This window comes from Schistocerca cancellata, chromosome 3, assembly GCF_023864275.1.
Source record: "Schistocerca cancellata isolate TAMUIC-IGC-003103 chromosome 3, iqSchCanc2.1, whole genome shotgun sequence".
In the NCBI taxonomy this organism is placed as follows: domain Eukaryota; kingdom Metazoa; phylum Arthropoda; class Insecta; order Orthoptera; family Acrididae; genus Schistocerca; species Schistocerca cancellata.
Window position 1 is genome coordinate 340,009,084 of NC_064628.1, and position 1,153,433 is coordinate 341,162,516.

The following is a 1,153,433-nucleotide window of genomic DNA, read 5'->3' on the forward strand; positions in this document are numbered from 1 at the left end:
CAGACAAGAGCGCTTGCGATGGTGTACTCAACGACGAACCTGGGTGCACGAATGGCAAAACGTCATTTTTTCGGATGAATCCAGGTTCTGTTTACAGCATCATGATGGTCGCATCCGTGTTTGGCGATATTGCGGTGTGCCCACATCGGAAGCGTGTGTAAGTTATCGCCATACTGGCGTATCACCCGGCGTGATGGTATGGGGTGCAATTGGTTTCACGTCTCGGTCACCTCTTATTCGCATTGACGCCACTTTGAACAGTGGAGCCGGCCGCTGTGGCCGAGCGGTTCTAGGCACTTCAGTGCGGAACCGCGCTGCTGCTACGGTCGCAGGTTCGAATCCTGCCTCGGGCATGGCTGTGTGTGATGTCCTTAGGTTAGTTAGGTTTAAGTAGTTCCAAGTCTAGGGGACTGATGACCTCAGATGTTAAGTCCCATAGTGCTTAGAGCCATTTTTTGAACAGTGGACGTTTCATTTCAGATGTATTACGACCCGTGGTTCTACCCTTCATTTGATCCCTGCGAAAACCTACATTTCAGCAGGACAATGCACGACTGCATGTTGCAGGTCCTGTACGGGCCTTTCTGGATACAGAAAATGTTCGACTGCTGCCCTGGCCAGCCCATTCTCCAGATCTCTCGCCAATTGAAAACGTCTGGGCAACGGTGGCCGAGCAACTGGCTCGTCACAATACGCCAGTCACTACTCTTGATGAACTGTGGTATCGTGTTGAAGCTGCATGGACAGCTGTACACGCCATCCACGCTCTGTTTAACTCAATGCCCAGGCGTATCAAGGCCGTTTTACGGCCAGAGGTGGTTGTTCTGGGTACTGATTTCTCAGGATCTATGCATCCAAATTGCATGAAAATGTAATCACATGTTAGTTCTAGTATAATAATTTTTTTTCCAATGGATACCCATTTATCATCTGCATTTCTTCTTGGTGTAGCAATTTTAATGGCCAGTAGTGTATGTTTAATCTAAAACTCATAGATTAAATATTTATTGCTAATGCTGTCTCTCCATCTGAGAACATTGTTTACTGTTGCTCATTTGTTTCCTGCCTGTTCTGATCATAACTAACGTTTATTGATTATGGACTTATTATTATGGAACAGCTGTATTCTCTATTCATGTAAAGAAATACAGAATTATTCAGAAAGAGAGAACAGTTTTCTATTGTTTACTACAGAGAAACTATGACAGATAGAGATACTTTGTGCATGTCAACGGATAGAGGAAGCTTCAAAGTTTTATGTTCGCACAGGTACTGTACCATGTATTCTACACGAGCACCGTACATTGCTTGAGAAGCTTCGGAACGTACTTCGATTCCACACACGAATCAGAGGGTCCCTGTTTACTGAATCTACAGCTTCTGTTACGGCCGCTGGGGCGCAATTGCTGCGGTAAGTGCAACTTGTAAGACTTCATATTGTGACGGTACAAACCCCCTTCACTAGATGAATATTTCTGGTATGCAAGGATTGCTTTGTGGAGAGAGAGCGCGCCAAATTGTTTTTTGGAGAGAGAGCGCGCCAAATGGTGCGCGATTCGCGGAAGCGCGCGGCGCGCCCGCGCGAGTTTGCAACGGTCGCCGGGCGGCCACGTGGCCTGCAGCTTGGGGCATTGTTTGGTTTTTCGCGCTTTATGCGAAAACTACGTAACTTACGGTGAAGAGCGATGCGGCAGTGGATTGTGGTAAGCAATATGCACCTTCTGAAGGGTCGATCTTTATTTCAAGTCACGAGACGCAAAAGTTATAGTAACCTCAAAATCTGTTAATATCACGAATACTGAAAGATTAATAAAAATAGTAAATAACAACTTACAAGGATGAGCGGGCACTCATTAAAAACGTTTCGTCATAGCGGATCGAGTGCCGTAGTCATATGTTAGGATTCATATATAATTAGGCCCGTAAAGTGCAATAAACAAAGTGTGAGGGAAAATTGTTTATAAAATTCAATACAAAATTCATGACGTAAAGAACGGCACTATATAATATTTTGGGTGGCATCACACGTATTTTAAACTAGTTAAGTTGTACTATATACTTAACTTGCAATAGTTTTCATAGTTTGCAAATTATTATTAACATTTATCGCCCATAATTAAATAATTATTATTGATATAAAGATTTTGAACAACGCAATGTGTAGATCGCTGTAGATTACGTCTAAAAACGGTGCTGTGTGCAGTTCTATGTTAAAACTTTGCAGCACGGATGTCAACAAACAAATTTGCGCTAAGTGGCGAAATTTTGCAGAAACTAAAACTTGATTTACGGGCGATAGAATAATCCTAGAAATTAATGTAACGTAGTAGATGAGATGTACTTCTTAGCGCGGTTCCGATGGTGTACCTATTTCTGTCGAGGGATGTATGTATCAAAATTTGTAACCTTAACTGGTGAGATTGGTACTTAAATAACCAGGGGGGTTGACGTCCGAGCCTATATAAGCGAGTGGCCATCTCAGCCAGGGGGCAGTCGTTGGTCAGTCGTTTTGGAGGTTGGGTGGCGAGCAAGCCCCACTCGAGGGTGGACCATGTGGTCGTTTGAGAATTCCCTTTCGCGCCGATTTATTTCGACAAAGAGTATTGTTTAATAGTGCAAGAGTGCAAGCATATATTTGGTGAACTGGAAGTGCTACGATTATTTGTGTGAGTACGATTTATGAGGTGTACATCGTCACAAGTGAACACGTGGCGAACTGTGATCTCGCGCCAAAACTGTTAGAACAAAGAGGACAGTGGGACTTGTGGTTCTGTTCGAATTGACTGAGTAATTTTCGTTTATAGCAGCCTACATTACTGCTATTGGGGGCTCGGAGCCAAATTATTATTAAAGAAAAACTGTAAACCGTCTCACCAGTGCTAATTTCATTGTGTGAAAGAAAAGGGTAACCCCAATAAATAGTGAATGAACTGTGTCGTGAAAACTGATTTTAGTATAATAATCGCCTAGTTCTTGTTCCCTAGCACAAACTGTACTTCTGTCTGAGTGAATAATTAATTCAAAAACTATAACAAATGCGCGAGTGTTTAAGTGTATTAATGCACCAAGTGTGGAAATCATCCCCTGAGACTTATGCGAGAACAAAAATTTGCAATAACATTTTTTAACAACATTTATATATGCACATTTCATGTGAACACTCTGCAACCGCACTTCTTCATTATTCAGCGCCCCGTCGCAATATGCAGGCGTAGTTTCTGAACACGCCACGTCTAGACACGCCAGAGTCGTGTCTAGACGTATCAGGGGTCCCATATCACTCCAACTGCACACGCCTCACACCATTACAGAGCCTCCACCAGCTCGAACAGTCCCCTGCTGACATCCAGGGTTGGCCGCGGGGGGTAGCCTCGCGATCTAGGGCGCCTTGTCACGGTCAAATGGTGCAAATGGCTCTGGGCAGTATGGGACTTAACATATGAGGTCATCAGTCCCCTAGAACTTAGAACTACTTAATCCTAACTAACCTAAGAACATCACACACATCCATGCCCGAGGCAGGATTCGAACATGCGACCGTAGCGGTGGCGCGGTTCCAGACTGAAGCGCCTAGAACCGCTTGGCCACTCCGGGCGACTGCCATGGTCAGCGCGGCTCTCCCCGTCGGAGGTTCGAATCCTCCCTCGGGCATGGGTGTGTGTGTTGTTGATAGAGTAAGTTAGTTTGAGTTAGATTAAGTAGTGCGTAAGCTTAGGGACCGGTGACCTCAGCAGTTTGGTCCCATAAGGATGTGGAAAACCACCTAAAAACACATCCAGGCTGGCCGGCATGCCGGCCCTCGTCGTCTTAATGCGCTGGGCAGATTCGACCCGGAGCCGGCGTGCCTACCTGAGTCCAGGAAGCACCGCAAAATGGCTCTGAACACTATGGGACTTAACATCTATGGTCATCAGTCCCCTAGAACTTAGAACTACTTAAACCTAACTAACCTAAGGACATCACACAACACCCAGTCATCACGAGGCAGAGAAAATCCTTGACCACGCCGGGAATCGAACCCAGGAACCCGGGCGTGGGAAGGGAGAACGCTACCGCACGACCACGAGCTGCGGACCGAACCGCATTAGCCCTCTCGGCTAACCTGGTGGGTGACTATAACACCACCTTCCAACTCACTTAAATTGTGATAACCTGCCATTGTAGCAGCAGTAACAGATCTAACAACTGCGCCAGACACTTTTTGTCTTACGTAGGTGTTGCCGACCGCAGCACCGTATGCTACATATCTCTATATTTGAATACGTATGCTTATGCCTTTTTCTTTAGCGTTTCAGTGTATTTTGAGTTCTTTTTTTAACAATATAATTGCATTTTGTGGTTGAACTGTAATTTTTGTTATGGCTTTGCATCTTACCACCCCCGTGTCCTTGCTTACTATGATTTTTCATTTCACTCATTACTTCTTCGATGTGCAGGTTTAACACTAGAGGCGAAGGAATACATCCCTGTCTTACAGCCTTCCTGATGCGAGCACATCGTTATCGTCTACGTCGACATTATTATTAGCAACGTGGGAAGACGCGTCTTCTGCTGTACTGCAACTTGCGGGATAGACGCGTTCAAAGGCGTGACGAGTCAGATCCGCGGTGAGCGACGGAGACGCCACCGGCAGCTGAATCCTCGCCTCGCGAGCAGCTGCCCGGGGGCGCTCTTCCTGTACAGACCTGTTGGCGAAGACGGCCAAGTTTGACAGCGCCGTCTCGCCGCGAGGCACACGGCGCGCGCCGCTCAAGGTGCGGGGGCGGGAACGTGAACGTGCCCACCCAGCTCCGGCAGCGGCGGCGGCGGGCTCGGGTGACCTGTTGTGTGGGCGGCGGCGGCGGCGGCGGCGGCGCTGGCGGTGACCGCCCGGTCGATACAGCGGCAGAAGCAGCGGCGAGGCGAGCGCGGGAGGCGGCGCCACCGCGCATGCGCGGCCGCGGGGGCGGCGGGAGCGTCGCCGCAGCCCTCAGTCAGTCCTGTCAGCGCGCGCGACCACGGCGACACGCGGCGCGCCGTCCGCGACTCTGTCACCCGGCGACGCCGAAGCGCGCGTCGCGACGCCAGTCCCAGCCGGCGACGCCGCAGCCCGCCCAACCAGTAAGCAGCGCGCGCTCTGCGTATGCACCGGCTGGCCTCTCGCCTCTCCTTGGCAGCGGACCGGACGTTTGTGGCCCGGTTATGTGCATCCACCTACTTGTGTCATTACAGGGTGTTCAAAAAGTGACGCATATGCGCGTCCGTTACATCGTGCCAATACACGGCGCTCAAAAAGTTACGCAACCTTACCGAGTCACAAATTTATTGACTATCCCATTAAATTTCGGGCGAACTACCGGATGTTAGTGACTTCCTGCCACGAAATTCCGGCCCAGAGTCTGCCAACCCTCTTCGGGAGTATCTAGCGCCGTTACTGAAAGTGTTTCGTAGTTGCGGTAGTGATGTTCCAGGGATTCGTGAGCACATGTAACTGTAACGAAGGAAGACACCCTCTGGACCACTTCATTTAGTGTATTACGACAACTGGCTTCGACCTGTGCTACAGGTCATCATCAGATACTCACACATTCCTCGAAGCGCTGGTCATCCGCAGGGCGAATATTAAGTTAAAACTTCTGAAGCTGTGATTTGCACAAATTCTGTGGTTTTAACTGAATCTACGTCCTCCGAGCTCCACTCCGCAGTAATTAGATGTATGAATCTGAAGAAAACCACTAGCAGAGATCGAAATGGCGTGATATGGGTATGCAACGCATGTTGTCTCTTTTGTTCTTAGGCCTCTTTTTCCGCAGTTGCTGATATATAAGTTGTCTAGGTTAATTACAGTTGCGAAAGACGGTAATTAACAAATACAGCTTGTATAATGCAACACGTTTCCACTCCGGTCTGAAGAAGGCCATTACGTCTGAAGAATGCCATTACCGACCGAAATTAATTACCTAATTATAAATAAACATTGTGACCTAAGACTGGAATTATAATACAGAAAAGGTCGGAATCAGCTATTACTGTAAAATATACGAAGTGACCTAGATGGTGTCTCTCTTCATTATTGTTGAAGGTAATCAAAGTTACTCTGTGTGATTCGCGTAACTGGATTCGGCATCCGCTGTTATTGTACACATGTCCTAACGATATAGCAATTAACGGGTCTACGGCGACATGTCAATACCCAAAGAACAGAATATTTCGGCAAACGAGCGCGTTGCCATCATCAGGTGTGCTGATGAACTCACCGCCTAGCAGCTGGCACGCAATTTTCGTGAGTCATTATGGCTACGCGGTCTTTTGCCGAAATTTTGTACCCACTGCACACCGAGATACGGCCGTATATTTGTGAATTATTTTGGCATCAGTAGTGCAAAACGTTTGTTGATGAATTGAGGCTACGCTTCGTCGAGTTTGTCTTTGCTGCTTGGGAGTGTGTGTGAGTGAATTTTGCAAGTGAAGTCCTTAACGTACCGAATAAGAAAAAAATCAAGTGGCTGTTGTCAGGAGTCTGAGTGGCCACAATCTCCTAGAAATTACGTTTCATGAAAGTACTGAAACAAAGAAAGCCAACGTGTAGTGGACCAATCACTCACTGCGATGTGCTGAAACAACGCTACTATAGGTGGATTTCACGCGAAGTGTTTACAGATAAGAATATGTGACAGCCAAGGTAGCTTGTTGTGATATTTTTGTTTTTGTTTTATTTCCTCTGTGACCGGCATCGACACAGTGTAACTGTCATCTTCGGAGCTTCTGTGCTTGAATCGCACAAACATAACAAGAGAACATTTCACTAGACGCCACATTGGCTTGTCAAACACACAACACAGTAAATAAAAAGCCCATAGCACCAACAGTGTGCCCCGGAGTGGAGACGGGTCCGTCAATGGAGTCGTCATAGCTACCGCATATCAGGAGAAGATCCAAAGATGACACTGACACTTAGTAAATAAAGTAAAAATAAAAATGTTACGACACGCAATCTTAGCTGCCTAACATTCTTATTTATTGAATATCAGATCGCTGCCAGCAACATGTACAACTTGTGTTTACAAATAGTGACGTTATTTGTACGTAGCGCCCCGTTGTTCACTATCTCACCAACGAATGTGTTGAAGTCTCGCAGAAGGAATACATGCAGCTGATGTGGATGTTCCGCAGACCAAATTGATGAATTCTGGGCACTCATGCATCTATGAAAATGCAACCGCGGCTCAGACCAAAATGTTATAACTGACAAGGACGGCTAGTAGAGAGCTATATGTTATCTGTCTTCAGATAGCGACTCACGAGCAAAATGAGTTCTGTACAGACACGTCTTTAAACACTTGCGCAGTGCCGTATGAAGACTACTAGACTACCAACTAGAAGGCCAGAGTGGTTAGATAAGTGTCGCACAGAATTCGTGCTCGTCGGGCAGCTTACATGTTGGTCATCTTTTCTCTGTTAGCTTTTTGGCTGCGTTTGTCACATTTGCCGTTTACTTAAGTTCGTCAGACAGCGACTTAATGGTGACTTTGTTTGGTGGATCTTTATCAGACTTTCCTAAGAGTTATTCTGAGCCTTGCCATACCTAGCACATCTAATACACGTGATGACAATGAATATTTCCGGCCGTAATGTTCCACCCATTTCATCCTAATTTAAATTAGAATGACACCTGCAAGATAAAAGGAGCAGTCTTCCATAAGGTTCATTTTTGAACGTCATGTGTTTTCTATGACGTGGCACTGATGGGCACTTAAATTATTCATTCGGGCGATTAGAGTTCAGTTGCATTCACGCGTGGAATTTCGAACTTCTCCACGCAGTTTCTCACTACTTACTTCTTAAATAAGTCGCAATGACAAATTCGCGTGCTCTCCACGACACCACCCGAACTGTTGATCAATACGGACCACGTTCCCTAAAATCTTGTGTTCTCTCGCGGTTTTCTTATTGTCCTTATACAGCCACTAGTCTGTTTTGGTTACCACCTACTCCATCTCGTCCGAGCAACGCACCGGCAGCCACAGTATGGCAGGGTTCCTCGGAATGAATGGCGGCTTACAGGTGGCAGTGGGACCGAGTTGTACGCACCAGCTCGTCAGTTCTGGGTCGCGCGAAGCCGTACAGGTCGCTTCTGTGTTAGCAGCAACTATACGTGTTATATTGTTCTGAATTCATTCCACCGGCGTCGAATACTCCAATTTCACCGGCAGTTCCAAGAACGTGTGCTTCTACTAAGTTGCAGTAGTTACCAGGTAGTTTCCCTGTCGTGGGTATAGCGAGCGCTGCATTACGGTTGATGCGGAATGTTTGGTAAACGTAAGTGACAGAAGCATTGATATGGAGGCGGCTGCGTGGGCAGTTTACCTGATAACCTATTCTTAATATTTATGGAAAAGTATTTAACATTCCTTCACAATATTGTATGTCTATTCCGTAGGTGCTTAGAGCTTTGCTCTCTGATACATACGTCTGACATGGTCAACGATAATATCTTGCCGGCTATTACTGCATAGTTCCTATAACCCGAACCTGTAGTTGTGATGCAATGTGAAGGCAAAATACAGCAGGAGATTCCTATAATTGTTAATTATTCTTTCTTTCTTGAATATGGCGGCTGTGTGTTCTGTGCCGAACGTTTAGTCTCAGTCACTGACATAGAACAACAGATGAATAACACTCGCCAATACGAGTTGTTGGTAATCATATAGTGGAAGACACATCTAATGTACAGAGTCACAATTATTGAACTATATGAAAAAAACGTAAAGTAGTTACAAACTACGGTGTGCACACACCTTTACTCAAAATGTAAACGTCGCCACAGATACTCGGATTTAGGTTATGACGTGTTCGATATGCCTGCCACCACTGGCGATGATGTGGCGCAGACGAATAGCGAAATTCTCCATGACCCGCTCTGAAGTGTGGGAACATCGATGCTGCTGGTGACCTGCTGAATGGCTGTTTTCAGCTCGGCAATGGTTTTCGTGTTATTTCTGTACACCTTGTCTTTAATACAGCACTCCACCTTCAGGCCACGAGTGGCCTACCGGGACCATCCGACCGCCGTGTCATCCTCATGGAGGTTGCGGATAGGAGGGGCGTGGGGTCAGCATACCGCTCTCCCGGTCGGTATGATGGTATTCTTGACCAAAGCTGCTACTATTCGGTCGAGTAGCACCTCAATTGGCATCACGAGCCTGAGTGCACCCCGAAAAATGGCAACAGCGCATGGCGGCCTGGATGGTCACCCATCCAAGTGCCGACCACACCCGACAGTGCTTAACTTCAGTGATCACGCGGGAACCGGTGTATCCACTGCGGCAAGGTAGTTGCCTTGTCCTTAATATAGCCCCGCAGAGAGGAATCACATGTGTTTAGGACCCATGCCAGTGGCCTCTGGGTACCCCAGAGCCAGAATGCGATCCCCAAAGTGCTCCTCCAGGACATGAAACACTCTCCTGCTTCGATGGAGTCGAGTTCCGTCGTGTATGGATCACACCTTGTCGAAATCAGAGTCACTTTGGAAATGGGGATGAATTCATCTACCAAAACCTTCGCGTACCGTCCAGTAGTCACCGTGCTATCAAGGAATATGGCATCGATTATTCCGTAACAGGTCATTGCACACCACATTGTCACCCGTTGAGGGTGAAGAGACATCTTGATCGCGAAATGCGGATTCTCAGTCCCTCAAATGCGCCAATTTTGCTTATTGACGAACCATTCCAAATGAAAGTGACCTTCGTTACGAAATGGAAAAACAATGGCACCTAATTCCCATCCTGCCCCGCGATCAGCCGTGCAGTTTGAACGTCCTACCGCAAACCGTTTAGAAGCTATGACGATTTTATTTCATGTAGTTCAATATTAGTGTCATCCTGTATATTTGTAGATTTTACGTCCATATTCTATGTCTGTGCGCCGTCTTGTTATTTTGGTGATTGCTTTGTTTGATGCTAACTCTGAAGGCACACTGAGATTCGAACATGGCAATTGTGTAGTGTCAGCAGCCGTGAAATAAAAATCTCTGTAGCACAAAGCGCAAGAGAAAAAGATAATAAAAAGCTAAATTGAACACGGAGGAATAATGGGTTTGTCGATTTGCTTGGCTGTGGATATAAAGTAATACAAAAAAAATTTTCGATCCGCTCTATTGAGGTGCGCTACGGACATCATGCGCCAAAGGAATAAGACTCATGGATCGATGGCGCTGTGCAAGATCTGTGAACGATGGCTGTATTCGTCGGCTTCTCTTTTGACTTCAAACAGCCTCGCCAAAAACCATTTCCAAGCGAAACTGCCGGGGCCACTGGCCTTAACGCCCCACCTTTTTCTCGTTTTGTTAAGTTGCAGCATGTGTGTTGTGAGTCTGCCATTCGTACAATACTGAGGCGATGTGTATGCGGTTGTCAGCAGTATCGCATAAGAGGAAATGTCGGGCGTACAAGTCAAGAGCGCCCTTGCGATAGTGCGATAGTTTGTCGGGGGGGGGGGGGGGTAGACATGGGGGTATGGAGTATGGAGTATTTTTAATATTTTGGAGGACGAATGACGACTTGTCAGTAGTCACAAAAAGAAAGTTCCGGTTCCGACACTGTCAGAAACCTGTGTAATACCGACTTTTAAATCATTTCCTTGAAAGAAAAACACTTCACTACACCATACATTTTCCTTTCCCTGAGATCTGGGATGGGGAAAAATTTGGAAATTTGTGTTAAGGTCTTATGGGACCAAACTTCTGAGGCCATCGGTCCCTAAGCTTACGCACTACTTAATCTAACTTAAACTAACTTACGCTAAGGAAAACACACACACCCATGCCCGAAGGAGGTCCCGAACCTCCGAGGAGGGAGCCGCACGGACTGTCTGTGATGGGGGGGGGGGGGGCGGGGGAAGGGGGGAGGAGGCAGGGGGGAGGCGTCCCCCTCGCTCTCGCTTATGGGCGCCCTTGGTACAGGTGCTGTGCATGCTAGATGGATCACTAGTGTGAAATGTAGGCTGGTTGCTGAAACAGGACACTAGAAAACATACCTCATTTAAGTGACAGATTCTTCAAGTTGGATCTGAGCAAACATCGACTAACATATCCGACCAGCTTCTAAATGCGCCCACCATTTTCGCCGCTTGTCGTTCACAACACATGTCATGTAAACATACTAAAATGGCAAATGTTTATGCAAAAAGTATCATAAATCTTGAATATTTCTTTGGTATTCAGCCGGGTGGCGTCTTCCAAAAGGCGCGATATTTCGACAAGCCGAGTTCTCTGCCATCTTCAGGCGTCCTTGTTGCGGGAGAGGGGGGGGGGGGGGGGTTAAAAGAGGACATAAAGTCGGCATCCATCAGAGATCAAGTAGACTACTAGATTCTATGAACGCCTGAAGATGGTAAGAAGTCTACAAAGCGAAGTATCGTCCTTGTTGGACGACGCCACCCGGTTGAATACCCGAGAAGTATTCAAGATTTTTGTACGCTTTAAAAACGTAAAATCACGTATTGTAAATGGTTTATAGATCACGCATCTTCATTTCTCTATTATCTTACTTTGTCGTTTTGTAATGAATGGTGGCCGAGCGGCTCTAGGCGCTTCAGTCTGGAACCGCGCGACCGCAACAGTCGCAGGTTCGAATCCTGCCTCGGGCATGGATGTTCGTGATGTAGGATACGTAGGTTTAAGTAGTTCTAAGTTCTAGGGGACTGATAACCTTAGATAAGTCCCATAGTGCTCAGAGCCATATGAACCATTTTGTAATGAATACACTTCCTATTATTTGTATACAAGGAGAATAATGAATGCAGAGTGATCTCAGTATTTTATTGGCAAAGAACTTGATATGACTATAGCTTTAAGAAATGATTCAAATGAAGCTACAGGCAGTACCAATGTTGTAAAGAAAATTTTCGGATGATATATCTAGTATGAGGTCACGTGCCACTCGTCAGATCGCAGTTTGCTTCTTCCGTATCGCCTCCGAGGCAAGAAATTCAGTGGCACCTTCAGTGCATATGTATACGGTAACCATGTGAACGAATATGCTGTGTGTGTACGTAACAAGTACATAACAAATATTTCATAAACGGTTAAACAGTTAAATGTGTCGAAATGCAGTTTTGAATACATGGTACTACGCGAAAAACAGAATATTTTGATCTATAGTTATTGCTTAAGACTATTTGAGTTTAGCCAGATATTTGAGGAAGTATAGTGTCCTAAACGGAGAAATGTACTTGTTTTCGATACTTCAGAGCTGTTTGAAATAGTGATATGATAACATAAAGATTTTAATATTTGTAGCGAAAACGTGTAAGTTAAGGGTAGTAGTGAGTAATAAGACTACAGTCACCGCGCACGCTTCCTTGCAGTTTAAACTTCGCATAATGGGCTTGAAAAGGTGTCGTGGCGATGACGTCTCTCTTCACACTCCTACGCATCCAGGCTACTCCTACGAGAAACTTCTCCGCTAATTTTAGCAAGCGTGTTGTTATTATTCTCCTCTTTTCAAGAATTTTAAAATACCTATTGCAAAAAGGTATTCAGTACAAAAATGAATTTACGTTGTGGATTCATTATCTCGGTTGATAGAGAAATATTAACCAAAGAAAATAGTCGCTGCTTTGCGCACATTTACTTGTCAACACCAGTAGCCTAGTAGCCACACATTTCTGTCTTTCAATTCGTAATTCATTTTCCACTTTATTACTGTGTCACATACTTACTTTCAATTATCAGTTGCAATCGCGGTTTTCGTTAGCATTGCCACTCTAGTTTCGGTTATTAAACTCATTAGAGGCCGACAGTAATAACAGGAATTAATCTCAGGCGAGAAGTGTAGCAATACATGAAATAAAAAATAGTTTTTTTTATAGAAAAAATAGATCTTTGGATACATCAGTAATGGACCACGAAAGCCTATCGTCTTTTGTTCATCATAGTTATGCCATCATTAGTTTAAAGGCGTCTTCTTCAAGTAAAACACAACGTAAACAAATAATTGCTCAAGCACCTAGAATAGAAAACAGAAAAAATTCGTAACCATCGCCAACTGTATTCATTACATTCTGCTGCACCACACGGGACATGTAATGGACATTGACTACTAGCAGCTGCACTCAGATCCTTGTCACGAAAGCTCAAAATATTCCGCCATTCGCCACTGTTCTCCTCGCTAAGAGAAACGTCAGACGCCTCTGGTTTCTATGATCTTCCAGTAATGTTGTACCTATGATTGATAATGTTTATTTTCTCGCCTTGCCGACAAATGTGGAAACTTACAGAAAAAAATGAATATAGGAGGTAACCGCTAGTACCGGAGCGTTCCTGTCTTCAACACATTATAATAATCAAATTAGTTTCGTGGGTGGGGAAAGCGTGGAGGAAAGAAAGTACAATTTCTTACAGAATAAAGGGCTTATTAACCACCAAACATCTCGTATTACCGCTTTAAGTCGTGAACTACTAACTGAGAGTCTGGCTTGTAAAAAGGAAAAAAGGAAGATGCGGGAGGGTTTAACGCTCCTGCGACATCTAGATCATTAGAGACGGAGCAAAAGCTCGCGTTGTTTCAAGGATGTGGAAGGAAGTCGGTTGTGGCCTTTTAAATGAACTAACCCGACATTTACCTGGATTGACTGAGGGAAATCGCAGAAAACCTAAATCTGGCTGGCTGGGCGCTGAATGAATCGTCCAAATGCTAATCCAGCGGGCTTGTAAGAGATCATAGTACACTACTGGCCATTAAAATAGCTACACCAAGAAGAAATGCAGATGATAAACGGATATTCATTGGACAAATATATTATACTAGAACTGACATGTGAATACATTTTCGGCAATTTGGCTGCATAGATCCCGAGAAATCAGTACTCAGAACAACCACCTCTGGCCGTAATAACGGCCTTGATACCCCTGGGCATTGAGGCAAACAGAGCTTGGATGGCGTGTACAAGTGCAGATGCCCATGTAGCTTCAACACAATACCACAGTTCATCAAGAGTACTGACTCGCGCATTCTGACGAGCCAGTTGCTCGGGTACCATTAACCAGACGTTTTCAATTGGTGAGAGATCTGGAGAATGTGCTGGCCAGGGCAGCAGTCAAATATTTTCTGTATCCAGAAAGGCCTGTACAGGACCTGCAACATGCGGTCGTACATTATCCTGCTGAAATGTAGGGTTTCGCGGGGATCGAATAAAGGGCAGAGCCATGGGTCGTAACGCATCTGAAATGTAACGTGCACTGTTAAAATGTGCCGTCAATGCGAACAAGAGGTGACCGAGACGTGTAACCAATGGCACCCCATACCATCACGCCGGGTGATACGCCAGTATGGCGAAGATGAATACGCGCTTCCAATGTGCATTCACCGCGATGTCACCAAACACGGATGCGACCATCATGATGCTGTAAATAGAACCTGGATTCATCCGAAAAAATGACGTTTTGCCATTCGTGCACCCAGGTTGGTCGTTGAGTACACCATCGCAGGCGCTCCTGTCTGTGAGTCGTCGAACTGTTCGTGCAGATGGTTGTTGTCTTGCAAACGTCCGCATCTGTTGACTCAGGGATCGAGAAGTGGCTGCACGATCCGTTACAGCCATGCGGATAAGATGCCTGTCATCTCGACTGCTAGTGATACGAGGCCGTCGGGATCCAGCGCGGCGTTCCGTATTACCCTTCTGAACACACCGATTTCATATTCTGCTAACACTCATTGGATCTCGACCAACGCGAGCAGCAATTTCGCGATACGATAAACCGCAATCGCGCTAGGCTACAATCCGACCTTTATCAAAATCGGAAACGTGACGGTAGGCATTCCTCCTCCTTACACGAGGCATAACAACAACATTTGACCAGGCAACACTGGTCAACTGCTGTTTATGTATGAGAAATCGGTTGGAAACTTTCCTCATGTCAGCACGTTGTAAGTGTCGCCATTAAAATTGTTACACCACGAAGATGACGTGCTAGTGACGAGAAATTTAACCGTCAGGAAGAAGATGTAGTGATATGCAAATTTACAAATCTTTAACATATTGCAGCGTGTCAGCAACTGTGTTTATTTGCTGATATGCAAATGATTAGCTTTTCAGAGACTTTACACAAGGTTGGCGCCGGTGGCGACACCTGCAACGTGCTGACGTAAGGGAAGTTTCCAACCGATTTCTCATTCACAAACAGCAGTTGACCGCCGTTGCCTGGTGAAACGTTGTTGTGATGCCTCGTGTAAGGAGGAGGAATGTGTACCATCACGTTTCCGACTTTGATAAAGGTCGGATTGTAGCCTAGCGCGTTTGCGATTTATCGTATCACGACATTGCTGCTCGCGTTGGTCGAGATCCAATGAATGTTAGCAGAATATGGAATCGGTGGTTTCAGGAGGGTAATACGGAACGCCGTGCTGGATCCCAACGGCCTCGTATCACTAGCAGTCGAGGTGACAGGTATCTTATCCGCATGGCTGTAATGGATCGTGCAGCCACATCTCGATCCCTGAGTCAACCGATGGGGACGTTTGGAAGGCAACAACCATCTGCACGAACAGTTTGACGACGTTTGCAGCAGCATGGACTATCAGCTCGGAGACCATGGCTGTGGCTACCATCATGACAGACAGGAGCCCCTGCGATGGTGTACTCAACGACGAACCTGGGTGCACGAATGGCAAAACGTCATTGTTTCGGATGAATACAGGTTCTGTTTACAGCATCTTGATGGTCGCATCCGTGTTTGGCGACATCGCGGTGAACGCACATTGGAAGCGTGTATTCATCATCGCCATACTGGCGTATCACCCGGCGTGATGGTTTGGGGTGCCATTGGTTACACGTCTCTGTCACCTCTTGTTCGCACTGACGGTACTTTGAACAGTGGACGTTACTTTTCAGATGTGTTACGACCTGTGGCTCTACCCTTCATTCGATCCCTGCGAAACCCTACATTTCAGCAGGATAATGCACGACCGCATGTTGCAGGTTCTGTGCGGGCCTTTCTGGATACAGGAAATGTTCGACTGCTGTCTTGGCCAGCATATTCTCCAAATCTCTCACCAACTGAAAACGTTTGGTCAATGGTGGCCGAGCTACTGGCTCGTCACAATACGCCAGTCAGTACTCTTGATGAACTGTGGTATCGTGTTGAAGTTGCATGGGCAGCTGTACCTGTACACACCATCCAAGCTCTGAGTCAATGCACAGGCGTATCAAGGACGTTATTACGGCCAGAGGTGGTTGTTCCGATTACTAATTTCTCAGGATCTATGCACTCAAATTGCGTGAAAATATAATCACATGTCAGTTCTAGTATAATATATTTGTCCAATGAATACCCGTTTACCATCTGCATTTGTTCTTGGTGTAGCAATTTTAATGGCCAGAAGTGTAATTAAAATTAACAATTGTCTGATTTTTGTCCTTTAGTTGCACCGTGAAACCTTATTTCTTGTCGAATTTCATGCTTCTGGGTCAACGGGAAGTACTCCAGATAAATTTTGATGAGTGAGTTTTTGAGTATCAAAATCTATGACATAAATGACCGTGGTTTTCGATTTCATTGGCTTAGAAGATTCAACATTTTATACGACCAGGGGACCATATATCTTAGTATGTGGCATAAAATTCAACTTGTTTCCTCTGGCCTTTCCTGAAAAAAAGTGTTTTTAACATTCGGACCAAGAGATAGGCGGACAGACAGATAGACAACAATCTATTAGGGTTTCATTTTTACTTATTAAGCATTCAATACGCACATCAAAGAGTTGTGGTATTGGTACTCTATCCATGAAAAGCATATGTATCAGGAACTTCATAACGTTTTATTTATCACCTGGAAGATACATCATGTGTAATTCAAAAATGGTTGAAACGGCTCTGAGCACTATGGGACTTAACTACTGAGGTCATCAGTCCTCTAGAACTTAGAACTACTTAAACCTAACTATCCTAAGGACATTACACACATCCATGCCCGAGTCAGGATTCGAACCTGCCACCGTAGCAGTCGCGCGGTTCCGGACTGAAGCCCTTAGAACTGCTCGACCACCGCTTCCGGCTCAACTTGTGTAATTAATTTTTTGTTTGATAGGAGGAACATGCCCACAATCCTGATACACATCAGAATTCCCACAGCACGGTATCGTAGCATTTCGCTAGGGAAGCTCAACAAAATATCCCGTTAATATTGTTTTTGCTCCTCTGGAGGCTTGCTACAGTTAACTGCGGCGCAGGGCTTTTAATGTGTGCCAGGACTGCAGTCGTTTACTTGCAAAGAAAGAAAATATTAATTACGTGGCTTTACGTATTCGGCGTGATAATTAAACCTTTATGCACGCCACTCGTAGCCTCCTTCGGCGGCGCCCCTCACTAGACACAGCGCGCTGCAGCGTTAGCCGCGAGGTGCGGCTCTGCCGGGCAGTGACTGGCGAACCACTGCGCAGCCGCGGCGCGCAGCCGGAGCTTCCCGCCTGCCGCGGGCCACGCAATTACGCACGAGTGGGCTTGCGTGCGGGGAGGCGCGTCGCCAGGGCGTGCGTGTGCCTGCGTGAATGACGGGCTGCGTGCGGCGCGCGCGCGCATCGGAACTCGTCACGCGTCTGCCGCTGCGCGGCGCTGCCGTCCATTTCCGACGTCATCGCGATGGCGTCACGGAAACTTCGCACGAGGCTTCGTGTGTAGCAGTTGACACTGAAAGGCTTCTTCTTGTCGAGTCTGGAAAATAACGTTGAGACGACCTCGTTTCTTTCTTTCATTCACATAAGGAAGTTTAAGTAAAACAAAAGCGTCAGAAGTACAATGACATACGCGGTGTTCTAGATGAAATAGTAAATATCTTAACTCTAACTAAATTTTTCGTCGGTGCTTCGCAGATCATGGTAATACACTACTGGCCATTAAAACTGCTACACCAAGAAGAAATGCAGATGATAAACGGGTATTCATTGGACAAATATATTATACTAGAACTGACATGTGATTACATTTTCACGCAATTTGCCTACATAGATCCTGAGAAATCAGTACCCAGAACAACCACCACTGGCCGTAATAGCAGCCTTGATACGCCTGGGCATTGAGGCAAACAGAGCTTGGATGGCCTGTAGAGATACAGCTGCCCATGCAGCTTCAACACGATACCACAGTTCATCAAGAGTACTGACCGGCGTATTCTGACGAGCCAGTAGCTCGGCGACCATTGACCAGACGTTTTCAGTTGGTGAGAGATCTGGAGAATGTGCTGGTCAGGGCAGCAGTCGAACATTTCTGTATCCAGGAAGGCCCGTACAGGACCTGAAACACGCGGTCGTGCATTATCTTGCTGAAATAGGGTTTCGCAGGGATCGAATGAAGATCAGAGCCACGGGTCGTAACACATCTGAAATGTCCACTGTTCAAAGTGCCGTCAATGCGAACAAGAGGTGACCGAGATGTGTAATCAATGGCACCCCATACCATCACGCCGGGTGATACTCCAGTATAGCGATGACGAATACGCGCTTCCAAAGTGCATTCACCGCGATGTCGCCAAACACGGTCTCCAGCCCCAAGGCTTTAAGATTTATACAAAAATGGCTCTGAGCACTATGGGACTTAGCATCTGAGGTCATCAGTCCGCTAGAACTTAGAACTACTGAAACCTAACCAACCTAACGACATCACACACATCCATGCCCGAGGCAGGATTCGAACCTGCGACCGTAGCAGTCGCGCGGTTCCGGACTGAAGCGCCTAGAACCGCTCGGCCACCACAGCCTTCAAGATTTATACAGGAATGTCTGAAATATTGCCACATACGGAATTTTGCACCAGGTTATGTAACTACTGAGTGGCTACGCTTGGTTTGCACTTCACTGATCATCTTGCAGCAGAAAATCATTCATATGATATAGAATGTGAAGGAAAGCAGAAAGATGACCCTACTGGAAATACTGGAAATTAACTAACGCTAGACACAGAATAACAGGCTAATATTAAAAGCTCAGACTCAGTTTCCATTTTCCCCATTCTTAACTTAAGTTCTCGTCACAAATACTAGATTCAATATGTAAATTTATCTTACTTCTCAACATTTGTTAAATGTATCTCCACACATAAACTTTCTTAACCACCCTTTTAATTAATGTGATTATTGTAGTGTTTTGATATGTAAAATTTTTATAATTTTTGCATCATCTTTAGAATTATATTTGTGTAAGTCGCACATCATGGTTATCTGTGTTTGCGAAGTCCAGTTGTCACCTGAAGATGGCCTGAGAAGACGAAAGCCGATTCGTGGGCAAATAAATACAATTTTTCAGAACATTAGTGTTTTCCTTTTTAATATTAGTAAACATTTTGGCTTAGGAGGCGGTATTACAGACTATATCGAATAAAACACTCCGTATAACGCGTGCCATATTTTCATTGCTTACAGAGATTTAGATTTCTGTATGTAACACAAACAAATACAGGATGTTTCAAGAAGAATATACGTATTTCGAATGCATGTATTTATTAAACTGTAAGACATACAACTATGAAACGTGAGGAATGTATTTCCGAATCTCTGAAGTTTAGATTACAGATGTGCAATACCACCAGCGACACGAAAAATACCACATCAATACCCATCTCTTCCCATATGCGAGTAAGCATGTCCATCGTCAGAGCAATACCGATCTGATTCTTCATCTCTTCTAGTTACTGTGCTAGTGTTGGTGCATTAAGGTTGTTCTTTAAGAAACCCGACAGGAAGAAGTCACAGAGCGTCAAATCTGGAGACTGTGAATGTCAGATGAGAAATTCAAAGACGCCGGCTGTTTGACGACCAATCCAACGGCTCGGTAGAGTCTAAAATGGTTCAAATGGCTATGAGCACTATGGGACTTAACTTCTAAGGTCATCAGTCCCTTAGAACTTAGAACTACTTAAACCTAACTAACCAGAGGACATCAAACACATCCGTGCCCGAGGCAGGATTTGAACCTGCGACCGTAGCGGTCGCGCGGTTCCAGACTGTAGCGCCCAGAACCGCTCGGCCACCCAAGCCGCCACGGTAGAGTCTCATTCAGTTATTCACTCACTTGGCGACTCCAGTGAGGGGGTGCCCCATCCAGTTGAAAAATAAAATTGTCACTGTTCAGTTTCGGAGACAACAAATTTTGTAACAGAGCAAAATACAGTTGACCGTTGACCGCGTTATGCATCAAAGAAGACTGGGCAGTAAACAAATGATTGTGATATCGCACAAAACACATTGACTTTGGATGAATTTCGTAAATGTTCCGGGTGTATATGTACACTACTGACCATTAAAATGGCTACACCAAGAAGAAATGCAGTTGATAAACGGGTATTCATTGGACAAATATATTATACTAGAAATGACATGTGATTACATTTTCACGCAATTTGGGTGCATAGATCCTGAGAAATCAGTAACCGGAACAACCACCTCTGGCCGTGATAACGGCCTTGATACGCCTAGGCATTGAGTCAAACAGAGCTTGGATGGCGTGTACAGGTACAGCTGCCCATGCAGCTTCAACACGATACCACAGTTCATCAAGAGTACTGACTGGCGTATTCTGACGAGCCAGTTGCTCGGCCACCATTGACAAGACGTTTTCAATTGGTGAGAGATCTGGAGAATGTGCTGGCCGGGGCAGCAGTTGAACATTTTCTGTATTCAGAAAGGCCCGTACAGGACCTGAAACACGCGGTCGTGCATTACCCTGCTGAAATGTAGGGTTTCGCAGGGATCGAATGAAGGGCAGAGCCACGGGTCGTAACACATCTGAAATGTCCACTGTTCAAAGTGCCGTCAATGCGAACAAGAGGTGACCGAGACGTGTAACCAATGGCACCCCATACCATCACGCCGGGTGATACTCCAGTATAGCGATGACGAATACACGCTTCCAATGTGCGTTCACTGTGATGTCGCCAAACACGGATGCGACCATCATGATGCTGTAAACAGAACCTGTATTCATCCGAAAAAAATGACGTTTTGCCATTTGTGCACGCAGGTTCGTCGTTGAGTACACAATGGCAAACAATTGTTTGTCATGCAGCGTCAAGGGTAACCGCAGCCATGGTCTCCGAGCTGATATTCCATAGTGCTGCAAACATCGTCGAACTGTTCGTGCAGATGGTTGTTGTCTTGCAAACGTCCCCATCTGTTGACTCAGGGATCGAGACGTGGCTGCACGATCCTTTTACAGCCATGCGGATAAGATGCCTGTCATCGAGACTGCTAGTGATACGTGGCCGTTGGGAACCAGCACAGCGTTCCGTATTACCTTCCTGAAGCCACCGTTTCCATATTCTGCTAACAGTCATTGGATCTCGACCAACGCGAGCATCAATTTCGCGATGCGATAAACCGCAGTCGCGCTAGGCTACAATCCGACCTTTATCAAAGTCGGAAACGCGATGGTACGCATTTCTCCTCCTTGCACGAGACATCACAACAACGTTTCACCAAGCAACGCCGGTCAACTGCTGTTTGTGTATGAGAAATCGGTTGGAAACTTTCCTCATGTCAGCACGTTGTAGGTGCCAACACCGGCGCCAACCTTGTGTGAATGCTCTGATAAGCTAATCATTTGCATATCACAGCATCTTCTGCCTGTCGGTTGAATTTCGCGTCTGTAGCTCATCGTCTTCGTGGTGTAGCAATTTTAATGGCCAGAAGTGTAATCTTAAAAAGGAAAACACTTCCTCATATCCTGCAAGACTATATTTATTTGGTGACGGACTGGTTTTCGGCTTCTCAGGCTATCTTCAGGTGACAGCTGAAAGTCGCAAACGCAGATAAACATGATGTGCTACTTATACAGATATTATTTATAGAGAATATACAAAAATAACAATTATATTAACAAAAAAGGGAGACACATTTACCAAATGATTAAAAGTAAGACGAATTTACAGCATGAATGTAGTATTTGTAACGAAAAATGATTTAAGAAAGGAGAAAATGGAAATCGAGTTTGACCATTTGACATTAGGCTGGCATTCTGTGCATATGTTTGTTGATTTCCAGTATTTCCAGTAGCGTCACCCTTCTACTTTCTTGACAGGACGTAAAACTTCACTTCTACATCACATGAATGGTTTTCTGCTAAATGGTGATAAGCAGTGGTTGAATTTATCTTATTTAATCACTAGCTTCTCTCAAGTGCATGTAGCCTAACTGCCGCAGTTCTGTTTAGATTACACATATGCAATATGTTCTCCACCAGCGACACGAAAAATACTACATCAATACTCAATCTCTTCCCATATTCGAGTAAGCATGTCCATCCTCAAAACAATTCGGATCTGGTTCTTCATCTCTTCTAGTTACTGTTCTAGTGTTGGTGCATTAAGGTTGTTCTTTAAGAAACCCGACAGGAAGAAGTCACAGAGCGTCTAATCTGGAGACTGTGAATGCCAGATGAGAAATTCAAAGTCGCCGGCTGTTTGAAGACCAATCCAACAGCTCGGTAGAGTCTCATTCAGTTATTCACTCACTTGGCGACTCCAGTGAGGGGGAGCCCCGTCCAGTTGAAAAATGAATTTGTTACTGTTCAGCTTCGGAGACAAGTTTTGTAACAGAGCAAACTACAGCCTACCGTTAACCGAGTTTTGCATCAAAGAAGACTGGGCAGTAAACAAATGAGTGTGATATCGCACAAAACGCATTGACTTTGGATGAAATTCGTAAATGTTCCGTGTATATATGTACTTTCTGTATGCCCCAAAATCGAACATTACGTTTGTTTACTTCGTCACTGATCACGATGCGTTGTGCGATAGTTGTATCATTGTTAATAGTAAAACGCGCTAAATTGTTGTTGTAGGCAGTTGCACGACGAGTTGACCTTGTATGACTAGTTTGGAAAGCGGTTGGAATTCATGCGACATTTACGTCGGAAACACGAGGGCGGCCAGGACTCTTCCCTTTACACATTCATCCTGTGTGTAGAAACTGCCGATAACATCTGTCCACGTCCCATCTATTGGCAGGATCAGTTTGGTACTTTAACCGGAATCGTCTGTGCACGGAATTACACTTCGTGAACTCGAGAATACAAAATGATTTTTGCAGCGGAGTTGTAGTTTTGTAACATGTAACGATAACCTAACAAACAGATGACAAAAAATGATTCAAATGGCTCTGAGCACTATGGGACTTAACAGCTGAGGTCATCAGTCCCCTAGAACTTAGAACTACTTAAACCTAACTAACCTAAGGACATCACACACACCCATGTCCGAGGCTGGATTAGAACCTGCGACCGTAGCGGTAGCGCGGTTCCAGACTGAAGCGCCTAGAGCTGCTCGGCCACTCCGGCCGGCAAACAGAAGACAACCAACATCTAGTAGCAACGAACATAAACTACACAATGTATTCGTTCCTCCTATCACTGAGCCATGGCGCATCAACCTATAGTTTTAGACAGAATACTACTTTGTAATGCGTATGTTTATTTTGAAACACCCTGTACTCTCAGATGGTGATAATCAAAGTCAAAGGTGATGCCCATATCTGATTAAAATTAACCTGAAGATGGCTGAATGTTAACTGCCGAAATGTCGTGGCAAGGTGTCGACGTCATCTGGCTGCAAGCCCTAAACCTCCTGGAATATCGATTTTCATGAATTGCAGCCTCGGTTCAAAGCACTTTCGTATTGTCTTGATGACACTGCGTTAGGTCTCCTGAGATCGTCTTGGCATTCTTGTACGACGGCAATACTATTCATCGTCCGAACGACCAATTCGTCTCTAAATTTTAATGTTTCTTTGTAGACATCACCAACCAGTCTGTCTCACGGGAACAAAGACATCGTTTTCATTGCATCAATAAAATATATGGAGTTTGCTGTACCTGAAGGTCTCCTGAGACGAGGTACTGGCAGAACGGAAGCTGTGAGGAGGCGTCGTGAGTCGTGCTTGCGTAGCTCAGCTGGTAGAGCCCTTGCCCTCGAAAGGCAAAGGTCCCGAGTTCGAGTCTCGGTCCAGTACACAGTTTTAATCTGTCAGGAAGTTTCGTTTGCTATACTTGCTCTGTAGATTTTGAAAGTAGTTGCAGTTGCTGTAGCTAGATTAGGTGGACGACCGAGCAGAACGTTCTGCTGACGATGCGGCGGTCCGCCCCTCTTTCTAAGAAATTTGACTAGACGTGAATATTAGTTGCCCAGCTTCGTTATTGACGTTTAAGTAGAAATAATTTACGTAGTACCTCATCGTTTTGATTCCAGAAGGGCTGCTAGACTGGGAATACAGTCACCCTCCAAACATTAGCCCCTTAAGTGATAAAATATTGACAGTGGCATTGTCGTCACCTGTGCAAGGCATTTGATTGTGTAGATCGTCTAACGTTATTAGAAAAGGTAGATTTTGTGGAACTGATGCCTTTACAAACAACTGATCTGAATCATATTTCACAAACAGATTGCAAAATGTTGTGATGAATAGTTCGAACAATGTTAAAATGAGTTAGAATTTTAGTGGCGAGGGAAAAACTACGAAGGAAGTAACAGAGGGTTCAATTTTGGGTCCATTCCTTTCCCTTAGACATGTGAATGACCTTTTGCTCTATCAAACACGTTACATTTTGTACGAGATCTTCTTCTTCTGCAGTGGTCAATCCAAGCATTGGTTTGCAACAGCTACAATGGCAGCTTGTATCCATTAGAACTTAGAACTAACTAAACCTAACTAAGGACATCACACACATCCATGCCCGAGGCAAGATTCGAACCTGCGACCGTAGCGGTCGCTCGGTTCCAGACTGTAGCGCCTAGAACCGCACGGTCACTCCGGCCGGCGCTCAGCTTTTCACTTCATTTCTTTATAGGTGTTACATCCCACATCTTTCACGATTTGATCCATGTACCTCAGCTGTGGTCTTCCTCTTGGTCTTTTTCCCTCGACATATCCCTCTATGATTGTGTTCAGGAGTCCTTTATGTCTTAATAGACGGCCTGTAAATTGCACTCTTTTTTTAACAATGAAACTCCAGAAGCTTCTCTTCTCATCTGCTCTTTCCAGAACCACTTCGTTTGTTACCTTGTCGATACATTTTATTTTGAGCATGCGTCTATAGCACCACATTTCAAAAGAATTTAGCTTCTGGCCTTCCTCTGTCTCGAGAGTCCATGTTTCACGCCCATAGCATGCCACACTCCACACATATGATTTTTCAGATACCTTTTCCTGATTTCAAGGCTGATGCTCTCAGATGTTAAGATGTTTTTCTTCTTGTTAAAAGCAACCTTTGCTTGAGCAATTCTACTTCTCACTTCTGCCATGCTCCTTCCATCCCTGGTAATATTACTGTCCAGATAAGTAAATTTATCAACTTGTTCAAGCAGTTCATTGCCTACATGAACTTGGACTTTCACTTGATCTTTTTTATCGCATGCCATTACTTTTGTATTTGCTTTATTAATTCTCATATTATATTCTTCCCGCAGAACTTTATCCATTCTATTCAGCAGGACTACAAATCTTCTTCACTTTCAGCTACACGAGGTACTAGTTATAATAAATCCCATTAGTGAGAAAACAGGAAAAGAAATTGTTAATGATGTTTTTCAAAGCATTATTTAGTGGTTCTATGAAAACTGACTGTCCCTTAATTTTACAAAACGCACCATATTTAGTTTTGTATAGCAGATAGTGACACTAATAAATGATGTAAGCCATGAACAGAGGTCAGCAAACGAGGGAGAATTTTCCAAATTTTTGGATGTACCTATTGATGAAAACTTGCAGATAGATACTGCTGAGCCGGCCGGAGTGGCCGTGCGGTTCTAGGCGCTACAGTCTGGAACCGAGCGACCGCTACGGTCGCTGGTTCGAATCCTGCCTCGGGCATGGATATGTCTGATGTCCTTAGGTTAGTTAGGTTTAAGTAGTTCTAATTTCTAGGCGACTGATGACCTCAGATATTACGTCGCATAGTCGCAGAGCCATTTGAACCATTTTTCATGCTACTGAGATGCTCAAAAAATTCATTTCAGGTACTTTTCCTCCTCGTATAATCGTCAGGTGCATTTTCTCTGGTGTTTCGGCTGATATTTGCAGTGTCGTTTTTGCGATGTGTAGCTGGTTTTAGTCCAAACAACTAACGTTAATTACGTTTCTCTTGTGACGACCAGCATCGACAGAAAGCGACCGTTTGTTTCCCGTTGCAAGCCAACTGATTTTTACTTTACCGACATACATTAACAAGGACAGTTGAAAAATATCCAGCAGCGAATGAGCAGCGGTGCTGTATGTCGGTGGTAGTCAACGCGGGAAAGGGAGGTGCTATCGCTGCTGGAATGCTGTTATTCTCCTTCTTTTAGTGTCCTTGTTAACAAATATCGATAAAACAAATCTCGCACTAGACGGATTTTGGACCACTCTATCGTATGCGCACTTAAAATTCCGCTTTTAAATATCAATTGGTTCATAAGGCGAAACAAATCGACGCTTTCCATTGACACTGGGCGTCTCACAAAAGACGTGATGAGCAGTACTTGTTTGGGCTGACACCAGCTACACATCGCAGAAACGTAATTTCAGATAATTTCCTTCACATCAGAGACAATGTACCTTCTGATTCTTTGGAGAAATCTTGTGTTAGAAATCTATTCCATATTTTAAGAGGTGGTAGTATGGAACAAAAAAAGACGAAAACATCATGCGAACCTGGGCTGTGAAAAGCATACCTTAAGAGAGCACTTGTTCAGTGGAAGGGACTTGTCTCGCAGAAGCAAAGAAGAATAAGTTCTCATGGCTATTAACGTACGCATTTTAGAGTCTATGTATACTGGACATTTTCTTCTTGTTTTGGTTCATAAATAACGCCTCTCAAAAAATCAAATACATTTTTTTAACACTCCATATATATTACGTGTCCGCCCCGATAGCTGAGTGGTCAGCGCGGCGGTCTGTCACGCCAAGGTTCAAAAATGGTTCAAATGGCTCTGAGCTGAGCACTATATGACTCAACATCTGAGGTCATCAGTCCCCTAGAACTTAGAACTACTTAAAACTAAATAACCTAAGGACATCAGACACATCCATGCCCGAGGCAGGATTCGAACCCGCGACCGTAGCAGTCGCGCGGTTCCGGACTGAAGCGCCTAGAACCGCTCGGCCACCGAGGTCGGCTGTCACGCCAAGGGTCCTGGGTTCGATTCCCGGCTGGGTCTAAGACTTCCTCCGCTCAGGGACTGGGTGTTGTGTTGTCCTCAGTATCATTTCACATCATCAGTGGAAGGCAACGGAAAACCACCACTGGAATGACTTCCCTAGACGCTCATGCGGTGGACCTCTCTGACGAATCTTCCCACATGGCAAGACCTGCCGTAAGGCAGAACACAATGTATTATATACTGGGTGATCAAAAAGTCAGTATAAATTTGAAAACTTAATAAACCATGGAATAATGTAGATAGCTAAAAATTGACACACATGCTTGGAATGATATGGGGTTTTATTAGAACAAAAAAAAGTATTGCTAGACCCGTGAAAGATCTCTTGCGCGCGTCGTTTGGTGATGATCGTGTGCTCAGCCGCCACTTTCGTCATGCTTGGCCTCCCAGGTCCCCAGACCTCAGTCCGTGCGATTATTGGCTTTGGAGTTACCTGAAGTCGCAAGTGTATCGTGATCGACCGACATCTCTAGGGATGCTGAAAGACAACATCCGACGCCAATGCCTCACCATAACTCCGGACATGCTTTACAGTGCTGTTCACAACATTATTCCTCGACTACAGCTATTGTTGAGGAATGATGGTGGACATATTGAGCATTTCCTGTAAAGAACATCATCTTTGCTTTGTCTTACTTTGTTACGCTAATTATTGCTATTCTGATCAGATGAAGCGCCATCTGTCGGACATTTTTTGAATGTTTGTATTTTTTGGTTCTAATAGTACCCCATGCCATTCCAAGCATGTGTGTCAATTTGTACCTCTCTATCTACATTATTCCGTGATTTATTCAGTTTTCAAATTTATACTGACTTTTTGATCACCCGGTATAATACGTTATGAAACTGATCATAAATAGTCTGTCCTACCTTAGGAAGAATATCAACGATACTAGAAGAAAAATGACCTTCGTTACGCACTGCAAAGTCTTCAGCGGTTCCAGAAGGAGCTCAACATGCATTTACAAATATTTTTTATCATTTTCCCAGTAAAATAAAATGTATGAGAGGTAGAAAAGCAACCTAAAACCATATATTCTGGAGAACTCCTTTTATTCTACAGGCGTATTTTAATTTAAAAATTGGTAACCTGTGGAAAAAAAACTCTAGTTATACGTGTAGCTGCATGAGTAGGACTGTAAAATAATGTGTTCTATAACGTTAAATTTAGGCGAGTTTAGCATTTAGCAACATTTAAACAGCCTGCTAGCAACAATCCTCTGAAACTAATCGTGTATACCTAATGTGTAAACACTTTTTTTTAAAAATTCTTTATTAACAAAACCGTTATAATTATACAAAATTAACAGACTTCCTTATTTCATTAGTGGGTCATAATACTTATACATCTAATACTTAATTTGCAGCTAGTTACAGTTTTTGAGTGGGCTGCAGTTAGTTTTTCATGCAATGGGCATTTAATTTCTAATATCTACAGCTTATATCTAATTGTTATAACTAATTCGTATCGCCTGCAGCGTCACATGTGTGCCAGTGAAAGGTAGCCTTGCTCTTCGAGCTAATCCCGGAGCGCGTGCCCCTGGCACTGGGCTGGCCACGATGTTAATTCGCTGCAGTTCGCTAGCATAGTTTTCCTAAAACTAAGTCCTACAAACTAACTTATCCTACGTCATTTCCGGTGCATGTCCTTATCGGTAGCATTGAGCCCCACTCCCCGTAATCCTGCGTGTGGCGGATTCCAACTATGATGAAAAGTCGGCCAGTCCACGCACAGGCGGTATGGGAATAGGGCTCTGGACGCAATCGGTGATGGTTGTCTTGGTTATTTAGTTTATGTCCTTCAAGTATTCTGTTAAAACTTTCCGTGATACCTCGTTGGCCAATGTGTTTAAGGTCTGGAAAGTGTCCTCCCGTCTAAGTACTTGATATGTGTCATGGTTTGGAAGTCTGTCTCGAAGTGTGTTCGCAACATCATTGATGAGGGGGCATTCGTAAACTGCATGGTCGGGCGTACCCTCCGAATCGCCACAGTCACACGCTGTTGTAGCCCTCTTCCCAAATCGACATAAGTATGTCGGGTAGGGACCATGGCCAGTGGGAAAATGGATCAGTCCTCGCGTGGGTTCAAAGTATTTCATTTCCAAGCGTTGCCTCACATCAGGTATGAACTGGAAAGTTCTACGTCCAGCCTCTACTACCTTCCAAGACTCCTGCCAAAGTTCCTCCCTCTTTTCCTTATTTCCCTTTTATTCCCCACCCTTACACCCATGATGTCTGCAATCTTCTCATGATTTCCCTTTTTGGCCCAATACCAAGCCGCTTGTTCCCTTAATTTGATGTCCAGAGGACAGAGCCCCATTATGACTAACAGGGCTCCGACCTGGGGATGTTCTGTAGGCCCCCACAGATCTCAGTATCATGATTCTTTGGACCCGTCTCACTGTCATGGCGGGCACAACTCTCGTGAGCCTGTGCGCCCAAAATCCCGAGCCGTAACGTGTAAACTTACTCGTTCCACAGAATTTCGAGAAAAAGTATTGTTAAATTATCTACGGAACACGTTATTAACTGAATAACCAACTACGCAGTCGCGGACGCCAGCCACCGGACCAGGCTTTGGGGAGGGGGGGGGGGGGGGGGCATGAGAGCGGGCGGGCGTGAAATCGGCACGTCCTGCAGGCGGCCTTGTGCATTGTGCCGAAACCGCTGCATCACCTCGCCGCGCTGGCCGCGCGCACTTCGGAAACGCTGTTACCGGACGCTATTCAGCTGCTCGCATTGATTGTCGGCGTCTGACGCACGCCGAGACCGTGTCGAGAGCCGGGAACGCCCGTTTCAAGGACTGTCTGCTTCTGCGCGCCAGACATCCCAACACAGAAGCTGGAGGAAGCTAAGTTGTTAATATTTCTAGCCATTCATCCTCAGTGGTTGCTTCAGTGCAGATTATTTTGTAAACAAGAACAACTTCTTGCTTTCGTCTCTGTACCCTAACCTGACTACTCACTTATCACTCTCTGTTGGCCGCTAATAAGCGCAGTCCAGTTGCAGTTAAAACTTGCACGGTGCCTGGTCAGAATATCTGCTAAAAACAGAATTGTAGTGAAAGTACAAATTTTTGTTGTGGTTTTCAGTCCGAAGAGTGGTTTGCTGCAGCTCTGCATGCTAATCTATCCTGTGCAAGCCTCTTAGCAATAATTTTTGTAACTGTGTGTCCGGTTACGGAGTCTCGTAACCGGTTGGCCCTGAGTAGTATTAGTACACAATCTGACTGCATAAAATAACAATAAAGGAAGACAAGAAATTTCCGTTAACACAATTGATTAATTAAGTCCCCTGCAGCTATAAAAGCTACGAAACAACAAAGCACATGTGTAACTGTTCTGTGTGTGGTAGTGTGATCCAACGTTCATGTATCTGGCACGGTTCTTCCTCAATACGACAAGATATTTTAAACACAATTTACAATGAACTAATTGAAAAACCAGAAATACTATAATTGCACATAGAAATCAGAATTACAAGTCTAATATATGAACATGAGCCAGATGCTTTGTTGACTGAACCTGTGACCAAGAGGCATTGTCGTTAAAGAAATGTGAAATAATTATTTTTTTTTACCTGAGTATATATTGACGAAAAATACACTGTGATCATTGCAACATCTTCCATCTATACATTACACCAACCGAACAGCATCTACTCTCTCGCCCAACAGAACAACAACTGCACTCGACATCCTCTGAACTACTACTGCTCTCGACATTCTCTCAACAAGTACTGCGCCAGTGGAGGCGGCGGAATTATAATCTTTGGCGCAATCTCTGGCGCTGTGACTCAGTGCAGCCACCTTTCAATTTCTTTTCTCTCCAATTCTATTCAGTGCCTCCTCATTAGTTACACGATGTACCCATCAAATTTTCACACTCCTTCTGTAGCATCACATTTCAAAAGATTTTATTCTCTTCTTATCTAAACTATTTATCGTCCAAATTTCACTTCCATACATGGCTACACTCCATACAAATACTTCCAGAAAAGACTTCCTGAAACTTAAATCAGTGTTCGATGTTAACAAATTTATCCTCCAGAAAAGCTTTTCTTGCCATTGCCAGTCTACATTTTATGTTCCCTCTACTTCGCTCATCATCAGTCATTCTGCTGCCCAAACAGCTAAACTCATCTACTACTTTAAGCGTCTTGTTTACTAATAACAAATTTATCCTCTTCAGAAAAGCTTTTCTTGCCATTGCCAGTCTACATTTTATATTCTCTCTACTTCGGCCATCATCAGTTATTCCGCTACCCTAACAGCTAAACTCATCCACTACTTAAAGCGTTTTGTTTACTTGTCTAATTCCCTCAGCATCATCTGATTTAATTAGGCTACATTCCATTCTCCTCGTTTTGTTTTTGATGATGTTCATCTTATATTCTCCCTTCAAGACACTATTCATTCCGTTCACCTGCTCCCTAAACCTCCTTGCCGTCTGTGACAGAATTACAATGTCGTTGGCAAACCTCGAAGTTTTTATTCCTTCTCCACGGACTTTAATTCCTATTCCTAATTTTTTTTCCCTACTGCTTGCTCAATACATAGATTGAGGAACATCGGGGACAGGCTACAACACTGCCTCATTCCCTTTCCAACCACTGTCTCCCCTTCATTCCCCTCGACTCTTATAACTACCGTCTGGTTTCTGTACAAATTGTAAGTAGCCCTTCGCTTCGCTATCCTTGCTATCTTCATAATTTCAAAGAGAGTATTCCAGTCAATATTGTCGAAAGCTTTCTCTAAGTCTACAAGTGTTATAAATGTAGGTTGGCCTTTGCTTAACCTATCTTCTAAGGTAAGTGGTAGGGTCAGACTCGCCTCACATGTTCCTACATTTCTCCGAAATCCAAACTGATCTTCCCCGAGATCGGCTACTACCAGTTTTGACACTCTTCTATAAATAGTTTATAAGGTACATATTAGAGAAAATGTGCTTCATTAAGACACGCTCGCCCTCGGTAGCTGAGTGGTGTTCGGTCAGAGGGTTAGCTGCCCTCTGTAATAAAAAAAGAAACTGAGTTAATCGATCAGCGACGATCTTAAAAGGGTGTCTGACGAAGTCCGCCACGAACAGGTGCAACGAACAAAAGCGAACATAATGAGATTAAAAAAAAAGTGGTCAGTGCGATAGAATGTCAATCCTAAGGGCCCGGGTTAGATTCCGGGCTGGGTCGCAGATTTTCTCCGCTCACGGACTGGGTGCTGTGCTGTCCCACTCACCATCATTTCACCCTCATCGACGCGCAAGTCGCGGAAGTGGCGTCAAATCTAAAGACTTGCACCCGGAGAACGGTCTACCCGACGGGAGGCCCTAGTCACACGACATTTACATTTTTTATTAAGAAACAAGTTTATGTACCAGAGAAAAGAACTTAACACAGAGTGTATTGTCATGTGATATCTGTTGTAACAGTTGTGCTCAGCTGATAGTGCACTGCTGTTACAAAACTAGCTATGGTAACGTGCCACCAGATGGGAACTTGCACTGAGGCTCCGCTCCACAGTCATCATATAAAACAAGCGATTTCTATGATTTTTTGAAAAACACTTATGAAGTAATCTTCCTGCACATTATTTATTGATTGTTGAACAACGTTTTCTCATTCTTTAAAATAATCTCTGTCAGTATTACCCGCCCCCCCCCTCCCCGTTCGAGAAGTTGCTCTATCCAAAACGAGGTTGTCTACGATGGAAGTCCTGCAGTCTGCAAATCTTATCTGAAATATTTAAGCAAACAATTGTGTTAATCTACAGGATACTGCACACGGAGTGATAGTACAGTTTTTAGAAATTTGGCAAAATAATAAAATATCGAACATTTGAAACAAAGATGTAGTTCTGTCGAGTGTTTCTGGTCACGTTTTTTATTCAATTACTGATTAATAAATTAAAATAAAAAGTTAGCTTATTAGTACTTGCGGGCATGCCCGAGGGATAATTCTGCCAAATTTCAGAAGTATATCTTCATTAGTGTGGTCCCAGTTCATTCTGTCAGTTTGAGATACGGTGTATTTCAAGTGGTCGACGGACGATTAAAATCAGTACCACATACAAGGGTCCAAACATACAATAGCAGCTACCCCTTTTAGGAAGATTAAGAATCACACCTAAGAAAGTGCGCACTCAAAATTACTTCATTATTAATACATTAATACGAGCAACGGGTTGACGGCAAAAGAAGGAAGAGACTACAGAAGAGGAGACACAATGGGACGGGCACTAAAAAGTCAAATGCAAATGAGAGCTGGCGACTTACAACGTTGTCAAACCTACAGCTTAAGTACAGAGAAGGCACCCACTATGTTAGGTATTGCACAACAACATATACAAGATGAAAGTGAAATAACTGTAAGAATAGGAAGCGGCACGAGTGAACATGCTGCCGATTGGTGTGGGGAAGGGCAGACGCATTTGCCTTCTTTGCTAATGTGATAATAGCATTTGTCTGGAAACCTAATGGTAATCCACCCGTTTTATAGACTCAAATAATCTAGCATCTATACCTCCCGCAGATATCAGGAACTCCTTCTGACTCGTCCATTAAATTTCGGGCATGCAGCGGCTCAAATAAAATTCCCTCCACTGATATTTCGACCGCGTGATCACTGCTGTGATTTACCACCAGAAGGTGGCTCCTGCTCCTACAGCATTTTGGTCTGAAGATGACCACAGGCGTGGTCGAAACCAGTTACCAGAATAAATAAATTTGTGATCAAGACTGATTTTAATAGTAACTATTACTATCTGATGCCTTTCCTGTACCCTGTGACGTCGTTCCATACACCATTACCGTCTATCATGTTTCTGCGTATTTATCAAAGGTAGGCGGAGAAGTGGACGACGCGCACGTAACCCATGCCGTAATAAACGGCGACGGACTGTCACCCCTGATAGTCTACGATGTGTTCCACTGTTGCCCCAGAGCCGAGGAGGACGCAGATGTGTCTCACAATGCCATTCGGATGAGGTGTCGATCTTCTCGAGGGGTGGTGTGGTTGGTGCGACCTGACCCATTTCGTTATGTTCTACGGCCTACCGTGAACCATTCGGCACACACCCGTTGCGCTGCTGAACCTCTTCGTCCCGGACTAGCAGGAATTTCTCGAAAGGGTGCATCATTTTCTCTCGTGCCAATAATGCGCCCTCCTTCAAACCCACTGATTTCACGGTACCGTTCGTACATACCTCCGCGGCATCATGCACGTCTGCTCAAGTCACACTGATGCATTGCCTTCGGTTTACCGCGACAACGAGAACCGCAGGCACATTTTACCGGTAGGCGGTGCTGCGCCGCAATGTCGATGTTGACCTTGAACCCGCGGGCCGACATTGTTCCAATGCTAATCACTTCTGCAGAACACACAAATGTTCATGTTCTGTGAATACGCAACGCCCTATCTAATCGTTCGAGGTGTTCTGTTTTCTTTTCTGAACAAGTGTACTAACGATGTTCTTAGGTCTACAGTGGAGCTCGTTGGAGTCGTCTGACGAGAAGTTCTGCACTAAAAAATGTGCGATGGACGCTGTGTTCCGAAATACTTGTACTTAGAGCGGTATTGTATTCTGTTGTCAGACATGCCACACATCGCCATCCGTGACGCAAGCCTGCGAGGTCCACGTTGTCACCTACTCGTGATTCAACAGTCCTGTCCGCAGATCCAGCCTACAGTAGCACGAGAACTGCCGAGCTTCTTCAATGTTTCCGAGATGTTCTCTCCCAGCCACCGGGCCATAGGTTTTCTCATTTGCGGCACTTATGGTCGCCAGAATGTTTCCCCATTCGTCTCTCCTCTGCTTCCATTCTTTACTCATGCTTTCAAGTGCCCGCAAAGCAACCAAGTATGGTACTTATTATAATGTGATTTAAAATGGAATGATCATATAAAGTTAATCGTCGGTAAAGCAGATGCCAGACTGAGATTCATTGGAAGAATCCTAAGGAAATGCAATCCGAAAACAAAGGAAGTAGGTTACAGTACGCTTGTTCGCCCACTGCTTGAATACTGCTCGGCAGTGTGGGATCCGTACCAGATAGGGTTGATAGAAGAGTTCAAATGGCTCTGAGCACTATGGGACTTACTGTGGTCATCAGTCCCCTAGAACTTAGAACTACTTAAACCTAACTAACCTAAGGACATCACACACATCCATGCCCGAGGCAGGATTGCGCGCCTAGAACCGCTAGACCACCGCGGCCGGCGGGTTGATAGAAGAGATAGAGAAGATCCAACGGAGAGCAGCGCGCTTCGTTGCAGGATCATTTAGTAATCGCGAAAGCGTTACGGAGATGACAGATAAACTCCAGTGGAAGACTCTGCAGGAGAGACGCTCAGTAGCTCGGTACGGGCTTTTGTTAAAGTTTCGAGAACATACCTTCACCGAAGAGTCAAGCAGTATATTGCTCCCTCCTACGTATATCTCGCGAAGAGACCATGAGGATAAAATCAGAGAGATTAGAGCCCACACAGAAGCATACCGACAGTCCTTCTATCCACGAACAATATGAGACTGGAATAGAAGGGAGAACCGATAGAGGTACTCAAGGTATCCTCCGCCACACACCGTGAGGTGGCTTGCGGAGTATGGATGTAGATGTAGATGTAGAATGATTTGCTTCGTCAGCGTATTTCACTCATATAAACTTCGTCCTCCTCTTCGTGACAGGGCATTTCCTTTCCCCCGTCTACTTTTTCTGCTGAATAGAACTTTTCTCTTTTCACCTCATAAGGTTAAAACATTTAAACTTTACATCTCCGAAGTTTAATCTTCCCGTAGACCATGCTGACGTTTCCTTTTATTACATTTTTCCTACTACCATTATATGTTACTGTTGTCTATCCTGATTGGATATCAACAATACGGATATCAACAATACGCAAAGTATTTTACCAGTTTCTGTAATAGCCAAGTCTGAAGTTCGGAATTTTTCACTGTACTGGATGTATCGCAGGTGCAAAAGTGTTCCTTGTTGCTACTCTGACGAAATAGAGTGCTCATACGTGCAGTAGTATTTGGACAATAGTTGAGACAGTGATTTAGAGGTCCTGCACTTCCTGCGATCTCATTACGAAACATTTTTTTCACAGATTGCGGCTATGTCATAGAGAAAACTAATGCTTTAGGAAGATACAGACAACAAACCGCGCGTTATATCCTATAGCTAGAAGAGCCTGGTTGGTGTATAAGTTCGTAACGTTTTTCTGTAATTTAATACAATAGATACTATAGTTAAATTCTTTTATCTTGGCGGCTCGCGCATGCCCGCCCAGACGCGGGAGATTGCTGCGTTGCCAGTTGCATGCGCCGAGAGAAGCAGCGCCATGGTATATAGTATAGTTCGCAAACTTACGTTTAGGGGGGAGCGCGCAGTTTATGAAGTAAAGTCACCACGCCCGCATTAACCCTTTCGCTGCTTCAGAGACGTACTCCCTGCATTCCGCGCCGTGCGCGATTTTGTCATCACTGCACTGCTCGCCTGTGCAGACACATGGTGTTCCGACTGCTTTGACACACTTAGCATTCGATTTCACAAAAACTATTTGGCCCAAAAATTGGATTTTTACACATCTTCTTGACTGATACCTTCCACCCATAAATGACTTAATTTTGTTTCGATGTTCAACGCAAAAAATGGTTCAAATGGCACTGAGCGCTGTGGGACTTAACATCTAAGGTCATCAGTCCCCTAGAACTCAGAACTACTTAAACCCAACTAACCTAAGGACATCACACACATCCATGCCCGAGGCAGGATTCGAACATGCGACCGTAGCGGTCACGCGGTTCCAGACTGGAGCGCCTAGAACCGCTCGGCCACACCGGCCGACTGTTCAAGGCAGTTATTGTACATCATTAAATGTAGTAAACCATTGCACGAAATTTTGAAGAGTTTGCAGAGGTAAAAGTCCACAGCGTATACTTTCCGTATGGTCGATTTTAGTTGTCACTAGAAATTTCAAAACAATTACAGTGAAACGAATAAAATTCATGAAGTAAGACACTTCGATATTATTTTTAAATAAATAAAGTATTGAGCACCGAACAAGATTTGAACACAGAACCTTTTGCATAGCAGCCACATACCTTAACCATTACGCTATCGCAACTCGTCGTTCAGTGGATTTCCTGGGTACTTTAAAGAATGACGCAAAATACCAACAAACACTGTTGGTATGACTGTGAATTACTCACGTTTCGTCGAAGTACAATAGGAAATAAAGAATTACCGCTGTTCTCTATTGCGAAAAAGCGGTTAGTGAGAATGAATTTCCTTGCTATCGCCTGAATTAGGAGGCTTATTGCTTGTTAGGTTTAATTAATTAATAGAATATGAAGCAGCTGGTATGAAGAATGCTTTTTCGAAACTTTCTTTCATAGAAAGTCTGCTATCAAGACATTGCTTTTGTTCAATTACTTTATTTATGACTGAACGTTTCTAAAACTGAAGACACTCGTCCGTGCTCTGCACTGCAGTCGAGCTCTGGCAACGTCGTTCTCTGTTCATTGACTCACTGTGTTTTGTGACGTCAGATGCGCAGAACGAACCTAAACTCGACCGCCGTCGTAAGTGACGAGCACTTTAGTAACAGAAACTTTAGCGATCAATAATATATTCTCCTTCACTATTTGCAAAAGTCTGTCAACGCTGGGGTAACTTTTCGATTCCGCTACTGTAGAAATCACGTGGTTTTGAGGTGAAGAACTCGTCGAGCCACGTTCGGAGCTTCAAGGACGTTCCTTTAATGTTATTCGATAGAGCGGAAAAGGTGAAAATCCGAGGGCACAAGCTCAAGTGAGTGTGGAATGATCTCCCAACCCAACTTCTACATAGAAGTCTAACAGAATGCGGGTGGGCGTTATTATGGAGTAGCATCACTTCACGCAGTCTTCCTGGTCGTTGTTTTCGTACTGCGTCTGCAAGGCGTCTCAGTTGTTGACAATAAATGTTCACAGCGATGGTTACACCCCGGGGAAGCAATTCGTAGTACACCACACCGGCGCTATTCCAGCTGATGCGTAACATTATCTTTCGTGAAAGCAGGTTTTTGTATGGCGGACTGCTGGTTTGTTTCGGTTCAACCATTCCTTTTACACTCCTGGAAATTGAAATAAGAACACCGTGAATTCATTGTCCCAGGAAGGGGAAACTTTATTGACACATTCCTGGGGTCAGATACATCACATGATCACACTGACAGAACCACAGGCACATAGACACAGGCAACAGAGCATGCACAATGTCGGCACTAGTACAGTGTATATCCACCTTTCGCAGCAATGCAGGCTGCTATTCTCCCATGGAGACGATCGTAGAGATGCTGGATGTAGTCCTGTGGAACGGCTTGCCATGCCATTTCCACCTGGCGCCTCAGTTGGACCAGCGTTCGTGCTGGACGTGCAGACCGCGTGAGACGACGCTTCATCCAGTCCCAAACATGCTCAATGGGGGACAGATCCGGAGATCTTGCTGGCCAGGGTAGTTGACTTACACCTTCTAGAGCACGTTGCGTGGTACGGGGTACATGCGGACGTGCATTGTTCTGTTGGAACAGCAAGTTCCCTTGCCGGTCTAGGAATGGTAGAACGATGGGTTCGATGACGGTTTGGATGTACCGTGCACTATTCAGTGTCCCCTCGACGATCACCAGTGGTGTACGGCCAGTGTAGGAGATCGCTCCCCACACCATGATGCCGGGTGTTGGCCCTGTGTGCCTCGGTCGTATGCAGTCCTGATTGTGGCGCTCACCTGCACTTCGCCAAACACGCATACGACCATGATTGGCACCAAGGCAGAAGCGACTCTCATCGCTGAAGACGACACGTCTCCATTCGTCCCTCCATTCACGCCTGTCGCGACACCACTGGAGGCGGGCTGCACGATGTTGGGGCGTGAGCGGAAGACGGCCTAACGGTGTGCGGGACCGTAGCCCAGCTTCATGGAGACGGTTGCGAATGGTCCTTGCCGATACCCCAGGAGCAACAGTGTCCCTAATTTGCTGGGAAGTGGCGGTGCGGTCCCCTACGGCACTGCGTAGGATCCTACGGTCTTGGCGTGCATCCGTGCGTCGCTGCGGTCCGGTCCCAGGTCGACGGGCACGTGCACCTTCCGCCGACCACTGGCGACAACATCGATGTACTGTGGAGACCTCACGCCCCACGTGTTGAGCAATTCGGCGGTACGTCCACCCGGCCTCCCGCATGCCCACTATACGCCCTCGCTCAAAGTCCGTCAACTGCACATACGGTTCACGTCTTCGCTGTCGCGGCATGCTACCAGTGTTAAAGACTGCGATGGAGCTCCGTATGCCACGGCAAACTGGCTGACACTGACGGCGGCGGTGCACAAATGCTGCGCAGCTAGCGCCATTCGACGGCCAACACCGCGGTTCCTGGTGTGTCCGCTGTGCCGTGCGTGTGATCATTGCTTGTACAGCCCTCTCGCAGTGTCCAGAGCAAGTATGGTGGGTCTGACACACCGGTGTCAATGTGTTCTTTTTTCCATTTCCAGGAGTGTACTTTCTTATATTGGCATAAAGACACTATTTCCCGTCACCAATAATGATACAGAGTAGGAATGATCGAAGATATTCAAAAGTCAATTGATGACGAACAAGCAGAGATGCACATATAGCCACCCGCCGATTTTTGTGGTTTTAGAGTATGCAGTACCCGTACACCCGATTTTTTAATCTTCCTCATTGCATGCAAATGTCGAAAGATGTACAGTGACGTGGATGGTTGTGGATTAATGGATTTATAAGATCTTCATCAAACCACAGAGGTTTTCCGGAACGTGGTTAGTCACTAATGTCAACACGATCCTCCTTAAAATGAGGAAACCATATTCTTGCGTGCTCTGTCCAGTGACATTATCCCCATACACAGTGTAAACGTATCTGGCTGGCTCCATTGCTGTCACCCCGCTACTGAACTCAAATGGAAGAATATATCGGAAGCATTCGGATTTCACTACTCTTGTTTTTTAGCGTCCACAGCTCGACTTACCCACTTAAAACAATAAAATGACAATATGTGAACTCAAATAGCAACACTGAACTACAAATAAAAAAGAAACCGATAAATAAACCTATAGCAACCGGAAAACCAAAATGAAAAACAAAAATGCTACGAACTTATGGACCAGCGCAATAACAGCGAGGTAGGGATGGTGGTTATCGCTGAAACAATCTGTTTTCTGTTATATTGTTTTCTTCCGCGCCAGTTTGACCTGACTATTAAAACTGCTCAAAATAACCAATTTCCAAAATAACTGATTTCCGGTTTTTTATTCCTTTTGTTTCCTGTAATAAACGTAGAAATCGGACAAAGATTGAAACATTTTGACTCCCTCAGTTTCAAGATACATAGAATCAAAACATTAAATGATAAAAGCAAGTAAAAGGAAAGTGTTACTTTCCTGTGTTCGCTGCTTTTCTCGAAGAGTTATTAATGGTCAGCCGCGCGGGATTAGCCGAGCGGTCTGGGGCGCTGCAGTCATGGACTGTGCGGCTGGTCCCGGCGGAGGTTCGAGTCCTCCCTCGGGCATGGGTGTGTGTGTTTGTTCTTAGGATGATGTAGGTTAAGTAGTGTGTAAGCTTAGGGACTGATGACCTTAGCAGTTAAGTCCCATAAGATTTCACCCACATTTGAACATTTGTTAATGGTTAAATTTTACAAAAAACAGCACTATTCTCCTTTTGATTTAAATTTTTGAAACTCTACTAAAAAATTATGTTATGATCGGAGATCATACCACTATTTGACCATTACGAAAAGTCAGTGCTAAAGGGTGAAAATGAAGTTGGAGAACACTCTCTTTCGTGTTAGTTTGTCCATTTTCAGTGGCTACGAGGAGATAAAGGTATATTATGTAGACACATGCAGCCGATAAACTACTTTCTATTTCTATTATGAACTACGAATGAATTTTGAAGCAGCTAAATAACAACGAAAAGATGACGATACGAGTGAATTGTTGTTCAGCATTATTGGTACCGTAATTTCTTTCATCTTTTATTACTTCCTAGAAATGGTAGACGAATGTTTACTCTTTTAATGCAAATGAAGCATTGCGAACCGATGCTACGTCACTTCGTAAAATAGTTCCAGACTAGGGTTGGTGCCATGCTGGTATACAACGAAAGTCTGTTGACGACAATGAGAAACTTTCATATAGACCATAAGTGGCAACTTGCGGTCACTGCATGTACACGCGTGCTATCTAATAGGCTATGCCAAATCGTAACAAGTACGTTATTGTCTCAGCCATTCTGTACAGATTCTTTTGCGATGTGTTTGTTGTTCGCTCCTGTTGGCTTTTCCCATTTCCTATAAAAATGCAGTAGTTCAAAGCAATGTAAATTTATGAATAAAAGTTATCATTTAAACAAAAATGCTGCGATGGGAAATTGTTATATTTTTTTACCCGGTTATTAGCAAAGTATAAAAAAACAACTTCTATAACCGAGACCAAATAAACTGGAAAATACCGGTTATTCAGAACTAAAAAACCGGTATCGGTTTCAACCGATCGATTTTTCCTACCCGTACAACGAGGTATATTTCAGAACTGCAGCTTGTAGTTGTCAACGACGCCCTTCAAGTACTAACATGCTTTTTTTCCAAATTCAATGCAGCCTTGGATTTTACAGCGAACAATGTTATCCGCACTTATAGCTCGATGTCAAACGAATGTAAGCCGTCCCTAACACCATCTTGTTGCAGAAACGTACCACACGTTTACTATTTCATTTCCAAATTGTAATTTTTTCGTAGTATTACTTACCCCCGATCTTAAAAAAAATTACTCTCCATTTCCAATAGAGAAACATTGTTATAATAAATTACAATGAAATACAATTAGAAAGTAAGATCACCAAAAAAATTGAGTAAATTGTAACTCTATTAAAATACTGACGTAAAATGGATGGAATGACGCTTGTAACATTTAATGATATAATTAAAGGGCGAGGTCATACGCTCGGATTTAATGGGCTTTGAAACACAAGTACTGAAACTTGACGATAAAGCTACGTTTTAATTTTGTTTCTGCAACGAATGCAATGGCAACATGAGAAATATTTAATAAGGGGCCGGCCGGAGTGTCCGAGCGGTTAAAGGCGCTACAGTCTGGAACCGCACGACCGCTACAGTCGCATGTTCGAATCCTGCCTCGGGCATGGATGTGTGTGATGTCCTTAGGTTAGTTAGGTTTAAGTAGTTCTAAGTTCTAGGGGACTTATGACCACTGCAGTTGAGTCCCATAGTGCTCAGAGCCATTTAATAAGGAAAATCACCAAACAGCCGTGCGATTTGAGAAATTATTTTATTTTATTTTCACAACCAGCTTCGGCAATTCAATATGTCATCTTCCGGCCACATATGCACCTCATGTATAGACGTTCAAACGTGTCGATATTGGCATACTGGAGGCAACAATATCTGAATGTCCTGAATTCGCATTCCAAGTGGTTCCTCCGAAGACTTCTCAAATCTCAAAGCTGTTTTGCGATTTTCGCTGTTAAATATTTCGCTAGGCGCTGTACTACGTCCACAATGGATCAATAAAGACGTGGGAAATATGCTGAAACAACGTGAAGTGATGATAGTGAACGTAATGCAAGGGAAGCTGAGAATCAAGGAAGGTAACAAGAGTATTTCTGAAAAATGAACGTTTTGTGTCTCCCCAGGTTTCTGTCATGGATGTCAATACCGTACAGTTGCCACCATTCGTATAACCAACATCTCACATCGTCTGTAGCGTCGATTTAGAAATAAAACTTTCCGAAAAGCTTGATAATGGCCAGCCCTGTGCGTTGCTATCAGAATTGCTATCTGAGAGGCTGAAGATCTTGACACAATCCCACATAAATGCGACAGTGACGAATAACTAAATAAATAATAAAATAAATTAAAAACCGTAATATCTGAATGGCTAAAGAGGGTCGATCGTTGAAGACGGACTGAACCACAACAGCAGTTTTGTTTTCGATTGTCGTTAAGTACGAATAAGCCCAGATAAACAAACTGTCACTAAGTCAGGTTAGGGGCATTCATCGCCACCTGTGCTGCGTAGTAACAAGGGAATGTGCAGAAGAATGGGGAAAGACGGTTTCGTTTCGTTGCGTGACAATTTCTTGCATCACCGCGTATTATCATTTAAAAATGTTCTGAGTAAAAGCAACGTTACTGCACTGGAAGCATGACTGGATGCAGTCGAGTACTTTGTCTTTGTTAAAGGCATCATCTTACATTTAAGAGCTACCGTCTGTTACACCAGCTGGAAATTTTGTCCAAATCCGTTTACATTTACATAATCTCTTCAAACGAAGGTATTTTCCTGTAGACAACGATATCACCAAGAAGAATGTTGTAGTGCTGCTAACCCTATATGAGAAATAATATATGTATAGAATGATGCCGTGACAATGTTACAAACATTCAGGGATTGTGGAGCACGGTAAAGTACCAATTTGACATAAGGAACCCTGCTCCAGAAACAACCAAATCGAAAGTGATAATTAAAAATTTTTCAGATATCTTAGACAGTCGAATACAGGTACCGGTACTGTTGTCCCTAAGATTTTAGGAGAGGCAGCTTTCAGAGGTGATCGTCAGGACCAAAATAAGGAAAAAATATCTAGTCGCCATGGCGTCCAAAATGTGTACTGTAAAAGCCATGAGCAGTTTTCCATCTTCGATACTGCGAAACACAGCTCTTCTACTGCAACCTCATTGGTTTCTATATTTTTGGAGGAGGCAGCATGGACAAGAAAGTGAAACAAATGTCCAGTAGATATGGGTTCTAAAATGCATACCATAAGAAGACACGTGTTTCACAGTAGTGAAGAAGAACAAATGTTCGTAGTTCTTAAGATATGTATCTTACGGCCCATATTCACTGGACAAGTTATTTCTTATTTTGGTCCACACTATCTCCTCCAAAAATATGGAAACCAAAGAGCTTGCAGTAGAAGAGATGCGTTTCACAGCACCGAAGATGACCAAGTGCTCAAGTTCTTAAGGTATGCATGTTAGAGACCAGGGAATAGAAGCAGTTGAATGTGGTGCTAGAGACGAATGTTGAAGATTATGTGAACTGATACTTGCTTACTAGGAGTGAATGCATGCAAAGAACATATGATGATGGCGCGAAACAGTGCTGAATTTTACGTAATAATTTGGTAATCATTCTCTCTCTCTCTCACACACACTCATTTACTCACATTGCTTTGTCTTCTGCTGCAGGTTATCAGATAATTCGTATGTTCAAATCGTAGAACAGTCTAGGTATTATTGATTTAAAGAAGTGCACCAGATGATGGACACGTGTTGGGGTAAGTTAGTAAAAGTTACTGCGCTCGCTTATTCGTGACTTCAGATTGATTGTCATATTATTACTGCTTACTCGAAAGTGTTCATATTTAAAATCCATTAACAAATCAGATATGCATTCGGAAATTCAGAGATAGGGAACTATAGGAAACATTTAGGTTTCTGTCAAGAATTCGTGTGAGTAGAATTGTAGAATCGCTCGCCTTGGACACGAAACTTTAAAAATTTTAAAATCTGCACGATTACACAATCGAAGATTTCGATGATGACGGTTATCAGGACCCGTACAAATTCCCAACCTTTTCTCACTCCAATCTAGCCACATTCATGAATGATGATGAAATGATGAGGACAACACAAACACCCAGTCATCTCGAGGCAGGTGGAAACGAAGATTTTGCTTCGTCCAAATGGAAGCCGGTTGTTAGTAACTACTCTCCAAAACCATTAGTTAAAGACTTTTCGTTGCACTGTTGGCTTTACGGAAAACGTTTTCGATATCGATTGCTCGTAAATTACACAGAAGTACGAGGTTAGCAGTCAGAGAATGTATTCTGGGTTATGTACTGTCGCTGAACACGAGAGGGTCGTAAACTCGAGCACGTATATTTTGACTCAGGAGCGGGCGGTATCGCTTGCTGCAGTGGCACTGATGCCAGCAGACGATAAAGTCTCCGAAAATGAGACGTTAACAGACTGGCAGCTGTTATGATAGGTAGAGTGGCGCAGTGGACTCTTACTTGCGGCAACATATCTCAAGTTTGGAATGTACCATTTTGCCAGCGGCCTGCTGCATTTTCCCATACTGTTCGAGAATAAGGTAACTAAATAATGAACAGAGACGGGTATGGATCATTGTTTCCTCTATTATTAAGGATTACTAAAATAAATAGCTAACTAGACGGTGTTCCTTCATTCATCATAACAACTGATATCACGGTTCCAGAGAAATGGTGTCAGTTATGAGGATCATAACTACTGACGTCGATTGCTGCCTGAAACCTACAGGGGAAAAGGTGTCTTTATGAAAGCAGCGCTTCATCAGTTGGAAGGAAATGTTCACACTGACAGTCATTTTTACTCTTGCATGTTCTTTGGATCACATTTGTATCAAATCAGTTCAACAAGGATCTTGTCAGTTGATTCATATATAAATTTCTCAAGACAAGTTCTGCCCCCCTTGCATACCTTCGACTTGTCTAGGCTTAGACTGAAAGGGAGCAGGGAATGAAAGAATAAGTATTATAAAACTAAATAAGAACTATAATGTTAAATGTCCGACCCCCGGTAGCTGAGTCGTCCTAAGGCCCCGGATTCGATTCCCGACTGGGTCGGAGATCTTCTCCGTTCGGGGACTGGGTGTTGTGTGATCCTAATCATCATCATTTCATCCCCATCGACGAGCAAGTCGCCGAAGTGGCGTCAAATCGAAAGACTTGCACACGGCGAACGGTCTACCTGATGGGAGGCCATAGTTCAAAAAAATGGTTCAAGTGGCTCTGAGCACTATGGGACTTAACTTCTGAGGTCATCAGTCCCCTAGGACTTAGAACTACTTAAACCTAACTAACCTAAGGACATCACACACATCCATGCCCGAGGCAGGAATCGAACCTGCGACCGTATCGGTCGCGCGGTTCGAGACTGTAGCGCCTAGAACCGCTCGGCCATCCCGGCCGGCGGAGGCCATAGTCACATGACATTTACATTTATCTTTTACTGTTAAATAAAAATAAAACAATTAACAAAATGTGGACAGTCTGTTCGAAACTGCGCATCTGTAAAATCAAAAACTGCTGCAGGGTAACATTTGATACCATGTCGCAGCACCTGGTACACGCTCTAGGCATGTTATCCTCTAGATGATCTCGACATTACTTCTTAACTAAGGATAAACTGGGAGTAGTAGGGTTAAGTGGTATTGTGTACAGTGGGATGCTAGTGAAGCTGGTGAAGGATGGAGACATGTAGTATGGGAGAGTGTTTGGTAATTAGATCTGGGATAGTTGTGATAAGGACTGAGTCCTGATAAATCATTTTTTGGAGAAAGGAAATGAACTGACTGGAAAAGGAGCAGGAAGCTCTGATAAATAAATGTAAATGTCGTATGACTAGGGCCTCCCGTCGGGTAGACCGTTCGCCGGTGCACGTCTTTCGATTTGACGCCACTTCGGCGACTTGCGCGTCGATGGTGATGAAACGATGATGATTAAGACAACACAACACCCAGTCCCTGAGCGGAGAAAATCTCCGACCCAGCCGGGAATCCAACCCGGCCCCTTAGGATTGACATTCTGTCGCGCTGACCACTCAGCTACCGGGGGCGGAGGAAGCTCTGATACGAGAAATGGATCTGCCTGTGAACTTCATGCAGGGTCGCCTGAATTTCCGTTCCACCAAAATTCTTAAAAACATTTTATTCCGACTCGTCTTCCATATCTGTCAACCACACCCCATAAGAAATTTGTATGAACTTATTAATTTTCCCCATTGTTCTCCTACCTTCACTGAAAATCTTCGGATTACTTCTGTACAACACAAAGAACAACACCATTTTTAACTATCGTTGAGTCCGATTGGTCGCCATAGACAAATCTGCTTCCTCTTATTTGACATGAGGTACTCTACATGCTCGTTGTGAGGTTATCTAGGCTTGGGGTCGATAAAAGTTAAGTCTGAGCCCCCACTCAATGTAGCATGCGACAAACCCAGCTTTAGGTCTTCATCAGTGCCATGTTGCAAATTTTTGGCTGTAGTCAATTACAGGTCTCTGGTCGTGAAGTTCGCTTGTGCTGCTGAATAGATCTTACATTTTAGAACAGTATTTTAATCAGTTTGAATCTGGCGCAATATCTTTTGCTTATATGTGACACAATTTTGGAATTAGAGGTTATATGAGTTTGTTATCCATGGAACCTGTTTTCGTGTTATGGCCTTTAGTTATTCTCGATCCTGAATTCATGCTAGCAAAAGATTATGATGATGATGATGTTTGGTTTGTGGGGCGCTCAACTGCGCGGTTATCAGCGCCCGTACAAATTCTCAACCTTTGCTCAATCCAATCCCGCCTCTTTCATGAATGATGATGGAATGATGAGGACAACACAAATGCCCAGTTATCTCGAGGCAGGTGAAAATCCCTGACACCGCGGGGAATCGAACCCGGGGCCCCGTGCTCGGGAAGCGATAACGCGACCGCGAGACCACGAGCTGCGGACTAGTAAAATATGAGGTAATGTATTAAAGTGGTTTCGACGTTCTTACAAGGACCCTAAATTACAGTTTCAAAAGGACTGTTTGCTATCTTTGCAATCAGGCAGCAATGTATAATGTTGTGCTGTTGTCATAAATAAGTATTATGTACAAAAAAACTGGAATTCACTTGGTACAAATTTTGGTTGGCGTCCAATAGTTTGTTGTTAGATGTTGCGATCGACATTTCTACAATAATTGATGATCGACTATAAAATAATATCAAAAAATGCTCGGAAAAGCGTTTTTAAATCATGTTGTCCGTTAGACACAGGTTCATTCATAAAATTTTTAAACGTATCTTTTACTACAAGTTAGAAGGATTCAGTGCGAGAAGTGGCATTTTAGTTCATTTCAAGCCGTGAAGATTCACGGTTGGCACCTGCGGCGGATCTGCAGCGAATTTGTACGGTCGCCTACAGAAGCTGTTCAGTGTGTTCTACCTGATCTGGGAGCGTCACTGTTACTGTACTAGGGGCGGCGTCCCGGGAAGACGCAGAGTGGGGGCAGTGGGAAATGAAACAGCACCGGTGAGGCGTAGAGAGGGCGGTGGGGAAACGAAACAGCGCCGGTAAGGGGTGTACAGGGCGGTGGGAAACGAAATAGCACCCAAGGGGCTGAGACGTCAGGAGGGGCCGGCATGCAAACGGCGAAGCTGGGAGGTCGCCGATCGATGCTCGGTCGTCTTCCGGCCCTGGCACAGCTGGCGAGGCTGCTGTCTCGACTTAGACGCCACTGAGGTTCGTGTACAACTGGCTGCAATAGGAACAGCAGCTGACGTTACAGAATAGTGGAGGGTCCAAAATAAAATCTTTGAAGCAACAGTTCAACGTGAATGAAATCTTACCGCATCAGGCAGTGCTTTTATTGGGAACAATTCACGGACAATTTGCTGATTTTTTCCTGCACGCCAAGAAATTCTGCCTTCCGAAAGTTAGTGGAATTCTGAAAACTGTTTTATTTACTCAAGTAGGCCTCTGATATGAATAATCTGAGTTTCCGCTGGTTTCTGAGTGGAGCTTCAGCCATGGGGTTAAAAGTTGCAGAGCGAGACCAAGATATGGATACAGTAAGAAGATTCAGAAGGATATAGGCTGCAGTAGTTATTAGGAGATGAAGAGGCTTGCACAGTATAGAGTAGCATGGTGAGATGCCTCAAACCAGTCTTCGGACTGAAGACCACAACAACAACAAAAACTACTATTGCTACTACAAAGTGTGAAGATGACATCAAGTATGGACATGGCAGGAAGGTCACGATTGTGTTTGGTGGATACCCTGGTGTGACAACCGACAGGAGTACGAAAGCAGCTGAGCGGTTCGGCACAACCATCAAAAATCTGCACCAACTGTCATATTTAATGAAACAAAGTTAGTAACCAAGACAAAAGATTTGTTTCTGTCAAGAGAGCAAAATAAACAGCGCCTCATTTCTTTACTGACTGCACAACTTGAAGGTGAGCACTTCAATATTAAGGAAGCTACTGAGGACGCTGATTATCTACCTGTAGCTGCTGCTATTGATATTGCTCAGCACCCTGACTGTGTTATTCTCGTTAAGTAGAACGCTGACCTTCTTGTGATTCTGACTTCTTCAGCTCCTTTGTCCCGCAATATCTTTCCACTGCAGCTTGGCAAAGGCAGACAAGGTGACGTACTCTACAGCCCCCTAAAGTTCAAGTTGCCTCAAATATCGAAGTTTCCATATCCCTTTACTGACCGCAACACGACTTGGTCGTTTTTCAGCAAAGGAAAACTAAAGCTCCTTATGACACTGGAGACAGTAGAAAGCAGCAGATGTATTCAGCAATTCCAATGCTACTACTGATGCAACTGACGGGGCTGGACGGAAGTTTATTAAATCAATGTACGGGAAAGATGAAGTAAAAAAAATGGCTCTGAGCACTATGGGACTCAACTTCTAAGGTCATTAGTCCCCTAGAACTTAGAACTAGTTGAACCTAACTAACCTAAGGACATCACACACATCCATGCACGAGGTAGGATTCGAACCTACGACCGTAGCGTTCTCGCGGTTCCAGACTGCAGCGCCTGGAACCGCACGGCTACCCCGGCCGGCAAAGATGAACTAAAACCATTAAATGTGCCTCGCTATCAGCTCATGAAAAAAGTGTATATCAGGCATATCATCCAACCTCTCTTCTTAGCCTCGTTCAAAAGCAGCTGCTCGACAGCATTTCCTGAGGGCGTATTTTCTGGTGGTGGTGCAGGTGCTAGATCCACTAGAATGGGGCCGGAATGCTTCTGAGTCTGGCCTTCACCAGTCCCCGCTACTAAAGAAGAAGCACTTATGGAAATATTAAAAAAATTATTTAAGGGTACTACACATGCGGCACAGGCTACAATGAAAGTTGTTCCAACAGGAAAAACGACAGAAATGTACCACCGTTTCCAAACTATGCAAGGGCCAATCCTGTACCAATGTTCCAACTGGCTCATATATTATTGACAATGATACACATAATGACATTTTTTAAGAAGGAAGAACGGATTCCAAGAGGATATGAACAGGAAGTAAATTAATGATAAAATATTGTTAGGACCTTCATTCTCCAAGTGTATAAAGAACTATTACTGCAAAATTAAGAAAAAACAAATTGTTCATGGCTCTGTCACAGCACAAGCCTACATTGATGGTTTAAGCACCTTATTTTCCTACTGCTGAAAAGCAATTTGGGGATGGCGACAGCATCTTTCAACAGGATCGGGCACCTGTTCATAAAGCACGAGCTGTGGCAGAGTGATTACACGACAATAACATCCCTATGGCCCGCACAAAGTCCTGACCTGAATCCTCTTGAACACCTTTGGGATGTTTTAGAACGCCGACTTCGTGGCAGGTCTCACCGACCGACATCGATACCTCTCCTCAGTGCAGCACTCCGTGAAGAATGGGCTGCCATTCCCCAAGAAACCTTCCAGCACTTGACTGAACGTATGCCTGCGAGAGTGGAAGCTGTAATTAGGGCTAAGGGTGGACCAACACCATATTGAATTCCAGCATTACCGAACTTTTAAGTCATTTTCAGCCAGGTTTCCGGATACTTTTGATCACATAGTGTAGTGTATCTATCCCTTCTGCCTTATTTGATCCTAAGTCCTCCAAAGCTCTTTTAAATTCTGATTCTAATACTGGATTCCCTATCTCTTCTAAATCGAGACCTGTTTGTTCTTCTGTCACACATATTTCCCCCTTCATAGATCCTTTCAATGTTTTCTTTCCACCTATTCGCTCTCTCCTCTGCATTTGACAGTGGTATTCCCGTTGTACTCTTAATGTTACCACCTTTGCTTTTTATGTCACCGAAGGTTGTTTTGGCTTTCCTGTGTACTGAGTCTGCCCTTCCAACAGTAATTTATTTTTCAATTTCTTCACATTTTTCATGTAGCCATTTCGTCTTAGTTTGCCTGCACTATTCCCGGCGGGGTCAGGGATTTTCTCTGCCTCCTGATGACTGGGTGTTGGGTGATGTCCTTAGGTTAATTAGGTGTAAGTAGTTCTAAGTTCTAGGGGACTGATGACCATAGATGTTAAGTCCCATAGTGCTCAGAGCCATTTTGCACCATTTTTTTGCCTGCACGTCCTATTTATTTCGTTCCTTAGCGACTCGTATTTCTGTATTCCTGAGTTTCCCGGAACATTTTTGTACTTCCTCCTTCCATCGATCAGCTGAAATATTTCTTCTGGTACCCATGGTTTCTTCGCAGTTACCTTCTTTGTATCTATGTTTTTCTTTCTAATTTCTGTGATGGCCCTTTTTAGCGATGTCCATTCCTCTCCAACTGTATTGCCTACTGAGCTATTCCTTATATTCCTTATTGATGTGCCTGTAGCTCGTCATTCCTTAGTAATTCCGTAGCCTACTTCTTTGAGTATTCATTCTTCCTGACTAATGTCTTAAACTTCAGCCTACTATTATATTGTGATCTGAGTCTATATCTATTACGCCTTACAATCCAGTATCTAATTTCTGAATCTCTTTCTGACCATGATGTAATCTGAAATCTTCCCGTATCACCCGGCCTTTTCCAAGTATACAAGTAGGTACAAATTTCAAAAGATGGAGTATTAAAACTAGAGACTAAGAGATGAAAACTCTTTTTATATTATACTTAGCCACTGTCCAGTAAGATTAAACAAAACATCTTGTAACCGTCCATTTGCCTGACGCATGCCATGATTCACATTGCACAGCGTAACAGTGTACCATATTCCCATTGAATGCAATAGTGTCAAACATTCACCGAGCGGTTCTAGGCACTTAAATCTGAAACCGCGTGACCGCTACGGTCGCAGGTTCGAATCCTGCCTCAGCATGGATGTGTGTGATGTCCTTAGGTTAGTTAGGTTTAAGTAGTTCTAAGTTCTAGGGGACTGATGACCTCAGCAGTTACGTCCCATAGTGCTCAGAGCCATTTGAACCATTTTGTCAAACATTCACAGGTATCTGCTTTAATGCAACCCCCATTCATGTCTATTCATCGTATCTGCCATCACATTTATTTTTATTTTTTAGTCCTCAGTCCTCTCACTGGTTCTATGCAGCCCGCCACGAATTTTTCTCCTGTGCCAAACTCTACATCTCATCGCAGCACTAGCAATCTACTTCCTCGATATTTGCTGAATGTATTACGATCTCTGTCTTCCTCTGCAGTTTTCACCATCTAAAGTTCGCTATAGCACCATGGATGTTATTCCGTGATGTGTTAAAAGATATCCTCCAATCTTGTCCCTTCTCCTTGTCAGTGTTTTCCATGTATTCCTTCCTTCGCTGATTCTCCGGAAAACCACCTCGTTCATTACCTTATCAGCCCATCTAATTTTCAACACTCTTCTGTAGCACCACATCTCAAATGCTTCGTGCTTCGACTCTCTTCTTCTTCAGTTTCTCCTACAGTCCATTTTTCACTACCATATAATGCTGTGCTCCAAAGGTACAGTCTCAGAAATTTCTTACTCAAATTAATACCTATGATTGCTAGTAGCGAACTTATCTTAGCCAGAAATGTCCTTTATGTCATTGCTAGTCTACTTCTTATATCCCCATTGCTCCACCCATCATGGGTTATTTTCCTGCCTACATAGCAGAATTCCTTGTCTTCATCTACTTCGTGATGACCAATACTGACGTCAAGTTTCTCGCTGTTCTCACTTCTGCCACCTCTCATTACTTTCGTCTTGCTTCAGTTTACTCAGAATCCATATTATGTAATCATTACACTGTTCATTAAATTCAGGAGATCCTGTCCTCAATGAAAGTGGAGAGGTTCACTTTCACTGAGGACAGCAATGTCATCAGCGAATATTATCATTGGTATCTTTTCACTTTGAATTTTAATTCTACTCATGAACCTTTCTTTTATTTTCATCATTGTTTCTTCAGTTGTACAGTAGGGGCGAAAGACCACAAACATGTCTTACATCCTTGTTAAACCAATTACTTCGATGGTGGCCCTCCACTCTCCTTGTTACCTCTTGATTCTTCTACATATTGTATACTATCCGTCTTTCCCTATAGCTTACCCCCATTTTTCTCAAATTTTCAAACATCTTACACCATCTGACACGGTCGAATATTTTTTTACAGGTTGACAAGTCCTATGGACGTGTCTTGCTTCTATGATCAACCGCAACCTCAGAATTGCCTCTCTTGTGCCTTCATAATACACTCCTGGAAATTGAAATAAGAACACCGTGAATTCATTGTCCCAGGAAGGGGAAACTTTATTGACACATTCCTGGGGTCAGATACATCACATGATCACACTGACAGAACCACAGGCACATAGACACAGGCAACAGAGCATGCACAATGTCGGCACTAGTACAGTGTATATCCACCTTTCGCAGCAATGCAGGCTGCTATTCTCCCATGGAGACGATCGTAGAGATGCTGGATGTAGTCCTGTGGAACGGCTTGCCATGCCATTTCCACCTGGCGCCTCAGTTGGACCAGCGTTCGTGCTGGACGTGCAGACCGCGTGAGACGACGCTTCATCCAGTCCCAAACATGCACAATGGGGGACAGATCCGGAGATCTTGCTGGCCAGGGTAGTTGACTTACACCTTCTAGAGCACGTTGGGTGGCACGGGATACATGCGGACGTGCATTGTCCTGTTGGAACAGCAAGTTCCCTTGCCGGTCTAGGAATGGTAGAACGATGGGTTCGATGACGGTTTGGATGTACCGTGCACTATTCAGTGTCCCCTCGACGATCACCAGTGGTGTACGGCCAGTGTAGGAGATCGCTCCCCACACCATGATGCCGGGTGTTGGCCCTGTGTGCCTCGGTTGTATGCAGTCCTGATGTGGCGCTCACCTGCACGGCGCCAAACACGCATACGACCATCATTGGCACCAAGGCAGAAGAGACTCTCATCGCTGAAGACGACACGTCTCCATTCGTCCCTCCATTCACGCCTGTCGCGACACCACTGGAGGCGGGCTGCACGATGTTGGGGCGTGAGCGGAAGACGGCCTAACGGTGTGCGGGACCGTAGCCCAGCTTCATGGAGACGGTTGCGAATGTTCCTCGCCGATACCCCAGGAGCAACGGTGTCCCTAATTTGCTGGGAAGTGGCGGTGCGGTCCCCTACGGCACTGCGTAGGATCCTACGGTCTTGGCGTGCATCCGTGCGTCGCTGCGGTCCGGTCCCAGGTCGACGGGCACGTGCACCTTCCGCCGACCACTGGCGACAACATCGATGTACTGTGGAGACCTCACGCCCCACGTGTTGAGCAATTCGGCGGTACGTCCACCCGGCCTCCCGCATGCCCACTATACGCCCTCGCTCAAAGTCCGTCAACTGCACGTACGGTTCACGTCCACGCTGTCGCGGCATGCTACCAGTGTTAAAGACTGCGATGGAGCTCCGTATACCACGGCAAACTGGCTGACACTGACGGCGGCGGTGCACAAATGTTGCGCAGCTAGCGCCATTCGACGGCCAACACCGCGGTTCCTGGTGTGTCCGCTGTGCCGTGCGTGTGAGCATTGCTTGTACAGCCCTCTCGCAGTGTCCGGAGCAAGTATGGTGGGTCTGACACACCGGTGTCAATGTGTTCTTTTTTCCATTTCCAGGAGTGTATATTACACTGAAACACACCAGTGTATGTCTTGACATAATAACGTACATGGCGCGGTCAGCGTATTAAACTGAACCAATTATCGATGAAATAAAGTGTTTTTTACAAATGAGAATGATAACTTACAAAGAAAATACGATAAACTGTAAAATACCCGTATCTCTATGCATGCATGTGTATGTGAGGGCGCTTGTGTGTGTGTGTCTGTGTGTATCACCCATACATCAGACCGAGCGAGGTGGCGCAATAATTCTACATCTACATCTACACTTATGCTCCGCAAGCCACCCAACGGTGTGTGGCGGAGGGTACTTTACGTGCCACTATCATTACCTCCCTTTTCTGTTCCACTCGCGTATGGTTCGCGGTAAGAACGACTGCCGGAAAGCCTCCATGCGCGCTCAAATCTCTCTAATTTAGCACACTGGACTCGCGTTCGGGAGGACGATGGTTCAAACCCGTGTATGGCCACCCTGATTTAGGTTTTCCGTGATTTCCCTAAATCGCTTAACCGCGGGACTGCTACGGTCGCAGGTTCGAATCCTGCCTCGGGCATGTGTGTGTGTGATGTCCTTAGGTTAGTTAGGTTTAAGTAGTTCTAAGTTCTATGGGACTTATGACCTAAGATGTTGAGTCCCATAGTGCTCAGAGGCATTTGAACCATTTGAACCTAAATCGCTTCAGGCAAACGGCGGGATGATTCCTTTAAAACGGCATGGCCGACTTCTTTCCCCATCCTTTCCTAATCCGATGGGACCGATGACTCGCTGTTTGGTGCCCTCCTCCGAATCAAAATGGCTCTGAGCACTATGCGACTTAACTTCTGAGGTCATCAGTCACCTAGAACTTAGAACTAATTAAAACTAACTAACCTAAGGACATTACACACAACTATGCCCGAGGCTGGATTCGAACCTGCGACTGTAGCGGTCGCTTGGCTCCAGACTGTAGCGCCTAGAACCGCACGGCCACTCCGGCCGACTCCTCCGAATCAACCAACCAACCAACCACAATATCAGTTAATCATTTTAAAGGTAACAATTTCTCAAGCTTCCATCTGCGTCGCTACAATTTCTACGAGCATTCCGTCACTGTCAATTAGTAACTTGGCCTCGTCCATATATATGGTGACTTTTAAATACGCACGAAAAATCAAGTAGTGCACAGATAATGCAAAATTTTGCGCCCTTTTTCATAGAATTCCGCTTCTACGGAACTATTGCTACATTTCTTTAACCCAGAAACGAAAAATCAGGAGAACACAAAATTATTTCGTTTGTGCAACGATAACGTTTGAAAGATTTCAGGGAGCTGCTTAATCTAAAGAACGCGCGTTTGAAGTGAAACGGGTGAAAGATAGTCATAGTTCGTGAAACATGTGCTTGCATGTCAGCGCTACTTGGCGAATGACTTCGAGCGAGCAGGTTTTCGTTTCTTCGTGCGTACCAATTGGATACTGGCAACACGAATGAGGATGTCTCTTGTGCAGCTACTTACTCCATCAAGTCCTAGATTCGCGAATGCCTATTCTGCCCGCAGGGACTTTCTGAAAATGGCTACTACAAGCAAAAAACTTTGACGTTAGTAAGCGACTAAACCGTTGGCTTGTCGTCTACAGATTATCAATATTTCAGGTGACATTGCTGCACACATTAGTCGCTGCACACATTAGTCTTCCTGCACAACCAAGTTACTGGCTATGGCGTCGCAGGAGCTAATTACATCGTCACATGGGACAAAGTTTTCGCCCCAGAGAGGTCAAGGCCGATAGCTCACCTAAAGAACGGCGAGGACATTAATCACAGTAAGTGGCGCAGGCCGTTGGCAGAGTAGCCGGACGTTAGCTCGCGCAAAGTTAACCACTCGACACGGTGGAAGCTCAGGAAGATTGTATCGATTCACTTTATCCAATATGGATGTTCCAGAACACGAGACTGTGTGCTAATTGAATATAAGCATAGAAAACCGAGACCAGTCACTTTTGCAATATTTATTGCCACAAACTATGTTTCGAGCCTTTCCGGCACATCTTCAGTCGAGACGTATGGAAGCTAGCATCCCCCAACGTAAATAAGACTTAACTTCTGTGCTCTCCATGTGAAGATGAGCCTGAAAAGACTTGAAAACTAGCTTAGTAGAATTAAAAAAAATAGAAGAATACAGGAAATGTATTTTCAGTTGAGACTGTGAACCACCAGTGGATGTATATTGGAATGACCACAATGAAAATATCTATCGGACGTGGACTCGAACCTGGATTTCCTTCTTCAGACGAGCGGTGTCCTTAACAGCTTCGGCTACCCGTGCATGAATCATGGCCAGACCCAAACTCCTGTATGTTGTCGTCTATGTGTCGTAACCTCCACTCGTACGGTACGTATATTCCCGTCCATGAAGGACGTATTTATTGAAAGGTGAGAGCCTGGTACTGGCGAGTAAGTGCAAAATAGCGGGGCCTATGTTATTAAGAAGTACGATGCGTTGTTCCTTCGGACATGCAGTCAGGTTTGAGTCCCGGTCTAGGATAAATTCTAACTGTCGTCATTCCAATATGCGGCCGACGGTGGTTCATATTCGCAATTACAAACACGCTTCCTGTATTTCTTGAAGAGTGTGGTCGCTGCTATGCCTGTTCCTTCGGACACGCATGTATTTCTTGTATTTCCATAGGAACATTTCATCGTACTTCTTCATAAAACACACACTGCTATTTCTTATTGGCACAAATAAATATCTAGAAGCTGACTGGTCGCAGTTTCCTATTTTTAGTTTATATTCAAGCTCGTAGATTTGCTTTGCGTTGAGACTCTGGAGTCGTACAGTTTAACCACAGATTTATAATTTAGTGAGCACAATTTACGTAAGGACTTCAGAAAGTGACTTACATACGTCGTCTCACGCGAAGACGATTGCGCAAGAGTGGCGTATTGTCAGAAGAGAGTACATCTTCAGTATTTCCTACACTGTTCTGTTGTAGTCCGGATAACAGTTGCATCGCATGTGGGAATGAAATGGCGCAGCAACTGCAAACATATTCCACGTTTGTAGTACATAGGGCAATATGATTATTGCAGGAAAAACGTCGAAATTGCTCACAGATTCACTACGAAAGTCGGGCGGCATATGGAACAAATGCAGAGTCGCTTTCAGTCACTTTGAAATGGTGCCATCAATTTGACCAAGGAAACAAAGGCGTGGGTGATTGCTGATCGGGAAAGGAAAGCTTTAGACAGGCGATTTAAGAAGTATGGGGTGGTGGGAGAGGGGGAGGGGGGACTGATTTTCTAACGATGGGGTCATCTATGCCAGTCTGAGGTCTAGTGTTGCATTCAATAAAAGTTACTTGGTCTGCCACAGTAACGTGTAGTTTACTTTTTTGAAGTCTCCTTGTACACTCCTGGAAATGGAAAAAAGAACACATTGACACCGGTGTGTCAGACCAACCATACTTGCTCCGGACACTGCGAGAGGGCTGTACAAGCAATGATCACACGCACGGCACAGCGGACACACCAGGAACCGCGGTGTTGGCCGTCGAATGGCGCTAGCTGCGCAGCATTTGTGCACCGCCGCCGTCAGTGTCAGCCAGTTTGCCGTGGCATACGGAGCTCCATTGCAGTCTTTAACACTGGTAGCATGCCGCTACAGCGTGGACGTGAACCGTATGTGCAGTTGACGGACTTTGAGCGAGGGCGTATAGTGGGCATGCGGGAGGCCGGGTGGACATACCGCCGAATTGCTCAACACGTGGGGCGTGAGGTCTCCACAGTACATCGATGTTGTCGCCAGTGGTCGGCGGAAGGTACACATGCCCGTCGACCTGGGACCGGACCGCAGTGACGCACGGATGCACGCCAAGACCGTAGGATCCTACGCAGTGCCGTAGGGGACCGCACCGCCACTTCCCAGCAAATTAGGGACACTGTTGCTCCTGGGGTATCGGCGAGGACCATTCGCAACCGTCTCCATGAAGCTGGGCTACGGTCCCGCACACCGTTAGGCCGTCTTCCGCTCACGCCCCAACATCGTGCAGCCCGCCTCCAGTGGTGTCGCGACAGGCGTGAATGGAGGGACGAATGGAGACGTGTCGTCTTCAGCGATGAGAGTCGCTTCTGCCTTGGTGCCAATGATGGTCGTATGCGTGTTTGGCGCCGTGCAGGTGAGCACCACAATCAGGACTGCATACGACCGAGGCACACAGGGCCAACACCCGGCATCATGGTGTGGGGAGCGATCTCCTACACTGGCCGTACACCACTGGTGATCGTCGAGGGGACACTGAATAGTGCACGGTACATCCAAACCGTCATCGAACCCATCGTTCTACCATTCCTAGACCGGCAAGGGAACTTGCTGTTCCAACAGGACAATGCACGTCCGCATGTATCCCGTGCCACCCAACGTGCTCTAGAAGGTGTAAGTCAACTACCCTGGCCAGCAAGATCTCCGGATCTGTCCCCCATTGAGCATGTTTGGGACTGGATGAAGCGTCGTCTCACGAAGTCTGCACGTCCAGCACGAATGCTGGTCCAACTGAGGCGCCAGGTGGAAATGGCATGGCAAGCCGTTCCACAGGACTACATCCAGCATCTCTACGATCGTCTCCATGGGAGAATAGCAGCCTGCATTGCTGCGAAAGGTGGATATACATTGTACTAGTGCCGACATTGTGCATGCTCTGTTGCCTGTGTCTATGTGCCTGTGGTTCTGTCAGTGTGATCATGTGATGTATCTGACCCCAGGAATGTGTCAATAAAGTTTCCCCTTCCTGGGACAATGAATTCACGGTGTTCTTATTTCAATTTCCTGGAGTGTATTACGTCAGTTTATACCTGTTTATTTACTTGAGTCAGACTTCCCGGTTTCAAGCGATAACGATCTCCTACAGAGTTTTCAGCTTTGTTACAGTCTGCCGTATAAACTTCATGGCTGTGTATTGCTGCCTCAGAGTTAAAATACGTAAAGCAGTAGTTCAATTTTGAGGCAGTAAGAAGGTGAAGCTTAAGAACTTTAACGGACTGAAAAATATGTTGATGGTTGTTATCGATCAACGGAAGATGAAAATAACTGTGTAAGAAAATACTACGGAAACGGTACGCATCTAACGTGAGTTACAGCAGGATCCTCTAGCGCAGCAGGTTGACATCCGTTCGAGGCCATTTCTACCGACCGCAAGTGTTTTCTGAAATCCCTTCCAATGATAAAAAAATTTTGATATTAACCAGTGACTGAACCGTTGGCCGAACATGGAAATGGAAGAGCAAATTACGCATATGTGACACGTTCGCGTACCGACGCACACATTTGTGTGTGTGTGCGCGCGCGCTCGCTTGTGTGTGTGTGTGTGTGTGTGTGTGTGTGTGTGTGTGTGTGTCAATGCCAGTCCAATATCACAACTTGAATTACCGAATGGTCCGTATTTTGACGTAATAAAAATAAATTGATAAATTGGTTCCGGTGTAACGTAACACTTCGAGCTCCAACATAAAATTGCTCGTAATTATACGTCTCTTTGCGTGTCTGTCTTTTTATTTATATTTCACCGTCTCTCATCGTATAATTGAAGTTTTAACATCCGGAGTTTTCATATACGGTTTACATTTCAGAAATTACCCCCAGTGTTACAAACAATTTTTGATAAAAATCACCTGTCATACGCAGTGACATAGTCGCTTTTGTGGGAGTTAGCTGATCCCAATAAGGCTAATACGAAAACATCGCTCTAAATATTTTTTTGTTTATTTGTTGGAGGAGATTTTGGGATTGCAGCCGGACTTTGTAACCTCCACTCCACGATATTGCGGCTGAACACCCGCCAGTCATTTTCAGATGAACCGTCGAAGACGAAGACGTTCTCCGCTTCGCATTATACAGGATGTTACAAAAAGGTACGGCCACGCTTTCAGGAAACATTCCTCACACACAAATAAAGAAAAGATGTTATGTGGACATGTGCCCGGAAACGCTTAATTTCCATGTTAGAGCTCATTTTAGTTTCGTCAGTTGTTGTTGTTGTTGTGGTCTTCAGTCCTGAGACTGGTTTGATGCAGCTCTCCATGCTACTCTATCCTGTGCAAGCTTCTTCATCTCCCAGTACCTACTCCAACCTACATCCTTCTGAATCTGCTTAATGTATTCATCTCTTGGTCTCCCCCTACGATTTTTACCCTCCACGCTGCTCTCCAATACGAAATTGGTGATCCCTTGATGCCTCAGAACATGTCCTAGCAACCGGTCCCTTCTTCTTGTCAAGTTGTGCCACAAACTCCTCTTCTCCCCGATTCTATTCAATACCCCCGCATTAGTTATGTGATCTACCCATCTAATCTTCAGCATTCTTCTGTAGCACCACATTTCGAAAGCTTCCATTCTCTTCTTGTCCAAACTATTTACCGTCCATGGTTCTAATGGTTCAAATGGCTCTGAGCACTATGGGACTTAACATCTATGGTCATCAGTCCCCTAGAACTTAGAACTACTTAAACCTAACTAACCTAAGGACATCACACAACACCCCGCCATCACGAGGCAGAGAAAATCCCTGACCCCGCTGGGAATTGAACCCGGGAACCCGGGCGTGGGAAGCGAGAACGCTACCGCACGACCACGAGATGTGGGGTACCGTCCATGTTTCACTTCCATACATGGCTACACTCCATACAAATACTTTCAGAAATGACTTCCTGACACTTAAATCAATACTCGATGTTAACAAATTTCTCTTCTTCAGAAACGCTTTCCTTGCCATTGCCAGTCTACATTTTATATCCTCTCTACTTCGACCATCATCAGTTATTTTGCCCCCCAAATAGCAAAACTCCTTTACTACTTTAAGTGTCTCATTTCCTAATCTAATACCCTCAACATCACCCGACTTAATTCGACTACATTCCATTATCCTCGTTTTGCTTTTGTAGATGTTCATCTTATATCCTCCCTTCAAGACACCATCCATTCCGTTCAACTGCTCTTGCAAGTCCTTTGCTGTCTCTGACAGAATTACAATGTCATCGGCGAACCTCAAAGTTTTTATTTCTTCTCCATGGATTTTAATACCTATTCCGAATTTTTCTTTTGTTTCCTTTACTGCTTGCTCAATATACTGATTGAATAACATCGGGGAGAGGCTACAACCCTGTCTTACTCCCTTCTCAACCACTGCTTCCCTTTCATGTCCCTCGACTCTTATAATTGCCATCTGGTTTCTGTACAAATTGTAAATAGCCTTTCGCTCCCTGTATTTTACCCCTGCCACCTTTAGAATTTGAAAGAGAGTATTCCAGTCAACATTGTCAAAAGCTTTCTCTAAATCTACAAATGCTAGAAACGTAGGTTTGCCTTTCCTTAATCTCTCTTCTAAGATAAGTCGTAAGGTCAGTATTGCCTCACGTGTTCCAGTATTTCTACGGAATCCAAACTGATCTTCCCCGAGGTCGGCTTCTACTAGTTTTTCCATTCGTCAGTATGGAGCACGTTATCATGATTTCATACGGGATATTCTACCTGTGCTGCTAGAACATTTGCCTTTACAAGTACGACACAACATGTGGTTCTTGCCGATGGAGCTCCTGCACATTTCAGTCGAAGTGTTCGTATGCTTCTCATCAACAGATTCGGTGACCGATGGATTGGTAGAGGCCGACCAATTCCATGGCCTCCACCCTCTTGACTTTCATTTATGGGGGCATTTGGAAGCTCTTGTCTGCGCAACCCCGGTACCAAATGTAGAGACTCTTCGTGCTCGTATTGTGGACGGCTGTGATACAATACGCCATTCTCCAGGGCTGCATCAGCATCAGGGATTCCATGCGCCTGAGGGCGGATGCATGTATCCTCGCTAACGGAGGACATTTTGAACATTTCGTGTAACAAAGTGTTTGAAGTCTCACTGGTACGTTCTGTTGCTGTGTGTTTCCATTCCATGATTAATGTGATTTGAAGAGAAGTAATAAAATGAACTCTAACATGGAAAGTAAGCGTTTCCGGACACATGTCCACATAACATATTTTCTTTCTTTGTGTGTGAGGAATGTTTCCTGAAAGTTTGGCTGTACCTTTTTGTAACACCCTGTATAGCGCGATGAGAGTGTTTCCGCGCATTCGTCCGAGTCACGGTGGCAAAAGGGCCACTCCGTCCGGCGTCAGTGCTCTCGCTAGTGGAACTGCGAAGATCAGCTGTCTTCAGCATTGCCACTCGCCACGGTCATCGGAGTATTCTGGCGTCTTTGACTGGAGCAAATCTCGTAGATGACGGGATTCCAAGCATTATCCAGTTGGTAGCCGCTGTCACAGTTCATTAGATTTTCCGCAGTGCGTATTTCAACGAATTCTTTTATAATGTAGTCCCAAAAAAGATGTTGCTATGGCTAAAATTAATGCTTTGTCGTAATTCATTGAATGTCCGTTGGAGATTTAATGTTCCACAATTGAAGACTTTCTGGATTGCAGAAGTCGAATGCAATGTTTATGTTCCGTGCAGCGTTCTTCCACTGTGCCCGTTGTTTGTCTATATAGGACGTACCACACTGGCAAGGTATTTTGTAAATTCCCGCCTACTGAAATAGCAAATTATCCATCACTTAGACAGTGGTCTTAGTGGGCGGAAAATCACTTTCACCTGAAAATTCCTAAGGATTCTTGCTATTTTGAAGGAAATATTTCCAACGAATGGAAGAAAAGCTAGGGACTTTGCTGGCCCGTTCTCCTCTTTATCCACTTCCCGGTTCTTGGTTTTAGCTGAGAAGACCCCATTAATTTGCCAGGTAGAGTACCAATTGTCACTGTATACTGTCTTTAAATGTGCAAGCTCTTTAGGCAAACTATCTGCGTTCTGCGTCCGACACTATATGGGCTCTGTGTACAAGGAGTTTGAGCACAGTCATGGTTTGCGATGCTGATGGCAACTTGAAGAGTGCAATTACAAATCAGTGTGAGTGGGCTTATGATAAACAAAATCTTTCAGAGATCCGTCACTCTTCCGTCCAACAAAAACATCCAGGAATGGGAGACAACCATCTTTCTCTAATTCCGTAGTAAATCGGATGTTCTCATGAATGAAGGTAAGATGATGTAACAACTCCGTTAACTTATCTTCCCCGTGCCGCCACACTATGAAAGTATCATCCATATATCTCCAAAAAACTGTTGGTCTAAGAACCGCTGGTTCAAATGCTCTTTACTCAAAATCATCAAAAAAAAAAAAAAAAAGAAAAGAAAACAAGAGAAGACAAGGGGCTGTCCTTGCCAACGCCGTCAGTGTGTTCAAAATAGCCTGGGTTAAGCATAAAATGGGTTGAGGAAAGAGCGTGCGGAAAAAAAGCAGTGATACCCGCCTGTAACTGTTTACTAATTAGTGCCAAGGAATCAGCAAGAGGTACTTTTGTAAAAAGAGATACCACATCGAAACTCACTAAAACATCCGAACTATTGAAGTGGACAGCCTCCATCTGTTGATAAAATCGGCTTAGATTCGTATATGACGTGGACATTTGCCTACCAAATAGTCTCAGCGAGAAAGCTACTTTATTTAAAAAAAACATTTTGATGCAATTGAGATAACTCGGTAGAAGTAAGACGTCAAAATACTTCTATGCAAGTGGTTAGTTTCACCTACAATATAATATTTTCATCACTGCTAATTAATAAAAACATCGAAAAAACGCACCGGTAACTTTCCAGATACTTTACCTTGATAAAAACACACTTCCAGCTCTGTAATCTGTTAATACAATGCATTATTTAGATATACGTATTAATCACCCTCTGTTTTTGGAATTTTTGTAGTGATTTTTGTTTTGGCATATTTTTAATTCTTCTAACCTCATTTCCAGCATTATCAATCAATATATTACAAATATTTCATGGGAACTGAACCATTTGGCCGTGTAATTTAACACTATTATTTGGATAATAACCAGTAACTGAAACAAGAACCTTATACTTAGTAATTTATCAACTTACAAAAGAAAGATAGAATCTCAGTAAACTCAAACTCAAAATCATAGTAACTAGCAAAATCATTATAATTAAAATTAGCAAATTGGAACCAACGATCTCAAAGAATACTTCGTGTGAGTACTCTTTGAGACTCGTGAGCAATGGCTAAGGAAAATTTGATCCATTGTCACTACGTTACGAGAGTTAGCCGAAGCTGGTCAGACTTGTTTGAATACTCGTATATGTATGCGCGGTTAGATTGTTTTTCGAGGATTGATAATTGCGATGTACTACGGCGCAGTGAATCGAAGCATTGACTTCAACTATAACATCGTTTAGAATTCAGATGGAGGACTACCTTATATTAGACTGAAGTGAACTTTTTAATTAGGTAACTCGAACTCAACTCTAGTTAGGCACTGAACAGTGACAGGCAATTAACTTCATTCATAACTGCAAATGGACTCTGGAACTTAACGATAGTCTTAAAGCAGACAATTTATGAATCCCACCACCACGTGGGAAAGCTTCTTCCTCACAGCCTTGTTAGGAAGTTATGGTTATTGTGAAATAAACCACCCTTTCGTGCCAATTTACACATTTGTGGTTCCAAATTACAAAATTGTTTAGAGACATAACTGTGACATTTTGCGTGCTGCGATAATGTTTGACTGAAGCGCTTGGCGCATATATAGAAACTCTTTGACGTTAGGAAGCAATCGCAATATTACGACTTATTAGAGATTTGAAGTTACAACCAAACTATGGGGAGGTTGGTGTCGGTGGAACTAAATTGAACTTATCATTAATATTTTTATAGCAACTGTTAAATCATCGAATATAAACGAGTTAATTACGACGAGTAGCGTAATATTTGTCACAACTGGTGAAGTAACTATCACGCACACGTCGAGAGTTCAGTTCAGCACTGTTTTTTGTAACGTCGTCTTTACCTACATTACTGGCCATTAAAACTGCTACACCAAGAAGAAATGCAGATGATAAACGAGTATTAATTGGACAAATATATTATACTAGAACTGACATGTGATTACATTTTCACGCAATTTAGGTGCATAGATCCTGAGAAATCAGTACCCAGAACAACCACGTCTGGCCGTAATAACGGTCATGATACTCCTGGGCATTGAGTCGAACAGAGCTTGGATGGCGTGTACAGGTACAGCTGCCCATGCAGTTTCAACACGATACCACAGTTCATTAAGAGTAGTGACTGGCGTATTGTGACGAGCCAGTTGCTCGGCGACCATTGACCTGACGTTTTCAATTGGTGAGAGATCTGGAGAATGTGCTGGCCAGGGCAACAGTCGAACATTTTCTGTATCCAGAAAGACCCGTACAGGACCTGCAACATGCGGTCGTACATTATCTTGCTGAAATGTAGGGTTTCGCAGGGATCGAATGAAGGGTAGAGCAATGGGTCGTAATACATCTGCAATGTAACGACCTCTGTTCAAAGTGCCGTCAATGCGAACAAGAGGTGAACGAGACGTGTAACCAATGGCACCACATATCATCACGCCGGGTGATACGCCAGTATGGCGATGACGAATACACGCTTCCAATGTGCGTTCACCGCGATGTCGCCAAACACGGATGCGACCATCATGATGCTGTAAACAGAACCTGGATTCATCCGAGAAAATGACGTTTTGCCATTCGTGTACCCAGGTTCGTCGTTGAGTACACCATCACAGGCGCTCCTGTCTGTGATGCAGCGTCAAGGGTAACAGCAGCCATGGTCTCCGAACTGATAGTCCATGCTGCCGCAAACGTCGTCGAACTGTTCGTGCAGATGGTTGTTGTCCTGCAAACGTTCCCATCTGTTGACTCAGTGATCGAGACGTGGCTGCAATATCCATTACAGCTATGCGGATAAGATGCCTGTCATCTCGACTGCTAGTGATACGAGGCCGTTGGGATCCAGCACGGCGTTCCGTATTACCCTCCTGAACCCAACGATTCCATATTATGCTAAGAGTCGTTGGACCTCAACCAACGTGAGCAGCAATGTCGCGATACGATAAACTGCAATCGCGATAGGCTACAATCCGACCTTTATCAAAGTCGGGAACGTGATGGTACACATTTATCCTCCTTACACGAGGCATCACAACAATGTTTCACCAGGCAACGCCGGTCAACTGCTGTTTGTGTACGAGAAATCGGTTGGAAACGTTCCTCACGTCAGCACGTTGTAGTTGTCGCCACCTTGTGTGAATGCTCTGAAATGCTAATCAGTTGCATATCACAGCATCTTCTTCCTGTCGGTTAAATTTCGCGTCTGTAGCACGTCATCTTCCTGGTGTAGCAATTTTAATGGCCAGTAGTGTAATAACAGTAATACCGATTTCGCCGAGTTTTAGCCAGGGCCGATCAATACTAATCTATCAACTACCAACTACTAAAACCGGTGACATTACAGCCGCGAGTGTAACCAAATTATATCTTGACCCACCGATCTTGCTTAAAAGTGACTTTTAGAGTCGTTTGAAACTGTATAAATGATGATTTGATTTAGAAGGCATTCTGTAATTCTGGTGTATTGCTTGGTTGACACCATATGAATATATTTGTTTCATGAATAAAATAAGCAGTTGCGTATGTGTTTATTTCTGACATTTTGAGTACTTTTGCTGCGCTTGTCTTTGCTCACTCTTTATTCCCTGGTAGCGAAATTTCGTGACTCGGAGCCGTCTGTCAGATGCCCTGAGCGGAGAGAGCGTGATTTTCGCGGCAAATTTGTGTCTCGTGTTTCGCGGCGCTGCCGTCGTCGCCGCTGCTCTCAGCAACTGCGGGACGCCCTGGAAGGCGCAATTTGTCCCCCGCTGCTTCGTCCCGCTCCGCCCAGCTATTCAGACCCAGGCGACGCGTCGGCTAACAGTTGCCTCTCTTCCCGGTGGGATCTCGCCGGCGCTGCGGCGTCGTGAGAACTGTTCGAGTGTTCCCGCTGGAGACGAAGCCGTATCGTCGCCTCGGCGAGGTGTTGTTATTACGGTTACGAAGTCTTTCGCGATACAGTCCTTGGATAAAAACTTCTCGGATGAAATCACAAGCTTTGGATGGTTGCCACTCTCAAGGTCGTCAGCGAGCAGGTCTGACTATCGTGAAACTGGAGCGGTCCCCACTTTCATGCCCAGAGGACGCCGTCTGATTGGCTAGATGGCGCATGCCACGTCCATGGATTATACTGAGGCTTCCTGTCCAGCGATGATTGCAGTGGTAACACTTACATCAGGCGATAAACTATGAAAAATCTTCCTCTGTGCTCTCTCCTTATCAAGTTCACGCCTTCATGCGTTGCTAGGTGCATAGTCGGCGTTTGTATTAAAGTTGTTGTCACACAGTCGAATTCCCACTGCTTCCGTAAAGATGCAGTTCCACTAGTTCAATGTGTTGGCTAGAATTTTTGTATATTAAAAATAATATCGTGTCTATTTAACAAGGTGTTTCAATAAGTAGCGTAATATTACGTTAGAAAAAAGATAATTTGGATTAGTACTTTTTTCGTCTTACCATCTTGTTGCATCACAGCTCAGCAGCGCCAATTTATCACGGTTTATTCGCACACAGGCAGGCAAAATCAGCACAACGTCGGATGATATTTATGATTATTAACTTATACAGTCAGATGGCACCACAGTTTTCGTTTCGAAATTCAGCACTGGAAACGTAATGTTCGAGGGTCGTCCAATAAGTAGTGCCCCTCATTAAAAAAAAAAAAAGTCCTGTCACAGCCACCGCTCCAGACATGCTGCATCGTGCGGATGCCATTATTCGTGCCAATGTGCGCATCACAACTCGACATTTGGCTCTACAGTTGTCGGTCAGCATTGGAAGAGGGTCTGCAGTGATTGGCACTCTGGGATATACAAAGAGGTTCGGTTGGACATCATTCCCTCATCCACCCTACAGTCCAAATCTAAACCTTCGGCCTTCGATCTCTTTGGGCCACTTAAAGATTCTCTACGGCGAACACACTTCGAAGATGACGACAGTGTTAGTCATGCAGTGAAAACATGGCTACACCTACAGGACAAGAGCTTTTACCAGCAGGGAAACATGCTATCCACAACTAGTACAGCCATAAAATGTGATGGAGACTAAATAGAAAAACAGGCCAGGGACAAGACATGTTGATGTATATTGTCACCAAATTCTGACTCTGAACAATAAATAAGTTCTGAGAAAAAAATATGGGGAATTACTTATTGAACGACCCTCTTATTAATTAAGAAAGTCTTTCACAGTTACTAATATGCATAATTTTAGGTGTAACGTGAATGTTTAGCGTTTATCTTGTCTGTACACAGGGTGATTTAGCTACGCCTACCTTACGGGTTTTATGCAATTCGCAACACCTTCAAACACACATGCAGTATTTACATATTCTATTACTCGCTATGCACAAACTATTAGTCTTGCAGAAAAAAATGAAGATTTAATGTAGTTAATTTTGACAGTGGGTTACGTTTTCGCTAGAGGTTGTAGTTTTCGAATTGTTCATGAGAAACGTACAAAAATGACCTTCAAACACGTTTTTCTTGAATAGCTCTAAAACCGTGTCTCCAGCGAAAATGTATCCCAGTAAAAAATTTAACTACATTAAATTTCCTACAAAAACACTCCGTTCATTTTTTCGGTACTAGTATCTGTGCGAAGCGAGTAAGAGGGTATGAAAATTTTGCAAATAGTTTCTGAAGGTGTTGTGGGCTGCTTAAAACCTATGAGTAGGGGCAGTAAATCACCCTGCATGTACACCGCCAGTGATTGTGAAATGCTTGGAAGAGGGTGCATTTCATTTTTCCATGTATAACAGTTTGCTCCCGTTGCATTCAGGGATCGTGCGTGGCAAGAATCACGGCTTGTATGAGCCTGTGGAACTTATTGATGGATTCTGCAGTGTCTGTTTGGTAGAGAAATTTCGTCTTTGTGATCTATTTCACAGCTATGGATGTAGTACAAGGTTTTTAAGCAGATAGGCAGCTTTCAAGACAAATAAAAATAGTGGAACATCATAATTTGGGCATTCTTTGATAATTATTTTTGTTTTCATGGCCCTCATGGGAGCGCTGTTTAAGAGATTTAGGAACATTAAGAGGGTTCTACTGGAATACGATTGTTTAAATCTGCTGAAAATGCCATCGTGATTTGTGCCTTACCTCAGGTTATGCCATTTCAGATTTCTATTCATTTATGTGCTACCTGCTAAACAAGCCGCTCTTCATAACTTACTTGCGTATCCTCTTTGTCCATGTTAGTGCGACCTGAGATTGAATCCATGTACTTTTGCAGACAGTAACAGAGTTTTGAACACTTTGAAAGTATTCTAATACTTTTTTGAATCACACCAGTATTCAATCTTATTTTTCAGTAGAACATTGGACTGAACAACAACATAAACTTTTCATCCATAAAACCTCAGCTCAGGACTGAAGGGGCTATACAAAATGACCTATTCGTAACTCCATACGGGATGACATACTCGTAACTCTTTAATCGTTTGGACAATGGTATCGTCTCTCGTATGATGGATACTTTTGTACATCAACACCCAGTCGCCAATTTTTACATTGGCTCATCTTCGTAGATGGTCGTGGAAGGCGCTGAATTACTGAGCTGGGGTCCATTTTCTATCCTCGGCATACTAAGGCAGGTTCGTAACTGTTTGTGTAGATGACTACAACAAGTGCTCGACGAAGGCGAAAATGGGTCCTTTTGGAGTAGAGGCGAAATTCTCTCTAATTCTGCAGTACACCCACATTTTGCTGATGTATAATCCTCGAAATGAGCACATTAACATTATCACTTGTTGTTGTTGTGGTCTTCAGTCCTGAGACTGGTTTGATGCAGCTCTCCATGCTACCCTATCCTGTGCACGCTTCTTCATCTCCCAGTACTTACTGCAATCTACATCCTTCTGAATCTGCTTAGTGTATTCATCTCTTGGTCTCCCTCTACGATTTTTACCCTCCACGCTGCCCTCCAATACTAAATTGGTGATCCCTTGATGCCTCAGAACATGTCCTACCAACTGGTCCCTTCTTCTTGTCAAGTTGTGCCACAAACTCCTCTTCTCCCCGATTACATTCAATACCCCCGCATTAGTTATGTGATCTACCCATCTAATCTTCAGCATTCTTCTGAAGCACCACATTTCGAAAGCTTCTATTCTCTTCTTGTCCAGATTATTTATCGTCCATGTTTCACTTCCATACATGGCTACACTCCATACAAATACTTTCAGAAACGACTTCCTGACATTTAAATCTATACTCGATGTTAACATTGCCAGTCTAGATTTTATATCCTCTCTATTTCGACCATCATCAGTTATTTTGCTCCCCAAATAGCAAAACTCCTTTACTACTTTAAGCGTCTCATATCCTAATCTAATTCCCTCAGCATCACCCGACTTAATTCGATTACATTCCATTATCCTCGTTTTGCTTATGTTGATGTTCATCTTATATCCTCCTTTCAAGACACTGTCCATTCCGTTCAACTGCTGTTGCAAGTCCTTTGCTGTCTCTAGCAGAATTACAATGTCATCGGCGAACCTCAAAGTTTTTATTTCTTCTCCATGGATTTTAATACCTACTCCGAATTTTTCTTTTGGTTTCCTTTACTGCTTGCTCAATATACAGATTGGATAATATCGGGGATAGGCTACAACCCTGTCTTACTCCCTCCCAACCACTGCTTCCCTTTCATGCCCCTCGACTCTTATAACTGCCATCTGTACAAATTGTAAATAGTCTTTTGCTCCCTGTATTTTACCCTTGCCACCTTTAGAATTTGAAAGAGAGTATTCCAGTCAACACTGTCAAAAGCTTTCTCTAAGTCTACAAATGCTAGAAACGTAGGTTTGCCTTTCCTTAATCTCTCTTCTAAGACTTAATCTCTCTTCTAAGATAAGTCGTAAGGTCAGTATTGCCTCACGTGTTCCAATATTTCTACGGAATCCAAACTGATCTTCCCCGAGGTCGGCTTCTACCAGGTTTTCCATTCGTCTGTAAAGAATTCGCGTTAGTATTTTGCAGCTGTGACTTATTAAACTGATAGTTCGGTAATTTTCACATCTGTCAACACCTGCTTTCTTTGGGATTGGAATTATTATATTCTTCTTGAAGTCGGAGGGTATTTCGCCTGTCTCATACATCTTGCTCACGAGATGGTAGAGTTTTGTCTGGACTGGCTCGCCCCAGGCCGTCAGTAGTTCTAATGGAATGTTGTCTACTCCCGGGGCCTTGTTTCGACTCAGGTCTTTCAATGCTTAGTGTACTAATTATTACTCATGGGGATGACGAGTAAACGTTGGAAATAACAGTCAAGTCTGGTTGCCTAGGAGCAGGGTGTCTCTTGGTGACTACGTTGGGGAAAATGTATAAAACAGACAGAAATTAGTTGCTACATCAATTAATCATAAATAACAACGTGCAAATTTTGTGTTGCGCCCATTACAAGCTGAGCAGTGCCTCCTTAAAATCCCTGAGAGATGCTGGAAAAGAGAAAGGGAATGGAGCAGAGGGGTGGAACTGGAAGGGAGGGGAAAGATTAGAGGACGCCTGCTCTGCGAGGAGCACACGCTTAATTAGCTCACGACAGCCCGGCAGAGCGAAAGAATGGACGCAGGGCAGGGATGAAACGTCTGCGGCGCTGGAGGGGGAGAGAGACGGAATCGGAGGGACGGAAACAGGAGCAAGGCGGAAAAATCCCGTCTTACTGGGAAAGACATCAAGTAAGGGACAAAGGGACGCGCGATCAAAGGCGCGGGCAGATGTGCGGAGAGCACGTGCGGCGAGGAGCAACGGCGAGGGAGCTCGCAGCGTCTTAATGTCCAGCCACAGGCAGGCAGGTGCACGCGGAATCGCGAGGAACGAGTATGGCAACTATAATGATGCAACGAAAATAAAACCGAAATATCCTTTGAACATGTTTCGGTACGTGTGGTAGTAGTTGTTTTTCTCGCATAAAAATATCAAATGGCACCAGTTTCATGACGTTGGTAGCACGTCGTAACTGACGCAGTCTCATAGAGTGTGTGTGTGGTTTGGGAACTTACGGGCGCCCAACGGCGAGGTTATCAGCGCCCTGACATCGATGAAAGTCGGCCGGTGTGGCCCTGCGGTTCTAGGCGCTTCAGTCTGGAACTGCGTGACCGCTACGGTCGCAGGTTCGAATCCTGTCATTAGGTTAGTTAGGTTTAAGTAGTTCTAAGTTCTAGGGGACTGATGACCACAGATGTTAAGTCCCATAATGCTCATAGCCATTTGAACCATTTTTGAACATCGATGAAAACAAACGAATGCGGATAAGAACGAAAACTGTTGTCCACGCATGCACACGAAACGACCACACAATGACTATCGCACAGGCACTCTCCTATGCATTATAACCAATGTGGAGGCAAGATAGTTAATCAAGAAATTAAAACAGAGGGAAAACAAAACAGAAAAGGGCAAAGAGAACAGTACAGGGAAATGAGACTGGCTGACCACTTACAAAAACATTTGGGTGAGCCAGCCACCCCGTTCACACATTAAAAATATCTCCCCAAAATCTTGTTAAAATGTGGGACACTTCACACAACTTTAAAACCCAAACCACATTCGTTTCAGCATTGCATAAAATAGACTGCAGATCCGCTGCAGTCCGCTGGTCGGCAAATAAAATGCAGTCCAATAAAATGTGGTGCACCGTGATATGCACGCCACAAGCACCACACATCGGAGGGTCCTGTCGCCGGAATAAAAATCCATGTGTCATAGGGCTGTGGCCGATGCGAAGACGAGTAAGGATGATCTCGTCCCGTCGACGTGGCTGGAAAGAAGTACGCCACGGCCGAGTTGTGGGCTTAGATTCTGAACAATTAACGATAGTAAAATTTAGTACGTACTGAGCTGCAGTCACAGGTAAGCTAAAATATGGTAACAAAACTCGCACTCTTAATTTGTGCTTGTGTAATCTAAATATTGTAGCCAGCTATGAATACTTTAACTGAACTTTGAAATTAAAGCAGTGAAATGGAATGATATTACTTTAATGCTGACGTTTGAATTTCAACGACACTCGGATTCATTCCGGAAAAGGAAGGGACCCTGCTTGGTAATGCAATTGGGACAATGAGCAACAAAGGTTCATGCTATCGTGTTGAGGCTGCATGGGCAGCTGTACCTGTACACGCCATCAAAGCTTTGTTTTACTCAATGCCTCGACGTATCAAGGCCGTTATTACGGCCAGATGTGGTTGTTCTTGGTACTGATTTCTCAGGATCTATGCACCCAAACTGCGTGAAAATGTAATCACATGTCAGTTCTAGTATAATATATTTGTCCACTGAATACCCGTTTATCATCTGCATTTGTACTTGGTGTAGCAATTTTAATGGCCAGTAGTCTATATTCCCTTAAGGAGGAGACGTTTTAATTTAAAGTTGCATGCCCAGTGTCAGCCAATAACTACGATACTGCAGTGGCTGTATTATTCAGAAGTACGAAGCAACTTCCCTTCGGGCATGCATGTAGCTACCGCAGTGGCTGTTCCTGTGGGTATGCACACATGCATTGTACTTCTGAACAACACAGGCATTGCAACATCGTATCTTCAGACTTTCACGTTCTGAATTTCTTCGTGAATTCCAACACCTTGCCACCTAATAGTGATTCTCCGTCCTTGGACCAATGTATTCACTACATTAGCACCCAAACAATTTATGTTGAAATGAATCAGATCCACTATGGAGGCCGAGACCAAATGAGGATTACCTTTTCTTGACGTCATGCTGAAGTGAAAAGCTCATGGCTCCCTCGTCTACGGTGCGTAACGGACAAAAACGCACGCTGACCTGTTGTTGCACGCAGGCAGCTTTCCATCACCCTAGGCCAGTGGGTCCCAACAGGTGGTCCGCGGACCCCCAGGGGTCAGCGAGCTATGCCAGAGGGGTCCGCAAGATGCTATTAGAATAAAAACTAGTTAAAATATTTTTCGTATGATAACAGATTTTTTGTTTTGTTTTGGCTGCTTCCTGCATGAGCACAGCTTTAGCGAACGCTAACTTCCGCGTCTAGCGTCTTCCTAGAGTCAACTGACACTAACACACTCTAGTTCAAAACTAGAATTAGGTAGAGGCAAATAGTTTTGCTGTATGCCGTTAGACTGCACGCGCTGCCTCTTTGCAGCTGATTTTTCAATAATGAATATGTCAATGTTTTTTCTAAATACCAAAAATAGAAAACGTATAAAAAGACTCTTAATTCTGCTTTTTTAGGTACTTGATACTGTGATATGACAAGGTACCAATCATGCTCGATGAGGGGCTCCTCGAGAAAATTTTGTTGCGAACCCCTGCTCTAGGCAGATGAATGGGTTACTAGCAACCCTATTAGACAAAGCGCGCATCATCTCAGATACAGAGAGTCTGCCCCAGAAACTGGAACACCTCAGAAATATGTTCCGAAAAAAAAAAAATGGTTACTCGGTATGGCAGATTAGGCGCGCTCTCCGACCCACCACTACAGCAGAATATCTGAAGACAGAAGAAGTTTCGGAGGAAGAGGTGGCCACCCCCTTTATACGGTACATCGGCGAGCTATCAGGAAAAGTCGGACGCGTACTGAAAATCTTTTGCCCACCCAATAAAACGTGGGCAAGACATGTTCGACAAACTGTGCGCAACGTCGAAGATCGATACCGAGAACACCAGCGGCATCCTTGATTAATGTATACCAACGAGTCGGCGGTCGCAGAGCACTGCTTGTCCCAAACTCATGCAATGGAATACGACCGTGCCGGGGTTTTAGCACGAACTTCGAAACAACTAACAAATATTGGGACTGCGTTGTTAGAGAAGCATTCGAAATACGCACCAGTGAGAATCTCATTAGCCGAGGCTGCGGCTACAATCTCAACAAAGCTTGGGCTTCAGAACTGGGTCTAATTAACAAGACACTAATTAAACAAGACGATCTGGCGGCCAGAGCGGACAGAGAAGCTACACCTACGCTACCACAGACGCCAACGTCATCGCCTACGCGGCCGCCGACGCGCGCAGTCAGGCGCGGACCGCTTAGAGAACGGCTCGAGTGGGGAGGGTATATATCCCGGCCGTCGCCGCCAGGCGGTCAGTTCATCAACGTGCGTAACGATGGAGATTTGTCTGATCGACGAAATGTTGTGCCCATGTGACACCATGAATTGGTAGTACACCAGGGAACTATTCTCAACAAGTTTTACTTGACACGATATAACACGAAAATGTTTTGTTGCAAAGTGGCAGCTCATGCATGAGCTTAGAGGTTCGATCGTCGGTATATATCTGTAAATATCGATTTTCAGTACTAATATAAGCCGGCCGCAGTGACTGAGCGGTTCTAGGCGCTTCAGTCCGCAACCGCGCTGCTGCTACAGTTGCAAGTTCGAATCCTGCTTCGGGTATGGATGTATATAATGTCCTTACGATACTTTAAGTAGTTCTAAGTCTAGGGGACTGATGACCTCAGATGTTAAGTCCCATAGTGCTTAGACCCATTTTAACCATTTACTAATAGAATCATCTAATATTCTTATGGGGGAAAAATAAAACTGCTTCAGAAAATGTTTCTCGCACCTTAAGAGAGGCAACCCAGCATATATCAAGGTACAATAATGTTGGCTTGCCTTTCCACATCTACATCTACATACATACTCCGCAATCCGCCATACGGTGCGTGGCTGAGGGTACCTCGTACCACAACTAGCATCTTCTCTCCCTGTTCCACTCCCAAACAGAACGAGGGAAAACTGACTGCCTATATGCCTCTGTACGAGCCCTAATCTCTCTTATCTTATCTTTGTGGTCTTTCCGCGAAATATAAGTTGGCAGCAGTAAAATTGTACTGCAGTCAGCCTCAAATGCTGGTTCTCTAAATTTCCTCAGTAGCGATTCACGAAAAGCACGTCTCCTTTCCTTTAGAGACTCCCACCCGTGTTCCTGAAGCATTTCCGTAACACTCGCGTGATGATCAAACCTACCAGTAACAAATCTAGCAGCCCGCCTCTGAATTGTTTCTATGTCCTCCCTCAATGCGACCTGATAGGGATCCCAAACGCTCGAGCAGTACTCAAGAATAGGTCGTATTAGTGTTTTACAAATGAACCACATCTTCCAAAAATTCTACCAATGAACCAAAGACGACTATCCGCCTACCCCGCAACTGACATACATGCTTGTCCCACTTCATAACGCTCTGCAATGTTACGCCCAAATATTTAATCGACGTGACTGTGTCAAGCGCTACACTACTAATGGAGTATTCAAACATTACGGGATTCTTTCTTACGCTACCTGCAATCTACTGCCTGAAAATAAGGGAAGCACCCAGAAGACATGGTCGGATTTCAATGTAACTTCGTACACAAGCAAACTATTGGCATGTATGTAAGTTACAATTCTCTGTGACCGGTAGAACAACAGCCAGAGTGCACTGGTGTTGTTCATGTTTTATGTTACGATACCTGACAGAGCACTCCAGGGTCGTGAATAACGTCAGATGTCCAGTGATCACTGTGGAGAACATGCCGATGCCTTGTATTCGTATGAGACAGTATTATCAGCATCTGACAAAGTTTGAAAGGGGCAGCATTGCGAGCCTCCTTTTGGCTGGCTGATCGAATGGTGCAATATCCAGATTTGTGAGGCTACATATGTGACAATGGATCGATGTTGGACTGAATGAGAACATGAGGACAGGCATACTCGCCATCAAGGTTACGGTCGACAATGTCTCACCATGACATCGTAGGATCGTCGTACTGTGCACCAACGCATGGTAAGCTCTTCACATCTGCGCCTGCCATCCAAGCACAAGTAATCGACACTCTGCAACAAACTGTGTCATCCCGCACCATTGGTCGGAGACAGGCAGCAACTGGACTAAGTAATTACCGTCCCATGCGTAGCTCGCTGTAAAAGGCACAACAAAAACAGCGATGACTCGCTATTCAGCACAACCATGAATCACCATCGTCGTTGAGTAGGTGGATACCTGGTGAGAGATCTCATTCTTTTAACGGTTTGGAGAGGAACAGCGGTGATGCTCGTGGCCTCGAGGTGTTGGGAGCGGTCGTGTACGGCTTCAGATCATGGATCGTAGTGTTTGAGAGAATCCTGGCGGCAAAACGGTATGTCACCAACATCTTGTGACATCATGGGTTTGCTTTCATTCGACACTTTAGTGGTGGCGTTTTCAGCAGGACAATGCTCTTTCACGCACGGCACGTGTTTATGAACTGCCTGCTACGCGTTGCGGTACTCTCGTGGTCAGCCAAGATATCAAGGACCAGTTAAACGCAGTCGCGGGCGACCTTGTCTCGGGAGAGAATGCAACGACTTCATGGCAAGCTTCTCAATCGAATCGCTGGATAAATGCGGGCCATATGGGACGCAACGTCATACTGGTAAGTGAGCCCATTCTGCCAACTTCTTTGTAAATTTCAGTCGGTTTTGTAATTATTGAAATAAGATCACAACCTGAAACTTCCTGGCAGATTAAAACTGTGTGCCGGAGCGAGACTCGAACTCGGGACCTTTGCCTTTCGCGGGCAAGTGCTCTACCAACTGAGCTACCCAAGCACACCTCAGCCAGTAAATTTTCTTCCAGTTTCTTCCACCCCCCCTTCCCCCCCTTCTGAATGCGCACGTTGTTTGTCAGATAGTGTATTTTCCGGTTTCAAAAATGGTTCAAATGGCTCTAAGCACTATGGGACTTAACATCTGCGGTCATCAGTCCCTTAACTAACCTAAGGACATCACACACATCCATGCCGGAGGCGGGATTTGAACCTGCGACCGTAGCAGCAGCGCGATTCCGGACTGAAGCGCCTAGAACCGCTCGGTCACAGCGGCCGGCGTATTTTCCGGGACTCTTTTCTTTTTACCATCCTGTGAAAGGATTTCTAGTTTCCAACAAATGTCCTTTCAGTAACAAGTAAGTATTTTTGTTTACAGAAATCATCAGTTTTTTGCGTTCACACGATTGCTAAACGATGCTTAGAGCTGCGTTGTGCTTTTGGACTGTCTGAGCTATAGATTTTACACTCCTGGAAATGGAAAAAAGAACACATTGACACCGGTGTGTCAGACCCACCATACTTGCTCCGGACACTGCGAGAGGGCTGTACAAGCAATGATCACACGCACGGCACAGCGGACACACCAGGAACCGCGGTGTTGGCCGTCGAATGGCGCTAGCTGCGCAGCATTTGTGCACCGCCGCCGTCAGTGTCAGCCAGTTTGCCGTGGCATACGGAGCTCCATCGCAGTCTTTAACACTGGTAGCATGCCGCGACAGCGTGGACGTGAACCGTATGTGCAGTTGACGGACTTTGAGCGAGGGCGTATAGTGGGCATGCGGGAGGCCGGGTGGACGTACCGCCGAATTGCTCAACACGTGGGGCGTGAGGTCTCCACAGTACATTGATGTTGTCGCCAGTGGTCGGCGGAAGGTGCACGTGCCCGTCGACCTGGGACCGGACCGCAGCGACGCACGGATGCACGCCAAGACCGTAGGATCCTACGCAGTGCCGTAGGGGACCGCACCGCCACTTCCCAGCAAATTAGGGACACTGTTGCTCCTCGGGTATCGGCGAGGACCATTCGCAACCGTCTCCATGAAGCTGGGCTACGGTCCCGCACACAGTTACGCCGTCTTCCGCTCACGCCCCAACATCGTGCAGCCTGCCTCCAGTGGTGTCGCGACAGGCGTGAATGGAGGGACGAATGGAGACGTGTCGTCTTCAGCGATGAGAGTCGCTTCTGCCTTGGTGCCAATGATGGTCGTATGCGTGTTGGCGCCGTGCAGGTGAGCGCCACAATCAGGACTGCATACGACCGAGGCACACAGGGCCAACACCCGGCATCATGGTGTGGGGAGCGATCTCCTACACTGGCCATACACCACTGGTGATCGTCGAGGGGACACTGAATAGTGCACGGTACATCCAAACCGTCATCGAACCCATCGTTCTACCATTCCTAGACCGGCAAGGGAACTTGCTGTTCCAACAGGACAATGCACGTCTGCATGTATCCCGTGCCACCCAACGTGCTCTAGAAGGTGTAAGTCAACTACCCTGGCCAGCAAGATCTCCGGATCTGTCCCCCATTGAGCATGTTCGGGACTGGATGAAGCGTCGTCTCACGCGGTCTGTACGTCCAGCACGAACGCTGGTCCAACTGAGGCGCCAGGTGGAAATGGCATGGCAAGCCGTTCCACAGGACTACATCCAGCATCTCTACGATCGTCTCCATGGGAGAATAGCAGCCTGCATTGCTGCGAAAGGTGGATATACACTGTACTAGTGCCGATATTGTGCATGCTCTGTTGCCTGTGTCTATGTGCCTGTGGTTCTGTCAGTGTGATCATGTGATGTATCTGACCCCAGGAATGTGTCAATAAAGTTTCCCCTTCCTGGGACAATGAATTCACGGTGTTCTTATTTCAATTTACAGGAGTGTATTTTAATTACTTTGAGATATCGTCCGCGTATACAACAACATTAGCGATCATTGCACACTATTTCCGATAATGGTTCGGTGCCTATATCAGTGTGAACACTGGGTCATATAAAGACTCCTTGGGCTAATATTTGGATATCTCTTTTGAAGTTGTCTTTTGAAGAGACAATTAAACGCGAGGTAATAAACGGATGCATTCGACGGACCTTCTTGTGTGCTGAATGTACTGTATATACTGCACTTCATAAATATTATACGGGTGAGTGTATGCAGGAAAATTAACATTGATCGAAATTATAACCGATTGCGAATTTCCGAGCTTATGCCTCTCGTTGCTGACAAAGCTCCGCGGGAAATGACATTTTTCCACACGCTTACCGACACCACGAACGGAGCGAGGCGGAAATCTCATTAAACGCGCACCGACGAGCACATTCCAATTTCATGTGTATGCGTTTTTGTTTTTTTTTTGTTTTTTGAAGGCTACCGATTTACAGTTTTATTTCATACCCTCGCTAGTGTTGTCAGACGCCATATTTTATTTTAACGAATAGCGTTTAAAGAGACTTTTCAGTTACGAACATTGCAGTCGGATGTTTCTTCCCTTCTTTGGTGTGTTCAGTTTTCGATATGGTTTCCATTTTCTAACAGTATTCAGGCTGAATGTCGAAGTGGGACGTAAAGAAATAAAAGAATGGAGTGAAAAGAGAGAGAGGGAGAGAGAGAGAGAGAGAGAGAGAGAGAGAGTATGTGTGTGTGTGTGTGTGTGTGTGTGTGTGTTGAAAGGTCCTCTTAGACAAATTAATGAATGACTGTGCTGGTAAGCCCCTAGGTTATTTGATTTTAAAACAGCTGAGCAGAACTGATTTTCATACAGAGCGCTACGTGGCGTTACCAATAAAAAAAAACTAAACAGCCTATTTACAGTGTGTGTGGGTGTGTGCGAGAGAGTGCGAGAAAGAGAGAGAGAGAGAGACAGAGAGAGAGAGAGAGAAAGAGAGAGAGAGGGCGGGCTGGAGGAAACTGCATTTTTTACAGATAAGCGGATAGGGCCCTTTTATCAAATGGGCAGGACCTGAAATTCCACTTTTGATACTTAAAATGCGCGTGAACAGCCAGAGGGTAAAACTCTCCATATGTCAACACGAATTTCGGCCGTGGACAATTCATCTCGGTTAAGCTGGGAGTGAAATACGTCTCGAGTACAACGGGCTGTCCTTTTTTCCATTAGATTCGTGTTCCAGGGCCAGATCTATGCGCTTTTTGCCTTTTCACGCTTCAAAAAATGTCCGTAAAGATGTTTCAACGTGAATGAATAGTTAGAAGCCTCTAGTAAGGTAATACTGCACACATAAAACACCTACGTAAATACATTAATTTTATTTTTTTTACGTAGACTTATGTTTGATTTTCGAGTTCATCGTAATGTCCTTGACGTGACAAAAACTGTAACATGATAAACTCGCAGGGCTGAGAAGAAATCTCAGAATAAATATGTATTTAATTTTTTTTTCACAAATGACACATTATCAAATTTATCGAAATTCATTTCCAGAAAATTTCTCACAAAACATTTTCATTGACGAGAACCTAAATCATTTATATAATTGCATATTACGGTTTCGGTACATAATTTAAAAACCGCAAGAATAACAGAAAAATCCCCACCTTAAATTCAGTTCTGATCCGTAAATTCTATCAGATGTACCAATATCAATATTCCTTTGAATTCGTCTCCTACAGAATATTTATGATGATGCCAGGAAATGGTGTAGTATTTCAAAAAGCAAGAGTAAAGTTACGTTGTGCTTAACGAATACTATATTTGTTCCTAGTATTGCTTTATGAATGCTGCTACTATTTTAAAATTCTGATTGTTCACAGTAAATTTTTCAAGAGTGTAAATGTACAGCAGAGCCGTTGCTAGTTTGATTATTTTTTTTTAAAACAATGACCTGCCTCTAGACACCAGATATTATCCTTACTGTACGATGAATATTCTGCGTGTAGAATAGATCCAGAGGCGGCCGTTGTGGCCGAGCCGTTCTAGGCGCTTCAGTCCGGAACCGCGCTGCTGCTACGGTCGCAGGTTCGAATCCTGTCTCGGGCATGGATGTGTGTGATGTCCTTAGGTTTGTTAGGTTTAAGTAGTTCTAACTCTAGGGGACTGATGATCTCAGTTGTTAAGTCCCATAGTGCTTAGAGGCATTTGAACCGAATAGATCCAGAAAACTACTGCAGAAACAACTAAGAAGGGAATGGTCAGACTTGTCATGTCAAAACCTGTGTTGCTTTTTCTACCACTGTGAGTTAACATAGCAAGAAGTCTTTATGCAGAATTTTAGCTGCTGACATGACCTGGAAGTCTGTAAACAATTTTATGAAGTAAGACATTATTGTCGCATGGTTTCCGTACTGGTTCTTGTACAACCCTGACCTCTCTCGCTACGTTACACCAACGCCATCTAGGGACAAGGTGGCGTCAGATACGCGCCGCTCTCTTGCCACAGCAGTGAGAGAGTTGATTCCCCCAGTGAAAGCGATCGGATGATAAACATTCGCTGGCAAAAATGGCTGATATGTTATCTACAACATTCTTTCCAAATAGCTATGAAATAGACACAAATAAATATACTGTTTAGAACACGTCCAAATTTTATTTCTTGTAATTACCGCAAAAATGCGAAATATTGACACATTGTTCGAAACATAGGTTTATTGTGCACCAAGAACATACAAGCTAAGACGACATATGACAGCCCTGCGAATCACAGACGGTGTTAGATGTCCGTAGACAAACCTGGGCTGGTGTTAGGAATGAATCAGGCCTAGTATCACTATATTTCGAGGAGTGCCACGCGTATTTAATCAAATTCTGAAACCGTGGTGAGGAAAATGATAATGTACTACTGATTGCAGCTTGAGAATGTTGTCACGGTGATAGACAGGAAATTGCAGTGATCTGCACACAATAATTTTCTCTGTTAGTTTTCTGTAAAATGCCTTCCACTGACGGAAAAATTCCCTGTCTAAAGGTCGAATTACGTTCGTCGTGCCGGGTGGAATCTGAAGTATCTCTACTTCTTTGTCAGGGTGGGCTCGAAATACAGCTTTTAATGAATCAAACCTTTTATGACCTGCGCACGAATCTAGAAGGAGACGAGATTTGTTCCCGCAGAACGGAAGGAAAGCATGACGCATGAAAAGTGTAACGTTTTCATTTCCCATTTTTCCAGACTTCGATGCCTCTACCACAAGATTGTTTGCGTAGAACATTGTTCTTTTGACACGTGGTCCAAAACGTCCAGTTGGTTCTTGAAGACACACATATAGTTTAGGCAGCAATGAACTATCCAGACTAATTATGGGCATTATAGTGTATGAAAGGGTGAGTGCAGTCGTGGACTGCGCAATCGCCTCAATATGTTTTTCCCCTCTGAATGAAAATGTTCTTTTCGCATGCATTTCTTTTTGAAAACCTGACTGATCTGCATTGTACACGTACGATTCATTAAAACTAGCGATCTTATTTTGTGCATTCGTAAGAAAAGCTTCTAACATTTCGATTTGTGTCACTTCACTTTCCGACCTGTTTCTCGATACAAATTTTGTTATTTTTCTTGCCACAATTTTATGTGATCTTTTGAAGCGACTAATCCAACTTTGAGAAGCTGTAAATGCTTTAGCGCCTATCACGTTGTCAATCTCTAACGCCCAATCACGCAAAGTTGTATCGCTGACGCTAAATGACTGTTGCCTGGCATCGGTAAATAGCTCAAAAAGTCGCGCATTTATCTCCGTTGCGATTTCCAGTCGACTCTTACTTCGTCCAGCGACTTCCTTTTTCCATCTATACAATTCACGTTCAGAACGGACAAAGCGATGCTTATTTTGAACAGTACTGACACGTAGGCGTTTCTTACCACTTTCGTTCAACCAATAAGTCACCGCTTTTTATTTGTCTGATAAGATAATTGTAGTTGCTGGTGTTACTTTCGGAGATAATTTATGATGGTACGTGGCGCTATCACTCGAAGAGTCTTCATGAGTACAACTTTCGTCGGTGTCTTCGCCGTCTGTAGATTCACAGTCTGCAATATCGAGTGTTTCAGTTGTTTCTAGCCACATGTCTGCGCCATTTACATGCTCGTCTAGAGGTTTAACAACCATGTCGCACAACACATAGTCTTCACGCGTGCTTTCTGTTGATTGCTTCGCCGGCCGTTGTGGCCGAGCGGTTCTAGGCGCTACAGTCTGGAACCGCGCGACCGCTACGGTCGCAGGTTCGAATCCTGCCTCGGGCATGGATGTGTGTGATGTCCTTAGATTAGTTAGGTTTAAGTAGTTATATGTTCTAGGGGACTGATGACCTCAGATGTTAAGTCCCATAGTGCTCAGAGGCATTTTTTTGTTGATTGCTTCATTTGGCGTCTGTGGTATATCTCCATGGCAAGCAGCAAAACGTTTACAGGTTTCTCCATCAGCTGTGAGGGGAGATTGAATGTTCACCGTAAAGTGGCTTGCAGGGTATAGATGAACATGTACAGAAGATCTTTCACGTCTCTAACCAGTTTCAGGAAGGTATGTTTGGAAATACGTACCAGAAATTAAAAGGACGTGCATGCCACAGAAACGAATATTCGCTTCCCCTTTCCACCAAAACCGTGCAGCGATATTCATCTTTAGTGAACGCCGCGACAAGACGGCCGCACTTCCCGAGCATGCGCACAACGCTCGCGACTCGCCATTTCCAGGGGTGGCCAGCCGTCACCGCAAGCGCCAAGCAGGAAACACGGCCATGTTCATGATTTTTTTTAGGTGACTTCCAGTTCATGTCAGCAGCTACAATTTTGCATACGGACCTTTTGCACAGTTAAATAACAGTGCTAAAATAAGCAATACATGTTTCGGCATGACAAGTCTGACCATTTCCTTGTAAGTATTGCATACTGGTAAAACGTTGCTGGATTCTGGCATTCAAAAAGATGTGTAATATATGATTTTCTAACATCTACACCTAAACGTATTGCCCGCTGTGATCCTGGAAGTTGCACTTTTCTGGAAATGTTTAATGAACAAGTACAGTGGAAGTGTCCAGTGCAGCAGCTGAAAGCTGTAAGAAATCTTCCATTGACTGAATAGTCGGAAACAGAGCAGAGGTTGAATGAATGTTTCGTCAAGACTATGCAGGTCAATTTATACGCTTTCTAACTTTATTGCTATTTAGTAAATGGTGATCAGTTCCGGAAGAAGTATGAACATCTTATTACCACCGGGGATATTACTGAAAGCGCTGTAACCAAGGGATGAATGGATGAGCAAGGAATCGGCTTCACATCATTTGAAATGAATTGCAGAACAGTTCCTCATAAAGTGATGTAAAGGATCTGCGAAGAATCTAAAACGCAATCCTCTATTGAAGATTCACGATCTACGCTTCTCGAATATGCTTCCGTTAATTCAGCCATGCATAAGACTGGTGATAAATCATCAAACCATCAGACTTTCGAAAAAAGCGTGATCCACACAATTCCCAACAATGCAAGAGCCGACAAATTCGAGAAATATCGCACAGTCAGTTGCTGCAAGAATAAAACACAAAATAATGAAAAGTGGAATTGAGGATATGCTAGATGACAATCAGTTTGGCTTTAGGAAAGGTAAAGCCACCGTAGAGGCAGTGCTGACATTGTGGTTGATAATGAAAGCAACACTGAAGAAAAATAAAGAGACGTTCATAGGATTTATCGATTTGCAAAAACCATTCGATGATGTAAAGCAGAGTGAGATGTTCCAAATCCAGAGAAAATTACTGCTAAACTAGAGTGACAGGCGTATAATATACAATATGTACAAGAACCAAGAGGGGCCAGTAAGAATGGAAGACCAAGAACGAGGTGCACGGATTAAAAAGAATTTAAGACAGGAACGTAGTCTTTCACCTCAGCTGTTCAATCTATGCGTCGGACAAGAAATGACGGAAATAAAAGAAAGCTGCAAAAGTGGGATTAAAATTCTAGGTGAAAGGAATCAATGTTAAGATCCGCTGATGTCATTTCTATCCTCAGTGAAAGTGAAGGAGAATTATAGTATCTATCGAATGGAATGAACGGTCAAATGAGTACAGAATATGGACTGAGAGTAACAGAAATGATAACAGTGAGAAACTCAACATCGGGATTGATGATAAAGAAGTACACTACTGGCCATTAATATTGCTACACCACGAAGATGACGTTCTACAGACGCGAAATTTAACCGGCAGGAAGAAGATGCTGTGATATGCAAATGATTAGCTTTTCAGAGCATTCACACAAGGTTGGCGCCGGTGGTGACACCTACGACGTGCTGACATGAGGAAAGTTTCCAACCGACTTCTCATACACAAACAGCAGTTGAACGGCGTTGCCTGGTGAAACGTCGTTGTGATGCCTCGTGTACCATCACGTTTCCGACTTTGATAAAGGTCGGATTGTAGCCTATCGCGATTGCGGTTTATCGTATCGCGACATTGCTGCTCGCGTTGGTCGAGATCCAATGACTGTTAGCAGAATATGGAATCGGCGGGTTCAGGAGGGTAATAGGGAACGCCGTGCTGGATCCCAACGGCCTCGTATCACTAGCAGTCGAGATGACAGGCATCTTATCCGCATGGCTGTAACGGATCGTGCAGCCACGTCTCGATCCCTGAGTCAACAGATGGGCACGTTTGCAAGGTTCAAATGGCTCTGAGCACTATGCGACTTAACTTCTGAGGTCATTAGTCGCCTAGAACTTAGAACTAATTAAACCTAGCTAACCTAAGGACATCAAAGACATCCATGCCCGAGGCAGGATTCGAACCTGCGACCGTAGCAGTCGCTCGGTTCCAGACTGTAGCGCTTAGAACCGCACGGCCACTCCGGCCGGCCATTTGCAAGGCAACAACCATTTGCACGAACAGTTCGACGAAGTTTGCAGGAGCATGGACTGTCAGCTCGGAGACCATGGCTGCGGTTACCCTTGAGGCTGCATCACAGACAGGAGCGCCTGCGATGGTGTACTCAACGACGAACCTGGCTGCACGAATGGCAAAACGTCATTTTTTCGGATGAATCCAGGTTCTGTTTACAGCATCATGATGGTCGCATCCGTGTTTGGCAACATCGCGGTGAACGCACATTGGAAGCGTGTATTCGTCATCGCTATACTGCCGCATCACCCGGCGTGATGGTATGGGGTGCCACTGGTTACACGTCTCGATCACCTCTTGTTCGCATTGGCGGCACTTTGAACAGTGGACGTTACATTTCAGATGTGTTACGACCCGTGGCTCGATCCCTGCGAGAACCTACATTTCAGCGGGATAATGCACGACCGCATGTTGTAGGTCCTGTGCGGGCCTTTCTGGATACAGAAAATGTTCGACTGCTGCCCTGGCCAACACATTCCCCAGATCTCTCACCAATTGAAAACGTCTGGTCAATGGTAGCCGAACAACTGGCTCGTCACAATACGCCGGTCACTACTGTTGATGAACTGTGGTATCGTGTTGAAGCTGCATGGACAGCTGTACCTGTACACGCCATCCAAGCTCTGTTTGACTCAATTCCCAGGCGTAACAAGGCCGTTATTACGGCCAGAGTTGGTTGTTCTGGGTACTGATTTCTCAGAATCTATGGACCCGAATTGCGTTAAAATGTAATCACATGTCAGTTCTAGTATAATATATTTGTCCAATGAATACCCGTTTATTATCTGCATTTCTTCTTGGTGTAGCAATTTTAATGGCCAGTAGTGTATGTTTGAGGGTATTATTAAGGAAATGGGCGTAGTTCCCTCACAAATCGTTGGCTATACAATAGACATCTTATCAAACGCGGTGAAAAAGAAGAAAAAGAGGCGACGCGAGGGGAGCTGAGTGCCTTGCGCAGTGCAAGTGGCCGGTCTAGCGAGACAGGGGCGGCGCCAGCATAGCCGCGTAGGGCCGCCGTGCAGGTTCATTAGGGCGCCACGCGGGCGCTTCGACCCCGGCGCCTGCGCCTGCTGGAGGGCGCGACCCGCTAATTCCCGTTCGGGCTCACCTCGCCTCGCCCTGCCTCTGAGTTCCGAGGGGTAATTCAATCGGAACGAGGGCCCTCGCACCTGCCAGTCTCTATTCCCCGCCCTGGCCTGGCCCGCTCTGCGATAAACGCTAATGCCTGCCCTGTGCCGAAGAGCGCTCTGCGAGCATTAGGCTTTCTCTTGTGCAAATGCTTACCGTTTTCTCGATACATTAAAGGCAGTGCGTCTGATACCGAGTAACCTTTTCTTCGTTTTTGGGTCATCAGTCTTTTGACTAGCTCGATTCGGCGCGATACGAATACCTCTCGTTGTTTTCATCTCAAAAGTTGCTCTTTGCAATGAACCTAGTCTCCTCGGTGCATTCGCATGTCAACCCAAATTAGCGATTCCATATAGGGCCAGGCTTAGATTAATTATATATATATATACGAGCTGCATGGTCACCGATGGTATCTGTTCTTTCAGACATGTCCGAAAGAACAGATACCATCTTGGTATATATATATATATATATATATATATATATATATATATATATATATATATATATATCTGAAAGAAGAGATACCATCGGTGACCATGCAGCTCGTTAGAATGAAAATTAAATGAAATGAACACCCTTAGCTGCTTACAGGCACTGACATACGTCAACGGGGAGAGATGAAAATGTGTGCCCTGACCGGGACTCGAACCCGGGATCTCCTACTTACATGGCAGACGCTCTATCCATCCGAGTCACTGAGGACACAGAGGACAGCGCGGCTACAGGGATTTATCTCTGGCACCGGCCACTTGACCATCTTCTTCTTCTTCTGTGCGAATGCACAAACAGTGCCCGAACTCTTACGGGAATCGGCAACGCGCCGCGAGTAATGAGTATAATGGGCGGGGGCACTACGAATGTAGTGCGGGACAATACGTTGAGAATGTGGGTTTCGCGGGAGGCGTACCAGAGATAAATTCCTGCAGTCGCGCTATCCTCTGTGTCCCCGGTGGCTCAAAAGAAAAAAAAAAAAAAGAAAAATGGATAGAGCGTCTGCCATGTAAGCAGGAGATCCCGGGTTCGAGCCCCGGTCAGGGCACACATTTTCATCTGTCCCCGTTGACATATGTCAACGCCTGTAAGCTGCTAAGGGTGTTCATTTCACTGTAATTTACTTTTTTTGAATTTAATTACATATTTCTCTCCTGTAGATATTTCCGAAAGCCTCTAGCCGGCCGCGGTGGCCGTGCGGTTCTAGGCGCTTCAGTCCGGAACCACGTGACTGCTACGGTCGCAGGTTCGAATCCTGCCTCGGGCATGGATGTGTGTGATGACCTTAGGTTAGTTAGATTTAAGTAGTTCTAAGTTCTAGGGGACTGATGACCTAAGATGTTAAGTCCCATAGTGCTCAAAGCCATTGGAACCACTTTTGAAGCCTCTGATTGTCAAAAACCTGTTCTCCTGTCGGTATACACAGATGACCCAAAAGATTATGTCTACCTGCTTAATAGCTTGTTTGTTCGTCTTTGGAACTAAATATATCACTGATTCTTCGTATCTCAGTGATCCGGCAGTTTGTTGGAAGGTTTTTGGAGGTTGCATTAGATGTCTACGTACAGGTCGTGTAATTCACGCTGTGAGTAGGCTGTTTAGGTTTTTTATGTTAATAACGCCACGTAGCGCCCTGTATGAAAATCACTGGCTGTGCTGTGTGCAGTCTGTGGCTGGTTTGCATTGTTGGAATATTTGCTATTGTAGTGTTGGGCAGTTGGATGTGAACAGCGCGTAGTGTTGCGCAGTTGGAGGTGAGCCGCCAGCATTGGTGGATGTGGGGAGAGAGATGGCAGAATTTTTAGAGCGGACGATCTGGACGTGTGTCCATCAGAAAGAGTAAATCTGTAATACTGGATATCGTGAACTGATATATATATATATATATATATATATATATATATATATATATATATATATATATATATATATATATATATAATGACTTTTGAACATTATTAAGGTAAATACATTGTTTGTTCTTTATCAAAATCTTTCATTTGCTAACTATGCCTATTAGTAGTATTGGCGCTCACTGTATTGCAGTAGTCCGAGTAACGATGATTTTTGTGAGGTAAGTGATTCATGAATGGTATAGGTTATTGTTAGTGAGGACCATTCTTTTGTAGGGATTATTGAAAGTCAGATTGCGTTGCGCCAAAAAACAAAAAACAAAAAAAAGAGAAAGTGTGTTAGTTTAGTGATGATCAGGACAAGTAAAGAGAGAAATGTCTGAGTACGTTCAGTTTTGCTCAGCTGTTTGAAAACCAAATAACGTAAGAGGTTTTCCAGCACTGTCATTTTTAATTTTTCTAAGGGGAAGTTTCAACGTAAATAAAAGGCCGCTGATTTGCGTACGCGGGGATGGCGCCCGATAATGACCCAGATAGATACCATAGGATTTACATCAGGCGAATTTTGTCACCGAGACATCAACGTGAGTTCACTATAATGATCCTCAAACCACTTTAGCACGGTTCTGGCTCCGGGACATGGACAATTATACTGCTGAAAGATGGCGTCGCCGTCGGGGGAGACATCAAGCATGAAGGGATGGAGGTGTTTCGTAACTGTCAGCATGTCTTAGATTACTCCCATAGGTCCCATGCAGAAGCAGGAGAATGTCATCTACAGCATAATACTGTTCCCACCAGCCCGCGGCCGTCGTGCGCTGCACGTTTCGAGCCGCCGTTCACCTCAATGACGGCGTTAGATGAGACGACCAGCGTCCTAGTGTAGCAGAAAGGTGAGTCGCCTGAAGAGCAAATCAATTTATCTAGTGTCGAATTCCGATGGTCCTGTGCCCTCTGCAGTCGTACCTGACGATGTCGTTGGGTCAACATGTGGACGCGTAAGGGTGGTCTGCAGCGCAGCTCTATATTCAGTAATGGTCAAAGAACGGTGTGCTCCGAAACATTTGTGCGTGGAGCAGCAGTGTGCTCTTTCGACAGAGATGCCACAGGACATCATTTATCCTACGTTATGGAACAGACAAGCCTTCGAACACTACGTTGTGTGGGAAGTCGTGGACGCCCAACCATTTAGCGTCTAGTGGTAGTTTCACTATCTTACCTCTCTCCGTAGACGCTGACGACAGTGGCACTTGGACATTCGATTAGGCGTCGCCGTTTCCGAGATAGTAGTTCACAGGCTCTGAGTTATAATAATCTTCCCTTTGTCAAAGTCGCTTACCTTAATGGATTTCCCCATTTGCAGCCCATATCTTTGCTGGAGTGATCGCCCTTCCGTGTCTGCTTCACTTACATACTTTTTTTTACAGCGTCCTGTGTCTGCAACGACATCAAGCGGAATCCAAGGTCGCGGTGGGCAGTGGTCATAAATGTTTTGGCCTATCAGCGTATTTCTAGTATTAATACAGACATATTTCATACTATCGTTCCTGTGTCATGAAAATTAGTAATCGCCAGTTCTCAACTTAAATGATCTAGAAACAAATTTACAGCAAGTATTATGCTTCAGTTTTAAAGTAAAGAAAATTTTTGTCTTCATTCATCATTTTCCTATTTTTGCTATCGATAATGAAACAGATTTAATAAAATAACAGGAAGCTTCTGTTTTTCACATTGTCAAAATTTGCAACTTTTGTTATTAATTGTTAAGCCTATAAATCTCCGCTTAAATAATTACGTCGGGAATCAGTATGTGAACTAAAACTGATAAACCATTTCAATCAAGAAGAGTCATGTTAATACAGATAGCTACAGGGCAGGATTAGCATTTGTAGACTTTGGTACATGTTACTCTCAGACCACTTGTATTCTTCGTACGGCGCAAGCAAATTGCACAGAGTACTTTTGAAGAAGTGGTATTTATGTAATTATAAAATGTGTTTCAAGAACATATAAATAAAATAAGAAAATGATTAACAGCAGCATAGCGTTCCAGTGATTTGTCATTTAAAAGAACAGTTGACAAAATCAGTTCAATAGGTTACTCAGGAACAAAGAAAGCAGCCGTGACATTGAGACCATCTTTGCAGAATAAGTACTGCAAATATAATGCACTTTTTCTAACACACTAATCAAAACGTTGTCTAAACTATGAAATAGTTCGTACAACGCAAGAATAAATACTCTAATTCTTCGTAATATATGGACATTTAAGTAAGAATTGCATTCTAACTTGCACCTAACGTCGTAAGTTATTTGTTGAATATATTCTGTCTTGCCCTTGCGGTTCTTAACCTCTACAGCTCCATCGAGTGCCATGGAAGTAATTTCCACAAACCTGTTCGTTCTTCTTCTCACTGTTTTCCACTTGTTTCTCTTCTCGTCGAGTCTGTGGAGATCCCCTTCATTTCTTATCAGTCTCACTAATTTTCAAGATCCGTCTAGACCGCTACATATCGAACGCTTCGAATCTCTTCTTTTACGATTCTCTCACAGTTCTTGACTCACTTGTATGCAGTGCTGCGCTCCAGACGTACGTTCTCAGAAATTTATTCGTCAGTTTAATGCTAATGTTCGATGCTATTAGGTTTATAAATTTGTTTCCGCCGTTTACCAATAGATGGCCGTTGCAGCAAGTGGTGGTGATATAATAAATTTAGCTATTTCTTAACCTAACACTATCAGAGTATTATCCGATTTGTGACTGCGTCATAAAGTTATTCCCAATTGAATATGCCAATTCACAAGCCCAGTTCTTCGTTTGCGAGAAGTTTTAGTTTTCTGCTTTAACACGAAGAAACCTGCGGCTGAGGCTCATAAAATGATGGGTAAGACCTATTGTGATGCACCTATTAGTCAAAGAAGGTGCAGAGAATGGTTTCAAAGTTTCAAGAACGGTGATTTTGACGTCGAAGGCCGGCTTGGAGATGGAAGGGAGAAGGGTTTCGAAGCTACTGAAACCAACGGGAGCAATCGTAAGATATCTTTATCGAAAGCAATTGATGTGTTTTAGCAGACCACTGAAAGAGAAACGGCCACAATACAGCTATAGACATGAAAAGATGATTTTGCAGCATGTCCGTGCTCCACCACATGTCGCAAAATCCACCAAAATATACTTGAAAACGCTGAAATGGTAAGTTATACCCCACCCGCCGTATCCTCCAGACATTGCTTCCTCTAACTACCACTTTTTGATCAATTGCAGACTGCGTGGTTGACTAGCACTTCTGGTCATATGAACAAGAGCAAAATTAGATCGATTCATGGGTCTCCTCAAAAGAGTCCCAGTTCTTCAACCACTAGATTCGCATGCTGCCCGAAAGTTGGGAGAATGTAGTGGCCAGTGACGGCCAATACTTTGAATCGAGAATTTTTTGTAAGTTTTTCGTAATAAAGCCTCGAACTTCGAAAAAAATTATAGTTTAACAGCGGAAGCAAAGTTGTAGGCCTAATAGTAGATTTCTTTTGATCAGAAATGCCCTCTTCGCATGTGCTAGTCAACTTTTTACATCCAGCGGAATACAAGGGATGTCAGGTGCAGTACTCGATTCTTAATGTAAAGCTCGTATGCTGTACAGTGGGTTTCTAAATGTAGCACTTACCACAAAAACAAGAGTTACCAGGTACAAGATATATGGCAGATTCTGAATGTAACACCCGTGCCCGCTTCGCCTAGCACAACTGGAGGCAATTTGCTTACCTTTGTGAAGACGAATCGTTGTCTTTGTTCGGACTGGTGTATTCTCTGCCGGCCGCATGCAATAAACGGTGCACGATAGAATGGAAAATGGGAAAGTCTCAACGTCACTAAAATGAGAATTGTGAAATAATAGGTTGGCACTTTCTTTTTATTCGTAAAATTAAAAAAATCAGGAAAACGTTTTTTAGAGCCAGTCTAACATTAATGTTCACAGCAAAGTTTCACAATACTAACCATCATTTCTGCAGCATCACAAAATGTCAAAGAAAATACTTCACGCGATCGTAAAATCAAAATGGGATCGCACGTTTGCGCTTTATGAGGTAACTCTTAATAAACTGTTCCCTTTTTAAGCGAAATCACATAGACTCACTTGTTGTCCTCACGTGTTGTACCTTCGTAAATGATCTCAGGCTCTAGCTTAACTGTTTGGTGCCTGCCTTCTCAGTGTGATTGCTTGATTCTGTCTACCAACAACTGCCAACATGAACTGAAGTTTGAAGTTAGTTTCTGTGTAGGAATTGGAAATTAACGTTAGTAAATTGTCAGTCTGTGTAACGCCAGCGACACAGTTGGAGGTTTGTATCAGCATTTAAACAGTACATTTAGTTATGGAAATATGCCTCTTGGCGACACGCCTATAGGTGAATCCATGCTGTCTCTATAGGTTCCAGCACGATACGTCTCACGCTCTGAGACCACCTGTCACTTAGTGGGATGGGTATGTCTACTTATCCTAATTTTATGCTAGCTTACAGCGACGTGAATAGTTCTATTTTGTACGTTAAATCGTAACAACAAAATGTAATAAAATGTAGGCAGAAATGTGGTGAAACTTCCATGCTATTCTGCGTACCATGCGTACATTCTCAGAAATTTCTTCGTCAAGTTAATGTCAATTTTTGATACAAATAGATTTATTTTGATCAAAAATGCTCTTTTCGCACGTGCTAGTGTGCTTTTTATGTCCTCCTTGCTTCGTCCGTAACACGTTCTTTTGCTTCTAAGGAAGCATATTAATTGGAGAGATGCTGGATATAAAGAATAGTGGGGTCCAGCCGAGATATAAGTAGTGAAGGCAAATCGTTGATTATGTATTGTGCGGCTGTAAGGATAAACTGAAAATGATACCCATAAAACGATAATAAGGGAAAACTGCAAAAAACCAAGCTTTCGGGTCGATGACCTAAACAACAACTCCCGATTACGATATCAATGGTGAACTTCTGAAACGCGTCACATCATTTAATTACCAAGCGGCAATAAAATGAGCCGATCTGATGTATGAACAACACTTGACATGGCTATTATGGAAGACGAACGAAAAGCTGCGTTCACAGCTGTGGAGAACGTTTTGGAGAACAAAATTTTCGACTTGACTGCAGTTTAATTTCAACTATCATGATTTGAAAGTCACACTTTATGGTCATTTTCAAGTGTAATGGTTCGTGTCTACGTACAGGTGGATAACTTTTAAATAACTTATACGACTTATAAATGTTTAATGCCATGTCCACCGGCCGCTGTGCCCGATCGGTTCTAGGCGCTTCAGTCCAGAACCGCGCTGCTGCTACGGTCGCAGGTTCGAATCCTGCCTCGGGCATCGATGTGTGTGCTGTTCTTATGTTAGTTAGGTTTAAGTAGTTCTACGTTCTAGGAGACTGATGACCTCAGATGTTAAGTCCTATAGTGCTTAGAGACATTTGAACCATTTTTGAATGCCATGTCCGGTTAAAGCAATGGAATACAATAAATTTCACCTGAGGTTTGTAAAGGTGGTGCGAAAATATCGTCGGGTTCCATAGCTTCAAATGTGTTTCACTAAGCCATGGTGCTTTTCACTGTACAGGTGCGTAGGTACTAAATCTTCTATTAGGAAGTGACCACAAGATCGGAATTACAACGGTGGTGACTGAAATGCAACTGGCAGTCAAAGATAAAAATATTGTCCTTCAACAACGGGAACATAGATGCGGGAGAATTTTACGAAACATTAAGGATGTAAGTCACAAGGTCATTGTCTGACTCACTCTAGAGCAGGGTGGGTCCTCATCTAGTACGTCTGACGACAGAAACTGAAATGGGAATTGGAAGAAAGGTGGCGCCTGTTAGGTTAGCTAAAAAAAACGGGTATTTGACGTCAGTTATGCAAATATTATTCTGCCTTCTTTCGCAGGGTTGATTAGGTGTACTTCAGTATTTTGCCGTGGCTCCAAACGCAAGGGAAACAGAATTGACAGTGGCTAATACTGGTAAAAGCGTCTGCTGCCCATTGTAAACTGGCTTTGCTAAGTGTATAGGTCGTTGTATTTAGTTAAATGATGGTACACCTATTAGTGATGTGTATACTGAATATTTCTCTACGTTGATTAACACCCAGATGTTATTTAGTCAAGTTTCGACTAGTATTCGTATCTATTAATACGCCCTCTTGGATAATATTTCATTTGTCGAAGGTCTGAAACTCCAACTAACATTTTCCAAAAAGTCATCAACAAATAACAAAATAACATGAAAAACGGCGGACTCGTCTCACTTACACGACAAGAATTCAAAAATATTGGTGTGTGTGTGTGTGTGTGTGTGTGTGTAGGATAACGCACTGCGTTCTTTCCAGAGAGAAGTCTTCAGTGCAGTTCAGAATGTTTCCTTTAGTCGGCTTTCGAGGAGTCCTAAATTAAAATTGTAACTTTGAAGAGACACCAACGCCTGCTGCTATTTGCTACATCCTAGACACACCACGCTCAGCAAAGTTGCTGTGTTCCCGAGATTACTGCCTTAATAAACGTGAAACTCATTTATGCAGCTGTGTCTTTCACGGAAATAGGATCCACAGCCTCAACTTATGGTCGAGAAAACGTATCGCGTAATTATCTCGTATCAGGATTACGCTGTAATTACGTGCACCTGGGTGCAGGCCAATTTAGTTACCGTCTTATTAGCTGCACCTTTCATGGATTTACGGAAGCAGCGAAGCGTCCAACTTGCAACACATTCTTTTTCTTTCTAATTAACTAGAACGCGTTCGTCTCCGACCCGATGAAAACCTAACGTAGCAGTTACGGTTGTTTTTTCATTAAGAGGTTTATTTTTCTCTCAAGAAGGGAAGTAAGCTGCTGGCGGAAAGGAGGTCGCGTAATCTTAGGGGCACAGCGGGATGTCACAGAGTCCTCCTCTGAGTGGTAAACTTGCCACACAAACGATGTTCCAGTCGTTTAGCGAAATATGAACTATCGAGCGGCCTTCGAAGTTTCTGAAACTTAACCAAAACATCTCTCAATCTAAAAATTTGTGCTCGCAAATGTCCAGCACCGGTTTATTGTTCAAAGTTGCTGTAAAGTTTTGCATAGAGCTTCTAGGTGACTTTGAGTCAATTAGAACTACAAGCATGTTAAGAAGACTATATCGTCAGACTTCACAACTCGACACTAAGACAACAGGGTTCTAAACGGGAACTACGCTCTCATTCGCTGATTGCGCCGTCCTTTGCGCCTACAAAAGGCCAATTATGAATTAGCAATTATTCTACAACATTCCCACCTCAGAGGTATTTTCGTAGTCCAAGATGAAAGTAATTGTTGAGGTTACGAAGAGAAATAAGCTACACGAAAGTCCACTGCACAATTACTATACAACGATAGTAACAGTGTACATAAAACTTTTACACCAGTAACTATTACTTGAATTTCCAAGTTTTACTAATATGTCTATAGTTCCCCACACAGCAACAGTTGTGGAAAAATATGTTAGCCAGCCATCCAGCCAGATCTCCCGCAATAAAAGAGTTCTAATACGTGTACTGGTACAGCTTCTATAACTGTTCCACACAGGTGAAAATTAGTGTGATAAATACAACAAAACTGCAGCTGGTTACTGTAAGACTCTTCATCCTATAGAGTTGAAACTCCTGTCTTTAATTCTCCAAGTTCTAGACAAAATTGCCCATGACTTACGTTGGGTTTGTTTAATTGTAAGCTGTTACAAAAAGATTTATCTGATATCACTACATCCTCCGCGTGAATGGAGGTAGGAACTTGCGGTGAACTGAGGTGGAAATTCCACCAAATCATACTAACATTTAATGCGCGCCCCACAACATTCAAAACTATATCACATTATTTTTAAGCGTCTCCATCCCTACTTAAAATTGAAAATGTGTCGATTATTTATGTATTAGATTGGCGATGATATATTAATGTAATCTAATATTTTGTGACAAGCTATTGATTTTAGATACATACTTTTGACACACTATGTGATCAACAGTATCCGGACACTCCCAAAAACATACGTTTTTCATTTTAGGTGCATTGTGCTACCACCTACTGCCAGGTACTCCATATCAGCGACGTCAGTAGTCATTAGACATCGTGAGAGAGCAGACTGGGACGCTCCGCGGAACTCACGGACTTCGAATGAGGTCAGGTGATTGCGTGTCACTTGTGTCATACATCTGTACGCGAGATTATCACACTCATAAACATCCCTATGTCCACTGTTTCCGATGTGATAGTGAAGTGGAAACGTGAAGGGACACATAGAGCACAAAAGTGTACAGGCTGACCTCGTCTGTTGACTGACGGAGACCGCCGACGGTTGAAGAGGGTCGTAATGTGTCAATCCAGACCATCAGACAGGAATTCCAAACTGCATCATTATCCACTGCAAGTACTATGACAGTTAGGTGGGAGGTGAGAGAACTTGGATTTACTAGTCATAAGCCACACATCACGACGGTAAATGCCCAATGACGCCTCGCTTGGTTTAAGAAGCGTAAACGTTGGACGATTGAACAGTGGAAAAACGTTGTGTCGAGCGACGAATCACGGTACACAATGTGGCGATCCGATGGCAGGATGTGTGTATGGCGAATGCCCGGTGAACGTCTTCTGCCAGCGTGTGTAGCGCCAACAGTAAAATTCGGAGGTGGTGGTGTTACGGTGTATTCGTGTTTTTCATGGAGGGGCTTGCACCCCTTGTTGTTTTGCGTGGCACTATCACAGCACAGGTCTACTTTGATGTTTTAAGTAGTTTCTTGCTTCTCACTGTTCAAGAGCAATTCGGGGATGGCGATTGCTTCCTTCAAGACGATCGAGCACCTGTTCATAATGCGCGGCCTGTGGCGGAGGGTGGTTACACGACAATAATATTCCTATAAGGACTGGCCTGCACAGAGTCCTGCCCTTAATCCTACAGAATACCTTTGGGATGTTTTGCAGCGCCGACTTCATGCCATGCCTCACCTATCGACATTGATAACTCTTCTCAGTGCAGCACTCCGTGAAGAAATAGCTGCCATTCCCCAAGACACCTTCCAGCACCTGATTGGACGTATGCCTGAAAGAGGTGAAGCTGTCATCAAGGCTAAGGGTGGGCCAACACCGTATGGAATTCCAGCATTACCGATGGAGGGTGCCACGAAATTGTAAGTCATTTTCAACCATGTGTCCGGATACGTTTGATCACATAGTGTATCATTTTGATTCGCATTTTACCGCAGTTTATTACGAAACCCTTTTTTTTATTAATGTTGCTGGTTGGTCCAAAAATTGTATGAAATTGTAATGTAATGAACATCAGTGGAACGGAGTAGCAAAGGGAGGAGAGGGAGGGTAACTTTTTTTGAGACTCTAAAGTGTCAGGAGCTCTTTCTACAGAATGCGACTTAGTGAAGCGTGTTTGATTTTGATCGCTAGGTGTCAAGTGGTCACTTAGTGCCAGTTGTGGGACTGTGATCATTTTGCGAGTCCAGCTCACGTCATGATTTCCCTAAGTCAAACCGTAGAGAAACTTAGCGTTCGTAAAGAAGTGTGTTGATACACACTGTGAAATTGTTTGATTAGCTAGTGGTGAATTGCAAGGGACGCTTGCGTCCGTTTTTATTGGATTTGGCTGCCTGCTGGTATTCCAAACACTGTGTAATCCCACAGTTTTTACTCTCTACAGTTCCCTTTAGTACATGGAGTCTATTCCTGTCCTTTCTTCTTCAGTCTTCTCCACATGGTCCTTTCTTTTACGATTCTGCGGAAAACCTTCTTACCTTATCAGTCCACCTAATTTTTAACATTCTTTTGTAGTATCACGTCTCAAATGCTTCGATTTCTTCTGTTCCGGTTTTTCCACAGAGCACGATTCACTACCATACAATTCTATGCTCCAAATCTACATTCTCAGAAATTTCTTCCTCGAATTAGGCCTATGCTCTCATCAGATTCTCTCGGCACGGAATTCCCCCTCTGCCTCTGCTAGTCTGCTTTTTATGTCCTTCCTTCGTCCGTCATAAGTAATTTTACTTGCAAGGTCGAATTCCTTGACTTCGTCTACTCTATGATTACCAATTCTCATTTCTGCTACTTCTCATTACTTTCGTATTTGTTCCATATTCTGTGCTCTTTAAGCTGCTTATTTTATTCAACAAATCCTGCAATTCTACTTCGCTTTCACTGGTGATAGTGTCATTAGTGAATCTTGTCGATGATATTTATTTGTTTATTGATTTATTGCAAATTTAAAGACCTGTTCACTGGTATTTTAAAACAGGTCGTAGGTACTACAGATTTCATTTGTTGGATTTTTTGTAGTTTTTTGTTTTGTTTTTATCTGAGCTATTGAAATTCTTTTTTTTAATAACAATAATTTGAGGTTGAAATATAAATGAAGTTTTGTTTTAAGAAGAATGTAAAAAGATGAAAGGATAGAAGAGAAATTTGTTAGCGCCCTTACCAATTTTGACTAACGGTGAATATCTCGGAATGGTTTCTTCGAGCTTCTGTCCGCCACTCACAGCAAAACAGTTTATAGTTAGTAGTAGAGAAATGGTATTGCTAACGCTATGCATTGTCGTTGGTATGTTTTCACCCTGAATTTTAATTCCACTCCTGAACCTTTCTTTTATTCCCGTCATTGCTTCTTCGATACATAAGTCAACAGTAGGGCCCAAGAGTGCATGCCTGGTTTACATCTTTTTTAATTCGAGCACTTTGTTCTTCGTCTTCTTGTCTTATTGTTCCCTCTTGGTTCTTATACGTATTGTATATTACCCACTTTATGCTACAGCTTACTCCAAATTTTTCTCAGAATTTCGATCGTCTTGCACTAGTTTAGATTGTCGAACCGGCCGGTATCGCACCGTTCACCAAACTTAAATCTGGGAAAATATTTTACGCAGGAGTAAATAAAATTGACGTTCCCTTCACAGTGCGAGATTTATCTGTGGACGTTAATGTGCAGAATGTTGAAGAAATAACTATGTCGAGCGTTTCTCGAGCTGAAGGGGAACAGGGCAGTGCAGTTGGCGCTTGATAAACGCAGTGCGGCAGCCCCTGCAGAACTTGCAGTATGCAACCCGCTGCGCGCAGTCGTCACTGCAGCGACGCAGAGAGCACGAAACACGCATCTCTTTGCGCTTGTCAAGGCCTTCTGTTATGTTCGCCTTCAGTTTGGATGTCATATAGTTACTTGTTTCTTGTAAAAGAGCGGAAGATTATAACTCAACAACATTTTTATGCACGTAACACCGAAGGCAACAGGATTAAAAGTGTATCAACTATGTGTCATTCCTACTTTTGTCTCCATCTTGTGCTCTCAATAAGGATATAATTCATTTGCTTTAACTGCAAATTGATACAAGCGTGATCAGTTTCGAATGATTAGTGAATAACCTTCAGATCAGTAAAAGCCTCGTTACAGTAACTCTCAAATGCAGTTGTCTTTCCCAATAGTTTTCTGAGTGGTTTGATATGTGGCATTTTTCATCTCAGGGTACCACTTGCACCCTCCATCCTCAGTTATTTGTTTGATGTATTTCGATCTCTGACTTCGTCTAGAGTTTTTACCCACTACAGCTCCACCGATTACCATGGGTGTTATTCCCTGATAACTTAATACATGTCCTGATAATTTAATACATGTCATGCCAAACTGTTCCTTTTTATTGTAAATGTTTTTCACATAATCATTCTTCGACGGTCCTGCGGTGGACCTCTTCATTCCTTAACTTAACAATCCCCCTAATTCTCAACATCTTTCTGTGTTCCCACATCTCACATGCCTCGATTCTCTTCTTTTCCGATTTCCACACAGTCCATGATTAATTTTGTACAGTGCTGTGCACAGAACGTACATTCTCCAAAATTTCTTCTTCAAATTAAGGCCTACATTTGATACTCCTCTTTTAGCCAGGAATGCTCTCTTTCCCTATGCTAGTCAACGTTTTATGTCTTCCTTGCTTAGTTCAAAAAAAAAAAAAATGGTTCAAATGGCTCTGAGCACTATGGGACTCAACATCTTAGGTCATAAGTCCCCTAGAACTTAGAACTACTTAAACCTAACTAACCTAAGGACATCACACACACCCATGCCCGAGGCAGGATTCGAACCTGCGACCGTAGCAGTCCCGCGGTTCCGGACTGCAGCGCCAGAACCGCTAGACCACCGCGGCCGGCCCTTGCTTAGTTCATGATGTGTTATTTTACGTCTAAGGTAGAAGCACTCTTTAACTCCACCTACTATGTGGTCACCAATTTTTCCGTTAAACCTCTCACAAATCACGTTTCTGCTACTTCAAATGGCACCAAGGGGCACAGAGTAAACTACTAGGAAAGACAGGACCGGGTTTCGGGTAAACATAATTTACCATTTGTAAAACATTTATTACAAAAGATCAGCAGTGCAAATTTCCAGTTTCACATTAAGCATATTGACTACGAGGTGCAGATTTTCATTTTCACAGTAAGCAAACTTTCAGGAAATAGAAATAAATTTAAAACAGAGTGAATCCAAAAAAATTCTTTGAAAATTTAAAAGATAAGCCCACAAGGCCCTTAAATAAAACTGGAACAAGAAATAACAGAATTTAGTCTAATTTTGAATTTTACACATTCGGGAAAAAGAAAAAAACTGTCAATGCCAACATGAGGAATATTTATTCTGATAAAGACAACAGCTGAGTTATAGAATCTTACGCCACAATTCAAATCTATAAACGGTATCCCGACTAATATAAAACCAGTGACATGATGGGTAATTAAGATAATTACTTATAAATGCATATACAACCTATACATCTAAAAGCTCTTTTAACTAAAATCTTGTCCAGTGTCAGATAACAAACATTAAGGAAAAACTTTACAAACTAAGAAACGGCCTTTCACGGCTCTTCAAAATTTAAACCTAGCTAGCACCAAATGACAAAACGTAAAGTTAACGATCTGTGCAACGACCGTTCACGGCCCTCCAAAACATTCACCCAACAGAGTGAAACTCTTTAAACTCACATCAGTTAAAACACGAGATAGGTCGATTTCTTTTTTTTAAAAAAAAAAGGAGAATAAAACGAACTTTTACAATTATTGTGGTAGAAGCCAGTGACAAAGTTACGTAACTAAGTTTCCTTGCGGCGTGAGGTGATGCAGTAGGTGGCAGGCTCGGCGAAGACGATGTCGACAGTCGATGCACATTGGCAGCGCGTCCACAAAATGCTTTGGGGCCATCAGGTTCAATGTCCTCTGCGTGTGTCACAACAGCCGTAAGACTGGAACAGACTAATGGAGCCCCTAAGTTGCGTCACCACTAGTTCCTTTCACAATATCTTGATTCAGGTGTCCATTCAGGAAATTTTTCCCTCATTTATACAACTTTAAATACTTCTACTCTGTCGGATTTGCTGCTGAGCATACGGTTACTAGAACCCCATCTCAGTGATTCCAGCACCTTGATTCTGGTTAGCACGGGGAGACAAGATGCCAGGACAGTAAACTAAACAAACGCGCGGCGCAGAGGGGCGCTGAACTGCACGGAATGGTGCACAATATTCGCAGGTGCGCAGCAAAGTTCCTGTGTCCACGTGCACACTTGCTTGAAGACCAATGGAAACAGATGGTTCAAATGGCTCTGAGCACTATGGGACTTAACATCTGAGGTCATCAGTCCCCTAGAACTGAGAACTACTTAAACCTAACTAACCTAAGGACATTACACACATCGATGCCTGAGGCAGGATTCGAACCTGCGACCGCAGTGGTCACGCGCCTAGAACCGCTCGGCCACAACGGCCGGCATGGAAACAGAGAAGCACCGTCCGAACAGCCGCGCACGAACGAATCATTTGTTGCGCAGAGCGGCGCGGTTTGACTTCCACACTGCCGTGCTGCTCCGAACCTCTTTTCTTGGATTTGCGTGGCGCGGCCTGTCTGGTTGCCAAACTGCATCGCCGTACCCTTAAGAAGGACACTTGATTAAATTTTTCATTTGGCAGTATACAAGGTGAACACTAATTAAACCGACAAAGTGCAGGGCAAATTCGTGACTGGAAATGAAGGAAAAAATATTCTACGAACATGTGTTCGGAAATGCCATGGTAAATGGCGCTGATGAATGAAAGTTCATATGAGTACGTGCCGTTTCTGTAGCCCACAGATGACTGTTGTGTAGACTAATGATACCAGTTCTGGTAAAGGCTGCTTCGTCGGTAAAGAGGGCTTGCGGCGGAGCGGTGTCAAAAAGTTCGCTAGCACTGAGTGAAGCAAGCTGCAAATTAATGTAAACTTACCTCAGTACAGCGTTCCTTCACCAGCCGTTGCTCTGCATTCGTAGGTATTATGTAGACGGTGTTAAAAGTAGCGTTGAAGAAAACCATCGTCCATACTTACGATTGCATAGTCAACGTAACTCAGGTAACAAAATAAACCTGTAAATCTCTAGTAATAACGGGCAAAAGTGGATGCTTCCATTCTTCATTGAAAATTTTCTTTTCCCAATACTAATGTTGTTTATTGTCTTTTAGTTATGGTGTCAATAAGCCCACATTTACGTCGATAGCATATCTACTACTAGTTCATGCAGCTTATATCACATGCAAGACAGCCAGAAATGTACTAAGTCCAACCCGAAATATTACGAGATTTAATACAGTCAATACTCTGCTACGAAATGAGTTCCACACTCGGTCCGTATCAGTGGATTCTTCAATGGAAGATGGTCGCAAAAAAATGTTCTGTAAACGCATACTGAACACGCCACGCAGAATTCTTCACAAAGGCCGATAGTTTCACACGCGTTTTCTCTACAACAAACAGTCCAAAATCTCCCAAAATTCACAGAATTGTCCGAAAATGCATCTGCTTGCACGGCGATATAAACCGAACACGAAATAACAGTCACTTCTTCATTTTACATGTAACCCTTCCGGACACGTCTAACATGACCTTCTCGTCCGGCAGCTAGTCCACGACTGTCTGAATGCCGTTGCTCTCAGGGCATATAACTCATTCCAGTTCGCAGGAAAGACTTTACTCTGATTGGTTGATCAAATCGAACAGGCAAGCAGATCAAACTTTCAAGTTCATATTCGTGCTTAATCTGCTTTTACTCCAATCAACATTCGCAGATGCATTCACGTAATTTCATGCTGCAAATACTAACGAAATGTTCCACCAAACCAAACAAAACGAAAAGTACGAGAAAACTATGCTTGAAATATACTTTAGAACTGATTATCCTCTTATTACCTTTCTGGCTGCCTTATTACAAAAGCAAACACTCGTAGACATACGTCATCCGCCATTTAGGGTGATTTACAGTCTTCATGACACCCTGGTGGAGTAACACTTGCTAGTAACGTAAGGTGTAATACAATATAGAATTGAAATTTGACGTATGTCCCACATACACACTCACATTCACTCTCATTTACTCTCACCCTAACACAAAATATAAATATTAACTTTTAAACTGTTATTTTCATCACGAAAGAAAACTTACCGAAAGTTTAGAATTTAAATTCTTTATAAAATAAACCAGGACAACGAGATTGCTATTACTGTTTGCAAATTAAAAAAGAACTATAAACTGTTATTGTTAGTATCTGAATTTACTTTCTTGAGTGTCGGTTAGGTACTTCTTAATGGGTTTTTTATATCTCCGAAACCATTATAGGTAGCGGTATCAAATTTTGACACAAAGTTCGTCTGAATAACAAAAGGTCATATACCTAATTTGGAATAAAACAGATAATATTTAACATAGTTACTTAGTTTCTTAGGTGAAGTGAATAAGTTATTTTAGTACTGCCACAGTGAGCATTCTCACGGTCCGCTTTAGCGACAGGCGTGGCTATGACGCATACGGCAGGCCACAAGACGGCCGCCACCGAATGCTACTATACTGCAGGCTTCCAAACAACTTGCCATAACGTAACAAAACTTACCGCAAAAATCTGCAGTCGCGTAATAGCTGCGACGCTACAGGCTGATGACAGAAATGCCAGAAATGCGATGATCTGGTGCAGAAACCATAGACAAGATGCATCCTGTGGAGGGAAATCCGATGCTGACAATCCTTGCACTTATTGCCGGTGTCATGCAGGATACACATCGTACATTGGCTTCCACCATGTTGGCGGGCCATTTGCCCAGAGCTTGCGCTAGGGTTATTCTCAATATCCTGTAGAACCCGATCCGCAAAATGTGGTGTGCGCACAGTCCGCCGCCCACCTACACGTTCAGCCCAAAAAGAGCTTGAAATGTTGTGTTTTATGGTTGGTGTCCGTGAGGGTACCTGTTTTGGTGTAGCCGCGCTGCCTCTCTACCGTTTCCATCTATTTGGCCGTATACAAACACCATCTCGGCTTATTTCCGACATGAATACCGGACCATTCTGCTGTTTATAGTACGCTGCTTCAATCACACAGCCCGCAGCACACAAGGAACACATGGCACGTGGTCAAAGAAACATTCATTCGTCAGCACCATCCATCGTGGCAACGATGCATTTCAGAACACAAGTTCATCGGACCTATTTTCCTCCATTACCAGTCAAGAATCCGTCCGTCCAGTTTGTCGGTTTTGTTATTGTTCACCCTGTACATGGTGCGAGAGTTAGTATTTATAACTGCCTCCGCCGGCAGCAACAGTGGTCTAACCAAGCTGGATATCGAGTGGAAATGAGCTTACATGGTAGACATAGGTACGTTGTTCCAAGCTACGTCTACTTTATGTGAAAGAGCACGGAGGAGTAGCGGCTGGCGAGTCGTTTCGTGTCAGTCACTCGGCAAGCCATGACTACAAGCTTTTAGTCGGTTAAAAGTCTGAAAAACATATTGACCAGATGTGACGTCCCCTCTCCGCCGCGTGCTGGTGTTGTCGGTGGAGTCGAGACGCGATGCGCGATGATGGATGTCTCCGTCGGTTAACGAGAGACAAGATCTGAAAAAGCTCTTAACAAATCGTTCCTCGCGTAATGATTAAAGTTTGATTGCAAGTCCGCATAGATTCCTTATTAATGGGAGCTGCGCACTCTGATTGTCTCTTATGGTTTGAAGTTGAATTATTATGTGCCCGGTTAACACTTTAGTGCAGTAATTGATGAATATTCCCTCATGCGCATCGTCCACATCACCAAAAGCGAGGAAGAAGTTCAATTGCTGATCGTATTGGTCGTTGTTTGTTCGTTGCTAAGTAAAATTGTCCGCACTATATGACGCGAGATCCACAGCTGCTCTTTAACAATGTCTTAATTATTTTGCGTCGTAATATTATGTATGTCCAAACCTTCCTTGTCACAACTAAAAGTCCATAAATTTACTTCCAAGTTAAATAGTCACTGTTCATTGACTTTTGATGAGGAATTACCAAATACTCAAAGAATGATGGAGGCGACACGTTGAATTTCCACTTTTGATCAACAGTTTTATTGTTCCTTTTCGCTAAGTACTTTATAAACATCTCGCCACACGCACACACGGTTAATTAGCGCTGGCAGTTCTGTTAGTTTCAAGTATCGTGACAATTACGACAACTTTAACCCTCGGCGTAATTGTATCTTCTTCATGTAATCGTGTCAATGTCTCCTGCTCGAGACTAAACGTGTATTATAGTCTTTTGAAACTTTGTCCATTCCTTTCTATAAGTTCACTTATATGAATGTTGAGTCCAATATTGCTTACATCCGTTAATAAAGTCGAACAACTCGGTATACACAGTCAGCATACTATCTCGGTTCAAGTCTCTAGTCTGAATATCAGTTCACAAAATCCGTGCGTCTACGTCACGCAACAACGACTCTTGAAAGTAAAACAATCTCGTCGCGCTCCGTTCGCTCAACTATGGCAAGAGCTGCTCTCGTATGATTTGATAGCACGATAGCTAGCAAGCGACTTACTTTTTCCGTGAATGACTATTGTAGACGCAATGAATTTCTTCGTTGCGTTTACAACTCTTTTCCACGTAAAAGTTATCTCTGACCGACATTTCTTTGGACTTAACTTTCATGGTATTGATTAGCAATTATTATTTAGATGTTTGGCAAATAACTAAGGATGACCTTTCTTTCTTCTTCCTTTCTACGAAAACACACTCTGTAATGCTTAATCTTGGTGTTTATCAAGATGTTCTAATGTTATATCTTTGGCAAAGTTGTCGTACCTGTCAGGATAACTTTTCCCTACTTTACATCATGATGGTCTTTCCTAATAGGGTTTTGCGGTTCATTAGGGTGTTACACAGAGCAACAGTCAAACACCCTCTGTTCCGTGTTAGGTGAGGACGGCACAGATAGCTTGCAGTCTTGCCTTATTTTGTTGAAAACTAAAGACACGAAGGTCTTCATTATGGTAAAGCCATCGACCATAGTACATCAGATACGAAACGTTTGCTGTCTGTATTACAGGGTACACGCAACAAAGGTGATCGCGTTATGCACCCAATGGCAAGTCATAACATGCAAGGTAATGAGCCCGTAGTACCACGATGAATGCGATCTTTTAACGTCCGTTCACCTCGGAGCCTCCTCATAGTGATGCCTCCATCGGATACTGCACCCAAAAACCGGCCGGTGTGGCCGGGCGGTTCTAGGCGCTTCAGTGTGGAACCGCGCGACCGCTACGGTCGCAGGTTCGAATCCTGCCTCGGGCATGGATATGTGTGATGTCCTTAGGTTAGTTAGGTTTAAGTAGTTGTAAGTTCTAGGGGACTGATGACCTCCGATTTTAAGTCCCATAGTGCTCAGAGTCATTTGAACCATTTTTTTGTACCCAAAACTGCAACTCATCTGGCACCCCTGGTTCCACCATTGCTGGGCGCACCAATGTCGAAAGGCCACTCCATGCTACCAAAGCAGTGATCGCTGGGCTAACAGTCTGGTGGCCCTACAGGTGTCGTCGTGCCTCATAGTTACTACAAACAAACTCATTTCAAGGCTCAAGGTATTTGACGTTCCAGTGCGATTCTGCACGGCCGAGCGAATTCGTCCGTTCTACTGAGCGCAAGTTGCGCTGGGCAACCGAGATGCAGCATAGTGGCCCACATCCACACTACAGATATGGTGTCTCGCGGAAGGCTAATCGAGTCTCGATACTCTACGACCCTGCCGCTGTCGAATTCGCCTTGTCACATGAGGCATAACACGATTTTCTCACACCCAGATAACATTTAAATGCAATTTATAATTCAGAAACTCGCTATATAATGTTTGCTTGCATGTTTGTATACATAAATTCAAGTCGCGTCTTGGTATCCATCTGCATGTACAGGCTACTCTCAGAAAAAAGGATTTGATCCACTTTTCACTGTTAGATACACTGATTCACAAAGAAGGTTTTAGCAAGTAGTTTATAAATATTTCGTACAAATGGTCTAAATTATGATGAATTAAAGTTAAGATATGAAATCAATCACACTGCCTCCTAGAGAACAGCTGCTGTAACTCGAGAGGGCAGCAGTGTCTTGAGGCAGCAGAAAGCGTGACCAAATTCGTATCTGGCGTGACGGTTCAGTGCAACTCGCCTGGGTGGCTAAGCGTGTTAGCACGCCGCTTCCAGGATTTGGGCAGGTTCGCTGGCCACAGATTGAATACACCCAGTGGATTAACTACGAGGGCCGGTGTACCAGCCATCCCGGAGGTGGCTTTTGCCAGCACAGTAACTCAACGTGTTCGGTCATAGGGCTGGCTGGCCTCTGTAATACAAAGGTATTGAGCGAAGTATTCAACGATGAACTTAAAGGGGAATCATTTTACGTTCACCCACACCAAATGACGCCAACAATGACGAACAAAAGTAAGAAAGAAGTGGTAGAGTGTATGGCCAGAAACCAAAAGTATGTAGGATCGAATCGCCGTGGTGTTATTTTTTTCTCTCTGTCTTTCAAAAAATGGTTCAAATGGCTCTGAGCACTATGGGACTCAACACTTAGGTCATAAGTCCCCTAGAACTTAGAACTACTTAAACCTAACTAACCTAAGGGCATCACACACACCCATGCCCGAGGCAGGATTCGAACCTGCGACCGTAGCAGTTCCGCGGTTCCGGACTGCAGCGCCAGAACCGCTATACCACCGCGGCCGGCACTCTGTCTTTTAACCTAGCGTTCACCTCTCAATGATGTAGAGATTAATCATAAAAGAAACTTGACTCGGATTCCTCGAGTCAATGTAGCTCCCCTTTTACCGATTAGGGACATCCAACCGATCAACAACAACTGTATAGCGTAAAAACTTGTGAAACCAAAATCTGTGATTATCAGTTATTTATGCACAAAGCAAAACGAAGCATGGGATGGAGCTTTGCTTCTTTTACATAAAAGAAGTTTTGAAGCAGTGAAGCATATGAGTTAGCTTGCAGCTTTCTGCATTCCTTGAGTCAAAAATAGTTGCGAACACGATTTTCTGCGAGGTGTAGTGAGATATATTATTTATTTGAACACTTTCAAATTATACAGAAGACTGGTAAACCAATAACCACTCGTGAGATAGAGATTTAGATCTCTTAAAGATGAGAAAAACAAGGACACGAACTTCTCGAATGGGATTCCAGAATTTCCTGCGTACTTATACGAAAAATTTCGAAATATTTCTATACGTGGGTGAGATACAAACTTCGCAATATGATGACAATTTCAGACTGGTAATTTCTGCTTCCCTCGGATTACCAGTCGTGATTCACTGCAAATCCTTCGAATAATGGGTAGTGAGTTACTTTACTTTGACGTACTGTAATAAATATGACCAGTAACGAAAAGATCGGCATCTCATCGTCAGCCTGTGACGTGAGAATTACAGTTTGAAATAATTAAATATTTTTAACCAGTAGTTTCCCTGAAATTGTTTTAGGATTGTGATGACTTTTCTCTTTATAGAAAACCCATTTGATAGCGTCTGTAGAAGAAAGGTGTGGAAAGCACTAAAAAAGAAGGGAGTGCAAAAAGTGAGGACAAACAGAGTGGAGGAGATGCACTGTTGAAGTCGGAATTGTGTTCAAGTGAGAAATGAAACGACGGGTTAGTTCCTGCAAACAATTGGTGTGAAACAGGGCAGTGCGTTGTCGTCTCTCCTCTTCATTGTGGTCTTGGATTAGATCGACTAAAGCGGAGGAAAAGACTGCGGAAGATTAAAGAAATGGCGTTTGCAAATGACTTGATGATATGGGGAAACAGGGAAGAGGAGATCCAGGAACAGCTAGATTCTTGGGAAGAAACGGAGAGACATTATCAAATGAAATTTAATGTAAATAAATGTTAGATTCTGGTTGCAACTAGAAATAAAGCTAGCCCAACTAGTGGAATAAGGACTGGAGGTGAACAACTGAAGAAGATGAGACGTGTCAATTACCTGGAAAATTTGATAGAGGAAAATGGAAGAAATGAGAAAGAGATCAGTGAACGTGGCAAGCAGGCAGACGCATTCCTCCGAAGTGTTAGGGGCCTGGTTTAGAAAAAAGACGTCCCGCAGAAAAACAAAGAAGTAATATATATAGATATTAGAACACCCCAATACTGACCTCAGCATCTTAAACATGGATAATGAAGAAAAACAGGGTACAGACACGAGAAGAAAAAGGAAAAAGAGAAAAAGCTCATGCAGCATAGAATTTCTCTCATACTTTAACTTATTTGCAATAAACTTTTTTCTATTTTTCTCCCATTTAATTACGACTTCAACGTTCTTGCAAGCTTTCTAGTGATGGTAACTTCAAGTAGCATATGGAATCTTCTTTCGCTTGCGCCAGTGTTCCGTAGTTTCCGCAGGGTCGGAGTGGCTACAACGGATTTGGCATGGTCAGTTTAAAGGGGTGGCCAGATGCCCTTCCTGCCACCACCATCCCCCCCCCCTCCCGGGGCGGAATCAGTGTACGCCAGCTGCCTGTGTTTAGTGTAAGCCATGAAAGAGTGCGAACGTGTTGAAGATGTCTGTGAGTTGTGTAACAGAGGCGGAATGTGGGGACCAGCCTAGTGAGATGTGGAAAACCGCCTGAAAACCACATCCAGGCTGGCCGGCACACCAAGCAACATATGGAATAACGTCAGCTAACACTTGCAGTGTTATTTACATCGACACAAGGTGACTTCATCGTAGTCGTTCCGCCGTTTTCTACATGCGTCTACAGCGGCCGAAGACTATTGCAACTACATCATCACCATGGGAAAAGCGTCTGATAAATACATCTTTAACCATTAACGGCAGCCTGAACGACGTATTCATGGTAGCAGCATCCTCCACATACATCTCTGGTCGCCTGTGGCCTTTATGCTGCATATCCATGGAAATGGTGTCATACAGCGTATCTTTGATTACCAATATTTCCGTGGAAACGGCGGCTAAGTATCAAGAAGCATCATCAGCTGGCATTCAACGATCCTGCATGTGTTTCTCTTGGCATTTCTATTTTAAAGTCTTTCGTAAATTTGTAGTAGGATTATTAAAGAATTATGTTATTTGTTTGAACAGTTACATTTGTATAATGCTATACATACAATTGTGCTATTACTTTTACATTTTATTTACAAGTTATAATTTAATTTTTTATTTAATTTTTATTTTACGAAGTTCCCATTGGCTGCAGTTGAAAAATGCAGCAAATGCGGGCGTTTTCGTACGCTACAGAACCTGTGAAAAAACAGCCACTAGTAGCAGTTACCCGCAGCTGTTCACTACGCTACCAGTTTCAGCCAGAAGAGTGAACACCACACTATAGTATTTCTGATCCTTTGTACAGGTTACGTTGAGCTGCAGCCGAATATCGTGCTACAGTATTTCTGATCTTTGTATATGTTACGTAAAGGCTGACTTCCCTAATTAACAGGTACATTCATATCTTTACAGTGCTCCTAATCTGAAGATGGCCATTCAAACGCGCCGAAACAGGTAATTTTAGTAAATGATTCTGCAGTCTTGACTGTTTATTCTAACTGATGTGAAATGAAGTTTCTTGGAGGTAGGATAAGAGTAAAAAGGGGAGATAAGGTAAGGAATAAAGGGTAAGGGAAACAGTGAAAGAAGATCCCTTGCAGAGCAGGATAGAAACAACAAAGTTAAATTGGTATGGGCACTTAAAGAGAATGGAAAACAAGAGGATTCACAAGAAGATACATAAAACGGAGATGCGAAGGAAATGATCAAGAGGACGACAAAGGGGTAGATGGTTGAAAGGTGAAGAGGATTGTGTTGAAACAGAAGGCGAGGACTGGATCAGAATAAACACACAAAGATGGGAAAACAGGACTAGATGGCGAGGTTTACGTTGCAAACAGACCCTGTTTGGGGCTGGAAACTCTTCAAGATGATGGTGGTGGTGTAGAGGTGAAAGATTCGGAGGAGTTACTTTCCAGCACGCCCTCGTACATACCGCCTTCTCGTTGTAGCAATTGTAATGGCCAGCAGCGTAAAAACCGTTTAAGGGGGGTAGGACGTCAAACGGGCCGACTTCGAGCAGGAGAGGCACTACAGGACATTTTAATTTCCACTGTCTATACTTTTACAAGTAAATTCATAAAACTTTGTCAGAATGACCAGGAAGGATTCAGGATTCACACTCGTAGCAGCGAAAGTTCAAAAACATAACAAAATATATTTTTTTACATGTGAAATTTCATCATTTTTTCACTTACTATTGGGTGCATTTGTTGCTATAGGTACACTTTTCTTCATAAGTAAGAGAGACTGTTGGATGACTTTTGCACAGCATACAAACCATACTTAAAGGTGTCTGAAGCTCTAGAATCTATTTAATTTATGGAAAAATGAATGAGTTGTTACGTTTTAAACTTTATGTTTAGAAAAAAATCAAATTTTGCAGTTAATTATCTCAATTTTTACTACAGTTTTTAATAGATTTAGAAAATTCTAGAGTTTCATACACCTGTTAGTATGGTTTGTATGCTGTGCAAAATTCATCAAAGAATCTCTCTTACTTGTGAAGAAAAATGTACCTATAGCAACAAATGTAGCCAATAATCGTAAAAATGATGAAATTTCACATGTAAAAAATTTTATTGTGTTATGTTTTTGAACTTCCACTGCTATGAGTGTGAATCCAGAATCCTTCCTGGTCATGCTAACAAAGTTTAATGAATATACTTGTAAAAGTATTGACAGTGGAAATTGAAATGTCCTGTGCTGCCTCTCCCGCTCCAAGTCGGCCCGTTTGAGGCCCTACCCCCACTTAAACGACACTATTCAGCAGATAAAACCGAATCTTTATGTCGTATGTTACTCAACTGTTGCCAAAAGCAAAACAAAGAAATAATTACTTTGAATGCCACCTCTGCGGCAGGCCGGTAGCTTGTTACGTTGCCGTGGTATTTACAGAGCAGCGGGCTGTCGTTTCACGACGACAGAACCTCCGTTTCACTCGCTGAGGTGACGGCCGCTTTGTGCCTGGTCGCGCCCTGTTTGACGTGTCGCCGGGTAGTGACGTAACTGGCGCAGCGGTGACGTCGCGTGCGAGGTGCAAGGCGCGCGGCCGCCGTCCGGCTGCACGGACACCTCGGCCGCCCGGCCCGGCCGGGGCGCGGCGTGCAGTCACTGCCATATTGATCCAGCGGCGGCGGCGGCGGCGGCGGCGGCGGCGGTGGGCCTCGCCTCGGCTCCGCTGGCCGGGGGCACGCGCTGACGCCGCCGCCGGAGGGACCGCCCCCACCTCCGCCCCCGCCTCCGCCCCCTCCCCTGGGCGTGCGAGCTCGCAGGTGTGGGCACCCTCGCCCAGACACGTAGCAACGACACGAGGTACTGTCCATTCGGCATGGTCACAGGGGGTACGGACAGCCACTAGCTTCCTAGCCTGTAGAAGACGTGTCACATCGCAAGTACTTCCACAAATATCACAATAATATCAGGTACCACAAATACGAAAGAAGATTCTGACAAATATGAAAATTGTCGGACGATTGGTCACGCTCATAAACTGCCTACCCGAATTTTTTTTTTTTCCAAACTCTGCGTGTATATCGTCAGTCTCTTACATTCTACAACCCAATGGGAAATGGAGACAAACTGCAAGACACGATCACTGAGAGCATAAGGAGCAAATACATAGGTCAGAGAACACGACTACGCTCCAGAAATCCCCCTTTAAGACTGGTCCAACTACTGTCAGCTGCCAACTTCAGCATGGATACTAAATGGCACGAGAGCTGGAGTCATAGTGCCTCCCCTGACAACCGTGAAGTTATCTGTCCATCAGAGAAACCTAAGGGCTTTGAGCTACCACGACAGCTATTGGAAAAGCCTAAACAGAATCCGAACAGGACATGGACTATGTGCACACAATCTACACAAGTGAGGAAAGCTTCCCAGCCCCAGCTGTGACGGTGGGGCACCTAATTAATCAATACAGCACATCGCCCAGGACTGTGAATTAAGAGCCTACCAGGGTAGTCGGGCTGACTTCTTCAACGCCACAGCACCCTGCCTCGAATGGATCGCCAATTTGGACGTCCTAATTTGAAGACTTGCGTAACGCAAAATATCTGCTTTGATGTTACTTTTTATTCTGTTTATGTATTATATTTTATCTGAATATGTATCCTTCACTTATGTATTTTACACTGTATTTTATCATATAATTTCATAATGTAATAAGTGTAAACCATGTGTGTAGCGCCATACGCTAAATAAATATAAATAAATAACATAGGTCATATGGACATATGCCCGAAAATACATTCAAAGGGAGGTAAGTCCACTTCATAATGGAGATAGAGGGCCTTTGACAATGAAGGTTTCAGTGGGTAACTGACACCAGACGCTTCCTCTCGGACCGTGGCTTCATTAACTGCGTGCCGGCCCGCATAAACGCCCTTCCATCCAAGGCCTGTTGCAGTCGTGACTGGGAAGAGGAGCAGAGATTCAGTGATGGCTGCAGCGCCATCAAAACCGCCAATCACGTTGTCCGGAATTGCAGGAGGACCGACGGCATCAGTAGGTACGACGCAGTCGTCAAATATATCGCGCTGGGCCTGGCACGGAAGGTGTTTAACACCTTTGCTGAGACTCGTCTACGAACGCCGAGAGGATATTAGAAGCAGACATCGTGGTGATGAAACATGGCTTTGACCACGTCGTCGACGCCTACGTTGTGGGCAACCAACTGCGCCTCGACTGGTCTCATAGAAAGAAGAGTAGCAAGTACGACACAGAGGACGCCCGGAGTGCTGTCCGCGACCTTCAAAAAATGACGATTACATGGGCATCGTTGAACTGGAAGGGAACTTGTGTGCCACAATCTGCCAGAACTCTCCTCAACCTTGGCCTGGTGAAACGCGATTTCATTGTTCTAAGTACATGAATGCTAATCGGTGTAAACTGCTCTGTCCGAATCTTTTAGAACTTGGCTACCCGTGGTGCGACGAATAGAATCGCCATGGGATAAAATTTTAACAATATTGCATCTTCAAACACTTGTAAAAATAAGACTAATTAGGAAACAGAAATGCTTAAAATTAACAATCTATGCAGAAAGAAGATAGGAAAACGGGAAGGTAGGAAAGAGTTTAGACTTATAGAGTACCATTGCCGACTGAGTCGCTGAGACCGAAGTCTGTGGCTCCTGTGCAGCCACAGCCCGATCTACTGATAAATGAGCCTACATCGAGATCAGGTATCTTACCTACTCGTACATGTAGGATCCTCTTCCACAGGAAGAGCATATATGCCTTGCCTGTGAGGCGTTGTACAAGGAAGACTGGTCCCAACCACCAAAAAGCTCAGCCCACACACTGAGGTTGAACCGTTGCTAATGTTTCGTTACTGCCTCACCACGGGGATTCTCCGTAGCCGACAGGTGGGCATTGTGAAGTCTGGTGTTACCGACCTTCGTAAAGGTAGCATCATTTGTGAATAGGATGGAGCCGGCCGCGGTGGTCTAGCGGTTCTAGGCGCTCAGTCCGGAACCGCGCGACTGCTACGGTCGCAGGTTCGAATCCTGCCTCGGGCATGGATGTGTGTGATGTCCTTAGGTTAGTTAGGTTTAAGTAGTTCTAAGTTCTAGGGGACTGATGACCACAGATGTTAAGTCCCATAGTGCTCAGAGCCATTTGAACCATTTGAATAGGATGGGCGACGGAAAAACCAGCTCCAGCGACAAAACCGCCGCCGCGATGGCAAGTCCGTAGGTAAGTGATTAGTGCCAGTGGCAGAGAACGTTCCACACGGCTGTCACCTGGATTTCCCCATGCTGGCTGGGCATCTGCCTGTTGGTAATACAGAGGTCATGTACCTATCTTGTCTGTAGGACCTTTCCTCTCTCTTATCGTCTCCAGGATCGTTTCATATAATTTGTCCCCATTTAGTAAAATCACTCTCTCTACAGAAGAGAGAAAAATAGAAGATGCACTAGAACAAAATCATTTGGTTGTAATTTATTATTTACGGCCACTCCCAAAGATTGTTGTCTCGGCTTTTAGGGACACGGCATCGGTTCAATGGCGCCTTTCAGAAATGATAGGTTAGATGAAACCTCATCCCAAAAGAAACACCACAGCGATTTGTATATTCGAACTGTCTGAGTAGCGTTGTCTAGACATCAGCATCAACAAATCAATACTAAAAATTAAAATTAGTTACATACTACATAAAAGAATTACATTGGCCGACAAAGTAGAGAAAATAGACTATAAGTGAGTGTATCTGTTTATCTAAAAATTCGTCACTGCAACTGCTGCGCGGCGTCAACTAAAGTATTAGTGATACAGTATCTGGATGATTATATGAATGTGGTCATGTCGCAAGGATGTACTCGCATCGTGGAAAAGTGAATGAGATGTTACTGTTTTGTCCTGGGAGCAATTATTAAAACATGGAGAAATAAGACAAATGACATTTAAAATGTTTAAAGTTTGCATGTAAGTAAAACTAGTTACAACTCTTGGACTTCGGCCGATATGCAGTGTTCACTACAATCTTAGCATCGTTAGAAGCCTAATTACAGGGAAGCATCCAAAGTGATATAGAAAATAAAAGAAATAAGGAGAAAGGGGAGAAAACAAAACAGTAAGTAAATATATGACATATTATGGGAGACAGTATGACAGTTATGTTTTTAAGAGCTCTATCTTAAGTGCAGAGGATAATGATTCTCCTAGTGCTAATCCGCCTAAAATGGTCTGATACTACTACACTGACATGAGAGTTAGTTACTTTCTCAAAATAGGTTGTATTTTACAACTTCTTCTGCTTCTTCTTCGTCTTATCTACGTCTAGCACCACTTCTCCACTCACGGTCGCCATCTTTTTCTGGTTTGAGTTTCCCCAATGTTCATACTCTTTGCTTCCATTGGGTTCTCCACATCATCTTACCAGTTGCGTCGGAGCGACCCCTTATCTTATGAAATGTCATCCATGGTAGTATCCAGTTTGGTGTCCTATCCTCATTCATCCTATTCGCATGGCCAAAATACAGAGCTGTTTCTGTTGGATGTCGTCACAGTCCACAGATATCCCTATTCATTTTCATCGTTTGTAGTATGACGTCATTTTATTATCCTATCCATTCTAGTATGGTTTGAGCTTCGCCTTAATTAATCCATCTCAGTGGAACACACTTTTTTCTTATTCCTTTTTTGTTAACGACCTAGATCCCGTACAAAACTACACTCTGGGCTGCAGTCTTATATATTGTTCTTCATTGTTCTTCTCATCTTTTCGTTCCACAGAACAAAGTTCATCCCCCTTGTTACACACCGTCCTTTATTAATCCTACTAGTGATTTCATTATTAGTTGTGCCCTGTTTTTTAAACAATACCCCCAAGGTATTTTGCCTTTTCCACGCCTACAATTACTTCTTCATCTACCTCCAAACTGTTTGCTTTTCCCATTTCAACGGTCAAGTATTCACATTTTTCAGATCCATCATCAGACCAGCCTCATCGTATTCTTCTTTAAGCTCTTTTATCGTACAGCTCAAATCATCTTCACCTTATGCTAATACACTCTGTTTATCTGCAAAATACGGACTAAATTGCAGTGCCTCCCTTGATCTGGCATTTTTAATGCCAATTCTGCAGGACTGCTCCTAGAAACCGCTTAAAAAGGGCCAGTGACGAACTACCTCCCTGCTGCAGACCCTTATTCACCTCGAATTCTCTGCAGCTGTTCCCAATCCTTACTTTCGCTTTGTTACTTCCATATACACTCCTGGAAATTGAAATAAGAACACCGTGAATTAATTGTCCCAGGAAGGGGAAACTTTATTGACACATTCCTGGGGTCAGATACATCACATGATCACACTGACAGAACCACAGGCACATAGACACAGGCAACAGAGCATGCACAATGTCGGCACTAGTACAGTGTATATCCACCTTTCGCAGCAATGCAGGATGCTATTCTCCCATGGAGACGATCGTAGAGATGCTGGATGTAGTACTGTGGAACGGCTTGCCATGCCATTTCCACCTGGCGCCTCAGTTGGACCAGCGTTCGTGCTGGACGTGCAGACCGCGTGAGACGACGCTTCATCCAGTCCCAAACATGCTCAATGGGGGACAGATCCGGAGATCTTGCTGGCCAGGGTAGTTGACTTACACCTTCTAGAGCACGTTGGGTGGCACGGGATACATGATGACGTGCATTGTCCTGTTGGAACAGCACGTTCCCTTGCCGGTCTAGGAATGGTAGAACGATGGGTTCGATGACGGTTTGGATGTACCGTGCACTATTCAGTGTCCCCTCGACGATCACCAGTGGTGTACGGCCAGTGTAGGAGATCGCTCCCCACACCATGATGCCGGGTGTTGACCCTGTGTGCCTCGGTCGTATGCAGTCCTGATTGTGGCGCTCACCTGCACGGCGCCAAACACGCATACGACCATCATTGGCACCAAGGCAGAAGCGACTCTCATCGCTGAAGACGACACGTCTCCATTCGTCTCTCCATTCACGCCTGTCGCGACACCACTGGAGGCGGGCTGCACGAAGTTGGGGCGTGAGCGGAAGACGGCCTAACGGTGTGCGGGACCGTAGCCCAGCTTCATGGAGACGGTTGCGAATGGTCCTCGCCGATACCCCAGGAGCAACAATGTCCCTAATTTGCTGGGAAGTGGCGGTGCGGTCCCCTGCGGCACTGCGTAGGATCCTACGGTCTTGGCGTGCATCCGCGCGTCGCTGCGGTCCGGTCCCAGGTCGACGGGCACGTGCACCTTCCGCCGACCACTGGCGACAACATCGATGTACTGTGGAGACCTCACGCCCCACGTGTTGAGCAATTCGGCGGTACGTCCACCCGGCCTCCCGCATGCCCACTATACGCCCTCGCTCAAAGTCCGTCAACTGCACATACGGTTCACGTCCACGCTGTCGCGGCATGCTACCAGTGTTAAAGACTGCGATGGAGCTCCGTATGCCACGGCAAACTGGCTGACACTGACGGCGGCGGTGCACAAATGCTGCGCAGCTAGCGCCATTCGACGGCCAACACCGCGGTTCCTGGTGTGTCCGCTGTGCCGTGCGTGTGATCATTGCTTGTACAGCCCTCTCGCAGTGTCCGGAGCAAGTATGGTGGGTCTGACACACCGGTGTCAATGTGTTCTTTTTTCCATTTCCAGGAGTGTAATTTTATGACAGCCCTTATCAGTCTTTAATCGAATTGTGTCTTTCAGCTTTTTCCACAGTTTGTTGTTGGGTACATTATAACACGCCTTTCCTAGGTCAATGATACTTTCCAACACCTGCAGAAAGTCCTGGAACGAAGATGCCGTTTCTAGAGGAATGCTGTTGGCGGCAGCAGGAAATAGCCAATGAGAACGGTACTACTTTCTCCGGAAAAGGAGGACTGATAAGACAATATTTGGGACGCTGGTAACAGGAGGGACCGAGGAGTAGTATAGTAGCCCCCCCCCCCCTCCCCCAATTGTTCCAGTGATATCATATCTTTTATAAAGCACAAAGTAGCCACACAGTGGCTCCCCTATTTTCAGTCTTGCAATACTGAACTGGAGCTTCGTCTGTATAACCTCGATGTCAAAAAGGCGTTAGATACTAATCATCGTACTCACTTTCTTTCCTCGTGTTGCGGCAACGGCATCAGGCGAGACTTCGCAAGTAGCTGAGGCGAGTGCAGACCCCGCCACCTACGAAAACCAGCATCTGTCTGCTGAAATTATTCTGGCGTAATATTCTGAAACGAAATGGTCTACCTTAGTGGTGGGCTGTGTTACCACATACAAGTGCTGTGATACAGGGCTATGCTTCTGCAGCCACCTACATGAGGACAAGCGTGGTCCTTCCACAAGACATCCGGCCAGAACGAGTGTAAATGCTTCCCAGAGAGCCGTTAGAAGCACTTCTTTGCGAAGCCACTAGTCTCCAACAGGCACCACCAATGGGAGGCCAGCACGGTGCAGCCGCGCGGTCTCAGGCACCTTGTCACGGTCTGTGTGGCTCCCCCGCCGGAGGTTCGAGTCCTCCCTCGGGCATCGGTGTGTGTTTTGTCCATAGCGTAAGTTAGTTTAGATTAAGCAGTGTGTAGACATAGGGACCGATGACCTGAGCAGTTTGGTCCCATAAGACCCTACCACAAATTTCCAAGGGGAGGCCACCCTCTGGGTGTCATCGCCTGGCACGCCAGGGAAAGGGCCCTGGAGAGGCATCTTCATGCCATTGCCGACAGCCTGGAGCGTCTCGCTGTACTGTAAGCTTGAAGGCTGCCAAACTGACTTCAGTCTTGCATCAGCAAGACTGAACACAGGACGAGTTGGATGACTTTGATGTGGCGCTCTAAGAGTTTTGTGTCACCACTTCTTCGTACTTCGCGTTGAGGAGTCATTTCGTCATACGAAACACAAAATAAGTTCTGCGACGTGTCACTTAAATTAGAACCAATAGGAAGCAACACCGCTCCCCACGTCACTGGCAGAAAGCTTGAAGCATGCAGAAAGCATGAAGTCATATTGTATTTGTCGTGTTCAGTAGAAGCTCATATTCGGTGGGTTCTTAGTTATACTTTGTACCCTATGAATACATGCTGTTCCGTGGGCACTAGCACGTTGACTGTCTCGAGAACGAATCGTTATTGGTACGATTTGCTGTAGTAAAACGGTGGGATACGTCATATTGGTGGTTAAAGAATTTTCGTATTTAGTTATTATCGCCTTACAACTCGCGTGTTACAGTATAAGTAATTTTAAGGTAACGGCGCATTGAAGTGTCATGAAAATCTTAAATTCTTGTTAGGATTTGTTATAATTACATGTAGCATTTCCAGGAATAATGCCCGTAAAGACTATAATATTAAATTCAATGTCAGTTATAACTAAGCTGCCGCGTAGTATAGTAGATAGTAGTGCACTTTATAGAGCAGAAACTGTGTCCGCGGTGGTTTTCAGATGTGCTGCACCTCAACGCAATTTCTAAAAGGTTGTGTGATTTTCTTACGAAATTAATAGAAACAATTTCTGTAATACTTGGTGCTATAATATAAATATAAGTATATCCTCTATCAGCAATGGGTTTGTATTGTTTGATGAACTTTTATAAGCTGATGTCCTTACTGGCTGGACATGTATCTTCCCTTTCTGTCTTATTACATGTTAAAGGATATTGAAGTTCTTATTTATGTCTACTACAGGCAGAATAGCACAGGTATCATCTGGACAAGGAAGAAAATACACGTTTTAGTAGAAATAACGTAGGAATTACTTACGAGGCAAAGAAAGCCGACATCTGCCACTGGAGAGAGCAGAGAGCGCGAAATCATGTTAACTATCTCGTCCCGCGTGCCGACGGCGTTGTGTTTCTCGTGGCGTTGGATATCCCATTTGCGTGCACGTCAACATTAGCTGCCTTGTCAGGTGTGCCGACGGCTTTAGGCAATAAGACACTGCTTCGACATCCAAAGTCGTCATCTGACACTGGGAGCAGTCACCAACTTCCTGCATGGAAGCAGCGCTTAATGATTCTGCTCTCACCATGATAATGGTAGATCCCGTCCTATAAATACTGTACTAGCCATTGTGGGGCAGAAGAGGCCGTCCTGCAAGTAGTGATGTCAATGTTGGCTCGAGAGCCATGGTAACAAATGGCTCTGAGCACTATGGGACTTAACTGCTGAGGTCATCAGTCTCCTAGAACTTAGAACTACTTAAACCTAACTAACCTAAGGACACCATACACATCAATGCCCGAGGCAGGATTCGAACCTGCGACTGTAGCGGTCGCGCGGCTCCAGACTGAAGCACCTAGAACCACTCGGCCACTCCGGCCGGCCCCCGGTAACACTTGTATGATCTTTCTCATCTGCTAAAATGACTAGAGCTATTTAAATCGTGGTGGTAGAGCTCTGTCAAAATTAGTTGAATAGTGATATGAAGAGGTATCGGAAGCAATGTAAGAGCCGAAGAGCCTAGGAATTTCGGACACATCGTAAGGCATTATAGTTCATTGAAAAATTTGACTTTAAGGAGAAAGAAGGAAGGGGAAAATCGAGAAATAAGATCACCGAATAGCTTGAACTTGCTAAAAGGTACCAATAACCTCGCAAATTCACAGTAAAAATCTACGTACACTACTGGCCATTAAAATTGCTACACCACGAAGATGACGTACTACAGACGGGAAATGTAATCGACAGGAAGAAGATGCTGTGATATGCAAATGATTAGCTTTTCAGGCCATTCACACAAGGTTGGCGCCGGTGGCGACACCTACAACGTGCTGACATGAGGAAAGTTTCTAACCGATTTCTCATACACAAACAGCAGTTGACCGGCGTTGCCTGGTGATACATTGTTGTGATGCCTCGTGTAAGGAGGAGAAAGGCGTACCATCACGTTTCCGACTCTGATTAAGGTTGGACTGTAGCCTATCGCGATTGCGGTTTGTCGTATCGCGATATTGCTGCTGGCGCTAGTCGAGATCCAGTGATTGTTAGCAGAATATGGAATCGGTGAGTTCAGGAGGGAAATATGGAACGTCGTGCTGGATCCCAACGGCCTCGTATCACTAGCAGTCGAGATGACAGGCATCTTATCCGAATGGCTGTAACGGATCGTGCAGCCACTTCTGGATCCATGAGTCAACAGATGGCGACGTTTGCGAGACAACAACCATCTGCACGAACAGTTCGACGACCTTTGCAGCAGCATGGACCATCAGCTCGCAGACCATGGCTGCGGTTACCCTTGTCGCTGCATTACAGACAGGAGCACCTGCGGTGGTGTACTCACCGCGAACCTGGGAGCACGAATGGCAAAACGTCATTTTTTCGGATGAATCCGGGTTCTGTTTACAGCATCATGATTGTCGCATCCGTGTTTGGTGACATCACGCTGAACGCACATTGGAAGCGTGTATTCGTGATCGCCATACTGGCGTATCACCCGGCGTGATGATATGGGGTGCCGTTGGTTACAAGTCTCGGTTACCTCTTGTTCGTACTGACGGCACTTTGAACAGTGGACGTTACATTTCAGATGTGTTACGACCCGTGGCTCTACCCTTCATTCGATCCCTGCGAAACCCTACATTTGAGCAGGATATTGCACGACCGCATGTTGCAGGTCCTATACGGGCCTTTCTGGATACAGAAAATGTTCGACTGCTGCCCTGGCCAGCACATTCTCCAGATCTATCACCAATGGAAAACGTCTGGTCAATGGTGGCCGAGCGACTGGCTCGTCACAATATGCCAGTCATTACTCTTGATCAACTGTGGTATCGTGTTGAGGCTGCATGGGCAACTGTACCTGTACACGCCATCAAAGCTTTGTTTGACTCAATGCCTCGACGTATCAAGGCCGTTATCATGGCCAGAGGTAGTTGTTGTGGGTACTGATTTCTCAGGATCTATGCACCCAAATTGCGTGAAAATGTAATCACACGTCAGTTCTAGTATAACATATTTGTCCAATGAATACCCGTTTATCATTTGCATTTCTTCTTGGTGTAGCAGTTTTAATGGCCAGTAGTGTATGATGATGATTGTGACGATATTCGCATTCTCGGTTTACACACAGTGCGTGTTACTTACCCCGTCATCATTTTTAATTTAGAAACACACCGGCCGTCTTCAAAAGCATTTTGCTGCTGGCGCATCTCGACGGCGGAGTGAAGCGGCGCTGCAAGACGAGGAAAATGGGGGCGGAAAGTGCCCTCTCGGAAGAAGAGGAGGAGTGGACGGGGCAGCCGCAAGACCCGGAGGGTGGCGAAAGGGCAGCGGCTGCGGCCCAGGCAAGAGCCAGAGGTTATATTAAAGAGGGCGCGAGAGGGCCGCGCAGACGGCCTAAGAGGCCAGGGGGCCCGCGAGGGCGCGCGCCCTCACCCTCAAAGGCGGCTGCGGGCCGCCGCGGATCTTATTCCTGCTCGCCTAATGTTATCACCGATAGGAGACAGGTAGTCAGGGTTCGGCGTTTTACAGAGATATTCGCCTCTTTGCTCATTACCAGCTTCCAGCACACTTCGGCATATTACCCCCTCTACCATATTAAGCAGAGTGATTCTCCCTCCTCTGGAAAAGCTCCTCAGGCCTGAAATTATATTTTATGAATGAAAACTTCGTATTGCAAGTCAGGCATCGTTCTGTGACAAAATAAAAAAAAACTAAATTTACGAAATTGGAGAGATTCACCAAAAATGTAGGACAAGTCCGAAGTGAATATTATTTATGTTAGAAAATAACTGAAATATATGCAGCACTCAGAAAACATTGTATTAAGCACCTGATAATTGTGAAAACAATGACACAGGATGGGAAAGTATATTTCATTGTCAAATGTAGACCGAGTGCTAGATGGAAAAAAATAGCGCTGTTTTGTTGTGATGAAATTAACAATAATTTATTAGATAGTGTTTGGAATGATTTCTAGAACTGTGATCCGCAGATCACTGGTGTTACTCAGGAAGTGAAGAAGTGCTCCGCAAAACTATTAATGGCACGGTGTTTTCCTCATTTTGACGATACCAACTGCTTTTGTAAAACCAACTGCTTTTTAAAAAAATTTATGGTTATTTCTGTGTTATTAGTTATTATTTAAAACTGAAGTACTCGTTAAATTAAAGAAATCATTCTCATTTCTTAAAAATTATACTAACTTTTAAAACAAATGATGTGTTCCATCAGAGTGCCAGGATTCGCAAAGTGTTGCATCAGGGGAAAAGTTTGGGAACCCCTGATTCAAGGTATATTAGCATATTACAGCTTGTTCTAAACACATTCTAGTTCGAAATTACTTAAAATCAAACAGATATTGTCTTTATTTCTCGATGAAATACTGACACCATGGCAACAGCTTTGTTCAAGCAGAATATACTGGGAACACGCACAAAGGAAATCAAGTTATATACTGAAAGTGCGTGGTATGACAGGCACAGATCTAGATGGAAAAAAAAAATAAGTTGAATGTAGCGTATATGCTACGCAACTACTAAGAAAATTTATCTCCCCAACATTGCCCCCTTCTTGGTGAGGGCATTTCTGCGGCTTTCTCACTCTCGTATTCTCATGTATTACATATGTTTTCTATCGTTTCCCATACTTTGAGAAGTGTAAGAACAAATCTGCAGCATTGGAATTCACCACCTGCTATCTCAGTTGGTTTACAGGGCCTTAATATTAGCATCTTATTTTATTTCACGCGTCAGTCTTGCGCACACTTCCTGGCAATGATTACACACACCACTAAATTGGCGTGATAAGACCTGAAAGATAAATCAGTTACCAATGGTCCCACACGTGCATACAAATAATGGGCCAGACCAAAGCAAGCATGAACAGTTAAAACAAACAGATGACCATTCACGAAACAGTGGAACTAATGGCGGCCCACGAGAATAACTCAATTACAGTTTCACAAGATGAACAACTAAATTACAAAGAAATGAATAGCCCTAGTTGCATACAGGCGTGGATATAAGTCAGCGGGGACAGTTGAAAATGCGTGCACCGACCGGGATTCGAACCCGGGATCTCCTGGCTTTTTTAATCTCATTTTGTTCGTTTTCGTTCGTTGTATCTGCTCTAGGCGGACGTTGAAAGACACCCGTTTCAGTTCGTTGTTGATCCATTAACTCAGTTTTTTTATTACAGAGGGCAGATGGCCCTCTGACCGAACACGCTGAGCAACCGTACCGGCTCCATCTGAGCCACCGAGGACACAGAGGGGAATGCGACTGCAGGGACTTATCTCTGGCCGTCCGGCGTGGCCGAGCGGTTCTAGGCGCTACAGTCTGGAACCACGCGACCGCTACGGTCGCTGGTTCGAATCCTGCCTCGGGGATGGATGTGTGTGATGTCCTTAGGTTAGTTAGGATTAAGTAGTTCTAAGTTCTAGGGGACTGATGACCTCAGATGCTCAGAGCCATTTTGAACTTATCTCTGGCACGCCTCCTGTGAGACCCACAATCCCAACTTATTGTACTGCACTATATTCATAGTGCCCCTGGCCATTATACTCATTACTCGCGGCTTTCTTGACGATTCCCGTAAGAGTTAGGGCACTGTTTGTGCATCCGCACAGAAGAAGATGGTCAAATGGCCGGTGAGCCTTAACTATATATACATATATATACAGATTGTATCTGTTCTTTCGGACGTTGGTGACCATGCAAGTCGTTAGAATGAAATTACAATGAAAGATCGGACATGTCCGAAAGAACAGATACCATCTTCATATATATATATATAAACAACTAAAACACACAGATGGGAAAGTACTCAATAATAAGGTTTCTCAGCTTGGCGTGGAGTTATCAGTACTCTTGTGTCAGTGCAACCAAGTCGCAGCGAAAGTATGGTTACGGCTGTATGGACCTTCAACCATTGCTTTAACACCGATCTTCTTCGGGCAACATTATTGTGCATGCAACAGGGGAGCTTCTTTCCAAATTACAGCTTCCCAAACAACGGCTCTGAGCTACAACTAGGCCGCGCTATCACTTCAGGTGCGGCCGAGTCGTTTTCCAGCACATACAATTACATGGACTGCTCCCAGCGGAGGGTCCTGCTCGTCACCTTCCTCGTGCTGCTGCCAACTCAAGGCTTCTGCACTGCCCGAGCCACTCCGCCTCGCCGACCACATTCGCACCACAAGCCTCTGTGGCAAAGAGATTCTACACAACCAGCATTACACCAGAGAGGCACGAAGTCGAAAAATACCACACTCTGCGGAAGGTTTCGACACAATGCACACATACAAAAAAATATTTTAGCCTATTTGAATATTCCATAGATAGCCACAAAATCTTCCAGAAGTAGCAAATAAATAATTGCAGGAGACAAGAACTGATACGTGACCCACACCTCGCCAGCCGCTAAGCCACGCAAAACGTGGCCGTATTTGAGGAATGTTTCAACATCTAAACAATCTTATCATCAAAATAATATGAAGATGGGAAAATATTTGCTCTCGTGGTTAAACACCAAAAGTATTTTAACGACCTATATATTGTAGTTGAAGAAACTTCTGGGCAGTGTATTTTTCTCAGCGGTGTCAGAAATGCTGAAGCAACTTCTGAATTGTGTGTTTTTCTCAGTCGTATCAAAAATGGAAGTATGGCGTTACGAGGGTTAGTTACAAACTTTAATTCTCACCTCTAAAAAATAAAGTTACATTTACTTGTAGGTACCTGTCTGCAGACCTGGAACACAATGAAATCTGCGCGCTAAGCGAAACGGTGGCAGCCCAATGATAAAGTGGGCAGAGCATCGTTATTTTCCTTTAGCTCCTCTAGGAGCATGCTACGGCTCTACAAAGCGGTGTTTTAATTTGCAATAGCTCTGCAGATATGTGCCTGCAAATAAACAATCGATTAATTACGTATTTTTGCCTTTTTTTGAAGTATTAATTAAAATTTTATGACTACTCTTCGTACATAGGTTGCGTATTGAAGCCGATTACATTCGTCACATTGCAGTTTTATATCCGATGTGGTATATTTATGTTGAAAGTAGTGTGAAACTACGATGTATGAAGGTAAATGTTTCTAAGCATATGGAAAGGGAGGAGAAAGCCAGAAGGTACTACGCAATAACGGGACTCCGCAAAGAGAACACAGCAAGGCATCTGGGACCATATTCTGGCGTGGCGCCTTAATGCCGAAATATTGCTTGTTCTCTGCGGGCTGCAGATTATCCGCAGCTGTGTCTTCCGCAGCCGCAGCGGAATTGCTTCCGAAACCAGTTCCTCTTTCCGTTCGTGCTCTCTCCTGGGTTGGAGGCCGGATTTGGGAGGTGTACGGATAATAGGAGCAGGCGAAGTGTAGCAGAAAGAGAAGCAGAGGGAATTTGGACGCAAGAGGGGCATTACAATAACGGTTTGTCTACATTTTACTGCTTGCTGGAGGAACAAAGTTCCTAGATCAGTGGTTCACAACCATTCTGCGATCATTACCCCTGAGTGCAGTCAGTCATAAGCTAGTACCCCCCTCCCTAGTACCCCCTTCCCCTCCGAGCCTATCATCAACATTAGCGATAACGAAACATTAGAAAGAAAAAGAATTTTCTTTGAACTCTTTTATATTCAAAATGATGAAAGATATTTGATTTTCAGTTTTTGTAGCTCTTTTATTAAACTATGTACCAATGACTCCCCGACACAATTGGTATTGCTTCCTTCTCTTATTTCTAGCAAACTTTTTGTATATAATGATGTAGCATGATATGTACAATTCCTTCTGAGAAAATAAAGCTATCTACATTCAGGACAGACACTTGTTACCAACATACTTTCTCTGTACCATTCCTCTTCCTAGTGATATCTGCTTCGCTCACCCTGCACCCCCATTTAGAATCAGACATGTTAAAATCTGTGTACTACACTTACCGTTTGTAAATCCCTTGATTGCTGGACTCCTTACTTCTGCACTGGCAATGCTTCGTGTCTGACCAGATGCCACGGACAACAACAATAATAATAACAATAATAATAATAGTAATAATAATACTGTGTACACCCTACAGTAATGTACGAGACCTATTCCGAAAGTAAGGTGCGAAATGGAAACCACGGTGAAAATCTTACGGAACTTTCCACAGATGTGTTGGGCAGTGTCTTTAATGTCCTTTTCGATCGCTTTACACCGCTCTTTTCAGTTCCGAGCGCAAAGTGATCACGTAGAAATGCCTAAAACAGCAGTGTCTTCAGCAAAGTATGTGCATCTGGCGAGAGATTTCGCCTGAAGCTATGCAGCCCACATAACATAAATGTCATGCCTTTCTTTCTTCAAGACAAGTTTCAGCCGCATTCTGTAGGGGAAATGAAGACGCTTACGTAGCTTTTTTCTGTGGGACGTGTTTCACCACCCGCAATGCAGCCCTTAATTGGCTCCCTCCGTTGTTCATCTCTGCTCACATGAACCGCCTGCTACGAAGACAACATTTTGGCACAAACAACGAAAGTCAGACCAGCGTAGAGAACTGACGGAAAGCACAGGCGGCTGCTTTCTGTGACGAGGGTACTGAAAAGTTTGTACAGCGCCACGACGGATGTCCAAGTCGGAGAGGCGACTATTTAGAGAGGTAACTAGAAGGTGTTTCTAACTGTTGCGAGTAAAAAGTTTTTTTATTTTCGCTGTGATTTTCATTTCGCGAACGATCGGAACTTACTTTCCGAACAGCCCTCGTAATAGCCGTTACATAGTTAGCATCGAGTTGAATTGTCAATTATTTAATTTATTGTTGTGTAGTGAATAATGAAATTTCTGGTCTATTGCGTTAATTTTCATGAGATATTTAACCATATCTGATGCACTAGTTTCAATTTTGCTATCATACACTCCTGGAAATTGAAATAAGAACACCATGAATTCATTGTTCCAGGAAGGGGAAACTTTATTGACACATTCCTGGGGTCAGATACATCACATGATCACACTGACAGAACCACAGGCACATAGACACAGGCAACAGAGCATGCACAATGTCGGCACTAGTACAGTGTATATCCACCTTTCGCAGCAATGCAGGCTGCTATTCTCCCATGGAGACGATCGTACAGATGCTGGATGTAGTCCTGTGGAACGGCTTGCCATGCCATTTCCACCTGGTGCCTCAGTTGGACCAGCGTTCGTGCTGGACGTGCAGACCGCGTGAGACGACGCTTCATCCAGTCCCAAACATGCTCAATGGGGGACAGATCCGGAGATCTTGCTGGCCAGGGTAGTTGACTTACACCTTCTAGAGCACGTTGGGTGGCACGGGATACATGCGGACGTGCATTGTCCTGTTGGAACAGCAAGTTCCCTTGCCGGTCTAGGAATGGTAGAACGATGGGTTCGATGACGGTTTGGATGTACCGTGCACTATTCAGTGTCCCCTCGACGATCACCAGTGGTGTACGGCCAGTGTAGGAGATCGCTCCCCACACCATGATGCCGGGTGTTGGCCCTGTGTGCCTCGGTCGTATGCAGTCCTGATTGTGGTGCTCACCTGCACGGCGCCAAACACGCATACGACCATCATTGGCACCAAGGCAGAAGCGACTCTCATCGCTGAAGACGACACGTCTCCATTCGTCCCTCCATTCACGCCTGTCGCGACACCACTGGAGGCGGGCTGCACGATGTTGGGGCGTGAGCGGAAGACGGCCTAACGGTGTGCGGGACCGTAGCCCAGCTTCATGGAGACGGTTGCGAATGGTCCTCGCCGATACCCGAGGAGCAACAGTGTCCCTAATTTGCTGGGAAGTGGCGGTGCGGTCCCCTACGGCACTGCATAGGATCCTACGGTCTTGGCGTGCATCCGTGCGTCGCTGCGGTCCGGTCCCAGGTCGACGGGCACGTGCACCTTCCGCCGACCACTGGCGACAACATCGATGTACTGTGGAGACCTCACGCCCCACGTGTTGAGCAATTCGGCGGTACGTCCACCCTGCCTCCCGCATGCCCACTATACGCCCTCGCTCAAAGTCCGTCAACTGCACATACGGTTCACGTCCACGCTGTCGCGGCATGCTACCGGCGATGGAGCTCCGTATGCCACGGCAAACTGGCTGACACTGACGGCGGCGGTGCACAAATGCTGCGCAGCTAGCGCCATTCGACGGCCAACACCGCGGTTCCTGGTGTGTCCGCTGTGCCGTGCGTGTGATCATTGCTTGCACAGCCCTCTCGCAGTGTCCGGAGCAAGTATGGTGGGTCTGACACACCGGTGTCAATGTGTTCTTTTTTCCATTTCCAGGAGTGTAGATGCATGGTACAAAGTACGAAGTATGTGTATAGTAGGTGGACTACGGGAGGAAGACAGTGTTAATACTTTTGTTTCACAACCAACCTCCACGACACTGAGTCACATGTTAATGGCATAATGGCAGTATTTGAAAAAAAAAAATGTTAGTGGTAACATGTACTCAGTATTACAATCTTACAAAACATTGAAAATAGTAATGATCTTTTAAAAATATTTTAGTTTCGTGACCGAAACACAACTGAACACAGTATTTTTGTACCATCATAAAACTTAATTTTACCTCTCAGGGGGTAATTAACACCAAGTTGCGAACCACTGGCCAAGATTTAGCCATTTCTCATAAAATCTTGTACGTCGTGCACGAAGCAACTGCCACGCTGAGCGATCCAGTAATGATACAAAGAGACTCAAGCACGGCTACAAATCTCTTTCTCTCATTTTTTAGGTCATCAACCTTCTGAGTGGGCTGATGCGACTCGCTACCTGTTCCTCTCCTGCGTCAACCTCTTCTCCTCAGAGCAGCAGCTGCACCCCACGTCCTCAAATATTTGTTGCAGAGGTTCTGATCTCTGTCTTCCTCTGCAGTTTTTACTCTCCGTGTCTCTCTCAAGTACCATGAAATTTATGCCTTGTTGCCGTAAAACATGTCCTATCATCCTGTCCCTTCTTCTTGTCAATGTTTTCCACATGTGTTTTCCCCGACAATCCTTCGAAGAAACTGCTCATTTCTTATCATTCCAAGTAATTTTCAACATGCGCGGCGGCACTGCACTGTGACATCACGACATGAGAGATAGCTCTACCTGCTTTTGGATTCATAGACTTTTTGTCGAGTTCCATGTGAGCTACTCACAGCTGCCAGTAATAACAAACTAATACAAGTTTCAAGTGTAATTTGAACTAATTATTCTCAGCTACCACCATAAAAGTTTTGACCCTTAATATTACTTGTTTCCACAACATTACTCTGAGCATTATCGTTCATAAATATTTCACTTAGTCTGGATGTAGCATATCTTGTGGGGCCAGGAGTCAGTTTTATAACGTTCACAGTGGATGCTCTTCCAGTTTGTGTTGGTTGAACCACCGGCAGCGCTTGCACGTTACCAAGTGAGGGATCAGTGAAATGGCTTCTGACTCAGATTTAGGATTAATGTTGACGGCACTAAAGTGAGTTTCTTCACTGTCATATGTATTTTCTTATGATTCCAATTGCTCATTAGAAAGAAATATTTTCGTTATGATAGTCACACACTAATTACTACATTAGATACATGAACTGCACCAGAACATACCGTTGATGAAACTTTAATGGTACCGATAATGTTTTCATAATTTGAATATAATTAGTGATCTATCTCGGGTAATTTCACACATTTCAATTATAAGAAACCAAAGACCTGCGTTGTTATTAAAAAAAAGTACAGCAACCCATAACAACCAGTAAGCATGTATCTTAGTACCGTAGAAATAAAATTCTGCTACCGACATTTGTATATGTTTTAATTTTTAAACACTCAAGTTCATATAGACCTAAGGGACACAGACGTACCACATTAAACTATAATAAGAGGGGTAAAACGTATCTTTTTTATTCAAAATGTGTAGAATGTATAGAATAACAAAGCAATTAAATTTTGAGCGCTAGCGATCTAATATAAAACTGTTATTGAGGAACAAACATCTTTCTTAGCCATTTTGACCGAAAAATAATATGCAATATAGAAGTAAAAGTTACAGTAGCCAAGATCGCTAATTATGGTTTATTTTTGATGACGAATTTCGGCAACTCTAAGTTGCATCATCGGATCTATGAAACATATCGATCGCAAATTTAAGGCACAGTCACGTCAGATATATTAAGGTGGCACCTATTTTCACAGAATGAATATATACAACATATATTAAGCAAATACATGTCATTACAGTATATCGTGTGAAGTCGTGACTCGTCATTCCAGGAACATGAAGAAAGTGATACATCGGCATGTAAAGAATAAAACAAGATTTACATAAAATACCATACATATTGCACTGCCTCCACAACGTCATATTCACACAACGGTTAAAGGGAGACTGAGGATCATAGGTCAAAGAAAAGGTGTTACGGACTACCAGCAGATGGCACTGTAGTAATAAACGTATGAGACATAAGGTAAAAGTTACATTCAAGGCATCGACAAAACAGTACCATATTTGCATGTTTGTATGTAGTTAAACCAAAGCCTTTCCATAATTTTTTATTTTGAAATTTTTTAAAAAGTTTTAAAATTGAGACTCTTATAAATTATAAAAGAACTTATTGTATATCAGTTGTATACCTACCAAAATACTTATAAGGAAAGTACAGTGTGGGAACGTATCTCCACTGAATAAGTTTACAGAAGAGCACTCAAAGAATAAGTGATAAGAATACAGAAAAATGCATGAAGTACATTGTGCCATGTACTTCATACATTGTTTTGTGTTCTTATCACCTAATGGTAGCAACAACAGGACTGTTTAAATGTCTTTTATTACTGTGTAATTTCGTACTATTGTTTACAATGATGCAAGTATTGAACATTTTCAGGTCATAGAAGAGGCACAACAAACTGTCATTTGCGTGTGCGGTAAATAAAATCCATGACTTTCCAAATTAAACATCGGAATTAAATTGTGTAGCATTATGGAAATTTAAATTAACGACTCGATACTGAATGCGATAATAATCAACACACTTCTCAGAAAGAGGAATGGGCCGGCTTACGAGGAAGAGAATGGCAGTCGCCACATGGTTGGCGATATTCTGGAACATTCCATTTCAATTGCAGACGAGCCTGAAATGACATTTCATTAGCAAACTGGGCTGCTTACAGCGCATGCATGTGACCTGTCCTGTGGCGTGTGTGGGGTAGACGGAGAAGTATAAGACAAAGGGTATTGTACAGTTTATGGTATCGAATCTTATCGTATCGTACACAAGCGGGAAGGACACCGCGATTGACAGTTACGTTTTCGTCATATTTTCAAGTTAAGAGGAAAGTTAAATGGTTTACATTCACAGTTTAATTCTAAGAGCCGAATATTTACAGTGAGATACTGAAAACGTTTTGTGTGCAGTTAGCCGTTACTCGAATGGCGCTGAGTACAATTAATACGGTTAGCTGAAGACGACTACGGAGTGTATTTTTGTTTCTTCCAACACTCTGGTGGAGATTAAAGTGTATAAAACATTCAGCAGTAATAGCATCACAGAAAATTATGAGACTGACTGAATTCTTTCACATAGCCGCAACTGAAAGTCACGGGACAGACGCATCGAAGTTACTGATACAAGTTTAAACAAAGCGTGATGATAGGGACTCCATTAGAGACATTCATGATGTATTCAGCTGCTGATGCCCATCTAGAAGGAATGTGAGAGCTTCACTGCGACAGTTTATTTACTTGCTATCAGACGACCCTGAGTTTCTCGTTTAGGATTATTTGTGTACATCTCCCTTTTCCTATCCCCACTCTAACCCAAATACAGAAATATCACCTAGCCTGTCAGGTGCATCCTACTGACTACAATAATTAGACAGTAATATCCTTCTCCAATTAGTAGTCATACGTCTACCAAGTTTATTACAAATGACTCCATCCGTTCGGGAGTTTTGTCATGCACTGCAGCGCTTCCACACCCCCACTCCACATCTTTAGAGTGGCGAGGACGTCTTAACGCAAGAATATTTTATTAAATAAATATGTTTTTGTGTAAGAAAAAGTTTAATGAGTAGACCGTAACTTTCAGTATACAATTAAAGTACGATGACTAGTTTCGACTATTTTCTACCACCGTATTCAGATCGTTCAAATCGTAAAAAAGCGGTGAACATGAGTTTAAACATCATCATTAGCTATAGTTATGCAGTAACATGCATTTACATTATAGACCAACAAGACTATGACGATATCTAGTTACGAACTTCATGGTGAGCGACTCAGGTTGTAAACTATACTCGCAAGATGACGGCAATAGGGAAGGAAAATGGCCAGTTGCATTACTAAAAATTTCATCGCAAGCCCATGATTTGCAATTTTACAGTGGGTATTGGAGTGAGAACAGTATATGCAGCGGTAAAAAAAAAAGAAAAAAAAACTCGTCTGGTCCATAACCTGACTTACAACAGAGTGATCCAGAATGGCGAATAAAATAGTCATCTTTATAAAATGTGCATAAGTTGAAGATTAATGTCTTGCAAAGAGGTTGGACTTGTGGCATTTTACTTATGATCTTCAACTTGTGCACAATTTATAAAGATGACTGCTTTGCACGCTATGATGTATTAGTCCTTTGTAAGCCAGTCTATGGAATATCAGCCAATGTTTACTGCCATTGCATACACCGTTCTCACAATAAAAGCTGCTGTACAGCTGCAAATCATGGACATGTGAAAATTTTTTTACTAAAGCAACTGGCCGTTTTTCTTCTTTATTTCTGTCATCTTGTGAGATTATAGGTTACAACCTGGCTCGCTCACGACCGAGCTTTTAACTGAAGAACTAATACATGTCATTGTATCACAACTACTACTGATAATGTTTCAATATATGTTCACCACTTCTTTACAATTTGAACAATTTGAAGAAGGTGGCAGAAAGTAACCGAAACTTCTCATCGTGGTTAAACTGTATACTGAAAATTACGGTATAGGCACTGAAAGTTCTGTACATTAAGAAATTTTAATAAATTCTGTTATGAGTGCCGTCTTCTCCCTGACAATGTCAGACTTCAGCAATAGTATTTTTTTCACATCGTAAGTCATTTATGTATTATATTTTGTTGAAACTATTTCAGGAATTCCACATCCATATTTACATGACATCGCTTTCAAACCTTTGCGAACGATGTTACCATTACAATCGTAACACACAGAGGGTAGTAAGTAAAATTCTTATTACTATGCGTGTACAATATTTTACGAAGATACGAGGGTTGTCCAGAAAGTAAGTTCCGATCGGTCGCTAAATAGAAACCACAGTGCAAATCAGAACCATTTTATTTGCAAGAGTTAGCTACAGTTTCCAGATACTTTTTTACATAGTCGCCGCTCCCACTTAGATATTTGTCGGAGCGTTATAACAAATTTCCGACACCATCGTCATAGAAGGCAGCCACCTTTGCTTTCCCATAACCCTCTACGCTGGTCTATAGCGCGTACCCTGCGCCCAAGTGTTGTCTTCGTATCCAGCGTTTCATGTGAACAGAGATGATACTCAGAACGAGTCAATTACGCCTGTGTTGTGGGTGATCGAACACTTCCCATCTGCAGGAGCGTCTACACTGCCCCTGCGGCTGAGAATTGCCATGAAGAAGGAAGTGCGGGGCAGTTATGTTAGAGGGGCTGCATTCATTAAGGCGAAGCCTCTCAGCTATCCCTCCTATTTGGTGGGAGACATCGTTATTCTAGGCACCTTTACTCGTTCACAGTGCGCTCACAACTGGAAAGTGTCTTTATGCTATCGACGGTGTACTAGAGACACTACCCAACACATGTATACAAAGTTTCGTCGGGTTTTCACTGTGGTGTCCATTTCATGACCGATCGGAACTTACTTTCTGGACAACCCTCGTACATGACTAAATTCGTGATGTGGCAGATGACTGGGTGCGAAATATAGTGTCCAGAACTGCCACGTATGACAAACACGGTGGCTCTAGCCCAGGTGGATATCAAATCAGAGCTACTGTGACCAATACGGATCCATCATTCTGCGCTGTTTCAGTTCTGTGACACACTTCATCAGTCGTAGGAGCTGGCGCCTGGTAGCCATTGTAAAAAGACAATCAGTTAGCGACCACTGCATGAAAGTTTGTCCTGTAAGCGAACATGTTTGGATGTGATTACCAGCGCGGTTCTCTCCCTATTAAGTTCCTGTAGTCATTTGTTCGACCACCTCAACTTCGTAGCGATGTTAAGGGCAGCAGTTTAGAGCATTTGCTATTAAAGACCTTGTGATTTGGGAAAAGGGTTTAAAATTTAATTTATATTTCCCTTTCAAACACTCACTGATCTACTGTACTTATTAGGACCAAAGTATGGGTTTTCTCACTGTACATAGGCAACAATTGAAGCACGAACCTTTAGATTTCACTATTAATTATATTGCATCTTACTGCAGAGCAGTATGGATTATTATTACCTAAGCAAATTTATGGCATTACGATACTGTAAGTGTCGTTGAGTTAAGCTATATTCAGTTAAAATCACAGAAAATTTGCGTCTAACACAACCAGCTATGAATAGGAATTTAAATTTTGCCTCGCTTTGACTGGGTCCACTGAGACCATTAGCTTAATGTAGTTTCGTTAGAAACTGCTCTCTTTAGCGTAACTGGTATGGTCTGGGGCAAGACTGCACACACTTCCGTTGGCTCGTCAGTGATACGTTGGTGTTTCACGGCTGTAGCTGCCCAAAGATACGTTTCCCAACTACCATTAATTTGGAAAATTTTTCACGATCGCCTATCCTGCTCTTACCTTACAGTCATGTTATTTTTCTCCACCCTGTGTAGATACGTGTTTCGCACAAAGTTGGTCCTGAGCACGATTCAAAGTCACGGACGATAACGTTGGACATTTAGCATTCGCTATTCTTTCATAGCCGGGGTTTATCGTTGATTCGAGAAATTCGCGAACAAAGGCAAAGTCTATGTGGTGGTCCTGTAGCACGCATGATAAATGACACCCACCACAGAGGAATGATCCGAATTGGAAGAAAATTCGTAGATGTGGAGTACATGTACTGACAAACTGGATGATTTATTCAAGAGAAGGAGAGTCACAAATTGAGCAAGTGAATTGGTCCATCTCAGGCAGTTATTCGGCTTGGCTTTGATTAATAGAGTTGTTGGATGATGTGAGGGATATAGTGCCAAGTTATGTCTAATTGGTACGTGAAATTGCCAAAATCCCGAGATGGTTGGATGGTCCTGCACATAATTCTCCTAACGTTCTCAGCTAGGTAGAGACCCGGGGACTTTGCTCGGAAATGTAGGATTTGGCAAGCACAAAGAAAAGCTGTAGAAACTCTCGCCATGTGCGGGAGGGCATTATCTTGCTGAAATGTAAGCCCAGGTGGCTGACAAAACAGGGCATAGGACGTCGTGGGCGTACTGCTGTGCTGTTTGGGTGCCGTTGATGACAACCAGAGGAGTCGTGCTATGAAAAGTAATGGCACGCTAGACCATTGCTTCTGGGCCATATGGGGGGGGGGCTACAGTCAGTCTGGTATTCCACCACTGTACAGGCGCCTCCAGCAATGTCTTCGGTCTGGAATCTCATTGACTGGAGCAGAATTGTTTTCAGTGACGAGTCCCTCTTCGAACTGAGCCCAGATAACCACTAAGACATCTCTGGAGACGCCCCAGACGTTGGTGGGATATCACCAACATGATTGTCGCCACCATACGGCCCTACAACCAGGAGCCCTGGTCTGAGGTGCCGCTTCATTTCAAAGCAGGACCCCATTGGTTGTCCACCGTGGCACCCTTACAGCACAGGGCGGTGGGGAGGGGGGGGGGGTGAGGGTTGTCGACCATGTCATACGCAAACACGCAACTGTTTCTTACCCTCCTTGGAAAGCTATCCTGCCGCGCGGGGTAGCCGCGCGGTTTAGGGCACGTTGCCACGGTCCGCGCGGCTCCCCCCGTCGGAGGTTCGAGTCCTCCCTCGGGCATGGGTGTGTGTGTGTTGTCCTTAGCCTAAGTTGATTTAAGTTAGATCAAGTAGTGTGTAAGCTTAGGGACCGATGACCCCAGCAGTTTGGTCCCATAGGAACTTACCACAAATTTCCAATTTCCATCGCTCCAACGCCATACTGGGCTTACATTTCATCAATACCCGTCCGCACATGAGTAGAGTTTCTACTGCTTGTTTCCGCGCTTGCCAAACCGTTCCTTGGCCAGCCAGGTCCCATGATCTCTCCCCATCTGCGAATGTTTGGCGCATTGGGGGCAGGACCTACCAACCTTCTCGGGATTTTGACGATCTAATTCGCCAATTGGAAAGAATCTGGCACGATATCGTTATTCACTTGCTCAATTTATGAAGCTCCTTCCTTTGAATAAATCACCCAGTTTTCCTGAAACTATAATCATTTGTTTTTCTGTACATGTACATCACACGTACCGATTTCCATCCCATTCGGTAATTCCTTCGCGGTGTGCCTTTTTTATTATAATTTTTATTTATTTTCTTTTACTTAGAGTTTGTGTTCAACAGCTTCCGTTAGATAGCATCGTAATAGTGGGAAACTCAGAGTCGTTTGATGAATTAGTGAAAGACCACTGCGGGCAGTTCTTTTTCTGGAATACATTCACATATCTGAAGGAACGTCTTTAGAATCACTGCCTGCCTTGACGCGATGTGTAATGTTGTTGAAAGTGGAAAATCTGTTCGAATAAAAGGCTGTACTGTACTTGTCAGCAGGGTGCATAAAATGTTCTGTCGCGTCACTTAAAATAACCGCCCATTCACTCAAGCCTAACTGAATTTACTAAATATAACAAGTTCTAGGCTAAAATTTCTGTGCTGTATTTTCATTTTTGAAATACACATCCTGCTGACAAGTCCGTCCTAACACAGTTTGCGACCTAATCACAAATATTGGATCATAGTTTGTTCTGTTCCAGTCATCACATATCACAGTCTCACACAAGTAGCCTGCACAACTATAGACCTCAAGATCTAGTATCCAAAGGACAGAAACTTTTACTAATCTATAAACGCGACGTTTATCAGTTTAGTATGATCGCACAATATTATGCCGTTCACAATACTGAGTTATCCTGAGTTTCTGAAATACCGTTGTATGGCATGCAATGAGGAATTTTTTAACCTGTTGGTTGAAAATTATAAAGTTGTACAATTGTATGTCGCAAAAAATGATACGACAGATAGAGCGAGCACTAGCCTGCGACTGTTTGCAGATGACGCTCTTCTGTACGAGAAGATGTCGTCGTTGTGTGCATGTAGGAGAGTAAAGGATGACTTATAATGAATTACCGTTTGGAATGATGAATGGCAGAAAGCTCTAAATGTAGAAAATCGGAGTTAACCCAAATGACTAGGAAGAACAATTGTGTGATGTTGGAATAGGCTGTCGGCACAGCGTTGCTTAACACTATCACGACGATTAAATACGTAAGACAAACTGCCTATTGGGTTCTGTCTCGGGTTCTTTGGCCGAAGTTCATCTAATGATTTTTCTGACGTTTCGCCAGCACGAGTGGCTGGCATTGTCAAAGCTTCACCCTCCATTGCCGGTGGTGAACTGGAGCCGAGATCGCGGATCCTGGCTTCCCGTACTGCAGCGAACGACCGTCGCAGGTAGCAAGAGGAGAACCGCACCGGAAATGACCGCGGAGAAGCCCTCGGACGTTGGCGCGCCAGGTACATATAGTCTGCGGCCGCGATCTCGGCTCCAGTTCACCACCGGCAATGGAGGGTGAAGCTTTGACAATGCCAGCCACTCGTGCTGGCGAAACGTCAGAAAAATCATTAGATGAACGTCGGCGGAAGAACCCGAGACAGAAGCCAATAGGCAGTTTGTCAACAAGTGGCCACGAACGCCTTAACAATCTTGTAAATACGCAAGCTTAAAATTGCAAAGCGACGTGAACTGGAGCGGGCACGTAGATCAGCTGTATGGAAAGCGAATAGTTGACTTCGGTTGATTGGGAGAATTCTAGCGAATTGTATCTCACCTATACAGGACATTTGTGTGGCCCATTGTAGCGTACTGGTCGAATGTTTGTAACGCCGCCAGTAGGGATTGAAGGAAGATACTGAAGCAATTCGGAGGTATGGTGCTATATTTATTACCGGGAGGTTCGAACAACTGGTGACTAATCAGGGATGCTTTGCGGACTCAAATACGCTGACGGAGAAACCGCAGCACCGAGAAGGAGCTGAATGACATAAAGGAAAGGTGGCAGGCGTATTTGTACATCTGAAACAAGATATCTATTCAGATTTCGCGCCCGTTGCATAATAGTGGTGCTTGTTGCCGCCCTATTACGACGCAAATTAGGTTTGCTTTAAACACATGCTGTAATGGTTATAAGCGTTAGTTACTTGGTGAGTTGATGTTAGTCAAGAATACCTTTGAGACGACAAAGACGCCATTATCAACACCTCACGGAGTCTGGACGATGTCGTGTGAAAGGGCTACGAGAAGCTGAATGTTTCTTCTGCGATACTGCAGAAAGGCTTTGCAGGAATGTAGTCACTGTGAATGGTTGCTGGCAGCGGTCACAAGAAGACCGGGCTCCGGACGGCCACGTGGCCCTGCCGAGTGGGAAGACCGTCGTGTTAGATGTATGTATCTGGCGCATCGTACTGCATTTGCAACAGAAATTTGAGCAGCAGTTAGCACCACAGTGACACAATGACTAGTTACAAATCAGTTCCTTCAAGACAGATCAGAACCAGACGCCGTGTAGCGTGCAGTCCGCTGACCCCAAACCATCGCCATTTGGGACTTCAGTGGTGTCAAGCGAAAGCTCATTGGTGGGCAGGGTGAAGGTCTTGTGTTTTCTGAAAGCTGGTTTTGCCTGGGTGCTAGTGATGGTTTTGTGTTGGGTAGAAGGGCGTCAGTGGAGGGCCTGCAATAAACCTGTCTGCGTGCTAACACCCTAGACCTACACCTGAAGTTGATGTCTGGGGTGCGATTACGTATGAGAGCAGAGCATTCTCGTGGTTATCCCGTGCCACGCACCCTGACTGAAAAGTTGTACGTCAGTCTGGTTATTCCGACAGCTGAGCTGCCATTCATGAACAGCATTCCAGGGGAGTGTTTTCCAACAGGATAACGTTCGTCCACATACCACTGTTGCAACCCAGCGTGGTCTACAGAGTGTCGACATGTTGCCCTGACCGGGTCGATAACCAGATCTGTCTCCTGTCGAGCGCATTTGGGACAGCAGCGGCCGACAACTCCACCGACATCCACAACTATCTGACCAAGTGCAACAAAAATGGAACTGCAGCCCACGAATTGACATCTGGCACCTGTATAACACAATGAATTCACGTTTGAATGCACGCGCTCAACATCTGCCGGTTACGCCGTTGATTAATGTACCAGGATTTCACATTTGCAATGCCTTATCTCGCGCTTACATTGACGCGTGATCTTGCAATGTTAGTCACTTAAACCTGTTACCTAAACAAATGTATTCGTGATCTTGCAATGTTAGTTACTTAAACCTGTTACCTAAACAAACGTATTCCCAAAACTCCACTACTCTACATTAATTATTTTTTGGGGTTGCGATTTTTTTTCCGCCAGTGCAGGAATCCCTGGAGAGAAGATGACGGTCTTTTTAGGAAAGACTGTACTGGAAATTTAGAGAACCGGCGTTTTCGGCTGACTGCAGAACGATTCTGCTGCCGTCAACGTATATTTCCCGTAAGAACCGCAAAGCAAGATAAGAAAAATAAGGGCTCGAACGGAGACATTTAGACAGTCGTTTTTCCGTTGCTCCTTTGCGAATGAAATAGGAAATGGAATGACTAGTAGTGATACAAAGTACCCTCCACCATGCACCTTATGGTGGTATGGCGCCTTGCGGAGTACTTATGTAGATGTAGTTATTCCATATATCTCACAGCTCCCACCATTAGTAATGGTTCTAGTTGATCTGTTTTGTGTTACATTGATTTTTATTTATTTATTTCTCAAGTAAAGACTTACTGCCTGTTGTTATATAGCTGGCCGTCTATTTTGTTGTTTTATGTGTCACATCATACAAATCCAGTTTTATTAATACAATTTTTTTGAGAATTTTCCCAAAGAATGAAAATAAAAATAGAAAGATAAATAAAATGTACAAATGTATACATACAATTTTGTATAAATTTTTTGCTAACTTAGATAATGATGAGAAATAAGATACATGATAGGTTGTGGATGTATTTTACGTTAAAATTAAAATTGTATTTAATGGAAGAAATAAAAGATGACAATAAATGTGACTTAGATATGATGTGACAGTTGTTCCCTTTATACCTTCTCTGTATTTGATATACATCTGTTACATATGTTGACTGTAGTAATAATTAATAATGTACTGATTAATTAGGTTACAATGTGTTTCCGAGCATAACGTAATGGTGGAGATTGGGAGCTGATTTAATAGTCAGATGCATCAACGGAGAGGGATCGGTAAAATTTCGAACCAATCACACCTGCTGCAGCGGGAAAAGAAGAAATGTCACACTTTCAAACAGTATCACACGTTATGAAATGGTATAAAAACCAATTGCATAGAGAGTTACATTTTCAGATTGATTCGATTTAGTGTTGGAAAAACCTTAGCTTACTTTTACTGTGTTTGTATGTGTATCTCGTCTTCACTTTCTGGGTCTGTTAGTATCTGAGTCGTTTACTATGTACTGTTGATCTTTCGAATGTGGAGACTGTCTTATTCTAGCATGTAGTCTCTCCTCTTTGTATGCCCGCGTAGTGCTCTCGATACCTCGGGGATGACGTTGTTTATAGAATTTCAATCATCCTGTCTAGGCATTAACTGTCATATGTGTTGGTTCCCTAACATGTAATAGAACTGTATGTACCTTTCTGTGTGCAAGCGTCCAGCCTAAGCAGGAAACACTCTGCAGGCGGCTGGCGGCGTAACGTTTCTGGTCTGCGGTTGCGTCGCCTTGGTGGCCGCGTCTCTGTTCGCAGGTCTCCGGTGTCCGCCGGGAGCCCCGATAACAACGCGGAGGTCGCCTCAGCGAAAGTGACAGTGTCGCGTTTCCCACCTGTCTCTGCCAGACGGTAATTGGGTGCTCCAGTTCGTGTTACTGCCGTGCACACTAGAGTAGCTTAAGTTCTTCGTTTGTGTCGGTATAGAGAACAGGAATGGATGACTGGAGGTTATGATTCAGCATCCTGTTACGATTCACTGTCCCATTATGATTCAGTGTCTCGTACACAGTTTTGACTTAAACTACTTACGGCAAAAACATAAAACCTAGATCACAGCTGCAGGGCAGGTCTGAACACCCGTCACGCTTCAGTCTGGAACCGCGCGACCGCTACGGTCGCAAGTTCGACTCCTGCCTTGGGCATGGATGTGTGTGATGTCCGTAGGTTACCAGAATGAAATTTTCACTCTGCAGCAGAGTGTGCGCTGATATGAAACTTCCTGGCAAATTAAAACTGTGTGCCGGTCCGTGAGTGGTCCGCAGGAGAGCTTATGTAAGTTTGGAAGGTAGGAGACGAGGTACTGGCAGAAGTAAAGCTGTGAGGACGGCGCGTGAGTCGTGCTTGGGTAACTCAGTTGGTAGAGCACTTTCCCGCGAACGGCAAAGGTCCCGAGTTCGAGTCTCGGTCCGGCACACAGTTTTGATCTGCCAGGAAGGTCCTTAGGTTAGTTAGGTTTAAGCAGTTCTAAGTTCTAGGGGACTGATAACCTCATAAGTTAAGTCCCATAGTTCTCAGAGCAATTTGATCCATTTTTTGAACAGCCGTCACCTCTTGACGTGTCCAGTGTATTGCCACAGCTCCACTTTCTTCCGTCTTCTCACATTACATTAAATGGGTAAAGAAGATACTCATGATAAAATACTGGGAAAAGAGGTTATCTACAACTTGTACAGAAGACAGTCAGCATCTGGGCAAGGAGTGAGACGTATTTCTAACATGTCCTTCAGATTACTCAATCTATACAATGATAAGACAGCAAAGGGTTCTAACGAAAAGCTTTGAGAGGGAACTGAAGTCCAGGAAGGAGATGTAAAAAAAATTATGATTTGTCAAGAAACTGTAATTCTGCTGAGGATATGAGGGGACAGGGTAGATCACTTGAACGAAATGCCTAGTGTCTCGAAAAGAAGCTCTGAGGTGAATATCAATAAAAGTGCAGTAAGCGCAATTGATTCTAGGCGAATTAAGACAGGTGTTTTGGGAAAACTAGGCTACGACATCAGCTGGAAAAGTGTTAGGTGAACGGTTGTGTTTGGACAGCAATATATTCGTAACTATGGTTGTTAGAATTACAGAGGACGTAAAGTGCAGACTGGTGACAGAGAGAAAAACATTTACGAATAATAGAAATATGTCAACGTCTAATACAAATCTGAACGTTAGGAACTCGTCTCAGGTGGTATTCGCCTGGAGTTCAAAAATGGCTCTGAGCACTATGGGACTTAATTTCTGAGGTCATCAGTCCCCTAGAACTTAGAACTACTTAAACCTAATTAACCTAAGGATATCACACACATCCATGCTCGAGGCAGGATTCGAACCTGCGACCGTAGCGGCTCGCCCACCCCGGCCGGCTCGCCTGGAGTGTAGCCTTATGTGGAAGAGGAAAACGGACGATAAACAATTCAGACAAGATATGGTGCTAGAGGAGAATGCTGTAGTTTAGAATGATAGGTAGCATAATTCACGAGGAAGTACTGAATCGAATTTGGTGGAAAAGATCTAGGTCGTACAATTTGGAATAATTGGTAGAACAAATCCTGAAGCAATTGGTAGAACAAATCCTGAAGCACGGAAGTTTAATTAGTTTGGTGTTGGAGTTAAATATGAGAGTTAAAAATGGTAGTAGGAGTTCAAGGCTTGAGTATAGCAAGCAGGTGTAAATGGATATTGCCTGCTCTGCCTATGCAGATATGTAGAAACTGTACAGGATAGACTAGTGCGAACAGCTGCCTCAAACCAGTATTGAGAATCAAGATCACAACAATAACACGTGTGTAAAATGATAAAATGCAGAGTTTGTTGTGGGACATCGTGGAAAATTTCCGCATCATCCTCAATAATTTCATGAAGTTACTACAGGTGGCGGCACTATATGTAGCCACCAAGGTGACGACTGTAACAGAAGTGCGTTTAAGGCAGAGAACTGCCACTGAGTTTCTTCTGGTAGAAAACCAGAGCGTCACAGATATTCATAGGAGGTTGCAGGGTGCCTACTAAGACATGGTACTGAACAAAAGCACGGTGAGTTGTTGGGCGAGGCGTCTGCCACCATCGCAACAAGGTAGTGCAAACGTGCTCTCAGGAAACTGAAGACACGACTTCAGCGTGTTAGTCACCACAAAAATACAAACGAACTCCTGCTTCTCCATGACAACGCAAGACCTCACACAAGTCTGCGCACCCGAGAGGAGCTCACAAGACTTCACTGGGCCGTTCTTCCTCAACCACACTACGGCACGTATCTCGCACCTTCCGACACCTGTTCGGCCCAATGAAGGATGCACTCAGCGGGGAGCAGAGTTTACTGTAACACTCGCACCCTCACATTGACGATGCAACACACAAATTTCGTCGCGATTGAATATTACAGGTTCCATTCGAACTTCTGTCCGAGCGACTAACGCAGCTATGGTCACCGTATGGAACTTCCCCTGGAGTCATGTAGCTCTTTTCCGATGCACCACTGCCAGTTTACTGTACCGCTCGCACCCTCACATGACGATGTAACACACAAATTGCGTCACGATCGAATACTACATGCTCCAGGTCGAATTCTATCCAAGCGACTAAAGCAGCTAAGGTCACTGAACTTCCCTGGGAGTGAAGTAAGCTGATTCCGAATCACCACAGCCAGTTTACTGTGAACCTCGCACCCTCACATTGACGATGCAACAGAATAATTGCGTTGCGACTGAATACGACAGGCTCCAATCCAGTTTCTCTCCAAGCGACTAACGCGGCTTCGGTCACCGTATGAAACTTCTCCTGGGAGTCTAGTAGACTGTTTCCGATGCAGCACTGCCAGTTTACTGTAACCATCGCACCCGCCCATTGAGATGCAACACACAAATTACGTCGCGATTGAATACTACTGCGTCAATGAGGACTTCTCTTCAAGCGACTAACGCGGCTACAGTCACCGTACGGAATTTTCCTGGGGATCAAGTAACTCGTTACCGATGCACCACTGCCAGTTTACTGTAACCCGCGTACGCTCCATTGACGATGCAACACACAAATTGCGTCGCGATTGAATATTACAGGCTTCGTGCCGACTTCTCTCCAAGCTACTAACGCGGGCACGGCCACCGTATGGAACTTCACCTGGGAGTCAAGTAGCCTGTTTCCGGTGTGCAACTGCCAATTTATGCAACTGATGCAGCAAGACGTTGGCTCCGACAGCGACCAATACAGGGGTTCCTCGCAGGCATACAGGCCGTCCTATTAAGGTGGCGTAAGGCCGTCGAATTCAGCGGAGATCATGTTAAAACATAGGATTTTGTAGCTAAAAGAGTGGGAAATAATATGGTGTATTAAAATTCCGAATGAAACGAACCTGCTTTCAGAAAAACGTCTTGCATTAATTATTGAACGCCAATTGTAAATTTGTCTTTACTGCGAAAGCATGGTACAGGTTGTCGTTAATTCTTCCAGGAAGGCAAATATCATTAAATTTGTCATACGTTCTTGACTGGGTTGAGATTTGGCGTATTTCAGAGCTCCTGAGGTATGCTGGTGAATTGCAGCCATAAGATGCACTGCTCTGGAACATTATGTGGAAGGGGAACGAGGATTCTGGTTAATTATATTTTCTTGAGATGTGTTCATAGTCATGTAGAATTTTTGAAGAACAACATTTTCGCTTTCGATTGTAAATTTTTCTTCGCTACGAGAGCAGTTGCGACCTTAAGGTCATTCTCAAGTGTACGACTTCGTGGGTAAGTATATGGCAATACATTCAACCTTTACTGGCATGGATAAGCATTTCATGATTGTGTTGATCAACTTAAAAGGTGTTGCTAATTACATGAAGGACACGTCCACATGCCGCTAGCTAAAGTTTTATTACAGTCAAGAAGAGACCTAAACTTGGGGTGAAACATCGTCCTTTGGTAGTGTGAAATACTGTATATTTATGTCTCGTAGGATGTCAAGTCCATACTGTATTACACAGATTCCACACGTTAAATAAGTCGTCTGTTACTCTGACGTCGTCGGTTTCCAAGTTCCGGCAACTAGTTTGCGCCAGCATATAGTTATGTTTACTTTAACAAGTACGACTGCAGTTTGCTTTTCATTGCCTGAAGCAGCAACGGTCGTCAAACAGTGTAAAAATGTGGAAAAGGAAAGCAGTGAGTGATGCCGTAAGAGGAGGAAAGCAGACGAGAGCAGTGTTTGCAACTAATATTTCACTTCGCTCTGTTGACTCTGCTAAGATTCGGATTTCTCTCTACTGTGCCTGCTTTTCTTTGTAGGTTCATCTGGCGTTTAATGGGACACCTGTTGATCGAGAGTTTCCGAGGATGAATCCAAATTAGCTCCTCAACTTAGCGCCTCCTTTCTTGTCTTTTTCTCAGTCTTTAGCTGCAGTGGAGGCCCTTTTAGCTGCAGGAACGTTCTTTACTCATTTTTGCTCTTTACTCACTTCGTTTAATATCGCCGTCTGTGCGTGTATCTAACAGCTGTGGGCACAGAAAAATTGAAAACACTGTAATTGAAGAAGTGAGGTAAAAATTTTGGACCAGATAAAACATGCAGCTGCAGTATTTTGAGTAACGAAAAACTGTACGCGTATGAACTTAATGTATGACAGGAGAGAACTCACTATGTGGTAGTAAATGCAGGAACGCCTATTGGATATTCAACGAATTCAAGATGAATTGCGTGTGTAGTGGAGATACTATATTTGCTTGAAACATTCTTCTTGCAATTTCTTCTCCAAACTCAATGAACCATGTACCAACTTAAATACATTCCACGGCAAATAAAATTTTGAAGAAATACGGGAAAAAAGACTGATTAGTAATTTCTCTTTCGACTCCCCGTAGGAGATTACTCGTTTGCTAAAATATAGAAAGCACCTAAGTAAACGGTCTGTGTTTTCTTTTTTCTTTTTTTTACCCTGGAATATAAAATAATATTTGTCAGAAAACGTATTTCTGTAATCTAATCATTTATTTCTTGTTAGGAGACGTAGTTGGGGTTACACTATGTACAATACTGGGTCACTCTGACAGAGATAGTACTATGTTTCTGAGAATCGTAAGATTCACCCATAATCCTAGCAACAACGATAAATGTCGTCCGAAGTCATACTTTTCATTATCTGATCAGACTATACTCGTTATTAACACTGAAAAAACTTGAGAATGTAACTGAGACAGAACCGGCTATGTGAATGAAACCACAACGTAATTGGCAAGTGGGGAGTTTGATTTAAATAAATTTGCAAATAACAGTTTGGAAGAGCTTTTATGGTTCGGAGAGTTGCTACAGGACTACTCTCTCATAAGTAAGATTGCATAATCTGAACAGCATCCATGAAGTTTCATTTTATCGCCAGTTCATTATACACAACACAGGATGTGAAACATTTTCCATGTCACCACAAATGTAAAGACATTTCTGCTAAAATCTATTCTACAAAAGGACATGTAGACACAAAATCTAACATGTTTAACAACAAAAACAAAGGCACAATTTCAGCATCATACAAATTAAAAAAAAAATACTCTAACAGAAAACTTCACACAATATTTCTCTAAGAAGCGCATTTAAGCATCCTTCAGTGTATTAAGATAATACTTAAGAATAATCACGAATTTCGATGCTAAGCCTGCTAAGTTTGCTACAGGCAGACTGCTTATACTCGTAAATAGCTGTTATCCTCTTTCATGGTTATAAACTTTATTTCACTGAAAAGCATTTGTTTATTAGATATAAGAACGTTTAGAAATATGGGCTGCTATATACAGCCGGCCGGAGTGGCCGTGCGGTTCTAGGCGCTACAGTCTAGAACCGAGCGTCCGCTACGGTCGCAGGTTCGAATCCTGCCTCGGGAATGGATGTGTGAGATGTCCTTAGGTTAGTTAGGTTTAATTAGTTCTAAGTTCTAGGCGACTTATGACCTCAGAAGTTAAGTCTCATAGTGCTCAGAGCCATTTGAACCATTTTTTGCTTGTTTGATTATTTTTTGTTGGATATGACCCTAATCTAGTGGTTTTACCGGTAATGAACCCTTACATGAACCCAGTGTTGTTCAATGACGTACGGTTTTGTCACAACGCGACGTTGCAACAATATGGAAAATTAACAAAATACTTGTGATTGGAATGAAAAGTAATTTTTGCGAAAGGTAGATTTTGCGATACTGCAAGAGGTTTTACTGAAATAAAATAATGAAAAGATATTGCACAGGAACTTTGTGATCAATGGCATTCATTTCTTTTGTCTCTTCTCCTTGATGCATGTAATACAGCTTTCTTGCTTTGAACTGCATATTGTATGTCTTGGTGTATTGAGCAAATGTACTCTTCCATCACACCATTGCTCCAGCTGCCCTGATAACGTCTTTCACTCTGGCTAACTTTGTTTCTTATCGACATCACTCAAATTTTCAGCGAAAAATTCTAGGTGACTGTTCAAAAAGTAAATTTAAGGCTCTTCACACTGTTTAACTTTATGAGATTTCCCAGCACGGCAGCTACATCAGAAATGTAGGGTGGATCTTAGTAACTGCCTTCTTGAACGAAATCCGAGACTCCGTTTCACACACAATCGTTTTTGATTCAAAGTTGGAATCGAACTTCATGTTTCCTTTGTCAGATCCGAAGACGCCCTCTTGTTTCAATTTCCCTTCGAATAGATAATGAAACTACTCACAGAGATACTTAAAACAATCCTCAACTTTGGTTAAGGCTCTCACGGGGTGCTTCATTATATGGAGCTTAACGTGTTGAAGTGGTCACAGAATTTTTTACGGATCCACGAAGTTCTTACGCCGGAAGAATAATAGGAAATGAGCTTGTAGCAGTAGGAGCGATATGTACTAAGCAGTACAACCACTGCCATCAGAATTTCAACTCCAAATCACTATTAAGTGAAGTAGTACATGTAATATCATTTAAATTTCTAAAAATTAATATTTTAAAATATTAGCGTTAATCGTAAAAATAATGACAGGTGATAAGTCTTTTTTGTTCTCATACACGATCGAAAATGGAACACCATAAAGCACCAGACCGATGTTTATCAAATTTGTGCAGAGGTTCATCGCATGATAGGTATTAAATGATTAAATTTTTGTACTATTTAGAAGTGATGTCTGTCATCATCCAAATATGAAATTTGATCGCTACAGGCTGGAATTCTCTCTTATGTTTGTTGTGTCATCGAAGCAAACAGTTTCTGAACGTCATCTTGAGTAATTTCGTGCCGTGCCTGAAACACATGGTTTGTCAGTTCATGAACATTGCTGGCTAGAGGCATCCCAAACATACTCTGTAGGTGACAAATTGCGACACCAGGCAGGCCATTCAAGACTGTGTAAGTTCCTCAAGACATCTGCAGTGTGAACTGCAATGTGCTGTGTTGCATTATCCTACTGGAATGTGCCGTTTGACACCCTGGTCTTGAAGGGTTTGAAAACAGTGTTCAGCATTCTTGCCACATGCTGGCGAGTGTTAAGTCTCCAACCGTTAGGAAATCAGTCTTCTCATAATATTAAATAATTCCCCACACTTTATAGGTCTCGAGAGACGCTGTTTCCCGTTACCTTTCACTAGGTTGTCTAGGGACACGCTGAAGTTGACATGACGGCCAAAAACGAGAACGAGACTCGTCGCTGACGACCACAGGATGCCACTCACTGTCCTACTTGACTCTGGGTGTACACTATGCAGCTCCACATTGAGGTAACGAAAGTCATGGAATACTTCGGGCCTCATTTGCCCAGAGCAGTGCAGCAAATCAACTTTGCATGGGCTGACCAAGGCCGGCCGCTGTGGAGGTTCTAGGTGTTTCAGTTCGCGCTGCTGCTACGGTCGCAGGTTCGAATCCTGCCTCGGGCATGGATGTGTGTGATGTCCTTAGGTTAGTTAGATTTAAGTAGTTCTAAGTCTAGGGGACTGATGACCTCAGATGTTAAGTCCAAGAGTGCTTAGAGTCATTTTTTGACTGAACAAGTCATTGGAGGCCCCTGCAGAAATATTGAGCCATGCTACGTCTATAGCCGTCAATAACTGTGAAAGTGTTGCCAGCGCAGGATTATGTGCACGAACTGTCCTCTCGATTACGTCCCATACAAATTAGATGGGACTCATGTCCGGCGATCTGGGTGCTCAATTATTCGTTTCATTTATCCAGAATGTTTTTCAAACCAGTCGCGAACAATTGTGGCCTGGGATGTGGTGGATTGTCCATTGTTGTTTGGGAACATGAATTCCATGAATGGCTACAAATGGTTTCCAAGTAGCCGAACATAACCATTTGCAGTCAATAATTGATTTAGTTGGTCCAGAGGACCCAGTCCGTACCATGTAAACACAGCCCACACCGTTACGGAGCCACCACCAGCTTGTACAGTGCCTTCTTGACAACTTGGGGCAACGGCTTCGTGGGGTCTGCTCCACACTCGAACACCTCCATCAACTCTTATCTCCAAATCGGGACTGGTCCGGCCATGGATTTGAAATTGTCCGGCCCGCAGCTCGTGGTCGTGCGGCAGCGTTCTCGCTTCCCACGCCCGGGTTCCCGGGTTCGATTCCCGGCGGGTCAGGGATTTTCTCTGCCTCGTGATGGCTGGGTGTTGTGTGCTGTTCTTAGGTTAGTTAGGTTTAAATAGTTCTAAGTTCTAGGGGACTGATGACCATAGCTGTTAAGTTCCATAGTGCTCAGAGCCATTTGAACCATTTGAAATTGTCTATGGTCCAACCGATATGGTCACGAGCTCAGCTGATGTGCTGCAGCCGATATCGTGCTTTCAATAAAAGCACTTGCGTCGGTCGTCTGCTGCCAAATTTTGCCGCACTGTCCTAATGGATGCATTCGTCCTGCATCCCACATTGATTTATGCAATTATTTCACACAGTGTTGCTTGTCTGTAATAACTGACAACTCTACGCAAACGCCACTGCTCTCGGTCGTTAAGTGAAGGCAGTAGGCCACTACGTTGTCCATGGTGAGAGGTAATGCCCGAAAATTTGGAATTCTAGGAACAGTCTTGACACAGAGGATCTCGCAATATTGAATTCCCTACCGACATCCGAAATGGAATGCCCCTTGCGTCTAGCTCCGACCACCATTTTGCGTTCAGAGTCTGTCAGTTCCCGTCGTTGCCACACTCACGTCGGAAACCTCACATGAATCACCTGAATACAAGCGACAGTTGGGCCAGTGCACTGTCCTTTTATATCTTTTGTACGCGATACTTCCTTACCTGTACAGGATGAAAAGTATTTAAACCGACAAACTCTGGGAGGTTGTAGGGGACATCAAAACAAATATTTTTTCCTAATGTCATTTTTTCCTATGAAGATTATTTAAACCGGTGGAGGCCGTATTACGCTCGTCAGTTGTTAGAGGCCGTATGACGATCATCAGTTGTTAGAGGGCGTATTACGCTCTTCAGTTATAGGCAGCTGCTGTCACCAGTGTAGTAGTACATTGTCTCTGTTTACTAATCGAGCGATACACCTGGAGAGAGTACACTGATATGGTTGGTGCGTACTACGTAGCGCACCACAACGGACGAGCTGCCCAGCGGGTTTATCAAGGCACCCCATACCATCACGCTGGATGGTACGCCAGTATGGCGATGACGAGTACACACTTCCAATGTGCGTTCACCGCGATGTCGCCAAACACGGATGCGACCATCATGATGCTGTAAACAGAACCTGGATTCATCCGAAAAAATGACGTTTTGCCATTCGTGCACCCAGGTTCGTCGTTCAGTACACCATCGCAGGCCTCCTGTCTGTGATGCAGCGTCAAGGGTAACCGCAGCCATGATCTCCGAGCTGATAGTCCATGCTGTTGCAAACGTCGTCGAACTGTTCGTGCAGATGGTTGTTGTCTTGCAAACGTCCCCATCTGTTGACTCGGGGATCGAGACGTGGCAGCACGATCCGTTACAGCCATGTGGATAAGATGCCTTTCATCTCGACTGCTGTCACTGGATATCGACAAACGCGAGTAGCAATGTCGCGATACGACAAACCGCAATCGCGAAAGGCTACAATCCGACCTTTATCAGAGTTGGAAACGTGATGGTACGCCTTTCTCCTCCTTACACGAGGCATCACAACAACGTTTCACCAGGCAACGCCGGTGAGCTGCTGTTTGAGAAATCAGTTGGAAAATTTCCTCATGTCAGCACGTTGTAGGTGTCGCCACCGGCGCCAACCTTGTGTGAATGCTCTGAAAAGCTAATCATTTGCATATCACAGCATCTTCTTCCAGTCGGTTAAATTACGCGTCTGTAGTACGTCATCTTCGTGGTGTAGCGATTTTAATGGCCAGTAGTGTTGTATATATATTTTCTTGGGTCACTGGGAAAAATTTTTAGTGAAGTGACTGTGATGCAGCTCATGAGGAAGGAACTGGAAAATCATGAGATCAAGGTCAAAGGCTTAATTTGACACTGAATCAGCACTTTATTTCTACTTTCTTGCTTGTTCCACATTGTATCTCTATAGGAGGTGTTTGTCTTTGGCGCACCCAATACCACGTTTCAGTGGGTAACCTGTAAGGACTGGCGATTAGTGTGCAAGAGAGGTTGGCACGATTGGAATAGAGAGCGTCTAGGAGCGATTATGATGTGTGCTAGATGATGGGCAAGATAATGGAAAGGGCTGTCGGTACATACCCTAGTCCCATATTCACACTGCAGGCTCAACATATCCTGGGAAAATGGGCAGCGTGCATAGACACCGGCAGCTGTATGTAATGGTGAACGTAGGAAGTTCACTCTGCTGACGCCGTGGGCGCCCTTGTTGCACGCCTCTGGTGGGAGAGCGTCTGCGGAGCGCGGAGTGCCCGTCTGCTGCAGCCACCTGCTCCCACCCGCAGCGCCGCCCCAGCTTTTAATATTGGATGGCCGTCTGCCTCCCACCCCCACCGCCTGCCGGCTTCTCGCGGGCCAAGGTCGCTCGCCGACAATCTGCTACAAGCATCGCGCCACCATCCATGGTCATCTTCTTCGTCCTTTACATATGGGGTGACAGTTATTGAACTATGGGGAATAAAATCGCCATAACTTCTGAACGATTTGCGAGAGGACGTCCAAACAGCACGCAGGGCATGATGGGAATTGGTATAAGCTGAATGGATTGGTTTAGTGACGAAAGCCATTTTCATTTAATGGGTTCTTCAATAAGCAAAATTGACCCATTTGGAGGACTGAGAAATCGCATTTCGTCATCGAGAAGTCTCTCCACCCTCAACGAGTGACTGTGTGATGCGCATTGCCCAGTCGCGTAATAATCGGTGCGATATTCCTTTGAGGGCACACTGACTACCGAATGGTATGCGAAGCTTTTTTTGAAGATGATTTCATCTACATTATCCAAAGTAAACCTGATTTCGACGACATGCGGTTCATGCAAGATGGAGCTAGACACCATCGAAGCATACGAGTATTTTATGTCCTGAAGGGACACATTTTGGCTCTGGGATAACCAGAGGCCACTGGCATGAGCCTCATTTGGCCCCCATGTTATCAGGATCTGAACACATGTGACTTCTTTTTGTGGTGATGTACTAAAGACAAGGTATACAGTAGTAACCCCCAAACCATTGCTGACCTAAAAAGAACCATTCAGGAGGTCATCGACAGCATCGATATTCCAACACTTCAGCGGGTCATGCGCCACATCATTGTCAATGATGCCAGGCATACCGAACATGTCATAACATAAATCCGAATATCTATAGTGACGTTTGCATGTTGAATAACGTGTGTGAACGCCATAGTTTGTGACTGACTTAGGTTCTTTTCATGTTGTTGTTGTTGTTGTGGTCTTCTGTCCTGAGGTTGGCTTGGCTCTGAGCACTATGGGACTTAACATCTATGGTCATCAGTCACCTAGAACTTAGAACTACTTAAACCTAACTAACCTAAGGACATCACACAACACCCAGTCATCACGAGGCAGAGAAAATCTCTCCTGAGATTGGTTTGATGCAGCTCTCCAGTAAAACTGAATGCCCTCGGGAAAAATTACGACTGTAGTTTCCCCTTGCTTTCAGCCGTTCGCAGTACCAGCACAGCAAGGCCATTTTGGTTAATGTTACAAGGCCAGATCAGTCAATCACCCAGACTGTTTCCTCTGCAACTACTGAAAAGGCTGCTGCCCCTCTTCAGGAACCACAAGTTTGTCTGGCCTCTCAACAGATACCCCTCCGTTGTGGTTGCACCTACGGTACGGCCATCTGTAACGTTGAGGCACGCAAGCCTCCCCACCAACGGCAAGGTCCATGGTTCATAGTTTTTTTTTTCATATTGTTCAGTAATTGTCACTCTATATGTTTGACACTGTTAACTTATTGGGCGATCTAGGTTACTACTCCTTTACATGCATCACCCGATCGGACACCGATCCATGCCTTGTGTCTGTGAGATAAACATTCAGTTAACTGAAAAAGGTTAATGTTTCGGATTTCCCAGGTGAAAAAGTACGCATAAAACGTCTAATTAAGAATGTTATGTATTAAATAAATTATGTATAAACTTTTTGTATAAACTGGTTCATAGAAATTCAATCGTCCGCAGCTCGTGGTCGTGCGGTAGCGTTCTCGCTTCCCACGCCCGGGTTCCCGGGTTCGATTCCCGGCGGGGTCAGGGATTTTCTCTGCCTCGTGATCACTGGGTGTTGTGTGATGTCCTTAGGTTAGTTCTAAGTTCTAGGGGACTGATGACCATAGATGTTAAGTCCCATAGTGCTCAGAGCCATTTGAACCATTTTGAAATTCAATTAAAAGAGTTAAACCTGACTATTACTACTAGGACTAGCAAAAAATACACAAAAAATGAACCCAACAACCCCTACAACCCCTACTCTTACAAAATGTAACTCTGAATGACTTTGATCGTTGTCATGATCGATTTTACAACCACTAACACCAAATAGTCGCAGTGTCGCAGCGATAAATATTGATCGCATTTTCACATGTATGTTTTGTGAGTCTTGTCATTTTATTTTCATCGTCCCTGTAAGCAGGGTTGGCAGTGCTTTCATTTACGGGCTTCAGTATCAGTTGCTACAGAGCTGCTTGAAGTTTGTGGTGTTTGATCTTCACGAAGAAGTTTTCTATGACGTAAGGGCAGTGCGTGGCATGTATGGGAGCGTCATCGCCTAATCCAGTGATAATTTATGAACTCTTTTCCCAGCTCACGAAGGAAAACTTGGAGAGATGACACGTTTTGTCCGTTCCCCAGGCAAATGACTTGGCTGTTGACTCCAACACACATTTAGAATGGTGGAAAACACTACCATTGCCCACATTTTCATGCCTCTTTGGACACTTTAAGGAAAACACGTTTCTTCATGTCCACACCAAGTTTGTATTTACTATAATACGTAATCATTTCTGGTTTCCTTTTCCCCAGCTTCCTTTGTCAACTGCTCCTTCCGAATGCATGCTGGAAATCAAGAGCACATTCTTTTTATTCTTATTGTTGTGCGGCACTTATGAAACCATAGTGACTTGTTTATTGAACGCAAAAACGCTGGAAAATGCCTTTCTGTTTCTCAAATCTTTCATTTCTTTTGTAGTTTGCCTTTTGTTCTGTACAGACCGTATTTTGTTGACAAGATGTGAAGGGGAGTAACATCACTGAACCAGTTGTCAGCTGTTGTATGACTACCTGATTTACTAAGGCGGGTAACCAGGCGTTGAACGATAGCCACAGATTTATTACTAACCTGGAAAGAGCCATCACGTTGCTTTCCTGCGTAAATTTCCATGTTGTGTCTATAACAAACGCTTGAATCGACGGCAGCAAACATCTTAGCTCCATATTTAGCTGGCTTGGAAGGTATATATTGAGTAAAGTTTACCTACCGCTAAAAAGGCTCCAATTTCTCGTCGACGGTGACGTCTTCTCCTACTTAATAGCTTCACAGTTACTCACAAAATTTTCAGAAATGTCCGTGATAGACGTAAGACGATCGTGCGCTTTTCGCTCTTCACTGGTTTGCCTGTCATCGAGTCTTAAGAGTATGAAGTAAGAAACGAAACCTATTGATGCCCATGGTGAGATGGAATATCTCAATGACGAATCCATCACCAGCCTATAGATCTGAAAGGTTCAGTTTCTGTGCTTTATAAGTTCCAGCAGTATAGAGAAGACCAATTAATGCTTTTATCTCGGTTTTGTTGGTCTTTTTAGAGTCTCTGTCACTCGAATAAGTACGCTGGATGTCATACTCGTTAGGTAATTACGTACGAGTAGCTTGGACAGAATAGTTACTCCAAACATTTGGAGTATTCAGACTAACACAAATACACTTGTTGTGTCAGAGAGATACATGAGTACGTATCAGGCACACAAATCCATTTTCACAAAACTAATTATAATCACGCGGTATCACATCATATACTGAAAAGACAATTGAAGGGTAAAATCAAAAATGAAATATTTAAAAATACTTACTCAAAAACATACGATGTATCTGTCAGATACAAAAGTAAATTAATAGCCTCCCGTACTTGGGATGCGCTACAATGCTCGAATAACCCGTTGAGGAACCCGTGCTTGAGGAACAGGAGAGAGGAAGGCAACGTCGCCGTCGCGCGGTTAAACCTGTCGTCAAACACGCGTAGGAGGACAATGTAGTGGGCAAAAAAATCCTCCTAAAGCCCTGGATCGAATTCAGCCAAATACGGTACAAATATTACTATCGGTAAAGAAATATTGTGGGGTAAGAACCGAAAACCTCATATTGTCATGGGGATAATTACGTGCAGAGAGAGAATGGGGGAGGGTTGGACAGACAGATAGGAGGAAAGTGGAAGTGGACAGAGATATAGTGGAGGAGGAGATGGACAGAGAGAGTGGGAGAAAATAGGCAGGAAGAGTGGTAGAGGGACAAAGGGAGATGGGAGGAAGAGATAGATGGGGTGAGAAGGAGACAACAGGAGACAACAGGAGATGGGCTCTGAGGGTGGAGGAGATAGACAGAGGGGGAAGCAGCAGAGGGACAGAGACGATGGGGAAGAAATGATGGACAGAAAGAAGGGGGAGTATCAGATGGACAGAGAGAAGGTTAGGAGGAGAAGGAAATAGAGTGGGAGGTGGAGGAGGTGGACAGAGAGACGGGGAGGTATGTGATGGACAGAGAGGAGGGCGGAGCAGATGGACAGAGAGTTGAAATATAAGATGGAGTAATAGAACTGAAAAAAAACCAAATACTCAGTAAAGCTGGGTACCCAGCTAGTAAATATGTAAGTAAAATAAATTTTGGTTTCACGTTATAGAAACATTTTATCTGTTGTGAAGTTATAGTACAAATATATCATGATATCAGTATGGAGATGATACTACACTAGTTGCCAAATGTGTGGTTTCTTTTTTTAATACGACACAATAATCGCACTGTCATAGTCAAAAAGAAGATAAGGTATTGCGGAAAAACGTTGTGTTTTTCAAATTAAATAAATCAGTCATTTGGACGATTGGTGTCTCACGCTCTCTCTACTGACAAAAACATTTTATTTCCTACCGAGCGTCTCTGCTAATCAACGAGTGTATATTAAAATTAATAGGATTGTTGTGCAATTCGTCTACTAGGCTGGCCACACTGTGTATTCATGCTGAGCACCGTTGCCGATATCAGAACATCCCGAGCGACGCCACCTCGCTGTCAACTTCAAAGCCCGCCCTCCGGTGTGAGCCAAACCCCGTGCGGTTACAGCCGCCTCTCTTTGCGCACGCTGCTCCCCTGCAGTAAACAAAGCTCGCACATCCCCTCTATTTACCCTGGGAGCGCGCGCAGGCCATCTCTCCCGTTTCCTCATAAATTATACTGCCCGGAGTGAATAATTAGCAGCAGACAGCTCCGCGGGACGAGCGCGCCCAGCTGACGACGCGGTCAGCTCGATCCGACTTGCGACAAGCGCTTCGCGATCGGCGCGTATTTGCTGATGTTTTATGGCGGACCACCAAACGGCTGAGTGAGCAATAATGCACCGCTCGACACGCCCCGACCGTATCCAACCAAAGCTGGACAGGTTGTTCAGAACATTATTCACCGAGTCCGTGCCAAGCAATGGAAGAATGAGTACCTCACTGATCAATGTCCTTGATGAAGGGAGGTAATACAAGGGGCGTTTGTAAAGTCCGTATAAAAATAAAAACTAGTTGCGTGTTTGGGGCAAACCTTTTATATTTTTCGACATAGTCTCCTTTTAAACTTAAACACTTCGTCCAACGCTTCTCTGATTGTTGATCCTTTCCGAATAATAGGAATTGTCCAAGTCTGCAAAATAGCTATTAGTTGCTGCAATCATTTCCTCGTTTGAATAAAATCTTTGTCCCGGTAGCCATTTCTTCAAATTGGGGAACAAATAGTAGTCCGAGGGAGCCAAGTCTGGAGAACAGGGGGGATGTGAAACGAGTTGGAATCCTATTTCCAATAATTTTGCGACCACAACTGCTGAGATTTGTGCTGGTGCATTGTAGTGATGGAAAATGACTTTTTTGCAGTCCAATCGCCGGCGTTTTTCTTGCAGCTCGGTTTTTAAACGGTGAAATAACTATGAATATTATGCACCTGTAATAGTTTTACCATTTTCCAGATAGTCGATCAGGATTATCCCTTGCGAATCCCGAAAGAATGTCGCCATAACCTTTCCGGCCGAAAGAATGGTCTTCGCCTTTTTTGGTGCAGATTCTCCCTTGGTAACCCTTTGTTTAGATCGTTGTTTGGTCTCAGGAGTATAGTAATGTATCCATGTTTCATCCACAGTGACGAAACGACGCTTAAAGTCCTGCGGATTCTTCCTGAATAGCTGCAAACCATCCTTGCAACACTTCACAGGATTCCGTTTTTGGTCAAGCGTAAGTAATCGCGGAACCCATCTTGCGGATAACTTTCTCATGTCCAAATGTTTATGCAAAATATTATGTACCCCTTCATTCGAGATGCCCACAGCACTAGCAATCTCACGCACCTTAACTCTTCTGTCATCCATCACCATATCGTGGATTTTATCAATGATTTCTGGAGTTGTACCTCCACAGTGCGTCCAGAAAGTTCAGCATCACTTGCGCCCATATGGCCACTCTGAAAATTTTGAAACCACTTATAAACTGTTCTAATCGAAGGTGCAGAGTCACCGTAATATTTATGAAGCTTCTCTTTAGACTCCTGAAGCGTTTTCCCTTTTATAAAGTAATATTTAATCACCACACGAAATTCTTTTTCGTCCATTTTTTGACAATCACTCGACTTCCTTGATTCACACGAATGCCAAACACAAAGAAATAGACCAATATGGCTGAAACTTGGTGTGCGTTCTTTCCAGAGATGCTACCAACTAAACATGAACTCGACACGCGCCGGTGGTGCCATCTTTCGGACTTTGCACGGACTTTCAAACGCCCCTCGTAGCTACATCCACATGTAGACTCCACAAGCTACTCTAGAGTGCATGCTGGAGGGTACTTAAGACAAGTATTAGCTACTTCCTGCCCTCTCGTCTGTGTATCAATATAACAACTGCCTTTATGTAGATTTTTTTGAATCCAGTCCATAGCGGCGTGATACAGCAACCAGTGGTAACAATATGAAGGAAAAAACAGTACTGGTTGCAAAACTAGATTTTTTTATTTTTTCGCCTTAGAAAAGGCATCTTATGAGTGGCTGGCAAAATAGGGTGTTAAGCACGTAAGATGCCGCACATACAAATATTTCAACAGGAAACCACCGTCGTCAGTATTTAAAAAAATCATTGTGCGCTATCTAATACAGAAGCTGTTAAACACTCGGGAAATCGCGGCGTCCTATAAAGCACATCACCTCATGGATAGCCAAGAAGTACTCAAAAGCAAATGACCGGCTTTGTCTCGCAAAAAGTACATATGCTTTTTTTTTTGTTTAATTCTGACCACTGTTTCCTGCTGGGACATTTATATGCGTGGTATCCTACGTACTTAACACTATATTGTGCCAACCAATCTGAAGATCCCTAGTATACAGTGAAACGCGTCATTGGAGGATAAATAAAATAAAAAATCCAGTTTTCCAACCAAGACTCTTTATTCTTTCATACTGTCTACATGTCTCCGTATGTGCCCTAATATTTCTTATTTTACCTAAATTACTAGCATCTTGGATCATTCACAAAAAGGTTTTTAGTTAAATGTAAATACGTAAAACTGCAACCAGTCACTTTTTTGAATAGCTATTTATTATTCCATGGACCAGTTTTAGAACTTTTTCAGTTTCATCTTCGGATGGTTTTCTGGAAGTTGCGTCGCTATTTCTAGCATAATTCTGGGGGCTGGCTTGCGACAGTATGGGCGGCCTTTTTCGTCAGTGTACAGCTGTTTGCTTCCATTTTGATGGCCAGCTGGTATATCACTTCACACTCTTTTACACAATCTGTATTCATTTACACAGTAACAGCGAAGCTTTGCCAGCATCCAGCATGTGCTATACAACTGTCGCTTGTAATAAATATCTTGGAGATCTAGAAACAACGATGTAACTTCCAGAAAACTATCTGAATATGGTTCATGGAATAATAAAAAGCTATTCAAAAAAGTGACCAGTTGCAGTTTTATGTATTTAGAGTCAATTAAAAGTCACGGGTTGTAAAGTATCCGTAACAGATAAGCTTAATCAATATTTAGTTATTTTACGTGTTGATCTTTCCAAGAACAGTTTTAATTTTTTCTAGAAACGTGGTTTATTTTTCTACAAAGACGAGTTTTTAGTGTTTTCTAAAGGTCAGTTTAATTTTTTTCGAAGAAGCATCCAGGGTTTTTTGTAACAAGAGTTTAGTTCATTTCCAAACTAGCTGTAGGTTTTTGGAAGAAAAGATTTAATTTTTTGACGAAGAGTTGTAATATCTTCGAAGAAATGTTTCAATAAATCGAAGATGAGTTTTAATAATTCGAAGAAAGTTCATTAGTTTCTAGCAGGTGAGTCATCAGTTTCTAGGAGACATTCCTCTCCGTTTCGAAAAATAGTTTTTCTCTACTTCGAAGAAGAATTTTTAAGCGGTAAGAGAGTAGACGGATTGAAAACGCAGGCCTGTCGACGCCGATTGTTTCAGAGGTAGACAGTTTGAATCCTAGTGGCGGAAAAAAATTACATTGCTAATTTTTATCCGTCAAGGAGAGGAGATGTAGTGTACAGTTCTTGATCACCAGACTTTGGCCCAATGGACTGAGTTAAGTTAAAAATTTGCACTCAGTGACTCACGCACGCCGTTGGTGATCCGTCGGGAAGATGGGAACGTTTAAACTCGGTGGGCCTCTTGGAGCAACACAGGAACACGTAATGTGCTGGCGCTGCGTTCCGCCCTCTCTCGCATCCTCAGTCGCAGCAACACAGCAGTGTACAGGCGCTCACCACGGTCATCTACACGACACAGACACAAGCCTGACACTTCATAACAGACCGGAAGAAGTCAACGGCAAAACCACCACCGTTAGTGTATTCGCAAGGAAGGCAATTGGGATTCTTGCGTCTCTACCCAACTCTTATTTCCTGAATATGGTACTATCACTATGCGCAGTATACAACGGAGATATTAGAATTTTCGTCTATATCTAGATACATAGTCCAGAAGCCACTGTACGGTGCATCGTGGACGGTACCATGTACAACTGCAATCACTCTCTGTCCTGTTCCACTCGAAAATGGAGCGTGAAAAATACGACTTACCCGAGATGTATGTTAGTGGCAGTAGAATCGTTCTGCAGTTTGTCGCAAATTCCGATTCTCTAAACTTTCTCAGTAGTGTTTCGCGAAATGAACGTCTTCTTCCCTCCAGGGAATCTCTTTTGAGTTCACGGAGGGTTACCGCAATACCGAGGTACTGATCGGACCTACCCACAACAAACCCAGCAGTACGCGTCTGAATTGCGTCAGTGTCTTCCCTCAATCCGACCTGGTAGGATTCCCAAACACTCGAGCAGTTCTCAAGAATGGGTCGCATTAGTGTTCCATGCGCAGTCTCCTTTACAAATGAAGTACACGTTCCTAGAATTCTCGTGCATACTCGAATTCGCCTTCCGTGTTATCGTTCTTACGTACTAGTTCCATTTAATAGCGCCTTGCAACTTTAAGCCAACATATTTAACCAGCGTGACGTGACTGTGTCAAGCATCACACCATTAACACAGTTTTTGAACGTTAGAGGATTGTTTATTCTACTCTTTTGCATTAACTTACGTCTTTCTACATTTAGAGCAAGCTGCCATTCAAGATACCAAATATAAATTATGTCTAAGTCATCTTGCATCTTACTACAGTCATCAACGACGACACATGCCCGCACACTAAGTCGTGATCAGCAAACACGCAGATTGCTGCTCGTATAATCTGTCAGATCGTTTATGTACACAGTGCGGTCAGAAACAGTCTCAAAAACTTGTAAAAGCTTGTAAGTGTGTTGTAGGGTAGACTGCGCTGAGAAATAACTGTTGAGAAAGATATTCGTCTCGTTGTACCGTTTCCGAGTTAATCAGCATTTACTTATCAGGCCGTTGGGCACGCATATTCAGGTGGCCCGCCAGATATACAGGGTGTAAATTTTAAGTTGACAAACCAGAATAACTCGAAAAATAAACTTCACACGAAGAAATGTGTAGAGTCCAAAGTTGATTATTTTCGAGAGGGACATCTGCTGGTGCTAAAATTAGCCAGCCACCCCAACCCCTGGGGGTGGGGCAGAAGACAACTTTAAAATTTCAAATGGGAACCCCCATTTTTTATTGCAAAATCAGATTCTACATAAAAAGCTATGTACATTTAATCTTAAACATTTGTTTTGATTCTTGGTAGTTGTTGCTGTAATTCAAGAAACTCCATGTTCTGAGTTTTGCGTGGAAAATGGTTACGGATAAATAAAAAATACTTATTTACTTCGTAAATTTTGATTCGCTGAAACTAAAACTATCCCTCTCTCCCCATAGGGTGGGGTCTGAGAGGGAGGAATTAGAATTTTACAGATATTGACCCAAATATTAACTTTTTTCCGCAGATTTGGATAAGTTTTGTTTGTTTCGTGGTCAACATTTGTAAAACTCTAATTCCTCTCTCTTAGACCCCACCCTATGGGGGGAGAGGGAAAGGGAGATCTGTAAATAGGCAGAATACGGCGCTGCGGTCGGCAATGCCTATATAAGACAACAAGTGTTTGGCGCAATTGTTAGATCGGTTACTGCTGCTACAATGGCAGGTTATCAAGATTTAAGTGAATCTGAACGTGATGTTATAGTCGGCGTACAAGCGATAGGACAGAGCATATCCGAGGTAGCGACGAAGTGGGACTTTCCTGTACGACCATTTCACGAGTGTACCGTGAATATCAGGTATCCGGCTAAACAACAAATCTACGACATCGCTGCGGCCGGAAAAAGATTCTGCAAGAACGGGACCAACGGCGACTGAAGAGAATCGTTTGACGTGACAGAAGGGCAACCCTTTCGCAGATCGCTGCAGAGTTCAATGCTCGGCCACCAACAAGTGTCATCCAGAGAATCATTTAATGAAACATCATCGATATTGGCTTTCGGAGCCGAAGGCCCACTCGTGTACCGTTGATGACTGCATGACACAAAGCTTTTCGACTCGCCTAGGCCCGCCAACACCGACATTGTACTCTTGATGACTGGTAACATGTTGCCTGGTGGGACGGGTGTTGCTTAAAATTACACTCCTGGAAATTGAAATAAGAACACCGTGAATTCATTGTCCCAGGAAGGGGAAACTTTATTGACACATTCCTGGGGTTAGATACATCACATGATCACACTGACAGAACCACAGGCACATAGACACAGGCAACAGAGCATGCACAATGTCGGCACTAGTACAGTGTATATCCACCTTTCGCAGCAATGCAGGCTGCTATTCTCCCATAGAGACGATCGTAGAGATGCTGGATGTCGTCCTGTGGAACGGCTTGCCATGCCATTTCCACCTGGCGCCTCAGTTGGACCAGCGTTCGTGCTGGACGTGCAGACCGCGTGAGACGACGCTTCATCCAGTCCCAAACATGCTCAATGGGGGACAGATCCGGAGATCTTGCTGGCCAGGGTAGTTGACTTACACCTTCTAGAGCACGTTGGGTGGCACGGGATACATGCGGACGTGCATTGTCCTGTTGGAACAGCAAGTTCTCTAGGAATGGTAGAACGATGGGTTCGATGACGGTTTGGATGTGCCGTGCACTATTCAGTGTCCCCTCGACGATCACCAGTGGTGTACGGCCAGTGTAGGAGATCGCTCCCCACACCATGATGCCGGGTGTTGGCCCTGTGTGCCTCGGTCGTATGCAGTCCTGATTGTGGCGCTCACCTTCACGGCGCCAAACACGCATACGACCATCATTGGCACCAAGGCAGAAGCGACTCTCATCGCTCAAGACGACACGTCTCCATTCGTCCCTCCATTCACGCCTGTCGCGACACCACTGGAGGCGGGCTGCACGATGTTGGGGCGTGAGTGGAAGACGGCCTAACGGTGTGCGGCACCGTAGCCCAGCTTCATGGAGACGGTTGCGAATGGTCCTCGCCGATACCCCAGGAGCAACAGTGTCCCTAATTTGCTGAGAAGTGGCGGTGCGGTCCCCTACGGCACTGCGTAGGATCCTACGGTCTTGGCGTGCATCCGTGCGTCGCTGCGGTCCGGTCCCAGGTCGACGGGCACGTGCACCTTCCGCCGACCACTGGCGACAACATCGATGTACTGTGGAGACCTCACGCCCCACGTGTTGAGCAATTCGGCGGTACGTCCACCCGGCCTCACGCATGCCCACTATACGCCCTCGCTCAAAGTCCGTCAGCTGCACATACGGTTCACGTCCACGCTGTCGCGGCATGCTACCAGTGTTAAAGACTGCGATGGAGCTCCGTATGCCACGGCAAACTGGCTGACACTGACGGCGGCGGTGCACAAATGCTGCGCAGCTAGCTCCATTCGACGGCCAACACCGCGGTTCCTGGTGTGTCCGCTGTGCCGTGCGTGTGATCATTGCTTGTACAGCCCTCTCGCAGTGTCCGGAGCAAGTATGGTGGGTCTGACACACCGGTGTCAATGTGTTCTTTTTTCCATTTCCAGGAGTGTATATCGAGTGGATGGACGTGTATGGGTATGGAGACAACGTCATGTATCCGTGGAACATACATACATACATGTCAGCAGGGGACTGTTCAAGATGGTGTAGGCTCTGTAAAGGTGTGGTGCGTGTGCAGTTGGAGTGATATGGGACCCCTGATACGTGTAGATACGACTGACAAATGACACGTACGTAAGTATCCCGTCTGATTCATGCCGATTGCGTATTCCGAGGTCTTGGGCAGTTTCAGCAGGATAATGCGACAGCCCACATATCCAGAATTGCTACAGGGTGGCTCCAGGAACACTCTTTTGAGCTGAATCACTTCACCAAGCTACCCAGGCATAAACATTATTGAGCATATCTGTGGTGCTTTGCAACGTGCTGTTCATGAGATCTCCGCCCCCTCGTACTCTTACAGATATAGGGACAGCCCTGCAAGTTTCATGGTGTCATTTCCCTCCAGCACTACTTCAGACATTAGTCGAGTCCATGCCATGTCGTGTTGCGGCACTTCTGCCGTCTCGCGTGGGCCCTACGCGACTTTAGGCAGGTGTACCAGTTTCGTAACAGTTGTTCTCATAGCGTAGACGTTAGCGCACGGAACTACTCAGCCTTTGGCTCAGGTTTGATCATTACTACCATCTCATGTCCAATTTTTTTTATCCCTGTCTCGTTCGGTTGTAGAAAAACAAACAAAGAACTCGTCTGGCGACACCGTCTCTGGCTAGCCGCTTTGAATTTGCGATCGTGAGGAGCTGACTGGCTGACTTAAATGCTAATTAACTCGGAAACAGCGCACCCTATCGAAATTTTCCCTAAAAAATTATTTCTCAGCAAAACTTAACGTGCAACACTCTTACAAGCTTTTCAGACTTTTGGACGGTTTCTGACCAACTTGTATGGACATCAAGAACAGGTCCATCACATTTTCTTGAGGTTATTCTGACGATGTCCTTATTTCTGACGAACACTCGCCGGACGGAACGACGTACTTGGTATTGTTTCTTAGGAGGTCTTCGAGTCACTCACATATCACCGAAACTATTTTCAGAACATCATTAACAATGTGCAGCATTTCACTGCTCAAACGCTTTCCGGAAACATAGGACCATGCAATCTACCTGCTCTCCTTCGTCCATGAAAAGCAAAATATCCTGCGAGAAAATGGCAAGCTCAGTTTGACACTAGCGATGCTTTCTAAATGCGTGCTGATTTGTGGATAAAAGCATTTCCGTCCCAAGGAAATTTATTATGCTCGAAGTTACAACATGTGCTATAATTCTGCAGCAAACCGACGTTAAGGATATTAGTATACCGTTTTACGGTGCCCCAAGAATTTAAAATGTTAGAAACAATGATCATTTGATCACCTTCTAGCAGTAAAATATCGTTATTACAAGATTTTCGTGTCTGAAAATGCATGAACAATGTCTTTCAGTAGCTAAGCGTCAAGAGCTAATGTCTTGCACATTCCTGCATGGTTTTCGTGACTAGGGAGAATCGCCTTGATTCCAACAAATCCCATTTAGATTACCTCTTCTGCTTTCGTATTGGCTGTATCGACTTATTGCACTCCTATCACACCGACTCGGTATTCATTGGACGTTTGCTTATTGACCTTCTTCAGAGGGACTCCAGGCGTGGAACATTACTCTGCAATCGAAAGCGCTGGAGGTACTGTGCGCTTTCTCCCCCATTTTCGCTGCCATCCATTCATCTTTCCTAGTACTGCTGACTCGATAACACTGAGTATTCTCTAGACGTCTAGTACGAAAGCTGTAATCGGATACTGTAGTATTTTTCTTGTGTAGTTAACTAACACAATTACGTGAATTTAGCACAATCTAGATGTAAATTATCAAACTGTTTTGCTGTTTATGAACATTATAGAAAGAGACCATCCAGTTAATGACTGCTGCACGTACGTTTTGACCCTTTTTATCAAAGTCATTTAGTAAAGGAATCTTGAAGGACAGCACTGAAGAACATAACACCGACGCTAGGTAGGATGCATTACAAACTCGATTATTGTTTGCGGTAGGCTGTATTCCGTGCTTTTTGCTTCGGTCACCACTGTTAACACCTTCCTCTTTATGCGGACCTATTCTTCTCAGGCTAGCAAGTATACATAAAAACTCTCCATCCGAACAAACCTCGGAAGGTTCAACCGTACCGAGCGACCGCTGTCATCTTCAGCCGACAGGCGTCACTGGACGCGAGTATGGAGAATCACGTGGTCAGAACACCGCTCTCCCGGCCGTTGTCAGCCGCTACTTCTCAATCAGGTAGCTCCTCAGTGTGCCTCACAAGGGCTGAGTGCACTCCGCTTGCCAACAGCACTCGGCAAACCCAGGCGGTCATCCATCCAAGAGATAGCCAAGACCGACACCGCTTAAATTCGGGGATCTGATGGGAACCGGCGTTACCACTGCGGCAAGGCAACCCTAGCTATTGAATTATCTCTTGCGCATACTCGTGTTCCAACCTCTGTCTTCCCCGGCAGTTTTTATCCTCTACTGCTGTTTCTAGCGTTTTGGAAGTTACTCCATTACCACCTTGTCCACTCCTCTGTTTAATTATTCCTTATATTCCTTCCCTCGGGAACTCTGCCGAGGGCCTACTTAGTGCTATCTTCTTGTAACACCGCATCACAGCAGCTCCGATTCACTTCTGTTCCGATTTTCCTGTAGATCATGATCCCTTTTCAGGCCATAGTATGCTCCAGACATTTATTCACATACATTTACTTCTAAAATTGAGGCTTGCGTCAGATACTAGTACGTTTACCTCGGTGAGCAATGCTCTGTTTATGTGTCATTATCTGCTTCTTATGATAGTTAGTTATATGTTCCACAGATCATTTGAACGATTACTTTCTCGAAATGATGTGGAACGAGTAAGTTTGCAGGATATGTATACAAGACTAGTGTTAACATTAATGAACACGTTATTTTTAGTTCTAAACACGGCAACTACACCCAAAGGTTTTTTCCTTTTTTTACTGGCTACCAGTTTTTAAATAGAAATTCTTCAGTGGAATAGAAGGAGTTGTCCAGGATAAATTATTTTAAAGTAGATTTAAAATTTGCTTCCCTACTTGTCAGACATTTTATTTTATTGGGCAGATGATTAAAAACTTTTGTTGCTGCATATTGAACTCCTTTTGAGATACAGACAGCTTTATGAGTGGGTAATAAAGGTGATTTCCTCTAGTATTGTAAGTATGGACATCACCGTCAACTTGTGATGGATTATTTATGACCTATTTCATTATCGAATGCATACATTGTGGTGGAGCAGTTAAAGTGCCTAGCTTCTTGAAGAGGTAGCTACATGATGCCGCTGCGTTGACACCATAGTTTACCCTTTCTGCTCGCTTTTGTACTATCAATACATTCTAAGTGATGACTTGCCCCAGATAATTATTCCGTGAGGCAATAGTGACTGGAAAGAGGAAAAATTGCCAGGAGGTTGATACTTTGTTTTCAAGACTAGCAATTATAGACAGAGTAAAATTAGCTGAATTTAATTGCTTGAGAAACTCAGTAGTATGCTTCTTCCAGTTCAGGTTTTCATCAATACGAGCACACAAAAATCTGAAGTATTGTACGCTATTTACTGACTCCTGCTCATGTGCTGCATCAAGTGCTGATATGAATGACTATTTGTTTTACCAAACAGAATGTATGTGTTTTTTTTTTCAAAATTTAGGGAGACTCAATTTCAGACAGCCACTTAATAATTGTTTGCCTCAGCCATCATGCGTTATTGCGCTTCCAAGGCAATGTGATTTACGAGTCGGTATTCGCAACAACAGGGTCTATAACGATACCCTACCTTCAATATGATACTGATCCTGAAGACTGAATACAAACTCAGACTAATACAAATCCAGAGTAACACTCACGATCTTTCTGTTCAGTGCTACTCTTTACTGCACCAATGACAGTTAAATTTCGAAATATTTCTCTCGTTATTCGCACGCACGCTCTGAGTAGAAACTCTCGCTACTTACTTTAAGACAAAAGCATGCATCTGAAGATTCTCACACCCACGGCACATATCCAGGAGGGCAGTATTGTGACACTGAGATGGGGAATACAGAGAAGTCAAAAAGACAAAGAAGTCTGTCTCACTGTGTGTCAGAGACCGCCTATAAATAAGTAGCATGTTCTACACCTACTTGTTAAAGTAACTAAAATAATAAGAAAATCTAAATGAACTGTAAGCTGGCAGATGAAATGAAGATCAGTTTCGCACCTTACATGAGAGTTTTTATACATCGTAACGGGAAGATAAATATGTCACCTGACATACTTTGGCTACGAGAGAGACAAGACCGAAAATTTCAGGGACTCTACTCTGAACTAGTGTCAAGTGCAGAACAGGGGGTGTAACGCTCTGTACGACGCAGAGGATGAATTTTGTGTGAACACTGTGTTCACTGCAGCTGACATACAGCTAGATATTAGCTGTAGAATCGTTGAGCTCCAACAGCGGAGAAACGAACCAGCCACATAGTTAATTGTTCTTGCGAGAACTGAGAGGGCACTGTAATAAGCACGCTGCTCCAGCCATTCGCGTGCATATCGCTATATTTTAAGACTAGGGATGAGTGCTTGTTTTCTCGCCTAACAAGAAACACAGGAGAGTTCCTGCTGATAATATAAGCAAATTTTTTGATTAGCTTTTATAGGAATTTCAGAGGACGAGAGCAGACATGCAGCCGAGAGCTCATCGCAGTTAATGTAAATACCACGTGCAGAGGTGTAAACTTGTTGGTTCACCAGCTTGCGTCCACTTGAACTCGAACAACCTTGAGTAACCTTTTGCTCAGCTTGTCACAAAAAAACTAATCATCTTCCGTGGACTTGATTGTCATCCTAAATAGTATCGAACATAGAACCAGATTTGGATTATTTGTCGTAATATTGGCCAACTTCATGACGTAGTAGTAAGAATAATTTTGTAAAGAAACTTCTGGCAAGGAATGTGATATTGTTGTGTTCAGTGTTATTTCGAGTACTCAGGACGAAATGCGTTATCTTAACAACTGTCCTAACGTTGGCGCATTACAACCTATGAAAATTCGTGTATTTTCTCGACAATAACTCAGCATTAAAACCAATTTGTGTACAGCTTAAACACCGTTGTGCTCTGTTATAGAATAAGGGTCGACTCCTTACCCCAGTAATTTATTGTATAGACGCTTACGCACTCACAGGCGTTTCTGCTGATGTCTGACGAAAGAGAAAAAGATCGCTTCAGGCAAATGCCCGGATGGTTCCCGTGACATGGCATGGCCGGCATCCTCCCTACCCTTCCCCAATCCTATGAGACAGATGACGTCGGTGTTTTGTACCCTCTCCAAAATGAGCCAACCAACCAACATAAAGACGAGACACATATTCACGGACATACACACAGATTACGAAAACCTTGGTTTTCGGCTGCATTTTTCCACACATTAGTTCAGCGGCGTTGATGTGCCCTGCATATTGCACGATGCAACCCATATGTTATGAGTAGCCTTTTGTTATTGGAGTTTGTGGCATGCAGAGCTGCCGACAGAAATTTTAATCAGTCCCCTGTTATGCGGTTTAATATTCATGCCGAATGAAACGTGTTATTTTTTTTTTTAACTGTGTCTGTGGAAAATAAAAGGTCAATTTTCAGAAGGTTGCAGCTGTGCCGTTTTCCAAACAATTTGTAACGTTTGCAACTGGCCGTTGTGGTAACATATTCGATTAAGCAACCTTCCCTTAATGCTTCAACAATTATTTGCTATGGAACTATCGCTGACTTCTCTATCGGAATTGCTCTTTCTTCTGAAATCTACAGCTAACTGAGGAGTTTCCGTTCCAACGTTCCACATCTAAATACCTCGTGACACACAATGAAAAGTTTATACCTACCTTTGACGATAAATTCTAAAGAAAACGAACTGTTTCCTCACCTTTTCATTCGTTTCACGCTCTCTTTGACTTTCTGTAAAACATTCGCCACTGTTTTAGTTTTTTCTATGTAGTGTTGGGTTGGAATGGGTTTGAACGACATTTGTATTCTTGTGGTTGTATTTTGAACCGTTCTCTGTGTGATTTATAAGTCGGATAAAATTGGAGCCATCGTTTTTTTTTCATGTGTATGGCTTTATGTTTAATAGCGGTTGCTCCATTTCATTCTGTGCGGTACGCCCGAATATTCATGCGTGCAGTTTCATAAACGTTGGAGTAAGTGAGGATCTTTCACTCTCCAGTTTCACACGTAACTGACTGTGTGTGAGTGTATGTGTGTGTGTGTGTGTGTGTGTGTGTGTGTGTGTGTGTGTGTGTGTGCCGAAATGAACTTTTTACTTCCGTAATTTTTTATGTAGGTATTTTACTTATTATTATTGTACTTCAGTAGTGACGTGGACCTAGTCCTACATGGCTCGGTGAGTTCGGTACCCACTCAATCCCGTGTTCTATTCTTTGTTACTTACCACTTCTTTCGCTTCTGCTAGTGTTTGTTAATGTGAAAAATGCCAAACTGCACCGTGGTTCGGTCTCCATATGAAACTATAACTTGCTGGGTAAGTGAGCGGATGAAAGTAAGTGCATATAACTTCCAATACGATCTTGTTTAGCAATGCACTGTGACGTTCAAATGATCCTTCGAGATGATGACAACTGTATCTTATTTTAGTCATAATTTACTTTCAGACCTACTTTCAGACTTAACTCTATTAAATTATTCTATAAGTTGGTGAATATATAATTTCACTATAGGGTAGCAGTACTGTACAATGTCATCAGGGAAATTATGATGGTTTACATGTATTTTATTAACATGTATTTCCTCCTATGGTTCAGAAAGTGAACACTTGCTGTAGGACGGCCATGAATAATTTTGTGACAGGGAATTTTTATTACCTATAAAATGCAATTTATGTTTTGTAATCGTCGTTCGGACGTCAAAATGGCAGATATTGAGATAACCGATAGCGGAATTGAAAAGCAGCTACAATCGCTTAGTTGTTGAAACGTGTCAGGACCAGATGAGATACCTATAAGATTATATAAAGATTATGCGAAACAACTTTCCCCAATTCCAGCAGTAACGTATCGCATATCGCTTGAGCAACGAAAGGTACCTAACAACTGGAAAAAAGCGCAGGTCATTCCCGTTTTTAAGAAAGGCCGTAAGACAGATCCACACAATTACAGACCTATATTATTGACGTCAATCTGTTGTAGAATTACGGAACATGTATTATGCTCAGGAATTATTAAGTTTTAGGAAAATGAGAATCTCCTCTATAAATATCAACATGGATTCCGCAAACAGAGATCCTGCGAAACTCAGCTCGCTCTGTTCCTCTATGAGATCCACAGCGCAGTGGAAGATGGCGCTCAGGTTGATGCCGTGTTCCTTGATTTCAGTAAGCCATTTGACACCTTACCGCATTGCCGTTCAATGAAAAAAATACGAGTGTACGGAGTATCGCAGCAGACTTGCGATTGGATTCAAGACTTTCTTGCAGATAAAACTCAACACGTCGCTCTTATCGACAGATGTAAAGGTAATATCCGGAGTACCACAGGGAAGTGTGATAGGACCGTTGCTGTTCACAGTATATATAAATGAGCTAGTAGAAAGCGTCGGATGCTCTTTAAAGCTATTCGCAGATGATACAGTTGTTTATACCAAAGTAGCAACGCCAGAAGATAGTCAGAATTTGAAGAACGACCTGCAGGGAATTGATGAATGGTGCAGACTCTGGCAGTTGACCCTGAACGTAAATAAATGTAACATACGTAGGAAAAGAAATCCACTACTGTACAGCTACAGTATTGATGACAAACAGCGCTAGACAGCGTCTTTCGTAAAATATCTAGGTGTAACTGTCCAGAGAAACCTTAAGTTGAATGATCACATAAAACAGATAGCGGGAAAAGCAGACACAAGACTCAGATTTGTCGGAAGAATCTTATGGAAATGTAACTAATGCACGAAAGAAGTGGCTTATCAGGCGTTTGTTCGCCCGATTCTTGAGTATTGTTCATCTATCTGGTATCCCTGTCAGGTCGGACTGATAGAAGAGATAGAGAAGATCCAACGAAGAGCGGCGCGTTTCTTCACGGTATCGTTTAGCTGGTGAGACGGCGTTACGGAGACGCTAAACGAACTCCATTGGCAGACGCTACAAGAGAGGCGTTGTGCATCACAGAGAGATTTGCTATTGAAATTTCGGTACAGCACTTTTCAGGAGGAGTCGGACAACATATTATTTCTCCCTCCCCCCCCCCTCTACCCCACATACATCTCGCGTATTGACCACTGAGGCTTACTGACAATCATTCTTCACACGCGCTATTCACGAGTGGAACAGGGTTGGAGAGATCAGATAGTGGTACCGAAAGTATCCTCCACCACACACTACAAGGTGTTTTGCGGAGTATGATAGATGTAGATGTAGTTCAGTCGCCATATAGATGGCGAACGTAACAGGCACCTAAACATGCTCCAGCCACAACCTTTACAAAAAGTATAATTCGTCCGCCAGTCGCTATTCTGTCACCACAGAGGTTGCTGACGCAAGGGAGCACGTAGTTCATCCGCCAAATATATCGCACTTGAGGATTCTTCCACCGTTCGTGAGTAAATGCTGACGCACAGCTTCACTGGGCCGCAGCCGGGTGGAACAGTTGTCGCAGATCATATGTTGTCATCGGTTATCAGTTTCCGACCAGTTTCAGTTGCCGAACATCTGATATCTTCAGTTGCCGCAGGTATAGACCAGCAGCTATCAACGAGTGATTACCGGACAGTCCACACCGAATATTAGAGTGTTACCTTCATCAGAGCCTAAAATGTAAAGTAACCGTAGTCCAGACTGAACAACTATCGGATTAGATACCCTACGTTCATTTAGTAGGTTAGACTAGTGCTCTGAACTGTTGCTGCAGTGTCACGCCTTATCATCAAGCTAAAGATGAGCACTTGTCCGCATTACTTTAATAAATGGTTGTTATTTGTTATTTTCTGTGGAGCCATACACTATTTGTATTTATTACCGCCCTCCGACGAGTCTAGTTGCAAGTGTACAAGCGTGCCATATAAATACAGCAGTTATTTTTCTGTGGTAAGAGCTTTGCATCCTGCTACTGAAATTAAAAAAGGCACACACTAGGAAGACAATAGACTTACAGTAACAAGGTGAATTTATTTTGACCGAATAATAAGAAGACTAAAGCTAATAGTTCTGCGTGCTTTTTAAGGGTCATACTAAATAATGATAATAAATAAATGAATAAACTTAGGAAACAGGGTAAAATATTCGTCATCAATAAACTTAAAATTAAAATTAGGATAAATAAATAACTATAGGGAAGAGGCGAAAATATATTCCGTGGAGAAAGGCTCTTGTTTAAACAGATATGTAAACGAAGGCAATAGAAATGGGAGGCCAAATTGAAGAAGATGAGAGGCAGGTTGCACGCGGGAAAGATTGTCAGCGCAGTTCTGGTAACTGACGAAAGGAAGTTGTAATTTTATCTGCGGGTATCTTTTTCTTACTGTGACGAAATTAATTTTCCACTGATACTTTCCAACAGAAATTTCGTTTTATCATTCTTTTGCCACTGTAAGCTTATCGTAATGGTTTCAGTCGTACTTTTCGCATCCCGCTTTGGTTCGTGAGAGCCACTTATTTCTTTGATACTATTTTCTGTCAAGCCACATTTAAGACCTTATTTGTAAGCGACTCGTGCAGTGTAATCTCATGCGATGCTAAGGCACTTTTGCATGCACATTGCTGTAAAAGACAGGAAATAACAGCATGTGTAAAAATTATTGTTGAGTGATTGTACAATCTTGCATTAATCTCAACCAAAATTGACGATTAGTAAGAAAAGACGGCTCTTCCCCACTAGATCACGTGACTCCTAGAAATAGATTCTTTTTGTAAGGAATATGGAGGAATCTGGGGATACTGCACTCATAGCTTTCCAAGACATCAGATCCATAAGCAGGCTCTGACAACTTGGTAGCACTTCATATACAAATTTAAAGACTGTACGTCTGTGACACTGAAATTTAACATCGTTAATATACCGTAACACATCCACCATCATAAAAATACACTCTAATAAAAAAGAACAATGCGCCACGAAGGAATTATCCGAATGGGGTGGAAATCGTTAGATGTGACGCACATGTACAGACAAACAAATGCTAACAATTTCAGAAAAATAGGATTTTTTATTCAGTGTAATCAGCCTCACCTATTGAGCAAGTCACTAATGCGTTAGTTCACATCCAGCCCTTTTGCAATGAGTTATTCGGCTTGTCATGGCATGGATTGACAGAGTTTTTGTGTGTTCACCTGAAGGATATCATTTCAAATCTTACCTTGGTCAGCAAGTTCGCCGGATCTCACGCCAATTGAGAACGTTTCGAACATTACGGGCAGGGCCCTCCAATCACCTCGGAATTTTGACGGGCTAACGCGCCAGTTGGGCAGAAAATGGCGCGATATCCCACAGGAGGACATCCAAACACTCTGTCAATCAATATCAAGCCGAATAACTGTTTGCATAAGGGCCAGAGATGGATCACCGCGTTATTGACATGCTCAATTTGTGAAGCACTTTCTTTTGAATAAATCATTCAATTTTCCTGAAACTGTAATCTTTGTCTGTCTGAATATGTACATCACTTCAATCGATTTCCATCCCATTTGAATTATTCCTACGTGGTGCGTGGTTTTTATTGTCTTAGAATGCAATCAAGGTTTTACGGGAAGAAGTAATTCTTCCTTTAAAATGGACGTAAACAGTCTCGACCGCAAAAAACCATTATTTTTTATGGTTACCGGTTTTGGTCAGTTTCTGACCATCTGACCGTGTTCAGAAATCATATGATGGTGGTAGGCGGAGACGGTGAACTGAGCAGTCTTACGAACTCCCCCAACGTCAACGTCTTGGAGTTTGTAACGCCAGCTCCGTTCACCGCCAACGCCTACCACCATGGTATGTCTGAACATGGCCAGAAACTAACCGAAACCGTTAACGACAAAAATAAATATTTCTTGTGGTAGAGACTTTTTATGTTCATTTTAAAGTAATGAGAAAAACACCTGTTCCTTACGAGAAATATTTTTAGAAATGTTTTCAGAAATTACTGATTCTTTTTTTTTTTTTTTTTTTTTTTGTTCTTAAACATTGTGAGTGGTCTCTAGAGATAGATTTGTTCTTCGTAGAAAGAATTTAACGATTTCGTCACTAAGTCACGCAAGTATGCTTATGAAGCCAGCGTGTGGAAGATAGTATCATTCGTGACTTATATTTTCTCATCTTCACGCCAGTACTTAGACCTAAAGCAAACCCTCGAAGGACTGTATGAAAAGACAATAAACAAATCTAATATCTCCTGAATATGGTTATCTTCCGTGTAAATGACCGCAAAGCCTAGGCAGCAATTCCTCGAAAACAGTTTAAGACCAACAAACATACATATATATATACTATGTGAACAAAAGTATCCGGACACCCCCAAAAACATACGTTTTTCATAAGGTGCATTGTGCAGCCACCTACTACCAGGTACTCCATATCAGCGACCTCAGTAGTCATTAGACATCGTGAGAGAAAGGAATGGGGCGGTCCACTGTTTCCGATGTGATAGTGAAGTGGAAACGTGAAGGGACACGTGCAGCACAAAAGCGTACAGGCCAACCTCGTCTGTTGACTAACAGAGATCGCCGACAGATGAAGGTGGTCGTAACGTGTAATAGGCAGACATCTATCCATACCATCACACAGAAATTCCACACTGCATCAGTATCCACTGCAAGTACTATGACATGCGAGAGGTGAGAAAACTTGGATTTCACGATCGATCTGCTGCTCATAAGCCACACATCACGCCAGTAAATGCCAAACGACGCCTCGCTTGGTGTGAGGAGCGTCAACATTGGAAGACTGAAGAGTGGAAAAACGTTGTGTGGAGTGACGAATTACGGTACACAACGTGGCGATCAGTTGGCAGGGTGTGGGTAGGTGAAGCCTGGTAACGTCATCTTTCAGCGTGTGTAGTGGCAACAGTAAAAAAAAATGGTTCAAATGGCTCTGAGCACTATGGGACTCAACATCTTAGGTATTAAGCCCCCTAGAACTTAGAACTACTTAAACCTAACTAACCTAAGGACATCACACACACCAATGCCCGAGGCAGGATTCGAACCTGCGACCGTAGCAATCCCGCGGTTCCGGACTGCAGCGCCAGAACCGCTAGACTACCGCGGCCGGCTGGCAACAGTAAAATTCGGAGGTGGTGGTGTTATGGTGAGATCGTGTTTTTCATGGAGGGGGCTTGCGCCCTTTGTTGTTTTTCGTGGCACTATCACAGCACAGGCCTACACTGATGTTTTAAGTGCCTTCTTGCTTCCTACTTTTGAAGAGCAATTCGGGGATGGCGATTGCATCTTTCAACACGATCGAGCACCTGTTCATAATGCACGGCCTGTGGCGACGTGTTTACACGACAATAACATCCCTGTAATGGACTGGCCTGCACATAGTTCTGACCTGAATCCTATAGAACACCTTTGGGATGTTTTGGAACGGAACGCCGACTTCGTGCCAGGCCTCACCGACCGACATCGATACCTCTCCTCAGTGAAGAACTCCGGAAATAATGGGCTACCATTCCCCAAGAAACATTCGAGCACCTGATTGAACGTATGCCTGCGAGAGTGTAAGCTGTCATCAAGGCTAAGTGTGGGCCAAAACCATATTGAATTCCATCGTTACCAGTGGAGGACACCACGAACTTGCAAGACATTTTCAGCCACGTATCCGGATACTTTTGGTCATATAGTGTAAATTTTTGAAGAAAAGTGTGACTAGGTTGGTGGTTTTAGAATGTTTAAGTGAAACTGTAGGGGGATGATGATGTCATCCAGATAATTTTGCATCAGAAAATTCAAATATTTAGTTAGTTATTCTGTCCTGTGCAGCAATTTTTACGTGTGGAGTTCGCACAACTCATTATATATCATTCTCAATTGCTCATTTTTTTAGGTGGCTTCTAATGTAGTTCCTCTTTCGTGCAGTCAATTACGCAACTGCTGTCATCCTGCAGATTAACTCTAATTAAAATATTTTCTCTTTATATTGCAGTATGAGAATAACACTGAATTTAACAAATACTTATGAAAAAGGCTTGATGTTTGTTAGGGACAGGACGAGGTTGCGTTTTTTAGCTGCGGAATGAAACACTAACTTTAGCTAACATATCCTTGAATTCTCTCAATGTCTGAAGATATCTTCATAAACTTTATAAACACTGGTTAAATATTTTATACTCCTTTTGTTTAGTTATTGTGCAAATGGTAAGCAGACAACTCCTCATATACTGACTCTCTACTACACCATCGGACTTACTTGATCTGGAAACAGCCCTTATCTGCAGGCCATAGTCCATGATTACGAATTCATTAACTTCTGTTAAGTTATAATGAAAAATTACATATTCATAAAAACGTGTGTATGAGACAGAGTTATACAATAATCAAGAAACTTGCTTTTGAATGGTCGCTTTGAAATAGAAAGCAAATTTCTAATAAAGTGCATAATTGTTTGAATCAGAAACATTTACAGAGATTTCAAAGCCAAAGCTATATTACTTGATATAGAACAGTTTAGAATATACACAAACGCTCACGACATTTTGCGATATTCTAGAACAAATTTCTGAGCATTTCATACAAAAACTGTGATATATGAGCAAATTATTATTATCCATTTTCGTAACCTTGTAAAGGAAATATTACAACCAACTTCGTTATATACAGGACATTCAGTTATTTCAAATTGCGTCAGGGAGTGAATAATAAACGTGAAAGAAATAAACACAATCTCAGGTATATGACATTATAATAGCAGATTAAATCTAATTAGTAACTTACTGATGATTGTGTATCCTATACGAAGTCTTAGGCTGTTAAATGGTAACGTTGGTGGTTACAATGTAAGTGTTTATACAGTGTCTGTATCTTAATATACCAAATGCATACTTGTCTGAAGTGACAGATACTGTTCTGACGATTACAACTGAGTTAAATACTAATACAATAGTTTGCATTTTGCGAATCCTAAATGGCATCAGCTGTTTGTGACAAATGAAAATTTGTCCAGGTCCGGGACTCGAAACAGTATTTACCATTGATCAGTGATGCTTCCCTGCCTCGATGGGCTAAAAGGACTGTACAATTTAGCCCTCACTGTGCGGGAATCACGAAATGTGTGAGAGTAATAGTTGTGGACTCCGTGGCATACGGAAGTTTGGGTCTCCCTGGAGACGCGCTCGGAGAGCCGAAGTGGTTAAGGCGCCAGCTCGCGATGGACAGGAAATCCGAGTGCGAGTCCCGGTCCGTCTCGTTTTGCGAAATGTGAATCAGTTTCGTAGCGTTAAATTGCAAGCTGCAGCGTGGGAGTAATGGGAGCCTATATACGTCTCTACACTATATGATCAACTTAGTCGACATAAAAGTTTTCTGGGTTTGGTACCGCGTCATAATGTAAAAACTACTGCCGCTATAGAAAAACCAACGTTTCGGCCACGATTGCAGCGGCCTTCTTCAGGGTCTAATGGTGCGTTCTAGCTATGCAGTGTCCTTTACATTTTGTTGTTAATGTTCACTGTGCATGCCATTACGTCATAATTTTGAAAGGTAGATAGTTTCATTGGTCACTTAAGGAAGAAGGAGAGGGAACTTTATTTTTAATAGGTTATTGCGGTGGAGGGAAAACGTGACCTCTGTTGTCCATTGGCTCTTGTGTTACGTACCGTGATTGGTGGCCACCGTCGAATGAGAAGTTTGCTGCTGTTTACCAACTGCTGGACGTCGGCCGCGCGGCGGCAGTTACTCGCCGGTAGTGCTCGTGCCTCGTGTTGATAGTCCGGTCTGTTGGGCTCTGATTGCTGGCAGCCAAGATGGGCAAGCCTGAGTCCATCCTCCCTGTTCATGTATTACGCACTGCAGGCGTTTACAAGGTGGAATGCGAATGTGGGGAGGCATACATCGGCGAGACTGGTAGGCCAATAGCAACGCGCATTCGGAAGCACGAGCGTTATATTCCTCTAGGGCAACACAACAAATCTGCAGTGGCAGAACATCACCATGACTGCGGAAAAGAAATAAAATTCAGCGAAGCCTGTGTGTTGGCCAAGCAGCCAATTATAACGAAACGCAAAATCAGAGAGGCCATCGAAATACTTACACCCTAACACCATTAGACCCTGAAGAAGGCCGCTGCAATCGTGGCCGAAACGTTGGTTTTTCTATAGCAGCAGTAGTTTTTACATTATAACGCGGTACCAAACCCAGAAAACTTTTATGTCGACTGACTCTGGCCATGGAAGCCTACGCAATTATTTGATCAACTTAATTTAAACTTCCCAACTCGTAAAAGATACCAGACCTTAAAAGTCTTGTAAACTCCGAGAAGTGACTTTTGTGCTTGAACCTTGAGCAAGCGTACCCTTAACCACAAAGGCCGACAGTCTGCTGTGAATAAGAGTTTAGTAGTATCAGTTGGCAACAGTGCGGCCAACATGGCACAGTTAAAATTGGGTACCTGTTTGCACAAGGCTGAAGGAGTGCCACAAATGCTGGAAGTTGCTGAAAAGAGCAGTATTGCTTAAGAACGAACCGTGAAAGTACCATTGGTGTCAAGACACTGCGTTTAGGCCAGAGAAAACAATACACTGGCAGTGCCTGAAACATAATAAATTGAAGAACATCAGATCAGCAACACTAATCGACCAAACCAATTTTTCTTTCTCAGCACTTCTAGCTATCGCCAGATTATCCAAAGCAAAGCTTGCTAGATCTCTTCTCTTTCTCGCCCAAGTCCGCCATCAAGAAAAAATGAGAAAATTACTGAAACAACGTTGACTTCTGTTGTGTAATAAATAATATCCTATTTTAAAGATAATTTAGTGAGATACTATATATTTAAACTGTTACATACTGAAACCCATCTTCACTATTGTGAGAAACTCTGTCTTAAGCCTGTAGCTTATTATACATTGCACTATGAACGTCTTATATCATCATTTCATTAATTTTTTGTGTTGTTAGATGTGGATGTATTTTACCACAAAATGTATTTGCTGGTTGTAACTTATTTGTTTCACAGCAATCTAGAAAACATGGAAAACATATTATTTGACTCCGTAACAGCAGAAAACGTTCTTCTAACCTGAAACCTTGTTTAAGGAAAATATAATTAAAAAATACAAAATATTCATAAATGTGTGAATTCCTTTTAATAATTACAATGTGTAGCGAAGAATCCACAGTGAAATCAGTTAAGATAATAAATTAAACGTTAGTGTTACTACCCGAGTACTCAAATTTATCCACAGATTTAAAACGTTCTGCTCCAACTTCAACCTTGTCTGATGCACGGGTTTTCTGTTTGGGTTCCAGTGTCAGACGACGTGAAGAATGCTGGTTATGTTGATATCTTTCCGTGGTCTGTTGTCGCAGGCTGTCCAACACATTTCGTTACGTTGTATCAACTCTGACCACCGGATTGTGCAAGTTCTCTATTGTATTTATCAGTAGGCCATATCTTTAGATGTATGCAAATAACGGCCCGTTTTTGCTTCCACGAAGATATGCGTAACCGTCGACATTGTAAAGTGACGCTTGGAAGATACTGAGAAGGGAAGAGTGTTTGCTGATGAGAGTGAGCAAAAAGAATGTCTTCCCCTATGCAGTGATGTAAATCCTAGCGAATATGAAGTTGGCAGCGAATAGGAGATAGTGATGATTGTGAAATCTCTCGCAAGTAAACGGAAAGTTAATAGTGATGATTCCCCAGTATATCTGGTATGGTAGGAGCTGTGACGGAGTAGTAAGATGCCGGGCTAACATGAATTAAGACATCCTTTAAAACAAATTTATTAATAACAATCCCTACTCAAACGTTATTAGAAAACATTATCTTTGAGCCCAAAGCAATTATAACATCAAAAATTTCAACTCAAGCTCGATAACTACTTGCGATAAAAAGTTTAAAATGCCCCAGACTATTTCAAAATCCCTGTAGTAACCTTTAAACTAATTTACAGTAACAAACTGACAGAAATTCAAACCCACTCGTAAAAACGGTATTCAGATAAACCCAATTTAACCAAAGCACTCGAAGTACACATCAAATTACAGCAGAACCTCATTATAGCAAATTTTGTACACGCCTTTTTGTGCTGCAGTTTAAAATTTTCTGATTTGGTGTACAGAGTACCGAGCAATTTTAAGCAAGTTTAGGGGCAAACGTCTTCAGATGGACGCCAAATTAAGAGGTTCAAAATGGCTCTGAGTACTAAGGGACTTAACATCTGTGGTCATCAGTCCCCTAGAACTTAGAACTATTTAAGCCTAACTAACCTAAGGACAACACACACATCCATGACCGAGGCAGGATTCGAACCTGCGACCGTAGCAGTCGCACGGTTCCGGACTGAAGCGCCTAGGACCGCTTGGCCACCGCGGACGGCGCCAAATTAAGAGGTGTGAATTATTCAATTAGAAAGGTAATTAATTAACTTCATCCGCTGCTACCTAAGTGGGTTTACTGAGCCGTAATGTTGCCATCTTATTTCATTGCACACGTCAGTCTCGCGCATGCTTCCTGGCACTACACTACAAACTTCGTTAAATTGGCGTGATAAGACATGAAATATAAATCAGTTACTACTGGTCCCACACATGCTTACAATAATGGGCCCTAGCAGGGCAAAGTCAATGACAACCTCGTAACATGAACGTTTAAAACGAATGACCAGTCACGAAGTATTGGAATTAACGTCGGCCCACAAGAGTAGACTCAATTACAATTTTGCAACATGAACAACTAAAACACACAGATGGGTAAATACGCAGTAAGGTTACTCAGCTTCGCATGGAGTTATTAGTACTCGTGTGTCAATGCAACCAGGGCGCAGCAAAAGTATAGTGACGGCTGTATTGCGCATGCAGAAGGGAAGCTCCTTTCCAAATTACAGCTTCCCAAACAACGGCTCCCAGCGACAACTAGGACGCACTATCACCGCAGGGGCGGCCGAGGCGTTTTCCGGCACATACATGGACTGCTCCCAGCACAGGGGCCCGCTCGCCACCTTCCTCGTGCCGCTGCTAACTCAAGACTCCTGTACTGCCCATCACACGCCGTGTCGCGGACCATAATCGCACCATAAGCCTCGCTGGCATAGAGATTCTACACAACCAGCGACTCCACCAGAGAGGCCAAAGTCGAAAAATACGAAACTTCGCGGAAGATTTCGATCCACGGCACAATATCAAACAGCAAGGTATCTGGCTATTCATTTACAACCATATATTGGCAGAATTGGCTCTTATGTAAAAGACTCACGTCATTTTATCGAGAAAATTTGAAAGGATAATTCTGACTCCTGATGGTACTCTTTTAAGTTTAGGCATTTTTGACATAGTGTCTGTAGTCACTTGATTCCAGTTAACGAAGCTATGATTTATGTAACGAAGCTTTGACAGCTCTTTCTAGACACTGCATTACTTCTTGTCAATTCCAGTGTTCTAATCAGTTCCAATGGGACGGTGATTATTGTAAGTCGATGGTGTCGCATTGTGTAAAATATTATGTCCTGCGATCGTTGTTTCTATATGGGAAAATTCTGAAAGTCATCTCAAGAAATAACCAACCTTGTGGACAATACATTCGTGGTTTGGTCCTATGGTAAAAAACTTTAGGAGAATTCTTTTGTTACGTAAATTATATACACTCCTGGAAATGGAAAAAAGAACACATTGACACCGGTGTGTCAGACCCACCATACTTGCTCCGGACACTGCGAGAGGGCTGTACAAGCAATGATCACACGCACGGCACAGCGGACACACCAGGAACCGCGGTGTTGGCCGTCGAATGGCGCTAGCTGCGCAGCATTTGTGCACCGCCGCCGTCAGTGTCAGCCAGTTTGCCGTGGCACACGGAGCTCCATCGCAGTCTTTAACACTGGTAGCATGCCGCGACAGCGTGGACGTGAACCGTATGTGCAGTTGACGGACTTTGAGCGAGGGCGTATAGTGGGCATGCGGGAGGCCGGGTGGACGTACCGCCGAATTGCTCAACACGTGGGGCGTGAGGTCTCCACAGTACATCGATGTTGTCGCCAGTGGTCGGCGGAAGGTGCACGTGCCCGTCGACCTGGGACCGGACCGCAGCGACGCACGGATGCACGCCAAGACCGTAGGATCCTACGCAGTGCCGTAGGGGACCGCACCGCCACTTCCCAGCAAATTAGGGACATTTTGCTCCTGGGGTATCGGCGAGGACCATTCGCAACCGTCTCCATGAAGCTGGGCTACGGTCCCGCACACCGTTAGGCCGTCTTCCGCTCACGCCCCAACATCGTGCAGCCCGCCTCCAGTGGTGTCGCGACAGGCGTGAATGGAGGGACGAATGGAGACGTGTCGTCTTCAGCGATGAGAGTCGCTTCTGGCTTGGTACCAATGATGGTCGTATGCGTGTTTGGCGCCGTGCGGGTGAGCGCCACAATCAGGACTGCATACGACCGAGGCACACAGGGCCAACACCCGGCATCATGGTGTGGGGAGTGATCTCCTACACTGGTCGTACACCACTGGTGATCGTCGAGGGGACACTGAATAGCGCACGGTACATCCAAACCGTCATCGAACCCATCGTTCTACCATTCCTAGACCGGCAAGGGAACTTGCTGTTCCAACAGGACAATGCACGTCCGCATGTATCCCGTGCCACCCAACGTGCTCTAGAAGGTGTAAGTCAACTACCCTGGCCAGCAAGATCTCCGGATCTGTCCCCCATTGAGCATGTTTGGGACTGGATGAAGCGTCGTCTCACGCGGTCTGCACGTCCAGCACGAACGCTGGTCCAACTGAGGCGCCAGGTGGAAATGGCATGGCAAGCCGTTCCACAGGACTACATCCAGCATCTCTACGATCGTCTCCATGGGAGAATAGCAGCCTGCATTGCTGCGAAAGGTGGATATACACTGTACTAGTGCCGACATTGTGCATGCTCTGTTGCCTGTGTCTATGTGCCTGTGGTTCTGTCAGTGTGATCATGTGATGTATCTGACCCCAGGAATGTGTCAATAAAGTTTCCCCTTCCTGGGACAATGAATTCACGGTGTTCTTATTTCAATTTCCAGGAGTGTAAATCTAAAAATCCAGTTTACTATTAAAATGGAAAATGACAACGGAATATCGTTCTTTTATGTTTTAGTTATGAGATAGGCTGATGGAGGTTTGAAATGTAAGGACTTCCAGAAAAAAATGAAAGGAAATGAAAGTGTGGGTGGCTTCGTATGCCGGGAGGCCCCATTCAGGGAATTTCGGCCATCGGTTGCAAGACTTATTTCAGTCGACGCCACGGTGGGCAAATAGGGTGTCGGGATGACAATGAATGGCTGATAAGGGCAACACAACACCGAGTCCACGAGCGGGGAAAATCTCCAACGCCGTCGGGGATCGAACACGGGCCCGCTGCATGGTACACAAACACCTTACCACTCAGCTAAGTATGCGGACAGGCCTTTCAGGGACTGCCGGCCGGGGTGGCCGAGCGGATCTAGGCGCTACAGTCTGCAACCGCGTCACCGCTACGGTCGCAGGTTCGAATCCTGCCTCGGGCATGGATGCGTTTGATGTCCTTAGGTTAGTTAGGTTTAAGTAGTTCTAAGTTGTAGGGGACTGATGACCTCAGTAATTGAGTCCCATAGTGCTCAGAGCCATTTTTTTTTCAGGGACTGATGCACCCAAACAAATATTTGCATTTCAAATACAACCATCATAAACAACAAAAGACAACTGTCATTAAAGTCTTGCTGATAGAGCCAAAAGAATTTGTATGCCGGAACGCCTGAACGCCGACTTAAAACATCTGAACGAGGCTTCCGAGAAAAATGGCTGTTCAGCCAAAGAAGTAATAGGGACAACGATAAAGCACAGCAACCGAAGAACACGGTTTCTCTCTCCTTTGTCAAAAAAGTAGTTGAGAAGATCGATAAGACTTTACAGAAACATGATATCAAGACTGGCTTTTATAGAAACTAAGAAAATATGTCACCCACTCCAATTTGTAAAGGATAGGCGCGCTCCTTTGTCGGCGTGTGCTTGTGGAAAGATCTAGGATGGAACTACCAAGAGAAACGTGACTTCAAGACTGAAAGTAGATAAAAGGCTTTGCCAACTAGGAAAATCAGAAAAATCAGCTGTAGCAGAACATTCTCTTCCGTCAGGAAATCACGAAATATTTTGAAACCAAAATTTTATCTACAATGAACCAACTATTATCCATCATCGAAATAATGAGCATGGAGACAATTTTAACAGAAAAGAAGAAGTTATGAAACTTGTATACGGACAGTGGCTATTCAGAATCGAAAGCTTGACAGGTGACAATCAATAATTACGTTTTATCTCTGACAAGGATTATAGAATACTCGCCACGTGTAAACTCGACAACAGCCAGTTTAGACAGTATTTACGTCGCTCTCTGACGTCCGACTGGTCAGTCGGCAAGACTCGGCGCCGCCAGGAGCACCTCCGGAAATGTCCAGCCCAGCTTAGGACGAAAAGTTTCTTGGACCACGGTTGTACAACCCGGAAGACTCACCAGCAAAAGTCAAGCTTCCTCTAGAGTGCCTGGTCAACAATGAAACGCTAATAATGCCAATATTTTTAGGGGAAACATGTTCGCGAAATTGTGTCAGCTTTAATTGTCAACGCGGCAGCGAAACTGCGGAAGATGACTGCAGCAATATCGCTCATAGAACGATAGTTCATCGGAGGTAATGAAGGCACTTCTTGGCGTACTGCCGAACCTTGAATTCGAAAGAGGACTGAAGTGACTATTTAACGGAAGATTAACTGCTCGGAATAATTTACAATTTGTACAGAAACCAGATGGCAGTTATAAGAGTCGAGGGACATGAAAGGGAAGCAGTGGTTGGGAAGGGAGTAAGACAGGGTTGTAGCCTCTCCCCGATGTTATTCAATCTGTATATTGAGCAAGCAGTAAAGGAAACAAAAGAAAAATTTGGAGTAGGTATTAAAATCCATGGAGAAGAAATAAAAATTTTGAGGTTCGCCGATGACATTGTAATTCTGTCAGAGACAGCAAAGGACTTGGAAGAGCAGTTGAACGGAATGGACAGTGTCTTGAAAGGAGGATATAAGATGAACATCAACAAAAGCAAAACGAGAATAATGGAATGTAGTCGAATTAAGTCGGGTGATGCTGAGGGAATTAGATTAGGAAATGAGACACTTAAAGTAGTAAAGGAGTTTTGCTATTTGGGGAGCAAAATAACTGAGGATGGTCGAAGTAGAGAGGATATCAAATGCAGACTGGCAATGGCAAGGAAAGCGTTTCTGAAGAAGAGAAATTTGTTAACATCGAGTATAGATTTAAGTGTCAGGAAGTCATTTCTGAAAGTATTTGTATGGAGTGTAGCCATGTATGGAAGTGAAACATGGACGATAAATAGTTTGGACAAGAAGAGAATAGAAGCTTTCGAAATGTGGTGCTACAGAAGAATGCTGAAGATTAGATGGGTAGATCACATAACTAATGAGGATGTATTGAATAGGATTGGGGAGAAGACATGTTTGTGGCACAACTTGACCAGAAGAAGGGATCGGTTGGTAGGACATTTTCTGAGGCATCAAGGGATCACCAATTTAGTATTGGAGGGCAGCGTGGAGGGTAAAAATCGTAGAGGGAGACAAAGAGATGAATACACTAAGCAGATTCAGAAGGATATAGGGTGCAGTAGGTACTGGGAGATGAAGAAGCTTGCACAGGATAGAGTAGCATGGAGAGCTGCATCAAACCAGTCTCAGGACTGAAGACCACAACAACACAACAACTGCTCGGAACCCTATTTGGCACGGAAGTTTTCTCTCTCATTTCCGATTTTTCCGTGTATGTACTAACAGTAGTTGAGGAGGTCAAGGCTGGCAAAAAATAGGAAAAAAGGAGAAAGAGTTGAGATTCTCAATGTCAGTGTTGAGATGATACTAGAACGCTGTGTTACAGGAAACTTGTAATTAAAACACCCCTTGTACGGTGAACATTGCAGGCAGTACCATAAATGACAGTCTTGTAGTGCAACGGGAATCTCTTGGTCACGATGAAGAAATATAAGCCGCAGGCGCAGAAATATGTTCCATAATCTAGAAATATCGAAGAGGTGGGCAGAGAAACGGCTTTGGGGACACTGCGGCGTAGTGTAGCAGGACCAGCAAAGGTCACGTGAGGCTGCAGTCGCCCCTGCCTCCGCCGCCACCGCCGCCGCTGCGAATGAGGAAACCGCAAATTGCGGCCACGCAGCACGTCATCAGGAGTCAAGACCAGAGGTCGCCGCTGCCGTGGACAAGCTTGTGTTGGTAAGATACGCTCCTGTACTGCCTGTGTAGGATGAGAAAGGCTGCCACGCATTACGGTTATTTATTAATGTAGCGAGCATGTCAGGTGCCATTCTACTTGGTGTAGCTAAAAAAAAAAGGAAAAAGAAAAAAAAATCGGTATGGTAAGCAACAGAGCCTGGGCTGCAGTAAGTTACAAATCATCCTCATCTCACACTGAAAACAGACATTTCCATGTACCGTTTTCTCTTATATACGTTTTTACTGTTTTAAGCCTACTGTATTTCACTTTTATTGTCATTAGTTGTGGTTCTGCATTTTGATACTTACATATTAAAGATAGTGTTTGTTTATGAAAGTGTTATAAATTTCACTTACGGCGCTTGTTATTCGTTTCACAGCGTTTTCGCTCGTTGTTGACAGAGTTCGTAGTTGAAAGAGCTTGGTTGCAATTGCAGTTTTGTCATATGATGACATGGTTGGAGACCGTGGCTGTTATTTGACGACAAATGTTGATGCTGTTGAGACAGCAACCAGCCACAAATTTATTTTCGGTTCCTTTATTCAAAGGGTACAGTTACCGGTTTCGAATCGTTATGATTCATCTTCAGACGGTTCATATTTTCGTTACAACGTTTTTTTGTTACAGATTAATTGTCCTAAAATATAAATAATACATAATTATAAGCACGTCACGCGGTTGACTGCGTTATACATTTTCATTGGATGTGACTTACGTGAAATGTCGGTTTGGAGTGTTTGTTATTACATTCGTCCAACAGATGTGAAAAGTGCTTACAAACACTTTGTATTGTATCAAAACATGTGGTATGTGCTAGAAATCTTTTCTGTGACAAATCTAAAGTGTTCAGTAAGAAAAATTTACGTGTGCAACTATAAGGATGGAGCTGAAATGTATTCACATCTGTTGGACGAATGCCGGCCATAGTGGCCGAGCGGTTCTAGGCGCTACAGTTTGGAACCGCGCGACCGCTACGGTCGTAGGTTCAAATCCTGCCTCGGGCATGGATGTGTGTGATGTCCTTAGGTCAGTTAGGTTTAAGTAGTTCTAAGTTCTAGGGAACTGATGACCTGAGAAGTTAAGTCCCATAGTGCTCAGAGCCATTTGTTTGTTGGACGAATGTAATGTAAATAAACACTCCATTTCACGTAAGTCACATCCAATGAAACTCTATAACGCAACCAACTATGTGGCGTGCTTATAATTATGTATTGTTTATATTTTAGGACAATTATCTGTGAAAAAACGTTGTAATGAAAGCATGAACCGTCTGAAGAAGAATCATAACCATTCGAAACTGGTAACGGTACCCTTTGAATAAAGGAACTGAAAATAAATTTGTGGCTGCTTGCAGTCTCAAAACCATCAACACTGGTTGCAAATTTCTGTCCGTTTTTCCTTCAGACGCATTTTTATTCTTTGCACTTTATTCCATTTTTCTGATAATTCGCACAAGTTCTCTTCGCAGAAATTTTCGGTTGTATGTGTGTGTGTGTGTGTGTGTGTGTGTGTGTGTGTGTGGCAGTATCACCTACTACCCTTGAAGAGGGATTCCCTAAGATGGAAACATGGACACAAAACTTTTTAACTATAAGAGTGGGAGTGGATGGAGAGGGCTGAGGGGGCAAAGAGCGAGGGAGAGTAGTGGCTACAGACAGTCCAAAAGCTTAGAATAATAGTACCATCCAAAATAAAACCATTAACGTTTGTGTAACATTCAGTTGTTTGATCACGTCGTTCGTCGTATTCAATTAGGATAGGTGATCCACAAGCTAGTCACAAGCTCTGTTTTCTTCGTCTTTCCTTAGTCTCTGGTATCCCCAACAACTCTCCATACATATCACATGGCTATCAACATTCAACCAGAGTTACAATACATGATCGTTACGTACGGTATCTTGGCTGTACCCATTTATAACATCAAATCTTTTTGCATCTTCTACTCTATTTCAGCTGTACGACTCTGCAACAAAACACTCGGCAAATTTTAGTCAGCAAATTTTTCCAAAACCACTCTTCCTTGCAAAGGAGTTTAAAACTTTAACTGATGTCTTCAGTGTACCTCCACTGTCGGCACTTTCCATCTGTCGTCTTTCTGACGCAGCGGGGGTAGCCGCGCGGTCTTGGGCGCCTTGTCACGGTTCGCGCGGCTCTCCCCGTCGGAGGTTCGAGTCCTCCGTCAGGCATGGGTGTGTGTTTTGTCCTTAGCGTAAGTTAAAATTAGGCTAAGTAGTGTGTAAGTCTAGGGACCGATGACCTCTGCAGTTTCGTCCCATATAAGCTTACCACAAATTTCCAAATTATCTTCTTTCTGTCCAACTGCCGAACAATGTTTGAAGACCATGATTTCCTTAATCATATATATTTCTGTTTTCGTCCTGTTTCTTTTCTTTCCTCCATCTCATCTGCTAATCTTACACTGTTATTTCTCGCTTTTCGCGGGATCATTCAACTTTTTATCTGCTTATGTTTCCCTCTGCACCGTTGCCACACATTTCTCTTAGATATCACTAAGTATACTCGACGGAAAAATCATCAGTATTAATACACTGATACATATGCAATAACATTCAACCATTACTGCCTCTATTACTATTATTGTTATTATGATTTACTGATGATGCACTATATATATTTATAATTATTATTAGAAGGTACTGAGTGTCACTGATATGATACGCGAGTTGGGGTGGCACTCACTGAAACAAAGGCGGTTTTCTTTGCGGCGATATCTATTTACGAAATTTCAATCACCAACTTTGTCTTCCGAATGCGTAAATATGTTGTTGACACCCACCTACGTAGGAGAAATGATCATCATAATAAAATAAGAGAAATCAGAGCTCGATCGGGAAGATTTAGGTGTTCCTTTTTCCCACGCGCCATTTGAGAGTGGAATGGTAGAGAAGTAGTATGAAAATGGTTCCATGATCAGTGATATCTAATAAATAAGGAAATTTTACGTGAAGATACCACGGAAGCACGTAGTGATAAATCGGAGAGACACACAGTAACAAGGTACATATGCTCAATCAGTCAGAACACAGCACAGTTAGTTGAATACTCTAAAAATAAAACCAAAGCAGGGAAAAACACTATATTAATTGAGACGCACTAAGTGCTGAAAACATTACTCAGACAACGAAAAGCGTCGTATCACAAACCTGGATATTCAGAAAATGACTTGTAACAAGTATCCTTGAGTAACAGAGAGAGAGAAAGAAAGAAAGGGAAGTGCCACATAGATCATCCAAAGAAGGAATAAACCTGAGGCAGAAAAAAGTTTAGGCGAATGGTCTGAACTACAGAAGGCAAATAATCGTAATAAGAATATAAGCGGGTCGTTAGTCGCACAGGATATACACTCCTGGAAATTGAAATAAGAACACCGTGAATTCATTGTCCCAGGAAGGGGAAACTTTATTGACACATTCCTGGGGTCAGATACATCACATGATCACACTGACAGAACCACAGGCACATAGACACAGGCAACAGAGCATGCACAATGTCGGCACTAGTACAGTGTATATCCACCTTTCGCAGCAATGCAGGCTGCTATTCTCCCATGGAGACGATCGTAGAGATGCTGGATGTAGTCCTGTGGAACGGCTTTCCATGCCATTTCCACCTGGCGCCTCAGTTGGACCAGCGTTCGTGCTGGACGTGCAGACCGCGTGAGACGACGCTTCATCCAGTCCCAAACATGCTCAATGGGGGACAGATCCGGAGATCTTGCTGGCCAGGGTAGTTGACTTACACCTTCTAGAGCACGTTGGGTGGCACGGGATACATGCGGACGTGCATTGTCCTGTTGGAACAGCAAGTTCCCTTGCCGGTCTAGGAATGGTAGAACGATGGGTTCGATGACGGTTTGGATGTACCGTGCACTATTCAGTGTCCCCTCGACGATCACCAGTGGTGTACGGCCAGTGTAGGAGATCGCTCCCCACACCATGATGCCAGGTGTTGGCCCTGTGTGCCTCGGTCGTATGCAGTCCTGATTGTGGCGCTCACCCGCACGGCGCCAAACACGCATACGACCATCATTGGCACCAAGGCAGAAGCGACTCTCATCGCTGAAGACGACACGTCTCCATTCGTCCCTCCACTGGAGGCGGGCTGCACGATGTTGGGGCGTGAGCGGAAGACGGCCTAACGGTGTGCGGGACCGTAGCCCAGCTTCATGGAGACGGTTGCGAATGGTCCTCGCTGATACCCCAGGAGCAATAGTGTCCCTAATTTGCTGGAAAGTGGCGGTGCAGTCCCCTACAGCACTGCGTAGGATCCTACGGTCTTGGCGTGCATCCGTGCGTCGCTGCGGTCCGGTCCCAGGTCGACGTGCACGTGCACCTTCCGCCGACCACTGGCGACAACATCGATGTACTGTGGAGACCTCACGCCCCACGTGTTGAGTAATTCGGCGGTACGTCCACCCGGCCTCCCGCATGCCCACTATACGCCCTCGCTCAAAGTCCGTCAACTGCACATACGGTTCACGTCCACGCTGTCGCGGCATGCTACCAGTGTTAAAGACTGCGATGGAGCTCCGTATGCCACGGCAAACTGGCTGACACTGACGGCGGCGGTGCACAAATGCTGCGCAGCTCGCGCCATTCGACGGCCAACACCGCGGTTCCTGGTGTGTCCGCTGTGCCGTGCGTGTGATCATTGCTTGCACAGCCCTCTCGCAGTGTCCGGAGCAAGTATGGTGGGTCTGACACACCGGTGTCAATGTGTTCTTTTTTCCATTTCCAGGAGTGTAGAAGAACAACTGGCAGTGTCACAAAGTGGGGAAGATAAAACCGTATGCGTGAACGACACAGAGTACGGCATGAACACAGAAACACAAATGTAATTCAAAATTAAGGTAAGATTTGGAGGATGATGTAATGGTCATATATAGTAAAATTTTAGTTCCGTTTTCTGTACTGTCCTGTTGTTGTTGTGGTTTTCAGTCCAGAGACTGGTGTGATGCTGCCCTATACAGTGCAAGCTACTACAACCTACATCCTTCCAAATCTACTTAGCGTATTCATCTCTTGGTCTCCCTCTACGATTATTACCCACCAATATTCCTTCCAGTAATAAATTGGTGATCTCTTGCTGCCTCAGAACGTGTTCTACCAACTGGTCCTTTCTTTTAGTTAGGTTGTGCCACAAATTCCTCTTCTCTCCAATTCTTTTCAGTACCTGTTCGTTAGTTACGTGATCTACCCATCTAATCTTCAGCATTCTTCTGTAGTACCACATTTCTAAAGCTTCTGTTCTCTTCCTGTTCTGATTCAAATAAAACGAGTATTGTAGTGAGAAGTTCGTTTAGCTGCAATGTTGTCCGTGAATGAATACAGGTCGTCCATAGTAATGTTGGCAGAGTACACAGCAATCTCGGTACCTTCGATTACTACCAAAGGTCACAGAGAAACCCAGATGAGATTCTCCTACCCCCACCTGCCTGCATACGCGGGGCGGTGCATGTTCCTCTGGGTGGGCAAAGAACGTCGACCTGGTGTAACAAGAAATGTGATTCATCCGACCAGGCGGCACGTTTCCACTGATAGACGCTGTAATGTCGATGATCCCGTCCCCACCGCAATCGTAACAGACGCTGTCATAGTTCCACGTTCAACAATGTACGCGGCACCGTGTGCTCTGAAACACCTGTGCCTGCAGCATCACCGTACTCTGTCGTCAGATCTACCACGGATCGCCACCTGTCCCTGTTTACAGAGCGAGCAGGCCTTCGGATTACACGTTTTGCGACGACATACTCGTGGATTCACCGTCCTTCAACCCCTTCCCGTAGATTCTCAATACAGTAGCACGCGAACTGCCGAAAAGCTTCGCCGAGACGCTCGCCACATTGTACAGGGGCCTGTCAGCCGTTTGGCAAAGTCATCTATTTCCCTAGATGTCCACACTCTCAGTCCACATCGTCCCAGTAACGGTTCCGCACTCATCTCTGCTCCACTCATAAAGGATGATTCAGCTGCTGCTATCCATGGGTTTTAGGCAACCCACAAAGCCTCCAAATACCACAAGCAAGATTTTAATATTCTCTATCTCTCTGTGTACAAAATGTTATCCCTTAAAAATTATGAACAGGACCTTTTTGTAGGAACTTTAATGTAGTTGAATTTACTTCTGGGATATATTTCTGCAGGAGGCAATAGCTTTCAAATTATTCAAGAAAAACGTACAAAAGTGTCAAAAACGATTCAAAAGGTAAGGTCGCATAAAAAAATTTCTTTATTTATAATGACTGGTTTCCACAGTCACTGCTGTCATCTTCGGGTCTTTAACATCATTTTGTTGTGAAACATGTTCATTTTACACTGAACGTCACGCGCACTTGTCATCTTGTGCATGAGGTTCAGCAGAAAATGAACGTATTTTATAACAAAAGAATGTTAAAGACCTGAAGATGACAGCAGTGACTGTTGAAACCAACAATTTTTAATAAAGAAATTTTTTATGCGATCTTGGCTTTTGAATGGTTTTTAAAAATTGTAACAGATCGCGCTTCAGTACTCTGAAAATGAGGAAAGTCATACAAAAGTGCCCTTCAAACGCATTTACCTTGAATAATTTGAAAACCAAGACCTCCAGCGAAAATGTATCCCAGTACAAAATTTGACTACATTAAACTTCCTAGAAGAACGTACTATTCCTGAATGAGATTTTCTCTCTGCAGCGGAGTGTGCACTGATATGAAACTTCCTGGCAGATTAAAACTGTGTGCCAGACCGAGACTCGAAATCGGAACCTTTGCCTTTCGCGGGCAAGTGCTCTGCCAACTGAGCTACCCAAACACGACTCACGCTCCGTCCTCACAGCTTTACTTCTGCCAGTATCTCGTCTCGAAAGGCAAAGGTCCCGAGTTCTAGTCTCGGTCTGGCACACAGTTTTAATCTGCCAGGAAGTTTCAGATACTATTCCTTTTTTCTGTGGGACTAATAATTTGTGTGTTGTGAACGAGGAAATATGAAAATCTGTTGCATGGGTTTTCTTAAGTAATAGAATACAGTACGTTGTCCTCGATGGTGAGTGTTCATCGGAGGTGAGGGTATCATCTCGAGTGCCCCAGGGACATGTGGTAGGTCCGCTGTTGTTTTCTATCCACATAAATGATCTTTTGGATAGGGTGGATAGCAATGTGGGGCTGTTTGCTGATGATGCTGTGGTGTACGGGAAGGTGTCGTCGTTGAGTGACTGTAGAAGGATACAAGATGATTTGGACAGGATTTGTGATTGGTGTAAAGAATGGCAGCTAACTCTAAATATAGATAAATGAAAATTGATGCAGATGAATAGGAAAAAGAATCCCGTAATGTTTGAGTACTCCATTACTAGTGTAGCACTTGACACAGTCACGTCGATTAAATATTTGGGAGTAACATTGCAGAGCGATATGAAGTGGGACAAGCATGTAATAGCAGTTGTGGGGAAGGCGGATAGTCGTCTTCGGTTCATTGGTAGAATTTTGGGAAGATGTGGTTCATCTGTTAAGGAGACCGCTTATAAAACACTAATACGACCTATTCTTGAGTACTGCTCGAGCGTTTGGGATCCCTATCAGGTCGGATTGAGGGAGGACATAGAAGTAATTCAGAGGCGGGCTGTTAGATTTGTTACTGGTAGGTTTGATCATCATGCGAGTGTTACGGAAATGCTTCAGGAACTCGGATGGGACTCTCTGGAGGAAAGGAGGCGTTCTTTCCGCGAATCGCTACTGAGGAAATTTAGTGAACTAGCATTTGAGGCTGACTGCAGTACAATTTTATTGCCGCCAACTTATATTTTGCGGAAAGACCACAAAGATAAGATAAGAGAGATTAGGGCTCGTACTGAGGCATATAGGCAGTCATTTTTCCCTCGTTCTGTTTGGGAGTGGAACAGGGAGGGAAGATGCTAGTTGAGGTACGAGGTACGCTCAGTCACGCACCGTATGGTGGATTGCGGAGTATGTATGTAGATGTAGATAGATGTTGTGGGTTACTTAAAACTTATCGGTAGGGGCAGCTGAATCTCCCTTACCGCCTCGAATGCCCGCAACGGTGCTACGAGACATTCAGTCCCGCGACGAGTAGTGGTTATAACGTTCTGGCCCGGCAGTGTAACTGCAACTGTGACTGCTGCATCTCATTCTGCGATCATGCAATATATTTCCAACTGAGATGCGGTCTGACGAGGAGTGCCTGCGAATCTGGTTTACTGTGAGAAGACAGGGGCAGGAAAAGTACACGGTAGTAAGGGCAGCAGAAGGACGTTACTCGCTAGCTTAGAGAGAGATACCCGCCGACGCCGGCGGCGAAAGTGAAAGACGGCGGAGGGGCCGCGGCGGACAGAGATCGGCGACCCGCGCCGCGGCGGAGAAGCGTCTCTAATTAGCGCGGCCCGCGACGCCCACCGCCAGTAATAGACCGGCACTCCTAACTGGCGACGCCACGCGCTGTCCCACGGTGGCGAGGCGACCTGTCGACAGTCGCCAGTTGCCAGTCGCCAGGTGCCAGTCGCCAGTCGCTTGCACTTCCGCTTCTGTCTGGAAAGCGTGGCTCTCTGTGCCAATTCTCTGTGCCAGTTCTCTAAGCTCGACGGTTATTACTGAAACGTTCCTTCGACTTAGTCCTTCTAGTTGCTGTGACGCCACCTGTTGCCTTATGCGAGGCTACGGTCAGAAAACATGTGCACCTAGAGATGCATAGCACGCCAAACAAATTTTGTGGCGTGTTGCACCACTGAAAAAATGGTTCAAATGGCTCTGAGCACTATGGGACTTAACATCTGTGGTCATCAGTCCCCTAGAACTTAGAACTACTTAAACCTAACTTAAACCGGACTGAGCGCCTAGAACCGCTAGACCACCGCGGCCGGCAAGCACCACTGATTATAAAAAGGAAAGTTTATGAGGTGACGTGAATAAATTGTTAGAATTACGCAATGGTTAAATAGTCTTAATAAGCTTAGTCCGCCTCTCTTTACTCCCGAGACAAGGTTGAATTGTCACTGCTTGAACACTAATCCATTAACGACAAATGCCCATAGCACTCAGTCTAGTTGTAATCAGAAAAATATACAGAAGAATAGAAAAATGTGAAGTTTTACTGGACAATACCGCTTTGTCTCTAGAAAAGGATAATGTGTCAAACAAGCAATTTTTACTTTACCCTCGTTACTGGAAACAATAATAAATAAAAAGGTAAATTCTTGTGCAGGCTATTGGTGTGATGTCATAAATATTAAGACATGTGGAAAGGAAGGTACGGCGTGAAATTCGCTAGGGGTACGTGTGAAATATGAATACAAATACGTGTAAAATATGTTAAATACATATATGCAAATATATGTGACACATGGATAAATCTACGGGCAAAAAGCATGCCTAAACACCTGGATCGATTTCAACTGACTTGGTGCACATATTACTCACTATTTGGAAAGAAATGCTATGTGGGTTGAGAAAACGAAGCAGGAGGACGAGGTGGACAGACAGAGGGGAGGAAGGAGGACACAGCTTGGGGGGAGAATGAGATGGACAGAGAGAGGGATAGCAGGAAATGAACACAGAAGAGGAAGAGGGGGACAGAGAGACTGATGCGGAGGAGGTGGACAGAGAAAGGATGGAGGAGGAGATGGAGAGGTGGGAAGAGGAGACGGACAGAGAGGAAGGGGAGAGGAGGAGATGTAATGGTGGGGGGGGGGGAGAATATCGAGGGGAGGAGGAGATGTATCTAGGTCTGAGAAGCAGATGGACAGAAGGGGAGGAGCAGATGGACAGAGGGGAAGAAGCACATGGAGAGAGAGGAAGGAGCAGATGGAGAGAGGACAAGAAGCAGACGGACAGAGGGGTAAGGAGCTGATAGACAGAGTGGAATTAGAAGGTAGAGAGAGGGGGACAAGGAGACGATGGACTAATACAAGATTGGAATAAAGAGACACCCAGGCACCACCGGGTACTCAGCTAGTAATAAATAAGAATAACAATTTCCACAGAATTTTCACAGACCCGAGAAAAATGGAAAGTGCAGTGAAAGACGAGTTATGTGCCATTCTTGCGAAACCCATCTGGCAGTAATAAAAGTGAAAGATAGAGAATGGTACCTTTGTCTTAAGGAAGGGAAGGTTACTGTTTACTGCCGGCATTGATGCTGGTACACAGAAGCAACGTACGCAAGCAATATTTGTTCGACACATTTTTCTGTTTTGTTTTGCTTCTGGACAAAAAGTTGTTACGGATGGTTAAGATAAATGTGACGCCCCATATAGAATCCTATAGGTATCCCTGCTGCTTTTTCTCTGCCGAATGGCTGTAGTAGATTTTTTTCTCCTTCGAATGAAATATAGATCGAATAATTACACTACTGGCCACTAAAATTGCTGCACCACGAAGATGACGTCCTACAGACGCGAAATTTAACCGACAGGAAGAAGATGCTGTGATATGCAAATGATTAGCTTTTCAGAGCATTCACACAAGGTTGACGCCGGTGGCGGCTCCTACAAACTGCTGACATGAGGAAAGTTTCCAACCGATTTCTCATACACAAACAGCAGTTGACCGGCGTTGCCTGGTGAAACGTTGTTGTGATGCCTCATGTAAGGAGGAGAAATGCGTACCATCACGTTTCCGACTTTGATAAATGTCAGATTGTAGCCTATCCCGAATGCGGTTTATGTATCGTGACATTGCTGCTCGCGGTGGTCGAGATCCAATGACTGTTAGCAGAATATGGGATCGGTGGGTTCAGGAGGTTAATATGGAACGCCGTGCTGCATCCCAACGGCCTCGTATCACTAGCAGTCGAGATGACAGGCATCTTATCCGCATGGCTGTAACGGATCGTGCAGCCACTTCTCGATCCCTGAGTCAACAGATGGGGACATTTGCTAGACAACAACCATCTGCACGAACAGTTCGACGACGTTTGCAGCAGCATGGACTATCAGCTCGAAGACCATGGCTGCGGTTACTCTTGACGCTGCGTCACAGGCAGGAGCGCCTGCGATGTTGTACTCAACGACGAACCTGGCTGCACGAATGGCAAAACGTTATTTTTTCGGATAATCCAGGTTCTGTTTACAGCATCATGACGGTCGCATTCGTGTTTGGTGACATCGCAGTGAACGCACATTGGAAGCGTGTATTCGTCATCGCCATACTGGCGTATCACCCGGCGCGATGGTATGGGGTGCCATTGGTTTCACGTCTCGGTCACCTCTTGTTCGCATTGACGTCACTTTGAACAGTGGACGTTACATTTCAGATGTGTTACGACCCGTGGCTCTACCCTTCATTCTATCCCTGCGGAACCCTACATTTCAGGAGGATAATGCACGACCTCATGTTGCAGGTCCTGTACGGGCCTTTCTGGATACAGAAAATGTTCGACTGCTTTGAAAACGTCTGGTCAATGGTGGCCGAGCAACTGGCTCGTCACAATACCCCAGTCACTACTCTTGATGAACTGTGGTATCGTGTTGAAGCTGCATGGGCAGCTGTACCTGTACACGCCATCCAAGCTCTGTTTGACTCAATGCCCAGGCGTATCAAGGCCGTTATTACGGCCAGAGGTGGTTGTTGTGGGTACTGATTTCTCAGGATCTTTGCACCCAAATTGCGTAAAAATGTAATTTTTTAAAAAAGTGTGTGAAATATTATGGGCTTTAACTGCTAAGGTCATCAGTCCCTATGAAAATGTAATTACATGTCAGTTCTAGTATAATATATTTGTCCAATGAATACCCACTTATCATCTGCATTTCTTCTTGGCGTAGTAATTTTAATGGCCAGTAGTGTAACTACAACGGATGTTTCGTATTCAGGCTCGGAAGAAATGATTTTACAACTCTTCAAAGTGAACACATGATATTTCACACTGTAGCTAATGATCAAATGCGTAGTGAGGAAACCTTCATTGATGCTTCATTCAATTAAGGCTCTGTCGGAAGCAGACAATTGGAACGCGTGCCTGTGAGCTGTCTGCAAGTTGTGCAGTGGTAGCCACCTGTCACGGGAAGACTGTTACACACACCTGACGTGTGACTGGCATCGCACGGTACGCGCGGTGGATACCAGCTGCCCGTCGCGCCCACATCACTCTGCGCTGACAAGGCAATTAGCAGTATTTCGCAGTCCTCGCTGCACCGAGACGGGCGATTCCCTGCGCCACTTAGTGGCCACTCGAGAAACTGCGTCTAGAGCCGCGGTGGAACGCAAGAGCAACTTCACTTTCAGTTCGTTAGGTTCATGATAGTCGAGACGGCGTAAGTAGATCCCTGACGGCTGGCAGCACTGTTGTGAAGCGCTAACGATCGCAGGCGATATAAGAACAGTAGCCGTCGCCACATAGCGACGTTTATAAAATCTCATTACATGATTGGTTAAGGTAGGCTGGCAACGCCCAGCTCACTGCAACTCTCAGGGATCAGCTTACGCCGACGGAACTATAGCTAGTCTCACAGCGTCCGGTACGCCTTATTAATAGCGGTTACCGCTGAAACAACCAGTTATCGGTTATATCGCGTTTTTATGCCCTAGTTTAACCTGAATGTCAAAACCCTTTTCTGAAATGACAGATTTTGGTTCTTTATCCTTCATCCTTCCTGTAATAACGTAGAAATAGAACAAAGATCGAAAAACTCTCTCAGTTTCAAGATACATAGAATCAGGATATAAAATTAAATAGACAAATAAAACAGTCTGCGGCGGCGCAGTTACTTTCGTCCATTACCAACACCTACCTGTGAACTCGTTGCAGCAGATCGCCGGCAGGAAAGCCGAGCAGAAACCTACCGCACTGCAACTCGCACCAGGCTGCATAAAACGTAACTCTTCTAAGAATCGGAAAAAGGTCTTAATTTTGAATGAAAGGTGGAAATACTGGCAAAACTTCGGTATACTCTATACCTTGATAACTTACAAGTTCACTGCCAACCCCATGCTAATCTTAACACAGTTACGCACAAACCCTTTGATTCACATTAGCAAGTTTATGGTAACATATTTCCTGAAATCTGAATAGCTACTAAGCTTGGATTGAAAATGATCGCCACACTATTAAGTTTATCAGAGTATAATGCACTCAAGTTTTTAGTCACCGATCTGCTCAATATGCCACGCGGATTACTGTGTTTTCTCATACACAAAATTTCTTAAAAATCCGTACTTTCTAAAAAAAAACACACCGCAATAAATATGCCTTCACATTAAAATACTTTTGAAACAAGTAGCACAACTAAAACCGGCAAACTGTAACTTCCATCGGAGTCATACTACATACGACAGTACTATTGAAAGGCTGGGCTCCGTCTCCTTCAGACTGCTGTCAGCGTTCTATATCTCCAAGAGAATAGACGCGTGAAGAATACTCCGTTCTGACTGGTCAGTTTTAAAGCCAATAGGAGAACATTATTCTCCCGCTTTAGTCCATGCTTTTCGTGACTAACCAATCAACAAATAGCACACTTTCGAACTATACTTTTTGCCGAAATAAATGTTTAACATTTTGATATTTCTTTTGTATTTTACGTTATTAAATATTCATTTCCAGTCGAATTATCTTTCCTTTTACCATAAACTTACTTAACATATTATGATACAAAATTCTCCGTCGTCTGCATTCACACGGTTTTAAAACTTTCTCACACTAGCTCATACAGCGCTCATCAGTAGAACAATGATCTACATATTTACTTTAGACCACATTCACGCATCATTCACACTACTAAAAGCATATACAAAACTGTAAAAACGTAAATAAACAAAAAAGACTTCACGAAATAAACAGAATAATTCAGAAAAACATTCTCTTGACCTGTTTCTTGAATGTCTCTGTGCACTACTGGACTCTGGTGGTCAAAATTCTTAACTACATTATAGTTCTTTCTGTTTAGTCCCGCCCGCTACTGTCATATAGCAGATGAAAATTAGAACTATGTACTAGACAACGCGCTTCATACCATCTGTCACTGTGCGTGCATGAGTCATTCTCCCGATACACAGGCTCCAGAAAGGAGCGATACAAGGCGCCACGTCTCACATCCGTTCGCCGTTCGCTGCTTTTCTGTGGTCAGTGGTTGAATGCTACAAAAAAATCACCAATTGGTTCAAACGGCTCTGAGCACTATGCGACTTAACTTCTAGAACTAATGAAACCTAACTAACCTGAGGACATCACACACATCCATGCCCGAGGCAGGATTCGAACCTGCGACCGTAGCGGTCGCCCGGTTCCAGACTGTAGCGCCTAGAACCGCACGGCCAGTCCGGCCGGCAATCACCAATTCAGCAATATTGTTCTAATGACTCTAATTTTTTGAAACTGGGCTCAAAAATCATGTTGCAATCAGGAATCATGCCGCTATTTGAGCACTACGAATAGTTAGCCGCGCGGGATTAGCCGAGCGGTCTCGGGCGCTGCAGCCATGGACTGTGCGGCTGGTCCCGGCGGAGGTTCGAATCCTCCCTCGGGCATGGGTGTGTGTGTTTGTCCTTAGGATAATGTAGGTTTTAGGGACTGATGACCTTAGCAGTTAAGTCCCATAAGATTTCACACACATTTGAACATTTTGAATAGTTAGCGCTAAAAGTTGAAAACTGACATTGAACTCTGTTTTTTGTCATAATTTGTCCATTTTTAACGGCTACAAGCAGATAAAGGCATACTATGTAACACAGGTATTTTCGTTGTATACTATGAATGGATTGTTAAGTTTGTATATATTACTGTTACCGGTACCATAATTTCCTTCCTCTTATTATTTCATAGAAACGGCAGGCAAATCCTTAATCTTTTAAAGCATTGTACTTCATTGCTATGTCACTTCATAATCTAGACTAGAGTTAAAAATATTTCCAGACTAAGTTTGGTGCCACTCTGCAATACGACGGATGTCTGGCGACACAGCGAGAACCTATTGTACAGACGAGAAGGAGGCAAGCTTAAGCCACAACAGGCGACAACAGGAACATTATTGTGTCAGAAATGCTGTACCATTTCTTATGCCATGTGTTTGTTGCTCGTTTCTATCGGCATTGTTATTGAAATAGCACTGATCGCTTTCCCCATTCTCTATAATAACGCAATTATTATTTAGCATATGGCTAATACAGACATATTATGAAATTAAATTACATATACATATGTACATATTGACACACAAGAAACTTAAGTTTGTCTTTACAACAGAATATCCAGTCCTTCAATCCAGCGCACTGCATCTGGAGTTGCTAGCAGGAAGTCCTCTTTGGCGCCGTGATAGGCTCGAATTCTGCATTCACTGACTATGTGGTGAAGAGGCTGGTATGGATCCCTGCAGTCACAGGCTGGATCAGGCAGCTTCTTCCACTTAAAGAGAGCATCCCTGCATCGACCATGGCCGGTACGGATTCTGCTGAGAGTAGTACAGGTCTTGCGTGGTAGGTCGAATCCACTTGGAAGTTTAGCACCTGAGAAGATGTTATGCAGGTGCACATCGGTCACTGCTTCCCACCGACCTTTCCATTCTTCAAGATGTTTGAAATCCTTAGCAACCATCTCAGCAGTATCGCACAGAGTTGGATGGCGTGATTTCAGTCTCTTACGATTTAAAAGTGGCAGGTCGATATGCACGGGTAGGTTAGAATTCCTGGAGATCTTGTGGAATTCTCTCATAAGGGCAGTATATCTGTGTAGATCAGGAGGCATTATACCGGTTAACAGTGGAAGCCAATAAACTGGAGTAGATCTGATTGCGCCAGATATTATGCGCATTGTCGTATTCAGCTGGGTATTAACAAGCGTTGTATGATGACTGTTCGTCCAAACAGGTGCACAATACTCAGCACTTGAGTACACCAAGCCCAGAGCTGAAGATCGCAGGGTGGTTGCTGAAGATCCCCATGTAGTTCCGCATAGCTTATGGAGGATGTTGTTTCGAGTCCTCAACTTTTGAGCTAAGTTGAGAAGGTGTTGTTTGAAGCATACTGTACGATCCAGGATGACGCCAAGGTATTTTGGGTTCCAACTATGACGAAGAATTCTGACTCTGAAACTTACTTCCAGTTTTACGTTTGTCAACCTGTTATTTAGATGGAAGCAACACACTTCTCTTTTACTCACACTGGGTTGGAGTCTCCAGATTTTGAAGTAATTATCCAATGCAGACAGGTCATTGGCTAGAATCTCTTCTGTTGCCTTCATTTCCTGGTGTTTTGCGGCTAGAGCCAGATCATCGGCATAGCAGTATTTTCTGGACGAAGTGTCACGTAGATCAGATAGATGTAGGTTGAACAGTAAGGGCGAGAGAACTGATCCTTGAGGAAATCCGTTGTTCAGCTTCCTCTCCTTACTTATGTTGCTTCCAGTGATTACCTGTAACTTCCGATCACTTAGCATGCTGTTAATCATTCTAGCCATTGTTCTGCAGGGTATGATGCGGAGAAATTTGCAAATAAGGCCTTCCCTCCACACAGTGGCGAAGGCGGCAGTTAGATCAACAAATGCCACAGATGTTTTCTGCTTCATTTGGTATCCTCATGCAATATTTTAAAGCAACGCAAATTTTATGAATATAAGTTACTCTTTTTCAAAAAAGTTGTACTTAAAAACGAAAAATTTTAGCACTGCTGCCATGGCTAATTGATATTTCGATGTTTTTACTTGGTTATTAGTAAAAAAAGAAAACACCTGTTATAACTGAGACCAAAAAACACAGGAAAATACAGGTTATTCATAAGTAAAATACCAGTCGGTTTTTCCCATCCCTAGTACACATGAGCCCATACTGTACGAAGTATGAAAATTAACGTCCCATCACCAATGACTTCTGGATCGTGGTCTGTGTCTGTCTCTCGGTGTTGTCAATATGTTAGACTAAATCAATGAACCTCTCAGGCACTTATTTGAGATATCTGTTGTGGCAGCGGAGGGGGTGGAGAAGGAGATTAGTTGGGTTGGGTTGTTTGTGGGAAGAGACCAAACAGCGAGGTCATCGGTCTCATCGGATTAGGGAAGGATGGAGAAGGAAGTCGGCCATGCCCTTTGAAAGGAACCATCCCAGCATTTGCCTGGAGCGATTGAGGGAAATCACGGAAAACCTAAATCAGGATGGCCGGACGCGGGATTGAACCGTCGTCCTCCCGAATGCGAGTCCAGTGTGCTACAGGAGATTAGTGTTTAACGTCCTGTCGACGACTAGGTCATTAGAGATGGAGCACAAGCTCGGATTATGGAATGAACGGGAAGGGAACCGGCAGTACCCTTGCAAAGAAATCATCCCGGCATTTGCCTGAAGCGATTTAGGGAAATCATGAAAAACCTAAATCGGGATGGCTGGACATTTGTTTGAACTGTCGTCCTCCCGAATGCGAGAGAAATGTATTAACCACTGTGCCAGCTTGCTCCGTCTGTTATAGCACCGGGAGTCCTTAGAAAATACTGTGTAGCCGGCCGCGGTGGCCGAGCGGTTCTAGGCACTTCAGTCCGGAACCGCGCGACTGCTACGGTCGCAGGTTCGAATCCTGCCTCGGGCATGGATGTGTGTAATGTCCTTAGGTTAGTTGAGTTTAAGTAGTTCTAAATTCTAGGGGACTGATGACCACAGTAGTTAAGTCCCATAGTGCTCAGAGCCATTTGAACCATTTTTGAAGCTACTACTTTCGGGATTTCATTATGCCAACTTCGGGCCCCATATGCTTCTACCCAAATAAGCGACCTTGTCGTATAGCACCGTAAAACACTCGATATCGTGAATTCAATAGTAATACAATTACTTCATTCAAAGACGGGAGGTGCTGTAATGTCTTCGAATGAAGCCATTGTGTAACGTTTTAGTTTACGATATACAGTGATTTGTGGCGCTATATGACAAGTTCGTTTACTTGGGTCCTTAAGATGGCTTAATGAAATGCCGAAACTGCTAGCCTTCAGAATGAAATAAAATGATATCTTGAAGTACATGGCTGTTGGTGAATTTTAGTGACACTGAAAATTACTTAATCAGTCGATGTCCCCTGACAGTGATGGACGAACAGAGATCAACAAGTTGTTGTTGTCTTTATGACTCGAAGTCGTGTGTGTCTAGTACAGCGCGCTGTTAGTTTCGGCATATGTCAGGGGTGGCCAGGAATTTGGCTCACGGGCCGTGACGTGGCACGACTGCCACACCGCCCTGCCTGCTGGTTCATTTCCCTCACCGCCACACCGTGCTGTCTCAACATGAGTAGGGGAAAACCAGGCCAATGCAGTCACGCTGCTGGAGACTTGGTTTTATACTACATATTTCTCAATAGCATAGATGGAAAACATATTTTCAGTATTTAGAATGAAATTTACACTCTGCAGCGGAGTGTGCGCTGATTTTGAAACTTCCTGGCAGATTAAAACTGTGTACCGGACTCAGTTGGAAGAGCACTTGACCGCGAAAGGCAAAGGTTCCGAGTTCGAGTCTCGGTCCGGCACACAGTTTCAATCTGCATCTGCTAGGAAGTTTCAAAATTTCACTTTTTTTTCTTTTTTTTGCGTGCTGAAGACATCATCCTTATCTGATACAAACTATCAGCATGCGGAGAGACGCAGACAATTTCGAAAATTTTCACATTCAGGTTGCCATCTAATAGTTACTTATTTAGTTTCATAATCGAGAAAACGTCTTTTACACACGTATGTTGATTGAAACACTGTACCAGTTTTGCAACCTCATTATAGAGACATGGAAACTCTAGTTGAGAAAAGCAATGTAGACACCCCGACAGCGGTAACGTTAAAGGGTTTTGTCTTTAAAATGGGAATTATCTTCCAGACAGTCAGTTACATCTGCAGGAACACAGAAGCGCTTTCATCTGAAACGTCAGACAGTCTGGAAAACAGCTCAGAAACAGATATAAGACTGACAGTGTCCTCAAAACATGTAGGGAACTAAGTTTGTAGTTCTTTCAAGGCCACACTGAATTCTTCAAACCTCACGTTTTCTTTAATGCCAGTGAGCTTAGGGAACTGGACTGTTTTGTTCATAATGTATTCACAACGTGATTTTCTCTTCAAATGCATGCCCAACAAATCAAAAATAACTTGTTTCTCTCCTTGCAAAATGTTCTACTATAGGCAGTCTGCAGTCAAGTCTGCTTAAAATGCGAGGTCTGCAATCAATTCCGGATGGTCTAATTTTCGTTCGTGCACACATTTTCCCTTCACAAATTCAACAAAAGCGAGTTTCAAATTGGAAAATCGTTCCAGGTTTGCACCATGACTTAAACAACTTATTTTGCAGTAATATATAAAGTCTATATACTCTTCATTCATTTTCATCGAAAACTGTTGCAACTGACAGCGGGATAACGCGTGCGACGCCAGATACTTTGCTGTTTTACCACCAATTTCTTCATGCGCTCTCTCTGCCTGCAAATTTAGCACAAAGTGTTTCTCAATGCAGAGAACAGTGAATTATGTCTGTAGATCGTTGTAATTTCTGGTTCTTTCATTGCCAACTAAATCTTTAAATTCTTTCTGCGTGGTATTGTAATTTTGTTTCATAGCAAATTCAGCAATTCAGCTTCTATTCGAAAATTTTTGATAAAAACGTAAATATAAAAAATGCGAAACAAAAATATACCAAAAATAGTTTCAACACGTTGCTGAGCTTATATGAAATAGGTTTCTTCTAGTGATAAACTTGCTGAGCTTATATAAAATAGGTTTCTTATAGTGATAAACAACTTTCGCACTAGTAATTAATAGCAGGAAACTCTTGCCTTTGGTAATGGTAAAGAACGTTCTATTGAGTACAAAGTAACAGTAATAATTATGCAGATTCTTCTATGTTTGTGTATGTAAACTGTACTTGCATCAAAAGTAACTGCTTTGGTTACATAAAAGCGCAGAAGTTACGCGATCAACAAATTTTTATTACTTATAAAATGCAATTTATATTTTGTAAGGATATTAAATCACACTGAACTAACAATGAACGATATGCGCTTCTAATTATATGCAAAACAAACAATCAAACAAAGAAGAAACAAAGAGAAGTCGTCGGTTCCCAGTTTCTCCTTCACACATTCATTTGTCTTTCTTTCCTTAGCAATATTACCAATACTACCGGTAATCGTACCATTTCTTACGTCATTTATGTAATGCACCAAAACTTTCGAACCGTAACTTTGGTAGAGCGTAAATATTTTTGTGTGTAAGCATTGATTTAAAATTAAAATAAGGAAACACCTCATGTCGGATGAAGAGAAAACGGGATTTTGCACACAATAAATGCAGTTTAGGACACTGTCTGCCCAGTATTTTGAATTTGTAACTGTTCTCGCTTCGTTGCATTAAACAGTAGCTACCCATCAGTCATTCAGACAGATCTATAGTGGACACGGTTTCCTTAATATATTTTAAAGCATATTCCAGGATGTTTCCTCTGGAAAGAATACGGCTGATATCCTTCTCTACCCTTCTCCAATGCAAGCAAGTGCCCCATCTCTGATGACCTGTCGTCATCGTGACGATAAACCGGAACTTTTGTGTCCCTTTTTCTTATAAATATGTTCCGACAGGACTATTACTGGATTTAGTATTTCCCAATCACGATTTCAGTATGTGTGCCATTCTCGAGTGTTAACTCGTAGTGTGGCAGTACATATTCTTTACTGTTACGAACATATCGTTCTCATGTCCAGTTAAAGTGGCATACTTCACTTTATTCGAATAACAATAAAAAAGATTTATTCTCTTTTTTATGGTAGGAAGAATTAGTAGTTGATCTGATGAAATTACAACACGGGGAATAATAACACAACACTGAAATTTTGTTGTGCGTGTACAGTATAGTTGAATGACTACATGATTAAATTTCCAGATGGCTGCGCGAAACTTAATAGATCTCCCTCCTCGTGTAGCAAGAGATGCTGTAGTCTTGCTGGGCACCGAATTGGACTGATCTTGGTTTGAAAGATGCAAATACGTCATTCCATGCTCCTTCAACTCAGTACGTGAGAGTACATCGATCATAACGGCTGGCACGACGTGTCAGTGTGTTGGCAACACATGAGTAAATTATGACCATGGTTGAGAGACCTGTTGAACGTGCTGTCCATGGCGTTGAACAACCCTGTGTCTACGTAGGTAAGGGCAGCAGCGGCCACGTGCGACCTTCCGTTGTCCTGTTAAAAGACAACGTCAAAGTCCTTTCGAAGAAAGGACACAGCCACCGGCCTTAATAAGTCAGAATGTAACGGCTACTGTTTGCATTAAACTACCCAGAGGCATCCAGTAGCAGCACCCCAGAAGTGTGCTGTATGACGATGACGAATGCTATTTAGCAACGTTCGTTTTTTTTTCTCGAAACCCCCGGAAACGGAAATCGGTAGAGAGGTGGTGTGTGGTGTAGGTGGTGTAGGACATTGGGCCAGAATAAGTCTCTTAAATTTTGAAGCAAACCACTTTATTTAAACGTGCAAAATAATTTTTTTGCACGAGACAAACGGACCACTAAAATCAGCTCACCAGCCACACTAGTTTCATAGCTTAACCCCGTTAGCACGCTTCCAGGTAGCATAAAACTTTTTCCGTTGCAGGAGGACAGTCTGATTCAGTTGAGGCGTTATTTATATTATGCTGGCCATGGTTCCGGGGCCCATGAATACACAACATAAACAGACAGAAACACGAAAAACAGATGAACAATCTTAAGAATTACTAAAATGTACGTACGTGGAGCAACATGAAGTTAAAAGAACTTATCGTACTCTCAAGGTAAGATAAGCGACCTTAAATAAAATTTAGCTACCACACTAGTAATGTTTACAATGTTGAACGGGCTCCTAAGGCAACATGACAGGACGTTGCCAAGCGGCTCCACTGATACCGCAAGATCAGTTATAAACAGTCGCTAGGAGACCATTTAATAAACAACCTGACGTAAGTAGTTCGGTAATGTTACTGTGCTTCTGTCAAAATTCGGTAACCAGGACAGCAAGCAACACAGAAGACAAGATCACATAACAACATAACAACCGTTAAAACGAAGAATACACGCTCAGCGTAATTTTGGGGTATCGGTATACAAATCAACAACAGCCCAAATAACAAAGACTGCAAGCAAGCGGGAGTTTCCACAGTTTAACTGTCGTTCAGTACGTATATCACAGGCAGCCCTTGTGCTCAATGATCAGAACTGACTGACAGGTAGCAGATCCGCCACCACTGCTGACCCAGGTTTCATCTAGATTAATGCCAAGCACGAGTAAATGTCCAGCATCCCCGTCGGAATAAGTTTTCCACAGGGTGATCTTCACTGGCCAAACTATGACAACGGGCGTCTCAGACCAGCACTGACTATAGTTTCAAAAGTACCTGCCGCACAAGCATACCACCGAAAACTTGTCACCCCCATGCTCCACGCAATCACTTAACAGAAACAGTCTGAATGCTCCCGTAACTGAGTCACTGAGCCACTGAGCCACTGAGCCACTGAGCCACTGCCGACGTGATGGCGCTTAACTCGCCCGGACAATGTTTGCTCTCCTCCGACGGCATAAAAACACCGCTGTACACCCACCACCAGGGATGTTGCAAGCCAGATGCGCCTATGGATACAGCCACAAGGTCCATCACAGAACCTGGATGTGTACGATGAGAGCGTTGCCTGTCCGCTAGTGGCAGTAGCGGTGTTATAGATATGTAGTAACTGTGTCCCTATCTTTGGGGTCATGTAGTTGTTCTTCCGGGTCGTGTGAGGGAGTAGTTCACTTGGGGGCTCCGGAGTAGCCAAGAGGGCTGTCGTCGCGGGGGTACACGACCTAGTCGTCAACCGGATCGAACAAGCTTTGAGTGGTTTTTAATCCTAGCAGTGAAACGTCCACCATTGTGAGATCTCGCGATTCTCCAGTGACCTGGGTTCGTGTTGCTGCTCGCAGTGTCGCGGAGACGAAGAGCAGCGAGTGGACTGCTTAGGGAAGGCGGATCTAATTAGCTTTCCTCGACTTCTTGTTACTAATTGCTGCATTCTATGTGTTACTATTTGTTAAATTCAACCAGCAGTATCTTTCCTGCCTGGTGGCCACTAACGCCCCAGTGACCTGACCTGGAGGACGGTTGGTGTTTCTTCTACTCTGGTAGTAGTGGTTACTTTCTCCCTTTGGACGCTCTAAACACAGCAATCTGAGGACGTAGTACTGACCGCCGGTTCCGGCTTTAGCGTGGTGTTCCATTGTGGCTTTGGTTATCGGACGTTAGGTACCTTCAGCAGATTATCATTAGTCATTCGTAAGACTGCCATTAGTTGAGTTACCATTTGTGAAGCGAATGCAACTCTTGGCTGCCTTTCTCATCGCTCGCGAAAGTGTTTTTGGCCTGACCTATTCAGAGGTCGATTCCTGGAGCACCGTCTGTGACTAGCCCTTGTGTTTTATTATTGTGTTATTATTTTATTATTGTGTTACCAAGTTACCATCATTTGTCTCACCTGTTTGGTGATCAGTTGCTTGTTCTTTTGAATTAACCTTGTTATTATATTTGCTATTTTATTGTATGTTTCTAAATTTTTTTAATATAATTGCCATTCTTGACGATACAGCAAGTTTAAACAGTTATTCTACCTAGTTTACTATCATTTTGTCTCACCTGTTTGGTGACTAGTAACCAGTCTTTTAAATTAACTTTTGCTGTTGCCTTGCTGTTGACAGTATGTTTGTTAAATTTTTTAATAATTGCTATTCTTGGCGTTGAAGGCCGTCAGCCGTGACTGTCGTTACTTGTTTAAAATTCTAATGTGGCAATTGTATTTTAGCAGTTAACCTTTAAGACCTTGGTGATTTGTTTTCAATGTTTTGATAACTGTAGTTTGTAAGTTGCAACAAGTTAAACAATTCCTAATTTATTGCCATTAAGGCCTTCAGACTTGAAACATTCTTAATTTTTTGCCATTAAGGCCTTCAGCTGTAAGTGTCGTTACAATTATTTGGCAATTGTATTTTTGCAGCGAGCTTTAAGACCTTGGTCACTTGCCTTTTATATTTTAATAACTGCAATTATAAGTTGCAGCAAGTTCAATCAGTTCTTAATTTATTGCCATAAAGGCCTTCAGCCATGAAGCAAATCTGAAATTATTGCCATTATTTTAGTTTGTTGTTGATTTTAAATAATTTGTGTGTGATTAAAAGAAAAGGCAACCAATAGTAACTGATTACAGTCCCGTCCACAACCGTCACCGAATCCTGCCTTCCTTGACCAGCAGGTCTCAATGGCTTAACAACTGTTTCATTCCAACCTACGATAGACGTCGGGCTAAGTCTGACACCTCAACCACACTTTTGGTTTTCACGTTCGTTGATTTCTCCAGCTCACAGTCAAAGTATCTAATTCCAGTCTAACCTAGAGCTCTTATGAAGGCAGACCAGCCTAACATAGACCTCTCCTGAAGACAGACAAACCAGCCTGGGACTGGTAACTGCAAAGTACGAGGGTTGTCCAGAAAGTAAGATCCGATCGGTCGTGAAATGGACACCACAGTGAAAACCTGAAGAAGTTTTGCATAGATGTGTTGGGTAGTGTCTGTAGTACGACCGTCGATCGCATCAAGAAGCCCTTTTCAGTTGTGAGTGCACTGTGAGCGAGTAAAGGTGCCCAGGGCAACGATGTCTCCCGCCAAGTATGAGGGCCCGCTGAGAGGATTCGCCTTAATGAATGCAGCCCACCTAACACAACTGCCACGCACTTCCTTCTTCATGGCAATTCTCAGCCGCACTCTGCAGGGGCAGTGAAGATGCTCCTGCTGCCTTTTCTATGGGAAGTGTTCGATCACCCACAACACAGCCCTAATTGGTTCGTCCTGAGTATCATCTGTGTTCACATGAAACGCTGGATATGAAGACAACACTTGGGCGCAGGCTACGTGCTATAGAGCAGTGTAGAGAATTATTGGAAAGCACAGGCGGCTGCCTTCTGTGACGATGGTGTTGGAAATTTGGTATAACTCTCCGACAAATGCCTAAGTCGGAGCGACGATTATGTAGAGAATTTTCTGGAAAGTGTAGCTAACTCTTGCAAATAAAATGTTTCTGATTTTCACTGTGGTTTCCATTTAGTGAGTGATGGAACTTACTTTCTGGACAATCCTCGTATATTATAATAAAAAAGTGACTGGTCGCAATTTTTTCAACCTTTGAATATGTATGAAAACTAATACCTAGTAACTCATCTCGTAGATTACAGGACGCTGTGCTTTACTGCTAGACAGGGAACAAATTCTTAGTTTGCCTGTAAGCGATGTGCGAGAAGCCGTTTATTCTAGCAAGAGCCCCAGCCTCCTCGGAAAGGTCTCTGCTCAGAAGTGTACCTTAGCACAAGTGATCCAAGTCAAGTGACGTGCTCCTGAACCCATCGATTCCATATTCCATGAAAGTCGTGGGATCCTGACAAATGCGAGCAGGAACTTCTCAGGAAGATGAACAGTCTCGACAGGTCACAATCCTGCCTCTGTCGGTGGATGTTTTGGTTCCTTACGTGCAGCACAACTAGAGTTCCGCTCTACCAAAATGGTTCAAATGGCTCTGAGCACTATGGGACTTCACTTCTGAGGTCATCAGTCCCCTATAACGTAGAATTACTTAAACCTAACTAACCTGACATCACACAGGCAGGATTCGAACCTGTGACCGTAACGGTCGCGCGGTTCCAGACTGTAGCGCCTAGAACCGCTCCGCCACACCGGCCGATGCGCTCTACCAAAACTGCGGTTCGGTAAATTTGGTACTCTACATAAATAACGAAAAAAATGGTAGGATTACCAGTAGTATTGCTAGTATTACTACGGAAAGAAACATAAATGAATGTATAAGAGAGAAACTGGCAGCCGACAATTTCCTTTTTCTTTTTCTGTTTTTGTTTGGTTGTTTGTTTCGCATATAATTAGAACCTCACATCATTCAGTGTTGGTCCACTGTGTATCTTACATGCTTACAGATTATGAACTCCATTTTATAAGCAATAAAAATTAGTTGACCGCGCAGCTGTAGCCAAAACAATTACTTTTGACGCAAGTACAGTTTATATGCTCAAACATAAATATTATATACATTATTATTGTTATTTTGTACTGAATCGAACGTTCTTCATCATGACAAAAGCAAGAGTTTCCTGTTATTATTGACAAATGTCAAAGTTGTTTATCAATAACTGAAACATGTTTTGTATAAATTCGACGAAGTACTGAAGCGATGTTTGATATACTCGTAGCTTTGTTTCGTGTTTTCCTTGATTATTTTACGTTTTTCTTGAAGAAATTGCGTATTCTAGCGCTATGTGATAGATTTATATCGTTTTCTTTATTTTTACTATATCATCCCTCTGTGTCACATTACAAATCAACAATTCTGTATAAAACCTGAAATAAACATTGACAGTTTCAATTTTAATAGAAATACTGTTTACTTTTAACTAATAGACAGGAAGATAACGATGTAGAACAAAAATTTTTTGTAATGTACTCAGTCCTTCACATATTCTGCTCAGTTTCTAAACGGTTCATCTTCTTGCTTTTAGGGGAATCTTGTAAGAAGCCGAACGCACACGTAAAGAAAGCGGTCGTTATAACTCCCGTTTGGTATGAAACACACCTAATGTACAGGTAATGTGGGTACGACATTAACTGACCAAGGCTACTAGGGAAACTACCGTAGTAGTAAGCCTACGATAGCCTACGGCAGTTATACAACTCTAAGCACAACACGCTCTTCTGATAACCAAATATTATAGGCGAATTCTGAACAAGAAGACGACGGAGCGTATTGAAACATGAAGTCACTTCATGCCCTATGATGTATTTACCATGCTGCGTTTATGATGTTTGAATTTTAATGGCTAGAAATGTAATAATTCCTTTTTTTTTTCTTTTTCAAGCAGATGAAGTGAAATATGTGGGAAATGTGTGGATTCCAATACTTACTTTACTTTTTCGTGTCCGGAAACAACAATTTGTTTGCCCAGTATTGGACAATGTCCAATGCTTCTTCTTTAGCCAGCCATAGATCGTCGAGGGTGCATCTGTGGGGGCAGGCAGGGCATTGTACGAGGTGCATTCAAGTTCTAAGGCCACCGATTTTTTTTCTCCGGACTGGAAAGAGATAGAAACATGCGCATTGTTTTAAAATGAGGCCGCGTTCACTGTCAATACGTCCCAGAGATGGCAGCACTGTACGGCAGATGGAATTTTACCGCCAGCGGCGAGAATGAGAACTGTTTTAAATACTTAAAATGGCGACGTTTTCCTTACTTGAACAGCGCGCAATCATTCGTTTTCTGAATTTGTGTGTTGTAAAACCTATTGTAATTCATCGATAGTTGAAGGAGACATGTGGTGATGGAGTTATGGATGTGTCGAAAGTGCGTTCGTGGGTGCGACAGTTTAATGAAGGCAGAACATCGTGTGACAACAAACCGAAACAACCTTGGGCTCGCACAAGCTGGTCTGACAACACAATCGAGAAAGTGGAGAGAATTGTTTTGGGGGATCGCCGAATGACTGTTGAGCAGATCGCCTCCAGAGTTGGCATTTCTGTGGATTCTGTGCACACAATCCTGCATGACGACCTGAAAATGCGAAAAGTGTCATCCAGGTGGGTACCACGAATGCTGACGGACGACCACACGGCTGCCCGTGTGGCATGTTGCCGAGCAATGTTGACGCGCAACGACAGCACGAATGGGACTTTCTTTTCGTCGGTTGTGACAATGGATGAGATGTGGATGCCATTTCTCAATCCAGAAACAAAGCGCCAGTCAGCTCAATGGAAGCACACAGATTCACCGCCACCGAAAAAATTTCGGGTAACCGCCAGTGCTGAAAAAATGATGGTGTCCATGTTCTGGGACAGCGAGGGCATAATCCTTACCCATTGCGTTCCAAAGGGCACTACGGTAACAGGTGCATCCTACGAAAATGTTTTGAAGAACAAATTCCTTCCTGCACTGCAACAAAAACGTCCGGGAAGGGCTGTGCGTGTGCTGTTTCACCAAGACAATGCATCCGCACATCGAGCTAACCTCACGCAATAGTCTCTTCGTGATAACAACTTTGAAGTGATTCCTCATGCTCCCTACTCACCTGACCTGGCTCCTAGTGACTTTTGGCTTTTTCCAACAATGAAAGACACTCTCCGTGGCCGCACGTTCACCAGCCGTGCTGCTATTGCCTCAGCGATTTTCCAGTGTTCAAAACAGACTCCTAAAGAAGCCTTCGCCGCTGCCATGGAATCATGGCGTCAGCGTTGTGAAAAATGTGTACGTCTGCAGGGCGATTACGTCGAGAAGTAACGCCAGTTTCATCGATTTCGGGTGAGTAGTTAATTAGAAAAAAAATCGGAGGCCTTAGAACTTGAATGCACCTCGTAGAAGATGTGCCATGTCCTGTCGAATGCCGCAGTCGCATTTATCGTCATTTTAGTCCAACAAACCCCATTTGATCAGATTAGATTTCACAGGAGCCACCCCAGTTCTGATGCGGTTAAGCATTCTCCAGGTTTTCCAATCACCAGAAACGCCGCTTGGTGGGTCCTCTCTTAGTGGATAGTAGATGGGGGGCTCATCTAAGGTGCAACTTAGGAAACGGCGTCTGGATTTGAGTCTGCTGGGGCCAGACTCTAGGCCAAATATTGAGTGACGGGCATCAAAGGTTTGTTTTAGCTTCTCGGTATGTTCATGGGCTTTCCTACGTGAGTCAGGGTTTGTGAAACCTGCGGCCCTGTGAAGATTTTCTGTAGGGGTTGGTTTCATGCAGCCTGTCACTATCCTGCATGTTTCATTCAAGCTAATATCTACCTTTTTTGCGTGGGCGGATCTGCACCATACCGGGCAGGCATATTCGGCAGTTGAGAAGCACAAAGCTTGGACTGAAGTTCTGACCACGGTAGGTTTGGCACCCCATTTGCTATTGGACAGCTTTCTTATTAGGGAATTTCGTGCTTCTACTTTTTTGCGTGTTTTTTCGCAAAGATATTTGTATGTCAATGTTCTGTCCAGCAAGACGCCAAGGTAGGTGGGAGTATCTGTGTGTTCTGGTAGTGTCCCATCGCAGGTAACATTGAGCCTGTACTTTGCCTGCCTCGAGTTCAGATGGAATGCACTCACTTGAGTTTTGGAGGGATTGGGTTTTAGAGAATTCATTTTGTAGTAGGTTGACATTGTAGAAAGGGTGGTTTCTAGTTTCTCCTCGATGGCTTCAAATCTGATGCCTTGAACTGTTATTGCCAGGTCGTCTGCATATGCAAAAGTTTTGGTTTTGTCTGGAGTTGGTTGGTCATTTGTGTACATGTTGAATGGGATTGGGGCCAACACGCTCCCTTGGGCGAGCCCATTTTTCTGATTCCGCCATCGACTCTTTTTCCCCTCAAGCATTACGAAGAACTGTCTATTTTGGAGCAGGGAATCGATTATCTTGACTAGGTGGTAGTCTTTCAGGGTCTCGTAGGTTTTAAGCAGTAGTGTCCGGTGATCTACTGTATCATAGGTGGAACATAGGTCGACTAGTGCCAGCCCGGTGATTAGTTTATTCTCAAACCCATCCTCGATATGTTCCGTAAATGCCAGAATTTGACTGGTACAGGACTTTCCGGGTCTAAAACCTGCTTGGTGTGGAATTAGCTTCGAGTCAACGATTTTCTCTATTCTGTTGGGGATCATAGAGCTCAAACAGGGGGCATAGAAGGGTTATGGGTCGATAACTCTTCGGAGACTATGGGTCCTTCCCGGGTTTAAGGAGAGCCTCCACTTTTGACTTCCTCCACAGTTTCGGGATTTGAAAGGTTTCATGATACACGTTAAAATGTCCAAGTATCCAGTCCCTGGCGCCAAGGACGAAATTATTAATCTGTTCCACGCAAATATCAAACCCAGCGGCTTTCCCATTCTTCATGGTATTTATGCCATTGTTCAACTCTCTCATGGTAAATGGTTTCGGGAAGTTGGTGTTTTCCGTTGGCAGTAGGTGTGTGATTTTCGTTTTCTGACGTTTGGAGTTGAACTTGCCGTTTAGAAGGAGTTGGTTGGCCACCTGGTTTGGAGTTACGTTGGCCGGGGCCTTGCTTAGCCTTGGGTCACCATCCAGTTTCTTAATCAGGTTCCAGGCTATTTTGCTACTGTGGGACATATCAATTCTTCTTCTCACGTGCCTCGCTGAGGGCTGACATTAAACCTGTTCCGCAGGTGATGGTTTCGTCGCTGAATGGGTCTTCCGCGAACAATACTTGATACTTCTCCAGGATGTCCTTTGAGGCATTTGAGAGCCCTGGGATATAGTGTTGTCTGCAGCCCCTAGGAATATAGCGTCTAGATACCTTTCGCAAAGTCTTAACAAAGATAAGATAATTATTTGGTGTTGGGGTCAGACTGGCTAATTCCTCATCCAGCGCTTGGGAATATTCTGACCACCTAGCCTTTTTAAAGTTGAATCTCCTACGGAAACGTATTTTGGTTGTTTTGATTGTTGAGTAGAATTGGATTCCAATAGGTCGATGTTGTGTCTTTCGGATTGCATCATATACTCTTTTGCAGCAGGTGTCGTAGATGCTCCGGCTGACGAAGCGAATATCGGGATTGTTACCTCGCTTCCAAATTTTGCTGTTGAAGAAGCAGGGGAGCTTGGGGTCGTGGAGAAGTGAGAGGTTATTTGCCTCAGCCCATTGTTCTAGCAGCTGACCATTGACGTCTGTCTCGTCGAAGCCCCAGGCTGTGCTGTGGCTGTTAAAGTCGCCCACAACGAAGTGTGTCCTTTGGTTGTTGAAGCTTTCTGGCGTTGAAATGTGTAAGTTCTGGCCGGGGTGGGGGGGGGGGGGGTTATATACGGAGCGTATTGTAAATGATCCACTCTCTATGGCTACACTTCAATGTTGTTGGTGGTTGTCTTGCTCGTGGAAGAGAGCAGCATCTCGGGTCTGGTAAATATTGCGCTCCCATACCTTCTGTGAGGTGCTTCTACTGGCAAGCGCATTCCTTTGATATTGGGTCTGTTTGCTGTTTCATCTGTATGCGTTTCCTGCAGGCACAGTACGTCCCACTTTCCTGATTGGCATAGTTGCGATATTACATCCTCTTTATTCTTGGTGATTCCCTCGACGTTCAGGCTGACGATCGTCAGGGTTGGCCCTGAAGAGGACCTGTTTTTGTTTTTGGCTTTTGATGGCATTGGTTTCCGGTGGTGGAAGGTTTGGCCGTTGTCCGATTGGGCAACGTTACCGGGGAGCGCCGGCATTTTACTTTCTTCTATGTAGCATGTAAGTAAAATGCACACGTGGAGGAACCTTCCTTGCTCCCCGTGGATTCCAATAAGACGTCCTTACAAAAAATAATATGTATTGACGCACTTCATTGGGAGCTGTCACTTGAAAAGGGCACACGTGCCGAAATCACTATTGTGAAGTAAATAAATTGAGTAGCTGCCCAAGTGGAACGTTCTGCTATTCACGGAATACGGTAGGATCCCGCAAGCAATAATTTTTCTTTTTCCGCTCATGGAAACACAGGTTGGGGGGGGGGGGGGGGGCAGCGATGGAAGAATTCAATGCGTAATGAAAATTGAATTACAAAAGTCTGACTGACGGCTATTGGAATAAGTGTGGACTGACCCCTGGTGGTCATTTGATCGCCTACAGCCTATCCGGATTATTCGGGGCAGCACCTCAGCACCTGGGGGGTCTCTCCCCTCCCTTTCCTCGCGTTTACGGGCGGCGGGCTCGGTGCGGCGCGGCTGTTTGCCCTGCACGCAACTTCCGCCTCCCTCGTTCCCAGCCCACCAGCGCCAGAAGTAAACAAACACGCCGCCGCCCCAGCAGAAGCCGAGCACATGCACACGCATGCAGAGCACCGCTTGCTTGCCCGCTGAGCGTGCTGCGTCGCCAACAGTACGGGAGCACTGCGTGGTCGCTATGCGTGCTGCGTGGGTGGTTATGCAAAATTTTTGTCCCAACACAACTACTTGTACTTGGCTTCAGGAAGAGAAGTGGTGCTGAGAGAAGCAATTCTAAGATTGCGTTTCGTGCTAGAAGGAAGGTAGATTAGGGTTCAACATCCCGTTGATATCGAGGTCATTCCAGACAGCTTCATGCTAGAATAGACTTCCACAGTATAAGAAGGGAACAGCTATCAATACTCTGTGTACAATATTAACACTAAAGGAGAGAGACAGACAACTAATCTGTAACATCTACCAACCAAAGTGGGAGTAATAAAGTGGAAGTTAGAGAAAGACAAGTTCTCCTTATGAGTGGTGTAATCCGGAATTGCAGATATTCGTCTCAAATTCTCAGCATATATGGGATAAGCGTTGTAGGAAGAGAGGGAGTATTTTTCGAGAGGAATAAAAATTCTAATTTTGCAAACTAGATAGACCCTCCCAGCGTGATATAAGATAGCCACATGACATAGTGGAAGGATATCTTTAAAAGTGAAATTTTCAGCAAGTTAAATTTGCGCCCAGAACAGGTCGAGCAAATACGATGTTGAGGTGCTTGTGTTGTTAAGAAGTATGATACAATACTCCTTCGGAATATTGTAGAGACAGACGAATAACCATTACCACTAAGCTATCCAACCCTGTGTCTGATCAATGTACGAGTGCAGGTGGTGGACACATGATTGACGATACATATGGAAGATTGAGTCTGGCCGTCGAGGCCATTAAAGTTGCTACACCACGAATATAACGTGCTACAGACGCGAAATTTAACCGACAGGAAGAAGATACTGTGATATGCAAATGATTAGCTTTTCAGAGCATTCACACAAGGTTGACGCCGGTGGCGGCTCCTACAACGTGCTGACATGAGGAAAGTTTCCAACCGATTTCTCATACACAAACAGCAATTGACCTGCGTTGCCTGGTGAAACGTTGTTGTGATGCCTCGTGTAAGGAGGAGAAATGCGTACCATCACGTTTCCGACTTTGATAAAGGTCGGATTGTAGCCTATCGCGGTTGCAGTTTATCGTATCGCGAAATTGCTTCTCGCGTTGGTCGAGATCCAATGACTGTTAGCAGAATATGGAATCGGTAGGTTCAGGAGGGTAATACGGAACCACCGAGCGAGGTGGCGCAGTGGTTAACACACTGGACTCGCATTCGGGAGGACGACGGTTCAATCCCGCGTCCGGCCATCCTGATTTAGGTTTTCCGTGATTTCCCTAAATCGCTATAGGCAAATGCCGGGATGGTTCCTTTGAAAGGGCACGGCCGACTTCCTTCCGCGTCCTTCCCTAATCCGATGAGACCGATGACCTCGCTGTTTGGTCTCTTCTCCCAAACAACAATCCTAATACGGAACGCCGTGCAGGATCCCACCGGCCTCGTATCACTAGCAGTCGAGATGACAGGCATCTTATCCGCGTGGCTGTAAAGGATCGTGCAACCACGTCCCGATCCCTGAGTCAACAGATGGGTACGTTTTCAAGACAACAACCATCTGCACGAACAGTTCGACGACGTTTGCAGCAGCATGGACTATCAGCTCGGAGACCATGGCTGCGGTTACCCTTGACGCTGCATCACAGACAGGAGTGCCTGCGATGTTGTACTCAACGACGAACATGGCTGCACGAATGGCAAAACGTCATTTTCTCGGATGAATCCAGGTTCTGTTTACAGCATCATGATGGTCGTATCCGTGTTTGGCGACATCGCGGTGAACGCACATTGGAAGCGTGTATTCGTCATCGCCATACTGGCGTATCACCCAGCGTAATGGTATGAGGGGCCATTGGTTACACGTCTCGGTCACCTCCTGTTCGCATTGACGGCACATTGAACAGTGGACGTTGCATTTCAGATGTGTTACGACCCCTGGCTCTACCCTTCATTCGATCTCTGCGAAACCCTCCATTTCAGCAGGATAATGCACGACCGCGTGTTGCAGGTATTGTACGGGCCTTTCTGGATCCAGAAAACGTTCGACTGCTGCCTTGGTCAGCACATTCTCCAGATCTCTCACCAATTGAAAACGTCTGGTCAATGGTGGCCGAGCAACTGGGTCGTCACAATACGCCAGTCACTACTCTTGATGAACTGTGGTATCGTGTTGAAGCTGCATGGGCAGCTGTACCTGTACACGCCATACAAGCTCTGATTGACTCAATGCGCAGTCGTATCATGGCCGTTATTACGGCCAGAGGTGGTTGTTCTGGGTACTGATTTCTCAGGATCTATGCAACCAAATTGCGTGAAAATGTAAACACATGTCAGTTCTAGTATAATATATTTGTCCAATGAATACCAGTTTATCATTGGCATTTCTTCTTGGTGTAGCAATTTTAATGGCCAGTAGTGTAGTAAGGCGAACGCTCGCGATAATCGGCAAATCCGCCTCATTGTCATCATTCCAATACATGGCTGGCGGTTATCGGTATTGGCAACTGCGAGTACATTCCATGTAGGTCGATCATAGGTCCACTAATCGCCCTGTTCGTGCTGCACAACTCACCTGGCAGGTGAAAGAGTGAGAGGGCTTTCACGTATAAAGACGAACTGGAGATGCGGGAATAAGAACTGTAGTACTAATATTTTTAGAATCGAAAGTAATCGAACATCGAATATCTGCACTGAAATAGAGAGATAGACGCATAATATTTATCACCTAGCAAAGCCAGTTTGGAGTAATGAAAACGGAAGATCGAGAGAAACAACTTCATGAATAGTTCATACATTTAATACTGTCGCAAGACTGTATTTATGAAATGAAAAGTTTCAAATTTTACGCAATTGTCTGGTCCATGGAAATGCATTTCACTTCATCACGCGTTCAATATGCGCTCCACTGCAGCGGACAACTTCGTGAAGGTGAGTACATATATTCCTTACAACTTTGCGACACTAGTCTTCATTTGTCTCGTTGGACAATTGCACTATCCGGGCACATATTTCCATAATATTCTTTGGTGTCAAAGGAGATTGTTTTGCTTTCAATATCCTCCCCCAGCCCCCAAAAAAATCACATGGGTTTCAATTTGGAATCGAAGTAGACTAAAAGAATAACCTGGCGCTCTGTGTGGGACATCACACAATTGCCGAATATTTTCTGTAGAAAATCGAGACAGCAATAGTCGTAGAATATGTTGCACCATCAGGCACAAACCCCTGTTTGTTCATTGGAATACTGGTGGCAATAAGATGCGGCACAAAGTCATTTACCGACATTGCCTTGCAAGGGTCAGTGTTGACTTTCATTGAGAAACAGTGGTCCAATTAGGGCATGACTCGATAGAGGTACCCACAGTGTCACTTTTTCCCTAAGCCTCTCTTTTTCAATGAACATAAGCACTTTGCGATTTGTCTCTGTCCCAATATCGAACATCTTGTTTGTTTACTGCTACAGTGAGGTAGAAATACGCTTCGTCTGAGAACCACATTTTGAACATTATTTCAGCTTTTCCTGCTACCCGTAATGAATATGCCAGCCTTATTTGTTTGTTCTTAGCAGTCAACTTCTGCAACACAGTAATGTTACGAAGGAGAGCTTTGGACTTTGTTGAATGGCGACCCGCAGCGCGGCGAACAGTCAGTGCTTGCTGTCGTTACCCAGCCGACAAACTGCCTTCTTCTTTACATTTTCTAGGTGCTTCAGTCCGGAACCGCGCGGCTGCTACGGTCGCAGGTTCGAATCCTTCATCGGGCATGGATGTGTGTGGTGTCCTTAGGTTACTTAGGTCTAAGTAGTTCTAAGTACTAGGGGACTGATGATCTCAGATGTTAAGTCCCATAGTGCTTAGAGCCATTTGAACCATTTTTTTTACATTTTCTCATTACTCTGAGAATTGTGTGGAATATTGTCTTAAATTTTCTTTGCGTTGCTGTGACTTTTCAAATCAACATGAAGGAGAGCTGCCTTAACAGGCTGAACAGATAAACGTCCGTGCTCGGCCATGGAAAAGCTCTAACTGGCGATATTGCAGCAACACTACTTCTACCGACATTTAAACAACAAAAAAAAAAAACATGTTGGAGTGAAATATGAATGAAATATAACTGTAGGTACAATTTTTAGTCACTGTTAAAGGTGTCAACTATCCGTGCGATACCCTGCAAACAGTGTAAATAATGCAAGGCAGGGTTGCAGACTATCATCTCAAATGTACCCATACCCGTGGATCAGCTTGTGATATAGAACTCTAAAATGAAGAAAGATCACCTTCACGCAAGTGACTGTGGAATGCATACTTGCACGGGACACTACTAGAGCGCAGTTAACGCGACGATCAAACCCACGACGCTGTGGACAAACCAGGAACCGCGTTTATCAGCTGCGAAATGTAGCAAGATTGGCGGCAGTTGTTCACCTTCAGGGCCAGTGGTAGCCAGTTTTCTGTGGCGTGTGCTCCGTCTGTGTATGCAATATTTTTAGCATCCCACGGCAGAGTGGACGTGAACCATTTGTGTAACTGATGGAGTTTGAGGGAAGACGTGGGTCTGGGAAAGGCTAGATGGTCACACCGCATAATTGCGCTACAAGTGGAGCGAGAGGTCGCCACGGTGCATCGATTTTATCGCCAGTGGTCAGCAGAAGGTACACATGCCTGTCATCCAGAGCCCAGACAACGGCGACGTACAGATGCACGCCAAGACCGTTGCATTTTACGAAGTTGCGTGTCGGACCACACAGCGAGTTCACAACAAATTAGGGACAGTGTTGCTCCGGGGGTATGAACTAGGACCTTCGCAATCGTCTCCGTGGAGCAGGACTACGACCCTGCGTGACTCCAATATCGTGCAGTCAGCTATAGTGGTGTCACGAGAGACGCTCGTGGAAGGACGAACTGAGACTTGTCTTCAGTGGTGAGAGTCGCTTCAGCCCTAGTGCCAATGACGGTAGTACGTGTGTGTGTGTGACGTCGTGCAGGTCATACCAATGTCTGGAGTGTGCACGTCAGAGGTACCAGGGGCACAGAGGTCCAACACCCAGCATCATGGAGCGTGGAGCGCCGTCTTACAAAGGCCCATCTCCTTTTATGAGCATAGACAGAACACTGAACAGTCCATGGTACATCCAAAATATCATTCAGCCTGTCGCACTACCATTCGTGCATCAATAAGGCCGTATGCTTTTCTAACAAGGCAACGCACGTCCACAAGTCTCCCGTGCACCCAGTGTGCTCTCCAAGGTATACGAGGTGTACATCAACTACCTTGGCCAGCACCATCCCCAGATCTGTCACACGTTGAGTACGTTTGGTACTGGATGAAACGTCATCTTGCACTGTCTACAAGACCGGCAGGAGAGCTGGCCGAATTGAGGCACTGGGTGCAAACTACATGGCAGGCCATTCTGAAACGCTATCTTAGTCATCTCTACGATCATCTCCATGGGAGAATCCTGCGTAGCTGAAAAAGGAGAGTATACAGGGTACTAGCACAGATGCTACTCCAGGCGGGTGTAAAACTGAATGTGCGCAATGGAAAATACTGAACGCGAATATGAAGATTTGGCCCTGTCTGAAGCAGATCTTAGGGTCTCTTAATGGTGATATTATTTCTTCCTTGTTGCTCTTTAAAATACAAATTACAATAATGAATGATTACGGGAACTAGTAACTACAAAATGATACATGTTGTTTCTGCTTATGCATTTATTGTATATTAAAACCCCTTTTATATATTACAAATGTTTAAAGATCAATATCCAATGGACGTAAAGAGACACAAATGAATTTCCTATCTAATATTACTGATCAATTGCCCAAATCTGCCCCTTTGTATGGCTACGCGATGTAATATAAATAACGCGAGATGATTGACATCATCTACGTACCAAACACTAGAAGACACTACTTTCAAACATGATCTACAGTGGTGCGCACACTCAGTGGAAATAAAATTTACGTTATCATAGCTGTTTAGCTTTATAGCTCTAATAAGCCGAAGCAATTAGCAATATACGGTATGTACTGCGTCGGAGCGATGGTTGTCGTACATGTCTGCGATGATGGAAGAACTCCAGCCACAAAATAAAAAATTATTTCCAACAATGGGACGCCAGATGGCAGTCCTCTGACTAGTATGATCTAATGCTGTCTTCTCCTCTCTGTGTTCTACAGACGAGAAACGCGAGCTAACAGCCACAAGGACGGAATTCAGATAAAGTCTCTACATGAGTATAGACAGGGGAAGTGCTCTCTATCACTGATCGCTGCATACTCAACGACGACTCCCTAACCAGAGGCGAAGTCCATAATCGTACAAGTTCACAACAGTACAGTGCCTGACCGTTCTAACTATAAAAATCTCCTGGGAGCAAAGAAAGGAAGTCCATCTGTACCAACAAAAGCTGATACTAACCGACAGTTAAACACGGGCGCTCAAAACGGAAGACCACTTTCTCTCCACCGCTGGCTTCCCAGCAAAGCTCGGCTCCCCTACCTCGTAACTGCAGAAAGCGAATCATATTCTCGAAACCACGGAGTATCCTCCCTCTCTACAGATCCTTCCAAACGCCGACCAATCATATTTTAGTCTTTTGTCCTCCAACGAGGAAAGTTTGCGAGAAAATACCTATCCCCGTTAATTAGGAATACAACACAATGGTACGCTTCTCAGAGCAAATACCCTCGCAAATAACCCAGCCTACCTGATCTCCGAGGTAACGTTTCCTCGTTCCTTTTTGCTGCGTCCAAGATTTTCAGAGTTTCCGATGTATTATCCGGTTATCCTTCTGGCTCCGCTACAAACACCTGCCGGCCGATGCTGTATTGCGCTTCAGCGCTTCAGACCGTGAATCTTGGCTACTTTCTCTGTTAAGCAGGACCAACACACCTGTGTGGGCTTTTCCACCCACGGCATAAGTTACGCCTTTCGTTTCATTTCCACTGGCGTTCCAACCTCTACTTGTATAGCCCATCATTCATTACGCCGTTTTGATAATACAGACACTCCGTCACGTTTCATGCAATAAGAATTAACAACTATTTACAAGGTGTACGTGAAAATGTCAGTCTTCTTTAAATATTCATATATACGATGTACAACCTATCAAATGATACCTATTTCCAGTTGTAGAGCACGGCAAAATATGTAGATGAGTGCTTGTAAGGTGCGATATTATACCCACCTTACAATTTCACATTCTGTGTCGACTGTAGTCAGAAGCCTATGGCTATGTTAGTGTGATCGTTTGTTACACACGTCCTCAAGAGTGGTGGGTTGACGAATTCTTGACGTTTTTTTTTTCGTTTTCCAGTTGTGTATTTGTAAAACGCGTTGTCATGCTAACAGAAAGGACAGGAGTGCGTACGTGTGGTTATACACATGACATAATGTGAACATAGTGTGACTCTAAAACATGAAAATAATTTTCTCTATAAAATCGTGTATTAATAACAAATACATTAAAAAACCAGAGTATGAGTCGTAAGGTAATCTACATAATAACAAACAATAAAATTTTAAAGTGACAATACGTAACATAGTTTACCATTTAATCCATAGTACGTAAGTAAAAGTAGGGAAAACAAAATGTGACAGGGCATCAGGTAGAACGTTATGTCGACCATTAGCGACGCGCTGTTCTTGAGGCAGCAGAACGTTTACGTTGCTGGTCATTTGTATGACGTCGACACGACTCCGACTGGACGGTGCAGCACCTACAGCAGGCTCCAGCAGAGAGTCGTACCAAGGCTAATTCTCCATGCAGTCGGTCTCTGGGATGGACGAAGACTTTGGAAGTTTGGTAGACCGAGAGTAACAGGATGAATTTCCCATGGACGAAGATCGTCCAGGTAGGTCGTGAGCAGGTAGTTTCGGGGAATTTTGGGCGCAAATTTCACAGAGTTTTAATTATGCAAATTTTTTGTGGGTGCAGATTTCACTGGGCTAAATTTTTACATATCCTTGGAAAAAAATGCACAGCACACTAAGCGTAGAATATTACTTAAGGAAGAAATGGATTTTTTTTTCCAAACGAGTTCCACAGTTGTAATACATTTCAAGAAATTCAACTAGCCAGCACCAGCAACTTTTAGTGATTTTTGGTGAGTAATGCGTTATTGGCAACTAGTTTCGGTAGAAAGTACGATTTTCAAGTTGACTTAAAAATACATAATAATAAAAACATCTTGGTAGGGTACGTTAACACATGAAAAGTAAACAGTTGCTTTAATCAAGAATATTGCATCAAAACCATCTGTACTGTTGCGATGTCGAGTACATATTTTAGTAACAAAAAATGGCTCTGAGCACTATGGGACTGAGGTCATCAGTCCCCTAGAACTTAGAACTACTTAAACCTAACTATCCTAAGGACATCACACACATCCACGCCCGAGGCAGTTTCGAACCTACGACCTTAGCGGTCGCGCGGTTACAAACTGAAGCGCCTAGAACCACTCGGCCACGCCAGCCGAGTGTTAGTAGCACAGAAGGATTTGATGCAGATTTTCTCGATGAACACAAATGTTAACTTGGTGGTGACATTTTTATGTGTTAACTTGTCCTGCCAAATGTTTTTATTATTATTATTTTTAAGTTGACTTAAAAATAGTACTTACCACCGAAACTACTCGTCAATGAAGCATTATTTAGTAAAAGCAGCTGCCAAATGTTTTTATTAATATTATTTTTAAATCGACTTAAAAATAGTACTTCCCACCGAAACTACTCGTCAATGAAGCATTATTTAGTAAAAGCAGCATATAGTGATAACATGAATTTCCTCACTTACGTACTAACAGAGCACAGATGAAGATGTTGAAGAGTAATAGAAAGGAGGATAATTAACACAGGCAAAAATAGGAGCTGTGCTGACGCCGGATACTTGTATGGAAATGATGAAGAATTGGCTGAATGGTGTGTCTGGAAGGCAGCATTTTACTCAAGTGAAATGTGGACCATTGAATACCCGTAGGAGAAGACAGAGGAAAGATTTAAAGCTTGGTGCTATAGGAAAAAAAGTGGCCAGATAAAGTACGAACTGAAAAGACAGGCGCGATAAGAAGTGTACCGGAGACCCTTGCCAGAACAGGAACCGGTTAATGGGCATTCCTGAATAGTTAAACTGCCACTGAAAGACATAAAAAAGCTACAAGCTTAAGATGCACATGTAACGGGACATTTGAATTTTGGTGAGTGTGTGTGCGAGTATATCGAGTGCAGCGCAGATATAAAAAAGATAAAGTGGTAATGGAAACCGAACGAAGCGCAGTTACTCCTTAACGGAGACCACGGGTCTGCCACATCGACATAAATTTTGTTGGTAGAAATCAGGATTATCTCGCAGAGTGAGGTAGTTTAGTGAAGAAACAACTTGTTATCTCAGGTTTTCCTCGGCGTGATTGATTAACGGTGCGCTCCCGTGCGAAGTTCGGGCGGCGAGTAAACATGTCAGCACAGTTCGCAGCACCTAAAAAAGACGACTGGATTCATCGTCGAAATATTTTGCATTTTTTTACGAAACCTTGGCTGGACTCCAGTAAGCTCACCGTTAATGAAAATATTTGCACAAGACAGTAAGAAATGAACAGCATAGGATCAGTCGAAAGTCTGGTGGCTTACAGAAGGGGTGAACAGGTATTTTCTGGCTTATTGGATCTAGCAGCGCACCCGGAGAGATCCGGTGTATTGTCCATTGAGCGTGCTGCCCGGGATCCGCCTGCTGGTGTTAAGCCGTGTATCTACGAGGGCTATTTTTACTCGGCGACGCGGACACGGCGGGCTGCGCCCATTCCGGACAGTAAAGGACCTTCCTGTCCTTTAAAAACGGCCCGGCAGCCGGAATAGACCAGAACGCAGCCTGGCGTGGCGTCTGGGCGCGGTCAACTGCAGCGGCAGCGGGCTGCACGCTACATATCCACTCGCCCGTTTCTCACTGCCTATTCCATCGTAAAAGTCTCTCTCTCTCTGGTCTATGTTGTGTGTGTGTGTGTGTGTGTGTGTGTGTGCGTTTGTGTGTGTGTGTGAGATATATATATATATATATATATATATATATATATATATATATATATATATATATATATAAAATGGGAGAGAGACAGGGAGTGAATAGTCCTGATGCAGAATGATGGCCGGTGGAAAAAATGTAACTTAGCTAACTCATTCCTTGTGCCTGGTTAACAAACAAAACAAAGAGAGAGAGAGAGAGAGAGAGTGAATAGCAATCATACAGAATGATAGCCGGTGGAAAACAATGTAACTTAGCTAACTCATTTATTTGTGCTATGGTTCACGTTAGTTTCTTATTTTCCTCGAATGTGTTTTGGCACTTCGTGCATTTCTTCGACACAGACTTTACTGAGTATTCGTCCTGAGCTTGATTTAGAAAGTTCTGAAAGCAGCGCACTTCGTTACAGGATCATTTAGTAATCGCAAAAGCGTTACAGAGATGATAGATAAACTCCAGTGGAAGACTCTGCAGGAGAGACGCTCAGTAGCTCGGTACGGGCTTTTGTTGAAGTTTCGAGGAGTCAAGCAGTATATTGCTCCCTCCTACGTATATCTCGAGAAGAGGCCATGAGGATAAAGTCAGAGAGATTAGAGTCCACACAGAGGCATACCGACAATCCTTCTTTCCACGAACAATACGAGACCGGAATAGAAGGGAGAACCGATAGAGGTACTCAAGGTACACTCCGCCACATACTGTCAGGTGGCTTGCGGAGTATGTATGTAGATGTAGATGTAGAAGTAGATGTAGATGTATGTTCATGAGTTTCAGGGCTTTTAACTGGCAATTCGTAACGCACTGGCGGAAAAAGATCGCAATACCAAAAATAATTTAATGAAATTTCGGGAATACGTTTAGGTAACAAAAAAAATGGTTCAAATGGCTCTAAGCACTATGGGACTTAACATCTGAGGTCATCAGTCCCCTAGAACTTAGAACTACTTATACCTAACTAACCTAAGACAGCACACACATCCAAGTCCGAGGCAGGATTCGAACCTGCGACCGTAGCGGTCGCGTGGATTCAGACTGCAGCGCCTAGAACCGCTCGGCCACTTCGGCCGGCGTTTAGGTAACATATTTAAGTGATTAACACTGCAGGTTAGTGTAAGCAAATGTGAAATGCTGGTACATTAATAACCGGTATAACCGCCAGAATGTTGAATGCGAGTTCGCAAACGAGCATGTATTGTGTTGTACAGGTACCGGATGTCAGTTTGTGGGATGGAGTTCCATGCCTGTTGCACTTGGTCGGTTAATACAGGGTCGTTAATGCTGTTTGTGGATGATGCTGGAGTTGTCGTTCGATGATGTCCCATATTGTGTGCTCGACTGTAGAAGGATCTGACGATCGAGCAGGCCAAGGTAACATGTCGACAATCTGTAGAACATGTTGGGTTACAATACCCGTATGTGAGCAAGAATTATCCTGTTGGAAGACAGCCCCTTAACACTCTCCATGGCCGGTCGTTGTGACCAAGCTGTTCTAGACACTTCAGTCTGGAACCGCGTGACCGCTACGGTCGCAGGTTCGAATCCTGCCTTGGGCATGGATGTGTGTGATGTCCTTATGTTAGTTAGGTTTAAGTAGTTCTGAGTTCTAGGGGACTGATGACCTTAGATGTTAAGTCCCATAGTGCTCAGAGCCATTTGAACCAACACTCTGCATGAATGGCAGCACAGCAGGTCGAATCGCCAGACTGACGTACAGATTTGCAGTCAGAGTGTATAGGTTAACCGAGAGTGTGCTTTTACTGTCATGCGAAATCACACCCCAGACCACAACTCCAGGTCTAGGTGCAGTGTATCTAGCCTGCCGTCATATCAGTTTCAGGCCCTCAATCTGTCTAATTATCAACAATGTGCTCTCGCTTGACACCACTGAAGTCGCAAATGGTGGTTTGGAGTCACAGGAGTGCACGCGACAGGGCTTCTGGATTGGAGCTGTCCTTGAAGTAACCGATTTGTGACAGTTCGTTGTGTCACTGTGGTGCCAACTGCCGTTCAGGTTGCTGCTGAAGATGCAGTACGGTGCACCAGAGCCATACGCCGAACACGGTGGTCTTCTGTCTCTGTAACGCCATGGGATAGTCTGGTCTGCTTGCGACCATACATTCTCGTAGTCACGAGGATAAAGTACAGTGGCTACATGCCTGCCAATTCCTTCGGCAATATCGCAGCTGAAACATCTAGCTTTTCGCAGACCTATTACACGACCTGTTTGAAACTCAGGGAGGTGCTGATAATGCCATGTTTGTCGCCTTAAAGGCATTCTTGGCTAACATCAGCTCACCACGTCCGATCTCGAAGGTAACTAACCTCACGATCGTTACAGTCTGTATTTAAAACAAACCTGATTTGCATCCTTATAGTGGCGACACTAGCGCCTCTCTTCTGCGATTGGCATGAACTCTCAGTAGATATCGTCTTTCATATGTACAAATACACTTACGAACTTCAGTTTACGTCGCACAACTCCGACTGGTGTTGTGACTTTCTTTGTATCAGTGTATTTCTCATTTATGTTACTTTCGTTCTTACCTGATAGATTTGATTGAAACAACAGTGGAAACAAAGTGATCCTGTGACATTACGAGTAGTCGACTCGTAGAGCGAGCGCTAGTGGACGGGGCGTTAACTGTCAGTGTGGTGAATGGGGAAAGCTTTCGGATTATAAAACTGCTGGCACAGTCGTACACTGTATGGCGTTGTCTGTAAACATAGATACCTACATGTCGCGTAGTTGTAAGGCTGTTGCGTTTTTCTCTACTTGGCAGCATTTCTGCATCTTGTTTGTCATGTGTGTTAAGCGTCACTGTTTAGAGTTTAAGTTTTTCTGGTAATTCTGTCGCAGTCAAATAGAGCTTTATACTCATATCTTTAACACCAGCAGTATACAATTTTCCTTTATTTTTGTTATTGCTAGGGAACTCACATGTTATGACAACGAGACTATTGATTTATGTGCAGTGTGCATAAGTTTTGTCCAACGAAGCAAATAAATTTATATATCTAACCTTTGAGAAGAGAATTATGTGTTGGCTGTGAAGCAGTGTGCACTGTTTTAACTTTCAACTATCGGTGAAACTAAGTGCCAGCGGGTAGCATACTCCTCCATAATAACACCAAGAAGGGAGAGTTATCCATTTCATGGTTGGTAATATTGCTGGACCTCAGTTAGTGAGACCAGCAATTTAACTCACGACACTGACGGGCATATTAAGATCTACATCTACATAATTACTCTGCAATTCGTACCTAAAAGTTTGGCAGGGGATTCAGAGAACGAATTTCAGACTGTTTCTCGGCCATTCCATTCTCAACAGTACTTGGGAAAAATAAACAGACAAATCTTACCATGCGAGCTCTGATTTCTTTTATTTTATCACTTTGATCATTTCTCCTTATGTAGACGGGACTCAGTTAACTGCTTTGGCATTGTGAAGAGGAAATTTGCTATTGTTATCTCATGAAGAGATCACTTTGGAACGAAAAATGCATTTCTTTTAAGACCATCTATTTTACTGTCATTGCTGGCCAATTACAAGAGAAGTTTTGGTTCATATTAATGAGAAAAATACCATAGCTTCAGTCGGGAAACGTATCACGTAAAACAGGGCGTGAACATTAATTGGTAACCGTATGATATTTAAGGTTATCGAAGGATCTTACGAAAGTTAAAAAAACAGTAAGTTCCGGGATCGCGCCCAGGTCGGACACGCACTTTTAATCTGCCAGGAAATTTCAAAACATTGCGCATTTAGGTGCAGAGTGAAACAACTGTTTTTCTCAACAGGATTTCAGCTGGCTACAGCAGAATCGTTCTCTACCGAACATGCGGGCTTAGTATTTCGGCTGTGCAGCTAGGCCAGTTGGGGTAAGGTAAGACGTCCTGTCTGAATACCGGTCCGGATTAATTATTCTGTCACGTGGATCAACAGAGCGAACACTCCTCTCAAGTGACCAAGTGCCATACCAGAAAGAAAGGATAGTATCAGAAGGATAAATGGCCGTCTGAAGTTCGAGTAGAAAAAAAAAAAAGAGTTTCTCGGATCTTCTTTCAGACTTGCTCTACTAATCTGTTCTGTCGTCGAAGTTCATATGCGTTAGGAACAAACAGTGTACTGGCATCAGCAAAGCTAAGGTGTTTCAGATATGACCCATTAATAGTATTCCTTCCTCTTTTAACAATTTTAAGAATTTTGAAACTCTAATTGTATTGAAAATAGTTTGTTGATGTGGAATTTTCTTGTTAAAAAAAAATGGTTCAAATGGCTCTGAGCACTATGGGACATAACTTCTGAGGTCATCAGTCCCCTAGAACTTAAAACAAACTTAACTAACCTAAGGACATCACACACATCCATGCCCGAGGCAGGATTCGAACCTGCGACCGTAGCGGTCGCGCGGTTCTAGATTGTAGCGCCTAGAACCGCTCGGCCACACCGGCCGGCCTTCTTGTTTGACTCATCGTCCATTTATCAATAAAGAACAAAAGCAACCACACCGTTTCTTAATAAGTTATTTTCCGGTAACTAGTTTCGGACCTAGGCACTTCATCACCGAGGATTTCTTGACCTAATTTCTATATTTTTATATCTATTCTTTTGCATCGACTTTTCTTTATGTACTACAACATAAGTATGAATAAAAATGTTTTCTGCGTCAGTCACTTGTTTATTGCACCATTACCCATTTCAATGGTTCACAGTATCATCCTCATGTGGAGAATTTCGTGGTTACACTTTCGGTGAAACTGCAGAAAACAGGTGCCTGTTAATAACAACAGGCCGGCCTGTGTGGCCGAGCGGTTCTAGGCGCTTCAGTCTGGAACCGCGCGACAGCTACGGTCGCAGGTTCGAATCCTGCCTCGGGCATGGATGTGTGTGATGTCCTTAGGTTAGTTAGGTTTAAGTAGTTGTAAGTTCTAGGGGACTGATGATCTCAGATGTTAAGTCACATAGTGCTCAGAGCCATTTGAACCAACCAGTAACAACAGGTTTTCTGTGAAATAATTTATGTTCCGTCTTCTGGCATAAAGTAGGATGAGAAAGATGACGCTTACTGGTATTTCTTGTTTATGCTCTTCACTGTACGTTTAACAGCGTAGTGGGTCAAGCCATACTTCATAACTAATTTTAAGCAACCTAGCCGTCCTTATGATCTAATTTATTGCGTAGCTACCAGTTTCGGCGTTTCAATGCGCCATCTTCAGGTCTTAGATGATGCTGAAGGGGTTAACACGATCCATATATACGATGCATCAGTGGCCATCATAAGTGGTTTACACAGACTATCTTTGACTGTGATTTCGTCTCTCCAACTGTCAACTGAAGATGGTGCATTGAAGCGCTGAAACTGGTAACTACGCATAAGATTCGATCATAAGGACGGCTGTAGGCGTTTCGTTTTCTTACAATAGTAGAACTCCAGAACTCTAATCAAAAGGATGGACATACAAAAACAAAAATTTTCTGTCTGGTTCCAATCTTCCTCCTTAGTGATATTTCCGAAAACAGCGGCGGTGTTACTGAGCCAACATAATACCATCTTTCTTTTGTGAATTTCCTGCTATAGTATTGTCGTTGAATGGCAGCTACGTTCACTTGTGTTAACGTGCCACAGCAATGCCTCTGCGACGTGGTTGCCGCCGTCGCTGGCTGCGCAGTGTACCTGTGTATCGCAGTTTGAAGGCGATTGATATTGATTTGGCTGGACAGTTTAATAAACAGCAATTGATTGGAGGTCCAAATGTTTTTCGTGGACTCCATCTGAACTTTACCTGTGATGTACAAGCAGCGTTTGGAGGTAGTACCTGGTTGACACTTGCTGTTGTATGGGGCAATCAGGCAGATTATGGTGGCCTTGAAGCATTTCCAGATGCTAACTTTTTGGCTTGAAAGACATGGAGTATTGCTGAGACTACAGGACTGTTGGCTAAACAGCCCTATGGTACTCTTGTTCCAAGCATGCCATTTGTATTGCCTGCTATACGTGCAGTGTGCTACATCCACTTCCAATGGCAGCTTGATCTTTTTCTTGATAAAATTCCAATATAATATACTATCTACGCGACTGATAATTCTTATAGAGAATATTTAGCTCCTTGCATAGCGGTTGATGATAGGCCTGCAATGTTTTTTTCCCTCGTATCTCTCCTTTCAGGTAGAAATAGAAATTAAAGGCTTGTTCCAGTTTGGGGACTTTTTATCTTTCGAGAACATTTGGTTTAAAATCTTTTTCCTTCATCTTTAATTGTTTCTAGTGAAATGCATACATCTCCCGGTGGCTTTAAATTCCGCATGCCTCATGTGTCTTCACAAAATACAACTGTAATCCCTTTCTGAATGTTATTAGTTTAATTAGTAACTGCCTTTGTAATAGATCGCCCCATAACGGTCTTCAGTTATACAGAGAGTACCGGAATTTCACCTATTAAATTTCAAAAATTGTTGAGACATGTTTTTTTTTAATTTTTTGGTGTAAATGACCCATGGTCTTCGGTCACTCGTTGTAGAGTAATTGTATTTGATTTCATTTCCTACCCACGTTTATCTTTATTTACCGCATTAAAGTATCTGCACAACAGTATAAATTTCGACGGGATGCACTGTTTATTTTTTCTGGTAACAAACTCTTTCCACTAACCCACGTTACTTGCTGTTGACAACAGTAACGCTCACTTCACTCTTCCCTTACAAATTTGCATCTGTGCTGCTCAGCAACGTCTCGGGTTCGTTTTCCCGGCAATATCAGTTGTACGTTAACAGTCGCTGTACACACTACTGTGCTCATGGTCGTCGATATTTTTGAACAATACCTGTAAGGGAACAGTTCTGCTTTCGTTACATACTATACTACATACGCAGTATGGAAAAAGTTTTCATTTCCCACTGAAGGAAGTAACTGTAACAACAAATGGTATAAATCGTAATTACATTACTACTTTGTAGAGGGCCACCATGGATCTCTTATACCGGAATAGCCCTGAACTACCTCCGAAATTTGATGGTGGAGCTCGAGCTTACACAAAACGTTCAAAGAAATTATAGATTTCTTGCCCAATTAGCTCTCTGTCGTTAGAGCCATTTTAATTGACTGCGATCTCCACCAGAAATAAGTTTCTGTTTGCGCATCCCTTGACAACAAGTGTTTGGCACTTCACTGCAGTGAAGGCCAGCTATTTGATCGCCCACGACGGCAGGTGGTCGTAGATGGTCTAGAGCCAGCTAGACGATTACGCTACGCGCGCATATCACCGTGCTTGAAGAGGCAGGTCTGGAGGCGGAGTGCTGGAGCGCTGGAGCGCTGGAGCGCTGGAGGAAGCTTGTGGGCAGGGTGCCAGGCGCTGTGGCGACCACGTGCCCGGCCACGGGTATGCAGCCGCACGTGGGCCTCTCTACAGCCTTTGTCCTAGGCCAACCACTTCTCACGGCTCTGCTTCCAGGTTCCATGCTATGAATCACTGTAAGGAATTTAGTGCGCCTAGAGGGGTTTTAAGTGGCATTGACAAAATACTGAAACGATACAGGAGCAGTTTCCTGTAGTGATGTAATTGTAAAATGTTCCTTACGTCCCTTACTGGGAGTAGTCTTGCTGTCATGCGAAGTCCCACTCGGCGCAGCGCCCAATATCTACACACTCGTAAGGGCTCTTCACACCTCCAGCTTAACTACATAGCTTATCACACAGGACGTTATGTCTGAGTGATACCATGCGCAGACAACTTTACAGTTCAAGCAGATCTTTCTTCTGCGCGATAAGTATCAATCTCCTTGTTCCTCTTCTTCTTCTGTTCAAAATGGTTCAAATGGCTCTGAGCACTATAAGACGTAACATCTGAGGTCATCAGTCCCCTAGAACTTAGAACCACTTAAACCTAACTAACCTAAGGACATCACACACATCCATTCGCAAGGCAGGATTAGAAACCTGCTACCGTAGCGGTCGCGCGGTTCCAGGCTGAAGCGCCTAGAACCGCTCGGGCATTCCTCTTCTTCTGTTTTCTTTGAAAAATGCTCCTCTCGTAGCACGAAAAGGGCGAATATGTCCTGGGCAGAGTTACGCCAGTAAAAGAAGTGAACTAGATTTTCAACTTTTCTGGCAGTTCCAAAAACATGGGGAGGGGGGGGGGTAGGGGGTGGAGGAAGGAGGGGGGGGGCGGTTAGTTCGGTCGAAAATTCTATGGCAGAAACTGGCGGACTCCGTCGGGCCCTGCAGCTTTAAAGTGCTTTAGATATTTGAGCTGTCAACAACTCTAGTACTCTAGTACTGATTTCAAGGTCACTCATCCTTGTATCAGTACAGTTACTGAATGGCGTCAATATTTCTTGATCTTCCATTGTAAGGGAATACTTGAAGACGCAATTTTAACATTTCTGCTTCAGTTTAGCTATTTTCTACTTCCATTCCTGTGTTAACAACGAGTGTTATAATACTTCCAGAATGAGATTTTTATTCTGCAGCGGAGTGTGCGCTGGTATGAAACTTCCTGGCAGATTAAAACTGCGTGCCGGACCGAGGCTCGAACTCGCGGCCTTTGCCTTTCGCGGGCAAGTGCTCTACCATCTGAGGTACCCATGCACGATTCACGAGCCTTCCTCACAGCTTGAATTCCCGAGTTCGAGTCTCGCTGCGGCACATAGTTTTAATCTGCCAGGAAGTTTCGTTATAACACTTGTTTTTTGGCAGTGGCTGTCTTAACGTAAGACTAAAATTTCATGTGGTTTTGGGAAAGCTCTTGTGGTAATGTTTTGCTTCGATAGTAATTGTCTTTATGATTGCCATCCATGTTCCGATCAGCATTTGCCTATCTTCAGGTTGTGCTTTGACTTGTGCATGTTGCAGAGAATATGCTGTTTCTTAAGAAGTTTCCTAATGTTGTTTGTATACCATGGTGGTTCTCTACCATCTAGTTCTTTGAAAAAAAATATTCAGAGTATATTCTTTCGTGGATAATACTTCGGTCCTTACAGTGGATACCAATTTGCTTTGAAGTACGTTATATTTCGTGAAATAAGGCAAATATACGCCGAATTTATTTGCTAGAGTAAATACTTTTATTTATTTTCACTGAAGAACTAACACAGCGATTTATAAACGAATTCTGTGACGCCACCTATAGATTTCTGCTGCTGAGTTGTTCTCTGAACGGCACCCCACGCGAAGGAAACAAATTGTGACTTTATCTGATGTTGTTCGCACTTTAGATTTTTGGGCTGTGCACGGCTCTGTTTAAAAAAGAATAGCTCAATGTAGTCATAAGATCGAGCCAAGCAAGTCTGCTTTCATGCCCAGCAGCTAACTCGCGGCAAATAATCATCTGTAGCTACGCTCCTAGTATGCAAATAGTCTATGCATTGGCTAGATAAAATATACGGAAATATAAAATAAAAGATAAATGAATAACTTAACAAAAAGGATTCTATTTTAGAGTCAGTAACAGATGTAGAAGACAGAGAATTACGACGAATAATGTTTATTCAATAAAGGACATCTCAAATAAACAGAAAGTGGTCCTACAATATACAGTTAAAATACGAGGTGCATTCAAGTTCTAAGGCCTCCGATTTTTTTTCTAATTAACTACTCACCCGAAATCGATGAAACTGGCGTTACTTCTCGACGTAATCGCCCTGCAGACGTACACATTTTTCACAACGCTGACGCCATGATTCCATGGCAGCGGCGAAGGCCTCTTTAGGAGTCTGTTTTGACCACTGGAAAATCGCTGAGGCAATAGCAGCACGGCTGGTGAATGTGCGGCCACGGAGAGTGTCTTTTATTGTTGGAAAAAGCCAAAAGTCACTAGGAGCCAGGTCAGGTGAGTAGGGAGCATGAGGAATCACTTCAAAGTTGTTATCGCGAAGAAACTGTTGCGTAACGTTACCTCGATGTGCGGGTGCGTTGTCTTGGTGAAACAGCACACGAGCAGCCCTTCCCAGACGTTTTTGTTGCAGTGCAGGAAGGAATTTGTTCTTCAAAACATTTTCGTAGGATGAACCTGTTACCATAGTGCCCTTTGGAACGCAATGGGTAAGGATTACGCCCTCGCTGTCCCAGAACATGGACACCATCATTTTTTCAGCACTGGCGGTTACCCGAAATTTTTTTGGTGGCGGTGAATCCGTGTGCTTCCATTGAGCTGACTGGCACTTTGTTTCTGGATTGAAAAATGGCATCCACATCTCATCCATTGTCACAACCGACGAAAAGAAAGTCCCATTCATGCTGTCATTGCGCGTCAACATTGCTTGGCAACATGCCACACGGGCAGCCATGTGGTCGTCCATCAGCATTCGTGGCACCCACCTGGATGACACTTTTCGCATTTTCAGGTCGTCATGCAGGATTGTGTGCACAGAATCCACAGAAATGCCAACTCTGGAGGCGATCTGTTCAACAGTCATTCGGCGATCCCCCAAAACAATTCTCTCCGCTTTCTCGATTAAGTCGTCAGACCGGCTTATGCGAGCCCGAGGTTGTTTCGGTTTGTTGTCACACGATGTTCTGCATTCATTAAACCGTCGCACCCACGAACGCACTGTCGACACATCCATAACTCCATCACCACATGTCTCCTTCAACTGGCGATGAATTTCAATTGGTTTCACTCCACGCAAATTCAGAAAACGAATGATTGCACGCTGTTCAAGTAAGGAAAACGTCGCCTTTTAAGTATTTAAAACAGTTCTCATTTTCGCCGCTGGCGGTAGAATTCCATCTGCCGTACGGTGCTGCCATCTCTGGGACGTATTGACAATGAACGCGGCCTCATTTTAAAACAATGCGCATGTTTCTATCTCTTTCCAGTCCGGAGAAAAAAAAATCGGAGGCCTTAGAACTTGAATGCACCTCGTACAGACAGAAAATCCCCTTACCAAATACAGTAAAGTTACGTTGAGAGGGTTACGAGAATGGTAGCAAAATCATCAAGCTATATAGTCATCAAACACTTGCGAAAACTAAATCCGTTTCATGATCTCGAGCATGAAATGTCCACCATTTCAAAACAGTACCGTGTTCAAAATGATGGTTTACAAATTATCACATACGAGATGACGAGTAGAAACTCATACTCTGTACTTTCTCTGTTCCATAACGGAATCAGAGAAAGTTAGTGACCATTCACTGCCCAGAATTTATCACCTACTCAAATAAAAAACGCCTTACTCGTATATCCCTGGCAGGTATGCCTTCTTCATGATCTGAACGAGAAGTACCTTCTTCCTCTATATGTATATGTAAACTAGCCAGAATCGCTTGCTTGAGGTCTTCACTCGAAAAGTATTTCTCTCCATTTGTCAACGACATGATTTGACTCAAATTGATCACTTCCAACACTAAACTACTACAACAATATTTAAATAAAGAAATGTTTTAAACATTTAGTCACACTCAGATCATTCATAATAATTACAAATAACGGTTCTTTTCATCAGTAAATAAGCTTGTATTTTTTCATAAGTGCACTCACATTAAATACAACGAATTGTTGTTAAATAGTGTTTCAACAATTATTTACGTCTGCTTGACATAAGTGTCTTTTGACACTCTTTTTAATAGTGGTGTCAACTAATGAGAAACAACTGGTCACTTTTTAAATTACTGTCATTTTCTATTAGCAACTGTAACTGATAAACAATAAAATATTCATTAAGTAAATATTATACATAAGTAAGCCTAGGTATGAGGTATTCATCTTGCCTTCATCTGCTATATTACTGTGGAGAATACAATTGTCTAACAGACATTTGTGCAGTAAGTTACTAAATAAAATACATAGATTGGTTTTCAGGAGCAATAGCTATCCTACACTGCTATCATCTGAGATATCGTTTGTCGAAATCGCATGAAGCGTTTGAAAGTTGTTAATTCGGAGATTAATTGTGTAAATGTTTAGTCACTATAAAATATTAATTTCTGTAATATTGAAGATATCGATAATATTGTTGCGTCATTGAATGAATCTCAGTTATCTGAGATCGCAGCTGTGTTCCGGTTTGCTTTAATACACTACTGGCCATTAAAATTGCTACACCACGAAGATGACGTGCTACAGGCGCGAAATTTAACCGACTGGAAGAAGATGCTGTGATATGCAAATGATTAGATTTTCAGAGCATTCACAAAAGGTTGGCGCCGGTGGCGACACCTCCAACGTGCTGACATGAGGAAAGTTTTCAACCGATTTCTCATACACAAACAGCAGTTGACCGGCGTTTCCTGGTGAAACGTTGTTGTGATGCCTCGTGTAAGGAGGAGAAATGCATACCATCACGTTCCCGACTTTGATAAAGGTCGGATTGTAGCCTATCGCGACTGCGGTTTATCGTATCGCGACATTGCTACTCGCGTTGGTCGAGATCCAATGACTGTTAGCAGAATATGGAATCGATGGGTTCAGGAGGGTAATACGGAAAGCCGTGCTGCATCCCAACGGCCTCGTATCATTAGCAGTCGAGATGACAGGCATCTTATCCGCATGGCTGTAACGGATCGTGCACCTACGTCTCGATACCTGAGTCAACAGATGGGGACGTTTGCAAGACAACAACAATCAGCACGAACAGTTCGACGACGTTTGCAGCAGCATGGACTATCAGCTCGGAGACCATGGCTGCGGTTATCCTTGACACTGCATCACAGATAGGAGCGCCTGCGATGGTGTACTCAACGACGAACCTGGGTGCACGAATAGTAAAACGTCAGGTTTTCGGATGAATCCAGGTTCTGTTTACAGAATCATGATGGTCGCATCCGTGTTTGGCGACATCGCGGTGAACGCACATTGGAAGCTTGTATTCGTCATCGCCGTACTGGCGTATCACCCGGCGTGATGGTATGGGGTGCCATTGGTTACACGTCTCGGTCACCTCTTGTTCACATTGGCAGCACTTTGAACAGTGGACGTTACATTTCAGATGTGTTACGACGCGTGGCTTTACCCTTCATTCGATCCCTGCGAAACACTACATTTCAGCAGGATAATGCACGACCGCAAGTTGCAGGTCCTGTGCGGGCCTTTCTGGTTGCAGAAAATGTTCGACTGCTGCTCTGACCAGCACATTCTCCATATCTCTCACCAATTGAAAACGTCTGGTCAATGTTGGCCGAGGAACTGGCTCGTCACAGTACGCCAGTCACTACTCTTGATGAACTGTGGTTGGATCTGAGCACTATGGGACTTAACATCTATGATCATCAGTCCCGATGAACTGTGGTATCGTGTTGAAGCTGCATGGGCAGCTCTTCCTGTACACGCCATCCAAGCTCTGTCTGACTCAATGCCCAGGCGTATCAAGGCCGTTATTGCGGCCAGAGGTGGTTGATATGGGTACTGATTTCTCAGGATCTATGCACCCAAATTGCGTGAAAATGTAAACACATGTCAGTTCTAGTACAATATATTTGTCCAACGAATACCCGTTTATCATCTGCGTTTCTTCTTGGTGGAGCAATTTTAATGGCCAGTAGTGTATTTGATTGTGATTTACTGTCGAATTTCAAAGAACTATATGAAGCCTTCTTTCAGCTTGTTTGATACTTCGTCATTGCTGGAGCATAGCGTGCCCTTTTAAGCAATCGACGCGTCGTCCACATTCCCTGTACTGGGAGTCACCCACATCCGGACACACTGGAGCAGCTGCTGCAGCCTGCCTGGCGGCGGCGATTTGGCCAAGATGGCCATGCTGCGCCCTGAGCCCTCGAGTCGCACAAGCAAATTCACCTTACCTGCTGCCATGTCTAGTTGGCCAAATTCGCTCACCTACATAGGAGTGACATTACAAATCACAGTGAACACGCAGTTAACTAGTGTGTCACAGAATAAGTCCAGAGTACAAGATGTAATAAAATGCTTGTCCCAACTCATTGTGCATGTGTCTGTACGTCCATCTACTAATACCAGTATTGCTGGCCCCTGTTTTGATCACACCCGATGTGGATTCTTCCTACACGTCGGTCAGGGGCCTGAAGATGGCGTAGTAAAACGCTGAAACGTGTTGCCAAATAAAATATGGTTGATAATTGACTGCTGAAAGGTGTTTAATTTGACATCCTCAGTGTACATGATTTTATGCAGAATTTAGTGCCCTGCATGCCTGGCAACTTTGAAATCTTTGAATTTCAGGAGTAACTGAGGAAAACTACAAAATGTCGGAAATTCCCATAGCTTTCATCACGACTGAAGTTGCAGTCAGAAATAGAAATAAACGGAGATTATTCATATCACAGACCTACTTGAATGACTGAAACAGTTAGCAGAACTCCACTATGCACTAATTTTTGGTAGAACTAATTCTCTTGGCCCACGAACTGTTGCCCGCCGTTTCACGAGTGTGGTCATTTGTATTGTCGATAAACTTCGTTCAGTAGCCGGTCATGGCCAACCTTAGGGATCTAACAATGTTAAAACAAACTTTTTTTGATTTCCTTAATTCAGAGATCGATTGTGTAAATTTTTAGTCACTATAAAATATTAATTTCTGTAATATTGGAGATATCGAAAATATTGTTGTGTCATTGGATGAATCTCATTTCATTGGATGGATCGCATTTATCTGAGATCGCAAATGCTTTCTGATTTGCTTTAGTATTTCCTATTACTATTAACAAGTACCACATTAGAACATATATGTTACAATTCTGTACTTTCACGAAATCTTATATTTTTCATGTGGCATTTCTACTAAAGCACTAAGCTGGGTGGCGTAGTACCTAACGCTCCACCGAGCGAGGTGGCGCAGTGGTTAGACACTGGACTCGCATTCGGGAGGACGACGGTTCAATCCCGCGTCCGGCCATCCTGATTTAGGTTTTCCGTGATTTCCCTAAATCACTCCAGGCAAATGCCGGGATTGTTCCTCTGAAAGGGCACGGCCGACTTCCTTCCCCATCCTTCCCTAATCCGATGAGACCGCTGACCACGCTGTCTGGTCTCCTTCCCCAAACAACCAACCAACCTAACGCTCCAGACTCGCAGCCATCGAGCTCGCAGAGGCGACTGGGTCAGTGGACGTGGGCAGTGTGTTTGTTGGGAACACTGTCTACGTCCACTGATCCCGCCGCTTCTGCGTCAAGGCAGCGGCCATCACGTCGTCGGAGAAGAGGTAAGCAATGAGAATACTGTTCTGCTGCAATGGAGATAGCCTCAACAAGAGTTTTTGTGACTGATTTCCACTTGATGAAGAATGTTATAATTTATTAGCTAAATGACTCTCAGTAACTTACATTTTATGTATAAGTATTCAAGCGTGGTATCGTTTTTTGTTCTATTACTACTCCATTTTATAATGATGTCCATCTGTTGAAAACCCCTCCCGAAGTCAAATCCTCCTACGCCTGTCGAGAGTACTTTCTCTTTCCCTTAAAGGATTTGCTTTAAAAAGCTGCTGTAACGAAGAAATTCCTACTTTCAAGTAAGTCACCTGAAAGGAACCGATAGTTGAAAGTCTTATGGGGGGACAGATTAACCAGTAATTTTTAGGTGTCATCTCCAGCTTATGTGTTGCCACCACAGCGTGCGTAGTGTGAGTGATTTTGTAGTTTTAAAAGTAATGAGCTGACTAGTTACATATGGAACCAAGAGCATCACTAGGCTAGAGAATCGAACATAAGATATTTCGTGATAAACAATGTCCTGAAAAAGGCCGGCCAGTCTGCGACTTCGTTTCTTGCATGCTCCACCACGCAGTAGTAGAAAAACTGAGAGTCATCTTGGATTTTCCTTCACTTCCTTCTATGATTCCTTGACATACTCGGTGAGCTGCAGCTTTTCTTTGCACCCTTTTTATCACAGACATGTCTTGTCTTTCTTCATATTGCATTTTTATGACTCCTACTTGGGTTTTACAGATGTCATTGATTATCCGGCACCATAGCGTTACACAGAAGCATCTTTCACTAGAGGAAAAACAGATACCACCAATAGGAAAATTAAAGAGGCATTTGGAGAAAATAGAAGCAGTTGTATGAACATCAAGGGCTCATATGGAGATCCAGTCATGACTAAGGAAGCTGAAAGGTGGAGGGAATGTATAGAGGGTCTATACAGGGTGTTACAAAAAGGTACGGCCAAACTTTCAGGAAACATTCCTCACACACAAAGAAAGAAAATATGTTATGTGGACATGCGCCCAGAAACGCTTACTTTCCATGTTAGAGCTCATTTTATTACTTCTCTTCAAATCACATTAATCATGGAATGGAAACACACAGCAACAAAACGTACCAGCGTGACTTCAAACACTTTGTTACAGGAAATGTTAAAATGTCCTCCGTTAGCGAGGATACATGCATCCACCCTCCGTCGCATGGAATCACTGATGCGCTGATGCAGCCCTGGAGAATAGCGTATTGTATCACAGCCGTCCACAATACGAGCACGGAGAGTCTCTACATTTGGTACTTGGGTTGCGTAGACAAGAGCTTTCAAATGACCCCACAAATGACAGTCAAGAGAGTTGAGGTCAGGAGAGCGTGGAAGCCTTGGAATTGGTCCACCTCTACCAATCCATCGGTCACCGAATCTGTTGTTGAGAAGCGTACGAACACTTCGACTGAAATGTGCAGGAGCTTCATCGTTCATGAACCACATGCTGTGTCGTACTTGTAAAGGCACATGTTCTACCAGCACAGGTAGAGTATCCCGTATGAAATCATGATAACGTGCTCCATTGAGCGTAGGTGGAAGAACATGGGGCCCAATTAAGACATCACCAACAACGCCTGCCGAAACGTTCACAGAAAATCTGTGTTGATGACGTGATTGCACAATTGCGTGCGTATTCTCGTCAGCCCACACATTTACAATTTGATCACGTTGGAATGAAGCCTCATCCGTAAAGAGAACATTTGCACTGAAATGAGGATTGACACATTGTTGGATGAACCATTCGCAGAAGTGTACCCGTGGAGGCAAATGAGCTGCTGATAGTGCCTGCACGCGCTGTACATGGTACGGAAACAACTGATTCTCCCGTAGCACTCTCCATACAGTGACGTGGTCAACGTTACTTTGTACAGCAGCAACTTCTCTGACGATGGCATTAGGGTTATTGTCAACTGCACGAAGAATTGCCTCGTCCATTGCAGGTGTCCTCGTCGTTCTAGGTCTTCCCCATTCGCGAGCCATAGGCTGGAATGTTCCGTTCTCCCTAAGACGCCGATGAATTGCTTCGAACGTCTTCCTGTCGGGACACCTTCGTTCTGGAAATCTGTCTCGATACAAACGTACCGCGCCACGGCTATTGCCCCGTGCTAATCCATACATCAAATGGGCATCTGCCAACTCCGCATTTGTAAACATTGCACTGACTGCAAAACCACGTTCGTGGTGAACACTAACCTGTTGATACTACGTACTGATGTGCTTGATGCTAGTAGTGTAGAGCAATGAGTCGCATGTCAACACAAGCACTGAAGTCAACATTACCTTCCTTCAATTAGGCCAACTGGCGGTGAATCGAGGAAGTACAGTACATACTGACGAAACTAAAATGAGCTCTAACATGGAAATTAAGCGTTTCCGGACACATGTCCACGTAACATCTTTTCTTTATTTGTGTGTGAGGAATGTTTCCTGAAAGTTTGGCCGTACATTTTTGTAACACCCTGTATAAGGGAGATTAACTTGAAGACAATATTATAGAAAGAGAAGTGGACGTAGATGGATAGAAGATGGGAGATATGATACTGAGAGAACAATGTGACAGAGCTCTAAAATATTAAGTCGAAACAAGGCCACAGGGGTGGTGATATTCTGTGAGAATTAATGATAGCCTTGGAAGCCAGCCATGACAAAAATCTTCCATCTGGTATGCAAGAAGTATGAAACATTCGAAACACCCTCATACTTATCAACTGATGGCATAAAGTCTGAAAATGAGTCCGTCATCATATTTTAGCACTTCATCTTACAGATCAGTCTTGACCACACAAACTTTTGTAATGTAGTTATTCCAATTTGAAAGAAATTAGTTGCTCACAGATGTGAATATTTCTGAACGATCAGTTTAATATGCCATGATGGTTGCAAAATACTAACATGAATCCTTTACAGGAGAATGGAGAAACTGGTAGAAACCGACCTCAGAAAGATCAGGTTGGATTCCAGAGTAATTTAGAAACACTCGAGGCAGTACTCACCCTACGACATATCTTAGAAGATAGGTTCTAGGAAAGACAAACCAGCGTTTGTAGCATTCATAGACTTAGAGAAAGCTTGTGGCAATGTTGATTAGAATACTCTTTCAAATTCGGAAGGTAGCAGGGGTAAAATACGGGCAGTGAAAAGTTATTTTCGACTTGTGTAGAAACCAGATGGCTCGTTGATCAAACAGTAAGGAAAACCAAAGAATTATTTGAAGTAGAAATTAAAGCTCAGGGAGAAGAAATAAAAACTTTGGGGTTTGCCGATGACATTGTAATTCTCTCAGAGACAGCAATAAACCTGGAGGAGCGATTGAACGGAATGGAGATAGGATACATGGAGATACATGGATACATGAATGGAGGATACAAGGTGAATATCGAAAACAGCAAAAGAGGATATTGGAATGCAGTCGAATTAAATCAGGTTATGGTGAGGGGATTAGACTGGGAGACGAGGCACTTAAAGTAGTAGATGGGATTTGCTATTTGGGCAGCAGAATAAGTGATGATAACTGAAACAGAGAGTACGTAAAACATAGCCTGGCAATGGCAAGAAAATCATTTCTGAAGGAGAGACATTTGTTAACATCGAATATAATTTAAGTGTCTTAAGTGATTTAAGTCTTCTCTGAAAGTGTATGTATGGGATGTAGTCATCTATGGAATTGAAGTATGGACGGTGAACAGTTTAGACGAGAGGAGAACAGAAGCTTATGAAAAAGGGTCTACTGAATAATGCAGAATATTCGTATTAAATGGCTAGATCATATAACTAATAAGGAGTTACTGAATAGAATTGGGGAGAAAAGAAATACGATGTGGCACAGCTTGACTATAAGAGAGGTTTGGTTGATAAGATACCTTCTGAGACATGAAGGGGTCACCAATTTAGTATTGGAGGTGTGTGTGTGTGTGTATGGGTGGGGGGCGGTAAAAATCGTAGAGGGAGACGAAGAGACGAATACAGTAAGCAGATTTAGAAATATATAAGCTGCAGTAGTTATTCGTAGACTAAGAAGCTTGCACGGGATAGAGTAGCATGGAGAGCCGAATCAAATCAGTCTTCGGACTGCAGACGACAACAAAAACAACACACTGCTGTTTAAGGCGGGAAGGAAGGTACTTCACTTGTCTGTTAATCGTGTGAATTCTAATCTGTGCAGTTCATCTTTTAACTGTTCCAGATGCGTAATTTTGAACCAGCCAGACATTTTCAGAGACTAAGAAGACCTGTACGTCATGCAGTCGTTAAACTGCCGCGAAAGTTCAGTGTGTATCCGTCTCACATATTCGTCTCGAAATTGAGTTACGCTATACGAACAGGTAACGTTTTCTCGGTATCGAAGACACACTTCCCGCTGAGGTGCAAGACCCGCTGCTGCATACCGGTCGCAGGCGCGAGCGACGATCGAGCAGGAACCTACGTCGGCATCTTGATAGCTCCGGCAGGATGGAGCGGCGACCGGGACGCAATTTTCTGCAGACGATAACTTGGCGCGGAATCCCGGCGCCATAATTTCGAGGCGTCCGCAGGGCGATATGGCCGTGGCACGCGGACGCAGAGCTGTGCCGGATAGCGGATACCCAGCAGGCGAGGATTTACTGCCGCGCGTTTCCGCCTTCCCGGCTACCTGCACCGGGGCCAACAACTTGGGCTGTCAAAACAAGTTCCCATCCCAACCTTTCGCGGGAGAATCTCTAAAAATTTTCTCGGTGTTCTAGTCGCATCAGTTGAGAGTTTTTTCATGATCCCGTTCCTCCTGTTCCTCCTTCCAATTTTACCACACTTTTATTGGGTCGCTTTCTCGTCCACCTGTCAGTTTGGTACAAATAAAATACCTTCCTGATGAGCTAGAGACTTGAAATTTTAAACGTGGCTCAGAACTGGATGGTGAGTCAATATTAACTGGCTTTCCTGTCTGTTGAGTTGTGAATGGTACTTTGTATACCACTCTGATATCCTGATGAGCTATAGACTTGCAATTTTCAACAAAGTTCAGAAGTGGATGATGTAACTAATTCAGTATCTTGTCTAGTGTGTGATGGAGGTTGTTTATTGTACTAGTGTCATTTCCCCCTTTTCCTGTCTCCTGTTCCAGTTGGGAAGCATTCACAGGAAGAACGACTGCTGGTAAGCATCCATGTGAGCTCAAATCTCTCTAATTTTAACGTTCATGGTCTTTTCGCAAGATGTACGTAGGAGGAAGCAATACACTGGCTGAGTCAGATGAAGAAATCTGAAGTAATCCCGAAATACACTACATAATTCTGTTCTCATGTCAGTGAAATATTTTAAAATAACTGAAAAATTTTACACATAAAAGACTAAAACATAAAAAAAGATTTAATATTCCACTTCTTAAACTGGGTTAAATAGTATAAATTCCTCCTAGCTCCATATAGATTCATAATGCTACACAGGTAGTCTTGAAAAAGTGCTCTCTCTCTCTCTTCACTCATTTCCTGCCAGAATACGTTACATAAGATTACTTTTGATGTTGAGTTAACGACTCTATCACGCCACATGTTGACTTCCACTTACCTTTTATTCAATGACCAGTACGAGGAGCGGATAGTGTTGCGATGGGAAGCTATTGTCACATACCATTGAAAATTTGTCTATGGAACACTTCGAGGAATGTGCGTTGGAGTCAGTGGCTTTGAAACCTGCGAGTTTGTTTTTCTTTCTTTTTTTTTCATATGTGTAGATGATACATTTGTTGTCTGGCCTCGTGGCAGTGAGAATGTTAAAGACTTTTTAGAGCACTTGAGTTCAATCCACACGAATACTTGTTTAACGGTGAAGGTGGAAAAGGATGGTTGCCTTCCCTTCCTTGACTTGTTGGTCGGGAGGAAGATTGTTGGTACGTTGGGAATGCCTACAGGAAGCTTAAAAGCACTGACTCGTATCTACAGGCTGATAGCTGTCACCATTGGACTCAGCATGAAGATATAAAATGGTTCAAATGGCTCTGAGCACTATGGGACTTAACTACTGAGGTCATCAGTCCCCTAGAACTTAGAACTACTTAAACCTAACTAACCTAAGGACATCACACACATCCATGCCCGAGGCAGGATTCGAACCTGCGACCGTAGCGGTCACGCGGTTCCAAAGTGAGGTGCTTAGAACCACACGGCCACACCGGCCGGCCATGAAGATATAATTGTTACCTTAGTTTACAGGGCCCACGTCATCGAGGACCTTGAGAGCTTCTCAGCTGAGTTAGCCCATCTGGATGTCACCTTCCGCCAAAATGGTTATAGTGACAGACAGATCAGACGTGCGTTGCCTCCTCGATCAACGTTCCACCGGTTGGGCCCTATATAGGGAGCATTTCCAAAAGGATTTGTCAAATTTTGCGGAAATAGGATGTGAAAGATATTTTTCGACCACTCACTAAGATCAGCGTCCTTCACGGTTTCGTAAAGGATGATCTTGTTTTGCCTACGTCGTAAGTCCTTTCAGTCGTGGAATGTCATATATTGGTCAGACTATAAGGACAATGGAAGGTTGGTGTACTAAGTATAAGCGTCAAACAAGTTTACAACATAAATTTTGACGACATTGTCTACGGAGAGCTGCGACCTGATGCTACATTTACGTTAAAATGTTCTGTCGAGATGACATTAATATTTATTTATTGACCGGTTTCGGCTTATATACAAGCCATCTTCAGAATTTCTTGGCGCCTTATGGCTGGTGCTGACGGCCCCTCGGATTTCTCGTGGTACCACGAGTTTGTGATGGCGCTAGTCTTTACAGTACGTGTGAGTGCTATCTTTCCTGAATTTGTTTGCAAACGTCGGTTTTAAATTCCCTAGCACATCGCTTACTTTCTGCAGTTTTGCCTGGAAAATGACAGCGTGTGCAACTTTCGAAACATCAGCGGTTGTCGATGACGTCACCCGACTGCATCCTCGTAAGTTATTTGAACGATGACAAAAGAGATTAGCTAAGTAATCAAGATCTGAAGATATCTCGTAATGACTGAAACCAGCAATAATTGCATATCCTCTCCCAGATGCGAATTGAATCAATAAGCATGTATAAATATCAACGTCGGCTATCGTTGATCAGAAGGAAGTCTACGCATCTCGTGCAGGGTACCATCCATTTTTCACATACAGGGGTCTCAGGATAAATGGTCAATATTCATGGATATTACAGGAACGGAACAGAAAAGTTGAGTGAATATGGGCTATAAAATGCGTACCTTAAGAGCTATGAGCACTCCTTCATCTTTTCAAATTTTGAGAAGTGTTAGTATGGACGTAAACAAGGGAAACATGTCCAATAAATACGGAATGTAAAGTGCATGCATCAGCTGTGATTGTAATGATAAACAGTTTCTGAATTTAATATTTACAAAATATCATCTTTTGTTTGACTGACTATAAAACAATGCAGGTTCTTCTGACGGGCCTTCGTCATCATTTTTGTCTTTTCTACACACTCTTTTGAGTTATTTGCACTATTATTTTCCTTTAGAATGATTACCGTTTTGACCATCTACTTCGTTTACAGGGGAGACTGATCTCTGGAGACGTAAACGTTAGCATACCTTTCCTTTGTCGTTCGTGGCGGTAATTTATTTTCCGTTATCTATACAAACAGAAAAACGATTCTTACCCAAGAGCCGCACACCCTATACCACCGCAATAATTCCCCTTACGTTTGTATTCCCGAGCGAACGGAAAGAAAAAAGGTAAAAAAATCGCCACTCAGAGGCAATTTGAATAAACGAGCGCTACAGAGAGCCTACGTTGCACTGCGTTTTAATTGAAAATGATAAAATCACAGAATGCAAATTGAGCTGAAAGTGGAACAGGAGTCCCGTGGGAACGTATCTGGTGGCTTCAGCAGTCGAACCACAGATGTACTTTGAATGGCCACCGAATTATACCGCCAAAATCCGATATTATTGGCCAGATAAAAGCTTCGGTTGACAAAATAGCTCTATATTAATCACACAGGGCCTGTTTCACCGACATTGCTTTGCTAAACGTGATAAGGGATCGTGGGACAGAATGCGATGTAGTACACTGTTAGGTGTGGACTCTCTAAAGAGGGATCATTAATGGCATGTAGAACGAAGAGGGGTACAGCTTTGTCGAAATTTAATGAAATTTTCCTGTTACTGTTTAACCACACTGTACTTGCCATAGCGTTTGGCAGAGCGGCTCGGTTGCCTGCAGGGAGACAACACGTAACTACAACTGACAGCAAATGCTAACTCGGTTATTCCACAACAGTTACATCGTCTGTTTATGCGCCCGATACACTGAAAGCTAACTAAAAGAGTTGGGCGGAGGGTACTTCGGGTACCATAATTATTTCACCCACATGGTGTGTTGTGAACACGATGTGTGTGCTATTAACACGTCTCCTCACATCCGGTGCTCCTTGGGTATGCAGATTAGATTGATGCTGAGTCTATTGTCCCAGGTCATAATTATAAAATGATAGATAATCCCCATGAAGCTAACAGGCTTCCTGAATAATCAACTGTCGCGCACACTGGAAACGATATTTGGTAAGTTCCTGAACTCGTTAGGGGCCTCACCTATTGCTTATTGTTGGACGACCTGGGAATTTCAGTCGAATAATTTACTTTATTTGTTGTTGAATGATGGAATTTGGTCTGACGTGGAAATTACTCAGGACGCAGAACCATACTACTTGAGAAGGAGTTTACGTAATTGAAAAAAGAGCAGTGATAAGAAAACGACTGATTATTAGTGTCGGCACCGGCATAATGCTGGTCAGTTTCCATTGAGACTGTGCTTAGACACGTAGAGGACAAGAATTACACTTTCAACATTGGAAACAAAACTATAAAATTTCCGAGGAAAAGGTATGAATTCGAACAGAGCACATAACAGATCAATGAATAAAGAAAAAAATCAGAAAGTATCATCACCAGGCAGGTAAGCTCCAATCAGTTTAACTCGATAACGAAACAAAAATATGAGTGATTATGAAAAGATATCCTTTGAAGCAAGAATTAAAAGCAAAAATGCATACTAGTGCGAGAGGCCCGTAGATCAAATTATGAATGAAGACTAAAAATAGCAACCAGGAATGAATGACTCTCCCTTCACTATATCGAGATTTCCGAAATCACGAGTGCACTTTGCAAATGCGGTCCTACCAGGACTGCAATCAAGATTGCGGTGAACAATTCATGGTGCACCGAACTGAAGTCGCTGCTAACAGTTATTGCGATGAGCCGATATGATGTGATTGCGAATCGCGGATCTCACCATGCTTCTAATTGCTGGTCACGGATGCGACTAAGTCGCAAAGCGAAACTTCAAAGACTTGTCGGAAGACCTAAATGAGGAAAATCCTTATGAGCGTGGAGTTCAGAGTACGAGTAGAATCACCAACAAGGAACTCTAATCAGAATCAGAACGCGTTTTCCATTTTGATAGCCTCGGAAAGGCTCCATCTATTCAAGCCAGTCTCAGAAAGGGCGTAATTGCTCTTACAATCAGGAATCTGGAAGCTCGATCACTACCCAAGACCATAAAGTTGAAGATGTATCCGCCAATGAGATACATGTACATGGAAACTGGAAACGAGTGTCGCCCCGTTACCAAGTCCGAACTTGTTTGTCGAAAATTCTGGAAACTTTGTTGGGCTTCGCACAGTGTTTTCATGGGGAGGGCAAAATTCGGAAATTTGCAGATACACGAGTGGCTATTTATTTTGTTTATTTTGCTAGAGAAAACGTCTCTAGAGACGGCACACAGCAAGATAGCGGCAAATGGACAGCTGAGGACTCTACCCAAACTTTACTAACAAGCACTCACCCTTTCCGTTCTACTACAAGAGGACATTAGTCCTACGCTTCGCCGCTCGTTGTATGCGGAAGCTGAGCGAGGAAGATAATCCCTGGAAGGCTTGCCTGACTGTCCGTGCGGTCTGCTAGCGTGAGATGATCAGAGCCAGATAAGGAAAAACAACAAAAAGAATGAACTGTTACATTAGGTGCAGAGGGATGGGTTTCCTACATTGCTACAGGCTACGCCATAAAAACTTTTGTATTCAGTGCACAATAGAGGTGGAAAGTCGATAAGTGAAAGCCATACGGAAAAGTAAGAGATGCAAAAGAGTCTCGTATGCAAATTCAGTACGAAAACAGGATAAAATGCTAGGAGAAAAGCCTGAAACTGCCCGCCGCCTCACACCACTTTCACTTGTGGATGGTGCACCGGAAAAACGACTATCATAGTAGTGTAATACATTTCTATTACTCATGTATGTGTGTGTGTGTGTGTGTGTGGTGTGTGTGTGTGTGTGTGTGTGTGTGTGTGTGTGTGTGCGTGTGTGCGTGATTGAATTGTTTTCACATGAATAAGTTTAGGTTTGTGTTTCACTTTTTTATTGCAGTGCAATTTTAACCCCTTCAGCTATTTTAACGACACACGTCTTGTCGCACTTCTGTATGGACGTTTAAGACCTTGATGTTGTGCACCCAAACAATTCTAGTATCATTATCACAATCTAAATCATGCCGGCTGGTGTGGCCGAGCGGTTCTAGGAGCTACAGTCTGGAAGAGCGCCACCGCTAAGTTCGCAGGTTCGAATCTTGCCTCGGGCATGGATGTGTGTGCTGTCATTAGGTTAGTTAGGTTTAAGAAGTTCTAAGTTCTACGGGACTGATGACTTCAGAAGTTAAGTCCCATAGTGCTCAGAGCTATTTGAACCATCTGAACCAATCTAAACCGACTGTCTTCCTCGTCAAAGGATAAATTTTAGTGTCCGATTCCACTGGTCGGCTTGACGTCATACCTAAGGCAAAGACGCTACATATAGGTAACCTACGAAAGTAACAGTTCACACTCGTAAAAAAATGAATGTAGCATACGAAAAAATTACAATCACATTCACGCAGTTATTTACTTAGTCATGAATTATATCCAAACTAACTGAAGATAACGAAAATAATCCAGAAAAAGAATTAAAAACAAATTTCCATGTCTGATAAGAAGTATTCTCGTAATTTATGCGAGCAGAAAAGCAGAGAGAACTTTTAAATTGCATTACTGTAAATGGCATGGTGAAGTCATACTGTTATAAAATAGCATTAATTTTACTATTAGTTATTGAATCTAACGGGAGAAGCGCAGGAAAGTTGGGGTTTTGGGCGGGAGAAAACAAATGTAACAGAAAAACGGGAAAATGGCTCTGAGCACTATGGGACTCAACTGCTGAGGTCATTAGTCCCCTAGAACTTAGAACTAGTTAAACCTAACTAACCTAAGGACATCACAAACATCCATGCCCGAGGCAGGATTCGAACCTGCGACCGTACGGGAAAATGAAATGAATGACAAATACGAAACAGTAGTATGAAGTATGGAGAAACCGACACACTACATTCTAAAAGAAAAGCCAGTACATGAGTAACGAATATCTAAAAAAAAAAAAATGAAAAATATTGGGATAGATAGCTGGAATTAACCTATGTAGGTAAATTTCAGTCACCGATTCCAACCGCTCCATAATTCACATGTAAATTATTTTTGCAGTTGTATGCACAGAAACGTAATAGCATTTCTACATTTGTAATTGCTCTCTAAAACTGCTGTGGTGTATAACAAAAATTGGAATCGCTAACTAGAACTGACCTTCTATATAGGTCAATTCTAGTTACCGATTCCAAAATTAGTGACTATTTTGCAGTTCAAAATGGTTCAAATGGCTCTGAACACTATGGGACTTAACTTCTGAGGTCATCAGTCCCCTAGAACTTAGAACTACTTAAACCTAACTAACCTAACGACAGCACACACATCCATGCCCGAGGCAGGATTCGAACCTGCGACCGCAACGGTCGCGCGGTTCCAGACTGAAACGCCTAGGGCCGCTCGGCCACACCGGCCGGCTATTTTGCAGTTGTTCAGAGAAAAAATAGAAGTGCAGAAATCATATTAGCCTACTGTGCTGAAAAAATTATAATTAATGAATGATCGAATGGCTGGAATCGGAAACTAGAACTGACCTAGGTAGGAGGTCAATTCTAGTTACTGATTGCAACTATTCAATCGTTCATAATTTTGGACATACTTGCAGTAAATATGTGGACTTCGTTTTTGTAGGATTTCTAGATTTCTTATTGATCTCAGAACAAGTACGAGAAACTAATAAATGTTGTTGGTACAGCTTCCAAATTTGCGTTTGTAAATATTACGAATTCTGCATATTTAAGTGACCTGTAATATACTAAAGCTATTTGGAGTTTATTATTAATTCTTCAGACACAGAGTTTTATGGAGAGAAAAATTCTGTATATTTTTAAAACTAGTTATGTAATATCTGGACAGTTAAGAAACACGTCGTCGGTCGTGCGCAGTCTTGTACCTTGAAAGGTTTTTTACCATGGAACTCATGCTATTTGCACATGGACTGTGTTTGTGTAGTGTCTTAACAATATCCCCTGTCTTGAAAATGAACATTTGCTTCACTTTCTGATATCTGGTATTTGAATATCTTTTTAGCCTGTAACTGGTTCTTGGTAATACTTCTTCTCAGTTTGATTTTACTTATTGATTATTGATGTGTTGTAGAGTAACAGTTTTGTGCACAACTTTGTACATAACGGTAAGGAGAGGCGGTAAACAGGGTGGTGTACAACTCGTCAGAGGAAAGCTGGACAGGAACAGAAATTATTAGCGAACAAGTTAACAAAAGAATCAGAACATTTACATAGCTTGTATCTGTCCAAGCGTATGAATGCAACAGGAAAGAGAGTGCAGTAATGTAAGTGTCAACATGGGTGAAGCACAAATTAGGGTGTCATAGTGTAGTGGCTCCAAGTACAAGTGGGCTGAACAACTGCTGCCCACCGTCCTATACTTCAATGGCAGAGGGAGCTCGTGGTATGCAGTTGCTGGAGTGTGGCTCAACTGGCGTGCTGCATTCGGTTCACTAGATCCCACACCACCACTATCAGCGTGTAATGGAAACTTGCTATACCTATACCCACCTCGCGATACCCATGCGGTGATACCACAAATGGTGTAACACACAGACTGTTAAATACAGCACTTACAAGATTTTCTCGACTGCAACATTTTTATAGTTAAACAGAATATTTGTTCCTAGGTCATCATGTTGTACCTTCGAACAGTTTTTCACGTTTAGAAAAACCTTACACATGTGGAGTAATTTTTGTAATTTCGGAAAAAGGTGTCAGCAGACATAAAGTGAATGCTATCGTTTCAAAATGGAATAAGAAAAATATTATAAGCTTCTATTACACAGCTGGCTAGATGAAGGTTGTAAAGTGTACCAATGTATAACGCTCTCAACGCCTCACTTTGTCTACTAAGGGTACAAAGATTTTCAAACAGTTCTTTATAGTGATGTAGAGTACTACTCACTTATGTTATTCTGCAATTAAAAAACTGTATCCATGTTTTGTGCCTTCGATCATCAGATCTTAACGTCGACGTCGTGCGCCCGAAAGATCCTATCCTTATCATAATCATCATAAAGAAGCAAAGGATCAGGGTAATGCTGTGCTTTGTGCCAACTTAAAATGAGCAGTAAGTGCTAGAAACGTGCCGTACGTGCCGTCGACCCCGGCAAGTTAACGAGACGACACTGCCACACGACACGACGTCGAGCAATTTGCGGACGTCAATAAAACGCCGGCCGGCGGACTGCGGACGGAGAGAAATAGGGAGTTGGCGTGCCGTATGCCGGAAGGGGACGGGTGGAAAGAGCCCAGCGGGATACTGTCTGCGGGGTGGCGCGCCGGTGCGGTGGCATTTATTCGCCGGGCGGAACGGACGGTGACATTTAGGAGCGGGCGTGGGGTGCGAACGGAGAGGCGCCTAGTCGCTGACAGAGCCAGGCGATAGGACCCAGGAGCACACACCTTGCTGTCGTCACAGGCTGCGCACAGCAGGGTGCTGCAAGTATGGTCCAAGCGTAATGTGAAATTTGCAAAAATCGTCATCTGAAAAAACAAAAATGTCAATTTATTGGAAATTAAATTTTAAGTAGTGTTTCTTTCTTATAAAATTTAATCCAAGATGCCGAAAAAATCCACGAAGTTGCAAAAAACGGTTTTCTTAAATAAGTAAAAAACTATGGACAAAATGATAAACACTAAATAAGAAAGTTTCAGGGCTCAAAAAATCTATCGATTGCCTTCTTATAAGTACCGATTGATTTCTTAGGTTTCAAGACATGCCGAAAAAAACCGTTAAAATGAAGTTCTCTACAACTTGTCAACATTCACGCTTCCTTATTTACTTTTACTGAACATACAGCCCGCTGTAAGTCAAAAAAGCTCTTTTGTAAAATTAAAAAGTATTAATTACTTTACGAGATATACAGGGTGGTCTGTTGATAGTGACCGGGCCAAATATCTCACGAAATAAGCATCAAACGAAAAGACTACAAAGAACGAAAGTCGTCTAGCTTGAAGGGGGAAACCAGATGGCGCTGTGGTTGGCCCGGTAGATGGCGCTGCCATAGCTCAAACATGATATCATCTGCGTTTTTTTAAATAGGAGCCCCCATTTTTTATTACATATTCGTGTAATACATAAGGAAATATGAATGTTTTAGTTGGACCACTTTTTTCGCTTTGTGATAGATGGCGCTATAATAGTCACAAACGTATAAGTACGTCGCCGGCCAGTGTGGCCACGCGGTTAAAGGCGCTTCAGTCTGGAACCGCGCGACCGCTACGGTCGCAGGTTCGAATCCTGCCTCGGGCATGGATGTGTGTGATGTCCTTAGGTTAGTTAGGTTTAAGTAGCTCTAAGTTCTAGGGGACTCATGACCTCAGATGTTAAGTCCCATAGTGCTCAGAGCCATTTGAACCATTTTATAAGTACGTCGTATCACGTAACATTCCGCCAATGCAGACGATATTTGCTACGTGATACATTACCCGTGTTAAAATGGACCGTTTACCAATTGCGGATAAGGTCGATATCGTGTTGATGTATGGCTATTGTGATCAAAATGCCCAACGGGCGTGTGCTATGTATGCTTCTCGGTATCCTGGACGACATCATCCAAGTGTCCGGACCGTTCGCCGGATAGTTACGTTATTTACGGAAATGTTCAGCCACATGTGAAACGTCAACGAAGACCTGCAACAAATGATGATGCCCAAGTAGGTGTTTTACCTGCTGTTGCGGCTAATCCGCACATCAGTAGCATACAAACTACGCGAGAATCGGGAATCTCAAAAACGTCGGTGTTGAGAATGCTACATCAACATCGATAGCACCCGTACCATATTTCTATGCACCAGGAATTGCATGGCGACGACTCTGAATGTCGTGTACAGTTCTGCCATTGGGCACAAGAGAAATTACAGGACGATGACACATTTTTTGCACGCGTTCTATTTAGCGACGAAGCGTCATTCACCAACAGCGGTAACGTAAACCGGCATAATATGCACTACTGGGCAACGGAAAATCCACGACGACGGCGACAACTGGAACATCAGCGACCTGGGCGGGTTAATGTATGGTGCGGCATTATGGGAGGAAGGATAAGCGGCCCCCATTCTATCGGTGGCAATCTAAATGGTGCAGTGTATGATGATTTCCTTCGTAATGTTCTACCGATGTTACTACAAGATGTTTCACTGCATGACAGAATGGCGATGTACTTCCAACATGATGAACATCCGGCACACAGCTCGCGTGCGGTTGAAGCGATATTGAATAGCATATTTCATGACAGGTGGATTGGTCGTCGAAGCACTATACCATGGCCCGCACGTTCACAGGATATGACGTCCCCGGATTTCTTTTTGTGGGGAAAGTTGAAGCATATTTGCCATCGTGATCCACCGCCAACGCCTGACAACATGCGTCAGAGTATTGTCAGTGCATGTGCGAACGTTACGGAAGGCGGACTACTCGCTGTTGAGAGGGATGTCGTATTACCAAATGCATTGAGGTTGACGGGCATCACTCTGAGCATTTATTGCATTAATGTGGTATTTACAGGTGATCCGGCTGTACCAGCATGCGTTCTCAGAAATGATAAGTTTACAAAGGTACATGTATCACATTGGAACAACCGAAATAAAATGTTCAAACGTACCTACGTTCTGTATTTTACTTTAAAAAACCTATCTGTTACCAACCGTTCGTCTAAAATTGTGAGCCATATGTTTGTGACTATTACAGCGCCATCTATCACAAAGCGAAAAAAGTCGTCCAACTAAAACATTCATATTTGTTTACGTACTACACGAATATGTAATAAAAAATTTGAGTTCCTATTTAAAAAAACGCAGTTGATATCTGTTTGACCTATGGTAGCGCCATCTGGTTCCCCCCTCCAAGCTAGACAAGTTTCGTTCTTTGTAGTTTTTTCGTTTGACGCTTATTTCGTGAGATATTTGGCTCGGTCACGATCAATGGACCACCCTGTATAGATCTTCTCAGAGGATTGCCCTACAGTAGTAGACAGTGGTATTCTAACATTGTCCTGTGGACCTCCTCCTGGGTAAAGTTATGGCTCCGTCTAGTTTCTTCCTCCTGAGCAAGTTTGTTGATACCTTGAAAATATTTGATATTAAATGTTTACTTTTATCTCTATTGTCCATTCGGTCCCAACGTGGGCTATTAACTAAGCTGCGCTCCGAACGTTCCTCTTCCGTATCACTCATAAATATTTGTAAAGCAGCACGAGTTCATAGAACAAAGCGAAACCAGACAGACGGAAGTGACGGACTATGAAGCCTGAAAAGTCGGTACCGTAACGTGGCTATATCCTATGAACAGAGGGCGAAGCGCAGTGGGGCAGAAGGGTCTGACAACTGGCGTCTGATTTGGTGACGGCGATTGCAGTTCTCTAAACCACTGATTCAGTGCTGTACTCCATATTATATGGTTACTTAACTCTTAACTCGCTATTTGGTGTCTTAGTTTTGGTAAATATTTCATTTTCCTGATACGTTTATTTTATCACTAGAATATATTTTTCAGTTTTCTTCGGTGTACTTTACAACTGTTTTGTCAGTGGAAACAGAACCGAGCCAAGTAGCATTATGTCAAGAGTTTTTACCTATAAATCTATGTCACAAGCGAAGAAGATCTTTCTGAGAGGTCATCATTGGCTCCAGCTATGGATCACCGTTATCGGTTATATCGATTTTTTCATCGGCAGTTTAACCTGAGTATTATAACCGCTCAGAATAACTGGTTTCTGAAATAATCTATCTTCGGTTTTTATTTCTATTATTTCCTGCAATAAACGTAGAAACTGAACAGAGACTGAAATATTTTGACTCCATCAGTTTCAAGACACAGAGCCTCGAAATATTAAAGTAAAAAGGCAAATAAAAAATGTCCCTCAACCGTTCGCTGCTTTTCTCAAAAAGTGATAGTGGTTAAATATCAAAAAAATCACCAGTATTCTCCTATTGATTCTAATTTTTGGAAAATCGTGTTCTTATAGAAGATTATAGCATTATTTGGGCATTAGAAATAGTCAGTGCCGAAGAGTGAAAACTGAGGTTGAAGGACTCAATTTTTCATGTTCATTTGTACGTTTTCAAAAACTACAAGCAGATAAATGTGTATTAATTACACACAGGTAATAAATCAGCTACTTTCGGTTTTTCCTTGAAATTATAGGCCGGCCGAAGTGGCCGTGCGGTTAAAGGCGCTGCAGTCTGGAACCGCAAGACCGCTACGGTCGCAGGTTCGAATCCTGCCTCGGGCATGGATGTTTGTGTTGTTCTTAGGTTAGTTAGGTTTAACTAGTTCTAAGTTCTAGGGGACTAATGACCTCAGCAGTTGAGTCCCATAGTGCTCAGAGCCATTTTTTTTTTTTGAAATTATAAATGCATTGTTAAGTTTCTACTAACGTAGTGACATGTTTGTTGTGGCCGCTCCTATTCTTAGTCCTTTAAAGCAAATAGGGCGTTGTATTTCATTGACAATGTACTTCGTAAAATACAAGTACTTCCAGAGGATAGTGGCATTCTGTAACACAACTGATGTCCAACGGCAACAGCGAGAAACTACCACATAGACCAGATGAAGTACGCCTCGCTCACTGCATATACACTTTCACTATCCAGTAGGCCACGCCACATGGTAACACGTACATTATTATCTCAGCAGTGCTGTTGCAGTTCGTATGCCATGTGTTTGTTTCTCGTTTCTATCAGCATTTATATTAAAATAGTAGTGATCGCTTCTCCAATTTTCTATAACATCGCAATATTTCAAAGCAATGGAAATTTTACGAATAAAATTACTCGTTTAAAAGAAAAGTTATTTGCAACCAAAAATTTTAGCACTGCTACTATCACTGATTGATATTTCAGGTTTTTTAAGCGGTTATTAGTAAAAAAAAAAAAAAGACAGCTCTTCCAACCGAGACCAAAGATATACCGAAAAATACCGGTTATCCAGAACTAAAATACCGGTGTTAGTTTCAAATGGTCAGTTTTTTCATCCCTGGCTGCAGTCGACGAACCGTTGCTTCTGCCAAAGAAAAGAGAAAAAAAAATCTGTGGGTAAAATACTGAACTTCTGCAACTCGAAACCGACAAAATAAAGGCGTTGCTAATTGCTTCCTGATGTGTCTCATGTCCTGAATGTTCTGCGACACGTACTGAAATGTATTATGATTTATTATGTAATACGAATACTATTTTTCAGGAACATTTTTACTCTTATATGTAAAGTAAAAAACTCTTCTAAATGCCTGTAGCTCTAGATTGGATGAGTCAATAACCCCTTATTTCTTCCGTGCTTAAGACTCTACGAGTCACTGCGCTGTTCTATGCGATAGGACAGAATGGAGAATATATATGAAGATAGTAACTGTTCTCGAAAGAACAGATACCATTGATGACCGTGCAGCTTCTCTAGAATAAATGATAATTAATTGAAACCCTCAGCTGCCGACAGGTGTTGTTGATATACCTCAATGGGAACAGCTGAAAATGTGTGCCCCATCGGGACTCGGACCCGGGATCTCCTGCTTACATGGCTGACGCTATGTCCATCTGAGCCTCCGAGGACACAGATGAATAGCGCGACTGCAGGGACTTATTCCTTGCACGCTTCCCGTGAGACGCACATTCCCAACTGTCCACAATCTACATACGTAATGTACCTAATAGATATTTCCCCATCCACTCATTACTAGCGCACACTAAGGTGACGATTCCCGTAGGAGTTCGGGCAACCTATGCGCATTCGCACAGACGGAGGCCAATAGCTTGGATGCCGGCGCGGTAGCTCAGCGTGTTCGGTCAGAGGGCTGATTGTCCTCTGTAATAAAAAAACTGAGTAAAAGAATCGACGATCAACTTGAACGGATGTCATGTGAGGTCCGCCCAGGCCAAACGAACCTAACAATACCGAGAAAAATTAAAAAAAAAGATGGATAGAGCGTCTGCCACGTAAGTAGGAGATGCCGGGTTCGAGTCCCGGTCGGGGCAAACATTTTCAGCTGTCCCCATCGTGGCATATCAACAACACCTGTCCGCAGCTGAGGATTTCAATAAATTATCATTTACAATGGAGAATGGCTGGCAATGAAAAACTAGTGGCTGCAAATGTTCTGATGTCAGATATGTGTGAATTCCTAACGGACCAAACTGCTGAGGTCATCGATCCCTAGACTTACGCCCTACTTAAACTAACTTGCCAAAGGGAGCACTCGAACCTCCAGCGGGAGCGGCCGCGCAGTCCGTGACATGGCGCTTCTAACCGCGCAGCCAGGTGCCTACACCTATGTTATCTACGTCCTTGTATGTCAGGTAAAGAAGAGAGGGAATTCACTTGCGTGTGCTGCCTTGCACGGCAAGGACAAGAAAGGAAAAAAAAAGCATCAATGACGCGCACACCTGCATCGATCCACAGTAATTAGTTTACCTGCCTTTCAGCGTTGAGGGTAAGCTGAGCCTGCCTATTATTTTTTGTGTTAAGCTTCTCTAATGACCTAGATATCGACAGGACATTAAATCCTAAACGTCCTTCGTTCTTTCAGTTAAAACAGGAAACTCCCAACTGAAACTCGTTAGGGACAGAAATGAGACGTAACTGTTTACAACTTGTGGTATTACGTTCTCACAGAAACACGGAAGTGAAAATTTCAAATCGAAAAATGTTGTGCCTTAGCCATCTTAGACGTAGAAACAACTATAAAAGTAATAATCAGTTTTCTGGAAGTGACCTTGCACACGCGCGAACTCCGTAGGCTTCCAATCGCGGTATTGACGCTACTGAGTAACTCGCATTTCTTCTTTACAGAAACAGAAATCAGTGTCATTTTGAAGTTTTAGCTACATTTCACATATATGACAGCAAGCTACCTGCTATAAGAACTTTTTCAATACAATATTTGTAAATAAAGTTCTCGTGTTTGACGACAGCTTCATTTCACAATGACTTTTACGAACCATGAAAAGACAAATGGCTTTTTAATTCTCATTTATTGTTCTGTCTCAGTTGCATGTTTTTAAATTACATGTCAGAGTGACATGTGGTTCTGAGTAGACAAGACTGGTTGCTAACGCCACTACTTCTGAAGATGACCCTGAGCGACTGAAAATATGTTGCTGAGACGGACCACTAAATGAGAATTAAATATCTAGATAGTTGCTTAATCTCTCAAAACTGTTATGAAGATGGCATCTACTCTTTCGGACGAACAAATTCAACGAAAAATATAGAACAAAATGAGATCAACAACAAAAAAAGGATGGATAGAGCGTCTGTCATCTAAGCAGGAGATGCCGGGTTCCAGTCCCGGACAGGGCACACATTTTCAACTGTCCCGTTGATGTATATCAACGCCCGTCAGCAGCTAATGGTATTGATTTAAATGTAATTTCAAAACCGTTATTTCGACTACAGGCAAATGGTTCATTAAGAAGCTACAACGTGTATAAATTTCAGATTTTTTAACCAAGTAATACTTCAAAATGGATTGAGAAACATTACGGAGCTAAGAAACCAAGCGAAACGAAAAGCAGACATTTTATTTATTCACGGGGGAAATAAAGGTTTTAAGGAAAAAAAGGGATTCATATAACGATTTGGCGTCGTCTTATTTGATGCCAAAAGTTTTTACAACATGACAATCGGAGAAGTGGATTTTCGCCTTTTCGTCCTCGCAGAGCGGCGCGTAATGTAAACACTCAGACAGTGGCTGGTGCCGCCTAGGCGCGCAATATGAACGCATCCTAAGGGTTCCGTTTTTACCCACTGAGCTACGGAACCATAAAAATTCAACACATTATTAAAAAGCTACTGCTCAGATTTTGTGGCTGAATTCAATAAGAGTTTTACGAACTTTCTTTAATGAAATTCAGGTAAAATGGACATAGTACATTGTGTAGAATTCTGAGTTATTGCTACAGTGATTGCTAATAAAGTGACATACGCTAGTTTTCGTTACCAAGCCCGCTATTATAATCAACCGAGAGTTGGTAATGTGAACGTGTATGCACTCTGCTTTTGTTGAAATAACCGTGCTCGGATTTGGAACAGGCACTTTTGATTTAACAGCACTTTTTTGTGCGTTGTTTTGTCTACGTGGAAAAACGCTGAAACAACCTTGTATAATACGGGGTGCTCCCCTTCAGTAAATACGAGGTGTTCCCCTTCAGTACATAAACTGTCAAATTATTTTGCTAAGAAGCCAGAAATCTTCGTGTGATGAAACGTTGTTATCTGAGTATTCTTTGCATTCTTTAAATACACTGCCTGACGAAAACCGTTCAAAACTCAAGATCGCATAATTTTTTTGAAATCCAAGATGTCCGGTTTCAACAGTCACTGCTGTCACTTCATGTCTTTAACATCTCTTTCTTGTAAAATATGTTCATTTTACCCCTAACCTCACGCACAAGAAGTCAACTGGATAAAACTCAGCACATTATATACTTCTTTTTAAGCGATGACAAACGTTTATAATTCGCTAAGTTTTGTCCACTTGACATCTTGTGCGTGAGGTTAAACATGAAATGAATATGTTTTACAAAAGAAAAAAGATATTAAAGAAGTGAAGACGAAAGCAATTTTAAAAAATTATGCGATCTTGCTCTTCAGTACTCTGAAAATGAAAAAAATTCATCTGCCTGGCACAAAAAGGGTGCAGCGCACATAAAGGGAGGAGGAAACTAAACGACTCTTAAAGCGTTGAGAGAGTATGCGATGTTCTTTCAGTGATAACAAAATCGAGTCGGATTAACAAAGAGGGTTGAGTCCACTTCTCAGCATGGTGTTGAACCCCATATGGGTTGGAAGAATGCACTGATTCAGTTGGGAAGATTGTCACAAAGCAGTTGTATCCTTTCATAAGGCAAGCCGACTCACAAATATCGTAAATGGTTCTTGATATGTTCGATAATTACAATGGGACGGAGATGACGTCCGGGGCGGTCCCACACACGTTCTGTCGAGGACAGATCTGGGGATCCCGCTGGGCACTCGAGTACCTCAACATCACGCAGACATTTCATAGAAAAACGAGCCACTTTTGGACGAGCATTGTCTTGTTGAAAAATGGGATTACAATACTGTCGCACGAAGATAGCAAATGATGAGGCAGGATGTCCGTGAAGTACCGCTGAGCCTTTAAGAGTTTTCCTCAATCATTACCAGCCTCGACCTGACGTCGTCCCCAACGGCTCCGTACACCATGACAACAGGAGTAGCACCGCTGTGCCTCTCCGAAGAAGTATGGTATCTCCTCCCTGATGGCCGCCATACTCGACGATGAAAATCATCCGGTGCAGAGCAGAACCGGGGTCCATTGCTGAATACAATGCGAATGTCTGGCGGTCACGGCACCACTCCAAAAGCAGCTGTTTGTGCTGTTAAAGGCAGCCTGTGCATGGGGCAATAATTCCCTTGTCCGCTTGCTGATAGTCTCTGGCCAACGATGCTCGATGACACAGAATGTTGCAGAGAGCCCATTATTTTTGTCGGATGACAAGCGCAAATGTGAAGGGGTTACGATGTGCTTGGTCCACAATACGGCAGTCCTCCCTCGTGGTTGTCACACGTGGTCGCCCGGAACCTTGATGATGAGTATGTCCTCGTCTTCCCATGTCCTCCAACATCGGGCCACTGTCACAACCGAGTGCCCCATAAATCTGGCTACTTCACGATTTGACCATCCGGCCAAATGGACACAACGAGACCCTTTTCAGAGTCTGGTAGGCGCTGATAATGCTGTCTCACACGAGTATGTGTCATCTCCATATCCTTCACAGTGATTACCGAACCTATGACGCTGTTCATGCCCTTCGTACGTCCTACATTCGCCTTTCAGGTCTGGTGTCCGCCCCGATAACTGAGTCGTCAGCGTGACGGATTGCCGTCCTATGGGTTCGGGTTCGATTCCCGGCTGGGTCGGGGATTTTCTCCTCTCAGGGAATAGGTGTTGTGTAGTCTTCATCATAATTGCATCCCCATCCGGCGTGCAGGTCGCCCAATGTGGCGTCGAATGTAGTAAGACCGGCAGCAAAGCGGCCGGACCTGCCCTGTGAGGGGCCTCCCGGCCAGTGACGCCAAACGCTGCTTTCCATCAGGCCTGGTAACAACATTAAACACGAACAACACAAACGCAGTCTAGTAGTGCCCGTCCTACCGTGTCAGACAGAACTGCTCCTCTAATAATACAAATACCACCCTCAGGCCCCCCTCCCCGATGGTTTGTACGTGCGCGAAGTTTCATTGACAACCATGTCTTCTGTATCCATCACCTTTTGTCAAGCAGTGTATTAAAAGCTGTCACCATTGCATTAACTCCGTAGTAAATAAAATCTGTTGATTTCCGTTTTTCTTACACGTCTTGTGATCATGAACTTTCTGTATGTATCCTTTTTCGAAATTTTCTGTCGATATGTTTCCGCCTACTGAGAGTTAATTCTTCGAAGTACGTTTGTGTTTTGGGAAAGTGTACTCGTAATTTATGTACCATTACATTCATTACTTCGGAATACGAATAACATTGTGTCTGTTGGGAGAGCGAAGTGCTGACCCGTATCCTGCCATATCATATCCAAATGACTGTTTGGCAGAGGATAACATCGAATCCAGTCAGTATAGCGTAGTCCTGTAGCCTTTATCGCAAGGTTGCTTTGTTTTAGTCAATAATACGAGGCAGATTTACGGACAACATGTTTTGCCATCGCTGATTTGGAGAAAATTTTCAGTAATGTGGAGTTTGGGTAAAAAGTCCATTCTCTATTCTTGTAGCTATAAACTACAGAGATGAAAGGTTACTTCACCCTTGTTACGCGTGATAGATTAGAGCAAGGAGCGCATAGAAAAACAAAGAGAGATAAATAAGTTTCTAATCATCACCAGTAATATTTAATGTGTTTATTGAAGCGGAGTTTAGGAATAAAAAGGCCTATCTTTCAATATCGGAAAGGGTTTCAGTAACAGAAAGCATAGAACGTTTTGCTGACGGTATACGTAGCAGTAATCAGTGAAAGTAAATGGGAATTGTCTGAAGTGCTCAATGAAATGGAACTCGTGCTACACTCATGCTCATAAATTAAGGATAATGTTGATACATGGTGAAATAACGCTCTAGTGGGCGGTTTGCAGGTTTAAATCAGCTCGGGGTATGACCATGCGGTGCATTTGACCTGCAGTCTTCGCACGGTGGCGCTGGCAGCAGTCCACATACGCAGAGGTGTGTTGATGCATGTCAGAGTCCGGTGCAGCGAGTAAGTTTGCAGACGTTTTCAGGCGTGCTAATGGTGACTGTGTGTTGAAAATCGCTCAAAGAACACATATTGATGACGTTATGATGGTTAGAATACTAGAGCGACTGGAGGCTGGTAAAACACAGCAGGTCGTAGCACGGGCCCTCCGTGCACCACAAAGTGTGAGCTCAAGATTATGGTAACGATTCCAGCAGCCAGGAAACGTGTCCAGAAGCTACAGTACGGGACGTCCACAGTGTACAACACCTTAAGAAGATCGATATCTCACCATCAGTGCTCGCAGACGGGCACGGAGTACTGCAGATAGCCTTGCTCGTGACCTTACCGCAGCCACTGGAACAGTTGTCTCCAGACACACATTCTACAGACGACTGAACAGACATGTTTTATTCGCCCGGAGATCTGCAAGGTGCAGTCCACTGACACCTGGTCACAGGAGAGTCCGTAAAGCCTGGTGTCAAGAACCCAATACGTGGGCATTGGAACAATGGTCCCAGGTTACGTTCACAGACGAGTCCAGGTATAGTCGTATCAGTGAGTCTCGCCGGGTTTTCATCTGGGACCAGATACCAACCCCTTAATGTCCTTGAAAGAGACCTGTATGGAGGTCGTGATTTGATGGTGTGAGGTGGGATTATGATTGGTCCACGTACACCCCTGCATATCTTTGACAGAGGAACTGTAACAGGTCAGGTATATCAGGACGTCATTTTGCACCAGTATGTCCGCCTTTATAGGGGTGCAGTGGGTCCCACCTTCCTCCTGATGGGTGATAACGCACGGCCCCACCGAGCTGCCATCATGGAGGAGTACCTTGAAACAGAAGATATCAGGCGAATGGGGTGGCTTGCCTGTTCTCCACTACTAAATCCCATCGAGCACGTCTGGGATGCTCTCGGTCGACGTATCGCTGCACGTCTTCAAACCCCTACGACACTTCAGGAGATCCGACAGACGCTGGTGCAAGTATCGGAGGCTATTTCCCAGCAGCTGATCGACCACCAGATCCAGAGCATGCCAACCCTTTGTGCGGCCTGTGTACGTGTGAATGGTGATCACATCCCATATTGATGAGCTTGAGTGTAGATGATAAGTATAATACGCACATAAAAAGAAGGAATCTAATGTAATGATAAGGCGGAAACGGGCAGGTGGCATCAAGTTACATTTGTAGGACGGAACCCCCGTGGCTGAACACAGTGCGATGTCTTTCATCACCAGTCCATGTTTCCCTATCTCTGCAGCACTCCCAGGGTTGCCGTTTGTGTTGTGTGTTCGCGGCAGCCTACGCAAAGTACAGCAATTCCCTAGTCTGGCTGCTGCTATTCTCCGACCAGCAACTACTCTCCTGGAAATGGAAAAAAGAACACATTGACACCGGTGTGTCAGACCCACCATACTTGCTCCGGACACTGCGAGAGGGCTGTACAAGCAATGATCACACGCACGGCACAGCGGACTCACCAGGAACCGCGGTGTTGGCCGTCGAATGGCGCAAGCTGCGCAGCATTTGTGCACCGCCGCCGTCAGTGTCAGCCAGTTTGCCGTGGCATAAGGAGCTCCATCGCAGTCTTTAACACTGGTAGCATGCCGCGACACATGAACCGTATGTGCAGTTGACGGACTTTGAGCGAGAGCGTATAGTGGGCATGCGGGAGCCCGGGTGGACGTACCGCCGAATTGCTCAACACGTGGGGCGTGAGGTCTCCACAGTACATCGATGTTGTCGCCAGTGGTCGGCGGAAGGTCCACGTGCCCGTCGACCTGGGACCGGACCGCAGCGACGCACGGATGCACGCCAAGACCGTAGGATCCTACGCAGTGCCGTAGGGGACCGCACCGCCACTTCCCAGCAAATTAGGGACACTGTTGCTCCTGGGGTATCGGCGAGGACCATTCGCAACCGTCTCCATGAAGCTGGGCTACGGTCCCGCACACCGTTAGGCCGTCTTCCGCTCACGCCCCAATATCGTGCAGCCCGCCTCCAGTGGTGTCGCGACAGGCGTGAATGGAGGGACGAATGGAGACGTGTCGTCTTCAGCGATGAGAGTCGCTTCTGCCTTGGTGCCAATGATGGTCGTATGCGCGTTTGGCGCCGTGCAGGTGAGCGCCACAATCAGGACTGCATACGACCGAGGCACACAGGGCCAACACCCGGCATCATGGTGTGGGGAGCGATCTCCTACACTGCCCGTACACCACTGGTGATCGTCGAGGGGACACTGAATAGTGCACGGTACATCCAAACCGTCATCGAACCCATCGTTCTACCATTCCTAGACCGGCAAGGGAACTTGCTGTTCCAACAGGACAATGCACGTCCGCATGTATCCCGTGCCACCCAACGTGCTCTAGAAGGTGTAAGTCAACTATCCTGGCCAGCAAGATCTCCGGATCTGTCCCCCATTGAGCATGTTTGGGACTGGATGAAGCGTCGTCTCACGCGGTCTGCACGTCCAGCACGAACGCTGGTCCAACTGAGGCGCCAGGTGGAAATGGCATGGCAAGCCGTTCCACAGGACTACATCCAGCATCTCTACGATCGTCTCCATGGGAGAATAGCAGCCTGCATTGCTGCGAAAGGTGGATATGCACTGTACTAGTGCCGACATTGTGCATGCTCTGTTGCCTGTGTCTATGTGCCTGTGGTTCTGTCAGTGTGATCATGTGATGTATCTGACCCCAGGAATGTGTCAATAAAGTTTCCCCTTCCTGGGACAATGAATTCACGGTGTTCTTATTTAAATTTCCAGGAGTGTATATACAAATATTTCGCCTGTTGGGCGTAGCCTGTGCCGTAGAAAGCAGCCTTGCATCCAACTGATACTCATTTCGTAGCACTTTGCTGCCGTCCGCTATGACTTCATGCGTTTTTCACTCACTTATATTTCACAATGTGATATTCGTCGTTGTGAAGTCACAAAATTCGTTCCCCTATACGTCCTTCTTCGCTTCCACGTCTCTTACCAGAAGGGATTAGAGCTATGTTCTAACTTTGCTCCCACGTGTCTCTCTTTGACTAGGAAAAAAGGCGGAACGCTGTGAAAAATGGAAACTACCAAATTTTAGTGCAATGACACACGAAGTGCATAAAGCCACTGGAGATATGAAAGGCCACTAGAGGCAATAGTTCAATAAAAATCGTTAGGGCTGAAGGGCTTGTAACGCAACAGTGTCATTTTGTAGTTTTAACTACATTTCACTCGCAATAATGTATGGTCTAAAACATTCTGCAGACAAAGACAATTCCTTAATAGTACTGTACTTACAAGTGCTGTACTTGTTATTTCGTAAGAAAGGATCCCCACTTTACACTATCTATAAGACAGCCAGTAAAATTTCCAACCGTGTATAAAGAAAAGAAATGCATTTGATTTTAATCATCCAAAGAGAACAGATGACCCTAGAATAACATGTAGCACTATACCCCTCTACCAAATTGTGAAGAAGTGTATAGAAAGGAGCAGTGAGTATAGCTTACCAAGTTGTTTGGGATTCTCATATCTGAGGAAAACGTTTGACTCAGCTTCAACGGAATTCATGGTGACAACCCTAGATGTGATTTCGACGACGATGTCAATAGCACAGTGGTCACGTCGTACTGAGCGCTACGCTGACATACGTGTTGCAGTTTGGCCACTTCTACCTGCTACGTAGTGTATGCAGAGTGCTGTGGGGTGCGATCTCCAGTACTATGAAGAGCGTGCAGTCAAGAATGCTTACCTGACAGCAACATTCTTTATTAATCCGTGTTTCCATACAGGGGGACGATGAGTGCTCCCAGGACTCACGGCGAGTGAGTACGCTGAGATGTTGCAACGGCGTGACACAATAACAGCGGCCGGCGACGATGGCGGACTTGACCCAAGCCGGGTGTCCGATCCACAGCAAGCGAGGTTAGGGGCCTGGGCCAGCGTACACACACTGCTCGCAGCGCAAGGTGGCTGGCAAGGTCGTGCAGACGCCCTGAGTCGAACTGACTGGCTGGAGTGTCTGGTGATGGCACCTAATGCCAGCCTCGCCTCGGTGGATGCAGTTCGAAGCCTGCAACCTCCAGGGATGACTGACGGCTCGTAGACCAGCGGGTACGCCTTTATACCTCGTCCTACGTGAGCGGTCTCTCCCGAAGTCGAACAGGCGAGCAATCCATCGCGAAGTGGTCCGACGTGGTTACTCTGTCCTACGTGCGCAGTCCAGCAGCACTGCGATTGACACTAGTACATCATAAAAACAAGTTATCGTATGTTCTTTCTGTAGAAAATACTGTATGCTAATGAAGCAAAGGTACATCGACTTCTGGAGTTCTTTTTTGGTAGAGATTGTCTTCGGCAGAGATTTTCCTTTAAAAAATTAAAAACCAATTCTTTCAGTTTTGCGCGTTTTCTTGGCTATATGATACTTGTCATTCGATTCTGAGGAAACTAAATGACACAAAAAATTTATTTTTGCGTTTCTTATAGGTTCACTTCACAGCTTGACAGTGAACTATCAATTTTTTCGGTATCGCTCATACTTACAGTGATGCCTAAATTCTAAGTAACCTAGAACAGAGTTGTTCTAGGCGCTTCAGTCCGGAACCACGCGGCTTCTACGGTCGCAGGTTCGAATCCAGCCTCGGGCATGGATGTGTGTGATGTCCTTAGGTTAGGTTTAAGTAGTTCTAAGTCTAGGGGACTGATGACCTCAGATGTTAAGTCCCATAGTACTTAGAGCCATTTGAACCATTTAACCTGTTGCATAAAATCTGAAAGGTTTACAGTGAAAAATGTGGTCGCTGGCTACTTTACATTTGGTTCATTTTAGATGATGCACTGTTGACTACTAAATTTGGGAAACATATCGAGATTCTTTTTACAGCTGAAATGAAAACCACATCTCTCTACAGAATAGAGATAATAGAAGCTGAAACATTTTATTTGACATGCTACGATCAAGTTCTCTTCAGCTAGCCGTCAGTCGTGAAGAGTTCGTGGAAGAAAAATGCCTTATTCTAGCATCAGCACTCAAGCCCAGTACATTTATTACGGACAGAGGAAAGACATTTTTAGTGGAAAAATCACGTGTTAAGTATAATTTATTGAAGAAACATTGTATACGACAGAGGGGTGAAGTGTCCGCCGCTCGTGGTCTCGCGGTAGCGTTCTCGCTTCCCGAGCACGGGGTCCCGGGTTCGATTCCCGGCGGGGTCAGGGATTTTCACCTGCCTCGAGATGACTGGGTGTTTGTGTTGTCCTCATCATTTCATCATCATCCAGGACAGTGGCGAAATTGGACTGAGCAAAGATTGGGTAATTGTACGGGCGCTGATAACCACGCAGTTGAGCGCCCCACAAACCAAACATCATCATCAGAGGGGTGAAGTTAATAATATGTATCTGGAAAGACATATAATTATAGAATGTCACAATTCTTATGAAGAAATGAAATATCAGCCTTTGCTATTCAATGAGTATGCTCGACCGTTACCTCCAACGTTACATTATATCTGTTCCGTAATTGAATTCATTAATACAGTTCTGCCAACTCGCTTTTTCTTCCAGGATTTCAAAACGGCTATTTTCACAATCACAGAAGTTTGTAAAGGTAAAGGGACATCATCGTTAACATAGAACGTGCCTGAGCCAACAGAAGGTGTCTTTTAAATAAATAGCACCATGCTTTCGAAACAGATAGCAGCTCCCCAACCGGAAGTACTTACGAGAAATACATTCACCTTTAAAAATTCAGCAAACTTTGTTCCATGTATTATTGCTACACATAATTCCTTCGGGTTCGCCGGCCGAAGTGGCCGTGCGGTTAAGGGCGCTGCAGTCTGGAGCCGCAAGACCGCTACGGTCGCAGGTTCGAATCCTGCCTCGGGCATGGATGTTTGTGATGTCCTTAGGTTAGTTAGGCTTAACTAGTTCTAGGTTCTAGGGGATTAATGACCTCAGCAGTTGAGTCCCATAGTGCTCAGAGCCATTTTTGAAATTTCGGGTTGATTTATTAACTGCCAATGATGGAAATATTAGATATGTTAATGGTGAATGCAGGCTTCTACGGCAAAGAGAAAGACGCAGGTGTTTTTGATGATTGCTCCATCCGAAATGCAACAGAAATGGAATACCAAGAAATAATTTCTGCAAAGATACATCAAGCGTCTCTATGTTTTCCTAGGGGATGCAGCATTTACTCTAAAAGAATATTTAATGAAGCCATTTCGAGAAGGGTCAAGGTCTGCAGGTGAAGCTAAAAATAGATACTATAGACACAACTTTCGGTTATCTTGGGGAAGAATGGTGATAGAATTTCTATTGGTTCAAGGACGCCTAAATTTAGAATTTTGCATAAACCTATCGAAACAAGTGTAGAAAATGCGGTACATAAAGTGAAACGTATAACTAAATTACATAACATCTTCCATGATCTCGAATCAATAAACGAGTCGGAGGTTGCATTTTTCCGGCATATTTATCGAAATATACCGAAAAAAGATATAATACTTCATCGCGAGCAACCGTGCAAATGAGAGAAAAGTTTAGATTGTATTTTGAACAGAATTCTATACAAATAACGTTAAGTACACTGCTTAATAAATGTGTTGTATGCATTTATTTCTAGTACCAGTTATTGCGGCACACTTCTCCCGTTCGCGGTACGATGTTAACCAGTTATTATAATTTATATTTCCTCTCGATCCACAATACACAATGTTCTTGAACGGCACTGGTCACAATTTCAAACGCTTTCAGTTGAAACACAAACCGCAAAACGCAACCTCTTCGCGTGAAAGTATCACACCAACTAATTGCGTCCGCTTCGCCCAATCGCGATCGCTCGTTGCCCGCGCGTGTGTCGTCACGTAGAACAGTTCAACCGGCGGCCACCGATACTTCGCGCTGCACGCTGCGCCGCTTTCGCAACAGCTCGCTCACATCGGATGCAATCATAGTCTGTTCAGAATTCCCTTAGGGTTATCAGTTCGGCGGGAGCACATGGAGGTGCCGAGCAATGTCGCCACGTCCTGCACTGAGCACACACGTAATCTTCCGTTTCAATCAGCTCTTTAAACTCGCAGACTACTCACTTTATAATTATTGAACTTGCGTCAATATGTTCTGGAAAAGCTACACTTTGTGTTAATTTTACTTTTACTTGCTGCAACAAATTTTTGAGACTATATACGGATAGTTAACGAATATGCATTTCCTGCAGACGTTACAGAATTTCCGACCTGCGGAAAACTTTTTTGTAATTGAAGTTAGGTGAACACATTAAGCGAATGACGTCTTACGAATACATCAAATTTTCATCTACTCTAAACCGGAACTCTGTCAGAGTTTTCTATAGCGAAATAATGTCAATTAAATGCGACGCACAATGGTCCGTTCGCGCGGCATGTACTAAGTGGTCACCCATATAATTTCAACATGAGAAACAGATCACTAGGATTCTAAATAACCTTTAAGGGAGGTAGGACGTCAAACGGGCCGACTTGGAGTAGGAGAGGCACCACAGGACATTTTAATTTCCACTGTCTATACTTTTACAAATAAATTCATAAAACTTTAACAGCATGACCAGAAAGGATTCAGGATTCATACTCATAGCCGTGGAAGCTCAAAAACGTAACAAAACACATTTTTTACATGTTAAATTTCATTATTTTTTCACTTACTATTGGCTGCATTTGTTGCTATAGGTGCACTTTTCTCCCTAAGTAAAAGAGATTCTACGATGAATTTTTCATAGCATAAAAACAGTAGTTACAGGTGTATGGAACTCTAGAATTTTCCAAATCTATTAAAAAATTGTGGAAAAAATTGAGATAATTAACTATAAAACTTGCGTTTTTTTCTAAACATGAAGTTTAAAATGTAACTTCATTCATTTTTTCATAAATTAAATAACTTCTAGAGTTTCATACACATATAACTATGGTTTGTATGCTGTGCTAAAGTCATCTCTTACTGAGGAAGAAAAGTGTACCTATAGCAACAAATGCAGCCAGTAGTAAGTGAAATGGTTCAAATGGCTCTGAGCACTATGGGACTCAACTGCTGTGGTCATAAGTCCCCTAGAACTCAGAACTACTTAAACCTAACTAACCTAAGGACATCACACACATCCATGCCCGAGGCAGGATTCGAACCTGCGACCGTAGCGGTCGTGCTGTTCCAGACTGTAGCGCCTTTAACCGCTCGGTCACTCCGATCGGCTAGTAAGTGAAAAAAAATGATGAAATTCCACATCTAAAAAAATGTGTTTTCAACTTCCACTGCGATGAGTGTGAGTCCTCAATCCGTCCTGGTCATGGTGACAAATTTTTATGAATTTATTTGTAAAAGTATAGACAGTAGAAATTAAAATGTCCTGTGGTGACTCTCCTGCTCCAAGTCGGCCAGTTTGACGTCCTACCCCCTTAATTAAGTGTTTTGCTCCACCTACTTATTTGTAACATAGCAAAATATAATATTTATGTCTGTTTGTCACGGTACAGCCATATTTCTGTGTTGCAGCAATTACAAACAGTAGGCCTAATATTTATTTTGCGTCATATGGATTGCATTCCTGAGAATAGCTTCATTTAGACATAGTTGGTGATGAGGCGTTCTTATTAAAATATCAAAACTTACGAAGATATAATTCTGTTAAATATGTATTTGCAGTTGTAGATTGCACGCTTCGGACTTGCACTTGAATCCTCCTGTACTTCATTTCTGTGGTGGTAATGCAAAAACTCCAGCTGACATCATTGTCGTCACTATGACAGGTGCTTCAAACGTCACTGTCACTATTGCTGTTTAATCAAATGAAAAAACTGAGTGCGACTAACTCGCAGAAAACATGACTCTTGAACAATGAACTGTACCATGCAGGGTCTCGGATTTTCCTTTCTGCGATAGTAATAATAAACATGACGACGAATGGTATCCTCAGGAATTGAATCTACACTGTGGCTCTTATTGATGTGTAAAAACCCCCGAAGCGGCGGAGATGACACTGCGACAAATCATTTAATATACTGAAGAGCCAAAGAAACTGGTACATCTGCCTAATATCGTGTAGGGCCACCGCGAGCGCCAGAAGTGCCGCAACACGACGTGGCATGGACTCCACTAATGTCTGAATGAGTTGACACCATAAATCGTGCAGGGCTGTCCAAAAATCCGTAAGAGTAGGAGGGGGTGGAGAACTCTTCTGAGCAGCACGTTGCAAGGCCTCCCAGATATACTCAATAATGTTTATGTCTGGGGACTTTGGTGGTCAGCGGAAGTGTTTACACTCAGAAGAGTGTTCCTGAATCCACTCTATGCACTTCTGGACGTGTGTGGTGTCGCATTGTTCTGTTGGAATTGCCTAAGTCTGTCGGAATGCACAATGGACGTGAATGGGTGCAGGTGATCAGACATGATGCTTACGTACGTGTCACATGTCAGAGTCGTATCTAGACGTATTAGGGGTACCATATCACTCCAACTTCTCACGCCCCACACCAGAACCTCCACCAGCTGGAACTGTCAGCTGCTGATATGCTGGATCCATGGATTTACGAGGTTGTTCCCATACTCGTAAACATCCATTCGCTTCATACAATTTGAAACGAGACTCCTCCTCCTAGCCGGCCGGTGTGGCCAAACGGTTCTAGGCTCATCAGTCTGGAACCGCGAGACCGCTACGGTCGCAGGTTCGAATCCTGCCTCGGGCATGGATGTGTGCGATGTCCTTAGGTTAGTTAGGTTTAAGTAGTTCTAAGTTCTAGGGGACTGATGACCTCAGATGCTAAGTCCCATAGTGCTCAGAGCCATTTGAACCATTTTGAACTCCTCCTACCAGGCAACATGCTTCCAGCCATCAACAGTGCAATGTCGGTGTAGACGGCCCCAGGCGAGGCGTAAAGCTATGTGTCGTGCAGTCATCAAGGGTACACGAATGAGCCTTGGACTCCGGAAGCCCACATCGATGACGCTTTGTCGAATGGTTCGCACACTGATAGTTGGTGATGGGCCAGCATTGAAATCTGCAGCAATTTGCGAAAGGATTGCACTTCTGTCACGTTGAACGGTTCTCTTCATTCGTCGTTGATCCCGTTCTCGTAGGATCTTTTTCCGGCCGCAGCGATGTCGGAGATATGATGTTTTATCGAATGCGCGATATTCATGGCACACTCTTGAAATGGCCGTACGGGAAAATCCCCACATCACCGCTGCCTCTGAGATGCTGTGTCCCGTCTCTCGTGCGCGGACTATAACACCACGCTCAAACTGACTTAAATCTTGCTAACCTGCCATTGTAGCAACAGTAACCGACCTAACAACTGCGCCAGACACGTATTGTATTGTATAAGCGTTGCCGACCGCAGCGCCGCATTCTGACTGTTTACATATCTCTGTATTTGAATAAGCATGCCTATACCAACTTCTTTGGCGCTTCAGTTTGTAAGACGCATGGAGTCGAAAATGTGGGGAAATACCTCAAAAATGAATGAGAAATGTTGAACATGTGACGTCACCATATGACGTAACTCACCGGACATGTAGTGGATGGGCTTGGGCGTGAAGGGATGACTGAGCGGCGCAGTACACGTATTCGAGCAAACGGTGCTAATTTCGAACGCCTTTCGCAAATATGATGTGTTGTAAACGTAGAAGTTACAAAATTATTGGCCTCTCTGTAACAAAGTAAAATCTGTTTTTATTTTGCGCTTCTTTCCTATTGTCTCTCTTCTTTTTTTGGTTACATACGTTATTTAGTAAAGAAAACTTAGATCACTGATAACGACGCAATTCAGAGGGTTGCACTGATTTACCTGTGATGAAATACGGTAGGTTTTTGTTGTACCGCACTTCTCAATGAACCAGCGGAGACTGTGAGACCGGTAAATAAAATAATAAATTTTACCTCAGCGTAAACACATAATTGTCTAAAGAAATGAAAAAAATATCGCCTGCTAGACACAGGATTCGAACCCTGAGCTGCACACACTTAAGATGCGCACGTCAACTCAGAGTCACAAGGACGGGAATACTTGGTTTGGGATGTGTATCGGTAATCGGCTTATCCATATGACATTTTTCACCAAGAGTACAAGCTTCGATGTTATTGCAACTTCATTTTATTTATCGAATAGTTCCTGGCCAATCTTCACAGCTGTGTTTTGTTCACGTTTCAGAGCTGCGGCGCCAACCGTTGTGGCCGAGCCGTTCTAGGCCCCTAAGTCCGGAACAGCGCTGCTGCTACGGTCGCAGGTTCGAATCCTGCCTCGGGCACGGATGTATGTAATGTCCTTAGGTTAGTTAGGTTTAACTTGTTCGAAGTTCTAGGGGAATGATGACCTCAGATGTTAAGTCCCATAGTGTTCAGAGCCATTAGAACCATTAGAACCATAGAGTACTCTTTGTAAAACCGAACTGGTATTCCACCTGGTCACTTATTTGCTTTCAAATCTTTCAACTACTTCTCCACGTCAGGGATGCTTGTTACTTTGTCGTCCATACGAAAGTCTGTGCGGTACTCAAATGATGGTATGTCTGTACGATTCTCCTGCGTGATCGATTTCTTGAAAGCGTTTTGCTGTCTTAAATTGCCACATCAGACTGGATAACAACAGATTTGATGGACGCCTTAGACCCCCTTAGCAATTTTACGTAGGACCAGTGAGCCGTGGTAATAATTGCTGATTTGAAGAGCTCGCCGCAGCGCGTAGTGTGAAGCAGTCGCCCTCCGTTTCTGGCGGTGGCGCCGCTGTGGCAGTCGCAGCTTTAGTGTCTGCCTCTGGTGGGAAGGGGGAAAGGTTGACTGTTCACATGCATTTAAGGGGCGCTCTGAGCTCGCCAGTGGTCAGTCTGGGTCAGTCTCTCATCCCCAGCTTGCTAGTCTGTCTCTTGTCCAAATTTGTGAGGCAGTTAGTGTCTGTCTGTCGTCCGGAGTGCTAGTATGTCTTTCGTTCGGATCAATCTTTAAAACCTGATAAATGAGAGTCTTTCCACTCCACCAGTAAGAGAACTCAGCGAGTGGTCGTCCGGTCGAGGCTTAGTTCCTGCATCTGTGTTTGCGCGTTAGGCCGCCAGTCTGCTCGAGTTTGCTCAGGCAATGGTCATTGGCGGTTGGATCGATCGGTTGGTCAGTCGCGCACTGAGACACGAGATGACTTGTCCGCCTTGAGCATAGGCGCATGTGACGTCGCCACGTGAGTCCGGCGGGCTGCGCCGTGTAGCGAGGGGTAGTGGCTTCACGGTCGACACAAGAGCAACAGGAGTCAACCCACGACATCGGTCTGGCCGGTGCGAGCTGCGACGCCGTGAGAAGGGAGATCGGCGCGCCTTCCTGTGTCCGTTGAAGCGGCTGGCAGCGGACGGTTCTGGAGAGCGATTTGGGGGTGCTGCGCCAGGTCTTCTCCAGAAATCGCAGTTTATTAGAAGTTAAGTGATTAGTGATATGTTGTTTCATTTACTTGTTAAATTCTACTTGTTCTCTTGCTGAGGTCACCAGCCGCTTTGTTTTGGGGTCGTCCCACCATTCTTCTCCGTTTGCCCACCTGCTGTAAGGTGGTTGTTTATAAATTAGGTGTTCCGTTTTTCCTTTGTGGAGTAGAGGCGGGTTAGAGCAACCTGCGGTTCGGGTTGTTCGGTAATCTCCCTATCAATCTGCCATACGTTAATAGCTGCCTCTGCCATGTTTGTCGGATTCGGTGTGATAACGAATTTATTGCTTGGAGTGTAACGGCCTAATTCCTGAAATATGTTTTGATCTTGCCTATCATCTTGAGAGGCGGTATCTGTGTACTGTAGAACATGTTAACTTGTTTGGCCAACCTTGCATAATTTTATATAAGATTGCATTTCATGGGCTTTTATTTAAATGGTCATTTTGGTATATAAAGTTGCAACCCTTCCACCGTAAGACTTTTCTTAGAAGTTAAAATCAACTTGCACCTTCGGTGGCAAAGTTAATATTTTAATTTTAGTGTTTTGTATATTTCCATCCCTCCTACAGGGTGCATAGTTTGTGTGCTTTCAGTTTAAAGTAATCTGGTGTGTTGCAGATTTGCACCAGTGTAGTCTTTCAGAGGCTGTTGTGAGCGGTCGTAACTACGGCCGTGTCAAAAGGGAGCGGCAAAGTTCTCAGCCCGAAAGCTCGTACAGTCAAAAATTTGTTTGTTTATGCCTCTGAATAAATTGTAACTTGATATTTAGAGGGTGCTTACTGATTATAATTTTAAATCCGTTTCTTTTAAAAAATGCCTTAGGCATCATTAAAGTGAATAAATTACCATTTGTTAAAAAGGAATTTGCTTATTATTTCATCAGTTACTCCCTGGCAACTACTTCCACCCTCACATAGTGTCATTAAATGTGTTAATGTTCTTGATGAATCGCTAGTAAGTAGAATAAATCCTCAAGAAAAATCTTTGATAATAAATCACGGTTCAACCAGAATTTTCTCGGGTGCTTTGCCAGATCTTTTGCTAAGGTATGACGGTGGTAGTTGTTACATGCTTCGCGCATATATCTTTCCACAGACTCACAACTCTGTACTAACCACTGCTTTTCGTCATTTGCGCTTTCTCTTTGGAACTGAGAGTGCAACAGCCACTGCTTCCTCAGCATCTTCCTAATTTCGTTATTAAACCATGCTTGTCTTTTGCATCTTGAATCCACTTACTAGGCACATAACTCTCCAGAGCACGATTGTGTCTGCTTAAACTTAGCCCAAAGTTCCTCTACTTCCGTCTTAATGGAACTACGTAATGTCTGTTCACTGTCTAACTGAGATGCTAGCTACTGCTCGTCTGCTCTTTCTAGCAGAAACACTCTCCATAGCAATGCTGTTCACTCTCGTTATGGCTTGTCAAATGACAGCGTGGGTGTCATACCCTCATACAAACAGTGTACAGGGCCAAATTTGCACCTGGTGGATACAACTGGAACAAATGTATTTCCCAGTGTTAAGCGGTTTCGCATTAGCGCATTAGCTTATCCACCAAGTTTTTTTGCTTTACGATAATTACGGCCCACACTGGACCTCGGTGAACAGCTACAATTTCATAAAACCACCCGGTATTATTTGTGTTACAGAATATATGTACACATGGAGCCACTCATAAAATAAAAACTTGTTCCGGATGAATACTATATTCCGCTATCCCTTTCGCTTTCTTATTTTCTCGGCGAAAGCACGGTATATAGATTCTTTCTGGAGTATTCATTGGAGGCATAGGTATTGCAGGCTTTCAAAATAACTATGCACCCTCAGACTCAACGTTGTAATATTTAAAGTTTTAGCTGGTTTCGTTGTCTAGGGGCTGGGATACGTAGTTGCCGCATTACAGGCCAAATACTGCTGAGTCTACAGTATACAATAACAATACACACATGAATCGAATGGTCGAAGGTTTCTATCATTCGGCAATTGCGAATTATGAACGTAACATATAAATTTATAAGTGAAAGATTGCAATTAAATAAAATCTGCAGGTACTATCTTAACGACTTTAAATGATGAGTACGATTGTAGAAGTACTTTTGAGAATGCGGTATTTTTCTGCAAAACGCTTATGGTGTCGGTGGTCCAGCAATTAAATAAAATACAAGTTGAATAACAGGGAAACAATAGATTCCTACTTCACGTAATTATTTATGAACAACAACATAGCTCGCGAAATGTTCACTTCTGAACGCATACTACGACTTCACTGCAGAAGCCACAGAAATCACACAAGAGCACAGGTCGGCACTCCGAAATATTTCTATTCTCCGCGACAACGCGCAAACTGCTCCACTATCCAAGTCTTTCCACCGACTGTGCGTCCCTCGCACCGTCGCGTCCAGCACTTTCCGTGTCGTGTGCCATACCGTCCTGCCCAGAACTACCTCGTGTCCTCTCCGGAAACCATGCTTTCCTCCCCCTTCCATCCAGTCGCCCCGTTCACGAGAGCTGTGATTGGCTAGAGCGCTCCCGCCATATCTTCAAGCGAACACACCCACACAACCATAATGAAATACATTCGAAGTACTGGATTTACATTTAAATAACTTGAAATTATATAAATATTCCTACGGCTGGACCATTAACAAACTCTAACACACATTATTAAATACATAAACAAATTAAATGAACATATATCAAAGGAGTAGCTACAAAAGGTAGACCAGTAGCCTAATGTGCCTGTGCTTTCTAAAACACAGCAAATATTTAACCATTTTCTTCAAGAATAGTATAAACAAAGACATAAGTAAATAAATATTTTTATAAGCATGCTGCTACCGTTTTTTCGTGTAACTGTGGAGTACTTATGGCCTGACGAGATCGATGGTAATCCACCAATTCGACCTCCAATAACTCATGTACTATTCAAGTTACATGCCTGTAATTTACACCAATTTAGGTTTACACTAACAGCTTTCTAAAGACCCGTCGATCGACGAAATCGGAAGAACCGTTTAGATTTTGGAAATTCGTTGCTGGGTCTTACTTGTATAATTTACCGTCAGATATTAAACTTTAAAGTAATAAAGATATTCAAAATCTGGTTACACCATCAGAATCGTCGTACAAATAATGGTGATGTACATGTTTCTTTTTGAGGTATCATGATTCATCTCGCTACTATTAATTTCTATACGAACTGTGAAATGTCTGCCATGAGGGTTTCACGAAGTCCGTTGTCTTTGGCACTCTCAGCATACAGGTCTCTTTCATTGACACAAAGCACAGTCCTCTCACAGTGTCAACATGGAATTCCCAAGCAAGCGCTCGGGCTGGACCCCTCTTGCCTCCGCCAACGTCCGGCAGCATGCGGTCGCCGAGCGGCTCGTACCCGCGCCACGCCAACTCCGAACTTAACAGTATATCCAGGGTGCCACAATTCGCCCGTTACCTCACAGTATGGTGATGCCTTTATAGTGATATTCCGCTGTTAGACCGCTGAAAAAAGATCATGTCTAAAGCTCTAGGCAGTACGTTTGTCAGTTTTATGCCACCTGTCAACAACAACCAGATTAAATCCAAACTTGACAGTGTCAAAAGCTTCTTCATTCTCTCCGGGCCCTTTGCTTACGATATTGCTTAATATAAAATACAGAAACATGTGGTCAGCAAATTTGGTATTCAAATTAAATGTTTTTGCGTGATGTGTTACATTTACTTACTTTTAGGGTTAATTGCCAGTGTCGACATAAAGAGACGAGCAGTAAGGAGCAGTGTCCTTATTAGACGACCTACTGAATGAAATGGTTTCTTTAGCACAGGGTGTGTAGTGGAAGCAAAGGAAAGGAAGAAAAAGTAATAAGGAATAGCAGAAACGATATTAGCGATAAATATACACTAAAGCCGGGAATACCGAAGTAGACAATGTGAAGAAATTCTCAAGACACAGAGGAATTAATGACATTATATGCCAGTGGGCACTGATTTCAGTTAATCGGGAAAACATTTTCAGTTGAAACTTCCGGGCTGAAAGGCCGTGGTCCATGTATGAAATTTCCACCTGACATTTCGTCTCCATCTGCGGGAGACATCTTCTGAGATCGTCAGTAGCCGGACGACCTCAGAAGATGTCTGCCGCAAATGGAGACGAAATGTCAGGTGGAAATTTCATACATGGACCACGGCCTTTCAGCCCAGAAGTTTCAACTGAAGACAACACGGACCGTGAAAGCCTACATTGTACGATTGAAAACGTTTGTCAAACCAAGATTCAAAACCGGGTCTCCTACTTGATAGGCAGACGTACTGACCACTGAGCCATCTGGTCACATTGGTCACCACACCTGCACGGACTACCGTAGCACGTTCCCTGTCAGACCCAAATTCTCAACTTATGCACACACTACAAACATAGTGCTCCTTGCTCATAATCCACGTCCGAAAGAACAGACGCTACATATATATGAAGAAATTCTGTTACCCCGGATGCGAACCAATGCATAGGGCAGGATGCAAGGTGGTTATAATCAGCAGAATAACACAGACAATGACTCCCTAAAAGAAATGTACTAATATCAAAGTTAGGCCTTCATTTGGGAATGATATTAGCGAGGAGGAACATTTGGCCCACAGCATTGCGTCGAAGTGAATAAAATGGCTCTGAGCACTATGGGAGTTAACATCTGTGGTCATCAGTCCCCTAGAACTTAGAACTACGTAAACCTAACCAACCTAAGGACATCACACACATCCATGCCCGAGGCAGGATTCGAACCTGCGACCGTAACAGTCGCGCGGCTCCGGACTGAGCGCCTAGAACCGCTAGACCACCGCGGCCGGCCGAAGTGAATAATTGGAAAACTCCCATTAAGGCAGGTCAGATGAGCCGGCCGCTGTGGCCGAGCGGTTCTAGGCGCTTCAGTCCGGAACCGCTCGACTGCTACGGTCGCAGGTTCGACTCCTGCCTCGGGCATGGACGTGTGTGTTGTCCTTAGGTTAGTTAGGTTTAAGTAGCTCTAAGTTCTAGGGGACTGATGACCTCAGATGTTAAGTCCCATAGTGCTCAGAGCCAGGGCAGACGTTTTAAGTGTGGTGATACAGACGGGTGCTGAAAACTGAGTGGACTGATAAGGAATGAGGATGTTGTTGTTGTTGTTGTGGTCTTCAGTCCTGAGACTGGTTTGATGCAGCTCTCCATGCTACTCTATCCTGTGCAAGCTTCTTCATCTCCCAGTACCTACTGCAACCTACATCCTTCTGAATCTGCTTAGTGTATTGATCTCTTGGTCTGATGAGGATATCCACCGCAAAATCGGCGAGGAAAGGAATTTGGGGAAAACATTAGCAAGAAGAAAGAAGACATCAAGGAATATCTTCAAATGGTTCAAATGGCTCTGAAAACTATGGGACTTAACATCTGAGGTCATCGGTCCTCTAGAACAGGACTATTTAAACCTAACTAACCTAAGGACACTACACACAGCCATGCCCGAGGCAGGAGTCGAACCTGCGACCGTAGCGGTCGCGCGGTTCCGGACTGAAGCGCCTAGAACCGATCGGCCACACCGGCCGGCGGAATATCTTCCACGGTGCTATAGGGAGCCTTACGAACTAAAATTGTAAGGGAAAATAAAGAATGGAAAACATCTGAGTGTTTGAGCACGTCGGGTGCAAGTGCTGTGCTACAGAGGGAAAGGGGCTGACACAGAAAACACGGCGAGCTGCATAAAGTCAGTCAAGAGGACTAAGAATACCGCCATGTAGGGGCTCTCCAGACGTCTGATGGTTTCGCCTTCCTCTGTTATTCATATCTCAGGTGGAAAAGGACGCAGTCACATCTTCTGCTTCTTGTGGTTGTCACCCTTCTGTCTGGCGAATTAAAACGTGACAGGGGGCCCGCTCGTTCCACAGTCTTTTGCTCGAGATCGGTTGAAACCGCCCCCGCCGGACGCCCCGGTCTGAGCGCCGTAAATCGGCGTCCGCGTCGTAAAATCGCTGCATTCCAACGGCGCTCCCCCCGCGGGCCACTTAATGATCCGAGCGGCGAGTATAAAAACATTTGCGCTCGCTGCCGGACGGAATTACGGCGCGCCTGGCTAACAGGCCCTCCTGCACCCGAGCCGTTACGGATTTTGTTTACGGGTCGTCCTAAGCACTGGGCGGAGCTCCGAGGGAAGAGAAACGGGAAAATTGGTGGTATTCCAGGAGCAGTGCCAAGTCACTAACCGTGATTACCACCATCAATTTAAATTGGATTGCCCCCTGTGACAGTGTAATATTGAGGACTGTCATAAAACGACCAGAGAGAGAGTGAAATAAATTACACTGGTGGCCGCTAAAATTGTGACAACAGAACTGATCTTGAGGATAGTACGTACTATGCAGTATAGTAGGAAGAATACGTGATTGAACTTTTAGGTGATCTGCCAGAGTCTAGGGTAGGAAACACAGTACACAGAACTGTAACGGCAAGGCGTCAACTGTTCATGGATGAAGATAGTGTGTTAGGACCACTGTTATTTTCTGTATACCGGGTGATCAAAAAGTCAGTATAAATTTGAAAACTGAATAAATCACGGAATAATGTAGATAGAAAGGTACAAATTGACACACATGCTTGGAATGACATGGGATTTTATGAGAACCACAAAAATACAAACGTTCAAAAAATGTCCGACAACTGGCGCTTCATCTGATCAGAATAGCAATAATTAGCATAACAAAGTAAGACAAGGCAAAGATGATTTTCTTTACAGCACTGTAAAGCATCGCCGGAGTTTTGGTGAGGCATTGGCGTCGGATGCTGTCTTTCAGCATCCCTAGAGATGTCGGTCGATCACGACACACTTGCGACTTCAGGTAACCCCAAAGCCAATAATAGCACGGACTGAGGTCTGGGGACCTGGGTGGCAAAGCATGACGAAAGTGGCGGCTGAGCACACGATCATCACCAAATGGTGCGCGCAAGAGATCTTTCATGCGTCTAGCAACATGGGGTGACCGAGCGAGGTGGCGCAGTGGCTAGCACACTGGACTCGCATTCGGGAGGACGACGGTACAATCCCGCGTCCGGCCATCCTGATTTAGGTTTTCCGTGATTTCTCTAAATCACTCCAGGCAAATGCCGGGATGGTTCCTTTGAAAGGGCACGGCCGGTTTCCTTCCCCATCCTTCCCTAATCCGATGAGACCGATGACCTCGCAGTTTGGTCTCTTCCCCCAAACAACCAACCAACCAATATGGGGTGATTTTTTTGTTCTAATAGAACCCCATGTAATTCCAAGCATGTGTGTCAATTTTTACCTCTTTATCTACATTATTCCGTGGTTTATTAAGTTTTCAAATTTATACTGACTTTTTGATCACCCGGTACATAAATGGTCTGGCGGACAGGGTAAGCAGCAGTTTGCTGCTCTTTTCTGATGATGTGGTGTACGGGAAGGTGTCATTGCTGAGTGGTTATAAGAGGAGAGCACGTAGACAATATTTCTTGTTTTGTGTGCTGAATAGGAGCTAGCTCTAAATGCAGAAAACTGTAGCCACGGTTCAGTTTCTTACTATAGGAATTTATTCGTACAGATCACACAAAAATACACAATGATTACTAGCTTCAGACCTGCCGCTGTGGCCGAGTGCTTCGAGGCTCCCCAGTCCGCAGCCTCGCTGCTGCTGCGGTCGCAGGTTCGAATCCTGCCTCGGGCATGGATGTGTGTTAGGTTTAAGTAGTTCTAAGTCTAGGGGACTGATCACCTCAGATGTAAAGTCCCATTCTGCTTAGAGCCATTTGAACCATTTGAACTAGCTTCAGCGAAATCAAATCGCCATCTTCATATCATTTGTACAGAAGAAGTTTTTACAGAGCCAACCCATTTCGTTAACTGTGTGGAATTAATGTGAACTGTCGAGGAAAGTGATCTGAAGATGGCTATTTAATTTCGCTGAAACTAGTAATCACTGTGTATTTTTGTGCGATGTGGACAAATTAACTTCTGTAATAAGAAGAACATCCGTGTTTAGATTCTGAGATCGCCTCCAATACAGCTGACGATGTGAGCAGATCGTCATAAGAAAAATGTAACTTAATGCAGGTAAGTAGAAGAAAACCATAATATTCGAGTACAGCATTGTTAGTGTGCTGTGTGAAAATTCACGTCTATTAAATATCCAAGGGCAATGTTGCAGAGCAATATGGAGTGGAATGACAGTGTAAGGAATGTAGCAGTGAATGCGAGTGGTCGACTTTGGTTTACTGAGAGAATTTTAGGGAAGTGTGGTTCATCTGTAAAAGAGACCCTATATAGGACGCTAGTGCGATACGTCGTTGAGTACTGTTTGGGATCCAAGGAAGACAACAAGGCAATTCAGAGAAGGGCTGCTAAATTTGTTGCAGGTAGGTTCGAACTCTGATATGAGGCCGCACGGAAGTTGAATACCCGCCGGAACAAATGGAACTGGATGGCCGATAGAGGTGTTGCAGTGTCGCTGCAACGCTGCACTCGCATGGTGAGTGCGCCACCGTCTCGCCACGTGAATACACTGGCCAATACCGTCTCTCGGGGCCACGTCTCGACTACTCAGCCAGTCGCGTACTTCGTCCAGTAGGGTTCGCTTTCGATTTTCACTACAGTACAGACTACTCGCCGACGATTTCGCTTTCATTTTGGTTTTTCTCGCTGGTCTCGTTTTGGGTTGTGTTTCCACTTGATCTGCTGACAGCGTTGCGCCTAAGGGTCGTTGCACTTCATTGTAGTCTAGGTTGCCTTGCCTTGCTCTTGTTGAGTTGGGTCCGCCTTTCGTCTACGATGTTGCTCGACTCCGGTGTGGGTTTGAGTCCCGTCCGCAGGTAGTCTACCAGCCTTGCGGTGTTATCGTTCCCGCATCTTCGCTAAGTGTGCACCGGTATCCGGCGACTCACAGATATAGCACGAACAATACACAGGTATTACGGAGATGCCTCGGGAACTCAAATGGGAATTCCTGGATGTAAGGCGAAGTTCTCTTCGCTATTGAGAAAAGTTAGAGAGCCAGCATTTGAGGCTGACTGCAGAATGATTCTTTTGTCGTCAGCATATGTTACTGCGAAAATAACATTAGAGAGAGACTAGGGCTCTTAAGAAGGCTTGCTCGCTCTATTTGAGAGTGGAACAGGGAAGGCAGTGACTAGTATTGGTACAGGGTACCCTCAGCCAAGCATCATATTGTTGCCTGTGGAGGATTTGTGTAGATGTAGATAACTTTATGTGGGTTCAGTTTTCTCAGTGTTCTCCACCTATTGTGGCTGGCGAGTGGATATCATGTGACCAGATGTTTTAGTGGAAGACAGTTGTGGAGAAGCGCTGGTCTCGGCAGCAGCCGCAAACCCCCTGTATTGAGGCAGGTCAAAATGTTTCCAAGGCCTCGAGACTTCAGTATAAGGTACATCAGTTGGTCCAAAAGAATGAAATTCCAATTGACAAAAAATGGTTCAAATGGCTCTAAGCACAATGGGACTTAACATCTCAGGTCATCAGTCCCCTAGACTTAGAACTACTTAAACCTAACTAACCTAAGAACATCACACACATCCATGCCTGAGGCAGGATTCGAACCTGCGACCTTAGCAGCAGCGCGGTTCCGGACTGAAGCGCCTAGAACCTCTCGGCCACAGCGGCTGACTGAGGCAGGTCAGGAGATACTGTTACGAAGATATCGAAGACACGAAACCAGCATTAATAGGTCAAAAACGTAATGCTTACTGCCCAAAATAACAGTTACGTGAACCAGAGTTGTCATGTTGCGTACCCAATGACACGCTATACCATCAAGACAAATAGTGCACCCTTAATGATACTGGCTATTGCCATATGGCAACGTTAGTTTTCCTCGTTATAGGCAAAGAAAGCAGATGGAGGTTATAAGAGTCGAGGGGCATGGAAGGGAAGCAGTGGTTGGGAAGGGAGGGAGACAGGGTTGTAGCCTATCCACGATGTTGTTCAGTTTGTATATTGAGCAACCAGTAAAGGAAACAAAAGAAAAATTTGGAGCACGAATTCAAATCCATGGAGAAGAAATAAAAACTTTGAGGTTCGCCGATGACATTGTAATTCTTTCAGAGACAGCAAAGGACCTGGAAGAGCAGTTTAATGGAATGGACAGTGGCTTGAAAGAAGGATATAAGATGAACATCAACAAAAGCAAAACGAGGATAGCCAGCCGCTGTGGCTGAGTGCTTCTAGGCTCTCCAGTCCGGAGCCGCGCTGCTGCTGCGGTCGCAGGTTCGAATCCTGCCTTGGGCATGGATGTGTGTAAAGTCCTTAGGTTAGTTAGGTGTAAGTAGTTCTAGGGGACTGATGACCTCAGATACATCCATGCCCGAGGCAGGATTCGAACCTGCGACCGTAGCGGTCGCGCGGTTCCAGACTGTAGCGCCTAGAACCGCTCGGCCACTCCGGTCGGGGAGGATAATGGAATTTATTCGTATTAAGTCGGGTGATGCTGAGGGAATTAGGTTAGGAAATGAGACACTTAAAGTAGTAAAGGAGTTTTGCTATTTGGGGAGCAAAATAACTGATGATGGTCAAAGTAGAGAGGATATAAAATGTAGACTGGCAATGGCAAGGAAAGCGTTTCTAAAGAAGAGAAATTTGTTAACATCGAGTATAGATTTAAGTGTCAGGAAGCCGTTTGTGAAAGTATTTGTGTGGAGTGTAGCCATGTATGAAAGTGAAACATGGACAATAAATAGTTTGGACAAGAAGAGATTAGAAGCTTTCGAAATGTGGTGCTACAGAAGAATGTTGAAGATTAGATGGGTAGATCATGTAAATAACGAGGAGGTACTAAATATAGAATTGGGGAGAAGAGGAGTTTGTGGCACAACTTGACTAGAAGAAGGGATCGGTTGGTAGGACACGTTCTGAAGCATCAAGGCATCACCACTTTAGTACTGGAGGGCAGCGTGGAGGGTAAAGATCGTAGAGGGACACCAAGAGATGAATACACCACGTAGATTCAGAAGGATGTAGGTTGCAGTAGGTACTAGGAGATGAAGTTTGCACAGGATATTGGAGTATGGAGAGCTGCATCAAACCAGTCTCTGGACTGAAGACCACAACAACAGGCACACTCTGATGCTTCCACCTTGATACTGCACGCAGAACGAGGATGCGTTTGAAGTGATGACTTGATGCTACTCCTTTGCTCAGAGTTATCGTTGGTCGCACCACTCGTAATGGCGCTCTATTTTTTCAAGGTTTTGTACCTCAATCGGTAAAAACGGAACCTTTATAGAATAGCTCTGTTGTCCATCTGTCTATCTGCTGAAGACGCCTTTTTCTCAGGAACGGGCAAACGTATCAAATCGAAATTACAAAATATTTGATTAAGTCAAATTCCGCAACTGAGTAAGATATTTATAGAATAAAAATCCGTTTCCTTTGTCAGTGACGAAGGTCAGTGGTTCCTAAGTGGAGTAAAAAATTTACGCTTCTTTCAACTAAACCAAAAGATCTGATGATGGAAACATAGTTTGCAGAAATCGGTCATCACAATAAAAGCTGTACAGCAGCGATATTGGCAGTTTAAGTTGTTCTTCTATTTCTGAAAAAATAAAATGTTTAGTTCTGAGGGATGGTCCTGAACAGTACAGGTTTTCGTTTCGCGTTGTTTGATCCTATCTCTATACACTGTTGTTGGGGTAGGTTAACATTCAGCAATATTCATTAAGTTAAAAGCTACACTCGAATAACATACATCCACAAAGATGAAAAAATTACGCTTCTAACAGGTAAATAAAAGAGTCGTTCTGCATTACTTTCAAAAGGAAAGGCTTCACGTCAAAATTTTTGGCACCAATCAGATTTCTCAACACTACGTTCACCTGAGAGCGCTCTTAACACCAAGTGTTCTGAACTGATAATGTTGTCTATCGTACTTGTATTTGGTGGGTGCAGCAGCCGATCGAACATTGATTTGCTCTACGACCTCTGCGTGTAGTGCAGGCGGCGCAACAGCGACTGGGCGCTAAAGCGCTGCATTGTTCGATAAACGCATTGTGCTCCCTGGAGTGCCTATTGTGCTGTAGTGATGAATTATCGGATAAGATAATTACAACGCACACACACTTTGGAGAGCCTTTTTAGGGTAACCTGTCGAATCTAGTGACGAAACAAAGTTTCTGGAAAGCACTTGACTATCGAGAACCGATTTTCGGGCACATTTCAAAAGGTGGCAGTTGTAAAGGAAAAACAGCACACGTTTCAGAAATTATAGGTAGTTAAGTGGTAAATATATTTTTTGCAAGGTATTACGGGGGTAATCGTTAAGTACGCTGCTTTTTGAGCGTTTAGCGTTAACCATTCAATTATTAGGGGTGCTTTTTATTTTCTGATCCACTCGTTGTTGTTGCAAAGGTAATGGTGAATTTATATTTTCTAGGATGCAATCTCTAGAAATAAAAATGAATGATTGTTTGTACTTTTGTTCTGTATGTATTCCTAAACTATTTCAAACCTATACCTAATTTGTTTCCCGCTAACACGCCACACAAAATGATGAAAGGAAAAAAAAATATGGCTTACTAAATTTTCCCATTACATGTTGTAAAACTGCCGCATCAAGGTTGTTTCAGTACGTTGTATTGTATTGTATATTAACCTGGGACCTAGAAACGACGGAGAGGCTCCGTCCCCGCCGAAGCCGCAGTGGTCCACAACCCCACGACGACTACCGCCGTCCCACACCGAACCCAGGCTTATTGTGCGGTTCAGCCCCCGGTGGCCCCCCCCCCCCACCAGGGAACGATTCACACCAGACGAGTGTAACCCCTATGTTTGCGTGGTAGAGTAATGGTTGTGTACGCGTACGTGGAGAACTTGTTTGCGCAGCAATCGCCGACATAGTGTAACTGAGGCCGAATAAGGAGAACCAGTCCGCATTCGTCGAGGTAGATGGAAAACCGCCTAAAAACCATCCAAAGACTGGCCGGTTCACCGGACCTCGACACAAATCCGCCTGGCGGATTCGTGCCGGGGACCAGCCGCTCCTTCCCGCCCGGAAAGCCGTGCGTTAGATCACACACACGGCCAACCGAGCAGGCTTAAATATGTTACTTCGTTACTGACTCTGTTCGCAACATATTTTACATACAGTATTTATATAATACACTAAATGGCCGGCAAATGTATATCAGTGCACGACACAGTGTAGAAGATATGAAATCATAAATGTTGAGAAGTGTGTGAAACTGCTGCGTCAGGTATAACGTTTCGTTTTATTACTACCTTACCACTAAGCCTGTTCATTACACATTTCGCAAACGTATTAAAAAAGTGTATAAAATCGCGGGCGTATTCCAATGCAACGTTGTGTCAAAATTTTAAATGAACCAGTCAAGAAATTTCCGAGATTTGCGATTAGGAATGTCTTCATTTTCTGGTTATTTGTTCTTAATAGCAAACCTCGGCCGATTTACTTGATATTGTGACAAAAGGTTGCATTCAAATACGCGGCCCAGTGAACGTGTTACATTATCAGCTAAAAACAGCCATGTCAAAGTGTCAATTACAGCATTCAAAACAAAATACCTGCCGAGACGCCAGCTTATAATTAGAAGTATACATTAATACCTACAGCTGCTGACGGACATTGATATACAGGATGATTCAAAAAGAATACCACAACTTTAGGAATTTAAAACTCTGGAACGACAAAAGTCAGAGCTAAGCACTATCTGTCACCGAATTAAGGGAGCTATAAAGTTTCATTTAGTTGTACATTTGTTCGCTTGAGGCGCTGTTGACTAGGCGTCAGCGTCAGCGTCAGTTGATGCTAAGATGGCGACCGCTCAACAGAAAGCTTTTTGTGTTATTGAGTACGGCAGAAGTGAATCGACGACAGTTGTACAGCGTACATTTCGAACGAAGTATGGTGTTAAACCTCCTGATAGGTGGTGTATTAAACGTTGGTATAAACAGTTTACAGAGAATGGGTGTTTGTGCAAAGGGAAAAGTTCTGGACAGCCGAGAACGAGTGATGAAAATGTAGCACGCATCCAGCAAGCATTTGTTCGCAGCCCAGGAAAATCGACTCGCAGAGCAGCAGGATGGAGCGCCACCACATTGGCACTTATCTGTCCGTAACTACCTGAACGTCAACTACCCGAGGCGATGGATCGGCCGCTAGGCAGCCCGTGACAGAGCACTTCATCACTGGCCTCCAAGAAGCCCTGATCTTACTCCCTGCGATTTTTTCTTATGGGGGTATGTTAAGGATATGGTGTTTCGGCCACCTCTCCCAGCCACCATTGATGATTTGAAACGAGAAATAACAGCAGCTATCCAAACTGTTACGCCTGATATGCTACAGAGAGTGTGGAACGAGTTGGAGTATCGGGTTGATATTGGTTGAGTGTCTGGAGGGGGCCATATTGAACATCTCTGAACTTGTTTTTGAGTGAAAAAGAAACTTTTTAAATACTCTTTGTAATGATGTATAACAGAAGGTTATATTATGTTTCTTTCATTAAATACACATTTTTAAAGTTGTGGTATTCTTTTTGAATCACCCTGTATATCAACGGGGACAGGTGAAAATGTGTGCCCCGACCGGGACTCGAAACCGGGATCTCCTGCTTACATGGGAGACGCTCTATCCATCGTTTTTTTCTGATACAGTTCTTTGCGTTTGGTCTGGGCGGACGCCACAAGACATCCGTTCAAGTTGATCGTTCTTTCCTTTACTCAGTTTTTTTTTTATTACAGAGGGCAAGCAGCCCTCTGGCCGAACACGCTGAGCTACCGTGCCGGAATCCAGCTGAGCCACCGAGGGCACAGAGCACAGTGCGACTGTAGGGACTATCTCGCGCACGCCTCTCGTAAGACCCACATTCTCACCTTGTTATGTCCACACACTACATTCGTAGCGTCCCTACCGAACACACTTATTACTCGTGGAAGATATTCATAACAAGGCCCGTAATACGTGTGCATCCGCACAGAAGAAGAAGGTCAAGGCCGGTATTGCTTCTATGGATATGGTGTCTGTTCTTTTGGAAATGTCCGTAAGAACAGACACCATATTCATATAAGTAGACACCGAGCGAGGTGGCGCAGTGGTTAGCACACTGGACTCGCATTCGGGAGGACGACGGTTCAATCCCGCGTCCGGCCATCCTGATTTAGGTTTTCCATGATTTCCCTAAATCGCTTCAGGCAAATGCCTGGATGGTTCCTTGGAAAGGGTACGGCCGACTTCCTTCCCCATTGTTCCTTAATCCGATGGGACCGACACCTCGCTGTTTGGTCCCTTCCCCCTAATCAACAACAAACTATAAGTAGACAGCTTATAAGTCCATCGATACTAAAATGAATGAAAATTATCCGATTGAAGTCTAGAATTCACTTGATTTGCCGCGAATGCCGCCTCTCGTGTTGATATTAAAATTGGCATGCCTCTCATTCTTCTCAGAAATACCAATTCACGAGGAGTTTGCAACGCTACCAGACTTCCAGTGAAAAAAGCGATGAACAATATCATCCAAGCTACAGTATGAAAAGGAACCGTTATCATGCGTCCCAACGATTCCTACAGATATGCTGTTAGAGTTCAAACGCTTCCATTTTCCGGCGCGACTCGCTTTTGCAAAGACCATCAATAAGACGCAGGGAAAAACGCAATAAGTGCGCGGACTAAATTTGGGAAATCCATGCTTCTCAAATGGACAACTGTATACGACATTCTCACATCTCGGGAAACCACCTGACTTATTCGTGTACGCACCAGACGAGAAATCCAAACTTGTTGTGCATCAAAAAGCACTTGAATAAACAGATTAAAAAACCAAACACTTCCTTCTCGGCACTGCAACGCGTGCTGGGTACGGCTAGTAGTGCTTAAAACAGACGTAGCAAAGCAACAGCTACATCTACATCTATATCTACATCTACATGGTTACTCTGCAATTCACACTTAAGTGCCTGGCAGAGGGTTTATCGATCCATTTTCTTACTACTTCTCTACCATTCCAATCTCGAATGGTGCGTGGGAAAAAGGAACACCTACATCTTTCTGTTCGAGCTCTTATTTTATTATGATGATCATTTCTCCCTGCGTAGGTGGGTGTCAACAAAATATTTTCGCATTCGGAAGAGGAAGTTGGTGATTGAAATTTCGTAAGTAGATCTCGCCGCAAAGAAAACTGCCTTTGTTTCAGTGACTGCCACCCAACTCGCGTATCATATCAGTGACACTCTCACCCCTATTGCGCGATAACACGAAATGGGCTGCCCTTCTTTGCACTTTTTCGATGTCCTCCGTCAATCATCCTTGGTAAGGATCCCACACCGTGCAGCAATATTCCAGCTGAGGATGGACAAGTGTAATGTAGACTGTCTCTTTAGTGGGTTTGTCGCATCTTCTAAGTGTTCTGCCAACAAAGCGCAGTCTTTGTTTCGCCTTCCCCACAATATTATCTATGTGGCCTTTCCAATTTAAGTTGCTCGTAATTATAATTCCTAGGTATTTAGTCGAATTGACAGCCCTTAGATTTGTGAGATTTATTGTAGACCCAAAATTTACCGGATTTCTTTTAGTACCCATGTGCATGACCTCGCACTTTTCTTTGTTTAGTGCCAGTTGCCACTTTTCGCACTATACAGAAATTCTCTCTAGATCATTTTGTAATTGGAATTGATCGTCTGGTGATTTTACTAGACGGTAAATTACAGCATCATCTGCAAACAATCTAACGTTCAAATGGCTCTGAGCACTATGTGACTTAACTTTTGAGGTCTTCAGTCCCATAGAACTTAGAAATACTTAAACTTAACCAACCTAAGGACATCACACACATCCATGCCCGAGGCAGGATTCGAACCTGCGACCGTAGCGGTCGCGCGGTTCCAGACTGCAGCGCCTAGAACCGCTCGGCCACTCTGGCCGGCAAACAATTTAAAGGGGCTGCTCAAATTATCACCTGTATCATTTATGTAAATCAGAAACAGCAGAGGGCCTATGACATTTCCTTGCGGAACGATAATTTACCGTCTATCACTACGAACTGTGAGCTCTCTGAGAGGAAATCACGAATCCAGTCACACAACTGAGACGATACTCCATATGCAAGCAATTTGATTAATAGGAGCTTGTGAGGAACGGTATCAAAAGCCTTCTGGAAATCTAGGAATATGGAATCGATCTGAGATCGCTTGTCGACAGCACTCACTATGTCATGGGAATAAAGAGCTAGCTGTGTTGCACAAGAACGATATTTTCTGAATCCTGTGTTGGTTATGTATTAATAAGTCATTTCCTTCAAGGTGATTCATAATGTTCGTTAATGTATATGCTCCAAAATCCTACTGCAAATTGAGGTCAGTGATATGGGACTGTAATTCAATGGGTTACTTCCTATTTCCTTTCTTCAATATTGGTGTGACCTGTGCCACTTTCTAGTCTTTAGGAACAGACCTTTCGTCAAGTGAGCGGTTGTATATGATTGCTAAGAAAGAGGCTATTGCGTCTGCATACTCTCAAAGGAACCTTACTGGCATACCATCTGAACCGGGAGACTTGCTTTTCTTAAATGATTTGTTTCGCAACACCTAAGATATCTACTTTTATGTCACTCATGTTAACAGCTATTCTGGTTTAGAATTCTGGAATATTTATTTCATCTTCTTTCGTGAAGGAGTTACGGAAAACTGTATTTAGTAACCCCGCTTTAGTGTCACCATCATCGGTAACATTTCCATCGCTATGGCGCAGTAACGGTATTGACTGTTTCTTGCCACTGGTGTACTTTACATTTGACCAGAATCTCTTTGGGTTTTCTACCATATTTTGAGACAATGTTTCATTGTGGAAACTATTAAAAGCATCTCACATTGACGTCCGCACTAAATTTAGAGCTTCCGTGAAACTTAGCCAGTCTTGGGGATTTTGCGTTCTTCTGAATTTGGCATGCTTTTTTTCGTTGCTTCTGCAGCAGTGTTCTGACGTGTTTTGTGTACCATGGTGGATCAGTCCCACCTCTTATTAACTTATGCAGTATGAATCTATCCATTGCTGTCGATACTGTATCTTTGAATTTGAGCCATATCTGGTCTACACTTACATAATTAGCTTGGAAGGAATGGAGACTCTTTCTTAGGAAGGCATCAAGGGAATTTTTATCTGCTGTTTTAAATAGATATATTTTGCGTTTATTTTTTGTTGTTTTGGTTGATACGGTTTTGAGCCTCGCTACAATGACCTTGTGTTCACTAATCCCTGTATCCGTCATGACAATCTCTATTGGATCGAGATTCTTTGTGGCTAAGAGGTCAAGTGTGTTTTAGCAACCATTTAGAATTCGTGTGAGCTCATGAACTAATTGTTCAAAGCAATTCTCACAGAAAGCATTTAGTACAATTTCGGAAGATGTTTTCTGTCTGCTACCGGCTTCGAACATGTATTTTTGACAACAAATCGCGGGTAGATTGAAGTCTCCACCAATTATATTATGAGTGGGGTACTTATTTGTAATGAGATTCAAGTTTTCTTTGAAACGTTCAGCTATTATATCATCTGAGTCGGGGGTCGATAGAAGTAGCCAATTATTATTTTGGTACGGCTATTGAGTATAACCTCTACCCATAGTAGTTCGCAGGAACTATCAACTTCACTACAAGATGAACTACTACCAACAGACACAAACACACCACTACCTACTTTATTTAATCTATACTTTCTGAACACGGTTTGCGCCTCTAAAAATTTCGGCAGAATTTATCTCCGGCTTTGGCTCGGAGCACTATACGACTTAACTTCTGAGGTCATCAGTCGCCTAGAACTTAAAACTAATTAAACCTAACTTATCTAATGACATCACACACATCCATGCCCGAGGCAGGATTCGAACCTGCGACTGTAGCGGTCGCCCGGTTCCAGACTGTAGCTCCTAGAACCGCACGGCCACTCCGGCCGGCTATCTCCGGCTTTAGCCAGCTTTCTGTTCCTATAATGATTTCAGCGTTAGTGTAAATAATCATCGCAGAAGAAAAAAGAAAACCCAAAAATCTAAATCCTCCAGTAAAATAATCTAAAAAATGCAGTACTGCTTGGAAACAAACCTCAAGTAGTCCATATATGCCCAAATATTGCATATTACGCTGAAGTTTTCAAATACTGAAAATTTAAGAATATCAGAAAACCCAACCAGGTCTTTTACGGGACGCCCAGACTGCTTTTTATCTTTCTTACCCCTTCTGAGTACCGCCATAAGAAGCACAACAGAACCTGAAAGGTCTCTCCCAGTTCCTCATCTATGCCATGTTGCTCCATTATTTGTTTAAAACTCGATCCTTAAATGCTGGAAACCTTACTGAAACAGTCTTGAAGCCAATTTTATACTAAATAATACTCTATTAAACACAACCATTAACTTCTTTGTTCTACACTCCTGGAAATGGAAAAAAGAACACATTGACACCGGTGTGTCAGACCCACCATACTTGCTCCGGACACTGCGAGAGGGCTGTACAAGCAATGATCACACGCACGGCACAGCGGACACACCAGGAACCGCGGTGTTGGCCGTCGAATGGCGCTAGCTGCGCAGCATTTGTGCACCGCCGCCGTCAGTGTCAGCCAGTTTGCCGTGGCATACGGAGCTCCATCGCAGTCTTTAACACTGGTAGCACAGCGCGACAGCGTGGACGTGAACCGTATGTGCAGTTGACGGACTTTGAGCGAGGGCGTATAGTGGGCATGCGGGAGGCCGGGTGGACGTACCGCCGAATTGCTCAACACGTGGGGCGTGAGGTCTCCACAGTACATCGATGTTGTCGCCAGTGGTCGGCGGAAGGTGCACGTGCCCGTCGACCTGGGACCGGACCGCAGCGACGCACGGATGCACGCCAAGACCGTAGGATCCTACGCAGTGCCGTAGAGGACCGCACCGCCACTTCCCAGCAAATTAGGGACACTGTTGCTCCTGGGGTATCGGCGAGGACCATTCGCAACCGTCTCCATGAAGCTGGGCTACGGTCCCGCACACCGTTAGGCCGTCTTCCGCTCACGCCCCAACATCGTGCAGCCCGCCTCCAGTGGTGTCGCGACAGGCGTGAATGGAGGGACGAATGGAGACGTGTCGTCTTCAGCGATGAGAGTCGCTTCTGCCTTGGTGCCAATGATGGTCGTATGCGTGTTTGGCGCCGTGCAGGTGAGCGCCACAATCAGGACTGCATACGACCGAGGCACACAGGGCCAACACCCGGCATCATGGTGTGGGGAGCGATCTCCTACACTGGCCGTACACCACTGGTGATCATCGAGGGGACACTGAATAGTGCACGGTACATCCAAACCGTCATCGAACCCATCGTTCTACCATTCCTAGACCAGCAAGGGAAGTCTGTACGTCCAGCACGAACGCTGGTCCAACTGAGCCGCCAGGTGGAAATGGCATGGCAAGCCGTTCCACAGGACTACATCCAGCATCTCTACGATCGTCTCCATGGGAAAATAGCAGCCTGCATTGCTGCGAAAGGTGGATATACACTGTACTAGTGCCGACATTGTGCATGCTCTGTTGCCTGTGTCTATGTGCCTGTGGTTCTGTCAGTGTGATCATGTGATGTATCTGACCCCAGGAATGTGTCAATAAAGTTTCCCCTTCCTGGGACAATGAATTCACGGTGTTCTTATTTCAATTTCCAGGAGTGTATTTTGCAAGATCTTAGTGAGTTTTAAAAATTAGATAATTTCTTCGGAGGTTGTAGTTATACAGCACTCCAGAACACATAATTAACACATCTGAAAAATATCCCTAGTAACGATTTCGTAACTTTAACTTCACATCGTGTGAAACAAAAAAGAGTAAAACATTGGTTTTGGGTTTTGCTAAATCACTTCCCGCAGATAGCTGCTTCAAAGTATCTGTTCAAGATAGATTTTCAGAAAGCTTTAGATGGAACTCATCGAAATAAATGACTGGCAATAATGAGTGACAATAGCTACCCACAACATTACATACGGCCAAGCAAAACTTGTTACAGTGGAACACAAAATAGTAATACACACAGGGCTGGTAGCTGAGGTGAAATTCTTCACGGTGTGCAACACTGGTGTTCACTCTCAACCACACTTCTTAACATTTAAACTGACAATGCACTCGAAAATTAGAAAGCAGAGAATTAACTAGGAACTGAATTACATAAACACACCGATCTAAGAGCACTACTATTTGCATGTGACAAAGTAATAAAACGAGAAATTGAAGATGACCTGTAATCAGCATGCTAAACCAAATTTGTATACTGTATGATATTAAAATCTCACTACAAAAGATCGAAACTAACGCTGAAGATAGTAATTGATAAGGGAATGATTGAGCAAGTGTCACATTTTAAAAATCTAGGCTACGGAACGAATTATGATTACGCTAAAGTTTTACTTGAAAAGCTGCACCAATTTTAAGCGATATGTGGAGCAATAAACAGAAAACTAGAAACCGATAAAAATCAAAAAATCAAAATTTATAAAACTATGTCTGTACCATTGCGGTACGGTATATGGAATGAAAGAAGCGTGACGTAAAAACACAAGCAACAAGAATGAGATTCTTGAGGAGAGTGAAACGCTGCAAAAGAAGAGAGTTAATTAAAAATAAAAATGATGCATAATAAATTTTTGGAGACGTTTTGGTTGCAGTCAGATCATAGCATGTTCTATTTAAGACTTTTTAAGTTGTATTTTATTGTCAAAGATTTCTGAAGATGACGTATCGTAACGCGTCACAATAAATAGATCTGTCTGCGACCAAGACGTCTCCAAGAATTTATTACATGCCAAGTCTGAGTAGTCGTGTACGTAAACATGGATGAATTCATCATTCAAATGAAAAGCAAATGTGAAAATTTCGTAATAAATTGAACGTAAATGCTGTCAATGAGAAAAAAAGGTGAACACAGAAATAGTTGGAGAACGAGAAAGAGAAAAGTGACGTAAGTCGACCAAGGAAACGATGGAAAAATGTTTTTTAAGTATGGAACAAATACTTTCCCAACCTAACCTAACCTAACCATGTAAAATGATAAGGGATAGTGAGAAACTGAAGTTTTATGGAATCAGAGGACCGTTAATAACGTAAAGTAGTACAAGAATCACGACAAGTCAAAGGACCTTCTCTCCTCGAAAGATAATGCTTACTCGAAAGCGTCATTCTTGTTGCTGATACCTTTGTTTTAGTGTGTTCAGCTTTTTATTGATTTCGGCGTCAGTAACATACAGAGTTCAAGTTCCTACACTTTGTTGCGTGTATGCACGCGCATAATATGTTTTTGGATAGACTCAGTGGACCACTACGGTTTCATGTACGACAGCACTGCCGGAAAAATTACAGCATTTCTCTGCGAATACTGAGTCCTGTAACTACATTACGGAAAATCTGGTGTAACCAGTCTTTCAAAGTAATTACTCATCAAACGTTTCATGAGGCTGTACACAAATGCTCAACGCGTAAAACACTGTTTGGTAATCAGCGGTTTCCGGAAAACGTGCCTTTTCAAGCCGATCGGATGAAATGAGATATTAAATTAATGCTTTAAAAGCGAACTAGTGACACTCATGAATGGATCGGCCAGCGGAGCATTTCAATACTGTATTCGCCAGCAATAAACAGAATTTTACCAGCCACTCGTAGAGCACCAGTATGTAGCGTTTGAAATTACATAGCCTGCTCATTCCGGCGGTACAACATATTACTCTGACATTTCACAGCCGTCACGTCTGGAATGTCAAACGCACTGTTCCCAGAGTGCTCTTACCCTGATAGCGGTGGGCTATTGACGAGCAAAACAAAAGGGATTTAGTGGAAGGGGGAGGGGGGGATTAATTGCACCCACAGATCTGGAGCCAAATGAATGCAGAAATCACTCCACGGTGTGTAGGCTTAATTGACCCTTGTGGTTTCTTTGGAAAAAAGTAAAAATAATAAAAGCCACTTGCGCCAGCTTAGCCATGCCAACAAAAGTTTTGTAATCGTGCGATTCGAAAACCATATGTGTCAAGTACAACCCGTAAAGAACTTGGCAGACAGGAAATGTTTTTAAACTTGATATTGCTTCCGCAAAACAATTTTGTATTTTTAGACAAAAAATTAATTTTTTCTTTCATAACAAATTTTCATGTATGGTTTCTTTTATCTGAAGTATCAAAACAATGTCAACTATCCAGAAATAATTTTTGAACAACATGAATCCAAAGTACAGGTTCTGCCTCACATACATATGTTTTTGTGCTTGGAGGTGAATAGTATTTAATTACAATTCTTTACCTTCCACTGGAATCAATATTCGTGGGCGTCCAACTTGTTATTCTAAGCTTCTCTGTTACGAATATCTCAGAACCCGTGACTGTTACTTGAATGCAGGTACATAAATCTGCAAGCAGTCACTTTTTTGAATAGTTATTTATTATTCTATGATAATGCTGAGTGCTGGCTCTGTGAGAAGAACATGGAACATGCTTTAACGTATAGCCGTGAGTACTGTTTATCTGTCGAAAAGGATGCAAATTTTTTTTAAAAATTTTGTACTTACGGCGGCAGTATGGACGTCTTTTTTCTATTGGTGCCCAGAAGTAGACAGACTCTGACAGAACTCATGGGTGTACAAAGCATGTTCCATTTTCTTGTCACAGAGCCAGCACCCAGCATTATGCTATAAATAGTGATGTAACTTCCAGAAAACCATCTGAAGATGAACCTGAAAAGGTTCGAAAACCGGTTCATGGAATAATAAATAACTATTCAAAAAAGTGACTGATTGCAGATTTATGTTACTATAATTTGTTGTTTTTTTTTCAAACGCAGGAATTTCCATTTAAATATACGTAAGTTTAACATTATTAATAAAATGCAGTTAGGTTGCTAAATACAAATAAGAATTCCAGGAAAAAAAAATTTTACACATTTTTTCCCGTTTGCGTGATAAGCACATATAACAGAACCTTTGCTCCTAGGGTTTGTCCATATAACATAATATAGTCTACATATAATGGAGAATCATAAAAGAAGGTTGTATACATGGAAGAATCCTGGAGATACTAGAAGGTATCGGATAGATTATATAATGGTAAGACAGAGAATTAGGAACCAGGTTTTAAATTGTTAGACATTTCCAGGGGCAGATGTGGACTCTGACCACAATCTGTTGGTTATGAACTGTAGATTAAAAGCTGAAGAAACTGCAAAAAGGTGGGAATTTAAGGAGATGAGACTTGGATAAATTGAATAAAGCAGAGGTTGTACAAAGTTTCAGGGAGAGCATAAGGGAACAATTGACAGGAATGGGGAAAAGAAATACAGTAGAAGGAGAAAGGGTAGCTCTGAGGGATTAAGTAGTGAAGGCAGCAGAGGATCAAGTAGGTAAAAAGACGAGGGCTAGTAGAAATCCTTGGGTAACAGAAGAAATATTGAATTTAATTGATGAAAGGAAAAAATATAAAAACGCAGTAAATGAATCAGGCAAAAAGGAATACAAACATCGCAAAAATGAGATCGACAGGAAGTGCAAAATGGCTAAGCAGGGATGGCTAGAGGACAAATGTAAGGATGTAGAGGCTTATCTCACTAAGGGTAAGATAGATACGGCCAACAGGAAAACTAAAGAGACCTTTGGAGAAAAGAGAGCCATTTCTATGACTATCAAGAGTTCAGATGGAAACCCAGTTCTAAGCAAAGAAGGGAAAGCATAAAGGTGGAAGGAGTATATAGAGGGTCTATACAAGGGCGATGTACTTGAGGACAATATTTTGGAAATGGAAGAGGATGTAGATGAAAATGAAAATGAAGTGGGAGATACGATACTACGTGAAGAGTTTGACAGAGAACTGAAAGACCTGCGTCGAAACAAGGCAGATAGTGTTGAGGATCAGTGGACAAAGTTCAAAACCATCGTACAATATGCGTTAGATGAGTATGTGCCAAGCAAGATCATAAGAGATGGAAAAGAGACACCGTGGTACAAAAACCGAGTTTGGAAACTGCTGTGGAAGCAAAGGGAACTTCACAGCAAACAGGAACATAGCTAAAGCCTTGCAGACAAACAAAAATTACGCGAAGCGAAATGTAGAGTGAGGAGGGCTATGCGAGAGGCGTTCATTGAATTCGAAAGTAAAGTTCTATCTACTGACTTGGCAGAAAATCCTAAGAAATTTTGGTCTTATGTCAAAGTGGTAGGTGGATTAAAACAAAATGTCCAGACACTCTGTGATCAAAATGGTACTGAAACAGAGGATGACAGACTAAAGGCCGAAATACTAAATGTCTTTTTCCAAAGCTGTTTCACAGAGGAAGACTACACTGTAGTTCCTTCTCTAGATTGCCTCACAGATGACAAAATCGTAGATATCGAAATAGAGGACAGAGGGATAGAGAAACAATTAAAATCTCTCAAAAGAGGAAAGGACGCTGGACCTGATGGGATACCAGTTCGATTTTACACGGAGTACTCGAAGGAACTTGCCCCCCTTCTTGCAGCGGTGTACCGTAGGTCTCTAGAAGAGCGTAGTGTTCCAAAGGATTGGAAAAGGCCACAGGTCATCCTCGTTTTCAAGAAGGGACGTCGAACAGATGTGCATAACTATAGACCTATATCTCTAACGTCGATCAGTCGTAGAATTTTGGAACACGTATTATGTTAGAGTATAATGACTTTTCTGGAGACTAGAAATCTACTCTGTAGGCATCAGCATGGGTTTCGAAAAAGACGATCATGTGGAACCCAGCTCGCACTATTCGTCCACGAGACTCAGAGGGCCATAGACACGGGTTCCCAGGTAGATCCCGTGTTTCTTGACTTCCGCAAGGCGTTCGATACAGTTCCCCACAGTCGTTTAATGAACAAAATAAGAGCATATGGACTATCAGACCAATTGTGTGATTGGATTGAAGAGTTCCTAGATACCAGAACGCAGCACGTCATTCTCAATGGAGAGAAGTCTTCCGAAGTAAGAGTGATTTCAGGTATGCCGCAGGGGAGTGTAGTAGGACCGTTGCTATTCACAGTATACATAAATGACCTTGTGGATGACATCGGAAGTTCACTGAGGCTTTTTGTGGATGATGTTGTGGTATATCGAGAGGTTGTAGCAATGGAAAATTGTACTGAAATGCAGGAGGATCTGCAGCGAATTGACGCATGGTGCAGGGAATGGCAATTGAATCTCAATGTAGACAAGTGTAATGTGCTGCGAATACACAGAAAGAAAGATCCCTTATCATTTAGCTACAATATAGCAGGTCAGCAACTGGAAGCAGTTAATTCCATAAATTATCTGGGAGTACGTATTAGGAGTGATTTAAAATGGAATGATCCTATAAAGCTGATCGTCGGTAAAGCAGATGCCAGACTGGGATTCATTGGAAGAATCCTAAGGAAATGCAATCCGAAAACAAAAGGAAGTAGGTTACAGTACGCTTGTTCGCCCACTGCTTCAATACTGCTCAGCAGTGTGGGATCGCTACCAGATAGGGTTGATAGAAGAGATAGAGAAGATCCAACGGAGAGCAGCGCGCTTCGTTACAGGATCATTTAGTAATAGCGAAAGTGTTACGGAAATGATAGATAAACTCCAGTGGAAGACTCTGCAGGAGAGACGCTCAGTAGCTCGGTACGGGGTTTTGTTGAAGTTTCGAGAACATACCTTCACCGAGGTGTCAAGCAGTATATTGCTCCCTCCTACGTATATCTCGCGAAGAGACCATGAGGATAAAACCAGCGAGATTAGAGTCCACACAGAGGCATACCGACAATCCTTCTTTCCACGAACAATACGAGACTGGAATAGAAGGGAGAACAGATAGAGGTACTCAAGGTACCCTCCGCCACACACCGTAAGGTGGCTTGTGGCGTATGGATGTAGATGTAGATGTAGATGTAGATGTATTGTTTTCGTATCCAAAAATGTGTAATTTTACTATGAAAACATGCTAGTGAAACATTACAAAAATAAAAGATTTTGGTTTCTGGAGATTTCTCGGCAGGTATGCACCTAAAAATACGACGCAGATTATAGACCCTCACATTAATACCATTTTAAGAATACACATTTTAGGATAAGCTATTGTACGAGTAATTTCATTGGCACATGAGATTCCTATTACTTGTATTTCCTACATTTTGCGTTTCTGCTGAAAATATAGTTTCTTTGTATACCGATATTTTGTGAAAACCTTCATAGATCAACCTTTAAACAGTCACAGTGCCACGAAGAGTCTCAGTAAGACACAGTCATTCTCTGCTTAACTCACAATTTCAAATGTTGTGTAAAATCAGTCTCTGTTCCACCTGCAATGAGTTAGTTTGCACGGCGTCCAGCAATGTTAGTTTTTGTGTGCTTTTCAAGAATAATTATTATGTTAAGTTTATGTATGAGAATACCACATCTAATAAAAAAGAAATATGAATGGAACGCAAACTAGACTAATTCGTTTGATTATGAATATGTGCACACATGATTAGAGAACTCGGACCTTGTAAAGAACAACATAAACTGGGACACTCAGAACGAAAAATGTGCATCAAGAGAACTAAAAAATAAGTACAACTGGTACACTGTAATTGTGTTACTGTGCCTCTCAAATAAATCGTCAGCCTACTTAGCTGGGTGGTTACGTGCTTGCCTCCCATGCAGCGGGCTCAAGTTCGAACCCCGCTGGGTTCGGGATTTTCTCCGCTCGTGGAGTGGGTGTTATATTGTCCTCGTCATCATTTCATCCTCATCACCGTCACACAAGTCGCCGTGTGGCGTCGACTGGAATAAAATGGTTCAAATGGCTCTGAGCAGTATGGGACGTAACTTCTAAGGTCATCAGTCCACTAGAACTTAGAACTACTTAAACCTAACTAACCTGAGGACATCACACCCAGCCATGCCCGAGGCAGGATTCGAACCCGTGACCGAAGCGGTCGCGTGGTTCCAGACTGTAGCGCCTAGAACCGCTCGGCCACTCCGGCCGGCTACTGGAATAAGATTTGCACTCGGTGGTCCAACTTCCCCAGGTGGGGCCTACCAGCCAACAGTGCCATACGCTCATTTCCATTTTCCCAATAAGGCGACAAGAAGTAAACGTCTACAGCCTATTTTTCTTGAGTACTTGGTGTAGTAGATAGAAATTTAGTTACTGCTGTCATTACCTATAGCGGATGAGCAACAAATATGGGCACAACAAAATCACAACATAATACCCTATCTAATGTGTATAGGAAATCCGGTGGGGTTGAAAACACCTTCCATTACATTTGGAATGGGTAAATACAGGCCCTGTATGCTTTTCAAGTGAACCTTATAGCATTCTTCCTTCGAAATAGTGGTTGTTGTTGTTGTGGTCCTCAGCCCTGAGACTGGTTTGATGCAGCTCTCCATGCTACTCTATCCTGTGCAAGCTTCTTCATCTGCCAGTACTTACTGCAACCTACATCCTTCTGAATCTGCTTAGTGTATTCATCTCTTGGTCTCCCTCTACGATTTTTACCCTCCACGCTGCCCTCCAATGCTAAATTTGTGATCCCTTGATACCTCAGAATGTGTCCAACCAACCGATCTCTTCTTCTAGTCAAGTTGAGCCACAAACTCCTCCCCAATTCTGTTTGGTACCTCCTCATTAGTTACATGATTTACAGTCTACATTTTATATCCTCTCTACTTCGACCATCTTCAGTTATTTTGCTCCCCAAATAGCAAACCTCCTTTACTACTTTAAGTGTCTCATTTCCTAATCTGATTCCCTCAGAATCATCCGACTTAATTCGACTACATTCCATTATCCTCGTTTTGCTTTTGTTGATGTTCATCTTATATCCTCCTTCCAAGACACTGTCCATTCCGTTCAACTGCTCTTCCAAGTCCTTTGCTGTCTCTGACAGAATTACAATGTCATCGGCGAACCACAAAGTTTTTATTTCTTCTCCATGGATTTTAAAACCTACTCCGAATTTTTCTTTTGTTTCCTTTACTGCTTGCTCAATATACAGATTGAATAACATCGGGTATAGGCTACAACCCTGTCTCACTTCCTTCCTAACCACTGCTTCCCTTTCATGCCCCTCGACTCTTATAACTGCCATCTGGTTTCTGTACAAATTGTAAATAGCCTTTCGCTCCCTGTATTTTACCACTGCCACCTTCAGAATTTGAAAGATAGTATTCCAATCACCATTGTCAAAAGCTTTCTCTTAGTCTACATATGCTAGAAACGTAGGTTTGCCTTTCCTTAATCTTTCTTCTAAGATAAGGCGTAAGGTCAGTATTGCCTCACATGTTCCAACATTTCTACGGAATCCAAACTGATCTTCCCCGAGGTCGACTTCTACCAGTTTTTCCGTTCGTCTGTAAAGAATTCGCGTTAGTATTTTGCAGCTGTGACTTATTAAACTGATAGTTCGGTAATTTTCACATCTGTCAACACCTGCTTTGTTTGGGATTGGAATTATTATATTCTTCTTGAAGTCTGAGGGTACTTCGCCTGTCTCATACATCTTGCTCACCAGATGGTAGAGTTTTGTCGGGACTGGCTCTCCCAAGGCCGTCAGTAGTTCTAATGGAACGTTATCTACTCTCGGGGCCTTGTTTTCGACTCAGGTCTTTCAGTGCGCTGTCAAACTCTTCACGCAGTATCGTATCTCCCATTTCATCTTCATCTACATCCTCTTCCATTCCCATAGTATTGTCCTCAATTACATCGCCCTTGTAGAGACCCTTGTATAGTGGCAAGTTTAGGTAATGATGATGGAGTGAAATAGCTTTTCATAACTGGGATTCACAGTCATGTGAAATTTCTTGAAAGTTATCATGTTTACGCCAGTGACTGTTAAACTGTTTATTTCCGCTATTGGAATTTCAGCCTTAGGCCATTATCGAGTGAAGATGTTTTGGCTTTAAGCCATGTCTACTTTATGCAAGCTGGCACATTTATACGTCATTGTCATTACTTAGCAGCGTTATGTATATAACAGCAAATGACAACGACATATAAATGTGTCAGCTTGTATAAAGCAGACATGGCTTAAAGCCAAAACATCTGCACTTGCTAATGACCTAAGGCCGAAATTGCAATAGTGGAAGAAAACGGATTAATAGTCACTGGCGTAAACATGATGTCTTTCAAGAGTGGAGTAGTGATCATGCACTCTTCTCTCCAAAGTAGGCCAGGCCACAAAGGCTCGATAATAATGAGAACTGGCGATCGTGGTGGTGAGGGGAGATGCGACCGTTGATCCTCGTGCTGATAAGAGGGCTGTTCAGAAAGTAAGGCCCGATCGGTCGCGAAATGGATACCACAGTGAAAATCAAAATCTTTTTATTCGCAACAGTTAGCCACACCTTCCAGCTACCTCTCTAAATAGCCGCCGCTCCGACTTAGACATTTGTCGTAGCGTTGTACAAACTTTCTAGTATACTGGTCACAGAATCCAGTCGCCTGTGCTTTCCCGCAATTCTCTTCGCTGGTCTGCCTTTCGTTGTTTGTGCCAAAATGTTGTCTTCGTAGCCATCGGTTCATGTGAGCAGAGGTGAATATTGAAGGAGCCAATTAAGGGCTGTATTGTGGGTGATCAAACACTTCCTATCGAAAACGTTCTAGGAGCGTCTTCATTGCCCCTGCAGGATTCTGCTGAAACTTGTCTTGAAGAAAGAAACGCGTGGCATTTAATGTTATGTGTTCTGCATATCTTCAGGTGAAATCTCTCTCACCAGATCCACATACTTGGCGGGAGACACTGTTTTAGGAATTTCTAATTGATCACTTTGAGCTCTGGCCTGAAAAGAGCGACGTGAAGCGATCGACAGGCACACTAAAGAAACTGCCGAACATATTTGTGCAAAGTTCTATCGGATTTTCACAGTGGTTTCCATTTCGCGCCAAACTGGACATTGCTTTTGCATACGTCTTGTAAAACCAGTCCTGGACGGTCGAGCTGTGTGAACAGCGGTCTTGGAACACAGCATCACCATTGAGGGACGAACATTGTATCATGGGATGGACCTCATCAGTCACAATGGTCACATTATCCTCGGCAGTAATGTGACGTTGCAGAGTAACTATGGGGCCCATCGAATGCCACAATATGGCTGCCAGAATCATCACAGAGGCCACGCCACGTTTCACTCTTGGGACATAAAGTTGACCAGATGTTGGAAACAGGGTGAACAAGACATCCAACAAAATTACTTTCTTCCATTACTGCATAGCGCAGGTTTTATTGCTTCGGCACTGGGTTCTCCTGTTACGGGCATTTGCAGCACTGATGAGTGGTTTTTGGAATACAGCTCACCCTGCAATTCCCTACTTATGGAACTCCCTTCGTGTTATTTTGGTGCTAACCGGATTCGCGAGTGCGACATTCAGATCTGCAATGGCTTTTGCAGTCACTTCCTCAAACTTTTCGTCTCAGTCCTCTTCAATGCTCGTCTGTCAGGATCACTGAATGCACGCATTCGTGTTCGTTATGACTTACGGGATGATGCTTTTCTGCTTTACCTGTAAGTGGTATACATCTTCGATACGGCGCCTCCAGAAGCACCAAACACTTCGGCTACCTCGGTTACGGAGGCACCCGCCATACGAGCTCCATGTACACTCCTGGAAATTGAAATAAGAACACCGTGAATTCATTTTCCCAGGAAGGGGAAACTTTATTGACACATTCCTGGGGTCAGATACATCACATGATCACACTGACAGAACCACAGGCACATGGACACAGGCAACAGAGCATGCACAATGTCGGCACTAGTACAGTGTATATCCACCTTTCGCAGCAATGCAGGCTGCTATTCTCCCATGGAGACGATCGTAGAGATGCTGGATGTAGTCCTGTGGAACGGCTTGCCATGCCATTTCCACCTGGCGCCTCAGTTGGACCAGCGTTCGTGCTGGACGTGCAGACCGCGTGAGACGACGCTTCATCCAGTCCCAAACATGCTCAATGGGGGACAGATCCGGAGATCTTGCTGGCCAGGGTAGTTGACTTACACCTTCTAGAGCACGTTGGGTGGCACGGGATACATGCGGACGTGCATTGTCCTGTTGGAACAGCAAGTTCCCTTGCCGGTCTAGGAATGGTAGAACGATGGGTTCGATGACGGTTTGGATGTACCGTGCACTATTAAGTGTCCCCTCGACGATCACCAGTTGTGTACGGCCAGTGTAGGAGATCGCTCCCCAGACCATGATGCCGGGTGTTGGCCCTGTGTGCCTCGGTCGTATGCAGTCCTGATTGTGACGCTTATCTGCACGGCGCCAAACACGCATACGACCATCATTGGCACCAAGGCAGAAGCGACTCTCATCGCTGAAGACGACACGTCTCCATTCGTCCCTCCATTCACGCCTGTCGCGACACCACTGGAGGCGGGCTGCACGATGTTGGGGCGTGAGCGGAAGACGGCCTAACGGTGTGCGGGACCGTAGCCCAGCTTCATGGAGACGGTTGCGAATGGTCCTCGCCGATACCCCAGGAGCAACAGTGTCCCTAATTTGCTGGGAAGTGGCGGTGCGGTCCCCTACGGCACTGCGTAGGATCCTACGGTCTTGGCGTGCATCCGTGCGTCGCTGCGGTCCGGTCCCAGGTCGACGGGCACGTGCACCTTCCGCCGACCACTGGCGACAACATCGATGTACTGTGGAGACCTCACGCCCCACGTGTTGAGCAATTCGGCGGTACGTCCACCCGGCCTCCCGCATGCCCACTATACGCCCTCGCTCAAAGTCCGTCAACTGCACATACGGTTCACGTCCACGCTGTCGCGGCATGCTACCAGTGTTAAAGACTGCGATGGAGCTCCGTATGCCACGGCAAACTGGCTGACACTGACGGCGGCGGTGCACAAATGCTGCGCAGCTAGCGCCATTCGACGGCCAACACCGCGGTTCCTGGTGTGTCCGCTGTGCCGTGCGTGTGATCGATCATTGCTTGTACAGCCCTCTCGCAGTGTCCGGAGCAAGTATGGTGGGTCTGACACACCGGTGTCAATGTGTTCTTTTTTCCATTTCCAGGAGTGTATTTGCCCACGTTCGGGGTCACTTAACTGATACATGATGCACTCTAAACTACACAGAACACTCTTCTGACCACGATTGACACTTGAAACGTATTGAGGATATTACACTGGTAGCTTTGATAGTCAAATACAACAGCGCAACCTTCAGGCTTCGCTACCATCTTCATTTATGTTCAACTAAGCATTTCTCGTGGTGTTTCCATATTTTTATGGGACTCCTGCGCATTACGCGTGGACTGGAAACATGCTGCTGTGCCTTTGCTGGGTGGAATCGTGACCTAGGGGACTTCACAATGGTTCCTCGCTCTCTGGTATACTGTTCATTTGAGCAGCGGGTTAAATTCACTTCATGTAATTCTGCAGTCTTTCGTGGCCGTTGTCACAGAAGTTAAAATCTTCTGGGTTATTAGGCCTCGTCATATTTCTACTAAAATGATCAACATTTCAACCCCTCTACTGGGATTTTCCTCAGGATCTTATAGTGTCCGCTACTGTTCTAGCAGTAGTGGACACCATAAGATTCTGAGGAAGATCCCAGCAGAGCGGTCGGAACGTCACTCATTTTAGTAGAAATATGACGCGGCCTAATAACCCAGAAAATTTTAACTTCAGTTAAATTCACTTCCTCTTCTGTTTTCCCTCTGCATGCAGAAAATCCGTCCTTTGATGCCATGACTCTGAAATATGTAAGTTACAAGGGATACTCTTCATCGCCACACCCCCTCAGGTATAGTAGTAAGATGGCCCAGTGGAGCAAAATCGAAACAGTGAACGGCCCAACCTCAAGATGTGCAACATAGCGTGAAACTGAACATCCAGGGCGTCGTGGTTCAGTGGGCATGGTGTTGAACTCCGAAGGGAGAGACCCGTGTTTAAATCTTTGTGCCTCTACACTTTTTTATCACAAATTCTGAACTGTCCGTCCAGTCATTGACGTGTCTGTTCGCTGTGCTGAAATTTGTGTCTGCGTCGCGGTGTAAGGTCCGTTTGCAACAACGAGGTACAAGGAAGGGACCTCCAGACGTAGATACATCCTATTTGTTCCACACAGGTACTACATGTTATGACTCTTGCATTCCGTTTTGGAAGTTTTGACTGTCGAGTTCCTTCGTTGTAACAGTTCACGCCCATTTATTTGCTGTTTTCATTTTTGTGAGAAGTTTATGCGGCATTTCTCCTGCTCTCAGTACGGTTATATATTCTTACCACAAAACTCATATTCTATTATTAATGTACAGTATGACAACTAATGTACAGTATGACAACTGCCAAGACTACAGAAAGAACAGAAACGTCAGTGACTGGCCGGAATGTTCATCATATCGTGAAAAAAATTGGGGCGCGAGGGAAATTTGAACAAGGATATCCAGCGTTGCAGTCCACCACCGTGACCATACAACCACAACGGCGTAGTCTTTGCAGGTCTCTCGATGTTACACATCTTGTGCTTTGACCGTTCACTGTGTCTATTTTGATTCCTTTCCACAGTTCAGTACACTGTCTTCCTGTTTTCATCCTTGACCTGTGTTCAGTATTTGACGGGCTATCCACTGCCCATTTTACCACTAAATCTGAGAGGGGGGGAGGGGGAGCGATCGGGAGTTTCCCTTGTTAGTATTACGTGGCAGCATGCAGCTTATGCTAATTAGAAGCTGGTATACCAGAAAATCGTGTTTACTAATTTGAGGAAAATAAAACCTGATTATTCGTGTGCGTTGTTAACATTAATGTTGAATTCTAAAAAAAGTCATTAAATATTTACAGGGCTACTTACTCGAACTGCATCTAGATGTCGACTGAAACCCTGCAAAGCTGCTGAGCTTATAAGAACTCTCTCGTCTCGCTGGTAGCAATTCGGTTGTCAGTTCGACTACAGCATCTTCACTATCTATCAGCTTCCAGGAGATACAAAAATTTGGTTTTCAATATTTCTTGTAATTACTGAACAAATTTAAAAGTTTAAAATCCTATCATAATCTTCTAATTAAGAGGTGTAATCTTACGTTAAAAGTTTGACACAACAACACGCGTATTACAAGTAGAAACTGTTGCGTTTATCTTAAGGTAGCGTAATTGACGGCGAGCATTTATCCAGAATTAAATCTTCCATTATCTGGGAATGAATGAACTTGGCGATTTCTACTAAACTTTACTTGTAATTAGAAGCATTTACTAAACTTTTTTTGCTGACACCTGCTACAAATGGATCAAAGGAAAAAAAAATTATCGCTTACTACATTTTCGCTCTTCATGCAGTGAAACCTAAGTATCAGGTATGAAGTTTTAACTGATTACTTCTCTACTACCGACACTATTCGCAACACAGTTTGCAGAGAGCATCCGCATACACCACTGAATGTATCTGCAAAATTATATCACTATGCGACACATGAACATTGAAATGCATGAAAAACTAGCTTTTGCTTAAAATGGCGTGCATAAAGCTTCATCGTCAAAGCCGGAATTTTAATTTATTACTTCTAGATGAGTAAAAAATAGCTTTTCCTTACGTTGGCCTCTCTAGAACTTAATATTATCCATGACATTGTAATTTTATTATTTCTTTTCTAATAACCCAATTAACTTTGCAGACAGTATCTACATACATCACTAAATGTACCTCAAAAATATGTCATTGTAGGACACATAGCTCAGGAAATATGACTTAAATATGGAGATGTTTGAGAACCTAGCTTTTGCTTGAAATTGAGCGCAAATTACTGAGACCACAATCATCCAGGGTTTCATAATGACAGAACGTAGCGACTTCCAAAATACTTTTCCTCGCTTACATGCTTAAAGTCAAATATTTAACGCATTAAATCATTTATATTGTGACGCTTGAATCTGTTTTGTACATGGGAACTCGATTCTTTAAAAACTCGGGGTTTTACTGGTATTCTCCTAATTCACGTGATAATTCACCACATGTTATAGATACGCCACATGTAAGATCCTTAGTCTGGGAATGTTTGCAAAGCACATTAATTTTCTATCTCCTATACAAGAAAGCAAAAATAACTTAGAACGAATGATATCCCCGTTTAATGAAAGATTGATTGCGATGAAGATACTTCACAACGTGTGTCATTGTATTTTCTTACATTTATTCACATCACAGACCATGAAATTCGTACTGAATGGAAAAATGTGAAAGACAAATTGAAAAAAAGAAAGAGAAAACTAATTGCTCCGACAGCTTCATTCCTCATGGTTGCCAGTGTAGTAGCGAAAGATTTCCGTTACAATGGTGCTCATTGTTCTGCTAGAATTTCCCTGAAAACTGAGCGAAGTTTTCCTTTTAAGTAAAAGCTCATTTTATGCGAGAGCACTCTCAAAAATGGAACTTGAGTCGGCACAACTCCGGTGGGGCAGCTCTGCAAATTTTTAGAAGCACCTGGATTCTGAGTGGCCTTGGATATTTGCCCTGAGTGTTTAGAAAGACAAAGGGCTACTTCTTGAGGGGAACAATGACATTCTCAAGCCCCCTTTGAAGCGTTTGAAAGGATTTCACCCTAACTACTCTCCTTCAAAATGCGGACCGCATCTGGCACGTCACTGATGTAATCTGGTGATGAATAATACCGTGAATTTCCCTGTAATGTAGCCATTAGTAACGTGTCAGTTGCTTTCTGAACGTGAATCTTGTCAAATACGTGGGGATATGCTGATGATCCCTTACGTTGTGGTTATCCCGCTTCTGTAATCGCGTTATAGCTCCCTACGAGCCTTTTATTGCTGCTCAACTGGGAAACTCTCTGACGTTGAATGAAAAACTCTTCCATTTATGTGCTTCGACGTTTGCTGTTGCTGATGAGTGTTAGACAAGCGTTTGGATCTTTTCTGGAAGAAGAATTCAAATGGCTCTGAGCTCTATGGGACTTAACATCTGAGGTCGTCAGTCCCCTAGATATAGAACTACTTAAACCTAACTAACCTAAGAACATCACACACAACCATGCCCGAGGCAGGATTCGAACCTGCGACCATAGCAGTAGCGCGGTTCCGGACTGAAGCGCCTAGAATGGCTCGGCCACAACGGCCGAAGATTTGTATGCTTTCACTAGTAGCGAGGGTAAACCTCCATTGCAAGTGGATGTCTATTACATTAACTGATTGTGTTGATGTACAAAGTGAAGTTCGCAACACTCCTTTACAGTTTTTCATATGTATTTTGGAGCTAAGCTAATTTGGGAAACTAAAGGTAAAATTAAATCGTCTTGGGAATGTTGTCACTATTCTTAAAGATTTTTCACAGAAAACACGTTTGAATTTTCGAAGCAACTGGACTTATTTTTTTAAAAAATAGAATCGTGAGCAACTACAAAAAAACTTCAGATGAGGACGAGTCTGTAATGTTTAAGCGGAGGTCCACAAAATATTGTGGCTAGTAAAATTATGGTCGCCAGGCTAAGATGGACAATCACTATTTTGAACAGTATGGCTACTGTATAAATTCACACATTAAATAAAGTGCTTATTTTTTCATTTCTAATAAATATTCACAGTGAATTTTGAATTTTAATCACCTTGGTAGACTCGTAACGTAAACTACTGGCCATTAAAATTGCTGCACCACGAAGATGAAATACTACAGACGCGAAATTTAACCGACAGGAAGAAGATGTTGTGATATGCAAATGATGAGCTTTTCAGAGCATTCACATAAGGTTGGCGAGATCCAATGACTGTTTGTAGAATATGGAATCGGTGGGTTCAGGAGGGTAATACGGAACGCCGTGCTGGATACCTACGGCCTCGTATCACTAGCAGCCGAGATGACAGGCATCTTATCCGCATGGCTGTAACGGATCGTGCAGCCACATCTCGATCCCTGAGTCAACAGATCCGGACGTTTGCAAGACAACAACCATCTGCACGAACAGTTCGACGACGTTTGCAGCAGCAGGGACTATCAGCTCGGAGACCATGGCTGCGGTTACACTTGACGCTTCATCACAGACAGGAGCGCCTGCGATGGTGTACTCAACGACGAACCTGGGTGCACGAATGGCAAAACGTCAATATTTCGGATGAATCCAGGTTCTGTTTACAGATCATAATGGTCGCATCCGTGTTTGGCGACATCGCGGTGAACGCACATTGGAAGCGTGTACTCGTCATACTGGCGTAACACCCGGCGTGATGGTATGGGGGGCCATTGGTTACACCTGTCGGTCACCATTTGCTCGCAATGACGGCACTTTGATCAGTGGACGTTACATTTCAGATGTGTTACCCTTCATTCGATCCCTGCGATACCTTACATTTCAGCAGGATAATGCACGACCGCAAGTTGCAGGTCCTGTACGGGCCTTTCGGGATACAGAAAATGTTCGACTGCCACCCTGGCCAGCACATTTCCAGATCTCTCACCAATTGAAAACGTCTGGTCAATGGTGGCCGAGCAACTGGGTCATCACAATACGCCAGTCACTACTCTTGATGAACTGTGGTATTGTGTTGAAGCTGCATGGGCAGCTGTACCTGTACACGCCATCAAAGCTCTATTTGACTCCATGCCCAGGCGTATCAAGGCCGTTATTACGGCCGTAGGTGGTTGTTCTGGGTACTGATTTCTCAGGAGCTATGCACCCAAACTGCGTGAAAGTGGAATCACATATCAGTCCTAGTATAATATATTTGTCCAATGAATACCCGTTTATCATCTGCATTTCTCCTTGGTGTAGCAATTTTAATGGCCAGTAATCTACGTCCTTCCACAACCACCTTGATTAGCTAATGGTTTAGCATTCCCACTCAGTCGCGGCTAATTTTATCCCGTATTCAAAAACAGAAGAAACGAAGTGCTGAAATATGTGATCCCCTTTAAAGCTGAGAAACGAGACGTGTACCGATTCCTGATAAACGTGGAACATTGCATACAGCATATACATAGGGAATCGTCACAGAATTTCACTCCAGAACACTGCCGAGCGAATTAGCGACACGCCGTAGCCACCTCTGGTGGGACGTACTGCAGGATCAGAAAGACGACGCGCCGCGTCGGCTCAGGAAAACAGACGTGTCTCCCCGGGAGGTCGGGTGTCGGGCCGCGGCTCGTAGCCCCTGGCACGGCCGCTGAATATTCATGAAGCCGGTACCGCACCGCAAGGCGGCGCGAATGCGGCAGAGACGTGTTAACCAGGCCAGATGTCGCCGAGAGGGGCCGCCGGCGACCCGGAGAATCGAGGGCGGCCGCCGCGGAATGCGGGGAAGCCGGCTGGGATGTGCTGGGCACACTCCCACAGAATACGTGTGAACCTCGTCTGGCCGAATCCTACTGGTCGGACGTCCACATTTGGCAGGGGCGTTCAACAAGTAATGCAGCACGGATTTTTTCTGAAAGAAGGTTGGTTTTATTCAGGATTCCCATATTCCATGTTATTTCCCATTATTTTGTATGCAAAACCCTATTACCTCTATGCAAATCGTGTCTGTTTTATGTTTACAATTACATTGCTACTTACGTCTAGTTGGAAATGACGACCATATTGCACCTACAGTAAATTTTTTTCTGCCATGTCTTTGTAAGAACTGAAATGCCTGGGCTAGCAGGACAGAGCGGATTAGGTTGTGGAAAGGGGCCAAAATGAGTTGCTGTCAGTTGCACTCAACATACAAACTTTATTCATCAACACACAATATTTCAACAAGGATGCAAAACACTCAATACTTTAATCGACCTCATTTGATAAACTTTAGATCGGCTGAAGGCCACACTCAAAATCCAAGACACAGGGCCTAAGCAAGAAATTGAAATACAACGTTCTTCTGGAGGTTTCACCTAAAAATATTTTCTAAATCTTCAATCTAAACAGGCTGAAGGCCTTAGCAATTTAGTTTTAACGGAACTTGGCTAGAGGCCGCATATTAAGCAATAAGAAGACTTACAATCAGAAGGTAGACGGCCTTATTTAATACCTTTCATATAAAATTCGGCTGAAGACCCCTGTAAAGAATAACAATCTCATGCCTTAAGGGCAAGACAAGAACATTAATTTAAGAGATACTAATACTCGGCTGAAGGCCACATATCAACAAAATATGATTAACAGCTTAGGGCCTAGAAAAAGAGTCTCCATTTAAGAGGCAGAAGGCCTTATCTTAAAATATCTCTTGTAAAATTCCGCTTGAAGGCCCCATATAAAAGAATAACAATCTCATGCCTTAAGAGCAAGACACAAACATTAATTTAAGAGATATTCATAATCAGCTGAAGGCCACACATCAACCAAATAAATAAAACACAAACAGGGAAATTACTATGTAACACACAAGGAACCGCGCTCAGAAGTTTCCAAGGGTCGGCCTGAGATTATAACACTAACGCCCATTTAGGTGAGAAAGGCAGCCTGTCCAACGACTTATTAATCTGAAGGCAACCCAACCGACAGACAGCCGACCCACCAATCAACAAAATCAGTTCCGTTCCACGCAACCAGCAAAACGACCACAAGATTTCAATACAACTAGGCACAGAATATTGGCGCCCACAACGACCAACACCTCAGCTGTCGAACTGTACGCCATGCTGGACAGCAACAACACGACGAGGAAAATACACTGTCGAACATTACGTCAACGACCGAGGCAGGTAATCGGAACGTCAACGGCCACAAGGCAGAAGATACCGCTGGTTAACTTCAATAATAGAGAATAAATTAAGTTAAACCCCACACGAAGACGGCTGGAATCTTAGCCTACTTGAATACACACATGTTGTTGCTCGTGGGAATGTACCAGAAGCGACAACAAGGATCAAACGAAGAAATGCGAACAGTTGAGGCTCGATAGCAGGTTAAGTGTGGACTCAACTTGCATGTCCAAGATCGGTGGACGACGAACTTCGTAGCACTCGCTAGCAGCACCTCACACTCCAATCCCACGTGCACACCGCCTGCGGCCCCGGCCAGAGTATGCGCGACGGAGACTTCCTTGATGCTCCACGCCAACCGACCGACTGCCCAGGCCCGGAAACGGTGAAAGGACCAAGTATACGTCGACCGATGAGACGACCAACCGAACGACCAACCAACGGTCGTCCCGCTCCACTCTCCTCCGTCGGACAGTTCATGTGTATCTCCAGCTGTCGGCGAGCACTGGCTGTCCGCGCCTCACCGGCGCTCCGTCCCCGACTTCACTGCTGCTGCGTTCCGACTGCACTGCTGGTCCGTACAGAACTGACTGCCAGACACACGACGACCCGGAAATACTATCGGTTGCTACAGAAATGGTACGACAGTGCTCTTATCGATACACGCTGCTGCTGCCACTCACGGGCAAGTAAGGCTGGAAGTGACGCCAGTAAACGGAATAAGAAAACGAGGTGGTAGTACCGTAATAAAAGATAACAAACAACAAATGGCATGAACACGGGCCGTGCACGGCTCAAGAATATTACTTTTGTAGTTACGAAACGTAAAAATACGTTTTTGACAGTTCCTTACTACGCTGCTGTATGTTTACGACGTATGTAAAGCTTTCAGAGATAATGTTACATTTCGTTTTTCTTATTTTCCTTTAAATTTTATCTATAGCCAGTGTAAATTTTGTTTACCATAAGACTATTTCTTTTCGTATTCTATTAAGTCAGTAAGGTTTTCAAGATAGTACGATAAGTTGAAAAAGAGAGAGAGTGAGAGGGGGAGATTGGGTGATATATACGTGCGTGTGATAAATCCTTTCCATCGATAACTATTTCTCTCCTTCATACCTCCTCTGTATTATCACAGATGACGTGTCACTGATCTCTTTTGTGCTAAGACTACAGTACACGCGAGGTGCCTATTTGCTTCCAGTGACCTGAGTGGAAAGCATAAGTTCTAACATGTGTTCACGAACCTGCCGTCTTCTAAAGTTTTTGTCCCCTGCGCAGAAAACAGCACGTAGGTCGTGAAACCGTAATCTTGAGGCTGTAAGAAACTCTTTGCGAGGAACTTTCATTTCAGAAATGATTAAATTTCTAATCAGTTTGGACATACGAGGCAGCACACGAGAAACTGTGCAATTACTTTCCTTTTTAGAGTCGCAAATGATTTATATTCTTCAACAAATTAATGAACTGCATGCTTCCGTAATTAGTATCACACTGTGCTCAACTATATGTCCAAATAGTCATACATTGCTAATAAAGTCTTAACTAACCCTGACCGTGGCAAGCAACATGTTTGTCCTCTGACACTGCCGAACCAGCTCTGATCTTACAGCCGAGCCAATTCGCCCGCCATCCAAGTTAGGTGCTATCCGAAGATCACCAAGTGCTTCGTCTGCCTTTTTGTTTAGCAGTTTTTTATTATTCTGCTGGTTATTAATACTTGTGAAATAATGGAATGACAGCATGCTATTGAGAAATGCTTTTAATATGAAAAGCAAGTAAATAATCTGTTTGTCTAATACTAATAACAGAAGATTGTCATTTTGGCGCACAACTACCGAACGCAGCAGCCAATCGCGGAGAAGGACCACAATTTAGGTGGTCTTTCTCACGACACCCGTAGCGAACAAACCATCTGTCGACGGTACCTCTCACCACATTACGTCGCCTTGCCACTTCCGCCTTGTGAACTGCTCTAAGAAGAGCTTCTTGAACTTGAATGTGATGGCTGCAAACTATTATTTATGTTTAAAAACTGTGTCTTCATTTAGAATTTCGCATGGATATTTCCTTATATGAACATAAATTTTCAGTTCTTTGAGAATGTTCATACTAAGTCCTTTCGGTATTTTGTGTAATATTTCTAACGTGCTTTCGATTTTCTCGGCCTTGTGGTATTGAGTTTTCAGATGTAAATAGAATATTGAAAGATTATTATTACTGTTTCTAGTGTGTTCTTCAAATGTATGAAATCTTCACGGGTTATCAGCCGAGTGGCGTCGTCTTTTAGTCGCAACGTTTCGATGGATTGCGTATCCATCATCTTCAAGCCTGAAGATGCAACTAGAAGACGACGCCACTCGGCTGATAACCCATGAATATTTCATAACTGAAATACGCCGAGAAAGCCTTAAATCGCATATTCTTTAAATCTGGTGCTAAAATTTCATCCGGTTTGGCTTTCTGGAAGTCACAAAACACTGCTGCATTAAACGAGAGTATTACACTGGTGCCCTAAGACAGCTGCATTGCTTTATAAATATCTTGTAACCGTTACTTGGAACCCCCTCCGACATACACGATGAGTAGCGAACTGCACGTCATCTCTTACAAACCACCCAGAAGAAAACTCAGTATAAAATAAAGCTTCTACTGTCTGGAATTCGCAGAAGCGTCCAAATTTCAGGAAAACATGCTCTTCTTCTAGCTTTGTTTACGTGACTACCATCTCACTAACCTACCCTTTAACAATTCATTAAGGACACCCACGATCTCAAAGAATCCAGAAAAATGTAATCGTGTTCTATATTTCCTGTGAATTCTAGTCTCAAGACCTTATTTTGTCTGCCACCCTGTCCTGCTGCCGCGCCTCCGTCGACACGCCACACCTTGTATCTATATCTGGTCTCCCCTGCTTCCTTTCCCAGCCTAAGATCTGGCCCACTCCCAGACCATAAAATCATATTCACGTTCTGCCATTCTGGTCGTAACACACACCCTGGCCCTGATGTAAAATATGGGACTGAGCCCTCTCTTTCCTACTCCTAGCATTAATCCTTTCGCCTCACCCTCCCATATACTCGTTCAGATTCAACATACTTGTAATTCCCATAGTTGTATTTCACGTAGACTACCACCACAAGTCCCCCATCATCTCTGCAGAACATAAAGAGCTCACATCAGTATCCTAACATGATTTCATTGAAGTTTAATGGTAATAACATATTAATTTCATTTTTGTTTAGCAAAACTGGAAATTACTAGCCCCTCACCTGAAGGGGATAAAGTTGCGAATAATAATAATAATAATAATAATAATAATAATAATAATAATAAACCCCGTGGAGGCCCGGGAGAAGAATAGGCCTCCGGTATGTTCTGCCAGTCGTAAAAGGCGACGAAAAGAACAAACCACTAATAGGGCTAACCCCCCTTTTAGTGTGATTACTTGGTTCAGGACAGAACTAAAGAAGCCTCGGACAAGCGCCGTTATGGTCGGGGACGACGCTTGAACCCTATGCCCGCCCACAATGGTAACGACACTGCTAGCCAACTGGAAAAGGATTTAAATCCGAATAGAGGTGTTTTGCAGGATATGCTTCCTGCAACCACCCTAGAAGGAAAACAAAGACAGAGGATGAGATGGTCAGATGAAGTCAATCGACACCTCATGTTCTGTTATTACCAAGCAACAAACCTAGGAACCAACACAACTGGATACAGATCACAAGTATACACAACATTTATTACCAGATACCCGGAATTAAAATTTTTAACAGAACAACGACTAGCTGATCAGATCCGTGTAATAATAAAAAATAACAGGATACCCCAGTCAGAATTAGAAAACATCAAACAACAAGTACAACAAATACTGGAACAAAATAATGTGCAATCAGAAGATGAAGAAAACACAGTAATGGACTCAAACATCCCAGAGCAAACAAACAAAGACCAACACGCATCAATTAAACAATCAGAGGAAAACGAAATCTTAAGACAGCCACCAGAACAAGCACAAATAGAACACGAAGAGACACATGTGTTAGACATAGAAGAGAAATTTCAGCTGGCATATATAGAATACAAAGACACAAATACAGGCATTAGACCATTCCTGCATAGACCGCCAAATAACCCACAAGTCGAAACAACAATAAAAACTATCAACACAATCATACACAACAAAATAAATGAAAACACAACTATGGAAGAGTTACAACTACTGGTTTATATAGGAGCACTCACTACACTAAATATACACACTAGGCAGAGATCAGAACAAACCAACACACAGAAGAAACCCACAAAACCAGCATGGCAACACAGGCTACAGATCAGAATAGAAAAACTTAGAAAAGACATCGGACAGCTAACACAATTTATAAGAAATGAAATATCAGGCAAAAAACGAAAAAGGTTAGGTAAAATATCACAACAAGAAGCAATAGAGCAATTAGATGAAAAGAAGCAGAAATTACAAGCATTGGCCAAACGACTCAGAAGATACAAAAAAAGTGAAAATAGAAGGAAACAAAACCAAACATTCAACACAAACCAAAAGAGATTTTACCAAACAATAGATAACACACACATTAAAATAGACAATCCACCGAACATAACAGACATGGAACACTTCTGGAGCAGCTTATGGTCAAACCCGGTACAACATAACAGGCATGCACGGTGGATACAAGCAGAAACAGACACATACAAGATGATACCACAAATGCCTGAAGTGATAATTTTGCAACATGAAGTCACCCGAGCAATTAATTCTACACACAATTGGAAAGCCCCTGGAAATGATAAAATAGCAAATTACTGGCTAAAGAAGTTCACCTCAACACATTCACATCTAACTAAATTATTTAACAGTTACATTGCAGACCCATACACATTCCCTGATACACTTGCACATGGAATAACCTATCTGAAACCTAAAGATCAAGCAGACACAGCAAACCCAGCTAAATATCGCCCCATAACATGCCTACCAACAATATACAAAATATTAACTTCAGTCATCACACAGAAATTAATGACACATACAACACAGAACAAAATTATAAATGAAGAACAAAAAGGCTGCTGCAAAGGAGCACGAGGATGTAAAGAGCAACTGATAATAGATACAGAGGTGACATATCAAGCGAAAACTAAACAAAGGTCCCTACACTACGCATACATTGATTACAAAAAAGCATTTGATAGTGTACCCCACTCATGGTTACTACAGATATTGGAAATGTACAAAGTAGATCCTAAATTGATACAGTTTCTAAACACAGTAATGAAAAACTGGAAAACCACACTTAATATCCAAACAAATTCAGATAACATCACATCACAGCCAATACAGATTAAGCGTGGAATATACCAAGGAGACTCATTAAGTCCTTTCTGGTTCTGTCTTGCTCTGAACCCACTATCCAACATGCTAAATAATACAAATTATGGATACAATATTACTGGAACATACCCACACAAAATCACACATTTGCTATACATGGATGATCTAAAACTACTGGCAGCAACAAATCAACAACTCAACCAATTACTAAAGATAACAGAAGTATTCAGCAATGATATAAATATGGCTTTTGGAACAGACAAATGTAAGAAAAATAGCATAGTCAAGGGCAAACACACTAAACAAGAAGATTACATATTGGATAACCACAGCGACTGCATAGAAGCGATGGAAAAAACAGATGCCTATAAATACCTAGGATACAGACAAAAAATAGGAATAGATAATACAAATGTTAAAGAAGAACTAAAAGAAAAATATAGACAAAGACTAACAAAAATACTGAAAACAGAATTGACAGCAAGAAACAAGACAAAAGCTATAAATACTTATGCTATACCAGTATTGACCTACTCATTTGGAGTAGTGAAATGGAGTGACACAGACCTAGAGGCACTCAATACACTTACACGATCACAATGCCACAAATATAGAATACATCACATACATTCAGCAACAGAAAGATTCACATTAAGCAGAAAGGAAGGTGGAAGGGGATTTATAGACATAAAAAACCTACATTATGGACAGGTAGACAATTTAAGAAAATTCTTTCTAGAACGAGCAGAAACTAGCAAAATACACAAAGCAATCACTCATATAAATACATCAGCTACACCATTGCAATTTCATAACCACTTCTACAACCCTTTAGATCACATAACATCAACAGATACAAAGAAAGTAAATTGGAAAAAGAAAACACTACACGGCAAGCACCCATATCATCTAACACAGCCACACATAGATCAAGACGCATCCAACACATGGCTAAGAAACGGCAATATATACAGTGAGACGGAAGGATTCATGATCGCAATACAGGATCAAACAATAAACACCAGATATTACAGCAAGCATATTATTAAAGATCCCAATACCACAACAGATAAATGCAGACTTTGCAAACAACAAATAGAAACAGTAGATCACATCACAAGCGGATGTACAATACTAGCAAATACAGAATACCCCAGAAGACATGACAATGTAGCAAAAATAATACATCAACAACTTGCCATAAAACATAAACTAATAAAACAACACGTTCCCACATACAAGTACACACCACAAAATGTACTGGAGAATGATGAATACAAATTATACTGGAACAGAACGATTATAACAGATAAAACAACACCACATAACAAGCCTGACATCATACTCACCAATAAAAAGAAGAAATTAACACAACTAATTGAAATATCCATACCCAACACAACAAATATACAGAAGAAAACAGGAGAAAAAATTGAAAAATACATCCAACTGGCTGAGGAAGTCAAGGACATGTGGCATCAGGATAAAGTCGACATTATCCCAATTATACTATCAACTACAGGAGTCATACCTCACAATATCCACCAGTACATCAATGCAATACAGCTACATCCAAACATATATATACAACTACAAAAATCTGTAATTATTGATACATGTTCAATTACCCGAAAGTTCCTAAATGCAATATAACATACCATACAGTTACAAGGAAGTCACGCTTGACCGAGGTCCGCGTCACGTTCCATTTTTTAACCAGACTTAAGTCTGAGAAAGAAGCATCAAAGATAATAATAATAATAATAAAAAGATAAATAAATATTGATCACATTTTTTGTTCCTTCCACACTTTGTAAGACAGTTACAAGTCTCTGAACGTTATACTCTCCGCCTATCAACCCGCATCCGCCTACCTTCCACTAGACGCTTCCACCCTCAGAGAATTGAGTTGCCGCCCCACCTCTAACGTCTAGAACTAGTGCAGAAATCATATACGTCCTGTAAACTTGATCAGCGAACTCCCACTGTATCCGCAATTACCAACTAACCTGTGATTATAGCACTACGTACCTCCTCCTCTTCAACTTTACACGATCAGTATCCTGTCCTCATTCATCACCGTAATTCCAGTCAACTCTCTGATCTAATCCTATAATATTACTATTATAGGATAATCTTAACAATCATAATAAAAATCCTTAATAATAATAATAATCCTTATATACTAACAAATCTGTCCTTCCTGTCAGTTACAGTCCGAGGTTTCCTCTCCGCTTCATAAAGTAAGTCTGTGTTATGTACCCCTCTCTTTACCGTTTCACATCTAACATTCACATCGACTCGCATTCAGACCCTACCGTAAAAGCCATACCTGTCTTATACTACTCGTATTATTCCACTTCCTATGTACTCACTCATCCACTCATTTTCAGTTGCCAGGAGAGTTACTCACTCACTTGCATTGCACAACCATCAAATCATGAACATCACCATATTCGTCAATATGTTTCATATTTACTTAATTGTTCATCTTTAACCTCATTAAATATTTTAAATTAATCCTTCAAGTTTCATGTACCCTGAGGATCATCACTGAGATTGTTCGCACTCCAACCCGACCACCCGTACTGGAGAGATGAAAATAACAATAAAAAACGGAACTCTTCATTCATTATATTTACAGAGGCAGGCTACACGTATTCAGAATGTAGGTTTGAATTTATCAGTTAAGCGTTACTTGAAACTGAAGCAGAGTAGAGCAATCACGAAAGTGAAACGATGATTTGGACACCGTTTTACTAGCCTTGCATTGTTAAATGGGTTACCTTCCTCGGATATGAGAGGCCGAACCATGGTAGGGTTATTTTCACGTGAAAGTCACGTCAAGCAATCGCAAAATTTAAAATATCGAATTAGGGTCAGTCGCCTGACCTTTCGATTCGTAGTGTGACACTAGAATTTTGAACCACCAAACAACACGAAGCTATGTCGTTGATTAGGCAATCTATGTTGCATGTAGACCACGCGCACTTTCGGAAACGGCATGTTATGAACTATCTCTACGTACTGTTCTAGATAACTAATACTGTACTAAAACACAGTACAGCACGCAATGAGCTAACGAAGCATGAAACTCGTTTCTTGTTCCAGCACTCCGTGAAAATTGTGCATACCACTTCGTTCGAATTCGTTCTCGAACGCAACACTAAATGGCAACACTAAACTGCAGCTCTTTCATTGAAACCCTTTGCATCACTGTGTCATAACATAGCAATTTCTGTTCCCGAAAATAAAAAAGAATTCTGGTGAACCTCAAATATAACTTTTTTATATTTCTCCTGCGCTGATATTGACTTGGGTTTTCACGGACATTCAGAGGGATGCCAGAGTCTGCCTGGGACGCTATTTCGTCCACGTACAGCACCTCGTTGTTCTCATCAGGTGGCCCCAGTGAACTCAGCTGTTAAGGGAGCCGGTCGCCCTTTACGCCTGACCTCTGGTCCCCTCCCTTGGCAGACATAAATGGACAGCAGCTCTCTCAAGGGAGCTCAGCCCATCACGATCACCTAGTGATGCCGACGAGGTACGACACGAAAATATCCCGTCAGGCACTAGCATCTCCACTTGAGTGCCCGTGAAGATTTCCGTACATATGAAACCGTAAATAAAAAGAAACCAAATCTTGGTATTTATATCTGTTTACCATTCATTAACCGTTTTCTAATAAGTCAGACTCATACGTATCCGGTTACACCATCTTCAGGGTTGGTGTTTTCTTGACGATTGCCTTTTCCTATTAGAAATCAAGACACAAAAGGCAGCAATTACTTGGGGATTGTTATGCAATTACCAGTGTGTTCATCATTTACCTTCGTCTTTGAGATATAAAAGGTGAACATTGTGACCGAAATATGTTTTACGAGGTGCATTCTAGTTCTAAGGCCTCCGATTTTTTTTCTGATTAACTACACACCCGAAATCGATGAAACTGGCGTTACTTCTCGACGTAATCGCCCTGCAGACGTACACATTTTTCACAACGCTGACGCCGTGATTCCATGGCAGCGGTGAAGGCTTCTTTAGGAGTCTGTTTTGACCACTGGAAAATCGCTGAGGCAATAGCAGCACGACTGGTGAACGTGCGGCCACAGAGAGTGTCTTTCATTGTTGGAAAAAGCCAAAAGTCACTAGGAGACAGGCCAGGTGAGTAGGGAGCATGAGGAATCACTTCAAAGTTGTTATCACGAAGAAACTGTTGCGTAATGTTAGCTCGATGTGCGGGTGAGTTGTCTTGGTGAAACAGCACCCGCACAGCCCTTCCCGGACGTTTTTGTTGCAGTGCAGGAAGGAATTTGTTCTTCAGATCATTTTCGTAGGATGCATCTGTTACCGTAGTGCCCTTTGGAACGCAATGGGTAAGGATTATGCCCTCGCTGTCCCAGAACATGGACACCATCATTTTTTCAGCACTGGCGGTTACCCGAATTTTTTTCGGTGGCGGTGAATCTGTGTGCTTCCATTGACCTGACTGGCGCTTTGTTTCTGGATTGAAAAATGGCATCCATTGTCACAACCGACGAAAAGAAAGTCCCATTCATGCTGTCGTTGCGCGTCAACATTGCTTGGCAACATGCCACACGGGCAGCCATGTGGTCGTCCGTCAGCATTCGTGGCACCCACCTGGATAACACTTTTCGCATTTTCAGGTCGTCATGCAGGATTGTGTGCACAGAACCCACAGAAATGCCAACTCTGGAGGCGATCTGTTCAACAGTCATTCGGCGATCCCCCAAAACAATTCTCTCCACTTTCTCGATCATGTCGTCAGACCGGCTTGTGCGAGCCCGAGGTTGTTTCGGTTTGTTGTCACACGATGTTCTGCCTTCATTAAACTGTCGCACCCACGAATGCACTTTCGACACATCCATAACTCCATCACCACATGTCTCCTTCAACTCTCGATGAATTTCAATTGGTTTCACACCACGCAAATTCAGAAAACGAATGATTGCACGCTGTTCAAGTAAGGAAAACGTAGCCATTTTAAGTATTTAACACAGTTCTCATTCTCGCCGCTGGCGGTAAAATTCCATCTGCCATACGGTGCTGCCATCTCTGGGACGTATTGACAATGAACGCGGCCTAATTTTAAAACAATGCGCATGTTTCTATCTCTTTCCAGTCCGGAGAAAAAAAGTCGGAGGCCTTAGAACTTGAATGCATCTCGTAATACGACTTGTTACATGGATAAACGAACTGTAATCATACACCACTATAACAGTTCGCTTTTTCTGCTTAATGCATAAAAATCTGTGAGTGGCAGAACAGAAACGTCAGGTTCTGGGGTTCAATCCTCAGGAGCATCAAAGGATTTTTCTCTGTTATCTACGAGGGTTGTCTATGAAGGAAGTACCGATCGGTCACTGAATGGAAACCACAGTGAAAATCAGAAACATTTTATTTGCAAGAGTTAGGTACACCTTCCAGATGTTTCTCTACATAGTCGCCACACCGACATATACATTTATCGGAGCGTTATACCAAATTTCCAACAGTTTCGTCATAGAAGGCAGCCGCCTGTGCTTTCCGATAATTCTCTACGTTGGTCTATAGCGCTTAGCCTGCGCCCAAGTGTTATCTTTGTATCCAGCGTTTGATGTGAACATAGATGATACTCAGGACGAGCCAATTAGGGCTATATTGTGGGTGATCGAACACTTCCCATCAAAAAGGCAGCAGGAACGTCATCACTGCCCCTGCAGAGTGCGGCTGAGAATTGCCATGAAGAAGGAAGTGCGTGGCAGTTGTGTTAGGTGGGCTGCATTCATTAAGGCGAAGCCCCTCAGCGGGCCCTCCTACTTGGCGGGAGACATCGTTGTTCTAGGCACCTTTACTCGCTCACAGTGTGCTCACAACTGAAAAGAGCGTCTTGATACTAGAGACACTACCCAGCACATATGTGCAAAGCTTCATCGGGTTTTCACTGTGGTGTCCATTTAGCGACCGATCGGAACTTATTTTCTGGACAACCCTCGTATATCTCGTTTCACCACCGACACTGACTTTTTTAATGTGAAAGATGCCGAGTTGCACATTAAACTGCTATATGATTTAACTTAAAGCATGCCACCTCCAATAGAACAATTTTGTTCTCAAAACAACCTGTGTGTTGAGGATGAAAGGTTAATAGGACCCACCTGAAGATGAGCAAGACTGGCTTCAGACCAATTACTAGTCGATAAGTAAATACAAAAATAAAAGGGGAATGATGCAGTTATATATGCATATGTCAGTTTGAAAGCAGCTGTCGAGAATTCTCAACATGAAACAAATAAATAAATAAATAAATTCCAATAAACGTTGCCGGCCGAAGTGGCCGTGCGGTTAAAGGCGCTGCAGTCTGGAACCCCAAGACCGCTACGGTCGCAGGTTCGAATCCTGCCTCGGGCATGGATGTTTGTGATGTCCTTAGGTTAGTTAGGTTTAACTAGTTCTAAGTTCTCGGGGACTAATGACCTCAGCAGTTGAGTCCCATAGTGCTCAGAGCCATTTGAGCCATCCAATAAACGTTATTATTGCTCTCAAACATTTTTATACAGATTGTAACTAGTATAATGCAGATATTTATATTGGTGACTCAGGGTAGTGTACTAAACAATATCATTTGTAGACTAGTAATTATAGCTATTACATGTCCGATGGTTTTAGGCTGGGTAGTACCTCAAAGAATGTGTGGCAAGAGCAAGCCGTTAATCTTTATTTTCCCCTGTGTAGCAGGGAAGGTGTTAAAGGCAGATGTGTGGATGCAAAATGGTAAGTGTATACTGTCAGGCGCAGTCCGCTTAGTGGTGCTAGTACGACCGTGCAGAAAGTATCAGGTCGTAAAGTTTGTGATGTTTTTGTGGAAAGACTGTTTGACGCAGAGAAAAAACAACTGACACGCTGATGTTTGCACATATCAAGGTACCACCTATAAAAATATCTGCACTTATACCCGATGTGTTCTTCATGTCTAAAGTGCTATTTTTGTAGTGTATTTAATATTTTATTTACTATTAATGTTGCAGATTACGCGCTCCTCCACAGCGTTAGTGGGAAAATCAGCCGACGGTGCAAGTGAATAACTCCACTAAGGCGACCACCCCAGAGAAGGCTACACAAGACTCACAAGGTAAATTTCGTTCCCCCAGCTACTTGTCACGGATATGAATGGAGCGAATTCCTTAGATAACTGACGGTTCTGAACAAGTGTTTACACATTGCCTGAGGATCTTTGATTCAAATTTCGATTAAGCTATAGTCCTTTGGTGACCCTTCTCCCATCGCCTATCAGTTCTCTACAGCTTATATACCGCTGTTGATACTGTGTCCATTTCGATCGTCAACGTCATTTGTGAAATATGGAGGGCACGCAGATATCAATAAATCTTTTAAATGAACGTGCAACAAGTCGTGGAGCCTCAAGAAAACAGTGCCGCTCTAATGGAGACAATGCGGCGTGACAGGCCTAATTGAGCTGGATTAATTTGCACAGCTACTTGAGAAACAGCTTTGAATTTAAGTCCGTACTTACTAAGATTCTTTGTTGCGTTACAGTGACCAAAGATACAATATATGGGTTGGCATGAATGTTCCTGCTGCGAGAGATGATTTGTCACTAGTCTCTCGAGTAGCGAATGTTCTACACGATCGAAAGCTAGACCGTCACTACAAAAACGGAATATTAAACTGGTAATGAGTATTGTGAAGTTACAGGTGGGATATTCGCGTGAGAGTGGAAGAAGGGTGGGGGGTGGGGGGAGGGGCCTTGGGAGCCGTGGCATATGTTAAATGAGACCGCAGCAATACCCACCACACGGTAAGCTCGTCCCGAACAGCGACGTGACCCAACGTTACCTATGTTCGAATGACGTGGGCAGCCGACCTTTTGTGATGTATAATAGTATTAGGTAACCATAGAAGATACAGAGGAACGTTATATCCCGTTTTAAGAAGCGAAAAGCGTGCTGAACAATTTATTCCTAGTTTATATATGTATGGAGTTAGTTACATCTTCCATAGAACATTTGAACGATTCTTTTATGAAGTTATGTGGAACAAATTAGATTACAGAATATGTATAAATGATTGATATTAATATTAAACAACACATTTTTTAGTCCTAATCATGTAAATGTAGCTACACATTTTTAGTAAATTACGGCAGTGATTTAGCTGAAAGTCAAAGAGTCATGGACAAATAAAACATAATAAAATTGCAATGAAATACGTATAAATACGACACGTTAGATTAAATAGCTCGATCTTGAAAAGCGAATATTGTAAAGTCGTTTATAGACTGTTCAGCTAATAAAACAAAACGGACGCACCTATTGTCAGTGCTGCATGTACTAGAATATACACACTCACTTCGTGCCGGTTCTAGAGTATGTGATTTCTATGTTTTAATTACTTTTTATACCCAACTGTCCTTATGCAATTACAACTGCACGTAATTAAAATTATATGAAACTTCCAAAAGAACTGTTTGCTCCAGCGAAATGGGGCGGTAACACTTCATAAGAATCATGACGTGGTTTGAAATTAATGTTTGCTTCTGACTATTCACAATTTTATAAGGAATTTGTGTCATACTTATTTTTACTTTTAATTCATTCGCAAACTGTTCGACTTACAGCTTACTAGAAAACCTCAGATGAATCAACATAAAGCTAAGCACTTTTCTATGCCTTTAGATTTATACTAACGTTACGGATATGCAAATTGTAATGCTGAACTGATTTATATCGTGATGCTAACTATGCGAAATATTTGAAAATTTGAATTGGTATGAAATGGCCAGCTCAGATCTTGAAGAAACAGTCTAGGCTGGACATTAGTTGCAGTAGTAACTGCAAAATACTCACAGGTTTATTTCGTGAATTTTAAAGATTTAAATGATTTAATGAGAGCATTAACTAGGGACTTGTACGGAGTAAAAATAGAAAAAATGTGTGTTAGCCTTACTTATATTTACTACGAGCACCTGTTCTTAAATATTAAATTTTAGGACTGTTAGTTGAGTTTAAACCGAGCACATACTCCTTTACATGCAAACAGTTATGCACCAGCTAATAATCTGTGATAAACAGTAAGTTGAATTGTAATTTTTTCTCCCAATTAGTGTGATTTCGGCTGCAGTTCGATTATTGTGGATGGTATCCCTCGCCGTCAACTGAAATTCAAAGCCAATTCCACAAATATGCTGCAAGTGTGTTATAAGTAATGTTAGGATGAGGATTTCTGTATGAGATTGTGCACATATCTATAAGTGGACAGGTTATAAAGAACCATGATACAATCCGAAATCAAAGAAGCAAATAATAAAGAACAACTGCGAAGAATAGTTTATACAGGACTGAGAGAATTGAAGACAGTTTGAAAATAATGAAAAACCGAAAATCACCAGGAGTACGTCGAATAAATACCACACTGTTAAACACAATGGAATTAAAATCATGACCAGTTTCATGCCTATTCAGGCGTACCCTCATGTAATCTATACAGATAAGAAAGTAAGTATTTTGCAACTTTTCCTTTTTACAATGGCTTACTGAATATTGTCATATGGAGTAGAACAGACCTGTCCATTTGGACAACCTATACAGGGAAGCTATGTGAAATACTCCTAGGTGCCTGCAGGTAGCCAACTGGCCTCAGAGCTGTGTCAAGTGGTTGCCTATATGTGGGCGACTCTCGCTTCACAGGTTTTCTCTGTTAAGGTACATTTCAAAAATGCTAAATAAAAGTGGGCGGAACTGAGGGGTCTAAGAGGGACTCTTTTCACATATGTGTCAATGTCGCACCCATCAACGATCACGCTACATGAGGATGCAAAACGAGAGGGCTGGAAAAGCATAATGATCCTTTGCTGCTTCGGATCATGTTCAGATTTCGTCGAATGGTTTTGACCGGTACCTAGTGGTTCCAACCAGTAGAAGAGATCAAAAATTGCAGTTATCAAAAGATTGTGATTATCAAGAGGATGAGCATCATACTGCGAACTCGTTTTCGACTGCAGAGTGTGTGGGAATCAACGGCCCGGGGGAAGGTGTGGTCTCATTCAGAATCTTTTCGCCATCCACTAAGGCCTTTTCTTGTCGATTATAGGTGGCAGTCTGGCTGAAAAGTTTCCCTCGGTCACCCATAGTAAAACTGCCTCGCGGATCTGAACTCCATCGCAGAGGCATCAAGTTAAATGTGCGTAAGATGGGGTATGACGACCTTCCCATTGTGTGACACGTCCAATGTGGCATTGGGCAGTAGTGTGGTGAAAGTTGGTGCCAATGTGACATCATTAATCCACCTTACATCTTACATGAAACTTCTGAGCTCTCACCTTTTTTATCGTATATGTTGAAACCTAGCAGTTTGAAATGCCATCGAGCCTGAGGGTAAGGTCCCAGGGCGCCATGCTTTCGCACGATTACAAAGGAAGGTTGTAGGCACTTTCCATCCAGATTTCGAACTTATTCGTCGCAGTGGAAGACAGTTATAAGGATCCGAAAAAATGACCCTGTAATTGTGTAGCGCAGTTTATTTTTCCGTCACATTAATATTTCTAAAGTTGGCACACCTTTAATTTCTTTATTAATGGCTATCGTGAAATACTCGAGTGCCTCTTAAGAATCTCGCACTATTTTTTGAAACGCAGATGTATTTCTGGAGAGAGCATTTGTATGGCTGTTGGACTGTCGAGGTGACACATTGGCTGCCACCGGAGCGACAATAGAACGCCGTGCACGACGGAGTCGCGTATTGTGCCGCGTGAAGGCCGGAGACGCAAACAGAAGCCGACGGCAGCTGCCGCCGCTTCCCACGCCGCCTCCGCAACCTGTTTGAATAATGGCGGTGGCGGCGTCGGTGGTGGCGAAATGCAGACACAATAATGTTACCGGCGGCGCGAAGAGCACGTTTCCGGGCCAATCAGAGGGCGCCGGTCACAGTCGCTGTTATTACCAGCCGTGACAGCGCCCTCAGCTTGCATTTCACGACGGACTGGGTGTTTTACGGCTGTGTTTCGCGGCCACTCTAATCTCGGCCCCGTCTCAGCAACGAACCCTAGTGAACGTTAGGAATTTCTATAACTAATTCAGCAATCAAGAACAAGATCTTAATCGCTGCTTCCTTAGACATGACACGTCTTAATAATCGTCTTAAAATATTGTCGAACGAACAAAGTACGCAGAACTGCCAAGTATTTCACCTAACGTGAAATCAGCAATAAATGAATACATAACACAACAATGTAATTGCAGTCACTAAACGGAACAATTATAGAAATCCGATCAACTCGAAAATTAACGAAAGTACGTGGGCAGTGTGAGACAACGAGTATGGTCTGTTATGAAAGCAAAAAGAAGACAACATGTCCCCAGCTAGCAGAAGCTTAAAGCACAAATATGTTGCAATCACTGCTTGTGCGTAAGCGTTGTTGTTAAAAAATTATGCTCGATGGATGGCTTAATTATATATATATAGGAACAGCAGGTCAAATAAGCTTGCAGTCAGAACAAGCATCAAAGAGAAAATTGCATTATGAACAGAAATACAGATTAGCGAATTTTATTTATTTATTTATTTAGTCATCAGTCTTCTGACTGGTTTGATACAGCCCGCCACGAATTCGACCCCTGCGCCAACCTCTTCATCTGGGAGTAGCGCATGCAAGCTACATTCTCAGCTACTTTCTGGACGTATCCCAACCTCTGTCTTCCTCTACAGTTTTTAACTTCTACAGCCTCCTCTATTACCATGCAAACTATTCCGTGAAATCTCAATAGATGTCTTACCACCCTGTCTCTTCTACTAGTCAGTATCCATATATATCTTTCCTTTCCGACTCCAATGAGTACCTCCTCATGCGTAACTTATCAGTCCACTCAATTGTCAACATTCGTCTGTAGTACCACATCTCGAATACTTAGATTCTGTTCTGCTCCTGTTTTCCCAAAGTCCGTGTTTCATTACCACACAGTGCTCAAAGCGTACATTTTCAGAAATTTCTTCCTCAAATTAAGGCCTATGATATTAGTAGACTTCTTCTGGACAGGAACGCCCTTTCTGTCAGTGCTAGTCTGCCTTATATGTCCTTCTTGCTCCACCGCCATGGGTTATTTTGCTGTCTAGGTAGCAGGATTACTTAATTTCACCTACTCCATGATTAACAGTCCTGATGTTACCTGATGTTAAGTTTCTCGCTTTTCTCATTTTTGCTACTTCTCATCACTTTCGTCTATCTTCAAGCTACTTTCAATCCGTATTCTATAGACTGTTCATTCCATTAAGCAGACCCTGAAAGTCTTATTCACTCACACTGAGGGTAGAGATAACAAGACATTACGTAACTTATCTGAGATATAAAACACAGTACAATTAAAGGCACTGTCATGAGTATATACACAGAATGAGCATTTTTGACGAACCTTCCCTTTATCGAATAAAATTTTCAGATGTACGCCAAATACAAGAGTGAAGATATGACTGCATTATGTAGAATTTTGAGTAAAATGGCAAGTATGGGTTGTGGTAAATTTACCATAGAATTTAGAGTAAAGAGACGAAACAGCTTTACAGGCAGTATCTCAACTAAAAATACGAAACATGCATAATTTTACAAAACTTGACGGTGAGGACTGATACAATTATAACGTACTTCAATCAAATATGAACTGCCAGAAGTAGCCAATGAAATGGAATTACCAGGATAACCGAAAAAGCAAAATTAAATTTTATAAATAAGAAACATCGAAATAGACATATCGAAATAGACGTATCGAAATTTACACATTAATGCATTCAGAATAAAGGAACACAACGACTGGCTGTTTGGTGTGCTTTCTTTATGCCAAACACGAAGGTTATTGGAATACATCATGTTTAAAGAATTTTTAAGAAACCCGAGATTAAGACTTTCCTACTGAGAAAACGTTGGATCAGGGAACGTTGGATCCTGTATTATTGTGAGGTGTCGATGGAGTTGTTTGCCATATTCCTAAGATGCTACAGATTCGATCGCTGATGAGCTGATGGAAGGGAAGCTCCTCACGAGATCCTGCAAATTTAAGAGAAACGATGTTAAGCAATGGATGACGTCTTGTTAAATGAAAATTGCCAGAAATGGCCCAATGAAGCGTGAAAGTATGGGTGGTACACCTCGCACGGATACATTAAGGAAGAGAACCATCAAACTACAGAAGGATACTGTCAGTCACTATAGCAAATTGGTTTACTATTGTAAGCCAACGACCTTGCCGTCAGATCACCGATGCTAAGCTTGGCAGTATTTGGATGGATCACCGTCTGGGTGTGCCGAGTGCTGTTGGCAAGAGGGGTGCACTTAGCCCTTGTGAGCCAAACTGAAGAGCTACTTGACTGAGAAGTAGCGGCACCGGTCACGAGGACTGACAACGGCCCATAGGGCGGTGTGCTGATGACTGCCCCTCCGTATCCGCATCCGGTGATGCCTAAAGGCTGAGCATGACACGGCAGCCGGTCGGTACCGTTGGCCCTTCAAGGTCTGTTCGGACGGTGTTTTTTTGTTTTGTCATAATATATAAAAAAAATAATCTGCCCACTGTAACAAGTAAGTAAACGTTCAATACATGGACAAGAAATTGCAAATACGAGCTATAGCCTTGGTACATGTGGGTGGACATGTGAAAGCACAATATGAAACTATATTGTGGATGCAGCCAATGAATGCAGAAAGATTAGTGATTTGAAAATGATCCCTAGAAAAGCAAGAATGAACACCAACGATTTCGCCAGAGTCCATCATGTGTGCAGCTATGAATACTAAATACGTGCACGAAAACCTGATGCAAATTAACAGCTTCGCGTTCCCCTCCTGTTGGTGGCTGCATCAACGGTGCATGCTTACCACTCTTTAAAGTGTGCGAATCTCGAAGGCAGCTGCTGTAGCGGCTGCAGGTTGTGAGTCCAGCACGGCCTCTTTACTTTTCGCAAGCTCGGACACATCTTTCACTATGGATATCTCCGGTAGCTGTGTAAACCGAAGTGCGTTCTCAACGGCGGCGTTCCTAAAACAAGTGTTCTCTTGGATCTCCCTGACCCAAGGGTGTTCTGACTTTACGAAACTTAGCTGGTTCTGCTAGTGTCCGAATTAAGCCACCCATCTGAAGCAGACCTTTTGAGATGCGACAAAAATAATTTTATAAACAAGTCTGAGAATTTCCTACTCTCACAGACTTTGTCACGGTTATGATATGGTGTGGGAAAAAGGCATAAAATCTCTCCCACTACTTGGTAGATTTCCAACCACGTCCAGACAAAAGTTTTGCACATGTACATGCGTGGGAACTCGCTCCTCGTACTGAAATAATTATTGGGAGGCAATTACAGAACCTCATACTAGGGTTTGAACAAATATTCCCTCGGGGCACGACAGCAGTCAATGTCTGTTCCCACACTCCCAAACTCTGTGTTTTCAGCTGACCAAGAGCTGTAGCTGAAAAGGATTCCCTGATCGATTCAGATTATATGGTATGCAAGCCAACCTTTTCGGCGCTCCTGCTGTGCGGACATCGCAGACGTGAATTTATCTCCTATACTTGCCCAGAGATGGCTTTTAGCAGCAAACGATTTTAGAAACAGTCCTGTTTTCCTAAGCTAACTTCCTGGTCACGAGACAGCTAAAAAATCCTCAAGGCTGCTGTAATAACAAGTCTCCTTCATCGAACTAAGAAATGGCTCTGAGCACTATGGGACTTAAACTCTGAGCTCATCAGTCCCCTAGAACTTAGAACTACTTAAACCTAACTAACCTAAGGACATCACACACATCCATGCTCGAGGCAGGATTCGAACCTGCGACGGTAGCGGTCACGCGGTTCCAGACTGTAGCGCCTGGAACCACTCGGCCACTCCGGCCGGCTCGAATTAAGAGGAAAAGGAGATAAAGAAGCAGTAAGCTGTGCATTCGTTGGCAACGGCAAATATCCTTCCAGTTCCTACACTCCAAGCTTTCACTGAAGCTTGTTGCACTTGTTCATTCTGAACATATCAGTATCTCTGGACTCACTCCTGAAACTACGCTGCGAATTAATCTGAAGTATGACGTACATGGCTGATCTGATTATTTATTGCAGTCAAAGTTGCAATACAATTCTACAGAACTGGTCAAGTGTAAGCACTCACGTGCCGTTTTAAGTGGCTGAAACTTGTAATGTTAGTCACAATAAACTAGCAACTGAGGCTGAAATGAATAACTCTGTATGGAATCAACTCTGTATGTCACGTTCCAGACGAATTCAAATTTGAACATCCCCGAGGCAATTTTAACTTTGCCTAGCCTCTGACGGGTTAAAGGTTGATAACAGAGACTCCATACTGGCTTGACACCGGGTTATTGGTAGCAATTCATTTTTAGATTTTCAGTTTGGAAGTTAGGATGGAGAGCTGAGATGATAACGTCGCTCTGACGTTTACGTAGTGGGCAGTGCGTTCTTAATACAGGTGTAATCTTTTCATTACGACTGTGACGAATTGTAGTGGCTCACATTGCTCCATGACAATTCATTACTGTGGCATACCTGAAACATAATAAATCAGTAAGTGGTTTTAGAGTATCCTTGATACCCATCACAGTCACGACGGACCTAATTGACAGATCTACGATCCTACTAGATCTTCTGCGAGACCGTTCGAGGTGGACGACGCGTTCAGTCCAGCGTCCGGCCATCCTGATTTACGTTTTCCGTGATTTCCCTACATCGCTTCAGGCAAATGCCGGAATTGTTCATTTGAAAGGGCAAGGCCGACTGCCTTCCCCATACTTCCAGAATCCGATGAGACCGATGATTTCGCAGTTTGGTCTCCTCCCCTCTTCTACGAGAGGGAGATAGTAATTATAAGACGCAAGGTTAGTGGACAGACCGTTCGCGACGTGTGTCTGAAAAATAGGCGTCCAGCTGCAAAGCCCATATAAACTCCCAGGCTGTAACAACCATTCCATGTCGTCACGTTTTCGGAAGTAATTCGAATGAATATTTTGAGATAGCTCAGAAAATATCGGGTGCCGTTTCAGCTAAATGCTGCGACACAAAAATATTTCGCCGTAGATTGTGCGATAGAAAAAAAAAAATCAGCGATATTGAGGCAGTAAGTACGTCTCAAAAATGAGATCGACAGGAAGTGCAAAATGGCTAAGCAGGGATGGCTAGAGGACAAATGTAAGGATGTAGAGGCTTATCTCAGTAGGGGTAAGATAGATATTGCCTACAGGAAAATTAAAGAGACCTTTGAAGAAAAGAGAACCACTTGTATGAATATCAAGAGCTCAGATGGAAACCCAGTTCTAAGCAAAGAAGGGAAAGCAGAAAGGTGGAAGGAGTATATAGAGTGTCTATACAAGGGCGATGTACTTGAGGACAATATTATGGAAATGGGAGAGGATGTAGATGAAGATGAAATGGGAGATACGATACTGCGTGAAGAGTTTGACAGCGCACTGAAAGACCTAAGTCGAAACAAGGCCCCGGAGTAGACAACATTCCATTAGAACTACTGACGGCCTTGGGAGAGCCAGTCCCGACAAAACTCTACCATCTGTTGAGCAAGATGTATGAGACAGGCGAAATACCCTCAGACTTCAAGAAGAATATAATAATTCCAATCCCAAAGAAAACAGGTGTTGACAGATGTGAAAATTACCGAACTATCACTTTAATAAGTCACAGCTGCAAAATACTAACGCGTATTATTTACAGACGAATGGAAAGACTGGTAGAAGCTGACCTCGGGGAAGATCAGTTTGGATTCCGTAGAAATGTTGTAACACGTGAGGCAGTACTGACCTAACGACTTATGTTAGAAGAAAGATTAAGGAAAGGCAAACCTACGTTTCTAGCATTTGTAGACTTAGAGAAAGCTTTTGACAATGTTGACTGGAATACTCTCTTTCAAATTCTAAAGGTGGCAGGGGTAAAATACAGGGAGCGAAAGGCTATTTACAATTTGTACAGAAACCAGATGGCAGTTATAAGAGTCGAGGGGCATGAAGGGGAAACAGTGGTTGGGAAGGGAGTGAGACAGGGTTGTAGCCTCTCCCCGATGTTATTCAATCTGTATATTGAGCAAGCAGTAAAGGAAACAAAAGAAAAATTCGGAGTAGGTATTAAAGTCCATGGAGAAGAAATAAAAGCGTTGAGGTTCGCCGATGACATTGTAATTCTATCTGAGGCAGCAAAGGGCTTGGAAGAACAGTTGAACGGAATGGACAGTGTCTTGAAAGGAGGATATAAGATGAACATCAACAAAAGCAAAACGAGGATAATGGAATGTGGTCGAATTAAGTCAGGTGATGCTGAGGGAATTAAATTAGGAAATGAGACAGTTAAAGTAGTAAAGGAGTTTTGCTATTTGGGGAGCAAAATAATTGATGATGGTCGAAGTAGAGAGGATATAAAATGTAGACTGGCAATGGCAAGGAAAGCGTTTCTGAAGAAGAGAAATTTGTTAACATCGAGTATAGCTGCAGTAGGTACTGGGAAATGATGAAGCTTGCACAGGATAGGGTAGTATGGAGAGCTGCATCAAACAAGTCTGAGGACTGAAGACCACAACAACAACAACAACGTTTGAGTCGTTGGCCGGAAACTCTGTTTGTATGAAGTGGTGTGAAGAGATAGCAGAGTCTTACACAGGTATCTAGCATCGTCTGCAGCCTGAGTGGATCATCAGCACATATTACTATTAGATAGGTCTCCAATGGTGTGAAATCTAGTGAAAATACGGCTGTGAAACTAGAAACTGGAGTATGCTTCTACTGATTCAGTTAATCCCAGCAGTCATTCCGAAACCTTATAAACTGCCTCTAGTGTGCGTTAAAGCTATTCAGTAGCTCTCTGTACTCTCTCTCTCTCTCTCTCTCTCTCTCTCACTCTCTCTCTCTCTCTGTCTCTCTCCCTCCCTCCCTCCCTCTCTCTCTCTCTCTCTCTCTCTCTCTCTGTCTCTCTCTCTCTCTCACACACACACACCTCGATTACCTGCGAAGCTGAGCGACCCCCGATTTCGAATGGATGTGATCCGCTTAGGGCAGCCTGGAGGAGAACGCGGATATTCATTGGCATTCGCTGTGTAGAACATTCAAAACTAGTCCTTATCATTTCAAATTGCGTTTACTTATGGAAGTGGAAATCTGTTTTGAGACGTCCGCTGCTGACTCATTGCCACTATGCAGTTATACCTTGCTCCTGGTAGCCTGCAGAATTTCGCTTTACGCCAACGTAACACAAAATTGGGTGATTAAGACAGATACTGCTCTACTGTGCAGCTATCAAAACTCCCATAGTTCTCGTGTTAAAGGTTATCACTGATTGCCAGATGGTAAGTGATCACATCACACGGTACACATATAAGACAGCAATAAATGGCAAAACAATGAATGGTTTCTACATTTTTATTCGGAGAATTTTCGTAAGTGAAGAGCTTCTTTCACATGTGACCATATGTAGGGAAACACGGAAATCGTCAGGGCACCTAAAAATGAGCGCACGTGTCTTTTTAGTTAATTAAAAATTAGAATGTGAGCAGTTTTAAATCTATGACTCATATATTTAAAAAGAAAATTGCGTGCTGTCCGAGAATATCTATTAAAGAAGCCTTTCAAGTGAAGTACGAAATGGACCTGGAAAGGTGAATACCAGTATTATCGCTCAGAAATGGCATTTGCTTTGTAATTGCATTCACTGACAAAAAAATAAATTTCCAAAAAGGGATGGATAAAAGGAAATAAAACTTCACAGGCCGAGTGCGTATATGATGTTTTTTCAGTGATTACGAAATTGAGAAGTTTACAAAGTACTTGGTAGTATGAGCCTGAATCAGGACCTATCCGTGAAGGCTGACGAATTTTACATAAAATGTTTAGTTAGATGTTTATTGTCTTTCGCCTTAGTTCTGAAATCATTCGCAAGTTCCAGTAAAACGTAAGCAGTGAAAATGCTGATTCCAGTGAATAATGTAGTGGCTGCAATATGGCTGCACTCAGTGCGATGCCTGGCATATTGTAGAGCTCGACGACTTTTGTACGATGTCTGTGAGATTAATTAACGGCAGACTCGGTCGCAGCCGATTCAAACTCCCAATTTCTCCATGTTAGAATAACTTCCTGAAATCCTAAACGAAGTGCTAAGAAATAATGAAGAGGCATATAGAGCCTAGTTAAGCCTCACTGCTTATTCGGAGAGACGTTTATTAAACACTATGTTGTCATGAAATTCAGTAACTTGTAAAGCTAAATTCAATTACACTTCCATCTCCAGTGGAGCTCCAGAACAAAAGATAATGACAAGACATGCTTCTCCGCGGTAAAGAAGAGAAGCTACGGAACGTAGCATGGAGATTACACTCACGGAGTGCAACCGGCTCTTACCATATAAACAGTGTCACTCCGCTCAATAAACTGGCATACTGCCGATACACATATTTGATTTTCATATCTAACTGAAACATAGTAAAAGATATACACTACTGGCCATTAAAATTGCTACACCAGGAAGGTGACGTGCTAAATACGCGAAATTTAACCGACAAGAAGAAGATGCTGTGATCTGCAAATGATTAGCTTTTCAGAGCATTCACACAAGGCTGGCGCCGGTGGCGACACCTACAACGTGCTCACATGAGTACAGTTTCCAACCGATTTCTCATACACAACCAGCAGTTAACCGGCGTTGCCTGATGAAACGTTGTTGTGATGCCTCGTGTAAGGAGGAGAAATGCATACCATCAGGTTTCCGACGTTGATAAAGTATATCGTATCGCGACATTGCTGCTCGCTTTGTTCGAGATCCAATGACTGTTAGCAGAATATGGAATCGGTGGGTTCAGGAGGCTAATACGGAACGCCGTGCTGGATCCCATCGGCCCCGTATCACTAGCAGTCGAGATGAAGGTATCTTATCCACATGGCTGTAACGGATCGGTGCAGCCACGTCTCGATCAATGAGTCAACAGATGGGGACGTTTGCAAGAGAACAACCATCTGCACGAAGAGTTCGACGACGTTTCCAGCAGCATGGACTATCAACTCGGACACCATGGCTGCGGTTACCCTTGACGCTGCGTCACAGACTGGAGCGCCTGCGATGGTGTACTCAACGACGAACCTGGGTGCACGAATGGCAAAACGTCATTTTTTCGGACTAATCCAGGTTTCTGTTTACAGCATCATGATGATCGCATCCGTGTTTGGCGACATCGCGGTGAACGCAAATTGTAAGCGTGTACTCGTCATCGCCATACTGGCGTATCAGCCGACGTGATGGTATGGGCTGCCATTAGTTACATGTTTCGGTCACCTCTTGTTCGGCACTTTGACAGTGGACGTTACACTTCAGATGTGTTACGACCTGTGGCTCTACCCTTCATTCGATCTCTGCGAAACCCTACATTTCAGCAGGATAATGCACGACCGCATGTTGCAGGTCCTGTACGGGCCTTTCTGGATACAAAAATGTTAGACTGCTGCCCTGGCCAGCACATTCTTCAGATCTCTCAGCAATTGAAAACGTCTGGTCAATGGTGGCCGAGCAACTGGTTCGTCACAATACGCCAGTCACTACTCTTGATGAACTGTGGTATCGTGTTGATGTTGCATGGGCAGTTGTACCTGTACACGCCATCCAAGCTCTGTTTGACTCAATGCCCAGGCGTATCAAGGCCGTTATTACGGCGAGAGGTGGTTGTTCTGGGTACTGATTTCTCAGAATCGATGCACCCAAATTGCGTGAAAATGTAATCAGTTATAGTATAGTATATTTATCCAATGAATACCCGTTTATCATCTCCATTTCTTCTTGGTGTAGCAATTTTAATGACCAATAGTGTATTATGAGCCTACTTATCAGTATGACGTTGCACCCATTCTGTCTTAGATGGATGCATTTATTCAGCCGAAGCCGTTGTATTTCCCTGAGGCAAGCTGTTGTAGTTGGTCCTTGATATCCTGTGTATTGACAAGGTACGGAGTTGACATGTGAGCCGGTCTCACGTATGTTCTATCGGAGACAGATCTGGGGTCTTGCTAGCCACGGAATACCTCATCGCTAAGGGAGTTCGTAGAAGCACATGATAAGTGTAGACGAGCAACGTCCTGTTGAAATTTAATGTCGCCATGATACTGCCGCATGAGAGGTAACACGTGAGGGCGCAGGATGTCCGTGACGTAGCATTGTACCGTCAGATTTCTCGCAGTCATTACCAAGCGCGACCTAAATTCATTCCCGACGGTTCCCCATAATATGAGGCCAGGAGTAACATCACTACATCTCTCCAAAACACTGGAAGAATAGGTCCTTTTACAAGGTCGCTGCCATACTCACCGACAGTGGTCATCCGGGATGGTATATAACCGCAGTGACCCGAACACAGTGAGGCGCCGTTCATCAGCGGTCCATACTTACCGGCCACGGCACCATTCCAAACTCAGTTGTTTGTGTTGTGACGTCATGGCAGACGTCATGGCAGACTAAACATGGGACGGCAATCCCCTAGTCCGGTTGCTGTTAATCACCAACCAATGGTGCTAAATGACACAGAACATTGCAGGAAGCTCATTACATGTTATTGGATGGCAGATACAGATTTGAAAGGGTTACGATGCGCTTGGTGCACAATACGTGATCGTCCATTGCAGTGTTCAGACGCGGTCGACCGGAACATTGGCGACGAGTATACCTGCCCTCATGTCCAAACGCAGTCCATTGGGCCACTGTCTCATCCGAATGCCCCAATGAATCTGGTTACACACGCACAATATGTCAGACTCAGTCAGGTGCTGAAAACACTGTCTCGGATGAGTACATAGCACTTCCGTCTCCTTCTCTCAATCTCTGACGTTGTTCACGCTCCCTATATATGCCTTACTAGGCATGGTAATATCGCTAAACACAAACTACAGTTGAGCCTTGCTGTGGCTCGCGTTGGTGCTGTGGTAGGTTTCCGCCAGACCATATTGTTTAGTTGGAATGGTTGCGTTGTTTGTCTTCTTCTCGTGCTCACTGGCGCCACTCGTTTTCGTAAGCGTTGCATGTCCGCTAGTGGCAGCAGTGGCGCTTATCGATATGTAGTTCTGTTGCCCTATCTTTGGGGCGACCTCGAGATTCTTCCATCTGGTGTGAGTGTGGAGTTCGGTTGGGGACGAGGAGCAGAGTGACAACGTGCCGGGCAGCTGGCGGCGTGTATGGACTGCCGGATCAAAAGCCTGTGGTCACGGGGGTGCACGACCTCGTCGAAACCGGATCCAGCACGTTTAGGTTGAGTGCACTGCAATTCGCATAGAGAAACCTCCAATATTGTGAAATACCGCGATTCTCCAATGACTTGGGTTCGTGTTGCTGCTCGTAGTGTCGCCGAGGCGAAAAGCAGCGAGTGGAGTACCTGGGGAAGGCGGATCTGATTAGCCTTCCTGAGCTTCTAATTACTACTTACTATTTTCAAATTCTTACATTGTTAAGTTCAACCAGCGGTATTTTTATGTCTTGTGGCCGCTAACGCCCCAGTTACCTGCCCTGGGGGTTAGTGTACGTAAACGGCAGTGCACATTACCTACCTTTCTGCCGCTGTCCGGTGAGGCGTGTAAGTTTGACGGCTTCTTTATTGTAGGTTGGGTGGCGTTCTTCTACCTTAATGTTAGTCGTTCCTTCTTGTTTCGGGCGCTCTAAGCACAGTATTCTGCGGGCGGAGCCCAAACCGCTGGTTCCGGCTTTGGCGTAATTTTACATCTTGCATTTGTTTTGTTGGATGCCAGGTAGCCTCACGAAGAATATCATAGTCGCTCGTTAGACTGCCACTAGTCCGAGTTACCAGCTTGTGATCTGGATGCAACTCTTGTCTGCCATTCTCTTCGTCCGCGAAAGTGTTTTTGGTGGCGACCGGCTCAGAGGTCGATTTCTGGGGCACCGTCTGTCACTTGCCCTTGTGTTTTGTTTTATTTTATTATTGTATTATTAAGTTACGATCATTTATCTCACCTGTTTGGTGATCTGTTTTTTTTTAAATTAACGTTTACTATGTCATTCGCCATTTGACAGTATATTTCTTAATTTTTTTTATAATTGTCATTTTGGCGTTAAAGGCCTTCAGCCGTGATTGTGGTAACTTGTTTTAAAATTCTGATTGCGACCAAATTTGCTTGTTTTCCAAAATTATTTGCTGTCTGTATTTTACGTATTTGTTAAATTTTAAATAATTGCTATTTTTCGCGTTAAAGGACTTCAGCTGTGATTATGGTTACATGCCTTAAAAGTCTGATTGCGACCTCATTGGCTTGTTTTCAAAAATTATTTATTAAAATAAATGAGTGAAATTTCAAAGCAAACCAATAGTAATCGTAACTCAATCCTCCCTTCCTTAATTACCAGGTTTCAACAGTAATTCACTATTGTGGCCGTTACACTTATCACAAACAACTACAACTTTAATCATTTACATACCCACCGACGACGCGCACAGGTGCTAACTTACACTGACTTTCGACCATATCTTTGTTTTCTTGACCTTGTTTGTCAGACAGTGATGTTTTTCCACAAAATTTTTCTGACTTGTAGACCACGTCATTCTGAAAATGTGCTAGTTTCTCGACCATTGTTACAAGGGACATTCATCAGAGTATGTAATACCACTACAGCAAAGCAAATATTGTTGTTGTTGTTTTTCTGGTTTTCAGTTCGAAGACTGGTTTGATCCAGCTCTCCATGTGCAAGCCTCTTCATCCCAGAGTAACTGCTGCAACCTACATCCTTCCGAATCTGCTTACTGTATTCATCTCTTGGTCTCCCTCCACGATTTTTATCGCCCGCACTTCCCTCCAGTACTAAATTGGTGAGCCCTTGATGTCTCACAATGTGTCCTATCAACCGTCCCCTTCCTTTAGTCAAGTTGTGCCACAGATTTCTTCTCCCTCCAATTCTGTTCGGTACCTCCTCATTAGTTACTTAATCTACCCATCTAATCTTCAGCATTCTCCTGTAGCACTACTTCTGTTCTCTTTTTATCTAAACCGTTTGTCGTCCATGCTTAACTTCCATGCATGGCTGCACTCCATACAAATACTTCCGGAAAAGACTTCCTGACGCTTAAGTCTATACTCGATGTTAACAAATTTCTCTTCTTCAGAACGACTTTTCTGGCCATTGCCAGTCTACATTTTATATCCTATCTACTTCGACCATCATCAGTTATTTTGGTACCCAAAATAGCAAAAGTCATCTGCTACCTTAAGCGTATTGTTTCCTAACCTGATTGCTTAGCGTCACCTCATTTAATTCGACTACATTCCATTATCCTTGTTTTGCTTTTGTTGATGTTCTTCTTATATCCTCATTTCAAGACACTGTTCATTCCGTTCAACTGCTCTTCCAACTGTGTTACTGTCTCTGACAGAATTACAATGTCATCGGTAAACCTCACGGTTTATGTCACTTCTCCATGAACTTTTTTCCTTAATCCAAATTTTTCTTTGCTTTCGCTTACTGTATGCTCAGCGTACAGATCGAATAACATCAGCGGTAGGCTGCAACCCTGTCTCACTCCCTTCTCAAGCACTGCTTCCCCTCGACTCTTATAACTGCTGTCTCTTGTCTGTAGAAGTTGTAAATAGACTTTCTCACCCTGTATTTTACCCCTGCTGCCTTCAGAGTTTCAAACGGAGCGTTCCAATCAGCATTGCCAAAAGCTTCCTCTATGTCTACAAATGCTATAAATGTAGGTTTGTCTTTCCTTCTATCTTCTAAGATAAGTTGTATGGTCAGTCTTGCCTAACGTGTTCTTACATTTCTACGGAATCCAAACTGATCCTCTCCGATGTCGGTTTCTATAAATTCGTGTTAGTATTTTAGAAACGTGACTTATTAAACTGATAGTTGGGTAATATGCATATTTGTGAGCAATCAATTTCTTTGGAACTGGAATTCCTACATTTCAAAAGTTTGTGTTATTAAGACGGACCTGGGACCGATGACCTCTGCAGTTTGGTCCCTTTAATCCTCAAACCAACCAACCAACCAACCAACTAAGACGGACCTGTAAAAGAAAATGCCAAAATATGATCACGTTCTGATTTTCAGACTTCTGAAGTCTGATGTATTTCGCACGTTTCATACTTCTTGCACATCAGATGGAAGAGTTTTGTCATGGCTCTCCCAATGCTCTCATTAATTCTGTTGGAACATCATCTACCCCTGAAGCCTTGTTTCAACATAATATTTTACAGCTCTGTCAAATTCTTCTCCCTGTACCATATCTCCCATCTCATCTCTATCTACGTCCACTTCTCTTTCTATAATATTATCTTCAAGTTCATCTCTCTTGTATAGACCCTCTACACACTCCTTCCACTTTCCATCTTATTTATCCAGGAGTGGTTTTCCATATGGGCCTTTGATATTCATACAACTGCTTCTGTTTTCTCCAAACGTCTCTTTGATTTTGCTGTAGATGGTATCGATCTTTCCTATAGTGAAATATGCTTCTATGTAACGCTAAGGTGCCGGATAATCAATGACATCTGAAAAACCAAGTAGGTGTAATAAAAATGCCATATCAAGAAAGACATGTTTGTGGTACAAAGAGTAAAAGTTGCAGGTTGACCGAGTATGTCAAGGAGTCATAGAAGAAAGTCGTAGAAAGTCCAAGACGACTCTCAGTTTTTCCACTACTGTGCGGGGGAGGAGGCAAGCAAGGAAGTCGCAGACTGGCTGATCTTTTCTGGGAAATTGTTAATCACGAAAAAGCTTATGTTCAATTCTCCAGGCTGTCTATAACTAGTCAGCTCACAACTTTTAAGGCTACGAAATCACTCATGCTTCACACCCACATTAAATGGATAGTTCCGTAATTTTCTCACCTGTCAGCAACTGTTTGCTTTGGAATTGGAATTAGTAAATTCTTCAAATATTATCTCTCATAAACTCTCTTTACTACTGCCCCTGTAGGTTAGTTGCGTGAAAGGAGCGTACACTCTTTATACGAATGGATGTAGCAAGGAAAGGGGAAAGGGAAAGATGTTCTTTATTCATACTAATTTATGATGGAATTCTACTGGCGCACGTTGGCAAACTGGGAGGAAGTGCACATTACGACGCTGTGCTGGTCCCGTGGAGTCCGGTAGCGGTTATGACGGGCCAGTTCGTTGTGTGTTCACGGCTGCGCTCGATGATAAAGGTCGTGAGTACACCACAGTCAGGACAGCATAAGAACTTTCCTGACAGCCCTTAGCGCTTTTGCCAGCTTTAAACTGCGAAGCGCTAACGGCTGCAGGCGGCGACAGTAGCCTCTACAGAGCTGTGACAGCAGTGAGAAGCTGCAATAGAGATGTATACAAAATTACGTTACGTTGTTGGATGAGGTAGGCCCACAAAGCTGCCATGTACGACAAGAAAGGAAGAATGAATTGATCGTTGGTGATAATAACGATCATCCTCCTTTACCTCCTCTGCATTACTGCAGATGACGTGTCACTGAGCACATTTGTTCTGTGCATGCAGTACAGGTGAGGCGCCTAGTTGTTTCCACTGCACTGTGTGGAATACGAAGGTTCTGTTATAGTTCACTAACCTGCTGTCTTCAAGTTGATGTCCCCAGTGCAGAAAACAGCACGCAGGTCGTAGGTTCTGTATCTGGAGGCTGAAACTGACTTTTAGCGAGGTTCTGTTCTGAAATAATGTATCACTTCTTTGGGATGCCACTCGCGTTTTTTAATATAGCCACACGAGAAGACTACATGATCTTAATACAACACCTTATGATACAGCAAAATACATGATGAAACATAATGTTTACAAAATGTATCTTTACACTATTTGTGGCATGTGTCTGTGCCTCATGACTACCGGAGTGAATCTTTTAATAGTGAATAGTGGCAAACACATTCCTGCCACAGACAACATGACTGTACATCTAGACTGCCTAATCCAGAGTGACGAACAGGAACTTAAATAATAATTGGAAACACATCCTACGACAGACAACATGTCTGTTCTTCTCGACTGCCTAATCCAGAGTGACGAACAGTCCGAAACACTTCGCGCGCCATACCAGAAAAGGCGTGCTTCAATGTGCTTCGTCTGCAATTTCGTCAGTCTTTTGTGTTTGATTTAAATTGTTTTTAATAATTCTAAAATGTCTGACTGATAGTCAGCTGTTGAGAGGTATTTATATTAAAAAGTTGAAACGTCCCCTTAGAACAATTTATACAAGACTGTGCTTAACCTGACACACAATAATTTAAGCGCACCGCAATCTGACTATTAAAAATCCCTGCAAAAGAATGGCCCTGAGTAACATTAAACTATACTTTTCAGAAATCACTTACCTCACAAAAATCTTCGTTACTCGAACTGCTGCAATACAGCGAGCGCCACTACTGCCAGCTAAATAAAAGATTCAAACTACTGAAGGCACTAACTACTGATAGGGATAGTTAGCAAATGAAAGATATTAATAGAGAACAAACAATGTATTTACCTTAATATTCATAATTGACATCCAGTATTACAAATTATCAAAACTCCGCCATCTCTCTCCCCACATCCACCACTGCTGGCGGCTCACCTCCAACTGCGCAACGCTACGCGCTGTTAACATCCAGCTGCCTCTCTACAATGGCAGACAACAATGCAAACTAGCCACAGACAGCACACAGCACAGCCAGTGATTTTCATACAGAGAGCGCTACGTGGCGGTGGCGTTACCAATATAAGAACCTAAACAGCCTACTTACATAAAGAAAACATAAACAGCCTACTTACATAGCCCCCATGCTCCCCACAAAAAATTTTTACAAATGGTGTTGGGCACTGGCCAATACAGATTTGAAAAAAATTTTTCACAATTACAGTAACAAAGATATCAAATGCACACACTGATTAATACAATGTTGGTCAAAAGCTAAAATTTTCTCACAGTCCATAAAGACAGTCCAGATTGTTCATCACAATAGTAATTACAGTTTTTTTTCACAAAGTCTCATTAGTAAAAAAAATTGCACACAGAAGTAGTGGATTTCCATGCAGTCTTGAAGAAGTGGTGTTCTCCTTCCAACAGAAAGACAGTGCTGACTCTTGACATGCAGACAGGTAATGGGCCACAACAGAGCAAACCCACCGCAGAGTCAGTCGAAGTTGATGAATATTGGTAGGTAGGTCATCACAGAGCAGACACACTATAGTCCTTGTAGAGATGGCCAGCAGCCATCTGCTGCGACTGTGCAGGTGCACAATCACCATCGAAGAGTCTTGCAGAGAAGATAACAAGTCCATAAACCACCACTTGTGCACGCACAAAGTTTTTGGAATTGTCCTTAGAACCAGCAATGCTGTTATCCAGTCCCTTGCTGAATTAGTAACACACGTGCGAACGCTAACAGTCCCTACTTATCACATATTGTCCATATACTATGACCAACTGTGTGCAGTGAAATGTAACGTACAAGTTACTTAATTAGATGAACTGGTGTCAATTACAATATTATAACATAAAAATACAATAACAAAGGTACAAAATACAACATTAAAGAACATAACAATACAGATAACATTTGTAGTACAGGCTTTACAACAGAATAGAAATAAACATATACATCAGTGTTACAAGAATTATGACATAAGTAAATACATAAAAGATCAGAATAACTTGCGAAACATCAACTTCACACATGAGCATTAAAACAAAACAGAATAAATAATGTCTAAGCATCTTTACAAAGTAAATAACAGAGTATTAGAAAAATTCTACAACATAGCTCTCATCAGCTAAACACATAAAGACAGGAAAAACACAAATACACAAGGGTACACAAACATATAGAGGGATGACACAAAAGGAAAGGACAGGGTTTGTTTTACTGCAGTATTTTGCATGGAGATCTCCCTTTGTTCATCATTATTCCCAAAAGTACTATCTAAGCCTGCTTTCTGTATTCTGTTCACATCCTCTTTCAAAATAGTTTTTCTCCACTGTACACTACCTTTTTTTTTTTTTTTTTTTTTGGCCAAACCATTATCTTATAGCTTCTTAATGCATTTCGTCCAATTCATCATAGTTAGTTTCTTATATAGTCTACCCCCTCTTAAGCTAACTTAAATATACTGAGCTCAGATGCTAAACTAAGGGACGAGGCAATGCAGCATCACATAAAACAATTAATACAAACATCAGTGACAAAAAATAGGAATGGCAAAGCAAGCAGCATAAATTACAACTAATATAAGGCACTGTGCAGGAAACAAGAAAAACTAGCTTAGAAGAGTAACACAAAGTCAAATTCAGTAACACTATGCCTGGCAAACAGCAGCAGCAAATATAAAAAATATAAAAATATAAAACTTATATCTATACATGACAAAGCTCAAGCAGAAAAAATATTACAGTAAAAACAACAATGCAGACAAGGGACATGTCTATTCACATCTTAATGTCTATGTAATTAAAGTGGTCATCTTAATGTCTATGTAATTAAAGTGGTCATCTTAATGTCTATGTAATTAAAGTGGTGCACCACAACAACTTATTGTAAAAAAAATATGACCATGTACTTGAAAAGAAAATTATGTGTTACTGTTACTAGTTCCTTCTTATTGTTCTTTCCTTTCCAAGTGCTCCTTTTTTAAAGAATGTGGATCATAAAATAATTATTTAATAGATCTGTTGACAGAAAGTGTTCACATTAGCAAATGCATTTTATTTTATAAAAGCAATGCTGCAACACAGCTGGAAACCAGATATCAAATGAAATAAGCAATTACACAAACCAAAGCATAAAAATATCATTCAATAGTCATGTGGCATTTCGTAAGTCAGTAGCTCTCAACTCTCGTAGAAAGACACTTGTCATAATCAGGTGTGCAGATGTACGAATATTTCCCATCAATTCATAAGCATTTCAGTAATTAGCACAAAGTACGAGTAATCATATGTTTTCAGGTAATGAGCATGTAATAATTGCGATGCTTTCTACAAAGGAATGTCAATAGCAAGGTTAATGGAAGTAATGAGGGTGTCGCATTTGCAATATTTTCTCTAAAGGAATGTCAATGGCGAGGATAAAGGCCTGCCTTTTTTCTTTTTTTTCTATTTGTGCTTCCGGAAAGGCACACCCTAATGGCTTGTTCTCCAGGTGTTTGACACAGCTGTTTGCCCACGACGCACGTGCAGGTGGTCACTTAACTTTCTTACGGAAATATTTACGACAGCAGCTTCCGCTACAGTGACAGTCTCATATAAAAATATTTCACAGGTCAAGAATTTGCATTGCAAATGTGTAGAAACAAAATCCTATGAATATAACATTGTCCAAAAAATTTTCGCCTTAATTGTGATACATTCACGCATTTACACACATTTCATAACTCTTAAAGTACGACTCTCAGCTTATTGATCATAAACATACCTCAACAGCATAATACACATAGTCATCGTAATAATAACATCATAACACCTCAGTCAACTCTCAAAATCGTCGTAGTTTCCTCCAATAATTAAAAAAATTCTCTGCTCATGTCAAAAGTGTCATCTACCTCAAACGTTCTTTAAAAATCATGATCCCATACCAAATACATCATTCAAAGCTCTCATAGTATCACAATGGTTCCAAAAAAATATGAACAGTGCAAAAAGTACAGACAGAATACAATTTCATAAGTGTGAAGTAATCCAACTCTGTAATTGCGTAAACATGTGTCACTGACGTAGTAAAAAGATGTTTGTTTCTCTGGTAAATGATCAGATAGCTGTGTAATTTGTGTGTTAGAGGAATATGGTACCGATGTGTAAAGTTGTATAAGCAAATACCATATTAGCTAGGGCTCCTTGTGCTTGCCAAACACATGATACACAAAGCAGGCTTGTACCCCCCTGAGGATTATTGTAATTATACCCTCAGGTGTTACAGATTATAGCAATGGAATGAAATGTATCCTTCTTTATAATTCAAAAATCTTTAAAAATAAATGTTTTAAGTACAAATTTAATCACTCAAATACGTGTCCTGTAGCGCTAAATGTGCGTCTTGCTGTAAGATAATCTCTGGGAAGTGTCATAGTTATTGTCCTCCGAAAGCTAAGTTCTGCAGAAGTCAATGTACTTACCTCATGATACACAAAAGTGAAATGCTTTGCGTATAGATTTCTTAGTTATTACGCTTATTGTTGTGATGAAGAAATTACTGTGCTGTAACATATTGTTGTGCTACGGAAAATGCTGTCTCATTGTAGCTGTACCACAAAAGTTACTATTAAACATGTTTTACTTTCCAGAAGAAGTCAGAAAAACTCTGCAAATATAAAACAGATACACCACAAAAGCAACAATGTAAATTATGGCACACATTAGTAGTGTCGTAATATAACTGTGTAGCTGTCAAAGAAACCAAATACTAAGTCATCTTTAATCTCACAGAAAGTACTTTAATTACAGAATGTATTTTCAAGTAAACCAAAATGTTGCATTAAAATCTCATTAGCAGTAATGGTAAATGTTCTAAGTATGTGAGCCTTATAGTCATTATGTAATCGTGCAACTAACAAGCAAGAATGTACACACACAATAACACTGTGTCGCCTGTTCACAATAACAATGCATTCGTAATTTCTGTTTGAATAAGTTCTCTTGGTTCTTGACTGGATATTTAACTTCAAACATTGTTGCATATTAACAGTTTTTCTGTGTGACAAATTGTACAAGTAGCGTGAAGTGAAAATTGCAAATACTAAGTTAAAAAGCAGATTATCTGTCAATAAATGGTTTTACATGTGAAATGTGGTGTAGCCCTTTGCTCTTCAAAGTACTCAGAGTTTCAGCTTGAACGCAATTATCATGCAGTATATGTCCGTAAAGAATACTGGAATTTTGCACAAGGTTAGCGTCAATGTTATTTTTCCCTGAGCCAGCGGGCGGAAGTGGCTGCCTGCGGTGCGAGTCATTGTCTGTTTCTTTGTTGGCGCGCGTCGTTATTGGGATTTGGAGACCTAACTTCCACAAATTCATCGTGACAAGAGTGCTCTGCTCTGTTTAAATCTCGCCAGTTCTGATGCAATTCAGGTCTGTCGTTACGATCATATCGTCTGTCATCATGTCAGTAGATTCGATAGTATCTTTCTTGTCGGTCACGTGGTGGAGAATTTCTCCCTGAATCGTAACTGCGCGCTGGACCGTTGCGTCTAAAGTTATTCTGTCTCCCTTGATAATAATTATTTTGGTTCCCATATTGTCTGTTTCTCTGATTGTCTCTGTGATAGTCATTACTGCGGAGAGGTGATCTTTCCCTGTAATTATTACTACTCTGCCAACGGTTGTCATACGGGTGGTGTCTATTTTGGTCACGATTTGTGTGGTGAGAATAGCCTTTTCGCGTCCAGTTATCGTTTCTGTCGTCACGGAATTGTGGCGGATGTGACCTGTAGTGATTGTTCTCCTGTTTTCGCATCCCGCGACTGTCTGTGTCAATTTCTAATTCTTGTAACAGTCCCTGAAAAGCTTCAATGTCGTCTTTGCAACGTCCTGCTAAAATAATATGCCGTAAATGTTCAGGTAACTTGATTAAACAAATGCGGATGAGTTCTGAGGGGCTGTATGGGTTAGACAGGTACTGATTCTTGTGCAACATGTCTTCAAAATATTTGACAAGACTGGAAAATTCAGATTGTTCAAAGTGTTTCATCATTATGATGCTATGTTTTACTCGGTCTTGTGTAGCTTGAGACCAATATGCTGAGAGAAAGGCATGATAAAAATCTCCTTCACTGTGACAATCGTGAATGACCGATTGCATTCTTACACCTGGTTCATTCTCTAAGTAGCCACACATAAATTCTAACCTGTGCTCCAATGACCAGTTGGGAGGGAAACAATGAGAGAATTGATGGAGCCACACTTGTGGATGAATGTCGTTGGCAGAATTCATAAACATTTTGAATTTACGTGTAGTAATGAACAGCTTATAGTCAAAATCATCATGTCGGCGAGTAGCATATCGGTCATTGTTACGTCGTGTCGGCGGTTCCATCTCAAAATTCGGTGTACCTTGCCAATTTCTTTCATAATTACCGAAATGCCCTGTGTTATTATTTTGTGGATTTTGCGTATTTCTAAGTTCCTCTTCCCGTGTTGGAGCGCGAGTGTCCTCTAAAATACGTAATTCTTGTATTACCTGTGTCAGCTGATCTTGTACTTCCCGGATTTCTCTTTGGTGTTGCGTATTAATTTGATTCTGATTTTGTTTGAATTTCCTAATTTGTTCGCACTCTTCTGTGTCATTAAAGACTACTGGTTTTGTGTCATTCAGATTATCATCTACCTTCGTAGATAAATTACTTAGCTGATCCGAAAGTTCAACTACTTTCTCTGATAATGAACTAATTTCCCCCATGTGTCTTTCTACTGTGTCCTTTAAGTTTTCCTGAGTTTTTGCAAGTTGTGTAACCGAATCGGTAGATGCAACTGAGTCCATTTTAGCTTGCAAGGTCTCATGATTTTCATGAACAGTAGTCTGCAGTTCTTTTATGGCTGCTTCGTGATTCTGTAACGCATTCTCATGACGCGAAAAAATAAGTTGGAAATGCTCACAAATTTGTGTTTTTACGTCATTACAGACCTTTTGACATTTAGATTCGATGTTATGTAACTAAGTAGTTAAATCTTCACGTGTTTGTTCAAGTGTGGTGTCTAACTTTTGAAGATTTTGTTCCATTGTGTCTAACTTCTGAAGCTTTTGCTGTGTTTGTCTCTGATTTTGTTCCATTGTGTCTAACTTTTGAAGATTTTGTCCCATTTGTTTCTGATTTTGTTCAAGCGTTGTGTCTAACTTTTGTAGCCTTTGTCCCATTTGCTGCATTAACTGTAATAACAATGCACTGGTGTCTGAAACATGTTCCTCAGTGCTTTTCGGCAGTGAATTTGCACCGGCAACATTCACATTTTGACAAGCGGAAAATGTGTCTTGACTCATTCGAGAAAACGGTGAGGACGCAAAACCTGAATCTACAGTATTTGCAAAATTGTGTCCTATCATTTCGGATTCCTGAGGCGAGCTGTTGCCGACCGATCGATCGATAATGCTTCCCTGTTCACTACCTGTTTCACTGCCTACGCCATTGTTTGACGCCCGCTCCATTTCCCTATGCACAGTTACCAAATTACTACTTTGAATATTAGTTAATTCATTACATGGTGGGGCCAACACACTGCTTTCGTCTTCACTGTCATTTCTCAGTTTACTTTGGAGCCGAGTGTTACGTTTTTCACACGCCATTATTGTCACAATATTTCACACGATAACACAGAAAAGCACAATTTGAATAGCAAAAATAAGAGAACACATTAACATAGCACTGAAAATAATATGTAGTTAATTACAAGCGCAGCTGCGAAATACTTGGTGCAAATCTACATGCATGCCACAACTGTTTTACAGTACAACAATGATAGACCACAACTACCAAGGAAATTCTCTCTATAATTACGCGCTAGCAATAAACAAAAGCTACACTAAATACACAAACTACAAGAAAAAATCAGAAGATTCCAGTGAGGTATCCTCGGCTAAGGGTCGATATATGAAACGTCTCCTTAGAACAATTTATACAAGACTGTGCTTAACCTGACACACAATAATTTTAGCGCAACGCAATCCGACTATCAAAAATCCCTGCAAAAGAATGGCCCTGAGTAACATTAAACTATACTTTTCAGAAATCACTTACCTCACAAAAATCTTCGTTACTCGAACTGCTGCAATACAGCGAGCGCCACTACTGCCAGCTAAATAAAAGATTCAAACTACTGAAGGCACTAACTACTGATAGGGATAGTTAGCAAATGAAAGATATTAATAGAGAACAAACAATGTATTTACCTTAATATTCATAATTGACATCCAGTATTACAAATTATCAAAACTCCGCCATCTCTCTCCCCACATCCACCACTGCTGGCGGCTCACCTCCAACTGCGCAACGCTACGCGCTGTTAACATCCAGCTGCCTCTCTACAATGGCAGACAACAATGCAAACTAGCCACAGACTGCACACAGCACAGCCAGTGATTTTCATACAGAGAGCGCTACGTGGCGGCGGCGTTACCAATATAAGAACCTAAACAGCCTACTTACATAAAGAAAACATAAACAGCCTACTTACAAAGTGAAGCCATTCCATTGAGTAGTTTAACTAATAATTATAACTAAACTTTAACGTTTTGGCGCCCTTGCTCCGAACACAGCAGCCAATCACAGAGCAGTAGCATTATGCAGGCCGTCTTTCTCACGGGAATGGTACCGAATCTAACATCTGTCACAGGTACCTCAAACCACATTTCGTCATCTATACTTCTTGCATCTCTACTGCTCTGGGAAAGGCTTCTTGGAGCCTAATATGATGACTGACTAAGCCAGAAATATTACAATGTTTACAAAATAACGTCACGATGTTGGATGAGGTAGGCCCACAAAGCTGCCATGTGCAGCCCACTACATCTATCAGGGTGCGACGGGACTATGTCGGTCGTCTGCGTTCTCTCTTTCACTTATCGAAAGTCCACCTACCTTGATATGCGTCCTTCCGACGTTCCTTCACTCTGTAGTAGCATATACGTGCTAGGCAGTGCAAAGCAGCGTTGATGAAACCACTACCTATTACATACTACGCAGAGGCTTGTAAGGGATCCGTGATCCCATGAACATAGAAGCTAGTATCAGACACCCAGGTCGATAGTAGACAGGAGTCGATTGTCGAGCGCTGCAGGAGGCAGTGAGACGGGTGTCGAGTGAAGAGTAGTATGGGAGAGTGACGAGTGAGCGGTGATGCGGGAAAGACGGGCAAGAATGGTGGTCGAGTAAAATTCACCGGAGTATGACGAGTGAGCACGTCCCCCTAATCGTCGTGGGGTAGACCCTCACTAATACCGATTCGCAAGTGATTTGAAACAGAAAGTGACAAGTGCCGAATTACGTGTTTCGCGTCAACCCCGTCTGCCAGCAACAACCATGGATTGCAGTGAGGATTGTTGTGGATGTTAGCCATAATCATTGCGTGTGACGAAATACCTAAAATCAGCAACCAATAAGAGATATAACCGTAATTAGACGTGTAAGGCGAAGATAGCAACTGCCTCAGAATTTGTGTTTTCGTAGGAAATACAATACAGTTTGTACATCGCAACCTTTGTGGTCCTTAATAATAGTCAAACCTTCAATCATTCCACTATTCAGTCTCAGAACCGCCGCACTCTGTTGAAATACCCCTGAAACCACAGCAGAAAAACCGATAGTCTTTCATCCATTAAGCACACGGTCATATAATCATAATAATTAACTGTTTGGCGGCTACGATAATTTACACAAAACCCAGTAAAGGAATTAATCGGGGGTGTTTCAGGCTGTGTAACTCGAGCTGAAAGTCAGTTCCTGAAAGTTCATATTTAAAAATTCTGGCGTTCTGAGGATTCAGTCTAATTGCGGAATGCGTTCAAACTTAGACTGACTCTGCTTTTTATTCATATTGAAACGCATGAAATGGCTATCAAGGCCGCATTTAATATGGTAATGCTCTGTCATTCAAAGTTCACTGTCTGTACAACATAGTTTCACTCGAAAAGCAGCCAGAATTTTTGCAAGCCCGAGCCGACTAATTTTCACGATCTACCAGTCACAGACCCACAACTATTCGCGAGGTAAACATTCGGCGGTTTCCGTGGTCTTCGTAGAAAGAAGTGCTCGCGAAAGTATTCCGTACCGAACACGAAACATGCCACGCGGAATTGTTACTGCGACCAGAAAGTTCACACGCTCATAACTCTCAAAGTATTTAATTTAGAAACACCAGACTTTCATTAAAATGATCGTAACTCCAGTAGCCGGTTAGCAAGCGACTCTCAAACTATTCTAAGTACTGCCCACTCCACTATATTCAAGCTGGAACAGCTTAATTCTGATTGGCTGTTGATCTAAACGACCAATCATAATTTCCTTCCAGATCATTCTCGCGGCAAAACTTGCCTTATCCAGTCAATAATCTGATAGTAATTAACGTCATTAAAACTTCAATTTCTAGTATATTGTCTATTCAAAATAAGCGAAGTACGAATTATTCTCCAAACTGATAAAAAACTTATTCCGTCTCTAACTTTCATTCCGGCTGCTTTTATACAAAAGCAAGCTCACACCACCATACGTCTTTTGAATCATGGTTGCACCATAACTTTCCCACGGTCTACTTGTACAAGGTTTTATGAAACATGACATATTAAGTTTTTACGTATATCCCACATACACTCTCTCAATCATTCTGACGCACTCACACAACAAAATATAATCAAATAATAATTTTGACCGATTTTCTTATTACGTAATGCACAGTGACTAAAGTGTTAAAAAAGAAAATTATAATTAATTGATTTTTTTTCAGCCGTAACTTTGAAATGCCTTCAAATGATAATGCAAGTCAATCTGTGTTTGTTCGTAACATGTTTTTAAAAAACAAGCATTGGTTTTAGAACTTTTAGGTAATTTTCCTTATCTCCGGCACTATAATAAATAAAAATCTGAAATTTTGACAGCATCATTCCATTAATAACAAAAGGCTGTGTACCAAATTTGAACAAAATCGGATAATAACAAATATGGATTATTTAGGTTCGTAGAGGGTATGAATCTTCGTATTGACTGACTCTTACGCTATGCAGTTGTCAGAACATAGCCATCCTGCAGTCACCGCACCAAATTGCTGCGTGCCTTACTGCAACGAAAGTCATCTGCTAAAAAACTTGCTACGTTACAAGGGATAAACTTACACCGATTCTGTTCTGTATGTGCTTATGGCGTCTACTGTTGGTAGCTAAGACAGTGGAAGCCTGTATACACCAGTGCAGTTCATATCGGTGGACCGATGGACTGACTGAGTCGCCTACCTTCCGTTTAAAGTCACGTGGCTACCAAACAAGCACGCAGATCTCGTCGAACTGTGTATGTTTGCCGGCAGCGGTGGTCTCGTGGTTCTAGGCGCTCAGTCCGGGGCCGCGAGACTGCTACGGTCGCAGGTTCGAATCCTCCCTCGGGCATGGATGTATGTGATGTCCTTAGGTTAGTTAGGTTTAAGTAGTTCTAAGTTCTAGGGGACTGATGTCTTTGGTGTGATGTCATACGCGAGTGACTGCGTGTGAGATCGCTCTCTAAGTTTTCATATATTTTTAGGTTTCAGATACATATTTTAACGGTTTTTGTGATAATATTTACTATATAACTGACGTATTAGTGGTTTCTTCATTCACCTCTGCCTTTCTTGTGTTGTGACCTGATATTTGTGAGTGTTTCGTATCGAGCAACTTAACCTCTTGCCTGTGTTTACATTCCGCGCTGACCAGTTGCAGCTGTAGCGGCGCATCGAAAGCTAAGTACTAATTAATTGTTTGTGTATAGTGGTTTATTTAGGAACTTCAGTAGTCTTCAACCGGTGTTCTTGGTGTTTTCTGGTGAAATAATTTCAGAAGAACCTTTTGGGAACTGTTTTCAGCTTCGTTACTGTGTCATTAGACGATTGATTCTCTTTCTGTATTAGTCTTTTGTTATATTCACATTTGTTGTTTATTAATACTGTTAATAATAGTCGTTACTTCCTTTGTAGAGTAAGTTTGTGATTATTGTAGTCAGGTTTTTAACATCTTCTTATTGTAGTAGCGGAACTCAGAAAAAGTAAAATTTTACCATGAGTGAGAAGTGTGGGCTTTGCCGTAGGTACGTGAGTAGTGGATTGCTGTGTGAGACTTGTTCGAAGCATTTTCACTGGGGGGAATGCAGTGGGGAAGCCAGTGGGCATTCTGGTGAGATCCTCTCCTGGAACTGCAGGTTATGTAGCAAGAGTAAGTTGATAGAGGAGCAGGAGCGTAAGATCTGTGCCCTTCAGGTGCAGTTGAAAAACGCACAGGAGGAGCTAGATGGGATGAGGAGGGAGAAGGGGGTTGGGGAATGGGAGCTGGCTGTTGGCAAGAGATCTGCTAGGAGAAGAAGATTTTCAGATAGTTTTACTATTGGTGTTTACAATAGATATGACCAACTGTCAGAGTCTAGAGGAGAGGAATCTCTAGTAGCTGTAGATGTAGGAAGTATGCAGCAGACCTCAGTAGTTACTGTGCCTAGAACAGTTGCAAAGTCGAAGAGGAAGAAGAAGGTTCTGCTGTTAGGTAGTTCTCATGGCAGAGGTGTAGGCCAGCAGTGCTGGGTAGTGAGTACCAGGTCACCAGCATTGTGAACCCTAATGCAGGGTTGGCTCAGGTGACTGTTAACATAGGGGGGTTATGTAGGGATTTTACTAAAGAGGATCAGGTAGTGATTGTGGGTGGGGCTGGTAATAGTATTGGTAGGGATGGGGAGTATAACATAGATGGTGACCTGGAAAAGATAGCCACTCAGACTGGCAACACGAATGTGCATTTCGTGGAACTGTTTCAGCGTCACGATCTGCCTCATCTTAATACAGCGTAATAACATGAGCCTTGGGGGTGCGCTGATGACAGAAAGCATGGGTCACATTTCAATGGTGTCGGTGGAGTCTATCAGCAGGACGGGTTTCACTAGACATGGCCTGCATCTCAACAGGTATGGGAAGGGGAGGTTGGCAAAGCTTATAGGTGACAGCATAGGTGGGGTTGGTGGGGTCACTCATGGGAAAATTCCTGCAGTAGTGGGTGTTAGAGCTGCACCTTTTTTAGATTGAAGTCAGCTGATAGGTATTCCTGCTTAAGGGAAGTCTCTCTAACAAGGGAATCACTTTTGACAAAGCTTAGGTATCCGAGTAATGAGGGAATTAGTAAATTTCATCAAAATATACAAGGTATTAGAGATAAAGTTAATGAACTGCTTATAGATGTTGACTCTGAAATTATTGGTATATTTGAACACTTCTTAAGTAAGGAGATAATTCAGAGGCTTCCTTTACCAGGATACAGGTTGGCTGGCAGCTTTTCGAGGAGCTCTTTGCGGTGTGGGGGAGTAGCCATGTATGTGAAAAACGGCATCCCATTTGAGTCAATGATGTTTCAAAGTACTGTACTGAAAAGGTGTTTGAATGTTGTGCAGGTGTGGTTAAATTTAACGGAGCTAAACTTCTAACTGTTGTTATTTATAGATCCCCAGACTCCGATTTCACAACATTTTTGTTAAAGCTAGAGGAGGTACTTGGTTCACTTGATAGGAAATACAAAAAAAATTTAGTTATATGTGGTGACTTCAATATTAATTGTATAAGTGATTGTGCAAGGAAGAGGATGCTGGTAGACCTCTTTAATTCATATAATCTTATGCAAACCGTATTCTTTCCAACGAGAGTGCAAGGGAACAGTAGAACAACCATAGACAACATTTATGTTCATTCCTCATTACTAGAAGGGCATTCTGTTAGCAAAAAGGTGAATGGCCTTTCAGATCATGATGCATAAATTTTAACTTTAAAAGATTTTTGTGCTGCAACACGTGTTAAATATAGTCATCAGCTGTTCAGGAAAGCTGATCCAGTTGCTGTAGAGATCTTTGTAACCCTTATAAAGGAACAAGAGTGGCAAGATGTTTATAGCGCTGATATGGTAGACGATAAATATAATGCTTTTCTCAAGACTTTTCTCATGAGCTTTGAAAGTTGCTTTCCGTTAGAACGTTTAAAACAGGGTACTAGCACAAACAGGCAGTCTGGGTGGCTGAGTAGAGGGATAAGAATATCTTGTAAAACAAAATGGCAATTATATCAAAACGTTAGAAACAGTCAAATTCTAAATGCAGCAGCCCATTACAAACAGTGTTGTAAGGTGCTTAAAAATGTTATTAGGAAGGCAAAAAGTATGTGGTATGCAGATAGAATAGCTAAGTCTCAGGATAAAATTAAAACCATATGGCCAGTCGTAAAGGAAGTTGCTGGTCTGCAGAGACAGGTCGAGGATATAGAATCAGTGCGTAGTGGGAATGTCCGTGTTACTGATAAGTCGCATATATGTGCAGTATTTAATAATCACTTTCTGAATATAGCAGGTGAACTAAATAGAAACCTAGTCCCAACAGGGAATCACATAGCGCTCTTAGAAAAAAGTGTTCCGAGACTGTTACCTGAAATGCTCCTCCATGATACTGACAAGAGGGAGATTGAGTTAATAATTAAATCACTAAAGACCAAGAACTCTCATGGATATGACGGGGTATCTAGCAGAATACTGAAGTATTGTTCTATGTATGTTAGCCCAGTTCTCAGACATATCTGTAACTTTTCCTTTAGGAGTGGTCAGTTCCCTGACCGATTAAAGTACTCGGTAGTGAAGCCACTTTATAAAAAGGGAGACATTGATAATGTTGACAATTTTAGACCTATTTCTATGCCATCGGTGTTTGCTAAAGTTATCGAGAAGGTTGTATATACAAGGTTACTGGAGCATTTAAATTCACACAATTTGCTGTCAAATGTTCAGTTTGGTTTTAGAAATGGCTTAACAACTGAAAGTGCTATATTCTCTTTTCTCTGTGAGGTTTTGGACGGATTAAATAAAAGGTTTTCTTTGATTTAACGAAGGCTTTTGACTGTGTTGACCACAAAATATTACTGCGGAAGTTGGACCATTATGGAGTAAGGGGAGTAGCTTACAATTGGTTCGCCTCTTACTTTAAGAACAGAAAGCAGAGGGTAATTCTCCGCAATATTGAGAGTGGTAGTGATGTTCAGTCCCAATGGGGCACTGTTAAGTGGGGCGTTCCCCAAGGATCAGTGCTGGGGCCACTGCTGTTTCTTATTTATATAAATGATATGACATCTAGTATTACAGGTGATTCAAAAATAATTCTGTTTGCTGATGACACCAGCTTGATAGTGAAGGATCTTGTGTGTAATATTGAAACAGTAACAAATGATGTAGTTCATGAAATAAGTTCGTGGCTTGTGGAAAATAATTTGATGCTAAATCACAGTAAGACTCAGTTTTTACAGTTTCTAACTCACAATGCAACAAGAACCGATATTTTGATCAGACAGAATAGGCATATTATAAGCGAGACGGAACAGTTCAAGTTCCAAGGCGTTCGGATAGATAGTAAGCTGTTGTGGAAAGCCCATGTCCAGGATCTTGTTCAGAAGCTAAATGCTGCTTTATTTACCATTAGAACAGTATCTGAAATAAGTGACACTTCAACACGAAAAGTAGTCTACTTCGCATATTTTCATACGCTTATGTCGTATGGTATTATTTTTTGGGGTAATTCTTCTGATTCAAAAAGGGTATTTTTGGCTCAAAAATGGGCTGTTCGAGCTATATGTGGTGTAAGTTCGAGAACGTCTTGTCGACCCCTATTCAAAAATCTGGGAATTCTGACATTGCCCTCACAGTATATATTTTCTTTAATGTCGTTTGTTGTTAGCAATATTAGCCTATTCCCAAGAGTTAGCAGCTTTCACTTAGTTAATACTAGGCAGAAATCAAATCTGCATGTACAATGCACTTCCTTGACTCTTGTGCAGAAAGGAGTGCAGTATTCTGCTGCATCCATTTTCAATAAGCTACCACAAGAACTCAAAAATCTTAGCAGTAGCCCAAACTCTTTTAAGTGTAAACTGAAGAGTTTCCTCATGGCTCACTCCTTCTATTCTGTCGAGGAGCTAAAAAATTAAGCAAATTCCAGTGTTACATTGTTGATTTTCTTCATTTAAACTTACGACTTGTCACCTGAATGTTTTTTTATATTTCATTTCATCTGTTTCTAATATCGTGTTATAATTTCATGTATTGACTCGTTCCATGACCATGGAGACTTCTCCTTAATTTGGTCCCACGGAACAATAAATAAATAAATAAATAAGCAGTTAAGTCCCATAGTGCTCCGAGCCATTTGAACCATTTTTTTGTGTATGTTTCCTACATTCAAGTTGGTGTTTTGACACTGCGTATCATCATCTGACACTGTCCTAGTCTTATTTGACGTACGTGCTGTTTAAGATATGTTCTTATAAGTTATCCTATCTTTCCAGCTTACATGCAGCAAACTTGAGATACAGTTCTAGTTTAAATTTTACTAAAGAATGAGTTCACACGTTAAGTTTATCCGACAGTTATTGTGTGAAATGCTTATACATAAAAGAGAAAGCCAGACTTGATAGCACAACACAACAGCCTTCCTGTGTCAAAGATTTTGTTGCAACGATACAAGCAGCGAGAGTGTGACAGCGGTACCCCTGAATTCTTTGTTGTGGCAAAAAACAGACGTGTAGCGTAGCCAGAAGTCTCAGTTAGCTTGGAAGGTGATAATTTGGTTGTGGGATGGCGGAGCCAACGGATGGGAACAAGAAAATTTGAGATAACGCATCAGTCTGTAGTGTAGCCTGATGTCTATATTCGTGCCATGTTTAACGCACTTTCACACATTGAACACGCTTTTTGTTATAAAACCTAAAACTGCAAGATATATTCAGAATACGTATATCATATAATGGGCAGATCTCTGAAAAAAGTATTTGGTGTATTTTACATACATAGCCACAAAAAAAACTTTTATCACGGTTTGCGTAACACTGTAAAGTAGAAATCTCGAATGCTTGGTGCTCGGCAGCTTTAAAATGTTTATTAAATGATATCTTCTAAGCATTATGAGCTGCACTTGAAATAATATTTGTCAAATCGGTATTCGGGGGTACAACGTATTATGTATCACTGTAGCACTAACATGGGTGTCACTGAATACAATAGGACATGAAACATATCCTCTCGTCTATGTTATTGTTGTCAAACCTTAGGCAATGACAATTCTTGGTCACATCTGACATAACTGTCATTGATATGGCCCCTGCAGGTGTTAGCTGCGATAGATAACTGGGGAAAACATCAGAGAACGCCCGAAGGCTAATACTTAGAATACGTGGAAGTTGTGGGGGGTACGGGCAGGCACCGTTCCTCTAATAAGAGCCCTTTTTTTTAACTTTAAAATTTTACAACTTTATTAACTTATTTTTAAAATAGTGAGTGAACATTCGTTTTCGCGAACAACCAGATTCTCAATATAGTTTGTTAATGAAAGTATTTTAACAGATCAAAGAACAGCTCTCAATCAATTTACAACGCTTAAAACTAAAAAACCTTTTTTAACCAAAGGAAAAAATAAAAATTGCATAACTCAAGGTTAAATAAAAGATTCTAAAACGACATGGCAATATCAAAATTTCCGTAGACCTGTGATCTCTAAAGGCAAGAAAATATTGATCACAAAGTTTTTAATTAAAACGATTTAAAGGCAATAAAATCTGATTACTATCAACATACATTCAAAACCCGTAGCCTTTACGATGCGTACCGTATCACAAAATACTTTCCTTCCTTTTAAACACTTTACACCATAAACATCCTTACATGTGATGCATACTACCGGCAACGAATTATGTCAAATAATTAAGTATAAATGTTATAATTAACCAGGTATGTGCCGGCCGGAGTCGCCGAGTGGTTCTAGACGCTACAGTCTGGAACCGCGCGACCGTTACGGTCGCAGGTTCGAATCCTGCCTCGGGCATGGATGTGTGTAATGTCCTTAGGTTAGTTAGGTTTGTTCTAAGTTCTAGGGGATTGATGACCTCAGAAGTTAAGTCCCATAGCCATTTGAACCATTTTTTTGAACCAGGTATGTAAAACTTTTCCTTTCAAAATCAAAAACCACAAATCAACAAAAAATTGGTTCAAATGGCTCTGAGCACTATGGGACTTAACATCTATGGTCATCAGTCCCCTAGAACTTAGAACTGCTTATACCTAACTAACCTAAGGACAGCACACAACACCCAGTCATCACGAGGCAGAGAAAATCCCTGACCCCGCCGGGAAGCGAACCCGGGAACCCGGGCATGGGAAGCGAGAACGCTACCGCACGACCACGAGCTGCGGACCACAAATCAACACTTAAGCTCAGTAGTTACATCCGTCAAAAAAAAAAAAAACTTATCTTTTGACTTCGTTGTGGTCATGTGCTGATGTGCACCGTGCTGTCCTTCAGCATCACATGCGGCACGGGAAAGATTTTCCATGATGGATAAAATGTTAACAACTTACACAACTTGCATACTAGGATTATACGTCGATGTGAATGCGGCTCGCAAATCTTAAAACGGGCCGCGCGGAGTGGCCGCACAGTTTGAGGCGCCATGTCACGGATTGCGTGGCCTCTCCCGCCGGAGGTTCGAGTCCTCCCTCAGGCATGGGTGTGTGTGTTGTTCTTAGCATAAGTTAAAGATAGTTTAAGTAGTGTTTAAGTCTAGGGATAATGACCTCAGCAGTTTGGTCCCTTAGGAATTCACACACATTTGAACATTTTCTTAAAACGGGCGAAGGAGTCGATGTGGTACTACTAAACACCCCGACTATACTGCACAGCACCAAACAGCAGTATGGTGGGGTAGACAAGAGACAAATGAACAACTGTTGCAAGGCAACCTCAGCAAGGCAGTAACAAAATATTTGGGACTTAAAGCTCTTGGGAGTGCCATGCCAAACCATAGAATGACGTCCCAAGCTAAATTATGAAAATACTATCGGCGATTTCGCCACGACAAGTGGAACCGTAAAATACCATGTAACGGAACTGAAATGATGGTGGGCTGACAGTAATTTGGAGCCCGCGCGTCTGAAACGGGCGCGCTTGTGTGAGACTGCCAGGGAGTGCACCCTGATGCCATCTATTGGCGAAACTGGGAATTAGCGCGGCCTGTCAGACAATGCACTAAGCTCTCAGAGTCAAATGTATTCTTTTTCTTGGTAATTATAAGTTATTACTGTATAATTTAATGTTGTAAAACGCTAGTAGTAAATTATTATGACTGGTATGGACTCCAGGGTAGTAAATATAAATATTCTTAAATACTAAATGATTTCGGTAAAAAGGTGGTAGGGGAACGCCCCCACTCTTGGTGATACGAGCGTAGCTAGGGGTAGCTGGAGACACAGGGACTGAACAATGAAATGGCCTGGGGAGTGTTGACGTGATTGGACGTGCGTAACTGTGCTCACGCAAAAGTGATTGTGCAACAGCGAAGAGGCGAATATCGTCGCCGTTTGTGGAGTAGAACGCGACGAATGGTTGCTGAAGCCGCCTCTATGCCACTGGGGCTGATTGTAAGAGTTCCTGCGCCCAGAATTTATGGCGGACGTGTGCTACAGCTCGTAGTTCCAGCCGCCATTAAGGGCATGAGGCGTGAAGAGCTGCGTTAGCCACGTGCATCTCACCACCAGCACCGACACGTCTACCCAAGGCAAGACTGCTTGCAATTGTTAAGTCGAACTTTGTATACATGTAAAAGGAGAATACCAGTTTTCTTTTATGCAAGTGCAGAGGACAGAATATAGTAATGAGTAAAATTACGACGCATGTTGTTCATTGTAAAGTGTAGTAACCTCAAACATAGTATAGTGAAATCAGACTGAGGCCACCATCGCCTCTTTCATTTACAATTCTTTTGGTTGTAGAATACTTTAGCGTATAAGAATGTTGAAAAGAGCAATGGTCACACCAGAATGAGTCGCCTATTTACAGTTACTTAAATTTTTCTGAGCAACCTTTCAAGTAAAGTCACTTAACTGATTCTGTATCAATGGTCCAAAGAGTAATATCCAAAATCATTAAATAAGTTGAAGGATAGAATTTTGTTAACCAAAGTTGCATAACCTGTCTTGGTAGTAATTACCAAGCCACCTCACAGAAATTGAGAGAGTATTTGCTTTGTAGAATCATCTAGAATGATCAGAAATAGTAATATTCAGAATTAAGTTTAAATTCTACTCAAGCCATTTCACTTTGAAACGAGCCCAAAAATTGATTTATTCTTTTGCTCCTTCAGAGCTGGCGACCGTAGTTATAAGTATTTTCAGGAGGATTGGACGGTAAGTCTGCTGCTCTCGTCGTGCTGATAGGATTATCCACTGCTGCTAGCAGTGGTGATTGGATACATAAGCTCACTACCAAGTTAAGTGGGTCAGGTAGGCAGTGTTACCGTGTGAACTGTAGGGCACTGTAGGCCGTGGATCGAACCCGTTCAATCATCACAGCTCTTAGGGAAATAGTCCGGTTAGGAGTGTACTATTCATTAGGTAAATACTGGCGAGTAACGGTCAAAAATGTATACGCAAGTGAATTTAGCAAGGTCCACGTAGCACCTAGTTAATGTGGTGCAATGGCGAGGGTAGGAGTGGAGTAAAAGTGAGCTGAGCTTGTGGCAGCTGTGCTGGATTCAAATATTAACTACGTGAATTCACTACTGCCTCTTACCATTGGGACTGAGCTATTTACAGTTAAAATACGTAGCAGTAAGCGCAAAGGCGTGACAGCTACAAGTCCGTATTGGTTTTATACATACGGAATTGGGAAGTGGGTCATTCCGTCAGTGGAGGGGGTTAAAACAACCGAGTCAGTGGAGAACATACCCCATTTACTGATGGAAAGATTCAGCGGTTCGGTCGCAACCATAAGAAGTGAACTGCAATTAACACAAGTCATAAGCGTCCGACTGAAAAGCTCCACAGTCAATCTTTCCCTTACTACAAATACAGTACCTCCAAAGTTCACTCGTATACACTACCAGAGGGTCAATTACTCGTTATAACTGCAGATAACATGTTTAATACACTGCGAGCCGACTTGGGTTTTTTAATGATACAAGCAATGGTTCGGTCCTTCACTTGGATCCACTTTCGATCCAAAACAGTCATTTACCTTAAAGCAACTAAATAGATGACAATGCCGATATCAACGCTCTAACTGGAGACTGCAGTACCAAACTTGCTGTAATTCTTCGTCGGAATCCAAGGGCAGAACCAATAAATCACTTCTCAGCCGTTGAATGACCACACGATGATCGGCATCGGGGCAACATCGGCCCTCCACACACCGGGATATTCGAGCCCACGGCGTTCCGCAGCAACCGACTGCTTCCGCGGGGCCCACCGACCGAGCTGCCTTCTTCAAAAAACAGAAAAAAATAAATAGGGAGCCGTACCCGCTCAGTCATATACGGTAGATTGTCACTGCCTTAGATTTGATAGCAATAGCACACACGGCAACACGTGCACCATGTGGTAGGTTAGATTTCATATCCTGTCGTATTCACCGACACTCATACGATATTCCATGTTAACGCTATATGACAGTTATGTCAGATATGGTTGAGAATTGTCACTGCCTAACATCTGACAGCAATAACATGCACGACAACCTGTGTACAACGTGACAGGACAAATTTTATATCCTGTCGTATGGAATGATACACATGTCGTTGCTATAGAGATACTTAATATGCCCCTGAAGATGAATTATACATCCGAATTCTGTTATGACAACTAAACACATCAAGTACACCTTATGGTGTTTTGAAGTTGTCTTTTAATAAATAACTGAAGAGTAGCCTACAACAATCACACTATAAAAGAAACAAAATATCGTAATTTTTCATTCTCAGTGAGGATCTTGGTTCGGTCTTCCTCTCATTCATTTCAGTTAGTGACTTCTTGGTGACTTATCACGACCAGTGTCTACTAGAAATAGCTCAAATTCTCACTGTCTGTTTTCTAGTCCAATTATGTTGCATTCAAGTGCATCTGTATTTCGTCATCTTCGTTTACATCGCACTACGTCTGTTTCTGAAAAGAACATACTTACAATGATAATCATACAAGTCAATCCTTAACAGGTGCAATGAGAACTGATAGCCACTTACCTGTTGCTGAGTCTCTACTATCAATCAAAATAGCAGAAAAATCGTTTCGCTACTTTGGTGAGCAGAATGTGGTTTCGATTAGTGGAACAATAAACTAGAGCACTTCTCACTAATGACAGATTTACGTCATTTGTCCATTTGGAGCGTCTTGTCAGGATTCGCTGATTAATGTTCCGGCATTCTGCAGCTTTCTTCTTGCTTCCTGAAATACTTCGTCATGAAATCCAACTGTGCTGATTATTTATCATAACTGCAGGAATAAATGTGCATCCATACTTTGGTGTTCGGATTATACCATAACGAATACAAAATTTTCGTCCTCTCGTCATAAGAGGTTACATAATGGGCTTCGGAACACTGCCGAACGTGATCGTTTTGGTGGTCCAGATATTATGATATGATGTGGTGATGCATAACGTTGCGTGGGAATACTGACCTCCAAACCTTTGAAAACGGTACACTCACTGGTCAACGCTATTATGACAATGTTCGTATTTTCAGCAATAAGAGCTTGAAAAACGCTGAAAAGAGGCGTTAGTACTTCTGTCAGTCTATGTACACAAGTAATCACGTCTGAAATTTATCACATTATTCAGTGTTTCGAAACCCCAATTTCATTACGTCCTCTAGACTGAATCTTTTCACAGTGTTTCGTTCAGATAAATACCTCCTATTTGATTCCTGAAATACTAAAGTCTACACACCACGTTATACCAGGTTACGAATCTAATCCCGTTTTTGAGAGAATGAACGCCATGTCATTGTTATATTTTTGTTACTGTAATCTTTGATTAGAGCAAAGAGCATTTGTAACCTTTTAGGTATTCACACTTTGTATTTGTTTCAAATGATCTCTTTGACGAGCACGTAATAATTGTACCTCTGAAGATTACAGCGTGTCAGTTATTAATTGTGAACGTCTCACCAAGTATACATTACTGCAATTGCGCTGATGTGCAGCATGTTTATATGGATTACATTCAGACAGTCTCTTATGACAGCTACATATGTTCTATGTTTGGTTGTGTCGTACTTTACCAAAATGTATTGATCCATTGATGAATAAAGTGCAACTGCTACTGTTTTAAAAACTTCTTTAAATTTCCCCCATTCTCTACGTTGCCTATACAGAGTGAGTTTTTCCACTTTAGGCATTGATCGATGAGAGGATACGGAACAAACAAGGTCTAATGAACCTATGTCTGTAAATGTATCGTTTCCGTGGTAGAGACCATCAATTTGTTCAATCATACATTGTTACGGAGACTGCGGTCTAATACGCGCTGTACCATGCCGCCACAGATGCAGTATGTGTTTTGAGTGGTTTCCATGTGCGTCACCGCATGCATGTACGCGACTTAGCATGTTCTGTCTCATACGCTCACATCGGCCTGGCTGCTTCCAAACAATGTCAAAGGCAGCATGAATACGCTGCTCCAGTGTCTCCACATCTGGAATGGGCTCTGCACGCACAATACTTTTGAGATGGCCCCGTAACCAGAAATAGCACGGGTTGAGATCCAGTGAACGAGCACGCATTGCAACTGGACCCTTCTCGTCCGATCCATCGACCAGAGAAGACACGACTGAGATGCGTCCGAACGTTAACGGCGAAGTGGGCTGGAGCACCATAACATAGCAGCCACATAACTCTTTGAATCATCAACGACACTTCTTCCAAAAGGTCACCCGCAAGAAACGCCGATAGTTCCGCCCTGTTGGACGATGTGGAGGTAAGAAAATATGATCGCCAATTATCCCGGCCCACATATCCGGTTGCACCGATGCTGATGATTTGCTGTCACCATACCATGGAGGCTCTGCATACTATAGATGATTGTTATGAAAGTTTAAGATACCACTCCGCGTAAAGGTGGCCTCATCCGTGAATAGGATGGATGACACAAATCCCGGATTCGTGGTTGCCTAGTGAAGAAACCATTGACCAAATTGCTCCCGATATTGAAAGTCTATAGCTAGTACGCCCTGCACATGCACACGCCATAAGTGGAAACAGTTGTCACGGAGAATGTTCTACACATTTGTCTGGCTTGCCCTGTAATGGCAGGCCAACTGCCGCTACCGAATTGGCGGTCGCCTTTCTCAGTTTTAAACACAAAATGTGTATGTGAATTCCCAAGGGACCAGACTGCTGAGGTCATCGGTCCCTATGTGGGGAAGCAGCATACTCACGCCATATAAAATTCATATGCTTTCCATTGTGTGCCAGCCCAGTCCGCTGTAAGTAGTTACGACGTTCCAAATATTATGCAATACCTTAAAAATAAAGTAAATAAACTGAAAAGTTGATAGAATGTCAGGAATGATGCTAAAATGATAATGTGCTAAGTTTCAGTTCAGTAACTTCAACAGTTTTCGAAATTTGGACGTTTTACGTAAAAATCATCGGCGCAACAGGAAGGAGCTAGAAACTTCAAAATTTATATTCGGATTCCTTTTTTTATTTTAATTTAATGGAAACAGCATGCTGGATCTCACAAAGTAAAGTTTTGGTTGAAATTCATGATTTTCTGGTTTTGTATCCTAAAAGTTCGGAATCAGATTATGCAAGTGATTAGATAAAGCTAGGATGTTTAGATATAGGTAGAACAGAGATACGCTATAATAACCAAGATGTGAGAAGTTTCAAAAAGTAACTATAAAACTATAGCTGTGGCGTCTCTCCAAAGGGCAATTTCAGAGCTCATCTATTGCGTGCAATACAACTAAAATAATTCTCCCGCCAAAAGTATTTAACCTAGCCACATTAGAATTTTATTATAGATACTTACCTGTGTGCTGATTTTACAATTACATCGAGAGCTTCATTGGCCTTCAGCGAATGAAGCAATTAATTATTTTGTAACTTGAAGTGGTGTTCTGCTAGCCCAGCGGCTAATCAGTAAGGCAAATATTGTCGGCTGCGTCTTCGGCGGTCCGCTCCGCGGCTATATAAATAAGATGGTGCGAGCTAGAGTAAGGCCCCAGTTCTCTTCTAGATTGGTATCAGCGCGCACTCCGTGTCGGAAGCCGCGTCGCGTTTGTGCAGTTGCAAGGAACACCCTTGGATGCCGTATTATGTAACTCGGTATGCACTTAACAATGAGTTCGCATTGGGGTAAAGAGTTAATAATGGAACGACTTCAGTGATTTATTCTCAGTTTGGGTATGTCGTATTTTCACGTGTCGCCACAGGACAGACTTTCTACCATTACTAGCGTAGCGTTTGATGAGTATTAACATCAAATTTTGGCGAGAATTCACTTTGAACATTTACATCGGTAACAATTATTGAACAGTTTCGTTATCTAGGGATAATAGGATCCACGCAATAGACTCTGAACAGCTCTGATAGTACAATAGCTGATATGTGTAATCATTGTCTGGAATTTTACGCTTTATCGTTTTCAGAATATAGTGAAAATTGTTACAGTAAACTGCATTTTCTATGAATCCCAGACATCTTGCTAAATCCTCAGAGTAATGAACTTCAATAAACAATGACTTAAATTCTGCATCAGAGTGGGCACAGTGAACTCTAATTGCAGGTATCACGTTTTTGCTAATCACTTTCTGGTTGCCAACATTGTAGTTAGAGAGCCTGTGTAGAGAATGGCAACAAACAAACAAAATGAATAACATTATTTTCCACCCGCCGCCACACATCTAGACTTACACAGTACTTAAACTAACTTATGCTATGAACAATACAAACACCCATACCCGAAGGAGGACTCGAATCTCCGGTGGGAGGGTCCGCGCAATCCGTGACATGGCGCCTGTAACCACGTGGCCACTCCGTGTGGCCCTTAATCACATTTTCCCTCGAGTCTGGTGTCCGAAGATATCGGGTACATCTTTCATAATTTCCTGCTTCCCGAAGCAACACTGTCACAGACAAACGGCGAAACATTGTTGCCAACATTGAATCCTGGGGTCGTCGGCGGGATGGTCTCCTGATACAACCGTGCCGCCCACGGTCCGTTTCCATTTGCCTTTCCTAAGTAAATACCATGTCGGCAAGATCGCGACTCGAATACGGAACGATTGTGTACAAGGCTGTGTCACATCCACTACAAGATGAGTCAGCGAGAGAAGCGAAAATGGTTCTGAGCACTATGGGACTCAACTGCTGAGGTCATTAGTCCCCTAGAACTTAGAACTAGTTAAACCTAACTAACCTAGTGACATCACAAACATCCATGCCCGAGGCAGGATTCGAACCTGCGACCGTAGCGGTCTTGCGGTTCCAGGCTGCAGCGCCTTTAACCGCACGGCCACTTCGGCCGGCAAGAGAAGCGAATCGGACACAACATTACCAATTACTATGGCAGGAGAGGGCGCTAGGGCATGACGTATAAGGAACAGTACCACCCTCTAGAAGAAAACCATGCATGCTGTAACTGTGGCTGCACGGCACAGCCCGTATTAGACCGCAGTCTCTGTCACAAAGTATGACTGAATAAATGGTCTCTAGCATGGAAACCTTGTATTTCCGAACATAAGCTCATTAGATCTTTTTTGTTCCATTTACACTCATCGATCAGTCCCTAGAATTTGTACACGGTGGAAAATATCACCCTTAAACGTTTTATATTCCTCTCTTTTTGCATACAGTTTTCTCCTCTGCATATGGTTGTTGTAATTGAAACCGTTAAAGAATAAATATAGAATTGTACTGCTGATGACCGAAATATGTTTTTTTTATCAAAATCCGTCACAAACGTTAACAGTCCCCTACGAAAAGTTTTATGTGTGAAGTGATCAAGAAAGAAAGAATAATGAGAAACACGAGAAACACCAACTATTACTAGAAGGACCAGGACTGGGAAAAATGCTTAGCAATAAGGGCAACTCAGCAGTGCACGAAAAAGAGATCTGGAAAACTGTAACTTAGCATATGTGGAGAACGCCGCGAAAAGTACCATTCTTAGTAAATTTTCAGTCGATAAGCTTGAGTGAACTTGCCAGCGTCGCTAACTTGCGGTTTCAAAGACAGTTATTCGTAAAATCTTTTTACTGGCAATCATCAATTCGGATAAATAATCGTGTAACAGCTAGAAGTTTGCGAGGCCTTTACGCTTAGCAGAAATGCTATGATTTCATTGGACAACAAATTAAATTTTTTTTTCTTTTCTCTTCGGAGCTTTACGCTACGACACAACTGAACAAAATCCTCTCATTTCTCAGTGCCGATTCGAATAAAATCCTTGAAGATTCTTGAATCGTGCAACAGAACGGAAAAGATGGTTATTTTTAAAATGCTGCTGTCGTGGTGATCGCGGACGAGACCAACATACGTGACTCTATGGAAAAAATGTTTCTGTTGCAGAAAAAGTGCTTTCCGACTTCTTGGTCACACAAAGTAACTGCTCTGTAACTTTTCGCTCGTGAGCCCACTCGCGCACCTGTATGAATAATAAATTGTAATTAAGGATAAAGTCACTGTTTACAGAGCTTCCGAATGCATGGTTGGATTCCTAAGAGTTGGCTACGGTGCAATCTAGGGTCCAACAGAGATAACTGGCGCATTAATCCCGAAAAAGCACCAGTCACAAGGTTAAAAAAATGCAGATAGTTACTGGAGGTGAAATACTAATGTTCACTACCCACAGTGTTCCTACGAATTAACAAAACCAAGTTTAACACTTAACCACAGTTCAATAATTGTTTATGATTAAATTAACGAACATTTCAGCAAGTGCTTAAACGAAACAAGAGCAGTATCTCACGTCATGTGTCGCGTAAACTTCTGGAAATAAGCTCGGAAAATAAATCAAAGTTAGTTTACTGCAAGTTTACAGTTAAAGTTCCACAACTGGAAACTAACTAAATTACGAGTACAGATCAGTTGTAATTATCTGCAGTAAAGTTTTAGAGTTCTACCTAGTTCGTATAACGTGAAATATTCTACTCAGAATTGAAAGTATTTCAGGGTTTCACTAGAGACGCACAGGAGCAATACGAGTCTGCGACTCAACACTTCGAGCAATTTCGACATACTAGGAGCACGACCTAATGCCCAGACCTCAATCCCGACTGCTCCATCTGCTCCGAACCAAGTGTCAACTAACAAACGGATGTGTTACGCAAGATGCTCCCTCCATTTAAGCCATCACTTTGACATGAGTCAAGCGCACACACTTCTCACTACAAACTTAATGTTACATAAGTATATCATACATCAGTTTGTATGTAAATCTCCGCAGCGTCCAATTGCTGTCATTGAATTTATTCATAAATAATGATTTTTTCAAGGTAGACATTACTCTACCCTGTTTCGTCACTAATAAACGTAAGGAATTAAAACTAAGGACGTCCATACGACCCTATCCATGTCTACTTAGTAATACTGTCACTACTTTCAATGTTTTATTTATTATTTAGGTAAAAGTTCAGGTCTTTATACGCGGGATGCACATTCTGGCCTGTTATTTAAAATACGAAATGTTTAGAAAAAATCTAGTATGCTCGTCTGATAGTGCTCAGTGGGACCACAGACACTTCCTTTGTGATAGTCGCTAAAGGAACTGTCGAGATATGAAGTTCATTTTTGACAGAACTCGCTTAATATGAAATAGTTTAAAACCTACTCTTCGGATCGTGGGTGTGTTTCCATCCAAGCACGAATCTTATTTTTGTCTTTGTAACCATATTACAGGATTCTCTGTAACTAGTACGCTTCAGTTTTTATTGGATTTAGTATTATTCAATATTTATTCTGCCCACTCAACTCAGACAAGGCGCTTATCCTTTCCCGTTTCCTCGCCAATGTCCCAGCGCCCAAGTTTTTCGGACAAGGCGGTCATAGCACGCGTTTACCTGCTAGCCGTTCTACGGACTTCGTAATTCTAATACTCTCGACGAGAACATGCATATGCCACACCTCTATTTTCCATAAACGTCGCTCAGCGGAAGAGGGGTCAAAATACAGGAACACATTTCACGGCTTATCTATACATACTCGACCGTTTCTGAGAAAACGACGATAATAGATTTCGAGGCACTTCATTTGCTTTTTAGAGAGTGAACAGCTGAGCCGAAGATGTGGCACAATGGCAGCTTTTCGGCTTCACGCTTTTGCGCCCCGTGTTCGAAACCCTATTAGTACTTTTATTTTTGTTTTCATTTATCCACTCCTGAACGTAGAAGATTACTACACGAATGTCTTTCAGTGTATAGTGAAATAATTTTGTCCTTATTCGTCTGCTATTTGTACTTCTGGTAAATGAATTCGTAAGAAAGGTAAAAACGAATGAAAAAAATGATTTGAAATTGTTTCCGGTCAAGTTCCTATAGAGCATCTTGGTTCAAAATCAATTGCAAGTTCCATTTTTTGGTAAAGTAATTTGTTATACGTCATTTATAGTGAAACCAGTTTTCGGTAAAATAATCTGTTATGAGTCGTTTGCCGTGAAATTATTGTCAACGCGTGAAATCTTCAGCAATGTAAAGACGTTTCTTTCCCGAGTGAGATTCATAGGGAGAAATGTCATTGTGGCAAACCTGCCTTCGAGCGATGCTTGTGGTGTTTGGAATTACTATGTTTCGAATGTTTCTACGATCGGTATCATCCAAGGGAATGCACCATATCTTCCAGAAGAATAACAGTAGGAATAAAACGTAATTATAATTGACATAAGAATGAAATATAAGAATATGAGAATTTAAGAAGTTTGTAACCCCTGAAAAACCACAAACATATATACACCGACGGAAAAAAATATCAACACCTAGAAGGAGTCGTGTGACGTAAACAAAAGTTGGTAGGCGTGTATCTAGATTTGAAAGATGACATCTATTCAAATTTCGCGCCAGTCTCATAAGAGTGGCGCCACTATGAGGATTCAAAACGGGTTTGCTTTAAATAAACGCTGTAACGGTTGGGAGCGTTGGTTACCTTTGAGACAGGTCATGGTAAGTTGATGTTAGTCAAGAATGCCGTTGAGGCGACGAAGAAGCCATTATCAGCCCCTCACTGAGTTTGAACAAGGTCGTTTAATAAGGCTACGAGAAGTTGGCTGTTCTTTCTGCGTATTGCGCAGACTTGGCAGAAATGTTGCCACTGTATATGATTTCTAGCATCGGTGGTCAGGAGGATATACAGCCGCAAGAAGACCGGGCCACGTGGCATTGACGTGCAGAAGACCATCCTGTTCGGCTTCGTACTGCATCTGCAGCAGCAAATTGAGCAACAGATGGTACCACAGTGGCACAAAGAACTGTTACAAATCGGCTATTCACTGACAGCTCCATGCAGACGCTCTGTACCCTGCATTCCATTGACCCGGGACCACCGCCATTTACGACTTCAGGACTTCAGTGGTTTTAAGCAAGTGCTCATTGGAGGGCAGGGCGTTCTCTAATGAAATCCGCTTCTGCCTCGGAGTCAATAATGACTGTGTGTTGGTTAGAAGGAGGACAGTTGAGGGCAGCAGCCAACCTGTCCGCATGCTAGACACACTGGACCTACACTTGTAGTTATGGTCGTGGGTGCGATTTCGTATGACAGCGGAAACACTCTGGTGGTTATCCCACGCACCCTGACTGCACACTTGTACTTTAGTCTGGTGATTCGACCTGTTGTGCTCCCCTTCATGAACAGCATTACAGCGGGTGTTTTCCAACAGCATAACGCTCGTCCACATACCGCTGTTGTAATCCAACATGCTCTACACAGTATCGGCATGTTGTCTTGGCCTGCTTGGTCACGAGATCTGCGTCCAATCTGGCACATATGGTTCAAAATGGTTCAAATGGCTCTAAGCACTATGGGACTTAATATCTGAGGTCATCAGTCCCCTAGACTTAGAACTAATTAAACCTATTTAACCTAAGGACATCACACACATCCATGCCCAAGGCATGATTCGTACCTGCCACCGTAGCAGCAGCACGGTTCCAGACTGAAGCGCCTAGAACCGCTCGACCACAGTGGCCGGCGGCACATATGGGATATCATAGAACAGAAACTCCAGTGTCATCCACAAACGACATTAACCGTCCTTGTAATGACCGACCAGGTGCAACAGCATGGAAGTCCATCTCACAAACTGACATCCGGCAACTGCACAACACAATGCATGCACATTTTTATGCTTGTATTCAAAATTCTGGAGATCCTACCGGTTATTAATGTACCAACATTTCGCATTTGCAGTGGCTTATCTCGTGATTACATTAACTTGTGGTCTTTCAAAGTTGGTCACTTACATGTTACCTAGAAAAATGTATTCCCGAAATTTCATCACTCTACATTAATTATTTTTTGGTGTTGCTATTTTTTCCCGTCAGTGTATTATATGATAAATGTATGACACCTATTGTGAAACACAGTTGTAATTTTACAACTAATGTAATGCCCTTGTTTTCCGTAACTCGATGAGAAACATTCGTGTAGTAATATTCAAAGAACATGAATAGGCAAATGAAAAAATGAACGAATAAAATAAAAACAATATTCGTGTTTCGAACACGAGGCGCAAAAGTGAGAGACCACAATGCTAGCCACTTGCCACTATTTCTGCTGAGACCGCCGCCCAATTAGAGGCATCTTAAGTGCGTCGGAAACTCTGACCATCGTATTCTCAGAAACAGTAGATTATCTACGGATAAGTCGCGAGAAGTGTTACCTTATTTTGACTCCTCTTCCACCTGAACGAAGTTTCTGGGATATCAGGCCATGTCACCTGCCGTGTTCTCCTCGTCAGAGTGTCCACCAATCAAAGTGCGCCGCCTTCTACGAGGTGCATTCAAGTTCTAAGGCCTCCGATTTTTTTTCCCCAGTCTGGAAAGAGATAAAAACATGCGCATTGATTCAAAATGAGGCCGCGTTCATTGTCAATACGTCCGAGAGATGGCAGTACCGTACGGCAGATGGAATTTTACCGCCAGCGGTGAGAATGAGAACTGTTTTAAATACTTAAAATGGCGACGTTTTCCTTACTTGAACAGCGTGCAATCATTCGTTTTCTGAATTTGCCTGGTGTGAAACCAATTGAGATTCATCGACAGTTGAAGGAGACATGTGGTGATGGAGTTACAGATCTGCCGAAAGTGCGTTCGTGGGTGCGACAGTTTAATGAAGGCAGAACATCGTGTGACAACAAACCGAAACAACCTCGGGCTCGCACAAGCCGGTCTGAAGACATGATCGAGAAAGTGGAGAGAATTGTTTTGGGGGATTGCCGAAGGACTGTTGAACAGATCGCCTCCAGAGTTGGCATTTCTGTGGGTTCTGTGCACACAATCCTGCATGATGACCTGAAAATGCGAAAAGTGTCATCCAGGTGGGTGCCACGAATGCTGACGGACGACCACATGGCTGCCCGTGTGGCATGTTGCCAAGCAATGTTGACGCGCAACGACAGCACGAATGGGACTTTCTTTTTGTCGGTTGTGACAATGGATGAGACATGGATGCCATTTTTCAATCCAGAAACTAAGTGCCAGTCATCTCAATGGAAGCACACAGATTCACCGCCACCAAAAAAATTTCGGGTAACCGCCAGTGCTGAAAAAATGATGTTGTCCATGTTCTGGGACAGCGAGGGCGTAATCCTTACCCATTGCGTTCCAAAGGGCACTACGGTAACAGGTGCATCCAACGAAAATGTTTTGAAGAACAAATTCCTTCCTGCACTGCAACAAAAACGTCCGGGAAGGGCTGCGCGTGTGCTGTTTCACCAAGACAACGCGCCCGCACATCGAGCTAACATTACGCAACAGTTTCTTCGTGATAACAACTTTGAAGTGATTCCTCATGCTCCCTACTCACCTGACCTGGCTCCTAGTGACTTTTGGCTTTTTCCAACAATGAAAGACACTCTCTGTGGCCGCACATTCACCCGCCGTCCAGCTATTGCCTCAGCGATTTTCCAGTGGTCAAAACAGACTCCTAAAGAAGCCTTCGCCGCTGCCATGGATTCATGGCGTCAACCTGAATGCACCTCGTATTGCTGACAGCGCGAGACTCGCGCGACTCTCTTGAGTTCCACCCCAGCTCGGCCGACCCGCCCTACTGGCTGTCAAAAGACGCGCCGACCAAGCTTAGCCTCTCTCTCACGTTACAGAAAGGACGTGCGTGCATGGCCGCGTCTGTCTTTCAAGTTCCCAGTCATACTCTCAGCGATGTACTTTTTGAACTGTGTCACCATCATCAGGAGTAATAACAATGACGATTTTTACTTCTAATGTCGGTGGTGATAGCTGACAAGGGCTTTTTCGATTTCGTACAACTTGAAAATTGAGATGATTTTATTGAAATGTTACTTTTTTAAACAAAAGAAGATAAAGTCTCAGTTACTTTACTTGTATAACCAGTACAGACTAAGTTATAAAAACAATGTGTCTACAGCTTACGTATGTTTCGGTATAGTGGAGAAATCGCCAGTTCACAATTCGCTATGTCATTTATTTTAATTGTGTGCTTGTATGCTTTTGTCATCACAGGCGGCAGTAACTCTTAAGGAAGAATGTCAAGTGGACTAATCACACTAAAAATGTGTCCTGTGCGTGTTCATATTTTAACAGTTGTGTGGAAAGGAGCCTAAACACCACACACTGGCTTCTGAAACCATCGAAATTTTAGTGAGAGTTTTGAGGGTACGCTTTATCATTTCTGTGTTTCTCAGCTCATTGCGCTTTGCGTTAAAGGCTTACTGATAGATTTTGTAAACTGAACATACGTCAGTGGCAAACTATTTGCAACACTAAATTACATTATATTGTGTCCAATTCAACATAATAGTGTAAAGAGAAATAAAGTAATAAATATGAATAAGAGAAAACATTTCTACATACTTTCACTGGACTTCGAGGCCTCGAGACTTCAGTATATGGTACATCAGTTGGCCCAAAAGAATGAAATTCCCATTGACATGGTAAGACGTGCAGCAATATTTACCGGATGTCAATTGTAGCGTTGTTACTTTTTGTTAATGCAATAGACCATAATGCTGTTACGTGTGTAGGTCCATGTTCAGTTACATGTAGATCCTGTTATCTTTCTCAGTACTTACATTTCCATCATAATGCTCCTGTCGTCATTCTCCCAGTCAAGTGACTCTTGAGAATGTATAATGCATAAATAATTACTATAGGAATGATCATTTTCATTGTTTCAGTTTCAGACTTCATTCCATTATCAAGATGACGAACAAAATGGCTCGTATTGAAAGACGCAATAGCAAAAATTCCAGTCACAAAGTAATTGGTAATTTGGTAGTTAGGTAAGGTGAGGTAAATTTTCCGTGCTTGTTACAGCGCGGTAACTTCTCATCCTCTTCACCTGAAGACCATTTAATTGTCCCTACGTATGTCAATCTAAGGCTGCCTAATTGGAAACTCACTTGTTGTGTACACAATGCGTTGGCTGCCAGATAACGGCCACGTTAATTATGCAACCCCGCATCACACATCGCACTGCAAACAGTTGTTCCAGCTGTCAATGGACAGTGCGAGTTATAACCAAATACCTCGACCAGTTATAATCAACAACCATTGATTGAACGTCGACACATAACATTTCTAAATTTATGGTGTCTATAATTATCTTAGAGTAAAACCCTTGTTCTAAGAAAAGGAAAGTATATTAAAAAAAACATGCGAAACGAAAAAGTGTCGATACGGGAAACAATCTGGATGTCTTGTGTATGTTTTATTGTATTTCAAGATTTTGTTCCAAGTGAAGAAGTGATTACTTAAGTTCGCAGTTATGTTAGAGAGTCACATCACTCTCTATTTGCAGTGTCGTTCCGTAGGTTCCAATTTTACGTGGTGCTTCATACTTAGCAAATAATATCACTACACCAATAAATGCAAAATCTTGCGAAGTGATAGTTACTCAAATGAGAAACAGCCGATAGTAGGAGGTGTGTAACACGAACATGGGGGTCGGCAGAAATTTATCCAAGAGGAGGCAAGATTCCAAATTCCTTCCTTGTTATAATCGATTCCTTGCGATACATTTTTTTAAGCATTAAATTTTTGCGGTTTGGGGACCTTCGTGGTTTGGCTCCTTAGGATGCAGTGTACGCAGCCTGTAGTGAAAATGTAGCCCTGTATATTTTCAAGCTAGCCTTCACCCAGCGTTATGAAATGACGCAGTGTGTGTTTCAGGACTGGGAAGATATTCCTCAAACTTACATTGTGAGGTTGTGTGAATCCAAACCGCAAAGAAAACACGTGTTTATTCGTGCCCCTGGAAACCATTCCGCCTACTGATGTTATTCAGTGTTTAGTACAGCGTGGGATGTGTTGTAGTAAACTGAAATAATTCTACAGTGCCAGTGGTTTGCGACGCATACTGAATTACTAATTTCTGCTCTGTTTTGGTAAATCACGGTCTGTCCCAACTCTAAAGTAGTCCATCAAGATTAATTAAATAGATATTGTTAATGTGACTATGATTACTGTATTGTCAGCCTGCATACTGTGTGAATGCATGTGTGTACACATGGGAAGATGCGAAATACATTGTAAGCATTGTCATAATTCATCTCCAGATTCTGATTATTGTCTGTTTGATGGTGACGGTCTGGTATCTCTTGTCGTTCTATCAGCGCCTATATTGGCCTAGACCATGCTTTTCAGAAATTACAGGGCCAAGTTTCGATTTTTTTTTTGTTTCTTCAATTTGCTACCATACTCGTAACATGTGCAAAGTCTATACTAGTGGAAACCACATAACATTATTAACAGTCCTAGTGCCTTTTACTGTAGCGAAAAGATCCACAATTGGGCGGGATTTATCTTGAAGCAAAAGACAGATTTTATAACCAAAACTACTTTTACTACCCTGCTTGTTTGTTGTTAGCTCGGGGCCGTGACTGCGGTCGAATTGAGTAATTAAAAAGAGTAGTTTAGCGTTATAATTGGTTTCCGTGCCAGATATAGCTGATTTGACATTCAGTATCCGAGGGCGTTTCAAGAAGCGCCGAATAAAATGTTTGTTCCAGCCTCCGGCATGACTACCAGTTTTTTGAGTTCGATAAAAGACAACCTTGGCCTAAGAAGACCAAGAATATGCAATATTCCTTGACGTGAGAGAACTGGCCAGACATGTTGCACTGTAACAGGCAGCATGAACATAGACGTCACGTCCCAGTAGGCCAGCCTGAAAAATCTACTTTTATTTATCCTGGGTCGTACATGACAAATTCTCTGAACGAATACAATAGTATTAAATGCAAATTCAGATACGTCAGGTGCCTAAAAGGAAGATAAACTATACGGCTGGTAGTTGACCTACAAATGACGAAGTGAGAACAGCAAATCGAGACATTTTCATGGTCACATTTTCTTTTAGACTAAAGGGCCAAAGAAACTACAGGTATGCGTAGTCAAATACAGAGATATGTAAACAGGCAGAATACGGCGCTGCCGTCGGCAACGCCAATATAAAACAACAAGTGTCTGTCGCAGTTGTTAGATCGGTCACTGCTGCTAAAACGGTAGGTTATTAAGATTTAAGTGAGTTTGAAAGTGGCGTTATAGTCGGCGCAAGAGCGATGGTACACAGCATCTCCAAGGTAGCGATGAAGTGGAGATTTTCCCGTACGATCATTTCACGAGTGTACCGTGAATATCAGGAATCAGAGATTAAACAGTTACAATGGCCACCAAACTCTAGACACACGAACGTTATTCAGCATATCTGGGATGCCTTGGGACGTGCTGTTCAGAAGAGATCTCCACCTCCTCGTAGTCTTACGGACTTATGGACAGCCCTGCAGGATTCATAGTGTCAGTTCCCTCCAGCACCACTTCAGATATTAGTTGACTCTATGCCAAGTCGTGTTGAGGCACTTCTTCGCGCTTGCGGGGGCCCTACATTATATTAGGCAGGTGCACCAATTTTTTTTGGCTCTCCGGTGTATTTGCTCTGATAAATGGTTTCGTCTTTACAGCCATAATAAAATCGACTACGAGGAATAAAAATTTATCTTCTAATTTGTGAGACATGAACATGAACCTTCCCTCACAGCAATAGGAAATGTTGCACAATGAACGCTACCAGACTAGTACTCCTGATATCCCATGTCGCTGAGATCCCTATGCAAGACAATTTTCAGTGCAGAAACATGTCATTCCTATAAATGGAGGATGATGTGATAACACGATGGCTGATAGGTTCCTAACGTTATTGGAACTATTCAAATACAGATCACAACGCAGCATGTTCAGACCACGTGCGCGTGCAGTCTATCGCCATCATTCCAACTTTTGGGAAGGTCGAATCGTTGACACGACGGGCATGCGAGGTTTATATCGACAAATCGCGTAGACAATTTATTGTTGTGCGAAACATTTGCTGGCGAGAAGAGCTGATACGGTTCCCTTCGAAAGGACTACAGCACGAGACGGTCATTGGATCGAACTACTGGGTCGAATAGATGGATGGATGACAACAGTTAAAATTCTAATAGAGATTACAAGCAGAGGGCCCCACGATCCGTCCGGAGCAGACTACTGGAAGCTGGGTGGAGATGTCGAGCTGCCATGAACCGTTCGCCGCTGATATAATACCAGTGAAAGCAGAGACGTGAGCTGTGTAGAGCAATCCCAAATGGGACAGTGAGTGTCAATGTGTGGTGTTTAGCGACGAATCACGCTTCTATTTGTGGCGGTCAGGTGAACGCCTACGTGTCCATAGACGACTCTATACTGTAAGCAGCACGTCTCGAGAGCCATACCTCTACAACACCGGAAATCATGTTGTAGGGAACTTTGTGGTTACAACAGCAGGTCAGTTCTTTGTTGTGAAGTGGAGACTGAACGCTCGCCAGTGTGCGGCGGGATTGGCAAATCCTATTGTCATAACTTAAAAGATCTGACTTCCAAATATAGTCCAGCAGGATAACGTAAGGCCTCACACTGTAGTTTACACCTCAAACGCTTTGAGCAACATGCAGAGCCTTGATTGGCCTACTCGGCCTTTGCATTTATCACCCTTAGAGCATGTCTGCGATGGTAGGTGGAAGTCATATACATCCACATCCGCCTCCATCCAGCAATTTTCACGAACTGATACAGTGTTGTTTTACGCGTTACATGAAACTAGTAGAGATTTTGAGGCTGTTTTCTTCCATGCCCCTGGTGGTCACCTCTCGTAGTGATGCTGATGAAGAAAATAATTTCCAAATAGAATGAAAGTTTGATCATTTAATACCCGTTACGTGATGAACGTCTCCACAAAGTTGGAGAAAGATCAGATTCTTGCTTCGTGGTGTAACACTTTTCATTTCTGTTGGTATATTAATGAGAAACGGAAAAACTTAATAACTCGCAAGGTGTGGCAAAGAGCCTAGTATTGGTATAGTCCAAATGGTGTATGACATGAATATTACAGACTGCATCAATAGGAAACTAGAAGTATGCCGAGAAAGGTCGATTTCGAGTACCAATATCCACCTTCAAGACGAGAAAATAATTCTTCTGGCTATAGCAATAGATAGGCATCTATTACAGCTTGCTCATTGACACACGACTCTCACATACTGCAAGTAAGGGGCCATCACGTGTCGATGAACTAAATCCTTTCCTTTCAGGGGGCTGAACCTGCTTCCTCAGTCTCCCAGTCTAAAATGCCATGAGAATCTTCCTTTTTTTCCGAGACATACAATTTCTCTTTTCTTTCGAACTGATAACTCTTCTATAACAATGCAGCACTTCATTGCCTTTCCCTCGGAGTACGTTTCACTTTCTTACAGTTACAGGCTCAAAGTGTCCATTTTCAGAAAACCCTAACGAAATTTCATTTCATAGTTTGATACGAATATCTCTCTTTGTTGAAAAAAATATCAACATTAACCTGCTTCTGATGCTTCCTTCGTTCACATTGCATAGCTTCGCCTTTTTGTGTATGGCATACATGTATGACGTACAGTAGTCACACTTTCCTCAATCTACTGTTCTTCATAACATCTACTCTTTACCCCTTTTCCAAATTAATTTTTAAGTATTTGATCAGTTTCTTAAAATCAAAGTGATTTTCGTAGCAAATTATTATTTGAAGCATTTTCTGATCTTTTACGGGTTTCTTCCTGATTTTCTTCCATTTTTCTCCTCTGAAGTTGTTTATTCTGCCAATCCACATATGTTTAGTAGTAGTTTAACTTCACTGCTGTTTCATACTGGCTGTTGGGCGTACACTTGCGACCGCCAGCGACGAGTTTGACACTCGCAGATTGCGGATGTGAATGGGCGCCGTCAACCCCTCTTCTTGCGAATGTCTAACGCTGTTAGTTTTATTGGTGAACCAGAAAAATTCTTGCAATACAATTGATACAATGGGGTGAATAAAGTCATGAGATATTTCTTAATATCGGGTCGGACCATCTTCTACCCGGCATATGGCAGGTTCTCGACGTGGCGTGGACTCAAGCTGTTGGCAGTCCCCTGGAAAAATACTGAGCGATGCTGCCTGTATAGCCGTCCATAATTGCAAAAGTGCTGCTTTGCAGGCTGTTGTGCCCGAAATGACCTCTCGATTGTGTCGAATAAATAATCAATGGGGTTAATGTCGGGCGGCCTGTATGGCGAAATAATTCACTCCAACTCTGCAGAATATTCTTCAATGCAATCGCGAACAATTGTGACCCGGTAACACAACAGCGTTGTTTGGGAACAGAAAGTTCATGAATGGCTGCAAATGGTCTCCAAGTAGCCGAAAATAGCCATGTTCGGTGCAGTTGGACCAGAGGACCCAGTTCATTCCATGTAAAGATGGTCCACACCATTATGGAGCCACTACCAGTTTTCACAGCGCCTTCTTGATGACTTGGGTCCATGTCTTCGTAGTGTTTGCGGCATACTCGAACCTTACTATCAGCTCTTTCCTGTCGTCCAGGGTCCAACCGATATGGTCACAATCCCAGGAGAGGCATGAAGGCGATGTTCTGTTAACAAAGGAACTCGCCTCGGTCGTCTGCTGCCATAGCCCACTAACGCCAAATTTGGCCGCACTGAGCTAACCGCTACATTCGTCGTTCGTCCCATATAGATTTCTGCGGTTATTTCGCGCAATGTTGCTTGTCTGTTACCACTGACAACTTCACGCAAACGCCGCTGCTTTTGGTCGGTAAGTGAAGGGCGTCGGTCACTGCTTTGTCCGTGGTGAGAGGCAATGCCTTAAGCTTAAATTCGGTATTCTCAGTATCCTCTCGACCCAGTGAATCATGTATATTGAATTCCCTACCGATTTATAAAACTGAATATCCCATGTGTCTAGCTACAGCTACCATTCCCGTTTCCATGTCTGTTAATTCACGTCGTGCGGCCATAATCACGTCGGAAACCTCTTCACATGGATCACCTGAGTACAAATGACAGCTCCGCCAATGCACTGCTCTTCCATACCTTGTGTGCGTGATACTGCCGCCATTTGTATAGGTGCACAATGCTATTCCATGACTTCTCGCGTCAGTGTGTTGTTAATGTTTTCAGTCTTATATTTAGATTAAGAGTTGCAAATGTATACTATTTTGCAGTGAACTGTAGTCTTCAATTCCAGTCAGATATTTACATTGTAAATGTCTCCCATGGACTATCCAGCTATACGTTTACTGAACTTCTATTCACATCCTTCTAACGAGCTACCATGTAAGGTATTCATGTGTTACATTTATGTAGAATGTCATACTTCGTAGCCATACGCTCAGGATAAAAGGGGTTCCATTTAAGCCACGACTGGACATTTATACTTTCCCAAGAGCCACAATGCAGCTAGGAGTGACCGTCCAAAGCGACGTAAAGTGGAAACCAGTTACAGCATAAGCAGAAGCCGGGATGAGATTCATTGGAAGAATCTTAGGGAAATGTAATTCATCTTCGAAAGAACTACTCTATAATACAATCGTACGTTCGATCCTGCAGTATAGCTCGTAAATCTGGGCCCTTATGACGTCGGGTTAACAGAAGAAATACAATATTCAACGAAGAGCGACGCGTTTCATCGTGGGATTATCTAGTAAACGCGAGGGAGTTATGAAAATGCTCAACAAAAGTTAAGCAGATGCTCCAAGAGAGGCGTTGCACGCCATGGACAAGTTTACTGTTGAAATTCCGAGAGCGTATGTTCTAAGCATAATTGGGAAACGTATAACTTCTACCTGCATACGTCTCACGAAATAATCTGGAGAAATGTCAAGGACATTAGATCTTATGCGGGGACTTACCGACCGAAGTTTCTCACACACAGCCTTCCCAGTTAATATAAGAAAGAAGGGGCTATGATAGTGGTACTAGAAGCGTCCTCTCTGAATACTGATGTAGATGAAGATTATGCCGATTACTGACAAAACACGAGCACGTTAGGAAAAAACTGTACAAAATATGAAATCAATTTTATTTGCAATTCGATTGCACCTGCGATAATACACGGCCATATCTCGTTCTGAATTTTCACTCGCGTGCTGCAGATAATTTACCCAAATCGACTATTCAGCAACACAGGTATAGTAAAATTCAACTTGTTTGCAGTGAGCAGCCGAAGTTGAGAATCACTACGCTCTTCTCACCATCGTTATACGGTTCAGAGCGTAAGTGAACGAGTGCCTTGTGTCTCCACCTTGCCTCTGTTGGTGCAACGACGCGTTTAGACTAACACGTTTGTCGTCTGCGTGCCTCTGCGCTTGTCGAGGTGTATTTACAGCCCGATCGTCCGGCGTTTCGATAACACTTCGGGCATCGGCAGCAAGTAAATAAAACAAGTTTGTGTACCTAAAGGGGAACGAAGAGCGGCACAAACTGGGAAGTTCCTCTACTCCGTCGAGTCTGCCAACGAAGGAAGAGTAGGCCGAAATAAGAGATCTTAGCACCGTTTAAATCCCCTTCCTTGAACCAGGAAAACTGTTGACAGGCGTAGAATGGATCACTTTCACTAAACTGAAACTGAATATGAATCATTTTGACGTTTTCGATCCATTAAGCCGCCAAAGGTGAAGACGATTCACCAGAATACAACATTTCGTTCTCCAGAGACCATATATTTACAACGTGGTTTTCCTTCTCAGAAATAATGTTTACACATCCAAAAATTAGTAAAATTCCAGTATTTGAATGTTTCAGTAATGGAGATACGAATTTACTTATCATTCAGGAATAAGGGTCAAGCATTTCCGTCTATAACATATCCCATGGTTATGAAATCAATCTACATCGTGTGACTCGTGCAACACAGCCCTGTTGCCTCCGTATGAAGAACGTGTACAATTATCCTTTACTAGAAAAAGTTGTAAGTAGTAATGAGGCACTTAGCCGTTAATCCGGAAACCAATGTAAGCACCTCGACTGCAGCTAGTCTGACCTGTTTCACATGCCTTCTCAGCATGCAGATGCACTAATCCATTCGGCATTAGTTTGTGTAAGTAAGTTAATTAACAGATTCATTTTTAGTGCTCACACGGAGTTCATTAAGAGGAATACAGGCACACAGATTAATGTTAATTAACTTTGTAGGGTGATTTGTGGAAGGAAGAATAAATTACTGATAGTGCTGCTTCCTTAGCATACAGATGCTAAATCCGTTTGGTATTAGTTTGTATAAGCTTGTTAATTGACAGTTTCCTTTTTATGGTTGGTATGCAATTCATTAAGAGGAATACAGGCAAACATAAATGTTGATCATTTTGGCGATTGATTCTTGAAAGGAAGAATAAAAGAGAAATTACAAACTACATTCCCAGTTTCGAATAAATGTTATTGATGCCTCATTTCTCCACTTCATAGTTTCTCACCCTCAGTACGATGTGGCAGTATATTTCAAACTTTGATGTCAGGGCGTACAAAAATTTACTGAGAAATCACTTCTCATCTTATAGGTGATTGTAACGTTTATATGTGCTGTCGAGAAGTAAATTCTCTCACAAATTTCTCATTTTATTATAATTTAGCATTAGAAGCTCTTGGATAATTACAGGTAAATATACAGTTCAGATACAGCGTATGCACACTATGAGATACATCCAGGAAACCTATGAAGAGCTTCCGGCGTCCCATTGCGTCTTTCGCGAAGACGGTTCAACTGCAAAAATATCTTCGGCAGAGACATTATGTGGAATTTAAAGACTTTATTGCATTAAAAGTGTTCCTGGGTCGACAAGATTTAATTTAGTGAGGAATACTCTAATTTTGGACCATTCGAAGCCACGTTTCTGTCCAGGTATGCGCGCCGTCGTTCAAAATAAATTAACAATTATGTGGTCCTCCTCCGATTCTGTTTCCACTCACATAAAATGTAATTTCTACTTATTTATTCATCATTATGCTACCATTTTCGACTGTAAGTTTAATTGTAGTTTTTAGTCAAAATTTTCATCTACACGTATAGGGTGTTTCGACGTCTCTGGAACAAACGCCTAGGGGTGATGGGCCAGATCGCTTGCCAAAAATTTTTCTAGAGACAAAATGTTCCTTGAGGCGTCCCACCAACACTCGGTGTATTTTCATCGAATTCGCTGGCCCTGAACCTTAAGAATGAGTGTCTCTAAACGGATAAAGGTATTGGGGAAGCGAAGCTCTCTGCCTGCTAAACTCGGCTTATGTAAAGCAGATGACTGGCTTGTAGGCAACACCCATTGCATATGCACGCTGCACGGTGTCTACGACCTGTCACCTATCAGGGACGTAGCTAACATTTTGTCTCTAACAAAAGTTGTTTCACAGAACGTGATCTATCACTCCCAGATGTTTGATATAGAGACTTTAAAACTACCTGTACATACTCCGAAAGACAGTGTAACTTGTTACAGAGGTACGAAGTATTCTTTTCTGTCCTTTTCAATTCCGGTATCGGCCGCACCCTAATCTTTCCTGTCTTATTTTCGTGATCGCTACCGAAAGTTCGATAGTGGCAGCAGGATGGTCTCACAGTATTCTTGGAAGAGGTTCTTTAAATTTACACAACAGGACTTTACGAGATCTATGTCGTCTTTCAAAACCTCCCACTTCTCACGAACATCTCTTTTGCACCTTCGTATGGGCTATACAGACCTGTTTCGATCCTAGCAACGCATATATTAATCGGTTCTATAACTATTCTTATACTCACTTGATTGAAGACGCTGGAATAATACTCTAGAATTGGTGGCACTAACGTCTTTGAGCCGTGGAAAAAATTGCTGTTCTGAAGAGCGCGCCGCAGCGCATTGTGTGAAGCAGTCGCCCTCCGTTTCTGGCGGTGGCGCCGCCGTGGCAATCGCAGATTTGGTGTCTCCCTCTGGTGGGAAAGGGGAAAGGTTGCCTGTTCACGTGCATTTAAGGGGCGTTATTAGCTCGCCAGAGTCAGCTGGTCAGCCGGGCCAGTGTGGGGCAGTCAGTGTCTGTCTGTCGTCCGGAGTGCTAGTATGTGTTAGGCCGCCAGTCTGCTCGAGTTGCTCAGGCAACGGTCACTGGCGGTTGGATCGATCGGTTGGTCGGTCGCGCACTGAGACACAAGATGACTTGTCCGTCTTGAGCGTCGGCGCATGTGAGGTCGCCACGTCAGTCCAGTGGGCCGCGCCGTATAGCGAGGGGTAGTGGCTTCGCGGCCGACACAAGAGCAACAGGAGTCAACCAACGACATCGGTCTGGCCGGTGCGAGCTGCGACGCCGTGAGACGGGAGATCGGAACGCCTTCCTGCGTCCGTTGAAGCGGCTGGCAGCGGACGGTTCGGGAGAGCGTTTTGTGGGTGCTGCGCCAGGTCTTCGCCAGACATCGCAGTTTATTAGAAGTTAAGTGATTGCTGATATGTTGTTTCATTTACTTGTTAATTCTACTTGTTTACTTGGTCAGTCTCTCGTCCCCAGCTTTCTCGTCTGTCTCTCGTCCGCATTTGTTAGGCAGTTAGTGTCTGTCTGTCTGTCGGTCTGCCGTACGTCAATAGCTCCTCTGTCAGGTTTGTCGGATTCGGTGTTACGAATTTATTGCTTGAAGTGTAGCGGCCGAATTCCTGAAATACGTTTTTATCTTGCCTATCATCTTGAGAGGCGGTATGTGTGTATTGTAGAGGATGTTTGGCCAACCTTGTATATTTTATGTAAGACTGCATTTCATGGGTTTTATTTAAATGGTCATTTTAGTATATAAAGTTGCCACCCTTCCACCGTAAGAGTTTTTTTTAAATCCAGCTGCACCTTCGGTGGCAAGTTAATATTTTAATGCTAGTGTTTTGTACCATTTCCATCCCTCCTACGGGGTGCATAGTCTACGTGCTTGTGTGAGTTGTTACAATTTTTTTGTTTAAATTAATCTGGTGTGTTGCACATTTGCACCAGTGTAGTCTTTCACAGGCTGTTGTGAGCGGTCGTGACTACGGTCGTGTCGAAAAGGAGCGGCAAAGTTCTCAGCCCGAAAGCTCATACAGTCAAGAACTGAATAAATTGTAACTTGGGTGCTTTCTGATTATAGTTTTAAATCTGTTTCACAAAAGGGGGCTTTTAAGAATAAAATATCCATTTGTTGAAAGAAATTTGATTTGTTTTCATCAGCTATCCACTGGCAACTACTTCCACGCTCACATACCGTAATTAAATGTGTTAATGTTCTTGATGAATCGCTAGTAAATAAAGTAAATTCTTAAGAAAAGGTTTTGAAAGTAAATTCACGGTTCAGTCTTGTGTGAGATTTACTTCTCGGATGCACTGCACTTTCGCGTAGCTCCCCCATGAAATTAAAGTTTTGCGTTCGCCTTCCCTAAAAATGACTGTCCATGGTCGTCCCGTGTTACATCTCTTCTTAGAATTATACGGCGTGCTCAATATTTTATCACGAATTATGTAATATGATACTATTCCGTTTCTTCTCTTGGTTATAGGCAATATACTACGTATATCCACGTATCAAGAGAGCTGATAATCGCTACACCAAATGGAAATTTTTGTCCATTTTACAGCATTTACTGTCCAGCGACGGTAATTTTCTGTAGACAACAGCATCGTCAGGGAACAATATTACAATGTTTTTCACCCTGTCTGATAAATCATTTATGCACGTTGAGATCATAAGAGCTCCTACTACGCTGTCTTGGAGCACACCTGAGGTCTCTTTCGTTTCAGTTAAACATTTGCCGTCCAGTATAATTAACATACTGTTTTCTTTTAGTACATTAAGCTGTTCATATATCTGTGAATGTAGTCCACATAGTACTGCAATGTTTATTAGATAGCAACACTGTGCACTATCTATCGCATTTAGGAAATCTAGGAAGACGGAGTATACCAATTCACCGGCATCTACCGTTCGTAATTTATATTCTAAGGGAAAAATACTGAAGCGCAACGAAAGTGTTACCTAAACTGATCACAAATTGATATTAATACACGTATCGACGGAAACCAAGGAATTGTAAACTTTTGTTGCCGATGGATAAATGTATGACGCAATTTCACCGCACAGCTGATAACTATAGTAAACAGGGAACATGTCAATACCACGGCATAAGGTCTTCGAATTTTATTCCGAGTCCTGAACTGGACAGTTACTGTGCTTCGCAGACAGGGGAGTGATCAATATAATCAGATGTTACAATTTGAGAGAGGAAGTGTAGTTGGGCTCAAAGTAGCTGAGACCTGGGAGTCAAGGAATGCAGGATTCGGCTACGATTGTGGACGGGGTCCGAATTGCTTTTGCAGTTTAACACATTTATTTTAAGACGATAATTCCAGACTCAGCAATAAATAAAAAACTATCGCTTATTAATAATAGGGAAGAAATATCTGTGTAGTTAATAGTACTTTCAGTACGTTACAATTTAACATGAAATAGAGACACAGCAAATAATGTTTTGAAAACAAGCCAATGTGGTCGCAGTTAGAATTTTAAGGCAAGTAACCATAGTCACGGCTGAAGGCCTTTAACGCCAATAAAGGCAATTATTAAAAAAAATATTTAACAACATACTGTTAAACAGCAATGCAATAGTCAGAGTTAATCTAAAAGACAGGTAACTGATCACGAAACATGTGAGACAAAATGATAGTAAGCTTGGTAGCACAACGGTTTAAACTTGCTGTAACTCCAAGAATGTCAATAATATTAAAAAATTTAAAAACATACTATAAAACGGCAAATGTAATAACGAAGGTTAATTCAAAATGCCAAGCAACTGATCACCAGATAGGCGAGACAAATGATGGTAACTTGGTAATACAATAATAAAATAATAACACAACAAAAAAACACAAGGGCTAGTCACAGACGGTGCTCCAGGAATCGACCTCTGAGCAGGTCAGGCCAAAAACACTTTCGCCAGCGATGAGAAAGGCAGCCAAGAGCTGCATTCACATCACATGATGGTAACTTAGACTAGTGGCAGTCTAACGAGTGGCTAATGATAATCTTGGTGAGGCTACCGGACGTCCAATAAACCAGATACAAACATGTAAAAATACGCCAAAGCCGGAACCGGCGGTTGGACTCCACCCGCAGAATACTGTTCTTAAAGCGCCCGGAACAAAAAGGCATCACTACAACGAAGGTAGAAGAATCGCCAACCAACGTACAATCAAGAAAGCTGTCAAACTTACACGCCTCACCCAATAGCGGTGGCAAGGCGAGGAAACGGAAACTGCCGTTACATACACTACCCCCCCCCCCCCCCCCCCCCCGCGGGCCGGATACTGTGGCGTTAGCAGCCATCAGGCAGGAACATACCGCTAGTTGAACTTAACAATTGTAACCAGCTGAAGGTAGCGAATAGTAATTATAAGCCCAGGAAAGCTAAGCAGATACGACTTCCCCAAGCAATCCATTCGCCTCGGCGGCACCACGAACAGGAAGACGACCCCAAGTCGCGAGATTTCACAATGGTGGAGGTTCCTCTACTCGAATTGAAATGCACTCAACTTAAAACTTGCAGGATCCTGTTTCGACGAGGTCGTGCACCCTCGTGACCACAGCCCTTCGATCCGGCAGTCCATACACGCCGGGCATCGGTCCTGGCGTGTTCTCGCTCTGCGCGGACCTCGCTCCTCCAGCGTCCCCAACCGAACTGCTCACTCACACGACACGGAAGAACAGCGACATCACACCAAAGATAGAGCCACAGTTATTACATATCGATAACGCCGCTGCTGCCACTAGTGGACAGGAAACGCTTGCAAAAGCAAGTGGTGCCAGTCAACCCACGAAGAAGACAAACAACCGCAACCATGTCAACTAAACGATACGGTCTGGCTTCCAACAGAGAACCATACAACAGCACCAACGCGAGCCGCAGCTCGGCTCAGAAGCCAGTTGGAGTAATCACTCTGCATTTGTATAGGAGCGACGCCACTATTCGAACTTGTTGACAGGAATGGGCGGACCATGGCCGAACACAGCGTCAAGAAGGAAATGGTCGGCCTACAGAGACAGCAGAATGAAAGGACAGAGCAGTCGTCAAAGGGGCACTCAGAGCCCTGGGTTCATCATTATCGTCGATCTGACGTGCAACTGGTGCTTCAATAAGCACAAGTACCATTAACAGGCGGCTCACAGAAAGGAGGGTTAGATCATGGCGCCCCTTGCGCCGATTACCATTAACCTCGTAAATCAACAAGCCCGCTTGCAATGGTGTGGGAACATTCGGAGTAGAACTTCATTGATTGAAGTAGAATTGTCTTCAGCGATGAGTCCTGCTTCGAAATGAGACACGATGGGCAGCAAAGATGTGTCTGTAGATGCCCCTCACAGCAGTGGAATACCAACCTGACTGTCGCTTGCCATGCCGCCCGACAACCGGGACTGATGTCTGGGTTGACATTTCATTTCATAGCACCACCTGCGGCACCCTTGCAGCACAGCGGTACCTAGACCATGTTCTACACCCCGTTCTGTTGCTCTACGTGACAAGCCATCCTGAGCTCACATTTCAGCAAGATAATGCCCGCTCGCACACGGCGAGAGTGTTTACCTCTTGTCTTCGTGCTTGCCTAATCATGCTTGGCCGGCAAGGTCGCCGGATCTCTCCCGTGTTGAGAACGTCTGGAGCATTGTGGGCAAGGTCCTCCAACCAGCTCGGGATGTTGATGATCTAACGTGCCAGTTGGAAAGAATTTGGCAGGATATCCCTCAGGAAGACATCCAAGATCTCTGTAAATCAATGGGGAGCCAAATAACTGCTTGCAAAGGAAAACAGGTGGACCAACGCGATATTGACTTGCTCAGTTTGTGAAGCTCTTTCTCTTGAATACATCATGCAGTTTTTCTGAAATGTAATCAGTTCATCTCTGCATGTATATCTACCGATTACCGTCCCGTTCCGGTAATTCCTTCGTGGTGCGTCGTTTTCTTTTTGTTTCAGAGTGAATGTTGTACGAATAACAGAAGCTGTTTTTTAAAGGTTCGTTTATCCTTTAGTCGTGCTTATTTGTTCAGAGTAGCTTCTTTTCCCCAGGAACGTCACAAAGATTGAGCCTGGAATATACGATCTTGGACTGTAATTTCGTGAATTCGATGTTTTATCGTTTTTATAAACAGAAGGGACTTGCGCTCTTGTCGACGTTCGTGCCATTATTCGCTGTGTCTGATATTCTCGATAAATAATGATCCAGGAAGGTGTTTTATTTCGCAGAGTATCAAATATAAAATGTAACTCGAATTCCGTCGGGTACTCGTGCAATGTTCGCTTTTAGTAGTCTCTTTTAGCATTACCCTGTGCTCTTGTATAAAAAAATGCGGATTTCTATACTTCCGTTTTTTGACCACTATCTTCAGTTTGTAAAACGGACTTACACGTGGGAGTTGAAAGGAGTGATTTGTTTCAGTTCACTGACTTTACATATGACGATAACTGGTCAGGATTTTATGAAACGTCCTTCGAAAGGATTTGAATGTGGAAATTATTGGAGTCCTGACGGACGGACGTGTTACTGTTATGTTCCCTTCACCTATTTTCCTGCTGCCACTTTTGTAACGACAGTTTGCTCTTTTGTAGCAACTGTTTGTGTTTGATGCCATTAAACTAAGATGGACTTCTGTCGCCCCCTGTTACGTTACTTGGTACATACTTTTCTAGACCGTCGTTTATAGCTCAAATGGTTCAAATGGCTCTAAGCACTATGGGACTTAACATTTGAGGTCATCAGTCCCCTAGACTTAGAACTACTTCAACCTAACTAACCTAAGGACATCACACACATCTATGCCCGAGGCAGGATTCGAACCTGCGACCGTAGCAGCAACGCGCTTCCGGACTGAAGCGCCTAGAACCGCTCGGCCACAGCAACCGGCTCGTTTATAGCGTTCTTCACCCATATATATAGTATTTCTTTGGGTGTATTTTGACTAAAGGTTCGTCTTAAGTAGTTCGTTAATGACTGTATCACCTCGGCCAGCACAAATGCTTTCCTAGTTTCTTAATAATCTTTTTGCTCTATCGACCATCATTCCTATATCAGCAACATGGTCGCTAATCGCTCTTACAGCCGTGCAATACAGCCTGCGACAGGCTGGTTTGAAGGTGTCCTGCATCTTTTCCTAACATGGTGTCATTTTTATCTCCACTTAACGATTAAGAGTAGGCCAGATATTGTACACAGTCTGTATTCTATCTTCTAGTTTTCATCTGTCTCTGCTACACTTCACCTCCACAACTCCTTCCAGCATCATGTTAACTACGAGGGCTATTCGGAAAGTAAGGAACGATTGGTCGCGAAATGAAAAGCACAGAGGATATCTGATGAAGCTTTGCACAGAGGTATCGGGAAGTGTCTCTAGTACGCCAGTGGATAGCATCACGTCGATCTTCTCAGTTCCGAGGGCACAGTGAGCCCGTAAATATGCCTAGAAAATAGCGTCTCTCGCCAAGTATGGGTGCCTGGTTTCATGAAACCCCAGATAACGTGTCTGTCATGAATTTTCTTCTTGACGACAGTTCTCGGCCGCACACTGCACTGGCAATAAGAACGCTCCCGCAGCGTTTTGTATGGAATGTGTTTCGTCACCCACCGTACAGCACGGACTTGGCTCCTCCTGATGTTCATCCCTGCTCACATGGACCGTTGGCTATGGACAGAACATTCTGACGCAGACAGTCCAGCGTAGAAAATTGTCGGAAATCACAGTAAGCTACCTTCTGTGATGAGGGTATTGGAAAGTTAGTGCAACGCTACGATAGATGTTTAACTCGGAGCGGCGACTATGTAGGGAAGTAGTTGCAAGATGTATCTAACTGTTGCTAATATAACAGTTTTGATTTTCACTGTGGCTCCTATTTCGCTACTGGTCGTTCCTTATTTTCCTTATAGCCCTCGTATTTCTGGATGCCGTGGCAGATGCCCTGCTATTATATTTGTCCTGGTAAGGCTCTTCCGTATTCCTTCCTGGACTATTAATTCTGTTAAATATTATACTTCATCTGATTGATTAATTTGGCACATTCTTCTATAATGCCACATTTACACAACTTTCCGTTTTCACTACCCAGGATTTTCGATAGCCCACGTTTTCAGTTCTACGCAGTTCTGTGATCCGGGCATATACTTCCAGTAAATTTTTCATTCCCAGCGTAGGTTTTCTATTTAAGAAAGGTTTCTTCGCCTGAGGCAATCTTCTTTTCATATCATTCTTGCTTCGAGCAAGGTTAGACAGAATTATCCCACTCCTTCCACTACTGATTCGTTCCAAATATTGGTTCAGCAAGTCGTTATTCTCCATTCTAGTACTGTTACTTCTGATAAGTACGTATTTCAACAAGCCTCCCTAATCTTACTTACCTCTCGAGAGAAGGCCTGTTTCTTCAGCGATCCTTCTATCCTACCCTCTGCACTTTCATTCTTCTTATTAATTTTCTTTAACTTCGTTTATTGCTCTGGTGCGATAACCTGCAAACACATGTTACAGCCTTCTCAGCACGACCCATCATGAATTTACACTACTTACATTTTTAACCCTAAGACGGGTCTTGTAGTGAGACATTTGCCTTCTCCTTTTACTCTTTTAGCACCACCCAGGAGACTTTTGTGAATTAAGAAGTGTCCGTGGACACAAGTGACATTGCCTCCAAAGCGAAAGGAAACGCGTGGAAAACATACAAGAATATTGGGAGATATTCAGGAACAAACCGAAGAAGGAAGCAGTAGACAAATGTCGACTAACTAAAGGACATTTTTGCAGAGCCGCACATCTACAAAACATTTTTGTAGTCCCGAACATCTAAAAAGGATAGGAGCGTTATCCAAATATGAAAGACCACTCTGCAAAACCAGTGTCAGCATTCAGATCCCGAGTTCGAGTCTCGGTCGGGCACACAGTTGTAATCTGCCAGGAAGTTTCAGCATTCAGATCATTTAGTAATACGCTGAGATTTGGACGCGAAGCGAATTGTACTGGGACACTAGAAATGTTAAGTTCCGTCATTTTGAAACTTTTGATTCATTATTACATTTACTTCTGTAAGTTATTGTGTACATAAAGTCAGTAAAAAAGAGTCTAGATCGCAATGGTTATTTTATTAAAATGACCGGTTTCGACCTAGTCTTAGGCCATGTTCAGAACAGCACTGAAATGCCCAGCCTGACCCACAGGACAGGACAGGTAGTTTAAATTGTGGAAAGGGGCCAAAATAAGTGGTTGTCAGTTACACTCGAACATACAACATCCAACATTACAAGAGGCCCCCCCCCCAAAAAAAAAAAAAAAATTTTTTTAACACACAGCTTTAATCTTTCGGATTTAATTACCGGCTGAAAGCCACTTTAATTTAAAAATGGCTGAAGGCCAATAACTTAAAACGCAAGCATAGTCAGAAATTTAAAAGGCAAGCCTTATCTTACAACAGTTCTTTATTTAGGCTGAAGGCCCAAAGAACCTGAGATTTTCAGAGCAAACAATTTGAATTCAAATTCGGCTGAAAATCCAACACTTAAGCCTGAACAACATTAATTAAAAAAAAAAACAAAGACTGTACGTAAAACAGTTCTCAATTAGGCAAAACTCAACCAAAACAGAAATTTAAAAGGCAAAACCTTATCTTAAAACAGTTCTTTAGTTAGGCTGAAGGCCCAAAGAATCAGACACTTCAATAGCAAACAAGTTAAATTCAAATCGGCTGAAGGCCCAACAATTAAAATTCAACAACATTAACATTTTTAAAATGCCAAAGGCCTTACGTGAAACAGTTCTTTGAACTAGGCTGAAGGCCTAAAGAATATTACGCGTTAAGGGCAAAACAACGTTAATTAAAAAAAAAATCGGCTAGAAGCCATACAAATAAAAAAAAGACAGTACACCCAAGGGCGCTCAGATGTTCGAGGGTCGGCCTGGAATTCAAACACTAAAGCTCGCTTAGGTGAGACAGGCAGTCGGGCTAACCATTCACGATCCGACGACAACCCAACCGACCGACAGTCAACGGACCCACCGACAAGATAAATTTCACTTCATCTGACCAGGGCACAACAGGGAGTTCAATTGAACAACGTAGAATATATTGGGGCCCACAACCAATCATACATGGAGCTGTCAAACTACACATCGTGCCGGACAGCAACAACACGATGAGGAAACTACACTGACTGAAATTTACGTCAACAGCCAGGGCAGGTAACCGGAACGTTAACGGCCACAAGGCAGAAGATTCCGCTGGTGTACTTCAATTCAAATAACCAAATACAGTGAAACTCCAAAACTCCACCGGAGGGTGGCTAGAATTTTCCAACTTGAAAACCACGTTGTTGCTCGCAGGAATATCCCAACAGACGACAACGAACTCCCAGCGACACAGTGTGAACAGTCTTGACTTCCTGGTAGATTAAATCTACACTCAACTTTCGTGCCCAGGGTCGGTGAGCCATCGACCTCGTAGCAATGGAAACAGCCCCACACACTCCGACACGGCGTACAGACCGCCAGCGGCGCCGACCAAACTGCGTCCCGCGGAGAATTCCCCGCTGCTCCACGCCAACCGACCGACTGATCGCGCACCGGCCACCCGGAAACTATAAGCGCCGGGTCAAAGATAGTCCAAGGTGCGAATATCGATACACAACGCCGCTGCGACCCGCGGAAGGAGAGGATAACAGCATAATCGCGATAACCGCGGGGGACTGTACACAGGATCGCAACGAAGGTTTAATCCAGCGCATAGCATGAGCCAGCCGCGGCTCAGGCACCATCACCTGAAGTTGATGATGTCTAGAACAGTCAGTAGACGTCAGTCGCTGAAACCTGCCCTGGCCTAAGACTCGGCCGACACCGGTCATTTTGATAAAATAAACATCGCGATCTAGACAGTTTTTTCACTAATTTTATATAGCTTCCAAGATCGCTGTTTCCCGAAAATGTTGCCATTAACTTGTTATGTACATCTCCAAATTCCATTGTGAAGACTGGGAGATAACTTTTCTGTAACTTATTATTTAGTACTATTATTATTTTAAAGTAATTATGTATGAAGTCCAATAAAGCCACATGTAACAACTGATACACAACAGTCTATTGTGAGACTGGCATGCCAGATACGCTAATCATAATTCAATTGAAAATCAGTACTACCTGAATTTAATTCCCACCTTTTACTAAAGTAATTAACAGTTCTAGTCAATAACGTCAGTATGAAACCATTTAACTCTACATTAATTACTTTTCTTTTGATTAGTCTTGCATAAATTGTTCTACAGCAGTTGAGTGAATGAGCTAGACAGGCAGGCCACTGACCCAATGTTAGAATGACGCCATAACGGCTGGAGGCTGCCTTTTCAAAGGACCCTGTAAGCCACGGCGATCTTGAGGAAGCAGTTTCCGATAGTCGGGCATCGGTATTGGCAGGGGCTGGCGACAACAAGGCACCTTCCTGCCGGTTTTGCACAATGCTTTGCGTTCTGCCTGATGTGGGTTCACGTTTGCAGCCATAGAAATACTTATAGAGCATGACAGACAAATGCATTCGTTAGACAGTCGCGAGTTTTACAAACAAGGGCACTCTGGCCAAACAAACTTCAAAGGAACTTTGTTTTTCGCCGAGGACCTACTTTCCAGGAATGCCAGGCGAAGAGAAGTCAGACGTAGATAAACATCTTGCTATGCCGGCATAGCGGAACTCGATAGAGTGAAGACTTCAGTTTTCGTAGAAGAACAAAGCGGCTGGTCTGCTCTGTGGACAGAAATTCTATTCTCCTTTGGCCGCCTCTCTGTAGCCACCTTAGGCGAGGTGAATGACCCCGGTCTAAAATGTTGTAAGAGGCCACATCAGTGGCTAACCTAAACAAATTACAGAATGGGAGAAATCAAGACGACAATTTTGTAGAAGTGAGCGCTTGAGGGAAACCGTATTGGCTGTAACATTAAACAGGCTGTAGAGTGGGCTTATAAGCTCAGAACTGTTAAAGAGCTCCATGCTCGTGTGTGTGACATCTGGTTAATGTAATAAAAGTTCAGCATGCTGGAAGAATTGTTGACTTGATTACAAATACGCGACTGACCAGTACTTTTCAAAGTCGTTACCTTTGTCACTCTAGAATTGTACGGACTTGCCGAATAGGAAACGAACTCAGCTATCGAACAGAGAGGACACTTGAAATCGCCACTCTGTAGAGGACAGACTTCTGTGCTATCCTAGGCAGAGAGCACATGACATGTCATCGCGGTTCTCGATAAAGACTTCACTTCTATTTTCGGAGGAGAACACTTAATTTGGAGGGACCAGTTGATGTGTCACAGTCTGCATCAAACAGAGCACGCCAGCCACTTCGCTGCAGACATAGGAAAGCCAAGTATTTACCGCACTGAGGGGTCGCAGCTCTGGGGAGCGCCACCCTGTTACGGCCAGGCAAATAGCAGAACCCAATACTTTCGTGAGTGTCTGTAAGCTCATCACGAATCAGACTGAACTGTTAGTTGCACATGCAGTTCTTCACTTTCTTTTCGTGGGCACAGGCCAGCACTGCAAGATAACTGTAGATTTAACTGTCGATAAATCGTGTGTAGATTCCTCCTTTGTCCCATCCATGTGAATTACCCAGTCCTTGGTGAAGTGTTCACGCGTTAGATTGTCAGTGACCCACGTTAACAGTTAACTTATTCTTTACATTTCATGTGCTCGAACTCATCCAATGATAATTCGTTATTAATGTATGTCAGTAAGAACATTGTGACGTACTGGGATAAATGTAGACTACTGCTTCATTCTGTAATGAGACGAACACTCAGTTCGTTATCGTATTTGGGTACTGGCACTCACGTCCCATATTTTGTAGGGTCACTCTAGTTTTATTAATTACCCATTAGTCGACGTCTTTATCATTAAACACATGTGACTCCACGGGGAGCGTTCTCTCTATAGCGAGATCAGCTGATGCGGATCATTCTGACATCAGCAGGGGTATATCAAAGGGATCCGAGAATATTGCAGTCTAGGGGAATTGTCGACTTGCTAACAAATACGTGATTGGCCGGTAATATTCAAAGCCGTTGCTGTTGGCACTCTAGATCTGTGCTGACTTACAAAGTAGAGAACGAACTCAGATATCGATAGAGAACAGAGGAGACACACACTCTGTAGAGGACAGACTTCTGAGCATGAGGGGTAATACATGAGGACGTAGGACATACGTGACATATAATTATGCTGTCAGACTCCCATAAATTACTACCAACCTTGATCTGAAGTCATAGCCAAAGACTTTCCTCGTTCTGACACAACTGTACTTCTCCACAACATTGAAAGTTTGGGAGGTCTCTCCAAGTCGTCGATAATGGTCATTCAGGGTTGTGCACAACAACGAATTATAACTGAACACGATGCGACGCCAGTGATCAACATTGCATCCTGCCCTGTAGTGGCACCACTCCAGAAACTGCCGTTTGAGTTGCGTTCTAAAGGTAACCTAAGCAATGGGCAGCAATTCTCTAGTGTGGGTACTGCTGGTCTCCTCCGACCAATGGTGCGAGATGCCATAGAATGTTATAGGCCGCTGCGAAGAGTTTACGATGTGCTCAGTGAGCAGTACTGTGATCATTTCCGGTGGTCAGACGCGGTAATTTCCAAGAATGTTTGCCTATCGAAACCGCGGGCTCTAAACGATAGATATCGAACGTGCGATTGTAAATCGATCACGCGACTGTGGTGGCGGACTTTATGAGCATGTTTATAGTGGTCTCTACAGCAACGACAAAAGAAGAGCGTTAGTAAAATACTTGTAATTACAAACGAAACGACTTACTTCACTCGTCGTCGATTTTGTCATCATGATAAAGTCGGTCCGCCGCTCGTGGTCTCGCGGTAGCGTTCTCGCTTCCCGAGCACGGGGTCCCGGGTCCGATTCCCGGCGGGGTCAGGGATTTTCACCTGCCTCGAGATGACTGGGTGTTTGTGTTGTCCTCATCATTTCATCATCATCCAGGAAAGTGGCGAAATTGGACTGAGCAAAGACTGGGTAATTGTACGGGCGCTGATAACCACGCAGTTGAGCGCCCCACAAACCAAACAACATCATCATCATCATGAGAAAGTCCATTTGATGTGCATGCTACGGGAAGCATTCCATTTTTACCGTAACCTAGGTAAACTCTGCCAATGTCACACAAAAATATGGGTAGAGTGTCACATGCGTTAACTTTTCATTGTAAACGTAAGTTATGGAAACAGAGGTAGAGTTCGTCTCTTTCTCCTGGACGCCCTTCACTTTTAATGGAAGATTTCACAGATTTCCACAGCCGCTCGATGTTCTGTGTGTGTACGCTGGGGTCACCTGAAGACGTGAAATCTACAGAGTGCTCAACGAATCGTGTTTGAATCCTCCTGTTTTCAGTGTCTTGTAGAACTGAAAGCCGTCTGAAATGACTTTACTACCGGGCAGTATAAAGAGCTCTATCAAACCGACTAAAGTTACTTTGGCCGGCCGGGTGGCCTAGCGGCTCGAGGCCCTACAGTCTGGAACCGCGCGACCGCTACGGTCGCAGGTTCGAATCCTGCCTCGGGCATGGATGTGTGTGATGTCCTTAGGTTAGTAGGGGACTGATGACCTCAGAAGTTAAGTCCCATAGTGCTCAGAGCTATTTGAACCAAAGTTACCTTGTCTCTGGACAACACTCTCACTACAAAACACTTCTGTGACTCTCGCTCAATACCACCGAATACCCAAATATGTTTGATTTAGTTCTTTGAAGGTCGTCCTCTCTGGTTTTTCCTTCTTGCTACGTGCGATTTGTCCACTTCAACAACTTTACTTGGTCCACCGATCGGTACACTGTCGTTCGTCACTATTATATTACACACTTATCTGCAAAACCCGAGATAGTCGCACACGGTATTAGTAGATAAGTCAGTTTCCGATGCTGTTGGTTGCAGGGTGTAGTTCCAAATCCAGCAACATAAGAGAATTGCGCTGGTCTGGATGGATAATATGGAATAGTCAAACCATGTATTCTTCCTGATAGTCGTTCGTTTTCCAGACTTTCCGCAATGAAATTGTAACGGTATTTCAGTATCAGAACTCTTCTTAGGAAGTTTTATACACTTCGCCCCATCGCAGTCTACACAGTCCCTTCTTTCGTCATCCGGTATTAGTCCTTATTTGCGACGAAATGCCAAACAATTTTCTGCATTGCATAAACGTGGAATTAGATTCTTTCACGTGAGGCAAACGGGCGAAGAAAACGTCAACAACACCAGACGTCCCACTCACTACCAACATAAATCTCACAAATAATAGATCATAACGCCCGCCACCAAAGTCGCGTGATCGATTTACAATCGCACGTCCGATATCTATCGTTTGGAGCCTCCGGCTTCGATAGGCAAACATTCTGGAAATTACCAGACGTGGTCGACTGTAACCTTGCGACGAGTATGGCTGCCCTGTCGTTCCCATGCTGTCCAGCATCGGATCACTGTCACATTTGAAAAACCCACAAATCTCGATATTGCACATTTCGACCAACCAACTAAATGGGGCCGCATAATGAGGTCACTTTCACACTCTGACAGGTGCTGATAACTCTGTCTCACTCTCTCACATGAGTATGCAACATGTTCGTGTCCTTCAAAGCGATCACACATCATCTGACGGCGTTCACGCCCCTTATGTACACTACTAGGCCTTGAAACAAAACACGAACAACACTAATGCACTCTGATGGCCGTTCTAACTGTCACAGAGAACTGGACCTCTAATCATTTACGTATCTGCCAGTGGTAAATACATGTACGAAGTTATGTTGACATCTGACCATGTCTTCTGGATGCTTCATTCTAGCCGGCCGGAGTTGGTGAGCGGTTCTAGGCGCTACAGTCTGGAACCGCGCAACCACTACGGTCGCAGTTTCGAACCCTGCCTCGGGCATGGATGTTTGTGATGTCCTTAGGTTAGTTAGGTTTACTTAGTTCTAAGTTCTAGGCGACTGATGACCTCAGCAGTTAAGTCCATAGTGCTCAGAGCCATTTGTACCACTTTGATTGCTTCATTCTTACTATCAAGCTGTATAGTTTCATGTGGCGCACACACACACAATGAAAGATATATATCGCTCGAATAAAAGAGCGTCGAATTTCTGTATTTTGATTTTTTAGATTTTTATTTCCTATCCGTATTTCGGAGCGATAGTTCCACCATGAAGGTTAATAAGATTCATTGGAGGCTTTTCACCAAGTCCTGGTGACGAAGTCGTACCTGAGTGATGTTGTGTTATACAAACGAAAGAGTGAAACACGTGAGCGCTAGTAAAAAGTCCAGCTATCACGCTAGAAAAAAATCTATACCTGCGAAAATCCGCATCACCAGGGGCCAACGGCGAATTCTCTGTAAGATGTCTTGTCTTATTAGCTACAAAGAGGAACTGGGTTACACAGCTAATGTTTAATCAGTGATATGCTGAAAAAATATAACGCATTACAATAATGTTTTACCTACCACTTCGTCGACTTTGGACTATTATGTAATGGAATCCGAAAGGGGTACTGAGGCGTGAGCTTCAGTAAACTCTTGCCTAGCGCTGCTTATTGACCGCTTTCTTGGCGCCCCGAGTAGTGGCGCCTTGGGCGTGTCCGCAAGGGATTTCAGCATACACGCAGCTCATTCAAGGTCGGTTGGGGTCTGGGGCTTTCGAGGAACTTCGCGTAGTACACCGTGTGTTACCTCGAAGCCGCAGTGGTCTGAACAGATGATGTTCACTTCGCGGACAAAGCCTTCACCTACTGGGCAGTTGCAAGATTACTCCGCCTGCAACCGTGGCTGGGTGGCTTGGTCAGACACACTGTCCTTGATCTACTTCGACATGATGCGGGAACGACGGTAAACAAAATTGTTTTTAGAGTGTCAGCTGGAATTTGCGACACAACACTGTCTCACTGGGCAGTCACATTTGGCAAGGTAAGTTCACGATATGCTGTTGTGCAAATTATAGTCGTATATAGCACACTTGATAGACCAACGAAATATACACACCCCATAAAAATTGTAGCTGCTATGGACTATTAGAAAAGGAGATAGTATCCGTCGAAGTCACGATGAGAATACTGTAAGTGTGAATAATTTATGACACAAATGGATTATTTTAGACATACAGGGTGATGATGCAGGCTTTTTTTACTTTCTTTGTCCATAAAATGGATCCTTTCTATTGTACTTACATTGTCCCGTGACAGAACCTGCTATGAACCATCGACAGATCCATTCATTACTCAGTGCTATTTAGAGAGGTACAGTACAATTTCCTGATCGCTGGATTGGAAACAGAGGTCCTATTCCATGGCGTGCGAGGTCCCCTGACCTTAAACCCTTAGTTAATGGCTATGGGGATACCTAAAGACACTTGAGTATGAGGTCCCAGTGGATACGGAGATGGAATTAGTTGCCAGAATTGTATCTGCCTGCGATGTGGTTCGAAACACACCATGGATATTAGTCAGGGTGCGTCAGAATCTTGTTTGCGATGTCATGCTTGCACTGAGGTCGATGGCCGTCAATTTAAGCACATTTTATAAGATACAGTACAGATGATACATTCATTGTGTCGATAGTAGTTTTTTCAGTTAACTAATGTAAATAAAAAAGTACACAGTAACGTAACTTTATTCCTGTTATCTCCTTCATCTGGCTTCTCCGACCCCGGATTCCCTACCTCAAAATGTTCGGTGGAGCATCCTCTAGATGGTGCGTCTTGTTAAATTTTTGCACGCTCTTACGGAAACACTCAATGTAGTCAGCAATATGACACGAAAAACTCCATAACAAAGCTTACTAACTTGACTACACTAACAGAGGCAAAAAATTTGCAAGTCAGCAATAACAGAGCGGTCAATAGATACACAGTACTGGCAAAGTGCACATTTGATGACGGCAGGTTGGTTACAGTTCTCATGGAAACGCTGTTCTGTTAATTCTTCCTCGAAGCGGTATTCCATGGGTGTTTGAAATACATCAGGAAAGACTCTGGTGTAGCAGCGTTGAACTGGTGCGAATTTAGTTAAGTGGAGGATCGTGCCACCGAAAACTGCAAATTGAAGGCGTTAGAAGTTGCCTCGACGCCATACGTTAATATCATTGTCAGAAGGTACCATAATTTAATCTTTGATAAATATGACAAAGCTTTGGTACCGACGGAAGAGGAAATAGTCGGCAAGTCGCACAATGCCTGTACGCTTTGCTGGAATCAGCTTCTTGACAATTTAAAGCCCTCAGGAACTGTAGAGTTGCATAGTTGGTCATCTCTACTGGCTGTCCAGAAGTCGACCAAAAGAAGGGATTCAGTTTTTTGCTGCATATCTTGCCACATAAAAAATGGGAAGACTCTTTAGAGTTCTTTTCGTCACATTAGCAGATTTCCTAGAAAACAATTCATGTCTGGCAAATTCATATTCACTTTTTCAGGTAAATGGGCGGTGGGCTCCTAGACAAGGACGTACGAATGGGGTAGCAGCGCACCATCAAAGCCCCAAGCGTTATCGTGTGGTTGTCGCTGTGGGTCCAACCGCACCAAAGAAATGCTTATTTCCATTCACTGCGAGAGACCTTCCAGATCGTAATTTTTTATCAGATCTTGACTGGTCGACAGTAATTACTTGACCTGGTGACAGACGTTTTTCCTCAATGAAAGGCCTGATTTTCTCTCACGAATTGATAAGCTTTTTGTTGAATATCGGCACCCCTTCAACAAACCGCTTGCTAACTTTGTGGATTTTTCCTCAGATAGTCTTATTCTTACATTTGAATTTGTTTTCCTGTGAGTTGGAGGTTTTTGTGCTGTCGTGAACCTCTTTATTTTCAGTGTCCGAAATCTCAATGTGGGGTCATGTATTATTGCGTTTTGCTGTCTATTTGCTATAGAATGATCATGTAATTCACGATTTATTATATCCTGCAAAATTTTTGGATTTAAAGAATGACATTGTTTTAGCCTGTTTTCAAAGTTTTTTAACACAGTCTTGCTATTTATTTTCCTTTTCTGTGCCAACACTGTTGTAATTTTCAGGCATGGTGTCCTATCAGTTGCTAATCCAGGATGACACAGACGAGAGAATCAACATTCCCTTTTTTCCTTGGTTGTTTCGTTCATTTCTAGTCACATCAGCAAGACATCCTTCTTGAAACCTCGTTCGTTTTCTTGAAGGTTATGGCTGATAAGATGAACCGCTGCTTCCCTGGAAATCCGCCACTGGTGACACTGCTTCGCCTCTCACTGCCATAGCACTACAATTTTCTTCATCTGATGCCTCTACATGTAATAAGAGCGTAGTAACCGCCGCTATTATAGAATACTCTTCTGTAAACAATTGCTTTATCTGTTTATAAATAACACGCTCTTCTCCTGTAGGTACATCTGCCATACAAAAGTAGGACCTACCCCACCAATTGTTTCACAAATACTGCCTGTCTCATTGTCCAAGATAACGCTGTAGAAACACTTCCACGCCTCAAAGAGAGTCTGATCTACTCTAACAGCAAACACGAATCCGTCTGACGTAAGGTGATCACTGCGCTGCTTGTAGAGAGATATATAAATGGAGGGCTTCATTAGTGAGAGGATACCTATTACCATCCGAACTGTTCCTCCCCCTCCTGTCAGTACCGTTGCAGTATAACAGCTACAGCTTTCTAAAGAGTTTTTCTCTCTAGTCAGTAACAAGAGTAGTATTGTTGTGTTCTACGCCACAACTACCGTGACTATCCCATGTGAATGCCCTTGTTATTTTGGCATTGAACTGCTTCGACTCTTTTTAATCGTCATGTTTGGCCGATGCCTTTGTGTGGATCAGCATCCTGGCAACAATAATCTGTGTAAGACAAACAATTGTTAAACATAAGAAGGTGTCACTTTCACCAGGAATGTGCGTTGTTTCCTGCTTTTGAATGCTCTTAATATTCGTCTTCTTTTGATACTAGTGGGCCACATGAACTCTGATGAATTCTGTTGTATGCCGTCATGATTCTGTTTATTTCATTTCTGTATAAATTCAATCTGCACTTCCTGTGTAAGTTTTAGAATGTCTGGGATGTCGGCCGAAGTCAAGCCGTTACTGTGTACCACAAGCTCCCGACTCTGTGTTTCTGTATGAAATTTAACCCCAAATTTACCTCCCACTCTATAAAAAGTCTACATATTAGTAAAACTACAAACTGTTATCCTACTTAAACTCGTATGCTGGCCTTTGGCTAAATAGAGCCTAATTTGAATTGAACTGTAACTGGTCTGAATACAACCTGTCTTTATATTAAACGAGCATCTGAAGTAAAACAATTACCTGCCCCTCATCATAGTTTCCACTTATCTCATATCTTGAAAACATTGTTGCAGATTTCTCGACGGCAAAACAGCAAACAGCAGGCAGAAAGCGGCTAAGCTTGATTTCTATTTTTTAAATAAAATTTTCAAACAATATCCGAAGTGTTGCATACCACATGGTGCGTAGTGGGATGGGGAGAGTAACTATTCCTATGAAATGATATTCCAAGATAATGATTTTAGAAAGAAATATGTATTCAAAAAAACAGAGTGAAACTTCGCGCGATCTTCGCACGTAACATTGGTCTGAACAATACTATGCTTAACATTGCGAACAATTGCAACGTTAACAGAGGATTTCAGCTTAACCAGTCAATATGTTAATGCATGACTGAAGGAAGTAGGGTGGTCATTTTCTCAGCTCTGAGCAAGTGAGCACTACTGAATACGTCCTTCACACTACCACACCTCAGCTAAGAATGTGTGAGACTGCACAAAAACTAAGAGCGTGCCACAACAAGACCAAAGATTGTTTAGAAGTAATACAACTGGCTGTCTCTCTGACTTGCGCATCGATAACTTACAAAAACTGAAATACTATGTCCACCTTACAACTGTCTTTGCCTAATTTGCATGCATCAGGCCCTTTGATTTTCTGAAATTTCGTTGGTCACAAAAATGCTTGGTAAACGCCTCAGTCTGCCTCACAGACGTGTATATTTTAAATTTTCTGCTTTCTATGACTGTACATGTCAGTGAAGCAGAGTGATTCACAGTCGTATGTGTATAAAGTTAAAAAGAAAGTCTGCTTCACAGACGTACACATTTTGAATTAACTGTCGACTATGATGTTAATGAAACAGACGTTTTCTTTTGGCCGTTTCACAAGTCTGTACGTTAGGTCTTAATTATGTTTTGGTCTGTAGGAACCTTTTAAATTCTGATTTTCAATTAACTGATGTTTATAGGTGCAAAACAGAAATTGCTTTTGGCTGCTTCACTGCCATGTAAGCGAAGTTTGAAAATTTTAATACTGGCTTTCTTATTTGTAAATCGATTTTTTTGGGTGCAAAAGTTTGATTCAGGGACGTATATGTTAACTCAGAATTCTGCTTTCCCGTCAAAATTAGTGAGATACAAATATATTTAAGCTTGATTTTACAGTTGTGTAAACAACTTTTTTTTTAAGAAATTGTATTTTCTACTTATAATGTCTGTTCTGTATCTTGTCTGCTTCATAGGCTATATTATGAGTGATTTTCGGAACCTTACGATTTGCTTTCAAAATTGGCCTCTGTGACGAACAAATATCATTTGCTTTTGTAATTACAGAAATTGACCTCTGGTATAAATAATTCAGCTTGTTATATTATTTATTTTCGCTCAGCACCTTTCTACTTCCAGATCCCAGCTCACTATCAGTTCATATACTTAAAATTTAAACTGTAATGCATACCTCAAGAAAGTAATGCAAATGTCTTACCACCTGCAGGGTAAAAGTAGGTTTATAGTGGAAAAAATTGCGCATTATCATTAAAATAAGTAAAAAAAATATGCCGTTCATATCTCCCTCTTTACTTCAATTTATGCATGCAATTGCTTACCATATTTTATTTCTTAGCATCCAATATTACAACAAAAAATTTTATTTAATATGCAAGTCCTAGGCTCAAGAACAAGACAGTGAAAAACACAAAATCCTGAGAAAATATTACAATCAGAGTACTCATATAAATTTCCCAGAACCTAACAAACAATAGTTAGTCTTCGTTTAGTGGATGTTGTTTCATGATATCTGGACGCGAAATCTTTTATATTTGCGTTTTTTTTTTGTCTGATTAGAGTAATGTAGTATCTCTTTGGCTTGTTTCTTGTTATCTTAACTGCGACTTAAGTTGCTTTTTGAATGGAGCCGCAACACTATTTCTGCCTACCTTTGTACTATCTTAAATTCTTCTTGGGAATGAAGTTATTTCTTTCGGGTCAACGAAAACATCTTGATGCTGGCTGTGGTTAGTTTTTGTATGCTTGTGAACTTCCACTCCGAAGAAATTCAGCTTCAGTTGCAAATTTACTTACTGGCCGGTTTTACCTCACTTGCAATACGTAAACTAGTGCCGCGATCTCAGCTTTTATCTGCACATGGGAACGCTTTATAGGAATCTAGACATATTAATATATCACAAGAACGACAATACGTTGTAGTGGAATAGGATATGAAATTAAATTTCCTGATTCATTATTGCCTGAGCTATATTGTATTCGAAAATAACGTAGTCTCCTCTACACTGTCGCTGTGGCCAAACCAACTGGCAGTCTACCTCCAATAGTATTCTGGTTAGGCCGATTCTTGCCCTCTACGCTACACTCTAGAAATCCCAACGAGCCCTACAAATCCACCTAAATCAGTTTACCCGCTAGTTTAACCAATGGCTCTTCAAGATCAATCCTTCCAAAACCCAGAGAATAATTGTAGGACCAGCCACCCACAGCCTCCGCCACAATGACTTCTACCTCAGGACCTACAGCCGTCCTATCAAATTAACTAATACTTGAGCGCTAGTAACATGCAAATCCCGTCTACTAACCATTCTGCAGAAAGTCCACAATAGTCTAAAACATAGTAACTGACCGAACTTTTGGATTACACTCTACTAATATCCTCCACATCCACGAAACTTTGATCCACCCGTCATCTCCCATGCTCATGTTCCATGGATATCCTCCCACCAAACTTCTAACAGTCCCTTCAAATCCTTGAACTTCGTGCACTCTGTCTTGCTTCGCGCATCCGTTTACCATCCCCTAAATGTATCCTCTATGACCTCATCAGATTTACACCCCTCCTCACGCACATCGAACGCCTCTGCACATTCTGCGGTATCCACAAACTTGACTCCAATAACTCAATTTTCTCCCCTCTGATCAGCAATCCCGGTTTGCTGCTGCGCCGTTACCTGTCACCATCTCTACACATAGACACCCTCCAAATCCTATCCCGGCGCAACTTCCAACGACTGACTTTTACACACATTGAAATCCGCTCCTATTTATCTACCCTACCAGCTATGACTCTTTCCCAACTACTACACTCCACACCGGAGTTCCACCAACAGTTTCTAAGTTTATACCCATAACCATCGCCCCTACGTATCATTTAACGCTCAACCCTCTCACAGTCTTTTTTCCACTGCGCAGAACCTTCAGATTTTCAGGGAAAGAGCAGTGCTCCTTTTTAATGAAAGTTCTCACCCTTTTTAATATCTTTAAATGTATATTTTGTCGTTTTATTTATGCCTGTCAGAATTTTTAATACTTTTTTAAATCTGAAACTAAGAAAATATTATATATGTTTTTTTCATCATTTATTAATATCTTCATTAGTTTTTAAAAAAAAAATTAAATTTTGCATCGTTTTGTGAAAGCCCCGGCCCTCCTGTTTGTACGGAGCGAGAGGGTTGTAACAATAAAAAAACGAAAAAATACTTTTCCTGAATATCAGGAGCGGTAATTGAAATTACAATCGAATGATTGCAAAATAAAATAATTGACTGGGGTAAGCAGAAACGAACGTATTTAATAAATTTAACTATATACACACATCAAAACAAGTTCTGCATCACCCTGCTTCCCAGAACTTCTGAAGACGGACGTTGACTGTGGATATTGTATCAAAGACACAGTCCCTTTGACTGTTCAGAGATGTCACTAAATCCATCCAAAGATGTAAACAACCATGCACGAGCAGCGCCTATTTGATGGAGGGTATCCGACAGCCGATCAGGTCCAGTCATTCCACCAGGAAGGAGGTACACGCCTCGTCTGTAGTTCATTCATGCCTAGACGGTCAATACCGCTGTTCGATCGCGTCCGCATTGTTTCTTTCTGCCAGGAAGGACTCTTAACAAGGGAAGTGTCCAGGCATCTCGGAGTAAACCAAAGCGATGTTGTTCGGACATGAAGGAGATAACAGAGAGAAAGGAACTGTCGATGATATGCCTCGCTCAGGCCGCCCAAGGGCTACTACTGCATTGGTTGATCGCTACCTACGGATTATGGCTCGGAGGAAATCTGACGGCAACACCACCATGTTGAATAATGCTTTTTGTGCAGCCACAGGACGTCTCGTTACGACTCAAACTGTGTGCAACAGGCTGCATGATGAGCAACTTCACTCCCGACGTCCATGGCGAGTTCCATCTTTGCAACCACAAGACCATGCCGCGCAGTACAGATGGGCCCAACAACATGCCGAATGGACCGCTCAGAATTGGCATCACGTTCTCTTCACCGATGGGTGTCACATATGCCTTCAACCAGACAATCGTCGGAGACGTGTTTGGAGGCAACCCGGTCAAGCTGAACGCCTTAGACACACTGTCCAGCGAGTGCAGGAAGGTGGAGGTTCGCTGCTGTTTTGCGGTGGCATTATGTGGGGCCGACATACGCCACTGGTGGTCATGGAAGGCAACGTAACGGCTGTGCGATACGTGAATGCCATCCTCCGGCCGACAGTGCAACCATATCGGCAGCATATCGTCTTTATAGACGACAATTTCCGCCCCCATCGTGCATATCTTATGAATGACTTCCTTCAGGATAACGACATCGCTCGACTAGAGTGGTCAGCATGTTCTCCACACATAAAGCCTATCGAACGTGCCTGGGATAGATTGAAAAGGGCTGTTTATGAACGACGTGACCCACCAACCATTCTGTAGGATCTACTCCGAATCGCCACTGAGGAGTGGGACAATCTGCACCAACAGTGCCTTGATGAACTTGTGGATAGTATGCCACGACGAATACAGGCATGGTTCAATGCAACAGGACGTGCTACTGGGTACCTGTATGTACAGCAGTCTGGACCACCACCTCTGAAGGTCTCGCTGTATGGTGGTTCAATATGCAATGTGTGGTTTTCATGAGCAATAAATAGTGCGGAAATGATGTTTGTGTTGATCCCTATTCCAATTCTCGGTAAAGGTTCCGCAACTATCGGAACCGAGGTGATGAAAGACTTTTTTGATTTGTGTATTAATTATATGAGCTAGGCTAACTATCAAACAACGATTGTGAGTAGGAATCGGGCGCCGTTCTAGGGAAACGCGTTTCGGGCGGCCAATGGGAAGGTCTGAAAGTGACTGCAGGCGAGCAGAGCGCGAAGCTTTTGCGGGTTTCCTCGATGCACCTCTGGGCCGATCACAAAAGGGGAAGGGTAGAGAGAGAGAGAGAGAGAGAGAGAGAGAGAGAGAGACAGACAGAACAGAGAGGGGGGGGGGGAGAAGGGTTCGGTGGAGAGACTAAAAGTCAGCACAAAGGGCAACTGGCGTCGCGTAGCGCGTGGAGTGTAAATCCGTTCTCTGCGGCGGGCAAAGCAAGAAGTGCGTCAGTGCCAGGGCGGTGGGGGCGTTTCAGCCGGCAAAGCGAGCGGCGACTTCAGGCAGCGAGAGGAGGCGCTAGCAAGCGCGGCTGGTGCGCTGCTGGCTGCCACACACGCTAATCCAAGCCTCCTCGTTCGCACTCACCATCGCCCCCCACAGCCCGGCTTTGTTCTGCGGCCGTTGGTGCTCTGCACTGGATGAGACGGCAGGGGACACGCTTCCGTACTCACGAAGTCGATCTCCCAGTGTGACTCCTTATACTACAGACACAACAGGGGAATGGCGGCTTACAAGGAACGGCATTCGGTTATTGTCTCACACTTGAAACGTAGCCCTTCTAGCCGGATATGAGGAACTCAAAGTTCCCGAACAATGTAGCAACAGGCGAAGTAAAAGTAATCATACTGCGAAAAAAATTTATACACTACTGGCCATTAAAATTACTACACCAAGAAGAAATGCAGATGATAAACGGGTATCCAGATATATTGTACTAGAACTGACACGTAATTACATTTCACGCAATTTGGGTGCATAGATCCTGAGAAATCAGTACCCAGAACAACCACCTCTGGCCGTAATAACAGCCTTGATACGCCTGTGCATTGAGTCAAACAGAGCTTGGATGGCGCGTACAGGTACAGCTGCCCATGCAGCTTCAACACGATAACACAGTTCATCAAGAGAAGTGACTAGCGTACTGTGACGAGGCAATTGCTCGGTCACCATTGGCCAGGCGTTTTTAGTTGGTGAGAGATCTGGAGAATGTGCTGGCCAGGGCAGCAGTCGAACATTTTCTGTATCCAGAAAGGCCCGTACAGGACCTGCAACACGCGGTCGTACATTATCCTGCTCAATGTAGGGTTTCGCAGGGATCGAATCAAGGGTAAAGCCACGGATCGTAACACATCTGAAATGTAACGTCCACTGTTCAAAGTGCCGTCAATGTGAACAAGAGGTAACCGAGACGTGTAACCAATGGCACCCCATACCATCACGCCGGGTGATACGCCAGTATGGCGATGACGAATACACGCTTCCAATGTGCGTTCACCGCCATGTCGCAAATCACGGATGCGAAGAACCTGGATTCATCCGAAAAAATGACGTTTCGCCATTCATGCACCCAGGTTCGTTGTTGAGTACACCATCGCAGGCGCCCCTGTCTGTGATGCAGCGAGAAGGGTAACCGCAGCCATGGTCTCCGAGCTGATAGTCCATGCAGCTGCAAACGTCGTCGAAGTGTTCGTGCAGATGGTTGTTGTCTTGCAAACGTCCCCATCTGTTGACTCAGGGATCAAGACGTGGCTGCACAATCCGTTTCAGCCATGCGAGTAAGATGCCTGTCATCTCGACTGCTAGTGATACGAGGCCGTTGGGATCCAGCACGGCGTTCCTTATTACCCTCCTGAACCCACCGATTTCATATTCTGCTAACAATCATTGGATCTTGACCAACGTGAGCAGCAATGTCGCGATACGATAAAAAGCAATCGCTATAGGCTACAATCCGACCTTTAACGAAGTCGGAAACGTGATGGTACGCATTTCTCCTCCTTACACGAGGCATCACAACAACGTTTCATCAGGCAACGCCGGTCAACTGCTGTTTGTGTATGGGAGATCGGTTGGAAACTTTTCTCATGTCAGCACGTTGTAGGTGTCGCCACCGGAGCCAACCTTGTGTGAATGCTCTGAAAAGCTAATCATTTGCATATCATAGCATCTTCTTCCTGTCGGTTAAATTTCGCGTCTATAGCACGTCATCTTCGTGGTGAAGCAATTTTAATGGCCAGTAGTGTAATATGTATGGTAATGACAGACCAACTGTGCAGCACAAGTGCAATCTTGGTTGCTGCATTTTACGTTTCGTTTATGAAGTACTAGCGATCCACGCGGGCTTCGCACACAAACCATCCTCATGAACCAGTTTGTTAGTGGAAACCGTATAAAGATCCTTACAGTAGATCCTGAGATTAGCCTTCACCTACAGACAGAAAATCCGAAGCTGTGTCTTGGTGAGAATTGATTTACAGAGTGTCGAAGTAAACATGTTGTTAGGAAGATTGTTCTCAGGGGACTTTGCTTTTATAATATATGTAGATGTTTCAGACATCAACTCCAGGTTTTTGTCTTTTAAATAATAAACATTCTGTGGAGACTATAGAATTTATAAATCTTGTAAACACCTCCTAGAAGTTTCGTACTGGGGATCCTGCAAGAAATAGACGTTTACATACAATCTAGAAATAAATGTTAATATTTTTACGTAAAAAAATCAACACTCATTGGTCTCTCTAATTTATTGCAATACACAGTTAACATTTACAATTAGTGATTACTCTTTTGCCTGAAATTTATAAAACTTCAGTTGGCGTATAAGTTAGTCTCTTTTTCATTATTACGTTCTCCTTCACACATTTGCCAATAACCTCCAGTGTGTTGTTGTAGTGCCAAACAGACCTCTGTAATACAAGCATGGAGAAATAATTATGGGGTTGTAACGTAGAACTGCACGTTCCGATATTCTGCATCGTCAACCACGTTGCACTAAAAGTTTCGATCGACATGTGATTAAGTATTATTTATATATTCATCCTTGAAACCTTGTGTTGTACTCTGTAACAGTGAAACAGGGAACTACGATATTGTCAGAAACTGCAGTACATCACTATAAGACGCCCACGTAACAGGAATAATCACTTCCTGAACATAAGCTACGAATTTTACAACACATCTTGCAGTTTTGTTATTGAAAATATGTATTCCGTGCAATTTGTGTCGGCAGGTCTGAGAAACGGATGTAAACATTTTTTTTTTTAATTTTACGAATAACAGATACTTCATAGTTTGGCTGATACGGGGCTAATTTATCGCTTTCTGCTGCACTTCATGGTGTACTTTAGGACTGCAATGGAATATTTGGGTGAATCATAAGTATTAAAGCAGAATCAGTTTCCAAGTCAGTCTGTGATTGTCCAGATAACATTAGATTTTTCCAAAGATGCAACTCATGGGCACCGTTTTCACATTATTTTATAAACAGATCACCTTGTTGTCCTTGATAAATTTGGGACATCCGAAGTAATGGTTTAATATGGGTACAGAATCGGTAAATATTTCTTTCGCATTCTAGTGAGACTTTGTGACCACAATGTTCTGAGAAAGAAGGTAGAAAGATACGGTTTAACGTCCCGTCGACAAGGATGTCATTATAGACGGCGCATTAGCTCGCAATTTTTTTCAACGTCGGGGAAAGAAATCGAACGATGTCTTTTGAAAGGAATCATTCCAGCATTTTCATGGAACGATTTAGGGAAATCACGGGAAACCTAAATTTGAATAGCCAGACGCCGATTTGAACCGGCGTCCTCCAGAATGCTTGTCCACTGTGCTGACCAATACACCATCTCGCTGCTACCAAGTTGTAGTCAGGCGATGGAAGAAGATCTTTGGCCGGAAAACTGAGACAGCTGCAGTTCGACATCTACAGTAGTTAAGGTAGAGGTCACTGCAGAGATGGTTCCAGCCACTATCGATTGTCGTCACCATAGTGACCAAAAAACAACAAATATCAGACGTTTTTGCTTACGACATGTAAATAAAGGTGTAGGTAACACATCTTCGTAATAAGTTTCCTGTGAGGCTCTTCTACAATTACTGGTTTGTTAACTTTATTATAATATTTTATAATAATAATCGGTTTCAATTAACTATTTTTCTTTTTTTCTTGTTTTGGATAGGCATCCTTTGATGTACGCTGATGGAAACGAAAGTGTACAACCATGAAATTCAGCTGAGGTATTTATGATAGTTTGTGAAGATGTTCATAATGTTAATGGATACTAAATGATTCTATTCGGAACGGACTTCTGTCAACATCCGTACGAAGTGTGACCCTCATGGTCACAGAAACACACCTGTCTTCTTTGCAGAGTAGAACAGTCGCCGAATGTCATCTTGAGGCATACCTTGCCATGCCAGGAGCATATGCTGTATCATTTTATGAAGATTGTTGGTTGGGAACTCGTACAAAAGCACACGCCTTGTCGTGGTATCTCAGAGGCGTGCTGTCGATGACAAATCAGGTCCCTGGACAGGCCAGTCAAGGATCTGATGCATTTGAACTCAAACCTTCTGGGACGTCAGTCAGCTCCATCCTCAAGGCTGTCTTCTGACGCTCCTGTGCAAACTATCCCATGTGATTGAAACTAAAACGTTGTGCTCAATAATAAAGCTTCCGAACTGGGATACTTAGTGCTTACAGAATGTTTCGTGACTGCTACACAAAAACATGCGATAGAATAACTCGCTACTGCCGAAGATTTTGGGACTTACTCACTCCTTATGAATCACAGTCCAAAGGTCCCGGGTTCAATCTCCGGCCAGTCACACTATTCTTGTGTCAGTTTACACTTCTTTCGTCTCTGGAAACGCTTACGTGAAAAATTCAGATAAGTACTCTGGTTAGGAGTTCGCATTAAACTGTAGGACTCCCTATAACTGCGACGGTAAGTCAGTTAAGAACTAAAGGACGCAAGGCATACCAAGTTTAATAGCAGCATGCATTGTTAAGCACTGTGGTGTTGAAACCAACCTCAGGATTGATGACTGCTTTACTTAAAGAAAGCTACAGTGATAAACTGGCTGGCAGTTTCAGCTCCATCGCTCCGTTTTAATTGTTTTTGAGGTGGATGATGAGGGTACGGTGTAGGGAAAGGGTATAACATAGCTTCTCCATTGCCATGACACTTGTTTTCTTATGCAAATCATGACAGCTCCTTCATGGTATGTCAATGCCGACAACTAATGGTAACACAATTACTGTATACATGGAGGCATTCAAAACAGCATTAGCGGTTTCAACAAGTACAGGGTTATTACAAATGATTGAAGCGATTTCACAGCTCTACAATAACTTTATTATTTGAGATACTTTCACAATGCTTTGCACACACATACAAAAACACAAAAAGTTTTTTTAGGCATTCACAAATGTTCGATATGTGCCCCTTTACTGATTCGGCAGACATCAAGCCGATAATCAAATTCCTCCCACACTCGGCGCAGCATGTCCCCATCAATGAGTTCGAAAGCATCGTTGATGCGAGCTCGTAGTTCTGGCACGTTTCTTGGTAGAGGAGGTTTAAACACTGAATCTTTCACATAACCCCACAGAAAGATACCGCATGTGGTTAAGTCGGGAGAGCGTGGAGGCCGTGACATGAATTGCTGATCATGATCTCCACCACGACCGATCCATCGGTTTTCCAATCTCCTGTTTAAGAAATGCCGAACATCATGATGGAAGTGCGGTGGAGCACCATCCTGTTGAAAGATGAAGTCGGCGCTGTCGGTCTCCAGTTGTGGCATGAGCCAATTTTCTGCGGGCTACACGTGAAACTTGCCCGCACGCGTTCAACCGTTTCTTCGCTCACTGCAGGCCGACCCGTTGATTTCCCCTTACAGAGGCATCCAGAAGCTTTAAACTGCGCATACCATCGCCGAATGGAGTTAGCAGTTGGTGGATCTTTGTTGAACTTCGTCCTGAAGTGTCGTTGCACTGTTATGACTGACTGATGTGAGTGCATTTCAAACACAACATACGCTTTCTCGGCTCCTGTCGCCATTTTGTCTCACTGCGCTGTCGAGCGCTCTGGCGGCAGAAACCTGAAGTGCGGCTTCAGCCGAACAAAACTTTATGAGTTTTTCTACGTATCTGTAGTGTGTCGTGACCATATGTCAATGAATGGAGCTACAGTGAATTTATGAAATCGCTTCAATCATTTGTAATAGCCCTGTACTGATGAAAACGACGGAGGTAATAATCGTTGACTTCTCATAACATCCGAAACATTGTTACTTGCCGAAGATGTAGGAGGTTATTGGCTTTGTTAGTTAACGTCAGTACTGTAATTCCTTCGTTATTCCTTTGAGGTTAAGATAACACTTTGATAGTGGATGTAATATGCCCTTTCTCCTTACTATGGAAACATAAATATTTTATTGGACATAAATCGTTCTTAGTCATCGACTCCAAACAGTAATAAATTAGTTTCACAGTATCACATCAGCATACGACGCATTTGATGTTTCTAGTAAAATAGCATAACCAGTAACAGACCAATAGTTAAAAGAAAACAGTAATTCCTTCGACCTTCGTCATATTAGATGGGGAACGATCACAGGCACCCGGACAAATTTTTATATATGGCTGGCACTGGATGTTCAGCAATTATGATGGTTAGCAGCACTATGTAAGTAGATGGCTTAATTATTCCGTTTCATCGCTTGCAGGCTGTGACTTGTCTGTAAGGGGGCAATCCCGGCGACATACAGCCGCAGACCTTTCGCTTGTTTCGCCTGCAGCGTCCGTGAAAATTCACAACGAAGGAGCAAATACCAAAGAGTTTGAGCTTCCAGTAGATGTCACAAAACTAGACGTTACTATGGATAAACTGTTTTTAAAACAAACTTCTTTCCAAATATATGTGTTTCGTTTAGCTTTTCAAATGGGTATTAAATAATAACGAAAAAGACTAACAAATATTTCCATTGGCGGGTCTAACAATCTTTGATAATGTAAATTATCATACACTGTGAAATTTGCAGAATACAACGTAAATGGGAAGCAGTGATATTCCTAACGTGGAACATACGCTACTACACCTAGGCTCGTCGTAGGACACCTCAACATCTGCTAGGAGACTTCCAGCGTAAACAATGACTTGGCAGTCAGTCGTCGACAAAGGCCTGTCTCAATACGGCCGCCATCCTCATATGGACCCCGTTTAGATTTGCAGTCGCCGACACTTGCCTACAGCCACTTGATACTAACTCGTCGGCTGTTCGCTACCTGTTAACGACATGCGCTTAACAGCACCCAAGGGGAACTGCCAGTGTTCCAATTGTCTCGGAGGAAAGTGATCCTGGGATAATTATGAATAGAACTGGACAGAAACAAAATAGCTGCATCATTCCTGCTGCAGCCGAAAACGACTTATCGTGCAATACTCCATGTCATTAAACCAAGCAACCACGTAATCAAAGCGCTGTACCACTTATTTTTAGCCTTGCTAGTGGAGTGCAGTGATACTGTGGAGTGGAGAGTTCAGTATGTACCAAGAGAGCAGATACGCACCTGCAAACAAAAGATTTTCATTTTTAAAAACTTTGTCCAAACGTCAAAAAGGTAACTACTTAAAAGTCGTGAGGTGACAATAAGGACAATTTTATAATAAAGAAAATACACTAGAACATTTTTTAGTAAACTTCGTATTTGCTGATCGATGTGGTGAGACTTTCAGAAATATTTTTTTGATGAGAGGCCGTCTAAATTTCCAGTTAGCTGTCTTACATTTAAAGCATTCATACTATATTATCAGTCTGGGCATTAACAGTTCCACTCCTGATGTCCATATAGTTGGTTTTGTTGTGTCTAGACAAGACAGCCTAGACACAATGAGAGGAAGCCGAAAGGCACGCGCTTAAACTCACGCAGGCTGGCGTGAGGTCTGAAACAGGATACGTAATGAATGTTATAAAGAAAAGTACGTAGCTTCTGTAATACTTAACTTTAATCCACATTTGTAGAACATCGCTCTTGATGATACATTAATAGAATCACAATATCAATTGAATACGGCGCCTTGCTAGGTCGTAGCAAATGTAGCTGAAGGCTATGCTAACTATCGTCTCGGCAAATGAGAGCGTAATTCTCAGTGAACCATGGCTAGCAACGTCGGCTGTACAACTGGGGCGAGTGCTTGTACGTCTCACTAGACTTGCCGTCTGGTGGTGCTCGGTCTGCAATTACTGACAGTGGCGACACGCGGGTCTGTCGTATACTAGCGGACCGCGGCCGATTTAAAAGCTACCACCTAGCAAGTGTGGTGTCTGGCGGTGACACCACAGGTTTCATTAACAGAAATCTGCATGCTGTATCACACAAATCAAAATGGCATACACAGGTTACAAAATTGGAATAATCTCTGAAGGTATCATACGCAGACCAGTGTGTATACTATTATCTGTACCTCTGATATTTGGTTTCCATTTACCTCATGTGCTTAAATATGAAGCGGATGCTGTTGCACCTTGGTACACGTGTTAGACTTTCGCTTCTAATACAAGTTTAATACATTTTGTTACTATATTTTTAAATAATGACAATTTCTTCTTATGAGCTGCAGCGCTTTTCTGGAATTACAAAAAGTATCACGAAAACTTAAGGCGTTTCCAAGAGTGTAAACGTGTTCCAACGTACACTATAGTCATGTGCCTAGGAACAAATATTCGACTGAAATTTGAAAGCGTTGAAATGGAGAAATTTTTTGCAGTACTATGTTAATAGTCTTTTACATCAATACTCCACAACACACTGTAACCAGTAAGTGAAATAAAACTAAGCACAAGAATTATCAAACACCAGTTACAAGTTCCACACATTTTGAAATAGAAACTATTGAAAAGTAGCACAAATTTTCATTCTCAAGACAGATGAAATTGGTAATGCATTAAAGAAACTTCGGTCATTTGCTAGTGCCGCACGTTTCATGGTACAAGACCTCCTTCTAGTTCAAGGTACAACATAGAGCACGATCCACGAAGTATGGTTTAACTGTCCAAATGTTACATAAAGAACACCAAAAGTATGTAATATTTATTACAGTAATATTCTGTAATGGGAAGTTAACAATGTATTCAGATAACACTTCCGTGTGTAGAACGCGAAATATTTACAAATGCTGCACAAAACAGCCTCATGTCTAACAACAACAAAAACTGGAGAAAATGCTGGAAATTGCTTATGGCGGTTTTGTTAGTGCTCATTATTTCATGTGAATCTAAAATCAGGCACTAGATTCATATATCCACCGAAAACTTTCAGTGTTCCTAGGTGCAGTAACCTCTACGCACGACACTGTTCCCTACAAATATATATCTTTGTGGAAAACTTTTAACTAACTTGTGTATATTTTTTACTTTCTCCATATCATCATGTACTTTCTGTGAAAGGATTCGTTTTTACGTACGTATTATCTATTTTAGTTTCTTCTGAAATATAGACACTGTACATATGACAACACTAGGGGCCTACAGAACAAGCAGTGTATCTGTTCCATTATAATCTAACTGACAACATAGAGATATGTGCATGGGGACAGAATTAAGCTGAACATCACTGTTTTAAACAGACTAGAACAGCATGCCGCCCTAATCTGGTTGAGAAACATTTCTTACTAAGAAGGCCATATATTGTCTTTGAGGTAGTCCTGTTCGTTCAGACCCATTACTGTTGTTGCTGTTGTGGTCTTCAGTCCTGAGACTGGTTTGATGCAGCTCTCCATGCTACTCTATCCTGTGCAAGCTGCTTCATCTCCCAGTACCTACTGCAGCCTACATCCTTCTGAATCTGCTTAGTGTATTCATCTCTACGTCTCCCTCTACGATTTTTACCCTTCACGCTGCCCTCCAATACTAAATTGGTGATCCTTCGATGTCTCAGAACATGTCCTGCCAACCGATCCCTTCTCCTAGTCAAGTTATGCCACAAGCTCCTCTTCTCCCCAATTCTATTCAATACCTCCTCATTAGTTATGTGATCTACCCATCTAACCTTCAGCATTCTTCTGTAGCACCACATTTCGAAAGCTTCTCTTCTCTTCTTGTCTAAACTATTTATCGTCCACGTTTCACTTCCATACATGGCTACACTCCATACAAATACTTTCAGAAATGACTTCCTGACACTTAAATCAATACTCGATGTTAAAAAATTTTTCTTCTCCAGAAACGCTTTCCTTGCCATTGCCAGTCTACATTTTATATCCTCTCTACTTCGACCATCATCAGTTATTTTGCTCCCCAAATAGCAAAACTCCTTTACTACTTCAAGTGTCTCATTTCCTAATCTAATACCCTCAGCATCACCCGACTTAATTCGACTACATTCCATTGTCCTCGTTTTGCTTTTGTTGATGTTCATCTTATACCCTCCTTTCAAGACACTATCCATTCCGTTCAACTCCTCTTCCAAGTCCTTTGCTGTCTGTGACAGAATTACAATGTCATCGGCGAACCTCAAAGTTTTTATTTCTTCTCCATGGATTTTAATACCTACTCCGAACTTTTCTTTTGTTTCCTTTATTGCTTGCTCAATATACAGATTGAATAACATCGGTGATAGGCTACAACCCTGTCTCACTCCCTTCCCAACCACTGCTTCCCTTTCATACCCATCGACTCTTATAACTGCCATCTGGTTTCTGTACAAATGTAAATAGCCTTTCGCTCCCTGCACTTTACCCCTGCCACCTTCAGAATTTCAAAGACGGTATTCCAATAAACATTGTCAAAACCTTACTCTAAGTCTACAAATGCTAGAAACGTAGGTTTGCCTTTCCTTAATCTTTCTTCTAAGATAAGTCGTAAGATCAGTATTGCCTCTCGTGTTCCAACATTTCTACGGAATCCAAACTGATCTTCCCCGAGGTCAGCTTCTATCAGTTTTTCCATTCGTCTGTAAAGATTTCGCGTTAGTATTTTGCAGCTGTGACTTATTAAACTGATAGTTCGGTAATTTTCACATCTGTAAATACCTGCATTCTTTGGGATTGGAATTATTATATTCTTCTTGAAGTCTGAGGGTATTTCGCCTGTCTCATACATCTTGCTCACCAGATGGTAGAGTTTTGTCAGGACTGGCTCTCCCAAGGTTGTCAGTAGTTCTAATGAAATGTTGTCTACTCCGGGGGCCTTGTTTCGACTCAGGTCTTTCAGTGCTCTGTCAAACTCTTCACGCAGTATCGTATCTTCCATTTCATCTTCATCTACATCCTCTTCCATTTCCATAATATTGTCCTCAAGTACATCGCCCTTGTGTAGATCCTCTATATACTCCTTCCATTTTCCTGCTTTCCCTTCTTTGCTTAGAACTGGGTTTCCATCAAAGCTCTTGATATTCATACAAGTGGTTCCCTTTTCTCCAAAGGTCTCTTTAATTTTCCTGTAGGCAGTATCTAACTTACCCCTAGTGAGATAAGCCTCTACATCCTTACTTTTGTCCTCTAGCCATCCCTGCTTAGCCATTTTGCACTTCCTGTCGATCTCATTTTTGAGGCGTTTGTATTCCTTTTTGCCTGCTTCATTTACTGCATTTTTATATTTCATCCTTTCATCAGTTAAATTTAATGTTTCTTCTGTTACCCAAGGGTTTCTACTAGGCCTCGTCTTTTTACCAATTTGATCCTCTGCTGCCTTCACTATTTCATCCCTCAAAGATACCCATTCTTCTTCTACTGTATTTCTTTTCCCCATTCCTGTCAATTGTTCTCTTATGCTCTCCCTGAAACTCTGTACAACCTCTGGTTCTTTCAGGTTATCCAGGTCCTATCTCCTTAAATTCCCACCTTTTTGCAGTCATTACTAGTCAGGTTATAAACACAATTGCCCTGATGGCCATTGCAACTGCAACACTATGAAGACGGCATGCAACAAACGTCAGACTGGCATGAAAAGTAGGTCAGGGTTGGCCAAGTGTGGCTTTCGAGTAACGCCACTCCAGCGAGTGCTTCTCCCTACAACACTAGTTATGTGCCGCCACGGCCTGTCAATATCTATTCCATGTACATAATGAAAAAAGACAAACACTAGTAAAATACAGAGTTTTATCTACTTATTTGTCTGAAACTCTTTATATACATTAATGAGAGATTTAAATATTTAGATTATATTTATTTAACTTGGTCTTTGCAATTTCTAGAATTCTATTTCTATTGCTTTGTAGCGAAATGAAGTTGATGCAGCAACGAGTGATTAGACACTGCATTACGTTGAGCAGATTTAATGTACTTCATTAAATAATATTTTCTCCGTTCAGGGATTGGTTCTGTGTTGCCGTTAGCATCATAGATACGCAAATAACACAGCGTGGCTTCAACTGAAAAGACTTGCAAGTCGGTGGCCTAACTTAGTCAAGTGGGGACTCCTGACCATCAATTCAATACGATCATTTCATTTTTGTAGGATTATTAATCAAAACGATATCTGGTTCTTTACATCTGAGATCTTTAAAACCACTGTGGAATACATTGGAGACTTCACGGAGACTTCACTAATAATGGCAGTAAATTCCGGAAACTTTAGTTCCATGTATTCTTGTTTCAATTCACAGCAACTCAGGAAGTAACACAAATCTTCCTTCTTTGAGTGTAATTTCAACAATGCAGTTTACATCGGAATCCATTAATATCCGTTAAGATGTCACAAAATCCTTTTTTATTCCTATTGCAGATTTTTTTGACGAGTAAGCTGTCTCAGACGCATTTCTAAAATGGTTCATATGGCTCTGAGCACTATGGGACTGAACACCTAAGGTCATCAGTCCCCTAGACTTTTTTTTTTTGGTCATCAGTCAGCTGACTGGTGTGATGCGGCCCGCCACGAATTCCTTTCCTGTACTAACCTCTTCATCTCATAGTAGCACTTGCAACCTACGTCCTCAATTATTTGCTTGACGTATTCCAATCTCTGTCTTCCTCTACAGTTTTTGCCCTCTACAGCTCCCTCTAGTACCATGGAAGTCATTCCCTCATGTCTTAGCAGATGTCCTATCATCCTGTCCCTTCTCCTTATCAGTGTTTTCCACATATTCCTTTCCTCTCCGATTCTGCGTAGAACCTCCTCATTCCTTACCTTATCAGTCCACCTAATTTTCAACATTCGTCTATAGCACCACATCTCAAATGCTTCGATTCTCTTCTGTTCCGGTTTTCCCACAGTCCATGTTTCACTACCATACAATGCTGTACTCCAGACGTACATCCTCAGAAATTTCTTCCTCAAATTAAGGCCGGTATTTGATATTAGTAGACTTCTCTTGGCCAGAAATGCCTTTTTTGCCATAGCGAGTCTGCTTTTGATGTCCTCCTTGCTCCGTCCGTCATTGGTTATTTTACTGCCTAGGTAGCAGAATTCCTTAACTTCATTGACTTCGTGACCATCAATCCTGATGTTAAGTTTCTCGCTGTTCTCATTTCAACTACTTCTCATTACCTTGGTCACTCTCCGATTTACTCTCAAACCATACTGTGTACTCATTAGACTGTTCATTCCGTTCAGCAGATCATTTAATTCTTCTTCACTTTCATTCAGGATAGCAATGTCATCAGCGAATCGTAGCATTGATATCCTTTCACCTTGTATTTTAATTCCACTCCTGAACATTTCTTTTATTTCCATCATTGCTTCCTCGATGGACAGATTGAAGAGTAGGGGTGAAAGGCTACAGCCTTGTCTTACACCCTTCTTAATAGGAGCACTTCGTTTTTGATCGTCCACTCTTATTATTCCCTCTTGGTTGTTGTACATATTGTATATGACCCGTCTCTCCCTATAGCTTACCCCTACTTTTTTCAGAATCTCGAACAGCTTGCACCATTTTATATTGTCGAACGCTTTTTCCAGGTCGACAAATCCTATGAAAGCGTCTTGATTTTTCTTTAGCCTTGCTTCCATTATTAGCCGTAACGTCAGAATTGCCTCTCTCGTCCCTTTCCTTTTCCTAAAGCCAAACTGATCGTCACCTAGCGCATTCTCAATTTTCTTTTCCATTCTTCTGTATATTATTCTTGTAAGCAGCTTCGATGCACGAGCTGTTAAGCTGATTGTGCGATAATTCTCGCACTTGTCAGCTCTTGCCGTCTTCGGAATTGTGTGGACGATGCTTTTCGAAAGTCAGATGGTATATCGCCAGACTCATATATTCTACACACCAACGTGAATAGTCGTTTTGTTGCCACTTCCCCCAATGATTTTAGAAATTCTGATGGAATGTTATCTATCCCTTCAGCCTTATTTGACCGTTAAGTCCTCCAAAGTTCCTTTAAATTCCGACTCTAATACTGGATCCCCTATCTCTTCTAAATCGACTCCTGTTTCTTCTTCTATCACATGAGACAAATCTTCACCCTCATAGAGGCTTTCAATGTATTCTTTCCACCTATCTGCTCTCTCCTCTGCATTTAACAGTGGAATTCCCGTTGCACTCTTAATGTTACCACCGTTGCTTTTAATGTCACCAAAGGTTGTTTTGACTTTCTTGTATGCTGAGTCTGTCCTTCCGACAATCATATCTTTTTCGATGTCTTCACATTTTTCCTGCAGCCATTTCGTCTTAGCTTCCCTGCACTTCCTATTTATTTCATTCCTCAGCGACTTGTATTTCTGTATTCCTGATTTTCCCAGAACATGTTTGTACTTCCTCCTTTCATCAATCAACTGAAGTATTTCTTCTGTTACCCATGGTTTCTTCGCAGCTACCTTCTTTGTACCTATGTTTTCCTTTCCAACTTCTGTGATGGCCCTTTTTAGAGATGTACATTCCTCTTCAACTGTACTGCCTACTGCCCTATTCCTTATTGCTATATCTATAGCGTTAGAGAACTTCAAACGTATCTCGTCATTCCTTAGTACTTCCGTATCCCACTTCTTTGCGTATTGATTCTTCCTGACTAATGTCTTGAACTTCAGCCTACTATTCATCACTATTATATTGTGATCAGAGTCTATACCTGCTCCTGGGTACGCCTTACAATCCAGTATCTGATTTCGGAATCTCTGTGTGACCATGATGTAATCTAATTGAAATCTTCCCGTATCTCCCGGCCTTTTCCAATTATACCTCCTCCTCTTGTGATTCTTGAACAGGGTATTCGCTATTACTAGCTGAAACTTGTTACAGAACTCAATTAGTCTTTCTCCTCTTTCATTCCTTGTCCCAACCCCATATTCTCCTGTAACCTTTTCTTCTACTCCTTCCCCTACAACTGCATTCCAGTCGCCCATGACTATTAGATTTTCGTCCCCCTTTACATACTGCATTACCCTTTCAATATCCTCATACACTTTCTCTATCTGTTCATCTTCAGCTTGCGACGTCGGCATGTATACCTGAACTATCGTTGTCGGTGTTGGTCTGCTGTCGATTCTGATTAGAACAACCCGGTCACTGAACTGTTCACAGTAACACACCCTGTGCCCTACCTTCCTATTCATAACGAATCCTACACCTGTTATACCACTTTCTGCTGCTGTTGATATTACCCGATACTCATCTGACCAGAAATCCTTGCCTTCCTTCCACTTCACTTCACTGACCCCTACTATATCTAGATTGAGCCTTTGCATTTCCCTTTTCAGATTTTCTAGTTTCCCTACCACGTTCAAGCTTCTGACATTCCACGCCCCGACTCGTAGAACGTTACCCTTTCGTTGATTATTCAATCTTTTTCTCATGGTAACCTCCCCCTTGGCAGTCCCCTCCCAGAGATCCGAATGGGGGACTATTGCGGAATCTTTTGCCAATGGACACTTCTTCAATTACAGGCCACATGTCCTGTGGATACACGTTACGTATCTTTAATGCAGTGGTTTCCATTGCCTTCTGCATCCTGATGTCGTTGATCATTGCTGATTCTTCCGCCTTTAGGAACAATTTCCCACCCCTAGGACAATAGAGTGCCCTGAACCTCTATCCTCTCCTCCGCCCTCTTTGACAAGGCCGTTGGCAGAATGAGGCTGACTTCTTATGCCGGAAGTCTTCGGCCGCCAATGCTGATTATTTATCAAAATTTAGGCAGTGGTGGGGATCGAACCCGGGACCGAAGACGTTTTGATTATGAATCAAAGACGCTACCCCTAGACCACGGGTTTGTCCCCTAGACTTAGAACTACTTAAACCCAACTAACCTAAGGATACCACACACATCCATGCCCGAGGCAGGATTCGAACCTACAACCGTAGCAGCAGCGCGGTTCCAGACTGAAGCGCCTAGAACCGCTCGGCCACAGCGGCCGGCAAGCATTTCTAAGCTTTTGCTAATTTTAAGCAACCGACATGCGTTGAGTTAAACTCTTTTCTTTAAGATTTGATGATTCATGCAGCTTTTGTCCCTCATGTTATTAAGGGCGCCCTTGACCATCAGAGTATCGCCTATGAGAAATGTGAAGCAAGATTATTAGTTTTGTTTAGACTCAAGCATTTTTTAATCCTGAAAGACTGAAGTTTTTCATCGGAATTGTCTACAAAAAGTACTTACTCACCCACTCCTATTGAAAAAGACAGTTTACGGTATTCTTTATTTTCAACATTTTTAAGAACCATAATAGAAAGAAGCCACAGTAATAACCAGAATCAAAACCAGAAAGATAGACACAGCAATAAATAAAATGACGAACGGAACGGTAGCGCATTACTGAGAATAATAAATTTGAACACAACGCCGATAGCAAGCGGACTAGCTAAACAGCGATGACCCTTCGATTTCGAAGAGACGCTGCCCCACTCGACTGCTGATAAACTAACCGAGGGCTCCGGCCAGACCTTACGACACAGACCGAGCACAGAGTTGGAGAGGGAAGCGCTCACTATGCACGCGATTGGCATTTCAGCACAACCGCACGATGTGAATAGGAACAGCCCACTCTACATTCTGCTTATAACGAAAGGTTATGCAATGGGCTTCTTATTTAGAGAGCACATTTGAATGTTTTATGTTCGTGAGAAGATCGGGTTACGCCTCGTGTTAGAAACGCTTACCAGCAAGTATTTGACAACGACAGGATGTTAGCCTATCAAGAACGTCGTTTACCGCTCCGCGATGTTGCTGCTCTCGTTGGTGGATCCCAGATTCAAGTGAATATGGATGCAATGCGTTCACGATGACATTATTCAAACCTTGCAAATCTAAGCTGTCCTAAATGAATAGCGCCCAAAAGGGCTGAAATATCGTCCGCAGGGCCGTCGTTTACATTAAGGGCCTCTTTCCGGCAAGACGTTCACAGGCACAGCCGGCGACAACCAGCGCAGCGTGAACACCAGCTGACCAACGATTGTTGTGGCTTCCCTGGAGACGGCAGCTTAGAGAGAGGTACTCCGACACTGGTGTACCAGACGTGAAAATACTGGACACAGGAGGCGCACCACTTCGTCTTTACCGACGAGTGCCTGTCGTACATATACCATCACTATCGACGCATCCACATTTGAAAACAATGAGTCGGTTTGTGTGGCCGAGCGGTTCTAGGCGCTTCAGTCTGGAACCGCGTGACCGCTACGGTCGCAGGTTCGAATCCTGCCTCGGGCATGGATGTGTGTGATGTCCTTAGGTTAGTTAGGCTTAAGTAGTTCTAAGTTCTAGGGGACTGAAGACCTCATACACTCCTGGAAATGGAAAAAAGAACACATTGACACCGGTGTGTCAGACCCACCATACTTGCTCCGGACACTGCGAGAGGGCTGTACAAGAAATGATCACACGCACGGCACAGCAGACACACCAGGAACCGCGGTGTTGGCCGTCGAATGGCGCTAGCTGCGCAGCATTTGTGCACCGCCGCCGTCAACGTCAGCCAGTTTGCCGTGGCATACGGAGCTCCATCGCAGACTTTAACACTGGTAGCATGCCGCGACAGCGTGGACGTGAACCGTATGTGCAGTTGACGGACTTTGAGCGAGGGCGTATAGTGGGCATGCGGGAGGCCGGGTGGACGTACCGCCGAATTGCTCAACACGTGGGGCGTGAGGTCTCCACAGTACATCGATGTTGTCGCCAGTGGTCGGCGGAAGGTGCACGTGCCCGTCGACCTGGGACCGGACTGCAGCGACGCACGGATGCACGCCAAGACCGTAGGATCCTACGCAGTGCCGTAGGGGACCGCACCGCCACTTCCCAGCAAATTAGGGACACTGTTGCTCCTGGGGTATCGGCGAGGATCATTCGCAACCGTCTCCATGAAGCTGGGCTACGGTCCCGCACACCGTTAGGCCATCTTCCGCTCACGCCCCAACATCGTGCAGCCCGCCTCCAGTGGTGTCGCGACAGGCGTGAATGGAGGGACGAATGGAGACGTGTCGTCTTCAGCGATGAGAGTCGCTTCTGCCATGGTGCCAATGATGGTCGTATGCGTGTTTGGCGCCGTGCAGGTGAGCGCCACAATAAGGACTGCATACGACCGAGGCACACAGGGCCAACACCCGTCATCATGGTGTGGGGAGCGATCTCCTACACTGGCCGTACACCACTGGTGATCGTCGAGGGGACACTGAATAGTGCACGGTACATCCAAACCGTAATCGAACCCATCGTTCTACCATTCCTAGACCGGCAACTTGCTGTTCCAACAGGACAATGCACGTCCGCATGTATCCCGTGCCACCCAACGTGCTCTAGAAGGTGTAAGTCAACTACCCTGGCCAGCAAGATCTCCGGATCTGTCCCCCATTGAGCATGTTTGGGACTGGATGAAGCGTCGTCTCACGCGGTCTGCACGTCCAGCACGAACGCTGGTCCAACTGAGGCGCCAGGTGGAAATGGCATGGCAAGCCGTTCCACAGGACTACATCCAGCATCTCTACGATCGTCTCCATGGGAGAATAGCAGCCTGCATTGCTGCGAAAGGTGGATATACACTGTACTAGTGCCGACATTGTGCATGCTCTGTTGCCTGTGTCTATGTGCCTGTGGTTCTGTCAGTGTGATCATGTGATGTACCTGACCCCAGGAACGTGGCAATAAAGTTTCCCCTTCCTGGGACAATGAATTCACGGTGTTCTTATTTCAATTTCCAGGAGTGTATGTTAAGTCCCATAGTGCTGAGAGCCATTTGAACCATTTTGAAAACAATGAAAATCATATGGTTCCAGCAGCTAGTGCAGTGTTATGGAGTGCAATTAAGTAATCAACCTGATCACTTCTGGTTCGCATTGCTGTAGTTCTGTCGTGTTAAGACGGATGACTGTACCGTACCTTCACGTTATCCTTAACGTTACCCTTCAGTGGGATAACACAAGAAAAATACTGTTTACACTGTACTGATATAACCCTGTGCAGCGGGTGTCAGTCTGTTACTCTCATCATCACGTTCTCCAGACCTGTCACCCACTGAAGACATCTGGCCAAGATTTGTCACAGAGTGGCACACCAGCCCAAACCACCCACTACAACTGAAGAGCTCCGGCATACAGCAGAGTTGAAAGCTGTATGGAATGTCGAGGTTCCACATTTGACAATTATGTTGTCTAACCTTCGTACACTGTATACCCCAAAATAAACTCCAATTTTAATCTTCCATTCTTACTATTATACCATATGTTCACAGTAAGTACAGATTCTTTATTTCCTGTTATTTGCTACCTTTCCTCGTACTGAAATTTTAGTGGCTAGCCAGCATATACACAGTTGAGTCACATTAATGTGAGCACTACCTGTGTTCGATGTCAACGTGTAATAACCACTCACAGCCGGCTGTTGACTACACCAGCAGAAGAAGGTTACACTGAACACCCAGAACATTGTGGTCACTGCTCACGCTTACGTTGGATGCCACCTGGAGGCGTTTCGGGCACATGAAGGGGTAACAAATGTTTGTAAGTGGAGCAGACACAGAGGGGGGATCACCCTAACGAAGTTATGGGCTGCACATAGGAAAAATCAACTGAGATAAATGACTTTTGCGAAGGGCAGATTATTATTACATAGAGCCTGTTAACGAGTATCCCGAAAGAGGCGAAACTGGTCGAATGTTCCAGTGCTACTGTCGTGAGCATCTACGGAAAGAGGTAGAAGGACAGTGAAAGAACCAGGTGCTAAATGGTTGGACGCCCACAACTCTACACAGAATGTAGGTTCGGAGGCTTGTCTTCTCTTTAAAGTATGACATATGATTATTTGTGGCATCCGTGCCGAAAGAGCATAATACTGGTGCAAGCACAAGTGTTTCACAGGAGACTGCTCTTCATACATTGCTGCACATGGAGGTCTGCAGCAGACTACCCCTATGTGTTCACATGTCTACGCAACGACAGTTACGACTGCAAAGGGCAGGGGACGGTAGGGATTTGACTACCTATCAATGCAGACATGTCGGCTCTTCAGGTGAATGACATTTTTGCTACACTTGGTCGCAGTTCGTTTCAACAAACGCCGTTATGAAGGTGAACGGCGGCTTGAAACATGAAGCCCACCATGGATGCAGGTTCATGGGAACAGCAAAATGCCATGGAAGACGATCTCCTTCGTTTCCATAGGACGTGTGGTAGTAGTCAAATATACACTGACAGCTTCGAACCACCTAATCACTTCATGCTTGATGTCTTCCCCGATGGCGATGTCTAATCTATCAGCAGTATAACTGTCCATGTCTCTGAGCCAGAATAGTGCTACAATTGTTTGTGAAGCATTATAGTGAAATCATATTGATGTCTCAGCGACGAAATTCGCCTGATTTAAATCCTATAGAACCCAGCAGGTTCGCTACGGGGCGCCATTATCTGGTACGCAAATCAGCGTCTCGTTTGTAAAGTGTCGAACAAATAACACACCTTACACTGAATTCCTGAAACAATTCCGGCTAACTTGATAGGTCACATGACGTAGTTACACGAAATTGAACAAATTTTATTAATATGCGGATGTAATAAATAAGCCAGCATTTCGTGAATATAAACCATTAACACTCACACAATAAATTGCATGCACTCAACCTACGAGAAGCAGATCTGAGGCACAGCAGAATTTTACGATGGCACGCCGTCCCCTGCAGCTAAAAAAGTCTCGTCACAGGATGCCTAGTGGACACAATCAGACGTCACTAGCACTGCGTAGGCCGCCAGCAAAAGCAGCCCTTGTACCTGCTTTAATGACAACCTTTCAGAAATCCTTTCTACAAGAACATTGCGGCAGATCCCAGATAAAACATCTGGAGAAACCCAACTCAAAACATTGGTGACTCATTGTAGCCACTAGCATTAAAACTCGCTTGAAAGAAAAAGCCGTTTTTCTCAATATTACGTAGCAGAAGCTTGCCCTACGAAAGAAACGAGTCCTGTCATAGGCTACAAAAAACTCTAGTGGATGGAGTCATAACAAGTACGAACGCCCTGATCGGCCAGAAAGAAAACATGTGGCCAACAGTTTTGATATAGGCTAATTGCAGGCAGAGTAATTGGCTTTTCTGTTGCAGAAAATCGCCGAGTGCTTTAGCAAGGCGACTCGCACTGCACTGAAATGACTGTGAGACTCATTATGTAAACACTTGTCCACAGGTTCATTTTTGCTCGTAATGAGTTAAACTGAAAGGTCTCATAGTACGGAGAATCGCACCGAGCACTGACAATGCTTGCAAGGAATTTGAGTGCAATGGCGTACATGCTATTCCAGCCAAATAGCGTGTACCATGCCCATTAATTTAGCTAGGAATTAACTAGGAGTCTCAGTTTCACCGAAGACATAGGAAATGTATTCGACTGGTATTTACCAGTCGAGAGAGATTTTGAATAGATTCTCAGGTTCACAGCTCTCGCTGACAGCCGCCGACACAAGCTACACACATTCGCGCTCGCGCCACGCCAGCAAGTGATATTTAAGTGACACTCAGAACTGTTGTCGTCTCTGTCTCTCCCATTTTTTTGTACATTCAACCATGACCTGTAGTTAAACATATTCACGATTGTCGGCCCTAATTGAAGCAGAAACGCGAGATTTCTGATCTAACAAAAAGGACTGATTAGCCACTGTAGAGTTGTGAATAGTTTTAATTGTGTACTTCTTTTTGATTGCTCTTTACTGACCCCCATTCAACCTTGGGTATTTTAACCGTACATTTTAGCGTAATTGATGTCTCTGACTCCAAATGTATTCAATTTTCTTTGTATTTTTTATCGACCACCAACATGGTCATCAACCATCTTACCATTAAAGAATCTTATATTAGTTAGGAATTTCGCTTCACAGTTTTGAAAACCCAGTATCAATATTTTACCATCCTATACGTGATTTTGCTAACATTCTTATGGCATGAAGTCATACTTAGAGAAAAAATATACCTTAATAACGAAAATCTAAGATTTTCATTTTTTGCTAACATATGCAGGGTGGCGCACGAAATGTGTTACCATTTTGTTTTTGAATATAAACGTTATTCTCAATGTAGTCTGAAAGTAACATATACTACAATGAAGAGCCGTCCATGGAGATTTGTTCTAACTCAGCACATGCTCAATATGTCCACCATTTGGTTTCCTAACTTCCTTCAAACGAACACTGAAGTTAGTGATTACCCTACGGCACGTGTCTTCCGTAATTTCACTGCAAGATTGAAGAATAAGTCTTCTGAGCTCCATTAAATCACGTGGACGTTTCGGGAACGTTTTTTCCTTTAGGTACCCCCAAAGAAAAAAGTAACATGGATTGAGGTCTGGACTACTGGGGGGCCAATTTTGTCCGTCATTGAAGCGACCTGGAAACCTGAGTGAAATGATCCGCATGTCGAAATGCTCGTCTAAAAACTCCAACACAGTGCTTGCAGTATGTGGCTTTGCTCCATCTTGGATAAACCACTGCGTGTTGAAGGGCAAGGCAGTAGCAAGAAGCTGTGGAATGAAGCTATTGCTCAAATAACGCTCGCTCTTCACAGTTTCTTCAAAGAAAAAGGGTCCAATAAGTCCGTGACTGGAAATTGCTGCCCACACTGTAGTCCTCGGAGCATAATGTTGTCGTTCATGAAGCACTTGTGGGTTTTCAGTGGCCCAAAAGCGTACATTTTGTTTGTTAACCACACCGTCTAAATGAAAATGCACCTCGTCTGAAAACCAAACGTTGTTGAGAGCTTCTTCCCTGTACTCCGCCCGCTGAGCAAACAGTAGACTCTGCTGCTTGTGTTCTTCAGTGAGCTTCTGTGCACAGGTCATCTTGTATGGGTACATATGTAGGTCACTTTTAAGAATGTTGAACGGAGCGTCTGGATATTCCCAGTTGCACTGCTGCCTTTCTACACGATTTCCCGGGACTTCTCTGTACAGCAACTCGTACCGCTTCAATATTCTCCGGTGAACAAACAGGTTTAGGCTGAGGTCGCTTCGCTTCCAATACTGCTCCTTCCTGTACAAATTTATCGTACAACCTGTGGATAATCTTCTAGCAAGGGACCCATCGTGTGTTAAACTGTTGTCGAAAACGCCTCTGAGTCACAACAAGGCTTTTCGTTTCATGAAAAAGTAACACAATTGCCTATTATTGCCTAGTATTCCATTGTCAGCCATTGCTGCTTACTAGTCTCCCAGCGGCAGTATCGTGAATTACAAGTCATTTCGTAACTCAATTTTTTTTCCAAGCTCTGCTGGTACTGCTGTAGAGATCCCAGCGGGATATCTAATGTGCGTCGTAAATTGTGAAAGAAACAATTGGTAACACATTTCGTGCGCCACCCTGTAGTTACGCCTGAACCCATACACTAATTTCTGTTAACGATAATGTTTCCTTTTATTGACTGTAGTGAAACCGACACTGAGATCATTGTCTGATTACATCACTGTCTGTACTGCTGCACTCTTCTGAACTCTACATGTGTGAGATGGTGCCCTCCTACCTTGCAGGCCATAGGGTCAGCACCAAATTCCTGCAACACTCACAGAGTGTCGTTGCGTTGCTGTGGTAGGGTAATAGATCAGAAACAGTCACACACGTGTTAGACGTTATTTACGCGAACTGCATGACCTGTGCGTAGACACCTAATGCAAAGCACCCGCACAAAGCTATCAACAAACTGTCGGATCTCTGGCATGCAGAATCAGTGATGTACTTCGTTTCAAAGATGGACAAATAAGATGTTAAGCAGGTGGTCATAATATATAAAACATTCCCGGTATTCTTGCCGCGTCAGTTCTGGATAAAATCTCGAGCTTTCGACGATTACCTCCATCGTCATCGTCAGGAGCTGACTATCTTCACTGCTGCTGTAGTAGCCTCTATATAGCCCGAAGACGGCTTCTGAATGGTCGGCTTACGATTGGTCGGCGATTACGTACTGCTGTCGCAGACGGTGTCACTGTGTGCGCCGGTGGCGCCACCGCTTCCGTTGGAACGTAAACCTTGGAAGGAACGCCTCTGCTGCTTCTCTGCATCAAGCGCTCGTTTCCATGCACAGCTCAGATGGTATCCGCTATCGCGGTTAAAGTTATTTTGGCTCATTCTTATTTCAACAGCTTCCTTAATAACAGAATCCCAGTATGTGGAGGCATGGGACAGAATTTTAGTTTCATCGAACAGTATTTTATATTTGTTCGTGAGGCTGTGCTCCGCAATTGCCGATTTCTCCAGTTCTCTATTTTTAATATGGCGTTGGTATTCTGCGCAGCGGTCGGGAACGGTACGAATCGTCTCACCTATATAATTACTTCCCCACTCACAGGGTATATTGTAAACTCCAGGGACCCTCAGGCCGAAATTGTCCGTAACAGGGCGCATCATCTGCTTAATTTTCTTAGAAGGACGAAAAATCGATCTTATACCTCGTCTACTCAGGAATCTTCTTATTTTGCTGGAAATCGCGCCACAAAAAGGAGGAATCGTAGTCGGTGTTTTATCCTGTGAGGTTGCAGCATTTTCACGTTTCCTTCTTTTGGAGAACGCTGCCTTTGTATCACGCGCACCATAGCCATTATTTCGGAACACGTTCTTCAGTTGGTTAATCTCGGACCTTAAGTGGTCCTCGTCAGAAACAGTTTTGGCTCTGTATACCAACATGTTCAAAACGGCTCTCTTCTGAGCAGGATGATGGAAACTCTGTGCATTCAGGTATAAATCGGTATACGTCGGCTTACGTTATACAGAGTGGCCAAGACGCCCGTCCGCCTGTCGTTGTACTAAAACGTCTAAGAAAGGCAGTCTACCTTCTTTCTCCATCTCTACAGTGAACTGGATGTTCGAATGTATGCTGTTCATGTGTTCCATGAATTGTTCGAGAGCTTCTGCGCCGTGTGGCCAGGTCATAAATGTATCGCCAACGTAACGATAAAATAAGGATGGACGGAGGGGAGCCGAATTTAATGCACGTTCTTCAAAATTCTCCATAAAAAAAATAGCCAGTGATGCAGACAATGGAGAGCCCATCGCCATACCGTCTGTCATTTCATTAAATTTGTTACCATTCAAGAATTAGGTGGTCGTCATCACGTGCCGGAACAACTTTATAGTTTCAGGAGGAAAAAGATACGCCAGCATTTTCAAAGTGTCCTCCACAGGAACTTTTGTGAACAGGGATACCACATTCAGGCTGACTAAAATGTCATTTGGACCAACTCTGATCTCTTTGATTTTCTCAATGAACATCTCGGAGTTTTTGATGTGATGTTCACGCCGGCCGACTATAGGAGTCATCGACTTTGTTAGGTATTTGGCCAGCTTATAAGTAGGAGAATCAATTGCACTGACAATAGGTCTCATGAGAACGCTCTGTATACCGTAAGCCGACGCATACCGATTTATACCTGAATGCACAGAGTTTCCATCATCCTGCTCAGAAGAGAGGCGTTTTGAACACGAGGCTACTACAGCAGCAGTGAAGACAGTCAGCTCCTGACGATGACGATGGAGGTAATCGTCGAAAGCTCGAGATTTTATCCAGAACTGACGCGGCAAGAATACCGAGAATGTTTTATCTACATCTACATCCATACTCCGCAAGCCACCTGACGGTGTGTGGCGGAGGGTACCTTGAGTACCTCTATCGGTTCTCCCTTCTATTCCAGTCTCGTATTGTTCGCGGAAAGAAGGGTTGTCGGTATGCTTCTGTGGGGGCCCTAATCTCTCTGATTTTATCCTCATGGTCTCTTCGCGAGATATACGTAGGAGGGAGCAATATACTGCTTGACTCTTCGGTGAAGGTATGTTCTCGAAACTTTAACAAAAGCCCGTACCGAGCTACTGAGCGTCTCTCCTGCAGAGTCTTCCACTAGAGTTTATCTATCATCTCCGTAACACTTTCGCGATTACTAAATGATCCTGTAACGAAGCGCGCTGCTCTCCGTTGGATCTTCTCTATCTCTTCTATCAACCCTATCTGGTACGGATCCCACACTGCTGAGCAGTATTCAAGCAGTGGGCGAACAAGCGTACTGTAACCTACTTCCTTTGTTTTCGGATTGCATTTCCTTAGGATTCTTCCAACGAATCTCAGTCTGGCATCTGCTTTACCGACGATCAACTTTATATGATCATTCCATTTTAAATCACTCCTAATGCCTACTCCCAGATAATTTATGGAATTAACTGCTTCCAGTTGCTGACCTGCTATTTTGTAGCTAAGTGATAAGGGATCTATCTTTCTATGTATTCGCAGCACATTACACTTGTCTACATTGAGATTAAATTGCCATTCCCTGCACCATGCGTCAATTCGCTGCAGATCCTCCGGCATTTCAGTACAATTTTCCATTGTGACTACCTCTCGATACACCACAGCATCATCTGGAAAAAGCCTCAGTGTACTTCTGATGTCATCCACCAGGTCATTTATGTATATTGTGAATAGCAACGGTCCTACGGCACTCCCCTGCGGCACACCTGAAATCACTCTTACTTCGGAAGACTTCTCTCCATTGAGAATGACATGCTGCGTTCTCTTATCTAGGAACTCCTCAATCCAATCAAACAATTGGTCTGATAGTCCATATGCTCTTACTTTGTTCATTAAACGACTGTGGGGAACTGTATCGAACGCCTTGCGGAAGTCAAGAAACACGGCATCTACCTGTGAACCCGTGTATATGGCCCTCTGAGTCTCGTGGACGAATAGCGCGGGCTGGGTTTCACATGACCGTCTTTTTCGAAACCCATGCTGATTCCTACAGAGTAGATTTCTAGTCTCCAGAAAAGTCATTATACTCGAACATAATACGTGTTCCAAAATTCTACAACTGATCGACGTTAGAGATATAGGTCTATAGTTCTGCACATCTGTTCGACGTTCCTTCTTGAAAACGGGGATGACCTGTGCCCTTTTCCAATACTTTGGAACGCTACGCTCTTCTAGAGACCTACGGTACACCGCTCTAAGAAGGGGGGCCGTCGCGAAAAACTTCGTTCCCATGTGGTCATAATGTTTTGGCTCATCAGTGCGTTTAGCTTCTCGGGGGGACGTGGAAAACAGTGCAGTCGTTCTTGTAATGCAGTAACAGAGCGATTTACGTGTCCAAAACGACATGATCGGTGGCTTTCAGGCCAAGGGTGAAAGCATTTCCAAAATGACTAAGTTTGTACACTGTTTACGTGCCGCCATGGTTAAGGTATATCGTGCGTGGCAAAATGACGCTGTCCAACACCGGCGCCGACGAAACTTTGGTGCACCACGGGCCATGCATGATAGGTGTCAACGACTGCTGTGGACTTGCGTACGGGCGAATAGACGCGAAATTGTTGAGCAAACTACTTGGAGATCAACCAAGCGGTTACCAATAGTATGCTCTCAACATTGCTGCGTATGGTCTCTGCAGCAGGCGCTTGTGTCATGCACCCACGCTTACTGCAGTTCATCGGCGACTAAGGTTGGACTTGGCACGCCAACAGCGCAACCAAACGTCCACTGCTTGGCAACAGGTGGCCTCTTCAGATGAGTCACGTTTTATTCTCCATCTAATAGAAAGGAAGCAACTGTAACAATCGTCGGAAGGGCTCAGACCTGAGAAAGAAGCTTTATAATCTCATGGAATTTTTCTCCTCGGCGCCATGATGTCTACCTGTAGGACATTACAACATGAAACACAGCTCGCAGTGTACGTGCGTTGTTCGAAGAGCACCAGGATGACTTTACCGTTCTCCCTTGGCCACCAACTCTCCAGATTTAAACCAATCGGAAATCTGTGGGTCCACCTTGATCGGCCTGTTCACTCCATGCATCCTCAACCGAGAAACTTATCGCAGCTGGCCACGATAACGGAGTCACTATGGCTCCACATCCCCGTCGTTACCTTGTAGAACATCACTGACTTTCTTTTTGTACATCTCGCACTGGTATGCACTGCAAAAGGTAGTTATTGAGGATCGCAGTAGGTGACCAAGTAAATGTGACTGGAGGATGTGTATACAGGGTGTCTGTCAGACATTTCGAAGAAATAAATATCTCGAAAAAATTCGCATCGTATGAAAATAATGTACCAGATATTACTCGTATTTTCGAAGGGATATCTGTCTGTTCTAAACGTGGCCATCCCATAACCCCCCCGATGAGGGTCAACTTTTTTATTACCGAGGTGGAACCCTCTTTTTTATTGTAGATTCTGTTTCTGCGCCAAAAGTATTTGGAGTTCATGTGAAACCTGTTTTTCTATTACTGATAGAAGGCGCTGTAGTAGGTGCGAGAGTACACACTGAAACCAGTCATCCTATTGTTGAGATTTGAGGGGGGACAGTGAAATCAAGCATCTTGATGGTGTAGCGGCTCACCGAAATCCCGAGGATTTTGCAAATGTGAATGTACACTAGGACTTTTAAGTTTAGACCATTAAAAAATCTGGCAAATAAGCTACATGTAACGCAACGTAGTTTTAACGTAACGTAAGTTTTTGTTCATTTCTGATTTGATTTCGGTGAGTCCCCAAGCATCAGCATATTTGATTTTGTTCAGCTCTCTCGAATCTCACCATCAGGGAGGTTGATTTTGGTGTGTTGCATGGGGGCTAAATTAAAATTAAATATGAACGCAAATATTTTTAGTAGCTGTATGTCCGATTACGCAAGTCTCGTAAACGGCTGGCCCTGACAACTAATTGTTACGCTATCTGACTGCTAGAATGACAACAAAGAATGTAAGAAAATTTCTGTTAACACAATTAACTAATTAAGTCCCCAGCAACTATAAAATCTACGAATCCAACAAAGCACAAGTGTAGCTGTTCTGTATGTGGTAGTATGACTCAATGCACATCTGGCACGGTTCTTCTTCAACAAGACAAGAATTTTTTAAATATCATTTATACTGACGTGATAAAAGAAAATTAGAAATACTATAATTGTGCAAGAAACCCAGAATTACACTCTAATACAAGAACACAAGCCAGATGCTTTGTTGACTGAACCTGTAATGACACATTATTCAGGACACACAAATAAATAGACAACATAATATTTATTACCTTCATATATATTGACGAAAAGCACTCTGACCATTACAATATCTCCATTGGAATAACATCTGCTATCTCTCCCATCACATAGCTGCATAAAACATCGAACAAACACTCACTACTACCCCATCTCATTCCAACTTCAGCTACAAGAAGTGCCCACCACAACTTCTCGGCAAGAACTGCCTGTCGCTGCGTCTCAATAATCACTGCCAGTGGAGGCGGCGGAACAATACTCTCTGGCACGATTTTTGGCGCTGTGGCTCAGTGTAGCCACCTTTCATATGCCCTTCCTCCACGGGCTAGAATTTGATGGTATTTTTGCCAGCATTGGTGGTGAAAATACCACCAAATTCGTCAAAAAAAATACAGACAAAAATAAAAGATAATATTAATACGTAAATATCATATAACTAGATAAAATTTTGGCTTTGCACTGACCTTTCAATAGCCTAATATACAAAATACACTAAGCAATACAAATTCTTTCATACATGTGACTTTACATAATAGTTTACACAAGTATTATGTGGTTAAACAGTTCAATCAATAGCGTCAGCAATGACGAATATGTACAGGTAAGAGTCTCATAACTTTTCACAAACAGTAATACACAAAAAATCAGTTTATACAAATATTCACATAAAATGTTTACACAACAAGTGGTTGACAGTTCCAGCAGTAGCACCCAGCAATGTTGAGTAGGTGCAGACTCCAACAGGTGACATCATTTCAGTAGAAGCAGTCCATCAGTGGCACCCAGCATTGTGGAATAGGTGCAGACTCCAACAGGTGACATCATTTCAGTAGAAGCAGTCCCTCAGTGGCACCCAGCATTGTGGAACAGGTGCAGACTCCAACAGGTGACATCATTTCAGTAGAAGCAGTCCATCAGTGGCACCCAGCAATGTTGAAGAGGTACAGACAGCAAGAAGTAACATCATTTCAGTAGAAGCAGTTCCATTTGTGGTACCCAGCAATGTTGAAGAGGTACACACAGCAACAAGTCACATTTCTCAGTAGAAGCAGTTCATCATTGGCACCCAGCATTGTTGAGTAGGTGCAGACAGCAAGAAGTAACATCATTTCAGTAGAAGCAGTTCCATTTTTGGTACCCAGCAATGTTGAAGAGGTACACACAGCAACAAGTCACATTTCTCAGTAGAAGCAGTTCATTAATGGCACCCAGCAATGTTGAGTAGGTGCAAACAGCAACAGGTGACATCATCTCAGTAGAATCAGTCCATCAGTGGCACCCAGCAATGTTGAGTAGGTGCAGACAGCAAGAAGTAACATCATTTCAGTAGAAGCAGTTCCATCTGTGGTACCCAGCAATGTTGAAGAGGTACAGACAGCAAGAAGTAACATCATTTCAGTAGAAGCAGTCCATCAGTGGCACCCAGCAATGTTGAACAGGTGCTACAGCAACAAGTGACACCATTTCAGTAGAAGCAGTTCCATCAGTGGCACCCGGCAATGTTGAACAGGTGCAGACACCAACAAGTGACATTATTTCAATAGATGCAGTCCATCAGTGGCACCCAGTAATGTTGAACGGGTGCAGACACCAACAAGTGACATCATCTCAGTAGAAACAGTCCATCAGTGGCACCCAACAATGTTGAACAGGTGCTACAGCAACAAGTGACACCATTTCAGTAGAAGCAGTTCCATCAGTGGCACCCAGCAATGTTGAACAGGTGCAGACACCAACAAGTGACATTATTTCAATAGATGCAGTCCATCAGTGGCACCCAGTAATGTTGAACAGGTGCAGACACCAACAAGTGATATCATCTCAGTAGAAACAGTCCATCAGTGGCACCCAACAATGTTGAACAGGTGCTACAGCAACAAGTGACATTATTTCAATAGATGCAGTCATCAGTGGCACCCAGCAATGTTGAGCAGGTGCAGACATCAGTCCATAATATTCACTATCACTAATCACACTGTTGATCAGAGTTTATCAGCAGAAATGAAACATGTCCTAGTGGCACCAATCACGTAGAAAAAGTGCAAGTAACAGTCCATAATATTCACTATCACTAATTAGACAGTTCATCAGCAGTAATTAAACATTTCCAGGTGGCACCCATTATGTTGAACAAGTGCAGGTAACAGTCCATAATATTCACTATCACTAATCAGACAGTTCATCAGCAGTAATTAAACATTTCCAGGTGGCACCCATTATGTTGAACAAGTGCAGGTAACAGTCCATAATATTCACTATCACTAATCAGACAGTTCATCAGCAGAAATTAAACATTTCTAAGTGTCAGACATCAATTTGAACAGGTGCAGGTGTGAACAACAGTTTGAATGCACACACAATTGCTTTTACAAAATTATTATCAATGCTCTTACACTAAACATACAAATCATAACAAACACACAAATGATGTCAGATAATTGTCATATTAACTATTACAAGTACACAAACATCAGTAACCTATAATATTTATGGGTGTCAGTGCAAGCCACTACAAACAAATAAAATAATATTTAGAAGATAGGTGGGTAGGATTAGGAAAGGAAAACACACAAAACACACTCACTCATCTTTCATCCACATTAAGTACTACTGTGTAATTGAATAGTGTTAACTGTTTAAATGCACTTCTGTCAAAATTTCATGTTCATCATGTGTATCAAGTAGTAGTGGCAGCAATGTATAACAGTCAATAATAGTTAAGTCAACGTCATAGTCATCATGTCAAGACCAATGTTTGCCAAGCCAAATAAAAATGTACGGTTGCTGAACAACTGTCAGTGTGCCAAGATATGCAACTTCCTCTCTCCAAAAAAAAAGTACATACTGCTTAGTGATTTAACAAAGTGTGTGTAGACAATCTTCCTTCCATTTTAGTGTTCTAGTCCGCTATCTTCATCCTCATTGTTCCATATAGACCAACAAAAAAAAAAAAATATGCACCTCACTTACTTTACCTCTTATACACCAAAACTCCAATCAACTTCATATAATCTCAATACCTCAATAATACCTCTTCAATACGTCGATACATATAAACCTTATTGCCAGTATCATTTCACTTCCATAACAACTCTTTCCTCTAGTCAGTCTCCTCGAATAAGTACAGATAAAATCCTAATGCAAACCTCCTTATCCCATACAATCCGAAGACACACTGTCAACACACAACCTCTGTGTAATCCATCTGACCAAAATCTTCTACTCATTATGAATTATAAACAAAGAATGCATACATGACCTCTAACAGACTTAGTTCGAATAACTCTCAGTAATTAAGTGCGATTACGGAGTGTGAATGATCCTAATTTTTCACAGTGTGGACACCACTTCAAGAATTATGGCAAACAGAAGCAAACATGTGGAGTATTTCTTGTGTCAAGTGTCACTTCCTATTTCAATTGCTCACGAAAAATGCAGTGTAATAACTGTGTTGGTATGTCATGTCGTTAGCTTCCTTCCTATTGGCATACATTTATACAGCTTTCATAAAACCTCCAGCTCATGTGACTTCTATGAAGTTTCTTGTTCTAATATCGTTCGTCGAATTATAGCAGTTCATTTTCTTATCTTAAAAATATAAGGCACTGAGCGTAAGCAAGGCAAGCAATAGCGAGTAAATATACCAGTAGTGAACAGAATGTCAACAAGTGGATGCAGCACAATTCTTACAACGAGGCTCTGCCAAGCGAACAATCTGTAACTAGTACCATAGTGTAACCTAAACTCTATGTTTGTACACTGTACATCAGCATTGCTATATACCAAATTAAAGTATAGTTATGACAACAAGCAGAAATGTGTAAATGTGCAATCCATACGCATAGCAGTAAACATATATCTTACGTACTAAACAGGTCATTAGCATCGTATCGTAATAAATAAACATGAAGGCGCAAGCAGATAAATCACAAAGTATAACTTACATACCTAACCACATCAGCACAATTAATCAGGTGACAATTATAATTTAAATAAATAGGCACAGCAGGCACATAATTAAAAATATGACATCAGTGAAAAAGCAGTGCAGCCAAGCGATGCATAATATACACAAGTAACAATCCAGTTCATTAATAATCATTGTCAAAATCAGTTAACGTACGCAAGCACGTCGCTTCACAAGTAATTTCATTGAACATGTAATTAGCACAAAGTATGAATCACGTAATCGCGAGCAGCAAATTACGTCTAGAGTACGTACCTAACTGGAAATATGTTACCTGAAAAATAAACTCAATTAATAATTACCTTTTTAGTTTATTACTTTCTTCTTCGAAATGACATTTTTCCTGAAATTTTCTCGATAGCAAGTCGTCTTAACGTCGGACACGCACAGAATTTACCTGAAGTTCTTAAATATTTTATAGAACCGTATCCTGAAAAATACTGAATGTTAATAACAGAATTCATCAAGTCACTATAGCTTTATACTGAATTTAGTCGGAGAAATTAGACTGTGTATTTATTTACGGCTGTCAGTGCATTCGCACTGAGCGCTCGATCAGCTGTAGGCGCGTGACGTAGGAAGTGATTGTTTGCGGTCAACGACTGCCTTGTGCGGCGCGCAGACTTGACTGTTGCTTTGAGTATATGCCGCCGCCAAAACACAGCGCGGTATCCTTGTACTCTCCGTGTGTTTACATACAACTGTTAGTTTCTCAAAAGTATGTCATTCTACAAAAATTTTTCAAAAGTATATCATTCCACAAAAATTTTTAACGTTAGATACATGATGTATTCCCTTAGAGCGTCGTGATTTAAGAGTTTCTACTTCGACAGTGTTATCATGAATAATTTTGCGAATTCTATATGGACCGTTATAAAGCAGAAAAAATTTCCGACACAAGCCTTTTCCTTTGTGAGACAAACGATGAGCCTTAATTAACACCTTCTGACCAACTGACAAGATTTTTAAACGACCAGGACGCTTAGCTGATTTCTCTCTTCTAGCAGCCGCAGATGCAATATTTTGTAGAGCCAGGTTGACAACTTCAGAATGCCGCAGTTTCCGTGTAGGCAGAAAAGGAACGATTTCAGAAATGCGATTTGTCGGTGCTTTGTTTTTTAATATCAGTATAGGTGGTAAAGAAGTTGAGTCGTTAGGAAGTTCATTCAGAATGTTTTGAAAAATATGAAGATACTGATCCCAAGTTCTGTGATTCTGATGACAATAAAGACGACACAATTTATTGATTTCCTTCATCCATCTCTCTGAAGCGTTAGATTGAGGGTGAAAAAGTGAAATGAAAATTGGTTTAATTTTACGACGCCGTAGAGTACGAAGCCAAATTTTAGAACGAAACTGTGATTCATTATCTGATATAACCTTATCAACATGACCCACTTCTTTAAGAAAATGTTTGATGAAAGCGTTAGATACTGAACGAGCTGTTGCTTTGCGTAACGGTGTAAAACACACATATTTTGATGTCAACTCCACTGCTACGAAAATGTACGCAAAACCATTAGTAGATCGAACCACTGGACCGAACAAATCGACTGCAGCCATGTTCTTTAATTTTGCTGGAATGATAGGAAACAACGGTGCTCTGTGAGAAACTGTCGGCGGCTTAGCCTTTTGACATAATTTGCATTTGGCAAGAACAAATCGAATACGTTTTTCCATATTATTGAAGTAGCAATTTTCTCGTAATTTATGAAAGCATTTTCTGGGACCAAAGTGTGCATAACTGAAATGCGTATACCAAATCAGCTTATTAACCCACTCATCAGGAATACAAACTAACCAAACAGAGTTGTCGACCGATTTTCGTTTAAAAAGAATGTCATTGCGAACTAAATAATGCTGTCTAATCGCTACGCTTTCCTTTCTCTTCCACTTCTCCTTAATGTCCTTCCAGATTGGATCCTTATTTTGCTCCTTAGCAATGTCCTGGAGCGAAGACGAAATAAAATTCTCAAACGCAACACCTTGAATATACATCAAACAATAATTGTTTTCCTTGCAGTCCTCTTCAGCACTTTGTTTCAAACCCATAGGTGCACGTGATAAAGCATCAGCAACAATATTTGAAGAACCCTGTATGTAAACAATACTAAAGTCAAATTCCTGTAAGTACAACGCCCATCGTGACAATCTGCCATGAGTTAATTTTGTCGACATAAGAAACTCAAGAGCTCGATGATCGGTGTAAATCTTAGTATGTCTGCCAAACAAAAATGTGCGAAATTTTGTAAAAGCCCAAACAACAGCCAAAGCTTCAAGTTCCGTAATCGAATAATTCTTTTCTGATTTAGAGAGAACACGACTTCCAAATGCAATAGTCTTTTGTACTACAACGCCGTTTTCTTCTATCTCTTGAAATAAATGTGCACCTAGTCCTTTGTATGATGAGTCCGTCGCCAAACAAAAATCTTTAGATAAATCCGGGTGTGAAAGAAGTGGAGCACCAACTAAAGCATCACGGAGTTGTTCAAATTCTGACTGAGCTTCCTCATCCCAACACCAATTAGATTTCTTTCCAGATAATTCACATAAACGAGGTGTGGCCAAATCGTCCAATCTAACAAAGCGTCTAAGAAAATTACAGACACCAAGAAAACTACGAACATCACGTTTTGTGGTAGGAACAGCATAGTTACGAATAGCGTCTAATTTCTCTGGATCAGGAAGAATACCTTCTGTAGAAATAATGTGACCGAGAAATTTCACCTGTGAACGACCAAATTCAGATTTCTCCAAGTTCACAGTAATGCCAACTCTTGCAAAGATACGTAACAATGAATCCAAAATTTTGTTGTGCTCACTCCAAGAATGTTTAGCAATAAGAATGTCGTCAACATATGAAGTAATATTGTCACGAAGATAAACAGGTAAAATTTCGTTTAAACTACGAATGAATGCTGCTGAAGATACCGTAAGTCCAAACGGTAATTTCCGAAACTGGTAACAGTTACCAAAGGCTAAAAAGGCAGTATATTTTCTACAGTCAGGGTGGAGTTCTATTTGCCAAAAACTTGCGCGCATATCAATCGTGGATAAGACTTTAATTCCATGGAAATGTTGAAGAAGTTCATCTAAATTTTGTGGACGGTCAGTTTCAGGAATGATGATATTATTTATCTGTCTGGAATCCAGAACCAAACGAATTGATCCATCCTTTTTAAGAACAACGTGTAATGGGCTAGTATAAGGACTGACTGCAGGCTCAATAATGCCCTGATCTAACATGTACTGAAGTTCATTCTTAACCTTGTCTCTGTAAGCCAAAGGAATAGCGTACGTTTTCCCGCGAAATGGTGTGTGTTCTTTTACTTTAAATAAATATTGTAAGCCTTGTATAGTTCCTGTGTGATGACTAAATACTGTAGCATGTGAAGTCAAAATGTGGTGCAGCTCTTCTCTTGCAACGTCATCTGGCACTTCAGCTTTCTTAACCTTTTCATTAATTAATTCTTCGCTATTAATTATATCATCCATCGCGTCTCTGTATCTATTGTCATTGTCATGAATAAACACATTGTCGTCATAATGCTCAACGAAAACATCAGAAGTAAGAAACCTTAAACGTTTTGTATCTGACTCAGATCTTGTTAAACACTCGAAAAATTTCAAACTTTTCGGCATTCCGGCAATAGTCAAATTCACACTTCCTTCTTTAAAGTTCAAAATTGCCTTATGTGCGTTAAGAAACTCCATACCTAATATAATTTGTGTACTGAGTAATGGAACAATAATAAAATTAGCAGAAAATTCGTATCCTTGACAATTGAAATTTAGGTTGGTCTGTTGTTTAACTTCTACACCTTTTCCAGAAATCGCTCCTCGAATTGTAGTTTTAGAAATAGGTAACACAGGACAGGCAATAGTCCTTTCACATATACGAAAAACTGATTCACTAATGACGTTCAATGGGCTCCCAGAATCTAAAACTGCAGTGAACTTATTCTTTCCCACACATACTTCAATAACAGGATGTAAAAATGCGTCTACATTATTTTCCTTTTCGTCTAACAAAATGTCTCTCATGTCTTCCAGGCGTACGTAGTGTAAAGCCGTAGTGTCATTACTTTCTGAACCGTCTATATTGCTGCCAGAAGCCGAAGCTGCTAGTCATTGTCGATTGTTTGCGTCACGTCTTTGATTATTCGCGTCATTTCGCGGATCCATTTCTACGATTTGCACTTGTCTCTCTGAAGTTCTGTCACGTGGAGGATGCCAATTAGGTCCCTCCTGTCTGTTAGATACAAATTCTTGGTTGTGTCTGTTATTAAAATTTCTGTTTTCCTGTCTGTCTGCATAACTACTTCTTGTGTAATTTCGACTGTCACTTCTGAAATTATTGTGGTATCTACTACCCTGATTATTTCTGTAGTAAGAATTTCTATTACTGTTTGAACAATTTCTGTCTTGATAATACCGATTACTGTTTCCGTATGATTGATCATTCCGGTACGAATTACCGTTATTATAATTGTCTGTGTAATTTCTGTTAGAACGTCTGTTATTGTCATAAGGCTGGTATCTATTGTCCTGTCTGTTACGTCTGTCATTGTCAAAATTACCCATATAACGCCCGTTCCGATCACTATCCCTTTTCTCTGAAAATCTATTGTAATTACTGTTACTGAAAAAGTTACAAGAAGTCCCGTCGTCGTTGTCATACTCAAGTTCTTGCAACAAAGTCTTAAAAGTCTCGATGTCGTCTTTACATCTTCCAGCTAAAGCAATTTGTCTTATGGATTGTGGCAGCTTAGTTAAACAAATGCGAATTAATTCAGTCGGGCTATAAGGGTTGGAAAGGAACTGATTCTTTCGAATCATGTCTTCAAAATATTCTGCTGGCGTGCGGAACTCAGACTGTTTGAAATTACGCTGCATAATAAGACTGTGTTTGACTCTGTCTTGCGTGTTTTTGGACCAATATGCCGATAGAAATGCATGATAAAAATCATTTAGGCTATTACAATCTCTAATGAGTGCGCGCATCCGCGTCGCCGGTTCGTTTTCTAAATATCCACACATAAATTCCAGTTTGTGACTTAGTGGCCAATGTGGTGGGAGTGCGTACATAAATTGATCTAACCATGAACACGGATGTATGTCATTCTTAGAATTGCGGAAGATCTTAAATTTCCGAACAGTCAAAAAGTGTTTATAGTCAAAGTTTTCGCCTCGTGGCGACAAAGACCTACCGCGTCCGTTCCAGTCCGAATGTCGATTATTGTCTAGTTCGCGCGCCTGGCGCTCTCTTGTTGCATCCCGTAAATGAAATAAATTACTTTCTTCAAAGCCCTCTGCTACCTGTGATTCTAAATTTCTTCTGCTATATTTTCCTACGATTTCGCCTTCAATTTGCTTGACTTGCTTTCGTAATGCCTCAACTTCCCTTTTAACGCGTTCATTAAATTTTCCCTGATTTTCAACATGCTTATTTATGTTCTGGTACTCTTCGGTTTCTGAAAATGGCAATGGAGCTGTGTCATCTGAACCTCTGTCCCCATTTAAACTAAGATTTGTCAATTTATCTGAAATCTCCTCCACTCGGCCCGCATCTCGTGGTCGTGCGGTAGCGTTCTCGCTTCCCACGCCCGGGTTCCCGGGTTCGATTCCCGGCGGGGTCAGGGATTTTCTCTGCCTCGTGATGGCTGGGTGTTGTGTGCTGTCCTTAGGTTAGTTAGGTTTAAGTAGTTCTAAGTTCTAGGGGACTGATGACCATAGCTGTTAAGTCCCATAGTGCTCAGAGCCATTTGAATCCTCCACTCTTTCCGATAAGTCACCAATTTGTTCTTTCTGTTTATTTACGTCTTCCGTAAGTGTCGCGACTCGCGTTTCAGTATTAACGCATTTAGTAGTTAACTGTTCAAACTGTTGTGTTAGGTTATTTAGTCTGTCATTTGGTACGGATTCCTCGATTCTCTCAAATATTTCTTCCTTATCTTTTGCACGTTGTAAATTTAACTCTGAAAATTTCTGTACTATCACGCAATCTCTTTCTTCCTGTTCTCTATCCTGTTCCCTTTGTCTAATCTCTACTGCAACTAATCTATTAATGTGAGCATTCAAAATCGGTTGTACTTCTTCTCGAATTTCTTTCTTTAATTCATCTTTCATGTTTTTGAAACATGTCCCTATTCGTGAGTCTAACCGTGTTTCCAAAGTTCCAATCTCTGTTTTAAATTCAGATCCTAACTGTGATCCCAATGAGTCTAACCGTGTTTCCATTGTTTCCCTATCTGTTTTTAATTCAGATCGTAACTGTGATCCCATTGTTCCCATCTCAGTTTTAATTGTTACTATTTGTGAGTCTAACCGTGTTGCCACTGTTTTTAATTCAGATCCCAAATTTAATATTGCACTCATCAACTGCTCCGTGTTAAGTTGTTCGAAATTCTTTTCGCCCCTAACATTTCCCACAAAACTAACTTCCTTCTGCATAGCCATAAAGCTATCTGTATTCGATACTATTCCAGAATCTTCTGTCGTTAATCTCGGGTTCTGTGAATTTTCTGATTGAGAAAAATTTTGAAATGGTTCCGGACTATTTTCCCGACTTATTACATTGTTTTCCACTTCATTATCCATCATATTGTTTTCCTCTGTTGGCGAGTTCGCCATGTTAACAATTTCGTCATTCTCACTATTCATCATTTTTGCCTTTTTCATCGATCGCGTAATCATTTACAAAACATACAAAACTCGTCACTATATGAAAATTACACACAATGACACTTTATCACCAACAATATCAATCACACGAAATGCTTCCTTCAAACACGATTAACGAACAATAGAAGAATGACAATTACCAATCTACACATGCAAAATAGACTACAATTACTAAACTACAAATTACTACTACAATACTACTGTCTACTATTTTTACAATCAGAAGATTCCAAGGAACGATCCGAAGCAGCAGTCGCCACGTGCATGGGGGCTAAATTAAAATTAAATATGAATGCAAATATTTTTAGTAGCTGTATGTCCGATTACGCAAGTCTCGTAAACGGCTGGCCCTGACAACTAATTGTTACGCTATCTGACTGCATAGAATGACAACAAAGAATGTAAGAAAATTTCTGTTAACACAATTAACTAATTAAGTCCCCAGCAACTATAAAATCTACGAATCCAACAAAGCACAAGTGTAGCTGTTCTGTATGTGGTAGTATGACTCAACGCACATCTGGCACGGTTCTTCTTCAACAAGACAAGAATTTTTTAAATATCATTTATACTGACGTGATAAAAGAAAATTAGAAATACTATAATTGTGCAAGAAACCCAGAATTACACTCTAATACAAGAACACAAGCCAGATGCTTTGTTGACTGAACCTGTAATGACACATTATTCAGGACACACAAATAAATAGACAACATAATATTTATTACCTTCATATATATTGACGAAAAGCACTCTGACCATTACAATATCTCCATTGGAATAACATCTGCTATCTCTCCCATCACATAGCTGCATAAAACATCGAACAAACACTCACTACTACCCCATCTCATTCCAACTTCAGCTACAAGCAGTGCCCACCACAACTTCTCGGCAAGAACTGCCTGTCGCTGCGTCTCAATAATCACTGCCAGTGGAGGCGGCGGAACAATACTCTCTGGCACGATTTTTGGCGCTGTGGTTCAGTGTAGCCACCTTTCAGTGTTCGTCCAGCCGGCCGGAGTGGCCAAGCGGTTATAGGCGCTACGGTCGCCGGTTCGAATCCTGCCTCGGGCATGGATGTGTGTGATATTCTTAGGTTAGTTAGGTTTAAGTAGTTGTAAGTTCTAGGGGACTGATGACCTTAGAAGTCAAGTCCCATAGTGCTCAGAGCCATTTGAACCATTTTTGAACCATTTTTTGTGTTCGTTCGTCCAACCCCTGTAATTTTCGCGCCGATTGTGGCGCCGTCTGCCACGAATGAAAAATATTGTGTCTAATAAACCCTAGATATTTTTTGGCGTAAAATCCGAATCTTCAATAAAAAAGCTTGGTTTCTACTTGAAAATAAGAAGTTGATCCCCTCCCCCATGGCGGATTTGGAGAGGTTAGAGGTAGCCAATTTTAGCATCGATGGCTGTCCTCTTTTAAAATATTATTTTTCATCTTCAACATTTGTTTCATACAATAGGTATTTTTCGAGGCATTTTGTTGTTCCAAGTAAACCAAACACGCCGAAATATGGGGTATCCCAGAAACATTCCGAAAAACTTCAATGTGTTGCAAAGGGTGTGTTGAGAAACAAACCGAACAGAGAAACCTATGTCTGGAAAACGTTATCCAACGACGTTACGGGGCGTGGAAGTTATAGGCGCTGCTGCCTACCGCTAGGCCACCTCTTGGGCAACAAACGTGACTTTGTACACTGACGGACAAAGCTTGTAAGAATGTTGCAGGATAGGTTGTGCTGATAAATTATTGTTAAGAAAAAAGTTTGATACGTACGTGGTTTCGGATTCAATCAGGATTGACGTTAGTCAACCAGACCATCGTGTGCACAGATTCAAGCACTTACTCGCGATAAAACGTGGCAATGCACGGATATCTGTGGGTCCGTGAGATACGATTTGTTCAAAAGCTCATTACCGGTTAAAATGCGCCCTTACGGAAGTGATAAATTTAAGATAAGTGAGTAAAAGCTTCGTTTGTTCGGTTTGAGGATATCAATCGAAGAACACTGTCTCAAATAGGGTGGTTGAATTTGCACCTTCAGCGGTCTGGTTGACTAACTTCAGGAAATTGCGCAAAATACCGTAATTTTTTACCAGCAATTATTTTTTGGCAAAACCTGCCCAGCTTTTCCGACTGCTTCTGACCATCTTCACACACGCACACACACACACACACACACACACACACACACACACACACACTCACAGATACATATATGGGGGGGGGGGGGGGAATAGTTGGTGACTCACCCTGTGTATCATTCCATGAAGCCATTTCACTACACAACTGATGTGCTTTTCGTTCATAAAGGCCATTTTATTTGGTGGCCGTTTCGAAAAGGTGGGTATATGCATTCTATGATTAAATTCGCAGAGAAAAAGAGATGAGTACGTTTTTAGCACAAATTAGCACGGGAGCTGCAGTATTTGTTGGGAGGATTCACTATCCCCGGCGCGTCAGACACGCGGTGCCCACTTTGTCATCCGCGCGCCGCGTCCGCCGCAGGCGCGCCGAGTGCGGCGGCGCTTCTTTGCTCCTTTTGTAATTTATCTGCGCCCGGCGGTTAATAAATCTCCCCTCCGCTGGTAACGCGGAGCCGCGACACTGGAGCAGTCGGCGCGCCTGCCTAGCTGCCATTCGGCCCGGGCGGCGTAATTTGGACTGAGAAGCGCATGCGCGGCGGCGCCGTCTCCCGGGCACTGAAATACGGCCGCCGTAAATTGCGAATCGCGGGGGCGGCGCCCGCTCCACAACTGTACCGGCGGGGAGCCACAAGCGGCCGCGTCTCCTTCGCCAGCAATCGATATCGATATCGACCCGGCTCCCGTCCATCAGTTATGCTGCGACGAACGACCGACGCCTGTCGGACAAAAGGCTTTGCCTTTTACTGGTCGCGACATGTGTCGAGCGTCTGCAGGAGAGAGCTCATGAGAGAGAGAGAGAAACAAAGAAATAAAAGAAGCTGCTACCTAGTGGAGGCAGGATGAAGTGGGCTGAAACCCCCGTCTCCGTTATGCGGGTTGCCTGCTTTACTGGGGTCACAGAAAAGCGTCTGGTTTCATCATATATTGTTTAACCCAATCATCTAGATCTACATCTGTACTCTGAAAGCCACTGGAACTGCATGGCAGAGGGTACGTCCCATTATACGACCTATCACGGTGTTCCCCCCCCCCCCCCCCACCGCATCACACCATCGTGTGTGCATCGTGGGAAGAGTGATTGCTTAAATGCCTCTATGAGTGACGTAATTAGTCCAGTCTCGTCTTCGGGATCCCTATAGCAGCGATTAGGAGGTTGTTGTACATTCCCAGATTTGTCACTTATAGTTGTTTCTAGGAAATTTCTAAGTAGGTGTTGAGTGGATACTTTGCATCTGTCTTCCAGTGTCTCCCATTTCAGTTCTTTCAGTGTTTTTGTGGCACTCTCCGTGAGATAAGACAGCCAACACTTATACCCCTTCGCCTGCCGGAGTGGACGTGCGGTTCTAGACGCTACACTCTGGAGCAGAGCGACCCCTACGGTCGCAGGTTCGAATCCTGCGTGGGGCATGGATGTGTGTGATGTCCTTAGGTTAGCTAGGTTTAAGTAGTTCTAAGTTCTAGGCGACTGATGACCTCAGAAGTTAAGTCGCATAGTGCTCAGAGCCATTTGAACCAGCCACTTATGCCGCTTGACAAGGGACTGGGACCGGTTGGTAGGACATGTTCTGAGGCATCAGGGGATCAGCATTGGAGGGCAGTGTGGAGGATAAAAATTGTAGAGGGAGACCAAGAGATGAATACACTAAGCAGATTCAGAAGGATGTAGGTTGCAGTAAGTAATGGGAGATGAAGAAGCTTGCACAGGATAGAGTAGCATGGAGAGCTGCATCAAACCAGTCTCAGGACTGATGACCACAACAACATATATATATATATATATATATATATATATATAGTCACCTAACGTTACCGCTGGATATATTTCATAAACCACATCAAATACTGACGAACCGATTCCACAGACCGAACGTGAGGAGAGGGGCTAGTGTAATTCAGGAGTTTCATACACCTGTAAGTATGGTTTGTAAGCTGTGCAAAATTCAACGAAGAACCTCTCTTACTTATGAAGAAAAGTGTACCTGCAGCAACAAATGCAGCTAATACCAAGTGAAAAATGATGAAATTTCACATGTAAAAAGAATTGTTTTGTTATGTTTTTGAACTTCCTCTCCTATGAGTGTGAATCCTGAATCCTTCCTGGTCATGCTAACAAAGTTTTAAGAATTTACTTGTAAAAGTATAGACAGTGTAAATTAAAATGTCCTGTGGTGCCTCTCCTGCTCCAAGTCGTCCAGTTTCACGTTCTATCCCCCTTAAGGTGAACGCGTACATTGGGACAGTGTTTGCTCAGCAATCACCGACATAGTGTAAGTGAAGCAGAATAAGGGGAACCAGCCCGCTTTCGCCGAGGCAGATGGAAAACCGCATTAAAAACCATCCACAGGCTGGCCGTCACACCGGATCTGGACACTAATCCACCAGGTGGATTCGTGCCGGAGACCGGCGCGCCTTCCCGCTTTGGAATCATCGCGGCTAGCCGGGTGGGCGAGTATCGCCTTGGTCAATTACCTATATGCTTTCTGTGTCTGTACAGCTGCACTATAGAAATGGAAAGAATATATATATATACAGGGTGAGTCACCTAACATTACCGCTGGATATATTTCGTAAACCACATCAAAGACTGACGAATCGATTCCACAGACCGAACGTGAGGAGAGGGGCTAGTGTAATTGTTTAATACAAACCACACAAAAATGCACGAAAGTATGTTTTTTAACACAAACCTACGTTCTTTTAAATGGAACCCAGTTAGTTTTGTTAGCACATCTGAACATATAAACAAATACGTCATCAGTGCCGTTTGTTCCACTGTAAAATGTTAATTACATCCGGAGATATTGTAACCTAAAGTTGACGCTTGAAACCTCCGACGTTCAGATGCGTGTTCTAACAAACACGGGCCACGGTCGGCGAGCAACATATGCTGGGACGTGTTTACGATGACGACCGTGTTTAAGAGTGTGGCTGTAGTGCACTGTTGTGGTTTGGTCTGGCTGTCGCAGTGTCCGCATGTAGCGCTTGCTGCTATTGTTATTCTGCATTCGTCTTCGCACGCAGACCAACTGTAGTACACCGTGTTACCAGACGTCTGTGATAGTGTAGTGTTGTAGGAACTGTGACCATGGTGTATTCGAACTCTGAAAAGGCGGAGATGATACTCATCTATGGCGAGTGTCGACGAAATGCAGCTGAAGCCTGCAGGGTGTATGCAGAACGATACCCGGACAGAGAGCATCCAGCGTGCCACACATTGCAAAACATCTACCGCCAACTGTATGCAACAGGTATGGTCGTAGCACACAAACGGGTCCGTAACAGGCCCGTCACAGGAGAAGCGGGTGCAGTTGGTGTGTTAGCTGCTGTTGCCATGAACCCACACATGAGTACATGGGGCATTGCGAGAGCCGGTGGACTGAGTCCAAGTAGTGACATGCGCAAACTGCATCGTCACCACTTTCACCCGTTACATGTGTCGCTACATCAGCAATAACTTGGTGATGACTTTAATCATCGAGTGCAATTCTGTCAATGGGCATTAACAGAGAATGCGTTGCAGTTCTACCTGTTTACCGATGAAGCGGGATTCACAAACCACAGGGCAGTGGTTCTACGGAACATGCATTACTGGTCCGTGGACAATCCTCGACGGCTCAGACAGGTAGAGCGAGTATGGTGCGGAATCATTGGCGACCACCTCACTGGTCCTCACTTCATTGTAAAACGTCCCCTGAGAAAAATTACTGACACACAATATTTTGGCGCAATGCAATCTGACTTTCAAAAATCCCTACAAAAGAATGGCCCTGACTAACATTAACCTATACGTTTCACAAATCACTTACCTCACAAAAATCTTGGTTACTCGAACTACTGCAATACAGCGAGCGCCACTACTGCCAGCTACATAAAAGATTCAAACTACCGAAGGCACTAACTACTGATAGGCATATTTAGCAAATGAAAGATTTTAATAGAGAACAAACAATGTATTTACCTTAATAGTCATTAAAAGTCATAATATATATAGCATTTCATAACATCCAGTCTTACAAATTTCAAAATTCCGCCATTTCTCTCCCCACATCCACCACTGCTGGCGGCTCACCTCCAACTGCGCCACGCTACGCGCTGTTAACATCCAGCTGCCCAACACTACAATGGCAGACAACAATGCAAACTAACCACAGACTGCACACAGCATAGCCAGTGATTTTCATACAGAGCGCTACGTAACGTTGCCAATAAGAAAACATAAACAGCGTATTTTCATAGCCCCCATGCTCCCTACAAAAAATTTTACAAATTGTTTTGGGCAGTGGCCAATAATGATTTGATAAAATTTTTCATAATTACAATAACAAAGATTTTCAAATGCACACACTTATTAATAGAATGTTGGTCAAAAGCTAAAATTTTCTCACAGTTCATAAAGACAGTCCTGATCATTCATCACAGTAAAATTGCAGTGTTTTTCTCAAAGTCTGAGCAGTAAAAGAAAATGCACACGGAAGTAGAGGATTTCCATGTAGTCTTGAAGAAGTAGTGTTGTCCTTCCAACGGAAAGACAGTGCTGACTCTTGACATGCTGACAGGTAATGGGCCACAACAGAGCAAACCCACAGCAGAGTCATTCGACGTTTTGAAGAATATTGGTAGGTAGGTCATCACAGAACAGACCCACTGTAGTCCTGGTAGAGATTACGGTATTGGCGGGCCACCAGAGGTGCAGACCAACTGCAGTCCTTGTAGAAATAATGGTATCGGTGGGTCATCAAAGATGCAGACCCACTGTAGCCCTTGTAGAGACGGCCAGCAGCCATCTGTTGCGACTGTGCAGGTGCACCATCACCATCGAAGAGTCTTGCGGAGAATATAGCAAGTCCAAAAACCACCACTTGTGCACTCACAAAGTTTTTGGAATTGTCCTTAAAACCAGCAATGCTGTTAACCAGTCCCTTGCTGAATTATTAACACACGTGCAAACACTATCAGTCCCTACTTCTCACATATTGACCATATACTATGACCAACAGAAACGTGTGCAGTGAAATGTAACTTACAAGTTACTTAATCTGATGAACTGGTGTCCATTACAATTTTATAACATAAGAATACAATTACAAAGATACAGAATACATCATTAAAGAACATAACAATACAGATAACATTTGTAGTAATAGGGGCTTTACAAACGAATAGAAATAAACATATACATCAGTGTTACAGGAATTGTGACATGAGTACATACATAAAAGATCAGAATAACTTTCGAAACATCAACTTCACACATGAGCATTAAAACAAAACAGAACAAATAATGTTTAAACATCTTTGCAAAGTAAATAACATAGTATTAGAAAAATTCTACAACATAACAACATCAGCTAAACACATAAAGACAGGAAGAACACAAATACACAAGGGAACACAAATACATAGTGGGATAACACAAGGAAAGGACAGGGTTTCTTTTACTGCAGTATTTTGCAAACAAAACTTTCTTTACTTCTCGGAGATCTCCCTTCGTTCTTCATTATTTCCAAAAAGTCCTATCTATACCTGCTTTCTGTACTTTCTTCGTATGACTTCTCAATGCATTTCTTCCAATTCATCGCAACTCATTCTCTTATATAGTCTACCCCCTCTTAAGATAAATCTACTGAGCTCAGATGCTAAACTAAGGGACGAGGCAATGCAGCAGCACAGAACAATTAACACAAACAGCAATGACAAAAAAAAAATGGAAATTGGCAAAACAAGCAGCAGCAAATGGAATAACTTCTATCTAAACATGACAAAGCTCAAGCAGAAAAAATATTACAGTAAAAATGGCCATGTTTAATACCTATGTCACATCTTAACACTAGAGTGATGCATCACGAGAACTTACACTAGCAGATAAGTTACCAAATAGTAAAGAAATTATTTGTGCAATTCCTGTGAAGGGAAATGTCTATTTATGTGCCCTCGTTTTCTTGGAAGTAGATCATAAATTTCTTATTGATCATAAACATACCTCAACAGCATAGTACACATCGTCGTCGTAATAATATCATAACATCTCAGTCAATTCTCAAAATCGTCATAGCTTCCTCCAATAATTTCAAAACCTAAAAAAAAATTCTCTGCTCATTTCAATAGTGTCATCTACCTCAAACGTACTTTAAAATCATGATCCCATACCAAATACATCATTTAGAGCTCTCATAGTATCAGAATGGTTCCGAAAAATATGAAGGGTTCACACAGTACAGACAAAATACAATTTCATGAGTGTGAAGTTATCCAACTGTGTAATTGGGTAAATATCTGTCACTGACGTAGTAAAAAAAATGTTTGTTTCTCTGTTAAATAATCAGATAGCTGTGTAATTCTGTGTTAGAGAAATATGGTACCGATGTGTAAAGTTGTATAAGCAAATACCATATTGGCTAGGGCTCCTTGTGCTTGTCAAACACATGGTACACAAAGTAAGCGTGTACCCCCCTGAGGATTAATGTTATTATACCCTCAGGTGTTACAGATTACAGCAATGGAATGAAATGAATCACGGAAAAATTTCTTTGTAATTCAAAAATCTTTAAAAATAAATGTTTAAGTACAAAATTAATCACTCAAATGCGTGTCCTGTAGCGCTAAATGTGCGTCTTGTTGTAAGATAATTCTGTGGAAGTGTCGTAGTTATCGTCCTCTGTAAGCAAAGTTCTGCTGAAGTCAATGTACTTACCTCATCATAAACGGAAGTAAAATGCTTTGCGTATATATATCGTAGTTATTACGTACCTTACCGTGATCAAGAAAGTACTATAATGTGACGTATTGTTGTGCTACGAAAAAGGCTGTCTCATTGTAGCTATACCACAAAGGTTACTACTAAAACATGTTTTACTTTCCAGAATAATACAGAAAAACAGTGCAGAAATAAAACAGATACACCACAAAAGCAACAATGTAAATTGTGTCACACATTAATAGCGTCGTGCTATAATGGTGTAGCTATCAAAGAAACCAAATGCTAAGTCATCTTTAATCTCACCGAATGGACTTCAAATGAAGAGTATCTTTTCAAGTAAACCAAAATGTTGCCTTAATATCTCATTAGCAGTATAATTTCTAAGTATGTAAGCCTGATAGTCGTTACGTAATCGTGCAACTTGTTGCAAGAATGTATAACACTGTGTCGTCTGTTCACTATAACAATGCATTCGTAATTACTGTCTAAATAAATTGCCCAGGTTCTTGACTGGATATTTAACTTCAAACATTGTTGCATGGTAACAGTTTCTTAAGTCTGACAAAGCATACTAGAAATGTGAAGTGAAAAGTTTTACGGCAAAGACAAAGTTAAAAAGCAGATTATCTTTCAACAAACGGTTTTAAATGTGAAATGTAGTGTAAACCTTTACTCTTCCTAGTACGCAGAGTTTCAACTTCAACGCAATTATCATGTGGTATACGTCGGATTCTGTAAGGTCCATTGTAAACTAGAAAGAATTTGTGACTCAAGTGTTTCTTCTTATGTGACAATGAATGAGCATTAATGAGAACTTTCTGACCAATATATAATTTCTTTGCATTTGCTTTACCGTGTAGTTTTCTCGTTTTGTCTGCTGCAGCTTTTATATTTTTAATAGCCAAATCAACTATGTCTTTGTGTCGAAGTTTACGTGTATTCGGGAAAGGTACAAGCTCTCTGATTCTGTTCGGTGGTTCTTCATTCTTCAGTACAAGAGTAGGTGGTAAAGCAGTGGAGTCATGAGGCATTTCATTCAGCACATTTTGAAATAAGTGTAAATATCTGTCCCAATGCTGATGCTTTCTGTGACAATAAAGTCTGCAAAGCTTATTGATTTCTTTCATAATCCGTTCAGATGGGTTACAATGTGGTGAGTACAATGAAATAAAAACAGGTTTGATTTTATGGTTTCGAAGCATGCGTGACCAAACAGCAGATCTGAATTGCGGTCCGTTATCTGAAATGACTTTAGCAACGTGGCCAACTTCACGTAAGAAATTTTTAACAAAGGCGTTGGATACAGACCGTCCAGTGGCTTTACGTAACAAATTTTGAAGTAAGTTCAACAGCGACTAGAACGTACGAAAATCCATTCGATGTTCTGATAAGGGGTCCCAAGAGATCAACAGCAGCAAATTCTTTTAATTTAGAAGGAATGATAGGAAACAACGGAGCACGATGTGAGATAGTAGATGGTTTCGCCTTTTGACAAAGTTTACAAATAGACAAGACTCTTCGAATTCCCTTTTCCATATTGTTAAAATAACAAGTCGTCCGAAGAATATGATAACAATTTCGTGGACCAAAATGTGCGTAGCTGAAATGAATGTACCAAATGAGCTTATTAACAAAATCATCTGGAATGCAAAGTACCCATAGCTTGTCATCAACAGTGCATTGTTTGAACAGTATGTTGTTTCTAACTAGATAATAATGCCGAATCTGTGTGTGTGTCTTTTCATGCCATTTACTTTTGATGTCTTCCAAATCGGATCTTTATCTTGTTCATGAGCAATGTCCTTTAAAGATGTGGTGATGAAGTTTTCAAAGGCGACTTTCTGAATGTAAAGAATACTAAAATTTTTCTCGAGGTTGCCTTCTGTGTTACTTTTCTCGAGCCCAGCCGGTGCGCGTGACAGTGCGTCCGCAACAATGTTCTCCTTGCCAGGAATGTAGACTATTGTGAAGTGGAATTCTTGCAGAAGCAATGGCCAACGTTTTAACCTGTCATGATTTAATTTTGAAGACATTACCAGTTGTAATGCACGATGATCACTGTATACTTTTACGTGCTTACCAGAAAGAAAGAAACGGAATTTGTTAAATTCCCAAACGATAGCTAAAGCTTCTAATTCAGTAACGGAATAATTTTTTTCAGATTTTGTTAGCACTCGGCTAGCAAAAGCAATGGTTTTCTGAACAGTAGTGTCATTTTCTATGGCTTCTTGAAATAAATGGGCACCAAGACCGACTGTAGAAGAATCCGTGCTAAGGCAGAAATCTTGTGACAGATCTAGATGAGCTAGTATTGGCGCATTAAGTAATGCTTCTTTCAAAGAATTGAATTCCAACTGTGCTTGTTCGTCCCAGTTCCAAATAGTATTTTTTCCAGTGAGAGAACAAAGTTTTGGTGTAACTAGAATTTGCATATTCAGAAAACGACGGTAAAAATTTACGAGACCTAGAAAACTGCGGACTTGTTTTTTTGCAGATGGAACTGGAATGGCTCTGATTGCTTCTAACTTTTCAGGATCCGGCTGAATGCCTTCAGAAGAAATAATATGTCCCAAAAACTTCACCTTTGTCCTATCAAATTCACACTTTTCCAAGTTAACTGTAATTCCAGATTCTGCAAAAATATGTAACAAACTGTTGAGGATGCGGTTATGTTGTTCCCATGAAGCTTCTGCTATTAGAATATCGTCCACATATAAGTGTGACCTTTTAAGAACTCAGGTAATATGGAATTTAGGCCACGAATGAATGCTGCCGAAGAAATGTTCAAACCAAAAGGAAGTTTCCGAAACTGATAACAAACGCCGAAACAAAGTAAAAGCTGTGTATTTTCTACATTCTGGATGAAGTCAGATGTGATAAAAGCTGGATCTGAGATCAATAAAAGACAACACTTTTACACCATTAAAATTCTGAAGAAGTTCTTCCAACGTTTGCGGCTTGTCTGTTTCAGGAATGAAGATAGTATTGATTTGTCTCGAATCTAAGACAAGCCTGATCGATCCACTTTTCTTCTCAACAACATGTAATGGATTGTTGTATGAGCTTACTGCAGGCTCAATAATGCCCTCGTCAAGCATAGATTGTATTTCTGTTCTAACACGGTCCCTATAATGTGCCGGAATTACGTATGGTCTAACACAAAATTTAGTATCCTCACGAACACAAAATTTGTATTGAAATCCCTTGATTGTTCTTGTTTTGTGAGTAAAAACTGTGGAATGTGCTTGTAAAATCTCAAAAAGGTCTTGAATATCAGTGTCATTACAATTCTCAATTGTTTGAATTTTATTCTGAATTAACTCATTAGTATCAAATGCGCCATCGATATCATCCCTGTCAGTACTTGCAGAGTGATTGTTAGTGTCAAGTTCCGTCGAAAATTCCAAACTTTTGTCTAACAGGAGGTAAAGCCAATTAATTTCTCCGTCATGGTTTGAGAGCCAATCTTCGAATTTCAAACCTATTGACTTACCTTCTTTCTCTAAACTTATTTCAGCATCGTGAAAGTTTAAGATTGCTTTGTATTCATTCAAAAAGTCTACTCGCAATATTAATTTCCGTCGACAATAATGGAACAATAAGAAAGTTCATAGAGAAGCTGTGGCTTTGGCAAGAGAATTCTAAGTTGGTTTGTTTGCGTACATCTACACTTTTTCCAAAGATTGCACCTTGTAATTTAATCTTATGTAACGGAAGTGTGGGGCAATCGTTTGATTTGTTGCATTTGCTAAAGGCTGTTTCACTAATTACTGAAATGGGACTGCCAGAGCCAAGTAGTGCCATAAATTTTACGTCATTTACTGTAATATGAATCACAGGATATGCAATGTTGTTATGTTTTACGTCGTGTTCGTGGAGTAAGATGTCCCTAATGTCTTCCATTTTTACGTAATTACTAGCTATGGCAGCTGCGTCGTCAGTTTCAGAAGTACGTTTTGTGGCTGCCAGCGGGATGAGTCATTGCCTATTGTCTCTTTGATGGCGCGTGTCATTATTGGGATTTGGAGACGTAACTTCTATAAATTCACCTTGTCGAGAGGGCCCTGCTCTGTTTGAATCCCGCCAGTTCTGATGCAATTCAGGTCTGTCATTACGATCATATCGTCTGTCGTCATGTTGGTAGATTCCATAGTTTCTTTCTTGTCGGTCACATGGTGGAGAATTTCTCCCTGAATCGTAACTGCTCGCTGGACCGTTGCGTCTATTCTGTCTCCCTTGATAAGATTTGTTTTGGTTCCTATATTGTCTGTTTCTCTTATTGTCTCTGTGATAATCATTACCGCGGAGAGGTGATCTTTCCCTGTAATTATTACTACTGTGCCAACGGTTGTCATACGGGTGGTGTCTGTTTTGGTCACGATTTGTGTTGTGAGAAAAGCCTTGTCGTGTCCAGTTATTATTTCTTTGATCGCGGAATTGCGACGGATGTGACCTGTAATTGTTGTGTACCTGTTTTCGCGTTCCGCGATTGTCAGTGTCAATTTCTAATTCTTGTAGGAGTCTCTGAAAAGCTTCAATATCGTCTTTGCAACGTCCTGCCAAAATAATATGTCGTAAACGTTCAGGTAATTTGATTAAGCAAATGCGGATGAGTTCTTTGGGGCTGCATGGGTTTGACAGGTACTGATTCTAGCGGAACACGTCTTCAAAATATTTCACAAGACTGGAAAATTCAGATTGTTCGAAATGTTTCATCCTTATGATGCTATGTTTTACTCGGTCTTGTGTAGCTTGAGACCAATATGCCGAGAGGAAGGCATGATAAAATTCTCCTTCACTGTGGCAATCGTGAATAACCGATTGCATTCTTACAGCTGGTTCATTCTCTAAATAGCCACACATAAATTCTAATCTGTGCTGCAATGACCAGTTGGGAGGAAAACAATGAGAAAATTGCTGGAGCCATGCTTGTGAATGAATGTCGTTGGCAGAATTCTAAAATGTTTTGAATTTACGTGTAGTAATGAACAGCTTATAGTCAAAATCACCATGTTGACAAGTCGCATGTCGGTCATTGTTACGTCATTTCGGCGGTTCCATCTCAAAATTCGGTGTACCTTGCCAATTTCTTTCATAATTTCCCAAGTGCCCTGAGTTATTATTTTGTGGCTGTTCCGTATTTCTATGTCCCTCTTCCCGTATTGGAGCGCGAGTGGCCTCTAAAATATGTAATTCCTGTATTACCTGTGTCAACTTATCTTGTACTTCCCAGATTTTTCTTTGGTGTTGCGTATTAATTTGATTCTGATTTTGTTTGAATTTCCTAATTTCTTCGCACTCTTCTGTGTCATTAAAGACTACCAGTTTTGAGTTATTCAGATTATCATCTACCTTCGTAGATAAATTATTTAGCTGATCCGAAAGTTCAACTACTTTCTCTGATAACGAACTAATTTCCTCCATGTGTCTTTGTGAACCAATTTTCAGAGTATCTACTGTGTCCTTTAAGTTTTCCTGAGTTTTTGAAAGTTGCGTAACCGAATCGGTAGATGCAACTGAGTCAATTTTAGCTTGCAAGGTGTCGTGATTTTCATGAACTATAGTTTGCAGTTCCTTTATGGCTGCTTCGTCATTCTGTAATGCATTTTCATGACGCGAAAAAATAGGTTGTAAATGCTCACAAATTTGTGTTTTTACATCATTACAGACTTTTTGACATTTCGATTCGATTTTATGTAACTCAGTAGTTAAATCTACACGTGTTTGTTCAAGTGTGGTGTCTAACTTTTGAAGATTGTGTTCCATTGGGTCTAACTTTTGAAGACTTTGTTCCATTGTGTCTAACTTTTGTAGCCTTTGTCCCATTTGTTGCATTAACTGTAATAACAATGCACTGGTGTCTGAAACATGTTCCTCAGTGCTTTCCGGCAGTGAAGTTGCACCGGCAACATTCACATTTTGACAAGCAGAAAATGTGTCTTGACTTATTTAAGAAAAGGGTGAGGACCCAAAATCTGAATCTGCAGTATTTGCAAAATTGTGTCCTGTCATTCCCGATTCCTGAGGCGGGCTGTTGCCGACCGATCTATCGATAATGCTTCCCTGTTCACTAATTGTTTCACTGTCTACACTATTGTTTGCCGCCCGCTCCATTTCCCTATCCACAATTACCAAATTACTACTTTGAACATTAGTTAATTCATTACACGGTGGCGCTAACACACTGCTTCCGTCTTCAATGTCATTTCTCAGTTTACTTTGGAGCCTAGTATTACGTTTTTCACACGCCATTATTGTCACAATATTTCACATGACAACGCAGAAAAGCACAATTTGAAGAGCAAAATAAGAAAACACATTAACATAGCATTGAATATGATATCTCGTTAATTTGCAAGCGCAGCTGCGAAATACTTGGTCCAAAACTACATGCATGCCACAACTGTTTTGCTGTACAAGAATGAAAAACTACAACTACAAAGGAAATTCTCTCTACAATTACGCGCTAGCAATAAACAAAAGCTACACTAATTACACAAACTACAAGAAAAAAATCAGAAGATTCCACTGAGGTATCCTCCGCCAAGGATCACCATATAAAACGTCCCCTGAGAAAAATTACTGACACACAATATTTTGGCGCAACGCAATCTGACTTTAAAATATCCCTACAAAAGAATGGCCCTGACTAACATTAACCTATACGTTTCACAAATCACTTACCTCACAAAAATCTTGGTTACTCGAACTACTGCAATACAGCGAGCGCCACTACTGCCAACTACATAAAAGATTCAAACTACCGAAGGCACTAACTACTGATAGGCATAGTTAGCAAATGAAAGATTTTAATAGAGAACAAACAATGTATTTACCTTAATAGTCATCAAAAGTCATAATCTATATAGCAGTTCATGACATCCAGTCTTACAAATTTCAAAATTCCGCCATTTCTCTCCCCACATCCACCACTGCTGGCGGCTCACCACCAAATGCGCCACGCTACGCGCTGTTAACATCCAGCTGCCCAACACTACAATGGCAGACAACAATGAAAACTAGCCACAGAATGCACACAGCACAGCCAGTGATTTTCATACAGAGCGCTACATAACGTTGCCAATAAGAAAACATAAACAGCGTACTTACAATTGCAGGGGCCCAAACAGCTGCAACATACATCGCGTTTCTACAGAATGATCTGCCAACGGTGCTCGCAAATGTCCCACTGGAAACACGTCGACGTATGTGGTATCAGCATGATGGTGCTCCTGCACATTCCGCAATTAACACGAGGCTGACCCTTGACAGGATGTTCGACGGGCGTTTCATAGGACGTGGAGGACGCATAAATTGGCCAGCCCGTTCTCCTGATCTTACACCTCTGGACTTCTTTCTGTGGGGCACGTTAAAGGAGAATGTGTACCGTGATGTGCCTACAACCCCAGAGGATATGAAACAACGTATTGTGGCAGCCTGACGCGATATTACACCAGATGTACTGCGGCGTGTACGACATTCATTACGCTAGAGATTGCAATTGTGTGCAGCAAATGATGGCCACCACATTGAACATCTGTTGGCCTGACATGTCGGGACACACTCTATTCCACTCCGTAATTGAAAACGGAAACCACGTGTGTACGTGTACCTCACCCCACATGGTAATGTACATGTGCGTCAGTGAAAAAGACCAATAAAAAGGTGTTAGCATGTGGACGTAATGTGCTGTTCTAGTCTCTTCTGTACCTAAGGTCCATCACCGTTCCCTTTTGATCCCTACGTAATTCGGTGCTCTCCGATACACACGATCGAACAGCGGAGGAGTGGTACTCAAGCGTCAACTTTAGCTTACAATATCTCCAGATGTAATTAACATTTTACAATGCATCTAACGGCACTGATTACGTATTTGTTTATATGTTCAGATGTGCTAACAAAACTAACGGAATTCCATTTAAAAAAACGTAGGTTTGTGTTAAAAAACATACTTCCGTGCATTTTTGTATGGTTTGTATTAACCAATTACACTAGCTCCTCTCCTCACGTTCGGTCTGTGGAATCGATTCGTCAGTATTTGATGTGGTGTTTACGAAATATATCCAGCGGTAATGTTAGGTGACTCACCCTGTATATATATATATATATATATATATATATATATATATATATAGTGTCCAGATCCGGTGTGACGGCCAGCATGTGGATGGTTTTTAATGCGGTTTTCCATCTGCCTCGGCGAAAGCGGGCTGGTTCCCCTTATTCTGCTTCACTTACACTATGTCGGTGATTGCTGAGCAAACACTGTCCCCATGTACGCGTACACCTTAAGGGGGATAGGACGTGAAACGGGCCGACTTGGAGCAGGAGAGGCACCACAGGACATTTTAATTTACACTGTCTATACTTTTACAAGTAAATTGATAAAACTTTGTTAGCATGACCAGGAAGGATTCAGGATTCACACTCATAGGAGAGGAAGTTCAAAAACATAACAAAACAATTCATTTTACATGTGAAATTTCATCATTTTTTCACTTGGTATTAGCTGCATTTGTTGCTGTAGGTACACTTTTCTTCATAAGTGAGAGAGGTTCTTCGTTGAATTTTGCACAGCTTACAGACCATACTTAAGGTGTATGAAACACTAGAATTTCCTAATTCTGTTAAAAACTGTGGTAAAAATTGAGATAATTAACTATAAAATTCGAGTTTTCTCTAAACACGAAGTTTAAAATGTAACAGCCCATTCATTTTTCCATAGATTAAATAAATTCTAAAGTTTCATACACCTCTAAGTATGGTTTGTAAGCTGTGCAAAATTCAACGAAGAATCTCTCTTACTTATGAAGAAAAGTGTACCTATAGCAACAAATGCAGCGAACAGTAAGTGAAAAAAATCATGAAATTTCATATTTAAAAAATATTATTTTTTCGTGTTTTTGAACTTCCACTGCTATGAGTGTGAATTCTGAATCCTTCCTGGTCATGCTGACAAAGTTTTATGAATTTATTTGTAAAAGTACTGACAGTGCAAATTAAAATGTCCTGTGGTGCCTCTCCTTCTCGAAGACGGCCCGTTTGACGTCCTACCCCCGTTAATTACTCTGCCACACAAACATTTGGGGTCAGACTCGTCTGGTATGATACGTTCCTGGGGGAACGGGAGAAGGAGCAGGAGGAGTGGTGGTCCACTGGGGGTCGAACCGCACAATAACATTGGGTTCGGTGTGGGGCGGCGGTGGGATGGGTGGACTGCTGTGGGGTTGTGAACCGCTGGGGGCGGGACGAAGCCTCACCATCGTTTCTAAGTCCGCGGTTCAATACACAAGGCCACACTAATAAATGGTACTTGAATTTATGTCTTAACCAGAAATTTTAATACAGGAAACAGTTCAAGTGGCTTTACAGTTCAATTAGTGTGCCATAAATATTATTTCTCTCTCTCACACTAAAGTAAGCTTATTAAATTTCTTAAGTTGACATACAATATCAATACCAAGACCCACGAACAGTTTCACCATACTGGTACCTTCTGAGCATGGACCAGTTACTTACTAATATGAGCTGTGTAATGGAGAGCTGAATCCATTAGACTGTAAGTGGGCTGTTGATGTTTTCTTATTGGTAACGTCACGTAGCGCTCTGCATGAAAATCACTCGCTGTGCTGTGTGCAGTCTGTGGCTAAAGTTTGCATTGTTGTCTGCCATTGTAGTGTTGGCTGTTGGCTGTTAACAGCGCGTAGCGTTGCGCAGTTGTAGGTGAGCCGCCAGTAGTGGTGGATGTGGGGAAGTGAGATGGCGGAATTTTGAGAGCGGATGATCTGGACGTGTGTCCATCAGAGACAGTAAATTTGTAAGACTGGATGTCATGAACTGCTATATATTATGACCTTTGAACACTATTAAGGTAAATACATTGTTTGTTCTCTATCAAAATCTTTCTTTTGCTAACTATGCCTATCAGTAGTTAGTGCCTTCAGTAGTTTGAATCTTTTATTTAGCTGGCAGTAGTGGCGCTCGCTGTATTGCAGTAGTTCGAGTAACCAAGATTTTTGTGAGGTAAGTGATTTGTGAAAGGTATAGGTTAATGTTAGTCAGGGCCATTCTTTTGTAGGGATTATTGAAAGTCAGATGGCATTGCGCTAAAAATATTGTGTGTTAGTTTAAGCACAGTCATGCTTTATTTTTCAAAGGGGACGTTTCAAGACTAATTTGCCAGCTGTGATTAAGTATATTCCACTAAACATCATACGACAAAGTAGTATCTGAAATACACAGTCTTACAGTAACTTCCGTATTTAAAAAAAATCTTTCTGCCGGCCGCGGTGGACGTGCGGTTCTGGCGCTGCAGTCCGGAACCGCGGGACTGCTCCGGTCGCAGGTTCGAATCCTGCCTCGGGCATGGGTGTGTGTGATGTCCTTAGGTTAGTTAGGTTTAAGTAGTTCTAAGTTCTAGGGGACTTATGACCTAAGATGTTGAGTCCCATAGTGCTCAGAGCCATTTGAACCATTTTTTGAAAATCTTTCTTTCAATAAATAAATACAAACAATCTGCTCTTGCAGAGCCGCAACTGAATGCCAGCGAAAGTGACTAGTCTTGCAGATATTCTACCAATAATAATAATAATAATAATAATAATATACCGTACAATATTGGCGCTTACCACCTGTATAGAACGTGGGCGGAATGAGACAGAACCGGCGTTCAGCGCTCACTACTTAACAGACAACCTTTACAAAACTTCAAGCCAACAAAAGCAGAACAGAGAAAGTTGATCCAACAAACTGTTAATCATTATAGTCCGTTATTCTTCAAGGAAGTCGTTCCAGTATCAGCTTTCTGTGAAGCTCTGCCCAGCACCGTATTACAGTATAGGGACCACAGGGCAGGACGGGCGGATGACAACACACGCTGCCCCTTAAGTCACGGCCATGGGATAGGCCAGCTGCCGATATCAACAAGTAGCGGACAGCCAAACTCTGCACACCACACTCGCGCTTCCTCGTCCATAGGAATCTCCACTGTACTGCCCGTGCCGTTTCTTAAATACCCGTTTCTCAGCGGGAACCGCCGCCTAGGGACCCGTAAGTTTGTCCAGCAGAAGCGGCCAAATAGCATCAGCCAAAAAGAATCGATACTAGAGGACAAGTCGCAAGGATTGCTGGCGCATGGCATAATTTGTGAGAGTTGACCGACTCCAACCGTGACTCATTGATATTATAGTCACTGTATACCACGAGTTTCTGTTTTGTGAAGTGCACAGTTTTACATTTCTGAACGTTTAAAGCAAGTTGCCACTCTTAGCAGCAGTTACAAATCTCATCAAAATCTGTCAGAGTATTTGCATAGCTTCATTTTAGGTACATGCATCGTCTGCGAAAAGTCTGAGGTTACTACTAGTAATGTCTGTGCCACCATTAGTATGCAACATGAACAGTGAGGGTCTCAACACACTTCCCTGAGGCACACCTGACTGTCGCTGAGTGTCCATCCAGTAAAACGTACTGCGTACTCCGTACCAGATCAATCCTCAGTGCAGCCAAAAAATTTCAGTACGTCACGTGACAAACTTTGGGTTTCGTATGATCTGTGTTGTCGGAATCCATGCTGGTTGGAATGGAGGAGTTCATCCTGCTCAAGACACTTCATTACGTTTGAGCCCTGAATATCTGTTTAAGATTCTACAAAAAGTGGATACCAGCATCAAATTACGACCTTTGTCGCATGAAGTTGACATGGCATTTAAATCGTATGACGATCTCCCATCGAAAATGCGCATTTCGCTGTATGAATCCATGGAGTTCAATTTCTACCTGTCAGACAGCTCGTAAATATATTCTGAAACTAATCAAAGGTCTTGTGTGTCACGTGACAGCCGTTCTTACAAAAGAAGCAACATGGCGAATAGAGATGATCATGAGGAGGGTTTACAGAAGTTTCTTGATAGTGTTTCCAAACTTGCCAGCGAAGTAAGAGACTGGTATTTCAGTGTTTTAGATTCTGAGGAACCAGAAGCAGTAACTCAAAACCAATCTAGTTCTAAAAATGGTGATGAAACTGAAGATAATGATGACTCTGCACTCGCCCACTTAAAATGTTTTTGCTACGTGCGAGGACTGAATGATGTGAATAGGAATGGAAAAAAATTGATAATGGCAATTTTATCATTCCAATGTTTACAGTAGGGTACGTGAAGAGATAGTCGTCTAACAGTGTAGTGATTGTAAAGGATAACAAAGACGTCTGTTTTCCGTCGAGCAAACATGAGTCTGTTGACATGCCAGGAAAAGGCAAATTGAACAGAAATAAAAACCAGACATCGAGACAGGAGGTGATAAAACCTACATGCGACGTTGAATATTGGTGGAAATGGGTGGCTTAGACCTTCAAGGCTAGATGACTCCTTTCTTTCCTGTCATACGACGCACAGTAAAATTCAAATGGCTCCAAGCACTATGGGACTTAACATCTGAGGTCCTCAGTCCCCTAGACTTAGAACTACTTAAACCTAACTAACCTAAGGACATCACACACATCCACGGCCGAGGCAGGATTCGAACCTGCGACCGTAGGAGCAGCCCGGGACGCACAGTAAATGGGTACAGAAAGATATTCTTTTGTCCACTTGATATTTGTGTTTTCAACTCCTTAACTATGTTTCGCGTGATCTGTGGAAAGAAAAAACCTGCTACACTCACTACAGGACCAAGGTTGCACAGCATATGTTAGAATGTGCACGGTTACCTGTTCGTGGGCGACCATCAGCGAATAAGATTTCTACGAGACTTTAGGCGAAGACATGGCTCATTTCCCGGTGAACACGCCCCCCATCTGAGAAGAAAGAAATGTGAAAATGCTCTGTAATGTAAAAAGTGAGGTGTTGCTTTACATTTAGAAGACTGTTTTGAGGTCTACCATGCACGAAAACCATACTATCTGATACATGAAACATACTAATAATGATATGCATTTCATTTCACAGCAACCAGTAGAGTATTTAAATACGATCTCATTCGGCTAAGTAAGCGCTACGGACGGGGGGAAAGAGTGGAGGGAGCGGATTAAATTAGATGTACTTTTCGTTCCAGTAGATCCATAGCAAGTAGACCTTCCAGGATTTAGAACTTGCTATGGAACAAGAACATACTATAAATATTTGCAGAGGAATAAGCTAATGCACCCTCCACAGATCCCAAGTGAAATGTTTTCCGCAAAACGTGTAAATATTCAGTATGCTGAGGTGCATATGATAATGATTAGCCGGTCGGGGTGGTCGAGCGGTTCTAGGCGCTACAGTCTGGAACCGCGCGACCGCTGCGGTCGCAGGTTCGAATCCTGCCTCGGGCATGGATGTGTGTGAAGTCCTTATGTTAGTTAGGTTTAAGTTGTTCTAAGTTCTAGAGGACTGATGACCTCAGAAGTTTTGTCCCATAGTTCTCAGAGCCATTTGAACCATTTTGATAATGATTAGGCTATTGTCGCCATTTATCAGCATATAGAAAAATCGTTTTAAAAGAGTTATATACAATGAACACATGTCTGCACCGAATTTTTACGAAAGTCACATTCAACTAATACTCGCATTATTTGATATCAAACAGTAACATCAGCGGGTTCTACTTAGAAATCCGTTAAGGTAGTAGAAGGAGTTGGCCATTAGTAAGTCCTTTCGGCTCCTCTTAGACTGAACTTTACTGGTGGCTAAACTTTTGTTGTTGGTAGCAAGCTGTTGAAAATGTGTGTTTCTCAAAAATGAGCACCTTTCTGGGCCAAAGTAAGTGGTTTTAGATACTTATTTTAAGATATGAATGGTCAAAGCTGTATTTCTTGCATTCAACAAACCTTTTACGCGGTAGAAAGTTAGTAGGTAACATCATGAGGCTGTTCCCGGGTGATAATGCTGTATATACGAAAATGACAACGCAAGAAAACTGAAGTACTTCAGACGATCGACTTCTGACGTGAAGATTGGTAACGGAAATAAACCATCCGTTGCTTTTCGATTACACTATTGAGGATAAATCACTGGAAGCGGTAGCAACGGCGAAAAAGTCTCAGGAAACCAGTTGTATCAAAAGCGGATGCGAGACTAATGTTCAGTGGAGCAATCTTAAAAAATTTTAACCACCTACGCAATTTTAAAACAAGAATAAAATCGTACCCACGAGAATATTCCAAACAGTGACGTAACGTTCTCATTGTTAACGTAAATAAAGGCTACAGTAGTTGGACATCAACCATTTATCTGTTGCTAGTACGATGTTGAAGACCACTGGCTGATCGAAACTGGTAACGAAATTTGAAATGACTTTATGATTGTGACTTAAAAAAAAAAAAGAACATGTAATTAAATAGTTAATCTGCATGGGCAGTACATAATTTTTTCCAAAGGAAAGTATAGTTATAGTTAAAAAATAATGTTCGTGTTGTTTTACAGATGAAAAAATATTGATCGTGAAAGGTGCCAGCTGTGTTTTTATGCATGGCAGCATGGAGTGATCTGTTGGTAAACTAGTGATCCTGACCATTGGGCAAAAATGGGACTCGAATATATTTCACTGCTAATCCCTATTTTTCATCCACTGAAGAACGTGTCGTGCCCCAGGGCAGTGACCAGACTGTGGTTAATTAAAGTAGGAGGAATTTCTGCTCTGAAAACAAGTAAAACAACTTCTTTACACTGACGCAGCGGAAACAAGTAGCACAGTATGGCCTTATACAGATGAACCCAATGTTAGTCCGTACCTCATACATATTACCTGACGCATCTGAAAATGGCCTGGGAGTCTTGGAATAAAAGACTGAATGTAAACTTTTGGATTTATTATAGTTACCTTTTAAGTGGAGATAGTTTAATTGCGTAACAAATAATGTTTTCAAATACAACTGTCCCTTACGAAATTCGAACTTGACAATAACCCCACAGACGAGGTGATCAGCACGGGCGATGCCTCTAAGGAGTTCGTAAAGAGTTTGGTACAAAGAATTGGGAATACTAACCACATCTGATCTTGAATCAACTGGCGATATTCTAACAAACAGCTGCATTATGTCTCAGCGACATTGCCTCGTGGAACAGCTGCAATGTGTGTTCGCACCGGTCGACAGTATCTCCAACGCGTCCAGCCTGTAACTAATACCGTCGTCAACTGCCACGTTCGCACTCCAATACCCACGACAGGACGCACTTTTTGGCGCATCTTCCAGCTAATCACAATTGTGGTTTCTCGGCACAACACGACGGCTCAGTCAGCTCGCGTCGAAAGCGCGCGCTGTGGATTCCTTATTCGCCAGTTTTAGTTGACAAGTTCTCTCGAAGGGTCTCGAAACTTCTACCGCAAACTTCCAGAAACCAATGGAAACACACACCCATAAATTTAACGGGAAATATCGTACCACCTACACGTCCCAAGTCACGTGCACCAAGACGCAAAGGGCTGGTGTCCTCTACCACTATCTCTTTCCTTATTCTTCGATCACACTGTAGGGAAGCAGCCTACTCACGCCATATAGAATTCATTTGCTTTCCATTGTGTGCCCGCATAGTCCGCTGTAACTAGCTATGACGTCACGAATGTTGCGTAATACTTTAAAAATAAAATAAATAATCTGAAAAGTTAATAGCATGTCAGGAGGGATGTTAAAATAATAATGTGTTAAGTTTCAGTTTGGTAACTTAAACAATTTTCGAAATTTGGACGTTTTACGTAAAAATCATCGGTGCAATAGGAATGAGCTAGAAACTTCAAAATTTATATTTGGATTCCTTCTTCACTGTCATTTAATGGAAACAGCATGCTGGATCTCACAAAGTGATATTTTGGTTGAAATTCATGATTTTCTGTTTTTGTGTCTTAAAAGTTCGGAAGCAAGATAGATTAAGTAAGTGATTAGATAAAGCTAGAATGTTTAGATTTAGATAGAATGGAGATACGCTATAATAACAAAGATGTGAGAAGTTTCAAAAAGGTAGCTATGAAACTATAGCTGTAGCGTCTCTCCAAAGGGCAAGTTCAGAGCTCATCTATTGCGTGCAGTACAACTAAAATAGTTCTCTCGCCAAAAGTATTTAACTTAGCCACATTAGAATTTTATTGTAGATACTTACCTGTGTACTGATGGCACAATTAAATCGAGAGCTTCATTGGCCTGCAGCGAATGAAGCAATTACTTATTTAGTAACTTGAAGTGGTATTTTGCTAGCCCAGCGGCTAGTCGGTAAGGCAAAAGTTGTCGGCTGCGCCTTCGGCGGTCCCTCCTCGGCTATACAAATAAGAGCGCTCCGCGCTAGAGTAAGGCCCCAATTCTCTTCTAGATTCGTATCAGTGCGCACTCCGTGTCGGAAGCCGCGTCGCGTTTGTGCAGTTGCCAGGAACAGCCTTGGATGCGGTGTTATGTAACTCGATATGCACTTAACAATGAGTTCGCATTGGGGTAAAGTGTTAATTACGGAAGGACTCCAGTGATTTATTCTCAGTTTGCGTATGTCGTATTTTCACGTGTCGCCGCAGGACAGACTTTCTACCATTACTAGCGTGGCGTTTGACGAGTATTTACATCAAATTTTGGCGAGCATTCACTTCGAACATTTACATAGATAACGATTATTGAACAGTTTCGTTATCTAGGGATAATAGGATCCACGCAATAGACTCTGAACAGCTCAGATAGTACAATAGCTGATATGGGCAATCATTTGTCTGGAATTTTACTCTTTATCGTTTTCGGAATATAGTGAAAATTGTTATGGTAAACTCCTTTTTCTATAAATCCCAGACTTCATGCTAAATCCTCAGAGTAGTGAACTTCAATAATCAATGACTTGAAATTCTCCATCAGAGTGGCCACAGTGAACTCTCATTACAGGCATCACGTTTTTGCTAATCACTTTCTGGTTGCCAACATTGTAGTTAGAGAGCCTGTGCAGAGAACGGCAAACAATATATACACTACTGGCCATTAAAATAGCTACAACACGAAGAAGATGTGCTACAGACGCGAAATTTAACCGACAGGAAGAAGATGCTGTGATATGCAAATGATTAACTTTCCAGAGCATTCACACAAGGTTGGCGCCGGTGGCGACACCTACAACGTGCTGACACGAGGAAAGTTTCCAACCGATATCTCATACACAAACAGCAGTTGACCGCTGTTGCCTGGTGAAACGTTGTTGTGATGCCTCGTGTAAGGAGGAGAAATGCGTACCATCACGTTTCCGACTTTGATAAAGGTCGGATTGTAGCCCATTGCGATTGCGGTTTGTCGTATCGCGACATTGCTGCTCGCGTTGGTCGAGATCCAATGACTGTTAGCAGAATATGGAATCGGTGGGTTCAGGAGGGTAATACGGAACGCCGTGCTGGATCCCAACGGCCTCCTATCACTAGCAGTAGAGATGACGAGTATCTTATCCGCATGGCTGTATTGGATCCTGCAGCCACGTCTCGATCCCTGAGTCAACAACAGATGGGGACGTTTGCAAGACAACAACCATCTGCAAGAACAGTTCGACGACGTTTGCAGCAGCCTGGACTATCAGCTCGGAGACAATGGCTGCGGTTACCCTTGACGCTGCATCACGGACAGGAGCGCCTGCAATGGTGTACTCAACGACGAACCTGGGTGCACGAATGGCAAAACGTCATTTTTTCGGATGAATCCAGGTTCTGTTTACAGCATCATGATGGTCGCATCCGTGTTTGGAGACATCGCAGTGAACGCACATTGGAAGCGTGTATTCGTCATCGCCATACTGGCGTATCACCTGGCGTGATGGTATGGGGTGCCATTGGTTACACATCTCGGTCACATCGGTCACATCGCATTGGCGGCACTTTGAACAGTGGGCGTTACATTTCAGATGTGTTACGACCCGTGGCTCTACCCATTATTCGATCCCTGTGAAACCCTACATTTCAGCAGGATAATGCACGACCACATGTTGCAGGTCCTGTACAGGCCTTTCTGGATACAGAAAATGTTCGACTGCTGCCCTGGCCAGCACATTCTCCAGATCTCTCACCAATTGAAAGCGTCTGGTCAAAGGTGGCCGAGCAACTGGCTCGTCACAATACGCCAGTCACTACTCTTGATCAACTGTGGTATCGTTTTGAAGCTGCATGGGCAGCTGTACTTGTACACGGCATCCAAGCTCTGTTTGACTCAATGCCCAGGCGTATCAAGGCCGTTATTACGGCCAGATGTGGTTGTTCTGGGTACTGATTTCTCAGGATCTGTGCACCAAAATGCGTGAAAATGTAATTACATGTCAGTTCTAATATATTTGTGCAATGAATAATCGTTCATCATCTGCATTTCTTCTTGGTGTAACAATTTTAATGGCCAGTAGTGTAAATATATAATACACTCCTGGAAATTGAAATAAGAACACCGTGAATTCATTGTCCCAGGAAGGGGAAACTTTATTGACACATTCCTGGGGTCAGATACATCACATGATCACACTGACAGAACCACAGGCACATAGAGACAGGCAACAGAGCATGCACAATGTCGGCACTAGTACAGTGTATATCCACCTTTCGCAGCAATGCAGGCTGCTATTCTCCCATGGAGACGATCGTAGAGATGCTGGATGTAGACCTGTGGAACGGCTTGCCATGCCATTTCCACCTGGCGCCTCAGCTGGACCAGCGTTCGTGCTGGACGTGCAGACCGCGTGAGACGACGCTTCATGCAGTCCCAAACATGCTCAATGGGGGACAGATCCGGAGATCTTGCTGGCCAGGGTAGTTGACTTACACCTTCTAGAGCACGTTGGGTGGCACGGGATACATGCGGACGTGCATTGTCCTGTTGGAACAGCAAGTTCCCTTGCCGGTCTAGGAATGGTAGAACGATGGGTTCGATGACGGTTTGGATGTACCGTGCACTATTCAGTGTCCCCTCGACGATCACCAGTGGTGTACGGCCAGTGTAGGAGATCGCTCCCCACACCATGATGCCGGGTGTTGGCCCTGTGTGCCTCGGTCGTATGCAGTCCTGATTGTGGCGCTCACCTGCACGGCGCCAAACACGCATACGACCATCATTGGCACCAAGGCAGAAGCGACTCTCATCGCTGAAGACGACACGTCTCCATTCGTCCCTCCATTCACGCCTGTCGCGACACCACTGGAGGCGGGCTGCACGATGTTGGGGCGTGAGCGGAAGACGGCCTAACGGTGTGCGGGACCGTAGCCCAGCTTCATGGAGACGGTTGCGAATGGTCCTCGCCGATACCCCAGGAGCAACAGTGTCCCTAATTTGCTGGGAAGTGGCGGTGCGGTCCCCTACGGCACTGCGTAGGATCCTACGGTCTTGGCGTGCATCCGTGCGTCGCTGCGGTCCGGTACCAGGTCGACGGGCACGTGCACCTTCCGCCGACCACTGGCGACAACATCGATGTACTGTGGAGACCTCACGGCCCACGTGTTGAGCAATTCGGCGGTACGTCCGTCCACCCGGCCTCCCGCATGCCCACTATACGCCCTCGCTCAAAGTCCGTCAACTGCACATACGGTTCACGTCCACGCTGTCGCGGCATGCTACCAGTGTTAAAGACTGCGATGGAGCTCCGTATGCCACGGCAAACTGGCTGACACTGACGGCGGCGGTGCACAAATGCTGCGCAGCTAGCGCCATTCGACGGCCAACACCGCGGTTCCTGGTGTGTCCGCTGTGCCGTGCGTGTGATCATTGCTTGTACAGCCCTCTCGCAGTGTCCGGAGCAAGTATGGTGGGTCTGACACACCGGTGTCAATGTGTTCTTTTTTCCATTTCCAGGAGTGTATAATTCTCCCGCCGCCCCACAACAGCCCCCCCCCCCCCCCTGCTATTCTCCTCGGTTCAGCCGTCCGTTTCTAAACAGGGAGAGAGTAGAAATTCGCCTTAGCCCGCAGCCAAACCAACAGAATGGATTTCATGCAAGTAAGGAATTGTTCATGGAATAGAGGCTTCTGATCGCAAAGGGAAAGTCAGGATTCAAATAAAATACCCCACATATCATTTCTCGTAGACACGGGTCCGAGTACAGAATGGTAACGATGATATATAAAAATTATAAAATACCAATTCTGTTTGATAGTCTACACTCTAATGAAAGATGTACTCACAAAAACGGACGTCTCTGAAAGAATTTTTTTTTTATTTGTGTGTGTCTGCTGCTATTGCTCGTGAATTTCTCCACGCTGTTGCTCTCGGGAGCAATGCGAGCGGCGAGCATCCGGCCAGAGGAAGGCAGCTTGTAAGTTTCTCGTTGTGTTTGCTCGCCACGTGTTCGCCTAAAGCCGTGTCACTTAAAATTCATGCAAATCCAGCCATCTGCCTTGCATAAAGGAGCGCTTCGTTTTAATTTCCGTGCCGTAAGTCAGACGGACGGATCGCGTGAGATACTGGCGTGCCGCGTATCGCATCCATCAGACGCCAGGCCAGCACGGTGATGCCACGGTGGACGCCGGGGGCGGCGTCGGGGGGGGGGGGGGGGGGGGACTGCGCCAGCGGCACTTCGCCACGTGCGCACAGTCCGTTGAGCCATCTCACCACTGGCGTCGCTTCACGAGTAATGGCAAGTCAGTGCCTTCTTGGTTAAACCAGAAAAAAAACGGATCTACGTTTATAACATTTACAGACTTAGAATTTGAAAAAAATTGATTGGAAACTTTTATTTTTATGTTTACGCTCCGCATTCAGTAAAAACTGACTAACATCACTTTGTTGAAACTTCCTGGCAGATTAAAACTGTGTGCCGGACCGAGACTCGAATTCGGGACCTTTGCCTTTCGCAGGCATGTGCTCTACCAACTTAGCTACCCAAGCACGACACACGCTCCGTCCTCACAGCTTTACTTCTGCCAGTACCTCGTCTCCTACCTCCCAAACTTTACAGAAGCTCTCCTGCAGACCTTGCAGAACTAGCACTCCTGAAAGAAAGCTGAAAAGCTGTGAGGACGGGGAGTGAGTCGTGCTTGGGTAGCTCAGTTGGTAGAGCACTTGCCCGCGAAGGGCAAAGGTCCCGAGATGGAGTCTCGGTCCGGCACACAGTTTTAATCTGCCTGGAAGTTTCATATCAGCGCACACCCCGCTGCAGAGTGAAAATCTCATTCTGGAAACATCCCCCAGGCTGTGGCTAAGCCATGTCTCCGCAATATCCTTTCTTCCACAAGTGCTAGTTCTGCAAGGTCTGCAGGAGAGCTTCTGTAAAGTTTGGAAGGTAGGAGACGAGGTACTGGCAGAAGTAAAGCTGTGAGGAAGGGGCGTGAATCACTTTGTTGTCTGTCTGTCTATTTGTCCGACTATTCAAAGCCCTTTATCTCAGGAACCGAGAGTTGCATCAAGTTCAAATTCATGTCACATACATAGGTTTACGGTCCCTTGGTGATGTATAGAATTGAACCTTCTAAGTCAATGAAACGAAAAGATTCAGCCATTTATCACATATCGCAGACTAGTCTTCGAATTCTGCGAATATTTGTTCCACTCACAACATGAAATATCATATCTATGTGCAGCAGTCGCTCCTGAAAATCTGATGATGGATAATTTCTGAAACGCGTCATATGAGCGATAAAATCGTTTCTTACCGATGTTTGACTTGAGACCCAGTTAGCCTCAACACATAACCACTGATTACTATAATAATAGTCACCTGCCTCCTGCATAACATTGTCACATTTGTAATTGAAATATAATTCAAAATCTTGGAATTCCAAGGTCCGACATCTTGCCAGTATCAATGTCGGTAACAGGGAAAAATGGACGAGATTCTCTATTTCCGGAATGGATGAACTTTCTATATACATAATGAAGATCGTTCGGAACCCTCAGTGTTCTTATCCTGCTCGCACCTGGCCAATTTTTAATTTGCGATTAGGCATTTGGTACAGGAAACGAAACGTTTTCCACAGCTTGCACAAGAATTAGACCTCCCTTCGTCAGACAACGCGAAAATGAAGCAGTAATTGAGCTGTGCTGCAGCTCGCCTCGGTGCTGTTGGTAGGTTTCCGCCCTTTGTTGGAGGCCAGACCAAATCCTTTAGTTGGCATGGTAGTGGTTGTTTGTCTTCTTCTCGTCTTGACTGGCTCCACTCGTTTAGCAAGCGCTGCCTGTTCGCTAGTGGCAGCAGCGTCGGTTATCGATATGTAGCAACTGTTGCCCTATCTTTGGGGCAATGTTGTTGTTTTTCCGTGTCGTGTGAGTGGGCCAGTTCGGTTGGGGACTCAGAGGAGCCAGGTCCCCGCAGTGCCAGAACACGCCAGCACTGCTGGCGGCGCGCATGGACTGCCGGATGGGAGGCCTGTGGTCACGAGGGTGCACGACCTCGTCGCAAACCCGGTCCCGCAGGCTTTAAGATTGTGACATCTCGCGATTCTCCAGTGACTTGGATTCGTGTTGCTACTCGTAGTGTCGCCGAGGCGTAGAGCAGCAAGTGGAGAGCTTGGGGAAGGTGGATCTGATTAGATTTACTCCACTTCTTATTATTATTTACTGCGTTCAGCTTGTTACAATTTGTTAAACTCAACCAGAGGTATTTTCCCTGCCTGTTGGCGCTAACGCCCCAGTTATCTGCCCTGGGGGTCAGTGTATGTAACGGCTGTGTACGTTTCCTCGCCTTGCCGCTACTGTCCGGTAAGGGGTGTAGTTTTGACAGTTTTCTCTATTGTAGGCCGTTTGTGATTCTTCTACTCTGGTGATTCCTTTCTTGTTCAAAGCGCTTTAACCACAGTATTCTGGGGGCGTAGTGCAGTCCGTCAGTTCCGGCTTTGCCATGTTGTTCCATTCTTGCATTTGGTTTATTGGACGTCAGGTAGCTTCAGCAAGATTATCAATAGTCATTCGTTGGACTGCCACTAGTCTGAGTTACCATCTTGTGAAGTGAATGCAACCCTTGGTTGCCTATCTCATCACTCGCGAAAGTGTTTGTTACCAGACCTTCTCAGAGGTCGATTCCTTGAGCACCATCTGTGACTGGTCCTTGTGTTTTATTATTGTATTATTTATTACCATACCTTGTTATGCCTACATTAAAGGTTATGTATGTCTAGTTAATAGTTCCGGTCGCCTTCTGGAATAAATCTAGCAGTGTAAGGGCTGTGTTACAAGGTTACCATCATGTTATTTCACACGTTTGGTGGTCAGTTGCTTCTTTCTTTTAATTAACCTTTGCTTGTATTTGCTATTTACAGCAGGTATCTAAATTTTTTATATAATTGCCGTTCATGCCGTATAAGGCCTTCAGTCGTGATCACAGTGGCTTGTTTTTTTAAACATTATCTGTATCTGTATTTTATGGTGATTTGCTAAATTGTAACGCACTGAAAACACTATTATTTACACAGTTGTTTATTCCTTCATTAATAACGTGTGGTATTCTTTATTATTGTTGAGTGTGGAATTACTGTTTTAAAAATCAATGTGTGTAACTGTAAGAGACAACCAATTAACTGATTACGGCCCCGTCCACAATCGTAACCGAATCCTGCCTTCCCTTGACTACCAGATCTCAGTAATGCAGAAAGCAGTGACGCAGGATTGTCGGCTTTCTCACATATTATTCAGTCCATATACCGAGTAATCAGTAAATGAAACAAAGGAAATATTTGGAAAAGGGATCAGAGTTCAGAGAGGAGAAATGAAAACCCTTAAGATTACGGGTGACTAAGTAGTTCCGTCAGAAGATGAACTGAAAAAGAATTCTGCTTCAAGTAAGCAATGTTCTTCTTTTTCTACCCATACAAGTTGTACTGAAATTTCTCCATCACCTTCAGGCTTCCTCCGTTTTTTTCCTTAATAGCACATATTGTTGTTCACGTAGCTGTCTCCTGTAGTACTGCTGATGCTTTGGTACAGATTGTTGTCTGCAATTTTTGTGGTTTTCACCATCTCATGACCCTACGAAACGATACTCACAAATATACAGTATCACTCATTTTTACAGTTGTAATAATGCCATAGTCACAAAACTGTAGGAGAGAAACTGTACCAAAATATCAGCAGCACTGCAGAAGACAGACAGCTGCATCAACAACACTATCTGCTCTAGAGAAAATAAACGAAACCCATTAATGATGGCGAAAATTCACTGACCCATGTCGTCTCGAAGCAGAATCGGCGATGGCAAGGGACATGGAATTTCGGTGGATAGTGCCTTGAAAAGAGGTTAAAAGATGGACACCTACAATTTTTTTTAATTAATGAAGTGTTGTTCAGTTAAGTCAGAACACGAAACCACAGGACGACAGCTCAGCGCTGATGTCTTTAGTCTTCTCTTATTCCTCCATCAGAATTTCTAAAATGATTGGTGGAAGCGGCGACATAGCGATTGTTCACGTTGGAGTGTAGAATCTATAAGAAAGGCGGTATCCATCAGACTTTCGGAAAAGCATCATCCCACAGTTCCCAAGACAGCGACAGCCGACAAGTACGACAATTACAGCACAATCAGCTTAACAGCTTATGCATCCAAAATGTGACGAGAGTAATATACAGAAGAACGGAAACTCATTGAGAATGTTTTAGATGACGATCAGTCTCTCAACATTCTGGGTATGGTACCACGTCATAATGTACAAAACTACTGCTGCTGCTGGAGAAAAGCCAACGTTTCGGCCACGGTTACAGCGGCCTTCTTCTGGGTCTACTGGTGCGTTCTAGCTATTCAGTATCCCCTATATTTCGTTTGTGTTGTCCTTATCATTTCATCATCATTCATGCAAGTGGCGAGATTGGACTGAACAATGTGCGAGGGCTGATAGCCGCGCAGATGAGCGCCATACAAACCAAGCATCGTCATCGTCATCATCATCATCATCCCTTATATTTTGTTTTTGCTGTTCACTGCGCATGCCATTACGTCATAATTTTTAAAAGTTAGTTCGTTTCATTGGTCACTTAAGGAAGAAGGAGAGGGAACTTTATTTTAATAGGTTGTTGCGGTGGAGGGAGAGCGTAACCTCTGTTGTCTATTGCCTCTTGTGTTATGTGCCATGATCGTTGGTCACCGTCGAATGAGAAGTTGGCTGCTGTTTACCAACTGCTGGACGTCGGCAGCGCGGCGGCAATTACTCGCCGGTAGTCCTGGTGCCTCATGTTTACAATGCGGTCTGTTGGGCTCTGATTTCTGACAGCCAAGATGGGGCAAGCCTGAGTCCATCCTCCTTATTCATGTTATTAGGATGTTTAAGTATTTCGAGGGACTCTGTGATTTTGCATTTCGTCATAACCGGTTGATTGGCCAACACACAGGTTTCGCTGAATTTTACTTCTTTTTCGCAGTCTTGCTGATGTTCTGCCACTGCAGATTTGTTGTGTTGCCCTAGACAAATATAGCGCTCGTGTTCCCGAATGCGCGTTGCCTATGTTTGCCTCGCCACATTCGCATTCCACCCTGTACACACCTGCAGTGTGTAACGCATCCACCTTGTTCTTAGTGGGCCTAGTACGGCCTGAATCCTGCAGCCACTGTAGAAAACAGGCTGCACCCCAACCCGGCGAAGGTGGTTGCCTATTCGGTCAGTAACATTTTTCACTTAAGGTAAGCGCACTGTAGGCTGGATTTTGTCTATTTCTTGCTTATCTTACTTATTTGGCTTTGTGGATCGACTTATGGATGAGGCCATTGCCTGGAAACGTTGTGCGTAGCCTTTTAATCTCAGGTGTTATGTTTTGAGCATCACTTAGGCGCTGCGCTTGGATTTCCAAAGAACGGATGACCGAGTTCTTCTGCGATGCGTGGTGATAGAATTGGGCTCGCAGATACCCGTCTGTATGTGTAGGCTTGCGATGTACTCTGTGCCCCAGTGTGGCTTCCGTTGTCCTGTATACTTCGACGTCTAGAAATGGAAATGCACCATTCTTCTCTACTTCGAGCGTGAACTGTATCTTCCCGTGCATGTTGTTCAAATATTCGTGAAACTTGTGTAGCTCAGTGTCGTCCACGAATCTAAACCAGCAACGTGGGCGTAAAGGAGCTGAACCAAGGACCGTTGCTTCAAAGGCTTCCGTGAATATGTCGTCTGCCAGCGGAGATAGGGGAGACCCCATTGCTACACAGTCTGTCTGCTCGTAGTAGGCCGGCCGGTGTGACCGAGCGGTTCTAGGCGCTTCAGTATGGAACCGCGCGACCGCTACGGTCGCAGGTTCGAATCCTGCCTCGGGCATGGATGTGTGTGATGATCTTAGGTTAGTTAGGTTTAAGTAGTTCTAAGTTCTAGGGGACTGATGACCTCAGATATTAGGTCCCATAGCGCTCAAAGCCATTCGAACCAGTATTGCTCGTAGCATTTTCCTTGCCATTTGAAGTACGTTGAAGTGAGGCACAACTGAAGTAGGTCGCATATGTTTGACGGGACATGCTCCTGAAGGATGCGGATAGTTTCAACTACTGGCACTTTCGTAAATAGTCACTTAACGTCAAAGCTGACCATTATGTCCGTAGGTAAAATTGTTTCTTCCTTTAGGCGTTCTATAAAGTGCACCGAGTTCTTCATGTAAGAGTCCGTCTCGTCAACTAGACGTCTTAATTTGCAGGCTAGATACTTGGCCAAATTGTAAGTAAGCGAATTGATCTCATTCACTATTGGCCTTGAAGGATAACTTTCCTTGTGTATCTTTGAGACACCGTAAATTCTAGGAGAGATTGGTACTCTGCGAATAAGACCCTTGGCTGTGTCAGTATTAATTCTCGTGTTCTTAATAGAGGCCTGCGTCTTTCGAATTATCTTCGACGTAGGATGTGCCTTTAGTTCTTTATAGATGGGATCATTCAATAATTCTTTCATCTTGTCTTTGCACAGTGTCTAAGATGACAGGAGCATTGTCTTTGTCTGCTGTTGATATTATAATTCCGTCGTTGTTCTTCAGTTCCTTGATAGCTGCCCTTTCCTCTCTGCTAAGGTTGTGTTTCGGTGGCTTGGCACGTAGTAGAACTCGACCGGACCCCTGCCTAATTTTCTCAGCTTCTAACGCAGATGTGCGCCGGAGTGCTGTTTTCAAGGATTCGATAATTTATTACGTGGGAATCCGCTCAAGTGTGACGGCAAAGTTTAGTCCTTTAGCTAGTGCTTCTTTGGCTGCGTTGCGTATGGGGTAAGATGAAAGGTTCACCACTGTTCGAGATGTATCCAGTCAAGGCATAGTGTTCCGTGTCGTCTTTGCTAGCTGCTCAAATTTCTTCTTCTGGCAAATGGCGGCGGTTTAACTAGTTGCATACGCATGCAGGTGAGTGATTCTGTCAACGTTATTCCAGTCGGTAGGCGATAACGTAGATGATAGCAGAAGATGTATTTGCAGCAACTGTTTGTTGTTGAAGTCAAGTTCTCTTCGCACCTGCTGAATACGCTCCTTCAGAAGACGTTTACTGGCTCGCCTGAAGATGCTTCTTGCTTTGTGAATATCGATGTAAAATTTAGACTGAAGAAATGTAGGTACAATGTCATGATCCCGACACCTCTTCAAGTAGATAAGATCGTTGAGAAGTTTCCCTTTCTTCTTCCTGGACGTTTCCAGTTTACGGATGTTGCTGTGTGTTTCCTGCCCACACAGGTTGCTAATATAGTTGCGTAGGCTTCCGCAGCATGAGTCAGTCAACATAAAAGTTTTCTGGGTACGGTACCGCGTCATAATGTGTAAAACTATTATGCTGGAGAAAAACCAACGTTTCGGCCACGGTTGCAGCGGCCCCTTCTTCTGGGTCTACTGGTGCGTTCTAGCTAAGCAGTGTAACTTACATTTTGTTGTTACTGCTCGCTGCGCATGCCATTACGCCATAATTTTAAAAAGGTAGTTCATTTCATTGATCACTTGCGCAGAGAACAGTAACAACAAAATATAAGGGAGACTGCAAAGCTAGAACGCACTAGTAGACCCAGAGGAAGGCCGCTGCAAGCGTGGTCGAAACGTTGGCTTTTCTCCAGCAGCAGTAGTTTTATACATTATGACGCGGTACCATACCCAGGAAGCTTTTGTGTTGACTGACTCTGGCCGCGGAGGCCTAAGCAATTATACGATCAGTTTGGTTCTACACAAGGTAAAAGCACTAGAGAGGCAGTTCTGACGTTGTGGTTGGTAATGAAAGCAAGACTGAAGAAAAATCAAGATGTGTTCATAGGATTTGTCGACCTGGAAAAAGCCTTCGATAATGTCAAATGTCAATCTCAAATGATGGTCGAAATTCTGAGAAAAATAGGGGTAAGCTATAGGGAAAGAAGAATAATTTACAATTTTTACAAGAACCAAGAGGGAACAATAAGAGTGGAAAACCAAGAATGAAGTGCTCCAATTCAAAAGGTGTAAGACAAGGATGTAGTCTTTCACATCTGTTTTTCAATCTGTACATCGAGTAAGCAGTCGTGGATATAAAAGAAAAGTTCAAGAGTGGGATTAGAATTCAAGATGAAAGGATATCAGTGATAAGACTCGATGATGACATTGCTATCGTCAGTGAAAGTGAAGAAGAATTACAGGACCTGTTGAATGGAATGTGCAGTATAATGAGTTCAGAATATGGACTGAGAGTAAATCGAAGAAAGACGAAAGTAACGAGAAGTAACTGAAATGACAGCAGCGAGAAACTTGATATCATAATTGGTGATCACGAAGTAGATGAAGTTAAGGAATTCTGCTACCTAGGAAGCAAAATAACCCATAACACACGGACGAAGGAAGACGTAAAAACCATAGTAACATTGTCAAAAAGGGCATTCGTGGCTAAGAGAAGTCTACTAGGAACGAACATCTGTCTTCATTTCATGAAGAAATTTCTGAAAATTTATGTTCGGAGCACAGAATTGTATGGTAGTGAGACATGGACTGTGTGGAATCCGTGCAGAATCATTTGAGATGTGATGCTACAGAAGAATGTTGAAAACTAAGTGGATGATAAGGTAAGAAATAGTGAGGTTTCGCAGATTCTGGGAGGAAAGAAATATATGTGAAACACTGACAAGGAGAAGGGACGGTATGGTAGTACATCTGTTAAGACAAAAAATAACTTCCATAGTATTAAAACTAGATTTAAGGGGTAAAAACTCCATGAGGAAGACACAGATTGGAATATATCCAGCAAATAACTGAGGACGTAGGTTGTAAGTGCTGCTCTGAGATGAAGAGGTCGCCACAGGAGAGAATTTTGTGGCGAGCCCCATCACACTATTCAGAGAACTGATGATTCTCGGTGTCAGCAGCTAAGTTAGATAATGTGTTGTTGCCTTCAAGAAAAACAAAAGTTACCGCTTTCGGGGGCAGGAGACAATTTCCAGCAAAATAATAATAAACGATCAAAAAGTAGAAAGGGTGTACTCGTTCAGCTGCTTAGGAAATACTTTCCCAATCGTAACGGAAATGGGCATACAAAAGAAAGGAGAAAGAGTTAATTGCATTAATGGAACAGTCCAAGCAACCGTCAGAACTAAATTATGAAAGGAAACTCTACTTTAGTTCTACAAAACGATGTAAGTTCCAAGCACGGCAGTGGAAGTGAGTCGTCGACTGCAACAAAACGGAATAACAAAGAATGAAAGCATCTGAGATGAGATTCCTAAAAACAGTAGCTGGCTACGCACTATCCGACAGGAGGATGAATGATGACGTCAGAGAAGGACTGGGAATGAAAAGCTTAAATGAGCATATTAAGGGATACAGGAACAACTGGAAGGACCACCGCACAAGAATGGAAGACAGAACACCAAAATTAATGATGAATTATTACCCAGTGGGCAGAAGATATTAAAGAAGACCGAGAAAAAAGTGGAAGATCAATAATTTCAATCAGGAGGGCGTAGCAGGCGAATGCCTGACACATACAGAAGGAAGAAGGAGAAGATAAGCTGTGTGATCATGGGCACTTCCAATTACAGTGGATCGTTCTGCCATGTTATTACATTGATACATCTTACTATGCTGATTCCATACAAGGGGCACATAGACACCACTTCATTGCTATGAGTTAGTCAGCAGTGGATGGTCACATGACCGCTTGGTATCAGTTCTTCACAACCTGCAGCCATCCATGGCGACAGCCGAGCCTCTTTAAGGAAATTAATATTTTGTGCAGTTTTATTTGAGGCCAAGGAACTTCCCTTTACCAGTAACTTGAAGAAGGTTGCTTGTGGTTTCGCAACGTTGTTCCCTGTCCACTAAGCTTAACAGTTCGCATTATTTACAAATAACAAGCAACTGTGTTAGAGCAAAATTTCATTACGCGATGTGAATGAGAGGTAATAGGTCCAATTTTATCTGAAGCCGTCTAGCCGTGTGCGGCTCATGTTTGTGCCGTTGTTGCTTGACATCTTGTTTTGGCGGTATTGCCGTCTCGTTTCTTATTCGATTTACTGGCGTCACTGAGTTGCTGGCTTGCCTGCCCGTGAGTGGTAGCAGCAGCACTTATCGGTAAGAGCACTGTCATGTTATCTTTGGAGCGACCGCTGGTATTTTTGGGTCGTCGTGTGTCGGGAGTTCAGTGAGGACGGAGCATCAGTGAGGTCCGGACAGCCATTACTCGGCCGACCGTTGCCATCACATATAACTTCAATCGGGACGACCTTGGTTGGTCGTTCGGTCGGTCGTCTCATCAGATGACGTGTATTTGGTCGCCGACCGCTTCCAGGTTCTCTGTGTGTGTTGACTTGTGATTCCTCCTAGACATCCGTCTGTCATTTCAATTTGTTTAATGTAGACGATCGAGGATGTAATGACGTGTTGTGTAATTAATATGCGGAAGGTAAAGGTATCATGTGGTAACATATTCAATCCTCAATTATTGCTCAATGGAGTATGGTTGACACCCAAAGTCATGTTACATTCCCCTAATTCTTTTGAGCAGTGTATATTGTACGCGTAGCTGCCAATGGAAAAATTCCGAAAATTCTTTTCTCTCGACCCTCCGTGTTTTTGGGGGAAATACAGATAGAAGCTGTATCGCCCATTTCCTATCGACGAGCTGGTACAGTCAGCAATTGGTGAACACGTCCTGCTGTGGATTTGCGGAATAAAATAGAAGACCGCACCTTATTTTGAGGAAACCTCCTACATACATGTGTTCCGGAAATAATCATATTTCATTGTCACAGTTTTATTCATTTGATGTTGAATTAATTAACGAGATCCGCATTTTAATTTCATTACCACTAATTATTTATCACCCTTCTTAAAACCTACATCAACATCGCCTGCAGTATGTACAGATCTTTTGCGGATAAAAATTCCCATCTATATTTTTGTTTCACCAACTGCTTAGTTAATAATTAGCATCAAATACATTTTTGAAACCAAAATCACTATTAAAATCAAAGTTTCGACCGTCTCTATAGAGACTCTCATCAGCTCGATTCAACTGCTTGTCGCTGGGGGTGGTCTTTCCTCTACGCCGTCATAGTTCGACAGCTTATGTCATTCTTCTGAACGCCATAGCACAGTTCAAAATCAAGACGCCTGCGAGTTGGGGTGGGGGCTTTACAGAAAGTATTTGCTGTGCTGTTCTTGCAGATAAAAAAAAATGGTTCAAATGGCTCTGAGCACTATGAGACTTAACTTCTGAGGTCATCAGTCCCCTAGAACTTAGAACTACTTAAACCTAACTAACCTAAGGACATCACACAAATCCATGCCCGAGGCAGGATTCGAACTTGCGCCCGTAGTGGTCGCGCGGTTGCAGACTGTAGCGCCTAGAACCGCTCGGCCACTCAGGCCGGCTCTTGCAGATAATTCACAGGCAACAGCTGATAGGCATCTTGAATCAGAGGGCAGCGTTTTTTCGCAGTGAAAGCTGATGCCGCACCACAGTTCTTTTGTGATCGCTCGTGTATGTTGTATGCAGGTCTTGAGTAGCTGCCTTCTGGCGAGCACACTGAGAGACGGCTATCCCCTCCGTTCATGCTGTCCTGGCGTTTAGTTAGTTGGGGCGTTCAAATTTTTTTGTGTTCACAGGAACCATTTACTCAACAAACGAATACAGATTATATTACAGGTAACCCCCGTGAAAGTCCATGCACTTTTGCCTTCCTTCTGGCAGTTTCCATATCGGCGTAGTAAGCCGTTCTTTGGCGTACCTGGTAGACAAATGTATGAAGTTCGTCATTGGTGGTGAACTTCTTACCCCACATGACCTCTTTCATTGGGTCGAATAGGGCGTAGTCGCTAAGAGCCAGATACGGCGAATATGGAGGATGTGGCAGCACAGTAAATCCTGGTTCACACACAGCGGGAATGCTCTGGCGAGTGGCGAGTGGTTGTGCATTGTCGTGTTCGTGTGGAACACCACGGCTGCATTATCCACGGCGGCGTTGAGAATGCGCATTGCAGCACTGAGTTCTGTTGAGGGTATTGGGAGCGAGCCGGTCCACCAGCAGTATCCGCTCGTGATCCCAGAACATAATCGCCATTTATTTATGCACGAATAGCCCGGCCGCGACTTCCTCGGACGAGAGTTTCCAATATGTTTCCACCCCATAGACAGGTATTTCTTTCTGGAGTCTCGTGGAAGAACCGTGACCCGCCGACTGTGATCAGATGCCGCAATAGCTCCGCTGGATCTGTACAGTAGTTTTGCACCCAGTTTTCGCATATCTTCAACCACTGTGCACACGCCTTCTTCGTTTTCAAATCTTCATGGAGGATGGGGGGAGGGCTCCCCTTGGCCCTCTCTAGTTCATCAAATGTGATTCACCTGTGTCCCATTATCAAGTCATTGACACGCTAGGAATTCATTGGTTACCATTCAGTTGCTGGACGCCCAGTAATTTTGAATTTTTCAGCGCAGTCGCTGCCCTCTCTGAACTCTGATATGCAACGAAACACGGACCCGTGCTGTTTCTCCACACATGGCTACTAAGCTCTTGTGGATGTCTAAAGCAGTCACTCCTTCCCTCCTGATAAATCTCACTTTCTACAGTTCCTCATGCTTGTCTACTTCCACGTTGTCTTATCGAAGTCCACCACTGTAGTCGCTAGCCAAAACAAGTGCTGCTGGAATTGCGCCACGTTTGGGAAGCAGCAATAGCTTCTGGTGGAGGTAGCAGTACCACAGCCTATCATCATGCGTGCATCGACATGTTTGAAAATGGTTCAAATGCCTCTGAGCACTATGAGACTTAACTTCTATGGTCATCAGTCCCCTAGAACTTAAAACTACTTAAAACTAACTAACCTTGGGACATCACACGCATCCATGCCCTTGGCAGGATTCAAACCTGCGAACCTGCGACTTAGCGGTCACGCGGTTCCAAACTGAAGCGCCCAGAACCGCTTGACCACAGCGGTCGGCGACATATGTTTCAGACTGCTACTTTGTAGGAGTTATAGGGGGAGTGGCAATCAACATTGAACGTACAAAATGTTTCGATAGCCTTTCTTACCTTTCACTGCTGCATCCGACGCTGCTGGGCCAGCTCACGGACCTCTCGGAAACTGATGAATTGGCCAGAGTTTACTTGGTTTCCAGTTACAGCTAAATCGGAGTGTTTCTCCGACAAAAGAATGCTAATCAGTCTCCTGGTTTCGTCTACATAAATGTCACCGCAGTCGTATTGGAGTTCTAAAAAACCTGCGGCTTGGTGAGCATCTACAGAATGATTTGTAGGTTTCCATAGGCCTCTGATCTACCGCTCTGGAATATTGACATAATTCCTACGAATTGCAGTATTCTGCCTACGCTCTCACGTAAAATAAGGGACCAACAGTTAGTTGTACTCTATTTGATTTGTCTTCGCTGTACCTTATAGCTGGTACACAGTGTCATGCCGTGATGATGTTACAAAATTTCAGGGATGATGAAGAAGAGTATATGTAAAAGTAAGTGACCCTGGTTGGGAAACGACAGACTCGAAAATTATAAGCGAAAATCTTTCTGAAACTTCTGACAGTGGACCTCTTATAATGAATGCTCTTTTTTTCCATACTTTGAGAGGAGGTAATGTGAGCCAAAATAAGAAAAAATATGTCTAGTAAGCTTGAGCTCTAAAACGCATACCTTAAGAACTATGAACAATAGAACAGATGTGTTTCACTACAGCAAAAAGGAAATAATTTTGGTAGCTCTTAATGTAGGCATTTTCCGGCTCACATTTATAAGACATTTTTTCCTTGATTTGATCTCCTCCACAATATGGAAAACTAAATGATTGCATTAGAAGAGATCCATTGTAAGAGGTATCGGAACGATTTTCGCTTATAACTTTCTAATCGTCGTTTCCGGACCAGGGTCCCTTACCTCAAATTGATACATTTACTCATCTCCATTATCCCTGAAAGTCTGTAACATCATCACGAAATCACACTTTATAGGCTGGGTGATTCTTATTAACGTTTACAAACCCACGAAACGACGCAACTGACTTTGAGACAATTAATTTAAGACACATGGGACCGCAAATGTCGGGACACACCCCAAAAATGGATGAGAAATGTTGAAAATGTAACGTCACCAGATGACGGACCTCGCCACACTAGAAGCGGATGGACTCGAGAGTGAAGGGATGATTGAGCGATGCAATACTTGCATCCGAGCAAATGGTGCAAATTTCGAAGGCCTTTCGTAAATGTGATCTTTTGTAAACTTAGAAGTTACGCAAATATTGTCCTCGATGTAACCAAGTACAGGCTGTTCTTATTTTGTGTTTCTTTCGTTTTGTGCCTTCTTTTGTATAGAGACACTAACTTAGGTTATTTACTGGAAATAACGCAATTCGGAAGCATATACTCATTTAACTGTGACGGAGTACGGTAGGTTTTTGCTGTACTGTACTTTGTAGTAAACCGGCGGAGACTGAGAGACCGTTAAATAAAATAAATTTTGTCTCAGTGTAAACACAGTTGTGTAACGCAAAAAAAGGCTCGAGCCCTCAGCCCAACGCGCCAGAGCCACGCACTTAGGTCCAGAGTAACACCGACTGTAATAATTGACTTGGCTTGGCACGATCAGGTGCGACAGAGCAACAGGCTCAACCGCTGCACGAGCGACGTGGTGCATTATCTAGTAACGTCATGTGTTCAACATCTGTCATCCACTTTTGGAATAGTTACCGACATTTGCGACACCGTGTGTCTTACGTTAAATTACTTGTTTCAGCTGGTTCAAATGGTTCAAATGGTTCAAATGGCTCTGAGCACTATGCGACTTAACTGCTGAGGTCATCAGTCGCCTAGAACTTAGAACTAATTAAACCTAACTAAGGACATCACACACATCCATGCTCGAGGCAGGATTCGCACCTGCGACCGTAGCGGTCGCTCGGTTCCAGACTGTAGCGCCTAGAACCGCACGGCCACCTCGGCCGGCTAAACATTAATAATAATCACTCTATACATAATACAAAACGTAACAGAGTTCAGCGATCTTATACAGGGTGTTACAAAAAGGTACGGTCAAACTTTCAGGAAACATTCCTCAAACACAAAGAAAGAAAATATGTTATGTGGACATGTGTCCGGAAACGCTTACTTTCCATGTTAGAGCTCATTTTATTACTTCTCTTCAAATCATGGAATGGAAACACACAGACATCAACAGAACGTACCAGCGTGACTTCAAACACTTTGTTACAGGAAATGTTCAAAATGTCCTCCGTTAGCGAGGATACATCCATCCACCCTCCGTCGCATGTAATCCCTGATGCGCTGATGCAGCCCTGGAGAATGGCGTATTGTATCACAGCCGTCCACAATAAAAGCACGAAGAGTCTCTACATTTGGTACCGGAGTTGCGTATACAAGAGCTTTCAAATGCCCCCATAAATTAAAGTCGAGGGGTTGAAGTCAGGAGAGTGTGGAGGCATTGGAATTGATCCGACTCTACCAATCCATCGGTCACCGAATCTGTTGTTGAGAAGCGTACCAACACTTCGACTGAAATGTGCAGGAGCTCCATCGTGCATGAACCACATGTTGTGTCGTACTTGTAAAGGCACATGTTCTAGGAGTACAGGTAGAGTCTCCCGTATGAAAACATGGCGGTGAATCGAGGAAGTACGAGGTGCATTCAAGTTCTAAGGCCTCCGATTTTTTTTCTTCGGACTGGAAAGAGATAGAAACATGCGCATTGTTTTAAAAATAAGGCCGCGTTCATTGTCAATACGTCCCAGAGATAGCAGCACCGTACGGCAGATGGAATTTTACCGCCATCGGCGAGAATGAGAACTGTTTTAAATACTTAAAATGGCGACTTTTCCTTACTTGAACAGCGTGCAGTCATTCGTTTTCTGAATTTGCGTGGCGTGAAACCAATTGAAATTCATCGACTGTTGAAGGAGACATGTGGTGATGGAGTTATGGATGTGTCGAAAGTGCGTTCGTAGGTGCGACAGTTTAATGAAGGCAGAACATGGTGTGACAACAAACCGAAACAACCACGGGCTCGCACAAGCCGGTCTGACGACATGATCGAGAAAGTGGAGAGAATTGTTTTGGGGGATCGCCGAATGACTGTTGAACAGATCGCCTCCAGAGTTGGCATTTCTGTGGGTTCTGTGCACACAATCCTGCATGACGACCTGAAAATGCGAAAAGTGTCATCCAGGTGGGTGCCACGAATGCTGACGGACGACCACACGGCTGCCCGAGTGGCATGTTGCCAAGCAATGTTGACGCGCAACGACAGCATGAATGGGACTTTCTTTTCGTCGGTTGTGACAATGGATGAGACGTGGATGCCATTTTTCAATCCAGAAACAAAGCGCCAGTCAGCTCAATGGAAGCACACAGATTCACCGCCACCAAACAAATTTTGGGTAACCGCCAGTGCTGAGAAAACGCTGTCCATGTTCTGGGACAGCGAGGGCGTAATCCTTACCCATTGCGTTCCAAAGGGCACTACGGTAACAGGTGCATCCTACGAAAATGTTTTGAAGAACAAATTCCTTCCTTCCTGCACTGCAACAAAAACGTCCGGGAAGGGCTGCGCGTGTGCTGTTTCACCAAAGCAACGCACCCGCACATCGAGCTAACGTTACGCAACAGTTTCTTCGTGATAACAACTTTGAAGTGATTCCTCATACTCCCTACCCACCTGACCTGGCTCCTAGTGACTTTTGGCTTTTTCCAACAATGAAAGACACACTCTGTGGCCGCACGTTCACCAGCCGTGCTGCTATTGCCTCAGCAATTTTCCAGTGGTCAAAACAGATTCCTAAAGAAGTCTTCGCTGCTGCCATGGAATCATGGCGTCAGCGTTGTGAAAAATGTGTACGTCTGCAGGACGATTACGTCGAGAAGTAGAGACAGTTTAATCGATTTCGGGTGTGTAGTTAATTAGAAAAAAAATCGGAGGCCTTAGAACTTGAATGCACCTCTTACAGTACATACTAACGAAACTAAAATGAGCTCTAACATAGAAAGTAAGCGTTTCCGGACACATGTCCACATAACATATTTTCTTTATTTGTGTGAGAGGAATGTTTCCTGAAAGTTTGGCTGTACTTTTTTGTAACACCCTGTATACGTATTGTATACATCGCATGTTTGTGTGAAGTGTTCCCAGGCTCACGTCTATATAACGCATAAAACCTTACGGAGTTCAGCGATCGCGTATGGGTGCGTATGTGAAAGAACTCTACAGTTTCTTCTCTGCCTCGTGATGACTGGGTGTTGTGTGATGTCCTTAGGTTAGTTAGGTTTAAGTAGTTCTAATTTCTAGGGGACTGATGACCGTAGATGTTGTCCCATAGTGCTCAGAGCCATTTGAACCATTTCTACAGTTTCTCTAGCTGCCAGGCAGGGCAGTCAGCAAAGGCCGTTGGTGCCAGGAGACGGAGGAGTACGTCAGTACTGACTGCGCGTGTTGTCTTCGCGTGTTCGGTCACGTGGTTGCGTGCGACCGCGATCCGGTGGGCGTGGCTGCAGCTCCGACCTAGACAAAGGAAAAATGGCGTAACGCTAGCGCTGCGCTACTCCCATTGTCGAGGCTCACTGCTGACATCAGCGAAGTTGCATACATAGTGACATGTCCCTGGAACAACTGTTTTGCGTTTTTGCTAGTAGTTCTACTAATTCATTAACCTTTTAATCAATAATATGTTACTGATTAATAAAGAAGATATTTTTTTTAAAAGTGCGATAACCAAGGGTACTTTTCGAAAAATGTAATTCTGAAAGAGTGCAAAGACGGTCTCTTACGAGTTACTGTTGAAATTATTCCAATGTTTTGTTATGTTGTTGAAAAACTGACACCGGCCGGAGTGGCCTACCGGTTCTAGGCGCTTCAGTCTGGAACCGGGCGACCGCTACGGTCGCAGGTTCGAATCCAGCCTCGGGCATGGATGTGTGTGATGTTCTTAGGTTAGTTAGGTTTAAGTAGTTCTAAGTTCTAGGGGACTGATGACCACAGATGTAAAGTCCCGTAGTGCTCAGAGCCATTTGAACCATCACCGTGACTAGCTGCTTCCGCAGCTTAGTGCTTTATTGAGTATTTATGTATCTAGGTGGACACTTTCCTACCAGTTATTTTAATGGGAAGTGTTATGATGAAATCAAAAATCTCGTGTCCAATAGCCGGTTTGATCACGACCACTGTATACCCTAGAAGCTGTAACTGAAAAAAGTAAATGGGTAACCAGCCATATCTCGAAGACAAAACGTCTACCATCATTCAACTTCAATTATTTGGTCACTTTCTCCGGAAGAAGGTTGATTCGTTGGTAAGTGTATTCCCTACCTCCAGCTTCCTCTAGTCACGAAGAAGCAACAGAAGGTTTGGTATACGTAAAACATTGATTTTTGACTTGACAGAATGTTTATTACCTTATGTATGTATGTAATATTTATCCCGACAAGATAAGATTCATAGTGCCATCTGTTATATCTAACCAGGCATTCATCATATTTTTGAAAGGTTTTCGCTGACTGCGAATTCTTTAATGTCAGTTGTATTAGGTGTAGACATAGGTTTTCGCTAATTGCGAATTCTTTGATGTCAGTTATATTAGTTATAGACATACTATCTATTAGTGACAACTGACAATTTGTGCCGAACCCGGATTTCTCGCTTTATTCGAGCGGTCTCTTTTACCACTCTGGCAATCCGCTCACGTTCACTGGACCGAGCCAAACCTCCGTATGCCACACTTTCTACGTCCTCTAATGATTGCAATATTACTTCGATTCTCGCAATAGGGAGAACGAGACGACAAGCAATATCGTCATTTTGGCCGTATAAGCTTGTAATATTTATTTTATAATCTCCGTTGCTTGTAACATGACAATCTAGTGTAAGGAGGAGAGACACTTCATTCAATCACAAACACGCGACCGCGCATGCACAGGCGGTGGTTAAGATAGGGTCATGTTTGTGTTGACGGCTGAAATCAGTTTGACAGGAGCACGTGAAGCGCCAGGTTGGTACTATGCTCCACAGGTGGGGTTGTCTCTGGACTTTCACCGGTCGCTAAGGCGACCGCTTCACAGGTAAAATCCGTCCGTTGGGTAGCACAGTGGCTGCTCAGTCCTCATGGCCGCTTTCTGCATCCAGCGTATAATTAAAGCTTAACTCAAAAATAATAAATATTGAACCACTTGTGTCACTGAAGAGCCAGTAAGCTCATATGAAGCGGAAAAGATGGACGATCACACGTGTGAAGACGTACCTTCGACATCTGCAGTAGTTAATAAGTAGTTGTAAGATAAATGTCATTAATAATTCCTGAACTGTGGAAGTATATATCTCAGCAACGCTTTATGCAACTGCAACAAGCAAGGTGTCTACGGACACATATCATAGAACTGTATCCGACTGTGCTCATGATAATGTTTGGTTTTTGTTGGGCGCTCAACTGCGGGGTCATCAGCGTCCATTCAAAGTCCCAATTTTTCAAACAGTCTAAATTCTTTACTCAGTCCAATTTAGCCACTATCAACGAATGAAGATGATGAAATGATTAGGACTACACAAACATCCAGTTCCCAGGCAGAGAAAATCCCCAACCCGGCCGGGAATCGAACCTGGGACCCCGTGATCCAGAGGCAGCAACGCTAACCACTAGACCACGAGCTGCGTTCGTATCGGTCTGTGATAGCAGATTTACTGAAATTATTCACGTATTTAAATCAAAGGCCGAAAAGGGGATTTCGTTCAATTGAAAACAGCTTTTCTCACTAAATAAATAGAGTACGAGCAGTACTGTGAACTTAAGATATATATAAAATTATTCAATGTGTAATTTAAACTGTTTGTTAATATTTACATTTAAAAATGCGAAAACCATACATATCATTGTTTACAAATTAACTACGGCAGATAAAAGAAAACTGATAACATCATAATATTTCTATTAAGATTTCCGTATGATTTGATGTATCATATGTGTATAATAGGTTAAAATTAAGAGTTTTAGCAATTTTCATGTTCATGACTACAATCTATTGATTGTGAACTGTAGATTAAAACTGAAGAAACTGCAATAAGGTGGGAATTTAAGGAGATGGGACCTGCATAAACAGACTAAACCAGAGCTTGTACAGAGTTTCAGGGAGAGCATAAGGGACCAATTGACAGGAATTTAGGACAGAAATACAGTAGAAGAAGAATGGGTAGCTTTGAGAGATGAAATAGTGAAGGCAGCAGAGGATCAACTAGGTAAAAAGATGAGGGCTAGTAGAATACCTTGTGTAGCAGAAGAAATATTGAATTTAATTGATGAAAGGAGAAAATATAAAAATGCAGTAAATAAAGCAGGCAAAAACGAATACAAACGTCTCAAAAATGAGTTCGACAGGAAGTGCAAAATGGCTAAGCAGGGATGGCTAGAGGACAAATGTAAGAATGTAGAGGCTTATCTCACTAGGGGTAAGATAGATACTGCCTACAGGAAAATTAAAGAGACCTTTGGAGAAAAGAGAACCACTTTTATGAATATCAAGAGCTCAGATGGAAACCCAGTCCTAAGCAAAGAAGGGAAAGCAGAAAGGTGGAAGGAGTATACAGAGGGTCTGTACAAGGACGATGTACTTGAGGACAATGTTATGGAAATGGAAGAGAATGTAGATGAAGATGAAATGGGAGATAGGATACTGCATGAAGAATTTGACAGAGCATTGAAAGACCCGAGTTGAAACGAGTATCCGGGAGTAGACAACATTCCATTAGAACTACTGACGGCCTTGGGAGAGCCAGTACTGACAAAAATCTACCATCTGGTGAGCAAGATGTATGGGACAGGCGAAATACCCTCAGACTTCAAGAAGAATATAATAATTCGACTCGCAAAGAAAGCAGATGTTGACAGATGAGAAAATTACCGAACTATCAGTTTGATAAGTCACAGCTGAAAAATACTAACACGAATTCTTTAGAGACGAATGGAAAAAAAAACTGGTAGAAGCCGACCTCGGGGAGGATCAGTTTGGATTCTGTAGAAATACTGGAAAACGTAAGGCAATACTGACCTTACGACTTGTCTTAGAAGAAAGGAAAGGCAATCCTACGTTTCTAGCATTTGTAGACTAGAGAAAGCTTTTGACAATGTTGACTGGAATACTCTCTTTCAAATGCTAAAGGTGGCTGGGGTAAAATACAGGGAGCGAAAGGCTATTTACAATTTGTACAGAAAGCAGATGGCAGTTATAAGAGTCGAGGAGCATGAAAGGGAAGCAGTGGTTGGGAAGGGAGTGAGACAGCGTTGTAGCATATCCCCGATGTTATTTAATCTGTATATTGAGTAAGCAGTAAAGGAAACAAAAGAAAAATTCGGAGTCGGTATTAAAATCCATGGAGAAGAAATAAAAACTTTGAGGTTCGCCGATGACATTGTAATTCTGTCAGAGACAGCGAAGGACTTGGAAGAGCAGTTTAACGGAATGGACAGTGTCTTGAAAGGAGATTATAAGATGAACATCAACAAAAGCAAAACGAGGATAATGGAATGTAGTCGAATTAAGTCGGGCGATGCTGAGGGTATTAGATTAGGAAATGAGACACTTAAAGTAGTAAAAGTGTTTTGCTATTTGGGGAGCAAAATAACTGATGATGGTCGAAGTAGAGAAGATATAAAATGTAGACTGGCAATGGTAAGGAATGCGTTTCTGAAGAAGAAAAATTTGTTAACATCGAGTATAGATTTAAGTCTCAGGAAGTCGTTTCTGATAGTATTTGTATGGAGTGTAGCCATGTATGGTAGTGAAACATGGACGAAAAATAGTTTGGACAAGAAGAGAATAGAAGCTTTCGAAATGTGGTGCTACAGAAGAATGCTGAAGATTAGATGGCTATATCACATAACTAATGAATGGGTACTGAATAGCATTGGGGAGGAGTTTGTGGCACAACTTGACAAGAAGAAGGGATCGGTTGGTAGGATATGTTCTGAGCCATCAAGGGATCTCAAATTTAGCACTGGAGGGCAGCGTGGAGGGTAAAAATCGTAGAGGGAGACCAAGAGATTAATACACTAAGCAGATTCAGAAGGATGTAGGTTGCAGTAAGTACTGGGAGATGAAGACGCTTGCACAGGATAGGGTAGCATAGAGAGCTGCATCAGACCAGTCTCAGGACCAACACATGTTCAGCAGTTTAAAGCCTGATCTATACGTAAAGTTTTGTCGCCAGTCTTGCATGATATTGCCAGATTTGTCAAATCAAATGTTCTTCGTGGACAGAGTTTGATGGTCTTGTGAGAACTGAATTAAGTTTGACAAGTCGCAAAGGACTGTTGGACTGGAGCTTTGTCCACATGCAAGACTGCTGACAAGTGTGTGCATGTAGATACATATCAGTTGTAACTTCCCCCTCACTTATCGACCTTAATGACAGTGAAAAATTAAACCGCGTGTACCTAATGGAAATTTGGGAAAAGCAATCGTCACCGAAGTTAATTTGTCGGTAAAGAGGGAGGAAAGCGTTACATCTAAATGAAAGGAAAAATGCTAATGGGACTGGTGGAAATTAATTTTGTAAAGGGGTAAAGTTAATAAAGAAAGTAAATGTGCGGCCGTTACGTTAACAATTAACTAGCGGTAATTAGATATTTGAGACTTGGGGGAATTACGGTCGCCAGTCCTAAGGACAATTACTATAGTAACTGAAAAAGAAAGGTTATTACACATATAATTAGCACTAGAAGCGTGGCAACTGAAGGTTGACACGTGAAGTGTGAAAACTGAATGTTTGTCAGAAGTAATAAATTTAGCTACACTGAGTTAATTTAGCAAAAGAATTAATAAAACCGGAAAATTGAAAGTTAATTTCGTGACTGAAATTAATAGTAAACTTTGTTTCTGAAGCACTAAGAAATTCAATAAAATAAGGTTAGTCTTGGGTTACCTCAACAATCATTTCAAAAGCTACTTGAATCTACGCAATTTAGAAATAAGAGATTTAACTTTGAACTTGAATTAAATGATTCTGAACAATTAACAATAGTAAAATTTAGTACTTACCAAGCTGAGCTGCAGTCACAGGTAAGCTAAAATATGGTAACAAAACTCGCACTCTTAATTTGTGCTTATGTAATCTAAATATTGTAGCCAGCTATGAATACCTTAACTGAACTTTGAAATTAAAGCGGTGAAATCGAATGATATTACTTTAATGCTAGCGTTTGAATTTCAACGACACTCGAGTTCATTCCAGAAAAGGATGGGACCCTGCTTGGTAATGCAATTGGGACAATGAGCAACAAAGGTTCATGCTAAGTTGCTGTATTTTAGTAATACTAATGGAATAGTTTGAAAAGCTGAGGTCTGCCATACAGTTCTAAAACTTTATGTGCTTCCAGTCTTCCTTGTTGGTTGATTGAAGGTTTGAAGCCGTCGATCGAGGAGGTGGCAACAGTCACTCATTGTCGGCCGTCGCTGTTGCAGAAGCTGGATGTTGGCGCGCCTTCTTCTCGACACGGTCACCAGACGAAACGGGCTCTTGATGTGCGCCAGCTAATGCTTCCCGTCCGCGACACCATGTCAGAAACTATCATGGCAAGTCGAGCGCAATTACATGCTGCCAAACCCCGAAAGCGCGGCAACTCGCGGGAGCTTCACACAACACACCTGCTCCACTGCACCACCCCAGCCAGACTCTCCTCTCTGCCCGCGCTCCACGCGACAGAGTTAACCCTACCAAAGATCCTAAACACTTTAGTTCTCCACACGACCTATCGATGTATTCGTTTGATAGCATAGTTTTCCCTAGGCCAGACCCAGCGTATAAATACAAATAATATTCACAAAACAAACCAACATAAATGCATAAATACATATATATACAAACAGTAAAACAATTACAATATATAAAGAGACAGAAATGTCAGATCTTCAGGTGACAAAATAAGGAAAAAAATTTGCAGTGCAATAGATGGAAATAGGAGGATATGCATTTCCGGCGTTACACAGACTCATCGCTCAAACTTAGCACTGAGAGCAGTGTACTCTCGGTGGCGCTAGAGGTTCCAGCTATCATTTTAGTGCGTGAAGTGGCGGAAGAAAATGGTAGACTTGTGACACAGGACTCACGAATTTTTCACGGAGATCACAGTGCTGCACCAAAGTTTTCCTTGCCTCTGGCAAATAAAATCAAGTTATTACAGCAAGGAAAAAATGTACATTTCACCTTGGTTAATAATTACAAGGAAAAAGATCGTGAAATAACAAATGGGTTCGTCATCAAAAGGCCAATTCATCTCGAACAGTTTGCAGCGAAGAGAGTGCGAAAATAAATGCGTCGTCCATGGAATAGCTGGAACGGGAGAAATTTATACAGCTGCTTTGTGGTACTTTGATTTACTTTTCTTGAATGTCGAAGATCACGGTAAGAAACAGAAGATTCTGAAAAGAAGGGAAGCAACAAAAATCACTTAATTTTCGTGGCCAATAACCATTATTTATTGCACCCTCGCACAAAATTAGGGAGTTCAAGGTCCTTGTAGCTCCAGCCAGTCGCTATAAGCCTAAACGTCGCGTTGAGTGACCGGTGGGAGCTGACAGCGGCACTCATTACACTATTTCTTTTTTCAGTTTATGGGGTTACGAGCGTTAACAATATACAGTACGTTTCTAGGTCCGCGCTGATCTTATGGTTCCTACTGTAGTTCTCGGAAAAACTAAACGTTGGACAATGTCCCTCTTCCAATAACTAGTCCTGGGAGCGTCGTGAACGATATGTAGACTGTTTTATTCTTCAGTTTAAGAACACATAGCGCAACCTTCGTCGCTAGCAGTTGTTCATCGATGACTATTTTGGAACGACTGAACGAAAGACTGAGCGAAAGTTTCAATAGTGGAGCTGCGCGATTTGTGTCAGTCTTGTTGTCAGTCTTGCATGATCATACAAGACTGACGACAAAACGTTCCGTAGACGGAGCTTAACTGACTTCAGAATTTCAAAATGGTTCAAATGGCTCTGAGCACTATGGGACTTAACAGCTGTGGTCATCAGTCCCCTAGAACTTAGAACTACTTAAACCTAACTAACCTAAGGACATCACACACATCCATGCCCGAGGCAGGATTCGAACCTGCGACCGTAGCAGTCGCGCGGTTCCCGACTGCGCGCCTAGAACCGCGAGACCACCGCGGCCGGCTGACTTCAGAAGTGTCTGACCGAGATTCCCTCGGTGAACAACCGACATTTCGGTCTGGAGTCTATGTTCGGGCATCGTTGGAGGCGATCTGGCTGTGTTAGTCTGTGTTTCGAGAAAGTTTTATCTGATGAGTGATAAAACAGTCACTAGTTCATGTGCGTAAATTGTTCAGAGGTCCTACTTTCGAACGTAGAAATTTTTCGGCATCTCAGGGACTCGTTATATTTCGTGTTGCGTGTGGTACAATCCGCACTTAGAAGGTTTCAGTGTGTAGCCACTGTGGAATTTACAGTTTGAGATACTGAGGAACTGTAACGGTTATCTAAAGATAACTCACGCAATTAATCGTGGTTTATTCAACCTTCTCCAAGATCTTAAAAGAACTGTCAGTCTCAGAAACCAATTTATTGTGAAGTGTGTCTTCCAACTTTTCCGTGTCCTTATTGGAAATAAACTCGAATTTGTGAAACTTTAAAAAATACGCGAGTGCGTACTTGAATTTTGCATAGCAAAGCCTGCCTGCATTTGTATCAAATACTTTTGTGGAACATTTGGGTACATTGCGACGAAAGTGAGTTGACTCTCCATAGACGAAAAGTAGCCAAACTTCCAAGTCCAACCAAATTTACTGGGACAGTTGAAATATTTGTGGGTAAATCTTTTCGTGCAGTAACACTTGGGGGCTCCGAGCTGATACAGAATTTGTGAACAGTTTAGAACTTTGATGAGTGATGAGAGAGATAGTATTTTATTTCGTCACCCACACCATCTGCACATTCCCATACAACCAGTACGGTTACATCCTTCAGACACGGATGCATATCTGAAGGAACAGAGATTGTAAAATAAATGTATTTTCCTTAAATTTGGTCATGAGGTCCGCTCTACGGCACAGACAGTAATTACAGAAAGACTAAAAGCAATAGTAGCTGCAACGGAAATATCAAGAGTTACATTTGATAGTGAAAAACAGAGTAATAAAGGTAAATGGCAGTTCACGATGTTTAGATTCTGGGCCAAGATAGCCGTGAATATCAGGGAAGAATTGGCACTAGGAAAGACAGAACACGTTGGGAAGTTCTGGAATTCAAATAACGAAAACGGGAAGGAACAAGATGCCAGAAGATGGCAAGTGACTCAAAAATGAAAACAAATAATAAATTTAGCTGAAAGAATATACAAGCCCTTTATTGTGATCTCTCGATTTCCTCGGCGTGATTGATTAATAGTGTGCCTACGGGTGTTTGCCGAGTTCTTGTTTCCATTTTCTGTACGACATTTCTGCTACTGATCCAACCGCTTTCTTCACGTGCTGCGGCGTGAGTCTGGTTGGACTCCAGGCAGCGAGTACACATAACACCAAAACTCGCGGCACCTGAAGAAGATGGCTGGGTGTGCCGTCGAAATACTGCCCAGGAAACGGAGACAAAGTCTCGGCAGAACACTCGAAAGTAAATCATCAATCCAATTTTGTCATATGATGACATGGTTGGAGACCGTGGCTCTTATTTGAGGACAAATGTTGATAGTGTTGAGACAGCAACCAGCCAGGTTGCTATCTCAGCACCATCCAGACTTGTCTTCATATTAATAATCATTTACTTCATTGTTGGACGAAAATCAATTACCATTGCTTTAAGTTCTAAGAGACAGCTAGCGAGTATGACTCAAATTAAGTACTTCAGCCTTCTATTAAACACGATAGCTTATTGAATTGTGCTTAGAAAGGAGGCTCCCTACTTTTTAAGGAGTCTGAGTGTAGCGATCAAGAAATAATTTAACAACAGCGTTTTGTTATATAAGGTGGTCAGAAGCAGTCTAAAAAAACTTGTAAGGGTGTTGCAATGTAGGTTCTGCTGAAAAATAATCGTTAAGAAAAAATTCGATACGTTGCACCGTTTCCTAGTTAATTGACATTGAAATTAGCCAATCAGGCCGTTGCGTGCGTAAATTCAAGCGGCCCACCGGAGACAGTTGCTCTTACAGTGTAGATGGTAGCGCATGGGTCTGCTCGGCCTTTAGCTCGTGTTCGATCCTGGCTACCGTCTCATGCCCAATTTCTGTAACGCTCTCTTGCTGGGTTTTAGGACATCAAACGAAGACGACGTTAGGAGACACCGTCACTTCAGTGCCACTTAAAGTGAAAACTGCGCAACGTATGGAATTTTCTTCTTAACAATTCTTTCTTAGCTCAACCCTACCTTATAACGACCTTACAAGCCTTTGTGACGACTCCAAGAACTACATAGATCCGCTCTTGCGTGTTGTGAAATGATAAAACGGATGGATGTTGCTATCGAGGATATAAATCCATTCATACTTGCTGTTGGTCGCCTGGAGTCTAAGGTTCCTACCTTGCGACAAACACTTTGTAAACTAAGATTGAAAAATCGTCTCCTGCCATTCACATTTCCTCTGCTCTTTAGAGAAATTTCTATGCACATTTTGCTGCCGGGTAAGTCCATCAGATTGCATGGGTGGCCTCTTTCATAATATCACTTTAATTGAAAGTTTTCCTTCATACATTGAAGAAAAATCTCTGGTAAACTCAGATCTTCAAATGGATATGCTTAAATTCTTCGCCGAATCTATTTGCTTCAATGTCGAAAACTTGGCTAGTTAGCTTTACATGTAGAACAAGTTAACGACTTGATTCTGTCTCCCACACTTCAAGATACATAACGTACACTACAGTCTCACATTTTTGCTTGAGATAATAATAACACAGGAGCAAGAGTAGTTCCAATACCTCTGCTCCGATTGAAGTTTTTTGGAGGTTTTCTCTTAGTCTGGGGCAAAAGCGGGAACTGGAGATCCGCTTCCAAACATTCTCAATTATAAACATCTCTGCCTCATTTCCAAATCATGCCATTAGGCTGAATAGAGAATTAGCCCTGTAGTGGGTCGAATCTCGAAATTACAAAAAAGATCTCTGTTTACATCTGATTGCAATTTATAAAAATACTTCTTTACCATTTTAATGCTTTCATTGCAATTATACAGACGCGCCAGCCGCTGTGGCCGAGCGGTTCTAGGCGCTTCAGTCCGGAACCGCGCTGCTGCTACAGTCGCAGGTTCGAATCTTGTCTCGGGCATGGATGTGTGTGATGTTCTTAGGTTGTTTAGGTTTGAATAGTTCTAAGTCTAGGGGACTGATGACCTCAGATGTTAAGTTCCATAGTGCTTAGAGCCATTTGGACCATATACAGACACCTGATTAGGAGGAAAACAAATGTCGTAAGGTTACTTATAAGTACGAGAGTCAGTCATTCAATTTCAACGATTATCTCAGAAAAAAACCAAAGAACGACCTTGAAAATTTAGTGACGGTGTTAATCCTCCTCTATACGTTCAACCATCGGTACGACACACTTTTTTTTCTTTTTTGGCAATCCAAGAAACGTTCCATCTCTAAATCACTTAGTCGCCATTCCGGAAACGCCACAGCCGCACAATGGCTTCTTCACTTCAGGAAAGAGAACGAAATCACTGGTTGAATAAGGGATTTAGGCTCTATTTGATAGCCCAAAGAAGCAGCATGCTGTGTTGCAGAATGTTTCGTAGAGCAAAAGCATACACGTTACACAGCTTCTCGCTATGTTTCGTCTTTACAGCCTACCAAACATTGTCAAGAGAAACTGGTAGAATGTTACTGTGGCGTTGTGCCGGTTACCTTCATAACCAGTTAGCACAATGGCACTTCAGTCCCCAGAAACATTCATCACCTTTCCTCACGGTGGTTGAGTCTTCACCTAGTCCAAGTATAGGTATTTCCACTGCTTGCTTCACTCATTTGTCATAGCGATACGAGCAGCACTCGGTCCAAAGTGGTTAAGCGGCTGAAGTAATGTGTTATATTAAAACACATTCACCATTTCTGCTGGCTCACAGACGTAACTTCGATTATATTACGTTTTGCGTACGTATGCCGCGGCGTGACATTGTGACTGCGGACTGCAACCGTACCCGTACGTCAAGTGCGAGGTTGTTGATAATAAGTTTGTGTAAAGGGAAGTATCAAAGAATGTCGGGCCGAAATAGGCGCAAGAGTTGCCGAAACGGCGTGCCCAGCGGGTCTGCTAGAAACTATCGCCGCAAACCGCCTTCGAAACCAGCGCACTGGTGTTAACCTAATATGTGTCAGTACGGGAGTTGAAGAGGCGCATTCGCAAAATGGTTCAAATGGCTCTGAGCACTATGGGACTTAACTTCTGAGATCATCAGTCCCCTAGAACTTAGAACTACTTAAACCTAACTAACCTAAGGACATCACACACATCCATGCCCGAGGCAGGATTCGAACCTGCGACCGTAGCGGTCGCGCGGTTCCAGACTGTAGCGCCTAGAACCGCTCGGCCACTCCGGACGGCCTTGAGCGTAATTGTTCATATGCTAATTATTAATAGATACCACCTTAGCTGTCTCATGACACATTTATTGTGCTCTAGACGATTTTGTTCTCTGAACACCTTCAGGTTTCCTGCTGTTGAACAAAACAGGAAACTGGGTTAAAGCTGCTGCACCTTAACGACTAAAATAGCCTTATACTAAAACCTTACAGAGTTGTGATAAATACGTAAATAGACTGCTTTTCATATGTATTGTTAAAGACCGAATTCAAAAACGTTGATCATAGACATGGAGAGCAGACACGACCTGCTGTGTACAGTAAAGTGCTCACAGAAAGCCACTGTGAGGTGAACAAGTAAACACAATATCAAAACTGTGCGATCATAATCGTTACACACAATGACAAAAACTTAAGTGCAGAAGTGATACTATAGAGTACACAACTAATCCGTCTGCGGCACGTGGTCTTGCGGTAGCGTTCTCACTTACCGCACATGGAGTTCCGGGTTCGATTCCCGGCAGGGTCAGGATTTTCTCTGCCTCGAGATGACTGGGTGTTGTGTGTCTTTCATCATCATCTCATCCTCATTCACTTGCAAGTCGCCGTAGTGGCGTTAAAGAACTTGTGGAGCGGCGGCCGAATTGCCCCGTGAGGGGTCTCCCGGCAACCACTGCCATAAGCTCATTGTTATTACAACTAATCCAAACTGTTGAGATATAGAAACGAATAGAAGTCAACAATACAATTGAGCATAATAAGAAGGAAACATGTGGACAGCTCTTACACCAAACTACATCGTCATTTGACAGCTATGACAGCAAGTGAATAATTATCAAGAACAACTGCAAAATCTGAGATCTCACACAATAATCATAACGCATTAATAACGTAGTTACAGGAGATCGATTGCCTTTGTATTATCATTCCTGATGTATCTTACATAATTTTGCAACTGTACCTCAGAATTCTTAACTGATTTTCATAGGTGTCAAATGACGATGTAGTTTGGTATAAGCACTGTCTCCTTTCTCCTTGTTATTGTGAATTATTGTAGCCTGGAAATGGGAAACGCCCAGATGGTGCCAGGAATTATATTGTCGGAAAACAGGATGAAACCATGAGATACAAATTACAAAAAAATTTATGCAAAGAAATGAGAATTATTATAGTTTCAAGTCATTTGTAATGTCTTACATAAATAAGTGTAGCAAAAGTGTAATAAGTTTCGAATTTACAACATAAAAATGAAACGTTTGGTAATGTAAGCGCCACGCTTCAGGTCCAAGAAATCGCCGAATGTGCACAGCAGCACCTCACTTATTACGGAATAGAAACGAAGAATACAGTATCGACATCCCTGACACAATGGGAAATAAAATTCCCTGTATTTCACCTTAAGAAAATTGACCACGACTAACAGGTCCTTGTTTCTTTCCCACGTTTACTATTTAGGGCAATGAAATGCGTGGAATATTACCTACACTCATGCTCATAAATTAAGGATAATGCTGATACAAGGTGAAACAACGCTCTGGCTGGCGGTTTGCGGATTTAAATCACCTCGGGGTATGACCATTCGGTGCATTTGACCTGCGGTCGTCGCACGGTGGCGCTGGCAACAGTCCACATACGCAGAGGTGTGTTGGTGCATGTCAGAGTACGGTGCAGCGAGTAAGTGTGCAGACGTTTTCAGACGTGCTAATGGTGACTGTGTGTTTAAAACGGCTCAAAGAACACATATTGATGACGTTATGAGGGGTAGAACACTAGGGCGACTGGAGGCTGGTCAAACACAGCAGGTCGTAGCACGGGCCCTCCGTGTGCCACAAAGTGTGATCTCAAGATTATGGCAACGATCCCAATAGACAAGAAACGTGTCCAGGCGCTACATTACAGGACGTCCACAGTGTACAACACCACAATAAGACCGATATCTCACCATCAGTGCCCGCAGACGGCCAAGGAGTACTGTAGGTACCCTTGCTCGGGATCTTACCACAGCCACTGGAACCGTTATCTCCAGACACACGGTCTACAGACGACTGAACAGACTTGGTTTATTCGCCAGGAGACCTGCAAGGTGCATTCCACGGACCCCTGGTCACAGGAGAGCCCGTAAAGCCTGGTGTCAAGAACACAGTATATGGTCATTGGAACAGTGGTCCCAGGTTATGTTCACGGACGAGTCCAGGTATAGTCTGAACAATGATTCTTACCGGGTTTTCATCTGACGTGAACCAGGGACCAGATACCAACCCCTCAATGTTCTTGAAAGAGACCTGTGTGGAGGTCGTGGTTTGATGGTGTGGTGTGTCGTCGTAACTGCCGTCTGCTTCACGTCTGCTGTGCAGCGAGCTACCTTAATTTAAGTATTAACTGTATTTTTCTTACTTGTCACTTCTTCTTCCGTGTGTATTTGCTTTTAGGAAGCTTTAATTTTCGAGTGCTCTTAATAATCTTCCATAGATTTCGTGTTTGTTTTGAATACAGTAAGAGAGAGTCCCTGTAGTCAACCATAGTGCCAGTAGTGCTAGAGTTTGTTTTCAATACAGTCCAGAGACAGGTAGTGCTATTTTCATTGTTTTCTACAAGAAGTGGCTAGCAACCACAGTTTAGTGAATAAGCAGCCGCCTTTAGTGAATTAGCAGTCTAGTTAAAGGTTCATTAGCTCTCTTCAGTAAATTGTTTCCTTAGGATGGATAGGATGTGTGACTGCTGTGTACGGACGCAGGAGGAGCTGGCCATTGTTCGCGAACAGCTGAGCGTGTTGATGGCCGCGGTCAGCCGTCTTCAGGCTGCTGCCTCTGAGTGTAGCGGCAGTGGGGAGTCTGGTGCGTCGCAAGGTACACCCCAGGTGTTACATGCTTCACCCACTGTCCCTGCTGTCGAGACATCTTCGCGGGTACCGGGCGCGGTTGGGCCACCCTCTCCCCAAGGGGAGTGGCGGGTTCAGCGGCGTTCGCGGCGCACGAGGCGGAAGGTCAATGTGGAGGCTGGCCGTGTGGCATCGCCCACTCTGCCTGTGAGGGGACATGTGGCTGCTCCTTCAGCAAGGTCCGAGCAGGCACACGGGGGGAGGGGTTTATTAGTTATTGGGAGCTCCAACGTTAGGCGGGTGATGGAGCCCCTTAGGGAAATAGCGAGAAGGTCGGGGAAGAAGGCCAGTGTTCACTCTGTCTGCTTGCCGGTGGGTCTCATCCGAGATGTGGAGGAGGCCCTACCGGCGGCGATAGAGAGCACTGGGTGCACCCGACTGCAAATTGTTGCTCATGTCGGCACCAATGACTCCTGCCGTCTGGGTTCAGAGGTCATCCTCAGTTCGTACAGGCGGTTGGCAGAATTGGTGAAGGCGGAAAGCCTCGCTCGCGGGGTGGAATCAGAGCTAACTATTTGTAGTATCGTTCCCAGAACCGATCGCGGTCCTCTGGTTTGGAGCCGAGTGGAAGGCTTAAACCAGAGGCTCAGACGATTCTGCGGAGATCTGGGGTGCAAATTTCTCGACCTCCGCTATCGGGTGGAGAAATGTAGGGTCCCCCTGAATAGGTCAGGCGTGCACTACACGCCGGAAGCGGCTACAAGGGTAGCGGAGTACGTGTGGAGTGCACATGGGGGTTTTTTAGGTTAGAGAATCCCCTCCCTAGGCCCGACAAGACGCCTCCTGAGACGCGGCAAGATAGGAGTAGGCAAAATGCAACAGGGAATAGCAATATTAATGTGCTAATAGTAAACTGCAGGAGCGTCTATAGAAAGGTCCCAGAACTGCTCTCATTAATAAACGATCACAACGCCCATATAGTACTAGGGACAGAAAGTTGGCTGAAACCAGACGTAAACAGTAACGAGGTCCTAAACTCGGATTGGAATGTATACCGCAGAGACAGGCTGAACAGTGAAGGGGGAGGCGTGTTTATAGCGGTAAGAAGTGCAATAGTATCGAAGGAAATTGACGGAGATCCGAAATGTGAAATGATTTGGGTGAAGGTCGCGGTTAAAGCAGGCTCAGACATGGTAATTGGATGTCTCTATAGGCCCCCTGGCTCAGCAGCTGTTGTGGCTGAGCACCTGAAGGATAATTTGGAAAATATTTCGAGTAGATTTCCCCACCATGTTATAGTTCTGGGTGGAGATTTTAATTTGCCGGATATAGACTGGGAGACTCAGACGTTCATAACGGGTGGCAGGGACAAAGAATCCAGTGAAATTTTTTTAAGTGCTTTATCTGAAAACTACCTTGAGCAGTTAAACAGAGAACCGACTCGTGGCGATAACATATTAGACCTTCTGGTGACAAACAGACCCGAACTATTTGAAAAAGTTAACGCAGAACAGGGAATCAGTGATCATAAAGCGGTTACGGTATCGATGATTTCAGCCGTAAATAGGAATATTAAAAAGGGTAGGAAGATTTTTCTGTTCAGAAAAAGTGACAAAAAGCAGATTTCAGAGTACCTGTTGGCTCAACACAAAAGTTTTGTCTCACGTACTGATACTGTTGAGAATCAGTGGACAAAGTTCAAAACCATCGTACAATATGCGTTAGATGAGTATGTGCCAAGCAAGATCGTAAGAGATGGAAAAGAGCCACCGTGGTTCAACAACCGAGTTAGAAAACTGCTGCGGAAGCAAAGGGAACTTCACAGCAAACATAAACATAGCCAAAGCCTTGCAGACAAACAAAAATTACGCGAAGCGAAATGTAGTGTGAAGAGAGCTATGCGAGAGGCGTTCAATGAATTCGAAAGTAAAGTTCTATGTACTGACTTGGCAGAAAATCCTAAGAAATTTTGGTCTTATGTCAAAGCGGTAGGTGGATCAAAACAAAATGTCCAGACACTCTGTGACCAAAATGGTACTGAAACAGAGGATGACAGACTAAAGGCCGAAATACTAAATGTCTTTTTCCAAAGTTGTTTCACAGAGGAAGATTGCACTGTAGTTCCTTCTCTAGATTGTCGCACAGATGACAAAATGGTAGATATCGAAATAGACGACAGAGGGATAGAGAAACAATTAAAATCGCTCAACAGAGGAAAGGCCTCTGGACCTGATGGGATACCAGTTCAATTTTACACAGAGTACGCGAAGGAACTTGCCCCTCTTCTTGCAGCGGTGTACCGTAGGTCTCTAGAAGAGCGTAGCGTTCCAAAGGATTGGAAAAGGGCACAGGTCATCCCCGTTTTCAAGAAGGGACGTCGAACAGATGTGCAGAACTATAGACCTATATCTCTAACGTCGATCAGTTGTAGAATTTTGGAACACGTATTGTGTTCGAGTATAATGACTTTTCTGGAGACTAGAAATCTACTCTGTAGGAATCAGCATGGGTTTCGAAAAAGACGGTCATGTGAAACCCAGCTCGCGCTATTCGTCCACGAGACTCAGAGGGCCATAGACACGAGTTCACAGGTAGACGCCGTGTTTCTTGACTTCCGCAAGGCGTTCGATACAGTTCCCCACAGTCGTTTATTGAACAAAGTAAGAGCATATGGACTATCAGACCAATTGTGTGATAGGATTGAGGAGTTCCTAGATAACAGGACGCAGCATGTTATTCTCAATGGAGAGAAGTCTTCCGAAGTAAAAGTAATTTCAGGTGTGCCGCAGGGGAGTGTCATAGGACCGTTGCTATTCACAATATACATAAATGACCTGGTGGATGACATCGGAAGTTCACTGAGGCTTTTTGCAGATGATGCTGTGGTGTATCGAGAGGTTGTAACAATGGAAAATTGTACTGAAATGCAGGAGGATCTGCAGCGAATTGACGCATGGTGCAGGGAATGGCAACTGAATCTCAATGTAGACAAGTGTAATGTGCTGCGAATACACAGAAAGACAGATCCTTTATCATTTAGCTACAAAATAGCAGGTCAGCAACTGGAAGCAGTTAATACCATAAATTATCTGGGAGTACGCATTAGGAGTGATTTAAAATGGAATGATCATATAAATTTGATCATCGGTAAAGCAGATGCCAGACTGAGATTCATTGGAAGAATCCTAAGGAAATGCAATCCGAAAACAAAGGAAGTAGGTTATAGTACGCTTGTTCGCCCACTGCTTGAATACTGCTCAGCAGTGTGGGATCCGTACCAGATAGGGTTGATACAAGACATAGAGAAGATCCAACGGAGAGCAGCGCGCTTCGTTACAGGATCATTTAGTAATCGCGAAAGCGTTACGGAGATGATAGATAAACTCCAGTGGAAGACTCTGCAGGAGAGACGCTCAGTAGCTCGGTACGGGCTTTTGTCAAAGTTTCGAGAACATACCTTCACCGAAGAGTCAAGCAGTATATTGCTCTCTCCTACGAATATCTCGCGAAGAGACCATGAGGATAAAATCAGAGAGATTAGAGCCCACACAGAGGCATACCGACAATCCTTCTTTCCACGAACAATACGAGACTGGAATAGAAGGGAGAACCGATAGAGGTACTGAAGGTACCCTCCGCCACACACCGTCAGGCGGCTTGCGGAGTATAGATGTAGATGTAGATATAGATTATGATTGGTGCACGTTCACCCCTGAATGTCTTTGACAGAGGAACTGTAACAGTTCAGGTGTATCGGGACGTCATTTTGCATCAGTATGTCAGCTTTTGCAGTGTGTCTCACCTTCCTCGTGATGGATGAAACGCACGTCTCCACCGAGCTGCCATCGTGGAGGAGTTCTTTGAAACAGAGGATACCAGGTGAATGGAGTGGCCTGCCTGTTCTCCAGACAACCCCATCGAGCACGTCTAGGATGCTCTCGGTCGACGTATCGCTGCACGTCTTCAAAGCCCCAGGACACTTCAGAAGCTCCGACGGGCACTGGTGCAAGAATGGGAGGCTATACCCCTGAAGCTGATCGAGAACTTGATCCAGATTATGCCAACCCGTTGTGCGGCCTGTGTACGTGTGCATGGTGATCACATCCCATATTGATGTCGGGGTACATGTGCAGGAAACAATGGCGTTTTGTAGCACATGTGTTTCTAGACCGTTTTGTCAACTTATCACCAATAGCGTGGACTTACACATCTGTGTCATGTGTGTTCCCTATGTACCTGGGCTATTAGCGCCAGTTTTGTGTAGCGCCACGTTGTGTGGCAGCACATCCTGCAATTATCATTAATTTATGATCATGAGTGTAGTATTGGAAGTTCATGCAGTTTGAACCTCAAAATGACGTCATATTTTATTTTATTTCATCATGCTACACAACATGCAGGTAAATTCCAACGCTTTACGACTTACATCAGGTTGCGGTGGTTCTTTCTGAACAACAGCAGCCCCTATGTTTATTGCGTATAACTTTCCTTGAATTCTGTATTCTTTATGTTTCTACTCTAGCGTTTCCTTTTCTTATAAAGCAGTGGGCACAAAAGATTCACATTTTAAACAATTGAAATGAAGTAATGTGCAATAAAGCTGGTTGTTTGTAGGAAACCGAGTGAGAAGCGTGTTGTAACAGTCATCACCGCGGTCAGACTCGCGTTTATCATGTCACGTACAAAGGAAGTTACACACTAGCAAACCTAGTAGAGGTGTTCTGAACTACAAGGTGACTTCTCTGGTGCCCCCAACTTTTTTCAAATTATTAGTGGCACATTCAGTGGTAGAAATAAAAAATATACAATCCAGCAGCGATTCCCTTTTTCACTTTTTAACTGTGTCATCAACTTTTGTTTTGTTCATTATTTGGATTAATTGTGCACTATTTAATATCAGTTGCACATTTAAGGTTTAGTCATGACTACGATCGCACCGTCGACAGAGGGTAAATACTATCTTTACAAGGTTACCTCTGTCGTGGAGTGGCCTGGCTAGCAGTTTACTGTACGCAGCAAGCCGTGTCTACTCGCCATACTTCCGTCAGTCGGTCGGCAGAATATGTACGATTATTACTTGCAATCGGTCTGTAACATTACATACGACAACCAAACTATTTATGATATGACTTACGCACAACTCAGTGAGGATTTAGTATAAGGTTATTGTCAGTGTGAGTTGTCTGTTTTATTCTTTAATACGAGAGAAGTAATGCCCCACTTTTTTTTTTCAGAACATATTTATTGTTAAGAATCAGAATTTGGTGACAATATACATCAACATGCCTTATCCACATCTTATTTTTCTACGTAGTCTCCATCACGTTCTATAGCCTTACGCCAACGTTGTGGAAGAGCACGTATTCACCGCTGGTGAAAGCTCTTTTCCGTAGGCGTAGCCATGTTATCACTCTGACTGACACTCTCGTCATCTACCACGTATAACAGAATGGCCTCTTCGTTAGTCTCAAAACGCTCCAACAATTCAGATGAAATGGCCTGTCCTTGAATCTTGTGGTCCACTGTGAGCATTCATGGAGCCCATCGTGAGCACCTCTGAATATCTGAGAGTCTCTATCATTGCAGACGTACTTCCAATGCTGCCCGACAACTTTAGATCCAATTGTCCAGTTGTGATGCGCCGGTCGGCACGAATAATGGCAACCGTACGATCCAGCGTGTATGGGCAGTGGCTGCGACAGGACGACCAAAGCTTGTCTGATCATGGAGCTCTGTTTCTGCATTTTCTGAGGCTACAACTTTCTTTACCCATCGCGCAAATGTACTATCAACTGCAGCATCGCCATACACTACACACAAAGTTTGCGGGTGTTCACCACGGTTTCTTTTTCTGCACACAAGAATTCAATAACAGCACGCTGCATGTAACGTGAGTCGATCGTAGACGCCATTTTGACGCTGTACAACGGCTCTGCCATCTGCCAGAACGGTTCGAAACTTCACCGGCGCACAAAACAAACATCTAATGTGAAGCACAAACTATGACGTTCGTCGATGTATATTAATAGATTTTTAAAATAATATGGGGCATTACTTATTGAACGACCCTCTTATGTCGTAGCTTTAGCCTAGTTTCCTGTTTCGGTTAACTGCAGGCAACCAGAAAATATTCAGAGAACGAAACCGGTCGTAACAAATATTTCAAATGGCTCCAAGCACTACGGGACATAACATCTGAGGTCATCAGTCCCCTAGACTTAGAACTACTTCAACCCAACTAACGTAAGGTCATCACCCACATCCATGCCCGAGGTAGGATCCGAAACAGCGACCGTAGAAGCAGCGCGGTTCCGGATTGAAGCGCCTACAACCGCGGGGCCACAACGGCCGGCCCGGTCGTAACACAATAAATACAGGGTGTTACAAAAAGGTACGGCCAAACTTTCAGGAAACATTCCTCACACACAAATAAAGAAAAGATGTTATGCGGACATGTGTCCGGAAACGCTTAATTGCCATGTTAGAGCTCATTTTAGTTTCGTCAGTATGTACTGTACTTCCTCGATTCGCCGCCAGTTGGCCCATTTGAAGGAAGGTAATGTTGACTTCGGTGCTTGTGTTGACATGCGACTCATTACTCTACAGTACTAGTATCAAGCACATCAGTACGTAGCATCAACAGGTTAGTGTTCATCACGAACGTGGTTTTGCAATCAGTGCAATGTTTACAAATGCGGAGTTGGCAGATGCCCATTTGATGTATGGATTAGCACGGGGAAATAGCCGTGGTGCGGTACGTTTGTATCGAGACAGATTTCCAGAACGAAGGTGTTCCGACAGGAAGACGTTCGAAGCAATTGATCGGCGTCTTAGGGAGCACGGAACATTCCAGCCCATGACTCGCGACTGGGGAAGACCTAGAACGACGAGGACACCTGCATTGGACGAGGCAATTCTTCGTGCAGTTGACGATAGCCGTAATGTCAGCGTCAGAGAAGTTGCTGCTGTACAAGGTAACGTTGACCACGTGACTGTATGGAGAGTGCTATGGGAGAACCAGTTGTTTCCGTACCATGTACAGCGTGGGCAGGCACTATCAGCAGCTGATTGGCCTCCACGGGTACACTTCTGCGAATGGTTCATCCAACAATGTGTCAATCCTCATTTCAGTGCAAATATTCTCTATACGGACGAGGCTTCATTCCAACGTGATCAAATTGTAAATTTTTACAATCAACATGTGTGGGCTGACGAGAATCCGCACGCCATTGTGCAATCACGTCATCAACACAATTTTCTGTGAACGTTTGGGCAGGCATTGTTGGTGATGTCTTGATTGGGCCCCATGTTCTTCCACCTACGCTCAATCAAGCACGTTATGTTTTCATACGGGATACTCTACCTAGGTCTAGGGGTAGCGTCTTCGATTCATAATCAAATCGTCTTCGGTCCCGGTTTCGATCCCCGCCACTGCCTAAATTTTGATAAATAATCAGCATTGGCGGCAGAAGGCTTCCGGCATAAGAAGTCAGCCTCATTCTGCCAACGGTCTTGTCAAAGAGGGCGGAGGAGCGGATAGAGGTTCAGGGCACTCTCTTGTCCTAGGGGTGGGAAATTGCGCCTAAAGGCGGAAGAATCAGCAATGATCAACGACATCAGGATGCAGAAGGCAATGGAAACCACTGCATTAAAGACACGTAACGTGTATCCACAGGACATGTGGCCTGTCACTGAAGAAGTGTCATGATGATCTCTCCATTGGCGAAAGAATCCAGAATAGTCCCCCATTCGGATCTACGGGAGAGGACTGCCAAGGGGGAGGTTACCATGAGAAAAAAATTGGATAATCTACGAAAGGATAACGTTCTACGAGTCGGGGCGTGGAATGTCAGAAGCTTGAACGTGGTAGGGAAACTAGAAAATCTGAAAAGGGAGATGCAAAGGCACAATCTAGATATAGTAGGAGTCAGTGAAGTGAAGTGGAAGGAAGACAAGGATTTCTGGTCAGATGAGGATCGGGTAATATCAACAGCAGCAGAAAATGGTATAACAGGTGTAGGATTCGTTATGAATAGGAAGGCAGGGCACAGGGTGTATTACTGTGAACAGTTCAGTGACAGGGTTATTCTAATCAGAATCGACAGCAGACCAACACTGACAACGATAGTTCTGGTATACATGCCGACGTCCCAAGCTGAAGATGAACAGATAGAGAAAGTGTATGAGGATATTGATGGGGTAATGCAGTATGTAAAGGGGGGACGAAAATCTAATAGTCATGGGCGACTGGAATGCAGTTGTAGAGGAAGGAGCAGAAGAAAAGGTTACAGGAGAATATGGGCTTGGGACAAGGAATGAAAGAGGAGAAAGACTAATTGAGTTCTGTAACAAGTTTCAGCTAGTAATCGCGAATACCCTGTTCAAGAATCACAAGAGGAGGAGGTATACTTGGAAAAGGCCGGGAGATACGCGAAGATTTCAATTAGATTACATCATGGTCACACAGAGATTCGAAATCAGATACTGGATTGTAAGACGTACTCAGGAGCAGATATAGACTCAGATCACAATATAGTAGTGATGAAGAGTAGGCCGAAATTCAAGACATTAGTCAGGAAGAATCAATACGCAAAGAAGTGGGATACGGAAGTATTAAGTAATAACGAGATACGTTTGAAGTTCTCTAACGCTATAGATACAGCAATAAGGAATAGCGCAGTAGGCAGTACAGTTGAAGAGGAATGGACATCTGTAAAAAGGGCCATCACAGAAGTTGGAAAGGAAAACATAGGTACAAAGAAGGTAGCTGCGAAGAAACCATGGGTAACAGAAGAAATACTTCAGTTCATTGATGAAAGGAGGAAGTACAAACATGTTCCGGGAAAATCAGGAATACAGAAATACAAGTCGCTGAGGAATGAAATAAATAGGAAGTGCAGGGAAGCTAAGACGAAATGGCTGCAGGAAAAATGTGAAGACATCGAAAAAGATATGATTGTCGGAAGGACAGACTCAGCATACAGGAAAGGCAAAACAACCTTTGGTGACATTAAAAGCAACGGTGGTAACATTAAGAGTGCAACGGGAATTCCACTGTTAAATGCAGAGGAGAGAGCAGATAGGTGGAAAGAATACATTGAAAGCCTCTATGAGGGTGAAGATTTGTCTGATGTGATAGAAGGAGAAACAGGAGTCGATTTAGAAGAGATACGGGAACCAGTATTAGAATCGGAATTTAAAAGAGCTTTGGAGGACTTACGATCAAATGAGGCAGAAGGGATAGATAACATTCCATCAGAATTTCTAAAATCATTGGGGGAAAACGACTATTCACGTTGGTGTGTAGAATATATGAGTCTGGCGATATACCATTTGACTTTCGGAAAACCATCATCCACACAATTCCGAAGACGGCAAGAGCTGACAAGTGCGAGAATTATCGCACGATCAGCTTAACAGCTCATGCATCGAAGCTGCTTAAAGAATAATGTACAAAAGAATGGAAAAAAAATTGAGAATGCGCTAGGTGGTGATCAGTTTGGCTTTAGGAAAAGTAAAGGGATGAGAGAGGCAATTCTGACGTTACGGCTAATAATGGAAGCAAGGCTAAAGAAAAATCAAGACACTTTCATTGGATTTGTCGACCTGGAAAAAGCGTTCGACAATATAAAATGGTTCAAGTTGTTCGATATTCTGAAAAAAGTAGGGGTAAGCTAGAGGGAGTGACGGATCATATACAATATGTACAACAACCAAGAGGGAATAATAAGAGTGGACGATCAAGAACGATGTGCTCGTATTAAGAAGGGTGTAAGACAAGGCTGTAGCCTTTCGCCCCTACTCTTCAATCTGTACATTGAGGACGCAATGATGGAAATAAAAGAAAGGTTCAGGAGTGGAATTAAAATACAAGGTGAAAGGATATCAATGATACGATTCGCTGATGACATTGCTATCCTGAGTGAAAGTGAAGAAGAATTAAATGATCTGCTGAACGGAATGAACAGTCTAATGAGTACACAGTATGGTTTGAGAGTAAATCGGAGAAAGACGAAGGTAATGAGAAGTAGTAGAAATGAGAACAGCGAGAAACTTAACATCAGGATTGATGGTCACGAAGTCAATGGAGTTAAGGAATTCTGCTACCTAGGCAGTAAAATAACCAATGCGGACGGAGCAAGGAGGACATCAAAAGCAGTCTCGCTATGGCAAAAAAGGCATTTCTGGTCAAGGGAAGTCTACTAATATCAAATACCGGCCTTAATTTGAGGAAGAAATTTCTGAGGATGGACGTGTGGAGTACAGCATTGTACGGTAGTGAAACATGGACTGTCGGAAAACCGGAACAGAAGAGAATCGAAGCATTTGAGATGTGGTGCTATAGACGAATGTTGAAAATTAGGTGGACTGATAAGGTAAGGAATGAGAAGGTTCTACGCAGGATCGGAGAGGAAAGGAATATGTGGAAAACACTGATAAGGAGAAGGGACAGGATGATAGGACATCTAAGACATGAGGGAATGACTTCCATGGTACTAGAGGGAGTTGTAGAGGGCAAAAACTGTAGAGGAAGACAGAGATTGGAATACGTCAAGCAAATAATTGAGGACGTAGGTTGCAAGTGCTACTCTGAGATGAAGAGCTTAGCACGGGAAAGGAATTCATGGCGGGCCGCATCAAACCAGTCAGTAGACTAATGACAAAAAAAAAAAAAAAAAAAAACTCTACCTGTGCTGCTAGAAGATGTGCCTTTACAAGTACGACACAACATGTGGTTCATGCACTATGGAGCTCCTGCACATTTCAGTCGAAGTGTTCGTACGCTTCTCAACAGATTCGGTGATCGATGGATATGTGGAGGCGGACCAATTCCATGGCCTCCACGCTCTCCTTACCTCAACCCTCTTCACTTTCATTTGTGGAGGCATTTGAAAGCTCTTGTCTACGCATCCCCGGTACCAAATGTAGAGACTCTTCGTGCTCGTATTGTGGACGGCTGTGATAAAATACGCCATTCTCCAGGGCTGCATCAGCGCATCAGGGATTCCATGCGAGGGAGGGTGGATGCATGTATCCTCGCTAACGGAGGACATTTTGAACATTTCCTGTAACAAAGTGTTTGAGGTCACGCTGGTACACATGTCCACATAACATATTTTCTTTCTTTGTGTGTGAGGAGTGTTTCCTGAAAGTCTGGCCGTACATTCGAGCATCTTCAGATATTAAGTGGCGGCCACACGTCAAACACATATATGTATTTCTACGCGCGCGCGCACACACACACACACACACACACACACACACACACACACACACACACACACACACACACAGAGAGAGAGAGAGAGAGAGAGAGAGAACATTAGCTTTTTTGGAATATTTAGTTTTAATGTTTTCTGACATATTCCCTTCATATTTTATCACATATAGTCTCTGACGATGATAGTCATTGTGACAATGGTATGATAGTCATTTTGTGACAATGGTCTTGTAACTTGAAAAATGGGCAACTGTCATTGTAGAATGTTCATAATTTGGGTTTTACATTTATAAAAGTGAAGTTGTTCTACCCAGTAACGTCGGAAGAATCAGGTAACACTATTTGAAGTTTGTTGGCAATTGTTGTCAAACATGCTATCTATCACGCCATATCGTTGACATTCGTGGACCCCGATGTCAGGAACCGAGCGAGGTGGCGCAGTGGTTAGACACTGGACTCGCATTCGGGAGGACGACGGTTCAATCCCGCGTCCGGCCATCCTGATTTAGGTTTTCCGTGATTTCCCTAAATCACTCCAGGCCAATGCCGGGATGGTTCCTCTGAAAGGGCACGGCCGACTTCCTTCCCCATCCGTCCCTAATCCGATGAGACCGATGACCACGCTGTCTGGTCTCCTTCCCCAAACCAACCAACCAACCAACCGATGTCAGAACGACAATTCCCAGCATCACGACCCAGGCTTCAACCAACGCTCCTTCTTTCCAATATCTGCGGGCGTTGATGACACGTCACAGAGTGAGAGGAATGGAATTTTTAATTTCATTTGCATACGAATCTCGGCTGCATATTAATGTGCCGTACTGTGCAGAATGGAACAATAATGAGAGCTGCATTCAGATCCGCCCACGCCCATTGCCCGAACAAACGTCGAACGCTTGGCTGCCAACTGTAATCAGACGGAACATCTGCGTCCCAGGTCACAGATGTACGGACGATTGCACTGAGGGAAACAGCGCTGATTTCATATTCACCACATGCATAGCGTATCATCCGGCGCCATCATATTTTGCAGTTTTGAATTTATCCTGTCGGTTGGTCGTTATCTGCTAGATGCCACAGGGAACGGGCTTGGTAACATACGGGTTGGAAGATAATTCCAACCATTACCGTACTCTCTTCGCCCTATAACAGTTACTCTCTCTCTACTCTGTAGAGACCCTACATTCAAACAACATATCTTTTATCGTTATAAATATTCTAACATACAACCATTAATATTAAGAATAGAATCCACAGTAACGCGTTTCGAGAATCAAGTTTCCATCATCTTGCTGTCAACTTAAAAAACAATCAAGATAAAAATATAAAAACAAATGAAATTACTCCCGCGGGGTAACCGTGAGGTCTGAGGCGTTCTGTCACCGTTCGCGCGACTCCCCCCGTCGGAGATTCAAGTCCTCCCTCGGGCATGTGTGTGTGTGTGTGTGTGTGTGTGTGTGTGTGTGTGTGTGTGTGTGTGTGTGTGTGTATTTTCCTTAGAGTAAGTTAGTTTAAGGTAGATTAAGTAGTGTGTAAGTCTAGGGACCGATGCCCTCAGCAGTTTGGTTCCATAGAAGCTTACCACAAATTCAAAATTCACCACAAACAAAATTATTCAGGCATGAACTGTTCGTCTTCCTTTATGAAAGCAAGTACAGTTCATCAGACTCTCCTAATGTCCTGTATCAGTTCATCATATGAAAAATACTCAATTTGCCGCGCTGCATTTAACACGAATGGCACTGCAGAAAACGGCCAGTAAGCAGTTCGCATTACTACACTCTTCTGTTACATTACCGTTCAGAAATTAAAACCATATAATAGACACAACGAGCAGTTAACTGACTTATCACATCCGTGGTTGAGCGCAAAGCGACATGGAGACTATTTCGACGAACGGACGCGACTCCTTTATTCGCACTCCACAGGGGCAGATTTCGTTCGCAGTGTTTGCCAGTTAAGGGAACACGGTTCTCAAGAGTGAGTGCCCACTGCTGCGTCTAGTAACCGTACAAATTATGAGTATTAAAATTTATCACAGGTTTATCCATTTGGGAGTTTTTTATTGTATGGTGATTATTTCATGAGTAAAGCCTAATAAAAGGTATGACACTATCTTGCAAAATAAAGCTTGCAGCCTCTGAAAGGATCAACCTATTGTCGTTCGTGAATGAAGTATTTGGGGCTGCCATAAACCACGCCATATCATTATTTTCTAGTGATAAATAAGAATTTTTGCAGGCAAGATCGCGTGTGTTGATATTTTTATTTTCTCAATCACCAGTTTCGTATTTTCAAATAACTTCCGGGAATTCAGCCAGGTAACACTTTCAGCGACTGCCGATATTACGGCGGGGTGTTCTCCCGCCGAAATATCGTTAGTCGCTGAAAGTGTTATCTGGCTGAATTCCCGGAAGTTATTTGAAATTTGTGTACGCCAGGAGAAACTCAGGTCTCACCAGTTCGTAGGTCGAGCTGTCATCTTCGGATCTACGATATATTAGGAGAAAAACATTACTATGAGAGTTGCATAACTGTACAACCATTATACAAGTTGAACAACAACATAATGACCAGATGACAATATTTTACATACCTTCTGGAAATAATACACACATGTTCAGGAAAAACAGAACACCTTGAACGGCTCGAGATACGATGTTCATATCCTGCCAATTTGACTTCGCGATTGGTCATCAGGTGGTGTATGTGAGCCACTACGTCGATTATCAAGTATACTTTGAAATACAACGTTCTACGTCTTCGAAACACTGACATTAAAATGGTTACCATGCTACAGAAAAATTATGTCGGTCTAAGCAACGAAGACCTTCCGAAAGCGGTCACTGAGAAAGAAAAAATATTTCAGGGCGCGTTCTTGTCTCAAAAAAATCTTAAAAATCTTATTTATCACTAAAGATCGGATCGCGACCAGCAGTGTGTGTAATTAATATTACTTTCTAAATTCTACATTATGTTGCAATCTCAAAAGTGTAGGTTTTAGTAGCATCCAAGAGGATTTTAATCTATACCGATTCCACAAAATACTAGATATTGTTTTTGCTGAAATTTGCGAACTGTAAAGAGAATAGAATATATCTAATGAAAGTGTTTTGTACGTCACATTTCAGATCTCTGCCAAATTTCTGCTTTCTACTCTTATTTGCTGACGCTCATAAAAATCGTCTAAAACCATATAAAAACTCTAAAAGCAGTTATTTTACCTTCTTCAAATGCCACTGGGTGCGGCCATTACGAGGGTAAATTTGCTTCCCATTCGGCGGCGTGGACCGAATGCAGAACACATTACTACTATTAGAGAGTTGGAAGGGGAAGGCCACAATTTCCACACCGCAACATGGTGAATAACCGAAGAAATTCATTTAGTGGATTTGCTGCATCTTCTAAGTGCTCTACCAGTAATCAATGTTCGGTTCGTCTTCGCTACTACATTTTGTATCAGATCTTCTAATACAAGTTTAAATTCGCACATTTTAGGTTAGGCTTGACCTTGGCCGCTAAGTCCCGAAATCTATGTATGGTCTTATTTCTTTCCATGTGGCACTGAGAAGTGATTCTATTGCACTATTACGCGACACATATGTACACGCACCACCACATAATTTGGGCTTCACTACTCAAATATACTTTTTGTCTTTAAGCCCCTCTACATGCTTCTACGAAAGACTCAGGGATTTGTTACTCTATTTCGGGGAACCCGAACATACCCTCTTTTTGAGACAACTGCCACCGTTCGACCACCAAAGAGACAAATGTGACTCTTAAAGGCAGACTATCGATACATGAAAAGATCTGCAGCTTACAGCGTGTTGCTGAAAGTTAGTTCAAATGGTTCAAATGGATCTAAGCACGATGGTCGTAATATAAACCTTCATTTCGAATGCCAACATTGTTCCAGCCGGGCCACTTACAAGATGTTTCCACAAGAGAGTAAAAATGCTGACAGAAAACTGAAAGAAAACAAAAGCGAAAATGATGCGCTTTCGTAGTTTTTATACCAAGGCGAAATATTCAATGAAACTGCAAACTGAAATACTTTTCTTTTCTTCACAGGTGCGTTACGCTTTCCTCATAAGCCGCTGGTGGATTTTCCCGCTGCAAAGCTAACAAACGCATGTGCAGCGCGAAGGAATAGTTAAAAAGGTAAGCCACAGCGCTGACTTTACTGTAAGAAAGCACTCTTACTCGAATATGCTCCATTATTCAGTGTTGCACCTCGTGCACCTCCCCTTTTACCTACGATCAAAATAACACCTGAGTTTTGAACAGAACTGTTTTCAGACACCTCTGTAGGGAAGCAGCCTACTCACGCAGTATAAAATTCACTTCAGTCTTTCCATTGTGTGCCAGCCAGTCCGCTGTAACTAGCTCTGACGTCATAAATGGTTCGCAATACTTTAAAAATCAAGTAAATAACCTGAAACGTTTCTAGCATGTCAGGAGTAATACTAAATCAATATGTGTTGAATATCAGTTCAATAACTTTAACCATTTTCGAAATTTGGATGTTTTTCTGTAAAAATCATTGGCGCAACAGAAAAGAGCTAGAAACTTAAAAATGTATATTTAGATTCCTTTTTCATAATAATTTAGTAGAAACAGTATTCTGGATCTCACAAATTAAAATTTTAGTTGAAATTCATGATTTTCTGGTTTTTGTCTTAAAAATTAAGGAAGCAAGATAGATTAAGTAGGCGAATAAATAAAGCTAGCATCTTTAAATTTAAGTAGAAGGGAGATCCGCTATAATCATAAAAATGTGAGAAGTTTCAACTGAATAACTATAAAACTATAGTGATAGCGTATCTCCAAAGGGCAAGTTCAGAGCTCGTCTACTGCGTGTAGTGTAATTAAATTAATTCTCTCGCCCAAAATATTTGACTTAGCCACGTCATACTTTTATTATGATTACTTACCTGTGTGCTGATTGCACATTTAAATTGAGAGCTTCATCGGCCATCAGCAAAGGAAGTAATGATTTATTCGACAACAAAGTGGTGCATTACTAGCCCACGCGGCTAGTCGGGAGAGCCGATTTGATCAGGCGTTACCTTAGTCGTCCGCACCGCGGTTTTATATATAAGAACGCTGCGCGAGAGAAAAAGGCTCCAGTTCTCTCCAGACGCTGAGTAGCGCACCATCTGTACCGGGAGTCGCGTCGCATCGGTATCATTGCTATAAACAGCCTCAGATGCTGTTATAAGTTATTCGGGATACGCGTAACCATTAATCGTTTTCGAGTGATGTGTTAATTCTGGGATGACTTTAATGATCTATCTACAATTTGCGTATGTCGTATTTTCACGTGCCGCCACGGGACAGACATTCTACCATTATTTAGCGTGGCGTTTGATGAACATTAACATCAAATTATGGCGAGCATTCACTTAAACCTTTAATGTGAACAGTTACAGTTGCATCAGCGCATTAGACTCTGATCTGCTCTGGTAGTTGGATTTTGTGGAATCTTTTTTTGGTCTGTGACTTTCAGAATATAGTGAACATTTTAGAGAGAATCGTTTCTGATTATGAATCCCAGACAATCTCCTAATTCCTCAGAGCTATAAGCTGTAGATATAAGTATATTTCTCAGATGAAGTGGGCACTAGGAATTCTAATTACAGGCTTCACATTTTGCTAATCACTTTCTGGTTGCCAATGTTGTAGTTAGAGAGCCAGTGTTGAGAACGGCAAACAACAGCATTAAATATATACAAAACATTTAATAACAAATATATCCACCCGCCGCCCCACATATGGTGCATCGGCCGGGAAATGCATCTTTTCTACATTACATTCTACATTTTATATAACAATTACTCCACCCGCCGCCCCACACGTCGTCTAAATTACACCTTCTGGTTGCATTAGTTGTTGAGCTTCACTAGCGCTTATACAAGTCATTCGAATGTCTTATGATTTCTCTCAGGTTCATTCTTCACTAACATGCTTTTTTGGGCCCTTCATCACGAATGCAAACATACAGGTCCCCAGAGCCATAACTTTTGTCGATACCATACTTATCTTTTAAAATGTTTCGCCTCATGGTCACTTCTAGGGATGCAGGTCCATGGCTCCTCGACATGTTTCGAGGTCGTTTCTGTTAGTATCTCCAACTTTGTGTAAAAACAATGAAGGTGAATTGTGTAGCACCTTTGTTTATAATAGTTGAACAAAACATAGACATTGTCTCAATGATCCAGACTCGCCAAAATTATGTTGCTAACCGAAAATGAAAACCGTCACACGAACAGACAAGCCGCAAGAGAAGAAAATCGTACAGCACACTTAGAGGGTTTACCTTTGACTACTACACGTTGCCAGGTGAGACAGCTTTTTTAACCTGTGGCCGATGACTGCATTGCTGGAGCCTCTTAGTTATACGTCAGAATGATGACATGATTTAAACCATTTTAAACTGTTGTGTTGCTAATTTAGTCTGAAAGATGAATTTGTTTTTCATTCAGAAATTCGTAATATTAGTTTGCAAGTCATGTTTATAAGAAATGAACTGTACCAAACTGGATTCAATGTAGCGATAGAAGAACAAACATTACCATAATATTACCGAAATGAAAATATGATAGCTTGTTATTGCCATAAATATCAAACGAAAGCATTTGATCTAGGGCATATGAACCTGAAACCAACTTTTGCACAGACAACGATCCTGTTTTAATTAACTAATATTAATTAAAATTTTCTCGTTTCACTCTGTGAGTCACAGCTGAAGGGTTTAGACCTTATGTTACGACTGATACAGTCGACTTTCTTTCAAACAGCTGTCTGCCACGGTTGTTATTTCACGTTAGACTTGAGACTATTCTATGAGCAACACTTATCAACTGCTTCACTTCCTACCAAACAGTTCATGAGGGCTTCCTTCTAACACGAATATGGTTTTATTTGTAGTTCAAATGCACATCAGAAGGTCCTGGTTCGCTTTCTCGTCAACTACTTCGAAGGAAAAACGAAACAATTCTCCCAATGGCATCCAGCAGATTTGTTTTCCACATACTCTTATGTCTCTAACGATTTCGAATTAGTGAAGAAATTTTAATCTTATTTTGTAATTATCGTGTTAGGAGGTATTGTCTAATTTCAGATTTAGGGAGATGTTAAATACCAGGGCTCCTGTAGTGGAGACTCAAGAGTTTAACGTGAAATTCAAGACTCAGCGCGACTTTGCAATTTACATACACATTATTCCTCCTCCTCCTCCTCCTCCTCTTCTTCCTCCTCCTCCTCTTCCTCCTCCTCCTCTTATTCTTCTTCTTCCCCCCTCCTCCTCCTCCTCCTCCTCCTCCTCCTCCTCCTCCTCCTCCTCCTCCTCCTCCTCCTCTTCTTCCGGAAATAAACCTGAGGGGGAATTCTAAAACAATTGTGCCAGAGGTAAAGGCAAAATTACCAAAGACGAAGGAAAATCATTGGCAAATATTGTAGATAGAATGTGTTAAGATCGAGTACAGAAATTTCGAATTCAAAGTTACGTATTAAATAAAATCTGTCACTGCATTTCACTCAACGAGGGGAGTCTATATTTATTGTGAGAATGGGTAAAAAATAAAATAGTTCTGGAGGCGCCGGGTATCGATCCCGGTACCTCTCACATGCTAAGCGAGCGCTCTACCATCTGAGCTACGCCCCCAGTGCAAGATAGCTCTGTCCGCCACAAGTTGTAGCATTAGTAGGGCGAGGGCAATCCACTTTCTCTCGGCCCTCGCTGGCCGCCTTCCAGCACGCCGCGCCCGACCGCGGGACTGGATCAAGCCGCACGCGGCAGAGGCTACTCGGCGGTCGCTGTAACCGCAGCACACGTCACAACGAGGTGACCACAGACAGGCGTCTTTCAGCATATGTATGATCAGCGACGTGGCGGCACAGGGGTACAGTGAAGAAGAAAATGTTCCATATTTATACAAGTAACATCTGAATTATATTTTTGTAATGTCGGAAGAACAGATCAAGAAAAGAGATGGAAGAAGGGCACAGCAGCAAGGATTGATCAAGCCAAGAGGACTTTCTGTAGAGCGGATCGGTTTATACCATCTAAAATTACAGGCTGTCTCAAAAAGATTCACCCAGTTTGTAAACTCCCCCTTACTTATCGACCTTAATGACAGTAAAAATTAAACCACGTGTACCTAATGGAAATCTGGGAGAAGCAATCGTCACCGAAGTTAATCTGTCAGTAAAGAGGGAGGAAAGCGTTACATCTAAATGAAAGGAAAAATTTAAATGAAACTGGTGAAAAATAATTTGGAAAATGGGTAAAGTAAATAAAGAAAGCAAATGTGCGGTCGTTACAATTAACTGGCGTTAATTAGATATTTGCGATTTGGGGAAATTCACAGTCACCAGTCCTATGGACAACTACTATAATAACTGAAAAAGAAAGGTTATTTCACATATAATTAGCACTAAAAGCGTGGCAACTAAAGGTTGACAACTGTTGTGTGAAAACTGAATGTTTGTCAGAAGTAATAAATTTAGCTACACTCTGAGTTAATTTAGCAAAAGAATTAATAAAACCGGAAAATTGAAAGTTAATTTCGTGACTGAAATTAATAGTAAACTTTGTTTCTGAAGCACTAAGAAATTCAATAAAATAAGGTTAGTCTTGGGTTACCTCAACAATCATTTCAAAAGCTACTTGAATCTACGCAATTTAGAAATAAGAGATTTAACTTTGAACTTGAATTAAATGATTCTGAACAATTAACAATAGTAAAATTTAGTACTTACCAAGCTGAGCTGCAGTCACAGGTAAGCTAAAATATGGTAACAAAACTCGCACTCTTAATTTGTGCTTATGTAATCTAAATATTGTAGCCAGCTATGAATACCTTAACTGAACTTTGAAATTAAAGCGGTGAAATCGAATGATATTACTTTAATGCTAGCGTTTGAATTTCAACGACACTCGAGTTCATTCCAGAAAAGGATGGGACCCTGCTTGGTAATGCAATTGGGACAATGAGCAACAAAGGTTCATGCTAAGTTGCTGTATTTTAGTAATACTAATGGAATAGTTTGAAAAGCTGAGGTCTGCCATACAGTTCTAAAACTTTACGTGCTTTCAGTCTTCTTTTTTGGTTGATTGAAGGTTTGAAGCCGTCGGTCGAGGAGGTGGTGACAATCACTTATTTCGACCGTTGCTGTTGTAGAAGCTGGATGTTGACACGCCTTCTTCTCGACACAGTCACCAGGCGAAATGGGCTCTTGATGTGTGCCAGCTAATGTTGCCCGTCCGCGACACCGTGCCAGAAACTATCATAGCAAGTCGAGCGCAGTTACATGCTGCCAAACGTCGGAAGCGCGGCAACTCGCGGGAGCGTCACTCGACACGCCTGCTCCACCGCCCTACTCCCGCCAGACTCCGCTCTGCCCGCGCTCCACATGGCAGAGTTAACACTACTAAACATGCTAAACACTTTGGTTCTCCACAAAACCTATCGATGTAATCGTTCGATAGCATAGATTTCCCTAGGCAAGACCCAGCGTAAAAATAGAAATAGTATTTACAAAACAATCAATTATACATCGACATAAATGCATAAATATATGTATATAAATAGTAAAACAATTACAATATATATAGATACAGAAATGTCATATCATCAGGTAACAAAACAAGGAAAAAAAATTATAGTACAATAGATGGAAATAGGATATGCATTTCCGGCGTTACGAGTTTCTCAATACTAAAAAAAGAACTGAAATCTTGTGACACTGTTCACTGGGAGAACTCGAAGGACAGGTTTAGTCGTCTAATTAGAAAAGTTTTCCTGCCCTTTGCTCAAAATGCCACCTTTACTTCGTGAAGTAAGATAATTGTATATCAGGTAAGTGTAGGTGTAGGTGTCTATAATGGGCGGGTGTCCAGTGTGCTATCATGTTTGTGCCGGAAAAAGACGAAAGGAGGGAGAAGGTGGAACCTGATGCCCACACGTATCTTACACCAGTCTAAAGCCACCAACGGGGACGCCGAACTTACAGTCTACATTCGACTGATGAATCCACCAACAGTCTCATATGCCCTTACATCACGAGACAATGCGGAGAGGTTTGGAATTTAATCGAGGACATAGGCGCAGAGCCTAATGAAGAGGAACTCGATGCCACCAACTCTCATTCTGTTTGATGCAAAAGCAAATATAAAGCAGCACGTGATATACTCAAACCGTTTCCCATCCAAGAACTGGCCACGTCCGACGTCGCTTAATTTCTGCAATCTGACGAGAGCCAGTGTATTCAACGTGGCCAGACCGCTCCACGAGGCCATATCTTGCAGATGAATGCACGAGGATTGTCCGGAAAGTAAATTCCGACCGGTCGTGAAATTGAAACCGCAGTGAAAATCAAATGTTTTATTTGCAGCCTTTCAGTTACAACTGCCAGCTATTTCTCTAGGTAGCCCCCGCTCCGACTTAAACATTTCCGTAGCGTTGTATCAACTTTTCATTAACCTATCATAATACGCATACTCGTTAGGCCAACGAAGGCGAACGAACGACACCCAACCACTTCGTTGAACGAGATTTGCTTAATGTGTACACGAGGCAAATCTTAGCCAAAGCAGCGGTTGACTTTGGTTGCAGTTCGGTCTGCTGACGGTTATATTGAAGCGTTGACGGATGGTGGACGTCGGGTCGAATGTTAGTTGGTTCAGTAGCGATTTGTTGTGTCTCTAGAAGGGTTGTGTATTTCAATTTTTCAGAGTTGCTACAAGTCACACTTAGTATGTTTAATTGAAAGGTTTCGCTGTTTAATTTAATAAGAGCATCATCAGAAACTCTGGAACTTACATTTTAAAGTACAGTAGTTGGCGGTTAAAGAGCGAAGCCAGTCAATAAAACTTGCTAAGTGCGACTTGTGGCTGTCCTGAAAAACTTAATTTCAACAGTCGCTCTTTCGCCTGTAGGCAATGCCTGCTCTCGTTAAGGGTGTGTGTTTATTGGTTTAAAAATAATTGAGTATAGGGTGGAATATGGAGACAGCATTAAATCTGATAGAGCTTTATCGTGAACGGGAATGTTTATGGGCTTCTACGAACTGCGATTGTAAAAGACTAGACTCTTGGAGGGCAGCAACTCAGTTGTTAGAAAGTGACGTCTTTTCGCCGTGAACTACCAAGAGAAACAAAACAAAACTCGGAGAAACTATTAACTTCCTGCAGCATATCAGATCTCCTAAAAGAGGCGTTGTCTTCGAAAATTTCAAGAACTACACAATTCAATAGCCATTCTAAATCTGTAGTTTTCATTCGAAAAAAAGTGAAATAGGCCATACTCGAATGCAGCGTTAAGTTAGACATAAATATCGTCTTACCACACTGTTCCCTACGTTTTAAAAGAGGGGTCGTCCACTAGCATTATTTCTTCTTCTTCGTTCCCTGATGATCGGCTTCTTGCAGTAAAATAACAGCTGGACATGCGACGGCTGCTTAATCATCTTCTTCCCTTATAATATCGGCCGGTGAAATTGTAATTAAAACACTACATTATAACAATAACAGAACAGGAACAACGTCGACAATTTATCAGCGCCAATTGCGATTCCACGTGCCCTAATCCCTTGGTCCCAAGCCCTTCGTTTGGTGTGGATGAGAAGCAGAACGCTAATGCACTGGTGACTAACGTTCGGCCGAATCCGGTCGTTTGTTGGCCGTCACTGGTCTACGGCCTAAGAGCCTATAGAAGGCAGCCGCCTGCGCTTTCCACAGTTCTCTATGCTGGTCTGAATCTCTTTGTCTGTGCCAAAATTTTATCTACATCGTCAGTGGTTCATTTTGGCAGGGACGAAAATCAGAGGGATCACGTCCGGGCTGTGACCAAACACTTCCCAGCGAAAACGCAGCAGGAGCGTCCTCCTAGCACCTGCAGTCTGCGGCCGAAAATTCTCATGAAAAAAGACGTACATGACTTTACGTTATGTAGGGTTGAATGAAAACAGGCGAAATCTCTCGGCAGGCAGCCGTACTTGGCGGAAGACTCTACTCTCTAGACATCTCGAAGTGCTCACTGTGCGTTCAGAACTGCAAAGTGCCACATGACACGGTCGACGGGTATAATGTAGACACTACCCAACACAACTCTGCAAACCTTCATCGGATTTTCACCTCAGTTTTCAATTCGCGACCAATTGCAACTTACTTTCTAGAAATCCCTGTTCCATGTGGTCGGCACCACAGTTGTCCGTGATGCAGCTAGATCATTCGTTCGCTCGCTCTTTCATTAGCCAGTGTGCGTAAGGTCGAGACAACACCTTCTAAAAAAGAAAAGAAACTCTTAGCACTGCTCTGTGACGTCATCGCACGTAGTCCGAGGCAGGCGCGCCGGCGTCAGTGTAGTCTATTCCGTAAACGGACGCGGAGGTAAGAAATCCGTGAAGAAATCGAGTTGAACTCACCGATGATTTATACAACGGCAATATTTCTTCCTTGAAATGACATTACTGTTGTATTTGTAACTTATTGCTGAGTAGTTTTGAATGGTTTCTAAACAAAATAATAAGATTATGGGTATGTTTATTTTCAAACAATGTAATTGTGTACTTATGAAAGAAGTGTAGGGCACTTACATGTATCTGAAATTCAGACCCAGGAATTAAGACAATTTGCAGAAAAACTGATAAGTTATAGATGTAACCTTTTGCACATGTGTTCACATGTTTTTTATTTTGTCGTCTGGCGGACTATAAACTCAAGAAAATAACAAAACATCTGTCTACATTTGCTATATACACCTACTGAAGCTTTTTTCGTTTTGTGGAGCTCTATTGATATTTTTAAAGAAGATAATTGTTTCTGCATTGTAAGAGCGGAAGTATTTGTCACTCCTTGCATTAAGAACATGGATTTGGAACATATGTTTGATTCAAATAGCTTTATTTATTGGAAATGTGCCAATACGATAGCTACGGTACTCTTAACTGCGTTTTCGTTTTTATATACTGTGTAGACCTATACGAAATTTCGACAGGTGGTTTACTGAAAGTTTTTGCAGCATAAAAGAGAACTGAACACTACAACCAGTCCATGTTGAAGTTACTTATATTCTATGTATACTACACTTCATCATAAACCGATTTGTATTACTAGCAACAAACACTGAAGAGGATATTTAGTGGCATGTGAATGTAAGGAGTTAATGATCTTGAAGAAAGCTTCGCAGGACGTTAAAGTGTCAGATTTATACAAATTTCTACTACTTGCTCCCACGGAATAGCGAATTTACGTAACGTAAACAAGCTAATATGAGAGGGGTCGTCAGGTCAACAAAACGAATCACGATGAACTGTTCTCTTCGTCACTAAATCAATTTCTTTTAGAAACTTCAAAAAACAAAAACAAAAAAATCACTCTTGAAATTGAAGAAAGAATGAAGTTATTCCTATGAATCATTTCTAGGCCCCCGGTTAACATAAAATACAATACAATATTCCTATGAATTCTTGATAACTATTTCTTCCTCATTGCTTCAGTGTCCAGAAATTTAAATAAATCAATTTTTGGACCTGTTTCGTAATTTCTTCTATAGTTCGGCATAAAGCAACGAAACGGCAGAGGAAGAACCTCACAGGTTGACCGAGCACACAAAGTGATCAAAAACAATTCATGTTCAATCACGTAGTAATTACACTAACGAACAAGCTCAAGTACGATAAACAGCATGCAGTGCTAATGTTTATAAGCTTCTGTTGACTACGTACGACCCCGTGTTGTGATGTCACGCACTACGTGATCAGACTTTCGTTTCTTAGAAGGTGCTGATCAAGATGGCTACAACACATCAACAAAAGCTGCTTTGCGTTGTCCATTTTAATAGGAGCATGTCATCTAAAGCTGTAATGTGTGATTTTCGTAGGGAACACGGCAAAGTATCCCTTTCGTGTCTAGGTATTCAACGATGGTACCAGCAGTGCCATTGCGCTAATGGCCTCCAGAGTCGCTTCATATCACGATATGTGACTATCTTCTGGGCTGTGTGAAAGAATTGGTTTATGTGCGGTCCCTTTCAACAACTCTGGGTGAATTGCTAGGATACATGGAAAAGCCTCGAATGCAAAAGATCCAGACAAGCTCGCAAAAGTATCAGGAGAGTTTTACTATCGTCTGTATGCTTGTCGTTCGTCTGGTGGAGGTCACATTGAAAATTCTTGAAAAATAAACGAGTAGTTTTAAACGTAATTGTAAAATGTAAAACTATGCCGAAAGTTAAAATATACCAATCTTCATTCTTCTAGCAAATATAGTCTTGTGAAATAAAACGAATCCTCTGGAAGTGCCTTGTATAATCTTTGAGACCATAAAAATGTGTATGAGAAGCTATTTTTGGAGGACAGCTCTGGGTGGGTGTGAAGCATGGTCATTGAGAATGGCAGAAATGAAATGGACAGAAGGTTTTGCAATGTGGTGTTACAATTGGATTGAATAAGGAAAGAGGTCGTCCTGCAACAAGTCAACGATAATAAAGGCCTAATTAACAACATAATGGTCACATATTAAGAAGCAAGTCGTTGATGGGACTATGTTGAAAAACAATCACGGTACAGCCATAGGTATGAGTATACAATCATCGATTATGTGGATTGCACCAGTTACACTGAAATGATGAGGATATCTGGCGAGCGGCAGGACTGGACAGGTGCGTAAGTGCAAGTGTAGGGTTGATGCCCGAAATAGCTGTTCCCAGATGATAGTGTGTGTGTGTGTGTGTGTGTGTGTGTGTGTGTGTGTGTGTGTGTGTGTGTGTGTCCATGGACTAGTGACTGCTGCTGAGAAATGAATGAACACTGTGGAGCTGAGGAATTGGCGTTAGCAGCAACATACGCTGTCGAATCGGAAGTGGCTGGTGCTTGCAAAGTCGTAATGATAATTTAGCAGCGATACCATTTATTTACGCTACTATAATCACTAAGCTATTAATTAAAATTCTCCTAAAACACTTATTTTAAAGGAGCACGAAATTATAAGCAAAATTACACTGGTCCAAAATTAATAATGATAATTCCAAAACCAATACTGCATAATTGTTCAGCGAGGAAAAAAGCATTATCAGTTGTTCACTACCAGTGGAATTAAATCACTCGGTATTGTTGTTACAAGTCTCTTAATTCGAAAGGAGTTGTAACTGAATAATAGTCGAAACGCTCAGACAATAAATAGCAAGTTAGCATTAAGACACTAACATAAGAGGCATAAAACAATACTGCAGTCACAACTTGAATTATGTAGAACAAATACAACTTAATCAACCAGGTACATCGTCTTGCTGCCTTAAGCCAAAATGTTACATCAACTGGAAAGCTTTCTTGCAAACATACATACCATGCCCCCCAATGAACCATGGACCTTGCCGTTGGTGGGGAGGCTTGCGTGCCTCAGTGATACAGATGGCCGTACCGTAGGTGCAACCACAACGGAGGGGTACCTGTTGAGGGGCCAGACAAACGTGTGGTTCCTGAAGAGGGGCAGCAGCCTTTTCAGTAGTTGCGGGGGCAACAGTCTGGATGATTGACTGATCTGGCCTTGTAACAATAACCAAAACAGCCTTGCTGTGCTGGTACTGCGAACGGCTGAAAGCAAGGGGAAATTACAGCCGTAATTTTTCCCGAGGGCATGCAGCTTTACTGTATGGTTAAATGATGATGGCGTCCTCTTGGGTAAAATATTCCGGAGGTAAAATAGTCCCCCATTCGGATCTCCCGGCGGGGACTACTCAAGAGGACGTTGTTATCAGGAGAAAGAAAACTGGCGTTCTACGGAGCGGAGCGTGGAATGTCAGATCCCTTAATAGGGCAGGTAGGTTAGAAAATTTAAAAAGGGAAATGGATAGGTTAAAATTAGATATAGTGGGAATTAGTGAAGTTCGGTGGCAGGAGGAACAAGACTTTTGGTCAGGTGATTACAGGGTTATAAACACAAAATCAAATAGGGGTAATGCAGCAGTAGGTTTAATAATGAATAAAAAAATAGGCGTGCGGGTAAGCTACTACAAACAGCATAGTGAACGCATTATTGTGGTCAAGATAGACACGAAGCCCACGCCTACTACAGTAGTACAAGTTTATATGCCAACTAGCTCTGCAGAGGATGAAGATATTGATGAAATGTATGATGAGATAAAAGAAATTGTTCAGATAGTGAAGGGAGACGAAAATTTAATAGTCATGGGTGACTGGAATTCGAGTGTAGGAAAAGGGAGAGAAGGAAACATAGTAGGTGAATATGGATTGGGGGTAAGAAATGAAAGAGGAATCCGACTGGTTGAAATTTTGCACAGAGCATAACTTAATCATAGCTAACACTTGGTTCAAAAATCATAAAACAATGTTGTATACATGGAAGAATCCCGGAGATACTAAAAGGTATCAGATAGATTATATAATGGTAAGACAGATTTAGGAACCAGGTTTTAAATTGTAAGACATTTCCAGGGGCAGATGTGGACTCTGACCACAATCCATTGGTTATGAACTGCAGATTAAAATTGAAGAAACTGCAAAAAGGTGGGAATTTAAGGAGATGGGACCTGGATAAACTGAAGGAACCAGAGGTTGTACAGAGTTTCAGGGAGAGCATAAGGGAACAATTGACAGCAGTGGGGGAAAGAAATACAGTAGAAGAAGAATGGGTAACTCTGAGGGATGAAGTAGTGAAAGCAGCAGAAGATCAAGTAGGTAAAAAGACGAGGGCTAGTAGAAATCCTTGGGTAACAGAAGAAATATTGAATTTAATTGATGAAAGGAGAAAATATAAAAATGCAGTAAATGAAGCAGGCAAAAAGGAATACAAACGTCTCAAAAATGAGATCGACAGGAACTGCAAAATGGCTAAGCAGGCATGGCTAGAGGACAAATGTAAGGATGTAGAGGCTTATCTCATTAGGGGTAAGATAGATACTGCCTACAGGAAAATTAAAGAGACCTTTGGAGAAAAGAGAACCACTTGTATGAATATCAAGAGCTCGGATGGAAACCCAGTTCTAACCAAAGAAGGGAAAGCAGAAAGATGGAAGGAGGATATAGAGGGTCTATACAATGGCGACGGTCTTGAGGACAATATTATAGAAATGGAAGAGAACGTAGACGAAGAGGAAATGGGAGATACGATACTGCGTGAAGAGTTTGACAGAGCACTGAAAGACTTGAGTCGAAACAAGGCCCCGGGAGTAGACAACATTCCATTAGAACTACTGACGGCCTCGGGAGAGCCAGTCCTGACAAAACTCTACCATCTGGTGAGCAAGATGTATGAGTCAGGCGAAGAACCCTCAGACTTCAAGAAGAATATAATAATTCCAATCCCAAAGAAAGCAGGTGTTGACAGATGTGAAAATTACCGAACTATCAGTTTAATAAGTCACAGCTGCAAAATACTAACACGAATTCTTTACAGACGAATGGAAAAACTGGTAGAAGCCGAAATCGGGGAAGATCAGTTTGGATTCCGTAGAAATATCGGAACACGTGAGGCAATACTGACCTTACGACTTATCTTAGAAGAAAGATTAAGGAAAGGCAAACCTACGTTTCTAGCATTTGTAGACTTAGAGAAAGCTTTTGACAATGTTGACTGGAACACTCTCTTTCAAATTCTAAAGGTGGCAGGGGTAAAATATAGGAAGCGAAAGGCTATTTACAATTTGTACAGAAACCAGATGGCAGTTATAAGAGTCGAGGGGCATGAAAGGGAAGCAGTGGTTGGGAAGGGAGTGAGACAGGGTTGTAGCCTATGCCCGATGTTATTCAATCTGTATATTTGAGCAAGCAGTAAAGGAAACAAAAGAAAAATTCGGAGTAGGTATTAGAATCCATGGAGAAGAAATAAAAACTTTGAGGTTCGCCGATGACATTGTAATACTGTCAGAGACAGCAAAGGACTTGGAAAAGCAGTTGAACGGAATGGACACTGTCTTGAAAGGAGGATATAAGATGAACATCAACAAAAGCAAAACAAGGATAATGGAATGTAGTCGATTTAAGTCAGGTGATGCTGAGGGTATTAGATTAGGAAATGAGACACTTAAAATAGTAAAGGAGTTTTGCTATTTGGGGAGCAAAATAACTGATGATGGTCGAAGTAGAGAAGATATAAAATGTAGACTGGCAATGGCAAGGAAAGCGTTTCTGAAGAAGAGAAATTTGTTAACATCGAGTATAGATTTAAGTGTCAGGAAGTCGTTTCTGAAAGTATGTGTATGGAGTGTGGTCATGTATGGGAGTGAAACATGGACGATAAATAGTTTGGACAGGAAGAGAATAGAAGCTTTCGAAATGTGGTGCTACAGAAGAATGCTGAAGATTAGATGGGTAGACCACATAACTAATGAGGAAGTATTGAATAGAATTGGGGAGAAGAGAAGTCTGTGGCACAACTTGACGATAAGAAGAGACCGGTTGGTAGGACATGTTCTGAGGTATCAAGGGATCACAAATTTAGCATTGGAGGGTAGCGTGGAGGGTAAAAATCGTAGAGGGAGACCAAGAGATGAATACACTAAGTAGATTCAGAAGGATGTAGGTTGCAGTAGGTACTGGGAGATGAAGAAACTTGCACAGGATAGGGTAGCATGGAGAGCTGCATCAAACCAGTCTCAGAACTGAAGACCACAACAATAACAACATCAAAAAATATGAATAACATCAGATCGCAAGAGTATGACAAGCCTTTACATATCTAAAGCTCAATTCTGAAAGATATTGTGGTACCAAATTCAACTTGAGAAAATAAAAATAATATTTTATCAGTAAAAACACGAATGTGCCCTAACGTTTTCCCACAGGAAAACCCGTGAGACTGAACAGGGTACGTTAGGTCACTGCTATGACTATGCTGTATCTGCCGTGGCATGTAGCAGACAGTGGGAAAAAAGCCGTACTGTTCCAAAAGACAACAAGCACACAAATAAACCAATCCACCGTAGTAAGCCAGGAAATCGAGGGCGAGTATCAAAGATGGCCGATTGCAAAGAGAAATTTTGTCAACTTCCTGTGACTGGGCATACAGTCAGGTCCGCGCTCTTACAATCAACTATCAGTTTTGCGTCCCATTCGATGATCTAGACTCACAGGAGAACGATCATAAGGTGCCCGAGGCAGCAATAGACCCATGGAGACAAGTCGGCTGGAGGACGATGTATTGAATCGGGACGCAATTTGAGTGTTCCATCGTCATTAGGAGGCCCTGAACGTTACAATGGTCACTGTCTTCTCGGGTACCAGCAGAACGTTGACCGGCACACACTTCTTGAGTTCCGCTCCGCTCTCTGTGTCGACAGCCGTCAACCGACACTCATCTCCACCGGCGTGTGTTTCTAGACAAGGTTGCACCGCTGCTCCCTAGCAGGCATACTTTCCGTCACTCCGGCGTCGGGCGCGTTGATTTTGGGTGGCAGTGACGTATTCTCCGCTCTCGATGACAGAGCCCTCTCGACAATACGGGGAAACTGTTGCCCCCTTGGCACTACCTGCTGAGTCAGGAAGGAACTTTCTCTGTGCTGCAAAACCACGACGCGCGCGCGCGCACACACACACACACACACACACACACACACACACACACACACCTCGAATATCTCTGGAACAACAATAGATATTCAAACACAGTTTTCACCACCATGAACGTACGGTAGGGGCTTAGGAAAGCAAATACTATGCGAACTTTTAAAACGTAAACAAATACTATTTTCAACCCAAACTTGCGTATTTTTAAATAGACACCCCCTATTATTTTGTATGCTGTCAATAGCATAAAACATTACAAAATAATGACGGTGGTTGCATCGCAATACGTCAATTACATCCCGAGATATTGGGAAGCGATGTTGACGCTTGAAATAAATGAAGCGTACAGCTAGCGCACGCACTGAGATTCAAGCGTGCACCTCACGCTGTCTATGTCAGGGGCTCACACAATGGAGAGATATACATAATCCACAAAAAGAAGCAAGTAACACGTCCAACGCAAAGTTACGTTTTTCAAATTGTAAATGTATGTTTGTTCTAGCGAAATTACTGCTAGATCTACAATTAGAGATAACACACTTGAATTCACTTTGCTAAACACATTTACCAGTGCCCTGTCACCCACAGAAACTGTATTGTTGTGCATTATATCCAGCATAGAAAATACCTCCACATCTTGACCAATGAAACTGTCACGTCAAGCCGGCCGAAGTGGCCAAGCGGTTCTAGGCGCTACAGTCTGGAACCGCGCGACCGCTGCGGTCGCAGGTTCGAATCGTGCCTCGGGCATGGATGTGTATGATGTCCATAGGTTAGTTAGGTCTAAGTAGTTCTAAGTTCTAGGGGTCTGATGACCTCAGAAGTTAAGTCCCATAGTGCTCAGAGGCATTTGAACCATTTTTTGTCACGTCAACGTATGTTCGACATGCCCTCCGTTTGCATCAATACACGTTTGCAGACTTTTAACGAGAGAGTGTTGTACAGATTGTAGAGTTTCTACAGATATTGCCGTACGTGACGCAGTAATACGATGTTGCATATCCTCTATTGTTGTTGGGGTTCCAGAGAAAGAAGCCTAATGGCGTCAATTCGGGGGACCACGCTAGCCATCGCACAGAAGCTCCCCGCCCCATCCACCTATTTGGAAATGCCGCATCTAGAACGTCTCTGGCAACATTTGCATTGTGTGCAGGACATCCATCATGTTGAAACCACATTTATAGAAGAGTTTCCAATCCTAGATCTTCCATGAGGAGCGTTAGTGTCTGTTGAAGAAATGAAGCATATCGCTGTTCATTGAATATTTCACGGTAAAAATAGGGACCTACAATACAGTTAGCAATGATACCGCAGCAAACATTGACACTCCACTGACGTTAATGAGCAAGTTGGCTAATCCAGTGGGTATTTTGCACTGACCAGTAATGCATGTTCCGCAGATTCACATTACCGTGATTTGTAAATGAAGCCTCGTCCTAAACAACATATTGCTTAGGAATACTGGATTACCTTGCAACTGCTGAAGTGCAAAACGACAGAATGCAATGCGGGATTCAAAGTCATTCCCGTACAGTTCTTGGTGCAGTGAGATATGGAACGGACGAAACCAATGCCTATGCAAGTTTCAGCACACACTACTGCGGCTTATTCACACACCTCGTGCAAGTTCTCGTACACTCACCTGAGGATTGTGCGCTACAGCAGCCAGAACAGCAATTTCGTTTCCATTGCCAGTCGCTGGCGTTGTCCGTCGACGTTTTGTGGGAGCCCAGTTTCCTGTGCCCGTGAGTGTCTCGCAGATGTTGCCAAAGGTTTGACATGACAGACACCGCAAATCTGGGTAGCGTTCCGCATACAATGTCACAGATGCGGTTGCATTTGTGTGACATTCGCCATAAATTAAAATAAAATATAGTTTTTCTTCATTACTGAAGGCCGGCATATCGACTAGATGACTGCAACTGTAACAAGCCACAAGTAAACAGGTTTTAATGTGGCAATGTACGTGATTTATGTTACAGTATGAGAGCAGTTCAGCACACCAGATTAGGAGACACTTGTACACTGAAAGTAGAGCGTGCCATTGTGATATTGGTATGTTCACGGCAGAATACAGGCGCCAGTGCAGGCAACCCCTGCTCTGAGCACAGTACTTCATGCGATGCATAACGTCAGAAACTGTGGCGCCATTTCTGTCCTTTAGAAGCCACACATTTCAGAACTTATGAGATTTAGAAACATGAAACCAAGTGTGTTACCACTAACTGTACCTCTAGTTGTCATTTCGGAGCAATAAACATTATGAGCAGGACATCCATCATTCTGATACCGCGTTATTTGACATATTATAAGATGTGGACCAGTTCAAGTAAGGTACAGCTCAAGAAGGGGCTAAACTATACGCGTTTGGGAGTGCCACCAATGAAATATGGGCCAATGATGTGTTGTCATACAATAATACACCTTACATTAACAGTCCACTGACTTAGTACGTCAATCACATCACAATTACCGGTAGCGTGAGGTGCACGCTTGGGTCTCAGGGCTTGCGCTAGCTATGCGCTTCATTTATTTCAAGCGTCAACTTCGCTTCGCAATTTCTCGGGATGTAATTGACATATTGCGATGCAACCAACGCCATTATTTTTGTGATTTTTCATGCTATTGATTGCATAAGAAATAACGGGAGTTGTACATTTAAAAATACACAAGTTTATGTTGAAATTAGTATTTGTTTACGTTTTAAAATTTCGGATAGTATTTGGTTTACTAAGCCCCTGCCGTAAGTTCATGGTGGTGAAAACCGTGTTTGAATATCTATTGTTTTTCCAGAGATATTTGAGGTGGCAGAGTTAGGTGAGACACCCTATATATACTGTTTCAGATAGAATAGCACCTATTGACATTAACGAACTAAAGATAGAGTACATTACAGTGTCAGTGGCGTTTGTTGCAGCATTCTAGTGCAAGTCATTTAGAAGATATCGTATTTTGAAAAGTTCCCACACCGACACTTGTACAATATCTGTGGTAGAACACTAAAGAACAACATAAGCGCATACACTTCTTACGTGAATTCTGACAAGTAACGAGACAACTGATCGTCACAGTGTGTGTTTAAAATGACGACCGACAGCGCCAATACACTCTTCCAGTCCGATGTGGAACGGCTGGTGCAAACGTGCTAGCATTTCAGCGAGGATGTCGGAAACAGACTGCAGCAGTATGACATTGCATTTCATCGAGTGCAGTTGGTACGTCCTTGTAGACGCCGTTTTTCAGTTTTCTACACAGAAAAAAATTCGACAGGCGTCAAATCTGGCGAACGGGATGGCCAAGGTAACAGGCCCTCTGTGTCCATTCCAACGATGTCGTAAAACATTCGTGAAGGAGTGTTGCGGTACTTCGTGCACTGTGGCCTGGACAGCCATCATGTTGGTACCACAGGTTCCCCTAGTCTGCACAGGAATTCTAGCATCCATGCTGTTAGGAGGCTGCAATACTTGTGCGCGTTCAGTGTTCCGTCTATGAGAAACGGACCTCTGAGCTAACGATTCACTGTCCCACACCGCACGTTTACACTCCATGGACGTGAACTTTCCACTTGACCATTCCAACTGGGATTGACAACAGGTCAATAGTGAATGTCTCGGCGGTTTACCTGGCCGAGAGTGGTAAATGTGGCTCCATTATTGAACAAGAGACATAATGCATCTCGAGTATTTTGTCTTAATGTGCGTGTACAGAAGTTAACACGATTCTCGTAATCGTTTCCACGCGGCTCTTGACAGAGAGAGATTTGAGAGGGATGGAACCTTTGTCGATGAATAATGCGTAGGACCCTTGCCTGACTCTTACCACTTCCTCGCTGGAACAGCAGAAAAAATATTAATTTTCCCCCTCTTCTGTCGTCACTTGCTTCCCTCTGTTACAGTACTAATTTCACGTATCTGGTTGAAGAGCTTGATAATTGCCAAGATGGTTGACGTCTATTGAGATATTTTGCAACATACGCCGTACAAGAACGAACTGCATTTTTCCTACACTCTCCATACACCATGAAGACGTCGGCTTTTTCTGCATTGGTGAAACCCATCGTCCACTCACGATCTACTGCTTGGACTGTCACACCCTGTCAAGTCTCAATACACTCAAGGAACACACAAGCACACTGTTAGCAGACATAACATCGTACCTAGCTGGTTGAATGGCACAAACAAGTGTCGGTGTGGGAATCTTTCAAAATACGATATCTCGCAAACAAATGGCACTAGAATCCTGCAGAAAACACCACCGACATTCAGATTTATTCTACTTAGTCTGTTACTGTCAATAGGTGTTGGTTCAGCTGAAAAAGTATGTTTGCTGAAAAAATACGCTTTATAAATATTACACTCCTGGAAATGGAAAAAAGAACACATTGACACCGGTGTGTCAGACCCACCATACTTGCTCCTGACACTGCGAGAGGGCTGTACAAGCAATGATCACACGCACGGCACAGCGGACACACCAGGAACCGCGGTGTTGGCCGTCGAATGGCGCTAGCTGCGCAGCATTTGTGCACCGCCGCCGTCAGTGTCAGCCAGTTTGCCGTGGCATACGGAGCTCCATCGCAGTCTTTAACACTGGTAGCATGCCGCGACAGTGAACCGTATGTGCAGTTGACGGACTTTGAGCGAGGGCGTATAGTGGGCATGCGGGAGGCCGGGTGGACGGACGTACCGCCGAATTGCTCAACACGTGGGCCGTGAGGTCTCCACAGTACATCGATGTTGTCGCCAGTGGTCGGCGGAAGGTGCACGTGCCCGTCGACCTGGTACCGGACCGCAGCGACGCACGGATGCACGCCAAGACCGTAGGATCCTACGCAGTGCCGTAGGGGACCGCACCGCCACTTCCCAGCAAATTAGGGACACTGTTGCTCCTGGGGTATCGGCGAGGACCATTCGCAACCGTCTCCATGAAGCTGGGCTACGGTCCCGCACACCGTTAGGCCGTCTTCCGCTCACGCCCCAACATCGTGCAGCCCGCCTCCAGTGGTGTCGCGACAGGCGTGAATGGAGGGACGAATGGAGACGTGTCGTCTTCAGCGATGAGAGTCGCTTCTGCCTTGGTGCCAATGATGGTCGTATGCGTGTTTGGCGCCGTGCAGGTGAGCGCCACAATCAGGACTGCATACGACCGAGGCACACAGGGCCAACACCCGGCATCATGGTGTGGGGAGCGATCTCCTACACTGGCCGTACACCACTGGTGATCGTCGAGGGGACACTGAATAGTGCACGGTACATCCAAACCGTCATCGAACCCATCGTTCTACCATTCCTAGACCGGCAAGGGAACTTGCTGTTCCAACAGGACAAAGCACGTCCGCATGTATCCCGTGCCACCCAAAGTGCTCTAGAAGGTGTGTCAACTACCCTGGCCAGCAAGATCTCCGGATCTGTCCCCCATTGAGCATGTTTGGGACTGGATGAAGCGTCGTCTCACGCGGTCTGCACGTCCAGCACGAACGCTGGTCCAACTGAGGCGCCAGGTGGAAATGGCATATCAAGCCGTTCCACAGGACTACATCCAGCATCTCTACGATCGTCTCCATGGGAGACTAGCAGCCTGCATTGCTGCGAAAGGTGGATATACACTGTACTAGTGCCGACATTGTGCATGCTCTGTTGCCTGTGTCTATGTGCCTGTGGTTCTGTCACTGTGATCATGTGATGTATCTGACCCCAGGAATGTGTCCATAAAGTTTCCCCTTCCTGGGACAATGAATTCACGGTGTTCTTATTTCAATTTCCAGGAGTGTATTACAGTCTGTTTATTGGCTTCCAGAATGAGATTTTTCACTCAGCAGCGGAGTCTGCGCTGATATGAAGCTTCCTGGCAGATTAAAACTGTGCCGGGCCGAGACTCGAACTCGGGACCTTTGCCTTTCGCGGGCAAGTGCTCTACCAATTGAGCTACCCAAGCACGACTCACGCGCTGTCCTCACAGCTGTACTTCAGCCAGTACCTCGTTTCCTACCTTCCAAACTTTACAGAAGCTCTCCTGTTTATTGGCTTAAAGTACGAGCCCCTGAGTAACAATCCAGTCTGTGAAAACCGCACGTCAATTGCATAAATGCATAAACAAGACAGTACCGCACACTAGGGATAGAAATCAGAAATGAGTTCCGTATATTCGCTTTAAACTAACCAGGGAGTCTCGTGACGTAATCTCCATAGTCACAGTCTTCGTGTGCCGGCAGATTCGACTCGTTAGTCCTTGGCGCAGCCCACTCGTCACCTGAGTCTGTTGTTGGGTACAAGGTGGAAAATGAGAACGAGAACACGTGTTCACAAGCATGACAGCGGACTCGTAGCATTGCCCCCACGTACACTGACGTTTTTAAAAAAATTTCCGCCATTAAACTGTAAGTTACCATTAATCTATTTCACACAATCATGATTTCGTCTTTCTAACCATTCTCAAGTGCAAGTTGAAATGTCCGACTTCCCTAAATGACAGAAGCAACCGTTGGGCATAACGATTATTATATACCAGTATAATAACTGACTGTTAGCAAGGCATATTTCTCCGCTTCTACTTCAACATTCATACAGATGAAGCGTTTTCGAAAGACTGGTGTAAATTTATTTCAATATTTAATATCTGTCCAGGATATGTCTAAAAATTACGTTGACGGATACTCAATTTCCAGGCGTTACCAACTTTGTAACGACAGTACCAGAAAATATGAGACGTGGAAGAAGTGCTGTCACTAAATGGAGATTGCTTATTAAAGTAAATTGCATAAATGAACAATTAGCTATAACGCTCGCTATTAGCCCATAGACGCCAGTTGCCACGTTCAAATGAATACTGAAATAGCGCACATTTCTGTCGCGTAGATATTACAGTGACATAGCTCTGTGACAAGTTTTCGTTTGATGCAGCACATGTGTTTCCTCGCGGTGAAGGTGGAATAAACAGTAAAACAACCACTTCGTTATACTGAACAAAATTTGCATATTTTCACCCGAAGCGTGAACTACAACGTGAAACTTACTCCAGATATCACTCTTCCGTCAATGAAACGTATTTGAAATTGTATACCTTGTATCAATTAATTTTATCGCAACAATCAGTCATTTCGCCTTGTCAGTGCTACTTTACAGCAGCAAGATCGTCCAGTCATATTCCATACTCACAGTAAGTCACGACTTATCTTGCACTCCTCCATGCTTTCAGTGAGAGAGAACGAACCGACCAGTATGAAGCGACCGCAGTGCCACAGTTCTCAGATTCGACATACTTGTAGAACCACGGCGGGAAGGGAGTGAGTCCGTTAACAGATGGAACATCGCCGCCTTGAAATGTTAAGTACGTAACCTGCGACATTATGTAGACTCGAACTCGCTCCGTTTCTGATCTCTAACAAGGAACAATCGAATGATGTTCTGCTGTTTTAAACAGACTGACCATGCACACACACCAACAAGTTTTGCACCACCCCTTTATTTGGAAATTCATAGCATAGAATAAAAAAACTGTCTCTGAGACAGGAATATATTTTCATGTGCAATGTGTACAGATCACCAAATAAAAAAATTTAATAAAACATGTGTGACGACAAAATCGTCTGTTTGTTTCTCACAACACTTCTGAGCAGCAACAATATGTAGTGGAACGCCCACTTGCTCAGGACCAAGCTTGAATCTGTGGTCGCATTCCACCAATGAGATAATCAAGCCAGCCCTGGACCAAATTATCCATCCCTTCCATGGCAGCTCTGCGTAAGTCGCGCGGAGTACACTGTCAACGTCCAGAAACAACTAGATCAATCGATGTCCATTTTGGGTCATTTAAGGAAACCGGTGGGCTACTCCTTTCTGGTGATCAAAACATGCTGAACGAACGTTTTGCGAGGATATCCCGATGAACACGCGAGTTACCATCCACCAAGATGACATTATCACCAAAATGGTGGCGATAGTGTCCCACTGTTGGTTGCAGTATCTCCTCCATGCCCCACAGAGTAGTGAGACTGCCCGCAAAAACCACTAGAGGTGTACAGTGCCCCATGTAATGTCATACCATAACAACACTCCACCATCACCTTGTTGCACATGTGGGTCACAGTGTTGGATTCCCTCTAGACACATTGTCTGTGGTTATTAGGGTGCAAACAGATCCGAGTTTCGTCTGCAAACAACAGTCGAAAGCAATCCTAACGTATCCATTCCGCCCGGTTTCTTGCCCATCTTCGACGCAGTCCATGGTGCAGTAGTGGTTGACGTAGTCGTTGGGAGTGAAGATCCGCATCGCGCAATCGTTTCGTCACGTTGGTGCGATACATGACATCCTGTAGCCTCTTCGAACGCCGAATTCAGTTCCGAAGCACTCAACCCATGATTCCTTTTATCAAAAACTCGAAGATATCTATTATCCTGTGGACTTGTCGAACATGAACGGCCGGCCTATCCGGAGCAAGTTCTCGAGATTACCCGTCAGTTCTAACCGATTTCATGCCAGCACCGCATAACTCGGACTGGTGCACACATCGTGTAACTTCCTTGGTTGACAATCGTTCTGTGTGAAACTGGTGATGCGGACCCGATCTTTGCTAACGATTATCCTACGTGACACGATGGATGTTCACTCTGTTTCACAGACCTCAGAAATGCGTCCTTTTTTATGCTTCCGTTTCAACTGAAACGCTGCCATCCATTTGAGTACGACCTATAGGTAGCCCCCTCATGGTGACTGTGTGCCTTTAAAAACAACGTTAGGGGTGACCTTCGGATCGGTACAGAAGTAGACAATTGCAACACACCTGCACGGCATATCGGGGTGACGCAGAATTTTTGTTGTGTGTATTTCGGATGATGTAGATGATATAAAAAGAACATTAGTAGAGATAACAGGTTTGTTTGACCTATGAGACAGCATCATAGAAATGCAAAAATACCTACACTTGGAGACACTGTGTATCCCATAGACGTTTCGTGGGCAGATGTAGTACGCCGCGTAGTCACAAAGACTGCTTCCTCTAATACCAGAAACAAAGAGAAAGAGTGTTACAAAATTAATTTTAATAAACTGATTACTGATTCATATTGCTGGCAAGATAACGAGTCGACTCATACCGATCATGGACCGTCAGATGATTAATTTAAAAGTTCATTAATTAAATACTGATTTTTCTTCATCCTTGCTTTCATTTTCAACCACAACATCAGAACTGCCTCTCTGGTGCCTTTACCTTCCCCATAGACAAACTGATCGTCATCTAACAGATCTTCAATTTTCTTTTCCATTCTTCTATATATTATTCTTGTCAGTAACTTGGATGTATGACCTGTTAAGGTGATTATGTGATACTCTCGCGCATCTTGCAAGCCTCTGAATTGTGTGGATGATATTTCTCCGAAAGCCTAATGGTACGTCACCAGTGTCAGATTCTACCCACCAACGTCAATAGTCATTTTGTTACCACTTCCCCAACGATTTTGCCGGCCCCTGGTGGCCGAGCGGCTCTAGGCGTTTCAGTCTGGAACCGCGTGACCGCTACGGTCGCAGGTTCGAATCCTGCCTCGGGCATGGATGTGTGTGACGTCCTTAGGTTATTTAGGTTTAAGTAGTTCTAAGTTCTAGGGGACTGATGACCACAGTAGTTAAGTCCCATAGTGCTCAGAGCCATTTGAACCATTTTGAACCCAACGATTTTAGAAATTCCGGTGAAACGTTATCTATCCTTCTGTCTTATTTGATCATAAGTCGTCCAAAGCCCTTGTACATTGTGATTCTAATTCTGGATCCCCAGTTTCTTGTTCTATCACATCAGACAAGATCTCCCTTCATACAGGCCTTCAATGTGTTCGTTTCACAATTAACAGTTAACAGTGGAATTCCCATTGTAATCTTAATGCTACAACACTTGCCTTTAAGTTCACGGAAGGTTGTTTTCACTTTTATATGTGCTGAATCATTCTTCTCGTCAATCATTTCTTTCTCGCTTTCTTCATATTTTTCATGCGGACATTTCGCCTTTGCCTCCCTGCACTCGCTGTTTATTTCATTCCTAACAGACTTGTACTTTTGTATTCCTGAATTTCCCAGAACATTTTTGTACTTCCTTCTTTCATCGACCAACAAAAGTTTGTCTTCTGTTACCCACAGAAAATGTGCACATACAAATCACAACAGGTGAAATTATAATTTTAAATTTGTAATAATAATGAAACTGGGGTAAATGTAATTTATTTATAGCAATCAAACAGCACAGTAAAAAGGTGAACTCTCTCCCTTTCTCTCGAAAATTATCGGCAAAGATATTAATCCTTCTGGGGAAAGTCTGATTTTAGGCAAATTAACAGTAAAAGCTATCGGTAGTTCTGTTTTCAAATAACGAATTAGTGTCTGTTATAGCCAGGTTCACCTTTCTTATATCTTACTCATTAACAACATCAAATATTGTGAAACCTGTTTTTAGTTAGAAAAAGTTTTAAGTCTTCGGCGTAGTAAATACGATCTTATGAAAGACATATTTTGTATACTAATATCTTTCCATAGAAACGTTACACGGATTGTCACGTCCTTGTCTTATATTAATATGACAAGGACGTCATGCTGAGACCAAGGGGAAATCCGTTGTTTTTCAGAAGAACTTACAGCTCTAATGAACCATGTTAGATGGTCGATTATTTTTGGTTACATCCGAGGCATTTGTATGTTGCTCCTAAGGGTATTATCGCTTTGTGAAGAGTCGAATGGAGAGAGATGACAGTCGATATTGGTTGGAGAATGGTCTCTGGTAAGCGACGGCGAGTCCCGCTGCGCGCGCATCGAGACTTGGAATGGGCCTATAGGCGAAGCGGACAAAAACAGTAGACTATGCGGGTGTTATAGCAGGTCCGTGGTGAGCTAAGGAAGGCACACGTAGTGAATCTCGCCATCGCAGATGAAGTCGGGAAGTATTTTTCGACTACGGCTGTCATATGTACTGTATGGTATGTCGACTTCTGGAACGTTTGAGGTTCTGTGACAGCTCTGACACATGTTTAAAAGCGAGGTAGAACTACGTAGCTAACGTGTTTCCGGTAGAAGCGTGATGGGAATGCCGTTGACCGAAGATTTCTGGGAAGGTGTGTCAAGGAACTATTGCGCTCTTTTACTGAAAATTCCAATCTAATGGCACTTCAAGGCACGGCTAGCTGACTTGTACATTGCGATGTAACGCTGTTGGTACCTTGTTGACAATGAGGCCAGACACGGGTGGCATGAGTAGTTTGGGATGCTGGCCGGGCAAAAGGTGGGAAATTGTTAAGCAATTATATGTTTGTGCCCGGTAGAACATGATAAAAGTTGTTGGGCTTGGAAAAGAGGAAGGTGAAATGCTTTTTATGTTGCTGTAAATTGATTCACTTTGTATGAGTCTTACGACAGCGAAGTTTTCTAAAATTGTTACCGATACTTCTTGCAAAGATCGGTTTTTGGCACAAAAGCAGCAGAGGTGGTATTGTATGTAGGAAAAAAAGTGTAACGATTTTAAACAGCTACTGCTGTATGTTTTTGATGAAAGCTATTGTATTTAATTATTTTTCGTCAGATTATGATCTGTAAGTTTTTTTTAAGACTTTAAAAAGGGGAAAATATTCAGCAGCTAGGGTGGTAACAGACAGTAAGAGTAAGCATTTTTCACGAAAATCCTCTAATTGATCGTGGTAGGTTTCATATTTGCATCTGTTGAAAATTTTTAATGTCCTTAGCTTAAATTAATGTTCGACAGTCAAAAAAGCCAAATATTGAGTATCTTTTACTGTGGTCTAGGGGTAGCCGGCACGGAAGCTCAGCGTGTTCGGTCAGAGGGTTAGCAGCCCTCTGTAACAAAAAAACTGAGTTAATCGATCAACAACGAACTTAAACGGGTGTCCTCAGACGTCCGCCACGAGCAGATGCAACGAACGAAAGCGAACAAAAAAAAAAAAAAGGTAGCGTCTTTGATTCATAATCAAAACGTCTCCGGTCCCGGGTTCGATCCCCGCCACTGCCTAAATTTTGATAAATAATCAGCATTGGCGGCCGAAGACTTCCGGCATAAGAAGTCAGCCTCTTTCTGCCAACGGCCTTGTCAAAAATGGCGGAGGAGCGGAGGTTCAGGGCACTCTCTTGTCCTAGGGGTGGGAGATTGCCCCTAAAGGCGGAAGAATCAGCAATGATCAACGACATGAGGATGCAGAAGGCAATGGAAACCACTGCATTAAAGACACGTAACGTGTATCCACAGGACATGTGGCCTGTCATTGAAGAAGTGTCATGATGATCTCTCCATTGGCAAAAGATTCCAGAATAGTCCCCCATTCGGATCTCCGGGAGGGGACTGCCAAGGGGGAGGTTACCACGAGAAAAAAATTGAATAATCAACGAAAGGGTAACGTTCTACGAGTCGGGGCGTGGAATGTCAGAAGCTTGAACGTGGTAGGGAAACTAGATATAGTAGGGGTCAGTGAAGTGAAGTGGAACGAAGACAAGGATTTCTGGTCAGATGAGTATCGGGTAATATCAACAGCAGCAGAAAGTGGTATAACAGGTGTAGGATTTGTTATGAATAGGAAGGTAGGGCACAGGGTGTGTTACTGTGAACAGTTCAGTGACCGGGTTGTTCTAATCAGAATCGACAACAGACCGACACCGACAACGGTAGTTCAGGTATACATGCCGACGTCCCAAGCTGAAGATGAACAGATAGAGAAAGTGTATGAGGATATTGAAAGGGTAATGCAGTATGTAAAGGGGGACGAAAATCTAATAGTCATGGGCGACTGGAATGCAGTTGTAGGGGAAGGAGTAGAAGAAAAGGTTACAGGAGGATATGGGCTTGGGACAAGGAATAAAAGAGGAGAAAGACTAATTGAGTTCTGTAACAAGTTTCAGCAACTAATCGCGAATACCCTGTTCAAGGATCACAAGAGGAGGAGGTATACTTGGAAAAGGCCGGGAGACACGGGAAGATTTCAATTAGATTACATCATGGTCACAAAGAGATTCCGAAATCAGATACTGGATTGTAACGCGTACCCAGGAGCAGATATAGACTCAGATCACAATATAGTAGTGATGAAGAGTAGGCCGAAATTCAAGACAGTCAGGAAGAATCAATACGCAAAGAAGTGGGATACGGAAGTACTAAGGAATGACGAGATACGTTTGAAGTTCTCTAACGCTATAGATACAGCAATAAGGAATAGCGCAGTAGGCAGTACAGTTGAAGAGGAATGGACATCTCTAAAAAGAGCCATCACAAAAGTTGGGAAGGGAAACATAGGTACAAAGAAGATAGCTGCGAAGAAACCATGGGTAACAGAAGAAATACTTCAGTTCATTGACGAAAGCAGGAAGTACAAACATGTTCCGGGAAAATCAGGAATACAGAAATACAAGTCGCTGAGGAGTGAAATAAATAGGAAGTGCAGGGAAGCTAAGACGAAATGGCTGCAGGAAAAATGTGAAGACATCGAAAAAGATATGATTGTCGGAAGGACAGACTCAGCATACAGGAAAGTCAAAACAACCTTTGGTGACATTAAAAGCAACGGTGGTAACATTAAGAGTGCAACGGGAATTCCACTGTTAAATGCAGAGGAGAGAGCAGATAGGTGGAAAGAATACATTGAAAGCCTCTATGAGGGTGAAGATTTGTCTGGTGTGATAGAAGAAGAAACAGGAGTCGATTTAGAAGAGATACGGGATCCAGTATTAGAATCGGAATTTAAAAGAGCTTTGGAGGACTTACGGTCAAATAAGGCAGAAGGGATAGATAACATTCCATCAGAATTTCTAAAATCATTGGGGGAAGTGGCAACAAAACTACTATTCACGTTGGTGTGTAGAATATATGAGTCTGGCGATATACCATCTGACTTTCGGAAAAGCATCATCCACACAATTCCGAAGACGGCAAGAGCTGACAAGTGCGAGAATTATCGCACAATCAGCTTAACTGCTCATGCATCGAAGCTGCTTACAAGAATAATATACAGAAGAATGGAAAAGAGAATTGAGAATGCGCTAGGTGACTATCAGTTTGGCTTTAGGAAAAGTAAAGGGACGAGAGAGGCAATTCTGACGTTACGGCTAATAATGGAAGCAAGGCTAAAGAAAAATCAAGACACTTTCATAGGATTTGTCGACCTGGAAAAAGCGTTCGACAATATAAAATGGTGCAAGCTGTTCGACATTCTGAAAAAAGTAGGGGTAAGCTATAGGGAGAGACGGATCATATACAATATGTACAACAACCAAGAGGGAATAATAAGAATGGACGATCAAGAACGAAGTGCTCGTATTAAGAAGGGTGTAAGACAAGGCTGTAGCCTTTCGCCCCTACGCTTCAATCTGTACATTGAGGAAGCAATGATGGAAATAAAAGAAAGGTTCAGGAGTGGAATTAAAATACAAGGTGAAAGGATATCAATGATACGATTCGCTGATGACATTGCTATCCTGAGTGAAAGTGAAGAAGAATTAAATGATCTGCTGAACGGAATGAACAGTCTAATGAGTACACAGTATGGTTTGAGAGTAAATCGGAGAAAGACGAAGGTAATGAGAAGTAGTAGAAATGACAACAGCGAGAAACTTATCAGGATTGATGGTCACGAAGTAAATGAAGTTAAGGAATTCTGCTACCTAGGGCCGGCCGCGGTGGTCTCGCGGTTCTAGGCGCTCAGTCCGGAACCGCGCGACTGCTACGGTCGCAGGTTCGAATCCTGCCTCGGGCATGGATGTGTGTGATGTCCTTAGCTTAGTTAGGTTTTAGTTGTTCTAAGTTCTAGGGGACTGATGACCACAGATGTTAAGTCCCATAGTGCTCAGATCCATTTGAACCATTTTTTTTGCTACCTAGGCAGTAAAATAACCGCCGTAATAACGGCCTTGATACGCCTCGGCATTGAGTCAAACAGAGCTTGGATGGCGTGTACAGGTACAGCTGCCCATGCAGCTTCAACACGATACCACAGTTCATCAAGAGTAGCGACTGGCGTATAGTGACGAGCCAGTTGCACGGCTACCATTGACCAGACGTTTTCAATTAGTGAGAGATCTGGAGAATGTGCTGACCAGGGCAGCAGTCGAACATTTTCCGTATCCAGGAAGGCCCGTACAGGACCTGCAACATGCGGTCGTGCATTATCCTGCTGAAATGTAGGGTTTCGCAGGGGTAGTAACACATCTGAAATGTAACGTCCACTGTTCAAAGTGCCGTCAATGCGAACAAGAGGTGACCGAGACTTGTAACCAATGGCACACCATACCATCACGCCGGGTGATACGCCAGTATGGCGATGACGAATAGACGCTTCCAATGTGCGTTCACCGGGATGTCGCCAAACACGGATGCGATCATCATGATGCTGTAAACAGAACCTGGATTCATCCGAAAAAATTGCGTTTTACCATTCGTTCACCCTGCTTCGTCGTTGAGTACACCATCGCAGGCGCTCCTGTCTGTGATGCAGCGTCAAGGGTAACCGCAGCCATGGTCTCCGAGCTGATAGTCCATGCTGCTGCAAACGTCGTCGAACTGTTCGTGCAGATGGTTGTTGTCTTGCAAACGTCTCCATCTGTTGACTCAGGGTTCGAGACGTGGCTGCACGATCCGTTAGAGCAATGCGGATAAGATGCCTGTCACCTCGACTGCAAGTGATTCGAGGTCGTTGGGATCCAGCACGGCGTTACGTGTTACCCTCCTGAACCCACCGATTCCATATTCTGCTAACAGTCATTGGATCTCGACCAACGCGAGCAGTAATGTCGCGATACGACAAACCGCAATCGCGATAGGCTACAATCCGACCTTTATCAAAGTTGGAAACGTGATGGTACGCATTTCTCCTCCTTACACGAGGCATCACAACAACGTTTCACCAGGCAACGCCGGTCAACTGCTGTTTGTGTATGAGAAATCGATTGGAAGCTTTTCTCATGCCAGCACGTTGTGTCGCCACCGGCGCCAACCTCTGAAAAGCTAATCATTTGCCTATCACAGCATCTTTCTTCTGTCGGTTAAATTTCGCGTCTGTAGCACGTCATCTTCGTGGTGTAGCAACTTTAATGGCCAGTAGTGTACTATTACTACTAACTACGAGTTACTACAGCTAGGTCAAACTTTTTACAGTACCTGCAAAGTTTCTGCAGCTGCGGGCTATGACGCTGCGAGTCAGACAGGCGACTGCTGTGGGCGCTCCTCCAGGACCGCTTCCCGCACGTATGCCCCCTTTAGTGAGAGCTGCTGTTGGCAGAGCCCTCGGCCACAGCGATAAGTCCACAGCCGGATCCCGCAGCGGCCAGCACAAAGCCGACCGCAGCCGCCGCTATCTGCAAAGCGTGCCAGCCATCCAGGAGCCCAGGAGGAGGAGGCCTGTCCTGTCCCCTGCCGGCTGCTCAGCTGCTCGCCACACCCCTGATAACACACTCTGCTGGAGCCCTCAGCGTCACCTAGACACCCACACTTGCCCTTTACGCTGTAAGGGTAAAGCGTTTTCACGATGGCTTTCGACAGTAGCCTCTGGGCCTTCTCGTTTGAATCAACTAATTTCACGAGTCAAATAAGCAACACTGTTACAGTAATGATAGACTGAGCTGGTGTTTGACATTGTAGGACTTAGGTCAGTCATGAAGCCGATGAGTGAATTTTCTCATGTTCAGAAATCAGAAAAGCCATCTGTTTTACTTGGTAGAAAATTCCTAAAGCCGAGCTCGTTTAAGTATTTTTTCATTCACAACGATCGCTTTCGACAGATTTTGTGTCATTTTGTGGTCTTCAAAAAATTTTGTAATAAAACTTGTTCACTTTGAGTTAGAACCTCACCCAAAGTTTTCATGTTAGAGGATAAAACTTAAGACATACATAGGTTTATCGTAAATAAAACATTTAAAAGAAACAGTACCTATGAACATGGCCATGTCCATATATGTTGCGCTCTCAGATGGTTGTTGCACTATAAAAAAGATGGTACACAATAAAATGCACAGGAACACATCTGTTTACGTTAGCTGGACATAATCTAAACATTGTCAGCGCGACAGAATGTCATTCCTAAGGGCCTTGCCGGCACGGTAGCTCAGCGTGTTCGGTCAGAGCTGGTTGGCCTCTGTAATATAAAACTGAGTGGACGGATCGACAAATCAACTTTAACGCATGTCATATGACGTCCGCAACGACCAAACAACGATCAACAACGAAAAAAAGGGCCCGGGTTCGATTCCCGGCTGGGTGTCGTGTTGTCCTAATCATCATCATTTTACCCTCAGCGACGCGCAAGTCGCCGAAGTGGCGTCAAATCGGAAGACTTGCACCCGGCGAATGGTCTACCAGACGGGAAACCCTAGTCACACGTGTTGTGGGTTGGCAGGAGAGCCAACACCGTGTTATTAGAGGAAGCCGAAAGGTACGTGTTTTAGCTCACGGAGGCTGGCGTGAGGTCTGGAACAGGCCGAGGAAATTAGACTTTAGAAAAAACGGAAGTAGCTGGTGGAATACTTAACTTTAATCCATAAATGGTGAACGTCGCTCTTGACGGTACATTATTCATAATATCAATACTAACTGAACATGGCGCCTTGCTAGGTCGTAGCAAATGACGTAGCTGAAGGCTATGCTAACTATCGTCTCGGCAAATGAGAGCGTATTTTGTCAGTCAACCATCGCTAGCAAAGTCGGTTGTACCACTGGGGCGAGTGCTAGAAAGTCTAGTCCTGCCGTGTGGCGGCGCTCGGTCTGCAATCACTGATAGTGGCGACACGCGGGTCAGACGTATACTAACGGACCGCGGCCGATTTAAAGGCTACCACCTAGGAAGTGTGGTGTCTGGCGGTGACACCACAACACGACATTTACATTTTATCTTATCATTGAAGATCCACCTTAGATGGTGTATAAAGTACAAATATTTTTGCAATACTACCTTTCCGTTGCACGTTATGCCCCGCCTAAGGTGGTCCTCAGTAACATGATACAGTCATTGAAGATCCACCGTCGAAGACGGCGTGTAAAGCCTACGACGTACAACTGCTTTTGCAGTACTAATTTCCAGTTGCAACTTATAAGCCGCCGAGGATGGATGTCCAGCTAACGTAAACAGTACTGTGTATTATTTTGTTACTGTGTTTTTTATTGTGTAACAAACCTCTATGAGCGCTACATGTATGGACATGGCCAGGTGCACTGAGTGTTTTTTTGATTTTAAGTGTTTTATTTATGACAAACTTTTGAGTCCATTAATATGAAAACTTTACGTCACGCTCCAGTGTAAAACGAACACATTTTATAACAAAAATTGACCCGTGTTGCGGCTCGCGTTGGTGCTGTTTGTACGTTTCCGTCCTCTATTGGAGGCCAGACCTTATCAATTAGTTGACATGGTTGCGGTTGTTTGTCTTCATCTCGTGTTGACTGGCGCCACTTGGTTTCGCAAGCGTTGCCTGTCCGCTAGTGGCAGCAGCGGCGGTTGTCGATATGTAGTAACTGTGGCCCTATCTTTGGGGCGAATTTGTTGTTCTTCCGGGTCGTGTTAGTGTGCAGTTCGGCAGGGGGACGCAGGAGGAGCCAGGTCCGCGAGGTGCCAGGACACACGCTGGGACCGCTGGCAGTGCGCATGAACTGCCGGATCGAAGGCCTGTGGTCACGAGGGTGCACGACCTCGTCGTAAACCGGATCCTGCAAGCTTTGAGTACATTTGGATTCAAGTAGAGAAACCACCATTGTGAGATCTTGCGATTCTCCAGTGACTACGTTCGTGTTGCTGCTCGTAGTGTTGCCGATGCGAAGAGCAGCGAGTGGAGTGCTTGGGGAAGGCGGATCTGATTAGCTTTCCTGGACTTCTAATTACTATTTATTGCATTCGGTTTGTTAAGTTCAACCAGCGGTATTTTTCCTGCCTCGTGTCCGCTAACGCCCCAGTTACATGTCCTGGGGGTTAGTGTATGTAATGGCAGTGTACGTTTCCTCGCCTTGTCGCTGCTGTCCGGTGAGGAGTGTAGTTTTGACAGCTTTCTTGATTGTAGGTTGGTTGGCGATTCTTCTACTCTGGCGGTAGTGATTCTTTCTCGTCTGGACGCTCTAAGCACAGTATTCTGCGGGCGGAGCCCAGACCTCCGGTTCAGGCTTTGGTGTATTTTTACATCTTTGCATTTGGTTATTGGACGTCAGGTAGCCTCAGCAAGATAATCATTAGTCATTCATTAGACTGCCACTAGTCTGAGTTACCATCTTGTGAAGTGAATGCAACTCTTGGCTGCCTATCTCATCGCTCGCGAAAGTGTTTTTTGCTGTGCCTATTCAGAGGTAGATTCCTGGTGCACCATCTGTGACTGGCACTTTTGTTTCGTTATTGTATTTGATATTTTATTGTATGTTTCTAAATTTTTATATAATTGCCTTTCTTGGCGTTACAGCAGGTTTAAATGATTGTGCTACCAAGTTTACCATCATTTTCTCTCACCCATTTGGTGATCAGTTGCCTGTCTTTTTAAATTAACTTTGCTACTGCATTGCTGTTTTGTAGCATGTTAATTTCTTTATAATTGCCGTTCTTGGCGTTAAAGGACTTCAGCTGTGACTGGTTACTTGCATTAAAATTCTAATTGGGATCACATTGAATTGTTTATATATTATTTGTTGTGCCTGTATTTTATGCTCATTTGGTAAATTGTAACACACTGAAAGCACTATAAATTACACAGTTGTTTATTCCCTCATTAATAACGTGTTATATGTTTATTTATTGCTGAGTCTGCAATTACCGTTTTAAAATAAATGTGTGTAATTGCAAAAGGGAACCAATAGTAACTGATCACAGACCCTTCCACAATCGTAACCGAATCCTGCCTTCCTTGACTACCAGGTTTCAAAAATTTTCGATGACCTGAAGATGACAGCAATGTCTGTGGCAACCGGTTGTTGTAAATAAAGAAACATTTTTCTGATTTTGGCTTTAGGCAGCTCTTGATCCGAAGAACCTTTCACATTTTATTGGTTATTAATCTCATTGGTGTGCAAACTTCAGAACGAGAGTAACTTTCGCATAATGTCACCGCCAAGCAATATACTCAATGGAACTTCGACCGTTCTTAGAAAGATCTGCTACAGTGTAGTACAGCAGAGTACAGAAGGTAACTGAAAGAAATAAGTTCCTTGGACACTACAAAATGCGGAACCTGGTACTTAAAAAGGTGCGTGATCAACACTGAAGATAGTGCATGCTCTGCAATGTGCTCCCACGCTGACCACAAGGTCGGTAAGGAGTACTTACGGTAGGGCGTTCCGTTCCTGCGCCTAGTTGGAATACATGGGAATGTTCAGCATTGTCTAACATGGCAGTGGGGTGGCAATCATTAAAATAAAGGCACTTTCGTTGCAGCATGATCTTTCCATGAAATTTCGATCGCCAACTTTCTGCTCCGAACAAATATTTTGTTTGCGACCATCTACATGGGGAGGAGTAACCATTGCAAGTAAAATAAGAGAAATCAGAGGTCACACAGAAATATTTAAGTGTTTGTTCTTTCCGTACGCGTTTCCAGAATGGAACGGTAGAGAAATAGCTTGAAGATGCTTCGTTGAACCCTGCCAGACATTTATTTGTGAATTGCAGAGTGGTCTTGTAGATGAAGATGTGGATGATCGTTTTGGTGGTCCGGGAGTTAAGCTGTGGGGAGGCATAATGTGGTATGTCTGCATCGACGTCCATATTTTTGAACCGGTCTACCCACTGATCAACGTTGTTGTTGCAGTGTACTTCTTCCTCATATGCGTCTTATCTCTGGTGCATTCGGCCATGACTTCATTTTTGTGGGTGACCATACGCGACCGCTTCGAACAACTCAAGTGGACTACCTCTTGGAACTGGAGGATATATGGCGAATGGACTGGCCTCCCCATTGCCCCGAATTCAGTCCCACCGATCGCATGAGGTATGCGTTGGGGATACGTATTGCACCACGTCCATGTGCACCAAAGACGCTCCAGCAATTGTCAACCGTGCTGGTGGAGAAACAGGACGCCCTTCCATAAGAATCTCTTAAAACCTTATGTTCATCGTGGGAGCACTTTGCACTTTGCACAGCATGCACTGCCGAACGTGCTGATCACACATCCTATTAAGAAATATGCCCCGCCTTTTGTAATGTCCAGGGGACCACCATAAATTTTGAATTAAAATTTCACTCTGCAGCGGAGTGTGCGCTGATATGAAACTTCCTGGCAGATTAAAACTGTGTGCTGGACCGAGACTCGAACTCGGGACCTTTGCCTTCCGCTGGCTAGTGGTCTACCAACTGAGCTACCCAAGCACCACTCACGCCCCGTCCTCACAGCTTTACTTCGTCTCCTACCTTCCAAACTTCACTGAAGCTCTCCTGCGAAATTTGCAGAATCAGAACTCCTGGAAGAAAAGATAATGCGGAGACGTGGCTTTGCCACAGCCTGAGGGATGTTTTCAGAATGAGATTTTCACTCTGTAGTGGAGAGCGTTTGGAAGGTAGGAGACGAGGTACTGGCGGAAGTATATCTGTGAGTGCTTGGGTATCTCAGTTAGTAGAACACTAGCCCTCGAAAGGCTAAGGTCTCGCATTCTAGTCTCGGTCCGGCACACAATTGCCAGGAAGTACCACGAATCTTGTTGATTTCAGTATCATTATTGTGTTTGAGTAAAAGTATCATTTCTGTTCGTCTCATTGCGTATTTGTTTTAGTTACCTCCTGTACTGTACTGTACTGTACTGTGATCTATGCTGCAGCAGCAGTTCTTTCTAAATATATGGTCCAAGTTTTATCAAGTTTTATGTTCTCCTTATCGAGTTTTATATTCCTTTGCAGTGGCACACAACCCGAAAGTTACTTTCACCCTTACTTTTTACACACTATTGTATTAGCCAGCTTCTTAACAGAACGCACTTGTCCCTCTGGAGGGTTGAGTGGAGCTGGCACCAACCGATCAAATGACCCTATTACTTGACGTTGTGGCCGTGGAGAGGTTGTGGGGGCTCATTTAGTGAGGCTCCAATCTGATGGTATCGGTGAGATCAGAGCCGGTCTTTCGTAGGATGAAGGGAGAAACTAGTAGATCTGCTACCTCGGCCGCAAGGGAGTATCTACCAGGACAATGGCCTCCGTCGAAAGAGTGAGAACGGTGTATATCGTCCGACGTCAATTGGAACCCGGAAAACAGGTTTATTTACCGCCCACACGTACAGCTGTACGGGTAACGCTGAACACAGCAAAGTTGATTCTTTGACTGCAATGTTACGGTACGATATCTATGGAAGCAAATAGGCTCCATGAACTCAGATGGTATCTGGAAACACCGAAAGGATGCGGATTGCCGGCTGCAAAATGTTACTTAGCTGTTAAAGGCAGTATTTTTGGTTTTCGGACGATCATCCTGCAAAAATAAATGCTCGTCGGATGAGGAAGCAAGGGGGTCGAGTCGAAGGGAGTGAGTGGCCAATGTGAGCACGTGTCTGTGCGTGTTTGTGAAACTAATCAAAATAGGGAAGAGGCCAAGAACTCGTATTTGGTACGGGAAATGGAAGGGAACTGGGACAGTGAGTGAAACTTCCTGGCAGATTAAAACTGTGTACCGGACCGAGACTCGAACTCGGGACCTTTGCCTTTCGCCGGCAAGTGCTCTACCATCTGAGCTCCCAAGCACGACTCACGCCCCGTCCTCACAGCTTTCCTTCTGCCAGTACCTCGTCTCCTACCTTCCAAACTTTACAGAAGATCTCCTGCGAACCATGCAGAACTAGCACTCCTGAAAGAAAGGATATTGCGGAGACATGGCTTAGCCACAGCCTGGGGGATGTTTCCAGAATGAAATTTTCACTCTGCAGCGGAGTGTGCGCTGATATGAAACTTTCTGGCAGATTAAAACTGTGTGTCGGACCGAGTTCGAGTCTCGGTCCAGCACACAGTTTCAATCTGCCAGGAAATTTCATTTCAGCGCCCACTCCGCTGCAGAGTGAAAATCTCATTCTGGGACAGTGAGTGTTTGGCTTGTGTTGGCCGCCCAAGGGTGGACTGGCGGGTGTGGAAGGTGACGGGAGATGTTACGGCAGCAATGGGTACACTACAGGAAGGACGAGCATCGAACCACATTGCAAGAAATTAATTCCCGTATTTAGTTTGTTGCTCGGAGGAAGCAACAGGGAACACCTGTTGTGTGTGAACGATGAAGGTTGCCAAAGAAGAATGTTATTGTCTTCTGTTTTGTCATTCATGAGCATGAGAAATGCTATTTTATTGTTCAACACGATTGATATGTGACTTGTACTGGCCAATTATTCGGACCAGACGACGGTAGTTGATTGAAACTGACAGTAAACAAATTGTTGTAATGCAGCCTAGTTTCACGACTTTCCTGAAACACTTCTGCCGGTTAGTGTTCTTCCTGTTTAAATTTTTCAAATTCGTAGATCGCCAGGTGGTTGGAGGAATATACTCCTCTGTCGTAGCTATAGCAGTCGGCAGATATGCCACACGGCTAGTACATTTCCTTGGTTGAGGGCACGTCATTAAAGAAATAACAGAGCACAACGCTACCCATAATTTGTAAAGCGTATTTCAGATTTCGTTGACATTTTCTGACACAATCGTTCACAGTTGCTATACGCTGGAATTTGCAACTCATTTAATATTCGTAATAATTAGGAAGTACCATGCGGTATTGAAATCAGATTGGTGGGTAATCAGAGAGCGCACAAGATAAGGTTATGATTGTGGATGGGGCCGTAAACAGTTACTGTGAGTTTCACAATCAAACATACAACTATTTTTCTAAGAGCCACTCATTTACACATTGCTTTAAAAGATCACAATTGAACAATACGGCTGAAGGACTAGTTAAAGAACTTGAGATGCTTTCTGGGCAGAAGGCCCAAAACCAGACAAAAACAAGAATGTCTGGAGGTCTGGCTTAGAAATCAAAAGCAATGAAAAATAGAAGATAATTTTTTTCCTTTTTTACAAAAAAAACATGCAATTGAAAACAATTAGCGGCTGAAGGCCTACACTACATGTCTGAAGGACAACTAGAATTAAAACACATTAATAAACATTTTTTACAATCAAGAAATTTCTTTTTAAACTTATAACAGAACGGCCGAAGGTCTAATTAAAGAAATATTAACTTATTGCACAGCTGAAGGCCACAAACAAATTTGAAACAACGGCTGAAGGCCTGAGCAACAAGTCAGACAAACAATTTAAAATAAACCCCCTCCATCTTATAAAAGATTTTCCTTTAAAGAATACACACGGCTGAAGGCCTTATTAAAAGGGGTTCACATAAATCCTATGATGAAGGCCACGCATAACACATCGAACAACTAAAGGCGTAGGGCCTGGATTACAATCAATTTCAGATAGAACCAGTTTTAAGGAAAAAATTTCTTTTAAAAATAAAATCAATCTTCAAAATTTTAATTTAATGCGTCTAAAAGCCTTTATGTAAAATTTAAAAAGAACTGAATTGATACACAGCCGAATGCCTCACACAATACTTCAAACTAAAATGAAAATCACAATCTAAAACAAACAGAACAAGTGGTGCTTAGAAGTGTTCCAAGGGTCGGCCTGAGAAGGTAGCTGAAACTTAAGGTGAGGTGAGACAGGCACCCAAGAACTGAAGTTAAATAATCGGATGGCAACCCAAACTAGGGATGGCCCAAGGACCAACCAACAATTTTACCAATTCCTTTCCGACCGACCAACGGCACAACGATGGAAAATATCGGCCGAGGATGAGAATACGAACAGCACTACATCTTCAGAAATTGGCGTTTAAAAACAGCCAAGGGAACAATAACCACTCTAAGCAAATACGAACCCAACATCTTAGAAGACTGTCGAACTATACGCCGTGCCGGACATCCTCAACACGACGAGGAAAGGTACACCGCCGGAAAAGCACGCTAACGACCAGGGCAGGTAACTGGAGCGTTAACGGCCACAGGGCAGAAAATATCGCTGGTGCACTTCACTGGTAGGTAACAGTCAATTTAATATCACAATGTAGGAAGACGGCTGCAAGATTTTGCCGACTCCAACACATCATACGTTGCTGCTAGCCCGAATGGCCCAGGGAGCAACAGCCCGCAAATGAAAGAAGAGATGTCACTATAGTTGAGGCTTCATAACAGGTTCCATGTTCGGTGTGCAACGAACTTTGTCGCAGCTAGCGCCTCACGATCCGACAGCGTGTGCACGCTGCCAGCAGTCCCGGCCTGGCCTTTCGACGCGGAGAGTTCCTCGCTGCTCCATCCCAACCTACTGACTACCACACACCCCACCACCACTCGGAAATACTAGTTGTCACACCAAAGATAATACGACAGTACTAGTATCGATAAGTGCTGCTGCTGCCGCCACTCAAGGAGGCAAGCTACAACTTTGTTACGCCAGTAAGTATGGAAGAAACAAGACGCCACTCGATGTGACAAAATGCCAAAGAACAAACGGCATGAACGCGAGCCGCACACGGCTCAGTTACCGCTAAGTGTTATCAATGGAGATAAATCTGAATTAATTTTCTTTGTGATTTCTTAGTATTCGAATGCTAACAGCATCTCTCTCTATGCAGGTACCAGTGTTTCAGGGTAATATGGAATCCAAATAATGCTTTCAGCAATTCAGAAATAAAATACACTCCTGGAAATGGAAAAAAGAACACATTGACACCGGTGTGTCAGACCCACCATACTTGCTTCGGACACTGCGAGAGGGCTGTACAAGCAATGATCACACGCACGGCACAGCGGACACACCAGGAATCGCGGTGTTGGCCGTCGAATGGCGCTAGCTGCGCAGCATTTGTGCACCGCCGCCGTCAGTGTCAGCCAGTTTGCCGTGGCATATGGAGCTCCATCGCAGTCTTTAACACTGGTAGCATGCCGCGACAGTGTGGACGTGAACCGTATGTGCAGTTGACGGACTTTGACCGAGGGCGTATAGTGGGCATGCGGGAGGCCGGGTGGACGTACCGCCGAATTGCTCAACACGTGGGGCGTGAGGTCTCCACAGTACATCGATGTTGTCGCCAGTGGTCGGCGGAAGGTGCACGTGCCCGTCGACCTGGGACCGGACCGCAGCGACGCACGGATGCACGCCAAGACCGTAGGATCCTACGCAGTGCCGTACGGGACCGCACCGCCACTTCCCAGCAAATTAGGGACACTGTTGCTCCTGGGGTATCGGCGAGGACCATTCGTAACCGTCTCCATGAAGCTGGGCTACGGTCCCGCACACCGTTAGGCCGTCTTCCGCTCACGCCCCAACATCGTGCAGCCCGCCTCCAGTGGTGTCGCGACAGGCGTGAATGGAGGGACGAATGGAGACGTGTCGTCTTCAGCGATGAGAGTCGCTTCTGCCTTGATGCCAATGATGGTCGAATGCGTGTTTGGCGCCGTGCAGGTGAGCGCCACAATCATGACTGCATACGACCGAGGCACACAGGGCCAACACCCAGCATCATGGTGTGGGGAGCGATCTCCTACACTGGCCGTACACCACTGGTGATCGTCGAGGGGACACTGAATAGTGCACGGTACATCCAAACGTCATCGAACCCATCGTTCTACCATTCCTAGACCGGCAAGGGAACTTGCTGTTCCAACAGTACAATGCACGTCCGCATGTATCCCGTGCCACCCAACGTGCTCTAGAAGGTGTAAGTCAACTACCCTGGCCAGCAAGATCTCCGGATCTGTCCCCCATTGAGCATGTTTGGGACTGGATGAAGCGTCGTCTCACGCGGTCTGCACGTCCAGCACGAACGCTGGTCCAACTGAGGCGCCAGGTGGAAATGGCATGGCAAGCCGTTCCACAGGACTACATCCAGCATCTCTACGATCGTCTCCATGGGAGAATAGCAGCCTGCATTGCTGCGAAAGGTGGATATACACTGTACTAGTGCCGACATTGTGCATGCTCTGTTGCCTATGGCTATGTGCCTGTGGTTCTGTCAGTGTGATCATGTGATGTATCTGACCCCAGGAATGTGTCAATAACGTTTCCCCTTCCTGGGACAATGAATTCACGGTGTTCTTATTTCAATTTCCAGGAGTGTATGAAGAACGTGGTATCTACTTCTGATGAAAGCTTACATATGTGTTGTTTACTAGTTAATTTCTTGAACATTCATTCGAACGATGACATTTCGCTAGAAATTCAGGAAACATGAAAGTGAGGAAACACTAAAGCAACGAGGAAATAATTCTTACGATTCCGTGAATTGTGATTCAAACGATGACTGTAGGCGACTTAAAGCCCAGAAAAAAAAAATAGAGTACCTTCCAAGCACAAAGAAATCATGTACAGTAATACCTATCAGACAAAGAAAAGATTTCTCATTTTTTAACACTACGCGAAGAAAACGGTACATAAGCAGTGCGCAAAACCGGTTTCGTTATAGAAGAAAGATTTACACGAAGTACGAAATATGCGCCACAATGAAACTCGCAACAGTGTAAAAGAAAACCTGCTCTAAAGACTTATAATTATTCGTGAGAACAATGCACTGTTACCGAAGAAGATATCTTGACTTGGTTTTCTGAATTGCAAGTGAGATTATCATTACCGATTTCCAGGCTTCTTCAACCTGATTAAACAGATTCTGGGAACTATACGGAAAAGCAAGGAGCAAAATTACGAGGTTTACTTCAAATATACGTGTAGAGGAGGTGTCATTAAAAGGTAATACTATAAGTAAATTCGCGGATGATATGAAGCTTCTTGTTATCCCCTGAAATGCTGCATATAAAGGCAAGCAGTCAGGTTTCGTGCTAACAGCTCTTCATCATTTCGAGCGAAAAAATACAGTCTCTCGTGCTCTTGTGCGGTCCACAAATGATGTAACACGTTCGTTAACAACAATGGCATTGATAAGTATCAGTGGATTACGTTTCCACAGCTTTATATCTGTCTTTATGAACATTAAGGCAAAGTAGGACAAAAATTTTAAAAAATATACTATTTTTCAGCAAAAATGTTGGAACTGACGTGGAAAAATCTGGAAGAGAATTTTCGTTGTCATATCCGAATCGTTTTCTTACGATTTCAAGACAACAATTCATTGCTTTTGTCCAACGCTTGACCTGGACATAACGACACCTCTGTCTTTAGGAGGACGACGAAAAAGTTTAGTACTATTCGGATTCCACATGGAACTAACAGCGAATAAGGTTCTCGATTTTTTTTAACTGTCTAAATTTATCTCTTTGTCATTTCAGGTATATCAGCGGAACAGTAATTTTAAACTTCAGTCGCTCGTGGACTGTCAATCCGCATCAACACGATTTACGAATTTGATCAAGTACGGCTTGTATGCAGCACAATGTGCAGAACTACGACCACGAACAATTCTTACTTCATTCCAGTTCCATCCAAATGAAAGTAGTAATTACTTTGAAGTGTCTGAATGCATTAATTTTTCTTTTGTCAAGTGCACCTGGTGCAAGGAAAATGTTTCTTTTCGTGATCCAATAGACGCTTCGCATTTATGTGACGACTACAGGGAATAAACAAGGAAATTGTGCATTCTTAGCAAAATACACATTCTCAAATTATTACAAGAAATGTGCTACAGAAATTGTTATAAAATATTTAATGTCAACAAACTAAAGCACGATTGAGATTTTCACTCTGCAGCGGAGTGTGCGCTGATATGAAACTTCCTGGCAGATTAAAACTGTGTGCCGGACCGAGACTCGAACTCGGGACCATTGAATTTCGCGGGCGAGTGCTCATTCTGGACACATCCCCGAGGCTGTTGCTAAGCCATGTCTCCGATATATCCTTTCTTTCAGGAGTGGTAGTTCTGCAGGGTCCGCAGGAGAGCTTCTGTAAAGTTTGGAAGGTAGGAGACGAAATACTGGCAGAAGTAAAGCTGTGAGGACGGGGCGTGAGTCGTGCTTGGGTAGCTCAGCTTGGTAGAGCACTTGCCCGCGAAAGGCAAAGGTCCCGAGTTCGAGTCTCGGTCCGGCACACAGTTTTAATCTGCCAGGAAGTTTTAAAGCCCAATTGGTGGATGCCGTATGTAATCCAAGAGCAGGCACTGCCTTGATTTCCTTTCCTCTGATAGGCTCTTGTGTAACAATTACACCTGCAACAGTTTAGCTGTCTATATTAATGCAAGTTCTTCAAAGGAATAATGATTTGAGACTTTTTGGTGCCCTTAGGTGCTTGAAATTCCCGTGTGTGCACTTTAGACTTCATGCTACGCGGCGCTACGTCCTGTTTTCACTGCTACTTCTGCCCATTCGCCGATTCCACGCTAGGCAGGAAGGGCTATACAAGCCGCTATTATGACTGGTCCTTCATGTGGCAAAATGAGTAACTTCAACTTTTTTTTAATTACTTGCAGCACCCTTTAGCAGCTAAAATTTTGGCAGTGCATTTATTTCAGTGTATTCTTCAAATGGCTGGCTCTGAGCACTATGGGACTTAACATCGATAGTCATCAGTTCCCTAGAACTTAGAACTACTTAAACCTAACTAACCTAAGGACATCACACAACACCCAGTCATCACGAGGCAGAGAAAATCCCTGACCCGCCGGGAATCGAACCCGGGAACCCGGGCGTGGTCAGTGTATTCTTCCTGTGTGAAAAATTTCAGGAAAGAAATTACGATAAAATGAACACCCTTAGCTGCTTACAGGCGTTGGCATACGTCAACGGGGACAGATGAAAATGTGTGCCCCGACCGGGCCTCGAAACTGGGACCGCCTGCTTACATGGCAGACGCTCTATCCATCTGAGACACCGAGGACACAGAGCATAGCGCGACTGCAGGGATTTATCTCTGGCACGCCACCCGCGAAACCCACATTCTCAATGTGTATTGTCCCGCACTGCGTTCGTAGTGCCCCCGCCCATTATACTCATTACTCGCTGCGCGTTGCCGATTCCCGTAAGAGTTCGGGCACTGTTTGTGCATTGACACAGAAGAAGAAGATGGTCAAGCGGCCGGTGAGCCTTAACTATAAAAAAAAATGGTTCAAATGGCTCTGAGCACTATGGGACTCAACATCTTAGGTCATAAGTCCCCTAGAACTTAGAACTACTTAAACCTAACTAACCGAAGGACACCACACACAACCATGCCCGAGGCAGGATTCGAACCTGCGACCGTAGCAGTCCCGCGGTTCCGGACTGCAGCGCCAGAACCGCTAGACCACCGCGGCCGGCCCTTAACTATATATGTATACTAAGATGGTATCTGTTCTTTCGGACATGTCCGAAAGAACAGATACCATCTTAGTATACATATTTCAGGAAAGGTTTCGAGATGTCGGATTAGACCATTCCGTCGTAAGTCGAACAGCGGCCTCTGTGTTTCTCTGCGTAGTGAATAGGTAAGTCAAGTAGGCCTGCCCTGCCTGACTCATACGCATTACAGCAATCATTTATCACAGCGAACGTACACTCCTTCGTCGTGCCTGAAAACACGCCGCAGCAGCCAGCAGTGTACCCCTGGCTGCGCTGCATTCTGTGGATTTGCGAAGCCCAGCACCGTCCTCCGCCCCATGCTGACAGCAAACGCCTTTCATCTTCGGCCGTCCGTCCGCCAGGCTGCCTCGTTGCTCCGCCACACGTTTCCTCTTTAGTTTCTCCAGGACGTGGTCTTCGCGCTCCAGGCTACTATTAGTCTGCCGACCGCTGGCCAGCTCCCATCCGCCCCCGCTCTACCTCCGCTTCCTGTCGCTAGCGTGTCGGCACACCGAGAACTTGCCACGCTCTCACTGCGACCACTCGAGTCTTCCGCCACTGAATCAATTTGAACACCAGCTGCCACTGGCGGGAAAGACGAATTTACCACAATTTACAGCACAGCGCTATGGCTATCCGAGGGCAGGTGAAGGCGAAAGCCCGAAGAACGTTACCTGCCAAAATGTGTAGTGCCAACTGAAGCGCATGTGTGGTGGTATTACGGTATGGTGATGTTTCTCGTGGTTAGTGTGTGGTCCGCTTATTGCGCTTAATGTGGGACCCATTTTACAGCATTATGTGCTGATTACACTAAAAGAACAGTCCGGAGACTGTGATTATATCAGCATGACAAAGCAAGCTGCGTAATGGAGCCTGTGCGAGGCAAACATTCGTGCACAATAACATTCCTGAAGTGGCTTGCCGAAAAACCATACCTGAATCCAAGGGATCACGTTTGACATGATCTAGAACGTCCCAGGATCAAACATCATTACTCTGGTTTCAGCTCTTGAGGAAGTATGGATTTCCATTCGTTCAAAGATATTTCATCGAAAGTGTCTCCAGCAGAATTGAATCCGTCAAAGAAGGTGAAGGGTGCACACACACCACATATTAACTCTTTGAAGGGCAGGCAAAACTGTAACTAATCACATACGTAGACGGTTTCAATGGGCGGTGGTCACTGTGGCTAACCACATAATATTTTCTCCCTTTACCGCTCAGGGGCCAGTAGTCTCTCTGCTAACCACCTAATTGTTACCTAAAATGCCGCTAGATGGCAGTGCAGGTCTTCTGTGCGAATTTTTGCCACGTATTCAGAACAATAGTTGATACTTCTTCATTGTTAACACTTCTCGGAAGCGGCGTGCAGTATTGTCTGTAGCTCTTCTTTATACGACTATTTTTGGTAAGTAATTGCTTATATTTATGTGTTGAACACACAAGTCTACGTGTAATGTAACTTTAAATTGAAATAGAATTTTCCATGTTTTACAGACAAATTTCTGTGTGGTTAGTGCTGCTAACCACCGCCCTTCTGCTCCACCCAGTATATTTTCTTCGTCTCCATCGAATATGTCTAGCTGAAAAGGAATAACTGAGGACGAATGTTACCGAATTTTATTTGAAGAAATATCTTCTAGTGACAGCAGTGTTGACAGTGATGGCAGTGATGGAAATGACCCCACATTCACGACAAGCTGTGCAAGTTCTAGTCTTGTGTGCAGTCGTGTGGTTCTAAATTTAACCAGTTGTCTTTATGGAAAGAATCATATTATTTTCATGGACAATTATTTTACATCATATGATCTAGTCAAGGACCTAAAATCCAATGGTGTGTACTCTTGTGGAACAATAAATCCCAGAAGGAAAAACATACCAAAACTCAAGGAGGAAAAGGAACTGGAAAGAGGGGAATTCGATTACAAAATAAGCAATGATGGCATAGTAATCTATATATGGAAAGATAACAGGGAAGTAGACTTGATTTCAACATGTCATTCTCTATCAGATGTGTCCACAGTAACTCGAAAAATGATAGATGGAACAATTACCAATATCACTTGTCCAATTGTATTGAAAGACTACAATTCCAGTATGAACTATGTGGATAATTTTATCGACTTAAGTCAGACTATGCTATTGACAGAAAAAGCGTGTAGTGGTGGATGAGATTGTGTCTTCACTTTTTAGACTGCAGTGTGAAACGCGTTCATTATGCACAAAGAAATCGAAATGGAGCAGTTCTCCAATAAAGACGTCCGTCGAGAGGTGTACAAAATCTTGTTGGCTCCAAAAATAGTTTCAGTGGCAGATAATTTTGCTTCTGTATCCCGATGTAGTATAGCAACCCAGACCAAATAACACAAACCATACGTAGACGAAAGTATTTGCCACGAAAGCAGTAAACAACAACCTATTCACTCATCATCTAGAAGATGTGCAGTTTGCAGTTCAAAGAAAAATCCAGTGCGAATAGTGTGGATGTGTTCAGTGTGCAAAGTACCTTTGTGTCTGAGAGCAGGCAAGAACTGAAATAACTAATTTTTAATTTTCTTGGTATCTCTTGAATCAAAGTTCAACCACCAAATATCGAATTTGTATACTGTACTGGGGTGGTGGTTACCTGTAGTGACCACATTTAATGTTAATATTTTGTTGTTGTTTAAGTGAATTTTTACAAACTAAATGTATAAAACATTTGAAGACAATAAAACAAATGTTTTACTAGTAAAACAAATTTGAAATTTGCAAATAATTTTTCTTGCCCCACTAGGGTAAATTTTTGTAGTGTTTACTTGCCCCTCAAAGAGTTTTCAACTATTACACCCATCCAAGTTGATGAGAAGAATAATATGCAGAAAAATGGAAAAAAATGAGGATGTGCCTGCTGAAGATCAGTTTGGGTATAGGAAAGGTGAAGCCACCAGAGAGGCAGTTACGACGTCTCAATTGATAATGGAAGTAAGACTGAAGAAAAATTCTCTTTTATGGGATTTATCGATCTACAGAAGAAGTTCGTCAACGTCAAATGGCGGAAAGCGTTCGAAATTCTGAGAGAAATAGGGGTAAGCTATAGTAAAAGACGGGTAATCAATATACACTCCTGGAAATGGAAAAAAGAACACATTGACACCGGTGTGTCAGACCCACCATACTTGCTCCGGACACTGCGAGAGGGCTGTACAAGCAATGATCACACGCACGGCACAGCGGACACACCAGGAACCGCGGTGTTGGCCGTCGAATGGCGCTAGCTGCGCAGCATTTGTGCACCGCCGCCGTCAGTGTCAGCCAGTTTGCCGTGGCATACGGAGCTCCATCGCAGTCTTTAACACTGGTAGCATGCCGCGACAGCGTGGACGTGAACCAAGACCGTAGGATCATACGCAGTGCCGTAGGGGACCGCACCGCCACTTCCCAGCAAATTAGGGACACTGTTGCTCCTGGGGTATCGGCGAGGACCATTCGCAACCGTCTCCATGAAGCTGGGCTACGGTCCCGCACACCGTTAGGCCGTCTTCCGCTCACGCCCCAACAACGTGCAGCCCGCCTCCAGTCGTGTCGCGACAGGCGTGAATGAAGGGACGAATGGAGACGTGTCGTCTTCAGCGATGAGAGTCGCTTCTGCCTTGGTGCCAATGATGGTCGTATGCGTGTTTGGCGCCGTGCAGGTGAGCGCCACAATCAGGACTGCATACGACCGAGGCACACAGGGCCAACACCCGGCATCATGGTGTGGGGAGCGATCTCTTACACTGGCCGTACACCACTGGTGATCGTCGAGGGGACACTGAATAGTGCACGGTACATCCAAACCGTCATCGAACCCATCGTTCTACCATTCCTAGACCGGCAAGGGAACTTGCTGTTCCAACAGGACAATGCACGTCCGCATGTATCCCGTGCCACCCAACGTGCTCTAGAAGGTGTAAGTCAACTACCCTGGCCAGCAAGATCTCCGGATATGTCCCCCATTGAGCATGTTTGGGACTGGATGAAGCGTCGTCTCACGCGGTCTGCACGTCCAGCACGAACGCTGGTCCAACTGAGGCGCCAGGTGGAAATGGCATGGCAAGCCGTTCCACAGGACTACATCCAGCATCTCTACGATCGTCTCCATGGGAGAATAGCAGCCTGCATTGCTGCGAAAGGTGGATATACACTGTACTAGTGCCGACATTGTGCATGCTCTGTTGCCTGTGTCTATGTGCCTGTGGTTCTGTCAGTGTGATCATGTGATGTATCTGACCCCAGGAATGTGTCAATAAAGTTTCCTCTTCCTGGGACAATGAATTCACGGTGTTCTTATTTCAATTTCCAGGAGTGTATTTTATAAAAGCAAGTGTACAATATGCGTGCCGCTAAAACTCAGAAACGAGTCCCGGCACGGTCAAGGAACTTATATGGTGCGGTAGCCCTCTATCCCCCATCCACGAAGAAGTTATCCGTTTTTGCCTGAAGGGCGTGCTTTTCAAGATTTAGTGGTTGGGAAGTTCCATCCTCCAGAAATTTCTAGAACATTCCAGAACATTTGAGAGTATTTGAGAATATTCCAGAACATTTGAAAGCATTCGAGAATATTCCAGAACATTAGAGAGTGTTTAAGAGCATTCCACAACATTTAAGGATGTTCGGGAATGTTCCGTAATGGTCCTGGATGTTCTCGAATGTTCGAGAATAGTCTGGAACATTCGGTAAGATTTCAGAAAGTTCGGGAACATCCTGGAACATCCCCGATCATTGTGGAACATTCCAGAATACTCTAGAATGTTATGGAACATTGTGGACCATTCGAAGCCTTTTTGTTACGTTCTGGAATTCGCCACTGGTGGGACTGTCAGTTGGTAGAGGCATACAAACCAAGACTCGTCATCGGTTCGAACGTCAGTTTCTTATCAGTGACGAAGGGAAGAACCGAAAACTTAGTGCAGTGAGTGAATAAGAGCAAACAGTGAAGAGCGAGTAGTCAAAGTGGTACAATGACTGAATATAAGTCGAAAATAAAGTATTAAAAGTGTGTAAGGTGTTCTTAGTGTATTTGTAAAGCAGTAAAAGTATCGCATGAGCTTTACCGCTCAGTGTATTCATGACAAATTTTGTAGCCAGAATGTACATACACCACTGAATATAACTGCAACATTACATCATTGTACGACACAATTTCGGAGACAAGACGTTATAAACAATGAGATGCGTAAAAAACTGCCGCATCATGTATGAAGTTAAAATTAATTACTTCTTCGCTACTAATTCTGTTTGCAATAAATTTCCCAGAGAGTATCCACATATGTCTCGGAATGTACCTATAATATATCTACATCTACATACATACTCCGCAATCCACCATACGGTGCGTGGCGGAGAGTACCTCGCACCAGAACTAGCGTCTCTCCCTGTTCCACTCCCAAACAGAACGAGGGAAAAATGACTGCCTATATGCCTCTGTACGAGCCCTAATCTCTCTTCTCTTATCTTTGTGGTCATTCCGCGAAATGTAAGTTGGCGGCAGTAAAATTGTACTGCAGTCAGCCTCAAAAGCTGGTTCTCTAAATTTCCTCAGTAGAGATTCACGAAAAGAACGCCTCCTTTCCTCTAGAGACTCCCACCTGAGTTCCTGAAGCATTTCCGTAACACTCGCGTGATGATCAAACCTACCAGTAACAAATCTAGCAGCCCGCCTCTGAATTGCTTCAATGTCCTCCCTCAATCCCAAACGCTCGAACAGTACTCAAGAATAGGTCGTACTAGTGTTTTATAAGCTGTCTCCTTCACAGATGAACCACATTTTCCCAAAATTCTACCAATGAACCGAAGACGACTATCCGCCTTCCCCACAACTGACATTACATGCTTGTCCCACTTCATATCGCTCTGCAATGTTACGCCCAAATATTTAATCGACGTGACTGTGTCAAGCGCTATACTACTAATGAGGTATCCAAACATTACAGGATTCTTTTTTCTATTCATCTGCATTGATTTATATTTATCTATATTTAGAGTTAGCTGCCATTCTTTACACCAATCACAAATCCTGTCCAAGTCATCTTGTATCATCCTACAGTCACTCAACGACACCTTCCCGCACACCACAGCATCATCAGCAAACAGCCGCGCATTGCTATCCACCATATCCAAGAGATCATTTATGTAGATAGAAAACAACAGCGGACCTACCACACTTCCCTGGGGCACTCCAGATGATACCCTCACCTCCGATGAACACTCGGCATCGAGGACAACGTACTGTGTTCTATTATTTAAGAAGTCAACTACGTTTATATATATTATTGCACAACACATATTTCAGGACATATGGCGACATAAACAACGAGAGGCATGGAAACCTTCCGCATCATTCCTGATGTTTAGCTTTATTACTTCATTGTTATTAACTCCAGTCTCAACACATTGTGCAGACAATATTCACATATGCCGCTGAATATACCTACAAAATTATATCGCTGTACGACACACAGTTCAGACGCTGAGTGGTATGCACTGCTGTAAGTTAATACCTGGGCAACGCCGTGTTTCTCTGTTAGATACAATATGTTCAAAAACCAAAAGCGAACATTAAGATTGGAACACCATAAACGAAGTACCTTGTCTAAAAAGGGTGTAAGAGGGGGATGTAGTCTTTCCTTCCTACTATTAAAGCCATACATCGAAGAAGCAATGACAGAATAACAGAGACGGTCAAGAATGGAATTAAAATTCATTGTGAAGGGATGTCAGTGATAAGATTCGGTGATGATATTCCTATCTTCAATTGAAAGCGATGAAAAATTACAGGATTTGTTGAATGAAATGAACTGTCTATTAAGTACAGAATATGGATGGAGAGTAAGTCGAAGAAAGACGAAAGTAATGACAAGTAATAGAAATGAGAACAGTGAGAAGCTTAACGTCACAATTCGGGATTCTGGAGTAGACGTAGTTAAGGAAGTCTATTACCTAGGCAGCAAAGTAGGACATGAAAAGCAGACTAACACTGGCAAAAATTGTCTTCGTGGCCAAGAGAAATCTAGTCGTATAGAACATAGACCCTAATGTGAGGAAGAAATTACGTTTGGAGCACAACATTGTAGGGCAGTGAAACATAGTCCGTGGAAAAAGAGAAAAAGAAGAGACTCGGTGTTATAGACCAATCTTGAAATTAGGTGGTTTGATAAGGTAAGAAATGAGGATGTTCTCCACAGAATCGGCAAGGAAAGGAATATGTAGAAAACACTGATAAGAAGGAAGGACTGGATGTTAGGACATCTGTTATGACATGGATGGTAGGACATCTGTTATGACATGGAATAGCTTCCATGGTACCAGAGGAAGCTGTAGAGGGTAAAAACTGTAGAGGAAAACAGAAACTGCAATAGATCCAGCAAGTAAGAGGAGTATTCTGAAAGTAAGGTCCGGTCGGTCACGAAATGGAAACCACAGTGAAAATCAGATTAAGCTTTGCATACGCGTATTGTACAGAGACTCTAGTATGCCCGCTGATCGCGTCACGCCTGTCTTTTCAGTTCTGAGCACGCAGTGAACACGTAAATGTGACTAGAAAACAGTGCCTCCCGCCAAGTGTGAGTACCTGTGAGATTTCGCCTGATTTGGTGTAGTCCACATGACATAGCTGTAATGCATTTCCTTGTTCAAGACAGTTCTCAGCCACACTAGTGAGGACGCCCCTGCAGCGTTTTCGATGGGAAGTGTTTGATCGCCCTCCATAAAGCCCGGAATTTGTTCCCTCTGATTTTCATCTCTGTTGACATGAACCGCTGGCTATGACGTCTGGCACAGACAACGAACAGAAGATCAGCGCAGAGAATCGGCGAAAAGTGCTGGCGGCTGCCTTCTATGATGAGGGTATTGGAAAGCTAGTACAACGCTACTACAGATGTCTCAGACTGAGCGGCGACCGTGTAGAGAGTGCTGGAAGGTGTGGCTAACTATTACAAATAACGCTCTTTTGATTTTCACTGTGGTTTCTATTTCGTGATCGATCAGACCTTACTTTCGGAAAACGCCTCGCAATTGAAGCCTGAAGGGCTGTGAGATGAAGAGGTTGGCACAGGAAAGGGCTGCAAAAAATTCTGTGCATCCAACATCACTACCTTCTACGGTTTCGACTCTTCAGGAAGGATTGGTTTCCATTTCTCCACAGACATTCGGAAATTTTAATTAATGAAGACGCCGGCCGTGAAAGGTTACATGTTACGATTCAGACACATAATTGAAAATGTCGGCAGGAGATTTCAAGCCATCACAAAGGCGGAAAGGTTTACAGGCACCACAAAAAGTCCAGTAGTAGTTGTGCAGATACTTTTGGTAATATAGTATGTACAGTCGTGGACAAAACGAGCGAGACCCCTCGCCTTTTCCTTATGCTGATCCGCACATCTTTAAAGTCTGCTACACAGCACAACAGGCAAGGCGATGAAGTGCTACCAACATACTATGCACAGGCATGAAATTGAAAAACTATCCGTACTTTAGCAGATTATTTTCAGTTATGTATAAGACTATATTAATGCTGATTAGTGTGTTAAACACAATATAAATGAAAGAAGAAACGCACTAATAAAAATGAATTTCAGCTTATCGAGATAACATAACTGTTTTAGTAAGACAAAGTATCCCAGATCGCTAGTAATTAGCAAAATATTATGCGCATTCGGCCGCGAAACGGTCTGTGTCAACGTTCAGACCAGTCATACTGGATTACCGTTGCTGACCTACCATGAAAGTGTGCGAATTTAGCAATGCGTGAAGATTCATAACGAAACTCAGTTAAACATCATTCAGTGCCGCACTTAAGTCAATTCAGTTATTGACAGAAGCGGAAAAAGTAGGCAGTAACAAGTATGAAATTCTATAAGAATTTCATATTGACATCTGCAAGGCGCCGGTGCAGAATAAAGGCAGCAATAAAACGGATTGGGGGCTCGAGAATTTCTTAAAATTGCTTTACTGATAGTCTATCTGCCTCCATCGAGATTAGAACCGAAAACAAACCAGATCTCCCTTGCAGTAGCAAACACCTTCCACTACACTAGCAGACAACCTAGGCAAACAGCCCTGTATTATTACCCCAGACATGAATAAGCCGACAATTTCGCAATGAAAATGGCAAAATGATATGCATATAGCTTTTTGGACTCAAAAACATGAATTTTCTACCTTTGTGTCACCGCTTATATGACAACCATTCGGGATATTTATCGAAGTAACAAAATACCGTTATTAGCGTGTAAATGTAGGATAATTCTGCACCACCCCAGGAAATAAATGGCGACCTAGCTGCCAAACGTATTCTACAATGTATCGAATTCTCCATTAGACTCGCCACAGCCAGAAAACGTTCATTAGGCGAAGTGTTTCTTAAGCTAGCTAGCAATGGGAATGCTCGCACTTTTAAGACGCGGTGGCATTAATACTGGGATCTGAATTAGCACATGTATAGACAATTTTATTTGCATTCCTGTAAACGTGATTTGGATCGTAAGCCTAGCTACGATTAATATGCTGATGTATCGACTGCAACTAGAACATTTCGAATAATGAGTAGGGGGAATTATTTATGCGAATCTCATCTTCAGTAACTGTCGTAGCTATTTTCGTTGTTAGGATTTCGTCATCTAAATCGGTAAAAATGGAATCCTACTAGTCTCACTTTCTTGACCATCTATCTCTCTACCCAACCTTTAAAACCCGTGGCCGGCCGAAGTGGCCGAGCGGTTAAAGGCGCTACAGTCTGGAACCGCACGACCGCTACGGTCGCAGGTTCGAATCCTGCCTCGGGCATGGATGTGTGTGATGTCCTTAGGTTAGTTAGGTTTAAGTAGTTCTAAGTTCTAGGGGACTCATGACCACAGAAGTTGAGTCCCATGGTGCTCAGAGCCATTTGAACAATTTTTTTTTAAAACCCGTTTACCTCGAGTTCGGGCAGACATAATAAGTGGAAATGTATCGCACTTCCTACGTTATATGGTCCCTTGTTGGTGTAAAGAACTGAGATTCTATGTCAACGCAATGTAAACATACGGCCGTTTATATAGAAAATTTACGCGAAAGCTCAAAAGATGGCTCTAAGAACTTTGCGACCAAACTGCTTAGGTCATCAGTCCCCTACACCTAGAACTACTTAAACCTACAAAACCTAAGGACAACCCACACATCCATGCCCGATGTAAGATTCCAACCTGTGACTGAATTAGGTTTTTATGTTGCATTATTAAAGTTAATGCAGCAATAATAATAATAATTAAGTTCGCAGTAATAAAGTTTTTGGTTTGAAAGCTCGTTCTGAACAAATGTTTGAGATAATAAGTAAATACGATTTTTGGCAATCTATGTCTTTTCAAATGGAGAAGCACCGCTTGTTCTACTGAGCCAAAATGACCCACAACCCACTTTTTTTTTCAAAGAAACCAAACTAGCAGGTAATGCAAATTGGAAACAACCAAACTTCAAAATAATTAGAGCCTTCCTAAATGTGATGTTTTTTATATGAAAGATACACGAAAATCGTTTTATATGAATTTTCTTACACTAAAAATTAAGCACAGTATTGAAAGTAGCTGCTAAATCAAGTCGATGAAATCAAAAAATATATGAATAACAAAAAAACTTGCCTTGTTCTACTGTTCATCGATATAATGAAGTGAGTTGATATGCCCTTTTGTTACCTGAAAAGACGTAGCTATTACATACAATGTAATGTTTATGTAATTTACGTAACTATAAAATACTTTTTGATTACCGGTCGTGAACGCTGAATAGCCAGAACCAAGTGCAAGAACAGTTTGGAAAACATGTAAAATAGACGCGCGCAGTCAACGAAACGAACAACTCGATTCTGAACTAACTAGGAGCAGTCGGCAGTGGAACTGAGACAGGTGGTCATGCGAAGAACGACGAGTGCGGCGGAGGGAGACGGACGAGCACGCGACCGAGGCTGGAACGAGAAATGCCGAAGTGACCGCCGCGACCGAAGTGAACTATGATCCGATCGTTCCTCGTTCCCGGGAACTATAAGTAGACCGCCGCGACCGAAGTGAACTATGAACCGATCGTTCCTTGGAATTCCTTCCTCGGTCCTTTCGTTCATCTTGGTGAACCGTTCCGTTGCACCCGTTCGTTCGCGAACTACCCATCTCTGTTTTGCAGTAATCATGTAGAGATGAAGCAGTTTGCGTAGGGCGGAGTGGCATGGAGAGCGGCTGTAGGCTGTAGGCTGAAGACCATAGAACAAAGCCGAATCTGTTTTGCACACTTCCGTGAAACAATCCAGCGGGTGACGCCTCGCCCTGGGGATCACGTCGAGCACGTAGCGCCCGACGCTCCGGCGGGGGATCGACGGGTCGATGCAGACTTCCTGTATCGACTCGACTAGATGGCGGCAGGCGCCTGGAGAGGCGGTGGCAGGGCGCGGCCTGGCCGAGATGCTGATAAAACACTCAGCCGCGCGCCGCGCTCGCACCTGCTCCTCGCACCGCCCCGCGGTCGATACTCTGCCGCTGTGACTACGACCGACGGCGTCTGGGCCGGATCCCCAGCACAATACGCTGGGACCAGCCCTACCTCGCTTTATTCTGGTCCGACCATTCTCTGGAAGGGTCTGAGTTCACGGCGCCACGCCGCCGCAGCACGTTTAGTCGACAGGGTCTCAGAATATGTGGTAGCAGGTGCCGAGCAATACGCTACAATGACTGGTCCAAGAGGAGAGGAAGTATTGCACTTGTGGCGATATATATATATATATATATATATATATATATATATATACAGGGTGTTACAAAAAGGTACGGCCAAATTTTCAGGAAACATTCCTCACACACAAAGAAAGAAAATATGTTATGTGCACATGTGTCTAGAAACGCTTACTGTCCATGTTAGAGCTCATTTTATTACTTCTCTTCAAATCACATTAATCATGGAATCGAAACACACAGCAACAGAACGTACCAGCGTGACAGCAAACATTTTGTTACAGGAAATGTTCAAAATGTCCTCCGTTGGCGAGGATACATGCATCCACCCTCCGTCGCATGGAATCCATGATGCGCTGATGCAGCCCTGGAGAATGGCGTATTGTATCACAGCCGTCCACAATACGAGCACGAAGAGTCTCTACATTTGGTACCGGGGTTGCGTAGACAAGAGCTTTCAAATGCCCCCATAAATGAAAGTCAAAAGGGTTGAGGTCAGGAGAGCGTGGAGGCCATGGAATTGGTCCGCCTCTACCAATCCATGGGTCACCGAACCTGTTGTTGAGAAGCGTTCGAACACTGAAATGTGCAGGAGCTCCATCGTGCATGAACCACATGTTGTGTCGTAAAGGCACATGTTCTAGCAGCACAGGTAGAGTATCCCGTATGAAATCATGATAACGTGTTCCATTGAGCGTAGGTGGAAGAACATGGGGCCCAATCAAGGTATCACCAACAATGCCTGCCCAAACGTTCACAGAAAATCTGTCTTGATGACGTGATTGCACAATTGCGTGCGGATTCTCGTCAGCCCACACATGTTGATTGTGAAAATTTACAATTTGATCACGTTGGAATGAAGCCTCATCCGTAAAGAGAACATTTGCACTAAAATGAGGATTGACACATTGTTGGATGAACCATTCGCAGAAGTGTGTACCCGTGGAGGTCAATCAGCTGCCGATAGTGCCTGCACACGCTGTACATGGTACGGAAACAACTGGTTCTCCCGTAGCACTCTCCATACAGTGACGTGGTCAACGTTACCTTGTACAGCAGCAACTTCTCTGACGCTGACATTACGGCTATCGTCAACTGCACGAAGAATTGCCTCGTCCAATGCAGGTGTCCTCGTCGTTCTAGGTCTTCCCCAGTCGCGAGTCATAGGCTGGAATGTTCCGTGCTCCCTAAGACGCCGATCAATTGCTTCGAACGTCTTCCTGTCGGGACACCTTCGTTCTGGAAATCTGTCTCGATACAAACGTACCGCACCACGGCTATTGCCCCGTACTAATCCATACATCAAATGGGCATCTGCCAACTTCGCATTTGTAAACATTGCACTGACTGCAAAACCACTAACCTGTTGATGCTACGTACTGATGTGCTTGATACTAGTACTGTAGAGCAATGAGTCGCATGTCAACACAAGCACCGAAGTCAACATTACCTTCCTTCAATTGGGCCAACTGGCGGTGAATCGAGGAAGTACAGTACATACTGACGAAACTAAAATGAGCTCTAACATGGCAATTAAGCGTTTCCGGACACATGTCCACATAACATATTTTCTTTATATTTGTGTGAGGAATGTTTCCTGAAAATTTGGCCGTACCTTTTTTTAACACCGAGTGAGGTGGCGCAGTAGTTAGCACACTGGACTCGCATTCGGGAGGACGACGGTTCATTCCCGTCTCCGGCAATCCTGATTTAGGTTTTCCGTGATTTCCCTAAATCGCTTCAGGCAAATGCCGGGATGGTACCTTTGCAAGGGCACGGCCGATTTCCTTCCCGATCCTTCCCTCACCCGAGCTTGCGCTCCGTCTCTAATGACCTCGTTGTCGACGGGACGTTAAACACTAATCTGCTCCTCCTCCTCACCTAACATTACCGCTGGATGTATTTCGTAAACCACATCAAATACTGACGAACCGATTCCACAGACCGAACGTGAGGAGAGGGGCTAGTGTAATTGGTTATTACAAACCATTAAAAATGCACGGAAGAATGTTTTTTAACACAAACCTACGTTTTTTTAAATGGAACCCCGTTAGTTTTGTTAGCACATCTGAACATATAAACAAATACGTAATCAGTGCCGTTTGTTGCATTGTAAAATGTTAATTACAGCCGGAAATATTGTAACCTAAAGTTGACGCTTGAGTACCACTCCTCAGCTGTTCGATCGTATGTATTGGAGAGCACCGAATTACGTAGGGATCCAAAGGGAACGGTGATGGACCTTAGGTACAGAAGAGATTGGAACAGCACATTACGTCCACATGCTAACACCTTTTTATTGGTCTTTTTCACTGACGCACATGTAGATTACCATGAGGGGTGTGGTACACGTACACACGTGGTTTCCGTTTTCAATTACGGTGTGGAATAGAGTGTGTCCCGACATATCAGGCCAATAGATGTTCAATGTGGTGGCCATCATTTGCTGCACACAATTGCAATCTCTGGCGTAATGAATGTCGTACACGCCGCAGTACATCTGGTGTAATGTCGCGGCAGGCTGCCACAATACGTTGTTTCATATCCTCTGGGATTGTAGGCACATCACGGTACACATTCTCCCTTAACGTACCCCACAGAAAGAAGTCCAGAGGTGTAAGATCAGGAGAAAGGGCCGGCCAATTTATGCGTCCTCCACGTCCTGTGAAACGCCCGTCGAACATCCGGTCAAGGGTCAGCCTAGTGTTAATTGCGGAATGTGCAGGTGCACCATCATGCTGATACCACATACGTCAACGCGTTTCCAGTGGGACATTTTCGAGCAACGTTGGCAGATCATTCTGTAGAAACGCGATGTATGTTGCAGCTGTTTGGGCCCCTGCAATGAAGTGAGGACCAATGAGGTGGTCGCCAATGATTCCGCACCATACATTTACAGTCCACGGTCGCTGTCGCTCTACCTGTCTGAGCCAGCGAGGATTGTCCACGGACCAGTAATGCATGTTCCGTAGATTCACTGCCCCGTTGTTTGTGAAACCCGCTTCATCGGTAAACAGGTAGAACTGCAACGCATTCTCTGTTAATTCCCATTGACACAATTGCACTCTATGATTTAAAGTCATCACCATGTAACTGCTGAAGTAGCGACACATGAAACGGGTGAAAGCGGTGACGATGCAGTATGCGCATGACACTACTTTGACTCAGTCCACCGGCTCTCACAATGTCCCGTGTACTCATGTGTGGGTTCATGACAACAGCAGCTAACACACCAACTGCACCAGCTTCTCCTGTGACGGGCCTGTTACGGGCCCGTTTGCGTGCTACGACCATACCTGTTGCAAACAGTTGGCGGTAGATGTTTTGCAATGTGCGGCACGTTGGATGCTCTCTGTCCGGGTACCGTTCTGCATACACCCTGCATGCTTCAGCTTCATTTCGTCGACACTCACCATAGATGAGTATCATCTCCGCCTTTTCAGAGTTCGAATACACCATGGTCACAGTTCCTACAACACTACACTATCACAGACGTCTGGTAACACGGTGTACTACAGTTGGTCTGCGTGCGGAGACGAAAGCAGAATAACAATAGCAGCAAGCGCTACATGCGGACACTGCGACAGCTAGACCAAACCACAACAGTGCACTACAGCCACACTCTTAAACACGGTCGTCATCGTAAACATGTCGCTGCAGATGCTGCTCGCCGACCGTGGTCCGTGTTTGTTACAACACGCAACTGAACGTCGGAGGTTTCAAGCGTCAACTTTAGGTTACAATATCTCCGGATGTAATTAACATTTTACAGTGCAACAAACGGCACTGATTACGTATTTGTTTATATGTTCAGATGTGCTAACAAAACTAACGGGGTTCCATTTAAAAGAACGTAGGTTTGTGTTAAAAAACATACTTCCGTGCATTTTGTATGGTTTGTATTAACCAATTACACTATCCCCTCTCCTCACGTTCGGTCTGTGGAATCGGTTCGTCAGTATTTGATGTGGTTTACGAAATATATCCAGCGGTAACTTTAGGTGACTCACCCTGTATATTGCTGGCATAACTTCTGACCTGCTGTCTTGCGTATACTTCCAATTCCTTCCCACCTCCATATATTTCAATAGTAGATACTAGCGGTCTCAAGTTTAATTGAAGGCACTGGGAAAATACTTAGGTCGGTCAAAGGGAGTGGGAGTGATAAGGGGAGGGAGGGGCAACCTCACATACTGGCATAATTAAAAGACGTGACTGATTTTCATGTGTCCGGTTCTATGTCCCTGTTCCGATTTAAATACAGGACTCCGCCCTTCTGGCCTCAGACAGGCAAATCGGGACGGACCGACCGACCTTCGTCTCATCCTTAGCCACTGGCGTCATTAACAAGCAGTATGGAGGGTTCTAGGGTTAGTACACCGCACTACAAGCCGCTGCGGTTTTGGAATCTCTACTTCTTATTCAAGCAGGCCTTCAACTGCCATAAAGTAGCTAAGTTCCAGTTCCTCTCCTCAAGGAGATGTTCGTAGTAGTACCGGGAACTGAAGCCGACTCCTTCGCAGTGCAATCAGGTACTCTTACCACTCAGCTACGGAGGCGAAACAGTTTCAATAAAACTTGAGTGATATTCATTTCAATGCAAATGCGCATAGTTTATATTCAACAGATAAAGTAACAAAATTGTAATTATAGCTGTTGTGACTTGGCAAGACAGCTAAGCCACTATGAGGAAGCCGAAAGGCACGCGTTTAAGCTCACGCAGACTGACGTGAGGTCTGGAACAGTTAAAGGGATTGAGACTAGCAAATAAAGTACGTAGCTGATGGAATACTTAACTTTAATCCATAATTGGTGAACATCGGTCTGACGGTACATGCATCACAAGATAAATAGCAAGTGATAATGGCACCTTGCAAGGTCGTAGGAAATGACGTATCTGAAGGCTATGCTAACTATCGTCTCGGCAAATGAGAGCGTAATTTGTCAGTGAACCTTCGCTAGCAAAGTCGGTTGTACAACTGGGGGAGTGCTATGAAGTCTCTAGACCTGCCGTGTGGCGGCGTTCGGTCTGCAATCACTGACAGTGGCGACACGCGGGTCCTGCGTACACTAACGGACCCCGGCCGATTTAAAGGCTACCACCTAGCAAGTGTGGTGTCTGGCGGTGACACCACAATAGCCACTGTGCGTTAGAGAAGCATTTGAACCCTGGTAGTGTGCTGAAGCACCATTTCTCAGTATTAGGCTTTACAATGTCCCCACACCCGATATTTCAACACTTTATTTTATAAATAAATGATTTTATACTCAAAGGCAAGGACTTAACTTGCTTGTGAATCTGAGCAATGAAAAGTTATCTAGTACAAGAGCTATTCAGAAAGTAACTTACGTTTTATAATTAAAAACATGATAGAAAACATTTTTATTACTAGGTCTACAACTTCGCTCCCGCCGATTTTTCTGGAAGTTCGGGGCTTTATTGTGAAAAACTTAGAAGAAAATTATGATTCATAGTATTACACATCGCTGGCCACTACATTCTCCCATCTTTCGGATATCATACGTATCCCGTGGCGGAAGAACTGGGCGTCTTTTGTGGGGAGCCATGAATCGATTCAATTTTGCACTTGTTCATATGATCGGAAGTGCTGGTCAGCCAGACTGTACGCCACTGATCGGAAAAGCTGGTAGTCAGAGAGAACAACGTATGGAGAATACGGCGGGAGGGATAGGAGTTCTCATTTCAACGTATTTTGACGGGTTTTGCGACATGGGGTCGAGCAGTGACGTCCTTCAAAATTACCTTTACGTGTCTATCGCTGTATTTTGGACGTTTGTATTTCAGTGCTGCTCTCGAACGCATCAATTGCTTTCGATAATGAAGTCCTGTGACTGTCTTCGTCTGTTTCAGTAGCTACGAAAACTTCCTGTCTTCCACAACCATGCCGGTTTTCGACAACAAAATCATCGTTCATAAGGCGTTGAAAACATTCTCTGCACGTTCTTCCACTAATAGTTCCCTCACCATTGGTCTTACCCAGCATTTTAAGAGCCACTGCCGCAGATTTCTTCATGTTAAAGCAGAAAATTTAAACTTCCCGCAAATGGCGAGAAATGGGTACGTAAGTTGACGTATCGAGAATAACCTTATGATGCAATCACCAATCGACTAATATTTTTAAGGCATTATGTTTACAGATTTGGAGAGGATATGGAGGCCAACAGGAACGGGAAACAACTCTTGGATTTCTGTGCCAGTATGGGCTTAGTAATCACAAACTCCTTTTTTAAACATAAGGACATTCACCGGTATACTTGGGAAGGCAGGGGAACCAGATCTGTCATTGACTATATAATAACAGATCAGGAATTCAGGAAGGCTGTGAGGGACACAAGTGTATTCAGGGGATTCTTTGATGACACTTATTATTTAATCTGCAGTGAAATTGGGATTGTGAGGCCGAAAGTGCAGGAGGTCAGGTCCATATGTAGGAGGATAAGAGTGGAGAAACTTCAGGATAAGGAAATCAGGCACAAGTACATAACAGCGATCTCAGAAAGGTACCAGTTAGTTGAATGTAGTCAATTACAGTCATTGGAAAAGGAATGGACAAGGTACAGGGACACAGTGCTAGTAGTGGCTAAAGAATGTCTTTGAACAGTAGTGTGTAAAAGTAGGATGAAGCAAACAGCTTGGTGGGATGACACAGTCAAGGAAGCCTGTAAAATGAAAAAAGGCGTATCAAAAATGGCTACATACTAGAACTCAGGTAGACAGAGAAAGTTATGTTGAAGAAAGAAACAAAGCGAAACATAATTGCAGCATCCAAGAAGAAATCTTGGGAAGACTTTGGGAACAGGTTGGAAACTATGGGTCAAGCTGCTGGAAAACCATTCTGGAGTGTAATTAGCAGTGTTTGAAAGGGAGGTAAGAAGGAAATGACAAGTATTTAGGCAGGTCAGGAAAACTGCTGGTGAATCCTGTGGATGCCTTGGGCAGATGGAGGGAATATTTTGAAGAGTTGCTCAATGTAGGTGAAAATACGATCAGTAATGTTTCAGATTTTGAGGTAGAATGGAAAAGGAATGATGATGGAAGTAGGATCGCATTTGAGGAAGTGGAGGAAATGGTCAACAGATTGCAGCGCAATAAAGCAGCTGGGGTGGATGAAATTAAGTCGGAACTCATCAAATACAGTGGAATTTCAGGTCTTAAATGGCTACACAGGATAATTGAAATGGCCTGGGAGTCGGGACAGGTTCCATCAGACTGGACAAAAGCAGTAATCACACCAATCTTTAAACATGGAAACAGAAAAGATTGTAACTACAGAGGTATCTCTTTAATCAGCTTTGTGGGTAAAATCTTCTCAGGTATTGTTGAAAGGAAAGTGCGAGTATTAATTGAGAACGAATTGGATGAAAATCAGTGTGGGTTTAGGCCTCTTAGAGGTTGTCAGGACCAGATCTTTAGCTAACGGCAAATAATGGAGAAGTGTTATGAGTGGGTTCCTAGGAGGAAGTTATTGTTTGTTCTACGAGATTATGGAATAGGAGGTATGTTGAAAACAATAGACTGACTGGGTGAGATTAAGATATGTGAACACAAAATAAGCAGTCTTGCATATGCGGATGACTTAGTTGTGATGGCAGATTCGATTGAAAGTTTGCAAAGTAATATTTCAGAGCTAGATCAGAAATGTAAGGACTATGGTATGAAGATTAGCATCTCCAAAACGAAAGTAATGGCAGTGGGAAAGAGATATAAACGGATTGAGTGCCAAATAGGAGGAATAAAGTTAGAACAGGTGGACAGTTTCAAGTACTTAGGATGCATATGCTCGCAGGATGGCAACATAGTGAAAGAACTGGAAGCGAGGTGTAGCAAAGCTAATGCAGTGAGTGCTCAGCTACGATCTACTCTCTTCCGCAAGAAGGAAGTCAGTACCAAGACTAAGTTATCTGTGCACCGTTCAATCTTTCGACCAAATTTGTTATATGGGAGCGAAAGCTGGGTGGACTCAGGTTACCTTATCAACAAGGTTGAGATTACGGATATGGAAGTAGCTAGGATGGTTGCAGGTACTAGTAGATGGGAACAATGGCAGGAGGGTGTCCACAGTGAGGAAATCAAAGAAAAACTGGGAATGAAGTCTATAGGTGTAGCAGTCAGGGCGAACAGGCTTAGATGGTGGGGTCATGTTACACGCATGGGAGAAGCCAGGTTACCCAAGAGACTCATGGGTTCAGCAGTAGAGGGTAGGAGGAGTCGGGGCAGCCAAGGAGAAGGTACCTGGATTCGGCTAAGAATGATTTTGAAGTAATAGGTTTAACATCAGAAGAGGCACCAATGTTAGCACTGAATAGGGGATCATGGAGGAATTTTGTAAGGGGGCTATGCTCCAGACTGAATTCTGAAAGGCATAATCAGTCTTAGATGGTGGTGATATGTTGACAGATATTGTATTACATCTATGACCAACCACCTGAACCCCACTTGCCACTACTGACGTCTATTGTTAAACAGCAGAAGGTAAGTTGTAAACCTAATACTTACATTTGAAAGGCACATTGTTAAGATATTTTGCAATGTAATCACCGTATGAATTAAGACACGGTACGCCAGGTAGTTAATTCCATCGTACAGAATGACGCCTAAGACCTCAACCATGCGCGGACGCCTCCATGCAGTTCCTCTTCATCATCGAAGCACCATGTTGCGAGCCAAGCATATAATGAGGTGACAAGCCATGGTATACCTCCTAATATCGTGTTGCATCTCCTTTTGCCCGGCGTAGTCCAGTAATTCGACGTGGCGTGGACTCAAAACGTCTGGAAATCCGCTGCTGAAATATTGAGCCATGCTGCCTCTATAGCCGTTAACAAATGCGAAGGTGTTGCGGTGCAGGATTTTGTGCACGAACTGACTTGACAATTTTGAGCCATAAATGTTCGATGGGATTAATGACGGGCGATCTCGGTAGCCAAATCATTCACTCGAACTGTCCAGAATGCCCTTCGATCTAACTGCAAAAATCTGTGAGCCGCTTGCATAGTCATCCATAAATATTCCATTGTTGTTTGGGAATATGAAGTCCATGAATGCCTGAAATGGTCTCCAAGTAGCCGAACATGACCAGGATCCAGTCCATTCCATGCAAACACGGCCCACATCGTTATGGAGCCACCACCAGCTTGCACAGTTTCTTGTTGACAACATGGAGCCATGGATTAATGGAGTCTACGCCACACTCGAATCCTCAGCGCTTTCCAATGGAAATCTGGACTCATCAGACCAGATCGCAGTTTCCCAGTCGTCTAGAGTCTAACCAGTATGGTCACGAGCCAAGTAGAGGCACGGCAGGTGATGTGCTGTTAGCACAGGCACGCGCGTCGGTCGTCTGCTGCCACAGCCCATGAACGCCAAATTTCGGCACATTGTCCTAACGTATACGTTCGTCCTACGTCCCACATTGATTTTTGCGATAATTTCACATAGTGTTGCTCGCCTGTTAACACTGACAACTGTACACAAACGCCGCTGCTCTTGGTTGTTAAATGAAGGCCGTCAACCACTGCGTTATCCGTGGTGGATTGTAATGCCTGAAATTTGGTATGCCTGAGGATCTCGGAATATTGAATACGATTTCCGAAACGGAATCTCCCATGCATCTAGCTCCAACTAACACTGCGCGTTTAACGTTTGTTAATTCCCGTCGTGCGGTCATAATCACGTCTGAAACCTTTCCACGTGAATAACCAGAGTAGAAATGACAGCACCACCGCGTACACTGTCCCTTTGTACCTTGTGTATGCGATGCTGCCGCTATCTATGCGTGTGCAAATCGCTATCCCATGACTTTTCTTACCTCAGTGTACATGCGTGGAAACAAAACGTACGGTGGATGACCAATATTCTACCATCCGGAACCACCCAAGATCCGTCCACTTCGAAAGGCTGTGTGGGGTTGTGGATTATCATGAATGAAATAAACCTTGGAACGCAACCCTCCTCGAGCCTTGTTTTGTTTCGCCCTTCATAATTTCTTTGATGTTTCACAATATATCTCACTATTTAGTGTGTAACCACGTACGAGGAAATCTACTAGAAGCACATCCTCTCTGTCGCAAGGAACGGTAGCGATGAACATGCTTGATGGAAATGTTAGCAAACATTTCCGCGGTTTGCTGGAAGAACTCACGCGACTCAACGTCGTTTCCATGCAGCAATGTTCTCGACGGGTATCAATTGGTCTCTGTTTTTTAGCGAAGGAAACCTAATCAGTTATCACATTTCACAATTCATGTGAGCCAGCCGGTGGGGCCGAGCGGTTCTTGGCGCTTCAGTCTGGAACCGCGTGACCGCTACGGTCGCAGGTTCGAATCCTTTCTCGGGCACGGATGTGTGTGATGTCCTTAGCTTAGTTAGGTTTAAGTAGTTCTAAGTTCTAGGCGACTGATTACCTCAGATGTAAGTCCCATAGTGCTCAGAGCCATTTGAAAAAATCTTGTGATTTTTCTTTTACAACATACATTTTCAACATTCACAGTGAACAAAACAGTGGAAACACGTACAGAAAACGATCATAACCCGGGGCGTAATGATCCAGTAGAAGCTTCGACATCATGATGGCGACCCTAACCCGATCTCTCGTCGCTGCGCGGGGAAATTTTGGTTTCCGAATAGCCCTAGTAGTTATTAATACTCACTCTCTCCACTACATTTACGGTACTATTGCACCCTTCTTGTCTTTCTGGTGAATTTCTCTCCCTTAGGCGCAGTGTCGGCATGCTTATAAACGGATATGGCATGGTTAGCTTTAGAGGCGGCCAGATGCCCTACCTGTCGCCACACCGTTACCTCCCTTGACGGAATATGTGTACCCCGAACTTCTGCGTGTCGTGTTATTCATGTGAAAGTGAGCGAATGTTTGTGAATCGTCTAAATGAGGTGAGACTTAGGTACTAACTCGGGGACTGACCTAATGGGATGTGGGAAACCGCCTAGAAACCACACCCAGGATAGCCGGCACAACGACCCGTGTCGCTAATCCGCCGTGCGACTCGATCCGTGCTGGCCGCTGGTGGCCGAGCGGTTCTAGGCCCTTCAATCTGGAACCGTGCGACCGCTCCGGTCGCAGGTTCGAATCCTGCCACGGGCATGGATGTGCGTGATGTCCTCAGGTTAGTTAGGTTTAAGTGGTTGTAAGTTCTAGGGGACTTATGACCTCAGCAGTTGAGTCCCATAGTGTTCAGAGCCATTTGAACCATTTGACTCGATCCGTGGCCGGTGCAACTTCCCTGTCCCGGAAGCGGCGCTTTAACGCGCACTAGTACCCGGGCGGGTCAGTACTATTTTTTCCCTGATTAGTCTCATTCTGGAATATTCCCTACCAAAAATCATTGCTGAATCATCGTGTAAGACAATTACAGTTCATAATCATTTACATGCAATTGTTAACCTTGCTCACCTGCGCCCATCTAAACTGGTATAGTACTTCATCCTGCGTATTTGAAATGAATATTTACCCTCCTTACCTATCACCTAAATTAATTTCAAGTTTTGTATTCACTATTATTCAAAGGAAATCGTTGCTGGAAACCATGACTGCTGCACTAGACTGCAAGAGACCCACTGACTGCTTAAAAAATCACGTGTGCTCGAATCTAGAACTTTACAGTGTCATCACTACCAAGCCCAACATATTTAATTATTTATTGACTTATTAAATCCGGCAATATTAGACTCATCAGATCCTCTCTAATCAGACATTCCACATGCTTTACATTACATGTACGAGGGTTGTCCACAATGTAAGTTCCGATCGGTGGCTCAATGGAAACCACAGTGAAAATCAGGAAGATTTTATTTGCAAGAGTTAGCTACACTTCCCAGATGCTTCTCTACATAGTCGCCGCTCCGACTTAGACATTTGTCGCAGCGTTATACCAAATTTCCAACACCATCGTCATAGAAGGCAACCACCTGTGCTTTCGGATAATTCTCTAAGCTGGTCTATAGCGCGTAGCCTGCGCCCAAGTGTTGTCTTCGTATCCAGCGCTTCACGTGAACAGAGATGATACTCAGGACGAGCCAATTAGGGCTGTGTTGTGGGTGATCGAATATTTCCCATCGAAAAGGCTGCAGCAGCGTCTTCACTGCCCCTGCAGGGTGCGGCTAAGAATTGCCATGAAGAAGGATGTGCGTGGCAGTTGTGTTGCATTCATTAAGGCGAAGCTTCTCAGTGAGCCCTCCAACATCGTTTTTCTAGACACATTTACTATCTCACAGTGCGCTCACAACTGAAAAGAGCGTCTTGATGCGATCTACGGTCATACTAGAGACACTACCCAACACATCTGTGCAAAGCTTCGTCGGGTTTTCACTGTGGTGTCCATTTCGCGACCGATCGGAACTTACGTTCTGGAAAACCCCCGTATTACAATAAGCATGTTATATTACATTTACAAATTTAGAAACTGCTATAGTGCAGATTAGAAGAAGCCACAGAGTTTATATTCTTTCATGAGGAGTGCAATATATAATGGAAATAACGGCACGGTAGGTTTTCAATTACGAGCAGCTGCAGCAACGAGCATAAGAGAATGGGAAAGATGAGGGAAAGAGAGAGGAACATGACAACACACCATCGGTGAATATAAGGAAAAAAATGGCGTGACATACAGAAAGGGAAAAGGAAAGAACTATTCGACAGAGGAAAAATCAGCAACGTATGTTAACTTTTGTGAAAGCGTTATGGGAGTAAACAACGGAAATACTGGAAAGAGTGCAGGGCAACTTATGCCAGAGGGGTACAGCAGCAACAGCACGATACAATCCAGTTATATTACGTTAATGTCCTTGCAAACTATGTTTCTTATGGTAATATTTTAGTATGTTGGTATATTATAATAAGTTAAACATGTACGAGTATTACAAATTGTGCCCGTGGTAACACAATTTAACTGTATACATAGATATACCTTAATGTGACCACTTACCTGAAGTCTGAATAACCACCTTTTGCAGCACGGATATGCAGGAAGAGAGTCAGTGGGTTTTTGGAAGGTACCTGCAGGGATGTGGAATCATGTCGACTCCAGTGCAATGGCCAGCTGCGATAGGTTCCTCAGTTGAGGATCCATGGTGCGAACAACCCGATCGATTGAAGACCGCAGCAGCGACATTGTTATCTATATCTATTTATTCTTGGGGTGAATCGCTACGCCAACGTAGGCGGCGATTCACGGAGCATATAAATGGCGCTTTCAAAGATAACTCGCGAAGTTATGGTGATCGCCGTCTGATCTTGAAGACACGCCTCGTCACTTGGGCTGGTTTTCCGAATGAAAATAAAAATAAATCAGTACAGTAGTTGAACTCTCCTGCGTAACGCTTTTCCGTGACTATCATTAGACGTTTAAGTGATTTGGGGAAATCCAAATCTGGTTGGTCGAGTGGGATTTGAACCGACGTCCTCCCGAATGACAGCCGAGTATCTTACGACTGTCCCACCTCACGGGGTATGAGAATTCGAAGCAAGCAAGAAGAGCTCATAACTAGATTGTTATCGGCGAAAGAAGCTTTTTTCAGTAAAGTACTGGTATCTCATCTCCGTGTCGCATGACTTGGAAACGAAGAAATATTTTAAATTTTTGATGCCAATGGTTTGCAGATATTTATCGTAAAATCAGATTGTACCACTATCAGGCGCCAGTTTCAGTTGTTAGTAAGCTTCATCAGCCACAAGTTATTCAGCCACAGTATCTGTGCGCATGAGTACATGACGTTTCATCCCACACTACAACGATAATCTGCCAATTCGTGGTTCAGTTCGTGTTTTTCCAGTGATATACGGCAGCAAGGAAAGGTACGAATTCACAGAGATATTTTGATTGAAAAACTTTTCGTATCTGATGATTAGTAGTACACTACTAGCCATTAAAATTGTTACACCACGAAGATGACGTGTTACAGACATGAAATTTAACTGACAGGAAGAAGATGCTGTGATATGCAAATGATTAGCTGTGGCGACACCTACAACGTGCTGACATGAGGAAAGTTTCCAACCGATTTCTAATACACGAACAGCAGTTGACCGGCGTTGGGTGCACGAATGGCAAAACATCATTTTTTTCGGATGAATCCAGGTTCTGTTTACAGCATCATGATGGTCGCATCCGTGTTTGGCGACATTGCGGTGAACGCACATTGGAAGCGTGTATTCGTCATCGCCATACTGGCGTATCACCCGACGTGATGTTATGGAGTGCCATTTTTTACACGTCTCGGTCACCACTTGTTCGCATTGACGGCACTTTGAACAGTGGACGTTACATTTCAGATGTGTTACGACCCGTGGCTCTACCCTTCATTCGATCCCTGCGAACCCCTACATTTCAGCAGGATAATGCACGACCGCATGTTACAGGTCCTGCACGGGCCTTTCTGGATACAGAAAATGTTCGACTGCTGCCCTGGCCAGCACATTCTCCAGATCTTTCACCAATTGAAAGCGTCTGGTCAAAGGTGGCCGAGCAACTGGCTCGTCACAATACGCCAGTCACTACTCTTGATGAACTGCGGCATCGTGTTGAAGCTGCATGGGCATCCAAGCTCTTTTTTGTGGTTTTAGGGCGCACAACTTAGTCATTAGCGCCCAGACTACGTTAGGAATGCACCGCGATGCACAAGTTTAAAACAGCAACTAAAAGGGAAAACACGATAAAAGACAGACTGACAGGCATAGGATTAAAAAAAAAAAACAGCATAATCAAATGTCCTTAGAGATGTTTGTCAAGAAGAACGCGAGCAGCTGCTCGTGGGTCATCCGCTAAAATGGCACCTAGAGTACATGGCAGGCCAAGATCAAGACGCAGTGTGTTAAAATCCGGACAGGACGTTAAAATGTGGCGGACCGTCAGCAATTGCCCACATGGGCAGAATGGCGCCGGCGCAGCCGTCAGCAGATGGCGATGGCTCAACCGGCAGTGTCCAATTCGTAACCGGGCCAAAACGACCTCCTCCCGCCGAGAAGGGCGTGAGGAGGACGTCCAAGCCGCGGGAAGAGGTTTCAAGGCCCGAAGCTTGTCCGTAAGTGCAGCCCAATCGGCATGCCACAGCGACAAAATGCGCCGACAAATGACCCTGCTACAGTCTGATGAAGTGACACAACAAGAAGCTGTCCGAGGCTGGAGGACCGCAGCCTTGGCCGCGGCATCTGCAGCTTCGTTCAAAGGGATACCGACATGGCCAGGAACCCACATAAAGCTAACCGGAGAACCGTCGTCCACCAGCTGCTGAAGAGAGCGTTGGATACGGTGCACGAAAGGGTGAACCGGATACGGATCACTGAGGCTCTGGAGTGCGCTCAGGGAATCGGAGCAGATGACATAAGCAGAATGTGGGTGGCGGCAGATGTAAAGAACAGCCTGGTAGAGGGCAAAGAGCTCAGCTGTGAAGACCGAACAATGGCCATGGAGCCGGTATTTGAAACTTTGTGCCCCGACAATAAAAGAACACTCGACCCCGACATTGGTCTTAGAGCCATCTGTATAAATGAAGGTCATATTAATGAACTTCGAACGAAGTTCGACAAAACGGGAGTGGTATACCGAACCGGGGGTAACCTCCTTTGGGAGCGAGCTGAGGTCAAGGTGAACACGAACCTGAGCCTGGAGCCAAGGTGGCGTGTGGCTCTCGCCCACTCTAAAGGTTGCAGGGAGTGAAAAATCAAGGTGTTGAAGGAGGCGACGAAAGCGAACTCCAGGGGGTAGCAGGGCAGAGACATACAACCTGTATTGACGATCGAGAGAGAGAGTCGTCAAAAAAGGAACGATAAGACGGGTGGTCGGGCATTGACAGTAGCCGACAGGCATACCGACAAAACAGTATATCGCGCCGGTAGGTCAGTGGCAATTCACCGGCTTCAGCATGAAGACTCGACGGGACTAGTATAAAATGCTCCGATCGCAAGACGTAAACCCCGATGTTGTATGGAGTTGAGGCAGCGTAAGATGGACGGCCGTGCAGAGGAGTATACGAAGCTCCCATAATCCAGCTTTGAGCGGACGATCGACCGATATAGGCGAAGTAGGACGGTTCGATCCGCTCCCCACGACATACCACTGAGAACACGGAGGACATTTAGAGAACGGGTACAACGGACAGCCAAATAAGACACATGTGGAGACCAGCTAAGCTTCCTGTCAAATGTAAGGCATAAAAATTTTGTTGTCTCCACGAATGGGAGAGCAACGGGACCGAGTCTTAAGGACGGTGGGAGAAACTCTTTGTAGCGCCATAAGTTAATACAGACCGTCTTCTAAAACGGAAGCCATTGGCGACATTCCAGGAGTAAAGATGGTCAAGAGAACGCTGAAGACAGCGCTCCAGGGAACATGTACGCTGCGCGCTGCAATAGATGGTAAAATCGTCCACGAAAAGGGAGCCTGATACATCATCTGGGAGGCAATCCATTATTGGATTGAGCGCTATGGCGAAGAGTGCGACGCTCAAAACTGAGCCCTATGGCACCCCATTCTCCTGGCGAAAGGTGTCTGACAGGACAGAACCCACACTTACCCTGAACTGTCGATCCATTAAAAAGGAACGAATAAAAAGAGGGAGGCGACCGGGAAGGCCCCATGTATGCATGATGCGGAGAATGCCCGCCCTCCAAGAGGTGTCGAAAGCCTTCTCCAAATCAAAGAACACAACTCCGGTCGGGCGCTTCCGTAAGAAGTTATTCATAATGAAGGTCGACAAGGTAACCAGATGGTCAACAGCAGAGCGGCGCCTACGAAATCCACATTGTACATTGGTAAGTAGGCTTCGAGATTCGAGCAGCCAAACCAAACGAGAGTTAACCATTCGCTCCATCACCATACAGACACAGCCGATAAGCGAGATGGGTCGATAACTGGAAGGCAAGTGCTTGTCCTTCCCCGGCTTAGGAATCGGTACAACAATAGACTCGCGCCAGCATGCGGGAACATGTCCCTCAATCCAGATGCGATTATAAGTACGAAGAAGGATGCCTTTACCCACAGCAGAAAGGTTCTTCAGCATCTGAATATGAATAGAATCAGGCCCTGGAGCGGAGGACCGTGATCGGCCAAGTGCGTTTTCGAGTTCCCGCATGGTGAAAGGGGCATGATAACTTTCACGATTCGAGGAGCGGTAGTTAGGTGGCCTAGCCTCCTCTGCCTCTTTTCGGGGGAGGAAGGCAGGGTGGTAATGAGCAGAGCTCGAAACCTCTGCGAAAAAGCGGCCTAAGGCATTGGAGACATCCTCAGGGGCCACAAGGACGCCATTCGCGACTGTCAAGCCAGCAACTGGTGAGTGGACCTTAGTGACAGATAGCCGGCGCAGGCTACACCAGACAACAGAAGAAGGAGTAAAACTGTTGAACGTGCTTGTGAAAGCAGCCCAGCTGGCTTTCTTGATTTCTTTAATAATACAACGGCACTGCGCACGTAATCGTTTATAAGTGATACAATTCGCCACTGCAGGGTGGCGTTTAAAGGTGCGTAAAGCACGTCGACGAGCACGTAAAGCATCTCTAGATGCTGCGGTCCACTAGGGGCAGGTACGCGACGTGGAGAAGAGGTAGTGTGAGGGATGGAATATTCAGCAGCAGTGAGAATGACTTCCGTGAGGCGTGCGACCTGACTATCGCAGCTTGTGAAGGTTTGATCCTGAAAGGTCGCCCTGGAAGAGAAGAGCCCCTAGTCTGCTTTGGAGATGTTCCAACTAGATGAGCACGGAGAGGGGGTATGCTGCAGGAGATGGATAACACACGGGAAGTGGTCGCTTGAATATGTATCAGAAAGTGCATACCACTCAAACCGGCGTGCAAGTTGGGTAGTACATATAGAGACGTCTAAATGGGAATAGGTGTGAGATGTGTCCGAAAGAAAAGTACGGGCGCCTGTATTGAGGCAGACAAGATTGAGCTGGTTGAAAAGGTCTGCTAACAGGAAGCCCCTCGGGCAGGATGCTGGAGAGCCCCAAAGGGGATGGTGGGCATTGAAGTCTCCAGTTAACAAAAATGGTGCAGGTAGCTGAGCAATAATTTGCATCATGTCTGCCCTGGTAACGGCAGACGACGATGGAGTGTAAACGGTACAAATGGAAAATGTAAAATTGGGGAGAGTAATTCGGATGGCAACTGCCTGCAGGCCGGTGTGCAATGTGATGGGATCGTAGTAAATACCATCCCGGACCAGCAACATAACCCCTCCATGAACCGGAATACCTACCACAGGGGGTAGGTCAAAACGCACAGAGGTGTAGTGTGCCAAGGCAATGTGATCGCATGGGCGTAGCTACGCTTCCTGGAGGGCTACGACGAGCGGACGGTACAAGCGGAGCAGCAACTTCAAGTCCTCTCGGTTGGAGAAAATGCTGCGAATATTCCAGTGAATAAGTGCCATCGTGATAGAAAAAGGAAGATGAAAGAAGGGGTCACCTCGAAGGCCGCTGAGGGACAGCCTTCGAGCGAGCACTGCCGCCGCTATCACTAGGCGGACAGTCATCGTCCATTGGTTCTATAGGTTCATCGGCCATCTCGTTAAGATGGCCGGGAGGAGGAGCTTCCTCCGCCTGTGGACGGCCAGATGTTCGGCTACCAGCGGCGCGGCCAGGCGAAACGAATGACGGCCTGGGGCGGCAACCGCTGGGTGGCGCAGGAGAAGAAATGCGCCGCGGCGGAGAAGGAGAACTGTGCTTCCTATGAACCTTCTTGGAAGGTCGGTTAGTGGAAGTACTGGTCGACGGCTGGGTGTTCGAGGTACGTAGGAAGTCTGCACGGGACGGTTCCTTCTTGAAGGCCCGTGCATCGGACTTCTGGGTCTTCGTCTTAGCAGAAGCTGATGAAGGTGCTTGTGTCTGAGGGTGACGGGAGGAAGAGGAGACGTCGACCGCGCGATCTTAGCACTGGCCGAACGGACGACCGTGGTGCTGAAGGTCAGATTGCATGTCTGTGTCGCCACCTCCCTGGTAGTCCGAGGAGAGGCGCGGACAGTACTGTATTTTCCCGCTGGGAGCAGCGTGAGCTTTATACTAGCAAATAGCTTGCGAGCAGCCGAGGTGGACACTTTCTCTTTGACCCGAATTTCTTGGATACAGCGTTCTTCCTTGTAGAGGGGACAGTCGCGGGAGGACGCTGCATGGTCACCCTGACAGTTCACACAACGAGGAGACGGAGGTGGACAGTCACCCTCATGGGCATCCCTGCCACAAGTGACATTTAGCCGCATTGGAACAAGACTGGCGAGTGTGATTAAAACGCTGACACTGGTAGCAGCGCGTAGGTGTCGGGACATAGGGGCGAACAGAAATAACCTCGTAGCCCACTTTGATACGCGACGGCAGCTGAACACTATCAAAGGTCAAGAAAAGGGTCCGGGTCGGTACAAGGTCATTGTTGACCTTTTTCATGACCCTATGGACAGTCGTCACGCCCTGCTCAGCGAGGAAAGACTGAATCTCCTCGTCAGTCAATCCATCGAGTGATCTAGTATAGACCACACCACGAGGCGAATTCAAACTGCAATGAGCCTCCACCCGGACAGGGAACGTGTACAGGAGTGTGGCCCGAAGCAGTTTTTGTGCCTGAAAGGCGCTCTCAGTTTATAGTAACAAGGTACCATTACGCAACTTGGTACACGACTTGACAGATCCATCTATGGCATCTACGCCCTTCTGGATAACGAAAGGGTTGACAGAGGAAAAATCCTTGCCGTCCTCAGATCGAGAAACTACGAGGAACTGTGGGGCAAGCGGTAGTACTTTTGTCACTGGTGGCTGGTCAAGTTTCCGTGTAGGGGCAGAAGTCGGGAGAGAAGAAGAAGAGAAATCCATTGCGGAGGAATCCCCCTTGATTGCCAACGTCTCCGATGGCGCGCTCCTTCCTTGTGGGGACCCTCTCAGAGGGCACTCCCACCTTAGGTGAATGTTTACACCTCAGGTCACACCTCCCGAGAAACAGACGGAGGGACCAATCGGCATGGTCAGAAGGTATCAGCTCAGGCAATCACCCCTCCCTGGGCCTGGCCTTTACCAGGGGGTACGTGCGTGCCTTACTTGTCTACCCAGGGCGGGGAATTACGCGTTACCCCGTCAACGGCTACGCGTGCGAACGCGTGGGTCGGCCTTCAGGCACCCACAGGGACGAAGGAAGAAGAGGAAAAAGAAGAGAGAGAGGACAGACTGTCCCAAACGCCGAGGCGGAGACCAGAGAAGGCAAGGAGAAGAAGGTTGGTTGGTTGGTTTGGGGGGGATTAAAGGGACCAGACTGCGACGGTCATCGGTCCCTTTTTCCAAAAAAAAGTAAAACCACCCAAAGAGAATAAAAAATGAACAGGAAAGACGTCAGACGACACAGGACAAGAAATACTCCTACAGAGATCAGACGAAACAAATTAAAATCACACAGAGTGTGACAGTGGTTGGCCGACCATAGAGATAAAAAGGAAAAGCCAACCACCGAGAACACATTAAAAACTCAGCGTAAAATCGTAGGCCAATGGCCAGAATCAACACAAAAGAACAGAACAAACACTCAGAGTAAATAATAAAAACCCCCTGCCTGAATAAAACGGAAAACTAAGTCAGCCATACCAGGGTCATCACATAAGAGGGCAGGGAGCGTATCAGGCAGCGCAAATGTCTGCCTGACCACAGCTAAAAGGGGGCAGGCCAACAAAATGTGGGCCACTGTCAAAGCCGCCCCGCAGCGACATACAGGAGGGTCCTCCCGGCGCAGTAAATAACTGTGTGTCAGGTGGGAGTGGCCAATGCGGAGCCGACAAAGGACGACAGAGTCCCTGCGGTTGGCTCGCAGGGATGACCGCCACACAGTCGTCGTCTCCTTGATGGCACGGAGTTTATTGGGCATGATCCGATTGCGCCATTCAGCGTCCCAAAGCGCAAAAACTTTTCGGCGGAGGACTGCCCGCAAATCAGTCTCTGGGAGGCCAACGTCCAGAGACTGTTTACTCGTGGCCTCTTTCGCCAGGCGGTCAACATGTTCATTGCCCGGGATACCGACATGACCGGGGGTCCACACAAAGACCACAGAGCGGCCGCAACGCGCAAGAGTATGCAGGGACTCATGGATAGCCATCACCAGACGAGAACGAGGAAAACACTGGTCGAGAGCTCGTAAACCGCTCAGGGAATCGCTACAGATAACGAAGGACTCACCTGAGCAGGAGCGGATATACTCTAGGGCACGAAAGATGGCGACTAGCTCAGCAGTGTAAACACTGCAGCCAGCCGCCAAGGACCGTTGTTCAGAATGGTCCCCTAGAGTTAGCGCATACCCGACACGACCAGCAACCATCGAACCGTCGGTGTAAACAATTCCAGAGCTCTGATACGTGGCCAGGATGGAATAAAAGCGGCGGCGGAAGGCCTCTGGAGGGACCGAGTCCTTCGAGCCCTGTGCCAAGTCGAGCCGAAGGCAAGGGCGAGGAACACACCACGGGGGTGTACGCAGAGGCGCCCGGAAAGGTGGAACTGGGAAAAACCCAAGCCCGCAGAGAAGCTCCTTGATGCGTACAGCGATCGGACAACCCGACCGGGGCCGACGGTCTGGCAGATGGACGACCGACTGCGGGAACAGGACACGATAATTTGGATGCCCGGGCAAGCTAAAAACATGGGCAGCATAAGCGGCCAGCAAACGTTGGCGTCGGAACCGCAGTGGAGGTACACCTGCCTCCACTAGGACGCTGTCCACAGGGCTGGTGCGGAAAGCACCAGTGGCAAGGCGTATCCCGCTGTGGAGAATTGTGTCCAGCACCCGCAACGCAGATGGGGATGCTGAGCCATAAGCTAGGCACCCATAATCCAGGCGAGACTGGATTAACGCCTGGTAGAGCCGCAACAGGGTAGATCGGTCGGCGCCCCAGCTGGTGTGGCTCAAACAAAGCAGGGCGTTGAGATGCCGCCAACACGCTTGTTTAAGCTGCCGGATATGAGGCAGCCAAGTCAACCGGGCATCAAAAAGGACACCCAAAAACCTGTGGGTCTCCACCACAGCAAGAAGTTCGTCGGCAAGATAAAGCCGCGGCTCAGGATGAACCGTTCGGCGCCGGCAGAAATGCATAACGCGGGTCTTGGCAGCCGAAAACTGAAAACCACGCGCTACAGCCCAAGACTGCGCCTTGCGGATTGCGCCCTGTAGCTGACGTTCAGCTGCTGCAATGCTAATAGAACTATAGTAAAGACAGAAGTCGTCAGCATACAGGGAAGCGGAGACAGAATTTCCTACTGCCGCAGCGAGACCGTTTATTGCAATTAAAAACAGGCAGACACTGAGGACAGAGCCCTGGGGTACCCCGTTCTCCTGGACGAGGGAGGAACTATACGAGGCCGCGACTTGCACGCGAAAGGTACGATACGACAGAAAATTTCTGATAAAGATCGGCAGAGGGCCCCGAAGACCCCATCCATGAAGCGTAGAAAGGATGTGATGACGCCATGTCGTATCGTACGCCTTCCGCATGTCGAAAAAGACAGCGACCAGGTGCTGACGGCGGGCAAAGGCTGTACGGATGGCCGACTCAAGGCTCACCAGATTGTCGGTGGCGGAGCGGCCTTTACGGAACCCACCCTGAGACGGAGCCAGAAGGCCCCGAGACTCCAGCACCCAATTTAAGCGTCGGCTCACCATCCGTTCAAGCAACTTGCAAAGAACGTTGGTGAGACTAATGGGACGGTAGCTGTCCACCTCCAGAGGGTTCGTTCCAGGTTTCAAAATGGGGATGACAATACTTTCCCGCCATTGCGACGGAAACTCACCCTCGACCCAGAGACGGTTGTAAAGGTCGAGGAGGCGTCGCTTGCAGTCCACTGAAAGGTGTTTCAGCATCTGACAGTGGATGCGATCTGGCCCGGGAGCGGTATCAGGGCAAGCGGCAAGGGCACTCTGAAATTCCCACTCACTGAATGGAGCGTTGTAGGGTTCAGAAGCGTTGGTGCGAAAAGAAAGGCTCCGACGTTCCATCCGCTCTTTAATGGAGCGGAAGGCCTGGGGGTAATTCGCAGAAGCGGAACTCATAGCAAAATGCTCTGCTAAGCGGTTTGCAATGACGTCGGAGTCAGTACAAACTGCTCCATTCAGTGAGAGCGCAGGGACGCTGGCAGGGGTCCGATAGCCGAAGACCCGTCGAATCTTGGCCCAGACCTGCGATGGAGTGACATGGAGTCCAATGGTGGACACATACCGCTCCCAGCACTCCTTCTTGCCTTGGCGGATAAGGAGGCGGGCCCGCGCACGCAGCCGTTTGAAGGCGATAAGGTGGTCCATGGAGGGATGTCGCTTGTGACGCTGGAGCGCCCGCCGGCGATCTTTAATCGCTTCAGCGATCTCAGGCGACCACCAAGGCACAGCCCTCCGCCGAGGGGACCCAGAAGAACGGGGAATGGCAGACTCTGCGGCAGTGACTATGCCGGCGGTGACCGATGTAACCACCGCATCAATGGCATCAGTTGAGAGAGGCTCAATAGCGGCAGTGGAGGAGAACAAGTCCCAGTCAGCCTTATTCATAGCCCATCTGCTAGGGCGCACAGAAGAGTGACGCTGTGGTAGTGACAGAAAAATCGGAAAGTGGTCACTACCACACAGGTCGTCATGCACACTCCAGTGGACAGATGGTAAGAGGCTAGGGCTACAGATTGAAAGGTCAATGGCGGAGTAGGTGCCATGCGCCACACTGAAGTGTGTGGAGGCACCATCATTCAAAATCGAGAGATCGAGCTGCGACAATACATGCTCAACGGTGGCGCCTCGACCTGTTGCCACTGACCCACCCCACAGAGGGTTATGGGCGTTAAAGTCGCCCAGTAATAAGAAAGGTGGCGGCAATTGGGCTATCAGCGCAGCCAGGACATGCTGCGCGACATCACCCTCCGGTGGAAGGTAAAGACTGCAGACGGTAAGAGCCTGCGGCGTCCACACCCTAACAGCGACAGCCTCTAAAGCTGTTTGTAGAGGGACAGACTCGCTGTGAAGAGAGTTAAGGACATAGATGCAGACGCCACCAGACACTCTTTCATAAGCTGCTCGGTTCTTATAATAACCCCGATAGCCACGGAGGGCGGGGGTGCGCATTGCTGGAAACCAAGTTTCCTGCAGAGCAATGCAGAGGAAAGGGTGAAGGCTGATAAGTTGGCGGAGCTCAGCTAGATGGTGGAAGAAACCGCTGCAGTTCCACTGGAGGATGGTTTTGTCCATGGCTGAGAAAGGCGTGCCGGGACTGGGACGGCAGATTACGCCGCTGGGTCACCTGCTGCCTCCGATTGAGCACCCGTGCTAGTGCTATTGCTATTCACGGCGTCTGAGGGACCGGCGAGATCGAGGTCCTCAGCGGACGCCAGAATCTCCACCTCGTCCCCAGACGCAGAGCTAGAAGGTTGCGATGGGGTGGCTACCACCGCGCGTTCCTTGGGCTTAGAGCTGCTCTTCTTTGATTTCTCACGCTGCTCCTTGGGTTTAACTGGCTGGGAGGGCTTCACCGATTCAGTCTCCGGGACTGAGGAGGATCGGGAAGCCCTTCGACCTGCAGATTGTGGGCACTTACGCCACTGGCTATCGTCAGCCTTCCCGCCGGTGGAAACCTGGGAAGGGAGGGACCCAAGGGACCTCTTGCGAGCGTGAGAAGCCGAAGAAGTTGGACACTTCTCCGGCTTAGAAGCGGGGACCGACGTCCCCGATGGGGGGGATGGTGTTGCTCCTGAGGTAGGTGGCACAGGAGCAACCCGGTGGGTAGAGCCCCCCACTGGCAAGGGGGCAGGAGGAGTTGTACCACTCGTCGATCCAGCCGGAAGGCGCGAAACTGATGGGGCTAGCACAGGTGTTGTAGCAGCGGCGTAGGAAGTTGTCATTCGCACTGGATGTAATCGGTCGTACTTCCGTTTGGCCTCAGTATAAGTCAGTCTGTCCAGGGTCTTATATTCCATGATTTTGCGCTCTTTCTGGAAGATTCTGCAGTCTGGCGAGCAAGGTGAATGGTGCTCCCCGCAGTTGACGCAGATGGGAGGCGGGGCACATGGAGTATCGGGATGAGACGGGCGTCCGCAATCTCGACATGTGAGGCTGGAAGTGCAGCGGGAAGACATATGGCCGAACTTCCAGCACTTGAAGCACCGCATCGGGGGAGGGATATAGGGCTTGACGTCACATCGGTAGACCATCACCTTGACCTTTTCCGGTAACGTATCACCCTCGAAGGCCAAGATGAAGGCACCGGTAGCAACCTGATTGTCCCTCGGACCCCGATGAACGCGCCGGACGAAATGAACACCTCTACGTTCTAAGTTGGCGCGCAGCTCGTCATCAGACTGCAAAAGGAGGTCCCTATGGAAAATAACACCCTGGACCATATTTAAACTCTTATGTGGGGTAATAGTAACGTTAACATCCCCCAACTTGTCACAAGCAAGTAACCTGCGTGACTGGGCGGAGGATGCTGTTTGTATCAGTACTGAGCCAGAGCGCATTTTAGACAAGCCCTCCACCTCCCCAAACTTGTCCTCTAAATGCTCGACGAAGAACTGAGGCTTTGTGGAGAGAAAAGACTCCCCATCAGCTCTCGTGCAAACTAAGAATCGGGGCGAATAACTGTTACCTCCATCCTGGGACTTACGCTCTTCCCACGACGTGGCCAGGGAGGGGAACGTTTTCGGATCGTATTTCTGAGCATTAAATTGAGCCCGAGAACGCTTAGAGACTGCTGGCGGCTGGCCGCCAGCGAGAGATGATGTACCACGCTTCATTGCGGGTCATCCGCCCTGATGCCACCTACTCCGACCAAGGGCCCTCCCCACGGGCGCCACCCAGCCACAGCAAAGGCCACCTGGCAGGATGGCCGTTGCCGGGAGTCCTGATACCCCAGGAGGATAGGCATCTACTCCTTGGCATACGTGGGGAGTTAACGGCGCAGGCATCAGTAGAGCGATCCCTGTGTTGTCAGGGGGCTACAACCAAGAGGGTACATGGCGGCCCCACCACAACGGACTGGCTACCGTGCTGGAACTTAGGTGCAAAACTGTCCAAGGTCGTCGTCGCAGTTAAAAGAAACACTGCAGAGGGCAGCGTGGTAATCGCACCCAGGGACGTATCCCCGCCCTAAAGATCGAAAACGAGCGGGACACCATTGCAACGACGTGAAAGCCGGCTAAAGGTCTAATTGCACGACGGATACAGTGCACCATGTAAGGCGCCCTTCCCCAATTGGCTCGCTCTTCGGAATAATTTAGAAAGATGGAGGTCAAACCCGAGAGGGGACCATCACATAAGGCCGAAACAAGTGAGACTCCTTTTAGTCGCCTCTTACGACAGGCAGGAATACCGCGGGCCTATTCTAACCCCCGAACCCGCAGGGGGAGGAGAAGAAGGCAAGGAGAAGAAGGCAGGGAGAAGAAGGCAGGGAGAAGAAGGCAGGGAGAAGAAGGCAGGGAGAAGAAGGCAGGGAGAAGAAGGCAGGGAGAAGAAGGCAGGGAGAAGAAGGCAGGGAGAAGAAGGCAGGGAGAAGAAGGCAGGGAGAAGAAGGCAGGGAGAAGAAGGCAGGGAGAAGAAGGCAGGGAGAAGAAGGCAGGGAGAAGAAGGCAGGGAGAAGAAGGCAGGGAGAAGAAGGCAGGGAGAAGAAGGCAGGGAGAAGAAGGCAGGGAGAAGAAGGCAGGGAGAAGAAGGCAGGGAGAAGAAGGCAGGGAGAAGAAGGCAGGGAGAAGAAGGCAGGGAGAAGAAGGCAGGGAGAAGAAGGCAGGGAGAAGAAGGCAGGGAGAAGAAGGCAGGGAGAAGAAGGCAGGGAGAAGAAGGCAGGGAGAAGAAGGCAGGGAGAAGAAGGCAGGGAGAAGAAGGCAGGGAGAAGAAGGCAGGGAGAAGAAGGCAGGGAGAAGAAGGCAGGGAGAAGAAGGCAGGGAGAAGAAGGCAGGGAGAAGAAGGCAGGGAGAAGAAGGCAGGGAGAAGAAGGCAGGGAGAAGAAGGCAGGGAGAAGAAGGCAGGGAGAAGAAGGCAGGGAGAAGAAGGCAGGGAGAAGAAGGCAGGGAGAAGAAGGCAGGGAGAAGAAGGCAGGGAGAAGAAGGCAGGGAGAAGAAGGCAGGGAGAAGAAGGCAGGGAGAAGAAGGCAGGGAGAAGAAGGCAGGGAGAAGAAGGCAGGGAGAAGAAGGCAAGGGAAAGAGTAAGGAAGACAGTGAGACGGAGACGAACAAAGAAAGGAACCAACCAAAGGAAGGAAGAAACGAGAAGAAGTGAAAAACCAAAATGACCGCAAATATAGGTCGTGGAACCGTCCGTCTCCGGACGCAGGCGCTAACTACCCCCTTGAGGGGGAAGGACTCCTTTTAGTCGCCTCTTACGACAGGCAGAAATACCTTGGGCCTATTCTAACCGCCGAACCCGCAGGGGGGATCCAAGCTCTGTTCGACTCAATGCCCAGGCGTATCAAGGCCGTTATTACGGCCAGAGGTGGTTGTTCTGGGTACTGATTTCTCAGAATCTATGCACACAAATTGCGTGAAAATGTAATCACATGTCAGTTCTAGTGTAACATATTTGTCCAATGAATACCCGTTTATCATCTGCTTTTCTTCTTGGTGTAGCAATTTTAATGGCCAGTAGTGTAGTAATCGAAACTGGTGACCACAATCTAGGTACTACACGTGACGATTGATGGTACTACCTTGAGCCATTTGTTTCAAATGTTTTTATTCAGTGCGACAGGTTTCACTGATACGGTGCACCGCCATCAGTTCCTCAATGACTGTGCACTGTATCACCGAAACCGGTCGCATTGAATAAAGGAATGTGCCATCAATCTTCATGTACTGACCAGCTGTCGTCCTGCTTCACATAAAAGATGGGTATACGAGGATGCTACATGATTCCCGGGTAATGAAGGAGTTCTTCAAAATGTGAATCTGGAAAAGTATCGGAGTGAAACGAAGACTGCCGGAGGAAACTGGAAGAAATGGAAGTGGGATGTATGAAAGAATCTTTTTCCTTTTCTTGTACATTTGTCCTGCATCGGCGCAGTGTCATCATGATTATTAACGGATTTGGCGTGGATAGTGCAAGGAGTGACAGATGCCATTCTTGTCGCCCCCCTTCTTCCTCACCAGGGTGGAATATGTGTACCTTGACTCCAGTGTAATTCACGTAGAAGTTTTTCTGAATGTCTGCGAATCGTGTTGCTGGTGCGAGACTTGGGTACCAGCACAGTATTCACTTCCAGGCTTTCCAACACACTGACCCTCGTCGTTAATCCACCGGGTAGGCCGGCCGGAGTGGCCGAGCGGTTCTAGGCACTACAGTCTGGAACCGCGCGACCGCTACGGTCGCAGGTTCGAATCCTGCCTCGGGCATGGATGTGTGTGATGTCCTTAGGTTAGTTAGGTTTAAGTAGTTCTAAGTTCTAGGGGACTAATGACCTCAGAAGTTAAGTCTCATAGTGCTCAGAGCCATTTGAACTAAAAATAGAAAACGTATAAAAAGACTCTTAATTTGGCTTTTTTAGGTACTTGATACTGTGATATGACAAGGTACCAATCATGCTCGATGAGGGGGGTCCTAGAGGAAATTTTGTTGGGAACCCCTGGTATAAGATATTCATTAGAATTATGGATTGCAGAGGATATTAGGTTCAGCAGGCAAGTAGAGATGAAAGACTAAGGAAAGGATCGATGACATCATCAGACCATTATACTGATTATTGGCTTAACATGTGAATAATTGGAAGCGTGTAAGCTCGGAATCAAAATTGCCCACTGAAATGCAATAAGCATTCAGAAAAAGTAACAGTATCGTTTTCATTTTTGCCTTTTCCCTGCGAAATCCGCAAGTGTGTCTACTATCCAGAGGGGGAGTACCATGGAATCCACTGCAGTGAGACATACCGGAATGAGATTATTTTCCGCGTGCAGGACTGTGATGAAGACGGCACTGGGCACGGTGCACCGAAGCGCACGCGGCTGTGACAGCCCTATACCCCTGGCGCCGTATCGTATCGCTGCCCCGGTCGCCAAATTGGCTGACAGGCCGTCCCTCCTCCCTCGCCCCCTTCGCGAGCGCGGTGCTCGACACCCCTCTCCTGAGCCTCGCTTTCCAATTTCCGGCGTCTGCTCGCAGCGCTGCGCTGTTGTGCCGGCGTATCCTCTCAATGCGAGTGTATACAGCACTCACCACCTGTCCAGTAGCCTCCGGTTTAACTGCCGTACGGTCGCTACGCAAATACCCTCCACCACTGCATCAGAAATCAGCGGCAGCTGCAATTCAGTGTGCCGACACCTTCCTCTCGAGCCCGTACCTTCATTCTCTGCATGTTTTGGGAAGCCGAAAATGCCCTCATCGGTGACAGGAGATAGGCAGTGTGTATCTCGTAACCCTGCTTTGCGGCTACTTATCTTACCGATTGATAAGGCTGGGCGAGGGAGAGAAGTGGACTGGAAACTACCATGCATACATTTATCTGCCAGGAATATCACACAAGATTTTATCGATAATTGCTCAGCACACAGCTACAAAAATTTTAGTCGAAATGTCAGCAGATAATCTGTTTAAAATTACCGCAGATAATTCAAAAATGATAACAGGAAACGCTAAGGCGTTTTAACAGACAGTTCAAAAAAATTAATCAAAAGACCTTTTCAAAATTGTGGAAGAAAATTCAAAAACAGGATAACAAGTCGCAGAAGAGAATTACGAACCAGAAGGCACTGCAATTTATATACAACCTCTATTTATCAAGACAGCGCAGACGGTGACTCAATGTATTTACAGAATTGAGGCGTAGCGCCGTATACCGATCCTGGCTTGGAGACGGTTAAGTGGGAGATGTGTCTCAGAGCTGGATGGTGACAGATGGTGACGCGAGACTGGACGCGCACGTAGTTTATGTATCAGCCGATAGAGAACAGTATTGGCTAGGGGACTGATTTAGTTTCGATTGTCCCCACTAGAGTGCACTAAAGTAATAGAATATTTTTCGGGAACTGTTCTAGTATTTTCATAAAGTGGTATTTTGTCTTTTTGTGTATGTAAAATGTTGTTAGTGTGTTTTAGCAGTAGGAATGATGCGTGAGTGTGGTTTGAGGTTGATATGAAGATAATTGTTTAACGAGTTATGTATTGGGATTTAGTGTGGGAACATTTCGAAGAAGTATGGATGTGGACAAAGGGGATTTTTGTAGAATAGATTTGTAAAGAAAGTTTATGGTAAAGGGAAAGTTAATTCAGGTATAAATAACAATAGTAAATAACTATGCATAAACAAAACTTCAGCATATTAGATAATTACGTCGGTAAAAAGTGCAGTCGTTAGGGTTATTATTTTGCGATTGGTTATTGATGAAAAGCGCGGATTGACGCGGGAGCGCTCCTTTCTCTGCTGGTAGAGAAGACTGAGTATTCTAGGGAAGGTTCGGACCCTAGCCATGAAACAGTTCGGACGTGTGTAGTAGTAGTAGTAGTTCCGATGGAAATAATAAGTTGCCGGATCTAGCAGTGTTTCATACATAAAAAATGTGGTAAAGTGATGGCATAATTATTCCAATGGGTGTGTAGAAATTTCGGAATTTTGAAGTGAATTTTGTGACTAGAAAAGACATATATTCCGCGTGGCGTATTGAGCAGGTCGGTGGCTAAAATCTGTGACTGCATTAGGTAGCGACAGACCTAATATTTGGCGAGCATTCTCAATAAAAACAATCCATATTTTTTGTAGCTATTACGTTTTCGGGAAGTGCAACACCATAAACTTGCTCACGTGAGTGAAAGGGATTGTAAGTGACTGTGTTAAGACTAGCACGGGCTTGGCAGTGATAATTGTTCACCTAAGTTTCAGAATAAATTAAGGACAAAATTTCCAATCTCTCATTTCGTGTGAAAACTTTCTCCCGAAACGTAGATTAGTGACTAATTGCAGCCTGGTTCACGTCGAAGTACAGTAGGTTTCTCTCAGCTTCCCTACTGATGATCTGCTGAGACAATGTTCACAGGCAGGTGCAGGTACGTCGTAAAGGGACGGAAAGAACCGCGCCGCCGCAGAACAATACACATATAAAGGTTGTAGTCAAAGTGCTCCCATAATAACAAACAATTTATCAAACACACAAGCAAATTGAAAGGAAACAAGGACTGATCTTAAATGGAAGGTACCGATACTCAATTACAAATGTGCAAAGAGTACTATATTAAAGGAAATATACATACACTGAAATGCTAGATTTCTCGAAATTTGCATAAGCCAACATACAGAGATAATAAATCACGTATTGGACCTAAGGAATAAAACTGAAATACCGAAGCTGGAGAAATGCTAAGTTTCAGCGATATTAATGTTAAATGCCTTACATAAACAAGAGCAAACAGTAAAATTAACTGTTTCAACTGCAGAGACGTTCGAAATCCAGTCACCATAGATCGTTTCCGCGTACTGGTAACCATTTAAAATTTTTAGTGAATTACCTGGCTCGCAGCCATTAGCCTTTTATAAGGTTATTTGCTCTACTCGCATGTAGCTTTTAGTTAAATTGTCGACGAGCCAAACCCTCAAAACAACAGCAATTGCAGGCCAGACAACGTTGACCAGTACTACAACAGATAAAATACGATTAAATTCAGGCTTAAAGAACTCTATTAAATTGTATAGAATGAAGACAACAAATCCGGGGAACGACATATATCCTGTAAGTACACAAGTCCTGTTAACTCGCCCGAGCAGAAAATAGTACTATGACGGTAGCCGAACGGCAGTATTATTTTGCTTTGGCAACTTACCACTCATTGCAGAGTTCATTGTTGGCAACCGGAATAAAATAATAATAGGATCCTTTTACCGACCTCCCACTTCAGATAATACAGTTGCTGATAGGTTCAAAGAAAATTTGAATTTAATTTCAAACACGTACCTGACTCATACGATAATAGTTGGTGGTGACTGATTTACCCTCGATATGTTGGCGAAAATATGTGTAATTCCGGAGGTACGCATAAAATATCATCCGAAATTGTGCTAAACGCATTCTCTGAAAATTATTTCAAGCAGTTAATTCATGAACCCACGCGAATAGTAAACGGTTGTGAAAACACACTTTACCTCTTAACAACAAATAATCCTGAAATAATAACGAGCATCAAAACCGATTCAGTGATTAGTGAACACAGGGTTTTCGTAGCGAGATTGAATATTGTAACTTCCAAATCCTCTAAAAATAAGCGAAAAATATTCCTATTCAAAAAAACAGATAAAAATTCTCTTGACACCTTCCTGACAGACAATCTCCACTCATTCCAAATTATTAATATAAGTGTAGACCAGATGTGGCTTAAATAGTATAGGCAGCAATTGAGAAATTTATACCCAATAAATTAACAGACGACAGAGCTGATCCTCCTTGGTACGCAAAACGGGTTATAACACTGTTAGAGAAACAATTAAACAAACATGCCAAATTTAAACAGACGCAAAACTGCCGAGATTGGCGATCTTTTACAGAAGCTCTAAATTTAGCGCGGACTTCAATGCGAGACGCCTATAACAGTTTCCACAACGAAACTTTTTCTCGAAACCTGGCAGAAAATCCTTAGAGATTCTGGTCGTATGTGAAGTATGTTAGCGGCAAGAAACAATCAATGCCTTCTCTGCGCGACAGCAATGGAGATACTATCTAAGACAGTGCTGCCAAAGCAGAGTTACTAAACACAGCCTTCCGAAATGCCTTCACAAAAGAAGACGAAGTAAATATTGCAGAATTCGAATCGAGAACAGCTGCCAACATGAGTAACAGAAGTAAATATCCTCGGAGTAGTGAAGCAACTTAAGTCACTTAATAAAAGCAAGTCTTCTGGTCCAGACTGTATACCAATTAGATTCCTTTCCGAGTATGCTGATGCATTAGCATATACAACCGTTCGCTCGATGAAAGATCCTTACCCAAAGACTTAAAGTTGCACAGGTCACACCAATATTCAAGAAAGGTAGTAAGAGTAATCCACTAAATTACAGGCCCATATCGTTAACGTCGATATGCAGCAGGATTTTGGAAAAAAAATGGTTCAAATGGCTCTGAGCACTATGAGACTCAACTGCTGTGGTCATAAGTCCCCTACAACTTAGAACTACTTAAACCTAACCAACCTAAGGACATCACACACATCCATGCCCGAGGCAGGATTCGAACCTGCGACCGTAGGATTTTAGAACATATATTGTGTTCGAACATTATGAATTACCTCGAAGAAAACGGTCTATTGACACACAGTCACCATGGGTTTAGAAAACATCGTTCCTGTGAAACACAACTAGCTCTATATTCACTTGAAGTGTTGAGTACTATTGACAAGGGATTTCAGATCCATTCCGTATTTATGGATTTCCGGAAGGGTTTTGACACTAACACAAGCGGCTCGTAGTGAAATTGCGTACTTATGGAATATCGTCTAAGTTATGTGACTTGATTTTGATTTCATGTCAGAGAGGTCACAGTTCGTTGTAACTGACGGAAAGTCATCGTTTAAAACAGAAGTGATTTCTGGCCTTCCTCAAAGTAGTGTTATACTCCCTTTGCTGTTCCTTAACTATATAACCGATTTGGGAGACAATCTGAGCAGCCGTCTTTGGTTTTTTGCAGATGACGCTGTCGTTTATCGATTAATAAAGCCATGAGATTGCAAAACGATTTAGAAGAAATATCGGAATGGTGCGAAAAGCGGCAGTTGACCCTAAATAACGAAAAGGGTGAGGTCATCGACATGAGTGCTAAAAGGAACTCAAACTTCGGTTACACGATAAATCAGTCTAATCTAAAAGCCGTAAATTAAACTAAATGCCTAGGTATTACAATTACGAACAACTTAAATTGGAAGGAACACATAGAAAATGTTGTGGGGAAGGCTAACCAAAGCCTGAGTTTAATTGGCAGGACACTCAGAAAATGTAACAGACCTACTAAGGAGACCGCCTACACTACTTTTGTCTGTCCTCTTTTAGAATACTGCTGCGCGGTGTGGGATCCTTACCAGGAAGGGCTGTCGGAGTACATCGAAAAAGTTCAAAGAAAGGCAGCACGTTTTGTACTATCGCGAAATATGGGAGTGTGTGTCACAGAAATGATAGACGATTTGGGCTGGAAATCATTAAAAGAAAGGAGTTTTTCGTTGCGACGGAATCTTCAAGAAATTCCAATCACCTACTTTCTCCTCCGAATGCGAAAATATTTTGTTGACACCGACTTACATAGGGAGGAACGATCACAAAGATAAAATAAGGGACATCAGAACTCGTACGGAAAGATATAGGTGTTCATTCTTTACGCGCTCTATACGAGATTGTAGTATTGGAGAATTGTGAAGGTGGTTCGATGAACCCTCTGCCAGGCACTTAAATTTGATTTGCAGAGTATCCATGTAGATGTAGATGTACATTATTGAAAGTGAATCAACTATTATGCCCGTCGTGATGACTGGGTGTTGTGTGATGTTCTTAGGTTAGTTAGGTTTAAGTAGTTCTAAGTTCTAGGGGACTGATGACCATTGATGTTTAGTCCTATAGTGCTCAGAGCCGTTTGAACCATTTTTTATATTATGCCCGTGATACCAACTAAAAATGTCTGACGTGCCGAACGATATATATCAGCCTCGTTAACCACCTGCGGCAGCACAGGAAGTACAAGGTTCACACATTGCTCGCCATGCAGTCTTTTCTCGGCGACGAACAGTCAACATTCGCTACAGCAGTTGACCAACGTTAATAAGTCCAGGCTGCCTTAATTTCTGAGAGACACTTCCATACAACGAATACCACCTCAAAATCAACACGAACCTAGATCCAAGTCCGCCGAGTGGCCTCACACCGAGTCACCAGCCAAGCCGACTCCCAGTGTTGTGACCAGCCAGGAAAACTGACCATAGTGACTGCAGTCTGCAACTTCCTTCTCCTAGCCGGAGGAGCCCCTTTGTGCCCTCTCTCGGCCGGCGAGAGTAATAACTATCGATATCTGTACTCGCACCACGTGTGTTTATAGACTTTCAAGTATGACACATCTGATATTGTTGTTCAGTGAATTATTCCCTGGGACCGTATTTGCCCTAAATGAAGATCGTAACGATAAATTCCGTTTTTTCGGTAAGGATAGGAAGTGAAGTAATGAATTACAATTTGTGCCACGACTGGGACATGAACACTGGTATCTCGCTTAGTAGGCAGATGTACTAAACACTACACATATTCCGTATTGTGTTGTCGCAGCTTTTGATACCTCATGGTGTTACAGAATTCTGTTGAACCCGCCGCATTTTTAATAAATCTGTGAGCAATCGATGCATTCCATATCAGATGAAAACTACTTTGTTAGTCATAGCCTAAAGGTAATGAAAGTGATGTATTTTTCGGCCACAACACAAAATTGTTTGAAATTGTCTGTCGCTTTCCATACTGATCTTCTTACTTATCTCATCAGCTTTTTTCATATGGTTCTAATTTTGATATTTGATTTTTTTATTCTTCCGTAGTTTTAACAACATGTATTGGAAGTCAGAACCACTTGTTATTTGCACTGAGTACTAGGCTTTGTGGGGTATAAGTACGTAGATAATCCTTCAAAGTGTGATATGAGAAGAATGTTCATCTTAATTTAGAAATTTATTTAGGGAACTCTATTAAAGCGATTGATTTATTTCAATCGAAGAACGAGGTAAAAATACCTCGTTTCCGGTAACTGAAAGACGATATTTTAATTACTATTTGTTGCATTCACCAAATACCTTTGGCATCAGGAAGGAAACCCTAGCACCTGAGGTGGCTTGCTTGCACGCAGCGTTACGCAATCTCGTCATAGAGCCAAATAGGTTTCACCAACAGCTAAATAAAAGTTTAGCCCTTGGCGACGATGGTGGGGCAACTACCGATAGCTTGAGTTTTATCAGAATTAGATGCAGCTTGTAAACCATGAACTATTTATCCGGACTCCATCACTAAAGACATGGAAATCAGCTAAACAAAAAGGCATGCAACACAAATTAGCAATGATTGACAATAATTTAGTAAGAAAAAGTATACATTATGTAACTTGAGCGTGAAGAGGACGGGTAGTTCAAAGTTCACTTGCAATGGCCTATTTGTGAACACTGTTCTGGTCCTCAATCCAGTGAAAGATGGCTAAAATAACTCGTAGAATGTCCAGATGGGCTCTCTGGGCTGTGACAGTAGCTACGTCCTGATGCTGCTTTGAGACCGTAGAACTAATTGTCGATACACTTTGAGAGGAGCCGTTCTCGCGCTTATACCCACGTTTGGCTGATGAATGTCCACCTCGTAACTATTTGCATGATTTAAGGCCGACGTATAACACAGACTGCGTTGACGGGCACCACATGCCGCCAGCTCCATTGGAGGCTGGCCTTTCCGTTTGATACCCTCGCCATATATGGCTCTCTCCTATCATTTGGAGGACACATGACTAGTAATTGCAAACATCGATAACGATACATTGATAACTGTCGCCAATACTTTTCCTAGGCAAAATCCAATTTCAATTCATTTCTCTGACCAAACAGACCGTTTGGGATCTACCAAAATAAAATTTTGTTTGATTTTATCTTGAAATTTTTCTGGTCATTTTTTCTATGTTTTTAGTCGCCTCTACCCTATGCAGACCACGTTTAATCAGAATGCTATGAACACAATTTTGATGCGATCACAACCATCAGTTTATGAGGGACTCTTAATGTCATTTTAGGCACTTAATTATATATGTAATTACTCATAAAAATACCTCAAAAGTATACGAAACTTCATTTCAGTTATGAGACACGTCGTAATTTTGAGATAATGCTTGTTACATGCCACTGAAATTAAAGCAACGGCATCAGTTGAAGGGAGGAAACCACAGCCGTAGTGACGCGATACCGACCAGTGTAACTAGCGGACACTTTGCCTTCCAAAGATGTGCGTTTCTTTCTAAGATGCAGTGTGCTGTTTTTCCCTAGGGTGGAAACGGAAATAAACTAAGATAACGAGATATTTCAGTGCAATGATGTCGTTTAACTCTTTTTGTTCAGAATAATAGTAAGCAAACGCTTCAATGGATACACAATCCCGTCGACCCGCATCCCTGGACATCAAACTACCTCAAGTATACTGGCGGTCAAATGAAAATCACAGGTTAGTTAAATTCTATTACTTCAAAAGTAATCGCCATAACTGTTAATATATGTATCCTAGTGTGAGACAAGACGAACAATGTCTTCATGGCAAATTTTTGCAGTTGCCTACAAATCCATGATTGTACCCATTCGTGCACGTCTACTTCCGAAGCAAACCGACGGCCACAAATGTTTTTCATCGAGGCACCAAAAATATAGAAATTGCATGCGGAGGGATCGGTATTGTATGCGGGCTGTGTAAGGGTTCCCAGCGAGACTTCTTCAACGTAATCTAAACAACTTGGCAACAAAGCTTCACTGGGAAATCTTAACATATCCTCGAATCCTCGATGCAGTCCCGATCTCTTCCCCTGCGATTTCAATATTTTTGGAGTTCTGAAAAAAGTCATTCATGGCCGTTCAGTTCCATTGGATGAAGAAGTGCACGTCAGGGTACAATCATGGTTCCATGAAGGCATTCAACATCTTATCACATAGTGGGACAAATGTATTAATGGTTGTTGTTAAGCCCTGTGGTAGTTGAGTGGCAATGAGAACACAGCCCAGGTAAACAATGTGTAACATAATGAGATTTTCACTCTGCAGCGGAGTGTGCGCTGATATGAAACTTCCTGGCAGATTAAAACTGTGTGCCCAACCGAGACTCGAACTCGGGACCTTTGCCCTTCGCGGGCAAGTGCTTACCAGAAAACTTGTAGTTAACCTACTGAACTTTATACCCACACTATTACAGTCATTTCATGTGAAAATAATGCTTATGGATAGTAGAACTGAACAGCGCCACAATTATCAGCTCTGCTTATGCCTGACCTAGAAAGTCTCCCATCTGATCTGGGAGGAATATCACGTATAGCCTTATTCTGGACTTTGGTGCACCCCCGTCGTTGTTGATGATGCCAGACATGAGAGAGGTCTATTGTGAGAGAGTGTTGACATCCTTCGATAAAAGTTTCTCCGGCTTACTACCATATCAAGGTTTAATATTCAAGTATTCAGCCACTTCCTATGCCGCCATCGTCAGGAGTTGACTTTGGTGCTAATAGGCCGTGTGGTACTTGTATGTTTAGTTGGCCGAATTCTATCCTGGAGACGTCACAAAGTCACGCAACAGCTACCAGTGATTCAGTTTATGTAATTACGGAGGAACATTAGTAGTGATGGTGATTCCAAAACGGATTCGCATTTTGCGAATCCAGATTGAAGCCAGCTATTTGTGCCAGAGGAAAATTTGTGTCGGACCGGGACTCGAACGCAGATTTCCTGCGTATCGCAAGCGGACGCTTTGCCATTAGGCTATCCGAGCAAATTGCAAGACCAGACCCAGACTTCCATGTGTCTTGAACCAAGTGTCTACAACCTGCAGAGTTACATCCATCATGTAGATTACCGTGAAGGGAAGATATTTTAACTCAAAGTCGCTTGCTTCATGTCGGCAGATAAATACAATATTACAACGTCTGCGTTGTTCAGAAGTACGACGGAATACCATATATACACTGATGAGACAAAAAATTATGATCATTGCCTACCGTTACGTTGGATGCCGCCTTGTGGCGTTGCGGGCACGTGACGCGATAACAGAAATATGTAAGCGGAGCAGACAAAGACGGGGGATCACCGTAGCGAAGGTAAGGGCTGATAATGGGGAAATCCACTGAGATAAGCGACTTTGACACAGGGAAGATTATTATTACGCAGAGCCTGTGAACGAGTGTCTCGACTATGACGAAGATAGCCGAATAATCACGTGCTATTGTCGTACGGAAAGGTGTCGGCTCTTCGGGCGAATCACATTTTTCCTACACTAAGTCGATGGTAGTATCCACAAGCACTGTCATCGAGGTGAACGGCGGCTCGAAACGTGTAGCATGCCCCGGATGCAGGTTGATGGCAGCGGTATTATGGTATGGGAGATATTTTCCTGCGCTTGCATCGGACCTGTGGTAGTAATTGAAGATACGGTGACAGCTGGGAAGCACCTGCGTCCCTTCGCGGTTGATATCTTAAAAAAAAAAAAAAGTTTAATATGTGTGAAATCTTATGGGACTTAACTGCTAAGGTCATCAGTCCCTAAGCTTACCTCAATTATCCTAAGGACAAACACACACACCCATGCCCGAGGGAGGACTCGAACCTCCGCCAGGATCAGCCGCTCAGTCCATGACTGCGGTTGATGTCTTCCCCGACAGCCATGTCATATTTCAGCAGTATGATTGTTCTTGTTTCGGAGCCAGAAGCGTGGTTTGGGGAACTTTATAGTGAACTCGCGTTGATTTCTCGGCGAGCAAATCGCATGGAACCCTTATGAGTCGCTATCGGGTGCGATCACCCCTTACGCAAATCAGCCGCCCGTTATTTACGCGAATTACATGACCTGTGCTTTGACATCTAATACCACATACCTTTAAAAACCTACCAACAAACTGTCGGATTCGTGATATGCAGAGCCAGTGATGTATTTCATTCCAAAGACGGACGAAGAAACTGGTAAGCAGGTGGTCATAATGTTTTGGCGCGTCAGTGTATAATATCAGAATATAGGTTTTCGTGTTCTCAAACTTAATAATATGTTTGCGTATGAGATTGTATTCTGAACAGCAGATTTGACAAAATTGCAGTATTAAATGTGGGTCGGTGCATTCTGAAGTATTCTGAAACGATACTTGTGGACCAACTGATGTAAATGCTACCATATTCAAAAGCGGTTTCACAAACTCCAGCAGTGATCCTGATAAATGAACATCGCTGTAGGAAGTAAACGATGACCAAATTGAAAAACATTGTGGAAAACCTTGCGAAGTCTCTGTTATACAAGGGGCCACAACAATTTATTTCCGTAGCTGACCTGTTTCTCGAGCATATCGCACTCGAGGAACATAGGCTGCTCTTCAAGACGTGGCGCTATTAACTGCGAGTTGACACACGTCCAAACTACAAAACAATAAACCAATAAGTTTTGTTCTCATTTATATAACTACTCTAAGGGACTAGGACTGCAGACTGAAATTTTTGTTCACGGGGATAAACTCTGAGAGGGGCTGGATGCTGAACAACTATGTAAAGGAAGCTGTAAGTCCAGAATGTGTTGGATTATTTAATACACACTCTCGTAAATCTCACACCAGCAGTAAGGATTCTGCAAGTTATTAATGTCTCAAAGAGACATCTAAATATCAACTTCTTGAAGAAACATAAGAAATGAACATGGTACATTGGTGGTTGGGAAAACTAGCAGAATGGAGTGAAAGAACTCATTGGAAATGAACTGGGTCAAAAAGTACACAGTGTGATGGGACAAAAAAATTGCTTTGATCATTGAACGTCTTTTACAACATTGTTCATGGGAAACAACGATAAAAAATAGAACAAATATTTTTAAACAAAAACAGCCTAGGAACGCAAGTAAGTTGTTAAAGATTAAAATTTATTGATCAGATGACCAGTTTCGATCGTAATAAGTTCGTCATCAGACCATCAAAACTCCATGAGGACGGCTGGAGAGAGTGGCGAAGCGTTTTAATAGTGTAATGATGATCGTACGACGATGGAAACCGGTCAGCTGATTAAAAATCTTTAAATTTCAGCTCACATGCGTTCTAAGACTCTTTTTTGTTTACAAATTATTATGCTTTGATCATATTGTACTATCGGAGGGTTAGTTGACCATGGAGGAGGAGACTTACACCTAATCGACAATGGGTAAAAACTCACAAATCTGACATCCACTTATGAGTTAAAGAGAAGCTGCTGATGTAAAGGAATCAAGCTAAGTGAAACCCGCCATTCGATTACGTTCCGTGAAGACTGACAAACTCAGCTTGGACCTAGCACACTGTGTAGCCTCCCCGAGAGAGTCGGATTCTATGCTACTCAGGACTGATTGCCAGAACTGAAGTACGTCAACGCCAGTTTCTAGAGCACTGTTCCTCTCGGAGCCCGCTACGTGAATTTATTTCTGCTCCACTTGTAGCCAGGCACCAGAATCCTTACTTCTTCTCCATTCGGTGCTTATCACCAGAGTGTCTTTCCTGTTCGCTTCTGAGTTTCTCTTAGCCTCTCCTAAGAAAAAGCGTAGCTTGCCTCACCCAATAAAACTCGATCACCAACCGATCTGCCATTAAGGCGAGAAAAACGCAAAGTTGTCTCGTTCCACGTGAAGTTTAGTGAGTAGCCAATCAGATTTTACCACTCATAATTGAAAGTTGTTTACCGAACCATGTGGCATCATACGGTCACGACAATAACTTACTTAGCGGAGATCGGAATCTGACCACAAGCCTCGTTCCGCCACATAGCCTTTTCATAGTTACGTGTGCTGTAGACTGGGTGGTGCTAGAAACACACACGAAGACAGAGTTAGGGAAGAAGAGGACCTGAGCAAAGGAGCATTTCTACAGAAGTCAAAACGCCATGCGAGTGACTACTGCATCGACGGTAGCCTATCGGGACGCTAATTTGCGCAAAGATTCAAAAAATGGTTCAAATGGCTCTGAGCACTATGGGACTTAACATCTGAGGTCAGCAGTCCCCTAGAACTTAGAACTACTTAAACCTAACTAGCCTAAGGATATCACACACACCCATGCCCGAGGCAAGATTCGAACCTGTGACTGTATCAGTCGCGCGGTTCCAGACTGCAGCGCCTAGAACCGCTCGGCCACAGCGACCGGCCGCAAAGATTCCCTCGATTTTTGACTCCGCCATCGGGAGATAAAGTGTGGGCCTTTTTCACCTGCCTATCCCATCTCAGTGAAATCAACTCGACCCGCAGTCTCGCTTTATTAAGCCCCTATTGTGAACAGAAAACAAAGATACGAACAGCCCCTCCCTCTCTCCCTCCCCCCCCCCATGCGTCTCACCTGTGGCATTTGTCATGTAGAATGTGTCTCAGCACAAATTCTGAAATGCGTACATACGAAGAATTTAATAAGGGAACTTTATACCTGATTTAAACGGATTGCCTCTCGATTTATACCTTGGATGGAGTGAGGTGTTATTCATTGATCTCTAGCAATTGTTTATGTCATTTATGATGACAATTCTCATTCTTTCTGTATCAGGGCTGCGTAAAGTAGGGTAATATGAAACAGTCTGTCATTTAATTGACAGATTAATTGACAGACTTGTTTCAACTTCTTCAAATCAAAATAGCACCTCTTGTGGATTTCTTCTCTGTAAGTTGGTTTGGTCTCCGTTCAGCATCACGATGTGGTTTATTGCTAAAGTTTTGAGATCACACGTTCCTAGAAGAGTCAAGAAATATATTGCTTCCTCCTTCATACATCTCGCGAGAAGATAGTAAAGATAATATTAGAGTAATTCGAGCACACACGTAGGCTGACCGATAATCGTTCTCCCCGCGAATATTTCGCCGCTGGATCAGGAAAATGGGGGAAATGGTAGTGGTACACAAAGTACACTCTGTCACACATCGCAAGGAGACCATTGGTCAAAAATATTAAGTTTTCACCTACCTACGGTCTGTACGATATTGAAGCTGAAGACTGAGACTTAGCGTGTGCCCTAAATAGATATCTTCGATTCACAAAGAAAGTTAGCATATCAGTATGTTACAAGAATCATGTTGTAGCGGACTAAAACAATCTCGTCGGTACTCATGGTGGGTTCTTTGCTTTGCTCCGACAGGAGACCGACATAACACATAAAATATTAGTTCACGTTATTACACCATAGTAAGAAGAACTACATCTTTATGTACAGTTCGTTTCCATAGGAACAAACATATTACCTGATACAGACAAACTAAATGTCTCTCAGAGTACATTTATCAATAACTTAGTCGTAGAGTTGTGTCTAATACGTTGATCACACAGCTGGCTTGCTGAAAGACGATGCTATCGTCTTAGTCGATGATCGTCGAATGTGCTCGGCCGTAAGTACAAGAGTGGTTGTAGCGCTGTAGCGAAAGGTTCCTCGGTGTGGCAATGACGGTGTCGCTCATTCGTCGATGCGGTTTGCAACGACTGTGTTCTCTTGTGGTTGCGTTGCGAGGTACCAGCCTGGCGTTAGCAGCTCGCTCTTCGGAAGACACCACAAAATAAATCATTTCTAGTTAAGCGGACATTGTGGATGATGATGATGATGTTTGGTTTGTGGGCCGCTCAACTGCGTGGTTATCAGCGCCCGTACAATTACCCAATCTTTGCTCAGTCCAATTTCGCCACTTTCCTGGATGATGATGAAATGACGAGGACAACACAAACACCCGGTCATCTCGAGGCAGGTGAAAATCCCTGACCCCGCCGGGAATCGAACCCGGGACCCCGTGCTCGGGAAGCGAGAACGCTACCGCGAGACCACGAGCGGTGGCCAAGCGGACATTGTATGTCCTATGCCGCCAATTTTAAGTTATCGAATTTTGTGACCATTATCTTGGAAACATTTTAAGACACCAACTTACAATTTTCCATAATTATTGAATCTACCTTCCTAGATACACTGAACTAGAATTATTACTAAAATTCTATTGTGGGGCACGTTATCTTTTTGTAAATAAATGAACACAAAAACAAAACAACTCACGATATTTTAATTATTACAGTTCAATATGTGTTGAATCTCACACTTGGCATCCTGTGAAAATTTCATGTCTCTACCATCGGTACTATTTTAGAAAACGGGTCATTTAGTGCAAAAACTTTAATTCAGAGATATTGAGGTTTAAACTTTTTTTTATTCCAAATTCTTATTCAGACTTACATTTCTGCGTCTGTTATGCACTAGAATTGCCCTGGCCCGTAGTATGTGTCTTCTTCAGTGTCACAACAGCCCAGTGCTTGCCTTCTCCTCCTTCCTTGCTACCTGTCATTTGCTGAGCAGCTAACTCTGCTTCACGTACACGAAGCTCATCCAGTTCCCGCAGTCCTTTACCTGTGTTCTGTCCAAATCTTACCCCTAACTTCTCCAGAACGTTAAATCTTTCAAATTTCCCACCATTAAAGCTTATTACAGCATCAGACACTACCAACTTTAGAGTCATAAGGGCAACAAATACTTTTTTAGGCACACAGCACCACATAACATTATTGAAGGACTCATTCACATTCTGGGTCTTCCCATATAAAGACTTCTTTAGTAGCTCAGGATTTGCCAATGATTTGCAAATATGTTTGATTGTCTCCATTACTGCCCAAGGAAGAGAATGTCTAGCACTCTCACCCGTTTCTAAAGTTACTTTCCTTTTCGATGCACTAGAAGGTGTGGTCACTTCAGAAACATTATCGTGGTTTCCTTCACTGCTAGCATACGTGTTTTCAAGTACTTCAGAAGAAAATGCAGATCTCACATATGTGTTACCCGCAAATTTGCGTTTCTTGAAGTTACTTTTACGCTTAGACACTTTATTTACGTATAAAAAGCAATAGAAGTTAGATTACTACAAAAATAGCAGATAATCACACTACTTTCAACGAAAACTAGTATCAGAAACAAAGGACTGATTTGTGATTCTTGAGTTTCTCCCGGCGTATTTGATAATCAAAATATCCACGGGTGTACCGCCGGTCTACAGGGTCCAAACGTTAATCAAGAGAAATCGAGCAAACGTATAGTTGTGACGACCACGGCGGACAGAGCCATCACTCCGACATCATCTCAGACGCCGTCGCAATCTGTTCCACTGCGCGACCGTGGCCCGGGGCGCGGACAGCGGAGTGAACGCGCCGCGGGCGGAGGGTATTTAAATCGGCTGCCGCCGCGACCGAACCCAGTTCTCTCTGAGCAGCCATAGCGTACGGATCTTCGTGCCGGCACGTTCACAGGAGCTCAGTCCGTCAGTTCACCTGATGGTGGCGACATGTATGATCGCCGAAATATTGTGCCCATTGTACACTGTAGACCGGCAGTACACCCATGGATATTTTGATTAAAGGACTGATTTGTTTACTAGTAATGCCAACTTCTGAGATGTAGCAGTAGGCATAAAAAAAGCAATTCACAGCCTTCTAGAATGTGTAGTTCCCAAGATATGACTGCTCAACTGTGGCAGTATATGCATAGCTGCGAAATTTGACAGTCACATGTCAACATTGAAAATATTATTTGAAGGTCTCACAATTGTCTGATTTCTATGTATTATACACCAAAATGTTCAGGAAAGTCCAAAGTAAATTATGGAATAGAAAACAGAAAATGTCAAATTTCTACGAATTTGACGTACAATGTCCCCTTAACTAGCTGTACAACCGCTCTAGGTCTCCTAGCCGGAGATTCACTCGGCTCCCTGTGTCTGCCCTTTTATCTTGTATGGAAATTTAGTTCTTAAGCAAACTCCAGAGAGAGACCTTTTATGGAGAGGAGGATAACTCGGTCATGTCATTCATTTTTATGCTGGGTGCTGGATTAATCGCCCTAGCAGTGTCCGCGACCGCGTCCAGAACTGCCAGGCAGGGCCTGGCAATTCCTGTTCCGTTAGACGGCAGCGGCGGCGCCAGTGATCCATCAGCGGGCGCGGACCCGCTGATAAATAATGCATGGAGGCCGCGCTCCGAGTCCCCGGGGTCTTTGCAGACGCCGCCCACGTACGAGCACCGCCGCCCACCGCCAAATGAAGAAAGGCCCAGCCGGGGCGGCGCCGCGACCTGCCACCTGCCTTTCATCCCCAAAGTCAGTCGCTCACGGCCGCAGTCCAATCCGCTGCAACCTGCACGTCGGTTCCATCCACCTGCTTCCAATGGTGTCTACTCTGGCTTCACATTCGCAATGTGCAGGTCACAGCAGAGGACAACATAATGTCTGATAACTGACGAAAAAAAATATGAACACCAAAAAATAATTAATGTAGCCCAACGAAATTTTGGAAATACAGTGTATCTATAATATCGCGGTTTAACGCTTTATAATACACTATTGGCCATTAAAATTGCTACACCAAGAAGAAATACAGATGAAAACGGGTATTCATTGGACAAATATAATATACTAGAACTGACATGTGATTACATTTTCACGCAATGTGGGTGCATAGATCCTGAAAAATCAGTACCCACAACAACCAACTCTGGCCGTAATAACGGCCTTGATACGCCTGGGCATTGAATCAAACACAGCTTGGATGGCGTGTACATGTACAGCTGCCCATGCAGCTTCAACACGATACCAAAGTTCATCAACAGTAGTAACTGGCGTATTGAGACAAGCCAGTTGCTCGGCCACCATTGACCAGACGCTTTCAATTGGTGAAAGATCTGGAGAATGTGCTGGCCAGCGCAGCAGTCAAACATTTTCTGTATCCAGAAAGGCCCGTACAGGACCTGCAACTTGCGGTCGTGCATTATCCTGCTGAACTGTAACGTTTTGCAGGGATCGAATGCCGGGGAGAGCCACGGGTCGTAACACATCTGAAATGTAACGTCCACTGTTCAAAGTGCCGTCAATGCGAACAAGAGGTGACCGAGACGTTAACCAATGGCCTCCATAACATCACGCCGGGTGATACGCCAGTATGGCGACGGCGAATACACACTTCCAATATGCGTTCATCGAGATGTCGCCAAACACGGATGCGACCATCATGATGCTGTAAACAGAACGAGGACCATCCGAAAAAATTACGTTTTGCCATTCGTGCACCCTGGTTCGTCGTTGAGTACACCATCGCAGGTGTTCCTGTCTGTGATGCAGCGTCAAGGGTAACCGCAGCCATAGTCTCCGAGCTGATAGTCCATGCTGCTGCAAACGTCGTCGAACTGTTCGTGCAGATGGTTGTTGTCTTGCAAACGTCCCCATCTATTGACTCAGGGATCGAGACGTGGCTGCACGATTCGTTACAGCCATGCGAATAACATGCCTCTCATCTCGTCTGCTAGTGATACGAGGCCGTTGAGATCCAGCACGGCGTTCCGTATTACCCTCCTGAACCCACCGATTTCATATTCTGCTAACAGTCATTGGATCTCGACCAACGCGAGCAGCCGTCTCGCGATATGATAAACAGCAATCGCGATAGGCTACAATCCGACCTTTATCAAAGTCGGAAACGAGTTGGTACGCATTCCTACTCTTTACTCAAGGCATCACAGCAACGTTTCACCAAGCAACGCCGGTCAGCTGCTGTTTGTGTATGAGAAATCGGTTGGAAACTTTCGTCATGTCAGCACCTTGTAGGTGTCACCACCGGCGCCAATCTTGTGTGAATTCTCTGAAAAGGTAATCATTTGCATATCACAGCATCTTCTTCCAGTCGGTTAAATTTCGCGTCTGTAGCACGCCATCTTCGTGGTGTAGCAATTTTAATGGCCAGTAGTGTATTTATTACATTAAACTTACAGTTATAAATGATATGTCAAATGAAAGTGCAACTCAAACAGTTTTACCAAGAACCTTATAAATGTTCACTGGCCGCAAGGGGCCCAATTGCATGGCCTCCACGTTCACCCGAGCTAACGCCTTGCGAGTTTTTCCTTTGGGGCTTCATCAAGGATCGTGTGTACGTGCCTTCGCTACCAGCAGACCTCCCTGAATTAAGAAACCGGATTGAAGCAGCTGTTGCTACAATCACTGAAGACACACTTCGCTATAGACTTGATCTGCGCCATGTGACAAATGGTGCTCACATTGAACATTTATAAGGTTCTTGGTACAACTGTTTGTGTTGCTCTCTCATTTGACACATCATTTATAACTGTAAGTTTAATATTAGAAATATTCTAAAGCGTTAAAACCCCGATATTCATTTATAAACACCCTGTACATTGTCTAGGTAACATATTTAAGTGATTAATATCGCAAGATCATTAAGTCAACGCAAGTGAGAGAGAAAGCAATGCAAATGTGAAATGCTAGTAAATTAGGAACCGGTGTAAGCGCCAGAATGTTGTATCCAAGCATGAAAACGTGCATGCATAGTATTGTACATATGCCGGATGTCAGTTTGTGGGACAGAGCTTCCTGTTGCCCTAGGTTGGTCAGTACAAGGACGCTTAACACTCTTTGTGGATGACGCTGGAGTTGCCGACCGATGATGTCCCATATGTGCTCCATTGCAGGGAGATCTCGTGATTGAGTAGGTCAAGGCAACATGTCAACACTCCATAGTGTCTGTTGGGTTACAGCAGCAGTATGTGGGCAAGTGTTACGCTGTTGGGAAAGTTGGAAAACACCTCCTGGGATGGCCGGCCGTTGTGGCTGAGCGGTTCTAGGCGCTTCAGTCTGGAACCGCGCGACCACTACGGTCGCATGTTCGAATCCTGCCTCGGGCATGGATATATGTGATGTCCTTAGGTTAGTCTGGAACCGCGCGACCGCTACGGTCGCAGGTTCGAATCCTGCCTCGGGCATGGATGTTTGTGATGTTCTTAGGTTAGTTAGATTTAAGTAGTTCTAAGTTCTAGGGGACTGATAACCTCAAACGTTAAGTCCCATAGTGCTCAGAGCCATTTTGTCCTTAGGTTATTTAGGTCTAAGTAGTTCTAGGTTCTAGGGGACTGATGACCTCGGCAGTTGTCCCTTAGTGCTCAGAGCCATTTGAACCATTTGCCCCTCCTGGGATACTCTTCATGAATGGCAGCGCAACAACTCGAATCACAAGACTGATTTACAGTTTTTCAGTCATCATGAGTGGCATAACCACGAGAGTGCTCCTGCTGAAACGAAATCGCACCCCAGGCCGTAATTCAAGACGTAGGTCCAGTGTGTATAGCACGCAGACAGCTTGATTGCAGCCACTCAGCTGTCGTTCTCCCGATCGACACACGGTCATCACCGGCACCGAGGCAGAACCACTTTTCAACAAAAAACACAATACGCCTCCACCCAGACCTCCAATGAGGCTCTTGCTTGACACCACTGAAGTAGCTGATTTGGAGTCAGTGGAATGCACACACGCTACAGGGCGTCTGGCTCGGAGTCTCCTTGAAATAACCGATTTGTATCATGTCGTTGTGCCACTGTGGTGCCAACTGCTTCTCAAACTGACGCTGCAGATGCAGTTCGATGCACCAGCGCCATATGCAAAACACGATGGTCTTGCCATGTGGCGGCCCGGAGCCCGATCTTCTTGTGACCGTACATTCTCGTGACCACCGCTGCCAACAATCATGTACGGTGGCTACATTCCTGGAAAGTCTTCCTGTAATACAACAGAAGGAACATTCAAATTCTCGAGGCTCTATTGCAAGACCTCTTTCAAACTCAGTAAGCCGTTGATAATAGCTCTTTGTCGCTTCCTTCCTCACCTCGTCTAGCTTCAAAGTTAGTAATCGCTCATGAGCGTTATAGCGTGTATTTAAAGCAAACCTTATTTACACCCTAGTAGTGATGTAAATGATGTTTTTCAATTGTAAATGATGTTTTTCAATTGTAAATGATGTTTTTCACAAAATTATTAAGTGGTTCTCAGCAAACGGATTCCCTTTAAATTTTGGAATTTTGGTAAAACACAGTATATACAGTTCCGTACAGTAAATGGCACAGCTCCAGTAGTAAATATAGACTTTGAACAGAAGTCTGTAGCTAAGGTAGAATTTTCAAAATTTTTAGGTGTGTCCCTTGATGAGAGGTTAAACTAGAAGCAACACGTTGATGGTCTGCTGAAACGTCCGAGTTCAGCTACCTATGCTATTAGGGTTATTGCAAATTTTGGTGATAAGAATCTCAGTAAATTAGCTTACTTTGCCTACTTTCATTCACTGCTTTCGTATGGCATCATATTCTGGGCTAATTCATCGTTGAGTAGAAAAGTATTCATTGCTCAAAAACGTGCAATCAGAATAATTGCTGGAGCCCACCCACGGTCATCCTGCAGACATCTATTTAAGGATCTAGGGGTCCTCACATTAACCTCACAGTATATATATTCAATTATGAAATTTGTTGTTAATAATCCAACCCAGTTCAAAAGTAATAGCAGTGTGCATAGCTATAACACCAGGAGAAAGGATGATCTTCACTATGCAGGCTTAAATCTGACTTTGGCACAGAAAGGGGTAGATTATGCTGCCACAAAAGTCTTTGGTCACCTACCAAACAGCATCAAAAGCCTGACAGATAGCCAACTAACATTTAAAAATAAATTAAAAGAATTTCTAGATGACAACTCCTTCTACTCATTGGCTGAATTTTTAGATATAAATTAAGGGAAAAAAACTTAAACATTAGTGTCATGCATTATTTGTGTAATGTAATATCTTGTACAGACATATTTTATTAACCTGACACGTTCCACATCATTACGAAGTGTCGTATTCATGATCTATGGAACAATTATTAATCTAATCTTATCTACTAGTATCACCACTCAAATGCGATTGGTCCGAAATCTCGATAGATACCATCTTTCAGACATAGAAACATGCCTTCAACTTTTGTTTATGTCGCACAATTCCTTCGTGGTGTTTCGATTGTTTTTCGTGTATATGAACAATAATATCAATAATGCAGGGCTCGCCTTACAAATTCCAACACCCGAGACGACTTCAAATGACGTTCTTTTACTTATTGTGTGTATATACACTGAAGAGCCAAAGAAACTGAAATACCTGCCTAATATCGTGTAGAATCCCTGCAAGCACGCAGAACCAGACATGGCTTGGAGTGAAGTAGTGCTGGAGGGAACTGAAACCGTGAATCTTGCAGAGTTGTCCATAAATCTGTAAGAGTACGAGGGGGTGGAGATCTCTTCTGTTCATCACGTTGCAAGGCATTCCAGATATGCTCAATAACGTTCATATCTGGGAAGTCTAGGGGGCAGCGGAGTTGTTTACACTCAGAAGAGTGTTCCTGGAGCCACTCTGTAGTAGTTCTGGACGTGTGAGGTTTCGCATTGTCCTCGTGGAATTCCTCAAGTCCATCGGAATGCTCAATGGACATGAATGGATGCAGGTGATCAGACAGGATGCTAAGGTACGTGTTAACCTATCAGAGTTGTATCCAAACGAATCAAGGGACACATATAACTCCAACTACACAAGTCCCACACCATTGCAGAGCTTCCACAAGCTTGAACAGTCCCCTGATGACATGCAGGGTCCATGGATTCACGATGTTGTCTCCATACCCGTCCATCCGCTCGACACAATTAGAAACGAGACTCGTCCGACCAAGCAACATGTTTCCAGTCATGAACAGTCCAATGTCAGTGCTGACAGGCGCTGACGAGGCGTAAAGCTTTGTGTCGTGCAGTCGTCGACGGTACACGAGTGGGTATTCGGCTCCAAAGGCCAATATCGAAGATGTCTCGTTGAATGGTTCACACGCTGACGCTTGTTGATCGCCAAGCATTCAAATCTGCAGCAGTTTGCGGAATGGTTGCACTTCTGTCACTTAAATGATTCTCTACAGTCGTCGTTGGTCCCGTTCTTGCAAGATCTTTTTTGCTGCCGGAGTGACGAATTCCTGATATCCACGGTACACTCGTGAAATAATCGTACGGGAAAATCCCCACTTCATCTCTACCTCGGTGACGCTGCGTACCAACGCTAATTGAAACTCACTTAAATCTTAACAACCTTCCATTGCAGCAGCAGTAACCGAACTAACAACCGTGCCAGACGTTTTTTGTCTTATATAGGGTGTTACAAAAACGTACGCCCAAACTTTCGGGAAACATTCCTCACACACAAAGAAAGAAAATATGTTATGTGGACATGTGTCCGGAAACGCTACCTTTCCATGTTAGAGCCCATTTTATTACTTCTCTTCATATCACATTAATCATGGAATGGAAACACACAGACAGCAACAGAACGTACCAGCGTGACTTCAAACACTTTGTTACAGGAAACGTTCAAAATGTCCTCCGTTAGCGAGGATACATGCATCCACCCTCCGTCGCATGGAATCCCTGATGCGCTGATGCAGCCCTGGAGAATGGCGTATTGTATCACAGCCGTCCACAATACGAGCACGAAGAGTCTCTACATTTGGTACCGGGGTTGCGTAGACAAGAGCTTTCAAATGCCCCCATAAATGAAAGTCAAGAGAGTTGAGGTCAGGAGAGCGTGGAGGCCAAGGAATTGGTTCGCCTCCAACAATCCATCGGTCACCGAATCTGTCGTTGAGAAGCGTACGAACACTTCGACTGAAATGTGCAGGAGCTCCATCGTGCATGAAACACGTGTTGTGTCGTACTTGTAAAGGCACATGTTCTAGCAGCACAGGTAGAGTATCCCGTATGAAATCATGGCGGTGAATCGAGGAAGTACAGTACATACTGACGAAACTAAAATGAGCTCTAACATGGAAATTAAGCGTTTCCGGACGCATGTCCACATAACAACTTTTCTTTATTTGTGTGTGAGGAATGTTTCCTGAAAGTTTGGCCGTACCTTTTTGTAAGACCCTGTACAGGCGTTGCCGACTGCAACGCCGTATTCTGCCTGTTTACATACCTCTGTGTTTGAATACGCGTGCCAACAAGAGTTTCTCTGGTGATTCAGTGTAGTATAGTAAGACGAAAAATACACTATGTGATCAAAATAATCCATAGATCTTATGTAATGCGCAATTGACCACTGGAACTCACGGGAGGCACATCCACCGGTATAGAAAGAGAGAGTATTGTGTTGTCAGTAGAAGGAGCACTAAGAGCAGAATGCTTTGGTCATGAAACCTCATTGACTTAGAATGTGGACAAGTTATTTGATGTCACCTAATTAACAATTCTGTCAGACACATTTCAGTTCTCCTAAAGCTGCCCAAGTCGACGGTTGATGTCGTGACTGCTTTGTAAAGTGGAAACTCGAATGTAAAACTACACCTAAACAAATATCAGGAAAACCTCACGTACGATGGACAGCGGCCGTCAATGACTGCGGATGTTATCGCATGAAGTGAGTGGAAGCGACCACTTGTGAGTTCCACAGTGCTACCAACAGTCTAGCTAACAGAATGTGTGTGCAAATGGTTCAAATGGCTCTAAGTACTATGGAACTTAACATCTGAGGTCATCAGGCCCTAGACTTAGAACTACTTAAACCTAACTATCCTAAGAACATAACACACATCCATGCCCGAGGTAGGATTAGAACCTGCAACCGTAGCAGCAGCGCGGATCCAGACTAAAGGGCCTACAAGAGCTCGGCCACAGCGGCTGGCGACAATGAGTGTGCGTAGGAAGCTAAATAGAATAGTGTACAACACTTTTCTGTATTCAGCGTTAAGCAACGATTGAGCTGGTGTAAGAAGCGACGCCACTGAACAGTGGAATCGTGCTATACCCTGCGGTAATCCAATGGATGCATGGAGAACGTTACTTCCCACCGTGCGTAGTGCTAACAGTGATGTACAGAGGAGGTGACGTTATGATATGGGGTGGGGGGTGGGGTTTCCCAGGTTAGGATCTGAGCCATTTATTGCGCTTAAGAAAACGCTAAATGTGGAAGAATATGTACACATTTTACAGCATGGTGGACTGTGTTCACTAGAGATACAGGTCAGGGACGATGATTGTACCAGTATGACAAAACATCCTGTCATAAAGGAGCATCTGTGTGGCAAAGGTTTGTGCACATTACCATTACTGAGATGAACTGGCCTTTCCAGGGTCCCGACGTTAACCCAAAGGAACATCTCTGAAATGAATTACAGCGTCCACTTTTCTCCAAACCCTATTGTTCAACCTTTAACTTTTCTGCAGAGTTAAATTGACGATGAACAGAAAATCTTTGCATGAAATATTATATATTTTAGGAAAAAATGGCTTGGTTTCTTACTTTCGCGCCCGTGTCAGCATCGAATTTTTTAAGTGCGCCAAGACCGTTCGCACTAGCAAATCGGACTTCATAAGTTAAATAGCACGCAGGTCTTGAATAATTACTGCAATTCATAGCGATTTCAGTGAGACAGCCGTTTTGGCATTCAAGCAAGTCTCGTCTAAGCAGGTTATCAACGTTCATGCTGTAAGACTCAACCGCATTTCGTTACAAAAACTGTTAATAACATAAAAAGGGTGTCATTAGCATGAAGCAATAAAATATTACACAATGTGGGATATTAATTTAGTGCTTATTATTGTTCATAATCTCTTAAGTTAACATACACATTTTAACCGTACAAGGTCAAGAGGAGGACAAAAAAATGGTTCAAATGGCTCTGAGCACTATGGGACTCAACTGCTGAGGTCATAAGTCCCCTAGAACTTAGAACTACTTAAACCTAACTAACCTAAGGACATCACACACATCCATGCCCGAGGCAGGATTCGAACCTGCGACCGTAGCGGTCGCACGGTTCCTGACTGTAGCGCCTAGAACCGCTCGGCCACTCCGGCCGGCTCAAGAGGAGGACAGATAAAGAGGGGAAAGACAAGTGAAGTACGTCATATAAACGGCAGATATCGCTTTTCAAAGATAACTTAACCTAAACGGGTTACTCCACAGCATATGCATTATGACTGTATGTTTCACATACATAAGTCTTTACTGCATCACAATAACAAACTTTATAGTCAGGCTATCATGTTTGCTCTAAAATATAGTTTTACTAAACCAAGAAAAAAGAAAAATTACTAATACGTTGTTATATCACTTCTCCAGTTTCGGCTCTTTAGGAGAATACACTGCCCTCCATAAGTCTGGAAACACCATGCTGCGTATTACAATGGAGCAAGATGAAAGTGATCTATGTGAGTTATTAGTTAGAATACGGAATAGCAAGATCAAATAACGGTTAATAATGTCACGTACAGTATTGTACACTTAATTATCGTACATATACATACATATTGGAACATACTAGTATTGCTCCATTTTATGTAAACCGACGTTACCTGTCCAAGCAGTGGCGCGAATAGACCGCATGGCTATCTAGAGGTACGTTGTTTACATTTCTGTTCACTTGCAGTTGCGTTTGCATAAAGGTATAACACGCCGCGAAAGTAATTGAAAATGACCCCAAAGTGCCAGATTCCTCATGAATCACGGGTAACGATAATCATTTTGCACCAAGAAGGCAATAGTGTCCGAGAAGTAACAAAGAAATTTATGATTTCCATCAGCGGTGTTGTCAAAACCATACACCGGCATCGAGAAACAGGCTCCTATGGAGATCGTCCTCGCTCAGGAGCACCCAGGAAAATATCAGAACGCCAGGAAAAGTATTTGGTAGTGATGCATAAACGTAACAGATTAAAAATCTGTCCGTGAATTGACTGCTGAACTAAACGCAACGAGGGATACACCGGTGAGTGAGTCAACAGTGAGACGACGCCTGGCAGACAACCTCCGAGGTTATGTAGCAATAAGGAAACCACTGTTGGGCCCTGTTAACAAGAAGAAAGGTTTCAGTGGCCTAAGACACACCAACACTGGACAGCGGGGGATTGGGAAAGAGTCTTATTCACTGATTAATCCAAGTTCGAGATATTTGGAAGTAAACGCCGTCAATTTGTACACTGTTTACCCCCTGAACGCTTGAATCCTCAGTGCGTAATTCCAACCGTAAAGCATGGAGCGGGTTCTGTGGGGGATGGGGCTCCTTTGGAGGGAATGAAGTCGGAGATTTCGTGAAAATAGATGGAAAAATGAGCCAAAAGGATTATCATGCCATTCTCAAGCGACATGCTAAGACATCTGGTTTGCGTCTGATGCGTTTGTCATGCAGCAAGACAACGGCCCGAAACATACGTCTCGCATGTGTCCGCACTATGTGAAGCCTCTAGATGTTCGTAAAATATTGAAAAACATGGAATGGCAGCCCCAATCTCCTGATTGTAACCCAATCGAGCTGCTACGGGATGAATTGGACAGAAGAATCCGAAAACGGGAAATCATGAGTGGGTCACAATTGTGGGAGGTCCTGCAGCAAGACCGAATATTAATTCCAACTGAAACCTTGGCAAAACTGACGCAGCGCATGCCGCGAGTGTGCTAGACAGTGATGCAAGCAAAGGGTGGCTATTTTGAGGAATCGAAAATTTAATTTTTGCATCTTCCTGTGTATTATTTGAGCTTAATAAACATTAGGAAAACAAAAAAAAATGAATTTTTATACTGTATTTCCTTTCCATTGTCTATACTTACTAGGTGTTTCCAAACTTATGGAGGGTAGTGTATGTTGCCTTTCCTGCACAGACAGACACCTCACTGAAAATGTTCCTAGCAGAGATCAAGCCGGCATAAAGTACACAGACCATATTAATGCACTAATAGTGGCCCAGATACTTTTCATCAAACAGCATATTTAAATTTGTAAGCAGTTTACGGATACGGGGACTTTGAAATTTAGTACACAGGGCTCTCACTTCTGGGAACCACAATTGCTCTAATCCCGCTGGGCATCAAGGCGACCTGTGCTTGGATGTTAGATGGTAACGACACTCCAGTCTACTCGTACTCTTGAATCCGTTCTGGAGCCCGGCATTTGTAATGGCAGTCTTTCGACTACCCATGACCAGACGCTGTCAGTGACTGACGGATGTGCAAAACGGGCAAGCCAGGTCAACGGTTTGACAGCCTCTGCATTAACCTTTAACTCTCGAGCTGTGGTGCTTCAGATCGCGGGAAAAATTTCGAACTCGCTTTCCAAGACCAGTTCTGACGGAATGTTTCTATTCTATCCCTACTCAAATCGCCGACGCTACAATGTTTTGTTATTGGTTGCGTTATCGCTTTTTTTCTTGTTGTTGATGCCGGCCGCGGTGGTTTCGCGGTTCTAGGCGCGCAGTCCGGAACCGTGCGACTGCTACGGTCGCAGGTTCGAATCCTGCCTCGGGCATGGATGTGTGTGATGTCCTTAGGTTAGTTAGGTTTAAGTAATTCTAAGTTCTAGGGGACTGATGACCACAGCTGTTAAGTCCCATAGTGCTCAGAGCCATTTGAACCATTTGAATCTTGTTGTCGATACGCGTAATTGGTAAGTATTGGGAGTCTCCTAGACTGCGCCCCTTTTTTCTTCGGTGTAGTACAAAACGTGTTCGCAGGAACGTCTCAGTTTTAACATCCTAAATTTGATTAAACTGTTAGTCGGTGGGTGGAGAAAGATGTCGGTGAGATAGTTCAAGAAGTAGACGAGAAAACGACGATTTTACATTTTAGAGTGATTCTGTTAGTGGAGGATGATGATTCAGAGAAAGATCTCAGGACAACTGTGATGTCCACCTTTCTGTTTCTCCAATAAAATACTTAGAGTGCTAGTTACAATCAAATGTGTTTTAGTGGTGACAATGTATCACTATAGCAACATTGTAAACACTGCAAACATAATATACTGCAAGCATAATTTATTTGGTTTCTACTTGTCAGTTGATCGTTTTGCGCCGGCCGCTGTGACCGAGCGGTTCTAGGCGCTTCAGTCCGGAACCGTGCTGCTGCTACGGTCGCAGGTTCGAATCCTGCCTCGGGCATGGATGTGTGTGATATCCTTAGGTTAGTTAGGTTTACGTAGTTCTATGTCTAGGGGACTGATGATCTCAGATGTTAAGTCCTATGGTGCTTAGAGCCATTTGAACCATTTTATCGTCCAGCAACTTGTCTTTATCGACGTAGAGATGTTTTACACTTTCCAACTCCTCGTGTAGGCTCGCCTTTTTCCACTTCTGAGGAAGGTGTAGCGTTCTCAGTTTTTCTAGTGTCTGAGACTGGCGCTCGCTTGACTTTTTCGGCAAACGCAGAATTGCGTTTAACCTGACTTTTCTTCGTCAGCATCTGTTCGCCGAACCTGGTCCATATACGACTTTTCACAATCACTACACTGTAATATGTGTACATCAGACTCTCTATACTGTTACGTATGGCAATCATTGTGAATGTAATTGTGCTGAAGTTTATTACCAGTAGTGAAAGCAACACACAAATTCTGGTTACAAAAACACTCAGCCAGATCATAAGACGGGTTCCTCGTGAACAAGCTTTCCAAGTTCGGAACTCTAAACCAGCGAGACGGGAGCACTTCTGCGCTCAGCTACTGATGTTTTTTTCTGTATATAGCTTGTCAACAACTGCAGGACTGTAGGCATTATTTCCAACGATGCATTTAGAATTCTCTAACTCTTTAACAGTATCTCGCTAATGCCGTGCACCATAGATTAAAAAAAAAAAACTCAACTTGTACTGATGAGGGAAGTATGGTTTATAGAATTGTTAGTCGTGAGTTTGCGATAGATGTCAAACTGAATAATACCCCTAAGAAGCTGATGTTGCAAGTCTAAGTAGTTAAGTGACCTTCGCTTGGTGAGTGAATACCATCGTTTCGAGCTAGGCATAAAATTCCTCAGCTTGCAACGTAACGTCAGAAATAGGCCCCTAGATTATTGACAAAAATTCCCGCGAGACACCCTGCTAACCAGCTGCCCACGGCCAGCCCGTCATTCTGTTTGTAGTACTGGCCGTTGAAAGTGAAGTAATTGTAGGACGTAAGCAGTCTAAGTAAGGTGATTTATTCTGCTATGTTGTTGCATTCAGACACCGATGAATTATCAGAATCGTGTCGTCCAGAGGTACGTTTCAGGTGGGAACGTTTTACCATCTAGTTGTTTTACGATCTAGTAGCTGAACCAACTCGTTTCTGTTAGAGATTGCAAAATTTTCTTCATAGACAAAATTTTTCCATAATAACTGTAATCTGCATTTAGAGGCAGGTTCACCTGGATCCCTTAAACCGTTAATTATCGGAAGGTATCGGGTAACTAGGATTATGAGTCTTAATCTCAGCACGAAGGGCTGGTTTCGTAGGATTCATGACTCATTTTTGGTGCAAGGTCAGAACAAAGAATAGGGGGACAATCGTCTACACAAGTTTTGCGTCAACACTTTGAGGAACACGGAACTTTCGACTACAAATAGGCCGAGGCCGCGAAGACTGGTTCGTAATTTAAACAACTTCAGGTACTGTAAAAGGGGTAAATTATTAAGTTAAATATACGGCTGGTGGAGCGGTGTTCTGACAACATGCCCCTCCATACCCGCATTCAGTGACAGGTGTGGGTTGAGGACGACACGGCGACCGGTCGGTACCGTTCAGCCTTCACGGCCTGTTTGGCCGGAGTTCAGTTTTTCTTAAGTGAAATGTTGTAAAACAAGAACGAGACATTTTTGAAGTTTCTTTTGGGTTTTCTGCTATAGTAATAAAGCTTTATCAGCAGCATAATTGATCCCGCTAAGTATTAAATGTGGGGCCAACAAATAGAATGTGATTATATAAGCACTGCTCTTCCTTCTCTGTTTTACCACAGCGAGCATTTTATATTACTTCCAGCATTATCTGTACATCGTTTGGACGGCCGGGATGGCCGAGCGGTTCTAGGCGCTACAGTCTGGAACCGCGCGACCGCTACGGTCGCAGGTTCGAATCCTGCTTCGGGCATGGATGTGTGTGACGTCCTTAGGTTAGTTAGGTTTAAGTAATTCTAAGTTCTAGGGGACTGATGACCTCAGCAGTTAAGTCTCGTAGTGCTCAAAGCCATTTGATCCATTCTTGTGCGCCGTTTGATTTCTTGCATACATCGCACAAACAACAAGAGTATAAACTTCATCTTCTCTTGATTTTGAAGCTCCAAAGGTAGCCGTCTTCGCAGATTAAAGTGTGGGACATAAAGTCCACCATTTTATGTAGACACCTGTTATTTTTTGAGAACAACAGATGGACAAGCAGATGATGAAGGTTGCACAAAAATAAATATTCCAAGCTATAGAACGATGAAAAAATTGTCTTATAGTACATATAAACATCTACATCTACATCCATACTCCGCAACCCAACTGACGATATGTGGCGGAGGGAATAATAAAATTACCTATCTATGGCGGTACAAAAGTGCTGAAACATGTTTCGACATAAAAAGAAATTAAAGTTGTTTGTATAACAGATAGACCTCAATTCCCGTAATAAGAGTGTTAATACACTACTGGCAAATAAAATTGCTACGCCAGGAAGATGACGTGCTACAGACGCAAAATTTAACCGATAAGAAGAAGATTTTGTGATATGCAAATGATTACCTTTTCAGAGAATTCACACAAGGTTGGCGCCGGTGGCGACACCTACAACGTGCTGACATGAGGAAAGTTTCCAACCGATTCCTCATACACAAACAGCAGTTGACCGGCGTTGCCTGGTGAAACGTTGTTGTGATGCCACGTGTAAGGAGGAGAAATGCGTACCATCACGTTTCCGACTTTGATAAAGGTCGGATTGTAGCCTATCGCGATTGCGGTTTATCGTATCGCGAAACGGCTGCTCGCGTTGGTCGAGATCCAATGACTGTTAGCAGAATATGGAATCGGTGGGTTCAGGAGGGTAACACGGATCGCCGTGCTGGATCCCAACGGCCTCGTATCACTAGCAGTGGAGATGGCAGGCATCTTATCCGCATTGCTGTAACGAATCGTGGAGCCACGTCTAGATTCCTGAGTCAACAGATGGGGACGTTTGCAAGACAACAACCTTCTGCACGAACAGTTCGACGTCGTTTGCAGCGGCATGGACTGTCAGCTCGGAGACTATGGCTGCGATTACCCTTGACGCTGCATCACAGACAGGAGCGCCTGCGATGGTGTACTCAACAACGAACCTGGGTGCACGAATGGCAAAACGTCATTTTTTCGGATGAATCCAGGTTATGTTTACAGCATCATGATGGTCGCATCCGTGTTTGGCGACATCGTGATGAACGCACATTGGAAGCGTGTATTCGTCATCGCCATACTGGCGTATCACCCGGCGTGATGGAATGGGGTGCCACTGATTATACGTCTCGGCCACCTCTTGTTCGCACTGACGGCACATTGAACAGTGGACGTTACATTTGAGGTTTGTTACGACCCGTGGCTCTACCATTCATTCGATCCCTGCAAGACCCTACATTTCAGCAGGATAATGCACGATCGTATGTTGCAGGTCCTGTACCGGCCTTTCTGGATACAGTAAATGTTCGACTGCTGCCCCGGCCAGCACATTCTCCAGATCTCTCACCAATTGAAAACGTCTGGTCAATGGTGGCCGAGCAACTGGCTCGTCACAATACGCCAGTCACTACTCTTGATGAACTGTGGTATCGTGTTGAAGCTGCGTGGGCAGCTGTACCTGTACACGCTATCCAAGCTGTGTTTGACTGAATGCCCAGGCGTATCAAAGCCGTTATTACGGCCAGAGGTGGTTGTTCCTCGTACTGATTTCTCTGGACCTGTGCACCGAAATCGCGTGAAAATGTAATCACATGTCAGTTCTAGTATAATATATTTGTCCAATGAATATCCGATTATCATGTGCATTTCTTCTTGGTGTAGCAATTTTAATGGCCAGTAGTGCATAATGGTGGGTTGAGGATATGCCACAGTGTGAATCGTCAGTTACACTTTTGGTTTCCGTAACAGCAGGCACGTGTAGAAATGGACGTAGTGGAAGTCCTGCGCAGGTAGCAGTGGTAGGTCAGCGAGGAGGCGTACGAGTGTGTTTTTTTTGTCTGCGACGCCTCTGCTTTACGGCCCCGTCCGCAGGTTAGTACTTTAGCGCTGCCTGGCCAGACCAAGTGGAGAGAAGAAGTGCAACGTGGCTAGCTTCCGGCGGTCGGGCGATATCTTTGTTCCGGAGGCGTAATTAGGTTAGGTACGCTTGGCAGCGGCGAGTTTGTTGCTCGGCGGAACAAAAAAGGAACTGCTCCTGCGGGGAACGCCGGTGGAGGCGGCGGCGCCACGCCTTCCTATCCACCACGAGTCTCTCCGACACGCTCCATTAATGTCATCCTCCGACAAAGTGGAGAAACTGTTCGCCTGCCAGCTTCCTGTGCTATTTTCCCCACTTTCGCTGTATTTTATTTAGTCGGTAATCAAATATCCTCACTTCAGTTCTTATACCGTTAACTGTGTTTTCCCATTATAAATTTACCACTCACCTCAAAACTTAGATTAATTAAATAAATCACGCTGCCGTAAAAAATTATGGACATGGTCAGAAACTAAACAGAGAGTATAAGCAACGTATGTGTTTATATTACAAATATTCCGAAATGTTCACAGAATGAATTTCACTGCCAAAGTCGCCAGCTTCGAGTCCCGTCAGGCACACAGTTTTATTCTGCCAGGAAGTTTGTTTTCGATATGTTACTACCTAGGGGGCTACATCAGGAAGTATGTTACATGAAGACGATTCCAAAGAGATAGATTACGTTTATTGAAACACATTTACATCGCAATTTACCTATGCTAGGAATGAATCTAGAGTGAATCTGATGTCATAGAAAACGCTTCAACCTGTGTGTGAGGAAGATTTGCAGGACCTAATGAAGACTAGCATCAAACGTATATAATTTGGCTTAATGCGGATCAAAGCAAAGACGAAGGTCATAAATCGTTGCAGAAAAGAAAGTAATCAATTTCTCAACATTAAAACTCTATAATCCATGACACAGCAATGGAATTCTCCTACACAAGAAGTAAGACTACACAGATTAGCCATTGTAAGGATGATGTCAGAAGTGGATTAACAAAGCTGAAGAAAGATTTCTTCCATAGAAGAGCTGATTTTGTATCAGAAATTAGTACGTATGTAAAGAGTGAGAAGTTCCAGAAAATGTTCGTCTGGAGCACAAAATTGTGTGCGAGTAAAGCGTGGACTATCAATAATCCGAAGTGTGCTGGCGAAGGCCATCGTACGCATACTCCAGCACACCGGTCTGCATTAGGAAATATTGTATAGCAGGCGCTGAACTAGGCGCCCCTATGAAAAGAGAAGACCAAGGCACACCCCCAGGATACGCGCCGATAACGCAGCCTGGGCAGCGTGCATATTGGCTTCCGCCGCCGACCGAGTTGGCTCAATCTCAGTACGTCGCATCGGGACTCAGTTCGCATTGCACCTGTGCTCTAGTCTTCCACGTCACCTGGCACCTTAGCTAGCTGTGAGGGAACGTTAGTCATTGTATACAACTGTGATATCGACACGGACAAAATTCAAGAATTAGTACACGTCATTTGATTGCTGTTAATTACAGAACTTCAGACTGGACATCATTGAAATTAAGTACTCATTTGGTTCCTGTAATAAAGTATATTTTAAGCCTGTGTGCATTTTGTGTTGTAGTGGGGGAAAACCGGCCACCCACCTATCACACCACTCTCTCCTCATCCAGCCAGGAACCACAAAACATTACAAGAGGGCATAGCCACAATTCGAGGTAAAAGAAACTGGAAGCTTTTCTAATGTGATAATATTGAAAAATGTTGAAATTTATTTGGACAGATAAAGTATGAAATGAAAAATGGTTCGAATGGCTCTGAGCACTATGGGACTTAACATCTATGGTCATCAGTCCCCTAGAACTTAGAACTACTTAAACCTAACTAACCTAAGGACATCACACAACACCCAGTCATCACGAGGCAGAGAAAATCCCAGACCCCGCCGGGAATGGAACCCGGGAACCCGGGCGCGGGAAGCAAGAACGCTACCGCACGACCACGAGCTGCGGACAAAGTATGAAATGAAGATGGAGTCAAAGGGAATAGGTGAGGTAAGAAGGTTACTGGAAGGCAATGGACAGTTTGGTGCAATATATGCTACTGTATCCAGGAACGGTTAACCTAGGGCTCGTAGGAGTAGAAGTAGTAGGTGACAGTACTAGTTTCGTAGAGAAGAAAACAGTAGCACAATATAAAAAAAAAAGAAGGAAGATAGCACAGTTTTAGTAGAAGGCTTTTTAAGGGGAGGGAAAGAGAGAAAAAGAGAGAGGTAAGCAGATATCACTTTCTTCCGCAAAAGCAATTAATGAATTGCGTTAAAGGATTTAGATGCATGTATCTCTAGGCAAAAGATAGATGCTGCCTACAGGAAAATTAAACAGACCTTTGGTGAAAAGAGAACCACCTGTATGAATATCAAGAACTCAGATGTAAAACCAGTCCTAAACAATCAGGGGAAAGGAGAAAGGTGGAAGGATATACACAGCGTCTACACGAGGGAGATGCACCTGATGGCAATATTATGGAAATGGAGGTGGACGTAGATGAAGATGAGATGGAAAGTATCACACTGCGTGAAGAATTTGACAGAGCACGCAAAGACCTAATTCGAAACTAGGCGCCGGGAGTAGACAATATTCCATTGGAACTACTGATAGCCTTGGAATAGCCAGCCACGACAAAATTCTTCCATCTGGTGAGAAATATGTATGAGATAGGCGAAGCACCCCCGGACTTCAAGACGACTATAATAATTCCCATTCCAAAGAAAGCAGATGCTGAAAGGTGTGAAAATTACCGAACTATCAGTTTAATAAGAGACGGCTGCAAAATACTAATACGAATTCTTTACAGAAGAATGGAAAGACTGGTAGAAGCCGACCTCGGGGAAGATCAGTTTCGATTCCAGAGAATCCAAACTGATCTTCCCAGAGTTCGTAGAAGTGTTGGAACGCGCGAGGCAATTCTGACCGCCGGCCGGAGTGGCCGAGCGGTTAAAGGCGCTACAGTCTGGAACCGCACGACCGCTACGGTCGCAGGTTCGAATCCTGCCTCGGGCATGGATGTGTGTGATGTCCTTAGGTTAGTTAGGTTTAAGTAGTTCTAAGTTCTAGGGGACTTATGACCACAGCAGTTGAGTCCCATAGTGCTCAGAGCCATTTTAGCCAATGCTGAGCCTGCGACTTCTCATAGAAGGTAGCTTACGCAAAAGGAAACCTACGATTATAGCATTCGTAGACTTAGAGAAAGCTTTTGTCAATGTTGATTGAAATAATTTCTTTCAAGTCTAAAGGTGGCAGAGGTTAAACTACAGGGAGCGAAAGGCTACTTGCGATTTGTACAGGAACCAGATGGCGGTTATAAGAATCGAGGACTATGAAAGGGAAGTAGTGATTGAGAAGGAAGTGAGACAGGGTTGTAGCCAATATGTATATTGAGCGCGCAGGAAAGGAAACAAAAGATATATTTAGAGAAGGAATTTGAGTCCAGGGAGAAGAAACAAAATTTTAAATCTTTTCCGATGACATTGTAATTCTCGGGCAAAGGACCTGAAAGAAGGATATAAGACGAACATCATCAAAAGCAGCGTGAGGATAATGGAATGTAGTCGTATTAAATCAGATGAAGCTGAGGGAATTAGGAAATGAGACACTGAAAGTAGTAGATGAGTTTTGCTATTTGTGCAAAAAAATAACTGATGATGGTCGAAGTAGAGAGCATGTAAAATGTACACTGGCAATGGCAAGAAAAGCATATCTGAAAGGGAAATTTGTCAAACTGAGTACAGATTTAAGAGTCAGGAAGTCCTCTCTGGAAATATTTGTAAGGAGTTTAGCCATGTATGGAAGTGAAACATGGACGATAAACGGTCTAGACAAGAAGAGAATTGAAGCTTTTGAAATGTAGTGCTACAGAAGAATGCTGAAGATTAGACGCATAGATTACGTAACTAATGAGGAGGTACTGAATCGAATTGAGGAGAAGAAGGGATGGGTTGGTAGGGCACATGCTGAGGCATCAAGGGATCACCACTTTTGTACTTGTGGGTAACATGGGAGGGGGGTAAAGATTGCAGAGGGAGCCAAGAGGTGAATACACTAAGCAGATTCAGAAGGATGTAGGTTGCAGAAGTTACTCGGAGATGAAGAGGCTTGCACAGGATAGGGTAGCATGGAGAGCTGCATCAAACAAGTCTTCAGAGTGAAGACCACAGCAACAACACTAGCGTTCTTACGTTAACACTTAGAGGAAGACGGAAACTTTAGTATGATGATTGGGCGAAGGAGACGAAGAGTGTCTCGAAATTTAGATTACTTTAAATACTGTAAAAGTGACAAATTATTGAATTAAACTGTGTAATAGAAGAATGAGACAAGATTTGTCCTGCAGCAACACAACGTATAAGAGGGCTAGTTGTACCTTACCACATCACAATAAGATAGGGAAGCTCTACTAATTCCAGCAACATAGCCTCTTCATGCAGTACTGAATAATTTTGTAGGTCTTTAGTTCGATGCTTTAGATGAGAAGTTTTATGGAATTACAGGAAATTGGCTGAGGCTTTCATCCCACAAAAATAATAAATAACGTAGTATATGGCTACTGTAATCATAATTATATCCATCACAGAAAACAGCAAACTGACTTTTATAATGTTGACTGATCATACGTACGCCTATCAAGTTCAAACGATACATCATATAGCAGTTCCATTAGTCTAAATTCAGCTCTTCTCGCTTACTAGCTGAGTTAACACGTCTTATGGCAAGTTGGTCATTCCTGAACTCTTCCTATAATGTGGTCAAGTCGCCGAAGTAGTACTAGTTGATAGACTTGCAGCAGACCCCTGCGACATACGATTGTAGTATGCTCTGCTCGTAGATAACTGAGCTCAACCGCACGCGTCAGAACGACTTGCCATCAAACGTAGCACTGCCTTGTTGGCGCGAACCATTTGGCTTGGCAGTCATCCGTTACACCGACCATGACTCATGAAGTGATTCGTATTTCCATAATGAATCAGTTGTTTATCTAAAATTAAATGTAGAATGACGGTCTAAGCACGTCATAATGAGAGGGTCTCGCCTTTTCTGGAACATCTCAAAATCAATGTAGTTACTATAAATGAAGAAAATAAGACGATGGTTCCCTATAGCATTCAGTGCATCAGCTGATCAGAGTCTAAATGGTTACTGTTGGCGTCATTTTCTATGACTTTACACCACGGGAGCAGCATTGGTCGTAACCCTCATCCCGTCTTGTCATGTCATACTTCTACTACAGCCTCGCTCAGCTCATGTGAAATCTCTGCAGTAACGAATTTCTCTTCTGTGCCAACCTTTTCATCAAGCACTTGCTCCCAGCGTCCTTATTATAATTCTTGTCGATGATTCTTAGTAGTCCATATGATTTTGAACTGCTTTCTGTAGCACCAATCCCAAACGCTTCGATTCTCTTCTGTTCTTGTGTACCCGCAGTCCGTGATTCACTTGCGTACAACGCTGTGCTCCGAATGTGCGGTCTAAAATTTTTTTCCTGAATCTGAGGACTATGTTTGATACTTACAGAGCTCTTTCTGTCTGAAATGTCCACTGACGCTGTGGTGGGCTCCTTTCTTTTCCTCCTTGCTTCGTCTGTCATCTGTTATTTTGCTTCAAAGCTAACAGAATTCCTTCATTTCGACTACATCGTGGTCACAAATTCTGGTGTTAAGTTTATCGTTACTGCTAATTTTATCTGCTGCTCCTCATTGCTTCAGTATTTTTTCGGTCTGCCCTTAATTTCCTTGGTGTACTCATTAGACTGTTACGTTCCACAGGTCCTGTAAATCATTTTCACTTACACTGTGGTTAGCAGTGCCTTTAGTGAATCCTGTCATTGCTGTCCTTTTGCCTTGATTTTTAATCCTACTCTTGACTCTTGAACCTTTCTTTTCTTTCCTTCATTCCTTCTTCGTTGTGTAGATTCAACAGGTGTTGTTGAGGGGAGGGGAAGGGGGGGGGGAGGATTTCATCCCTGTCTAACACCTCTTCTTATTCGTTCGTGCTCTTTCATTCTTATTGTTACACCTTCGTCCTTGTTGTAACAGCTCTTCGATTTCCTTTTTCCATTCTTCTGTATAATACGAGGGTAAGTCAATTATCATCCGCAATTTAGTTATATTTTTGTTTATTTTGGTAGTACTGTCATTTTACTTGATGAAGCATGCTTTGTTTATTTGTTGTTATATCTTTGCAATTTTCAGGCTGCTAGGTTAGTTTCGTATCGCTGCCGTGCTGCTAATAATGGCTGCTTCGCTATTTGCACCAAAGAAGAGCAACGTTCAGTGATCCGTTTTTTGTGGTCGGAAGGCCTATCAGGGGCCGAAATTCATCGAAGACTTTTGATACAGTACGGGAACAGTGTTTTGCCACAACGGAGTGTCTACGAATGGATTGAAAAATTCCGAAATGGTCGCCCAAGTGTTACGCACGATGAAGGAGCCGGTCGACCGTCTACCGCCACAAATGAAGAAACCATTGAACGTTCACGTGAAATGAATCTCTTAGACAGACGATTAACTATTGACGAAGTGACGCATCGTCTGCAAATTAGTCACGTTTCTGCCTACGAAATCATCCACAACATACTTGGGTTTCAAAAAGTTTCTGCAAGATGGGTCCCAAAACAACTCATACAGTTGCATAAAAAAACGCGTTTGGACATCTGCAAAAAAACATTTGTATCCCTATGATAACGAGCGGTACAAATTCATAGACATGATCATTACTGGTGACGAAACATGAATCCATCATTACGAGCCGGAGAGTAAACGGCAGAGTATGGAATGGAAACATCCAAATTCATCGTGCAAGAAAATGTTCAAGACCCAACCGTCCGCTGGAGAACTGATATTACGGTTTTTTGGGGCGCACAAGTTCTGGTACTCGAACGTTATGGGGAATGGGGTACAACAATAAACAGTGTACGTTACAGTGAGATGCTTACTATCAAGCTAAAGCCTGCAATTCGAAGCAAACGCCAAGGATTGCTGTCAAAAAATGTGTTGTTGCGCGACAATGACCGTCCTCATACTGCTGCCCACACTGCTGAAATGCTCCAGAAACTCAAATTTGAAGAATTGGATCACCCTCCATAATAGTCCCGATCATGCCCCTTCTGACTATCACTTGTTTAGTCCACTCAAACTGGCATTAAGTGGCCATCGATTTGCCTCGGACGAAGCAGTGAAAGAAGCGGTACATTCCTGGCTCGCAGCTCAACTGAGAACCTTATTTTATGAGGGCATCAGAAAGCTTGTACAATGATGGACCAAGCGCTTTGAAACACAAGGAGACTATATCGAAAAATGTTGTTCCTGCAAGTTTTCTATTTGATTACAATAAAATTTTATAACTACTTTGTTGTTAATAATTGACTTACCCTCGTATTATTGTCAGTGCAGAAAGCTAACGGATTCAAAACTTAGAAATTCTACAACGTCACGAACTGCGTGGGAGCTGGCAGAATTGTTCTGTACGCAGAAGGCTCCTCGCAGAGTGTAGGCTACCTCGTGTCGAGAGTTGCATCGAAGCCGAGGAACGGAACAGATGATGGCGGCGGCTACCTCTTAGAAAGAACTTGTGGAGGTGGCAGGTAGAAGTAATGATTAGTTTCTACATACTAGAACTTTTGGTATCAAACACAACTGGCTCAAAAAGTCTATTGGTGAGAGATCTGGAGAATGTGCTGGCCAGGGCAGCAGTCGAACATTTTCTGTATCCAGAAAGGCCCGTACAGGACCTGCAACATGCGGTCGTGCATTATCCTGCTGAAATGTAGGGTTTCGCAGGGATCGAATAAAGGGTAGAGCTACGGGTCGTAACACATCTGAAATGTAACGTCCACTGTTCAAAGTGCCGTCAATGCGAACAAGAGGTGACCGAGACATGTAACCAGTGGCACCCCACACCATCATGCCTGCCATTCGTGCACCCAGGTTCGTCGTTGAGTACACCATCGCAGGCGCTCCTGTCTGTGATGCAGCGTCAAGGGTAACCGCAGCCATAGTCTCCGAGCTGATAGTCCATGCTGCTGCAAACGTCGTCGAGCTGTTCGTGCAGATGGTTGTTATCTTGCAAACGTTCCCATCTGTTGACTCAGGGATCCGTTACAGCCATGCGGATAAGATGCCTGTCATCTCGACTGCTAGTGATACGAGGCCGTTGGGATCCAGCGCGGCGTTCCGTATTACCCTCCTGAACCCACCGATTCCATATTCTGCTAACAGTCATTGGATCTCGACCAACGCGAGCAGCAATGTCGCGATACGATAAACCGCAATCGAGATAGGCTACAATCCTACCTTTAACAAAGTCATATACGTGATTGTACGCATTTCTCCTCCTTACACGAGGCATCACAACAACGTTTCATCAGGCAACGCCGGTCAACTGCTGTTTGTGCATGAGGAATCTGTTGGAAACTTTCCTCATATCAGCACGTTGTAGGTGTTGCCACCGGCGCCAACCTTGTGTGAATGCAACTTAGGTGGAATAACAGCATGCAAGAGAGACATTTATCACTAGGCTATTCTATCACACTCATTATCGTTTGCTTCTAGGAATATCTTGTTGTCGTGACAGCAAGAGGCAATTTCGTTACCCTATGAGCATCGAGTTGGGATGTCTATCTCAGTTCTCGAATATTCTGGTGGCGCAGCTCCTGAAGACAGAGCGATTTGATCAGGTGCCAACTGCCTTGTTTGCCGTGGGCGGTTCCTCTACAGGTTGCCCGTTAGTCAAACGGAAAAACGTTTAACGCGAAACCCGGGAACCAACCCACAAGAAAAGCTTACCAACGTCGTCACTGAATTCACAGTCTCTCCCTTCACATTAAGATTTGCGCTATTCTGGCGAGACAGCTCAAATTTGTTGTGCACATGTGTTTACAATATAGAGTAACATAATGTAGCGCAAGGATGAAATATAGAAAATATAAAAGTCCTATGTTGTCGTCACAGCTGGAGATTAGACAAAAATGTGGCTTTGATACTAGGCCGACGGAGTGGCCGAGCGGTTCTAGGCGTTTCAGTCTGGAACCGCGTGACCGCTACGGTCGCAGGATCGAATCCTGCCTCGGGCATGGATGTGTGTGATGTCCTTAGGTTGGTTAGGTTTAGGTAGTTCTAAGTTCTAGGGGACTGATTACCTCAGATGTTAAGGCCCATAGTGCTCAGAGCAATTTGACCATTTTTTTTGTTTTTTTGTTTTTTTTTATAGCTTTGGTAAAAATCAATTCTAAACAAATCCTTGCTCATAGGCCTATTTAAATTTGTAAAATATTTGTATTAATGTTCGCTTAAAAATATTGATGTAAAGTACTTACTGCTTTTCCTGAATGACATAGTGAATAGGATTTAATTTACTTAACTAATTTTATAACGTTGTGTTGGTACAGCAGGCTTTTGATGGTGAGTTCATCATAATTATCATAGGCGTTCAAAATTAAGAGAAACTTTCATGAAATCAGTTCATTACTAAGATTTACTTTTCAGTGAATGAACTTCTAGAAATAACTTACACTTCTTACCTTCATTCGGTATGCTACTCTAAAGCTCCAGTTTTGCCAAATTTCATTGATTATCGCTGAACACTGCTGAGTCGTACTATTCATGAACGATACGATTCTACAAGACTGTGTGACAGTCAGACAGGTGTTTCGAAACAAGAAATGACTGTTCTTCTATAATTCACCAACTGAGGCTGAAAGTTGATCCCAACGTCCCAACATAGGCAAATGAATCCAGAATGAAATTTTCAGTCTGCAGCACAGTGTGCAGTGATATGAAACGTCCTGGCAGATTAAAACTCTGTGCCAGACCGAGACTCGAACTCGGGACCTTTGCCTTTCGCGGGCAAGTGCTCTACCAACTGAGCTACCCAAGCACGGCTCACGGCCCGTCCTCACAGCTTTAATTTCGCCAGTACCTCGTCTCCTTTCTTCCGAACTTCAAAGAAGCTCTTCTGCAATACTTGCAGATCTTGCACTCCTGGAAAAAAGGATATTGCGGAGACATGGCTTAGCCATAGCCTGGGGGATGTTCCAGAATTAAATCTTCACTCTGCAGCGAAGTGTGCGCTGACAAGAAACTTCCTTGCAGATTAAAATTGTGTGTCAGTTTTAATCTGACAGGAAGTTTCATAGGCAAATGAAGACCTACGTTTCCTACTCTTTCTCTCCCAATTTATGGCACTGAAGATAGGTAGGTAAAAATCGCCAGCAATATCGTTTACCAAAAAGATCAATTTTCAGTTATTGCTTCCCACAGTTTCCAAGATTTAATAAAAGGACTTTGTGCGTTGGTGTTGCATGGGTCTTAACGAATCTTTCGATCTGACGTTTCATTCTTATTGCTGGGGTATTCTTTTGGGAACTGGGATTACTGTGCAGCACGCTGTCGATAATTCAAGGGCAGTGTGTCTTCCGTTTCTCGCCATAGACGTTAATTATTCGCTGTTGACAGATGTCGGTGTGATTTGTGGACGAGTCCATGGGTGTAGCTGTGACTGGATGGTGGGGTGTGAGTGGCATCTAGTTTATGTTTACGTTTGCACCTTCGTAGCACTGAGGGTAGACAGCGAAGAGTCTGGCAGTCTAGAGATTTCGTCACGATTAATTTACTCGGGCGCTTAGCAACCACGGTTGTCCAGAGAAGCAGTATCAGTCTTACATCAATGTCAACCAAGTTAAAAGAGTACCTACCATTGGAACGGCTGACAAGTCCATCTTTTGATCCGTCCTTATTTCTTCTAAGTACCATATTATCTCTTAATAAGCACTTATCATGCTAAAGCGGCTAAGCACCAGTTTTGCATAAATTGTATTTCCACCTTGTTAGGTGTTACTTGAGCAAGTCTTTTGCATACTAAACGGGCCATCTCCAATGATGGAAAATGTAAGTTCTGGGAAGGCCAATCGATGGCATGATATCTGACTCCTCTGAGTTGTTCATGCTAAATGGAACAAGTGCGAAATGCTTCACACGAGTTGCCTGTACTGGACATAAAGATTATATAGTTCCGCTCGTACTACTGTTTTGTAGCCTCTCTTTAGCGCGTCTGTAGTAGCGGCACAATCGATAGGGAAAACAATACGAACTATTCAGCAAAGGGAAGTAACAGAAAAACTGGTTACTCTAAAAGAAAGCGTGAACATGGCTTAAGAGATAATTATTTACTATACACCTGGTTTGGGAAATCACAAACGAGTCTGTAAAGACGAGTTCATGAATATTTTTTCTGTTAATAACAAAAAATATAAATACTTATAAGAAACAAGAAGAATTCTGATACATTATACCATGACGGTAAAGGAGGAGCCTGTCTTCACAACTGCTTAGATCATAAGCTACGCCAGGTCAAAGAACATATAAATTCAGTGCCAAGAGACATTATTCACTATTCCCTAAAGATGTCAAGCAGTGAATATCTATCTTCCGACATAAAAATTAACAGGATTGATACACAGAAAGCAGAGCGCATCGGCAATATTATAGAAGAATATTTTTTGCCATTTTTCCCATTATCCTAAAACAGACACGTGTAATAAGCGTGACCTTAAAGGAAAGACAAGAGATTTTCCTTAGGCCAAAAGACTGTTGTAATTACATCACAATAACACTGGAAAAACAGCTGAATATTAAAGAAAAAGACGGTGCAGATTCATGTATACCTGGAAATGATGTTTGTACTTTGTCAGTGGTCCAGCAAACGTTATTGTTTGTTCCCTTTCTAACGCATTCAGCCGTATTTATAAAAGACAGCTGTCATGCTAGAAGTATAGTATCAATAAACTACAAAAGTGATGCAGTTCTGTGTTTTTGGCATGAAGGTGTAGGTGGCAGGAGCACTAACAACATACCATCTTGTCTCTTTGAAGTACTAAATTCCCTTCTCGATGTCACGTCAGAAAAAAAAACTCGTTATATAGAGTGATAACTATAGCCCTCAGAACAAAAATCGGATCACAATGTTTCTCTCTAAGTTCTTGATTGGCTGTAACAAGACGACACAAATATTTACTTTCTGGCTACAGATTTTTAGGTTGCAATCGTAACTTTGCAGTTATCGAAAAAAGAGTAAAGATGAGGAAGCATTTTGTTCCTGACGATGCAACGAATACAGCCCGCAATAAGCAACCATTTAAAATTGTTCAGATGAAGGACAATTATTTTATTGACTTTCAGCGAGAATCTGATATTATTATTAACACAGTTAAGGTTAATGTATGTTATTCCTTACGGTTTAAAACCTCCACGCCTGCTTTAATTCAGGTAATAAAGATATTTACTGAAAAAGAGGGATGGAAAATGAAAAGCGAGTTGAAAAAAAAGGTGATGAAGTGAAGATTCCAAGACGATCATATCCATTGAGGTCGCTGGAGCAAAAGGATTGTCTTCAGAGAAGAAAAGGGACCTCGTAAGTATGATGGAATACCTGCCTGAGGTGTACAGACAGTCTTACAGTGAACCGTGCCAAGACTGAACAGTATAATGATTATAGAGGCAGAAATACTACAAAACTTGTTTGATGGACTTACCCCGTTTAGCATTTCACTGCAGATTTATTTAGAAAATACAGTGTTTATTTGTTATTTTTGGACCAAGCCAAGTGATAACTTGCTTTCCTGAAGTCAATGAGCAAGTGTTATGTTTGCGTTATTTGAATGCAGTTTATTGTGAGTAACCTAGAAAGTACCTTTCGTTAACTCATTTCTTAAAAACCTACTTAAGAATAATGTGTGATGTTCACACAGGTTCATCTTGTAGATTTATGTTTAAGGGGTTAGAAACTACTGCTTCACAGTATATTTACTTCCTCAAGAAGTTTGTTGTAAATAATCCAATACATTTCAAAAGAAGCGATGATATATATAATTACAGTACCGCAAGAAAAAATGGCATTCATTACTGAATATTATGTTTGTAATTAGCACAAAAAAAGGGGCACAATGCTGCAAAGGAGACAGAAAGGAAAAACCTGAAAACAACCTGAAAAAGTTTATCCTTGACTCTTCCTTCTATTCCTGAGAAGAATTTATATTATTGTAATGTGCAAAAGGTGGTAGGTAGGAATTACTAATTCATATCTGTATATTTAAAGAAAAGAAACATAAATGTGCGTAACGTAGCCATATTTAAAAATTAATTTTCAATTTGTGACGCGAATTTAAAACGATTATTTCCACGTAACAACGATTTATCGCGCTAAATGATCCACGGATCTTGGAACTAACTAACTTAGCCCCTTTAGCATGGTGACCTTTCTAATGTTCTTGGGGCATATGCCCTCTGAGCCAGCCTGAGAGGAGGCGGCCTGATCGATTGGCGTGCGCTTTGTCTCTACCCATTCGGCAAAAGCTGAGGGGTGCCTTCTGTACTCGCGATGCAGACGGCGGTAACCGACAGGTGTCTGTCCAGAGCGCTTTACCGACTGACATGACAGACGTTGCCGATTCCACCAGAAACACACTGTTAGCGTCTACGTGTGATAGCCTACTGAATGCGGTAGCACAATGGACGCTTTTAAACCCGAGACAATAACATATAATGCACTATACCTAGAGGAGAGATACACGGTAACAATTATTGAACTACATGGAAAAAAAGCAAATTAGTTACAAAATACGTCGTGCACACAATTAATTCAACATGTAAACGTCACTACAGATGTTCGGATTTAGGTTATAAGATGTTCGATATGCTTACCATCATTGGCGATGATGTGGCACAGACGAATAAAGAAATTGTACTTGACCCACTGAAGTGTCAGAACATCGATGTTGTCGATTACCCCCCGAGTGGCTGTTTTCAGCTCAGTATTGCTGTACACCTTGTCTTTAATACAGCCCCACACAAAGGGGTCGCATGTGTTCAGATCCGAAGAATATGCTGGCCAATCGAGGCTCATGCCAGTGGCCTCAGGGTACCCCAGGGCAGAATACGATTCCCAAAGTGCTCCTTCAGGACATCAAACATTCTCTTGCTTCTATGATATCGAACTCCATATTGCATAAACCACATCTTGTCGAAATCAGGGTCATTTTGAGTAAGGGGATGAAATCACCTTCCAAAATCTTCACGTATCGTTCGGTAGTCACCGTGCCATCAAGGAATGTTGCACGGATTATTCCGCGACTGGACACTGCACACCACACAGTTACCCGTTGAGGGTGAAGTAACTACTCGATCGCGAAATGCGGATTCTCTGTCCTCCAAATGCGGCAATTCTGGTTACTGACGAACGCATCCAAACGAAAGTGGGCTTCGTTGCTAGACCAAACCACATTCACATCAAGGTCCTGTTCGTCAGTCCTGTGGGCAAGTGTTGGCGAAACACAAACCGCTGTTGCAGAGCCCTGGGGCTTAATGGCTGACAGGTTTAAGTTTTGTGTGGGAATGGATGCAGATGTTCATCAACAATCTGATGCTGTCTCCTGGTTGATTCTCACTGTTGTGGAGCTTGTCTGATCGATTTCCTGGGGCTGGTTCGAGACACAGTGTGTGTCTTCTCGATGTCTTCAGGGGATTTTCACCATTTTTGGACGAGCGACATTGTCAACTCTCACCAACACTACCCGTTCTCTCAAATTTGCGAATCAAATTCTTGATTGTTAGCACACTTGGACTGTTCGTCTTCAGCTTTAACTCGGTCGCAAACTTCCTTTGAGCCGCAGTAGTGCTGTTGTTGCTCGCATAGTAGGCCTTCACATGCGCTATACTCTCAGGAATGCTGTATCGTGACATTTTCACTTGCCAATGACCTGGTGTCGATCCATGGCGTCGGTGTAGCGTTTGCGGTCGTACCTGAAGGTCACAGTGGTGAGATGGCAGCGGTGTCGATGGTGGCAGTGGCCGGCTGAAGCTAGTGCAGTATTCTTGAAAGCCGGAGCTACAGGGCTTAGAAGAGCCGGTGACAGGTAAGAGAAAACTTCATTGATGTTCACCGACAGCGTCGAACCTCTGAACCCTAGCAGTGTGGCCGATGGCTGACTGGCAGGGGCCCTGTGACCCGACACACACCTCTGTCATCGAAATCCTCACTGACCCCTTTACCCGAAGATTGCTGCCACATACCAGTGAATCTGCCTATTTGTAGCGCTCTCCCGTCGTTTTTCTCTGTGGCGCCGTTGGATGCACAGCCGACTGACGCAGTGCTGCGTCAACGCGTCATTACCAGAGTCTTGCCACACAGTGATATAACGTGTGGAGCAGTTTTCACTCCTGCTTACTCGTCAGCCACATGCCTTCGTAACGGTGAGTGGATCATTGTTCCCCGAAATTACTTGGCGTCGCCGTATTCCGCCTGCATTGCAACAGTATGAATATGGTCATGTAGTCTCTAGCATGTAGTGTCATGTTCTGCCGGTGTTGTTCCATTTTTCTCTGGAGGCTAAATATGGCTTGCTCAACTGTTTATCTAATTCTCATAGTTATTCCTTGATTGATGCGAATTATTTCGGAGACATATATTCTCGTTAGCTCTAGAGAAACATTTAAGCTACGTAGGTATCTGGTTATAGGAGCGGTTTTTTTTTTTATTTCGTGTTTATATCTGTTTTGGACGAATTGGAAGCACCTGCAAAATGCCATAGTGTCAGTTGGTATAGTTCAAATATATAAATTTTACTCCTATTCGCCGTCATCAACATCATCATCATTCTCATCATCATTTGCATCTGGCTTTTAGTCCTGTTGCAGCTTATGACAGCTTTCCCAGGAGCGACCCTGCCTTCGCTGACGTACTGGTGTGTATTGACGATCTGTCCTGTCTATGATGGATCCAGCAATGTTCTCCAAGTACTGTAACCAATTGTCTGTTTTTCCGTGTTTCATTATTATTCCAGCGGTCATCTGAAGTCAGCTGTTCTTGTAGTCTTGTGGTCCAGCAGTAAATATCACGCTACATAACGAAGGAAATTCATTTCTGTCACCTCAACATGTTTCCTTTGATAGTATGTATAAGTCCAGTTTTCACTCTAATACAGCAATAATGGTTACATACTGTGCGGCTGGTCCCAGTGAAGGTTCGAGTTCTCCCTTGGGCATGGTTGTGTATGTTTGTCCTTAGGATAATTTAGGTTAAGTAGTGTGTAAGCTTAGGGACTGATGACCTTAGCAGTTAAGTCCCATAAGATTTCATACACATTTGAATATTTGAATGGTTACATAACTTTGTTTTCTATGTCTCAGTGTTCATTGTGCTGTTCTCAAGAAACATCCCAGTCTGGTAAATTCGCTCGAGGGACGTATGTTGTAGGATAAGTGTATGGAAAGTAAAGGACATGCTCAACGATTTTCTTGTCACTTTCTTCTGTTAGGGTTTTCACTGTGGACGGGTATTATATTTTCAAGTTCAGATAGTAAAATGACTCTTACATTTCATTCTCTAAACTATCTACTCTTATTGATCACACGAAAGTAATACTGCCGTAAGGTTATCGTCACGTATCATGAAAAGTTTCTTCAAATGTATCTGTTACTGTGTGATGACTTCATCTCCTGCTAATTACTCTCTGAAAACGCTTACAATCTCACGGAACACACACACACACACACAAATTATCTTTGACATGTAGTTCTACGACTCGTAATACGGGGGACCTGTCTACTACTGGAATATGAAATTGCGGGAGTAGTTCGCCTGATTTGTCGACAGTTTCAGACGAGCTGAGCGTCCAGGCATCCATCAAGGCCCATGAAACAGTAGGTGCAATTTGTGGAGCAGGTCATTACGAGAGTTTGGCCTGCCAGCAGCTATGGAAATAAAATCACCACCGGAAGGAATAAACTTGTCCCGCCCGTTGTCGTATGAATTATGCATCACAGCCGAACAGCACTGCGTTGCGGGACAGACAGTACGGTCGCCATGTTGGCAAATGCGGAAGAGCACAAGTCTCAAACTTTGTTCGAAGCGTGCGAAACGAAATAAATGATGGAAAAGACGAACTATGTGAAGAGACACGCCTGGGTAACAAAGGAGACTCTCGTGGAGGTAACGAGATACCTGTATACTAAGATTGTGAGACGTTTGGGAACAGATTTTGCCACTCACGGAAAAGAAATCTGAGAGCATGTAGGTAATTAATAACTGTTTTCGGTTGAGCGAGCCTCTAGAGTCTCATCTGACTAAAGGAAACGGCTGTCGTAAGGTGATATTTTGTGTCTCCCTACTTAATTTACACATCTAAACATTAGCCTTAGCCTCAAAATACGTAATTTGGTAGTTAGTCCTTCGTACCATAATTGGGCTAGGGACGTGGTAAGTTAACAGTTTTAATACACTTTTTCAGTTAAATATATGGAAATATGCTCACCAGTTACACGAGTCTCTTCCATATTAACTTCAAGTTACCTTTATTTTCTGTGTATATGTCGGCTTCGTAGTTGAGTGGTCAGGGCAGATGGCTGCCATGCGGAGGATCTGGTTTCGATACCCGGGACTTTCAATGATTTTTCCTTCGGAAGAGTACTGGAACATGAACTTCGCGATGCCAAATTTGGAGCCATCTGAATGAGAAGTAGCAGCTGCGAGTTCTGGAAGTTCAGCAAAACAGCCGGGAGAGAGGTATGCTAACCACATAGCATTCCATAATACATTCGCATGACGCCAAATAGTAGAGGATAAAGCGACAGCCGCTCAACATTCCATGAGCCTGCAGGGCCTGGACGAGGAGCTCATTATACAGGGTGAATAGCGCAAAATGTGCATCGCAGATACTGCGCAAATGGAAAGTGCTATTGATTCTTAACCTTGTACACACAAATAGGCCGGACAACGTCAGTACAGAAACGAGAATTAGTGATCATATGTCATTATAGCAACTATGATTACGAAAGCTAATAAATCAGTCAAGAAGGCTAGGAGAAAGTTTGTGCTACATAGAGCAAATAGACAGTCGTTAGCATCTCACGTAGACAGTGAACTGACATCACTTAGTTTCAGTAAGAAGGATGTAGAGGAATTATGGGCAAAGTTTTCAAAGTTCGCCTGGCTGTCAGCAACGTTACCGCAATAAGATACTTTTCGACACTCCGTGGTCATTTTAACAGATAAGGTTCTTGACAATGTGACGCTGCCTGTGCTTGGGAAAGACTTAAACTTTGTCGCTGCTTTGCGAACCCTGCCTCTAACTGATTTTATTAGTGCTGTTGAGAAAGCTGTTAGAGATATTCCTAGTGAGGCTGCAGAAAAAATGGTTCAAATGGCTCTGAGCACTATGGGACTTAACATCTGAGGTCATGAGTCCCCTAGAACTTAGAACTACTTAAACGTAACTAACCTAAGGACATCACACACATCCATGCCCGAGGCAGGATCGAACCTGCGACCGTATCGGTCGTGTGGTCCTATACTGAAGCGCCTAAAACCGCTCGGCCACACCGGCCGGCGTTGCACAAGAAATAAGACGTAAAACATGTCGTGCACCCACGGAAGCTCCACCTCTCAAGAGCAACATTTCTGCCATGGAAAGGGCCGCACTACGAAAGCTACGAGAAGACTGTCACAATATGGTCCTACCAGCGAAAAGGGGAACGTCAGCATGATGTCGACACGTGAGGTTTATGAACAGAAGATTTATAACTTATTGAGTGAACTCATGCACCGGAAGCCCCCACAGGGAAAGAGGAAATGAAAACGTAAGCACTACTAAATTCTTCTTCTATTCCGCAAGAAGTGGCCAAAAGATTAAGACCTCGTAGTTCTGTACCACCGAGGTTATATGGCCTTCCAAAGATTCATAAAAGAAAGAGGTTCCTTTATGGTCGGTCGTCAGTAATATCGACGCCCCCGCGTATGACTGGTAACACATCTGGCCTCTCTACTGAGACCTTTTGTGGGGAAGTGCGAGCGTCACGTTCACAACACTGCTGGCCTTATCAATAGACTGAAGCCACTTCAACTCAATGAAGCTGACTTATTAGTGAGCTTCGATGTCATCTCACTTTCCGCTAAGGTTCCCATTATGGACACTTTGTTACTCGTCAGTAATTCGTTCACGCCCAGTCTTCAAACTACTTTTTATTTAACAATGAATATTTTGAGCAAACTGACGATGTTGTCATTGGCAGTCCTCTCTTCCCCCTATTAGCAAACATTTTATGGTAGATTTTGAAGAAAGGGCACTTGATTAGGCAGAACCTATATTGAGAGTCTTCTGGCGATATGCAGATGACACTTTTGCAGTGTGGCACGAGGTGAAGAAGATCTGTCATGTTAAATGCAGCATCTGAATCCAATCGATAACAATATAATTTGCAATGTAAATAGAGAAGAATGTTTGCTTACCGTTTTTGAACTTCTTGGTTAGTAAGAAAGTGGGTATGTCATTAGGGCATTCTGTCTACCGTAAACCTCTATTCGTAAGTGTCGAGTTGCCATCACCCTTCACAAACTACCGGCGTCCTTAGAACATTGGTGCACCAGGTACATGCTGGTTTTGGTGCAGACAGCCTTACAAAGGAGCTAGAACTTCTTCAGTTGGTGTTCAAAAATAATGGTTACTCTCCGCATCAGATTAGCGCAGCACTAAAGACGAAGGAACATGACCACCCAACCATATCATCAAGCCCAGGGCATTCCTTCCGTATGTCGACAGCCTTTCGTCTAAAGTACGCAGGATCCTAAGGAAACATCAACTTATAGAGTTTACAAAATAGAGTTTACAAAATTCCTTGCTAGTGTGGCAAAGTTTAGACAGGTCAGACGATAAGCACAGAGTAAGAACGGTGCTTTGAATATGAGCGCCACACACGCCTTTGGCAGCTCAAAAGTCAGGCGTAGCTGAGCATAATATTACCACAGGACACTCTACGGATTATTCAGCCACAAAGATCTTTGCCCCGGCGAGATCCTTTTGAGATTCAGTAATCAAAGATCTGTGGAAATACGTGTAACACAAGATATAAATCGTGACGTCGGCTTTCAACTGGACAAGAGTTGGGAACTATTGATCTCTTTTATTTCTTCTCGTGGAAAACATTTTATTCATAATTATACGTCTGACAATATCTGACGTTTGCTTTTAGCTCCGCGAGTGCGCGTTCCGACAGAGGGCGCACATATAGTTTCACCTTTACGCATGTGCATGGGCGCCACGAATGGAACAGTATTTGCAGAGGGAGCGGATTTCGGTAGAGGACGCTCCTGCCAATTTTTTCTATGGAGCCGACAATGCGAACTAGCAGACTCTAGTGGTGCACACCTGAACGGTTGCCAGACGAAATATAAAAAGTAGCAAAAAGTCAACATGATTCGGCTGCAATCCCGAAACCTCATAGAAAGTTTAAGCATATTGTAAATCATGGTCTGGGGAGTTATGTGTCTAGTAAGTGGATCAAGGCTGGAAAAGATCCACAGTGGTTTAATAACGGAATTAGGAAGATTCTGAGGAAGCAGAGGCTGAGGGCACTCTCGTTTCAGAAGATAAAGCGCAAATGACGACAAGCGGAGGTTAGTACAGACTCGTGCGTCTGTGAAAAGATCTATGCGTGAAGCATACAACAACTACCACCGTCACACCTTAGAAAAAGATTTGGCGGAGAACCCGAGAAAATTATGATAGCATGTAAAATCGCGAAGCGGGACTAAGGCTTCCATTCAGTCCCTTGTTGACCAGTCTGGTGTGATACTCGCAGATAGCAAAACGAGAGCTGAAGTTTTAAATTTCACGTTCAATAAATCGTTCACACTGGAGAATCGTGCAAACATACCGTCATTTGACCATCGTACAGACTCACGTATGAACGACACAATAATAAGCAACCCTGGCGTAGAGAAACAACTGAAAGAATTGAAAGCAAATAAGTCACCAAGTCCGGATGGAATCCCAATTCGGTTTCACAAAGAGTACTCTATTGCAAAGCCCATTACCTAGCCTGCATTTATCGTGAATCTCTCACCTAGTGACTGGAAAAACGCGCAGTTAACTCCAGCACATGAGAAGGGTGAAAGAACGGATCTGCAAAATTACGGACCAATCAATATCCGTAACTTCGATATGTTGCAGAATCCTTGAAAATATTCTCAGTTCGAATATATTTAACACTCCTCAGACTGAGAGGCTTATGTCCAAGAATCAGCATGGTTTTAGAAAGCATGGGACATGCGAAACTAAATTTGCTCCTTTCTCATATGATACACTGCGAACTATGGATGAAGGGCAACAGGTAGATTCCATACTTCTAGATTTACGGAAAGCATTTGTAACAGTGGTCCATAGCAGGCTGCTAACTAACATACGGAATACGTTCACAGATATGTGAATGGCTTGAAGACTTCTTAAGTAATAGAACGCGATGTGATGTCCGCGACAGCGAGTGTTCATCAGAGACGAGGTTATGGTCAGGAGTGCCCCAGGGAAGTGTGATAGGTACGCTCTTGTTCTCTGCATACATAAATGATTTGGCGGACAGGGTGGGCAGCAATCTGCTGTTGTTTTCTGATAACGTGGTGGTGTACGGTAAGGCGTCGAAGCTGAGTAACTGTACGAAGACGACTTTGACAAAATATCTAATTCTTGTGACGAATGGCAGCAATATCTAGTTGGCGTGACGAATGGCACCAATATCTAGTTGGTGTGACGAATGGCAGCTAGCTCTAAGTGCGGAAAAATGTAGGTTCATAGGGATGAGTAGGAAGAACAAACCTGTAATGTTCGGATACAGTCAAGTCGTTTAAATATATGGACGAAACGATGTAAAGCGATATGAAGCGGAACAAGCATTTGAGAAGTGTGTTAGGGATGGCGAATGGTGGACTTCGGTTACTTGGGAGAATTTTAGGTAGGTGTGGTGCGTAAAGGAGACCGCATGCAGGATGCTTCTGTGACCTATTTTTGAGTACCGTTCGAGTGTTTGGGATTCATATCAGGTCTAATAAGAGAGACATCGAAACAGTTCAGAGGCGGACTGCTAGATTTGTTTGAACAACACGTACGTGTTACGGAGATGCTTCGGAACCTCGGATGGGAATCCCTGGAGGGAAGGTGACGTTCTTTTCTAAAAAGCTATTGATAAAATTGAGAGAACCCACATTTGAAGCTGACTGCCACACGATTCTACTGCCGCCAACATAAATTACGCGTGAGGACCACGAAGAAATAAGATACGAGAAATTAAGGGTCTTACGGAGGCTTATAGATATTTTTCTTCGCTTTATTTGCGAGTGAAACTGGAAATGCAATTACTAGTAGTGGTACAGGATACCCTCCACCACGCAGCGTACGGTGGCTTGCAGAGTATCTTTGTAGATGTAGATTTATGGTTATCACAGAATGATTTGGTAGTCAGGAGCTCGTATTGTTAGCCAATAGACAGGCTCTAATAACACTTAGAAAGTGTATTTTTTAAGCAAACATTCACTTTTTAAATGGAACAATGCCTATCGACATTAACAAACTAAAAGTAGGGTAAATTAGAATGCCAGTGGGGTGTGTTGCAGGATTCTAGTGTGAGTCGTTTATGAGACACTTCTTTGTGCCATTCAATAAGCGTGGTTGCTAGATACGATGTTGCTGTGTTCGCTTACATTATGCTCGTGTGTTCCTTGAGTGCGCTGAGACATGCTAGCCAGTTAGTGTGTCAAAGTCAAACCAGAAGTCGTGAGTAGACGAAGGCATTTGCCAATGCAGAAAAAGCCGACATGCTCAATGTGTATGGAGAGTGTAGGGAAACTGCAGTTCGCTCTTGTACGGTGTATGCGACAAGATATCCCAATAGACGTCAACCACCTCGGCAATTATTATCAACTTCTTCAACTAGTTACCTGAAGGTGGTAGTGCAACATCTAGACAAAGAGAAGGAAACAAGTGGCCATAGAAGAGGAGAATATTAATTTTCTTGGTGCTGTTGCAGTTGATCCGCACGTTACCTCCCGCGCAATCACACGTGGAAGTGGTGTGAGTGAGGCAAGTGTCCTACGCATTCTCCATCGAAGTAGATTCCATTCCTATCACATTTCTCTCCATCAAGAAAGGAAGCATGAAGACAGGATACTACACATGTATCATAAATCTTGTTTAGTGATCAAGTCAGAGTTTCCAATCACGGCCACGTAAAATTCCGCAACATGCACTATTGAGCTGTTGACAATTCCCTTTGGCTTTGTCAGGTCCATTTAGAGTAATCGTGTAGTGTGGGATAGTGAATCATCTGTTCATAGTCCCGTTTTTCAAAGATGGAACACTGAATGCACCCAAGTCCTAACAGCGTCCTAACAGTCTTCCATAGACGCTAGAAAACGTTCCTCCGCGGAGAAGGGGGAAGCTGTGGTGCCAACATTATAGCTGTCCGGCCCATAGTTCACGCGGTACTACAGCACGTCTTCATGAACTGCTTCGAAATCGTTGGATAGGACGCAGAACACCTGTACTTTGTCCTGGCCATGCCCAGATTTGATACATGTGGACTTTTTTCAGCGGGGAAAGCTGAAAGATGCTCTCTACGTGGGCATACCAACTACACCAGATGATATGCAACGACTTCAGCCTGCTCTGATATTTGCGCTGAAATCCTTGTACATGTGCAACAGTCGTCCCACATCGGACTGGAAGCGTGTATTACCGCTGCCGGTGGTCATTTTCAATACAACGTGTGATAGGTGTCGTACAAATGTCCGCGTGTGGGAACTTTTCAAAATACGATTTCTCGTAAACTACTCGCACAAAAATCCTGCAGGAAACACCTATGACATTCTAATTTACCCTACTTTTAGTTTGTTAATGTCAATAGGCATGGTCCCATTTAAAAAAGTATGTGTTTGCACAAAAAATTGTTAAAGTCTGTTGACTGGCTAACAACACTATCTCCTGACTACTAGTCCATTTCTGAAAAGCACATATCAATAGCACTTTCCATTTCCGCAACACACACATACACAATGGAATAGTACATATCGAGACATTTTTCTGTGGAGTCGGAGGTGATGTCATGCAGAAATGATTTAAATTTTTGATCGAAGGTAATTTGTTATCTATAAGATTCTTGACATCGCTTCGTAAGGAATGAAATACTTATGGCTGCATGTCTCACTCATTTCCCGTTCAATGAAACTGAGTGACAGATAATGCATGTTATTTTCCATTCTAATATTATATTTGTGAAAGTTACAGTTATTTTCGAAGTGTGATTAGTGTCCATAACATTTACACTGGTGTAAATGTATTGCACAACAGATACTAAATTGTGTAATACTGTGGAACAAGTAGTTTCTTCGACAAAGAAGGGTTGTCCCGGAATATGTTGCCACAAGACATTAGTAAGTGAAATAGGAAAAAAATATTTTCATCATCAAGATCTACTGTTACCCTTAGCGTAAAAGTTGCAGAGATTAGACAACGGAAATTTTGCAAAGTTGCGTTTATTTTGTCACAAAACGCTATAAACAGGTGATAGTAAAGTAGAAACAATGTAAATAATACGGATCGTAATCAACTGCAACATGCATAACGTTAGACAAAATGTTCTTCGGTTTTTTTCCAACTTAAAGGATTTGCACATACATTCTGACAACTGGTTAATATGCTCAGTGTGGTTGTGATCACCTTTAACAGAATTACAGGCGTGGTAGCGACGGGACATGCTGTGAATGATGTCATGAATCTCATGTGGAGGCAATGACGCCCATTCTTCCTGCGGAGCTGCTCACAAGTCATGGGGGTGGATGCTGACGTGATGCAACCCGCCTCCGCAGTGCGTCCCAGACATGCTCTATGGGATTCAAATCGGGAAAGCAAGCAGGCCACGTCCTGCATACAGTATCCTTTGTTTCCAAAAAAATATCAACCACCCGTCGAACATTATTGTCCATCAATACGAAGTCTGGACCAACAGCACCTCGCAACAACCGCGCATGGGATCCCAAGATCTCCTCACCGTACCTGACAGCAGTTAAATCTTGCAGTTTCATAAAGAGATGTAACTCGTTAAAAAAAAAAAGAAAACCTACCGTTCGATCGTCCAGGTGGCATGTTGACGGTTCCACTCTAGACGTCTTCTGTGAAGACACGCCAGCCAGAGGTTAACAGACAGCCAAGTATCCAACAATAAAGACCATTGTGCTGAAGCCTTCTGTACACCGTTTGCCTCGATACAACACATTCAGGGGATGTTGCGAGGTCAGATGCCAGTTGCAATGCAGTACTAAGGCTGTACCGTCGTGCCCTAGCAGCCAAATAACGGTCAGCTCTTTCTGATGTCACGTAGTCGGCGCCGTCCTGGTGTGCGAGGTACAGTTTCAGTCCCTATGAACTGTCGCCTCATCGGAGAAACAACAAAACGATTCACATCAAGCCATCAAGCCACATCAGTTTGCGACTCTCCTGCTTCCATTCTTCCTATGGCCCTCCACAGCAGGGAGTCTGTAGGCATCTCCTCTGTGACAGATTGCGTCATCTGTGACTGTGTACACAGCTACTGTGGTTGTGGGACTACCATTCAGACACTACCCCGCTTGATAGGCGCCCTGACGTCATTGATGGCATGGTTGTCCGTTGATTGGAATGCCATCTTCCATGCAGAACACGATCGTAACATCTGTTGGCATTTTGTATGATTATATCGTGAATTGGACACAGAACGGGGAAATAGAAGTTTTTTGCATTAATTTTGGATACCAGTGTATTTAAAACATTCCCCGATTTCCCCGTGACAACTAGGAGCCGGTGATGGCGGAAGTCGGGTATCCTTTAATTAAACAACCAGTTGCGACCCTGGCCAACTATTATGGCCTAAGAGCCGTTACAAAACACACACACACACACACACACACACACACACACACACACACCGAGCTGACTGGTAGCTAGCCCCTACAGTAACGTACTGTGATGTCAGTTCATCTGCCGAACTTACTGACGTTTTGCAGCGATACGGTAAAATTAGCGTTGTAGCATGTGAGAGTGGTTCATTGGAAAAATTTTCATACATGGGCCACTGTTCAGAATTCTTTGTTACGTAAATGATGCAAAAGGTTACTATCAAAGGTCTGATTAGTTAATCGACAACTAATGAAATTTTCGATATTGTACTCACCCAACAGCAACAGTTTGGTACTGATTCGTGACAATATGCAATCCCAGTGAGTTTTCAAAGCATCTCTTCGCTTATGCAGATCAACATGTAAAACCGCTCGAAACAAACATACAGTGGCGAATCGCCATATGCATCTTGTCCTCTTGCCGCGCACCGTCTAAGAGCCAATGCAGCAGAGCAAGTGATTGTCGGGGAATTTGAAGTACAGAAAGACAGAATCCAAGCCACGCTGTGTATTCGTGATGAAGACAGTCTTAGCAACATGTAAAGGTATGGGTTCCTTCCAGTTGAACTGTGAGAAAGTTTCATTAAAATATCTACTTCTTTTTCTTGGCCTTAACCTGTGTAACACGGGTTTTACATCTCATTTATAGGATTAAGGATTGTTAGTGGCAGAGGATGGCCAGTTGCTGTAGCCACCTCAAACCCCTCCCTCCCCACGGGACGGAATTCATAGACTCCGACTATGTAGTCAGACAATGTAGTACAGAAAGACAGAATCCAAGCCACGCTGTGTATTCGTGATGAAGACAGTCTTAGCAACACGTAAAGGTATGGGTTCCTTCCAGTTGAACTGTGAGAAAGTTTCATTAAAATATCTACTTCTTTTTCTTGGCCTTAACCTGTGTAACACGGGTTTTACATCTCATTTATAGGATTAAGGATTGTTAGTGGCAGAGGATGGCCAGTTGCTGTAGCCACCTCAAACCCCTCCCTCCCCACGGGACGGAATTCATGGACTCCGACTATGTAGTCAGACAATGTAGTACAGAAAGACAGAATCCAAGCCACGCTGTGTATTCGTGATGAAGACAGTCTTAGCAACACGTAAAGGTATGGGTTCCTTCCAGTTGAACTGTGAGAAAGTTTCATTAAAATATCGACTTCTTTTTCTTGGCCTTAACCTGTGTAACACGGGGTTTACATCTCATTTATAGGATTAAGGATTGTTAGTGGCAGAGGAAGGCCAGATGCTGTAGCCACCTCAAACCCCTCCCTCCGCCCGGGACGGAATTCATGGACTCCGACTACCTCTAGTTTCATATTCGAAATATTTTCGAGTCGTGCAACTGAGGTGGAACGTCGGTAGCAGGCTGTTTTCAGACAGTCGGTTGTGGGAAACAGCCTAAAAACCATATGCAGGATACCCAGCACACATCTCTCATCGTTAATCCACTAGGTGACTTCGATCTGGGGCTGACGCACCTCCACGAATCCTGGAAGCTGCGGGATAACTGCGCAGCTATCCGAGCCAGTAAGCTTATATTAAAGTGTATTTCACAAAACTCGGAGGAACAGAGCTCACAACCACTTCAGTTTCATTGAAAAATTTGGTGAACATGATTATATACACGGTCCAGGTTCATTAATGTGACCACCCGAAAAAAGCCTGAATATCCCACCTATTGCAGCGCGAACTTGCAAGATGATAATCAGTGAGGTTCTGGAAGGATTTCCAAGGACGTGGAGCCTTGATGACTCCAGTGCCTCGTTTGAGGATCCATCGCGCGAACATCCCAATCGAGATCGTGGCGAGATGAGAACGGAAAACTCCTCCTGGTGCCCCTCGAACCGTGCACGTACTCTGTGAGCTGTATGCTGCTAGTAGAAGCCAGCGTTCCAAGGAGAAAACAAACTTCATATAGCGGTGGATGCATACTGGTGATGATCCATTGTGCCTTCCAGAATGTCGGGAGATCACCCAGGCAATGCCATCAAAACATTACCCAGACCATACAGCTTCAATCTCCGGTCTGGAGCCTTCGGACGACTATGGCAGGGTGTTTGCTTTCAGACATTTCACGCCGTAAACGCCAGCGGTCATCTATCTGGAAAGGCCACCTGTCGCCACTCAGCACTGGCGTCCAAAATCCAGCCTGCGTTCCCGATGAAGAGCAGTCAGCATGGGTGCATGAAAATGGCTTCTTGCTGTGGAGGCTCATATGCAGCAGCGTTCACTGTTGGCCCTTGCTTCGTCTGGGAAGTAAGTTGCTCAACAGTTGAACGTCTGTTCACCTGTACACATCTTTGCAGCCTTCGTTCACCCACGCTATCTACGGCCAGTGGTGCAGCACAATTGCCTCGGCGCCTGCTTTGGACAGCGCCATTTTGACATGCACGCCAACAATTTACAAAGGTAGCCGTTCGGATATGCTTCCACCCTCGGCCCGAAAGTCAACGACCATACACTTTTGGACGTCAGATAAATCGCTCCATTTCCGCATAACGATAACGAGTGCACTGTTTTCCCCGTCCCCCGAAAAGCTTTATATGCCCTCCACTGCTAGTGCTGCCAACTGCCGTCTGTGAATGGTTATTGCACGTTGACGTCAAACATATGCGTTTGTCACATTAAAGTAAATAGACCGTGTAGCTTTCGCACGCATCTTCAGCTATTATTTATTTACTTAAGGTGGGTAGGACGTCAAACGGGCTGACTTGGAGCAGGAGAGGCATCTCAGGACATTTTAATTTCCAGTGTCTATACTTTTACAAATAAATTCATAAAACTTTGTCAGCATCACCAGGAAGGATTCAGGATTCACACTCATTGCAGTGGAAGTTCGAAAACATAACAAAATAAATTTATTTAGGTGCGAAATTACATCATTTTTTCACTTACTAATGGCTGCATTTGTTGCTATAGGTACACTTTTGTTCATAAGTTAGAGAGATTCTTCGACGAATTTTGCACAGCATACAAACCATACTTACAGGTGCATGAAACTCTAGAATTTATTTAATTTATGAAAAAACGAATGAGCTGTTATATTTTAAACTTCATGTTTAGACAAAACACAAATTTTCTAGTTAATTACCTCAATTTTTACCACGGTTTTTAATAGCTTTGTAAAATTCTAGAGTTTCATACACCTTTAAGTATGGTTTGTATGCTGTGCAAAATTCATCGAAGAATCTCTCTTACTTATGAAGAAAAGTGTACCTATAGCAAAAAATGCTGCCATTAGTAAGTGAAAAAAATGATGAAATTTCACACGTAAAAAAGGTTATTTTGTTATGTTTTCGAACTTCCACTGCTGTGAGTGTAAATTCTCAATCGTTCCTGGTCATGCCAACAAAGTTTTATGAATTTATTTGTAAAAGTATAGACAGTGTATCCACAGGACATGAGGCCTGTATTTGAAGAAGTGCCATGATGATCTCTCGATTGGCAAAAGATTCCAGAATAGTCCCCCATTCGGATCTCCGGGAGGGGACTGCCAAGGGGGAGGTTACCATGAGAAAAAGATTGAATAATCAACGAAAGGATAACGTTCTACGAGTCGGGGCGTGGAATGTCAGAAGCTTGAACGTGGTAGGGAAACTAGAAAATCTGAAAAGGGAAATGCAAAGGCTCAATCTAGATATAGTAGGGGTCAGTGAAGTGAAGTGGAAGGAAGACAAGGATTTCTGGTCAGATGAGTATCGGGTAATATCAACAGCAGCAGAAAATGGTATAACAGGTGTAGGATTCGTTATGAATAGGAAGATAGGGCACAGGGTGTGTTACTGTGAACTGTTCAGTGACCGGGTTGTTCTAATCAGAATCGACAACAGACCGACACCGACAACGGTAGTTCAGGTATACATGCCGACGTCCCAAGCTGAAGATGAACAGATAGAGAAAGTGTATGAGGATATTGAAAGGGTAATGCAGTATGTAAAGGGGGACGAAAATCTAATAGTCATGGGCGACTGGAATGCAGTTGTAAGGGAAGGAGTAGAAGAAAAGGTTACAGGAGAATATGGGCTTGGGACAAGGAATAAAAGAGGAGAAAGACTAATTGAGTTCTGTAACAAGTTTCAGCTAGTAATAGCGAATACCCTGTTCAAGAATCACAAGAGGAGGAGGTATACTTGGAAAAGGCCGGGAGATACGGGAAGATTTCAATTAGATTACATCATGGTCACACAGAGATTCGAAATCAGATACTGGATTGTAAGACGTACCCAGGAGCAGATATAGACTCAGATCACAATATAGTAGTGATGAAGAGTAGGCCGAAATTCAAGACAGTCAGGAAGAATCAATACGCAAAGAAGTGGGATACGGAAGTATTAAGGAATAACGAGATACGTTTGAAGTTCTCTAACGCTATAGATACAACGGTAGCGTTCGACAATATAAAATGGTGCAAGCTGTTCGAGATTATGAAAAAAGTAGGGGTAAGCTACAGGGAGAGACGGGTCATATACAATATGTACAACAACCAAGAATAGCGCAGTAGGCAGTACAGTTGAAGAGGAATGGACAGCTCTAAAAAGGGCCAACACAAAAGTTGGGAAGGAAAACATAGGTACAAAGAAGGTAGCTGCGAAGAAACCATGGGTAACAGAAGAAATACTTCAGTTGATTGATGAAACGAGGAAGTACAAACATGTTCCGGGAAAATCAGGAATACAGAAATACAAGTCGCTGAAGAGTGAAATAAATAGGAAGTGCAGGGAAGCTAAGACGAAATGGCTGCAGGAAAAATGTGAAGACATCGAAAAAGATATGATTGTCGGAAGGACAGACTCAGCATACAGGAAAGTCAAAACAACCTTTGGTGACATTAAAAGCAACGGTGGTAACATTAAGAGTGCAACGGGAATTCCACTGTTAAATGCAGAGGAGAGAGCAGATAGGTGGAAACAATACATTGAAAGCCTCTATGAGGGTAAAGATTTGTCTGATGTGATAGAAGAAGAAAATTCTTACAAGAATAATATACAGAAGAATGGAAAAAAAATTGAGAATGCGCTAGGTGACGATCAGTTTGGCTTTAGGAAAAGTAAAGGGACGAGAGAGGAAATTCTGACGTTACGGCTAATAATGGAAGCAAGGCTAAAGAAATATCAAGACACTTTCATAGGATTTGTCGACCTGGAAACAGCGTTCGACAATATAAAATGGTGCAAGCTGTTCGAGATTATGAAAAAAGTAGGGGTAAGCTACAGGGAGAGACGGGTCATATACAATATGTACAACAACCAAGAGGGAGTAATAAGAGTGGACGAACGAAATGCTCATATTAAGAAGGGTGTAAGACAAGGCTGTAGCCTTTCGCCCCTACTCTTCAATCTGTACATCGAGGAAGCAATGATGGAAATAAAAGAAAGGTTCAGGAGTGGAATTAAAATACAAGGTGAAAGGATATCAATGATACGATTCACTGATGACATTGCTATCCTGAGTAAAAGTGAAGAAGAATTAAATGATCTGCTGAACGGAATGAACAGTCTAATGAGTACACAGTATGGTTTGAGAGTAAATCGGAGAAAGACGAAGGTAATGAGAAGTAGTAGAAATGAGAACAGCGAGAAACTTAACATCAGGATTGATGGTCACGAAGTCAATGAAGTTAAGGAATTCTGCTACCTAGGCAGTAAAATAACCAATGACAGACGGAGCAAGGACATCAAAAGCAGACTCGCTATGGCAAAAAAGGAATTTCTGGCCAAGAGAAGTCTACTTATATCAAATACCGGCCTTAATTTGAGGAAGAAATTTCTGAGGAAGTACGTCTGGAGTACAGCATTGTATGGTAGTGAAACATGGACTGTGGGAAAACCGGAACAGAATAGAATCGAAGCATTTGAGATGTGGTGCTACAGACGAATGTTGAAAATTAGGTGGACTGATAAGGTAAGGAATGAGGAGGTACTACGCAGAATCGGAGAGGAAAGGAATATGTGGAAAACACTGATAAGGAGAAGGGACAGGATGATAGGACATCTGCTAAGACATGAGGGAATGACTTCCGTGGTACTAGAGGGAGCTGTAGAGGGCAAAAACTGTAGAGGAAGACAGAGATTGGAATACGTCAAGCAAATAATTGTGGACGTAGGTTGCAAGGGCTACTCTGAGATGAAGAGGTTAGCACAGGAAAGGAATTCGTGGCGGGCCGCATCAAACCAGTCAGTAGACTGATGACCAAAAAAAAAAAAAATACAGAGGAACTTAAAATGTCCTGTGATGCCTCTCCTGCTCGTAGTCGGCCCGTTTGACGTCCTACCCCCCCCCCCCCCCTCCTGAATAAAATTTATTTATTTAACAAATAGAGAAGCTAAAATTACTGGGAGACATTAGTGTTTTATCTTAAAGCAGAAATTTACTAAAACGAAAACGAGCTTGGTAAGGAATCTTCATAAAAGAGAAGGAGGAAAGAAAGTTAATAAAGGAAAATAGCAGAAATGTGGTATATTAATTAGGAGGACCTAACTTTGGGACACAGTCTGATTGTTACAGAATGTAGCACTAGAGTACCAACACATTATGTTCGAGTCTGTAGAGTTGGTGTGTTTTGCTAAGATCTGTGAACGCAACACAGCAATGGCGCTGCGAATTCTTGTCCGCGGATAAGCAGTAACAGCAGTTGTGCAACGTGGAAGTAACCTGACCGATATTTGACCGTGTTGTGCCAATATGACTCCGAGCAGACTCTGCAACCCGTGACGAGGCAGGAGAGCTAGCCACCTGTAAAATTCCACTGCACATTGCTAATGCGACATGATGCAAGATCCCAGCCAGCTGTAGTCGTGACCCATATTAATCCGTGCCGAGGGCCACCACTGCACCACTTCGGTCGACTATATGACCAAAAGCGATCCCCCCTGTCATAAAAAAATCCTGGCCAAGCAACTATAATTGCTCCCCGCCCAGTCTAGCAGTATCTTATGTTGAGAGCTAAGTCTTTCACGATGGCAAGGTATAAAACATTCTCAGATTTATTTGAATACGCGGTGTCTGTTCCTTCAAAAGAAGGGGGATGACTGCTATCAGTTGCAGCGGGACATTAAGCGGAATCGGAGGCGACGGGCAATAAAGTGTATCGGACCATGTCTGTTCTATTGAAGGCGTTGGTGCTGTTTGTAGGTTTCCGCCCTCTGTTGGAGGCCAGACGGTATCGTTTGGTTGGCATGGTTGCGGTTGTTTGTATTCTTCTCGTGTTGACAGGCGCCACTCGGTTTCGCAAGCGTTGCCTGTCCGCTAGTGGTAGCAGCGGCGCTTATCGATATGTACACTCCTGGAAATTGAAATAAGAACACCGTGAATTCATTGTCCCAGGAAGGGGAAACTTTATTGGCACATTCCTGGGGTCAGATACATCACATGATCACACTGACAGAACCACAGGCACATAGACACAGGCAACAGAGCATGCACAATGTCGGCACTAGTACAGTGTATATCCACCTTTCGCAGCAATGCAGGCTGCTATTCTCCCATGGAGACGATCGTAGAGATGCTGGATGTAGTCCTGTGGAACGGCTTGCCATGCCATTTCCACCTGACGCCTCAGTTGGACCAGCGTTCGTGCTGGACGTGCAGACCGCGTGAGACGACGCTTCATCCAGTCCCAAACATGCTCAATGGGGGACAGATCCGGAGATCTTGCTGGCCAGGGTAGTTGACTTACACCTTCTAGAGCACGTTGGGTGGCACGGGATACATGCGGACGTGCATTGTCCTGTTGGAACAGCAAGTTCCCTTGCCGGTCTAGGAATGGTAGAACGATGGGTTCGATGACGGTTTGGATGTACCGTGCACTATTCAGTGTCCCCTCGACGATCACCAGTGGTGTATGGCCAGTGTAGGAGATCGCTCCCCACACCATGATGCCGGGTGTTGGCCCTGTGTGCCTCGGTCGTATGCAGTCCTGATTGTGGCGCTCACCTGCACGGCGCCAAACACGCATACGACCATCATTGGCACCAAGGCAGAAGCGACTCTCATCGCTGAAGACGACACGTCTCCATTCGTCCCTCCATTCACGCCTGTCGCGACACCACTGGAGGCGGGCTGCACGATGTTGGGGCGTGAGCGGAAGACGGCCTAACGGTGTGCGGGACCGTAGCCCAGCTTCATGGAGACGGTTGCGAATGGTCCTCGCCGATACCCCAGGAGCAACAGTGTCCCTAATTTGCTGGGAAGTGGCGGTGCGGTCCCCTACGGCACTGCGTAGGATCCTACGGTCTTGGCGTGCATCCGTGCGTCGCTGCGGTCCGGTCCCAGGTCGACGGGCACGTGCACCTTCCGCCGACCACTGGCGACAACATCGATGTACTGTGGAGACCTCACGCCCCACGTGTTGAGCAATTCGGCAGTACGTCCACCCGGCCTCCCGCATGCCCACTATACGCCCTCGCTCAAAGTCCGTCAACTGCACATACGGTTCACGTCCACGCTGTCGCGGCATGCTACCAGTGTTAAAGACTGCGATGGAGCTCCGTATGCCACGGCAAACTGGCTGACACTGACGGCGGCGGTGCACAAATGCTGCGCAGCTAGCGCCATTCGACGGCCAACACCGCGGTTCCTGGTGTGTCCGCTGTGCCGTGCGTGTGATCATTGCTTGTATAGCCCTCTCGCAGTGTCCGGAGCAAGTATGGTGGGTCTGACACACCGGTGTCAATGTGTTCTTTTTTCCATTTCCAGGAGTGTAGTAACTGTTGCCCTGTCTTTGGGGCGACGTCGTTGTTTTTTTCCGGGTCGTGTGAGTGTCCCAGTTAGGTTGGGGTCTAAGGAGGTGCCAAGTCCGCGCAGTGCCAGAACACGCCGGGACCGCTGGCGGCACCCATGGACTGCCGGGTGGAAGGGCTGTGGTCACGAGGGTGTACGACCTCGTCGTAAAGCGGATCCAGCAACCTTTAAGGTAGTGCATTTCCATCCAAGTAGAGAAACCTCCACCATTGTGATATCTCGCGATTCACCAGTGAATTGTGTTCGTGTTACTGCCCGTAGTGCTGGTAACAGTGGTCGAGCGGTTCTAGGCGCTTCAGTCTGGAACCGTGCGACCGCTACGGTCGCAGGTTCGAATCCTGCCTCGAGCATTGATGTGTGTGATGTCCTTAGGTTAGTTAGGTTTAAGTAGTTCTAAGTCCTAGGGGACTGATGACCTCAGATGTTAAGTCCCGTAGTGCTCAGAGCCATTTGAACCATTTTTTTGAACTGCTCGTATTGTCGCCGAGGCGAAGAGCAGCGAGTGGAGTGCTTGGGGAAGGCGGATCTGATTAGCTTTCCTCGACTTCTTATTACTATTTACTGCGTTCAATTTTTTACAATTTGTTAAGTTCAACCAACGCTAAATTTTCTTGCCTGGTGGCCGCTAATGCCCCAGTTACCTGCCCTGGGGGTTAGTGTATGTAACGGCAGTGTACGTTTCCTCGCCTTGCCGCTGCTGTCCGGTAAGGCGTGTAGTTTTGGCAGCTTTCTTGATTGTAGACCGATTGGTGATTCTTCTACTCTGGTGGTAGTGATTCCTGTCTCGGTCCGGGCCCTCTAAACACAGCACTCTGGGGGCGTAATGCAGACCGCCGGTTCCGGCTTTGGCATATTTTTCCATCGTTGCATTTGGTTTATCTGATGGCCAGTTGTTCAGTGTAACGCTCCTTCAGTCCACTCCTTCTGCGGGTATAATCTGCCTCAGTACCCGTTAAGGAACTTACATACTCGTTCTTGTGTTATTGTATTATTTATTCCAGTTCCCTGTAATGCCTACTTCAAAGGGTATATATGTCTAGTTAATAGTTCTGGTTGCCTTCTGGAATAAATGTAGCAGTGCAGTGTTCAGTGGATGCTAAGGGTTGTGTTACAAAGTTAACTATCATCTTAATCATCTTATTTCACCCGTTTGGTGATAATTGCTTGTTTTTTAATTAACCTTTGGTATTGTATTTGCAAGCGTTAAAACCTTATTTACCGCCATTCCTGGCGTCTGATGCCTTCTGCTGTGTTTGTGGCGACTCACCTTTAATATTTCAGTACCTGTCAGTTGTAAATTGCAGCGAATTTTAAACAGTTCTTAATTTACTGCCATTCCTGGCGTGTAAGGCCTTCTGCCCAGTTCACAGTGGCTTGCTTTTAAAACATTATTTGCTGTATTTGTATTGAATGGTGATTTGCTAAATTGGAACTCATTGAAAACGCTATTATTTACACAGTTGTTTATGCCTTCATTAATAACGTGTGGTATTTTTATTTATTGTTGAGTCTGGAATTACTGGTTTAAAATAAATTGTAAGTGTAAAAAGCAACCAATAGTAACTGATTACGGCCCCGTCCACAATCGTAACCGAATCCTGTCTTCGCTTGACTACCAGGTTTCAACCATGCATTCGACTAATACATAAGCCTGGTTGGGCATGGATCCACTCTCCTCAGTGCGAATTCACAAATACGCCCGACCTCCTATGGAAATTTCTGAGTAGCGAACAGGAGTATAAAGGACAGGGACTGCGGCAGGTGGCGCTCGGTGTGAGCGTGGAACGACCGTGAGGTCTACCGAGGTAGTCCGTGCAGTTACGATAACGCTGTGTCCTGGATGGTGCAGTGGTTACCGCACCTGCCTAGTAAGCAGGAGATCCCGGGTTCGAATCCCGCTCCGGTACACATTTCCGCCTGTCGCCGCTGATTACGCTTAATGTCCCGCTGCAGCTGATAGCAGTCATCCCCCTTCAATTTACACAATTCTCAGATTTGTTGCTGCGTCAATTCGAGCTTTCGACGATTACCTCCTCCGTCTTCGTCAGGAGCAACGGGCATCCTAAACTGCTTCCTTTCTGCGGCAGTACATTGAGAGACTCCTGGGAAGTCGAAGACCTATCTTCCTAAGAAGATAAAGGACTTGCTACAGCTTGTTAAGGACAGTCTCGGCTTCAGGATTCCTTGGTTTTATAACATCCCTTGTGCGGATACAATTACATCGGTCAGTCCATCCGTACCGTTTTTGACTACTGCGTAGAATATCAACGGCGTGTTAAAAATCGAGTATTGGAGAAATCTGCTTTTGCTGAACACAGCCTTACAAATAAATACAAAAAGTTGTTTGACGAAATGAAAGTTTTTCCTGGGCCGGCCGGAGTGGCCGTGCGGTTCTAGGCGCTACAGTCTGAAGCCGAGCGACCGCTCCGCTCGCAGGTTCGAATCCTGTCTCGGGCATGGATGTGTGTGATGTCCTTAGGTTAGTTAGGTTTAATTAGTTCTAAGTTTTAGGCGACTGATGACCTCAGAAGTTAAGTCGCATAGTGCTCAGAACCAGCCAAAATTTTTCCCCATGCTCAAACATACTGAGATTCTGTAAGTAACGGGGCGATAGAAATAAGAATGTGTCAGAACTTCTACCGTGACAGCGAATATAATCTTAGCGGTGCGTGGAAGCCACCTCACTACGCAGAGAACAGGCAGGTATATTCGTCGCGATGTTTTCGCTACAGTGTGAGCTGTGGCAAGATCTGCGACAGCATTACGTAATTTCCGATCAATTACAAACCGTCTATGTGCTCTATATGACTACTACAGAAGCAGGATAGTTAGCTGTTTCTGGTGAAGACGAATGGAAATAATCGTCGAAAGCTCGAGATTTACCCTGAAGCCACGTGACAAGAAGTGTGAGAATGTTTTATACAGTATCTGATGTCTCTGCCGCCGGGATACCGTGCGGTCTGAGGCGTCTCGTCCAGGTTCGCGCGGCTCCCCCCGTCGGAGGTTCGAGTCCTCCCTTGGGCATGGTTGTGCGTGTTGCCCTTAGGGCACGTTAGTTTAACTTAGATTAAGCAGTGCGTAAGCCTAGGGACCGATAACCTCAGCAGTTTTGTCCCATAGTCCTCACCACAAATTTACAAATTGGTGTTGTGTGTGACTGCTTCCAACACCATGACGTGCTCCATGCCAGCTGACGACCTGTTGAAGACCAATCGGCCTTGTCTAACTGCTACCACCAGTAGCTGATGGTCCACAGGACCGCCACTAGACCTGACGCTGCTGGGGCTTGAAGTAGCACCACACAGCTGTTGCCACCTCCAGGGAGACACAACAGACCACTGGTGTCTGTCAGGGTTCTTGGGGTGGGAGCCAGTGAGCCAGCGCTGCTCGCTCCTGACCCACTGCCCGAGCTGCCACGCGTCCAGCGTCCACGCACTGTTCTTCCTGTGAAGTGCCAGACTCGCGTCTATTAGACCACTGACACTGCATACTTCGAAAAGAGGGTGGGTTCAAGGCGCCTTGCCGCCCCGCCTCTAAGCTGCTGACTACACTGTGAGCTTCGTCCGCCAGCACGTTTCGCCACCGACCAAACACATTCACCACTAAGCTGGCCGGGCCGCATCGTCGTCTGACGCAGCGCCGCTGGGGAATGGTTACAGCGCAAGGCCACCAAAAATGCCGCCTGTCACCGCAGGCTTGGCCACGCCTTTGAGTCAACTGCCAACAGCCTTTGTACCAGTGTCTCAATGAATAAACATAGTATCTGCTAATGGAACATTTCTCATTAAAAGGCCGGCAGGTAAGTGGTAATGCGCACCCAGCATCCTGAACGCCATCCTGAATCGATCATCCTAGTATATAATGGTGTCTGCACCCCTGACGCTATTATGTTACTGAGTCTCTGAAATGTGTGCTGCAGGGAGTTAGCCCTTGGGATGCAACCAAGGTAAATTTAATTGCTGCAACTGTAATTTAAATACCATAACTGAAACGGACTTTCGGCCTGCTGATTCCAGGTTCAGGATGCTTCCTCATCTCGTTGGAAACTCATATTTAATGCATGTCATTACTCTATATACTTACCCACTTAATGTTTTCTTTAGACTGATACGCAAATTCCAATCTAATGCTTGTCCTACTAGACACTTACTTTTAGAATTTTATCACTGTTGGGATTAGAAGGTATCATCGTCTCGCTCACGGCAGACCACAGCAGTCGAGTCCTAATTAATGATGCTAGCCAACATTTGTCCTTTGTGGAAAAATGGAAATTTGTGGTAGGGGCTTATGGGACCAAACAGCGTAGGTCATCGGTCCCTATCCTTACACGCTACTTAAACTAACTTACGCCAAGAACGACACACACACACACACACACACACACACACACACACACACACACACACACACACACACACACACACACACATACCCGTGTCCGAGGGAGGACTCGAACCTCCGAAGCGGAGAGCCGCGCGGACCATGGCAAGACGCCCAAGACCGTGCGGCTATCCCGCGCGGCTGTCCTCTGTGGGCCAAGACAGATTGTATCTCTGGCTATTAAGGTTGGATTTTGCCTGAGAGATACAATAGTGTTTAATTAACATTACAGTGAATTTTACAATACAAATTGTGTACTTATTTTAAAGTTTCAAAAACATTAATGCGACATCGCCTATGTTCGACGTCAACGTACAAAAATCACTCATAGGCATCAGGTGGCAGCATTAGCAGTGGATCGTATAAAAAGCATATAAATGGACGAGGAAGACGGTGCAGTCATTGTCATAATACGGAAATAGAGTAATTTAGCTGGCAGCCAAAAGGACGTGATCATTGGTAACAGGAGAAGGGTGGAAGCATCTCCGAAGCGGCTAAGTCTGTAAACAGGGTAAAGTATACCGCTCATGAAAAATGGCTCTACCCAGCTGCAGCTGTGGTGCATCACGTGCCTTAGATCATAGGGGTAAATGACGGCTGGACAAGGAGTTATCCAGTGAAAAGAACGGTACTCACATAGTGCACGTCCAACTCTGTGTTAATTTCAAATTTTGTAACAAACATACGGGATGATTTCGTTACATAGAATCAAACAGCGCGTAAGATGTGTGTGAGCGAATATACGTCCAACTTTTGAACTGAGACGAACCAAGGAGCTACTAATAGTGTTCCTCAGTGACCGTACGGGGAATGTCCCGTGTGCGGGTCTCCACTGCAGGCGCATCGGCCATGGACCCTTGTGGACTGATGTTCGTTGGCGGCGAAGGCTGAAATTTACACGCTAATACCGCACCTGAACGTCAACTGAGGGGTTACAGGTGGTCTCTTCAGATGAATCACGTTTTATGCTCCTTCGGACAGATGGCTGTTGACATTTACGGCTTGAAACATCTGGAAGGAAACACCCTGCAGCAATCGTCAGAAGGGTACAGCCTGGAGTAGGATTCGTCATGGCCTGGGGAATGTTTCCGCTGTATGACCTGGTTGACATCGTCATTCCGGAGACCATGCACCCCCGTCCGCCTCTCTTACACTCACTTTTTTCTCCCTCGGCACGATAACCTTTACCAGAAGGACAATTAACGGTGTCACACAGTTCGCAGTGTACTTGTGTGACTCCCTCGGTTCAAAGAGCACCAGGGTGTGGTTAGTCTATTCCCCTGGCCAGCAAAGTCTCCTGACTAAAACACAATCGAGAATCTGTGTGACCACTTATAACACGCTACTGCAGCACGAACCCTCAATCCAGAAACCTAGATCAGCTGGCCACATCCTTCTCGGTACCTTTCAGAACCTCACTGGCTCTCTTCCTGGACCTCTCGCAGTGATCGGCGCTGTAGAAGGTAGTTACTCAGGCTTTTTACAGGTGGTGACATTAATGTGCGTGGACAGTGTATATTACATTAGTCATGTACCATGTAACACCACCCCTAGCATCAGCTCGGCGAGGGAGAGTGTCCGCAAGATTCTTGATGCATATCATATCCAGCTGAAGCAAGTAATTGATGATTAAATCTCATAGAGCTCAAAAATTGAGCGGATATTGATTGTCGTGTTCCACTCGCTGTTTCAACTACTTCCAAACGTTTTCTGTAGGATTAAGATAGAATGATTTAGAGGACCACTCGAGATGCGACAGGGTACATCAGACCAGCAACATATCTACATCTACATCTACATGACTACTCTGCAATTCACATTTAAGTGCTTGTCAGAGGGTTCATCGAACCACAATCATACTATCTCTCTACCATTCCACTCCCGAACAGCGCGCGGGAAAAACGAACACCTAAACCTTTCTGCTCGAGCTCTGATTTCTCTTATTTTATTTTGATGATCATTCCAACCTATGTAGGTTGGGCTCAACAAAATATTTTCCCATTCGGAAGAGAAAGTCGGTGACTGAAACTTCGTAAATAGATCTCGCCGCGACGAAAAACGTCTTTGCTTTAATGACTTCCATCCCAATCGCGTATCATATCTGTCACACTCTCTCCCCTATCTTAGGTTAACTCCACAGAAAATATTTTTGTCTAGGACTGTTTGGAACAGTAGGTGAAACTTAGAACTCAAAATCTCGATACATTTGTATTTATTTGTTTAACGTGATCGGATTAGGGACGTCAAGATCTCTCCTATACCTAAAAAGTATTCTACACAAACAGTATTTATTACGGCACTGTTGTCTAAGAAATAACAATAATTATAATATGTGAAATAATAATAAAATAGTATTAAAAGGATTAAAAATGATTTGCATGTACATAGAGACAATGTGAATGTATAGAACTGCGTAAGAACAAATAAAGTTAATACTAGCAGCACTACTACACGTCCAGTCACTTCAATGTGATCACCGACTATATTAGACGTCAGTGTGCGGTAACCACTCGCAGGCAAATGGGACCAGTGCTACCAGAGGAGGGTATGAAAAGCATGTCGGAGTCTTCCAGTTTTTCCATTAATCTGTAATCTGTTAGTATTTTGCAGACATGACTTATTAAACTAGTAGTTCGATAATACATTTATCAGCATTTTATTTCTTTGAAACTATTATTATTATATTCTTCTTCAAGTCCGAGGATATTCAACCCGACTCATACATCTTGCTTGCCAGATAGAAGAGTTTTGTGATGGCTGGCTCATCCTACGCTATCAGTAATTCTGACGGAATTTCGTCTCTTCCTGAGGCGGTGTTTCGACTTAGGTTCAAATGGTTCAAATGGCTCTGAGCACTATGCGACTTAACTTCTGAGGTCATCAGTCGCCTAGAACTTAGAACTAATTAAACCTAACTAACCTAAGGATGTCACACACATCCATGCCCGAGGCAGGATTCGAACCTGCGACCGCAGTGGTCGCTCGGCTCCAGACTGTTCGACTTAGGTCTTCCAGTGCTCTGTCAAATTCCTTTCGCAATATCATATCTCCCATATCATCAACGTCCTCTGCCTGTCGTATCGGAAAATGAGTGGCTTCACCAAATTATGTCATATCGGCAGAAGCTAGTTGACTCTCTTTCTCACCGAACTGAGTCCATTATCAAAAGTAGAGCTGCTGTTACATGGTATTAGCTTGACGTCTCCTGGTACTGCCTAATTTATTGTACATTGTGCTTAACTGTATCTCAAGAAGCAAGTGCTCATGCTTTATCCAGGTGCGTGAATATCTCGGACGTACAGTTAAAAGATTCATGCTGTGCAGACTGTTGTTTGTTGACTCAGCGGTTGATGAAATAGAGACCAGTTACCTTATAAGACACTAGGGGCCTCATTAGAAACAGGGACTTCAAGCTTTGTAGCGTGTGAGTGACTGCAGTAAGCGACTTGTTCCTTGTGTCAGACTAGGGACTCGGCTTTGCTGTGGTATTACGTACGGCGATTCTTGGAAAAGTCGCTCGCCGGGCAAAGAAGGGGTGGCTGGCAGCGCTGCGCGTCAATGATTCACAGCCGTCGCCGTCTCCGGCACTGCGCTCGTTACTGAAGGGTGGGGGTGGGGGTGGATAGGGTGGTGGGGGGAAGGGGTGAGGATCGATGGCCTGCTGTTCTGAAGTGGGTGGGGAGGGGCGGTCGCTCCTTTATTAATAGTGGGAGGCAGGGTGGGACGCGCCGGACCAGGGGTCGCTGGGAAAATAATATGCCGCGCGGATCGGGCTGCGCGCAATGCCGCCTTGTCTTCAAGGAAGATATACGGCGACGGCACAAAGGAAACGACACCGCTCGCGTTGCTAAGCAACTCTTTGTCGTGCCGCATTGGCAGTGACTATGTTGCAACCTTGACCTGGTTCGTTCTGATTCGTAAGCAGCATTTAAAATTAGCTCACCAGCCAAAAAGTGTGTCTCTCCTCAGGAGATGTAGCGCGAACATCATGTAACACCGCATGCAGCGCTGACAGTGGACTGAATTCGGGGAGGAAAAAAGTCCAAAAAATTACTCACGTGTTTCATATCCTATTGAGACTCCTCATTTATTGATATATGTATGCAGATTGAGGCGAAGAGCGAAAATTTGTACCAAGGGCGTGATTTGAACGCAAGTCTCCTGCTCACTAAGAAGATGCGATAACTACTACGCCACTCTGGTACAGTGGCTTTGAATAACTTCTCGGATTACCCTAGCACACATCATTCCTCAATCCAAAGTCCCGTTCACGCCTCAGGTACGTCCCTTAAACTCGAACATCACTGCAGAGGCTCTCCAGCTCTATAGGAATAGCACCTGAGCATGGACGAATGCTGGCCTGCTATTTCAATACAGATTGCGAGCCTCTGCCATGCTGTTCAGGTTTAGAGGGCGTACCAAGGGCGGCGAGGGGTGAGTGGGAATCTGGATTGAGGAGGGAGGCGTGCTAGGATCGTCTGTGTATGTGTACAAAGCCGATGTGACAGGGTGGCGCAGTGGTTAGCAAATATCCCTAGTGAGCAGTAGACCCGGGTTCTAATCCCACCATTGGTACACATATTCATTCATCGCTTCAGTCAGCATGGTTCAAATGGCTCTGAGCAGTATGGGATTTCACATCTAAGGTCATCAGTCCCCTAGAACTTAGAACTACTTAAATCTAACTAACCTAAGGACGTCACACACATCCACGCCCGAGGCAGGATTCGAACCAGCGGCCATAACGGTCACGCGGTTCCAGACTGAAACGCCTAGAACCGCTCGGTCACAACGGCCGGCTTCGCTTCAGTCAGCATGTATACGTCAAATATGTTTGAGATTTGAAAATGTCTCCGGAGCCGTATAGTTTGATTTGATTTTCATTGATTGTTATAACACGTAGAGCTACCAAAATGCAGGGACATTGTTTATTTGTGATGTTATAGGTACGATAGGGAAGTTCGGAATTTGGATCTGAGGGAAAGAGCGTCGGGATCGCCGAAGTGGTTAAGGCAACCGTTCTATAGAAGCGGGGGATCCAGGTTCGAGTCCGGCCCGACACGGATTTTCAGCTCTCGCTGTTGCTTAACCGCGATGCCCAGTGTGGCTGGAAGTCATTATTTCCGTCCTATTTCTTTACTATCCCATTTAGTTTCCTTTCCTTTCGACCACTTATCACATTTGTTATGCTTCACCAGCTGATCCCAATGGTCAAGGACGTTTTCTATGGGATTAAACTCGGGTGATTTATCGGACTAATAGATGTACGGGGATAGCGTGCCTAATTATTCGTCAAACGCATACCGTATGTAAACAGTCCTGTGGATACGGCTATTGTCGTCCTGGAAGACGGAAATGCTCACAACACACTCATCATCAAGATGTGGAAGTAGGGCCACACCTGGCTACCGAGAATGTTGATAATACTATCCTGGTTCGTGTTCACGGTAAACTCAAAATGTTGTAGCGAAGAAAGTTGAAAATAATGTTCTGGTTCATGTTCATAATAACGTCAATGAGAGGTTCCATATCACGAAAAATACCCCATAAACATAAAAGAATCACTTCCAGCATGAACTAAATCATCCGCAGACTGCGAGTTAGACGCCTCGTATCATTTGGGGAAAAAACTACTTGTCACGCTGCACCACACATCTCAGGTACTTTTCAGTTTCTGTGGTGTTTGGACCACTGAAAACGTGCAGCTATATGCTGCACTGCGAACAACGGCCATTTCCTAGGTACCCAGATGCAAGTGTCCATTGCATGCAGTTCCGTTCGCAATGTTTCGCTTAAAACTGGTTAAGATGGGCTTGGATTCACTGACAGCAGCAATTACTGTGGGTTTTGAAACCGATTGTCAGTGAGAAGGTGTGACGCTCGTTTATGTTCTCTGGCAGTTAGGATCCTTTTACGACCACAGTTGACATGTTCTGTTACGTGGTTGCAAGACATACACCATTCACCCTTAGGGACATTGGACAGTCTGTGTTTATAAAACAAAATGTCTGACAGCGTCATTCACGGTGTGGTCCTGGGCACGTCCAAGCACGATAGCATCCTTCTACCCTTATGTCACGTCTCATGTCGAACCATCCTACTGCGCTGATTCCATGCAATCGACTGACACACCACTTCACTGTCACAACTTGGCTTCAGCAGTAACGTAAGTCCTACACTCTCTACAACGCTTAACAGTGCCCATTGTATTCTTTTTAAAGGATTGACTAAGACATGGTCCAGTTAACTTACAAGGATCCATTTATACTTTGGTGGTGCAGCATTTCACTGTAGTGCTTCCCACCCCTTACGTGTAATCGATCAATCTAGAGCTTTAAAAATAAGATCTTCGCACAGATTGGAGGCTGTGCAACGACTAAGGTAATTTCCTAACGTGAAGAAGTCTGTGTGTTCGAATCTCTCAGGTGTTTTGAATCTTTTGTTAAATCTTTATCGAAATAATTTTGATCATCATTTCAGCCAATTAATTTTCTAATTTTTTTTTGTGTTTATAATCCTGGGTCACGTCATTTCAGTCAATGCTTTAACTTTGTGATATGCTCTCATCTTTTCCCTTCTTTCAATGGTTTACCTTTTGGAAACTATGTGCACGTGAATTTAATTATTTTTTTATTATCTATCATAATCTTTAAACATTTGAAAATGCCGATCTATTGTTTAGCAAAATAATTAAGCTAAATATACTGACTGTGCAATGCTTCTTTCTCATTGCAAGATGAACATTTTTTGATCTGTGATAGTCATTCAAAGTTTTAAAACATAAGTTCTTGTTGCATTACGTACAAAATAACTGAAATGAAGATTTAAATGAAAGAAAATATTATAATTAAAACAGAATTCAAGGAAAGTGAGAAACAGAAATAACGAATGCAAATAACATAAACTAAAATATAAGACGATGAAACGGAAAAAAATTAAATCGAAGTAAATAATTAAAATCAGATGAACAAAATTTAAAAGACAAAATAATAAAAGAAAGCAAAAGTAAAAGCAAATCAAAAAATGACATGAATGAGAATTAGAAATAAAAATTACGTTTAAACTAATTAGTTCAATACAAAAAATGATCAGAATCCTTTCTATAAAGTTGAAAATAAACAATTTCAAAGTACGTCACGAGATTCGAACATACAACCTTCTACGTATGAGAAATACACGTTTACCATTACGCTACACGGCCGGTCTGTATACCACTATTACTGTTAACGCTCTAGGTGATGGCCTGAAATAACGAATTTTTTTTCGTCAATTCCTCGCAAACGATGACCCACTAGTGTGAAGGGCAAGATATCAGTCCCAGGGATTTCAAGGCTTCCGAGAATGTTTTAATTTCAGTTAAGTCAGATAACAAATGACAAATGAAATATTTTTTTCTTGTGACATAGTTGCAAATTAACAGTTTCGGAATTTTCCCTTTACCTCTACTGCGAAACCTTGCTTCCCACCAAATTTCATGATTCTACGTCAACGGGAATTACCCTGTAGGTTTTGAGTGAGTTTTCGAGTATCAAAATATCTGACATAAATGACCGTGTCTTTTGATTGCACTGACTTCGAATTTTAAAACTTTTACACCGCCAAGGGAATATTAACCTTAGTACGTGACACAATTTGAACGTGATAAGCCAAACGGTTCTCGAGAAAAAGGGACTTTAACGTACGGACAGACAACAAACAGAGGAATAAAAAATTACAAAGAATTATTTTTCCGTGGTCTATGATTACAAATTAAGAGTTTTCAGAGTTTTCCCATCCCCTTTACTTTTACCATAAAATCACGCTCTTTCCAACCTTCATAATTCTAGGTTAACGGGAGGTACCCTATAGGTGTTCCTCTGTGAGTTTTCGAGTATCAAAATGTGTAACATAAAAGGCCGTATCTTTGAATTGACTTAGAAGCTCAACTTTTTTGTACCTTCGATGGAACGTCAACCTTAGAATTCAACATAAATTACAACTTGGTACGTCGACTCGTTCCTGACAGAAAGGGGTTCTTAAGAGTCGGACAGACAGAGAACAAAGTGATCCTGTAAGAGTTCCGTTTTTTCAGGTTAAAGCACAGAACCCTGAGAATTGGTTCAGAGACAAGGAATCAAAGGTGTAACTATGGCGGTCATGAAAATGAAATGCAGGTGAGCAGGATTCCATGATCAGAGAAAATATCAGCGTAATGGAAGATGAGAATCTGAATTTAGAAAGTATGACAGAGCAACATGGATCCGTGTAGTTAAAATATGGAAAAATTTGGCCGACCTATTTACCCGTCTCGATAATATGGTCAATCATTTTCTTCAAGTGCAGAAAACGAAATTTCTTCCTATCAAAGTTACCTTTTAGATATGAGATGTTAGCGTATGCCCCTTAAGTGTAGGAAATACTTACATGAATCGTACACACACATGCTTACCATTTAAGCTTCTTTCAATGTTTTTCCTCTTAGACCTTACCTGTTCAACAGCACATAGCACAGATGGTGTCACGCTGATATAACGCAACAGAAAGAATAAAAGATTACAGCAGTAGATACTTCGTTATGGAAGTCACATTCTGTGCGTTATCCATTTTTCTGCCTGTTCTTTCAACTCCGGGAAATTCTCTCAGTGCTTTCTTCTGCAAAACTACAGGGCTTTTCACCTGAATAGTGTGTTTGGTATTCAGATGACTATCGTTAGTTATCGATACGCGCATCATTATTGGCAGGGGATTTCAGTTTAGCTGCACATCTGAAACTGTCTTTCCACTCTTTTTTTTTCCCGCTCATCAATATTCTGATTGGTGTGGTGTGATCCAACAGGACATTCTGTTATGTGTAAATCTTTTTTTCTTAGAGAGCACTTGCACCAAACACCTTAAATTATTTGTGCGATATATTCCAGTTTTTTTCCCTACAGTTTTTATCCTCTACACCTCACTCAAGCACCATGGATATTATTCCTTGATGTCTTAACGCGTGCCCTTTATGTCTTTAAGTAGTAACATAATACGGGGGTCACTCCAAAAGAAATGCACTCTACTTTTGTAAAAATACAGTTTTCATTCTCCATGTGTGAAAGTTTTACAGTGTGTAGATACATCCTCCTCAACCGACCGTGGTGGCCGATTGGTTCTAGGCGCTACAGTCTGGAACCGCAAGACCGCTACGGTCGCAGGTTGGAATCCTGCCTCGGGCATGGATGTGTGTGATGTCCTTAGGTTAGTTAGGTTTAATTAGTTCTAAATTCTAGGGGACTGATGACCTTAGAAGTTAAGTCCCATAGTGCTCAGAGCCACTTGAACCATTTTTTTTACATCCTTCCCGCTTGTTTTCAAACTTAGTTCAACCGGTTCCCGTGAGTGGCGCCGTCACAGCATGTCTTCAAGATGGCTGCTACACTGACGTTCGTCAGAACCAACGTGCTGTCATAGAATTCCTGTGCTGTGAAAACGAGACAGTGGGAAACATCCACAAGAGGTTGAAAAAGGTGTATGGAGATGCTGCTGTCGATCACAGTACAGTTAGTCGGTGGGCAAGCAGGTTACGTGATGAAAGCGGGCACGGCAATATTGAGGATTGTCCTCGCAGCGACAGGCCTCGTACTGCACACTCTCCAGACAATGTGCAGAGAGTTAACGAATTGGTGACTGCTGACAGACGCATCACGCTGAACGAATAGTCACGCTACGTTGGGATAGGGGAAGGAAGTGTTTGCAGAATACTGAAAGTGTTGGCGTTAAATAGGTTTGTGTCCGGTGGGTTCCCAGGATGTTGACAGTGGCTCATACAGAAACAAGAAAAACGGTATGCAGCGACGAGAATGGTGGAGATGAATTTCTTGGAAGAATTGTGACAGGTGATGAAACATGGCTCCAACATTTTTCACCAGACACGAAGAGGCAATAAATGGAGTGGCATCATGCAAGTTCACCCAAGAAAAAAAAATTCAAAACCACACCTTCTGCTGAAAAAGTTATGGCTACAGCGTTTTTCGATTCCGAAGGACTCTTGCTTGTGGACATCATGCCAAGTGGAACTACCATAAATTCTGATGCATATGAGATGACACTGAAGAAACTTCAAGCTCGACCCAGTTGTGTTCCACCACATCAGCAAAAGCAGGATCTTTTGCTGTTGCACGACAATGCACGGCCACATGTCAGTCAAAAAACCATGGAAGCGATCACAAAACTCGGATGGATAACACTTAAACACCCGCCTTACCGTCCTGACCTGGCTCCCTGTGACTATCATCTCTTTGGGAAACTGAAAGACTCTCTTTGTTGAACAAGGTTCGAAGATGATGACTCCCTTGTGCACGCTGCCAAACAGTGGCTCCAACATGTTGGTCCAGAATTTTACCGTGCGGGTACACAGGCGCTGGTGCCAAGATGGCGTAAGGCAGTTGATAGGGATGGAAATTATGTGGAGAAATGAAAATATTGTTCCTAAAGGATGTACCTACACACTGTAAAACTTTCAAACAAGTAGAATAAAAGATAGATTTAAAAAAAAATAGTGTCAATTTCTTTTGGAGTGACCCTCGTATATATCAGGAACAACTATATTCTCTTTTTTGGAACAGATCCAAGCAAGACTAAACTGATATTATTATATTTAGTAACGTGACAGTGTTTTGACTTGTCAGGCATTCTGAGTACGACAGCAATTTGTCATACGAGTACACTAAAAATAAAATCGTACTGAAAATTATTATCCATTGATTTGAGTGAACACTTCCAGATTTACTAACTGTTTTTAGCAACCCTGAAGCACAACAGCTTTCCTATCACGAAAACACAATCGAAATACTTGATGTTGACAACATTCGCCGTACCAAGCACGTGAGCACATCACTAAGTACGAGGACGCCGCCACTAGAGAGGAGGCGTCGAGTGAAGCATGCGAGCGGATGCTTGCGCCTAGTTTACGCTCGTACCGGTTCTCTCCGGCCAACTTCGTCTTCGCGATATCGTCGAGAGCGGAAATTAGGCTTTAACTTTCGATATTGCAACTTCTGGAAATGTAATTTTAATTAATTTCTGCTTGGCAAAGAAACTCGCCGTGAAAAAAGAGAACTTCCAGCCTAACGGCTTAACAGCTCCAACTCCCGCGCCACGGAGGCATACGGCAGTTACCGAGGGCTTCAGACCCCCGGAACTTCGCGATAAAGTAAGATTAGTAGTACATTCATTCAAATATAAACTGATGACTACAGCAAGAACAAGTACTTCCGTGCTGTTCGGCCTTAGCCCCCACCAGTTCAGGTTTAGACCACAATACACTGCACTGCAAACAATACAAACGTCACGACAATGTGTAGATGCGATCCTAATTGACACAGCCGGCACCTTTGCTAACCTCTGGTGACCTGCACTGTTTGCAAGATTTAGGGAAATTCAGATACCCACACCGTTATATTACAGTCTCCTAGACTACTGCAACAATAGAGTTGTAGAATGGCGTGCAGGCCATCATAGAGTCGTCGAAAGAATAACCAAAGGCTGCCCTCAGGGGCTTATATGCGGTTCCATATTCTTGGACATCGCTTAGAACCTCTTTTACACGTCTTGATGAGGACAACAGGGTAATAGGACTAACTGCGTATTTAGATGACGTAATGGTAATTGCATTGGCCAACTCAAGAGCGAAGCTAGAACTAAAGGCAACACAGATACTACAAAAAGTAAATAACTGGTGCAACAACAACAAACTTCAAATATCAGCGAACAAAACTGTCTATCTACTGCTAGAGGGAGCATTACTAAGAAACCCTACAATCAGACTTGACAATACCACCATACAAAGGAAACTTACGACAAGATACCTCGGAGTATATACTGACGTAAAACTTTCATTCAAAGAAGACACAAAACTCGCGACTGACAAAGCGACGAAACTGATGCGTAATCTAACCAGACTCTACACTGCACAGTTTAGACTACCACTACAGATGATACGAACCTACCATATCGCCTTGTTTGAGTCCATTCTGAGCTCTGAAGCCAGCAAATGGGCCAATCGTCCTGGCCTCACATTAACAAAGCCATTGTAGGATGCGGATAAGAAGCATCCTATTAAGAAGGTCAAGAGCGCTTGGGACAACGTCTGTAGAGGCATTATGCGTCGTCCTGGGTGTGTACCCAATAGACATTACAGTACGTTTCAGAACTGCAACATACTGGATGGAAAACGGACGACAAGACAAAGTACAGTAAATTACAGGAAAACAAATAACTGACAAGAAATAATGGTGAAATGATACTTGGCAGACTCAATGCGACGCAAAAAAAAAGGACGCAGAGTACACACATTCTTCCCGAACATCTGAGAACGAATGAGCATGAAATATACGGATCCGACACGTGGTATGGTCCACTTTATTACTGGACATGGACCATACCCACAACATCTCCACCGTGTTGGACTAAGTGAAACAGATATATGCATATGTGGAGAAATCGACACAGCGGCACACATAACATTATATTGCGATATGTTTAGACACATACGACCGCAACAGCGCGACAATGACAGACGACAAAGCATAATACAGCCAGATCACTGATTAGAAGTAAATACCATCACCGATAAAATTTTCAAGCACTGCACACAGCATACAGACAAGAACGACCATACATGAGACGGAGAATAGGGAATCACCCAACTAGACAACACAACGCATGGAACGATCCCGACAACAACACAACCACTGACCCGGATGTCTCAACAAACTCAGAACAAGACAATATGGATCCATAGAATAATATGAAAAATAAGAAGAATAATGAAAAAAGTGTATATTGAACAATATCCAACGATAGAAAATGTGCAAAAGTGTACAAAACATATAAGGATTTAACTGTAGATAGGCCACATGTAAATAATTGCTAAGTTTAACTTCATAACGGCGTACATTACAGAAATACACTGAGCTGAAACTTCCTGAGGACGCGAGGCTCGAAGTTCTTCCGAGGCTCCCCTCCCACAGGAAAAGCCATGACCTTGCCAATAATTAACCGAAAAACTAATATGAGAAATGTATACTAGTTTATTATATTTAGTGAAAAATTTTAAATAACGTATTAATATCATTTGTACTTAGATCTAAGCAAATTGCTGCTCCTTCTGGGACTGGCTCGAAGTTGTACCGGTGCCCTCCCACCTGGAATAGCCAGGTATTGGGACACTTTCTTCCATTAAAAACATCTCCGATCATCTATTAGCTTCTCCTTAAATTTTTAAATTGTTTCTGGTATCTTTTCCTCAAGTTATGTTCATTTTATTCCAGTACCAACTCAGTATTCTTACTCTGCTCAAGGAAAAAAGTCAGAAACACGGAACAATATATTGTAACATGCGAAACCGTAAAATGTACGACCTGTTTTTTAAAATAGGCAGCAGATCTTTCAATACGCAGTCTTCAATACGAAATGAAATGAAGTGAAATGTTCACGTATATATAGTTCATATGTACGTGAATAGCACAGAAGGAAAGTCAAATGTCATTTAACATACTAATACAATTATGTCACTGCCGAACAAGATGCGAAATTCAAAGAAATCTGTGAAGATATGACTCATTACCAAGCCGAAATATTTAAGAACTGGAAACAAATGTTGGGAATGTGGGCATACAGTTAGAGCATTTCATGTGTACATTAGCTTCGAAATAAATCTGTGATATGGACTGAATGAATAACTGTGGTTCTCATACTTAATGATAAAACCAAATTTCGTTGACAATAAAAGTAAATGAAAGTTTCTGACCAACACACAAATCGAAATTGCCTGGAAATAAATAAATCCTGTAGTATTTACCCCAATGGATTCAGACTTGGAACTGTATATTTACTCACATTATCTCTCCATTTCTGCTCCAGTGATCATTTTTTCCAGAGAATCACTAATTGTGGAGACTATATAACGTCCGTAGTCTCAAACAGAAAAAAATGATTATTTTTAACTGTAACTGCTTCAAGATTCAATTCTTGTCATAATGTATTATTTTTTTATCGGCACCTGATCCGTAATACATCTCCATTTACATCTACATAATTACTCTGCAATTCACACTTAAGTGCCTTGCAGAGGGTTTATCAAACCACTTTCACACTATTGCTCTACTATTTCACCCTAAAACAGCACGGGAAAAACAAACACTTTAACATTTCGATCCAGCTCTTATTTCTCTTATTTTATTACGATGATGAGCCCTCCCTATGTACGTGGGCGTGAACAGACTATTTTCGCATTTGGAGGAGAAAGTTGGTAATTGAAATTTAGTGAAAAGATCTCGCCGCAACGAGTGAACGCCTTTAATGATTGCCAACATAACTCATTTATCATATCCGTGAGACTATCTCCCCTATTTTTCAATAATACAAAAAGTTCTTTGAACTTTTTCAATGTAATCCGTCAACCCAGTCTGGTAAGGATCCCACACCGCGCAGCACTACTCTAGCAGAGGACGAATAGGCGTAATGCAGGCAGTCACTTTAGTTTGTCTGTAGCCACGTCTAAGTGTTCGACTTACCCAGAACATTATCTATGTGATCGTTCCAAATGAAGTAGTTCGTATATTTAATTCCTCGGTTTTTAGTTGAATTAACAGCCTTTAGATTTGTGCGATTTATCGTGTAACCTAAATTTAACGGATTCCTTGGTACTAATGTGGATAACGTCACACTTTGTATTATATAGCGTCAGTTGTCACATTCCGCACAAAACAGATTTCCTGTCTACATCATTACGCAATTGGTTTTGATCTCCTGGTGACTTTACTAGACGGTAAATAACGGCATCGTCTACAAACAATCTAAGAGGGCTGCCCAGGGTGTCTCCTAAATCATTTATCGGGATTGGGAATAGAAGAGCGTCCATAACACACTCTTTGGGAACCCCAGATATCACTTCTGATTCACTCGATGATTTCCCGTCAGTTACTACGAGCTGTGACAATTCTGTCAGGAAATCACGATCCAGTCGCACAACTGAGACAATACTCCACGCAATTTGATCAAAAGTCGCTCATAAGGGATGGTATCGAAAGCCTACAGGAAATCTAGGAATATAGAACCATTTCGATATCTACTGTAGATAGTACTCAGTACTTCACAAGGATAAAGGGCAAATATCTTTTTTTTTTCGCATGGGCAATATTTTCTGTATCCGTCTCGGCTACTTATCAATAAATAGTTTTCTCCCGGATAATTCATAATGTTCAGAGTATCTGTTGAAAAGTTCTAGTGGAAATCTATTTTCCTGATATGGGTATGTAATTCAGCGGATTACTCCTATTTCCTATTTCCTTTCTCGTATATCTGTGTGACCTTCGCAACATTCCATTCTTTAGGTACCAACCTTTTGTCGAGCGAGCGGTTTTATATGACCGCTGAGCATACTCTCAAACCAGCCTAACTGGCATAAAGTTTAGCCGTACGACTTGTCTTTATCAAGTAATATTATGAAAAGGATAGTGGCTACTTAACTTATAGCGGAGATGTTCAGTCGCAGATGGGCCGAGCAAAAAGACCGTAAAAAGTGAACTTTCGGCCAATAAGGCCTTTGTTCAAAGTAGATAACATACACACACACTCACGCAAACGCAACTCACACGCAGATGACCAGCCAGAGCCTGTGGTCATCTGTGTGTGAGTTGCGTTTGCGTGAGTGTGTGTGTATGTTATCTACTTTCAACAAAGGCCTTATTGGCCGAAAGTTCACTTTTTTACAGTCTTTTTGCTCTGCCTGTCTGCGAATGAGCATATCCGCTCTAAGGTGAGTAGCAAGTACCCTTTTATAATGCTTTACATTACCTCCTGGATTTTCCGTTATTAAATACCGAGGATATCTACTTGTAAGTTATGTCGGCAGCTTTCTTGATTCAAATTCTGGAATAGTTACTTCGTCTTCGTTGGTGAAGTAATTTCGGAAATCATATATAGGAAATGTCATCGATAACATTACCATCGCTATTGCACAGTGAAGGTATTAACACTCAGCAGTCTCATTACTCCTGCTTTTTCCATCGGTCAATCCCTTCGGTATGCAAGTTGTTGTTATTACCTGTCGATGCCGCTCTCCACAGTAGTACACATGTGTGTAGAGGTCGTCATCTCTCCAACCTACATACATTATAACCTGCTTACTGTATTTAAGTCTTGATCACCTTCTACAATCTTGTACTCTTCCCCATCCCTCAACTCACCAACACCTATCCATTGAGGCCTCAGAGTGTGTCCTGTCAACTTTAATCACATTACGCTATAATGAATGTGTTTTATCAAGTTTCCTTTCAGTCGATTTATACCATAAAGACGATAAACGTTTCAGGCAAGAACAGAATATATGAAGGTAGTATCTGTTCCCGAAAGTACAGATACCATTGATGACCGTGCAGCTTCTCTAGAATGAAATGATAATTAAATCGACACCCTAGCTGCAAACAGGCGTTGATATACATCATTGGGGACATGTTGAAATTGTGTGTCTCGACAGGGACTCGAACCCGGGATCTCCTGCTTACATGGTAGACGCTCTATCCATCCGAGCCAACGAGGGCACGGAGGATATTGCGCCTGCAGGACTTATCCCTTGCACGCTACCCAGTGATGTATATCGACGCATGTTTGCAGCTAGAGTGTCGATTTAATTATCATTTCAAGAACACAATAAAAGCTATTGAAATGTGATATTACAGAATAACGTTAAAGCATTGATGATTACACAGACTAACTAATGAGGAGGTATTGACCTAATTGGGAAGAATAGAAAGTTATGACGAAACTTCAATAAATGAAGAGATAGAGTCATAGGAAACTTCAGGAGGTATTGAGAAATTCTTAATTTCCTAGTCAGGAAGTTTAGGCGGAAAAATTGTGGGTGGAGACAAAGCCATGAAAACAGTCAACAGGTTGAAAAGAATGTGAGTTGAAGTACTTAGGCAGTGATGAAGAGGCTTCTTCACCATTAGAGGACTACATCTTCGAAATGAATTCCATAACAACATGTCATAAAGTTGTTTTCTTCCCAATTAAATTAATTTCCTCTTCATTAGTTGCCTGCTCCATCCATCTCTCCTTCAGCATTATTCTTTAAGACCACATATCAAAAAGTTCTCTCCCCTGCTTTGTAGCGTCAATCGTCCTCGTTTCACTTCCATTCAATGGTACAGTCCAGTCAAATGCTTTCAGTAAAGGCTGGTTAACTCTTTCCATATTTCAGAAAAGCTTTTCGTGGTGTAGTCAGTCTACTTTTACAGCCTCCTAACTTCTGCCGGCGTCAAATACACTCTAACACAAAAAAAAAACGATGCACCACGAAGGAATTACCCAAATGGGACGGCAATCGGTACATGTGATATACATGTACAGACAAACATATCATTACAATTTCATAAAAAAATTGGAAGATTAATTCAAGAGAAAGAGATTCACAAATGGAGCAAGTCAATAACGCGTTGTCCTTATGCAATCAGTTATTCAGCTTGGCATTGAGTGACAGAGTTGTTGGATGTCCTCATGAGGGATATCGTGCCAAATTCTGTACCATTGCCGCGATTGACCGTCAAAATCCCGAGCTGGTTCGAGGTCCCTGACCATAATGTTCCAAACGTTCTCAGTTGGGGTGAGATCCAAAGACCTTGCTGGCGAAGATAGGATCTGGAAAGCACGAAGACAAGCAGTAGAAACTCTCGCTGTGTGGGGAAGGGCATAATCTTGCTGGAATGCAAGGGCAGGATAAATTGCCATGAAGAGCAATAAAAAGGGGCGTAGAGTAGCGTAGAACTGCCGCTGTGCTGGATGTCTGCCGCTGCTGACAACCAAAGACGAAAAGAAATGGAAACCCAGACCGTGACTCGTGGTTGTCTAGTCGTACGGCGGACGACAGTCAGGTTCTATCTCACCGCTGTCGGTGGCGTCTCCAGACATGTTTTACGCCTGAAATCTCATTGACTAGAGCAGAACTATCTTCAGAGCTGAGCCCCCTTTCAAACTGAGCCCCGGTGACCAGTAATATAGCCGGACCTCTCCCCAACTGAGAATTTTTGGATCGTTATGGGTAGAACCAGGAAGTCGTTTCTGAAAGTATTTGTATGGAGTGTAGCCATGTATGGAAGTGAAACATGGACGATAAATAGTTTTGACAAGAGAACAGAAGCTTTAGAAATGTGGTGCTACAGAAGAATGCTGAAGATTAGATGGGTAGATCACATAACTAATGAGGAGGTATTGAATAGAATTGGGGAGAAGAGGAGTTTTTGGCACAACTTGACAAGAAGAAGGGACCGGTTGGTAGGACATGTTCTGAGGCATCAATGGATCACAAATTTAGCATTGGATGGCAGCGTGGAGGGTAAAAATCACACAGTGAGACCAAGAGATGAATACACTACGCAGATTCAGAAGGATGTAAGTTGCAGTAAGTACTGGGAGATGGAGAAGCTTGCACAGGATAGAGTAGCATGGAGAGCTGCATCAAGCCACACTCAGGACTGAAGACCACAACGACAATAACATGGGCAGAACGTTCCAACCAGCTCGAGATTCTGACGATCTAACGTTGCAATTGTACAGAATTTTGCACGGTATCCCTCATGAGGTTGTACAACAACTGTTTCAAGCTATGGTATGCACAATAACTGCTTGAACAAGTGTCCGAGATGGACCAACGTGTTATTGACGCGCTCAATCTGTGAAGCTCTTTCTCTTGAATATATCATCCATTTTTTTATGAAACTGTAATCATTTGTTTATCTGTACATGTACAACACATCTACTGATTTACGTTCCATTCGGATAATTTATTCGAGGTGCGTCGTTTTATTTATTTAGTTTATTGCATTTACGTCTTATTTTCTAGCATAAATTCCTCTTCAAGACGGTATTTATTTCGTATAACTGCTCTTCAAAGTTATTTACTGTCTCTGGCGGCTGTCGACGACGATCATTAAGGTACATAAATCTTCTCCCTAAACTCCTTTTTACATTTTTCTTTAGTTTCCCTTACCGCTTGCTCTACGTATGTCTGGTGTGTCACTAATCTGCCTCAGGTATCCAACCAGGGAACAGTTCAACGTGGAACCCGAAACATGCTTCGCTCCTGGGTGCTCCTCTCACCATTGAGAGCTGAAGGCAAGATTAAAGGCAGACTAAAACCTTCCGTAGTCTGACCGGGATCTGATCTCGCGAACCTTCGGCTCCCAGTCACGCACTGGAGCACTAGGCCCAACCGGGGTAGGCTACAATCCTGCCTCACTCCAATAGTTCCTCGTCCCTCTTTATTTGTGTAGAAATGATAAAATACTTCGATTCTGTGACCTGAGAGCTACATTTCACTGTCGGCAAAAGCTATTTTCCTCTTTGAAGGCAGTCAACCGTTAAGCCACTGCATGTCCCCAATGTAACACAGAGCGTGACGAATTCACCTTCCTGTAAAGACCTAAGAGCAGCCCGCCGCGGCTCTGAGAAAAGTCGTAGCTCAGACTGCGGATTTTGCTATTAAATCAAAGGCGTTTACCTACCAGCGTTCCGCGGTGCGAAGGGATCGAGTAGTGAGTCGAACATGGCTAGCAGCTGAGACAAACCTCTTGCATGTTAAGGTGAGTTCTGCAACCCGAGAATGGGAAATTTCCGCTGGATGTACCTGTATTCACATAAATAAAGCTACATTTCTGGGGCCACGTTGGCAGTAGCATTGAGTTAGCCTCCACACACGGAATTTTCTAAACAGTGGCAAGTTAGATCTAGAAGAGAGGTAGTTTGAAACACCTACGATCCTATGGTAGAGGGAGAGAGACTTGTGGTCCTGGTGCACGTTTCCTAACGCCGGTCTTTATCGATCTTTATCGAGCGGTGATCGGCACAGTCTGCCGCACGTTTGCCGAGTTTTGAATAAGTGTCGCATTTCGCATTAGCGCCACCCGCTTTCTGAGAATCTCACAATTTATGTTGCCTGATTAACTGCATTGTTTCTTGCGTCTCGGACTCGTTTATTTTGAATTTGCGAACTACGAAAACTTGGAAAGTTTGTAGCGTTTCGCAATCAGTTTTCCACGTAAAGGAGGTACCTTCCAAAAGTGTTTGTGGACGTTCTTGATTAAATTGATCTTCTAGAGAACTTTGTGTTTCAATATTTTAATTCACTTTGAGCGATTCCTCAGTCAATTTTACGATATTCTGTGTCTATTTCATCGGAAAATTATTCACTGTCAATTAATATTGCCTGTGTCTAGATCTTAGGGTAAATAAATGACTTATTAAACACACTTCATTTGAAACTTGTCCTGCAGTTCATCCCGGTTAGGCGATGCTCTAAATAGTTCTGTAGTCAACTGTCTGCAGTTTCAAATTGTTTGTCTCACTGTGACGGCGTTCCATTGCAATATAGGGGCCAAATGTTGTGATCATTCAGTTTGTACGTAGATACTGATCATTTGCTCAACTGATACCTAACATGCATGGCCCTCGCTCGTCTAGTATGCTGCTCAGGATATCGTGAATAAAGTCGGATACCTACCACTTCGGCGCTTACATTTCAACGCATGGAGCATCGCACCCATATTTCTTGGCCGGCCGAAGTGGCCGAGCGGTTCTAGGCGCTACAGTCTGGAACCGCGCGACCGCTACGGTCGCAGGTTCGAATCCTGCCTCGGGCATGGATGTGTGTGATGTCCTTAGGTTAGTTAGGTTTAAGTAGTTCTAAGGTCTAGGGGACTGATGACCTCAGGAGTTAAGTCCCATAGTTCTCAGAGTCATATTTATTGATTTATTGAGGGATTATTACCATTTCTATCGTCATTGTAATAAATGAAATTCTTAAGCCTTCTATTCATTGTTCACGGAATAAACCATTGCAGTAATGTGTTACAATCAGGGGCGTTCCAAAAGTAATACAACACTTTTCTTTTTTCCTCGGCCGAATTTGCTCTGGGACGTCCCGCTCCAGCCCCTACAGTTCCATGAACCTCCGATAGGTGGCGGCGCCATGTCACCTTCAAAGTGGCGTCTACAACGGAAATGCTTTCCAAGCAGAGAGCTATCATTGAGTCATTGAGGTACTTTTTTGCTGAAAACCAGAGCATCGCAAATATGCAAATATTCACAGGCGTTTGAAAGATGTCTACGGTGACATGGCAGTGAACAAAAGCACGGTGAGTCGTTGGGCGACAATATTTTTAAATTTTGCAGCACCCACTAACCGCATAGAATTTCCCTTTACAAAACGAATTTTCATTTTGTAGCGAAGTGTGCGCTGATCTGTAATTTCCTGACAGGTCAACACTACGTAGTCTGGAACTTTGTCCATACAATTTTTCTACGCTTATCTTTTACGTACTGTATATGCTCTCCTCCGAAATACTCTCCTCCACAATCGATGCATCCCTCGCCTCCCGAGATGGTGAGAGTGATTTGGGATAAAACTGGCTCCAAATCATGAATTTCATGTTGCTTGTACTGATAAATGCAGCGAATGTGTTCCACAAAGCCAGCCACGATATCTGCCCGATGGCCCCCCGCGAATGACAACATGTTTCAAATGGCTCTGAGCACTATGGGACTTAACTTCTGAGGTCATCAGTCCCCTAGAACTTAGAACTACTTAAACTTAACTAACCTAAGGACATCCATGCCAGGTTCCAGACTGTAGCGCCTATAACCGCTCGGCCCCTCCGGCCGGCCGCAAATGACGAACTCCAAGACAAGTTGTCGCTGGTGGTGCTTCCTGGCAATCACAATGTGGTGCATTGAGGGGTCTTCTTGCCACGCTATATCTTGACGGCAGGTCCTCATGACCACTCCCTACAACTGAGACAGGTCAGCGCCACTGTGTGAGCTTTCATCCTGATACAGTTCACCTGAACAGCCGGAGAGGGCAGTTGCATATCAAGGTCACGGAGTCGTAGTCTGTTGTAAGGCAGTTCGACACCTCTCTGTCAAGCTACATTAAGATTCACCGTATCACAGATTTGGGGCATTTTACCCATCAAGCCATCGTCATCGGAGATGCCGGGCTCTGGCGTTTGCACTTCGTCCAAACCTCCGCTACACACAGTTGGCAGCCGGGATTGAGGTGTATGGTGTTTAATTTCCACGGGGCACGTCTGCGCTACACCGCCTGCCGTGGAAATAAGACGCTGCTGACGTAGACATAGTGGTCCGAGAACGCCGAGGACCACTGTTCCGCATCTTGGAAAGTATCGAGAAGCTCCTGGGAGACATAAATACTATCCAGGCCCATCTGATATGTACATTCTGCACATCGCCAAGTCAAATCTCCAAAAACAGATGGAAAGGTTGTGGATGATGAAACACAGTTCCTGGTAGGAAATGAAGTGTGGTTTTTGGTCCTTCTGACGTAAAACATAAGCAGTGACCGAGAAAAAGGGGAGCGATCTCCTCAGAGTAACATCAAGCTCTGTCTCTTCTATGACTAGAACCCGTCGAGATGGACACATTCACATTGATGGTGCTTATCATGCTAAGCGCCATCCGTTGCGGATGGCAGGTACACGATGTCCTCAACTGAAATGTCCTTACAAATACACGCGGCCACTCTGCGTCCAAGGTCGTCACTAGGAGAAGCGTAAGAAGCGTAACGGCCACATCCGGCAGGCCGGCCATGTTCACCTCCCAAAGCAGCGTGAGATCAATGTCGGAAGGGTTAACCATTTCCCGCAGAAGTTGGAGTTTCACCTGGGCACCGATGTTTTTCATGTAGGCCCGCGTTATATCTGAAGCTGTGGTCCATGGCATGGGGGGATCCTGCGGGCGGCCAGCCAGTTGAATCACAGTGTTGCTTTCCTAAAGTGCCTGGCGGTGTTCCTGCTTACAATTAGGCGGAGTCTAAGTCAGCAAATAAACAAGGCAGGCTGTGGGAATTGCAGCGGAAACCAGCCTGCATCCGCACCGCTCGGCTTCTGAAGCCAAACTTCCGGGCCGCGTGGCGCTACACATAATGGCGCCTTTCATTCTCTAGGGATTCACTGATTCAAAACACTTCCGTCACATTATCACAGGGTATTGTGCGATTCCCATCACTCTATATCATTTGTTTCCAGTCATCCAATGTCCAGTGGTGTCTGAAGAAAGTGAGGGGCAGATTATGTTGGTTCACTATGTACCCTCCGCCACACACTGTGCGGTGGCTTGCAGAGTACAGTTGTAGATTCAGTGATCGACGAGGCGCTGAATAAAAAATTTCCATCTCTTTTTTTTGGTCACTCTTAAGGTCGATGAATTATTGTGCCATATGTTTTCAACCATTTTCATAACTTGGAGCTGCTTTCCTCTGGCAGTGGATTCAGTTAAAATCGAAGTATCACTTTCTGCATAATAATATCCGAGAATTTGCTACAGTGCTTGTTATTCTTGTGGACGGCCACATATTGTGTCCGTGGGAGAAATTGCCGCCGAAGTGACAAACCTTGCCGCAACATTACGTCTCAAGGCTCGTATCGAGCTGTGATGACGAACTAATCAAGACGGCAGCTCGGAGCAGCCCCGAGAGACACATGTTGCACGGACCACCTGGTGGGGGTAGGGGCGTGCTGGCCCCCTCCCCACCCCTTCCTTGTGACAAGTAATGAACAGCGGATTGCCTCTACCAGCCCTCCTACACCAGCTGTGGACGGACTGTTCACCGCTATCTCCAACTCTACAGCATAGCCACTCATTCTCGTTCCCATCGCTAAGATATTACACAGTTAATTCTGATAAGCTTGTTTTAACGATCTTTTAATACTTCTTCGTCAGTAACAAGTTGCTGCTTTTTTCGATGTTCACCTTTGAGTATAGGTCCTACTTAAAAATGTAAATGACAGTTTTGTTCCGTAGAACATACGTTGTCGATGTTTCCCACTCATAAATGTAAAATGGGCAGAACTGTCCAGTATTGTAATACATGATGAAATAAAGTTCATCTGTATAAAAAAAAAATTGAAAGCCTAAAGGAATGGTTTTAGCATTCCGAAAGTACGAAGATATTATGGACCGGCACTTGAAGAAACTAAACAGAAAATTGTTGTACAACTCTCTCTGTCTAAAGAACAGAGAGTAGAAAAGAACGAATAAAATGTAGTGCATTTCACAAATGGGCTAATACGAATGTCGGATGCGATACAATACTGTGAATGATCTACGACTCTGCACGTGCAACTGACAATGCATCTTGTGGTAAGTGAAACACAATAAAATATTGTTTAGTGAGCAGAGGCATCACATACAGATACAGGGGGAACAGCGAGCGTTATAATTAAAGTCGGCAGTATACATTATACAGCCAGATATTTTTAGCGTGTTTCTGAAGATGATCACTTCTGACAGGTGAAACGTGTAAAATAAAGTAAAGCTTCAATTTCCTGGCAGATTAAACTGTGTGCCGGTCACAAACACAGGAATTTTGCCTTTCGTGGGCCAGTACTCTGAAAACTGAGATTACCATCTCTGACGACACGTCGTGGGTGATGCTTGGCAAGCGAAGGTCCCGGGTTCTATTCGCGGTCCAGCACATACGAGGTCTGTTCAAGAAATTCCGGAACATTCGTAATTTCGCGACAATGGTGTGTTTGAACGAAATGTGGTTAGCACCCCTGACTCACCTATGTTTAATGTGTAAATTTCATTATTGTATGTCTGTTAGTTATTGTTCAGAGCTGTATTGAGTAGAACGTTGGGTCGCGCAGTTTACGAATTTCGGGACGGCCGAGTTAGTGAAACAGCGCTTCTGCATTAAAGCTTGGGTGAAACTCAAGAAAACGAGACATACCAAATGATGCAGCAAGCCTATGGTAAGAAGTGCTTACGAGTTCACATGCTTCTCTGGGACAAAAAAAAGCCCGTTAGATCAGGTCAAATGTCAAAGCGGTACTAATAGTTTTCTTTGACTTTGAAGGAATACGTTTATCATGATTTCGTGCCACAGGGACAAACTATTAATCGATAGTACTATTGGAGCGTGTTGTGACGCCTGCGAGAAAATGTGAGGAGGAAAGGGTCTGAAATGTGGCTAGACAATTCATGGCTCTTGCATCACGCTAACACAACCGCACATTCATTCCCGTTGGTGAGTGACTATTGAACAAAAAACGAAATCACAGTGTTGCCTCCTGCCCCGTACTCTCCAGACCTGGCCCCTGCTACCTTTATTTTCAAAGTTGAAAGGACGAAGATTTGCAACGATAAACGAGTGCCTAGACTGCTTCCAGAAGTGGAAACGGCGTTGTAAAAGTAAATAAGTCACGATTGCGTGCAACATGACTGCCAAAATCTGTGAAACGGTCCGCATCTGTGCGCACGCCAACAGTTTGTAACAGAGAGAAGTTACGTTATGCGTTCAGTGAGACAAAAGAAATTAAATAATACTTAAAATTTATTTCGTTTGTGATCTACGTTGCTGAGAAGTATCAAATATGAAACCAACTCATACGCAGTGCGTCTACATTGTCACCAACTACGGCACATCCGCAGTTCCGGGTCCCCCCTTCCTCAAACTCAGACAGCGTGGCGTGCTGGTGGGGGGAGCGTGAAGACATGCCGAGTGCTGTGGCCCGTGAGCCAGGGCAAGGTTCGTGAGCTGAATTTTTTGCCTCCTCTGGGTTAGAACATCGAACTCGGTTCACATCCCAGTGTCCAACATAACTTTCTTCCCCGTTTTGAGGAAGAATTGGCAACCATTGGACTTGGCCTCGCAAGAATTTAAGGCATCATAAAGGCGAAAGCTATACACATGCTATAGTAATGTCCATTAATTGGTGTCCGGATACTTCTTATTGGATAGTGTATGTAACTTTATTTTTTCTACATCTGCACCTACGTACATACTCCGCCCTTAAGCAAAATGTGCATTGGTGGCAGTAGAATTGTTCTGCAGTCAGCTGGAAATGCACATTCTCTAAATTATCTCAATAGCGTTCTTCGAAATGAACTTCACCTTCCCTTCAGGGTTCCCATTTGAGTTCCCGAGGCATCTCTGTAATACTTACTTGCTAATCGAATCTTCCGGTAACAAACCTAGCAGCCCACCTCTTAACTGCTTCGATGTCTTTCGTTAATCTAACCTGGTCGGGATCACAAACAATCTAGCATTACTCAAGAATGGGTCGCACTAGAGTTCTATATGCAGTATCCTTTACAGATGAGCCACACACCTCAATAAACCCAAATCGACCATTCGCCTTCACTACCACAGCCCACACATGCTCGTTCCATTTCATATCGCTTTGAAATGTTACACCCAAACATTTAACTGAAGTCACTGTTTCTAACAGCAAATTAGCAATGGTGTACTCGAAACTTACGTGGTTGTTTTTCCTTCTCACCTGCATTAACTTACATTTTCCTACTTTAAAATCGACCTGTCATTCATCACGCAAACTAGAAATTTTGTCTAATTCATCTTGTGTCGTCCTACAGTCACTCAACAACACCTTTTCATACACTAAAGAATCACCAACGAACAGCCGCAGATTCCTGCTCATCCTATTCGTCAGATAATTTATGTACACTACTGGCCATTAAAATTGCTACACCAAGAAGAAATGCAGATGATAAACGGGTATTCATTGGGCAAATATATAATACTAGAACTGACCTGTGATTACATTTTCACGTACTTTGGGTGCATAGATCCTGAGAAATCAGTACCCAGAACAACCATCTCTGGCCGTAATAACGGCCTTGATACGCCTGGGCATTGAGTCAAACAGAGCTTGGATGGCATGTTCAGGTACAGCTGCCCATGCAGCTTCAACACGATACCACAGTTCATCAAGAATAGTGACTGGCGTATTGTGACGAGCCAGTTGCTCGACCACCATTGACCAGGCGATTTCAGTTGGTGAAAGATCTGGAGAATGTGCTGGCCGGGGCAGCAGTCGAACATTTACTGTATCCAGAAAGGCCCGTACAGGACCTGCAACATACGATCGTGCATTATCCTGCTAAAATGTAGGGTTTTGCAGGGATCGAATGAAGGGTAGAGCCACGGGTCGTAACAAACCTGAAATGTAACGTCCACTGTTCAAAGTGCCGTCAATGCGAACAAGAGGTGACCGAGACGTGTAACCAATGGCACCTCATACCATCACGCCAGGTGATACGCCAGTATGGCGATGACGAATACACGCTTCCAATGTGCGTTCACCGCGATGTCGCCAAAGACGGATGCGATCATCATGATGCTATAAACAGAACCTGGATTCATCTGAAAAAGTGACGTTTTGCCATTCTTGCACCCAGGTTCGTCGTTGAGTACACCATCGCAGGCGCTCCTCTTTGTGATGCAGCGTCAAGGGTAACCGCAGCCATGGTCTCCGAGCTGATAGTCCATGCTGCTGCAAACGTCGTCGAACTGTTCGTGCAGATGGTTGTTGTCTTGCAAACGTCCCCATCTGTTGACTCAGGGATTGAGACGTGGCTGCACGATGTGTTACAGCCGTGCGGATAGGATGCCTGTCATCTCGACTGCTAGTGATATGAGGCCGTTGGGATCCTGCACAGCGTTCAGTATTACCGTCTTGCACCCACCGATTCCGTATTCTGCTAACAGTCATTGGATCATGACCAACGCGAGCAGCAATGTCGCAATACGATAAACCGCAATCGCGATAGGCTACAATCCGACCTTTATCAAAGTCGGAAACGTGATGGTACGCATTTCTCCTCTTTACACGAGGCATCACAACAACGTTTAACAAGGTATCGCCGGTCAACTGCTGTTTGTGTATGAGAAATCGGTTGGAAACTTTCCTCGTGTCAGCACGTTGTAGGTGTCGCCACCGGCGCCAACCTTGTGTGAATGCGCTGAAAACGTAATCATTTGCATAACACAGCATCTTCTTCTTGTCGGTTAAATTTCGCGTCTGTAGCACATCATCTTCGTGGTGTAGCAATTCTAATGGCCAGTAGTGTATATAGAGAGTAATAGCGGTTCTACACACTTCGCACTACCTGTTCTACTTAATAATAAAAACTCTGTGCCTGGCACCTTTTTGTATGTACGAAATTGTCCTTAAACACGGATCGCATCTTCCACGTGCTAAAAATTTTATCAGTTCAGAGAAGGAAAGCGAAGTTGAATGAAAGCTGTCCAGTTCGTTGCTTTCTGAACAAATGTGTGTGAAATCTTATGGGACTTAACTGCTAAGGTCATCAGTCCCTAAGCTTACACACTTAAGCTAAATTGTCCTAAGGACAAACACACACACCAATGCCCGAAGGAGGACTCGAAACTCCGCCGGGACCAGCCGCTCAGTCCATGACTGCAGCGCGTCAGACCGCTTGGCTAATCCCGCGCGGCTGCTTTCTGAACACAAAAGTTGAGTTACAGGGAATCATTGCATACAGCCGTGGATTCCTGGTACAGACACAATTGCCAAGTTAGGAGCATGGACAGTGGCAAATCCGGTTGCCGACCTGGAAAGCCTCGTCATATCAGTGCTGTCGCGTATCGACTGAGAGCAGACGCGCAGACCACGCAGAGACCCGCCGAGAACAAAGGGCGCGGCGCGCTCCAGAGGACCCAACCGCGCTTAGTGCGGCGACTGCGGTGCCGTGGGCGGCGCCCTATGGGTAAGGGCAAGCGGCGCGGCCGACCCAGCCCGGCCCTTAATCCCATTAGCGATGCGCCGCTGCAGATGTTTTGTGCGTCAGCACTGCCTGGCTCTAGGCAGACCTTCCGGCTGCCGTGGCGTGTCGCGCTCCAGCTCCCAGCCACTGTCGCTGTACTTCACTTTGCGAATACTGCGTATTGTCAGATAGCTTATAAAGGATTAACTAGCTTTACTTTCTAGCGACGAGAGATGCTAATGTGGTGCGGGCTTCGCCGTTTTTCGCAAGAGTGTGAAAACTATTTTTGCGGTCAGATAAAATGTGATGGAGAACATACTGACCGTAATTTTGTCTGCAACTCCACATTCTTCTTGTGCTCACTGGAAGAAAATGTTCCTACTTGCTATTTATTCAGCTTCATCAGGAACGATGATTATAAATAAAAGTTTTGAGTTACAACGGACAGATACACTCAGTCGCAAAAGTATTCGGACAGTGGGAAGTTTCACAATGAGTACTCGAGAAACCCAAACATATTTATTAACAATATATATGCGTAACAACATTAATTACAAAAGAATTATTGTATTATTTCGTTTCCAAAACATAAATAACAGACAAATTAACAACAAAAATGAAACATCCTGCACACCTTGCTGCTACAAAAGTATTCGGACACTGCCCAATAAAAGTTCATAAGTTGTACGACGAAAATGTCAATACCTTGTGGGTCGACCATTCATTTTCAATTCCTCCTCCAATCTACTAGGCATACTTTCCACGAGTTTTTTCGTGAAATCTGGGCCTATATCTGCCCATTCTTGGCGCAGTATCTCTTTCAAGGTCTCCATCGTATAGATGTTGTCCGCGAGGAGGGTCCGTTTCAATTGATCCCACAAATGTTCGATTGGGTTAAGGTCTGGTGATTGGGGAGGGGGGTGCAATACTTTCGGGCAATTGAAGAGGAACCACATTTGTACAATATGCGCTGTATGCTTGGGATCATTATCCTGATAAAAATGAAAGTTGTTCGGAATACCTAGATGTCGTGCTCTCTGCTTCAAAGGTCCTCGCAGTATATTCAGATACGCTTCCTTTTTCATCGTATCATCAATGAACACTAATTAACCGACACCATTGCCGGACATGCATCCCCACACCATGATGCTCCCACCTCCAGACTTTACTGTTGGTTTGAGGTTCCTGGGAATTCCAACCGGTCTTCTTTCTCGAACCGTTTAATAATGTCGTGAACTGTACTTTTCTTCATGTTCACTATTGCGGCAATTTCGCTGCAGGTTTTCCCCTTCGCGTGATGATAAACGACAAGTTGCCTTTGCTCGAACGTAGAACACTTCCCTCTGCGTCCCATCGTCGACCTGCACAGGCTCGCGATACGTGCTTACTAATCATCGCTATCGTCTCGCGGAAATGTCGGACACACTGCAGTCGCCTCACCCTCTGTGCGTCTCGGAATGAACTATTCTCTCACGTTGTCCGCCTTTGTCCGAATACTTTTGCTGCACCTTCCCATACCGTTTTCAGGAAATATTACGTAACAGACACATGTCCAACAACAATTCTTCGTATTTGACGCGTGTTTCATGTTGCGACATCGTACCCAGAGTCCCAAATACATTACAAAGTGCAATTTCTGTATTTGTTCATGCGGCAAACTGCAAAATTGTGCGCCGTTACGTGCTGTCCGAATACTTTTGCGACTGAGTGTATATTCAATAAAATTTCACACGCACACACATAATAATATTCCTGATAATAATAATAATAATGTCCCTATCACATAATAGCAGTTCAGAGACGACCTCTACGGTTACTTCCAAGTAAATTGGTCTGTCGCCCTGACTCCCTAATCATCAAAGTTAATTGCTCGCCACAAAAGTGAAAAATAATCTCACCGCATGCCACGCGGATTTGTCAATATTGCCGGTGACACACAAGGAGTTACTTCTGTGAAATATAAGCAATCCAGGATTGTGTATAGTCCTCGCAAGTTCACTTCTTACTTTTATCAACAACGCGTTTTGTAGTTGCCTGGCTGTGACGTCACCCGTGACACAGCTTATGCCGGCGTTTGACTGACTCGGACTGATTGATAGCTCAGTGTTAGGTGTCTCTCTCACTGCCTCTCTGCCCGTATTTGTACAGTAATGGAAATAAGTATTCATACAGTAGCTGGTGACAAACTACGATGGTGTGTTGGGATAGTAAATCACCCACAGCGCCGATACGAGTAAGTACGATGATGTAGCGTCAGATAACCATGTTCTTGGTAGTGAAGCTTCCCGTATACCATGAATCTATTCTGGGAAAATAAAATATGTTACACTCCGCACGGTCTACGACAGGTCAAAATGTATTCATACAGCGGACTAGTTTCAACCAAACAAACGGCTGACGCAGCCCCGGAGTGCATGCCACACCTGAGTAGTCGTGTGGCAGCTGTGAAGCAACGCCCAACGTGGACGTGGACGTGGGTACCGTGGAACAGCAGAATGGGCCGCAAGGGGAAGGAAACGACCATTGAGGAAAGAAACATCGTTGTCGCCCAATATCTTCAACACAAGTCGTATGCCGAAATTGCTAACATCATAGGACGAAACCGAGCGACTGTGCTATCTATCATTAAGCGATATAAGGACAAACATGTTGTAATAAACAGTGAACGACACGGTCGTCCACAGAAGCTTACAACAAGAGAGACCAGAATGCTACTAACAATCATCAAGAGAAACCCGAAAACGACAGCGTCGGCACTATCCGCATATGTACATGACCACTTCCGAAAGGACATCACTCCAAGAGCAATTCGTACCATTCTCAATCATTCGGGCTACAGAGCCAGGGTTCCGAGACGAAAGCCCTACATCAGCAAAAAGAACAGGAAGTGGCGGATGGAATTCGCGAAACAACATGTATCCAAGACAGCAGACTTCTGGGATACTGTATTGCTTAGTGATGAAAGCAAATTTAATATCGTGCACAATTATGGTAGGATCTTGGAGGGGCTCCACCCTAATTAAAAAGGGAACCGTTGTTACGGAAACAACATTCAACCCAGTGGTGGAGTGATGGTATGGGGCTGTATGTCAGCCTCCAGTGTCGGAAAATTAGTGTTTGTGGAAGGTACCATGGAGAGATTTGTGTATATGAACATTCTCAAACAGAACTTACGACGGAGTGTTGACGTTTTGGGTCTTCCTAGAAATTATTACTTCCAACAGGACAATGATCCCAAATATACGGCGCAAATTGTCCGGCTGTGTTGCTCTACAACACTCCGCACACCCTTAAAACACCAGCTCAGAGTCCGGGCCTGAGTCCCACCGAACACTTGTGGAGTGTGCTGGAAACACGAGTGAGAAAACACGACATCTGTACTTAGCCCTCTTTGAAAGAGGCTTTCCGTTAGGGAAGGTATCACGTCGGAAACTACAAGAAAATTGGTCCATTCCATGCCACGGAGGTTGTGAGAAGTAATACATCGGAAGGGTATGCATACGAAGTATTAAACATGTTCTGGCTTTGGTAGAAGTGTCATTTTCTGGTGGTGTATGAATACTTAATTCCCAGCACAGTAGAGAACTTGGCAGACGTTTTTGTATTTTGTTTTGTAAAGGCTTTTTCATTCTCGTTCTATATAAGAGCATAGCTGCATTGGCGACTGGTCAATGTGTATAGTGCATATCCAATTATTGTTTTTGGTTTCGTATTGTCAAGAAAGGCAGTTTAGTTTTCCACGTTCTAGTGTACGAATACTTATTTCCATTACTGTACATGAGCGCAGCAGTTCGCCGAATGGAACATCTGCTATCAACCTCTCTTGGCACAGTTAGCAGCGTCTAAATGGCGCTTTCTCGAACACGTATTATTAATAACTCTGCTGTCTACCATTTTACAATCTTCACAATTTTTATATGAATTAAGTTAAGCTGGCTTTGGATAGTGAAGAACGTTCAGCTCAACTGCATTTACACTTTGTCGCCTAGAATTTTTAGAACGGAACCAACAGTAGATGTGTGTGTGTGTGTGTGTGTGTGTGTGTGTGTGTGTCTGTGTGTGAAATCTTATCGGTCTTAACTGCTAAGGTCATCAGTCCCTAAGCTTACACACTACTAAACCTAAATTATCCTAAGGACTAACACACACACACACACACACACACACACACACACACACGCACACGCACACGCACACACACACTCACACACACACACACACACACACACACACACGCGTGCCCAAGGGAGGACTCGAACCTCCGCCGGGACCAGCCCCACAGTCCATGACAGCAGCGTCTCAGACCGCTCGGCTAATGCCGCGCGGCGAACCAACAGTAGAACATGACCTCCGAACTACTTCTTTAAAGAGAGCTTGTATAGATTCTTATTTTCCCTAATGTCTTGAAATTTGGTACAATTATATAATTTAACGAATGTAATCAGATGCTGTAATTAGAACTTTCTATCAAAATGCCTCTAAGCAGTACGGGACTGAACATCTGAGGTCATCAGCCCCTAGACTTAGAACTACTTAAAACTAACTAATTTAAGGACATCACACACAGCCATGCCCGAGGCAGGATTCGAACCTGCGACCGTAGCAGCAGCGTGGTTCGGGACTGAAGCGCCTAGAACCGCTCGCCCGCAGCTGCCGGCAACTTTGTATCATTAATGCAAATGGTACTTGTTCTATTATGAGTAAGTGAGCTTCTGTTCCAAATTTAGTTTTTAGTAAATTACTGGAATACTGTTAGAGGTAGCTTAATGGAGTCACATAGTTAATGTTTTTATATCAGACTGAAGCTACATACCAATTTTCAGATTTCTGAGTCTAATATTTTTCGTAAAAAACCTATTTTGACCAAAATATTGCACCGATCAGGTTGAGACGTGTAACTTTTCAATCTGACGTACATTTGCACATTCTGAACACGTTTTGTGTCTTTAGCTTTATTATTTGGCACCACTTATTTTTTTCTCAAAATAATGTATTTAGAAAATCTTATTCATTTCATCATTCTGAGATTTAACAATTTTAACATAAATATACGAAGGATATATCGACAAAGTTTGGAAAAGTTACTTTAACTTTCAATTTCATCCTTCGATTATGGCGCAGTACTTCGTAAGCTACGCGCAGGTGTATTATGACGACGTGGTGCTAGTAGCAGTGAACTAGGATACGTCCCGCAACATTCGCTCGCCATTGTATCTCTCGAATGATACGGCGCTGGTTTCGTCACACTAGTGGCCAGTAGCAGGCCGTCATTTAAAACCCTTCCCTTAAATTTTTGAAGTTTGTGCTCCGGGATCTGGTTGTAGTAAACCGACTGCACACTCGAGGATTGTTTGTGTCACACCTCGCCAAGACTATCTATTAAGGAATCCTGTTTGGTATCTTCTACAAATGAGTGCTAGAGGACTGTTAACTGAAAATCTTAGCACAGTGAGGAACTTGACATCAATAATGAACAGTTCAAATAAAGTTTGGTTATTCCAGCTTCAGTTACCGTCTGAAAGTCCTGCCACAGCACAGTATCGAAACAATTAACATTCATTGATGTCACACAGTACATTAAAAGCAAGAGTGTCTAACCACACTTTAGAATAGGCAATGATTCCAGATCATCGCATTAGCGTCGAATTTAGTAACGATGGTTGTCAAAACTCTCGCAACCATTTCTCTTGCCTTTTGAGTGAGGTATTGACTATAACTCACAATAACTAAGACATTATGCAACACTTTGTGCTACCCTTGATCGACATACACTTTTGCTTGGGCCAAGGCCACGAGAACGGCCAAACAGTGATAACGGCGTTCCTGGCCTCAAACAGTTCGGCCAATCGAACCTGGCTTGTTCTTGTGCTCATGTATGTTTCAGGTGCTGTCAGACAACAGCTATCGAGGACATTGTTTCCAGATGGGTGACGTAGTGCGATGTTATCAAACTGCCACGCTGGGAACTCCACGTTACCAAAACGCCACATTGACCTTCTGCCCAGCCTGAAGGTCGTGGGCAGTATTGCACCACCTTACGAAACCCATTTGCCTTCAGTATTGGGTGGTTATAATTATACTACAGCTACTTACAGACGTACAGTGTGGGCTGTAATTATTGTATGGCAGTGAAACTTGGAAGATATACTAATGGGTTAATGCGGAACCGATTTAAAGTAGAAAACAGTTCCAATTTTGTCCACCAGGTGATAATCTGGCGCTGTGAATGAAACACGTATAGAAATGTTTGTAATGTATTAGGAATGGGACATCTGCAGACAATCTCAAACATGGTGAGAAACGCATAATGTTGATTTTATTATTAACCATCGCTTACACAATTTGTTCAATATGAGCACTGGACACGTCGACAAGATGCTGCATCCGTAAAATGACGTGATGAGCAGTTGCTCGCAGCAGCTCCGTTGGAATGTGAGCAACGTGTTCCTGTATATTGGTCTTCCTGTCAGGTTGTGACCGAACGTGTCCTGGTAAACGCGTTCCTTTAGGCAGCCCAGAGCCAAAAGTCACATGGATTCAGATCAAGTGATCCTCCACGCCACGCATCTGGAAAACCTCTGGAGAAAACACGTTCGTTGAAGTCTGCACTCATCAGATCTTTCAATGGGCGAGCGACAAGAGGTTTTGCATTATTTTGTGTGAAAACAGTGGTTTCCACACCTCTTGAGATAAAACGTTCGTGGAAGGTTGCATCCAGCAGATCTTTCACTGGGCAAGCTACACGATGTGTTGACCCATATTGCATGAAAACAATGGTTTCCGCTCCTCTGGAGATAACACGTTCGTGAACGTTTCCGTTCAGCAGATCTGTCACTTGGTGAGCGCTGTGAGGCGTTGAACCATCTCGTATTAAAACAGTGCTTTCCATACAGTTGTGCTCTTCCAAATCAGAAATCACATGCTGTACAAGGAGATCTCGACAACGTACAAACGTCACGATACACCTGATAGGTCCTCTGGCTGTATTCTCTTCAGAGAAGAACGGATCGTGAGTAGCGACGTTTGTGAAATCACGCGACACTGTCACATAATAGTACGGCGGGTGCAATGGCTCTTCGAGCATAAGTTGCAGTTTAATAGCACTCCTAATTCGGCAGTTCTGTGAATTCACTGCGCCCTTCTGGGCGAGCGATCTGAGATGTTGACCCATCTTGCATGAAAAGCGTGGTTTCCATACAGTTGCACTCTTCCAAACCGACCGAGCGAGGTGGCGCAGTGGTTCGCACACTGGACTCGCATTCGGGAGGACGACGGTTCAATCCCGTCTCCGGCCATCCTGATTTAGGTTTTCCGTGATTTCCCTAAATCGCTTCAGGCAAATGCCGGGATGGTTCCTTTGAAAGGGCACGGCCGATTTCCTTCCCCATCCTTCCCTCTCCCGAGCTTGCGCTCCGTCTCTAATGACCTCGTTGTCGACGGGACGTTAAACACTAATCTCCTCCCTCCTCCTCCTCTTCCAAACCCGTACAACGGAACGTAAAAACGTCACGGCACACCTAACAGGCCCTCTGGGTGTACTGTTTTCAAAGAAGAACGGACCGTGAATAGAGACATTCGTGAAATCACAGCACACAGTCCCATAATCGTACGGTGAGTGAAATGGCTCCTCCTGCACAACACGTGGTTTAACAGTACCCCTAAATCGGGAGATGTGTGTATTCGCTACACCCCGTAGTGTAAAATGCACATCGTCACTCCACCGAATAATAACTGGCCACATATCATCAACTCCGAGGAGTTCCAAAAATCGAATTGTAAATTCAGGACGTCGCTGCAGATCATGAGGTTTCAGTTGCTGCACCGTCTGGACCTTGTACGGGTTGTTGTTGTTGTTGTCTTCAGTCCTGAGACTGGCTTGATGCAGCACTCCATGCTACTCTATCCTGTGCAAGCTTCTTCATCTCCCAGTACCTACTGTAACCTACATCCTTCTGGATCTGCTTAGTGTATTCATCTCTTGGTCTACCCCTACGATTTTTACCCTCCACGCTGCCTTCCAATACTAAATTGGTGATCCCTTGATGCCTCAGAACATGTCCTACCAACCGATCCCTTCTTCTGGTCAAGTTGTGCCACAAACTTCTCTTCTCCTCAATCCTATTCAATACTTCCTCATCAGTTATGTGATCTACCCATCTAATCTTCAGCATTCTTCTGTAGCACCACATTTCAAAAGCTTCTATTCTCTTCTTGTCCAAACTATTTACCGTCCATGTTTCACTTCCATACATGGCTACACTCCATACAAATACTTTCAGAAATAACTTCCTGACACTTAAATCTATACTCGATGTTAACAAATTTCTCTTCTTCAGAAACGCTTTCCTTGCCATTGCCAGTCTACATTTTATATCCTCTCTACTTCGACCATCATCAGTTATTTTGCTCCCCAAATAGCAAAACTCCTTTACTACTTTAAGTGTCTCATTTCCTAATCTAATACCCTCAGCATCACCCGACTTAATTCGACTACATTCCATTATCCTCGTTTTGTTTTTGTTGATGTTCATCTTATATCCTCCATTCAAGACACCATCCATTCCGTTCAACTGCTCTTCCAAATCCTTTGCTGTCTCTGACAGAATTACAATGTCATCGGCGAACCTCAAAGTTCTTATTTCTTCTCCATGGATTTTAATACCTACTCCAAATTTTTCTTTTGTTTCCTTTACTGCTTGCTCAATATACAGATTGAATAACGTTGGGGAGAGGCTACAACCCTGTCTCACTCCCTTCCCAACCGCTGCTTCCCTGCTTGTACGGGTACCAGTGGAAAATAGACCTCAAAATTTTTCGTATCGTTGACATGGGATGGAAATTCTCTTGACACTGCACGAGCAGTACCATTATCCGGGACAAGTGCTGTGTGGTTAGTTACAGCAACAGTGACCTTGTCAGTAATTTCCACCGAGATAGGAAGCCTTCGTCTTTCAGGTGTGACTCTAAGCTCACCTGCATTTTCGAATTTTATTCTCGCCTTCGATAAATCATTTAATGTCATTGGGCCTCTCATCAAACCCTTCTGTCGGCGATCCTCTCTCAATGTAGCACTATAACTGACTAAACTGTTTCACTAACAGTACACAGTCCCTCTCATCGACAGGTATTCTCTCACTTCATGGCCTTTCAAATGACAGCGTGGATGTCAAACCTTCACACAAACACGGTACAGCGCTAGATTTGCAACTGGTGACACCAACTGAAAGACATTTTTGTCCAGCGTAAATCGGTTCCACATTAACACATTAGCATGTCTAAAAACTTTCGCTACCATACGACAAATTAGAGCCCACACTGGACCTCCGTGAGTCGCTGCACTTTAGTTATAACCATCCAGTATTATAGTATCAGCTGTTAGGGGTGTACGTATTACTGCAGTTCAGTTATCGGACATCAGAATCTTTCTTGAAATTAGCTAGACAGCTAAATGGCTTTTAATTATTGACTTAGGCGTCGTGAGAAATTTAACCCTGTTTTTCTTTTGATACCAAGGCTGGCTACACTTACTTAAACTGATTCAGTAGTGTAGCAGAGCAAAGAATTAGTCTGGGTCATTCAATAAACGTTTCCGATTAAACCTTCAAAGCAGTACCATGCACAGTTTTCCTCGTGCGCTTCACGCTTCCAAGATTGTGTGCGTTCTTGGCGCAACCGCGTGTGTGAGCAGGTTTTATAAAATTGTAAATTTGTAGTAAGATCTTAAGGGACCAAACTGCTTAGGTCATCGGCCCCTAAGCGTACACACTACATAATCTAAATTAAACTAACTTACGCTATGGACAACACACACACACACACACACACACACACACACACACACACACACACACACACCCATGCCCGAGGGAGGACTCGAACCTCCTACGGGGATAGCCGCACGGACCTTGACAAGACGCCAGGTTCTATAGGTAGAGTGTAACACTTTCTTTGTCGATCATACATGTCTACATATGAGAGAGAAATAGCCGCTTTGGTAGACTTTATAGTTGCTTTCTTTAGAGTAAGGTGAAGTAGTTTCCATTACCTTTCAAATTTGGATGGTCGGTTGGTTTTGGTGGTGGGCACCAAACGGCGAAGTCATCGATCCCACCGGATGATGGAAGGATGGGGAAGGAAATCGGCCGTGCCCTTTCAAAGGAACCATCCCGGCATTTTCCTGAAGTGATTTAGGGAAACCACGGAAAATCTGAATCAGGTTTGAACCGTTTGAACCGTCGTCCTCCCCAATGCGAATGGGGGCTAATGGTCTGTCCGTTGAGTATATTTCTCGCTTGCGACGACATGGCCGATTTTTGGTAGGCATCGTTAGATATTAAGCTGTATCCTCTGCTTCTTTGAGCTATAAAGGGATAAACAGCATTTTGGCATAGAGAATGATATTTGGTAAACTCTAGTAACGTGTGGTCTTTTCTGCTGTGATGATATGAGATGGTGGAATAGAGATCAGTTGCAGCTTCTGCAGCTGGGGATGGCAGTACTACATGATGACGTATGCGTGCTTGCTATTGTCCCGCCCCCACAGTGCGTGCCGCAGACGTACAATCGCACATGGGGCGGTCCATGGAGGTCGCTGCGTGCGTGCGCTGTTGTTTCGCGTGCTCCCAAAGATAGAGTTAATTACTTTCCCCCTTTGCTGTGCCCCCAGCGCTTCAAATCCTACACGTTACTCCTTGTTTTTATTTCCCCTTTTAGTTGTTTTTCTTTTTTTATTTTCCTGTCTGGCGCACCGCGTTCGAAGTACAGTATTTACTGACCCTTCCTTTAAGCGCACGCGTGCGCCAGCGCGCGCGCGCGCGCGCTCGCGTGTGTGTGTGTGTGTGTGTGTGTGTGAGAGAGAGAGAGAGAGAGAGAGAGAGAGAAAGATAGAGAGAGAGAGAGAGAGAGAGAGAGAGAGCTAGGAGGGTGGGATGCAGGGAGAGGGTGCGTGCTCTTCTGAAGCCAACAGCTACCATACAGCACTGTGGCCCTGCGGGTGATTTATTGCGGTGGTGCAGGCTGCGTTCGACCTCTCATCAGGGGAATCATATGGCTTACAAGCTACAATGATACGGTGCTGCAAGGGGCCATGTTACTATTATCGTGAAGAGGACAATACCGTTCCTATAATTTCTTTTTATTCATTTATTTTGGCTTTAGGCTGCATTTACCATAGAGCCGACAATAGCTAACGATAGTACAGAGTTAACAAAAAGCTTCAATGCACAAGCATATATTTACAGTGTTTCAATGTGGGGTATTTTACACTCCTGGAAATGGAAAAAAGAACACATTGACACCGGTGTGTCAGACCCACCATACTTGCTCCGGACACTGCGAGAGGGCTGTACAAGCAATGATCACACGCACGGCACAGCGGACACACCAGGAACCGCGGTGTTGGCCGTCGAATGGCGCTAGCTGCGCAGCATTTGTGCACCGCCGCCGTCAGTGTCAGCCAGTTTGCCGTGGCATACGGAGCTCCATCGCAGTCTTTAACACTGGTAGCATGCCGCGACAGCGTGGACGTGAACCGTATGTGCAGTTGACGGACTTTGAGCGAGGGCGTATAGTGGGCATGCGGGAGGCCGGGTGGACGTACCGCCGAATTGCTCAACACGTGGGGCGTGAGGTCTCCACAGTACATCGATGTTGTCGCCAGTGGTCGGCGGAAGGTGCACGTGCCCGTCGACCTGGGACCGGACCGCAGCGACGCACGGATGCACGCCAAGACCGTAGGATCCTACGCAGTGCCGTAGGGGACTGCACCGCCACTTCCCAGCAAATTAGGGACACTGTTGCTCCTGGGGTATCGGCGAGGACCATTCGCAACCGTCTCCATGAAGCTGGGCTACGGTCCCGCACACCGTTAGGCCGTCTTCCGCTCACGCCCCAACATCGTGCAGCCCGCCTCCAGTGGTGTCGCGACAGGCGTGAATGGAGGGACGAATGGAGACGTGTCGTCTTCAGCGATGAGAGTCGCTTCTGCCTTGGTGCCAATGATGGTCGTATGCGTGTTTGGCGCCGTGCAGGTGAGCGCCACAATCAGGACTGCATACGACCGAGGCACACAGGGCCAACACCCGGCATCATGGTGTGGGGAGCGATCTCCTACACTGGCCGTACACCACTGGTGATCGTCGAGGGGACACTGAATAGTGCACGGTACATCCAAACCGTCATCGAACCCATCGTTCTACCATTCCTAGACCGGCAAGGGAACTTGCTGTTCCAACAGGACAATGCACGTCCGCATGTATCCCGTGCCACCCAACGTGCTCTAGAAGGTGTAAGTCAACTACCCTGGCCAGCAAGATCTCCGGATCTGTCCCCCATTGAGCATGTTTGGGACTGGATTAAGCGTCGTCTCACGCGGTCTGCACGTCCAGCACGAACGCTGGTCCAACTGAGGCGCCAGGTGGAAATGGCATGGCAAGCCGTTCCACAGGACTACATCCAGCATCTCTACCATCGTCTCCATGGGAGAATAGCAGCCTGCATTGCTGCGAAAGGTGGATATACACTGTACTAGTGCCGACATTGTGCATGCTCTGTTGCCTGTGTCTATGTGCCTGTGGTTCTGTCAGTGTGATCATGTGATGTATCTGACCCCAGGAATGTGTCAATAAAGTTTCCCCTTCCTGGGACAATGAATTCACGGTGTTCTTATTTCAATTTCCAGGAGTGTATTCATAGGAGGGGCGTGCAATAACACCGTTCCACGACAAAAAACTTTTTTCGTTTTTCTGGGGATATTAGTTGTGATTGTTATGGAAATCTGTGAGCTGAATTCAAATCTAGTTTTATACTTTTTTTATCAGTCATGGTTTTTGAGTGATTGCGATTTTAGCTTCTTTAACTTTTGTTTACTGTATTAAAAACATTACACTCTAGTATTTCTAAACCTTGTTGAAGACATATTTCAACTAGTAAAGTAGCTGCTCAATAACTGCACCATTGCAAATGATGATGATGAGGAAGAAGTCCCATGCTTCTTGACAGAACGTAGGGTGAACGATGCGGGAGACCCGCAGGCAGTGGATAAAAGTGGAAGAGGATCTGTGTACCTACAAATAAATTTCCTTGTTTTACACCAGCATAGACAAAGCAAGTTGTGTTTGTTGGCCTCCAGGTTAGACAAATTCAGCAAGACCGAAATTTTGAAGAAACCCTTATGACAATAAAAATAAGCATGGATACGTTTTAAGAATGTTACAAACAACTTCCTGGGAAAACGAAAAGCTCATAACTACTAACTACAAAGAATTGTTAAATGAGATGCGTGTACTAGGCGAGGTCCTAAAGGAGGTGGTTTGCCGTTGTCTTCCTCCGACCTTAATGGGGATGAATGATGATGAAGACGACACAACACACGCAGTCATCTCGGGGCCAGTCGAAAATCCCGAACCCGCCGGGAATCGAACCCGGGACTCCGTGCTTGGGAAGCGAGAACGCTACCGCGAGACCACAACCGGCGGACACCATTGTAAACAGAACTTAAAAAATTAAAAACGTACTTTATACATTATACCATTTGTAACTTTATTTCTTCCTTTTATGGTGAGTGTACTCGCAGTCTCGAATCATATTCCAGCAGTAATCGGCCAGCATAGTAGGTAACTATTTCCCTTTATACGGATGTTTAAGATCATGATGTCCATATGGAACCTTTCTCCATGTTCATCAGACACGTCGCTGCAGCTTTCTGGGAATTGATCCAAACGAGAATATTTGAAATGCACTTTGAGGGACATGTTACATCCCTGTTTTTGGTATGCAACACGCATCTCATTTAACACTTCTTTGTAGTTAGTAGTTACGAGATTTTCGTTTTCCCAGTAAGTTGTTTTGTAACATTCTTAAAACGTATCCATGCTTATTTTTACTGTCGTAAGAGTTTCTTTAAAATTTCGCTCTTGATGAATTTGTCTAACCTGGAGGCCAACAAACACACCTTCCTTTGTCTATGCTGGTGTAAAACAAGGAAATTTATTTGATAGATACACAGATCCTCTTCCACTTTTATCCACTGCCTTAACAAATTACTTCATTAAGCCAAGTTTGAAATGAACTTGTTGAAGAAGCACATTTCAGTAGCTATCGGTTTTTTTTCTCCCAGTTAACATTTTCGTAGAGACCATTTTCTTTCATATAGTTGGTATATCTGTCTCGACTATCCCACTCACGTATATAACACGATGTTTGGTGTAGCCTTGCTACATAAGTAATATTACAGCTATAATTTAAGTAATATTACGGCTATAATTTTGACGTCGCCACATAGTTTCAATTTACGTTCATTGTATTCCAAACATGTGAGCTTGCATTCCAAAGTTTCATATGACTCTTTAGCCATAGTAGCATAAGCAACTGGGACGGAAGGAATTACTTTCCCATTGTGGAGCAGAACCGCTTTTAAACTAGTTTTGAAGACATCTATTAAGAATCTCCAGTCCCTGCGCGTTTCCTTTAAAGTTTAGAGTTCTCATTGTGTCACATACATCATCACATAAAGTCAGTTTACCATAATTTGAAAAACGGAAGAAAAGTGCTTTCTCTATTCCTTTCATTTGTATCTCTTCTTAGAAGATAACGTTGTTTTAACCCACATCCTAGCACTAATGCATTTTGTTTGCTTAGGCAAAAGCCACGGAGTTGATCATTTAGGTATGTCTGCGCAATACGGATCTCGATCACTTATTTCCTGATATTTTGGATCACTTCTTTCATGAGAAAATGGTAAATCCTGACCAACAGTTTCTTCTTCACCACCTTTGTCCAAAACATTAGGTGGTGTTGAAGGCACTGGATCGCTGTGAGTGTGTGGCACTTATCTGATTGCAGAAAGCAAATTTGGGTAAACTGTATGTCCCACTGACTTTCTGCTTTGTGAGACAAAAGTGAGAGTCTGTTATTTGATCATTTTGCTCCCTGCTAGACACGGGTGCTGCAAACAACGTGAAATTTTTGCCGTTCCGTCAGCTTGTTAGGTTTACGAAACAACACATATTTGGTGTTCAGTCCTTGTTTTGGTCTCCATGTTCCATTCTAAAGTAATACCTGTTAGTCTTCTTTATGATGAGCGAAATTTTCTTCCTACGCTTTTCAAATGTGTACTCTCCGCAGACGTAACAGGAACAGTCTGGATTATTCCGACACGTTCGCCACCTCACATTTCCTAGGAAGAAAAAATTGTATGAATAAGATATGGTAAAAATAAACCCCACGATATGTTTAAGTACAAAGATGAAGGACATTTCATTTCTGCCAAGAAGGAAAAGAAAGAAAAAACACACTTGATACAACAGAAGACTTACAAACTGAATTCTGCAAAGCTGGAAGCTCTCTGGTTCTGCTTGAGTATGGGAATGATTTTTTCTACAAAAAAGGAAAGATACCTCCCAGTAAGTTTTATGAACACCAAACAGATTAATAGATGCACTGCTGTAAACAGAGAAATATATACTCACATGATCAGTGAAATATTTTAATTGGTCTAATACAAACTCAGTTTTCCGTCTCTAATGACTTACACAATAGAAAATGTAGCAGAGGTTCAGAAACAGTGTTGCCAAGTGCGGGCTCATGATAACGGTAAAGAATTTACCTGAAAGTGGCTAAATCTTATGTTGGCAATGAAATTACGATTGCTAAATCACTATGTCATCAATATTAAATGTATAATTTCTTGTGGCGAAATTAACACTCTAAAAGGCTAGAATTAGCCTCAAAAGGCAATGCTGTACAGAGATAGGTACCAATATTTGGATATTAAGGCAAGTCAAATGCAGAAATTGATGTTGTCTACAATTTTTAGTGAATTTACCCTTGTTTGGAAACAATGTTTCCTTGGAAGTTAAATTGTATGACTAGAAAACTGTGCCTGATAGGGTATTTCTTATTTCAGTTTTTGAATTCCCCCTGCAAAAATGCTTTAGAAACACTTTTTTCCATACTAGAACGTTTTGCTTTATAGACCAGTGTAATTAATGCAGAACAATTTTTATTCAGGATTCCAATACACCATATTATTCTCCATTCTCACGGCTACGAAACGATCCTTATTTTTCAACGTAATCTCCATTCAATGCGACGGCCTTACGCCACCTTACTGGGCGGACCTGTAAGCCTACACGGCACCTCTCTACTGGCCGAAGTCGCAGTCATCCACGTACTGCTCCCCACGCAGTGCATACTTCATTGGGCCAAATAGATGCAAGTCCGAAGGTGCGAGTTCCAGGCTGTAGAAGTGGATGAGGAAGAATATTCCAGTGAAGTTTTGAGAGCTCCTCCCGAGTGTGCAGACTTTTATGAGGTCCTCTTGCGTTGTCATGTAGAAGGACGTACAAGTTATTCTGCACAGATGGTCCTTCGTTTTGAGAGGGAACAGTTTGTTCCATCTCTTTACAATTAGTTTTTTTTAATTATATTGAATATACTTTCAACAATTTTTAGTTTAACTCGAGTGAAGAAGTGGACTACCCGTTTATTTAATTCATAATTACATAAATCCACTTCCTTTCCTTAATTCCTCTACGTTGCCTTGGGTTAATTAACTTGTAAGTAGGCTGTTTATATTTTCTTATTGGCAACGTTACGTAGCGCTCTGTATGAAAATCACTGGCTGTGCTGTGTGCAGTCTGTGGCCAGTTTGCATTGTTGTCAGCCATTGTAGTGTTGGGCAGCTGGATGTGAACAGCGCGTAGCGTTGCGCAGTTGGAGGTGAGCCGCCAGCAGTGGTGGATGTGGGGTGAGAGATGGCGGAGATTTGAAATTTGTAAGACTGGATGCTATATCTATTATGACTATTAAGGTAAATACATTGTTTGTTCTCTATTAAAATCTTTCATTTGCTAACTATGCCTACTAGTAGTTAGTGCCTTCCGTAGTTTGAATCTTTTATTTAGCTGGCAATAGTGGCGCTCGCTGTATTGCAGTAGTTCGAGTAACGAAGATTTTTGTGAGGTAAGTGATTTGTGAAAGGTATAGATTAATGTTAGTCAGGGCCATTCTTTTGCAGGGATTTGTGAAAGTCAGATTGCGTTGCGCTAAAAATGTTGTGTGTCAGTTTAAGCACAGTCGTGTACAATTGTTCTAAGGGGACGTTTCAAACTTCGTGGTTTGTGTTAAGAGTTCGTCTGCAGGTAGTGCCAAGGCATAGATGTGGTCACCCTGTAGGCCGGTTTAGTGCCTACCTAAGCCCGGAGTAAAGACAGCGATGATGCACCTGTTTGCCAGGGGGTAGTTCGGGGTTGGTAACAGGTCCCCCTCCCCTCCATGTAAGGGGAACGGCTGTTGAGAGCTTGGGGTAGCGGCTGAACTGAGCGGACGGAATCAAGGACGGTCTCTGTCTTTGCCACCAATTTCACTGAGTTAGTTAGCGTGTCGTTACGGCCATTCATTCATTTTTTGAGAAATTTCGCCTGTACAATTAAAGTTTTCAGTTAGGGTTTCTTTTCCAGAGGCGAGCATGGGGGCTCGCGTTATTCATTTATAGTGCTGCAATCACTTGGTGCCTTCAGCAAACGAGAACAGAAATAGCTCTAAAAAAATCGTATAGTTTCACTTGTCGAAGCAGCGTTTTGCAATGTTAAAGTAACCATGGGCCTCACCCTGCCTAGTTAACACGTGGTCGTAACGGCTGATGAATAATTTAGATGACGATTCCGTGTGAAACCCGGTGGGAGATGCGTGTATTTCGCGTGAGTTACTTAAGGTTCTAAGCGTGTGACGTAATTTTTAGGCCATCTCATAAATTTTATTTACGGATCCTTTTAACCCCCATTTGCAAGCAGCACGTCCTAACTACTTTTATAAAGAATAGGTTGAGCATGTGAATAATTGTATAGAATGGAAAGCAAGAACGAACAGAGGGGTGAGTAGAAAGAAATTAGCTGTTGGTAATAGTCACCCACGTGGTGTCGAATTGCACTGCCAGCGAGCTACCAGTTCGTTCTTGGAAATTAGTTAAGGTGAGGATGCTTGCGATTGCTCTTAATTGTTTATTTGAGTGTGCCATATTTCACAGGATGTTTTATTTTTTTAGAATTTGTTTTATTTTCTGTATAAGGGAGACGTTTGTGTGTGCTTTGTCCCCCGTTTTCCTGCCAAAAGAATTTTTTTATTCGGTCCAAGTAGTAATCTTGAGTGCGAATTTCGATCACTGTCCCAGCAGACGGACCACAAGGGCAGCAACGTAGTTCCATCCTCTTTCCCAGTGCTTAAGTAACAACGAGATTCCTGTTAGTTTAAGCACCTTCAGTGTGAGAAAAAACTAGAAGTTATTTGACTTGGCTTTGTTTGCTGCAATTATTAATTTTGTAAAATTTCTGGAAATATAGATAATAAATGTCTTATAAACTCGTTGTCATGGATTTAGTGGTCATTACAAACCCCAGTCCTGTGTAGATAGAAATGTTGTCAACGAAATGGAGTCCTTATAGATCATGTTAGAGCGTGGCACTTACTTTCTTGCCCACTTGGTTGCTTGAGCCCTCCCCCGCGTTATCCGTTGCTCACTTGTAACATAATAACTGGATGTCGGGCCAGCCCCCTTAAAATCCTTCCGAGCATTGACCCAAGCGAGTAAGCACGTGTAAATGAGGCGCCTTGGCCACACACACGTCCGGCACACTCTAGCATAGATAGAAGGAAAGAGAGGAAGAGAGATACAAAGGTAACGATACATAACCACACCGAAAACTTTCAATTTCTCTTTATGTCTTCTGTTAGTCAGCAAGGAAGCCAGCGAGCACACACCTGAAAGTACCCCAAATGGTGGGCGAGTGTGTTAGCACTACCAACAGAGACGTCCAGATGTGCAGCGAGGAGTCTGATTATGTCCACTGAGCGTCTCGAATGGGAGTGTCATAACTGTGTGGGGCCGGCCGGCAAGCGGGATGCCGCACAGGTAGGCGCGGCCTTGTTGAAATGATGACAGACGCCTCGCCCGACGACTCACCGTGCTTTTGTTGACTACCAGGTCTCCGTAGACATTCTTCAAGCGCCTATGAATATCTGCGATACTCCGGATTAACGCCAAAAGAAACTCAATTACAGTTTTTTTTTCAAAGAAAATTTCGCACTTGCTGTATGAATGATTTTTATTAAATCTGCGACCGGTTTTGCACCACTTATCGGTTCATCCTCAGGCAACCTGTACAAAAAATAATATTATAAGAGCTCATATAAACCATTCGATCCCACAATTCTGAGGTGTTACTATGTTATAAATAGGTATGTGAGTACTTTCTTGTATCATACAAAAAACTGGCTATTTAAAAATTTAGTTTACACCTCTGATTTGGGGGAACGAATAGTACATATCAGCTCTTATAATATTATTTTTTGTACACATTTCCTGAGGATGCACCGATAAGTGGTGCCAAACCGATCGCAGATTTAATAAAAATCATTCATACAGCCAGTGCGGAATTTTCCTTTGAAAAAATGTCGAACTATGGCTGTGGTTGCCCGCCCTGCAAAATCAATTACAGCTGTCAGCATGGAAAGCACTTTGAAGGTTACATATAGCGCCACCGTCTATCAGAATGTCATGAAACTATAGGGTCTGGTGCAGGAACTTTTCTGGATGTCCCATACAAATTCTCCAATTTTTCAACCAAGACTGGGCAAGAGAAAAATGTGTTGCTTTACTTATTGGACCTTCATCTTACATCGACTCTTCGCTAGGCAGTGGCTCCTATAGAGGATGCGTTTATGAATACTGATCAGCCAGAACATTACGACCATCGATCTACTATCGATATAAAACCGTCCAGGCGATTGCAGCGTCACCTGGTGAGGAATAACTGCTAGTCAGGCATATCCAAGTTGCACGTAGTATCAGTGAATGTGTTATCCGTGTGTAGAATGGGGAAGACTCGCGATGTATGTCAGTTTGAAAGAGGGGAGAATGTGATGGCCTGGAAGCTCACCACGAGCATTTCGGAAACTGCAGGACTTACCGGGTGTTCGAGGAGTGCTGTGGTGAGTGGCTTCAACTTGTGGTGAAACCAAGTGGGACCACATCCAGACGTTGTGGAGTTGGGTGGCCACGCCTCATTACAGATCTCGGACGTCGTAGGCTGGACAGGTGGCGAACTTTAACGAAACTAACATCAGACTTCAATGCTTTGCAGAATACAAAGGTGTCTGAACACACAGTGCACCGATGATGAGCCTCCGCATCCGATGACCCTTACATGTGCCAATATAAACACCAGGACATCGACAACTACGACTGAAATGGGCACGTGACCACCGGTAATGGTCGTTGGTGCAGCAGCAGAGCGTCGCATGGTCTCTTTTTTTTTTTTTTTTTTTCCTTTTTTTTTTTTTTTGGTCATCAGTCTACTGACTGGTTTGATGCGGCCCGCCACAAAATCCTTTCCTGTGCTAACCTCTTCATCTCAGAGTAGCACTTGCAACCTACGTTCTCAATTATTTGCTTGACGTATTCCAATCTCTGTCTTCCTCTACAGTTTTTGCCCTCTACAGCTCCCTCTAGTACCAAGGAAGTAATTCCCTCATGTCTTAGCAGATGTCCTATCATCCTGTCCCTTCTCCTTATCAGTGTTTTCCACATATTCCTTTCCTCTCCGATTCAGCGTAGAACCTCCTCATTCCTTACCTTATCAGTCCACCTAATTTTCAACATTCGTCTATAGCACCACATCTCAAATGCTTCGATTCTCTTCTGTTCCGGATTTCCCACAGTCCATGTTTCACTACTGTACAATGCTGTACTCCAGACGTACATCCTCAGAAATTTCTTCCTCAAATCAAGGCCGGTATTTGATATTAGTAGACTTCTCTTGGCCAGAAATGCCTTTTTTGCCATAGCGAGTATGCTTTTGATGTCCTCCTTGCTCCGTCCGTCATTGGTTATTTTACTGCCTAGGTAGCAGAATTCCTCAACTTCATTGACTTCGTGACCATCAATCCTGATGTTAAGTTTCTCGCCGTTCTCATTTCTACTACTTCTCATTACCTTCGTCTTTCTCCGGTTTACTCTCAAACCATACTGTGTACTCATTAGACTGTTCATTCCGTTCAGCAGATCATTTAATTCTTCTTCACTTTCGCTCAGGATAGCAATTCATCAGCGAATCGTATCATTGATATCCTTTCACCTTGTATTTTAATTCCACTCCTGAACCTTTCTTTTATTTCCATCATTGCTTCCTCGATGTACAGATTGAAGAGTATGGGCGAAAGGCTACATCCTTGTCTTACACCCTTCTTAATACGAGCACTTCGTTCTTGATCGTCCACTCTTATTATTCCCTCTTGGTTGTTGTACATATTGTATACGACCCGTCTGTCCCCATAGCTTACCCCTACTTTTTTCAGAATCTCGAACAGCTTGCACCATTTTATATTGTCGAACGCTTTTTCCAGGTCGACAAATCCTATGAAAGTGTCTTGATTTTTCTTTAGCCTTGCTTCCATTATTAGCCGTAACGTCAGAATTGCCTCTCTCGTCCCTTTACTTTTCCTAAAGCCAAACTGATCGTCACCTAGCGCATTCTCAATTTTCTTTTCCATTCTTCTGTATATTATTCTTGTAAGCAGCTTCGATGCATGAGCTGTTAAGCTGATAGTGCGATAATTCTCACAATTGTCAGCTCTTGCCGTCTTCGGAATTGTGTGGATGATGCATTTCCGAAAGTCAGATGGTATATCGCCAGACTCATATATTCTGCACACCAACGTGAATAGTCGTTTTGTTGCCACTTCCCCCAATGATTTTAGAAATTCTGATGGAATGTTATCTATCCCTTCTGCCTTATTTGACCGTAAGTCCTCCAAAGCTCTTTTAAATTCCAATTCTAATACTGGATCCCCTATCTCTTCTAAATCGACTCCTGTTTCTTCTTCTATCACATCAGACAAATCTTCACCCTCATAGAGGCTTTCAATGTATTCTTTCCACCTATCTGCTCTCTCCTCTGCATTTAACAGTGGAATTCCCGTTGTACTCTTAACGTTACCACCGTTGCTTTTAATGTCCCCAAAGGTTGTTTTGACTTTCCTGTATGCTGAGTCTGTCCTTCCGACAATCATATTTTTTTCGATATCTTCACAATTTTTCTGCAGCCATTTCGTCTTAGCTTTCCTGCACTTCCTATTTATTTCATTCCTCAGCGACTTGTATTTCTGTATTCCTGATTTTCCCGAAACATGTTTGTACTTCCTCCTTTCATCACCTTTGTGATTGCCCTTTTTAGAGATGTCCATTCCTCTTCAACTGTACTGCCTACTACGCTATTCCTTATTGCTGTATCTATAGCGTTAGAGAACTTCAAACGTATCTCGTCTTTCCTTAATACTTCCGTATCCGACTTCTTTGCGTATTGATTCTTCCTGATGTCTTGAACTTCAGCCTACTCTTCATCACTACTATATTGTGATCTGAGTCTATATCTGCTCCTGGGTACGCCTTACAGTCCAGTATCTGATTTCGGAATCTCTGACCATGATGTAATCTAATTGAAATCTTCCCGTATCTCCCGGCCTTTTCCAAGTATACCTCCTCCTCTTGTGATTCTTGAACAGGGTATTCGCTATTACTAACTGAAACTTGTTACAGAACTCAATTAGCCATTCTCCTCTTTCATTCCTTGTCCCAAGCCCATATTCTCCTGTAACCTTTTCTTCTACTCCTTCCCCTACAACTGCATTTCAGTCGCCCATGACTATTAGATTTTCGTCCCCCTTTACATACTGCATTATCCTTTCAATATCCTCATACTTTCACTATCTGTTCATCTTCAGCTTGCGACGTCTGCATGTACATCTGAACTATCGTTGTCGGTGTTGGTCTGCTGTCGATTCTGATTAGAACAACCCAGTCACTGAACTGTTCACAATAACACTCCCTCTGCCCTACCTTCCTATTCATAACGAATCCTACACCTGTTATACCATTTTCTGCTGCTGTTGATATTACCCGATACTCATCTCACCAGAAATCCTTGTCTTCCTTCCACTTCACTTCACTGACCCCTACTATATCTAGATTGAGCCTTTGCATTTCCCTTTTCAGATTTTCTAGTTATCCTACCACGTTGAAGCTTCTGACATTCCACGCCCCGACTCGTAGAACGTTATCCTTTCGTTGATTATTCAATCTTTTTCTCAATCTTTTTCTCATGGTCTAATAAACCCCGATTCCTTCTTCATCATGCCTGCGGCAGGGCGCGAATGCGTTGTCTTCCAGGGAAACAACCCTTTGACATCTCTACTGCTAGACAGAGACAAGCTGGCGGGGCTCCATTATACTCTAGGAAACATTCACGTGGGAATCCATGGAGGTCCAGTGGGGATCGTGCAAGACACCATGACGGCCAAGGAATATCCTACACTGGTTGCACACCATGTACACTCCTTCATGAGAATCATGTTTTCCGATGTTAGTGGCATTTTCACAAAGATAAAGCGCCATGTCACAAGCCCAGGAGTGTGATAGAGTGTTTCGAGGAACATAGTGGTGAGTTCCAATTGATGTACTGGCCCCCCAACTCACCAGATCTGAACCCGATCAAACACATCTGGGATGTGATTGAACGTGACGTCAAAGCTCATTGCCGCCTCCCCGCATTTTAAGAGAATCAGGTACCTTGTGTGTGCTGATGTGTTAACATTTCCTTCCAGAGACCTACCAAGGCCTCACTGCTTCCATGCCACGATGCGTCACCGCTGTTATCCGTGCCAAAGGTGGACATACCGGTTATTAAGTAGGTGGTCATATTGTTCTGGCTGATCAGTGTCAGTTCACAATGTTTTCGTTTTTGCTATCAACTCAAATGCGAGTGAGGGGTAGTTATAAGGTTTTATTTACCATCACGAAAAAATAAAGTAACTTAATTCTTCTTGTTTTAGCTACAAGTCTGCAGTTTCGGTACACTCTGAAATCCCCAGGCCACAGTGTGGCAGCCCACCGGTAGAGTAGCCAAAATAAAATGGTGCAGTACAGTGATAGAGTGAAGATCTGCACCATTTCGTTTTGGTTTCTCTTGCGACGTGCGTCAGTTCTGTAGCGCGGTGATTCCAGAGTGTGCCAGGGCTGTTTACTTGTCGCTAAATAAATAAATAAACATTACTTTATATTTCCGAGGTGATCAGTAGGCGTTTACAACTACCGCAGTATCGTATTATTCCTTCTCCCCTCGACACTCCAATCACACTTACATAGCTGTAGAATGCACAAAGAGGTTTCTGGTACTGGTAATTTCACTTCATTTACTCGTTTATTGTCTTCAGGTAGTTCTAATAATACAATCGTTTAGCCGAACAAAGCAGGAACTACCGCTTTGGACTAAGAAGTTGTTGGTAGCGGAGTATGCTTTAAGCTGTGCAGACCATGAAATAAAATCTCAAGAGATTGGCGTTTTAGTCAAGACAATGTAATGTCGTGCGATAATAACTAACCAGTGCGCTGTTTCGATATGTAATCTCAAGCGCGATATAATCTCTTTGCCTGTAGCTACGCAACGGCCCATATTGCGCTTCAGTTGGGTACGCCCGCTCTGTTCTGGCTTAATGGCAGCCCGCATCAGCTCACTCTCGGTCGTGCCATCCCAGAGCAACTGTGGGATATGGACGCCATCAGCAAATTTTGGAACTGAATATTATTTCGAGCGAGTGGGTGGCGCTATTCCATCAACTTAAACGCCCGATAAGCACGTAACGTGGATCTGGTGGGTGATGGCGCTGGAATTTAATCTGCTATTCGTGGCTACAGAATTCGCGGACAAAGTGGCATTATCCAATCGTAGCCATTGGCACCCGTTGGACTGGCATGATGAGAACATTAGTGTGTAATCTGTTCGAACATTCGGAGCTATCCACTGTAATGTAGCGATTAATATATTATTTGTTGTAGCTTTAAGTTTAATCTTTACAGGTGGTTAACCTGTAATGCTGAAGGTTTCTGTTCTTTCATGGCAAAGTTTAATCTTCACAGGAGGTTAACCTGTAACGCTGAAGGTTTCTGCTCTTTCATGGCACAGTCATTTTTGTTTAGTGCGTTTCAGCTCAGTTTTTTTACTTTATCTGTATTTGTGTTGCCTTTGTGTCATTTAATTTGATACTCACGACTAATGTAATTTGTTTTTGTTTCAGTTGTATTGTGGCCGTTGGTGTTTAAATTTCATTCATACATTCTGTTGTGCAACCAATCAGCCTGAGTCATTTGTATTTTATCTAAAGAGTTCGAGTCCTATTTTTGCTATTTATCAAAGGTGTAAATGTTGTGGCTGCCTATTCGCTAACTGATTTGCTGGTCTTACAGGTGTCAGTTGTGTTGACTATTCATTTTCACTGAAAACCCAAAGAAACTTGTAAACCTCCCTAAAATGTGTACGGCCCCCGCAGGGTGGCATGGACTCGACTACTGTCTGAAGGAGTGCTGGAGGGAAATGACACCATGAATCCTGCAGGGCTATCCATAACTCAGAGTATGAAGAGATGGAAATCTCTCCTAAACAGCACTTTACAAGGCATCCCAGATATGCTCAATAACGTTCGTGTCTGGGGAGTTTGGTGGCTAGCAGAAGGGTTTAAACTCAGAAGAGTGTTCCTGGAGCTATTCTGTAGCAATTTTGGACGTGTGGGATGTCGCATTGTCCTGCTTAAATTGAACAAATCCGTCGGGATGCACACTGGACATGAATGGATACATGTGATCAGACAGGATGCTTACGTACGTGTCACCAGTGAGAGTCGTATCTAGACGTATCACTCCAACTGCACACGCCCCACACCATTACAGAGCCTCCACCAGCTTGCACAGCCCCCTGCTGACATGCAGGGTCCATGGATTCATGATGTTGTCTCCATACCCGTAAACGTCCATCATCTCGATGCAATTTGAATCGAGACTCGTCCGACCACTCAACATGTTTCCCACGCGACATGTTTCCAGTCATCAACAGTCCAATGCCGGTGTTGAAAGGACCCAGTCGAGGCGAAAACCTTTGTGTTGTGCAGTCAGCAACGGTACACGAGTGGGCCTTCGGCTCCGAAAGCCCATGCCGGTGATGTTTCGTTGAATGATTCGGACGCTGACACTTGTTGATGGCCCAGTATTGAAATCTGTAGCAAATTGCGGAAAGGTTGCACTTTTGTCACTTTGAACGATTCTCGTCAATCGTCGCTGGTCCCGTTCTTGCAAGAGCTTTTCCCTGCCGCAGCGATGTCAGAGATTTGATGTTTTACCAGATTTCTGATACTGATCGTACATCAGTGAAATGATCGTACGGGAAAATCCCCACTTCATTGTACCTGTGTGCTGTGTGCTGACTACAATACGATCTGTAGACTCACTTAAATCTTGATGACCTGTCATTGTAGCAGTAGTAATCGATCTAAAAACTGCGCCAGACCCTTGTTGTCTTATACAGGCGGTGCCGACCGCAGCATCGTATTGTACTTATTTACAAAACTCTGTATTCGAATATGCTGTACCAGTTTCTTTGACTCTTCAGTGTAATTTACAAAGCGGACTCAAGTACCAGTTTCTAGATTAGAGTCGCCAACATGAATTAATATTTCGCCCAGGAAGCAAGTACCTTACCACGGGTATAAGTAGGATGGCTTAGTAATTACAGTATTCCATGACTAAATAGGACGCAGAACTTTCGAGAAATTATAAATCTTATAACGTAAGCGCAGGAGGCAGAAATCGAGCAGAAGGTTCGCACACCGTCAGCCAGCATCTACAGCCGCTGAGACCTAAACACAGCACGTGGCAATATTTACAATTTCGGTTTGGTTCGAAGCATAAAACTCATTTATGCGTTTTACAAATGGTTCAAATGGCTCTGAGAACTATGGGACTTTACATCTGAGGTCATCAGTCCCCTGGACTTAGAACTACTTAAACCTAACTAACCTAAGGACATCACACACACACCAATGCCCGAGACCGTAGCAGCAGCGCGGTTCCGGTCTGAAGCGCCTAGAACCGCTCGGCCAAAGCGGCTGGCTGCGAATTACACCTGTAAAACGGTAGTGGTGTAAGTGAAAATGAAAGTTGGCCTGGAAGACCAATACTAGAGGTAGCAGTACTCGAAAAATGTGCAAGCAGGTGTCACTTCTGTAAGCAACCAGTAAAAACTCGCAAATCCAGTAAGTCAAAAGTCACACTTGACCACACCAAAAATGCAACAGGAGCGTAATATGTAAGAAATTGTCCGCGCAACCTGTAAGTACAGTTCAAAACATTACTACTTAATAGGAAATACCAACCACCAGAACTGTTTATAACTTATAGGCACAGTGACAAAAATGTAAATTAAATAGCTAACATATGTACGTATTGCAGGCCACTGATGATGCCTTGCAGAAAATAAAGGCGAAACGCGTATGGCACTAAAATTGTGTTTTATTCAGTTGCTGCCAGACGGTCCATAAGTAAAAATTATCAATTTACCGTAATATTACACGCAACTGAGGAAGACAGGACTAGAAAAGTTGAAGATGTCAATACAGCTTGTGCATGGTATTTGATGCGCATCGGGCTGCATAACACCCTGCGGTATGTGCACTGAATCACCCTGTATAAGTTGGTATCGAGAGTTTTACTGAGCATTGGCATAGACCACTGTAGTAACGGAGATCAACCTGCCACCGCTGCCTTTCAAGCTGGAGTGTTTTTGGAAGTCCTCGATTTCCTCGAACAGCTGCTGAATTTATCGAGCAGAGAAGACGCCATTTGATCAGTACACAAAGCCCCGCACCTTGGGTGGGTGGCAGCAGCTGCGGCGCCTTCGAGTCGCTCCCAGCCCGCGGGCCGCTGTGGGAGGACTCGGCCCCGGCCTGTTCCCTCTCGTGAAACTCCTCGCCGCGGCCCTCCGCTCGGCGCCGCGTTCTGCTAATTAACGCATTCACCGCCAGCCGGCCGGTCGCGATCCCCGTTTGCCACGGCGGGGCTCATTATACCCGCCGCTGCTCCCAACTCACCTGCCGCCTCGCCGCGCCGTCTGCTCGTCAACGAGACAATGCCGGGGCTGCTAAATTTGCTCGACAGGGGGTTTACGCTAGGTCTCCTTCGCCTGGTACCACTTCGTGCGTAACCTACCAGCACGGAGGATCTTTAAATGGGCAATTTTGCCTCTGGGGTGGTTGTTGGCACAATTCATCGACACGTGAATAGCCACCGCAATTACCACAGGTGATGTCTGCGGCACACCAGGTAGACTCGTGGCAAAATCGCGCTGATGTTGACATGTGCGGCAGAACTCATAGGTATTAAAACGTCCCCTTAGAAAAATTTATGAATTACTGTGCTGATAAACCTCTTACATTATTTGATCTTCAAACAGCTGAGCTATTCTGATAAACACTAAACTGACACACAATATTTTTAGCGCAACGCAATCTGACTTTCCATAATCCCTACAAAAGAATGGCCCTGACTAACATTAAACTATACCTTTCACAAATCACTTACCTCACAAAAATCATCGTTATACGAACTACTGCAGTACAGCTAGCGCCACTACTGCCAGCTAAATAAAAGATTCTAACTACTGAAGGCACTAGCTACTGATAGGCATAGTGAGCAAATGAAAGATTTTGATAGAGAACAAACAATGCATTTACCTTAATAGTGTTACCTTATAGCAGTTCATGGCATCCAGTCTTACAAATTTACTGTCTCTGATGGACACATGTCCAGATCATCCGCTCTCAAAACTCCACCATTTCTCTCCCCACATCTACCACTGCTGGCAGCTCACCTCCAACTGCGCAACGCTACGCGCTGTTAACATCCAACTGCCCAACACTACAATAGCTAATATTACAACAATGCCAACCAGCCACAGACTGCACACAGCACAGCCAGTGATTTTCACACAGAGTGATACGTGGCGTTACCAATATAAAAACCTAAACAGCCTACTTATGGTAAATCACAATTTTGACTTTTAAGTCATTCTGTTCTCTTCACATGTTATGTCTGTATACGGTGAATTCAAGGGATTCCCCGACGCTCCAAGTGCGTTCGAATTTCTTGATGTGTATGGTGTATACAGGGTGGTCCATTGATCGTGACCGGGCCAAATATCTCACAAAATAAGCATCAAACGAAAAAACTACACAGAACGAAACTTGTCTAGCTTGAAGGGAGAAACCAGATGGTGCTATGGTTGACCCGCTAGATGGCGCTGCCATAGGTCAAACTGATATCAACTGCGCTTTTTAAATACGAACATCCATTTTTATTACATATTCGTGTAGTACGTAAAGAAATGTGAGTGTTTTAGTTGGACCACTGTTTTCACTTTGTGATAGATGGCGCTGTAATAGTCACAAACACATGGCCCACAATTTTAGACGAACAGTTGGTTACAGGTAGGTTCTTTAAATTAAAATACAGAACGTATGTACGTTTGAACATTTTATTTCGGTTGTTCCAATGTGATACATGCACCTTTGTCAACTTATCATTTCTAAGAACGCGTGATTACCTGTAAATACCACATTAATGCAATAAATGCTCAAAATCATGTCCGTCAACCTCAATACATTTGGCAATACGTGTAACGACATTCCTCTCAACTGCGAGTAGTTCGCCTTCCGTAATGTTCGCACATGCATTGACAATGCGCTGACGCATGTTGTCAGGCGTTGTCGATGGATCACGATAAAAAAATATCCTTCAACTTTCCCCACAGAAAGCAATCCGGAGACGTCAGATCCGGTGAACGTGTGGGCCATGGTATGGTGCTTCGACGACCAATCCACCTGTCATGAAATATGCTATTCAATACCTCTTCAACCGCACGTGAGCTATATGCCGGACATCCATCATGTTGCAAGTACATCGCCATTCAGTCATGCAGTTAAACATCGGTAGAACATTACGTAGGAAATCAGAATACATTGCACCATTTAGATTGCCATCGATAAAATGGGGGCCAATTATCCTTCCTCACATAATGCTGCACCATACATTAACCCGCCAGGCATATTATGCCGGTTTGCGTTACCGCTGTTGGTGAATGACGCTTAGTCGCTAAATAGAACGCGTGCAAAAAAATCAACATCTCGTAATTGCTCTTGTGCCCAGTGGAAGAACTGTACGTGACGTTCAGAGTCGTGCATAGAAATATGGTACGGGTGCAATCGGTGTTGATGTAGCATTATTCTCAACACCGAGTTTTTGAGATTCCTGATTCTCGCGCAGTTTGTCTGCTACTGATGTGCGGATTAGCCGCGACAGCAGCTAAAACACCTACTTGGGCATCATCATTTGGTGCAGGTCGTGGTTGACGTTTCACATGTGGCTGAACACTTCTTGTTTCCTTAAATAACGTTAACTATCCGGCGAACGGTCCGGACACTTGGATGATGTCGTCCAGGATACCGAGCAGCATACATAGCACACGCCCGTTGGGCATTTTGATCACAATAACCATACATCAACACGATATCGACCTTTTCCGCGATTGGTAAACGGTCCATTTTAACACGGATAATATATCACGAAGCAAATACCGTCCGCACTGGCGGAATGTTACATGATACCACGTACTTATACGTTTGTGACTATGGTCCAACTAAAACACTCATATTTCTTTACGTACTACACGAATATGTAATAAAAATGGGGGTTCCTGTTTAAAAAAACGCAGCTGATATCCGTTTGACCTATGGCAGCGCCATCTAGCGGGCCAACCATAGCGCCATCTGGTTTCCCCCTTCAAGCTAGACGAGCTTCGTTCTTTGTAGTTTTTTCGTTTGATGCTTATTTCGTGAGATATTTGGCCCGGTCGCTATCAGTGGACCACCCTGTATAATTTCTGTAAAAAATAGTTCCCTATCCGCTCAATTGCAAATGAAGTATTTCTACGGTTCAGTTTACTAAGCCAAGGAAACTAAAGAGAAAACGGGAAACAAAATAAAGTACAAAGAGGACGTCTAAATAACATGCGGGTTTGGCAATGGCGTTGTAATAGTATCAGAGATTGGAAAGTACTTGAAAGAACAAGTGAATGGATGGGTGGTGTCCTTAAAGCATGTTATGAGATGAACATAAAAAAAAATATTGGAGCATGATCGAATTAAATAAGGTAACGTTGAGGAATTAGTGTAGGAAACGGGACATCGTAGTAGAAGATTTCTTGCTTTTCTTATCCAGCAAACTAACAGACGCGGCCGAAACAGAGGAGACACAACAGCAAGGAGATAATCTCTGAGAAATAGAAACGTTTTGTACCGAATTAAATTTGATGTGTTATGAAGCCTTACTGAAAGTAAAAGAAATAATTCTATTCGTAATTGCAAATATTATTACACTCCAGATGCGCAATGGGAAAATGGCAATGAAAATTTGTAACGAACCGAGATTCAAAACCGTGTTTCCCGGTTATCGGGAGCAGTCGCCTTCACCACTTAGGCCGCCTGAGCATACCTCCACGTCCGACATAAACTTCCGCATCTCATTGTGTGTCTACGCCCTGTACTCGCACAGTTGCTGTGACTGCCGCACAGGAGGAGACATTCATTCTAGTCCTCGCGGCCTTGCCCAGGCACGAAATAGTATTTGCAGTACCTGTCTCATACGATGTATTATGCAATATCCTTCAGACATACATACATTTTCTAAGACAAATACACTGTTGACGATTGACAGCTGCATTAAATTATGAAACACGTTCGCAAAGTGCGAATACGAGTGTGCAACGCCTGTAAGATTTACTAAGGACACATGAACATTTGCGACTCGAATTCGTACTTCTCACTTAACGGGAACGGTCGCCTTAACCGTTTTGGCCAGGCGAGAACGCCTCCAGGACCGCCCTAAACTTCCATCTGGCCTAGTCTCTACGCCCCATAGTGCTCGTATACAAATCGTATGCATGCGTGTATGAAGGAGCATTGCATCCAAATATACAGACACCACAAATTACGGACAAAGCCCTATTGTATTTCTGTTGTGTACATAGTTCCGCGTAGTCAGCGCGTACACAACTTTCCCACTAGAGCGCGCCCCGCTAAGCACAACAGCGCAGGCGCAACGCTCGTCCGTCTCCGCTCTACGAGATGGCGCTGCCATAAAGACGGACCAAATTCTGCCTTCGCCGATCCGCGTATTAATATGTCACGCAGCCAGTGAGATTGCTGCTAACGTAGAACCTTTTCTCCTCGCGGATCACACTCGCGCAGTGATACCTGAACGCTCGAGGTATTATAACGAGTGTACAGACCTCCGATGAGTCAGTCTCCATTAGTCTGCATCAGTCTACAGTCAAGTTTCAGTCTGCGCCTAGTAAGATTATCATATTACTGTACATAGCCATGAAGAGAAATGTATAGACACGTTGTCAAGTATCAGAGATATGTGAGAATAAAATAACGTACCGAGACCAAAGAAACTTCAGATTGTCAATTGTAAATAGCATCCATAATCAAGTTAAGTAAGGTTTTTGATTGCTTTTATTTTAATAAATGTGTGTGAAAATTAATCAAGTTATGTTTAAAGTCAATCTGCTACTCTAAGCATGCAAGTGGTATTTCTATCGTCTGACCTAACGGCAGAAGATAAACACGCCACAATAAGACCACGAGACATATTGCTAACACTCGCCTACTTCGTTAGAGCGACAAGTCAAATAATCTGATGGTGTGTGTACCGAAGGTCTTGCAGTACGCACACCACAATTTCACGTAACAGGAAGGCAATCTGAGGGGCGAAGCTATCTCTCTCCATGTGCGGGAATCACACGATTGGTATGCGACATAGACACTAGGACAAATGAAGGTTTGGGTCGGTCCTTGGGGCATGCTCGGAAAGGCCGCGGCAGTTGAGGCGAGAGTTCCCGTTAAGCGGGAAATCCGTGTGCTAGTTCTGTCCAGGTACAAATTTTCTTGTGTTACTGGTAAATCATAGAGCCGTTGTACAATCGTATTCGCAATTTGCAAACGTGTTTCATAATTTAATAGAACTGCCGATTGTCAGCAGTGTCTGTTCCTTCGTACATGCATTCACGATTGTATCAAACTGCACAGAAAAAATGGTTCTGAGCACTATGGGACTTAACATCTGAGGTCATCAGTCCCCTAGAACTTAGAAATACTTAAACCTAACTAACCTAAGGACATCACGCACATCCATGCCCGAGGCAGGATTCGAACCTGCGACCGTAGCAGTCGGGCGGTTCCGGACTGAAGCGCCTAGCACCGCTCGGCCACAGCGGACGGCTCAAATTGCACAGACACAGTCCTGCTAACAGAAGGCATTAGAACAGTATGTGCTCTCCGCACATGTGACAGCAACCATTATATGAGATGCTGTTACATGCACCGAGAGGAGACACTGGCCGCAAGATTTCAACGGATTCCAGTTACTACAGTGGTTCCTTTATACGACTGAAATACTCTGAAAGTTCGATGTATTGCGACCCAAAGAAGACGCTTCTGAAGTGTTGAAACTAGTAGCGTAAATAGTTTCCAAAAATAACCGCTGATGGCATATATTTCTACTACAGTTCAACCAGACCCTGTTCCTCAAACCCTGACGGATTTTCGATTGGAATGGAGGATTGTAATATTGTGCATCAAGCACAACATCTTAACACCTTCACTTCTGCTCCAACCATCCGAGAACAAGTAAGGGACTCCTACATTCTGTGTCATTGTGCGCCATTGGTTCGGAGACTAGCAGCAGTTGGACTAGGAAATTACCATCCTATGCATAGGCTGCCATTAAAACCACAAAAAACGCATAGTGCTCGGCCTCGAATCGCAGTCATCTCTCATCGTCAGCGAGTTTGGTGGCAACCTTGGGAGATGTCGCATTCTTCAGCTTTTTGGGGAGGCACCGTGTGGTACTCCTGGCGACATTTGGCTATTACTACAGGTCATGGCTGGTGTGATTAAGGTAATTTTGACGACACAACAATATGTTACAGATATACTGTGTGCTACCTCCCATACGACAGTATCGTGCTGCTATTATTCAACAGGACACTGCTCGCCCACACATGGCACGTGCCTCTCTGAACAGGCTGTGTCTTGCTGAGTTAGTCCTGTGGCCAGCAACATCCCCATTTCTGTTCACGGTAGAACATATGTTGAACCAACTCGGACGTCAATTCCTTCCCAGTGTCAATATCCAAAACATCGAGGACCAGTTGTGGGGCAACGTAACTCAGGAGCGGATACAACGGCTTTATTACACCGTTCCCAACCGAATCAATATGTGTCTCCAGGTCAGAGGCTTACAGCGTCGTTTCTTAATTTGAATCGAGTTTGTAATCCCTACAATAACATCGCTTATCCTCTCAGGCCTTGAAGTTTCGTTTCGTCCCTCCCTTCCGTGTCCTTACCGAGCGAGGTAGCACACTGGATTCGCATTCGGGAGGACGACGGTTCAAACCCGCGTCCGGCCATCCAGATTTAGGTTTTCTGTGATTTCCCTAAATCGCCTAAGGCAAATTTCGGGATGGTACCTTTTAAAGGGCAAGGCCGATTTCCTTCTTCGTCCTTCCTTACTCCGAGCTTGCGCTACGTCTCTAATGATCTCGTTGTCGACGGGACGTTAAACACTAATTTCCCCCTCCCTCCCTCCTCCTTACGGGTCCTTCACATTTTTGGCGGATAGTGCGTAACAAGTACTCATTATACTGGAGTTCAGAAACAGTTTGAAAACACTGTAAGGGTGTTGCAGGATAGGTCATACTAAGAAATATTTTATTTATTAAGAAAAAAATTCGATTGATTGCGTTATTTCCAAATTAATTCGCATGAAGTTAGCCAATCAGGCCGTTACGCACGCAAATTCAATCCCACCTTGGTCCAGTCAAAATAGGGGCCAGTATTTAGTGACTGATATCCGCAGAATTCTTCTTAACACAACTATCCCTTCGATCATCGCTTGGAATGGTCAAGTTTGGTCCCAAAGTATACTAAGTTACATAAGTCTGCAGGTTACTGAGGCCGTTGTCGCTGACGATTGGCCCATGGCAGTCTGAAGATTCTTTGCAATTCCAAATCTCCGAATAGCGCGGAAAAACAGTCTATTACAAGAGGACACAGCACGCTTTTCAGACTGTTCAGCCACATAGTGGCATCTGAATAGACCTCAAGAAAATTCCAGAAGAAGCATAGCTACATCAGGTATTTTAGTGGTTAGAAGAGTAATATGACACTGCCGAACAACTTAGATTTTGTCGTCAGTGTTGTAAATAATATGGACACTTAAATTAAAAAGGATAAGACAGTTTGATTAATGATAGTAATAATAATGTTCCATCTATGATTTCACAAGCCACGCCCCATTTACTGTGATGAAATCACTCACGTGCATTGACGTTGACCACATGACGTCATCCATTATCCAACGGCTGGTAAGATACTATACTATAATCAGCTGTTTCGTTTTTACGACGAGATAACGCCGTCGTGACGTCATGGATTCCACTCTCTTGGAGTTTTATGTCAAAGGGCAGCGAGTAAGCCATGGTATCATAATAAAAGGGGCATGCCCTGTGGCGTCATGGGCAGTCACTGCGTGCATGACGTCAGGAACATGACTAAGTATTTTGCTTATTGCATCAAGTATTGATTTGTTAGTATTGATTAGTCGCAGTTGTTGACTTACAGCTTAAACTTGTTGGATCAAGTCGCAACTTACTGGAACAAATCTCAACGAAGCAATTTGTTACACTTGTGTGCGGTGATATATGAGGCAGTTCGTTACAGTTTCGTTTTTTGTAACAATGGTGTTGAGTGAGGCTATTTGTTACAATTTCGTGTTGACTCCACCCAGTAGTACCTGGGGTAATGGTACTCACCCTGCAAACTGACCACCTTTGTCCTGTCCTGTAAACTGACCATCAGACATTAGTATCTAAGGGTAATAGTTGCCACCCCGTAAATTGACTATCATTGCCCCACTCAGCAGTGTCTAGGGGTAATGTCATTCACCTATAAACAGGCCATAATTGCCTCACCCTGTAAACCGACCATCATTACTCAACCATGTGAATTGACTATCATTGCTTCCTTGAGATTTGTTCCAGTAAGTTGCGACTTGATCCAACAAGTTTAAGCTGTAAGTCAGCAACTGCGACTAAGCAATACTAACAAATCAATACTTGCTGCAATAAACAAAATACTTAGTCATGTTCCTGACGTCATGCATGCAGTGACTGTCCATGACGCCACAGGGCATGCCCCTTTTATTATGATACCATGGCGTTACTCGCTGCCCTTTGACATAAAAATCCAAGAGAGTGGAATCCATGACGTCACGACGGCGTTATCTCGTCGTGCTTACATACCATCATTGGCCCACCCTGTAAACTGATCATCATTGGCAAATTATGTAAACTGACAATTAATGTCCCAGTCGTGCCTGGAGTAATGATAGTCACCCTGTAAATTGACCGTCATTGTCCCACCCTGTATAATGATTCTTATTGTCCACCATATAAATTGATCATCATTGGGCCACCTGTGAACTGACCTACCCCGTAAACTTACTATGATTATCTCACCCATCAAAATGACAATCATTCCCCCACAACAACACCTACTGCACATACACATTATCAACTTCTGGTCCTACAGAACAGTTTTTAAGAGCCAGTAAATAACACCCACAGTACATACACACTGTCCCCTTCTCATTTTTGTATAATACTACTGTACACACTTACTACTCTATGGTATTTCATCGCAGTGCCGTTTAGTCGCTACTATATGACACCATAAGTTAGCATTATCAGTAGATGATGATGAACGGTTTGTACTGCAAGATGAAGCTAATAAACCAGTTTGGAGATCATTATAATTAATCACTGAAATGTCTGGCTGATTTCATAACGGCTTTAGCCGAAATAAGACGAGCTACTGTAAATATTACAACAATTTAGACGCGGAATAATATTTTTACTTTGGTACAAAGATCAATAGATGGTCATCGAAAAGTGCACTTCATCTGCAAGCTATTCTATCACAAGCACAATAAGTGAGCCGTATGTATTTTGACATGTAATGTAGACAGTTTAGATGTGTAAATATTAAATTTGGAGGTCCACTGTGCCCTGCAAAGAATTGTACAGATATGAAACTGTGGTTGTGCACAATTGCTGCTTATCTTGTAAGATTAATTAGTACTTTTATGTGGGAGCCATGTGTATTTTGATAAATAATACAGACAACATTGATAAGTATAGACAATTTTCAAGTGCAAATAATCTGATTGTCTACTGCAAGCCATGGGCATTTTTTACGTTTTTATTTATTTGTCTTTTTTCGTATATAGCTCGAATTTTTGTTTGTGATCAGCTATCTGCGTTGGATTTGTATTCGAAATATTTGCCTATTTGATGAAGAATTTTATTTTGGTGCGAAGATCATATTTTCGATTATATTGGACTTTCTTCTCTGTGGATTCCTGCCCTTTCAATGTATTGAAGTTACCCTCTGTGGAATGTTATCCGCCATTTTCTTTGGTCATGTGTACGTCTTGTACTCAGAGCATTACAAATTTATACTTGCGTGTTACAAAAACACGCAGTTTGGGTGATACAACAAATTAATGATCTCATCAAAACGCCTTCTTCCACCCTAAAATGGTGCGTCATCAGTTCTTTCGTGTTTGGGTATGTTGTGTGTTTGTATCTCGTGTTTTAGAGCAGTATGATTAGATACACCCATTACGTATTTATTTGAACATTTCAAACGTAGAATGTACATTGTTACACTTGCCATTAACATTTTGTGTGTGGTATTACCTTGTTCCTCCAAAATTGTGCTTATTCAGGTTTGCCTCATTTATGTCTAGAATGAAATACTAGGGCTATTCGGAAAGTAAGATCCAATTGATCGCGAAATGGAAACGACTTTGAAAATCATAAATATTTTATCTCCAACAGTTAGCTACAGCTTCCAGCCACTGCTCTACATAGTCACCACTCCAACATTTGTCGTAGTGTTGTACCAACTTTCCAATACCCTCGTCATAGAAGGCAGCCGCCTGTCATCCCGCCAGTTCTCTACGCTCATCTATAGCTCGTTGTCTGTGCGAAAATGTTGTCTTCATAGCCAATAGTTAATGTGAGCAGAGATGAAACAAAAAGGGAGCCAATTACGGACTGTAGTGCGTGTGATCAAACACCTCCGGCCGGCTGCGGTGTCCGAGCTGTTCTAGGCGCTTCAGTCCGGAACCGCGCGACTGCTACGGTCGCAGTTTCGAATCCTGCCTCGAGCTTTCGTTTTTGTGATCCTTAGGTCAGTTAGGTTTAAGTAGTTCTAAGTTCTAGGGGACCTCAGGTGTTAAGTCCCATAGTGTTCAGAGCCATGTGAACCATTTGAACATCAAACACTTCCCCTCGAAAACGCTGCAGGAGCATTTTCATTGCCCCTGCAGATTGCGACCGAGAAAAGTCACAAAGTAGGAATTGTATGACAATTATGTAATGTGGGCTGCATAACATCAGGCGAAATCTCTCACCAGGACCTCATACTTGGCGGGAGACACTACTTTCTACCCATCTTTATGCGCCCGCCATGCGCTCAAAAGTGAAAAGAGCGAAGTGATGTAACCGACAGGTATACTAGAGACACTGTGGAACACGTATGTGCAAAGCTTTATTAGATTTTCACAGTAGTTTCCATTTCTATCCCTCCCATCAACTGCCTGCTTAGCATGTTATTTTAGCAGAGTACGTAGATTTTATTCAGTTATAGAAGAATTCAGACCGGGAAGAACTATAAGTCGCACCCTTTGGGTATTTCTGACAGATGATACAGCTCTTTTCGATACTTTAAACATGATATCAATGTATGCAGTGTAGGCGAAGATTACGTACTGTATTTTGATAAATAAAACAAGTTTTGTGTGTTTGTGTGTGTGTGTGAGCGCGCGCGCGCGCGCGTGTGTGTGTGTGTGTGTGTGTTTGTGTGTGTGTGGGTGGGTGGGTGGGTGCGTGTGCGTGTGTGTGCGTGTATGCGCGCACGTATGTTGCTGACGAAATGCTGTTTTTTGTCACGAGGCAGACTTTTTGCTGATGAGCGGAATTGTTGCTCACGTTACTGTGTACAGGACTCTGCTGACAGAGTCTGGGCTACTCGCATACGTTATTTCATTCGTTTCACATGATGTCACGTTCAAGATCGTTTAGGTGCAGACTGTCTCAGGTAGTAACCTTCTGTACTGCAGTTGAAATAGTGTAGTCTCTAACCTAGAGCCGTACCTGCAATTGACACCTAAACATCATAATGTCTCCGATTATCTGTTACACGCTTCAGCGGTTGAACTCTTATTTGCGACAATTCCTCTTCTGAATCCTCATTTTAAAGTGTTTATATCTTGTTGTGAAACAGTCCCAGTGGCTCAGAAAATCTGGAAGCAGAAACAGTGACTGCAGTTCTCCAGCGTACTTTCTTGTGCAAGAGATGGTGGGGAAAGTGAGGTGGTGGCTCGGTTTGTACGTGTCCTTCTTTCCTGTTATAACTCTCGCAAACCCTGTTTTTTCATCTTTGTTTTAAGCCTTAAGCCGGAAATAAATGCCACCCGTTCTTCCTAGCATGTTAGGAGGAAATAAACTGGAAAGCCCTCTTGTATATTTCACACTCCTCTCTCGGCATATTGCTAAGCTTGAAATGCAGAGCACTGCCGCGGGCAAGCAACATTTTGCAAAGTTAATTCTAATACCTAGAATGGAAAGGGGCAACGTTGCTGCACCGCTTTTCCGTACGGATTTGTTATTTCCACGAACATTTTGTTACCCGTAAGACAGATCACAGTAGCTTCATTTTTGGAGTTTTAATACGTAGTGTTAAAATAGCTCTTTCACGACTGACAAGCTCTCATTTTGCTTAAGCGAAACGTTGATATTTCAAAAGCACTTACCAATGAATGTATAAATATATTACGTCAAATTTGATCGGGAATCGGTTAAAATTTTTTATCAGCAACGGCTTTTTTTAAAAATAATCTGAGTCTTCAAACTGTCACAGTTGAATAACCAGTTTGTTTCTTCCAATCCGAGGAGAAAATAGCGCATTTACAGATAAGTGTAATAAGCATTCTCAAGAACAGCGTAAAAACTACATCAAATTTGTAACTCACATTCTGCTGCAATACTCGTACAACAAAGGAATTTCTCCTTCCATATTGTAAAATCTAGTAAGGATAAATATGTGTCCTGTAGGTAAATCTTAAAAAGCACATTCTTTACGTCAGTGACATCATACAATCCACTCGTTTTATTTTTGGTACCTTTAGGAGTCTTAAATTCGCTACAAACGATACATTTTTTGTGAGGAAATAAAAGACAAAACAAAATTAACCACGTATGCAGCGAGGATAAAATACGTTTCAAAGTTTGCAAGCAAGTACGCCGATATTTTTCTTTTCTTTTTCTTTCCTTTTCCGTAATAAAATTTATTTTGTTCGGAATAACAATCTAAAAATTTCCCACTATCTTTCATTCTCCTGCGAAGGAGAGGAAAGTACTGCAGAATGTGTAATTTGATACGACAAGCGGAAAAATAGACTACGATCTGTAAACCTGCCCTCTACCAATTGTTCACGGTCTCAGCGGATCCTAAAATGTATCGGCAGTAGATTGAACTTTTGGGTTGCCATCCTGATAGGTATAAATAAAACTTCCTTGCTATCTATTTTTTTTTTTTTTTTTTAGCAACTCGACCTGGTACGAAACGGATACTTAGAGAAACTGAATTATACTGATCTAAAGCGATTCACAGGAGTTACTTTCGAGTGGGCCCCGACTAGAATGTCGAAGATCATCGCTTTCGGTGGTCACAGCATGTTCCCTCTACTTGTGGGGAGAGCTGTTGTCACCGCTGTGAATCAATTTGATGCCTTCAGCAAGTCACGTATATTTGCAGATAGTTTCAGACCTTTATCAGGAGAAGTATACAATTGTTCTGTCTGCCCACTAGACTTAAACTGCGATCTATAACTCACATTACCCTTCATTTCTTTCAGTCCTCCTATCCTACTTTATGTATTTATTTGAATAAAAATCATTTAATTGTACTAATTATTAGTTCGTAACTTCGGATTTACTTAACCATCTTACGCAAGGCGAAAACGAATGATGCGCTTACTACAGCTGAAGTTCCGCGTTCTGGCCCTAGGCGGGCCAGTCGGATCCGACTGACCACCGTGTCACCCTCTGCCAGTGTCGTCATAGGACGCTGCTGAGCGGAGGGGCATGTAGTCAGCAAACTGCTCTCCCCTTTCTTGTCCGTTTTTTTTTTTCGTTTTTACCTTGGAATCACAACCTACTTTTTTCTAAAATATCTGGTGGCATTTAATATTTTCACGTAATATCACGTACAGGACATAGAGATGACAACCTCATTTTATAAATGCACCACAACATATTTCTGTTTCAATACATTCCTGTTTCAGCCTTCAGTACTGAAATCTGTAAGAAACTGTCAACTGAGTTACTGCTAAGATGACACTCCTTTAAGATTCACATTACAGCTTTTTTTTTCCTTGCGGCATTACAGTATTACGTCAAAATAATGTCACGCATTTTGCGCGTTGGAATTGCCAGAAAATTCGCTTACGTGATCCTTTATTTTGGATGACAAGTTACTTTCTCGTATTCGTAAGCAATCTAAACACTTTACGTTGTAAGTTAAAGTCAAAAAATTGTATGACTAGTGTGCTTAGCAGTTTGCTTTGGGGAAAGATTTTCATTCTGATATCATGGCGTTAGGGTCTTTATACTGCGTATGTCCTTTCTGCTTATCAGCCGAATCATTTCCCTCGTTGTGTACCATATCGCGACAAATTTTGGGCACTCAAAACGATACTGGTTTGTTCCTTCGAGTTACAAGTTCCATATGTGACCGACGATTTTAACCGGGTGGAACAAAGTTTGAAGTTGGTTGCTCTGGTTCGTCGAGCAACTTCTCAGCTGGTATCATGAGGCTGTCTGCACCCTTTACAAGTTCTTCCACCGAGGAAAATTCCTTGGCAGTACCGAGAACCGAACCCGCGCCTCCTTGCATGGCAGTCAGCCGCACTGACAACTCAGCTACGGAGCGGACAACTACAGGTAATCGTTCCGATAATTGGCCTTCACGCTCTGATCCTTTTCTCGGTTCAGAGCTTTTAGGTGGTCCACGATACCACAGATATCGACGACTATAGGGTTGGTTTATGTGGTCCTGTAAAGCGAGAATGTGAATCTGCAGCGATTAGCTTTTGTTAATATAATATCATTCCTTCTCTGTGGATGAATCGCTTAGGGGACGCTTTTTCTTTTAGCCCAATATTCTATCGAGTGCTCTTTTCACGTCCTCACTGGACTCACATTCGAGAGGATGACGGTTCAAACCGCGTCCAGCCTTCCAGATTTAGGTTTTCCGCGATTTCCCTAAATCAATCCAGGCTAATTCCGGAACGGATCCTCTCTAAGTGCACGGCAGATTTCCTTCCCCATCCTTCATACAATCCGAGCCTGTGCTCCGTCTGTAATGAGCTCCATGTCGATGGGACGTTGAACTCGGTCTTCCTTCCTACGGTTCACGCGTGTTGTCTGGTCCATCTTCTTCGTCGAAATCTTATATTTGTTTGACTTTCCTGAGTGTCATCTCAGTCTTGTAAATATGGTGATGCTAACTCCTTCTGGTCTTTTTACGTCAGTAACAGCTTTTTCAACAATATGCGAATCTGATATGAGTCAGCCTGTTTGGATCCATGTGGACCTTATCCTGGAGTTTAATTGTGAGAACAAAATACTGAATGCTATCTATTTCTTCCCCTGCCTGTTCTGCTCGTGCCTGAGGTCAGGTTCAGAAACTCATCTTAATATCTGAGCTGCTCTTCAGTCCGCCATCTGCCTTCTTGCAGACTTGGATGCTAACCTTTTTACAGGAACACTCACAGACTATCCGCTCTCTACTTCACATAAATGCATTACTTGGAGATGCTTTAAGCCAGGGAAGGGCATTCTTCACCCTGCTATCAAGAACAGAAACATTTACTTTTTAGACAATTTATTAAGGGGATTAGTTGCCTCTGAAAGTATTGCTTCACAAATGATACCACCACTTCGACGTCGTCTGTGCCCGACACCACAGAGCAAATGGCCAATAAGTAAAACTATCAAATCAGAACACGCCTTCCCTACAAATTCAGCATAATGTTATGGAACCCATGGAGCCTTTGCAGACAACGAGAGCTCTGTAAAAATACTTTCTATGTCACATTAGTATTGAATTCAACACAGCTACTACTGAAGAGTTCGCTGTGTAACTGTACAGCGTGAGAATAATTTTAACTATTCACAAGACACACTGTACCACGACCATTTGGACATATGCGATAGAAACACTGACGTTAAGAAACGATAAGATGCAAGCCAAAGCGCACTGCGTAGGTATATACCACGTCGGGAGGGATACGAAACCTTCAGTGCGCTGAACCCCATGACTCATTGTTTCAAAATACACTTTCAGCCCCGGCCGGAGTGGCCGAGCGGTTGTAGGCGCTACATTCTGGAACCGCACGACCACTACGGTCGCAGGTTCGAATCCTGCCTCGGGCATGGATGTTTGTGATGTCCTTAGGTTAGTTAGGTTTAAGTAGTTCTAAGTACTAGGGGACTGATTACCTCAGCAGGTAAGTCCCATAGTGCTCAGAGCCATTTGAACCATTTGAACACTATCAGCAAAACTATACTCTTGAACTCAATCTGAAAGCTAACAGCTTTTCATCGTTTGAACTTGAGCGGTTGCAGAGCGCACACCCTGAAACAGCTGATGTGATAATCCCGGCAGCCCCTTGACTGATCTCCATGACGTCATCAGACAACATCCTTCGCCAAGTACTGTGTCGCAACTCCGATGCTGTCGTCACCCACTCCCTGTCACCTGAGCCATTCCCCACTGTAACTGCGTTTCTAGCTCCCTGCTCCAAGAATGCCCCTGCTTACATCATACTCTGAACTCCATCGCACTCTTTAAGACGAATTCAAAAATAGCATCCTGCAGGCTACTTTTGAGTTACGGCGGCTTCTGCATTTGCTTGAAATTAATTCCCAGACTGCAACATCTACATCCACTTCTACATGATTACGCTGCAATTCACATTTAAGTGCTTGGCAGAGGGTTCATCGAACCACAATCATACTATCTCTCTACCATTCCACTCCCGAACAGCGCGCGGGAAAAACGAACACCTAAACCTTTCTGTTCGAGCTCTGATTTCTCTTATTTTATTTTGATGATCATTCCTACCTATGTAGGTTGGGCTCAACAAAATATTTTCGCATTCGGAAGAGAAAGTTGGTGACTGAAATTTCGTAAATACATCTCGCCGCGACGAAAAACGTCTTTGCTTTAATGACTTCCATCCCAAATCCCGTATCATATCTGCCACACTCTCTCCCCCCTTTCGATGTCCTCCGTCAATCCCACCTGGTAAGGATCCCACACCGCGCAGCAATATTCTAACAGAGGACGAACGAGTGTAGTGTAAGCTGTCTCTTTAGTGGACTTGTTGCATCTTCTAAGTGTCCTGCCAATGAAACGCATCATTTGGCTCGCCTTCCCCTCAATATTATCTATGTGGTCTTTCCAACTGAAGTTGTTCGTAATTTTAACACCCAGGTACATAGTTGAATTAACAGCCTTGAGAATTGTACTATTTATCGAGTAATCGAATTCCAACGGATATCTTTTTGAACTCATGTGGATCACCTCACACTTTTCGTTATTTAGCGTCAACTGCCACCTGCCACACCATACAGCAATCTTTTCTAAATCGCTTTGTAACTGATACTGGTCTTCGGATGACCTTACTAGACGGTAAATTACAGTATCATCTGCGAACAACCAAAGAGAACTGCTCAGACTGTCACCCAGGTCATTTATATATATCAGGAACAGCAGAGGCCCCAGGACGCTTCCCTGAAGAACACCTGATATCACTTCAATTTTACTCGATGGTTTGCCGTCTAGTACTGCGAACTGCGACCTTCCTGACAGGAAATCACGAATCCAGACGCACAACAGAGACAATACCCCATAGGCCCGCAGCTTGATTAGAAGTCGCTTGTGGGGAACGGTATAAAAAGCTTTCCGGAAGTCTATAAATACGGAATCAACTTGAGATCCCCTGTCGATAGCGGCCATTACTTCGTGCGAATAAAGAGATAGCTGTGCTGCACAAGAACGATGTTTTCTGAAACCATGCTGATTACATATCAATAGATCGTTCCCTTCGAGGTGATTCACAATGTTTGAATACAATATATGCTCCAAAACCCTACTGCAAACCGACGTCAATGATATAGGTCTGTAGTTTGATGGATTACTCCTACTACCCTTCTTAAACACTGGTGCGACCTGCGCAACTTTCCAATCTGTAGGTACAGATCAATCGGTGAGCGAGCGGTTGTATATGATTGCTAAGTAGAGAGCTATTATATCAGCGTAATCTAGAAACTAGAAATAGTTAAATAAATCGTTTAAGAAAAAAATGTTCTTTCCCATATACAAGGTGAACATCAACACAACTGGCAAGCTGTAGGAATGAGTTCCAGGCTGGAAATGGAGGAAATAAGATCCTCTGAAGATGGCCTATATCACTAACGTCGATTTGCAGTAGGGTTTTGGAACATATACTGTATTCGAACATTATGAAGTACCTCGAAGAAAACGATTTATTGACACATAGTCAGCACGGATTCAGAAAATATTGTTCTTTTGAAACACAACCAGCTCTTTATACTCATGAAGTAATAAGTGCTATCGACAGGGGATGTCAAATTAATTCCATATTTTTATATTTCCAGAAGGCTTTCGACACCGTTCCTCACAAGCGTCTTCTAACCAAACTGCGTGCCTACGGAGTATCGCCTCAGTTGTGCGACTGTATTCCTGATTTCCTGTTAGAAAGGCCACAGTTCGTAGTAATAGACGGAAACTCTTCGAGTAAAACAGAAGTAATATTCGGCCTTCCCCAAGGAAGTGTTATAGGCCCTCTATTGTTCCTAATCTATATTAACGACATAGGAGACAATCTCTGTAGCCGTCTTAGATTGTTTGCAGATGATGCTGTCATTTACCGTCTTGTAAAGTCATCAGATGATCAAAACGACTTGCAAAATGATTTAGATAAGATATCTGTATGGTGCTAAAAGTGCCAATTGACCCTGAATAAGGAAAAGTGCGAAGTTATTCACATGAGTACTAAAAGAAATCAGCTAAATTTCGATTACACGATAAGTCACACAAATCTGAAGGCTGTAAATTCAACTAAATTCTTAGGGATTACAATTACAAATAACCTAAATTGGAACGATCACGTAGATAATATTGTGGGTAGAGCAAACCAAAGACTGCGATTCATTGGCAGAACACTTAGAAGGTGCAACAGGTCTACTAAAGAGACTGTTTACACCACGCTTGCCCGCCCTGTTCTGGAGTACTGCTGTGCGGTGTGGGATCCGCATCAGGTGAGACTGACGGATGACATCGAAAAAGTACAAAGAAGGGCAGCTCGTTTTGTATTATCCCGAAATATGGGATATAGTATCACAGACATGATACGTGAATTGGAGTGGCAACCATTAAAATAAAAGCGTTTTTCGTTGCGACGGGACCTTCTAATGAAATTTCAATCAGAAGTTTTCCCTTCCGATTGCGAAAACATTCTGTTGGCACCCACCTACATAGGGAGAAATGATCATCACGATAAAATAAGAGAAATCAGGGCTTTCACAGAAAAATTTAAGTGCTCGTTTTTTCCGCGTGCCGTTCGAGAGTGGAATGTTAGAGAGACAGCTTGAAGGTGGTTCGTTGAACCCTCCGCCAGGAACTTTATTGTGAATAGCAGAGTAGCCACGTAGATGTACATGTAGATGAAATGCATAGTTGCCACGGTAGATGGCGCTGACGAATGATAGTTGTTCTGATGACGTGCCATGTGTTCCTTGTGTGTTGCAGGCTGTTTGATTAACGCAGCGTTCAGTAAGCAACAGAATGGTCCGCTTTTCATGTCGGGAGCAACCCGTTGTGGTTTTGTGTACTGCCATGCAGATGGATAAGGTAGAGAGACAACACGGCCATACCAAAACAAGTACCCTCTCAGACACGAACCACATAACACAACGTTTCAAGCCCTTTTTGGACGTTTGTGTGATCATGGATCCTTCCAGACAGACGACGGTGCAGGGAGGCAGAGGACTGTTCGTACACCGGCTTTGGAGGACCGGATTCTGCCGCTCTACCGCTTCCATCTGCTTGACCGAACACAAACACGATCTCGGCTTGTTCCCGACATAAATAAGGGACCATTCTGCTACTTACTGTACGCTACGTCAGTCCCACAGCGTGCATCAGGCATGGAGCACACGACACCTGATCAGAGGAACTTTCATTCGTCAGCGCCATCTACCGTGGCAACGATGCATCTCCGGATACATCTCCATAGGGCCTTTCTTTATTTCCTGTCAGATATCCGTCCATGCAGCTTGTCGGTTTTATCAATTTTAATTCTGTATAAGCACAGGAATCGTTACGTCCTGTACTTTATAATGATCATTCGTCGGATACTGAACTGATTGCAGACACTCAGATTGTGCGAAAGGCCAACTCGCGAAAATAATCGAGTTGCCACGCCCATTCTTTGTATTACCAGAATTGGGTTTCTCGGGTAAGCGTTGGAATCGTTATAAACAGACATTACGTCTTGGCTTTCTAGGCGCTGATGACCTCGATGTTGAGCGCCCACAAACCCCAACACACACACTTGGCTTTCTAGATTATGGTATATTTGTATTCCACTAATAGCACTAGCAGAGAAACCCAGCGTTGTCCAGGTATTTATTCGAATCTTCAATGAGTCCATCTCCCAATCCCTCCAGTCTCTGTCTCCTCCCCCCATTCTAATCTCTGCCCATCTTCTCGACCTCCTTTTTATCTCCTCCTCCCCCTGTCTCCCTCCTCCTTCCGCATTTCACTACCAATCCTCCCTGTCTCTGTCCACTTCCACACCCTCTGTCCATCTCCCGCTACTATCGTCCATCGTCCATCTCCCCCTGCCCCTCTCCCTCTCAATCTCCTCATCCCCCTCTCTCTGTTGGGCTCCTCCTCCTAGACTCTCTATCCATCTCCTCGCCACTCCTCTCCTGCTCACTCTATGTCATTCGCACCCCCCCCCTTTTCTCTCTGTCCTACATCTCCTCGTACATCTACATTCATACTCCGGAAGCCACCTGACGGTGTGTGGCGGAGGGCACCTTGAGTACCCCTAACGGTTCTCCTTTCTGTTCCAGTCTCGTGTTGTTCGTGGAAAGAAAGATTGTCGGTATGCCTCTCTGTGGGCTCTAATCTCTCTGATTTTATCCTCATGGTCTCTTCGCAAGACATACGTAGGGGGGAGCAATATACTGCTTGACTCGGTGAAGGTATGTTCTCGAAACTTCAACAAAAGCCTGTACCGAGCTCCTGAGCGTCTCTCTTGCAGAGTCTTCCGCTGGAGATTATCTATCATCTCCGTAACGCTTTCGCGATTTCTAAATGATCCTGTAACAAGCGTGCTGCTCTCCGTTGCATCTTGTCTATCTCTTCTATCAACCCTATCTGGTAAGGATCCCACACCGGTGAGCAGTATTCAAGCAGTGGGCGAACAAGTGTACTGTAACCTACTTCCTTTGTTTTCGGAATGCATTTCCTCACGATTCTTCCAATGAATCTCAGTCTTGCACCTGCTTTATCGACGATTAATTTTATATGGTCATTCCATTTTAAATCACTCCTAATGTCTACTCCCAGATAATTTATGGAATTAACTGCTTCCAGTTGCTGACCTGCTATATTGTAGCTAAATGATAAAGGATCTTTCTATGTATTAGTAGCACATTACATTTGTCTACATTGAGATTCAATTGCCATTCCCTGCACCATGCGTCAATTCGTTGCAGATCCTCCTGCATTTCAGTAGAATTTTCAACCTCTCGATATGCTACAGCACCATCCACAAAAAGCTTCAGTGAACTTCCGATGTCTCCACAAGGTCATTTACATATATTGTGAATAGCATCGGTCCTATGGCTCTGAGCACTATGGGACTCAACTGCTACGGTCATCAGTCCCCTAGAACTTAGAACTACTTAAACCTAACTAACCTAAGGACAGAACACAACACCCAGCCATCACGAGGCAGAGAAAATCCCTGACCCCGCCGGGAATCGAACCCGGGAACCCGGGCGTGGGAAGCGAGAACGCTACCGCACGACCACGAGATGCGGGCATCGGTCCTATGACACTCCCCTGCGACACACCTGAAATCACTCTTACGTCGGAAGACTTACCCACTTAATAGATAAATTGTATTTCATACCTTTGAAAGAATTGCAAGTCACCTAAATACAGTAAATAAATGCCAACGGGTGGCTTTCGGGCATTTTTACATCATGTTTCTCATATATAATCCACCTATAGTCGTCGGGGTCGGAGGTTGGGAATCATACTCCTACAGTATTTTTATAAAAGTGATAAGTCAGGTACCTAACAAATTTTCTTGAAATTTCTTTTTCCGTAGTTATGTAGGTGTTTCTTAACCCCATAATGCTTCTTTCCAGATGCTGATTAATCAGTAAACTTCCCTGTACAAAACAGTTTCGAACTTCTCATTGCTTTACAAGTGAGTTACTGTCTGAAGTGTGGTAGGACGTCAAACGGGACGACATGGAGCAGGAGAGACACCACAGGAATTTTTAATTTCCACTGTCTATACTTTTAAAAATAAATTCATAAAATTTTGTCAGAATGACCAGAAAGGGTTCAGGATTTACACTTATGGTGGTGGAAGCTAAAAAATATAAGAAAATAATTTTTTTTTTTTACATTAGTATTTCACCTTTTTTCACTTACCATTGGCTGCATTTGTTGCTATAGGTACACTTTTCTTCATAAATAAGGCGGATTCTTCGATGAATTTTGCACAGCATACAAACCATACGTACAGGTGTATGAAACTCTAGAATTTTTCAGATCTATTAAAAACCGGGGTAAAAATTGAGATAATTAACTATAAAATTTGAGTTTGAAGTTTAAAATGTAACAGCACATTCATTTTTTCATAAATGAAATAATTTCTAGAGTTTCATACACCTGTAAGTATGGTTTGTATGCTGTACAAAATTCATCGAAGAATCTCTCTTATTTATGAAGAAACGTGTACCTATAGCGACAAACGCAGCCAATAGAAATGTATAAATGATGAACTTTCACATGAAAAAGAAAATTATTATGTTATTTTTTTGAACTTCCACTGCTGTGATTGTGAATCCTTAATCTCTCCTGGTCATGCTGACAAAGTGTTATGAATTTATTCGTAAAAGTATAGGCAGTGGAAATTAAAATGTCCTGTGGTGTCTCTCCTGCTCCATGACGGCCCATTTGATGTCCTACCCCCCTTAAATATTTGTCGTAGAGCATGTGAACGAGAAAAGTTTAGAAAGGTATGAATTTATGTTCAGTGTTGTTTGCATGTCGGTAAGAGCTCCTATTATCAAATACTGTAAGATTATAATCAGGGTAATTTGTTTTCAGTTTTATGAAATCCTAGTTTTTCCACGCATATCATTGTTTATTGCGTCGTATCTCGTGAACTATGTCTGTTGCAGTGATATAATTTTGCAGGTGCATGCAGTACTGTGGTTCGATACTGCCAGCAAAATTTGTTGTGCAAGGAGTTAGTAGTAAAGAACTAATAAATGATATTGTCAGGCCCCATGCGACAGCTTTTCAGCCATCTCTGTGTGCATGACATATTTCCTGAACTACGAGTAAGTGTCACACGATGATACAACTTTGCAGGTATATTAAGAGGTGTACAGCGTACACTGAACAGCCAGAACACTATGACTAAGTACCTAGTAGCCGGTTTGCATAGCTCTGGCGCGAATAAAAGCGGCGACGCGTCGTGGCATGGAAGCAACGGGGCCTTGGTAGGTCGCTGGAGGGATTTTGCACCACATCTGCACACACGTCACCTAATTCTCGTAAATTTTTGGGAGAGGGGCGATGAGCTCTGACGCCCCGTTCAGTCACATCTCAGGTGTGTCCTATTGGATTCAGATCTGGCGGCGAGGTGGGGAGCCAGCAAATCGCTTGGAGCTCGTGACTATATTTCTCCAACCACTGTCTCACACTCCTAGCATTGCGCATTATCTTGTTGAAAAATGTCACTGCCGTCGGGAAAAGTGATCATCATGATGAGGTGTATGTGGTCTGCAACCAGTGTACGATACTTCAAATGGTTCAAATGGCTCTGAGCACTATGGGACTTAAATTCTGAGGTCATCAGTCCCCTAGAACTTAGAACTACTTAAACCTAACTAACCTGAGGACATCACACACATCCATACCCGATGCAGGATTCGAAACTGCGACCGTAGGGGTCGCGCAGTTCCAAACTGAAGCGCCTAGAGCCGCTCGGCCATAACGGCCGGCAGTGTACGATACTCCTTGGCCATCATGATGTCTTACACGAGATCCGCTGTACCCATAGATGCCCAGAGCATAATGGAGTCAACTCCAGCTTGTTTCCTAGCTGCAGTACAGGTATAAAGTAGCTGTCCCCTTGGAAGACGACGAATTCACACCCTCCCATCTGCTTGATGAAGAAAGTGTCGGGATTCATCAGTCCATGCAACTCTCTGCCACTAGGCCAACGTCCAGTGTCGATGGTCATGTGCCCTTTTCCGACCTAGATACCGAAGTCGTGATGTTATTGGCACATGCATTGGTCGTCGGCTGCGGAGGCGCATCGTTAGGAGTGTTCGCTGCACTGTGTGTTCAAAATTACTTTTACTCTGCCCAGCATTAAAGTCCGATGTTAGTTATGCCATAATTCGTCGCCTGTCCTGCCTTACCAATCTGCCCAATCCCTCGAATTCTGACCGTGATTTCACCTTGGTTTTGCCACGTGTTGAAGACAGAGGTTTCACCTTGGTTTCGCCACGTGTTGAAGACACTCGCCACAGTACTCTTCGAACGCCCTAGAACGCCCGAAAAATGGTGCAGTTTCTGAAATGCTCGTGTCGAGCCTCCAGGCCATCACAGTCTGTCCTCGGTCAACCTCAGACAGTTCGCGCGCCTTCTCCATTCTGCACACAGACAGCCCACCCACTGATACTACATGCATGGTGCGGGTGTCTGACTTGCAGTCATTCCTCGCCAGGTGACGCTGCTGTCACCTGGGCAGGTTTATGTCCATAGTAGGTTGGTGGTCATAACTTTCTGGCTGATAGCTGTATGTGGATACTGATTACGAAAGATGTTGGGAATAGAATTAGTGGTAACGAAGTAAAAAATTAAAACGTCATGCCCGATGCTGCAGTTTTTCACGGATCTTAATGGTTTATGATACTGTATCCCCTGAATTACGTTCCGTATAATGATTTAATTTTGCAGGGACATTTAGTGGTGTATGTGCATACCGTCTGAAAAGTTGTTCCAAATAGAGTTAAAGTAAGGAAGAAGTAAATCAGGACGTCATGCCAAATGTGACACTTTTACTGCATGAACACCGAAAATGTAATAGATGATAAACCTTTTCCGTTTCGTAATTTTGTGGGGTATCTCTACCACATAAAGTTTAGTAGGGTTGGCCGCGTGGGATTAGCCGAGCGGTCCAAGGCGCTGCAGTCATGGACTGTGCGGCTGCTCCCGGAGGAGGTTCGAGTCGTCCCTCGGGCATGGATGTGTGTTTGTCCTTAGGATAATTTAAGTTCAGTAGTGTGTAAGCTTAGAGACTGATGACCTTAGCAGTTTAGTCCCATAAGATTTCACACACATCTGAACATTTTTTTTAATAGGGTTTCAAATTGAATGTAGTGTGGGTTTTTACGAGCATTGCGTTATATTTCTTTTTCACTCTACCCGTTTTCATAGAATGGTGGTTGGTGGTTCTTAGACCCACAGTGCTTCTTCCCAGATAGCAAGTGAAATATATATTGGAAAATAGGAATGTTGTGGCTGAAGATGAAATGTTCTAATAAAGTAGGGGCGTTCATTAGACAATGCAACACATTCATTTCCGAAATCAGTTTGGGTCTATTCAGAATTCCAGTACACCATTTTATTCCCCAATGTTTTGGGTACAAAACCCTATTTTTCCACATAATCTCCGTTCATTGCGACAGCACTACGTCACCTTTCTGGAAGGGCCTGTATGCCCTCATGGTAGCCCGCCCGGTTAGCCGATCGGTCTAACGCACGGCTTTCCGGAGCGGGAAGGAGCGCCTTGTCCGCGGCACGAATCCGCCCAGCGTACTTGTGTCGAGGTCCGGTGAGCCAGCCAGTCTGTGGATGGTTTTTAGGCGGTTTCCCATCTGCCTCGGCGAATGCGAGCTGGTTCCCCTCATTCCGCCTCAGCTGCACTATGTCGGTGATTGCTGCGCAAACAAGTTCTCCACGTACGAGTACATCACCATTACTCTATCACAGAAACATAGGGGTTACACTAGTCTGGTGTGAGACATTCCCTGGGGGCCGAACCGCACAATAACCCTCGGTTCTGTGTGGAGCAGCGGATGGGTGGACTGCGGTAGTCGTCGTGGGGTTGTGGACCACTGCGGCTACGGCGGGGACGGAGCCTCTCCGTCGTTTCTAGGTCCCCGGTTAACATATATGCATACATACATGCCCTCATGGTACCAATCTACTGGAGCCAACGTCTTGTTGTGTCAATAACCTCTCCATCATCCACGTAATACTTCCCGCGGTGGGCATCCTTCATTGCGCCAAAAGAACGAAATCAGTAGGTGGGAGATCCTGACTGTACGGCGGAAGAGGAAGAACAATACAGTCCAGTTCAGCAGCGAGATATTTGATTGTGATCGGTACGTCACCTCGATAAGAGTTTCCGCCTGTTCCAACACTGCAGGAGTCACAGCCGTGTGCGACCGGCCGGCAAGAGGGAGATCAGATAGGTCTGCGCGATCTAATTGCGATAATGAGACGCCTCTCCCAACGCCTCGCAGCACTTTTGTTCACTGCCAGGTCTCTGTAAATATTCTGGAAGTGCCTATGAATATCTGTGATGCTCTGGTTTTCCGCCAAAAGAAACTCAATGACAGCTCTCTCCTTGGAACGCACCTCTTTTACAGACGCCATTTTGAAGCCTATAACGACGCCACATATCGGAACTTTGTGAAACTATAGGGGCTGAAGCTGGAATATTCCGAAACGTCCCACAACAAATTCCACATTTTTGCGACCGAAATTGGTGAAGAAAAAATGTGTCGCATTACTTATTGAATGCCTCTCGTACAACTCTAACCACAGTAAAAGTCATTTTAGGATTTTGCCTATCAGTTTTTGCGTTGCGTTTTGGATGATGTATTACGTATCACGATATTACGCTGCATGACCGAAAGTATTTTTTTAAATGCTTCCAATTTAAGAAAAGAATTGGAAAGCGGCCGTCCCAAGACAAATGAATTTCAAATAATTTCAAACTGTCTGTATTTTTATTTTTTGCTTCAGATTCGTTCTTCAGTAGCGACAATCCTAGTTTACTTTACGGAGTTATTCTCTAAAGACTCATTGTTCTGTTACAGGTCGCAGAGTGAACACCTGATGCCGGTGCTCTGAGCTGTGCGAAACGCGGGTGAGTACTGCGTAGTGAAACAACAGCGCCACGTTTTGCATGGCGTGTTCTGCGCTAGCTGGAACAGTAGTTCGCGTACCAGAACCATAAACATGTCATCATTACTGATTGCCTTCACGTAAAGTGGTAGCTCAGTTACGAACAACTTCTTTTTCCGTAATATGTATCCTCTTTTACGATACAGGATCTATCTGTGATGATCGCACAGTCTTGCAAGGATGATGAAAAAGGAAAAAAAAGTACTAATTTTAGGGAAGAAACTTTGGCCTAGAAATTACTGAATGTGGTAACAAAGCTTTTGAGAAAAAAGGAAAAAGTGCTAATATGAGGCAAGAAACATTGTCCTGAATTTACCGTACATGTTGACAAAGCTGTCGACAGAATAGAGGGATAATTACCTGCGAAAAATTCGCACTCCTCTTAATTCGTACTTTACAATTATTTTTATTTAGACACAATCACATAATACGAGACAAATTACACCCGGTGTCAACACTACAGCTTCACTCTTCCACCACACAAGGAAGAATGTTTTGTCTTTGTTCTGGCATATTTAGCAATTACTTATACATACAATTCATTATTTTTAAACTCAGTGTTATCTTGTTCAGAAAAGCCATAACCTCTCAGTTACGGCTCTCTACGCACGGTTTTTGAGAAAAAGACATTCCGAGGTTGTTTAGAGAGGGTTTTAGCACGCAGATGCCAGGTTTGTAATAATGTAAAAGGGTAACATTTTCAGCAACATCTCCAAAATAACAGCCATCTCGGGGCCGTTTGAACGCCGTCTCCAAGCATCGCTGGCGTCAAAACGGTCATAAAGCTCTGGCAGAAAACGGAGCAGCCGAGACAAGTTGGTCATATAAAATAGTGTTTCCTTTTATCTCCTCCAAACACCCTTAAAATCTGTAGACGCGGTATTTAAACATAGAGAACTCCCTACTTCGTCTAGCGCAAGGGAGCGTACTATTGTGACTAAGAAGCGTACACTGCTTGCTCTCCACCCTTTCCTGGATAATTGAAGCTGTACAGATTTTATTTAGAAGCTTCTGATGAACCCGCTTCTGGGCGCAGTCGTTTCCAAGTCTGTGTTTCTTCATCTGAAATCTTGCGAGCAATGCAGTAGTGACAGTGTGCTATTTCAAACGCTACAGTGTTATGAATAAATGTGTAGTGAAGTAGATTGTGAGGTTATTTGTACGTGCGTCGCAGAGTCTGAATTCCACGTCTTTTATCCGACTGTTTAAAAACAAGAGCATTTCTGGGATTTAGCCCCAGTGATACACGCTTAGGAATCCTAATTCATTCGTGACACGGCAGTGGTTGAAATTTGTGATTCAGAGATATTATCGCGCCCCTGTGGAGGAGAATACGACCTGTTAAGTCGGTCGTGGGGCACGGTTAAAGCCGTGATTGTCATCACGCGACGCACATCAAAGAGACTACATTAGAGTGGAAAATATTACAGTGGTGGCCACTTAACCTTCACAATTTCCACGTATGCTCCCCTAACGAACTGAGGTCCCTGGCGTGGTAGCCAGAGAGGAATGAACGGTGTGGAAGGAAAGAGTGAAGGAAAGAGGAAGAAAGAAACACAAACGCGCCAGAGAAATTACGGCGGTACGTTTATATTCTGTGCTTTATCGTCGCTGTCAGTTTTCTACAAGCGGTTCTCACTACCGGTTTGCACACCCAGTTTGTACTGCCTGTTCAGTGACTCTTACGTAAATGATGTCTTCATGTAGCAGAAAATGACTGAGTTTATTCTTTTTCTACACGAGAACTTTATTTGCGGGAGCTGCTATAGCGAAAACAGAACGCTTAGGCAGGAATAGTAAACTTTTAGTACGTCTAACTACAGAATATTTTGCAATAAACATGCCGTATAGCATGTGTCCGATTTTTATCATCACCACCACCAACAGTGCGTCTCAGTTGTGCGACTGGATTCGTGATTTCCTGTCAGTTCGTAGTAATAGACGGCAAATCATCGAGTAAAATTGAAGTGATATCAGGTGTTCCCCAGGGAAGCGTCCTGGGACTCTGCTGTTCCTGATCTATATGAATGACCTGGATGACAATCTGAGCAGTTCTCTTAGGTTGTTCGCAGATGATGCTGTAATTTACCGTCTAGTAAGGTCATCCGAAGACCAGTATCAGTTGCAAAGCGATCTAGAAAAGATTGCTGTATGATGTGGCAGGTGGCAGTTGACGCTAAATAACGAAAAGTGTGAGGTGATCCACATGAGTTCAAAAAGAAATCCGATGGAATTCGATTACTCGATAAATAGTACAATTCTCAAGGCTGTCAATTCAACTAAGTACCTGGGTGTAAAAATTGCGAGCAACTTCAGTTGGAAAGACCACATAGACAATATTGTGGGGAAGGCTAGCCAAAGGTTGCGTTTCATTGGCAGGACACTTAGAAGATGCAACAAGTCCACTAAAGAGACAGCTTACACTACACTCGTTCGTCCTCTGCTGCGCGGTGTGGGATCCTTACCAGGTGGGATTGACGGAGGACATCGAAAGGGTGCAAGAAAGGGCAGCTCGTTTTGTATTATTACGTAATAGGGGAGAGAGTGTGGCAGATATGATACGCGAGTTGGGATGGAAGTCATTAAAGCAAAGACGTTTTTCGTCGCGGCGAGATGTATTTACGAAATTTCAATCACCAACTTTCTCTTCCGAATGCGAAAATATTTTGTTGAGCCCAACCCACTTAGGTAGGAATGATCATCAAAATAAAATAAGAGCAATCAGAGCTCGAACAGAAAGGTTTAAGTGTTCGTTTTTCCCGCGCGCTGTTCGGGAGTGGAATGGTTGGGACATTGTATGATTGTGGTTCGATGAACCCTCTGCCAAGCACTTAAATTGGAATTGCAGAGTAATCGTGTAGATGTAGATGTAGATGTAGAAATGGACGTTAGGTTCAACATCATTCTTAGAAATCTCAGCATGATTACCAACAACTGCAAAGGACAAAGGAAAAAATATTGCTAGACCCAGTCTTTGGCTGTTGTTTTAGCCGACATTTCTTATATACCCAAAGTTGTCACGACACTGAAGGCCAGGTCAAGAAAAGTCATACATAAAGCTTTAGTACTGCCAAGCTCTCCACGCAAGGATCAATTACAACGTACAGCTAAACCTCCCGCTAACTTAAGGAGAAAGCTGCCTATAATGAGTCGAACGAAAAGCACCAACACCAGTGGTTTGCTTAGTGAGCTATGTCGAAATCGATCAATGGAAGACAAAATTCAGTGCCTAGCCTGTAGGAAGGAGGCGCATGAAACTTGCGCTGAAGATAGGAATAACAGTAAAAGATACTTTTGTTTAAACTGTAGATAACTCACTGAGTTACGCAGAGTTTGTACTGGCTCGTAGTTTAGTTTTTAAAATAGCCTAAATTTCACACTATTTCGTAATAGTGTCAGTTTAGAATTGTACGTCGTTTTCTTTATGCTCAGATTCAACATTCTTCGCTCATATTAAAATTAATATCCACTTAATCACCCTTTCCTTTCCTTAATTACACTGTGTGGCCATATTCAAATTCACCCAGTCGTTATACTCGAATGACAGGGGTTTAATCGAGAAATTTTGGACATACATCGAATGGTCCGTTCATGAAATTCAACAGTTCCAGTGATAGAAACACGTGTACACGAACAGACCTTTACTGAAAATATTTCAGAATTTTTTCGAGATGGTGTTAAAAGTATTTCAGGAATAAGCCTTATATCCTACAATGTAGGTCAAATGAGGATTTCTGATGTTCAGTTTCACAACATTTGAAACATTAGATTTCCTTCAGTTCGAGAAAAAGCTTAGTTGGTCCGTTGATGAGAACATTACCCTAATTCTAAATAAATTGATAACACGATTTTCTGCAACTTTCTGCTTGCAAAGATACCAACAGTGCAATGTAGTGAAATGAGATTTTTGCAGTTTAGAGAGAGTCTTATAGAGGAACATATTTACCTTTTTTGTGCTCTGACAGGTGCATTTTTCCGCTGGTTACCTTCTTTTCCCTGCTACATCAGGGTGTGCTGCTTATGCACGTAGAGTATAAAACAAATTGTGTAGAACAGTAAAATTTTCACACATTTCTTTTATGTACTTATATATATATATATATATATATATATATATATATATATATATATATATATATATATATATATATATACACTCCTGGAAATTGAAATAAGAACACCGTGAATTCATTGTCCCAGGAAGGGGAAACTTTATTGACACATTCCTGGGGTCAGATACATCACATGATCACACTGACAGAACCACAGGCACATAGACACAGGCAACAGAGCATGCACAATGTCGGCACTAGTACAGTGTATATCCACCTTTCGCAGCAATGCAGGCTGCTATTCTCCCATGGAGACAATCGTAGAGATGCTGGATGTAGTCCTGTGGAACGGCTTGCCATGCCATTTCCACCTGGCGCCTCAGTTGGACCAGCGTTCGTGCTGGACGTGCAGACCGCGTGAGACGACGCTTCATCCAGTCCCAAACATGCTCAATGGGGGACAGATCCGGAGATCTTGCTGGCCAGGGTAGTTGACTTACACCTTCTAGAGCACGTTGGGTGGCACGGGAGACATGCGGACGTCCATTGTCCTGTTGGAACAGCAAGTTCCCTTACCGGTCTAGGAATGGTAGAACGATGGGTTCGATGACGGTTTGGATGTACTGTGCACTATTCAGTGTCCCCTCGACGATCACCAGTGGTGTACGGCCAGTGTAGGAGACCGCTCCCCACACCATGATGCCGGGTGTTGGCCCTGTGTGCCTCGGTCGTATGCAGTCCTGATTGTGGCGCTCACCTGCACGGCGCCAAACACGCATACGACCATCATTGGCACCAAGGCAGAAGCGACTCTCATCGCTGAAGACGACACGTCTCCATTCGTCCCTCCATTCACGCCTGTCGCGACACCACTGGAGGCGGGCTGCACGATGTTGGGGCGTGAGCGGAAGACGGCCTAACGGTGTGCGGGACCGTAGCCCAGCTTCATGGAGACGGTTGCGAATGGTCCTCGCCGATACCCCAGGAGCAACAGTGTCCCTAATTTGCTGGGAAGTGGCGGTGCGGTCCCCTACGGCACTGCGTAGGATCCTACGGTCTTGGCGTGCATCCGTGCGTCGCTGCGGTCCGGTCCCAGGTCGACGGGCACGTGCACCTTCCGCCGACCACTGGCGACAACATCGATGTACTGTGGAGACTTCACGCCCCACGTGTTGAGCAATTCGGCGGTACGTCCACCCGGCCTCCCGCATGCCCACTATACGCCCTCGCTCAAAGTCCGTCAACTGCACATACGGTTCACGTCCACGCTGTCGCGGCATGCTACCAGTGTTAAAGACTGCGATGGAGCTCCGTATGCCACGGCAAACTGGCTGACACTGACGGCGGCGGTGCACAAATGCTGCGCAGCTAGCGCCATTCGACGGCCAACACCGCGGTTCCTGGTGTGTCCGCTGTGCCGTGCGTGTGATCATTGCTTGTACAGCCCTCTCGCAGTGTCCGGAGCAAGTATGGTGGGTCTGACACACCGGTGTCAATGTGTTCTTTTTTCCATTTCCAGGAGTGTATATATATATATATATATATATATATATATATATATATACCATGACAAGTATAGACAACAAATAAATAGGCATAATATGAGAGTAGCACAAAATCGTTTGCTTCACATTTTTACTGGATACTTCGTTCATCGACCGAAATTCACCAAAAGCGCCGGGCCCAAGGCCGTAATTTAAAAGAGTAAAAATGTTATAAGAATTGTTCTACTGAATTTGTAGACTCTCCAGTTTTACGTAATTTTTGGCAGACATTTTAAGTTCCTTTTTGATATGTTGAGACTCCTTTTAGCCCATTATCTGTCACTCCAATACCACTTTGGACGTATCTGCACTGGCGTGAAGTGCTGATTATACAGGGACAGCAGTGACCCTAGAACCTTTGCCTTGTGTTCACTATGTAACTTCAAACTACATTTACACCTCAGACCAAATATTACGTGCATATTTTACGTGCGTAAGTACGTAACTTTGAACCTCTGGACATCGGTAGCGGATAATGATACTGAAAAAAGTTTAAGGTTCCACGGAAACATGATCTTGACAACGTATGGTAAAAATTAACTATGAACAGAATTTCAGAAGTGGCCATCTTCACAATTTGTACTTTTCGCACCCAAAAATCATGGTTCTTCATATGTATCTTGATACTCGGTACAGATTTACTAAAACAGGAAAATGACGTTCCTAGATTCATCTCTAAAGAATATACAGTTAAAATTTGAGCGATTTGCTATAGTTAATTATTTAAACAACTGCGGCCCACGACGCAAAATAGATGTAAACCGGTTTTGGAGGGTTTCTGCACGTCGGAAAAAGTTTCGAAATTCCTCGAGAATATATGTTAAATATTTCGACGGTCTGCCGCGAACAAAAATTATAGAACTGGTCTATCTCACAACTGGTAAGTTTTGTATCTAAAAATCATTGTTTTTTGGCATTTTCTCAGAAATGGTCCATGAACAAATGATCCTTTTATAAGCCAACTAAAGCCCATCTTAGGACACATGTAATAAGAAAGGACCAACCGATCTGCTTAATTTGCCTGAGTTGAAGAAAGTGTGTAATGTTTAAATTCTGTCCCTATACTCAGCGATAGCTATAGTGTGTTCGTTCTCCCGACAGGCATACGAATGGTCCCTAGGCCAAGGGCTATCCAAAACACTTGAACCCTTATCTCTGTGATCAATAACACCCGAGATATGACACCTTGCAAACCACGTTTCCACTCGCGGTTTTTTGGAAGATGCTGGTACCGTGCAGTACAGGGCACGGATCGATATAAAAAGAAGTTAACATAGAAGTGGGTGGTGTAGATGTTCTTAATTTGTTCTCTGAAATACGCTACGCTCAGAACTCTCCAATAGTCTTAACGAAATGCTCGTAGTAAATCTGAAACAGGGGTAGTGAAATAATGTAACAGGTTTATCTGTTCATCTTTCCCACGGCTTATTAGAGTAGAGCGATCGACAAACAGTGTGAAAGTGGTTCTTTGAACTCTCTGCTAATCACGTTAACATGATTATTGCAAAGTACTGATGTATATGTAGATGTAATTTACGGAAGACACAACCACGAACCTCTTAAAACCTCTTAATCATTATGAAAAAAACAAAAATTTTAGATGCTTATCAAAATAATGTGCACAGCCATAGATAGGTCTGTGTTGGATCAACTTTTGCTCAGCTATGCAGATGCAATTCTTTCTAAAAAAGAGAATCCTAATCTAGGCTTGATCGTTCATCTTACTTTTTGTATGAAAATCGAAATAGGACCAGCGAAAGTACATTGGATGTTAACCAACAGTCATTCAACCCACAGTACAGTATCGAGCAGCACTTACAGTGCATGAGCAATGAATAGTACGCTGGGAGTTCATCTTAATTACTGACAAGTTTTTACCTCTAACCAGATGTTAATCATATCAATGCTGAGGGAAGTTGGGGACTAGCGTGTAACCCATGACTTGCGTCCTGTTGTCGCATTAGTCGTTGGGGTGGCTAGTGCAAATTTGATCCCTATTTGGGGGATATCGACATCGATAGAATTACTTCGAAGGCGTAAACGTTGCTGGGAAGAGAGAGTGTGAGCGGCGAACGAGAATATCTGTGAAATAAAGACTCCAATGTTCTGTGACACACGCGACTGGACAGTTACGTTTTTGTATCGTTCGATCTCAATGCACCGTTTCCTCTCCGTTATTGCAATTTTCCTTACACACCATAGCAAAATCTTCCGTACTGGTGAACCCTTGTCAACCGTGTAACACGACCTAGTGTTCGTTTCGTTTCGAATAATGCGCATTAAGATCAAAAAATGGTTCAAATGGGTCTGAGCACTATGGGACTTAACATCTATGGTCATCAGTCCCCTAGAACTTAGAACTACCTAAACCTAACTAACCTAAGGACATCACACAACACCCAGTCATCACGAGGCAGAGAATATCCCTGACCCCGCCGGGAATCGAACCCGAGAACCCGGGCGTGGGAAGCGAGAACGCTACCGCACGACCACGAGCTGCGGACGCGCGTTAAGAATGAGGCCATCTATTGTTGGCCGTACCGCTTCCCCAGCCCCTCGGATGACTGCTAGGTGAAGTGTTTCAGCAGTGTAATCTGTATGACACTCACCGCCCTGTACTGAAATATAAGTGGCTCTCAGTTTACTTAAGTATATCTTAGAATGTTTTTATCGAGATCATTAAAAACAATAATAGTCTGCTATTGAACTAATGACGTTGCAACATTTAGTGTAGGCGTTCAGTAATTGAACTAGATGCAGTGTTGGCGTCTCTGATCTGCTGATAGTCGATTTAATCAGTAGTCACTATATCTTTGCTATGCCTTCAGGTCCCCATTGAACGTCTTTGATCCGTTCAGTTCAGTACCTGATAACAAGCACACACAAGCGTTCCTGAAATTTATAGAACATATATGTGAAGCAAATACAGCTAATTTTTGTAATGGGACAGTCTACAACTTATAATCATTATTCCAATTGTGTCAATGCATAGTTGAGAAGCTTTTGTAAGTACTGTTTTATATTAATGTGTGAGGTGATACATTTATTGTCTGTTCACGTAATAGCTATGTATTACGCACTTCTTGTTTGTTTTTTCTTCTTTGGAGCAATGGATCCGATGATAGTCTGATACTACATTGATATCTATCGTCTTTAATAAAAAAAATACGGTTACAGCTGTGTATTTCATTAAGCGACTTTTAACCTATGTAAGTACTTGTTGCCAGTAATCGACAGAGCGGCCCGATGTGTCTGAGCGATTCCACCGAAGGACATCACAGCACAATCGACGGCTCACTCATTCACAGATAATTGGATTGCCCGATTCTGCTCATCCAAGGTAATAAGAACTGACAGTTAGAACCGACGCTATTCGAAGGTCTATGCAACCTCTGCGGCATTAAGCGCAACGGCGCGACAGCATATCACCCGCAGAGCAACGAGATGGCCGAGCGCTGGCACTGAATACTTAAAGCCGCTCTCACGTACCACGAGGCGTTTTGCTCAGAAGCTTTACCGTGGGCATTTTTAGGAGTACAAACATCATTCAAAGAGGATCTGCAAGCATTGCCATCCGAAATTCTCTACGGCGAGTTTCTAATACTACCTGCCGATTTCGGCTTACCGACGCAGGCTCACGAACAGACGGACCTTTCTGCTCTGATTCACTGTGACAGACATCAGACACGCGCATGTGCCGCTGCCCACACGGCACTCAACCCACAAGGTGTTCGAGCATGAAGTGCTGCGTTACTGTGATTATGTCATGCTGTGCGATGACAGGGTTAGACCGGCACTACAGCCACCCTACGCAGGACCATTGAACGTGTTCCGAAGGGATATGCACAAATTCAACATTATAAAGGGAATTCGCAATTCGTGGTTATAGACTAACTTCAATTATCTGTGACACATGAAAATTCGTGCCGGAACAGGACTCGAACCTGGATTTCCTTCTTCATCGCTTCGGCTATCCGAGCATGCTTCCAGGACCGACCCAGATTTCTAAAACGACTTCCATTCGCAAATTTCGTGATTCCTGGGCAGGAAAAGACAATTATTTTATCGTCATTTTAGCTCATCGAGGAATTGATACATCGTGGCTGGTTACCAGGTCTGTGTTTATACTGTCTGTGCCTTCACATTACCAATGCCATCAGATCTGTAGGAATGCCTCAAGGAACAGATACTGCTGTGAAGATTACAGCTGCGATAAATATTACAAAAATGATTCCCATTTCGTGAATATGGATGGCCTTCAGCTGTTAGCAACATGTGAAAATTTGCGCCGGACCAAGAGTAGAACCTGGATTTCACGCTTATCGTGAGGAGTTGCCTTAACCATTTCGGCTATCTGAGCATACCACTCCACACACACACAGTATAACCAATCCATGATGTATCAATGTCTCGATAGGTTATAATGGCGATAAAATATTCGTGTCTCGCTGTGCAGGAATCACGAAATGTGCGAGCATAAGGGCTGTGAACTCCGTGACATATGGAAATTTGGGTCAGTCTTGGGAGCTTGCTTGGATAGCCAAAGCGGTTAAGGCGACTGCGTCGCATGGTAAGACTGGTCAAGTGCACCTGCACAATGCTTCTCTGAGAAATGGGCTGATTGTATCTCACATATGCGACCATCACGGCTCGACTGGTCATGTATATTTGCCCGACACTTCTCCAAGAAACAGTCCGGCCATGTCTCACACATGCACTTGAAACAGCACAATAGGTGAGGTGCATCTGTTCAATGGTTCTCTCAGAAATATGTCTTGCACGCGTACCTGCCACAGCACGACCCATCAGATACATCTGCGCAACGCTTCTCTGAAAAACAGTCCAGTCGTGTCTCACACCATGCACGACTGGTCAGGTGTAACTGCACAACACTTCTCTGAGAAACAGTCTGGTCATTTCTCGCACAAGTGCCTGCCACAGCGTGACTGGTCATGTGCGTCTGCATACCTCGTCTCTGAGAAAGGTCCAGTCAAGTCACGCACGTGCACCCACTATGGTATGACCGCTCAGGTGCTTCTGTGTAGCTCTTCTCTGACAAACGGTCTGCTCATGTCTCACACACACGTATGCCATGGTATGACCAGGTAGGTGCTCCTGTGTGACACTTCTCTGAGAAACAATGCAGCCATACCTTGCACATTCTCCTGCCACAGCACATCTAGTCAGGCGCATCTGTGCGACTCTTCTCTGTGAAATGGTCCAGTCGTGTCTTACACATAGGCCTGTCACCCACATGACTGGTCAAGTGCATTTGTGCAATGCTCCTCCGTGATAAGGACCTCTCATTTCTCGTACATGACCAGTCAGCTGAATGTGCGCAATGTTTCTCTGAGAAACGTTCTGGCCATGTCTCGCGGATGCACCTGCCATGGAACGAAAAGGCAGGTGCATCTGCTCACAGCCATCTCGTCTCCCTTATTAGAACCATCCTTACAACTTTGATGGAAATCTTCCATAACTATGTAATGATTAAAATTTTATGTAGGATGTCACAACAGCAGGACAAAAAATGGCTCTGAGCACTGTGGGAATTAACAGCTGAGGTCATCAGTCCCCTAGAACTTAGAACTACTTAAAACTAACTAACCTGACATCACACACATTCATGCCCGAGGCAGGATTCGAACCTGCGACCGTAGCGGTCGCGCGGTTCCAGACTGAAGCGCCTAAAACCGCTCTGCCACTCCGGCTGGCCAACAGCAGGACAGCGAAAGGAAGTATGTCTGCAAAAATAATAAAAGGGAAATAAGAACAAGTTTATTATTGGCTGTAAATGAAGAGTTATTTACAAACTTGGATAAAAGAAAGCTTGGTTTGTAAATCTCTGTTTTATGCATAATATAATGTGTTTTGAAAAAGGCAGAATTTTTAGAAAAATTTAATTCGCAGGAACTAATAAAGACAACAGGAGCTACTAAGTAGAGAGAGGATAATACTAGTTCACTCACAGTTAAACAGTTCCAAAGAGTTCAGTGTTAGTCAATAACGCAAGCGGTTCAGCTTGACTGTTACAATGAAGCCTGAAAATCACGTTTAGCGTCAGCAAGCCCTTTGTAAACTCAACGAAATCGATGTACGTTCCACAAAATTGGACAAATTACTGCCGTGACTGTGCATGAAATATTGAATTTATGTTGTTCAATAACATTTTTAAAATAACAAATCCACCCAAAAATTACAGTATCGGCTAACCAATTTGATTGCAAATGCACCCAAGTGCAAATCATTCCGCGTGCAATCCGAGACCCTCAGGATTTCAAATTCTTGTGACCGTGCACATCACTAAAACTTGAAAATGTCATTACTGTACTGTAATGTCTAATGCCAAAGAAGGCACGTCTACTCAGCAACCAAACTGTCAGATTTCACCTGCAACAACGAGAATGTTTGCAGTTCCGCTTACGCGATGTGTAGCTGGAATCACCCCAAAAAGGTGGTGCTTATCACGTCTCTAAAAAGTGACGCCCAGTGTCGAATGAAGTTATCAGTTTGTTTTCCATCACTAGCAAAATTACTTTTAAAGTGATTATGTGCCCAACCAACAGCGTGGCGCCAAATTAGTCTTGTGCGACATTCATTCTATCGGTATGTATTAACAATGAAGTAAGAAACGAAGAATAATCGGTACTCCAGCAGCGACAGAGCTATGCTGCTGCATGGTGGTACCAGTCCGTACGGGCCAGGACGGTGCGTCGCTGCTAGGATACTCGTTATTCTTCGTGTTTGGATATGAAGTCCATGAATGGCTGCAAATGGTGTCCAAGCAGCCAAACATATCCATTTACAGCCAATGATCGGTCCAGTTTGACCAGAGGATCCAGTCCATTCCACGTAAACACAGCCCACTCCATTATGAAACCACCACGAGTCTGGACAGTGCCTTGTTGACAACCTGGGTGGGTGCTTGGCTTGTTGGGCTCAGTGCCGCACTCGAACTCTACCATCCGAAATGGTCTCGAGCCCAGGAGAGGAGCTGCAGACGATGTCTTGCTGTTAGCAAAGACAGTCCCGTCGGTTGTCTGCTGCCATAGTCTATAAACGCCAAATTTCGCTGCACTATCCTAACTTTTACGTTCGTCGTACACCCCACATTGATTTCTGGCGTTATTTCAGGCAAACTTGATTGTCTGCTAGCACTGATAACTCTCAGCTCTACGCGAACGCCGCTACTCTCTGTCGTTGATTGAAGGTTCAAATGGTTCAAAGGGCTCTGAGCACTATGGGACTTAACATCTATGGTCATCAGTCCCCTAGAACTTAGAACTACTTAAACCTAACTAACCTAAGGACAGCACACAACACCCAGCCATCACGAGGCAGAGAAAATCCCTGACCCCGCCGGGAATCGAACCCGGGAACCCGGGCGTGGGAAGCGAGAACGCTACCGCACGACCACGAGATGCGGGCCGTTGATTGAAGGCCGTCGGCCACTGCGTTGTTCATGGTGTGAGGTAATGCCTGAAATCTGATATTCTCGGGAAACTCTGGACTCTGTGGATTTCGGATATTGAATTCCCTAACGATTTCCACACTGGAGTGTCCCACACGTCTAGCTCCAACTGCCACTCAACGCTCAAAGTCTGTTGATTCCAGTCGTGCCGCTATGATTACGTCAGAAACCTTTTCACATGATTCACCTGAGTACAAATGACAGCTCCGACAACGCACTGCGCTTTTACACTTTGTGTACGCGATACTACTACCATCTGTATTGTAACGTCCCCTTAGAAAAATTATGAATGAGTGTGTTGGTAAATTTCTACATTATTTGATACAAAGACAGCTGAGTAAAACTGAACGTACTCAGACATTTCTCTCTTTACTTATTCTGATCAACAGTAAACTGACACACAATATTTTTTAGCGCAACGCGTTGTGACTTTCAAAACTCCCTTCAAACAAATGGCCCTGACTTAACAATAACCTATATCTTTCATGAATCACTTACCTCACAAAAATCTTAGTTAGTCGAACTACTGCAATACAGCGAGCGCCAGTAGTGCCAGCTAAATAAAAGATTCTAACTCCTGAAGGCACTAACTACTGATAGGCATAGTTAACAATGAAAGATTTGAATGGAGAACAAACACTGTATTTACCTTATTAATGTTCAAAAGTCATATATATATATAGAAAAGTAATAGGAAATTTGTAAAAATGGATGTCATGAATTGATATATATATTATTCATGACATCCATCTTTACAAATATCCTTTTTCTGGCGGACACACGTCCAGATCGTCCTCTTATAGTAACCTCTTAAAACCCTGGCCTCTCTCTCTCCACATCCACCATTGCTGGCGGCTCACCTCCTACTGCGCAACGCTACGCGCTGTTCACATCCAACTGCCCAACACTACACTAGCGAATATTCCAACAATGCCAACCAGCCAAAGACTGCACACAGCACAGTCAGTGATTTTCATACAGAGCGCTACGTGACGTTACCAACATATAAACCTAAATAACCTACTTACAGTATATGTGCGTATCCCTATCCCATGACTTCTGTCAGCCCAGAGTATTGTCCCACTCAGTTCATAATGATATCGTTCTCGAGGTTATATGAGTCAACTTTCTGGAATCTGCTAACAGTGCAAGATATGATTAAATTCAGTAAAAGTATTTCCTTGGTTTTTCCGGAACCTTAAGACGAACGCTCATCGGCTCCTGCTGTGAAATTCTGTAACACAAAGTGTACTAAAGCAAGCAAAGTGATCTATTTCAAATTATCAGCCCACCAGTTGCCACAGCAGACGAATGGACAACCTCATATTTCCTCGAAACAAACATCATTATAAGTTGAACGGTACCGTAAAGAAAACAGCTGCAACAAAAATTACTTGCACGATGTGATCACCAGCAGCAGACAAAGTTCTACTGAGCAGTTCTTAGGCATATGTCTCCAGTCGTCTATCTTATTTGTGGTATAAAGTCCATTTCAATCACATGTATCCTTCTTGGCGCTGCAATTTCCCCATATGTTAATTAATTTAAAAATTGTGTTCATACTGATCACTAGAGTTTCATAAAAGAAACGTTATTTTAACGAAAATTAGAGGCATAACACGGCTAACAATTATATAGCATGAAAATTACAAATTTTCTCTCTGTTTAACGTGATAAGCGCACGCACAATAGCTGTAACGTTGGAACGGTAATGAGAACCATAAATCTCCTAAAAATTGGACATATATTTTGTTGTAGTAAATCAATAGAGCTGACAACAATGATGATTGCAGCGACTGAAATTTATAGGGCAAAAATAATTGGTATGAGTCCATATAATTTAGTTGTTTGAAAGATGTTATCAAATTACATCATTCCTCAATTATGAACCATCCGCTAAGCTCAGAGTTTATTAAATGTCATTTGGTCACTTTAGAAAGCTATGACGTATTCAGTTCATCACGTTTAAGTGTTCTGTGAAATTTCAGTCCAAGCAAAAAACAGACACGAGCTGACATTTCCCAGTGGCAGTTAGCGCCTGTGATGGACGTCGATGCCGCACTCTGGGCTGCAGCGTGCAGCGAATTCCGGTTATTTTTATTGTTCTCTTTCGAAGCACATTAAAAACGATCTCGTTTGCATATTTGAGGAATTTGTCACATTTCATTTGCAGGCCCATTTGATTCATATGCGAAGGTGATGAAAAATTACATCGCTGCTGTGTAATTTGTTACTGTGTGCACATAAAGTGTATTTTTACATGATTTTTACAGCGCAGAGTCCTGTTTGTTCGAGACGCCCACTTCAACACTGGCTTCAGTAAACAAGCTCATATTTTGTATGATTACAAGAACTGTTAAAGAAACCGTATTAAGTCACATAGAAAGTTTATTTATTCGGACGGCGCATTTACGTACTGACGTTACGTTCTGACGCTCAGCAATGTTCATGTGTTGTCGCTACGTGATATAGTGCCACATTTACATGGCCAGTAATACACGTTTATCGGAATCCGTGGTTAGGGGTAGCATCTTTGATTACAAATGAAAACGTCCTCGTTCCCGGGTTCGAACCCCGCCACTGCTTAAAAATTATCGCTAATGGCGACCGAAGACTTCCGGCATAAGAAAGTCACACTCATTCTCCCAACGACCTTGTCAAAGAGGGAGGAGGTGTGGACAGAGGTTCAGGACAGACTCTAGCACTTGTGATGGGAACTGACCTTAAAAGCGGAAGTCTCAGCAATGATCAACGGCATGAGAATGCAAAAGCTAATGGAAACCGCTGCATCAAAGACACACAGCGTGAATCCTCAGGACATGCATCTTTAACTAAAAAAGTGTGTTACGATGTTCTCGCCATTGGCAAAAGATTCCAGACTAGTCCCTTATTCGATCTCTGTAAGGGGACTGCCAAGACTCAATAACAAACGAAAGGATAACGTTCAACCAGTCGGGTCGTGGAAAGCCAGAAGTTTGAAAGTAGTAGGGAAACTAGAAAATCTGGAAAGGGAAATGCTAAGTCTACATATAGTGGAGGACAGTGACGTCAGCTGGAAAGAAGACAAGGATTTCTGGTCAGATGCGTATATAGTAACAACAACCGCAGCGGAAAGTGATATAACTGGAGCAGGATTCGCTATGAATACGGAAGTACGGCAGAGAATGAGCTACAGGTTCAAATGGTTCAACTGGCTCTGAGCACTATGGCATTTAACAAGTGAGGTCATCAGTCCCATAGACTTAGAACCTATCTAACCTAAGTACATCACACACATCCATGCCCGAGGCAGGATTCGAACCTGCGAGCGTAGCAGCAGCGCGGTTCCGGACTGAAGCGCCTAGAACCGCTTGGCCACAGTGGCCGGCTGAGCTACTGTAAACAGTTCAGTGATAGTGTTATTCTCGTCAGAATCAACAGATCAGAACCAACAACTATAGTTTATGTATGCCGACATAACCACCTGAAGACGGAGAGATAGAGAAAGTACATGAGGATATTCAAAGCGTAATACAGTACGTAAAGATAGATAAAAACCCAATAGTCATGGTGGATTGGAGTGCGGAAGTAGTGGAAGGAGGAGAAGAATGGGTTACGCAAGAAAATGGACTTGACAGTAGGAATAACACAGGAGAAGAAAGACTAATTGACTTCATCTGCATCTACATGGGTACTCTGCAAATCACACTTAAGTGCCTGGCAGAGGTTTTATCAAACCACCTCCACAATAATTCTTTACTATTTCACTCTCTAACAACGTGTAGAAGAAACGAACACCTATATATTTCCATGCGAGCTCTGATTTCCCTTATTTTACTATGATGATAGTTTCTCCCTATATAGTTCGGCTTCATCAAAATATTTCCTCATTCGGAGGAAAAAGTTGGTGGTTTAAATTTCGTGAGGAAATTCCGCCGCAACGAAAAACGCCTTTGTTTTAAAGCTATCCATACCAAATCCTGTAACATGTACGTGACCCTCTCTCCCTTATTCCGCGATAATACAAAATGTGTCTCTCTTCTTTGAATTTTTTCGATGAACTCCGTTAATCCTATCTGGTAAGGATTCCACACAGCGCTGCAGTACTCCAAAAGAGGATGGACAAGCGTAGCAAAGGGATTCTCTTCAGTTGATCTGTTACGTTTTCTAAGTGTTCTGACAATAAAACGCAGTCTTTGATTTGCCTTCGCCACAACATTTTCTATGTGTTCTTTCCAATTTAAATTGCTAGTAATTGTAATTCCTAGGTAAATAGTTGAATTTACGTCCATTGTATTTGATTTATTTATCGTGTAACCGAAGTTTAACGGATTCCTTTTAGCATTCATGTGGATGACCTCAAATTTTTCATTATTTAGGGTCAATTGCCAATTTTCACACCATTCAGATATCTTTTCTAAATCGTTTTGCAATTCGTTTTGATCTTCTGATGACTTTACTAGACGATAAACGACAGCTTAATCTACAAACAACCTAAGACGGCAGCTCAGATTATCTCATAAATCATTTATATAGATAAGCAACAGCAGAGGGCCTATAACACAACCTTGGGGAAGGCCAGATGACTTTCCAGCAATTATCACGAACTGTGACTCCTCTGACAAGTAATCATGGATCCAGTCACATAACTGAGACGATATTCCATAAGCACGCAGTTTCAACACAAGCCCCTTGTGTGGTACAGCGTCAAAAGCCTTCTGGAAATCTAGAAATACGGAATCAATTTGAAATCTCTTGTCAATAGCACTCAACACTTCCTACACTCCTGGAAATGGAAAAAAGAACACATTGACACCGGTGTGTCAGACCCACCATACTTGCTCCGGACACTGCGAGAGGGCTGTACAAGCAATGATCACACGCAAGGCACAGCGGACACACCAGGAACCGCGGTGTTGGCCGTCGAATGGCGCTAGCTGCGCAGCATTTGTGCACCGCCGCCGTCAGTGTCAGCCAGTTTGCCGTGGCATACGGAGCTCCATCGCAGTCTTTAACACTGGTAGCATGCCGCGACAGCGTGGACGTGAACCGTATGTGCAGTTGACGGACTTTGAGCGAGGGCGTATAGTGGGCATGCGGGAGGCCGGGTGGACGTACCGTCGAATTGCTCAACACGTGGGGCGTGAGGTCTCCACAGTACATCGATGTTGTCGCCAGTGGTCGGCGGAAGGTGCACGTGCCCGTCGACCTGGGACCGGACCGCAGCGACGCACGGATGCACGCCAAGACCGTAGGATCCTACGCAGTGCCGTAGGGGACCGCACCGCCACTTCCCAGCAAATTAGGGACACTGTTGCTCCTGGGGTATCGGCGAGGACCATTCGCAACCGTCTCCATGAAGCTGGGCTACGGTACCGCACACCGTTAGGCCGTCTTCCGCTCACGCCCCAACATCGTGCAGCCCGCCTCCAGTGGTGTCGCGACAGGCGTGAATGGAGGGACGAATGGAGACGTGTCGTCTTCAGCGATGAGAGTCGCTTCTGCCTTGGTGCCAATGATGGTCGTATGCGTGTTTGGCGCCGTGCAGGTGAGCGCCACAATCAGGACTGCATACGACCGTGGCACACAGGGCCAACACCCGGCATCATGGTGTGGGTAGCGATCTCCTACACTGGCCGTACACCACTGGTGATCGTCGAGGGGACACTGAATAGTGCACGGTACATCCAAACCGTCATCGAACCCATCGTTCTACCATTCCTAGACCGGCAAGGGAACTTGCTGTTCCAACAGGACAATGCACGTCCGCATGTATCCCGTGCCACCCAACGTGCTCTAGAAGGTGTAAGTCAACTACCCTGGCCAGCAAGATCTCCGGATCTGTCCCCCATTGATCATGTTTGGGACTGGATGAAGCGTCGTCTCACGCGGTCTGCACGTCCAGCACGAACGCTGGTCCAACTGAGGCGCCAGGTGGAAATGTCATGGCAAGCCGTTCCACAGGACTACATCCAGCATCTCTACGATCGTCTCCACGGGAGAATAGCAGCCTGCATTGCTGCGAAAGGTGGATATACACTGTACTAGTGCCGACATTGTGCATGCTCTGTTGCCTGTGTCTATGTGTCTGTGGTTCTGTCAGTGTGATCATGTGATGTATCTGACCCCAGGAATGTGTCAATCAAGTTTCCCCTTCCTGGGACAATGAATTCACGGTGTTCGTATTTCAATTTCCAGGAGTGTATGTGTAAAGAGCTAATTTCACAAGAACGATGTTTTCTAAAACCCGTGTTGACTGTGTGTCAATAGACCGTTCTCTTCTAGGTAATTCATAAAGTTCTAACACAAAAAAAATTGTGGTAAGTGCGTAGCCGCTCGAGTTCGAACACAATATATGTTCCAAAATCCTACTGCATATCGCCGATAATAACATTTGCCTGTAATTTAGTAGATTACTCTTACTACCAGCCTTGAATATTGTGATCAGTTCAGTCGTTCTTAATTTGTTTGGTATAAATCTCTCAATTGCTGTCGATACTATTTCTTCGAATTCAAGCCGCATCTGGTCAACTCTGACATTGTTAATTTGGAAGGAGCAGAGATTGTCCCTCAAGAAGGCGTCAAGTAAATTTTTATCTGCTTTTTGAATAGAAAAATGATTTGATAGTTTCCTGCCGTTATGTAGACAGGAGTGACACCACCAGCAGTCTACCAATGGTGTAAACGCCCGGAAGATGACCCCTACGTTGGGTTGGCTGTATAATAATAAGAATAAATACGATTAAGACTGTTTTTGAATAATTGATATAGAAATTAAGTAGAAATTTTTTATTAGCAATGCAACATCAGTCTCGAGAATCTCTGTTCGGTAAATTGGAGATGGGAGGTCCAGAAGTTGTAAGTAGCCTGTTTACATGTTTGTATGTTGGCAGCGCTGTAGACTGTAATTAACATCGCTGGCAGCTCTCTGCGCCCTCGGTAAGAGACTCTGTGTTTGGACGGACTTGCAGTTAGCGATTAACAGTTAGCCAGCGGGCGGATTGGATATGTGTCCTTCGTAGAGACTCAGTGTTGGTAGGACATGCATTGTAAAATGATGATGGATGTAGTTGGTAAACTTGATGGTGTTGAGACAGCAACCAGACACAAATTTATTTTCAGTTCCTTTATTCAAAAGGTACCGTTACCGGTTTCGAATCATTACGATTCATCTTCAGACGGTTTTGATACTTTCATTAGAACATGTGGTGCGTCTTTTTACAGATTGTCTTAAAATATAAATACTACATAATTATAAGCACGCCACACAGATGGTTGCGTTACAGATTTGCATTGGATGTGACTTACGTGAAATGTCGGTTTGGACACTCATATGTTTGAAAGCACTTTGTATCTATCAAAGCATGGGGTGCATGTTATCGCGGGACTGCTACGGTCGCAGGTTCGAATCCTGCCTCGGGCATGGGTGTGTGTGATGTCCTTAGGTTAGTTAGGTTTAAGTAGTTCTAAGTTCTAGGAGACTTATGACCTAAGATGTTGACTCCCATAGTGCTCAGAGCCATTTGGTGCATGTTAGAAATCTATTCTGTGACAAATCTAAAGTGTTCAGTGAGAAAAATTTACGTGTGCAACGATAAGAATGCAGTGGGAATGTATTCACATCTGCTGGACGAAAACTATGACAACAAACACTCCAAACCGACCTTTCACGTAAGTCACATCCAATGCAAATCTGTAACGCAACCGTCTGTGTGGCGTGCTTATAATTATGTATTATTTATATTTTAGGACAATTAATCTGTAAAAATACGCACCAAATGTTCTAATAAAAGAATGAAAACCGTCTGAAGATGAATCGCAATTAATCGAAACCGGTAATGGTACGTTTTGAATAAAGGAACTGAAAATAAATTTGTGGCTGGTTGCTGTCTCAACACCATCAACATTTGTCTTCAAATAACAGCCACGGTCTCCATCATGTCATCATATAACAAAATTGCATGTAGTTGGTAATGTTTGGATAGTGGAATTATTTACGACTATATAATTTTTGGATTTGGATGGCAGATGAATAAGGTAAAATCTTCTAAATACATTGTTTGTTCTTCAATAAAATCTTTCTTTTGCTAACCATATGCCTCCTAGTAGTTAGAGCCTATAGTAGTTATAATCCTCTTAAGTAGCTGGCTGTAGCTGCTGCTTGCTGTAATTGCTGTAGTTCGTGTTATGAAGATTTTCTATGAGATGAGTGGCTAATGAAAAAGTGTGGGTTATTGTTAGGATTTCTTTCCAATTCAGGGCCATTCTTTTGGCCGCACGTGATTAGCCGAGAGGTATAGGGCGCTGCAGTCATGGACTGTGCGGCTGGTCCTGGCGGAGGTTCGAGTCCTCCCTCGGGAATGGGTGTGTGTGTTTGTCCTTAGGATAATTTAGGTTAAGTAGTGTGTAAGCTTAGGGACTGATGACCTTAGCAGTTAAGTCCCATAAGATTTCACACATTCAGGGCCATTCTTTTGAGTTAATTATTTGAAGTCATGTTGCCATTGTAGAGCAGTCAGATTGCGTTGGGTTTGTATATGGTGCGTAATAAGTGAATAGGTTAAGTTTGTGTTGTCTTTGTCAGGGAAAATTCTGTAGGTAGAGCTGAAATGATAAAAATAAGTAACGAGACAGTAGGTTCGGTTGCACTCAGCAGTTTAAGTAAACACAAAGGAGTTTCACCTACTCAGTTATTTCTGTAGACTCATACAAAGAAGTTTCGTAGTCAGTACACTGGACTCACATTCGGAGGGACGGCGTTTCAGATCCCGGTCCGGTCATTCCGATGTCGTTTCCGGCGGTTTCCACAACAGTTTACCCCAAATGCTAGTATGGTTCCTCCGATAGGGGCACTGCTAGTTTCTTCTCACATTTTCCCTCAAACTGATTTTGTGCCCTATCTCTAATGACCTCACCGTCGTTTAAAAATGAAACATTAACCTTCCTTCACTCGAGTCGTCGATGCTACGCCAGCTGACGGCACTTCGAGGTGCGTGGATAAGCTTGCACGGTTCACCTCACACACTTTCTCCAGGAACGACGAAACTGCAGAATACTCACCAAATGAACTACGATACTGGGATGCTGAAAGTAATGTAAACGATCCTTCTGAAAATTCATTTGTGTCTTGTACTACACGTCAAGTATTCTAGGAATATTGAAGTTAGTGTCGTATGTCAGTGAACTGTGAGCGCAAACGCAGGACAGTGTTAAGTCGTCAACAGAATAAGCCACTAGAAAATATAAAACGGTTGTTTGAGGTACCTTATATTTTCCAGCATCAATTTACAACTCATATTTACATAAGATCCCTTATCATTTAGCTACAATATAGCAGGTCACCAACTGGAAGCAGTTAATTCCATAAATTATCTGGGAGTACGCATTAGGAGTGATTTAAAATGGAATGATCATATAAAGTTGATCGTCGGTAAAGCAGATGCCAGACTGAGATTCATCGGAAGAATCCTAAGGAAATGTAATCCGAAAACAAAGGAAGTAGGTTACAGTACGCTTGTTCGCCCGCTGCTTGAATACTGCTCAGCAGTGTGGGATCCGTACCAGATAGTGTTGATAGAAGAGATAGAGAATATCCAACGGATAGCAGCGCGCTTCGTTACAGGATCATTTGGTAATCGCGAAAGCGTTACGGAGATGATAGATAAACTCCAGTGGACGACTCTGAGGAGAGACGCTTAGTAGCTCGGTACGGGCTTTTGTTGAAGTTTCGAGAACATACCTTCACCGAAGAGTCAAGCAGTATATTGCTCCGTCCTACGTATATCTCGCAAAGAGACCATGAGGATAAAATCAGAGAGATTCGACCCCACACAGAGGCATACCGACAATCCTTCTTTCCACGAACAATACGAGACTGGAATAGAAGGGAGAACCGATAGAGGTACTCAAGGTTCCCTCCACCACACACCGTCAGGTGGCTTGCGGAGTATGGATGTAGATGTAGATGTCTGATCACTGTCAATCTGCTCTCCGCAGTGGTGCGGCTCTGACGTCTGTTTACGTCCCTGCCGCGGAGCTTCGCAGGTACGCGGCTGTTTACTTCGTGTTCAGCTTCGCTAGCGTTTGCAGTTTCCAACTAGAATAGCTCATTCGTACCGACAATCTACTAGCAAGATCAGCTTTAATAATGAAGTAGCGTGACCGAAAGCATTTTAAGTAGAACGATTTATACGCGAAGAAATTAAAATTGAACCACAAGGTATGATTGGCATCCACTTCTCCATCACAAGCACTTTGGTCTACGTGAAACTGATCGACGACACGGTGTGTGACAAAATCACTCGCAACCATAAAGATGGACTTAAATTTAAACATTCTGACGACCATATCGGAACGGTAGCTACTGATCATGCGGGGCTTGGATTAAGAACCAGAGTATTTGAGCTACCATTTGAGATTCCGGCTGAGATCGTGGTTAACGAGAATACAACCTTCACCACATACCCGGTACATAATGGTGTGCGACACGTACGGATCGAGCTATCAAAACACTTTCCGTCTTATCTCACAATTGGAGGCTGCAAAGCGATAGTCATTTACGATAGTCAGCCGGAAACTTGTTTAGGTTGTGGTCAGGAAGGCCACGTTCGCTCAGCCTGTGTCCAACGAAGAATTGTACAAATACCGGCAGGTGACGCTGTAGCAACATCTACGTCTCCCTCTCACGTAATGCAAATGTGTTCCGGAAGCACTCCCCACTAAACGGTGACAGCTCCCAACAGCTTGAGAGACTATTCGAAAATCCGACAACGGTGGATGGGCCCCCCGCCCCACCGAGCAGCAGCGGCCGATACCACCAGTACAGAGATCGGAAGAGCAAATGGTCATTCTAACAACCCTACCACAACAAAGGTCAAAAATTAATTATGATTGTAGTGTTGCTCACGCTGCTAAATATTGCATTTTCGGGCAACAACAAAGTTATATTATGTGGCAGGTGTCATTAGACCACAGCTAATAAAGTCATTTCTTGAAATAATGGATAAACTAGGCACTCATCTTTCCGTGTTTCCCACGCTGGTCTAGTTGTGAACTCATGGCTCAATCGTCGAAAATCTAGGTAGTGATGATTCCAAGCTCGGATGCAAAGAGGCCTAGGTGTTATTCTGCGATATTCAAAAGTTTTATAGATGTATTTCATAAACCATTCTTGAAGATTAAACTTTTGCAAGTTAATACAATGGTAATGTAAAATAGTAATCAGCACTCCGAATTTAAGTTACGCTTCTTTTTTATTACTTTTGTTGCAACATCACTTCACAAGATAAAACATACTTGAAAATATTATCCTCACTGTTAAAGTTCACATTTCATAAACTGACTACAATTTGCGTCTTTTCAACATGACGACCAAGACTTGACTCTCCAATCACTGCTTACGCGCCCAAAAATCAGAGTTACAAGTACGTCAAAGATCATAGTGACAAGAGAAAGAATACACATAAGAATAATATCATTGCAATATAAATATATCGATGTATCAAAGCACCTCTACATTAATGAAATCAAATCTGAATGTTGCCACAGAAATATGTTAACTATTTTACAGAAACACAGTAGAATATTGCTGGTATCGAGAGGTTGAGGTGAGGTGCCGCAATGGTTACGTATTTCAACTACCGTTACATCATCGACAGTCGAATAGTGCCAACGGCTGCCTTCGTGTAAGACTGCAGTGGCGGCAGAGACACTCTCCCACATTCGGGTACAGAAACGCACAAGTAGCGCAAGAAACGACGAGTAACCCCGTCGGACGACTCCTTATTACGTACGCAGGGCGATGATCAAAACACGACCGAGGAAGACGGCCACCTTACAGAGGGTCCCGAGACTCCTCATCCTGAACATCACTGCCTCGACAGCAGCATACATCAAGCGCGATGTGAAAAACTCGACAATGCACGGCAACCAGCGGTCCACTGCCACTCTCAGATAGCAGAAGGGGACCCACAGAGAGGCGGGGCTGGCGCGCCCCGGCCATCTTTTAACTTGTCCCAAAGAGACTGGGCTGATGATTGTGAAGCAGACCCACCGACAGTCGCAACAGGCGATACGGCTGACTTGTAGTCCGAGGTGATAGGTTACAATACAGCATCACCGGTCTGTTGCGGTCTAACTGTGTTGGTGGGCCAGTTAATTTCCACTGTGCAGTGACTTTGTCACTGCAATTCACTTTGGAGGTGTGGCGGTGGGACTTGTAGTCCCGTACCACCCTCTTACGGTGATAGTACTACATGAGTCAAGCAGAATTTATTGCCTAACATGGGCAGGTGCAGGTGTGGCGGTGGGACACGGCAAGGGCGGCACCTCTCTTAACGTTAAACTTATAACTAACGACTGCGGGCAGGACGGGGTCACCAAACGTGCCAGTACAACAGCAGACGGAGTAACCTCCCATGGCCTCTACACATGCGACGGAGCGAAGCAAGCACATCGGCTTGCTTCTTTCGATATCAATAGCATACGGCCACATATTAAGATGTCCTTACTCAACGATATGCTACAAGCAGCGGACATCCACATCGTCCTCCTACAAGAAGTATACGTCGATGAATTTCCTGCGCTGTACGGGTACGAATCCGACATACGCCTCCGAAAGTGGCAGCGGCATAGCAACACTTCTTAAAGAAGCCATCACGGCAGAGGACGTACTGCACCTACTGTCGGCTCGGCGATTAGCAGTAACGGTACTTGAGCCGCGACTCATCAACATCTATGCACCGTCCGGTACAGACAGGAGGCGAGAACGTTCCCGCTTCTTCGCAGACGAAGTTGCCCCGCTCTTCCATCCGATTAATCCTATGCGTCGATTTTAGATGTGTACTTGCACCGAAAGATCAATTTCCTCGATATACCCCGTGTCCAGAATTACGAATATTAGTACAGAGTATGCATTTGGTTGACATCTGGGAATGTATACATGGCCTCCGTCCTGGGTACACCCGTACAACGAGTCATTCCGCTAGCCATCTCGACCGAATACATGTTACACGCAGTCTTAACTCTGACGTCCTGGAAGAGGGTCTGTGCCCTACAGCCTATACAAGCCATACATAATTAATACGTACAATAGCACGCCCGGCTAGCCATGCGGTCTAACGCACTGCAGATTAGTGCCGAGGGTCGAGGTCCGGTGAGTCGGCCAGTCCGTGGATGGTTTCTAAGGCGATTTTCCATCTGCCTCGGCGAATGCGGGCTGGTTCCCCTTATTCCACCTCAGTTACACTATGTCGGCGATTGCTGCTCAAACACTTTCTCCTTGGTCGCGTACACCATAATTACTCCAATACGCTAACATTGAGGATACACTCGTCTGGGGTGAGACGTTCCGGTTGGTTCCACTGGGGGCCTAACCGCACAATAACCCTGGGTTCGGTATGGGGCGGCGATGGGGTGAGTGGACTGCTGTAGCCTGTTGTGGGGTTGTGAAGCACTGAGGGCTACGGCGGGACGAAGCCTCTCCGTCGTTTCTAGGTCCCCAGTTCCATACAATACAATACGTACAATCTCCCTCCGGCGGCAGCAAGTGTGGCGTAGCCGTGGTCCTTGGAAAGTGAACGTCACCCATCTGCGGGACCCAGCTTGTCGAGACGTCGTTGAAGATGTTTGGAGATCTTGAGAGAGACGCCTCCGGTCGTATCCCACGACCCTAAGTTGGTGAATGGGTTGAGCCAATATGGCGCTGCGCCGTGCAATGACGACATTTGGTCGTGAGCAGGCAGTGTGGCGACGTCATACGATGGACTTCTGTTTCACGGTGCTACCGGAACGCGCAGAACAATTGCCTTCTCCGTAGCGGCAAGAGTCGGTACAACTAGCAAAGGCCAAAATTATACCCATCATGCGACCTCGAAGGTACAGTTGGACGAGAACTAGACTGGGTTGCAGGAGAACCCCCATCGATGTATGACATCATCAACGAAAGTAAAAGAAGACGAAGAGCCCTAGTACATACCGTGGACACTGATGATGGCAGAGCCGGCCGGGATGGCCGAGCGGTTCTAGGCGCTACAGTCTGGAACCGCGCGACCGCTACGGTCGCAGGTTCGAATCCTGCCTCGGGCATGGATGTTTGTGATGTCCTTAGGTTAGTTAGGTTTAAGTAGTTCTAAGTTCTAGGGGACTGATGACCTCAGATGTTAAGTCCCATAGTACTTAGGGCCATTTGAACCATATGATGGCATACACCTAAAATCGCAACAATAAATAGTAAAGCCTTTGTAGAACATTACACTCAACTTTACAACGCAATGGATACCGATATGGCTCCCATTAACGAAGTTACACATGCGATTTTCGGCACCATTGAACCAGAGACGGAAGCACAACTGATGGAGGAGATTACAGAGGAGAAAGCGATGGAAGCCATTGGTATTGGAGCGGTGAACAAAACCCGGGGGCCAGGACCTTTAGTTGTGTGATAGCACCACGATGGACCTGCCGCGGAATAATATCTGCTGACGTTCCCTTGCCGCCGGTTTTTGTGGAGGGGCTGGTTATCCGGATACACAAACCCTCGGGTTGTAAACGGCTACGGGACTACCGACCACTGACGCTCCTTAAATGCGACTTTAAAATATTCACCAGATTATTAGCAGCACACCTCCGAAGAGTATTACGCTAAGTGCTCGGCGGATGTAACAACATCCAGACGGCGCTTTTTGAATATCGCGATTTGATCGCCCTAGTAAAGACGTGCTGCCTCCGTGCAGCACTAACCCCAATAGATTTTGACCAAGTCTTCGGTAGAGTAACCCAGGGCTTCCCAACCTTTTCATCTGGCGGACGCCTTCTACAGTCGAAAATCATTGGCGGACCCCTAGTCAGTCAAGAGCAAAGTAACTTTAAATTTCAGAGCGAAACCCAAGGGAACTGAAAGCTTCTTAATGCTAGTGCCATGTTCCCAATGACCCCCCTACCCCGCTCCCCGAAGTATCAGTAGTATTTGGAGCTTCTTTTGATTGTTATTCCTTTGGGCGTCCTCCCTCCTCCTTGATTTCAACTGGAAAATTCCCTTGTTGTGAAGGCGATGGAGAAACCGCACCCTTCTTCAATGATCCTGACTTCAGCCACTGATCCATGTTAGAAATAATAAACTGGTCAAAAATCGACTTATGAAGTAGGTAGTGCACTGACAAAGCAAGTTTAACATTTAATGATGCCTGGGGCCGTATACGTGCCATTGAGCGCTGTAATTGGTCGACAAAGCTCGCTCCGCGCATGCGTAAAAGGTTACAGCGCATTAGCGCCGTGAGCCGGGGCACAAATGACCCCCGAATTGTTGCGAAACAGTCAGAGAAGCCGCATTTTCCGGCATTAAACTGTGTATGCGTTCTCACTTAGGAACCGCAGAGGCTGCTTGCGAATACGATCTGAAATAAAAGTACACATGTTTTTCACACGAAAAAAAATAGTGATGAATTTGATTTTCACATTTTTATTCAATAATTTTACTCATTATTTTAGACGATTTGGTGAAAGGTTGCCGCGGACCACCTAGAAAGAGCCGGCGGACCCCTAAGGGGTCCGCGGACCACATGTTGGGAAGCCCTGGAGTAAACCATAACTTTATTTCAGAAGTCCTGACACCCATGTGATTTCCACGACCATTTACCGTTGTCGTGATGCGACTACTCAGCAATGCCTCCTCCAAAGTGCTCGTCAATGGACGTAGCGAGATCGGTCAGACAAGGATGTCCTTTATCAAAGACATTATATGCGTTGGCTCTCGACCCGTTACTTTCCGACTTACGACACCGCTTGACAGGACTGATCCGGCGAGGATACACATCTACGTGCAAGTGCTCATAGTACGGAATGAAAAACATATGAGTGTGGCTTTAGATTGGATACGCAATTATGAAACTTCGACTGGCAGCTGTATAAATATGGACAAGTCTGTAGCGATGAATATTGGTGTTGGATTACCGGACGAATGTGTAGCACCATCGTATCGTAGATACCTTGAAATGACTAGGCGTGGTTTTTACCAACGACATATGTTGCACAGCAGCGTAGAACCACAAGAGACTACCTCAGTCAGTCCGGACGGGCGTTAGAGGGAACATCACACGGCCATTAGACATGATCCAACGGGTCACATATTTTAACACTTACCTGGCGTCACGAATTCCGCATCTTGCTCAAGTACTCACAATGCCGATGATGAAATCACGACGAATACTGGCGGTGTTCGGTTCCTTCGTGAATGCAGGTCTACTGTTTAAAGTAAGATGCGACGCCCTTACCCTCCCTCTTAGTAGGGGTGGACTTGGTCTTGATGTTCGTAATCGAGCGGTGGCACTATATATCGGCACAGTGATAAAACTGTGGAGACGACATCAGATTTGTCTGACAGGAATCTTAATAGAAGAGTCAGAACCAGTTTGTCCAGTGGCGCCAGTGACTGTCCAGCACATTTCCCAGTCACTCCGGCATCTACGTACTTTTCTTTATAGAGTGCAGTTACGATCAGACGGCTCTGCCGTAAACCAGACCTGCGACGGCGCGTGACATCTATCAGTTACTAACGACCGGAAGACAGAGCAATCCTACTTAGAGGAAGCATCCACATATCATTTGACAAGCAGCATGGCGATCGATAGATCATGTTTTCTTAGACACAGAGACGCGTACAAAATGGTACCTAACAGTCAATGGTAAAAATTTGGCTCCATCCAGACTCCATGCGAATCATATTACAGATTCGCCACTGTGCCCTCAGTGGAAAACTCTGGACAACGAAGAACTCCGCCTCATATGCGGCCCCTACACAGAAGTATGGCGTGTGGCGACACAAATGATCGCTTTCTTTCTTCGAATGGAACAACCCAACGTTTAACCAGAGATTATATATATTCTTCCCCGACGGGACGTACTACCGAAGAATGCCCACGAATGCTGTAACGTGGATTCGAGGCCAAACGTTGCTCTGTTTGTTCAGAGATGGCACAAAGAATGTAATGGACTTTTGGACATTTTTACAGGAACGACATCTTAAGATCGTGAGCAAGCCTAAATAGCGACAGTTTTTCTCTAACTTCCTATGGAGTGCGTTTCAAGAACCCAGACATGGGAACGTCCAGTGTAGGAGAAGTTAAATTATCGATGCGAAGAAAGAATGAACGGAAGATAAGAATCGGTGGATACCATATAGTTGCTAGAATACATACCCGGATGACAGAACAGCGCGGGGGGGGGGGGGGAGGGGTATTAGAAATTAGAAATACGGTTCTACATTGTGATGTGTGTTTCTTTCTTTATGTGATGCGAGAGTAACGTTTAGTTTACTAGCTTTCAAGCAATACAGAAATATTATTCGTGGTATGACAATGAAGTAGTTGTTACCGAAATTTAACTTCACTTAAATGTTATATGTGAACAAGTATTTGCTATAATTTCTGAAAGACATTAATTGAAATTTGAAGCATAGTTGGAGAAGTATTTCTTTTTAACATAATTTTATTGTGTTTTTCATTGCCGGCCGGTGTGGCCGTGCGGTTCTAGGCGCTTGAGTCTGGAACCGCATGACCGCTACGGTCGCAGGTTCGAGTCCTGCCTCGGGCATGGATGTGTGTGATGTCCTTAGGATAGTTAGGTTTAAGTAGTTCTAAGTTCTAGGGGACTGATGACCATAGATGTTAAGTCCCATAGTGCTCAGAGCCATTTGAACCATTTTTTTGTTTTTCATTTCTGACGTATGTTTAACTTTCCAAAGTTTACACAAATTACAATGTTAATTTTTCGCCATTCTGGTTTATAGTTATCCTGTTCAGTTTATATATGTATAAATATAAAGAAATTGTTAATCTCATTTTGTAAGTCCAACAAAAAGGTAGTTTTGTTTAAATGTAAAAATAGGTGGTAGAGTAAAAATAGGCGATAGAGCAAAAAAAGAAAATAAAGGAAGAGCAAAAGAAGAAAAAATGTGGTTAAGGCGACAGCTCGCTTACAGCGGGAAATCTGCGTTAGAGTCCGAGTCCGGCACAAATTTTCATTGTCATGAATACATTGTGCAGCTGGAGTCTGTTAATATTCGCAACTCCCAATGCGTTTCTTCCATTTGATATACCTGTCGATTGCAGCAGTGCCTGTTCCTTCAGATATGTCTGACGGACACTCAAGCTTACGCCATAAAAACGAAGGCACCTCAAAGTGGGATTATTGGATTAAATTCCTGTGGTCAACATTGGTAAGCCATTGTCATCAAACGTAAAGGCATTTTCCCTGCTCTTAGACTGCTATTGGTGGGCCACCGTCGTTGGATAGAAGCGAAACGAAACGGGCAGAGCAAGAGAGGGGAAATGTTTATCAATAATATTATTCTCCACAGAGGTGGCTTCCTGGACGTTGTTTGTACTGCCCGCACAGCGCGGTTGCGTAATCACTTCCTTGATAGAGGGGAACCACGAATCCAAAGCCTACAGCTGTCCTCTCCATTCTTAGAAATATAAATCCATTCTTGGACTTTTCTTCTATAAACGTTAGTTTCCTCAACTAGCACACTTATGTTACTGAAATCAGTGTCGAGATCACAATTTTTGTGAAGTTACCACAGACGTCACAGTCGTTTTAGCCGCATGTGTCGTTCGTGTTCCTTAATACGTCCTTTAGCAGTCCTTCCTGATCCTCCCATATGCACTTTGTCGCAGCCACACGTCATTTTATAGAAGCCCGCACTGTGGAGGTAACTAGGTCTATCCGCTTTGCGTCGGAAAACGTATATCCCTCAGAGTGTTTGGTGGGTCACCTTGTCCATAAACAGCCCTTTTCAATTTATCCCAGGCATGTTCGACAGGGTTCATGTCTAGAGAACATGGTGGCCACTCTAGTCGACCGATGTCGTTATCCCGATGGAAGTCATTCACAAGATGTGCACAATGAGGGCGCGAATCTTCATCCATAAAGACGAATGCTTCGCCAATATGCTGCAGATATGGTAGCACTATCGGTCGGAGGATGGCCATTACGGCGCCTTCAATGTCCAGCAGCGGCTAAGTCGGTCCCACACAATGCTACACCAAAAACAGCAGGGAAACTCCACCTTGCTGCGTTCACTGGACAGTGTATCTAATGCTTTCAGCCTGACCGAGTTGCCTCCAAACACGTCTCCGACGATTGTCTGGTTGAAAGCATATGCGACACTCATCGGTGAAGAGAACGTGATGCCAATCCTGAGCGGTCCGCTCGGAATGATGTTGGACACATCTGTGCCGCGCTGCATGGTGTCTTGGTTGCAAAGATGGAGCTCGCCATGGACGTCATAAGTGAAGTTGCGCATCATGCAGTCTACCGTTTGAGTCGTAACACGACGTCCTGTGGCAGTACGAAAAGCATTATTCAACATGGTGGCGTTGCTGTCAGGGTTCCTCCGAGCAATAATCCGTAGGTAGCGGACATCCACTACAGTAGCAGCCCTTGGGCGGCCTGAGCGAAGTATGTCATCGACAGTTCCTGTCTCTCTGTATCTCCTCCATGTCCGATCAACATCGCTTTGGTTCACTCCGAGACGCCTGGACACTTCCATTGTTGAGAGGCCTTCCTGGCACAAAGTAACAATGCGGACGCGAACGAACCGCGGTATTTATCATCTAGGCATGGTTGACTACAGACAACACGAGCTGTGTACCTCCTTCCTGGTGGAATGATTGGAACTGATCGGCTGTCGGACCCCCTCCGTCTAATAGGCGCTGCTCATGGATGGTAGTTTCCATCTTTGGGCGGGTTTAGTGACATCTCTGAACAGTCAAGGGGACTGTGCCTGTGATACAATACCCACAGTCAACATCTATCTTTAGGAGACTTCTGGAAACCGGGGTGATGCAAAACTTTTTTTGACGTGTGTATTTAAAATAGCTCGATAGAAGGCGGAAGTCAGTTAAATCGGGAACATCTGGAGCAACTTTCTACCTTATGATCTCCATTATATCTGATATTAGGATAAGTTGTGAAGTTAAATGGTTGAAATGGCTCTGAGAACTATGGGACTTAACTTCTGAGGTCATCAGTCCCCTAGAACTACTTAACCCTAAGTAACCTAAGGACATCACACACATCCATGCCCGAGGCAGGATTCGAACCTGCGACCGTAGCGGTCGCGCGGTTCCAGACTGTAGCGCCTATAACCGCTCGGCCACACCGGCCGGCTTGTGAAGTTAGGAAAATACGCGCAGACGTAAACTAAGAGAGCTTTAGTAAGTTACTGTCATACTCAATGATACTTCTAACATAATACGTTTTATTGTTTTGATGATGGAATTATCCATTCTGTTTCCAGTATCACTGCGTTACATCTAAAGATTACAGTGACAATTCAGTTACAACAAGTTATTGTGTCACATCTAAAGATGCAAGTTCCATTGAGTTATATAATGATCGTTAATTTAAAACGTGTAAGATTAATAATTTCTTTGAAAATGAAGATATAACTGCGAGTAAGGAACGTGAAATACTCCAGTCTGGTAGAAACACAACAGGAAATTGCGATTTGTCTTCAAATGCGTTACGTATAAAATGAAAAATTGTCACCAGCAACTGTGTAGTGCCCTAGGGCATTGGACTGAACGAGCTAAAAATGTATACGGAAACGTAAAACCGGAAAACGATTGACAGTCAGACAGTCCATTTCGTGTTATGAGATATTAATAAACGGAAAACGATGTAATCTCAGATTTACGCACTAGCGTGTGTAGAACAATACTCTTCCGTAACAATACAGTAGCTGCGCTTCATATTTTTTATTCAGTGTCTGTTAACATGTGAGCGATATTTATAAGAGTATTTGCAGTCCTTTCAACTGGTTCAGTCCATGCACTTCAAAACATCGTTATACACCAGTGGTGAGTCCATTTACCTGCATTTCATTTTTAACAGCAGTACTGTCGACTTGTTTCGTCAGAATGGCACTGTTAGTATGAACGAATTTTGTAGCTCTCTGCGTTTTACAACGGATATAAAAGCTCACCCGTTTCTTCGACACAAGGACAGAGTAGGACAGATACAGATGTAGACAGTGGCTACAACAGATCAGTCTCCAAGCTAGTCGATAATAGCAAGTTCACTGGACTTGACACTAGACATATTGTAATCGACGCTTCTTCAATAACGGAATATACTTTTAATCGAGACCAATTTAGATAATATACTGACAGCCTTCAGAAACAATGGAAAAATAAGAAATAGTCTTTTTTTTAAAAAAAATGAAAGCTTCAGGTCGTTAACTATTTTCCGATCTGCTTAAAAAAGCTTATACACTGTTAATATACAGTCGATGACAAAATATTAGAATTTACTTGTAGCAAGAAAAATGACACTTATTTGAAGAGGGGTTCGTATAGGCAGCCATTCAATAGATTATCATAATAACTACAAAGTGTATTTTTTGTGCAAACATAGACTTTGTAAATGAAACAATGCCTACTGACATTAACAAACAAAAAGCAGGACAACTTAGAATGTCAGTGGTGTTTGCTGCAGGATTTTAGTGCGAATCTTTTTCGAGAAATTGTTGTATTTCGAAAATTTCCCACACCGACACCTGTACAACACCTATGGTAGCACACACTGAAGAACGACAAATAACATACTAGTTACGTGGATTCTGATCAGTAACGACACAACTGACCGTCACAGGCTGTGTTCAAAGTGACCATCGACAGCGGCAATACACGCTTCCATTAAGGTATGACACGACTGCTGTAGATTTTCAGTGGAGCTGTCCGAGCAGGCTGGAATAATACGTCGTTGCATACCATCGGATGTAGTTGGTATTTCCTTTTAGACAGGGTCTTTCAGCTTTCCCCCAGAAAAAAAGTCTGCAGGCGTCAAATCCAGGGAATGGATCGGCCAGGGTACATGACCTCTGCGTCCAATGCTACGATTTGAAAACAATTCGTGATGAAGTACTGTAGTGCTTCGTGCACCGTGGGCTGGACAGCCATCATTTTGGTACCACAGGTTCCTCCTAGCCTGCAGAGGAACGTCTTCCAGCATCCGTGGAAGATGGTCTGTTGGGAGGCTGGAATTCTAGTGAGCGTTATGTTGTACTTCTGTGAAAAACGGACCTATGAGCTGATTGTTCACTACCCCACACCACACGGTTACACTCCATGGTCGTTCCATCTGACGAAGCCAACGGGGACTGCCAACAGACCAATAGTGCATGTTTCGGCGGTTTACCTGGCCGTGATTGGTAAATGATTAATTAATGTAGCTTCATCATTAAACAATATACGTGATACATCAGGAGTACCCTCTCTCAATGCCCATATATAGAAATTAATACGATTCTCATAACCGTTCCGTGTAGCTGTTTATGGAGAACGATGAGATGGGGATGAAACCTATGTCAATGGACTCAGTCCACTTTCTCGTGCGATTGCGCGAGAGCCAATGTGCAGATCAACTGTAACAGCAGTAAGAACACTAATTTACCCCTTTTCTGTTGTTTACATCTTACGTTGTCTAGTTGTTACAATATCACTTTCACTAAACTGGTTGTTGAAGAGGATGATAAATAACTGCCAAGATGGTTGATGTTTATTGGGATATCTTGCGGCATACATTGTAAAAGAACGAAGTGCATTCTTCTTACAATGTCAATAGATCATGAGAATGTCAGTTTTTTCTGCATTGGTAAGTGCCTACTACTTGAACTCTCACACACTAACTGATTAGCAAGTCACAATGCACTTAAGGAAGATACAAGCGCACTGTAAGCAAACATAACAACATCGTACCTAGCAACTACGTAGGAGGAATGCCACAAACAAATGTCGGCACAGAAATTTTTCAAAATATGTTGTCTCGTAAATGAGTCGCACCAGAATACTGCAGAAAACACCACTGACATTTTAATCTACCCGACTTTTAGGCTGTTAATGCCAATAGACATTGTTTCACTTAAAAAGTCTATGTTTGCACAAAAAATTCACTTTATAACTATTATTGCAGTTTGTTGGTTGGCTAAGAACACGAGCCCCAGAATACCAATTTATTCTGTTGAAACCGCACATCAATAGCACATCCCAGTTCCACCAAATTTGCGGTGCAAGTTTTAGGTTATTCAACCTTTTCAAAGATCGCCGTTTTTATGAACTGTCTATGCTTATTACTTCGGAATATTGCAAAGGGTTCTTAGTGGTGAATCAACACACAGCAAATTTATAACCCAGGGGGAAATCGAATAACAAGCTCAGGTATTATTAGTGATTCGCTTAACATGAAAACGTTGCATGAAAATTTCAAGGATCTTGAAATCCAAGTCAGGAATGAGCTTAACACCTGTTTATTTGCTCTAATGACTGAAAAAAATCACTATAAATCAATAGAGTACGTAGTTTTCTAAAATGCAGTCAAATTACAAAATGACACTAACATTGTGGCGAAGTATCAAGAATCTGGAAGACTGTTTGGAGAAGGCGCAGCAAGACCTGTTCATCTGTGCCGCTCTCTGAAATCAAAGTTAACAATACAACAAGAACCCACAAATTATAACCAACTTAAGCAGCTCAAGTTGTGTGGCATAGAAAACAAGTACTAAACTGAAGCGACACAATTTCAGACACTTCACTGTTCTCGTACAGATATGATTTTATGTATATAGACCGAAGTGGTGAGTGAAAATTTGTACCAACGCCGCCGGCCAAAGTGGCCGAGCGGCTCTAGGCGCTACAGTTTGGAACCGCGCGACCGCTACGGTCGCAGGTTCGAATCCTGCCTCGGGCATGGATGTATGTGATGTCCTTAGGTTAGTTAGGTTTAAGTAGTTCTAAGTTCTAGGGGACTCATGACCACAGCAGTTAAGTCCCATAGTGCTCAGAGCCATTTGAACCATTTTTTTGTACCAACGCCGGGAATCGAACCCCAGGTCTCCTTCTTACTAGGCAGGTGCTTTAGACACTAAGCTGCCTTGGCACAGCGGATCACTCAAGTGCACAAATTACCCTGGTATACCTCCGGCCTCGACCCAAATTCTCATTGCCACCCCAGTGTGCTTTAAATTCCCCCTTACACTCGAGCAGAATTGAAGAGCCTCTCCATGTTGTGGAATAGCACCTCGGCATCGAACGTAAATGGAGGATTCAGCCTGAAATCGAGGTGCAGGCACTTATTCGAATGAAATGACAAAATGTCGGAGACTTCACTTGTCCCATACTGATAAGATTTTATGCGTTTGGTATGATTCCCAGCCTTGGCACAAACTTTCACTCGCCGCTTCGGTCTGCATACATAAAAGTAACAAGCTGCTCAAAATCGGGATTGCACTATCGGAATTGCGACACATTTCCCCCAACAGCAGATAGTGTACGACGTTCAGCACCAGGCAGGGCCCACAGAGAAATCACCCAGCGCGGTGACCCGAAGCAGAATAGCCTAGAATCTTCATTCACGACCGTCAAGTGTCTAACATTTTTTGAAAAATACCCTGTGGAGGAAAGGAACCATTGCTGTTGCTAATGCGACGGGCAAAATAACGCTAATTTCATGAAAAAAGAAGAAAAACGTAAAACACAGCAGAAACTACACACCCTTGGCATACGAAATGCACAGTAACGAACATGAGGTAGGTAGCACGCTGTAGCAGTGTCTCCTCAATAGGTCAGCTTCTTCACACAATGCACAGTCGTGGGGTGTCTCAAGTTACATTGGATTAGCAAACAGCTTTCGCACACTGGCCAGGCAGCAGCGTGGCATCTCGACCTTTGATGTACTTACCGAAAAGGCAAAAATGTCAATTACGTTCTGGGGATGGCAGCATGGGGCCGCCAAGTCTCAAATAGGTCAGGAGCCCGTTCTCCTCACAAAAGCCCAAAGCAAGCCACAGCCTCACTTTCCATAAACTGTCCTTCTCCCTGGCGATGTTCGCCTCTCCTAATCAGATTTACTGACACCCCTCCGCTGACAACAGTACCCTGAGACAACGCTGGGAGTGCACTTCTCCGCCACGAAAAATGCAAAACCTCCCTCCCAAGCCCACATGCCCAGTAGGCTCAATAAAATAAACACCCAATGCTAGCATAAAATGAAACAATATTGAGAATGAGATTTTCACTCTGCAGCGGAGTGTGCGCTGATATGAAACTTCCTGGCAGATTAAAACTGTGTGCCCGACCGAGACTCGAACTCGGGACCTTTGCCTTTCGCGGGCAAGTGCTCTACCAACTGAGCTACCGAAGCACGACTCACGCCCGGCCTCACAGCTTTACTTCTGCCAGTATCTCGTCTCCTACCTTCCAAACTTTACAGAAGCTCTCCTGCGAACCTTGCAGAACTAGCACTCCTGAAAGAAAGGATATTGCGGAGACATGGCCTAGCCACAGCCTGGGGGATGTTTCCAGAATGAGATTTTCACTCTGCAGCGGAGTGTGCACTGATATGAAACTTCCTGGCAGATTAAAACTGTGTGCCCGACCGAGACTCGAACTCGGGACCTAGCCTTTCGCGGGCAAGTGCTCTACCAACTTTTTTTTTTTTCGCGGGCAAGCGCTCTACCATCATCTTTTTTTTTTTTTTTTTTTTTTTTTTTTACAATAACAAACGTAAACTGCTTCTAGCATTTTTTGAATATATAAGACGATGACTATAAAAGAAAATGTTTCTGGGAAACGTAAATAAGTGGATTTTTTTAACATAATAGTGAAAAATAATAATAATAATAATAATAAAATAATATAATAAAATATCCTGCTTCTGGCAGTACAAACAATAACGGTCTACGTTCCTCTCTTAGGCGCGTACCTCGCTAATCCCGTCACCCCTCGCGTTGGTGTCGGGTACGTCTTCACGTGTGTTTGTGGATCCTCTCCACTGTCCTGGTCCTTTCTTGTTCTGATACTTATAGACAATAATTACATTCTCCTACCCGGGACACCCCGACTGGGTGGGGGATCAAGCAAGGCACTCCCTAAAAAATTTGCGTAATATGTTCGATATCTCGGATGTCTCATAAGCTGTGAGTGATGTTCCTGTAGTAAGGCCCAAAAGTCAAGCACATTCTTACTGCCGTCTCGGAAAAGATAACGCACAGTCAAACCTCGAATCCAAGTCACTGCGTTTGTCTTCGTTCGGGGATAATATGTCCTATCTGGGAGAAGTAGTGTGCGTGGTTCTATTGTTTGCGGCCCCACCCGAAGGAGGAAGGCGATCATTTTTTTGACCAAACACCAGACGTCCGCCGAAGGACCGCATATCAGGCGATGCTCCTCAGTGTCTATAACATTGCACTGCGGACACAGTGGCTCGTCCGCCATATGAATTGTATGCAACCTGGAACGAGTCACGTATTTCCCATTTACCACCTGATACCACAATGCGCGCGTTCCCGTATCGAGGTGTGGGTGGTGCACTGTACGCCATACCACTGACCACGTAACTGTTGGTTGGCGGCGCTCTAAGGGATTATTCGGCCGTCGTCGAGTGAAGATGTGATATATATCACGTGCCGTTGCCGTCCTGGTAGTCGGTAGTTCCATATGTACATAACTGTGTTCCACAAAGAAGGTTCGCATATGGGCAAGCGATGGTGAGATGTGAGCCACCGTTACCGGAGCCGAAAGAGAAGGTGGAGCGAGTTCGTCAATCAAGCTGCCCGTCAGACTTGTCTGGTGTCGTGTCCACATCTTTATCATTGTGGTTACATAAAGAGCCACTGCTCGGTCGCGTACGTGGACTAGTCCAAGACCTCCACGACTACGAGGAAGGGTGAGGGTTTCGTATCCTACCTTAAAAAGCAGACCTGTGCTCACAAAATATCCGAGTGCCGCCAGGATTCGGCGGGCCGACACCACCGGCATAGGAAGAACTTGTGCCAGGGGGGGGGATGCGAGAGACTAGATAAGTGTTGGCAAAGGTGACCCGTTGCATCATATCCAGTGCCCTTAACCTGTGACTTCGGACACTCGCACGAATTGTTTGCAGAAGATTTCTGTAACTCAGTGCCACCGTGCGTCGAACGTCGGTAGTGAAGATAATTCCTAGGCATTTCATCTTGTTGATCGGCTGTAATGGTGCTACACTTCCTGTTGGGAGTCCTCTCCCGACGTTCATCGCTCCCGACTTTGCCATGTTCAGGCGACTTCCCGTAGCCATACAATACAAATTAATCCAATGCAAGGCCGCTCCTGCCTCGTCGCCTGACCTTGCTAAAAACACTAGGTCATCTGCGTATGTTCGGCATACAAACTTGGTGTGCCTTATCGTCATTCCTTGGAGTCGATTCCGGAGCCCGCAAAGCAGCGGCTCGACAGCGATGGCATACAATATCGTTGACAGCGGGCACCCTTGTCTGACCGATCGTGAGATGGTGATGGGCCCCACCAAGCGTCCATTGATGAGCACTTTAGATGCGGCTCCGTGTAGTAGTCGCATGACGACGGTGACAAAACTTTCCGGAAACTTCAATTTCATCATCACGTCCGTGAGATAAGCATGACTCAGCCTGTCAAATGCGCGATCGAAGTCTATCGATACCAATACACCCCGGAGACGACATGTTGATGCCAGTGCGATAACATCGCGGTAGTCGCTGAGTGCCATTTGTATATTGCTAGCTCCTCCTAGCTGGGTTTGGTCGAGTGAAATCACTTGTCGTATTACGCGTTTAAAGCGTGCTGCAAGTATCCTGGCGTAGATCTTGTAGTCGCAATTAAGAAGGGTCAGTGGCCGGTAGGCCTGTATCCCTGTGCCGCCAGATGGTTTGTGGATGGGGATGATCATTCCTTCCACGAAGGAGGGTGGAAGAGGCACGTTGGGAGACATCAATTCGCCGTACATGGCAGTCCATCGTGGAATCATGAGATCTTTAAATGTACGATAGAACTCTAACGGAAACCCGTCAGGCCCCGGCGATTTGTGCGACGCTCCCTTATCAATCGCTTCCATTACGTCGTCAACTGTGATTTCACCTGTTAACTCCAGGTTGGCCGACTCGTCGAGACACGCGGAGAGCGTTCGTCGGACCTCATGAAAGGCTGCCTGATCGTGTTCCGCTTCTTCATAGAGATGACCGTAGTGTTCCACGAAAGCGTTGGCAATGTCGTTTTGCGTTGTCATGCGGCGACCATCTGGCAGTACGACCGTCTGTATTAAGGTTCTGCGGCTACGTTGTTTTTCTCTAATAACGTGATACATCGACGGGGATTCTCCACGGACTCGTTCAAAGGCCCTTGCACGGATTGCGACACCCTCCAGTCGGCGGCGAGTTATGGAAATTATTTGGGCCTGTGCTCGTTTTATACCGGCACGACGCTCCTGTGAAGGTGCTTGTACAGATAGTTCGCGGAGCATCGTGAAATAAAATTCCGTCGTGTACCGCCTCCACATCATCTGCTCTCTTCCGTATGCAATGAACGCTCGGCGCAATGCAGGCTTAACGCATTCCAGCCACCACTGCAACGTCGTCGGATATGTCGGGAGGCGTCGTTCACACACATGCCAAGTGTCTTCGACTAAGCGTCTGCACTCAGGTTCCCTAAGATGTGCTGTATTCAGTTTCCAAACACTGCGACTCCTCCACACCTGTTGACGACTCAGGGAGACCGTGCATATATATGCTATGTGATCTGAAAAGGCGACAGGCCACAATTCCGCATCGAGGATCGCAGGTTCGAGACGACGTGTTACGTAAATGCGATCGAGACGACTTGCAGAGTGACTCGTGACGTAGGTGTATCCACGTCTGTCGCCATGTATCTGCTCCCATGTATCAATGAGATTCATGTCCAGTATGAGTTGCCGCAGCTCCGGGCATGAAGTATAACGGGGGTGTTGATCTTTTGGTGCGAGCACGCAGTTGAAGTCGCCTCCAAATAAGACATGTTCATACCGACCTAAGAATAGTGTTGCAATCTCCTCTGCGTAAAATCGGGATCGGTCGCGCCGTCTGTCTGACCCCGACGGTGCGTAAATGTTAACGACCCGTACTCCCAACACTGTGAGCGCTAGTCCTCGCGCTGACGGCAGGTACACCACGTCCTCGGCTACTATGCCGCTACGTAGAAGTATCGCTGTTCCGCTGCCGCCGTCGGTAGTAGGTGTAATGTACGTATCGTACTCATAGAGGTCGGGGAAGCTCTCAACACATACTTCCTGCAGCAGAACGATGTCGACGTCTGACGCATGCAACATGTCTCGTAATAATTGCAATTTGACAGGCGTCCTGATCGTATTAATATTAATAGAGGCTGTTCGATATGCCTGCCGCTGTTCCTCAGTGCGTAAAGCGCACATGAACGCTTATGTTAATTTGTGTGCTGCTGCCCGGTGACATGCTGTCTGTGCGTCAGTCTGCATCTTCTGCGCGGTTAACATCCGGTGGACGCAGCACTCGCCATTGCGGGTGCGTCGTCGGTGTGGGGGTCAGTATCGGTTTCGTCGGCCCAGTTCCTGTGCTGGAGGTCCAGCTCCCGTCGTGTCTCTCCGGCCGGGCTGACCGAAGGCGGTGGCGTTGCTGCGGTGGGTGGAGGGACTCCGTCCGTCGGCTTTCCGTCCGGTGTGTCTGTATTCAACCCCTGCGTAGCATGATTCGCGTCGTACTGCTGTGTGGGAGGTAGATCCTCTCGTTGCGCATCCGGATGCACTGTATCGACGTTACACCCAAGTCCGTCTGACGTGGACTGCAGTAAGCAGGTATCCGACGGCGCGAGCCGTCGTTTCTTGTGGCGCTTCGGTGATCGTTGTTTGCGCGTGTGCGCCTCCGTATCCGAGTGCGGAAGTGACTCCTGGTGCTCAGGGACGAAAGCAGCTGTCGGCACAACAGCAGGATCAATTTCCATTTCTCCTACCGATCCTTTCCGCTCGGTTAAGTGCGTCGTCGGCGCCGGAGCGGCAGAGGTGTGCGTCGTGTCGTCACTGGAGGCGGTCTCTGCCGCAGTCGGTTGCCGTAAACTGTCAGGATTCTGTAGCTTGTCATTCTTCTGGATGGGATCCGTTCGAAATGCGTCCGCATACGTTAGTGGCAGCGGCGTCAACGTGGACGGAGGTACGGGTTCGCCGTTTGGAACTTGCACTATCCTCCGCTGCATACATTCGGAACGGACGTGGCCCTCTTTCCCACAGCCTGAGCATGTTTTGGGTTGTCCATCGTAGATGACCAGAGCTCTGCATCCGCCGATGAACAAGTACGAGGGTACATGTCGTGTCAGTTCTATTCTGATTTGACGCACCCCATTGAGAACGGGGTAAGTCGTGAAGCTGGACCATTTTTCCTCAACGTGGCTAAGCACTCTTCCATATGGGCGTAAGGCGTCAACGACCAAGTCAGACGGAACCTCGAAGGGAAGTTCGAAAATACGTATGTTCCGTAAGCCCAGTCCTGCATGATCAATAGTTACTTCTCCAACATGTCCATCAGAGTGACAAAATTTGAGTCCATGTTTAGTATCTCGGATGATTCTGTCACATACTGCGTCGTTAATCAGCTTGACGTAAACAACACTGCTCACTATGGAGAGGTGGATTCCGATAAGTTCGTTGTAGTCAAGTTTAATTTCGTCTCGTAGGAACCTTTCTATTTCGTAGGCTTTCGGTCTCGCATATTCATTCGAAAAACTAATATTGAGAGTCGACTTTCGGTATGCATGTGCCATTCTATATCGAGTCGTCTAAACGCACTAGTACGCCGACGAGGTAAACAACTGCGCGAGCGCGAACTTCTCCGGCAGGGACGTAAACAGACGTCCGTGTCGTAGCACCGCCGAAGGCAGACTGTGCCAACTGAGCTACCGAAGCACGACTCACGCCCGTCCTCACAGCTGTACTTCTGCCAGTATCTCGTCTCCTACCTTCCAAACTTTACAGAAGCTCTCCTGCGAACCTGCAGAACTAGGTCCCGAGTTCGAGTCTCGGTCGGGCACACTGTTTTAATCTGCCAGGAAGTTTCATATCAGCGCACACTCCGCTGCAGAGTGAAAATCTCATTCTGGAAACATCCCCCAGGCTGTGGCTAGGCCATGTCTCCGCAATATCCTTTCTTTCAGGAGTGCTAGTTCTGCAAGGTTCGCAGGAGAGCTTCTGTAAAGTTTGGAAGGTAGAAGACGAGATACTGGCAGAATTAAAGCTGTGAGGCCGGGTGTGAGTCGTGCTTCGGTAGCTCAGTTGGTAGAGCACTTGCCCGCGAAAGGCAAAGGTCCCGAGTTCGAGTCTCGGTCGGGCACACAGTTTTAATCTGCCAGGAAGTTTCATGAAACAATATTACTTAGAGATGTATGACAATAGTGTCACGTCATCCATTCACCTCTCTTCCAAAGCTCATAAAAAAAAACAAAAATTGCAATACTCGTTTGCCACCAGGCTTAGGCACCCCGTAAATTAACTCAGACAACCATTAGAACGCGGATAGGACTCGTAACTGTCTTCCACCAGGATAAAGAGAATAGCAAGGCATCGTGCTGTTTGTTTGACGTATAACAAAAACATGATGGTGAATATCGTATCTGAAGCTTGTACATAAATAAAATGCATTACCAGAATCAAAATACAGTATCAGAAACTTTGTTCCTTATAACGTAACACCAATTTTCAAAAAAATTATTTTTTTAGTCTGAGTTCACAGTGATGCTTGATCAATTAATCAAAATTTTCTTGTATTGTACAATGAAAAATTTGTGTATAACTTCCATATTTCGTGGAGCTGTGCCCCACCAACTTCAGCCTACGACACTGCAACAAAGGGATGATTAAATGCCATACAAATATGGTCTCCCACACTAGGATGTCAAAATAATAATAATAATAATAATAATAATAATAATAATAATAATCTTTTCGTATGAATGGTTCACAAGGAAGATTAGTACCTAGCAAATTTAGAATCAGAAGGGTATATTGTAACTTAACAGCTCATAAGGACTCAACAACTAATAGCATATAACGAAACATCAAATGTGCTTTACAGTAGGGAAAGTCAACTTTACTATTTACAAGTTATATAATGTGTTGAATTATGTTTAAAAAGACACGGAATAAACGAAATGGTCTGATAATTTCAAAATAGAGTCTAGTGCACATCAATGGGCCAGATGCAAGTGTTATTTAACAAATATGACCTAGAGGTTAGTGGCTGTGAGTATGAGCTGCATCGCTAAATAGTGAAATCAGTAGTCGTTTACACTGAAAAATGAATGGTTATGAAAAGTTACACGATGTTAGTGAGAGGTATGTGTGAGCAGTAATAGGGCGAGGGGAGGAAACCTTCTGCTGTACTTCCTGCTCGAACATCTTCTCACATCTGTTTTTGTTTCTCATTTGCTCCTGCAACAGCCGTAAGATTCAGTCAGCATATTTTGCAGCTGTACACATTAAACGTATCCACGAATGGACCTTATCATGTTGTGGATGTGCGACCAGGAGAAAAAAGGTAACGAAAGAGAACTTTTGTTTGCTTCTTATTGTGAATTTAGTCATGAAACAAGGCAGCACAACAAAAGTTTGGTTCAAATTCCGCCTCAGCCAATCTCGTTACTCATTATCTTACTCAAATCTTGTTACTTCCAAAAACATTAAATCTGACAAATAACTGGTGCTTTAGCGTAGATTTGTCCGTGTGATGTAGTGCTATATGCATAGCAAGTTCAAAGATGGTGGCATAATCCAAATTAGACAACGACTTGCACCATTACAGGCTGGTGAACATATGAAAATGACACAGAGGGAGACACAATTTTTAACATAAATATCGTCAAGATCGTTGAACACTCTATCTGTAAAAGCAGACGTCTGAAAAATCCTCAAAACATCTTGCAAGTACTCCAGACGACAACTCGCAGCTTGCGGTAGGCTAAACATTCATAACTCCGTCTGATGACAATGCGCAACGTAAAATCACTAAATCTTCCTAATGCCATGTAGAAGAGTCACCTCCCATGTCACAATACGATTGGTTGCACCCTTCCAAGCTCAAATATGAGTGACAGAAAGTAATGGTTTCCGCAAACAAAGCTTTGCCATCTCGCACAAAACTTGTTTCATACAACAAGCGCAAAGAAAGTCAGAGAAAAAGAAGGAACAATACATCACTTCCTGTTACCTTACATGTCCTTACCAGTTCTGAAAGAGAAATTATCAGGATCCACAGTTATTGTAACTGCACTTCATTATCTCAAATAATGGCAAATCAGGCATTATACACATGCAACACAAGATTATCACGCCTTGCGATCGAGTGACCGGTAAACGCACGCATGCACACACTCATGCCTAACCAAAAACTACGATCTGAGAGCTGCGTCTAGCTCTATAGTTTGACTTTCCCCGAACAGGTACAAACATAGACACAAACTGTAGCAATCACAAGTGTAATAAGAACAAATTAGATAAAAACGTACTCCTAAACTGCTTTCAGATTTGAGAAACGATGTTTTCCAAGTACCCTCGTTGTCCGTGACGTCTCGAAAATGGTTGCAGTTGCAAAAACGAAACGTTTTGTCTGGAACAGCGCAATATAGAGGGAGAATAACTTGTGAAGTCTTTTCTTCTCTTGGCAGGAGAGACTTCGGTTTCTCACCAATACCTTCTACCTGGGTACGCTACTTCCCGTCCTCTGCATTTCTCCTCCGTCGTTGCAGTGCCGCTTTCCTGTTATTGGCAACTACCTCTGCCATCATCTGCCTATGTCTACCCAGTTGCTGCGAAGGAAATGCAAACACTTCCCTAATTCTGTCCTCCGGATGCTAAGTCACAAAAAATTTGGTTCACGCCATTGCATGGCTTGCTTGTGGGTAGCACCTGACTATATGAAGTCCCTTTATTCTCCTTTTCCATAGTGTTTCCTTCCATGTCTCAATACGAGTGTTCGCCTGGGGTATAATGAGAATCTTCCTCAGGGAGAAGAAGTGCTTTCCATCGAAGTCCTATACAATGGGCACCTAAGTCTCAAATCATGTAATCATAGCTGGAAACGAATTGTGATCGGCTAATGTTATTACAGGAAAGTTATAAACCAGAAAATAGTTGACATAGATGGGACCATCTATTCAGCTTTGCCAAATGATGTCAATATGTATGAGACCAGAAATCACATCCTGCTAGGTTAACACTTTGTAAGAAGCGACAGACAATCACAGGTCGCCAGTCCTCCAATATTCGTTCCCATGTAAAACTCCCAATCAAATACAGGGCGGCTATGATAAAATTTTCGCTATTACAGCCAGTGTAGACAGAAAACGATATACCGTTTTGTTACCAAACTTTATGGAAATGCTGTTTGGACTGTGCACTGTAGAATTTGCGTTGTTAGTAGTGTCAGCATGATGATGTGCCGTTAGGTTCCGTTACTGGTACGGCAATGTGTGTTTGTAAAACAAGCATCAGTGTTCATTACAGTTCCAGACAGTCGTCATGGTTCTGGACAATGTGAGCAGAGCTTTACTCGTAAAACCGTTTTATCAAAACAACAGCAGTAGTGCTACGGCAGTTCGTGATTATCAGTTGAGTTAAAGGAATATGGAGATTGAAGAGCTGAAAAACATGATTTGGATGCTCGAATTATTGGCGATTTGGGAACTACTGTTGGGAGAGACGAAAAGAAACTGCGCCACAAATTGCTGAAGAAGTGTCTATTACCATCGCTGAGAATGCTGGATGCAGTGTACGATCTTCAAACAGTGTATGAACTGTATCACGTCAGTTGCACATTTCGTAGCCCACTGTTCGAAAAGAGCTGCACACAGGTGAAATGGTATCCCTTGTGTGGTTCCAGGCTGACGTGGTTGCAGCTGGCCGTCACACTAAAACAACCTGGAACGTAAACAGGTACGCAATTTAGAAAAAAATGTTACACTCGCATGTGGAAGTTAAAATGTGCTTCCTTCAATGGTTTGTCCGTCATTCTCTTCCACACGTCCTTACAAATGTTTCCACAAAGTTTCATTGACCTACGATCATCGTTTCCCACGGTGGCCTCTCAAGTAGTGAAAGTTCAATGGTAACCAACCTGTACATCAATGAGCTTCTCGTTCACTGTGAGTGGTTCTTCATTTTGAGATAATTTTAACTACCCACAAAGAATTTTCACTCTGAATCGACGAGAGTGCTGATTGGAAACTACCCGGAAGATTAAAACTGTGTGGCAGACCGGAATTGCTCCTGAGATGTTCGGCTTTCGTTGCCGAGTGTCGCAGTGAGTCAGCACTTAGTTACTCTCACCACCAGTAGAGCTGCCAGAACTACCATCAGATTAGTTTGTGTTCGTTCATTGAAGTTTAGACCAGTGTTCAGAAGTTCAACATCAGCACCATTATGTATTATATAATTTTTACGTTATCACTTGGAGGTACCATATTTCAGTGAACAAGCATAAAAATAAAAACATTGAACGTATTCTTTTTAATCAGCTTTAACTATATGGATTTAAATATAGTGAATGTAGGGGAGGCGTTAACAAACTATATAAAGAGTGCTGGTGCAATACTAATATACACACAAGCGTACAAGTTCTTTCGATGTCTGATGTGTCAGAATAATTATGAGCAAGCTCTCGCTTATTTATGCAGCATGGATCGACAATGTCAGCGAACACTAAAGTCAGCCTTCACAACAGAAAGGTCCGGGCGTAGTAATAGTTTCGACTTTTGGAGGTGGATAATTTTGTATTTACATAATTTACGATCGCCGATTCTTAAAGTCTGTCGTTCCAGAAACAAGACGTAATACTCCAATGTAACCACATTTCGCTGAACCTCTCCACTAACATAAGAGGTTGACACGCAAATTCCCTTTATCAAGTAATCAGTACACTGCTTTTAATTGCACATTTGAATTAGCACGGTCAGGGGCTGTCTTCCGTTTCACTGTCTCTTCTTCAGCTTTGCTTACGTGGTCGGTGGTGGTTCTCAAGACTGGAAAGCTCGCGAGATGTATCCCCGAGATAGGAGTCTCTTTTAAGATGAATTTGCGACTATAAAACTGTAGCACTTTCGGCAGTCGCCCATACGCAGATCACCGAACGAAACATCGAATTCTTCGCAAAAGCCCTTGTAGCCAGATAAGAAATCTTTAGGCAAGTGTGCCTCTCTCTGGGAGTGTGAATATTCGTTACGACGCCTCGGATTAACGCTCTGTTTGAACTTCAGCCCTAAGTACTTAACGAGAGCTGAAACCGTATCTTCTAGCCATTTGCTGCTGACAATGTTCGCACTGACCGATTGGTAAGATTGTACCTCGTCGCGCCCGCCGAAGCAGTTTAGAAACGAACCTAACTTGCTCCCGTCTTAAGACACGCATCTAGCCAGAATCCACTACCAAACAGCTATACGAAAAAGTATTATCGTCAACATCTTTAAACGCTTTATGTAATTGCTACGATTATTATGGCCTTCTCATAAAGACAGACAATGCTGAACAATTATATGTACTTTGTTTTTGTAATGTATGTTCCAAAGATGATTTTGCATGAATAGACAGCCAGCCGGAGTGGCCGAGCGGTTCTAGGCGCTACAGTCTGGAACCGCGCGACCGCTACGGTCGCAGATTCGAATCCTGCCTCGGGCATGGATGTGTGTGATGTCCTTATGTTAGTTAGGTTTAAGTAGTTCTAAGTTCTAGGGGACTGATGATCTCAGATGTTAAGTCCCATAGTACTCAGAGCCATTTGAACCATGAATAGGCCAATATACATTTTCTTTGGTACATGTTCTTATGGGGAAATCTTTCCTCTTGTTCAGTACGAGTATGGAGTGCGAGTATTGAGTAAGAGTTATGTGTGTGTTGAGTTACCATGGAGGTTGAACTCAACTGGATTGTGAAGTGAAATAATAGTCCATATTTATGTTTAAAATGCATGTTTCAGCCTCATAAAGACAATCTTGTTTGATGACAGTGTCATAGTGTCTTAGATTGGTGTATTTTGAGATACATTACTTTGTTGTAGATGTATTTTGGAAGCCTGAAAGCTGTTTCCATTTTGAGAAAACGGCTTTCGTAAGTAACCGTTTGCAGTCCAGTCTTCTGAACAGTTTCGTCTAAATATTTGAACTGAAAAAACCCTCTCGGTTTTTCTCTGATAAGGTTTTAAAATTTTGTGTGGCAGGTAATTTCTAGGTATATATTTTGTATCTTTGAAATCATATTCGGAGCCCTATTTTTCCTGCTATTTCTTTAAGAATTTCTATTTTCATTTGTGCTGTTTCATTTTTCTAACTTAAAATAGTCAGGTCTTCTGCAAATCTAATCAGTCTCTCGTAACTTTATTGGTTCGTCTATTTTAAACTCTGATTTCTGTTTTCGTCACTCTTGTTCTAAGATACAGCTGAAAACTAATGGAGAGAGTCCATCATATTGTCTCACTTCTGCTGTAATTTCAAAGTGATGAGACCTTTGGACGTGGGCCTGGTAAAACGGAGTTATTCTTCTTTCGTTTCTTAAGACTTCCAAATACGTTAGCTCAATCACCTTTTAATGTTCTAAGCTTTTCTACCAGGCAAGTATTTTTTTATTTTTTCTAATTTTGCTTTCCTTTCTTCTTCAGAGATTTGAATCGTTCGATTGGTTTTAATTTTGATTTGCAACCTGTCTTTCTTGTCCATTTTTGCCTTTTTACCTGTGAGCCTGTGTTTTGGAGCTTTTTTAAGTCCTTCTTTGATTTGGTTTTTTTGCAGAAGTAATTAAAAACTTTATAGTCTATTTTGATTCATTCTGAGAATGTGACCATGAAAATCACTTCTTCTATTCCTCATTGTGTCAGAGTTTTTCACTTGTTTGGTAAGGGATTTCATCTCAGACGTGGATTAGTTCGTTGTTGTCGAATTTGGGGCCTGGGATATTTTTTAATATCTTCCTTTCCTTTATCTCCAGCCTTTCAGCTCGTCATGGACAGTGTTTTGGATGCTTATAAGGCTTGCAACTTGATTACTGTGCTATCGTGTCTTATTTTTGGGTTCCACGAGAGGGACGTTTTGTTATATGTGGTCCTGGTAAGTTGGAACGCCAATTCAACCTTATACCTTTTAGATTCCATTGGCTTTTTCTCTAGGACAATCCAGCTGATTCATTCTCCATGGTATTTAAATTATTTGACGATTCCTGTTTCTTGGCCTCCTTTTTTAAGATGTTTCTATGGCGTTTTTATGTTTGTCATTATTGTGCTCGTTTTGAAGGAGAATTTGAGACCTACTTTTTCTGCTGTTTTTTGTATTCTGAGGGTCAGTTCTTTGGCTTCTTCCCACATTTCGGCTACTAGAGCCTTATCATTTGCAAAGGCTAACCACCATACTTTGATGCCTTTGCTTTTTGTTCCTAGTCGGATACCACTCTCAGTCTACTTCTTCCAGGGCTTAGTTAAATAGGAGTGGGAAGAGCCCTCCTTCTTACAGTGCGTGACTTTTTATTGCAAAAACGTCGGAAGGTTCTCCCATGACTGTGCGGCTTGTCCTCCCTCGGGCATGAGTGCGTGTGTTTGTCCTTAGGATAATTTAGGTTAAGTAGTGTGTAAGCTTAGGGACTGATGACCTTAGCAGTTAAGTCCCATAAGATTTCACACACATTTGAACATATTTTTGGTTCTCCCACGAATTTAACTTCGGATTATGGGTTGGCAAGAGTTTCTCTGAAACGGTTTGTGATTTTATTGTGTATGTTATTTTAAAATAGAGATCTGGGATGCTATTTGCAACAAGCTATGTTCTTCTTGATTTTTGATGGACCATGAGGCTTTTCAGGCATAGAGTTTGTTCTGGGGAAGATTTTGCTTTTTTGAAATCCCTTTGGTTTTCTCCGGGTTCATGGTCTACCTCGGGTTCTGCCTTATTTCCTAACAGTTTAGAGAATATCTTGTACGTTGCGTCTATGAGTGAGATCCCTCTTTTGTTGTTAAGGTCTGTTTTGGACCCTTTCTTATGGAGTTGGTGAATTACGGCCATCTTCCATTCGTTTCGGATTCTTTTATTCATCCAATTTTTTTCAAAGATGTTTTGGAGCGTCTCTATGGCCTTTTGTTGACTTTTTCCGAAGATCAGCTGTGGTATGGTTTTCTGCTGAGGCCTTATAGATTTTGAGATTAGATTTGGTTGTTTGTATTTCGTCAATCGTGGGTGCTCCCAAGTTATGGTGGGTCGTTGTCTGGGTTTTTCAATGGGTTCTTCAAAGTTTTGGATATGTCTGAAATATTCTGGCAATATTTTGCAATTACACCTGTTGTTGCTGGCAATATATCCGTTTTTATCTTGGAGTTGTAGGGCTGTTGGGCTAAATTTGGTAATTTTTGTATTTAAAAGGCCCAGGAAAGTTCCTTTTGTTGTTTTCGATGAAATTTTCAGTCATCGGAAGGAACAGCTGATCTCTGGTATTTTTTTTCTTTTCATGTGTATCCTCTCTAGTTTTATTACACTTAATAAATTTTATCTGTCATGTTCGTTTTCATATGACTCCCACAGTTGTCATGCTTTTCTTCTTAGTTTAAGGAGTCTGTCACACTATTTTGCCATTATTATTATACTTTCTCTGCATTGGAAATACCGAAGCTTGGAATAAAAACGACAGTGTTATATCCACTTGCTACCTGCCGCCAGCAGTGACTTGAATGCCGACGAAAACACGGTACGGGAGACATGAAGGTGGGCGCCGCGTTGCGTCGCTTCCCGCTGCGTCAGAACAGTAAGAAAGGCGCGCCGTTTTATTTCCAGTTACACGTCTGGCTGCGCCAGCGGTTCTGCGCTGGCTGTTCCCAGGGAGACCGGCCGACGTGACCGCCATCTCTGGCCGCCGGCTCTGGACGTGACCAGCGGCCGCTCGCAGCCTTTCCTTGCTGTCCGCCCTCCGCGCGTCCCTCCATCCGAATCAGCAGACGATACAAAATTCCGGAAGCTGCACCTGATACCGTTACGAACTAACCCTACTTCACATTGCTACCAACTTCAGGTGGTTATTAATAACAAATGACAAATTTGTGTGAAATCTTATGGGACTTAACTGCTAAGGTCATCAGTCCCTAAGCTTACAAACTATTTAACCTAAATTATGCTAAGGACAAACACACACATCCATGCCCAAGGGAGGACTCGAACCTCCACCGGGACCAACCGCACAGTCCATAACTGCAGCGCCTGAGACCGCTCGGCTAATCCCGCGCGGCGGTATTAATAAGGGGTGCTGTAGCAGAGGAGACATTGTAAGTATTGCAATTAATTACTGCCGCGTCCGCCCCCGGTAGCTGAAAGGTCAGCGTGACGGATTATCAATCCTCTGGGCCCAGGTTCGATTCCCGGTTGGGTCGGGGAATTTACTCTGCCCGGGGACTGGTTGTTGTGCTGTCATCATCATCCTATCATCCTCATCGACTGCAAGTCGCTGAAGTGGCCAGCGGGCCAGGCATAACGTGGATAGTCCCTCACTTGTACATCCAAAATAGTAACGGACGGCGAGAAGATCTGAGAACAGGCTAATGCTAAGGCGTACAGATGAGACAGTGTTTTCATCTAAAGTGAGTAGAAACTGAGTGAACGGAACGGACAGCTCTCTAGAACATAGTTTGGTGAAGAATATTATAAAGGCACAAGCGGCTTGTCAATCGTAACGGTTGGTGAAAGCACAGTAGAAAAAGTGAAAGAGTTGTCCTAAGAAAGTATCTTACGCAGCACGGCCAAAGCAGTAATATTTTGAAGCATTATCCTTAACAAATGGAGAATGTAGAGTACAGGAAGAGAAAGGTTTGTCCCAATGAGGTAGCTGACCCAACCGATGAAGACGTGAGGTGCATTGACGCAGCCAAAAAAAGTTTCATCGGACACATGTCTCAAAACTTGACACAGAATTGAAGACGTACTTCAGAACATACATCAGGACTCACAGAATTACTTGGAACTGAAAAGCTGGATATCTGTGTATATTTGTGTGTGTGTGTGTGTGTGTGTGTGTGTGTGTGTGTGTGTGGTGTTCGTTAGAAAATTCTCACTGGACAGAAGTCCTTACCTTCACTCCAATGTGGGAGGCTAATTACTATTCAGTGGCATTCATGTTTCAAAAAGTTTCGTGGAAACCTTTTACTGATTGTCTTTCTGTTACCTTAGTTTACATCTGGAATCATGAATTCAGTATCAGCTCGATTGCCATCCAGTCTTCCTTCGATGGTGACATAGGTTCACACTGTCCTTCAGCTTACTGAATTGTTGATGATAGGAATTGTTTGTGTCACATGGTGACTCTAGTGCAACTCCAGTGATGTTGTGCACTATTCTTGAGAGCCGTGTGCATCTCCTTTCTAGGATTCGTCTAGTTTTTATGGTGGGACTACCTTCAATTACTGACGCTGGAACTGTGTGACCATCCTCGTTGTCATGTTTCAGGATACGGTACGTACAGGTAAAACAGTTGTCAAGCGGACTGGAAATGATACTTGTTTCTTGAGGAACAATTACAGAAAGAAATAACTTTACTGTTGTGAGTTAGAGGAAGTAACTCGATAAGCTAATTTCTAATGAAGACCTAGTGCAGTGAGACGTAGTGCATGGCCCGAGACAGCAAACTGGTGTTCGCTACGATAAGCTCAGTCCAGGAGTTACTTCCCAGGCGCAGCTGCGCAGCGCATACTATCCTCAGGCAGGAACTTGCAGATGGAAATAGTCCCGCACTAACTGCGCCTTCTGTCGTCGATGGGACGCCGATTGTCGGGGAGAGCGGCGCCTGCGTTGCTGGAGTTCCCGGTGATAACAACTCACATTGTTATTGTTGTTGTTGTTCAAGTAGTTCGCAACTCAGAAGTTGTTGTGGTCGTAAAGGTCGTAGCTTGCCTGCAGACGGCTGTGCAAGAAGTGGACGACGCCTGAGTGTAGGCAACCAACAGGACGCGCGCGCCTGTGTGTGTGTGTGTGTGTGTGTGTGTGCACGCGCGCGCGCCTGCGTGCATTTTGTGCAATTGCAGTCGGTCCGTGAGTTGGTGCGGATACTGCACTCTTGACACACAGACCTTTCCTACTTCGGCTTTATTCAATCCGGACAGAACGCTCTTACCTGGAGTTGGAAACACTGAAGTTGACTAAGCTTTCATCGTGTCATCTACTTCTATTTGCTATAAACTCGGACTTCGTCTTACTTATCGGGTCAGTAAAGGTGGCGTCACGTTCTGATTGCTCGGAAAGTAAAGAAAAATTTATTACGACGGAAAAATTTTCTTCTCTCTTTTAACTGACATTACAAATAGAGCATATTAATCATACACACAGCAGTGCAGCCCAGCATTCAAAAAGAGACTACTGCTTTCCGTATAACTATTTTCATTCAGTCGTCTCACTTTAGATTGCTACTTTACGATTGTTCCCAGTGTTTCATCGCCAATAGTGCAAACGAAACAATGGAAAAATGAACAAGTCTACCTAATAAACGTAAGAACATACTAGACGACACTAACCCCACAACTTACGTTAGATCATAGACGGTACATTTAAACAGATCTTTTGTCATTGTTGTCTATAATGTAATCTCTTAAATGCTAAAGGTATCAGTGGTAAAATGTAAGATACAGAGAGAGAGAGGTTTCGTAGAACTTCTTCAAAAACCATACTGCTGTTGTGAGAGTCAAAGGACGTGAAAGGGAAACAGGAGTTACGGGAGTAAGGCAGGATTGTAGCTTATCGCCAATGCTATTCAGTCTGTACACTGAGAAAGCACTAAAAGAAGCAACGAAAAATTTGGAAAGAGAATCAAACTTCAGTGAGAAGAAACAAAACCTGTAAGGTTTTGCCGCCGGCCGGGGTGGCCGAGCAGTTCAAGGCGCTACAGTCTGGAACCGCGCGACCGCTACGGTCGCAGGTTCGAGTCCTGCCTCGGGCATGGGTGTGTGTAATGTCCTTAGGTTAGTTAGGTTTAAGTAGTTCTAAGTTCTAGGGGACTGATGACCTCAGAAGTTTAGTCCCATAGTGCTCAGAGCCATTTGAACCATTTTTGTAAGGTTTGACGATGCCAGATACCGCACAGGACTTGAGGATGAGTTGATCGAAATGGGTAGTACCTTGAAAAGAGACTCTATTATGAACACCAACGTTAGTGCAAGGGTAAAGGAATGCAGTCGAACTAAATCAGGCAATGCTAAGGGAATTAGAGTAGGAAATGTAACACTAAAAGTAGTGAATGAGTTCTGTTGTCTAGGCAGCAAAATAACTGGCAACAGACGAAGTGGAGGTTGTAATGTAATAAAATTACTTTTTTTATTATTTTGTGACTATTAGTGTAATGTAATATAATAAAATACGAGCCGTGACTTATACAAAAAAGGAACGCACATTAATGCAATAGCTCAGCATAAAAGAGAAATAAGTAATGTTGGAATATTATTAACAGTGTAATATGTTGTTTAATTTAGCCCGACATGTATAGGCACTCAGTAAACTAGCTCAGTTCTCAGGGTAGTTACGTAATCGTCTATAGTTAATTGTCCTTTCTTATTTATCCAACACTAGGCTCGTGAGAAGTCGTGTGCTTGTTGCACCAGAGAATATTTGCCAAGTCTGTTCGATGTACACTACTGTAGTACGTAACTTACTGTCGTGGTTTCGTCTCGATTCCCCAATATAAGATAACAAGAGTAGCATCTACAAATGAAATCCTATAATGGAACTGGAATCCTGTGACCAGACCTTTTCTGCCTGGGATGTTATCTCGTTATATAAAGAAAATCTGTAAATAAAATTGTTAAATTATTAGTAGCTGCGTCCGGTCTGAAATAAAGTTAATTTCCCTAACCGACGGCACGTCTCGTAATGAGGTAAAAGAAAAATATTAAAGATTTTTCTAAGATGGCGCCTCACAATGAAAATTCTTTGTTAAGGCTCATATCTACTTAAATCAGTCTAGTTATCAGACTAACAATAGACTGACCACATACACAAAATTCTTTTGACAAAATAACTGTTATATTTTTCAGGTTTTAAGTACAACTTACACTATCAGCTGGTACAGCAAGATGAGCTTTACACAAGAACGTCCTCTTAGGTCCGAATCCAAGCAAGAAAGACAAGCGAATGACAAAGGAAAGATAGTTCATGCATAGAAGCGCAAGAGTCCATGGAATAACATGTCCATTGTAGTTCTATCTCTTCTTCTTTGGCGTACTTGTCGATTATCTATAAAATTTATCGTAATATTTAGTTTACATTTCTTTTAAACCCAAGTCCACCCAGGAGAAACAGTACAAGTTGTGTATTCACGTACAGAAATGAAACGTGAACGGTAACCGTTGCGGACCAAAAGAGAATAAAAACTTTATAAATATGGTGCTACTGAAGAACTCTGCAAATTAGGTGGGTAAATCTGGTAACCAATGATAAAGTGCTGAATCGAACTGGGAAGAAAATAATTCTGCGTCACAGCTTAACTAAAAGAAGAGGTCGGTTAAGAGGACACATAGTGAGGCATCACGCTAATAGTGGGCAGTAAATATTGTAGTGGGAGGCGAAGGCTGGCTAAAGTAAGCAGCTTCAAGCGGATGTAGGCTGCAGTACTTAAGCAGAGATGAAGAGGTTTGCACATGATACATTAGAGCGGACACTGCATCAAACCAGTCTTCGGACTGAAGCCGGCAACAACGTGTAATCGGACACTAACGTGTCCTTCCGCTTGTTTAAGCTCAATATGCAATACTTTAGACACTTTTAAAGGGCATCATATTCGCCGTTGACTGTTATTTCTTTCACTATAGTAGTTTCAGCCTTTGGGCAATTATCAAGTGGTAAGGCAAGAGCTAAAAGAATACAAAAATGAAGTGCACAGTGTATGTATAGAATTGCACAAACATATCATGTACACGGTAATACATTACAGAAATGGGGAAAATAAGCCGTCACTTCCATTTTGTTTCAGACCATATCAAACTTTCAAATCCTCCTACATGTATACATGTCGTCATCAAAATTAGGACTTTTCACCGTAGAAATACAGTAAAATCAAACGAGTACGAAGGTCTGTACATCGTGAAATGGTGTAAATTACTTGAACTCTTACCAAAGTTAAGATCCTTCACATAAATTGCTACAAATCAGTGTTCTACACGCCGTTTACATTTTAATTGAGGCCGTTGGTGATAAAATACATACATAAATTACACTGACTGTGCATTTATCAGAGGTAGTACCGGATGGTTATAATTCATATACCCACGGAAATCCAGTTTGGGCTGTAATCATCGTATGGCAGCGAAACGTGTTAGATATGCTAATGTGCGGAAGCGACTATTGTAGCTGGAACAAAATTACATCAAGTTGTGGTCACCAGGTGCAAATCTGGCGCTGCACACTGTTTGTATATCGGTATTACATCCACGTAGTCATTTGAAAAGCTGTAACGTAAGTTAAAAGTATGGCTACCGAGAAGGGAGACCATGTTCTGTTAGTTACACTGTCTTATGCGAACGGCAGTTATTAAACTGAGACAGTATCGCCCATTCAAAGGTCTTGAAGAGAGGCCCGATGTCATCAAATGGTTTAAAGAAGATGATAATGAAATTCGAAAACACGGGTGAATCGCGCGGGGTATCCACGCGGGCTCGAGCGCCTTGCCATGGTTCGCGCGGTTGCCCTCATCGGAGGTTTGAATCCTCCCTCGGAATGTGTGTATGTGTGAGTGTGTGTGTGTGTGTGTGTGTGTGTGTGTGTGTGTGTGTGTGTGAGAGAGTGTGTCTGTGCGTATGTGTGTGTTGTCCTTAGCGTAAGTTAGTTTAAGTTAGATTAAGTGGTGTGTAAACCCAGGGACCGATGACCTCTGCAGTTTGGTTCCATAGATGATTACCACAATTAAACACGGGTGAGCCTGGTGTGGCACGTGGAAGAGGAAGGCGTATAATCAACGTGGAAACTATTGAGAAGGTTGCTGTTGCCGTAACTGACCATGCAGCGCATATCCCGGGTTGTGCTAGTGCCCTTGCAGTGTCATGAGAATTGTCCATCCCATGATCAAAAATTTGATGCTTAACAGCCAATTCCTCTCGCAAGCGCCGATCCCACATAATAAACATTGTCACTATCAACCCATCCGTGAAGAGAAGCGGATTAAGACCAAGGGATTACGTGCACAACCTTGCCGCATAGATAACACCGGTTCCCGTCAGATCACCGAAGTTAAGGGCTGTCGGGCTGGGCTAGCACTTGGCTGGGTAACCATCCGGTCTGCAGAGCGCTGTTGGCATGTGGGGTGCACTCAGCCCTTGTGAGGCAAACTGATGAGCTACTTGACTGAGAAGTAGCGGCTCCGGTCTCCGAAACTGACATACTGCCGGGAGAGCGGTGTGCTGACCACATGCCCCTCCATATCCGCATCCAGTGACGCCTGTGGGCTGAGGATGACACGGCGGCCGGTCGGTACCTTCGGGCCTTCATGGCCTGTTCGGGAGGAGTTTAGTTTTTATTACGTGCACAGAGGAACGTCTAGTGTAATGCCTTAGAAATGATGTTACACAACCTCGGTAATTGCAAACTGAGTGCGAAATGGCTCCTGGGATTACTTACGTCAGACGAAAAAAAAAAATCATCGAAAGGAAATTTGTGGGACCAGGCTGAAAGTGACGATCTTCAGAGCACCGTCATCATTTGGATAAGACTTTATGTTACCACTGCGAGCAGGAATCTAAAAGACAGTCCGTGGAATGGCGACATGCGAAGTCTCCAACAATGAAGAAGTTCAGGCTGAGTGAAGACCATTGTCTGCTGTGATAACCGGAGTGTAATTCTGGCATGTAAACTAATAAGGGGGTCAAGCACCGAAACTGGAAAACCTGAGTTTTCGGTGAAATTCCGCTGTAAATCCAAAGGACAATATCGTATATTCTGACATAAGCGCCAAAACAGCTGGAAACAGTGTTTACAGCCGTCTAATGTTTGCACTTGTATCTAAGATCAACATCGATGTTTAAATAATGAGTCACTCGGCAACTCTCAGTTAGTGTCTCGGCGTGCACTTTTGTGAACCGCTCACAACCGAAGTAGCTCTGTGGTTGGTTTGCAACAATATGGCATTGCTGATGTTATTACAGATAAATAATACACAGTATTGCAAAATGAAAAGGAGAACTGCACCGAAACGGGGGAAGAGAGGTGAAAGTAGTGCTCAGAGTGAAAGACAGAAACTAGGCAGCAAAGGAAAGGAATACATTAGAAAAGACAATATTGTGGTTCCAGCTAAAGGGGCTCCCAAGCACCTGGCAGATCTTGACTGTAATTTTAATGTTTGGTAGAATGCTGTGAATCAACGTAAGTAATGTTAAAAGTATTTTAATGGGTTTATTAGGTGTTGAAACGAATTTAGTTTCGATAAAAATCATCGCTTTGGTTATGAGCTTATAGTTAACTACTTGCACGGAATTATTTACTTACCTAACGGGAAAGGGTTACGTTACGGAAATATAACATGAGTTTTTAGTGAAATGACGCTCTTTTATGTCTTCCGATCGTGATTTTGCTCACATTAAGAAACGAATGGGAGTAACCATGTGTAAAGTTCCGAAAGGTTTAGTCCGCCTCATCACAGAATTTCCGCGCACAGCACTATTCATAGTGACTGTTACTCAAGAAATAGATTTTTATGACTTAACTGCTGAAAAAATTTGAATTTCACCGATGTGCATATTTCAAACGCTCAGTGGATCAAAATGACTGCTGAACGGTTAGGGTTATTGCAACTCACAATGCAATTGAAGAGTTCAAGGAACATTACATCTTGAAGAGGTACGTGAAGCCTTCTGAGGTTAGGGTTATTGCAACTCACAATGCAATTGAAGAGTTCAAGGAACATTACATCTTGAAGAGGTACGTGAAGCCTTCTGATCTTCAAGAGATGAAACTAGCAAGACGAGAGTGTGAACCTAGCTTGTTTGAAGAGAAGAATAAGTATTTGGCTAAAATGGATTCATTTGAAAACAGCAGAATAAGTGGTTCTAGGAGAACCTTGTGAAAGGAATGAAAATGGGCATGCGGCACTTGTATCGTTATTTATGTTAAAGCCATTGTATGCAGGACGTTTCATTTTCTTCAAATTTTGTATCATTCTTTCCTTAAACTTACTGACGTAGAAGAAAAACACTTATGACATGAAACCTGTGTAGTTCTTGTGTTCGTGTCGCAATACCCAGCTTTTATTCTGCTTTGTATAACTGCTATGCATAGTTTGTTTATCTTTAAATCAGAGTTTTGAAGCTTGACCCCGTATTTACTTACACATGACAACTACTGTGGATACTTGGAGCTTAAAGCAGCTGCCAATTAGTGCTTCGCGAAACTGTAAGACAGCGGCTAGCCTCAGCTGGTCCACGTAACTACGCTCTTCTTAATAACATGCAAAAGTGCACAAAGAATGGCTTTGAGTATCCTCTTCAGTGCCGAGGTATCATATATGATGCTTCCAGTTTTTTTTTTTTTTTTTTTTTTTTTCTCGGTTGCGTAGGCTGCTGACCATTTCCTGGCCTCTGGTATCATGTACATTAGACATCGCGCTTGCGGCATTTCAATTGTTCGTGCTTTTGTCGAGCATCATGATGAGACAGCGCTGATTGGAAACTTCGGTTTCTGTGACTGTACAATATTTCTCGGAGACATAAAGGTAAAGACATAACTTTCTCTACTTACAAAATTAATATCGTACAAAAACTCTACAGACATCCCTCAGTTAGTAGCCACCTGTGAATTAACGTTATAACGGATTTACAATCGTTAAACTTTTGGGTATCACATATGATACCTTAGGATTCAATATCGACTTTGCTTATGTCGGCTGAAGTGTGGTTATATTCTTCCCACTTGATCCCCAGACTTCACTAAGAAGAGATTATACAGTTAGTCAACAGAATTAACTCAAATGAGTCTGACATAGAGATGATGAACATGACGCTTTGATGCAGTGCATCAGAAGAAAAAATAGTGCCTTTTGCTCATATTTAAGGAAGAAACAAACTTTGGAATCATAAAAATGAATAAGTGTGTTATTAAACTAATTACTATTTGCCTCTGGACACTTTACTTACAAAATGTTTGTGTAAATATTTTAAATTTTTTACTTACAATTGTTGAACGTTTTGGTACGAAGTTAATAATTTGACATGTCTTGAAATCTAGAGCAAATTTGAACAATATGTGTAATGTTTCTTTAATCAATCAATATGAAACCTCATAGTTGTCTGTTTCTTTGTACTGTTGAAGTCCACCCGTTTCATTTCGTCGTTGATCCATTAACTCAGTTTTTTTTATTACAGAGGGTTAGCTGCCCTCTGTAATTAAAAAAACTAAGTTAATGGATCAACGACGAAATGAAACGGGTGCCTTGCGACGTCCGCCCCGAGCGGTTGCAACGAACGAAAACGAAAAAAAAAACGTGATTTAAAAACAATAAATGAAAAAGTCCCAAGATACTATGTATATATGATAACATCTAAACAAAATTCACTGTGGCTTCAAACAAATTTCAGGAGGTCATTCATTGTTAACCAGGATTGACAAAAGGCATATACCACGAATGTAGCTCAGTTGTTCTTTTAATGTGCGCTTGCGGCTGACGAGGGTATGTGAAATGCAGACGGCATGGAGCTGAAACCTTTCTCTGTTTAACTGTGTTATTTTGCTTTCTGTATCCAACGTAATTTCCGTGAAAATAGACACGGGGCATCAGTTTTTAAAACGACCCTCGTGCCTTTAGTGATACGTGATCATCTGTTCAAATTTTTCGTAACGAACTGTGCTGGCTACGAGAGAAAAAAAACGCTTGGTAACAGACGCACTTTGCATGATAGAATCATCTGGAACACAATATACAACTCGATACCCGTGCAGTACCAGATATTTGGCGCGATGTGGAGATCAGTTGTCCTTAATGCAGAAGGGTTTATGCAGTACGGTTTATGCTGTGGCCAATGTAGTAAAATTCTTACTGGACTGGAGACACACACACACACACACACACACACACACATACATACACGTACACACACACACACACACACACACACGCACACACACGTGGGGTACTCAGTGCAGATTGCGTGCAGCTTCCTCTGCTGCCGTGGTGGAACGTGGAATTAGGCCCGCGTCGCGTACGCAAACACAGCGGCAGCACGAAAACCCGCCGCGGGGAAATTGGCCGCGTGCCACGGGCTTTGCTGGGACGACACAATGCGCCGTGTTTACCGGCGCACACTGCCGGCAGAACGTACTCGGGAGCAGCCAATATGCCGCCGGCCGCCCTTTCTATTACGTTAAGGGGGGAGGGGGGCTGCAGGGGCCATCGGCTTCCCCTCGGCCGCAGTAACGAAATCATTGCGCCGTGAGCGGCATGGCCCTGCCTCCCCTCGCTTTGTCGGCGTCAAGGGCACCGCCACCTCGTGTTTTCACGTGCGCTCTCTGCACCACGGAAAGAAAAAAGCTACAGCCCTATAAGCGGCAGTGAGATCTGATGTACAAATATTTCTCTAGAGCGCGACCTAGAGTAAGTGGGATGGCAAATACCATATCAGGCAGCTAGGTGGACGAATGTGGCAAAACGCTAATAGAAGAAAAGAGAGGTAGTGTCTCGCTGTCGAGTATATAGAACTGTATGTAACGAGAGCGTCACTCACAGCTTTGAACCAACCACAGGAAGCATAAAGTAAGTACATGAGATCACAGTACTTCCTAACAGCACTTTATATTTTAGGATTTTGAGCAACACTCATAAAATAATTTTTAAATGAACACACCGCCATTTGACTGTATTGATGTTTACGTAATTACGACCCAGGTTTCAGCCATTTATGGCATTTTCAAGCGATTGAGTTTATTTCACTAACATATATTGCAGGACATAAAACTAAGGCGGCCGTTGTGGCCGTGCGGTTCTAGGAGCTTCAGTCTGGAACCGCGTGACCGCTACGGTCGCAGGTTCGAATACTGCCTCGGGCATGGATGTTTGTGATGTCCTTAGGTTAGTTAGGTTTAATTAGTTCTAAGTTCTAGGCGACTGATGACCTCAGAAGTTAAGTCGCATAGTGCTCAGAGCCATTTCTGAACATTAAGCTTAATGGTTCAAATGGCTCTGAGCACTATGGGACTTAACTTCTTTGGTCATCAGTCCCCTAGAACTTAGAACTACTTAAACCTAACTTACCTAAGGACATCACACACACCCATGCCCGAGGCAGGATTCTAACCTGCGACCGTAGCGGTCGCGCGGTTAAAGACTGTAGCGCCTAGAACCGCTCGGCCTCTCTGGCTGGCCATTAAGCTTAAAACTGGCCATAAATTAAGTAAAATATTCGCTCCCCACCAAATGCCAGAAGTAAAATCATCATCTTGTGAAAAGAGCAGTAAATGATAGTGCGAGCACGTCATATTTAATAAAAGCAGGTATACTTTGGAAAAGGTAGAAGACGATGAGCTTACAACTGACATTTCGTGGGGAGCGAATATTTTTCTTAATTTCTGACCAGTTTTAAGCTTGATGTCCTGAAACACATGTTAATGACATAAACTCAGTCTCAAAGGATGTTCTAAGCCTGGGCTTTGTAATGGTGACAAAGTATACGAAAAATCAAGTAATACATGGTTTTTAGGACTTAGAAGAAACTCTAGGCAGCTTAAAACGATGCAAAATGTTTGAAATTGTCAGAAAATAGGTAGGAGTTATAGGGAACGATGGGTAATAAACAATGCTATCGAAAATAGCAATTCCTTGCGTCTGCTAAATATGTACTGCAATTCAATATACTTCCTCCCTCCTCTCTTTCTTCATCTCATATTCCTCCTCCTCCTCTCTCTGTCAGTTTTCTTCTTCCCCCTCTCTACGTCCATTTCCCCTTCTCTAACCACCTCATCTTCGCCTGCCCCCTCTATCTGACCTTGAGCCTTGTTTAGAGAACCGAAGTCGCTTAAAACGAATCGGTAAACCTTAGGAGTCATATGAGAGCCTTCTCCGCGTGTTGGATCCGTAAAAACAGTAGCTGCAATGACAGTATTCCGAATAGTTTTTATCTGCGAACGTGTAGCATTAAGAAGTTTTGACCGATTGAGATTCCGTAGTAGTATATCTCTTCATAAGCCAACACATCGTGAATACAACTTTCACATTCTTTTGTTAACATCGACTGCAAAAGAGAAAATGTAGCTTTACACACATCAAAAAAAGGTTTTGCTTCACCTCGGTTTCGAGAGATCCGGAACCTGCACAGAAAATTGGAATAAAAATCAACATAAACATCATTTCCGCGCTTTTTTATTGCTCATGAAAACCACACATTACATGTTGTACCACCATACAGCGAGAGTCCAGATTGCTGTACACACCGGTACCTCTAATACCCATTAGCACGTCCTCTTGCATTGATGCATGCCTGTAATCGTCGTGGCGTACTATCCACAAGTTCATCAAAGCACTGTTGATCCGGACTGTCCCACTCCTCAAAGACGATTCGGCGTAGATCTCTCAGAATGGCTGGTGGGTTACGTCGTCCTCAAACAGCCCTTTTCAATCTATCCCATGCATGTTCGATGGGGTTCATGTCTAAGGAACATGCTGGCTACTCTAGTCGAGCGATGTCGTTTTCATGAAGGAAGTCATTCACAAGATGTGCACAGTGGTGGCGCGAATTGCTGTCCATGAAGACGAATGCCTCACCAATATGCTGCTGATACGATTGCACTATTAGTCGGAGGATCGCATTCACGTATCGTACAGCCGTGACGGCGCCTTTCATGACCACCAGCGGCGTACGTCGGCCCCACATAATGTCACCTCAAAACAGCAGGGAACCTCCACCTTGCTACACTCGCTGGACAGTGTGTCTAAGGCGTTCATCCTGACCAGATTGTCTCCAAACACATCTCCAACGATTGTCTGGTTGAAGGCATATGCGATACTCATCGGTGAAGAGAACGTGATGCCAATCCTGAGCGGTCAATTCTGCATGCTCATCTGTACCGCGCTGCGTGGTTTTAAAGATGTACCTCGCCATGGGAGTACTTCGTTTTTATTATTTTTTTATTTTTTTATGGACTTGTAGTCCGGGGTGATATGTTACAATGCAGCATCACCTGTCTATTGCGGTCTAACTGTGTTGGTGAGGCGGTAAATGTTGGTGAGGCGGTAAATTTCCTTGAGGCGGTAAATGTCCACAGGGCAGTGACTGCGTCACTGCAATTCACTTTGGAGGTGTGGCGGTGGGACTTGTAGTCCCGTACCACCCTCTGACGGTGATAGTCAGGTGAAAGTGTGGCGGTGGGACTAGTAGTCCCGTACCGAGGTCACGCGGGAGTACTTCGTAAGTGAAAGAATGTATTAAACGCCCTGCTAACGTAATTTGACTGCGAGAAAGAAATCTGAACGCCGCATTTTCAAACCGCAGTGCAGTATTTTCTTTCTCGCAGTTCGTTTTCAACAGAAAATCTGGACGTTGTTGTTCAAAATGCTTGAATGTTTATTAGAATATCGTGTAAAAATCATAAATACATCTGTCAATAACTTCTCGAACGGGCCTCTCACCTACGAGTTTGTCTTCTTTTGCCGCTACGTCAAGTAGTCAGCAAGTGTAAGGCTAGTATAAAATAGTGAAGGTCCTGTAACTGTGCCGGCTTGTGTGGCCCAGCGGTTCTAGGCGCTTCAGTCTGGAACCGCGTGACCGCTACGGTCGCAGGTTCGAATCCTGTCTCGGGTATGGATGTGTGTGATGACCTTAGGTTAGTTAGGTTTAAGTAGTTCTAAGTTCTAGGGGACTTATGACCTCAGATGTTAAGTCCCATAGTGCTCAGAGCCATTTGGACCATTTTTTGAACCTGTAACTGTTTCTGTGCCTCACCATGAGGAAATAAATGTCCATGGTGAGGGAAAATTTATCCACGAAATCAAAGAGATACACAAAATTATTAAGGTACTTGTATGTATACTACTGTTTTGGAGTAAGTGGAACACCAAGGCCGCAGTATTAGTGAAATTTATTCCCTTGATTAGAGACATGACACTTCACAAATGACGAGCGTTACACAACTGTACACGCACTGTGACTGTGGAAATTCAGTACGGAGTAGCGCCACCACGTGCTGCAATCAAAGCTGCTAAACGTCGTGGCATAGAACCGTAGAGTGTTTGAATATGCTGATGGAGAATACTCTCCCAGGCAGTTTGCAGGCGCGTCCACAATGCATCAGCTGTGGCTGCAGGAACTGAGCGAATAACTTGCCAATCGATCATATCCCAGACATATTCGACGGGCGAATGGGCAGGTCAGGGTAGCAGTTGCACGAGTCGTTCTTAGAAGAAGACTTGCACACTTCCCGCCACCTTCGGCTGGGCGTTTTGCCATTGAAATACGGCATGCGGGAGGGTTTGCAGGAGGGGCAGTGCCTCGGGCTGTAAGACTTCCCTGACGTAGCAGCGCCTCCTCAGATTGCTCTCAAGACGTACGAGGCGAGATCGCGTGTTACAGCCAACGGTGCCCCAAACTATTACTCTTGGCGTTTATCAGTTATGAAGCTCAACAATGCAGTCTGCCCGACTGCATTTACTTCGAACGTGCATCCGGCCATCACTTAGGACAAGCTGAAGCGGGACTCGTCCGAGCACTACTTTTTGCCACGCAGCACACCAGTGTCGGCGTTCACGTGCCCATTGCTGTCTGCGGCACTGGTGGGTTCTGGTCAGTGGAAAGAGACGCAGTGGTACGCGTGCCAGCAGTCCAGCCTGCAGGAGAGAGCGTAGAGCCGTCGACGCAGACATGTCCACGCACGATGCAGTGCTCCAAAGTCACACCAGCTCTGTGGACAAAGCTGTTCGGTCCGTGAAGGCAAAGCGCACAAGATGATGGTCATCTGTTGCTGTCGTCACATTGCGTAGTCCAGTACCTTGTCGGCGATGTGTACGGCGCTCTCTACCGATTCCACGCACGCCTCACTGTTGAAGCAACTTGCCCTGCACGACCCGCAGTATCACGGAACGACAGAGCCGCCTCCCGGGGACCAATAATTCTGACACGTTCGAACACATTCACGTACCGTTATTCAGCCCTGTGAGATCGGCGATTGTGGAGCTTGAATACACGTTTCCACTTCGTACGACGGCTCCGCACAGACTGAGCGTAACACTGACCTGTTCGGTCACACAAAAGAGGGCGCTTTTGGGCCTACGTACATGCCACCTCTCTCTTCTTTCAATCACTTGTTACGATTCCACTGTTCTGCACGTCCTCTTATCGCGGCGTGTTCCAGACCACTGCTTCTGAGTGTTTCACTTTTTACAACCAGTAGTGTATTATTTTACTACATAGTCTCCTTTGTTGTCGAAGCATTTGTTCCATCGGTAAATCAGTCCACCAGAATCGGCATAAAAGAAATAGGGAGCCACTTAGTAACAGTTTCCTGGTTCAAAATGGTTCAAATGGCTCTGAGCACTATGGGACTTAACATCTACGGTCATCAGTCTCCTAGAACTTAGAACTACTTAAACCTAACTAACCTAAGGACATCACACAACACCCAGTCATCACGAGGCAGAGAAAATCCCTGACCCCACCGAGAATCGAACCCGGGAACCCGGGCGCGGGAAGCGAGAACGCTACCGCACGACCACGAGCTACGGACACAGTTTCCTGAACGTCGATATATATTCTAAAATGGTGACCAGACAGGTGCTACTTTGGCGGGCAATTTGGTACGAAAGCAGTGCACAATTATGGGGATTCCAGTGCACTCCATAGGAACGCTGACGAAATCTCGCATAACTGAAATCATATGCGGTGGACGTTCTCGTACAACGAAAGCAGCTCTTGAGTTTCCTCTATATTACTTTCTGCAACGTTCCATATTTGATAGTAAATTGCAGCAGTCACGGTCTCCCCTTGGGAGCGAGAATAAATCAGGAGCATACTCTGCATGTCCCAAAACACTGTGGACATAACTTTCTTTCTTGGTGAATAACGGTTTTGAATTTCTTTATGTGTGTGTGTGTGTGTGTGTTCGTGATACTGATACCTTTTTCGTAGTATATGTCACACGATGCGCCCACGATTCGTCCACTGTGGCAATACGGAATGGAACACCCTCTGTCTGACACCACAGTAATGGTTTGAGACACAACAATATTTGCTTGGTTTTACTCACGTCTCAGCGTTGTCTCCTTATCGAACCAGAAAGCGTGTTTCCGTAGCCTAACGTGTTGTGCACGGTATCTACTATACCACCGACTCAGATGTTTATGTCGTGTGGAGTCTGTATCATAACAGTGCGACGATCAACCCTTGGTCACGACACACGTTGTTATTTCAGGCGCTCGGCCGTCCTGACCTTTGCTCATCTTGCACGTTTGTTCTATCTTTACCACATTCCTGGCTCAAAAAACGCATCTGTTTTCGTGACATTGCACTCGCTCCGTAAACGTGCAATAGTTAGCGATGAATTGCAGCTCAGGATTTTTTTTAGCACAAAAACATTCATTTACTTGGATCACCAACCAAGCAACTGTGAACCTCTTCATATGGAAAATATATTTTGTAGCGCAATGGCACAGTTACGTACATCTACCGGTGACGCTAGTGAACCAATCTTGTAAAATAGACAACTAGGATATTTGAGCGTGTATGATCAAATTTTTTGTGGTTCTATAATGCATGGACTGAGAGCAGCAGTCGCCAATTTGAACAGTTTCTCTGAGCTGAAGTTCTTGCTATTAGGTGTAAGTTGCTTATGTCAATAACAAACTGAATATTAATCTCCGACATTAGCTCCTTATCTCTACGTAGTTTGGGATCGCCTACCATCTGTATAATTTTCACACTGAATGTTTGGAGTACCTTGTACACTACTAAGTTTTTCTATTTCTTCTTCTTCTTTTTCTTCGCCTTCTTCATCATTTTCGCTTTTATTTACTGCCTGTTAGGGCCACAAACTTTTCCTCCGCCTACCATAGCCTCATTTTCCTCTAGGCTTTCATTTCCCTATTTTTACTGGCAACCAATGATCTGCCCTAGTTTCGCAGAGAAAGCACTAAGTGTCTATGATTGGACGGAGATTGTCTCGCCATAGCGATAGTAAATTATGTACACAAACCTTTTTCGTGGATCAATCTATCTACCAGTGCTAAACGTTCTAAAGTTCCTGAGATTAGTCTGAACATACAGACAGAAAAATGGGATGTAAGACAAAAATTCAACATAGCTCAGCCAACTGCTACGAAATATTTGTAAATTATATTCACAAGCCTTCGTCGCGAATCAGTTTACCTATGAGTGAAAGATCCCTACAGCAGTTCCTGCGATTTGCCATCCCATACAAAGAGGGGAATACAGTGGGAGGCTTTATAATATTGTAAGCGTTCGCTTTGGGTGACGAGTGAACTGGTTAATGGCAAGTCAGGAAGGAGTGTGGTAGTGATTGAAATTGTATGGAAAACTGTGAGTAAAACACCTTTGTCTATAGTAGTACTTTATTTATGCCAGTTACAAGAAAGGGACTATAGTTGGGAAAAGGTTATTGGCCTCGGTGATGTAGGTGGCCACGATCGCATGGTATTTCAGCATCAGCGTTTCACCTGCATGGCAGACGACCTGTGTGGGTAGGCACAGCTGGTGATGCCTGCGCAGTAATGGAAGCCTGACGCAAGTGTCACACCATTGGTATTGGGTGTCCGTGGACCTTGCTCGTGATGACTGCTCAATGGCTGCAGCAATAACATACCAAGATAGACAATGTTTAAACCTTGTTGCCACACATGATGATAGCATGCACCTGCACTGGGCGATTGTGAGCAGCAATGAAAGTTCATGTAGGCTGGATGACAATGACAAAGTAGCTGGAAGCAAGGCAGACCAGGCTCAAACTTACGACCCACCAGGGAGGTGGCCGGCGACGAAAGGTAGTCATCCAGCAGGAGACAGCATGGAGCCCAGCTCAGGCTACTGACACCAGTGTAGCGATGTCCAAGGACGGCGGATGATTGTATCATCTTGTGCCCCAAGTGCGCTGCACACCATATTGTTCACACCTGTATAATGCGGGAAATAACAAACACCTAAGAGTGAGGATCTGATTGAGCTCGGGGTGAGGGAGAGATTATAAATGTGAACCAATTAGTTAGCATTTTTCCAACTGCAGCACTCCCACACTGGAAGTCAAGGTCCCCTCTACAGACTTGCCGGAGGCCGGCCTAAGTGGCTGAGCGGTTCTAGGTTCTACAGTCTGGAACCGCGCGACTGCTACGGTCGCAGGTTCGAATCCTGCCTCGGGCATGGATGTGTGTGATGTCATTAGGTTAATTAGGTTTCAGTAGTTCTAAGTTCTAGGGGACTGATGACTCAGAAGTTAGGTCCCATAGTGCTCAGAGCCAATTTTGAACCTTGCTGCACCTGTGTAATTTCTCAACTTTGCCTTTCACAGATGTAGGCGCTGGCTGGAGTCACCTTCTTTATCAGCGACTTGAATGAGTGATATTCTGAATACGGTTCCTTGCCTAATGGTTTCAAGACTTCAGGTTGACAGCCGCTTCCCTCTGTACGGAGTTATTCTGGTGACTGATGCAGGGCAGTTCATCACACTGGCGGAGAGTGGTGCAACACTGTATAGATACAGAGGATATATATAGATTCTGGTCAAGCTACGGTGCTCTCTGGAGTTGCAGTGGCTGTTTCCTTCATTGCTTCTCCCACCAGATACCATCTCGTCTGTAACTGACCACCTCGTAAATCCCATGATTCACGTGTCACTGCACAGTTAAATACGAAACGGACAACAACACATGTATTACACACTCATCATTACTATAATTATAAATGATATACAGAACCTTCCTCTTGAATCTTTCAATTAGTTAAAACCAAACTAAAATCGCTTCAGTTGTGACTGAGATTAGCCATCTCAAACAGGCAGTAAAACGAGGTGTTCGATTTTAGATTAAAAATATGTACAGATCTTCGAGCATTAATTGTCTCTCCAGCTTCTCTTAGTTGCTTCCAACTTTTTCTTTTACACTGCATATCTTTGGTTCCTTGTGTTATCAACTTTTCTCATTTTGTCTGTTCTTTTACGACCCTTGAAGCTTTCTAAGAAGAGAACCTCAGGTCCCTTCTATGGATATGCTCTTGTTACTCCTTTAACAGTAACAAATTTTAATAATGGAGTAGACCTCAATGTGAGAGCAAGTGGGGTAAAGTACATAATGTTAAAGAAAGATTCGTAACAATAGTAATCAAACCAGAAAGTCAAAATTTAGCTCGAACTACGAAAATCACGTCACAAAATTTGTAAGCCCGTTTCAATAACACGAGCTTGTATTGTTATATTTTTTACAACTCAGTTTAAATATCGTCCACTTCTTTGAATGGCATATTTTATTACGTGTCTCTAGGTAAACGAAATAGTTATCTAACTGACTTCCTTCTGTTATTGCATAGTTAAGTATGAAAAGTGCGGGGGGGGGGGGGGGGGGGAGCAATGAAACGCGCATCGTATTCTGCTCACTCCCAAAACTGGTGGGGTGGAGAACTCATAGGAAGCAAGTTGCACTGATGAGATGTAGAAGCAAAGCAGGAAACCACTCGTTACAAGGATGTCATGCAAAATGGAAAATCTTTCTGCCAGTGGCAGGGTGTTAGGTAAAGCACCGCTACTGAATTATTAACCAATGGCCGGCCGCAAAGTATGAAGGAGTCTTCAAAATATGAGGGTTGGAACTTTAATAGTGGAAACTATTTGTTTACAGCTCGTACAAAATAGATACATGTTTCAAAGTTTTACTGACCGTCAAAGTAGTCACCAACATTGTGTATAACCCTTTGTCAGCAATGTGGAAGTCGTAGGATACTCTTAGCAGTACCAGTTGTGTTGACAGTTCGAGCGACGCGGTCTACTGCCCGACGAATTTGTAGCAGTTCTGAAGCGAATGCCCTGAAGCGTTTCCTTCAGTTTAGAAATCGAGTTGAGCTTATAGGGCTTAAGTCAGGGGAGTGCAGTAGGTGGTACAGCACTTAGCAGCCCCATCAGTCAAACAAATCAGTAACAGCTTGCACTGTACGTGCATGAGCATTGTCCTGAAAAATCATGGACAGGTCCTGCAGAAAGTGTTATCACTTCTGTCTCTAAGCTGGTGGTAGGTTGTGCTCCAAAAATGAAGTATACAGTTTCCAGGGAAAGACTGTGAAATAGTTACATAGTATAATGAAACAGTCGTACGGGCAGGTACAGGCTACTCATTTCCAAAAGATTACATATGAAAATAATGTACCGTAGCACGTGACGAGATGCTCAGTTATGCATAGTATCCTCGTAACGCTTTTAAGCTCTTCAGAGCTTACGACAAAATGATGGTCTTGGATAAGGCTATGCTCTTCTTCACTTGCTCTTGTAAATTTACGCGTTACACTCTGCCTTACGAAACCTATATCTAATCCACGCCCCGGATTAACTACCGGTATTCTGGTATGCCGGTCAGCCCAACTGTGGCTTTTAGGAGGTTTCTCCCACTCTTACTGGAATACTCCTCATAAAACACGAAATTCCCACAATTTATAGCCAGGTTAGCTGCCATATCCGTAAACAAAGTTAACTTCCTCACTATGAGGGCGCACTAGGAAACAGAAACTGCAATATTCTTCTTCTGTCATAGATTTGCTAAACTTGAAGAAAAATTAAAAAAAAAATTCGGCACGAGACTTTAAACAATACCGCTTAAGCTTCTCTTGGTAAATTACTTTTAACTACAAATGTTATTTCAGTCAATGCTTACATAATATTTTTCATGGCTATAGCGTTATCGAAAGACTAATCATTTCCATCTACATCTACATCGCTACTCCTCAGATCACACTTAAGTGCCTGGTAGAGGGTTCACCGAATCACCTTCACAATAATTCTCTGTTATTTCACTCTTGAACAGCGCGCGGAAAAAATGAACACCTCTGTCTTTCAATGCTAGCTTTGAATTCCCTTATTTATTATGATGATCGTTTCTCTGTATGCAGGTCGGCGTCAACAAAATACTTTCGAATTCAAAGAACAAAGTTGCTGATTGAAATGTCGCGAAAAGATCCCTCCGCAACGAAAAACGCCTTTGTTTTAATGATTTTCACCCCAAATCCTGCATCATGTCCGTGATACTCCGCCCCTATTTCTCGATAGTAAAAAATGTGCTGTCTTTCTTCGAACTTTCTCAGTGTACTCCGTTAATGCTATATGGTAAGGATCCCACACACAGGGCAGCAGTACTCCAAAAGAGGATGGACAAGCGTAGTGTAGGCAGTCTCTTTAGTAAATTTCTTGTATCTTCTTCTTGTATCTTCTAAGTGTTCTCCCAATAAAATACGAGCCTTTGGTTCGCATTTCCCACAACCTTTTTTCTAGTGTGTTCTTTTCAATCTAAGTCGTTCGTAGTTGCAATTCCTAAGTATTTAGTTGAATTTACGTCCTTTAGACTTGATTGACTTATCGTGTAACCGAAGTTTAACGGATTCCTATTAGTACTCACGTGGATGATGTCACACTTTTCATTATTTAGATTCAATCGCCAATTTTCACACCATGACCAGATATTCCACGAGGTTCTAATTCTAGGACTCCGAGCATCCTCTGATACAGCGATTAACCAAGAAGTATTTAAGGGCCATTGAAAACGATTAGTCAGTGAAACCGTCCTACTCATTAATCAATTTGTGAGCATTTATTTATTTACTTTTTATTTAGTTATTTATTTATTTTTTAATGCATGGTGTCTGTTCCACTCGAAAGAACAGACGCCACGCAGATCCCGCAGCTGTGAAACATATATAAAATGCAAGAGAATCACTGACATCTGCTGCAGCGGGACATTAAGCGGAATCAACAACGACGAGCGAAAATGCGTATCGCACAGGGATTCGAACCGGTGATCTCCTGCTTACCAGCAGGTGCGGTAACCACTGCACCATCCGGGGCACAACGTTCTCGCAATTGCACGGACTATTTCGGTACACCTGATGGCCAATGCACAGTCCCACCGAGTGCCATCTATCCGCATCTAATACACTCCTGGAAATGGAAAAAAGAACACATTGACACCGGTGTGTCAGACCCACCATACTTGCTCCGGACACTGCGAGAGGGCTGTACAAGCAATGATCACACGCACGGCACTGCGGACACACCAGGAACTGCGGTGTTGGCCGTCGAATGGCGCTAGCTGCGCAGCATTTGTGCACCGCCGCCGTCAGTGTCAGCCAGTTTGCCGTGGCATACGGAGCTCCATCGCAGTCTTTAACACTGGTAGCATGCCGCGACAGCGTGGACGTGAACCGTATGTGCAGTTGACGGACTTTGAGCGAGGGCGTATAGTGGGCATGCGGGTGGACGTACCGCCGAATTGCTCAACACGTGGGGCGTGAGGTCTCCACAGTACATCGATGTTGTCGCCAGTGGTCGGCGGAAGGTGCACGTGCCCGTCGACCTGGGACCGGACCGCAGCGACGCACGGATGCACGCCAAGACCGTAGGATCCTACGCAGTGCCGTAGGGGACCGCACCGCCACTTCCCAGCAAATTAGGGACACTGTTGCTCCTGGGGTATCGGCGAGGACCATTCGCAACCGTCTCCATGAAGCTGGGCTACGGTCCCGCACACCGTTAGGCCGTCTTCCGCTCACGCCCCAACATCGTGCAGCCCGCCTCCAGTGGTGTCGCGACAGGCGTGAATGGAGGGACGAATGGAGACGTGTCGTCTTCAGCGATGAGAGTCGCTTCTGCCTTGGTGCCAATGATGGTCGTATGCGTGTTTGGCGCCGTGCAGGTGAGCGCCACAATCAGGACTGCATACGACCGAGGCACACAGGGCCAACACCCGGCATCATGGTGTGGGGAGCGATCTCCTACACTGGCCGTACACCACTGGTGATCGTCGAGGGGACACTGAATAGTGCACGGTACATCCAAACCGTCATCGAACCCATCGTTCTACCATTCCTAGACTGGCAAGGGAACTTGCTGTTCCAACAGGACAATGCACGTCCGCATGTATCCCGTGCCACCCAACGTGCTCTAGAAGGTGTAAGTCAACTACCCTGGCCAGCAAGATCTCCGGATCTGTCCCCCATTGAGCATGTTTGGGACTGGATGAAGCGTCGTCTCACGCGGTCTGCACGTCCAGCACGAACGCTGGTCCAACTGAGGCGCCAGGTGGAAATGGCATGGCAAGCCGTTCCACAGGACTACATCCAGCATCTCTACGATCGTCTCCATGGGAGAATAGCAGCCTGCATTGCTGCGAAAGGTGGATATACACTGTACTAGTGCCGACATTGTGCATGCTCTGTTGCCTGTGTCTATGTGCCTGTGGTTCTGTCAGTGTGATCATGTGATGTATCTGACCCCAGGAATGTGTCAATAAAGTTTCCCCTTCCTGGGACAATGAATTCACGGTGTTCTTATTTCAATTTCCAGGAGTGTAGATACAGGATTTAGCGCTATATATTCCTAAATTTATATGTTGGCTGGACATACGAGCATTGTTAAGCCGCCAGCGCTATTTTTACTTTTAAAAATGGACAGTACTACTGGTTGTAGGCGGATAGCAACGAGACCGCGATATCTAAGTGCATACGTTTGTTCATCTAAGGGTGCCAGAGGTTTACATTGTTTGCTTTCTAAACACAAGAACACAAAAATGCCTCAAGAGATAATTGGGGCTGCAGCCCAACTATGGACCGAAAGCTTCAAGCTGCTAACGTCGCACAAATCCACCCCACAAAATGTATTAGTTGCTAATCAAATGAGAACCCTTTGTAAGCGAATCAACTGCTGACATGGGATGCTTATCACACCAGGCAAGTAGTTTTGGGCGATAAATCTGTGAGAGGTACGTGAGACATTGTGGGCTTTGATGGAATGATCCGTAATAGTGAGAGCGGGACATTCTGCCATCGCTTACTTCGGAGTTGTTACACATTGCGTCATCAGCTGTTAGATACATTCGGGAAAATCGGTGCTCGATTAGATATTAAGCTGTCGCTGATCTCCGCGTTTATGACGACAGTTTCTCGTGTCCCATTTCTGACGTCAGTGTCTACACATTGACTCTCCAACATTCTCCAGCTCACTAACGTGGTTGTGATGATCATTATTATTGGTCATTCAATGTATAACTGTTCATTTTACATATCATCTGTACCAAGATCACATCGTCTCACCGCCAAATAAGGACAGAAGCAAGAATAAGCAATGGATAATTCCTAGTTTTAAAAGTGCTTTGTTTGATATGTAATATCAGTCAGTAGTCGCTATACCAGTGTATATTTTTATTTTTGAAATGCAATTCTTTTATGAATTAATTTTATTATTATTCAGACATGTAACAATGTTATTTTAATTTGTTTATTTATTATGCTGGGTAACATCTGCTCTATGATATGTATTCAGAGAGATCTGAACGTTTACGGTATAATACGTGGTTCATACCTCATTGCCTGTTAACATGTGCATGTGTGTATCAGGCATCTATCTCTTTGTTTGATTCAATGTTCTTCAGGTATCGTAAGCCAATGTAATTGGCGTTAACATGCTACTATTCAGTAGCACACTTCGACAACTAGAACTGTTTGAATTTCTAGTTGTTGCATAGTCTGCATTAATACTGTTGAAAATTGTTTAATATCTCACAAACACAATTATATTATGTAATACAGCTATACTTTTAATACAAATCAATAATTTTAGCAACATAGTGCCGTTTGTCATTAGGTAGGATCACTTTGAGTTATGTGCTTACTCTAACTCGACATCAAGACAACTTACACATTCTTTTACTCTTCCTTGTAGTATTTTGCTTGAATTAACATTCTCGGATACGGAACATTACTACTCTCTTCAAATGAAGATACGAGATCAGTTTCGTTGTACATAATCGACATCCTTGATGTTATTTGTATCTATGGAATATTTTCATTTGAAAACCGTTGTTGCAGAAAGTCATCATTCCTATTCTGTGTGTTGCAGTATTTTAAATGACAATACACGTTGACATAAAGGTTCATCTCATCAAGAATTGCCTCAGGTTTGGACAGTACACATTCAATTCAGTGCCTTTCATAAAGGGACAGATCTCCTTAGATTTTATCAAGACATGGTTACAATGTCATCAATTCCTTCTAAGCCATACAGTGGCAAATAATATGCTGCTTGTGTTAATATTCATGTAAGTATTTACCGTCTACCATAGTATTGTCCGCGCGGGGTAGTCGTGCGGTCAGAGGCATCTTGTCACGGTTCGCGCGGTTCCCCCCGTCGGAGGTTCGAGTCCTCCCTCGGGCATGGGTGTGTGTGTTGTCGTTAGCGTAAGTTAGTTTAAGCTAGATTAAGTAGCGTGTAAGCCTAGGGGCCGATGGCCTCAGCAGTTTAGTTGCATAGTCCTTACCACTAATTTCCATTTCCATAGCACTGTCTCAGACTTGTGTACACGTTTCCCGTTGTCACCACTGATTAACGAATACATTTCCCATATTTATATACAGGGTGTTTCAAAAATGACCGGTATATTTGAAACGGCAATAAAAACTAAACGAGCAGCGATAGAAATACACCGTTTGTTGCAATATGCTTGGGACAACAGTACATTTTCAGGCAGACAAACTTTCGAAATTACAGTAGTTACAATTTTCAACAACAGATGGCGCTGCGGTCTGGGAAACTCTATAGTACGATATTTTCCACATATCCACCATGCGTAGCAATAATATGGCGTAGTCTCTGAATGAAATTACCCGAAACCTTTGACAACGTGTCTGGCGGAATGGCTTCACATGCAGATGAGATGTACTGCTTCAGCTGTTCAATTGTTTCTGGATTCTGGCGGTACACCTGGTCTTTCAAGTGTCCCCACAGAAAGAAGTCACAGGGGTTCATGTCTGGCGAATAGGGAGGCCAATCCACGTCGCCTCCTGTGTGTTTCGGATAGCCCAAAGCAATCACACGATCATCGAAATATTCATTCAGGAAATTAAAGACGTCGGCCGTGCGATGTGGCCGGGCACCATCTTGCATAAACCACGAAGTGTTCGCAGTGTCGTCTAAGGCAGTTTGTACCGCCACAAATTCACGAAGAATGTCCAGATAGCGTGATGCAGTAATCGTTTTGGATCTGAAAAATGGGCCAATGATTCCTTTGGAAGAAATGGCGGCCCAGACCAGTACTTTTTGAGGATGCAGGGACAATGGGACTGCAACATGGGGCTTTTCGGTTCCCCATATGCGCCAGTTCTGTTTATTGACGAAGCCGTCCAGGTAAAAATAAGCTTCGTCAGTAAACCAAATGCTGCCCACATGCATATCGCCGTCATCAATCCTGCGCACTATATCGTTAGCGAATGTCTCTCGTGCAGCAATGGTAGCGGCGCTGAGGGGTTGCCGCGTTTGAATTTTGTATGGATAGAGGTGTAAACTCTGGCGCATGAGACGATACGTGGACGTTGGCGTCATTTGGACCGCAGCTGCAACACGGCGAACGGAAACCCGAGGCCGCTGTTGGATCACCTGCTGCACTAGCTGCACGTTGCCCTCTGTGGTTGCCGTACGCGGTCGCCCTACCTTTCCAGCACGTTCATCCGTCACGTTCCCAGTCCGTTGAAATTTTTCAAACAGATCCTTTATTGTATCGCTTTTCGGTCCTTTGGTTACATTAAACCTCCGTTGAAAACTTCGTCTTGTTGCAACAACACTGTGTTCTAGGCGGTGGAATTCCAACACCAGAAAAATCCTCTGTTCTAAGGAATAAACCATGTTGTCTACAGCACACTTGCACGTTGTGAACAACACACGCTTACAGCAGAAAGACGACGTACAGAATGGCGCACCCACAGACTGCGTTGTCTTCTATATCTTTCACATCACTTGCAGCGTCATCTGTTGTTGAAAATTGTAACTACTGTAATTTCGAAAGTTTGTCCGCCTGAAAATGTACTGTTGTCCCAAGCATATTGCAACAAACGGTGTATTTCTATCGGTGCTCGTTTAGTTTTTATTGCCGTTTCAAATATACCGGTCATTTTTGAAACACCCTGTATATAGTGCGATACAGCTGCCCCCACCTATGGGTTTTATGCAACCCGCAACGCCTTCATATATCACGCGCGCTATGCGCAAAGTATTATTCCTAAAGAAAAAAATGTGCAGGACATTTTGCAGTATATTTAATGTATTTAAATTTTGTAGTGGAATCCGTTTTTGTAGTTTTCGAATTATTCAAGGAACGCACAAAAGTGACCTTCAAACGCGTTTTTCACGAATAACTCGAGAACTGTGGCCTCCAGCGAAAACGTATTTCCTACAAAGAGGTCGTGTTCATTTTTTCTGCAGGACTAGCAGTTTGTGCAAATAGAGCAAAAGATATGAGATAATCTCGAACGTGATTTTTAAGCTGTTGCGGTTGCATAAAACCTATTAGTGGACGTAGCTAGATCACCTATAACATTTACAACCAATTTCAGTTTTAAAAGTTTTGCTGTAAAGCCGTGTGATTGTGCATCTTGAAAAACGGAAAGTTTTAATAAAAGTATCTGTTTCATCTCCTTTTCTTCCTTTATGGTGAAGACCCGAGGTGTTGAATAACTTTCCATTTGCGTACTAATGTATGGCGAATATGCTCATTGCTGATTTAATGTAAATTACAAAAAACGGGCTTTTTGATGCAGTGAGTTCCCAGTATTATCCACAGTAGCACTCTTCTTTGATACAAGTCGCATTTGTAGAATTTAGTTTGTGTGAAAGATTAAATCTTTATTTATTGCTCTGTTTTCCTTTTTTTCGAAAGTTAAAATGCCTTTTTATCGTGTCGAGCACTTTTATTGCTGTACTCGTAGTTTACTTTATCTGAAGGCTTTCCTGAGGCATTTTCTAAAGTTTCTGTTTCCTGTATTTTTTTCCTAAGTACCCGTTTCGTAGGATCTGCTGTAACACTCTCTAGGTAATGTGTTCTGACATTTCATTTCAGCCAGGCACTTCCAGTTCTGGGAAAGACAGGCAGCCACAGGCAACTTTTCGCCTCGAAACCTTTTACTACGTTACAGGAGCGTGTTGATTAGATCTGTCCGCTGCTGCTCGAGCTGTCATTTTCCAAACCAGTTTTAAAAAGCAAAATACGCGCATCATCAATATCTCTCCCAACTTGCGCCCGAGTAACCTTTGAGCTAAATGTCACGGGAACCAAAAGTTAAAGGTCTATAGAGGAGTCAGCTTTCCAGAGTGTTATCTAACGCATGACGTATGAACTCTGCGCTATACTGTATAATCTGCACCAGCACCTATGCAAACGTGCAAATGGCATGGACTTAAGGTTGTTCTACGAGTGTGCTTAGCAAACCAGCTTTATGTGACTAATGGAGTGTACTTGTGCAGTAGCACTATCATTCCCGCCTTTTTTCTATTTCAATAGTGAAAGTTGTGCTGCGTATATGGATCTCGCGTCATGGTTGTTTCATGAAATGTACGTGGTATTAAATATATTGCTTCTCTCTTTTTGGAACGTACACTTTTCCATTGTTAACAGTACTTCACTCTGTGATGTGTAAACCACTTCTTGCAGCGTCTGGCACTAGAATTTGAATCCGTCAAAAACGTAGTACTTTCCTTAAGACTTTTTTATCCCATTTATTGATTCTACTCCATAAGGGTCCCAAGCTGACTATCAGTACTCAAGAATGCGTGAAACGTCATTTTCGTAAACTACTTTGTAAGGGTTACTACTATGTATGGTAGTATGACGTAATAATCCATACTCCTTACGCATATCCGGTTGTCTGGAACTTTCATCTACATCTACATCTACATGACTACTCTGCAATTCACATTTAAGTGCTTGGCAGAGGGTTCATCGAACCACAATCATACTATCTCTCTACCATTCAACTCCCGAAAAGCGCGCGGGAAAAACGAACACCTAAACCTTTCTGTTCGAGCTCTGATTTCTCTTATTTTATTTTGATGATCATTCCTACCTATGTAGGTTGGGTTCAACAAAATATTTTCGCATTCGGAAGAGAAAGTTGGTGACTGAAATTTCGTAAATACATCTCGCCGCGACGAAAAACGTCTTTGCTTTAATGACTTCCATCCCAACTCGCGTATCATATCTACCACACTCTCTCCCCTACTACGTGATAATACAAAAAGAGCTGCCCTGTTTTGCACCTTTTCGATGTCCTCCGTCAATCCCACCTGGTAAGGATCCCACACCGCGCAGCAATATTCCAACAGAGGACGAACGAGTGTAGTGTATGCTGTCTCTTTAGTGGACTTGTTGCATCTTCTAAGTGACCTGCCAATGAAACGCAACCTTTGGCTCGCCTTCCCCACAATATTATCTATGTGGTCTTTCCAACTGAAGTTGTTCGTGATTTTAGCACCCAAGTACTTAGTTGAATTAACAGCCTTGAGAATTGTACTATTTATCGAGTAATCGAATTCCAACGGATTTCTTTTGGAACTCATGTGGATCACCTCACACTTTTCGTTATTTAGCGTCAACTGCCACCTGCCACACCATACAGCAATCCTTTCTAAATCGCTTTGCAACTGATACTGGTCTTCGGATGACCTTACTAGACGGTAAATTACAGCATCATCTGCGAACAACCTAAGAGAACTGCTCAGATTGTCATCCAGGTCATTTATATAGATCAGGAACAGCAGAGGTCCCAGAACGCTTCCCTGGGGAACACCTGATATCACTTCAGTTTTACTCGATGATTTGCCGTCTATTACTACGAACTTCGACCTTCCTGACTGGAAATCACGAATCAGTATTTGCTCCAAAACCCTACTGCGAACCGACGTCAATGATATAGGTCTGTAGTTCGATGAATTACTCCTACTACCCTTCTTAGACACTGGTACGACCTGCGCAATTTTCCAATCTGTAGGTACAGATCTATCGGTGAGCGAGCGGTTGTACTTTCGGTACTGAGAGCACATTTTCAAGTAGGACATTGTCTTGGCGCTTTCGTTCAACAATGCCCAAACGCTACCTGTCTTGTCCCAGAATCCAAGGTGGGAGTCGTTGTTTGGGTTGCACATCGAAAGGTTGCGTGCAGTTGAGTAGCACCAAAATTGTTTGATGGGTTTGAGGATGCGATTCTATTTACTTGCAAATAATTACGCATGAAATCAGTTGACTAATCAGAATCGTCAGTCTTAGTCTGTAGCATCCATTGGTGAGACATATTGTTATTTGAACAGTTTTATAGGCTGCTGTGGACTATCATAACGTTATGACGTCATTGCGAAAGTGGAGTAAACGTAAGTAATAGTACGAATGTACTTGGCTCTAGAAATTATTAGGAAACGTGTTTCCTATGAAATCAATAAACGAAATAACATGGTATGTCCTGCTGTCTTTCCAAAGCTACATTTTTCCACCTAAATTTGAAGAACTTTTCTATTCGTAAAACTAGTAGACACAAATTGTTTGGGCATCATGGCGACATTTCCCAAGAAAATGTGTTCTCTCTGTTAACTATCCATTACCCATGTCCGATCATCATAAAGTAGACTTAATTTAATTAATTTCTGGTAAGGTCTGCTGAGGTCATCGGTCCATAGGCTTACACACTACTTAATCTAACTTAAACTAACTTACGCTAAGGACGAAACACACACCCATGCCCGAGGGAGAACTAGAACCTCCTACGGAGGAAGCCGCGCGGACCCCGACAAGACGCCCAGACCGCTCGGTTACTCCGCGCGGCAACTAGACTGTTGAAATGAAGCATGAGCAAAAGAAACGAAGGAGCAGAGGTGAAAATCTCTTTCATGGTTGAATTATATTCCGATAAAGTCTTCAAATATCTCACTCTGGAATCTGATTTCCTCGCTAGTTTTATATGGTCGTTCAATTGACGTCGTTCTGGACGCAAATTCCTAGATATACAGGGTCATCATCATCATAATCTAAAGGCTATGCCTTGTCGATGTAGCCACGTCCCTCTCTCCATTGTCATCCTCTTCAATTCTTCATACGATTTTATCCCCATGTCTTCTTTGATGTTACTAAAATATGTTGCTCTTGGCCTGCCTCTTAGTTTTTTTCCTAAAACTTTTCCTTCAAATAAATTCTTTAGGAACTGGTTGTGCCTCATTATGTGCCCTATCATTTTTTATCTTCTTCTTCCTATATAATTTAGCAGCGTTCTGTTCTCATTCACTTCTCTTAAGAACTGTTCATTACTTTTTCTATATACCCAGTTTGTTTTCGTCATTCTTCTGCGTATCCACAATTCCATTGCTTCTAGTCTCTTTTTCTCTGCCTTTCCCAGAGTCCACGCTTCACATCCGTATGTTAAGACACTCCATACAAAAGTTTTGACATACTTTATCCTACTTTCTAGATTTGTATGTATGACTGCTAGTAAATTCCTTTTATTTTGGAAAGCTTGCTTTGCCAAGGCTATTCTTCTCTTTATAACTGTGATACATTTATTGTCGTAAGTGATTGTGCTTCCCAAATAACAGAAGTTCTCAACCTGCTCTAGAACATCATCTTCTAGTTTTTCTCAATCTGCTCTAGAACATCATCTTCTAGTTTAATATTAACTTTACTATTTTCTTTTGTCTTCCCTACTACCATTTTTGTTTCCTTCTTATTTATTTTTAGATTAAGTTCTCTTAGGTTTTTGGCAAATTTTAGCAACATAAACTCCATTTCCTTTACTGAGTCAGCAAGTACTACTATATCATCTGCAAGATACAGAGTATTCGTTCCCCATTAATGTTAATTCCTTTGGTTATTATTTTCAATTTTTCAATGTTTTTTTTCAATAAATAAGTTGATATGTAGTGATAATGGGCATCCTTGCCTTACTCCCATCCTTATTTTTGCTTTCTTCTTCACACCATTCACTTCTATCCCTGCTTCTTGCCTTTTATACAGATTCCAGATTAATCTTCTGTCCTTCCAATCAAGATTTATTTCCTTCATTGTTCGGAATAACAATTTCCAATGAACCATGTCAAATGCTTTTTGTAAATCTATAGAGGTCAAGTAGGTTTTCCTATTAACTCCAATTCGTCTTTCTAGTACCATCCTCAGAGCTAATATTGCCTCTCTAGTTCCTTTTCCGTATCTGAAACTAAATTGGTTTGCCTCTATTATCTTTTTAATTCGATATTTTATCATGCTTAACATTATTTTGGAAGTTTGAGATAGTAAGGAGACAGTTCTATAGTTCTCACAGTCCAGAGCATTTCCCAAATATACAGAGTATATCGCAATTAATGGCGTAAACGCATACAATTGAAAGTACACGATACTAGAAACAAAAAAAGTCTCAGTAAACATAGGGTCGAAAATGCATACCTTAAGAGCTACGAGCAATTTTTCATCTGCGATACTGTGAAGCAAATCTCTTCTACTGCAAGTTCTTTGTTTTCCATGTTTTGGGAAGTGGTAGTATGGACCAAAATAAGAAAAAAAGACCAGCAAACATGTGCTTTAAAACGCATACCTTAAAAGTTACGAACACTTGATCATTAGAAGAGTTGTGTTTCAAAGTAGCCAAGCTGAACAAGTACGCAAAGCTCTTAAGAAATGCATTTTACAGAACATGTTTACTGGACTTTTTTCTAGTTTTGGTCCATACTACTAGTTCCCAAAACATGGAAAGCAAAGAACTTGCAGTAGAAGAGATTTCTTTCACAGTATCGAAGATGAAAAATTGCTCGTAGCTCCTATGGTGTTCATTTTCGACCCTAAGTTTAATGAGACTTTTTTGCTTCTATTATTGTGTACTTTCAACTGTATGCGTTTACGCCATTAATTATGATACAACCTGTGAATGTTTGTGATAGTCGATGGAGAATCATGAAGTTGAGCCGTAAGCGGCCTTGCTGGTCATTTATACACAACGAGTTATATTTGGTCGTGTTGAGGATAAACTGCCCAATCCGTGCACCAAGCGTATTACCTATACAGGTCTTCCAGCATTTTGTTTGTTTTCTGGCGATTTCCGTAGAAACGCGTACAATTGGTTCTCCCGAAAAATATCTAATGGAGTTTCCGACGTTGTTTATTACATCATTTATATTTATCGCGAGCAGTAAGTGCTCTTCAGCACTTATTTGGAATATATCCGAGATTATTTTCATATTTGAACATACCTCCCAGTTGAGATCGGCATGCTGAGTATAATAACAGTGCTTTATAAACGACGTTCTATGCTCCGGTCTCTTGGATTTGAAAGTAACTTCATGATTGTTTTAGTTTGCAGAATTTCATACTTTAATACACATACACCGTCCGAAAAAAAAGTGAAGCTACCAGAGCACAAGGTCAGATGACATTGTAACTCCGTATACGAGACGCCATTGGCGGGTACGCAAATGTCCAGAAATGCAGTTCTCTGTAACAGGTCCACTGACCATCAGAGTACAATATAATACATTATGGCCTTGAACAGCGTAAGATTTAGAGTAATCACTATGGAGAACACAGAGATGTCGGGTAATCGTGTGAGGCCGCGTTATCAGCACCTAATTGAGTCTGAGATGGGTCGTCTTGTGGGCCTCATTTGGCCGGCTGGTCGAAATGTTCAGTATCCAGATTTGTAGGGCATTCGGACGCCACAGTGGCGTGATGGTGGACTGCATACGAGAGTGAAAGCAGGCGTACTTGCCGTCAAGGTCACCGTCGAGCACGTCTGAGCATCCCGAGAGAGATCGCAGCATTGCGCACCATGCACGTTGTAACTCCTTCGGATCTCTTCTTGCCGTATGAGAACAAGTAATACTCTACCTGCAACATCCTGTATCAACCCGCACGATTGGTTGAAGACTAGCGGGAGCCTGACAACGAAATTGCCGACCCATGAGTAGGCTGCTGTTAATTTTATCTGTATAGATGAAGCGGTGAGTGAAAATCTGTACCAAGGCTGGAAGTCGAACCAGGGTCTCCTGCTTACTAAACAGGTGCTTTAGCCACTAAGCCACATTGACACAGCGCTTCACACACCTGCACGGATTACCTGGCACGCCTTCCCCCTAGATCCAAATTCCCACTGACGTCCCAGTCTACCGTAAATTGTCCCTTACACGTGAACAGAATTGCCGAGGCTCTCCATGTTCTGGAATAGTGCCTCAGCATCGAACGTGAATGGGGGATCCAGCCTCAACTCAGATTCAGGTACTTATACAACTGAAAGGACACAACTTCAGGGACTTTTACTGCTCTCATACAGATCTGATTTTATGTATAAAGACTGAAGCGGCGAGTGGAAATTTGTACCAAGGCCGGCAATCGAACCCAGGTCTCCTGCTTACTAGGCCGGTGCGTTAGCCACTAAGCCACGTTGACACCGCAGTTCACACAACTGCACAGACTGGCATGCCTCCCCCTCGATCCAAGTTCTCACAGGCGCCCCAGTCTCCTGTAAATTTCTCCCTTACATACGAACAGAATAGCCCGTCCTTTCACTCGCTGCTTCAGTCTGTATACATAAAATCATATCTGTGTGAGAGCAGTGAAAGTCTTTGTAGTTGTGTATTTTCGTTACAACAGAAAATGTCTGCATATGGAGTGGTCTCGTGAGTGGGAAGCATCACCTGGTGATCAATGGCATCACATTATTTCAGCGGCGAAACGCGGTCCAGCACTACCCCGAATGACCATCGTTGGGGAGTGCGACTGTATTCTGGAGAGAGGACCCATACTTCGAATGTTTTGGAAATGCATAGCGGTGTGACTGACGACATCATGGTGTAGGGAGCCATCGATATAGTACCAGTTTTCAACAGAACATTCATCGTACACATGTTTGAGTAACATTCAGGTGTTCCCGTGGCCAGTGAGATCCTCTGGACCCGACATAACATGTATGGGGCCAGCTCGAACGTCAAATCCACCCCAGTGGCATTATCCATGATATTGAGGACCAGTTACAACAGTTGTGGGCGAACTTGCTTCATGAGAGGACAGAATCGCTTCAGGGCACGCTTCCCGGTCGGATTAGCGCATGCAGACAGGCTTGGGAGGTGCAGCATCATACCGATAAGTGGGCTCGTCGAGTTCTTTCATTTCGTTTCCCTCACCCCTTCTGGGTGGTTCCCTTTTTTTTTTGCCAGACACTATTCATTTCCTCTTTCTCTTTCTTTTAACAGCCTATGGATGTTATAATTCTACTGATTGTGACAATGACGCAGAATTTCAAACTAAACAAATGAAATACATAACGATAAAATTGTGTGTCGTACTCTAGAATACGACTCTTCTCGCCGTCTAAACACCCTGAACCACCGAAATGCTTACTCTCAAAGATTCTAAACTGTCAGGAGGAGTAGTGAGACGTACTTGGATAGCTCAGTTGGCAGAGCACTTTGCCGCGGAAGACAAAGGTCCCACAAAATTTACAAATGTTTTCAAACCTTTTCGAAAGTTTTTCTCGCTGGCATCCCCCCCCCCCCCCCAACGACTGTGCTATCAACTAAATTACCAACATACTTAGCAGACAGTATTCACATATATTACTGAATGTACCTGCAAAATTATATCATATTCACATATATTACTGAATGTGCCTGCAAAATTATATCACTGTGTGAATCATAGATGAGGAGATATAACGTCATAAACATTGAGAGACGTGAAAAACAAAGCTTTCTCCAGACGGAGCTGTTTCATACGTTAGAGTATGATTCTTTAAATTGTCGGGGAAGAGGGTTATTGGTCCTTAACAATACGTCTCTCTTGCATATTCCTCCGTGGACACTAGGGAAAACAAATAAGGTCAAAATGCATTTGAAATACGTGAATTAACAAATAGGTTGATCGAGTAAGCTATATATAAAATAAAAAACCTAATGAACCAAAAAGAGAGTGTGGTTAGGTACATATTCCGATGTACATCGCTCTTGCAAAATTTTTGTTGAAGAAATAGCGAAGTGAAAGAATTATATGAGCAGACGTAGATATATGCATATAAAAAGATCGTTGGTTTTGTGAAAGTCAGTACGTATATTGTAATGACAAGTGTCCGTAGTAACCGACTAGAACCGACAAGGTTGGAGAGTGAAATAACAACACACATATTGTTCTGAATAAGCAAGAAATTCATTACTACCTCTGTTTCCTGTACAGTACAGGATTTCTGATAGTTTCAAAATATTAAAATAGGTCCGTCGGAATAGATTTCTTGTGCACCAACAGTGCAAATAAATCTGTAAAAAAATTTTATCCTGTACAGTTTTTAGTAGAAAATAGACGAAAAGGAAAATCGAGTTGGGAAACGTGTAGCCTCGTATACTGGGTGCAGATTGTATGAGTAGTAGACGTTAAAATTAAGATCTCGGCCACAACAATGGCAGGAAATGACAACAAATACGTCTACACCCGGAATCCAAAACATTACCTTGAGCATTCTAATTCAACAATCTAGCCGCTGAATTAACTGGGAAGCGCTGTTATCTTGTCTTCAGTGACGATACCTCTCGTAAACGTGATCACAGTGTTGCAAAATTGGATATTTTGGCGAGCATTTGTTGTTGGAAATATGCAGGGCATAAAAGTGTGTTACATACGTGTTTTTATTGGCAGTGTGCAAGGAGGAAATTTGATAAATTTTTGTTTTGTCCACTTCAGTTGCATGAACGTACAATTTATTGCTTGCAGGGTTACCAGTTTCAGGCTGTACACATCGTACATTAAATATATACATACAGTATGCATTTCGATATGGCAAGTACTTATATGATTATAAATATATCTTGTTATTAACCGTAACTGATTACACAACATGGTGCCAAAAGGCATAAACTGCTTCATAAAGTCAAACTGTGAGCAACAAATACACTCACTGATAAGACAGTGCCTACTGTTTCTCTTAAACGACACGATTGTAGTGGATAATAGGACACCTCCGTAGGTATTACTCTCATACGCATACGTAAATGGCTCCAATTGATATTGTCATGCTGTAACCACTGTCATTCGTAGATAACATTTTAATAACGTAGGAAATATCAGTTTTTACATAACATGAAATATTAACAGTCCCTCGAATCAGTAAGTGTGTAAGAAATCGCTCTGTGGTTCTTTCTTCACCCTGCAGATAACTAATCACTAATATGCATTGGATTCCCCGTGTGTGGGATCTCTCAAACTCATCACGTGAAGCAAGGCGCCGTTCTTGGACCACCTTCATTTCACACACGCAATGCGGAGCAGAAAGTTGCATGAGGATCTCGGGGTGGCTGAGCTTGGTTTGAGAGAAAAAGGGCAATGGGAAGCATGACGGTGGTTGTGGTAGTCGGGGGGGGGGGGGGGGGCGGGCGTGGGGTACTTTTACGACTAGTGGATGGGAGTGGAACCCGCCCGCTACGGTATGTGCATGTGGGAGTGCAAAGAGGGAGCAAGGGAGACGGGAAGGGCGAGAAATGGCTTCTCGGCCGCAGATTGCGAAGGGGTGCGCAGCGGCGTGTCGCGTCAGGGCTGCCAACACACGCCGGCGAGGCGCTTTGTGGCCTGGCGATCGTGGGAGAGACGCGGGCGGCTCATTTCCTCTGGTATGCACGCCAGCTGCCTCCGGGCTCGTTACGTCGTTCGTTCAAAGCGCGCCTCGTCTCAGCTTTCCGGCACACTAATTACCTCCAAAGGGTGGTATGAATGAGTGCTTTCTGGACACCTAACATAGGGCTTACTTGCGAAATTCAAAAGTGGTCTTTATGAAATTTAAACTAAATTATTCGGAGCTTAGTAACAATCGCACATTTATACAGGTTAAGAAAAGAACATCCTGGCGGACTGCGTACTTTATTTTCTCCGTTTACAAGGTCACTGCCGGATTAAAAAGGGTGTAAGACAGAGATGTAGTTTTTCGTCCCTGTTGATCAATCTACATATCGACACAAATTATTTTACTGTGCTTGAAAGATTTCAGGCACCACCATCATTTCCCCCTCACAGGTTCCATTAGCGAATGCCATGTGGGAAAAATGTCGCGAAGTCTCCATTGTGTGAATTATTAGTCGTCTGACTGGTTTGATGCGACCCGTGACGAATTGCTTTCCTGTGGGAACCTTTTCATATCTGAGTAGCACTTGCAACCTACGGCCTCAGTGAATTGCTCGATGTATTCCAATATCTGTCTTCTCCTACAGTTTTTACCCTCTAGACTCCCCCTGGTACCATGGAAACTATTCCCTGATGTCTTAACAGGTGTCCTGTCAGCAAGTCCCTTGTTTTTCTCAGTGTTTTCCATATATTCCTTTCCTCAGCGATTCTGTGGAGAACTTCCTCATTTCTTCCCTTATCAGTCCACCTCATTTTCAGCCGCCGTCTGTAGCATCAACATCTCAAATTCTTCGATTCCCTTCTGTTCCGGTTTTCCCACAGTCCATATTTCTGTACCATTCAATGCTGTGCCGCACTTACAGTCCCAGAAATTTCTTTCTCAAAGTAAGGCCTATGTTTGATACTAGTAGACTAGTAGAATTTTATCACTCACCTCCTTGCACTTTGAATTTTAATCCCACTCTTGAACCTTTCTTATATTTCCGTCATTGTTTCTTGTATATATAGACTAAACACTAGGGACGAGAGCCTACATTCCTATCTTACAAGCTTTTTCCACGTCGACAAAACCTGTGAAACGATCTTGATGTTTCTTCAGTCTCGCTACCATTATCATCCGCAACGACAGAACTGCCTCTGCGATATCCTCACCTTTCCGAAAACCAAACTGGTCGTCATCTGACAGATCCTCCGTACGAGCTCTAGTATCTCTGAGTGTCTGGCCGTGATCGTTTAGCGAGATACGTGTAGGGGGATGTGGTACGTTGCCTAATTCTTCTGGGGACGTACTCTCTCGGAACTTCAACAGTAAACACTACGTACAATGTATCTTTGCAGCGTTTGCCACTGGAATTTGGTGAGCATCTCCGTAACGCTCTGGCGCTTACTACGAGGGTCACTCCAAAAGAAATCAAAATCGACACTGCCAATTATAAGTATTTTGCGGCAGTTATAGTTCCTAATGATTTTTTTCTAATAGCGCAATCGAACGATAGGGGACCTCTTTGCCTATTTATGTGCAATACGTTTCGTTTAATTACGCTATGTCCAACTGCCAATCCCTACACCAATATTCGATCCTCTGCAGTACTTCTTGAATTTTATTACTGTTTCTGACGCTGTAATATTCATTAGCTGAAATGAGAACAGCGAAGAACTTAACATCAGAAACGGTTATCACGAAGTAGACGAAGTTAAGGAACTCTGCTACCTAGCCAGCAAAATAACTTATGATGGACGGAGTAACAAGGGCATAAAAGGCAGACTAGAGGTTGGAAAAAAGAACATTACTGGCTAAGAAAAGTCTACTAGTACCAGACACAGGCCTTACTTTGAGGAAGAAATTTCTGGGACTGTAAGTGCGGCACAGCATTGAATGGTACAGAAATATGGGCTGTGGGAAAACCGGAACAGAAGGGAATCGAAGAATTTTGAGATGTTGATGCTACAGACGGCGGCTGAAAATGAGGTGGACTGATAAGGGAAGAAATGAGGAAGTTCTCCACAGAATCGCTGAGGAAAGGAATATATGGAAAACACTGAGAAAAACAAGGGACTTGCTGACAGGACACCTGTTAAGACATCAGGGAATAGTTTCCATGGTACCAGGGGGAGTCTAGAGGGTAAAAACTGTAGGAGAAGACAGATATTGGAATACATCGAGCAATTCACTGAGGCCGTAGGTTGCAAGTGCTACTCAGAGATGAAAAGGTTTCCACAGGAAAGCAATTCGTCACGGGTCGCATCAAACCAGTCAGACGACTAATAATTCACACAATGGAGACTTCGCGACATTTTTCCCACATGGCACTCGTGAATGGAACATGGGAGGGGGAAATGATGGTGGTACCTGAAGTCTTTGAAACACAGTAAAATAATTTGTGGTGTATAGTTGCAGGTGTTACTATTAAATTGGATATAATGTCGTGAGTCTAGGCAGTAGGCAGCTATTAGCAGTAGAAGCTGGTGACCAACTAGATGTGAATTCTAGGTAGGATTCGCGTTCATGGGACTCATGCCACCATCCCCCCCTCACCTCCAAGATTCACCTAAAAAGTCACATACACCAATTCCCAAATTGTAGAACTTACAAGCTCCTCTTAACACAGGATACTTTTCAGTGGATCGACATTCAGCCAGACAGTGTCACTTTTGCTAGTTGAAGGCGCTCATTCACGAGGTGTACTTCTCAAACTTCTGGACATATGCTTTTCAATGGCTACCTCTTTCGGAACTACAATTTCTTGAACGTTATACTAAAGCACTGTAGCATTCACCGACGTAAACTCTCGTATAGGGTCATCATATCAAATAACAATATTTCTTTTTGTGTAAGCCTGTTTTGCATCCCAAAGTGAAATGGTCAGCAAAAATCTCGGATCCGACACCCTGTTATTACCAGTGACTTTTGGGTATCAACAGTTTTGGAAATATTTTTTGACGAATGAAGAACACTAAACGTGGATTTATTTAATGAATCGGTCGACCGTTTTCCAGCTTACAAGGTCGTATTCAGTAACTGTTTAAACTCAGGTTTTCACATACTGCGTCACTCATTATAATCCTTCTTGGTGTTTTGTTGTCTCATAGAGAATATTTAAAACGCTAAAATAAGTACCCGATAGCTAAATTACCCTCAGGAAAGAGACTCTTTTATCAGTAATAGCAGCAATAATAACACGTGGAATAAGCACTTTTTTAATAGCATCTTCAACTGCACTTACTGTATTCCTAACCCAAGTTGGATAAGGTAATACAGCCTCCACCTCAACGTCACAAATCACTTCAGCTACTACTGATATGAATATTTTGGCTACATTTTTGAAAACGGAGCTATGAACCTTACTGAATTGTCTAATGTCTTCAAGCATATGAGTGCAGTTGAATCAGAGAGAGCGCGCTTTTTGATTGCAGGAAGATAACAGTGACGTTGATCTGTGTCTTTTTTTTTCATGGTGGAAGTAGAATAAACAGGAATGTAACCATTTTGTTTGCATTGTTCAAACTTCCTATGTTTTCCGTCTGCAGCGTACAAAACAGCGTCGAACTTTTTTCGTATTTTAGTCTTTCTCCTCTGTAGTACATTTGAAATGATGTTCAATCCTTCACGTAACTTTCGTTCTACATCCTCTAAAGCATCAGAAACCGTAGCTTCGTTAAAGTCGGTCATTTTCGCCCTGCCAGTGAGACACAAAACTGCACATCGTGCACAGAGTTTCCGTATTACACTACTGGCCATTAAAATTGCTACACCAAGAAGAAATGAAGATAATAAACGGGTATTCATTGGACAAATATATTATACTAGAACTGACATGTGATTACATTTTCACGCAATTTGGGTGCAGAGATCCTGAGAAATCAGTACCAAGAACAACCACCTCTGGCAGTAATAACGGCCTCGATACGCCTGGGCATTGAATCAAGCAGAGCTTGGATGGCGTGTACAGGTACTACTGCCCATGCAGCTTCAACACAATACCACAGTTCATCAAGAGTAGTGACTGGCGTATTGTGACGAACCAGTTGCTCGGCCACCATTGACCAGAGGTTTTCAGTTGGTGAGAGATCTGGAGAATGTGCTGGCCAGGGCAGCAATTGAACATTTTCTGTATCCAGAAAGGCCCATACAGGACCTGCAACATGCGGTCCTGCATTATCCTGCTGAAATGTAGGGTTTCGCAGGGATCGAAGGAAGGGTAGAGCCACGGGTCGTAACACGTCCACTGTTCAAAGTGCCGTCAATGCGAACAAGAGGTGACCGAGACGTGTAACCAATGGCACCCCATACCATCACGCCGGGTGATACGCCAGTATGGCGATGACGAATACACGCTTCCAATGTGCGTTCACCGCGATGTCGCGAAACACGGATGCGACCATCATGATGCTGTAAACAGAACCTGGATTCATCCGAAAAAAATACGTTTTGCCATTAGTGCACCCAGGTTCGTCGTTGAGTACACCATCGCAGGCGCTCCTGTCTGTGTTGCAGCGTCAAGGGTAACCGCAGCCATGGTCTCCGAGCTGATAACCATGCTGCTGCAAACGTCGTCGCACTGTTCGTGCAGATGGTTGTTGTCTCGCAAACGTCCCCATCTGTTGACTCAGGGATCGAGACGTGGCTGCACGATCCGTTACAGTCATGCGGATAAGATGCCTGTCATCTCGACTGCTAGTGATACGAGGCCGTTGTGGTCCAGCATGGCGTTCTGTATTACCCTCCTGTACCCACCGATTCCATATTCTGCTAACAGTCATCGGATCTCGACCAACGCGAGCAGCAATGTCGCGATACGATAAACCGCAATCACGATAGGCTACAATCCGACCTTTATCAAAGTCGGAAACGTGATGGTACGCATTTCTCCTCCTTACACGAGGCATCACAACAATGTTTCACGAGGCAACGCCGGTCAACTGCTGTTTGTGTATGAGAAATCGGTTGGAAACTTTCCTCATGTCAGCACGTTGTAGGTGTTGCTACCGGCGCCAACCTTGTTTGAATGTTCTGAAAAGCTAATCATTTGCTTGCCACAGCATCTTCTTCCTGTCGGTTAATGTTCACGTCTGTAGCACGTCATCTTCGTGGTGTAACAATTTTAATGGCCAGTAGTGTATGTCATGAGTAGATTTACACTCCTGGACGCTTCAGAAAGAGGGAAAGAGTTGACGAGTGTGAAGCGTTGCATTGCCACTTTTTCAGGCTACTTGTACTCGCGGAACTACAGCGCGTACGTAGGTAGCAGGCATAACACTGCAATAACAGCGGCGCCTTGATGGCTAGTGAATGCATCCCGCAATGTTGGTCTCTTACTCGCTTCGTTTCTGATCTCTAGTGGGCCGCTGAATGTGCTGGCTGCTGCATCAGGCGGTTGACCGAGCGCGAATCAGCTGCTGCTAGTCATGCGCCGTTTGGCCAGGCTACTAGGCGCAAACCGCACACATGCCGGCGCGCTGTGCCAGCCAATCAGCGCACACCGCCGCGGCCTGGACAGCTAAACCGCTGGCCGCTTAGCGCACGCTGCATGCTGCAAGCACGGCCACCGCCTGCTGGGCGCACATCGATTATCGACGCGCCGGGGACAGTATTAATAAATGAGCCATTATTCCGCGAAACAGCTAATTATGTCGTCGCCGGCGGGCACAGGGTCTCCTAGTAAGTGATTTCCGATAGAACGATTTCGTCCAGCCTCAGGCATTCTATTATACTAAGGATTAAATAATAGCGTCGATATTTTCGACAGTAAAAAAATGGTTCAAATGGCTCTGAGCACTATGGGACTTACCTTCTGAGGTCATCAGTCCCCTAGAACTTAAACCTATCTTACCTAACGACATCACACACATCCATGCCTGAGGCAGGATTCGAACCTGCGACCGGAGCGGTCGCGCGGTTCCACACTCAAACGCATAGAACCGCTCGGCCCCACCAGCCGGCTTAGACAGTCACTAATAGGGATCTGTTAAGTAGTAAAGTAATATACTGCACGTAATAACAGCGATAACATTGTACAAACAGTTGCAAACTGAGCCCTGGGCGATCTAAAATCTGTTGCTTAGAAACTTCCTTGATCGGCGCTTACAAGCGACAAGTTGGCCCACGACTCGAGAGAGGGTGCTAAGTCGCTCGTCGAGCTCACTTATGCGCATGCGTACTCCTTCCTACCTTCAATGTTCGTTCACCTTTCGAAAAGTCCTGGAGTCGATCACTGGGGACCGATACCTGGTTCGTCATATCGTGAATGTTGTGATGCCACAATTTACTTGAAGCCTCAGACAAATGTGCCAAGTAATATGGTGAGCACCTCCGTTACTTGTAGTTAGGCCCAAAAGGCTGTTGGCATTGACGAAATCCCAGAGTTCGTTGGCCGAAATTCCGTTTGAGTACTGGTGTATAAAGTCGCTTACTTTTCGTCAGTGACGGTTAAATTTGCCTTAGATTTTTATGTGGCTCATCATTCTGTCAGCAGTTCAAGCTTGAGCTATTCTGAGCCTTCTTGTAAATGGTAAACAGAATTTTAAATTTTTGTTGTTTTCCAAAAGTTTCATTCTGCATTCATCCATTTACAAGGTTCAAATGGCTCTGAGTACTATGGGACTTAACTTCTGCGGTCATCTGTCCCGTAGAACTTAGATCTACTTAAACCTAACTAACCTAAGTACATCACACGCATCCATGCCCGAGGCAGGATTCGAACCTGCGACCGTAGCGGTCGCGCGGTTCCAGACTGTAGCGCCTAGAACTGCTCGCCCACACCCATTTACAAGAAATACATTTTTTCAGTTATGTGCTTTCGTTTAACTGTCCATATGTTAAAATCGACAGTCCTTTGGCATTATTTGTTCATTTCAAATTGCTATAGTATTTTTTTTAAATTCAAGATTACTTGTATCATTTAGTTTAAGTTGTAAAGGCCTTGTGAGATCTTCTGGTGTGCGAGTTGTGGTTATATCATGTTGTTGTTTACGGTGTGTGTGTGTTTGTGTTTGTCATTTTCATGGTTGGCATTATTAACAATTTTATAGTTACAACGACTCTTGACTTTTTTTGTTAAAATGGCGCTGATGCAAATATATATTATTTTTGTTTTAATTTTGGCTGAGTACCTTACTACCACCAGATCCAGTCTCCCTACCACTTCATACACACTGAATTTCAAATATAATGTGACGTCAAACTTCTCTCATTTTCACCAAATGTATCTGTCAATTAATGAACCACATACTCACTCCTTGGCAATTCTTTCTTTTTTTGCTTATCAGTCAGTTATGCCACTTTATTTTCTTTCATCTAGATTACACGATCCATCACATTTCTCTCTCTTTCCTCTTCTTCCTTCACATCTTGTCTTTTCTGTCACTCCATTAAGCCAAACACGTTAAGCCGGTGATTCACCCTTCTTACTCAGCTTTTGAATAACAAATATAACGTGTCTTCTTTCCTGCTATAAAATCACTATTTTCACTATTTATGAGTTTATGATTCCATACTACACGTAGACCTCTTTTAACTTATACGTCACAATGTGAATGTAATGACCAATTCCTAATTAGATGTAAGAGAGAAACCATGTTCCTCACGATCGGATAGACAGACAGACAAATTGTTTCTAATTTGTAGCTTACAGTCTTCCATTTCTCATTTTGTGCCATTGTTAGTGCTACCGCCACACGCCACCTTAATGAGGATAGGAAATTAGAAACGTAATAGGACGATAAATTTTCATGTGGGAAAGGTCGAGTCATGACTGCTACTAGCTGGTATTTTATTGGAAAGAAAGTTATTTGTTCTCTTCAGTAACATAAAACCGTAAATAGTATGAATGCGTATGTAATATTCACTTCAAAGGAACAAAGATATAAATCTTCATACGGTTATATCGGAATATTTCAGGAGAAACACTAAATATTTTGAGAGGTAGTAGTAACGAATAAGTAGAATAAAAATTTCCATATAACACGTATCCAGTTTTTACTTGCTACGGAGATAGAACTGTTTTTAACAGTGAACTTTTAATTTCTCATGATGGTATTCCAGTTCCTGTGGGTCTATTTACCGATGTCATTTTAATTTAAAAATCCAGGTTGGAAATTGTGCTTCAATTTAATTAAATGAATTTTCAAATTATGATTGTGATTCATAGGCCAAAACTACGGTATACTTTAAGCATTCCGTTCATATTTACAAATGCTGTGTTTGTCGGTACGATATTTGTGTACGGGTTGTGTAATGAACAAAGTGCCGCTGCTGCTTCTACAAAATACAGCAGACGATTTCCTAGGCGCAGAGTGTCACGGTCAACAGTGTTTATTCGCGTTTTCAGTGAACTGCATGAGACTGGTGCGGTCATATCTCATCCGAATGCGCAAATGGACTGAGTGCGGACGATGTAGAAAAACTAGTATTTGATAGACGTAGTCCCTCAAGAGAAGTTTTACACTTCCTGAGGAATACGCAGCAGAGGATAAAATAGGGAAAAAAGACGAGGTCTACTAGAAATCCTCCCATAACACGAGACATATTGAATTTAACTGATGAAAAGATAAAATACAAAAATACAGCAAATCAAGCGGGAGTAAGTGAATACAAAGGTCTAAAAATGAAACTGACAAAAAGTGCAAGATGGCTAACCAAGGAAGACTAGAGGGCTAATTTAAGTACTTACAAGCATATATCACTAGATGGAAGATAGATGCCACCTACAGGAAAATTAAAAAGAGCTTTGGAGAAAAGGGATCCACCTGTATGAATATCAAAAGCTGAGATGGAAAACCAGAACTAATCAAAGAAGGGAAAGCTGAAATGCGGAAGGAGTATATAGAGCGTCTATACAAGGGACGCGAACTTGAAGGCACAGTTATAGAAATGGAAAAGGACGTAGGTGAAGATGGGAGATATGATATTGCTAGAAGAATTTGGCAGATCACTGAAAGACCTAAGTCGAAACAAGGCCCCAGGAGTAGACGACATTCCGTCAGAACTACTGATAGCTTTAGGAGAGGCAGCCATGACAAAACTCTTCCATCTGGTGCGCAAGATGTACAATATAGGCGAAATACTCTCAGATTTCAAGAAGAATGTAATAATTCCAATTCCATAGAAAGCTGTTGGTGTCAGGTCTGAAAATTTCCAAACTATCGATTAAAAAGTCATAGCTGTAAAATAACAACACGGATTATGTATAGAAGAATCAAAAAAGTGGTAGAAGCCGACCTCGGGGGAGATCAGTTTGGGTTTCGGAGACATGCAGCAACATGGGAGGCAATAGTGACCCTACGATTTATCTTAGAAGATAGGTTAAGGAAAGGTAAACCTATGTTTAGAGTATTTGTCGACTTACAGAAACGTTTTGAGAATGTTGACTGGAATACTCTCTTCGAAATTCTGAAAGTAGCAGGATTAAAATACTGGGAGTGAAAGGATATTTGCAACTTGTATAGAAACTAGACGGCAGTTACAAGAGTCGAAGGGTATGAAAAGGAAGCAGTGATTGAGAAGGGAGTGAGATACGGTTATAGCTTATCCCCGGTGTTACTCAATCTGTACACTGGGTAAGCAGTGAAGGACATGAAAGAAAAAAAAATCGAGTAATTAAAGTTCAGGGAGAAGAAATAAAAACTTTGAGGTTTGATAATGACTTGTAATTCGGTCAGAGACAGCAAAAGGACTTGGAAGAGCAGATGAACGGAACACACAGTGTCCTGAAAGGATGTAATATAAACATTAATAAAAACAAAACAAGGGTAGTAGAATGTAGTTTCATTAAATTAGGTGATGCTGAGAGAACTAGATTAGGAAACGAGACACTTAAAACGGTAGATGAGATTTGTTATTTGGGCAGCAAAGTAACAGATGGTGGCCGAAGTAAAGAGGATATGAAATGTAGACTGGCAATGGCAAGAAAAGCATTTACGAAGAAGAGAAATTTGTTATCATCAAGTATATACTTAAGTGTCGGGAAGTCTTTTCTGAAGGTATTTACATTCCAGACAAATACCTTAAGAAAAGATTTCCCGACACTTTAGTATGTAGCCATGTGTGGAAGTTTGGACGAGAAGAGAACAGAAGATTTTGAAATGTGGTGCTAAAGAAGACTGCTACAGATTAGACAGGTAGACCACGCAACTAATGAGGAGGTACTGAATACAGTTGGAGAGACTATAAATTTGTGAGACAACTTGACTAAAAAGAGGTACCGGTTGGTAGGGAGCGTTCTGAGGCATCAAGGGATCACCAATTTAGTATTGGAGGGTATAGTGGAGATAGACCAAGAGGTGAATACACTAAGCAGATTCAGAAGGATGTAGGTTGCAGTAGTTACGCAGAGATGAAGACGCTTGCACAGGATAGAGTAGATGGAGATCCGCGCCAAACCAGTCTTCGAAATGAAGATCACAACAATAACAGCGAAATTATCATTTGGATGACGAACAGTGCTGCATCACAAACGAACGCCAAGACCACCTCAAGGTGAGCTAAACTTGGTGTTGCTAAAGGCGTCCGAAACTTCAGTGAAGTCGAATTCATGAAAATGATGTGTGAACTTAATCATTCACCTTTGCTTAACGCCTTCCGTGAGTACCTGTTTGGGCTAGGTTCTAAACGCTATATCTCTGTAACCAATGAAAACGGAACACATGTTATATGGAATGTTTTATTCGAATCAGTCAATACCATCACGTCGTAAAATAATTACTTTTCCTCCTGATACCTCTTTCCCCAGTCTTTCAACTTCTTTCACTCTGTCTTCGCCTGCCTGATGTTAATCTTTCCACCTCCTACTAAATTCAACATTCCCTATGGTTTGTTAAGGACAACTGCCCCTGCTATTTTCCCCCTTTGCCGATTGTTCCAGTTCCAGTATAGCCGGCCGGAGTGGCCGAGCGGTTAAAGACGCTACAGTCTGGAACCGCACGACCGCTACGGTCGCATGTTCGGATCCTGCCTCGGGCATGGATGTGTGTGATGTCCTTAGGTTAGTTAGGTTTAAGTAGTTCTACGTTCTAGGGGACTTATGACCACAGCAGTTGAGTCCCATAGTGCTCAGAGCCATTTGAACCATTTTGAACCAGTTCCAGTTTAATTACTCATGGATGCCAAAGCAGATTTAATACTAACATATCCATTATTTTAGTAAGAGTCTGTCATAGACTTCTTCCGTTATGCATTCCTTTTAATAATTTTTCAATGTGTAATCTTTCAATAAAATTAGTTTCTAGTATGCTACGACAACAATCCATTTTGAATAAATGTAGTTGCTTCTTCTCCGGGTTTCAAATCGTCCTCGTTCATTTTTCCACAACAACGTACTCCAGATTAATATTTCTAGGAATTTCTTCCTCAGTTCCATATTAATATACGATGTTACTGTAGAATGTTTTCTTCAAATGTGTCACCTACCTTACCAATTTTCTGTACTCTTATTTTCTGAGAGAATTCTTTCGTTTTATTCAATAATGTATCGTTCCAAATTTTCAACTAAGCAAGTAGTTATTACACAGTCTCTTGCCTATCAATTTTGTCTTCGTTTGCTGTTAAGCTACATTCTATTCTAAATAAACTGCCCATAACCATTTACATGTATTTTAACGTCTACGGAGTGGGAAACATCGTGAAGAAACAAGAATTATAAATATCATTCCGCACAAACAACACAGTACAGAAAAATCGAAACACTAAGAATACCTCCACAGAAAAATTCTCTAAAGCTGGAATCGATCAGTAATCCTGTAATTCATGCCAACCTGTCTACCTAGGCCAAATATGCAGAAATTTCAAAACGAGATACTCTGTACATCTTAGAGTCTTAAGAAGTGACAGTACACACTCCACTTTTGCAGACCGTCTCATACAAGAAATCCACACCCAAACAAAATTGACACTGATCTTAAGATTGTCAAAGAAAGCAATAGTCTCTAACGAAAGCTCGCTATAGGGGAGAACTATCACATACAAAAAGCAGTGATATAATGAAAGAAAGTCTTGAATTAAAATATTACACTATGCAACAAAACACGGTTTGGAACACTCGCTGAACTATACAAAGCAACATCTCCACACAAAACGTGATCATCGTACAATCTCAAATGTAGCCAGCTCTCTCCCGCTTCTTGCCCTCTCTCATTTTACAAACCCACCCACCCACCCACACACACCCACACACCCACACCCACACACACACACACACATACACATACACATACACAAGTCACCACATCCCATCATAATAAGTCACATGACCTGTATTCCATCCCTCCTCACCCCCGCACCTACAGACACACCACATTAGTTCTCATGAAACGTTCAGAAGTAGTGCCGCATTAAACATGAGGCTAACGATGAACAAGTGAGCAGCGACAACAACGTAGCATCTCTCACTGACTATGGAGACTGAAGTGGCAGCTCAAATCACTTGTGGAAAATACGTCTGAGGTAAAGTTATGAGCAAAAATTTATAATTAGCAGCGTCGAAACAGTTTACTCAACAGCAGCAGAAAGAGATATCCACCAGAGATACACAACAGGATGGAAAATGTGAATACAGTAACATACATAACAGCTACACACGAAACAGCTCTTCAAAAATGCAGAAAGAGACTTCATGACTACTTTGCATATGATATGCTGTCAAAAACGACAAAAAAGGATGCGGAAACCAATCTATAACAAGGGAGTTGCACTAGCAATGTAATTTTGAGGTGAGCAATTGAAAAAACAAATTCACACGTTATAATTTTTACTCATACAACAGATAAATGATTATAAGCTTTACGTTGTACTTCACAGAAACAAACTTTGACGAACAAAAGATGACACATAGGACAGAAACATGTCAGGGTGAATAAAAAGAAATAAACAGTGTTTTCATAAGGCGGATTTTCGAAATAACCCAAGGTTTAAACCGCAAACACGTAAAATCGTCAAGGGGAGCTTCAAACCTTAGGAAGATGGTTCTCTCAAAGCCATGCCTTAAGGGTTTCTCATCTGCGAAAGAAAAACCTTGATATCAATGTGTTGCAGTCGCAACCCAGGTTATATCCTTCCTAATACTAACTTACCTTTCTTGACCTTCGACATTTCTTCATCTCACTTGGATTTTGTAGATGTTGTTGGTTATTCTTATATCTATATAGAAGCTTCAATCATCTAACGGATGTGAACATCGCACTCCATCTTTTATACTCGAAAGCTTACACTAGATCAAAACATGCTGATTTTTCTTCAGTCTGCTTGCTTAAGTATTTATAAGGACCGTAGTTAATATTGTCGTTTAAAATTGCCCAATGCTTCTGACGCCACAGGAGCTCCACTTTCTCACTGAAAACATGAGCCCAGTGTGGCGCAGCCCCTGCACACTCACTCGTCTGCTACACGCACAACTAACTGCTCCTTTCCTCTCGACATTGAGACGCAACAGTGGAAGCAACTGTATTGCGAGTGTTATCTGGCAAATCGTCGGCGTAACAACGAAACCATCTAAACACACAATGAAAAACACTTTTATTTTTCAACACAATATCAGTGCCTACGAAGCCCTCCATGTGTAGACTACTTACAAACCTACGAGGGGCATTCAGTAAGTAATGCCACACTTTTTCTTCTCAGACAGTTTCAGTTGGAAAAAGTGCGGAATTCATCGTGGGACGATAAAGGAGTATTCCCGCTTCAGTCCTTATAGTTTCATGAAGTTCCGATATATAGCTGGACTACACATAGCCTTCAAAATGGCGTCTTCTAACGGAGGTGTGCTCCAAGCATAGAGCTGTGATTATGTTTCTTTAGGAGAAAAACCATATTATCGCAGATATTCACAGGCGCCTTCAGAATGTCTACGAAAACCTGGCAGTGAACAAAAGCACGGTGAGTCGCCGGGTGAAGTGTCTGTCATGATCGCAACAAGTTCGCGCAAACCTGTCCGATCTCCCGCGTGTCGCCCAGCCGCAGACAGCTTTGACTCCTGCAATGTTGGAACGTGCGTAAAATCCCTAGACTAGCAGGACACAGTAGATGTGGTTATATTTGTGGAAAGGGGCCAAAATAAATTACTGGCAGATTAAAACTGTGTGCCGGGCCGAGACTCGAACTCGGAACCTATGCCTTTCGCGGGCAAGTGCTCTACCAACTGAGCTACCCAAGCATGACTCACGCCCCGTCCTCGCAGCTTTACTTCTGCCAGTACCGCGTCTCCTACCTTCCGAGTTCGAGTCTCGGCCCGGCACACAGTTTTAATCTGCCAGGAAATTTCACATCAGCGCACACTCCGCTGCAGAGTGAAAATCTCATTCTAAATTACTGTCAGTTGTACTCAACATATAACTTTATTTGTAAAAACACACAATCACACAAGCAAGAATTAAAAACTCTCAAGGTTTTAACGACAGACCTCCTTTAATTTAATTTAGATCGGCTGAAGGCTACATCGAAAATCCAAGGCACAAGTCCTAAGCAAGGAATTGAGGTACAGGAGTTCTTCTGGAGGTTCCATTTCTTTAGAAAGAAATTTTTTATCTTCAATCTAAATAGGCTGAAAGCCCTAGCTTAAAGTTTTCCCATAGAACTCGGATGAAGGCCACACATTAATCAAGAACAGTGTTACGGCTTATGGCCGAGACTAACGTTTTCAATGTTTAGTCTAAATAGGCTGAAACTCGGTTGAAGGCCGCATATCAACAAACAATTTAACGGCCTGAAGCCTAGGAAAAAGAGCTTTCAATTTGAAAAGGCTGAAGGCCTCATCTTAAAGTATTTCGTGTAAAACTGAGCTGAAGGCCACATACCAACCTGAAACAAATTTACGGCTTAATGCCTAGACTCAAGGAATTGTCAATTTTAATTTTGAAATGCTGAAAGTCGGCTGAAGGCCACATACCAAACAAGAAACAATTTTTTTTACGGCTTGAGGCCTAAGAAGAAAAGCCTTTCAATTTTAATAAGCTAAAACTCGGCTGAAGGCCACACAGAGTACTTAAGACTAAAAAGGAAATCACTAAGTAGAACACAAGAAGCGGCGCTCAGAAGGTTCCAAGTGACGGCCTGGGAAGGTAACACTAATGAACGTTTAGGGAAATAGGCATACAGACCGACAACCTCTTAATCGGAAGCCAACCCAACCGGAAGCCAACCGACGAACCAACCAACAACACCAGATCTGCTCCACCCGACCAGCAAAACGACGCAAGATGTCAACAGCACAACGTTCCGCAGGCTGGTGCCCAATCCAGCCAAGTCAGAATATACGCCCAAAACTACCAACAACACCTCAGCTGTCGAGCTACACGCCGTGCTGGACGGCATCAACACGATGACGAAAATACACTGCCGAAAACTACGTCAACGACCAGTGCAGGTAACCGAAACGTCAACGCCAACAAGGCAGGACATACCGCTGGTACACTTCATTAATTAGTTAAGTGAGCGCTCAACTTAAGTGTCCAGGATCGGTGGGCGACGAACTTCGTAACTCTCGCATGAAGCGACTCACAACTCCAACCGCGCGTGCACGCCTCAGCGGCTCCAGCCTGACTACGCGCCAAGGAGACTTCCTCGCTGCTCTGCCCCAACCGATCGACTGCCTACGCCCGGAAACGGTCAAAGGACCAAATACACGTCCAACCAACGGCTGTTCCCGCTCCAGTCTCCTTCCGTCGGACAGTTCAAGTGTGTCGCCAGCGGTCGGCGAGCACTGGCTGTCCGCGCCTCACCGGCGCTCCATCCCCGACATCACTGCTGCTGCGTCCCGACTGAACTCCAGACACACGACGACCCGGAAATACCACCAGTCGCTCCAGAGATGGTACGACAGTGCACTTTGCACTTATCGACAAGCGCTGCTGCTGTCACTCACGGCAGGTAACGCAGGAAGTTAGTGACACCAGAAAATGGAATAAGAAAACGAGACGGCAGTACCGTAAGAGAAGCTGACAAACAATAAACGGCAGTGCTGACAGTCTCATTCTACGTGATCGACAGATCAAAATCAAAAACTTCGATACTCAACTGGACGTCTCTGTAGGTAGTGCTCACACACTCATCCACCAGTTGGGGTATGAAAGGAGTGTGGCCGCTGAGTTTCTAACAGAAGAGTGGAGGCTCTCCATGGAATCGTGGGGAGTTTATTGGTGCAGCAAGACATTGGCTCCGACGACCATACGGGCATGCAAACCCTCCCAGTGTAGTGGCGTAGGGCCATGGCATGGAAAGCAGATTACGTTGAAAAATAGGGTTTTGTAGCACAAAGAGTGGGCACTAATGTGTTTTTTTGGAACCCTGAATAAAACCGAATGCTTTCAGAAAAAAAGTGTTGCGTTAGTTATTTAACGCCCCTCTTATAAGTCTACAACACCATTTCAGGTGTCCATGCAGCTTCAACACGATACCACAGTTCATCAAGAGTAGCGACTGGCGTATTGTGACGAGCAAGTTGCTCGGCCACCATTGACCGGACGTTTTCAATTGGTGAGAAATCTGAAGATTGTGCTGGCCAGGGCAGCAGTCGAACATTTTCTATACCCAGAAAGGCTCGTACAGGACCTCAACATGCGAAAGTGCATTATCCTGCTGAAACGTAGGGTTACGCAGGGATCGAATGAAGGGTAGAGCCACCGGTCGTAACACATGTGATATGTGACATCCACTGTTCAAAGTGCCGTCAATGAGAACAAGAGGTGACCGAGACGTGTAACCAATGGCACCGCATACCATCACGCCGGGTGATACGCCAGTATGGCGATGACGAATACACTCTTCCAATGTGCGTTCACCACGATGTCGCCAAACACGGATGCGACCATCATGATGCTGTAAACAGAACCTGGATTCATTCGAGAAAATGACGTTTTGTCATTCGCGCACCCGGGTTCGTCGTTGAGTACACCACAGCAGGCGCTCTTGTCTGTGATGCAGCGTCAAGGGTAACCACAGTCATAGTCTCCGAGCTGATAGTCCATGCTGCTGCAAACGTCGTCGAACTGTTCGTTCAGATGGTTGTTGTCTTGGAAACGTACCCATCTGTTGACTCAGGGATCGAGACGTGGCTGCACGATCCATTACAGCTATGCGGACAAGATGCCTGTCATCTCGACTGCTAGTGATACGAGGCCGTTGGGATCCAGCACGGCGTTCCTTATTACTCTCCTGAACCCATCGATTCCATATTCTGCTCACAGTCATAGGATCTCGACCAACGCGAACAGCAATGTCGCGATACGATAAACCGCAATCGCGATAGGCTACAATCTGATCTTTGTCAAAGCTGGAAACGTGATGGTACGCATTTCTCCTCCTTACACGAGGCATCACAACAACGTTTCACCAGGCAACGCCGGTCAACTGCTGTTTGTGTATGTAAAATCGGTTGGAAACTTTCCTCATGTCAGCACGTTGTAGGTGTCGCCACCGGCGCCAACCTTGTGTGAATACTCTGAAAAGCTAATTATTTGCATATCACAGCATCTTCTTCCTGTCGCTTAAATTTCTCGTCTGTGGCACGTCATCTTCGTGGTGTAGCAGTTTTAATGGCCAGTAGTGTACTTTCTAAGGCAACAAAAACGACCCAAATCGCTTGTGCGATTTCAATGAAGAACTAGGTAAGCGATTTCGTCAGGGCATGAAAATGATGAAAAACGGCATCAGGTCCTCTGAAACACCGCTGTTAGACGATTCACCTAGACGACAACAGGCTATTCATCGAAGGAAAGGGCGTATCAGGGGAGAAAGGAAAGGTTACCCTACGGACACACAAGTACAGTGCAGTAAAACGGTGTTTCCGTGTTCATATTTAAAAACGAAATTACTTTTCCTTCTGTTTATGTTTTTAATACTCTAAAACAAAGTCACTGTGACAAAGCTGAACGCGATATTCATTGCAAAAAAAAAAAAAAAAAAAAAAAAAAGACTTCAGATAAAGTTGTACCTAACAAAAAGGATGAAAAATATTTCCTCGTGGGTCAGTTTGATAGTTGATATGTTTTTTTCGCTTAAAGGACTCCACATTGCCACAGCATTAGCATGAAACTGAGCGTGTGGTTTACAGCAGTCTACAGAAACTAAACAAAAAATTTAGTTCGATGACTTACTTTTCACCTTTTTTAGAGAAATTTAAAGAAAATAGGTCTCATTTAGAACATTCGCTAATGGATAAATCCAAAAAACTCGATGCCTTTTCATCCATGTTTCTATCCAGTCTCCCAAGTTTTTGCACATGATGATGGGAGCCCTTATATTCCAGGCTCTGACGTTACAATGAAATTCATCTTCCCCCCGATTCTGGTTCTTTTCATCGTCCCTTTTAGTCTGCGACTTTGCAGACACATTTACTTAGAACAACACCCCTTAGAACGACACCCCCTTTCATCTAACTTCGACGCCATCACGCGGTCACCCACAGAGTATTCTTCAATACACAATCTCAATTTCTTTCCTAAAAAAAAAAAAAAAGAAGGGCGTATCGCAGTAATCCATCGGTTCCTGTCTCCTTACTATCCAATTGTAAATTTCCCATTATTGTCTCTGTTACCAAAGTGTTACATAGTTTGTGTTTTCCTGTTCGTGGACTACTTCCTATTTGAAGCATTACTTGAAGAAAACCAGTTTTTTGTGTATGAATTATTTCAAAGTATTTTTGTTGCGCGAATTGTGCTCTTTCACTAAAGAAGTGTTTCAAATTATCTATGAGAAATGTAATAAAACATGTAGGAACTCTAAATTTAGGTCAACGGTATGAGAAATCAGGCTGTGACTGAAACGAATCGTAAGTATTGTATCCTCATATGTTTTAGAAAAAGCGAGGTGAGAAACTCCTGTCTGCAAATTGAATCTCCCCACTTCTCTTGTCTCCATCGAACTGGGCGGACGTATTTTGTACAAGTGTCTCTGTAGTAGATACAGATTTAATTTATAATTAAATATGTCAAAAATGGCTTACATTCTTGTTATTATTTATAAAGTTCTCCCCGCAATTATTAAGTTTTACATGGATTATGGTTTTGTAATATTTGTTTCAGAAAAGCTATCTAAATCCTCGAGCTCAAAATCACGGCAAAAAAGACACACTGTTCTGAATTCAATTCTCTTTCAGCCATTGGTTTCATTCTGCCATAAGCAAAGCATATCACTGAGATCATTTGCAGATCACTTAACAGTGACTTTCGATGAGTAAGCACAAATCACGTATGGTCTGCCCATTGTATCCGAACTGTGAATCTGCTGCTCTCGCTTCCATCAATGCAGGCCCCACAAAAGTGATAGTGATGTTAAATTACTACTGCTAGTAAATGATAAAAACTGGAGAAGCCAATTTCATTCTGAAATCATTGCATTCTTTTTAGATGGGTATGAGATGCAGTAGGAAGAATGAGCGCCACCATCAACAATGACTGTTGCTCCATTTCTCAACGACAAGAGAACTAAATTCATTAACAGTTCGACTTTTACAAATTTTGATACTTCGTTTAAAAGCCAGAGCCTCAAAGAGAGAGAGAGAGAGAGAGAGAGAGCGTCATGTTATATGGGTGCTGTGACTATTCTGAACGATCTAATGTGTCCATCTGTTCACATTTAAATGGCAGCCGAAGTTTCTCCTCAGTTAAGGGGACAAATCTTTTTTCCTACAAACCTTTTCAAGTTCTTAGAGTGTTGTAATTGGAGATAAAATATTTGAAACATGCGGTCCCGAATTTATTTGTGACTCTCCTCCTGCTCCAGAGATCTCCTCCATTAGCGAAGAGCTTTCTCGTAAACGCCACTCCAGTGGAATGCCTTTCATGAGAGGTTATTGGATAGAAGTAAGCCTCCAACACCATTGGCACACGTTAATGTCATGATAAACGTAACCAGATGCTATACAGAATGCTTTCAGCTAGCAAAGTGGCGTTTAGTAATTTACGCTTCTCGCGGAGGAACCGTAATGGAAGCATAATCAGTAAATTTTGGCGCTGTACGATACGAGCGCTCCGTTATCTTGCAACGCTGCACAGCCTTGTATTTTCCATCATCAATTCAGCTCTGGTGATTGATCACATCAAACGAGGTAGGATCGTAGTAAAACCGATATCACTCCATTAAGAGCACGCAATAAGTGCAAATCTACCGTGATCTTAGTGGGATTGCGAGTTATTTTCTAGCAGCAATAGATAGAACACACCACAATTTTAAGGCACAAATGTAACTATAGATCGCTGTGGTGTTTAGATCACAGTGCACAGTGAGCCACTTTTGCATTTGTGCCTTGGAAATGAGGAGCTGTTCACCTACCGAAATATCGCCGTTTGTCACGTTTCATGTTACACGGTTGCATTCCAGTAAGCTGTTTGAATGTTTTCTTTGTTGCTGAAAACTATACAGACATACGCTCTTAAAATGAAAGACTTTTCCTATGGAATTCAATACCACATCATTAAGAAACAAAGAAATAAAAATATTTAAATTGAAAAACTCAATAGCTCTAACAATGAGGTGTTATAGACCTAACATAAAACGGAATAAACGTCATTTATTTTCAGTTTCACTGTTTTCTCTAGCGATTAGAAATAAATAATTGAATTATATAAATGATGAAATTTAGTATATCTGGGGCTTCTATAATTTTTAATGAAAAGTCGGCTGTTCATTGTTATTTTAAAAAATTGTAATCTGTTGTTTTTGTCTCAACTGCCTTTTTTTTGCAGTACGGCTAGTTTCGATCTCACTGGATCATCTTGAGAATTAAAATGGAAGTAAACAACATAAGTATTTTCTATTATTTTACAAACAGTACGAAAGTATTTTACAGATTGTTGCATCTACAGTAACGCAACAAACTTTTTTTCCATTTTGTAAAATAATTGAGAGTACATTTATAGTTTTACTTTTTACTACATCTGAAGATGGTCCACAGAGATCGGAACCAATTACATTGCAAAAAAAAAATGTTCAACTGACACTGGGTAACAACCGACATTTAAAAGTTCTAAAACGTTACACAACTGCTGAATTCTCTCGCGATGAATACTCAACCGTAGTATCGCTGATTCATCAACATTCGGTACACTGGAGACGAGGGAGTGACAAATATGCTAACGTCGCCTAGTGCTCTTCCTCATAGTAAACGACATGATTCTGAAGAGTGTGTGGAGTACGCTCCTGAGGCTGTTGCCAAACCATCAGTGTCCTAACAAGCTGGATTGACTTTATGTCTGGAAACAATGCTGTCCATTCCAGTGGTGATAAGGGGATGCGCATCAGGAACTAGTTGCGAATACAATTTCATTTGTATGACAAAGCTTTATGCGTCGTTCTGATCATGTTACTGCTTACATTTTACGGTTGTGATACTGCTACTGTGGGTCGATAGGAGTTAACATTCTGAAGCGCTTTAATTATGTAAAATGACAAAAGTGTTAACAATTTTATCAGTCACAGCCTCCTACGCAAATGTCTTTGTTTCGAAATTCATGGTTTTAGAAGTTGTGACAAATTTTTCAAAGCATGTCATGTCCTGGCAGAGTCTAACAGCAGTGAGTCTGCATATCGCATCATTCCATCTGACGATCCAAGAAAAATATATAATAGTGCTTAGAACTTCCTTATCAACATCACTATAAAGCCCTACGCCAGTTTTAAATTAATGTTACTGGATACTGGCTCCTTTCGTTTGCTGTCGTGCTGGTTTGGCATCGAGCTCTTTATAGCTCTGGCGGATTCATTTGCTCCCAAGCCTCACGTATCATTGTAATAAAGTTCCTAGTCGTGTGTGTAAGTGGCATATAACCTACCAAACTCCTATTCTCACTATTGCACGTAACTAAGAAACACATGAAAAATAACGAACAAGTTCTCTTGAAATCAGAACAGTTTGCACTAGACGCTGTATTTATTATACTTTTAAGTTCACGGAAGACGTTCCTACCGTGTCTAAAGTTCATGTAAGATACAGTAGCATTCAACTATTCCACTCGAGTTAGCTGTTGCTTTTCTGATTCATTTTATTCACCGTAAAATGTCATATGTAGTCTCATCTCACACAGAACTGACGTGAACCGAAATTACTAATGTTTGCGCCTACTTTCCAGTCTCCATTGTGTGACTGTGCACCCCGCGCTCACCTGACACTGACCTTGCAGATACCCTCAGGGCAGCTGCTGCGCGCGAAGTTGTCACGCAGCAAATCGCACAGATAATGTGATGATAGTGCATCCCTTGAACAACTGTGGGCTCTGGTGGGAGAGATAATAGTAAGGCAAGTTCGTAGGAAATTTATTGATATCTCGTGAAGAAAGTAGACACCAACAGCTGTAATTTTATATTATAATTTTGTTTAGCTACCAGTTTCGGTGCCTTATTGGCACCAACTTCAGGCCCCTCTACAGGAAACTAGGTAAGTGATCTAGTCGTTTGTGTTACTGTAGGGACCACGATATCCAACTGATTTCCGGAGATTTAAAACTTCTCAGTAGATGTGAACCCTTCGCACTTCTAATGACAGTAACTAAACGACTGGATGACACATAGTTCCGTGTATAGGGGCGTGAAGATCGTGCCAATGGGCACCGAGACTGGTAGCTAAATAAAATTATTACATAAAATTGCGGCTGTTGGTATCTATCTTCTTCAACTGTTCGAATGGCCGCAGTCCCATTCCATCACACATGATGGGATTACAGGGAAGAGGAGTGATATCTGGTCACTTAGAACATCGGTCTGTGCAGTGTTTGTTAGTTCGCTCCGAAGTAAAGTCATGATGGTGCAGTGAAGTGAACATCACGTGGAGGTATTATGTGATTATCCTTTGTTAAGCTAATCCATTGCGAGCATAGCACACCGTGAGATTATATGTTACCAGATATCGCTGAGGACCCATGACGCGCTGAGGAGCATTTATGAGCTGAGAAGAGATGACTCCGAAATAATTCCAACAACAAATACAGGCTGTAGATTGGCTGACGTAAGCGACTTTGACAAAGAGGAGATTGTTACGATCCAACACCTGGAAGCAAGCACTTTGGAAAGGGCGAAGCAGGTTACCTGTTCGCATGCAACTATCGTTTGTGAAAAGTGGTTGAAAACAACGAAACCATGCGTAGCTGACAAGACGTTGGGAGGCCATGCCTCATCAAGGAACGTAGAGATAAGTGAAGGAGAAACGGCAGTCTAGGGTGGGTGTGCCAACAGAGTACAATTCTCGTGCAGGCAGGAGTGTTTCGGAGCACACCGCACGACGCAAACCCTACACGTTCCACTGTTGATCTGTCGACATCGTCAGTAAGGGTCTACTGGGGTTTGACTGTCAATCAGAGAGTATGTCTAGATCGTGATCTAAACTTGCTAACCGTGGAGATCCGCTCGCCGTGTTTGGCTGGTGGATGTTTACTTTGAGGAACATGTCTACTCCTGCTTGAGAGTGGCCGCTGCTCTCTGCATTTAGACGGTCGTAGTCTGGAATTTGACTAGGCCTGTTTCCTGCTGCCTTGGTCGGGGGACGTGGCATCACGCGCAGTCCTTAATTCTCCTACGCCTCGTAAAGGTATGGCGGTGAGCACCATTTCTCGTGTGTGGAAGGTTTCGGTCGCGATTCTTGGAACTCGCTGTGCTTTTCCTACTGAATTTCATGTGGTGTTCTTACCATAAAATGGTCTGACTTACGCTACTTGTCATTATTTTGGCCAATTCACTTAATGGGGATCAGCATTTTTTTTTTTTTTTTTTTTTTTTTTGTCTTCAGTCTACTGACTGGTTTGATGCGGCCCGCCACGAATTCCTTTCCTGTGCTAACCTTTTCATCTCAGAGTAACACTTGCAACCTACGTCCTCAATTATTTGCTTGACGTATTCCAATCTCTGTCTTTCTCTACAGATTTTGCCCTCTACAGCTCCCTCTAGTACCATGGAAGTCATTCCCTCATGTCTTAGCAGATATCCTATCATCCTGTCCCTTCTCCTTATCAGTGTTTTCCACATATTCCTTTCCTCTCCGATTCTGCGTAGAACCTCCTCATTCCTTACCTTATCAGTCCACCTAATTTTCAACATTCGTCTATAGCACCACATCTCAAATGCTTCGATTCTCTTCTGTTCCGGTTTTCCCACAGTCCATGTTTCACTACCATACAATGCTGTACTACAGACGTACATCCTCAGAAATTTCTTCCTCAAATTAAGGCCGGTATTTGATATTAGTAGACTTCTCTTGGGCAGAAATGCCTTTTTTGCCATAGCGAGTCTGCTTTTGATGTCCTCCTTGCTCCGTCCGTCATTCGTTATTTTACTGCCTAGGTAGCAGAATTCCTTAACTTCTTTGACTTTCGTGACCATCAATCCTCATGTTAAGTTTCTCGCTGTTCTCATTTCTACTACTTCTCATTACCTTCGTCTTTCTCCGATTTACTCTCAAGCCATACTGTGTACTCATTAGACTGTTCATTCCGTTCAGCAGATCATTTAATTCTTCTTCACTTTCACTCAGGATAACAATGTCATCAGCGAATCGTATCATTGATATCCTTTCACCTTGTATTTTAATTCCACTCCTGAACCTTTCTTTTATTTCCATCATTGCTTCCTCGATGTACAGATTGAAGCGTAGGGGCGAAAGGCTACAGCCTTGTCTTACACCCTTCTTAATACGATCACTTCGTTCTTGATCGTCCACTCTTATTATTCCCTCTTGGTTGTTGTACATATTGTATATGACCCGTCTCTCCCTATAGCTTACCCCCACTTTTTTCAGAATCTCGAACAGCTTGCACAATTTTATATTGTCGAACGCTTTTTCCAGGTCGACAAATCCTACGAAAGTGTTTTGTTTTTTCTTTAGCCTTGCTTCCATTATTAGCAGTAACGTCAGAATTGCCTCTCTCGTCTCTTTACTTTTTCAAAAGCCAAACTGATCGTCACCTAGCGCATTCTCAATTTTCTTTTCCATTCTTATGTATATTATTCTTGTAAGCAGCTTCGATGCATGAGCTGTTACGCTGATTGTGCGATAATTCTCGCACTTGTCAGCTCTTGCCGTCTTCGGAATTGTGTGGATGATGCTTTTCCGAAAGTCAGATGGTACATCGCCAGACTCATATATTCTACACACCAACGTGAATAGTCGTTTTGTTGCCACTTCCCCCAATGATTTTAGAAATTCTGATGGAATGTTATCTATCCCTTCTGCCTTATTTGACCGTAAGTCCTCCAAAGCTCTTTTAAATTCCGATTCTAATACTGGATCCCGTATCTCTTCTAAATCGACTCCTGTTTCTTTTTCAATCACATCAGACAAATCTTCACCCTCATAGAGGCTTTCAATGTATTCTTTCCACCTATCTGCTCTCTCTCCTGCATTTAACAGTGGAATTTCCGTTGCACTCTTAATGTTACCACCGTTGCTTTTAATGTCACCAAAGGTTGTTTTGACTTTCCTATATGCTGAGTCTGTCCTTCCGACAATCATATCTTTTTCGATGTCTTCACATTTTTCCTGCAGCCATTTCGTCTTAGCTTCCCTGCACTTCCTATTTATTTCATTCCTCAGCGACTTGTATTTCTGTATTCCTGATTTTCCCGAAACATGTTTGTACTTCCTCCTTTCACCAATCAACTGAAGTATTTCTTCTGTTACCCATGGTTTCTTCGCAGCTACCTTCTTTGTACCTATGTTTTCCTTCCCAACTTATGTGATAGCCCTTTTTAGAGATGTCCATTCCTCTTCAACTGTACTTCCTACTGCGCTATTCCTTATTGCTGTATCTATAGCGTTAGAGAACTTCAAACGTATCTCGACATTCCTTAGTACTTCCGTATCCCACTTCTTTGCGTATTGATTCTTCCTGACTAATGTCTTGAACTTCAGCCTACTCTTCATCACTACTATATTGTGATCTGAGTCTATATCTGCTCCTGGGTACGCCTTACAATCCAGTATCTGATTTCGGTTCAAATAGTTCAAATGGCTCTGAGCACTATGGGACTTAACAGCTATGGTCATCAGTCCCCTAGAACTTAGAACTACTTAAACCTAACTAACCTAAGGACATCATACAACACCCAGTAATCACGAGGCAGAGAAAATCCCTGACCCCACCGGGAATCGAACCCGGGAACCCGGGCGTGGGAAGCGAGAACGCTACCGCACGACCACGAGCTGCGGACCTGATTTCGGAATCTCTGTCTGACCATGATGTAATCTAATTGAAATCTTCCCGTATCTCCCGGCCTTTTACGAGTATACCTCCTCCTCTTGTGATTCTTGAACAGGGTATTCGCTATTACTAGCGAAACTTGTTACAGAACTCAATTAGTCTTTCTCCTTTTCATTCCTTGTCCCAAGCCCATATTTTCCTGTAACCTTTTCTTCTACTCCTTCCCCTACAACTTCATTCCAGTCGCCCATGACTATTAGATTTTCGTCCCCCTTTACATACTGCATTACCCTTTTAATATCCTCATACACTTTCTCTATCTGTTCATCTTCAGCTTGCGACGTCGGCATAACAGTGCTAAAGAACTTAGAACTACTTAAACCAAACTAACCTAAGGACATCACACACATCCATGACCGAGGCAGGATTCGAACCTGCGACCGTAGCGGTCGCGCGGTTCCAGATTGTAGCGCCTAGAACCGCTCGGCCACACCGCAGGCAGTCCCAGTTAGGATTAAAAGGTCCATGCGCATGTTGTAATTTATTCAGTCACGTAAATTTTACTCTGTTAATCTTAACTACTTGCGGGCCATGCGGAATGAGTTGTCTGCCCTGAGTCTGTGACATTTTTTGGTGTCCGTGTGCTATTTGACATTTATTTATTATGCAAATTTAACGTATATTTTATGCGTATGTTTTAGAATTTGTACTGAAGTGAGCAACAGCCTGTGGAGTGGGCAGAACTAAGGCTGGATATCGTGTGTTGGCTAATCACTGTGTTTCAGCCCCTTTATTTGGTTTGTCCTTGGCTGGTCTTGGGAATAAATGCCTGTTGATTAACTAATACACCCTTTGTTATTGTAAAGTCAAAATTCTGCTCCCTTTATAGCTTTTTTAATGTCATCCAAATTTAGGATGTGCCGCCCCAGGCGTTATGCAGCTGTGTCATTTTATGACTTATTAGGACACATCTTCTTTGCTCAGTAACATCAGACTCGTAATTGGCTGTTATACATGATGTTCCTGAAACGGCTGAAAATGTTTTATTCCTATTTCTTTATAATGTCATTTTGACTTTTTGGTAACATTTTTAATGTGGTTACTCCCTGCAGTTCCAAGGAAACTATTTCTGAATGCCCCAGTGAATGCCGCACTAACATGTTTCTTGTCTGTTCTTTCTAGCACATCTTCGTTTCGTACCTTTGTGAACTTCTTTTTCAACATAGTTCTTTATCACCACATATCAAATCATATTTATTGTTACCAAATTTCCGTACTAGTCACATTACTTATCTTTACTATATTGTACACTTTATTTAATGAGAACATGAGTGCTTAAAAAAAGAAAACAGAACGTTTCCTCATACACGCCAGGCCGCCTTTGAAGCCTGTCTTGTCGAACCTCGCTTGCGATAGAGCAGAATTCGTTTTTGCCATGTGTCCGGCAGTTTCATTATTCAACACTACCTTTTTGTACTTCACTTTGTGCTTGTTTTTAATCCGTCAGATTCTAAATACTCCTTTATTCCGGTGGAGTAGATAGTGTCGTTCTCGAAATTTTGCAATGGTTTCCCCGTGCATGGCTCATTAATTTCTGATCCGAAATGTTTCTCACTTCCATCATTCTCTCAGAATTTTTAAATCATATTCCACGTAAAAGAATGGAAGACTTTCACTGTGTTCAACCTCTCTTCCATCAATAATAACCGGATTTTTTTCTCTTTTCATTTTGTTTAACAAATTTAACCTTCATTTTGTTTAATTAACCTTTAGTTTTCAAATTCATATCAGTTCTTTTCTTCGAGAAATCTGGTTCCACATCTCTGACAGAGAAAATAATGTCTATCATACATCACGAGGAAGAGCCACATCCTCTTTTTATCTGACGCGCGGTGAACGTGGATCCTCAGTGCCACAGAGGTAATAACGGTCGTCCCAAAAGGCCGTAATTTATGGCAGGTAGAGACAGGTCCGCGGCAGCAATAGCAGTTGGTTAAGCACACAGCACCACACGTCAGTGGGCCGTAGTCCAGGAAATACGGCGTGGCCGCGGCAATGTTTTCCAACCCGGCGGCTTTATCCGCGTCCGAACGCCGCGTTTATCGCACGCAACCCGCGTTACCAGCCGGCCAAAATCGGTCTGCCGTGAACGATGATAAAGCCCTGGCTGGTCCCACGGGGCTTGCCCCGCCCCAGGCGAGACAAGTGTAATGAGCGCTGCTGTTCGTGCTGTACGTTACGACTCAGCCCGTAGTGTGGTACTCCTGCTCTTGTAAAACTGGTCACAGCTGTAAATCAAAATTATCTCCCATTTAATTGTGCATTACACTAAAAAGCGGCGAATTTTCTTAAAATACAGGATCGGAATCCAGAGTTTCCTTTGCATTTTAAGTGCTGGCCTATGGCCTCTTCAAACATAGTCTCAACTTAATGAAACTTTCGTGCACCATACCTTGTATCTCGGCCAGATAACGACCTCGATTCGGCCACGGAAAATATCGACGTTAGAGCTGTAAGACTACCGTTGATTATCCCTAAACTTCAGTGTGTTAACAACGCAACCGCGTTACCTGTACGTTAGCAGTGTTGCATACCTATCGGGCGCTACATTTATATCAAATTGTTTACATCTGAGATCAGTCCTAGTTTCCCCTACAAACAGGCAGTGGTGAACCGTTTACAGACTGAGTGACGATATGTAAAGGGCTGCGTAAGTTGTGGATACTTTTTGTTCTACATAGTTAGCCTCTTGTTACTTAAAAAGAGCAGTATTTACAACAAAATTGAAACTGTCGATGTTTAAGTCTGGTTTTATTCGAAAATTATTGATATGTAGTAAAAAATTTTAAAAAGTACAGATTTATCATGTAGGGTTAGATAAGGTAATTTCCTCAAAAGGAGGTAAAATTAAAAAAGAAAACATACAAAACAAAAACATATCTGCCATTGCTTCGATACTTCATCGGGCTTATGCAAAACGTGTTTCTGTTATTCGTATACAACTTTCGCACTTATCAGTAATAGGAAACCCTTGCCTTCGATCATGATGAAGTGCAAAATAACAGCAAAAATTATATAGATTCTTTTAAGCTGTGCACGTAAACTGTACTTGCATCAAAAGTAATTGCCTTGGTAACATAAATTCTCAGAAGTTACGCTATCAACTAACATTTTATTACCCATAATATTCAATTTATATTTTTTGAGGATATAAACTACCCAGTTGACTAACACTTCACGTTTTTTTCCCCTACCAATGCTACCAATACTACTGGTAATCCACCATTTCCTACGTCATTTACATATTGCACTAAGACTGCGGAACCGCAACTATAATCGACGTTATCCAGTCAAAGAGGTTTCCGGGCCAGGAAACCCACCTTGTCCCGCCACCTAGAAGACAGAAAACATTTGTAAATAGCAGTCGGATGGCTCCACAGCCACATAACAGACTAGCTCCGCAAGTATACTCATCAGAAATCACAGAAACAAAGGTGAGTACCGGCTCATTCTACGACGGCCACACCACGTTCGGCAGTAATTTTGTGCAATAGTTTAAAAAAATCAGTAAATAAAATTTAACTAAATCTCTACTTAGGTAGCAGCAGCAGATTCCACTCAATTTTCGGCAAGTAATGGCAGTCATACGTAAGTACGAGACATATATCCACAAAAGAAGATCGAAACCTAAAGTGTTAAAACTTCATCTGAAACTGGAAGTTCAGAGTTTTCAGTACTGAAGCTCGGGTCGTCGTCCACAGTCGTATCGTTCGCCTAGTGAAGACTGTACATATCATCGTCACAACACGCTGTTGGAAACCTACCTGCTACTGGACTGGATTGCGGACTTCTAAACGGACTATTATTGCTGTGCTGATAACGGTAGTGTGGGGATTTATGGACTTCCTGGTATCATTTTCCCACCGTGAAGTTTATTGCTCGCACCGACGAAGCTTTTGGTGAACTGTAGCTTGTTCTGTGCTTGTTTCATTGTGCCTTAATAAAAGCAGTGAACGTTGGTACATAGGAGACAAACAAGCTGGTGCAAAACCATACATCCTAAGAACTTAGATGAACTCAGGCAAGACTCATGACTATCAGTCACAGCTTGTGCATGATGGAACACTGGAACGAAACAAACGCGTTCAGAACCGTAGCTCTGATGAACTGAGATGTACGCAAGCAAAACTCCCTATCATCCCTCAGAGCTTACTTTCTGCTCATACTACTCTCTCACTTTCGAAATACCAAATCCAGTATTCATTATTCTAAAGAACGAAACTATGGCTCGTGACAGGATAGCTCAAATCGTAAGAGCGAAACGGAAAGTTCTCGATTCAAGTCGCAGATCAATATACTGTTTTAACGCAGGTTCAAAACAGTTCACACTCCTCTAGAGAGGGGAACATCCATTCTGGGAACATTAACAATATCTGCAGTGAGCATGGCTACAGTCTCTTCGTAATGGGTGCAGCCAACGGCCTTGCTTCGTTGAATACAACGGTTGTCGTCAGATCATCAAAGTTAAGCAACATCAGATATGACCAATAGTTGGATGGGTAATCGCCTTGGTCCGCCACGTGCTGTTAACTGCTTTCCCTTTGGCATAAGGCAAAGGGAAGAAGGGCTGGTGACGTTAAGTCCGTAATCCCCAATCTTCCCGCCAATGTCTTGGATTAAATTCCAAACCTCTCATAAAGTGAGGGCATGCGACATTGTTGATGGAGACGGCAAGTTCTGCTGTTCCAATAGTCCTATTCGAGAGGAGTAAATAGGCTATGTGGCGGCACCGGGTTTCAGCCTTTCTCAACTCTAATCATCATCCAGCACAAACACGACATCAGACACACATTCCAATCATCTAAACTTATCAGACACACTTTTAGACACGAATGTCATACTTCACGAAGGACAGGAGCCATTGTACGCCAAGAACAGAAAGTCTTTCCAGTTCAAAATGGTTCAAATGGCTCTAAGCACTATGGTACTTAACATATGAGGTCATCAGTCCCCTAGACTCAGAACTACGTATACCTAAATAACCTAAGGACATCACACACATCCATGCCCGAGGCAGGATTCGAACCTGTGACCGTAGCATCCGCGTGGTTCCGGACTGAAGCGCCTAGAACTGCTCGACCACAGCGGCCGGCTTTCCAGTCCAACTGCTGGACCTGCCCTTTTGGATCTCCCAGGCAACGCATAGTTGTTCTCCAACTGAGTACACGGAGTAAAATTCGCGAATTTTTATGTCCTGATAATATGTCCCGTAAGGGCTTGTAGAAAAATATCCGCTACCAGTCACAGTAAAAGGTTGTTTATTCGTCACACGACCGGTATCGGGCTTGCGCCCATCTTCAGGTGTTTATACATTCAAGTACATGTTCGTACTGTTGGAGATCACTGTATAAATACAAAAAAATTATTTGCTGGTGACTAGACAAATACAAGTGGGACAATTGTAAGTGGTAAGGTAGCATTTGACGATAATATATCTGAACTTACAAAAAGATGAAGCACCATTATTACAGTTACGCTGTGGTGATAATTTTGCCACTTAGTTACACTACGTGAAAATGACAATAATTGTAACTTAGTTACACTACGTGAAAATGACAATAAGTGTGTAACTAAGTGGCAAAACTATCGCCACAGCATAACTGTAATAATGGTGCTTCATCTTTTTGCAAGTACAGATATATTTTCGTCAAATGCTGCCTTACCACTTACAATTGTCCCACTTGTATTTGTGTAGTAACCAGCAAATAATTTTTTTGTATTTATACAGTGATCTCCAACAGTACAAACATGTACATGAATGTATAAACACCTGAAGATGGGCGCAAGCCCGAAACCGGTCGTGTGACGAATAAACAACCTTTTATTGTGACTGGTAGCGGATATTTTTCCTCAACCCCATAAAGGAACAGTCACGGAGTTCGACAGCATCCACTATGGATAAAATTCATTCAATATGTCCCGTGTTTACTACCGTTGCCATTTGCGAGGAGAAATTGCGCTGCAGTGTCACATATTTTCCATTATCAGTCGGTATCTGTGTAAATATCACTCTCTGGGCAATTTCTTAGTGAGTCGGTTTCCTTTCTCTTCTTTGTGTTACTTTTTTCTTTTTTTCTTATAGTGTAGTTGGTGAGAATGGCATGGGAACTGTTGGCCGAAACAAGGTTTCATTTTTGGAGACTGAGTAGAATTTCGATGCGAGACCAATTTCCGATACCTTTATCCATTTTTTTTTTCAGTACGACCAGCACGCATATTCCGTTCTGGGAAACTCATTGGCGTTCCAGCAGATATGCGGGGTATGTTGGTTAGCCAGGAATGAATGTATTCACAAGCCATTACCGCAAATACGACGGTAACGTACGGTTACAACCACTGTTCCACCCGCCACGCTAATGATCTGTACGCAGTTATTTGAACCGCAAATGATACGATACGTGCGGGCAGGCAGCTAGCAGCACTTGGAACGACGGTGGGTGCGTGTAATGAACACCGGGGCGGACGAACGCGCACGTTTTTATTGGTGGGCAGCGCTGCCAGTGAGCGTGATTGGTCGTTAGCCCTCAGCGGATAAGCCGCGGCTGCGTCTAACTAATCGTCTGTCTACCGAACGGCATAATCCGGCGTGATCGCATCTCCCATGTGGCTGTTCCGCGCACGTCCACCTGTGCCAGAGCAGTAAAGCACTCGTGTTGCGCCAGATTCGTCAAGGTTCCGTGTGCGATTTGTCGCGGCACTAGAGCAGCTCAAAAGCCTGACTCAACTCCCCTGTCTAGTAATGACCTCTCGTTCTCTTGTGAATCACTCGGGCGTGACTGTCGGGGACTAATTGAATGACGTAGTTCAAAGGGCGCACCCAAAGGCAACAAGCAGGTACGACGGTTCACTAGCTTTACAAAACTAATAAAATATGTTTAAGTGTATAAGTTAACGAACTAATACGTTTGTTCATTACTATTGCAGTAATGGTTTGCAGTGCAGTGTAAACTGAGTCTTTTTTTAAGACAGTAGCTTAACAGGCTTATACGACAGTTTTTCTGAAGTTATTAGGGATAAAATATAAAAAGGAAAGGCTATTTTGAGCTACTGCAGAAACCAGACTACAACTATCAGAATCGATCTATATGAGAGACAGTGGAAGGGTATGAGACGCAGTTCGTGACTATCCCCCATGTTATTCAATCTGTACAAAGAGGAGTCGGTAAAGGAAACCAAGGAGAAAGTTGCTATAGAAATTACGCCTCAGAGAAAAGAAATAAAAAGAAACTTTCAGATATGTCGATACTAAATGGTTCAAATGGCTCTGAGCACTATGGGACTTAACATCTAAGGTCATCAGTCCCCTAGAACTTAGAACTACGTAAACCTAACTAACTTAAGGACATCACACACATCCATGCCCGAGGCAGGATTCGAAACTGCGACCGTAGTGGCCGCGCGGTTCCAGACTGAATATGTCGATAGTATTTTATACTGTTTAAGACTGCAAATCACTTGCCTCAGTAGCTGAACGGAACTAACATTGTCTCGAAAGGATGAACAGCAGCAAAAATAAAATAATGGTGCTAATATTAAGTCAGGTTGTACACGGGAACAATTTAATGAAGAAATCAAACATCTAAAACCGTTGACGAGTTTTGCTAATTAGGTATCTAAATAGCAGGAAACAGCAGATACTGAGGGGTGATAAAGTGTAGACTCTCAGGAACAAGAAATGTGCTTCTGAAAAAGAGAAATATACAAACGTCGAATGTAAATTAAAGTTCTAGGAAGTCTTTCCCGAAAGAAATCTGTATTGGATAGTAGCTTTATGCGGCCTTGAAACGTGGGTTGTGACCAGTTCTTCCTGAACCTTTTGAAATGTGTTGTTAAGATAGGTATAGATTAGCTGGGTAGGTAAGATAACTAGTGAAGAGGTACTGCATTGTACTGGGGAGGAAAGAGCTTAGCTTCACATGTTGTTGTTGTGGTCTTCAGTCCTGAGACTGGTTTGATGCAGCTCTCCATGCTGCTCTATCCTGTGCAAGCTTCTTCATCTCCCAGTGACTACTGCAACCTACATCCTTCTGAGTCTGCTTATTGTATTCATCTCTTGGTCTCCCTCTACGATTTTTACCCTCCGCGCTGCCCTCCAATACTAAATTGGTGATCCCTTGATGCCTCAGAACATGTCCTACCAACCGATCCCTTCTTCTAGTCAAGTTGTGCCACAAATTTCTCTTCTCCCCAATCCTATTCAATACCTCCTCATTAGTTATGTGATCTACCCATCTAATCTTCAGCATTCTTCTGTAGCATCACATTTCAAAAGCTTCTCTTCTTGTCTAAACGATTTATCGTCCATGTTTCACTTCCATACATGGCTACACTCCATACAAATACTTTCAGAAACGACTTCCTGACACTCAAATCTATATTCGATATTAACAAATTTCTCTTGTTCAGAAACGCTTTCCTTGCCATTGCCAGTTTAAATATCTTCTCTACTTCGACCATCATCAGTTATTTTTCTCCCCAAATAGCAAAATTCCTTTACTACTTTAAGTGTCTCATTTCCTATTCTAATTCCCTCAGCATCACCCGACTTAATTCGACTACATTCCATTATTCTCGTTTTGCTTTTGTTGGTGTTCATATTATATCCTCCTTTCAAGACACTATCCATTCCGTTCAACTGCTCTTCCAAGTCCTTTGCTGTCTCTGACTGAATTACAATGTCATCGGCGAACCTCGAAGTTTTTATTTCTTCTCCATGGATTTTAAAACCTACTCCGAATTTTTCTTTTGTTTCCTTCACTGCTTGCTCAATATACAGATTGAATAACATTGGGGAGAGGCTACAACCCTGTCTCACTCCCTTCCCAAACACTGCTTCCCTTTCGTGTCTCTCGACTCTTATAACTGCCATCTGGGTTCTGTACAAATTATAAATAGCCTTTCACACCCTGTATTTTACCCCTGCCACCTTCAGAATTTGAAAGAGAGTATTCCAGTCAACATTGTCAAAAGCTTTCTTTTAGTCTACAAATGCTAGAAACGTAGGTTTGCCTTTCCTTAATCTAGCTTCTAAGATACTCGTAGGGTCAGTATTGCCTCACGTGTTCCAATATTTCTACGTAATCCAAACTGATCTTCCCCGAGGTCTGCTTCTACTAGTTTTTCCATTCGTCTGTAAAGAATTCGCGTTTGTATTTTGCAGCCGTGACCTATTAAACTGATAGTTCGGTAATTTTCACATCTGTCAACACCCGCTTTCTTTGGGATTGGAATTATTATATTCTTCTTGAAGTCTGAGGGTATTTTGCCTGTCTCATATATCTTGCTCACCAGATGGTAGTTTTGTCAGGACTGGCTCTCCCAAGGCTGTCAGTAGTTCTAATGGAATGTTGTCTACTCCCGGGGACTTGTTTCGACTCAGGTCTTTCAGTGCTCTATCAAACTCTTCACGCAGTACCATATCTTCCATTTCACCTTCATCTACATTCTCTTCCATTTCCAAAATATTGTCCTCAAGTACATCGTCCTTGTATAGACCCTCTATATACTCCTTCGACATTTCTGCTTTCCCTTCTTTGCTTAGAACTGGGTTACCATCTGAGCTCTTGGTATTCATACAGGTGGTTCTCTTTTCTCCAAAGGTCCTTTTAATTTTCCTGTAGGCAGTATCTATTTTACCCCTGGTGAGACAAGCCTCTATATCCTTACAATTGTCCTCTAGCCATCCCTGCTTAGCCATTTAGCACTTCCTGTCGATCTCATTTTCGAGACGTTTGTATTCCTTTTTGCCTGCTTCATTTACTGCATTTTATATTTTCTCCTTTCATCAATTAAGTTCAATATTTCTTCTGTTACCCAAGGATTTCTAGCAGCCCTCGTCTTTTTACCTACTTTATCCTCTGCTGCCTTCACTACTTCATCCCTCAAACCTAACCATTCTTCTTCTACTGTATTTCTTTCCCCCATTCCTGTCAATTGTTCCCTTATGTTCTCCTTGAAACTCTGTACAACCTCTGGTTCTTTCAGTTTATCCAGGTCCCATCTCCTTAAATTCCCACCTTTTTGCAGTTTCTTCAGTTTTAATCCACAGTTCATAACCAAGTACTAACTACAAAAGGAATAAGCTGTAGCACATCCTGAGAAGGTTCTGTTGATTCCTCAGAACGTTGATTTAATTTACTAAAGTGCATGTGTGTGTGTGTGTGTGTGTGTGTGTGTGTGTGTGTGTGTGTGTGCAGCTGGTTTACTGGTACATTCCAATGTATATAGCCTTAGTAACGAAATCTGTTTAAGATTGCTTCATGCTGTGACCTTAGAAGAGTAACTAGTATCAACATTGTCAATAAAGTAAGTTGTCAAGATCTGCACTTCGATTCCAATACTCTAGCAACGCGAGAGAACTTCAACACGGACTTCGTGACTGCACCACTCATTGTAAATTCTCTATTTACTTACTTAAACTTCTGCTAGTCTTCATTCCACAACGTATTTGCTGTACCAGATTTTTAGACTCGCTCTTAAATGAAATACCGAGACTTCTATTATCCCCTTAGTCTACTGTATTCAATATTATTCAATATTCTCATTTATTTTTCTAATCAAGTCAAAGTTCATATTGTCCTCAAAAGGAGTGGAAACAATGACATCCTTATGGCGAACCCGGCTTACTTTGCATGGCACATAATGAAATGCTGAGGAGACATGTACTTGGGTCCAGCAATCAGTTAGCACAATGGATTTGCATTCAGGAGGACGAAGCTTTAAATCTACGTCAGGCCATCCTGATTATCCTAAACTGCTTGAGGCAACTCCCAGGATGGTTCCTTTGAAAGGCACGACCGGTTTCCTTCCCCATCCTGTCCTAATACTAGATTGCGCTCCTTCTCTAATGACCTCGTTGTCGACGGTCCTCCTCCTTCTTCTCCTCCTCCTCCATCATCAATCAGCGAATCTCTCAACAACGTTGGTCAGTGGTCAGCCCACCGTATACACTTTACCTAAAGCGCTACTCTGCTAAGGTAGCGTCTTATTTACATCTACATGCAGAGTGACAATTATTGTACTATATTTAAAAAACGTCAATTAGTAACAAACTACGGCATGCACACACTTTATTCAACATGTAAACGTCACTGCAGATATTCTGATTTAGGTTATGACATGTTCGATATGCCTGCCACCATTGGCAATGGTGTGACACAGACGAATAGCTAATTTCTATGTGACCCGCTGAAGTGTTGGAGCGTCGATGCTGTCGATCACCTCCTGAACGGCTGTTTTCACCTCAGCAGTGGCTGCTGTACACCTTGTCTTTAATATAGCACCACAAAAAGGAGACGCATGTGTTCATATCCGGAGAATATGGCGAGGCCTATGATACCGGCCTCTGGGTACCCCATAGCCACAGTGCGGTCCCCAGAGTGCTCCTCCAGGACATTGAACATTCTCTTGCTTCCTTGGGGTAGAGCTCCGTCTTGCATGAACCACATCTTGTCGAAATCAGTGTCACTCTGCAAATCATTGCGAAGTGAGTGGCAGAGGGTACGTTGTATGCTGTCACATGTTGGTGTTTCATCCCGTTGCAATCGCATAAGGACTGCGGAAATAATTTATTACATACCTCTATGGCTTCATTGATCTAATATCGTCTTTACAGTCTCTATGGGAGCGATAATGGGGGGGGGGGGGGTAGGGGGGGTGCGAGTAATTTCTTTAGATTTTTATGTAATGCTGCAGCTCGAAATATTTTAAGTAGATATTCGCAGAGTAATTGCTGTCTGCCAATACCCTTGATCAATATTCTAAGTTAAAACTCACCACCGATTTGAAGGCAGTCTCTGTTGTGGAGTGATTGCATCTTGCCATTGAATCGAAGTCTACACCTGTCTTACCTACGACTGAGCCGAGGTCTTCATTCCATTTCATTGTTGTACCCAGGTATTTGTAAGAATCTACTAATGCAAGGTGAGAGTCAATGTTGTGGACAAAGGATACTCCTTTTCCGTATTTTGTGAAGTGCTCAGTCGTACATTTCTGAATATTTAAAGGAAACTGCCAGTCTTTGCACCACTTTGATATCAAGATCTACTTCTATATCTATATTCCGCAAGCCACCTTATAGTGTGTGGCGAATGGTACCTTGTCTACCACAGCCATTCCCCCTTTTTCCTGTTCCAGTACCAAATGGTTCGCTGGAAGAACGATGCTGAGAAGCCTCCTTGTGAACTCAGATCTGTCTAATTTTACCCTCATTCTCTTTTCGCGAGGTATACCTAGGAGGATGCAATATATTGGCTGACGCTTTTAGGAACGTATGCTCTCAGAACTTTAATGATAAACCACACAGTGATATTGAACGTGTCTCTTGCAACGTCTGCCACAGCAGTTGTCTGAACATTTCCGTGACGCTTTCGCTTCTACTAAATGAACCTGTAACGAAACTTGCTGCTTTTCTTTCGATCTTCTCTTTTTCTTCTATCAGTCCTATGTGGCGCTAATCCCAGACTGGCGAGCAGTATTCAAGTACTGGTCGATCAAGTTTTTTATAAGCTACTTCCGTTTGTGGCTTCACTACATGTTCTGAGGGATCTTCCAATGAATCTCAACCTGGTATCTGTCGTACCGGTGATTAGTTTTATGCGGTCGTTCTATCTTAAATCGCTAGTAGTTGTTCTGGAATCGCGTGATTATGCAATAATGGGTCTTTCTGCCAGTTTATGAGCTATGTGTTACATTTGTTTACGTTGAGAGTCTGAGCCGTGGTAAAAATTGCTGTTTTGAAGAGCGCGCCACAGTGCGTAGTGTGAAGCAGTCGCCCTGCGTTTCTGGCGGTGGCGCCGCTGTGGCAATCGCAGCTTTGGTGTGTCCCTCTGGTAGGAAAGGGAAAAGGTTGCCTGTTCATGTGCATTTAAGGGGCGCTATGAGCTCGCCAGTCGGTTAGTCTGGGTCAGTCTCTCGTCCCCAGCTTGCTAGTCTGTCTCTCGTCCGCATTTGTTAGGCAGTTAGTGTCTGTCTGTCGTTCGGAGTGCTAGTATGTCTATCGTTCGGATCAACCTTTAAAGCCGGCAAAATGAGAGTCTTTCTACTCCGCCAGTAAGAGAACTCAGCGAGTGGTCGCCCGGTCGGGGCTTAGTTGCTGCGTCGGAGTCTGCGCGTTAGGCCGCCAGTCTGTTCGAGTTTGCTCAGGCAATGGTCATTGGCGGTTGGCTCGATCGGTTGGTCGATCGCACACTGAGACACCAGGTCATTTGTCCGCCTTGAGCGTCGGCGCATGTGAGGTCGTCACGTGTGTCCAGTGGGCCGCGGCGTATAGCGAGGGGTAGTGACTTCGCGGTCGACGCGAGAGCAACAGGAGTCAACCCACGACATCAGTCTGGCCGGTGTGAGCTGCGACGCCGTGAGACGGGAGATCGGCGCGCCTTCCTGCGTCCCTTGAAGCGGCTGGCAGCGGACGGTTCGCAGTTTATTAGAAATTAAGTGATTGGTGATACGTTGTTTGATTTACTCTTGTTAAATTCTACTTGTTTTCTTGGTGAGGTCACCAGCCGTTTTGCTTTGGGGTCGTCCCGCCATTCTTCTCCGTTTGCACACCCGCGGGAAGGTGGTTGTTTATAAATTGGGTGGTCCGTTTTTCCCTTGTGGAGTAGGGGCGGGTTAGAGCAACCAGCGGGTCGGGTTGTTCGGTAATCTCCCTATCAATCTACCGTACGTTAGTAGCTGCCTCTGTCATGTTTGTCGGATTTGGTGTGTTAACGAATTTATTGCTTGGAGTGTAGCGGACTAATACCTGAAATATGTTTCGATCTTTGGAAACTTTGATGTTATTGTCTATGATCTTGAGAGGCGGTATCTGTGTACTGTAGAGCATCTTAACTATTGTTTGGCCAATCTCGTAGAATTTTATATAAGATTGCATTTCATGGGCTTTTATTTAAATGATCATTTTAGTATATAAAGTAGGCACCCTTTCACCGTAAGACTTTTCTGAGAAGTTAAAATGAAGTTGAACCTTCGGTGGCAAGGTTAATTGTTAGTGTTTTGTACCATTTCCATCCCTCCTCCGAGGGGGTGGGGGGGTGCATAGTTTGCGTGCTTGTGTAAATTGTTAAAACTCTTAGTTTAAAGTTATCTGGTGTGTTGCAGATTTCCACCAGTGCACTCTTTCAGAGGCTGTTATGAGCGGTCGTAACTACTGCCATGTCAAAAGGGAGCGGCAAGGTTCTCTGCCCGAAAGCTCATACAGTCAAAACTTGTTTCTTTCTGCCTCTGAATAAATTGTAACTTGTAAATTGAGGGTGCTTTCTGATTATAATTTTAAATCTGTTTCTTTTAAAAAATGCTTTTAGGCACTATTTAAGTGAATAAAATTACCATTTGTTAAAAGGAATTTGGTTATCATTTCATCAGTTACTTCCTGGCAACTACTTCCAAGCTTACATAGTGTGATTAAATATGTTAATGTTATTGATGAATCGCTAAGAAATAAAATAAATTCTTAAGAATATTCTTTGAAAATAAATCACGGTCCAGAGTCAATTTATAGTCCACGCACCACTCCCAGATCCTCTGAATATCCTGCATTTCATTATATTTTTCTAACGTTGCGACTTCTTTGGATGTTTACGCAACTATTTCTCAAACAGTGCTTCATTATAAATCATTGCATCATCTGCAGAAAGTCCCAGGGTACTATTAACATGGTCTGTCGAGTCATTATACAGTACTAACAACAACGACGCCAACACCTTACCCTGGGGCAGGCTTGATGTCCCTTCTACTCCTATAGATGACTGTGCATCCTCCCTGCCAATAAACCCTCAGAACAGTCACAAATTTGTGTTCCTTGGTGCTCCTCGATCTATTACAGTGGCACATAACTTTACGACTGGTTTTAAGAAACTTCTAATTTCTTTGAAAAAGTAAACATTCAATCTGCAACGTATGGCTGGTGGCCTGATGATACAGCCAAACTCCATACAACATTGTCCTGCGGGTTGCCGCCCTGTCAGACGGCGGCAGCCGGCACAGCTCAACTTCACTGCAGCGGATGTTGCAGCCACAATCACCGGACACAGCAGACGGTAGCCCGCCTCCGCCGGCCAAGTGACTCCTGCCAACTTCCTGGTATTCATAAGCCGGGCAGCCTTTATAGAACTGCCGCCTGCTGCCTGCCGCTTTCTGCCAGTGCGAACCCGACTGCGAATTGGAATGTGAATCCGGCGTCAACTACGGCTCGAATATGAGTCTCGCTATACATCGGGTACAAAGGCAACGCCGGCAGTGTTGCTCTGTCATGACGACTATATGCTGAACGTGCACCTTCCACAATTGTAAAGCATCAGATCCGGACGATCCTTTTACGTTCGTTCACGGAGAAAGTATTTTCTGTTGTTAATGTGCTCTTTTGCTTCTTGTAGAAATAAAGTCTCTTGTGCGTCGATACCTGAACACGTCTTCCTTTCTGCGTGCACCATGCCACAACATCTACATCTACGTGATTACTCTGCTGTTTACAATAAAGTGCCTAGCAGAGGATTCAATGAACCACCTTCATGCTGTCTGTCTACCGTTCCACTCTCGAACGGCGAGCGGGAAAAACGAGCACATAAATTTTTCTGTGCGACCCATGATTTCTCTTATATTATCGTGAAGATCATTTCTCCCTATGTAGGTTTTCGCAATCGGAGGAGAAAACTGAAATTTGTGGAGAAGACCCCGTCGCAACGAAAAATGCCTTGTTTTAATGATTCCCACTTCAATTCAAGTATCATGTCTGTGGCACTATCTCCCCTACTTCGCGATAATACAAAACGAGGTTCCCTTCTCTGAACTTTTTAGATGTCGTATAGGTACATAATGCCATCAGTATGTATTGGCTTTAGCTGAGACACAAGGACATCTCGTGGGAAATCTACTCAGAACTGAACAGTGCTCAGCGATCAGTGGAGAGATGTTGCACATTATTGGGGAGAAAGAAAGACCGAAAAATGGATCAGGGTGCGGAGTTGTCTAGGGGAGGCAATTATGCTCGTAATGAAGACATAGGTCAAAGAAAAAATAGTTTTCTGTTACTTTTTGTTACTTCAAGGTTGAGTGACCACTGAACCCAAATCTGACCTCAGTTTTTTACTGTCATATAGCCTCGTGGCAATATTACTCCATTTTAAGCTATAAAATTAGCAAAACACAAGTAAATACAATGGAAACTAATTTATTTTTTCAATAGGAACAAAGGTTTTATTCAATGATAAACATAAAAACACCTCTTTATTTCATATTAATTACCTGCCAAATGGGTTATAAACTGTCCGAGTAATAGTCTCGAGAGGGCTTGTCCAATTTGAAGAAGTGCTGCGTTGGACGGCTGAGTCTCGCGACTAAATGCGAAGTATAACGCGACTATAACCAGTGGGGCGTTCGACGGCCTACCGCGGGTCCGACAGTCGTCATTTGTAATGTGGCGCTTCAGGAACCAGTTTCTACCAGTGGTGTATGGACACAGATGGACTGTATAGACTTCAGCATACCATTACGGAAACGTGTCGCTTTGGCTTGCCGTGAGTTTTGATCATTTAATGTAAAACTCAAACTGAAATAGCAGGAAAAACTCAGCTAAAAAGAAGAACTAAAATGTCGTAAGTCAAATGGGGTCGACAAATAAAGCAGAAAAGCGGTTCTGCATAATAAGTCTGACGATTAAGTAGGTATATTACATTAGTAATGAAGAGGTAGTGCTGTTATCTGGAGAGAAAAGAACTTTATGGCACTACATAAATATAAGGAGGGGTCGGTTGATAGAACACATCCTGAGGAATCAAGAAGTAAACAAAGGAGGGAAATGTAGGAGAGGGAGGGGAAGAATTTTGAATTTTAAATGCAGACGAAGAGCACTGTTTGACAAAACAAAGCAGGTACAAATGGAAGCACGTTAAGTTCTGATGCTTGGATAAGTAGGCTTACAGAGGATAGCTGAGTGTGGGGGCTGCATCAAACCAGTCTTCATAACGAAGACTATTACAGTACCAGCACTGAGAAAACGTTGATAGCATACAGTATAGTTAACGATATCTCACAACTGATTTATTAGACATTATAAGAGACAATTAAGATATTTATAGTAGCCGACCTCATTTACTCCAAGTTGAGAATTCATGAAGAGGTCTTTCTTGCTGTCGTGTAATATTTGTTGCCGGCCGCGGTGGCCGAGCGGTTCTAGGTGACTGCTTCGGTCGCAGGTTCGAATCCTGCCTCGGGCATGGATGTGTGTGATGTCCTTAGGTTAGTTAGGTTTAAGTAGTGCTAAGTTCTAGGGGACTTATGACCTCAGATGTTAAGTCCCATAGTGCTCAGAGCCATTTGAACCATTATTTGTAATATTTGTTATTTTTTTTATTTTCGCAAGGAAAGACAGATACTTTATTTCAATTTATCTAGCAAAGTGTCGCATCACGAACACCTTTAATCTTGACACATTTCAGTGCACATTTAACCCATTTGGACGCAGACTGTGATTCATTTACTTTACGACGATTCCTTGTCCTAAGAACCAACGGGATTGTAGACATATAGTAATATGAACCACTATCTCTGTTATACACTTCACATATCTGAAATGTACGATAAGCAATACCTTCTCGGCTGTTAAAAGTCTCCAGCCCCGATACAGTCTCCACTTTACCACCACCAACTAGAGCCACAATAACCCAAACATTACCATGTGCACTAGCATCAGCATGAATAAGTGTAAAATTCTGTACCCTTGACATTGCCTGCAGTGCTTTCCTGGGCTTGACACAATGTCGGTTGGTCCCTAGAAGACTGGGAAACTATGTCCTGGTCAGATGAGTCCCGATTTCAGTTGGTAAGACCTGACGGAAACGTTCGGGAGTGGCGCAGACATTACGAAGCCCTGGATCCAAGTTGTCAAGAAGGCATGTGCAAGCTGATGGTGGTTCCATTCCAAGATGCTACTCCAGGCGGGTATAATATGCATGTGCGCAACGGAAAATATTGAACTCTGAAATGGTGATTTGGACATGTCTGACTAAGAAGCAGGTCTTATGATCTCTTAATGCTCTTTAACATATAAATTACAACCTCAACTTAAATGAATAGTTAAGGCAACTGATACTACTAAATGATAAACGTTGTTTCTTATTATAAATTTATTGCAGATTAGCCGGCCGGTGTGGCCGTGCGGTTCCAGGCGCTTCAGTCTGGAACCGCGAGACCGCTACGGTCGCAGGTTCGAATCCTGCCTCGGGCATGGATGTCTGTGATGTCCTTAGGTTAGTTAGGTTTAAGTAGTGCTAAGTTCTAGGGGACTTATGACCTCGGATGTTAAGTCCCATAGTGCTCAGAGCCATTTGAACCATTTTAGATTAAAAAACTACCTTTATTACAAATGTCTATATTTCCTAACTAAAATTTCTGATCAATTGCCCAACTCTGCCCCATTTTATGGCCACGTGATGTAACATAAGCATCACGAAATGACTGATATCATCTACGTACCAAACACTAGAAGACACTACTTTCAAAGATGATCTACAGTGGTGTGGAACCTCAGTGAAATAAAATAGCGTGATCACAGCTGTTTAGCTGTATAGCCCTAATAAGCTAAAGCAATTTGCAATATCACTGTATGTACTGCGTCCATTTCATCGGAGTGATGGTTCTCGTATTCGTCTGCGACGATGGAAGATCTCCAGCCACAAAATAAAACTCTTGCAGGCACTAGGATGGTAGAAGGCGGTCCTCTGACTAAAATACTCTAATAATGTCTTCTCCTCTCTGTGTTCTACAGACGAGAACTCCCAACAAATAACGTCTCAACGTAAGTATAGGCGGAAGAAGTGCTCACAGTCACTGAAAGCTGCGTACCCAACGACGACTTCCAATCCGGACGCGAAGTCCAGAATCATATAAGTTCACAACAGTACAGTGCCTAACCGCTCTAACCATAATCTCTCCTCAGAGCAAAGACAGCAAGTCCGCCTGTACCAACAAAGTTAATACTGAGCGGACGTCACTCATGGTGCTCATAAACGGGAGACCACTGCCTCTCCACCGCTGGCCTCCCAGCAACACTCGACTCCCCTCCCTCGTAACTGCAGAAGGCGAATCATATCCTCGAAACCCCGGAATGTTCTCCCTCTCAACAGATTCTTCCGAACGCCGACCAACCATATTTTAGTCTTTTGTCGTCCATCGCGGAAACTTTGAAGGGAATACCTATACTCGTACAATGGTAAAAATTCTTGGAAATAACCCAGCCTGTGTGATTTCTGAGGTGACGCTTCCTCGTTCCTCTCAGTTGCGTCCAAGATTTGCAGATTTCGCAGTTATCCTTTCGGTACTGCTACAAGCCGGCCAGCCGCGACTCTATTGTGCTCCAGTGCTCAGGTGCCCCAACGTCCGTCTTGCTATTTCCTGTGTTTAAGCAGGACCAACACACCTGTGCGGGCCTTTCACCCACGGCATGAGTTCCACCTGCCGTTTCATCTCCGCTGGCGTTCCAACCTCTAATAGCATAGGTAATCATTCATTACGCCGTTTTAATAATAAAGACATTCCGTCACCTTTCATGCAAAAGCGTTAACGATTATTTACAAGGCATACATGAGAATGTCTCTTTAAATATTCATGTATACGATGTACAACCTATCAAATGATACCTATTTGTGGTTGTATATCACTGCAAAGAATGTAGACGAGTGCTTGTAAGGTGCGAAATTATAGCCATCTTACACCATAATGGTGTGGGCTGTGTTTTCTGGAACGAGCTGGGTCCTCTGGCCCAACTGAACCGATCACTGACTGTCAGTGGTTATGTTCCCCTACTTGGAGACCATTCGCAGCCACTCATGGGCTTCGCTCCCAAATAACGATGGAATTTTTATGGATGACAATGCACCACGTCAATAAGCACAATTCTTCGCGACTGGTTTGAAGAACGTTCTGGACAATTCGAGCGAATGATTTGGCCATCCAGACGGCCCGTAAAAATGCAATCGAACATTTATGGGACGTAATGGAGACGTCAGTCGAGCACAAAATCCTGCACCGGCAACACATTTACAGTTACGTACGGCTACGAAGGCAGCAAGGTACAGCATTTCTGCAGAGGACTTCCAACGCCTCGTGAAGTCCATCCCACGTCGAGTGCTGCACTACGCTCGGCAAAAGGAGCTCCAACACTGTATCAGGAGGTATCCCATGACATTTTTCACCTCACTGTATGTCTTCTGAAGCAGTTCTGCAAGGATCACTCTGCTGTGGCGTTAAGTTGCTTGGCAGTGCACTTGCCTTGCGGCTAAGTAACGTGGGAGCCGTATCCCTGAGTGTGAAAGTGTTCAAGTTGGTCCAAGCCTTTGTTTCAGTGGAAATCGACATCTTAGCGAGCGTTACTAACTTTTTAATTTAGCTACATATATTTTTGTCAAATCGTCGAAAAGTACCTCTGTATTTATACTTCATCGTCTGCTGTTCGCGTAGTTAAAGTAAGACTGATATACCTTTTACTCACACCGTATGTGAGTTTATGTGTAGCTTGATATGCATTGTTGTCTGTAACTACCCTATTGGCCATTAAAATTGCTACACCACGAAGATGACGTGCTACAGGCGCGAAATTTAAGCGACAGGAAGAAGACGCTGTGATAGGCAAATGATTAGTTTTTCAGAGCATTCACAGAAGGTTGGCGCCGGTGGCGACACCTACAACGTACTGACATGAGGACAGCTTCCAACCGATTTCTCATACACAAACTGCAGTTGACCGGCGTTGCCTCGTGAAACGTTGTTGTGATGCCTCCTGTAAGGAGGAAAAATGCGTACCATCACGTTTCCGACTCTAATAAAGGACGGATTGTTGCCTATCGCGATTGCGGTTTATCGTATCGCGACATTGCCGCTCGCTTTGGTCGAAATCCAACGGCTGTTAGCAGAACATGGAATCGGTGGGTTCAGGAGGGTAATACGGAACGCCGTGCTGGATCCCAACGGCCTCGTATCACTAGCAGTCGAGATGACAGGCATCTTATACGCATAGCTGTAACTGATCGTGCAGCCACGTCTCGATCCCTGAGTCAAGAGATGGGGACGTTTGCAAAAACCGTCTGCACGAACAGTTCGACGACGTTTGCACCAGCGTGGACTATCAGTTCGGAGACCATGGCTGCGGTTAGCCTTGACGCTGCAACACAGACAGGAGCGCCTGCGATGGTGTACTCAAAGACGATTCTGGGCGCACGAATGGCAAAACGTCATTTGTCGGATGAATCCAGGTTCTGTTTACAGCATCAGGATGGTCGCATCCGTGTTTGGCGACACCACGGTGAACGCACGTTGGAAACGTTTATTCATCATCGTCATACTGGCGTATCACCCGGCGTGATGGTATGGGGTGCCATTGGTTAATCGTCTCGGTCACCTCATGTTCGCATTGACGGCACTTTAAACAGTGGACGTTACATTTCAGATGTGTTACGACCCGTGGCTCTACCCTTCATTCGATCCCTGCGAAACCCTACACTTCAGCAGGATAATGCAGGACCGCATGTTGCAGGTCCTGTACGGGCCTTTCTGGATACAGAAAATGTTCAATTGCTGCCCTGGCCAGCACATTCTCCAGATCTCTCACCAACTGAAAACGTCTGGTCAATGGTGGCCGAGCAACTGGCTCGTCACAATACGCCAGTCACTTCTCTTGATGAACTGTGGTATCGTGTTGAAGCTGCATGGGCAGTGTACATGTACACGCCATCCAAGCTCTGTTTGACTCAATGCCCAGGCGTATCAAGGCCGTTATTACGGCCAGAGGTGGTTGTTCTGGGTACTGATTTCTCAGGATCTATGCACCCAAATTGCGTGAAAATGTAATCACGTGTCAGTTCTAGTATAATATATTTGTCCAATGAATACCCGTTTATCATCTGCATTTCTTCTTGGTGTAGAATTTTAACGGCCATTAGTGTATAAATTCTTATCGCAGTCGCTTGACGGTGTGACCACACGTAGTGTAGTGTCCGCAATTCTCGGCAGAGGGCAGAGTGGTCAATCCCTGTAGCAGGTTTGTGGCGGACGCTGGGCAGCCGGGCACCGCTGGTGGAGACAAAGTGACTCGCAGCTGGCGTAACGGCTCCCGGGGGGCGGCGCGTTCTCTCTCAGCAATTGGCGCACGGCCCGTAACGCGCCTCGGAGGACGCATAGCGGACGTAGATGACGCATTAAAGGAGCTGCCTGGGCCGACCCGCCCCCACCGACGCAGTGTCGGCTGCACAAAAACACACACGAGCCGACTGACCGAATTGGCCGAGCGGTTCTAGGCGCTACAGTCTGGAGCCGCGTGACCGCTACGGTCGCAGGTTCGAATTCTGTCTCGGGCATGGATGTGTGTGATGTCCTTAGGTTAGTTAGGTTTAAGTAGTTCTAGCTTCTATGGGACTGATGACCTCAGAAGTTAAGTCCCATAGTGCTCAGAGCCATTTGAACCATTTGAACCATACACGAGCTACTACGAGGACGAAGTTCTTCTTTATCACATCTATCGAACAATGACGAGCGTTCACAATTTTGCTGCGCACATAGCTTTCTAAGTCGTACTGTACAATACTCTCCATCACTGACCATCTACACGGATTTTTGACGTTCACTGCTCAGGTAGCCTGTTTTTTGTCGTACTTGTCAAACAGAAATATCTTCCTACTTTTCTTTACATTCCTAATGACTCCCTGCAAGGCGGCAGTGTGGTCAGGCTCTATTCAGTCTGTTTTGCCACTGATACCCACTGAGTATCCCCATTCAAGGCGCAAGTTCCCCCCCCCCCCCCCCTCACGCGTAGGTGCAGGTGTATGTAAAGCAACTGTGCGCAAGGAGAAGGAAAGGATTGACCCAAACATGTGGATTGTAGTTGAGTGTCCTGAAAAATATTAAGAGTTACGAAGTCCCACCCCCCCCCCCCCCATGAACCATGGACCTTGCCGTTGGTGGGGAGGCTTGCGTGCCTCAGCGATACAGATAGCCGTACTGTAGGTGCAACCAATTGAGAGACCAGACAAACGTGTGGTTCCTGAAGATGGGCAGCAGCCTTTCCAGTAGTTGCAGGGGCAACAGTCTGGATGATTGACTGATCTGGCCTTGTAACATCAACAACAACGGGTTTGCTGTGCTGGTGCGGCGAACGGCTGAAACCAAAGGAAACCACAGTCATAATTTTTCCCGAGGGCATGCAGCTATACTGCATGGTTAAATGACGATGGCGTCCTCTTTGGTAAAATATTCCGGAGGTAAAATAGTCCCCCATTCGGATCTCCGGGCGGGGACCACTCAAGAGGACGTCGTTATCAGGAGAAAGAAAACTGGCGGTCTTACGGATCTGAGCGTGGAATGTCAGTTAATCGGGTAGGTCGGTTAGAAAATTTAAAAAGGGAAATGGGTAGGTTAAAGTTAAGTTCGGTGGCAGGAGGAATAGGACTTCTGGTCAGGTGAATACACGGTTATCAACACAAAATCAAATAGGGGTAATGCAGGAGTAGGTTTAACGATGAATAAAAAATAGGAACGCGGATAAGCTACTAAGAACAATATAGTGAACGCATTATTGTAGCCAAGACAGAAACGAAGCCCACGCCTACCACAGTAGTACAAGTTTATATGCTAACTAGCTCCGCAGATGAGGAGGAAAGTGAGGAAATGTATGATGATATAAAAGAAATTATTTAGATAGTTAAGGGATCCGAAAATTTAATAGTTACCGGGGACCGGAATCCAATGCCAGGAAAAGGAAGAGAAGGAAAAGTAGTTGGTGAATATGGACTGGGGAAAGGAATCAAAGTGGAAGCCCTCTTGTAGAATTCTGCATAGATAATATGGTGGGGAAGGCTAACAAAAGACGGCGTTTTATTGGCAGGACACTTAGAAAATGTAACAGACCTACTAAGTCATGTCCATTATAATTATCCGGGCTGTTATGCCGTGGTCGGTTGATGAATGCTGTGGCGATTCCCAACGTTTCGTCTCCGACTGCGGGAGACATCTTCAAGGGGGTCCGTAGCTTGATGGAAGATCCAACACACACACGGCATAACAGCCCGGATAATTATAATGGACATGATATTTCCGGCCGTGAAAGTTTACATTTTAGTATCAGACCTACTAAGGAGACTACGCTTGTCCGTCCTCTTTTAGAATACTGCTGCGCGGTGTGGGATCCTTACCAGATAGGACTGACGGATTACATCGAAAAAGTTCAAAGAAGGGCAGCACGTTTTATAATATCGCGAAATATGGGAGAGAATGTCACAGAATTGATATAGGATTTGGGCTGGAAATCATTAAGTGAGAGGCGTTATTCGTTGCGGCGGAATCTTCTCACGAAATTTCAATCACCAGCTTTCTCCTTCGAATGCGAAAATATTTTGTTGACACTGATACATAGGGAGGAACGATCACCACTATAAAATAATGGAAATCAGATCTCGTACGGAAAGATGTAGGTGTTCATTCTTTCCGCACGCTATACGAGATTGGAATAATAGAGAATTGTGAAGGTGGTTCGATGTACCCTCTGACCGGCACTTCATTGTGATTAGCAGAGTATCCACGTAGATGTAGATGTAGATGCAAACACTTGGTTTGAGAATCATGAGAGAATGTTGTATACGTGGAAGAGAGATGGAGACACAGGAAGGTTTCAGATTGATTATAGAATGGTTGGACAGAGATTTAGGAACCAGATTTTAAATTTTAAGACATTTCCAGATGTAGGTGCGGACTCGGACCACAATTTATTGGTTATGAACTGCAGATTAAAACTAAAGAAACTGCTAAAAGGCAGGAGTTTAAGGAATTGGGACCTGGATAAACTGAAATAATCAGGGGTTGTAGAGGGCTTCAGAGGGAGCTTTAAGGATCTATTGACAAGAACATGGGAAAGGGATACAGTAGAAGCAGCTTTGAAAAATGAAATAGTGAAGGCAGCAGATGATCAAGTTGGTAAAGAGTCGAGGGATAGTAAAAATCATTGAGTAACACAAGAGATATTGAATTTAATCGATGAAAGAAGAAAATATAAAAATGCAGCAAATCAAGCAGGTGAAAGGGAATACAAACGTCTAAAAAATGAGATCTACAGGAAGTGCAAAATGGCTAAGCAGGAATGGCTAGAAGACAAACTCAAGAATGATGCAGAAGCACAAATCATTAGCGTAAGATACCACCTACAGGAAAATTAAAGAGACCCTTGGAGGAAAGAGAACCACCTTTGTGAATATCAAGAGTCCAGATGGAAGACCAGTCCTATGAAAAGAAGGGAAAGCAGAAACGCGGAAGGAGAATATAGAGGGTCTATACAAGCAAGATGTACTTCAGGGCAATGTTACAGAAATGGAAGAGGACATAGAGGAAGATGAGAACGGAGATATGATACTGCGTGAAGAGTTTAACAGAGCACTGAAGAACTGAACTCGAAACAAGGCACCGGGAGTAGACAACATTCCGTTACAACTGCTGATAGCCCTTGGAGAGCCAACTATGATAAAAATTTTCCATTTGGTGAGCAAGGTGTATGAGACAGGCAAAATACCCTCAGACTTCAAGAAGACTACAATAATTCTAATTTCAAAGAAAGCAAGTCCCGACAGATGTGATAATTACCGAACTATTTGTTTAATAAGTCACGGCTGCAAAATACGAACACAAATACTTTACAGAAGAATGGAAAACTCGGGGAAGATCAGTTTGGATTCCGGAGAAACGTAGGAACACGCGAGGTAATACTGGCCCTACGACTTCTCATAGAACATAGCTTAAGGAAAGGCAAACCTACGTTTATAGCATCTTAGGGAAAGCTTTTAACATTGTTAACTGGAACAGTCTCTTTCAAATTCTAAAGGTGGCAACGGTAAAATACAAGGAGCGGAAGGCTATTTACAATTTTTGCATAAACCAGATGGCAGTCACAAGAGTCGAGGGGCACAAAAGGGAAGCAGTGGTTAAAAACAGAGTCCCAGACAGGGTTGTAGCGTATCAACGATGTTATTTTATCTGTATATAATTTGGAGTGTGAATTGAAGTTTAGGGAGAATACTTTGAGGTTTGCCGATGACATTGTAAATCAATCAGAGACGAACGGACTAGAAAAAGCAGTAGAAAGGAATGGACAGTATCTTGAAAGGTGGATGTAAGATGAACATCAACAAAGGCAAAACGAGGATAATGGAATGTAGTCTAAGTAAATCAGATGATACTGAGGGAATTAGATTACGAAATGAAACGCTTAAAGTAGTGAACGAGTTTTGCTACTTGGGACGTAGAATAACTGATGATGGTCGAAGTAGGGGTAAACTGGCAATGTCAAGAAAAGCGTTTCTGAAGAAGAGAAATTTGTTAACATCGAGTGTAGATGTGTCAGGAAGTTCTTACTGAAAGTATTTGTATGGAGTGTAGACATGTATGAAAGTGAAACATGGATGATAAATAGTTTAGACAAGAAGAGAATAGAAGCTTTTGAAATGTGGTGTTACGGAAGAATGCTCAAGATTAGATGGGTAGATCACGTAACTAATGAGGAGGGACTGAATCGAATTGGGGAGAAGAGAACTTTGTGGTTCAACCTGACTAAAATAAGTGATCGGTTGGTAGGACACATCGGTTTGGTGCTGGAGGGAAGGGTAGGGGGGTAAAAATCGCTGAGGGAGCCCAAGAGATGAATACAGTAAGCAGATCCATAGGGGTGTAGGTTTTAGTAGTTACTAGGATATGAAGGGGCTTGCACACGATAGAGTAGCATGGAGAGCTGCATCAAACCAATCTTTGGACTGAAGACCGCAACAATAACAATTACTAAGTAAAATGTTCGAATGTTCAAATGGGACTTAACTGCTAAGGTCATCAGTCCCTAAGCTTACACACTACTTAACCTAAATTATTCTAAGGACAAACACACACAACCATGCCCGAGGGAGGACTCGAACCTCCACCTGGATCAGCCGCACAGTCCATGACTGCAGCGCCCTAGACCGCTCGGCTAATCCCACGCGGCAATTACTAAGTAGTGATGCTAACTATCAACTACTGCAATGAAATTAGGGTTTCAAATGGTGCACATTTATTAGTTATGAAATCAAACATTGCTTGGAACAAACAAGGCTCAAATACTTATCCAGGATGAATGATTGCATGTATACATATGATAGTATGATAATTGTGGATTTTCAGAGAAAAAAAGACTGAAAAAGTTGTCATAAAAAAGACCGAATGAACAAGAAATCGTGTTAACTGACTCCTAATCGCGAAATTGAAGTGTTGGTGATGACTGCATGCGAAGATTACTGAGTGAATAGAAATAGAACCCCGAAGAGCAACATCATGGCCGGAAGGTCAGCGCACAGTGATTCATTAATCTTAACCAAACCGGCCTATCACCCTGAACGAATTTCGTACGTTGCTGCGACACTTACATCTTTTGCGGGACACGAGGAGTGGTGACGTCGCAGGCATAACGTGCCCCGTCTGCTCGTAAATTCTGCTCGTCTCGCGGCGAAGAAGCAGTGTTCCCTGCGGCTCTCAACAACTAAGTGTGTACACTATTGCTCCAGGCGGAGAAGTGTGCTTCCTATGGCTCCCAGCAGAAAGGTGTTTACTCTGGCTGTCGGCGGAGAAGTGTGTTACTTAGCTCTCCTGTTCATTCGCGGTTTGAGCCCACCAAAACTGAGCTTTTGGTCAATCTGAGACTGCGTACTTTATTTCATTAATCCTAAAACTCCTACCAGTTTTGTTCTGGAAGGTTCGGCGGCGCTTTTTGGAAGATTCCGAGCTCCGACCTATCCCAACTCCTCCTCCCGGCAGTTTACACAATGGCACATCGCCATTCCCAATGACTCTGACTTCTGACCTACCAAAAAGGCGTCCCGCTAAAAACTTTCTGTAACTTTCTCTTCTCAAGGAGTCAGAGGCCCGTCGGCGCTGGACAGAAGACTCGCCCATGGAGGCATCCCGTGGTTATTGCAGAATACTGCTACGTTATCGTACGGGACCCACCACTCGTTTGGATGTTATGCACTTTGGAGAAGTCTCTGTATACTCATTCGCCAACCGGCGAGGACATGGCGAGTTCACTGAACTCGGAACGCAAGACTCAGGTGGCCGGCGTTACTTCCCCCCCCCCCTAGGCCCCCCACTCCCCTCCCCCCTCCATACACCACACTCCTCCCACCCCCAGCGCTTGCCTTCGGTCGGACGCCTCATTTGCTGAGTGCAAGCCAAGGCGAGAGGAACCTATGAGGACCAAGGTCATGTTTTCACGTTTTAACTCCCCGCTGACTACCAGAAAAAATTAGCATGCACTTTAGAATTAAAGGAAGGTAAAGGATATCCTCTACAGTCGTTAACCACTCTCGTGGAAAATACCGCTGTTTTGCATATCTACATCTACATCCATACTCCGCAAGCCGCCTGACGGTATGTGACGGAGGGTACCTTGAGTACCTCTATCGGTTCTCCATTCTATTCCAGTCTCGTATTGTTCGTGGAAAGAAGGATTGTCGGTATGCTTCTGTGTGGGCTCTTATCTCTCTGATTTTATCCTCATGGTCTCTTCGCGAGATATACGTAGGAGTGAGAAATATACTGCTTGACTCCTCGGTGAAGGTATGTTCCCGAAACTTCAACACAAGCCCGTACCGAGCTACTGAGCGTCTCTCCTGCAGAGTCTTCCACTGGAGTTTATCTATCATCTCCATAACGCTTTCGCAATTACTAAATGACCCTGTAACGAAGCGCGCTGCTCTCCGTTGGATCTTCTCTATTTCTTCTATCAGCCCTATCTGGTACGGATCCCACACTGCTGAGCAGTATTCAAGCAGTGGGCGAACAAGCGTACTGTAACCTGCGTCCTTTGTTTTCGGACTGCATTTCCTTAGGATTCTTCCAATGAATCTCAGTCTGGCATCTGCTTTAGCGACGATCAACTTTATATGATCATTCCATTTTAAATCACTCCTAATGCCTACTCCCAGATAATTTATGGAATTAACTGTTTCGAGTTGGTGACCTGCTATATTGTAGCTAAATGCTAAGGTATCTTTCTTTCTATGTATTCGCAGCACATTACACTTGTCTACATTGGGATTAAATTGCCATTCCCTGCAAAATGCGTCAGTTCGCTGCAGATCCTCCTGCATTTCAGTACAATTTTCCATTGTTACGACCTCTCGATATACCACAGCATCATCCTCAAAAAGCCTCGGTGAACTTCCGATGTCATCCACACGGTCAGTTATGTATATTGTGAATAGCAACGGTCCTATGACACTCCCATGCGGCACACCTGAAATCACTCTTACGTCCGATGACTTCTTTCCATTGAGAATGACATGCTGCGTTCTGTTATCTAGGAACTCTTCAATCCAATCACACAATTGGTCTGATAGTCCATATGCTCTTACTTTGTTCATTAAACGACTGTGGGGAACTGTATCGAACGCCTTGCGGAAGTCAAGAAACACGGAACCTATCAGGGAACCGGTGTCTATGGCCTTCTGAATTTTGTGGACGAATAGCGCGAGCTGGGTTTCACACGATCGTCTTTTTCGAAACCCATGCTGATTCCTGCAGAGTAGATTTCTAGTCTCCAGAAAAGTCATTATACCCAGAAAGTCATCGGAATTTATTGATCAATAGATAAATTAAATGTGTTGATGAAGAAAATGGAACACGAGGTTGGCTACACCCTCATGTGTTTGAACCTGTAATATCTGATACTTTGATGGTCTTATGATCGCTGATTTGCTCCCGGCTCTATGTTATCTGTCCTAAAGCGTTCGAGTTTTTCTTTGTAAATATCCGTCGCGATCACATGAATTCTACAATTCATAGTTACTACAGTTCATAATTACCGGTTTCGACCTTTGCCATTTTCATAACAACAGAAAGACAGTGGTGTAACCAAATATGTTCAATTAAGGGATCACCAATTTAGTATTGGAGGGCAGCGTGGAGGGTAAAAATCGTAGAAGGAGACCAAGAGATGAATACACTAAGCAGATTCAGAAGGTCTTAAGTTGCAGTAGGTACTGGGAGATGAAGAACTTTGCATGGGATAGAGTAGCATGGAGAGCTGCATCAAACCAGTCTCTGGACTGAAGACCACAACAAGCCTAGTAACATGTAATAAAAATAAAAATATTAACCTGATTAACAACCATGCATATAAGCCATACAAAGCGTAAACGTATTCTGCTGTAAATATCGAGGTCAATATCTATATATCTAGGTACGTAGCAAGTGCTGATGATGGCCTAGATGTACCAGTATTTATACAACTCTACATCTACATCTACCTACATACTCCGCAAGCCACCATGGCGGAGGTTACCCTGTACCACTCGCAGAAACAGCGAGGGTAAAACGACTATCTATATGCCTCCGTATGTGGCCTAATTTCTCGTATTTCGTGGTCCCTACGAGAATTGTGTTCTGGCGTCAGTAGGATCTTTTGCAGTCAGCTTCACATGCCGATTCTCTAAAATATCTCCGCAGTGTTCTTAGAAATGAATGTCTTCTTCCCTCCAGGGATTCCCAAAAAAAAATGGCTCTGAGCACTATGGGACTTAACTTCTGAGGTCATAAGTCCCCTAGAACTTAAAACTACTTAAACCTAACTAACCTAAGGACATCACACACATCCATGACCGAGGCAGGATTCGAACCTGCGACCGTAGCGGTCGCGTGGTTCCAGACTGAAGCGCCTAGAATCGCTTGGCCACCCCGACCGGCCCAGGGATTCCCACTGAGCTCCCGAAGCATATCCGTAACACTTGCAAGTTGATCGAACCTACCGGTAACAAACATAGCAGCTCACCTCTGAATTGCTTTGGTGTCTTCTTTCAATCCGACCTGGCGCGTAGCTGCGTATCTCAAACACTCGAATAGGTCGCACTAGCGTCCCACACGCGGTCTCCTTTAAAGATGAACCACACTTTCTTAAAACTCCCCCAACAAGCCGAGCTCGACCATTCGCCTTCCCTACCACGATCCTCATTTCACATCATTTCGCAACGTTACGCGTGGTATATTTAAAGAATACGACTGTGTCAAGTAGGACACTACTAATGCTGTCTCCGAACATTATGTGTTTGTTTTCCCTATTCATCCGCATTATCGTACATTTCTCCACATTAGGATCCAGCTGTCAAATGAGGCCAATATAGGGCAATATCGCTAGGGTAGATGGGCAACGAACATCGTAAATTCAGTAGTTAAAATGCACTTCGTGTAGTCATTGATGGAAATCACTTAATATGGTAAAATGAGCGTAAGAAAACATCGATCGAGATAACGCATGTGGAAACAAAAGCCATACTTAATATCAACATGAAACGTGTAGAGATTAGTACTAGAAAGCTGCTAGTCTGGCAAAGTAAATTACACAGAATTGTGTAAAAGTCAGAAAAAACTGTTTATAGATGACATGTTTGAAAGTAACATCACATCTATAAACCGAAATCTTTCAGCACGACAAAATAAGGAGGTATAAGACATTACCCTTACGGGTATGTTCCTTGATTGGCTGCCACAGGTAATTTTCGGATACGTCACACAAAACATGTGTCACTAACACAGGCGTGGTACTGTTCACTAAATAAAATTTTTATTGAGGCCTTGCTTAATGCTGTGAGCGCTGGTCAGACTGATTTGGGAGCTCGATGAAGAATGCACTTTGTCCGTAGACATGTCGTCCCCAAATTTTTTAGATATTTAATCGTAACTGAGACGGCACTCATCAGCGCATGACTTGACTCACTGACTTGGCACGGCCATGACCTCGGCCAGTATGGCTGCTGCCTTATATGGCATCGATCTGTCGCCGAAACAACCAACAAATCTACACACCCTGTACGTATTACCATAAAAATTACGCGTATCTAAGTACTCCACCTCACTCGCGCTTGCGTACTGATATATTAAAAATGCCAGTCCTCCTGCGTTTTTTTATCAGTAAATCTGTCATAATGCCTGTCGTTACTAGCGTATGAGGTTTGTAAGGAATAAAAATTGCATTAAAGTTATAGCTACTGTACGCATTACGTATGAATTACGACTATAATTCCACCAATTTCACCGAAGTGATGATACTTTTATGAAAGGGGGCTTTGTTTTTTGGTTATCGTATTCAGTGAAATGGTCAAAATTAGCCTTAGCTACTATTATCTATTTTAAACGTAAGAAGAATCAGACTCTATGGATAGCTATTAGAGTCTGTCAGTAAATACAGCTGCTATAGTTATTGCTTTGCAATTTAATTGTATTTTAATACGTTTAAAACTCTCGAAAACAACATTCTGGCTAAATATAAACGTAGGCTTCCGCGGCCATTGTCACATTCAATAATATTTTTCTGGGCTTGTGACCGCATTGTCAATGTATATAAAACTGAAACTTTTGTTTACTGCGGGCCGGAGTAGCCAAGCGGTTCTAGGCGCTAAAGTCTGGAACCACGCGACCGCTACGACCGCAGGTTCGAATCCTGCCTCGGGCATGGATGTGTGTGATGTCCTTAGGTTAGTTAGGTTTAAGTAGTTCTAAGTTCTAGGGGATTGATGACCTCAGCAGTTAAATCCCATAGTGCTCAGAGCCATTTGAACCTTTTTTTTGTTTACCATTTGTTAACTAAAAAATTGTTTGTTTACTGAAGCAAAAACACCCTGAAGCAGGACGCTTGCAACAGGTACTGAAACATGGGTAGTTTTATATATACTGACAATGCAGTCACAAACCCAGAAAAAATGTATTGAACATTCTGGCTCATAACTCAATTTAATAGAAATTCTGAAGCTTTGTTCTGGTAACGTCTTTCAAGTATTATCAGTTGACACTTTGCTCGTTAAGGTGACTTCTAAAGTACCGTTACAGCTAAGGAGTGAGTGTTTGAGGGTACTTTGTCGCCTCGTTTCTGTCTTTCATGTAGTGCCATTGCCTATGCTGTGTCATTTTAGTATGGATTTTACCCATGCGTCGGCAGTGAAGCAATTTGCTACCTATGACTTTTCGCCATGACGCTACCGTCGCACCACGCGCGGACTTGCAACGATGACTTGCTGTGGAAAACCACTCACAGTAGCGCTGCAGATTGTCTGCTGTTTATTTCGCCAGTAGCGGAGACTCAGATGTCGTCTGCTGCACAAACTGAGGGCTCTACTTGCTACCTCCAACGAGCTACGCCCGGCGGTGTCACGTCACCTATCAAACAAGTGCATGTCTACTCACGCCTGTCGTTTCTGAGCAGTGTGCAGTGACTTTCAGATTTCGTAGATGGCGATGCACGCGGTTCGGCGCGTCATTTGCGCTCTACCGAAGGACAGCAGCACCACAGATTAAAGGAAAAAAAAGTTCGCCATCGACCGTGAAAACTTCGGAAAGGTGAGGAAGCCCTGCTTGCGGAAGCTGAGACTTTCGTGTCGAACAGTGGCTGTAACACGAGAGCACCGCGTAATTAAATCCGCAGGAGGGCAGAGCGGGAGCCCGGGTTGCATAATAGCTGCGAGTGTGGGGGGGGGGTTGGAGAAGAGGGGGGGGGGAGTGTTAGAGGATCCAAAGGCCACGGCCGATAGCCGAGCTGTCAGGCCGTATGATCTACGGCGACCACGCGCTTATGAGACGGGGAATTCATTAGCGCGGTCGGCCGCCTCAGACGGTATCTGGGTCGCGATTACCGTAATTAAATTGCCGCACGGCCGACCTCGGCGGCAGCTGGCGCATGCAATTCCGCCACGGAGCCAGGCGTCAACTCCTCCGCCTCCTGCCACGTACATTTTCACGCCGACGGCGCAGGAGGCCGGAGATAAGCGGGCGGCGACGTGACTTTCTCAGGCGCGTCACGGAACTTTTTACTACGGAGACACTTGCCACAGTCTCACCTCTCAACTTCAAGTGAGCGAAAAAGGAAAGTTACTAAATTCTCTTTCTTAAGTGGGACCCTCTTGACTTCTTGATTTCGCCCTTTTGCGCTTGTCAGTTTCAGAGAGATGATTTCTCGGAAGTGAATTTCTTAAAGTCTTATTATAGGGTAACGAGCCCTCTCTACCTCTCTCTCTTTTATACAGGGTGGTTCATTGACAGTGAGCGGGCCAAATATCTCACGAACGAAAAAACTACAAAGAACGAAAGTCGTCTAGCACAATAGTGCATATTATGCCAGTTTACGTTACCACTGTTGGTGAATGACGCTTCGTCGCTAAATAGAACGCGTGCAAAAAATCTGTCATCGTCCCGTAATTTCTCTTGTGCCCAGTGGCAGAACTGTACACGACGCTCAAAGTCGTCACCATGCAATTCCTGGTGCATATAAATATGGTACGGGTGCAGTCGATGTTGATATATCATTCTCAACACCAACGTTTTTGAGATTCCCGATTCTCGCGCAATTTGTCTGCTACTGATGTGCGGATTAGCCGCGACAGCAGCTAAAACACCTGCTTGGGCATCATCATTTGTTGCAGGTCGTGGTTGACGTTTCACATGTATCACAGTAGCCATTCATTAACACGATATCGACCTTTTCCGCAATTGGTAAACGGTCCATTTTATCACGGGTAATGTATCACGAATCAAATACCGTCCGCACTGGCGGAATGTTACGTGATACCACGTACTTACACGTTTGTAACAATTACAGTGCCATCTATCACAAAGCGAAAAAAGTGGTCCAACTAAAACATTCGTATTTCTTTACGTACTAGACGAATATGTAATAAAAATGGGGGTTCCCAATTTAAAAAACGCAGTTGATATCTGTTTGACCTACGGCAGCGCCATCTAGCGGGCCAACCATAGCGCCGTCTGGTTTCCCCCTTCAAGCTAGACGAGTTTCGTTCTCTATAGTTTTTTCGTTTGTTGCTTATTTCGTGAGATATTTGGCCAGGTCACTATCAATGGACCACCCTGTATATACAGGGTGTTACAAAAAGGTACGGCCAAACTTTCAGGAAACATTCCTCACACACAAATAAAGAAAAGATGTTATGTGGACATGTGTCCGGAAACGCTTAATTTCCATGTTAGAGCTCATTTTAGTTTCATCAGTATGTACTGTACTTCCTCGATTCACCGCCATGATTTCATAAGGGATACTCTACCTGTGCTGCTAGAACATGTGCCTTTACAAGTACGACACAACATGTGGTTCATGCACGATGGAGCTCCTGCACATTTCATCGAAGTGTTCGTACGCTTCTCAACAACAGATTCGGTGACCGATGGATTGGTAGAGGCGGACCAATTCCATGGCCTCCACGCTCTCCTGACCTCAACCCTCTTGACTTTCATTTATGGGGGCATTTGAAAGCTCTTGTCTACGCAACCCCGGTACCAAATGTAGAGACTCTTCGTGCTCGTATTGTGGACGGCTGTGATACAATACGCCATTCTCCAGGGCTGCATCAGCGCATCAGGGATTCCATGCGAGGAAGGGTGGATGCATGTATCCTCGTTAACGGAGGACATTTTGAACATTTCCTGTAACAAAGTGTTTGAAGTCACGCGGGTACGTTCTGTTGCTGTGTGTTTCCATTCCATGACTAATGTGATTTTGAGAGAAGTAATAAAATGAACTCTAACATAGAAAGTAAGCGTTTCCGGACACATGTCCACATAACATATTTTCTTTCTTTGTGTGTGAGGAATGTTTCCTGAAAGTTTGGCCGTACCTTTTTGTAACACCCTGTATATAAACCTCTCGTCTTCAAGAAAGTTGGTTTGATAATGCTATGTTTTATTTGACACGATCAGGTTGAATCTGGTATTTCCTCCCTTCCTCCAGTGCTATTTTTACTTTTTTTATTTTTCCTCCAAGCAAAACAGGATACAAAGATGCACATGAGCTGCAGCCAACGGTGCAATGTGGACGTTTTTCAGATTAACATCATTGTGGTCTTGTGGTGGTCTTCAGTTTGAAGACTGGTTTCGTGCAGCTCTCCACACTATTACACGGTCCTGTCACACTATTCTGACCACCGCCTATGTTCGACGTCAACGCAACTCACAGACGGCAGGTGGCAGCACTAGCAGTGGAAGGTTTATAAAGCGTGTCGGGGGACGCGGAAAACAGCGCAGTCGTCGTAATGTGGAAACCGAATGATTTATCTGGCGTCCAAAAGAGAATCATTATTGACTTTCGGGCCAAGCGTGGAAGCATTTCCGAAACTGATCGCGTGAAGCCGTGGTTGAAGTATCCGTGCATGGCAAAATGGCGCTATACGAAACCAGCACCGAAGAACCCATGGTGCAGCATGGGCCAAAGGTGACAGGTGTGAATGACAGGTGTGAAGATACACTACGTGATCAAAAGTATCCGGACACCTGGCTGAATATGACTTACAAGTTCGTGGCGCCCTCCATCGGTAATGTTGTTGCCTTACCCTTAGCGTTGATGACAGCTATCAATCTCGCAGGCATTCGGTGAGTCAGGTGCTGGAAGGTTTCCTGAGGAATGGCAGCCCAATCTTCACCGAGGGCTACACTGAGGAGAGGTATCGATGTGGATCGGTGAGGCCTGGCATGAAGTCGGCATTCCAAAACATCCCAAAGGTGTTCTGTAGGATTCAGGTCAATACTCTCTGCACCCCAGTCCGTTACAGGGATGTTATTGTCGCGTAACCACTGCGCCACAGGCCGTACATAATGTACAGGTGCTCGATCGTGTTGAAAGATGCCATTGTCATCCCCGAATAGCTCTTCAACAGTGGGAAGCAAGAAAGTGCTTAAAACATTAATGTCGGCCTATGCTGGGATGGTGCCACGCAGAACAAGAGGTGCAAGCACCCTCGATGAGAAACACAACCACACCATAACACCACCGCCTCCGAATTTAACTGTTGGCACTACACACGCTGGCAGGTGACGTTAACCGGGCATTCGCCATACCCACACCATGCCATGGGATCGCCACATTGTGTACCGTGATTCGTCACTCCACACAATGTTTTTCCACTGCTCAATCGTCCAATGTTTATGCTCTTTATACCAAGCGAGGAGTCGTTTGGCATCTACCGGCGTGATGGGTGGCTTATGAGTAAACGCTCGACCATGAAATCCAAGTTTTTTCACCTCCCGCCTAACTGTCGTAGTACTTGAAGTAGATCCTGATGCAGTTTGGAATTCCTGTTGATGTTCTGGATAGATGCCTGCCTATTACACATTACGAGCCTCTTCAACTGTCGGCGGTCTCTGTCAGTCAACAGACGAGATCGGCCTGTACGGTTATGTGCCGTACGTGTCCCTTCACGTTTCCACTTCACTATCACATTAGAAACAGTGGACCTAGGTATGTTTAGGAGTGTGGAAATCTTACGTACAGACGTATGACACAAGTGACATCCAATCCCCTGACCACGTTCGAAGTCCGTGAGTTCCGCGGAGCGCCCGATTCTGCTCTCTCACGATGTCTAGTGACACCTGAGTTCGCTGATATGGAGTACCTGGCAGTAGGTTGCAGCACAATGCACATCATATGAAAAACGTATGTTTTTGAGGGTGTCCGGATGCTTTTGATTACATAGTGTATCTACGGGTGAAAAAACGTGCAACTGTTGAGCAATTGCCGGCCGCTGTGGCCGAGCGGTTCTAGGAACTTCAGTACGGAACCGCGCTGCTGCTACGGTCGCAGGTTCGAATCCTGCCTTGGGCATGGATGTGTGTGATGTCCTTAGATTAGTTAGGTTTAAGTAGTTCTAAGCCTACTCATGACCACAGATGTTAAGTCCAATAGTGCCCAGAGCCATTTGAACTTTTTTTTTTTTTTTTGTCGAGCAGTTGGCCGCCCGGATGAACCAAGGGGCTACCAACAGTGTCTCCTCAACGACTGTTCAGCGAACGTTGCTCCACATGGACCCCCACAGCAGGCGGCTCTTTCATGCACCCAGGCTGACTGCTGCTCATTGGTGACAAATGCTGAAATCAGAGCGCCAATACTGAAACTGGACGTCCACTGAGCAGCGATAGGTTGTCTTTCCAGACGAGTCACGTTCCGCGCTCACCGGTGCTGTTGGTGTTTACGGCATGAAACGTGTGAAAGGAAACAACGACGGAGTGTTATGGTCTGGCATTCCCTGGGTGATCTCGCCTTTCTGGAAGACACAATGGATCTATCCTCGGGGTCCATGTCCAAATCTACATCCAATTTGTTTTTCCTCGGCACGGTGGCGCTTACCAGCGGGAAAATGAAACGTGTCAGGCAGCTACGTGCGTGGTTCGAAGGGCCCAGGATGAACTTAACATGCTCTCCTGGCCATCAAATTCTCAGGATTTAAACCCAGCAACGGATCTATGGAACCACCTCGATCGGGCTGTTCGTGCCATGGATTCTCAATCGAGAAACCAAACCTAGATGGCCACGACACTGGAGTGGGCAACGCAAGTCTTTTAGTATCTCGCAATACCTCATTCACTCTCTTCCTCCACGTGACGCAGAGCTCCTCGCTACAAAAAGTAGCTTTTGACAAGTGGTCACATTAATGCGGCTGGTGAGTGTATGCTTCTCTATCCCTGCCTAACTACTGCAGCGACCATCCATTTGAAACTGTTTACCATTGACAAGTCTCAGTGCCCCCTTACAGTTATTACCCACCACATTTCCCTGTTTACAAAGTTGACGAATCCTTGATGCTGGGGGTGTGTTATCTCATCCCCCCCCCCCCCCCCCCAATCACCAACCGTCTGTTTGATTCAGCTCTTCACAGTTGTATTATCTACCAATCTGATCTTCAGCATTCTCCTGTAACACATTCTCCTGTAACACCTTTTTCCAAAAGGTTCTATTTCTGTCTGTAAAACATATGACTACAATAGGTGAAAGAAGTGACAAGTGTCATAATAAGCCCTTGGATCTCTTTAATATGTCTTCTGTCATTTTGAAGTGCAGTCTGGCATTTACCGACTTGCCTTCCTTGTTTTCAGTCTTTTACACAAAAATACACTACTGTCCATTAAAATTGCTACACCAGGAAGAAATGCAGATGATAAATGGGTATTCATTGGACAAATATATTATACTAGAACTGACATATGATTACATTTTCACGCAATTTGGGCGCATAGATCCTGAGAAATCAGTACCCAGAACAACCACCTCTAGCCGTAATTACGGCCTTGATACGCCTGGGCATTGAGTCAAACAAAGCTTGGATGGCGTGTACGGGTACAGCTGCCCATGCAGCCTCAACACGATACCACAGTTCATCAAGAGTAGTGACGGGCCTATTGTGACGAGCCAGTTGCTCGGCCACCATTGACAAGACGATTTCAATTGGTGACATATCTGGAGAATGTGCTGGCCAGGACAGCAGTCGAACGTTTTCTGTATCCAGAAAGGCCAGTACAGGACCTGCAACATGCGGTCGTGCATTATCCTGCTGAAATGTAGGTTTTCGCAGGGATCGAATGAAGGGTAGAGCCACGGGTCGTAACAGATCTGAAATGTAACGTCCACTGTTCAAAGTGCAGTCAATGCGAACAAGAGGTAACCGAGACGTGTAACCAATGGCACCCCATACCATCACGCCGGGTGATACGCCAGTATGGCGATGACGAATACACGCTTCCAACGTGCGTTCACCGCGATGTCGCCAAACACGGATGCGACCATCATGAAGCTGTAAACATAACCTGTATTCATCCGAAAAAATAACGTTTTGCCACTCGTGCACCCAGGTTCGTCGTTGAGTACACCATCGCAGGCGCTCCTGTCTGTGATGCAGCGTCAAGGGTAACCGCAGCCACGGTCTCCGAGCTGATTGTCCATGCTGCTGCAAACGTCGTCGAACTGTTCGTGCAGATGGTTGTTGTCTTGCAAACGTCCTCATCTGTTGACTGAGGGATCGAGACGTGGCTGCACGATCCGTTACAGCCATGTGGATAAGATGCCTGTCATCTCGAATGCTAGTGATACGAGGCTGTTGGGATGCAGCACGGCGTTCCGTATTACCCTCCTGAACCCACCGATTCCATATTCTGCTAACAGTCATTGGAGCTCGACCAACGCGAGCAGCAGTGTCGCGATACGATAAACCGCAATCGCGATAGGGTACAATTCGACCTTTATCAAAGTCGGAAACGTGATGGTACGCATTTCTCCTCTTTACACGAGGCATCAAAACAACGTTTCACCAGGCAACGCCGGTCAACTACTGTTTGTGTATGAGAAATCGGTTGGAAACTTTCCTCATGTCAGCACGTTGTAGGTGTCGTCACCGGTGCCAACCTTGTGTGAAAAGCTAATCATTTGCATATCACAGCATCTTCTGCCTGTCGGATAAATTTTGCGTCTGTAGCACGTCATCTTCTTGGTGTAGCAATTTTATTGGCCAGTAGTGTAATCTTAAAAATACTGCGCTAAATTGTTTCAAAAACAGAGATATCTACAGATTGCTTGTGCTCTTCAGAATTCCGTATCTCTTCCAAAAGGAGACCCATACAAAATACCTCATCGTCGATAAAACTCATGTTTTGTAACTTATTAATATGAGTTTGCATGCACCCCACTCATTGCAATACTTCTAACTTAGTTCACCATTTCTATCGTGTCATTTTCATGATCTCATGATTTCAAAGCAGAGTACCGGAGTTCGCAATATCTGTAGTGTACCCGGTTTTCTTTTCATTCTAACTCTGCAGCCTTTGGTCCTAAATTTTTCCTGCCTCACAGTATTCATCATCCGAGAAGAATACACTCACTGTAACGTCGTCACCTTTCTTGCTTCCTAATAAATCTGTGATGTATCTGACTCTAGTATCCCGCCACTCCAACGATACGGAGGCCTTCTCGGAGAGTGGCTTCGATGTAATACGAGCAGTGCGGATTAACTGAAGGCTTTGAAACAGTGTCGCCAACTCAGAAACAGCTACTTTCAGCCTAACCTATACCATGGGGTACGCTACAGATCGGGCAGTCACCACACCCTACATTCAAAATTAAAAAAGACGCTTATTAATATACTGTCAGTGTTCTGCTGTCTCCCTGTTTGCACATGTATGACGTCACACGCGGTATCATCACTACGTCACGAGACATAGCTGACATCGGGTACGGTAGATTCAGTTAACATTTCCGCCTTCAGTAGCCGCAAAATCTAGGTCTCTCTATAAAAAATAACTACGTGGTGCAGAGGGCGGATAGGAAGTTCGGCAGTGGAAACTCATTGAGTCAGTTTTCAAATAAAACTGTTACCATGCCTCTCAGGAAATTTACCGATTTAGGTCTCTGTTTGATTGTGAGATGCTCTGTAGGACGATTTTGTCTTGTACCCACTTCACTTCAAGTGATAACATTTGCTCTCTGCGGTATTTCCGGCACTGGAATTTTCGTCGATTTCGATTTCCTCTCGCTGCATGGTTCGTCTATTTAGTGTCAGGTTACGACACAAAAGCTACAGTTGCAGTAAATGCTGGAGCGACGTCTCTCCCGTGTAAACCTCGCCTTTCAGTATTTCTTTCTCAATGACAGACATGTCCCAGTATAGATAGTGAAGGGTAACGGCTAATGTAGTGTTACGTTGGCGGCGGAATGTAATTGAAGTGATATTTTGTCCGCAGGTAACACACAGACATACTAACTGTGGGTATTTCTGTGACGATAAACTGGTTGTTTTGAGGTATCTAGTTGAATAATTTTTGAACGCATAATTTGAATGTCAGCGATCTTGTATCGCACGTAGTGCAACAAGAAAAATTCAATCCAGATCGCGAATGCTGCTTATTTTTATGGTACGGTAACCGGTTCTAGTCGTCCATGGACCTTATTCAGACCAGTAATATCTTACATTAAATAGCATTAGATAAGCAACAACGCAACAAAATAAGAATACGTCCCGTATACACCCATTCGTGTTGCGTGAAGTCAATGCTCGGAGTCGTTGAAAGTGCAAGAAGCATCTGTTGTGAACTGTCGTTTAGCATCGGGTGCTAATAGGTTATAAAGAGAGAGATTCGCCCATCGAACAGCGCATGGTATATGATGAATGACTGAAAGCGGTTACCATTACATAATAGCAGACAGCATTTGTGATCTGCACTAAGTGTTTTTTGTTACGCGTTGGTTGTACTTTGTGTGGTAGCTCAGACCATGAACAGTTAAATTTTCTATTACAAGGGAAGTCTCCACATATAAACGCCAAATCCGAATAAAAATGTTTCTACCACCCATCAAGGCCACTTATCTGCGAAATTCTAAATTTGTGTACAGTAGATGTTCGACATGTGCTGGACAGACAAAGATAGATACAAGGAAGACAAATGCGAAGAAATCTTGTGTAACAGAAAAAAATACTTCAATTCATCGATGAAAGGATGAAGTACTAAAGTTCTAAGGGAATTAAATCACTTAGGAATGAAACAACTATGAAGTGCAGAGAAGCTAAGGCGAAATGGCTGCAGGAGAATTGTGAGGACGTAAAAAAAGAAATCATCTTCGGGGAGACAGACTCAGCATATAGAAAAGTCAAAACAATCTTCGGTGAAATTAAAAGCAACCATAGTCCACTGTTAAATGCAGAGGAGACAGCGGATGGGTGGGAAGAGTATACTGAAGGCCTCTATGATGGGGTGGACTAGTATGACGACGTGATAGAAGAAGAAACTGGAGTCGACAAGGAAGAGTTAGGGGATACAGTATTAGAGTCGGAATTTAAAACAGTCTTGGACGCCTTAAGACCAAATAAGGCAGATAGGATAGATAACGTTCCACAGGAATTTCTAAAACAATTGAGGGAAGTGGCAATAAAACGTCTACTCACGCTCGTGCGTAGAATGTGTGAGACTGGCAATATACTACAAAACTTCCGGAAAAACATTATCCACACAATTTTGAAGATAGCAAGAGCCGACAAGTGCGAGAAATATATCACGATCAACTCAACAGCTTAAGCGTCCAAGTTGCTGACAAGAGTAATAAATAGAAAAACTGAAAAAAATTGAGGGAGTGTTAGATGACGATCAGTTTGGAATTACAAAAGGCAGAGGCTCCAGAGACACGCTTCTGACGCTGCGGTTGATAAAGAAAGCAAGAACGAAGAAAAATCAAGGCACGTTCATAGACTTTGTCGACCTGGAAAAGGCGTTCGACAATGGCAAATGGTGCAAGATATTCGAAATTCTGAGATAAACAGGGCTAAGCTGTAGGGAGAGACGGCTAATATAAAATATCTACAAGAACCTAGAGGTGACAATAAGACTGAAAGATAAAGAACGAAGTGCTCAGGTTAAAAAGGGTATAAGACAGGGTGGCAACTTTTTGCCCCTACTTTTGGATCTATATAGCGAAGAAGCAATGACGGAAATCAAAGTAGTCTTCAAGAGTGGGATTAAAATACAAGGTGAAAGGATTTCATTGATAATATTTACAGATGATATTGTTGTCCTCAGTGAAAATGAAGAAGAATTACAGGTCCTGTGGAATGGAATGAACAGTCTGGTAAATAAAGATTATGGCTTGAGAGTGTATAGAAGGAAGGCCAAAGTAATGGGAAGTAGCAGAGATGAGAAGAACGAGTAACTTAATATCAGAGTTATTGGTCACGAAGTAATTGAAGTTAAGGAATCCTGCTACCTAGGTAGCAAAAAACCCATGACCGAAAGTGCAAGGAGGACATAAAAAGATAAGCACTCTCAAAAACGGATTTACTGACCAAGTGTACTAATATCAAACAGAAGCCTTATAATTTGAGGAAGAAATTTCTGAGAATGTAATTTTGGAACACAAACTGTATGGTAGTGAAATATGGACTGTGGGAAAACCGGAAGACAAAGAACAGAAATTCATCAAGGTTTTCGAGGCTTAGTGTTAAGAACATTAACCTACCACTGAACGACAGATAACTGACATTAAAACCAACTACGTGTGCGTGTTAGACAACACCTCAAAGGAGGACTTTTCTGACAGTTCACATAGTGTACGAAAGTTCTGTGCGTTTTACTGAAGTGGAGGTAGATTAAGTACACACATGAAAAAAAGTTTTGCAGCATCTCGGTTCCGAGAGTTCCGAAAACTGTACAAAAAGTTGGAATAGAGATCAACATAAACATCATTTACACCATTTTTATTGCTCATGAAAACCACACATTTCATGTTGTACCACCACGCAGCGAGACCTTCAGACGTGTTGGTCCAGATAGCTGTACACACCGGTACCTCTAATACCCAGGAGCACGTCCTCTTGCATTGATTCGTATTCGTCGTGACCATCCACAATTTCGTCAAAGCATTGTTGGTCCAGATTGTCCCACTCCTCAACGGCGATTCGGCGTAGATCTCTCAGAGTGGTTGGTGAGTCGTCCATAAACAGTCCTTTTCGGTCTGTCCCAGACATGTTCGATAGGGTTCATGTCTGGATAACATGCTGGCCACTCTAGTCGGATGATGTTGTTATCGTGAAGGAAGTCATTCACAAGATGGGCACGATGGGGCCGCCAAATGTCGTCCATGAAGACGAATGCCTCACCAATTTGCTGCCGATATGTTTGCACTTTCGGTCGGAGGATAGAATTCACGTATCGTACAGCCGTTACGGCGCCTTCCATGACCACCAGCAGCGTACGTTGGCTCCACATAATGCCAACCCAAAACAGCAAGGAACCTCCACCCTGCTGCACTCGCTGGACAGTGTGTCTAAGGAGTTCAGCCTGAACGGCTTGCCTCCAAACACGTCTCCGACGATTGTCTGGTTGAAGGCATATGCGACACTCCTCGGTGAAGAGAACGTGATGCCAATCTTGAGCGGTCGATTCGGCATGTTGTTCGGCCCATCTGTACCGCGCTGCATGGTGTCGTGGTTGCAAAGATGAACCTCGCCATGGACGTCGGGTGGAGAAGCTGCGCATCATGCAGCCTACTGCGCACAGTTTTAGTCGTAAAACGACGTCCTGTGGCTGCACGAAAAGCATTATTTAACATGGTTGCGTTTCTGTTAGCTTTCCTCCGAGCCATAATCCGTAGACAGGGGTGATCCACTGTAGCAGTAGCCCTCGGGTGGCCTAAGCGAGGCATATCATCGGTTCGTGGCTCTCTGTATCTCCTCCATGTCCGAACAACATCGCTTTGGTTCACTCCGAGACGCCTTGACACTTTCCTTTTGGAGAGTCGTTCCTGACACAAAGTAACAATGCGGACGCGATCGAACCGCAGTATTGACGTCTAGGCATCGTTGAACTACAGACAACACGACCCATGTACCTCCTTAATGGTGAAATGACTGATCGGCTGTCGGATACCCTCCGTCTCATAGGCGCGGCTCTTGCATGGTTGTCTACATCTTTGGGAGGGTTTAGTGACATCTCTGAACAGTCAAAGGGGCTGTGTCTGTGATACAATATCCACAGTCAACGTCTGTCTTCAGGAGTTCTGGGAACCGGGGTGTTGCAAAACGTTTTTGATAGTTGTAGAACGCCTGAAGCATTGAAAGTATTGTCTTAACTTTTATCTACCTTTTATTAATCTAGTCTCGAAACTTTCAGAACTGACACCATAAAATATTTAAATACTATGATGAGAGGACAGTCCGCTCGCCGGCCGGAGTGGCTGTGCGGTTCTAGGCGCTACAGTTTGGAACCGCGAGACCGCTACGGTCGCAGGTTCGAATCCTGCCTCGGTCATGGATGTGTGTGATGTCCTTAGGTTAGTTAGGTTTAAGTAGTTCTAAGTTCTAGGGGACTGATGACCTCAGAAGTTATGTCCCATAGTGCTCAGAGCCTTTTGAACCAAAGGACAGTCCGCTCACAAACGTAAACCAAAGGATAAGAATTTCTTGATGCAATAATTTACCAACAGCCGTATGACTTGTAGAAGTTTATTTTATTTTATGAACGTCTATGTGCTGCTACCAGTTAAGGCATTACGTTGATGCCATCTTCAGGCCCCACTCGTCATAGTCTGTGTCGCCTGGCCACCCAGAGCTGCTGCAGGACGATTGATTCACGGATCCAGTTATATGGCTCCTTCCGTGTATAGCAATTTTACGACTATGACGAGTGGGGCCTGAGGATGGCATCAGTGTAATGCCGAAACTGGTAGCAGCACTTAGAAGTTCGTAAAATAAAATAAACTTCTACAAATCATACGGCTGTTGGTAAATTATTGCATCAAGAAATTCATGCCAGCCGTCGTCCACGATCCATAATGGATCAACGAAGAAAAGGATAAGAAGTCGCTCTCATTTGGCATGTCGGTGGTTCAGATCCTCATCCGGCCATCAAGATTGAGGTCCTACCGTGTCGCCCTAGACGGCAGGCACCGATAGCACCACACACAACTTATTCATCATTGAGGCTGCAGTGATCGCCCCTACAGTACAGACTCATGGAACTTCGCAACCTCGGAACTCAGTGATCAGATTCGCATAAGACGTCAACAGCACTCTGTCCAAGTTACTAGCCACCGCGCTCGACGACGGTAGAGATCGCTGGCAAACCACAGCTCTCCATGCATGTGCCATGTCACTTGCCAAAAATAGGCCCACTTGTATCCGTCCTCGAGGCAACTATTTAGGCCAGCGCAGGAGTTTCGGACACTAGTTCCTTTGCAGTCAGCAACCTGGAGATCTCTACTACGCTGCACCAAAGACTTGGGCATCTGTATCTGGGCAGCACATTGCCTTCTCTAAGTGATCACCAATATGCTCGTGGAGACCTGGTTAAGTATGTCTTTCTTCTAGCCTACAAGAGAGTACCAGACCACAAGTTTCTATCCTTTCGGACTTCGATATTTCATTATTGTTGTCTCTCTATACTTCTTCAGTGAAGTACGCCACAAGAGCTGTTAAGTGCTTATTCTTCTTTACTGTCAGCCTACTTAGCTGCGTGGTTATGTCCTATCCTCCCATGTAGCGGGCTGAACTGGGTGTGGTGTTATACTCATCACTGGCACGCGAGTCGCCCAATCTGGTGCCTACTGAAATAAGACTCGCACTAGACGGCCGAATTTCCCCGGGTGGGGCCTCACGGCCAGCATTTCCATACGCTCATTTCATTTCTTCTTCACTGAAGCCTGGAATTTGGACTGTGGTTTTAAATCTGAAGTGATAAACTTATTTTTCCGTTTTAAACTGAACTTGTTAGGACTTAAATACTCTGCCCATTAAAGAGGGTGTTACTAGAGAAACTTAATTCATTGTTTTTAGCATAAAGCTCTTAAGAGTTTATGATTGCGTTCACTGATGCGCGTGTAGCTCTTTCAAGTATTACAGAACTTATTCATTTACTTCGTGATTCTAAGTGTAAGTGGCTTCGTTGCTCGCGAACTATCATTTATTTTGTTTCACTTACTGGAGGACTAGCATCCATATTGTTTCTCTTATTGAAGAACAATCCTTTCTTTTCTTTCATTGTGGAGAATATTTTTGTGAAAATTATGTTCAATAAACTTTTGTTCGTTCCCTATGCCCGGGCTGCAGCGGACGTATCACCGTTCATTTCAGGTAAATGTTAGATTGCATCCTTTGAAAAATTCACTACCAGTTTTCTTCGAAATACTTCCCAAAGGCCAGCATCTGCTCTGTTCCTAAGGACCAAATAGTCGACAGGACATTCAACACAAATGTTCCATCCTTCCATACGTAAATACGAATTAATTACACGTAGATTAGTCTTAGCCAGAGGATTCCATACCCTGGCTACTAACTAGTAGATCTGCACGGGGTTCCATCAGCTGGCTAAGCACGGAATGCCTGACCTTTATTAAGTCGCAGCTGCAGCTTACGCAGCCTGGGCCACGGTCTGGTAGAGAGGAGACGCTTCCATTGCAATTTGCGGCCTGTACAGCGTCAGCAAGCCACTGTGGACAAGCGCTAATGGGTGCCAAGCTAATGGCCGCCTGTGGTTGTGCGTGGCACGACTTCCTGCCACTGACCCACCGCGACGAAATCATCCAGCCTCTGGCTCCATATGTAGATCTCCACACCCTGCTCTCAACCTAGTTCTCTTCTGTTGTGTGGTAAGACACAGCACATATCGCTTGTTACCCAAACAAGCTAGACAGTTTGGTTTCGACTTCTTACATTAAAACTTCAGTTGTGTTTTACCATAAATATAACAGCTTCAGAATCTTCAGAAAGTAATCAGCGACAGACATGATTGTTCCCCAGAAATCAAACCACCAACATTCTCAAAAGCTTGCAGACATCAGACATGTGGTTACATACTATGTAGAATACCCCTAAGTAAACAGGACTATCAAGAAGAACTAATCGTGGTCATTAATGTGGCACAAAGCGAAGGATGCAGCAGCTACACAGTATGCAAATTACATGACGCCATTAGAAAGAAAATACAGGCAGAAGACAGAAGAATTAAAAAGATTTCAAATATACCATTAAAGAACAATAACATACAACACACGTTCACACCCTAAAACACAGCCCTCAACAAAAAATGGCACACCGTGACATGCCACAACCAGCTCACACACAAAATTATTAATTTCTTAAAAAAAATTGATACATCCTTCAAGATAAATACCGCAATACAAAACAAACTCAAGTTTTTGAAAGAAGGGAAAGATAAATACAACATCTCAGGGATATATGAATTAACATCTAATAGCTACAACTCTAAATGTACTGGGATGACTGCTAGAAATTGTAACATCGGGTACAAAGAACGTACAATGGCATTGGAGTTTGTATGTATCCATTCCACATATGCAGAACATCTAATAAAAGAAAATAACCATCACACTGGGATAAAAACAGACATGACAAACTTACTCCACAACAATAAATGGGAATGTTCACCCTACAGGAAGAATATTTCATACAGAATGTCTTAAATAAAAATGAAAGAGCGCTCAATGACCAAAAGAGCAACATCAGAAGTCCAATATTCTGATTAATTAATTACACACACACACACACACACACACACATACACACAAGCAGTACCCCACCACACTCCCTTCCCCTTCTTCCATTCCCACCCTAGAATCCACTCCACTCTTCCAGGATCCTTCAATAAGTTCCCACGATCTCTCAGTCATCTCTAAAGCATGCGACCAAGAACAGTGCAGTCATGTGCAGTTTTCTACAGTATACGTTATGTACAAAGAACTATTTACTGGATAAAACTAAACCACGTGCTTTTAGCTCTTACAGTACAGAAGATGGCTGCATGAATAGGACACAAAAATGAATATGAGTATACAATATAAAAATAAATTGCTAGATCCAAACAAGCTGCAAAAGAATCACTACAAATCTCACAACAAAATGAGTATAATAAAATAATTTTAATTGTATTATACACCACCGAAGATGCCTAACATGACTGCGCGAAACGTGTTTAGTAGTCAAGAATAAATTTCAGTTGCAAAAGACGGAAGTTTCCTTACCTTTATGATGATGTGACACACAGAAATGTGCTGTCGAAAGGTCTATTGGCTCAAATTTGGAGATCAAAGATGAAAACTCTACTGGATACAGACACTCGAGGGCGGCTTATGATAGTGAATGCTTTAGTACAAATATTTCTGGACCTACGGAAATTAAATTATATACCGAAATTTAATGAAATGACTGGAGAAAGCGAGAAATAGAAGCACTGATACTCTGTGTGTGACAAATGGAATTCTGCACATAGCAGCTGTACGAGATAATAGGTAGTCTTTAATATGATTTTCGAGCGCTGTTATGTACAAAATATTTCTAGCCATTAAAATAGTTGATGGTGTATGAACAACTGTAAAAGTAAGGAACTGCGTGGAAATAAAAGTACTCACTAAACATTAATCTGGTATAAAAATGCGAAACAGAACATACAATGTAAGGCGTCTCTTTGTTTTTAGTGCTTCAACAGCATTACTGATGCGTGTATTTTTCTCCCATTTAACAATAAGAGATTTCGAATGGCTGTATCAAACTGTAATTTACTTTCACGCAACCAGTAATTCAAAATAAAAATATGTTGTTTTCATTAAACATTATGATTTAGTATTTATTAATTACAGTTTCCATTTGATAATGAACGTAGAATTTAAATAAAATTAAAGAAAAATGTTAGTACAAATGAGAATAGAGTCAGGACGCTTCCCTGGCGATTATGTTAATGAGCTAGAAAAGTATTTTACTTAAGTTCACTCCGAGGTCTTCTAATTTTGTAAGACGGCTGTTGTAGGCGTTTTGAGAATTGAACCGTACTGCTTTGATGTCAGGTTATTGAGGTGTAAATTCTGTAAGTGTGATGGTAATCAAGAGGACCAATTCATAAGGCCGTCTTGTAAGTCCTTGCAATCGTTGAAGTTTACTTCCTGCAGAGGCAAGCACTGCAACAGCACGATCAACACGAAAGGGGTTTAGATAAATTTCCTTAAGAAACAGTCAATACTCTGACAGGTTTTCAGTATTAAGAATCTGAAAGTGTCTTGCAAATCTGCTGACAATAATTTGGTGATATGGACCTTCTTCATTTGACTCCTCTTTGAAATCTAAATTCCTAGCTTCTCGCTTTTTTGATGAGGCTGGGTCTGAAGCCGCTTTAAAAAAAAAAAAAAAAAAAAAAAAAAGAGAGAGAGAGAGAAAAGAAAAAGAAAAAGAAAAAGCCATGGTAACAAATGGCTCTGAGCACTATGGGACTTCACTTCTAAGGTCATCAATCCCCTAGATCTTAGAACTACTTAAACCTAACTAACCTAAGGACATCACACACATCCATGCCCGAGGCAGGATTCTAACCTGCGACCGTAGCGGTCGCGCGGTTCCAGACTGTGGCGCCTAGAACCGCTCGGCCACCGCGGCCGGCGAAGACGCTACACCATGCATATACAATTTGCCTAGCCATTCCTATTAGAGGCTTCTAGAGGTTGCAGAAGCTATATAGGAGATAAAGTTCTGATAAGGAACCCATGTTCAGAAATGTACCGTTTGGACGTAAAATAAGTCTGGAGGTCGGATCACTTTCAAACCTCCAGCTTCACGGTAAGCACACAGCGAAGACAATGAGCTCTGACACCTGCGTGTTCTGCAGCGTTATGGTTCAAATGGCTCTAAGCACTATGGGACTTAACATCTGAGGTCATCAGTCCCCTTAGACTTAGAACTACTTAAACCTAACTAACCTAAGGACATCACATACATCCATGCCCAAGGCAGGATTCGAACCTGCGACCGTAGCAGCAGCGTGGGTCCAGACTGTAGCACCTAGAACCGCTCGGCCACAGCGGCCGGCTGCAGCGTTATGTTTGGAGTACTCGCCGTCTGGTTCTCTTCTACGAGGCCATGGACAACCTCTCCAAAGTAGAGAGTGCGGCGAGTCCGCGGAACATCTCAGTCAACCCGCCTAACTGTGAACGTACCAGTTTCTCGCAGCCGTTGTTGTAGTCGGACAAGAATGGTATTTTACGTCGTAGTTGCAATAGGGACTGATGACGGCACCCTCTTCTCAGTTTGTGTGCGTACCGTGCAGCGGGAGATTTGAAAGTTACCCGATCTCCAAACTTAATTTATGCGCAAAGGGTACTTTTCTGGGCATGAGTTCATTGTCAAAGCCTTCACTACTAAAAAAAAAACAAAATGAACCATCGCAGGCGTATCATTAAAGAAATTTATTTCAATCGACTAGTTTCGGCGCAACACTCACGCCATGCTCAGGACAATTATAAATCAAAAGAGTACTTTCATTCCTTGGCCCATGCATCGTAAAACCCATACAATAATACAGTATTCGGACAACATATTACTTCCCCCACATACATCTCGCGTATTGACCACGAGGAGAACCTTCGAGAAATTAGAGCCAATACAGAGGCTTACCCACAATCATTCTCCCCACGCACTGTTCACGAGTGGTACAGTGTTGGAGGGATCAGATAGTGGCACTGAAAGTACCCTCCACCACACACCATTAGGTTTATTTTATTTAATCGTATGGCTAGGGACCCCCGTCGGGCAGGCCGTTCTCCGGGTGCCGGTCTTTCAATTTGACGCCACTTCGGCGACCTGCAGTCGATGAGGATGATAGGATGATGATGAGGGCAGCAAAACACCCAGTCACTGGGCGGAGATAATTCCCCGACCCAGCCGGGAATCGAACCCGGTCCCAGAGGATTGACAATCCATCACGCTGACCATTCAGCTACCAGGGGCGGACGTCACCATTAGGTGGCTTGCGGAGTATGGTGAACATGTAGATGTAGTTGTCGTGGATTGTATACTCAGGAGTGTATACTCTACAACGTGTGAGTGGTGACAGCACGCTGCAAAGTTACACTCCTGATGTACGCAATTCGCAACAACTAACATTATGCGGGTTCTACGATACATGGACCAAGGGAAGGAAGTACTCTTTTGATCTATAGAGGACAAATTGGCGTAAGTCTTGCACCGAAACTTGTCAACTGAAATAAATTTCTTAGATGATACGGCTGTGGCGGTTAGTTTTCTTTGTTTATCATCAGCGGCTACCCATGTCCACAAGAACGATGGATTTCCACAAGTCCACTAAGTCCCCTCTACAATCCCCAGAAATCTGTAATAGAATTGTGACATACCTTGTATTCCATAGTTTACTGTCAGTGCCTTGCTTCTGAAGGGCAATTAGTACAGATGTACTGAATCTATTAATCCCGGGCTGATAGGATGGCAGTAATTACAAAGATCGCGTAGAATGAGCGTTTTCAATCTGTATGTGAAGTACTAGGATGCCAATTTTCTCGTAATACGCCATGCTACCTTTGCCAGCTCTTAAGAAAATGAAGGTTCTTACACGAAACGACACAGCTCGCAAAATGAGAATAGGCTGCGTGGAGAGGGTCGGGACGTTGCTACACTGAACCCATCTGCAATCTGCGCATATATCTCCAAGTGCGTTACGTGGCGAAAGGGACAGGGAAAATAGCGAGGGTATGACGACAGGAGGGCCCTACGGAGACGGCGCTGCCGTGTGGGTTGTTTCATTAGACCTCGCTAGGGGAGGGGAACCGGACGGAGTTAATAACGGGCAGGGAGGCCTGTTCCCAAGCTAATGGCGGCCACAGGCGCGGGGGCGGCTCCGTAGCTCCTTGTTAACAGCGCCGCGTTGCCCTGCAAAGAAAGGGCTGAGGGCGTTACGTGGAGACGGGCACGTGTGTGCCGTGCGGTGCGGTGTGCTGCGCCCGCTCTCAGCCGGGTGGAACGGGCGGGTGTCGTGCTGCAGTCAAGGCGAACGTAACCCTTACTCTGGCGTCACCACCTTCATAATCACTTTCACCATCTGAGGAACGATTTTACAAGTTAATCAGTCATTTATCTGTATTAATAAACGGCTAAAACGGTCAGTCTATGTCACAGTCCCTGTTCCAGAACGCCTATTCAACAGCTTCCAGGGAAACAAAAATTGGTTTTGGGAAACCACACATACACTGCCGGAAAAAAATAGTATACTTATTTAGAGGTTTGCAATTCAGTCAAGATTTTTGTTGCAACAGTGCATTTGTTGTTGTTGTGCTCTTCAGTCCTGAGACTGGTTTGATGCAGCTCTCCGTGCTACTCTAACCTTGCAAGCTTCTTCATCTCCCAGTACCTACTGCAACCTACATCCTTCTGAATCTGCTTAGTGTAATCATCTCTTGGTCTCCCTCTACGATTTTTACCCTCCATTCTGCCCTCCAATACTAAATTGGTGATCCCTCGATGTCTCAGAACATGTCCTACCAACCGATCCCTTCTTCTAGTCAAGTTGTGCCACAAACGTCTCCCCAATCCTGTTCAATACCTCCTCATTAGTTATATGATCTATCCATCTGATCTTCAGTATTCTTCTGTAGCACCACATTTCGAAAGCTTCTATTCTCTTCTTGTTCAAACTAGTTATCGTCCATGTTTCACTTCCATACATGGCTACACTTCATACAAATACTTTCAGAAACGACTTCCTGACACTTAAATCTATGCTCGATGTTAACAAATATCTCTTCTTCAGAAACGCTTTCCCTGCCATTGCCAGTCTACATTTTATATCCTCTCTACTTTGACCATCATCAGTTATTTTGTTCCCCAAATAGCAAAACTCCGTTACTACTTTAGGTGTCTCATTTTCTAATCTGATTCCCTCAGCATCACCCGACTTAATTCGACTACATTCCATTATTCTCGTTTTGCTTTTGTTGATGTTCATCTTATATCCTCCTTTCAAGACACTGTCCGTTCCGTTCAACTGCTCTTCCAAGTCCTTTGCTGTCTCTGACAGAATTACAATGTCATCGGCGAACCTCAATGTTTTTATTTCTTCTCCATGGATTTTAATACCTACTCCGAATTTTTCTTTTGTTTCCTTCACTGCTTGCTCAATATACAGATCGAATAACATCGGGGAGAGGCTACAACCCTGTCTCACTCCCTTCCCAACCACTGCTTCCCTTTCATGCCCCTCGACTCTTATAACTGCCGTCTGGTTTCTGTACCAATTGTAAATAGCTTTTCGCTCCCTGTATTTTACCCTTGCCACCTTCAGATATTGAAAGAGAGTATTCCAGTCAACATTGTCAAAAGCTTTATCTAAGTCTATAAATGCCAGAAACGTAGGTTTGCCTTTCCTTAATCTAGCTTCTAAGATAAGTCGTAGGGTCAGTATTGCCTCATGTGTTCCTACACTCCTGGAAATTGAAATAAGAACACCGTGAATTCATTGTCCCAGGAAGGGGAAACTTTATTGACACATTCCTGGGGTCAGATACATCACATGATCACACTGACAGAACCACAGGCACATAGACACAGGCAACAGAGCATGCACAATGTCGGCACTAGTACAGTGTATATCCACCTTTCGCAGCAATGCAGGCTGCTATTCTCCCATGGAGACGATCGTAGAGATGCTGGATGTAGTCCTGTGGAACGGCTTGCCATGCCATTTCCACCTGGCGCCTCAGTTGGACCAGCGTTCGTGCTGGACGTGCAGACCGCGTGAGACGACGCTTCATCCAGTCCCAAACATGCTCAATGGCGGACTGATCCGGAGATCTTGCTGGCCAGGGTAGTTGACTTACACCTTCTAGAGCACGTTGGGTGGCACGGGATACATGCGGACGTGCATTGTCCTGTTGGAACAGCAAGTTCCCTTGCCGGTCTAGGAATGGTAGAACGATGGGTTCGATGATGGTTTGGATGTACCGTGCACTATTCAGTGTCCCCTCGACGATCACCAGTGGTGTACGGCCAGTGTAGGAGATCGCTCCCCACACCATGATGCCGGGTGTTGGCCCTGTGTGCCTCGGTCGTATGCAGTCCTGATTGTGGCGCTCACCTGCACGGCGCCAAACACGCATACGACCATCATTGGCACCAAGGCAGAAGCGACTCTCATCGCTGAAGACGACACGTCTCCATTCGTCCCTCCATTCACGTCTGTCGCGACACCACTGGAGGCGGGCTGCACGATGTTGGGGCGTGAGCGGAAGACGGCCTAACGGTGTGCGGGACCGTAGCCCAGCTTCATGGAGACGGTTGCGAATGGTCCTCGCCGATACCCCAGGAGCAACAGTGTCCCTAATTTGCTGGGAAGTGGCAGTGCGGTCCCCTACTCTGCGTAGGATCCTACGGTCTTGGCGTGCATCCGTGCGTCGCTGCGGTCCGGTCCCAGGTCGACGGGCACGTGCACCTTCCGCCGACCACTGGCGACAACATCGATGTACTGTGGAGACCTCACGCCCCACGTGTTGAGCAATTCGGCGGTACGTCCACCCGGCCTCCCGCATGCCCACTATACGCCCTCGCTCAAAGTCCGTCAACTGCACATACGGTTCACGTCCACGCTGTCGCGGCATGCTACCAGTGTTAAAGACTGCGATGGAGCTCCGTATGCCACGGCAAACTGGCTGACACTGACGGCGGCGGTGCACAAATGCTGCGCAGCTAGCGCCATTCGACGGCCAACACCGCGGTTCCTTATGTGTCCGCTGTGCCGTGCGTGTGATCATTGCTTGTACAGCCCTCTCGCAGTGTCCGGAGCAAGTATGGTGGGTCTGACACACCGGTGTCAATGTGTTCTTTTTTCCATTTCCAGGAGTGTATATTTCTACGGAATCCAAACTGATCTTCTCCGAGGTCGGCTTCTACCAGCAACAGTGCATATGCAGTGCAATAAATGGTTACATCTACAGATCCGTAGCACAGGCGGTTCTGAAGTACCAGCTATCAACCCATACTGAAACATCCATATTAGCAAATGGTGTAGCCTCCACGAGCGGCAGTGCAGTCGCTGACTCTGGCTTCCAGTCCATCGTACAGTTACCGAATACTGTCCTGGGATACGATATACCTCCCCTTCCAGAATGAGATTTTCACTCTGCAGCGGAGTGTGCGCTGATATGACACTTCCTGGCAAATTAAAAATGTGTGCCGGACCGAGACTCGAACTCGGGACCTTTGCCTTTCGCGGGCAAGTACTCTACCAACTTTCAGGAGTTCTAGTTCTGCAAGGTTCGCAAGAGAGCTTCTGAAAAGTTTGGAAGGTATGAGACGAGATGCTGGCAGAAGTAAAGCTGTGAGAACGGGGTGTGAGTCGTGCTTGGGTAGCTCAGTTGGTAGAGCACTTCCCCGTGAAAGGCAAAGATCCCGAGTTCGAGTCTCGGTCCGGCACACAGTTTTAATTTGCCTGGAAGTTTTATACCGCCCCTTGCTCGACCTGTTGACGTAGTTCTGGAAGAGGTGTTGGTTGACGAGTCGCACGAGTCACTTCTCGTCCCGTCATATCCCACACGCGCTCGTCTGCATGTAAGTCCGGAGATTGTGCTGGTCAGGGAAGTTGTTGCATGTCTCGCAGAGCACGTTGAGTATCACGAGCAGTGGTGGGTGAGCATTATCCTATTGAAACATCACATCACGTTCCACTTGCAAGAAAGGCAAAAGAATGAGTCTAAAACCATTATGTACGTAACAAGCCCTGGTTAGCGTTCCCTCCAAAAACACCAAAGGAGGACGAAAGTTGTACCTTATTGGACCGGAGACATAAGGCTGTGGTGGGGCCAGTGTGTCTTCGAAGGACATACTCTACGAGGCAGCGCTCTCCATATCTACGACGTAAGCGCAAACGGCCATTACTTATGGACAGGCAGATTTTGATTTCATCGCTGAAGACCACGGCCCTTCATTCCATCTTCCAAGTGATTCTCTGACGGCAGCAGTCGTGCCGTTAACGTTGATGCTGTGGCGTGAGTGGGAGGCAGGCTAGAGGTGTGCATGCCCTTAGTTCTGCTGCTAATAACAGGTTCGCAACAGTTCCTGTTGACAAGTCTGGGCTCATGAGCCCTCTTACCGGTGCCTTGGTAACAGTACGATCCGCCACTGCAATACAGTACAACGATCATGGCGAGCGTCTGTCCTGTGTGAACGTCCAGAACATCGTCAACGGCTGTGAGAATGTTTATGTGAACGCTGATACCAGAATCGTTGCACAACTGATGAAACGCGTCCATCTTGTGTCTCAATTCTCCGAAAGGGCCATCCGGCCACTCGCAAGACCACAAATTGACCCCTTTCACACTCCCTCATTTGGCTGTAGGAAGCGTGATTGTGTCTCCGTGTCATGGTTTCCTGCTTTCATCACACATATGGACCACACTGTGCCTTCTGGCTGTGAGTACTGCCTATTAAAAGGTAGACACAGATGGCGCTCTGATAGCTACGATACTTCGCTATCTGTTGACGGACGACTTTGAAATAATTACCAGTAAATCTAATATCCCCCAGTTGGGTACTGATTTCTCAGGATCTATGCACTGAAATTGCGTGAAAGTGTAATCACATGTGAGTTCTAGTATAATATATTTGTCCAATGAATACCCGTTTATCATCTACATTTCTTCTTGGTGTAGCAATTTTAATGGCCAGTAGTGTATATTGTTGAAGGAGTTTCAAAATAAAAGTTCGCATAACAATTTTGTAACTATAGACAACTTTCTGGGAAGGACAATCACAGCTCAGAGACACTGTAAATGACAATAACTACGCTCAACACTTAATAACCATTCAAATTATCTCAAAAATTGTATCAATTAAAAAGTAATGACTGATGTGTTTCCAAAAGCCGCATTCCTTTATGCAGCTGCTTTATTCATAACTTTCGGTTTCACCCCAGTACAGATACATTTTTTTGTCAAGAATACCAATCACTGTGTGAAATTTTAGAAATTTTATAAATACAGAATCTTAGTTTTGGCATTCAACAATAAATGATGACAGGTACTCACAATGGCTACATGATCAAAATGTAGATGGACAGTTACGAAGTCTCCGTTTTCGGGAAGTTGCGCACGCTAAGAATCGGACCATACTGGTAGGTTGTCGTAATAAAACTGACTACACCCAAAAGATGCTTGTCAAATTTACAAAGCATGACTGCTGAATGAGCCAAGCTAGAAAAAAGCGGGTCAAAAATGAGTAAGGAATGGACAACTACTTTGAACGGGGACAAAACGCCTAAAAATGAATTAAAGTCTACTGTAAATACACGGGAAATATCATCCAGAAAGTAATACACTAGTATAGAACCAGAAGATGCGTCTACACTGACGTGAAACCCGTCGTTGCGAATAAAGCAACTACATACAGCTGTGCCACTTCTGGAAAAAGCTCATCATTCTAGACATTTTAGTTGTTATAATTTTTATGATAATTTGAATGGTTACTGAGTATTGAGTGTTGTTATTCACAATTTTGTAACTCATTGCGTGAATTCTGAGGACAACGCTTGCTCCCCTCGAGGCCCGCAATGATTGACGGCCAGATAGACACGACACAGCCTGGCTCGCTCTCGCGATGTGTCACGCGCTGCCCTCGTTATCCAGCGGCCGAAACAGGAAAAATGATTGCCGCTTCTGCAGTAACAGATACAAGTACTATTCTAATAATAAACACAATTCATACGCAGTTTCCTCAATGAAAGCGACACAAATAAACGAGATGGACCATACGTTGTGTCGACTATGGCGATAAGTCGACGTCCGTATAAATTTGGGACACGGCAGGCAGCAATTTCCCACAAATTTTATATGTAATTTCGTACGGTTTCAAAACTTTTTCTCCCTCACTACCCGATAAAAGTAATAAACGAAAAAGTGTACCGCTTACTATATTTTGCTGTTCGTGCAGTTAAACTTCAGTATCAGACGTTTATTCCTTTTCGCAACACATTTTGTAGACAGTAACATATACCACTGTATGTACTTGCTAAATTATATCGTTGTACGACACATAGTTCAGAATGTACAGCGTCATAAACATTGAGATGTGTGAGAAACTAGTTTTCTTTTTTTTTGGGTCTTATGCGTAACGTGAAATACTTAACACATTAACTCATTTGTAAAGTAATGAGATGTTTGAAGCTGTTTTATACACTGGAGTTCATTTCTCTAAGGAATTTGGGATTGGTAGGGAGGGGGGGGGGTTGCTGGTAATACCCTGAGTGCCACACTTTCTTGCTTTCTTTTTGTATGACGCTTCTTATCAGACCACACGTAATTTGAACTACCTACTCATTGCCCAGTGTTCCTCACACCATTCTTCTTCAGGCAGCAGATATGGCGAGCTCGAATCGCCAGTGAACTACTCTGCTCGTCATTGAACCTGCTACACCAAGAAGGACAGCGAATAACAAAATGGTTCTAAGCACTATGGGACTTAACATCTGAGGTCATCAGTACCCTAGACTTAGAACTACTTAAACCTAACTAGCCTAAGGACATCACACACATCCATGCCCGAGGCAGGATTTGAGCCTGCGACCGCAGCAGCAGCGTGGTGCCAGACTGAAGCGCCTAGAACCGCTCGGCCACAGCGGCCAGCCATTCTGCTAAACTAACATTCTTATAAACACACACCCACAGAAAGGTGTCCGCGACTAGCTGCCACATACACTGATTCTCCATTATATTCACAGTCAAATAAAACAAACAAGAAGACTGCACTCAACCTACCTAATATTGACGAAACTGCAACCCTGGTCTGTCGAGTCATCTTCTACATGCACGGATGGCGGTTGTAGGAGTCGTCTTCTAAATCTGCGAATGGGAGATGTAGGCGTTGTTAGTCCCTCTTCTGTGACCCGGGGTGGAGAGCGACGTCTGTACAGGGTTGGGTTGCAGCGGTGGGTCGTGAAGAGAATGCAGGCCAATTGCAAACCAGGATAAACAACCTGCCTTTTGTCACAGTTGCATGTGGCAGTGCGTTTTCCCAATTGCGCCCCGTACAGTCTCTGGTCCTCTTAGGTCTATATGCCTTCCTTCCCACGTCACGTGTATCAGGCAACGTTCGTTCTCGCCGTGGGCAGGGGTCGTAGTGTTCTGGCTCATTATGTGCAGCCCCAGTGCATTGCTAGACGGCAAACATTCAGAACCATCTTTGTGGTGTCCCTAAGTCGATTAAGGCGAAGTCTGGGATGGTTCCTGTAAGAAACACGCGGCTTATTTCCATCCCATCGTCAGCAGTCCGTGTAGCTCGCTAGCATTGCTGACTCTCGATCACGGGGCACTGGGTTAGATTCCAGGCGGGGGCGGAGATTTTCCCGGCTCGGGACTGGATGTGTATGTTGTCCTCATCAGCATTTCATCATCATCGATGCGCAAGTCACGGATTCAAATATGAAGACTTGCAGCAGGGGACCGAACCCCGCCTCCCCCCCCCCCTCCCCAGCAGAAGGGGCTCCCTCCCAAATATGCGGTACCTGCCTTTCCTTTCTTTTTCATCACTATCCTTGATCTACTCTACACCCGTCACTTCCTCCTCGACGAGACCTTAAATCTCCTATTGATTCTTCCGTACAACACGATTTAACAGTAGAAAATGCACTAAGCACTGTTCTGCACATATGCTGATTGTTGACCAAAAAGTTTAGGGTGTCTGCACATCGGCTGGTCGCACATACTGTGGGAAACTCCTGCAAGGCTTGTATTGTTGTATGAGCAGATAATACCGCACAAGCTCCTCAAAAAGAAAGGTGCCTCACAGACTGCTTGTGACATCTCTGTGTGGGGAACATACATGTTGAAACGGTTTTGGGTGATCCTTGGCATGCTAGTGCATGTTACATTTCATTACGTGGGACTCACGGTCTAATTATATTTTAACTACTGGAGAGCAGCTGACGCTCCGCCTACTTTTAAATTTGCTGTTTGTATTCACTTTTTTCACTGAGGGTTGTGTCCTACTCTATGCCCATGTTGCGCCTAAGATTTTCACTTTGTACTTTGTGTTGTTGTTGTGTATGTTAAATAATCCCTATTACTTTTTTCTGACTGGTCTGACAGAGCCCACTACCAATTCCTCTCCTGCGCCAACTTCTTCATCTCAAAGTAGCACTTGCAACCTACGTCCTCAATTATTTGCTGGGTGAATTCCAATCCCTGTCCTCCTCAATAGTTTTTGCTCTTTACAGCTCCCTCTAGTGCCATGAAAGTAATTCCCTGATGTGTTAAGAGATGTCTTATCATCTTATAACTTCTTCTTGTCAGTGTGTTCCATATATTCCTTTCTTTGTCGATCTTCCGGAAAATTTCCTCATCCCATACCTAATTTTCGACATTCCTCTGTAGCACAACATCTCAAATGTTTCGATTCTCTTCTTTACCTCCCGGGTTCGATTCCCGGCGGGGTCAGGGATTTTCACCTGCCTCGAGATGACTGGGTGTTTGTGTTGTCCTCATCATTTCATCATCATCCAGGAAAGTGGCGAAATTGGACTGAGCAAAGGTTGGGAAATTGTACGGGCGCTGATAACCACGCAGTTGAGCGCCCCACAAACCAAACATCATCATCATCTTCTTTACCGATTTTTCCACGGTCTATATTTCACTACCATCAGCGCTATGCTCGAGAGTACTTACTTGCTTACTGCTCGTCACTACAGCCCATTGGGGCCTTGGCCTCTCTGATGATCACAGCCCAATCCTGACGATTTTCTGCTCGTTTCCTCCGACTCCAATCTTTCTTTCTCAAATCATTTTCTACATCCTCCAGCCATCGTTTCCGGGTCTCCCTTTTCTCCTTTTGCCACCTGGATTTCCTGTGTAAACCTTTTTGGCAGCTCGCTCCTCTGACATTCGCTCTACATGGCCCAGCCATCTTAATCTGTTACACTTATTTCAGTCACCAAGTCAGTATTTCCGTAGAGTTCTTCCAGTTCCTTGTTTTTCCCTACCCTCCATTGCCACGCCCCATACACGGCTTCAAAAATCTTTCTTCATATTTTCCTCTCCCATCTTCTCAAGAACTCTTCTTCTGCTACAGTCATTGTCCATGTTTCTGAGTCATACATTACCACCGGTCTTATGACTGTTCGATAAACAGTCACCTTCGAATTTCTGCTCAGGCTACGTGACTGAAGGATCTTGGTCAAGGCCCAGTAAGCTCTATTCCCTGCAGCTATCCTAGATTTTATTCCTTCTCTTATTCTGCTATCCTCCGTAACCAGCACTCCCAGGTATTGGAACTTCTCACATCTGTCGTAATTACCTCTGTTCAACTTCATATCTTTCTCTTTAACAACAGCCTTTTTCCTGGAAGGAAAGAGATACTGTGTTTTTTACTCTAAGCCCATTTTCCAGTCTGCCAAATCCTTCTTCCATTTCTTTCAACTTCTAGACAGCATACACACATCATCGGCATAAGCTAGCTTTTGGTGCATACGGTTAAACAGAGTGCCACTTCAATTATCAATTTCCACCCTTCGCATGACTCTCTCCAACACTGTGTTGAAGAGTAGCGTGGATAATACATCACCCTGTCTTAACCCTTAATTAACCTCAAAATCTTTAGAAAGTTTTCCTTCTACCTTTACCTGGCATTTTGTGCTGCTGGTGAGGATCATTTGTACCAGCCCTATAAGTTTACTTGGGAAACTCCAATCTTGCTCCAAACGTACATTCTCAGAAATTCAGAAATTTCTTCCTCAAATTAAGGCCTATGTTTGATACTAGTAGACTTTTCTTGGCCAGGAATGCCCTTTTTTCCAGTGATAGACTACTTTTTACGTCCCCCTTGCTCCGACCGTCATGGTTTATTTTGCTGCCTAGGTAACAGATGTCCTTAACTTCATCTACTTCGTGATCACCAATTCTGATGTTAAGATTCTCGCTGTCCTCATTCCTGCTACTTCTCATTACTTTCGTCTTTCTTTAATTTACTCGCAGTCCATACTTCTTAGGAAACCACATATGCTAGCTAAAAGTTTGATTATTTCACTGTGGTTCTGGTAGTTTGTAACAAATGTAGCAGTTATTAGGATCAACCCAAATTAGCGTCGTTCTTTTTTCTAGCGTACACGAAGAGCAAAACACATTGTTTTACTCGCTTGTTCCTGTGGCAAGGAATCGATTTATCTTCGGATATGCATACAGGTTGAAGTCATTACATACCTGACAAAACGTACTAGTACTCGTCCTGCGTCAGTTGCTACAATACCAATTATCAGAGCCGTGAAGTACAGCGCTTTCTGTTAATTGTCTTAACAGCTACTCTGTCTCAATAATCTTGTAAATATTTCGCAAATTAATTGTAATCGGTAGGAGCAACAGATTAGAATTAGGTTGGTGTTATCTTGGGAACTCGCTTTTCGTGACGCCTTGAGCAAGGCATTCACGCCACAAAGTAATCCATCTCCGATGAAAGACTGACGACGAGAGAAAAGTGGCAGACTGTGGCTGTCGTTAGCAAGTGCAACCCTAAACGGGTCTCTATTTGAGGTACCTAACCGCTTCTTAGATCACGGAACGCCGAAGCTGTAACGTGATTGCTGTAATTGAAGAAATTTACCTGCCAGGAGTACTGAGCGGTATGTTCTATTGTAGAGAGGATACCTGCAATCGAGAAACAATAGCTGCAGCAGAGGTTGATTTACTAACCGCCAGTTGCAAACCGTGACACAGTGGGACACATCACGCTAACTTGGAACCAAACTGTAGTAACAGCCGAGGAAGTTACGTGGCTTACAGGACGCAGGTTCTGAAGGATTGGTCTGTAACAGATAATAAAGTCATGAATTATGGACCACCATCAGATGCCTAATGGAATAACGTTAATGAAGATTTGTGCCGGACCATGACTTGAACCCAGGTTTCCTACCTGGACGCCTAAGACCACGCGACTACCACGCGCGACGATGGTGATTGAATGTATCACTATGGCAAACAGCAATCTACTAATACCAATATTGCTGTCTCTTGTTTTGATCAGTACCGAGGTGGAATCCTCCTATACGTTGGTCAGGGGCCTGAAGATGGCGAAGTAAAGTGCCTAATCTGGTAGCCAAATAAAATAAGAGGCGTCCCGAAGGTAAGGTCCGGTCGGCCGCGAAATGGAAGCCACAGTGATGATCCGATAAAGCTTTGCATAGGTGTGTTGCACAGTGTATCTATTATGACCTTTGATCGCGTTACGTCTGTCTTTTCCGTTCTGAGCACACAGTGAGCACGTAAAGATGCCTAGAAAACAGTGCCCCCGGCCAAGTATGAGTGCCTGTGAGAGATTTCGCCTGATTTGATGCAGCCCATACAACATAAATGCCATGCATTTCCTTCTTCATGACAGTTCTCGGCCGCATTCTGCAGGGGAGCGGTTTCGGTGGGAAGTGTTTGATCGCTCTCCATACAGCCTGGACTTCGATCCCGCTGATTTTCATCTCCGCTGACATGAACACCTGGCTATGAAGTCAACGTTCTGTCACAGACAACGAACTGCAGATCAGCGTAGAGAATCGGCGAAAAGCGCAGACGACTTCCTTCTATGACGAGGATACCGGTAAGTTGACACAACGCTACGACAAATGTCTCAGACGGAGCGGCGACTATGTATAGACGCTGCTGGGAGGTGTAGCTAACTACAGCAAATAAAACACTTTTGATTTTCACTGTGGTATCCATTTCGCGGACGATCGGATCTTACTTTCGGAATACGCCTTGTAAGTTTGGAAACTGGACGGCTGAAAGGCGTTTAATTTGACATTATGTATCGAACAGCCGAGTACCTCAATCATTTATGAAAAGATAGACATACAGAGTCTTGCAGAATCATCAACAAACAGTCTTTAAGACGTAATTTGACGAGCGATAGTCAAGAGCTTGTAGATACATGTGAAACTGCTTGGAATTCGTATTTAATTCTTTTTGTATTTTATTATTGATCATTTTTTCTTTCCTGTCAAACATTTCATCTGAAGACGACATTGCAACAAAGTATTTCCCTTAGGCTGCATGCCAGGTCCATGTACATTATTGTTCAAGTGCATTACTTAATGCACTAAATTGCGTATTTCTGTATGTTTATATATTCTCGGAGACGGAAAACGTTACAAATACAGTTTTTTTAAAACGGAGGGAAATGCTTGACTATACAGTAGTGTCATATACAGTGCTGGTTCCGCGGGTAGCCATATTCCTAGATGGTAGATGGTACCTGCTGATTGTGTGTTCAAAAATGGTTCAAATGGCTCTGGGCACTATGGGACTTAACTACTGAGGTCATCAGTCCCCTAGAACTTAGAACTACTTAAACCTAACTAACCTAAGGACATCACACACATCCATGCCCGAGGCAGGATTCGAACCTGCGACCGTAGCGGTCACACGGTTCCAAACTGACGCGCTTAGAACCGCACGGCCACACCGGCCGGCGCTATTGTGTGTGATTATGACATTTTTCTGTAGACCGTCATTGAATTAAGCAGTACACACGAAATTCTGATAAAACGCCTCCCCCTTTATGAGGCCTGACCGCGATAAGCAGTTCCCACTGTGAAATAGCCTTTCCTTTTACTTATTGTTTCTTCAACATGCAGTTAAAATACATGCTAACAATGAGCAACATTGAGTTACACTTGTTCTGATTTTGAACTATTGTACTATTCCATCAGTATTACTTACTCTTCTATTTCTGAAGTTGATACCTTTCTGGCTATGAAAGGAAAACAACGTTTTTCAGTTCCATGTTTTCAAGCGCATGTGCCAAATTTACTACTACTGTGTATTTTTCATTATTTTCCTATGTCTGCACTCTGTCATTAGCCTCCGTCTAAAACTGTTCACACATTTCTCTCACAAAAAAAATGGTTCAAATGGCTCTAAGCACTATGCGACTTAACATCTGAGGTCATCAGTCCCCTAGACTTAGAACTACTTAAACCTGACTAACCTAAGGACATCACACGCATCCGTACCCGAGGCAGGATTCGAAACTGCGACCGTAACAGCAGCGCGGTTCCAGACTGAAGCGCCTAGAGCCGCTCGGCCACAGGGGCCGGCCATTTCTCTTACAATCAAACGGATAGTCTACCAATACATTTTAATTCTTCCATCGATTGTGTAACAGAGTATTCTTTTTAGTATTTTTGATGCATGTGACACAAGACAGACTGTGTGGTAGCGTTCTTCATGGAGTGTTTAGGGAAACAAGTTATGAACTCTGCGGTGTTGCGTCCATCATGTTCTCTTCGGTACGTTGACAACATCTTTTTGATATGTACGATACTGCAGGGCCCCTGTTGTTAAGAAGAACGATGCAAGGACGGACCTGCGTAATTTCTGAAGAGGACGATCTGCATTCTGAACTACAGTACCTGTGACTCGTGTTCTGGGAAAATGACTACAACATGGGGGAAATTCTTATTGCTGTTCTATGCGGTTCTAATGGCTCCGAGCACTATGGGACTTAACATCTGAGGTCATCAGTCACCTAGAACTCAGAACTACTTAAAACCTAACTAACCTAAGGACATCACACACATTCATCTCCGAAACAGGATTCGAACCTGCGACCAGTGCAGTCGCGCGGTTCCGGACTGAAGCGCCTAGAACCACTCGGCTACAGCGGCCGACGTTCTATGCGTAAGTCCGTGATTTCACATTGAAATAACGAAACGCTTCACTCACATCGGATAAGGAGGAGACAGTTTTGCGCCGCCCCTATATCGGTATGAAAGAGGCACAAAGAAAATGTATCTTTCATCTTGTCCATGTCGGTCACGAGTGTCGAGTACTGATAACTTTGAAAAAATGAATGTCTTAACAGACTAAGAGCAATAGACATGCTGCTTCTGGTGAACACAGAGGCCACGTGAAGAAAACAGTGAAGTTGTGCGCACAAAGCTATCCCGATAGATGGTGTCCAAGACGAACGACAATTCAGCGAATGTACAAAAAAATATTATGGAAAGGCAGTGAAACACGAGGCAGAGGGAAATAAACTAGCCAGCAACGAGTGAAGCGTAAGAAATGTTCTATGTTTCTCATTATCTCCAGGTAAAGTGTGATTTTGAACTACACTCCGGAAATAAATTGTTCACCTGGAAAGACGTCGATTTTGTTCCGATGACGTCATATGCTACATGGGGTATAGTAGATGTACTGTTAATGGTTTTAACGTCGTCCACCAACAGATAGCGTAGTGGGATAGCTGCCAGAGCTCAGTCTGTGTCTACCCTTTAATATGCAATGTTCGCAGCCGGAAGGCTCATTGTGGTGCAAATGTGTGAAGCAAACAGGCAGCCGAGCTGCGGAGTCGCAATCTTGCTTCCTAAAGCCAACTGACAGAATTTGGAAGTGGTTCAATTGGGGCCTTACAAGTGGCCAGATGGGCCTTTCGGAGAACTGCCGTGCTGCTGGACGTGCTGCTTCAGTTGTGCAACGATGCTGGCATCAGTGGTCACGTGAACTTTCTCTCACACGTAGACGAGCTTCTGGACGATCACGGACCATAGACACCGGCCAAGATCGTCGTATTGTAAGGGCAGCAATCGCATCTTGTAGAACTACCACATCACAGATAAGAGGGCTCGTTAGTCCAGGCGGGTGTTTCAGCATGAGTCGATACCGGATACCTCAGAACCGTTTGTGCTATTGATCTGTGAATGTAATCATGTCATGTACTCCATATGCACTGTTGCAACGATAAATCTTGAGGGAACTGGAAACGTCTGAAAGGTTGTACTAAGTTTTTTCCCGGCAGTGTAAATCAGCCCAGCGTTGTTCGCATTTTGCGCGCAACCATCTCCCATCCTTATGGGTCACTTCACCAGCAGATTAAAAATGGTTCAAATGGCTCTGAGCACTATGGGACTTAACATCTGTGGTCATCAGTCCCCTAGAACTTAGAACTACTTAAACCTAACTAACCTAAGGACATCATACACATCCATGCCCGAGGCAGGATTCGAACCTGCGACCGTAGCAGTCGCGCGGTTCCGGACTGCGCGCCGAGAACCGCTAGACCACCGCGGCCGGCCACCAGCAGATTAAGCTGCGGGATTACAGAAGATGCTTTCTGTCACCCATTCTGATGTCTCAGCAGAACAGTATACATATCACTTATAAATGAAAGTAAGAGATGTAAGTTATTGATAAGCCATACTAGGTTAGGCAAGCTGAACACTAGAGGCAGTGAACACTAGAGGCAGTGAAAATGTTTGGAGCTATGTGATTGACCTTCATTGAAGAATCGTAACGGGTAAAAGACATGCACAGTTTCACAGTTTCCTATCGAAGCGCTACCGGCTCTCCTAAAGGAAGTATTACTTGAAATACCTATATATTTGTGTTGAAAACAGGATGGGTGCCTGGTTCACTACTCGCTTTTGGCTAGGAAGGCGCTCACCCATCTCTTCCCTGCTTGCTGGATAGGTCGTGACTGTGTTACTGTGTAAACTCAAAGATGAAATCTGTGCACAACTTCTATAGGTACAAAATCATTTGAAACATCGCACTGTTGTAGCATGTGCAATGATATCGAAAGCATCTGTCCTGAAGGCCTCAATCCAGCGACTTAAAGATGTATTACGGTATTACCTGAGCATTTCGAAGACAGAAATGGAATTTTTAGGGGGTTTCGATGGCCACATTTTCTCTTCGTTGCTCTTGCAGGCGGACTTTTACAATGTAAGTGTGTATCTTGACATTAACCTCAAACCGAAGTACGGTGTGTGCTAGAGGCTACCTCATGAACCACTGTTTACAGTACGAACCACTTTCTTCGCACTCGAGTTCGTTTGCCTCCAAAATACCTCTACATCTTATTGCCCGTTATTCCTTTGTGAAATGCAGACTTGTCACTCCACCCTAAATTGTTATGCATCCGTACTTTAATGTTGGCATTACACGCAAGGGCTGCAACCCCGTATGTATTTGGGCCAAAGTTAAAAATGTAAGAGAAATCAGCAAACTAACGTCAGTAATGGAAAACAGTATGCTGTTACACCAAGAGCTGAATAAACTACGTTGTGACTCAATCCCTCCTTTTACAATTTACAATTCTGAAAAATAAAGATTGGAGCAAAAGTGGAACATTGGTTAATCCAGCAAAACCACTTACACCTCAGATGAACTTCCGAGCACCTGCCTTTTTACACATGCGGCGACATATTGCTGTTTGAAACGCACGAGAGTGACGCAGGGAGCCATGTTTTGGCACCATTACACACGGAGGTTGGAGGCACTTTTGAGCCAGATTCCAAACTTCTGCGCTCAACGGGAGAAAACGACGGGGTTTCAAAGAGGTGAATTTTCATTTCTTTTGCACCGTGTACGTATTTCCCTCTTCGACGATGTTGCAAAATCATACATTTATGTTAGATATTGGTGAAAGTAATGCCGTATGAAATGACAAGCAGTGTTTTAATCAAAGGTTTTTTGCTTCAGGTTCACTGTGCGGTTGCAGAATGTAACTGCGGAGGAGGATTCCAATTAACAAGGTAAGTGACAACGCCATTTAACTTACACTGATGGTTTAGTACTGATGTTCAAAGGGAACGACATAATTAATTATCTTATGCCATCGTACTTTCATGGTGGTGCTGATCCATTCGCTAGAAAAGTATCTTAAAACGACGCTATACTATTGTAATAGAAATGTGATATCTCAGTATAGAAGCCACTATACAGGGTGAATCACCTGAAACTTACACCGCAAATATTACGGAAATGGAAAGTGCTATTGTTGTGCGGTTTTCACAGAATAGGTTGGTATTCAAGGGCTCAAATTTTTAGCCGATCAACAGCTTGTATAATGCTTAGAAAGTGTATTTTTGTGTAAACTTTCTCTTTATTAAATGTAACAATGCTTATTTACATTAACAAACTAAAAGTAGGGCCAATTAGGATCTCAGCGGTGTTTGATGCAGGATTCTATTTCGGGTCGTCTACGAGATATCTTATTTTGAAAAGTTCCCTCACCGACACCGGTTTGTTCCATTTAGCCTTATTACTTGCTATAAACGGTGTTGTTACGTTTGCTTACAGTGTGTTTGTGTGTTCCTTGAGTACACTACGACTGGCTAGTCAGTCAGTGTGTGCCAGTACAACCAGTAGGTTGTTAGTGGACGATGGGAGTTACCAATGCAGAAACAACCGACATGCTCAAGGTGCATAAAGTGTGTAGGATGGACGTAGCTCGTATGCGGTAGGATATCCCGATAGACGCCAACCGCCTCTGCAGTTATTTATCAATCTCTTCAACCAGTTACGTGAAAGTGGTAGCGTAACACCTAGACAACGTAACAGAAGGAAAGAAGTGACGACAGAAGAGGAGGAAATAAATGTTCTTGCTGCTGTTGCAGTTGATCCACACGTTAGCTCCCACGCAATCGCACAAGGAAGAGGCATGAATCAGGCAAGTGTCTTACGCGTTCTCCATCGTAAGAGGTTTCACCCCTATCACATTCCTTTCGATGAAGAGCTGCATGGAAGCGATTATGACTATCGTGTTAATTTCTGCACTTGGACATTAAGTCAGGATAATCCACATGTATCATGTATCTTGTTTGCTGATGAAACTAAATTTACCAGTCATGGCCAGGTAAGACGCCGAAACATGCACTGACGACCTGGTGACAATTCCCGTTGGCTTTGTTAAGTTTTACGTCGGTGTCCATGTAGTGTAATCCCGTCATGTGGGGTAGTGAACCATGAGCTTATAGGGCCGTTTTTCATAGGCGTAACACTGAACGCGCAAAAGATTCTCCACCTCCTAACAGACCATCTTTCATGGTTGTTAGATGTTCCAATATAGGCTAGGAGGAACCTGTGGTACGAACATGATGGCTGTCCAGCTCATAGTGCTCGAAGTACTGCAACATTTCTTCACGAATTCTTTCCAAATCGTTCGATTGGACGGAGAGGACCTGTACCTCGGCCGGATCGCTCCCAGGATTTGATGCCTGTAGTTTTTTTGTGTGGGAAAACATGAAAGACGCTGTCTACGACAACATACCATCTACACCAGATATGCAGTGGCGTGTTACTGTAGCCCGCTCAGACATCGTTGAAATGCTAGCACGTGTGCAGCTGTCTTTCCACACCTGCCAGGAAGCTTGCATTGCCGCACTAGTGGTCATTTTTAACAGAACCTGTGATAGCCAATTGGCTCGCTGTTGATCAGAATCCACATAACTAATGTCTGCACTTGTGTTGCTCTTTAGTGTGTGCTACCACAGGTATTGTACAAGTGTCGGTGTGAGAAGTTTTCAAAATACGATCTCTCGTAAATGATATCCACTGGAATCCTGCAACAAATACCACTGACATTCTAATTTATCCTACTTTTAGTTTATTTATGTCAACAGGAATTGTCCCATTTAAAAAGTGTATGTTTGCACAAAAAATACACTTGTTCTGCTACAATCCTTTGATTGGGTAACAATACGTGCCCCTGACTTCCAATCCATTCTGTGAAAATCGCATAGCAATAGCACTCTCCATTTCCGCAATATTTCGGTGATTCACCCTGTATGCAAGGCTATGCTATTTGCTTTGCTTGTAGGATATCACTTCTAATTACTTGTTTGCTAACTTCAAATGCGAACATTTTAGCTTAGGCTTTACCGTGACTTATTGACATTAAATGAAACGTCAAGTTTACTGTTACCAGTCACTGTTTATCTATCTCCACGACGCGTTTCAAAGGTTTAAACCTCCATCATCAGATGGATTTACATTTCTTAATATGACATTTGTGTGCATGTTGTGTTACGATTTTTTGAGGAACTTGTGGCACTCCAGTGGTCACAGGTTTATTTCACTGTCGTGACATATCACATGTATACTGTCATATTTGCGTAGTTACCTTTAGCGGCCTTTGTGTCTACTCTCAGCGAAATATGTTGCCCATACAGTTAGTAGAACAAAAGTAATAAATTTAGGTGTTATACACACTGCGACAGTTTTTCATGAGCCTTGTTGTTTATGAAGTTATAAATGCCGCACGATGATAGGTATGTGGTTATTACCCCACAGTGATTGCTGACGGAAAGGGACACGTGCACTAAATTTGGTTGAAGTCGATCCAGTGATTTAGGAGGAAACACACACACACACACACACACACACACACACACGCACACACACGCGCGCGCGCGTGTGTGTGTTCCATATATATAATTGTGGTCGCTTAGGTCTTTTCGAAGCATCTGATTAATAATGTACATTCGGGTGTCCTGCTGTGTTGTCTCCATTTTACATATGCACAATGTTTCGATGACAGATCCATCCGTCTCCCTCAGACGGCGCCAGGTTTGCTTTTATGTGCACTCGCTACCTGGACTCCAGTCAGAATTATTGTTGGTCTCACGCCGCTATTTCTAGCCGAATTACATTCCCGACGCCCACAACTCCCTTTGATGCTCATCTGTTTCTCGCACTGGTATTCTATGAAACGCAATTTCTCTCAGCGTTTTCCAACTCTGGTGGACGCGGTGGCCGACAAAGTTTGATAAATTTCGTGCTCGACTCAAAAGCGTTATTTAAGCTGGAACCGCCGTCCCTGTTTATTAGTTTTTCTGACGTCTTAAACGCCCTAACTATGCCGTCCCAGAAACTCGACGTTTGCAACACGATACTGGTCTCGTCGTATTTAATTTCATTAGTGCCCGGCAACAGCGATATAGCCAGAATACAGAATGCCAGAGAAAGGGATGGAGAGTTAGACCGAGGAAGTTAAGACAAATATCTCGTATCTACATTATACTGGAAAATGTTCAAATGTGTGTGAATTCATAAGGGACCAAACTTCTGAGGTCATCGGTCCCTAGACTTACACACTACTTAAACTAACTTATGCTAAGAACACCACACACAACCATGCGCGAGGGAGGACTCGAACCTCCGAAGGGAGGGGCCGCGCAATCCGTGACATGGCGCCACAAACCGCACCGCCACTCCGCGCGGCTTCATTATACTGGAGTAATATCTGGAACGATAGGTAGATTACTACGGAAACATGGTACCTGATGTATTTCGCTCCTTCCAACTAAGATAACAAGTATTCTTTGTAATGTTAAAGACGATCTAGGTCTCGGAACACTGAGCGTGTATCGCATTCCACGCGAATGTGGCGTGTCTTACTTGGACTGAGTATCACAAAAGTCGAGCAGAGACACAAGGAACGTCAGCGAAATACCCGACTAAAGTAACTGAGCAAATCAGCTGTCGTTCAGCATTCCCTCCAATATAATCATGAAATGAAATACGATGAGACCAGTATCGTTGCGCAAACGCCAAGTCATTTGGGGGGGGGGGGGGGGCAACGTAATTAAGTAGTGTGTGGAAGACTTCGAGGAACGTGTATTGGAGTCGGAGCCTTTGAAACCCACCTGTTTCGTCAGATATGTTAACGATACTTTTGTTGTTTGGCCTCATGATAGGGAGAATTTGAATGCCTTTTTAGAACATCTGAACTCGATCCACCCGAATATTCGTTTTACGATGGAGGTGGAGAAGGATGGTTGCCTTCGCTTTCTTGACGTTTTGATTAGAAGGAAAGTTGATGAGGCATTGGGACATGCAGTTTACCGGACACGAACTCACACTGGCTTGTGTTTATAGGCTGACAGTTGTCACCATCCGCTATGGTCTTAGGTTCGAATCCTGCCTCGGGCATGGATGTGTGTGGTGTCCTTAGTTAGGTTTAAGTAGTTCCAAGTTCTAGGGGACTGATGACCTCAGAAGTTAAGTCCCATAGTGCTCAGAGCCATTTGAACCACTTGTCACCATGCGGCACATCGTGAAGGGATACTTCGTACCTTGGTACGCAGGGCTCATATCATTTGCGACACTGAGACTTTGCCAGCTGAACTGGCCCATCTTGAAGCTATATTTCGTCAAAATGGTCCTAGGGAAAGTCAGATTGAACGTGCTTTGCGCTATCGACCAACTGTGGACGGGTGACTGATGATAATACCGAGTCGACACCTAAGTCTACTGCCTTTTTGCCTTACGTTGGAAGCACGTCCAATAAGATCGATCGTATTTTACGATGTGAAATTTGTTTTCCGACCTCCATCTAAAATTTGAGTACTTTTGGGTTCTGTTAAGGATGATCTTAGTTTGCGTAAGGCATGTGTATATCGCATTCCTTGTAGCTGTGGCATGGCATATAACTGTCAGACTATAAGGACCGTGGAGGACAGATGTTCTGAGCGTAAACGGAACACACGATTGCAACAGCCAAGTAGATCTGCTAGTATCGAACATTGTTTGGATGCTGGTCATCCAATGTTATATAACAATACCGAGATATTGGCATGCACGTCCAGGTATTGGGACAGTGGTATTAAGGAGGCGGTTGAGATTAAATTAGCGAGCAACATTGTCAACATGGATTGAGGTTTTTTTTAAACTCTGCTTGGAATTCTGCTATCTCCCTTGTCAAAAAAACAGAGGGATACAGTCAATGTTATCTCACTTGCTAGTTCGTAGTCTTTCACTATCGATACCTTTGACTTTGATCATCTTTGGTGGCTCTAGTGTTCAATGTGTTTGTTTTATCTTTCCTGAATCAAGAACCAAGTTTTTAAATCTGCCGGTACATCGCCTGTCCGTTGCAGTTTCTGCTTTGAAAATGGCGGGATGTACTCCCGCCGAAATATTGGCGGTTTCTGTAAATATTACCTGGCTGAATTCCCGTAAGTTTCTCGAAATTAATGTGTCATAAAACTAATAAACGGGCACGTCGAATGCAATTCAAATAACGCTTTGGGGTCCGGCACTCAATTTATTAAAATCTCGCCGGCCATCACATCCACCAGAGATGGGAAGCGGTGAGAGAATTTGCGTTTCACGGAATATTAGCGTGAGCTCTGAAAAACAGAACAGTATCCAAGGACCTAGCGGACGTCGAGAACCGAACTAGGCTGCAAATAGCGGCTTGAGGCCAGTAATAGCTCAAAGACTAGTTGGAGTTCAGGCAACGAATGCAGTTAACAGCAAAACTACCAGCACCTGAAGGATACCGATGGGTCGTTCGTAGAAATATTGTGCGTGGAATGGAAACATCAACTAGGTACAATAATCGGATGCACACTATAAACATGAAGCATTGCAGATCATACTCGTATGAATGTTTGTAATATCTCGTATGAATGTTTGTAATATCTGTTTACTCCAGACCAGTGAACACTTTTTTCCACGAAATCATTTTATTTATTTTATTTTTCAGGCCTTAGCAGTGTTTTCATGACCCCGACTTCTTCATAAAATCACACTTGTTGAAAGAGTGCCATTGTAATTGCATTTGATTCTGCCTACGCAATGTTCACCAGTCAGAAGACTTTCTCTCTACGTACACAGACTATGGATGGCGATTATCACTGAAACAACTTGTTTTTGGTTATACTGTTGTTGTTTCACACCAGTTTCATCTGACTGTTAAAACCGTTCAAAAAACCGGTTTTTTATACCTGCTGCTCCAAGTAACAAACGTAGAAACTGAAGAAAGACTGAAAACTTTTGGTTCTCTCAGTTTCATGCTACATAGACTCGAAATGTTACTCCATCCACCATTCACTGCTTTTGTCGAAAAGCCGTAAGTAGCTGAAGACTCAAAAAATAATCATCAGAATTCTCCTATTGACTGCAACTTTTTGAAGTTTTGCTCAAAAATCATATTGCAATCGGGGATCATGACACTGTTTGGGCATCAGGAATCGTCAGTGCTAAAAGGGTAAAAACTGAGGTTGATAAACTCTGTTTTTAGTGTTAATTTGTCTGTTTCCAAGGGCTGCAAACAGATGTTGTTGTTGTTGTTGTGGTCTTCAGTCCTGACACTGGTTTGATGCAGCTCTCCATGCTACTCTATCCTGTGCAAGCTTCTTCATCTCCCAGTACCTACTGCAACCTACATCCTTCTGAATCTGCTTAGTGTATTCATCTCTTGGTATCCCTCTACGATTTTTACCCTACACACTGCCCTCCAATACTAAATTGGTGATCCCTCGATGTCTCAGAACATGTCCTACCAACCGATCCCTTCTTCTAGTCAAGTTGCGCCAAAACTTCTCTTCTCCCAAATTCTATTCAGTACCTCCTCATTAGTTATGTGATCTACCCATCTAATCTTCAGCATTCTGCTGTAGCACCACATTACGAAAGCTTCTATTCTCTTCTTGTCTAAACTATTTATCATCCATGTTTCACTTCCATACATGGCTACACTCCATACAAATACTTTCTGAAACGACTTCCTGACACTCAAATCTAAACACGATATTAACAAATTTCTCTTCTTCAGAAACGCTTTCCTTGCCATTGCCAGTTTAAATTTTATATCTTCTCTACTTCGACCATCATCAGTTATTTTGCTCCCCAAATAGCAAAATTCCTTTGCTACTTTAGGTGTCTCTTTTCCTAATATGATTCCCTCAGCATCACCCGACTTAATTCGACTACATTCCATTATCCTCGTTTTGCTTTTGTTGATGTTCACCTTATATCCTCCTTTCAGGACACTATCCATTCCATTCAACTGCTCTTCCAAGTCCTTTTCCTTCGCTGACAGAATTACAATGTCATCGGCGGACCTCGAAGTTTTTATTTCTTCTCCATGTATTTTAATGCCTACTCCGAACCTTTCTTTTGTTCCCTTTACTGCTTGCTCAATAAACAGATTGAATAGCATCGGGGAGAGGCTACAACCCTTCCCAACCACTGCTTCCCTTTCATGTCCCTCGACTCTTATAACTGTCATCTGGTTTCTGTACAAATTGTAAATAGCCTTTCGCTCCCTGTATTTTACCCATGTCACCTTTAGAATTTGAAAGAGTATTCCAATCAACATTGTCAAAAGCTTTCTCTAAGTCTACAAATGCTAGAAACGTAGGTTTGCCTTTCCTTAATCTTCTTTCTAAGGTAAGTCGTAGGGTCAGTATTGCCTCACGTGTTCCAACATTTCTACGGAATCCAAACTGATCTTCCCCGAGGTCGGCTTCTATCAGTTTTTCCATTCGTCTGTAAAGAATTCGCGTTAGTATTTTGCAGCTGTGACTTATTAAACTGATTGTTCGGCAATTTTCACATCTGTTGACGCCTGCTTTCTTTGGGATTGGAATTACTATATTCTTCTTGAAGTCTGAGGGAATTTCGCCTGTCTTATACATCTTGCTCACCAGATGGTAGAGTTTTGTCAGGACTGGCTCTCCCAAGGCTGTCAGTGGTTCTAATGGAATGTTGTCTACTCCGGGGGCCTTTTTTCGACTCCGTCTTTCAGTGATCTGTCAAACTCTTCACGCAGTATCATATCTCCCATTTCATCTTCATCTACATCCTCTCCCATTTCCATAATATTGTCCTCAAGTACATGGCCCTTGTAGAGACCCTCTATATACTCCTTCCACCTTCCTGCTTTCCCTTCTTTGCTTAGAACTGGGTTTCCATTTGAGCTTCTGATATTCATACAAGTGGTTCTCTTTCCTCCAAAGGTCTCTTTAATTTTCCTGTTGGCAGTATATATCTTACCCCTGGTGAGATAAGCCTCTACATCCTTACATTTGTTCTCTAGCCATCCCTGCTTAGCCATTTTGCACTTCCTGTCGATCTCATTTTGGAGACGGTTGTATTCCTTTTTGCCTGCTTCATTTGCTGTATTTTTATATTTTCTTCTTTCATAAATTAAATTCAATATTTCTTCTGTTACCCAAGGGCTTCTACTAGCCTTCGTCTTTTTACCTATTTGATCCTCTGCTGCCTTCACTATTTCATCCCTCAAAGCTACCCATTCTTTTCAATATTTCTTCTGTTACCCAAGGGTTTCTACTTGCCCTCGTCTTTTCTACCTATGTGCTTCTCTGCTGCGTTCACTATTTCATTTCCGTTATAATTATCCGGGCTGTTATGCCGTGGTCGGTTGATGAATTCTGTGTCAATTCGCAACGTTTCGTCTCCGACTGCGGGAGACATCTTCAAGGGGGTCCGCAGATCGATGGAAGGTCCAACACAACCACTGGCTCGCTTCTGACTGCCGCTAAATTCCGTGTCCGCGCGCTCCCGCGCCGCGGCGTGATGTCACGTGTTTTGAAAACGTCAGTGCAATTGGCCGCTGTCCGTCGCCGTCGATCGCCGTTGCCATCACCCAGTAGTGGACGGGTGGTACACATCTTCTTTAACACCGGCATCCATATACCGTTTAATTTCACGCTCTCCTCCTTTCGATTGAAATTATTAGGGTGTTTAGCGATTTCGATTGCCTCCCTGTAGAGCCTTTCGTAATATCCGCTTGTGGCCACTAGTACTTGCGTCTCCTTGAAACGAATATTGTGGTTCCCTGGCTGGAAAGCATGCTCCGCAACAGCTGATCGTTCCGTTTCTCCTCTTCTACAATTTCCCTTGTGCTCTTCCAAACGTTTAGAAACAGTTCTTTTAGCGGTACCCACATAAACATCTCCACAGCTGCATGGGATCCTATACACTCCAGCTTTTTCCAATGGTTTGCGAGCGTCCTTGGCAGGCTTAAGGTATTCCTGTATCTTCCTGGTGGGCTTGTAAATTACGGTAAAATTCCGCTTCGTCAATATTCTTCCATATTCTTTCCGTTACATTTTTAACAAACGGCAGGAAAACCTTAGATTTTGCAGTAGCCTGTACGTCACTATGATTTCTGCGTGGCTTCCTCAACGCACATTTTATTTTGGCGGACGAATATCCGTTCTTCATTAGTGCATTGTGGAGATGTTCCATCTCAGCGTCGAGCAACTCAGGTTCACAAATAGTTCAATCTCTGTCCGCTAACTTCTTGATAACACCCCGCTTCTGTTGTAGGTGGTGGTTCGAATCCCGGTGCAAATAACGGTCCGTATGCGTGGGTTTGCGGTATACTGAGTGGCCCAAACTACCATTTTCGTTTCTAAAAACAAGCAGATCGAGGAAATGTAATTTGCCGTCGACCTCCTTCTCCATTGTAAACTGAATTCTCGAGTTTATACTATTCAGATGTTCGTGGAACCGGCTTAGTTCCTCCCTGCCAGGTCTCCACAGCACAAATGTGTCATCCACGTATCGGAACCATACATTTGGTTTTTTGCTGGCAGTACCTAAGGCCTGTTCTTCAAATTTGTCCATAAAGAAGTTTGCAATTACGGAACTTAGGGGGCTTCCCATAGCCACGCCATCCGTTTGCTCATAAAACTGTTCATTCCCACTATATCTAACTTTAACCTATCCATTTCCATTTTAAATTTTCTAACCTACCTGCCCTATTAAGGCATATTATTTAGACACACGCAGCAGAACAACTACTATCTACTTTTATTGTTAAGTTTTTAATATATTACTGTTACCATAATTTCCTTCCTCTTTTATTATTTCATAAAGTTATCAGACAAATCTTTAACATTTTGAAGCAAATGAAGCATTGTGCTTCATTGCTAGGTAACTTCGTAAAATGTTTTCAGACTCGATTTGGTACCATTGTGCAATACAACGGATGTCTGGCGACGACAGGAAGAAGCTTCCATACAGACCATGTGCGGCCAAGTCTTGCACACTTCACATACACGCATACCTTCAGCCACGACATACGGCTTCAAAGACATTATTGTCTCAGCAATGCTGTACGATTCTAATGCCATGTGTTCGTTGCTCGTCTCTGACGGCATTTTTATTAAAACAGCACTGGACCCTTTCCTCATTTTCTATTATAATGCAGTTCTTAAACCTAATGCAAATGTTATAAATAAAAATTACTCCTTTTTTTAAAAAAAATGTTTATTTAAAAACGAAAAATTTTAGTACGTTGCTCTTACTAATCGATATTTCAGTTATTTACGTGGTTATTATTAAAAGACAAAAAGCACCTGTTATAACCGAGATCAAACAAGTAGCGAACAATACAGGTTATTTAGAACTATAACACCGGTATCGGTTTTAACCGGTCGGTTTTTACCATCTATAACACAGATGCATAGTTATTACTCTGGAGCGATGCACTCATTGTAGTAGTATGTATAAACATCCATGAAACTAAGGTTGATCACTATATTTTTTCTTACGTTAATGTGAAAAATACAGCCACAAACTTGCTTGATTTACTTTTTGCAACAGCTGCGGAGAATAGCTTTACTCGTTATATCTCTCGCCTCGTAACTTCCTCGCTTTCTGTCATCACGCTCAACAGCTATTAAGGATTACAAATGACGAGAATAAGTAAGAGAAAAAAAATTTTTAAATTAGGACAGAACAAAAACGCACGGAATTACGAGCTACACAATTATTAAATCTAGGTTCGTTTGAACTCTGTCTGGGTGGCAATATTTCGTTGATTTCATTTACAGCTTAGCATTTTCTGTGCGTGTTCTGAGAGAAAAAGTATGCGAATGAATCAGGGCTAATCCATTTGAGAGTACAAAACACTATGGCACGTTCTGTGTCTGTTTCATGTATGCGTAAGCGTTAAAGGTATTTCGCAAACACATCCACCGTAAATTCCTTTTGTTTCAGAGAATGCAAAATCGTGTTATAGCTTCGTCTCGCCGCTACTGAATATTCTCTCTCGTTCATCCCCTTTCAGAAGATCTCTCAGTAAACAGAACGCAGACGGCCCCATATCTGTTTTAGCCAGACACATCTCTCATGCCGCCGTAAACCCTTCCCTTTGTAGCTGTAGAAAGTGTTAAGCCGCGTATTGAGCCTATCAGAAATGTTGCCAGAGTTTCTGCATTCTGCACCTCGTAATATTCCACATTCTCTTTACAATGTAGCAGGCATAAATCGTGAAAAGTCCGTTCCAAATATATTTAAAACAAAGAATAGTAACAGAGACGTATGTAACTTTCGCCTCGTTTTGCTCGTAAATTCTTCAACAGATGTGTTTACACGTGAATACTGTTTCTGGAACTCGAAAACAAATCCGCTGTATCTTGTAACGCATAATATACCGACGTGAAGCTACACGCTTTTTAGAGAATCATCTTTCATGCCCTCGCAACTCACTTGAAAGCTTGGTATCCTTACAAAACCGTTACCTTTTTGTATACAGAATATTTGCTAGACGAACAGTTAATGCTTCCATTAGACCCTAGGACTCCACAAATATACTGCTCTGCAAAACTTAAGGACGAGCTAGGTACATCAACGTAACATATTAATTACTTGATGGAAATGAACAAAAGTGCGGAACCACGTCACCAGAGATCTCACGGTTGTACACAGAAACTTGGACGTCATATGTGTTCACTCCAGCATGGCTATAGCGCCAAATGAGGCTGACCCCACATCAAGAGGAAGCTAAGAGAACGGTAAAATACAATGTGTGTCAATCAGCTACAGTTACAGTACATTGGGATGGTGTTCTTGATTACAACATGGCTCGGAGATAAAATTTTGATCACCTCGCACAGGGAAGAATCAACGGGAACCTGGAAGGAAGACGAAGAGTGACGAGTGTAGCCCAAGTGTTTGATATTGCTCATAGCATTGTTTCATATGCATGGGCATACTGACCTCCAAATCACTGAACCAGCTACCTCACCGGCCAAAGTTAACTTACAGTTTTCCACTTCCCCATGAGCGTCTTTTCATTCCGCCCCAACTTCATTTTCGGCAGTTCCTAATTCCCTCCCGCAAAAGCCAAATACCAACACATGCAGAGTCTTTCGGCTTCTGAAATTGGAAGGCTCTTCCCTCGACGGAATTCGTTCAGCCTCCAAAAAGCGTCCATAAAAGCCTTCATTGTCTACCACCCGTCATTTGAGGTCACTTTGGTGGCAAGCATTTGTTACGAGGTGAAATTGTGAGCCGATATGGAAGATGTAGAGGATCCAGTACTAGTCAGAGATTAGGTGATTTGTAAGATCAGCTCTCAAATAAAAGTCAAGGTAGGGGGCGGGGGATGGCGGAGGAGAAAACGAGTGATAACCGAAAGACTACTCTCGTTGGTCTGTAGAAGCTATGAGTCTGGAGGCATACCATCAGACGTGCCGAAAATATGTGTGGATACACAACCTAGCAGTTAATAAGTGCGAGTATTGTCGCACAATCAGCTAAACAAGTAATGCAAGTTACTGACAAGAATAACATACAAAAGAACGGGAAAGCCAATCGAGGATCTATTTGATGACGATCAGTTTGGCTTTAGGAAATGTAAAGGCGCCAGAGAGGCAGCTCTGATGGTGCCCTTTATGATGAAGCGAGTTGTATGTGGTAGGTTCCTGTGGGACCAAACTGTTGAGGTCATCGGTCCCTGAAGCAAGATTTTAGAAAATTAAATAAGCGTTCATAGGATACGTCGAAGTAGAAAAAGCCCCGACCATGTAAGACTCTGTAAAATTTTCGACATTCTGAGAAAAATTAGAATAAGCTACAGAAAATGACAAGTAATACACAATACGTATAACAACAAGACCTCCCCCCCCCCCCCCGCCAATGAACCATGGACCTTGCCGTTGGTGGGGAGGCTTGCGTGCCTCAGCGATACAGATAGCCGTACCGTAGGTGCAACCACAACGGAGGGGTATCTGTTGAGAGGCCAGACAAACGTGTGGTTCCTGAAGAGGGGCAGCAGCCTTTTCAGTAGTTGCAGGGGCAACAGTCTGAATGATTGACTGATCTGGCCTTGTAACACTAACCAAAACAGCCTCGCTGTGCTGGTACTGCGAACTGTTGAAAGCAAGGGGAAACTGCAGCCGTAATTTTTCCCGAGGGCATGCAGCTTTACTGTATGGTTAATGATGATGGCGTCCTCTTGAGTAAAATATTCCAGAGGTAAAATAGTCCCCCATTCGGATCTCCGGGCAGGGACTAATCAAGAGGACGTCGTTATCAGGAGAAAGAAAACTGGTGTTCTACGGATCGGAGCGTGGAATGTCAGATACCTTAATCGGGCAGATAGGTTAGAAAATTTAAAAAGGGAAATGGATAGGTTAAAGTTAGATATAGTGGGAATTAGTGAAGTTCGGTGGCAGGAGGAACAAGACTTTTGGTCAGGCGAATAAAGGGTTATAAATACAAAGTCAGATAGGGGTAATGCAGGAGTAGGTTTAATAATGAATAAACAAATGGGAATGCGGATAAGGTACTACAAACAGCATAGTGAACGCATTATTGTGGCCAAGATAGACACGAAGCCCACGCCTACTACAGTAGTACAAGTTTATATGCCAACTAGCTCTGCAGATCACGAAGAAATTGAAGAAATGTATGACGAAATAAAAGAAATTATTCAGATAGTGAAGGGAGACGAAAATTTAATAGTCATGGGTGACTGGAATTCGGTAGTAGGAAAAGGGAGAGAAGGAAACGTAGTAGGTGAATATGGATTGAGGCTAAGAAATGAAAGAGGAAGCCGCCTGGTAGAATTTTGCACAGAGCACAACTTAATCATAGCTAACACTTGGTTCAAAAATCATAAAAGAAGGTTGTATACATGGAAGAAGCCTGGAGATACTGACAGATTTCAGATACATTATATAATCGTAAGACAGAGGTTTAGGAACCAGGTTTTAAATTGTAAGACATTTCCAGGGGCAGATGTGGACTCTGACCACAATCTATTGGTTATGAACTGTAGATTAAAACTGAAGAAACTGCAAAAAGGTTGGAATTTAACGAGATGGGATCTGGATAAACTGACTAAACCAGAGGTTGTACAGAGTTTCAGGGAGAGCGTAAGGAAACAAATGACAGGAATGGGGGAAAGAAATACAGTAGAAGAAGTATGAGTAGCTTTGAGGGAGGAAGTAGTGAAGGCAGCAGATTATCAAGTAGGTAAAAAGACGAGGGCTAGTAGAAATCCTTGGGTAACAGAAGAAATATTGAATTTAATTGATGAAAGGAGAAAATATAAAAATGCAGTAAATGAAGCAGTCAAAAAGGAATACAAACGTCTCAAAAATGAGATCGACAGGAACTGCAAAATGGCTAAGCAGGCATGGCTAGAGGATAAATGTAAGGATGTAGAGGCTTATCTCACTAGGGGTAAGATAGATACTGCCTACAGGAAAATTAAAGAGACCTTTGGAGAAAAGAGAACCACTTGTATGAATATTAAGATCTCAAATGGAAACCCAGTTCTAAGCAAAGAAGGGAAAGCAGAAAGGTGGAAGGAGTATATAGAGTCTATACAAGGGCGATGTACTTGAGGACAATATTATGGAAATGGAAGAGGATGTAAATGAAGATAAAATGGGAGATATGATACTGCGTGAAGAGTTTGACAGAACACTGAAAGACCTGAGTCGAAACAAGGTCCAGGGTGTAGACAACATTCCATTAGAACTACTGACGGCCATGGGAGAGCCAGTCCTGACAAAACCCTACCATCTGGTGAGCAAGATGTATGAGACAGGCGAAATACCCTCAGACTTCAAGAAGAATATAATAATTCCAATCCCAAAGAAAGCAGGTGTTGACAGATGTGAAAATTGCCGAACTATCAGTTTAATAAGTCACGGCTGCAAAATACTAACGCGAATTCTTTACAGACGAATGGAAAAACTAGTGGAAGCCGACCTCGGAGAAGATGGGTTTGGATTCCGTAGAAATGTTGGAATACGTGTGGCAATACTGACCCTACAACTTATCTTAAAAGAAATATTAAGGAAAGGCAAACCTACCTTTCTAGCATTTGTAGACTTAGAGAAAGCTTTTGACAAAGTTGAATGGAATACTCTCTTTAAAATTCTGAAGGTGGCAGGGGTAAAATATAGGGAGCGAAAGGCTATTTACAATTCGTATAGAAACCAAATGGTAGTTATAAGAGTTGAGGGGCATGAAAGGGAAGCAGTGCTTGGGAAGGGAGTGAGACAGGGTTGTAGCCTCTCCCCGATATTATTCAATCTGTATATTGAGCAAGCAGTAAAGGAAACAAAAGAAAACTTCGGAGTAGGTATTAAAATCCATGGAAAAGAAATAAAAACTTCCTGGTTCGCCGATGACATTGTAATTCTGTCAGTGACAGCAAAGTACTTGTAAGAGCAGTTGAATGGAATGGATAGTGTCCTGAAAGAAGTATATAAGATGAACATCAACAAAAGCAAAATGAGCATAATGTAATGTAGTCGAATTAAGTCGGGTGATGCTGAGGGAATTAGATTAGGAAATGAGCCACTTAAAGTAGTAAAGGAGTTTTGCTATTTGGGGAGCAAAATAACTGATGATGGTCGAAGTAGAGAGGATATAAAATGTAGACTGGCAATGGGAAGGAAAGCGTTTCTGAAGAAGAGAAATTTGTTAACATCGAGTATAGATTTAAGTGTTAGGAAGTCGTTTCAGAAAGTATTTGTATGGAGTGTAGCCATGTATGGAAGTGAAACATGGACGATAAATAGTTTAGACAAGAATAGAATAGAAGCTTTCGAAATGTGGTGCTACAGAAGAATGCTGAGGATTAGATGGGTAGATCACGTAACTAATGAGGAGGTGTTGAATAGTATTGGGGAGAAGAGAAGTTTGTGGCACAACATGACTAGAAGAAGGGATCAGTTGGTAGGACATGTTCTGAGACATCGAGGGATCACCAATTTAGTATTGGAGGGCAGTGTGGAGGGTAAAAATCGTAGAGGGAGACCAAGAGATGAATACACCAAGCAGATTCAGAAGGATGTAGGTTGCAGTAGGTACTGGGAGATGAAGCTTGCACAGTATAGAGTAGCATGGAGAGCTGCATCAAATCAGTCTTAGGACTGAAGACCACAACATCAACAACATAACAACAAGAATGAATAAGAAGACTAAGACCAGAAACGAAGTGCTCAGATTAGAAACGGGTTAACACAGGGATGTAGTATTCGCCCCTACTGTTCAATCTATTCTTACGGGTCTCCTTAGCACGTTTTCGACGAAAGTTTTCTACTGAGTGGGCCGAAGGTATTAACAGGTATGTCGGCGAATAGACACAAAAAGGTACGTCGATACTGTTAAAATTGCGGAATCGTCATCTTAAATAGTTCGTAGTTTGCAAGATCATTACTGTCAGTCTTTTCCAATTTATTGTCTAATAAAAACGTCAGATGCCCGTAGGGGATCCTTTTTTCTCGTTCTACTCGCAGTTACACGGCCATATGAATGTTATGGTAGCATCAATATGAACTCTGTGAGAAACAGAGTTATTAGCACCGATAAACGTCAGCATGAGGTCAACTGTCCGAATTTCAATGCAGAGAACTGTTATCTACCTAACACCCTCTTTTTGGAATTGACTTGTGAGCTCTGAATGCTTATTCGCGCTCAATTTCTCGAACATTTCATTTCCAGACTTTTTCGCATTGGGAGACGAATTTTTCCATGGTAAAAATACACAACAGGCAGGCTGCACGTCACCGTACAAATCGGTCTGTGACACGTGTTCACGTTGGTGTAATTGTGGGAAGGAAGACTGCTGTGCATCTTCGCGTCAACGACGAAGTCACTACATTGACTCAGATTGGGGAAGGGCGGGGAAAGAAACAGGCCTTGTCCTTTATAAAAGATCCATCTCAGCACTTGAATTTAGCTAGAAAGTAGGAAATGTAGGACGCCCTTTAAGAGTGTTACAGACCATGCAGTTGTCTGTAAGGAAGTAGCAACTCCAGAAGATTTGGAGAATGGCGTGCAGGGCAGTTATGAACGATGCAGGCTCCTGCAGTTGACCGTGAACGTAAATAAATGTAGCACACTGCGCATACATACACTACTGGCCATTAAAATTGCTACACCAAGAAGAAATGCAGATGATAAATGGATATTCATTTGACAAATATATTATACTGGAACTGCCATGTGATTACATTTTCACGCAATTTGGGTACATAGATCCTGAGAAATCAGAACCGAGAACAACCACCTCTGGGCGTAATAACGGCCTTGATACACCCTTGGCATTGAGTCAGACTGAGCTTGGATGGCGTGTACAGGTACAGCTGCCCATGCAGCTTCAACACGATACTACAGTTCATCAAGAGTAGTGACTGGCGTATTGTGGCGAGCAGGTTGCTCGGCCACCATTGACCCGACGTTTTCAATTGGTGAGGGATCTGGAGAATGTGCTGGCCAGGGCAGCAGTCGAACATTTTCTGTATCCAGAAAGACCCGTACAGAACCTGCAACATGCGATCGTGCGTTATCCTGCTGAAATGTAGGGTTTTGCAGGGATAGAATGAACGGTAGAGCCACGGGTCATAGCACATCTGAAATTTAACGTTCACTGTTGAAAGTGCCGTCAATGCGAACAAGAGGTGACCGAGACGTGTAACCAGTGGCACCCCATACCATCTAGCCGGGTGATACGTCAGTATGGCGATGACGAATACACGCTTCCAATATGCATTCACCGCGATGTCGCCAAACACGGATGCGACCATCATGATGCTGTAAACAGAACCTGGATTCATCCGAAAAAATGACGTTTTGCCATTCGTGCACCCAGGTTCGTCGTTGAGTACACCATCGCAGGCCCTCCTGTCTGATGCAGCGTCAAGGGTAACCGCAGCCATGGTCTCCGAGCTGATAGTCCATGCTGCTGCAAACGTCGTCGAACTGTTCGTGCAGATGGTTGTTGTCTTGCAAAATGGCTCTGAGCACTATGGGACTCAACTGCTGAGGTCATTAGTCCCCTAGAACTTAGAACTAGTTAAACCTAACTAACCTAAGGACATCACAAACATCCATGCCCGAGGCAGGATTCGAACCTGCGACCGTAGCGGTCTTGCGGTTCCAGACTGCAGCGCCTTTAACAGCACGGCCACTTCGGCCGGCTGTTGTCTTGCAAACGTCCCTATCTGTTGACTCAGGGATCGAGACGTGGCTGCACGATCCGTTACAGCCATGCGGATAAGATGCCTGTCATCTCGACTGCTAGTGATACGAGGCCGTTTGGATCCAGCACGGCGTTCCGTATTACCCTCCTGAACCCACCGATTCCATATTCTGCTAACAGTCATTGGATCTCGACCAACGCGAGCAGCAATGTCGCGATACGATAAACCACAATCGTGATAGGCTACAAGCCGACCTTTATCAAAGTCGGAAACGTGATGGTACGCATTTCTCCTCCTTACACGAGGCATCACAACAACGATTCACCAGGCAACGCCGGTCAACTGCTGTTTGTGTATGAGAAATCGGTTGGAGACTTTCCTCGTGTCAGCACGTTGTAGGTGTTGCCACCGGCGCCAACCTTGTGTGAATGCTCTGAAAAGTTAATCATTTGCATATCACAGCATCTTCTTCCTGTCGGTTACATTTCTCGTCTGTAGCACGTCACCTTCGTGGTGTAGCAATTTTAGTGGCCAGTAGTGTAGAGGAATAAATCCACTACAGTACGTCTACGTGATTGATGACAAGCTGCTGGAAACAGTATATACTGCAAAACATCTTGGAGGTACCATCCGGAGGTGGAAGGATGAAATGTAGCTCATCCAAGAAAAAGGTGGCTGTGTATTGCTGATCATTCTGGTACCCTTACCAGGTAGTACTGATCGAAAAGATATAAAATATCCAACGAAGAGGAGCGCTTGTCGTGACAGAGTCGTTTACTCGGCGTGATACCGTTCCAAAGATGCTCAATAGCCTTCAGTAGCAGACGCTGTAAGAGAGGCGTTGTGCATGACGGTGCGATGTCAAAGATGTCCTGACCATTCACAGAGAAATCAAAACTGCATATATGTATTATTTGTTATACGTTGCAGCGCGCTTGTTGAGTGGCACTCTTTTCTGGTATTGGATTTCTGCGGCTCGCCGAAATGAGTTCTCTGCTGCCCGACGTCTCGCTGTTAAGTTTATCGCAGGGGTAGACCACAACTTGGCAAAATATTAGTCTGTTCGCATGAGATGCAATGACAGGATTCTAGATTGGATTCCTTCTAGGAATACTTTTACGACGTAGAAAAATAATTCCAGGAAAGTTCTGACCGCGCACAGGCTCTTGGATTGCTACCGAAGTACATCCGCCCGAAGGTCTATGCCGATGAGCAACACGGCGAGATTCATAACTGTTGTATAAACTGAAATAAAAATCGTATGGTATATTTTCATATATTCTCCGTATACAACTACAAATCACGTTTTTATTTATCTTGTTACGACCTTAACAAATCATTAAACTTTCTGAATTACAAATGTAACAAAATGGCTGACTTTCAACAATGCATCAAGTTAGCTTCAGACAAGAACTCATTACACGTCTATTCAATCGGAGAACTAGCACCAGAGTGTCCTTTCACAATTCGCTAATCGCACAGATACATTACAAGACGGGCAATAGCGCTTGCAGTATCATTGGTGTCACTGAACCAGCACTTTAGAATCGCAATGTGGCAGCGAGCGCAAATGACATGCAAACCATTGTTTAATAAATGGGGTTGGACTGATGTAACTACGTTGCCTTAAGAGGTTTCACGTAATTGGAAATGAATGCATCGTTTTTGGCTGTAATTTTTCGTAGAGCAGAGGGAAGATTTGTGAACAGAACACGTTTCAGTCAAGCATAACGAGAAACATCTTACAATTTTTTGCTTTTGTACTATAGGTAAACCTAAATAATTCCATTATAATTTGTTTTATCTGAAAAACCGGCAGTGTTTAAATAATTATCATACATTTTAAAATGTTTAATGAATATAGCATAACAGACGTATCTTATAAATGCTTTTCAACCAGTTTCGATTAGTTTAGGCTTTTCTTCGAATAGCATGCTCGTTATGGAAGCGTTTCTATAAGTGGAATGTTTTATTGGTCATTTGAGTGTTCTTACGAAAATTACAGGCGATTCTACACTGCAGCACCTAAGACACTAATATATTCAAATACAAAGATATGTAAACAGATAGAATACGGCGCAGCGGTCGGCAACGCCTATATGAGACAACGAGTGTCTGATGCAGTTGTTAGATCGGTTACTGTTGCTACAATGGCAGCTTATCAATATTTAAGTCGGCGCACGAGCGATGGGACACAGCATCTCCGAGGCAGCGATGAAGTGGGGAATTTCCAGTACGACCGATTCACGACTGTACGGTAAAACATCAAATCTCCGATGTCACTGAGGCCGGAAAAGATCCTGCAAGAACAGGACCAACGACGACTGAAGAGAATCGTTCAGTGTGACAGAAGTGCAACCCTTCCGCAAATTGCTGCAGGGCCATCAACAAGTGTCGGCGTGCAAACCTTTCAACGAAACATCATAAATATGACTTTCCGAGCCGAAGACCCATTCGTGTACCCCTGATGACTTCACGACACTAAGCTTTACGCCTCGCCTGGGCCCGTCAACACCGACATTGGACTGTTGATGACTGGAAACATGTTGCCTGGTCGGACGAGTCTCATTTCGGATTGTATTGAGCGAATGGACGAGGACGGGTATGGAGACAATCTCGTGAATCCATTGACACTGCATGTCAGCAGGGGACTGTTCAAGCTGGTGGATGGCCACACAGGGTAGCCGTGCGTTCTAGGCGCCTTGTCACGGTCCGCACAGCTCACCCCGTCGGAGGTTCGAGTCCTCCCTCGGGCTTGGACGTGTGTGTTGTCCTTAGCGTAAGTTAGTTTAAGTTAGATTAGGTAGTGCGTAAGCTTAGGTACAGATGACCACAGTATTTTGGTCCCATAACAGCTTACCACAATTACCACAAGCTGGTGGAGGCTCTGTAATGGTGTGGCGCTTCTGCAGCTGGAGTGATATGGGACCCCTGATATGCCTAGATACGACTCTGACAGGTGACACATACGTAAGCATCCTGTCTGATTACCTGCGTCCATTCATGTCCATTGTGTATTCCGACGGACTTGGCCAATTCCAGCAGGCAATGCGACATCCCACACGTCCAGAACTGCTACAGAGTGGCTCCAGGAGCACTCTTCTGAGTTCAAACGCGTTCGCTGGCCACCAAACTCCCCGGACACGAACATAATTGAGTATATCTGGGATGCCTTGCAACGTGCTGTTCAGAAGAGATCTCCACCCCCCCGTACTCCTACGGATTTATGGACATCCCTGCATTATTCATGGTGTCAGTTGCCTCCAGCACTACTTTGGACGTTAGTCGAGTCCATGCCACGTCGTGCTGCGGCACTTCTGCATGCTCGCGAGGGCCCTACACGATATTAGGTGGGTGTACCTGTTTCTTTGGCTCTTTAGTGTATAATACATGTGTTAAACTCAACTAGTACCCAAATATTTGCTCACCGCAGGACTCGCTTAGGCCCTTTCGTGAAGCTTACATCATCATTTCGTTTCAGAAAATCGTAGTAATTCCATAAACAAACTCCTTGACGCCGCCATCTCACCCCACCGAACACCAGTCTTCAGTGAAAGATGCACCTTTACCAGTCTAGTAATGTATGTCTGTGATTAATCGCTTATTAGCAAAGTAGAAAGGAAATTGCTGCGCGCCGCAGAGCGCATAGCGTCTCTCTCGCAATCAGTAATCAGAGTGTCAGTCATATAAAGGTCCCGACCAAGCTTTCTGGCTTCTTGGAGACTGTTGGTCTGCTACGTATATACATGTATACAATATTTACTAAGACATATTTTGATTTTTTGCTAAATATCGCCTTTAACGAATGACGATAATCCAAACATGAATCGATAGGGTTCCAATCACTCAATTTCGACCAATGTTTTTGGGAGGCTTCTCTTGGTTGAAAGGCTTATGGCGGAATTGGGAAAGCCCTCCCACATATTCTCAATTGAAATTTAGCATCTGATCCACAGCCAGATTGTATGATAATTGGTTGAGTAGAACCGCAACTCTTTAATGAACCGGATCTCGAACAGCAACTTCTTGGAATGGATAAAGATAAGATTTAAAAAAAAATAATTGCACGAGATGCGCGTCACTGTACACGTCTCAGAGGTAGCATCATCTCAATGGAATTTCGTTCCTAAAATTGTAGACACTCATACTTTAAAGCTGGTAAACGTTGAATGTGCGATGTTACACTTGCCATTCGCGAATGGAACAAAGGAGAGATCTGCTAGTGGTACTAAAAGTACCCTCCACCACACATCGTCAGACGGCTTGCAGAGTATTGATGCACATGTGACAACCATGGAAAATCTAAATATGGATGACCGCAAGGGGATTTCAGCTGCCGTCCTCGAAAGTGCAACCCCAGTGACATCACTATGCCACCACGCCTGTGTTGTAGCTGGAATCAATCCCTATTGCCAAGAATCCGTCCGGATTTTTACTAAAAGTCTAAATCAGTAACAAAAGCCTCTATGAGTTTTTGGTGCAGCACAACTTCCAATACGTTTAGTGAATATCCGTCTGACGTATGTAGCTTTCTCCAGGAATACTCTTAACATGGCCATAGAACGTTATCTTTGGAGAAAGCAACTTGGGCTGACGTGTGGGCAACTTTTTGAAACGTTGCTTCAAGCGACTTTGTTACTGAGCTGTTACAAGACAACATTTGATCTACATGTGTACTCCTCACGGCACTCTACAGTGCGTGAAAGAGGGTATATCCGTTTTAGCTATTTTTTTCCTCTCTCTCATTCTCTTTCCCGTATTATGTGACGAAGCGCCTCTGTGCTTGCCCAAGTTTCTCTTTTCGTATTCCCTAGTCCCTAAAGCAAGAAATGAGGAATCCTCATAAATTTTTATTACGTTTATGGCTACAATATTGACTTCACAGGATCGATAGTTTCTTTTTAATAATTCTTATGATGTCAAAGTATCCAAGATCGAAAGATACGAAGATGATATCATCACTACTTTACGCGAACTGAAATTATAATACTAACGACATCGCCTCATCTCTGAACGGAAAATTGATCCAAGCGCTATGTAGTAATATTGCCTTTATGGAGAAAGGAGCTTCGCAAAAAGTAAACGTTTACTGCCTGATACCGTGCTTCCACATCTGTATAAATTATTCGTATGTTTCTGAACGTAATTCGCTGATTAAATTAACTAGCTCGCCAATTTTTACTTCGCAGTTTTCATGTATAGTTGGCAAAATTTTTATTTTGGAATGTTTCATAGTTCTCTTCGGTTTGTTGAAAATGGAGGTTTGCGTGTCCGCTGCAGCAGCTGCATCGGTCTTTGTCCCCAGTGTCGTTCCGGAATCCGGGAAGGATAAGAATCTGCTGCAAGTCGCGTGCCTCCTGGTCGTTGCTCGCGACGCTATTAAAACTTCCCTGTTTTGTATCGGCTTTGTCTGCACGCCAACAGCGTCGTCATAACAGCCATTATATGCAATCCCTTATCGGGCTTCGCAGCACGGAGACATCAGCTGCTCAGCGCCTCCACGCCGGTCGATGGGGCTGCGTGCCTTGAGGTACAGCCTAAGTGCAGGAAAGCTCTGCTTCGGAGGCGCACTAGTCTCGTCCTTGAACAATTTACAACGCCTCACCTTTGCGGGGTCGCTTATTTGTAAAACCCATACAGTGAACGCCGATTACTATTCGTTAGCTCTGTAATCGTAACTCCAGCAATATACCATGTATTTTAATACGGTAGCTTCCTGTTATTCTCAGCTGAATCAAGCTGATTGTAAAATAGGTAGACTTTACGTGTACAAATTTATTTCGAGAAAAATAATAATTTTCTCAGAAAATAGAGGCTTTCATAGCCTGTATACCCCTGGCAATTTATGTGTGTGGCCATTATACCGTTGTCCAAGACCTATTTTGTGTAAACCATTTCATCTCAGAACAGCACTTCCAACTTACGTCCTCGATTATTTGCTGCATTTATTTCAGTCTCTGTGTTCCTCTGCATTTTCTACCCTCTACAACTCCCTCTATCACTACGGAAGCTATCCCCTGAACCCTTAACGTATGTCCTGTCATCCTGTGCGTGCTTGCCATTGTTTTCACATATTCATTTCTTCGCCGATTCTTGGAGACCCTCTTCATTCCTTACACTATCAGTACTTCTAATTTCTAATTCTCTCCTGTAGCACAACATCTCATATGCTTCTATTCTGGTTTCCTCAGAGTCAATGTCTCACTACCATACACTGCTGTGCTCCAGATGTACTTTTTCAGAAATATCTTCTTCAGATTGATGCTAGTAGTCTTCTCTCGGCCAGATGCCCTTTCTGTCAATGCTAATCTGCTTTTTATGTTCTCAAATTTATCAGAGATTCATTTCTTGTTATTGACAGTCTGCATTTTATACACACTGTACTTCTGTCATCGTGTTATTCTGATGCCTAAATGCTTGAAAGCCTAATCCTTGAAGTGAAAAAGAACAAATTAATGTTATTTTTAATATTTTTATTGTAAAAAGAGGTTGGATGAAATGTTATAAAACTGATTATAGCCTTGTGATGAACATCAACTTACAGAATACCATTACACCTACATAAATGATCTACTATAACTTTAGGATAACTATCTACTACAAGAACGTCTCTTGCTTATGAAGATATTTTATATATTATTGTGTACAGTGTGTAGTGCACACGCATTCGGTAAGTGTGTATCCTTCAGCGAAGGTCATCGAGTACACTCTTGGTAACCAATATGCTCCACTGACTGGATTGTGGCAGTTTCTAATTCCCAATTCATATAGACCAAATGACGAGCACATTCAGATTCTTTCGGCTTCAGAAACTGCAAAGAAATTATTCAACCGACTTATGTTCCACCTCCTAAAAGCGTCCTTAAAACCCTCATTGTCTACCATTTACCATTTGATGTCGCTCCGATAACATGCGTTTGCTACAAGGTAAAATTGTGACTCGGTATGGAAAGCATTTTTAGAGATTAACAATCCTTTGGAAGATAAGCTCTCAAATAAAGGTGAATTCTTTTATCATTGGCGGAAGTGACAAATAAAAAATTACACTAGTTAGTCTGTAGAATCTATGAGACTGTAGACATATCATCAGGCTAACGGAAAATATATGTTGATACTTAATCCAGAAGATAAGTGAGAGAACTATTGTACAGTCAGCTTGACAGGTCATTTGTCCAAATTGCTGGCAAAGAAATGTACAGGGGAATGTGAAAGAAAATCGAGGGGCTGTTAGATGACGATCAATTTGGCTTTAGGAAAGTTTAAGGCACAAGAGAGGCAATTCTGACGTTGTGGTTGATAATGAAAGCAAGAATGAAGATAAATCAATACACATTCATAGAATTTGTAGACTCGAAAATGCGTTCGACAATGTAAACTGGTGCAAGATATTTCAAATCCTTAGAAAATAGGAGTAAGGTATTGGAAAAGACGGGTAATGTACAATGTGTACAAGAACTAAGAAGGAACAGTAAGACTGGAAGTTCAAGAACGAAGAGATCGGATTAGAAAGGCTGAAAAACAGGGGCTATTCTTTCACCCCTGCAGTTCAATCAAATCTCATCCATTTACCTAGCACTATTTCGACAAATACTTTCTACTGGGTGTGTCTCAGGCATTAACAATTATTTAGTAGATCGCACACAGAGAGATGGCAATGATACTGTTAAATCTGTGAAGAGCATGAAATTACTTAGTGTTTTTTTGTTTTTTTGTTTTTTTTTTGTTTTTGTTTTGTTTTGCATGATTTTGAAACTTACCACCTAAATTTAATTACTCACAGTTCTGAACAGTACTATTTTAACTGCGGAAGTATTGTAACGAAGGATTACTTGACTGTCGGTCTTTTATAATTAAGCGTTTGTTAAAAAATTTAAACATCTCTTTTATCGCTTCTACAAGCGATTAGGAGGCCATTTCAACGCAGTGGCAACAACAACGTGAACTCTGTAATATACAGCATTATTAGCACCGACTGATGTCAACGTTAGGGCAAATGTCCGAACTACAACGCAGAGAAGTGATACCCTATCCAGTAGCACCCTCGCTTTGGAATGGAACTGCGCCCTATCAACTCTTATTCACACTTCATTTCTCGAACATTTCATTTCCTGACTTTTTTCGCATTGCCTTTTAGCTCTGCTCCTTTCAGACTTTCCGATCCATTTGGCTTGGGCCGTCAGCTGATTACCGCCTAAATTGAACTTTTCGTCGCCTCGCTCCATCAAGGGGTTCGCCTCCATATTCCTTTATACGCCTTTAGAAGCGCCAAGCAAAATCTTGGAAGCTAATAGAAGTTCGGTTCTCATGGCCGACCGAAAGCTCTAAAATCAATGTACCTCTAAAGGAACAGTAATCACGGCCAACATTTCACCCACGTGTTTTATTGCCTAGTTTATATCTTGTGATGAAATCGACAAGTTCACGGAGCTTACTATTACTTAAAAATGGATAAACAATCTTACTCTTCTAAACCTAAAGTTGGTAGGACATCCTATTGCACTATGTCTGTTGATCTAATTTAAGGTGCAGCGTTTAAATTATCTCGGTGTTACAGAAGTTAAAGAATTTGTAATTTCCTTGAAGATTAGTTAGTGAGCGACATGTAATACCTTTAAATACCAGATGTGAGAAGAATAAAAGCAACAGCTTCGTTTCACTTTACGTGTTGGTCAAATGTCCTTTTTATGTAGTATGTAGCAGAAACATATGATCAAATTTTTAAGAACAAATTTCTCATACTATATAAGAGCATAGGCATTCGCAGTAGGAGTCCATTTCAACAAAATTATTCTGCCTGTTAAAGGCAGGCTGCAGCAGCAGCTAGAAACGTCGGTATTTTTATCATACAGTAGCTGAGAAACCAGATGTTACCCAGTTTTTATTCATTCATGTCTTGTATTAGTCCATCTCCTCTTCTCCCTTCTCTCCGTTCATCTCCTCCTTACCTCTCTCTCTATTCCTCTCCTCCACCCCCTATTTTACCGCTTCTCTCTCTCTTTATCCATCTCTTCTCCTTCCTCTCTCTATCCTTCGCCCCTGTCCCTCCCCCTCCCTCTCTCGGTCAATGTCCCCCACCCCTTTCTCTGACCACCTCCATCACTCCCCCTCTGCTCATCTCCTTCTGCCCCTCTCTCTGTCCATATCCTATTCCCCCTCTCTATGTCAATGTGCTCCTCCCTCATCTGTCCATCTACTCCTTCTTTCTCTATCCATCTCTTCCTCCCACCTCCATCTCCTAAGACACCAAACTGCTGAAGTCATCGGTCCCTAGACACAGTAGATAAACTAACTTAAACTAACTGATGCTGAGAACAACACAAACACCCATCCCCGAGGGAGGACTCAAACCTCCGGCGAGAGGGGCCGTACAATCTACGACATGGCGCCTTTAACCGCGCGTCCACTCCGCGCGGCCCTTCCTCTTCTGTCTGTCTCTTCTGCACATATCTATCTCCATCTCCTCCTCACTCTTTCTTTGTCAATCTCCTCCCCCTCTCCCTGTTCATTTCCCCATTTCCTTTCTGTGTCCATCTCTTCCTCACCCCTCTGTCCACCTCCTCCTCCCCCAACTCTCTGCCTGTCTCTTCCTTTCCCCTCTTCTATCTCCTGCTCCCCCAACTTTCTGCTTGCCTCTTCCTCCTCTTGCCTCTGTCCATATCCTCTTTCCTTTCCTCTCTCTGTCCATTTCCCTCTCCCTTTGTCCATCTCCACTTCCTCCTACCTGTGCATACTTCCTCGTTCCGTTTCGCTGTCATCGGTCCCTAGACACAGTAGATAAACTAACTTCTCCACCTCATCACACTGACCCAGTAGGAAGCTGGAGATTCTTACCCCTACAGAATTTCTTTCCAGATTATAGCTAATATGTGTACCAAATTTGGTTGAAATCGTTCCAGAAGTTTAGGATGAGCTTTTTACCCGCGACTTTGCTCACATGCGCACGTGCCAAATACATTTCATTCGAATTTAACACACTTCACGCGAACTTATACACATATTTCACTTGTATGTCTAGCGAATTTCGCCCTACAGTTTCATTCAGCTTAATGTTTATGACGTTGTATTCCGGACACGTACACATCATCGATGAGTACGTTAATGATGAAAGTTCCAATTCTCTGTGACTGGTAGAAAGACCTCCAGAGAACATTAGTGTTTTTCGTGTGTAGTGTTGATAGCAGGCCTAGCAAGGAGTGAGAACAATGTCAGGTACTGGTTAATCACTGTGAATGGCGCGGACATGGCGCATATCTATATGAGACAGCGTTATCAGCAACCATCATAGTTTGAAAGGAGTTTCATTGTGGGTCTCCATTTGGCCTGCTGGTCTAAGGTGCGATATCTATATTTGTGGGGCATACAGATGTGGCAGTTGTCCAAAATTAAACTGCATGGTAGTGTAAGGGCAGGCATACTTGTCAACATTTCTGGTCCATCACGTCTGACCAGCATAGGGATGAATCGCTTTGTTTTGACGAAGCACATCGTAACCCCATCACGCCTGTGCCAGCCAATCGAGAACAAGTGATCGACTCCCAGCAACGTTCTGTGTCATCCTGCATCTTTGGTTGGAGACTAACAGCAGCCGGACTAAGAAATTACTGTCCCGTGCGTAGGCTGCCGTTAAGATCACAAAACAAACGGCTGTGTTTGGAGTGGTAGCGTGACAGAGAAGGTGGAATGCTGATGAATGGTGTCACATTGTGTTTAGCGATGAATCGTCGTTCTGTACTAACTCCACCACAAACTGTACGGTGGATACGAAGTATCTGGAAACGTGTATCTTGAAGCAAATACGTAGGTAATCATTGTCTCCGAGTAAGGAGTCGATCTGAGGAAAGGTCCCACTCTTATGATGTTTTGGAGAGACACAGCGATATTCCTCCTGGTGTCATCGTGTGGGAAGACATCCTATATCACTTAAAATCATGGTTGGCAGTGACAGGTGGAACTCTGACGTCACAAAGGCCTGTCACGGACATCCTGTGCCTCATGTGCTACTTCTCATACGACAGCATCGTTGTGCCATTTTTCAACAGGACAATCCACACTTGTCACGTGTCTCTAACAAGTATTCGCTTCGCCGTTAAGCTCCCAGTTCTATTACTGACGGAACATGTGTGGGCTAACTCGGACGTCAACGCCGTCCCAGTGACAATATCAAGGATGTCAAAGACTAAATACGTTGTGGGTACCTTGCCTCAAGAGAGGGTATAATGGTTTTGTGAAAACTTGTCAACCGAATCAGAGTATGTATCCGGGCCAAATGGGGTGCAACGTCGTATAGCTGGTCTTATACTTCCAAATTACTGGTACATTTGACTCGATATTGTAATCACTGAAAAAATAGCACATATCCTCTCAACCCGTGAAATTTCATTTGCTTCCTGCTCGTTTCTTTATCTGGAAACGTGTATCTTACATGAAGTGTTAAAAATTCATTCCAGAAGCTTGCAGAATCCCGCTATCGCACTGATCCCTGTATCCCTGGCGTAATTCTTATAGTTTGTATCTTTCGATAATGAGAGAACCAAGACTGTAAGATGGACGAACCCAGAAACTCTTTCAAGTGCTTCCACTAACGAACGTCAGGTGGTTTTAGTTCCGGAGAATCTAGTGGTCAATGGACTGGCCAGTCCGTTACCTAGAACCAGATAAACGCTGAAATGAGGAACTCTATCTTGCATCAAGAAAATGTTTAGTCTCACCGAAAATGCTCATCTGCTAGCATATCGAGTTGAATATTATCGTAAAAAAAATTTTAAGCTTCTTCGATGAGCCTAAGTGGAAGAACATCATTTCTTAACACTCATAATTCCGGACCAGTCACTGGCGGGAAATTTTTATTGGTGACTTGCTTCAGTAGTTCCATGAGGATTCACTTGAGACCATACCTGCTGTTTACGAAAATTTCATATCTAATTACGATGTAAGTATCCTCATCTGGAAATAGCACTAAACAAGGGCTGGCACGTTATTGAATAAGACATTCGCAGTAGCAAAACTATGCAGAAAAATCAGCTGATAACAGTGCATGAAAACGCTGTAAATGGTACGAATATTGCAGGTTGGCATGCAAAACTCGACAGACAGTAGAATGATTGCCTTTACTTATTGCAGTTACTTGTTTTACGGTGACATTAGGGTCGTAGTCAACCGCATGAAGGACTGCTTCATCCAGATGCGCCGTTCTTCTAAGAGGCTGATTTCGGAGACTTACTAGTTGCCTCACCTTCCATAGTTTTCAATAAGTCCGATGGTACCTCATCGATTCCTGCTAGCTTGTTTGCGGTCAGGTTATTCAGTTATCTGTCCAACTCTAACTGCATTACTTCTACATATACATGACTACTCTGCAATTCACATTTAAGTGCTTGGCAGAGGGATCATCGAACCACAATCATACTATCTCTCTACCATTCCATTCCCGAACAGCGCGCGGGAAAAACGAACACCTAAACATTTCTGTTCGAGCTCCGATTCCTCTTATTTTATTTTGATGATCATTCCTACCTATGTAGGTTGGGCTCAACAAAATATTTTCGCATTCGGAAGAGAAAATTGCTGACTGAAATTTCGTAAATATATCTCGCCGTGACGAAAAACGTCTTGGTTTTAATGACTTCCATCCCAACTCGCGTATCATATCTGCCACACTCTCTCCCCTATTACGTGATAATACAAAACGAGCTGCCCTTTTTTGCACCCTTTCGATGTCCTCCGTCAATCCCACCTGGTAAGGATCCCACACCGCGCAGCAATATTCTAACAGAGGACGAACGAGTGTAGTGTAAGCTGTCTCTTTAGTGGACTTGTTGCATCTTCTAAGTGTCCTGCCAATGAAACGCAACCTTTGGCTCGCCTTCCCTACAATATTATCTATGTGGTCTTTCCAACTGAAGTTGTTCGTAATTTTAACACCCAGGTACTTAGTTGAATTGACAGCCTTGAAAATTGTACTATTTATCGAGTAATCGAATTCCAACGGATTTCTTTTGGAACTCATGTGGATCACCTCACACTTTTCGTTATTTAGCGTCAACTGCCACCTGCCACCTGCCACACCAAATTGTTCAAATGGCTCTGAGCACTATGGGACTCAACTGCTGTGGTCATAAGTCCCCTAGAACTTAGAACTACATAGACCTAACTAACCTAAGGACATCACACACATCCATGCCCAAGGCAGGATTCGAACCTGCGACCGTAGCGGTCGTGCGGTTCCAGACTGTAGCGCCTTTAACCGCTCGGCCACTCCGGCCGGCTCCTGCCACACCATACAGCAATCTTTTCTAAATCGCTTTGCAACTGATACTGGTCTTCAGATGACCTTACTAGTCGGTAAATTACAGCATCATCTGTGAACAACCTAAGAGAACTGCTGAGATTGTCATCCAGGTCATTTATATAGATCAGGAACAGCAGAGGTCCCAGGACGCTTCCCTGGGGAACACCTGATATCACTTCAGTTTTACTCGATGATTTGCCGTCTATTACTACGAACTGCGACCTTCCGGACAGGAAATCACGAATCCAGTCGCACAACTGAGACGATACCACATAGGCCCGCAGCTTGATTAAAAGTCGCTTGTGAGGAACGGTTATGTGATCATGCAGTTGTTCCAAATCACTTTCTTCCTCCATTTTTACCGTACTTCGGCGCAGTCCTTCTGCATAGCGCGGGTCTTCAGTGTACTCTTATAACGTACCTGTACTCCCCGAAAATCAATGCTGGGCGGATGATGTAAGTTGGGTTGCTTATCTTAAGGTGCATGAAATATTTCCCAGGCCAGTTTTATTCGGCGCACCCTGTAGATAATCCTGGTTCTTATTCCGCCATCGAGAGAATCGACCAAAGAAGCACCTTACCCCGTCCGTTTTCTTGCTTTCCAAGAAACGCTCTGAAGTGGTAGCCACCGCGTCAGAGAGCAAGCTAAACCGCCTGGGCCCCTCCTGCAAGTTTGTTCTGGTGTTGCGCTCTCTCGCCGAGTTGCCGAACCGTTCACTTGGGACCGCAGCTTTCCCAGCAAAGTTCCGCGGAGTCACGTCTTCCTGAGACCGTACATCCGTCCAATAGCGGCCCCACTGCGCTTCCCCAATACGTTCCTATAAGTTCCACCACTGCTTTACAGAGTACAGCTATGACCTCTTCAGTGTACTTTAAGCTTCGTACTGGAGCATGACACATGTTAGTGAAACATTATGTACGAAGTAAATGAAATATGTCTACGTCTAAGTCCTGTCTCCTCAGTATCGTCCGTTCTTTTTTTTTCTTATTATGACATTCGGGTAAACCCAATCAACTGTCTGCACCAGTGGCCGTCAAACTTTCTTGCTCAAGCGCCATTGCTGATATTGTGAAGCCGAACACCTGGCCACAAATTTATTATTAATTGGTAACCTACGTAAATGACTACGTTAGTAGATGCCAATTGTTTATCTACAGTAAGGGCGCGCTGAGTTGCCCGCCAGATCCCAAGTAGTAATCACTGAAAGTCGGCATGATTCGGAACAGTGCATGTCTAGTTTTCTTCTGTTGCAGATTGCTGTCTCCCTCAGCGATCCCACGGCTATGACACTGTACTTGCCTCGCGAGTTGTTGTGTTGTCTGCGCGATCGGATGATAATTGACAAATAACAGTAATTGTACATATGTTTAAATATATTATGCAATATAAGACAAGGTCACCATACTTTACTAAATGTTATGAATTTCACTTTTCTTCTACTCACTGGGTTGTGTTTCAACAGCCTTAATTACTTCAATTTTCTTGCTAGAAATAAATACCGTGTTTGAAGACCACTGTGTCTGTAATGCGCATTCACTAATCCGCATTACAGGCGTGAAAAAATTTATAATATCCTCTGACCGCGCAGTGGCTTCTGTGTTGAATCAATTATCGCTAAGGTAAGCGGCCGAATTCACCAACGTCAATTAATATTAATCACTTCTTAAAATATTACTTTCTAATAGTATTTTTGTTTGTTACTGAGCAGGAAAACGATACTCTTAAGAAGCTCTTAACGTTCGTTGACGGTTTTGAATTCGGCTGTTAGTTGCTAGATGAATACTATCGTACAAAGCAGCTGAGAACCGCGGGCAGCACGATCACTTCATTCGGGCGGCACTTTGATGACCACTGGTCTACACGTGTAACACAGCACATTTGAAGGAAATATTTAGACAATGCGTAATAGATACATACTTACTGGCTCATTCAGATGTAGCAAATGCGATTATAATGAGATTCCAGAGTTAAAATAGTTCTTTTTACTTCATAAATGTGTCTCATACACGAGGGCTATTCGGAAAGTAAGCTCCTATCTGTCGCGAAATGGAAACCAGCTACAGTTAGCTATACCTTCCAGCTACTTCTCTACACAGTCGTCACTCAGACTGAGACGTTTGTCCTAGCGTTGTCCCACCTTTTCAGTACCCTCGTCATAGAAGGCAGCCACCTGTACTTTCCTCTAATTCTCTACGCTCGTCTACAGCTTGTTCACTGTGCCAAAATATTGTCATCAGAGTCAACAGTTCACGTGAGCAGAGGTGAAACGCAGGGCTATCTAGATACGGTCTGTATTGTTGGTGATCAAACACTTCCCATCGAAAATGCTGCAGAGGTTTAGAAAACGTTGTTCTTGTGAAACAGAACTAGCTCATTATTCGCATGAAGTGTTGAGTGCTATTGATAAAGAATTTCAGATCGATTCCCTATTTCTGGATTTCCGGAAGTCTTCTGACACTGTACCACACAAACGGCTTATAGAGAAATTGCGTGCTTATGGAATATCATCTCAGTCATGTGACTGGATTTGTGACTTCCTGTCAGAGAGGCCACAGTTCGTAGTAATTGATGAAAAGTCAAGAAGTGATTTCTGGCGTTCCCCAAGGTAGTGTTATAGCCCCTTTCCTGTTCCTTACCTATATAAACGATATAGGAGACAATCTGAGCAGCCGTCTTAGGTGTTTGCAGATGACGCTGTCGTTTATCGACTAGTAAAGTCATCATAAGATCAAAACAAATTGCAAAACGATTTAGAAAATATATCTGAATGGTGCAAAAATTGGCAGTTGACCCTAAATTACGAAAAGTGTGAGGTCATCCACATGAGTGCTAAAGTAATTCTTTAAACTTCGGTTACACGATAAATCAGTCAAATCAAAGGCCGTAAATTCAACTAAATATCTACGAATTACAATTACAAACAACTTAATTTGGGAAGAACACATAGAAAATGAATGTGGAAGGCTAATTGGCTTATTGGCAGGGCACTTAGAAAACATAACAGACCTACTAAGGAGACTGCCTACACTGCGCTTGTCCGTCCTTTAGAATACTGCTGCGCGGTGTGGGATCCTTACCAAATAGGACTGACGGAGTACATCGAAAAAATTCAAAGAAGGGCAGCACGTTTCGTATTACCGCGAAATATGGGAGAGAGTGTCACTGGAATGATATAGGATTTGGGCTGGACATCATTAAAAGAAACGCTTTTTTCGTTGCGACAACATCTTCTCACGAAATTCCAATCACCAACTTTCTCCTCCGAATGCGAAAATATTTTGTTGACACCGACCTACATAGGGAGAAATGATCACGACGATAAAATAAGGGAAATCAGAGCTCGTACAGAAAGATATAGGTGTTCGTTCTTTCCGCGCACTATACGAGATTGGAATAATAGAGAATTGTGAAGGTGATTCGATGAACCCTCTGCCAGGCACCTAAATGTGATTTGTAGAGTATCCATGTAGATGTAGATGTAGAGATGTAGGTGGAGCATCTTCATTGCCCCTGCAGAGTGCGGCCGAGAATTGTCATGAAGAAGGAAACGTGTGGTATCTGGGTTGCATGACATCAGGCGAAATCTCTCATCAGGCCCTCATACTTGCCGGGAGACAGTGCCTTTTAGGCATCTTTATGTACTCACTGTGTGTTCAGAACTGAATAGGGCGCCGTGACGCGATCGAGGAGCATACTAGAAAACTGCCCAACACATCTGTCTAAAGCTTTATCTGATTTTCACTGTGGTTTCCATTTCGTGCCCAATCGGACCTTACTTTCCGAATAGCCCTCGTATAATGTTCTACGCATTCAGACTCTTTCTATGCTAAACACAACAAGACTAATGTAGGTAACAGTCCACATGTGGACTGATGTATTAATTTACATGTCACATCTGTTGTGGCATGGCGCATTGAAGTAATCTATATGTTGCTTGGTAATGACCGTACACTCAAAAGTGGCAATAGCAACAAATTATTTTCTTTGAAAGATAATATGTTTCAGACGTCCGATGTTTCTTAGTAATGCAGTTAACACGTCCTTACGGTATAAGCAGTCAGGAGAAATATCGTTTAGATCTTTTCTTCACCGCTGTCGCACGCAAAACACGCTATGGTGTTGATGCGATGGAGGTGTTGATGAATCGATTGCGATTAAACATAACGGCTAAAATTTCCCTCCCGCAGCTGAGCCCACTATAGCAAGGTCTGGTTGATGTTGCTGCTACTACCATGGCGTAGCGCTCTTCTCTTATTATTTGAAAGGCTCTTCACTCCATTTCTCATTCTTTCCTCACAAGATAATTGTCTTATGGACCCAACAAACTGTATTATCTCTCTTCACAATCAGTCGACACATATCGGTCACTATCAGTTACGCTGTTTGCTGGGATGGGTTCCACATTAACAAGTTTTTTTAGAAAAGCGAACAGCAGGTTTTGAGGCGGAAACTATAATCACATGCTTATCTGTTAATGAGTTGGCATACTTTGCAGCTCTCGAGACGGCATTAATTCTGCAGTATTGGTAGTGATATCATTATAAATTTTTTATTTGCCTCTTTGTCGTCTCATTCGGTGACTTAACGCGTGTAGAGTGTCATCCACATCGTTTTACCCACCCATATATAATATTCTATTGAATACATACATAACAATATTAAACAGAAAATTCAGGTCTAAGAAAGATCCTAATGTACACTTCTAGAATTCTTCTTGTTTTTATTTCTGTCTAGTCACGTGAGCCTTTTCTTTCCAACCTTCACGTGTCATTATCAGGTTAGGGCAACTAGAGGTGTATATCAAGACCTCAATTTCTAGCATTAATGATCGATTAGCAACTGTTACGGAATGTGCTTTTGTTAAGGGACATTGTCACTATAACGTCGTTTATTAATTATGTGCGTGAGACGTCGGTATAGTTTTGAGAATGAAAAACAATTGTACGTGAATTACATTTTATTGAGGTGTGTTCGAAGTAAACAAAACGTGTTGAGTCTTCCTTGTGCGCCACTACATGCTTGATAAGTATGCAGAAATCTCTGTGTGTCAGGTATGGCGATATTATACTAGAGGCTATTCGGAGAGTAAGAAACGGTCGGTCGCGAAATAGAAAACACAGTGAAAATCAAAACTGTTTGGTTTGCAACAGCTAGATACACCTTCCTGTTACTTCTCTACATACTCGCCGTTCCGTCTTAGAGATCTGCGTAGCGTTGTACCAACATTTCAATTCCCTCGTCACACAAGGGAGCTTTCCGTGCTTTTCGACAATTTTCTACGCTAAACTGTAGCTCGTTGTCTGAGTAGAGATGAATACCAGATGGGATTAAGTATTGGCTGTATGATGGATGATCAACCCCTTCCCATCGAAAATGGAGCAGGAGCGACCTAATTTCCCCTACAATGTGTAGCCGAGAACTGTCATAAAGAAGTTACGATGTGCGCGGTTGCATGAAAGCAGGCAAAATCTCTCTGCAGGCACCCATAGGTGCCAGGAGACCCTATTTTTTAGGTATCTATCCTGCGCTGAAAACTGAGAAGAGCGACGTAACGCTATCTATTCGCGTACTGGAGACACTGCCCAACACATCTGTGAAGAGCTTCATCGGATTTTTCACTGTCGTTTCCATTTCGTAACCGATCGTTCCTTACTTTCCGAATGGCCTTCGTAGTTTCATCTTGAAAACGCATAACCGATCCACAAAATGAGCTAAAATTGCACAGTTTGAGTAATGTACCAAATATACTTGACATTCCCCTAAAAGCACCGGGATAGCTGGCGTCATTTCATTGTAATTATTATTATTAATCTTTTGAACCTGGACACCACTTATCTACCACCCTCAATTACCTTAAATGATGTTAATATTTTCCGTTTTCGTTCTACATCTTTTGAGACTCAAGAAGTAGCTCTAGCAACCTATTACATGAATACGTAACTGTATTAATTTAGAAATGAATCGATTGTGAGATTATCAAATGTGAACCGATGACAGTTTTATGAGTTGCACAACTTACACCGAAGGATAATTTTAGACTCACAAAGAACTCTGGAAACGTCACAGAAAGATTAGATAGAGAATCGTATACGTTAATACGTTTAGATTACGAACACGTAGCACGTTTTATTGCTCTCTTATAGTAGAAAAGTGAGTTAAATGGATCAATTGAGAGCAGCTTCCACGAAAAGACAACAAAATGGTGAAATTTGTTAGGTTCTGGTATAAAAACGACGTTGAATAATAAGGGTAATAGAATACACTCTAACGACTTAATTAAACACATGGATGTAACAATCTGTTTCATCTTATACATTTTTCCTATCTCTTTCTTTGTCTCCCAATTCCAGTTTTCTCTCTGTTTGTGTCTCTGTGTCTCCCTCTCTTTCTCCCCTGCTTAGAATCATAGTCTATTGCATAGTACTCTGTACCTCAGTTTGCAACATGCAAGGGTAATAAACGAGGCACATGGTGTTAAATGAGTTATTACATTAATTAGTTAAAATGTCTTCAACAAATAATTTATTCATCTGGGACATCAGAAAAGCGAATCCAACACGACTGGATAGTGGCGCAACCACCTTGTAATGCTGTCGTGTTCTCCGCACGCCCTTTTTAGAATGGTTGTTTAGGAGTGAACTGAGACAATGGAGCTCCTCTTCCCAAGAAATCGAGGGTGCGTATACAGTAAAAGAAAATTTTTGGGTCGCGTTGTTAACGATCCAATAGAGGCGAGGGGACTGTGGGTTCATGAGGTTTCAAGAAATTTTCTGTGACGCATTGTTAACGATCCAATGGAGGCAATGGAACTGTAGTTTCATGAGGTTTCCTATTTTCAGGCGAGAAACAGAGGAGGAAGCGTAAACAGATAAAACACACAGTGGTTCGAGAATGCCGTAACCTCAGCACCACTGGTAATGAGCAGCTAATTATGTATTCACTATGTGATCAAAAGTATCTAGACCCTCCTGTACAAAACGGAATTGACAACTAGGTGTCACGACTTATAAAACTGCAAGAAAAGGCGGGCAGTATTGTCATTAGAGAAACAAAATGGATCGGTCATTAAAGCTGAGGGATTAGGAACGTGCACTAGTCACCGGATGTCATCTGGGTAACAAAATCCACCAGGGTCATGTAAAGCGCTTCTAAAGCCGCCCAAGTCGACTGTTGGTGATGTGACTGTGAGGTGACAGCGCGAGGGAACAACAACAGCTAAACCAAGATGAGACAGAAGTCATGTACTGGCGGACACGAACCGTCGAGCACTGTGGAGGATGACTATAAAAGTTGCATGACATGACAGACTCACTCGTGAGTTACAAAGTGCTACCAGCGGTCCAGTTAGCACAATGACTGTACGTAGGGAGTTAAGAAAATGGGATTCTATTGTGGATCAGCCACACGTTTCTACAATCAGTGCTAACGACGCTTGAAGTAGTAAAAAGAGCGACGCTATTGGACAATGGATGTCTGGAAACTGGTGATTTGGAGTGATGAATCAAGCTACACCTTGTGGCAATCCCTTGGAAGGGTTTTGTGTGGCGAATTCCTGGAAACCTGGAGAATATAATCTGTCATCATGTTTAATTCCAGTAGTGAAGTAGAAAGCCAACGGCCTTGCCGCAGTGGTAATACCGGTTCCCGTCAGATCACCGAAATTAAGCGCTGTCGGTTTGGGCTAGCACTTGGATGGGTGACCATCCGGTGTGCCGAGCGTTGTTGGCAAGCGGGGTGCACTCAGATCTTGTGAGGTAAACTGAGGAGTGTAAGGGATCCGTGATACCATGAATATAAATGCTAGTATCCGACGCCCAGGTCGATAGTAGACAGGAGTGATTATCGAGCGATGCAGAAGGCAGTAAGATTAGTGTCGAGTGCGGAGTAGCACTGGAGAGTGTCGAGTGAGCTGTAGTGCGGGAGAGACGGGCAAGAATGGTGGTCGAGTGAGTTGTAAACGGTAAAATTCACCAATGACGAGTGAGCACGTCCCCCTGATCGTCGTAGTGTTGACCCTCACTAATACCGATTCGCGAGTGATATGGAACAGAAAGTGGCAAGTGCCGAATTACGTGTTTCGCGTCAACCGCGTCGGCCAGCAACAACCGTGGACTACAGTGAGGATTGTTGTGAATGTTAACCATCAGCATTGCATGTGACGAAGTACTGAAAATCAGCAACCAATAAAAAGATATAACTGTAATTAGGCGTGTAAGGCGAAGGTAGCAACTGCCTCAGAAATTTTGTGTTAGCAGGAAATATATATCAGTTTGTACATCGCAACCTCTATGGTCCTTAATAATAGACAAACTTTCAATCGTTCCACTTTCAATCGTCTCAGAACAGCCGCACTCGGTTGAAATATCCCCGAAACCAAAGCAGAAAAAACCGATAACCTTTCATCCATTAAGCACACGGTCATAATTAACGGTTTGGCGGCTTCGAGGGGGGGGGGGGGGGGTTATGGGCGCTCAACATCGAGGTCATCAGCGCCAGGCGGTTTCGATAAATTACGCAAAACCCAATTAAGGAACTTAAACGGGGGTGTTTCAGGAGCTACTTGACTGTGAAGTAGCGTCTCCGGTGACGGAAACGTACATACGGCCGGTAGAGCGGTGTGCTGACCACCTGCCTATCCGTATCCGCATCCAGTGACGCCTGTGTACTGAGGATGACATGGCGGCCGGTCGGTACCGTTGGGCCTTCATAGTCTGTTCGGGAGGACTTTAGTTTTGGTTTAGTTTTTTAGTGAAGTAGAAAGGAAGTGGTGTTACGGTATAGAGGTGTTTTTTGTGGTTAGGTTGTCGTCTCATTGTTGCACTTAAGAAAACGCTAAAGGCGGACGGAGCTGAACGAATTTTACAGCAGTGTGTACTACGCACAGTAGTGTTACCGTTCGGAGACAATGATCTCTAGCATCAGCATCACAATTCACCCTGTCACAAAGCAGCATGTGTGAGGCAATTATTTGTGGACTGTAACACTCCTGAAATGGACTGGACCACCCAGAGTCCCGAACTGAACCGAATGTAACAAGTTTGGGATGAGCTAGAACGTCGACATTTCTCCAGACACCAGCATCCAGCACCACAACAATCTTTGGCTTTGGCTCTTGAGGAAGAATGGACTCCTCCACATACGGACACCACACTGAAAGTATTCCCAGCAAATTTCAAGGTGTTATAAATGAGAAAAGTGGACACACCCCACATTCACGTCCACTAACATGTCCAGATACTATTGATTGGATGGTGTATATCATGTGCAAATGGTACCCCACACTCGGTAAATATTTGAAGAATGTCATAACGAAGATCCGCCAATAGCTGCTGGTATAATACAACTTTATTCGCTACCAGTTATAATCAACGTCTCGTAATCGGGTAACATAAATTTATTTACATCAGACGTACATCTGGTTCACTGAAACAGATATCAATAGTTATTTTTATTCTTGTTGATTTATTTACAATATCCTCCATTACAATATTTGTTCAAAATGGTTCAAATGGCTCTGAGCACTATGGGACTTAACATCTATGGTCATCAGTCCCCTAGAACTTAGAACTACTTAAACCTAACTAACCTAGGAACATCACACACATCCATGCCCGAGACAGGATTCGAACCTGCGACCGTAGCAGTCGCGCGGCTCCGGACTGAGCGCCTAGAACCGCGAGACCACCGCGGCCGGCACTTTATTTGTAATATAACTTGTAAGTATTGTGTGTGTGTGTGTGTGTGTGTGTGTGTGTGTGTTTGTGTGTGTAAGAGGGAGAGAGAGAGAGAGAGAGACAGAGAGAGAGAGAGACCGAGCGAGGCAACGCAGTGGTTAGCCCCACTGGACTCGTATTCGGGAGGACGACGGTTCAAACCCGCGTCCGGCCATCCTGATTTAGGTTTTTCGTGATTTCTGTAAATCTCATCAGGCAAATACCGGGATAGTTCCTTTGAAAGGGCACGGCCGATTTCTTTCTCTATCCTTCTCTAATCCGAGCTTGTGCTCCGTCTCTAATGACCTCGTTGTCGACGGGACGTTCAACACTAATCTCCTCCTCCTCTGCGTGTGTGTGTGTGTGTGTGTGTGTGTGTGTGTGTGTGGTGTTGTGTAATGCTTGTGTTGTATGACGATATGGCGATAGTAGAAGGGAGAGGATGGAACGTGGTGCCGGGACATAGCCTACCCCTCGCGAATAGCAGCAAGGGGCCCACCAATCTTAACTTCCATGCCGGCCGGAGTGGCCGATCGGTTCTAGGCGCTACGGTCTGGAACCGCACGACCGCTACGGTCGCAGGTTCGAATCCTGCCTCGGGCGTGGATGTGTGTGATGTCCTTATGTTAGTTAGGTTCAAGTAGCTCTAAGTTCTAGGGGACTGATGACCTCAGCTGTTAAGTCCCATAGTGCTCAGAGCCATTTGAAACATTTTAACTTCCCTGTCCGACGGACGGATCGCCATCCACAATGTTACGTCCCTCACTTCACGACACACTGCAGAGAGGATTTGGTATTTAAACCAGGACACTGTCCCAAAATCTGGTGATCAGGAATTTTACGCCACCATCTCTCCTGCCGGTGAAATACTCACAAGGGAACCTCCCCATCGCACCCCCCCCCCCCCCTCAGATTTAGTTATAAGTTGGCGCAGTGGATAGGCCTTGAAAAACTAAACACAGATCAATCGAGAAAACAGGAAGAAGTTGTGTGGAACTATGAAAAAATAAGCAAAAGATACAAACTGAGTAGTCTATGGGCAAGATAGTTTAGTTTTTCAAGGCCTATCCACTGTGCCAACTTATAACTAAATCTGAGGGGGGTGCGATGGGGAGGTTCCCTTGTCAGTGAAAATTTTTTGTCACCAGTTTTCGAAGCAGCCTCACCTGCGTCGAGCGCCACCACACATGCATGCCTTAGTAATGACGGCCACGGCGGCGGGTGGTCACGAAGAGTAGAATGTACTAAAACAGTCAACACTAAAATGCATTAACATAGTGAAATAACGTTACCGCGATACCTATATCCAATTCTCTTCTGGTGGAGTGCACTCTGCGTATTCCATACATGGTGGTCTTTTATTTTAGTTTATTTAATTTTACGCCAGAGTACGAGAAGCACTATACATGTTGCCTGATGATCGGTTGATCTAACTTGGTAGTGGAGCTCTTGGAAGGTCTTGAATAATACATTTTTCAATTTTTATATCATTGAGAACGTTTAATTTTTTTTGAAAGAATTATGTCGATACATAGTTTTTACAGTGACACGATTGATCGAGAAAACGCTTCGTTCTCCACGGGAACTTAGCAGACACGCAGAGACTAGACGCCCTGTCCCGATTTTGGGTAACGGACGGCCATTACGGTTATCTGTTCCGGCGACAGATGCTCGTAATGGCACCCCTAAGAGGCGACCAAGGGGAGGGTGGGGGTATATACGACAGGCATTAGCCTCTCCCCCCCCCCCCCCCCTCTCCGCCACCCCACCATAGCCAACTCTCCGCTCGATACGACAAGCGCCGTGGAGGAGCCTCACCTGTCTGCCTACACTGTGTCTTCCTCAACACTACAGCTGGTTCCTCCACTAACACAGCGGATCCCCTGTGAACAGAAGCGCATTTATTGCGAGTATATCTTTCTTTGCAGTAGACATTAAAACACTTAAAGTATAATTTTAATTTATTTTTGTTGCGCTTTGTTACCAATACCTAATAAGACAGATCTTGACGGATATGAATATTACCGAACCATCAGTTGGAACACATTAACGCGAATCACCTACAGAATAACGCAACCGCTCACTGCAACCGATCTAGAGCATGATGTGTCTGACAAGGGGAGGCCACGACAGTCGGATCACGGATTTACTAGAACCTTTGTAAACTTTTAATAGTCCATTAGGACAACATAACGTGCCAGTTGTAAGGCGCATTACAGAGGTGATTTGAGAAAATCGCAAGAGAAGTTTAACACTTATGTTACGTACCGGCGCATTGCGTTCCTGAGCATAAGCCGGTGGCGGTCATGTGGGTAGATTTCAAGCTGCGTAATCAGTGGGTCGCTGTATCGAGTCCCTCTCACGTCTATCTTATTTTTCTCCAACACTACTCTTATTATCTGATACATATTAAATTTTAAAGGTAATATGCTGAAAAATTACGTGTATTTGCAAGAACTTTCATTGAATTCCCAGCGTAATTTAACTGTCTGTTAAGTTTCATTATCACAGCATATTCTATATTTATAATCATCGACAAGTATATGACCAAACGCGTGAAGTTTCCCAGAAAATGAATGTCTGTCGTGATTTCACAAACACCTTATACCGACGAACGGGTAAGGTGCCGAGAACTGCATTTCACCTGGACGCATCGATCTGCAGACAAGGATTTCAAGGACAAGGGACAGGTTTTGAAAGCCAAAGTGAAACATCGATAAGTAAAGTTGGAAACAATTTCATTCAATAATACAATGAGTTACAATATGCCAGAATATGAGTGTAATGTACGTTGGATGTTTTTCAGACACACATTTACTACACCGAATTAATGCAGTTCTCCAGCATAAACGAGGTGTGTTCAAAGTTTCTAAGGAAAAACAAAGCTCTGACATTTTGAAAAATTTATTTTTCTTTCAACAACTTGGATGCAAACCATGAGCAACGCAATATTTTCGTAAATATCGATGTTGAAAATTGGCGATGTACGATTGACTGTATTTTATTGGAGTCTTCATTTGAACCAGTTTCTCGTTCTAGTTAATCAAACACGAAAAAGTTGGAAGGCGCATGATAAAGTTTTTAATTTGCCTATAGAAATGAAAGTCACTTAATATTGGCTGTCAAAATGAAAATTAGTAAACAGCTAAATAACAATTATTCAAAATGATAGTCAGAATCGCATTATTTATTTTGCCGCCAACCGGTTTCAACCCGCGATGGGGTCATCTTCAGGGCAATTTACACCATTTGGTCGCTCACTGAAGTCGTCACTCTGCCTGTGCACGGTTGGTAGGCATAGTTACCAACCGTGCACAGACAGGGTGACGACTCTAGCGAGCGACCTAATGGTGTAAATTGCCCTGAAGATGACCCCATCGCGGGTTGAAACCGGTTGGCGGCAAAATAAATAATGCGATTGTGACTGTCATTTTGAATCATTGATTATAAGTAAATTAATCGCTGTTTATCTCCAGACTACTATGTTGCGTGAAAAAAAGCGAGATAACATCGGAAATTCTAAGATGACTAGTTCTGAAAAAATATAAATTGAAAGAAAAAAGGATGAGCGTGGTTGGATCCAGAGATCAAGCGATTACGAAGCTTGCACGCCAACCACTGACCGCCGCCGACTCGTGCTTCGGGCCGCAATGCAACGCTATTTCACTGACGCGTAAAATTTCTCTTGCGATTTTCTCGAAATCGTCTCACTAATACGTCTTACTTCCTGCACATTATGTTGTCCGGATGGATTATAAAAATGTAACATGTTTGGAGTAATGAACCAAACGTTGAGGCGTCCCCCTGTGAGTTCCGGAAAAAACGTAGGATTACACGTGACAGTGCTGTTCCTATGGTTTATCTTAGAAGGTAGAATGGGAAACAATAAACAGGATCTGTAGATGTAGAAACAAGTTCTGACAGCGTTGTCTTTGAAAATCCGAAGTTTTTAGGGATAAAACACGAGGAGAAAAAATGAACGGAAACCAGACTGCAGTTATAAGAGTTGAAGGACATTAAGGACAGGCAATAGCTGGGTGTAAGACAGGTTTGTAGCCTGTCGTACATGTTATTCAATCTTTACGCAGAGCAAACAACAAAGGAAACCAAGGAGAAACTATGAAAAAATAATTACAGTCCAAGGGAACGAAATAAGAGATAGGGAGGTTTGCCAACGACATTGTAATTCTGTCAAGAACGAAAAAGGACTTGAACATTTTAACGGATTGGAAAGTGTTTAAAAAGAGCTAACGAGTTGAAAATTAACTAAACCAAAACATGAGTATCGGAATGTTTTCGAATTAAATCACACAGTGCTAAGGGAATTAGATTTGGAAATGAGCCACTAACATTAGGTAGCTTATGAATTTTGCTATTTGAGCAGCAAAGTAACTGATAATGGCAGAACTACGAGAATATACTACACAAAAGTTTAATTCTACGATTAGCAAATCTAAAGTTATTAAATCAATGAAGATAACTAGGAGATTATTTATGCTAAAAATAGCAGATAAGCAGTTTTTAGTATCCCGCTTAGACAATGAATTGACGTCATTTAGTTCCACTACGATGGACGTAGAGGAATTACGGGCGAAGTTTAAATCGTTTGCTGGAGAATTAGGTGCGGAGTAAGCGGATTAAACACGGATAAGAGGCACCGTGGTTTAATAACGATCTTCGGAAGAAGTTTAAGAAGCAAAGGCTGTTGCACTCTCGGTTCAAAAGAGAACTCGAAAATGGCGACAGGCAAAATAGAGCTTCGTGCGTCTGTAAAAAGATCGATGCGCGAAGTGCACAACAAATATCATCGTCATACCTTAGCAAAGGATCTTGCCGAGAACTCGAGATAATTCTGGTCCAAAGTGAAATCGCTAAACGGGTCGCAGGCTTCTATTCAGTCACTCGTTGAACAGTCTAGTGTGGCAGCAGCAGACAACAAAACGAAAGCCGAAGCTTTAAATTTCGCGTTTATGAAATCGTTCACGAGGAGAATCGTACAAACTTACATACAGCATTTTGACCATCGTACAGACTCCCGTATGGACGACATAGTAATGGGCTCCCCTGGTGCAGAGAGACAAGTGAAAGAGTTGAAAACAAATAAGCTGTAAGATCCGGACTGAAACCAGTTCCGTTTTACAATACTCTACGGTCCCTTACTTAGTTTGCATTTATCGCGAATCTCTCGATCAGCACAAAGTCCTGAGCGACTGGAGAAAAAGCGCAGGAGACTCCCATGTATAAGAAGCGTAAAATAACGGACGCGCAAAATTACAGACCAATATCTTTAACATTGGTTTGCTGCAGACTTCTTCGACATGTTCTCAATTCGAATGTAATAAACTTCCTTCAGACGGAAAAGCTTCTGTCCGCGAATCAGCAGTTCTAGAAAGCATCTCTCGTACGAAACTTAGCTTGCCCTCCTCTCACATGATATGCTGCGAATTATGGATGAACGGCAACAGGCGAATTCCGTGTTCCTAGGTTTCCGGAAAGCATTTGAAGGTACTAGCGTACCGAATAGGTTTCCAGATGTGTGAGTGGCGCGAAGACTTCTTAAGTAACAAAACGCAGTACGACTGCGGGAGCTCATGAGAGACAAGAGTGACGGCGGGAGTGTCACAGGGAAGTGTGATACGACAGATTTTATTGGCTGTAAACATAAATGATCTGGCGGACATGGTGAGCAGCAGTCTGCGCTGTTTTCTGATGATGCTTCGGTGTACGAGTAGGTGTCGTCTTTGAGTGACTGTAGAAGGATACAAAATTTCAAATTCGTGTGATGAGTGGCAGCTACCTCTAAACGTAGGAAAATGAGTAGGAAAAACTAGTCCATAATGTTCGAATACAGCAGTAGTAGTATACTGTTTGCCACAATCACGTCGATTAAATATCTAGGCGTAATGATCCAAAGTGATATGAAGTGAAACGAGCTTGCAAGGGTTGTGGTAGGAAAGGCGAATGGTCAGTTATTTGGAGAATTTTGGGAAAACGAGGTTTATGTGTGAAGGAGTCCGCATATAGGACACAGTGTGACCATTCTTAAGTACTGCTCGAGTGTTTGGTATCCGCACCAGGTCGGGTAAAGGTAGACATCGATGCAATTCAGAGGCGGGCTCCTAGGTTTGTGAGCGGTAGGTTCGAACATGACTCAAGTACTACAGAGATGTTTCTGGAACTCAAATGGGAATCCCTGGAGGGAGCGCGATTTCGTTTTTGAAGAACATTGTTGAGAAAAATTAGGAAATCGGCATCTGAAGCTGACTGCAGAACTATCCTACTACCGCCAGTGTGCATTTCGCGTAAGGACCACGAAGATAGGATAAGAGGAATTAGTGATTGTATGGGGCACATTGACAGTCGTCTTTACCTGGTTCTGTTTGCAAGTGGAACAGGAAAGGAAATGACTAGTAGTGGTACCGAGTACCCTCCGCCAAGCACCGTGTGGCTGCTTGCGGTGTATATAATGAGAAGTGGATGTAGAATAGCAAGAAAGACATTTCTGAAACAGACAAATTTGTGAACATCGAGTATAGATTTAGATGTTAGCGACACTTTCCTCGACGTATTTATCCGGCGTGTGGTCGCGTATGGAAGAGAAACGTGGACGACAAACAGTGCAAACAGGAGAAGAATGGAAACTTTTGAAGTGTGGTGCTACTGAAGATATGTGAAGTATAAATGCAGCTGTTCCCTCCGGGAGACATCCTTTGTTGTAACCCTTCCCAATTCGATCGTTTACATCATCATTTCGAGACTGACATTTACTTATGTATTTACATTTATGGTATTGGTACATTAGTATATATTATTTTTGTATAAAGCAACAGTCTAACACCTCAAACAAACTGGAGAGCATATACAACAAACAGCAGTACGCTGATACACACACACACTGCCTGACTAAAAAAGTAAATCACCCACAACGGGAGGTTCAAAAATGGCTCTGAGCACTATGGGACTCAACTGCTGAGGTTATTAGTCCCCTAGAACTTAGAACTAGTTAAACCTAACTAACCTAAGGACATCACAAACATCCATGCCCGAGGCAGGATTCGAACCTGCGACCGTAGCGGTCTTGCGGTTCCAGACAGCAGCGCCTTTAACCGCACGGCCACTTCGGCCGGCTACAACGGGAGGAGAAAACGAAATGAAACATCACAAGCTGAGAGGGTATGTGTTGCTACTGCAGTGATTACAAATTCAAGTGAAATTAACAAAGTACTTGGCGGTATAAGTCCACTTATCTGTGTAAGATTGCACCCTCTCTCGATTGGATGTATGCTCTGATCCGCACCGGGCGAGGTGGCGCAGTGGTTAGCACACTGGACTCCCATTCGAGGGGACGGGTATTCAAATCCGCGTCCTGAGATCCAAATTTAGGTTTCCCGTCATTTCCCCAAATCACTCCAAGCAAACACCGGGATGTTCCTTTGAAAGTGCAGGGTCGATTTGCTTCCTCATCCGTGACACATTCCGATTTTGTGCTCCATCTCTAATGACCTCAGTGCAGGCGGAATGTTGAAGCATATTCTCCCTTTTTCCACTGATTCATTAGGGAATGATGTCATAAGGCCGATGCATCCTCTACTGAAGCAAAGTGGCCCACAATTGCTGTAATTGGTAATTTACACTGAAGCGCCAAAGAAACTGGTGTAGGCACGCTTACTCAAATACAGAGATATGTAAACAGTAAGAATACGGCGGTGCAGTCGGCAACGCCTATATAAGAAAACAAAGTCAGGAGCACTTGTTAGATAGATTACTTCTGCTACAATGGCAGGTTACCGAGATTTGAGTGAGTTTGAACGTGGTGCTATAGGCGGCGCACGAGCGATGGAGCACAGCATCTCCGAGGTGGCGATGAAGCGGGGATTTTCCTATACGACCATTTTACTAATGTACCGTGAATATCAGGAATCCGGTAAAACATCAAATCTCCGACTTTGCTGCGGCCGGAACCAGGTCCTGCAATAAGGGGATCAACGACGACTGAAGAGAATCGTTCAACGTGACAGAAATGTAACCTTTCCTCAAATTGCTGTGGTTTTCTATGGTGGGCCATCAACAAATGTCAGCGTGCGAACCATTCAACGAAACACCATCGAAATGGGCCTTCGGAGCCGAAGGGCCACTCGTGTGCCATTGATCACTGCACAACATATAGCTTTATGCCTCGCCCAGACCCTCCAACACATATATTGGACTGCTGATGACAGGAAACATGTAGCCTCGTCGGGCGAGTCTCGTTTCAAATTGTATCGAGCGGATGGACGTGTACAGTTCTGGAGAAACCCTCATGAATCCATGGACCCTACATGTCAGCAGGGTATTGTTCAAGCTGGTGGAGGCTCTGTAACGGTGTGGGTAGTGTGCATTTGGAGTGATTTATGGGGCCCCTGATATGTCTACATACGACTCGGGTAGGTGACACGTACGCAAGAATCCTGTCTGATCACCTGCATCCATTCATATCCATTGTGCAACCCGACGGTCTTGGGCAATTACAGCAGGACAATGCGACACCTCACGCGTCCAGAATTGCTACAGAGTGGCTCCAGGAACATTTCTGAGTTAAATATTTCCGCTGACCACCAAACTCTCCAGATTTAACCACGAATTGACATGCAGGTGCAGAAGTTTACATTGTAGTTTCGAGGCTGTCTGTAGCCGATTTCAGAGAGAGTCTTGCTATCGGCCCGCCACGTATCGCTCGCCCCAAGGTGGCGAAAGTGCTGCGCCGAAGCGCAAGAGAGGGAAATGCGGAACGGTGGAGACAGTGGGAGACGAGCAAGTGAATGTGGTGGCGTAACACCGAGCGAATTGCAGTGCTTCGTTGAGCCTGAGTTTACGGCAGTCCCGAGTTGGTGTGGTGCCGTAGTATACTTTAAAACTTGTAGTAGACATAAGGTGTAAGCCGAGAAATATTATGACGTGTACGGCCTTACACGGAGAGACTGCGCTCGGTGTGAAGGGAGTTCCTCGCAGTAGCGGGTTGAAATGGCCGTTACAGCCTTACTCGGTGGCGGCATTTGGTGGTTCGCTGAAAGTGGCTTTAGTTGATGTCACATTGGGAATAGATGTTATGCACTGAAGGAAAGTTATCGTATGTGGTAGAACAGAATTCAGCTTTGTTTCGGCATGATATGGGTGAGCATCTGCAAGTCTGTGAAATTTTATTCATTGCCCAAACTTTAACTGTTTAGTGTTGTAATGTTGATGCATTAATTTGTTCTGAAAGCGGTGCTGATATTCAAGACAATAAAAGCGGGTTAAAAGCTGTGAGCTATCTGGGGAAGTTAACCTTGCATTACTGAGCAACTGTTTCACCAGGTATCCAGTCTAGCTTACCAAATTCCCAACCAGGCTAACATTAATTATAATCTTTTAGTAGTCATCTTACGATAACCGGTGATATATATATATATATATATATATATATATATATATATATATATATATATATATATATCACCGGTTATCGTAAGATGACTACTAAAAGATTATAATTAATGTTAGCCTGGTTGGGAATTTGGTAAGCTAGACTGGATACCTGGTGATATATATATATATCACCGGTTATCGTAAGATGACTACTAAAAGATTATAATTAATGTTAGCCTAGTTGGGAATTTGGTAAGCTAGACTGGATACCTGGTGAAACAGTTGCTCAGTAATGCAAGGTTAACTTCCCCAGATATATATATATATATATATATATATATATATATATATATATATATATATATATATAATGACAATTTAAATAAAAGGAAATAAATCAGTTTATATTTCGACATTTATTTTAACATTGATCATTGTTCCGTTAAAATTTCAGCATATTAAACTTGACTCATAACTAAACTGGTGCCTTATTTAGGATTGTGAAAATGTGAGTTCGTAATCCTACGGAACACATCAAATATGGAGCCAAGATTGGGAGACTGCATACAATACTGCATTCATAAAATAACACACGAAGAACGTCGAAACATATGCAAGAGGAAATTAACCACAACCAACCGATTCAATTTTCACCCAAAGAAGTTACGTTCGTAGCGCAATCCTTTCCCTCATGAAATTACCACACACTGGTAGACTAAATTCATACTAACTCTCTGTGAAATCTTCCCGAAAAGAATAGCTGAGGGCTACTTTGATGATTACACTACATGCTTCACGTGGTCAATTTGGTTCACACAAAGAGTATAACTCCACAATAATTTTGAGAATTAAAATAAATTACATAGAAACACAAATTACAAAAGAAAAACCTCGAACTGGTTACTATCGTCTTACTATTAACCTGATGGGTCAAACAATTGTATAAGCACGTGGTACTGGTCTCACAAAGTACACCCCACGTGGGTTGAACATAAAGAAAAGTTGCTATATTGAAAAATATTGTCAACACGAGACGTTATAATCTCACGCACATTCCCATTTAAGATTGATGATCTTAGTTAGAGTTACAGATCATCCACACGTGGTTCCACTTTATTCACAAAGTAGTGACAAAGCAACTACTGGAAGATATTCTGAACTTCACACTCGAATTACACTGCGTTGCAATTTAGGATAACATTAGATATTTTAGATATAAACGTGAAATAAAGGTGATTAAATTTTCGGTTAGGCTGAACTTAAGAAATCCATTGTCCTACGGACTTAGCAGAGACGCGCTTAGCCGGAGATCTTACCACTTCAGACGCTCGCCGCGGACAGACTGCCGTGGGCCCCTACCAAGGGTGTTTCCAGATACAAAACGGAAGTGACCAGAGAGGCAGCTTCCTATACCAACATGACAAGGAACGGACAGGACCATACTAAGAATAGAAACCTCTTTGCTTTTAGAAAGCGTAGCTACCTGTTCCGACGTTGGTCCTACTGTTCTCTAGCAGGCAGGCTTGTCTGCTACCATCAAGGATGCAACTAGAAATACATTTGCTCATTCATCCTTTCACACAGAAGCGAAGGGGGATGACAGTATCTTATCCCGTACAGTATATAAAAAGAAAGCGGATGTAGGTTCCGTATGAGACTGTGTGACATGAATTGCATATAAACTGTATTTTAAAGTGTAGTAGAGTGACAGATCGTTCTTGATTATGTGTAAAAGTAACACGTTCCACAGCTCAGTCTCCTCCCAGATAGTCAGAAGCACCACAGTAAATTTAGAAGTGGAATGTATGCCATAAATGACAACAGTTTTAAAAAATTAACATGAAAGGAATCCAACAGATACCTTTCAGGATATTTTGCGCCGCTCCCAATAGCACTGAGCTTTATTAGCCTTTTGTGAATTTGGTATGTCAAAGTGCTGGTTGCTTTTCAGAAAATAGGTGTTTTATTTTCATATGTGTGTTGAAGTTCCTTTCAAAGCTTTTGTGCGAATTCCATTTCATTGAATTGTCTTAAGCGAGCGGAGTTTATTGAAATGCACTCTTTTTTAATAATCCTAAATTTGCAATAATTGGCCCATTAGCTAATCACAGCAAACGTTCATTAATTGTTTGTTATTGGACGGCTATTACCAGAGTGTATTGTCCTTTTTAAGTAAAGTAAGTGGTGAGTAATTTTGCGGCGCCATTAACTGACGCCGTGTATATTTCATGTAAAGATGGGTTTTAAAGTTTGATTATTTATAAAAAAAATTTTATGAATTATATTTATTGCCATGATGATGAACAGTCCCGGGTTGTGAGCTTGTGAAATCGTTTCATTTGTTGTTACATATTCGCTCATTTCTTGCTTTAGAAGTTTGCTGTTCATGATACACCAGGCGGCAGCTGTTGGCGTAATGTAGGGCATGTTGTGCCCATTTGTTACAGCCTTTGTAATCAGTAATGTATTTTGGTCATAGATATTTATTTCATGTCGAATACGACAGTGAATTGTTGTGAATTTCAAATTATTGCCTCTGGGTTATGTTCCTCCATAGTCTGAACGTAATTTGGTCCTTCCTCTTGTGCTCATGAGTGTTCAAAAATATGTGTGAAATCTTATGGGACTTAACTGCTAAAGTCATCAGTACATAAGCTTACACACTACTTAACCTAAATTATCCTAAGGACAAACACACACACGCACGCCTGAGGGAGGACTCGAACCTCCGCCGGGACCAGCCGCACAGCCCATGACTGCAGCGACCTAGACCGCTCGCCTAATCGCGCGCGGCCTGTGAGTGTTCTTGGGCTGCATTTAATTTGCTGTGTCGTCCCAACAGGACACAGCCAAGATAAAAGCACCACAGGGCGCAAAGATGAGAGCTGCTGCTAGTGCCGTAGAGACTCGCCACTTGCGCGAGTTCCATCAGCACCACGGGCGGCGCTGAGGATGAATACATCGACTTCGCCTCGGCCAATTGCCGGCCGAGTACAACCCACTACTAACTGGACGACAACGGACAGAAGCCTACTAGGAAGATAGAAGAGCAGTTCTCGCCCACTTGGTTATAGATCATCGTCCAGGGCCGACTTCGACAGGGAACATCGTTTAGTAAACTCTTAGAAGTGAGCAGACAGTTGTAACAAACTGCCTATTGGCTTCTGTCTCGTGTTCTTCGGCCGACGTTCATCTAATGATTTTTCTGACGTTTCGCCAGCACGAGTGGCTGGCATTGTCAAAGCTTCACCCTCCATTGCCGGTGGTGAACTGGAGCCGAGCTCGCGGCCGCAGACTATACGTACCTGGCGCGCCAACGTCCGAGGGCTTCTCCCCGGTCATTTCCGGTGCGGTTCTCCTCTTGCTACCTGTGACGGTCGTTCGCTGCGGTACGGGAAGCCAGGATCCGTTTACCTTAAGGCTTTCCTCTTTCTTGTTGAAACTGTTCGCGTGTTTTTGTATTTCTACAGCTTCTCTGAACAAGCGCGTGTGATAGACACTTGAACAGCCTCCATGCCAACATAACATCTACCATGGAAGTAGAAAACGACAAGAAACTGCCATTTCTAGATGTGCTGGTCACAAGGGAAGGCGAAAACCTGGGACACAGCGTGTATCGAAAACCGACACACACAGACCGATACCTTCACAAACTGTCAAAGCACCACCCGAGCCAGAAAAGAGGCATGATTAGTACGCTCGTAACGAGAGCAGGACGAATATGTGAGCCGCAACACCTCAAACGAGAAATGCAACACCTGGAAACTGTTCTGAGGAGCAATGGGTACTCCACAAATTACATTAGAAGTGTAACAGAGCCAAACACTCGGCGAAGTAAGAAACCAGAAAAAGAAATGTCGGGTACGGCCTTTCTGCCATACATTCCCAGAGTGACGGACAGTATCGGCCGTATATTGCGCAAACATGGCGTAAAGACGATTTTCAAACCGACAAGGAAGATCAAAGAGTGTCTTAGATCGGCGAAGGAGGAATGAGACCCACTTGCAATGTCGGAAATATACCGTATACCATGCACATGCGAAAGTTTATGTCGGAATGACTGGGCGATCAATTAACACCAGGATCAAAGAGCATAAGCGACATTGCAGGTTGGGGCGGGTGGAGAAATCGGCCGTGGCAGAGCACGCACTGAATGAGACCGACCACGTAATAAAATTCGCCGACACGGAAGTTCTGGCTGTAGAGAAGCACTATCACACGCGCTTGTTCAGAGAAGCTGTAGAAATACAAAAACACGCGAACAGTTTCAACAAGAAAGAGGAAAGCCTTAAGGTAAACGGATCCTGGCTTTAGCAAGAGGAGAATCGCACCGGAAATGACCGCGGAGAAGCCCTCAGACGTTGGCGCGTCAGGTACATATAGTCTGCGGCCGCGAGCTCGGCTCCGGTTCACCACCGGCAATGGGCAATGGAGGATGAAGCTTTGACAATGCCAGCCACTCGTGATGGCGAATCGTCAGAAAAATCATTAGATGAACGTCGGCCGAAGAACCCGAGACAGAAGCCAATAGGCGGTTTGTCAACAACTGGCCACGAAAGCCTTAACAATTTTGTAGACAGTTGTAAACTGCACTTAGCCACTGAGGGACTTTTTTGTGTTATATTACGTGCAGTGTTGTAGACTTAATCATTTCAAGCAGTCACAAAATTAAGTAAACCTTTTTTATCTCCTTTGTGTGACTGTGTTACTAATTTGTTGGAGTGTAATAGAACCTTCGTTCTCTTAACCTGTTACCTGGCCCGGGGACATAGCTGTGTAACAGTGGCAGGGAGAAATTGTCTTAGCGGTGTACTGCACGAGAAGCTGTTTCACGAGCACACAAGCTAGGCCCACCGTAACTACAGTGACGACTTGGCCTCCACAGCAGTAGCGACGAGGCCTTTACAAATCTGGGGACGTGGGTGTAGAAAATAATTTGATTTAATGCTTAGTCTCAAGCAAGTTCCAGCTTTTCATGTTCTATTTTCTTTATGAGAGAAAGGGATAGTCAGACTGTTGAAGAAGTATTGTGACGCTACAACGCAGTCCTTGCTATGAATTTTTTCGCTTACTTAACACATGAAACTATTTGTATACGATGTATTGTCTAGTGTAAATATGTATTGTAAATACTATGTTTAAATTGTGTAATATTTAACACTGACAAGTCAGGGCATATTTAGTTAACGTTGAAGTCAGAGAGATTGTTTTGTCGCGCCTCTGGGCGCGGCAGCGCGCCAGCGGTTAGTAGTAGCAGTAACGACCGTGCTCGGAGTAAGAAGTACAGTCGAGTGCTGCTAGTCCTCTGTTACATCTAACGGCTAATGTGTGGATCTAAGTACGACGGGAAAGAAATGGTCGGCGTATCTGGAAGCATGGCCGGGCAAGTTATTATGGATTAATGGTCATAGTGCTGAAGAAACGAGGACTTAAATGTGAAGCGCACTGTGCGCCCAAGTCGCAACAGTAAAAGCCCGACCCCATTGTGTCGCTGCCGTGGATTTCCGTCGATCCACCGACAACGAGGGAAGTAAGATCAACAAAATTTTCGTAGGATAGAATTGTAGAAGGCTTGCCAGTGACTGCGCTTTTCTCTGAAGTTGAACAATTAATAACAAGCACCTTATAATCGAAGTGTTGCGGTTACATTCCACCAGACAATAACACCAAGTAGGTTCCGCCCAATCCTTACCTTATTGAACCGTGGGTGTCACGCCATTACCAAGAGAAAATATGTTAATTATCAAATTATTTGCATAGACGGTGAAGAGTAAATTTCAGACTGGTTATCGTAGTTAATTGTTGCACTTAATAAGCTTACGCCAACCGTAGTAACTTAATAATAGACTGAAGTAATAAATTTGATTATTAAGATTTATTTCAATGCATATTCAGCTGAAGTTAATTCAATGATATTTCATGGAAACTAGAAAGCTTATTCCACCTGACAATTCCCCAATTAATGAATTATTATCATTCAAAACATAGTTCATCAATTATTGGAAATCTATTTCATTATCATTAGATTAAACTGTGCAAAGTACCTAATTTTAAAGACAGAATGCCAGACCATTATTCAAAATCTCGTTAGATAATTATCTGTGTTGTCAGCATTGCACTTAGCTGACAAATTATGAACAAAATAAGTGTAGTTTGATTGTTATGACTTTGTTTTATATAAATACTGAGCCTGACACAGCACTTACGTAAAAGTTCCCGTCCCACCTGCTGCGCTACAAACAGGTAAACTTTATTTTTGTCACAATCATTCACGTATTTAACAGTACTGTCGCTCATCAGTTGAGCTGGCGACCGATTTTTTAATTGCTTTTACAACTTAATCATTTATTTCGGCAAAATTTCCACTGGCAAAATTTATTTCCAGATTATTTCCATTATTTCATTTACCGACCGTTATTGAATGAAATTACTCATTCAATAACGATCAAGCTATAACGTCTCCTGTTTCCCGCGGAATAATCATTATTTACTTCGGATTCGAATGCCTTATCCCGACGCGGGTCAAAATTCATAATTCACGGTCACTGTCAACTTGTAATTTCGCAAATCCCGGGATGCAGAGGGGTGTTATAGTATGACATCAGCTTATCTGTAAAAGCACTTCTAACGTAAGACTGTGAAATGTAAAATTTCTAGTGCTGCTGAAGACCTGGTTTAACAGCGCATATGCGAATAACCTGAGGAAGTCTGCCGGCCGACGGCTTTTGGTTGCGTCGTGTATGTCGTCCGCCGCGAATGAGCTACGAGGCTGGCCGTGATTGGCGCAGCGGCTGGCGGCTGGCCTGATTACCCCCCGACATCCCCGGCCAAACACCAGCATGGGTGGCGCGGCGTGGCGTGGGGTGGGGGGCGCGCCTCTAATGAATTTCCACTTAGCGACCGGCCGGTTGCGCGTCTAATCAGCCAATAGCGCTGATGGCCACAGCGCCGCTACCTGCCTACCAGCGTCTATGACGTCACGAGCCGCACTGCGAGTCCTACTTTACCGAAGTTACCACAGCCGTATTTCGGTGCCGGAAGCAAACCTGCGCAGAAGCTGTAAGGGAAGAACCAACGCTGCTCTAACAGCTATTCCCCTACTTTTTCCGAATTCGGTATAGTACGATTTGACAGAAAGTTACTTTTTCGATTTCTTAACATTTTTCCTGCAGTTATTTCGTCTTGGTTCCCCTGCACGCCCTATTTATTTCATTCCTGAGTGATTTATATTGCTGTATTCATGTATTTCCTGAACATTTTTTACTTACTTCTTTCATCGATCAACAGATAATTTTTTCTGTTACCTAAGGTTTCTTCTGAGCTACCTTCCTCGTTCAACATCTAAGATTTCCCTTTGTAGAGATGTCCACTGCTCTTCAATTTAACTGCCTACCGTGATATTCCTTATCGCAGTATCTACGTCCATATCGTAGTATCTACATCCTTAACGTATTTCACACGCGTATCCCTCAGTTCAGTATCGCACATCCTTCTCCATTGATTATTCCGTAAGATTCTCTTAAATATTAATGTACTTATCTTTACTAAATTATGATCTTGGTCAATATCTTCTCCTAGGTGCGCTTTGCAATGCTGTAATCGTTTCAGAATCTCTGTCTGATCATGATGTAATCTTACTGTGTCTCGGGCCATTTCCAAATATATCTCATCATCTTGTTATTCCAGAGTAGAGTATTCACTATTACCATCTGAAATTTATTGCAGAACTCAGTTAGTCTTTCTCCTCTCTCACTATCACTGCTCAGCCCGCCTTCCAGAACCCTTTCTTCTATTTCTTCCCCTACAACCTTGTTCCCGACCTCACTATTAATAGAGTTTCTTCTTCCTTTACATACTGAATTACCCGTTCAGTTTCCTCATATACTTTCTGTTCCTTCATCTTCTACTTGCGATCCTGGCATGAATACCATAACTGTTGATATCGGCGTTGGTCTGCTGTCGAATGTAACGAAAACAGCTGTATGAATGTTCACAGTAGCTCACGCTCTGCTCCTTCCCTATTCATAACGAAACCTACTCCCATTATACCATTTGCTGCTGTTTATTTTAACCGCATTCGTCTGGCCAGAAATTTCTTCTTTCTGTTTCACTCAACTGACACCCACTGTATCTACATTAACCATTTGTACTTTCTTTATGAGATTTTCTAGCTTTCCTGCTACGTTCACACTTCTATGCTCCGACTCGTAGTATGTTCTCCCTTCGTTGGTTGTCTCATCTTTTTTCCGTGGTCACCGCCCCCTTGGCAGTCTCCTTCCGGTGATCAAAAGGGAGTCTAATGAGGAATCTTTGACAATGGAGAGATGTCCTATGGATACATATTATGTGCCTTCAATGCAGTGATTTCCGTTGTCTTCTGCATCCTCATTGCTGATTCTTCTTCCTTTTAGGGGCAGTTTTCCATACCAAGGGCAGGAGAATGCCCTGTACCTCGGTCCGCTTCTCTGCCCTCTTTGACAAACTCGTTAGCAGAGCCAGAATGACTCCTTATGACGGAAGTCTTCGGTCACCATTTCTGAGGATTTTTACTCAAAATTTAAGGTGTGGCTGGGTTCAAAACCGGGACTTTACCAATCTCAGTCGCTATCCTTAAGCCACAGGCTCCTATGAAAATAAAATCTATGTAGACATATGCGAGAAATTCGCCACAAATTTCTGCCATCATTCAAACAGAGAAAAGTAATTTTATTGTGGAACTGGATGATTTGTTTTTGAATTCGCTTTACTTCCTCGCTTAAATAGAGCCGGCACAGACACTGTACTTCGCTGGTTCTACACCTTCATCTACATCTGTACTCTGCAGAGCATCGTGGAGGGCATGGCAGAGTGTACGTCCTATTATACCAGTTATCAGGGTTTCTTTTCGTCCGTTCTAGTATGGAACGCGGGGAAGAACGATTGTCTGAATGAATCTGTGCGTGCTGAAATTATTCTCATCTTTTCTTCACGGTCCCTATGTGAGCGATGCTTACGGGGTTGTAGTATATTCCTAGAGTCATCATTTAAAGCTGATACTTGAAACTTTGTTAATAGACTTTCTTGGGTAATTTACGTCTACCTTCAAGAGTCTTCCAATTCAGTTCCTCCAGTATCTCTTTGACACTCTCCCATGGATCAAACTTCCAGTGATCAATCGTGCTGCCCTTCTCTATATACATTCAGTATCTCCTGTTAGTCTTATCTGATACGGGTCCCACACACCTGAGCGATATTCTAGATTGGTGGCAAGCGCGTCTGTAAGCATTCTCCTGTGTAGATTGATTTCAGCTCCCCACTACTCTATCAGTAAACCGAAGCTACCACCTGCTTTACCCACGACTTAGACCATGTAATCATTTCATTTCGTATCCCTACAAAGCGTTACACCCAGGCAATTGTATGATTAGGCTGATTCCAACTCTGACCCATTGATACTGTAGTCACAGGATGTTACACTATGTAATCAGAAGTATCCGGACACCCCATAAAACATACGTTAGTCATATTAGGTGCATTTTGCTGCAACCTACTGCCAGGTACTCCAATCAGTGACCTCAGTAGTCATTAGACATCGCGCGAGAGCAGAATGGGGGGCTCCCCGGGACTCACGGACTTCGAACGTGGTCAGGTGATTGGGTCTAACTTGCGCCATACGTCTGTTCACGAGATTTCCACACTCCTAAACATCCCTAGGGCCACTGTTTCTGGTGTGGTAGAGCAGTGGAAACGTGAAGGGACACTTACAGCACAAAAGCGTACAGTCCGACCTCGTCTGTTGATTGACAGAGAAGGCCGATAGTGGAAGAGGGTCGTAATGTGTAAAAGGCAGACGTGTATCCAGACCATCACACAGGAATTCCCAACTGCATCAAGATCCACTGCAAGTAGTATCGCAGTTAGGAGGTAGGTGAGAAAACTTGGGTTTCATGGTCGAGCAACTGCTCATAAGCCACACACCACGCCTGTAAATGCCAAAAGACGCCTCGCTTGGTGTAAGGAAGTGAACATTGGACGATTGAACAGTGGAAAAACGCTGTGTGGATTTACGAATCACGGTACACAATGTGGCTATCCGATGGCAGGGTGTGGGGATGGCGAGTGCCCGGTGAACGTCATCTGCCAGCGTGTGTAGTGCCAACAGTAAAATTTGGAGGCGGTGGTGTTATGGTGTGGTCGTGTTTTTCATGGATGGGGCTCGAATCCCCTTGTTGTTTTGCGTGGTACTATCACTGCACATGCCTATATTGATGTTTTTAAGCACCTTCTTGCTTCCCACTGTTGAAAAGCAATTCGGGGATTGCGATTGCATCTTTTAACAAGATCGAGCACCTGTTCATAATACACGGCCTGTGGCGGAGGGTTACAAGACAATAACACCCCTGTAATGGACTGGCCTGACCTGAATCCTACAAACACCTTTGGGATGTTTTGGAACGCCGCCTTCGTGCCAGGCCACACCGACCGACATCGATACTTCTCCTCAGAGCCGCAATCCGTGGAGAATGGGCTGCCATTCCCCATGAAAGCTTCCAGCACCTTATTGAACTTATTTATGGCAGCGAGAGTGGAAGCTGTCATCAAGGCTAAGGGTGGTCCAACACTATATTGAATTCCAGAATTACCGATTGAGGACGCCACGAAATTGTAAGTCATTTTCAGCTAGGTGTCCGGATATTTTTGATCACATAGTGTACGTTTTTCCATTTTGTGAAGTGCACTGTTTCACATTTCTGGACCTTTAAAGCCAGTTGCCAATCTTTACACAACTTCGAAATTTTATCAAGATTTGACCGAGTATTCATATAGCATCTTTCAGACAGCAGTTCCATATTGATAACTGCATCATCTGCAAAAATTCTGGGGTTAGTATCAATATTTTTCGCAAGGTCATTAATATACAATATGAACATCAAGGGTCCCAACGCACTTTCCTGGGTCAGATATGAAGTTCCTTCTGCATCTGATTATGACTCTCCATCCATGATGACAAGCTGCGTCCTCCCTATGAAAGAGTCCTCACTCGAAACTTCACTTGATATCCCGTATGATGGAACTTTTGAAGAACTTCAAGTACGGCCAATACCTTAGACGAGTTAAAAGGAAGGCAGTTTAGTACGGGATTAGAGAATGACGTGTTTCAGGTTGGGGCGTGAGTAGAACTTTCGTGAGGTGTCTGTCAACATCGGTGGCCGTGGACTTGGACGCAGCCACGTGCGCCCCTGACAGGTAGGCCTCCTAACGTGCGGCGGCGTGGGGCTCGCAGCGGCGAGTGCCGCGAGCGTCAATGATTGATGGGCGCGCTGCCCGCGAGGGGAAACAGCCGCCCTGCATAATTCACTCTCCGCCACGCGCCACTCCACGTGCCGACTGCGTGCCGTGTCCACGTGCCGCGGGCCGACCACGCACTGCCTACCACGCGACCCTCCGTTCCTCTAAGTGATGCGTTCCGACGTCTTATCTGCTCACTAAACTGGGTGTTCGTGAAGGATGGAACAATAGCCAGATATTAGTTACTCGGGTAACGAGTGCAAGACTGGACAGTAACGAGATTTCCGTAGAGACGAACTAAAAGTGACTGATTGATTTGAAAATAATTTATTATCCCTCATGATCATACAAATTTAAAGCGACCTGTTTGATTTCGGCCAGCATCGGCCATCGTCGAGTCGTGACGAACATGCTGTGGTACACTCTCGCTACTTCAGAGACGATATTGTCAATATGATATCTTCAGGGGTGGAACTGTACCAAAGTATGTGTTTTATGATCTGAGGATGGCCAAAGGCGGCTGGAACCAATCACTTGGCTTGACATTAGTATGATTGTACGCGGCAACGAATTATTTTGTGTATAGTTCCTTCTTCCAAAAGGATCGTGAACGAGATAAATTTTTGATAACCCTTGCCTCTTTGTCTGAGACATATCTCTATCTGAAGCATGTAAATTCTGAACTAATTGCATTTTGAAGGGTATTCATATAAATTTGTAACTGCCACTTCTAAGCCGGCCGGAGTGGCCGTGCGGTTCTAGGCGCTACAGTCGAAGGTTCGAATCCTGCCTCGGGCATGGATGTCTGTGATGTCCTTAGGATAGTTAGGTTTAATTAGTTATAAGTTCTAGGCGACTGATGACCTCAGAAGTAAAGTCGCATAGTGCTCCGAGCCATTTGAACCATTTTTTTTTTTGCCACATCTAAAATATAAATTTTCACACTCATTTTTTTATATCTTTTGCAGGTACATGTCGAAGAGTTACTATGAAGTTATGAAGTAATATTTTTTTTCAGACTGATAGGATAAGGCTTGACTTTCATTACTACCTGTTAAGTGTTAAGTTGGTGTCACTTGTAGCAACAACACAACATCGTAATGTTCCCTGTTTTACCATTCCACTTTAGTGATATTTTGATTCACTTTCTGACATTCCAAAAAAGTCTGCTCTGGTTGCAGGTCCTTTTACCATTAAGAAGGCAACAGAAATTGTTTTAGTAACCTTTTTGGTTCATGGTGTGGGTTCCTGGTATCATGTCCTAGTTCATGAACCACGGGAAACGTATGAGTGGCCAAGTAAGTGGTCTTCACAGTCGGGATACCAGTTACTTTGGAATAAGGCTGGGCATATCGGACATATTCCGAGTCGTGGCCACCTTTGCGCTCAGACGGCAAAGACTACCAAATCCACCGGTTAGTCCCTCAACCGTTAGGGGTAAAACTCAATGGGACCCGGGGCAAGTAAGGCTAGCTACCTGCTTCCCTGGTACTATAAATATGATGCTGGCAACAATCAGAGCAAAATGCCTCGGACCTTTGGAGGTGACGGAGTCCCACCTCTAATTGACAAACCAGGGACTCCTAAGATACGACTCGGCAAACGAATGGTAACCAAATGGGGAGCTATTAATATCAATGGAGGCTACTCTGGGAAGAAGGTAGAGCTGGCAGAGGCTGCAAGTAAGATGGGATTGGACGTTTCAGCTGTTAGTGACATTCGGGTAAGGGGTGAGAAAGAAGAGGAAGTGGGAGAATACAAGGTCAACCTGTCAGGAGTCAAAGCAGGAATAGCACAATGAGGTGTAGTGCTTTTCATCAGGAAAGAAATGGAACCCAGTGTAGTTGCAATAAGGTATGTAAACGAACGACTGATGTGGATAGATTTGACAGTGTCTAGCAAGAAAATTAGGATTGTGTCAGTATATTCGCATTGCGAAGGGACAGATCAAGATAATATGGGTAGTTTTTATGACGCACTCAGTGATGTAGTTGTTAGAGTAAAGGACAAGGACAATGTTCTGCTCATGGGTGATTTTAATGCCAGGATTGGAAATCGAACTGAAGGGTATGAAAAGGTTATGGGTAAATGTGGAGGCCAACAGGAACGGGAAACAACTCTTGGATTTCTGTGCCAGTATGGGCTTAGTAATCACAAACTCCTTTTCTAAACATAAGAACATTCACCGGTATACTTGGGAAGGCAGGGGAACCAGATCTGTCATTGACTGTATAATAACAGATCAGGAATTCAGGAAGGCCGTGAGGGACACACGTGTATTCAGGGGATTCTTTGATGACACTGATCACTATTTAATCTGCAGTGAAATTGGTATTGTGAGGCCGAAAGTGCAGGAGGTCAGGTCCATGTGTAGGAGGATAAGAGTGGAGAAACGTCAGGATAAGGAAGTCAGACTCACGTACATAACAGTGATCTCAGAAAGGTAACAGTTAGTTGAATGTAGTCAATTGCAGTCACTGGAAAAGGAATGGACAAGGTACAGGGACACAGTACTAGAAGTGGCCAAAGAATGTCTTGGGACAGTAGTGTGTAAAAGTAGGATGAAGCAAACAGCTTGGTGGAATGACACAGTCAAGGCAGCCTGTAAAAGGAAAAAGAAGGCGTATCAAAAATGGCTACATACTAGAACTCAGGTAGACAGAGAAAGTTATGTTGGAGAAAGAAACAAAGCCAAACAGATAATTACAGCATCCAAGAAGAAATCTTGGGAAGACTTTGGAAACAGGTTGGAGACCTTGGGTCAAGCTGCTGGAAGACCATTCTGGAGTGTAATTAGCAGTCTTCGAAAGGGAGGTAAGAAGGAAATGACAAGTATTTTGGACAGGTCAGGAAAACTGCTGGTGAATCCTGTTGATGCCTTGGGCAGATGGAGGGAATATTTTGAAGAGTTGCTCAATGTAGGTGAAAACACGATCAGTAATGTTTCAGATTTCGATGTACAATGGGACAGGAATGATGATGGAAATAGGATCACATTTGAGGAAGTGGAGAAAATGGTCAGTAGATTGCAGTGCAATAAAGCGGCTGGGGTGGATGAAATTAAGTCGGAACTCATCAAATACAGTGGAATGTCAGGTCGCAAATGGCTACACAGGATAATTGAAATGGCGTGGCAGTCGGGACAGGTTCCATCAGACTGGACGAAAGCAGTAATCACACCAATCTTTAAACATGGAAACAGAAAAGATTGTAACAACAACAGAGGTATATCTTTGATCAGCGTTGTGGGTAAAATCTTCTCAGGCATTGTTGAAAGGAAAGTGCGAGTATTAGTTGAGGACAAATTGGATGAAAATCAGTGTGGGTTTAGGCCTCTTAGAGGGTTTCAAGACCAGATCTTTAGCTTACGGCAAATAATGGAGAAGTGTTATGAGTGGAACAGGGAATTGTATCTATGTTTTATAGACCAAGAAAAGGCATATGACCGGGTTCCTAGGAAAAGTTATTGTCTGTTCTACGTTATTATGGAATAGGAGGCAAACTTTTGCAAGCAATTAAAGGTCTTTACATAGATAGTCAGGCAGCAGTTAGAGTTGATGGTAACTTGAGTTCATGGTTCAGAGTAGTTTCAGGGGTAAGACAAGGCTGCAACCTGTCTCCACTGTTGTTCATATTATTTATGGATCGTATGTTGAAAACAATAGACTGGCTGGGTGAGATTAAAATGTGTGAACACAAAATAAGCAGTATTGCATATGCGGATGACTTAGTTGTGATGGCAGATTTGATTGAAAGTTTGCAAAGTAATATTTCAGAGCTAGATCAGAAATGTAAGGACTATGGTATGAAGATTAGCATCTCCAAAACAAAAATAATGTCAGTGGGAAAGAGATATAAACGGATTGAGTGCCAAATAGGAGGAACAAAGTTAGAACAGGTGGACGGTTTCAAGTACTTAGGATGCATATTCTCACAGGATGGCAACATAGTGAAAGAACTGGAAGCGAGGTGTAGCAAAGCTAATGCATTGAGCGCTCAGCTACGATCTACTCTCTTCTGCAAGAAGGAAGTCAGTACCAAGACTAAGTTATCTGTGCACCGTTCAATCTTTCGACCAACTTTGTTGTATGGGAGCGAAAGCTGGGTGGATTCAGGTTGCCTTATCAATAAGGTTGAGGTTACGCATATGAAAGTAGCTAGGATGATTGCAGGTACTAGTAGATGGGAACAATGGCAGGAGGGTGTGCACAATGAGGAAATCAAAGAAAAACTGGGAATGAACTCTATAGATGTAGCAGTCAGGGCGAACAGGCTTAGATGGTGGAGTCATGTTACACGCATGGGAGAAGCAGGGTTACCCAAGAGACTCATGGGTTCAGCAGTAGAGGGTAGGAGGAGTCGGGGTAGACCAAGGAGAAGGTACCTGGATTCGGTTAAGAACGATTTTGAAGTAATAGGCTTAACATCAGAAGAGGCACCAATGTTAGCACTGAACAGGGGATCATGGAGGAATTTTATAAGGGGACTATGCTCCAGACTGAACGCTGAAAGGCATAATCAGTCTTAAATAATTATGATGATGATGATGATGATGATGACCTTTTTGAAAATTTCTTAGCTGCAAAATAAAATGAGACCTTGTTTTATTTACTTCTTTGGCCTTCAGGAAACAAAATTACATCGTTCCCGGTACATCGACAGCTGACTCTTTCAATGATAATCTTTGAATTAATTTTCATAATTATTTCTTCAATAACTATTATAAGAGGAGACCAAAAAGTTTCTGTTTGCGGACGTTGCTGCAACGTATATACAACGTGGTGCGACTCCGATCAGGATATATATAAACACCGGGAATGTAGGTAAATTATCGGCGTGGCATTCGTGTTTTTCCGCCGTGCATGAAGTAAATGCGGAAACGTGAACTCTGCCGACATTGTTACCGAACGTGTTCAAACAGGACCAACGTGCTGTTATTTTTTTCTTGGCTGTCGAAGAACAAGCACCGGTCGATATCCATCGGAGAATTAGGAATGTGTATGAGGGAGCATGTCGGGTGGAAACTACTGTCTGAAAAAACTGCGACAAAGGGTGCTCATGCTTCATGATAACTCGCATCCCCATATTGCAAAATGTTAAGTTAAAAATACCTTTAGCCTTATATATTTTAAATTTAATTTATTTATGCGACCCGTTCTGCGTTTTACTACGCCACCTTTAGGTCTCTCGACCAACGTGTAGTAGTAATCCAGTCTCGCGTGCAAGTCGAAACAGGGGTCGGCATTAAGTAACTGGTACCCGTATCCTCAACAACCGATCCTCTCCGTTCAGCAATTAAAGATCAGCGGATGCACAGAGGGATCACGTCGTTTTTATTACAGATTTGCAGACACCGGTGTATCCTATCTAATTTTGTTAAGCGGCTAAAGACGTTGTAATGTAACGTCAAAACCAGTACCTAAATAAAGAGATGAAATCTGTGGACGCCAGTTATTGGGGCTCCTACAATGACTACATGCGGTTGGTCTTCATCCGATCTACTTTTGTCAAGGGGCTGATGACGATGCAATGTAACATCGAGATCGGTAGCTTAATAAAGAGTAAAAATGAAAATGAACTGCTGTTTACTTCAAATTGATCAGATGGATACAAAAAGAACGCATCGTCAGTTCTATGTGAAATGACGTCAGTTTGTCACTTGGAGAAGACTGGTACCCTCCTTATGCATATTAAAATCGCTGTCTTGATCATAGCGTAGTTTACTGAAAAGATGAACTATTTCAGGATTAAAGCCGTGATTAGATCTTAAAAAACAGTGACTCAACGTCCCATTAATCGAAAAACTTAGTATCCTCTTCGTACAAGGCTACATTTATTATCAATCGGTAGTCTAAAATTTATTTTTAATCAGATTTTCGAAATCTTTTATATGCAAAAAGCTAAATTAAAATACAAGGTCAATCTTAATTTTCAACTGATATCCTCGTGAAGTAAAACATTTTAGTGGTCGAACTGAAGACTCATGTCTTTATTTATTGACCATTCATTTTTCCTGTATGGCAGTTCAGGCTGATAACGAAGGATCAACGTGACGAGCGTAGCGCCCTCAAGCCATTCCTAAGACTTTTGGAGGTAGGGATATCGCGTAGTTTCTCTGCAACACAGAGTCCGACAGTAGTACTATTCGTTTATCGATATTACATGACCATGATGGAAAATAAACTGTATCTGGGGCCGCAAATAATTTTCCCTAGTAGTAGCACGTTTAGAAGTAATACTAAATGTTTACAGATACAGAGGAGAAAAGAATGTGAACCCAAGAGAGGGTCACAGGAAACCCGGGGGGAAAACAAACTGTAGGTTCGGCTAAATGAATCACCCGTCTCATGTCTCCATTAATCATCGTCGCAAGATATCTGTTTATAGAGGGGCCGTGCACAGCAGACTGTTTGCTGTAGCTAAGGACTTCAGTAATAACAGGTGAGAGACTACCTCTGATCTCGTACTCCGTACCGTTCGTGGATTATGCCTTTGGTAATTGTTCGATGGCCATGTAGGTAGGACCAAGGCCCCGAATTGTATCTGTAAGTAGGTATACTTCAGGCAAGGTATCACGTCTCTGCCGAAATCGTGATAAATTTGTAACCATTCCAACGGTTACGTAACGCGCTTGACAATCACAGCTGAGAAAACCTGAGTTAAAACAACTTGACGTCACTCTGACCGATTTTCTCTAAACTTGGCCTCTGTCATTTCTAATTAAGCGCCAAATGAACACTGCATTTTCACGTGCGATGTATGAAATCACGGTTACTCTAGTATCTGCTTCAACCATTCGATGACGAGTGTGTAGTTTGATCGTACTTCGGTCATATCTACCCGTACTGCGTTAGAAGGATGTATTTCATGGGATTGTTTTTAAATCTTATTCACTTGTAATTCATCGGACACAAAATGCATTTGTATGAAAATTTCTTCGTAGTTTCCGAACGTAATAAGAGAAATGTATAAAATTTCAGTTTACTTGATACATTACTTACTAAGTGGGCCCGTATTAAAATAAAAATTAGCGCATATCATTTACTATTTGATTTTGACTACCGATATAGCTGTTTAAAACTATGATCTGTAAATACACCGAAGCAACAAAGAAACTGGTACAGGAATGCGTATTCACATACAGAGATAGGTAACCAGGCAGAATACGGCGTTGCGGTCGGCAACGCCTACCTAAGACAACAAGTGACTGGTGCAATTATTAGATCGGTTACTGCTGCTACAATGGCAAGTTATCAAGATTTACTTGAGTTTTAACGGGGTGTTATAGTCGGCCCAAGAGCAATGAGACACAGCATCTACGTGGTAGCGATGAAGTGGGGATTTTCCCGTAAGACTAATTCTCGAGTATACCGTGAGTATCAGGTATCCGGTAAAACATCAGATCTCCGACGTCCCTGATGCCGGAAAAAAGGTCCTGCAAGAACGGGACCAACGACGACTGAAGACAATCGTTCAACGTGACAGCAGTGTAACATTTCCGCTGATTGCTGCAGATTTCAAAGCTGGGTTATCAACAAGTGTCATCGTGCGACCCATTCAACGAAACACCATCGAAGTGGGCTTTCAGGGCCGAAGGCACGCTCGTGTACCCTCGATGACTGCACAACACAAAACTTTACGCTTCGCCTATGCCTGTCAACACAGACATTGGACCGATGGTGACTGGAAACACGTTCCCTGGTCGGACGAGTCTCGTTTCGAATTGTATCGAGCGGATGGACGTGTACGGGTACGGAGACAACCTCGTCAATCCATGGACCCTGCAGGTGAGCAGGCGACTTATCAAACTGGTGGAGACTCTGTAATGATGTGGTGCGTCTGCAGTTGGAGTGATGTGGGACCCCTGATACGTCTAGATACGACTCTATTGTGCATTTCGACGGACTTGGCCAGTTCTAGCAGGACAATGCAACACCCCACACTACCAGAATTGTTCAAGATCTTCTGAGTTTAAACACTTTCGCTGGCCACCAAACTCCCCAGACATGAACATTATTGAGCATGTCTGGAATGCCTTGCGACGTGCTGTTCAGAAGAGATCTCCATTCCCTCGTAATTTTTGTATTTATGGTCAACCCTGCAGAATTCATGCTGTCAGTTCCCCCCAGCACTACTACAGATATTAGTCGACTCCATGCACTTCTGCGTGTTCGCAGGGGCCCTACACGATATTAGGCAGGTGTACCAGTTTCTTTGGCTCTTCAGTGTAAATAAAATAAAAAGGACACAATTTTATATATTACATATCATTACCAGTCATTTATTTGTTTACTAACGTATCCAGTCTCTGCTAAAGTTCGTTGATATTTCTTAAGACCAATTCTTTAGAAGAAAACCAACAACATTCGTTTATCAAAATTCCTTGAGATCATACTTGATCTGCGTAAAATCGAAAGTACCTCTTCCATGATGGTTTTTCTCTAGATCCGCTGCCACTCTCTACTAGCAGGCATTACTAATTCCTTGCCAGCGGTGTTTCATGGCATTTTTCATAGAGCGCAACTCCATTATCTGATAAAAGCATCTTTTCGACAAACCACGTCCACGAAGTTACATATCGAAGGCAAAAATAATAATTTTAGTTTCTTATAATATTTTTGCGTATTCTGTTGTAACTCGCTGCTATTACATTGTAAATTACGTTGGACGAAAGAAATATGAAAGAAAGAAAATTTCCGTTGGGTCCAATAATGCCAGGTTAAAGTATGCCGTGAGAATGACTGCATTTTCCTCCATTTCTGTTTTCTGATGAAATCAAGTAATGGTAAACTGCGTGGTAACAAACGGAATTCACTCTTTTCCGACTACTTTGGAGTGAACACCAATTCCCAAACCTTTGTAGCAGTTCTTTAGCACACACAACTCAATGTGATAGTCTTTGCTATGGTATCATACTTAAAACGCCAGTGCTTTAGGTGCTAACCTCACTTTTATGGAAGAACTGTACAGCGGTAATGAATAAATAAATGTTCACACATTGTAGCAATTTCTACAATATGTTTCGTCTCTTTGATCTCCTTTGGATAGTTTTAAGTACATTGTGTGACCGCTTACTGAGTGACTGCAGTTTAGTGATTTAATTTGTCACGGTCATCCGTGATCAGATGGCGCTCAGGAGTGCTGTCGGTGCACCCTCTGTTCTGACTCTGCAGCCAGTAAGTGTACTGAGTTTAGAGGCGAGCGGAGCAACATTCATTCTAGGGCGCAACCATGTCTCACAGACAAGTAAATACTCATGCTGGACAACTTCAGCCAGTTGAAACGGCTCGCTCTGTGGGTCTGCGGGAAGCTGGATGAGCGTATCGACGGGTTGCTACACTTACTGGGCACAGTGCATCGGTCGTGTGTCGCTGAGGTCAACAGCGGTCTGTAAAATATTCCCATACCTCTAGACCAGGTTTTGGTCGTCCGCGTAGTATAGATGCACGTGAAGATCGACGCGTCGAGCGATCAGCCTTAGCAGACCGCACACCATCAAGGGACAAACTCTAGGAACATGTGGCAACTGTGGTGTCATCTCGGACCATTAGGAACCGTCTGCCTGTAGCATGATTAAGATCATGTGTACCTGTGGTCAAGCTACCACTGACACCAAGACACCACCCAGCATAACAAATGAGGTGTCGTTACAGAGTTGACTGGAGTTTGGACGGCACTCTCTTGTCTTCTGTGATGAGAGTAGGTTCTGTCCCTATGCGAGTGATGGACATACACGCTTGTGGCGTAGATATGGTGAGCTGCCTTTTCCAGAGTGCACTGACCTACGACACACAGGCTCCGTCGCAGGCTTCATAGTGTTGGTAGATCATCAGTTGCAACCGACGGTCATGATTTTTGTGCTTCTGTAGAATAAAGTTACCAGTGGTCGCTTCATTTCACAGGTTGTTATCACCTTGCTACTGTCACATCTTTGACAGGAAGTTAATGTGCATTTTCAGAAGGACAACGCACGTTCATATTCGGCTGCTGCGACACAGTGTCTTGCCCTGGCCAGCAAGATCGCCAGATGTCATCCCATTCGCCAATTGAAGACGTGGGACATCATGAAGTGGGATCCTGCAAGAACCTTTTGCTGAATTGCAGCGAAATGTTCGAGATACCTGGGACAATCTATCGCAGGATGCCATTCTGCACCTTTATTATCGTTTTACTGCAAGAATACACGCCTGCATTGCCGCCGGAGGAGGAGGATACACTGTGTATTGATGTATTGATGCAACTGCTTGGGCACATTTTACTGTGATACGCGTGTTTCATTTCGTCTGATTTTGTTATCGTATACCCTTACAATACTTTTCACCTCACTTGTCGATAAAATGACCTTGTCCTGAGGGGAATGAAATATTTTTCCGGGTTTTAGCAGAGCCATCATCATCGCCACCATCGTCCGCTGGTGCCTGTTAAGTCAGTGAGTACGAGCTGAGACCAACGTCGATATGCAGTACAGTTGGTATGGCGTGCTTTCCAGCCAGTCACTGACCCAACACCATTTTTACAGGTTCCCAAGGCTTACCAGAGGTCGGCAAGAGGACGTCGAAGTGCAGCCTAAATCGGAAATATTTTTCAATGACCTAAAATGTGTTCAAGACACCAAGGTCTGCAGTTTCTTCATAATTTGTTTACATTCCTGTGTGTTTTATTCGAGTCTGTGGTTCTTGAATAAAGCGATTCTTATGATATTCATTGGACCTCTTCACAAACCGGACATTAGAAGTTTACTGTGAGTGAAGCGTGTCTTCTAGAACAAGAGTCATTTACTGATATGATTGATCGTTGTAGAGATAGACCATGTAAATCTACATCCATACTGTTCAAAAGAACATCGAGTGAGGTAGCTCAGTGGTTAGCACACTGGACTCGCATTCAGGAGGACGTCGGTTCAAATCCCCTTCCGACCATCCAGATTTAGGTTTCTTGAGATTTCCCTAAATCGCATAAGGCAAATGCCGAAATCGTTCCTTTGGAAACGTCACTGCCGATTTCCTTCCCCATCTTTCAACAATTCGAGCACGTCTTCCATATCCTTCTTCCTTCATTCTCCAAGGTGGATGGAAGAAGGTACTTCTTACTGTAACAAGAATCAGAGTCTTTTCCCGTACCAGTCGTGTATGAAACGCAGAAAGGAAAACTGTTTAAATGAATCTGTGGGCGTTGTAATTAATGTAATTTTGGTTTCTCTTTTGTGGTACATACATAGAGAATTGTAGACAGCTGTAAAATGTTCCTCATTTAATGGTAGTTCTGGGAACTTCGTAAGTAGGCATTCGCAAGATAGTTTGCGAGTGTCAGCTATTTCAGGCTTTTTAGAATTTCTGCTACGCTCTATCGCGGTAAACCAAGCCGGTAATAATTAGTGCTGTCCTTCATTGCATAAATGGGTGCCACAAAATTGAGCCGTGTTCTACAATTGGTCACACGACTGTTTTTAAGGGGATTGGTTCGAGAACACAATGGGGTAATTTGAAAAATTTGTCAGTTTTCTGTATAGTGTAGGTCAAAGAAAGTTGTAAGGCCACGTTATGCTTACCATCTTTTAAAAGATATTTTGGGAACAATTTGATGCACAAACTACATCTTTAGGTTTCACACATTTTTCTGAGTTGCATTTTGTGTTGCAAGTGAAACAATGTATTTTAATTATTTAATGCACAACCTAGGTACACATATCTCGAAATAAAAACAAAGTAAATGCTTGTTTTTTTTCTGAGCGCTCTTTACATAGTTATGTTTAACGTACACTTTCAAAAAGATGTTTCTATCATAAATTACAGTTCAAAAAATGTTCAACAGTGATAATCAAATGTTTCACTAATTAACTCATAGTTTTATTTGATAAAGTCTTTAATTTTCAAATTTAAGTAATGAGAATAGTCTGCTTTCTAGTTAAGTATGTTTTAAGACAGCATACAAAATTTCAGCCCCGTATCTTTAATAGTCTTTAATCAATGTATACTAGAATATCAAACTGTGAACTTCCGGGAAAGCCAAGTTGTTTCTCTACCTACCCTGCACAACACTAATGCACCCTATATCAAAAATGGTTCAAATGGTTCTGAGCACTATGGGACTTAACATCTGAGGTCATCAGTCCCCTAGAACTTAGAACTACTTAAACCTAACTAACCTAATGACATTACACACATCCATGCCCGTGGCAGGATTCGAACCTGCGACCATTTCGGTCGCGCGGTTCCAGACTGAAGCGCCTAGAACCGCTCGGCCACACTGACCGGCGCACCCTATATCAATATTCGTCTTGTTTCGGGTGGTGCCCTTCACCCCTTTTCTTTTTCAGACTTCTTGCTTCTTTGGGGGCTTCCAAGACTGATTTCTCCTGTGGTCAATGGCAGCTAAAGTTCTTTTCGTATTTAGTCCACCAGGCCCTCCCATTAATTCCATAACCTTAAATCTTGACACTGTACCGTCACTGAAATCTAGAAGAGCGTTCAGCAACAAATATTTTCAAAATATTTCCTCCTACCATAACAGTTTCTGGTATCTGTTCACATATACAGTTGTTAAACGCTGAAACTGGTTGCTAAGTAAAATAAGGTTGGAAACTTGACGGCTGAAAGATTTTTAATTTGACATCCTCTATCGAACAGCCGAGTCCCGCAACCATCTCTAAAAAGATGGACATACAGAGAACTATAAGAGTGTGTTCGTACCTGTAAGAGACAGTTGATACTGATTGTAGTCGTATAGGACAGCAAGTTTCAGCATTTTGTGACGCGCGCGGTTTTACGTTTGGCAACATTTAAGCTGGTTGCCAGAGATTGTGAGGAAAAAGCCTGTTGTCCAGCGTCGATTCACGAAGAGCCGTCACCCAAGCCCCGGGTGTGCTTCGGCCACGATATCGGGGGAAGAGCTCTGTGCGAGGCCTGGCTCTTCGATCTCCGATACGAACCGGCTGGTGCGCCGGACCAACCCTTTAGGGAAGCGAGGAGAGCGCGGCATGTGAAAGGTGGGGGGGGGGGGGGGGCGGAGAACGGGGCCACGCCCATCGCCAGGAATTCCACTCTCCACATATCGCATCGCTGTCGGAGTAGCCACCGAAAAAGCAGGCCCGCTCTGGCAAGGAAGAGTTCTCGTGGAGAGGTCGAACCACCAACCGACGTTCTAGTCACAAGCAGGCATAAGGGATCGGTGAAGTTCACTTGTTTACAGCAGGTATTAACATGAGACACTTACATACCCCACCCAATAAAACAAGTAAATTTGCTCCACACACATGTACACACATCCATCGAAACCTATCCCTCCAAAAGAATACGTAAGATACATGCAATAACAACGACAATAAAATAAATGAATGAGATACTGGTGGTCAATATCAATATCTGCTATTAATGGTCGGTCCACAATGTCAACATAGACAGTAAACACGCTTCACTGAAATTACATTTATTCCCAAGGAGAACAAATACTGAGAAAAGTTTGTCACCAAAAGACAAAGAAATTACATTCGAAAGTACGCAAAATACTTTGAGTCTTTACAGGGATGAGAGGACTTGGCGTTGCAGCTTATCTTTTTGTAGACGATACGTTGTGACGTTAGCAGCGGTTCGGTGATTCTGACGGCGTAATTATTGTAGCTACTTCAACAAATAAATCAACAATAATCATCTGTAAGTAGCCTGTTTATATGTTTGTATGTTGGAAGCCCCGCGCGAACCCCCCCCCCCCCCCCACTCGCCCCCTCCCATGAACCATGGACCTTGTCGTTGGTCGAGAGCCTTGCGTGCCTCAGCGATACAGATCGCCGTACCGTAGGTGCAACCACAACGGAGGGGTATCTGTTGAGAGACCAGACGAACGTGTGGTTCCTGAAGAGGGGCTGCAGCCTTTTCTGTAGTTGCAGGGGCAACAGTCTGGGTGATTGACTGATCTGGCCTTGTAACACTAACCAAAACGGCCTTGCTGTGCTGGCACTGCGAACGGCTGAAAGCAAGGGGAAACTAGAGCCGTAATTTTTCCCGTGGGCATGCAGCTTTACTGTACAGTTAAATAATGATGGTGTCCTCTTGGGTAAAATATTCCGGAGGTAAAGTAGTTCCCCATTCGGATCTCAGGGCGGGGACTGCTCAGGAGGACATCGTTATCAGGAGAAAGAAAACTAGCGGAGCACGGATCGGAGTGTGGAATGTCAGATCCCTTAATCGGGCAGGTAGGTTAGAAAATTTAAAAAGGGAAATGGACAGGTTAAAGTTAGATATAGTGGGAATTAGTGAAGTTCGGTGGCAGGAGGAACAAGACTTCTGATCTGGTGAATACAGGTTTATAAATACAAAATCAAATAGGGGTAATGTAGGAGTAGGTATAATAATGAATAAAAAATAGGAGTGCGGGTAAGCTACTACAAGCAGCATTGTGAACGTATTATTGTGGCCAAGATAGACACGAAGCCCACGACTACCACAGTAGTACAAGTTTATATGCCAACTAGCTCCGCAGATGACGAAGAGATTGATGAAATGTATGATGACATAAAAGAAACTATTCAGATACTGAAGGAGACGGTGACTGGAATTCGATAGCAGGAAAAGGAAGAGAAGGAAACGTAGTAGGTGAATATGGAATGGGGGTAGGAAATGAAAGAGGAAGCCACCTGGTAGAATTTTGCACAGAGCATAGCTAACACTTGGTTCAAGAATCATAAAAGAAGACTGTCTACATGGAAGAGGCCTGGAGGTACTGGAAGATTTCAGAAGGATTATATAGACCGGTGACCTCGCTGTTTGGTCTCTTCCTCCAAACTACCCAACCTCCCCCCCCCCCCCCCCAGAAAAATTATATAATGGTGAGACCGAGATTTAGGAAACAGGTTTTAAATTGTATGACATTTCCAGGGGCAGATGTGGACTCTGACCACAGTCTATTGGTCATGAACTGTAGATTAAAACTGAAGAAAATGCAAAAAGGAGGGAATTTAAGGAGATGGGATCTGGATAAACTGACAGAACCAGAGGTTGTAGAGAGTTTCAGGGAGAACGTTAGGGAACAATTGACAGGAATGGGGGAAAGAAATACAATAGAAGAAGAATGGGTAGCTTTGAGGGGTGAAATAGTGAAGGCAGCAGAGGATCAAGTAGGTAAAAAGACGAAGGCTAGTAGAAATCCTTGAGTAACAGAAGATATGTTGAATTTAATTTGCGAAAGGAGAAAATATAAAAATGCAGTAAATGAAGCAGGTAAAAAGGTATTCAAACGTCTCATAATTGAGATCGACAGGAAGTGTAAAATGGCTAAGCACGGATGGCTAGAGGATGTAGAGGCATATCTCACTTGGAGAAAAGAGAACTACTTGTATGAATATCAAGAGCTCAGATCGAAACCCATTTCTAAGCAAAGAAGAGAGAGCAGAAAGGTCGAAGGAGTATATAGAGGGTCTGTACAAGGGTGATGTACTTGAGGACAATATTATGGAAATGGAAGAGGATTTAGATGAAGATGAAATGGGAGATATGATACTGCGTGAAGAGTTTGACAGAGCACTAAAATACCTAAGCAAAACAAGGCCCCGGGAGTAGACAACATTTCATTAGAACTACTGACAGCCTTGGGAGAGCCAGTCCTGACGAAACTCTACCATCTTCTGAGCAAAATGAATGAGACAAGCAAGAAGAATACAATAATTCCAGTCCCAAAGAAAACAGGTGTTGACAGATGTGAAAATTACCGAACTATCAGTTTAAAATGTCACGGCTGCAAAATACTAACACAAATTCCTTACGGACGAATGGAAAAACTAGTAGAAGCCGACCTCGGGGAAGATCAGTTTGGATTCCGTAGAAATATTGGAACACGTGAGGCAATACTGTCCCAACGACTTATCTTAGAGAATAGCATTAGTAGACTTAGAGAAAGCTTTTGACAATGTTGACTGGAATACTCTCTTTCAAATTCTGAAGCTGGGAGGGGTAAAATATGGGGAGCGAAAGGCTATTTACAATTTGTACAGAAACCAGATGGCAGCTATAAGAGTCGAGGGACATGAAAGGGAAGCAATGGTTGGGAAGGGAGTGAGACAGGGTTGTAGCCTCTCCCCGATATTATTCAATCTGTATATTGAGCAAGCACTAAAGGAAACAAAAGAAAAATTCGGAGTAGGAATTAAAATCCATGGAGAAGACATAAAAACTTTGAGGTTCGCCGATGACATTGTACGAGGTGCATTCAAGTTCTAAGGCCTCCGTTTTTTTTTTTTTTTCTAATTAACTACTCACCCGAAATCGATGAAACTGGCGTTACTGCTCGATGTAATCGCCCTGCAGACGTACACATTTTTCACAACGCTGACGCCATGATTCCGTGGCAGCGGCGAAGGCTTCTTTAGGAGTCTGTTTTGACTACTGGAAAATCGCTGAGGCAATAGCAGCACGGCTGGTGAACGTGCGGCAACGAAGAGTGTCTTTCATTGTTGGAAAAGGCCAAAAGTCACTAGGAGCCAGGTCAGGTGAGTAGGGAGCATGAGGAATCACTTCAAAGTTGTTATCACGAAGAAACTGTTGCGTAACGTTAGCTCGATGTGCGGGTGCGTTGTTTTGGTGAAACAGCACACGCGCAGCTCTTCCCGGACGTTTTTGTTGCAGAGCAGGAAGGAATTTGTTCTTCAAATCATTTTCGTAGGATGCACCTGTTATCGTAGTGCCCTTGGGAACGCAATGGGTAAGGATTACGCCCCCGCTGTCCCAGAACATGGTCACCATCATTTTTTCAGCACTGGCGGTTACCTGAAATTTTTTTGGTGGCGGTGAATCTGTGTGCTTCCGTTGAGCTGACTGGCGCTATGTTTCTGGATTGAAAAATGGCATCCACGTCTCATCCATTGTCACAACCGACGAAAAGAAAGTCCCATTCATGCTGTCGTTGCGCGTCAACATTGCTTGGCAACATGCCATACGGGCAGCCATGTGGTCGTCCGTCAGCATTCGTGGTACCCACCTGGATGACACTATTCGCATTTTCAGGACGTCATGAAGGATTGTGTGCACAGAACCCACAGAAATGCCAACTCTGGAGGCGATCTGTTCAACAGTCATCCGGCGATCCCCCAAAACAATTCTCTCCACTTTCTCGATCATGTCGTCAGACCGGCTTGTGTGAGCCCGAGGTTGTTTCGGTTTGTTGTCATACGATGTTCTGCCTTCATTAAACTGTCGCACCCACGAACGCACTTTCGACACATCCATAACTCCATCACCACCTGTCTCCTTCAACTGTCGATGAATTTCAATTGGTTTCACACCACGCAAATTCAGAAAACGAATGATTGCACGCTGTTCAAGTAAGGAAAACGTCACCATTTTAAGTATTTAAAACAGTTCTCATTCTCGCCACTGGCGGTAAAATTTCATCTGCCGTACGGTGCTGCCATCTCTGGGACGTATTGACAATGAACGCGGCTTCACTTTAAAACAATGCGCATGCTTCTATCTCTTTCCAGTCCGGAGAAAAAAAGTCCAAGGCCTTAGAACTTGAATGCACCTCGTAATTTTGTCGGAGACAGCAAAGCACTTGGAAGAGTAGTTCAACGGAATGGATAGTGACTTGAAAGGAGGATATAAGATGAACATCAACAAAATCAAAACGAGGATAATGGAATTTAATCGAATTAAGTCGGGTGGCGCTGAGGGAGTTAGATTAGGAAATGAGACGAAGTAGTAAACAAGTTTTGCTATTTTGGGAGCAAAATAACTGATGATGGTCGAAGTAGAGAGGATATAAAATGTTGACTGGCAATGGCAAGGAAAGCGTTTCTGAAGAAGAGAAATTTGTTAACATCGAGTATAGATTTAAGTGTCAGGAAGCCGTTTCTGGAAGTATTTGTTTGGAGTGTGACCATGTATGGAAGTGAAACGTGGACGATAAATAGTTTGGACAAGAAGAGAATAGAAGTTTTCGAAACGTGGTGCTACAGTAGAATGCTGAAGATTAGATGGGTAGATCACATAACTATTGAGGAGGTATTGAATAGAATTAGGGAGAAGAGAAATTTGTGGCACACCTTGACTAGAAGAAGGGATCGGTTTGTAGGACATGTTCTCAGACGTCAAGGGATCACCAATTTAGTATTGGAGGGCAGCGCGGAAGGTAAAAATCGTAGAGGGAGACCAAGAGATGAATACACTAAGCAGATTCAGACGTAGATACTGGGAGGTGAAGAAGCTTGCACAGGATAGAATAGCATGGAGAGCTGCATCAAACCAATCTCTGGACTGAAGACCACAACAACAGCAACATGTTGGCAGCGCCAGGAGTGCATTAATAACACTGACATCGCTGTGCGTCCTCTGTAAGAAACTCCGTTGCTGGTCTGCCTCGCAGTTAGAAGTTAATAGTTAGCAGTGTTAGAGGTGAGCAGTGTTACCGCGAGCTGACGAGCTGGAAATGCAGATTTAGTGTTGGTTGGGAGCGGATTTTAAATGATCATTCATGTATGCCCTAATGTCTGAAAAATGGAACTATTAACGATTATATAATTTTGGAACTGGATGTCACATGATTAAGGTAAAATTTGTTAAATACATTGTTTGCTTGGCAATAAAATCATTCCTTTGCTAACCACATGCCTATTAGTAATTAGAGCCTACTGTAGTTAGAATCTTTTTATTTAGCTGTCTGTATGCTTGCTGTATTTGCTGTAGTTTGTGTCATGAAGACTTTCTGTGAGGTAAGTGACTTATGAATTTATGGTTTTTGTTGGCATTTCTTCTAATTCAGGGCCATTCTTTAGTATTAACTATTTGCAGTCAGATTGCGTTGCGTTTGTATATTGTGGGTCATAAATGAACAGAATAAGTTTGAGATTTATTTGTCAGAGAAAATTCTGTAAGTCAGTGTTGAAATGATAAAAAAATAAGTAACGAGACAGTAGGTTCAATTGCACTCAGCAGTTTAAGAAGGTTCAGTAGTTGCAATCAGCGGTTTAAGTAAAAACATAGAAGTTTCACACCACCTCAGTGTATGTTTCTCCATATCATTTCTTTTGTCACTGGTTGGCAGACGTAGTTTTTGCTGTACAAATCCACGTTCTTAGGTGTATGATTACAACGTTCTTTACACACACATTTCTGTTGCTAATGTCTTGCACGCAGTTTTAAAGCAGTATAGAATGCACTGTTACTCGCCGATCGCGGACCAAGGACGTAGGTAGGATTTTGTCGAATGGCGATTGGCGGGAGCGGGAGGGCGGGGGGGTGGGTCTGATTTGCTAAATGACACTTGGTACAAAACGACGATCGGTAGACCCCTTCTACTGTCTACTGTAAATATCGTTGATCGACGCGTATTGTATAAACCTTCGCAAAACAACATTAAAATTAAATAGAGTCTGCCCGAGAAATAAATATTCCGCAAATCAAGGTAAGCACTGCTAAGGTAATAGAAAAGTAACTTCTATATCATGGTTTTATAGCTGCAAACCATTACAGACTGAAAATAGTAAACAATATCTGAAAAATTATAAAAAGTACTGAACTCCAGACTATGAGTAAAAATAATTATTCTGAATATTTTAAACAGAGTAGAGAAATATTTAATACAAAATTGTTAAGGCTTTCGTGGCCACTAGTTGACAAACTGCCTATTTGCTTCTGTCTCGTGTTTTTCGGCCGGCGTTCGTCTGATGATTTTACTGACGTTTCGCCAGCACGAGTGGCTGGCATTGTCAAAGCTTCACCCTCCATTGCCGGTGGTGAGCTGGAGCCGAGCTCGCGACCGCAGCCTATATGTACTTAGTGCGCCAATGTCCGAGGGCTTCTCCGAGGTCATTTCCGATGCGGTTCTCTTCTTGCTACCTGCGACGGACGTTCGCTGCAGTATGGGAAGCCAGGAAGCAAGAGGAGAACCGCACCGGAAATGACCTCGGAGAAGCCCTCGGACGTTAGCGAGCCAGGTTCATATAGGCTGCGGTCGTGAGCTCGGCTCCTGTTCACCACCGGCAATGGAGGGTCAAGCTTTGACAATGCCAGCGACTCGTGCTGGCGAAACGTCAGTAAAATCATCAGACGAACGTCGGCCGAAGAACCCGAGACAGAAACAAATAGGCAGTTTGTCAAATATTTAATGCATAGTCCAGTCACACAGTTATCCGGATGTCTTATTTATCAGTTATGTTATGTGATAGCAAAAGTCTAACTATAACCTGAGTTAAGCAGTTTAGCTAAAGATACACGCCAAGCCACAAGACAAAAAAAAGCTACACACCACGAAGGAGTTATCCGAATAGAACGGAAATCGGTAGATGAGATGTACATACACAGTCATACAAATGGTCACAATTTCAGAAATGTTGTATGATTTATTGAAAATAAACCACTTCAGGAAACAAAAGCAAAGAAAACGAGTAAAGGAAACAAAAGAAAAATTCGGAATGGAATTAAAATCCATCGGGAGCAAAATAACTGATGACGGTCGAAGTAGAGAGGATATAAAATGTAGACTGCCAATGGCAATGAAAGCGTTTCTGAAGAAGAGAAATTTGTTAACATCGAGTATAGATTTAAGCGTCAGGAAGTCTTTTCTGAAAGTATTTGTATGGAGTGTAGCCCTGTATGGAAGTGAAACGTGGACGATAAATAGTTTAGACAAGAAGAGAATAGAAGCTTTCGAAATGTGGTGCTACAGAAGAATACTGAAGATTAGATGGGTAGATCATATAATTATATTGAATAGAATTGGGGAGAAGAGGAGTTTGTGGCACAACTTGACTAGAAGAAGGAATAGGTTGGTAGGGCATATTCTGAGGCATCAAGGGATCACCAATTTAGCATTGGAGGGCAGCGTGGAGGGTAAAAATCGTAGAGGGAGACCAAGAGCGGAATACACTAAACAGATTCAGAAGAATGTAGGTTGCAGTAGGCACTGGGAGATGAAGAACCTTGCACAGGATAGAGCAGCATGGAGAGCTGCATCAAACCAGTCTCTGGACTAAAGACCAACAACAACAAAGAACTTCACAAATGGTGAAAGTCAATAATGCGTTGGTCTACTTATTCCAGCCGTTATTCGGCCTTGGTTTTAGTATTACAGTTGTTGGGTGTCCTCCTGAGGGATATCGTGCGAAGCTCTGTCCAGTTGGCGCATTAGATAGTCAATATCCGAGGTCGTTGGAGGGTCCTACCCATAATGCTCCGAACCTTCTCAATTGGGGAGCGATCCAGCGACTTTCCTGGCCAAGATAGGATTGGGCAATTACAAATAAAAGCAGTAGAAACTCTCTCTGTATGCGGGAACTCATCTTCTCGCTGAAATACAATCCCAGTATGGCTTGCCACGAAGAGCAGCAAAACGAGACGTAAAATATTGTCAATGTACCGCTGTGCTTTAAGGGAGTAGCGGATGACAACCATAGGGATCCTGCTATGAAAATAAATGGCACCCTAGACCATCACTCCAGGTTACCGTGTCGTGCGACGGCTACAGTCATGTTGGGACCTCACCGCTGTCTGGGGCGTCTCCAGACAGGACTCCACTGGTCATCGGAACACATTTGGAAGCGAGACTCGTCAGTGAAGATAATTCTGTCCCAATCAATGGCATTCCAAGCCGAAGACGTGTCTGAAGACATCCAGAGAGCAGTGGGGTACCAACCTGACTCTCGCCCACCACACAGCCCGACAATCAGGAGTGATGGTCGAGGGTGCCATTTCTCTTCATAGCAGGACCTCTTCGGATGTCATCCACAGTAGCCTTACAAGTCAGCAGTCCGTCGACGATACGGTAGGGCCCCGTTTTGTAAGCCATGCCGGGCTTACATTTCAGTTACGAAAATCCCGCCCGCACATGGCGAGAGTTTCTACAGCTTTTGTAAGAAACTGAAAAATTTACAGCCGTCCTTACGTTGTCACTTATTGTGTAGCTATCAGTTTCGGCGCTTCAGTGCACTATCTTCAGGCCTTAGTTGATGTTGAAGGTGTTTTCACGATTCATGTATACGATTCATCAGTAGCCCGCAACTGGTTCTTGACAGTTGATGGTTGGAAAGACGATATCACAGTTACAGGCAGTCTGCGTAAACCAGTTGTTGGTCACTGATGCATCGTGTATCTGGATCGTGATAATCCCTTCAGCATCAGCTAGGGCCTGAAGATGGTGCACTGAAGTGCCGAAACTGGTAGCTAGACAATAAGTGACAACATAAGGACGGCTGCAGGTGTATCATTTTCTTGCAATAGAGAACAGCCGTAGTCCCCCAACACTCCTGGCACAAGGATGGACGTACAAAAACTTTCTACAGCTTGTCTTCGTGCTTGCCGAACCCAGCACGTTCGGCGGATCTCGCCCCAGTAGAGTGTTTGGAGTGTTATGGGCAGGGTTCTCCTACCATCTTGGGATTCTGACGATGTAACGCGCTCATTTGTGCAACGGCCTTGCCACATTGGTAACGTCCGTTCCCGTCAGCTCACCGAAATTAAGCACTGCCGTGCTTGGCTAGTACGTGGATGAGTGACCGCCCGGGTCTGCCGAGCACTGAATTTTCCATGAAATGTTTTAAGGCCTTCTGCCTTTTGATTAAAACTCTTCTTATTGCTTACTATGCAACCCTCAGCTAAGTTCCATTAAAATTAAATTGCGAAGGCCTTCTGCCTGTTTAGATTGAAGATTTAGAATATATTCTTGGATGAAACCTCCAGAAGAACCTTGTATTTCAGTTTCTTGCTTAGGCCTTGTGTCTTGGATTTTGAGAGTGGCCTTCAGACGATCTAAAATTAATCAAAGGAGATCGATTAAAGTTTTGAGTGTTTTGCATCCTTGTAATATTGTGTGTTGATAAATAAAGTTTGTGTGTTGAGTGCAACTAACAGCAACTTATTATGGCCCCTTTTCACAACCTAATCCGCTCTCTCCTGGTAGCCCAGGCATTTCACGATAACTTACTGGTCTATGGGGAAACCCACTGCAATGCAGCTGAAGCCCAAAGGACGTATTCACGGCGTTTTCCAACGCGACCCACCTGATATTGCCCAGAACGTAATCGAATATTTTGGAGCACGTGCCACGCTCGGGAAGCATATCTTAAGTGAAAATAGCGCGAATGTGCACTGTAGTATAAACGAAAGTGTTATCGTGCTGTCGCATTTAGGTTGCAGTTTTATTTGTACCTATAATAATAGTAATAACAACAATAATAATACTGTTAATTATTATATTATTAATATTATGGAAGTCATTAGATCTCGCCCAATAATACATAGTTCTCATTTTATTTACTACAAAGAAGAAATGCAATGGACATGGAGATATTGACGTCTTCTGTACAAGGGATTCTGGAGGAACAAAAATGGCATCCCTTTAAGCTGCACCTCCACCAACAGCTACATGGAAACGTTTTCCAGAATTGCGTATCGTTCTGCAGACTTCTCGTAAATAAAGTAGCCGTAAATATGGCTTTCTTCAGGCAGATTTTATGGGGAAATGAATGGTATTTCACCAATGACGCCACTGTCAATAGGCACAGTCTACATTACTGGGCACCTGATATATATATACAGTTACATTTACAGTTATATTTCTCACTACAGAACAAAACGACAAATATTCTAATCCGTCAAATGTATGTGTACAGGATACAGAAACGCCCACAGCATAACCGATACCACTGTCCGCCGACCGAGCGGCTGTAGGCGCTTCAGTCTGGAACCGAGCGACCGCTACGGTCGCAGGTTCGAATCCTGCCTCGGGCATGGATGTGTGTGATGTCGTTAGGTTAGTTAGTTTTAAGTAGTTCTAATTTCTAGGGGACTGATGACCTCAGATGTTAAGTCCAATAGTGCTCAGAGCCATTTGAACCAGTTCACCATTGTCCAGGAGGTGAATTCACTCGTTATTGAAGACCAGTGACTTACATCGACAGCCTTTGCCACAGAGGTCGAACTGAGCGCTCAGTTCGAAACTGCAACGGACGTGCAGTGCTCGTCGTACACTTGTGCACCGTTCGATGAATTTCCGTTCTCCGCACTCCTTGCGCTGTAAGGAAAAGGCACTACACCCGTTGCACTTTTTTGAAGCCTCCCTTTCTGTGCCTTCAGCAATACCGATTGCAGTGGATGGTCGGCGAGAGCACGTGCTCGTCTCTGTTGTCACGTGGGCGAGCACGTTTGTCACTTTAGCGGCGTATTTGGTGCCTCGGCGGTCTTTTAGGGATCACACGGCTTTCCGTAGGCATTACGATCCCTTCAGCTGTTTTCGTTTTACAGCCTCCGGCACGTTTCTTTTTCAATGTCCTGTAAAACCAGCTAACCTTAATAACGTAACAAATCAGGTTAACAAGCTACTTAGTACTCTTTTGTCTCAGCCGTCTTCCAGAAAGATCTCTCGTGAGTTCAGCAGCATTTACTAACAATAGATGCCTGTAAAAGTCCATATGTCCGCATTTACATCATGCTACCAATTTCGCAGTTGTGCAGTATGTAGCAAACGATAACAAAAAGCTTCGAGATGTTGCAGATGATTTCTTGAGGTACCAAATAAGGACAGAAACCTCCGCAAATGGTTTCCAGTGACACTACGGAAAGACGAAGCTATAGGGCCATTGCCTCCCACTTGGCCGCATCACTGAGAGCGCTGCTTCTCCTATATTAAGACGCCTTCAAAAAAGATGTTTCAAGCAAATGAATAATGCCAGTCGAAGGAGGAGGTAAAAATACCTACGTTCACATCAAAGACGATATTTTAATAATATCAAGTAAATAAAACTTTTATGTATAGCGACAAATTTACACTTTTATTTGAAAAGAAAAATCGGGTTTCGGATTTGCACTCCCTTAAATCAAACGCACGTATCTGATATGTACAAAAACCTTTTGTTCCTTTTTTTAGTTTTTTGAGTTATTTTGATTTTTGTATGTATCGAGCCCCCCTATACGGAAGTTAACGTAACACACTCGGTGTACTAAGAACGTGATTTGTACGTACACATTTTTGTTATGATGCACTCTACCTACACTTATATAAAAGGCAATATCCCGACTGAATCATTCACTCACTCATCCGCGCCCAGCCTAAACCGTTAAGGATAGGAACCTAAAAAAGATGCAGTGGGTTTGGATATTATACTGTAGGCATTGTTTGGGATTTTTCGAATTTCTACCCCTAAAGGTGTGAAATAGGGAATGAAAGGTATTTTTGAAAACATGTCGCTATTAAGGCAATTTCGAAGCTATATTTACGATGATAGTTATTTGGTTTCTCAGTCAGAAATAAAGAAACGTGTGTTTCAGCATTTTAACAATTTTAACCCCTGTGGGGTAAAATAATGGGCGACAGTTTCTTGGAAAATAAATAATTATTACAGAGACAATTAAGAATTTTTAAGGGAACATCTACACCAAAATTATTATTTGACTCCATTTTTAGAAATAAGAAAAAACACATGTTTCATTGTTTTTGGAAATTTAAATCCTAAGGAGCGGGAATAGGGAATGAAATGTTCCATTAAATATTTCATTATGAAAGCATTTCCAAAACTGAATCTATGAAAATTTTAATTTGGCTTCTCGGTTAGAAATAAAAAAACTGTTTCACAGTTGCGATTCTTCACTGTCCACAGTTGTTGAAAATTCAACCCCTATCCGGGGTGAAAGAGGGTATGAAAGTTTTTATGGAAATATTTCATTATGCAAGCATTTTTTAAGCTAAAGCTATTAAAAGTTTGCGTTTGGCATCTTGTTAGAAAAAAGAAAAATACGGCATTCACTGTTTTTGGAAATTCAACCCCAAGGGCGTGAAATAGGACCAGACTGATTCACTAACTCCTTATCACCCAACCAAAACCGCAAAGGTTAGAAACATGAAATATGGAGAGTGTTTGGAATCATACTGTAGGCATCGTGTAAGAAGGGACTATTCGAAATTTTACTCCTAAGTGGGTGAAGAAGGCTTTTTGAAAATATTGGTATTTGGTTTCTTGGTCAGAAATAAAGAATCACATGTTTCAATTTTTTTTGAAAATTTGGCCCCTCGGGAGTGATTAGTGAGTGAAAGGGTTTTTGGAAATAGATAATTACTACAGAAATAGTAAAGTATTATTAAACCTACTTCTATGAAAATTGGTATTTGACTCCTCGCTTAGAAATAAAAAAGACACATTTGGAGAAAGAACCCCTTAGGTAATGAAACAGGGGATGAAATGTTTATGAAATATTTCATTACGAAAGCATTTTCAAAGCTAAATCTTCGAATTTGGCTTCTCAGTTAGAAATCTGAAAAAAAAACCGTGTTTCAGTCTTCTTGGAAATTCTTCCTCCTACGGGAGTGTAATAGGGGACGAAAAGTTTTATAACATTATTTCATTATGAAAGCATTTTCAAAGTCACATTGTAAGTAGGCTGATTATGTTTTCTTATTGGCAACGTTACGTAGCGCTCTGTATGAAAATCACTGGCTGTGCTATGTGCAGTCTGTGGCTAGCTTGCATTATTGTCTGTCATTGTAGTATTGGGCAGCTGGATGTGAACAGCGCGTAGCGTTGCTCAGTTGGAGGTGAGCCGCCAGCAGTGGTGGATGTGGGGAGAGAAATGGCGGAGTTTTGAAATTTGTAAGACTGGATGGCATGAGCTGCTATATATATTATGACTATTAAGGTAAATACATTGTTTGTTCTCTATTAAAATCTTTAATTTACTAACTATGCCTATCAGTAGTTAGTGCCTTCCGTAGTTTGAATCTTTTATTTAGCTGGCAGTAGTGGCGCTCGCTGTATTGCAGTAGTTCGAGTAACGAAGATTTTTGTGAGGTAAGTGATTTGTGAAACGTATAGGTTAATTTAGTCAGGGCCATTCTCTTGTAGGGATTACTGAAAGTCAGATTGCGTAGCGCTAAAAAATATTGTGTGTCAGTTTAAGCACAGTCATGTATAATTGTTCTAAGGGGACGTTTCAACATCTCTGAAAATTTGTATATGGCCTCTCTGTTAGAATTAAAAAAAAAAAAAAAAGTATTGCACTGTTTTCTGGAAATTTAGCCCCTAAGTGGGTGAAATAGTGAATTTTCTATGGAAGTATCGCCACACGAACGCAAGAGGCATGATTAACATAAACCTTGATATCCATCAGAATCGCTCTTTGATCAGAAGTATATTCGGGAAAGACCGTGCTTCTACGGCCTTCATTAGCTTGAAAATTTTAGAAGGTGTCACAATTTGTAAACAGCATAAAAATTCGAGTAAAGAAAAACAAACAAAAATCTGTGCAGACTATACAGTCTACGCGATCGAAGCAGCTGTCGCTAGGCTCATCTTCCACAAAAACGGCTTTCCGCGTAATGTGATATCACATAAAAAATCACTTGAACTGAGACATTTTGTAATTACGAGTGATGGCTTGATTGAGCCCATAACAGCTGCATCCGAACGTGGATAGAAAAAAGTGCTCGGCCTTACAATAGGGATGATGAACGCTTGATGTGTGCCGCTAGAGACGGGACTGTAATTCATTTTTAAATAACTGTGGAACACAAATGGCAACCATATTGATTTCATTCAGTAACGTGTTTTTTGTGCTACATATTAACATAATAAAATTTTGTAAAGCTTTTACTTGTTATCCACACCGTAACATCAGCTCAGACTTTCAGTGAAGATGTATACCTTTAATTCCAGACAAAATGTCAGCAAATGAAATGAAACTATCAGTGGGAGATGTAGAATTAGGTATCTGCCAACAGGGGCCCAATTCAGTGCTAGAAAATAAACCTAAGAATAGTTCATGCCAGCGTAGACCGAGAGAGTGGATGGTGAGCAATGCAGGATAGAAAATCATATAGATGCGTTACTTGTGTTAAATGTATGGTGTTAGAATCTCTAGTGGGTAGCTTTGGCAGTTCCATTCAACTACAGCTTGTAGACGTACACTTTGGTGACAAATGCCATGGAATAGCGATAAATACAGATAGCGGAGGTATGAAAGGGCATAACATTGGCGGAGCTACCATTAGTACTCTGGTGACTCACGTGGAAAGGTTTCCGACGCGATTATGGTCGCACAACGGGAATTAACGGACTTCCAACGCGGAGTGGTAGTTGCAGCTAGACGCATGGGGCATTCCATTACGGAAATCTTTAGGGAATTCAATATTCCGAGATCCGCTGTGTCTACATCTACATCTACATTTATACTTCGCAAGCCACCCAACGGTGTGTGGTGGAGGGCACTTTACGTGCCACTGTCATTACCTCCCTTTGCTGTTCCAGTCGCGTATGGGCCGCGGGAAGAACGACTGCCGGAAAGCCTCCGTGCGCGCTCGAATCTCTCTAATTTTACATTCGTGATCTCCTCGGGAGGTATAAGTACGGGGAAGCAATATATTCGATACCTCATCCAGAAACGCACCCGCTCGAAACCTGGACAGCAAGTTACACCGCGATGCAGAGCGCCTCTCTTGCAGAGTCTGCCACTTGAGTTTGCTAAACATCTCCGTAACGCTATCACGCTTACCAAATAACCCTGTGACGAAACGCGCCCCTCTTCTTTGGATCTTCTCTATCTCCTCCGTCAACCCGATCTGGTTCGGATCCCACACTGATGAGCAATACTCAAGTATAGGTCGAACGAGTGTTTTGTAAGCCACCTCCTTTGTTGATGGACTACATTTTCTAAGGACTCTCCCAATGAATCTCAACCCGGTACCCGCCTTACCAACAATTAATTTTATATGATCATTCCACTTCAAATCGTTCCGCACGCATACTCCCAGATATTTTACAGAAGTAACTGCTACCAGTGTTTGTTCCGCTATCATATAATCAAACAGTAAAGGATCCTTCTTTCTGTGTATTCGCAATGCATTACATTTGTCTATGTTAAGAGTCAGTTGCCACTCCCTGCACCAAGTGCCTATCCGCTGCAGATCTTCCTGCATTACGCTACAATTTTCTAGTGCTGCAGCTTCTCTGTATACTACAGTATCATCCGCGAAAAGCCCCATGGAACTTCCGATACTATCTACTAGATCATTTATATATATTGTGAAAAGCAATGGTCCCATAACACTCCCCTGTGGCACGCCAGAGGCTACTTTAACGTCTGTAGACGTCTCTCCATTGAGGACAACATGCTGTGTTCTGTTTGCTAAAAACTCTTTAATCCAGCCACACAGCTGATCTGATATTCCGTAGGCTCTGACTTTGTTTATCATGCGACATTGCGGAACTGTATCGAACGCCTTCCGGAAGTCAAGGAAAATAGCCTGTATCTAATATTTTCTGGGTCTCATGAACAAATAAAGCGAGTTGGGTGTCACACGATCGCTGTTTCCGGAATCCATGTTGATTCCCACAGAGTAGATTCTGGGTTTCCAGAAACATGATACGCGAGCACAAAACATGTTCTAAAATTCTACAACAGATCGACGTCAGAGATATAGGTCTATGGTTTTGCGCATCTGCTCGACGACCCTTCTGGAAGACTGGGACTACCTGTGCTCTTTTCCAGTCATTTGGAACCTTCTGTTCCTCTAGAGACTTGCGGTACACGGCTGATAGAAGGGGGGGGGGCAAGTTCTTTCGCGTACTCTGTGTAGAATCGAATTGGTATCCCGTCAGGTCCAGAGGACTTTCCCCTGTTGGGTGATTTCAGTTGCTTTTTTATTCCATGGACACTTATTTCGATGTCAGCCATTTTATCGTTTGTGCGAGGATTTAGAGAAGGAACTGCAGTGCGGTCTTACTCTGTGAAACAGCTTTGGAAAAAGGTGTTTAGTATTTCAGTTTTACGCGTCTCATCCTCTGTTTCAATGCCATCATCATCCCGGAGTGTCTGGATAAGCTGTTTCGAGCCACTTACTGATTTAACGTAACACCAGAACTTCCTAGGATTTTCTGTCAAGTCGGTACATAGAATTTTACTTTCGAATTCACTAAACGCTTCACGCGTAGCCCTCCTTACGCTAACTTTGACATCGTTTAGCTTCTGTTTGTCTGAGAGGTTTTGGCTGCGTTTAACCTTGCAGTGAAGATCTCTTTGCTTTCGCAGTAGTTTCCTACCTTTGTTGTTGAACCACGTTGGGTTCTTCCCGTCCCCCACAGTTTTACTCGGCACGTACCTGTCTAAAACGCATTTTACGATTGCCTTCAACTTTTTCCATAAACACTCAACATTGTCAGTGTCGGAACAGAAATTTTCGTTTTGATCTGTTAGGTAGTCTGAAATCTGCCTCAAGAGTGTGTCGAGAGTTCCAAATTTCAGGCACTACCTCTCATCACGGACAACGCAGCCTTCAGTTAGCGACCGACAGAAGCTAACACTGCTTGAAATGACCCCAGATATAAATGACGGACGTACGACGAACGTGTCCGTTATGAGACTGAGGCGAAATCTGGCGCTGACGGATTACCGCAGCAGACGACGTAAGCGAGTGCCTTTGCTAACAGCACTACATCGCCTGCAGCGCCCCTTCTGGGCTCGTCACGATATCGGTTGAACTCTAGAGACTGAAAAACCATAGTCTGGTCGGATGAGTCCCGATTTCAGTTGGCCAGAGCTGATGGTAGGGTTAAAATGTGGTGTTGATCCCATGAAACTACGGACTCTAGTTGTCAACAAGCACTGTGCAAGCTGGTGGTGGCTCCAGAACGGTATGGGCTGTATTTACATGGAATGGACTGGTCGTCTGGTCAAACTGAACCTATAATTGACTATAAATGGTTATGTTAGGTTATTTGGAGATCATTTGCAGCCATTCATGGACTTCGTGTTTCCAAACAACGGCGGAATTTTTATGGACGACAATGCACCTTGTCATCGACCCACAAATTTCGCGACTGGTTTGATGAACATTTGGATAATTCGAGCAAATGTTTGGCCACCCGGATCGCCTTAAATGAATCCTATCGAACATTTATAGGACATTATCGAGAGATCGGATCTTGCACAAAAATCCTGGACCGGCAAAGCTTTTGTCATACGACGGCTGTAGAGTCAGCAATACCCAATATTTCTCCAGGGGATTTCCGAGTTGTTAAGTTCACGCCACGTCGAACTGCTGCACCACGTCGGGCAAAAGGAGGTCCGAGACGATTTTAGGAGATATCCCATGACTTTTGTCACCTCAGTGTAAGATATCAATGTTGTACCTGTTAACCATTCACGATGGGAAAATTTGTGAGAATGTAGAAGAAACGTTGGAATTAACAGGCTATAGAAGGTATCATTCGGAAGAGAATGAGCTAAGTAATTGCGTTCATATCTCTGAATGAGTCCAAGAAACTCCTGTCTTGTCTGTACAGTTCTTATCTGAGATGCACTCAAGAAGCAACAGAATAGTTTTCCGCAGGCTGTCACAAATTGAGAACACAGAAGAATGAGTCACCGCAAGGCAACGTGCTCCTACCATTTTTATTCAATATCAGCCATTGCCTGAAGCAACCCAGAGTTTTATTATGCTCATGACTATGCAATCTCTGCTCAAAGCGATAGTTTTGAAACGGAGAACAAACTTTATCTAAAACCCTGGAAGAATTTTCCGTCTTCTAGGATGAAAAAGGTCCGATGCCGTATCCTGCAAAAACTCAGGAACAAACAAGCAACTAAAAGCCTTCACATTGCTTGCGAAGGAATTGCACTTGAACACAATCCGACTTCGAAATATCTGGGAGAGACACTGGACCGTACACTTACATATAAGAAACACTACCTAAACATGAAACAAACAACAAAGTGCAGAAACTGACAAACATGCGGCACACGTCCATACACCGTGAGAACTCCAGTGCTGGATATGCGTGTTCTCCATGGTACAAGCCCATCCATGCCAGAATGATAGATGTGGCGCTCAACGAAACCTGTAGGATTATCACGGGTTGTTTAAGACCTACACCCGCAGATACACTCCACTTCCTGTCTGAAATAAGAGCGAGATAACTGCTAGGTGCGAGAAAGCCGAAGCTATGACTACGGAAGCCCAGGCTTTATACGGCCGTCAGCCAGCGCATCCTCGACTGAAATCAAGAAAGAGCATCTTGTCAACTTCTCAAACTGTCACAGGAACACAGCAGCAAGCAAGGATCTCACAGTGGCAGGGGAAATATCATCACTGGAGAAATCAAAGGTTCAAATAGCTCTGAGCACTATGGGACTTAACTTCTGAGGTCATCAGTCCCCTAGAACTTAGTACTACTTAAACCTAACTAACCTAAGGACATCACACACACCCATGCCCGAGGCAGAATTCGAACCTGCGACCGTAGCGGTCAACTAATGTACAAACTGTTGTCAACCATCGATTTCTGACACGAAAATAAGTGAGTAAACCAATGTCAGCCATTCGCCATTACCCTAACTGACCTTGGGTGCAAGCTCCATTTCATGTCGCTTCGCAAAATTTGGCACAGGGATAGAAGCTACATGACTGATTAAAGCAACACTGAAGTTGTGGAATGTAAGAATATTTCTCCTACCAAGGAGGACAGAGATTTGATATTCCTAGCTGTCTCAGATAGTTATCACATCTTACCACACTTTTTTTTCATCAGCCTTGTGACTGGTTTCTTGTGGCGCACCACTATTTCCTCGCCTGTGTCAAACTTTTCACCTCAGAGTGGCTCTTGCACGCAAGCACCGGATGTCTTAACAAATATCCCGATATCCTGCCCCTGTACTTGTCAATGTTCTCCACTAGTTCCTCTCCTTGTTGGTTCTGTGAAGAACCACCCCTTTCTTTTATCAGTCCACATAATTTTCGATACTCTACTAAAGCACTAAATCTCAAATGCTTCGTATGTCTTCTTTTCCCGTTCCTCCATAGACTATGACTTACTTCCATACACCCTTATGATCCAAACGCACCGTTCTCAGAAATTTCTTCCTAACCTGAAGTTGTGTATTTGAGAACTGTAGACTTCTTTCGCCGAGGAATGCCTTCTTTGCCTGGATTAGTCTGCCTTTTATGACGTCCTTGATTTGTCCGTCAGCCATTATTTTGCTTCCAAGGTAAAAGGCCTTAGTTGTAGTAAGTTTTCATGAACTTTTTTTCAGTCTATGACCGGTCTGACTTTTAGAATTTGTTTTAGCCTGATACATGTTCAGGTGTCCATAAATAATATATATGCGTAGCTGCATGATGTTAGTAAAGAGATGCCTTTCTAGATTTCTCATTAGATTTTACAGAACTACTGGAGAGTCTACTGTATCGTATCGTTTCGTATAGCCATTTTTCACAGTAGTTAGATTGCTGAATTCTTTTTGCGGTTTTCAGAAATGAGAGACCATCACGAACTGAAAACTTGATGAAATCACATGGAAATAAATTGAAGAACTAAATGAAAACACTTTGCATAACGTAACGTCCGCACTTTTGTAGCTTTCTAACTTTTAGAACAATGGAAGTAAACCTTTCTGTTTCCCTTACGTCAAGCAACTCATTAAAAAAAAATTTACAGGGCACGGGAAAAATAAAGTTATTGTGTGTGCGTAAGAGCGAGCATAATGCAATGCTGACGGATTGATCAGTGCAGTAAATCGAGTCAAAATTTAATTACGTGTTTGAACTAATTGAATGCCATACTCAGAACACCGTACTGATTGATTTGTCAGACATATATGTTAGTTACACGGACACAGCAGTGGCGAGATATGGGTTTGCAATAGCCAGTAGCATATTCTGAAAATAATTAGCAGTGGTATATTCAGAAATGAGTTCTCGTCCGGAGTTGGACATTACAGGTTCTCCCACACGTTTCAAAGGGAATGCAACACTGCTGAAGCAGAACTGCTATACTAATTATCTAATCAGTGTGCTCTTAAATTAACAACAAAATTAAGTTTCCTGCAAAATGTCAGATACAAGCCTGTCATATCAATGAAGAGCAGTGTGGGGTTAATCGTTGTCACTGTCTGAGTGTTATACATAGAAGTAAGACAGTCTTCTGATGTACAGGTTGTGGTACTGATGCACTGATCGTCTCTAATAATTTTTTTACGCTGCATATTTTCACAGAAACATCGTTAACTGATAAACAGTTTCGATGTAACAAGTTCTTTCGCAACTGTCGAGAAAAATTATTATGCACAGATTATTCCTTAAGGTTGTGCTAGTAGGCTGAACACCGGAATGTGGGATTTTTTCCCAAGGCCAGAATGATTGTGCTTGACTGAAGGGTAGAACGACACAACGGTAGCTAAGGTAGACCAAATGAAAGATGAATATCATATTCTCAACTAAGCTACATGACAGAACTTACAAATAGTATACAGGAAACGAAGTAAAACAAATAGATCGCGGTTATGGGAAGAGCTGATCGCAATTTTAATCATTATTTTAGAATTAGAACGGTTTTAATTACAATAACTTGTAAAATTAATGATAAAGAAACCTCTGTAAGGCTATAATCACGTGAAGTGTCAAACGAAAGCTAACAAGACCAGTAAACACAACAAATTACACACGTATTTGTTAAAGGCTGATATTCAAGGGTGCCAATATTATAAATCCTCCACGGTTACACGTAGTATTAGGACAGCATGCGTTTTCCAGATCCTTGCATGATCTTCCTTGTTGATGATACCCAAAAATTTACTATTTGATATGTTTTGATTGATGAATTACGTAAATGGCCACTAATAAAACTGCGTAAAACCGCCATGGGGTGCGAATAGTAATGAATAAAACATGAAGATAAAAGATATTCCATCTAAAGAGGAAAAGGACACGCGTTCTTCAAACTTACCACGTGTATCTGTGATTTTTTTACACAGTTTTGTCACATGTTAAAACCTGGTCAGGCATGTTTTGCGAATTTTAATACTCCTTTAATACTGTGTTATTATTGCAAAAAAAGTCAAAAAATGACTGCAATCAGTTTAACTGCAATCTGGTATAAGAACGAGGAATTAGTCTTGGGTATAAATAGTGGTCGTGATTTAGTAGTGTGTGGCGTCACAGAAAGTACGTCAAGGGCAAGCTGCAGGATACGTGAGATCTTTGGTCTTTGGTGGTGGTTTACTGGTGAGTGGTTGTTATGCTTCTGTCGAGGTGGCTGTCAGTCGAGCAGCCGTGGTATTTACAAAAGTTAACTTTTCATTGGAGTATATCTGTAAGCATGAGTTATGTGTTTAACTTTTCCTTGGACTTTGATTATTTGACTGTTTTTTCCGTGACTGGCCAATTTTTATTTTGCGCGACTTTACGAACTTTAGCTGTGAATTGTAATTATTTGCGGCAGTTTATACTAATATTCGTTTCAGATGGACAGGTTGCATGTTTTCACAGTGGTTTCAGGGAATAACGTAATTTAGTTTACGTCGCGATTGATAGTCGTAGTTTTTTTTTTATTTTTTGAACCGACAATTTATGTGAACCCACCATTCACAGTTTGTGAATATTATTCAGTAAAATTTTATTTCCTTTGAAGTATAATCTTCTAGTACCATCAACATCATTAGTCCTACGGAATTCATCCAATCGGTTCACATATTTATATATTATTTGCTAATTAGTCTATTTATTTAGAAGTGTGAAGGATCAGTTTTGTATTAAATGTATTGGGTTTAAAGCTATGGTGCGAGAGCCAGTAAATGAGGCCGTGCACTGCCACACCAATAGCGACAAAATAAAACCGGCGGTGTGTCCGTAGGGCACCCACGAATTCAAATACCAAAAAAAAATGGCTCTGAGCACTATGGGACTCAACATCTATGGTCATCAGTCCCCTAGAACTTAGAACTACTTAAACCTTGAAACGTCCCCTTAGAAAAATTATAAATGACTTTGCTTAAACTGACACACAATATTTTTAGCGCAACGCAATCTGAATTTCAATAATCCCTACAAAATAATGGCCCTGACTAACAATAACCTATACCTTTCATGAATCACTTACCTCACAAAAATCTTCGTTACTCAAACTACTGCAATACAGCGTGAGCCAATACTGCCAGTTGAATAAAAGATTCTAACTACTGAAGGCACTAACTACTGATAGGCATAGTTAGCAAATGAAACATTTTGATAGAGAACAAACAATGTATTTACCTTAGTTAGCAAATGAAAGATTTTGATAGAGAACAAACAATGTATTTACCTTAATGGGGTTCAAAAGTCGTAATATATATCAGTTCATGACATCCAGTCCTACAAATTTACTGTCTCTGATGGACACATGTCCAGATCATCCGCTCTCAAAACTCCACCATCTCTCCCCCACATCCACCACTGCTGGCGGCTCACCTCGAACTGCGCAACGCTACGCGCTGTTAACAGTCAACTGCCCAAAACTACAATAGCAAATTCCAACTATGCAAACCAGCCACAGACTGCACACAGCACAGTCAGTGATTTAGAGCGCTACATGGCGTCACCAACATAAAAACCTAAACAGCCTACTTACAACCTAACTAACCTAGGGACATCACCCACATCCATGCCTGAGGCAGGATTCGAACCTGCGACCGTAGCGGCCACGCGATTCCAGACTGAAGCGCCTAGAAGCGCACGGCCACACAATTCAGTACAAATTCACTTTCTGACATTCTAAAATGTGTGTGAGGAGGGGGGGGGGGGAGGATAAATTGTCTGCAATTCCTCAAGAAGAACAGCAGTCTGTTACAAAGCCGAATAACGCACCAGATAGTTATCGGTTTTTCTTTGTTTTTCTGGAAATACACGCGTGGAACACCGTCAACGTAACAGACATATGCATTAGATTCGCTAGGAATGTCAATTTTTGCTGGCGTTTGCACAAATTTAGTTTTCTGTAAATTCAAAACTGTGTTCTGTCTTTTTTTTTTAGTAGTTACGTAAATATCGCCACCCTGAAAAAGACCCTCTCTGTATTCGAAGCGAACGCACGACTTGCCTCTACGACAGATTAAATGTAGACATGTCGCCCTCATCCACCTCTGTGTTATTTTAACTACACTACATATCAGAGATCTGAATTGCAACGAATAAACAGAGTTCACTTTTGCAATAAGAACAGAAGAATAGAAGTTTTGGATATCATTTGTCTGATCACCAAAATTACATATACCGAGTGTTTCAGAAATAAGTACAGAATTTGTGTGGTATGGTAGGTTGGCTGAAACTTCCTGGCAGATTAAAACTGTGTGCCGGACCGAGACTCGAACTCGGGACGTTTGCCTTTCGCGGGCAAGTGCTCTACCAACTGAGCTACCCAAGCACGATTCACGCCCCGTCCTCACAGCTTTATTTCTGCCAGTATCTCGTATCCTACCTTCTCATTCTAGTAGGTTGGCTATAGGCAATCATTTTAAGTAAACGAACTTGGGGTCACCTAATAATTGTTAGTGCGCTAGACAACGCGAAAGGGGATTCGCTTTGTCTGGAGGAAACACCATTATGCACAGTGATTACTGTAGTAAACATTCGATGTCTACTGCATTAACTTGACGTCATAACTGAAGCCGTCGAACGACGGAACGATGAGCACTGGGTAATGTTTCACTGACTTGATCTCGGACGTCTCCCGCAGCGACAGCAGTTAGAGCTACAAGTTATTCCATGGAGTTTACGGGAATCTAATACCCAAGAGCCTTTATGTACCTCCAAACATAAAAATCAAGTGGTGTGAGATCTGGAGAGCTTGCGGGCCAGTGAAAATGTCCAGTATGTCTAATCCACCATCAAGGCTATTTTCTGTCCGTGTCATTCGATTTGTGAAATGGGGAGGCGCCTCATCTTGCTGGAATAACATTTTTCTTCAGGTCTGAAACGGCACATTTCGACCGGAAAATACGTGTAGAAGAATTCTTCCTCACTATTGGTTGTAATAATCCAGACCAAACATTAGCTGAAAATCGTTCCTGAAAGTTGTGAACAGTCGTATCTTGATGATTTTCACGAGACCATAGATGGGAGTTGCGACTGTTGAATATTCTTTCGCGGCCGAAGGTTGATTATCACTCCACAGAACAAAGTTTGCGAAGTTGAGCGTTAGCATTTTTTGCTGCGCTCCTGTACCTTATGCAACTTGTAGGGATGACGATGGTCATCACTCAGAGTTCTCCAAACATTGCTACAACTAGCATTTGGAGCATGAGTAACGGAACGTATGCTATACGACGGATTTTTGTCGAACGTTTGTAGTACTCGTTCCTCGAAACCAGGATAGCGTACACTCTCTCATCGACCTCGAGCATGAAAATCTCCCTCTAATGTGACCCTTTTACGGAGAAGACGATTCACAGCAGCAAATATTCTCTGTTTTGCTATTCATCTGTTTGGATAACGTTTTGCGTTCGAACGCCGTGCCGCTGCCCTAGTTTCTGCGGCGCCAAATGTCAAGTGCATCTCTGCAAGTTCATTCCACGTAAAACATTCCATACATTACGCACGACAGCGTACAGAAAACAATCTTTTTACATTTTCAAGTGCACACTATTGTTCCATAACACACTACCTTACCTTTCGTACAATATTTGATTAGGAATTACGTTGAGGTGGAATTGAAGTACATAAACGACAATTCACTTCAGGTATACAGCACCAAATGAGGACAAAGGGAACTAGTACAGAGTTTCTTTATTAGGGCGCGGGTACCAATGAATACGAATGACACTAGACATCCAGACTACGTACCGCCGGTTATCGCACTACCAAGCGGACCGATGACTTTTGAGGTCGCCTACCATCGACAGCGACCCCTTGTTCGTACGCTTAAAATGATTGCCTACATCCAACCTGTCATCCCACAAAAATTCTGTACTTATTTCTGAAACACCTAGTATGCTATTGAATAAAATAACGATAGTAAAACTTACCACGATCACAAGACTATCTACTGAAAATTTGTACCATCCCGGCACTTGAACACAGTTTTCTTGCTTTTCGTGAATTTAGGAAATCAGAGTCCTTGTCTGGGTCTGTGTGAATTTTCAGTTGTCAAGATATATTGATTACACTGTGTATACATAACTTCTGAACGATCTCCATTGACACCATTCCCATTTTGAAATATTCATTTTATTTTAGTGCATTACATTCCAGTCAGATGCTGAATTACTTGGTTGTAGTCAGAACGGTTACTACGACGAGTATCATCGATTACATAAACCTTATTGCCACACTCAAAGACAGCAACACAGTCATGTTATTAGATTTGTCCGTGATACATGGAGGATACAACATTCGCAGGTAGATAGATAGGGAGATAAAAAAAATTCAATATCACTCTACTGTATTTCAGCATCGCTACAGTAGCTAGTTAACACTCTTTCTAGTCGTTCTCAAGTAACACTGTAAAGTAGGAAGCAGATTAAGGTTGTGACACCCCAAGAAGTAGATCCCGCCACAATCTCAAAATATAATATAATTAAGACGACGACGGCCAATGAAATGCACACTATGCTCGAATCCCTGACGGGAATCGGCGAGATGCAGCGAGTAATGAAGCTAAAGAGCAGGGGCACTGCATCTGTGGAGTCTAGTATAAGTTGATAATTTGGGTATGACAGGAAGCGTGCTAGAACAGTCCGTACGGTTGTGGTGACCACTGTGTCCGCATAGTACAGTAGTTAGCCCATCTGCCAATAAGCTGGAAACCCGAGTTCGAATCCCAGTCCAGCACAAATTTTCAAATTGCCCCATTGGTATAAAACAACGCCCACTGGCAGCTAACGTCTTTATTCCCGTGTGTCATGATCTGAAAGGTTTCCTTTCTTCACACTTCTCGATGCATTTCCTTCGCGGAGGATAATTGTTTAAATTAAGTGGGCCTGCTGAGTGCTTGCAGACTGTAATGTATATTTATGTTGAAACTTCCTGGCAGATTAAAACTGTGTGCCCGACCGAGACTCGAACTCGGGACCTTTGCCTTTCGCGGGCAAGTGCTCTACCATCTGAGCTACCGAAGCACGACTCACGCCCGGTACTCACAGCTTTACTTCTGCCAGTACCTCGTCTCCTACCTTCCAAACTTTACAGAAGCTCTCCTGCGAACCTTGCAGAACTAGCACTCCTGAAAGAAAGGATATTGCGGAGACATGGCTTAGCCACAGCCTGGGGGATGTTTCCAGAATGAAATTTTCACTCTGCAGCGGAGGGTGCGCTGATATGAAACTTCCTGGCAGATTAAAACTGTGTGCCCGACCGAGACTCGAACTCGGGACCTTTGCCTTTCGCGGGCAAGTGCTCTACCATCTGAGCTACCGAAGCACGACTCACGCCCGGTACTCACAGCTTTACTTCTGCCAGTACCTCGTCTCCTACCTTCCAAACTTTACAGAAGCTCTCCTGCAAACCTTGCAGAACTAGCACTCCTGAATGAAAGGATATTGCGGAGACATGGCTTAGCCACAGCCTGGGGGATGTTTCCAGAATGAAATTTTCACTCTGCAGCTGATGACATTGAAGAGAAAAGGGGAAAATGAAATTCGGTGCAGGCAACTAGCACATTTTGTTTGAATAGCATCTTGGGGTTATCGAGCTTGACGTCCTCATCCAATCGACACCCACGATCAACGCACCCACACTTGCGAGGGGTCAAACGTTCCTTTCATCGGAGCCTCGAAGCTGTCTAAAGTCACTAATCAGAAAATCCGTAGCTGTCTAACTGCTTTCAGAAAATATTCCGAGATACGACCACTGGAATGGAAAATGTTTATTTCTAACAGTCCTGTGTGATGTCCCCAACTGGAAACTGGAGCCTTTCGCCGTTGTTTATCACAATAACAAACTGAATAGGGAAGGGGTCACACAAAAACATCATCCTGAAGTACAGTGTCTGAGATACCGCCTTGACAGTCAATGCGGGCAAGTGTTCTACTACGTCTACACATCTACACCTACATATATACTCCGCTAGCCACCAAGCGGTGTGTGGCGGAGGGCACAATTCGCGCCAAAGTCATATTTCCCCCTCCCCCTCTGTTCCACTCGCCGATCGCGCGAGGGAAAAACGACTCTTTAAAGGCCTCAGTACGAGCTGTTATTTCCCTTATCTTTGAATCGTGATCATTGCGCGATTTGAAAGTTTGTGGTAATAATATATGCTCTACATCCTCGGTGAAGCTACCCAACCCGTCCTCAGAGTTTTATTTCTGCCAGAAATGCTAGTTCTGAAGTTTCCACGTTAGAGCTTCTGTGAAGTATGGAAAGTAGGAGACGAAGTCCCGGCGAAAGTACAGCTGTGAGGACGGTCGTCCGTCGTGCTTGGGTGCCTCAGCTGGTAGAGCACTTGCGTGCGAAAGGCAAAGGTCCTGAGTTCGAGTCCCGCACTGATACATAGTTTTAATCTGCCAAATGTTTCGAATAATGGTGTTATAAGTCTCCTTTTCGGTTCAGCGCTTTACTACTTCTAGTTCCATGATCACTGCAATTTTAACTATTGCACAGCAGCAGATTTCGATTTCACAGATGTGCAAAGATCTCCCTTATAGAACCGACTGCCTTTGTCGTGGTTTTTTATTGCAGTGAGGTTTATTTTTTATTTTATTTTATTTTTAGTTTCGTTATGCTTATAATTTCATTCCCTAATCCACTTGAACATTACCCCGAACACGCTTGTAGACATGTAGATGGTGCAAAAAGTTTTTCGAGCACTTTATTTTCGGGCAAATCCACCTTCGGGCTAACCTACACTGACGATCGATACGCGGTAGAAGCCGCCGTGGTGGTCAGAATTTGGTAGATAGGTCCTACCTACGATTTTAAACAGAGTCGTGTTGCAAGCGTCCTCGCGAGGTGGGAAAGACGCGACAGCGAAAGCGTGGCGGCGGCCAGTGGCGGGCTAGAAAGCGGCCACTCGTTCGGCTCCGCCGACCGGAAAAGGAAGTGCAGTGCCGGCAGCAGCAAGAGTAGATGGCCGCAGGGCAGACGGAGCCGGCGACGCCGCGACAGCTGCCTCACCGGGGTCCCGCGTTCAGAGCCCGCTAACACGCCGCCATGGGGTCTCAGCCAACTCCTGCAGCAGGCGATGCCGAAGTGTTCAAGAGAGGTACGTGCGTCGCATTAGTTTCTACACTGCTTGGCAACTACTGCGAAAACCTCGTGCATCTGGAGATATTGCGTTCTTATACAATATCAGACAAGCTTGGAATCTTCCGTGCCAACTCTCCCAATATTGTATGGAAATTAGGGGTACAAGTTAGGACTCTGGCATTCAGGTACCCAAAGGTAGGTGACAGTGCGCCCAGTACCCTTCCTTGTCCACTGTTTATATGGGTAGGCATGCGACATCGTGTGTACCTAATATGTTCCCAAATGCCGCACGTAAAAACGGGATGTTCGGATGCCCATACCTTGTTTTCTATTGGTGGTAAAAAGGTAGGGTCAAGTATTTTGGATATCCCTTGGGCTAGGAATCATTTGCATATCCGTCAGAAGGATCGTCTTAACGTCAATATCCTACAGTACATACTTAAAGTATGAATATTACACACTTCCTCCTGTTTAGGCATTTATAGCAAATAGGTTTGTTCTTTTTGAATTTCATGTTGTCTACTGACACCATTATTTCATGGGTCGTTCCTCGGAGAGACCCCAAAAATGATGTATTTTCGCCTCATCGGTGCACCAAAACACAGCCGAGGATTAAAAAAAGGCTTATATCCCGATCTCGGGCAGCCTTGAAAATACACTCCTGGAAATTGAAATAAGAACACCGTGAATTCATTGTCCCAGGAAGGGGAAACTTTATTGACACATTCCTGGGGTCAGATACATCACATGATCACACTGACAGAACCACAGGCACATAGACACAGGCAACAGAGCATGCACAATGCCGGCACTAGTACAGTGTATATCCACCTTTCGCAGCAATGCAGGCTGCTATTCTCCCATGGAGACGATCGTAGAGATGCTGGATGTAGTCCTGTGGAACGGCTTGCCATGTCATTTCCACCTGGCGCCTCAGTTGGACCAGCGTTCGTGCTGGACGTGCAGACCGCGTGAGACGACGCTTCATCCAGTCCCAAACATGCTCAATGGGGGACAGATCCGGAGATCTTTCTGGCCAGGGTAGTTGACTTACACCTTCTAGAGCACGTTGGGTGGCACGGGATACATGCGGACGTGCATTGTCCTGTTGGAACAGCAAGTTCCCTTGCCGGTCTAGGAATGGTAGAACGATGGGTTCGATGACGGTTTGGATGTACCGCGCACTATTCAGTGTCCCCTCGACGATCACCAGTGGTGTACGGCCAGTGTAGGAGATCGCTCCCCACACCATGATGCCGGGTGTTGGCCCTGTGTGCCTCGGTCGTATGCAGTCCTGATTGTGGCGCTCACCTGCACGGCGCCAAACACGCATACGACCATCATTGGCACCAAGGCAGAAGCGACTCTCATCGCTGAAGACGACACGTCTCCATTCGTCCCTCCATTCACGCCTGTCGCGACACCACTGGAGGCGTGCTGCACGATGTTGGGGCGTGAGCGGAAGACGGCCTAACGGTGTGCGGGACCGTAGCCCAGCTTCATGGAGACGGTTGCGAATGGTCTTCGCCGATACCCCAGGAGCAACAGTGTCCCTAATTTGCTGGGAAGTGACGGTGCGGTCCCCTACGGCACTGCGTAGGATCCTACGGTCTTGGCGTGCATCCGTGCGTCGCTGCGGTCCGGTCCCAGGTCGACGGGCACGTGCACCTTCCGCCGACCACTGGCGACAACATCGATGTACTGTGGAGACCTCACGCCCCACGTGTTGAGCAATTCGGCGGTACGTCCACCCGGCCTCCCGCATGCCCACTATACGCCCTCGCTCAAAGTCCGTCAACTGCACATACGGTTCACGTCCATGCTGTCGCGGCATGCTACCAGTGTTAAAGACTGCGATGGAGCTCCGTATGCCACGGCAAACTGGCTGACACTGACGGCGGCGGTGCACAAATGCTGCGCAGCTAGCGCCATTCGACGGCCAACACCGCGGTTCCTGGTGTGTCCGCTGTGCCGTGCGTGTGATCATTGCTTGTACAGCCCTCTCGCAGTGTCCGGAGCAAGTATGGTGGGTCTGACACACCGGTGTCAATGTGCTCTTTTTTCCATTTCCAGGAGTGTATTCATGACATCTTTATCAGTTTCCAAGACACAGAGGTTCAAAGTTACCCTACATCTTCACGTAAAATTCGGTATGCGGCGACAAGCAGATAATAAATAACTGTGGAAAATTGCTCAAATTGTAAAGCTGTACGCTCTAGGCATTTATCTAGAAGAGCCATCTTCCCGTTTTCAAAAATCTTTGTCCGTTATCGAGAAACACCCCAAAAACTTCTTTTCTGAGTACCAAGTCCCAGCCACGGATTCCGAGCCAGCTATGCACGGAAAATGACTGTAATTTTTATGCTATATTCCTAATATACCATACTGACTAACCTTGGAAATTTTCTTTGTATCTTGATCCTTTTCCGAGATACAGAGTTTCAAAGATGAGCTACTTGTAAACATAAAATACGCACGTCAAATCCGGTGTCTGACAAAAACGTGACTTAGCAACGGAGAAATACCCTGTGAAGTGTGTCCCTCATCATCAAATGATTATGGGAATCCCATGTTGTACGAGTAGTACCGAAGCACGCGAAAAATTTTTGCAGGTAAAATCCGTCCTGAGGTTTGAAATTAGTTCTGCGTTATTTCAGTTTCAAGTAATTAAACTACCTCAAATTTACTGACCAATACCTTTTTTTCATATGAGTTACATGCTCTGCTGCAGCATGGGAAGAAAGGAACCAGTGGAAAAATGCTCCTACCGGAGCACATAAAATACGTTCATGTTTGTTTAAAAGACTTTGACTGAAAGTAGGCTACACGCTGCTTCGTTCTACCTTCTTCAGCACCTTCAAAAATTTCCCAAAAATTTTGGTATGCTAACATATGCACCTTTTTTTTCCTATGGTGGAAGAAGGCAGTGGCAAAGAGACCGAAAAGTAATAAATGCTGGAAGACATTAGACGGTGCTTGTGTTATAGAAAAAGAAGTGAAGGAGAGCATGACAGTGTGAGAGAATGACAGGGACAGACTGGCATTGGAACATAGCTGACAGTGACAGAACTGTGCTAAGAAAGGAGAGAAAGGGGGGAGGTGAGGATTAATGAGAAAGAGAAAGGGGAAGCGGGTGAGAACCAGCGATAATGCAAGACAGAGCACATGAGAATGATGACGAGGAGAGGGAGACAGTGACAATGAGAAAGAAGAGAGCTCATCAGTAGGGAGGCAGGAATGAGATATTAGCAATAACCAAGAGCAAGTGGGAGACAGTTATAGTGTGAGGAGACTGTAGTAGTAGGACAGGACGAAAGGAATGTGGCTGTGACACAGGAGACAATGACAGGGAGACACAGTTACAATGAGTTGGGCTGAATGAGTGAGTAACAAAGGGTAACTGGTAGTGGATGGGTATGAGGGACTTATAGTGATGGACTAGTGGGCTTGAGTGAGTTACAGTTAGGAGGCATTGTGGGACTTTACAGTGAGTTGCATGTTAAAAAAAACCGCAAATATGTTGGCATGCCAAAGTTTTGGAAAACTTTTCGAAAGTACTGAGGAAGATAGCATGTGGCAGTTGGTACCCCACTTTTCAGAGTGTTTTAAATAAACATGAACATATTCGCATTCTTTGTGCTCCGACAGTAGACGCACACTAATGGCGGCGGTTAGTGGCGCGGAAGCATGGCTCACGACCAACCATAACATTTATCTGTGTTATTGCCGTCCGTCCCATCCGCATACGGAGGAGTCGATCCCCACCTCGAAGATGAACACTGACCACGTCGCCTCACAGGTATGCATGGATGCAGTGGAGACGACTTGGTGCTAAGCTGTCAGCCGTCGCACGCACTGTGGATCGGCATTAACTAGGATCAAATGCATCAGGTGCTCTCCGGCAGACACTGATGGCATATGGCAGGGACGCAGCAACCTGTAGAGAACACGTGGTCGACTTTTACTATACCCTGCTATGTGAATGTTTCACTATACCACCGCATCAGGTCGCCAATGCTGATCAGTGACGTCAAAGCTAGAATCGTCGCCCTGATGAGCCTTCAACTACACAGTCCCAAGATAAGGGTGAGAGGTCGTGACGGGTACATCAGGAATGACCAGCGATTCAGAGCGCTGGTGCATCGCTTGGTTACTGACTACGGCCAACTACTACAGGTGCAACGGGACATTGCACGAGCCTTCCATGCGCAATACTCGCGCCTCTATGCAGCAGAGCACGCACATCCGCGACGGCATCCACCGTTTCCGGATTACTCCACGGTACAGATCCACCGTACGTGGCAATGGATTTACAGCAGGAAATGACATAAGATCATGTTCACGAAGATAGGGACTGCTAACAGGACCCGACGGGCTGGAACAGGAATTTTACAGGACTATCCAACAGCTGTTGATATTGTGTTTCTCTGAGATATGTGAAGAATTACGTGCCCCCTCGAAGGACTGATAGTGCCAACACACAACGCTAAAGGTGGGGAATAAGTGGGAGACTACCTGCCTTTGATGATGCTTAAGAATGACTTGAAATTTTTCACACGGCTGATGACAAACGGTACACGTCATCTTCACGGGAAAAAAGCCCCTAGGAGATACATACAATATCATGTCTGCTCTGTGCTAATATAATGACGTAATCTCTCATGTACAGATTCGGCGCCTCCGGTGCGAGCTGGCCTAACTAATTTTAGTCATACATTTAATCGTTTCGACCACACATACCTCACGGCAGTGCTATGCAATGTGCGATACCCGGATACCATTATTGATGCAATTACGTGCCTCCTACATGGGGCAACCGTCGATGGTCGCATGACCCGTACCCTGCACATCAACCTTTTGTGTCCCAGGGTTGTTCTTTATCTGTAGTGCTTATGGCGGTTTTATGTGTATCATCATCATCGACAAGTGCAATGAATATGGATGATACGATACTCTTTGGTATTCTGCGGTTTGAATTCACTCTGCTTTTTTTTTGTTAGCAGTTGCATTGATTTGATTTTTTAAATGATACTGACAATATTATACACATGTATAAGGCATTATTCAAACTACAACTTCTCCCGGATAATTATTTCATATCACTAAAATTACAGGTCGTACATCAGAGCTTTTATAATTTTTTTTATCTTCGATTGATTTAATTATTCTTAGCAAATTGATCATGAAAAGGAACCACAGAATACCACCCGCACGCAACACTGACGTATGCTACCAGAAATATTTTTCTCCGTGATTCGTGCGTAGTTTCATTTTGGCCACATACATCAGCAATGAAATCTTGTTGAACAATAAATACCATCAGCACTGTTCTTAGAAAATGCAGTCTGATTCGATTAATTTTTTTCTTTTATAAATAGAGTTCAGTACCACTGGTGCACATTTATTTCTTAAACATCGGAATAATGAAAGTTTGCAGTTTCAAGTAATTTAAATTTGCCGCTGTGATAAAAGTTAAGATGGCGGCCAACAAAAGATAGAGGATTTCTTTTTTAATTAAGAGTTTCCTTTTCCCAATAAATCATTTAAATCATTTAAATTGATGCCACCAATAAAAAAATATTAATTTTTTTTTCTTTTTGCAAATTAGTTTAACACAAACCCACGATATTTTTAACTAGAAGTACAGACGTAGTTGCTATATAATCGCAACTAACAATGGCTGCGCTTCTTGCAACTATGATAAAACAATTAATATAAAATTATAATTAAAAGAGGAAGTGAATTTTCAATAATTAATCATAAATAGTTTTAACGCATTTGGCTCTATTTGTTTTTACCAGCAAATGAACATAAGGGTACAACAATTTTACATTAAATGTTTTTCATTTAACAGGCCTCAAATCGATTCGCGTCTTGCGTCGGCGATGTACATCAGAGGAAGACGACAAAAGGGTACAAAACAAAAGAAAAGAATGACATAGATTAACAAAAAATGTGAGACAAATATTGTCTCTGTTTTACATAATTATCATCTTTTAAAGAAATAATTACATAGTTGAATGAATATTATCCACACTTTCATATTCCACTCGTAATTAAAAAAAAATATATATATATATATATATATATATATATCGTGGATGTTACATGCTTTACGCTTTGGCCTTAGAACCATTGCCGTGTGGCCTGCTCCAATGATTAACATCACTCCAAATCGGTGGTCGAGCTTACCAATGTACGCCTCACGGCGATGATGTGATGCTCGTCGTCCGTGGAAACGATGACATGACAGAGGCCACGTCCTGAATTGAGTGGCATCGGGAAGTAAACTCAACATCGACAAGTCGCTCGTGCTGCATATAGAGTCGACTTTGTCACGAAAGCGCGTTGCCTCCTTTCGGCATACCGACACACTACGATGCGTAGGTCTGGAGTTCACAGCCGACATCCGGCGCACGACAGTATTGAGCTATAGACGCCTATTGCAACAGACATGGGCCAGCACAGTGGAACAATACGACTCCCACACCCTACCCAACGAGAGGGGGCGTCGGGCTTGTTTACGTCTATGACAGGGCAGTATAGAGGGCAGTTGGGCTTTATGAGCTGGTTACTGATCGCGATGGAACCAGCCTCTCTCAACCCACCGGTTATGTTGGGAGAGCTCTAGGCTCCCTTAAATCACCTCGGCTGATTCTGTTTGCACCCCACGTTTGGAGAAGGCGAAACGAGTCTACTGTGAACTGCAAAGGTATCGCCGTCCTAACGTGATCGAATCCAAAAATGCAATGGAGAATGGTGTGGAGAATGGTGCACTACCGAGCGGGGTGGCGCAGTGGATAGACACTGGACTCGCATTCGGGAGGACGACGGTTCAATCCCGCGTCCGGCCATCCTGATTTAGGTTTTCCGTGATTTCCCTAAATCATTCCAGGCAAATGCCGGGATGGTTCCTCTGAAAGGGCACGGCCGACTTCCTTCCCTAATCCGATGAGACCGATGACCACGCTGTCTGGTCTCCTTCCGCAAACCAACCAACCAACCATGGTGCACTATCCCTTCCTTAGTTCTGATGCGCAAGCCAAGTGTCATGTGGCTGTCAACAGGACGTATGTACACACAAACATCTTTACAAGATCCACCTGGTGCAGTGACCCACTTGTCCGACATGCCACGAGGGCGCTAGCCAGAGGTGGTACCTTGTACGCCAGATTTTAGCATATATCTTACGTGCAACGCTGCGCCATATTGGCACACACATCATTCTTCTACTGGGTGAAACATTCTACTCCAGAGCTCGGACGAATGCAGTCTTGTGGATCCACGTCCTGATCGTGAAATATCTCTACCGTGACAGCCACAAAGGCGTTCTTCATATCTGGTGCTATCTCCATGAGCGGCACCACACCGTTTTTCGCCAGCCATAATACTGTCAACTTTCTTTACATTACATATGGAGTGTCTTGCACCATCCACCGAGTAGCTGAAACGTCCGTTGATGCTACTAATCATATACTTTAACGAATATACATGGCACAACACAGACAAGCGAGAAGGTACGCTAGGTGACCAGGCACCAAGTAAAATAGTGCGTCACTACTGCCGTGTTTGTTACTACTTTGTTTTGCGTTTTTTTTCTTAATTGTCAATCACGCGCTAGAAGCGTCAGCTCTCCCTCTCCTACTTAGCATGGCGTACCTTCGGTTCTTCATGTATATATAAAAATAAAAAGGAATAAAAAATTAAACAAAATAAAAATTTCGACAATTGTTGCTCTTTGGCTGCAAACTACTATATCTGTCTTTGGTTCTTGGTCTGTCACATATTTCCTCTTTTCTCCCTTTTCCACAAGTTGTAACGTGGACACCGTGGCCAGCCCTCAGGTTGTGACCACTGTTCACTCTGCCCCTTGACACCTTCCTATATACTTGAGATAGGAAGAAAAGAGGTTTGCAGAAAATCCGGGTTCGAATCCCAGCCAGGCAAAGAAACAGTGTTTACCTTGTAACCCTGATGTGTAGAAGTTCGTAGTTTCGTAAGTTTTAATTTCTAAGTATAATCAGAAGACTGATTACTATTTTTATCCAATAAATCGATTTAAATGTTCCTTTTCTTATTTCTTAAACTTCGCGCGTCATTTTCATCACCATATTGAGATTGCTCTTATTTTTTTCCCTTTCATTCTTTTTTCGTTTGGTATCTACTGTTTCGCCTATAATCTCTAACCAAATGCGAATAAGAACTGCTCATTGGTCGGTAACGCAACAGTGTGAAGATAATTTCAAGTAATTTTTGTCCCTTGTGTTTTCTAGCAGCATCGAAACCAATTGAAAAAATTAAGTACTGATTATTACTTCGAAAGTGATCGGGATAAGTATTAATACATTTATCCCACTGTGAGACAAGTCCGCCAATGCCTCCATGGAAAAATGCTTGCGGTTGCCTGCGGAACCATGACTGGACCCGGCCATGCACCTCTTCGGCCCAAGGCAAAAACGGCCATGAATGTTTCACTTCGAGTCCAAATATATGGAAATCGCGTGGTGAGAAATCGGAACTGTATGGAGGATGTATAAGGGTTTCCCAGTAAAATTTATGCAGCCATTTCATTTCATTCCCCCTCAGATTTCATCACCATTCATGTATCATAATCATTGACCGATGTTCGGAACGCAAAAATATAATAACCATTCTCTATATTAATCTGAAAAATAATTAAAAACAAACATTTATCTTGTGGCTCATTTTTCGCCGCTAGGGGCAGTAGTGTCGTTCAAACTGCCAGACAGTAACAATTTTCACAGCAGCAAGTGTCGCGAATGTATATGTTAAACTGTGATTGCACCTCACTTCCTTGAAATCAAAATCAAAAAAGAGCAGTAGATAATAAACTGAAAATTCTTTTCTCCTCAAAGCTGCGAAACGTAGCTAGCAACGATTATTTTCACTGTTAAGGTTAATATCATTCTTTTTATCAAAGGCGATTTGATATTATTGAACTACCTTAAGTTTTAGTTCAACAGTTTATTAACTATGATATCTACCCTACGTAGCCCATGTACTTACATATCCCACTCGTGCATAATTCCAGAAAAAAAAACAATAAAATTAAATAGAAAATAGTATATCATGTTTGGTAGAAATTGCCCCAAACGTTTCATATCCTGACGTCCACGTCTAGGAGTTAAAGATGATTATAACTATCACGAGGCAGCCTAGTAACTCCGAAAACTCTGGATTCGACACAGACATAGAAAATCTCCGATTATTTGTACGTGTCACCCACTTCAAATCCGTACCCAGCCACCAAGAGCGTCTTTTGTTTTTCTGATAGTGAGACGTATATGTACCTAGTTCGATCAAAATTTGTCCTGGTCTTCCGGAGCTACTATGTTTACAGGTCACAATTTCCTCACCCCCTGTACTAAATACAGGGGTTCCATCGGTATTTTACTCCCACAGTCACATCCTTTTATAAAGAAATGTACCAAGTTTGGCTGAAATTGATTCTAGCGTCAAAGAGCTACTCATGAAAACACCCAACCACCCTCATTTGGTTTCATGTAACATTTATAGATTTCCACGAGAAATAAAAGGAATATCAGAACATCTGTAGGATAAGCCAACGTCATTTACACGACTAGTCGGAAATCTTGAACTATGGACGAACAGGACAACAAAAAGCACAGGAACTGGAAAGGAATCGAACATGCAGTGAGAATTTGGATCAAGGAGGAAGGAGTGCCGGGATAATCCGTGCAGTTGTGTGAACGGCTGTGCCAGGATAACTCAGTGGCCAAAGCACCTGCCTAGTAGGCAGGACACCAGGGTTCGTTTCTCGGCCTTGGTACAAATATTCACTTGCCGCTTCAGCCTATGTACTACTATCTTCCATCTTATTTGCAAAACAGAATGTCATTATCAAGTATATTACATCACAATAGTTAACTTTCTTTGTGAAACGTGCTCCTACTGGTACAACTTTGTCTAATTAGGCTGGAGAGTTTCCTTTTGTGTAACTACAGTTTGCTAATAGAATGTTGGTTCGATTCCCGATTGTTGTGCTACTGTTTTCTTTCATTAGAAATCTTTAGAGAAATGAGAACAGTCCAGTACCTTAACGATTTATGTACAAGCTTGGTCAAGTTAAAATCCTTTCACAGAAGTAACATTATCGGTGAACTGATAATAGAGCAGTAGCCGGTAGTGTAATACTTCGCTTTTCCCGTGAAAGGACTAACAGAAATGTGAGGGAAGAGTGATGTACGTTACCCCCTGGCGTATGGCCCCAAAACCTCACAAGACAACGGTCAGGTACAGTCGCCAAATGCAGTACATGTTGCGACAGGTTACTGCCCCATTAGCCTTCGTTATCAACGCGGAAACTGGATTTCGTTAAATGTTGAAATATCAGCGGCTTGACGATTTAATCCCGTCGCGTTTGCTTGAGCCGTTCGAACTGTAGCTAACAGGCTCCAAGCAAGTTCAGAAATATTACACAAGCTAACAGTGGAGTTTTAAGGGGAAGGAGGCCAAAGTAGAATGGAGGAGCGAGACGACGAAAATGGGAATTTAACGCCCCGTCGGCGGCGCCGCCATGAAGGGCGCCAGCATTCGCAGTCAGTGAGTAATGGGAACCTCGGGGACGCTAAATCAAGGCGGCAGGACGCGGATCTGAATACCTCTCTCCTCACCAATTCCAGTCTCTTATAGGGTGATATCATCCACATAATCCCAAAGATAGTAAAGGCAGAAAGCTGGAAGAACTAACGCACAATCAGCTTAACAGCTCATGCATCCCGAATTGCTGACAAAAATAATAAAGGGAATAATGGAAAAAGCTTGAGAATCTTTCACATGACTAATAGATTGGATTTAGAAAAGGCAAAGGCGCCGGAGGCAGTTGTGCCGCTGCACTTGATACTGTAGATACCTTCGTAGGATTTGTCGACATAGTGAAAAATCATGTAAGATGTTTGAAATTCTCAGAGAAGTATGTAAGCTATAAGGGAAACACGAGTAAAAACAATATGTGCAGGAACAAACAGGAATTATAGTCTTTTTTCTCTGCTGTTCAACCCAGCAAAGAAGCAATGACGAAAGATAAGGAGGAATCAGAAGTGGGATTAAACGTTAGGGTGAAAGAATATCAATGATTTCTTGACGAAAGAGAGGAATAACACTAGTTAACGAATATAAACTTTTTTCTGCATCTGGTTTGTAAATGGGTGGATTTACCTAGTTTTAAGGTGCTGAATACACTGGTAAATCAGTTTTCCTCTATGACGTCACATTCCCTAAATACACAGTAGAATAAAAAATGGCAATAGCGAAAATTGACACAACTAAGTCAAACAAAAATACACATTCAGAACTTTTTAAATCAATACGATTTTGTATGTATATATGGGCATATGCCAATAAAAGGTCCAAATTAGTTCAGAAGATATTTTCACCTTTAACCGTCTTTGGTTTTTGAAAAATGCGACGACGGAACTCTTCTTTTGTTTGCCGTTCCATTACTCTCCCTAACAAGACCCCAGCAGTAGTTACTCAGCATCGAAGGGTTCCATTGGCCTGGTAACGGTGTTTCATGGTAAGAACATCTTGGTGAAAGCGTTCAGCATCCTCATCTCTTACGATTACCAAATTTTAAGGGAAGAAATCAAGGTGAGAATGTAAAAAGTTAATTTTAAGCGACGATCTACACCCCATGTTCTTATAACTGTCCAACAAAAAAAATGGCTCTGAGCACTATGGGACTTAACTTCTAAGGTCATCAGTCCCCTAGAACTTAGAACTACTTAAACCTAACTAACCTAAGGACAGCACACACATCCATGCCCGAGGCAGGATTCGCACCTGTTCCAGACTGCAGCGCCAAGAACCGCTCGGCCATCTCGGCCGGCTAACTGTCCAACAGATCATTCACAATGGCAACATAGTTTTTGTCTTTTCTGATACCGAAAAAGCCCTTCACAATTGCTTTAAAAGAAGACCAAGCAGCTAACTGGATATCTGCGAGTTTGGTATCGAAGGTTAGATCTTTCAGCAATTTTCTCATTTGTGGTTCAACTAACATACCCTCTTTCAGCTTTGCCTCACTTAATTAGGGAAACTTTTCTTTTAAGTGATTGAAGGCCTCACCTTCTTTATCCAGAGCTCTTACAAAATTCTTGATAAGGCCCATCTTGATATGAAGGGGAGGCAAAATGATTTTATCGGGCTCAACCAATGGGGTATTGTTCACGTTTACATTTTCAAGAACATGTGACTTCCTTATAGGCCATTCCTTGACTGTGTAATGGTTCTTGGTGTCACGGCTGTCCCAAAGGCACAAAAAGTAGCAGTATTTCGTGAATCCAGCCTGTAAACCTGTAAGGAGTGCCAACTTTTAAATCACAGCAAAGCTGCCATTCATGATCCTTATACAGTATTTGATTGCGTCTAGCAGCAAAGCCATGGCTTCATAAGTTTCTTTCATGGCTACTGCGTAAGCCAAAGGTGCCAATGGAAATGCATTCCCATTATGCAGTAGTACTGCTTTCAAGCTGGTTTTACTGTAGTCAATAAATAGTCGCCACTCCAGTGGATTATGTTGTACACCTAGCTGCATCATCAGACCATTGACATTTCTACACACACACACATTGAATTATGCATATCGAAATACTGAGCAAAGGAAGCACCTCTTGATCTGAGACAGGAAATTTTTGGCCCTGGAGTTAGAAGGTTGCCTTGTTGCAGTCTCGATCCCAAGAGTTCAGCATGCTCTTTCGAAAGTTTTAGATCGCGAACCAAATCGTTCCTTTTGATTAAAGAGCTGAGGCGAAATGTCATGATATTGAGGGCAGTACTCTCCTATATGTTCAATACTTTATGATTCACTTGACGTGGTATCTGGTTCCGTGACTTTCAAGTTACAGACGGGAACAGGCAACCCCTCATATGGGGCACAAGCAAATGCACTAAAGATACATTCGGATACTTTATTTTATGCCTAATTTTTCTTGAATGTCTCGAAATATTTGTAAGACAATAGTAACAGTCTGAATAATGGTCATTAGGCTCACACCACACTATCTGAACAACGAATGGCATGGCTCGGCGTTTTCCTTTCAACCACTCGGTTAAGGTTGTAGTACAGGTTCTGCAGGAAATATGAGGTGCAAAATTTTTATGTTGATCACCAACAGGACAATCAAAATACAATTCATACACCTTCTTAACCAAATCAGTGATTGGTTTTATTTGGGCTTTTGGAGTGAGTTTTCCACACACGTAACAAAACTTGTCGGGGTGGTTTAGACAGCAACGAGGTTTACTAGTTGCAATTTTTCTTAGTGTAAGTTTCAAGCACAAAAAGTTTGCACTATCTTTACAAGAAACACTCACTGAGGATCCCTTCCACACCACTGGATTACCACACCAACCATTTACTGACGATTTGTAGATCTTCTAGCTCTCCTCTGCAAATCAAAAACAAACGATTAAACATCAAAACAGAACAGCAAAAAGCGAAATAATGAATACGAAAAATAAAAACCTATAAAAACTCAGTAATGGTACATGCTAGAACATTTTTAAAGGTATATTCGGATTATACACAGCAAAATACACACTTGTTGATGTATCACACTCCAGATGCAAAATGGCTATTGACTAGTGTAATTAGAGAAACTGTCAAATGGTATCAACAGTCTAATTAGCATAGAATATGAACTGAAAGTAAACCGAAGGAATGGGAAGTAATTATAATTAGCAGAAACATGATTCGCGATAAACTTTATATAACAACTGGAATCATGCTATCGACAGCGTAAGGAATTCCGCTACCTTCAAATGAAAATAATAGCTGGCAGATGAAGCATGTAGGACATAAAAAGATTACTGTAGAAGAAGACGATATTCGTTGCCAAAATAAATCTACTGATATCAAATATTGGCCTTTATTTGAGGAAGTAATTTCTAAGAATGTACGTTTGGACCAGAGCATTGTATGTAAGTGCGTCATGGACTGCAGGAGAACTCGTACAGAAGTCAATCGAAGCGTTTGGAATGTGGAACTACAGAAGGGTGTTGATAACTAAGCGGAACTGGCACAGGAAGAAACGTATTGAAAAAACAGACAGAACGAACTGAGGTATTGTTTTGGAATTCGAGCTCGTCCTACAAATCCCAGCTTATGGGGCTCTCTTCGTGTTGTTATTCGTCAACGGCTGTGGTGCTTCACCTCACTTTGAATTGAGGGTTCGTGAAAACCTGAATCACACCTGCGCTGGGAAATGAACAGGTAGATGAGGTTCTGTTTCCTGGCCACAAATTCATGTGATCTCAGTCCTCTTGATTTCTTCTCGTGGGGCCACGTGAAAAGTCTTGCGTACGAGACACCTGTCAAGACTGAAGAGGATCTTCTGTCAAGACTTCTCACTGCCGGCGACACTGTTCAAACGACACTGACGATGTTAGAGCGGGTACGACAGAATTTCGTGCAACTATGCCATACCTGCATCGACGCTAGGGAATGCCATTCTGGGTAACTGTTGTATATGTAGCGGCTTGTAAAACTTGTGTAGGAAAATGGAATTCATTATTACTGTGGCATCGAATTACGTGCATCGTTACTAGTCCACCAGCAGGGTAAATCATCCGAGAGTACCGGAGACCGTTCAGGCATTCGGGGAAAGGCTGTACGTAATGGTCAAGATTCGGAAGTTGGAACCCTTAATTTGAGCGCTGCGCGAGGAGCAGGTTCAGAAATGGTTCAAATGGCTCTGAGCACTATGGGACTTAACATCTGAGGTCATCAGTCCCCTAGACTCAGAACTATGCTTACACCTAACTAACCTAAGGACATCACACACATCCATGCCCGAGGCAGCAGCGCTGTTCCGAACTGAAGCGCCTAGAACCGCTAGGCCACAGAGACCGGCAACAATTTTCCAGTTGTCTATGGCCCAATAGATGTTGCCACGACCCTAGGAAAGCGCTGTAGGCGATGCCGTGCTGTTAGCGAAGGCCCGTTAACGTCAAATTTCACCACGCTGTTCTAACGGACACGTTCGTCATACGTCCCACATTAATTTCTGCCATTACTTCACGCAGTGTTGTCTGTTAGCACTGACAACTTGTAAATGTAGTGTCACTTCGCTGGTTTAGTTGTGGAGTATCTTTGCGAGCAGCCGCGTCTAGAGAGTCGAGCGCGGGACGCCGAACTGTTATGTTGTGTTGTGCATAGCTCTGCATGTAAGAAGCGTTGTTAGTATGGAAGTCGAAGTGCTGCTACAAGTGCTATTACAGTAAAGTGATGATATATGGAAATGGTTCAGAGGAAAGTGCGACAAGAAGTAATTGAAAATGAGCAGTGCCGTCAATAACGTATTTGAGTATCCTCTCGTTGCGTGTCGCACAGCATTGATCATCTGCGCCGTGTTCGGTCTCCCGGAATGAACTAATGTGAATCAGTAAACATTAGTTACCATAAACGAGTTCAGTCAAGTGCCAGTGTCTTGTAGCGAGCGTGAGGACGTGCGTTCGGTCATCGCGTTCTGCATTTATCAACAATCAACCGCGCCGCGACGGTAACGCGCACGCTCGTACAAGTGAGAACTGAGAACTGAATAATTAACTCTATAATCAGTGTTATATAATTACTAGTTCCAAGGAGGACTATTACCAGATATCTGTATGTGTGACGAGCGCAAGAACTTTCGATCGATCATTCGGCTTCCGCATCATCAACAATCACCCGCGTCGTGTCGGTTAAGCGTACGCTCGTCCGAATGATCTTTTGGACTGTTAATCATCAAGATTGTTCATTGGGATATACATTTACGATTTAGAGTGTAAACAGTGCAACCTGTGGTTTCCATATCATCTCAGAATATAGATGTTAATACCAGACATAGCACAGTGTTGTGTTTTAACGTTGAGTGGCTCCGCTAAACCCGCTTGCATATCTCGATAGATAATTCCAGGCAAGCCAACAGCAGTGTGGAGCAGAACAGTACGACCGCCGCGGGATTATCAGGTACGTGGTGTGGACAGGCTGTGCGGCTAGTCCCGGCGGAGGTTCGAGTCCTCCCTCGGACATGGGTGTGTGTGTTTGTCCTTAGGATAATTTACGTTAAGTAGTGTGTAAGCTCAGGGACTGATGACCTTAGCAGTTAAGCCCCATAAGATTTCACACACATTTGAACATTTTTGTGTGGACAGGGTGCACGATCACGAAACGACAAACAGTTTAAAGGTACCACCCCCACCGGTTTGTACTCCCAAGCGTGTTACAAAGTCTGTTTCTGATCATCAAGTGAAAGCCGTCGGCCACTGCGTTGCATGTGATGAGTGCTAATGTCTTAACTTGGTATTCGTGGCACATTGTGACACGGTGGATCTCGGAGTATTGAAGTCCGTAATGATTTCAGAAATGGGACGTCAAATGCTTGTAGTTGTTGTTGTTGTGGTCTTCAGTCCTGAGACTGGTTTGATGCAGCTCTCCATGCTACTCTATCCTGTGCAAGCTTCTTCATCTCCCAGTACCTACTGCAGCCTACATCCTTCTGAATCTGCTTAGTATATTCCTCTCTTGGTCTCCCTCTACGATTTTTACGTTCCACGCTGCCCTCCAATACTAAATTTGTGATCCCTCGATGTCTCAGAACATGTCCTACCAACCAATCCCTTCTTCTAGTCAAGTTGTGCCACAAGCTCCTCTTCTCCCCAGTTCTATTCAATACCTCCTCATTAGTTATGTGATTAACCCATCTAATCTTCAGCATTCTTCTGTAGCACCACATTTCGAAAGCTTCTATTCTCTTCTTGTCTAAGCTATTTATCGTCCACGTTTCACTTCCATACATGGCTACAGTCCATACAAATACTTTCAGAAACGACTTCCTGACATTTAAATCTATACTCGATGTTAACAAATTTTTCTTCTTCAGAAACGCTTTCCTTGCCATTGCCACTCTACATTATATATCCTCCCTACTTCGACCATCATCAGTTATTTTGCTCCCCACATAGTAAAACTCAAATGGTTCAAATAGCTCTGAGCACTATGGGACTCAACTGCTGTGGTCATCAGTCCCCTAGAACTTAGAACTAATTAAACCTTACTAACCTAAGGACATCACACACATCCATGCCCGAGGCAGGATTCGAATCTGCGACCGTAGCAGCAGCGCGGCTCCGGACTGGAGCGCCTAGAACCGCACGACCACCGGGGCCGGCTAGTAAAACTCCTTTACTACTTTAAGTGTCTCATTTCCTAATCTAATTCCTTCAACATCACCCGATTTAATTCGACTACATTCCATTATCCTCGTTTTGCTTTTGTTGATGTTCATCTTATACCCTCCTTTCAAGACACTGTCCATTCCGTTCAACTGCTCTTTCAAGTCATCAGCAAACCTCAAAGTTTTTATTTCTTCTCCATGGATTTTAATACCGACTCCGAACTTTTCTTTTTTTTTCCTTTATTGCTTGCTAAATATACAGATTAACTAACGTCGGGGATAGGCTACAACCCTGTCTCACTCCCTTCCCAACCACTGCTTCCCTTTCATACCCCTCGACTCTTATAACTGCCATCTGGTTTCAGTACAAATTGTAAATAGCCTTTCGCTCTCTGTATTTTACCCCTGCCACCTTTAGAATTTGAAAGAGAGTATTCCAATCAACATTGTCAAAAGCTTTCTCTAAGTCTACAAATGCTAGAAACGTAGGTTTAACTTTCCTTAATCTTTCTTCTAAGATAAGTCGTAGGGTCAGTATTGCCTCACGTGTTCCAACATTTCTACGGAATCCAAACTGATCTTCCCCGAGGTCGGCTTCTATCAGTTTTCCCATTCGTCTGTAAAGAATTCGCGTTAATATTTTGCAGCTGTGACTTATTAAACTGATAGTTCGGTAATTTTCACATCTGTCAAAACCTGCTTTCTTTGGATTGGGATCTACATCTACATCTACATCCATACTCCGCAAGCCACCTGACGGTGTGTGGCGGAGGGTACCCTGAGTACCTCTATGGGTTCTCCCTTCTATTCCAGTCTCGTATTGTTCGTGGAAAGAAGAATTGTCGGTATGCTTCTGTGTTGGCTCTAATCTCTCTGATTTTATCCTCATGGTCTCTTCGCGAGATATACGTAGGAGGGAGCAATATACTGCTTGACTCTTCGGTGAAGGTATGTTCTCGAAACTTTAACAAAAGCCCGTACCGAGCTACTGAGCGTCTCTCCTGCAGAGTCTTCCACTGGAGTTTATCTATCATCTCCGCGATTACTAAATGATCCTGTAACGAAGCGCGCTGCTCTTATACGATTTATACACTTGACCTAGAATATGTGTATCAGTTTGATGCACATGGCCTGCCGGGGAAGGCACCTTGTATATCAATTTGATATACACTGTAGCCAAAGTGTCAAACGGAATGATGGTTTCTGGGATAGAGTCATAAAAGTAGAGATCTAGACACCCTCAACAAAGACGATGGTCTATAGTTAAGCATAGTTTGCGACTCGGCCAGTGGAAGGTTTAATTTGGTGCGGCGAGCGCGCAACGGAAATATTACTATATAGAGCACAAGAAAGAGTTTAAATATCTTCAACATTTCGCGGCCCTGTCAGCAACTGTGTAAATATTAATTTTAATTTTAATATTTAACAGCCTCAGTTGCACCGTTTGCCTTGAATTAACCTAGGTTTCAGTCGAGATAACCCAACCGTCTTCAGAATAACAGTAAATACTGTCTTTACGCTAGGTAAATTCTAGGCAAACGGTGGAACTGAGGCTGTTAATTATTAAAATTAAAATTAATCACTAGAAAGAGCATCAGTGGCGTCACAGAAGGCAGCGCAGCTATGTGAGAACGGCAACAGCAATCCTTCGACAGTGAACGCTTGACAATGGCTGAGGAGCAGTCGGTAGAACCATTTGACGTGAGAAAATTTGTTATATATATATATAAACTATAAAAAAGTGTGTTTCTTTCCAAACGTGAAAAACTGTTCTGAAGCAAAACGTAGCTATATACCTATGAACAAATATTCTATTCAATTTTTTAAAGAATCAATCTTGTCAGTACCGTACTTAATAGCGGATGTGTTACTTTATTACCCAAGTACACTCAAGTAATAAGTACGTGAAATAAAATTAAGAAGAAGCCGCAAAACTCTGTAATTGAAGTGTTAACAATATCCTCTAAACACCTTTAATACATTATACAGCACTTAAATATGTAGAACTCGTAATATTTACAAATATTACGCAAAATACAGTATAATGTCTCACAACAACGAAAACAGTAGAAAATGTTCGGAACTGCTTATGGATTCCTTCATGTGATTCTAAAATCAGCCACCGACCAGGAAACTTCAAATGTTTCTAGGTGCGCTGTCCTTCAGGCACAACGGTCTCCATATCACCTGACAAGGCATAAATCAAAAGGTGCAGATAACAGCAACTACCACTTGGAGATCAAACTGTTGGTCAGAAGGGTGACGTACCGAATTCTTAAACGTGTAAATAGCAACTGAAATAATTTAAAGACTGTATCTTTCACACTGCACCGGATGGTGCTCAGTTCTGTAACTTCCTGGCAGATTAAAACTATGCACTTGATCGGTATTCGAGGGCGGGACCTTGTCTTCACAGGCAATGATCTTATCTACTTAGGTACCGAGGCAAAACTCGCTTCACATCAGCCAGTAACTCTGTTCTAGTTTTCTCGTACGTTCTCCTGCATATCTCGCTGGAGTAACTAGCGCTCCTGGCAAATAGAGAATTGTGAGAAGTGGCTTGGCGACAGACTGCAGGATTGTTTCCAGAGCGAATCTTTCACACTGCAGTCGAATGGACGCCATCTCCAAGCATATTAAAACAGTGTGCTTCGCTTGGAGCTGGATGGTAGAATCGGAAGAGCACTGTTCATGGAGGGCCAGCTTCTGTGTTCCAGTCCTGCCGGGAAGTTTCCGTTAGCTAAAATGCATTTCCTGATGTAAACAATCGGGACAACCTTTAGCGGACATTGATAAGGGTTGTTTCCGCACTTTGTACTCTGCTGGATACATTGTAAATGGCCTGTCAATTTCTATGGAGGAATGGCAGCCATTTTTCCTCAAGAACCCATACCGCAGAAAGTAGTGACGTTGGACGCTGGGGTCGGGAGACGTTGTAACACATCCCAAAGATGCTCCACTCGGTTCAGATCAATCCGTTTCACGAATTTTATTGTTCACAAACCATTATGCTGCTTTATGACAGGGTGCATTCTCACATTGATACAGTCAGTTATCGACTCCGAACTGTCGCTGCACGCAAAGCTGTAATATGAGGTCTTATGCTTACGCATTTAGTGTTTGTCACGTACGATAATAGAAGCACACTCTTACCACGGAAAACACCACTCTCCAGCATACCACCTCCTCCTTACTTTCATGTTGGCACTACATATGATGGAAGGTAAAAGTGTTCAGGTATTCGCGAAACCCAATCCCTTCCATCGGACTGTCAGAGGGTGCATCGTTATTCATCTCTCCAAATCACTCGTTTCCAGTTATCCATTGTCCGGTGGCTTTGCTCGTTACACCACCTCAAGCATTACTTTGTGCTGACTACAGAAATGTCTGGCTTACGAGCAGCTGCTCAACCCTTCTCACCCACTCATTTTAACTGCCTAAGCACCGTCATTTTGCTAGCTGGACTGATGGGAGTATTTTCAAACTAACGAGTGATTCCTTCAGCTGATTTTATGCGATTTTTTACAACCACCCTCAGCAAAGCTCCACGGTCTCTACCCGTCAGTTCATCGGGTGTGCTTGGCGTCAGTTTTGCTGCGGTTTTTCTTTCGCTTTTCCAATTCAAAATCACATCATCAACAGTCTATTTGGGCAGGTTTAGAAGGACTATGGGATCAAACAGCTGAGGTTATCGGTCCCTAGGCTTACGCACTACTTAATCTAACTTACACTAACTTACGCTCATGCCCCAGAGAGGGCTCGCACCACCGACGGGGAGAGCCATGCGAACCATGACAAGGCGCCAGAGACCGCACGGCTACCACGCGTGGGTTTTGTTGTTCAGGTGACATCCGAAAACTATTTCAGGTTCGAAGTCACTGAGCTCTTCTGACCGACCCATTCTGCTGTTACTGTTTGTCTACTACATCTACATCTACATATACATAGATACTCCCCAAACCACTGTACTGGGCTAGGCGGAGGGTACCATGTACCACTACTAGTCATTCCTCATTCCCTCCCCTGTTCCAATCGTAAACAGAGCGACGGAAAAACGACTGTTTATACGCCTCATATCCGCATCCTGTGACGCCTTTGGGCTGAGGATGTCACGGCGGCTGTCGGTATCGTTGGGCCTTCATGGCCCATTGGGGTGGAGTATTTTTATCTTCTCGGTCCCTTACGCGCAATTTATGTTGGTGGCAGTAGAATCTCTCGGCACTCAGCTTCAAATGCCGGTTACTCCAAATTTTCTCAATAGTATTCCTCGAAAAGAACGTCGTCTTTCGTCCATGGACTACCATTAATTCCCGAAGCATCTCCGTAACTCGTGTTGTTCGAACCCAACGGTAACAAATCTAGCAGCCCGTCTCTAAATTGCTTCGATCGCTTCCTTCAGTTCGACCTGGTACGGATTCCAAACACTCAAGTGATACTCAAGAATAGGTCGCTCCAGTGTTCTATTTGCGGTCTCCTTTACACGTGAACTTCACTTTCCTAAAATTCTCCCAATAAACCAAGTCTACCACTCGCCTTCCCTACTACATCTACATCTACATACATACTCTGCAAGCCACCTGACGGTGTGTGGTGGAGGGTACCCTGAGTACCTCTATCGGTTCTCCCTTCTATTCCAGTCTCGTATTGTTCGTGGAAAGAAGGATTGTCGGTATGCTTCTGTTTGGGCTCTAATCTCTCCGATTTTATCCTCATGGTCTCTTCGCGAGATATACGTAGGAGGGAGCAATATACTGCTTGACTCTTCGGTGAAGGTATGCTCTCGAAACTTTAACAAAAGCCCGTACCGAGCTACTGAGCGTCTCTCCTGCAGTGTCTTCCACTGGAGTTTATCTATCATCTCCGTAACGCTTTCGCGATTACTAAAGGATTCTGTAACGAAGCGCGCTGCTCTCCGTTGGATCTTCTCTATCTCTTCTATCAACCCTATCTGGTACTGATCCCACACTGCTGAGCAGTATTCAAGCAGTGGGCGAACAAGCGTACTGTAACCTACTTCCTTTGTTTTCGGATTGCATTTCCTTAGGTTTCTTCCAATGAATCTCAGTCTGGCATCTGCTTTACCGACGATCAACTTCATACAATCATTCCATTTTAAATCACTCCTAATGTGTACTCCCAGATAATTTATGGAATTAACTGCTTCCAGTTGCTGACCTGCTATTTTGTAGCTAAATGATAAGGGATCTATCTTTCTATGTATTCGCAGCACATTACACTTGTCTACATTGAGATTCAATTGCCATTCCCTGCACCATGCGTCAATTCGCTGCAGATCCTCCTGAAGATCCTTCTTCAAGTCTGAGGGTATTCCGCCTGTCTCGTACATCTTGCTCAGCAGATGGTAGAGTTTTGTCAGGACTGGCTCTCCCAAGGTTGTCAATAGTTCTAATGGAATGTTGTCTACTCCGGGGGCCTTGTTTCGACTCAGGTCTTTCAGTGCTCTGTCAAACTCTTCACGCAGTATCGTATCTCCCATTTCATCTTCATCTACATCCTCTTCCAATTCCATAATATTGTCCTCAAATACATCGCCCTTGTATAGGCCCTCTATATACTCCTTCCACCTTTCTGGTTTCCCTTCTTTGCTTAGAACTGGGTTTCCATCAAAGCTCTTGATATTCATGCAAGTGGTTCTCCATTCTCCAAAGGTCTCTTTAATTTTCCTGTAGGCAGTATCTATCTTACCCCTAGGGAGATAAGCCTCTGCATCCTTACATTTGTCCTCTAGCCATTCCTGCTTCGTCATTTTGCACTTCCTGTCGATATCATTTTTGAGACGTTTGTATTCCTTTTTGCCTGCTTCATTTACTGCATTTTTATATTTTCTCCTTTCATCAATTAAATTCAATATTTCTTCTGTTACCCAAGGGTTTCTACTAGCCCTGGTCTTTTCACCTATTTGATCCTCTGCTGCCTTCACTATTTCATCCCTCAAAGCTACGCATTCTTCTTCTACTTTATTTCTTTCCCCCATTCCTGTCAATTGTTCCCTTATGCTCTCCCTGAAACTCTGTACAATCTCTGGTTCTTTCAGTTTATCGAGGTCCCATCTCCTTAAATTCCCACCTCTTTGCAGTTTCTTCAGTTTTAATCTACAGTTCATAACCAATAGATTGTGGTCAGAGTCCACATCTGCTCCGGGAAATGTCTTACAATTTAAAACCTGGTTCCTAAATCTTTGTCTTACCATTATATAATCTATCTGATACCTTTTAGTATCTCCAGGGTTCTTCCATGTATACAACCTTCTTTCATGATTCTTAAACCAAGTATTAGCTATGAGTAAGTTGTGCTCTGTGCAATATTTTACCAGACGGCTTGCTCTTTCATTTCTTACCCCCAATCCATATTCACCTACTATGTTTCCTTCTCTCCCTTTTCCTACTGACGAATTCCGGTCACCCATGACTATTAAATTTTCGTCTCCCTTCACTACCTGAATAATTTCTTTTATCTCATCATACATTTCATCAATTTCTTCGTCATCTCCAGAGCTAGTTGGCATATAATCTTGTACTACTGTAGTAGGCCTAGGCTTCGTGTCTATCTTGGCCACAATAATACGTTCACTATGCTGTTTGTAGTAGCTTACCCGCATTCCTATTTTCCTATTTATTATTAAACCTACTCCTGCATTACCCCTATTTGATTTTGTATTTATAACCCTGTATTCACCTGACCAGAACTCTTGTTCCTCCTGCCACCGAACTTCACTAATTCCCACTATAACTTTAACCTATCCATTTCCCTTTTTAAGCTTTCTAACCTACTTACCCGATTAAGGGATCTGACATTCCACGCTCCGATCCGTAGCACGCCAGTTTTCTTTCTCCTGATAACAACGTCCTCTTGAGTAGTCCCCGCCCGGAGATCCGAATGGGGGACTATTTTACCTCCGGAATATTTTACCCAAGAGGACGCCATCATCATTTAATCATACAGTAAAGCTGCTTCCCCTCGGGAAAAATTACAGCTGTAGTTTCCCCTTGCTTTCAGCCGTTCGCAGTACCAGAACAGCAAGGCCATTTTGGTTAGTGTTACAAGGCCAGATCAGTCAATCATCCAGACTGTTGCCCCTGCAACTACTGAAAAGGCTGCTGCCCCTCTTCAGGAACCACACGTTTGTCTGGCCTCTCAACAGATACCCCTTCGTTGTGGTTGCACCTACGGTAGGGCTATCTGTATCGCTGAGGCATGCAAGCCTCCCCACCAACGGCAAGGTCCATGGTTCATGCTTGTAGTACCAATCACCATTCCGCATCCCGTCGAGCGACCATAGCCACGGCCGAAACCTTTTCACATGAATCACCTGAGTGCAATGACAGCTCCGGCAATTCACTGCCCTTTTACACAGTTTGTACGCGATATCACCGCCATCTGTATACGTGATTATCGCTGTCCAATGACATCTATCAGCTCAGTGTATACATACTTTAAGTTTGTACGGAAAGCTCAGAGCACGAACCCTATTCGGACCTGGCCTGTTTTTTGCGTGGGCTGTTACTTATGCGTTACAAATTCCGCCTTTATGTTTTGCCCTGTTATTTATTACGTCACGAGGTCTCCCTTTCTCATATGTTCCGTTAGTTCTTCCGCCACAAGATGGTTCTTTCTCGCGTGTTCTGTTACTTCTTGCGTTGCGAGAGCTGCCTGGCGTGAAAGGCGCCGCCGCCTGTGAAGTGCGGAATGCAGCCAGTAGCGGCGCAGTATCGACTGGGCGCTCGGGCGCTCATTCACGGCGCGAGTGGAAGTTGTGCGTTGCCAGGCAACTGTTAGCGCCACTTTGGAGAGCCGCGCGCGCGCCCCGCAACCACAAAGGTAGCGGCGTCGACCGTCCCCGTAAATCAGCGCACGCCCGCCGACTGCCGCCCCTGCCATCCCGGCACAATAAGCCGACCCGCTGGAACGCTCACGAGCTGGATCTTAACGCTGTTCCCGTAGGCGACGGGGACACGCTTCGCGAAACGGGGAACTCGTCTGCGCGTAATTAGGGCTCTGCGAACTTTGCTGTTTGCTTTTGCTGTGACGTAAAGAGCACGAATAACGTATGGAGTGAATGTAGCCATTCGAAACTCAGGTCTCTAGGACTGGGATACGTCAGGAACTAAGTGGCAGCAGCAAGAGCATTCACAAGTACGTCAGGCACTGCTCTCAGAGTTACCGCGGAAATTAAGAGCTGGACCGTACGCAAGTGTACGCTCCTTCTTTAAGCGACTCCTAGACGGTCAATGGTCTTGCGCAATAACTTTCTGAAATGACGCTGTGTTTCGGAATGTTGAATGGTAAAGATGCGGCTGCTGCAATAATTGCTATACTTTACTGTAAGAAGAAGGAAAAAAGTGAATGAAAAATTACTTCAAGATGCGTCAAAGAATCAGTCACGAAAACTTGTTGAGAGAATTAAGGTTGAACAAAAAAGAACGTCATACATTTTTGTATTTTGGTAGTCCAACATATGCTGTTTTACTGGAAATGGTTCATCCCATAAATTGGCGTCCCTATACATAGGCACTTACTCGACTCCTCCTCCTCGGATAAAGTTCTACGGACGCCCTTACCGCCATCGTCAAAGAATCAGATAACACAGTGAGAGACGCAGTTCCACCAAATCACCACCGCTTATCTGTTACTATACGTGTGATACCCCAGTCCAGCCGAGTTAAAAAGCCCGCCACAAAACATGGACCTAGATGACTGCCGCTAGGCGACGCTGTAACTTCCCCCTCACTTATCGACCTTAATGACAGTGAAAAATTAAACCGCGTGTACCTAATGGAAATTTGGGAAAAGCAATCGTCACCGAAGTTAATCTGTCAGTAAAGAGGGAGGAAAGGGTTACATCTTAATGAAATGAAAAATGCATGAGAAATTGGTGGAAATTAATTTTGAAAAAGGGTAAAGTTAATAAAGAAAGTAAATGTGCGGGCGTCACGTTAACAATTAATTGGCGTTAATTAGATATTTGAGATTTGGGAAAATTACGGTCGCCAGTCCTGTGGACAACTACTATAATAACTGAAAAAGAAAGGTTATTGCACACATAATTAGCACTAAAAGCGTGGCAACTGAAGGTTGACCGCGTTGTGTGAAAACTGAATGTTTGTCAGAAGTAATAAATTTCGCTGCACTCTGACTTAATTTAGTAAAACAATTAATAAAACCGGAAAATTGAAAGTTAATTTAGTGACTGAATTTAATAGTGAACTTTGTTTCTGAAGCAGTAGGAAATTCAATAAATTAAGGTTAGTTTTGGGCCACCTCAACAATCATTTCAAAAGCTACTTGAACCTACGCAATTTAGAAATAAGAGATTTAACTTTGAACTTGAATTAAATGATTCTGAACAATTAACAATAGTAAAATTTAGTACGTACCAATCTGAGCTGCAGTCACAGGTAAGGTAAAATATGGTAACAAAGCTCGCACTTTTAATTTGTGCTTGTTTAATCTAAATATTGTAGCCAGCTATGAATACCTTAACTGAACTTTGAAATTAAAGCAGTGAAATCGAATGATATTACTTTAATGCTGGCGTTTGAATTTCAACTACACTCGAGTTGATTTCGGAAAAGAAAGGGATCCTGCTTGGAAATGCAATTGGGACAATGAGCAACAAAGGTTCATGCTAAGTTGCTGTATTTTAGTGATGCTAATGGAATAGTTTGAAAAGCTAAGGTCTGCCATACAGTTTTAAAACTTTACGTGGTACCAGTCTTCCTTGTTGGTTGATTGAAGGTTTGAAGGCGTCGATCTAGGAGGTGGCGACAATCACTTATGTCGGCCGTAGCTGTTGCAGAAACTGGATGTTGGCGCGCCTTCTTCTCGACACGGTCACCAGGCGAAACGGGCTCTTGATGTGTGCCAGCTAATGTTTCCCGTCCGCGACACCGTGCGAGAAACTATCATAGCAAGTCGAGCGCAATTACATGCTGCCAAACCCCAGAAGCGCGGCAACTCGAGGGAGCGACACACAACACACCTGCTCCACCGCCCTACTCCCGCCAGACTCCGCTCTACCCGCGCTCCACGCGGCAGAGTTAACACTACCAAGGATCCTAAACACTTTGGTTCTCCACACGACCTATCGATGTAATCGTTCGATAGCATAGTTTTCCCTAGGCGAGACACAGCGTAAATATACAAATAATATTTACAAAACAAACCAATTATACATCGACATAAATGCATAAATATATGTATGTATACAAATAGTAAAACAATTACAATATATAAAGACACAGAAATGTGATATCTTCAGGTAACAAAATAAGGAAAAAATTATAGTACAATAGATGGAAATAGGAGGATATGCATTTCCGGCGTTACAACGCTCCTTAATATTTGCGAGCGCTACTGTCGCCGACTCAGCGCTATGTGCCTCGCACCACGTGGCAGCCTATCTGCGCCCGCGGCCGCCCTGCAAAGCTGGCAGCGCAGTGGGCGGGACCTGAATACGCTTAACGTCACTAAAACTACGACGGTGTACTTCACCAAACCTCCGTCACAACATCACTATTGCAGGCGTCTGGGTCCCATGGCCCCCAGATACCAAATATCGAGGTGCCTGGATGAATAAAAAACTGCTCTTCCATCGACATGCAGAATACGTCTCCCAAAAGGGGCAGAAGCTGAAAAAAGCTTCTTCAACAGCAGGGAAATGATCTTAGACACCAAGCTCCGAGTCCGCAGCTCGTGGTCGTGCGGTAGCGTTCTCGCTTCCCACGCCCGGGTTCCCGGGTTCGATTCCCGGCGGGATCAGGGATTTTCTCTGCCTCGTGATGACTGGGTGTTGGGTGATGTCTTTAGGTTAGTTAGGTTTATGTAGTTCTAAGTTCTAGGGGACTGATGACCATAGCTGTTAAGTCCCATAGTGCTCAGAGCCATTTGAACCATTTTTTTGAACCAAGCTCCGACTGTACCGGACGGTTGTCCACCCTTCCCTCAGCTATGGCTCCTCTATGAGGGACTGGATTAGTGACGAAAATGGTCTCTCTAAGGACGCCCATTCGAGAGAAGGACATGCACCTCTACGACAAAGTAGAGCCCTGCGTGACATGGTTAGTGGACTGCAAAACATTAGCACCACGATTCCTCGGCATTGGCAGCGCCGCCTTGTTCTCGAGGACTCGAATTCGAACCATGGCTAAGGATAGCTCCAGTACGGCCAATAATAATGTGTGTTTTAATACGGCCACTCTTGCTGTGAAACGGCGCGACCACCTCTCTAGCTACCTTTGTAGTTGTGCCACACCTTACCAGCAACCTTGAACTTACACCGTCGGAGAGTGGTATGGACTTAAAGTCCCACCAACACACTTTGAACACGCGGTACAATGACGTCATTGTGATGCCATCATTATTCTTCTTCTTCTTTTGCTACTGTCTTTGCCCCGAATCGCATGCAGGGTCGACAGGGTTAAATACGGAATTGGCATGGTTAATTTTAAGGGGTGCCCTTCCTGCCACCACCCCATACAACCCGAGACGGAATCATTGTACCCCAGCTGTCTGCAACGAGTGTAAACCATGAAATAGTGCGAGCGTGTCTCAAATGTCTGTGAGGCGTGTAACTTAGGCGGGACGTGGGGACCATCCCGGTATTCACCTAGTGATATGTGGAAAACCGCCTAAAAACCACATCCAGGCTGGCCGGAATACCAGCCCTTGTCGTTAATCCGCCGGGCGGATTCGATCTGGGGCCGGCGCGCCTACCTGAGTCCAGAAAGCAGTACATTAGTGCTCTCAGCTCGCCTGGCGGGTCATTGTGGTGCCATCACTGTAAGACAGAAAAACATTACTACGCCACCAAGACAGACTGGTCTACACCGGTGACGCTGTACCACAACCAGCCACAAGAAAAAAGAAAAAAAAGTCCGTACCTCAAGTCGTATTCCAAATGCGCTCGGGTATTGTTCATTGTTCTCAGCGTTGCTTGGTTCCCGACATTCTTAGGTCTAGGCTCTCGATTTGGATCCCTCTCTGGACTTGTCATTCGTGTTGTCTTCGTTGTTCGCCCATTGCTCTTGCGATCTTTCTGTGTGTGATAGATCTTATTGTGGATTAGCCATAAAGTATACATGTTATCTTATAGGTATCTGAAAGTTCTGGGCAAGGATACTAAAACATGCCCTCACCAAAAAGAGATATCTACCAAGAGAAAGATAAATACAGGGTCAGTCACCTAACGTTACCGCTGGATATATTTCGTAAATCACATCAAATACTGACGAACCGATTCCACAGACCGAACGTGAGGAGAAAAAAATGCACGAAAGTATGTTTTTTAACACAAACCTACGTTTTTTAAAATGGAACCACGTCAGTTTTGTTAGCACATCTGAACATATAAACAAATACGTAATCAGTGCCGTTTGTTGCATTGTATAATGTTAATTACATCCGGAGATATTGTAACCTAAAGTTGACGCTTGAAACCTCCGACGTTTTCAGTTGCGTGTTGTAACAAACACGGGCCACGATCGGCCAGCAGCATCTGCAGGGACATGTTTACGATGACGACCGTGTTTACGATTGTGGCTGTAGTGCACTGTTGTGGTTTGGTCTAGCTGTCGCAGTGTCCGCACGTAGCGCTTGCTGCTATTGTTATTCTGCATTCGTCTCCGCACGCAGACCAACTGTAGTACACCGTGTTACCAGACGTCTGTGATAGTGTAGTGTTGTAGGAACTGTGACCATGGTGTATTCGAACTCTGAAAAGGCGGAGATGATACTCATCTATGGCGAGTGTCGACGAAATGCAGCTTAAGCCTGCAGGGTGTATGCAGAACGGTACCCGGACAGAGAGCATCCAACGTACCGCACATTGCAAAACATCTACCGCCAACTGTATGCAACAGGTATGGTCGTAGCACGCAAACGGGTCCGTAACAGGCCCGTCACAGGAGAAGCGGGTACAGTTGGTGTGTTAGCTGCTGTTGCCATGAACCCACACATGAGTACACGGGACATTGCGAGAGCCGGTGGACTGAGTCAAAGTAGTTTCATGCGCATACTGCATCGTCACCGCTTTCACCCGTTTGATGTGTCGCTACATCAGCAATTACATGGTGATGACTTTAATCATCGAGTGCAATTCTTTCAATGGGCAATAACAGAAAATACGTTGCAATTCTACCTGTTTACCGATGAAGCGGGTTTCACAAACCACGGGGCAGTGAATCTACGGAACATGCATTACTGGTCCGTGGACAATCCTCGCTGGCTCAGACAGGTAGAGCGACAGCGACCGTGGACTGTAAATGTATGGTGCGGAATCATTGGCGACCACCTCATTGGTCCTCACTTCATTGCAGGGGCCCAAACAGCTGCAACATACATCGCGTTTCTACAGAATGATCTGCCAACGTTGCTCGAAAATATCCCACTGGAAACGCGTCGACGTATGTGGTATCAGCATGATGGTGCATCTGCACATTCCGCAATTAGCACTAGGCTGACCCTTGACAGGATGTTCGACGGGCGTTTCATAGGACGTGGAGGACGCATAAATTGGCCGGCCCGTTCTCCTGATCTTATACCTCTGGACTTCTTTCTGTGGGGTACGCTAAAGGAGAATGTGTACCGTGATGTGCCTAAAACCCCAGAGGATATGAAACAACGTATTGTGGCAGCCTGCGGCGACATTACACAAGATGTACTGCGGCGTGTACGACATTCATTACGCCAGAGATTGCAATTGTGTGCAGCAAATGATGGCCACCACATTGAACATCTATTGGCCTGACATGTCGGGACACACTCTATTCCACTCCGTAATTGAAAACGGAAAAACCACGTGTGTACGTGTACCTCACCCCACATGGTAATGTACATGTGCGTCAGTGAAAAAGACCAATAAAAAGGTGTTAGCATGTGGACGTAATGTGCTGTTCCAGTCTCTTCTGTACCTAAGGTACATCACCGTTCCCTTTGGATCCCTACGTAATTCGGTGCTCTCCGATACACACGATCGAACAGCGGAGGAGTGGTACTCAAGCGTCAACTTTAGGTTACAATATATCCGGATGTAATTAACATTTTACAGTGCAACAAACGGCACTGATTACGTATTTGTTTATATGTTCAGATGTGCTAACAAAACTAACGGGGTTCCTTTTAAAAAAACGTAGGTTTGTGTTAAAAAACATACTTCCGTGCATTTTTTTATGGTTTGTATTAACCATTTACACTAGCCCCTCTCCTCACGTTCGGTCTGTGGAATCAATTCGTCAGTATTTGATGTGGTTTACGAAATATATCCAGCGGTAATGTTAGGTGACTCGCCCTGTATATATCTGTATTCTAATGTTTTCTTAAGACGATATCAAATGTTTCATCTTTCTATCTCTTACCGCCCGTGATTCTGGGTGGACATATTGCATGAATGTCAGACAGCAGTATATATTTGTCTAAAATATTTTACAATATATCGTCTGGAAAGGGTGGCACTTTCTTTCATTTCAAAATTGCTTCACCCTGGAAACGATACCTGGACATGCCGTAGCTTGCAAACTTCGGAACACACGGCAACATTATTTATGGTTGCATTATACTGCATTCTTTATCACGGAGTTTGATGCTGCATCTTCTTCTTCAAGAAAGAAGAGGTAAATATGACTCTGTCCAAAGAAGAGTTAGTATATCAAACAATTTAGACTATCACAGTGGCAGCGGCAGACTGTGGAAGTGTGAACTTAGATGCGAAAATTGCTGCTGTTGAAAGTATACACCAGCCGCACACCTCGAAATAATCCACATTATTCGCATTTCCTTATGCCGCCTGTACGATATGTGGTTTTCGGGGAATCACCGTTGACGCCCTCGACCTATCGGCCGACCTCCCCTGGTCGCAGCAATCTGTGGTTGTTTGCTGATGATGCTGTGGTGTAAGGTAAGGTGTCGAAGTTAAATGACTGTAGGAAGATGCAAGACGACTCAGACAAAATTTCCAGTTGGTGTGTTGAATGGCAGCTAGCCTTAAATGTGGAAAAATGTAAGTTAATGCGCATGAGTAGGAAGATCAAACATGTGATGTTCGGATACAGTATTACTAGTGTCCTGCTTCACACAGTAAAGTCGTTTAAATATCTGGACGTAACGTTGCAAAGCGATATGAGGTGGAACTAGTATGTGATAACTGTGGTAGGGAAGGCGAATGGTCGACTTCAGTTAATTGGGAGAATTTTAGGAAAGAGTTGTTTACCCGTAAGGAGACCGCATATAGGACGTTCGTGCGACCTATTCTTGAGTACTGCTCGAATGTTTTGGATCTGTACCAGGTTGTATTGGAGAAAGACATCGAAGCAAATGTGAGCGGGCTGCTAGACGTGTTACCTGTAGTTTTGAACGACACGTAAGTGTCACGGAGATGCTTCGGTAACTCGAAATTTAGAGAACCGGCATTTGAAGCTGACTGCCGAACGATTCTACTGCCGCAAAAATACATTGCTCGTAAGGACTACGAAGGTAAGGCAGAGAAATTAGGGCTCATACGGAGGCATATAGACAGTCGTTTTTCCCTCCTCTGTTTGCGGGTGGAACGGGAAAGGAGATGACATGTAGTGGTACAGGGTACCCTCCGCCATGCACAGTACCGTGGCTTGCGATTTGTAGGTGTAGATATAGATGTAGATTCCGGTTACCATACTACGATATGTTGCGACTGTCAGTTCTTTCGAAGAACTGGAAATGATTCACTCAATTCATTGACACCCCCATACATAGGCATTTAGAGCTATTTTGCACTTTCATCTTTTATTTCCATCCGTAAATAAAACTCACCAGCAGACAAGTCTTACAAACGAGTTATTATTTTGACTTTATACTCAATATTTCGACGACCGATGCATTCGCCTTCTGCAGGTGGTGCGAGTTACGCTGTTACGTGTACTCGCTGCGTTGACTACAACCAGACTGTGAGCTATTGTTGGTCTCGTGCTTCTGGTTATAGACTTTAATTCTCGACACCTGCTACTCCCTCGACTCGACGCCTTTTAGGAAGATGAATCTACTGAGAAGTCTCCCTTTCTTCTTGGTGGAGATTATCTAACTTGTGTACATTGTGAAAGATCTCCTCCCCGTGAAACATTGTACATAAAATGGAATCAACTTGGATGAACACCATTAATCAATCACGCCCAGAAAACCCGAGAGATCGCAGATATTTAAGCGCCTTGTGCAATATCTGTCAGCGAATTTAATGACAGGCGTATCCCAGCTATAGTCTCTCACTGTGTCACCAATGGCCCTTCCGTGATTATTTTACATACTTTCAGGGATGGTGGAGAAGATTAAATGTATTAATCTGACGGTAAGGGATCCTGGTCCAGAAACGACCGAGTCGAAAGCTGTAAGCGACAGTCGTTCTGATACTTCTGGTAGTGCAATACATATACTGGTACAGTTATTGCTAAGTTTGTTGAATAGGCAGCTTTCAGAGGTGGTAGTACGGATGAAAACAAGGTGAAGTGTTTAGTAAACGTGGTCCCTGAAGTCCATACCTTAAGATATATGAGAACTTCTTCATTTTCGCTAATGTGAAGCGCATCTTTTCTACTTAACAATTGCCCATAGCTCTTGACGTATGCATATTAGCGTCGATATTTACTGAATACATTTTTCTTGTTTTGGTCCATACTACCTCCTACAAAAATATGGAAATCAAAGAGCATGCAGTAAAAGGGATGTGTTTCACAGTATCGAAGATACTGTTTACTAGTTTTTTTCTTGTTTCTTGCACACTACTATCACTGAAAATCGCCTACCCTATATTCTCTGGAACAATAGTACCGGTCTATGCGTTCCATTATCAGGGTTACCAAAACGATTTTCGTAATTGATTAACAATTATACTGTACAACGGGTGTTCGAATACAAGTTTTAAAACTATTAAAATATAAAAATGAATGAAAAATTTTAATAGTCCACTGTAGCTGTATTTATTTTAGGAGGGGGATTGTGTGTTGCTTCACAAAGACCGTCAGGAACATATTTTAATCGGTAAAGTGATGGCAGTTCGTGATTTTAACACAGACTGGTCATTCATCATTGATAATTGTTTTTATCAATTGAGAAGGGCTGAGAACTTTGCCTAGCTGCGCCAACTGTTACTCTGCGCTATTCTACAGTATAACTCCCTACACAATGTGGCATAACATTTCTATACGCCAGAAGAGCCAACGTAAGTTGCGAAACCGGTTGTGTGGATCTCTAAATCACTTAAATAAATACAGCTACAAGAGTGGTACTGGACTTCCCATTCAGTTTTATATTTTAATAGTTGTAACACCTGTATTTAAACACCCGTTGTATTGTATGAACTGTCAGTCAGTTATGTATAATAATTTTAAATGTGTCCGAGTTTTAAAATTATCTGTAAAATGATTTTCGCTTATAGTTTTCGACTCGCTTCTTTCCGACCCAGGGTCACTAACCTCAAACTGATATATTTACCCTTCTCTATCATCTCTGAAAGCGTGTAACTTCATCACGGAACCACCGCGTACATACGGCACAAAAACACTGCAACTGTATTGTTTCAAATACGCTAGTTCCAGGCCAGATTATTGTGGAGCGACATATTCACAACTCATTTATACACTACTGGCCATTAAAATTGCTACACCAATAAGAAATGCAGATGATAAACGGGTATTCATTGGACAAATATATTATACTAGAACTGACAGGTGATTACATTTTCACGCAGTTTGGGTGCATAGATCCTGAGAAATCAGTACCCAGAAAAACCACCTCTGGCCGTAATAACGGCCTTGATACGCCTGGTCAATGAGTCAAACAGAGCTTGGATGGCGTGTACAGGTACAGCTGCCCATGCAGCTTCAACACGATACCACAGTTCATCAAGAGTAGTGACTGGCGTATTGTGACGAGCCAGTTGCTCGGCCACAATTGACCAGAAGTTTTCAATTGGTGAGAGATCCGGAGAATGTGCTGGCCAGGTCAGCAGTCGAACATTTTCTGTATCCAGAAAGGCCGGTACAGGACCTGCAACAAGCGGTCGTGCATTATCCTGCTGAAATGTAGGGTTTCGCAGGGATCGAATTGAGGGTAGAGCCACGGGTCGTAACATATCTGAAATGTAACGTCCACTGTTCAAAGTGCCGTCAATGCGAACAAGAGGTGACCGAGACGTGTAATCAATGGCACCCCATACCATCACGCCGGATGATACCCCAGTATGGCGATGACGAATACACGCTTCCAATGTGCGTTCATCGCGATGTCGCCAAACACGGATGCGACCATCACGATGCTGTAAACAGAACCTGGATTCATCCGCAAAAAATGACGTTTTACCATTTGTGCACCCAGGTTCGTCGTTGAATTCACCATCGCAGGCGCTCCTGTCTGTGATGCAGTGTCAAGAGTAGCCGCAGCTATGGTCTCATAGTCCACGCTGCCGCAAACGTCGTCGAACTGTTCGTGCAGATGGTTGTTGTCTTGCAAACGCCCCCATCTGTTGACTGAGGGATCGAGACGTGGCTGCACGATCCGTTACAGCCATGCGGATAAGATGCCTGTCACCTCGACTGCTAGTGATATTGGCCGTTGGAATCCAGCACGGCGTTCCGTATTACCCTCCTGAACCCACCGATTCCATATTCTGCTAACAGTCATTGGATCTCGACCAACGCGAGCAGCATTGTCGCGATATGATAAACCGCAATCGCGATAGGGTACAATCCGACCTTTATCAATGTTGGAAACGTGATGGTACGTATTTCTCCTCCTTACACGATGCATGACAACAAAGTTTCACCAGGCAACGCCGGTCAACTGCTGTTTGTGTAAGAGAAATCGGTTGGAAACTTTCCTCACGTCAGCACGTTTTAGGTGTCGCCACCGGCGCCAACCTTGTGTGAATGCTCTGAAAAGCTAATCATTTGCATATCACAGCATCTTCTTTCTGTCGGTTAAGCTTCGAGTCTGTAGCACGTCATGTTTGAGGCGTAGCAATTTTAATGGCCAGTAGTGTATATTATTCCATAGTACACGATCAGGAGGAACTGTACACCCTAGTCTAATGCGGATTTGACCACTATTCGTCACGAGAGGCAGATCCGTCAGTACAAAATGAGGCGTGGAGTATTGTCAGTAGAGAAACAGGAACTTCAGAATGGGTCGGTCAATTGAGCGTGGACTAGCCACCCGAGTAAAAAACCCTCATGGGATCTTTCAAACTTTCTGAAGCTCCACAAGTCGACTGCTTGTGATAAAGTAATGTGGCTGTGAAGTGGAAACGCGAAACAACCGCAGGTAAACCGAGACCAGGTGCCATCAGCTGCTGACGGAGAGGGACCGTCAGGCATCGCAAATTATAGGTGTAAAAAAATCACATGAAATCAGCGGAGGGAATCACTCCTGAGTTCTAAAGTGCTTCCAGCAATACATATAGCAGTATTATTGTGCGTAGTGAGTTAAAAATAATGGGGCACGTTGGAGCGCCCCTCATAGGCCATATACTTCTGTAGTCGGTGCCAAATGACACTTGAAGTGGTGTAAGAGCGAAGAGCGATTTAGAGTGACAAATTACGCTGTACCCTGTAATCATCCGATGAAAGGGTTTGAATTGGCAAATGCCTGGAGAACGTTAGCTGCCATCGTGCGTAGTGCCAGCAGTGAAGTACGAGGGAGGTTGTGTTACAGTATGGGGAAATTTTTCGTTGTTACGGTGGGGTTCCGTTATTTCGCTTAAGAAAACTCTAATGCAAAAGTATATTAACATATTTTATAGCTTTGTGTACAGGGTACAGTAGAGCAACAGTTCGGGGACGATGACGGAATTAGCATGATGATGCATTCTGTCATGATGCAGCCTGAAGCACATGAGACAATGGTTTGTGGACAATGGCCAGGACTCCCCACCTGGAGAAGTTCGACCACGGAGTTGCAAGTCTTTTCAATTGACGCCACATTGGGTGACCTGCGTGTCGATGAGGACGAAATGATGATGAGCACAAACGACATCCAGTCCACTCTCGATCCGGCCGGGATTCAAACCCGGGCCCGATGCATGGCAGTCAGATTAGGTGACCACTCAGACAAGAGGGGCGGACTGTGGACGAGAACATTACTGGATTGTACTGCCCAGAATCTTAACCTGAGCGCAATGGACCACCTGTAGGATGAGCTAGAACGTTGACTTCACTCCAGACTCTAGTGTATGACAACACCATCTACTAACACTGTCTACTCTGTTTTCAGCTCTTGAGGATGAACAGACATTCGGACACCTCCCTAGCAGAGTTCAAGCCGTTGTAAAGGTGAAGGGTGTACATGCCTCATATTAATGTCCAGTAATAGTGAGCACTTTTAATTGATTGTTTAGGGCAAACAAATCAAAAGCAATGAGTCCTTGAAAGTGGTAAGATCAGGTTACCCACAGTAAAATATTAATATTTACAAAACGTTCATCTTAACCCAGAAACGTATTACAAGAAAATTTGGCGCTTACAAACTACTAAAATTGAAACACGTAATTGCTATATATTTATATTTTAACAAGATATTAAATATTTTCTATTTTTTTATTAATCAGATGCACTATTAGCAAAATATCGTATACAGAGGAAACATGTCTTAAATGCATGCAGTTTAAATTAAACTTTAACTGACTCGAATTCACAGGCACAAGTCCAGATGACGCAGTGTGAGGATTTAATTTTAAGTGACACGTAACGCAGCAACTCTGAAATAGCAACTTTCCAAAAAACATCGCTCGTACTATAAAAATCCAAAACAAATACTAATGCCTTCGTTACATTCATCCAATATAAAAATAGGAAGAAACTTAACCCATAACGACTTCAAAATCTGCCGGCCGGAGTGACCGAGAGGTTCTAGGCACTTCAATCTGGAACCGCACGACCGCCACGGTCGCAGGATCGAATCCTGCCTCGGGCATGTATGTGTGTAATGTCCTTAGGTTAGTTAGGTTTAAGCAGTTCTAAGTTCTAGGGGACTGATGACCTCAGCTGTTAAGTCCCATAGTGCTCAGAGCCATTTGAAACATTTTTGAACTTAAAAATCTGACAAGGAACACGTGAGGCAATACTGACCCTACGACTTATCTTAGAAGATAGATTAAGGAAAGGCAAACCTACGTTTCTAGCATTTGTAGATTTAGAGAAAGCTTTTGACAATGTTGACTGGAAAACTCTCTTTCAAATTCTGCAGGTGGCAGGGGTAAAATACAGAGAGCGAAAAGCTATTTACAATTTGTACAGAAACCAGATGGCAGTTATAAGGAAAGCAGTGGTTGGGAAGGGAGTCAGACAGGGTTGTAGCCTCTCCCCGATGTTATTCAATCTCTATATTGAGTAAGCAGTGAAGGAAACAAAAGAAAATTTCGGAGTAGGTATTATAATCCATGGAGAAGAAATAACAACTTTGAGGTTTGACAATGACATTGTAATTCTGTCGGAGAAAGCAAACGACTTGGAAGAGCAGTTGAACGGAATGGACAGGGTCTTGAAAGGAGGATATAACATGAACATCAACAAAAGCGAAACGAGGATAATGGAATGTAGTCGAATTAAGTCGGGTGATGCTGAGGGAATTAGATTAGAAAATGAGCCACTTAAAGTAGTAAAGGAGTTTTGCTATTTGGGGACCAAAATAACTGATGATGGTCGAAGTAGAGAGGATATAAAATGTAGACTGGCAATGGCAAGGAAAGCGTTTCTGAAGAAGAGAAATTTGTTAACATCGAGTATAGATTTAAGTGTCAGGAAGTCATTTCTGAAAGTATTTGTATGGAGTGTAGCCATGTATGGAAGTGAAACATGGACGATAAATAGTTTGGACAAGAAGAGAATAGAAGCTTTCGAAATGTGGTGCTACAGAAGAATGCTGAAGATTAGATGGGTAGATCACATAACTAATGAGGAAGTACTGAATAGGATTGGGGAGAAGAGAAGTTTGTGGCACAACTTGACTAGAAGAAGGGATCGGTTGGTAGGACATATTCTGAGGCATCAAGGGATTACCAGTTTAGTATTGGAGGGCAGCGTGGAGGGTAAAAATCGTAGACGGAGACCAAGAGATGAATACACTAAACAGCTTCAGAAGGATGCAGTAGGTACTGGGAGATGAAGGAGCTTGCACAGGATAGAGTAGCATGGAGAGCTGCATCAAACCAGTCTCAGGACTGAAGACCACAGCAACAACACCAAAATTCTGTTATTTGAACAACTTTTAAAACTAAAACAAAAATCGAAGGCAGCATCGACCACAACAGAACAGAATGCAAGATGCTTCTTTCTACTACATCAACAGCCTGACAGTAAAAAACAAAGACGTGAATGGTTCTTCTTGCTACAGCACATCAAAATTACAATTATAAACACGCAGGGAACAGATCTGCGCAACACAGAAGATGAATATGATGAAACAACCTGCAACAACGTTTTAACTAGAACCTTCAGAACTAATAAACTCAATCAGGCTCAACTGTGTCAAAACGGTGCGAAAGTTTAAATGTTCTTCAACGGATCGCATGCCATTGCCAAACAAATGTGATTTCATCTTCCATGGAGGCTACTTGATTTTGCTATAAAAGAACCAATATTTCTAACGGCTTACAGACACGCGGAGCAGATCAGCTTACGCAGACACCAGTAGTTATGTAACGATAATGCGAGCGCGACCATGGTTTAGCTAGGACCCACCGAGTAACACCGTTACGAGCCTTAAACGGAAATCCTCACCAAAGGCGATGTCCATGGTGCAGTACCATCGGTGCTGTTCCAAGCCGCTCCTTTGACAATGAGATGACTGTAGTCATAGGATAACGATAGGTACATATACAAATGGCGGTAGTATGCAAGGGCAGAGCGTTGTCAGTGCATTGGCGGAGCTGTCAGTTGTACTCCGATGATTAATGTGAAGAGGTTTACGACGTGATTCTGGCCATGCGGAGGGAATAAACAGACTCTGAAGGCAGGATAGTAGTTGGAGCCAGACGCATGGGACGTTCCATCTCGGAAATTCAATATTCGGAGATACATAGTGTCAAGAGTGTCCCGCGAATGCCCCATTTCAGCTATTACCTCTCACCTCGGACTGCATAGTGGCCGACAGCCTTCACTTAGCAGTGGCATCTTCGTAGAGACAGACAAGCACTAGTGAGTGATAGAGCCGCAGAAATCAATGTGGGACGTACGACAAACGTCTCCGTTAGAACAATGCGGCGATATTTGGCGTTAATGGGCTGTGGCAGCAGGAAACCGACGCGAGTGTCTTTGCTAACACCACGACATCGCCAACGGCGCCGCTGCTGAGCTCGTGACTGTATCGGTTGGATCCTAGACGAGTTTCTGCTGGTAAGAGCTGATGGTAAGGTTCGAATGGGCTGCAGACCTCACCGTGCCGTGGATCTAGGTTGTCAACAGGCACTGTACAAGGTGGTGGTGGCTCCATCATGGTGTGGGCTGTGTTTAAAGGAACGGACTGGGTCCTTTGGTCCAAAGGAACCGATGAATGACTGGAAATGGTTATGTCCGGTTACTTGGAGACCATTTTCTACCAAACAACGATGGAATTGTTATGAATGACAATGCCCCCTCTCACTGGGCCACAATTTTTGGCTATTGGTTCTAGACAGTTCGAGCAAATGATATAACCACCCAGACTGTCCAACATGAGTCTCACAGAACACTTATGGGACATAATCGAGAGGGCATTTCGTGCACAAAATCCTGCACCGGCAACACTTTCGCAATTATGTACGCTATAGAGAGGGAATGGCTCAATATTTCTGCAGGGAACTTCCAATCACTTGTTGAGTCCTTGCCACATCAATTTGCTGGACACGCCGAGCAAAATGTCTTCAGCACAAATTTTCCTATGCATAACTTCACAGACAAATTACGACCCACACTAAGCGATCACTGGCCATTCATCAGTTGCTGCGTCGACCTATTCGCGTCCTGACTCTCAGAGCACGATCTTCATCTATATCCATACTCCCTGAAGGTGTGTGGCGAAGGGTACCTTGAGTACCTCTATCGGTTCTCCCTTCTATTCCAGTCTCGTATTGTTCGTGGAAAGAAGGATTGTCGGGATGCTTCTGTCTGGGCTCTAATCTCTCTGATTTTATCCTCATGGTCTCTTCGCGAGATATACGTAGGAGGGAGCAATATACTGCTTGACTCCTCGGTGAAGGTATGTTCTCGAAACTTCAAAAAAAAAAACCGTATCGAGCTACTGAGCGTCTCTCCTGCAGAGTCTTCCACTGGAGTTTATCTATCATCTCCGTAACGCTTTCGCGATTACTAAATGATCCTGTAACGAAGCGCGCTGCTCTCCGTTGGATCTTCTCTTTCTCTTCTATCAACCCTACCTGGTACGGATCCCACACTGCTGAGCAGTATTCAAGCAGTGGGCGAACAAGCGTACTGTAACCTACTTGCCGGCCACTGTGGTCGAGCGGTTCTAGGCGCGTCAGTCCGGAACCGCGCGACCACTGCGGTCGCAGGATCGAATCCTGCCCCTAGGGCATGGATGTGTGTGATGTCCTTAGGTTAGTTAGGTTTAAGTTGTTCTAAGTTCTAGGGGACTGATGACCTCAGATGTTAAGTCCCGCTCAGAGCATTTTTTTTTTTTTTTGTAACCTACTTCCTTTGTTTTCGGATTATATTTCCTTAGGATTCTTCCAATGAATCTGAGTCTGACATCTGCTTCACGGCCGATCAACTTTATATGATCATTTCATTTTAAATCACTCCTAATGCGTACTCCCAGATAATTTATGGAATTAACTGCTTCCAGTTGCTGATCTGCTATATTGTAGCTTAATGATACGGGACCTTTCGTTCTATGTACTCGCAGCACATTACCCTTGTCTACATTGAGATTCAATTGCCATTCCCTGCACCATGCGTCAATTCGCTGCAGATCCTCCTGCATTTCAGTACAATTTTGCATTGTTACAACCTCTCGATATACCACAGCATCATCCGCAAAAAGCATCAGTGAACTTCCGATGTCATCCACAAGGTCATTTATGTATATTGTGAATAGCAACGGTCCTACGACACTCCCCTGCGGCACACCTGAAAACACTCTTACTTCGGAAGACTTCTCTCCATTGAGAAGGACATTCTGCGTTCTGTTATCTAGGAACCCTTCAATCCAATCACACAATTGGTCTGGTAGTCCATATGCTCTTACTTTGTTCATTAAATGACTGTGTGGAACTGTATCGATCGCCTTGCGGAAGTCAAGAAACACGGCATCTACCTGGGAAACCGTATCTATGGCCCTCTGAGTCTCGTGGACGAATAGCGCGAGCTGGGTTTCACACGATCGTCTTTTTCGAAACCCATGCTGATTCCTACAGAGTAGATTTCTAGTACTCGAACGTAATGCGTGTTCCAAAATTCTACAACTGATCGACGTTAGAGATATAGGTCTATAGTTTTGCACATCTGTTCGACGTCCTTCTTGACAACGGGGATGACCTGTGCCCTTTTCCAATCCTTTGGAACGCTACGCTCTTCTAGAGACCTACGGTACACCGCTGCAAGAAGGGGGGGCAAGTACTCTGTGTAAAATCGAACTGGTATCCCATCAGGTCCAGCGGCCTTTCCTCTTTTGAGCGATTTTAATTGTTTCTCTATCCCTCTGTCGTCTATTTCGATATCTACCATTTTGTCATCTGTGCGACAATCTAGAGAAGGAACTACAGTGCAGTCTTCCTCTGTGAAACAGCTTTGGAAAAAGACATTTAGTACTTCGGCCTTTAGTCTGTCATCCTCTGTTTCAGTACCATTTTGGTCACAGAGTGTCTGGACATTTTGTTTTGATCCACCTACCGCTTTGACATAAGACCAAAATTTCTTAGGATTTTCTGCCCTGTCAGTACATAGAACTTTACTTTCGAATTCATTGAACGCCTCTCGCATAGCCCTCCTCACACTGCATTTCGCTTCGCGTAATTTTTGTTTGTCTGCAAGGCTTTGGCTATGTTTATGTTTGCTGTGAAGTTCCCTTTGCTTCCGCAGCAGTTTTCTAACTCGGTTGTTGTACCACGGTGGCTCTTTTCCATCTCTTACGATCTTGCTTGGCACATGCTCATCTAACGCATATTGTACGATGGTTTGAACTTTGTCCACTGATCCTCAACACTATCTGTAATTGAGAAAAACTTTTGTGTTGAGCCGTCAGGTACTCTGAAATCTGCTTTTTGTCACTTTTGCTAAACAGAAAAATCTTCCTACCTTTTTTAATATTTCTATTTACGGCTGAAACCATCGATGCAGTAACCGCTTTATGATCGCTGATTCCCTGTTCTGCGTTAACTGTTTCAAATAGTTCGGGTCTGTTTGTCACCAGAAGGTCTAATATGTTATCGCCACGAGTCGGTTCTCTGTTTAACTGCTCAAGGTAGTTTTCAGATAAACCACTTAAAAACGTTTCACTGGATACTTTGTCCCTGCCACCCGTTATGAACGTTTGAGTCTCCCAGTCTGTATCCGGCAAATTAAAATCTCCACCCAGAACTATAACATGGGGGGGGGGGGGGGAAATCTACTCGAAATATTTTCCAAATTATCCTTCAGGTGCTTAGCCACAACAGCTGCTGAGCCAGGGGGCCTATAGAGACATCCAATTACCATGTCTGAGCCTGCTTTAACCGTAACCTTCACCCAAATTATTTCACATTTCGAATCTCCGTCAATTTCCTTCGATACTATTGCACTTCTTACCGCTATAAACACGCCTCCCCCTTCACTGTCCAGCCTGTCTCTGCGGTATACATTCCAATCTGAGTTTAGGATTTCACTACTGTTTACGTCTGGTTTCAGCCAGCTTTCTGTCCCTAGTACTATGCTGCACAGTCGTGTACTACTCCCTTACGAAGACTCGGTAGGCGCTTTACTTTCTCCCGACAACCTTACTGCCTTCACGTGCTGGGCGTGGAACAGTGCATCAATTCGTAAGGAAAGATCGATTCGAGCCAACCACAGCTCAAATGGATGTCCGAATGCTTTTGATCAGGTGATGTTGGGAGAAATCTCTTATCAAATTATGGTACACCTATTGGCGTCTCTTGCGTCTCTTGTGTGAAGTGACAACGGTAGGCTCAGTGCAGAAAGGCGACTTCAGTGAGCGGAAACACAGAGCAGTGGTTGTGGTGCTGGCATCTGCCAGAGCACAGCAGCTAATAACCAGCGAGGCCCGATGCCCCGCCCACCGTAGCCCGTGGCTGCGGCTGCGCTTGCGGCCAATACCGGCGCATCCGCCCGCCGGCACACTGCCACGGCGCACCACGCCACAGGCCGGTCGATACGCGCCGGATTTCAAAGCCGGCCGCAGACGCGGCCACAGCGGGCGAGCACGCCTGAGCCGATACGGGAATGCGCCGGCGACAGATTCTGCTGCCAGGCGAAACTCGGCTGCGGTCGCCGCCGCCCCCAGCTCAGATCGCGCCATCTGACAAGATCGCCCTTTATATATATATATATATATATATATATATATATATATATATATATATGTGTGTGTGTGTGTGTGTGTGTGTGTGTGTGTGTGTGTGTGTGTGTGTGTGTGTCTGTATGTCTGCTTGCGTCTGAGGCTGCCGCGATACCCGACAGGCCATCCGCGGCCAGAGTGGCTGATCTCATCGCTGCGACCAACCATCTATCGACGCTTTTCTAGAGTGGCATTCAATTACTACTGTAATTTTTTTGGCCAGTTTCGTTTCAAAAAAGCGGAATTTGTTGTGGGACAGCGTAGAATATTCCCTCTTCAGTCCTTAGAATTCTATGAAGTTTCAATACGTAGCGACGCTATACGTAGCCTCCAAAACGCTGTCTGTAACGAGATGCGTTCCAAGCAGAGCTGTAATTTTCTTTCGGCGAAAAACCAGAGCATTACAGATATTCAAAGGCGCTTGAAGAAAATCTACGGAGACCTCTCAGTGAACAAAAGCACGGTGAGTCCTTGGCCGAGGCGTCTGTCATCACCGTAGGAAAGTCACGTAAACCTGTCCGATCTCTGGCAGCCGCACGCAGCTGTGAGTCCTGCAATTTTGGAACGTGCGGACACTCTCATTCGAGCTGATCGACGGATCAAACTACGCGCTGCACAATTGGACGTCTCTGATGTTAGTGCTGACACACTCGTCCACCAGTTGGATACCCCTAAGGCGTGTGTCCGCTTGCTTCGTCGCCATCTGACGGAAGACCATAGCCGGCCGCTGTGGACGAGCGGTTCTAGGCGCTTCAGTCCGGAACCGCGCTGCTACTACGATCGCAGGTGCGAATCATGCCTCGGGCATGGATGTGTGTGATGTCCTTAGGTTGTTTAAGTAGTCATAAGTCCAGCGGACAGATGACCTCAGATGTTAAGTCCCATAGTGCTTAGAGCCACAGAAGACCATAAAGGGCAATGAAGGCTGCACTCTGCAGGAAGCAGTACGTCAATCAAGAGGAGGTTATTGATTCAGCAAGACGATGGCTCCGACATCGACGAATAGAGTGGTAACCTGCGAGCATACAGGCACTTACAGTAAGGTGGCGTAAGGCTGTCGCATTGACCATACATTATATTGAAAAATAGGTTAAAATGGTTGAAATGGCTCTAAGCACTATGGGACTTAACATCTGAGGTCATCAGTCTCCTAGACTTAGAACTACTTAAACCTAACACATCCATGCCCGAGGCAGGATTCGAACCTGCGACCGTAGCAGCAGCGCGGTTCCGGACTGAAAAATAGGTTTTTGTAGCCAAAATAGTGGGGAATAATATGGTGTGTTGGAATTACAAATAAAACCAATCTGCTCACAGAAAGAAAAATACGTTGCATTACTTACTGAGCGCCCCTCGTACATATGATTCCTCTTTACAGCAGCCCTCATTCCGATGCTACTTCAGTAGTGTGAAGCAGATGATGTTGTCGGAAAGTGACAGGTTCCTACAATTTACACACATGCTGGCAAAGTGACGTCGATGGGCCACGTGTTGGTGAGAATGTAACAGCAGTCGACACGTTTCTTGAATGCTTCGACCTATCACGAATCATTGTCCACCACTTCCGTGGCCGAGGTCTTTAACGGCCGCCTGTGCAGTGGCACTCGACTCGGTTGTAACCGGTTCGAATCCTGACGCCGAAAGGAATATTCGCTCATATTCTTCGGCCGACAATTTAAGAGATGTGGTGGAGTGAATTTCCAGCTCAACACGTCGCGCGTTCAATTAGAAATCTCTCCTCAACGTTTTATGGAGTGAGGATAAATGACATCGTTGTTCGTGATCGGTCCGTCAGATAAGGACGTTAAGCCCGGTGGTCCCCTTGTAAATTAGCAGATTATTACTGCTTGTCATCTTGCATTAGAAACGTAGCTTGCCATGGAGCCTGGAGGAGGTCAGATTTTGGTTCTCACGCCCGCACGGGTGACGCTGGCTACTGTGCTGGGCAAGCAGTGTACTTGACTAATGCTGCGTGCAATAAGTTACACATACTCTCTGTGAATCTGAAGAAGTACTATTAAATATTAATCTATATTTTACACACTTTGTCTGTCAAATTCTGTGGATAACGCAACGACACTGCTAAAATTTCTAGTCATTAACGAAAATAATTTCGGAGATGTAAATTTTTACCTTAAACACATAATAAACGTACTGGCATTTTTAAACTTGGGTTAGAAACTGTAAGGTATGCATGAATAGCATCAATTTAAACTGCAACCAAGAGGAGAGTTTCACACTATGTAATTATCTGGAATTTTCTTAGTTTCATTGCCACAGATTTCTGACCTAATTAACAGTAGATAAGAAAATTATTTCATGTGTTTTGGCTGTATGAGTGTTTTGGGGGGACTGAGAGAGTGAATGGAGGACATACGGAAAGTGAGAATGTGGTATTTTATAGAACTATGTAAATCAAAAGTGGTTCAAATGGCTCTGAGCACTATGCGACTTAACTTCAGAAGTCATCAGTCGCCTAGACCTTAGAACTAATTAAACCTAACTAACCTAAGGACATCACACACATCCATGCCCGAGTCAGGATTCGAACCTGCGACCGTAGCGGTCGCTCGGTTCCAGACTGCAGCGCCTAGAACCGCACGGCCACTCCGGCCGGCAAAAACTATGTAAATGTAAGCGTTGTTGTGTAATAGGGGAATTTGTGACGTATGTCCGAATGATCTTGTAAAGGAAAGCCAGAGGGGTTATTGATTATTAAATTTATTAGTAAATAATTTTGTGGAAAGGAATCATATTTTGTTTTCATTAAAATGTGAACAGGTGAGTAATGGTATGAATATTTACAGATGGCCTTTGAAGTACTCGCCATCAGAGCTGGTTTTGCATTGAGCTAGCATTTGTCAACTGTGGAATTACTCTTATGACGCAAAAACGACGAGTTCAATTCATAGCAACATTTCCTACATTATAAAGTATTAAATCATTAAAGTATAAAAGTATTAAATCATTAAAATCTAGTTTCGAAATTATCATATTTCTTGTTTAAATTACGTGTGGTAAACTGATTGGCTGGCCAACAGCCTTACCGCAGTGGTAACACCGGTTCCTGCCAGGTCACCGAAGTTAAGCGCTGTCGGGCAGGGGTAGCACTTGGATGGATGACCATATCCGGCCTGCCGAGCGCTGTTGGCAAGCGGGGTGCACTCAGCCCTTGTGGCAAACTGAGGAGCTACTCCGGTCTCGTGAACTGACATGCGGCTGGGAGTGCAGTTTCCTGGCCACATGCCCCTCCATATCCGCATAAGGGCTGAGGATAATACGGCAGCCTGACGGTACCATTGGGCCTTCCAAGGCTTGCTGGGACGGAGCTAAGTTTTGTAACCTGGTTGGCTGACAGTAGAAATTCCACGAGTGTAGACGTGCTCGAGGTGATCTGATTAGCTGCTGCCTGCCGCTGTGGCCGAGCAATTCTAGGCGCTTCAGTCCGGAACCGCGGTGCTGCTACGGTCGCTGGTTCGAATCCTGCCTCGGGCATGGATGTGTGTGATGTCTTTAAGTTAGTTAGGTTTAAGTAGTTCTAAGTCTAGGGGACTGATGACCTCAGATGTTAAGTCCCATAGTGCTTAGAGCCATTTGAACCATTTGATTAGCTGCTTAACATACTAGCCGATAGATATTCAGCATTTCCTGCGCGTTTGAATAGGGTTTGGTGCTTCAGATGTATGAGTGGATATAGCCGCTCGGGAGCCGTCTTTTGGTAAACACGTACGTTAAAACGTGCTGATCATATTTGTATCAAAATGAAGAAATAAGTTCGTTTGACCGGTTCTCGTGTAGTTGATGAAAAGTGACTACGGTGTTGAGTATTTTGTGAAAGATTGAGCTTTGTGAATGATTTATTGTAGGAGACTTAGCGTTTGAACATTTCAAGTCGTACATAAACTCCGCGTAGCGTGTTTCGTACAAATTGCGAGACATTATGGCAAGCATTTCTGTACAAGAAGACTACTAAAATGGTTTAAATGTCTCTAGGCAGTATGGGACTTAACATCTGAGGTCATCAGTCCCCTAGACTTAGAACTACTTAAACATAACTAACCTAAGGATATTATACACATCCAAGCCCGACTCAGAATTCGAGCCAGCGACCGTAGCAGCCGCGCGGTGCCGGACTGAAGCGCCTAGAACCGCTCGGCCACAATAGCCTGCGAGGTCTACTGAACGATTGACCGTGTTAACTCCCAGGTAGTCGTGAATCAGTAACTATTTAGGACGTTTAAAATATCGGGTCAGACTAAATATCTTTTGACTGCTTTTTTGTTTGAACTTGTTACTGAGACAGTCAGTAACATTATATAGTTAATGACGGGATTTTAAATATGGACTTGATGTCTATTTTCCTTGTGTCAGAGACATTAATTAACTAAAAGGAAATGTTAGACTTTTTTTAAAACGAGTCATCCAGCAATCGCGAATACTCGATAGTTTTTCAGCTGCTGCCCATGTACTGGAGATACGTGGCCTTTGCGCGGTAGGTATTTAGCCGAATTTTTGTCAAGCTGCATTTGTCGGCTAAACCATTATCCACCATCGCAGAGTTAAGGGGCAGACAACCTGAAGCCTGTGCAGGTAGGTGGAGAGATTGTTTGAAGGATAGCGAGAGAGCAATCCGCCCCGACGCACCCTTGATGATATTTGAAAGGGCTCAGGCTATGACGACATACTAAATACAAACTTTTTACGATCAACCGCCCAGATGCACTTAAAACGCAACTCTCACACATTGTGTGGAAAGTGACTATTGTGCGCGTGGATAGTAAATGCTTTCTCATTAAAAGAAGGTGGCACATTTGCGCTTCTGTTGTATTTATTGGTACACTGCTCGTTTCTGTCTTTAAGACAATTTTCAAGAGATTTTCTCTTGTAGAAAAATGAGCCATATGAATTAAAATTGTATTCGATGTGTTTCCACATACACTGTCTTGTTAGTCTCACGCAGGGGCAGTTCAATAACGCTGCTGAACCTACCCCGTAGGATACCTTAGCCATACAACATTTTCTTTTTTAATTTCGTAGTCTAAACAGCAAAAGTAATCGGAATCTCTTTCTGTTACACCACTCGAAAAAGCACAAACGTGTTACGATTACGTGTATTTCATGGCTTACTATCTCGCTAAAAGTTTTCTGCAAGTGATACCTTTCTGAGAGATTGATTCTGTTCTCTAGTATAGCAATATTTGTGAAATAAACTACAAGAGCTCTAGGACAGATGCATTTCCTATGTTTAGCCCAAAGACACTGTTACACATACAGGGTGCAGCGGGTATAAGTACTGATATTTTTATATGTGGTACCTTACATGCTAACACATCAGTCTACTGACTGTTTTTTTCTCTGCATCGAACAGTCAACCTGAAGTTTCCTGCACTATCTTAACTGCACTACTAAGTGGACTATGCCTGTCAGTGTAGACTAATAGTTTTGTGTACGCACTTCCACACTTCAACACCTGAACCTGTTGCCGAGAGGAAAGAAACATTAATGACTTACTCTTGCAACATATTTTTGGAGGTACTACCCAAGCTAAAAGCATGCAACTTGTAATAGCTACAATTAATAGTCTGGAAATGACGTAAAGACTGAGGTAATGTTGTTCAGTACACCGTTCTTCAGTCATGAATAGAAATATCTGTAGTAATAACCGTTACAGCCTGTACAACAAACTATGAACAATCTATTTTGTTGGTACTGATATATTTACAATAGTTTCTAAGAGAAGTATGAACACCTTTTGTACGTTTCTAAATTTGTAGCTTGAGATACAGCGAACAGGTGAGTAATGGTATGAATATTTACAGATGGCCTTTGAAGTACTCGCCATCAGAGCTGGTTTTGCATTGAGCTAGCATTTGTCATCTGTGGAATTACTCTTATGACACAAAAAACGACGAGTTCAATTCATAGCAACATTTCCTACATTATAAAGTATTAAATCAATACGGGAGTCATTTGTAAACATATTTACAGCTACAGTAGATTTCATCCACAAAGAAATGAATTTTAGGGTTTAACGTCCAGTCGGCATCGAGTTGATTTGGACAGAGCACAAGCTCGATTTGTTTCAAGGCTGAGGAGGAAAACTGCCTAGAGTGGTTTAGGGACATCACGGACAACCTTAGTCTGGACGAACGGATGCACGTTCGACCCGTCGCCCTCTCGAAGGCGAGTCCAGTGTGCTAACCTCTGTTTAAACTCGCTCAGTAGCTTTCTTCGACGCAGTGCATGTAAGCAAATAAACGGTCAAAAATTCGCTTCCTACTTAGATCCAATTTTACCGATTATGCGTTCAGAAAATTTTGTTCAAACGAGCAATGAACATTGCACATAATATTGGTTCACAAATTATCTCAAAAAAATTATCCGCTGTGAAAATATGTTATTTCCGCTGACATAACACATGTAGGAAAATATGCAACATGGCGAAAACTATTTATGCATACACTTGAATGTAACAGACATACTATTTAGTTATTTTTGGTTTCAGTGGATGAAACGTCAGCACGGATACTGCAGGTAGAGTACATTCCATGAAAGTCGTGAAACTGACTGTGATGCCGAAGTGGCTACAAATTTAGATTTATGTGCTTGGTCTAAAGTTGGTTGTGTACCCCAGTTCTCTCAGTTCTCTGGGGAATGTCTTCCACTTGAAGGCGTATGTTTACTAGCAGAAGTTGACATTTCTGGCAGATTGATGTATTCACGATTGTTGGGCTTAATTAAAGCAGAAACGCGAGATATCTGATCTAACGAAAAGAATTGATCAGCAACTGTAGAGTGCTTTGTACTATGGATTTGTTGAATTGTTTTTGTTGTCTACTTCTTTTTGATTGCTCTTTAATTACCTCCATTCAATTTTGGATATTGTCGTTGTGCACTTTGGCGTAATTGATATCTCTGACCCCATTGTATTCAATTTTTTTTTGTATTTCTGTCGACCCCAGAGATAGTCATCGACCATCTTACCCTTAAAGAACCTTATAATAGTTAGGAATTTCGCTTCACCGCTTGTGAACAGCCAATATCAATATTTTACCATCCTGTACGTAATTTTGCTAGCATACTCTGAGTAAAAATAAACCCTAATAATACAAATGTAAGAATTTCATTTTTTGCTACATACAGTTACGCCTGAACCTGTACACTAATTTCTGTTAGCGATAACGTTTTCTTTACAGGGAGTGTAGTGGAACCAACATTGAGATCATTGTCTGATTACGTGTCCGTACTGCTGCTCTCTTCTGAACTCTGCATGCGTGAGATGGTATCTTCAGTACATTTCAGGCCATAGGTTCAGTACCAGATTCCTAAAACACTCACAGAGCGTCATTGCGCAACTGTGGTAATAAGAAAGATCAGAACCAGTCTCATACATGTTACATGATTTCAGTTAGATTACGTCATGGTCACACAGATTGTAAAATCATATACTGGATTGTAAGGAGTACCCAAGAGCAGATATAGACTCAGATCACAATGTAGTAGTGATGAAGAGTAGGCTGAAGTTTAAGAGATTAGTCTGGAGGACTCAAAATGCAAAGAAGTGGGGTACAGAAGTACTAAGGAATGACGAGATACACTCAAAGTTCTCTAAGGCTATAGATACAGCAATAAGGAATGGCTCAGTAGGCAGTACAAATGAAGAGGAATGGACACCTCTAAGAAGGGCAGTCAAAGAAGTTGTAAAGAAAAACGTAAGTACAAAGAAGGTAACTGCAAAGATATCGTGGATAACAGCAGAAATACTTCAGTTGATCGATAAAAGAAGAAGTACAAAAATGTTAAGGGAAATTCAGGAACAGAGAGATACAAGCCACTGAGGAATGAAAGAAATAGGAAATGCAGGGAAGCTAAGACGAAATGTCTGCAAGAAAAGTGTGAAGAAATCGAAAAAGAAATTATTGCCAGAAGGACTGACTCAGCATATAGGAAAGTCAAAACAACCTTCGGTAACATAAAAATCAAGGGTGATAACAAGGGTGGTAACATTAAGAGTGCACCGGGAATTCCATTGCTAAATGCAGTGGAAAGAGCGGACAGGTGTAAAGAGTACATTGAAGGCCTCCATGAGGGTGAAGATTTAAGAGGTGATGGTTTAAAAGAGCTTTGGGGGAGCTAAGATCAAATATGACAGAAGTGATAGGTAACATTCGATCAGAATTTTTCAACTCAATGGGGAAGTGGCAACAAAACGACTATTCACCTTGGTATGTAGAATGTATGAGTCTGGCGACATACCATCTGACTTTCTGAAAAGCATCATCCACACTATTCCGAAGACTGCAAAAGCTGACAAGTGCAAGAATTATCGCACGGTCAGCTTAACAGCGCATGCATCCAAGATGCTGACAAGAATAATACACAGGAGAATGTAGAAGAAAATTGAGGATGTGTTAGATGAGAATCAGTTTGGCCTTAGGAAAGGAATAGGCACCAGAGAAGCAATTCTGACGTTGGGGCTGATAATGGAAGCAAGGCTAAAGAAAAATCAAGACACACTCACAGGATTTGACGACCTGGAAAAAGCGTTCGACAATGTAAAACGGTGCAAAATGTTCCAAATTGTGAGAAAAATAGGGGTAAGCTATAGGGAGCGACAGATAATATATAATATGTATAAGAACCAAGAGAGAGTAATGAGAGTGGACGACCAAGATCGAAGTGCTCCCATTATAAGGGGTGTAGGACAAGGATGTTGTCTTTCAACCCACTGTTCAATCTGTATATTGAAGAAGCAATTATGGAAATAAAGGTTCAGGAGTGTGATTGAAATTCAAGGTGAAAAGATCTGAATGATGCGATTCGCTGATGACATGGCTATCCTGAATAAAAGTGAAGAAGACTTTCAGGATCTGATGAATGGAATGAACAGTCTAATGAGCACAGAATATAGACTGAGAGTAAATCGAAGAATGACGAAAGTAATGAGAAGTAGCAGAAATGACAACAGCGAGAAACTTAACATCAGGATTGATGGTCAAGAAGTAGATGAAGTTAAGAATTTCTGCTACATCAGCAGCAAAATAACCGTGATGGACGGAGCAAGGAGGACATCAACAGCAGATTTGCACTGGAAAAAAGGGAATTCCTGGCCAAGAGAAGCCTTCTACTGTCAAACATAGGCCTTAATTTGAGGAAGAAATTTCTGAGAATATACGTCTGGAGCACAGCATTGTATGGTAGTGAAACTTGGACTGTGGGAAAGCCGGAACAGAAGAGAATTGAAACTTTCGAAACTTGTTGCTACAGGAGAATGTTGAAAATTAGGTAGATTGATAAGGTACGGAATGAGGAGGTTTTGCGCAGAATCGGAGAGGAAAGGAATACGTGAAAAACACTGACAAGGTCGTGGCTGAATGTACAAAAAAATAAGAACGACAGAGACGACCGCAGTTCTGAGTGTCAATCGTATATCACTTGCAGGCATCGAGCGAGCGCGTGTGTTTTTTACGTTTCACCGGAGGCGGCAGTGGCTGCTGTCGGCGCGAGCTGTGAAACTGAGAACGTAACCTAGATCTCTCTCGACCGTTAAATACCAGTCGGATACGTTTCCTATATCTTCAGCGAAGCCGAGACCCCTAGTTATTCCCCAGCTAAGTTAATTTACTTGGTACACGCTATTTGGCTGGAATAGCACGCATGTCGTTGCCCTCAAATCGCTTGCAAGCATTAACTGTCAGTGTTCGGTGCGCTTCTCCATATTAGGAGACTTTGCATCTACCTCATTACGAGTTATGACGAGAACAAGTGTTTACGTAATGACTCTCGCAATCCTCACATCGTAGCGCGAGTTGCTTTGCTCTACATCTATATCTACATTTACGTGATTACTCTCATATTCACAATAAAGTGCCTGGCAGAGGGTTCAATGAACCACCTTCAAGCTGTCTCTCTACCGTTCCACTCTCGAACGGCGAGCGGCAAAAACAAACACTTAAATTTTTCTGCGTGAGCCCTTATTTTTCTTATTTTATCGTGATGATCATTTCTCCCTATCTTGGTGGGTGCCAACAGAATGTTTTCGCAATCGGAGGAGAAAACTGGTGATTGAAATTTCATGAAAAGATCCCATCGCAACGAAAAACGCCCTTGTTTTAATGACTGGCACTCCAATTCACGTATCATGTCTGTGGCATTATCTCCTCTACTTCGCGATAGTACAAAACGTGCTGCTCTTCTTTGTACTTTGTACTTTTTCGCCGGCCACTGTGGCCGAGCGGTTCTAGGCGCTTCGGCTCGGAACCACGCTGCTGCTACGGTCGCAGATTCGAATCCTGCCTCGGGCATGGATGTGTGTGATGTCCTTAGGTTAGTTAGGTTTAAGTAGTTACAAGTCTAGGGGACTCATGACCTCAGATGTTAAGTCCCGTTGTGCTCAGAGCCATTTGAACGATTTTTAGAAGTAGTAAACAAGAGCATTTGTCTAGTTCATTCGACAAAAATAATTTCTAGATTTCTTTTCTGAAACAAACCCAATGAACAGTATGATGAAGAGAAAACGAGTAATCATTATGGATTAACTCAACACTGGAATCAATCTGACGGCTCTAGTAATTACAGCTCCATTCAAACCATTACGCCACAAACACGAATAAAAGTGCTGTGTTACTATGTTAAGTCAAATACTGGTAGCGATAAGGGGAAAATAGGGATCCCTTTTTTTTGTTTGTTTTGTGTTCACGCTTGATTTAGTCCTAACGAAGTGGAACTGTAAACCTTCAAATACTGCCAGAATCGTTCATAATTTCTTATGATGCGTGTATAACACAGAACGCGCTAAGAATATTCCTGTATTCCGTTTTGTGTAGCTACGTGTCCTGTGTGATGAAATTGTTATCATACCAGCATAAATTAACGGAGAATGAAGCAATCATACTCATTCGAAGAACTGGAGCAGCTGCAGAAACTTCCCACAACTTACTACAGCAACGCCTACAATACCTGGGTAGTCTCAGTGCACGGGCGAGATGCTTGGCGGTTTGCCTGCCTCAATCGCAGCCAGGCGCACTGTTGTTCTAGCCAACAGTTACGATGTGTTTTATTTCCAAAGTACTGCAGGAAGCATTACGCCCCAACCATAAAGAGATTTGAAAATAAACAGAGTCGATATGTTTTAAAATAGCAAGGGAGTGGAGCACAAACCGATTTGCACTATCGGAATTACTACTTGCCTATTCGTAATATCGCACTAAAGCATACATGTATTTATCAATCTTTATTCCGGCACACAAATGTTCCAGTGTGTTCCAGTGTATGTCCCACGATCGTTTCAGTTTGATGGTCCATGAACTGTTAAAACGCATATGCGGAAATTGCTTCAGTATGACTGTAAAATAGCTGCAAAATACAAACAGTAAATGACGTGTTCGGAAACATGCGAAAAGCAGGCGAAAACCTATCCAGGTCGACGCTGTCGGGCTTTTGGTAAGGAAAGTAATTGCTATGGTTATCGGTTACACAACGACAGACAAAAAAGTAAAGCAACCTGCAGGGCAGGAGGAAATGAAACGAAACTTCACGGGTTAAGAGGGTGCATGATTACAAACTCAAGTCAAATTTACAAAGAATTCGCCAGTATGAGCCCACATAACAGTATGACGTTGCTCCCCCCTCACCTGTATACAGACAGATTACACTGGGAAGGGTACTTTAAAGCCGTTCTATTCTCTCCTGAGGCAAGCTGGCCCACAACTTATGCTACTGGTCCTTGATATCCTGAATCCTAACACTGGGCTAGAGTTGATGCCCGAGCTAGTCCTACTTATATCCTATTGGGGACAGATTTGCGGATCTTGCTGATGATATGAGAAGCACAGAATCACGCAGACATCATGTGCCTTGTGCGTGGACGAGCCATGTGTGTTGACGAGCATTGTCCTGTTGAAGACTGGCACCTCGACACTGTTGCATGAGATGTAAGCGCTACTGTGTTGTCAGTTTTCCTTCAATCACTCCCATCCATAAACTGCGCTCGTGACCGTTAGCTGTGCACACCATGAGGCCTGGAGAAGAGTGAGACCGCTCACCAGGTCGCTTCCATATTCGCCAACGACGGTCATCCGAACCATGAGTCATCGCTGAACTGACATGCGACGTCATTCATCAGTAGTCTATGCTCCCCAGTCACGGCACCCTTCAAAAGACAGCCGTTTGTGTTGTGGTGCTAATGACAGCCTACGCTTGGGACTGTAATTCCCTAGTCCGGTTGCTGCTGGTCTCCGACCATTGGTTCGGGAGTCCATTAATTGTTCTCGGATGGTAGGTGCAATGTGAAGAAATTACTAAGTGCTTGATGCACAATACGGAGACACTCTGTTATGATGCACAGCCATCGTCGATGGGAATCTTGACGACGGATATGGAGTCCAACAACGTGACACGCTCACATCCGAATGTCCCACCAATCTGGATATTGCAGCATTCGACCAGCTGACCAAATGTAGACCCACATTAGCGTTCCTTAAAACTCTGACAACTGCCGATAAGGCTGTCTCCCACGAGTACGTGGCATCTCCGTATCCTTCACAGTGATCGCTCAGCATCTACGCTGTTCAGGTCCCTTATATACCCTAACACACTCAGATGGCTGTTCTACATGTCACGGAGAATTGCAACTCTACTCATTTCAGTACACGTCGGTGAGGTGTACGGGTCCGAAGTTACGTTAACATTGGCCATTGTCTTCTGGATTATTTACGTTTTCTATCAGGCATTTTATATTCAGAGGGTGATTTTACTAAGTGGGACAAGTTGCAGAGAAAGATCACTAACAAGGTAAGGAGCGAAAAGAAGTGGACATATGTCGGAAATGCATGGTCTCTATGCTATGGTGCATTTATTAATTTGTCATGCCTATACTGTACACTGCATAGTGCCACATGCTACGATGAGATCACCATAAGACAAGGTGTTCAAACTGCGACGTGGAGTGACTAACGTATACGCACAAACGTGCCATCCTGTAACCGAATGGAATCAAAGACAGCATGAATGCATTGTTCCAGGGTCTGCACGCCCGGGATAGCCTCAGCACACATGACTTCTTTCAGGTTCCCTCACAAGGTTGAGGTCTGGCATCCATGTGGGCCATGCGACTAGACCATCTCGTCCGATCAACGGGCCAGTGTAGATACTGTCGAGTTTCCTCCACACGGAAATGAGGAAGTGAGCCGGAAGACCATGATCAATAGCCACGTTGCCCTTAGTACCATGAAATACGATTGTTCCAGCAGTACAAGCAGGGTTACTCGCAGAAAGTATTGATACACGTGACTTGTGAGGCGTTGTGGGAGGATAACTGGTCCCGTGAGATGGCCACCAATAATCCTCGCCCACACACCGAGGCTAAGCCAGTTCTGATGTTTCGCTGCCATCAAACCATGGGAATTCTCCGCAGCCCCTAGGTGGTGGGATGCCCCTCATAAGGGTAGTCTTGTACAGGAAGAATGGATGACAGAAATCCCAGTACAGTCGTAGCATGTGTGACAAACCAGCGACAATACAGTCGTCGTCGAGGCGCGCTTTGTGATAGGGATAATGGCAGCTGTCGTGGAAAATGTTTTTTGTCGTCGTCTGGTTTACTCCACGCAGGAGAGTCACCAGCCAAGTACTGGTGCCACGGTCGTATTCTACAGTGTTTAACACCTGTTCCTCCAAGGACATTCATAGTTACGCGTTTCCATAACAGGACATCACTCACGCAAACGACGAAATTCTGTTGCATACAGTCTTTGGTGCTGTCGGCGGGAACACATTTCCCCGAACTGTCACTCTCCCAGTACCGTTTTCCAGTACGTATGCAAAGACCATAGGCCTGTTCCTGGTTGGTACATCGGGCCATAGTCTCTTAACGCTGCACTACATACGACCCAACAACATCAGCGGCCGAGCCCTGGTGCCGATGTGTGAACGCGTTGCTGTCGTAGACAACATTACTGCCCTCTTGAGCGTTGAATTAAAGCGTTAACACAGAGAACATTAGCAGATTCCCGGTGTGTTCTCAATGAACCACAGAAACTTACACTGACAAAGACATGTGGTCCGAGTTCAGAGGTTTAATGAAGTTCTGGAAAGTACCGACCTGAATGTGGAGCCGTGCCATTTTCAGTGCCGTGGCCAAAAGCCCTAGGCTTCTCGGTTGAGGACCCATGGCTCGAATAGCCCGATCGCTGTGGTCGTACAGATACTCGATTGTACTTATATGAACCTGATGTCTGTTCCTTCGGACATGTCCGAAAGAACAGACACCAGTGATAACCTGCAGTCGTCTAGAACGAAATTAGAATTACATTAATACCTTCAGCTGCTGACGGGCGTTGATATATATATCAACGTGGACAGGTGAAAATGTATGTTCCAACCGGGACTCAAACCCGGGATTTCCTGCTTACATGGCAGACGCTCTATCCATCTGAGCCACCAAGGGCACAGAGCATAGTGCGACTGCGGTGGCTATCTCACGCACGCCTCCCGCGAGATCCACATTCTCATCTTTCATATGTCCGAAAGAACAGACACCATATCCATAAACGTATGTAGTTCTGGCAATACCGGCCATGACCTTCTTCTTCTGTGCGGATGCACACATATTGCCCGAACTCTTACGGGACTTGGTAAGAATGTCTTCCACGAGTTATGAGTGTGTTGGGTAGGTACACTACATATAAGGTGAGAATGTGGATCTCGCGGGAGGCGTGCACGAGATAGTCCCTGCAGTCGCACTGTCTTCTGTGCCCTCGGTGGCTCAGATGGTTAGAGCGTCTGCCATGTAAGCAGGAGATCCTGGGTTCGAGTCCCGGTCGGGCCACACATTTTGACCTATCCCCGTTTATATATATATATATATATATATATATATATATATATATATATATATATATATATATAAACGCCCGTCAGCAGGTGAAGATATTAATATATAATTCGATTTTGATTCACGGTTAGGCTTAAATGCAGAGTGTTTGGTGGAAAGGGTAGTACGGTAAACTCATCCTGGTGCTTGGTACTCTTCGAACCAAACACTTACACTCAGACCTGTGTGATACGTTGCATTGTCTTGCTGGTAGATGTCGAAGTGCCTAGGGGAAAACAAATTGCACCAAGGGGTGTACAGGGTCCCCGACAATAGACTAATACTTGTGTGGGTCCATTGAGCCTTCTGAAATGATGATAATACTCAGGTAACACCCGAAAACATTCCACAGACCATAAGTCTCCGTCCTCCGACTCGGGTGTTTACATTCAGACTTTTCACACCGTACATATTAAAGAACGTCTTCAAAAAAATGGTTCAAATGGCTCTGAGCACTATGGGACTTAATTTCTGAAGTCATCAGTCCCCTAGAACTTAGAACTACTTCAGTCTAACTAACCTAAGGACGACACACACATCCATGTCCGAGGCAGGATTCGAACCTGCGACCGTAGCGGTCGCGCGGTTCCAGACTGTACCGCCTAGAACCGCTCGGCCACCCCGGCCGGCAGAACGTCTTCCAGATGGAGCATAAAAACCAGGCGCTTGCTGCGGAGGCCCATACGCAGCAACTGCTACCAACCTCTTGGTTCATCTGAGCGGTCGGTTGCTCAACAGTTATTCGTCTATTCGTCTGTACACATCTCCACGCTCGTTGTTCACCCCTGTCATCTATGGGCCGTGGTGCACCACAGTTTCCACGCCCCTAGTTTGGGATAGCGCTATTTCTCCAGGCATGGTATACTTTAACCATGGCTGCAGGTGAACAGTTCACAAACCTTAGCAGTTTAGGAAATGCTTCCACCCCTAACCCGAAAGCCAATCATCGTGCACTTATGGACGTCAGATAAATCGCTCCGTTTCTGCATTACGACGACGACTGCACTGTTGTCTGAATCCTCCTGTCACTCCAGTGCTGAGAATTCCCGCCTGTGAATGGTTATTGCACGTTGACGGTGATCATAGGCGGTAGTCACATTAATGTGTCTGGATCGTGTACTCTGGTTGTCGCGTCACGTACCGGCAAAGCCGTGGGCAGTGGTCATGAATGGGGCCTCCTAAGTCTACGTGTATGGTGTAGATTTGTGCAAACTGCTTGCTGCAGCTCTTAAATATTCCATCCATAAAAAAATGGGAACATGTTTTTAAACTTTCTTTTCCTTTGCTTCCACTAAAAATCATTATTCTCTCCCCTAATCTATCGTCTTCCAGAAGAAAACTACTGCCATCTCCCATTTTAATAGATTTTCATGAAGATCAATTTCGTAAGACTTCTTAGGCTCTTGTTGGTTCCCCCGCGCTTGACTCCATCTACGACGCGTGGTTCTCTCCATAGATTCTGAATTATGTATCACTGAAACAAAGTCATAAACTTTATTATGTAGATTTCCCATTTCATCCGCGTGTATCTCCGATAACTGTGTAGTGTCTTCTCGAGACCTTCTCTTCGCCCTTTCCACTTGCTTTCTCACTTTCAGAGCCGCATCGTCAGGTGGTCCACAGAGATGTTCTAATACGTTCAACACTCCTCCGTTCCTCGAAAGCAGCTTTCCTTTGCAATAATCCGCTTTTCGGCGCAAGCACATCCATGTAACAACACCTTCTTTATATTCCCTCTGTTTAAGATACGCGTAACCTTTGTAAGGAGCAGGAGACTTGCCCTTGTTCGTTGTAATAACTTCCATACTGATGGTCACGTTAGGAGCTTCGAAAACAAACTGGGCGGGCGGGTGAGGAGGAGGAGAAGGAGGAGGAGGGGGGGTGGGATGGAGGCAAGGGAACCGAATGCCGGACATTTGCCACGCCGGACATTTGCCACACTTGCCCCTTCGTCAGGTAGCTTGAGTAGTGATCCCCCAGGTAAGGGACGCCCTTCCTCGTACTTCTTCTGTCCGCTTTCAAACCGCCGTCTCCACATCTTACTCGATACAACCAGTACGTAAGGGGCCTTCCTCTTCTACATCTTGGCGAAATACAGAGCTTCTTTTCCGAAATCGAAATATTTATAGCTTTTGGGAAACGAAAGCAATACCAACGATTATGTCAGTATGTAATTAGTTCTGTCAAGTATAAATATAGATCCCTCTGTCAGTACAGTAGCTTCCTTTCACGCTTACTGTTTGCGACAGAAACAGTCCATCGCCATGGTAGCAACAAGAAAGGAACGCTGTAAACAGAATGCGAATGTACGCTAATCATTTCTTTTTGATCATTGCATTTGTGCCTACTGTAATTACTACAACTGCATACCCAAAAGACAATAAGGAAAGAATAAATGGGTATGTGAATGTTTGAAAAGAAGAACGTCATATTCCATATTAATTTACTCTCTAAAAACATTAGTTAATAAAACGTAGCGGGACAATGTTCAAAACATAACTGAAAACACGTTTATTAAAGAGAGGTAAGAACATCTATGATTGACATGTCATCTAAAGTCGACGTACAATTTTAAAATGTTAGAAATAAGGAAATGAAGTAATACAGAATGCAACGCTTGTAACGTACGTTGTTGTTCCACATTGTTTAGCTCTGGTGTTTACAGGGTCACAGAGAAAGCATCCTAGGTTTTGTAGGGAAAAGCCGTAATTGTAATTATCTGCACTACAACAGAAACAAGAAGGACAACTTAAAGAAAAATAATGGAATGTCTGTTCAAGTTCACAATCGACATTGAAGCAGATAGTTCCTGTGACTTAGTATGGGCAGAGGCTATATTCGACGACCGGAATAAATTAATAACTGGCTCCTTCTGCCGACCCCCTGTCTCAGATGAAACAATTGCTGAACAGTTAAAAAAAAACTTGAGTATCATCACAAATAGGTACCCTACTCATACGATTATAGTCGGCAGTGACTTCAATCTACCTTCCGTATGTTGACAAAAATACATTTTCATACCCTGTAGTAAATAGAAAACAACTTCCGTAATTGTTCTAAATGCTTTTTTAAAAATTATTTTTAACAATTAGTTGACGAGGCCATTCAAATTGTAAATGGTGACGAAAACACACTTGACCTCTTAGCCACAAATAATCCTGAGCATCACGACGGATACAGGGATTAGTGAACACGCAGTCGTAGCGAGACTCACTTCCGTAACAAAGAAATTCACCAAAACTAAACGCGAAATATATCTATTTATAAAAGCAGCTAAAAATTCGGTTGACGTCTTTCTAATAGATAGTCTCCAATCCTTCCGAACTATGTAAATGAAGACTATATGTGGCTTAAGTTCAAAGAAATAGTATCAACAGCACTCGAGATAATCGTACCAAATAAATTAATAAGAGACGGAACTGATCCCCCATGGTACACAAAACACGACAGAAAGCTGCTGCAGGAGCACCGAAAAAGGCACGTATAATTTAGACAAAGCAAAATCTCCAAGATTGGTGAAGTTTTACTGAGGCTCGAAATTTGGTGAGGATTTCAATGCGAGATGCATTTAATAGTTTTCACAACGAAAATCGCTCTAGAAATGTGGCGGAAGATCCAAAGAGATTCTGGTCCTATGTTAAGTAAACCAGCAGAAAGGCTCAGTAAGTACCTTTATTGCGCGACAGCGACGGTAATGTTACTGATGACAGTGCCACTAAAGTGGAGTTACTAAATGTATTTTCCGAAATTCCTTCACAAAAGAAAACGAGGTAAATATTCCAGAATTCGAAATGAGAACAGCTGCAAACATAATTTAGAAGTAGATATCACTGGTGTGCCGGCCGCGGTGGCCGAGCGGTTCTAGGCGCTCAGTCCGGAACTGCGCGACTGCTACGGTCGCAGGTTCGAGTCCTGCCTCGGGCATGGATGTGTGTGATGTCCTTAGTTTAGTTAGGTTTAAGTAGTTCTAAGTTTTAGGGGACTGATGACCATAGAAGTTAAGTCCCATAGTGCTCAGAGCCATTTGAACCATTTATCCCTGGTGTTGCAAAGCAACTCAAATTACACTATCAAAAAAATATGCAGGGCGGGGTGGCCGAGTGGCTCTAGGTGCTACTGTCTAGAACCACGCGACCGCTACGGTCGCAGGTTCGTATCCTGCCTCGGACACGGACGTGTGTGATGTCCTAACGTTAGTTAGGTTTAAGTAGTTCTAAGTTCTAGGGCACTGATGGCCTTAGAAGTTAAGTCCTATAGTGCTCAGAGCCATTTGAACCATTTTTGAACCAAATAAAAAATGTTGCAGAGGTGCCTCAACTGTCAGTGACAGAGAAAATGGTCAAATATCTTTTCAAAAAGTCTCTAATGTATAAGAAAAGTAGGTCTAATACATTTGTTTCTGATGTTCTTTAGTAACAATTTATTTTCAGTAGTAAGCTCCTTGCCTAGTTTCAGTTGCTTTTGCTGGCCTGGTTAAAGATAATCAACAATTTAGTAAGAAATTTTAATTTTTAAAGGGCTATATCTAAATGTACTTAAGTAGATCTACATCTGCTATAAATGTTTGCAGCTAAACTTAAACAAAAAATATTTGAGGTGCCAAAATTGTCAACCTTAGGATCAGACCAGTTTTGCGATGTCAATTTTAGGTGCAGATCAAAGGTTCAGTTCCCATTTTCTTTTACAGAAGAGTATACTATTAGTTTAACAAACCATGATATTTCAGGTGATAGTTGTCACTCTGAAACTTCAGAAAATAATTTTAGAGCTCACAATAATTTAATTGTGTGGCCATAATATTTGAAGGTAGAAAAAAGTTACCTTAACGTGACAACAATAGGGATACTTTTGTGAGGCTTGAAACACTCTTTAATTTTTACTTTAAAGGCTGATTCCCATCACACTTTGCACAGGCTTTGGACCGTCAAAATGATAAATGACCATTTACCATTTTGGCGTGTGAAAAATCAGCTTAAACACGCTGAACTAATGTGCACTCTATTTACAATTACAACTTAATATTAGCGTGGATAATGCTGCTTCAGTGTTTTAGTAATTTTAACTCAGTAATCTGCGAGGACTCATTGGTCTTCATAGTTTTTAATACATTATTTTTAACGTATTTTAGTCCAGTATCTGAATATGGACAATGGCTTTCAAGCAAGGCCTAATGTTGCCAGTCCCTTCATAATTATTTACGATTCTCTCTATCCTGTCGTCCAGCTTCAAGTACTTCTCCTTCCTCTTCTTACCTTCAAGATTCATTTCCAATTTCATGTAAATGCAGTTTGTGAGCTCTGACTCCTTTTTCAAGCACTCCACCAAATAGTTGATTCTAAGGTGAGGGTTTCCAATAATACTATTTATTTTGTTGTGCCACCCTTCAACAGCATTCGTCGTTCGGTGCCTTTTTCCGTAACAGTCCCACATATCTATTGCGATATCCTCATTCTCTAGCCAGTTATCCACAAAGTAGTCAAAAAATTGGGAGAACCTTCCGTTATGAGGAGCTTCTGCATGAATCTCAATCCATCCATTGCTTACGTCCTCCGGTTTTGCAACTGCCAGCTCTGCACACATGCTGACGTGAAGTCTTAAATCCTCGTTCTGGCGGTACTCCTCAGTTAGACCGAGAACTCGAAATATTTTCCATAAACTCTTCTTCTTATGGAAATAGAATCCATTTATTTCAATTGTGGGAAAAACTTGACGAATGGCCAATATCGTAGCTGCCTCAAAGTCGACCTTTACTTGTTTAGGACACCACTCAGGGACCGTCCGTTTTATCGTATTAGGGAGAGTGCAAATGTAGTAGGAAGAATGTTTGTTTCTTTAATCGGGCCTCCTAAGTCTACGTGTATGGTGTAGATTTGTGCAAACTGCTTGCTGCAGCTCTTAAATATTCCATCCATAAAAAAATGGGAACATGTTTTTAAACTTTCTTTTCCTTTGCTTCTCTAAAAATCATTTTTCTCACCTCTAATCTATCGTCTTCCAGAAGAAAACTACTGCCATCTCCCATTTTAATAGATCTTCATGAAGATCAATTTCATAAGAGTTCTTAGGCTCTTGTTGGTTCCCATGCTCTTGACTCCATCGACGACGCGTGGTTCTCTTCATAGATTCTGAATTAGGCATCACTGTAACAAAGTCATAAACTTTATTATGTAGATTTCCCATTTCATCCGCGTGTATCTCCGATAACTGTGTAGTTTCTTCTCGAGACCTTCTCTTCGCCCTTTCCACTTGCTTTCTCACTTTCAGAGCCGCATCGTCAGGTGGTCCACAGAGATGTTCTAATACGTTCAACACTCCTCCGTTCCCCGAAAGCAGCTTTCCCTTGCAATGAGCCACTTTTTGGCGTAAGCACATCCATGAAACAACACCTTCTTTAGATTCCCTCTGTTTAAGATACGCCTAACCTTTGTAATGAGCAGGAGGCCTACCCTTGTTCGTTGTAATAACTTCCATACTGATGGTCACGTTAGGAGCTTCGAAAGCAAACTGGGCGGGCGGGTGAGGAGGAGGAGGAGGTGGGGGGGGGGGGGGGGGGGAGACAAGGGACCCAACCCTTCGGTGCAGGTAAAATCGTGGCAAATGTCCGGCGTGACAAATGTCCGGACACCAGGAACCAACCCTCGGAGACGGTAAAAGCGTGGCAAATGTCCGGCGTGGCAACTGACCGGATACCGTGGTCATAATCTTTTAGCTCATGATTGTGCATACCATAACACAACCTGGTTATATGAATAACTTGAAAAGGAAACAATGTGTGACGACGACAACAGCTGGCACCGCTTCTTTCGGCTTCCCACTGCTGCGCTAACGTTCCACAGGAAATGTCACAAAATCCGTTTCAGTAATGACGGCAGAAAGTTGTAAGTTACAGAAGGTATCAAGCAACAGGCAAGCTACGCTGTATTAAAGTGTAAACATTTACTTTTAGAACTACTGTAGACTCGTCGCACAGAGTACTACGCGAAGATGTTGAGACGCACAACGTCCCAGTGCGACTGGAGAGCAGAAGACGTCGACACAGGGCAGAGAATGGCGTGCTCTGCCACACTTTAGTGCGGCCTTCAGGAGACAGTAACTCAATCGCAGGGCGGCCTATATCGGAGGACAGCAGCCGTTATCCTCGCAAAATATAGCATCGCGTTTCCGTAGGAAAGTCTGTGCTGACTATTCTGAGAATATTTTGAATCATTTGTCTAGAGGCTACAACAGCAAAAAATAATGTCCACAAGATAAAGCAACGCTGTTTCTACACGGTAACCAACGGAAAGTAGCACATTTACATGTGGTTTTTATGAGATTTGGCGTATGTTGTTTTTACCTACATAACTTGTAGATAGCTGTTCTCCGTTACTGTAAAGACAAATTTGGTTCATAAAAAAATACAGCACACATATGCCCTTCATCATCGGCTATTTATTACTGAACATGTTCACGGAAACTTCTCTTTAACTTCCCAGTCATTTCTTGAGGAATGATCTCCATATGTTGCCGAATTGCGCCTTTCAACTCGTCAGTATTGTGGAATCACAGTGAAAAGGAATTTGTTTCAACAGAGATTAACTAAAAACAAATTATGCAGTGTAAAACCAGTTGATGACACTGGCCATGGGATATCACCGACTAGTGGGAGTAATCGATGGTGAATGTGGTGCCTTAGTGTAGTTATCGAATTACGTACAGCATGGACTGTAGCTCTATCTTGCTGAAACCGTCCCGAGTGCAGATGGCAATATCCCTCCACTTATCGAATGAAGAAATTTTTAATCATGCCCGCATATCACGCAGAACTGACACACACTTGATGGCCGTTGTTGTGTTCAAAAGAATATAGTTCAACGATACCAGCGGGACGACATTCCATTGGGAGTAACTGTGCACACCACAAGAAGACAGCCATTTCATATTAACAAAGTGAGGGATTATTTAAAATTCGTTATGTGGACATGAACCCAACATACAATTCCCTCATATTCTCCGCAGGATGACCGCAGCACACGCCATGACTTTAAAAACAACTTTAATATTTATATTTACTTTTCTGTTTCTGTATTGCCATTGTAACGTGAAAATTTGGTTTACAGCTCGAAACATGTTGCTTCATTAAATAATTTAAGTAAGTCAACAAATCTTAAGACTGGTAGCGTTCTTTGAAAACCCGTTTCAAAAAGGTTAATTTATGCATCGGATTACAATGGTGTTACTACAAAAAGAACTACCTGATTTTACAGTCGTACGAGGGGCGTTCAATAAGTAATGCACCACTTTTTTTCTGAAAGTAGGTTGGTTTTATACAGTATTCCAGTACACCATAATATTCTCTTGACTACAAAAATCTATTTTTCAACAGAATCTGCTCTCAATGCGATGGCATTACGCCACCTTACTGGGACGGCTACATTCCCGCATGGTACCATCTACTGCTCGACATCAGGGCCAGAGTATTGCTGCATAAATAGCCTCCCCATCATTCACGTACTGCATCCTTTATTGGACCAAACAGTTGGAAATCGGAAGATGTGAGATCTTGGAATTAGGGTGGATGAGGAAGAACAATCTAATGAAGTTTTGTGATCTTCTCTGGGTTGCACAGGCTTTAGCGAGGCCTTGGGATGTCGTAGAGAAGGACAATTCCGTTTGTATTTTTGTGGCGGTGGACATTCTACAGTCGTTTCTTCAATTTCTTGAAGGTAGCACGGCACACTTAGCCGGCCGCAGTGGCCGTGCGGTTAAAGGCGCTGCAGCCTGGAACCGCAAGACCGCTACGGTCGCAGGTTCGAATCCTGCCTCGGGCATGGATGTTTGTGATGTCCTTAGGTTAGTTAGGTTTAACTAGTTCTAAGTTCTAGGGGACTAATGACCTCAGCAGTTGAGTCCCATAGTGCTCAGAGCCATTTGAACCATTTGAACCACGGTACACTTCAGAGCTGTTCTTTGCACCCCAGAAGATCATCGCCATGGCTTTGCGGCCTGAGAGCGCGGCTTGGTACTTTTTCTTTGGAGGAGAGGTGGACTGCCTTTTTGTTTTCGGTTCGAAGTGATGAACCCATGTTTCGTTGCCTGTGAATATGATCGATCAGCCTCGTAACGCGCAGGCAATTCCTCACAGATGATTCTTCGTTGCTCTTTGTGGTCTTCTATTAGGCGAAGAGGAACCCACCAGGCACACACCTTCGAGTATCTCAACTGATGGACGGGTGTGTCACTGCAACCAACAGAGACTTCCAGTTAAGTAGCGAAGTGTTTGATCGTGATCCGTTGATCAGCTTGAATGAGAGTGTCGGCTCGTTCCAAAATTGCAGGATTCACAGCTGTGTGCGGCAGGCCGGCACGCGGGAAATGAGACATGTTTTGCGCGACCTTGTTAGGATGATGGCAGACGCCTAGCCCAACGACTTACCTGTATTTGTTCACTGTCAAGTTTCCGCAGACATTCTTTAATCACCTCTAGTTTTCCGGCAAAAGAAACTCGACGACAGCTTTCTGCTTGAGAGAATCCATTTTAAAGGCTGCGTGTAACACCGCCACTTATAGGAACTTCAGGAAACTACAGGGGTTGAAGCAGGAATATTCCAGGATGTCCCACAGCAAATTTCCCATTTTTTTCAACCGAAACTGGACGAAAAAGAAGTATTGTGTTACTGATTGAACGCCCCTCGTATATACCTTACGTGCATGCTGTAGCTCAACTTTACGCTAGCACAGGAAAGGTTCAGTTAATGAAACAACTAGGCCACAATTCTCAAACATGATTGACTGTATTACAATACAACTCTCTGAGCAAGTTTCATTTCTTGGTACTTATTTAAAAAAATATATACATACAGAATCACTGCGCTTCCAGACTTGATCTTAAACAAAGGTACATAAACATCAGCTCATTTAGCATTAAGCTTTTAGGCAAGCTATTAAAATAATAAAAGACTAAAATATATTTTACCAACCAGTAATATTTAAACAACCCCTACCAAACCAATCAGAATCCAATAAAGCTGGTACTAGAAAAATAACTCGGCCAGAATATAACCATTGGTCTTACTCTAAGCCGGCATCTACCAACGAGCTCACGATTAAAAAAAACACAGAGCATAAAATTTTAAGACAAAGTTTCTCATAAAAACATTACTCTAATTAAATATATAAATCTCTATTACAAATTCAAGCTGACAAGTAAATGACTTTAGAGTTAACTTCTGCAATAGTTCAACACAGGATCACTAAGTAACATTAAACAAACTCATTACCCAACTACAAATGCATCAAGAGATAATGGTTATATTTGGAGTCGTATACTCAAAGCAGGATTACACAGCTTTCCCTTCGTTGCACATGAACTGCCGGTCTTGGTACGAGCCCTTTCACTCTCCAACAATCAACAGGCCCAGCTCGCCCGTCTCTTCAGGAAGGTCGTTGTACACACGGGAGGGAACACAAAGTAACAAGACAAGCTTCTAAAACACACAAACAGATGGTGTTAATTCACCAAGCCTCACAAACATGTTCATACCTGCTTCAGGGCATACAGGTCGGACAATATAGGTAGTTTAAACTATGGCCTAGAAAACTTCAAGCAACCAGTTGGTCCAGTAAATAAAATAAAAAAGAAAATTTAACCACACTTGATAAACCATCAAAACACAGGCATTTCACTACTAAGGAAATCGTTCCGGACTGGGAGCTGGCAATACCGATAGCACAGATTGAAGTAGCTGACGAGAATTTCGAATGAGGTAACAAGAGGCAGCAATACATTAAATCACGTTGTTATTACAATTCATGGGCTGAAATTTTGCTCACCCAAAAAAAAAAAAAAAACTATCCACGGTTCCAGTACCGTCGGAAGCAGAAACAAGGCTGTCCATTTAGATTCCCGTCAACCAATGAACGTCAGAATCACCACCAGCAGTACCAACAGTCTCAGTTCAACGCGTTGCCAGCTAATACCACTTCAGTCTGGAATCGCGCGACCGCTACGGTCGCAGGTTCGAATCCTGCCTCGGGCATGGATGTCTGTGATTTCCTTAGGTTAGTTAGGTTTAAGTAGTTCTAAGTTCTAGGGGACTGATGATCTCAGATGTTAAGTCCCATAGTACTCAGAGCCATTTTTTTTTTTTTTTTGAGCTAATACCACCGCCCAGCGTGTTTCCAAACACAGTGCATGCGCGACTCACGCCTCCTAGCGGCCCCGTGTTCACTCTCTCTTCACGTGCCTCGCCTCAGGCGCGCGCCATATAGGTAAACTTTACGCCAGAGGCGATCGATAACCGCTAGGTCGATGTGCACACATCACATGCATTTTATGGTTACGTTCATGTTAAAATTTTTCATTTACTTTTCACAAATGTTCAATGTACCCTCCACCAGACGCTCCGAAGATATCCAGATGGCTGTCAACCTCTCCCCATACTTTTGCAAGGACATCTACAGTTAGTATTGCTATGCTGCGGTGCAGTTCACCCAAAGCTGTTGGAAGGGGTGCCATATAGAATCTTTGAGAAACGACACAAAGAAATTGTGCCATGGAATCAGGCTACCTAGGAGGCGAACGGCAAAACGAGAGATATGTGCGCCCATTGCTGCCAGTCTATTTTCTAACCAGCTCGTTCTTAAGAAACGCTCATACATGCAAGCGCCAATGCAACAGTTCTCCGTCCTGTTGAAAAATGAGATTTTCGCCGTCTACTGAAAAAAAAAAAATCTGACGTAACCATCTACGTGATTTTCGCAACCGTCATTTCTTCACAAATGAAACGGTGCGAAACAAATGAAGGTATGGAGAGTCTCTCTCGTGCGTAATCTGTGACTGCTGACTTCCCGATATTCTACCTTTGCGACGGTTCACTTTTCTACTTGAACGGAACGTAGCTTCAACACTGAACGTTAAGCGTGAAAGAAAATTTTATCTCCAGGCCCAGACTGAAATCACAAAATTCTACACGGTGTTGTTTATCCCCACCATGAAGGGGTCGTAGCAGTCAAATAAGATATTTTTTGAAACAATAACGTCGCTGCAAAAAAAAGTCAGCCAGACACGACGAACGGCTAACTCTAAGATGGCGCGACGTCTCTGGACCAGGTGCAAAACTGTTGCGTGCGAGAACAGGGCGACGACCTGTGGATTTCCCCTTACAAGAACAACCAGAGTCTTGAAACTGCTGGTGCACTCGTCGAATGTTCTGAGCTGTAGCAGGCGCATTGCCGGGCTCTCCACCCCGCACTTTCACAACTGAAGTGCACCTGCTGAAATGGAGAACACAAAACGAATTTGGTTGCTGTGTTACCATCATCTCGACAGGACGCTCACTGTCTATCGAAAGGGCGAACGAAAAAACTAAATGCAGCAGGGCGACATCTACCGGCAACCTCACGAACCGGAAACTACCAGCTGCCGTCTATGTAAATGTCTAGTTTCGGTGCATAAGTTAAAAGTCACACCATGCTTCCATCTTCAATCATACATTGGCAGCTTGAATTAATTCTCGCTGTTGAAGACGGGACAATAACTGTACTAGGTCAGTATAGCGGACCCCGTCACTAGTCCAACGGAAGAAACATTAGGGGTATCTGACATAGTCAGCAGGAGAGCCATCTCTGAATTTGAAAACCGCAATCTTGTTACTAGAGAAATTTTATTTTCCCAGATAGCAATACATACAGACAACTAGTTTCGGCAGTTTAAACTGCAGTCTTCAGATCATCTACATACATCTACCATTACTCCTCAGCACGGAATGATGATGATGTTAGGTTTGTCGGGCGCTCAACTGTGCGGTCATCAGCGCCCGTACGAAGTCCCAATTTTGACGCTTACCAAATTTTTCACACAGTCCAATCTAGCCACAGTCACGAATGATGATAATAAAAAAACGATGAGGACAACACATACACCCAGTCCCATGGCAGCTCAACACTGACTGGCATAACGGCTGATGCATGTAGGTGATGGCAGTGTAAGTTGCCGAAACTAGTTGTTTGTACATGTATTTATTGCGAACATGGCAACTAAAACTTCTGCAGTAATGAGATCAAATGTTTCAAAAAAATTAGGCATTCAGATCTGCGTGTGATTTTCCAGAGGAGTGTAAAGAACATACCTGTTTATTAGTGCCTCGACTGTCGGGCTTTGGACGTACGAAGCAGCATTTCCGGGAGGTGTTACTCTTCTGCTTTCGCCTGGCGAGTTCTTCTGCGGAAAGTCACCGTTTGCCAATGGAAGCGTGTGGAGAACACGCTCTGTCGAAAACAATGTGCAGTGATTTGCTTTCGACGAATTAAGTACAACGAGTTTGAGGTGTGAGACAAAACGCGTCCTGGTCGGCGTAGTGTGCCATGAGCTACTGCAACCGGCTCGAACGGCGAATGCTGAACGCTGAGAAGCACAATTACATCTGAATCGCGCGCTTAAAGGCAAACGCCCGCAGTATGCTCAGACATACGACCAAGTCATTCTACTTCATGACAGTGACAAATAGCATGTTGCAGACCGAGTGAAGGAAACACTGAAAGGACTTGGATGCCATATATTGTCCCTTCCGATTACCATTTGTTTCGGTCCATGCAACATGGCCATTCTGAACAAATCTTAACGCTCTCGGAAACTGACTTCATAAGTGGATCACTTCGAAAGAACCTGATTTTTTTTTTTAATTGGGGAATCGATTTGTAACCCGAAAAGTGGGAAAATGCTGTAGCTGCCGAAGGACACAGCTCACAGTATTGTATTAAGGATGAGTTTTCTGTCCAAAAACGGCATGAATTAATTCAAATACCTAATATATATAGCCTTGTGATATCGTAGGCGTCTTACTGAAACACGCTGTGTATGGATGACAGAAGTGTAGGAAGATGTTTACTTCACGCGGCAGACGCGTATTGCTAAAACGGTAACAGGAAATTGCCGTTGACGGGTCGACATATTAAGTTTCAATTTACCGGTACTACTCGATAATGGCTGCCTCTTTTAGATGAGTTCAGGCTGACTGCTGCCAGAGATTTCTATCAGAGCGCAAATTGCCTTAAAGGCGGGTCGTCCTTGACGTTCGCCCACGCGCCACTCCGGGCCTCTTGTAGAACGGCGCTCCCCCAACAGGGCCTGCCTAAATCCTACCGCCAGATTACAGGGCGGAATCGCATCATTAGCCCCACACACGTGGTTTAGTCTGCGTGCCACGTCACCGTGTAATCGGAGCACTTGCTAAACGGCCGGTGCGCTTTCATCATCCCATAATTTGCCTCCTTTTGCTTCACTTTGCAGCACGCTGTGCCTTCTTCGGCGCAAGCGCTGCATGTGTTCATGTTTGTGATTCGGCAATTCCCCATGCAAATAATGACTATCAAGGATAAATGTGATGCAAGGGGTTTGTAAATTTCTGCAGAAAGGTAACCACTGTTGAAAGACATAGTCGACAAAACTGTGGAAAGAACAGGAACATATACAAAGTGCTAGATGCAGCAAAATGAATTGTAAATAAAATCATAAAATAATAAACGACGTCGAATCGAACAAAATTTTCCAGATAACCATAGGCCAGAAATGCACCTTTAACATTTAGTGAGCGCAGAGTGTGTAATAAGATATGTCTTAAAATTAACTTGGTTTCTTTTAACTACAGCAATACACTTCATAATATCTCTCCCGCAATTTGTGGTAAATTATCCATTATAGTCCAGAAGGAATTATGACACCCATAATTACAGTACTAGAAGAACTGCTTTTAGCTGAGAAATAGGTAAACAATGCTACTAGCTACTCCTCTAATAAAGCTAAACTTGAAATAAACACCTTCTTCGCATCTCCTGTTATATAGCAGAGTTTAAAAAAAACTTGCAGCTTATTTATCTCCAGAAATATTACTTATTTACTTCTGGTTTTGAACTAATACTGTATCTTTACGTGAAGTGTAAATGGCCAGCGAGCATCAATATTTAAGCAGAAATTAATATTCTGCACACTGACTCATTCCACGTCATTACAATGTGTCATGGGAAGTGAATGATGGAACATGCAGTTCCCCGTTATAGTAACATAGTTTAATTGTTAAAGTTGAAAAATAGCTAACTAGGCAAACTTTAAATTCCTGCCCATGGCTAGTTACGTTAAACGCGGCATTTCTGTAATGTGTGCTGCGCAAAGGTTGACTGTAAAATTAACTACGCTAAAAGTACTATAACGCCGTTAATGTGATTAGGTGATAAACTACAATACATGGACAAGGTGTGCTGAAGATACATTATTTTCACTAATGAATATAAAGATCAAATATTGTAGTTTTTCGAAATGTAGGAAGGGCATCAAGAACTTTTGTTCTGACTAGCAGATCAGTAAATGTAAAATAAGACATTGTTCAAAAAGGAAACAGAAATTAAATTTTAAATCTTCCTGACTTTTTTTTCCCTTTCGAATCATTTTGAAGTTCATGTTAAAGACTTCTGCCTCCAAAACTGCTGCAAAGTTGACATCGTAGGTGAAATAATTGGCGCAACCTCTAAAGCATTCAAGTGTTGCGAATGATTTTTCATGGCTTCAAAAAAATGTCTTGTGAGCAACTCATAACGGATGCCCACGTCCGCGGACTCGCCACCGATTGTAAGCGATGGAATTACGACCCTTGGTTATCTGATGATTCGACGTTCCCTGGCCCCCTATGATATTATCAGTTTTTTACTATCTACTACATACTATTACTACTACTACTACTATCTACTACATACTACTACATACGCTGGGCCGAAAATTTGGGAAGTTCCCTATGGGCTTTAATCCAAACCAAGCTGTAATGTGCAAAAAATCATCACTTAGTAACCAAGACTGTGCTTAACCTCAACCCGCATAAACAGAATAAATGTGATATTACAGGTTTAATTCTAAACCAAAATACCGTAATGTGAGTTGTACAGTGGAGAGTAAAATTAATATGGCTAAAGTAAGCATTCTTGACTGTGTAAGGCAAAAGATGAGATACAAACGGTAACCAAAAAATTGTTGAAAGCCATTTTTGAAACATTATGTTCCTGGATCACCATAGATGCACTGGCGATACGGGCAAAAAAGTGGTGCTAGTTAGTTCTCTCAGACAGAATTTTGATAGTTGCAACTTTAAACATACCAGCAGCTAATGGAATCAGTGAGAAATTTAAGAACAAGATTGTTATGTATTGCTACGCGCAAAATTTAGGAAAAGTAAACATACAGTCATACTATTACTAATGTACTATTATCACACTATCGAATAAGGCACTACAAATAAAGATCGACACTAAGATTTATCTGTGAAAATATTTTAAAACCCACTTTCCGTACTGTTAACTATACAAATATATAGAATAGATCTGGAAAAAAAGCTGAAAGGATATTTGTCTATGAACAGTTCGCATCCAGAATAAACGAAACTCACACAGAAATAATTCTTGCATTGCCTATAATAACTGAAGGTGAGATTTGTGCAAATCTGGAAAACTTCATGGCATTTGTATATCTAGAATAATATTTGAATACAGTATCTCAGCATCAGATGCCAACAGGGATCAAATAGAATTAGAGTGATTTGCAGTGTCTACAGAAACCGTAGGAGAATATTAAAAGTGAAAATTCAAAAACAAAGCATTAGCTAGAAAAGATGACCGTGAATTTAAAACGTTTTGCAGCTTATAATAACACTAAGATTACCTTTCTGACTGCAAGTATGGAATACTGAAGCGAATCATTCAGTGTCCAAATTACTCCCGTGCTTCTACGGCTACATCCACATTTAATATGGCAAAAATCCGCCTCAGTTTTGACATTAATTTATCACATTTGCTGACACGGCTGCAACATGTTAAAAATCCTTACATCCACATTTATATTCCACAAGCTACCATGTGGCGTGTAGTCTGTGGTACACCGAGTACCATTAGCATCACCCTCTCCGGTTCTCCCCAGTTTCCAGTTCTCGAATGGTTTGGAAAACACCTGGCCGGAAAGTCTCCTCAGGGCTTTAATTGCTGATTTACAGACATGCTTGGGAGAAAGAATCTTGGAACGTACGCTCTAGTCATTTCTACAGTAATCTTCGTGGACGCAAAACGCTTCTCTTGTGATGTTTACCACTGGAGTTTGACCATCGCATCCGAAACGCTATCATGTTTACTACACAATTCCGTGACGAAAGTCGCCGCTATTCCTTTGCCATCAGTCCTCTGACTCGTCTGATGCGGCTCGCCACGACTTCATGTCCTGTTTCAACGTCTTCGTCACGCAGTTGTACTTGCAACCAACATCCTCAATTAGTTTTTGGATATATTTCAATCTGTGTCTTAGCTTGTCAGTGTTTCACACAACTTCCGCTTCTCGCCGTTTCTGCGAGATTCTCCGTATTTCTCACACCGGTCCACCTAATGTTCAACATCGTTCTATATCACCACACCTCAAACGCTTCGATTCTTTTCTTCTCCGTTTTCCGCATAGCCCAACATTTACTTCCATGCGACATTGCCCTCCAACCTTACATTCTCAGACATTTTATTAAATTAAGACCGACGTTTAACACTAGTACACCACTTTTGGCCAGAAATGTCTTCTTTGATTCCTGTAGACTTTCTTTGGTTTACTATCGGTCCATAGTTTCGGAAACATTTCAGTCCGCAGCTCGTGGTCGTGCGGTAGCGTTCTCGCTTCCCGCCCCCGGGTTCGATTCCCGGCGGGGTCAGGGATTTTCTCTGCCTCGTGATGACTGGGTGTTGTGTGCTATTCTTAGGTTAGTTAGGTTTAAGTAGTGCTGAGTTCTAGGGGACTTATGACCATAGATGTTGAGTCCCATAGTGCTCAGAGCCATTTGAACCGTTTTTGAAACATTTCAGTCTCACCGCCTGACATTCCGAGGTGATATCCAGTACTAACATCTGTAGTTCTTCAAAATCATTTACCGACAGCAATGTGTTCCTCAGCAATTTTCAGGTTTTTAAGTCTCTCCGCATTTATTGTAATTCCTTTTTCTTCCCAGTTCAACTTTGACACTGCTATTTTCAGGATGCCAGAGGCAGTTTCGGAGATATAGTATCACTTTTTTCACTCCTCAGTGGATTGGAAGCTCCTGAGGTGGTTCCTTGACGCTAGCAAAAGCACGGTCATACGTAATGTATTGTGTACAATCACATTGTTTGACAGATTATCGTTAACAAGAAAAGATAACGACACACACTAAAGCGTGTGTTGTGCTGTTACAAGTTGAACTGACAGTTAAGAAGTAGGGTGCTTTTCTTCACTACAGCAGATGCTTCCACAGTACAACATAAATTTTCAGAAATATTTGACGCGACATCATGTTCCCTGCCTGTAATATGGTGTAACGAGGAGAACATGGCAAGTGCCATGACTCGATTTCCCAGAATAATATGGTTCAAATGGCTCTGAGCACTATGGGACTTAACATCTGAGGTCAACAGTCCCCTAGAACTTAGAACTACTTAAACCTAACTAACCTAAGGACATCACACACATCCATGCCCGAGGCAGGATTGGAACCTGCGACCGTAGCAGCAGCGCGGTTCCGGACTGAAGCGCCTAGAACCGCTCGGCCACCCCGGTCGGCGATTTCCCAGAAACTGCGGCCATTGGCACAAGAGTCAAAATAAGCGA

The 1,153,433-nt window shown here is 43.5% G+C and overlaps 1 long non-coding RNA gene, 3 other non-coding genes and 1 pseudogene across 4 annotated transcripts; 4 read left to right on the plus strand and 1 right to left on the minus strand.

Moving 5' to 3' along the window:
• The first annotated feature begins 4,985 nt into the window (after positions 1 to 4,985).
• On the plus strand, positions 4,986 to 971,434 carry LOC126175033 (uncharacterized). The gene is made up of 4 exons (XR_007535514.1): positions 4,986 to 5,100; positions 339,069 to 339,172; positions 785,065 to 785,114; positions 971,378 to 971,434. It is a non-coding gene; the product is annotated as an uncharacterized LOC126175033 (long non-coding RNA).
• Positions 547,651 to 547,723, minus strand: Trnaa-agc (transfer RNA alanine (anticodon AGC)). Its single transcript has one exon. It is a non-coding gene; the product is annotated as a tRNA-Ala (tRNA).
• Trnat-agu (transfer RNA threonine (anticodon AGU)) lies at positions 699,365 to 699,439 on the plus strand. The gene has a single exon. It is a non-coding gene; the product is annotated as a tRNA-Thr (tRNA).
• Positions 971,435 to 1,010,569: 39,135 nt separating the features above from the next.
• LOC126177354 (5S ribosomal RNA) lies at positions 1,010,570 to 1,010,687 on the plus strand (annotated as a pseudogene).
• A 123,995-nt stretch (positions 1,010,688 to 1,134,682) lies between these two features.
• On the plus strand, positions 1,134,683 to 1,134,757 carry Trnat-ugu (transfer RNA threonine (anticodon UGU)). Its single transcript has one exon. It is a non-coding gene; the product is annotated as a tRNA-Thr (tRNA).
• The last annotated feature ends 18,676 nt before the right edge of the window (positions 1,134,758 to 1,153,433 follow it).